Source organism: Geotrypetes seraphini, chromosome 1, assembly GCF_902459505.1.
Source record: "Geotrypetes seraphini chromosome 1, aGeoSer1.1, whole genome shotgun sequence".
NCBI classification, from domain to species: Eukaryota; Metazoa; Chordata; class Amphibia; order Gymnophiona; family Dermophiidae; genus Geotrypetes; species Geotrypetes seraphini.
This window is the reverse complement of record NC_047084.1, coordinates 309,434,122-310,436,394: the sequence shown is the minus strand read 5'-3', so window position 1 is coordinate 310,436,394 and position 1,002,273 is coordinate 309,434,122. Positions and strand designations below refer to the sequence as shown.

The following is a 1,002,273-nucleotide window of genomic DNA, read 5'->3' as shown; positions in this document are numbered from 1 at the left end:
GTGGTGACAGTTCAGATGCTCATATAATTCCTATGAGCATCCGAGCTGTCACCGCCGCGGCCGGCGCTAAAAATGCTAGCATGGCTTTGTAAGGGAGGGGGTAAGAATTGGCTGCTATATTGGGGTAAGCAAAAATGAGTTTAGTACAGTTGTGCAAGCAGCTTGTAGCATACCCAGTTTGCCATTTTTTGCACTGGCATTGGTGCTATGTAGGATAATTACCGAGGTTGCAACATTTGCCACGAGGTAGGACCTCATTCACTATAGCTGTACATTCTTATTCATACATGGGCATTTAGAGTGTAATTTTTCGACAGGAATCCATGGGTAGACGTCTAACTTTGGTGTGCTTACATTGCAGGAACAAGCACAAAAAACAAGGAAAAAAAATCCAACGAAGACTGCAGACAACAGACAAAAAAACAAGAAAAAACTGCAGACAGACAGAATATACAAGATGCAGGCTATGGGGTTCATAATCAAAAAAAAAGTCCATCTAAAAATAGTCCTAAATGGCTACTTGGACAATCAAAAGGCCTGATCGTCCAAGTACCCATAACCAAAGCTGGTTTTTAGATGTATCTAAAACCAACTTAGGCCTTTCCCCTGCCTCTAGACGCACAGAGAGAAAAGAGGCATGTTTAGAGGAGGAGAAAGGGCGGGCGGTGGGCGGGAGGGGGCCGACCTACATCTAGGGCCCAACCGCCATGTGCCTAAGGCCCCGCCCAGAGGAGGAGCCTAAGGCTCCCGGGCCTTTTCTGATTGGCCCAGGCACCTGTGGGTGGGGCTTTGGGACGGCTGGGCCAATCCGGGCCCATTCTGGCGTCGGCTGCCTGCCAGACGGGCGGGTTTGGCATCCATCCGTCCAGCCAACTTTAAAAGGTATGGGGAAGGGGGGTGGGGGGGGGGGGGGGTCGTGGGGTCGGCCAGAGGATCACGGGTCGGCAGGGGGGGTTCTGGGGGGGTGATTGTTGGAGAGAGGGGGATTGCATTGAGGGCAGAAGGGCCTGGGATCCCTCCTGCCCGTAATGTAGTGGGCGGTGGGGGGTACGGGGTTGCCGGGGCCAGGAGGGCTTGGGTTCCCTCCTGGCCCAATCCTGTCGCAGGGGGGGTGGTCGCTGGGGCCAGGAGGGCTTGGGCTCCCTCCTGGCCCAATCCAGTAACCAGGGGGTGGTCGCTGGGGCTAGGAGAGCTTGGGCTCTCTCCTGGCCCGATGCTAATCGGCAGGGCAAGAAGGCTTGCGCTCCATCTTGCCCCGATGTTGTCGGGGGGGGTCGCCTGTTGGACGGGACAAGGGGGCTTGAGCTCCCTCTTGCCCCGATGTTGTTGGGAGGGTCGTGTTTTGGACGGAGCAAGAGAGCTTGAGCTCCCTCTTGCCCCGATGTTGTCGGGGGGGGGGGTCGCGTTTTGGACGGGGCAAGAGAGCTTGAGCTCCCTCTTGCCCCAATGTTGTCGGGGGGGGGGGGTCGCGGTTCGACATGGCAGGAGGACTTGGGCACCCTCCTGCCTGGATCGTTGTGGGGGGGGGGGGGGTTCTGTAACCGGTGTTGTTTTTGACAGACACCGGTTACAGAATCCAACTTTTAGGCGAAGGACTGGTTACTCCTTCGCCTAAAAGCCCTTCTGTTGGACGTTTGGGGCTTAGGCGTTTTTATGGTTCATTATAGCCAAAAAGTGTAGACGTCTTGGCGGTGTACTTTTAGACGTAGTGGTGATCTGGGCATTTAGTAGAGGCAGGCTATAATCAAAACAAGGACGTTTGTTTTGGTTATGGACACTTTCCCTGCTTCTGCTTTGAACGTTTAAGGACTTAGGCCAAAAAGGGACTTAGATGTTTTTTTTTATTATGCCCCTCTATGTTTATTATATCAAATATAAATGCCACCCTTCAAACAAACCTAAGGACCCAACACGGTCCGTATTTTGGTAAACACAACTCCTTCAGGGGTCCTAACAAATGTAAATGAAAATGGCTGAGGATATACAATTACAAATATATAAAAACATAAAAACTGGACATGTGATGTGATAATAAACTGATCAAAACAAACGATCATAAGAAATTAACTAATAATCTAAGTGCTGTGATATATGGCAGTAAATATGTGATAGAGAACACCATGTGGTGTGCAAGGAATAAAGTAAATGCATAACAGATATGAGTACATGAAACTCCTGGATCAACCAAGGTGCAATAAAAGAGTGCATACAAATCAAGTCTAATGACATAGAAAGAACAATGTGTGCAAAGTGCTATCTGGTGAACTTGAGGTGCAAAAATGCAAAGTGGTGAATATAAGAAAAGATGTGGACAGCTGATATGACCAAGATAAAATATTTTAAAAGGTAATAATAGAAAGAGGAACCGACCAGTGTTGATAAAGTATGAATTAAACTGCAGTATGAATTGATAGTAAACTGAAATATAAAAATCCATCAGTTAAAAATATATATAGCTAAAAAAGGTTAAAAACAGTTTCTTTATTAAAGTTATAAGAAGTGACTAAATAAAAAGTGAGATGGGACTGACATAGCATAAAGGAGAAAGGGGTATATAAAGCGCAATAGAGAGTGATATTGAAAACGGCTAAAAACGCTAGTTGATGCAATGTATATGTGTATCATACCATGAGTGAAAAAAATGATGAGCAAATAAATAAATAAAAGAAAAGATTAATAAAAGAAAATGGCTGACCAGATTTCAAAAAGGAGTCAAAAAAAATGGAACAATGACTTAATATTCTCTAGAAAGTGAAGTGAAGTAAGGAAATATAACAACAGAGCAAATGAAATTTTCAAAAGAGCCAATGGTCCTGTCCCAATTTTTGGAGTACCTGGAAGTTTTCTTTAACATGGCGGAAGGCCACATCTATCCTCCAAAGGTACGCAAACATGATGACCAAACCAGTTCCAGCTGCATGGCACTACCTGCAAGTGCTAGGCTCTATGGCGGCCATTATAGATGTAGTTCCGTGGGCAAAGGCTTACATGCAGCCTCTTCAGCATGCCCTGCTATCACGGTGGTTACCCCACTTGGATTCCCTGAAACAGAGTAGTGCATGGTGAGTGAGTAATATAAAACCGGGCAATGGAGCACTCTCATTGATAAACTGATTTAGAGTATAAAAGGGGAGGCCAACAGAAAAATATGGCAAAGCATATTAACCTAGGTAGAGAAAAACCGAAGGTTATGGTGGGTACTATAAAAACATAATAATAGGGCAAAAGAGGTGAGGTGAGAAACATTACAAAAATGTATGAAACTAATATAAAACTTACTATAATCCTGTACGAATCAGGAATAAATAGCGCATCGACGATCTCGGCAAAAACTTGCAACAAAGCAAAATAGGGATGCCGCGGGGAATCAATTGAAAAAAATAGGCAGTCTCAAAAACTTGGAGGACTGCGATTGGTCAGGGGGGCGTGTCCTAGAGAATGTGGCAAAAAAGCTAAACTGTCATAAGGAACAATATAAAGACGTGTCCAGGACATAAAAAACCATGGAAAAAAAGTAATGGCAAGTAAAATCAATGGATAGAATAACACAGGAGAGTCAAATCCACAAACACAACACTCAGACCCAAAGTAGTGGAAAGGTCCAAAAAAGACTGGTGAACTCAAGATATCACACACAATTCTTTATTTCTTCAATACACCATATATTGAATCAACATGCGCATGTTTTGGCCAAAGAGGCCTGCATCAGGATTCTCATAAATTTGTATAAGGTTCAAAAAATCACATCCAAGGTTCAATACACAGTAACAAAAATCGTGCTGTAAAACAACGCCACCATTTGTCAACTGCATACGACGAAAAAAAAAAGCAACTACTAGGAAGTCGGAAATAAATCTGAAAAATGTTTTTAAGGGCAAGGGCAGATTATGATGTAAACCACTTGTTCGGTATCACAATTACTGCTGAAATTTAGGTTGTACCTCTTGCCAGTTCTTGGATGTATAAAGGTGGTTGTGCTAATAGAGTGTCGGCAAACGGAACATGAGGAGCAAGGTTGATGTCCTGTACGGTGGACTTAAGTAGTGAGCGCTTGAGGAAGAGCAGAGGGGAACTAGTCTATCTCTAAGATTTGGATCGTGGGTCTTGTATCTCTATAGCACTGGTGTAATTCTAAAATGCACCAGTTATCCATGATAATCCGTTTCACCTCACTAGAGAGATGTGAATGTCTAAGAACGCAAGTGAAATCAGATGGTTTGCAATCCCTGTTGCCAGTTTTTAGTAGATCTTCTCTATGTTTTAATCTGGAACGGTTATATCCATTGAAGATGTCTTCCAGGGGATATCCTCTTTTAGCAAACTTATAAGCCATAAGGGGAGCCTGCCTTTCAAATTCCTCCGGTGTAGTACATACGGCCTCTTTTACAAAGCCACGCAGCAACAGCCCCGAAGCCCTTTAAATCTCTTTGGGGTTTGGCGCCGTTAGCACAGCACAGACATTAGCGCGGCTTTGTTAAAGGAGCCCATAGACTCGTAAGTCTTAAAAATTGACCGAAAGGAAGATTTCTCTTGAGTGGTTTTGGATGAAAACTTGAATAATGCAAATAGTTGTTTTTGTCTGTGGGCTTCTTGTAAATGGTGGTACGGAAACTGTATAGCGGTCCTTAGAAATCATGCCAGTCCGAAAGCAGGCAGATGTAAATGTCCATGCTTATAATTTTGCAAGTTCACACATAAATTAAAGGTGTTTTATAATCAATGCGTGCTGTACCCAAACTCTGGCCATGAGACTTGATTCCAAAACATGTACTTTTACACAGTTGGTATTTTATAAGAGATCATTTACCTATATTTGTGGCCATATGCACAAAGGAATAAATAGGGTTAAGAGACGCCCGAGAAAATCTAAACATATCCTCTTTTCGAGGACTGTCTAGGTGCCTGGATGTTTTTTTAAAAGTGGGAGATTCTGTTCGGGTTTAGCCGGACCTCCTGACTCCCTCACCTACCTCTTCCTGAGGTCCAGCTGCTGTAATTGAATTTTCGGGCAGCCGGCAGCAGCAACTGCCCCAGAAGCCACCTCTCAGCAGCGACTTCTTGTTCCCACATAGGCAGGACTTGCAGAGAGGCAGCTTCCAGGGCAGGCTGGCAGTAACAGATTTACCTCATTGCTGCTGCTAGGCCTGGGGAAGAGGTAGATGGGGAAGTCAGAAGCTAGAGAGATTGTGAGGGGAGGCAGCATTAGAGGAGGGAGGGGAGGGCTGGAGAAACAGCATGAATGGAGGGAGGGCTGGAGAAAAGAGCACAGAGTAGGGTAGTGTTGGATGGGAGGGGAGGGAATAAACAGAAACAGCAGGACAGGAGGTTGGAAGGAGAGAAAGGGATACCCGCAGGGGGATGGATGGGGGTTGGAAGGAGAGAGAGAAGCACCTGTGTGGGAGGAAGGTTGAAAGAAGGGAGAGAGAGAGAGAAGCATTAAAAGAGTACAGAGGATGGGAAGGGAGACCAAGGAAATGGATGGAATGTGGGTGGGGCTGTGGGTGGAGTGTGGGCGGGGTCATGTGTCCTTTTATTTTTGTCTTCACATATATGGTAACCCTAGGAATGACTGCATAAAATTGCCTTCTTTCTGTTTTGCTCGCTACAAGATTTATAAATAAACATTTAAAAAAATGTATCCCCTAGGCCTATGAGCCCTCAAGGAATGCTGGTTTCTCTCTGGGAAGATCTAGGAACATACTTCAGGGATGACAGTGCTGGTGTATAGAGGTCTACCATCCTTGCTTTTGCAGGGATCATGCACTCCTGTTACTTCATCTCTAGAAACACTCAAAGTTTGGACCAGGGATGATTTTGAACCAAGAAACTGTTACTGATAGTGTTTAAGTGGGTAGAAATAAATGAAACTAATGACATGCATAGAATCAATTATCTAAAGCACAATTCTCATTTCCTTCCCCTAGTTAGGATAAGGAAATTCCTTGTCAAGTTGACAGTATCCCCCAAAAAAGAGAACTCCAGTTGTCTTTCCTTTTGCCTCTTCTATGAAAACAGGTCTCAGGCACAGGTTGTGAGTGTTCCTTCTTTCAGATCTTGCCCTTCCTGGGTCCTTTTCTTATCAAACTCCTTTCAGAGGCTTAGCTAGGAGGGGGCACAAGGGGAGTAATCACTCCACCAAATGGTTTTACAAAGAATACAGCACCTATGTGCCCTCAACTCCACACAACAAACTCAGAAAGACCTTCCTCACCTCCTGCCCTCCTGCCGCTGCTACTGGTGGTAAGAAAAAGCTGCAGCAAAAGAGATGTAGTTTGTTCACCCATGGTTGCCAGTTCTGCCTTCTCCAATATTTCTTCCTCTTCTAGGGCAGAGCCGGCAGCCGTGAGTAAAGAAAGTGTGGACCCACTGGTGATGCTTGCTCTGTTGCTGATGTTGCTGGTCAGGAAAAATAGCAGCTAGGGTGTAGGGTGGTTAGTCACACCAAGAGGAGGGAAAACTGAATGAGAAAGGAGGAGAAAAATAGGGCAGAAGCTGGATGGAAGGGAAAAGAAAGGGCAGATGCTGGATGGAAGGGGGAAAAAAAGTGAGCAGATGCTGGATGAAAGAGAGGGAAGAAAGGGCAGATGCTGGATGGAAGGGGGGAAAAGGAGGAAGAGGGCAGTTACTGGATGGAAGGGAAAAGAAATGGCAGATACTGGGTGAAAGAGATGAAAGGCCAAATACTAGATGGAAGAGGGAAGGAAAAGGGCAGATGCTGGGTGAAAGAGAGAGAAGAACGGGCAGATGCTGGGGAAAGAGGCAGAAGAGAGATTCTGGTTGGGGGAAGAAAGGGTAGATGATGGGTAAAAAAGAAGGAAGAATGGGCAGCTGAATGGAAGGGGTAGAGAAAGAGGACAGATGCTGAACAGAAATGGAGGAAGAATGGACTAATTTAATGCATTTTTTTGATTAGTTTTTGAAGGTAACCCTTCTTCTTCAGATCAAAAATAACCAACCCCCTCCTTCACAAAACTGTGATAGCAGTTTTTAGTGCAGGCTGGTGCACTGAATGCTCTGCACTGTTCCTGATGCTCTTAGAGTTCCTATTAGCGTCGGGAGCAGCACAGAGCATTCAGCACGCCGGCCTGCGCTAAAAATTGCTATTATGATTTTGTAAAAGGGGGGAGGTAACAAATGACAAATATCAGTATATATAAATAAACATAAAAGCATGCCAGTGACAGTCTCACAGCAAAAGGGAGGGATGGACAATGTGAGAAACAAGGAAGGTTAGGTTGATGAGAGATAGAGAGATATGGGATGGGTGATAAGAAGGTAACAAAGGGTATAATTTCATGGTTTATTATGTGATAGTAAACCAAGGTTTTAGTTAAGTCCTATCTGGTGGGTGTCAAAATATTTTATCATTTTGATTTCAAAAGTCTTACATTCCTGGATCGTCTTAAAATTTCCTCCCCTTATTCTCATCATAAAATCATTGATCCAGTGTTCTGGTTTTCTGAAGTGTCCAGCAGAGCTAATATCTTGGTTTGCATGGCAATTTTTAATATAATATTTGTGTAGATTGATCCTAGTCTTTAGCATCTGGCTTGTTTCTCAAATGTAGCATCCTTCTTTACACTTTTTGCATTGAATGCTATATACCACATTAGAGGATGAGCATGAAGGATCCCCTTATGCTGATTGGTTTTCCCATGTGAGTGACTGTGAAGTCCTATGAAATGTGTTGGTATAATTTTCAGCTTTTTATATTTCAGGGACATGTGCTGTTCCCTTCTTCGCAAGCTTGCATTTGGAGTTTGTTTTTCACTAGTTTTTATTTCAGAGTAGGTCGGAAGGCCAGCATGAGTGGAGCTGGGAATATTTCTTCTAGTAATTCATCCTCCTGGAGTAGTGGCTATAGATCTTACATCATTTTTCTCAGATTTTCCAACTCTGGATTGAATGTCACTACCAGGGGGATTCTCTCTGTGGTTTTCTTGTCTTTGTACTTGCAATAGATTTTCTCTGGTTATTTCAAGGGAAGAGGCAATATTCTTGAAGATTATTTTGGAGTTCTATTCCTTTTGTTTGAAAAATTCAGCCAGGGTTTTGAGATGTTTTTCTCTATCTCTTGGGTCAGAGTGGTATCCTGTAGTTTGGCAGTGTATAATGGATTTTTTTTTTCTTCTTTTTGTATATGAGGGGTGGAAGTTGGAGTTGTGGAAGTCACTGGTGTAGCGAGAGTGGGAGGCGCTGTCACACCCCCTCACCTTCTTCTCCAATGCCACACACACACCCCTTCCCTTCCCCCATGCCTGTTTAGCTTCCCCAGTACGAACAGCATTTCCAATCTGCTGCCCATTCCAGCATCAGCTCTCCCTCCGATGTCACTTCCTAGTCATGGGAGGGGAGGCCGGAGCGAGCAGCAGGTTGGCGCTGTGGCTTGCGCTGGCGAAGAGCTAGAGGAACGGCAGGGGAGAAATGAAGGTATGTATGTGGCGGCAGAGGAGTGGGAAGGAATGGGGGGAGCAGAAAGGAGGAGAGGGGCCGATGCCCCCACCTCCCCCCTTCACTGTGCCACTGGTGGAGGTAGTTGCATCTGTATGTAGGTTTCTTGTATATAGCCAAGTTGATGAGTTTTCAACAAAGGTAGTTCTAAAAGGTGCACTGGCAATAGCCAATCATTATTATTCAAATTTGAATGGCATTGTGAGGCACCAAAGAGGAATGCATGACATTCAAATTTCTGTTTAATGTTGATATTCAAAGCCCATCGGGGCAGTTAGAGTTACATGCTCAAAGACGGCAAATGCACATAGGAGCAATTTCTGATCTTGCATGGCTGACATGGTTAAACAAGCAGTGTAGAGAGGATAAAGTTTAGGTACTGTATTTAGTGTAAGAAATAGGATTGGTGACAAGATACCGTTGTATTGGCACTGGAAACAAGTTTGCAGATAATTAAGTTGGTGCAAACAAATGCTCCATAGAGCTTAATAGTGCCATTGCGTTGCATGGTCACATAGTATAATATTGAGTCATTTGTTTCAAATGAGCTAAATGGAGTTTAATGATGCTGTTAAGTGATATGGGATCATAAAGAAACACCGCGTTGTGACACTGAATGATATGCTCTCGTTAGCAAACTACTAAGTCCTGTGCATACAGTACATTGAGTTACTGTCTTGGCTCACCTTGCTAACTGTGTAGGACGAAGCGCTGAGTGAGATGGGAGGAGTGGCATGCTGACTGCTCAGTGAGTCCACTGCAGACGGCATAAGATGAAACTGCAACGCAAACTTGTCAGGTCGTCTCCTCGCATGCAATAAACACCACTGGCTGTAACTGCAACAGAGCTGCTGTGGGTACGATGTGTTCAGTTTTGGCTCCTTGTGTGTTGCCTAGGCCAGTGCCTACTACATTGGACTCCATATTGACTGCAATATGCGTGCTGGAGAAATCACTGAACATTTTAGCACGATTTAATCTGGAACCCGTTCTGAGCTCTTTGGAGGAAAATGGGATGGAAAACGAAATAAATAAATAAATTTTTTTTTTTTCCTCCTGCCTTATCTATTTTACAGATTCATACCCACACTTGAGAAGCTTGGGAATTTTATTGTGCTTCAAACCTCTAATCTCACTTTGATGAAAGAAAAAGAGTTGTTTATCACAGACAGGAACATCTGGATAATTATGCTAGCTGTTTGAACCTTCATCTACTTAATTGTTCTGAATCTCTTTATGTGATTGCCTTAGAAATGCTTAAAAGTTCATTGCTGATGTTATGAAAATACCAGCAGAATCCACATTCCCTATTATTATTGTATTAGAGTGCATTATCTCTCTCTGCTGCTCAGCCTAAGCAGGGCCATCCTTTGGGATGGGTGAAGTGACAGACCAAGGAAAATGGAGATTATCAACTAATGTGGCATATCTGAGGTTCAGCTTGTTGTTGAATTCTTTTTTTTTTCTGATCTGAACTTCTGACCTCCTGCCAGTTGGTGTCACTGTGCCTCAACAGGCAGGCTGGCCATGTCTATTCACATTATGGTTGCTATTTCCTGGTAGAGTTCATCCTGTTGTTGGCTGACATCTATATAATATATATGGATAGGGAAACTATCTTAGAGGGGCATTTTCGATAGTACATCTAAGTCTGACTTTGGACATTTACCACTAGATGTCCAAAACTGAACTTCCAGAAGTGTCCATTTTCAAAAATGATGGATATCCAAATTTATTTTTTGAAAATCATCTAATTGGGTGTCCTGTCTACCAGGACATCATAGAAACATAGAAATAGACGGCAGATAAGGGCCACGGCCCATCTAGTCTGCCCACCCTAATGACCCACCCCTACCTTTCTCTGTGAATAGATCCCACGTGTCTATCCCATTTGGCCCTAAAATCAGGCAAGCTGCTGGCCTCAATCACCTGTAGTGGAACACTGTTCCAGCGATCAACCACTCTTTCAGCGAAAAAGAATTTCCTGGTGTCACCTCGCAGTTTCCCGCCCCTGATTTTCCACGGATGCCCTCTTGTTGTCGTGGGACCCTTGAAAAAGAAGATATCTTCCTCCGCCTCGATGCGGCCCGTAAGATACTTGAACGTCTCGATCATGTCTCCCCTCTCTCTGCGCTCCTCGAGCGAGTATAGCTGTAATTTGTCAAGCCGTTCTTCGTATGGAAGATTCTTGAGTCCCGAGACCATCCGGGTGGCCATTCTCTGCACCGACTCCAGTCTCAGCACATCCTTGCGATAATGTGGCCTCCAAAATTGCACACAGTATTCCAGGTGGGGCCTCACCATGGATCTATACAATGGCATAATGACTTCCTCCTTACGGCTGACGAAACCCCTTCGTATGCAACCCATGATTTGTCTTGCCTTGGATGAAGCCTGCTCCACTTGATTGGCAGACTTCATGTCCTCACTGACGATTACCCCCAAGTCTCGTTCTGCTACCGTTTTTGCTAGGATCTCGCCATTAAGGGTATAAGACTTGCATGGATTTTGGCTGCCCAGGTGCATAATTTTGCTTTTTTTGGCATTGAAGTTGAGTTGCCATGTCTTAGACCAGCGCTCCAGCAGGAGTAGGTCGTGCATCATGTTGTCGGGCATTGAATCTTCGTCTGTTGTGCATTTGCCCACTACATTACTTAGTTTGGCGTCATCGGCGAATAATGTTATTTTACCTCGAAGCCCTTCTGCCAAGTCCCTTATAAAGATGTTGAATAGGATTGGGCCCAAGACTGAGCCCTGTGGCACTCCACTGATCACCTCCGTCATTTCGGAGGGGGTGCCATTCACCACCACCCTTTGAAGCCTACCTCCAAGCCAGTTCCCAACCCATTGCGTCAATGTGTCACCTAATCCTATAGAACTCATCTTGCCCAGCAACCTGCAGTGTGGTACGCTATCGAATGCTTTGCTAAAGTCCAGGTACACGATGTCTAGGGACTCCCCAATATCCAGCTTCTCCGTCACCCAATCAAAGAAGCTGATCAGGTTGGATTGGCATGATCTCCCCTTAGTAAATCCATGTTGTCGGGGATCCCGTAGATTCTCTTCATCCAGGATCTTATCCAATTGGTGTTTGATTAGAGTTTCCATTGGTAGTTTGCTCACTATCGATGTTAGACTCACTGGTCTGTAGTTTGCTGTCTCCATCTTTGAGCCTTTCTTGTGGAGTGGAATGACGTTAGCCGTCCTCCAGTCCAACGGGACGCTGCCTGTACTAAGGGAGAGGTTGAAGAGCGCGGACAGTGGCTCCGCCAAGACATCACTCAGCTCCCTAAGCACCCTGGGGTGCAGGTTGTCCGGCCCCATTGCTTTGTTAACCTTGAGCTTTGACAGCTCACCGTAGACACTGCTGGGCGTAAACTCAAAGTTACTAAAAGGGTCAACTGAGCCAACCCTTGTCTGTAGCTGAGGGCCAAGCCCTGGCGCTTCTCGGGTGAAGACTGAGCAGAAGTATTCATTTAATAGTTGGGCTTTTTCCGAATCCTTATCCACATAGTCTCCGTCTGGATTCCTAAGACTTACAATCCCGCCTGAGTTTTTTCTTCTGTCACTGATATACCTGAAGAAGGATTTATCTCCCTTCTGGATGTTCTTTGCCAGAGACTCTTCCATGTGGAATTTAGCCTCTCTGACTGCTGTTTTGACATCTAGCTTTATACCCTATTTTCATCTAAGTTAAAAATGTCCAAATGAAGCCTATTTGGACATGGGAGGGGCCAGTCTTCTAATGGACTGTCCACACTAGAAGGCACTTCTATGAACTTCACATTAGAGAATGACATGGTGGTTGATACCCGCCGGGGAGCCGCAGGTACCCCACCGAAACAGGGAGCAAGAAAATAGTTGTCGCTGCAGGGACAGGGACAAGGTCATTCACCGCCCCGTGAAGTGGTGATTGGTTTTGTCTCCACAGTGAAAGGAACACGATGTGCAGTCACAGGTCGCGCGGTCTAGGATCCCCTCCCGCACGATCGCCGCATCCTGCCATTTCTCTCCCTCCCTCACCTTCACCATATGTGCTGAATTGTTCTTCTCCCAGCGGCACGCTTTCAGCAAGTTGTGTGCGGGCATGGCTGCTTCAGTTGAATCTTCTCCTCTGATGCAACTTCCTGTTTCTGGTTGTGTCAGAGGAGACGATTCAACTGAAGCAGCCACGTGCGTGCGACTAGTTGAAAGTGTGCCGCTGGGAGAAGAACAATTCGGCACATAAGGTGAGGAGAAGGGAAGGAGGGAGGGAGATGGTGGGATGCAGTGATTGGGCGGGAAGTGGCTGCTGGACCGCGAGATTCTTTGTAAGGAAAAAGAAATTTAAGTTTCAAACCTTCTGGGGGGGGCATAAGGAAGAAGAGATTAGCCTCAGAATACATCCTCTCATTTATCTCTTAGCCTCTCTCTATTTTTCCCCATTATTCTTTCTCAAGATCTCTCCTTTTCCTGCCTCTTCCTTACAAAGGTTTTTACCATTTCAGACCTTTTACAGAAATCAATACTGACTTTTAATTGCAGAAGAATTCATGAAGACTAAATATTATAAGCGGACAGGGGTGGGGGGAGGGGGAAAGATGTTTTTAAATTTTCTTTCTCCAGGCATAAATCCTTTTTTATTGTAGAATTACCTGCATGGCCCTTTTTTCATGAAGTAGATCTTTGGTATTTCTGCAGCAAGATTTAGAGAATTATGTAGCAATTTAATAGCACATTTGCATACATTTTTTACATATTTTATGAGGAGTCCAGTAAGGTGCCTCCCCCATCTGAGGGACAGTAATAGGTTTTTCCAATGGGGGAAGCACCTTTTTTTGTACATTTCCTTATTTGGAAAGTAGGGAATACATGGGATCAGATAGTTTGCGGGGACGGGACGGGGACCGAGCTTGCGGGGATGGGGCGGGGACTGAGCTCATAGGGATGGGACAGGGACGGGAACCAAGCTTGCGGGGACGGGGATGAGCTCACGGGGGAGGAGATGGGTACAAATTTTTCCCCCTTGTCATTCTCTACTTCACATAAACAGTGCCAGAAGTACATCTCACCATAATCCCTTCTAATGTATGGTGGGTACTGCAAAACTCCCCTAAACCCTAACATACCCACCTGTTCTCAACCCCAATAGCCCTTATGGTTGTAGGTGGCACCTATATAGCAGTATTGTAGGGTTTTGATGGGCTTTGGTGGCCTCACACTGTCCACCATAAATAAAGTAGTTTAGAGTGGATTATGGGCCTGGCTTCTCCTCTATGGTTTACTAGCACACCCACCTGCCCAACAGAGTGATTGCCACTAGTAGCCCAACAGAGGGACAAGGCTACCAGGGTGTGATTCAGCACTAGTCACCTACCAGTGTGCGATTTGGCACCAGTAGCCCAACAGAGGGGCAAAGCTACCAGGGTGTGACTGGCACCAGTAGCCCAACAAGAGAGAAGGCTCACTAGAAATGGTCAGCAGAGGAGGAGAGTTCTTAGGAGGACAGTGGTCCTCAGAGCTCAGGGAGCGAGTCCAGGAGACTACAGTGGGAGCAGGCCTAGCCAGTCTGGAAGAACACCAGCCATCTACCCCTGAGAGCTTCACAGGACGTGAAAAATCTTGGAGGCTGGATAAGGGTAGACTGGACAGGAGAGGAGAGATTTAGGCACACAGCTTATCAACTTAACTGAGAAATTTTGGAAGAGCTTGCATAGCCTGGTTGGACCGTGGTTGGATACAGGAGTGGAATGCACAAATGAAAAATTAATGCACTTTGGCATTATCAGCTTTACATTCAACTAAGTACTAGTATTGATTTTTCAATTCGCCTGTGGGTCTGTGAGTTTGGCGCTAGTGAGGGTCTTGTATATCATATGGAAGTTATTACTTTGTCACGTTTTTTGACATGAATATTTGTCACTTAATTGATTTATTGCACAAATTGCACATGTGGAGCATCCTGATGATGATGTGTGGCTGGCCCTTCTAGTGCTGCTGGCTCTGCCTCAAGAGCATTTGAACGGCTCAGTTGAGCAGTTCTTTAGAGCTTATAACCTCACACTAAGGGCGCTCCTTCACTATTTACATATTTAAATATCTAAAAAGTTATTTTATTTGTTGGTGACTTTTACTCCATATGACATACAATACCTGAGGCAAGCCCTTCCTCTGTTATTGTGACTTTCAAGTATCGTTGTTTCTTAGGGGCTTTATTGTTGCTGGTCTAAATTATAGGCACACACTTTTAGTGTTACATCAGCATTCTGTAAAGGAAAGTAGGCATCTATATTTCTGTACAGAATAGGTTCATCTGGACCCTCAGTTATAGAATTTCCCATATGGTATGTGTGTGTTGCTGGTGGTGTATATGAATTGTGTATATCTAAAAAACATTTAAAAAAAACAATAAGATAACCTCACTGGGTCAGACCAATGGTTTATCAAGCCCAATAGCCCGTTCCCATGGTGGCCGATCCAGGTCACTAGTACCTGGCAAAAACCCAAAGAGTAGCAACTTTCCAGAGCAAGCAGTGACTTCCCCCATGTCTTTCTTAATAACAGACTATGGACTTTTTATTCTCTGAGTGAAAAAATATTTCCTCCTATTGGTTTTAAAAGTATTTCCCTGTAACTTCATAGAGTGTTCCTAGTCTTTGTAATTTTTGACGGAGTGAAAAATCGATCCACTTCTACCCGTTGTACACCACTCGGAGAGAGAGTACACCTAGGGATGACTGGCAAGTGTGTGAGATGTGATATGTTGGACAGAGTTGTGAATTGTGTGGAGTGGGTTGGTTTGGTCGGAGAAAATGCAACCTGGTCTGGACACATCAGGAAGGCCAAAGAAGCGTAGAAACATGATGGCAGATAAAGGCCAAATGGTCCATCCAGTCTGCCCATTCGTAGCATTCACTATCTCCTTCTCTCCCTGAGAGATCTCACATGGCTGTACCATGCTTTCTTGAATTCACAGTCTTTGTCTCCACCACATCTACCAGGAGACTATTCCAAGCATCTACCACCCTACAAGTTTCAAGTTTATTTTAAGTTTATTATACCGCCAAATCAGGTTTCAAGGCAGTGTACATCTAATAAATATATTAAAAATAACAAGAGTATAACCTCATTCATAATATTACAAAAAACTTAAAAAAACAAGCATTACTTTATACAAATTTTTTAAAAAAATTATTTATTCATTTTTGCAATCAAATACATAGTGCAATCAGATTAATCATAAAGTAATATAACATACTGCACTCTATTCCAACTAATAATATACAGCTATTTAACCCCTGCCCCCCTCCTGGACGTGTATAACAATCATCACGAATCAAAGGGAAATAATGTTAATAATTCATATTCAAATCTTACAATATTTTGTTAACAGGCCCCAAATTTCCTTAAATTTGCTATGGTGTCCCAGCTGTAAAGAATTAATAATTTCCAACTTATAAATCTGAAATAAGGATTCCTACCAGAAACTATAATTTAAGTTATCTCAACTTTTCCAATTTTTCATTATAAGTTGCATGGCCACTTCTGTCATGATGAGGAGCAATTTATTCTGGTTTGCATTGATCAGTCTCTTAGGGTGTAATATCGTTCCAAACAATATTATATCATATGACAACGATAATTGAACTTCCAATATCCCTTGATACTTAAATTCTGGAAATGTACTTTATACAAATTAATACAGAGACAAACAACAAGGAAGGAAAACATATGGAAAACAAAAGGAACAGGGGAAAACTACAATGTATTAAAGTACAGAAAGAAGAAGGAATGTTACGAAAGGAGGGGAAAACCGAAAAATTGTAAGCAGGTACTTCAAGCATTTTCCCTATCTGTCCCAGTGGGCTCACAATCTATCTTAAAGTATTTCTTTAGATTACTTCTGAGCCTATCACCTCTTGTAGAAACTTCGTACTAACACACACTATTTTGATTCTTCATCTTTTAGACTATTAGTCCAGTCTTTGATTCTAAGGGGTCCTTTTACAAAGCCGCGCTAGCGGTTTTACCACACGCACCGGATTAGCATGTGCTAGCTGGAAATCTACCGCCTGCTCAAAAGGAGGCAGTAGCGGCTAGCGTGTGCGGCAATTTAGCATGCGCTATTCCGCGCGTTAAGGCCCTAGCGCGGCTTTGTAAAAGGAGCCCTAAGTATCTTAGATTACTGTACAGTGATACCTTGGTTTACGAGCATAATTCGTTCCAGAAGCATGCTCGTAAACCAAAACACTCATATATCAAAGCAACTTTTCCCATAAGAGTTAGTGTAAACTTGAACAATTCGTTCCATATCTCCAAAAACTTAATTACCATTAGCGACGCCTCCACCGCTGCCTCTGCCACAGACCTATCCACGCGGCTCCTCCAGTTCTCCTCCTCTGCTGCTGTTCGCTGCCTCTCACTGCGGGTTGTGCTGGCTGTAAGCAAACCGTCATCGCCACCATAGAGCCCGACTAGGCACCATTGGCTCTGCTGCTCCCGGATGCTTCCCCCCCCCCCCCGGATGTCACTACCCCCTCTGCCGGGACTCTCAGATGCTGGCTCACTCCTGCCGGACATACCCCGACTCCCATGCTCCACCCGAGGCCACCGCCCCTGCTATCGCCTCTTCCCCCCCTCCCCGACTGGCCCTGTCCTTACCCCTGCACCGCCGGTGATAGAAAGTGCCTGCCGCCGGTCTGCTGCTGAGCCTTGAGCATCCTCGCATGCTCAGGCCTTCTGGATCTCACCCTCTCCGAGATTCTCATGAGATCTCGAGTCTTATGAGAATCTCGGTGAGGGTGAGATCCAGAAGGCCTTGAGCATGCGAGGATGCTCAAGGCTCAGAAGCAGACCGGCGGCAGGCCCTTTCTAACTCTGGTGGCACATGGGTAAAGACAGGGCCGGTCAGTAGATGGGGAGGAGACGATCGTGAAGGGAGGGAGCAGCGCCGGTGGCCTTGGGGGAAGCAATACTGCTGGTTCCCGTGGTCGGGTCGGGTCGGGTGGGGGCTCGCAAATCGAGTCAATGCTCGGTTTGCGAGTTACAGTTTGCTCAAGTGTTTTGCTCGTCTTGTAAAACACTCGCAAACTGCGTTACTCGTAAACCGAGGTTTGACTGTACTTGGGATCTTTTAAGAGAACTATTAAGCAACTAAGCATTATTCAGAATGCGGCAGTCCATCTCATCTTTGGCCTGAAAAGATCAGATCACGTAAGCCCTTATTATTAAAAAAAAAAAAAAAATTACATTGGTCACAGGGATGAAGCGGGAAACTACAGACTGATAAGCCTCACTTCGGTTGTTGGAAAAATAACGGAAGTACTGCTGAAAGAAAGGATAGTGAACTTACTAGAATCTAATGGGTTACAGCAGGGGTAGGGAACTCCGGTCCTCGAGAGCTGTATTCCATTCGGGTTTTCAAGATTTCCCCAATGAATATGCATTGAAAGCAGTACATGGAAATAGATCTCATGCATATTCATTGGGGAAATCCTGAAAACCCGACTGGAATATGGCTCTCAAGGACTGGAGTTCCCTACCCCTGGGTTACAGGATCTGAGGCAACATGACTTTACTAAAGGTAAATCTTGTCAAACAAACCTGATTGAATTTTGGGTGACCAGAGAGCTGGATCGAGGACATATGCTAGATGTAATTCACTTAGATTTCAGCAAAGCCTTTGACACGGTTCCTCATAGAAGGCTCTTGAACAAACTTGAAGGGCTGAAGTTAGGACCCAAAGTGGAGAAGATGGTGGTGGTTAATGGAAGTCGCTCAGACAAAGCAAAGGTGAGTAGTGGAGTCCCTCAGGGTTCGGTGCTGGGGCCGATCCTGTTCAATATGTTTATGAGTGACATTGCTGAAGGGTTAGAAGGCAAGGTTTGCCTTTTTGCTGATGATACCAAGATTTGTAACAGAGTAAACACCGAAGAGGGAGTGGAAAACATGAAAAAAGGATCTACAAAAGTTAGAAGAATGGTCTAATATCTGGCAACTAAAATCCAATGCAAAGTAATGCATTTGGGGATTAATAATCGGAAGGAGCCATATATGCTGGGAGGTGAGAGGCTGATATGCACGGATGGGGAGAGGGACCTTGGGGTGATAGTGTCCGAAGATCTATAGACGAAAAACAGTGCAACAAGGCGGTGGCTGCTGCCAGAAGGATGCTGGGCTGTATAAAGAGAGGAGTAGCCAGTAGAAGAACGAAGGTGTTGATGCCCCTGTACAGGCCGTTGGTGAGACCCCACTTGGAATATTATTTTCAGTTTTGGCAAAGGACACAAAAAGGCTTGAAGTGGTCCAGAGCAGGGCTACAAAAATGATAGGAGGCTTGCGCCAAAAGACGTATGAGGAGAGACTGGAAGCCCTGAATATGTATACCTTAGAAGAAAGGAGGGACAGAGTAGATATGATTCAGACATTCAAATACATGAAAGGTATTAACTTAGAACAAAATCTTTTCCAGAGAAAGGAAAATGGTAAAACCAGAGGACATAATTTGAGGTTGAGGGGTGGTAGACTCATGATCAATGTAAAGAAATTATTCTTTACGGATGCCTGGAATGTGCTCCCGAGAGAGGTGGTGGAAATGAAAACAGTGACGGAGTTTAAAAAAGTGTGGGATAAACACAGAGGATCTAGAATCATAAAATAATAGTAAATATTGAAGAACCAAGGCCACTACTGGGCAGACTTGCACGGTCTGTGTCTGTATATGGTCATTTGGTGGCTGGGGAGGGCTTCAGTGGCTGGGACATAGTAGATGGACTGGAGTGAGCTTTGACAGAGCCTTCGGTAATTGGAACCTAAGAACAGTACCGGGCAGAGCTTTGAATTCTTGCCCAGAAATAGCTAAGGAGAAGAAGAAGAAGAAAAAAAAATTTTTTTTGATTGAATCAGATTGGGCAGACTAGATAGACTATTCAGGTTTTTATCTACCGTCATCTTCTATGTTACTATGTTACTGTAGTTACCTGTGGAAGCCAGAATTATTTTCAAGTTTGCTTGTCATTGCTTTAAAACTTCAATTAGTTCAGCTCCAAACTATCTCTTATAACATTTTTGATCTCACTGGCATTACCAGCCGTACACAAAGAGCTTGTTTGTTTTATTTTCCAACCCCGAAGGGTTGCATATATAAGAGGTTCCTAGATAGGACATTATCATTTCATGCTGGTAAATGGAATAAATGTTTAAGACACCCTTTTACTAAACCATGCTAGCGTTTTTTAGCGTTGGGAGCTGTGCTGAATGCTGCACGCTGCTCCCGACGCTCATAGGAACTCAATGAGCATCGGGAACAGTGTGGGGCATTCAGCACGGCTCCCTGCACTAAAAACCACTAGCGCAGTTTAGTAAAAGGGGACCTAAGCGAATTTATTTTAAATGCTTTCTCTTATCAAATTTTTAGAAGATCAGTTAAAACTTATCTTTTTGACAAATTTGTTTGATTTTATATCTTTGCTGTTGTATTTCTGAATTGCCTCCTGCAATATCGCTGTCTGTATGCAGTCTCTTTTTGCTGTAAACCGCTTTGAACTGTTCCAGGTATTGCGGTAAACAAAAATAAAGTTATGATTATTATTAACTTCATCCTATGCCATTGGTCTCAAACTCACGGCCCGCCAGGTACTATTTTGAGGCCCTCGGTATGTTTATCATAATCACATCACATAAATAAAATAAAACAGTTTCTTGATCATATGTCTCTTTAGCTATAAATTACAATATTATTATTAAGACTTAGCCAAAAGGAAAGATTTATAAACTATAGAAAGTTTTACCTCATGCAAAATTGTCATTTCTTTAATAAGACATCGAATATTTTTTCTGAGGCCCTCCAAGTACCTACAAATCCAAAATGTGGCCCTGCAAAGGGTTAGAGTTTGAGACCACTGTCCTATGCCCTCTTATCCCGGAGCATCCTTTCAAATGAAAGAGACTCACCTCATGCACATTTATGCCAGGTAGATATTTAAAAGTATCATGCCAGTTGTGAGCTTCCTGCAATTCAGCAGAACGATTCCTGTCAGATCCTTAGTTTGCTTTCTTGTCGATCAACTGTTCAAGTTTGAAGCTCTACCCTTGATGCAGGCAGCCTACAAACATGGCTACTGAATGCATATAAGTGCTCAGTGCCCAATCTCCTGCATTGGAGCCACAGTGAGATTAAGTCCCTCTTTGCTGCCAAATCTTAATTTTTCGTTATACTTGATGATAATAGAGCCCCTTTGCCATATTCTTTAATCAAGTCTCTATTAGTATACTAAATGATGCCACTTATCTGTTGTATCGGCACAAATAGGTATTCCCAGATGTGGCTCTACAGTGGGGAGACACAAGAGTGATCACACCATATGCTATATAACACAAGGAGGTGGAATCCTGCGGAGCCACATCTGGGAATACCTATTTGAGCCGATACCACAGATAAGTGCCATCATTTAGTATACTAATAGGGACTTGATGAAAGAATATAGCATAGCGACTCTATCATATCATCAAGTATAAAGAAAAATTAAGATTTGGCAGCGAAGAGGGACTAATGAGTGCGATGATGGTCCCTCTTTAATCTCACTGTGGCTCCAATGCAGGAGATTGGGCACTGAGCACTTATATGCATTCAGTATTTAATATGAGATATAAATATGAATTGAGTTTCGTAGATTATTTAATTCATGTTCATTTTGCTCAGTCTGAACATATTTTGCTTTGCTAATTTAGGCGCCCTATTATGAAGCTGCGTTAGGCCTTTTTTTTATTGCTGGCCACAGCAGTATTAGCTTCAACACTCATATGAGCATCGGAGCTTTTATCACCACGGCCGGTGATAAAAAAAGCCTAACGCGGCTTCATAAAAGAGAGGGTTAATTTTCCCTGTGGCTCTTTGGCTCTTGACAATCTGTGTTGTGTCACTTGCTGTTGACAGAGGCTATATTTCCCACTATATAGAAAGTGAAAGGCATACTAAGCATTTCTCCCAGAAACACAAAATGGGACAAACACTTTTATAGATCAAGCACAGAGACATGTAGGCCCAACTAGCCTATTGGTTTTCCCTCCCGACTGTGATCCTACAAACATTACTTGTGGCATTATACTTGCTTTCTAACAGTTAAGGACCTTCTCTTTGTTTTGTATGCCTTTTTGAAATCTGATATTGTTTTCGCCAATTTTCCCCTTAAGCCAAGGTCCTGTGACTAGTATATGTGAATTACAGTTCATGTCATTGAAACAGCTCTTTCCTTTTAATGTCTCTTTCATTCTTTTGTCCTTGAGGTGCTGGAGATTGCGAAGCATGATATGACCAAAAGGAACTTGAAAATGAAGGGCACTGAAGACTCCTTAAGCTGCAGGCTCTACAGACACAGAGATAATATTCCTGTGCTTCACCTTGAGAACAAATAGCTGTGATCATAAATAAGGGCTTGTTGAAGCTGTATGAGTTCTTGAATAATATGGATTATTATATAATGTCAAAGTAATGCACAATAAATGAGACAGTAGAGTGGCTGGAGGACAGCGCTTATATCATGGGCTTTACTTACAAGAGCTCCTGTTAACATGTCTCCTAAAAGTTTTAAAGTGGCTTTGTTAATGAAATGCAGTAGCAGCATTCCCTTATATGGTCAAGTTATCATGCCCCCTTTTTACAAAACCGTAGCGTGTTTTTTTAGCACCACCCTTGACAGTAACAGATCTGATGCTCATAGCAATTCTGTGAGCATCAGAGCTGGTATCGCCACAGCCGGCGCTAAAAAACGTGCTACAGTTTTATAAAGGGGGGGGGGGGGTTAGTTAGTTTTATATCCTGTCTTCCCAGAAAGTTCAGAATGGCTTACATACGAGAGCGATACAGTTAATACACTAGAGGAGTAACAGATTACACACTGGACGAGTTAATAATAAGAGGGGAAGCATGTTGATGTACATAGCATGATACATACTGGAAGAGTTACCGACATGGGCATTTGTATGGCTATCCGGTTTACAGGACTTGCTTATGCACTCCGACCCTAGCTACACTGTTATCTCTAAGCCAGTGGTCTCAAACTCAAACCCTTTGCAGGGCCACATTTTGGATTTGTAGGTACTTGGAGAGCCGCAGAAAAAATAGTTAATGTCATATTAAAGAAATTACAATTTTGCAAGAGGTAAAACTCTTAAATCTTTCCTTTTGGCTAAATCTTAATAATAATATTGTAATTTATAGCTAAAGCGACATAAGATCAAGAAACTTTTTTATTTTACTTTTGTGATTATGATAAACATACCTTTAATCTCTAGAAACAAGCAGGTTCCCTGAAGTCCAGCAGAGCTTCTCTGTCCTTCATTATTAAAAATGTAATAGTAAAACAGCACTCTCCAATGGCAGGGCTGTAGGCGGAGGACCTCTGCACAGCTTAGAGCAGGGGTGTCAAAGTCCCTTTCGAGGGCCACAATCCAGTCGGGTTTTCAGGATTTCCCCAATGAATATGCATGAGATCTATTAGCATACAATGAAAGCAGTGCATGCAAATAGATCTCATGCATATTAATTGGGGAAATCCTGAAAACCCGACTGGATTGCGGCCCTCGAAAGGGACTTTGACACCCCTGGCTTAGAGGGAACAGTGCCTGAGATCATATCGCTGCACCTTTCTGACCTCACGTGCAATTTTCTTTAACTTAGTTCCCTTACCTTCTATCTAACTCCTATTACTCTATCTTGTTTGTCTTTATGTTCCACCTCCACTTACGCCCTATGCTGTCTATTAAAATGTTTTATTATGCACTGATTCAACATTGTAAGTAGCTTACTATGCCATAACATATACTGTTACCTGAATAATTTCTGTGTCAAAATTGTCTTTTGTCTACAACCTTGGATGAATCAACAGATCAATAGACAAAAGGGATTTAGAGGGAAATTCCATAAACTGCATCTAAACTTAGGTGCCGGTAGACATCCTACTGGTGCCTAAGTTAATTAGGAAATGCTGTTTGAGGTGGCAAACAACATTAAATTTTAAGCACCTATCAGTGTCTAAACAAAAGGCGCTGGAATCGCACCTCTAGGGGCATCTACCGGCACCTGACACCTCTATAGGCGTGATTAATACTGGAAGTGATGTTAGGCGCCTTAAAGCATCTACATAGGCATGATTCACAGCAAAGATAAGAACCAGAAAAGCAGGCCTTGAAAACCCTGGCCTACATTTCTGGTGCCTATCTTTTCCGGAGGCGTGATGCTCTAAACGGCACTGAGACATGATTGACACATAGCTGGTGGCTGCTTTTTAAACAGCCACCATTATTGGCGTTGTTTAGAGAATCCGGGCATAAATGTGTGTGTACTGGAAAATACAAAAGAAGAAGACCCAATTTTCCATGGGAAAGGGAACAATCCAAACACAAAAGAACTGTGGAAAGTTCAGTGTTCTTGACTTTCCTTTTATTTCTTTGCAAAAATCTTCAAACAATGTTAAAAACTGGTCCACATTGATTACAATAAGATTTGACGTCGAATCTTATTGTAATCAATGTGGACAAGTTTTGTTTTTTTTAATTTAAGTTCAAAGATTTTTTATTGATTTTATTTTATTTTTTTTATAAATCTTTATTCATTTTTAAAACTCACAATAAGTGTAACATAAATTCATTTTATACTTTAACATCACTTAATATATCATCAAATTTGAACTCTCATCAAATATTTTCCCTCCCTTATACCCAACAATTATTCATAAGTAAAAGAAATCATGAAATATTAACACCCCCCACCCCTGTATGAACAAAAGAGAAAAATTAATATTTGTTCTATGCAGAAATTTCAATCTTTACAATATCTTGTTAATGGCTCCCAAATAATCTGAAATTTCTTACAATTTCCCTGCTGCATGGTAATTATCCTTTCCATTTTGAATATATGACACAAAAAGTTCCACCAAAAGCCTTCCCAATTCAGCCTATCCCAATTTTTGCAATTATTCGTAATCTGTTGTATGGCAACCCCTGACATAATGAGTAGAAGCTTATTGTTATTAGAGGATATTTGGCTTTTAGCCCTCATTGCCATGCCAAACAATACAGTGTCATAGGATAATGCCACCGGATTATCTAACAAATTATTTATTTGACCCCCATATTGATTTCCAGAAAGCAAGTATCAATGGACAATAGAATAACAAATGATCTAATGTCCCAGCTTCAAGATGACAGTGCCAGCATCTATTAGATTTAGAGCTATCTAACTTCTGTAAACGAACCGGGGTCCAAAATGCTCTATGTAACAGAAAAAAACAAGTTTGTCTCATAGATGCAGACATTGTACATCTCATCCTCCAAGCCCAAATACGTGACCATTGAGATGCAGTAATTTGATGCTTAATCTCAATGCTCCAAATGTCCCAAAGACCAGTCTTTGGTTTCTTATTTAAAAATCCAGATATTAATTTATACCACTGAGCTGCCTGATGTCCCAGGAAGTCCAACTGAAAGCATAAGAGCGGCAAACTATACTGATTATTGCAATTTTTCCATTCAGAGAACCCAACCCGAATGGCCTGTTTCAACTGCAACCATCTATAATTTTATGATTTAAGACTGAATTTGTGTTGCAATTGTGAAAAATCAAGCAGCTTACAATCTGAAATAACATCATGCAAAGTACCCACCTTCATCCAATACTTCCAGATGACCTTAAATCCGCCAATTTGAATCTTGGAGTTCAGCCATAGGGTCTGATGAGTTGATTTATGAACCGAAATAGGTGTTAAATTATTCACACATTTTAAGGTTTTCCATGTATCTACTAGGATTCTATTATCCTTATATAATCTAGGAATCTTAATACTTAACACATGACTCAACCTCAATGGTGACATGAGTTGCCATTCCAACGATAACCAGACTAGAAGATTTTCCATGAGCTCAGGGAGGCTCCAGTACATACCCTGACACATAATATAGGCTTGATGGTACCTATAAAAGTTTGGAAAATTTACCCTCCACCCTCCACAATTGTTTTTTGTACAGATACCATGGCAATTCTTGCTGCTTTCCCCAGCCAAATAAATTTTGTCAGAATACTATTTAATTTTTTATAAAAGGTTCCCTGAAAAAACGATAACATTCCCATTTGGTAACAAACCACAGGCAAAATCATCATCTTAACTGTTTAGACTCTCCCCCACCAAGACAAATGTAATGGGTTCCAATGCTCACACATTTCTGTGACCTTTAGCAATAAAGATTTTTCATTTACTTTCATAGTTTCTTCTAGGGTACTTTTTATCCAAATACCTAAATATTTTATACCCTCTTCCTTCCAAAGAAAAGGGAATGTATCAAATAATCCTTTTGTACAATATACATTTAGTGGAAGAACCTCTAATTCCTCTAATTTGCTCCAGTTTATTTTGTAACCACAGAATTTTCAAAATCTATCAATCAGATCAGTAAATGTGGAATGGTAGTTTCAGGAGTTCTCAAATGAAACAATATGCCATCTGCATAAGCAGAGACCGTATATTCCCGACCTGCATAAGGAATACCCTGTATCTCCTTTGCCTGCTGAATAGCCAATAACTAAGGGTTCTAATACAATGTCAAAAAGCAAAGGAGATAACGGACACCCTTGTCTAACTCCCCTTCTAAGACTAAAATGTTCAGAAAAAGTATTATTAATGTATAATCTTGTATAAATTCAGAACCAATACCAAACCACTCCATTGCTTAATACATGAAGGTCCATTCCACACAATCACCAGGTTGGGTTTTCAGGATTTCCCAAATGAATATGCATGAGAATGGAAGCAGTGCATCCAAATAGATATCATGCAAATTATTTGGTGGAAATACTGAAAACCTGACTGGATTGCGGCCCTCAAGGACCAACATTGGACAACCCTGAGCTAGAGACTTCTACTGCTTTTGTGTAGCTTTGAGCTGATTTATGAAGGATGCATGTACAGGAGTAATAATTGGCAGCCCCCCCCCCTAAAAAAAGCATGGATGAAAATAAAGATTCATGATGATGTGTGAGTCATTTGTGGTGGAATTAGAAACTCAAACAAGAAGGTTCACATAAAACTAATGAAGCCTACCTTGAACCTTATTTATTAGGATTTTTTAAAATTTATTAACCATCTTTTCATGACAAGATTCCCCAAAGTAGTTTATAATACACTGAATAGTAATCATGTACCTTTGATTGGCTAAAACCATTTTTAATGCAGTCTCAACTGAAAGAGGGGAACTTGTTTTCAATGAAAATGTTTGCAGTGTTGCCCTCTGTTACTGAGCGATACTCACTACATTTTTCAATCAGCTATGGTGCAGATTGAAGGGGCTCACTTATTGAATTCACTTCCTAATGAATTACTGTACGTGCTATGGCTTCAGTTTTACCATTTAGAAAACACTAGAAGGCTTGTTTGTTTCCTTTTGCTTTTTTACGCGCACTCAATGGCTCTTTGACAGCCTCTGGATTATTATTAATAATATTTTATTTTGTCTTTTTATTGTGTTTGCATGATATGTATGTATTACATATGTACTTTGTCTAGAACAGGGGTGTTCAACCTGCGGCCCGAGGGCCCCATGCGGCCCCATGAAGTATTTTGTGCGGCCCCGATCGAGGGCGATGCAATGTTTTCCTCTGCTGACCCCAGGTGTTTACCGTCTTGCCGGCTCACTCCTCTGTCTTGCTGCAGCGTTTGCACATTTGTGCGGCCCCAGAAACATTTTTATCGGCCCATGCGGCCCAGGGAAGCCAAAAGGTTGGACACCCCTGGTCTAGAACCAAAGGATAGAGTGGATTATAAATATTTTAAAATAAATTTTCAGCCACAAGTGGCACAATTTTGCTTTGTTGAGGACAGATTTTAAATTTTCTAGTGACAACTTACTAAGTAATCACTGATCTCAGCAAATAACTCAAGGAAATATTCAAAATGCATTGATTGAACCCACAATCAACTGAGTGAAGGCTTCTGAGACACTGATTAGATTATATAGATTTTTCCTTCCCCAGGGGCCATTATCTTTATGTAGAATGCTCATTAAGCCAAGCAGCCATGGAGATAACTTTGGTACTTGTAATTTACAATTTTGGAATTAGCATTTTGGCTTATTTCTTTAAGCTATTATGCCAAATGACCTCATCTACTGCTTTTTCTTTATGGGCCAGAATGGAACTTTATATTCTTCATTGTTATTTAAGGTACAACCTGTGCGTTAATTACCAATGTATGAGCTTGGCTTCTTGTCAGGGGTATGGCTTTGCTACTAACACTGTCACTGAGTAATTGAAGACAGAAAAGAAGGAGAGAGAAAATTAATTAGACATTCACTTATATTTGAAAAAAAATGTTTTAATATATTTCCGAAATAAAAGATGAGAGGACTGACAATTAAAGGAAGCATATTCCAAATATACACCCTTTGGGGAAAAAAGAAGAAATACAGTAGACTCTCAATTAACCGGCACCCATGGGGATTGATAGATGCCAGATAAATGTAGTTTCTGGTTACTTGAGAGTTACTATTAAAAACAGGCCTAATACAGTAGACTCTCTGTTAACTAGAACTCTCAAGCAACCAGAAAAAAAATCAAATAAATAATGTAATATTTTAAATATAGCGCTGAAAGACATACGCAGCACTGTACATTTTGACATTTATAGATGGTCCCTGCTAGGAAGAGCTTACAATCTAACTTGGATAGACAGACATGGCATATAGGGTTGGGGATGCAGAACTCAAGGTGAGAGGAGTTAGGAGTTGAAAGCACTCTCAAAGAGGTGGACTTTTAACTGGGCCTTAAACACTGCCAGAGACAGAGCCCACTGTAGGGATTTGGGTAGCTTGATCCAAACATACAGGCGCAGCAAGGCAGAAGAGATGGAGTCTGGAGTTGTCAGCCGAAGAGAAGGGCACAGAAAGGAGGGACCTACCAGCTGAGGGGAGCTCACGGTAGGGATCATATGGGGAGATAAGTGAAGATAGTGAGGGGCAGCTGAGTGAATGCATATGTAGGTTAAGTAAGAGGACTGCTACAACTGGAATATCACTCCTGCCCTAACTAATATATACTAAACCACCAGGGATTGTAAGGTAGTCCAGGAAGGAGGGGGCTACACTTTGTATTCTTTTTTTTTTTTTTTCTGTACTGCCATTGCAAGTAATGCAGTTATGACCTTGCGCAATAATTTATATGGTAAATACAGTGCTCCAAATAAATGTTTTTGATATAAAATTTTAGCAGGAATTTAAGTCTGTAAATTTGGGATGATAAGCTCTTTAGGAATGAGCTTCTCTGGGACATTCTGATGTCAGATGTCATACCGATTATGGTGCAAAGTTAGCCACTGTAAAAGTATTGTGGTTTTTAGTTTCGGTTTTCATTAGCAACAGTTCATGTGTATAGAGCAGTGGTTCTTAACCTTGTTGGAGGTACTGAACCCCACCAGTTTCATATACGTGTTCACCGAACCCTTCTTTATTGGAAAAATAAAATATGATTTTTACAAATTCAAAACATAGGTATACAGTGAGGGAAAAAATAATATCAATTTTGAAAACAAAAAAGTTCTCCTATATTTCGAATAATAATGCAATTAGGACGCTGACTCCCATCACGTTCTGACCACTTTAGTATTTTGCTCGACATAGTTAGTAAGGGATTAAAATATTAAGATAGGTATCACACGACGTACCATCACAACAGTTACAATTCGACTACTGTGCGCATCAAATCCCCTGCAGCACAGATAGGCCAAGCGATGTTGTGTGATCACCTGCAGCCAATTATGGACAAGCGTGGCGTATCATCACGAATCATAAGCGCTTCAGTCACGTTCAATCATCTATCAGTTAAATCACAAATTTTGATCAGGAATTGATTGATGTATATAAGGCGTTAGTTACAGATTGATAGATCAAGAAACCGAGTACACGATCAGTCTTGATCAAAATCACTGAATAACTGATAATGACCGAAGCGCTATATGAGTCGGAGGTGTGTTTTGACCTCCGCCGAACCCGTGAGACTGACTCACCGAATCCCTGGGGTTCGGTCGAACCCAGGTTAAGAACCACTGGTAGAGAGGCTGTTTAAATCATTATATTCTGGCTTGGATATTGTGGGTTTTAGCAGAGGGATGCAGACTACAAGCTCTGACAATGCAAAGCAGCCCTCACTGGTTCACATTCATACAACCAAACTTGAAATTTTTGTTTCCGTTTCAGCTGCAGCAGAAACCAGACGATGAGTTTTTGGCTGCAGTTTTGGTACTGACCAAAAGCTTTCAGACAGGTTTTTGTTGGGGTTTTTAAAAAAATCATTTTTATTAGAAAGGGTACAACAGGGTAACAGGAACAACAGAGATACCAAAAGCTCAAATACAAGTAATCAGTAGAAATACAAGAAAAAAAATACACTCTCCACGGATAGCTACTGGGATGGGACAGGTACATCAGAGCAACAAAGGAAACCAGCCCCCCCCCCCTCAGCGAGCTAAGGCGAGGAAATAGCTGTTACATATAGGCAATAGAAGAGCATCCCTGGAACCACAGAAAGTGTAGACAGTTTTGCTTGCAGTTTTGAACACGGCCGAAACTGAAAAGAGAAATTTTGGTTAGCCTCTACTAGAATCTGCAGGGATATTCACAAGTCAAAGTACAATGTTTTAGTGGAGCCTCAAGAAGTCTCCTCTTCACCTAGGGCACTGTATCACAAATTGTGTGCCCCTTGAAATTCCAGGTGTGCCACCAGACACCGGGGAGAAGGAGACCGCCTACAGGAAGTGTATTTCACAGTGACATTTACATCCTGTAGGGAGTCAGCCAGCACCGGTGCCTCTCCTCCATCCTGGGATGTCTCCTCCTCCCGTGCCTTTTCTTTTTCAGCAACCCCTCCCCCCCCCCACCCACACACACACTGGTGTCTCAGGACCCCTCAGCAGGGCCTCCGTGCTTGCGTGGATGTCATGATGATGATATCACGCATTTGCATGATATTATTGTGTTGATGTCCATGCACTTCCAGATGTCTTCAAGCCACTGCCCCCAATTTAGCGTACCGCCGGTTTGCAAAGTTGGTGAGACACTGACCTAGGGTGTCTTTACCAAGGTGTGTTATATTTTGCAGTTACTGCAGCTTATCACAGAAAAGGAATGCAAGGTAGCTACCAATCTAATGAAGAAACTATTGGGGGCCCAGCATGTCCTTCTGCAAGTCATGTGTTACAATATCCGTTAGCTTGCAGTACTCAGGTTGCTTTTAGCACAGTAGCACTTAGCACCTATTAAGGGGGTGCTAAGTGCGAAGGAGTCTGGGACTGGTTTTCTTGAGTTTTAAATTAAGTTTTCTCTTTAATAAAATGCTAAATTATGTTTAGCTGCAGACCTAACTTATCTCATGTTCTAGCCTACCTGCACTGGGTGTTTTAGCCTGGGCATTATAGCTTCTTATGGTTATCTCAACATACACAATATTTTATTCCGCCCTCCTGGCCATGTAACGGAAAGACTGCAGGGCTTAGATAAGTGACCTGCTAGTGTGAGCTAAGGACCAATGATTGTTAAGAAAAGTAACACGTGAAAAGTTTTTTCTAGAATTCAGTTGTATAGCCAGAAAAATGAATAAATATCTCTGTAATTTCCTGGTTTTGGCACTTCTGAAGCTACCACCTTGGGGCTCAGGGGTCCGCATATGCTGAATAAAATATACCTGTCGCTTTCTTCAAGTCTCTAAATTTTGTGGCTGACTAAAGTGACCTTTCAAGTGGGCCTACACTAATTGTAGAATCAGCAGTTAGAATGCAGTATGTGTTGCATGCTATCTGCAATGGCTTCTATTACCATTTTGTCCATGATATGTTTTACTTATGTGTGTAAGTGCTTGGCCTATATCTTGATGGAGTTCTTTTTTTGCGTTTAATACATTTTTGTTGTACATTGCCTCAATTTGCTTGGCAAAGCAGGCAGTTTAATTAAATACTAATAAACCATAATATCTGGGGTTAGGTCAGCCTGTGGCTGGGAGAGGCTTACAAGCTGCTTACCACCGCAGGTTGAATATTGGCCCTAAAGAGGGCCATCCGCTTGCACTCTTCCATCTTGCGCTCTTCCAACTTCTATCCTCTTTGACTCTTTCCACAGCTTCCTTGGTTTCTTCTCAGTCAAGGTGGGGGATCCTCTTCCTGAGGAAATGGAAGTTAGGTCCCTCTCAGCATGCTGCTTTTTTTTTTTTTCACCACTGCCACAGTTTGGCTCCTCTATGAGTAACGTGACCATTTATTTTTTCCCTCAAAATGGGACCAGACCCTCCCTCCCCTCCCGGATCCTCCCCCGGAACACCCCCCCTCGGATCCGCCCGGACCCCATTAAATATAGTGCAAAAAATAGACAGCAGATATAAATTCTCAAAATGGACACATTTTAATCACTAAATTGAAAATAAAATCATTTTTCCTACCTTTGTTCTCCGGTGATTTCATGAGTCTCTGGTTGCATTTCCTTCTTTCATTTCTTTTCTTTTTTTCTTTCTCTCTCCTGAACCCTCCCCCCCCAAGCTGCCACCACCACCGCATATTTCTCCAAGCCACCGCCGCATTAACATCATCTTCATGCAACAACTGCATAAGCCTTCCTCCACGACGTCAATTCAGTGATTGGCTGACCCGGAACTTCCTTTCCGACGTCAGAATTGACGTGGGGGAAGGCTTGTGCAGTCACTGCACGAAGATGATCTGTTAGTGCGGCGGTGGCTTGAAGAAATAGGCGGCGGTGGCCCGTTTTTAGCTCGCCTGTCCCGCTCCTTCTGGAAATGGGACATTTTGGTATCCCGAAGCTGTGCATGGGGACGGGACAGGTAAGCTAAAAATGGGACGGTCCCGTTCACAATAGGACGTATGGTCACATTATCTATGGGCTGTGAGGCTTAGCCTCTCTGCCACCCAAGGCTCCTCCATTACTTATTTGCTGGTTATTTCTCTGTTTGGGTAGCGGGAATATCTGTGGTGCCTAGATGCCTTCTCTCTCCACCTATAGTCCACAGCAATAACCAAAATGTCATAGCAATTAGACGTTATTCAGTTTCAATATCCAATGAGGTGCCAAAGAATCTCATGTTGGAACCCAGGCCGTGGGAATTAACCAGGCTGGAGACACTCCTGTCCAGTTACCTCCTACTGAATATTGACCCCTTATAATTTAAGTAGGAAGTCATGTCTGCTTTCTAACAGAGACCTAAGCTAAAGACTTGTTTCATGCAAGAATCACGTGCTACTTCATTTTATATTTGGATCACATACACTTCCTTATAATCCTGCTGTATCCTTCAGATTCCTCAATAATTAAAAACAAATAACCCAAAGCAATATTATTACATTTAACACATGTACATTTTATTTAATTAAATCAGCCATTGTACACATTGCAGCTATGAATTGTTAGTGTCGTATTTTAAAATTTTTTTTGTGTGTTTTCAACTAATACATGCCCTCATAGATATATTAGATTAGTGTTATCACTATGGGAACAAGATGCTGATTCATCAACTTAAATTTCACTTCTTCTCACAGTACTCAAGTTCTTTTCATAACACTGCAAAATCAAAGAAAAATCAAAACTTTAAAGTGGTGAATAACCATGTAGGCTGTTACACAGACATCATCCGCACCGCAAATTACACAACAGGAAGGCTTTTTGTGAGCCCATTCCAAGGTCAACCAGTGCTGTTCTTGAACTACGATTCATTCTGAATAGTTGTGCATGAGCGTCTCTCACTGGCAGTCCAAAAAATTATTTTTTCACCTTCCTGAGCCCATTACCACTAGCTCAGCATCCCGAGCTGCTTGACTTGCAAAAATGCTCCACAATAGGATATTTTAAAGAGCAAGTCCATTGTGTTGTTTCCACATTTAAAAAAAAAAAAAATCTGAGCACTGAGTGAGACATTTTAGTTGAAGAACAAAAAGCCTGATAGTTTTGGAAAAATATCAGCTTCTGAAGAACTAACTAGGCTTTTCCACCCCAACTGTATATACTATGCTTTATAACAAATAAAGTGGTTTAAAATTTATATTGTTTATATGTATATTTATATATCTATATATATATCTATACATATCTATGGTATAAGATTACACAGGGCCTATGACAAATAGAATAAGGTATAGAAGACTGAAAATATTTCCTATTTTTATACTTTTCGGAAACACAGTGCAGAACTGCAATTACAGTTTGGAAAGGATTAGTTTCAGAAACCAATATAAAAAAAATCTCAAAAATAGTGTTTTAACTTTAACAAAACAAATTAAAAAGGGTAAAGAAGTTTAAACTGCTCGCTCAGTGCCAAGAGGGTTAACAAGCTGTTCATCAAGCTTTCACATTTTTAATGCTACATGCATGTGTCAGAAAAGACAATCTTGATGAATAGGGTGAATTTGTGTCATCTTTGAGGTGAGTGGGCGACCCTCACTTCCACTGAATTAACTACACTGCAGTGGCTAGCAGAAAATTCTACCAAGAACAAGTGTGTGCTTTGCCAAGCAGTGATGAAAACTGGACAGTTACAGCTGTTTAATACACACACCCTGTCACATGTCCCATCTAACTATTAGCAGGTTGGTTATTTAATTGCTGAGTCAGATTAAATTTAGCTGTTCGTTTCTTCAGAAAATATCTAAGGGGCTATTAAAGAGTTCATAAACGTCATGGATGGCCACAAGTCTGCTTCCATTTCATTTTAATGGTTGTGCATGGCTGGGCTATTCAGCTGCCCCTTAGAGTCCTGAACTAGGATTTATCGCAATGCTAGATGTTCTGTGGCCAGGGCAAGCATATAGTGCTTCTTTCACTTGAAGTCGATTGTATTTGCAGTTAAGAATATATATATATATATATATATATATATATATATATATATATATATATATATATATTTCAAGCTGATCACCATTCAGCCATATCTCTAGACCTTGTGTTCCATGAAGCTAGGTGTAGGCATGACAGAGCATCTGCAGTCTTGTAAGTCCAAGCACTTTAACTGTGTACCGTTTCCATCTGGAGATCCCGTTCACGCTGCTGATGTACATTCAGTCACTTTGAAGAGGGCTGTGGATGAAGTTGGCTTCTATAAATGCATTTTGCCATTAGCTGGTGCAGAAGGAGAAGAACAACGTGGGGCAAGGTTAACAAGTTCCCAGTACATCACAAAGATGAAGATTTAGTGGATAAACCATCCAGATTTATGGATGCTATCTTTGGTCACAAATTAGCTTGCAGTTAAAAATCTAAAATAAGGAAAACTGATGACTTTACTGCATATACATAATTAGGAACATCAGTATCTTCCTGTGATTATGTCAGACTTTTCTGCCTAAAGAAGAAAGTGAGCGTTGCATACTGAGTGGATATGTGTTTGTCTCGGGGAGGGATATGGCGGTCATTCATTTGGCCTCCTGCATTCCGTCCTTTGTGCAGAAATGACTAAGCAGTTGCCGTATATCTTGTTGGAGCTCGTCCCGTTGTAGCGTTTCTGGTATATCCTCCACCTGTTCCACATGAACATGATTCCCATGTTGGTCCTTCACCACAGTCCTCTTCTGCGTGCTGGACTTATTCATTATCGTGCTGAGCCAGGATAACAAGCAAAAAAAAAAAATCATGAAGTCAGTATTAAGATAGAAAATGGACTTTCATTCAATCAGTGCTAAGTAACTATTCACAGAACCATTTATTTATCCTAACACAATTTTAGCATGATTAAATAATTAACTTATTTTTCTACGTATGTACCACTATATGAATCGATAGAGAATGTTTCCAATTTGCTAGAATAATGGAGTACAATTAAAATTACTTCAGTGTCTCTAGAGATCTAAGTGGACAGTGAAGGATTATCATCAATATGTTGGGAAGAGGGACATTAATTCCCTTTCTGGTTTAAATATTATAGCGAAACAATGATAAGTGCCAAAATAATTTACCTTAGAATATCAGCTTCCTGAAAATTGCTCTCCTTTAATTTACCTAAAATTGTGTATAGGAAGGGTGGGGGGGGGGCATGAATGGCAGAGTGCATTTGTAATTGGTTCTGTAAAGGATGTGTGTAGATTGAAATTTCAAAATTTACAGATATAAAAGTTTCCAGCTAAATATGACTGGACCTATGGCAGGCATAAATGCCTACAGATGCATGGTGATTTTCAAAAGGAATATGTGATTGTATTTTATCTTTGAAATCCAGTGTAAAGTACGCCCTGCCCCAAACATGTATATTGCACTAGGATGCATAGCTAGAAAATTATCACGCAAATGTTTAATGCTAGTTCTATTTCACAGGTTTTACACTTAAAGAGGTATTAGGCTATTAATGAGCATTATTTGCCCCTTGGTGTGTGTTCAAGTGCTCTAACAAAGCTTTGGTGTCAAAATATTATTTTTTTTTTTTTTCTTTGCTAAGCGATACGTGGAGGAGCATTTTCAATAGGATATCTAACCTCTTCTTTTACAAAGGTGTGCTAAACACGCACTAAACGCTAACGCATGCATGTTATCTTATGGACGTGTTAGCGGTTAGCGCACGTGTTGATTTAGTGCACACTAAATCCACACTAAAATGCTCAGAGGGGCATAATAAAAAAAAAAAGTCTAAGTCCCCTTTTGGCCTAAGGCCCTAAACGTTGAAAGTAGCAGCAGGGAAAATGTCCATTCTCAAAAAAAAATGTCCAAAATGAGGGGGGGGGTTTAGACTGGCCCACCTCTACGTTCAGCAGTTTAATCGCCAAGACCACCACTAGGTCTAACCTTAGAACACATTATCAACCAAAAAAATAGCCCAAGTCCCAAACGCCCAAAACAAGACCTTTTAGGTGAAGGAAGGGCCAGTCCTTCGCCTAAAAGATGGATTCTGTATCTGGCACCTATCAAAAACAACACCGGTTACAGAATCCACCCCCCCTAATCTCTCCTGCCACGGTTCGTGGCAGTTTGAAGGGAATCATGATTGCAGCATGGGAGATGAGGCATCTCTCCTGCCGTGATCGTTGTGGTGGGGGGTGGACAAGTTGCCGGGGCTGCTGAGCTGATTGCGGCAGCTGCGATCAGCTCAGCGGCCCCTATTTGGAACTTATACCTGTTTTGACTTGGTCTAAGTTCCGACTGGGTAACCTGTCAAAGTGTTTAGTTATACTTGCTGTACAACTAAGTCTAGGTCGGCCCACCTCCCGCCCTTTCCCCTCCTTTTGAACGTTTTTTTTTTATTATGAGCCCCTCAACGTGCCTTTGTAAAAGAGGGTCTAAGTCTGAGTTTGGACTTTTTGGGGAAGTCCAGAAATCCAGTAGAAAAAAATGTTCATTTTCAAAACTGCAAGACATCTATCTTTTTTGTTTGAAAATAAATTATCTAGACATTTGGATCCTTAGTATATCTATCTTTTTTGGCCATTCTCGAATATAAAGATGTCCATATGAAAAACGCACAAAATAAATCTTTTTGGACGTCCAGGCAGCCAACATTCTTAGCAAACTGTCACAGACAGCTGAGCATTCCTGAGTACAACAGAGGGACACTCAGGATTAGTGCAGTGAATATCATATTAAAAGTCTCAGGTACAGATATAACCTGTTTATATTGTATGGTGAGCCCTCCAAAACCCACCCAAAACTTACTGTACCCAACTGTACACAACAGCAGTAGCTCTTATGCCTGCAGGTGCCATCTTTATGTAGGTGTACAAGGTTTTGGAGAGCTTACCGTACAATATAAGCAAGCTATAGTGACATCTGTACCTGGGATTTTTCATCTACAGACTTAAGTTAGATGCACTACTTTGCATTTGCATGTCAAAGGTGAGTTGGGTTTATAACCAATGTCAGGTGCCTAGCCATCTTTGTGTGGGCGTTTGCGAGCGCTGAGGTGCCGATTTGAAAATGAGCAGTCTGGATGCAGCTCTCTATGCTAGTGAATAGCTACACATTTATATGTTTCTCTATAGGCTCTACCCTCCTTTTCCCTGAAGCAGCCACGAGGCAAAACGCTTGGCCGTCGTTGGTTGAACACACCTGAACACACTGAAGATAAGTTCACTGTTTATATTAATAATGGCTTGTAACTTCTACTAATCATAAGACTATTGAAACTAGCTTTAAGAACAGCCTACTTTCGAATAACTTAGCTTTAATAATAACCTGTTTTCAAACTGACTGTACTATAAGAAGGTTTTTATGCCGATAAAGTTATTTATCCTCTCTAGTTAGAGAAGGATTCCTTTCCTAATGGGGTTCTGAGGCTTTTCCTCCTTTAGGTATTTTTTATGTCAGTTTTCTGCATATTTTTCGCAGTAGTTCAGAGCTTTGTGGGTTTTGTACACAAAGGGGTTTCAAGTTTAATAAAAAATTTGTATACCACCTATCAGTCTTCTAAGCGGTTTGTACATAATAAAATAGGTTAACATACATTAAAATATACAGGACCTACTGGAACGATAGGATTAAGGTAAAGAATTACATTATAAAATAGGAGAGAGCGATATAGGTGAAATACAAAAGGAAGGGAGATCCCATCTGATAACCAAAGCAGAAATGAAGATGTTTTAAAGGGAAGTGCATTAGAGGTAAATCCGGGACTCCATAAAGGAGTACTTAAATGGGCCGCCGCGTGTGCGGATCGCCGGACTAGATGGACCTCGGTCTGATCCGTTGAAGGCGTTTCTTATGTTCTTATGTATAAAAAGAAACATTTTTAGTTTTCCTTTGAAACGATCTAGCATGGGTTCATCCCGTAGTTCTGGGGGTAATGAGTTCCAAAGAGATGGGGCTGTGACGGAGAAGTTTGTTTGTGTAGTGCTAATAATTAAAAGATTTTGTGATTGTGATCTCAGTGTTCTAGCTGGGGTGTAGGGAATTAGAAAATTGTTTAAGAATTCTGGCTGGTTGTTACAATGTTAAAAGTATGATTTTATAGGTTATTCTGTGCGGAATAGGGAGCCAGTGAGCTTTTATCAGAAGAGGTGTGACATGGCCAAATTTTTTCACATTTCCAATAAGTTTTATTGCCGTGTTTTGCATAACTTGCAAGCGTCTGATTTCTTTCTGCGTGATGCCTTTATATAGTGAGTTGCAGTAATCTAAACACGAGATCACCAGGGAATATACAAATCTGTTCAATGCAGAGGACTCAAGGGCTTTGGAAAGAGAACATATTAATTGAAGCCTATAAAAGCATTTTTAATCACAGAACCGGTTTGCCGGTAGAATGTTAGGTTACTGTCTAGGATAACTCCCAGAAGGTTTATAGATGACACTATGCGCAAAGGTGTGGAGTTGAGACTCACAGGAGATTGTAGTTGAAATCCTTCTTTGCATGGGAATAATATTATTGATGATTTTGAGATATTGAGCACTAACATATTTGTTTGGAGCCAGTAACTCATATAAAGGTGATAGGCATGCAAATCTCTTTCATGAATAGTCATTAGGGATATTTTGGAAACCCGACTGGCCTGTGAACCCCCAGGCCAGGTTTGAGTACTCCTGACTAATAGTATTCTATAAGTTATGCATGAACTGTAGGTTGGGGCCATGCCCACGGCCTGCTCAGGTGTACGCACCCAAGCACCCACCCCTGCGCCTAAGTGCTAATTAGTGCAGTCATTGAATTGCCTTATGTGGTTACTTGCTATGTAAAATTGTTATTTCAAAATAAACCCTCTTTTAATGATACACTTATGATATTGTGAACTTGACTTTTAGTTCAAAAAATTTTATTGAGTTTGGTATATTAAGTACAATAAATTTTTGACTTTTAACGGTACTGGAGCTACATTCCTGCAGTGATAGAGGCAGCCCAGTTTCAAAAGCCTCTAGTACCACAGAAATCAACTGCAAGTGTGAAAACAAATACAGAAAAAAAGATTAGCTATTTAAAAAAAAAGATGATTCAGAATTCACAAACATCTATGGTAAGTGCTAATGAAGTTCATATATAGTAATGTTGATAACAACAATTCAATGAAGGCTTCATTTGCACGCTATTTCATTAGTAGACTCTCAGTACTCCCAAGACCACTGCTTCCCAATCTTTTGTGGCTGTGACCCCATGATTGTAGCCAAATAAAACTGTGTGATTTCTGGAGGCGCAGAAAAATGATACACCTATGAATAGGGTTACCAGATGCACAGACTCACAGACGGACTTTCCAAAACCCGGTATTTGTCCAGGTTTTGGAAAGCTCCGGCCACATCTGGAGGGCCTCTGAACATGCGCGGATGACATCACACACATCCGTGCATGCTCCAGGCCCTCCAGACGTGGCTGGAGGCTGTGTGGGGGGTGGGGCTAGAAGCTGAATTGGGCGTGGCTGGAGGTGGAACCTGGTGGGGCTGGGATGGAATGGGGCAGGATCCTGTGCATGTGGTAACCCTACCTATGAAGAATCTGCCTGGGTCATGGCCCCAAAGGCAAGTTTTGTGAACCCATTTCGGATCCTGATTAACATTTTGGGAAGCTCTGTCCTAGACCCTATCAACAGCCATGGAGCCAGGCGTGAATATTTTATATTTTGGCCCACTTGTTATGAGATCTCATACCAAAATATCTTTGGGTGAAGCCTTTTTTGGTTCAGACCTTAAAGAAGGTCTTCAAGTCACATTTTTTGATTCAATCTTTAGTAGGGTTACCAGACGTCCGGATTTCCCCGAACATGTCCGCCTTTTCGAGGACATGTCCGGGGATCATAGAAACATAGAAATAGACTGCAGATAAGGGCCACGGCCCATCTAGTCTGCCCACCCTAATGTCCCTCCCCTACCTTCGCCCTGTGAATAGATCCCATGTGACGATCCCATTTGGCCTTAAAATCAGGCACACTGCTGGCCTCGATCACATGCAGTGGAAGACTATTCCAGCGATCAACCACCCTTTCTGTGAAAAAGAATTTCCTGGTGTCAGCTCGTAGTTTCCCTCCCATAATTTTCCACGGATGCCCTCTTGTTGTCGTGGGACCCTTGAAAAGGAAGATATCTTCCTCCGTCTCTATGCGGCCCGTGAGATACTTGAACGTCTCGATCATGTCCCCCCTCTCTCTGCGCTCCTCGGGTCCGGAAGGCTTTTCAAAACCTGGCACTTTGTCTGGGTTTTGAAAAGCTTCTAGCAATGAGCGACATTGGTATGGCATCTGCGCATGCATTGATGCAACACAGTGATGTCACACGAATGTGCGTGATGTCATTGCATCATACCAGCGCATGCGCAGATGCTGTCCCAACGAGCAAACAGGTTGAGGGGGGCTGGGGGTGGGAGCCAAGGGTCCGGATTTCTGTTTACGAAAGTCTGGTAACCCTAGCCTTTTAGGAACTGAGCTTGAGTGCCTGCTTGGGGGGGGGGGTGTCTGTGATACTGACTCCTCTATTTCTGTTTGCTTTCTGCACTTTGAACTGTTATGTTCTGGGTTATTTTAATTCATTGTAAACATGATGTACTAATGAATGATGGTATAAACTCTGGAAAACCTTTAAACCGCTGAGAAGGAAGATCAGTAGAAAATTAGTGGAGAACTGTGCTTGTCTTTATGGCAAATGAATCCCTTTTCATTGCCCTCAGGGAGGATTTAGGGAAGATATTGCAGTCATGCAATGCACAGACACATGCAAAATTGTTAACCCTTTCTAAAATGCACAGAAATACAAGAGTGACAAACACACCAAACCACAGGCTTGTAATTGAACATGCAATATAGACATTTTCACAGAATATCAAAAGCTTCTGCACTCTCAACCCCTATTCAGCATGATTTATAAAAGGGTTTCTGAGGGAAAAGCCACTTAACAGGAGAAACCCCATTATATACCATTGTGTGGAGACAATATGCATTCAAATACAGCGAGATCACTACCTGACTTCTTTCCCTTCTGCTTGCCTATTCCTATTTTTGTTCTGTGTGTTGCATGACCAGCAGGCCCAAATGGTTCTATGAACCCTCACCAGCCTAAGGGCATGAGGGAGGATTATTACCAGGAGGCAGCTTTCATCTCTCCATTCCTAGGCCCATGCACACCTCCATAATAAATCAGGTCTGGCTCTGGTTATGGGACGCAAATCCAACCACTTTGAAATAAGAACCTGACAAGGCAGGATTCTGTAGAGTACCATACTTTAGGTATAGCGCAATGGTTCTTGATGTTTTAGCCAGAGGTTTGGTTGGGGGAGGAACATTTTATTAAAAACAAAACAATAAAAAGCAAAATAAGATTTCACAGGTTTTCTTTCCTTGTAATGAAATCAAACAGGAAAATCCATTATAATGTCCTGTTTTGTTTTAACTAAAGAACATCCCTAAAGATTGTCATGTAGTCTAGATGGCAGAAATGTGTAGCCAGGCCATCCTCTCAAAAGTACACTTCTGAAGCATTCAACTGTATGTGGATATATATGTCCAAACTGTGCTCAGGTAGAAAGCTTCTCTGTTAATTTCAACAAAATGAAATGCAAATTTTTCCATCTTCAGGCAAAGGGAAGCTATCATGCTACATAGCTTCCAGTCACATACACTCAGGATTTCTTTTTAAGCATAGAAACATGACAGCAGATAATGGCTAAATGACCCATCCAGTCTGCCCCTCTGCAGCATCCACTATCTGCTCTTCTCCCTAACAGATCCCATACTTTCTTGAATTCAGATACCGTCTTTGTCTTTACCATCTGGTGTCACTCCATAGGCACGATATTCTTTTACCATGCATGTTAGTCAAATTTTTATCACTACAACAACAAACAGGCATACTAGTGCAAACCTTTTGATAACTGATCCATCCTCTTTTAGAACCTCTTTTTCTTTTAAATTGGGAAGGTTGAGTTTCATATGGCTGCCTATATAACTCAAAGCCTATAGCAAAAAAATTAAAATAAAATAAAAAGTAACAAAAAAAAAAGATTAACTGTACTCAAAGGACTTCACTATATATATATTTCAAATTAAGCAAAACTGAGGGCAGGATGCACAAAACTCCAACACCATGGTAAAAAAATACCGTGGTGGGAGGGAGTTTTCAAGAACGGGTGATGCTCAGCATGAATGGCATGCAAATTATATGCATGCTATTCGTGCAGAGCAACCCCAGTAAAAGGGGGAGGAACTGTGCCTGGCAGCTGCTCAGAAGAACAATCACTAGGCATAGCTCCTCCCCTCATCCCTCCTGTCAAAATTTTCTTCTGCCCCGCTGCTGCTCACTGCCCTGATCAGCTGATCTGGCAGGACTCCCTAAGTCACCAATTGGCAGCTTCGGGGAATCCTGCCGGCTCAGCTGATCAGGGATTCCCCCTGCTGTGATCAGCTGCTGACTTTTTTTTTAATGCACCGGGCAGGGACAGGGCCACCATTTTGAAGAGGTGGGCCTTGAGGCAGAAGAGAGTGGGCATCTTTCCTGCTGATCTTTCAACCAAAGGTGTGAGGTATGGGGGGGTGTCAGGATCAGTGGGAGGGGAAACTATATTTAGAGGGCTTGGGGGGACAATCAGTGGGAGGGAGGGAGGGATGAATCAGGGGGAGGGGGGGTCACTCCTTTCTGGTTTAGTTGATCATGGATTACTCTGCTGTGATCAGCTGATAGCAGTGAGCTGCAGACTTTTTTTTTAATGGGTGCAGCCGTTGTGTGAGTGTGTGTGTGTTCTGCACTTACACAACTCATGCCCAACAGCTACTGGCAGTTCCAGAGCTGCCAGAAAATTTTGGCAATTATTCAGTGCTGGGTGGGGGAGGGACAATCCCATTAGTGCATCACAAGGAAAACTCATTAGAATACCAATGAGCTCCATTTAATGCATTAGCATAGGATTCTGGGTGGCTGCTAAGAGGATCGTTAGCAGTCAGAGAACCCTTTTGTGTATCAGGAAGGAGCTTTCCATGCCAGTAAGATTGCTTTAACGAATCTTACTGTCATGGAAAGCTTTTGAGAATTGGAGCCTAAATGTTTTATTGTAGTGAGTTTCATTCTATTTTAACCTTTATATTAAATGTAAATCGCATAAATGCATTTTCCAATGCTGTATATCAATTACCAAATAAACTTGGAAAATAATGATCTTGTTTATTGAAAACTTCTATACCACTGCTAATGACTGGGGGAGTCAATTCAGAGTGGTTTATATGAGCTTTGTAATGCTGTTATAATACATGAGCTTGTGTTTCCTGGGAAGGTTTCAATACAGACAATTATCAAACCTTAATCAATACTTGAGCTTCTGTAAAGGTGTTACAATACAGCGTTAGCATTTTCTGAGTTGGTTCTCTTAAGCCCTCTTAAACCATAATCAATCTGCTTTCTTATTTCCACCTATAATATATAATCAATCTACTTGCTTATACATAGTCAGTGATGGTGTTCTTTTGTGATAAAGAAAATGAAAGAAAGGTGTGAAAAGGACTGCCAGGGTTCATTGTGCAGTTGTACAAGCAACACCATCAAAAAACACCCCCGGGGTAATTACATTAAATTACATTAGAGATTTCTAATCCGCCATTACCTTGCGATTCAAGACGGATTACAAAAGAGTTCTAAACGATGGGTTACAAAGGAAGATCATTGGTCATTTCTCGTGAAGGTAAAGAGTAGATCAGGTAGTATCTGTGAGGCAGGAAGAAGATGGGAAGAAGGAAGGTGTTTGTGATGTTAAGACTATTTCAGGGATTTCTTGAAGAGTACAGTTTTTATTTCTTTTCTGAACATCGTGTAGTCTGGGATAGTTATCAGTAGATTGGAGATTTGGTTATCTAGTTTTGCTGCTTGAGAGGCTAGGAGGCCTTCGTATAGTTTTTTCCATTTAACTTCTTTGATTGGAGGGTGTGTGAATGGGGTGTGTGTTTTTCTATGTCTGGTTGGGGTAGTTTGGATGAGGTGGTTGTTCAGGTAGGTTGGGCTGTCTCTGTTTAAAGATTGAAATAGCATACAGTAGAATTTAAATAGTATTTTTTCCTGAATTGGTAGCCAGTGTGAGTTGATGTATGCTTCTGTAATATGGTTGTTTCCTCAATGAGTAGACGAGTCTCGGAGCTATATTTTGGATTGTTTGTAATTGTTTAGTCATTGTGGTTGCATGGTGCAGCATCTGTCTATAGTCATTCCTAGTAGTTTTAGGGTGGTTTGAATGGGGTAATTGATTGAGTTGATTTCTATATTGGTTATGGTCTACACTTTGTTATTTTCGAGGAGGATGTATTTTGTTTTGTCTGGGTTGAGTTTCAGTTTGTGATCTTTCATCCAGGTCGCTACTGTTTCTAGTGTTCGGTGTAGTGTGTCTGTCGTGGTGGTCTTTGGTTGATCAAAAGGTTTGAGAATGGTAATGTCATCTGCATAACTAGAGGAGGTTATGCCTCATTTGTCCAGATATGTCCCGAGGGAGGCAGTATATAGGTTGAAGAGAGTAGGGGATAGTGGAGATCCTTGTGGTATGCCGCGGGGGTTGGATCAAGGTTCAGATTTTACTTTATTCGATTTTACTCTGTATGTTCTGGATTTTAGGAAGCCTTCAAACCATGAGTATACTTTATCTGAGATACCTATTGTGTCCAAAATTTGCAGTAGGATATAGACATATGCGCTACTTGTTCACGTGGTAAGCAGCAAATATTGGTAGTAGCAGGTAAACACACACTATTACTATTCAGTAAGGTAGTGCCTGAGTGCTACTGTATGTAACTACGGGGGTGGGGTGTATATGTGGTGGGGCATACGCAGGCCATGGATGTGTCTCCATTTGATGAAAACAGCCCCACTAAAATTTAAATTGTTGATTTTTAATTGGGTAATCAATATGCTGAAAATAGGAAATTTTCCCCTCTTTTATGAAGGAAATAGTTCTTAATATAATATTAAAGGATTCTAAGGAAACATCCTAGCAGCCCTTAAGTTATAGACCTTCTATACCTTTCTGGTGAAAATTATGGAGGGAATGGTAGCTGAACAGCTATCACTGTACTCTATTTAGATAAATTTGATATTCTACATTCCTATGTCTGATTTTTGTTCTCAATAAACAGTACAGTAGTACTGACTGAGTCAGTAGTTAAAAAAAATATTGGACAGAACCAAATTTATGATCTCTGAAGGGATAAAAGTGCTGATTTTGCAGTTCAACCTCTCCAGTGCATTTGACTTAGTAGACCATTATGTTCTCTTACAGCGACTTGACTATTTAGGGATATAAGGAGAGGTGACAGCTTGGCTTAACATTTTTTTATTAAAAATTTATAAGGTTAAATACAGAACTCTATTTCAGAAAATTGGAACCTAGCTTGTGGGGTGCCTCGGCAGTCCCTACTATCACCAATATTTAATATCTTTTTACATCCACTAGGCTGTGCTTTAGAAAAAGCAAATTATCAAGCATTTATCTATGTGAATGATATAACAGTTTTGATACCAGTTTTAACTTCTATGGAAGCTGCAAAGGATGACATTGCAAGCTACATGAATTTAATGGAGAAATGAATGTTCAGCTGTCAATTAAAATTAAACCGAGAAAAACAACCAAATTCCTTTTAGTTGATTCTCCTGACAATACAGTTCAGACCAATTTGTCATCTATAAAAGTTATGGATTATATTCTGTCACCAGTAATTAGAATTTTAGGGATTCATATAGATCATACGTTATCATTTGAGCCCCATATTAACTTACTATTGAAAAAAAAATATTTCCTTTTATTATGGAAATTATGGAGAATTTGGAAGATTTTTTTCAGAATAGCATTTTTTGACTTCTGGTACAAGCACTATTTTTTTATCTCTTATGGAACTGTGGAAGTTTGCTGTTCTGAGGGGATACGAAAGGTCTATATCTGGCATTCCCCATCGAGAGAAAATTGACACAAAATTGTCATGCTGAAAGACCATTCGTGAGACTTGAAGAGGCCATTGCTAGGCCCTCCAATGTATTTAAATAACCTCACACCAACAACCCAATTGCTGTATATAATATATGTTTAATAGTAATAAACAAAAGACAGCTTACATTGATGCATCCAAATAGGATATAGGAAACAGCATTTAGGCTAACGGAAGAATAACACAGAGTACCGGTATGTCATGTGCTGCCCATTCTGTTCTACCTTTTAAGGAACTAAGCTGGACCTTTTATAACCAAGCTTAAGAGCCTGATGTCTGGAATCTTGCATAACTCCTGATTACATACTTAATTTCTATTGTATTTTTCACACTTTTTCATGTTTAATGATTGGATGATCTATAATTGCACTTGAGTCATAATGAAGCTTGGTGCCACCTGCTGTCTAATATGACTTCCCTATTTCCCCTGACAATGCATTCTTAATACTAAGGTCAATGATCTCTGAGGGTTTACACCCTCACTCCCTCCTAATCTTGCCTATAGATCGTCAGCAGCTTTATTTACAGATCATGTCATCTTGACCTGACATTGTGGCTTTCTTGTGGCCCAAGCAGTTCTTGGAATGTCCCAGAATAGAACATCTACTATTTGTCACAGACAGCAGATGTTTGCCAGCTTCTAGGGCAAAGATGAAGTCCTCTTGCAAAAGTATTATTTGTGCTGACAGGAAAATATGCACTTTTTGCACCGTTCATATACCTTATGGTAGGTTTGATTTAGCAGCACAATGTCCCTCCTGAGGGTCTCCTAAGGGTCTTTATCCCTCTCAAACTGAAGAAGCCTGTTCAACTTGTCTGCCAACACATTCTGCTTCCTCACCAAATAAAGCACTCTGAGAAGTATCCCACAAGCAGTAGATCCATTCCAAATCTTGATTGCTTCCAGACAAAAGGACAAGATCCTGTGCCTCCTTGTTTGTTCAAATAGTACATGGCAACCTGGTTGTCTATATGGAAGAGTACTACCTGTTGAAGGATATGGTCCTGGAATGTTTTGAGAGCATTCCCTATCACTTGCAGCTCTTGAAGATTGATATGGATGGTCTTTTCTTGGTGAGACTACTCTCCCTGAGTGTGAAGACTATCTAGATGAGCTGTCCAGCCTAACATTGAAGCATCTGTGGTTAGAAGTTTTTGGTGGAGAGGGGGCTGGAAAGGAAAACCCTGAGAAAGATTTTGTGCTGTTATATAGGGAGACCATGAGAGAAAAGTCTTGGTGAGCTTGGAAGCAGTTGGTGGTCCCTCAGGTATTTAGGAATATCATTTTAAAACTAGCATATAAGCATCCCCTTGCTGGACATAGGGGACGCGATAACACATTAGGACAGGTTCTCACTTGATTCTATTGGCCTGGCATTTATAAGGAGGTATGTGATTTTTGCAACTCCTGTCCCTTTTGCCAGAAGCTAACGGGGTGCAAACCTCCTAGTGTCCCACTAATTCCTCCTTGGATAGCAAGAATATGAATGGATATCATGGGTCCTCTGGACAAAAGTAAAAGGGGACACCAGTACTGCATATTGTGTTCAGCTCTCTTGATTGTAAACCGCCTAGAAGTCGCAAGTTTGTGGCGGTATAGAAGAATAAAGTTATTATTATTATTATTACATACTTGTAATAATAGACTATGTAACTCAATTCCTCTGGGCGGTCCCACTAAGATCTATTTTGGCCCCAACTTTAGTCCATGAGTTGACCAAGCTATTCTGCTATGTAGGATTTCCTAAAGAGATAGTGCCTGATCGGGGTACCAACTTCCAAGCAGGGGTATTTAAGTCCTTTTTGTCAGCTTATGGAATTTGCCATAGTAATTTCTCAGTCTATCATCCACAGGTTAACGGCCTAGTAGAATGGTTTAATTAAACCTTAAAGAAGATGTTGAGTGTTGTTTCAACTACAAAGAATGATGCTGGGGCTGGGGCTTATTAAAGCTTGGGCAAGATTGAACACTGTATAAGGAGTCAATTTTCCTAGGAGCCACTGGAAGCGAAAGAGAAATCTCCTAGTTTTTAAACATAATTCCCTTGAAGAGATGGTGAAATGGAAGCTTGAAGAGGTCCTTGGGCAGTTCATCAAAGTCTAAAGCATCAAGAAATTCTGCCCTGGGTTCTGAGTCTGTCTCCATTCTCACTGGTAAAACTTTACCCATCTGTCTAATGGACTTAGTGAAGGATAAGCCTTCAGGAGGAGATTTACGCCTAGGTGGAGGAGGAGATGGATCAAATGGAACTCCATAGGACTCAGAAGCAGATAATTCAGGCTCAGGCTCAGTATCATCGTGCATAGAGAGGTCTGAATCAAATTGTCCAACTCCAGGGGACTTCCTGCAGGAATCAGGAGAAGGAGCTTTGTGCTTATCAATATGAGGTGTATGGCGGCAATGGAAACGCCAAGAAGCACTCCTTTGAGCACACTGGTACTGATCTTATGAAGAAGAGGAAGAGGTGCAACATCAAGAGTACGTGGACCTCGACTTAAGCCATGGAGAATGAGATCTTACGATGAGGAGAGTGAGACTTATGCCATGGAGAATTTCAACTTACGATGAGAAGAGTGAGATTCAGTACCACAGGGCCTCAGTGCTCCATGCTCAGGCTGGGCCAGTACCGAGGGAGGTGGTGCAAGCACCAGTGCCGATTGCGTTTGTAGCAATGTGGCAAGCTCCCATTGAAGCAGCTCATTGATTTGGTCCTGTATGCACTGCACCAGTATCGATTGCTATACAGCAGGTACTTCTGGTGCAGCAGGGTGTTGAGGCATTGATGACCTCGATGAAGAGGCATGCCTCAGTGGTGAAACAGATTACACTAATGGAGAATGATGATAGATTCGACTCTTGGCACGCTTCGAGGGACTCAATGCAAAAGATGCCTGCGACGCTTGCTGCAATGGTGAAGACTGCCTCTTAGTAGGTTTACCCATTACCAGTACCAAGTCCGACATCGAAGCCATCATCGATGCCGGTACAGTTGGTACTGTCAGTGTAGACTTGGCTTTGGAATACATGGACGTCGATGGTTCTCCAAAAAGTTTCTCCTACTGGAGATGTCGAGCCTTAAGGGAACGCTTTTGCAGCATGAGACAGCGGGTACAAGATTCCACTTGATGCTCCAGCCCAAGACACTGCACCATTTGTACTAGCGCAGTTTCGTAAAAGAGGGGGGTACATATTGAAAGTGCTCTGGGAAAAAGATGAACTGATTATGGAAGCTGTTCCTGTCCTCTGATTGCTTTTCTCAAGTCAGATTTATGTCCTTTCCCCTTCCTCCTTTTGTTTTTACCTTATTTATTTACTTTTCTTAAATACTGCAGTTCTCCCTGCTCTCCTCTTGTTTTCACCATACGTTATGTCTATACGTATTGTTTTTATTGTAAGATATGTCTGTATTGTCTTTAATTAGCCTCTTGATTGTTTCCCCCTTTAATTTTACTGTACAATGCTTAGAATTTATGATTGGCGTTTTATCAAAATTTTAATAAACTTGGAAGCTAATCAACAAGCAGAACACACAGGCCTCTCAGGGGAAATTTCTAGAGGTAGGCTCCTGCTCCTGAGCAAACTGTGCTGGCACCTGAAAAATCCACTTGATTAGAGGGGCAACCAGCAGACCCTTTCCTTCAGATCATAAGTCATAGACAACACCATAGACAAATTGGATTGATTTTATGTCTTTGCCTATCAGGCAAACAGCAGGTAGTTTCACTTTGCTCAATTAAAAAAAAACAGGGACATGATAATGAAGGCACTTTACCTCTTCAAAGTCATCTTTGGCTGATGGAAGGTCAGTGGCTAAGCTGGGGTCACCCACATGCTTTTCTGTTCTCTCTCCATGAGCCACAGTGGTCTTTATAACTTTACTGACCTTGCGTCCTTCTACTGGTTCAGACTGAAATTCAGCATTTTCTGATAAAACCCTTGCTTCTGAGTAAGTTACCTGTTAATAAAAGAATTTCATAATACAGAACTTCAAACTGGGAAATTCTGTTAATTTCTCATCTACAAACTAGGTTGGGGGAGATTGACCAATATGCTATTTCCTGTTCCTATTACATCTAGCTCAATAGGAACCAAACTATGAACTGAAGCTGTGAGATTTCATTTACACTAGAGGGCCTTTCCCTAATATCCTTTACTTCTCCTCTTGCCTACCCCTGCAAAAATAACAATTAGTTGGGTCACTATTTATTTTATTAGGATTTATTTACCATCTATTTGAAGAAATTCATCAAAGGAGGTGTATAGCAAGAACAGGCAATACACAAGCAGCACACATTATGGTATAGAATGTCAACAAAATATACATTAAAACATCTTAATAGACAGCACAGAATATAAGCAGAGGTGGAACAACTAAGAGAGATAAGACAGAGTAAGAGGAGTTAGATAAAAATAAGGATGACTAGCTTAAGGATAAATTGTACATGAATTTAGAAAAGGTGTAGGAAAATGATTTCAGCTAGAGTAGGAATGGATAAACAAGTCCTGCTATAGCATGTGTAGTCAGTGCTTTCCCTTGTGTATGACTTGTTAGTTGCTTCTTCCACTAAAGGCTATGGTGACATTCCTTGCCTATAGTATCCTCAGCTAACATGGAAATTGAACTGAGAACCTTCTGCATGGAAGTGCACTGTACTTACCTACTAGTCTACTAGGCCAGCCCTAGAGGTTTGTATTAAATTACTAAAGAAAATGCCTAGAGATCATTATGAATATTCAAGGAAACAACTGGTGTACTGCAAAATGTTTGAAGGACCTCAATGGCCCCATCCACTAGTCTAATGAGAACTTGGAATTTTTCACAGATGCTTTGTGAGTAAAAAGTCTAGTGCTTCCTTCAGAAATGCATGGTATGCTGAGAAGGGGTGAAGAAGCTTGATTAGTAACAGACCTCACTTTCCATTTGTTATCTCCTATATTAGTGGCATGACGATCTGGGGTAAGGCATTCAGGCCCTGATTCTGCAAAGTGCTCCCGATAGTAGGCAGCTGTAGGCATCCTACAGCTGTCTAATCAGCCAATCGGGAGGCATATTTTCTAAAAAAAAAAAATGCTCCCCAGGCAGGCCGCCTATATTAAAGGCGCCTCCAAGGAGCCTAGAGAGGCCCGCAAGACCGCCTAAGCTCGCCTAAGGCTAGGCGGTAGCCTTAAGCGAACCTAGGCGGCCCTACGCACCTCCCTCGCAGAACGGGAGATGCTTACAATGTAGGCTAGCAAAATGCTGGTCTACGTGGTAAGTAAACGTGGCCGCTGTACCTAATCGTGGCAAGGATCTCCCTGCCGTAATTAGATAGTGGCCGCTGCTACGGCCGCAAGTCTACCCTCCCCCAGCGATCGCGGCAGGAGGGTGCCCAACTTCTCCTGCCAATCCCCCAACGGCCCTCCCGACAATCGCGGCCCCCTCAATGGCCCCTCTAAGTTCACTGGCAGGAGGGTGCCCAATCCCTCCTGCCGGACACCCCACCAACAACCCCACCCCCACCCCGGAACCCTCCCCTTAGTCTTACTTTCTAAGTTGGACCGGACGGCTCCTTGCACGTCCGGCCAGCAGGTCCACCTCTGTCCAAATGAGGCGGGCCCACCCCACCCCTCCCCTGCCCAACCTCTTATTATGTAAACTGAATCAAGCCTCTGTTGTCTGGAGGATGATCCGGTATATAAACTGAAAGACTGGATTGGATTATTTATTTATTTATTCATTTTTTGATACCATTCTCCCAGGAGAGCTCAGAACGGTTTTACATGAATTTATTCAGGTATTCAAGCATTTTTTCCTGTCTGTCCCAGCGGGCTCACAATCTATCTAATTTACCTGGGGCAATGGGGCAATAGGTGACTTGCCCAGGATTACAAGGAGCAGCATGGGTTTGAACCCACAACCCCAGGGTGCTGAGGCTGTAGCTTTAACCACTGTGCCATACTGTCCAAAAATTATGTGCAAATTAATTTAATAACAAACTCATAACCATTGAAAATTGAATGCTAACAGTCAAATACTGAATTTAATTGGCACCCATTTCTGCTAAAAACAAAACAAAGCAAAAAAGGGGTCAAAAGGAATCCCACTCAAAAAGGGAAAAAACAAACACAAAAATGTGGGAACAAAATAACAGTACTCAGATCAACTCAAGTGAGTTTATTAGCACAGTATATAATCCAAAAGCTCCCAATGTAGATAAGAGTCCATAAAAAATTTAAATGTTAAAAAATAAGGACCCCAAATGGTTTGTGTTTCGGCAAATTGCCTTCCTCAGGAGTCCCAATAAATCCACAATGTGTGATTACATATTGAAGATAATAAAGCATTAATGGCAACTAATAATTGTGAAGATCTTACTATCTGCAAATACCTGCAATGCTGCTCAACTCCTTGCAACAAGGCCTCACCCTGCACTGGGTCTGTGGCAAAGTCAGTTAAGTTCAACACTTTGCTCAGCTGTGTTGTTAACCACTAAGTCTGTGGTGATGCCAGTGACAAAGTCAGTGTTGTCACACTGAAGGTAGTTAATGACACAACCAAGCAAGGTGTTAAAATTGATAACTAACTGCCATTGGCATCACCACAGATCCAGTGCAGCGTGAGGCTTTGTTGCAAGGAGTTGAACAGCATTGCAGGCTTTATCCTATCTCATGAAGACATTGAATGCTTGAGTGTTTGGAACACCATTGGTGCATGACAAAACCAAAGTGTACATGTTTAGCTGTTAATGAAGTATGCTAAATTTCTATTATTTTCCACAATAAAGTGCAGATATGGAAGGTTTATTTAATAAAATACTGCTAGACTTTTTGCATTAAATGTCTTTATCAGTCTATCATTGCTGAGTGTGGAAAACATAAGTTATAGCTATAATACCAAGAAATGTGCTCCATTAAGCAAAAATAATAGCAAATTTTAAGAAAAATGGAGCTTTTATGTAATCAGTGCCTCGAGGGACTCCAGGATGGGCTTTAAACATTTTTATAAAATTATTTTCTGATTAAGCACAATCAAATTCATCAGAAAAACTTCAATTTGCACAGTTTTTCCAAGGTTAGGTTTTTCTGAACAACCCTAAGGGACATGCACAAAACCAAGAGTCTCCATACCACAGATTATGTCTCAGGCTCCCTTCAAAACCATTTACAGGGCATCCAAGTTTTGATAGTTGGTTTCCAATTCTTCAGGGTTAAAAAGTAGAGATATGTGCTCCCCTGACAAGCTTTCACAATTTTGCGGGAGCTCCATATAGATAAAGGGGGATGTACACTCAACCCTGAGCTTTGATGGCTAAGGATGTAGCTTTCCCAGCAAGTTACTCAAAGATTGGAGGATATCGTTCAACAGTAGTCTCTCTGCATGCAGTCACCCTCATTCTAAGCTGATATCAATCAGTACTTTGAACGAAGCATTATTTTGATTATAATAAGGTTGTGGTCATGTTTACCTATCTTTATCAGCTATGTCTCATGTATACTGTACGTGGGTGGAGGGGAGTGAAAAGGGTATGGACAAAAGGAAAAAGGGTAATAGACCCTGCCTGTGACTTTTCTGTGTTAACTTATACAGTATATAGAATAGCACTTATGTTGTGATAGGGTAGGGGTGGAGGTAGAATAAAGACTTCTTGTAAAAGGGGAAGTAGGCCTTAGAAATAAAAGGATGGAGAACTTTTGTGCTGAAGTCCCCTAAACTAGACTGCATTCCCCATCAAGAGACGCTGAAGAAATGAGTCACCTCTGACTGCTCACTGTCACTCTTTAGCACTGTGCGCTTCAGGACTCTGGAGAACACATCTCTCTCTTCAACAGTGAAGGGATCCTCTGGTGTTCCGTGCACAATGACTTCCTCTTTTTCTGTGCCATCTGGCGAAATGCATCTCCTGATGATCTTCCTTGTGACCTATTTGGGCAAAAAGAGAGGAAATAAAATGTTCTTTCTCAATTAGTTTTTCAGGAACTGAAGATGCTCATTTTATGAAACAAGGTGCCATGAACTTCAGCAGTTTGCATGGATTATTGCTAAATTGTTGATCCCTCAAAATATAAAAGCCACCATGTAGATAAGCTTGATTCTGCATTTGCTCTATAATGGTTCCCAAACTTATCCTGGAGGAGCTCCATCCACTCAGGAGTTTAAGAAATCCACAATGAATATTATAACATGCAAACCCACTGTCACTAGCATAAATCCTGCATTAGACTCAGCAAGGGTTAAAACTGAACAACGTTCTATATATAGGAGCAGTCCCTTGAAGGCATTAGAGTGTGCTGGGGTAAGGGCAGAGAGGCATCTGACAAGGGAGGTTTTTCCCAGGGCTAATCAGCCGGGGTAACGTCCCTATCATTCCTTTTGTGAAAGCTCAGAACAAACTCACTTTAAGCCATAGAAAAGCTGACATAAAAAGGGTTAACAAACGGGATGTGCCTGAGAGAGCTAAGTTGCATGTGCTTCAGCTCCCTGTTACCCCAGGATGCCAGAAGAAGGGGTTGGGGATAAATTAGAGCCAGCTGCTGTTAGGTGGCAGCTCAGAATGCCGAGGCAGAATGACCTCAGGGAACAGCTAGAACACTCACCAGAGATGCAGGCTCCCATGCCTCTTCCTCGCAGGAACTCTCTTTTAAATGGGAACCAGGCTGGAAAAGATAGGGTTCCCAAATCCAGGTTGTCCTGGGAGCAAAGGCCAGGGAAGGGCTGTAATTCAGAGGCTGTCCCAGACTGTCATTTTATCCCCACAGTTAGGGGAAAGAGAAAAACTGTCTGCTGTAGAGTGTGCAATGGAGATAGGAGACAGTTTTCCTGCCACGAGTGAAACAGAGTTTGATATGGAGTGTGTCTCTGAAGTGGAGGAGAGTGTATATGAAGATATGAGTGAGCAGAATCCCTGTAATGAATACTGTAAGTTAATGCTTTTGGAGTTTGTGAAGAAGTTGATTTTAAGTTGTGCAAGTGGTATGAATGGGTTCAAGGGAAACCCTGAGGAACCTCTGGGAAAGAGGATTTAGTTAGCTGTAGCTTAACAAGTGTGCATAACCTATCTGCAATAAGAAAGGGGTTTAAAACTGTACAATCAGCCCTTATTTTGATTACTGGAAGCACTTTATAAGGGAGGTTGAGGGGGATTAAAACCAGCTTATTTTGTAAGTTCCCCTGCACTCTTGCCAGACTAAACAGGTCAAAGATGCCACAGTATGTTTTGCAAAAGTGCAGAGAAAGTTTCCCAAAGTATTACTCAGTGACTACCACAAGTATTACTTGGAGAACAGTGAGAGGAGTCAAAGCACAGGGTGGCCTTGGGGCCAGCCCAGAAGCCCTGGATGGCAGAGCAGCCAGGACTGAGTGGGGGCAAGGCAGCTGGACTGTATACAACTGAGGTCATGCTGACAGAGACTGAATTGCTGTTGATTAAAGACCGTTTATTTTTCCTTTTTGCATACCATGTGTGATGTATATAATTGAGGACTATGTGAAGCCAACCCCCTAGAGGCTTGATCTAGAGAAAGTCAATGCAAAATAAAGTGTGTGTGGGGGGGGGGGTTCTTGGAACTGAGAGGGCATTTGAAATTTAATTTTCCATCAGAAAAGAGGCTCTACTCCGCTGGTACTCCAAAGGGGATGTAGGATCGAGCACTTGTGACGGAGGTTGGGGGTTTGCCAGCCAGCGCCCACGGCCCTGCCACAATATGCATGCGAGAAATCTGCATGCAACAGAGGTAGTGTATGCAAACCTCTGTCATTATCATTCGTTGCATGTATCTCTTGGAAAATCTGACTAGTTGGGGTCCCCACAGGACATGTTTAGGAACCATTGTTCTATAACTTTTTGAATTATTGCATTCTCAGTCAAGAACCTCGAACCCTTTCGCCTTCCCCCCACTCAAAGGCACACAACGCAAGAAAATGTTTGACAACCTTCTGGCAACACAAGCAGCAAAAATCAACCATTCCATCTCCAATCTTATGACAATATCAGACAACTTCAAAACATTCAGAAAAGAAATCAAAACCCTGCTTTTCAAAAAATTCATCCAAATATCTTAACCCCTCCTCTTTTACCTCCAGAAGATTCACCTACCTTCAGATAACCTTCCCCCAAATTACCCACCTTAACACCTTCCAATTAAACAAATACCATAAATAGATTGTAACCTACCCTCTCTAACTGCATTCCATATGTATTTTTCATACAGTTCTTCACTGTCAGTTTAATTTCCATCCTATAAGTTCACATAGAATTTTTCTTTTTTCAACCATCTTTATTTTCTCTTCTTTATTAATTTCCAGGTACTTTAGTTAGATTGTGAGCCTTCGGGACAGTAAGGGAATTTTTTAAGTACCTTCTTACTTCTCATTTATAATCTTAATGTATATTTTCTTCAAACCGCTTAGAACCTAACGGATGTAGCGGTATATAAGAAATAAATTACATTACATTACATTACATTTATTTTCAAAAACCTGCTCAGTGGATAACTTGCTAATTTTAGTTCATTATCAATAGGTAAAAATGTAATTAGTTGACACCTGGTTGCAGAACCATTGTCATCTTAACTGGGCTAAAATCACCAGATGACCCTTGTAGTGTTTGCTGTCTCCCTCTTTAACGCTATTGACACTTGAGTCTTTTAAATATTTAGGAGTGATTCTGGATGTTGAACTCTCTTTTAGTAGTCAGATCACATAAGTGGTCAGAATAAGTGGTTTTTGGCACTCCATTACATTCGATTTATTCATGACTATTTTAGTGAAGCCTCTTGTGCAACCTTTCTCTACACACTTGTAAAATTCCAGCTTGCCTACTGCAAATTTATTTATGCAGGACTCCATGCTTATCTTCTAAAGAGACTACTGAACTCCTCATTAGATTTCGGAGTCATGCTCGTTGCACTGACCACTCTTAGCACACCATCATTGACTCCCAATCTACTTCAGAATTCAGCATACTGAAGCTCCTCCTTATCTAGCTTCTCTGATTACTCCATATGCCCCATCTCAAGTCTTCTGCTCTGCATCAGAATTCTATTTCCTCCATCCATCATGCATGCTTTGAATTTATACGATATTCTACCTTCTTCTTTTTCACCCCATGCTCTGGAATGCTCTGCCCATGGGCATAACCAGTATAAGATGTATACCAACTGAAACCTGGTGTAAATCCTCACACCTAAATTAGGAGCAGATATGACATATTCTGGAACACTGCACACAATTTCTAGGAATGTCCCTGATCCATCCATGCCCACTCTGCCACTCACCCTTTTCAGGTCCACACAGAAAAGTTACATGCACATCTTTATGGAATCCTGACTAAAAAAATGCACATAAGTTTTAATTGTTCTTAATTACTGCCAATAATTGATTAGTGCCAAATTATTGCCAATGTGCTCATTTGTCAATTAAGTTGCTTGAGCAATTATGGAATACCTCTGATGCGTGCCAATTTTTAGCATGTAATTTTGGGTGCCATATGGAATCCAAGGGATAAGAGGCAATGCTATAACTTAGATGTTAACGGTTATGCATGCATTATGCTTCCACGTTTACAATACTAGCATGTATGCACGCCTGTGCACACATATGCACATGTATGCATGCATGTCCTCCAAAGCACTATTCTGCATGTATTTGCATGTATTTGTATTCTGCATGTATTTGCAAAAAGAGGTACACAGGGTTGGAGCATAGTTGGGATACAGGCAAGGCTCCTGATTATATATGCATACTGTAAACTACGTGTGTTCATGCCACATTTAAGTGCTTGCAATTATACTAGCTCTAAGGCTGGCTTAAGTGTGCACTCCTAAATGTTAGTACTCTATAACAGAACCTAAGTTCCTTCATAGTACAAACTATTACCATGAACCCTTGGAGCACATAAATGAAGGTGCCCAGCTATAGATTTGTCTCCATAGAAGATGTCATTATGTGGATAAGTGTTTCTGAACATTGAGCCCTATTACTAAAAGCAATGGAAAACCATGCACCTAAATTTGAAATTGATCCATGGAGATATTACCCATAGCCAGGGTAGATTATGCTTGGGAAGGCTATAAGTTAGATGGAAAGACTGGTCAATCTCAACTTCAAAAGTAAATGATCTGATCAAAATAAGAATTTATTTTTGAAGTTCCATATCCATTTTTATTTTGATCAGATCATTTACTTTTGAAGTTGAGATTGACCAGTCTTTCCATCAAACTTATAGACTTCCTAAGCATAATCTACCCTGGCTATGGGTAATATCTCCATGGATCAATTTCAAATTTAGGTACTTTCTCCTCTACTGCACTAGATGTAGCTGCACCTCTTACACAGCCCTCCGTAGAGCCCTGGTACAATGCAGCAGCTGCCAGACCACAGGTATGACTCAGGGGTTCTGCTCTGATCCATCCCCCTCCTAGCAGCCTCAAGCCAATCTCTGCTGGACATGGAAGAGGCACTGCCTATATATTTCCAGCCAGGCCTATGGGAGAACATCATGTATCTAAACCTGCCTGTAGCAGAATGTGGAGGCATATGCTGCAGCCCAACCCCTGAAGAACACAAGGGGGGGGGGGGATCCTATAAGAGTAAGTTACCAGATTTTTGTCCAGAGAAACCTGGACACATGGCCCCGTCCTGTTCTGCCTCTAGCCATGCCCCGTTCTGCCTACAGTCCCGCTCAGTTCCACCTCTAGACCCGCCCCATTCCTCCTCTAGCCCCACCCCCACAAAGCCTTGTCTTTGTTTTCCAACCTCTGGGCCACTTCAGGAGGGTCTCCGAGCATACATGGATGTGTGTGATATCATCTGTGCATGCTCAGAGGCCCTCTAGACCAGGCCGGGAGATCAGGGCTTTCCAAAACCCGGACAAACTACCATATTTTGGAAAATCCACCCAGGCATCCACACAGTCCTCTAAAAATGGACATGTCCAGGTTTTCCCGGATGTCTGGCAACCCTATATAAGAGGATGCCTAGTGACACCTAACTTAAATCCACACATATATTAATTGTTTTTTAATGAGTTAAATGATGTAGTAATTGACCACGGCATCCAAAAAATTATTCTCTAGTGTTGCACTGCATGCAAAGTCTAGCTTGTTAAGGTTTCCAGTCTAGAGTTTGCACATTTCTGAAGCTCTAGCCATGATTTGCATATGTGAATGAGGTGAGGTATTTTGCCAGAATGTAGTTTCTGCATAGGAATTTGTGCTAACGTGGCTTGTTCTCTTTTCTAAATAAGACATGTATTAATTTTTATGGACTGGTATAACATTTGCAAAGCTGCCTTTTTATGGTCCATGGCTAGTTGCAGGAGGTGTGGCTATTGAGGGGGTGGGTCCATGCAAGGTCACTCCACCCTCTAATGATGGCCTTGCAAGAGAATCCTGGCACTTTATTTTCTAGGGGGGAAAAACCCCTCTCACTCTATTCCTCTTTCTCTATTTATTTATTTATTTATAACATTTCTAACCTGCTTAAACCTAAGTGTCTTACAAAAAATACATACATAACTATCAAATAACACATAGCATGTACATAAAAACAGCATTCTATAAATTCATTACAGGATTACTCCCCACTCAATTAAAAGCTTCTGTAAACAGTAGTTTTCAATACCTTTTTAAATGTCAAAATATCAGAAAGTGATCTTAACGGTTCTGTTCTTTTTAACATTTTTATAAAAGATATTCCTGAAGGGTTGTAAGGTAAGATTTGCCTTTTTGCGAATGATACCAAAAGCTGCAATAGAGTAGACACGCCGGATGGTGTGAATAACATGAAAACAAAAACAAAAAACTGTGGATACAGATGTTCTGGAGATAATTTATTATACACTGACATATAAAAACATGAAAATTCAATTTAAAAAGTACAATGATAAAAAAATACAGTGATAAAAATCCAACCGGACCCTCACTGTATTTTTTATCATTGTACTTTTTAAATTGATTTCATTATTTTTATATGTCAGTGTATAATAAATTATCACCAAAAATCTGTATCCACAGTTTTTTGTTTTTGTTTTCATCGGTGGATTGTTTTCACTGTGGATCATTGGGTCTCCCCATTTTTCTTTGTTGTGAATAACATGAAGAAAGACCTGGCAAAGCTTGAAGAATGGTTTGAAATTTGGCAGCTAAAATTTAATGCTAAGAAATGCAAGGTCATGCATTTGGGCTGCAAAAACCCCGAGGGGACTGTACAGATTAGGGAGTGAAGAGCTTATGTGCATGACAGAAGAGCGGAACTTGGTTGTGATTGTATGTGATGATCTTAAGGTGGCCAAACAGGTTGAAAAGGTGACGGCGAAAGCTAGAAGGATGCTAGGTTGCATAGGGAGAGGTATGGCCAGTAGGAAAAAGGAGGTATTGATGCCTCTGTATAAGACTCTGGTGAGACCTCATTTAGAATATTGTGTACAATTCTGGAGGTAGCACCTTCAAAAAGATATAAAAAGGATGGAGTCGGTCCAGAGGAAGGCTACTAAAATGGTGTGTGGTCTTCGTGATAAGGCGTATAGGGACAGACTTAAAGATCTCAATCTGTATACTTTGGAGGAAAGACAGGAGAGGGGAGATATGATAGAGTCATTTGAAATGCAAAAATATACTCAATGTTATTTTTGAGATTGAATTTTTGTTATTATATTATTTTTCTTGTGTGACAGAGTCGTTTAAATCCCAAAACTTAACTACAAAATATTACTCACCAGAGATGGGTTACACTCCCCCGATAACCATTTCACAAACCAGTGGAGAAAAAGCCTCAAAAATTTCAGTGCAGCAGTAAACAACTTCAATACTGTTTAAAGTTCAAGCTGCTTATTTACTATCACTGGCAAAAAACTCCACCACCACTGAAATGTAATTATCAAAAGAGTAATATACCCATCACTGTGGACAGGAAAAGCAAAAAAAAGTTTTACTTAGCTTGGGACCATGGTCTAAAATGCCGTGCTGTGCTGGTAGAAAATGTCTGGCCAAACTGTAGATAAAAACACCACGGCACCATTTAGATGTACAATCCAGAATCCATGCCCAATCCTCCAACAAGTGCCTTGTTTTGCCTCTCAAAGGATTCCTCAGGGAATGTATCAACTGGAAAATTCCACTCCTCTTCTGTGCACACCGGCACAAGAAATGCCCCTTGCTAAAAAGGAACTGCAGGATCCAACTTCCAGTAGCACTTCCGGGTTACAGTGTCATAGCAACAGCCAAAAAACGGCTGCCATTCGTCCATACAACTGCCATTCATTTTTCAAACTGTCATTCATCCAAAGAATGCCACCACTCCACCCGCTGATTAAGGCCATTAGGCCAAATAGTATCCAAAAAGAAAATCCAGCGCTGTTCATGCTGGTACAAAAAGCCTTTTCACATTGCCCCTCACAGGAATGTGTTCTAGCACAAAACACACAAAATCATGCCGTTCTTTGGCACAATGGCGGGTCAGGATGTCAACTTCTTTTTTGTGACCGATATTAGACCGGTGTTCAAATAACCGAGTCTTGAAACATCTGGCAGTGTGACCAGTATAGGTTAACCCGCAAGGGCACATCATCCCATATACCACTCCTCTTGTTTCACATGTTGTAAAAGAGCGCAATTTCACCACTCTTCTGCCAGGAACTTGTGCAGCCGTGCCCTCTTGCATAACAGCACAAGCTGCATACCTACATAATATAAATGTGCATGAGTCGAGTCTCTTTCATTTGAAAGGAAACTCTGCAATGAGAGGGCATAGGATGAAGTTAAGAGGTGATAGGCTCCGGCTTAATCTGAGGAAATATGTTTTTTTACGGCAAGGGTGGTAGATGCATGGAACCGTCTCCCAGAAGAGGTGGTGGAAACAGAGACTGTGTCTGAATTCAAGAGGGCCTGGGATAAGCACATGGGATCTCTCAGAGAGAGAAAGAGATAATGGTTACTGTGGATGGGCAGACTGGATGGGCCATTTGGCCTTTATCTGCCATCATGTTTCTATGTTTCTGTCAATTTATTCCATAGCACTACTTCAGCTACTGAAATTACAGCTGCTCTTATGTTTTCATAGTGCATTTATACAAACCCATCCATTGATAAACGCTTCATTCCCTCAGATCTTGATCTGAGAGGCTAATAAAGCAACATCACTTGTGTCAAATACGAGAGGATCTTACAGTGAATAACTTTAAAAATCAACACAAGAACTTTATAGATAATGCGACTGAGTTCAAAGAAGCGTGGGATGAACACAGAAGATTTAGAATCAGAAAATAATATTAAATATTGAACTAGGCCAGTTACTGGGCAGACTTGCACGGTCTGTGTCTGTGTATGGCCGTTTGGTGAAGGATGGGCAGGGGGGGCTTCAATGGCTGGGAGGGTGTAGATGGGCTGGAGTAAGTCTTAACAGAGATTTCGGCAGTTGGAACCCAAGCACAGTACAGGGTAAAGCTTTGGATTCTTGCCTAGAAATAGCTAAGAAGAAAAAATTAAAAAAATAAAATAAAATTTAAATTGAATCAGGTTGGGCAGACTGGATGGACCATTCGGGTCTTTATCTGCCGTCATCTACTATGTTACTATGTTACTATGACAGGTAACCAGTGAAGTTTCTTCAGCCATGCTGTTACATGCTCAAATTTACTTACACCACATATCATGCTGCTGCGTTCTGAATCATTTGCAACACTTTATACCATGAAGATGGTATTCCCAAATAAAGAGCATTGTAATAATCCAATTATTGGATGATTACAGTCTGTACTGCCAAACGGAAATCTCATCCTGATAACATTGGTTTGAGTTTACTCAATGAGCGCATTTGAAAAAATGCTGCCTTAATCACCACCATCACCTGGTTTTTCATACTTAGTGTTGAATCTAACCAGACCTCCAAAATCTTCAACTGCCTATAAGTTTCCACGTCATTCACTACAACATTTTGAGGCCAGAAGGGGTCTTCCTTCCTTTCAATCAGCATCTTGATAAAATTCAGAACCAGCTTATGATCTGTCATCCAGTCATCTACAGCTTTTAGACATGTTGATAGTTTTGTATTCAATTCAATTCTCCAGTCATCCATTGGTAAAAAGAATTAAATATCATCAGCGTTGAATATATAACTGACATTCAATTTCTGAAAGACAGAGAGGCCAAATAAAGATTGAAAGTAAGGCCGACAGGACTGATCCTTGTAGAACCTTTAGTCACAGACACTGTACCTGATACATACTCATTACTTTGCACTGTAATCGATTAATCCTGAAAATATGAAACAAACCAATCATACTGTACTTCCTGTTCCTTTCTTCATCAGAATTTGCAGCAGGATGAGTATCAACCGTATCAAATGCTGAAGATATATCTAATGAAACCATACAAAATGTCTTATTCTTATCCATACCCTTTCTTATTTCATCTATGGTGGCTACCAACAGTGTTTCAACACTGTAACCCATCCAAAACCCGAATTGGTGGTGATCAAGTAAATTTCCTCTTTCAACAAATTTCTCTAACTGCTTGCTGTAAGACCAATGTCTCTATAATTTCCCCTAAAAATAGCAAAATTGCTATGGGCCTATAATTTCCCAAATCTGTTTCATCCAAATGAGGTCTTTTTAACCCAAGTTTAATCGTGGTAGTTTTCAATGTATATGTGTGTTATGATCATACCTTCTTTATAACAGTATGCCCATGTTCATCAGTATACTCTTCCTCTGTGACAGTCTCTGGTAGAATTTCGGGCATATCATCTCCCTGCAGCAAAGAAAGCAATGCCACCAAACAGCAGCATCATGCAAAACAAATAAATGAATGAGAAATAGCATATGACTAGTTAAACAAGCTAATTGCTGGCTAGATTGACTGCATTACTCATGCTAACATGCATCGACGTATTATTTACCATCAGCCCCATTTTATGCAATGGGATCTATTCACTAATAATATGTATTAACTGTGTCAGTGCGTGCTAACATGGTAATAACACTTCAGAAATCTAACCCTGTGCCAGGGGAAGACTGCACTAAAATGCAAGACTATATAAGCAAGCCTAAGAACAAAAGTGCTAAATGCATGCACAGTTAAGCTACATCAGAGGCATAAAGATAAATAAACGTTAGTGAATCTGGCAGTACTGAAAAACAAAAATAAAGCATCTGGCCGCTCTCTTGGACATTTGTGCTGCACATAGGCTGTGGCTGCCAGTGGTGTGGCAAAATGCTACTATAAACGCAGGCTTCTCCAGAAACATCGGTAAGGTAAAATATTCTTAGTACATAAATGGCCATGCAATCTCAAGTGAGCATGCTGATTTTGGAACTCTTCTACCAGACAAGTGACTACCTCACTGACAGATCTAAAGAACTTCTTCCAGGTGAAACCAGGGACGTGCAGTAGGTACCTGAATAATCACCCGGCGGCGAATGACCCTGGTAGTTATCATTTCCTCCTCATCAGAGCTGCCCTTCAGCTCACCTAGTTCCTCTGCTAGCTCCTAGTGGAAGCATGGAAGCAGTGTTCTGTTTATCATGACAGCCATTATAACTGAGGGCAACAGGCACTTTCTTGTCTACTGTTTTTTCTCTAATTTATGTCACAGAATTCTTTGAGACTGCAAGCTTTCTCTCCCTCTTCTTGAAGGACTAGGGGCTCCTCCATTGAATTTAAGCCACTTTCCCCAGAGAAGTGCTAGAAGGGATAACGACAGGGAATTTTCTGGGCCTTTTACTTATATGGAAACTAGAGAATGACACGGGGACAAATTTTTCCCCATCTCTGCGGGAACTCATTTTCCCATCCTGTCCTTGCGAGTTCTTTTCCTCTCCCTGCAACCCTCCTGCAAGCTCCATCCTCATTTGCACATGCCTCAAACACTTTAAAGTTATAAGTATTTGAGGCTTGTGCAGTTAAGGCAGAGCTTACAGGAATGAGGCAGGGACAGGGACAAAACTCATGAGGATGGGACGGAGAAATTGAGTTCCTGCAGGGACGGGGACAAATTTTTCCTCATGTCATTCTCTAATAGAAACTACTCTAGTTGCAAGACATATCCCAACGGGGGATGTCTGTAAAACTGCTACACCTCTAGATCAGTGGTCTCAAACTCAAACCCTTTGCAGGGCCACATTTTGGATTTGTAGGTACTTGGAGGGCCGAAGAAAAAATAGTTAATGTCTTATTAAAGAAATGACAATTTTGCATGAGGTAAAACTCTTTATAGTTTATAAATCTTTCCTTTAACTGTTAAAGGAAAGATTTATAAAATATAAAGTTTTACCTCATGCAAATTTGTCATTTCTTTAATAAGACATTAGCTATTTTTTCTGTGGTCCTCTCAGTTAAAGTTTAACATCTTTTCCTTCTCAGAACTGACACATTTCAATCACTATATTGAAAATAAAATCATTTTCCCTACGTTTGCTGTCTGGTGACTTCATTTTTCTGTGCTTTTAACTATGTTTGCAGGGCTTTCTTGTCCTTTGACTGTTTTTCTCTCTGTCTTCATTTTCTGCCTTGCATCCATCTTTGGCATTAACTTAACATTCAATTTTTCCATTTCTTCTCAAAATCTACTTTTCCATGTCCTACCTTCCCCTCCTATCTCTCTCACCTTCTCTCCCTATTTCCACGGTCTGACATCTCTCTCCTTCCTTCCTTTCCCCTGGTCTGGCATCTGTCTCCTTCCCTTCCCCCATGCCTTGGTATCTCCCCCTCCCCCTCTATGGTCTGGTATCTCCTTTCCTTCTTTCCTTTCCCTCCCTACGGACTTGGCATCTCTTGCTCCTCTCCTCTCCCTTGTCTTCCTTCTCCCTCCTTCCCTCTCCCCAATTGGGTGCAGCAGCATTTTCCTCCCCCCTTCCCTGTGCAGCGACAGTATTTCTCTTTCTCTTCCCCCCTCCCTCCGTGCAGCAGCATTTATCTTCCTTCTCCCTCCTTCTCTGGACTTGATGATTGAGAGTTGGCTCCCTTGCTGCGGTCTTTTTTCTATTCAAAGTCATGGGTGGTGGCTCCTCACGTGATGCGCGCCAGTGTCGGAAGCCTTCTCTCTGACGTTGTGACATCAGAGAGGTTTCCAACGCAGGCGTGGATCACACGAGGAGCCGTCACCCGTGGCTTTGAATAGAAAAAGACCATAGCAAGGGAGCCGACTCTTGATCATTGCATCCAGACTGCGGGCCCGCAGAATAGTACCTGGGGGGCCGCGAGTTTGAGACTGCTGCTCTAGATCATGACACTGGTAAATGTCTGTGGAAACACTTAGGTAATTGGAAGGAGACATTTTAGGAACCTTTCAATGGCTGTGTAAGTTCCTGTCAGGTTCATAGTTTTGAGAATAAGGAAATCTATGGTAGGAGAATGATTATTTGCTAAAAGCACTGGAAAATCATGTACCTAAGTAAACTGATGACTGACAGAGTTATATAGAAATTAATATGCCACCATTCACAAATATGTGATTAAGGGAACAATTTCCAAAATTATTCTCACAGAATTAAAACCCCCAACAAAATGATTTATTTTGCTTCCTTGTCTAGCTCAATAGGAAACCTGTTGTCTCTCCTCTATCTATCTATCTATCTATCTATCTATCTATCTATCTATCACAAGCTCTGGGTTAATTTGCAAACCCAATACAATTCAATTTTTCCAATAACGAGGCAGTGTGCAAAAATTGGCTATGGATCATGAAAAATCTGCTCTGGTAGAAAAGGTCTTATTGTACACAATTCAAAGAAAAAGTCTGTTGTGAATTCACCCAGAATTTCACAGAAGCTTATTGGGCAAACTGTGCTTGGTTCATTGTCTTTGCAAATCTGCACATTTGAATTCTAGAGAGCAGGAATACTGCTAGATAAGAAAAGTTTTGCTGGAGCTAAGCAATCTTCAGCTCTGATTGAAGCACTGGAAATATTTTTCATTTATGGTAGATTCCTGAATCGTACTGTACACAGCCATTGAGAGTGTCTCAAAATGTCCCCTTACTAATTACCCTCCAGTGACATAATCTAGATGGTATAGCAGTTTGACATTCCATATTTGGATATGTCTTGCAGCTAGAGTAGTTTCTATGTATGATACAGGCCCAGAAAATTCCCTGCTGTTTTCCCTTTTAGCCCTAATCCAAGGCTGAGACTGAAGAAAAGAGCCTCTAGACCTTCAAGAAGAAGAAAAAACTTGCAATCTAAAAGGATTCTAAGTGAAAGAATGAGAGGGTGAGTGAAAAGGAGTGTACAGTCTACTCCTTGTTCCAATGCAGATTACATTATTTGTGTGGAAGAAGTGAGATTTACTGTCAAGAGCAGAGGAGGCTACAGGCATATGAATCTGCCACAGAAAAATCTACACTTCAGCGAGGCAGCAGAAGCTTGTGAGTTTTGGGAAAAGTTATAGAGGAGGAACTTTTAAGAGTTAAACTGAGATGTCACATTAATTCTTTAAAATACTCAAACAGCTTCTTTCCTGTCCTATAGAGAGCATGAGAGAAAAATGAAGTATGCTCATGGTGCTTTAGGGCCCGATATTCAGTGCTATTTATATGGCCAAAAACGGCTCCTAGTCATCTAAATAGCACATGGCCACTGCTGATATTCAGTGGGGAATAGTTGAATATCCCAGTCTCCAGATTGGCCAGTGACTGGCTATGTCACGAGACATAGCCGGTTACTGCCAATATTCAGCAGCTTGCTGGCTATGTTTGGCAGCCAAAGACAATCACCTAAAAGGGTGGCATGTCTTTGGCTGTTAAGACTTAGCCAGCAAGCTGCTGAATATTGGCATAGTCGGCTATGTCTCGGCCAGCCAAATATAGTCCAGAAATGCAATGCTGGTGGCCGTAAAACGGCGCCAACACTGAATTTCCAGTATCACCGGTGATCTTCCACAATCTGAATATCAGCCTGTTAATTTATAAAATCCAGTAAAACAGCCGACTGGGATGGACATGGAAGAGCACGGAGAGACACAGAAGGTTCATACTAAAGAATCACTGAATTATGACTATTAACTGCAGTGCTAATTTATTTAGTTAGTTTTGAATTTCTGTTCCGCGATATCTGAAGTTCTAGGCCAGGGGTAGGCAATTCTGGTCCTCGAGAGCCGGAGCCAGATCAGGTTTTCAGGATATCCACAATGAAAGCTAGGGACCTCCCTCCACTTCAAAATCACTGAGCTCTGGAACAACCTTACCTCCCCTCTTCGAAACTTGAGCTCTCTCCAAGTTTTCCGCAAACATCTGAAAACTTGGCTTTTCTCAAAAAATGTAAGTCTCCCTCCAACTTAGGAATCAAGGAAACTCTTATATCTTGGCATCCCAAGTCCTCTAAATTTTCTTCACACTTCTACCTCTAACCCTCTGTTGTAGTTCGTTCCTATTTCTCCTACTGTAAACCGCGTCGAGCTCTACGAACGTGGAGATGATGCGGTATACAAACCTAAGGATTAGATTAGATTAGAATATGTATGAGATGGGTTTGCATGCACTGCCTCCTTGAGATGCAAATCTATCTCATGCATATTTATTGTGGATATCCTGAAAACCTGGCCTGTCTCCGGCTCTCGAGAACTGGAATTGCCTATCCCTGTTCTAGGCAGATACAGTTAACAATTTGACAATAAACATTAAACAATCAGTGATGCTTACAGTGATAAATTTGATCAAGGTGATTAATTTAATAAGTGGACATATACAATGGCAACAAGAGTGACATATACATATATATAAAAGTGCTACTGCTCTCTAAGAAGATTGGCCTATTATATGTGTAGATATTCAGGTCGATATTCAGAGCGAGTTAACTGGCTGAGAACAGTCGCCAATCGGTTAACTTGCTTATCAACGGCATTTTCAGCAGAACTTAACTAGTCATCTTCGCTAAACATGACTGGTTAAGCAGTCCTATCTTTATGCACTAACAAATGGCCAGTTAGCTCTGAATATCAAGTTAACTGGGCATGCAGTAGCTGGCTCAAAAAACAAACAAACGGATATTTAATGCCGGCAACTAGATAAGGGATCAACACCAGCAGCAGACATTAACAGTGCTGCCTGCCACTGACTGAATATCAGGGTGATTGTATTTACGGCTTCTTTCTAGGGGACTGTGGCAATCCTAAAATAGCCTCAAATAAGGGATGTTAATAAAACTGCAGTGCATAGAACAGCTGATGCCTGACTGGAGATTTGGGGGTATATCTTTTATCCTTTTTTTTTAAATCAAGTTCCACTGGATCAAGATCTGTATAGTCATGGCTTTCCATTAGAAGTGATATAGACATAGACATGATTGGAACAAATAAAAATAAGACAAAGTTCATTTTTTAATTTTTTTCTATTTTTATCTTTACCTTTTCAAATGACTCATCTTCAAAATACCGCTCATATTGTTCTGAGTGTTGATCAGTTGACTCCTCTATAGGGAGATCCCTTCTGCTTGCCAATGAATCTTTCTGCTGGAGGCTCGACTCCTCAGGTTCTTGCACGATGGGAACAGGGTCCTGGTCAGTCACTGTTGCACTGTGTACATAAGGCCTCTCACAATTTTCTTGTCTTGATCCAAATTGTGCAGGTTGCTCAATATAAGAGTCTACTGCTTGCCTTGGAATTGATGACTCTGAGAGTTTTCTACCTGGTGTTGGAATGCTATAAAGTACACATTCATGTCAGTAGATTCATGACAGGTTCAAATACATTTCCTTTTCTCTTATGCCATTCTCCTAGTCCTAGCCTGCATCTCATCAAAAGTTATCTTCAATATTCCAGTATATCCGGTCTTAAAAATGATACTAGATTGTCTCTGCGTCTTTGCCCATATGATCTGTAAGTAGCAATGTTGCTGTTTCCTTGGCTCACCCGGACAGCTAGTTCTAGTAAACTTTATTGTCATGGATGTCTCTGAATTTTACACTTGTACGCTACAGTGGATCACTCAAGAATACATATAATATCACATGCACATTGTAATTTCCTGTATCTTATTCATTGTAATATCCTACTTCTCATTCACATTCTCATTCACAAAGCTTATGTATCTCAAATTCCTGGTTCCAACACCTAGCTTATATCTTATTCCAAACATATGTATCTTGTTGTAAACGTATGTCTCCTGCTGTAAACACTGCACTCTCTCTCGGCACGACCCTCATTGTAAACCGCTTCGAACTTAGGGTATAGCGGTATATAAGAAATAAAATTATTATTATTATTATTATAAATAGAAGGTAATACTTGGGTCAGTACTGAAATGGATTTCTACGTTTAGTGTGTGCCTTATTCATGGATTTTCAACGACACTATCTGGACAGTGCTGGTGAAAATTCCTCTAGCTACTGTAGCACTATCTAGATAGTTCCAGGGCAGAATGACTAAATATACACATAGCAGTAATATTCAGTCACTACTTGTATAACTAAGGGGACCTTTTGATAAAGTGCAGTAAAATCTGGACTTAATGCATGGACTTTGCTGTGCCCTAATCCCAGACTTAACATGGGTTTTTCCCCACACACTAAGCCCATATTTAATGTGACACTTTTGAGGGCTTTTTCTTTCTTTTTTTTTTTTTGTTATTTGCAGGTCATGCACTAATATTCCCATTATTGTGTGGCACCTGAAAAAAATTAACAAAGGAGCACTTATTGCCTCTTATTTAGGAAGCATTAAGTACTCTTTCATTAACTATGCATTATCCATAACGCATGTTAATCATAATCATTGGCCCCATGACCAGGAAGTGATTTCAAAGGGGAGCCAGGCTAGCATGAGCAGCAGACTGGAGAAGTTGCACACGCTGGTGAAGATTTAAAGAGGTAATGGGGGGGGAGGGGATGAGGAAGGGCGCGAGTGTGTCATGGAAGGGTGGAGTGGTGCTGGCGGCCCCACCAAGATGGCACCTGAGACAGTTCGTCCCCCCCCCCCTTATAATGCCACTGATCATAATGCCAGAAGCATAGCCAGACCTCAAATTTTGGATGGTCATTGGGCAAACTGGATGGGCACATGATCCCCAAGTCCCACCAAGTGCAGAGGCCCTCTGGTAGCATGAACAGCTTCCTTTCCGACTTGTCCAGCCAGTGGCATTGTCTAGTTGCTGATGCGGCTCACTCCCAGCACATGCACAAAACCTGAGCATGCAAAGTGCCGCTGGCTGGAGCAAGTAGGAAAGGGAGCTGTTCTTGCTGCTGGAGGACCTCTACAGCTGTTGGGGCTTGTGGATCCCTACCAGCCATTTAGGGTGAGAATTTAGGGTGGGAGGACCTAGGCCCACCTATAGTTATGCCACTGCATAATGCACTAGTCAGATAATGCAGCAGTGCCCACTCTTTACCCATGATGTGGCCCCCTCCTTAAAATATATTTGAAAAATTGGTAATACATGGGTTAGTGAGCTCATACTGGCAAAACACTGCAAACCATTTTACATGATTCTATGGTAGCTTGTTTGCATGTGTTAACCGCACATTAAGGACCTAAAAGGCCTTTTTACTAAGCAACACTAAAAAGTAGCCTGCAGCATAGGCGTTGGAATGGGGGTGGCCACAGGGGCTGTGGCTTCTCCAAAAATGTAGCCCTGGTGGTGCAGAGGTGCAGCGGGCAGGAACAAGCTTTCCATCCTCCTGCCTGCTGCTAACCCGGTGAGTGGCGGCAGCCGCGGAATGCGTTTTCTTCTGCTGCTCAGCGACAATGAGCACGAGCATGCTTTGGTGCTCCTGCTCAGCGCTGAGTGGCTTTTTGACGTTCCCGTGAATTCTCACGAATCAACGAGCAGGAACACCAAAGTATGCTCACGCTCATTGCTGCTGAGCAGCAGAAGAAAACGCATCCCGTGGCTACCGCCACTCACCGGGTTAGCAGTGAAATAGGAGGGCAAGGAGACTGGGTGCAGAGTATGATGGGGCAGCGAAGGGGGCTGGGTGCAGAGTATGACAGGGGGGAGGGAAAGGGGGTGGGTGCACTGCCTGACAGGGGGTAGGGAATGGGGCTGGGTGCAGAGACTGACAGGGGGGGAGTGAGGGAAGGGGGCTGGGTGAATAGCCTGACATGGGGGAGGGAAGGGGGCTTGGTGTAGAGTATGACATGGAGGGGGAGGGAGGCTGGGTTCAGTGCAGTGCAGTGCCTGACAGGGAGGAGGGAAGGGGGCTGGGTGTAGTGCCTGACAGGGAGGGAAGGAGGGAAGAAAGGAGGCTGGGTGCAGAGCTTGGCAGGGAGAGGCTGGGTGCAGGAGGTAGGGAGTTGGGAAGTCAGGGAGGACAGATACTCAGGGGGTTGGGAAGATAGATACGGCATGGGGAAAGGAAGAAAGAGGAAGAATTGTTGGACATGATAGTGATGGAGAGGAGGAAGGGAGAAATGTAACACTGTGAGGGAGGAGAGATGATCCAAAGAAGGGAGAGATGTCAGACCGCTGGAATGGGAAGGAGAGAGAGATGCCAGACCACAGAATGGACGGGAAGGAGGGGCGAGAGAGATGCCAGATGGCAGAAAGGAGAGGAGAGAGATGTTAGACCTGAGGAAGAGGGAGGGAAGGAGAGAGAAGCCAGACCATGGGAGAGGAGAGAGATTCCAGGCTATGGGAGGGAGAAGAGAAAGGTGCCAGACCATATGAGGGGGGAAGGGGGAAGACAGAGATGTCTGACCATGGGAGAGGGATGAGATGGCGCATAGGGATGGAGGGAAAGGGGAGATAGAGGGAGGAGATGGTGCACAGCAATGGGTGTGGCAAGGAAGAGATAAGAAGAAATGCTTCTTATGAATAGATGGGAGTAGGGGAGAATAAAGACGGAGGAGATGGTACATATGGATAGATGGGAAGGGAATGCATGGAAAAGTAGATTTTGAGAAGAAAGCATGGAAAAGTAGATTTTGAGAAGAAAGCAGAAAAATGAAAGAACGTTGAATGTTAAAAGTTAATGCTAAAGATGGTAGAAAGTAAAGGAGAGAAAACCAGCAAATAGATAAGGTGACCCTGGATACACAGTTAAGAGCACAGACAGAGGAAGTGCAGCCAGAGATTGGGAAAGATGGTTTGAAAACCAAAATCACCAGACAACAAAGCTAGGGGAAATGATTTTATTTTCAATTTAGTGATTGAATTGTGTCAGTTTTGAGAAATTGCATCTCCTGTCTATATTTTGCACTATTAAGGAAGAAATGTATTTGTTTCTATTTCTCTGGGGTTGTACTGCATGCAGAGTCTTGAATCGTAGCGTTTCGTTTATATATATTAGTACTTTTAGTTTGTGGTCCCATATTTGCATAGGGGCTATCTGTGTTCTGGTACGAATGAATGTTGAGAAGCATACTTACAGTGTGCTTTATGTAGTTTAATTTTGTGGTTAACCATTATATATTGTTAATAAGATTATATTGTATGTGTATATATGAAAAATGAATGGAAAAAATGGTTTTATAATTAGTACTATTATGGGGGCGGGGTCTAGGGTGAAGATTGGGCAGGGTCTGGGGCTGAGCTTGCGGCCCCCCCCCCCCAACAAAAAAGTGTTCTACTGCCTATGGCCTGCAGTAGCCCCAATGCAGGTCTTTCTGTGTGCTGAAGGCTACTTTTAGCACTGCTGGTTAAAGGCAGAATTTTCTATTTTTCCGATAATGGCTATGCGCTAATTTCCCCATTAGTGTGTGAGCCCTTACCACCACTTATTTTGTAGGCAGTAAGGCCCAGATTCTCTAAATGATGATTCAAGCAATGTTTTTTTTACTGATTTTCAAGGTGCCTATTGGCGCCTAAAAAATCTGCAGCAGAATCACGCCTCCATAGGTGCTTTACGGCACCTAACGCCACTGTAGGCTTGGCTAATGCCAGAAGTGACAATTAGATGCTGCAAAACACCTATGGAGGCATGATTCACATCAAAAGTAGGCGCCAGAAATGTAGGCCTGGAAAACCCTGGCCTACATTTCTGGTGCCTACCTTTGCCAGAGACGCAATTCTCTAACTAGTGCCATCATGTGATTGACACGCAATCAGCGGCCGCTTTTAAGGCAGCCGTTGACAACAGTACCAGTTAGAAAATCTGGGCCTAAGGGCTCTTGTGCTAATCAATTAGCATGCAGCAATACCCACACACTAACTAATTAGCATAGCCACATGCACCCTCCACCCCAGTGCACATGGGTAGAACATGCCAATTCCAAAACTGCCACAGGGTCCCTGAACATACTCCACTTTAGTGCATTTTAACCTGTGGTAAGCACACATTAATGCTTACTTCAGGTTAGTCATAGTGACCGCATTATCTCAGCAGGTTTTTCTCTCGGGGTCATTCAACTCTTGATTATTTTTTAGAATTTGGGACGGTTTAGAGAAGGATGGCCAACTCCGACCCTGAGGCTCCTCTTTGCTGCCCTACACCAGGGCCGTTGACGTCAAAGTCCAGCTCTACCTCAGCTACTTCGGTGCTGCCGCCATCGGGGGAAATGAGTAAGAAAGCTAAGAAGTACAAGCATTTTCCCTGTCCATTGCTGCTGCAACAAAAGCATCTTCTCCATCAAAAAGACAACGGATGGAGGTCTCTGCACATATGCATTCTGTATCGACTACTGTACAGGTGCAAATTCCAGTATCTGTGCAGAAACTAGCACAATTTGTGCCACCTACCGCACAAGTGCTGTCTCTACAGCAGCAAGCACAATCTTTGCCACCAACCGCAAAGGCTTTCCATTTCCAGCAACAGGCACCATATATACCTTCTATATATCGTTCAGGCCTCTTTTCTCCAAGATGATCTGAATATGCTGCTGTTAAATGGGCTACTGCAGTTGCAGACTGTGCTAAACCCTATCAACATGCCCCTAGCCTGAGTTTGAGTAAGGTAGGTGAGATACCGCAGATCACCGCTCAGAGACTCCTGCACGTGTGCTAGGTATGCTTAATAAAGGCATCAATGACACGCGCCTATCACCTGCGTCTACATCTGCATCACTTTTTTTTTTGGGGGGGGGGGGGGCGGGGGAGCATATCATCTGACTCTCAATGCCCCAGATGGCCTTCTCGGCAGCCATATCAATGCTCCTCCTCAGGTCACAGCTCCACTCCTAGATATCATAGCACAACCAGACGACCTGCTAGATTTCCCCCTCGTCGCTCTCACTCACCGTTCCAGGTCTATGGGGCATTATTATGAGGACTATGATTCTGATTTGTCTCTTCATGTTTCTAGCAGCTCCGAGTACGATGGTGATTTCTCTGATGGCAGTCTTCCAGCTTCGGCTTCTCTGCCTGACCAGAGTTTGCCCCTCTGCCAGTCTGTCCTTCTCCAAGTTTATCAGACAAATGGGGTAGGATCTCCCAAATAAAATACAGTCTGAAATGGAATATACTGCGGGATTCAAGAGGCACTCAACTACAAGGACTTACCCAAGCACTGCCGGAAGGTTCCTCTCCACAACCTCATGAAGGAGGCCTTGTTCAAGAACTGGGAATTAGAGAATGACACGGGGAGCGATCCCCGCAGCGAACCGCTGCATGGCTGCGGTTTGGCTGCGGGTTATGGTGACCTCATTAGCAAATCGCCGCAGACGCGGGGACAAATCCTTTCACCGCCCGCAAAAACGGTGAATAGATTTGTCCCCGCAGGCCAATGTCCCCCCTTCTAGGAACCGCTATTTACCTGTGTTTCACCGTGCTCCTCATTTGTCAGATCAACCCTTCCTGCCAATAGAACCCGCCCCCCCCCCCGACGATCGCCCTCAGCCCTTCATGCCGACAGAACCAGCCCTCCCCAACGATCGCGGCAGGAGGGTACCCATCCCCTCCTGCCTACCCCAACAGCCCCCCTATGATCACTGGTAGGAGGGTGCCCAACCCCTCCTGCCGGACCCTCCCCCAACAAACCCTGCCATCCCGAAACACCACCCTTAGTCTTACTTTCCAAGTTGGACCGGACAGCTCCTCGCTCGTCTGGCCAGCAGGCCTGCCTCCGTCCAAATGAGGCGGGCCCGCCCCTCCCCTCCCCTGCCTAACCCACAGGATCCTAGGGCCTGATTGGCCCAAGCACCTAAGGTCCCTCCTATAGCGGGAGTGGCTTTAGGTGCCTAGACCAATCAGGCCCTAGGATCCTGTGGGTTGGGCAGGGTAGGGGCGGGCCCGCCTCATTTGGACGGAGGCAAGCCTGCTGGCCATACGTGTGAGGAGCCGTCCGGTCCAACTTGGAAAGTAAGACTAAGGGGGTTCCGGGGTGGGAGGGTTCGTTGGGGGGGGTCCAGCAGGAGGGGTTGGGTACCCTCCTGCCGGCGATCTTAGGGGAGGCCATTGGGAGGACCGGCAGGAGGGGTTGGGTACCCTTCTGCTGCGATTGTCGGGAGGGCCGTTGGGGGGGGTCTACAGGAGGGGTTGGGTGCCCTCCTGCCGTGATCGCTGGGGGGAGGGGAGACTTGCAGCCGTAGCCGCGGTCACTATGCTAATCACGGCAGGGAGATCTTTGCCGCGATTAGGTACAGCGGCCGCGTCTACTTACCATGTAGGCTAACATTGTAAGCATTTAAAGTACATGTCGTGTTTGTTTTTGCATTGCTAGCCCCAGGGGTGGTGGAAGATTAGTGATTGAAAAACTGTATGAAAAATAACTATTTTAAATTTAGTGATCAAAATGTGTCAGTTTTGAGAATTTATATTAATTAATTTTTTCTCTGCGTGTTTTGTTTTTGTATAGTTATTAACTAATATTTAACTAAGTTTTAAAGTTTTAAAGAATGTTTCCTTTATACGTAAATAAAGAAAAGTATATAAAATCGTACCCGTTTGAGGCTTTTATGTATGCAGCGGTGACGGGGCGGTGAATGGGGTTGCAGTGGCGGTGACGGGGCGGTGAATGGGGTGGCAGTGGCGGTGACGGGGCGGTGAAGGGAATGGCGGTGACGGGGCGGTGAAGGGAATGGCGGTGACGGGGCGGTGCAGAGGATGGTGAGACGGGGACGGGGCGGTGACGGGGACCAATTTTTTCACCGTGTCATTCTCTACTGGGAATTCCACCCCCCCCTCCTCCCCTTAGTGTACCAGTGCATCCAGAGAGGTTGGATTCTTTTTACAAGCTACAATCTGCCCCAGGGTTTGACAAACCACAGACGCCACACCAGTCACTAGTAGTGGAATCCTTCTTAAAGAAAGTGCACCGCTCCAGAATCTATGCTAGCGCTCCCCCAGGCAGCGAAGGCAGTATGCTAGATAGGTTTGGTTGCAGGGTCTTCCAGGACTCCATGCTTATGAGCAAAATATTAAATCACACCTTCTTTATGTCCTTTTACATGAAGTCCCTTGTCCAGAGGATGTCCACTTATGACAAGTATATCCGCTCTAAACATCTCTCAGCTTATCAGCATTTTAAGCATGACCTCCTGGAAACCAGAAAAGATGTAGCCCACTCTATATATGATGCCTTTGATGTAGTCTCTCAATAGGGTTACCGGATTTTCCCAAAGAAAATCCGGACCCCTGGCCATGCCCACAGACCCACCCCTTTCCACCCCATTCCACCTGTCACATCCTATTCCACTCTCTAGCCTCCCCCACCCATACAGCATCCGCACATGCACAGATGCGACAGAATGACGTCACACGCATGTACATGATGTCACCGCATTGCGTCCGCGCATGCGCGGATACCCCTTCCCAACGTGATTTTGAGGGAAGTTTTTCAAAACCCGTTTTCAAAGTGCCGGGTTTTGAAAAGCCGCCCAGACCCCCAGACATGTCCTCGAAAAGGAGGACATGCCCGGAGAAATCTGGATGTCTGGTAACCCTATTCTCACATCTCAGCGGTATATATCGTTATGCGCAGGCAGGCTTGGCAGATTGAAGAAATGGACTGGGGGGCATTGTAGGAGAGGGGTTATGATGGGGTTCATCGTGGGAAATTAAGGTGCAATAAAAGCCCAATTTTTACTACATCTTAATAATTATTTCCCACAGTGTGCACTAATTTGCAAATCTAAAAAACAAAATCTTTCTTTGAAGGAAGATTGCGGTACTCCACTGCTTTACAGCTCTTATTTTATTTATATATGCTATTCAATAAGCTTTGATTGTTTTGTGGACTCCTGAAGAAGGCTTTTGCCAAAACACGACCTGTGTTGGATCCCATTTCTGCAATTTTCGATAAAGAGCTGCTTTTCATATCTCATTTTCGTTTGCCTGGTGTTTTCCACTACATTTTGTACTGTTGGCTGCTGTTTGTGAAGTGTTTTTGGTTTTCTTTGTGGGCAGCCTAATATGAGGCAGGGCAACAGGTGTCACAACAGGAGGGAGGGGGTATGCCTCACCTCAAAATTGCCTTGCCACCCCAAACAAAATCAATGAGGCAAGTCTCACCCCCCAGTTCTTGTGGATGTGGCTCCTGTGCTAATTCCTCTGCCAATGCTGCTTTCTACAATGTGCAGCAGTGCCAAAAAAGCAAAGAGAAGCTTGGGGGGTCTTCTGTCTTGTCTGCATTGCTGCAAGATCTGATAGAGCTATTGCTGATCCTGGTACTGCCCATCAAAAACATGAATTGACTTCAGAAGAGGGCGGGACCTGAACTGGCAGAGTATATAACAGTACAGACAAGCGAAAAGGTCCCACGGCTTCTCTTTGCTTTTTTGCCACTGCTGCACATTGCAGAAAGCAGCAGTGGCAGAAGAATCATTTGAGGAAAGAGAGATGCGATTCTGATTGGGGCCAGGAGAGAAAGAGTTTAAATGCTAAATCGAGGAGAGGGAGAAAAAAAGATATGCATGCACATGGATTGGGGGGAAAGGGGATGCTGGAGGGCCAGGCAGTAGGTGAGATAATGAATTAGGATAGGGGGAAAAAAGTGACATTATTATGGAAGGAGAAAGAAAAAAGATTGGAAAGGATGGAGGTGGAGATTGTGGATACAGTTGGGGAGGGAAGAAATAGGGGCACAAGGGGTGATGCTTGACCCTGTGTGGAGTAGAAAGAAAGAGGGAGGGAAGAAGATGGGAAGCAAGATGCTGAACATAGGAAGGAGGGGTAGGGGGATAAGGGGAAGATACTGGATGGCGGGGTAGAGAAAGAGAAGATTCATGGCAAAACTTGGAAGGGAAGAGAGAAAGAAAGAGAGAGAGGAGATGTTGGGAAAGATGGAGGAAAGGGAATAAGCTTTCTCAGGGGGAGAAGGGTAGATGGTACTTATGGGGAGGATATAATGACTGAAGGGAGATGGTAAATTGGGATGGGGGGACGAGAAGGGGTACTGGAATATGATGGAGAAGAGATAAGAGATATTGAATTAAAAAGGGACATAGGGTTATAGGGTCACAGATGGGGGATACTGGACATAGGGGGTTGTAGAGTGATACAAAATACTGGACATGGGGGAAGTAGGAAGACAGAAGGGACACGCTGAACTCGAGGGAAATAGAGAGAATGCTGGATACGGAACAGGGAAAAAGGGGAGATACTGATAGAGGGAGAGAGAAATGGAGATGCTGGATGGGGGTGGGTGGGTATAAAATGATTAGGAAATTCTAGATGGAGGTGGAAAGAGAGAGAGAGTTGAAGTATTGGATGGAAGGAGACAGAGAAGATGACAGGCAGAGGAGGGAAAGCAGAAAGGGTGTACAGAGGGGAAGAGAGGAGACACTGGAATGAGGGGGAGAGAGAGGATTATAGCATAAAAATCTGAAGACGCATAGGATGAGGAACAGGAGGGCTTGGGTGAGAAAGCTGGGAAGCTGCAATTAGATGTAGTAAACAAAGGAAGATTGAAGACTGGATAGTAAGAATAAAAGAAATCTCAGCAGACAGGTAGAAAAATAAATAGAAAAAGGTAAAAAAAAAAAAAAAAAGAACAACAAAATCAGAAGTGGATATTGTAGAGGATGTGAAGAAGACTGAAAGAGAGAGAAGTGGTGCAGATGGACTGGAGACCCTGTAAAGAAAATTAAGAAAAGACAGAGGAAAGCAGAAACAGGAGATTATGACTAACTTGAATGAAATGGCCAGACAACAAAGGAAGAATAAATGAATTTCCCTCCCTTTTATTCAGTCGTATTAAGCTTGTTTATCACCAGCCTTGGCAGTATTAGCTCCAACATTCATAGGGATTCTGTGAGCTATAAAGCTAATACCGCCATGGCTGGTAATAAAAATGAAAGTGATGTTTTGGGGAGTTTTTCTATCTTCATTATTTATTAAGATTCTTCCCCTGAAAAAAAGTTTTTTTCCTATTTTAGCACTTCTGGTCACTTTAAAAGGACTTAATGATGTATGAGGCGATTCTCATTTGGACTGAGGTTCTGGTGCTAGTCACCTATGAGAAATAGCCTGAGCCTATACACCGTACGTTACCTATTTACTGATGTCCTTTATTGACTTGTGTTATTATTTATTTATTTATTATTTATTTTGACAATTCATTTAGGTGACCAGTTGTCAGTTTTTCATACACTTCCTTCAGGGGTAAAGGACCACTTAGCTAATTTTTATTCATTTTTGTATTGGACAGTATTGGCTATTCTAGTCCCTTCGGGTTGCAGATCCTTTTTGCTGTTTTGGTAATAAAAAAGCCTAATACGGCTTCATAAAAAAAGGGGGGGGGGATATTTATTTAACTATGTGAATGGAAACTGACAATTTTACAATAGGAATTTACCTCTGCTTTCTTTATATTTTGTAATTTGAATATTTTTATGTGGTCAGTTGTTTGGGGAAAGGTCCTAGATCCATTGGTAGAGACTGTGATATGTGTTACAGATTTGGAGGTTCAGGGTATATACTGAGGTTCTCAGAGCTGCCCAGTTACCTGGTACCAATAAGGAAATTTTAGACCATTTCTGACAACCTTATAGCGATGCATTATGAGTCCTGCAGCATGGATTTCAACAGGCAGAATCAGAGGTTATAAATCCCATGCTGCTATGGGATGTAAGTTCAATAATAATTTATTATTTCTATAGTGCTACAAGGCGCATGCAGCACTGTACATTGTACATGTAGATATCCTGAAAACCAACAGTACCTGACTGTATCTCACCTAGAGCTACAACTGAAAAACAAAGGCGTGACTTTTCATGAAATGCACTTTGAAATTGATGTTTTTATTTTTGTGACTTGCCTTTCCTTTCTTTGTATGATAAGGCAGGAGATCAAGGACTGACTAAAGAAAGAAAGAAACAAATGTGAAAGGAAAAAATGTTAGGAATTTTTCATAGTTTGAAACTTACCGACTTTCCTGTCTTCCAGCTGGTGAGCTTTCTGACATAGTTCGTGGTTTCCCTGAGTGTTGCACTTCTACCTTCTCCCTTTGTACTTGTCGAAGGAAGTCTGTTCTGGGCACATTCTCTGGTAAAGTAGTGTAACTGACTGATATGTCCTCCTCAGAGACAACAGGAGGGTGATCAGGTGTCTCATAGTCCTTAGACTCCAGGCATACCCCATCAGTCCTATGTCTTGAGATATTCAATTCCTCTGCAAGTGCAGAAAATCCTACAGATGAAGAAAAATACCTTAGTAACACTTCATGTTTACACACATGCGACACCACAGACAACAATCTTTTGGTATATCCATTTGTACTTGCTCACAGTCCTGCCACAGATATTACCAGATCTCTAATCTTCTTCTCTTGTCCTGCCACTTTCTATTTATTCCACATATGCAAGAATTCTGTCACTGTTTTGTCTCATGTTACCTATACTAGTCTGTCTCTGTATGTATTTAGAAAGTCATTACGGTAATATAAAAATGCAAGGAAACAAGAATAAACCAATATTCCAATCAAAAATATAGCAGTTCTGTAACATTTTAAGAACATCATGTGTCCACAATGTTACTAAATATGGATTACGGTCTCAGTCCCACAATGCACTCACAAATGCGTCACCCCATTTACACTCCAATCCCTCCCTAGCATGTTCCCAGTCGTTTGATCATCTCCCTGTATCTCAAAACCCACATTCCTCCTCCATTTCCCACTCCACCCCCACCGCCAAATTTTCAGCATGTCTACAAAATAATCTATTCAACAGTGTCAAATAGGTCCTAACCCAGGGGTGCCCAAAAGGTCAATTGCGATTAACCAGCAGATGGCAAAGGCAACGCGAGTTGATCGCGGAGCCCGGGATGGGCTCCGCGATCAACTCGCGTTGCCTTTGCCATCTGTTCTCCCTGCTTCCCTGATGCCAGGCCAGGCGTGTAAAAACACCGGAACTTTTCCAGCACATGACACTGCTCCACACAGTGCCGCGTCAGCACATCCACCTGTCTTTTGTGGGCAATATTCGAACGATGTTCAAACAGCCGAGTCTTCAAACTCCGCGTTGTGTGTCCTATGTAACACAACCCACATGGACAAACTATAGCATAAACAAAGTCCACAGTTTCACAGGTGGCAGCACACTTCATTGTCCATGCTGATCGTCCTGGGATACATATCTGAATGCCTTCATTCATCAAAGTGCAAGCTGTACATTGACTGCAGCAAAATAAGCCCATCCTCCCCTCCTCAGTCCTTGACCACACATCTGATGGGCATAGAAGGTCCTTAAGATATTTGTTCCGAGAGAACGCAATTTTGCATTCTAAGGTTTGACAGTTCGCTTTAGTTTGTAACATTGGCCATAAATTCTATATCTTCCTACCTAAGCTTTGAGATACAGTAGAGAACCACAGAACACATGCGATAGAACCTCCATCAACTTTTCTAGGCTTATATTGCAACAATTGGTCTCGAGAACTGAACCTAGACCATTTGAAGGCTTTTGAAATTACAGTGTTTGGATAGCCCTGCTCTACATATTTAGCTGTTAAATCTTTCGCTTGATTGACATACTCTGCCGTGGAATGACAGACTCGCCTATAACGGAAAAACTGAGAAACTGGAAATTGTTTTTGAAGGTACTTAGGTGCATGCTTGTATATTGTAACAACGTGTTCCGATCAGAGGGCTTCGTAAATATAGTTGTCAAAAATATACTCTCAGTCTGAAAGATTTTTGCATCCAAGAATGTTATCTCCTGTGTACTGCTTGATGAATGAAGGAGATCAGATATGTATCTCAGGACAATCAGCATGGATGATGAAGTGTGCTGCCACCTTTGAAACTGTGGGTGTTGTTTACATTATTGTTTGTCCGTGTGGGATGTGCTACATAGGACACACAGCACGGAGTTTGAAGACTCGGCTGTTTGAACATCATTCGAATATTGCCCACAAAAGACAGGTGGATGTGCTGACACGGCACTGTGTGAAGCAGTGTCATGTGCTGGAAGAGTTCCGGTGTTTTGTGTTGGATCACACACCCGTGACGCAACGGAGTGGTGATGTGAAAACTAAACTCTACCAGAGTGAGCAACGGTTCATTTTATTTTGGACACTATCTGGCCTAAAGGATTGAATCAAAGGATTGAATGGTGTGCGTTTTATTAGAGTTTATTTCCTGTTTGGGGTTTTTTTCTTTGAGTGGAAATGGATCTATCCGGAAGTGATGTCAGGCGGACCATGGCTTTAAATCCAGGCATCAGTGTGGAGCCTTCAGTGCACGGAGCTGAAGGGAGTGAGAACATTGGATATTTCCCTGATGTAGCCACTAGGTGGCAAAACAAGAGCCTTGTTGGAATAACTGCTTTTCTTCACTACAGCGTTGTGGATTAGCTGAGATGCGATTTCAACATGAACAACTGTGGACCCAATTGCAACGGTCTGTGAGCAAGGATACCAGCTAGTGAAGATAAGTGAAGCATTTTTTTCCTGTTCTTTTTGCTGTTCTTCTTTTGTTTTCCTGTGCACATGGTTAACCCATTTTGAAAATAGCATTTTGTACTTTGTGGAGTTTTTTGCCTATGAGACAGAATTTGACTGGCTTATAACCCGCTGGGTTGCCATCTGATATTGAAAGCATTTTTTAATGCAGTTGAGGCTTTTTCTCCACTATTAGTAAATGTGCTTCAGTGGGTGGCTTCACAACTAGGCTAATAACATTGAGAATATTTTTGAGATTTAAATGAATATCATATCTCCCCTCTCCCGCCTTTCTTCCAAAGTATACAGATTGATATCTTTAAGTCTGTCCCCATATGCCTTTATTACGAAGACAACACACCATTTTAGTAGCCTTCCTCTGGACCGACCCCATCCTTTTTATATCTTTTTGAAGGTGCGTCCTCCAGAATTGTAGACATTATTCTAAATGAGGTCTCACCAGAGTCTTATACAGAGGCATCAATACTTTCTTTTTCCTACTGACCATACCTCTCCCTATGCAACCTAGCTTTTGCCATCACCTTTTCAACCTGTTTGGCCACCTTGAGATCATCACATACAATCACACCCAAGTCCCGCTCTTCCGTCGTGCACATAAGCTCTTCACTCCCTAATCTGTACCGTTGCTTCGGGTTTTTGCACTCCCTAATCTGTACCGTTCCCTCCGGTTTTTGCAGCCCAAATGCATGACCTTGCATTTCTTAGCATTAAATTTTAGCTGCCAAATTTCAGACCATTCTTCAAGCTTCACCAGGTCTTTATTCATGTTATTCACACCATCTGGTATGTCTACTCTATTACAGATTTTGGTATCATCCACAAAGAGGCAAATCTTACCCGACAACCCTTCACCAATATTATTTATAAAAATATTAAACAGAACAGGCCCAAAAACAGAACCTTGAGGCATACCACTGGTAACATCTCTTTCCTCAGAGTGATCTCCATTGATCACTACCCTTTACCGCCTTCCACTCAACCAGTTCCTCATCCAGCCCATCACTTTGGGATCCATCCCAAGGGCACTCTGTGGAACACTATCAAAAGCTTTGCTAAAATCTAAATACACCACATCTAGTGCACATCCTTTATCCAATTCTCTGGTCACCCAGTCAAAGAAATTGATCAGATATGTCTGACAAGACCTACCTCTAGTGAATACATGTTGCCTCTGGTCCTGTAATCCACAGGATTCTAGCAACTTGACCATTCTCTTTTTTAAAAGTGTTTCCATTAATTTGCTTACCACAGAAGTCAGACTTACTGGTCTGTAATTCCCTACTTCTTCCTTACTTCCACTTTTGTGGAGAGGGACCACATCTGCCCTTCTATAGTTCTCCACTCCCAACTCTAGAGACTCGTTGAAAAGGTCAGTCAGCGGAGCTACCAGAACTTCCCTAAGTTCCTTCAGCACCCTCAAATGTTTCTTCAGCACCCATCACTTTGCCTACCTTTATTTTAGCTAGCTCCTCACAAACACAACCCTCTGAAAATCAATCAGGGTCTATTACTCCTCCATCCATATTCATATTTGTCTTCTGCGGTCCCACTCCCGGCGCTTCAGCCGTGAACACAGAACAAAAACATTTGTTAAGTAATTCAGCCTTTTCTTTATTAGCTTCGCCTTTGAGAGGGTTAGACAATGGCTAAATTCCAACATGCTAGCCTTAAACATACAGAAAACAAAAACTCTACTCTTTCCATGGAAGAAGGGAATAAACTTGAGTGCCTCTTTTACTCTGGATAATATTCACTTGGATCTTGTAATTTCATTAAAAATACTTGGAGTCATCATTGACGATAAACTTTCCTACCACAATCACGTAAGTAGTATTGTTAAATCCTGCTTCTATAGGCTGCGAATGATTTGCTCAATTTCCAAGTTTCTGGAGCCAAAATCGTTAAATATATTAATCCATTCTTTAATCATTGCAAAACTTGACTATTGTAATTCTTTATTAATAAGTATCACACAAAAAGAAAAAAAGCGCCTTCAGATAATTCAGAATACTGCCATTAAACTCATCCACAATGGTAAAAAATATGATCATGTAACACCTTTTCTGGATAAATCTCATTGGCTTCCAAGTAACCATTTTATCACCTTCAAAATTTTACTTTTAGTATTCAAAACCCTCTCGACTAATGAACCTCAATTTATTGATAAATTACTCATCCCTTATAGCATTTCGCGTTCTCTCTGGTCTACTAATCAAAAGCTTATAGTAGTCCCCTCTTTGAAAGTTATTGGGACACGACGACAAGATATATTTTCAGTGATGGCACCGCAGCTTTGGAACACCATGCCACAGCATTTTAGAGTGGAAAATGATTTGAGTCGTTTTAAAAGTAATTTAAAAAGTTTTTTTTTTAAAGACGCTTTTAACCTTTAAGTCTTGTGAGTCCCGCAAGAGCTGACTTCGGCCATTCAGCAGGCAGTGCGGGAGCAGGCTGGATGCTGAAGAGATCACGGCTGCCCTGCACAGCAGGAGACCCGAGCCGCGCGCCAGTAAGGGGGCTTCCTAAAAAGGTACCAGGGTGGGGGGAAGGGGATGAATGTAAAAGGCAGGGGAGGTACCGGAAAATAAGCCGTGGCTAATACCATGGGGCGGCTTATCTTCTGTTTTTTAAACATAGGCTGCCCTTTTCTGCGGTCTATACATGGGTGCGACCTATGCAGAAGGGTGGCCTATATGCGGGGAAATACAGTATATCTCTGACTTTTAAGCATATGCATTTATACCACCCTGTTAAGTGCATATTTACCCACTTAGACAAGTATTCCATAAAGGAAACATATAAAAATGAAGGCAGATAGAGACCATTATGGCCTATCTAGTCTGCCTAACCCAGGGGTGTTCAACCTCGGCACTTGCCAGGTCAGGTTTCCCAAATGAATATTCATGAGATCTGTTTGCATACAGTGGAAGCAGTGCATGCAAATAGATCTCATGCAAATTAATTGGGGAAATCCTGAAAACCTGAATGGATTGTGGCCTTCGAGGACCGACGTTGGACACTCCTGGCCTAATCATGCAATCTACTATCTCTTATTCTCCCTTAGAGATGCAACATACTTCTCCCAAGCTTTCTTGAATTAAGATACATTTTTTTGTCTCCACCACCTCCACTCGGATGCCATTCCATGCGTTCACCACCCTTTTCATGAAAATAAAGTATTTTCTGAGGTTACTTATGAATCTATCCCCTTTCATCTTCATCCTATGCTCCTTTACTCCAGAGTTTTGTTTCAATTGAAAGAGACTCGCCTATTGTGCATTTATGCAATGTAGGTATTTAAACGTTTCTGTTATATGTCCCCTCTTCTGCCTTTATTCCAAAGTATATAGATTGAGATCTTTATGTCTGTCTTCATACACTTTATGATGAATATTACTGACTATTTTAGTAGCCTTTCTCTGGACTGACTCCATCCTGTTTAAATCTTTCTGAAAGTGTGGTCTCCAGAATTGTACACAATATTTTAAATGAGGTCTCACCAGAGTCTTATACAGGGGCATCATTACCTCCTTTTTCCTACTGGCCATTCCTCTCCCTAAGCACCCAAGCATCCTTCTAGCTGTTAGTGTCACCTTTTCAACCTGTATGGCCACCTTAAGATTATCACATATGATCATACTCAAGTCCTGCTCCTCTTTTGTGCACAAAAGTTCTTCAACCCCCTAAACTGTACTGTTAACTTTGGGTTTTTTCAGTCCAAATGTAGGCACCTAGGTTCCCTTGTAGAATATGAAAGTTCCCTGTTATATAATTGCTTGGTAAACAAGAGCACCCTCTATAAGTGCTATTTATGGTGCCTATTTTAACCCCTTTCTATAAGATAGAAATCTACTTTTCTTCATAGAGTATGAATGCAAATGGCTGAAAATACAGATACTTTAGGACACAACCATTTTCACCAGCCCAATAGCTCTTATAAATTCCTGTGCTTAGATGTTGACACATATGAATGTACGTGATAATATTCTATAATTTACACATGCACCTTTGCATTATGTCCATTTGCACACACCCACTTGCAAAGTAAGTGCAATCAAGTCAAGATGCTTATTTTTCCTTTGGTATTCTGCAAATTACCATATATGCATATTCCTGTTCCTTACAGAATTACTCCCTACTGTCCACTACTAAATCAACAAGTCCCTTTAACATAACATAACAATGCACTTGTATACTGTAACAACCTCGCAGTTCTGTGCGGTTTACAATAAAGTAAAAGAAAAATACACAAACACAGGGATATTGCAATTCAACTGGTTAGAATTTTTTCATGAAAAGAAAAAAGATTTAACAATTTCTTAAAATTTAAGTAAGAGTTGGAACTGGAGATCAGCTTTCTAAAACTCTTATCCCAAAAGGCAGCCTGATAAGCCATAGTTTTGTTTAAAAAAAAAATCTCTTATATATGCAACCTTTTATTGAGGGGAATGCAAAAAAAAAAAAAAAAAAAATCAAACTTCATGAGCAAAGTGTCTTCTGTTAACAAAAGTAAAATAATCAAGTATATAGGTAGATATTAAACCGTGTAGTGTCTTGAAACAAATGCACCCAAATTTGAATAATATCCTTGCTTCAATATGCCACCAATGTAACTTCTGATAATAACCCGTGACATCATCAAATCAATTCAGATTTAATATCAATCTGACAGCGATGTTCTGAATAATTTTTAACTTCTTAATGTTCTTTTTACACGAGGCTAAGTAAATCTGGCCCGTCCTCATCTGTGCACTTGTGATCATATGTACAATCCCCATCTTGTAATATCAGCAGGAACATTTCCAATTCTCAGGCTCGTTATGTTGAAAATATACTACCAAACGGATGGCAACAGTTTCTACAGATGAGCTGAATCATCCTGTGTGCTCACCTTCACTGTGGTCCAGTACTACAGTTTGCTCAATCTCTGCATAGGTGCGATCAGCATGCTCTTCAATGAGCTCAGAGGCACATGTTTCCATCAGGTGAACAATATCTATCCGGTTAATCTTTGTAAGACACTGGATGAGAGCTGTGTCTGTAAAGTCAAAAAGAGACTATTCAGAACAGTGTTTCTTCTGTTTATTGTTATCCCTCCTGAAGAAGAAAAAAAATCTGTTCATACTTTGTGACTTAACCCTTTAATTGGCAGATGGTGAAACAACTGTTCTATGTAACTTGATGCTGAATGAGAGCAACAGTGCCAAGTAATAGGCATTTGGAGATGAAGATTTCCCATAAGAGTCGTAGAAGACACGTTACATCTGAGCAATGATGCCAAATAAAGGGTTAAATGAGCCCTGACTTTAATCCCTGTGAACTTTTACTATGAAAATATGGGTGAGTGAACTTGCTTGCCTATGTTGAAAAAAAGCCCTACACCAGATGAATGAGTTATATTTCCTAATGCAAAATTTATTTTGTTTAACGAATTTCTTGCAAGGTGATAAGATTGCCTAAAACTGGAATCAACAATATTTTCTGTTGAAGAGATTTTGACATGCAGCCCCCTAGCTGCTTCGCAGAGGAAGTCTAACATCTTTTCCAGTGGGAGGAGGATGGCTCCTAAAATCCTATAGCACTTGTGGTCTCTGTGTGGGGAAGAGAGTTTCCACTGAAATCCTTCTTCCTTGGAAATAAGAGGCAATGAAATTCTTGCTCTCCAGGCTGCACAGCAAGCTACCTGCCTGGACCATTGGCTCTCCACTCCCCTGGAATATTAGCACTGCCTTTTCTAAACTCATGGACTTGTTCTGCTAATTTCACACATAAGATTAACAAAATTAGCATGTAAGTTTTGAAAGTGAGTCTAAAGTAGACCTCATAAATAAAAGTGTGCCAATAAGAAAACACATACCACCTTGTGTACAAGTGTTTGGCCAACCCCTGATCAAAAAGTTCTTGAAATATGGAAAAATGATAGGAAAGTGTCTCTAATTAGCTGTAAAAAAAATCATTGTAATATTCAAAACAATTTAACAATTTGGCATTGTTGTTCAGAAGCAACATATGATTCTATGGCTCTTATGGGAGATCTGCCTCTCCAAATGCCTTTCACTTGGCTCTGTTGCTCTCGTTCAACATCAAGTTACATAAAGAAGCCATTTTGACCATCTGACAATTAAAAGGTTAAACAGCAAGGAGAGGTTCCTGGACTCTTCTCCCTTGAAAAGAGGAGACTGAGAAGGTACATGATCGAAACATTCAAGATACTGAAGGGAATAGACTTAGTAGATAGAGACAGGTTGTTCACCCTCTCCAAGGTAGGGAGAACGAGAGGCACTCTCTAAAGTTAAAAGGGGATAGATTCCGTATAAACGTAAGGAAGTTCTTCTTCACCCAGAGAGTGGTAGAGAACTGGAACGCTCTTCCTGAGTCTGTTATAGGGGAGAACACCCTCCAGGGATTCAAGACAAAGTTGGACAGGTTCCTGCTGAACCAGAACGTACAAAGGTAGGGCTGGTCTCGGTTGGAGCACTGGTCTTTGACCTAGGGGCCGCCACATGAGCGGACTGCTGGGCACGATGGACCACTGGTCTGATTCAGCAGTGGCAGTTCTTATGTTCTTATGTCTGGGGTTAACTGGGCATTTTCAGTGGTACTTAACCAGATAGTTCTGCTGCAAATGCTCGATTAGTGTCCAAGCCAAATTCAGCTATTTTGGGGACAGATCAAATGGCAAAATTGGCTCTTAGATGGTTAAGGACTGATTTCCAGCCCTTAACCAGTTAAAATAACTGCATAAATAGAACCGCATTTTGACTTGTGGGCCACAATGGTTTCTTAAATTTGACAGAGTGGCTGGACCAAGAGCATCTTTCTATCCCTCGTGCAGTAGAACCCTTGCCCAGCTTCCATCCTTCACTCCCTCTCTCCCATCCCTTGTGCAGCAGAACCCTTGAGCAACCACCCCCACCATGCAGCTGAACCCCCACTGACCCTCCATCCTTCCCTCCAATCCGAACCCCACCGACCACAAGCCCTACATATCTCCCTCCAGAGCAGCGTCGGGCCAGCAGCACTCTAACTAGGCTGCTTCATAGCTTTCTCTCCTCGGGGCCTTCTGTGTGCTCCATTACTGATGACATCATTAGTGATGCAGCAGAGGGAATTCCCCCATAGAAGGCCGAGAAGCAGCCTGTTTAGAGTGCTGCTGGCCCGACACTGCTCTGGAGGGAGGTATGTAGGGCTTGTGGTCGGCGGGGTTTGGATGGTCGGCGGGCCGGATTAAAAAACTAAAAGGGCCAGATATGACTCTTGGGCCGTAGTTTGCCCATGTCTGGTATAGAATGTAGTCCTATCTTTATGTGGTTCTTCATAGCTGTTTAAGTGCCAATCATACTTGACTGGCTATGTTTTCATCAGCCCTGTATACCCAGAAATTCAATGCTAGAGCCTAGACATAGCCTGGCACTGAATTTTCAGGCATAACGTCAGCAGTGGTCAGCATAACGCTGAGTGCTACTGGCTAAATATCAGGCCTGTCATTTTTTTGAATCTGAAGCTATCTGGAGATAATGCTGCAACACCTACTGTTATAAGGTGTGGGCATTTCCTGGGTGTTTCCATCTGAGTCCTGGTGGATGACTGAACTAATCTTCCATTCAGACTTCTCCCACCTTTTGGTTTTCTTTCTGTCTGTGGGATTTTTGTTCCGTTTTTTGGGGGATTGAACTAATCTTCAGCGTATTGCCTTGAATTGTCAGCATCTTTATAGCAGTTTGGGGCTGATTCTATAAAGGGCGCCTAAAGTTAAGCGCCTCTTAGGTGCCTAACTTAGGCCCCCTTTTATCAAGCTGCATTAGGGTTTTTTTATCGTAAGTCGCTGCGGTAAAAGTGCCAATGTTCATAGGAATTCTATGAATGTCGGAGCTTATACCGCAGTGGCAGTGGCATAGCGAGGATGAGAGGTGCCCGGGGTGGTGGCACCCCTACTCCGCCCTCTTCTCTGCCCCCACCACATCCCCTCCTTCCCCGCCACTTCCTGCCGCAAGCGCACCCCTTTCCCCATACCTCTTTAATGTTCCCGGCGCAAGCAGCAACCCGAATCTGCTGCTCGTGCCAGCGTCGGCTCTTCCTCTGACATCACTTCCTAAGTGCTTTTTAACATTGCCCTATCATGTGCTGATTTCTATGGGTGTAATATTCAGCCACAATGGCTATTGGTCGATTTAAACACCAGCTGCCATAGTTATTTTAATACTCAGATATTCAGCAGCAGAGTGCTGAATATACAGATATAATTTGGGTGCCAGCATTTATCTGGGTACCAGCAATATTCAGACCGGTACCCAGTTAAGCAGCCAAACCAAGTTAGGACAGCCTTTTTTTTTGTCTCCAGACAATTACCTTGGTTAGTGGACTGAAAATCACTGCTGAGTAAGTGGTAACTCTTACCTGATAATGCCAAGGCCTTCTGTCAGCATCTTTAGCGTATCATCCAGATAAATTTGCTCTCACCTATTAAGTCCTACTAAATCAAGTTTTCAAGTTGTATTAAAATTTGATATACTATCCCACGGCCAAGGTCATGGTCATCTAAGCAGTTACAGTTATAATCAATGGCTAAAATTAGTATATGGAAAGCTTAATTTAAAAAATGGAATTCCATTCACTACAGAACAGTTAGAAAATAAAAGAGAATAAATCTGCTGGTGAAAATATTAGCCCCTGAGGTTTACCCGTTGCATGTTTTTCATCCCTTTCTAGCCAGTACTTCAACAGTGCATGGCTCTGGTCCTGCAGCGAATTGGGATTTTCAATTCGAATCTGATGGATCTGTTCTTCTGTGAAATCCAATTCTCGTGCTAATTCTGTTAAAGAAAATCCATTATTGGTAAGGATTTTTTAAATGTTATTTATTCTTTTGGGGAGTGAGGGAAAGGAGACAAAATCATAATTAGAACATCAATTACCTGTGATGCATCTGACAGGATTACATTGGATCCTAACAATTTTTTTTTTTTTTTGTTAACCAAGTAGTAATGATTTGCATTCCTCTGCAAATTAGGAATGTGCTTTTATTTGTTTCATTTAGTATATGCTAAAAACCATCTTAAAGCAAACAGTGTGTGTGTGTGTGGGGGGGGGGGGGTTAGTGACGTCCACGGCAGTAAAAGTGCCTACATATATAGAATTCCTTTGAGCGTTAGAACTGTTACTGCCGCAGCCGGCGATAAAAGCTGCACTGCAGTTTTGTAAAAGTGGGTGGGGAGATAAATGAAAAAGGAGGAAAAAATTGGATGACATTATTTTCTTTGCATACCTTTCCTGAATATCTTTGAGTACTATGGGGAGATTATATAATTGGGTACCACAATTTGGGCGTGCCGATAACACACGTTGAGTACTATTTCTATAACAGTATCTGGTCACCCAGATTCCATTATAGTAGTGCACTGTAGACACTGAGGTCTTTTTTCTTCACAATTGTAGTTTGCGCAGCTGATTTCTCATCCTTTCTGGAAGAGGGTAGAGTTTGTTTTCTAGTTTGATTTCAATTACCCCGATATTGACTGGATAAATGTTACATCAGGAAGTGCTAGGGAGATAAAATACCTAGAGAGACTACTCCAGGAACCAAGAAGAGGGGGATCTATTCAAGATTTAGTCCTTATTGGAATGCAGGGCATAGTACAAGAGGTAACAATGTAGGGTCTGCTGGGAAACAGTGATCACATCATGATCAAAATTGAGCTGATATTTGGACTACAATTTTCAAAAGGGTGACTATGATAAAATGAGGAAAATGGTTAAAAAGAAGCTACAAGGATCAGTAGCAAAGATTAGGGCTTTAAATCAGGCATGGATGTTATTTAAAAATGCCTTTATGGAAGCCCAGACCAGATGTATTCCTTGTATTAACAAAGAAAGAAGGGCAAATGTCATTATGGTTACTAGGTGAGTGAAAGAGGCTATTACAGCCAAAAAAACATCCTTTAAAGAATGGGCAAAGGATCCAAATGAAGAAAAGATGAAAAACATAAGCACAACTGAAATGTAAGATGTCAATGGGCCCCGAACCAATTTAAATAAATTACTGTGCCCCAAACTATCGGCGTTCATTCTTTTATATCTGTAGCTGGAGCACAGATTTGCCCACCAAAAAGGAAAATTTAAACAATCGTAATTCTTCCAATTTTGAGTTATCATCTGGATGGCGATCCCGGTCATGATTGAACCCAGACAAAACTAAATTCATCCTCCTCGAAAACAAAAAATACCAACCATAACCAACACTGAAATCAACACAACCCACTCTAAAATTACTAAGAATAACAATTGACAGATGCTGCCCCATGCAACCGCGAATCAATAAAACAATACAAAAATCATTCTCAATCATGAGAAACTTGAAACAAGTTCGGAATCACAATTCCAGCTCATAGTACAGTCCCTAATACTAGGCCTACTAGACTACTGTAATATCCTCTATCTCCCCTGCCCTGCAACAATAACAAAACAACTACAAACAATCCAAAACACAGCACTAAGACTCATCTACTCATTGAAGAAACATGACCACATTACAGAAGCATATCTCCAATCGCACTGGCTTCCAATCCCAGCAAGAATACAATTTAAATTCTACTGTCTACTATTTAAGACTTTATACGGAGACAGTCCAAACTACCTGAACAACCACCTCATCTACAATACCTTAACCAGACATAGGAAAACTCATACCCCATTCTCATACCCCCCAATTAAGGAGATCAAACTGAAAAAACTATAAGATAGCCTACTAGCCATTCAAGCAGTCAAACTAGACAACCAAATCGCCAATCTACTGACAACATCCCTAGACTACAAAACTTTTAGAAAAGAAATAAAGACCATACTATTCAAGAAATCCTTGAAAAAGAAATAACACCACAAGTATCAAACAGTGCCTCTCACTAAAGCCAACTACCCTAAACAAATAACCATACTCATTTCTTACTCTCTTTGAAAATGACCAAATCTCTTTTTGTAATAGTTCCTTGATAATTCTTCTGTAATCCGCCTTGAACTGCAAGGTAATGGCGTAACAGAAATCCCTAATGTAATGTAATGATAAGGAAAAGACGGCATTTATATCGATCCACAGGGGGCTTAACAAGTAGCAATGTTCCACATATGACCATCTCATATGTAAGTGGAACTGAGGACTCCAATATGTTGTTAATCATACCCGATATTGACCTCCAAAAGTTAAGTATCAAAGGACAATAGAACAACAGATGATCTAGTGTCCCAATGTCAAGATGACAGTGCCAGCATCTATTAGATTTAGAACTATCTAACCTGTTTAACCTAACCTATTTTTTTTAAATATATTTTTATTGAGAAAGGCAAATGGCCCAGACTGGTAAATACAAGCAGGAAAATCAATATAGGAAGAACAATAACAACAGTGAGAATGACAAGCTTATAGATGGGGTTGTATTTTTCCTTCCTTTTTTTGTGGAATACAGTAGCTGTGTCCACTACACGTCCTTTCTCTTATGAGATGTGTTCAGGGAGAGTGGCTTTACCTCCTAGTCTCCATAACTATATTACAGGAAACAGAAAACTACATGACACGAGGGCCACTAGTAAACTGAGAAAAGCCTTCCTGAAGAGTAGAGTTTTAATAATAATAATAATAATAATAATAAACAGTTTATATACCGCAGGACAGTAAAGTTCTATGTGGTTTACAATGATTAAAAAATGCTACAAATTGAGTAGAACTGGCAGATTAAAACTAGTGAATAGCGGCTCTAGAGATCAGTTATTGTAGGAAAGATTGTACAAATCAACTGCCTAAATACTTCAGGAACAGATATGTTTTTAGGTGTCTCCTGAATTCCCCATAAGTATTAGCAAGCTTAAGTAATTGTTCCAGGTCTTTACCCCATAATGCTGCTTGATATGAGAGAAGATGTTGATGATGACTTTTGAATTTACATCCTCTAGCCGGTGGAGATACAAAGTTCAGGTGTGAGCTTCTCTTATGTCTGTTGGTTGGGAAGAAGAAAAGGTCAGTTATATATTTAGGGGCTAAACCGAACAGTACCTTAAAGCAGAAACATCCGAACTTAAATTTCACATATGCCTCCATTGGTAGCCAATGTAGGAGTCGGAAGGAAGGAGTCACATGGTCAAACTTCTTCAACCCGAAGATCAGTTTGACCGCTGCATTTTGCACCAGTTGTAATCGCTGCATATTCGTTTGGGTAATTGCCAGATAGACGATATTACAGTAGTCAAGTTGGCTCAGTATAAGGGATTGAACTAGAATTCTGAATGATGAAGCATCAAAATATGCTCTGATGGACCGAAGCTTCCAGAGAGTAAAGAAATCCTTTCTAACCAAAGAGTCCACCTGGTCTTTCATGGTTGGGCCCTGGTCCAGTATTACACCCAAAACCTTCATAATAGGTTGAATAGGGTAGCTAAGGTTATCGATGCACAGTGATGTTTTTGTATCAAGTGGGTGAGATGAAGCTACAAAGAATTTTGGGTTTTTTTTGAGTTAAGCTTCAATCTAAATTCAGTTATCCATTGTTCCATCAAGTCTAGTACTTCTGTTGCCATTGGAGTAACTTCAGAGAGAGAGGTAGCGAATGGGATAATGATCGTAAAGTCGTCTGCGTAGCTAAATACTTTTATCCCCAGCTGGGTCAGCTGCACACCTAATAATGACATGTAAACGTTGAAAAGCAATGGGGATAGTGGAGACCCCTGTGGAACGCCAGATGGATTACTCCAGGTGTTGGAGAGATTTTAGTTAAAACGTACTTGATATGTGCGGGACATAAGGAAACCTCGGAACCAGTCTAGCACCTCTTCTCTGACACCAATTGCATCTAACCATTGTAACAATTTCCCATGGTCCACTAGATCAAAGGCAGAACTCATATCAAATTGCATAATCAGGGCTTAAGGCCACTAGTAAACAAGAAACGTAAATTATCTAAGATGGCCACAATTACTGTCTCAGTGCTAAACATAGGTCTGAATCTGGATTGGGTTTCATGTAAAAGAGGTATTCCATCAGTTGTGTATGTACCAATCCTTCCATGATTTTTACAAAAACCAATCCTTCCATGATTTTTACAAATCTTTCCATGATTTTAAGCCCCTGTCTCACGAACAGCATGAAGAAAATAGACCAGTATATAGTAAAGGAATTTAAGATTAGCTGCCTAGGGAGAAACAGGAAAATTACAACTGAGAAATCCAACAACTGTAGTATCCCAGCTTTGAATAAATGAATTTACAAAATAGTACTCTAAAAGTAGATCACGATAACCAATACTTATTTAACATCTTGTATGGGTATGAAAATTAAAATGAATATTGTATTTTTCCTTCAATCCAGATATGAACAAAAGCACCGTCATTTAGGAGAGATCTGCTCAGAAACAGAACATCTACTTTTTCAGTCCCTTTCTTACCTTCCAAAAAACAAATCCACTACGTTCATTGGACCCCAACAACTCATATAGAGAATGACACTGCATTTTGTTTACCAGAAATATAACTTGTCTGAATTATACCTGTCCAGCTGAAGCCAAGATGGTCTGCAATGTGAGCTAGCCTCTCCTCCGTCCTTTCTTGGTCTTCCTGTGGATCTAAATTTGGTCAAAACAAAATAGCCAAAGATCATCTATAACACATACAAAAAAATAAAATGTTGAGAAAAGTGCCAAGCCCTGCATGTAAAGCCTCACACAGCAGAAACATCTTTTCATTAGCCAAGTTCTGCATCAAGACAATTTTAAAGCCAGGAAAACAAAAAGAAAAAGGGGAAAATACATTTGGCTTCAGAAATGAAAACCATCTCTTCCCATACCTCTACAATCGACCTTCAACTGAGGTGAAATTCAGCAGTGCCACCATAAATGGCATAGGTATTTAATTATTATAATTTTACAGATATTTTTACTTAGCGTACTTCTGATGTTAGAAACTGCAGACATGTCTTTACTGCAATGCTATAAATATTTTATTCATTTATTTATTTGGATTTAGCTCAATATATAAACATTTAAAGAAGGATTTCAATAGAAACTTTTCTCTGTTTTAAGTACACATAACACAGACTTATATGGATCACACATTTAGAAGAGGCATGGGAAAAGTAAAAGACCATGCTTTAAAACCCCCTCTGCTTTATAATTTTATATGGATTGTTACAGCGGCTATCCAGATTTCTGGGGTGACTTGTCATGCTTCATGAACAAACTATGAAACAAAAGTCATGATTTGAGTTGCAGATCTTGGAAAGAACCGTGACAGTGCTGGGTCTGACTACTTGTGTTATCTTTGCAGAGTGGAGAGAGTAACACAAGTCACCACTGTAACATGTGAGGAGGAAGAGGAGGAAAGCCTTAATCTGATCACTTGGGGGCTGCAGGGTCTGAATTTCATTCTGCTTTTGTGCAAGCATGTTATTTCCAATGGGATCACAGATTGGTGTTTTATGAGTTCTAATGGTATTCTGTGAAAATATTCACAATTACTGTGTGCTAAAAGAATGATCACCTTTTAATAAAGGGAAACTTGCATGCACACATACATCAATAGTATTCTTTTCATTTCTGAATAAAGAGGGGCATAATTAAAAAAAAAAACGTCTAAGTCCCCTTTTGGCCTAAGTCCTTAAATGTTGAAAGCAGAAGCAGGGAAAATGTCCATTATCAAAAAAAAAGTCCAAAAGGAGGGTTTTTTGATAATGGCCTGACTCTACGTTCAGCTGTTTAAACGCCCAGACCACCACTATGTCTACACTAACATCATATAATCAACCTAAAAAAAGCCTAACTCCCAAACGCCCAAAACAAGAGCTTTTAGGCAAAGGAGGAGCCAGTCCTTCGCCTAAAAGCTGGATTCTGTAACCAGTGTCTATCAAAAACAACACCGGTTACAGAATCTCCTCCCTACAACGATCCGGGCAGGAGGAGCCTAAACCCTCCTGCCCCGCGGCACCCCCAAACTCCCTCGACACTATCGGGGCAGGAATGAGCCCAAGCTCTCCAGCACTCAAAGCAAGGGCCCCCCCGAACCCCTGATCGCCCCCGCTGACCCACGACCCCCCACCCCTCTCCCCATACCTTCAAAATTGTTGGTCAGATGGACGAGTACATAGCCATCGTTGAATGGCTGGCCTAGGGCCTGATTGGCCCAGGTGGCTCAAATCCCACCCACAGGTTGGGCCTGGGATGCCTGGGCCAACCAGAATAGGCCCAGTAGGCTTACATCCCTCCTGTGGGTGGGGGCCTTAGGCAACCTGGCCCATATGCCTAAGGCCCCACCCACAGGAGGGGCCTAAGCCTACTGGGCCTATTCCGGTTGGCCCAGGCATCTCAGGCCCCACCTGTGGGCGGGATTTGAGCCGCCTGGGCCAATCAGGCCCTAAGGCTAGCACCCATCCATCCGACCAACGATTTTGAAGGTACGGGGAGGGGGGTCGTGAGGTTGGTTGGGGGTCGCGGATTAGCGGGGGGCGATCGGGGGTTCGGGGGCAGGAGGGCTTGGGCTCCCTCCTGCCCGATCTTGTCGGGGAGTTCAGGGGTACCACGTGGCATGAGGGCTTGGGCTCCCTCCTACCCCGATAGTGTCGGGGCTTCGGGGGTGCTACGGGGCAAGAGGGCTTGGGCTCCCTCCTGCCCCGATCATGTCAGGGGGTTCAGGGTTCGCCTGGGCATGAGGACTTGGGCTCCCTCCTGCCCCGATAGTGTCGGGGGTTTGGGGGTGCCACGGTGCAGGAGGGCTAGGGCTCCCTCCTGCCCAATCGTTGTGGGGGGAGGGCTGATCGCTGCAGGAGAGATGGCTCATCTCTCCTGCCACGATGGTGATCACCCACCCCCCTACGAACCGCGGCACTTCGGGGTGAGGATCGCCGGCAGGGGAGATGCCCTGCCATGATGCTCACTCCAAAGTGCCGCGGTTCGGAGGGGGGTGGGCGATCACCATCGTGGCAGGAGAGATGAGTCATCTTTCCTGCAGCAATAGGCAGGTTGCTGGTGCTGCTGAGCTGCAGCGATCAGCTCAGCGGCCCCTTTTTCAGCTCTTATACCTGTTTTGACTTGGTCTAAGTCAAAAAGTATAAGTGCCGACTAGGCAACCTGCCTAAAGTTTTGGTTATACCTGCTGTACACCTAGGTCTAGGTCGGCCCACCTCCTGCCCACCGCCCGCCCTTTCCCCTCCTCTAAAAATGCCTCTTTTGGCTCTATGCGTTTAGAGGCAGGGGAAAGGCCTAAGCTGGTTTTAGATACGTCTACAACCAGCTTTGATTATAGGTACTTGGACAATCAGGCTTTATGATCGTCCAAATACCCATTTAGGCCACTTTTCAGATGTTTTTTTAAAAATTATGAGCCCCGTGGAGGGGCATAATCGAAAGGGACGTCTAAGTCCGTTTACGTCCATCTCGCAAGTCGTCCAAAGTTAAAAAGAGTTTAAGACACATTTTTGAAAGATACATCCAACTTTTTTTTCGTTTCGAAAATCGTCTAATTATACGTCCTGCTGATCTGATTGTCCAAGCCACTAAATCGTCCATCTTTATACCACATTTTCGTCCAACTTTCCGTCCAAGTCCAAAACGCCCAGAACAAGCCCTGTGGGACGTGGGAGGGGTCTGCAAAGTGATGGACTGCACATCCAGACATGTCACCTAAATAGTGGAGTACCTTACAGGGCACTGCTGTGAACTTCACAAAAAGGATGCCATGGCTTTTCCTCCCTACAGCTCCCTTATAGGTTACGGTGAGCCTCCCAAACCACCTCCAGAATCTCCTAGATCCACTTATCTACCACCCCAATAACCCTTATGGCTGCAGGAGCCACTTATATGCTAGTAAAAAAGGGTTTTGGAGGTATAAAGGGAAGTGCACATATTTAAGTATCAATGCAGTGATTACAAGGGCTTATGGGCATGGGTCCATCTCTCTATGGGTCCCTAACCCATCCCCAAGACGTTTTAAGACGCCTCTGTGCAGCACGACTAGGCTTTCCTATGACAGGCAGCCAGGTGATGATTTTCTGGAGGCAGAATTTGAAAGTTATGATTACGATTTTTATGGGGGTGGGGGGGTTGGTGATCACTGGGGGTGGGGGGGTCTGTTTTATGTGTTTGCAGTGCTTATCTGGTGACTTTAGGTGGGTTTTTGTGACTTAGACCATGTTTTACATGGTCTAAGCCACAACGTCCAAGTTCCGTCGATCGTGGGCTGTATAACTTTCGGTTATACGTGCTGTACAACTAAGTCTAAGCCGGCCCACGTCCCGCCCAACTTCCGCCCTCGACACGCTTCCCGAAACACCCCATTTAGCTTTGGTTGTTCAGCGACACTATGAAGGCCTAGGTTGTTTAGACATACATCCAAAACCCGTTTTTATTATCGGCCCTTGGACGTTTTTGAGAAATGTTCATCCAAGTGCCGACTTAGGCCGGTTTTTGAACGTTTTTCTCTTTCGATTATGAGCCCCATAGTGTTTTGAAGCCATTTTACCTATAAAAAGATCATTAAATGATGTGCATTAATCACTCACCACTATAAAGGATATTTTAAAAGCATCCCCACGTGTAAAATAGTGGCATTCACATGTCTAGATTAGTTACATATTTTTACATGGCAATTTTAGAAAGCTGCTATTTATACATGTATATAATTGGAACTCAGGTTTCAGGAGGGCAAGGTGCGAGCATGTTCAGATTGGGCCAAAAATGTTTATGTGTATGGTATTATAAGTTTTACAATGGGAATACATAAATTTCCCTGTCACCTTCTGCTCCACCGGTGAGGCAGGCATAGGTTAAATAAAAGTGTATTAACCCCATTTCAGCTAGATTGCTGTTTTTGCCTTAAGAGTTAAAAACGTTTTGCAGCTTCCATAGTTAATTGCCACCATTGCATATAGAGTTTTGTTTGAGCTGGCCAACTATGATCTATATTTCAAAAGCCCTAATCATAATTTACATTTTGGAAAGCCAACATTTACACATGTTTACCTACATGTAGATTGCAAAGGGTAGAACTAAAATCTACATGTTTAGTCCACATTTCAGGAAAGGAATGTAAATATGTGTCCCCCCCCTATGTCAACATCTGGATTTACAGCTGTTCCCATGCACATGCAGATTGGTAAAAAGTTCCCTAATGGTTATTTTCCACTCCAATTTGAAAATAAATACAGATTGAGGCTTCTGTTGTAATTAGTTGCATGTACACATGTAGGTTTGAAAAATGGTTGGCATGCACACATACGTGGAAGAGCAGATCTTATGGTGTGAACAGTGGGCTGAGAACCTGGAAGCCTAATTCCCTCCTGCCTATGTCGAGTCGGGGGTGAGGAGTGTATTGCGGCAGGAGAGATTGGCTATCTCTCCTGCCGCGATAGCGATCTGAAGTGCTGCAGTTGGCGGCACTTTGGGGTATTGCTATTGTGGCAGGGGAGATTGGCTATCTCTCCAGCCGCGATCGTTGCAGTAGGGGGTAGACAGGTTGCCGAGGCCGCTGAGCTGATCGCGGCAGCCGCTCAGCGATCAGCTCAGCGGCCCCTTTTTCGGCACATATACCTGTTTTGTCTTGGTCTAAGTTAAAACGTATAAGTGCCGACTAGGAAATCTGTGTAAACTTTTGGTTATACCTGCTGTACGAGTATGTATAGATCGGCCCACCTCCTGCCCACCTCATACCCTTTCCCCTCCTCTAAAAATGCCTCTTTTCACTCTATGCATTTAAAGACAGGGGAAAGGCCTAAGCTGGTTTTAAATATGTCTAAAACCAACTTTGGTTATGGGTACTTGGATGATCAGGCTTTTTGATCATCCAAGTACCCATTTAGGCCACTTTGTAGATGTTTTTTTTTATTATGAGCCCCATATTGTATATTGACATCACAAAAATTTTTGAGAGATTGATATTTATCTGCAGAATAACATTCCAGCACAAGCACAGATATGGGCTGATTTTTTATTTTTTTTTTGCTCAGACATGCGCACAGTATTAGCTGCTCTCATCACAGATTCTTCGATGTGCGCATCTGTTAGTCTTACCCTAATTAGTGTACAAGTTCTGCACACTTTGAATTTGCATATGGTTAGCTTACTGCATCGACAGGCAGACCTTTCTCATTAAATACTGTTAAAACTGTATTCTCAGCCATTGGCACACAGTTCTAACATGCAGCTTTCTGCATTAGACCCTTAGATAGTAATCCCTCCAGGGACAAAGAAATACCTCCTGTACCTAAATGTGACTTGTGTTAAGCTACTTTTGAAAAGGTATGAGCAAAATCCTAAATCCCTCCCTTCGACCTTTAATGTCCCCACAATCAGGTTACTTAAAAGAAATGCTACAACAGAAAGATTTGAAATTAGGTTGATCAAACACTTTGAAACAGACATAAAAAAAAATTAAATAGCATTGTCTCTCAACCATTAACAGAAGTAGACTCTTTCAAGTGTAAAATGCCACTGTCTCATCAACCCTCTTTCCCTACCACCCCACTTTCCTTATACCGAGTCATAATAGCAGCTAGGCAGGCAGTCTAAGAACTAAACTAATTTGCCCTATTTAGGACTCCTTTTACTAAGCTGCGGTAGCGTTTTTGCGTTAACCCCTGCGCTATGCGGAAAAACTAACGCCAGCTCAATGGAGGCGTTAGCGTCTAGCACATGTGGCATTGTGAACGCTAAGCACGCACTAAAACCGCTAGCGCAGCTTAGTAAATGGAGCCCTTAAACTGAGTGTACCTGTACTGTTTCTTAATTGACCTGATGAAAAACATGATGACTCTCAAAAACGAGTCTTGTGTGTATTTAATCCAAGAAAAATGTCATCCACTACAAACTGTTGACCCTTACTTTTTGAATATAGTTCAATGTCCCACTTGAATTCTTCAGAATGATAATGGTTTGTTATTATATTCTGGCATACATTCTATTAATTGTATTGTGGATGGACATCAGACATTCATGAAACAAAAATGAGCAAAACCCATTTATATAACCTACGAACATATTCAAATAGCATTAAATCTTGAAAAATGGAAATATATATTTAGTCTGTATGGATGAGCATCGCTATTCCCTTCAGCTATGCTCTTCAAGTTCATACTAAAATACACCAAAGTTAAATGTTGATGACAATAACCCTTTAAGCAAATGCTATCGATAGAGCCAACAATTTATCTTTTATTTGTGGGAAGCTATTTAGCATATCTCTGCCAGATCCATCATACTGATATGCCTAACCAAGTTAAAACATTTAGCAGTATAAAATAATTGGACCAGTCAGTGAAAATGGAAAATTGGATTTACATTCTAGTTTTCAATAGTAAATGTTTTGTGTAAAGGTCACTATTTTATATACGGTAAGCCTCAATGGATAAAGTATTACACTAAAGTATTTGATCTCAGGAAAGCCAGAATTCAGAGGTCCTGCAGCCCCAAATGCCAGATGAGCCAAAGGTAGAGGTTTGCATGTGTTTATTGTCAATGCTTTCCAGAAGCATTCACAATATGCAATCTTGAGATTGTTTTATAGACAAGAAAATTCTGAGACACAAAAAAGCAAAACAAAAGACAAACTCAGCTTTTACAAGCACATTAACAATCACAAAAAGCTTAAATAAAATGAAACACAAATCACCAGATAAGTTAAATCTATGACATGCGTAGCAGAGGGAATTCTCATAGATGGCAAATACCTTCAGCATGGTCATGGACATTATCATCAGGAATTCGTTCTATCTGAGTCTCAATAGACTCATCCCAAATAGGCCTTGTGTCAAAGATGTCTTCAGGAACTGACTGCTGTGTTTCAACAGGTGGCACATTTTCAATAACTGAAACTTCTAGGGTACTACTTTCATCATCAGAAACTAGCTCTTGTTCTTTTTCAGCCTGTGTAATTCTATCTACTAGCTTTGACGCTTCATCACTAATCTCTTCAAAAAAATCAATTGAATTTTTATATAGTTCAAGAAACGGTTCTTTGTCTTTTGTGGGACTTGTTGAGCTATAGGAAGACGCACAGCTTTTCATCTTTACTGGCAATCTTGAAGAAAATATCTTTGGTTTAGTCACCTCATCTGATTCTGTTTCAAGTGGCACCTGACTAGACTGCTCTCTGATCTCAGTTTCTACCTCAGTATAACTTTTAGTCTTCCCTGAGCGCTTTGTTTTGGAGTCTGAGGGAGAACCTGCATCAGATTCAGACTTACTTCTATGATCTTGTTTTAAAGGTATTTTGGATGCCACTTCTGGGGCTCTGAAGGACTCCGAAGAACAGGCTGATGTTTCTGTGAATGTAAAATGTTGCTCAGTTCGTTGGAATGCTGTTTTGACAGGGATTCTAGACTTTGGCTTTTGCTCATCTTCATCAAGAATGTCATCTAACAGTGCATGCCCATCTTCGTCTAGATACAGTGACTGGGGTACTGCTGACAAAGAAACACCAGATCTCACTGGTATTTTGGATTTACTTTCAATGTGTGATATACTGTCCATGACTGCAGTAGGAATTTCAATCACAGATCTCTCTTCCTCTGGTGAAGAGTCTGGAGACTCTTCATCTTGTTCATGATACACAGATCTAGCAACTGTGTACAAATCTAACTCAACACTTGCTTGAATCTGCTCAGGAGGTGAAGGGCAAGGCATCTGAGTGGAATCAAATTTATCATCAGCATCGCTTATGGAAAAGGAATGTACATCCAAAATTTCAGTGGCAGTAGTTTCTTTCTTTGATGATACTGATGAAGCTAAAATGCCCATTTTAATTGGAATTCTAGATTTCTGTTCTACTTTTGTGACTACTGTACTGCCACTTGTAGTTTTTGTTTCTGACGCTTCCTCTGTAGTCCTTTCCTGATCAAATCCATTTGATGCTAACATGGACTCATCTGATCCATTCATCTCAGAGGTTGTCTCACATAATTCTGAAGGGGTAAAAGTTTCAGCTGAGCTTGTAATTTTAGGAGATTCAGCCTCTGTAGTGTTTTCTTTGATTTCTTCAGATAATGCTTCTTCTAAACATTCTTCTGCAATCTGGAAAAAGTGAAAACTTTCATCTGCATAGGTCCTCTTGGTCATATCAATAGCTCCACTTCGGGTCATTTCAAAAAGTTTCCCTTCATGAAATAGAAAAGGATTTTGTTCGCTCGTTGGTGTTCCATCCTCTGTGGGAGTTCGTGCTGGGGTGCTATCTGGTGATGTGCCCTCGGATTGTCTGTCTACCATCAAACCAAATATTTTTTGCTCTTCCTCTTTCACTCGAGCTGCAAAAACTGCATCATCTTCTCGCACTGCACTCCAGGTGTCAATATCTGCCTCTGACTTTGTTATGACCAATTTACTAACCTGTTCCTCACCTCTGCCCCTTTGAACAGGTTGGTCAATTCTTTTGGTATCTAAAGGACAAGAAGTTGATGATGCATTTCTATCTAACTGCATCATACCAAAATCTATTGGTTTTGAGTCTATTTCAGGGTATAATGAGACATTACTATCTTCTTCAAATAATTTATCTTCACATGAAGCATGCAAACTAATAGGACTTGTTAGTAATGCATCCTCACGTGATAGTGTGAAGGCCGGGGTGGCTATCTGATCTTCATTAAGTTCAGCTCTATCACTACTAGGGAAAAAATGTTCTGAAGGGACATTTTCATAGGGGCTTGTTATCTGAGGAATTTCACTTCCATCATCAGTAGCAGTGTAATTTATAGCTATAGGAGATTTACTAAATGAATCTCTGTCAGCGATAAAAGATGAACATTCTTCTGTAGAATGTTCATCATCAATAGCCATTTTGGATATACCAAATGCCTGAGCAGTTTCTGTGTAGTCACCCTCCAAAACTGGACTGGAAGCAGTTTTGGATATCATTTCCTCAACTATTTTATCCTTATAATTAAACTGTGATTCAATGTATTGGGAGTCATGACATTCATGGGGACTACATGCTTGGGAAGACATAACTTCTCTAGTAGTAAAGTCTGTATGCATTGGCATCTCTGAATCATCAGCAAGTTTTTGTGATAAGGCCTGATGATGCATAGTTTCTGTATCTGTCCTTTTCTTAGTATCACTAATAATATGATGGGATCCTTCACTAAACTTTATAAATGGGACATTAGGACTAAACTTTACAAATGGGACATCAGGACTTACTATATCACTTTCATTTGTACTATAAAACTTTGTTTTATCTAATTCTATAATTATGTCACCATCACAGTGATGAACATCAGATCCTTCAGCAGATGTGTTATGCCCTATACCTTGCATAAGTGGTTTTCGTTCCATCTCATCTACTGGCTCACTGGATTCTAATGTTTTCTCCTCCATTCCAGAAGCATGTTGTTTGGAAGCAATAGGTTGAAATGCTGTTTCTTCAGGACTTGAATTAGAATCTACACTAGAACGGAAAGGGGATGGAGGCTGTACCCGAATTACAGGCTCCATCAAGAGACCAGAATCAGTTTCTTTTTTTAGCTGAGTTAACTCAGGTTCACTTTCTGAAGAAGAAGAACTTTTTCGACTTTCAACAGACATAACTACAATTTGTATATCTTCATCATGCAAGACTTTTAATTTTTCTTCTTCTGATTCAGCTTCATGTACAGTGCTTTCTGCAGGAATTAATGCCTCATGTACAGTGCTTTCTCCAGGAATTATTGCAGATTCTTCCTGTTTGGAATCTTTTTTATATTCCCTTTTCTGCTTTGCTTCTTGTTCAAGTTCATCAAACATTTTAATTTTTGTTACCATCTTAAACATTTCTTCCTCGGGAGTAAATCTCTTCTTTGGTTCATTTTCTGAATCATCCTCAGGTTCTTCAGCAACTTCAGGAATTGTGTTTTGTCTAGCAGAAGCTCCTATTGACTGCAGATCTGATGTTTTGGGTGTAATTTCATAACTAATCTCTTCAGAGCTGGGGGTTTCAGGGGAAAGAGGACTCTTTCCTGAACTTTCCATGAGAGAAATTTGTTCCAAGCTATCATCTTCAGCACTTGCATCAGGGTCTCGGAGAATTCTAGAACGTACAGGTGCCAGTTCAGATGAAAGTTCTGCTTTGGTGCCACTAATCTGAAGGGTAGCTTGCTCCATGAGAATACTAGTCTTCACTGTTTGTTCTGTAGGACTGTTTTCAAGAGAGTCACGACATGGTGACTCTTTTGTAGGGCTTGGTTCAATGGAATCTGGTGTTTTGTGTGAGGAGTTATCTTCCATCACTGGACTTGCTTCCAAAGAATCTTTATGACTGATAACCAATGATTCGTCTGCTACTGGGCTGCTGCTTTCAAAATCATGACTAAGAAGTGAAAGTTCTAATCCCTGTGGGCTTTTAACAGCCACCTGAAAATCAGGTTCTGAATATTTACCCTGTTTTATTGAGATAGAATGTGTTTCAACTGATTCTGAGTAATCTTTGGTATCAATGTATTTCTCACTACTAACACCTTTTGTGACAGAAACTGATTTATTCAGAAGTAGTTCATCTGCCTTTTCTTTAAGGCTTGTAGATGCAGTCATATCTGCATGAGATTGCTGGGTGGCACCATCCTCCTCCAATGATGCAGATTTAGTTTTAGTGAAAGGCATGTTCACCTCCTCTAACAAATGATCAGGAGCAGGCTTGCAGACTTCAGAGTCTTTAACTGCTCTTGGTGAATGTGGCTCTGCTTCTCTGTGCCCAGACTTACTTTTAGAGTCATCATCAGTTTCTTGGTCAGTTTTCTTTGGTGAGGAAGAAAGGCTTTCTGGGCTTGTTTCTGGAGTCTCTGCTAGTCCTTCATGCTTATAGCTCTCCTCGGAGCTGACCTGTGGTGTTCCATCAAGCAAGAGGCTACCACCAGGAGAATCTGCTACACCTTCATGCTTCAGGCTTTCAGAACTACCATCAAAAGCTCCACTTTGCAAAGATAGTGCAGGAAGAATTCCATCCTTTACATATTCTGATGGAAAGGCAATGTTGAAAGGGCTTGTTAATATTTGCTCTAAGTGAAATTGTGCTGCTTCAGTGTCTGAAAGCTTTCGAAGCTGTTGATATTTGTCATTGTCCTCTAGTTCTTCTTTAATGACATCAGAAAAATCTGTTGAGGTTTTCCTATCAGGGCTAATCTGGGGGTCAGCATCTCTATGTTCATCAGCCACCCTTTTCTTCATGAATGGGATTTCCTTTGTACATTCCTCGTCAAATACAGGGTAAAAAGAATCTTTTGTTTTATGGCTGTGAGCTGTGTGTTCATCTATAGGGGATGATACGGAACAAATTATTTCTATGCTTTTTTTTCTAAGCTCATCAGAAACATGCACCCCCTCTCCTGGCTCTAAAGCCCCATATGCCTGAAACTGCTGGCTTTCTTGGTCAGTCTGACTTTCTGATATGTCTCTTTTTTTGTTTGAAAATACCTGCCATGTTTCACTTTCTGGGTAAACTACTTCTGCTTGAGTTTGTTCTTTGCTGGAGACCTTTCTGACAGGAGTCAGTGCAGACCCTGCTGTTGACTTACTTTCTTCAGAGATTTGCTTTTGTTTTATACCTTTTGTGGACTTGTGTTCAAAAAGTCCTGATTTCTCCTTGGACGGATCCTGTCCTGACTGGAATGCTTTCATCAGTTCTCTAACTGACATAGTCTCTTCCAGGCGTTCTGTTTTAGGAGAAGGAGAAACAGGTGGATGATGTAACTGTGACAGTTTTTTGGAAGACTCCTCACCAATATAGTCTTTTATTTGTGGTTTAATATGTTTTTTTGTAAGCTCTTTCTGCTCCTCTTCTACTCGCTTCTGAAGAGCCTTAACCTTTTCTTTTATTGAACCAATCGGAGTCTCTTCTATGACAGGTGACACAGAAGTAATGTCTGAAGTGGGTGCAGAAATTAAACATGGTTCTTCATCTAATGATTCTTCTGAACTAAACTTGGTAAGACTAGTTTGATCTTCATTATCTTGCAACCATTCTTCCTTTTGTTGCTCCCTCTCTTTTAATTTCCTTCTAACTGGTTTTTTAATTTCAAAACCTGTTTTTTTCTTTTCTTGTATAATCTGTAAAGCAGCTGAATCTGAGTCTTGGGTTTGCTTTTCTGATCCCCTGCTGATAACAACAGCTTCAAATCTTTCTTGGATTAAATCTTCTTGGAATGTTTGAGGAACTTCATGAAGAGGCAAATAGGTATTCAGATCCTCTGAAAGGTAGTTTACTATTTGTGCCATATCTTTAGACACTATACCTTTAGATGTGTCTTCCTTTGGGCCTCTTTCTATCCTAACTTCCACACATGGAGATTCACTGACTTCTGAAAGTGTTCTCTGTCTTGCCTCTTCAACCTCTTCGTCGCTTACAACAATCCACTCTTCTTCTATGCATGGCCTATCAGACTGGATCTTCTTGGACATTGACTCTTCTCCTGTATATGTTCCACTTCTCAGAATTTCATTGACTTTTTCTAAGTCTTCCTTTACTCTTCCAACAATCTCAAATGGTTCTCCTGGTTCTTCTTCTGCTCCTTTCACAAGTTCCTTCACTTTGATGGGTCTTGTCTTCTCAGCAGAATCGGTGGTCAAGATTGCACTCATCTTGATCAACCCTTGCTTCATCTCAGAAACTTCTGAAAGCAAATCAGGACTTGCTAATATGGGGACTTCATTGACCAGGTGACTTTTCAGGATAGATGTTTCTGTAGATTCTGTCCCATCATCATCATCATCATCATCTTTGGGGTGAACGAAAAACATTAAAGTAAAATGGAAATCAAAAATAGAGATTGAAAAATGTAATCAGGACTTTCATGACACAAGAGTCTTTTGTTGATGTGGAAGGGAAGTCAACACAATAGGCTGGGAATGGCTGGTGCATCCAGAGGGTCTTGGGACACAAGAGCGAAGCAAAGCTAAAGAAAAACAAAACTGAAAAGGAAAATGGGCAGGAAATAACTTGCTTAGATTTCACACATGAGCACATCCACACATACAACACCAAAGCAATAACAAACACAATATCCAGGACGAGTAAAAAAAGAAGTCATAAATAATCTACAAACACAAAGTGGAAACATAGCGGAATCACACAAAAAAATAAGCATCTCAAGATTGTTTAGATGTTATAGATCAATGTCCAAAGTAGGGGGCGGGAAAGAAAAGAAAGCATTAGAAGAGATTGAAACTAATTGGAAATTGATTTCCTCTATGAGAAAGCCAGTGGTAGCAAGCTTTTGGAGCAACAACTAAATAGCTCCACGAGTAAGTATATTTCTTTTGATAACCAATATCAAAAGACTTACAGCTAATGATATGCAATTATATAATCTATTAAAAAAGATTTGAATAATCTGTAAAACTGGCATTTCACCTAAAGGAATCTCACAGCTAAACAAGGACACAGTTTCTAATTTTTAAGAGGTATGGTCCTTTCCTTGGAGCCATCCTCATCATCTGGACAAATAATGAATAAACAAAGAGGGGGAAAATAAGAAAAGGAAATTAAGAATAATTGTGATCCAACATAAAGGTGGATTGAAACAATTACAAATGTAATGTACAGCAAATAAAGAACCAGAGACATTCAAACTGAACACACATACTGTGCACACACACACACACACACACGTGCGCGCGCACACACTCATACGTACACACAGTACAGCATATGCAAGCCAAGTTATTTCCATGCAAAGCAAAGGTGTAGTAAACAATGGGAATGTAGCCTTGTGTCAAGGCATGAAAAGGTATGGTAATAAATAAATATTACATGGAATTATTATGCAACATACCATGGTGAAGTACAGTTTTATCCCCTTTTACAAATCCACATAGAAAGTATTGCCAGGCAGCAACTAGCCTGGCGATAGCAATTTAAGCATGAGATATCTTAAAAGCAGTTTACCAGACTAGAGGGAACCATCAATGAGATAATGGTCTATTGAGAAAAACATTACTAAATAGAACACTTACAGTATGACAATAACAGGTATGAAGGGTTTTAAAAAAAATTATCTAAATACATTGAAATAACTAATCGGGCTTCAGAAACTTCAGGATGCAAAGGGAAACCGCTTTTTATAAATTGTTCTGCTTTCGTAGCAATTTTTAAATCAACGGGGCAAATTTCCTGACTGCCTAAATTCTGCAAAATCTATGTATACTTTTTGCCTTTGGTCATTAACCCAGTTTTCAAAGGGAAGGCTTATTATGGGTTAAAAAAAAACCAACCAGACACCTATTTTTTTCCGGGAGTAGAACTGATTGTGCAAAGTACACGCAAAGATATTAACATGCACTCTATGCATTTACTTTTCCTTCCTTGACCTGAGCATTTGTCCTGGGAATATTATGGAACACTGTGTGGACATTCCACTGCACTGAAAGTTGGCACATTTTAGATAGGCAACATATGTAACTTTTTTTTTTAACCTGTTTAAGGGGTTCTTTTACTGAGCTGTGGTAAAAAGTGGCCTTAGTGCACTCTTACAAGGCCATGGCCATGTGCTAATTTTGTTATTCGTGGGGGCCATTAAACCAATACCTATTTTGTAGCAATTTTGTAGGCAGGATAAGATCACTTGCTAATCGTGCGCCAATCCATTAGCACACGGTAAAGTAGCTGCACTGATTCTTGCTGTCACACCAACTCTCCACCCCTGCTGACACACACCCTCCGCAGAAAAATAAAAATATATGCTTAACGCATGATTTACGTACACAGATTGCCAATTTACCACAGGATGCCTCAGCACATCCTGAGGTATGATATTTAAGCTGAGGTAGGTGTGTGTTATTGTTTATCACAGTTTAATGAAAAGATACCTTAATCATTTTACCCTGTATTTATAAAATTGTCTTTGCTATTTAATAAGGGAATTACTGCTAGGATTGCAGGCACACATTAACTCTCACATTAAATAGCTGACACATAAAACGCCACTGCGTGGTATTGAATGTGACTTACAGCTAACAATTGGGATATTACAATACGTTAACTGGAACGCTCTTCCGGGGGCTGTTATAGGGGAAAGCACCCTTCGGGGATTCAAGAAAAGGTTGGATAAGTTCCTGCTGAAACAGAACATTCGCAGGTAAGGCTAGACTCAAATAGGGCACTGGTCTTTGACCTAAGGGTTGCCGCGTGAGCGGACTACTGGGCACGATGGACCACTGGTCTGACCCAGCAGCGGCAAATCTTATGTTCTTATATTCTTAACTGTTTGCACAGCAGATAATGAAAAACTGTGTGTCAAATTCCAGGAACACCCCTGCTCTGCCCCCCTGTGGATCCTAGCACCTAAAGATGTTCACCTATATTTTAACTGATGCAAATTAGCACCCAATTATCAATGCTGATTGGTTTGTTATTCAATTAAATTGTGCATAGAAATATGGCACACCCGCAACTTTTAACACCCAATATAGAATTAGGTTAAATGTGAGGCAACCGCACAAGGAAGTGTCAGCATGTAACACGTGGAAGTTTTGAACTCACCGCTTTCACATATAAGTGTGACAGCTGCCAGGTCTATATGTTCATTTTTTTTCCCAGTGTGCATCTTTGTAAAACTCATGTGCCGGCAAATATATGTATACTCCTAATTGTCCTTTCTCATATATGTTGCTTTCCTATAATTAATGTGGTTCTACCCCAGTCCCTTTTGTATCAAGTTAGTCCTTGTCCGACTCTGTCTAGATTTTAAGCTGTAATATAATGACTATGTTTTATCATGTACATCGCTTAGGAAGTTTTTATAGGCGATATTATCAAATTTTAAATAAACCTGAAACCTGATCAACAGATTCTTCTCAAAAATACCACCAGAACTTTGCATGTCCTGACCTGGAAGCTTCTATATCAGAGGTAGGGAACTCCAGCCCTCGAGAGCCGTATTCCAGTCGGGTTTTCAGGATTTCCCCCAATGAATATGCATGAGATCTATTTGCAAGCACTGCTTTCAATGCATATTCATTGGGGAAATCCTGAAAACCCGACTGGAATACGGCTCTCGAGGACCGGAGTTCCCTACCCCTGCTCTATATTAAATGGGCTACTTAACACACAACAGAAAATTGTACTTTGGAAACCCTCCCAGAAATGGTGGGAATGCTAACAGTTAACAAAGGTTGTGCAGTTATTGCACATTTGTTCTGGATATTAATGCGGTAACAGGTAAAAATCTTAGCTCACTTCAGTAAGCAGTGGCCTTTGAAAATTACTCACAACATTTCCGTAGGGGATCTATCCTCATCATGTTGGATTTTATGTTTTACCCTCTAGTACACTATCCTCCTCTTTTACTAAGGTGCGCTAACCGATTAGCGCATGCTAATTAAATTAGCGCATGCTAAACGCTAACGCATCCATAGACTAACATGCACGCATTAGCATTTAGCGTGTGCTAAATCGATTAGCGCACCTTAGTAAAAGAGGGCCTATGTAGTGAACAACTAGGCATTAGTACATGATTCTAAACTAGAAGATGATTTTCTTGGAGTTCATTAATAAGATTGACACATGCTGTCTTCCACCGGATCCATTTCATTCCTATTGGTCCTGTTGCAGATAGCATGTGTTAGTCCTTAGCAAAAGACCCCCATAATTATATTTGCAGAGAAAATTAAATGCAGAATGTAGGGTCTTTTTACTAAGGTGTGCTAACAGATTTAGCACACGCTAAATACTAAGAAATATTTTTTACCTATTCTTAGCATTTAGTACATACTAACCCTCCCTTTTAAGAAGCCACATTAGCATTTTTTTTAATGCCGGCTGCAGTGGTAAAAGCTCTGGCGCTCATAGAATTCCTATGAGTGTCGCAACTTTTACCGCCACGACTGGCGATAAAAAATGCTAATGCGGCTTCATTAAAGGGTGGGGGGGGTAAATCATTTAGTGTGCACTAAATCAGTTTTAAAGACCCCTGTATTACATAATATATAAAACATCTAGGGATTCTGTTTTTAAATGTTTATGAACTGCAAATTTAGGAGTCTATTTTCCAACTCATGAGGGACTATTTGGGGGTATGAAAACTGAGTTTTTATCAGTAGGTTCGCAGCTCAAGTACCATTGCTAGGTGACTTTCTGGATGAATTACATATTTGTACAGCTGAGCAGTCTTCAGCACCAAAAGGAACAAAAATGGTGGAGGATACAAAGAAGGCAAAGGGAAGGTAGAGATAAAACATGGGGAGCAATGTATTATTTATTTGTTTGTTCTATTTGCCTATTTTGTATTGAGAGTGTTTTATAGATTAAAACCTAAAATTGGCAATCTAGTGGCATTGCTTTATTAAGCTTTTTTTTTGTTTTTTTCAATTTCAGACCTACTCTGTCTTACAACAAAATATATTTTTTTATTTTTGCAATTCTGTAAATGAATTGGACTTTTTCAAGTCTACATTAAGTAGTCCATGTGAAGTTCTGAAGATTTTTTTTTTTTTTAAGGAAAGTAATGTTTCCTAAGGATCAAAGCTCCCACATTAAACATGTGTTCGCAACAAGAAACCACCTAAGCATCATAGACTAAAATACATCCTCTGCAGTGCTAGCTTTGGAATGGATCTTCAGAATTATGTTAAGAACTTTTTTTCTAGTTGAATTTAAGTTAGCAATTCATGCAGGGGAAACTATTAAACAGATAGAAAAAAAAGTCATCTGTATAATACAAATCCCTATTAAACTTGTCATATAAAAGGGGACTGCCTTTTTATGAGTTGCAACTAAAATGCTTCATTGTTTACGGTATCTGGAGGTAAGCAGATAAAAATCTGTGGTACATACTTGGGCTTGCAACTGATCTTTATGGCCCTACGTTTGTACTCAGCTGGGCAATACTAATCAGTTTTATTCCAAATATGCTCCTCTTACTTTAACAGGATCTGATCTGTCATTTCTTTTTCCACATGGCAAAGGATTTAAAAAAAAACAACAAAAAACCCCACCCAACCTTCAAAGGATCAGCTGAGAGGCTTTATGAAATCTAAGAAACACAACATCAAAACAGAATATACAGGGCAGAACATTATAAAGCTTCAGATTTCTGAGCCCCTTTGGGAAACTCCATGGAAATTTCTTGAAATTGGCTGAATGCCTATAGAAATCATCAGTTTTCTAGAGTCTGCTGTTTTTTTTTTTTTCAAATGTAAAGCTGAAAGGAACCTTCCTATAAGGTCCTAATATTCTGAAAATTAACCCCCTCCCCTTTTGCAAAACCATACTGCAGTTTTTAGCATCGGCCGTGGCGGTAACAACTCTGATGCTCAAAGAATTCCTATGAGCGTCAGAGCTGTTACCACTACGGTTTTGTACAAAGGGGGGGGGGGGGTAAATTTTAAAATAAGTGAGTGACAGTTCTGTGAATTTACTACTAGGTGAAAAAAGAAAGTGCAGTTGACAGTGCTGGAAATCTGCTAGGTTGCTTTCTATACCCAGATGTGGACTCATTCAGACTTCACCATGGTAATGATGCTGGGGGAATTAGACACTGCCGACAGTATCTCTTTTAGATATATAAGTCCAATGCATGCAATTTAGCGATTTAGTAGGCAATTTATGGATGCAGCTCTTCAAAAGCGATACTGTCCTTTCTTTGGATAAGAATGAGATGGCAAGGTTATGTCAACAGAGGGAAGATGGAAACATGGAACGAGCATCTGAAACAAGCATAACAGCAAAGAGCAGGAACACAAGGGATGTCAAGGAAAGTGAGAGGGGGACTAGTCTCAGTTTTAGGGTCACAATTAGTAGTTACATATTACTCAACAGAAATACTACTACAATTGTAAGTATGCATTTTGTTTTCAATGGCAGTTATCATTATATTATGCATTTCTGTTAGTAGCTAAAGGAAAGAACAATATTTATCTTGCAGTCTCTCTCTCTCATGCTTGTCTCTGTTCTTAACTAATTTTGTACAAACCAAATAATGTAAAGAGTCTTACTTTTTTCTGATGATGCATCAGCCTATGAGAAAGAACACATAGGAATAAAATTAGTCCCAATAAATTGTGTTATGGTACACATGCATATCAAAAAATGGGAATTATCACTTATACTGCTGGATAATGTAAACGTATATTTCTAAAATCTCAGCTTTATTAATTATTCTTTGTTAAAAACAATGTTGTATTGTATTGAATGTCCTTATAAATTTATAAGGACATTCAATACAATACAACATTGTTTTTAACAAAGAATAATTAATAGAGCTGAGATTTTAGAACTATACACATGCATATCAGCCATATGCTATTGATTATGAAGGTCTGCAGGCTGGATATAGACTCAGTGCTAAGAGAAATGTTATTGCATCATGTTCATAATTTATAAGTCTGCTCAATCCTCCAACTTCCTCAGTGTTTACCCTGTTGGCTTTATTTTTCTGTTAGTAATTTTCAGGGCTTTTTTTTGTTTTGTTTTGAGGGAGTACCCAGGAGTACTATGTACTGGCCCCTTTTTTCTGTTGTTTGATCAAAATGACTCATGGTCCCCAAGCAGTAATAATGGAGTTCAGGTTCTGCATACTCAATGCTGCCTTTTCATGGATTTTGTGTCTGGTTGCAGAGGGCCTGAGTACTGAGGGGTGGGTCTCTACATGATCACTCCACTCCTGAAGAATGGCATGGCTTTTGAGTACTGACACTTTTTTTCCTAGAAAAAAAAAATGCAATGGTATTTCTGATGCTATCTGAATATGATGAACAAACTCTGCGGTCTTGAAAGTTCATGAACATCGTTCTCTTTGAATAATTATTATGGCTAGATATAAGCATCCCAGATTCCCTATAATCGTCCACAGAAATCTCCATATTCTTGGAGTCTGGCTCCAGGTCACAGACAGTCTTGGGGATTGGCAATCTCTATCTAAGCCCTTCGGGATTTCTAATTTGCATTTGGCACTGTTAAACACAGAATTTCTGGTACTACACGGCATTTGGAACTAACAGGATCTCAACATTTTCCAAATAACCCAAAAACAAATGTGCTTTGGTTTAAAGTGGCATAATTTTAAAAAAAAATAAAATGAATACTATTACTGACAGATAATTCTGCAAGGTGTGGTAAAAACTGGAAGATTCCTATTTTCAACATGGCATCATTCAGGAGTTTCCAAATAAAATTTCTAAAGTTTCCAAATAAAGGTTGGATTGAGGTATTTTCAAAGGCCACACTAAAGCCCCCTTTTATCAAGCCATGTTAGGGTTGAACAATTGTTTGAACAACTTTAAAGTATTTTGAAATGATGTAAGGGGATCCTGTTTTTTTGTCTGGACATTGAGTAGAATGCTTAGATATGGGACTTCAAAAGACAAAGCAAACTCACAGTGCCCTCAGTGACCTAGAAGTACTATGGGACCTTTGAAAACTGAGGGGCAATTCTGTAACTTGACACCTCAGAACCGTCGATTCTGTGTGTTGAATGCCAATTCTAAAATGCCATCTGTGCCCCAGGATGTTGTTATAGAATACAACCCCAAATTGGCATACCAATATTTATTTGTGACCATTTATGATAGGTCAATGGCAGGCATAAGTGGGCACCCCTAAGTGTGCCATGCAATGAGTTATGTGTGCTAAGTTGAAGACACACATATACTCCCTCCTGTACTCTGCCCATGTGGATGCACCCTTGCAGTTACATGTAAAAGCACGTCCATGCTACCTTATAGAATAATATGTAGTGCAATCATTCATATACTATTCCTAATTTCTATAGTGCTACTAGACATATGCAGTGCTGCACATCAAAACACAGAATAAGTGACAATTTTCTCATCACTTAGGCACATTGTGCTGGTGACAAGTTACAGAATTGCACTGTGAGGGACAGATTCTGTATAGCACACCTGGTCTCCGAAGCTGCCTAAGTGGCTTTTGAGAATTGAACACGGGCGACCTATATAGAATCGCGTCTGCCCTCATGGACAGATGCCTAAGCCCGCCTAACACCATGATTCTCTAACTGGCATCCATGTCACAGGCGCCGGTTAGAGAATCGGGTTTCCGCTGAGCTGATTGTGGCAAGCGAATCTCCTGCCGCATTCAGTTTAGCAGCAGGGAACCTGTGCCCCTCGCAAAGCCTACCGATAGGAGGGATGCCTAGTCCCTCCTGCCAGTAACCCCAAATGTCCACGGCAAGAGGCATGCCCAATTTCTTCTGCCATCCCCCCCCCCCAAGACATCCCCTGGCAGGAAGGATGCCCAGTCCCTCCTGCCGGAACCCCCTGAAGGACAGGCCCCTGACTCCTCCCCAAGCCCACTCGGACCCCACAGTACCTTTTTTAAGTTGGCCGGTTGGAGGGATGCTTTATCCCTCTGGCTAGTAGGCCCATCTCCACTGAATGGCAGGCCTGCCCCTTCCCGGTGCATCATGGGATGCACCGGGGAGGGGCCTTAGGCACCTGGGACAACCGGAATCTTATGCCTCTCTCCCAGTACATTCTGGGATACGCTGGGAGTGGCCTGACACCAATTGGCCAGATCCCTTAAGCCACTCCCATAGGGAGTGGCCTAAGGGAGATTACCAATCGGAATCCATTCAGTGGAGGTGGGCCTGCTAGCCAGAGTGAGGAAGCATCACTGCAGCCGGCCAACTTAAAAAAAGGTACTGTGGGATCTAGGTGGGCTGGAGGCGGGAGGGTCGAAGGCCTTTCAGGGACGAGGGTTCTGGCAGAAGGGACTGAGCATCCCTCCTGCCGTTGATCTTTGGGAGGGAGTAGGGGGCTCCTGTATGCTTGAGCCATGGTGTACATAGGATGCAAAACAACTTCATTCTACAAAAAGCACGTTAGTTATGAACAGTATCTAATAACAGGCCCATGGTATATTAATAATTTAATGGTGCCTGTACAGATTCTTAGGGCATACATGTACAATGAGTTACAGGCTGACTGAATTTTGGTTTTGGCACTAAAATTGGCCTGAAATTTGGATTCAGCCATGTGTCTGTTTTGACTAAAAATGCCAGAGCATTTTCATCTGAAACTGACTCTTCCCCCCTCTCCCAATAAAAAAAGAACGATTGCTCTGCTCCACCCCCACCCCTCTACCACTCCAACCAAAAGCTATCACCTTCACTCCACCCAAAGACCCTCCTCAGGTCTAGCGGCCTGTTCAAGGCAGGAGAGATCCCCAGTCCCTCCTGCCCATGTCAGCTCTGAAGTCACAATGGCTGCTTCACAGACTGGCTATGTAAGGTCACAGCAGGCATTTTGAATGCACAGCCAGAATGGGCAGGAGTCATCTCCACCTGTTCATGCCCATGCCAGCTTCAATTTCAAAATGGCTACCACAACCTCCTATGGTAATCTCACAAGGCTGCTGCAGGAAGTCACGGGAGCTATTTTTAATAAAATCCTAGCATGGGCAGGAGTGTCTGAGGTTTCTATTCCAAAGGGGTTACTAGACCACCAGGGCTTCCAAGATAGGCCCTGGGAAGCCCTACAGGTGGTGGATTGGGCCAGGGGACAGTGCAGCCTACTATTGGTTGTGTGTGTACTGCAACAATTGATTTGGTTTTGGCTGAAACTGTGTGGAAAAATTTGGCTGCTGATTCAGAAATCCTCCTTACCCACCACACATATTGATGATATATTCTCCTCTCATTAGCCAGCTCCACAAATATTTTAATGGGTCCGGCTGTTTTTTCAAAGAAAAAGAACTTCATTAAGAGTCTTTTAGATAAGCCTGGCATTAGGATTTTGTATTGATGGATAGTAAAACTGAACAATGGGTTGGTTAAAACATGATAGCAATTTATCTGAGTATACTAGTGATGTGAAAGACCTATACAGGGCAAAAACTACACGTAGGCTTCCATACTATGCAAACCTTTGGCTGAAATCAGGGGACATTTCTCCAGGAGTGGGGTGGTAAAACAATGCAAATATATTACATTTTGAAATCTATGTGTCAAAACTTTTGTCAGCACAAAAAGCATGACCATACAAGTAAATTCCAAAGGGAGTAGCCTAGTGGTTAGTGCAGTGGACTGAGAACCTGGGAACTGGGCTTCATTCCCACTGCAGCTCCTTGAGATTGTGAGTCTAGGGACAGGAAAGGCTGCAAGAACAAGCGGTCAAAGGACCCGATTTGGATCTCAGCAGAAGTAAAGAGGGCAATAAATGACAAAAAAGTATCCTTCCGGAGATGGAAAAAGGACCCAACGGAGGAAAATCACCAGGCGCACAGGAAATGCCAAAAAGAATGCCACCGAGAGGTTAGAAAAGCAAAAGGGAAATACGAAGAGGGGCTGGCCAGGGAGGCGAAAAACTTCAAGGCATTCTTCAGTTACATAAAGGGGAAACGACCAGCGAGAGAGGAGGTGGGGCCGTTGGACGATGGGGATAGGAAGGGAGTGATTAAGGAGGATAAAGAGGTAGCTGAGAGGTTGAACACGTTCTTCTCGTCGGTTTTCACGAGAGAAGACACATCTAATATACCGGACTCAGAGGAGCTCATGAGTGGGGAACAGGCTGAAAAATTGGAACACATAGAGGTAAGTAAGGAGGATGTCCTCAAACAGATAGACAGGTTAAAATGCGGCAAATCACCGGGTCCGGACGGGATCCACCCAAGGGTTCTGAAGGAACTAAGACAGGAAATAGCGGGCACAATCCAGCATGTTTGTAACCTATCCTTGAAAACTGGAGAGGTACCAAAGGACTGGAAATTGGCGAATGTCACACCTATCTTCAAGAAGGGATCGAGGGGTGACCCCGGGAACTACAGGCCGGTGAGCCTGACTTCAATTATAGGGAAGATGGTGGAAGCTATGATCAAGGACGGCATTTGCGAGCACACTGAAAGAAATGGTCTACTGAGAACAAGCCAGCACGGATTCTGTAAGGGAAGGTCGTGCTTAACGAACCTTCTGTACTTCTTTGAGGGAATAAGCAGTCAGGTGGACAATGGGGAACCCATCGACATCATTTACCTCGATTTTCAAAAGGCTTTCGACAAGGTGCCACATGAAAGGCTGCTTAGGAAGCTGTGGAACTACGGGGTGGGAGGAGATGTGCACAGATGGATCAAGCACTGGTTGTCGGGTAGACTGCAGAGGGTTGGAGTAAAGGGCCAATATTCTGACTGGCGGGGAGTCACAAGCGGTGTGCCACAGGGATCGGTGCTGGGGCCGTTACTCTTCAACATATTTATCAATGACCTGGAAAAAGAGGCAAAGTGCGAGGTCATAAAATTTGCAGATGATACCAAACTGTGCGGCAGAGTTAAGTCCAGGGAGGAGTGTGAGGACCTGCAAAGGGACCTGGAGAAGCTGGAGGACTGGGCAGACAAATGGCAAATGCGCTTCAATGTGGAAAAATGCAAGGTCATGCATATAGGGAAAAAGAATCCGTTGTTCAACTACAAAATGGGGGGGGCATTGTTGGGAGACAGCAGACTTGAGAGAGACTTGGGTGTGCTGGTGGATGCATCACTGAAGCCATCTGCACAGTGCGCAGCAGCCTCGAAAAAAGCCAACAGGATGCTGGGCATCATAAAGAGGGGCATCACAACCAGGACGCGGGAAGTCATCATGCCATTGTATCGAGCGATGGTGCGTCCGCATCTGGAATACTGCGTTCAGTATTGGTCGCCGTACCTCAAGAAGGACATGGCGGTGCTTGAGAGAGTCCAAAGGAGAGCAACGAAACTGGTAAGAGGGCTGGAACACTGCCCATACGCCGAGAGGTTGGATAGGCTGGGGCTCTTCTCCCTGGAAAAAAGGAGGCTCAGGGGAGATATGATAGAGACCTTCAAGATCATGAGGGGCATAGAGAGGGTGGATAGGGACAGATTCTTCAGACTGAAGGGGACAACAGGTATGAGGGGGCACTCGGAGAAACTGAAGGGAGATAGGTTCAAAACAAATGCAAGGAAGTTTTTTTTCACCCAGAGGGTCGTGGACACTTGGAATGCGCTGCCGGAGGAAGTGGTCGGGCAGAGTACGGTACAGGGATTCAAACAGGGATTGGACGGATTCCTGAGGGACAAAGGGATCGTGGGATACTGAGAGAAGTATCCAGGAAATAAGTATAGAAACCCAACCAGGTCGTGCATGTGCAAAACCGGAGGGTTAGGACTTCGATGGGAAGATAGGACTTCAATGGGAAACCAGGGTGGCAAGGGGGCCCCTTCTGGTGATTCAGACAGGTGACCTGTTTGGGCCGCCGCGGGAGCGGACTGCTGGGCATGATGGACCTATGGTCTGACCCAGCGGAGGCACTGCTTATGTTCTTATGTTATCTGCTTATAGTATATGTAAATCACTTTGATTGTACCCATAGAAAGGCAGTATATCATATCTATGACCCTTTACATAACTTTTCTTTAACAAGTAGGTGTCTGGTCTGTTGTTATGAAACACCCAGGGACTTTGCTGCTCTGTGGGTTATTTGATAATTGCCTTCATAAGGCAGGTTAACTTTTATTAGAATGATATTATATAGATTAAAACAAAATTGTGAGAACCTGGGGAACCGGGTTCAATTTCCACTGTGGCTCCTTGTGATTCTGGATACTTAACTCTCCATTGCCCCAAGTATAAATAACTTCATTGTGAACCCACTAGGGACAGAAAAAGTATCTGCATATATTAGAAAAATGTAAACCACTTTGGTTGAACCACATTATATAATCAAACCCTTGATTAAATAAATGTACCAGAATAGCATGAGTTTCCTATAACCTCTAGAGCAGTGTTTTTCAACCGCTGTTCCGCGGCACACTAGTGTGCCGCGAGATGTTGCCTGGTGTGCCGTAGGGCCGCCGGGCCCGGAGCTGACAGGGGGCCCGAGGCAGGGGCGCCAGTAGCTCGCCAAGGCAAAGTGAGTCGATCACCCAGGACTCACTTTGTCTTGGCGATCTAATCTAACGAGCCGATAAGTCTTCTTCTCCCCGACGTCATTTCTGCAGTCGGAGAGGAAGTTCGGGCCAGCCAATCGCTGCCTGGCTGGGCGGAACTTCCTCTCCGATTGCAGAATTGACGTCAGGGAGAGCATGCGTCGGCGTCGGCTTTGGGGCCTGTTATCCATTGGTGGGTCCTGTTCCCCGATGGCAGCGGCAGTGGCAGTGGCTTGGGGAACGGCAGGGAGAAAGAAAGAAAGGGGGCAGGCAGGGAAACAGAAGGAAAGAAGAGAAACAGAAAAAAAGAAAGAAAGAAAGAAAGAAAGGTCAGGGAGAGAGGAAGAAAAAGTTGGGGGAGGGAATGAGGTGTGGAGGAGAGAAAGCATACAGGCTGATAGAAGGGAAGAAAGATTGGATGCACAGTCAGAAGAAGAAAGTGCAACCAGAAATCACCAGACAAGGTAGGAAAAATAATTTTATTTTAAATTTAGCAAAGTGGAGGCAGTATTACCACAGTTTTCAAAGGAATTTGCCCAAATAACTTAATAGTTAACTGGGTAAATTCCCAGAGATGAAAACTTCCCTTCACTTACTATGCACAGTTCTGAATTTATATCTGCTGTCTATATTTTACAATATGGTCACCTTTTACTAAACCGCAATAGTGGTTTTTAGCGCAGGGAGCCTACGAGTGTCAAGAGCAGCGCTGGGCATTCAGCGTAGCTCCCTGCGCTAAAAACTGCTATTGTGGTTTAATAAAAAGGATGGAGGGTATATTTGTCTATTTTTGTATGCTATAAAAACCAAATACAGAGAGAGACTGAGAGCTGTTGACGAAGAGCTACGTGTGTGTCTTTCTTCGATTCCAGCCAGAATATCAGCTTTGTGTTCAGCCAAACAGGCCCAGGTTTCGCACTGAATAAAGTATTTTATAATTTTTATTTCGTAATAAAGTAATTATAAAATACTTTCTTTGTGTTTATTTGATTCCTATTCAAGAGAATTACTTTATATATAGTCAATATAGGCAGAGAGTTAAATTTTTTAACATTTTCTAATGGTGGTGTGCCTCGTGATTTTTTTCATGAAACAAGTGTGCCTTTGCCTTAAAAAGGTTGAAAAACACTGCTCTAGAGCACATTCTTAAATATCACATTCTCAGCAAGTGATCTACCTGCAGAAAACCACAGTGTATTTGCACACTTTGTACCTGCAGCATGTTTTTAAAATGAAGACATACATAATTTCGCTTTGAAAACTGATGCAGAGCCTATAGGTAAAAAGCAAGATTAGCCTTTATCCCAATGTGGATAGCATAAAAACTGTCCTTTCATGGATTAATGTGACCCGAATGTAAACTGCACATGATAAATAAGGATCAATAAAATCATTTTAATTAATAAAGAGAGTTAAGGGTTAACATAAGAACATAAAAACATAAGCATCGCCTCTGCCAAGTCAGACCATAGGTCTATCATGCCCAGCAGTCCGCTCCCGTGGCGGCCCCCCAGGTCAATGACCTATAAGTGATCTATTACTCTAAAGCATTTTGTACTATATAGTAACCCTCTAATTGTACCCCTCAATCCCCTTTTCCTTCAGGAACTCGTCCAATCTCATTTTGAAACCCAAAATCGTACTCTGCTCTACCACCTCCTCTGGAAGCGCATTCCAGGTGTCCACCACCCTCTGAGTGAAGAAGAACTTCCTAGCATTTGTTCTGAACCTATCTCCCTTCAATTTTTTTGAATGCCCTCTTGTTTTTGTTGCCCCGCCAGTCTGAAGAATCTGTCCCTCTCTACCTTCTCTATACCCTTGTAAGTTTCTATCATATCCCCTCTAATCTCCGCTTTTCCAGGGAAAGAGCCCCAGCTTCTCCAGCCTCTTAGCATATGAAAGGTTTTCCATGCCCTTTATCATTTTTGTTGCTCTTCTCTGGACCCTCTCGAGTATTGCCATATCCTTCTTAAGGTACAGCAACCAGTACTGAACGCAGTACTCCAGATGCGGTTGCACCATCGCCCTATACAGCGGGAGTATAACTTCCTTGGTTCTGGTAGTGATACCTTTTTTGATAATGCCCAACATTCTGTTTGCCTTTTTTGAGACCGCTGCGCATTGTGCCGCCGGTTTCATTGTTTTATCCACCAAAACCCCCAAGTCCTTTTCTAGGTTGCCTTCCCCCAATATCATCCCCCCCCCATCATGTAGTTATACATCGGGTTTCCTTTCCCTATGTGCCCCCTTCATGCAGCTAAATCTGTGATGTATTTTAACAGATGAGTCATACTGAAGACCCAAGAAGTTGCAGCTCATGATGCCCATGGAAAATCTGTAAACAGTTCGTGATTATGTTCAATCTAGGTGCATTTCAACCTGGTTTCAGGTCAATGGAATTTTAAGTCTTCCCTCGGTTTTCTGGTGAATTTGGATAAAATTTTAAGACTATAAAGAAAATCCATAGTGAATGTAATAACTCCACTTTTTGAATTTCAAGAAATCTAAATCCGAATGCAACAATAGGACAAAATGATGTTTGATTTTTTTCTGAACTTCTCTTCAAAAAAGATGTGAGGAACAAGTAGCCAAAGCTTTAAAATATGAGGGGTGTTCAATAATTTATCTACTTCAGTAGAAAAGAAAATAGTTTTCAAAAAAAATTTGTTTTATTTTTCAATATATGAGGTCTGTTAAAAAATTTCCAGGACTGATTTTATAAAAATTTATTAAACAATCTTATACCTTATTCCATTGGTTCCCCTTCACTGCGTATACACTTTTCCCAACGTCGTTTCCACTTCAGGAATCATCAAAAGTTGCTGCGTTGAACTTTGCTTTATGTCTACAATGATTTCGAATCATTTTCCTTTCAGTGTGGATTTAAGTTTAAGAAACAAGAATAAGTCAGCAGGGATCAAGTCAGGAGAGTAAGGTAGCTGGGGAAGAACTGTCATTGCATTTTTTGTGCAAAATTTGCAAATTTTGATGGCAGAATGAGCAGGCATGTTGTCGTGATGACTGCTCCCTTCAAATTCCGGGCCACTTCCTCCTGATTTTGTCTCATGGAGTCTTTTCAACTCTTTCAGATAGTAATTTTGGTTGACAATTTGTCCTTGTGGCAGAAATTCATAGTGAACAATGCTGTGACTGTCAAAAATAATTTTTAACATCACTTTGACGTTTGGCAGAACTTGCCTAGCTTTTTTTCAGTCTTGGCGATGTTTTGGTTCTCCATTGAGATGACTGAGCTTTGGTTTCCACATCCTAACCGTAGATTCATGTCTCATCACCAGTTATCACTTTATCAAGAAGAGTTTCATCTTCATTTGCATGCTCAGGAAGATTCTGACAGATCATAACGCGGTTGTTCTTCTAGTCGTCGGTCAATAACCATGGAATAAACATTGCCACAATGCGAGACACCCCAACTTCTCTGTTAGAATGTTATAGCAAGAGCCAATGGAGATGTTGCATTCCTCTGCCAATTCTCTAACAGTTAATTGCCGATTAGTGTGAACAAGAACCCTCACTTGATCAACATGATCATCATCAGTTCGCGAATTGTCTTCCACTGATTCACGACCACTTTTGAAGCGTTAATACCATTCAAAACACCTTCCATGACTCATGACTAATGCTTCCCAATTCATGATTCAAATCGGTTCGTTTTTGTGAAAAACCAGACTCACCGATTTAGCCCCGAGACAAGTTCAGGCTTTTTCTCACCGCCGGCCGCCGGACTCGTTCCCATCTAATGTAACTTCCAGTTTTACGAAACCAAAAGTTACATAAGCAGAAACGAAAGGACGTGGGAGCGGTGAGTGAGCAGACCTCGTGCAGTGTACCTCAGCAGCAGCAAAGAGTAATTTTGGCTGGCTCTCTCCTCGCATTTCTATTCTCTTCCCCGAGATTCCACATCCAGTCCAGTAAGTAAATGAATCGGCGGGGGAGATGGTGAGTCTTGGGGCTGGAGTTGGAAGCTGAGAATCGACAGGGGGGCTGGGGGTAGAAGCTGAGAATCGGCAGGGGGGCTGGTGAATCTTGGGGGCTGGAGATGGAAGCTGAGAATCGACAGGGGGGCTGGGGGTGGAAGCTGAGTATCAGCAGGGGGGCTAGTGAGTCTTGGGGGCTGGAGATGGAAGCAGCAGGTCAAATAATTGCTGCTCGGCAAAGTTGTCTGAAGCCAGCCAAAGTTGACAAACTGATATTTCTAAATAAGAACTGGCAAATGTAATTTATTTAATCCATGTTTCTAACTAATTTTAAAGCTATGTTATAGTTTGGATGTTCCTATTTTTGACATGATATTGCCTTGGTTAAAAAAAATGTTTAAACTTAAAAAGCTGTGTCATTAACAGTGAATCAAATCGAATCGAAAAATCGATTCAACAGGGTGAAGTGAATCGAATCGAAATAGTTTTCTCTGAATCGGGCAGCACTACTCACGACATGTTCCCCGTAACCCACTTTCAACATTTGATAAGTTTCTAGAGCAGTCTTATCAAATTTATAATAGAATACACTGTAGCGCTGCTCATTGAGGTTGCACATGATGAAAAATAGCCATTGAAGAAAACACATTTTCACAAAAACTGCTGTAGTTCAGAGACAAAAACAGATATCAGGCTACTCATGAGGTTTCAAGCTACTCAATGCCACCTAGTGCATCTCAAAAGAACTTCCCATTGGCACGCAATTCAAACTGTCCTGAAATTTTTTGAAAAAGACCTCCTAGTTCCCTGATAGCTCCATACACTTCATCCACTTTTCCTGCAATGACTTTAACCCCTTTGAAAATAATTTTTCTGTTTGACCTTCAAATCAGGACATCACAGCTTCCTTGACATCTTCATCACTTGAAAACTGCTGCTCATGAAGAGATTTCTTCAACATTTGGAACAGGAAATAACCCGAGGGAGCCAGGTGAGGATTGTAGGATGGATGGTTCAGCTGCTAAAACCCACATTCTCAGATGGTAACCTGTGATTGTTGTGACATGTGCACCGGCGCATTGTTGTGAAGAAGCAGCATACCTGCTGTGAGTTTTCATTATCTTTTCTCCTTGATTGACTCCTGCAAAATGATCACTGTGTTGGCATAACTCTCCCTGCTTATGGTTGTCTTGTGTGATATGAATTCCAGAAGCAAAAGTCCTTCATCATTCTAGAAGACAGTTGCTATGATTTTGCCTGCAGATTTTTCTGTCATGAAATTTTTTGGGGTGGGGGATGACTTGTGCTTCCATGACTCTATTTTGGACTTAGGATCTCAATGATAGACCCAAGTCTCATCTCCAGTCACCAAACAATGACATAAATTCACTTGGTCTTCAAGGAGCAGCTCCAAGTTCTCCTGACAGCACTGGAGCCTCATGGCTTTCTGACATGGCGTCAGTATTCCTGGAATCTATCTTGCACTAACCTTGGAAAATCTCAACTTTTCATGAATTATTTTCCAAAACAGTACCTGCCGAGATGCCAATTTCTTCAGCTATTTGGGAAACCTTAATTCGTCTCTCTGACAAAATTAAATCTTCGACTTTCTTGCACATTTCTGTGGAAATTGCTTCCACAGGCTGTCCTGTGTTTGGCCATCTTCAATGGACTCTCTACCCCATTTAAACTGCTTGCTCCATAATTTTACTTGGTATATAAACTTAAGGTTTAGTTTAGAATGATGGGGTAGACTCTCCATAAACTGCAGTCATATGTTCATGGATCTCCTTTGGCATTTTCCCTTCTTTTTTTGAGAAATTTTATCACTGAACAGTGCTCCAAATCTAACAGTTTCTTACTTGATTGGAATAAGGACTCTCCTGATATCCTGTCTCTTAGAGTGTTACTTTCTTTCATACTCAGGTAGATAAATTATTGAACACCCAGGTTTGTCAAACTGCTCTATATATTAATTTCCAGGGTTCTCAACTCAGTCTTTGGGACATACCCAGCCAAACCAGTTTTCAGGACATCCACAAAAAAAAAATGCATAGATAAATCTGCATATATTCTTTGTGTGGAATGAACATCTTAAAACATCTGACTGACTGGCTGGATATATCTCAATCATTGATCTATTTTGAACATTTCTAATAACCAGCATTAAAAAAATCCCAAATAATGTACAAGAGCAGCAAAAATGGGTCCTTGAAAGTTTCTAAGGAACATATGCACTGTTCCTAGAATGAAATGGAACATTTTTCTTAGGGTAGTGGTTCCCAGATCTGCCCTGGGGAGTCTAGAATCATTTGGGTTTTCAGGATATTTAGAATTAATATTCATGAGATAGATCTGCATGCAGTAGATTTATTCCATGCAATTTTATCTCATTTGCTTTTATTGTTGATTCTCTCAAGACAAGTTTAGGAACTACGCTCTTGGGATATCCCCTGTTTTACATTTTGATGAACATTTTTAATAAATTATTTTGATTTTCCACTAAATCAATTTTACTTATAAAAAAGGGCCAAAATTTAATATAGTGGATGCCTTGCAAAACAATATGGGGCAAGTTCAAAAGAAGTTGCCTAAAGCTATTTGCCAAACATTTGGATGCTAAGGGCTAGATTGAATAAATGGCATCCAGATTTAGGCACTGAAAAGATCCGCATGAAACTCATTCTATAAAGGGTGCTCTGTGTTATGTGCTCCTTATAAGGACTGTTAAAATGCTGGTTGTACAAGGATGCCTTTGAGACCTAATTATCGGAGACTCTATTGATCCCATTTGTTGCTTAACCTCACTTGTCCTCTGTCTTAGGCTCTGAGAAATTGAATTAAAAATTAATTTTTTTAACAAAAGGTCTTAATTTTTTCTATTATATTTTTATCAATACTTTTAAAATTTCTTATCCTCCGTTTGTATTTTCCTTTTATGTATACTTTATTATACTTATTGTAGTTCTCCCTACTTCCCTTATGTATTGGTACGTCATATCCTTCTGTGTTGGTTTTAGTTAATAATTGAGACCCTGTTTTAATTGTAAATCACGTTGAATTAATGATATTGCAAAATTTTAATAAAACTTGAAACTTGGACCTATACCTGCTTGCCCTGGATCGGTGGTGTGGAATGCTGCTACTATTTGGGTTTTTGCCAGGTGCTTGTGACCTGGATTGGGATACTAGGCTAGATGGACAGTTGGTAAGTCTATTCTTATGTTCTTAAACCTGGTTTATATCCTGGCATACAAGCTGGGCGTACAACCACTGAATTCTATAACACCGCGCCTAAAGTTTTGGAGTGCCCTTGACCCTCCCATGCCCCTTTTTGGGTTATTAGCGAGACAATTTGGGTACACAGCATTATAGAAAAGTGCTTAGGCAAGTGGTTTCCAAACCTGGTCCTGAAGGCACCCCAGCCAATCAGGTTTTTCTGGATATCCACAATGAATATTCATGAGAGTTTTTGCATGCGGTGGTGATCAGCATTCTCTGTCTATCACTGCAGATGTAACACTCCAAGTAAAAGGTACGTATGTTGCAGACATGCAAAGCACTTAAAAAGCCCTTGTTACACATGCTACCCCCAGTCACTTGTGGGAAAGATCAGATTGCGTGTGGAGAAATTTAAGCAGCAGTGTGCTCACGGTTAAGTTGTAATAGCAAAGTAGATTTACCTCATTCTCTTGTTCTTGATCTGATTCTGAGTCCTTTCAGCCCCGAGGTGTCATGCAAGAGGAGAGAACAGGAGGGAGAGAGAAGCCAGACAGCAGAGAAGATTTAGACAAAAAGAAAAAGAAAAGGGCAGGGACAGCAGTACATTTAGTATGTTTGGCAGCAAATATATTAAAGTAATCATCAGTGTCCAGTCCGGCCAGGTACACAGACTACAAAGCACAGGCAATTAGCTGAAATGCGGAAGCCTATGGACTCAGGGATAATAGACAATAACACTACAGTGGCCAGGTAATATTAAATGGGGTCCCATTGAGGAGATAATGCACGCAGTCTGTTTTTCTAACAAAAATACATTATGGGAACATTGTGATGATGGGCCACTTTGGGGAAAAGGTGAAAAAAAAATGCACCTACTGAATATTTATTTTATAAATGCAAGCAAGAACAAAAGGGTCCTTTTACCAAAACGCAAGAAGCAGTTTGATTCTTAGCACACACTAATGTCCGCGTTAATTGAATGGCTTGGAACAGGTTGAGTATAGGTATAGACTTTGCCTTGCAGGTAACATGCACTAACTTGCCATGCATCGCCTGTTAATGGAGCAGAACATTTAAAACTCCCTCGGTAGGTGGTCTTAAGGCCATCTGCCTCATCTGCAGTGTGGTTAATGTCTGATAAATCAATTTTCTCTGTGTTAACTGCATGGACAAAGGCTGAAGACACCTTTAACAGTTACATCATAATTTGGGCACTAATAACCCAGCAATTGCTAAACTTTACTGCAATTTAGTACAAGGCCCCCAGTGGAGTGCTGATTGGTATTATATGAAAGCCCCGGTAGCACACAAATGTCTTCATATGATTGAGACTTTCAAAATACTGAAAGGAATCGACAAAATAGAGCAGGAAAAAAAAATTATTTACAATGTCCAATGTGACTCGGGCAAGAGGACATGGACTGAAGCTAAGGGGGCCCAAGTTCAGGACAAATATCAGGGAGTTCTGCTTCACACAACGAGTGGAATGCTCTCCCAGAAGAGGTAATTGCGGAATCCACCGTTCTAGGATTTAAGGGTAAGTTAGATGTACATCTCCTTATGAGTGGCATAAGGTGACGTAAGTAAGGATAAGCTAGATGCACATCTCCTTATGAGAAGCTTAGAGTGATATGGGGGACTAAAACTATGCCATGGTACACCTGGCGGGGCCTCCGCATGTGTGGATCGCTGGACTTGATGGACCTAGGGTCTGTTCTGGAGATGGCACTTCTTGTGTTCTTCTGGAAATTTACATCTTCTCTGAGGAAGATATACATTTGGTTGCATGGGCCGGTAAGAGTTGGCACATTCTGCATGTATTTTTCAAAAATGCATGGTATCTGTGCTGATTCCAATCTAGCTGTCTACTCTCCATCCTTAGGAATGCCTATATATATATATATCATAGAAAGGTATGCGCTATTTGTTGCTAACATACTTTTGAGTATGTATGCCCCAGTGGCAACTTTAAAAGCATCCCAGACTTAGATTTAAGCACAGTCACTGCCTAAAGTGCCAGAAATGTTAAGGGTGCCAAAGAACCAGGCCACAGGGACGCCTACATCACTTACCTTTGGCCATCTATTGCTGCTTTTTGAAACAGGGTTGCCAGATTTCCTCTATTAAAAAAGATCCTGCCCCACTCTGCCCCCAGCCCAGCCCTGTTCAACCTTCACCTCCAGCTCCGCCCCTGCCCCCATCCAAACCACCCCAAGTTCAGGACCGCGCCTGGAGGGCATCATCGTGCCAATGTCTGTGCATGCGCAGATGCCTTCCAGATGCGGCCCTGAGGTTGGGGGTCTTCCACAACCCAAACTACCGGGTTTTGTAAATCGCTCCGGGCATCCAGACAGTCATCTAAAAAGAGGACATGTCCTGGTTTTCCCGGATGTCTGGTAACCCTAACTTGAAAAATACACTATTTCATTCTGGCCCAACCCCCACTCCTGCTTTCAAGTCTCTAAGCCCACCGCCCCCCCCCCCACCCCTCTTTAGTTTTCTGAACTTTATGGGAGGATTCCTGCTCTCACCTTCTGCTAATGCCTACTGGCACCCAAATCTTAAATCCAGCCTTGTAAGAGCCTATATATGCATATAGAAAACTGCCCTGCACACATAAATCCTTTATAAAATTATTCCTCCCTGTCAAATAGCAAAATCTTCTTCTACCATGTATGTCTTTCGGGCTATAAAAACACAAAATATGTGAGTACTTCTCTTTTAGCTCACTTTTGGGGTGGAATACAGTTCTGTTCACATATAGAAGCACTACAAAAATGACAAGAAAATACAATATTCTTGCATAGTGCAAACTGTGCCAAAAAAAAACAAACGTGGGCTGCCATAGAAAGGAGATGAAAAATTGCACTTTTAGGCTGAATGCCGTGCTCCTGAGAGCCATTCCCCGCTATTACTCTCTGATAAACTCTGAGTAACTTCTCTACCCTCAATCCAGCATTTATTGGTTCAGTAAATGTGTTGTTTTCTCATTCTAAACTGTTCAGCAAACATCAAGAGAAAGATCCATCAAGTGGAGAACAAAGACAAGCTACAGTGCATTACCTTTGTGTAAACCGGCAGCGTGAAATTTAGGTTGCAGATGGCATGATGCACTAGGCCGCGTGTTGATTTCGGTTCTTTCATAAAAGACAGCCGCCCACAAGGTTCCTGAGTGGTGTCCCGTACCTAATAATGAAAGAGAGCCTTAATCCATATTTCACCTATTGAGAAGCCATATTCAGACATGTTCATTCAGAAGGATTACGGTAAGTTTTCATGAAAAGGACTGTAAATCTGCCTACCAGGATGGCTTTTTACTTTCCTGAGATTACAAAACCATAGCAAAATAACAGCTGCAATTAGTAATAAGGAGTCACAGTTTTAGCTTACAAAATCTCTCCAGAAATCCACCTACATGAGCTGAAGGGGTTATTATGGTTTTAATCCAAATAGAAATTTATATTTAGAATCCTGGAACAGCTATGCTTATATCTGATGCACTCAGGCCCTCTGCTGGCAACATGGAAGAATTCTGCAACCTCTGAGAGGAGCTCTGACCTTCAGCTTCTTTTGATGCAATACCTTGCTACTCATACCGCTGGAGATCAGCCAAGACTGCAAGGACTGCTCAGCACAAAAAAAAAAGCTCTATACGTTTGTCAATATACTTGTGAAAATACATTTTATTCTCGATCTGTAGAAAGTGAATGCAATAATCCTGAACAAATGTTCAAAACTGTCAATGACAAGACAAACACACCAAGGTGTGCAACAGAAGAGTAAATTGTTTGTGAGATACATTCAGCAAATTACATATAATTGGAAGGAGGAATTCTTTATGCCATATTTATAAAATGGAAAGGTTTATTACATTACAACGGGGATACTTTAAGAAGTTTCAGGATGTGTGGAAACCATTAACAAAGTATTGTAAAGATTAATTTGAAATTGTTCCCCTTATACTTATTGATTTAAGGTGTAGGGAGGGGGGAATTTTATTATTACATGTTTTATATGATAATGGAATATAAGGGTGGGTGGGATGGGAAAGGGGAAGGGATATATTTTTATGTAATATATCAATGATTGTTTCTAAGTGACGTAGTTAATGTTAATCTGAATGAATATATTTAACACTTAATGTAATTTTGAAAATGAATAAAGAATATTAAAAAAAAAAAAAGAATTAGAAGGAAAGATGGATTAGGGGAGATCTAGGAATAGTAAGATACACTTTTCCTTCAGGATCCGGAGACAAAGGTCAGAGTCTTTGTGATGTCTTACAAATCTCAGAATTGTCTGACACAGTTAAAACTGAATCTTGCCAAAGAAAGCCAAGAGAATTTTTAAAAGGTGTTAATTTTCTATCTTTCTGCCCACAGTGTTATTAAAAAAAAACCAAAACTGATGATCTCAATCTATCATTTGGCTGGCTACCGTAAGTTTTGTTATTTAAGCTGTTTTTTGTCTTTCTTTCTTGTTAAATTAATGAAGTCATAGTCATTTTTAACATTTTTGTTATGATTTTAATTCAGGTTTTGTAAAAGAATTTTTAAATCTGTTTTTGTACACACTGATTATTGTATTGGTCTATTATTTTATTGTTACTCACTCTGAACCTGCTCGTATGGGCATCTTAGTGTTTAGCGCCCGTTAAACTGGTCAGTGCCCCTTAATTAATCCCCCCCCCCATAGTAGGCTATAATTATTGATCATCATCATCATCATCATATTTGCTGATTTATTTTTTTCTGATTATCCACAAGTTTGAAAACTGGATCCTTCACTCACCCCCCTCACCTCCAACGGCAAAAGGATCTAATCTGCCAAGCTGGCTAGCCATCAGAAAACATTACCTGTGGCATGACCCAGCACAACTACTCAGCAAAGGAATAACTGGACCCTAATGTTTACCGCATCCCATTAAGGACAGGGCTGTAACAAGGTGCACTGCCCTTTAATATCAAAAGGCCAGCAAAAATAGGCACTTGCTTCCTTCTGTTATTGCAGGGCAGTATAGTATGTGCAGCTAGTAAGAACACACATGGCATAAGGGAGGTAGGAGCACAAATATTGTACCCCATCCTTTGCCTTTCCTATTTGGTCAGTGTTTCCCCTTCCTCTCCCTACGACCCCCAAGTGCATCCATCCTTCTCCTCAGGATCCCCCAATCAAGGCCTATATGAAGGTCCCCAGTTGCTATTGTCCATGTTAGCTCTGGATTCAACATGGCAACAGTGACCTCTAGTGGTAGTCATTTCACCTTTCAGGCTAGTTTTTTTTAAATAAAGGAGAGCAAACACCTACGGTACTTTCCTTTATAGAATAAGCTCTCATAGAGGCCTAAATTTGGGAGTATTGTTGTAGAATTGGTCTTCTAGTGGCTGGATTCAGGGCCAATGAGAACTGGCACTATCCCCTGGGCAATACGTTGAGAGAGAAAATAAAACAGGTAAAAATGCCCAGATAACTGTGCATAGAAACCAAGGGCATAGCCAGACTTCCAATTTGGGGGGCACCCAGGCATGAACTGGAGGGTCAAAACATTCTCGCTTCTTTTGATGCAATACCTTGGCTGTTGCTGTTGCCAAAGTCCGATCAGCCAGTTTCTAAGTCGCTCCCCTCCTCCTGGCATTGATTCTTTAATGTAGAAATCAACCACATGCTTCCAGCTGCCACTGGGACTTCTTGCGCATGTTCAGTTCATGAACTGCGTATGCTTGAGAAGTCCCGCTGGCAGCTTAAGGCACACTGCCAAGAAATGAATTAAAGAGCAGTACCAGGAGGAGGAAAGCAGCTTGGGATCTGGCTGGTGGGATATTGGCATCCCTGCCAGTCATTTAAAAGGGTGCTATAGTTCCAGAAGGGGCCTGAGTCCAAAGTGAGGGAAGCCCATGCCCTCTCCCCCAGGATAGAAACATTTCAGATCCTACACCACTTGAATAGATAGCCCAAAGAAGCAGGATGAAACTGCTGGGAAGAAAAACCAAAAGATAACACAATTCACATCATTACCTTGACAAACAGTGGGAGTCTGTTTTCCTTGAAGGCATAAAAACTGAAAATGTGATGCTGGCCACTCTTTGTTAATGGTACCAGATTGCCAAAGCAATCTACATAGATGGGTTTTCCTTCCATCACCTATGGTAAATGAAAAATAATGATAAACATTTTCTTTTGAATTTATTGTCCCAAATCATTTGACGTTTTCATAGACTGCTGAATATGAACAGAATTTAATAAAACAGTGTTACTGCGCTCTTGCATGATAGTCTAAGACAGAGGTAGGCAATTCCGGTCCTCGAGAGCCACAGGTCAGGTTTTCAGGATATCCACAATGAATATGTATGAGATGGATTTTGCATGCATTGCCTCCTTGAGATGCAAATCTATCTCATGCATATTTATTGTGGAAATCCTGAAAACTTGACCTGCCCTGTGGCTCTAGAGGATAGGAATTGCCTACCCCTTGTCTAGGAGATTCAGAAAATATTTCAAATTTTCCAGCTTTATCTGAGAATCTATATTCTTTTTGTCAAAAGAGATCAAACAAAAATGACAGGTCTGATTTTCAAGGGAGAGTGTAGTGTAGTGTTTAGAGCTACAGCCTCAGCAGCCTGAGGTTGTGGGTTCAAACCCCATGCTTCTCCTTGTAACCCTGGGCAAGTAACTTAATCCTCCACTGCCCCAGGTACATTAGTTAGATTGTGAGCCCACCGGGAGATAGGGAACATGCTTGAAGTACCTGTATGTAAACTGCTTTGAGTGTGGTTGTAAAACTACAAAAAGGTGGTATACAAGTCCCAATCCCTTATATCAGTGGTTCCCAACCCTGTCCTGGAGGACCACCAGGCCAGTCGGGTTTTGGGGATAGCCCTAATGAATATGCATGAGAGAGATTTGTATATAATGGAGGTGACAGGCATGCAAATCTGCTCCATGCATATTCATTAGGGCTATCCCTAAAACCCGACTGGCCTGGTGGTCCTCCAGGACAGGGTTGGGAACCACTGCCTTATATCAGTATGGGTAGGGATAGGCAATTCCGGTCCTCGAGAGCCGGAGCCAGGTCAGGTTTTCAGGATCTCCACAATAAATATGCATGAGATAGATTTGCATCTCAAGGAGGCAGTGCATGCAATCCATCTCATACATAATCATGGTGGAGATCCTGAAAACCTGACCTGGCTCTTGCTCTCGAGGACCGGAATTGCCTACCCCTGAGCTATACCACCCTGAAGGCAAACACAACAAATGCTAGGTCTGAGCACATGTTGAAGGTTTAGCTCATTCTGCATAAGGAGCAGAATAGTAAATAGCCACTCTCCTCCAAAATCACTGGTATTCTAATGGACCCTGAGACCTCAATCCCTCGCCCAAGAAAGGAACTTCCTCATGCGCCATCACCCCCTGATCCAAGAAGGGACACCCCCCCAGAGATCCATCCTCATTTTACACTCCACCACAGCTACCCAAAAAAATCTCTGGGTACTGATAGACCCCTCTGCCAATATTCAACTCCACCCGACACCCAATAAATAAATCCCGAGTAGTCTAGTAGATGCAGACCCCCCTCTGTGGCCCTCTATACCCCCATGTACCTTGAAAAAGAGATAGGTGTGAGCCCCCTTATTCCTGCCTTCACACTAGTATCTTCCAAAATAAAAGTGTCTGACCCCCGCATGGTACATCCTTCAACATACTATGCAGAGTTAATTATTAAGTTTTAAGTTTATGAAAAATTTGTTGTACACGCAATGTCAAGTATTTCAATGCTTATAACAATTTAAAAATAGGAGCCAAAAAATAAAACAATTTTATACAAATAAACATACAGTATATACGTACATATAATTACCAATACAAAAGGAGAGGGGGATGAACTACAATCTTTAAAGAAAATAAAGAAACATTTATGGGAATTTTTCCCTTATTCGATAATCTCTGCCCAGGCTGTTATGATCAAAACTTTGGCAATGTACTGACTATCTCTTGGTATCCATCCTCTGATCCTGGGATATTGCAAGAAAAAAGACACCATCATTGTAACGACTGTACCGTTTGTCAGTATATGTCAGAGACTGATTATGAATAAGATTCTTCTTTGCCATCAAGGCATAATTATGACATCATTCATCTTGCACAACTGTGCAGGTTGTTTATTTGATATCTGCCCTTGCCAATGATTATATACTGGACATACATTAAATATCCAGTGAAATCTTGAATTATTGAACATTTGAGTAGAATTCGTAGTGGGGTCAGAGAAGCCCCTTTGGTAGAACATTAGTTACAATATCATCATACTTTGGAAAATTTACGTTTTGTAGTGCTGAAAGTTCTTACTTCCCTCTGAGGTAGGAACATCACTCGCCTATTATGGCATAAAAGAGCAACAATGGGTTTATTTGTGGCACACTTTGGAATCATCTGATTTTAATAAAGTTGAGTGGCAAGCTTTTCTTTAAAACCATTACCATGAAGATACTAATATTCTAGTTACAGTATATTTTTGGTTTTGTATTTGGGAATATATTGTCCTCCTCATGGTATCAATCCCTCAACCCTGGGGATGTTGCATAAAACACACACTATTAATATGCTATAAAGATTGTTTATGTACAATATTTTTTCTGTCATGCATAGTCACTTTGCATATTGTACAGCTTATTTATTTCCTTTTGTCAGTTGTTATGCATCAAATATATCAAATGTCCAGTGAGATTTATAGTTATTTTTTGACAACATTCTTTATCCCTCCCTATGGGCACATGTGATATTCTTTACAAGCACACAGCTTGACTGCTTGTTAGCCCTTGAAGTGATGTTTGCAATCAAGCAATCTGTTTTTGTAATTTATTGTAGCTTGTTGGAATTTAATTGGTCCTATCCATCTCTAAGACTTGTATGGAGAAGAATGACCAGTAGGAAAAGGGAGGTGATAATGCCATTGGATAAATCTCTGGTGAGGCATCATTTGGAATACTGCATGCAATTTTGTAGATCACACCTTCAAAAAGATATAAATAGGATGGAGTTGGTCCAGAAGGCTGCTACATAATTTGGTAATGGTCTTTGTCATAAACTGTTTGGAGACAATCTTAGAAACCTTAATATGTACACTCTGAAATAAAGATGGGAGAGAGGGGGTATGGCAGAGACATTTGCATAGCTCTTTGGTATCAATTTACAGGAGGTGAATCTTTTTCAAATGAAGGGTAACCCCAGAAGGAGAGAGCATAGGATGAAGTTAAGATGTGATAGGCTCAGAAGTAATGTAAAAAAAAAAAATACTTCTTTACAGAAAGGGTGGTAGATGCATGCAATAGTCTTTCGGTGGAGGTGGTGATGAAGACTTTATCTGAATTCAAGATAGCATGACACAGGCGTGTGGGATTCTTAGGGAGAGAAGGAGATTGTGGATGGGCAGACTGGATGGGCCAGGCTGTCTTTATCTGCTGTTTTATTTCTATGTATGGGGTTTTCTCCTTTTTTTTTTTTTTTTGCTTCATTCTCTAACAAAACATGTGGATGATTCTATTTAAATAAGTACTAGCACACCTGACTGAACTCTGAGGACTTTCTTAGAGATTACCCTTGAGGGGAGGACTTTCTTAGAGATTACCCTTTCTTAGAGGTGACCCTTGAGGGGAGGAATCCTGGCCTAGTGCCTAACCCTCAGTAAGTCTGGTTCTAAGAGAGAGGTTGTAGAGGCTCAGCAACCTGTGAACTACTGTCTGCCTATGTCCAGCCACCCATAGGCTCAAATTACTCTTATACAACTCTTAAATTACCCTCCATATTTCCCCAACTGATCTTAACAAGGACAATCTCCACAAGCCAGAAGCAACAAAACCCCAAACCCTCTCACCAGATCTTGAAATTCACCCTTTCCCCACATCTGAAGAGGTACTGAGGGAGGATCTGCTCCTCTAAGGAGAAGGAATATCCATTGAAATATTTTGCCTGCTGGCATTCAAACTTGGGAAAGGTAAACTTGGGTTTCATTAGGTTATTTCATTGTAGTTCTCTTTTTTAGCTCAGTAGTAATTTATAGAAGATGGAATATGTTTAGTATTTGTTATAGTTTTGATGACAGATTATTAAAAAGTTGATGATAATTGTGGCTTCAATATTCAATATTATTATAAAGATGATATTAAAGCTATACAATTGCCAGATCTGCAGGGCAAGGAAAAGGCACTGTGGATCAATTTGGAAAGAGGGAATGGTGAATATATTTACATTGGTGTGATATACAGGCCTCCTTCACAGACGGAAGAAGTGGACAGAAATTTCATAGTAGACATTCAGAATATATCTAAAAAATGAGAAATTTTACTAATAGGTGATTTTAACATGCTGGATATCTTCTAGAAGTAGGGAGATCCTGGATTCTCTACAAGGAAAACTGTTCCAGCAGTTGTTAATAGAACCCACGCGGGATGGGGTCATACTGGTCGGGGAAAGTGTTTCTGATGTTACAATGGGTGATCATCTGACATCCAGTGATCACTGCATAGTACAGTTTAATATTAAGATGGGTATAGAGAGGGCTCATTCAAAAGTAAAGGTTCTAGACTTTAAAAAACTAACTTTTTTCAGATGGGGGATTACATCAAGGAATGAGTAGAAATGCAGTGGACAAAACTGAAAGGAGTTATTGTAAGGGTGACAGACCTTTTTATGAGGCAAGTAAGTAAAAGTAAGAGGAAAAGAAGGCTGTTTTGGTTCTGAAAAGTAGTAGCTAAGAAGTGAAGGAATGAGGTTAGCTTTCATAAATTACAAAAGATTGCAGAAAGAAGAAGAAAGGCAAAGATATCTGGAAAAGTTAAGAGAGGCTGGTTGAGTAGTCAGGAAAACAAAGACGCAAATAGAAGAAAAAAATAACTGACATGGTAAAACGGGAAGACAATACTTTTTTTTTTTAGATATATCAATGATAGGAAGAAGTGCAAAAGTGGCATTGTGAGACTCAAAGTTGAAGGGGAGAAATATGTAGAAGTTGATAAAGAAAAGGCTAAATTGCTTAACAAATATTTCTTTTCTGTGTTAACAGCTGACATGTTGGGAATGGGACCACAGAAGACAAACATGAATAGGGATGGATAGACCCTGATCGATTTTCAGAGGGTTGTGTTTGTGAGGAGCTATCTAAATTAAAGGTAGGCAATGTGATGGGCCAGATGGTGAACATCTGAGGGTGCTGAAGGAACTTAGGGAAGTTCTGGTGGATCCACTGACTGACGTTTTCAATGCTTCTCTAGAGTCAGGAGTTGTACCAGAGGACTGGAGAAGGGCGGATTTGGTCCCTATCCACAAAAGTGGAAGTAAGGAAGAAGTAGTGAATTGCAGGCCAGTAAGTCTGACTTCTGTGGTAAGCAAACGCTTTTAAAACAGAGAATGGTGAAGTTTTTGGAATCTGGTGGATTACAGGACCGGAGGCAACATGTATTCAATAAAGGTAGGTCTTGTCATATAAATCTAATCAATTTCTTTGACTGGGTGACCAGAGAATTGGATTGAGGGAGTGCGCTAGATACGGTGTAGTTAGATTTTAGTAAAGCCCTTGACAGTGTTCCACATTGGCATCTAATAAACAAACTAGTGCCCTTGGGATGGGCCCCAGAATGGTAGGCTGGGTCATGAACTGGTTGAGTGGAAGGCGACAAAAGGGAGTGATCAACGGCGATCGCTCTGAGGAAAGGGATGTTACCGGTGGTGTGCCTCAAGATTATGTTCTTTGGCTTGTTCTTTTTAACATTTTTATAAGTGATATTGCTGAACAGCTGGTCAGTTAAGATTTGCCCTTTTGCAGATAATATCAAAATCTGCAATAGACTAGACAACACGGATGGTGTGAATAACATGAAGAAAGACCTAGCAAAGCTTGTAGAATGGTTGGAAATTTGGCAGCTAAAATTTAATGCTGCAAAAACCCAAGAGAACGGTGAAGAACGAATGTGTATGACAGAAGAGCTGGACTTGGGTGTGATTGTATGTGATGATTTTAAGGTGGCCAAACAGGTTGAAAAGGTGACGGTGAAAGCTAGAAGGATGCTAGGGTACATATAGGAGAGAAATGGCCAGTAGTAAAAAGAAGGTATGGATGCCCGTGTATAAGACTCTGATGAGACCTCATTTAGAATATTGTGTGCAATTCTGGAGACCGCATCTTCTAAAAGATATAAAAAGAATGGAGTCGGTCCAGAGGAAGGCTACTAAAATGGTGTGTGGTCTTTATCATAAGGCATATGGGGACAGGCTTAAAGATCACCACGTCAGGAATTTTCAGAGCCAAATATCTTCCAAAAATAATAAACTCTTACTTATTTTAACAGAAGTCGCCATACAACAAATAACATGCATTTGGAAAAATTGGAGTACATTAAACTATAGTTTTTGGTGGAATTCAGTGTGTCATATTTATAAAATGGAAAGAACATTAGCTCTTCAGAAAGGAAATTTTAATAAATTTCAAGATGTGTGGGGGCCATTAACAAATTATTACAATGAATAAATATCATTTCCCTGGTTAGTACAAATGAAATAATGGGGAGGGGGTAATTTTTTTGAATTTTCACTAGGTGCTTTGAATGAAAGGAAAGTCTTTATTATATGATATATGTGTTAGAATATATTGAAAATTTGGGAGGGAATGGGATAAAATATATTGAGTATGATTAATTATAGAATTTCAAGTGATATATTTTCAAGTTAAAATGATGTTACTTTTTGTTACACTTGATGTAAGTTATAAAAATGAATAAAGAATTAAAACGAAAAAATCTCAATACATATACTTTGAAGAAAAGCTGGAGAGGGGAGATATGATACAGATGTTTAAATACCTACGTGGCGTAAATGCGTATGAGTCGAGTCTTTCATTTGAAAGGAAGCTTTGAAATGAGAGGGCATAGGATGAAGTTAATAGGTGATAGGCTCTGGAGTAATCTAAGGCAATACATTTTTACAGAAAGGATGGTAGATGCGTTGAACAGTCTCCCAGAAGAGTGCATGGGATAGGCATCTGGGATCTCTTAGAGAGAGGAAGAGATAATGGTTACTGTGGATGGGCAGACTGGATGGGCCATGTGGCCTTTATCTGCAATCATGTTTCTATGTTTCTTTATGGAATTTGTACCTGATTGAGGGCCCCTTTAACAAAGCCATGGTAGCAATGCCGACATGGTAAATGCATCGAAGCCCATAGAAATTGAATGGACTTCGGTGCATTTATCACAGCATCATCACTACCACAGCTTTGTAAAAGGAGCCCTGAGAGCTATAGGTTTCCTTCCAGTTGTCTTAGATTGTTTTGGCTAATTTAAAAATGATTTACTAGTGCTGTATTAATCTTTTTTTCTTAAATTATTTAGCAATTTTCATATTATATAATATCATCAAACATCTGGTATAAAAAACAATCTAAAAAAAAGAAGATAGTGTTGTGTTAATCTTTTCAATATTATACATATTTTTTCAGTTATAATCTGGGATTCGCTAAATATTTTGAAAAAAGATGAGTTTTCAATTGAGTTCTAAAGTGCTTGTAAGAGCAAGCACTACGCAACAGTGGCCTAAATTCCCTGTCATAGAAAGCAGCCTGAAATGCTAGTGTATGTTCCAAGGATTTCTTGCTCTTACAACCTTGAGCAGATGGAAAATTAAACAATGCATGTGATTCTCTCCTATGTTTATGGAATGCTATGAGAAATCTATCCGTCATACAGTTTGGAGCAATAGCATATGCAACTTTGTAACAAAGACAACCCAGCTTAAACAAAACACGCACTTCCACATGTAAGTGCATAAGGGCAGCGTCCACAGTTAGTTAGTGTGTAGTTATAAAAACCCTTAAATGTACACATGGAAAGTACAGGATGACATTTATACCAGTCCTCAAGCTGTTCTAAGCACTACTGCCTACATGTATGCATATTCTTTCACACCTCTGTTAGTATTTTATCAAGTATAGCAGGTGTGTACTTGACTTTCTATAACAGGCATAAAATAGGTGCATGACAACTTGCCTTTACTAGGCACAGAATTATAAAGTTACCCTCAGTCAGGGTAATATTGAGTGGGGGGGGGGGAGTTGTTGTAAGAGAAAGAAATCCTTGCTCATACATATTCATTAGGGCTAGCCTGAAAACCCAATTAGCCTGGTGGTCCTCCAGGACAGGGTTGGGAACCACTGCTGTAGTATATACTGGCGTACTTGAGAGATCCTGTTTAAATCAGTGGTTACAGTCAGATTTTCAGGATATCTCTAATGAATATGCATGGAGCAGATTTGCATGCCTGTCACCTCCATTATATGTAAATCTCTCTCACGCATATTCATTAGGGTTATCCCAAAAACCCGACTGGCTGGTGGTCCTGCAGGACAGGGTTGGGAATCACTGGTTTAAATTATTCACTCCCATCCCCATTTTTACAAAACTGCAAGTGGTTTTTAGCACAGGCCAGCACGCTGAATGCTCTGCATTGCTCCTGACGTTCATAGGAACTCTATGAGTATCAGTCGCAGCGCAGAGCATTCAGCACGCCGGCCTGCGCTAAAAACCACTATCACGGTTTTGTAAAAGGGGGGAAGGGTCAGTTACAAAACTGCAAGTTAGAAACCTTGCACATATGCGTGGATATTTCCCATCCGTGTCCTGAGAGTGGACAAAATCTGTATCTGATAAGAAATTTTTGTGCAAAGCCCGTCAATTCTGTTACTTACAACAGCATAGGGTACCATACCTCCACATCTCTGCTCCTGGCAACTTCAGCAAAGTTTTCCTGTTGCTCTAATGTTTTATCCACTTTATCATCTGTCATGCAGAAGCATCGTAATCGGGCTTCGATGGGATCATGGGATTTGGCAAATACAACAAATTTAGCCATATAAGGCACGCAGATGATCTCCCTGTAAACCTGGCTGGCAAAGGTAACAGATTCTTGGATCTGTCGGCAATCTATCAACCAAAACCTAAAGTGGAAAATTAGAAGTGAAACTTAAAAATGGGTCAAGCTATCTGCATGCACACAAGTGACCTCTTCCCTGGTACATATGCAACACTTCTGAAGGCATGTTGAAACATATGAAGGGTACTGGGAATGACTACATCATTACTGCACAATCTCAAAAAGGATTCTACAATAAAATCTCTACACATAGTTCATTGAACCAGCCCCAAATGCCACCCCTTTCCCAATATAGGCTGCCATTTTTGAAGATTGTTCTCCCCCCTACCATGGGGGAACACCATTTCCTTGTGCAACTTCCTTTGAACACTGTCCTGTAATGTGTTGGTACAGCAAAGGGCCTAATTTCTACAGGGTTTTCTCTCATTCTTTGCTTGTAATATAGATTTAAGAAAGCATTACTCAATCAGCTGCCTTCAGCAGCCATGGATCAATTTTCCTTAAGGTGCCCAACAACAAGTAAATATCAGAGATGCTGGACAATGCTGGAGGTTTCTCTCATGGGCCCCTGCCATGTCCAAAACTAGAAAATGAAATTATTTTTTTTCTATCTTAGTTGTCAGGTCATTTTATTTTAGCGTTGGACCCAGTTTCTGGTTTCTGTTTCCCTTTGTGTTCTCTTAACTGTCTTACTAGGATCTCCTTGTCCATTTGGTATTTCTTTTCTTTCCCTTTCCACCATCTACCTTCTCTCTGCATCCCTATCTGACCCTATGTCCAAGCCCCTGTCCTCTCGCCATGTTGAGCATATCCCTCTATTGTGTCCCTATTCTTGCATTTCCCAAAACAAATCTTCTGTATCCCTATGCCCCCCACCCCAATATGCCAGCATCTCTACCTCTCTCTTCTGTCCATCCTGTCTCTCCCAGACCAGCATCTCTCCCTCTCTCTTTCCTCCCTCTGACCCCCTCCTCAGTGGTCCAGCAAGTGTTTCTCTCTCTTCCCTAATTTTTCCCCATCTCCCCTTTGCAGTAGCTCTCCCTCTTCCTTTTTCCCCCACAGGTCCTTGTACCTCTTCTTCTCCCTCTCCCCACTATTTTGGCTGTTTTTCCTCCCCCCCCCCCCCCATCATCCTGGCATCTATTCCTCTCACCACACCAGTCTCGCCATCCTGTCATCTTTTCTTCTCTCCACTTCCTGGTATCTCTTCCTCTCACCACCATCACCATCCTGCAACTCATCCTTCCTCCCCCATCTTGTCATCCCTTCCTCTCTCCTCCTCCAACTCTCTCTCTCTCTCCCTTTCCTTTGCCTACTCTAGCAGCCTTGCATCTCTCATGGTTTCCCCACCCCCCTCTCCAGTGGTCCTCCAACCTTATTTGTCATCAATAGAGCTGAAGAGATGCTGCTTCCAGCTGACCTGATGTCTTCTTGACCCACCCCCAGAAACCAGAAGTAGCATTAGAGGAAGTAGGATGTAGCAGAAGAAAGACCCCACACTGGCTGGAAGCTGAGTCTCTGCATGCTACCATCACAAACAATGTTAGAGGAACAAAGAGGCAGGGGATGGAGAACGGGAGAAATGCAGGACCACTAGAGTAGAGGAAGAAAGAGAGAGTTACCAGATCATCACAGAAGCAGGAGCCAATGCATGTAAACTAGAGAAGAGGCCCAAATGCATGTGTCACACACTTAATGTGGCCGAAAAACATATGTGTTGGGTCTTAACAGTGAATAAACAGATTAAGCTCACAGGTCGCCTCTTTTGACTTCTTATGTCTGAAATATATACATTTAAGCCTGCACATACCAGTCTGATATTCAGATACAAACAACTCATCTAGCTTGTGTTTGAAGACCTTACATTTTATTTGGAATGGGAAATCTTAGACGTTTAGCTTCCACTATAAGATCTGGAATTCAGAACACTTTTAGAGCTGCATAAGTTTCACACAGTGTTTATACGCATGCTAATCAAAGGCATCTTTATGGGTTGGCATGTGGTGACAAATGCCACACCCCAAAACTCACTTACCACCCCAGTTTTACCAGTCACGTACTTCAGCATTTTCAAGTTTACATACATACAAGTTTATTAGGTTTTTATATACCGCCTATCAAGGTTATCTAAGCGGTTTTACAATCAGGTAATCAAGCATTTTTCCTATCTGTCCCGGTAGGCTCACAATTTATCTAACGTACCTGGGGCTATGGAGGACTGAGTGACTTGCCCAGGGTCACAAGGAGCAACACGGGGTTTGAACCCACAACCCCAGGGTGCTGAGGCTGAAGCTCCAACCACTGCGCCACACACTCCTCCACTCAAGCTGGCCTACCCCAAGATCAAACATATCTCCCTCATCCCCTGTTGCAGGCTGGCACATTCTCTCAATCCACACTCCCCCCCCCCCCTCCCACACACACAAACATGTTCTGGTATCTCCTTCCTCCTCAGTCCTCCAATCTCCAGGTACATTGAAGACAGTACCAATGATTGAGGTAAAGCCACACCGACTGGCTTCAGAAGCTTTCACTCTAGAGAGAAAACTTTTGAAGCTGGCCAGCGGGGCTCTGACTCAATCGCTGGTACCGCCTTCAATGTAAATAGAGAGGAGAGGTTAGGACATTTAGAACACAGATGGAGTAATGGTAGACATGGTGAGATAAGAAATGCCAAATGGATGGGAGACCCTGGAAAGAGCATAAGAAGGATGGCACTCAGGTGGGGGGGGGTATGAGAATACAGCAGAAGATGACTGGGACTTGGCATTTTGAGTGGGAGTGTGTTATAAGGAGAGTAGAGCAGGGAATTATAATGGAGAGGGGAAAGGGAATTTTGAAGGGATAGCAAAGACCTGACAATTGGTAGGTATGCATGAGGTGATTTGATGGTTTGGGAAAATGAGAGTGTGAAATGGGGAGGGGTTGTAAGAGAAAGGGGATAAAGTGTGGGGAAAGGTTGAGATAAAATGTGAATAACCTGAAAAGACTGTAGATAGGATGAGAGGCATTGAAAAAGAAAATGGATACTGGGGAGGGGTATGAGAGGAAGGGGATAGGTTTTGAAGAAGTTGAGCGATGGTAGAGATGGGGTTAAAAGACAGTTAAAGAGAGGCAATAGACATGGAATAAAGGCTGATCTGAAGGCAAAGGAAAGAAGTAAAGAAAGAGAGACCAGGATGCAGCTGGGAATGAGAGGCAGTGGAGGGTAAGTGAGAGCTAAGATGATGAGTACAGAGAATTGAAATGGAGGATTAGGTGGGTGAGTAAAAGATGGGAGGAGGACTAGGAGATTGGGAAAGGAGAGAGACATGGGGGCCATGAAAGTACTGCAGAGGGGAACAGAGGAAGATGGGAAGTATCAGTAGACAGTCTCCTCCTTTTCACCTCTTATCTAAGAAGAAGAGTAGAGAAAGGTAGAATTAAGATAAAATCAAATGGGTGGATATAATCACAGAGAAAAGAAAAGTGAAAAAAAAAACCTACATAAAAAGAAAGCATTGACAGAAAGATGTAGAGAAGGGAAAGAAGAAGACAAGAGAAGAAATGGAAAGGCCAACCTAGAAAATACGTAATTTAGGAGACTGACACAAAAAATGGAACAGATTGAGATTGACCCAATTAGAAAAATAAAATGCCCAGATAACAAAGGTAGAAAATAAAATGATTATTTAATACTTTTTAAGGATTGGGATGCATCCGCTTCAAGGAATGTATAAATTTTCTATGCATTTCTGTTTCTCTTTTACCAATATTGCACTGTTTATAGAGTTTGGCTTTTTGGGGGGTGGGGGGTCTCCATTTCAGGTTTTCTCTGCATATCTTTTGTGGTCCCCTATTTTGCATCAGATGAGAGCCTGTCAATGTTCTGCATGTGTGACTCAGGTAAAAGATTTGGAGGGGGAGCAGGCTCAGGCTTGACAACTGGTGGTGGGATCGGTGAAATATCCAGAACCTGTGGGGACTCAAGAGGCCAGCGATCTTAGGGACTGGCAGTGGCCCCACAAAGCTGCTGGAGGAGCAGGAGGAATCCGAGGTCCAAGGCTAATGGGGGACTGGCGAGTGACCGGTGGATGGACTGGTAGGACCAGTGGCAACTGGCAGAGAGATTGATAAATGGTAACGGGAGCTATCAGAGGACTCCCTAGGAAGCAGCCTATAGGTCCTGTGAGCATTAGCCAAAGGCCTGGCAAATGACAGTGGAGGGACCAGCAGGGCTGGTGGCGACTGGCGGAGAGACCGGTAAATGGCACCGGAAGCTGCATGAAGACCCAGAGGGCCAATGAAGAGTTGGGGAGGACTTGAAGAATCATGGAGTCCAGGGAGGATCCGGAGATGACTAGGAAGAGTGTGCCCGGAGGGACCTGGTCATGTGTTTTAGAAGTGTATGAATGATGTGTGTGTTTTGGTGATGTTATTGTTTTAACAGAAGTATCTGGTGATGAAGCAGAACATGAAGAAGAAAGACTAGGAAGTGCCTGTGTGATTGGGAATGACTGCTCAGCCTGATCACATGATCACAATAGGTTCCAGTGTCAAGAAAAGTGTGGAATAACTTGTAAGCTTAATAGCTTCACATCATTTTCTTCTTGTTTGGGCCGAGAACTTTTCAACGGCCCCTTGTAAATGCTCCACCGCTCATAGAATTCCTACGAGCATTGGGGCATTTACCTTGTTGGCCTGCAGTAGAAACCTCTACCGTGGCTTTGTCAAAGGAGCCCACAGTCAATGCTAAGACGTTTTAGTTGCCTTATCCAAGTTAAATAAATCTTTGAATGGAATTTTTGCAACTACTAGCCTGGATTGCACTATTGGATAAGAAGAGTGTGTGGAATGAGTGAATTTGTGGCATCTTTTGGCCTGTAAATTTACTGGTCTCAGCCCTGACCTCAGAAATAGTCCAAACAAATAATTACAATAACCTACCCTGGACAGGGTTAGTGGAGAGGCAGGAGTTGGTGCCTCTGGCAAAAGAACCTGTTCTATTTTCTGTCATTTCTTTTTTTTATATATTTCTTTTTAACTATGTATTGTAACCCACTTTGATAATTTGGTTGAAGAGTGGTATAGCAAGACATGAAAAAACAAATGGCAGGCTGTGCAGAGGATAACTTTTATAATAGGCAAACAGTTGAGCAGCCCAAAGTAAGTAACCAAGGTACTCAGAAGTCAACTTTTCAGAATAATTGGGGATGCTAAACCCAATGGAAATTACCTCTCCCTGAGCATAGTCAATGAGTTTATTCAATATTAGGGGTGCTCAAGCATCCACAGCTCCCACAGAACTGCCTACTATGGCTTCTACCACACCTTTGATATAAGGGTGAGGAGGAGCTGAGCGACAATATTGCTGTGCTGGGAACTCAGGAAATGGATGGCACAGTGCTCATATTCCACACAAAGTTAATAAGGTGTCACCTAATAGGTGGCAGGAGGGCAGGTATTCATTTGTGTGCGCAAGTGGCTAGTTATGCCTGAAAATGACCTTTTATGGAATACCGACAGTGCTTACCGTGAGAAGGTTTTAAGCACGTTTCATTGAAAGCGAATATCCGCACTGTCTGCAAAATTGTCTACCCAAAGATTTTAATGAAAATGAATGAAACAACTAACTGTAATTTGAAATACAAAACTACCAGACATCAAGACTGGCACAATGGTCCATGGCACCAAAAAAGCAGCAGAATGAAGACTCTGAGCCAGTGACAGAAGGGCACAACAGCACACAAAAGCATAATGAAGACCCCCAAAGTATTGAGAGAGGGGCAAAGCAACAGCAGCATTGCAATGAAGACCACAAACATGGCACCAAAATTACCAGAAATATCCAAAAGCGCCAGGGGAGTGGAAAAGAGACATTCATATTACTTAGAACCGCAATTCATCAAGTCGGTAGGACTCGAACACGAGTCAACAGCACCTAACAAAACCAACAATTTTACTGGTGGATGTGTGCAAATGTGGAGCGTGGATGGAGTGCCCAGATAGAATGCTATCATTTATGGGCATATATGCATGCATGATAACATGTAGATGTGAGCAATTATACCAACCATAGGGCTGGTGTAAGTGATCACACCTTAATGCATATGCATTTTTACCCATTTGTGCTAGTATTTTGTAAAGAAAACTAGGCACCTATTTTTTCATCATAACCAGCACCTACAGTGGGCACCCTGATATAGAATGACTCTCACAACGATGTGGATGGGATGACATGTCACCTCCCTCTGTACAAGGCCAGGAGTACAGCCTTTTTTATTCGTTTTCTTTCAGAAGGATGAGAAGAGTGTTTGTTAATGTTGCTGTTGGCAGGGCAGGAATAATTCTTCGAGGGCCCCTAGGCACAGAAGTACACTGGGCCCCCCTGACCCTGACCTGCCCCTAACCCGCCCATGCCACGCCCCCATGTCCCACCCCCATTTATCTGTTTTCTTCTTTATTTCCACTTGTATTTCTTTTTTTTCTTTTTTTAATTCAAAACAAACAAAGATTAGTATGCCAGTGCACAATTTTTCTTCTATGCAACCCCCAAACATCTCTGAACAAATCTCCCTTCCTTCCCTTCCCACCTACTTACCCAGGACTTTAACTCTGAACCCTTTCCATGCATATATAAAAGTGTTCAAATATTTGTAAAATAGTAATACTATCCAAAATATAGGTCTATAATAATAACCAAGTTTACAACGCCTCTCAACTGCCTCACTCTACATCAACCAACTGTAACCCATATGTATGTATAAACAACCAAATCTGTAACTCCTCTAGTACGTTCCACTCCATGTATGTTAACTTGCAATGAAACAACAAGGCAAACAGTCCACCAAAGAATCCAACATGAAACAAAAGAAGATTGACAGAAAATAAGGAGATTCAAATCAGGTTAATTCAAGGTGCTCCCAAGAACCATGCCTGATGCATTTCGCCAAACAAGGCTAGTCAACGCTAACAAAAAACCATGTCTTTCATACAAACAGGTCACAGAAAACACCTTCACCTAGTATGGAATATGAAATCACAAACTAACCTCTCCCCCCTTTTACAAAACTGTAGTACGGTTTTTAACCACAGCCTGTGCTAAAAAAAATGCTCTACAGTTTTGTAAAAGGGGGAATAAAATAGACAAAGGTTAAATAAAACCACCAAGAAGCTGGACTCTGCATACCATGCAACACCACAGAAACAGCGATGCATGTCCCCTAAAGCAAAAAAAATAAATAAATAGAATTTTTTTTTCTACCTTTGTCTTCTCTGGTTTCTGCTCTCCTCATCTTCTTGTCAATATCTTCCTTTCATCTTTTGTCCTTCTGTGCCACTTCCAGAAACTGTATGCCTCCCCTTCCATCTTTCCCTTCACCCTCACTGGTCTGGCATCCATCTTCTTCCATTCCCTCCTCCAATGGTCTGGCATCTCTCTCCTCTCTTCTTCCCTTCCCTCTCCCACACCCCCATGGTCTAGCATTTCACTCTCTCCTCTCCCTTCCCCCCACTTCCATCAGCATCAGCCCCCTCCCTTTCCCTCCAACCCAATTCCATCCAGTATCCTTCCCTTTCTCTGCACACAATACCATCAGCATCTGACCCCTTTCTCTCCCTCCACCACCCTTCCATACCACCCTGCCCCTTTTCTCTTCCTCCACCACCCTTCCATACTATTCTTCTCATAACCCTTCCATACCACGCTGCCCCACCATCCTTCCCACCACCCTTCCATACCACCCTGTTCCCTTTCTCTTCCTCTACCACCCTTCCATGCTCCTTTCTCCCCCTCCAAACACTGCTGCTGGCTCTGCCCTCTGAGCTTCTTTGCCCGAAAGCAGCATTATAACAGCTGATGGCAATGGCCCCGCCCCCCGCAGCAACAACAACGGCAACGCCCCCCCCCCCCCGCCCCAATGGCAAGGGCAGCAACTGCAATACAGCCGGATCTGGTACTGGAAGGTCCCGCGATGACTGCTTCTGCCGGTTCATCCCCCTCCGACGTCACTTACTTGCTCCGGAAGAAGTGACGTCGTAGGGGGATGGACCGGCAGAAGCAGTCATCGCGGGACCTTCCAGTAACAGATATGGCTGTATTGCGGTTGATGCCGGGAGGGGGGCCCATTGCGATTGATGCTGGGAGGGAGGCCCGTTGCCGGCAAGGTGAGTCATCCTCTTTCAGCGGGCCCCCCTCATCGTTTCGGGACCTAGGCACGTGCCTAGTGTGTCTATTGATTAATCTGGCCCTGGCTGTGTGTTTACTATAGCAGAGACATTGGAACGCTGCATGGTTTGAGGGGGCCTGGAGCTCTGCCCTAGCCTTGGTGGAACCCTACAGTGCAGGCGCAGCCTTTTCCCAGCTCCCGACTCCCCACCCACCTTCTCCCAGCATTGTAATTGTAAGTCTTCAGGCAGCCACTGCGCAGCATCAGTGAACAGGCCTGTCCCGGAAGTAGAATGAAGTGCTTCTGGGCAGACTTGCTCATTGATGCGGCAGCTGCCTGAAGATTTAATTTAGAACACCAGGAAGAGGGTGGGCACCACACGAGAACACCAATCTTTGGGAAGATCATGGCCCCTGCGGCCTCCCCCATTCCGACGCCTATGTAATATAGCATTTTAAACTTGCACTTTGTTTAGAGAGTAATTTTATAACAGACAATCTAGCTTCTGTGGCAGGCATGTACTTGTTTTACCAATTTTCTAAGGGAAAGTATGTGTATCTTTTGACTCTGAATTTTACTTTACAGAAAATACCCCAACACACACCTTTTCATATTTATTTTGCATTTGAATGTACATATTCTATAAGGAATATACATAAGTGCTAACTCCTCCCTACCTCCATCCCAGGATGCCTATGCTTGGGTTGAGAAACGTATGCAAGGTTAGATCCGCATAAATTTACATGCACATACTTCAGTAAATTCTCTGAAATGCTATTTTCTACAGATTTTACCTGTGGAAATGTCTCTCAAAATTCCCCTCAGTATGAATGTGACCTATGCCATACTTTCCAACTATTATTGTCAAGTGGGTAATATTTTATAGTCTGCATGGGGTGCACTACAGATGGTAATCTACCTGTGTTACTGTATCTGCAATGCAGCAAAAGCTAGAGAGAGAGAGTGAGAGAGCTAGCTCTTGGCTGCATTCAAATTAATGAGTCAAGAATGGTTAGTAGCGTTGCAGATGCCTGCAAAGGATTTACTTTGACAAATTTGTTTTTTTTCTGTGAGCAAAATTGTTCTGTTGAATTCTAGTAGCTACCCGGTGAACTTGGTCAATGGGAAAACTTAGGATCAGGAGTGCAGTGCAGCAAACCTTTGTATGGAAAGGAAAGGATATTGAAACCAAAGGAGCTTGTATAATTGAGGGGTTCATAGTTAAAACCACGCAAGATAATTGCGCGCAGACAAAGCCAGGGTAGACAATCGTGCGTAGGACATCAAGCGCCGTATTTAAACTCAATTTGAAAGCGCTCTGAGGGGGATTGTGTGTGGGGGAGCCACCACACTTAACTTAGTAGTGTTGGCGCTGCCGTTGAGGATGGGGGGGTGTTGTGGGGGGAAACCCCCCCCATTATAGAGGAAACAGGTGTTTTCCCTATTTTTTAATAGGGAATAGAAAACATAAAAGATGACAGCAGAAAAGGGCTACAGCCCATCAAGATTGCCCACTCTGCTTACCTACCCCCTGTCTATGCCCTAATGACCCAATTTCCTTATCTTGACCCTCGTAGGGATCCCACATGGGTATCCCATTTATTCTTAAAGTCTGGCACGCTGTCTGCCTCAATCACCTGCACTGGAAGCTTGTTCCAATGATCAACCACTCTCTCTGTGAAGAAATACTTTCTGGTGTCGCCATGAAATTTTCCGCCCCTGAGTTTGAGCGGGTGCCCTCTTGTGACCGAGGGTCCCTTGAGAAAGAAAATATCATCTTCCACTTCGACACGTCCCGTGAGGTACTTAAATGTTTTGATCATGTCTCCCCTCTCCCTACGTTCCTCAAGAGTGTAGAGCTGCAATTTATTCAGTCTCTCTTCGTACGAGAGACCCTTGAGCCCCGAGATCATCCTGGTGGCCGTCCGCTGAACCGATTCAATTCTGCGCACATCTTTACTGTAATGTGGCCTCCAGAATTGCACACAGTACTCCATATGAGGTTCCCCCCCCCCCCCGCAACAGCAGCGCCAACACTACTAAGTTAAGCGTGGGGGGGTTCCCACACACGCACCCCTTTGGAGCACTCTCAGATTTCACTTTCCAATTGAGTTTAAATCCAGCGCGTTGATGGCCCGGCTTTGTCTGCGCACAATTGTGTTGTGTGGTTTTGATGCATCACCAATTCAGGATAGTGCTACTCATTTGAAAATGCAAATATTAATAGTTGTATTTTTTTAACCAATAGCACACAGAATTATACAAACTCTTTTCAAATAGTTTCAGTCATTTTTTTTCTCTTTTTTCCTACATAGTGGTTTCTAGGGATTCAAATTTTCAGTTCAGTTCATCTTCAGATCGGTCATCCATTTGATTTGTTCTTGTATTTCAAATTATTTGTTTCATTCAATTTCATTAAAGTCTTTGGGTAGACAAGTCTGCAAACAGTGGAGATATTCGCTTTCAATGAAACTTGCTTACAATTTGCTGACAAAACATTTTTCAAAATTAGAACAAAACTACGAGACATCAAGCCTGGCGCAATAGCCCATGGCACCCAAAAATCAGCAAAAGGCACTGACAGCAGAATGAAGACTCCGGGCCAGTAACAGAAGGGCAAAGCAGCACACAAAAGCACAATGAAGATCCCCAAGGTATTGAGAGAGGGGCAAGGCAACACCAGCATTGCAATGAAGACCACAAATGTGGCACCAAAATTACTAGAAAGATCCGAAATCATCAGGGTAGTGGAAAAGAGGCATTCATATTGGTACAAAGACCTCCAATGCTCTGGGCTGGAGTGGGGGGCAAAGAAACACAGCATGGCTAAGATAGAATCAGAATAGCTTAAAGTGATGAGCTTCTTTGGAGAAAAAGTTCGCTTTCTGTCACATAGGGGCAGAAACGTTACAGAAAAAAAGACATAGGTCTCTTATTTTGAAAGAAAGGTTCATTTGCACTGTTCCAAAAAACAGCTTTAGGGATAATAGGACTGTCATACCGTATAAAACAAGGGTTTCCTCCTATAGCTTTCCTGCTATAGGAGGAACGTGTAGTTAAACTCTGGAATTTGTTGCCGGAGGATGTAGTGAAATCAGCTTAGCAGGGTTTAAAAAAGGTTTTGCTAATTTCCTAAAAGAGAAGTCCACAGGCCATTATTGAGACGGCTTTGGGAAATCCACTGCATATTCCTAGGATAAGAAGCATAAAATCTGTTTAACTACTTGGGATCTAACTAGGTACTTGGGACCTGGGTTGGTCACTGTTGGAAACAGGGTACTAGACTTGATGGACCTTTGGTCTGTCCCAATATGGCAATTCTTATGTTCTTATGCTACTGCTACTTGAAGCAAAGGGCAGAGTCCCCAGGTTAGTACCAGCACCCCATATCCCCCAAAGTCTAACGGATATTATTTGAACATATGATGGAGTATGTTACTGTTGGGAAAATGGCCCAGTAGCTTTCTTATTCCAATGACCTTTGACAGTAAATGCATTCTGCAAAATGTTAATCCTCAGCCACTATAAAATGTCTCTATACCTCTTAATTTTTAGGGGATCCCCTCTCTGCATTTGTGGGGGCTGGAGGTGTTCTTAACTAATGCACATTACCTGCTTTTGGTTTTGAAAGTACCACTTCCTATTTGTTGTGGCTGCTCACCTATCATGTGGCAGTTCTTCTGTTTTTAAACTTTCAATCTCTTCTCTGTTTATGATGATTCATCTAATTTAGTATCTTCCCAAACCAGCTCCATACACTTCTCAGGAGGGAACAGGGTACATCACTACATTTTACTGGGTTTTACCTGTTGGCATCTTTCCGCTCCCACCCACTCTCTCTTCCCCTCAGAATTACCTGCTTTCTTTTGCACCTGTCTGAAAATATGAACAAGCTGGTATTTCAAATTTTAACTGAAACCCGCATTTGTAGCTGATGCTACTTCTTTCTTCTTATAAATAACACTTTAATCTTGGCTGAGGGACTACAAGGGTTTCTAATTTCATGTCTGACCATTGGCACTAGTGCTGCTGATCTCAGGTCTTGTTGGAGGATCACCTACCCTTCCTTCTTCTCTAGGGGACACTTGATGAAGTTACAGGGAAATACTTTTAAAACCAATAAGAGGAAATATTTTTTTCACTCAGAGAATAGTTAAGCTTGGGAACACATTGCCAGAGGTTGTGGTAAGAGTGGATAGCGTAGCTGGGTTTAAGAAAGGTTTGGTCAATTTCCTGGAGGAAAAGTCCATAGTCTGCAGTTGAGACAGACATAGGGGAAGCCACTGCTTGCCCTGGATTGGTAGCATGGAATGTTGCTACTCCTTGGGTTTTGGCCAGGTACTAGGGACCTGGATTGGCCACCGTGAGAACGGGCAACTGGGCTTGATGGACCATTGGTTTGACTCAGTAAGGTTATTCTTATGTTATGTTATCATTCCAGTGCCTATCTCTAACAAACACTAACATAATTCAGTGAGAGAGAAATTGCTTCTATATACTGTGTAATGTGTAGGGATTTAGTGTTAATGTATAACATAGTACACACACCATAATCAGTATTAGACAGAAAGATGGGGCATACTGCAGTAGAGCCACCCACTCTGCAGTCTTTATGGAACCACAGAGCAGTGGTGTAGCCACGGGTGGGCCCAGGCCCGCCCACCTGGTACAAGCACATCTATAAGCTAGCTGGAGGGGATCCTCATGCCCCATCAGCTATAAACTCCTTATACCTCTCCTCCCATGTACTATTAAAGGGCCAATCTTTGCTGGCAGTAGCAACCTGACTGATACATGCTGCTCACACCAGCCTCTGTTTCTACATAGGAGGCTTAATATTCAAATGCCCCGCCCTGCCAGAATCTGCACCCAGCACCCCCTCCCTCCCCTATCAGGCTCTGCACCCAGCCCCTTCCCTCCCTTCCTCTGACAGGCTCTGCACCCAGCCCCCTTCCCTCCCAGGCTCTCCACCCTGTCCCCACCTCCACCCTGTCCATCGTACCCCCTCTTCCACTGGAATCCCTGGTGGTCCAGAGATGTAGCGGGCAGGAGAGAGCTTTCCGCACTCCTGGCCTGCTGCTAATCCAGTTGGTCACGAGTTCCGACTTCAGTCGCTGAGCAGGGGCACGCTTTGGTGCTGCTGCTTGGCACTAAGTGGCTGCCTGAATGGCTCCCGCGAAAGCCACTTGGCGCCGAACAGCAGCGCCAAAGCGTGCTTCTGCTCAGTACCGCTCAGCGGCTGAAGCCGTAACTCATGGCAGCAACCGACCAGGTTAGCAGCGGGGCAGGAGTGCTGAAAGTTCGCTCCTGCCCACTACACCTCTGGACCACCAGAGATTCCAGCGGCACAGGAGGTACGATGGACAGGGCAGCGGGGGGGACAGGGTGAAGAGCCTGGCATCCCAGCAGAGGCCTGCAATAAGTCTGGGAGGGATTATGTGGGCACTGGCCCGAATATAAACCGGGATCCCCATTTTTGGGCCAATTTTGGGCCCCAAAATCTCAGTTTATATTCGAGTATATCCGGTATTCAACATGGTAGATCAAGAGACTGCTGCTCTTCCTTGTCCCTTTCCAGGGTGATCCACATTATTTGGCTGTTAGTCTCATCAGGGACTGAGCATGTGACCCTCAGGAGTAGAATCTGAACACTTAAGGCTGAAACTACAGAAGCTACACAGTCAAAGTAAACACTAGCAAACAGTTATCCTCTGGGCAGGAGGAGGGACATTCCCTTGAAGGAACCCATTGTGCCAGCAGAGAATGCAACCATGTTCGATTCCAAATGCTAGTCCACTGGGCTCTACGTTACTTATGTATGTCTCATGGCTTCAGCTGCAAGTCTAGCCTCTATCCCTAAGGGTGATGGGTTTGATTTCCTTTGAGCTTCATACGGGCCAGAAATAAATGGATTTGAGGAAAATTTGGTTCTTTAGAATTTATATGAACTGTAAAAGCCCTCATGCCTTGTGTGTAACTATTTGTCTGACAATTAATGTACATTCCTTGTAGCTTGACACATGAGAATCTTGTTCTTACGTTTACATAGGAATTCTATGAGCATTGGAACATTTAGCACGCAAGGCTGTGGTAGAAACTTCTACCGCGGCTTAGTAAAACGGGGGTGGGACGCTAATTGGTAATTTTTCAATTTGTATTTCTTATGTTTTCATTACTTTTTATTCTTTACTATTTTTAGGGCTGGATTTTGATTATTTTAGTCACAATTTTAATTTTTAATCATGATTAAAATTAGGTTATTTGTTTTTTATCACAATTAAAGGTATGTCATTTTTTCCCCCCTTATTTCAGCTTCTTGTAACTCTGGGCAACGGAGGGTTAAATGGCTTGCTCAGAGGCATAGGGAGTTGCGGCGGGGAAATAAATAAATAATAACATACCTTTAATTGTGATTAAAATTTTAATCGAAATGCAGCACTAGTAAATAATGATTTATCCTGATAAATATACTGTCTAAAAATCCCTCTCTCTTAACCTCTTCTTCAAAGACAAACCAGGCAACTATTCTGAGGGCTCCTTTTATCAAGCCGCGCTAGCGGTTTAACGCGCGTAATCGTGCGTGTTAAACCGCCGGCCGCGCTAGCCGCAACCGCCTTCTCTTGAGCAGGCGGTAGTTCTTGGCCAGCGCGGGGGTTAGCGCGTGATGAAACGTCGCGGCTTGATAAAAGGAGCCTTGATTTTGAATATCTGTGCAGGGTGAAATGCATGCATGTATTTCTCCTAGCCTGAATGGGCAACAATCATAACATACCAAAAGATCATAATGTACAGCTCCCACGTAGGAAAATACAATTACCACCACAGCTTTGTAATTATTTTGTAATGTAATGTAATGTAATTTATTTCTTATATACCGCTACATCCGTTAGGTTCTAAGCGGTTTACAGAAAATATACATTAAGATTAGAAATAAGAAAGGTACTTGAAAAATTCCCTTACTGTCCCGAAGGCTCACAATCTAACTAAAGTACCTGGAGGGTAATAGAGAAGTGAAAAGTAGAGTTAGAGGAAAAATAAAAATAAAATAAACATTTTAACAAGACAGCATTGATCTAAATACTTTGGAAGGTAGAAGAGAGGAGAGAAAGGAATAGAAGCAGAAGGGGGAGCCGTTGAACAGTAGAATTCTGGAGAAATTTAAATGATAGAAATAGAACAAAACAAAGACAAAAGGCAAAACAATAGATAAGATTAAAGATAAATCATAAGCTGGAAAGAAAAATAAAATAAAACTTTGTCTTCAATCCACGGTTTCAGCGTCAGTGATGAAGTGGAGCAAGTAAGTTTAGGAGGAGCGATTGACGTTTCCAGAAATAACTGTCTTTATATAATTCCAAAATATCATTGTTTTATAATGGCATTGATATCACCCTGTTTAAAGAAAAGAAATCAAATATCCCTCCATCTCAGTGGAAACACAGCCCCTAATATACCTATACATTTACGGTACTTGGAATATTGCTACTCCTTTGGCTTTGGCCAGGTACTAGTGACCTGGATTGGCCACCGTGAGAACGGGCTACTGGGCTTGATGGATCATTGGTCTGACCCGGTAAAGGCTATTCTTATGATCTTACTTAAGTTCAAAATAATTTTAGTAGCATTATTACGATTCCTTGAACAGGTTACATTTAAAAAGCATTACTTAAGAATAGATATTTACCGTATTTGCCGGCGTATAAGACGACTTTTCAGTACCTTAAAATCCTCCCCAAAGTCGGGGGTCGTCTTATACGCCGGGTACAGTTTACATGCCCTTACTTGCGGGGCTGGATGTACTCAGTCGCGCGGCTCTTCTTCTCCCTACCTTCTCTGCTTGCAGCACAGAGCCGAACGGAAGTCTTCCCGACGTCAGCGCTGACGTCGGAGGGGAGGGAGGGCTTAAACAAAGCTTAAACAAAGCCCTCCCTCCCTCCGACGTCAGCGCTGACGTCGGGAAGACTTCCGTTCGGCTCTGTGCTGCAGGCATGGCAGGTAAGGAGAAGGAGAGTAGCCTCGCGGTTCGAGTGGCTACCAAGAGAGAGGGGCGGCCGCCCCGCCCCGGTTGCAGCACAGCCGGCCAGGTTCCCTTACTTTTGTGGCACTTCCCCGACCGACCGATAACAGCCCGGGTCCGACAATCCTCCCTGCCCTGTAGCCGCGAATCTAAATACCTTCTTACAGCAGCTGTAAGAAGGTAATTTAGATTCGCGGTTAAGGGCAGGGAGGTTTGTCGGACCGGGGCTGTTGTCGGTCGGTCGGGAAGTGCCACAAAAGTAAGGGAACCTGGCCGGCTGTGCTGCACCCGGGGCGGTAGAGAAGGTGTGCGGAAGAAGGGGTCGTCTTATACGGCGAGTATAACACAAAACTCTATTTTTTAACTAAAAGTTGGGGGGTCGTCTTATACGCCCAGTCGTCCTATACGCCGGCAAATACGGTACTTTTCCTCACAAAGAAAGACAATTTAGTGGTTCATAGACAAAATTGCGCGAGACAACGGCGCGCCGACAACTGAGCGCAGACAACTGAGCGCAAGGTTGACGGCGCGCCGAAGAAAAGCACTATTTTAAAGGGTTCCGACGGGGGGTGTTCGTGGGGAATCCCCCTATTTTACTTAACAGACATTGCGCTGCCGTTGGGGGGGTTTGGGGGGTTGTAACCCCCCTCATTATACTTGAAACCAAACTTTTTGCCTGTTTTTTAGGGGAAAAGTTCAGTTTTAAGTATAATGTGGGGAGGTACAACCCCCCAAACCCCCCCAACGGCAGCGCAATGTCTGTTAAGTAAAGTGGGGGGGGATTCCCCCCCCCACACCCCCCGTCGGAGCCCTTTAAAATAATGCTTTTCTTCGGCGCGCCGTCAATCTTGCACTCAGTTGTCGGCGCGCCGTTGTCTCGCGCGATTTAGTCCCATCACTCAATTTAGTAACACATTCTGCAGGAGTCTGAAATGATACCTGGCTGATACATTAGTAGTGAAGGAGACACAGTCTTTGACAAAGGTTAATGGTGTTGTTCCAGTTATGTCTTCCCATTGGGCAGGGGTTGTGCCTCCTGAAAGAAACAACAGACATAATATTAAAAGAATATTGAATATTGAAGAAAATTGAATATTGAAGGAATAAAACTATGTCCAACAGACCACTCTCTAGGTCTTCCTCTGTATTTCCATGGTGGGGGTTCCCGAGTTGATCACAGAGGGCCAATCTTTATCAAAAGAATCAGTACTACATATTTTTTTTTGAGATTCACTGCTGCTCAGACTCAGATTAGGAGGGCAGTGGTGATATTTAGTCAAAAACCACAGAGTAATTGATCTCAGCAAGCAACGTGCTTTCAGTCCTGGATTATTACTTCACAAGGAACTAATATCCTAATGAGTATTCCTTGGGTTTTGGCCAGGTACTAGGGACCTGGATTGGCCACCGTGAGAATGGGCTACTGGACTTGATGGACCATTGGTCTGACCTAGTAAGGCTAGTCATATGTTCTTATACACGAATGCAGATTTAAAGTCAAATCCAAGAACACAAAAGGATTCCTATTAAATTGTGGAGTGGTTCCCACAGTGAACAGGGCAGGGACCGAACATAGATTATTCATTCCAGAAGTCTCTTATGCTACTCTCATTAGTGAAATTTCCTCCAGAAAGTGGTTGGTTTTGGTACTGATCTTCAGTTTTGTCAATCTGTACAATCTTGGGGGCCAACATCCATCCAGTGGCAGCAGCATAATTCCCAGATTCTATGCTGGGTCATTACCAGAACTAACTATTCAGGTTTATGCAGCCAGCTATCTCTTATATGGTTAAGTGCAATATTCAGCACTTAACTGCCTAAACCAGTGCTTCTCAACTCAATCCTGACCTGGAGTACCCCCTTGCCAGTCAGGTTTTCAAGATATCCAATGAATATGCTTGGACCCGTGCTCTTCAACATATTTATAAACGACCTGGAAATTGGTACGATGAGTGAGGTGATTAAATTTGCAGACAATACAAAGTTATTCAGAGTAGTGATGACGCAGGAGGATTGCGAAGACCTGCAACGTGACATAAACACGCTTGAGAAATGGGCTGCGACATAGCAAATGAGGTTTAACGTGGATAAGTGTAAGGTGATGCATGTCGGTAACAAAAATTTTATACACGAATACAGGATGTCTGGTGCAGTACTTGGAGAGACTCCCCCAGGAAAGAGACTTGGGAGTACTGGTCAAGTCAATGAAGCTGTCGCGCAATCCAGGGCGGAGGTAAAAAGGGTGAACAGAATGCTAGGAATGATTAAGAAGGGGATCACAAACAGATCGGAGAAAGTTATCCTGCCGCTGTACCGGGCTATGATATGCCCTCACCTGGAATATTGCGTCCAACACTGGTCGCTGTACATGAAGGACACAGTACTACTCAAAAGGGTCCAGAGAAGAGCGACTAAAATGGTTAAGAGGCTGGAGGAGTTGCTGTACAGTGAGAGATTAGAGAAACTGGGCCTCTTCTCCCTTGAAAAGAGGAGACTGAGAGGGGACATGATCGAAACATTCAAGATAATGAAGGGAATAGACTTAGTAGATAAAGGCAGGTTGTTCACCCTCTCCAAGGTAGGGAGAACGAGAGGACACTCTCTAAAGTTAAAATGGGGATAGATTCCGAACAAACGTAAGGAAGTTCTTCTTCACCCAGAGAGTGGGAGATAACTGGAACGCTCTTCTGGAGGCTGTCATAGGTGAAAACACCCTCCAGGGATTCAAGACAAAGTTAGACAAGTTCCTGCTGAACCAGAACGTACGCAGGTAAGGCTAGTCTCAGTTAGGGCACTGGTCTTTGACCTAAGAGCCGCCACGTGAGCAGACTGCTGTGCACGAAGGACCACTGGTCTGACCCAGCAGTGGCAATTCTAATGAAAGAAATTTGCATATAATGGAGGCAGTATATGCAAATCAAGTTTATGCAAATTCAATGTGCATATCCTGAAAACCTGACTGGCAAGGGGGTTCTCCAGGACCGAGTTGAGAAACACTGGCCTAAACAACATCACATAAAGACATGACCGACTTTTATGCAGTCCAATCTAGCCACTAAGGTCAAATGCTGTAGAATAAATACTGATCCAACTCCTGGACTGTCCACAAATTAGCTAGCTTTGAGTTTAGCAGTCTGTGGTGATATTCAGCGGCAATAACCAGTTAACTGCTGCTGAATATCAGTGGATACTACTACTTCTTATCATTTTTCTATAGCACTGCTAGACATACGCAGCACTGTATTGTACATTACACATGCAAGAGACAGTCCCTTTTCAGTAGAGCTTACAATCTAATCTCAGAGAGGGAATGATAAAAACAGGAGAGCTCCCAACAAGTGATTTAACTGGCCACGAGCCATTTCTGGCTGGTTAAATCACTTAGAATATTGACCCCCACTGGTTGTTTAAATTAAAGGCAATTCTGTAGGCACTAGTTGTTTGCCAAAGTTTGTAGAACAGAGGCACTTATGTGTGGGATTGATATCGCTAATTGGCTCATACTCACATAAGTGTTTGGTGCGCAACTTCATAGTGTGTAACTGAAAGTAGGCTGTACCTGTGGGTGGAGCATGGGTGTGTCATGGGTACTGTGATGTCCACACAGTGTGAGATATACTAAAACATAAATTGCTTAGACATGGGGGAGAATGTAGTGAAGTAGTTAAAGCTACAGCCTCAGCACCCTGAGTTTGTGGGTTCAAACCCACACTGCTCCTTTTGACCTTGGCAAGTCACTTAATCCCCCCATTGCCCCAGGTACATTAGATAGACTGTGAGCCTTCTGGGACAGACAGGAAAAAATGCTTGAGTACCTGAATAAATTCATGTAAACCATTCTGAGCTCCCCTGGGAGAACAGTTTAGAAAACTGAATAAATAAATTGAAGACTGGACTCCTAAGGAAGGCATACATTACTGAAACATGGACCATGTTGGGTCCTGTTTTACATCATTGACCTCCATCCACATTTGAAATTTGCTTTCTATTTACAATCAAGATTTATTTCTACAATAAATTTGTGTGTAATCATCTTGATACTGTGGTGCTTTATCCTACTTTGTTTTGTATGTCACTGACTTTTGGTGTGTGGGTTTTGTCCCTCTTTGTTTGTACTCCATGACATCATATGATGCATGCAGCTTATATAATACTGTAGAGTAGCTAGTTATGCATGCTGCATTGCAAACTTGAGTGCAGCAAGTTAAGCCAGTCCTTGACCTGGCATAAGTGGTCGCGGCAAAGTTTCAGCACACCAAAGCTACTTTGCGCTTGTATTCTGTAACAGGCTTCAAAGACATTACAGATGCTCACCCCAAAGTGCCGCGGTTCGGAGGGGGGGGGGGGGGCAATCACCATTGCGGCAGGAGAGATGAGCCATCTCTCCTGCAGCGATAGTTTTAGTAGGCGGTAGGCAGGTTGCTGGTGCTGCTGAGCTGCAGCGATCAGCTCAGCGGCCCCTTTTTTGGGCACTTATACCTATTTTGACTTGGTCTAAGTCAAAACATATAAGTGCCGACTAGACAACCTGCCTAAACTTTTGGTTATACCTGCTGTACGCCTAGGAACATAGAGTATGACGGCGGAAGAGGGCCAGCAGCCTAACAAGTCTGCCCACTCAAGAACCCTCCCTCCCTGGAGTACCCATCTTTTATGCATAACTCTGTAGCACCCCCACCTGTTTGTCCCATCGACTTTTGAAGTTGAGCACGTTACAAGCCTCGACCACCTGGCGTGGAAGTTTATTCCATCGATCAATCACCCGTTCGGTGAAGAAGTATTTCCTGGTGTCACCAGGAAATCTTCCCCCTTAAGTTTTAGCGTATGCCCTCTTGTTGCCGTGGGACCCATAAGAAAAAAATATTTCTTCCTCCACTTCAATGCGACCTGTGATGTATTTAAATGTTTCTATCATGTCCCCCCTTTCTCTGCACTCCTCGAGAGAATATAAGCGCAGTCTGGTCAGACATTCTTCATATGGGATGTCTTTAAATCCTGAGACCATCCTAGTGGCCATTCTCTGGATTGACTCCATTCTCTTCACATCTTTTTGATAATGTGGCCTCCAAAACTGGACACAGTACTCCAGTTGAGGTCTCACCATGGATCTGTACAATGATAGTATGACTTCAGGCTTTCGGCTGATAAAGCTCCTTCTGATGCAACCCAGCATTTGTCTTGCCTTTGCTGAAGCTGCCTTTGCTGAAGCCCAGGTGTAGGTCGGCCCACCGCCCGCCCTTTCCCCTCCTCTAAAAACGCCTCTTTTGGCTCTATGAGTTTAGAGGCAGGGGAAAGGCCTAAGCTGGTTTTAGATACGTCTAAAACCAGCTTTGATTATGGGTACTTGGACGATCAGGCTTTTTGATCGTCCAAGTACCCATTTAGGCCACTTTTTAGACTTTTTTTTGTTTGATTATGAGCCCCACAGTAACAATTATTTTAGGCACATTTATTTATTTCATTTTCTATCCTGTCCTCCCCAAAGAGCTCAGAATGGGTTATAGGTTAACATACATAATATACAGTTAACAGGTTACAATTTGCCATAATTATGGTACAAGTTTTTAGCCTAACTTAACACAAACTAGGGATCTAAAACCAATATACATAATAAACAGTTTACAGGTTAAATTTGTCATAGTTACCATGCAAGATATTTCAATACAATTTCTTATCCTAACACAACACATAACGAGGATCTTGTACATACTTTTCTTTGTAATCAATCGGTCATGGGCAGGGGAATTAGGTGATGAGGTGCTTTTTATTGCTTTCCTAATGTTGAGGAGTCCCTTCAAGGGATCTAATCTGTGGGGGCAGTTGACAATTCGACATGAGCTCCGCCTTTGACCTGGTGGACCATGCGAAAATTCTGCAATGCCTAAACGATATTGGCATCAGGGGTGAAGTGCTGGACTGGTTTCATGGCTTCCTTCTATCCCACACCTATCAGGTACGTTTCAATAATGATCTCTCCAACACCTGGAGCGACCCATCCGGTGTTCTGCAAGGGTCCCCGCTATCTCCATTGCTTTTCAATATCTACATGACCTCACTGGGCGTACAATTAACCCAGCTGGGGATAAAATTATTCAGTTACGCTGATGACTTTACGATCATCATCCCATTTGCCAACTCCATCTCGGAAACCATTCCCAAAGCATCAGAAGCCATAAACTTGATGGAGCACTGGATGACAGACTTCAAGCTCAAGCTCAGTACAGAGAAGACAAAATTCTTCATCGCTTCACCACACCCGCTTGACACCAAAACACCACTAGGCATCAACAAACTTAACTACCCCATACAGCCCACCATTAAAATACTGGGTATAACTCTGGACCAATGCCTAACCATGAAAGACCAGGTGGATTCCTTAATCAAAAAGGGTTTTTTCACCCTCTGGAAGCTTAAATCCATTAAATCACATTTTGACAACTCTGCATTCAGAATCCTGGTACAAACCCTCGTACTGAGTAAACTCGACTACTGTAACATCGCCTATTTAGCAATCTCCCAAAAGAATATGTGACGCTTACAATTAATGCAAAACGCTGCAGTCAGACTTATCTTCGGTGTAAAGAAATTTGATCACGTGACGCCATACTACAAACAGCTGCACTGGCTGCCATTGGAAGCTCGTGTAAAGTTTAAGTTCACCTGCCTCTGCTTTAAAGTTCTTTATGGTCTAGCCCCTAAATACATAACTGACCTTTTCTCCTTCTCAGCCAACAAACACAAGAGAAGCTCCCACTTGCACTTCGTTTCTCCCCCGGTTAGAGGTTGCAAACTAAAAAAACACCATGAACACCTTCTCTCACATCAAGCAGCTCTATGGGGTAAAGATCTAGAACAACTGCTCTCGCCCACCACTTACGAGATATTCAGGAAGCGCCTCAAAACTCAAAAGTTCCTGAAGTATCTAGACAGCTGACCCATTCCTCTCTTTCCCCTCTATAACGGTTCTCTTGCCCTATCCCCTTCTTGCTTTCCCATCCCTTAAGTTCTCTCAACTTGCTCTTCATTAAGCTTTTGTAAACCACATAGAACTTAACAGTACTGCGGTATATAAACTGTTATTATTATTATTGATTCCAGTGGGTTAGTATGAAGCGGAAGTAGGAACGCCATTTAGCAGTTTGCAGTTGAAGGGCATGACCAAGGGGCATTTTGAGGCATATTTCATCCTGGGAGTAGAAGGACCTATTAGACACATATGGAGGATGCTCCAGCATCATGTAGCTTGGTGCCATATTGTGTAAGGATTTGAACGTTAGCATCAGGTCCTTGAAGACACAATGTTTGGTTATGGGCAGCCAGTGAGCTGATGAGAGAGCCTGGGTTGCGGGCATGGAGGTTTTTTAGAAGTCTGACTGTTGCATTGTGTACATGCTGGAGACGTATGTTCTTTGCCATAAGACCGTTGAATAGCGTGTTGCAGTAGTTCATGTGGGAGAGGACTAAGGCATAGAGTAGCTGGGTGAAATCAGATCCAGAAAAGTAGTTCCTTATTTTACGGAGTTGTCGCAGGTAGTAAAATGAGGAAGATACCACCTGAGAGATATGGTTGGAAAGCGATAGGTTGGAGTTTAGGAGTATTCCTAGGCTGCATGCTTGGTCTTTTGCAGTTAAGGTAGTCCCAGCATAGCGAGGGATGGGTGCAGGTGAAGTGTTCTTTGCAGATCCAAAGGAGTTCTGTTTTGGAGACGTTTAGTTGTAATTTGTTGATGGGCATCCAGTTTTCGATTTCCGATAGGCAGTTTAGGAATTTTGAGATCTGGGCATCATGGGTTTCTCCTAGTGGTAGGTATAGGTGGATGTCATCAGCAAAAGTATGAATCTGTATTTGGTATTTGTGGGCTATGTCCAGGACAAGTCTAATGTAAAGAGTGAATAATAGGGGGAGATAGTAAAGCCCCCTGTGGAGTACCACATTTGATCAGTTTTGGTTTTGATAGCGCATTGTTGAGCAATATGCTTTGGGATCTATTATACATCAAAAGCAGAAAACCTGTGAGGGAATCCATGGGACTGTTGTATGATTAAGGAGTAAAAGGTGTGCTCAGGGAGGATAAGGCCATAGAGGAAAGACTGAATGAATTCTTTACTTCAGTTTTTACGGATGATGATGATGATGTAAGAAATCTACCTGAACTGGAAATGGATTTCAAGAGTGATGAGGCAGAGGGATTGAAAGAAATCTCTGTAAACCTGGAAGACGTACTAAGCCAAATCGACAAGTTAAAGAATGGTAAATGACCTGGACCGGATGGTATACCATCCCAGGGTACTGAAAGAACTCAAAAATGAAATTGCTGATCTGTTGTTAGTAATCTTTTGCTAAAATAATCTGTAGTACCTGAAGATTGGAGGGTGACCAAAGTTACACTAATTTTTAAAAAGGGTTCCAGGAGAGATCTGGGGAATTACAGACTGGTAAACCTGACCTCAGTGCTGGGCAAAAGAGTGGAAACAATTATAAAAGATCAAATTGTGGAACATGTAGACAAACATGATTTAATGTAGTGGTCTCAAACTCGCGGTTCCGGGGGCCACATATGGCTCGCCAGGTACTATTTTGAGGCCCTCAGTATGTTTATCATAATCACAAAAGTAAAATAAAACAGTTTCTTGATCATATGTCTCTCTAGCTATAAATTACAGTATTATTATTAAGACTTAGCCAAAAGAAAAGATTTATAAACTATAAAGAGTGTTACCTCATGCAAAATTGTCATTTCTTTAATAAGACATTAACTATTTTTTCTGAGGCTCTCCAAGTACCTACAAATCCAAAATGTGGCCCTGCAAAGGGTTTGAGTTTGAGACCACTGATTTAATGAAACAGAGTCAGCATAGGTTCAGCCGAGGGAGGTCTTGCCTCACCAATTTGCTTGACTACTTTGAAGGTGTGAATAGACATGAGGATAAAGATGAGCGGGTTGATGTAGTATATCTAGATTTACAGAAAGCTTTTGACAAAGTTCCTCATGAGAGGCTCCTGAAAAAATTAAAGAGACATGGGATAGGAGGCAATGTTCAACTGTGGATTAAGAATTTGTTATTGAACAGAAAACAAAGAGTAGGGTAAAATGGCCATTCAACTTACCTGTTATGCTGCATAGTAATCTTAAAGTAGGTGTGTCACCCCCAAACCCAAACATCATCCCGTCACTGGAGGCTTTAGGGACTGGAATTGTCATGGTGATAGGTTTATGAAACTTTCTCCTTCTTGGTTCCAGAGTGACTATGGGGCTAAAGGTAGCTTTGTTACCTAAAATCTTCTTTACAAGTTCACCATGCATAGGCTGGGCCTTCAGACATTTACAGAAATGAAGAGAAGAAAGTAAAAATAAAAGGATCAATATATTTTATTCATGAAGATTAACAACATCAACATATGCTCTTCCCTTCTTCAAAAAACAGACCATTCATATATGCTTCATGTATCACATCTGAGATATTTCAATGCATTTTAAGAAATATGAGTCAAATTGAACACAGGAAATAGTCTAACATATGTATAAATATACAGTACATGACACATAACTATTTATATCCTTCCAGGCCACAGATATTTTTTAAAAAAATTTCATGGAATGCTGGGAGAGTAATAAGGACAACAAAGTGTGAGACTGTCAAAGGAGGAAAATAATAAACGAAAAGGTGGAAGAGGTAGGAGATTATGAGAGAGCACACAAATGGGTAACCATTGGGATAGTGTGGGGGAGTATGTGAGAAGGGAATGAGGTAGAAGTAAAGAGAAAGAAGAACACAGACAAAGTCAACTAAATTTAGAATAAACATTTTCGAAACATAATAAAACTGGTAAGAAATTAGGTAAAAGCATGTTGAAAGAAGACTATTTGGTCAATGAAGTCTTCTCATTTGTACCTGACTGTTGTGTTGTGGTCTTCTCCCACCTTCCACCTTGCCACTAAGATTTTTTTCTTTTTTTTTTGTGTATCAAAGTGGAGAATCTCAACCAGTGGCGTACCAAGGGGGGGGGGGGGTAGTCCGCCCCGGGTGCAGCCTTAGGGGGGGTGCACAGCCGGCCTGATCCCTATCGCACTCCCTCCCTCCTTACTGCTGCCCTCCTTACTATTGCTGCCGAGTTGAGTCAGCTCCCTTTCTCCCTCCCAGCCCCTTACCTTCGTGGCGCTTTCACACCCCCCCTTACCTTTGTGACGCTTTCACTCCCACCCCCCTCAACAGGCCCAGTCTGACAAACTTCCCTGCTCTGTGGCCGGCAATGTCTAAACTGCCTTCTTACAGCAGCCAGAGCGTTGTAGTTTTATATGGCTGCCGTAAAGGGGGGGGGGGTGTATGTGTGTGAAAGTGCCACAAAGGTAAGGGACAGGGAGGGAGAAAGGGAGGAAAGGTGGGGTGGAGGGGAAAAGACGCTGAAGGGAAATGGGTAAAACAGAGGGTGGAGAAGGATGCTGAAAGCACATGGGGAAGACAGAGGGGGAGAAGACGCTGAAAGCACATGGGGAAGACAAAGGGGGAGGACGCTGAAAGCACACGGGGAAGACAGTGGGGAGAAGGATGCTGAAAGGACATGGGGAAGACAGAGGGGGAGAAGGACGCTGAAAAGACATGGGGAGAAGGACGCTGAAAGGACATGGAGAAGACAGAGGGGGGAGAAGGACGCTGAAAGCAAATGGGGAAGACTGAGGGGGAGAAGAACGCTGAAGGGAAATGGGGAAGAGAGAGTGGGGAGAAGATGCTGAAGGGAAATGGGGATGACAGAGTGGGGAGAAGACGCTGAAGAGAAATGGGGAACAGAGAGTGGGGAGAAGATGCTGGATGGGAAGAAGACAGAGATGCCAGACTATAGGGTGGAGAGGAGGGAAGAAGATGGGTGCAGACCAATTTGGAAGGGGGAGAAAGGGAGAGGCACAGTAACAGAGCAAATGGAAGACGCAGAGAGAAAAGAGACAGTGGATGGAAGGAATTGAATGAGAAGATGAGGAAAGCAGAAACCAGACAACAAAGGTTTTTTTTTGCTTCAGGTTAAAGTAGTATATTAGTTGTGTTGATAAAAATTTATAAACAAAGCCCAGCCAGCTGAACATCTGTTTCTCCAGTTCAGCAGCCAGAACTTTGATTTATAAGGAAGGAATAAGCTAAATATTGCAATACTGAGGCTTGTATGGATGCTGCGGGGACGGTGACGGGGCAGTGAAGGGAATTGCGGTGACAGAGCGGTGAAGGGGACAGTGCAGTGACGGGGACAGATTTTTTCCCCCGTGTCATTCTCTAGTGCTCACGTCAAAAGCTTCCCTCTGACCCTGTTTCTGCTTTTGACTGAGCATTGCATTGCCGATCTGAAGTTCTGTTGATGCCGGGGGTAGAAGGAGGCACATTGCCGATCTTAAGTGTCATCGCAGGGAGTGGGGGGGGGGCTTCGCCAATCTTGTTGCCAAAATTGGAAAGGTGCAGAAGGGAGAAAGATGGGCCTGTGGTGGATGGAGAGATTGAGAGAAGGGGGCAGATAATGGAAGTGGAGAGAAGGGGGAGGGAGAAGGGGCAGATGATGGAAGTGAGGAGAGAAAAGAGGGCAGATGATGAAAGTGGGGGGAAAAGAGAGAGAAGGAGAAGATGATGGAAGTGGGGGGAAAGAGAGCAGATGATGGAAGTGGGGGGAAAAGAGAGAGAAGGAGAAGATGATGGAAGTGGGGGGAAAGAGAGAGAAGGGGCAGATGATGGAAGTGGGGGATAGACAGAGAAGGGGCAGATGATGGAAGTGGAGAGAAGGGAGCGAGAGGAGGGCAGATGATGGACGTGGGAGAAGGGGAAGATGATGGAAGTGGGGAGAGAGAAGAGGGCAGATTAGCGCTTGCTAACCCCGCACTACATGGCTAGAACTGAAGCCAGCTCAATACTGGCATTAGCGTCTAGCGCACGCGGCATTGTAGCATGCGCTATTCCATACGTAAAAGCCCTAACACAGCTTAGTAAAAGGAGCCCTAAGTTACTGTACTCCAACTATAAGTTATAGTTTATTTTCATACCTCTCCATTTCTAGCCCAATTCCAGGGTATGCAGTTAGCACATGAATTAGCTTGCACTACAAGAATCGTTCCTTTCTCCTTCCCACCCACCCTCAATCCACAAAGGGATTGGAGACATAGAGTGGGTGGGGATGCTGATAAGGGGTTTGGGGGACCTTAAGAAGAGGGTGACCAAAACATTTTTTGCAGTTTTACATGAAACTTGAGTCTGTGACCAAAATTTGCCACTCAGTTTCAACTGAAACTGAAGCCGAAACAGAAATTGCAACTACCACACCATAGCAACCTCTTCTTCCTCTTCCTCCCTCCCCCGCCACTTTAGTGGTCTAGTGACATGGTCAGGCAGCAGCAATCCCCAGTTGCACCTGCTCATAACATTTTTGCTGTTAAAATGGCTGACATGAACTCCAAAGGCAGTCTCGTGACTGCTGCTCAAGGTCATGGTAGCAATTTTTGTTGTTAAATATATTTATTGATTTTTAAATCATATAATAAAGAATAACTTGTACAGAAAGCAAGATTAGTAATTCTACATAGAGCAAGAAATATGGTAGCAATTTTTAATTGGAGCCAGCTTGGGTAGGAACAACTAGGGATCGCTCCTGGACTAACCACTAGACCACAGGGACTCTAAGGAATGTCTGAGGTATGTGGAGTGAAAGAGAGGGAGGGAGGGGTCAAGCCCGTTCCTGTTCAGAGGTTGGAGGGGAATGGGTGGAAGCGCTATGGTTACACTACACTGAGTATTGGTTTCAGGTAGAGTTACCAGACGTCTGGTTTTACCCAGACATGCCCTTTTTTTAGAGGGCATGTCTGGGCATCCGGACGGCTTTTCAAAACCTGACTCTTTGTCCAGGTTTTGAAAAGCTTCTTCTTTGGGACCATGTGGGGAGGGCATCTGCGCATGCGTGTTTGCCCTCCCGACTGACAAGAACAGGTTGAGGGGCGGGGGCTATGGGTCTGGATTTTATTTAACTAAAATCTGGTAACCCCAGTTACAGGTGAAAATACATCAGCATTTTCAGCTGAAACTGAAACAAGGATGCATTCTGATTTTAGGCTGGTTTTAGTGTTGAAACCACAACCAAAATTTGGTCAGCCTCTAACCTTAAGGATGCTTAGTGGGAGTTTTGGAGGTCTTAAGGATGTTTAATGGGTATGGAGTTGGGAGAGCTTAAATATGCTCATAGGAGGGAATTGGGGAAATTTAGGGTTGCTCATGGGATGGAAGTGGGGGAAGCTCATGTGATGGAATTGAAGGAACTTAGATGTTAGGGTTTTGTTTTAAATGCATTGGAACATGATAACTGCAATCAGTGTGAATGCACTTACTGCACTGCCAATGTATTTACTGTGCATATAAAAGTAATTCTATAACAGGACGCCCACATTTATGTGCAACTTGAGTGTGTAAGCATACAGAATACTGTCGTTTTTGGCAGTAATTATTTACTTGCATGCACAAGTGCAGCAAAATACTTTAATGCCATTCTATAAGGACCATAATTTTTTTCGTTCTATATAAGCCAGATACACCAATTCTATAAGGATACACATAGCTGCCATAATATACTGTATAAATGTAAGGAATGCTAACATGGGTGAAGCACAGGAGGGAGTGGACAGGGCTGCCATTGTAAATTGTATCAACTCCTGGCACATTTAAGCGCCTGCAGTTATGCCAGATCTATGGCTGGTGTAACTGTTGGTGCCTAGATTTTAGGTGCCCCCCCTCCCCATACCAGGAAGTACTAGTATTGTTTAACGTAATCCGAACACCCAGTTGCTATTATAGAACTGGCTCTCATCACGTGGCATCGAAAGACATCTATAAGAAGGTACCCATTTAGAATTAACTTCTAAATATCTGCCTTGGGCATTAACTGCAAGTCGGAACCTGTTCACACCTCCAGCAGCCACTACACAGGCTTTGCAGTTAATGTGCATTAATTTTTGAACTAATGTATAGTAACTGCAAAACTTTACTACACAGGTCTCACAGTAAAAACTATAGTTATCAAGTAAAACAGTTTCATATTTTGAATAAAGTTATATCAGGCATCCTAATAAATTAAACTAAACTATCATGTCCTCTTACATATGTCACAATAAGTAGCTAGAATAACCATGCTTTGGTTAAAATATGCAACTATCACAGTACTGTAGACTTGGGAAAATAAATGTTTGCAGATGTTATATCTGATGGCAATTATTACACCTACAACACCACAGATTCATCAACACAATCTCAGTCTAGGATAATTTAATAACGCTGATAAGGTTCTGTACCTGTAGGCCTACACGAATTCGCTTGGTCAGTGCACCCTCTGGGAAGACTGCCTGAACCTGGGGCACTACTGTGCTGCTCAGTAGTCCACCCTCAGGTCCAATTAGATTGCTGTCCTGTTTGATCCGGGACACGACGGCAAAGTACTGGGGGAAGTCTCGAGTGATTATTCGGCAGATGCGCTTCTTCTCTAGCTCCTCGGGGCTGTCCAGAACTGAGAGGAGGATCAATAAAGGATTCAATGAAATGAAAGAACTATATCGGAAATACTGCTGATAATATTTAGGGGTCCTTTTACTAAGGCGCGCTAGCCGTTTTAGCGCACGCTAAATGCTAACACGTCCATAGACTATAATGGACATGTTAGCGTTTAGCGCACGCTAACATTTTGCGTGCGCTAAAACAGCTAGCGTGCCTTAGTAAAAGGACCCCTTAATTATTTTCAGTGATTAACTATGTTACTCACATGGTACTAATTTTATTTGCTAATGCTTTCTGTACATTTTTTATCCTTAGCAAAAACTCCAGAACACCACCAAGGGGGATAGTTTACAAATGTACGCTACGGGAGCAACGCATGATTTTTTCCTAGTGAGCCACATTATTTTACGGCTATGCAGGTTATATAATAATGAAATGCAAAGCACCACATCATTATGCAAACTGAAAAGCACAGGATGAATTTAACTTTACCATCTGCATTATTCCTGGGGAAAAAAAAAATGATGCCAGCTTTGAGCTGTAATTTTTCCTTCCTGAGAGAACAGGGGAACTAATGTGTGGACCAAAGCTTCTGGTCACCCACTTACGCCATGTTGATAGTGAGTGGAAATGTATGCACCTAAATGCAGCACTTTAGCACATAAGTTACAGTATTTGTAAATTACATGCATAAGCATTGGATATGCCCATGTCTCCCTCCCCCCTTTGAATATCCCCTTCCATTCATGCACTAAGTTGCATACTAAAATTATAGAATACCATTGAGTGTGTAACTAACATTTTTCCTAACAGTCACATGTTTAAGTGTTAGTGTGATATTGTAGGTCCCTAACTAAGTGACCGGTTATAGAATGAGGGGAAGAGAATATATAAGTATTCATTTATACCTTCTAAAGAGCAGATGCAAATTTGTGACATGGCATCTATGAGCTAATAAGGGTCATGGAAGGAATTAATTTTATACAGACACGTGGAACCATGATGCCTTTAGGGACTTTTAACTGTTATAAAAAATAAAAAAAAATATGTCACCTTGAAGCTGAAATTTCCAAATAGGCCAAACATTCATTATTATAGCTAATCTTCAAATAAAAAAATGTCACTTAGAGATACTGCAGGCCCTGTGGTGGCCAATTTGATACTGCAGGCTAGACCTACCTATATGCTAACCAAGTCAACAGCGGCAGGTTGATGGAAGCCTGGAGCATGAAGGTGCAGAATGTTTGGGCACCAGCCTGATGGTTTTGGTAGCCATTTAGATTATTAGATAGTTTTGTGATAAGATATGGAGATGGAGGTGGGGCTGAGTTGGGTGATAGGTATCAGATTTAATATGGGGGCCTTGTATGCTTATCTATTAACAGTGCCATTGTGGAGGTTCTTGGAGAGACCTCAGCTACAGTTAGGTGCCCATTTCTGGAGGATAACCTCTGAAAGCATATAGACAGAGTGCAACTAATCCTAAAAAAGGGCTACCAAAACAATGCTAGTTCTATACCAAAAGTCCTATGAGATGATACCTATGGATCTAAATGTGTATATTCTAGAGAAGAGGGTATATAACAGAGTGCAAGGCTAGCTTATGTGGTTAGAGAAAAGGAATAAAAACCAGGGAAGTTAGGGTTCCAATTTTACTGCTACCATTGATGTTGTTTTGGACCTTGGGCAATCCCCTTGCTTTCACCCTCCATTGCCTAAGGTACAGCTTGGATTGTGAGCCTATGTGGACACTGAGCTTGGAATCGGAATAGGCCAGTAATAATGATTTGAGGCTGCAAGGGGAGCAGACCCGGGAGCATGCCAGCAAATACATTTTCATAGCGAATGCTGTAGATCTGTATCTCAACCACCTGGAGTGAAGAGAGGAGGCTAAAACAAGAACAGGTTTGAAAAGGGCTTGTGATAAACACAAATGATCCTCAAGATAAAAAGCATTAACGAATTAAGTAAAACACAACCTAGTAGAATGTATTTGAAATGAATCAGTGTGTTATGGGTTAAAAACCTAAAATCAGAGGCCTTCCTTATATTCTGCGTCCTAGATCTGCTAAAGAAAATGCAATGCATTTTATTAGAGTTGTATGTTATATTCAGCATTACAGCACAAAATACCTTCATCCATTCCATTGAGAATTTCATTGAGTTCATCCTCAGTGTACTCGCAATAGTGTTCCTTCCAGTTGTCCCCATTTTCACTGCGCAGGATCACTAGCTCCCGTTCTTTCCCTCGCAGGGCTGCAAAGTGAGGGATCTCTACAATCACAGGCCTAAGGCAGAGGGAAGCGACATCCGGAAGTTAAGCAATTTCCCTGCAGCCTTGAGCATACACTGCCAGAGGGAGCTCTTCTACAATGCATATGCTACTAAGAGCTAGAACTGAACATTACAGCAGTGGTTCACAACCCTGTCCAGGAGGACCACCAGGTCAATCGGGATTTCAGGCTTGCCCTAATGAATATGCATGAGAGAAATTTGCATATAGTAGAAGTGACAGGCATGCAAATCTGCGCCATGCATATTCATTAGTGCTATCCTGAAAACCCGATTGGTCTGGTGGACCTCCAGGACAGGGTTGGGAACCACTGCATTACAGCATCCCTTATGATGTGTGTAAACACAGAAAAATATGGATATACAGTTGCTGACCTGTTTCTTCATATATGACAGATCATGTACTTAATTCCCAGCTAAGTTTGATTATGTTTATCTGCTGCTTCTTAAATTCTGAAGCCCTGTTCCATTCTACTACTCAGGAACAGAATGGTTTATCCTTGGATTTTGTTACGCTATATTGCTGTGTTTACTTTTATTATTACTTGGAAACTGTGCAATAGCAGGCTTTACACCCCTGACCAAGATGCTTTGCTGAAGACTATAAGCTTCCTACAGCCAATTTTGCAACAAAAAAAAAATCTCATGCTTGAACAAAAAATGAAAAATCACAAGACACTGGTTGCAGAAAGGATACAGACAGATCACTATGAACAAAACCACAAGCCACAAAAGTTGGGAAATGGTCGAATGAAAAGTAGGTATACAAAATGTAAATCATTGTAGAGGAACAGCAGCATGGGCACAATGACAGGAAGTAAATAATACTGTAGGAGGAGAGTGGGGAGGCCGGTATCCATCAATTTGCTTTTTTAAAATTGGTCCTACCCAAGGAATTTGGTTCCAGGAGGCCCCAGCTGAAGGATTCGGCTGACCAAGCTTTCTCCCTCATTAAGAGGGGGAGGAGCCGTAGGCAGGTGCAGTTTACTGAGTATATCCACAGCAGCAGTGAAAGAAAGAAGATCGGTAAGCTTTTGAGATTTCATTTCCTTTCAGAATCTCTTTCTTGTCAACAGCATGTGAAGAGAGTTCTGCTCATCAATCTATGGAAGAGCATGTGTTGTCTATGAAAAACCAATGGGCTTGCTCTAGGAGAGAATCTCCACAGGAAATGCAAGGAAATCAAAGAGCGGAAGTAGCCACCTCCTCTCTTTGGTTTCCTTGATCTAGGACAGTGTCTCGCAAACTTGGTCAAGCCGCGGCACACTAAACGTAGTGGCCATGGCTCAAGGCATTCGGAAGTGCGGGACGTTGACACGATGATGTCACATACATGCGTGATGTCATCACATCGATATATGGAAGGGAAGACATGAGGAGAGAAGGAGAGGTGCCTCTCCTCCTCCCCGGCGTCTCGTAGCATACCTGAAATCTCAGGAGGCACACTAGGGTGCCGAGGCACACAGTTTGCGATACACTGATTTAGGGGAACCATAATATCTACCCACAATACATGTTCACCTGCAGCTCAAATGCTCAATTTATGCCCACCCTACAGGGCTGGCATTTGGGAAGAACAAAACTGCAACATCATCAATATTCTTAATGACAATCAGCACTAGATTAAAAAAAAATACAGAAACCTGTATTCGTCAGAATGTATAAAGGCAAAACTCCTGAAAAAAATAATAGGCATAGCAGAATTAAATGTTCATTGAATATTTCAGAAATTACTTTCTTTTGAACAGTTTACTTTACAGTGATGAAACAAGGATATGAAACATGTGAAATCAAGTGGCAAGACTACCTCCCGCTTTCTCAAAGGGAAAATGAATTGGATATGACATAATTTGCTGTATACCCCCTTAGGTTCTGTTTGACAACCTACCATCCACGTTATCCTATGATAATGTATATACTCTGGCTTTTAAACACTTAGTAAAAGGACCCTTAAATAAGCAACATTTAAAAAACAAACAAATATCATTCAGCAGAACACAGCAAGTCAACTGGGTCTCAACTTTCTCCAACTCATACACATGCCTCTCTAAAATAATTCTATTAATTTTTAAACACTGACTGCCGCTGCTGAAATTATGCCTGAATATCCCATGCCAGGCCATGTCTGGGCATCAGCATTAAATATCTGGATATGTGCAGATCAGGACCGGCTCAAGGGATTGTGGAGCCCTGAGCCACCATTTCTGTTGGAGCCGCCTTATCCATCCGTGATCTAGCATCTCTCTCTCTACATTCTCTCCCTCCATCCTCCATATACCAGTATCTCCTCTTCTTTCCCAACCTCTTCCCCCTACCCTCTCCCCCCCCCCATTGTGTGCCTTCACAATTTAAGGCACCGGCTGCAATAGCAGTGATCCACCTATACTGTCTGCACCCAGCACAGAGCATTCCCTCTGCTACCGTGTTTCCCCGAAAATAAGACCCACCCCGAAAATAAGCCCTAGCATGATTTTCGGGGTAGGCCTTAATATAAGCCATACCCCCGAAAATAAGCCCTAGTCATAGGCAGCCCAGCTTCCCCCGCTCCACCCCCGTTGTGCAGATGAACCGTCGAACCCCCGCTGACTCCCCATCCTTCCCTCCATGCCAATCCCTACTGACTGCGACCATAAATACCTTGTTGCAGAGGAGCGTGGGGCCAGCAGCACTCGCAGGCTGCTTCGCGGCCTTCTCGCTGGGGCCATCTGTGTACTGATGACAGAAGGCCCCAGTGAGAAGGCCGCAAAGCAGCCTGTGAGTGCTGCAGGCCCAACACTCCTCTGCAGCAAGGTATTTATGGTCGCAGTCGGCGGGGATCGATTGGAAGGAAAGGATGGAGGGTCATCAGTGGTTCAGCTGTGCGGCGGGTGCAGCGGCGGGTGCTCAAGGGTTCTGCTACACAAGGGAAGGATGGAAGCTTGGCAAAGGATTCTGCTGCACAGGGGGATGGGAGGGAGGGAAGGATGGAAGCTGGGTAAAGGTTCTGCTGCATAGGGGGATGGGAGGGATGGAGGGATAGAAAGATACTGCAAAGGGAAGGCACAAGGGGATAGGTTAGAGGGGAGGAAAGATGTTGCACATGTGGGGGAAAACAAAGAAAAATAATTGGGGTGAAGGAGAGGAAGGGAGAGATGATCATGTACATGAAAAAATAAGCAAAAATTGCAAAGATAGAAGAAAAAATGAGAAAAATGAAAATGGACAGGAAATCATGGCAAGAGAGTTAAAGAAAAGCTGAGAAAAGCAGAAACCAGACTGGGACTAAAACAATTAGAAAAAAGTAAATGGCCAGACAAGAAAGGTAGAAACAATGAATTTTATTTTTAGTATAGGATAAAGTACTGTGATAGCTGTATTATTTAACATTTATAAATATAGAAAATGGAAATAAGGTGATATTTATTGAACTAATTTTAAATACCTTCTTGACTAACTGTTGGAGAGCAAACCCTCCTTCATCCTGTCAGAACAAGATACCCTGCAGATAACTGCAGTATACTGTCCTTACCTGAGGAAGGTGGTTTCAGCCTGTGAAAGCTAATTGAAATAAGTATTTAGTCCAATAAAATAACATCATCATATTTTCCACTTTTTGTTTTATTTATATTTGTTAACTTTTAATATAGTGATTGGAATATATCAGCTTTTGCAATTTATGCCAACTATCTTTATATTTTGCACAGTACAAGGGAATGTGCATCACTTTTTCTCTTTCTCTAGTGTTGCACTGTGGCTTCTTGGGAGAGCAATGGGGAGCGGTGAATATGTAGGGGGGAGGGCTATATAGGGCAGCATTGGGGAGGAAGGTTGAAAAGCAAGGGAGGACTGTAATGGAAAGCATCAGGGGAGGCGGACATCCTAAATGTTCTTTATAGCCTTTATCAGTAGTAAAAGAAATATTTTAGTAGCTTGATAATTCTCATTTTAATTTTTCTAGTGCTACGTTAGGGTTACCATATTTGTGAAGACAAAAAAAAGGACACATGACCCCACCCACACTCCATCCACAGCCCCATTCACACTTCACCCATTTCTTTGGTCCCTCTTCCCATCCTCTGTACCTTTGTAATGCATCTCTCTCTCTCTCTGTATATCTCTTCCTCTAATCCTCCTCCCTTATGGGTGCTTCTCTCCCTCTCTCCTTCCAACCCCCCTCCATTATGGGCCTTTCTTTCTTTCTTTCTTTCTCTCTCTCCTTCCAACCCCTAACCCTCCACGCAGGTACCCCTCTCTCTCCTTCCAACTTTGTCTCATGCTGTTTTTTTTCATCCCACTTCTATCCAGCAATACCCTACTCCATGCTCTTTTCTCTAGCTTCCTGTCCCCGCAGTAGGAAGCTGTAGCAGAGGAAAAACTTCCAAGGCTGATTTTGGAAAAGGTTTGGACAAGTTCCTGGAGGAAGAGTCCAAGGTGCTCTATTGAGACAGACATAGGTGGAGCCACTGCTTGCCCTGGATCGATGGCATGGAATGCTGCTACTATTTGGGTTTTTGTCAGGTACATGTGACTTGGATTGGCCTCCGTGAAGACAGGCTACTGGGATAGATGGACCATTGGTCTGACCCAGTAAGGCCATTCTTATGTTCATATGTGTTTACTTCATTCCCGAAGAGTGCAAGACTGAAGCACTGGAAACGAAAAGTGCTGGATCCTGACAGGTTGGGAGAAGGGGGAAAGGGGAAGAAAATGCCAGACCTCTGTGGGAATAAAGATGGGGAGGAAAGGGAAGGGGCAGAGAGAGGGAGGAAACTGTGCACATGGATAAAGAGAAGGGGAAGCGCATAGAGAAGAAGGAGATGGTGCACATGGATAGAGAGAAGGGGAAGGGCAGAGATAGGGAACAGATGGTGCACATCGATGAAGAGGAGGGGAAGACATAGAAAATGGACAGAGAAGGAAGCAGAAAAATGGAAGAAACTTGAATGTTAAAAGTTAATGCCAAATATGGATGTAGTTAACGAATAGTACTTGTGAAAGGATAAGAGTCACTAGAGACACCACTCCTATATCCAATGAATAAATACTTGGCTATTCTTAATATTAATAATGAGTGTATGTGTAGCCTCAGTGTGGTTGTTAAGCTATAGGGGCTACTGCCATTGTGAAATCCCAGCTTAAATCAATCAGCAGGCTCTATTGCAAGCCACGCCCACACCATTATCGGCATACACGTATGATATAACACAAAAGTGCTTCAAGTGATAAGTCAATAAAAAGTCTCTCTAGTGAATCTAATCCAAAGTTAATAAATTACTAAATGTCTAAGCTCTTGGCTGTATGGTACAAAATGGAAGGCTCCTGAGGAAGGGATTTACCCGAAACTAGGCTTAGTTGAGCTTGTGTGATACTTTACCAGTGAGGATTGTTCAATTGAAGAAGAAAAGTCAAGGATTGGACACATTGACATATTGACTGAATGAATTTTGGATGAACTTTGAACGCCATTGTTGAGCTAAGTACTATTGAATATGAACGTTGAGGAGACATTTAGTAATTTATTAACTTTGGATTAGATTCACTAGAGAGACTTTTTAATGACTTATCACTAGAAGCACTTTAAGCACTTTTGTGTTATATCACACGTGTATGCCGATGATGGTGTGGGCGTGGCTTGCAATAGAGCATGCTGATTGATTTAAGCTGCGATTTCACAGTGGCAGTAGCCCCTATAGCTTAACAATCACACTGAGGCTACACATTAGAGAATGACACGGTAACAAAATTCATCACCGTTCCCGTCCCCGCGGATAACCGTGGGAAATAATCCCATGTCATTTTCTAGTGTCTATTTCAACCTCGGTCCTTCTACACCAGCATTCTTCAAAGCAAAGCTTGCGGGTCAGTGGTTGTGGCCATTCATACTCTGATTCTTCCCTTTCTCCTTAAAGAACGACATGAAGATGGTTTCCCGCGGTTATCCGCGGGGACGGGAACGGTGATGAATTTTGTCACCGTGTCATTCTCTACTACACATACACTCATTATTAATATTAAGAATAGAAAAGTATTTATTCATTGGATATAAGAGTGGTGTCTCTAGTGACTCTTATCCTTTTGCAAGTACTATTCGTTATTTGCAGTTTTGTGACGTACTTTATTGGGTGTTTATGTATTAAAATATGGATGTAGGGCAGAAAGTGAAGGAGAGAAAAACAGCAAATGGATAAGAAGGTTCTAGAAACAATTAAGAGCACAGACAGAAGGAAGTGCAACCAGAGCCTGGGAAAAGATGATTAGAAAAATAAAATTACCAGACAACAAAGGTAGGAAAATTTTGTCAATTCAGTAATTGAAATATGTCAGTTTTTCGAATTTACATCTGTTTTGCACTGTTCAGGAAGAAAAGCATTTCTATTTCTCTGGTGTTGTACTGCATGGATTGTCTGGCATCTTAGGTATTCTGGTAGGAATAAATGTCGAGAAGTGCTATAGGCATCATGACCCCAAGTAGGAAGATATTTTTCAGCTCTCCACCCCTTTTGGACCCAAAATGGCCCTCGCTTAAAAATTAGCAAAGACCACTGTGGCCTAGAGGCTCTGTTCTTCATTGTTCTGTTACCTGGCTCCTATAGCTTGGGGTTATTGGGTCTGGGGATGATTTGAAGGTAACACTCAACACAGGAAGAGAGGAAGGAAACAGGGGCCACTGCTCAAAAGCAACACCCACTGACTGAATTAAAAAGAGTCTCCAAGGGGAATTAGCCTGTGTCCCAGCCACAGGAAAATGCCTTAGTGAGCCATAAAGAATGCCCAACTGAATCAAATCCTAATTGATCACAAGGTATGAGGAATAATAGGAAGGTACAGGTTCCAGAACGTACAATGTCAGTGCTGCTGAAGATTTCTGAGGGCTAATGCAAAGCCAGAGTACAAAGAAACTGCTGCACATCATGGTGCCTTCACTGCCTTAATACTTCCCGTACAATTTGTAAGTGTCCATTTGAAATTGTAAATTTGTCAATGTTATACTAGGAAAAAAAAAAGGACATTCAATAGAATCCAAGGGAGAAGAGTTTATTATGCAGCAATATTGGTAGAAAAGAGCTTCCACCCAGCTTTCATATTTTTTGAGTTGGGGGGAGAGAGATGTGCAGTATAGAAACGAATAAATTACTCCACTCACTGCACTTTGAGTTATGTATATTCTAATCTGTGAACAGTAACAAAGACTCTGTTGGGATGTTGCTGGGTACTTGTGACCTGGATTGGCCACTGTTGGAAACAGGAAACAGGGCTTGATGGACCTCTAGTCTGTCCCCAGTACGGCAACTCTTATGTTCTTATGACTGATTTTATTTTTTTTTTCTTTGTTCATATTGAAAAGTTCTAATAATGGGTGACAGATCAACAAGAGTTTACATGATCAACAAGACCGGACATATCTGGGTGCCCAGACAGACTTTCCAAAACCCAGTAGTTTGTCTGCGTTTTGGAAAGTCCTGAGCTCCAGCCTCATCTGAATGGCCTCTCAGCATGTGCCGATTATGTCACACGCATCCATGCATGCTCAGAGGCCTTCCATATGCAGCTTGGAGGTCTGGAATGAAGAGACGAGGCTTTGTGGGGGGAGGGAGGGCAAGGGCGGAGCAGGGTGGGTCTGGAGGTGGAACAAGGCGGGGCTGGGGGGCAGAATGGGGAGGGGCCATGCATACAAGATTTTACTTCACAAAATATGGCAACCCTAACCTAACCCCCACTGGCTAGGTAGCCCCTCCTTGGCCTATCGTTGCCCTTGTGCTCCAATAAGGGCCAGTAGAAGCAGAAGCGCATGCCTGTCTCTTGTGGTGGCTCCTCAAAATGGTTGCCATTTTGAGGAGCATAAGATGTAGGAGGGAGGAGGCTGTGCTCCTGCCCCCGCCAACCCCTACTGGACCACCAGGGACAAAGATACGACTGAGGAGCCTACATAAACAGTAAGGGTGTGGGGGTCATCCAGGGGGTTATTATGGCCTGGGGGGATGGGTGACTCCTGTGATATATTAAGCTGCTCTACATGTATATTCCGCACCACTGACTACAAGTATAACAGTGCCGAATACACATATTAATTTAAACACTGGTGCCAACATTTAAACTAATGTGATGGCTGCCACCACTGAATACTGGGCCCTGTGTTTGCAGCCTTACTTTAACCTAGCAAATAAATGTGTTTCAACTATGAGCATTTTTCGGTATGAGATATCTTAAACATATGAACGCGTAATCGGTTTCGCTTTGACATATGCTTTAAATTGGATCAGCAGCAAATACATTCTGGACATAACCTTTTCTCAGTTTTCCTCTTGTAATTTGGGGTGCATACCACAATTAAAAAAAAAAATAATAATAACACCACATCCTTTCCATTGAGACCACTTATAACTTACCCCAGGAACTGAGCGCCAGAAGGTCCAACTTCAATCAAACGACTGGCCAAACCCTCCCCTTCCACCATTGGAGGCATGGTGGCCAACCTATGACGCTTAACCAGGCGACAGGTAACTCGTGTTGGAGCAGTGCACTTCCTAGGGGGTATAATTATTCGCAGTCCATTGTGCCGGCAGCCTCGCATGGCACCACCACGTGCGTCAACCATAAAACTGACCAAGAAACTGAGAATGGAAATATAACAGATGGATATCAGACCTAGAAAACAAATGCTGATTAAAATAAAATAAAAAAAACAAACCCTGTCATACTCTATAACCCCAATTTATTATTGCTCTTGTTTAAGTTTTCTCACAAATGCATTTGAATCCAGTTTTAAGTGGATACTAAGATAATGGAAGACTTTTTTTGTTTCAAACTGGTATAAAATGGGATTCTTTGTATATAGTGTGTGCTAATCGCTAGTACACTCTAAATCCATTAGCGCACCTTAGTAAAAAGACCCATATATATAAAAACAAATATAAACCTATATAAAAACAAATATGATTGATGTTAGTTCTTAAAAATAGGATAGAGAGGGATTGGCAGACAGAAAATGTATGTGGTTTTGCATCTGATAAGCATCTTAGAATCAAGGGAATCTGGTCAAGAAACAATTTATTGGTTGACAAAGTAATAGCTGAGAATTATACCTGGCATATTATGAATGAAACTATAAGATTTTTTTAAAAAACTTTGTTGCTTCCTGCTAATCCTTTGGGTCTCTACCTCAATTGGAACCAGACTTTTTTGGGGCTCTAGGTACTATCTTTTATTCATAAAGCCACTTCTAAAATTAGTCAAACCATCACAGTGACGGGTCTCAAGCAAATAATGGGGCCCTTTTACTAAGCTGTGACATGTACTGTGCTAATCGGTTAGAGCAACTATATCATCGTGCTCTAACCGATTAGTGTATGGGTAGCTTGTGAGTCCTTAGGCCCAGATTCTATAAATGGCGCCGTCGGCGGCAGCTGCCTTAAAAACGATCACTGATTCCATGGCAATCGTGCAACGGCGATATTTATAGAACCACAGCCTCAGGAAAAGCAGACGCTAAAAAATGTAGGCCAGGGTTTCAAAGGCCTACATTTCTGGATACCACCTTTCACCTGAATCAGGCCTACGGAGGCCGTTTATGACATCTAATGCCACTTCCAGTGTTAGCCACGCCTACAGCGGTGTTGTAAAGCACCTCTGTAGGTGTGATGCATACGCCAGTAGGCGTCTACAGTTTTTATTTTAAAATCCTTTTAGTTGGTTTTGAACAGCATTTTCAATTTAAGTTAGGCACCGGTAGGGTGCCTACTGGCACCTAACTTAAGACGCCATTTATAGTATATGGACTTTACTCCTTAGAAAATAGGTGTTGGTATTGTAGTATGAGCTCAGGTGCTAATGGGAAAATTAGTGTGTGAACATTAATGGGAATTATGGAAAACGGTATTTTACTCTCATGCTAAAAATGGCCTCAGTGTTCAGGAAAGACCCATGCTAGAGACAGCACTTTTTAACACAATTTTTTGTCCACTTTTTAACACAATTTTGTAAAAGGGCCTTGATATGTTACATTTCCTTCTATTGCCTCTGTATTGGATTGCCACACGTCCAGATTTTCCCGGATATCTCCTCTTTTTAAAGGAAATGTTTGGGCGTCTGGACAGCTTTTCAAAACCCAGCACTTTGTCCGAGTTTTGAAAAGCTTCTACGCCAGGACCACGTTAGGAGTGCATCTGCGCATGCGCGGATGCAAGGCGGTGACATCACATGCATGTGCACATGCGCGTGGCATCATCACGTTGCACCGTGCATGCACACGCCCTCCGACGTGGTCCCGAGGACGAGAACAAGTTGAGCGGGGCAGGGCTGGAGGTCGAGGCTGGGGCAGAGTGGGGGCGTGACTTGGGTGGAACGGGGCAGGGCTGGGTGGAACTGGGAGGGCCTGGGACGGGGCTACGGGTCCGGATTTTACGTATCCACATTTTATTAATTCAATACAGTTAGAACAGTAGAAATTCAACCATAGGCATATTTGAAATTTTGCATTATTTAAAAATGACTAAAGTAGAATTGAAACTAATCTTCTAAATATCTGATCTTCAAACCCACACCAGTTTCATGTCAAATCAATTTACCAGCATGCTGTTAAAAAGAAAACCATGTTTCATATTGTGCTATTCATAATGGAAGAGCATGAGAAAGAGTGAAGCGCCATGAATCAACTCACCAGACAGAAGATTACATGCCTTTCTAAACATGCAGGAGGTCCACTCACAACCAGCCACTTAACAGCACATTAGGCCCTGCTAAAGCCCATATAAATATTGGGGAGTGCAAGCACAGACTCATTCCTTAAAGCCAGAGATAAGAACATGAGAAATAACACTGCTAGGTCAGACCAGTGGTCCATCGTGCCCAGCAGTCCGCTCACGCGGCGGCCCTTTTGGTCAAAGACCAGCGTCCTAACTGAGACCAGCCCTACCAGTGTACGTCCTTGTTCAGTAGGAACTTGGCTAACTTTGTCTTGAATCCCTGGAGGGTGTTTTCCCCTGACAGCCTCCGGGAGAGCGTTCCAGTTGTTACACTAGAGCAGGAGAGGGCAACATTTATATATGGAGGGCCGCATGACTATCAGGACTACCCCTAGTGGGCCAGAAATGAACTGAGTTCCATAGACCTTTTATGATAAGCAAGTAAAAATTTAGGGGTCTTTTTACTAAGGTGTGCTAGCCGTTTTAGCACGCACTAAACGCTAACGCGTCCATAGACTATAATGGACACGTTAGCATTTAGCTAGCAGGCCTTAGTAAAAGGAATCCTTAAGTAACAACTAAGGAACCAAACTGCTAGAATGGCTAGTCTGAAAATATTTGCAATATACAGTATTTAATATTGCCAAAACTCTGGTTAATGATGTTCTTCTGTGTATTCCCATGGTCTCAATGGCAGGCCACATTCACCCTATAGACCGCAGGTTGCCCACCTCTGCACTAGAGGATATTTTTTCAGATGTGCCTGATTCACGCACAAAGTCAAAAATAGTAGGTGGTGAGGAAAACGTTCTAAAAGAATGCAGGGCTGAGAGGTCAAACTCAATGACAACATAACACTAGAACCAAGACTTCTCAGAGTAAATATCCAAAGGAGAATAAGAAGAGATTCAGATACAATAAAGTAAATGTATTTATATATACACTCAGATATGTGTAATCCGACCAAGAGCCGTGGCTCCTATAGCCGAACCCACCGTCCCATCACTGTGTATGACTATAATGCTAATAATATTGGGGTGCTTCTTAAATAATAAAAGTGTTTTTCAGTGGCAATAAAGGAAAAACAATTCCTACTTAACTTAAAGAAGTGTTAGTAGGAATTGTTTTTCCTTTATTGCCACTGAAAAATACTTTTATTATTTAAGAAGCACCCTAATATTAGCATTATAGTCATACACAGTGATGGGACGGTGGGTTCGGCTATAGGAGCCACGGCTCTTGGTCGGATTACACATATTTGAGTACCGTATTTTCACATAGATAACGCGCCCCGTGTAAAACGCGCACACGGGTATAGCGCGCAAAACACACATATTTATGTACATAAATTTTTATATACTGCGCACACCCGTATACCGCACATGCTGCCCGACTCTCCTTTCGCCCGCCCCGACTCTCCTCTGGAGACCCTGACTCTGTTTTCGCCCGCCCCGACTCTTCTTTCCTCCTTGAAATCTTGTCCCTACCCTGAAAGCCTGATGCCCCCCCCCCCCCCGACGTCCGATTCACCCCCCTGCAGGACCGCTCGCACCCCCACCCCGAAGGACCGCTCGCACCCCCACAGCCTCACCCCCCTCCCCCATGGAGAAGCTGTCTACCTTGTTTCCGGATGCCAGCGAGCCCAGCTGTTTCCTCTGCCGGCGGTCCCACCCCTTCTCTGAGCCCTGCTGTGCTGCTTTTTCTTCCGGCGGTCCCGCCCTTTCTCTGACATCAGAGAAAGGGCGGAACCGCCTGAAGAGGAAGCAGCGCAGCACAGGGCTCTGAGAAGGGGCAGGACCGCCGGCAGAGGAAGCAGCTGGGCTGGCATCCGGAAACAAGGTAGACAGCTTCTCCATGGGGGAGGGGGGGAGGCTGTGGGGGTGCGAGCGGTCCTTCGGGTGGGGGTGCGAGCGGTCCTTCGGGGTAGGAGTGCGAGCGCTCCTTCCAGGTGATGAATCGGGCGTCGGGGGGGGAAACTATGTAAAAAAAATTTTGTACAATGCGCTCACGCGTATAACGCGCAAGGGTATGTGCGGTTTGTAAAAACCACGTATAACGCGCACGTTATATGCGAGAAAATACGGTATATGTATAAATGCATTTACTTTATTGCATCTGAATTTCATCTAACCTCCCTTTTGGATATTTACTCTGAGAAGTCTTGGTTCTAATGTTATATTATGATTCACGCACAAGACACATGGTTACATCTAATTTTTCCAGAATGACTGGAGATAACATGAATAACCAGGTACGTTCTTGACTCCCTGTAGTTGTTCTGAACTCATTTGAATCAATGTGTAGTCAGGCTTTTACGAATCATCTGGGACTACATGCAGCAATGCTTTTTGTAGATTCCATTTCAAACTAATGTATTGCTGATTTTTATGTCTTGGAGCCAGCATTACATAGGGAGGAATCAATTTTCAAAAGATATATGCAGTTAGAATCAAGATTTAATCTGTTTAGAAGTGGTTAGAAATCCTGCCCTCTCACCCTCAATCTAGTTAAAATGCATCTGTACAAAATTTAAAAATTGCTGTGCACAGACATTAGGCTGGACAGAAAAAGATGCTGGGTCAGGGAGTGCCTGAGTTATGCTTTCCAAATATAACTCCCTCCTTTATACTAAGCCATGGTAGAGGCTGTAGCAGAACGGGACTTGGGAGTAATCATCCGGGAAGATATGAAAGCTGCGAATCAGGTGGAGAAAGCTACAGCAAAAGCTAGACAAATGCTGGGCTGCATCAGAAGGAGCTTCATCAGTCGAAAGCCTGAAGTTATACTGCCGTTGTACAAATCAATGGTGAGACCTCACCTGGAGTACTGTGTTCAGTTTTGGAGGCCACATTATCAAAAGGATGTGAAGAGAATGGAGTCGATTCAGCGAATGGCCACTAGGATGGTCTCAGGACTAAAAAATATCCCATATGAAGAACGTCTGAGCAGGCTGCGCTTATATTTTCTCGAAGAGCACAGAGAAAGGGGGGCATGATAGAAACATTCAAATACATCACGGGCTGCATTGATGTGGAGGAAGAAATCTTTTGTCTTACGGGTCCCACGGCGACAAGAGGGCATTCGCTAAAACTCAGGGGGGGGGGGGGGGGAGAGATTTCATGGGGACACCAGGAAGTATTTCTTCACCAAAAGGGTAATTGATCGATGGAATGGTCTTCCACGTCAGGTAGTTGAGGCCAGTACCACGCTCGACTTCAAGGGATGATGGGACAGACAGGTGGGGTCGCTCCAGAGGAATGCTTAAAAGATGGATTCTCGAAGGAGGGAGGGTTCTTGAGTGGGCAGACTTGCTGGGCCATCGGCCCTTTTCTGCCATCGTACTCTATGTTTCTATGTAACTTGTGGTAAATTAACTCGAGAAAACAGTAGCCCATATTGATATCTCCTCTTAACCAGGTATTTAGTGCAGCTTAAGCCAGTGTTACTGGTGAATATCCAAAGTTAACTAGTTAAAATTAACTGGTTAGAGGGCCCTTTTGCTAAGCCATAGCAAAAGCTGGGCCTAGAGATTCCTAAAGTGGACCTTTCCCATCCACTGAGCCCATTTTTACTATGTCCCCAAAAAGGTGGGGGTTTTTTCCTTTTTTGCAGGTCCCTCGCCAATTTTTCCACTAGTGCTTGGGGCTTGCAAAAAAAATTAATGTGGGAGCACGTACCACCTCCTCTGCTCCTGCATTAACTAGCATTAATCATGTAGCTTGCACTAATTCAGTGAGCTAGCTGGTTAGCGCTTCTATACCCACTCTTTTCCCATGACATACCTCCTCAAAAAAAAAAATGTTAAAATATTTTTTAAAATAGTTAACATGTACTTTAACATATCTTGATGTAAGCTTTTTTTTCCTGTGTTAAGCACATATTAGTGCTTAATGAGATTTGTTTAAAAAGCCTTTAACTTCGCTACTCTATGACTTTGAAAATCTGTCTCCAAATCTTGGGTGCTGGAATGTTCGTATTTCAGCATATCCTCCTGCTACTTTAAGAAAAACAAATTTAGCAACACACAGTGCCTCCTTGTAAAAGTTTTCCCACTCTTTCTAAATTTTTTTTCTTCTGTTATCTAAAAAAAGACAATTGAAATAGCAGTAAACTACATTTTCATTATTAAAGAACAACATAGAAATATTCAAAAAGTGATTAAGAAAATAAAAAGTTTTGATTACATAATTCTCATTTACTTTTTTTTATTTGAAAATTTAAATGCTTAACACATCATCTACCTGGGATGTAATAGAAACAATAGCAAAGAAGAAAGAAGTAAAAGACAATACAATCAATAGAAACAATTACAATTACAGACCATAATGCAAATGAAAGTTGGACCCAAGAGTCAGGAAAAAAGGAGAAAAAAGTTATTTTGAGAACGCAACCCCATCTCTTCCATTATAGCCAACCTTAAGCAGTGAACATAAGGGTTACACAATAAAATTCACATCTTCCTTAGCTTTGAGAAAATCTTCCAATTGCTTGAGTTGAAAAAGAATGAAATGGTGAGACTTCATTTAGAATATTGCGTGCAATTTTGGAGACCTCCCCAAAAATATTTAAAAGATGGCATTGGTCCAGAGGAAGGTTACTAAAATAATGTGTGGTCTTTGTCATAAGGTGTAAAGATCTCAATATGTATACTTTGGAGGAAAGACAGGAGAGGGACGCTATGATAAAGATGTTTAAATACATACATGGTATAAATGCACATGAGTCAAGTCTCATTTGAAAGGAAGCTCTGGAGAAGGCATAGAATGAAGTTAAGAGGTGATAAGCTCAGGAGTAATCTAAGGAAATACTTTTTTATAGAAAGGGTAGAACAATCTCCTGGAAGAGGTGGTGGATACAGAGACTGTGTCTGAATTAAAGAAAGCGTGGGATAGGCATGTGGGATCACTTAGAGAGAGGAAGAGATAATGGTTTCTGTGAATGGGCAGACTGGATGGGCCATTTGGCCTTTATCTGCCACCGTGTTTCTATATATCTATGGTTTATCTTCAAAAATTTTAAAACATAAACAAGGAAATCTGAGAACAAAGCCTGCATCTAGGGCTAAGACTCTGGATCTAAGAGCCAGGAAAGCCCTATGCCTCATCTTTTGAGCCCAAAAACAAAGAAAAAAAAATGTCATGGAAAGTTTCAACATAAGAGTTGCATCCAGTTGCAGAGGGATGATTCAAAAAAATGATGTGAGATTCATATTATCCCCTTGTCCATGGTCCTGAAGGGCTAAATCTCCAGAACATCTGGAACCCAGAATATACTCGGCCATTGAAATAGGAGGTATCTTTAGAATCTCAATCAAATATTTATTTAACCATATCAACCAGAGAAATAAAGAGAGGAAAGTTAAGCAGTCTCAAATTATATCTTCTAATTTGATTCTCCAAATATTCTAAATGCTGATGCATATAGATCTTATCCTTCTAAGATACTGCTTCCAAACTTTCCAATACCTAAATCATAGAGTCCAAAACTTATGTCTTGGAGAACTAGGGGCAAAGCTCCAGCAACCCGGTAAAAAAAAATACCAGATTGGGTGCGATTTTCTTTTGCCAGGGTATGCTCAGCACAAATAGCAAACAAAACAAATCATATGTACACTTTGTGCTGAGTAACCTGGTGAAAGGAAGAGGAGCTGTGACTGAGCGGTAGGCACAGATCTTGTGCACAGGCCCATTTCAGCTCCTGATTGCCAAAGCTCTCCAGTAAATTTATTTTTTATGTTTTTTGTTTGTTACAGCTGTGATATGGATGCATGTTTATCCTACAAACAGCTACCGGCAACTCTACCTGGCAGAAGATTTTACACATTAAGAGGAGGGTGTTCCCTTCTGTGCATTACAAGAGGAGTACTCATTTCAATACTAATGAGATCCTTGTAATACATTTGCATGGGGTTCTCAGTGGCTGCTACCATGATTGGTAGCCTCTGAGAACCCTTTTGAGCATCTGAGGCTGAGCTGCCTTGCCACCGGCCACAAATAACTGCACTGGGATTTGATCTCACAACCTCTGGTTGCAGAGGCAGCAGCTCTACCAGTTGAGCCACAGCCCTTCCTCTCCAGTTGAGCCACAGCTCTTCTGCTAGGCATGATTCTCTGAAGAACTGAGGCATCTGCAGTAAAAAAAACCTGGCCTACATTACCGGCACCTAAGTTTCTTGATAGGTGCCATTAGATGTGATTCTATAAATACCACCTAAGCGTGATTTACATGCATCAGGCACCTTTTTTCTAGGTGTCTGCCGATCTAGGCACCATTGCCCAATGTTCATAGGAGAAGAATTCTGCCCTCCTCTATACTCTGATCTACAGCCTGACAGTAAATTATCGGAGACCTGATTTCAGAATCACACCTGTGTGAGTTACTCAAAAAGCAGCCATGTTTCTACATTCTGCACTTGAAACATACGGTCTCCTGTGCGAGTCAACTTTGAAACATAAAGGAGTAATGTGATGTTAGGTGGGATTCAAGAAAAAGAAAATCAAGATGCGGACATGCACAAGACTGTAGATGTATCACTAGCACTCTGTTTTCAAAATAGAGCCAATGAAAGGTTTGGGCATCTGGCTACCTTTTGCTGTTTCTTTATAGAAATATTTTGCTAAGTGCACACTTTGATTAGTATACACACCCGATTCAAGTAACATATTGTGTGTATACATAAAAAATAAAAATGTGCCAGGCACCTGAAATAAATCTGAAAATCAAGTAAACACCTCCGTGTCTGCTCACTTTTGAAAATAAAGTGCTGGTGTGATCATTTAGAATGTTCTATAGGTACAGACGGTGTGACTGCTGTTTGTCAAAGCTGGCGACTGTGAGGGCACAACGTAGCCTTCTTAGAAGTTGTAAAATGATAAAGTCTTACCAAGTGAGCAAGGTGAGATTATTTTCACCTTATAACTCTCAAAGACCTGGTAAAAAGGTATTCAGTCTTTTAAAAATATTTTTTATTTAAGTAAACAGAAGCCCACTAACCCCCTCTTCTACGAAACTGCACTAGCAGTTTCCAGCGCGGGGAGCCACACAAGCTGCTCCCGATGCTTCTCTCTGCACAAAAAAACGCTAGCGCAGTTTCGTAGAAGAGGGGGTACAGCATTCTGAAGGTAAGCACAGCATACAAAAAACAAACAACAAAAAAAAGCACAAGGATGCAACACGGAAAAGAAATTAGTCTGTTCACCTGCTGCTGTCACGATCAAGATATGGAGAGGTATGGCTGCAACAGAAGAGACATTTTAGCACAAAGAGAAAGCAGATAAAGTGAAACAAGAGAACAGGAGAAAAACAGGAAGTAATTTCACCTGTAAGTTCAATCTTAGAGGCCTGAGGCAAAGAGATAACAGTACATGGTTTGTGCATGATAATGATAACCGCTGCAGTGGGCCAATACAGTACCTACAGTACGTGTGGCATGTCATGGATTTATCTTGTCTAGATTACGATCAGAAACAAACAGAAAATGTGTAGGTGTTTTCAAACTGCTGAGAATCTGTGGTTTTTATTTTAGCTACGGACACCGTATTTATTTAATTAAATTACTTTAAAAATTTCTATACCGTCTAGTTCCTAGGCAGTTTACAGTATATCCACATATGTGGAGGGGCATAATAAAAAAAAAACGTCTAAGTCCATTTTGGGCCTAAGTCGCAAGTCGCCCAAAGTTGGACAAAAGTTGAACATGGGAAAAGGTCCATTTTTTAAAAATACGTCCAACATATATATTTTTTTTTTCCGAAAATCATCTAACGGTACGTCCAGCTGTCTGATCATCCAGACCACGAAGTCATCCTTCTTTATTCCCCATTTTTGACCAAAAATTTGTCCAAGTCAAAAATGCCTAGAAAAAGAACTTTTGGGCATGGGAGGGGCCAGAAAAGTGAGGGACTGGACACCCAGACATGGCACCAGAGTAGTGGGGTACCTTACAGGGAACTGCTGTGAACTTCACAAATAGGGTGCCACATAAACATCTCACCACAACTCCCTTATAGGTCTTGGTAAGCCCCCCAAAACACCCCCAGAACCTACTAGACCTACCTATCTACCACCCCAATAGCCCTTATGGCTGCAAGAGCCACTTATATAGCAGTACAAAAGGGTTAGGGGGTTTTGGGGGGTGCACATTTTTAACCATGAATGCAGTGATTAGAGTAGCTTATGGGCATCAGTCCTCCTCTCCATGGTTCACTAACCCACCCCCAAGACCACTTAAGCTGCCTCTCTGCAGCTCTATTAGGCTTTCCTATGCCAGGCTGCCAGGTGCTGATGTTCTGGAGGCAGATATGTAAAGTTGTTATTACGATTTTTATGGGGGTGGGTTGTGGGATCAGTGATCACTGGGGCAGTGTGTGTGTGTCTGTACTTTGTGTCTGCAGTGCTTATCTGGTCACTTTGGATACCTTCTTGTGACTTTGACCTGGTTTTAGATGGCCTAAGTCACAACGTCCAAGTTCCGTCTAGGCAGTGTTGTAAAACTCTCGGTTATACATGCAGTATGACTAAGTCTAGGCCAGCCCACGTCCCGCCCAAATCCCACCCTCGACACTCCTCCTGGAACGCCCCTTTTAGCTCTGGGCATACTGCAGCACTGTGAAGGCCTAAGTCATTTTTAGATACGTCTAAAACCCGGTTCGATTATCGGCACTTGGACAGCTTGTCTTTTAGATCGTCCAAGTGCCGATTTAGGCCGGTTTTTAGACGTTTTTCTGTTTTGATTATGAGTCCCATAATGCATAAAAACAGAACAAAAGAGAGACAAATCATCAAAATTTAAATTCATAATAATTCCTCAAACAGGACAAGTCAGACCCTATTAAAAAAAAAAGCCTTAACAAACAAATGCATTTTGAAGAGCTTTCTGAAAGCTCCTCTATCAGCACATTTCTCAACTGCCCTACCAGTGAATTCCCTAATTTCACCCCAGCACAACAGGTCATTGCAAAAGTTTTGACATATTTCGGATTAATATTGGCCTTTAACAAAGCAGAATTTTCGGAAAGCAACAATCTTTTAGGGTGATAAATAATCATCTTGCTCTTAAAATACTCCAGAATTGTACCAAACAAAAATTGATGACAAATCATTGCAGTCTTATACTGTACTCTAAATGCAACTTCTGAAGCCAAGGTGTAATATGAGCATATTATGATGTTCTTGGAATCAGTCTGGCTGCTGCATTTTGTACTATTTGCAATGCCCTATACCTTGCCTTAGTCACTCCAAGATACAGGGCATTGCAATAGTCAAGCCTCGACAGTAGTTTTTATGATAGGATACAAAAAAATGTTTTGTATAAAGATTTCATACACACAAGTTTAGTTGCAAGCTATCATGTACAACACAAATTACATGGTATTTACAAATATAACCTGTACAGTATTTGCAAGCTCACTAATGTACAGGTCCTGATGTTCAGGGCTTCCTCTGTAAATCACTGACAAGAAGCACTGCATCAAACCAGTCATTCCCAACCCAGTCCTCAGGACACACCTAGTTCCATTGGGTTTTCAGGATATTCACAATGAATATGCATGAGATCGATTTGCATTCACTGTCTCAATGAATATTCATTGTGGATATCCTGGAAACCCGATGAGACTAGATGCAACCAGGAAGTGATGCCAGAAGGGTAGCCGAGGCTGGTGTGAGCAGCGGGTGAAGGATGCTATTCACGCCGGCAAATATTTAAAGAGGCACGTGGGGAGTGGAGAGGAGGAGAGGCGCCAGCGCCCCCCCCCCTAAACACAGCACTCGGAATGGTCTACCCCAACCCCCCCCTTCCTTACTATGCCACTGATGCCAGCCATAGAGCTGGTGTGTTAGCGCCCTAGTCTGGCAGATACTTGTATAGCTTACAGTATCTGTAAGTTATGTGCATTGCCCTTCTGTAAAAAGATGTGTTATATAGGTTAAGTAAGTACTGCAGAATAGCATTTAGGTGGCATACTGCATACACATATGCACACCTACATGCCTATAGATTAATATTCTGAACATCTGCATGCAAACATATACATACATTTTAGCACCTAGAACTTTTCTTATGCCCCTAAGAATACATACCATTTTTGGCAGCTGTTCTTCGTTTTAAAGATTTATGCCTTTTAGCATACCCTAGAACAGTGTCACGCAAACTTTCTCAAGCCGCAGCACACTAAACATAGTGGCTGTGGCTTGAGGCATCCAGAGATGACATCAAGCACGTGCTTGACATCATCACGTCAATGTCAGCCAATGCGCAAAGACCCTCCAGACGGGCCAGGAGGGCCAGATAGGAAAGGTGCTGGCGCCAGCTGATTGCCTACATGACGTGCCGGCGCCTATCCTCCTCACCAGTGTGCCGCGGCACACCTGAGATCTCAGATGGCACACAGTTTGCTATACACTGCCCTAGAACAATGCAATTAATTATTCCAAAATTTAAAGCTGCATAGGAATCCATCTAAATATTATTTACACATCTAAACAAAAATTATTAGTTACTGAAGTATGCATTATTAAGCATAGACTTGGGTTATATTTTTACTTTAAGCCTTTAACACGGGCAAAATAATATAACATATTAAACAGAATAGTACCAGTATTTACAGTGTTCTGAAAATATGTGCAGGTACTTAAACTTTTGACTCCTAGTCAACCCCAGCCCCCCAAGTCCATCATCTTCCTGTTGTTCATATGAACAATGGTGTTTAGCAGCACTAAAGCAGAAATCTTGAGTTCCCTCAAAATCCTGGGAATACAACTAGACAGATGCTGCACTATGCAAACACAAATCCATAAAATCATCCAAAAAGCATTCTTCACAATGCGAAATCTGAGAAAAATAAGAAAATTCTTTAATAAAGACCAATTCAGGATCATTGTCCAATCCCTCGTGCTAAGTATGGTAGACTACTGCAACAGCCTTTACCTACCTTGTCCAATCAACACAATAAAAAAACTACAGACCGTCCAGAACACAGCCCTCAGACTCATATACTCACTCAGCAAATACGACCACATTACCAAAGCATACATAGAATCTCACTGGCTACCAATAAAAGCAAGAATACAATTCAAACTCTACTGTCTCCTATTCAAAGTAACCCACGGCGCAGCACCCAGCTACCTAAACAACCGTTTTCACTACTATCTCTTATCCAGAAGAAGGAGAACACAGAACATTTTCACCTACCCTCCTCTCAATGGTACTCGACGTAAGAAACTTTATGACAACCTACTAGGGACACAGGCAGCTAATATTGACTCCGACATCTCAAAATTACTGATCGAAATTACAGACATAAAAGAATTCCGAAAAGAAATAAAAACACTACTGTTCAAAAAATATCTCCCATCAATCTAAACCGCCACCTAATGAGTTCCCAACCAATTCCTTTGGGAATAGAATCTCTTTATCCAACCCAAACTAAACACCCCTACTGTCCATATCATCAACATTAATTAACCAACATCATGCAATCATCAAAACAATAAATACACCTCCACTTATAGGCATATGATGCTACTCTCCATCCGAAGAAACTTGACTCAGCTCATGTAACATCTTTTGTAATCTAGAATATATTGTAATTCTTATTCTCCACCAGTTGTAAATTGACTCAGTTGCTATGTAACATCTCCTGTGATATTGAATGTACTGTAATTCTTCACTATTACCTGTAATTAACACTTCTCCTGTAATGTAATTCTACTGGAAATGCCCAGATATCTTCTTTATTGTAATCCGTGGCTATGTTACATCTGCTGCGATATTGAATGTATTGTAACTCTTCACTGTTACTTGTAATCTACTCTTCTCCTGTAATGTAATTCTACTGGAAATGCCCAGATATCATCTTTATTGTAATCCGCCTAGAACCGCAAGGCACAGGCGGAATAGAAATCCCTAATGTAATGTAATGTAATGTAATCTTGTGGTTAATGGCAACCAGAAAATGAGCCATTTATTTAATTTTTTCTAGGCTGCCAAGTGGACACCAGACTTCAAATCTTCCCTCTCTCTTCCTTTCTATCTAGAATCTCCCTTCTATCACCCATTTCTATATGGCTTTTTCTTTCCCATTAACCTATAGCATCTCTCCTCTTTTCCAGCTTTCATCCAGCATCTCCATTCCCCATAAGACATTTCTCCTCCTCTCTTCCATCAAGCATCTCCCCTCCCCCTTTCCATGCAGCATGTCCCCTCTATCTCTCCTCTTCCTCTCAGCAACTCCCCTCATTCTTCCCCCTTCCACCTAGCATCCCCTCTCTCTCCTCTCCTTCCATCCAGCATATCTCCTCTCTTCCTTTATATGGCATCTCTCCCCTCTCTCTTCCTTCTCGCATCCAACATCTTTCTCTAACTACGTCCATCCATATTTCCTCCTAACCTCACTTTTTTTTATAATCAGTGGATAATACTCTCCTCTGTTCCATCAGTTCACAACCATAGGGTTCTCTCTGACATGCAAATCTGAAAACATAGCTAGAACATGTCAAAATCAAGATTTAATCTGCCAATGAATGTATAAATTTTAATGTGTAAAACACAGATTTGAAATTATAAGGGCAATTCTATAACTGGATGTCTCCATTTGCGCACCACTTACATAGGTAAATTTGCAGAACACCAGCAGCTACTCGCATAAGTGGCAGCAATGCAGTTAAATGCCGTTCTGTAAGATGCATGTAAGTAGCATAGGGCAGTGTTTTTCAACTCGATCCTGGAATACCTCCTTGCCAGTCAGGTTTTCAGGATATCCACAATGAATATGCATAAACTTGATCTGTATACACTGCCTCCATTATATGCAAATTTCTTTCATGCATATTCATTGTGGATATCCTGAAAACCTGACTGGTGAGGGGGTACTCCAGGACAAAGTTGAGAAACACTGGCATAGGGCACAAATGCAAGGGAGTACGCACACCAGTAGAACATGGACAGGAAATGAGAACGCATGCCTCCCACTTGAATGTGTAACTTACAGAGTAGTGTAAAGTTATGTGTACCTTTGCTATATTTAGGCAGTTGCAGTTACACAATATCTATGGCTAGTATAAATGGCACAATTTTAGCTGAGCTGAAATGCTTGGGACCAGAGACGTTTTGGATTTTAGAATTTTTCGGTTTTTGGAATGAAATGGCACAGCTGGCCACAGAGATTCTTTTTTTTTTTTCCTGCTGAGGCCCCACATTTTTCTCTCCGCTGCATCCTGCTTTGCTGACATCACATCCTGTTTCCTCCCCGGCTGAAAGCAACAGAGAGAAGCTTGCAGGTCTTCAGCAGGCAGTGCATATGAATCGCTGTGGCCACTGGCGACATCTCAAAGATACACCAATGTGATGTAAGATGAAAAACTGAAGTAATATCAGCGTACAGTGAATTCTTTAAGGTGACTTTGGGGCCAGATTTCCCTTTTGATGCTAACAGTGAGCTTTTTTTGAACAAATTAGTAATGTATCGTTACAAAATAATTTCAGTTTATGGAGCTTGAAGGTTTTTAGAATTTCAGATAAAGGATTGTGCACCTGTAGTATTCTACAACAAAATCTGGGTGCCGAAATACTGTTAGAGAAGAGGTGATCAATGTGCAGCATTGGGGCACCTAAAAGAAGATGTCCATTCATAGAAGTGACCCCCCAAATGTAGGCATTTAGAGGTGCTTTTCTTTCTGAGCACACTGCCAAAACCCTTATCCACTCTCATCACCTCTTTTTTGAACTACTGCAAGCTCCTTCTCATTCTGCTGACCTTTCTTTCTTTGCTGCCTGTCCAAAAATCGGCTTTGACTAATTTCCCTCAGCAATCTCACAACCATGTAACACGTCTTCTAATGGTTCTATATTGGCAATCTAGCTGCACTCAGTTCCAAATTACTTCTCACCTCCAAGTACAATCAATCTGCATCCATATGCTACTTCTCCTCATTCCTTTCTTTTCTCTCTTTCATTGTTTCACTGAACAAACTGCTCTGGCCAGTGCCACTCTCCTCCACTGCTATATTCAAACTCCTCCCTGTTTTTTTATATAGTCCACCTGGAATGGCCTTCCTGAAATGGTGTGTCTTGCTTCATCGCCAAGCTTTGAAAATCTCCAAAACCTGACTCTTCCTAATCTTGGGCTTGTTACCTTAAACATGTTTCACTGTAATAGTCAAGTGATTACCACAGATTATTTTATCTCGTGTATGTGTCTCAACTCTCCAGTCATGGTACATGGGCTTGTCATGCCACTGGAGCTTGCATGCATCTGAGAAGCTGAAAGCTATGCCGTCGGTAGTTTCACTACCAGCAGGGCCTCCTAAGGCGGACCGGTTTCAGTGGAGATGTCAGACTAACGATGTACCACCCTTCTGGGCAGCAGCAGATGGGCAGCATTTAAGATGAAGGATCGTGTTTGATGCAACAACAGTGACAACATTGAATTTATACTTCAGTATTCTGCCACAAAAACCTGATGATGTTCAAGTCACTAGGACTCGAGCATGTATCAATGGCACCTATCAATCAATGTGACTCAACTAGAATGAAAGTTCCATGAAGGTGGAAATGTTTCTGTACAACGCCGTCTATGCTGCATGGCACCATAGAAATGCTAAATAGTTGGAGTTTAGAAAAACCTTGATGACATAAAACTCTCAAGAGCTATTTAAAGAGAAAACATATAGAAAAGTACCCCAGTGTGGATAGGCAAGGATACTATAATTCATAGTAAAATCTCTCTCTCTCTCTCTTTATTAAAAAAAAAAAAAATCCATCAAAGAGTTGCAACACATTAAAAGTCCCCACAGAAATATACATATTAGGGAATTTATTGGGGACCCATATAGCATCAAACAGTGAATCTAGTATATGTTTCGAGAACCATGCTGCGCTATACCAGAAAGTACCTTTGCTCTGGGAGTTTTCTCCCATAGCACTGTTCTTTCAGTTCATCAAACTTTTACCCTTTTTTCTATTCCATCGTTGAACTCTTCTTGAACATAAACTAACTTTAACATCTTACCATACTGCAGCTCATTAGTGCGGTCCCTTCCACTAGATTTACATATACTGCAATATTCTAAGAAAAATTATAAAGACACAGGGCTTCTGGAAATTAGCTAGGCCATAGAAACCTGAATTGTAATCTCAAAAATATGGCAAGAATTCCCATCCTGCATCAATCTGTTCCTAAAATAAGGTATTTTTTGTTCCCCCAGATGACCCTTAGGTATCCCTCGAATGAACTCATAAATGGTTAATCTGAAAGCAGTTTGTTATATTTTCATTCTATAAAAGAGTTACTATCACAGCAGAGATGTACCGACATGCTTTTCTGAGACTGTGGCAAATGAATGCCTGCGGGAAGAATAGGGAAGTTAATTAGGAACAGTAGGAAGGAGGCACATCTTAGCCCAGAAACATCTTAATGAACCTGAATCATGGCAATGATTTTAAAATTACTGCTGTCATTGCAAGGCTAATTTTAAAAACTGTGTTTAAGTACAAGAGTACAAATGCTCTCATGCTTTGCTCCTGCTATTTTTGCACAAGGGCATTTGAAAATGAAAGGTTCACTATTCAGCCATCACAGTCAGTGTTTTTCTTTTCAAATGGTGACCACAATCATCAATTTCTCTAACGTATGAGGCCATCATTTGTGGTACAATATTACATGTTAAGCCCTCTATAGATCAATATAGAGGACGTCTTTTCCTTCATTAGACTGGGATAGCCATCCAGATGATCACCCGAAACTGGAAGAACTCTGATCGTTTAAATTTTTTGTTCTGGTGGGCAAGTCTTTGCTCTAGTTGTAGCTGTGAAAAGATGAACGCTGAGAATTTGGGAAATGGTAACATATCTAAATTGATATAGGGCCCATTGACATCGTATGTTACTTCATTATAATCTATTATTAAATGTGAATCAATTTTTGTTATTGTGGTAAATATCCAGGGGGGGTTATTTCTATTATAAATTGGTTTTAAATATTAATACTTGGGGTGGGTGGGAAGATATCAGTATTTTGAATGGGGTAAAGTTTTTGCGGTAATAAATGTTTTTGTGCTTTATTGCATAATTATTGGGTGCGTGGGGGGGAAATGGTTGATTGTGAACATGTGTAAGTTGAATGTGCTTTTATTGGATAATTATTTGTTACATTTGTTGTAGTGCACTATTGAAGTTTTGATAATTAATAAAGTTTAAAAAAATAAATGGTGACCACAGTGCCCCTCCCTTTCCTCCCCTCACAAAACCAGATATTCAGCACTGGCACCTGGACAATTCATAGACAACCCCGCAAAAGACAAAGGTGCGCGCCGACAACTGAGCACAAGACGGAGGCGCGCGCCGAAGAAAATTACAGTTTTTAGGGGCTCCGACGGGGGGTTTTGTTGGGGAGCCCCCCCAGTTTACTTAATAGAGATTGCGCCGGCGTTGTGGGGGGTTTGGGGGTTGTAACCCTCCACATTTTACTGTAAACTTAACTTTTTCCCTAAAAACAGGGAAAAAGTGAAGTTTTCAGTAAAATGTGGGGGGGTTACAACCCCCCAAACCCCCCACAATGCCCCCACAACGTGGCGCGATCTCTATTAAGTAAAGTGGGGGGGTTCCCCCCACGCTCCCCCTGTCGGAGCCCTAAAAACAGTAATTTTCTGTGGCGCGCGCCTCCGCGCTGCGCTCAATTGTCTGCGCGCGCCTTTGTCCCAGTGCGCTTTTGACCTGACACCCACCTGGACAATGGCTGGTACTAAATATCCAGATAGCATGTATAGAGCCAGAGTTGTCCAGATAGTAGATAACTCTGGCTCTATATTCTGGCGTACGATGCCATGGACTCATAACCTGCATGCTGCCGCTTGCATTCCTGTCTAATGTTCGCCTATGTTGTCTAATGTCTGTGATCTTACTGTGGACAACCATTTGTAACCCGCTCTGGGCTCCTGGGAAGGACAGGCTAGGAAACGAATAAATACAATAAATTCAGACTGCTATCTGAATGGCAAGCTAGCTGAAATTTGCCACTATTCAGATACTACTCAAGACCACCTGGCATCATGGGGTAGATTAAAAAAAAAAAAGAGTGTCAAAATTTAGACGCTGGGATTGGGAATGCTAAGCATGAACTCTATAAAGATGGTTCTGCATGGAACTGCCGTTAAAGGACACTGGCGTGAGTCTGCAGTTTCACACCAAACTTTAGATGCAAGCACTTTCTAGATCAGGGGTGTCAAAGTCCCCTCCTCGAGGGCCGCAATCCAGTCGGGTTTTCAGGATTTCCCCCAATGAATGTGCAGGATATCTATTAGCATACCATGAAAGCAGCGCATGCAAATAGATCTCATGCATATTCATTGGGGGAAATCCTGAAAACACGACTGGATTGCGGCCCTCGAGGAGGGGACTTTGACACCCCTGTTCTGGATCAAAGGCCAACGTAAGAGTTTCTGCCTGTTGAAATGTAACACCTTCTATTCTATAACCTGTGCACCAGACTCCTAGGCATGCCCCTGACACAGCCACGCCCCCTACAAATCTCATGTGACTGAATCGATGCCTGCAATTTCTAGAATAATGACTAAGGGCAGCTGAGGAACGTAGGGAGAGGGGAGACATGATCGAAGCGTTTAAGTACCTCACGGGACGTGTCGAAGTGGAAGATGATATTTTCTTTCTCAAGGGACCCTCGGCCACAAGAGGGCACCCGCTCAAACTCAGGGGCGGAAAATTTCATGGCGACACCAGAAAGTATTTCTTCACAGAGAGAGTGGTTGATCATTGGAACAAGCTTCCAGCGCAGGTGATCGAGGCAGACAGCGTGCCAGACTTTAAGAATAAATGGGATACCCATGTGGGATCCCTACGAGGGTCAAGATAAGGAAATTGGGTCATTAGGGCATAGACAGGGGGTGGGTAAGCAGAGTGGGCAGACTTGATGGGCTATAGCCCTTTTCTGCCATCATGTTTCTATAATCAGAAAGTTCTATGACATCACAATGCAGGTGTAAAGAGCCAGTGTACTTGTGTGCCTAGGGGCCCTCGACAAATTAATCCTGCCCTGCTCTATAGTTTCAGAGCATATGTTTTTCATTGCTTGGCCACTGCATACATGATAATTAGACAGAAAAAGCTCATTATTAACCTCTGATACCATAATATAGTGCAGGGGTGTCCAATGTCGGTCCTCGAGGGCCGCAATCCAGTCGGGTTTTCAGGTTTTCCCCAATGAATATGCATGAGATCTATGTGCATGCACTGCTTTCAATGCATATTCATTGGGGAAATCCTGAAAACCCGACTGGATTGCGGCCCTCGAGGACCGACATTGGACACTCCCTGATATAGTGCATCTTGGATAGTTTCCTTCTCTTGCAAAGAAATTGTGAATTCAACATTCCTTTCTGTGTCCACAAGTAAGAATGTGAGGGTAAAGCCTGAAGTTGGATAGTTTCTGAGCTCTTGCATTAAGAATTGACAAACTAGATGGACTTCACAAACCCTATGGTTTGACTTTTCTATTTTACTGTGCCATTATTTCAAAGCTAGATTATTGCAATGCATTGTATTTAAGAATGACAAACTGTGAGATGTAAAGCTTTACAGGATGTTCAGAATGCTGCAGCGTGGTTAATTTGTGGTGGAAGCAAGTTTGATCATGTGGCACCTTTGTTGCGATAGCTTCATTGGCTGCCAGTAAAATATAGGATTGTTTATAAATTTCTTGTGTTGATTTTTAAAGCTTTACACCATGGTGTCCCCTGATATTTGATCCAGATGTTGAAAATAGATCAACCATCCGAGATCAGAGGGGACTCTGCGACGACTAGTGAGCGAGGAGTTAACTACAATATATTATGCTAGAACGAGACCTTCTGTGATTTCAGTGGCAGGGGTGTCTTGGTGGAACAATCTGACAGGATCACTTAGGGTAATTTCTGATATTCAGAAATTTAAAAAAGGTGCTGAAGATGACTCTCTTTGTAGAGGCTTTTTTTTTTAATGAAAGATGATTTGTGCTAATTATGTAGAATGTATTTTTAAGTATTGTTTATTTATTGTTGAATTGTCTTAAAATTATGGATGTATCATATGGACCGCTTAGGTGTACAAGTTTTAAAATAAATAGATGCATAGCTTTTGTTACTGATATCACACACACAAAATCTCAAACACTCTCCCTTCCCCGCCCCCCCCCCCCCATCCTCCCCACCAAACAGCAGCAACAACAATGCCTAGGGCCTTCTCTTCCAAAGTGTCAAATGATCCTTTTGGTACTTATTTTCAGTATTGATCAGAATTTCCAAGGATAGGCACTGCAGATATCAACTTCAAGGGTGTACATCAGGGGGTGCCCAAATGGTCGATCACGATCGACCAGTAGATCGCAAAGGCAACGCGAGTCGATCGTGTTGCCTTTGCAATCTTGTTCTTCCTGCCTCCCTGAGCCAGGCCAGGCGCATACAAACGCCGGACCCGCAAGCCTTCACCTCCGACGTCAATTCAGACATCGGAGAGGAAGTTCTGGGCCAGCCAATACTACTACTACTACTATTTATCATTTCTATAGCGCTGAAAGCTGTACGCAGCGCTGAACATTTTGTTCTAGCACTGATCCCATTTATGCAGTGAAATCGAGTTACTAATAACTGGAGTTAACAGTAACCTATGCTGATAACTTTGCTCCCTCATTTAGCAAGTATTTATTGCCTGAAGATGCGAAACTAGGGGCTCCTTTTACAAAGGTGCACTAGGGCCTTAATGCGCACAATAGCACGTGTTAAATTCTTGAACGCGCTAGATTTTTGGCTACATTTTCGGTACATTTTTGGCTGTTACATTTCAATAGATTTTCGGCTACTGCGTGGTAATTTTGTGCGTGCGCTAAAAGCCTTAGCGCACCTTCATAAAAGGAGCCCTAGGTCTAACTTGAGAATAGGAAGAAATGATGCCTGAACCTCCCATGTTGCACTACAAGCACCCCATTTCTTGTCCACCTTGATTCTTTAATTGATGTACTCACCCAGAATGAATGGGGCTAGAAGAGAGTGCTATGTTGTCCAAATTCTCTGTGCCCCAGCTGAGGCGGTATGAATTTCTCTCTGGTTCCTTGGCCAGAAATGAAACCTAGAAAACAAGCCCCCCCCAATCAGAAAAGAATTAGAAAAGAATTCACAAACACACCTATCTATCTAGCATATTTCCTTTTACTCATGAGCTGGGTGTACGAGTGCAATCTAAAAAAAATCTAAAAAGATTAATATTACAGACAGGCAAGATTTTGGGAGGTCATTTCAGAAGGATTAGGCCACTGGTGTAGTAAAGGGGGGTGGGGGCGCCTCGGGTCCCACCTTGGTGGAGGCATTGGCACTTCTCTCCTCTCCGCCCCTCCCCTCCACACTCCTTTCCATTCCTTCTCCGCCACGCGCACGCCTTTACTTCCTCCCCACCATACCTCTAGCTCTTTGCTGGCGCGAGCAGCAGTTCCAACCTGCTGCTCGCATCAGCCTCTGACGTTACTTCCAGGTCCCGTGACTAGGAAATGACATCAGAGCGAGAGCCGATGGAGATGCGGGCAGCAAGTTGGAGATGTTGCTTGCACCGGGGAAGCTATACAAGTATGGGAGAAGGGAAAGGGTGGGTACCACTGCCCCAGGCGCCTCCCACCCTCACTACGCCAGTGGATTAGGCACTGTAAAAAGCTCATTTGCATGTGTCCATAACCATGCACCGCAATTTTAGGGCTCTTTACTACACAGAGGAAATGTTGCAATCTGTGTGCACAAACCATGTGCTAAGAAATGTTATTTTTCCACAGGAGGTGCATGTCTGGGGGCTGAGAGTCGGTGTTTCTGCACTAATCAGCGCAGCTACATTGCCACCCACTGATTAGCACAGGATAAGTACATGAGCACTTACCGCCTACACACCCGATTTTGTTTGGGGATCACACGCTAATTTTTAATAATGGCTGCATGCTAATGGCAATATTAGCAAGTGGTAATTACTTCAGCTTATACAGTAATATTCTAATAGACAGTGAATGGGTTAAAGAATCTTGGAACTTCAGAGGTGACACTCATAGGACAAGTTTAGGTTGTGAGAGTGAACTTCCACCATTTCTCTTCACTAGTTCCATTTGTGTTGTTATTTGTCTCTTATTTTTTTGTATTTTGTTTTTCAAAGTGCAGTAAAGTGCATAAAAAATATATTTTTGAAAGATATTGCACAGTTTCCGCAGTGGTATATAAATACTTAAAACTTTATATCCAGAAAAAACATTGCATATCAGTAACTTAGCTTTTAGTCGCGTCGGGGAGGGAAGACGATGCAGCCAACACGATCATGTTTCGCCGGGTAGGCTGTTTCAAGCGCACGCCCCCCTATACTTATCACAACCTAACCTGGTCCTATGAGTGTCATCTCTGAAGTTCCAAGATTCTTTAACCTATTTACTATCTATTAGAATATTAGTGTATAAGCTGAAGTATTTTGGTTTTTTTTTTAGCTTATCTTGGAAATACTTTGAAATAGCTGTTCCTTTAAGTTCTAATATTAGCAAGTGACCATTAATTCGGAAGATGGAAAATCGGACATTTTCCAGCTATGGTAGAAACAGCCTTAGCATATGGGAAACACTAAGGCCACTTTCTTCCATAGCTTAGTGAAGAGACTCCTTACAAAAGCTGTTTCTTATATATGTATGCACTGTTTGAAAGGCGGAGCTGTCTGGGCAAGTCTGCAAATTATACATTGATTTGTATATTTAAAAAAAATACATGTATATCTTTAAAAAAAAAAAAAAAACCCAACCAAAAAGCATTTGGCATTTATGAACTCTCTGCAACTCCATCTTCTGCCTCCACTCCCGTCTCTCCTCCCCTGTCCATATTGTTGGTTAACTGCTACTTTGGTTTGGTTCTCCAAATCCTGAGAAGTGACTGACAGGCCAACTATTTTTTTTTCCTTGCTGGCTTTTAAAACCAGTTCAAAAATCTAGAAATGTGGAGTTTTGGAACACAGCTCCTTAAATGGCTCCCTTTGGACAGATTGTTTTTGATTGTATCAGAAGAATTTAGCATCACCAGACCCACTTTATGGAATGCTCTCCCTGGTTTCCTATGCCTGAAACCATCATTTAAGACACATTTATTTAGCAAAGCCTTTTCTTTATATTGAAGGTTAGATTTTATCAATCTCAAAAATCATATGGTATAAGCTTGTAGGGTAAGATTGGGTTGGTCTGTAATTGTTTTCTTTTATGGATGTAATTTTCTTTCTTTCTACTTTGCCTTTACCTCTATTAGAATTATTGTGTAAGTGTTACCATACTGGGACAGATCAAAGGTTCATCAAACCAAGTAACCCATTTCCAATAGTGGCCAATCCAGGTCACAAGTACCTGGCAAGATCCCAAAAGAGTAAAACATATTTTATGTTGCTTATCCTAGAAATAAGCAATGGATTTTCCCATCTTAATAGTGGCTTATAGACTTTTCTTAAAGGAATTATGCAAGTTTTTCTTTAAACCCTGCTAAACTAATTGCTTTCACCACATTCTCTGGCAATGAATTCCAAAGTTTAATAGTACATTAAGTGAAGACATACATATTTTCTCTGATTTGTTTTAAATTTACTACTTAGTAGTTTCATTGTGTGCCTCTTAGTCCTTGTATTTTTGGAAAGAGTAAGCATGCAATTCACTTCTGCCCATTTCATTCCACCCAGTATTTTATAGACCACTATCGCATCTCCTATCAGCTATCTCTTCTCCAAGCTGAAGAGTCCTAGCCACTTTAGCCTTTCCTCACAAGGGAAGTCGTCCTATCACCACTTTCTTTTTTGTTGCCCTTCTTTGTACCTTTTCAAATTCTGCCATATTATCATTGCGATGTGGTGAGCAGAATTTCATACAGTATTCTAGGTACAGTTGACCATGGGGTGATGCAAAAGCATGATAATATTCTCATTTTTGTTTGACATTCCTTTTCTAATAATTCCTAACATTTTAGTTGCTTTCTTAGCCACCGCTGCACACTAAACAGAGGGTTTCAACATATTAGCGATGATACCTAGATCCTATTCCTGGACAGTGACTCCTAATATGTAACCTTGCATCATGAAGCTATAGTTTGGGTTCCTCTTCCCTACCTGTATCACTTTGTACTTGCTCACATTAACCCCACTCTCCAATTCTATAAAAGAAATTAAGAGCTCCTTTTACTAAGGTGCGCTAGCTTTTTTAGCACACGCAGGATATTACCGCGCGCTAAGGGCCTGATTCTCTAAAAGTGCGTCCCGATTTTAGGCAGCTGTAGGCGTCCTACAGCTGTCTAATCAGCCAATCGGGATGCACGTTTTTTTAAAAAAAATGCTCCCCAGGCAGGCCGCCTATATTGAAGGCAAGGCCCGCAAGACACCTAGGCCCTGATTCTGAATAGGACGCCCGGGAGAGGCGTCCTATTCAGAATCGGCCTAAACTAAACCCCGATCCTGTAACCGGTGTCCATGTTACAGACACGGGTTAGAGAAACGGGTTAGATTAGACACGGCCCGCTACACTTATCGCGGCAAGGGATCTCTCTGCCGCTATAAGTATAGCGGGCCGCGGCCCCCTGACCAGGAGGGTGCCCAAACCCTCTGCCCGAAGACGCCCCCCCCCGACATTACCGATCCCCCCCCGACAATATCGATAGCTGGCAGGAGGATGCCCAATCCCTCCTGCCTGAAGACGCACCCCCCCTGGCGCTAACCCCCCCCCCCCCAAACCTCCACTCCACCAAACCTGTTCTTAGAAGGGTCTTGCACGTCTTGAGCCGGCAGGCATGCCTTGTCGAAATTAAGCAGCCCGCCCCTTCCCGGCCCATCCCGCCGAAGCCTAAGGCCTGATTGGCCCAGGCTCTAGAAGCCTGGACCAATCAGGCCTTAGGCATAGCAGGTCCGCCCATCCCCACTAAGTCTAAGGTCTGATTGGCCTCTAGTGATGACATTTTTTATGTATATTTTTTGCAAAATTGCCGTTTCCACTGTATATGTCTATGTGTTTTTCCTGTGGCCTTATAAGCATTTTACAAATGGATTCACATTAATTGAGCCTTTTGTAAAATACACTGCATATTGAGAACTTGGATATCTCCTTTTCTATCTGGTTAAGCATTTTGAAGCAAGAGTTGGCATTACAGTAGTCAATGATTAGAGATTCATGTGCAAAACACATGCACCATGTCCAACTATAATGAAGAGTCATAAAAAATTTAAATCATCACCAAGGAAAACATAAGGAACAGAGAATGTGAACAAGTGTTTTCATGATACTATGTATGTTGGACATGCCTATTTGGCCTGCTTGCAGCAAACTATTTTGGTCTTATATTTTGACCTGTTTTAAAATCACAAATATGTATTGAAATTGACTTTTAGTAAATGCTGGCACAAATTTATATGGATAACTTATCTGTATAAAGTGATTCCTCCTATTTCTTGATCACGAGTTATCCAGAGTGGCTGAACTTCACCACTCTCCATCTAACTTTAAACCCTGACCTACCTGTATAACATTTGGTTGCATAGCACCTTACATGGATATGGCCATATAGGTGCCAGCAATTTATTTTTAAAAAATAACATTAATTTGGTTTCTGGGGAATTGTAGCCTGCTGGTTGCCATGACAACTCTCTGGCCTGCAGTGTTGCTAGGTCATGTGTTTCTTTTGACTCTTGTTTTTTTTCTTAATACTTTGCTGGTTGATTCCTAGATACACTCCAATCTGCAGTCTGTTTAGTTTTGTAGAGTTGCAGCCTGCTGATTCCCAAACTACCCCATAGCTGGTGGTGACATTAAGTTAAACTTCCTTTCTAGTGCAATAGGAACATCAGTCTTGAACCTGTGGGTGGTAAACCTCTGATTACAAAATCCTGTGTAGAGAACCTCATTTACATTTTTCTACTCCGCCTCCCATCACTCTGTGCTGTCCTGTAATTGCTCAGTTTTTCTCTCTACCCTTGAGATGGTCGGTGCCTGTCTGTTCTGCTCATGTTTATTTTTTCATTTAAGACTGGGTTTTTATCCAGTCGTGAGGCTTTTCAGTGCTGCAGAGGATACCTGTTACGAGACATCTCTGGCTACAAGAGGACAGACTTTGAGGGCAGAAGTTTTAGCCAAGAGGCAGCCTGATTTCTAGTGCACTTGCTTGGCCTGCCTGCACTAAAAGTTCGAGAGCTCAGTGACCATTCCTTTGGGAGCAAGGCTCACTCCAGGTTTTGTTCACAGACAGCTTGCGTGAAGGCTGAGTGGCCCCTTGGTGGGTTTTCACCAGGATTGGGTGCTATGCTTCCTCCCCCCGACCACGCGCAAGTTCCAGTGGGGGTTTGAGGTCTCAGTCTGGCCGGTAGGGCTGAGGGGCAGTCTGAAGCAAGCTGTTCAGTTTTCCAGGCTTGTCTGAGGCAGTCTTCTCATTTCTCTAGCTGCAGTTTCAGCTTAGGCAGCTCCCAGCATCTGCATGTCACAGTGAGATAAATCAGGGAGGAAGGGTCTCCAAAAGTGGGTTTTGCAGGTTTCTGGAGCTAGGAACCTTAAAACCTATTCCCAAATGTTTTGACTCTTTATCTCCCACAGATCGTTTTTGGAGCCCAAATTGCTGTCGCAGTGGCCATCTTAGATTTCCCAATTTTAGAATAAAACATTCCTTCTGATTCAAAATATCTTGACTTGACTCTAAATCATTCTAGGAGGATTTCTCAAGCTAGGTTACCCAGGAATCTTGCCAGATTTGTGCTGCTTGGCTGCGGAAGACCGTCTATGTCCCACATGGCATGTGGGGGGAGAGGGGGAGCCACTAGCTTAGCCTCCTCTAGACCCTCTGGGGTATGGGGTACCAGATGGCTCGAGATCCAGGTCAAAAATCCTAGTTGGAGATGGGAAATGGGGTAATTGTGTCCCTGGTGAAGCGCAGTCACGTGTCTACCATTAAACCCCTGAAAGGAACACACGAGCGCCTGCAAGGGCCCTCTGGATGTCCTAAACTAAACTAAACCTTAAGTTTGTATACCGCATCATCTCCATAAAGATAGAGCTCAACACAGTTTACAGGTAATTCAATAAATGAGGGAAGGACATAATAAGAAATTAGAGGTTCTGAAGAGGATAGCTAGCTTAAAATGAAACAGGGGAAACAAAACCACAAACTCAAAAGCACAGTCGTAGTGACATTCACTGCTTTACGACTTCAAATTTAGCAGCCGCGTTTAGAGGGTGCGTGTATCTTTATGTATTATACGGTTTTTCTAATACACCCGTCGAAGACTCACAAGACTCCTGAGGCAGGCCGGTTAGGCCGAAACATGTGCATGTTGGGTCATTAAGTCATTGGATGAATTTATGAGACTTTGGATGAATAAAGGCATTTGAATTTATCAGATGAGTTGAAGGACACTTTCTTTGGTGCGCACCATTCTGATTGCGACAATTCCACTTTGGTTCTGAGGATAGCTAGCTTTACATTTTAAATAGATAGCTTTACGTTTTGGAGAAAAGCCAGGTTTTCAGATGTTTCAGATCCTGATCCGGATTTTGCTCCAGAATTTATTTGCATGATATATGAAGCACACTTGAATTGCAGTGGTGCATAGGTTCTTAAATAAATGACAATCTGATCTAGAATCAGAAAATAATATTAAATATTGAACTAAGGCCAGTATTGGGCAGGCTTGCATGGTCTATGTCTGTATATGGCCGTTGGGGGAGGATGGGCTGGAGAGGGCTTCAATGGCTGGGAGGATGAAGATGGGCTGGAGTAGGTTTTGATGGAGATTTTGGCAGTTGGAACCCAAGCACAGTACCTGGTAGAGTTTGGATTCTTGCCCAGAAATAGTTAAGAAGAAAAAATTAAAAAAAATTAAAATTGAATCAGGTTGGGTAGACTGGATGGACTATTCGGGTCTTTATCTGCCGTCATCTACTATGTTACTATGATTAGGTGAACAGACCCGACCTGAGTCTACACATAGCATTCTCCCCCATCAAAAAATCACTTTATAACAAACATTGTTACAATGGCAACAAAGTTGCAGATCAAAACATATAACACTAACATTCTACTTCCAAAAACAACTTTCTCTTACTCACAAACCTGATCAATCAGCTCAAAAGAGTATACATGAGTATGTTCTTGCCATCACTACCTCCAAGCAACATTCCAAATCATGCTCTCAAAATAAGGCAACTCCATGATTACTCATAATTGGAAGAATTGGGATCACCTTAGTTTTCCTTTTTGGTGAGCAAGCTTATGTTTAATTTATAAATATGAGAAAACGAATGCTGACATGCTGGGGCACAATAAGATATTCAAATTAGTTTGGGGTCCATTGACGTCTTTTGTAGATTTGCTATAGTTGTCCTTTATCTTTATTTTCTGTTGTTTTTCACCCACGCATCCAGGGGGGTGGGAGCGGGGGTGGGGGGGTATATCTTTTGTTTTGGTATTATTCCTGTTGGTAATGATAGATGGGGGAGGGAATTTTTATCTTTTGTATAGATACTGATTGATTATAAGTTCTTGGTTGATTATCATTATTTGTATATAAATTGTATTGCACTTTTTGTTGGCATTAAAAACTAAACAAAGTTAAAAAAAAAAAAAAAAAGGCAACTCCATGACACAGTTCCTAGAGTGATCTAAATGGGATTGATGATTTTTAACGTGTTAGAATGCTGTTGATTAGTCAGTAAAAAAATGACGTGGGTGAATAGGTTATATTCTGCTGCGTCATCTTTACAACTGAATGGCACTAGGAATTGCGGCATGTTAAAAGTAAAAAGAAGAAAAAAAGTTACTGGTGGTCTCGACAATAGAACGATAGACTCATGTCGAGTTTAGATTAGTGCCATCACAGTAAGTAGTGGAATGTTCTCCGACTCCCTTCCCCCGATTTAGATCACTATAGGAACAGTGCTGTGGTGTTGTGTTATCTTGAGAGCATGATTTGGAATGTTGGTTGGAGGCTGATTGATCAGGTTTGTGAGTAAGAGAAAGTTGTTTTTGGAATTAGAATGTTACAGTGTTATATTTTTTTGATCTGCAACTTTGTTGCAATTGTAACGTTTATTATAAAATGATTTTTTTAAAGGGGGAGAATGTTGTGTGTAGATTCGGGTCGGGTCTGTTCACCTAATCGATGGTAATTTATTTAAGAACCTATGTACTTACATGGTTTTTATACAGGGCTTTTTTCAAGAATTGTCAGCCTTCCCCAGGGTTTTGGTATTCAGGATCTAGTCTGGGGTTTGATGTTTGATATGGTTAAGAATGTATGATAGTATTTGATGTTGTGATTGATTGTTTGTGTGTATGTTACAGGACGAAGCTTGATTTGGTTGATAAAGTAGGAGCACTTGGTGCACATATCTTCACTTATCCCCTGAAGAAGCCTAGGCTGAAACGTGTCCCATTGGGATCAGGATTTTTTTCCAACAAAGCTAAGTCTTTCCTTTGGTTTTTGATTTATAAGATGTATTTATTATAAAATACATGCAAATAGAAAAAAGACAACAGAGAAAAAAAAGGAAAAAAAAATGAGGTTTTTTTTTAAAAGACAGATGATTAAAAAGATGTCCCATTCAATTGATCAGCTTTGTGCTGTTTGACATGATTTGAAGGGTGTCTGAGGTCTTTTTCCCTCTTCTCATATACGAACCTACAGCCAGGATGTACTTGATTGATATTTCTTTATTGCAGATGTGATCATTTAAATTTGGAGACCTTTTGCAGCTCTACTTTTTGCTGCTGTCTAAAGAGGGACCATGGTCTCAGGCTACTTTGTCATCTGGGATTACTCACACGGGGCCTAATTGACCTGGAGTGCTTTGATCTTACAGCTCTTGAGTGTGCAGCCTTAGCACGTAAAGGCTATTCAGAAGTGGTTATTGCCAATCTTCTAAAGTCCAAGAAGCAAACATTAGCCGCCTATGTGAAGGCCTGGAAGTGCTTCCAGGGCTGGTGAGCACAGAGGAGTGAGAACCTGGTCACAACTTTGATTTCTTTGCTTCTAACATTCCTTCAAGATGGGCTTGAAAAAGGCCTACTAATTGGCTCCCTCAAAGTAGATAGATCTTTTGTGCTTCAGAACCCAGAGTAATAAAAGGTTACTGGCCTCTCACCCAGATGTGTCTAAACATTTGAAGGGAACATTATATTTGCATCATCCAGTACATCAACCTTTTCCAATGTGGAGTCTTAATCACGTTCTGCGAACTCTTACTAGAACTCCGTATGAGCTTTAGGAGTAGGTGTCAGTGATGGACTTGACAATTAAAACAGTGTTTTTAGTGGCGTAGGGTTACCATAGGGCTCCTGAAAAAGTTTTACTTCCACTGAAAGCAATGGAAGTAAGGAGGACAGCTAGAAACATTTGAGCTTTACTTCTATTGAAAGCAAATGGAAGCAAAACCCAAATGTCTCAATCCATCCTCCTTTTTCTGGAACCATATGGTAACCCTATAGTAGCAGTCACATCAGCATGCAGGTGTCTGAACTGCAGGCTTTATCCTGCAGAGAACCTTTTCTCAGATTTTCAGAGATTGGGGTATTACTACTTACAGCCCCCTCTTTCTTGCTGAAAGTAGTCTCAAGTTTTCACGTCAACCAGGAAGTTCAGTTGCCTGCCTTCATGCTCTCGGGGTCCAAAAAAGTGACAAATGTTCTGAAATTGCTGGATGTTCAAAGAGTGTTGCTTCATTATCTGGAAGTGATGAATGAATTTCGACTGTCAGACCATCTCTTTGTGCTGGTGGGTCCTAGCGGGCTACAGAAGTGATCATTTCTAGATGGATTTGTATGGCCATTTCTTCTACTTATATTGTAAGTGGAAAGAGATCTCCTGTATCCATAAAGGCACATTCCACTAGAAGCAGAGCATCCTCCTGGGCGGAGTCTAGAGCAGTTTCCCCTGATGAAATTTGCAGTACAGCTACATGGTTCTAGTTCCATACTTTCATGAAGTTTTATAGGGTGGATGTAGCGGTCAAATTGGATACCGCATTCAGTTCTTCAGTACTCTCAGCAGGTTTATATGTCCCACCCTAGATTCTAGGAACTGCTTTGGCACATCCCACAGGTTCAAGACTGATGTTCCTATTGCATTTCTTTCTAATAGATAGGAACATCAGTCTTGTCAGATGTTCATTAGTCAGTATTAACGGATAGCTTGTTTCTTTCCTCTGTCCAGCAAGGTCAAGGATAGGGGAGAACACTTAAATTTTGAAGAAACCAGGGAGGTATCTTTCAGAACACCAACAATGACTTTTACAAAGCCGTGGTCGAGGTTTCTACGATGGGCTGGTGAGGTAAATGTTTAGATGTTCATAGAATTCCTATAAGTGTTGGAGCATTTACCTTGCCGACCCACGGTAGAAACCCTAATGCGGTTTAGTAAAAGTATTCCCAAGACTGTTAGTGCAGGTGGCACTCAAGTGGTGGCTTATTTGTCCCACCTCGTTATATGTTACAGATGGAGAACAGACTTCTCAGGGAGAATCCCTGCACCCCTCCATGTTATGTTTCTTCTCTAGGGCTGACCATCTGCTTTTATACAAACTGAGGAAATACAGGACAACTCAGAGTGATGGGAGGTGGAGCAAAAAAGGAAATGAGGCCCTCTACACAGGATCTGGCGATTAGAGGTTCACAACCCACAGGTTCAAAACTGATGTTTCTATTTACTAGAAAGAAGATTATCAAGGTAAGTACCTAATCTTCCCTGAGCCCCTTGCTCTCACCTTATCACATTTTCCCTTGCCCCAGCTCTTGATGGAATAAAGAATGGAACAGCAGTTACTGGTTTTGTTTTGTTTTACCTCCTCTGCTAATAAGATATCCTATAATAAATGAGAAACTGACTATAATTTTGAATACCAATGGTAAGAGAGCTAATGCCATCCACAAGTTGCTCAGAAAAAGTGAAACTCTGAAGGGAGGTGGATACCTTCCCTTGGTAAAAGAGTTTACCATCCAATCATTGCATTTGTTTAAAAGGCATCACTCTTTAACCAGGTAAAACTTCAATTATATGAAAAAATGCTTAATCGACAAAAATTGTTCAAAACTCTTATATATAAGAAAATCTCTTGTTTGCACTTATCTGTGCAGACTTGCAAAGCTGTGAATATAAGGGCTCTGGGGTCTCAACGTGGCCCCGTTTCGATAAACTGCTTCAGGAGACCCAATATAATGCTGCACACTGGTGTAAATGTATCTTCCCAAGAGATGATCGTTTGTCAAAATTTGAAGAATCCAAACGACCGTCGTTTGGATTCTTCAAATTTTGACAAACGATCATCTCTTGGGAAGATACATTTACACCAGTGTGCAGCATTATATTGGGTCTCCTGAAGCAGTTTATCGAAACGGGGCCACGTTGAGACCCCAGAGCCCTTATATTCACAGCTTTGCAAGTCTGCACAGATAAGTGCAAACAAGAGATTTTCTTATATATAAGAGTTTTGAACAATTTTTGTCGATTAAGCATTTTTTCATATAATTGAAGTTTTACCTGGTTAAAGAGTGATGCCTTTTAAACAAATGCAATGATTGGATGGTAAACTCTTTTACCAAGGGAAGGTATCCACCTCCCTTCAGAGTTTCACTTTTTCTGAGCAACTTGTGGATGGCATTAGCTCTCTTACCATTGGTATTCAAAATTATAGTCAGTTTCTCATTTATTATATATTTACTTCTCTGACTAGCATACATATATGTCCCTGTAAGTTCTCTTGACGCAGTAATAAGATATCCTAGGCACCTATCACCCTTCTCGGTAAAGAATTATTTCTCATATTTCTCGGAAACCTCTCCAGATTCATAACACTTCATCCTTGAAATATTTTTTTCTGTGAGAAATGACCCGTTTCTGGCACACACTTCTGAACCCTGTCATATATTTTCATATTTTTACCATATCCCTTCTGTTCCTCCTTTTCTCCAGTTAAGCACATTTTGAGTATCTCAGGCCCTATATCATTTATGTAGCCCTTTCTGTATGACTCTTTTTGTTTCAGTATCTAGGTGGGATCTCATTTTGTACTGTAAGCATATTGTTAGAGTTTAAAAAAAAAAGTTTGGACAAGTTCTTGGATGAAAGGTTTATAAGCTATTATGATGAACGTGGGGAAATCCATTGCTTATCCCTGATATAAACAGTATGGAATCTAGATTGTAAGCTCTTTTGAGCAGAGACCGTCCCTTCCATGTTAATCTGCAGAACTGTGTGCGTCTGGTAGTGCTATAGGAATGATAAGTAGTAGTAGTATCTACCCTTTGGGATCCTGTTGGGTACATATGACTGGTCACTGTGGGAAACAGGATATTAGATGGATGGACCTTCTTAGGTTTTATGTTTCCCTGTTGGCCTGAAGTTAGCTACTCAATGTAATAAGACATCTTAGATCACTACTTCTAGGTCCATTTCCTGTTTAATAGTATACAGTTCTAAATGATAAATAACTACAGTAGACTCTCAGTTAACCGGCTCCCATGGAGATTGATAGATGCCAGATAAATGTAGTTTCTGGTTGCTTGAGAGTTATTATTAAAAATAGGCCTAACTAATGCTATACCCCATACTATGCCATACCATAAACTGCTCCAGACGAACTATTGGATAAGCTGGGGTGAGCTTAGATGGCAACTTCAGCAGTTGGAACCTGCCATGGACTTTAGTCTATGGCCCATAAATATCACAGAAGAGACAAGTTAATTTAATCATGTATTTTTAATGAGAATAACTAATGGGTAGACTGGATGGACCATTCAAGGGAAAATGCCTGAAGTATGGGTATTTAAATCACTTTTTCTGCCGTCGTTTACTATGTTACTGGACACGTGGTAGACAAAACATGGACGTAATTCAGGTGTGGCGTGCCAAGTTTACACTTAAATTTCTGCCAGAAATTGATTTTATTTTCATTTTTATTTAAAGCATTACAGTATTTCTTAGATTTATTTTCTCTGGTTGCTTGAGAGTTCTGGTTAACAGAGAGTCTACTGCAGTAGTGTTTTGTACCCCAGATGCATGATTTTGTATATTTTTTAACACTTCTACTCTTTTTCCAAACTCTTTATCAAGTCCCCTTTTATATTTGTAAAGGCTTAGCATTTCACTTCATAAGTCATCCAATGGAAATTTACATGGCTGACCTACTTCTCCAGAATCAGCATGGAGCTATCAATGGCAATACATACAAATTATCACATAAATAGCTTAAGTACACATCCATACCTGATGGCTTGGGATAACGATAGTGTCATCAATCATGGCGCTGTCCCTCAGATAGGAGGTATGGCTCAACGTGTGGGACCTGTCTGAACTGAAGGATCGCAGGCTGGTAGGTTGGCAGTTTGCCACAGAGACACAGCAGCAGTATTGATTTAAGGGGGGGGGGGGGGGTGAAGCAGGCAGGAGAATGCAAAAAGTGCTCTATTAACGAAGGATGCAACTTCCAGGGCAAGTATGCAACAACTATAGCCTCTTATCGTACACTGTATTGTCTGTCACTACAGTGATAGACAAATAGGTATTAACTAGTTCCCAGTCAATAAAACAGAAAAGTTGGATCTAAGAAAATTTGGTTATATTTTCTTCTTCATATCATTGCATTAAATTAGTCAAGGCACATTTTGGAAAGACCTAAGGAGACCAGATTTCTTTCTGGGTCTTTGAGAAATCCTTGTCAAAGTTTTCCCGTCTCATATCAGAAGAATGTAGAAAGTAGGTTTAACTCTACATAAATAACAGTTCTTTCTACTCTGTCCCCTGGAAGGTACACACCATAGTGAACAGTGGTCAGCACATGCTTCCTGTAGAAAACAGCTCATTCCACATATCTACCGGAATTTTAAAATTTTCTTTCACAAAGAAGAAAACACTGCACCGAGCCCCATTGAAAGCCTTTGTTAAGTGCAATCTCGGGAAAGGAGCAAACAGAGTGGGATAATCTGACTGGGTAGCATGGTCATTTCCTGTGGCATACTGATGCCCGTCCCCAAACTTGAGTGATACTTGACTGAAAACAGAAGGGTTTTAATGAGGCCCGGTGTGTGTGTGTACTATTTTTTTTGCATCTACACATGCATTGCATAACAATGTTCCAAAGCAAGAGGCGGGGCATGCACATCAAAGCTGAACCACTTCTCACCACATGCTTAGACTGAAATGCCAAATTCCAAAGAAGAATGGGCTTTCTGCTGCAGATAGGTTGGTGGGGATTTTTTTCCCAGATAGTAATGAGAAGCTATACTTTTGTTAAGATGAAACTCATGAATAGTTCCTTACGAAGTCAGTTTTGTGTGCTAAGCCTCATATAGTGGGCTGCTTATTATCATGTAATTATGGGTAAATTTATAATCTACTTAATTGGAAAGTCCTGTGCATGTTTCTAGGCACAAACATACAAATCATTCCAAATTTCATAAATTGTGCTTGAATAATGGCAATTCTATCAACTGGTGCTTTAATGGTGGGTGCCAAATATACAAAAATAAGAAGGGCTGGAGAAATAAGCTCAATAACCTATTACCAAAATATTCACTCGCTCCAGTAAATTAAACACTAACCACCTATTTTACAAAGGTGTGCTAAACACGCACTAAACACTAATGAGTTCATGTTATCCTATGGACGAGTTAGCGCATGCGTTGATTTAGCGCATGCTAAATGTGCACTAAAACGCTTAGCGCACCTTTGTAAAAAAAGGGCCAAAGGCCTTCTTTTACTAAGGTGCATTAACCGATTAGTGCGCGCTAATCGATTTAGCACGCGCTAAACGCTAATGCGTGCATAGTGTTTAGCGCGCGCTAATTCGATTAGCGCGCACTAATCGGTTAATGCACCCTTAGTAAAAGAGGGAGTAAGGATGATATAGCATTATATACAAATATGGGAAAAGATGGACAAAGCCTCAGATATTACAGGGGCAACAGCCACTGGTAAAAAAAAAAAAAAAAAAAAAAGCAAAAGGTAAACAAAAGTGAATTTAAAGATTAGCTTTACTTTTGAAACATCCTCACAATTACTAATCAGTCCTCATTTGCAGGACTTTATCTTTATTTTCCTTCCTTTTTCATTTCTTTCCACTCCCCCCCCCGATGTGTTGCCCATATATGCACTCTTTTTTTGCTTTAATTATTGTAGTTCATCCCCCTCTCCTTTTATACCTGTATTGAATTTTGTATGCATATATTAATTTGTTTTAATCTATCATGGTGTTCCCCCCCCCATTTTTAAGTTTGTAATACGCTTTGAAATATCTGACAATGCATGCACATCAAATTTTAATAAAAACTTGAAACTTGAAAGTGGGAAAAACCTTCTTATCACAGAAAATCAAAGCACAAAAACTGTCTCTGCATTAAAGATAGAGTTGGTGCATCAAAACTGTAGTAATAGTAGTGAAACTTAACTCAAGTAGTCATAGCAGTACTCAACTGAAGAAAATCTTTGATTCTGATTCCCCTTAATGGTGACCATTGTTCATGGCGATCTCAGTCGCTGCTTCAGGGCTTATGGGATCATCTGTGAAATCAAACCATCACCATCAAAATTTCAGCTCCCAAAACAGTGCAACTCAGCCATGAAGTTCATGAACCTTTCAAGGTGCGGTGAGAGCAGTTCATAGCTGAGTTGCACTGTTTTGGGAGCTGAAATTTTGATGGTGATGGTTTGATTTCATAGATGATCCCATAAGCCCTGAAGCTGCGATTGAGATCGCCATGAACAATGGCCACCATTAGGGGGAATCAGAATCAAAGATTTTCTTCAGTTGACTACTTGAGTTAAGTTTCACTACTATTACTACAGTTTTGATGCACCAACTCTATCTTTAATGCAGAGACAGTTTTTGTGCTTTGATTTTCTGTGATAAGAAGGTTTTTTTCCGCTTGTGTGGATGCTTCAAAAGTAGAGCTAAGTTAAATAGAAACATGATGCCAGATAAAGGCCAAATGGCCCATCTAGTCTGCCCATCCACAGTAACCATTATATCTTTCTCTTTCTGAGAAATCCCACATGCCTAACCCAGGCCCTCTTGAATTCAGACATAGTCTCTGTCTCCACCACCTCTTCTAGGAGACTGTTCCTTGCATCTACCACCCTTTCTGTAAAAAAATATTTCCTTAGATTACTCCTGTGGCTATCACCTCTTAACTTCATCCTATGCCCTCTCATTAAAGAGTTTCCTTTCAAATGAAAGAGACTCGACTCATACGCATTTACATTATGTAGATATTTAAACGTCTCTATCATATCTCCCCTCTCCCGCCTTTCCTCCAAAGTATACAGATTGAGATCTTTAAGTCTGTCCCCATACGCCTTATGATGATATTATCAGTGGCTGTTGCCCTGTAACATCTGAGGCTTTTTCCTTCTTTTCCTTTATTTGTAAATAATGATGTGTCATCCTTAGTGTTTAATTTACCAGTCAGTGAATGTTTTGGTAAGAGGTGCTAAATACTGTATATACTGTACATAGGTTATAGAATAATGGCACTTACACATGTCAATGGTGCATAACTGTAAAGAGGTGTACATGGGAAGAGAGCATGGGTAGGCCATGCTTGAGATGCACGACATATAGAATACTATCAGTTATACGCATTGCATGGCATACTTAGCATGCTAACTGATACCAGCCATTGTCCTGCTGTGTGTGTGTGGGGAGGGTACCAGTGGCATAGTAAAGGGGGGCGGTCTGCCCCAGGTGCCCTGGTTGGGGTGCCAGCACCCATCTTCCTCCCCACCCCCACTACCTCTCGACCGCTTCTCTTCCCTCATACCTTTTTAACATTCGCAGCATGAGCTGCGACCCCCAACCTGCTACTCGTGCCAGCATCAGCTCTTCCTCTGACATCACTTCCTGGACCCACACCTAGGAAGTGACATCAGAGGAAGAGCCGACGCTGGTGTGAGCAGCAGGTTGGGGTTGCTGCTTGCACCGTGAATGTTAAAAAGGTACGGAGGAAGGGAAGGGGCAAGTGTGCATGGCAGGAAGGGGCAGGGAAGGAGCGGATGGGGGCAGAGAAAAGGGCGGGGGTGCACCACTGCCCCAGATGCCTCTCACCCTTGCTACGCCACTGGGAGGTACCAAAGTTTTAGCTTGCCAATGAGTTTTTCTGATAGTGTTCTATAACCTGTTAAGTGCCCTTAAGTGCCACAATAAAACTGGTGTTAAGCGCCCCAATGTGGCTCTTAAATCCAGGCACTAAGTTATAGAATGGCCCCCTATAGGGGAAATTCTATAAAGCGTGCCAAAAATTAAACCCCAAAATACTAGGCATTGCATGGGAATTCTCTGATGGAATCTGGCTGCCCAGATTCTGATACAGAACACTAGTGTAAGTCAGCATTTATGCATCAACCTTTAGCATGCCCACTTATGCTTTGTCTATGGCAGGCAAATAATTGTGAGAGATGGCCATGTCCTGCTCATGTGAACACCCTTCCTTGCATTTGCATGCTACGCAAGTTGCTCATTAAGGGCCTGCTATTCAAAGCAATTGAAGCTGGCAGGAGGGACTCCTGTTTGCTTAAATCACTTGTAGCCCCCTAATCCCCAATATTCAGCTGAATATAGGCTCTGACTGCCCAAGTTAAAAGTGGGTAGGTCAGGAGCATTTCAGGGGGTGGTGTTGGAGAGGAGCCGGCAGTTATGCAGGTACTGGTAATATTCACTGCCAGCACTCACATAGCTAAGCAGGAAAATTTAGGCCAATCAGAAGCTGGATACCAGATAGCACTTGCATAACCTTTGTTGTTGGTTCTTAGCCCCTGCAATTCCCCTCCAAGCCTCCAAAAAAATCCCCCTCCTTCCCTCCCCTCAGCCCATGCAATACAGAGACTCCCCATGAAATGCTGCCCATCCCCCATATACAAGTTTACGTAGGTCCCTCTGGGTCTAAATTTGCCCCCTGGTGGTCAGTGGGGGTGGCGGGAGCAGGAGTGAAACCGACTCACTCCTATCTACGGCTGCCTGTAGAAAATGGCTGCCGACACCTCTCACAGCAGCCTGATGGTACTACAAAAGTGCCATGAGCTGCCATGAGAGGTCACTGTTACCATTTTCTACAGGCAGCTGCAAAGGGCAAGTTTCGCTTCTGTCCTCATTGCTCCCACTGAACCAGGAAGAAAAGGTAGGCCTGGGGATTGGGCAAGTGTTCTGGGAAGGAGTGGACTTCTGCAAGGCACAGGTGGGGAGAAGTAGAGAGGAAAAGAGGGGGCTGGAAGGAGAATCATAGAGAATAAAAAACAAACACACAAAACAAAAGCTTATGCGGGTCCCGGCAGATATTCAGCTGCCACTTATATAAGCTCCGTCAGCGTTTCCTACTTATATTAGCTCCTGGATATGGGCTACAGCTGCGTTTAAAAATAATTCTGACCACCATGGGCTGAAAAATGGCTGGTAAAATTACAGAATACCACTTAGCGTCCAACTAATACTTACAAGCATGAATGTAACAGGTTCATGTGTACATGTTAATACTCTATAGTCTGAGCACAAAAATAGTACACACTTTTAGGCACTCATGTTACAGAACAAGGGAGTGTGTACCTAACTGTAGAAGTGCAAATTAATCCATTTAAATTGGACGGTATAAATTAATTGTGTTATCACCTTGCAGGTTACATTCATATCTTTTGAAAAATTAGGAGATAATGCAATAAATCTGAGCTAAAAAGGTTTCAAGTCAGTAAAACATTTCAGGATATCCCTAATGAATGTGCATGGATTTCTCTAACCTCCACTTTATGTGGCATCCTATTTTACATATGTAGCTCTCAACTAACACCCCCTTTTACAAAACCATAGTGCAGTTTTTAGTGCCAGTTTAGCGGTAACAGCTCTGATGCTCATAGGAATTCTCTGAGTATCAGAACTGTTACCACCACAGCTGGCGCTAAAATCCGCACTACAGTTTTGTCAAAGTGTGTGTGTGTAAGGGGGGGGGGTAAGCTTTTAAAAATTGACCTTAGTCAATACACATTTAGCTGGGTAAAAATTATCACGTACAATTACATGATGTATTTTTTTGTATAGAAATAAAGGTATAAAATGTAATCCAGTAAAGAAACATCACCTTATATTCTTATTTTTTCTTTTTGTGCATTCAAGTAGACTAATCCACTGAACACAGCATTTTTCTATCTCTGGTGGAGATGGTTTATTTTGTCTTAAACTCGGTGCTCACCCACAATATTAAATTTTGGCTTCACCCTCCAAGAGGTTTCACAGCTCTTGTGCAGATTATGATTCTTAATCCAACAAAATATACCTATTTGTTTCAACAAATGGAATTGGCACCAATTTTAGCAGCTTTTCCCCAAGAACCAAACCCAAAAGAAAATGTCCAGGCTTACAAAAATTTATTTTTACCCCACCCATCCTTACTGCAAGTTCATGCTCTCTTATAGGTTATCAAAATGTTTCTGAGATTTTCCCTTTGAAGCAGAAATCTTCCACTGAATGATTATGATACTAATCTACAGCTTTCACATCAGTTCATAGATAATCCCATGAATTCAGATGACAGAGTTACCAATTTCTTGCCATTTAAACACTGATTGTTGCTTGCACTTCCAAAACCCATTGAATGTTAACTGCAGGCCAATGAAAACAACTTCAGCAGGACACTCAGGACCGTGCCTTTGTCACAGGACATGGGCTGAGGTGGTCCTGATTTTATCCCATACCACATCTGGATTTCTAGTCTTGCTTTCTAGGAAATTTGGAGCTACTAGTTCATTCAGAACAATAATTGACTCAAAAAAGTTTGAACTTGTCCTATGCTGATTTTGCTAAGCAGTAGAACCTCACCAGCTCAGAAGATAATTTAGCAGCAATAGACCTCATTCTTCATTCTCATAAAGTTTCACAATCCATGAAGAATGCCATGCAGGGCTTGCAAGATGTCTGCTCTAATTTCATCCAGGTCGCAGGTCCTCTGCTTCAAATAATATCATGAGTTGATAAAGGATGTAAACACTGAATATTGCTGGGACCTGCATAAGCTCCAGCAGCCAGCCTCACCGAACTCAGCCCTCGATATTCAGTGCTGGTGCTCAGACATGGTTCAGTACTGAATATCTGGGACTAATCTAGTTGACAACGGTCGGTGTTTAAAAAAAAAAATGCCGACTGCTGCCAGCTAAAAATCGGCTGGATGGTGTTTATGCGCATAGCTCTCCTAGTACAGCTTTATAAATTTAGCTATCTAGTGTTATTCACTGGCCTTGCACAACTAATGCTACTTTAGAGAACACACCTTTGGTTCACTGGCAGACCTGCAAAATGGATGAATTTCTATGGCTCATGCCAAAGGAGTGCAAGGGAAAAGTGATATCATACCTACCTTGGCATAATGCTATGGAAAGCAAATTGAAGAAGGTTGGAGAGAGGTAAGGGGAAAGTATAAGGTTACAAAAGAAAATTAAAACCATTTCCATTGTCAGGGAATATACATTTAGGGCCTGATTCTGGAAACAGTGCCTGCCGCAGTAGGTGCCTGCAAAATGGGTGCCTACCGCAGGTCAATCCCAGTAGGTACGGTTTCCAGAATTGTATCTATTTACCTCTACAGATGCCTTAAATGTAGGCCAGCATTTTGCAGGCCTACATTTAAGGCAGGGATCTCAAAGTCCTTCCTTGAGGGCCGCAATCCAGTCGGGTTTTCAGGATTTCCCTAATGAATATGCATTGAAAGCAGTGCATGCACATAGATCTCATGCATATTCATTGGGGAAATCTTGAAAACCCGACTGGATTGCGGCCCTCAAGGAGGGACTTTGAGACCCCTGATTTAAGGCATCTGACTCACGCCTACAAGAAGTGCCTAGGCACGCCTATGACCCATAAGGCCTCTTCCAGCGTATACCATGCCTACACCTGCCTTAGGCATCCACAGGCGTGCCTAGACGTCTCCGTATGCGCATGAACAATGCCTATATTATAGGCATCCTTCGCCCCATCAGTTTTTAAATAAAAACATGTCCTGATTGGTCCATTAGACTACAATCGGGATGTCATTTTTAAAATCAGACCCTTACAGGATATAAAAATGTTGCTGGTTGAAAAAGAAGCATTATTGGAAATATTACCAGAAGAGGTTTTACATTTAGCTGGTGGATGTATAAGTCTGCTAGCTTTGGATTTTGATAGGTAAGACTAGATTCTGTAAATGGTGCCCAAATTTGGGCACCCCCCCAAAAAAAAAAAAAAAAAATTAGTGCTGAACATTGTTCTGTATATGGCGTTCCAAGTTGGGTACTGTTTATAGAATAACCGTAGCACTGAGATCCATGCACTACTGAAACCTTGTGTAAATCTGCATGCACAAATCCCTTGAATTCTATACTAGTGTACACGCATCTTTAGTGAACACCCCTGACCTGCCCATGCTCCTCCCATGGCCACACCCCCTTTTAGTTACATTGTAAAAGATTTAAACACACATTTTTACAGACTAGAACTTAGCAAGATGCATGCATAAATCCAAATGATTGCAAATTAACTGATTATCATCACCTACTCATTGGCTCATTATTCAAATTGTGTGCATACATAAATTTGTGTGCACAATTTTGGGCACCATTTATAGAATCCAGGGGAAAGTGGTGAACCCAAGAAAACTCTAACCATCCCAGCCCTATCCATATCAAAGTCAGGCAGAGGCAGCCTTTAAGTCCCCGCCCTTTTGTTCTCTCCCCTCCTTTCTTTTCTATCCAAATATTGTACTTTTTCCCCTTTTTCCTTTCATTCCTGTTCTAGTCTGCGTGATTTGTGTATATTTGTAATGTGTATGTTTATTTTTATATTTTTATGTATCTCCCTTTGTTTTAATATGCAAACTGCCTTGAAGCCTGATCTGGTGGGATATCAAATTTTTAATAAACTTGTAAACCTGATAATCTAAATTACGCAGACACTGCTGATTTTTAGCAGGCCAAAACTAAATTGGATAGTACTGTTGGTGATGACCCTACAATACATATATTCAGTGCTGTTGATTATACGTATTGCAATACTGAATAACCATATTAATTTATATGCTAGAGCTGGTGCCATTGAATATTGTTGGATCCTGCCTATCAAAAATAGTGACATGCAAAAAGATTAGTGTTTCTTACACACCCACTCTTGTGAGATCATATCAATTTGGTAATAAGAAAAATTTCTTCCTAGATATTTTCTATTATTTTTGCTGCATGAATGGCTGAAATCAGCCAGGCGTAATACAGAGAAATGTACTGCCAGATTTGAAAGTCGTGTAGCGTCTGTGGTGCTAATTCAGAATTTAAAGAAGAATGAGAAAAAAAAAAAGGCAGGAGCTTTGATAATAAGGACAGTAATTATCTGTGCACTATAATGAGTAAATTTCACTTTTAAATAAAGATTTGGATTATCGGGTTTTTGGACAATATTATTCTGCCATTTTAAAAGCTGCTTGGCTTTAAGTTGCACTGTAATTAAAAGGATAAAGACAGAAACCAGAATGCAAGGACACAGAATGACTGTATCTTTAAAAATCACGAGGCATATGTACAAAGTTCTCACTGGGACAAGAAGGACACAGAGGGATTGCATGCTTTAAGGGCCAGATTCAGTAAATGGTGCCTAAATCAGCAGCTGCCTCAGCTCTTTAGTGACTCGCATGACACAGCACCTAAGGGGTCCTTTTATCAAGCTGTGGTAGGGGTTTAACGCGATAGCCGCTAACGCCTGCATTGAGCAGGCGTTAGCTGTTTAGCCGGCCGTGGGGGTTAGCGCGTGATGAAATGTCCGACGCGCTAACCTCGCTAGCGCGGCTAGATAAAAGGACCCCTAAGTCCCGCTCCGCCCCCTAACCATGCCCACTTAGATGTAAAATGGCATTAGGCATCCTGCTGTAGGCATGATTCCAGTGCCTATACTGTAGACACCTCCTGGTACCTATTTTTTTTTAATGAGTTTTTAATTGATTTTAAATGACACGGTCAATTACCATGCTGATTAAAGCCAATTAAAACAATTTAAGTTAGGCAGTGGTAGGGCATCTATTGCCGCCTAACTTACAATGCCATTTATAGAATATGGCTCTAAATGACTACTGGATTGTAATTGTTGCTTTAGAGGCCCTTTTACTAATGCAGCAAAAATGGTCTAATGCATTATGTGCTCGAAAGGATGTGTCAGGGATGGAGAGTGCACAGGGGTGGTTAGCACACTCATAACACAGGAGCCCATAGTTCCTCCTGAATAGGAAGCTGTAGGGGCTTCTGTGTTAATATTTTTAAATAGTCATCTCCTAATGTACTAAGCCAAATCGACAAGTTAAAAAGTGATAAATCGCCTGGACCAGATGGTATACATCCAACGGTACTAAAAGAACTCAAACATGAAATTGCTGACCTGCTGTTAGTGATCTGTAACCTAAACGAAAACTGCAGACCATGTTCAGGATACAGGCACTGTTTATTGCAACTTTAGTAAAAAAAAGTAAATATACAACCTTATTACCAACTAAGGGACTTCTCTACAAGGAACGAAGGGGCCCTTTAACTAAGCTGCGTTAACTAAGCACTAATGCACACCTAATGCAGCAAAAATGATCTGATGCAGGATGTACTAAAGCCCTCTGCATCAGTTTTGCTTCCGATAAGCACGCGTATTTATTTTTAAATTTTTCTGTGGACCGGTGGGGCATGGGTAGAGAATAGGTGGAAACTGGCCATGAAAGTGGTTATCAGTTTGCGCATGCTAACTGGTTGCCACAGAATTAACACTAGGGTCCTTAGTGCCTCCTATACAAGAGGTGCTAAAAGCTCTCACATTAATTATTTTTTAAATGGATGTGAACTAATAATAACATTAGTGCATGACCATAAATGCAACTAATAGAAAAAAGACTTTTTAGTAGCTGCACTAGAAATAGGCTTAGCACACAGGAAGTACCTGTGAAAAAGTGCTCGAAGTCCATTTGTGAAAGGGTCCCACAGGGACTAATTTTATAAAGGGTGTAAACCTAATTGGCAAAATACCCTTAATAGCCTCAATAATTGGTTAAAAAAATAATAATTGTGTGATAGGTACCTATCTGATTCTATAAAAAGATAGGCACCTATTGCATGGCGCTTAGTGACGTCTAATGCCTAAATGTGCATTTCTATGGGCGGAGTGTAACTTAGATGCCGCTAAGTGTGATTCTCCAAAAACTTAGGTGCCTGAAATGTAGGCTTTTAAAACCATGGCCTACATTTCAGTTTATACAAAAGCACCGCTAGCCGCAATTCTGTAAATGGTACCTAAGTGTGAGTGACATGTAGCCAGCGCCATTTTTTCTAAGAACCAGCTGATTTAGACACCATTTACAGAATCAGCCCCATAGTGACTACACCTGTAATTTTCCTAAAAATCTCTTGTGCTGGTCAAGCAGTTAGAAAAACAGTTCTAATAGATATCAAGGCTTATGGGAACCAGAGTATTTGTTTTGCTAGTCACTAGTACTACCAAAGTTCTAGGTAAATACCTTTCTGAACGTCCTCCCTCCAAACTGTACCGCAGGTAGCTCATACCATCTAGGAAATGGCTGCTGGGCAGAGAGTCATCTCCCAGTTCCCTCAGGTCCTCTGGTCTGAGGTACTCTCCTCCATCTCCTGTCATTGTATCATCTCCTTGGTCAAATGGAAATTTTGTAAAGGGTTAATATCATGTTATTCATCAGGTCCCAAAATATGAGATGAATGCAGATTCTATATTACAGTTATTTTTCACTTTGAAAATTATTTCTTTTTTTTTTTTAAATTAATCTTTATTCACTTTTAAAACTCACAATAAGTGTAATAAATAATACAATCATTTTATACTTTTACATCACTTAATATATCATCAAATTCTAACTCGCATCAAATATCCCCCCTCCCTTATACCCAACAATTATTCATAAGCAAAAGAAATCATAAAATATTCCCATCCTACCCTGGACATATATGAACAAAAGAGAAAAAGTTAATATGTATTCTATGCAGTAATTTCAATCTTTACAGTATCTTGTTAATGGCTCCCAAATAACCTGAAATTTCTTAAAATTTCCCTGCTGCATGGCAATTATCCCTTCCATTTTAAATATGTGACACAAAGAGTTCCACCAAAAGCTATAATTCAGCCTGTCCCAATTTTTCCAATTATTCATAATCTATTGTATGGCAACTCCTGTCATAATGAGTAGAAGCTTATTATTATTAGAGGATATTTGGCTTTTAGCCTTCATTGACATGCCAAACAATACAGTGTCATAGGATAATGCCATTGGATTATCTAACAAACTATTTATTTGACCCCATACTGATTTCCAAAAAGCAAGTATTAATGGACAATAGAATAACAAATGATCTAATGTCCCAGCTTCAAGATGACAGTGCAAGCATCTATTAGATTTAGAGTTATCTAACTTCTGTAAACGAACCGGGGTCCAAAATGCTCTATGTAACAGAAAAAACCAAGTTTGTCTCATAGATGCAGACATAGTACATCTCATCCTCCAAGCCCAAATGCGTGGCCATTGAGATGCAGTAATTTGATGCTTGATCTCAATAATAATTTTTCTGAACATTTTTGTCTTAAAAGGGGAGTTAGACAAGGGTGTCCGTTATCTCTTTTTCTTTTTGACATTGTATTGGAACCCTTGTTATTGGCTATTCAGCAGGCAAAGGAGATACAGGATATTCTTTATGCAGGTCGGGAATACAAGGTCTCTGCTTATGCAGATGGCATATTGCTTCACTTAAGGAATCCTGAAATCATCATTCCGCATGTACTGGATCTGATTGATAGATTTGGAAAATTCTTTGATTACAAAATAAACTGGAGCAAATCTGAGGTTCTTCCCCTTCAATCTGTTCAGAATTCCGCTGTGCGCCTTGTATTCTGCCAGGGTCATTATGCTCGTCGCTTTATTGGCTTCCTATCCGCTTCCGCATGCAGTTCAAACTCCTTTGGGACATTGCTGAAACAAGGCTGCCCTGTGAACATCTAAAAGCTAAGTTACTCAGCATTTCATATTCTGGTCTTTTAACTGGTTTTCAGTATTATATCTGCTTAATTTTTCTTCTCCTCCCTGTTTCTTACTAAAAAAATATAAAAAAGCACAAAAAAATAAATCCTTCTCTTTCCTCTGTTAAATCTTATTTCCTCTTCCTGCATTTTTGTTTAAAATACTGTGTTTTAGGTGGTATAGAGCCTATATTTCTGGTGCCTGTGGCTCAGGGTGACTAAAGTAGGGAAAATCCTGTTATAAATCCTGTGTTTTAGGGTAGCACTGATAGAACCTGCATTTTTGTTTAAAATACTGTGTTTTAGGTGGTATAGAGCCTATATTTCTGCCTTACTAGTAGTCTTACTTATAGTCCCACCAACCCCAGGGACCACTATTCATATATAGAGACCCATATAATCAGGACTACTCAAATCAAGTCACTTCACAACCAATCAAGATGACCTTTATTCTATGCAATCACTGTGATGCTTTAATTCCAAGACATACTATTTGGAGGCTTCAGGCTTGCCCCATCTGTCTTCAACTTGCCAGTATTAAGGAGGAGCTCTGCAAACTTAAACAGGAATTGAATACAATTAAAGCAGCTTCCATCACTCCACAAAATCATACCAACTTACCACCTCTACCTCAAAGAATAAAACAGCCCAGGAATAAATGGGTCACAGTAGGCTCAGGAAGACTGCGACATGTAACACAGAAACATCCACCTTCACTAATATTACCTCTACAGAATTCCTTCGCTCCACTAGTGCACTGCGATACTCAGGAAAACAGAAGGGAGGTGGGACTGGAACCAATGAAGGTAACTCAAGAGAACAAGCGCACCCTAAGTACAAATAAAAAAGCCAAAAACAGAAAACTATTACTGTTGGGGGATTCCATCATCAGAGGCATTAATCTTGGAACACAGGGCGAGGAGACCAAAATAGTGAAATGTCTTCCAGGATCCTCAGCTACCAGGAGTTCCAGGCAAATACTGACTATAATTAAGGAAGAAACTAAGGATTTTAACACTGATGTTGTAATCCATCTGGGAACAAATGACCTGGCCAACAACTCCACACTTGCAGCACAGAAAGCTTTTCAGGAGCTTGGTGAGGGCGTGAAACCTTTTGTAAAGACTTTAGCTTTTTCTGAAATACTGCCTGCATATGGAAAAGGAGAGCAAAGAGTGAAAAACACAGAGGACTTTAATAGATGGCTCAGAGCCTGGTGTCATCAAGAAGGCTTCAGGTACATAGGAGGATGGGGAAATACATGGAAGGACAAGAAGCTATATTGCACTGATGGGCTACATATTACTACAGCAGGAAAAAGAAACCTTGCAGAGAAATTTAGACAATATTTTTCTAGGCATTTAAACTAGAAGGTGGGGGTGGTGTATGTACGAAGGACAATTATAGAGACCACCCCCGGCAAAAGAAAAGATGTGATAGTAGTAAAGGCTGCAACATAAGCAATATCAGCAACTCATTTCTTAGTATTGCAACGGAAAGTGAAACGACACAAAAATCCATACGAAAAAGGAGATTATCGCTGAAAAATAGCTGGAAAGCGATGACCACAAATGCTCGCAGTCTAAGCAACAAAGTTCATGATCTGCAAGCCCTAATATTAGAGGCAGATCTAGATATTGTTGCTATCACAGAGACATGGTTCAGTGAATCACATGGATGGGATGCAAACATACCGGGATATAATCTTCTTAGGAAGGACAGAGATGGTCATAAAGGTGAAGGAGAAGCTCTCTATGTAAAGATCAATATCCAAGCGACCGAAATGCAAGGGACCTGGGGAGAGGAAGAAGCGATATGGATTGCTCTGAAAAGAGAAGATGGAACTTCTATCTACTTGGGTGTAGTCTACAGACCTCCGACTCAATCGCAGCAAATTGATAAGGATCTGATTGTGGATATCCAAAAGTTTGGAAGGAAAGAGGAGGTTCTGCTGTTGGGAGATTTCAACCTGCCGGATGCGGACTGGAATGTTCCGTCTGCGGAATCGGAAAGAAGTAGGGAGATTGTGGATGCCTTTCAAGAGGCTCTGCTCAGACAAATGGTGACGGAACCCACAAGGGAAAAAGCGATATTGGATCTGGTCCTCACAAATGGAGAGAGTATCTCTAATGTTCGAGTGGGTGCTCACCTGGGAAGTAGCGATCATCAAACGGTTTGGTTTGATATAACGGCTAAAGTGGAGAGCGGCCGCACGATACTTAAAGTCCTAGATTTCAAACGTACGGACTTTAATGCAATGGGAAAGTACCTGAAGAAAGAGCTGTTAGGATGGGAGGACATAAGAGAAGTGGAAAGACAGTGGTCTAAGCTGAAAGGAGCGATAAAAATGGCTACGGACCTTTATGTGAAGAAAATCAATAAAAACAAGAGAAAAAGGAAGCCGATATGGTTCTCCAACCTAGTTGAGAAAATAAAGGCGAAAGAGTTGGCGTTCATGAAATATAAAAAAACCCAAGAAGAGGAGAGCAGAAAGGACTACAGGGTGAAACTGAAAGAAGCCAAGAAAGAGATACGTTTGGCGAAGGCACAGGCGGAAGAACAAATGGCTAAAAATGTAAAAAAGGGAGATAAAAAATTTTTCAGATATATTAGTGAAAGGAGGAAGATAAAAAATGGAATTGCAAGGCTAAAAGATGCTGGGAACAAATATGTGGAGAGTGATGAGGAGAAAGCAAATGTGCTAAACAAATACTTCTGTTCTGTGTTCACAGAAGAAAATCCTGGAGAAGGACCGAGATTGTCTGGCAAAGTTACACGAGAAAATGGAGTAGATTCTGCACCTTCACGGAGGAGGGTGTTTATGAGCAACTTGAAAAACTGAAGGTGGACAAAGCGATGGGACCAGACGGGATCCATCCCAGGATACTAAGGGAGATCAGAGAGGTTCTGGCGAGTCCTATTAAAGACTTGTTCAACAAATCTCTGGAGATGGGAGTGATTCCTGGGGATTGGAGGAGAGCGGATGTGGTCCCTATTCATAAAAGTGGTCACAGGGATGAAGCAGGAAACTACAGGCCGGTGAGCCTCACTTCAGTTGTTGGAAAAATAATGGAAGTGTTGCTGAAAGAAAGGATAGTGTATTTCCTTGAAACTAATGGGTTACAGGATCCGAGGCAACATGGCTTTACAAAAGGTAAATCGTGCCAAACGAACCTGATTGAATTTTTTGATTGGGTGACCAGAGAGCTGGATCGAGGACATATGCTAGATGTAATTTACTTGGATTTCAGCAAAGCCTTTGATACAGTTCCTCATAGGAGGCTGTTGAACAAACTTGAAGGGCTGAAGTTAGGACCCAAAGTGGTGAACTGGGTCAGAAACTGGCTGTCGGACAGACGCCAGAGGGTGGTGGTTAATGGAAGTCGCTCGAAGGAAGGAAAGGTGACTAGTGGAGTCCCTCAGGGTTCGGTGCTGGGGCCAATCCTGCTCAATATGTATGTAAGTGACATTGCTGAAGGGTTAGAAGGAAAAGTGTGCCTTTTTGCAGATGATACCAAGATTTGTAACAGAGTAGACACCGAAGAGGGAGTGGAACATATGAAAAAGGATCTGCAAAAGTTAGAGGAATGGTCTAATGCCTGGCAACTAAAATTCAATGCAAAGAAATGCAGAGTAATGCATTTGGGGATTAATAATAGGAAGGAACCATATATGCTGGGAGGAGAGAAGCTGATATGCACGGACGGGGAGAGGGACCTTGGGGTAATAGTGTCCGAAGATCTAAAGGCGAAAAAACAGTGTGACAAGGCAGTGGCTACTGTCAGAAGGATTCTGGGCTGTATAAAGAGAGGCGTAGTCAGTAGAAGGAAGAAGGTGTTGATACCCCTGTACAGGTCATTGGTGAGGCCCCACTTGGAGTATTGTGTTCAGTTTTGGAGACCGTATCTGGCGAAAGACGTAAGAAGACTTGAGGCGGTCCAGAGGAGGGCGGCGAAAATGGAAGCTTGCGCCAGTAGACGTATGTTTCAAGTTTATTAGGATTTTATATACCGCCTATCAAGGTTATCTAAGCGGTTTTTACAATCAGGTACTCAAGCATCTTTCCTCTCTGTCCCGGTGGGCTCACAATCTATCTAACGTACCTGGAGCTACGGAGGATTAAGTGACTTGCCCAGGGTCACAAGGAGCAGCGCGGGGTTTGAACCCACAACCCCAGGGTGCTGAGGCTGTTGATCCTACCACTGCGCCACACACTAGAAGCCCTTAATATGTATACCCTAGAGGAAAGGAGAGACAGGTGAGATATGATTCAGACGTTCAAATACTTAAAGGGTATTAACGTAGAACAAAATCTTTTCCAGAGAAAGGAAAATGGTAAAACCAGAGGACATAATTTGAGGTTGAGGGGTGGTAGATTCAGGGGCAATGTTAGGAAATTCTACTTTACGGAGAGGGTGGTGGATGCCTGGAATGCGCTCCCGAGAGAGGTGGTGCAGAGTAAAACTGTGACTGAGTTCAAAGAAGCGTGGGATGAACACAGAAGATTTAGAATCAGAAAATAATATTAAATATTGAACTAGGCCAGTTACTGGGCAGACTTGCACGGTCTGTGTCTGGCCGTTTGGTGGAGGATGGGCAGGGGAGGGCTTCAATGGCTGGGAGGGTGTAGATGGGCTGGAGTAAGTCTTAACAGAGATTTCGGCAGTTGGAACCCAAGCATAGTACCGGGTAAAGCTTTGGATTCTTGCCCCGAAATAGCTAAGAAGAAAAAAAATAAAAATAAAAATTTAAATTCAATCAGGTTGGGCAGACTGGATGGACCATTCGGGTCTTTATCTGCCGTCATCTACTATGTTACTATGTTACTATCTCCTACTGACTTACAAGTGTATCCACTCTACAGCTCCTCAACATCTCTCCTCTCTTATCTCTCCCTACACCCCACCCTGAGAACTCCATTCTTTAGACAAGTCTCTCTTGTCTGTACCCTTCTCCTCTACTGCCAACTCCTGACTCCACCCCTTCTGCATTGCTGTGCCATACGTCTGGAATCAGTACCTCAGGCTCCATCTCTTGCGGTATTCAAATCCAGGCTCAAAGCCCAGTTTTTCAAAGCTGCATTTAGGTCCTGAGACTTCCATGTTTCATGTTTATTCAAATTTGATGCAAACACTTATTACAAAATTTCCAAACGAATTACAAATATAATAAAATTGGGGTAACAAAAAATAAAATTAGTTATACATACGTCAACAAATTTATAGACAGACTTCCCTCTGTAGCCCCTACCCTCTCTACCTCTAGTATTGTTTGGAATGATATTATTCCCCAAGAGACCAATCAATGCAAACCAGAATAAATTGCTCCTCGTCATGTCAGGAGTGGCCATGCAGCTTATAATGAAAAATTGGAAAAGTTGGGAGAACTTAAATTATAGTTTTTGGTGGGAATCCTTATGCCAGATTTATAAGTTTGAAAATATTAATTCTTTACAGATAGGACACCATAGCAAATTCAAGGAAATTTGGGGCTCGTTAACAAAATATTGTAAGACTTAAATGTTAATTATTAGCATTATTTCCCTTTGATTCATGAAAGATTGCTGTACATATCCAGGTGGGGCGGAGGGGGGAGGTCAGGGTGGAGGGGTGGGGGGGTTAGATATTTGTATATTATTTGTTATGTATATGTTTCTGTGGATTTGAAAAAGATTGTGGATGTTTTCATGTAACCCACATAGATCTTAGGATGCGCAGAATATAAATGTATTAAATAAATAAAATAAATTTACTTGCGCAGCTTAGCAAAAGAGGTCCGTATATTTAAATTTCTCATTCAGTGATAACCTAGCTGCATGGTACCTTTGGAAAAAGCACCACTTTCAGCCCTTGAGTATTTAAGGGGATAGAAATACCAAGTGTGAATACTGGGAAATAAGGGAGACAGAAAATCCTTCCTCCAACAGTGAAATAAGTAGGCTAAGAGACTTACACCAACAAGTCAAAGTGTTACGGTAATCTCCAATGTTACTATTTTAATACATCACGTGAGTATAATTATTCTAAAATACCATACCTTCATCCATTTGGTCCTTTCTGTACTGCAACCAAAGTGGTTTGCGTTTATTATATACAGGTACTTTATCTGTCCCTAGTAGATTCACAATCTAAATTTTTGTACCTGGAACCACAGTGGCAGATGTGTGTTACAAGCAAATGTGTGTTAAAAAATCAGCAATGCCACATTTTACATGGCAATGAAAATACTTACTGAATATGTGGAGTGGAGGGGTAATTTACGGCTAGATTCACAAAGCAAACCAATCGTGTACCGATTGGTTTGCGAGCCCTTTGCGACCAGATTTCCCTCCGACCCGATTCACTAAAGTGTTTAGCGATCCCATCCCGACCCGTGCATGCAAATGAGGGAAATGGCATGCAAATTTGGGAGGGAAGCGATTCACTAAACACTGTTTCTAACACTGATTGGGCTTGCCGATCAGAAAAGAAGCCCGTGGTTTTAACCCGAAATCTGCTGCCCTCCCCATCCCTGCAAATAAGGCAGGAGGGATGCCAACTACCTCCTGCCATCGCAACACCGCCATCCATAGGCCCGGCCCACCCCTCCCCCGTGGCTCTTAAAATTATGGCAGGAGGGTTCCCACTCCCTCCTGCCATATCTACTACTACTAAACCCCCCCCCCCGCCCGATTAAAAAAAAAAATTAAAAAGCCGGTAGAAGCCCTGACAGCAGTGATAGGAGGCTGTTTCTCTTGTCACTACTGTCAGGGCTTTAGCGATCCGTGCAGTTGACTGGGGGCGTGCCAACGATCGTCTCCATTTGCATGCAGGCCTTTAGTGAATTCGGCGGCCTGCATGCAAACGGACACGGATCGGAGGTTAGTGAATCTAGCTCTTAGCCCCTCATTCTATAATCTTGTATGCACATGTTTACACTTAGCATGCAAAACTGCACGAGCAGGCTATAGAACACTTGCAATTATGCACACAACTTAACTGACAAATTAGATGCTAATAGGGACTAATGACTGGTTATTGGTGATAATCAGCATTAATTTGTAGTTATGCAAGCCACTCCACTTAGAGTCCCTTTTACTAAGCTCTGTGGTTATGTGGCTTTATCAGCATGGTGGACAGTAGCACAGGCTCACACTGCTGTCTACAAGTAAAGGCTTTTACATTAGCTGCCTAAAGTGATAGTGGACTAGGTCTGGTCTGAAGGAGCAGGATGAGGCATGACCGGCTGTGGCAGCTAGCACATGGGACTTTGTGTTGTGCACAGCTGAACTTACCACCGAATCAAGGGGAGACAATAAGTGCAGGTGCACTACTGGCAGTCCCATAGCTCAGCAGCTGATAGGTCAACAAAGTGGCGCCGAGATCCTCCCCATCATGTTCACACCTTCCTGATCCCCTCCTCCAAGGCCAAACCCTGATCCCAGCATTACCTCCCTAACCCTCTAGACCCCCCCTGCCTTTCGCAATCCTTCCCCTAGACTTACCCAGGCCCTCATTGGCACTTCAGAGATGCCTATGTAACAGTGATCACCTTTCACTGTCACCTGGTTTGGCACCGTCATCCAACATGGTGACAAAGGCCCCTAGCAGTATGTCTGTCAGTGTTTAATTCTATTTTTATTATCGCAGTATTATAGTTTTTAAACTGCCACAGTCTGTTAAGGTTTGGCAGTATATCAAATTTTTATAAACAGAATTGCCAATAGTGAATTTGCACTTAGAATGCAGAGTCCCGGAGCCTAATTTGGGGTGATCTGTGGAGAATTACCCCCTAGTGCAGGGGTCAGCATCATTTTTAAAGCAAAGAGCCATTTTATCCTAAATTTTTGACCCAAGATTTACAAAAAGCCGCAATGGAGGTTTGAGATACGTTGTTTTTTTTTTTTTTAATGCGATATGGGTATATATGCATTTAACCCAAAGCAAAGCTTCATGTACTTACAGAAAATAAAGAAAAACAATTTACTAAGGGCTCCGTTTACTAAGGTGTGCTAGCATTTTTAGCGCATGCACAAGATTGCGCAATAGCCAAAAAATTACCACCTGCTTAAAATGAGGCGGTAGCGGCTAGCGCGCGGGGCTAATTTAGCATACGTTATTCCGCGTGTTAAGGCCCTAACGCACCTTTGTAAAAGGAGCCCTAAGACTTTTCTACATTGAATTTCTGCACAGAATTGTTTCATGTCCAACATTTCTACCTCTCTCATTCTCCAGACCCTGTGCAGCATCTTTTGACCCTACCTACCATTCTCCGTCTTTCATCCCCAGGACTGTGCTGCATCTTTTGCCTCTGCCCATCAGCCCCTTGCCCACCATTTCTCCTTCTATCACCCCTCCAGCACCATGCTGTATCTCTCCCTCCATTCCCTCCAGCATGTCCAACATTCCTCCCTTTTGCATCTCTTTTCATCTGTCCCACTGTTCCCTCTCCACCACCACTTCGCCCTCTCATCTCTCTCTTTACCATGCATCTCTTCCTCACTCCTCTCCAAAAATCCTCCTCTTTCTTCTTTTCCCCATGTGCACCATCTCTCTTTCCCTCTCATTCAGAAACCCATGCCCAACAATACTCCCTTTCAATTTCCTCCCCACCACAGCATCTCTTTCCTTCCCTTCTGCTGTCCTTCCATCTAATGTCCCAAGGTCATGCCCCCTCCCTCTCTCTCTCCCTCCATGCTGTGTCCCAAGTTTGTGTCCCCCTCCTGCAGTGTGTACCTGTCTCCTGGCGGCCTTCTCCTCCTTCCTTCCAGGGCAGCCACACATGTTTCTTCATAAAGCCACGGGAAGCTGTTCCAACATGCTGTCTGTGGCTGACCTAGAAGGCTTCCCTCTGATGTCCCTCATGCCTCCCTCCCGCTTTCTTCCTTACCTGAAGCACAGCGGTCAGCAGGAGGCAGCCTCAAAACAGACTGCTCACGGCCAGCCCTGGCAGGGCCTTTCCTCTGATATGTTGGTGCTTTGGGGCAGGAGGGAGGGGGATTCGTAGCTGCTTCAGGGCTTGGGGGCTCTAGGGAGAGAGGGAGGTTTTGTGGCTCAGGATGCTTTTGCGCTGGTGCTTCAGGTCGGGAGGGAGGTAGGGTTTGCGGCCCAGTACTGCCACCATTTGTATTTCTTTGGGGCTTTAGGGAGGGAGGGGGGTTTACGGCTCAGGACATCTGCAGGGGACTTTTTTTCCACCGGCATTTTTTTTGCCAGTTGTGTGAGTGTCCCGGTTAACTGAGACTCTACTGTATTTTTATATACCACCTTTCCTATACAGCATAGCAAGACAGTTTACAATTAAACATTAAAACTAATATAAAACAGAAAAGAACACCATAAAATATCAGGATAGAGGATCTCTAATTAGAAAACAAATGGTATAAAGTACAAAACTGAGGCCAGTATTGGACAAAGTCATATGGTTTGTGTCCCATATATGGTGATTCGGTGTAGGATGGGCTGGGGTGGACATGAATGGGAACTCCACTAACTTGAAACATGAGGACATTACTGATCAGCCTTTACAGTAGATATCCTGCAAACAACGGGATAGGCTGGAGTGAGCTTAGATGGCAACTTCAGCAGTTGGAACCTAGGACAATACCAGGTGGACTTTAGACTATGGCTCAGAAATATCAAAGAAAAGACAAGTTAATTTAATCATGTATTTTTTAATGAGAATAACTAATGGACAGACTGGATGGACCGTTCAGGTCTTTATCTGCTATCATTTACTAAGTTACTATATAAGAGAAAAATTAAGAAGAGAAATCAAGATTAGCCCAATTTATTGTCAGTGCTGCATTACCTCTAATTGATAGTCCATCGAAGGCTGTAGTGTAACACACGACGTCACATTTGAAATCAGCGCATTGGCTACCTCTCCCACACAGAATCACTTATAAACCACTCCTTTTAGTCTTTAAAACACTTGCTACAGGGGAACCTGTCTATCTTTCTCATTATTTAGTGCAATATTTTCCATCATGATCATTAAGATCTCTTAATCAAAATTGGCTAATTGAACCCATGAGCATACTAGGGACTCAATATTTTCAATACAAGGGCCTTACCTCTGAAATCTATTGCCACCACACATTTGATTACAGACTTTGCTCACTTAATTTAAAATTGAGCTAAAGACCCTGTCTTCAATTTACCTTTAAAGAGATTGGTATTTACTGATTCAACCACAATATCCTGAAGTCGCAGGGTGTACCTTTCTTCCCCCCCCCCATCTTTTCTATCCTCATTGTATTTCAGCCCCTCTTTCCCACACTGTCAGCCTTATGTCCATTACTATCCTTATATTTAGACTAAGCCACCTAGAAGGCACATCCATTTAGAATATTGTGTACAATTCTGGAGGCCACACCTTCAAAAAGATATAAAAAGGATGGAGTCAGTCCAGAGGAAGGCTACTAAAATGGTGTGTGGTCTTCATGATAAGGCGTATGGGGACAGACTTAAAGATTTCAATCTGTATACTGTGGAGGAAAGGCGGGAGATGGGAGAGATGATAGAGATGTTTAAATACCTACATAATATAAAGGTGCATGAGTCAAGTCTCTTTCATTTGAAAGGAAACTCTGCAATGAGAGGGCATAGGATGAAGTTAAGAGGTGATAGGCTCCGGAGTAATCTGAGGAAATACTTTTTTTCAGAAAGGGTGGTGGATGCATGGAATTGTCTCCCAGAAGAGGTGGTGGAAACAGAGACTGTCTGAATTCAAGAGGGCCTGGGATAGGCACGTGGGATCTCTCAGAGAGAGAAAAGATAATGATTACTGCGGATGGGCAGACTACATGGGCCATTTGGCCTTTATCTGCCATCATGTTTCTATGTTTCTATTAATAAATTTGAAACTTGTAAAAAAAAGGGGTCTTTAGAGCAATAGGGAATTTTGGATAGGATAGTTCTAACTGAACTGGGACAAGTAAAGCATTCTGGAAGGAGAAGAATGCAGAATGCCTAGTAGATTCAAGAGTTACAAAGTGAACCAGGGGTATACTTAAATGATAATTATTCATAGATCTCAGAAGTCTTGGCGGTGCATATGGAGTAATAAGAACAGAGAAAACAGATCTGTTTATCAGGGCTACTTGACCAGAGATGTTATCCATTTAAGGTCAGCAGTCCTGTCTAAATAGATATGGACACTGAGGGCTCCTTTTACTAAGGTGCGCTAGCATTTTTAGCACACGCTAACCCCGCGCTACGCGCCCAAAACTAACGCCAGCTCAATGGTGGCGTTAGCGTCTAGCGCGCGCCAAAATTGCTAGTGCAGCTTGGTAAAAGGAGCCCTGAATATTGGGCTTATATAGAAGCACCTAAGTCATTTGTTCATCTTAATGTGGTGCCTGGGCTACTGAATATAAGCCACTTCGTGTCCACCATCACTTTAAAAAAATCCACCAGCACTCTCTATAAAGAGTGGTTCTGAATTAAGGGCAGTCATTTCCCTAGAATATCATATAAGAAAAATTTTACATTGTAATATGTGCACATCAAATCCATATGTTGGCTATGAATAATCCTCAATGTGTGTCTCGCATGCATTGCCTTCTGTTGTTTTTCAGATATGCAGCAGAGGACACCAGAAAGGAACAGATCCCCATTCTCTGCTACCATCACTTTTTTTTTTAAAGTATTACTACTAACTCCCCATTAAAGAAGGGAGGAAGACTAAAGTAACAGGTAAGGTTACCATTTGTCCTCTTTTAAGAGGGCCTGCACTTTTTGGGGACTTCTTCAGATATATCCACCAGATTTTTTTTAATTTTTAGGAAAATGTCCTCTTTTTCTTTTATGTGCGTATGACCAAACTATAATGAAAAAAAACATCTTTGGCCTATTACCCAGTCTGAACACATGGGGATGCTATAGAGATAAAAAGGCATTGCTGATCCCTCTCTTTCCCTGCTGGTTGAATCTACGTAGAAACATGAATCTGTCAGAGGAAGTTGGATTCTGCAGTACAACTTTACATATATGGCATGCTAACCCGTTAAGTGCTGCTGAAAATATGTGGTTATTGTTTATTGAAAGCTTCTATACTTCTACTAATGACTGGGGAGTCAATTCGGAGCAGTTTATTAGTTTAATCATGCTCCGAATAATAACCAGCTTTGCGGGACAGACTGGAGGGATTGTGTAGGTGTTTATTTGCCATCATTTATGATGTTACTATGAATTAGGCTAATTTCCCTTTCTGCCATCAATGAAATAGTTTGGCAGGGGCTGGCTGACACATCATCTGATCTCAGCCATTCATATGTTTGCAGTCTCTTCTAGATGATGTCATGAAGGAATGGTCAGTCATCCTGGAAGGTGTAAGACAGTCTTCAGGATGATGCCACTATCTCTCTGTGTCATCTATACATTTTTCCTCATCTATTTTGGAAAATATCCGAGGTATGGACTTTTGTTTGGCTAATGGTCTCTTTAGATTTTCTTCTCTTTTATCTCATCTACTCTATCACTTCTGCCTTCTGCATTTGGTCAGGCTTATTTTTATATAGGTTTGAAAACGGAATTCAAGCCTCGAAGATAGGACAGTCCTGTGACAGTCTCCAGGTAAGCTGGTGCATTGGATCTCCTATCATATCCTATCCTATAATATAAATATAACATCTTCTAAAACTCATAGTAATGGGGCCCGTCATGGTTCTGACTAGGGTTACCAGATGTCTGAATTTTACCGGACATGTGCTCCTTTTGAGGACATGTCCGGGGATCTGGACTGCTTTTCAAAACCTGGCACTTTGTCCGGGTTCTGAAAAGCTGTGTCGGGCAGGGAGGAAATCCGCGCATGCATGGCCGTCACGCAATGATGTCACGCGCACGCGACATCATCATGTAGCATCCGCGCTATTTGATGATGTCACGCGCTACTACAGCCACATGCGAAGGATGCTGCTTAGTGTATATGTTTTATTATCATGTCTATCTTGTAAATTATGTCATTTCTGTCCTGTCTCGATTATATTGTGGATGTACTTTGTAACTCGTTCTGAGCTCCTTTGGGAGGACGGGCTAAATAATTGAATAAATAAATAAATACAGAAAACCATATGGCCAGAAAGGTCATTTAAGCATGTATATGTCCATATACTGTGTGTGTAAAGAAAATTGTCCCAAAAAGCTTGAGACAACAAAAAGTAATTTTTCTACAAAAACACTAAAATAAGAAAGATAGCTAGTGTCAGTTTGCAGCAAATTCCAAGGATTTGGAGCTAACAGTAAAAAGATCTGGGAATGAATAATGTGCTTGCTCACTTTTTAAAATGAGGAAACAACCAAAGAACTCTAGCAATATACTCTTACAGGACAAACATGCAGATGTGGCTGCAGTAATGGCAGAAAGGTTCAGACATGCCATGAAATGATTCAGATATCAGTATCAACAGCCTATTGAATTCAATAAGAAACTGGAAACCAATACAATTCATTTAAACAAGGTACAAAATGCCCAAAATAATCCTAGCATTCCATAAGGAGCCTTCTTGCCAACTTGAAGGTTCAAGAAGGCGAGAAAATGGTGGCATTTTACTCATTTTCACATGTAAATCACCTCTTCTAGAATACTGACTATTGGAAAAGTAAGTGCCACGATTTCAATGAAGTTGCAAAGGAAGCCTTAAGTAGAATCATGCTGCAAGTGAAGTCATCTCAGATTTCATTTCTCCAGTTGGCTATGATTCTTTTTATTTGTAGGTCCTTTTTTAGTTTTAACTAGGGTTGCCAGATTTTCCAATCGGAAAATCCGGACCCCCCTAGACCCGCCCTCCAGGCCCGCCCAGTTCCACCCATCCCCGCCCTGTAACGCCCTCAACCCTGCCTCAATCCCGCCCTAGCTCCGCCTCAGCTGCCTGCTCTTGTCGGGCAGGACATCTGCGCATGCGCAGATGTCATGCGATGATATCATGCACACACACGCATGCACGGGATGTCATCACGAGGCATCCGTGCATGCGCGGATGCCCTCCTGCCCGACACTGATTTCTTCAAAGCTTTTCAAAACCTGGACAACGGGCTGGGATTTGAAAAGCTGTCCAAACTCCTGGACATGTCCTCAAAAGGAGAACATGTCCGTGGAAATCTGAATGTCTGGTAACCCTAGTTTTAACACATGCAGAATCCCCTTTAAGATAGAACGTAGAGACCAAAATTGAGAAATCCTGCTCAATATGTGCCCAAATACCTGTGGGAGTGTATGTGGATGTTCCAGCTATTTTCAAAGGGAACATCCATGTGGAAAATATGTTAAAGTGCTAACACATATGTAAGCTATGAAATAGCAACTTATATATGTGTCAGCACATACATGTGCATATTAACCGTTTTGCAAACCTACACATGTGACTGTTGCTAATTAGAGAGGCAAAGTATAAGAGGCCATTTCAGTGTATATGTGGCCACATTCAGGTTAAAATGAATTCATAAGTTTTTGTTAGTGTTTAAATGCTAAGAGATTAACATATCCTTAGAAAAAAAGCCTTTCCTCTTTCCAATTCGTTTTACATAGACTTTTTTATTTATTTGCATGATGTAATGAATTAATTTAAATCCTGCATTTTAAGAAATATCTGTACCCAATAAAAACTCTCCAGGATTGATTTATGGATACTTTTCTCATAAGTGGGGCCTAGGTGAAAACCAATCTATGCATCAGGCCTAATGTCTTGAAAATAGAGGCCGCAACTCCCTTTCTCACTACCACAAACAGCAAAGGAGGTCGATGTTTGATCACTGCAGCTGCTGTTGCTGCTGAAACTGGGGGGTGGAGAAAATGGTTTACAGCATTTGCTGAATGTGCATGATGGCTGGGAAGATCTGGATGAGCTATTATCATACACAGGCAATGTAAGAGAAAATATCTATTCAAAAACAAAAATACTCTCCTCACTTATAAATTCTTCTTCAATTCTTAGACTGAAAATGTAGGCGTGATAGTGTGATCACTATTTCTACTAGAGCCTCAAAACTCTTAAGCTCTGACGAAATGGAGGAAAAACCTCAGGTCCCAGTTTGCTGCCAGCTATTTGACAGCCTGCAAACAACAATGGGACAATCCTCACTGGTTTAAACCTCCAACCTCCAATTTAATATTTTAACTTATTTTTAATCTTAAGACAATTTATGTTTTGCTAAGTACTCCCAAAAAATGGGATTTAACAAAACATAAACTGCACAGCAATTAACAAAGAAGGAAATGTACTGGTAAGACTCACCTTCCTCATCAGACACATCCAGAACTTCTGTCATCGTCTCAGGAACATTCAGCTTGTGCTTTTCTGTCACAGTCTGAAGAGACAAAACCACCAGGTCCAGGTGAGAAGCAACAGCAAAAAGCAGAGAATCAAATAACTGTGTTAATCAAGAGGTTCTTAATCACAGCAGCCAGGCTGGCATTTTAAAAGCAGGTTTTCTCCCTGTGGGGTTTTCTCATGGCTTAGTCCTTTGCTGCAAAAGCTTACTCTGCCCTTCTGCTATAAAAAAAAAATAATAATCCTTCCTCTGACGAAATTATAAATGGAAGAAAGTTAGGTCCCTCAGACTATTAATATTGATTTTTATTTTTTTTGGGGGGGGGACTTCTGTACTAATATTAATAGATTCAGAAATGAGTGCACTCTGTATCCATCCTAAAATGGATTAAAGTAATACTATGGGAAATGCTTACTAATGTGTTATGTACCATATGGAAATTTTTCTAATCTCAAGCAGCTGTGTCATAGCTGAAGTTGCTAGTTTTGTAGTACTATGCATTCTCACAATGGAAATAGTGGAATCTCTTTGTTTTATTGCCCTGATGTGTCATTTTTTTTTCAGCATTGGTCTCCTATCCCATAGGTCCTTGTTGCAGTTTTGACCTCTGATCTAATGTGGGGTCACCATATTTTGGCTCACTAACACTAAAAATGTTAGGTTTAATACATATAGCTCCCTGAGTCACACAGTTGCTCTATTACCTATATCCAGCAGAATTTAACTTAATTTCAGAGGTGACCTGTATTACTGAGTAGCAAATGGACACAAACTAAAGATACATTTTAAGTATTTAAAAAAAAATTATGTCGAAGAGATTATAATCACCTGTCAATCTGATAACGGAAGCTAAATGCTAGGACCATGTTACACCATTATTGCAATAAGAACAATAACTACCAGCATCAGAGAGAATCCCCTACAAAATATCAACTAAGGCCCGCAAGATAGCTCAATCAGAAGTGCCAATGTTTTTATTCTGACTGCTATCCCTCATATGCCCACTCGCTCACTTCATTCATCCCAATAATTTATTGTTTTATCAAATCCCATTTGATACTATACATTCATCAATTGTCTCTATAGTCACCTTATCCCAATGGAACAATCTCCCTCTCAACCTTCATGCCGATTCCTCATACACTAAAGGCTATGTAACACCTGCCAAGATTGTACTTGGTTCTGGCAGCAAGTGGGTAAGGCCACTGTGCTCTCACAATGATTATTGTTTATTGAAAGCATCTATACTGTTGCTAAGGACTGGGGGAGTCAATTCAGAGCGGTTTATATGAGCATTGTAATGGTGTTACAATACATGAGCTTCTGTAAAGGTGGTACAATACAATTATCAGACTCTCCTAAAATTATTGTAGATCCATTTCTTTTAATTTATGATATGTATGTAAACTGTTTAGATGATTTCTACTGATGGGCCATATATCGAATGGAAAATAAACTTGGAAGGTAGCAAGTTGTTGTTTTTGGAGGTGAACATGGACCATACTGTAATTAACTGTTTCAGTGTTGCTGTGTGCCACTTCTCAAGTTTGTTTTTTAATTACTTCATCTGGCTTGGCAACAGGAGAAGTGCTAAAATGTATCATCTCTTGCTGCCTGACCATTCGGCAGCAAGACATATGCTTCAGCACTGCTCCTGTTGCCAGGCCAGATAAAGAAATATAAGCTTAGGAGGTAGCACTGCAGATACACCCACATCCACACACATGTTCTGCTTCCTGATCTCAAATGCCCTCCTCTCAACCATATACCCCTATACACAGGGTTACTATAGGGCTCCAGAAAAAGGAGAATGGGTTGAGATATCCGGGTTTTACTTCCATTGTTTTCAATGGAAATAAAACCCAATGTCTAAATCTGTCCTCCTTACTTCCATTGCTTTCAATGGAAGTAAAACTTGGGTGTCTCAATCCATCCTCCTTTTTCTGGAGCCATATGGTAGCCCTACCTATACACCCCACATGTACCTCTCTGCCCTACCCGCATCCTCCCACTGTCCTCCTATCACTGACACCCCCCTATCCCAAACATCTTTCAATTCCCACACATACTCCCACTCTATCCCCATGCCTTATCCGAAGTTCCGATGGAGATGTCCTGGCCCCCACTTCCTGCGGTGCACCATCTCATCACTCATCTTACACGGTAGATTTCCTTGAACCACTGCTGTGTTCAGTTACTGTAGCAAGAAAATTAAATATGTCCGTGCAGCTCTAACACCATTTCATTCTTCAGCAAATGTACCCTATGGTTCTTTGAAGATGCAAGTAATTAAGACTGTACAAGCATGTTTTGCACAAATTCATTTGTTACATCGATTGAAACCAATGCTTGCGCCATTTGATTTTTGCACTACAGTTCAGTCTGTGGTCCTGTCGAGACTTGATTATTGTAATGCCCTGTATCTTGGAATAACAAAAGCAAGGAGGAGGGCATTGCAAGTTGTACAAAATGCAGTGGCAAGATTGATTATGGGACTGGACAAATATGATCAAATTTTGCCATATCTACAGCAATTGCAATGGCTTCCAGCCGCCTTTAGAATACAATATAAAACAGCAATGATCTGCTATCAATTCTTGTATGGAAACATCCCAGAATTGTTTAAAACAAATATGTCCAGTTATACACCAAACAGATCATTACATTCTAAAAATTCAGCTTTACTGAAGACGGATGTAAACCCAAGGCTTGTTGAGACTGGCAAAATGACTTTTTGCTGTGCAGGAGTTAAAAAATGGAACTCCCTTGTGGGCCAAATACGAAACTGCCGTGTAAAGGGTATGTTCCGGAAATTACTCAAGACACAGCTATTTGTAGATGCTTTCTTCTAGTTAATAATTGCCTTTTTTGGCAAAGCTGATGAACTGTTCACGATCATTCTTATTATGGTTTTAGTTTCTAACATGATTTTCTAGGATTATTTGTATGTCATGATGATTCTGTTTTTAAATTATGTATTTAACTTTGTGATCCGTTTAGTTATAAACGGTATAGAAATTTTTTAAATAAATAAATAAATACATTTATTTTATGTCACACTTCATATTGAAACCGCTCTGTTGTTTTGTAATGAAGAGCGGTATATCAAGTTTTAATAAATCAAATTAGGAACACAAAAAAACCCCACACTGACAGGTTAAGCGAGGGCATTTAGTCAGAAGACAGTCTATGCTTGCGAACATATGAATATAATTTAGGATAGGGTTCACCAGATTTTACTATTGCAAAATCAGAAGTCATGGTCCCGCCCCCCAGGCCCACCCATTTCCACCCAGCCCCTCCACATTCCACCTAAGTCACGCCCCGTCCCACCCCAGCCTTGCCCCCCCTTAACCTTTTCTCGTCCTCAGCCGCATCAGGAGGGCATCTGCGCATGCGCAGGTCTGACGTGATGATGTCACACGCACGCACATGTGCATGCATGTGCATGACATCACCACATTGCATCCGCGCAGATGCCCTCCTGATGCGGTCCCAAGCTGGAAGCCTTTCCAAAACCCGGATAAAGTGCCAGATTTTGGAAAAGCAGTCCAGACGCCCTGACATGTCCTCTATAAAGAGGACATGTCTGGTTAAATCCGGATGTCTGCTAGCCCTAGTTTAGAAACAAGCCGTGTGAAATGTTTTCCGTTTTCCAACTGAGACAGAAGCTATTTTTTAATCTCTGATGCCCATCGCATAAGCGTTTTTTCTATACACTATCGTTGGTTCCCTGAGGCAGGAGCGAAACGTGCACGTCGGAACCTGCAAACTAAAAGATAAGTTTGCTGAGTTCTTTCAAATCATTCTATGCATGTTGTTTCAAGAGAATTTTTTAGCCCTTTTTTGGGCTCCTTACGATTTACATTTTTAAAAGACTTGATATAACCTGCTGTCTACCATTGTACATGCGATGATTGGGCAGTGAAGTGGTTTTTTCTGGGGTTCTCCCCAGTCACCCCTCCATGATTCTGAGCATAAAAATTTTTTGTAAACCTAATTTTATTATTTTCATTGCACCATTTATAAGTATGATCTAGAGTGGGTTTTTTTGTTGCAACATTTACCCTTATCACTCTTCCTACTGAATTGTTCCAAACTCGCCCCGTTCTCCATATTTGAACCCTAGTTTAGGAGCACTCCTCCTCCTTTACAGTCTTGCCACCACTACACTTGCTCTGTTAAATCATCATGCTCTCTTTCTCTACACACACCCATATACAGTATATGTGCACTTACGTAAGCATAATTTATTCTTGGTTGAGAAGAGGGGTTTAGAAAATGAAAAGTGAAACAAGAGATATGCTAGAAAGCCAGCAAAATGATTCTGAAGTCGGTCAGCGTGCACGGTCAGTGGGAAGCATCTTAATGTCCTCAGAAGAACAAAAGGCATTGTACATCCTGCAGTACTTACGGTGGTAGTGGTGACAACCTCCTCCGTTACAACCTTCAGAGTATCGACCACCGAGATGTAGCCGAGACGCCTAGCAATTGCCAAGGCGGTGTTGCCATTCTATATGGGGAGATGAGGAAAAGGAACAGCGTGAGAGGGGAATGCTCGTGAGGTGAGCTAATGAGATCACTCTCTGCAAGGCATGAGCCAGCATTTCCGTCCAAGCCAAGAGACAGCTGAGGGAAAAACACTGCTTTTTAACCGTACATGCTGGCTAACTTTGTAACTTCTCTCTTTGTCCAAATCGTCATGGCAACACAATGTGTCTACATCTGCTTGATATTTCTAAAACTAATGTGCTCTGTGCTTTAACCCTATAGCTGTCAGATCTTTACCACAAAAGCGCCTTCATGACTGAGTTATTGGGGGAGGGGGAGGGAGTTCTGATATTTTCAAAACTGACTTCAGAGCTACAGTACTTAGTGGAAGGACTCAGCATCCCTCTTCTAAAATAATAAATAAATAAAACCTCATTGAGAAGTTAAAGGAAATGGTTTCTCTGGCAAGACCGCACATCTGTAATCAATATGCTGTTCAGTGAGCACACCCTGTGTATTCTCCAGAGGCACCATTCACTCGCTGTTTTGGCAAATAATCTAGGCTTAACACAATTTCATATGAGAAGCCACAGTAAAAAAAAACCCAAACAAACCCAAAAACGAGAGAGTAAGAGTATGATAGCAATATAGATATGATTTGCACAAATTTCAGCATTCTTAAGCACAAATAAAAACTTAATAAAAATTCTCCCACTGGACGTCTGACTGTTGCACTATCCGGAATTATAGCTTCCAGTGTGAAGAGCCACAGCCAGCCATGCCTGCACCCAGCTCCCAGGGCAAATCAAGGGCATAAGCTGGATGCTGCAAGCCTAACTCAAGACCAGAGCTGCAAGGATAAAGACGGAGAAAAAGATACTCACAGCAGTCACTGTGTTGGGCTTGGCTCCGTGCTGAAGGAGGACGTTGATGATGTGGGTGTGGCCCTGCTGTGCTGCTTGATGGAGTGGAGTATAGCCATTCTGTGGACAGGGTTTGTGATTTTTCAACAAATTGAAATGAATACATTAATAAGAAGAAATATATACAATCCAAAACCTATATTAAAATGGTTACAGTTCCCATTTAAGGGTTCTCCTCTTCAACTTCTAGATCAGCTGGATCATTCAGGTCTTTATATCATTGGAAGCCATGGATTAAAGGGGATAAAGAAAAACAAATTTGTTGGCCCAATATTTAAAATCACCTTACTGATTGTTTATTGAAAGCTTCAATACCGCTACTAATAGCTGGGGAGTCAATTCAGAGTGGTTTACATTAATTTCTGTAATGTTGTTTACAATGCATGAGCTACTGTAAAGGACTTACAATACATGAGCTACATGAGTTGAGTGTTTCTGTGATGGTTTTTCATATAAGAGCATCTGTAGTGGTGTTACAGTACAGATTTAGAGAGTTCCTGTGATGGTATTCAATACTGCTCTGGAAGGGATTTGCTGATGGTTTTGGATCATTTAGGCATCATGGTATAGTGCATTTACTTTCTTTTATATTAAGGGCTCCTTTTACAAAGGTGCGCTAAGCAATTTAGCATGCACTAAATATTAGCGCACGCTAACAATGCGCTAAATGCTAACATCTACATGTTAGTCTATGGACGCGTTAGCGGTTAGCAAGCGTGTATATTTAGCATGCGCTAAAATGCTTAGCGCACCTTTGTAAAACAGGGGGTAAGTCTTTTTGACCGAGTATACAATCTGAGTATACAATAATTTACATACGATCTTCACCTTTTATATACACCAGTGAACATTATGCTTACTCTGAAAATACACTCATCCTGCATATTTATAACACAATATATCTATCCTATATATATATATATATATATATATATATATATATATATATATATATATATATATATATATATATATATAATACCTGTATATGTACTAGATTTTTAGCCCGTTACATTAATGGTGCTAGAATAGATGTGTAGACTTAGGCATTTCTTTCTTTCTTTCTATATGTCTGTCTTTCTCTCTCCCTGCCCCCTTTCTTTCTTTCTGCCTGTCTTTCTTTCTGTCTCTCTCCCTGGCATCCTGTCTGTCTCTTTCTTTCTGTCTCTTTCCCTGCCTGCTGTCTGTCTTTCTTTCTTTCTTTCTGTCTGTCTGTCCCCCCTGTCCAGCATTACCCCTTCCTTGCTCCCCCTGTCCAGCAGTAGCCCTTCTCCCTTTTACCTCCGCCCTGTCCAGCAGCACCCCTTCCCTGCTCCCCCTGTCCAGCAGTAGCCCTTCTCCCTTTTACCTCTGTCCTGTGCAGCAGCACCCCGGCATCAGAGATCATGGCAGGAAATCAGCTGAGGCAGGCACTGCGCATGTGCAGCACGGAGTCACGGATCACGGATGCACGGAGTTTGAAGTGTGCATGCGCACTAAGGGCTTTATTATAGCGGAGATATCTATCTATCTATCTATATATATAGTATTATGTATGTATGTGGATTATATATATAGTATTATGTATGTATGTGTGCGCTTGTGCAGCACGGAGTCACAGATCACGGATGCATGGAGTTTTAAATGTGCATGCGCACTAAGGGCTTTATTATATAATAAAAGTAGTCTGTGAAAAAGTTTGTCTTCATCCCTTTCTTGAATTTTCTGGTATCCTTTTCTATTTTTAATTCCTTTGGAAGTGAGTCCCACCATGTTGGAGCCATGACTCAGAACATTTTTGGATTATATGTTTGATGCTACCACTAGGAGCAGGAGCAATGGGGCTTCACTCCCACTGGATCACCAGTACTCACATGAAGACCAGGGGACAGCCTATCAAGACCTCAGAGGGCTGGAGGGATGGGGAACGAAGAAGGGACCTTTTTCTGCAGGCCAGGACCCGCAGAAGCTCCAGAAGCCAGAGTAGTTTAAATTAGCCCCTTATATTCAGTGCCAGGGTCTGCGCATGACGTAACACTGAATATCTGGGGCTAATTTAGCTGCCACTGTCAATATTTTAAAAAAATACTGACTGCCATCAGCTGAACCTTTATCCCTTAGATCAGTGTATTGCAAACTGTGTGCCCCCTGGGATTTCAGGGAGGAGGAGAGGCGCTGGCTGACTGCCTACAGGACGTGCCTCTCGCAGCGAAAGGCACATCCCGTAGACAATCAGCCAGCACCTCTCCATGTGTTTTCCCTTCCGGCACCCCCCTCTGGCAGCTCAGGGCCCGTCTGGAGGACCTTCGCTCATATGCGGATGTTGACTTGATGACATCACACATGTGCGTTGTCCATGCACTTTCAGATGCCTTGAGCCGTATCCACTACGTTTAGTGTGCCGTGGCTTGACAAAGTTTGTGAGACACTGTCATATATTATTGAATTGTCCTTATAATTATCTCACATATAGATAACCAGGTATAACTCAGGTAGCACAGTGAAATATATAATTTCTACATATTTAAAACAATTCTATAACAGGGTACAAATAATTAGATACCTGGAGAGTGGGTAGTAAGGGCCTAATTGCCGCATGTCAATCACGGGCAGGCACCACTAACAGAATCATGGCTAGCAAGGACCCTAGGTACTGAAAATGTAGACCAGGGTTTTAAAGGCCTACTTTTGGCACCTAGGTTCCTTGTAGAATCATGGTCAGTGGTGCCCCTGAACAAGCCCACTTCCAGGCTTTGGTGTCAGTAGGCACCAAGTCCCAGAGAGTGCCTAATTTTTAAAAAAACATTTTAAAATTGTTTTTTTAATGATATGAACAATTATTGTACCATTTAAAACCAATTAAAACACTTAAGTTAGGTGCAGGTAGGTGTAGGGCTACCAGATTTCCTCGTGAAAAAGAGAGGACATATGGCCCTGCCTCATTCTGCCTCAGCTCCGTCTAGCCCAGTGGTCACAAACCCGTGGCCCAGGGGGCCATATGCGACCCGCCAAGTACTATTTTGAGGCCCTCAGTATGTTTATCATAATCACAAAAGTTAAATAAAACAGTTTCTTGATCATATGTCTCTACAACCTATTCAATCCTAGCCCTCAACAAATGATCTCTAGAACTGTCAATCACCAAGTCTATACTTTGTTAATTCTACTCTATCTGTAACTTCTTTAATCATTGTAAACCGCATAGAACTTCACGGTCCTGCGGTATATAAAAAAAACTGTTATTATTATAGCTATAAATTACCATATTATTATTAAGACTTAACCAAACGGGCACCAATGTAGACATCTTAGTGACAGCATGGGCCGAGGACCTGCAGTGTATCTTAACAGCCCAGCAGCTACAGCGGGTATTGAAGACCATTCAAAAGGTGTCTCCTAACATAACCCACTGGGAGCTGCAATTGAAATTTGTTCTGAGACTTTATATTCCACCGGAACCTGCTGCCCGGATGGGAATTACGATATCTCATTCCTGCCCGAAGTGTACCCATGCTCACGCTTCTTTGAGTCATATGTTTTGGGCTTGCCCCAAAATCCAACAGTTCTGGAGACACCTTGGACGCTATACTACGTTGCTTTGGGGGCGGCATTGGCTTCCGCAACCGAGGGCGCTATTTGGCTTTTATAACATCGCCGCGCCCAAACCCAGGGGCATGTCAGCTTTTATAACCAGAGTGCTTTTGCTGGGGAAGAAAGCTATCCTTACCAACTGGCTTTCGCCTGATCCTCTGACCTATGCACAATGGAGATCCCTGATGATAATTCATGCAATGCTGGAGCGGAGATTGGTGGGAGACTTGGAACATGGCCCGGGTCATAGATTTTGTCAGACTTGGGAATGCTTTTGGCAGGACCTTACACCTCGTGCTCGCAGTAGACTTTTGAACCTTTAAGTTTAACTCAGACTCTCAGCTTTTGGTATGGCTCTGGACCCCCTGGGGTGGGGAGGGAGGGGGGGGGGGTTATGTTTGCACTGTTCATTATGACTGATGATATTTCTGGTACTTGCCTGTTATACTTGAAATAATAAAAATCATTTGAATATAAGACTTAATCAAAAGGAAAGATTTATAAACTATAAAGAGTTTTACCTCATACAAAATTGCCATTTCTTTAATAAGCCATTGACTATTTTTTTCTGAGGCCCTCCAAGTACCTACAAATCCAAAATGTGGCCCTGCAAAGGGTTTGAGTTTGAGACCACTGGTCTGGCCCTCCGCCACACAAATATTATCTCTTCTTCCCAGAGCTTGGGGCCATGTCTGGAGGGCCTCCAAGCATACACAGATATAATGTAATGATGTTGCATGCATGCATGTGAAATTTTCTTGCAAAAGGAGCTTTGTATATATAAAAAATTGCATTTTGATAACGTATCCCCATATGTAATGTGAGCACTCACAAATTATTGTTGGACAAGAACATGAAACTGACTTTCAGCGCCTGAATACATAGTACACATTCATTTATTATCCCTTTGTCAAATTAACACTTTTTATGGGACCTTACTCTGCATGCAGATAAAATTAATTAATCTCTTAAAGCTTCAAAACTACTGTAGCATCATTCATTTTCCATCCATAGAAGCCTGAGATGCTCTGCAGTGCACTTAATGTGAACTTTTCTGAACATCCCATAAGGTCTCATTCAATCTTTCCATACTTCCTCCACCCCACCCCCGAACAGGATCTCTGTTCATGGCTCTCGCTCACAGTTCAGCTGTCCCCAAAAAATAGCCTAGGGAAATCTGCTGTCCACATTAGATCAGAAATATAGAAAAAGCTGCCATCCACCATCTTATCCCATTGGCAGTTCAGTGTCCCAGAATGCCCTCCTTGTTGGGAGGGGTTACAGTCCTGCAATATCCATGACTCAGGAGTTATGCCAAACTCAGTGACTACGGTATAGCTAACAGAATTCATAGTTTTCAGTTTATCTTTCCTCCAGCACAAGTCAGGAAAATACAGTTTCTAGCCCTCCTCTTTCCAGCCTGAACTCCAGCTTTCTGAGATTTCAACATTACACTTACTGGTCAGGATGAGAATTAACCTTCCCAAGAACCAACATTCTACTCTCTATCTTTCTCAGCCTAAAAGTTGTATTACTATTTGTGAGCATAGCAATTAATAAGATGTGATTTTAACTTAATCAAAAAAAGCTAGGCATTTTCATGCCCCCGTATGCAGATCCATACCTTCTAACATTCATTGTATCAAAATGTCTATGCTGTAGAAACTAGAACCACTTCTCCCATAGAAATGCATTGGGCCTTTTTTTTTTTGGGGGGGGGAGAACAACTTAATTTCTGGAACCCCCAGTCTAATTCAGCCCATTTTCAAATTCACTGTGTCCTTCATGCCAAATGTAGTCTTGTTCCAATAAACTTTGGGAGAGTTATTTTGCTTCTAGACATATATTCTCCGTGCCTTGTATACTATTCTTCCCAACACATTGGTTTGGAAAGAAAATCAAGTAAATTGTCACTTTCACTGGCTTTTACCAAGTCACGGTAGAGGTTTCTACCGTGGGCCAGTGAGGTAAATGTTCCAACGCTCATAGAATTCCTATGAGCATTGTAGCATTTACCTTGCCAGCCCATGGTAGAAACCTCTACCACGGCTTTGTAAAAGGAGCTCTTTGATAGGCACAATGAAATTTTTCACCTTTGTTTTCGCATTGACATTGGCCCCTTGCTTCAGAAGGAAATTCACCATCTTGATGTTTCCATAATGGCAAGCCACAATTAGTGGAGTATAACCCAGCTGCAAGAAAAGGTATAGAAATCAAAGATGAGACAGTAATACTTGAAGGGGCTTTTTTGCTAAGCTGGACGAGTTGTTTATTGAGGCTTAACATGCATCAAGAGCCACATTAACAGCCCAAGCTAATTGCCACTGTAGGTGGCAAAGAATGGGCAGGGACTGTACCTTAAGGTTAATGCAAAGGTCATTAGCATATGTTAGCAAGCAATCATTTACCTATGTTAAAAGCACAGCTACCTTTTCCTACATATACCCCCCAACAGCTAACACAGAACTTTTGCAATTAAATATGAGTAATATTTGCTGTTCCCATGTAACATACTAACCACTGCTCAAACCAACTATAAATAATATTAAATAAAACTAGGCAGATCTACAAAAATCCTTATTCCAACGGCTAAAATAAGCTTAGTTTTAATCAGGGTATGCATTAAAAAAAAAATAATATCGTTGATTCAGAGTCCCATAGCGCCCCCGATTGGGGAGGGGTTTTAACAAAAAAAAAAAAATAATAATTAATTAAAGCACTCTAAAACGATATAAATGCTCACCAGCTCACTTGCCGACTCTTCACAACTGTAGTATATAACACATGATTCTGTGCTGTCCAATGTTGTTTGTGCTGTGGTTAGTATGTTACAGCCGACAGACAACTAGGGCTCTGCCATGTTTTATTAAACAGTTTCAGTGGGCTAATTTGCTAGAAGCATTAAGGGCTCCTTTTACTAAGGTGCGCTAGCGTTTTTAGCGCATGCTACATTGCCCTGCGCTCTAACCCTGCGCTACATGCCAAAAACTAGCGCCAGCTCAATGGTGGCGTTAGCGTCTAGCACGCACTAAAACTGCTAGTGCAGCTTAGTAAAAGGAGCCCTAAGGAAGCCATAAATGTTTTTGTTAATTTCTTACCTTTTTCATTACTTTTAGAACAGTATTCTCTGCACTTTAGTGGCAATGGTTATTTCTATGTCTTTCTTGTAGTCTGTGATAGTATATATTTACAATATGTTTTATGCTCGCTCATATTTATTTAGCTGTTCATTTTATTTAATGATTCATTTATATTTTTTAGTTGTGCTGAGCAGTAGCACATATAAGCAAGAAGTGTGCTATTTAGAACATAAAAACACAGGAGTTGCAATACTGGAACGTCCAAAAGCCCATCAAGAATAGTATCCTGTTTCCAACAGTGGCCAACCGAGGTCACATATACCTGGCAAGATCCTAAAGAGTAAACTGCTTATCCTAGGAATAAGTCATGAATTGCCCCCAAGTCCTTCTTAATAATGGCTTATGGACTTTTGTTTTATGAAATTATCAAGATCTTTTAAAAACCCTGCTGAGCTAATTGCTTTCACCACATTCTCCAGCAACGAATTCCAGAGTTTAATTGCATGTTGCGTGAAGAAATATTTTCTTTGGGTTGTTTTAAATCTAATACTTCCTGGTGATATGCATACAGTACATTCAATTTTTGATTATCCGCTTGCAGGATGAATTTTTTGTCTGGCTAGACTCATATGTTTTTATGCTAATTTATCTTGATTTATATCTTTATCATGAGTTAACATGTTTCATGTGGAGGGGAATTTTCGATAGGAAGTCCAAGTCTGACTTTGGACATTTTGAGAAAAACATCCAAAAATCAGGTGGAGAAAATGTCCATTTTCGAACCTAGAAAACGTCTATCTTTAAAAAAAAAAAAAATAGCCCAGCTATACATCTAATTTTATTTTTTTGCCATTATTGCAAAAAAAAAAAAAAAAAAATGGCCAAATTAAAAACAGCCAAAACAAGCCATTTGTATGTAGGAGGGGCCTGAATTTTATTGGACTGACCACACACACATACCAGCAGAGGAGTGGGGCACCCTAGGGGACACTTCTGTGAACTTCACATTAAGGGTGCCAGATACACATCTCACCATAACCCTCATATATTATACGATGAGCCCTCAAAAACTTCCCCAAAACCTACTGTACCCACCTACCTACCACCCCAGTAGCCCAAATGTCTGCAGGTGTTACCCATATGGTAGTACAGTGGGTTTTGGTGGGCTCACATTTTCCACCACAAGTGTACTAATGGGTCCCCTTCTTTGCAGTCCACTGCACTGCCCACCAGGCTACTCCAGAGACCTGCTTGCAGTTCTACTAGGACCTGCCATACTATCTGCAGCTGTCAAAGAGACAGATATTTACTGTTTCATGCATATATTTTGGGGGTGGGAGGGGGGTCAGTGACCACTGAGGAAGCATGTGCGGGCCATATTTTTATCCCTGCAGTGGTCATCTGGTCAGTTTGGGTACTTTTTTGGCCCTTATTCTTTTTAAAAACAGGTCTAGCCCAAAACGTCCAAATTGTGACCTGGACATTTTATAAAATGTTTGATTATTGCTGTAAAATGTCCAAAAGCAAAGCTTGCCTTAATCCCACCCAAAACACGCATCTAGCATGCCCCCTTAAGATTTATAAATACTGGAGACAAAACGACCAGAAAGACATCTAGAAAGTCATTTTTTAAAATGTCCACTTGGACATTTTGAGCAATAAGATGTTGGTTTATGCCATCTTTGGACATCTATCTTTTTTGAAAATGAGTCCCTAATAATTTTATCAGTTTTAGTTTTTCTGTCTGACTGCACTTGTTCCATTGTAGAATGTATACCAATTTATGAATTTTTTATGTACATTGTGCACTCAAGTTGATACATGGATCTCATTCAATTTCTATAATATTCTCTTAGGCTTCAGCGACTGGCGTCATGATTGTTGCTGTTGACCGGATCTACCCAGATCTGGCGAGACCTGGACAACAGCAACAATCAATTTCTATGATGTTGGTTATATTTTATTTGTATGTTTTTGAACTGTGTATTTTAATCTTCAGTATAAGTACTCCTGATGCAGCCCAAGAACGGGCAAAACGTGGCCCACATCAGGTACTTTTAAGGAACTTTGGTTCTGGAAATTTGAATAAAGAATTTTATTGATACATCTATTTAGGTTCTGTTCTTATCATCTGCTTGGTTGTGGATCTGTGAGGCCTCTTTCTGAATTCTTGGTAAAAGTATGAAATATTTTCTTAACATGTTCCATTGCTTCAAAACCCCCAGCTATAAATGTCACATATATTCAATTACCTTGGTCTGAGAATCCAAGTTTGCACCATTATTTGCCAGTATGTCAGCTACATTCACTTTGTCTTCCTGGGCTGCAAGGTGTAAGGCAGTCAATCCATTCTGTAAATGGATTTACATATAACCTGTGAGAAACTGGCACAACAAGGAAGATATAAATCCTATCGTTTATGGTAGTATATCTACTATTGTCTCCTGTTTAAAGGCTAACTTTTAGATCAAGAGGTTTTTATACTTTTAAAAGCATGTCTGCTCTATTATATCAGAGGTGGAAGCTACAGATCTCAAGTGTTCACTGTCAATTACCAGAACTAATCTTGGTATATTGACTTTTCTGGTGAACTATCATTGATCTAAGTGCTTCCACTTTTTCTTTTACTCTTTATTTTTATATATATATATTTTATATATTTATTTATATTTTATATATATATATTTTATTTATATATATTTTATATATTTATATATATTTTATATATATATATTTTATATATATATATATATATATATATATATAAAAACAAAGAGTAAAAGAAAAAGTGGAAGCACTTAGATCAATGATAGTTCACCAGAAAAGTCAATATACCAAGATTAGTTCTGGTAATTGACAGTGAACACTTGAGATCTGTAGCCTCCACCTCTGATATGATAGAGCAGACATGCTTTTAAAACTATAAAAACCTCTTGATCTAAAAGTTAGCCTTTAAACAGGAGACAATAGTAGATATACAACAAGGAAGATAGCCATACCATCATTGGCGTAGCGAGGGTAAGAGGCGCCTAGGGCAGTGGCACCCCCTTCCCCGCTCTCCTCTCTGTGTCTCCACTCCCTCCTGCCATGTGCGCGCACCTGTGCCCATTCCCTTTTCTTCCCTGTACCTCTTTAACATTTGGGATGCGAGCAGCAACCCCTACCTGCTGCTCACACCAGTGTCAGCTCTTCCTGTAATGTCACTTCCCAGGTGCGGGTCCAGGAAGTGACATCAGAGGAAGAGCCAATGCTGGTGTGAGCAATAGATTGGGGTTGCTGCTCGAAACCTGAATTTTAAAGAGGTATAGGGGAAGGGAAGGGGCACGCATGTGTGTGGTAGTGGGTGGGAGTGGGGTGGGGGAAGGAGTTGGGGAGGCAGAGAAAAGAATGGTTGACGGTGCCTCAACCAAGATGGCGCCGGGGTCAGACCTCTCCCCCCTTACTATGCCACTGCATACCATCATTCTCAGGGGGAAAAATACATATGACTTGACTAGATCACAGAATAGAAAAAAAAATTTTCTTAAAATGATATCTACCTGCTGATGAAAACAGAACCAGCAGTGGAGAATACCTTTTCATTATAGGGAAAGGGAAGGGAATGGGATTGGGATTGGGATTGGGACTTGATGCAGTATGCACATAAAACAGCATCAATTTTCAAAGAGGATACAAATTTTGCAGATGAAAATTATTCCATCGAACCTTCAAGAACAAATTTATACCTGAGGGACTTCATAAATCTCAACCCCCAACCCCAGCTCCATCCTCAGAAACAACTTCTGTTTGCCACAAGTTAAAGTATTGCAAAATGGCACCTCAAACATACTTTTTTCCCTCATATACTCTATGCAGTTTTACAACAAACACCTTTATCAAATGCATACCCAATAAACTTCTTGTTCTCACCCGGCGAATTATGGCAAATGTTCTGATGCTCATAGAATTCCATTGAGCATTGGAGCATTTACCTCACCGACCTACGGTAGAAAGTTAGAAACCTCTTGTATTTATTTGGCTGTTCATTTTATTTCATGATTCATTTATATTTTGTAGTTGTGCTGAGCACTAGCACAATGGCCTTGAATGGTGTGGGTGAGTGAATAGGAGGTAGGGTGCAGTTCACCACTATAAGATCATTTAATATGCTTTTTCAGTCGTTCTTGTTGGTGTCTGTTGGACATCTGATTTTTCCTTAGCAGTCAGAGAACATAGTTTGTTGGAACTAGAGAATGACACGGTGACAAAATTCATCACCATTCCCGTCCCTGCGGATAACCGCGGGAAACCATCTTCATGTCATTCTTTAAGGAGAGAGGGAAGAATCAGAGTATGAATGGCCACAACCACTGACCCGCAAGCTTTGCTTTGAAGAATGCTGGTGTAGAAGGATTGAGGTTGAGATAGACACTACAGAATGACAGTCTCTGGTATCCAGAGCAGATATTGTGATGTCATAATGCTCATTCCACCAGTGCCTAAGAGCCAATCACATCAGTGATGTCACAATGGCTTCATTATCCTTGGCTCACATAAGAATCAGAGTATGAATGGCCACAACCACTGACCCGCAAGCTTTGCTTTGAAGAATGCTGGTGTAGAAGGACTGAGGTTGAAATAGACACTAGAAAATGACATGGGATTATTTCCTGCGGTTATCCGCGGGGACGGGAACGGTGATGAATTTTGTCACCGTGTCATTCTCTAGTTGGAACAATATGATAGTGTGAACAAGCATTTGTTAGATTGTAGGAGGGGCAAGGTGGTGAATCTGTTGGATGAAAGGGCAAAGGAGGAAAGGAGAGTGAAGGGTGAGGGTCCGATCCATTTTTTGATTCGTGGCAATTTCGTCAATGAGCTGATTCTTCCGTTCCAAGGTAATCAATTTGGTGTCCATTGCTGACATTTTCTCAGTGAGATTAATAATCTCGTGCTTAATATACTTTATGTCATCTTTGCTCTCAGACAGCATGTTAGAGATGAGTTGTAAGTGATCCGACACCGTAAGCTCAGGATCTGCACGTGGCCTGCTCACATCGCCCTTGATAGGGGATGGTGGATCTTGTTTCGACCTGAAGTGCCGGCAAAAGCAGCCTCAATTTTGCCCTGCTTGGGAATAGGCATCGTTCCAGCAATGAATAGTGCGATATATTCTGTAGAAAGCGGGTGTAAATGTAAAAATAGTGGAGCCGTCAGCGGGAGCTCGTGTCTCAAGCCTCCATATTGATTTGGCTCTCTAGTGCCCCCCCCCCCCCCACAAACACACACACACACCCACCCCTGAAGTTGTACTATTTAAATTTACCTAAAGAAGATCGTTTTGGTTAATTACAGAGCATTTATTGCCTTTCGGGATCATTCTAATTTTAATAAAAGATATTTTGAACTAAAATTAATCCCTTTATCATCAATTTCAACTCCTACATTCCAGATATAGTATTCATAGTTTACATGTTCACATTATCGAAAAAATGAAGCTGGCAGATTGTTTCTCACAGGCAATTAGCATTCAGACACCATCTGGAAGTCAGAATAAGTTACATGTAACACTTAAGAGGTTAAATTATGTTCAAAACATCTAACAAAACCATTTGGAAATGGAACCTGATGATTTCCCCATTCTTTTGTCATGATATAAGGATGCCACTCTACAGGGGTTCAGCTGATCTGGTTCTAAACCTCCAATCTCTAGAGTTTAATATTCTACCCTTTTAAGAAGAAACATGCAATAAAAGGAGTGGATAAATTGTCCTTTATTTCTCAAGGCAGTTTGAACTTGATCATGTTCCTACGGAAATTCAAGATGGCATCAGAGTAGACTTCATCAGAAGAGGCTCCTGCACTGTCGGCATGAATATACTGATCTTAACTTTAACTGAGAAGTTATTCTCTTTTCTGCAATGCTGAAATGCAGGGGAAAACAGAGGAGTGATCTTCCTGCCTCCTTTGCCTCTTCACTGCCATGCCAAACAGCAATTACATCTTTTGCTGTTCCAGTTGGATTGGGCGCTTCTGCTGACCGAGCTGCTGATTGGGCAGACCTCAGACTTGGACGGCGAGGTGTCACTTAGCCCTTTGGGTCCTGGAGTTCCTCCACATCCCGGGAGGATGTCAGGTACGCCGACAGTGCTACATGAAGTGCTGGATTTGTTCTCTCCATTGAGCACACTGATCTCACCCCTGACCCTGGAGGAAATTTGAGATTCGACGAGTTTGCATCGACTAGCATCATTGAGTAGAGGACTCTGTTATCAGAGAGCGATAGGAACGGGGGAAATTCAATTTTTCAGATTCTTGGAGTCTGCTTCCTCGTTTATTCCCCTTTTTACCCCTCTGATAAGACCAGCGGTAATCGATATGGAGGCAATATGGGGAGGGGAATGAGCACTTACATAAGGTATGCACCCATTTTATTTCCTTGACTCAAAATTCTGTAATACAGAATTGAAGTAATGTAGTAAATGAGCGGCTGAGAAGGTATAATCTTATAATTTTTGCTGATGTATAGGATCTTTATGTTGTGCAAATCCTGAAATATGTATGTAATACTATGAGCCACCTTGGATAAAGGCGAATTAAAAATATTTTAAATAAATAAATAAAATGTTAGATGGATATTGGAGAAGAGCAAAGAATACAAAAGACCTTTATTGCTTCATTGACTACAGCAAAGCTTTTGACTGTGTGGAACTCTATTGCAAATGGGAATACCCAAACACATAATTCAGCTGATAGACAGCCTATATGAAAATCAAGAAGCAGCAGTGAGAACTGAATATGGTAACACAGATTGGTTTAAAAATTGGTATAAAAAATTGGTTTAAAAATTTTGAAGAATGGACAGTATAGAAAATCGGTCTCGGATATATAAATTTCTTCTACTCAACAACTGAAAGATAAAAATATGTTAACTAGAAAAATTGAAAATCTGGAAAATGCTAATAGGAGCTTAAATTTGAGATTGATAAACTTCCTGGTTTCCAGGTTACAATCTTCTAAGGAATTATTTCAACTATTTTTAACTTAAAATATCCTGAGACTAATGTTCCACCATTACAGAAGTTGTACTATTTTTTTTTTTTTTGATAGGTGATTTTGAAACACGCCAGCGACAGGAGAACAAAGCATGCCTCATGCACATACAGACGAGGGCGCAAGGCTAAAATCTTGCATCGCTTTTCCGCTGTGGCTTTGGTGTAGTCAGCAGAGATATAGATGGTTTGACCCTGCCAATCAAGTTTACGGAGAGTCTTCATCTTGTCCAGGATCGTCGCCACATGAGGGAAGCGCAGCAATTTCATTACCACCGGTCACGCCCGCTGTGATGCAGAAGGAGATTTGGTCGGTACCCTGTGGGCCCTCTCCACCTCCAAGGCACTGTCAAACTTAAGGAGAGCACCTTGGGGAGCCAATCTTCAAAACATTTGCAAGCATCAGGGCCTTCAATCCCCTCATGTAAGCCGCTGATACACAGATTATATCTGTGACTGCAATTACCAAGGTCTTCCAGGTGAACCTCCAGCATGTGCAGGGCTTTCCGATCCATTTTTTGATTTGTGGCGATTTTGTCAATGAGCTGACTCTTCTGTTCCAAGGTAATCAATTTGGTGTCCATTGCTGACATTTTCTCAGTGAGATTAATAATCTCGTGCTTAATATCCTTTATGTCATCTTTGCTCTCAGATAGCATGTTAGAGATGAGTTGTAAGTGATCCGACACCGTAGCTAACTGGGTAATAGGCTAGCTTAACACAGAGCTTCTAGAAAACCAAAGAAGGTGAAATGTAGCATGGTATCACATCTGTTTTCCTAGTTTCTTTTTACTGACGCAGGAGTGCGCTTGCATGGTTGCTTCTCTGCATCCAACCATCAGAGAGGCTCATTCCTAGTCTGGGATCCTGGTTTTGCAGGTTAAGCAGATAAACCAAGTTTCATTTTTTAGCAGCATGAGTCTCCAAGCTGACTTTATTGTACTGGCAATAATTAATGAAAAGGGCAAAGCTCTTGCTTTTCAGATGACAGGATCCCCATTTATTTTGCAAAAACATAAATAGGCGTAGCTCTGGTGAACAGATGCACAGCTGACAAGGGAGTACAATTCTTTTTCTATCTTAAATCTTAGTATGGCTCTATGCATGTATGCAACTATAAGTTTGTATCCCTGTCCTATTACTTGTGTGACAATATGCTGTTCTGTGTATTCCATGCATGCAAGTCCAGCTGAATTTTTGCACATTTGCTCAGATTGTACAGCAGGATGTTGTTTAAGATACATGAATGCTGTGGTAGATGTTAATTGGTTAATATGTTTTGTGTATGCTACTATAAGGGAAATGGAGGTTATTAATTAGAAGGGAGGAATTTTTATGGCATTGCATCATATGCAAACATGGCAAATTTTGTTTGTGAAGCTATCAGGTTTGCATAGCAACAATTGCTATGCAACTCTATCCCAAAATCATCTGTCAGGAGGGAGTATAGTCTTTGTGCTACCAAATGCTGCTAAAAGGAAAATGCCATGGCCTGACACATAGAAGAAATTACTGTAGTTTTTGGCTAAAGTATGCATGAGCAACTAAAAAGAGCTACTGCAGAGGCCTTTCACCCAGACACAGCTCATTCTATAGGGGCCAATGAAAACAGAGATAGCTCTAACATTAGATGAAGTAAGGTGGTCTCCTTAGGCAGCAAACATTTTGGGATGGCAGCAAATGCCCCAAACATACTAGTTATTGTTTACAGTTTATTTAAAATTTGATAAAAATGCTTAAGAAAATCTTCTAAGTGCTGTACAATTTAAAATAAGGGTACAAAAAGTTCACAAAAATGTACATTAATGCAAATAAAATTTTCATTAAATACAGAAGACTTACATAACATTCAATAGAGAGTGACTAACTGGTACAAATGGAATGGAGGGGCAGAACTCCAATATAATAAAGAGAGGTTACATAAAAGAGGAGAATGAAAGGAGGGGGACAAGCCTGAATGAGAGTAAAATTTGAAGAATGGCAGAAAGATATGATGGAACAACCTCATTGGTAGACTTCATATACTAAAGGAAAGTAGAATTAGTTTTCAAATGTGTCCTTAAATAGGAAGGTTTTAAGAGACAACTTAAATTTGGCTAATATAAATTCCTCTCTAAGATAATTAGGAATTGGCCACCTCACTTCATTTCCAATAAAACCCTATAGAGTACTTTTATTACCAGCCATATGGCTTATGAGCACACACTTTTACACTACACATGTTGTTGTTGTTAGGTGCCATCGACTTATGCTCGAGTCCTAGCGACTTGATGAATTGCAGATCTAAAAAGAAATTGGTTTTGTGCTAGTCTGGAAAGATCCTCCAGTGTCATCCCCATGATTGCAGGTCACCCTCTTTGCCTGGTTCCTTTGATCTTCCCAAAAATGATGTCCTTCTCCAGTGATCTCTCTCTTCTGATGGTGTGATCAAAATAAGACAGTCATAACTTCATCATTTGGGCTTTGAGTGACATAGCCAGTTTAATCTCTTCCAGAATTTATTTGTTATTTCTTCTGGTGGTCCACAGCAAGCCTAAAATCCTTCTCCAGCACTAAAGCTCAAATGAGTCAATCTTTTTTCTGTCTTCTTTCTATAGTGTCCAGCTTTTGCATCTGTATCTGTCCACTGAGAAAATGAGTGTGTGGACAGGTCTGATCTTCATTTGGAGTGTTACCTCCTTGCCTTTGATTACTTTGCTGAGAACATTCATTAAAGAGCGACCAATGCTAGTTGCTTCTTTGTTTACAAAAGAGCCCAGGAGATTGAAATCCTTTAAAACTTCTATTCTATTGCCTTCAAGATCAAAATCTTCATCATTTTCCATATTCATGATCTTCGTCTTGTTTATGTTCAGTTCCAATCCCATGTTATGACTTTCAGCTTTGACTTTTCTCAGTAGATATAGCATGTCTTTTTTGCTGCTGTTCATGAGTTTTGTATCATCTACAATTAGCGGTGTCCAACCTTTTGGCTTCCCTGGGCCACACTGGCCGAAAAAAATGTTTATGGGGCTGCAGAAAAGCTGCAGGAAGACAGAGGAGGGAGCCAGCAAAATGGTAAACACCCGGGGGCAGCAGAGGAAAACATGGCATCGCCCTCGACCGGGGCTGCACAAAATACTTCACAGGGCCGCATGCAGCCCTTGGGCCACAGGTTGGACACCGAGGTGGTGTTTCTGAGGACCATATAATTGATTTGATTAATATGTGAAGATGAGCCACAGGTGCACCAATTAAATATTGTTTCATCATTGGAATATCTTAGATTTAGGCTCTCATGAACGTAATACTGAAGATAAGTGCTTAAGATAAATGCTTTCTAACCACTGCATCTTCAGAGGTACTTCCTATTTTTGCATTGAAGTCCCCCACAATGATCAGAAGATCTTGTTTCGGAATTTGATCTATTACATTATAAAGTTGTTCATAGAACAATTCTACATCCTTATCTTCTGTGCCTGTCGTTGGAGCATATACTTGGATCAAAGTGACATTGATTGGCTTTCCCTGCATATGGTTTGACATAACTCTATCACTGATAACATTGTACTTTAGTACCGTCTTTGAAAGCTTATTATTGAGCATGAATACCATGCCATTTTTCCTGTGCTTCATGACCAGAGTAGCAGATCCAATGCTCGTTTGATTGAAAATGACCCTGTCCTGTTCATTTCAGCTCGCTGATCCCTATCAAATCTGGTTTGTTTTTTTTGGCCATTTGATCTTTAAACAATTTCTAGTTTTCCTTGATACATGCTTCGCACATTTCATGTTCCTATGTTGAGAATATTTTTACAGCTTCTGATCTCCCTTTTCTGTCCAGCAATATCATCATCAGGATGTTCTGGCGGCTTTGATCCGTCATCTTCATAAACACTGGGCATATTGTGGGAGATGGTCAGCTCTTCCCTAGTAGTATGGTGAGTGCCTTCTGACCTAGGGGACCATCTTCCAACACTACATGTTGATTCTTTATGTCTCATCATCATCAAGTTTTCTTGGTAGAATACAGAAGAAGTTTGTCGAGCCTTTCTTCTGTGCAGTATAAATTTGATATGTCGCCATTGTTGCATCAGATGCGATCCTCCACCTCCAACACTGTTCATCTGCTGCTACCCAGATGGATGATACAAAATTAGTCTGACATCTTCGCTGAAACCTGTCTGCCTTGGGGGGGACCCTGCTAAGTAGTGAAACTACTTAAATGAAATAGCTTTCAGCTTCTCAGATGTGCACAAATCCCAATGGCACGTCAAGCCCATGTACCATGACTGCAGTCTGCACATGTACAGAATGAAAATAAGAGAAAAAGGGGCTTCTGGTTTTAGATATTTATAAAATGTACATTCAGGTGTACATTTTTCAGTTAATTATTTGTTCTTTGGTGGTACACCACAGTTTTTGTGGTACTGGTACTATTCAATACTACTTTTTCTTGTTCAATCAAAGATATACATTTGTGCAGTTGAGGCGCTGTCATTGTAGAAAAGGCATATACAGTATACACAGTGAACAGGGCAGGATTAACCAATAGGACAAGTAGGCACGTGCCTAGGGCCCAAAATGGTCAGGGGGGCCCGATGAAGGAGGGCATCAATATTGTTTTTTCCAAACGGTGATGGGCCCCTCCAGCATGGATCGGCAACGTGGGCCCCTCCCCCCGATCGTGGGCCCCACCCCGATTGGCAACGCAGCCCTCCCCATCGACAGAAAGTAAGACAAGCAAGCAACGCGGGTATGAAAGGCAACGGGAACTGTAATTGTGCAAGTGGTGCTGCTTGCCCAAAGCTTCCCTCTGACACAGCTTCCTGTTTCCGCCTAGGCGCATGGTGGGGTGGGGTGGGGCAGGGGGCCCAGTGTATTTGTGTGCCTCGATGAATTAATCCTGCCCTGACCAGTGAATGGTCCAAAGCAGGGTTAGGGGAAGGATGAGAGAGCACTAGAAAAAAGTGTGGCTCAATGGGAAAGCTTTTGGACCCGGTTATTGGCAGTCTCGCATTCAGCCTCTGTGAAACAGTCATTGGGGGTTTTTCATGGCACACAGGACACTTTAAACTCCAGTGCAGCTGCAGCGGGTATGGGCTAGTAATTCTAATTTATGCTGGTCCTGCCTTGATATGCTTGGCTTTTCGTCACAGGCTCTATCATCAGCTCACTGGCTACCCATAGGCAAACGTTTTGTCTTCATAGGCCTGATGCTAGTTTTCAAATCCTTGTACAACCTGGCACCAGGCTACATGACAACCAAGCTTCCTCCATGTGTGCCAAATAGGTCCCTCTGCTCCCAGGATGATATACGCCTCAAAACGCCCCCTGGTCATGCCCCCTTCAACTGCAAACTGCCAAATGATGCTCTACTCCCATGTCATACCAAGCCAATGGAATCAACTGCCCCCACAGATTAGATCCCTTGAAGGTCTCCTCAACTTTAGGAAAGCAATAAAAACATCACCTAACTCCCCTACCTACGGCCGATGAATTACAAAGAAATTTATATTGGTACTAGATTCTCAGTATGTGTCGTGTCGGGATATAAACTTGTATTGCTAAATCTTGCACTGTAACTATGGCAAATGTAACCTGTAAAGTGTATATTATATATATTGGTATGTGTTGAGTTAGGGTAAAACTTGTATTGAAAAAAACCTGCATTGTAACCATGGCAAATTGTAACCGGTATTTGGTATTAGATCCCTAGTATGTGTCAAGTTAGGTTAAAAACTTGTATCGAAATAACTTGTACTGTAACCATGGCAAATTGTAACCTGTTAACTGTTTATTATGAATGTTAACCTGTAACCCGTTCTGAGCTCTTTGGGGAGAACGGGATAGAAAATGAATTACATAATGTTTTTTTTAATTTATTGCCCTTGCTTGCAGTTATTTTGGAGTCAGACGTATGCTAATATTATGAAACTTATTAAAAATGAGGAGCCCCTTTCTTTTACATAGTAACATAGTAGATGACAGCAGATAAAGACCCGCATGGTCCAACCAGTCTTCCCAACCTGATTCAATTTAATTTTTTTTTCCTTCTTCTTAGCTATTTCTGGGCAAGAATCCAAAGCTCTGCCTGGTACTGTGCTTAGGTTCCAACTACTGAAGTCTCCGTCAAAGCTCACTCCAACCCATCTACATCATCCCAGCCATTGGAGCCCTCCCCAGCCCATCCTCAACTAAACGGCCATATACAGACACAGACCGTGCAAGTCTGCCCAGCACTGGCCTTAGTTCTTCAATATTTTTGAAATCTGGTGTCCTGGGTCACCTCAGTAGGGCAGAGATCTCCCTTTTTTACCTATTAATTATCTCCTTTTGGAAGGATTTTAGCAGGGTTAGCCATTGTGCATGGTGGGAAAGTGCATGCCTGACTTAGAGATACGAACAGTTTTGGCTAATAGAGCTCGTTGCCACTCTAAATGCTTGCTGAAATGGTACCCTATAGTGGTGTATCTTTCTCTGTAATGTTTCTTGGGGCTGGTTGTTACTTAACAGTTGTTGTATACATGTACATACATGTACATTTATTTTTAATGTTTTGAACATGTTGCTGTTATTGTTGTTTCATCTTGTTTTACACTGTATGTTTGGATTTAAAGTTTAAATAAACAATGACTTAAAAAAAAACACATAACTTTCTTTATTTTTGCTATGCAGGTGCTCTATTGATGTTCATTTGTTAAAACCTAAAATAAGAAGCTCTGGCTATACATCTGTTTCCAATCCTGCTAATAATGTGCCTAAGTGTCCTCTTTGGTTCTCCTGTAGAGGTCTTTGGGTGATTCCTAATGCAGTTGTTATGAGAAAGGAAGTATGGAGAAAGAGGACATTTAAGATAAGCTGTGTTGGGAGTGGCATAAGCTACCTGAGGAATTTAGGGGGGTGGAGTTGGGTTGGATTTAGGAAAGCAGTGAAAGCACTGCTGTTTTCCTTGATGCTATGTTAACTGCGTTTTGTGATGCCAAGGAGGGGTTATATACATTTTTATACATAAATAATTTAGGGATGTACATTGATTACATTTCTTGACTGGACGATTGATCACATAATCCAAATGTAAAAGAGTTGCCATGCCATTATTAGTTCAAAAATCCCATTAAATTCACCAGAACCAAGTATTATTTCAGCATATAAAAATATATTGGGGTTAGGTCATGAAGCATCAAATTGGTATAAAATACTGGTCCATTTAGAGCAAAGAAAATGAAACATTGATGGTTTACGTGACATACGTATAGTCAAGGAAACTAATGGTGTCTATATCGGATGATCATTGGCAATTTGTGTTCCTTATATGCATCCAATGTAGTCAATCTGCCTCCATGAAACAATCACTATTATTTGTAATCAAATGTGTAATATGGACTCCTGTTAGATTACAAAGCAAAACAAAGTAAAATCCAACGGGTCTGCAGTAAAAGGCAAACACAAAAACCAAGGAAAAGACTGCAGAATGGAATGTACAAGATACAGGAATCTTTTATTTAAAAAAAACAACCAAAAACCAAAAACATACAAAATTGTAATCCTGAAAATGGCTCTCATGGGTCTGTATTCCATGTACATGAGAGCCACTTCTAGGATTACAAGTTTGTTTGATTTTTTAAATAAAAGATTCCTGTATCTTGTACATTCCATTCTGCAGTCTTTTCCTTGGTTGTGGTGCTCCTGTTAGATTAAAGAAAATTAATTCAGAATATCTCCTCTACGTTGGCCTTGTGGACAAGAAAAAGGAATGCTAGATCATATGTTATTCTATTGTCCCTTGGTTCATAACTTCTGGCAACAGGTGTGGAATCACATTCAAACATTATTACATATAAATGTCCCCCTTGACTTATGCTAATGTGATCTTTAACCTCTTTGCTTCTGTTGATATCACTAATATTCATAAAAGACTGGTAGCTATACTTACTCCTGTAGCAATCCAAACCATTTTGAAAACCTGGAAAAATGCATCCTTGTTGTCTTTCCAATTTTGGTGGAATTCAGTGTGTTTAGTTGGGAAATATGAGATAAAGGGGCCAAATTTAGATCATTATTACATTACATTACATTACGGATTTCTATTCCGCTTATACCTTGCAGTTCAACGAGGATTACAAAAGATTTGACTGGACATTTTCCAGTGAAGATCACATTACAGAAGATTTGACTGGACATTTTCCAGTGAAGATACAATTTTTATTTTTTTTTTAAGGGGGGGTAGCTGGATAGAATCCTAGGGGAACTTACGGGTTGGATAGTAAACTGACAGTGCCGAACTGTGTGATATTAGCAAATGGAATACAGTTAGAATGGGGAAAGATTACAATCTATTTTAGGGGTCTGTTTACTTGGAAGGTGTTTAGGTGGGATATTTGGGGGAGAATTATCTGGAAGTAGGTGAATTAACTGGAGGTAGGTGAAGAGGGGTTAGGATATTTGGATGAATTTTTTGAAAAGCAGGGTTTTGATTTCTTTTCGGAATGTTTTGAGGTCGTCCGATGTTGTCAGCAGATTATGGGCGCCTATTTAAGAGTTTGCAGATAATAGTTGAATTATAGTGAAAGAATGGAGATGTATGCATGTAGATGTGGATGGATGTTGGTTTTTCACCCTCTGCAAATGGGATGGGCGAGGGTGGGGGTAGGGAGTTTCATTTCAAGGATTTCGCCTTTTAATATCCTACGTTTGTGTTAATAGTGTTATGAGCAATTTGTTTAATATGTTTCTCCTGCTTTATTGTATGTTACTATATAAAATTTTGGCACTGGAAAGAAATTTAGTATGTTTAGCATGTGTAGCCCTACCAAAAATAAAATTTGGTAATTTTATTTGTATGATCATCTTCCTCAGGGCCGCAACAGGCAGGAAGAAGGAGCAGCAGAAGAAAGGGGCTGCCGACATGCCCGGAGAGATAAGAGGAGATACCGGGAGAAAACAAGGACAGAGGGGAGAAGTTAACTTGCATTTTAAAAAAGTAACATGATTAAACCCTTCCTTTACTAACGCGATGCTCAGGTTTTAGTGCCGGCAGCAGTGGTAACTGCTCCGACGCTCATAGAATTCCTATGAGCGTCGGAACAGTTACCACCACTGCCGGTGCTAAAACCTGCGCAATGCATTAGTAAAAGAGGGGGTAAGTTATTAATGCATTAAATTTGCAGCCCTAAAATACATAAATGTTCACAGTTTTCTGGACCTATACTAGTGATTATTAGCAGCCTTAAACTCCAGGTCCATCAAGTGCTACATACTTTGAATTATGAAGTTTCCATAGGTACTTCTACAGTAACAAAGCGATTACCTTTGTTCCCACATGGATGTTGGCCTCTTTATCCAGAAGAAGTGCCACCATGTCTGCATGACCTTCTTGAGAAGCCAAGTGAAGCGGTGTGACTCCTTGCTTTGTCACAATATTAGTCTCAGCTCCATAGTCCAGCAAAGTAGTTGCTATCTGCATTTGGTTCTTCTTAGCAGCAATGTGCAGAGGGGTATAACCGTTCTAAAACCAACCATCCAACAGACTATTTATTAGGAAAAAACAGCATTAATTAAGGAACACTTATTAAGCACATTCAAGCAACAGTTGGTATATGGCTCTCAACACTAAAATATAGATTTTTTTTTAAGTAGGCATATAACAAACATTAAGAAAGCTATTTACCAACAGCCAATCAAGCCAATCAGGGACTTCCTTAGGCTACTCCCAAGGGAGGAGCCTGAGGCACCTGAGACAATCAGGGCCTTAGGCCTCTCCCCATGCATCACATGATGCACCGGGGAGGGGCATAATGCCCAGGTAGATGCTTTGCTGGAGTTCGGAGGAGCAGGAGGGACTGAGCTCCTGCTCCTGCTCCCAACTTAAGGTACAGGGAGGGGGCATCGGGCATCCCTCCTGCCATTTTTTTTTCGGGGGAAAAGAAGAGGGACTGATGGCAGGAGCGAGTAGGAATCCCTCCTGCCATAATTTTGAGGTGGTTGCGGCTGCAGCGGGCGGCGGTGGGGGGTATTTTTTTTTTGGGGGGGGGTTCATGGAGGGAGGAACTGTCTATTGTATGCTAAAATGTACAGCGCTGCGTATAGCTTTTCATCACTATAGAAATATAAATAGTGGTAGGGGGAGGGGGCACCTTGTTGCATGGGGGGCTTTTTTAAAAAAAAAAATGTTTTAATTGGGCAGTTATTTTGCCTGATAAGAGGCTGCTTCTCCTGTCACTACTGTCAGGGCTCTGCCCCGACTCAATCGCTCACTGAGTCAGGAGTTTGCATGCAAATGATTTGCACCTCCGTGCAAATGATTTGCACCTTCCTGTCTTATATCCATCTTTCACGATTAACTATACTTCTATTTTTCTTCCTCCTTTTCAAATCTCTCTAGTTTTCATCTCTTCTCTTTTCTTCCCTCCCCTTCCTTTTTTTCCCTTTTCTTTTCTCTTCTTTCCTCCCTTCTCTCCCTACCACTGTGTGCTCACCATTCCTTTCCTTCCCCTTTCTGTCACCATCTCCCTTTTTTTTCCCATCCATATTTCCAAAATCTGGTCCTCTCAAAGATAACCATAACCTCCTCCCCCCCCCCCCAATCTGCACCTCTTTCTCCCAGCAAATCTTCCTGTGATCCTCTCCTCCCTCCCTCTTTCCATGGTTGGGTATCTTTTTTTTCTCTCTCTCCTCAGTCCCTCACTCTTTCCATGGTTGGGTATCTATCCTTCCTCCTTCCCTCCATGGTCAGGTCAGGTTTGTCGCTCTTTCCCTCCTTCTAACAAACCTTTTATTGTCTGCCAGCAATGCTAGTGATTAAAGTAGAGCACTACTGGCAGGCTCACTGGCTCCACAGCCTCTCACGATATCTTCAGTTCCTGCTACACCGAAATGGCTGATATAACTTCCTGTTCCGGTGTAGCAGGGCCTGATGATACCGCAAGAGATGAGCTTACGATAAAGTCCTTGTTTGACAAATCTTGTAATATAAATAAATCTCTTTCAAGAAAAACTAATGCTGAAAACAAATAAAATAAAATATCAAATCATACGTTACTCTAAAAATAGAAGACTTTGTCCTATATGTCATGTCTGTCTGCCCAAGTTAGATTGTAAGCTCTTCCATGCAGGGACCATCTATTAAATGCCAAATGTACAGCGCTGCATATGCCTTTCGCCACTATATAAGTGATAAATAGTAGGGAAGAGGGGATAGAACTACAGTTTAGTATTTTAAAGTTCAGAGGAAAGACATATGGAAAGAACAATAGGTACAATTAGAGAAAGGAATTTTGTGTAAGAACCGGACGTAGGCTGGATATCATTGGCTAAAGCACTAGAAATAGAGGAACCCTCTTCATCCCCACCCCAGTGGCTGCTTGGCCCCTAGCGGTAGTACTACAAGATTATCACTAGGGGTTGCAGGCACTATTTTGAACTCAAAGCCACAAGGGGTAGGAGTGACTTAGGCGCACTGCTACTTCATTCCACTACACCACCACAGATTGAGTTGGATAGGCTCAGGGATGGCCTATGTGGCAAGGGAGGAAGTTCTTTGAAGGAAGGGAATCTTAGCCATGGGTCTGGAGGAGGGCATGGATTAATATCATGAATAATGCCCTAGCTTGTCAGGCAATACTACTACTATTTATCATTTCTATAGTGCTGAAAGGCATATGCAACGCTGTACTGTACATTTAACATTCAATAGATAGTTCCTGCTTACAATCTAATTTGGACAGACAGACAGGATATGTCGGGGTTGGAGAGATTTTGGTAGAATGAAAGATACAATGTGCCTAGGTATTTGACAGTGAGTGGGAGTTAAGAGTTGAAAGCGGCTTCAAAAAAAGTGGGATATTAGCTTGGATTTGAATACTGCTAGAGACGGAGCATGACGTAATGACTCTGGCAGCCTGTTCCAGGCATATGGCGTGGAGGTGGAGGAAAGAGGCTTCTCTATTGTTATTGCTCTATCTAAGGCTCCTGCCCATTCGAGATAATGCCTGGAAGCATCAAAACACATGTTATCAGACTGTTTTCAGAGTTCAATGCAAGCTGCATTATTCAATTAACATAATAACGAATTACACTGTATGCATCTGCATGCTTTGTATCTTATTATTATACAACCCACATTGCGATTAACTAGTTATGTGTCACAATAAAATAGCACATGATTTTGACATTTATCATGTGCTAAGAGACAAATATTGCGTATTATTCATTTAATGCACTTTAGTAACTACTCCCTAAAGCTCACTGGAAAAAAAATATTCTATTTTACAATACAACCCTACTTCTCAATGAGAAGAAGGAAGAAGGCAGTTTGGGATAAAGTATTAGAAAGTAGAGAATGACACGGGAACAAAGTTTGTACCTGTGTCCCTCCCCTCCCCCCTCAGCCCTGTCCCCGCAGGCTCTGTCTCTGTCGCCACCCCATCCCCATGAACTCTGTCCCCATTTCCGTGGTCTCTCATTTGTACGTCTCAAGCAGTTATGATTTTAGATTTAAATCTTTTTATCAGAATATAAAAAGAGAAAAAATTCTTTACAACTATTTATAAATCACAAATAGAACCTTCCATTTGGTTCACAGTCATTCGAGCGCAAGACAAATGAGCTCAAGTTAATAGCACAGAAGACAAATGCACGCAGGTCTTTATAGCACAAGACAATGATCTGGTTTTGGTACAACCAGTGGTGTAGCGAGGGTGAGAGGAGCCCAGAATGCTGGTGCTCTCCCCCAACCTTTTCTCCACACCTCACACCCCCATCCACTCCTTCCCTGCCCCATCCTGCCGCACATGTGCCCCTTCCCTGCACCTCTTCAACATTCGCAGCATGAGCTGCAATCCCAACTATCTACTCACGCCAATGTTAGCTCTTCCTCTGACGTCAGTTCTTAGGCGTGGGTCCAGGAAGTGATATCAGAGGAAGAGCTGCTGATGTGGCACGAGCAGCAGGTTGGGGGCTGCATCTCACATTACGAATGTTAAAGAGGTACGACGAAAGGGAAAGGGCGCGTGCATGTGCTAAGAGGGGGGCAGGGAAGGAGCAGGGGATGGAGAGAAGGACAGGTGCTGGTGCCCCCACCAATACGTCACCTGAGACAGACTGTTACCCTGCCTCCCCCTTACTACGCCACTGGGAAGTGGCGTAGTGAGGGTGAGAGGCACCCAGAGCAGTGGTGCCTCCCCTGCCCTCTTTTCCGTCCCCCATCCTACACAATCCTTCCTTGCTCCCCCCCCCCACACACACACTGCCACATGCACCACTTCCCTTCACCCATACCTCTAACGTTCCTGGCACAAGCAGCAACCCCCAACCTGCTCTCACACCTGCGTGGGTTCTCCCTATGACATCACTTCCTAGGCGCAGATCCAGGATGTGATGTCAGAAAAAGAGAAAACCCAAAAAATCTCTGTGGAGCGACGATGTTCCTAAATGGACTTTATTTGAAAGTGTCAAAGTTCCAAAGGTACACTGAAATCATCCACATAAAATAATTTCATCCACATAAAAATGAATCATCCACATAAAAGCCTTAAAGGACCTAGTCTGCTAGGGATACAGGACTCAACATGGTCTGCGTTTCGACAAAAAGTCTTCTTCAGGGGTCCCTGGGGGTCCTATAAAGGTGAGTACATGGGAAACAATTGTGTGGTGAGCTGGAAGTGAGACACTGCTTGCATTTGCAATAGAAAGGGCAGGTTGGGGGTTGCCACTGCTTGCACCAGGAACATTACAGAGGTACGGGGGAAGCGAAACGGCGTGCTTGCAGGACAGTGGGGGGGGCAGGGAAGGAGCAGGGGGTTGAGAGGAGGACGGGCATCACGCCCCTACCAAGATGGCGCCCAGGATGGACCCCCCCCCTCTTATTATGCCACTGCCACTGGGCACATCCTTCCCAATGATTCAGTTGCCTATGTTTTTACATCATCTGGGAAGGAAATTGGATTGTCTTTCATACATGGGTGTAGAAGACAACCTAAACTGTTTAGTGGATGAACAGGAAAAAAAAGTATCTATTAAATGTTGGAAATGCTCCTTGATTCCAGCAATAACGGATGAATCTGTTCCAGTAACAACAAGAGGCTTAAGCAGTTGGGCACACGATGGAAGGATCTTGCAGATGGTAGGAGTTTGATCAACAGACAAGACTCTTGTTGCCACATCAAAGGCAGACAAAACACAAATCCAAAACCAGCTTCTGCAGATCTTTCTTTAATCATTGAATTCAGTTGCCAATTGTTTATGATGTGTTAAGTTTTTCCATATTGATACTAATCTCAAATTTTTAGAGAATGACACAGAGACAAAGTTTGTCCCTGTTCCCGTGAGCTCTGTTCCTGTCCCCATCCCTGCCCCATCCCTGCAGGTTCTGTCTCTGTCTCTACCCTGTAGGCTCTGTCCCCACCCCCACCCCTTGGTTAACCGTGAATACCCATCCTCATGTCATTCTCTATTGGAAAGTACTATATTCCACCTCCTCCCCCCCAAAAATGAAATCTATATCTAAATCTCTCTCTTTCTGTCTATATATCTGTACAGAGTATGATTTGCAGCATGGGCTACACTCTGAGATATCTCACCTTGGCGGCAGCATGGGGATAGGCACCTTTCTCCAGCAACAGCAGCGCCACCTTCTGGTTGTCATAGTGAGCAGCAACATGGAGTGGAGTGAGGCCATTCTGCAAAGGGGTGTGGTTATTTTACATGATTAAGTCATTGTTAGCTTTGCCTTGGCTGCCATTAGAAGGTGATATGAAGCTACATAAAGACATGTTATATCATTATCCAAACAATACATAACTCAGTAACAACTGACTACAGACAACAATGCTCATGTTAGAATTCTAAGGATGTAAACCAAAAAACAAGACAGCTATTAGTGCTGTGCAGTTTAAGGGGTGTAGGTACTCTGGGACATTAGAAAACTGTGTATATAGGCTTATGCCCATGTATAGGGCTCATTATGACTCACCATACTGTGTGCTGCAAATATCTTATTTGTATGCATAGTACCATCTTCGCATAGGCATAGTTTGGCGTGAGCATGGAATGCAGCACTGCCCATTGCCCACTGCCAATATGACTTCCTTCCACCCCACCCTCATCCTCCCTCCAAGAAAGGAGGAATACTACATTGGTGCATTTTCAGTCTTGCTCTGAATATATGTCATGACATTCAGTCATTCAAAATGCTACCGCTACTAGTTTTGCAATGTATTTCAGGGCTAATAATGCTTGCAAAGTCCAGGATTTGAGTAGTACAATACACTGTAACTTATTTCACAGCTCTGGAGAAAGCATTCCGTCACATTAACCAATACATACTGTATGTGCAACAATGGCCTTACAAAATGAATATTTCATGCAATAGAAGACATTTTACTGTCTTTATCCTATTGTAGTTTTCATTTTTCGCTACAACAGTGCAATATTATTTGACCTCAGATATTTATACGAATAATTTTAATCGATTTATTCATTAAGATGACAATTTTAGATCCAAACATTCTAGACAAGTATCCCTGACTTTCCACATTTTTCCATGCCTTACTCTTATCCCTCCCCCCCCCCGCCCCAATCCTTTGTGAGTTACAATACCTTGCCAGTAAAATCAGGTGGGGCACGACGCTGCAGGAGGAGTTTTGCCACATCCAGGCTACCATACTTTGCTGCAACATGTAGTGGTGTAAAGCCCTTCTGCAAAGGTCCAATAAGAAGACACACTTACAAAGCTGTTATTTTCTGATTTATTCACCTGCAATATATTACTTTTAATTTTTCTACTGCACTGCTATGGTAAGTGGACACTATAAAAGCAATGATATAAACCAGACGCTAACATTTTTCTGTCCATTGCATGTGTAATTGTTTAAAATACTAGCACTTAAGAGTATGTGCACACATACTCACATATGTACTAGCAGGGCTCCTAAGCAGTATGCAGCAAATATCCACTTAACTTACAGAGTGAGTATCTACAAGGAGAGCACACACATGGGCAGAGCATAAATGGGGCTTCCACTTGCCACACCTAACTTATAGAACACTACACATTCTGCACATACCCTGCTGCATTTAGTGTACTGCACTTACATCAGCTCTATGGCTAGTGTAACTCCAGGCGCTCAAATGTTAGGCATGCCATTAGCGGGTTATGCCAGTTTCCATAATGGAACCTAGGTGCCTGGATTCTGTAATAGAATAGATATCTAGCACACAGTCTCAGGCCACCTAAATAGAGGTGCCCAGTTAAAGAATTCCCCTCGTAAACACGGCACCTTGTTTAAGAGGGCAAGTAGACACCTGCTTAGGAGCTATTTTATAAAATGCTAGCGTAAACGGCAGAAATCGGGTGTGCATTACAAGCGTGAACAGTTACACTTGCCCTTGAGCTGCTGTGAGATGCTCGCGCCTAGATTAATGGTGTACATGAATAGTAACACAGTAAATGATGGCAGATAAAAACTTGAATGATCCATCCAGTTTGCCCAAAAGTTACACTCATTATAAATTCATGCTTAAATTGAATCATCTTTTTTCTTTGATATTACTGGGTGCCGGACTGTTGAATCTTGACACCTTGGATTCCAACTGCTGGAGTTGCCATTGAAACCGACTCCAGCCTATCCAAACCGTCATTTGTGGGATACAGACCGTATAACACTGCCCAGCATCCTTCCTCATGTTCTAAATTATTGAAGTTCTCATTGAAGCCCTCCCCAGCCCATCTGCAAAGTACTGGCCCTTGTTCTTCAATTAATGCCATTCATCTTTTATTTAGAGATCCACAGTGTTCATTCCCATGCTTTTTTGAATTCCGTCTCCGGTTTTCTCTCCACCACCTCCTTCGGAAATGCATTCCAGGCATCTACCATCCTCTCCGTGAAAAAGAATTTCCTAACATTACTCCCAAGTCTACCGCCTCGCAACCTCAATTTATACTCTCTAGAGTGGCATATTATATAAATCTACGTGCGTATTTGAGAGTTCTGCTCAAACTCCACCCCTGCACAAGCCTCTTGGCAAAGTGCATATCCTTTTAAGCCAGTTAGTATTTTCCCCACAAAAGGGAAATTACTTTATAAAATTACCTCCTAAGGATTTTTAATTAATTAATTAAATTTAAGTATTTATATACCACTTATAGTCTAAGTGGTTTACATTCAGGTTTTAAGCATTTTTCCCTCTCTGTCCCAGTAGGCTCACACTCTATCTAATGTACTTGGGGCAATGGGGGATTAAGTGACTTGCTCAGGGTCACGGGAGCAGTAAGGGATTTGAACCCACAACCTCAGGGTGCTGAGGCTGTGGCTCTAACCACTGCACCATACACTTCCCAACCACTGCACGCACATAAACTTTGTTTTATGCATGTACAAAGACTCATATAAAATGATCCTATGGGCAGAAGTACGCACGGTGAGAAGGTGGTGCGTATTTTATATGACCCATATGTACAAGTGTGTTTAGAGGGCGAGTTTGGGCAGAGCAGTTGCAGCTGCATGTGTTGTTTATGAAATGCACATGTACTTCACCTACATACAATTACACCTGAGCAAATATAAATGTATAGTGACTATATTTTAGCCACAGTTATATAGGCTTCCCATGGTTATTTTATAAACACATATACCCCTGGATTCTATATATGGTGCCCAAAATTGTGTGCCTAAATTTGAGCACGCTGCTGAGATGTGCACACAAATGAATTTGTTAACAAGCTCTTAACCATCAGTAACCAATTATTGGATGTTAATTGGCAATTATTAAAATGTGTGCGCACATCTGACTGCGCACTATTCTATAAGACAGGGTGCCTAACTCCCATAGTGCCTATACCAAAAGGGACCTCCAAAATGTATTATTTTACCACTAACGCGTTATTTCGGCACAGCTCTCATTTTATGCGATGAGACCTAGTGACTCACAACCTGGGTTAACAGTAAAATGACACATCTTAATGTCTCTTCTGCCTTGCTGCGTCATGTGCTTAGAGCAAGCTGCCCGAGTTTAGTGTCAAAGTATTTTAGCTTCCGTTGCACGTAATGGCTCTGCATGGTCTTTTCCGTGCTTCGTAGCGTCCTCTGCTAACACTATGTAAATGTAGTACAACAAGGTCATTTATATTAAAATGAGCACCCTGGGCGATGCCCGGACATTGCCTGATGATGCACAAAATGAAGCACTGGCCTTTAACACTCCAAAATTACTGGCAGGTGTGTAAATGCCAGTCGTGTTGAACTGCGTGTATTAAAAATACATCTCAGACGCGTGTGTTAAAAGTGTAGCTGTATATTGCAATACAGTGAGGGTGTTTTAGAAAATTTCAAGATGTGTAGGAGCCATTAACAAAATATTGCAATGATTAAATGATCCTTTTCCCTTGATTTACAGGTTCAATTACGAGAGGGGAGGGGGGATAATTTTATTAATGTATATTGTACATTGTATTTGATTATATAATAGGAAGGGTTGGGTGGGTGGGGTTAATAGAATTTTATGTGTACTCTTGATGACTATTAAGTGATATATTTATGATCTATTTGTTATATTATATTGATGCACTTATTGTATGTTTAAAATTGAATAAAGAATTTTAAGAAAAAAGTGTAGCTTGAGCGTGTGCGTCAAAAGTGTACACCAGCATGACAGATGAAGATATATTTATCATACTTGATGGGGGGTGCCATATATACGTGTGTTAAAAATGCATCTCGTACACATGTCTTAAAGATGTATCTCATGCGTATTCGCTGAATGCATTTGAGGGCAGGCCTGGGGCTGCAGATTGCATGAAAGGTAGAAGTTAAAAAAAAAAATAAAAAAATACAGGGGCAGCATATATGTCCTGCAGCAGCAGTGTTGAGAAAAGCATGTGCATGGTTTGCTGGTAGTTCTCTGCCCCTCCACTCTGCCTATGGCATCAACAGACACTATGACATGCGCCCATGATACGCCATAGTAAGGCACGGCTATGATTGATGCTAGGAGGATACTCGATGAAGTTACAGGGAAATACTTTTAAAACCAATTGGAGGAAATTTTTTTCCACTCAGAGAATAGTTAAGCTCTGGAATGTGTTGCCAGAGGATGTGGTAAGAGCGGATAGCATAGCTGTTTTAAGAAAGGTTTGGACAAGTTCCTGGAGGAAAAGTCCACAGTCTGTTATTGAGAAAGACATGGGGGGAAGCCACTGCTTGCCCTGGATTGATAGCATGGAATAGTGCTACTCCTTGGGTTTTAGCCAGGTACTAGTGACCTGGATTGGCCACCGTGAAAACGGGCTACTGGGCTTGATGGACCATTAGTCTGACCCAGTAAGGCTATTCTTATGTTCATTTCCTGGCACATTTATGCCTCTTTCTGTGGATTATTCTGCGCATGTGTCAGTTGCTTTCTCCAATGGCTGAGCTGATGGAATTTCTGTGGAGCTCATTTGCATGCAGAGTTTTTGCAGCATCGCTCGTCTTTTTGAAATCTGATAATTTACCAGTCCATAGGATTTAAAACAGCGGGGCCTCAGCGTCTTAAAAGAAAAATACAGCTTCTGAGCAGTGTTTAATATTTCACAGATTCGCACACAGCATGATGTTACAAGTTTTGCTGTTCAATCTTTATTTTGAAAGGTCAATAAGCAGCTCCTCAACAATGTTCCCCATTTGATTTAGGCACTGGGTGTTGTAGTAAAGGCTTTGCAGTGAACCAGATCCAATTAGTAGACAATGATGTGTGACTCTTGTTCACAAGGTTGCTCCCATGAATTTGGGAGAATTAGAAAGGAGCATCTTTTAAAAATCTGAAAGACCATGACTCGACATTAATATTTTTAAGCTCAGCAGGATATTACTGCTTGTCACGAATATGAATGATGCTTTCATACAGCAACACCAAAATGTCTGAGCCTTATTCTTACCTTGGTTGCTAAGGAATGTGCAGCTCCTGCCTCCAGAAGGACTGAAGCTACATCTACCTGTCCCTCCCTGGCTGAGATGTGCAGCGGGGTGTATCCATTGGTAGTGGCAGCATCCGGATGAGCCATGTGCTGAAGCAGGAGTTGGACGATCTCTGTTTTACCCAGACGAGAGGCAATATGCAGAGGAGTCTGCTCCTCCTAAAACACAAGACAGATAATTACAGTGGACTGAAAGAGTGATCAGTGATAAACCGGCACAAACACGCATTGTGCACATCTAGTGGCACCACAGAAATAAGTCACAGTGGCTCATAAAATAAATTAATATTAACCTATGCATTTCTATTTTGCTTTACCTTTCAGTTTAAAGCAGATCACATAATAAAAGCATAAGAGAACATCATAAACAAAATCAATCAATTCTATACATTTCAATTTACCAGTCCTCTAAGACATCATCAATGACAATTAATCACAATTATTTAACCTGACGTTATATATTTTTGGGAACAGCCATGCTTTCAATTATTGTCTAAACACATTAAATAGGAAAGAAGCAGATAAATCCTTCCCTCTCCACAGACTCACTTCTGCTATTGTGAATTTCTTTGTCTACGATCTGTGCCAGCTCAGGAGTTTATAGTGCATAACTCAAGCACACAATGAAAGCTCACTGCAGTACAGGATTATATCCTGCACACTCCTCACAGCAGCTAGCCCTACAAATAATATAAGAGGCCCGTCTCTTTCTTCAAGAGCAGGATCTATTTTATTAAGCTGTTAGGTGCCATCGACTCATGTTTGAGTGCTAGTGACTTGATGAGCGTCATCAAGTTTTCATGGCAGAATACAGAAGCAGATTGCCAGGCCTTTCTTCTGCGCCATATAAATCTGAAGTTGTTGCATCAAACACAATCCTCCGCCTCCAACAGTGCACATTTGCTGCTGCCCAGATGGGTGGGTACATCGTTAGGCTGACATTTCCACCGAAACCTTTTTGCCTTGGGAGGCCCTGCTGGTAGTGAAACTACCAACGACATAGCTTTCAGTTTCTCAGATGTGCGCAAGCCCCAGTGGCACGACAAGCCCATGTACCATGACTGGGGTTTTATTTTAAATAATCTTTATTCATTTTAAAATAAATTCAATAAGTGAAGAACAATAAATAAACCATTTATACTATAGACATCACTTAAAATATTACAAGATTCTTACAGAAGAATTGCACATCCAGGAAGGGAGAGGGGAGGGTGGGAGGAATATAAAGGTTTTAAAGACTGGGGTTTTATTAAGCTACCGGTAGGCAAAAGTTTGTCATGCAGATTCATAAGGAACGGTATGTCATCACTGAAAGACCATCCTTCTTAAATTTGGTGCCTGTTGTTGAACACCAGCAGGGGTTTAAAGCAGGTCCATGTGTGGCAGAAGTGGCTCTGTATATGATTATCTGCAGTAGTCCCTACTTCCTAAGTGATGGTGACGTTTGGCACTACAGCTCAGGCTCCAAGAAAAACGACAGTTCTCCATGGACTATGTATACGTTTCAGCCATACAAGTGGTTATATCACCCACGTGACAAAGCCAAACTGGGAAAGGATTCCAAAGATAACAGTCTGGAAGAGACCTCAAACATATGTGTAGACATTCCCACCTAAATAGTCAGTATAAACACCAACTACCCTTGACATCTTATGTTACCTCATTATAATAGGTTTTTGATTATGAGTCAGTTTTTGTTTATTTTGGTACAAATCCAGGGAAGGGTGGGGGGTTATTTCTTTCATTTGATTTTTAAATATTTACACTTGGGTTGGGTGGGAGGATGGAAGGTTATGGCTAATAGGGTAAGGTTATTGGGGAAATCTATGTTTCTGTGTTTTATTAAATTATCATTAGATGGGTGGGTAGGGGTAGGGGGAAACGGTTGGTTATGTATATTTAAAAGTTAAATGTGCTTATATTGACTTATTATATATGATATATTTATGTATTGCACTATTGAAGATTGTAAAATCAATAAAGATTAAAAAAAAACACCAACTACCCAGAGTGTGCCCCTCAGTTACTCCTCTTTCACTGTATGATACAGGACTACAGTAGGAATTCCATTCCTTTAGTTCACAACAACCTCTTCAAAAAAATTGTATTAAATAATTTAACTTATCTGTGGCAACTGTTAACATGACAGATGAAAAGCCTGGCTTTAAGCATTGTTAAATGCAGCCATAAAATATCTTCAGTAGACACTCGTGAGGCTTGCATTGACTGCCCAGCTTGAAACAAAATGTCTCCACAGTCAAGAAAAATTAGAGAACTAAAAACTATGGGATTTTCTGCTTTGAAGTTTCAAGTTCAAGTTTCAAGTTTCAAGTTTATTAGGTGACTTGATTAATCGCTTAATCAAATTTCTAAGCGATGTACACATTAAAATTTACATTTGTTAGGGGACAATACAATACATACAAATACTTAGATAAGACTAAGTTGCACTCAGTTTAACATATTCTAAACATTGGGTAAGGAGGGATGAAATACAATTCATAAAGTAAAGAAGAAACATTAAGGGAAAATACAAAAGGGTAATAAATAACAAAGGTATAATAAAGTAAAATGGAGTAATAAGATAATAAAATTAGGTTGCAAAGGCATCTTTAAAAAGGAAAGTTTTTAAGTTACTTTTAAATTTCCCAAATTCCTTCTCCTCCCTTAAAGAAATAGGGAGGGCATTCCAAGTCTGTGGTGCTGTACATGAAAAAATAAATTGTCGTCTCGTGTTAATAATTTTCAGTGAGGGGATAGACAGTAAGTTTTGTTCGTTAGATCTTAAAATTCTCCTTGCAGAATATGGAATAAGTAACTTAAATAAAAATGCAGGGGTCATATTATATAGGGTTTTAAAGATGATTATACACAGTTTATAAGTAATTCTGTGAATGACTGGGAGCCAGTGAGCATTTTTGAGAAGTGGTGTTACATGGTCAAATTTTTTTGACTTGGTTATTAGTTTAATTGATGCATTTTGTATAATTTGTAGCCGTTTTATTTCATGTAAAGCAATTCCTTTAAATAAAGAATTGCAGTAGTCGATTTTAGACATCACCAAAGAGTGAATCAGTATATTAAGTGCTTTGGGACATAGAAATTTAGAGATGGAACGAATTTTACGTAACCTATAAAAGGTAGTTTTCACAATGTTACTAATATGGTCATGGAAATTAAGTTTATTATCAAAGATTAAATTTTAATATTTTTGATTGATTGTAGGGGAACATTTTGAATTGAACAAGAGGGAAACTATCCTTCCAAGGAAAAAGCATGACATTAGTTTTTTTGATATTGAGAGCCAATCTGTTTTTATCCAGCCAACGATGAATTAGGTCAAGTTTTTCATTAATAGCCGAAATTTCAATTATGTTATTATTATTTAGAGGATGCAGTAGCTGTATGTCATCAGCATAGGCAAAAACATGAAAGCCTACAGATTGGCATAATGTCATTAGTGGTGCAAGAAAAATATTGAAAAGCAAAGGTGAAAGAATAGATCCTTGGGGAACCCCATGTGTAATCTGTGAAGGTGTGGATGAAGATTCATTGAAAAGAACTGTGGATGTGCGATCACTGAAGTAAGATGTAAACCAGGCAAGAACTTCATCTGTAACCCCAATAGATTGGAGTCTGTTAAGGAGTAATTGGTGATCAATCGTATCAAACGCTGCTGAGAGATCAACAGAAGTTAACAGCACCGATTGATGATGATCTAAGAAATATTGAATAGTGGTTGTCATGCCAATAAGGGAGTTTTCCGTGCTATGGTGCTGTCTAAAACCAATTTGATTCGGATGTAACACGTTAGTTTTTTCTACAAACTCTGAAATTTGGTTGAAAACAATTTTTTCTGTTAATTTTGCCAAAAATGGGATGTAAGATATTGGTCTATAATTGGACAGGTCAGCGTGACCAATATTTTTATCTTTAATAATAGGGCGGATATATGACTTTTTCCAATCCAAGGGCACAGTGTGTTGGTTTAAACTTTCGGTAACTAATACATGAATCAAAGGTCCAAAGATGAAAAGAACAAAACCCCACAAAAGCCTATTCTGATGTCCGCCTCTACGAAATATACTGCTAACATCAGGGAGCATGAGGGAAAGTTTCCCTGCTCCTGAAAGACTTACTTCCTGCAGCAGCCTCTTGCCTCTTCTGCTTGCAAAAGCCACCAGCTTTTTTCAGCTACAAGGCATGACACTGACAGGCATAGTAGCTGCAGCCCTCGTGATGGGCCCCAAAGTGATGGACTAGTTGAGCAGAAGGTGACAGAAGGTAGTGATCAATGGAGATCGCTCTGACGAAAGGGATGTTACCAATGGTGTACCTCAAAGTACGGTTCTTGGGCCTGTTCTTTTTAACATTTTTATAAGTGATATTGCTGAAGGGCTGTCAGGTAAGATTTGCCTATGCAGGTGATACCAAAATCTGCAATAGAGTAGACACCCCTGATGGCTGGCTAACATAAGGAAGGACCTACTGAGAAATGGTCTAAAATTTGGCAGCTAAGATTTAATACTAAGAAATGCAAGATCATGCATTTGGACTGCAAAGACCTGAGGGAATGGTGAAGTTTAGGGGGTAAAAAACTTTTGTGCACTAAAGAGGAGTGGGACATGGGTGTGATAGTATGTGATGATTTTAAGGTGGCCAAATAGGTTGAAAAGGCGACAGCAAAAGCTAGAAGGATGCTTGGATGCATAGGGAGAGGAATGGCCAGTAGAAAAAAGGAGGTATTGATGCCCCTGTATAAGACTCTGCTGAGACCTCATTTAGAATATTATGTACAATTCTGGAGACCACACCTTCAAAAAGATATAAATAGGATGGAGTCAGTCCAGAGGAAGGCTACTAGAATGGTTGGTGGTCTATGTCAGTGTTTTTCAACCGCTGTTCCGCGGCACACTAGTGTGCCGCGAGATGTTGCCTGGTGTGCCGCAGGGCCGCCATCAGGGCAGTACTACCAGTCCTGCATTCAGGGGCCCGGAGCTGACAGGGGGCCCAAGGCAGGGGCACCAGTAGCTCGCCAAGGCAAAGTGAGTCGATCACCCAGGACTCACTTTGTCTTGGCGATCTAATCTATCGAGCCGATAAGTCTTCTTCTCCCCGATGTCAATTCTGCAGTCGGAGAGGAAGTTCGGGCCAGCCAATCGCTGCCTGGCTGGGCGGAACTTCCTCTCCGATTGCAGAATTGACGTCAGGGAGAGCATGCGTCGGCGTCGGCTTTGGGGCCTGTTATCCATTGGTGGGTCCTGTTCCCCGATGGCAGCGGCAGTGGCAGTGGCTTGGGGAACGGCAGGGAGAAAGAAAGAAAAGGGGGCAGGCAGGGAAACAGAAGGAAAGAAGAGAAACAGAAAAAAAGAAAGAAAGGTCAGGGAGAGAGGAAGAAAAAGTTGGGGGAGGGAATGAGGTGTGGAGGAGAGAAAGCATACAGGCTGATAGAAGGGAAGAAAGATTGGATGCACAGTCAGAAGAAGAAAATGCAACCAGAAATCACCAGACAAGGTAGGAAAAATGATTTTATTTTAAATTTAGCAAAGTGGAGGCAGTATTACCACAGTTTTCAAAGGAATTTGCCCAAATAACTTAATAGTTAACTGGGTAAATTCCCAGAGATGAAAACTTCCCTTCACTTACTATGCACAGTTCTGATTTATATCTGCTGTCTATATTTTACAATATGGTCACCTTTTACTAAACCGCAATAGTGGTTTTTAGCGCAGGGAGCCTATGAGCGTCAAGAGCAGCGCTGGGCATTCAGCGCAGCTCCCTGCGCTAAAAACTGCTATTGTGGTTTAGTAAAAGGATGGAGGGTATATTTGTCTATTTTTGTATGCTATAAAAACCAAATACAGAGAGAGACTGAGAGCTGTTGACGAAGAGCTACGTGTGTGTCTTTCTTCGATTCCAGCCAGAATATCAGCTTTGTGTTCAGCCAAACAGGCCCAGGTTTCGCACTGAATAAAGTATTTTATAATTTTTCACTATTCTGTTTACTTAATATTTCATAATAAAGTAATTATAAAATACTTTCTTTGTGTTTATTTGATTCCTATTCAAGAGAATTACTTTATATATAGTCAATATAGGCACAGAGTTAAATTTTTTAACATTTTCTAATGGTGGTGTGCCTCGTGATTTTTTTCATGAAATAAGTGTGCCTTTGCCCAAAAAAGGTTGAAAAACACTGGTCTATGTCATATGGCGTTTGGTGACCGACTCAAAGATCTCAAAATATATATTTTGGAGGAAAGGCAGAAGAGGGGAGATAAGATAGAAATGTTTAAATACCTATGTGGCATAAATACAAATGAGGCGAGTCTCTTTCAGTTGAAAGGAAACTCCAGAGTGAGAGGTCATGGGATGGAGTTAAGAGTTGATAGGCTCAGAAGTAATCTAAGGAAACACTTTTTTTTACAGAAAGGGTGGTAGATGCGTGGAATAGTCTCCAGGTAGAGGTGGTAGAGACAAACACTGGGATCTCTTAGGGAGAGGAAGACATAGTGAATGCTGTCATATTTCTATGTTACTCCCTCATGCTCACCAATGTGGTACCAACATTGTGGTGACGGTGAGCTTCTGAGAGCCCTGCCTGGAGAGTCATCAGTTCTGAAAAAGGAAAGGGGCTGTCCTGTTGCAAAATGGTACACAGCAGACACTACCTCTACAGCTCTGATTGTGCAATTGGCACTGAAGCCTATTGACAGTGCTGAGCCAACTGACATTGTTTCTTCTGGGAAGTTGCAGTCCATCCCAGAACCACATAAGAGAACTACATATCACCCTCACTCTCCTTCCTGCTGGCAGATTCTATATTTCCCTCATTGCCTGGTATGCCGGGAGTCTCTGAATCCTAGATGTTCTTCTCATGCTTGCTCTTCTAGAAGATCTCCAGGAATACCACTGGATCCTTCTCCCAAGCCAATTAAGACATCATTGCCAGATTATACATCCTATTCCAAATTTTTGCAAAAGATATCTAAAGATCTGGATATCATGGCACCACAGCAAAGCATCCAGGATTACTCCAGTACCTTGATACACCTGAAATAGTAATTGTTCTACCATTTCATGATGTTTTACTCAAGCATCATCAGGAGATTTGGGATGCCCCATATACTACCTGATGCACTTCAAAAACCATAGAAACTAAATATAGGATTCATTGATCTATGGGCACAACTAGCACAGCTGCAGACTGAATATCGGGCCTAAGATCTTTAGTATGGGTTCTGTGCTGTTCATAACACATATCAAAACTACTAAATGTTCTCCCAAAGTTTTGCATTTCTTGGCTCTCTCCAGACTGACCGTAACTGGGTTTGGATCAGTCAGCAGCTGACCTGCATCAGACAGCCTTTGGGATATGGAGTAGAAAATGACACAGAGAAAAATTTGTCCCCGTTACCACCCCATCCCTGCGACCATCTCCCTGTCCCGCCCCATCCCTGTACCCGCCCCATCCCTGCGACTACTGTCCCTGTAGCATCCATACAAGCCTCAGTACTGCAATATTTAGCTTATTCCTTCCTTATAAATCAAAGTTCTGGCTGCTGAACTAGAGAAAGAGATGTTCAGCTGTCAGGGCTTTGTTTATAAATTTTTATCAACACAACTAATATACTACTTTATCCTAAAGCAAAAAAAAAAAAAAACCCAAGAAATTTTTTTTCTACCTTTGTTGTCTGGTTTCTGCTTTCCTCATCTTCTCGTTCAATACCTTCCATTCATTGTCTGTCTTCTCTCTGCATCTTCCATTTGCTCTGTTACTGTGCCTCTCCCTTCACCCCCCCCCCCCATTGGTCTGGCACCCATCTTCTTCCCTCCGCTCCCCCCATAGTCTGGCATCTATGTCTTCTTCCCTTCCAGTGTCTTCTCCCCACTCTCTGTTCCCCATTTCTCTTCAGTGTCTTCTCCCCACTCTATGTTCCCCATTTCCCTTTAGCGTCATCTCCCCACTCTGTCTTCCACATTTCCCTCCAGTATCTGTTGCTCTCCACCCCCTTCAGCGTCTGTTTCATTCCTTTCCACCACTACCTTTCCCTCTCACCATCCCCTTCATCATGTGTTCCTTTCTACCGCCCTTCAGCACCCCTTGTGTGGTCTGACCATCTCCTTCCCTCCCTCCCTCCCTCCCTCTTACCTTCATGGCGCGTTACAATGTAATTTGTGCAAGCCGCTGGAGCCTACGAGCTTGGTCCCCATCCCATCCCCACAAATCATTTCGCTTCTGTGTTCCTATTTTCCCCATTTCCAATATCTCCCCTATGTATCTGCCATTGCTTCCCCTCCCCGTGTCCATATACCATCCCCATGTATGTTCCCTTTATGTCTCTGTTCCTACACCCCCATGCACATAATTTCCCCTCCATGTATCTCCCCTTTATGTCTCTTTCCCTATGCCCCCATGCACATAATTTCCCCTCTGTTTCTGTTACCTTCCTGTGTCCAGATTTCCCCTCTCTTCCTCTTCCACACCAATGTGTCTCTTCTCTGCAACCCCATCTAGCTTCTTTCCCTCTTTCTTCCCCCCCCCTGCTTCCAGCATCTGGCTCACCTGCCTGTCCTCCCCTTTCTTTCCTGCTGTAGGTTTCTTTCTCTCCCTCTTTATCCCCTTGGCCCAGAATCGCTTTCCCTTTTACTCCCTCCATCCTAGTGTGAGCCGGGAACACACGTGATCACAGATCACTCAGTCCAGCAGCCCCCTCCCACCCGATCGCAGCGTTCCACTATTTCCCTCCCTCCACTTCACCTTAGGTGATGGCTTTAATTATTTTTCTCCCAGCTGCAAGCTTTCAATAAGCCGCGCATGCGCAACTGCTTAAACTGTTGAATCTTCTCCTCTGACGCAACCGGAAACAGGAAGTTGCATCAGAGGAGAAGATTCAACAACTCGAGCAGCCGCGCACGAGACCTAATGAAAGGTGTGGCTGGGAGAAGAAGAATTAAAGTCGGCACCTAAGGTGAGGTGGAGGGAGGGATTTGGCAGGACGTGAGATGCGACGATCAGGTGGGGATGCTGGACCGCGCGATCTGTGATTGCTTCACAGGGCGGTGAATGGCTTTGTCCCCATCCTCGCAGTGATCACTATTTTTTCTCTCCCTGTTTCGTCGGGTTACCCGCAGCTACCCGCGGCTACCCGCGAGTAACAACCACCGTGTCATTGTCTAATATAGTGCATCAAGACTCAATGCACAACAATCTGAAAATTTTTGGACTATACAAGGACTGGGTAATTATATAATTGGTTACCTGAATTCAAAGGGCAAAAAAAAAGATGCCTATTTGCAGTCTATTTTGTAAAGGGTTAGGGTATAAGAACATGGATAAGGAAGTTATACATTCATGGGTGCTAGTGAACTTACAACTTCCTTTGAACACCAGCCCAATAGTAATTGCTGACAATAACCACTGAACAGGTACACAAGCACAGCAGCAAGACAACTTATAGCAGCTGGAAATCACTCTCATCTCTCATACCTTATTACAGTTATTACACAGAAGTAAACTATAGAGCAGGGGCAGAAAGTGGCATAGCTGGGTACATACCCTGGCTCTGGCATCAACAAGGGCACCATTTCTCAGGAGGCAACGAACCACTTCCACCTGCCCAGCGCGTGCTGCCATGTGAAGTGCAGTCTCCCCACGCTGCAAAGAAATGTTTTACATCAGAAATCTTCAGCACTCTCTACTATTTATTAATGAATATCTTCACAGCAATTAATTTAGAAAAGATAGAATATGCGTTCTGAGAGATGTATGTATAAGTCCACATTGCAATAAGATTTTCTTCCATTTCTTTATATATATTTATATATATATATATATATATATATATATATATACACACATATAAGCATAATTAAAGACAGGAAAAGCCACAAGAAGTGGGTTATCGAAAGTCAAGGAAGCCACCAATTAATGTTGAGGTCAAAAGCAGTCTTTAATCACAAGGATATTGATGGGAGAGGAACTTAGGCAGTTGTAGCTTTATGCTTTGCACTAGGACAGAGATTTATAAGCTTGGTTTTGCTCAAGGTTGTCTATTTATTGCATACTTTGATGAATCAGGATTTTATGTAAGGTTGGACTAACTCCTGATACAGGCTTCACAGCCAAAACATAGCCATGTTGAGTCCCTCCCCATCAATATCCTTATGGATAAAGATTACTTTTGACCTCAACATTAATTGGCGTCCCATTGAAAGAAGTCTGATCAGTTGGGATACACCCTGAGGCAGCAGAATTGTGAAACACTGGCCACCGTTGGTGTACCGATCAGCCGAAAGATAAGTGGAAAAGTTTTTTCTTCCATCTTTTTTTCATTAGTAAAGCACAGCATAGAACTCTTATTTCACTGAAGGTTTTTTGCAATGAGGTGACCGCTCAAACACCTTTAGTAACCACTTCGGTGGAGGTGGGAGGGCCCTTGTCTGAGGCTTTTTTCCTTCATTTTTAGTCATTTAATAGCCTATGCTGTCCTTATATTATACTACAGGACATTACAGCATCATCATTGAAAAGTGTTTACTATTTTTACACAATTTGTTTTTCATGACATCTGAGTCATTTGTGGCTATTCCTTTGCCTTTTCAACATCCAGCTTCTTGTGGCTTATCGCATATTGACGAGGTGGACTTTCTCTCTTTTTGGTTCCATTAAAGACTTAGGAAAACAGACTCCTTATATGTCACAGCATTACATCTAGCACAAACAGAAAATATAAAGGAATGTCTATTTCTAAATAACAATGGCACTGTTGTCATTCAGGATCGAAGAAGACATTTGGTACAGAAAAAGAGAGTCCACCTCAGAGTCAGGCATTGTGGCTATCAGGTTGGTGCCTGGTCTGCATGAAACTTCCTTCTAAAGGGGATAGTCACGAAAATCTAGTGTGATTATCATTTTTACTGAGATATAGATGGGTTACTAGGACAGAATATGTCTCATATAACTGGACAATGGGATGAATAATTACTGCAATGGCAATAATATTGCTGTAGAGTTTACATATTTCTAATTTTAATGTATTTTTTCCTCTACCCATGTCCTCAGGTTTTCAGGATATCCACGATATACCTGCATGTAAAAGATTTGCATATGAAGAAGGTAATGATTGCAGACTATCTCATAACATACTTATCATTGTGGATATTTTGACAACACTGACTGGCTGCTTGCCTCAAGGACTGGGGTGAGAACCCACTACTCTACCCTATCAAAAACAAGTTCTTGAAATCATTAGAGAATAGAGATGGGAGTGAATGATCTGAATCTGTTTTCAGCTAAGGCATTCCTACAGGGTACCACTGCATCACAAGGTATTCATTATGTTGATATTCAAAGTAGCATTCTATGCTGTAATCTGTACTGTAGTTGACTATTTTACTCTTGTAATTGTTTATTACCTATGCCCGAGTTATACTTGCTAATCACAACCTTTGGTGAATTTCTTCCAAAAGATAGTAAATAAATCCAACATAAATAAATAAGAAGTGTCAATAGCTCATCTAGCAGTTTTTATAGTTAGAGGCTGAACTACTGCACAAAAACTCAGTACAAGGGTTTGTGGCTGTATCCCAAAAAGAAGCCTCTTAGGTTCTCTGCCAGGACACAACAATAACAAACTGGGTTGAGTCATTTTTCTGTGGTGTGCCGCTTTGGGGATAATTCTATAACTAGGGCGCCTACCATTGGTGTCAGAACAGGGGGGGGGAGCATAGGAGCCATGGACCCCCCCAAAAACTGGTGGCCCCAGCATTGCCTTCATTAGCAGCCCACTTAATGGCAGCCAAACACATTCGCGCCCTGCAACCAGCATCAGTATCTCTCTACTGCGGACTATCCTCGCTGATGTAACTTCTGTTTCCTCAGAGGTGGGTCTTCAGGGTAAATTACGCGATTGGCTGCTGTTGGCGATGTCCTTTGGGCCTCAAATGAAGGTACATTGTGGACAGGGTAGAAAAAAATGTGCAAGGAGGAAGCAATGGAATTGTGGGTGGGTGGGAAGGAGGTAGAAATATCACACTTGAGGGAAGGGGAGAGGAGAGAGAAAGCGTGTAGAAGGCAGAAAGTGTTGGACTCATGGAGAATGAGAGGGAGAGATGTTGGTTGGAGAAAGGAGTGATGAAGAAGTGTCATACTCAGGGAAGGGAGAGAGGGCAGAGAGTGAAAAGTTCAACTCATGGAGGGAGAGGGAGAGATGTTGGTTGGGGGAGGGAATGAGGATCGGAGAAGATGAAGCATGCAGGAGGCAGAGAGAAAGAAATGTTGGACTGGTGGAGGAAAAGGAGGGAGAAATGTTGGACAGAGAGGGGAGCCAGAAAGGAGGAAGGGAGGGGGAAATGTTACACTGGGGGGGGGAGAGATGACTCAAGGAAGGGAGAGATGTCAGGTTCTAGAGAAGGGTGATGGAAGGAGAATGAGAGAGAGAAGTCAGGCCACTGGAAGAGGAAGGGGGGGAGAGAAGAAGAGCGAAATGCCAGACCAGGGAATGAAAGGAAAGGAGGTGAGAGAGATATGACAGATTGCGGAAAGGACAGGAGAGAGATACCAGACCCTGGAAAGGGGAGAAGGAAAGGATAGAGATGTTGGACTATGGGAAGGGGAGAGGGAGGGAAAGGGGGAGGAGAGAGATGTGAAACCAGGGAAAAAGGAGAGAGATGCAGGACCAGGGAAGGAGGACAGAGAGCAGTAAGACCAGGAAAGAAGGAGAATTTCCAGACTGGGGGAGGGGGGAAGGATAGAGAGATGCCAGATCAAATTAGGGGAGAATAAGGAAGGGGAGGAGGGAGAGATGCCAGACCATGTGAAGGGGGAAGGGAAGGAGAGAGATGTTGAACCATGAGAATGGGGAGGGAAGGAGAGAGAGCTGCCAGAGATGTCAGACTGTGGGAATGTGGGAAGGAGAGGAGGGAGATACCAAACCATGGTAAATAGGGTAGGGAAGGAGAGAGATGTTGGACCACTGGGGGGAGGAAGGAGGGGACAGAGAGAGATGTGAGACCAGGAAATGAGGAGAGAGATACAAGACTGGTGGAGGGGGGAAGGACAGAGAGATGACAGAGCACAGTAGGGGGTAAGAGGAAAGGGAAGGATAGGGGGAGAGATACCAGATCATATGAAGGGGGGAAAGAAAGGAGAGAGTTGTTGGACCATAGGAAGGGAGAGGGAAGGATAAATACCAGGCCATGGGAGAGGAGAGAGAAGCCAGACTGTGGAAAGAAGAGGATAGAGATATACCAGACAACAGGAAGGGAAGGAGAGATATGTTGAAGAGAAGGAGAGAGAGATGCCAAATCATGGGAAAGGAGACAGATGTCAGATTATGGGAAGGAGAGGAGAAATATGCTAGACCACAGGAGGGGGAGAGAGAGGGAAGAGATGGTGGACAGGGATGGAGGAGAAGGGGATAGAGAAGGAGGGTATGGTGCACAGGGATGGAGGGGAAGGGAAGAGAGAGGGAAGGGATGATGCCAAGGGATGGAGGGGAAGGGGAGAGAAAGAAAGGAAGGAGATTTTAAACAATGATGGAGGGGAAAGGGAAAGAGAGGGAGGAGATTGTGCATAGTGATGGAGGGGAAGGGGAGAGAGAGGGAAGGGTGGTGCACAGGGATGGAGGGGAAGGGGAAAGAGAGGGAGGAGATGGTGCACAGCGATGGGTGAGAAAGGAAGAGAGATGGAAGAAATGGTGTTTATGGATAGATGGGAATAGGGGAGAAGAAAGAAGGAAGATAAGGTACACATGGATAGATGGGAAGGGAAGACATGGAAAAGTAGATAGATTTTGAGAAGAAAGCAGAAAAATGGAAGAAAGTTGAATGTTAAAAGTTAATATCGTAAAGTGAAGAAGCATGATTTGGAAAGAGCAGAGATTTGAGATGCAAATGACAGTTGTAAATCAAAAATTATACCTAAATATCAAAATGTTGGAACTGGTGTAATCTTATTTCCAAACAAAGGAAGGTCATCTTCTGGGTGCAGTAAGTGACCTGAAAGCTACAGTCTTCCCTGGGTTTTCTACTAATTGGTGGTCTGACAAGATTTTTTCAAGGCATACCTGAAGTGGTTGAAAATCTGGAATAAGTGAAGTAGTAGGATACAGTAATAAAATGTTGTCAGCATAGATATGAAATGGCAAAATGACATATTCCTGAATAATTAGTGCTAGTGGTCCAATAAAAAGATTGAATAATAGAGGAGATAGGATAGAATCCTAATTCATATATTTTTTGAACTCCACTTTACTTTGACAAGAATAGCCAATATTTCAATGATGATCTTCCCTTCACCCAAAGGGGTAAAATATAAAAGAACCTTCCACTCCTTGTTCACCTATATTGCCATTAAAATCTGGAATAGCCTGCCACCAAACACCAAGAAAATATCCAACTACCTAAAGTTCAGGAGCAATCTAAAAACTTACTTATACCACAACTTATCAAAACCTCATCAGCAACAACAACATACTCAGACTCGCCAAACCCAAACTCAGTAAATTAGACTTTAATACCTAAGACTTTCATGGACTGAGATTGCAAAAACCAATTCAAAAGCTTTTATTCTCCACAAACCATCCCAACAAGTAATAGCAGAAGCCAACGACAGTAATTTTAACCATAACTATGATCTCTGTGTTATTTTCAGCTGAATTTTTTCCTTGCCTAAAAGATATTTGATGGACTTAATTAAAAGCTGGCATGGAGTTTTTCTTTGCTGGGATCAGCTTTCAGTCTATGGAATTGAGGCAGCTTCCAGCTACATTTCTGTTTATCCTTTTTCTTTAAGCAAGTGCATTTTGGGAAATGAAGATATGGCATCAATTCTCCCCTTTCCCTTTCTTTTTTTTTTTAGTTCTTGTAGTCATGTTTGAGAAGCAGCAATACACAACTGAGATGGTTTCTGCCAATATAGGTGCATTTCATTGTTTCTCTCTTTAAACAATACAGTTAGAGGAGCATAATCAAAAATGTGTCTAAGCCTGAGGTTGGACTATTTTTTATTTTTGAAAATGAGCTAGGTATAAGTTTTGGTCTTTAGGAGGTCTACCTTTTTAGCCCATTTTCAAAAAAATTAAAACGTCCATGCGAAAAACGTACAAAAGCAAGTTTTTTAGACATACCCACCAACTACCGTGACTGATCGTGACAGAAGGAATCCCCATCAGCTGAGCCAGTTTCAGGATTCCTGGCAGCTCAGCTGAAGGGGATTCCCCCTGCCAGGATCAGCTGAGCTGCAGAGCTCCACACCCTCCACCCCGACATCTCCTGACATCCCGGAACTCACCCTGACATCCTGGATATCCCGGTGACATCTTCCACATCCTCCTGATATTCCCAATATCCCATTGACATCCCCGATAGCCTGCTGACATTACGGACCTCCCCTGACATCTTCCCCCCCCATCGTCCAAACATTTCTGGGCCCCCTCCCACCTCCTCGTACCTTCAGAAGAGCAAACGGCAAGAGGGAAGCTCACGCCCTCCTGCCTACAGTGCCGCGTGCTGCAAATGATGGGGCTTTCCCCTCCCACTGCATCTTGGGATGCAGTGGGAGGGACTGAAGGCCCTGATCGGCTCAAAATGGCAATGGGGGAATGGAGGGGGAGGGGGATGGAGATGTCAAGGCATGTTGGGGGAGGTCCAGGATGTCAGCGGGATATTGGGGATGTAAGGAGGATGTCAGCAGGATATCAGAGATGGCAGGGGAAGGTCCAAGATGTCGGGGAGGGTGGAGGGCTCTGCGGCTCAGTTGATACTGGCAGGGGAAATCCCCATCAGCTGAGCCACCAGGAATCCTCAAAATCAGCTCAGCTGATGGGGATTCTTTCTGCCTCCCTCCTCATTTTTTATTTTATTGGTTGCTCTGCTTCTCCGGGCACTTGCTGTAATGTTCCTGTATTAGTGTTTGTGATACACATATGTACCTGCTTTGTTTCTGATGACAAGTAAAAGTGTGTTTGGTTATTGTGGAGGCAATAATATAGCAATTTTCTAAATAATTTTCTGAGGTAACCACTTACCAGGGTAAATTTTCCTGGTAGAAAACTTCCTACCACTTACCACGCACATATTGTAGCTACATTTATATAATTGAACTTCTCCACTTCAGCCCAGATTTTCAAAGAAATTCTCCAATTTTGTTCAACATTTTAATGAGTTCTCTGAAATTTCTGACTTTTGAAGAGGACAAACTTTGCCTCTCTTACGCTGATGATATCTTTATTTTGGTTCCAGTCGTAGAAGATCTAAATGCAACTCAATCCAAAGTATCTCTATGGGCTCCTTTTACTAAGGTGCGCTAGCGTTTTTAGCGCACGCAGGATATTACCTCAATGCTGGCATTAGCGTCTAGCGTGCGCGGCAATGTAGCGCACGCTATTCCGCGTATTAATGCCCTAATGCAGCTTCGTAAAAGGAGCCCTATGTATTGGAAAAGTAAAACAGTGGGCCATCTAATTTAAACTTAAGCTGAATGCCTCAAAAACAAAGGTGTTATGGTTTTCAAATCAATTAGTAGATCATTTCCCCAGCTCACTTCAAATTAATTCTTTAGAACATCTTAAGGTACCAAAAATTCATTGAGTGTACATGAAATAATTTTGAATTCAACACTCTCTTTTGAAATGCAGATGGACAATTTATTAAGAATTTTTTTTTTTCAAGCTAAGATAATTAAGATCTATTAGGGGATATTTTATGGAACAACATTCTAGATTGTTAGTCCAAAGTATTATTTTGCCTCACTTGGATTATTGCAATGTTCTGTATCCCTTACTGCTCACCAAGAACTCTAAGGTCTAGAAATCAATTCCTTCTATAAGATACCTTTTTTATGACACCACCCAGAAACGTATTTTTTCAGTAACTGTACCCGCACATTGGAACTCATTACCACGCTATTTAAGAGAAGAAAAAACCATTGACAAATTTAAAATGAACTTTAAAATTTTTTTATTTAAGGATGCATATAACATAAGATATTTTTCTGTCCTGGACCACTAATAAATAAATAAGGACGAGCATAGCTTCCCGCCCTTTCTCCCTCTTTCCTATAAATAACTGTAGTTCTACCTCTCTTTCCTTTATGTTTCAGTTTGTCTTGTATTTATCTTAAGTATTAATTATACTTTCACTTAATCCCCCCATTGCCCCAGGTACGTTAGATAGATTGTGAGCCCACCGGGACAGAGAGGGAAAACTGCTTGAGTACCTGAATAAATGTATGTAAACCGTTCTGAGCTCCCCTGGGAGAATGGTATAAAAAAATGGAATAATAAATAAATAAATATAATGTACACCGCTTTGACAATTTTTAAGCGGTATATCAAATTTTAATGAACTTGGAAACTTGAATACTGAGGAACTAAATGCAGTTATTGCAGAATAAAGCAGCTTTGATGATTTTTAGACAGAGTAAATGTTGTTACGTCTTGCCACTCTTTAGAGAGCTTCACGGGTTGACATTTCAGGTTAGGATAATTTCCAAGTATTGTTGTCTAATCTTTAAGATCCTTCATAGTTTAGCCTATGCACAAACAGTTAATTTATCTCACTTTTCCCTAGAGCAGCTATTGGCCACACGTTACATCAAATGTAGGTAGGGCCATCTTTCCTAGAAATTAAGCTCAAGAGATACTTAGCAAAATTCTTTTTCTTATCAATCTGTTCAGATTTGGAATTCATTGCCATCTACCTTGAAAAATTGATCTTCGTATATGATGCTTCGCATAGGATTAAAAACGTTTCTATTTGAATTATATATCTAAGGTAAGATTGATGTTAGGATTAATTATTGTTATTTGTAACGATTAAACTATATTTTGTTGAAAGCTGCTTTGAGCCTTCAAAGGGACTGAGCAGGTTAGAAATGTCAATTTAGATTAGATTAGAATATATGTTCAAAAAGAAAAAGCAAGATCCCCAGTTGTAATTGCACTGTGAGTCTTGCCTTTTATTTTATTTTATTTTTTGCTCTTATGTACAAGCACAGCATCTCCTTTTGTTTTGTGTTGGGGTTTGTTTGTTTTTACAAAATATGTATTAAAATTTAACACCATGCTAGTCTAGTGTCAGAAGCTTATATCTTTTATGATTATTATTATTACTGTCCCAGGCTACATAATTAAACAGCTACAATTTTTGCTTTCCTTTTTCTTGGGGCTACTTCCTGAACAGACTGGAACCGCTTTTTTTGAGGTATTTGCGGGTACATAAGAATTAAATTAGGCTATGTTACGTAATGTTATGCTTTTAGGGCTCCTTTTACAAAGCTGCGCTAGCGTTTTTAGCGCACGCACAGGATTAGCGTGCGCTACCTGAAAAATTACCATCTGCTTAAAAGGAGGCGGCAGCGGCTAGCGCGTGTAGCATTTTAGCGCATGCTAAGCGCGAGCTAAAACCACTAGCGCACCTTTGTAAAAGGAGCCCTTAGTCAACAACAGGACCTAAGATGGAAAAGGAAAGCAAAGATTACAAGAATTAGAGTAGACATGCAAATTTTGCAAAATTAGGTTCCGGAACAATTCTGTAGGGAGTGTGGGACAGACAGGGAAAAAATACTTGAGTACCTGAATACATTCATATGTACCATTCTTTTTTAATGAGCTGTATAGAATTTTAATAAATAAATGATAAAAACATATACAATTTCTGTAACCTGAACTTATGTGCAACTTTATGCTTCTGAAAAATGATACGATTTGTGGCACAATTGATGCAACCAGCAAGTACCACCATGATGGGTGTCTGCTGATTCACCACAGAGTCTACTATGCCAAATTTAAGTGAGACATTAGTGTTACTAATTTGCTGCAGACTGTGGGGACTCTAGTTCTTTTCTGCAGAACTAAAGCAGGCTGGATTTCGTAGGCTTCACCTGAGGCACCCTACCTTCTCTGTCCTCAGAATTATTATTGAGAGGCAGTTTTCCGTCCCTTCGTAGCTTATACCTTCTTGTTTTACACTGTCCAAGGTGCCATTTTCTCGGCAGTGAAAGGCAGATAAACTCCTTTTTTAATGAGAAGATAATCACTTCATCTCAATAATATGAAAGCTATGTACTATAACAGATTTGCCATGCTGCCACACCAATGGTCCATCAAGAACAGCAAGCTGTCTGGCAGTGTGCCAATCTGAAGTACCAGACATGTAACCTGAAGTATCAGACAGAACCCAATAAGGAGATCCATTCCTAGAATTAAAACCTCTGAGGGGCATAATTTAAAAAAACGTCTTAAGTCCCTTTTTGGCCTAAGGCCTTAAACGTTGAAAGTAGAAGCAGGGAAAATGGCCATTATAAAAAAAAAAAGTCCAAAAGGAGGTTTTTTTCTTATAATGGCCTGCCTCTACTTTCAGCTGTTTAAACGCCCAGACCACCACTATGTCTAAACACCATATAATCAACCTAAAAAAAGCCTAAGCCCCAAACGTCCAAAACAAGAGCTTTTAGGCGAAGGAGGAGTCAGTCCACCTAAAAGCTGGATTCTGTAACCGGTGTCTGCCAAAAACAACACCGGTTACAGAATCCCCCCCAACGATCTGGGCAGAAGGGAGCCCAAGCCCTCTTGCCCTGTCAAACCGCAACCCCCCCCCCCCCGCCGACATCGGGGTAAGAGGGAGCCCAAGCCCTCTTGCCCCGTTGAACCGCAACCCCCTAACCCCCACCCCAATAAAATACGGGCAGGAGGGATCCCAGGCCCTCCTGCCCTCGACCACCCCCCTAACCGCCGATCGCCGCCCCCCCGCCGACCCGCGACCCCTCCCGCTGACCCCACAACCCCCCCTACTCCCACCCCCCTTCCAGGGGGTGGGAGTGGCCTAAGACAACTAGGCCGATTCCGGTTGGCCCAGGCGCCTCAAGCCCCACCTGTGGGCAGGGTTTGAGCTGCCTGGGCCAATCAGGCTCTAAGGCCAGATATTCCTGAGATGGCTAGCCTGTCGGACGGATGGGCTTGGCACCCATCCGTCCGACCAAGAAGTTTTAAGGTACGGGGAAGGGGGGTGGGGGGTTGCGGGTCAATGAGGGGTGCAAATCGGGGGTTCGGGGGCGGTCGTGGGGGATTGCGTCAAGGCAGGAGGGCCTGGGATCCCTCCTGCCCGTATTTTAGTGGGGGTGGGGGTTAGAGAGTGTCGCCGGGCCAGGAGGGCTCGGGGGGGGGGCTGGGGATCACAGGGCAATAGGGCTTGGGCTCCCTCTTGCCCCAATGTCATCGGGGGGGTTGCGGTTCGATGGGGCAAGAGGGCTTGGGCTCCCTCTTGCCCCGATGTCATCAGGGGGGGGGGGGTCGCGGTTCGACGGGCAAGAGGGTTTGGGCTCCCTCTTGTCCGATGTCGGCGGGGGGGGTTGCGGTTTGATGGGGCAAGAGGGCTTGGTCTCCCTCTTGTCCGATGTCAGCGGGGGGGGTTGCAGTTCATCGGGGCAAGAGGGCTTGGGCTCCCTCTTGCCCCGATGTCATCAGGGGGGGGGGGTCGCGGTTCGACGGGCAAGAGGGTTTGGGCTCCCTCTTGTCCGATGTCGGCGGGGGGGTTGCGGTTTGATGGGGCAAGAGGGCTTGGGCTCCCTCTTGCCCTGATGTCAGCGGGGGGGGAGTTTGCGGTTCGACAGGGCAGGAGGGCTTGTGCTCCCTCCTGCCCCGATAGTGTGTGTGTGTGTGGGGGGGTGATGTATCGCGGCATGAGAGATTGGCCATCTCCCCTGCCACGATGCAATCACTCCTCTACCCGAACTGCCACAACCCACGGCAGGAGAGATTGGCCATCTCTCCTGCCGCGGGTCGCGGCAGTTCGGGTAGAGGGATGATCGCATCACGATAGGGGAGATGAGGCATCTCTCCTGCCTTGATGGTTGCGGTGAGGGGGTAGGTAGATTGCCGGGCCGCTGAACTGATCGCGCCAGCCACCATCAGCTCAGCGGCCCCTTTTTTGGCACTTATATCTGTTTTGACTTGGTCTAAGTCAAAACGTATAAGTGCCGACTAGGCAACTTGTCAAATGTTTTGGTTATACTGTTGTACGCCTAGGTGTAGGTCGACCCACCTCCCGCCCACCCTTTCCCGCCCTCTAAAAACGCCTCTTTTCTCTCTGTGCGTTTAGAGGCAGGGGAAAGGCCTAAGCTGGTTTTAGATACATCTAAAACCAGCTTTGATTATGGGTACTTGGATGATCAGGCTTTATGATCGTCCAAGTACCCATTTAGGCCACTTTTTAGACTTTTTAAAAAAATTATTATTATGAGCCCCTCTATTTTTATAACATGAAGAAAGGCAAAAACTCATAGCTCTGCACAGGCAGGGCACATTAGCATTTAAAATACAGATCCTAAAACACTTATAAATGAGGAGGGACGGGTGAGTACAACACGTTAGAAATGTTGACCTTATTAACAAAATGCATCACACACAAATATGCAGCTAGGTTACGTTAATCCGAGGCGTACTCACAATGTTAGTGACATCCGGGGATGCTCCATTCTGCAGCAGGAGGAGGACAATATTCAAGTGGCCCATGAATGCAGCCACGTGTATTGGTGTGAGTCCAGACTATGAAACAAAGCGACAGCGGTCTTATGCCTCTGCACACATGCTTTTGGGTTTTCCCAGTGAAGTAAATAAAGTAGGGATGTGCATTTGCACAAAGAGGGCCAGATTCTATAAATGGCACCTAACCGCACTTAACCTTTTAGGCACCAGTTTGTGTCGTTGTCAATCAATTGCTAGGTGCCACTTACAGAATCACACTTAGCGATGCCTAAGTTAACCATAGACTTAGGCACTAGTATATTAGGCCATGTTTTATCTGGCCTAATTTACCGGCATCTTTCTGGGATGCCTAGCAGTGCCTATATCTACCACACCTATTCTCTGCCTCTAACCATGCCTACTTTTCAGGTAGGTGTCGGAGAGCACCTTGACTTATGAATCGCTAGGCGCCATGTGGAATTGCACGCTCAAATTTTACCCCCCTTATCTTTTGCAAAAGCCACGCAAGAGGTTTTTAGTGCCGGTTGGCACGCTGAACGCCAACAGTCATAGAGTTCCTATGAGCAGTGGAGCAGAACAGTGCATTCAGCGTGCTGGCTGGTGCTAAAATCCTCTTGCGTAGTTTTGAAAAAGGGGGGAGGGTTAATTAGTTAAATTTTTTTTTTTTTTTAATTAACTTCAATAGTGTGGTCAATTACTATGCCATTTATGCTAATTTATGCCACATGGATTTCATGCAGATTTTAGCTAGGCATCGCTAGGCTTCTGTGGTTAGGGCACCTAGGGGCCCATAATTCATTTAAATTACTTTAGCCTACAGATCCATGGCTGAAAGAATAGTTATTTTTAAAGAGCATCAAGATTTTAAACTTAATTTTTTTTTTTTTAAATAAAACAGAAAAATATCTAAAAATCAACCAGAAAGTCCGAATACAAAACAATATATATTTCATGCACATCCCTAAAAATAAAGGAAAGAATGCATGGAAAGTGAAGGAACACAGAGAAGAGAATATAATTATTTTGCTAAAGGCAGAAAGGGTTTTCTACCTCTGTTATAGCCTGGATGGAAGCCCCATATTTCACTAAGAGTTCCATGACTTTGATGCGGTTTTTCTTGCAGGCAATGTGCAGTGGAGTAAAACCATTCTGTGTCAAAAAAACCACAGTCTTGTTAGTAGAAAGCATGCTGATTATACTCCCATGCTGACATAGTGCAACAGCTGATTTGACGCTCTCCCCCTGAGGCATGCTCTAGTAGTAGAGCTGCAGCACCCTGAGGTTGACTGCTCCTTGTGACCTTAGGCAAGTCCCTTAATCCTCCATTGCCCTGGGTACAAAATAAGTACTTATATATATGCAAAACTGCTTTGAATGTGTAACCACAAAACGACAGTCTACAAGTCCCATTCTTTTTCAATGCCTAAAACATTTGAGGCCTGCACAGTAAGACACAATGACCTTTGTGTGGTTCAGTATCTCATATACCAAGAAATTCCCTATACATATCTACCATTCTAATTCCTGCGGCTTGCAAATATCCATATTATCCACAAATATCAAAGTAGCAAGTGATTTGGATGGGTATTCAAGATACTCAAGTAAATATTTATCCTCTGGTGTTTGTTACTGTTTGTAATTGATACCACAGAATGACAGCTACTGTGTGGTATGGCAGTGCTGTAAATGAGGCAAAGTCAAATGGAAATCCAAATATATGACTTACTTATAATTCATCAAAATTAAGTACTTAATGCTATGATAACTATTGGTGCTAAAATCTAAAAAATAAAAAGAATAAACCCCCATACTAACCCCAGGATTTCTCCTCTTGTAAGACCCCTCCTCCACACTTCCACCCTCCACCCCCACAGGTCAGGCATTGCTCCTTCTCTTTTACCCTCCCCTGTAATTTCTGTGTGAGATGCCAGCAGCAAGAGGACCCAAGGTTTTCCTTCTGCTGCATCCTGCCTCCTCTGCTGCAATTTTCTGTGAGCAGAGGGAAGACCCTGAGCTGAAGCAGAGGCAACCCGTCTTCAGACTGTTGCTGCCAACAACTCACACACAGTTTTCAGGATAGCAGGGAGGAGGGGCCAGAGAAGGAGAGAGGAGAAGGAGTGATACTGAATCTGCGGGGAGGCGGTGCAAGGGGAGGGGGGGGAACATAGTAACATAGTAGATGACGGCAGATAAAGACCCGAATGGTCCATCCAGTCTGCCCAACCTGATTCAATTTAAATTTTTATTTTTTATTTTTCTTCTTAGCTATTTCTGGACAAGAATCCAAAGCTTTACCCGGTACTGTGCTTGGGTTCCAACTGCCAAAATCTCTGTTAAGACTTACTCCAGCCCATCTACACCCTCCCAGCCATTGAAGCCCTCCCCTGCCCATCCTCCACCAAACGGCCATACACAGACACAGACCGTGCAAGTCTGCCCAGTAACTGGCCTAGTTCAATATTTAATATTATTTTCTGATTCTAAATCTTCTGTGTTCATCCCACGCTTCTTTGAACTCAGTCACAGTTTTACTCTCCACCACCTCTCTCGGGAGCGCATTCCAGGCATCTACTACCCTCTCCGTAAAGTAGAATTTCCTACCATTGCCCCTGAATCTACCACCCCTCAACCTCAAATTATGTCCTCTGGTTTTACCATTTTCCTTTCTCTGGAAAAGATTTTGTTCTACGTTAATACCCTTCAAGTATTTGAACGTCTGAATCATATCTCCCGTCTCTCCTTTCCTCTAGGGTATACATATTCAGGGCTTCCAGTCTCTCCTCATACGACTTCTGGCGCAAGCCTCCTATCATTTTCGTCGCCCTCCTCTGGACCGCCTCAAGTCTTCTTACGTCTTTCGCCAGATACGGTCTCCAAAACTGAACACAATACTCCAAGTGGGGCCTCACCAATGACCTGTACAGGGGCATCAACACCTTCTTCCTTCTACTGACCACGCCTCTCTTTATACAGCCCAGCATCCTTCTGGCAGCAGCCACTGCCTTGTCACACTGTTTTTTTCGCCTTTAGATCTTCGGACACTATCACCCCAAGGTCCCTCTCCCTGTCTGTGCATATCAGCTTCTCTCCTCCCAGCATATACGGTTCCTTCCTATTATTAATCCCCAAATGCATTACTCTGCATTTCTTTGCATTGAATTTTAGTTGCCAGGCATTAGACCATTCCTCTAACTTTTGCAGATCCTTTTTCATATTTTCCAGTCCCTCTTCGGTGTCTACTCTGTTACAAATCTTGGTATCATCTGCAAAAAGGCACACTTTTCCTTCTAACCCATCAGCAATGTCACTCACATACATATTGAACAGGATTGGCCCCAGCACCGAACCCTGAGGGACTCCACTAGTCACCTTTCCTTCCTTCGAGCGACTTCCATTAACCACCACCCTCTGGCGTCTGTCCGACAGCCAGTTTCTGACCCAGTTCACCACTTTGGGTCCTAACTTCAGCCCTTCAAGTTTGTTCAACAGCCTCCTATGAGGAACTGTATCAAAGGCTTTGCTGAAATCCAAGTAAATTACATCTAGCATATGTCCTCGATCCAGCTCTCTGGTCACCCAATCAAAAAATTCAATCATGTTCGTTTGGCACGATTTACCTTTTGTAAAGCCATGTTGCCTCGGATCCTGTAACCCATTAGATTCAAGGAAGTACACTATCCTTTCTTTCAGCAACACTTCCATCATTTTTCCAATAACTGAAGTGAGGCTCACCAGCCTGTAGTTTCCTGCTTCATCCCTGTGACCACTTTTATGAATAGGGACCACATCCCCTCTCCTCCAATCCCCAGGAATCACTCCCGTCTCCAGAGATTTGTTGAACAAGTCTTTAATAGGACTCGCCAGAACCTCTCTGAGCTTCCTTAGTATCCTGGGATGGATCCCGTCTGGTCCCATCGCTTTGTCCACCTTCAGTTTTTCAAGTTGCTCATAAACACCCTCCTCCGTGAACGGCGCAGAATCTACTCCATTTTCTCGTGTAACTTTGCCAGACAATCTCGGTCCTTCTCCAGGATTTTCTTCTGTGAACACAGAACAGAAGTATTTGTTTAGCACATTTGCTTTCTCCTCATCACTCTCCACATATTTGTTCCCAGCATCTTTTAGCCTAGCAATTCCATTTTTTATCTTCCTCCTTTCACTAATATATCTGAAAAAATTTTTATCTCCCTTTTTTACATTTTTAGCCATTTGTTCTTCCGCCTGTGCCTTCGCCAAACGTATCTCTCTCTTGGCTTCTTTCAGTTTCACCCTGTAGTCCTTTCTGCTCTCCTCTTCTTGGTTTTTTTTATATTTCATGAACGCCAACTCTTTCGCCTTTATTTTCTCAGCCACTAGGTTGGAGAACCATATCGGCTTCCTTTTTCTCTTGTTTTTATTGATTTTCTTCACATAAAGGTCCATAGCCATTTTTATCGCTCTTTTCAGCTTAGACCACTGTCTTTCCACTTCTCTTATGTCCTCCCATCCTAACAGCTCTTTCTTCAGGTACTTTCCCATTGCATTAAAGTCCGTACGTTTGAAATCTAGGACTTTAAGTATCGTGCGGCCGCTCTCCACTTTAGCCGTTATATCAAACCAAACCGTTTGATGATCGCTACTACCCAGGTGAGCACCCACTCGAACATTAGAGATACTCTCTCCATTTGTGAGGACCAGATCGAATATCGCTTTTTCCCTTGTGGGTTCCGTCACCATTTGTCTGAGCAGAGCCTCTTGAAAGGCATCCACAATCTCCCTACTTCTGTCCGATTCCGCAGACGGAACATTCCAGTCCGCATCCGGCAGGTTGAAATCTCCCAACAGCAGAACCTCCTCATTCCTTCCAAACTTTTGGATATCCACAATCAGATCCTTATCAATTTGCTGCGATTGAGTCGGAGGTCTATAGACTATACCCACATAGATAGAAGTTCCATCTTCTCTTTTCAGAGCAATCCATATCGCTTCTTCCTCTCCCCAGGTCCCTTGCATTTCGGTCGCTTGGATATTGATCTTTACATAGAGAGCTACTCCTCCACCTTTATGACCATCTCTGTCCTTCCTAAAAAGATTATATCCCGGTATGTTTGCATCCCATCCATGTGATTCACTGAACCATGTCTCTGTGATAGCAACAATATCTAGATCTGCCTCTAACATCAGGGCTTGCAGATCATGAACTTTGTTGCTTAGACTGCGAGCATTTGTGGTCATCGCTTTCCAGCTATTTTTCAGCGATAATCTCCTTTTTCGTATGGATTTTTGTGTCGTTTCACTTTCCGTTGCAATGCTAAGAAATGAGTTGCTGATATTGCTTATGTTGCAGCCTTTATTACTATCACATATTTTCTTTTGCCCGGGGTGGTCTCTATAATTGTCCTTCATACATACACCACCCCCACCTTCTAGTTTAAATGCCTAGAAAAATATTGTCTAAATTTCTCTGCAAGGTTTCTTTTTCCTGCTGTAGTAATATGTAGCCCATCACTGCAATATAGCTTCTTGTCCTTCCATGTATTTCCCCATCCTCCTATGTACCTGAAGCCTTCTTGATGACACCAGGCTCTGAGCCATCTATTAAAGTCCTCTGTGTTTTTCACTCTTTGCTCTCCCTTTCCATATGCAGGCAGTATTTCAGAAAAAGCTAAAGTCTTTACAAAAGGTTTCACGCCCTCACCAAGCTCCCGAAAAGCTTTCTGTGCTGCAAGTGTGGAGTTGTTGGCCAGGTCATTTGTTCCCAGATGGATAACAACATCAGTGTTAAAATCCTTAGTTTCTTCCTTAATTATAGTCAGTATTTGCCTGGAACTCCTGGTAGCTGAGGATCCTGGAAGACATTCCACTATTTTGGTTTCCTCGCCCTGTGTTCCAAGGTTAATGCCTCTGATGATGGAATCCCCCAACAGTAATAGTTTTCTGTTTTTGGCTTTTTTATTTGTACTTAGGGTACGCTTGTTCTCTTGAGTTACCTTCATTGGTTCCAGTCCCACCTCCCTTCTGTTTTCTTGAGTATCGCAGTGCACTAGTGGAGCGAAGGAATTCTGTAGAGGTAATATTAGTGAAGGTGGATGTTTCTGTGTTACATGTCGCAGTCTTCCTGAGCCTACTGTGACCCATTTATTCCTGGGCTGTTTTATTCTTTGAGGTAGAGGTGGTAAGTTGGTATGATTTTGTGGAGTGATGGAAGCTGCTTTAATTGTATTCAATTCCTGTTTAAGTTTGCAGAGCTCCTCCTTAATACTGGCAAGTTGAAGACATATGGGGCAAGCTTTAAGCCTCCAAATAGTATGTCTTGGAATTAAAGCACCACAGTGATTGCATAGAATAAAGGTCATCTTGATTGGTTGTGAATTGACTTGATTTGAGTAGTCCTGATTATATGGGTCTCTATATATGAATAGTGGTCCCTGGGTTTGGTGGGACTATAAGTCTTACCCTTATTCCTATGAAGAGAAAGGGAAAGAGGAAATAAGATTTAACAGAGGAAAGAGAAGGGTTTATTTTTTGTGCTTTTTTTTTTTTTAGTAAGAAACAGGAATGAGAAGAGAAATTAAGCAGATATAATGCTGAAAACCAGTGAAAAGAGCAGAATATGAAATGCTGAGTAACTTAGCTTTTAGAAGTTCACAGGGCAGCCTTGTTCACAGCAATGTCCCAAAGATAATGCAATTAACCTTAGAAGTAAAACAGAGCCCCTCCCTTCTCCACCTAATCAGCAGAAAACAATGGCTGAATACTAGTAAGACAGAAATATAAGCTCTATACCACCTAAAACACAGTATTTTAAACAAAAATGCAGGTTCTATCAGTGCTACCCTAAAACACAGGATTTATAACAGGATTTTCCCTACTTTAGTCACCCTGAGCCACATGCACCAGGATTTAATTAGTTAACAAAGTCTTACCCTTTTTCCTATGAAGAGGAAGAGGAAATAAGATTTAACAGAGGAAAGAGAAGAGTTTATTTTTGTGCTTTTTTTTTTTTTTTTTTTAGTAAGAAACAGGGATGAGAAGAGAAATTAAGCAGATATAATGCTGAAAACCAGTGAAAAGAGCAGAATATGAAATGCTGAGTAACTTAGCTTTTAGAAGTTCACAGGGCAGCCTTGTTCACAGCAATGTCCCAAAGATAATGCAATTAACCTTAGAAGAGAGAGATACCATGCCAGGGGTGTGTGGGAAGAGACGTTGGACTGAAGGAAGTGTATGGGTGATTCTTGCTTTACCTATTGGTACATTGCAGGCCTGAAACAGGCCAAGAACCATCTTTGCTGCCCTGAAGCATTTTGGATGCGTTTACAAGATCTGTGTATGTGCTGCCAAGGACATTTACCATCTCTGGATGTCCGTTGTTATGTGAATGTGGAGGAGAGCTAGTTTCTCGTCTTTGGTTATGAACTTTGCCTTATGCTGTTATCTTTTTTGGCATATCTCGCTGTCTACCAAAGACATTTCAACAAGAACAGTATTCATTATTCCTCTGTCTGACCAAAAAGCCCCTGCTGGTCTGGGTTCGATTGGTCCTCTATGGGTCACCTGTGCACACCCTAAGAATCTGGGTGCTATCCTCAGATAATTTTGGGTGCTGGGGAAGGTCAGATCTATAATTGTGTAGCTCCTTGACACTGCACAGTTTACAATAAGAACTGATAAGAAGAATTTCTCTTGTGTGTCCTCACTCCCAGCTGAGAGCTAGAAAAGCAGAACTGTTTTTGTTGGGAATTACTGAACTTTTTCTGGTTTGCATCGCGCAAGAAGGACTGGCAATCTTTTGCTTTAGCTGTACTGGAGGAAAGCGGCCTTGTGCTGACAAAACGAAGAATCTCCAACTGCAAGACTTTCGCCAGGCTCGCTGCACGCTTGTAGCCTGAGGAAGATTATTCAATCACCAAGTTCAGCATCCAAGGGTGAGGCAGGAATTATCTCTCAGTTTTGCTGGGTTAGGATAGAATCTTGTTTTGTGTGGATTAGGTGTGTTTGGGTCCCTTAGTGCCAAGTTAACATAAGAATTGCTGCTTACTTATCAAGAATCATTATTGTAAGGAATTATATATTGTATAATAATTAGTCATATATTCTAATTGAAGGGGCACATATATTTTTTGTAAGTTTTTCTATTCCTGCTTGTGTAGCATATAAAAAAAAAGAGGAACTGCTGAAAAGAGGAAACTGTTTTCATTTGGCCAAGAAACCACAAGGTCTTTTCTCTTTGTGTTCTGAGCTCTGTGTCCCCATTTTGTTCTCTAGTTGACTTGTTTTGATAAGAAACATTTGTTAAGAAAGAAACATTTGCTAGAATTTAGACAAAAAGACAGAATTATATGCCATAGTTATGGAAACTTCCCACTAACCCCCCCCCCCCCCTTATGTTTGCTACCTCTTTCTAGCTGCTTTTATGTATCCTGTTACCAAATATGGTCTTTCTTACAGTCATGCTGAAAAACCTGACCCATGTAAAATGCTATAAATATATATGCTGAAAACCCAGGCACTTATTAAAGTAGGTTTGAATGAAGAATGTTATCATATATCAGTACAGCCTCAGTAAGAAGTTACCTTACCGATTTGCCAAACTTCATTCTATCTGGCTAACCACTACTTTCAGATCCTCAGCGGGCCACCACACACTCAAACCATCTCATTGTGTGTGGCTTTATGCTCCCATTCCTCATCGGACCCGGTAAACATTTTTATAAATATTTTTAAGACTTATTTTAAATATTATTTTTATTTTTAATATATGCTAAAAGTACAGAGCTAAGTACTTTTAGCATATATTAAAAATAAAAATAATATTTAAAATAAGTCTTAAAAATATTTATAAAAATGTTTACCGGGTCCGATGAGGAATGGGAGCATAAAGCCACACACAATGAGATGGTTTGAGTGTGTGGTGGCCTGCTGAGGATCTGAAAGTAGTGGTTAGCCAGATAGAATGAAGTTTGGCAAATCGGTAAGGTAACTTCTTAGTGAGGCTGTACTGATAAATATATATGCAACACTCATAATAAAGGAACATCTCTTTGGCCATGCAACTGCATGTGTGTTCTTTTCTTTCTGATGAGATGCGCCCCCCCCCCCCACCCCCGATGCATCAGTACCAGAGACGACAGAGTATGTGTGTGAGGCAGTATTGGGATCTGAACCTTTTCACTAATTACTTTCCCCCTCTTCTATGAAACTGCGATAGCAGTTTTTAACACATTGAGCCGCGCTGAAAGCCCGCGCTCCTCCCGATGCTCATAGAGTTCCTATGAGCGTCGGGAGCAGCGCAGGCCATTCAGCGCGGCTCTCTGTGCTACAAACTGCTAGCGCAGTTTCGTAGAAGAGGAGTTAGTGATTATATATGTACTAGTTGTGTACTGACATAATTATTCACAATATCTCTGTAAATTTTAGCTTGTTACTTTACTGCTTGCTATATGAAAATATACCAGTATGTTTCTATCTTTATAATAAAATCAGTTTCCAATATTCTGGCCTCCTGTTTATTCTAACAAGAGTGCAGATAGTTGGACCTGGTTAGCAGAAGGTGTATTTCTCCTAGACATGGGTTGCATATATCTATCTAATTATTTTATTATACCTAATTACCTGCTATAGAAGGAGGGAGAGATGCTGGACCCACCCACGGTAGGTAGAAGTGATGTGAGGGGCAAGGTACCAATGCAAACTGGCTCGGGAGCCACAGTCCCTTGAACTGGCCATGAATTCCTTAAACCTCTCCTTCATGGATTCCAGCAAGGGATTAAGGGCCTCTTTTACAAAGCCACGCTAGCGGCTGCCGCTATGGTAACGGCCCTGAAGCCCATAGAGATTTAAAGGGCTTCGGGGCCGTTGCCAAACAGCTTTGTAAAAGAGGCCCTAAATGGCAGAAACAGCTCTACATAAAGAAATCTACATAAAGAATCTACATAAAGAAACAGATCAGTGCACACCAATATGCATTATAGTATAGCTACTTTTTGGTCAGCTGTGCTGAAACATTGCTATACAATAGAATCCTCATGAAATAATTTAGGATGATTGTGGTTGTAGATCACTTTTTTACAAATCTGATCAAACAGGGCAAATATTCCATCCATCCATTTGAACAGTAAGCCAGGAGGTTTAGCAAATTACATTACATTACATTAGTGATTTCTATTCCGCCATTACCTTGCGGTTCAAGGTGGATTACATAAGGATATATCTGGTCATTTCCAGAGGAATTAGAGATAAATAAAAGTATCTTTTAAAGCTAAAAGCTATTGCATATTCTCAATCTTAAAATTTTGGAAAATTAAAAGATTATTTTTCTGCCCTTTATCAGTAGTGTAATTTGTAGTCTGTTTTTAAATCTCTAGCAACAGAATGTTCTTAGAGGAATGCTGATTCTTGGCAGACTACATTTACTGAAATTAAAAGATAATACATGACTACTTTAGAAATCGCCATGACAACCTACTGTAGTTTTCCTGCAGCATTCAGTTACTATCTTCCTTTGTCTATCTTCCCCTGTGAGATGGCTCTCCGACTGCTCCTATCCTGATCCACACTGGGTGCTAATCCAATATGCAGGAGCATAAGGACAATCCCACAGTGCAAAAGGGCCTAAAAGCTTTGCAGCTGAATATGTGAATCTGGTGCTATTTGGAGGAACATATACGGGATGCACCAGCTAAGTCAGGTGGAGGGATCAGATCCTTACAAACAATATGACATAACTGCAAATGTGCTCCCTCCTTTTAGATTTTCCTCTACGATTCCTCTAGGGTTCAGCAACTCAGTTTGCAGAACATATCTTTTACAGTCTTTAGGAGCTTTCTTTGATTTTCACCCTCGACAATTTCCCAGGCTTCCAAAGGGAGGGGTGGCCTAGAAGTTAGAGCGGTTGCCTCAGCACCCTCTGAGGGTTGCGGGGTCAATCCCAGAACCACTCCCTGTGACTCTGGACAAGTCACTTAACCCTTTATTGCCCCAGGTACCATAGTTAAATTGTGGGCCCATTGGGACAGATAGGGAAAATAGAGTACCTGATTAGAGAGAAATTTAAACCGCATTGATTCATACATTGGAAAATGCGGTATATCAAGCACCAATACACTGTAACTATAACCAAGCAGTAAGACATTAGGGTGCTCATTTTCAAAGCACATTGCTTTTGAATATTTGTAAGTTCAAAGTGCTTTCTTGATTTGTTATATGTTCAGATTCATATGTATTGCACTGTTACTACTTGAAAATCAATAAAGATTTTTTTTTTTTAAAGCACATACAGTAGACTTACAAAGTCACATATATGCTTTGAAACTGAGCCTCTAGATCAGGGGTAGGCAATTCCGGTCCTCAAGAGCCGGAGCCAGGTCAGGTTTTCAGGATATCCACAATAAATATGCATGAGATAGATTTGCATCTCAAGGAGGCAGTGCATGCAAATCCATCTCATACATATTCATTGTGGATATCCTGAATATCTGACCTGGCTCCAGCTCTCGAGGACCGGAATTGCCTACCCCTGCTCTAGTTCAAGGTTTAATGTCTTGTTTTCAAAGGACTTTCCCCCATCTGATGCTCGCAAGGAAAATCCTTGGGCAACAGGACTGACCACAGAAAAAGAAACATAAATAAAACGTCCACACATGTGCAACCCTGTTAAGTGGAAACCTGCACATTTCAGACTATGATGATGCCTTTCTTATTTCCTGTGTATCAGATCAAAGTGCTGTGGCAGCTTTTACCAGGGCACGGGCATTGGGATTGGCTCTTTTATCCAGGAGGAGTTTGGTCACTCGATAATGACCGCAGTGAGCAGCTACATGTAGGGCAGTCAGATAATCTAGAGTAACATCATCGACGGGAGCTTTGTGCTGCAGCAGGTGCTTCACACAGTCTACATGGTCCCCCTGAGCTGCCATGTGTAATGGAGAAAGTCCATTCTGTAGAAAGAAAGCAAGGCAAAACAAGTAACCACCTAGCTTGCAGACTATGACATTTATGGCATATACAGGAAACTGGATAACGAATGATCATTATCAGCACATGAATATTTATATTCTAGACTGTGAATTAGTCACTAAGCAATAATATCTTTTTTTTTTTATATATATAATTCTTTATTAGTTTTCAAATTAAACAACAAGTGCACAAAAGAATATATGACAACAAATTATTCCACAATAGCACTTTGATATCTGCCATATAAACATCCAGTAAAATCAATAACCCCCCCTACCACCCACCCTTCATCATATTTTTAATAAAAAATATACACTTATTATATATCATAGTATAACCTAATATGTAACATTATTTCCAACTCCCTCCCCCCTTTAGTGTGCTAAAAAAAAAAAAAAAAAAGGAGAAGAGAAGAAGTGCTGACTATTCACTACAATATTTTGCTAATGGACCCCATATTTTTATAAATTTAGTATATGTCCCTCTTTGTACTGCTATTGCACGTTCCATTTTAAATATATGGCATAATGTATTCCACCAAAACGTATAACTAAGGTTTCTGTAATTTTTCCAATTGTTGGTTATGTGGAGGAGAGCTAGTAAGCAATAATATCATTATCTGGGAAAACCAACTCAAACAATGATCTTGCTTTGGGCTGGGGGGAAGCATAGGAGTACAGGGGGCTCTTTGGGAGGTAGAGAAGAGATCATGGGGGTTTGCAGGGCCATCAATAGTTATATTGGTCTTGGTCGATATTCAACTGGGATTGTATAACTGTCTTATGCAGGCTTGGGCTGAATGTTGGCCGTTCTCTTGACATTCAGACCCCAATATTATTATTATTATTATTATTATTATTAAGTTCTTATATACCGCCATACCCAAAGAGTTCTAGGCAGTTCACATCAATTAAATTAGGATCCGGTCTGAACACGGATTTACAACATTTTGTCGAAATTACAAGAAACGAAGAAGGAAGTATTGGGGTTTTAGCAGAAGTATATCATAGTTGGATTGGAAGAGATGAGGGAGGGAGAAGGGAACCAAGGGAGGGGAGGGGGAGAGAAGGAGGGGGTGGGGCGGAAGTTGATTTGTTGCGGGGAATAAGGGTTAAGGGTCCTGTTCGCGGAAAAGGTATGTTTTGAGAAGTTTTCTGAAGTCGAGGTAGGTCGGGGCCTCGAGCATCATTTGGGCTAGCCAAGGGTTCAGCTTAGCCGCCTGGAAGGCGAAGGTTTTGTCGAGGAATCTTTTGAGCTGGCATAGTTTTATGGAGGGGAAGGCAAACAGCTGAATTCTGTGGGATTTCTTATTGGTGCAATACATAGTGAAGTGGGGGGGAAGAGGTATTTTGGTGAAAGACCAAATACTGTTTTGTAGCAAATGAAGGCGAACTTGAAAAGGACTCGGGATTCGAAAGGTAGCCAATGCAGTTGGTGGTAGAAGGGAGTGATGTGTTCCCATTTGTTCAGGCCGAAAATGAGGCGGACGGCTGTGTTTTGAATCAGTTTTAGTCTTCTGGTGATTTTTTTTGTGGAGCTCAGGTAAATGATATTACAGTAATCCAGTATGCTGAGAATAGAGGATTGTACTAGTAGGCGGAATGCGGTGTCATCAAAGTATTTCTTCTGTCCAGACATGACCCAGCACTGAATACGGGGGGCTACTCTAGCCAGCAACAGTCAGCATTAAAAAATGCAAACCATCACCAGCTGAATATCGGCTTGGATATATTTATCTTTCACGGTACTACCACTAGGTCGCATCAAGTATTATTTTGAGATAGGCAGCGATCAGGGCAGGAATGATTGCTCCTGCCCTCATTAATCCCCTTCCCCCAGGATGCCAGAGAGAAGTACAAGTCAGTTACTTTGGGAAGAGATAGAAATTTGAAGGGGAGAAGGGTTTAGAAATATAGAAAAATGAAGGCAACTAAAGACCATATGGTCTATCCAGTCTGTCCATTCATGTCCTCCCCTCTCCCTCAGAAATCCTATGTACTTATCCCAAGGTTTCTTAAATTCAGATTGTGACATTTCTGGCCCTAAACCTCTTACTGTCACCTCTAAAACCAGAGCAGCAGTGCTACCCAAAGGTAGAAAGTCTCCTTCAGCTAGAGATTTAAAATTGGCAGAACCCAAAGCTGTCTATCCTGAAGAGAAGCCAAGACAGTCCCCTGTAGCTAAAGGGAAGGAGAATGCCTCCAATAGCCAGAAAGGGAGCCAGAGAGCACCAAAGGCTGCTCTCTTCCCAGGCACACACAAACTTAAACCTAGCTCACACACACAGGAGAGGGCAGCCCAGGAGGAGCTTCTCTGGAAGGCTCTTCAAGCCAAGCAGGGCTGAAGGAGGAACCTATGGATTGGTAAGAGGCAGAGCAGCCAATTTCAGCAGAGCCCTGCTATACAGAGGAAGCCATGAAGGTCTCTACACCAGAGTTTGAGGTACCTGAGCCAATGGAGGTAAATTTAATCCTGTTTTGCCAGTGACTGTTTTGGTTTACTATGGAGAAAGAACTGCTAAAAGGACAGAGTTTGGGAACTGTTTGTGTGCAAGGCCTAAGGAAAAGCTTAGGAGCTTGTGTGCAAGTAAAACACTAATTGTGAAGCAGTGCTGAGAAGGCCTCACCTTGTCCTAATTTTTGGGACTGTTTGTTTGACTGGGTTTATTTTCCCCTTGATGCCGTTACCACCAACACAAGTCACACCTGGGGGTTAGAATTGTGTTAGGGAATTCGCTGGAAATCTAGGCTGGGGTTTTTTGTGGGTTTGCTTTTGAAAAGCAAAGTTATTCAGTGGTGAATTCAGCAATTCTCCCCCACCCAGCTCTTGGGAGCTGGAGCCTGCCAGTGAAGAAAATCGGAGAGGAGTAGAGAAGCAGAAAGAGAGAGAGAGAGGACAAAGAGGAGGGGATGGTGAAGGAGGAAGAGAACAGAAAAGAAAAGGAAAGCATAGGAGGAGCATTAGAGAGGGAGAGGAGAGGACAGTTTGCCAGCCTGAGAAACTCCCTAACCCCTTATGCTGCTGCACAGGGAAATGGGGAAAGATGACAGACAGACAGCGGGAGGGAGGGAGACAGAAAGAAAGAAAGACACAGGGGCAGGGAGAGGGACAGAAAGACAGACAGAGAAAGGGGGCCAGAGAGAGAGTCAGCGGGAACTTTAATGCACTGGAGTTTTTGGACACAGGCTTGTTTCCTGTTATTGGAAAAGAGAGAGAGAGGGCCTGATAAAGGGAAAACAGGACTGAGGCTGTTAAGCCCAGGTGTCCTAACAGGGTGTGGCAGTCGGCCCACTGTTGTGGAAGTGTACAAAACTTAACTGATAAGAATATTGTTGTTACATGGGAGCAACCTGAGGTATATGGATTTTTGCCTGACAAGTCTTTTTTTCTTTAGGAGCTAGAGCCAAGAGTAAAGTATTGACTATAGTATACTAGGCAGTCGCCTGAGTGTTTTGGGTTTTTTTTTTTAATGTTGGAAGAATAAAGGCAAAAGTTGTTGTCCTTTGAGAGAGTCACTTTGTGGATTCCTACAGTGGGCAATTCTCTTTGATGCACTTGAACATTTAGTGATATCTGACCACCATGTGGGGCTTCCTCCCTGTTGAGGAGCATGCCAGGATCATCAATGCCACCCATCTAGGTGCTGTAGCTAGTAGAACCGTGGCCTGGTTGGAGACAAGATAAAGTTTTCATCTTTACCATCTCTACCAGGAGTCTGTTCCATGAATTCATCACCCTTTCCATGAAGAAGCATTTTCTCAGGTTACTTCTGCATTTTCACCCTTTGCCCCAATCATTCCATAGCTTCCCTTCCAATTGACACTTGCCTCCTGTCACATAGGTATTTAAACATTTCTATTATATCTCCTCTCTTTTGCCCTTCAGATATTTAAGTCTGTCCCTATGTGCTTTATAGAATGTTTCAGCCCTGCATTTGGGCTCAGGGTGCATTGGGCCAATGGGCCACCCAGGACGCATATCAGGAGGGGAGGTTATTTTAAATGGCTGATGGACCCTTTAATGCTCTCATGCTGTTGCATGAAGGATACTTTGTTCTCAGCTCTTGTTAAAAATAACTACTTTTTCATTAACAACCACATGAAGCCTTATTTGTGTGCTCATTTTCACATTGTATACTTTGCATGATTCTGAATCATAGTAAGTCATTGAGGCCAAATTTATATAAATTTTCATCTAAAAGTTTACTGCTGTGAAGTATACTTTTGTAAATTGGCTTTGCAAAATTGAACTTCGTGCAAAAAAAAAAAGCGCAAACAGGCAAATTCTATATAGTTCGCCTATATCAACTCACCTAGCTGATATAGGCGCCTAACTCAATTGTTTAATAGACGTAGTTGGCGCTGATAATTGACAATTAGCACCTCATAATTAACGTAACTAGCACTTAATTGGACATTAGGGGCCCGATTCTCTAAAGCAGTGGTTCCCAAACTGTCCTGGAGGATCACCAGCTAGTCGAGTTTTGGGGATAACCCTAATGAATATGCATGAGAGAGATTTGCATATAATGGAGGTGGCAGGCATGCAAATCTGCTTCATGCATATTCATTAGGGCTATCCTGAAAAACTGACTGGCTAATGGTTCTCCAGGACAGGGTTGGGAACAATTGTTCTAAAGGATGCCAATCTCACAGCTGCCTAAGAAGCAGCCACCGATTGCATGTCAGTTACGCATTGGCATCCTTTAGAGAACTGCATCTTTTTTTTTTCTAACAGAAGCCTTAAATATAGGCCAGTATTTTACAGGCTTACATTTAAGACGTCTGTCTCGTGCCTATGGAGATGCATAGGGATGTTTACGGACACCCAAGGCCAGTTTCGGTAGAAACCTCGCCCATGCCGACCTTGGACATCCATAAGCATCCCTATGTGTTTCCGTAGGGATGAGACAGATGCCTCAATGTAGGCGCTATTCACCGCATCCATTTTTACAAAACGCGCATTCCAATTGATTGGTGAAACGGCGATAGGACGCCTACCACCGCCTGCAATTGGGACGCTGTTTGTAGAATCATCACCTAAGTGCCTTACTTGATAGATGCCTACCACGTTGATGAATGCGCCTAGCCTAAGGTACCTTCCTAAGGGTTAGGAAGGTGGATTGTGGACATGCTTTATATGTAGGTGCCTGTATTGGCCGTAGGTGCCTAGCCTAGGTGCACGTATTTAGGCAAAGAAAACCCTGGCATAAATAGGGTGTGCCTAAATTTAGGACAGAATAGGCAGGAGTATGTGGGCATCACTCCTGTCAATATGGCTCCCCTTGACAACCAGGGAGTTTCAAGGTGGGCATCGGAGGGGGTGGGGAATCCTACAGAGGTATAGGGATGGGGGGGGGGGGGCGCTCAGCTCACATATCAGTTTCCTTCAGGAAAGGGGAGAGGGCTTAGCCTGCATGTCAGTTTCCTTTGAGGGAGAGATGGAGTGAGATAAGACGGAAGGGACTTGCCTCACATGTCAGTTTCCATTGTGGTGAAAGGGAGGGGGATTGGGGCTGGGAGGATGACCCAGAAGTCCCAATGCTACCACCAGAAGTTAACTAGGTGTCAGCTAATATCTAGACTGGTACTCAGTTAATTCAGTGGCAAAACTTAGGATGACTTTTTTGCTGTATTAATTTTAACCACTTACTTACTCATTTAGTGGTCTGAATATGGCCACTAACCAGATAACACTAGTCATAGACCAAATAACTACATTTACCAGACAGGAGAAATAGTAGATATGGAGGCGTATTTTCAAAGCACTTAGATGTACAAAGTTCCTACGGTACTTTGAAAATGAGCCTCATGGCAAAGGGTCTGTCTCATTATAAAAGTCTTCAAAGTATGATATTTCCATAATTTAGTTTACTGGTTCTAAAACAGTCATTCTATTAATGTAGTTAAAGTTTAGTGAACTGGACAGTTCACTAAAATAAAATAAAATAATTTTATGACATAAAATCTCCATTACACCCAAGATTTTTAGCATTGTAAAACACCTAATTAGCTTGAAAATAAACAAAAGTTTTGAACCCTAGAATCAGAAGCCTATACAATATTCAAGATTTAAAGCAATAGGCCCAGAATCCCTAACCAGTGTCAAGTTTTTAGGCGCTGGTAGACACCTAAACTCAGTTAAAAAAAATCATTCAAATGACATTTTTAACTGAGCTTCAAGGCGCCTATTGGCACCTAAAAAAAATCACTGCTGGAATCATGCCTATGCAGGCACTATAGGCTGCCTAACGCCACTATTAATCGGCCTACAACACCTACAATGGTGCAATTCAAGGCAAAGATAGGTGCCAGAAATGTAGGCCTGTAAAACCCTTGCCTACATTTCCAGGAGCTATCTTTCACAGAGGCGCGATTCTCTATAGGGCGCCGTCGCATGATTGACATGCGATTGGCAGTCACTTTTAAGGCAGCCGCTGATATCAGCACCCTATAGAGAATCCAGGCCATAATGTCATGTCAGTTTTTAATCTGTTCATCTATTTGAATTATTCTAGTTTCTAAGTCACTATATATCACCTATTTATTGGCATAGATATCTGAAGGGAATTCAAGTTGCTCTCTTGTTTTCCTACTAAGGGACACACCTTGGTCCGGGCAAGCATTGGGGCTCCTCTTTCCAAGAGAACTTCTACCACTTGGTCATGTCCACTTCGTGCAGCGCAGTGGAGCGGAGTCAGCCCATCCTAGTGGGAGAAAGCAAGATGAAGTTAATGACATGTCTTTCTATAATGAGGATGTAACAGACCGCATGACTCCATGAACCAGCCTTCTGAAGCCTAACCCCAGAAAAAAAGACTATCAATAAAGTACAAACTTGTAGCAAAAACTCTCATCTCTTATACAGTATGTTTTCCAGCCAATGAGGGCTAAAGAGAATGGACTTCCTCAAGTCAAAAATCAGCACATTTTCAAAAAGCTGGTGGACATAAGATTTTATTAAGCTATCTTTACTTTTAGCTAGATTTTCCTTATATTTATGACATCTAACTGGTAACCAGTTTTCACACTGTTAAGTCAATGTTGTTTGGTCTATCTAAGAAATGTTCTATGTAAAAATGTCACTTTGCAACGTACATGCGTTATCCATCTGTAGTTAGTGGCCCTGGTGCTCACTCTGTCCCTGCAGAAGGAACAGTTGTCATCATTATTTTTTTTTTAAGTTTATTGACCTAACAAATCAAAACCAGCACTGCAACATTTGATGCCAAAAGAAATGTTCCATGCCCATGCCTGGAAATGGACTGTGCAAAATCTTTCAAAAGCACAAAGAGAAAAGCATCAGCAGTAGAAAAGTCCTGGAGGTGTGGCCAATGAAAGATCTGACAATCCCTTCAGCTCAAGCTTCTGTGACAGCAGAACAACTAAAGTATTTTATTTTTTTTTTCATTGCAGAACTTTCTGTCCCACAAAACCTTGCCCCACCTGCCCATTTTCTGGACACAGCAACGATAGCTGAAGAAATTGCCAATGAAACATTTAAAAACTGAGCAGATATCATACACACAGGGCAATTTTGTTAGCGCTTCAGTTCAAAGACAAACAAAAAATGTCTGAAACAATGCTGGGCCTTATTCATCAAAGATTTACTTTCTTGCAGGCATAAAATGGGAAAAAAGCCCTTTTTTGAATAAGACCCATAGAATGACAAATGATGAGTAAGAAAGAGGACACACACATTAACAAGGCCTAGTGAGATCAAAGACTGCCATGCACTTACAGAGATGAGGGTTCTCTCAGTACAGCAATGTAGAACAAAAAGTGCTCAATTGTGGTAGTAAATAACATAAACAGGAAACTGCAACACAACCCCAATGTAGGTACATGCATGGCTTGCTGCATTTATTATCTATATTCAAAGCAAGTTTCACTAGCAGCTGGTGAACCTCTAACTTGCTTATCTGTGTGTTTTCAGAAAATATATGCATATCGGGCTGTTTAAATTGCTAAATAGTCTATCTGAATAAAAAGAGGTTTAGGCAAGGTGGGCACAAATTTATCCACATAAGTTATGCATTTAGTTTAGGCCTGTTACATAGTGTTGGCAAAGAAGTTGCACTAAAAGTATATTTGATATCGCCGCCTGTATGGATAGTGGCATTGAATATACAACACCGGTATTAAACTTAATTTAGTTACTGAGCCAGCTCAAAGTTGACCAGTACATTTATATATCACCATTCTACCATAAGTTCTGATTTTAAAAATCTTTATTCATTTTAAAGCCAAAAATAAGTGCAACATATTGTAGAGACATTTTACATTTTAAAAGCACTTAAATTCAATCAAAATTATGTTCTATGACAAAATACATATATCATCCCCCCCTTTCTACATATCCAAAAATTGCACTCAAATTAAAAGTATATTCCCACCCCCTCCCACCCTGGATGTGTATGATCAAAGGGCAAAATCAACAGTCATTCCTTACAGAATTTTGTCAATGGCTCCCAAATATCCATAAACTTTCTATAATGTCCCTGCTATATAGCAATCATACATTCCTTTTTAAACGTGTGGCATAGAGATTCCCACCAGAAAGAATAATTTAACTAATCCCAACTACCGATCCTACTATAAGTTCTGGGCAATTTACCACAAAACAGATAACACAGACAATACAAACAGCAGCTAACACCTAAATCTAACACAGCAAATTTTTTTAAACACACTCATCTCATCATAATTGTAATATAATAACATCACCAAACCAGTTGATCATCATTATTATCTATCCAAACACAAGTCTCAATCTAAACAATCTGTAAATTCTACAACCTTCATCCACCACAAAAAGCACTCCCCCCCCCCCTACGCACACACCCTTACTCTATTTTCAGCTAAATTGAGTGGCCTAAGTTTCAGCTAAAAATGCATTTTAACTTAGGAGCTTAAAAGTTATGCTTATAAATTTTGACCTGCCATTCATTTGCCCAGATTTATGAGCATAATCTATGAGTTTAGTGCTTAAAATTAGTGCTACGCTTTAAAGGTTTTTTTTCCCCACCCTAAATTTGTCACCCACTTTTATGCTCCTAAATTTAGAAGTGTGGTGAAATTGAATATATAAGCCGGCACTCAGCACTAGAAAATTTCCAAAGAGACCAATTTAGGAGCATAACTCTCAAATTTAGAAGCAAGAATCCATTATATATTGAGCCCTCAAATTCTACTATCTTACCAAAGAAATGAAATCCTTCCATTAATCACCAATTCCACAGCACAGATTCTAATGCCAGTTAAAAGCATGAGAAAATAAAAAGCTTCCCTAACATTTATTTATTTCCAATTTTCTGTACCATCTTTAACTGACAGGGCAGTCTATGAAACCATAATGGCTTCCTTAGCTGTGGAAACAAAACAAGGAAATGGGGAAGGGATACTGGTCAGACCACTGTGTGTACAAACACGTTTATTCACAGTATGGAATCTCAGTTAAAATTCACACAAATATGCATTTAAATAAAACAGTATGAGGCAGGCATGTAATGTCCTTTATAGGAGAGCATATATTGGACCCAATATGATCTGTGTTTCGGCCACAGGAGCCTTCCTCAGGGGTGTAAAAGTATACCAGTAGATGGCGCCAAATGACAAAAAAAGGCCAAGCAGTGAACTTAAAGAAAAACACATTGAGATGCCTTCCGCCTACGACAATGTCAAAAGTGTAATCATGATTCGAAAAACGCTGTGATAGCCAAGAACCGCTGCAGTGGAGCCATATAGAAAAATACTCTGCTCCTAGTATTCTGCAGTCCACAATGAGACCTCAATGAAAGAGAAAAATGACAAAAGAGAACAAAATAACTCTCTCACCCAAAAATAAATAAATAAATAAGCAAAGGCCTTGCATTAAGGATTTAAAAGTAGGAAAAACCACTGTGAAGAAAAAAACAATTATTTGATATAAAGAGGAGGTATCAGTGAATATGTATACACTGGCACATTGTAGAGAGACATATGGAGCAGTTAGCTCATTTTGTCGATATATTCACTCATGTGACTCCTCAAGACTGTGAAAGTTAATCTAAATGTTAAACAAATAATGTGTTCATCACTTGTTCAATAAACCTCAAAATACAAATCCAAAATGATGAAAAAAAATCACTCAGTGAAGTTGCATGCTGTAATGATAACAAAAATCAAATATGAAACAAACTTATCTTGAGCTTAATACAAGGAGTGTTAACACGATCCGACGAGGGACCCCGTTTTGCTGTCTTCCTCAGGGACTGTTAAGCATCCCAATTCTTTAACCACTCCGTGAATTAAATTCACTCAAAATACTGCATAGAAAAGTTCAAAATAGAAACATAGAAACTGACGGCATATAAAAGCCAAATGGCCCATCCAGTCTGCCCTTCCACACCACCCATTATCTCCTCTTCTCCATAAGAGATCTCACATGCCTGTCCCATGCTATCTTGAATTCAGATACAGTTTTCCTCTCCACCGGGAGACTATTCCCTTTCTGTAAAGAAGTATTTCTTACATTACTCCTGAGCGTATCACCTCTTAATTTCATCCAATGCCCTCTCCTTCCAGAGTTTTCCTTCATTTGAAAAAGACTCACCTCCTGTACATTAATGCCACAAAAATATTTAAATGTCTCTATCATATCTCCTCTCTCCCGTCTTTCTTCCAGAGTAAACATATTAAGTTTTCTGAGTCTTTCCCCATACAATTTATGACAAAGGTCACTAACCAATTTTGTTGCAGACCTCTGGACCAACTCCATCTTTTTGAAGGCGCGGTCTCCAAATTTGCACACAGTATTCCAAATAGGGCCTCACCAGAGACATATATAATGGCATTATCACCTCCCTTTTCCTACTGGTCATTCCTCTCCTTATAGGCACAAGCATCTTCCTGGCTTTGACCATTGTCTTTTCTACCTAAGATCATCAGACACAATCACCTCCATGTCCTGCTCTTCTTCCATGCACAAATGTTCCTTCCTGTTTTCCTGGATTTTTACATTCCAAGTACATGACCCTGCATTTTTTAAGCATTAAATCTTAGTTGCCAATTGCTTGACCATTCTTCAAGCTTTGCCAAATCCCTCCTCATGTTATCCACATCTTCCATGGTATCTACCCTATTACAGAGCTTGGTATCATCCACACAAAGACAAACTTTGCCAGACATCCTAACGCAATATCACTTGCAAAGATGTTAAATAAAGCCGGTCCAAGGACAGATCTCTGCAGCACTCCACTAACATCCTTTTCTTCGGAGCAAACTCCATTTATCACTACCCTTTGTCTTCTTCTACTTAACCAGCTTGCAATTCAGTTAGTCACTTTATGGTCTATACCACATGCAGCACCATGTCAAAATTTTCACTAAAGTCCAAGTACACTACATTTAGCACCCTTCCCATATCCAAATGTTTGGTCACACAGTCAAAGAAATCAATTGGATTCATCTGGCAAGACCTGCCTCTCGTAAAACCATGCTGCCTCAGATCCTGCAGTCTGTTTGATTCTAGAAATCTCACTATCCTTCGCTTAAAGAAGCACTTCCATTAGTTTACTCACTACCAAGGTCAGATTAACTGGCCTGTAATTCCCAACCTCCTCCTTCCGCTCTTGTGCAGAGGAACCACATCCACCCTTCTCTAGTCTTCCAAGCCCACAGCAGACTCTAAGGAAGCATTGAAAAGATGAGACAATAGAGCCGCCAGAACTTCTCTGAATTCCTTGAGTACCCTGTGATGTATCCCATCAGGCCCCATTGCTTTGTCTATCTTTAATTTAGCTAGCTCCTCACAAACACAGTGTTCTGAGAATCTTTCTGAATCTACTACACATCTATTACCATTTGTATTCATTTTATGCAGTCTTACCCCCAGTCTTTCATCCATGAACACAAAACAAAAATAATTGTTAAGCAGTTCAGCCTTATCCTTATCAGTTTCTGCATATTTGTCCCCTTCATCTTTGAGCCTCACTATGCCATTATGACATTTCTGCCTCTCACTTACATATCTAAAAAAGTTTTATCCCCCAATTTTATCTTATTGGCTATCTTTTCTTCCATATGCATCTTTGCTTTCTGACAGCTTTTCCCACCTCTCGTAGCTTTTGCACATACTTTATTTTTGTCTGACTTCCTCTTTCTGCGATGTCTTTTAATTTATCAATGCTAGCCTTTTTTCGTTCACCTTTTCAGCTACTGCATTTGAGAACCTTTTAACTTTATATACTTTCTTAACATAAAGGTTTGTCGCCTTCAGAATAGCTCCTTTCAGTTTCATCCACTGTTTTTCTACCTTGTTCAGCTGTTCCAATCCAACTACTTGAGGTATTCCGCCATCTTGACAAAGTTAGTTCTTTTGAAGTTTAGAAACCTTCAGATTTTAGTTAGTCCTCTCATCCCTCATTTTAATATTGAACCTCACCATTCCATGATCACTAGATGCCAAATGATCACCCATCATAACCTCAGAAACACCAAGTTTTGAATAGATCTATTCCATGTGGGTTTCATTATAAATTCCCAGAACAATTCTTCCTGTAATGAATCCAAGATCTCTCTGCTTCTAGATGACCCCGCTGCAGGTATGGTCCATTCAACATCAGGCATATCTTGTGAACATCTTTAATTAAATCCTTGTCCATTTCCGTCAACTGTGAAGGAGGCCTGTATATCTGTTGCCTATCTGTGATGACAAAGCAACTACAGAAGTGTCTACCGATGCCTAAAGGTACTTCCAGCATTAGCCACACCTTATTTTATCTTTAGTTGTGGTTCCAGCACTGTTCGTGGATGTGCCATCTTCTTTTTTTTTTTTAATGATGGCTTAATTTCTTTTAAACAACACAATCAATTATGTTGATTAAAGGCAATCAAACCAATTAAGTTAGGTGGCGGTAGGGTGGCTACTGCCGCCTAACTTTCAGCAGCTGTTGTAGAATCTGGCCCTAAATGTTATAAGTCATGTGATATAAAGGGTGATGAAAAATAGGTGGATAAAAATGGGATAAGCACCCTTTATAGAATAGCACCTACGTGGATTCCCAGTTTGGGGCATGAGGACTTATGCCAGCTGCAATCTGGTGTAAATCCTGGAGTATAAGTTATGTGCGGATCCCTGGAATTCTATAACACTGTGTACATCTTTTGAAGAATGCTCCTGACCTTCCATGCCCTTGACTCTTTCTGAGTTGTGCTCTATGAGATTTGGGCACCCGAGTTTATAAAATAGCACATAGAACCCTTAATTGTTGCAAATTAACAGCAATAATTGATTTGTTAGAGGAACCACCATTCCAGGATTTAAGGGCAAGTTGGATGCATATCTTCTTGAAAGACACATTGAGTAACTAAGGTATTCGCCAGGGTAGACCTGGCTGGGCCTCCGCGTGTGTGGATCGCCGGACTAGATGGACCCATGGTCTGATCCGGTGCAGGCATTTCTTATATTCTAACTGGTGTTAATGGGCTCATTAACCAATTAGGTTGCATGTGTATCTCGAAATTGCACCCAAATCTGGATGTGGATAATGAGGTGCCCTTTAGAGAATCCTGGGGATAATGCATAAATGCAAGGGAACATTCACATGAGCAAAGTATGGGAAGGGCATGGGCAGATATGCCACGTACACATGCAGCTTACAGAATATTGTTACGTTACATGCACCTCTACCATATTTATGCAACCACAGTTCTGAAGTGTTTGTGGTATTGTGGTATATAAAAATAAAGTTGTTATTATTATTATTAAACGGCAGGTCTAAGGCTGTTGTAACTGCAGGCTTGAAAATATTAAGAGTGATGTTGTCAGATTATGCCAATATTCTATAATGGAAATAAGGGCAACCAGATGGCTCAGCACTGGGGCATCTAAAGGGGGGGTGTCCGGGTTCTAGAATTACCCCACCCCTAATATGTATAATGCTGCTGAAAATTATTTAGTGACTATTTTGACACTATCTGGATTAGTGCCAGGATGGCGCGTAGCATTCTTCTCGACCATATGGATAGCCATCCATTATCCACGTAGTAAATAGTGAAGTGGTTTAATTTAGGCCAGCAGAAAGGCTATCCTCCATTAAATTGCTCAGCTATCTGAATAGCTTTGGAATAACTGCTAAACAAATACCTGTTCCTGAAATACCTAGACAACTGACCTGTTCTTCTCTCTCGCACTCACTCGCTCTTTCCGCTCTTAAGTCCAATTATTCTGTACCTTCTCTAATCTTTTGTAAACCGCATAGAACTTCACGGTATTGCAGTATATAAACTGTTATTATTATTATTATTCTACAGCAGTGGAAGAAGATCTCAACTTTCAGATCTTTCTGCATGCTGACCATTGCTAATACAAAGTCTTTCCCTTCTGTCCGTCATCAGCCCCTGGAGTTTACAACAAATGCCTCATGGTGGAGTTGGTAGCCATTTACCTGTGCTTGCAGGAACATCTAGGCTCCCTACCTCAATTATTGGCTCCTGGGAACTTGCTTGAGAGAGATCACCCTCTCCCTCAGAGATGAAACAATTCACTCAATATTCAGTGCTATTTAACCAGCCAGAATCAGCTCCTAGCCAGTTAAATATCATTTAGCCAGCTAAGCACTAATATTCAGTGCAAGATGGCCGCTAAATATTAGTGCTTAGAGGGTAGCTCAGTCACCGGTTCTGTCGCACGACGTAGCTAGTTAGTGCCAATATTCCTTTGTCGTCCAGCTAAGTTGAGCAGTCAGATAGACCCACATAAATAGCAGATCTATCTTTGGCCGTTATAACTTAGCCGGCCAGCTAATAAATATGGTCTTAACTGGCTATGTTGAAAGCAGCTAAAAATAGATCAGGAATTCGATGCTGGTCACTGGATACTGCCCAGCACTGAATTTCCTGGTTTGCCGCCGACCACAAGAGTAAGCCCAGCTAACTCCCGTGATCTGAATATCGGCCCCCAGTATGTTTTTTTTAGGGCTTAGGATTTATCATAAACATAATTGAATACTTCAATCCACAAATGAGATTTCATTCATAGAAGCTGTTCTGAACACATGTCAAACAAAATCCTGATTTTAGAAATCTGGGTAGTTAAACACTCGTAAAAATGATCTTAGTCCATATAGCAAGGGGGTGTTAACCTGGACATATTTAGGATACTAGGGCAGATTAAAAAAAAACCCCAACCCAAAACAATAAAAACATATTCCCTGTTTCAGAAGGGGGATGCACATTTAAGTCCAAACAGATAAACATCCAGATTTATGCCTACTCTCGAATATCTAGATTTCCAAATAAAAGTATTTGTAGTGAGCAGCACTCCATTGGAGGAATTATGGAAGATCACCCCCTTAATTTCTCCCCCATCTACTGTACAAATGTCTGAGATATCAGATTTTGTGACAGACTAGGAAAAATAAATGTTTTATGTTCTGCCACATACACAATTGTGTTGGCATTTCAGAACATAAACATTTATATGCTGGTAAATAAACATGTTATTGTACCCATTATGGCCCCATTGATATTTCAGATGTTATAAAATGGATTCTCTCCCACACATAACTGGCACATAAGCAGCACACAAATCTCCATTTCTCCATGAATATTAAAAGAGGCTGTATGTAGGCAGATCATTCTAAAATACTGGCGGAAACTGAGACATCTCAATGTCAATATGTACATCCTTTCTATAATGCCTCGTCACAAATTTATTCATTTTTATTTTGAATACAGCATATTTGTATATGTATTTGAATGCATATTTTATATTGATTTAATGGGCAATGCTGTTAAATTATATGTTTATTAATACTGTTTATTAATATTGTATATTTATTAAGTAATTAAATTAAATGAGATGACTTCTGGAGATAGATCATTTGAAATCATCTTTTCACCTCACTCTGGACCCCTTTTATCAAGCTGCATTAGGGTTTTCTTTTGAGTGTCGGAGCTTTTACCGCCACAGCCTGTGATAAAAAAAAACCCTAACACACCTCGATAAAAGGGGGCCTCTATTATTTATTAGGATTTATTCATCACTTTTTTGAAGAAATTATACTCAGTACATTCAAGTATAAGGCATAATAAGTAGGGCAGGAAAAACAAAACAGAGAGCCAAACAAACTCAGACAGGTCAAACGTGTATTCTTTATTGACACTACATTCTGGGAGTGTGTGGTGCAGTGGTTAGAGCTACAGCCTTGGCACCCTGTGGTTGTGGGTTCGAATCCTGCACTGCTCCTTGTGACCCTTGGGAAGTTACTTAATCTCCATTGCCCCAGGTACATTAGATAGAGTGGGAGTCAGCCAGGACAGGTAGGTAAAAATGCTTGAGTACCTGAATAATTGGTCATCTGCCTAGAATTGTAGGATATATGGAATATAAATTTTATATATATATATATATATATATATATATATATATATATATATATATATATATATATATATATCCATAACAGACCTGGAAATTAAAGCAATCAAATACCCAATCCAAACCTCCCTCAAAATCCTAGGAGTGCTGATAGACAGATGCTGCACTATGCAGACTCAAATCAACAAAACTACCCAAAAAGCATTCTTCACATTGCGCAACTTAAGAAAAATAAGGAAATTCTTTGACAAAGAACACTACAGGATCATTGCACAATCCCTGGTACTAGGTCTTGTGGACTACTGCAATATCCTATATCTACCATGCCCTACAAACATGATCAAAAAACTACAGACCGTTCAGAACACAGCTCTCAGACTAATCTACTCCCTCGGAAAATTTGATCACATCACCAATGCCTACCTAGACTCACATTGGCTACCGATTCGAGCCAGAATTCAATTCAAACTATACTGTCTAATCTTCAAAGTAATCAACGGTACTGCACCTGCCTATCTAAACGATCGCCTAAACTGTAACCTTCCACCCAGAACAAGAAGAACACTGACACCATTCTCATACCCACCACTCAATGGCACTCATCGTAAAAAGCTTTATGATAACCTCATAGCAATGCATGCAACAAAACTCGAACCCTCCATCACCAGATTGTTAACCTCAACATCCGACTTCAAAGCATTCCGTAAAGAAATCAAAACGCTGCTATTCAAAAAGTATATACAATCTACCTAATCTCCCTCTCCTCTTCCCCTAGAAATCAAAACACTACTGTTCAATACCATTACAATCTTCCTAATCTCCCTCTCCTCTTCCACTTACACCGACCAGGTTCTGCACACTCCCTGGCACCATACCCTCAATCGACCAATAAAAAAAATAAATAAATAAAAAATAAAAAGCCAACAAAGCTACCTGGAACCTAAATCATCCTACTGAAACCGATTACCTACCAACGTATGGAAACAGACAATTTGCTATGTAATGTAACCTGATTTATCTTCCAATGTTATTATGTCTATACACTCATTCTGTTATCAAGTCTATACCCTCAATCTGTATTCTCCAATGTCATGTACCCTCCTGGAAATGTCCAGTTCTCTTCTTATGTAATCCGCTTTGAACCGCAAGGTACAAGCGGAATAAAAATCACGAATGTAATGTAATGTAATGTATATATATATGACATATATATATATGACATATATATATATATATGACATATATATATATGGTATCATCAGAGATGCGGCAGAGCAAATCAGGGAAGTAGAAGGGCCCGAAGCAGCGTGTGCAGACTGCTGCACACGCTGCTTAAATCGCCAGTGGGGCCCGCGGGAAGGGAAGGGGGGCGGCAAAGGACTCGGGTCCCGGGCAGCGGAAAGTTGCTGGGCTCCTCGGTGGGGGTGCTAAGCGGCCACGATCCCTCTCCTCCCAGACCCCCCCCCACCCGCTGGAGGAACGGAGATGGGCGGCTAGCTGCAGTCCCGGCTTGAGGAGGCGATTGGTGGCTGGTGACGTATTAGCGCGCATGCACACTCCTGCGGCCACAGACCTACTGATCTTGGAAGCACGCAAATAGGAGTGCGCATGCACGGCTAGCCTTTTATTATATAGGATAAAAATATGAGCAGACATAGCTGTTTCAGTATATTACTTGTGTTAGGGGGTCCTATAAATAAATAATAATATAAAAATTTGACAGAGAAACAAAAATAATATATATATATATAGTAATTTTAAAAAGACATCATAAATGCTAAAATATCATAAAATGAATATAAATAAACTGTATGCAATCTTAGATAGCTGACCTTAGAGTCAAATAATCTTTATAAAGTAGATATACTGTGTATTGGGGTAGTAATGAAGGGGATCAAAAATAAAAATAGGAAATAAAAACAAGCAAAAATGTGGAAATGGCAAGACATAAAAAGGTCGACCACTAACATGCTAAATTGTGGTGCAAAAAAGGTATAAGTATAAATGCTTACAGGGTTATGCATATTGCGAATAAGAGGTATACACTACCACTATATACAATATCTACTGAATAAAGTATTTTTTTACTCTAAAGTCAGTTATTGAATTGCATAGTGTTTATTTACATTCACTAAATGGTTTCTGTTCTCTATCTTTTAAGTTATCTTTTTATAATTACAGTCCGTTCTCATTATTTGCATTTTCACGATGCACAATTTCACCTCTCTGCAGTTGCATCAATTGCAACCAATATTCCCCATTTATGCTGCTGTGTTCGTGTGTTCACAGACTGGTGCTTAAAAAAAACCACCTCTTTTGCTTTCACTTTCACCTCGTGGTCACGCTTTGCTTTCAGATATGGCCCGCAAGCATCTGGAAGGTGAATTACAGGTTCATCAAGTGTTGTCCCTAGTTTCCCAGTTGAATTCACTGTTCACTTTCTGCTGTTTAGAAGTGCAATGTTGGAACCTAACCTCTATTTTCCCATAGATTCAATGTTTCGTTATTCATGATTTCACATTTTGCAAACATTTTCGGGAACCTACTACCGCGAATAACGAGAACAGACTGTACTATAAATATTTTTATTTCTGTGTGTCAATAATTTATTCATACTTTTATATTACTGACTCTTGACAAAGGCAATATGCCAAAACATGGCCGTCAGGTCATTTTGTCAGTAAAGAATTCCACATTTGACCTGGGCTTCAGTGTCCATCTTTTAGCCATCTCCAGTCTTTGTTTATTTCTGGAATTGCTTGCAAGTATTTTTGGTTTTTTTTGTTGTTGTCATTTATAGGTTACTGCACCAGTATAAAGTTAGAGTAAATAATGAAGAGCAAATGCCAGTATTGTGGTCTTTAAATAGTTTGGTTTTTAGCCTCTACTACCCAGTTTCAAACCTGGCAAACTTCAATTTTAAATACAGCATGCAAGAGGTGATGTATCACATATCACATTTTACCTCTTCCACAGTAATTGGTATTCTAGATTGTGACTGATTACCTGATATCCTCTCTTGTCACTTGTTATTTTATGGAGCATTTAATAATAAAAGTTCAAAAAGATGCTCGTTATCATCTATGACTTACTGAAAACTGTTACAATCCTACTGCCCAGTTCCTTGACAAGCTATCCATTATGACAAATAACTATACACTGAAATCCACAGCAACAATAGGCACTGTAAATCTTTAATGATAACTAGAAAAGGTCACTAGAATTAAAACGCCAGTGCTAGTTGAAGTAAAGCACAGCAGACACTGCATCACGCTCTTATTAAAGGGAACTAATACTAACACAAGTGGCCTGACTGCCAACCTTCACAAAAGATTCTTTTGCTTAGTCTCCTGGTAGTATTATCCAGAGACAATAAAATGTTTAACATGGTTGTTATACCCCAGCATATTACTGATAATTTTGTTCAGAATATTATATGTCTCCTCAAGTCTGCTTACCTGAACTCCTGAACCTTAGTGTTACCTTGACAACATCAAATGCTTTACTAAGAACCCAACAGCTTTTCCCTAAATTCAGTTGCCTGCGTACCACTCAAATAACATCAATAAGGACAGACCTGGGTGTTACCAAAACAGAGAACAAAAGAGCAAGACCAGCCGTTTACTAGTCCCTGCAACACCTCATTAACGCCAGATGGGACCTGAATGTTATCCAAACAAAGGAACTAGCCAGGGGGGTAACTGAAATTCAGCATGCTACCGATATGAATACACAAGTCTGTTTATCTGACATTTTGACCTCTTTTGTTGCCCAAACAACTTCAAAGGGACCGACCTGGGGTGTGCCTGAATCAAAGGATGCTGTTACTGCAGGACCAGCTGTTTAACTCAGCAGCTTATAAGGACGGAATTCTGCTCCTAGAATCCAGAATCCTAGCCGGCTATCCAAGACGTCAGGTCTAAAGGGGCAGACTCCTGTGTCCTACTCGCCTATCCATTGAGGGATTCCGAATGGTGAAGGGAGGGTTTACGTGAGATACGGTGATGCTAATTTATTCTTATATATATATATATATATATTAAAGTGTTATTGTTTATGCTTTATATTGTCTGTGTGTTTTCCTGAGTATCTCTGATCATCCCACTTGACAGAAATTAGTGGCGGAACAATGGTTTAAGTCACAACGTCCAAGTTCCGTCGATCGTGGTCTGCATAACTTTCGGTTATAAAGCTGTACGACTAAGTCTAAGCTGGCCCACGTCCCGCCCAACTCCCGCCCTCGACACTCCTCCCGAAACGCCCCGTTTAGCTTTGGTCGTTCAGCGGCACTATGAAGGCCTAGGTCGTTTAGAAATATGTCCAAAACCCGTTTTTAGTATCGGCACTTGGACGTTTTTGAGAAATGTTCGTCCAGGTGCCGACTTAGGCCGGTTTTTGGACATATTTCTCTTTCGATTATGAGCCCCTATGCTTTTGTAAACCCCTTATCCATGAAATTTCAGTAGCACCCCAACGGATAATGTTGAAAATTCTTTCTGACCTCCCTGCCACTAAGGGGTAATTTCTACAATGTGGATACCTACAATTAGGTACTGAATCTGTGTATAAGTTATTAGAATATCAGCATGTATGCACATATTTATACACATATGTGTGTATATGCCAAATATTCACCTAAGTGCTGTTTAGTACATAGTGCATATTTGACAGATAGGCATACATGCTGATGGAATCTGGATAGAGCATGACCGAGACTTTCACTTGCACCAAGTAACTTACAGAAGACATTCATATCACCAGATCATATAACATACATTTATACCAGATCCATGGTGACTACTGATAGCTCAGCTGCACTTACCACCATATCATGAAGAAGTTTTAAGTGCAGCTCCACTATCACCACTATCAGCAATCCAGTGGCATGGCCATAGTCTGCATAGTCTAGATCTCTGGCACTCCCTCCTGATATAGTCCCCCCAGAGATTTTACACCCTCCTCGACACCCATGACTGCATGTCCTAACATCCTGAAATCCTATGATGGCATGGCCCAATGCCAGCTAATGCAATGGCCTGACAACTCTGCTGGGAAATTGAATTCAAACAACAACAACAACAACAACAAAAACAGATTTGTGGTTAAATAGGCAATTTCAGTGGCTTATTTTAAGTTTCTTTGCTCATTTAGAAAATAGTTTAGCATTTATAGTCTCAGTTAGAGCATCATATAAAAGCTGTTTTAGTGCATAATTTTAGTTTAGCATTTAAAGTTCCTTTTTAGCTGAGAGCACAGCTAGCAGTTAAAGGAAGCCTCTGTAGAGATTAAGCCCCATCCCCATTCCCCAGGCCTGATCTTTGATTTATAGGCTTTTAACCCAATAGGGGATAGAAAGTTTAATAATGACTTCTTTATCAGCTAGAAATTGACTCCTAGCAATACAGTATTTTTAGATCTTTGAGGAAAACCTAAAAATAAGTATATAAATAAAAGAGCAAGCATAGCATATAGCTAATAATCACAAGGGACCTTAGTTTACATACACCAGTAGCAACTTAATTAACAATTCAATGATAGCTAAGAGGTGAGCAGAAGTCCAGCAGTGAGATGGGGGCTATCCAGTCTTTTGCAGTGAGTGTCACATGTTGGTTTGTCATAAGTATATACCAGGCACAAAAAACTCTTAGCATTCAATGAATGGATCTTGTCCCCGGAGGCTATATAGAGGAGATTTACAGGGATATAGTAGAGAGATCCCACCTATAACTTGCAACCTGTGTGCTGCCATGGAAGATAAATGTCCCCTGAAATGAGAGCATCACCTTAGAAAGGCAGAAAGTGATCCTAAATCCATGACCTGTTCCTCATGGGCTTCTCTCCAAAAGGGAAGGGTAAGTATGAATATTTTACTTGAAGATTCAATTATTAGTAATAAAGATAGCTGAGTGGCTGGTGGATGTGAGGATCACTTGGTCACTTGCCTGCTTGGTGTGAAGGTGGTGGACCTCATGTATCATCTAAATAAGATTTTAGACAGAGCTAGGGCAGAGCTGGCTCTAAGGTAGAAATTTGAAATCCAGATCCTCCAGATCCTCCATTTTCAGAAATGCACTACGTTCCACAAGTAAGATTTGTGATTTGGATGTAATCATTGATTCACAGTTGTCTTTTAAATAACATATACAACCAATGTATATTTTAGGCTGCGGCTATTGAATAATCTTCGATCATATGTCTCTGGTAATGACTATAAGCATGTTCTTCATGCAACTGTCCTGTCCAGCCTTGGTTACTGTAACCTGGTTTATTTAGGAGTTTCTGCTACCACAATACATGCCTTTACAGGTTGCTCAAAATTCTATTATTCGAAGGCTCTTTGGAGCAGGGAAATATGATCATGTGTTGGATTATCTTGTCAAACTTTATTGGCTTAAAATATAATATAGGTTGCAGTATAAACTGTTGTTACTAATTTATTTGAGTATTCATCAGCAAGTGCTTCATTGATAGTATTTTACATTATGCTCCCCTTCAAAAATTACGCTCTGCGGGCCTTTGGGATTTATATATGCCAACAAAGAAGGAAATAAGACTACAAACAACTTGAGCAAGTGTTTTCTCAGGTATAAGCCCCGTAGAATGGAATAAGTTCCCGATTTATATAAGACAGCAAGGAGATATGAAGATTTTTAAAAAATTGACAAAAAGATATTTATTCTGTAAAATGAAATACGAGTGTTGAAAAATCATTTTTATGTTATGGGGGATAATGGACATAGTGGTGGAGAGATGATATATTTGTATGGATTTGATTTTGTATGGATGTTTGTTATGTAGATTATGTATGTGATTTTGTGATCTGCTTTGAAGAAAAATGGACAATAAATAAATAAACTATAAACTATGTTGGATCCAAGAGGTAGGTAGAGCTCCAGAGGCTCAATGCATGGATGAGATGATGATGCAGGGATGAGGGATTTAGATTTGTTAGGCACTGGGTAACATTCTGGGGAGCTACCTGATAATTACCCTGGTTGTCTAATGGGTTGGGATGTAAACAATTCAGCTCTGCTAAACAAAATGGTCACCATGACCCCTAGTGGCAGTCTCACAATACATCCATCTCTGTTAGCTGAAGCCAGAAAGGACAGGACCAGAGGGGGACCATTCCCATTCCAATCCACTAGACTGCCAGAGATTACCTCTGGTTAAGTAATGGAGGTGCTTGAGGGGCCAGGGTGGAGGGTATCCCTGAAATCTTGTGAATGGGGCTTAGGCTTGATGAGCAGGCTTATCTGTTTTATTGCTTTTTTTAGGGGGGAGATTTGAAGGGTTTGAGTGGAGGATATGCTAAGGAGATATGGCCATGCCATGGGACAGTTTCGTATTGTTCAGCTGTGTCACCGGGATGTCTATCCTTAGCTATTAAGACTTAGCCAGCCAGCTGTTGAATACTGTCCTAGCTGGCTATGTCTCAGCCAGCCAAAGATAGACTGGAAATTCAAAACTGCTTGCCAGATATGGCGGCAGCATTGGATTTCCAGTATCACAGAGGACCGCAGAAGATCACTGGCAATCTCTCACAGTCTGAATATTGATAGGATTGATGCCAGGTAACACTAGTATTCTCTAATGGCATCTAATTGTCCAGACGCCATTATAGGAAAGGCTCACACTGCATGGCACTGGGATATGTAAATGGCAGCTTCCAAAATGAATTATTCTCTATACAGATATACAGTGCATGTCGAGTGAGGAGTGAGAGAGGCACCAAGGGCCTTTGTGTTTTTCTTCTATTATTGTACTGAGTGCTTCTGTTCCCTCTCTCCACTATTTGAGGAGTGAGAGAGGTCAAAGTTAATCACAAGGTTATAGGCTGAGAGGACTGGGATGATCACTATTTTATCTACAGGAAAAGGATAAAGGGGAGAAGTGGGTTTGGGTAGTAACTAGAATGCAACGTGACAATCTAATAAACTATGAGCAAAGTCATAAATTCCTTGCTAGAAAACTGAAGAAACAACTTTACAGAAAGGAATTTTTGTTGTGAAGAAGCTAGAAGGCAGCTCCTGGAGAAGCAAAAACGAAGAGTCAGAGTAGCAGTTGTATAAAATGAAATAGGACAAAGTTCCAAATCTGAGAGATTAAAAAAAAAAAAAAATCTCATTTGTAATTGTTGTATGCTGGAACTCAATCGTAGATTATTCATATCTCAGTAGTAATGTAAGGATTCCAATCCAGTTTCATATTTTGTGAATAAAGATGTTATTTTCATTTTTATTCTTCATGCACTAGCAATGAAAAACTGATGATTAAAATAAGAAAGGCAAATTTTTGATAAGTATCGGGCTAAGCTCCAACATGAAATCAGATGACATGTTATACAAATAAAAAGGCTCTAGTCCCCTAACTATCAGAAGTAATCTATGGCCTTTTGTTGTTATCCTGCCTTGCCAGAATCCTGGTTCAATAACAGGATGCAGGAAATGTTGCAGGAATAGAATGTTAGTGACTAGGAAGAGGAGGAGCCAGAAGCCTTCCCCCTTAAATGCAACACATACAAGCATGCAAAAGTGAACCTACCTGCTTAGTACCCTATAGTACATACCAATGGCCATAGCAAAGCACAAGGCATGCGGACAAAGCAAGAGAAAAGAAAAAGACACCAAGACCACGTGTCATAAAAACTAGCACAAGGGCACAAACCATCACACCGCATAGTGATATCTACAGGACAAAGCAAAAGCAGACCTAATTTGTTGCCATGACATCATCAAACCAACTGCATCATATAGCTTTTAAGTTGTAGAGCAACCAAAATAAATAAATAAATAAAGCAAAAAGCAAAAAGCTTTTGAGCACGCATTAGTCAGACAGCCTCATGATCATGCTTATGCAGGCTGTATGAGCCATTCTGTGTTATGTCATTGTGTTTTGGAAAACTCATATGTGGCTATTAGTCTATGAACAATCTCTTAAACATGAAAATTTCTGACAGAAAAAGACTTTACAAAGATCTCCACATAAAGTTTACTCATAATACTTCTCAACATTACAGTTAGCAATAAAAAAAGTCTCTCTCTGCCAATATTTGATTGGCTACCAAAAAAATTCTCCTTTTCCTCAATTGTATCCAGAGCGAAAGCTCTCTCAACATCATCCATGGTAGATCACTGGTGAATATGCATACATATTTAACACAAACTTTGTATCTTATTCATGGCTTTCTATAAGGAAGAGTGAGTTGCAGACATCATAACTATGCATCAAGTTCATGCAGGTTTCTGACTAAACAAGTAAGATTAATGGACACTGGAGAACACTTACCCTCGTTTTTGCATCGATCTGTCCTCCACGGTCTAGCAAGAGCCTCACCATATTTGTGTTTCCCCTTTTAGATGCAACATGCAGAGGGGTAATTCCATTCTGTGACATGAGAAGAAAAAATTCAGAGCTAGGCCAAGCATGAAAGTACATTCATAGCTACAATGTTATTGTCTATAGTACAATAGAAATTAGCAGATACTTTACTTTGGTGTTTTGGTAAAACTCTTGAAAAAGATTTCACTATTCTAAGCGGTGATATTCTCAGGCGTAATCTATGAAAATACTTTTTTACAAAAAAGTAATAGACACGTGGAATAATCTCCTAGTAGAGGTGGTGGAGACAAAGACTGAATTCAAGAAAGCATAGGATAGGCACTTGAGATCTCTTAGGGAGAGAAGGAGATAGTGGATGCTGTGGATGGGCAGACTGGATGGGCCATTTGGTCTGTATCTGCTGTCATGTTTCTAAACATCCAAAGGTAGAAATGTGGAACCTAAAGTTGCTCTTTTTTAACTGGGTTTTTACTTTAGTTTATGAAATATCTGAAGTACATGGAATTTTCTGATTTCTAAATCTTCTACTGAAATCTAATTACATTTGTATTCTCCATTCAGATTATGTTGATTATTTTTATTTATTCAGTATTAATATTTTCACAGATAGTGAGCCACCAACATCAGAAATAAGATTATGACAAACTGTGTAGTTCTACAGTACTAGTTGCAAACATCTGCGATGGCAGTAACAGTGTAGAATTAATTGGGTAGTCCAATTTTGTACCAATTTATAATGGCAATTTTCATAAATGTGACTGATGAGTTAACTGCAGTGCAGTGTGATTATATATTTACTACTTTCAAAACAGCTGTGTTTTAGGCATGAGGAGCAACTATAAGTGTAAAATAAAATTTTCAGATCTAGACAGTTGCTTATCAATATGTTATCAATATCATGTTATTTTAGCACAAGGTCTCAATGCATATAATAATAACAGTTTATATACCGCACAACTGTGAAGTTCTATGTGGTTTACAATGATTAAAAGATGGTACAAATTGAGTGGACTTGGAGTTAAAAGCTAGTGATTATCAGCTCTAGGGATCAGTTATTGTGGAGTAAGAATTGTATGGGTCAGCTGCCTAGATACTTCAGGAACAGATATGTTTTTAGGCGTTTCCTATGGTACCCTATGCTAAAAATAGCACGATGTCATAAAATAACCCATCTTTTTGATCGTCCAAGTATCCATTTAGGCCACTTTTTAGACTTTTTTTTGTTTTGATTATAAGCCCCAATGTGCATACAAAAATGCCCTGCTGCTGTAACATTTTAGTGAAAATCACCCCTATGGACTGCAGAGGGCATTAAACAAAAGTCTCCAGGTTTTGTTTGTGGGAATCCTTCACAAACAAGCCATACACAATCTATTCCAAGCTTGTTTACAGCTGTGATAAAGGTGAGAATACTGAAATGCTAGTTAGACGTTTCCCTACTTCCCAAAAAAGCACTGAAATATTAATTATAAACATCTGTATTCATAGGGAATATGTGATTTCATGCAGCTGATCAACTCAGTAGCATAAAGATTTCAGGGAACACTCCACTGGGTTGCACTGGTTAGTCTTATAAAATAAATGCAGCAGAGTGCTGATTCGATAGCATCCTCTACTTATCATCACCCACTGTACAGATATTATAGGCCTGGTTTTCATACAGTTGTTTAATTTGTTCTTTATAGTGCAGCATTTCAGATTATTTCAGACTGCGAAAAGCAGTTCCTGCACAACTAGTTAGTTCCATCACAATCATGGGGTAGCACCCTAAGCCTGCTTTTCCACAGCTATGAACTGTCTTCAGAGGCTGGCAGTGCAAATTCTAACAAGGAACACTGGATGGAAAATGGTGGGAATACATATCTGAGATGCATTTCATTGGATAGGCTGAATTAGTATGCCATATTGCACCTACTGGTGCAGAATGGAAGTGCTGTGGGGGGCCATTTTCAAAAGTGTGTCTTAAGTCCAATTTGAATAAAGAAAACCTGATGATTACCTATCAATTAAATACAATATATAGAACCACCAATATAAGCCAAAATGACACTGAAGGTAATTATTTTTCTTTCTCTATAAAAGAAAAATAATTACCTTCAGTGTGATTTTGGCTTATATTGGTGGTTCTATATATTGTATTTAAGTCCAATTTGGACATCTTGAGAAGTGCATCCAAAAATCGAGTGGAGAAAATGTCCATTTTCAAAATGGTTAGATGTCTATTTTTTTATGATCTATATAGTTGTTTTGGCCCTTAGCACATCTAACTTTTTTGGCCATTTAAAAAAAAAAAAGTGCAAGTTAAAAATATCTAAAACCAAGCCATTTGGACGTAGGCAGGGACACCATTTATACTACACTGGCCAAGCAGACATGCCTTAGAGAGCATTGCTGTGACCTTCACATAAAGGGTGCCAGGTGTAAATCGCACCATAACCCCCTTATAATATATGGTGAGCATTACAAAATTCCCCCCAAACTTACTATTCTCAGCTGTCTACCACCCCAATATCCCTTATGGTTGGAGGTGTCACCTATATGGCAGCACAATAGGTTTTGGTAGGTTCATACTATCTACCATAAATGTAGTGGTTAGAATGGGATATGGGCCTGGGTCTTCCTCTCTATGGTTCACTACACAGTCCACCAGGTTATTCCACAAACCTGCTTGCTGCTCTACTAGGATTTCCCATACCAGGTGCTGCTGTTAGAGAGACAGGTCTACTTCTGGACATCTAAATGACATCTTGGATGCCTTGGTAAATGTTTATAGCTGAAAGACATCCAAGCACTAAGCATGCCCTAAGCACACTCATTAAATTCTTCCAACATGCCCCCATGAACTTTGGATGTCCCGCAGACAAAAAGCCTAGCAAAATGTCTAAAGAAAGGACAGCAGATGCGTGGAATAGTCTCCCGATAGATGTAGTGGAGACAAAGACTATGTCTGAATTCAAGAAAGAATGGAACAGGCTTATGGGATCTCTTAGGAAGAGGAGGAGATAGTGGATGCTGTGGATAGGCAAACTGGATGGGGCCATTTGGCCTTTATCTGCCATCATGTTTCTATTTTCAAAAATTGGCACTTGGATGTTTTGGCAATTAAAATGCCCAAGTGCCGATTTATGCTGTGTTTTGGACATCTTTCTTTTTTGAAAATGAGCCCCACAGAATTTAAGATAAAACTTTATATTACTGGGAGCACATTTTTAATATTACTTCTTTTAATCATTTTTCTTTCTTCTCATCCCTTCCAAATAGGGATTTACTGCTGGACTGGTTTTTATTTCTAAAGTAGTGTTAAAGCTAGCTTCAGTCAAGAGGAGACTCTTCAGCTATTTGGAATATTATTCAGCAGCTGGCTCACATCTGTATCACACCCAGCCAGCTGACGCTGAATAAACCTGGAGTGATATCAATAGGAACATAGATGTCTTAAAGTCAAGGAAATGAGATGGGTTTAGAAAGCCCTAATGCAGAGATCAACACTTAACTGAAAATTTACTAATTACCTCTCTTTTTATTTCCTTATGAACTAGCTCATTGCTAGACTGTAATCTCCAACCACCAAACTGAAAAGTGAGCTAATATATATTGCACATAGAGAGTGTTTACAAGTGTCTGCTTGTCTCTAAATAGAAATAAAGCTTAATAAATAAAAATAGTGATACCTTTTATTGGATTAGCTTAATATATTCTTTGAGTAAATTTTGAAAGCTAAAACCCCTTTTTTTTAGGGCAGAACAGTACCTTTCTCCTGAGCTAGTCAAAAATTGTATTAAATACAATAAAAAGATATTACCTTCTATTCTTTTCTGTTTGTTTTTTTAATTTACTAAGTTTTCTGGTCAATGTTCAAAATGATTTAACTGGCCAGAAATGACCACTGACCAGTTAAGTTGCTTGTTCAGCGCTATCCTCTAATTTTCAGCAGCACTTAACCAGTTATCACCTCTGAAAATTAACAATGAAGCTTGGATTCTCAAACCGATACTGATTTTCTAGGTGCTGGTAGGCGCCCATACCTCCATTATAAACGCCATCCAAATGGCGTTTTTAGCCAAACTTTGAAGTACATTCCGGCACCTAGAAAATCGGCACCAGAATCGTGCCTACGTAGGCGCATTAGGCCGCCAAACACCAAAGAAGGCCAATGCTGGAAGTAGCGTTAGGTAGCCTAAAGCACCTATGTAGGTGTGATTCACGTGAAGATAGGTGCTGGAAATGTAGGCCCGGAAAACCCTGGCCTACATTTCCGGTGCCTGTCTTTTGCATCAGCGTGATTCCGAAACCAGCACCAATACGTAATTGACACATGATCGGCAGCCACTTTTAAGGCAGTTGCTCATATCAGCACCGGTTTGAGAACCAGAGCCATGATATGGCAAAGTTTAAAAACTTTTTAAAAACTTACTTATTTAAGGATGCTTTTAATCTCTAATAGACGCTTAATTAATGTTTACGAAGTGTGCTTTGGTAAAATTTTATACCCCTCCTCTTGTTCTTTCCATTTTTTCACCATACCCAAAAATGTAACTATACCCGCTTTCCTTTCTCTCATGTTAGTCAGTACTGGAAAATATTGTTATTGTATTAAGTTTCTTTATTGTATTTTACTATAATTGTACATCGCTTAGAAATCAAAATAGGCGATTAATCAAAAACAGAAATAAACTTGAAACTTGAGTGGCATAATCAAAAGATACTTCTAAGTCCATTTTGGGCCTAAGTCACTAGTTGCCCTAAGTCAGCAGTGTCTAAAGCCCATTCTCGAAAAATACATCCAAAATATTTTTTTTCAAAAATTGTCTAATTCTACATCCAGCCAGTTGATCTGCCAGACCGCTAAGCTGTCTATCTTTATACCCCATTCTCGTCTAAAAAATCATCCAAGTCAAAAACGCCTAGATCAAGACCTTTTGGACATGGGAGGGGCCAGCAAAATGATGGACTGGACATCCAGACATGGCAAAACAGTAGTGAGGCACCTTACAGGGCACTGTTGCGAACTTCACAAAAAAGGTGCCATATAAACATCTCACCACAACTCGCTTATAGGTCATGGTAAGCCCCCCAAAATACCCCCAAACCTACTATACCCACCTGTCTACAACCCCAATAGCCCTTATGACTGCAGGTGGCATCTATATGGCAGTACAGCAGGGTTTGGGGGGTTTTAGAGATGCACATGTTTCACCATGAATGCAGTGGTTAGAGTAGCTTAAGGGCCTGGGTCCTTCTCTCTATGGGTCACTAGCCCACCTCTCAGACTCCTTAAGCCATCTCTGTGCTGCTCTACTTGGCTTTCCTATGCCAGCTGCTGATGTTCTGGAGGCAGATATGTAAATTTTTTATTCTGTTTTTTATGGGGAGGGGTCAGTGATCACTGGGGGAGTGTGTGGGGGTCTGTACTTTGTGTCTACAGTGGTTATCTGCTCACTTTGGAGACCTTCTGGGCTGGTTTTACATGGCCAAAGTCACAACGCACAATTTCTGTCTAGGCAGTCTTGTTACACTTTTGGTTACACCTGCAGTACGACTAAGTCTAGGCTAGCTCACGTCCCGCCCAGATCCCACCCTCACCACTCCTCCTAAAACGCCCCTTTTAGCTCTGGGCATACAGCAGCACTGAAAGGGTCTAAGTCATTTTGAGATACGTCTAAAACCCGGTTCGATTATCGGCACTTGGATAACTTGTTTTACAGATCATCCAAGTGCTGATTTAGGCCGGTTTTTAGATGTATTTCTGTTTTGATTATGAGCCCCTTAGTGCTTAAGTGAAAATCAGCTATTTTGGGGGTGTTTAAGGGATGGAGTCAGCACTTAACCAGCCAGGGTAATTGCATAAATGAGACTGCATAAAACATAATCTTATCTTTATGCGGTGACCCAAGGCCAAAAATTCTGAATATCAACAACTGGCTATGTGTTAGCCAGGGCTGAATAAACCGGATATGGCCCAGCATTGAATATCCAGAAATAATGCCGGCAGCAGTCAGCAAAATTCTCAGCACCACCAGTTGAATATTTATGCCTTTATTTCTATATGGCAAACTCATTAATTTATCCAGATAGGAAGAAAAATTGATTAAATTTCCTGTCTCCAGAACTTGATGAATTTCATGGTACAGCCTAAAAGACTTCCTGAAAACAGAAATCTTTTGGTAAACACCAAAACTGTAGGTATGATTCTTATGGAACATGGAATGTAATGAGATAAAGATGGATCAGTCCCTTACCCTGGCTGTAAAGTCTACAGCAGCTCCTCGGTTCAGTAGAAGGGTAGCCACGTTGACATTTCCATAGTGGGCTGCTATGTGCAAAGGGGTGAAACCACTCTACAAAATAAGGAAAAACACAAGGGTCCAGTGTAAGAGATGGTGTCCAGTGTAAAAAACACCATTGGCCAATTAACTGATTTCAGGATTTAGCTGGCGATTTTATTACTAAGTCCTATGGTACTTGAGCCATCTTCAGTAGTGTAATAGCCATGCAAAGATCTAACACAACATTTCAACTGGGTTTGGGAAGTTCTCCTTGCAGTTTGTTTTAAATGTCTACAGCAGTGTATCGCAAACTGTGTGTCTTCTGAGATTTCTGGTGTGCTGCGACACACTGGTGAGGAGGAGAGTCGTCCATGCTGGCTGCCTGCCTACAGGATGTGCCTCTTGCGGCAAGAGGCACGTCCTGTAGGAAGTCAGCCGGCACAGATGATTCTCCTCCTGGCTGGCATCTCTCCTCCTCTCTCCACACCTCCCAGATTCCTCCACCGGCAGGTCGCGGCCAGATGGGCCTCTGCGTACTTCCGGGTGCCTTCCGGCCAGGGTGCTGGATTTAGTGTTCCGCCGGCCAGAAAGTTTGCAGACACTGGTCTACAGTATAGTAAGAGTTTGATTTCCTATTGCGCAGAATGCCCTGTATAAGCAATTCAGCACTGTTCCCTGTAGGCTGAGCAGGAGTCCTCCATCTACAGTCCTTGCCTGTCCCCTCACTATCAGTAGTGACTCCAGAACTCCAGAGAGTCTTCTTGCCCCATGTGATTCAAAATGCAATGTTGCAGCACTTCCTCCAACCCCTCCCCTGGCAGCAATGGAATTGGGGAGGACTCCCACTCAGCTTAGAAGAAACAGTGCAATTCAGTACCACCCACCTAAAATCTGTGTGTATGTACATACACTAATGGAACCATAGAAACTTCCTGGAGGGAGGTGTACAACATATTACCTGTTGAACTTATTTTGCCAGTCTGTCATGAAGCACCAGAAGAAAACCCATCTTTACTGAAGTTACATTTAATGGAGAATATAACAGGGGAAGGTTAGAGCTGTGAGAACATGCTCAATCTTTGGTTATCAAAAGATTTACAAACAAAATATTAGCTTGTGAACTCTCTTAGTGTATTGTTGCCCAGATCTGCAGATTTCAACACAGGATTTTGTTATTTGTGAAACCATCCAACCTTTGCTAATCTAGTGAATATGGATAGTTCAAAGCATAGTGGATTTGGCTTTCATTTTGAGATATACTGGCTTTCTAACCTAACGTATTTATAGCGGATAACCACTATTTGAACAGCGTGATTTCTGCACTCATTCATTCAGTGGCTGTGATTCACCTAATGAAATTCCTAACTCCTTTCTTGCACCCTGCATAATAATGTACTCTTCACTCAGCTCTTCCTGCCCCAGCTTGTATCTCTCCATTTCTCTTCTATCCTATGACTGAATGGAGTTCCTTTCTTTTTCTAAATGATTTTATGTAAACCACCTTGTATGTCTTGCTAAAAGGCGGTATATTAAGGTGGAACAAAATAAATAAAAGTATCATGTCCCGATGAAACCCGGTTAAGTGGAGCTACTATCTTCTGACTGTTCTCAGATCTCTGGGGGTTTCCATTCTGATTAGTTTACTGGCTTTGCTCTTTCCTTCTGCCCAACTCAGCCACTACAAGGCCAGCTGGGAAGCAAGAGATGTGTAAAACTTTCTGGGAGAAAAAGGTTCTCAGACCAATTTGATGAACTCATACCAAATTTGCAAATCTCCACTTAGTTTCAGGCTTTTTAAAAGTGGAAACAAAAATGTGAAATCCATGGTGAATGCAGGAATCCTTCAGATCTGCCGAAGTCTGGATCTACCAAAGATTTTGGCAAAAAAAACAACACGATTTTGCTGAGCATCTCACCCAAACATAGTAATAGACTCTGAACTCAACCAGGTTGAAATCTACCTGGTTTGATTGTAGGTCAAACTACTTTACACATCCCTAATGGGAAGCAGCAATCCATATGCCTGGAATACATAAAAGAGCGCAGGATAGAAGACAAATTGCAAACCACAGCCCTTGTGAGTTCTCCAGGATGATTTAAGCATCCTATTACAATTGTAGAAAGCTTAGGAGAGCAATGTTTTGGTTTTCCTTGTATTTCTTTAAAGCAGGCTCTGCTCTGCATTTTAAGCTACAGCAAGAATAAAGAAAGGCAACAATTATTAAAGCCAAAGAAAAGAAATTGCTCATATCTTCATATATACCTCAGTCGTCCTATTCACCATCATCTGAAGCAGCATTGATTGGAAAGAAAAAAAAAATAACAAATCAGTGGGTGAACACTAACAGAAATAAATAAATAAATAAATAAAAGCAGGGAATAAAGCTCGTCTTGGCTTATAGTGAGTTATGATGTTATTTCTGGCAAAAGCCATTGATGCATGCAGTTACATTAACTGTAATCTATGATTCCCAATACCATAAAGCAACAGTCCTATTTACTGGGACTTGATCTAGTAATTCAGTTTTTGTTCATGTGCCACATATATAAATAAGATAGCTTTATACGGGGGAAGGGGTGGGGGGTGGGGGGAATGAAGCTCAGAAAATACAGATTACATAGGGAAGTTTCCTAATATTTTGTATTTGTCTTCCAGCACTTTCATTGTTACCCATAGTGAGACATCCCATCCAGAAGTGCTGCTGGAGATGTTTTTACCTTAGACTGCACATCTGCATTGTGGTCATTCTGGAGCAGAAGGGCTGCGGATTTTGTGTCATCCTTCCGGGCAGCAATGTGTAGGGCTGGCAGCCTCACTTTTCCCTTTGTGTCATTCTCCAGGAGGACGGCTACCACCTGGTTGTGTCCCTGCTGCAGTGCAACAGCTAATGGGGTGAAGCCATCCTGACAGCAAAGAGAAAAACATTTGTTACACATGTTTAATTGAATTATAAGTGAATAGAAACCAGAACACAGGCTGCCCTGTTTATCAATAACCGTGCCATAAATTATCTATGAGAATTTTGAGCATAGATGTAATTACCCAGCTGTTTCGACTAATGGCACCCTTCTTAGGGTTACGAGACCACCGTGAAAACCCAGACATATTCTCTTTTTAGAGGACTGTCCGGGTTCCCAGACGGACTTTCCAAAACCTGGCGGTTTGTCCTTCGTCAAATATGGTAACACTAACCCTTCTGAAACAACGTAACTGGCCCACGGTAATACGTAGGAATGTGGGACAAACTCCAGAGGGTTTTGTGACAAACAGTTGCCTGTAGTTCATGCCACTGCTAAAGAATTTAGGGCCCGATATTCAGTGCTATTTAAACAGCCAGGAACAGCTCCCAGCAGTCTAAATAACACATAGCTGGCTATCCAATAATATTCAACAGGGGTAGTAGGTTATCTCATGCTGAATATTCCAGTTACTATGATAGTGTTTAATATTAAAGAATATAACTGCTACAGCACATATAGCTAATATGTATATCCATATTTTCTGGAAGAATGTTAAGTTTCTTGAAAAATCTCAATACCAAAAGGAAGTTAAAAAAAAAAAAAATTTATATACAACTTATATACTTGTGAGCGACATTGCTGAAGGGTTAGAAGGCAAAGTTAGCCTTTTTGCGGATGATGCCAAGATTTGTAACTGAGTGGAAACCCCTGAGAGAGTGGAAAACATGAAAAAGGTTCTGCAAAAGTTAGAAGAATGGTCTAATGGCTGGCAACTAAAATTCAATGTGAAGAAATGCAGAGCGATACATTTCTGGGGTAGAAATCTGAGGGAACCGTATATACTAGGAAGTGAGAGGCTGATAAGAGCTGATGGAGAGAGGGACCTTGGGGTGATTGTGTCTGAGGACAGTGGCTATAGCCAGAAGGATGCTAGGCTGTATAGAAAGAGGAATAACCAGCAGTAGAAGGAAGGTGTTGATGCCCCTATATAGGTCATTGGTAAGGCCACACTTGGAGTATTGTGTTCAGTTTGGGAGGCTGTATCTGGTGAAGGATATAAAAAGATTTGAAGCAGTCCAGAGGAAGGTGACGAAAATATTAAGGGGTTTGAATCAAAAGAAGCATGAGAAGAGACTGGAAGACCTAAATATGTATACTCTGGAGGAGAGGAGGGATAGAGGAGATACGATAGAGATGTTTAAATATTTGAAAGGTATTAATATAGAACCAAATCTTTTCCAGAGGAGAGAAAATGGTAAAACTAGAGGACATAATTTGAGGTTGTGGGGAGGAATACTCAGGAGCAATGTTAGGAAATTATTTTTCACAGAGAGGGTGGTAGATGCCTGGAATGTCCTCTCGAGGGAAGTGATGGAGAGGAAAACGGTGATGGAATTTTAAAAAAGCATGGGATAAACATAGAGGATCTCTAATTAGAAAATGAAGAATGTAAATTAAAGAACTAAGGCCGGTATTGGACAGACTTGCATGGTCTGTGTTCCATATGCCATGATTTGGTGTAGGATGGGCTGTGGAGGGCATTAATGGGAACTCCACTAACTTGGAACATGAAGATGTTACTGGCCAGACTTTATGGTAGATACCCTGCAAACAGGATGGTTGGATAGGCTGGATTGAGCAAGGACGGCAACTTCAGCATTTGAAACCTACGACAATACCAGGTGGACTTTACAGTCTATGACCCAGAAATATCAAAGAAGAGACAAGTTAATTTAATCATGTATTTTTAATGGGTATAACTAATGGGTAGACTTTATCTGCCATCATTTACTTTGCTACTATCCCCCTCTTCTACAAAGCCGCATGGCAACAACCCTGAAGCCCTTTAAATCTCTATGGGCTTCGGGGCCATTACCGCGCGGCTTGGTAGAAGAGGGGGGTATGTTTATAGCCATAAGGATTTTTAGGGATTTCTTATTGTTGATCTTTGTCTGTGGTTTTATGTTTAACATACTATGAGCCTGATATTCAAAGCCATTTATCTGAATAATGGCTATCCATGGATTTTGGAGGTACCAAGGCCCCAGGTCTATAAAAGGCATCTAAAAACTAGATACCAAGGAATGTGGCATATATTGGTTATCAATCTTCAGTTAGGTGCCATTTATAGAATCAAGCCTAGCGGCACCTAAATTAGACTTAGGTGCCAGTAGGTGTCAAAATCTTAGGTGCCCACTATTTATATCAGGGTTTTCTTGGCCTAAATACAAGTGCCCAAGTCCAATTTAGGTGCCTAGTTGCAAAACATGCCCATGATCCACTCATAACCATGCCTACTTTCTGGTAGGCACCTAACAAGATAAGTGCCTACCACCCAATGAATTTAAATTTTTGCTAATTATGAGCTCATTATTGCTCATCAGTGGCACTGATTAAGTCAATTTAAAAATTAAGGTAAGTGCCTAGATCACCTAGGTACTCTAATGTATGTGCCTAACTTCAGGCTCTGTTTATAGAATCTGGGCTTATCTACCTTGGCACTATGGGGGCAATTTTATGACTGGGCACTTCCATTTAGGTGATAGGAACCTATTCTATAACAAAATCTTGGCACTTAGGTTCCAATGTAGGTTCAGGATCAGTTTGTTTGATATACTGCAAAATTTTCAAAAATAAATCTAAGCTATGTACAAAGTAAAAATGTTTTATATGCGGAGGGAAGAAGGAGAAGAGATTGCAATCAAACAAACAAGACAAGCATAACCCAGTATCAGCACAGCTAATATTTAGGTGCCTGCACTTACACTAATCCGAAGCAGGTATTGAAACATTGTCCGTGTTGCAACCCTGATATTGCTAAGTTAAGAAAAAAGAGCTCTTTCATACATTTATCACATTATTCATGTTTTGGAGATTTTGCTATGACTATAAGAAAACCTTGTGTGCAATGATTATATCTTGAGCCTAAAGTTGAGATTAGTAACACTTTTGCTGTCACACATAAATATTTTTTGTATTCTATATACTAATTCTTTTGATACATCTTAGAAATTAAGGGTGCTGAACACTGTGTTGTTCACATATTCTTATATTTCATATTGCCCTTAATATTTTTTGTGTGAAATTTTTCCCCATTTTTTGTTAGTAAGTATTCTACAATCTAGTCAAGACAGACAAATAGGACAAGAAGGTGCATTAATGCAACGTGCTCAAGTGGGGGAATTACAGAGGGAATGATAAGACTGATATTGATGCTTAGAAGGTGGGTTGGAGTTTGGAACTGAAAACATCTTCAAAGAAGTGGGCTTTGAGTCTGGATTTGAATACTGTTCACAGAAATAGAGAAAGAGGGGAAGAGGAGAGACAGGTTTAGGTGGAAAGATAATGAGCTTAGTCTTGTTCATGTTTAATTTTAGATGATGGTGAGCCATCCAGGTATCGATGTCAGACAAGCAGGTTGAAACCCAGGACTGAATATCTGTCGAGATTTCAGGTGAACAGAGATAGATCTGCGAGTCGTCAGCACAGAGGTGATACAGAAAGATAAAGAAGATTAGAGCATCAAGGGAAGAAGTGTAAATGGAAAAAAGAAGTGGTCCCGGTACAGAGCCCTGAGGTACAGTGACCAACAGTGGGATGGGAAAAACCTGAATTTGAAACCTCAAGAAGTCAGACTGTATATACAGCAATACTAGAGATATAGATACTATTTGCTTTGTTCTCAGTGTTTCTTTTCTGCTTTCCTCTATTTTAATTCTCTTGCCAGAATTTCTTGTCCACTTGATATGTCTTTTCACTCTACATCCACCACCTATCTTCTATCTGTCTCTTTTATCTGTCCTAATCAGCATTTCTCCTCCTCACATGTTCCTCATCTGCCTTCTCAATATTCCTATCCCCCCTTCCATGTGTTAAGCATTTCCCCTCTGTGTCCCTGTCTCTAAGCTTTCTCCATGCCCAGCATCTTTTCTCAGTGTCCCTGTACCATCCCTTGTCTACCATATCCCCTTTCTCCTTCCCTCCTACACATGCCTCAACCTGATGCCAGCATCTCTTTCCTCTGGCCCCACACCTTCAGTCCAGCATTTTTTTCTCTATCCTTCCCTCCATAGGTTTGGTGTCTCTTTCCCTCTTCCCCCACATCCCCTAGTCTGCTCTCTTTTTTCCTTCACTTCCCCCTTCCTCCATTGTGGGTCTAGTATCTTTCACCCTCTCTAGTATGGTCCAAGTCCAGCATCTCTCCTCTTTCTTTCCCCTCACCTCTTGGTCTGTTATATCTACCCCCTCTGCTCTCCTCCTCCACCCTTGGGTCTGGTTTCTGCTTCTGTTCCTCTTCCTCCTCCTCCTCCCCCCCCTCCTCATAGGTCTGGCATCCTCTTTGCCCAGAGTGTCTGGCATCTCTCTTTCTCCCCTCAGCCTGTGGGTATGGCATCCCCCACCCCTATTAGTCAAACATTTCTTCCTCTTGCCCCCTCCCCATGCCCAGGATCTTTCTCCCTTATCTCCTGATTTGGTATCTTTCCCCCCTTCACTTTGGGTTTGGCATCTCTTCAACCCTCCACCATGGGTCTCCCTCTCCCCCCTTCCCCTGTAAATTTGGTATCCCCCCAAGTGTCTGTGATCTCTCCCTTTTCTCTCATCCTGCAGATCTGACATTTCTCCCTCTTCCCCCTCTTCCTATGCTATAGATTTTGAATTTGTCTCTCTCCCCCCTCTCCCCAGCAACCACGGGTGCAGCAGCATCTCTCATCTCTCTTTGATGCCATCCTTGACCAGGAGTAAGCTACGGTCCTGTCTTTTCTGATGCAACTTCCTGTGAGCGGATGGGGAGGGTGAGGTAAATATTGTCAAGCACCAGCCTTGAACATATCTGTCTTTCCAAGTTTATTCTCAATCACCTAATTTTTGAGGAACAGATACATCATACACCAGAGGACAAATAATCCTGGAAGTAGTACCTCAGTAGCAGTGCTCTGATTGGCTCCATTTTCCAGCAAGTATTTCACTACATCTAGATGGTTCTCTTGAGCTGCCATGTAAAGAGGAGTGAAACCATTCTGTAAAACAAAAACACACACGATCACTCTTACTTTGATAGTCATATAAAAATCTGTATTTACATTTTCAAGAGAAAGGATAGAAGGTTATATAGTTGTGATGACAATAGTCAAAAAGCCTATCTGATTTTTGGGCTGAAGAAATGGGAACACATAAGCCCCTATTATAAAAAAAACTCCATTGGCTGCCCCTGGAGGCGCGAATCCTGTTTAAGTTCTCTTGTCTGTGTTATAAATCAATATTTGGTCTGGCCCCCACTTACCTAGTTTCCCAATTTAACCTGGCAAGTTCTATTAGGCCCATACGAAGAATGCATATGTTCACCTATCCGACAATAAAGGCCTAAACTCTTGCCTTCCAGGCAGGCAAATGGAACGATTGGCTTAGTAATGTTATCACGCTCTCCTCATCCTACTTCAGTTTTAGAAAACTGGTAAAAACGAGTTTGTTCAATCGGTTTGTAAACTAAGAATTTATACAGTTTTGCTAATTCAACCAGTAACCTTAAGAACTATATAGCTTTCCACTTCTTCCATTATGTAAGATTGTATTGATGACTTTGATTTGTGACCTCTTTGCTGATTGTCCAGCGCTTCTTGTTGTAAACCACCTCGAACTTCCATGGCTTTGGTGGTATATAATAATAAAATTATTATTATTATTATCACTGACTAAGGGGAAACCTAGATGGCAAAATGTAACTTGGCCTTCTTGCCATCTGTGCAGCCCATTATCACAGGTTTTTTTCTTTTTTTTTTAAATTTAAGGCATTTAGGGCCAGATTCTGTAACTGACACCTAAAGTTAGGTGCCTATTGCATGTCAAGTGCCCATTACAGAACCATGCTTAGCAGCGCCTAACTTAAAATTTAAGCGCCTGTAATGTAGGCTAGGGTTTTACATTATAGGTGCCTAAGTCCTTTAGAGAATCACACCTAGCAGTGCCTAAGTCTTTCTCCACACCTAAACGCACCGTACTTTGGTGTTAGGTGCCATGCGATAGGTACTACTATTAGGTGCCTATCTTTTCTTGAATCGTGCCTATTTCCCAATTATTTTTTTTTTCAATTATGAGCTTGTTAAAGCTCATTATTTAAGCCAGTTTACCAGTTAACACCCCCTTACCCCCTTTATGAAGCTGCACTAGAGGTTATTAGTGTGGGTTATTAGTGCTTTGATGCTCATTCTATGAGTGTTGCAGAATTTACCATGCTAGTTTGTGCTAAAAACCCCTAGCGTAGCTTGATAAAAGGGGCATAAATTAGATGCCTATCTTTTACAAAGCCATGGCTACCGTGGCTTTGTAAAAGGGATCCTTATTTAGCTAAAACAAATCTCAGTTGTGACATTAGACAGCTGCTTCAGGAGACCCAGGTCAGTTCGAGAACAGATCTGTAAAATTATAGGATGGATAGTTTTACAAATGATATTTGTATGTATTTTTTTTTTTTTTATTTCCACTGCTTCTATACAGCTCTATCCATGGTATTAGGCAATTTACAATATGGCACCCGTAATAAATAAAGAAAACTGAACAAGATCAATTAAAGCTCAGAAATAATATACAAGGGTCATTTCATAAATAATGCACACTATTTTTTAAAATTTATGGGTTTTTTTTTCTTTTTTTAAGTATTTCTTTATAATCCTTCAATATATTCTCCCTGCTTTGCAATAACCGAGTCCCAACATCTGGGAAGCTTCATTATTCCATCCAAAACATCGTTTTTGTTCAGTTGATGGATGGCTCATGTACCAGCGGAAAAAAGCTCTTCCAGAGATGCAAAATGATGTCAACGCATAGGTTGTTTCAACTTTGGAAAAAGGTCGAAGTCTGGTGGACTCATGTGTAAACTGTAGGGAGCATGAGGTAACATCTCCCAGCCGTATTTGTGTAGTTTTTCAATGACGAGTGGAGAGCTCCATCTTCACCATGGCCAAAAAAATTTTGACGAGCTCAATCAAAAGTCAAACAAATGATGATTTTTGCTTATAATCATGAAGGCATCATCACTACAGACGAAGTTCCATGTGGAAGAAGTGTCACCGCAGTGTATTATTATGATGTTTTGCAAAAAATGCGCAGAAACATGTACAAAACCCGACCTCAGTTGCTCTTGGCTGGGCCACTCATTCTTCACGACAATGCTCACCAATACATAGGGAATGTCGTCATTGAAAAACTACGCAAATATGGCTGGGAGGTGTTACTACATGACATCCCTCCTCAAAAGCCTAAACAAATTACCATCCCTCTTCTAAAAAAATTAAAAAAAAAATTTTTCTTGCCAAAAAGGCAAAAATAAACTCTATATTAACTTTTTTTTTGTTTACTCTAGCCATATTAAAGAACAAAAGATTACCATATGAAATTGTCCATTCCATATTTCTTAAAAATGAACTAAATTTTGTACATACTCTTGTAGTTTTGAAATTTTCTTCTTGTCAGCCCTGTTTCCTATATTACCACACTGCAAGAAGTCTCCAGATGTTGCACTGATATCAGTCAGATGCCAAGGAATGCCAGAAACTGAAATACTTGAATGCATTCAAGACACAAGCTTCTTGGAATCTTCAAACCCACTGTATGTATTTCCTAAAGATTTTGTATTCGGTTAGAGCTCTCAAGGAGACAAATACCAGGGTAGAGCATAACTCCAATGTGCGCTATTTCAAGTTGCTAGTAAATGGAGCTATCTGCTTTCACCTAAATATAGCTCATTGAGTTTTATTCACTACTGCTGCTGGGAGCACATTATTTGTACCAATACCAAAGAGGGTGTCCATAAATGTATGGCTGACATCAGTCAGAGAGTGACATCTGCATTTAGGACACATTAGCAAAGATTCAGAGGGATATGGCTAGGGTGATTTTATAAAGGGTTGGGTACTTTAAGCAGTGAAGTACATATCCACTTCAGGATATTTACGTCGATGACGGGCACATGTGGCCACATACTTATATACTGTACATGATTTTCTACAAAAGGCCAACTAGCTTAAAAGCAAGAGCAAAGGGTGCAACTATACAGTAGATGCAGGTTATAAAACACTATAATTTATACACATAATTGATATTGGCACAATCATTTATACCAGTTCTAAGTGATATAAATGTCAACACTTGTGCTAGTATTTTATAAAATAGGCCTTACATAGGCAACTGAAATGCTTTTTAACTAGCTACCCCCTTATAATCCCCCTTTTACAAAAGTGTAGCATGGTTTTTAACGCTGGCCATGGCGGCAACAGCTCCTATGCTCATAGGAATTCTAAGAGCATCAGAGCTGCGACCGCTTTGGCCAGTGCTAAAAACCGCGCTACACTTTTGTAAAAAGGGGAGAACATTTTTTTAAAGGGAGGCTGTCACAGTACAATTTGGAAGTAGAAAGATGTAAACTGATGCCACAGTAATTTGGACATTTGGAATCAGCTTGTTTGTAGCAGGACAACAGAAGATGAAGTTGAAACACAAAATTTAAGTGAGAGCAGAAAAGTAAAAGTCTTTTCCTTTCAACTGCTGGCTCAATCCCTGATCTTAAGTACCTTAGACTACAACAATATTATATACTTGGGATCTCTTAAGAAAACCATCAAACGACAGAGTCATCCAAAATCCTGCAGTCCGTCTCATTTATGGCCTCAAGAAATCAGACCATGTAAGCCCATATTACAAAAAACTACACTGGCTGCCTGTGGAAGCAAAGGTCATTTTTAAGTTTTCTTGCCTTTGCTTCAAAACCATGACAGGTTCGTCCCCATCCTATCTGTCTCACCAATTTGAATTCCCAGGCACAACTTGTTCGCTTTTCCATCCCTAAAGGGCTGCACCTACAAGAGATACCTCGATAGAACACTATCATTCCAAGCAGGCAAATGGAGCAAATGTTTAACCAACTTCATCTCAAATGCACTTTCGTACCAAACGTTTAGAAAGTCAATAAAAACTTATCTCTTTGACAAATTTCTCTGACCCCACTTCAACCTGATGTACTTCCAAAACACTTCCAGATAAACCTGACTAAACTTAGCATGCCAATGTAATTTCGAAAGTTCTCTGTAAAGTCGCTGTCTGTATACAGTCTCTTCCCTTGTAAACCGCTTAGAACTGTTTGTGGTATGGCGGTATCTATATATATAAAATCGGAGGTATGTATGTGTGTATGTGTGTATGTGCCGCGATCACGCAAAAACGGCTTGACCGATTTGACCGAAACTTGGTATGCAGATCCCTCACAACCTGGGGTGATATGTTCTGGGGGTCTTGCGGCCCACCTGCACACGTGGGAGGAGCTACAAACAGAAAATCAGATTTCACCCATTCATGTCAATGGAAAAAAATGTAAAAAGCTGCCAACGCAAAAACGGCTTGCCCGATTTGAACGAAACTTGGTATGCTGATCCCTCACTACCTGGGGTGATATGTTCTGTGGGTCTCGCGGCCCACCTGCACACGTGGGCGGAGCTACAAACAGAAAATCTGATTTCACCCATTCAAGTCAATGGAAAAAATGTAAAAAGCTGTGGGACCGATTTGAACGAAACTTGGTATGCAGATCCCTCACTACCTGGGGTGATATGTTCTAGGGGTCTCGCGGCCCACCTGCACACGTGGGCGGAGCTACAAACATAAAATCATATTTCACCCATTCACGTCAATGGAAAAAATGTAAAAAGCTGCCATTCTCACTGTAATTCAAAAACGGCTTGACCGATTTGAACGAAACTTGGTATGCAGATCCCTCACTACCTGGGGTGATATGTTCTGGGGGTCTCGCGGCCCACCTGCACACATGGGCGGAGCTACAAACAGAAAATCAGATTTCACCCATTCAAGTCAATGGAAAAAATGTAAAAAGCTGTGGGACCGATTTGAACGAAACTTGGTATGCAGATCCTTCACTACCTAGGGTGATATGTTCTGGGGGTCTCGCGGCCCAACTGCACACATGGGTGGAGCTACAAACAGAAAATCTGATTTCACCCATTCAAGTCAATGGAAAAAATGTAAAAAGCTGTGGGTTCTCCAGTTATTTTACTTAGCAACCTTGACCCACCAAAACTTTGCAATGGCACAAGGCTTTGTGTAAAGAGGTTACTGTCCAATGTAATTGAAGCGACTATCTTAACCGGAAAGGGACAAGGTGAAACCGTATTTATCCCACGGATACCACTTATTCCAACAGATCTTCCTTTTCAGTTTAAGAGATTGCAAATTCCAGTGAGACTTGCATTCTCTATCACAATCAACAAATCACAAGGACAGACTATTACATACTGTGGAGTGGATTTAAGATCCCCCTGTTTTTCCCATGGACAACTCTATGTTGCTTGCTCAAGGGTGGGTTCACCCAAGAATGTATATGTTCTTGCTCCTGGAGGTGAAACTAAAAATGTTGTTTATAATCAAGTTTTGTGTTAGTTGTATTGTATTCATTTTGTCAAATATTTCACATTATTATTTGAATATTGTACTTTTTATAAAGCTGTAAAAAAATAATTTCTTTCACCACTATAAAGTATCTTTATTTGAATCCATTTACAGTGTTATTGCTATAATTAAATACCCGTGCAACGCCGGGGCATCAGCTAGTATAAAAATAAAGTTGTTGTTGTTATTATTATTATTTTATCTTTTTGAAATGGGTAGAGAAATATTTGTGATATCCCGCATTTCTGAGTACTTTGTAAAATGTGCCTCTGTGTAATGGATTAGTTTATAGTTTTGTGTATTCAGTGACTTCATATATGATTTTCAATCCTTGGATGCCACAAGGTAAACTGCAAATCTATAAACTAAAAAAGACTTAGAAAGCCAGAAGAAATATCAGCATTTCATATCCTTGGTGTCCGTGTAATTGTGAAAGAGCTCCTCAAATGCCACTTTGAAAAATGATCTAGCAATCTCACCTCTTAAAGAGGGGAGCAAGGCATTCCAAAAAGTGTGGGCAAAATAACTGGAGGCAGATTGTCATGTTGACTCCATCTGGATCTGAGGAAACAACAAGGCAGGCAGTCAACTAGATTCAACAATGAAAGAAGACAAAAAGCAGACCATATGAAGAAAAGTAGCTTCAATCAATGCTCCTAGGAATTGGTTCCTGACGTGGCCACGTTTTGCCAGCTAGGCTGTTTCAGGGGCATACAACCAGTGGTAATGGATTTAGGATAATTTCTTTCAGTACTGATAGAAGGATTTGTGTGTCATTAGCTGATTGTATGCTCCTGACGCCAACTTTTCTTAATATAGTCTGCTCCTTGTCTTCTTTCCATCTGGATCTCGGCAGGAAAAAGTAGAGAAAGTTGTCTGATATACTGAGAGTAGGATGGATGTCTATGGAGATATGGCATCAGTAAATTAGACAGATAAGCAGAAGAGCCCAAGTAGATGACTGTCCACTGGAAAGAGAATCTTAAAACAAATTCTAAAAGACAATGGTCAACACGAGTGTAATGTGGTTATAACTGGTGGGCTCCTGCGAGCACTTTTGCAGAAGAATACTGGAGAAGTTGAAAGTGGTGGAGAGATGCCATCTTAATCCACAGTACAATAAATTGCAATAGTCCAGATGATCTACTAGCAATGCAAAGACGAGGGTCCTGAGATCTCCAAAGAAGGCTCTTACTGAATGGATTTGCTGCAGAGCAAAGAAAGAGGATCACATGACTGATGCAATTTGGAAGTCAATAGTAAAAATAGATGGAAACCCAGGATATTAACATGTTCTTGTAGGGCAAATGGAGTGACATATGCAAGGAAGTGTGTGTGTGATCTCCAAAGCTACCGATTTAGAAGTGTTCAATTTAAGGCTATTATGGCAAAGCCAAATGGTTACCGTGTCTAAAGAGAAATGTAGCTGATTGAGATTTGGAGCAAGTTGGTTGATGTATGCTACTACTAACATGTCAGCAGCAAAAATGAATCCACAAAGATCAAGGTATGAATGAGGGTAACTAATATTTTAAAAGGTTGAACAAAACATGGACAAGCATCAACCCTTGGAGGTATACCATATGGCTGAGGAAAACTCCTAAGCACATAAGAATGGCCTGATGGTGTAAATAGGTGTATTTCATTGTAGGAGTGTAGTGTTCTCTTTGCCAATAATGACCTTTAAGTAGCATTAATTGGCACCAATTCTATAAACCTAGCACACAGCATCCCAACACCTAACTTTTGGTAATCTGTACAGAATTACCCCTTATTGGGTAGATTAAGGAAAGTGCCCCAAAACCTAGGCACTAAAAAATTGAGAGCTAAACAATATTCTACAATGCAAAGTAGGGTGCAGAAGCCATTATAGAATACTAGTGCATTTATGTCATGTCAAAGGCTGGTGTAAATGCTTACACCTAAATACTGTGACCTCGTTAAATACTATGACCGTGCTAAGAAGAGACTGTTATGCACCAGTAAGGAGACCGCCTGCTCTGACACAGAGTACGTAACACAGCTATGTCGGCAGTGTGTCCTTCACAGTACTTAAGATACATTTCCTATTATCTTCAAATACTATTATAAGGAAGAATTTTATATAAGGAGATATATAAAAATATTTTTGACCAATGACAAAGTGTAAGCTGGTTGGAGTTCTTGTGGCCCCATGAGAATATGAATACCAGTCAATTCTGAAGGGTCACCCCCCCAAAAAATGTTTTTTTTAAATTATCAGCCACTGCAAGTAATGAATGGACGAATAGTTGTGATTTATACCATAGACCAGTGATTCCCAACCCTGTCCTGGAGGAACACCAGGCCAATCGGGTTTTCAGGCTAGCCCTAATGAATATGCATGAGAGAGATTTGCATATGATGGAAGTGATAGGCATGCAAATTTGCTTCATGCATATTCATTAGGGCTAGACTGAAAACCCAATTGGCCTGGTGTTCCTCCAGGACAGAGTTGGGAACCACTGCCATAGCCAATAGTACCACTAAGTTGTGTGAAAATATTAAAGTGTGGGGACCTTTATGTTTTGGATTCTTGAGTTTCTCTTTATACTATTAAGGAATTGACCAGTTAATTCGCATACCTAAATACTGTCAGCTGCATGCACAAGTGACAGAATTTTATAAACTCATCATGCAAGTGCTTGACACACCCCTGACCCACCCATGCGCCTCCCGTCTAAGCATTCCCTTTGCAGCTACATGTCATAGAATTTAGGTGCTAGGTTTATAGATCTGGTGCCAATTAATGCAACTTAAAATTCGCTATTAGCAGTTAAAGCCAATTAATAACAACTTAAACAATTAAATTAGGCACTGTTCTATAACTATAATTAGGCACTATTCTATAACTTGTGCTTGCAATTTTGTATGCTAGTTGCAAAATTATGTGCTCAAGTTTATAGAATAACTCCCTATATGACCAAAGATTTTTAAAAAAAACATTACAGGAACACAAATCAAAAGTGTAACCGCTTAAAAGTATTCAGATAACCATCAGCATAAAAATTTAACAGCAATTAGTAAACACCATCTTAAACAGGGGGATCCAGCTTTGGCCTTTACCAGGTTGGGTTTTCAGGATTTCCACAATGAATATGTACGAGATCTATCTGCATACAGTGGAGACACTGCATGCAAATAGTTCTCTTGTATATTCATTGAGGAAATTCTGAAAACCCAAAGGACTACAGCCCTCGAGCACCAAAGTTGGACACCCCTGATCTAAAAAACAATGTTGCCTTAGTTCCTTTTCTAAAAGAGCAAATATCAGTTGCCAATCTTATATCCATAGTAAGGCCATTCTAAATAGGTGGGGCAAGAGTAAAGAAAGCACAAGATTGAAGAGTAACTCAAGCAGCTCCATCTAACTTGGAGAGATGTTCTCACCTCCTACAATCTGTCAGCACACATACTGCTATATTCTCATCAAGCTGCAGTGATTTGAAAGGAGGTAGGAAGAACAACAAAAATAGCATGACAGTAATTCAGGTTAGGCAGGCTAAGTAAAAAAAAAGATTTTATAGAAAGCATTACTTACAACCATTTTAATCTGAAATCTATGGGCTCCTTTTACTAAGGTGCGCTAGGGCTTTAACACGCAAAATAGCACGCGCTAGACCTTAACGCCAGCATTGAACTGGCATTAGTTCTAGAAGCATAGCGCGCGGTAATTTCCTAGCGCACCTCAGTAAAAGGAGCCCTATGTGTTAACTTTGAATTTAGCACAATCTTCAGATAAAAAGTCTCAATTTTCATTGATATGTTACAGTCATCTAACTGCAGAATAACCATTGAAACTTTAAAAATTTGTTCTACTAACCAACAGTTCCTCAAGCCTTCCTCTAATTAAATTGGAAGATTATTGTAAGTAAGCCACATTCTGACAGCTCTCCAGCAGCATGCCATACTCACAAAGAACCAGAAGAAATCCAGAATGGACAAGTGAGCATAATGCTCTTAAAACATTTGTTTAGTCTTGCATTTCCAACACGAGAGATTTGGCGATGCACATAAGGATGGCATCTAGTTAGTAAAATGAGGGAGGGAGGTTCTAGAAGCCAAATTTAGGCTCTTAGATAGAAAGCTGAAATCTAGATTCTCTAGGGCAGCATTTTCAAAAATGCCCTCAGCTCCACAAGCAGGATCCAAGAGGCAGGCAGAGCTCCAAAGTAGAGGTCTGCACAGGAACAGGGATTGCAGGAATCCTGTGGGTCCTGGGATCCCTCCCCGGGTCTACGGGACTCCCACAGGGATCCCCCACAGGTCTACGGGGCTCCCATGGGGAATCTCCCTAGGTCTGTGGGACTCCCACGGGGATGGAACAAGGTCACCGAGGCCTGGAAAGAGAATTAGTAGAAGATAGACAAAGATGGGATCAAGATGATCGAAAACCAAAATGTCCCACCAGCTACAGCAAGGGAGATGTTCATTTTGAGGGGGCTAAGCTCAAAGTGGGAGGCCAAGCCCCCTCTCATGGTTATGCCACCAATTGTGTTTAGTACAAAATGAAGTACTTGCTGAGTTTGTTTTGGGGTTTCCAGTTCAGTTTTGGCACATTTTTCTTATGTAACCATTGTCCTGAAAAGTCTGCTTTAAATGATTTTGATGCTGTATTGTTTGATTATTTACTCATTGCTGCATTAAAAATCATTTGTGGATCTTGGAAGGACCTCTCACAAGTTACCTATGGCAGATGGTGAAACCAGATTTGTTTGCTCTACAGATATGAGCTTCATATTGCCAAAAAATCCAACTCTTTTATTTATTTTAATAAGAAATGGTCGACCTAATGTCTTTTCTAATTCTTTCCGGTGAAGTAAGCATCTCTTATTTCTGTTCACTGTTATTTGTTTATATTGTATTTTATTGTTAGTTTAAATAAACTTAAGACTTTAAAAAAAAAAAAATCAAAACTGTCAGAAGTAATTGCTGCTTTTTATGGAGACATGTAACTTTTATGGGGTGACGGGCGGGGATAGATTAGATTCCTCACGGGGATGGGTGGGGATTCCTCATGGGATCGGGCAGGGATGTATGAGATTCCTCACGGGGAAAGGCGGGGACAGAGGAGATTCTGGCGGGGATGGGCAGAGAAAGGCGGGATATTGGTGGTGAAAGTTGGGAATGGGCGGGATTTTTGCCCCCACGCAACTCTCTACTCCAAAGTTTCAATGTGTGGTTGAGATGATGGTGCATGGCAACCTTCTGGGAAAATGGTGTAGTAAGGGGGGGGCGGTCCACCCCAGGCACCATGTTGATAGAGGCACCAGCACCCCTCCTCCTCTCCACCCCCAGCTCTTCCCACTCCTCCCCTCACCAGGCATGCCACCCCTTTCCCTTTCCCCGTACCGCTAGTTGTTCACCTCCATGAGCAAAAACTTCAACGTGTTCCTCATGACTGTGTCGGCTCTCCCACTGATGTCACTTCCAGGTGCCGCACATAGGAAGTGATGTCAGAGGGAGAGCTGATAGGGTCGCATGGAGCACATTGAAGTTGTTGCTCACAGTGGTTAACAACTAGAGGTATGGGGAAAGGGAAGGGGGCATGCACACAGCAGGGGGACATCGGGGAAGGAGTGGGGCAGAGATGAGGGTGGGGAGGGGTGCCACTACCATAGGCACCTCTCACCCTCGTTACACCACTGACTCTACCTTAACTGAGATAGAACCAGGCTGCTGGAGTTAATGCTTAAAAAGAAGATAGAGTAGCTTTTAAACTACGATTGGGGTGGGTGGGATGATTCAATGTGTGGATGATCCAATGTGGTGTATCCTTGAAGGATACTATTGAAACAGGATATTTAGGGAGTCCCAAAAGAGAGGTTTCAATGATGGTGAAAGAAAGCTAGGAGTGTTTAAGAGGAAGGCAAAGTAAAAGACTCAAATTATCTTTGTCATCTTCTCAGCAGCCTTTAGATACAAAGAACATCACAATTTGAAGTGTCAGTATACAAATGCTAAAAGCCTAAAAAATAAAATAGGAGAGTTTGAGTATATAGCACTGAATGATGAGGTAGATATAATAGGCATCACAGAGACCGGGTGGAAGGAGGACAATCAATGGGATACTGTGTTACCTGGTACAAATTATATCGCAATGATAGAGTAGATCAAACTGGGGTGCGAGGGGGGGGTTGTGCTATATGTTAAAGAGGGAATTGAATAAAACAAAATTCACATTCTGCATGACATAGCAATGTGGAATCCATATGGATAGAAATTCCATGTGTGAAGGTAAATAATATATAGCTAGCATTATACATACTGTCCCAAGAGACTAGGAAAGCTGGCAAATTGGGCAGCTGTATAATAGGTGATTTCAATTACGCAAAACCCTCCAAATACCCCTTCTTCTGTTGGAGGAGAGGACGCCTGTTAGCACAAAAACTTATCCAGTCAAATTCATGTATTAGTGGAGAAAAAAAGACCTCAGTATACTGCTAATAGCCTTTCCAGCTGTTAGCGTGTGCATAGGGATTGTTTCATGCATTGACGGGAACAGAGACAAAAGCATGCTTGATTTTCTGAATTTCAACCCCCCTAACCCCTACCTCTAAGAGGTGCCCTGGTGTTGCAGTGGTCCCTGGATACCCCAATCCTTCTCCTACCTACTTCACAAATGTACTTCATGGCCCACGGCCTCCTAAATCCCCAACCTTCCTCCTCGAAGATTTCTCTAGTGCTCAAGTCCCAGGTTCCAGTGCACCTCTCCCTTCCCCTCACCAAAAATGTGCTATGAATCTGTGGCTCCCCTGATGCCCCTTCACCTCAAAGAACATTTCCCCCCAACTTTGACATTGGGAGGAAAGTGTGATACCCACTTGCTCCTCTCTCCATGCTCCCATCTTGGAACATGGAAAATCCTGACCCCCATGTGGTACATTGTGGGAAGCACTACATAGATTCATGGGCTGCCATTCTCCAAGATGGCAACATGAAGGCAGATATGCACAGGCATGGCTCCTGCCTCCCAACATTATGAAAAGTACCCTCTCAAAGGCCATTAATGTTCATTTATTTTGGAAATATACTGTCTTACATTTACAGCATTAAGTATCGATGGGGAAACAAAGGAGTCTGATCAAAACATTCCCAAGCATTTAGGGGCTCTAATAAAATCAAGGCTGCATTTGTTATAGAAAAGGAAGTTTGGCTTCAAAAAGTCATGATATAAAGTAATCAAGGCTCAGAGAAGATGGAAGAAAAAACTGTTTTTAATAGAAATGGGAGTGGGGTGGAAATAGATGTCTGAAACAGCCTAACAGCAGAAATGAAAACAGTGAAAGAATTAGTATGCACAGAAGGGTGATAATGGGATATCAAGTTATCTAGGCAGGGACCACTGGGCAGTCTGGCTGGGCCAAATTATTTTTATCTGCCAACACGCAGTGTTACTATATGTCATTAAATCAGGACTTGCTTCTTAGTGTTACATCATCTTCAGAAAAAAAAAAAAAAGAAAAAAAGTTAGAAGCCCTGCAGCTCAGCTACTCTGCACCATCTCACATGAGGCTACTGGACCATGGCCAGTATTTACACTTATGAAGGAGGACAGCTGGCATCTATCTCTGTGCATACCATGACTGGTAAAGGTCATAGCTCCTCTACAGTCTTCCACAGTATGGTCTTTCTCCATGCTTATTCTGAAGGATAAAATAGATGGTTATGTTTATGTTTATTAAAATTTGATATTCTGCAAAAATCTTACAAAAGTTCCAAGTGGATTACATAAAAATATAAAGTTAAAACTAAAAGGCAAATTACATATACAATTCAAAATAAAGCTAAAAAGAACTCCATGACATGAAGAAAAGATCTAGACTCATTCATATCTATGATGCAATAATAATCCATTCTCACAATACTAAAAAGATAGAAAAAATTAATTGGCGGGTCAGTTGCCTGTGAATCTCTTGAATTAATGAATATGTTCATTCAATAATTTTTTTAAACGTTTTATGATTCAATTCAGTACGAATAGCTTGCGGAAGCTGATTCCATTGACTAGGTGCTAAAAAGAATGCCTTATTACGTGTTGATTCCTATTTCGTTCTATACACCGATGGAGGACTAGCCTATTGTCCTGTAACGATCTTAATGTTTGATTTGGGGTATATGGGATAGTCAAAGATTGCAGATAGCAAGGTTCAGAAGTATGTAGAGCTTTATGCATCAATACTAATATCTTGAATTTAATTCTATAAATAACCAGTATCTGATATTAGGGGATGACTCAATCAAATTTACCATTATGACCTAATAGCTTCAATGCCGCATTCTGTAGAGTTTGTAACCGGTTTATATTAAATTTTTATAAGCCAGCATAATCCAATCTGGATACAAAGAACGCATGTATTAAAGTATGAAAATCCTTATTCTCAAATAATCCTCTAATAGTCCTCAGAGATCTCAGGGTATAAAAGCCTATTTTTATAACAGTTGATACTTGATCTGAAAAAGTTAATTGCGTATTGTAACCGGCACTAGAGCCTAGCCACAGGACTCCCCAGTGCCCCTAGTGGTTACAGCCAAAACTTGCACCAGCATGTGACCCAGTAGGGAGTCACCCTGCAGACACTGTATTAATAAGTAAAACAAACCAAACATCAGAACCAATGCACACAGCTTCAGGTTGGTTCTCCCAAAAGAAAATTTAATCATCAGAATGGCAAAATCCAAAAACAATGCAACTTGTAAAATACAAAGAAAAACCCCAAAAGGAAAACTCTGAGTAAAGTTCAGGATTTTCTCCTCACCAAAGTCAATACTCTGCTCTGTGATTATGCTCTTCACAGAGCTTCTTTTCAACAAGGCTTCCAAAGCCTGCTCCTTAGCAGATTGCAAAAGAGTTCAGCTGTCTGCTATGCTGCACCAAACACCCAAACAGTTTTTTAAATAGCAAAGCTTCCAGCATATCTTTTAACAACTGCAGGGAATAGGGGAGTGCCTCAAGTTTGCCTTCCACAAGCACACAACAGCTTTCAAAAATCCCGCCCAGTTATTAGCAAACTTCTCCCCACAGAAAAGGCACTCTCAGCTTCTTAAACAAAATGCAGAGAATCAAAACAGTCCAGAAAAAAAAATCCTCACAGTTTGCTCAGTCCTTAAATATGGTTGCAAAGCCTTTTGTCTTTCCTTGCAGCTTCAACACACACACACAGGCTTGTGCTGCAAATGGTGGTGTGGATCCAGCCTCTTCCACACCCAGGTCTAAGGCATTACCCTAGCTTGAGCCAGCACTGCTCTACTTGGGAAGAGGCCTGTGACTTCCCTCTCACCTCTCCTGCCAAGTGCAAACTACTGGCTTTTCATGGGAGGAGCCATGCCCTGCTCTGACTGAGCCTGCTCTCACCTGGGCTTCTCTCTGGCTCCCCCGGTGGACACTAAGGAAATCACAGGGACCAAGACAGGCACGGAGCCTGACTGGTCACAGTATCCACAATTATACCTAAATATTTAAACTTTTCAACTGGAGGAATAGTTATCCCATCCAAATTCAACGTCAAACTTGGTGCTGGAATATGTCTCATTAGCCAAAATGAATAGCTCTTATCAAGATTTACTATTAATCTATGATCCACAAGCCAGTTCTTAACTTTCTCAAAACATTCATGAAGACCATTCAATGATCATGAAATTGGGTAAATCCTTGCCAATAGTAGAATAGATCTGTTTCACAGCAGGGGAAATATTCAAGCTTACTGGTGAGGGGTACAGATATTCACAAACAGTAATTTACTATGGGGCTCATTTTCAAAAAAATTATAGATGTCCAAAAGATGGCATAAACCAGCACTTGGACGACTTACTAGTCAAAACGTCTAAGTGGACATTTTCAAAACTGACTTTCTAGACAGCTTTCTAGTCATTTTGTCTGCAGTGCATCTAAATCTTAAGTGGATGTGTTTTGGCCGGGCTTAGCACTTGGACATTTTACAACGATAATCAAACATTTTACGAAATGTCCAAGGCACAATTTGGATGTTTTAGGCTAGACCTGTTTTTAAAACAATGAAGGGCCAAAAGGTTACCCAAACTGATCATATGACCATTGGAGGGATGAAAATATGGCCCCCACACACTTTCTCAGTGGTCACTGACCCCATCCCACCCCCCAAATATCTGCATGAAACAGTAATGTCTCTATGATAGCTGCAAATACTATGGCCATTCCTAGTAAAGCTGCAAGCAGGACTCTGGAGTAGCCTGGTGGGCAGTGCAGTGGACTGCGGAGAAAGGGACCCAGGTCCAAATACCACACTAACTAGTACACTTGTGGTGGAAAGTGCGAGTCCACCAAAAAATGACTGTACTGACATATAGGTAACATCTGCAGGCATAAGGGCTACTGGGGTGGTAGACAGGTGGGTACAGTAGGTTTCTGGGGAGTTTTGGAGGGCTAGTTACATTCATTAGTTGTATCTGGATGGTGACTGATGCTGAATATCTAGATAATGCAGGGCACTCACTGCAGCATTAGGACTGCCTTTCCCTGTCCTAATTTATCTGGATAGTTATCTGTGTAGCAGACTGAATATTGCTGCTACCTTGGTAACTGCTAGCTCCACCCAAACTCAGTCCCCAGACTGTTCTGGCATATTCTGCATGCTGCTGCAGTGGTCTGTACAATCTGGATACTGCAGCTGAGTATCTTTTTCGGTGGCATTTATCCAAAGAGCAACCCAAACAGCACACCCCTGCCCAGTCTGAGTATTTGTCTATGCTCCCCAGATAAATGCTTTTCAGTATGGACTCTGTAATTATCATGGCTCAGTTTCATTCTTTGAGTCTGTGTTTTCCTGGTATTGTAAAAATTAAATATGATTTTAAGAATAAAAGCACGCTGCCTCTTCTTCAAAAAACAGTTTATATTCTTTTGTTTAAGGAACCAACATGCAAATTAATGCATTTCCTAAAGTCACTCCTGTCAAAGTTATTGAGCGAGCTGTAAATAATAAAACAAGTATAGCAATTATCTAATGAAGGCAGAAAAATACTTGCAAGAATCCCTTGAATGTACAATAACATTAGAGTGTCTTCACTATTCATTTCAATGAGATGGCTTTTGTATTTCACATCAGTCATTCTGGCATGCTGTCTTGAATGCTGAGACAACAGGCAAACAGAAGAACACCTCGCCTTGGAGTATAGACGGTCAAACAGGAAAGGCAAGGGAGGTGTCTTTTTAACCAATGATATAGTCTTTATTTAAAAAACAATGGTTCCATCAAGGATCCCTGTTTTGGCGTATATGAAACGCCTTCCTCAGGGGGACACCTTTGCTTTAAAGATGCTTGAGAACAAAACTCACGTGTGCAGTCAGGCAGCAGCGTTTTTACAGTGCTCTGAACGCTGCTGCTCGACTGCACATGCGAGTTTTGTATTCAAGCGTCTTTAAAGCAAAAGTGTCCCCTGAAAAAGGCATTTCATATATGCCAAAACAAGGATCCTTGTTGGGACCAATGGTTTGTTTTTTTTTAAAGACTATATCATTGGTTGAAAAGACACCTCCATTGCCTTTTCTGGTTGACTTGAATACTGAGACAACCAGGAAGAATGAGGTCCCTCATGGAAATACTACTTAAATGCTTTGCCCCCCAGGCTGAGGGACTTTGTTTACATTTTTGTTAGATTTTAAACCAGACCTTGAAATGATTAATTTAAGCATCAGACTCGTTGTTTGCATCTGGCTTCTACTCCCTGGATCAGTCAGGGCTACTGGCAAAGCACAGGGTACATGAGGTAGGGAGAACTGCAGTTTGGCTTATTGATGTTATGGTTTCACTAGATAGTATGGGGGGGGTGTCAAATCATATAGATAAAGGATCACAGAATCTTAGCCCTAGTCAGTGGCCAGTTTCTGAATATGAATATGACATTTGATATCCTCTTGGCTTCACTCTGTGCCACTGGGATTATCCACATTGTTTCACAGTTGGACTGCATGCCAAGAAATGGCGTGAATTTTCTGGTATCAAATGCCCTGGAATGCATGCCATCTATCTGAATTAAATGCCACACGATTGCAGAAAGAATCTATTCAGAGGGCCAAGTTAATTTATGCAGTGTGCCACTATGCTTTGCTATGGATAATATTAATTAGCTATCTTTTTCAAAAGGCATAAAGATTATTAGAATTCCATATCTGATATAACATTCAACAACCTTTTCTGAATTTAATAATCAATCAGATAGACATTTTCACAATGGTGTGGAAGGGCAAGTTCTAATGGAAATTAGTTCGACAACTGCAGCGCTCTGGTCACCGACATGACTATGATACGCAATCGCCTGCCATATGAGCTCGCCAGCTTTCTCTAGATGAGAAAAACTCCAGCACAAAAACAGTAATGGATACTGCAGGTCCCAACTGATCTGTAATGGTACAGCTTGAGCAACGTTAGCACAGTACCTAGGAGTTATTTTCATCAATCACAAGAGAAAGGTAAGAAATAACTTTCAGACCTGAGACTGTCCGTTGATATTGGCTCCTTCCTTAATAAGGACTTTAACCACTTCCGACTGCCCCGCCAAAGACGCAATGTGCAAAGCTGTGTTCCCTTTCTGTAAAGTACAACATAAAACATTTTAAGACTGCAGAAAATGGTGGCTGTTAGTATAAGTATCACACAACTGGAGGTCTATCAAAATGAAAATGCATGATGTTAAATGTGATTTTAAAGATAATTTTGGTTCATAGACAACCCCGCTAAAGACAAAGGCGCGCGCCGACAACTGAGCGCAAGATGGAGGCGTGCGCCAAAGAAAATTACAGTTTTTAGGGGCTCAAACGGGGGGTTTTGTTGGGGAGCCCCCCCAGTTTACTTAATAGAGATCGCGCCAGCATTGTGGGGGGTTTGGGGGGTTGTAACCCTCCACATTTTACTGTAAACTTAACTTTTTCCCTAAAAACAGGGAAAAAGTGAAGTTTTCAGTAAAATGTGGGGGGTTACAACCCCCCACACCCCCCACAACGCGGCGCGATCTCTATTAAGTAAAGTGGGGGGGGGGTTCCCCCCCATGCCTCCCCGTCGGAGCCGTAAAAACTGTAATTTTCTGTGGCGCGCACCTCCGCACTGCGCTCAATTGTCTGCGCGCGCCTTTGTCCCGGCGTGCTTTTGACCTGACACCGATAATTTAGGGCTCCTTTTATGAAGGAGCGTTAGCGGTTTAACGCTTGTAATAGCACATGCTAAAGTGCCGGCCGTACTAGCCGCTACCGCCTCCTCTTGAGCAGGCAGTAGTTTTCCAGCGGGGGGGAGGGGGGGTTAGCGCGTGAGTAAAAGTCGCGTGCGCTAAAGCCGCTAACGCGACTTCGTAAAAGGAGCCCTTAGAGTATAAATGAAGGAAAAGACTATTTTGAAGTCTATTGGTTATAACCGGATCAAGTTGTCTTTCATTGGCCAAAAAACCTTCACCTTATTGATGTATATTTAATTTTTTAAACCCCCCTCCTTTACTAACGCATAGCACAGATTTTAGCGCTGGCAGCGGCGGCCACTGCTCCGATGCTCATAGAATTCCTATGAGCATCGAAGCAGTTACCACCGCTGCCACTGCTAAAACCCACGTTAGTAAAGGAGGGGCGTAAGTTATTTTGTAGGATTTCAGAACACATTCAAGGAGCCAAGGACAGATGAAATTTGTGCTTGCTAGCTCAGCTTGCTTTCCATTACACAGCACATTTAAGAGTATTTCAGAAGTTCATACAAAAGGCAAAATCACCTCATTTTTCTTCAGGTAAAATATTACTACCAAATCATTTTTGAAATTCAAGATGCCCACTTGGGGGCCTGATTCTATATATGGTGCCTAAAAAAATCAGTACTGATTCTTTGGGTGCCTAACTTAATTGGCAAAATACCCTTAATAGCCTCAATAGTTGGGGGGAAAAATTAATTGGGCAACAGGCACTTAGCGCATGGTGCTTAGTGGCTCCTAATGCCTTAGTGGACATTTCTATGGGCATAGCATGACTTAGGCCCGCTACGTGCAATTCTCCAAAAACTTAGGTGCCTGAAATGTACAGGCTCTTAAAACCCTGGCCTACATTTCAGGCACCTACATTTTTAGAGCAAGAAACATAGGTGCTTCCATTCCTGTATAGAATATCAGCCTGATCAGGTATACAGTCAACTCCACCTCAGTGCATATCGGTTAAGCGCACACTTCGGTTATCTGCAGCCTACCACCACTGTCACGTTTTTTTGGGTTTTTTATATATATATATATATATATACATTAAAGTCCATGGACATAAACTCCAGATATTTACAATTCGGATAAGCACACAATTCGCTTATGTGCACTGATGTCATAGGTCCAGCCTTTATTCTTTCATGTTGTGTTCACTCCGATTAAATGCAATCACGCTCTGACTGGGAATGGCTAGGCTTCACACAGCAGCTTAAGCGCTGGGACAGCTGGGAAAGTGAGTGCTCTGCTTCTACTCAAGCTGTAAGGCGTAGCTTTCCTGAACTTTAGGCTTCAACAGCCCATGCACCATATTTAAACTCGGCCGGCTTAACTACAGCCTCCCCCTACCCTCCTCCCCCCACTCCTATTAAGCGCACACTCCATTTAAGCGCACATGGAGACCCGGTCCTAAGGGTGTGCACTTAAGCGGCGTCGACTATATATATACTTGTGCAGCATAGCTGGCGAACAGACTGGGAGCCTCACAGACACAGTCAGGGTGAGTGTAAATCTAAAGGAAACTTTATTGCTGTTTGTCACAGACTAAGCAATGGTTTTTCCTCTCTTCAGTGTACCTCTTTTGTCAAGCTTCCACTTATGCACAAATCCAGACCTGGTTCTAGTTAGGACACTCAGGTCCAAGTCTTCACAAATCAAATGTATTCTTTATCTTGGCATTCTTCTGTTCCTTCTCTTGTAACTCCTGGATGGTTACTCTTTACTCCCAGGTACAAAGCTTGGAAACAGGGCCACTCCTTGCTTCCCTGGGCTCCCCTACAGGTGCTGTTGCCCAGCCAATGCCTTGGGAGGATTCCTTCACTCCTAGTACTTCTCCAGAAAACCTCTGAGTTCAAAGTCTTGCTCCTGGAGATCCCTTCCCTTGAAGCCTCCCTGATCCTCCTTCTGGCCTGAGCCCTGCTCCTCTAGCTCAGCTTCTGAGCAAACCTGCTGTAAGGTGGCTAAAACTGCAACCTTTGTGAGGAAGTGCTCTTAGGGGCACCTTCCGCTATACCACTCCCTCCCTCTGGATGCACTTAACATTTAGGTGTGAGCGCCTATGCCAAGCATACAGGTGGTAAAATTGTTAGCGCCTACATTCCAGAGCTAAAATAATTTATGACCATAAATCTGAACTCTGTCCATGCCCCATCCTCTTGCAAATGCATGCTGGGTAAGTTAAGCATGGATTTGTGGGCAGTAATTTGCATATGTGTGCATGTACACACACACAACTGCCATTATTTGAGACATCAAATCTAAATAAAATTCATGTATGTAAAAGAGCACATAAATGTTAATGCATATGTTATAGGTGCTTTGAGAAGCCTATTCTACACAGGAAAATGGCCACCAATTTCCCGTTATAGAATGCTTGTGTACTCAGCATATATATATGGATATGTGTTTAAGTGCAAGCCCCTTTGCTAGGAGCTGGTGTAAATGTTCACACCTAGATTTGGGAGATTCATACACATGTAACTTATAGTATTCACATGTAAGCAAGTGCCTCACCCAAACTGTACCCATGAGAACACCCCCCTGCACACTGTACACTATAAAGATTTGCACACACTTACAGAAGAGCACGGAGCCACATTATTGCCATTTACGTATGTATGTGTTCAGATATGACAATGCCCAAAACAGGACTTGTATATATAATATGTATGATAACTACATAATGTTAATGTCTAAGAGCTCTCATGATGGATTGTTCCAACAGCTCATGCAGGTTAAGGGTATCTTTCATCGAGCTCGTTGTGTTTTTGAATAAACTTGTGCAAAAAATTCAAATAAAGTGCTTCGTGCTAATATAACTATTAAAATTGGCAGTTTTCTTTAAATGTCTTCTGTTGTAGAAAAATCATTGCAATACATTGTGCCCAACGGGACCTGTTTCGCCTTACTATTGGCTTCTTCAGGGGTCGAATAATAGGCTACAACATTGGACAGCTCTGCTTGCGTTTGCTAAAACAAAATGGTGCGAGCAGAGCTGTCCAATGTTGTAGCCTATTATTCGACTCCTGAAGAAGCCAATAGTAAGGCGAAACGGGTCCCATTGGGCACAATGTATTGCACTGATTTTTCTACAACAGAAGACATTTAAAGATAAGTGCCAATTTTAATAGTTATATTAGCACGAAGCACTTTATTTGAGTATTTTGCACAAGTTTATTTAAAAACATAACGAGCTCGATGAAAGATACCCTTAACCTGCATGAGCTGTTGGAACAATCAGTCATGATTTAACAGCGCAGGTGTCTGACAGCTCTAAAACATTAGCATTGTATAGTTATCATAGATATTATATACACACAAGTCCTGTTTTGGGCATTGTCTTATCAACAAGGTGGACTTGTGGCCATTATTGTTAGTTTGAGTGTGTTCAGACACGAACATATGTGACTAGAACACCAGCATTTATGGATGTACTTTACACCTGACTTTGGGCAGCTGCTTAAGGGATTACCACCATAGGGTCTAACTCTCTTTTAAGAATTGCATTTATGAACCTGTAACAGTTACATTCTGCACCATAAGCATCGCTGCATTGGCATTTAAAATGTATGATCTAGGACTGCACAAAGATGGAAAATGAGTCCCAAACCTGATTAAATTTCCTTGCTAGAAAAGATGTCTTGGATACTTTTTTTGAACACAGCTCTTCAGCTTCCATTCCTTTCTCAGTGTAAAGAGAAATGATTTAAAAATGTCTCTTCGATGAGCATCCATTCCTACTGTCAACCAATGCTTACCTCATCAATAATGCTTTCATTTCCCAGTACCAATAATAAAGTATTTCATTACACATTGCTACAAAGTCCCTGACTGAATTAGTAGAAATTACCTTTAGATTTAGCTTATTTAATGTCCTTCTATGGTACAAATTCAAATTAAGAAGAAAGAGAAACACTTCTAGCTTTCTGTTAGCAAAATATAATGTATACTATGGGCTCCTTTTACGAAGCCGCGTTAGCATATTTTTAGCGCGCACTAGCCGAAAAATTACCGCCTGCTCAAGAGGGGGCGGCAGCGGCTAGCGTGGCCAGCAAATTAGCGTGCGCTATTACATGCGTTAAACCGCTAACGCGGCTTCGTAAAAGGAGCCCTATATTCTGAGACGCGAAACTACAGTATCCCTCACCTTAGTAGCTGAGTTGACAGAGGAACCTCTTTCCAGTAGCTCATGAACCAGGTCCACGTGGCCCTCTTTGGCAGCCAGGTGCAGGGCATTGAGTCCATTCTAGAAATAAGAGAACCTTATTAGAAGCTAGAGACATATTTCTGGAGATGAAAGGTACATTTTTACCTCATGAACTGCAAACACAACTAAGACATTGCAGATTTAATAACACATGTCTCAACCTGAAAAGAAAAATACAAACTACCTCCGATTTCTCTCCTATCCATCATCCCATTTTTGCTTTATCTCCTCTCCCCATCCCTATCAAATTATTTCCTTTGTTTATAACATAACAAAAACTATCTTATATCCCACCAAATCCTCACTAAGCAGAGTTCTAGTTGGGTTACAATCAGCATATCACTGTGTAGGGTTATACATACAATCATACATGTTTCCTAGACTTATAAAAGCTACATAGATTTGTAAATGCAATGTATAATAAGATCTCTAAAACAGCAAGTTTCTACTAACATTACAGAGAGTAAACATTTGGTTCAAAGTCTAAATTTCTTTAAGCTTCTAACAGAGGTTATTGAAAAGCCTTTGTGAAACAGTGCATACGTGGCAGTCGTCCAAATGTCTATGGGGAGTGAGTTCCACACTTTTGCAATTTGATAGTTGAATGATTTGCAATGAGATGTCTTATATTTTATATTTTTCAGAGTTGGGAAGAATAGGATCAGGCAATCAGAGTTGCGATGATCTACAGATCTTCCTAATATCTTAGTAAATCTGGGGAAGCTATTTGGAAAGTCTCCATATAATGTTTTGAATGCCAAGCAACATAGTTTGTATTCTATTCACTTTTCTATTGGTAGCCAGTGGTGTGATGTGGTCAAATCTTGATTTATAAAATATATGTTTTGCTGCAGTATTATGTATCAACTCAGAAATAGTCATACCTGAAGTCAGAGAATTGCTGTAGTCCAGTAGAGCCAATATAGTTGACTGTACTAGTATCCTGTTGTGTTGTTGGTAAAAGTAGGATCTAACCCTTCTTAATTTCTGTAGTGTAAGGAAAGATTTCCAGACTATGTTTAACATGGTCTTCTAAACTTAGTGAGCTGTCTAGAATGACTCCCAGAATGTTTGAGTTTTTCTCGATGTTGAAGTTAGTGCTGTTTGGCAGTTCAATGGAAGATAGAATTAGGAGTGTGTGTGTGTGTCACACAAACCACAATAGATTGGTTTTTTCAATGTTTAGTTAGCACTTTCGATAGCATGGTGTCTATGCTTGCATGGTTCAGGTTCGCTGAAATTACTGTATGTACTGAAATATAAACCCATCTGAATATACTGTACAATGGCAGTTGATAAAGTTCGGTAAAAAAACCAAGTTCATTTGACAAAACCTATTTTACCGACAGGATGGAAAAACTAAACACTGGACTGAAGTGTATAGGTTGCAACATCACATAACATAAAAATATATTTCTATACCTCAATACCATTAACTTCTAAGCATTTTACAAAATAGAATTTAAAAAAACTGTTGAGAAATTTAACTGGTTTAAAAAAAATATTTATTTAACTTGTTTTTTAACCAAATTTTTCAAACTACCCTTGTAAACCAATGTAACCTTTTTCCCCCCCCCCCCAAAAAAAAAAAAAAAAAAGAGGAAAAAAAGATTGATTCTAATTTAAGCCAAACTCGCATGTCCTGGAAGGTTACTATGGGAGTGAGTTGCCTGGTGGTTAGAGCTGCTGCCTTAGCACCCTGAGGTTGTGAGTTCATTCCCAGCCTACTCCTTGTGACTCTGGGCAAGTCACTAAATCCCTCCATTGCCCCAGGTACCACAGTTAAATTATGAGCTTGCAGGAACATATAGGGAAAATACTAAAAAGCACCTGATTACTATTCAATGTATTATAATTGCTTTGGATGAATCTTTTCATGAAAATGTGGTAAACAACAACCACTGTGGGAACACACATCAGCCATTTTGAGTGGTGAGACTGCATGGGGCAGGAGTATAGGAGGATCACTCTTGCCCTGGCTCATCACTAGATCAGCAGGTAGGCCCTGGGATCTGAGAGGTAGGCCTGCAATGGATCTAAGAGGGGGAAGACTCAAATATAAAACCAGAACCCAATTTTTGTGCCCCAAAATCTAGGTTTATAATTGAGTATATACAATAGAAAATCATCATCTGAACACAAAAAGAACCATCCCCCAGATTTGAGACTGATCAAATTTAGTGTGGTTTTATAATAGTGGTGAGATAGGAAAACCTTGTGGTACACTGCATGGTAGAGTCCAGTAGTCAGAGAAGGAACTATTATTTTATACTTTAGTATCTTTTCGTTAGCAAGCCTTGAAACCATTTCAGTACTAGTCCTATAATTCTTAATTCAGATAGTCTGTTTAGTAACATAGATTGATTTACCGCTGAGACATCAAATTGTAATAATTGTACTTGTAGTAACATAGATTGATTTACCGCTGAGACATCAAATTGTCCTCCCATACAGTACTAATCTTACTCTAGATATTAAGGGCTCCTTTTATCAAGCCGCGCTAGCAGGGTTAGCGCATCGGACATTTCATCATGCACTAACCCCTGCAGCTGGCTAAAAAACTAATGCCTGTTCAATGCAGGCGTTAGTGGCTAGCATGGCAGGTGGTTTAACGCATGGTATTACCCGCGTTAAACCCCTACCGCGCCTTGATCTATCAAGCATGTTTCTGTACTGTGTAGGTTTTTGAATGAAAGATTAGGTTCTTATCTGGATAATCTTGTTTCTGTTAATATATACAGGAGTCCTTACGTTAGGTGATCAATCCATGCTCATGAAGCACTTACAGAATGATGTCAATCACATCTTTCAGCTCCTCATCCTTCACCAATGGAGTATAGCTCCTTCTTCAGTTTTTCCTTCTGCAAGTAAACCAAGAAGAAGTGTTCTGATCTTCTCTGTTTGGTTTTTATTATTTTCGGGTCTTTTTACTCCATTTTCAGAAGGCTTTGGTGCCACCAGACCCCATATTTGGGACTACTCTGCCTGGAAGAGAATACAGATTCGCAGGGCAACCCCAAAGTATATCTGATGAGCCAGCCTGCTTTGAGTTCCTTTGAGGCTCAGAGTCCATTCCCCTGGGAGCCTGCTTGCCTTCTGATTTATTAGGGGCTGTGGAGCCCTTGTGTAGATTCCTTTGGGTTTCAGGAAGCCAGCTGCATTTTATTCTCCTCCCATTGCACCATGAGGATTTGTGGAGGTTGAGCCTTCAGTTGGTTCCAGTCCAACTGTTAGTCCGAAGATTTCCAGGTCTTGACTGTTTCATAAGAATTTGAGGCAGAAGGTTCTCTCCACTTCAGTCAGGCCGAAGCAAAGCTGACAAAGGCAGGCACCAGCAGCAGCATCACAGTGAGTACAGCCCATTGTTCTCTTTGGGGAAAATCAGGGGTTTGAAAAAGTTGAATTTAAAGGTTTCTGGGGCCAGGGAAAGGGTCCCCCACCTTCAAAACCTCTTTCCCTGAGTTTTTTTTAACTTTCATTGGAGCCCCCACGGGCTGTTTGTGGTGCAATTTTTCTATATAGCATCATTAGAGTCATGAGTGAAGTGTTGGCATATGACGTTTTTGCCCGCCACATGCTATGGATCAGACAATGGGTAGGTGATTCAGCCTCCAAAGCCACCTTAAACAGACTGCCCTTCAAAGGGCAGATACTATTTGGTAAGGGCCATATGACCTTAGGGCCAGTGTAGCAGATCGATGCCCCAAATCTCTGCCCAATAGCAGACCTCGCTAACCTGCTGGGGGAGCTAGAAGCAATTATCATTCCTCACAATGTTCCTACCAATTCTATGCAGGTTCCTCTTCTTCAGAGATCTTATCAGGGGTCCAGATAGCAATCTCAGGGTCTCATAGAAACATAGAAAATGACAGCAGAAAAGGGCCATAGCCCATCAAGTGTGCCCACTCTAATGACCCACCCCCCTGACTTTACTCCCTTAGAGATCCCACGTGAATATCCCATTTTCTTTTAAAGTCTGACACTCTGTTGGCCTCAATCACCTGAAGTGGGAGTTCGTTCCAATGATTCGACCACTCTTTCGGTGAAGAAGTACTTTCTGGAATCCACCATGGAAATTTCCCTCCTCTGATATTTCAGCGGATGCCCTCTGGTGTTCGAGGGTCCTATAAGACAGAAGACATCATCTTCTGCCTCGATACGGCCCGTGATATACTTAAATGTCTCCTAATCATGTCTCCCTCTCTCTTCGTTCCTCAAGTGAGTACAGCTGCAATTTATTTAGCCGTATCCTCATACGTGAAATCCTTGAGCCCCAAGACCATCCTGGTGGCCATTCGCTGGACCGACCTCAATTCTCAGCACATCTTTCGGTAGTGTGGTCTCCAGAATTGAACACAATACTCCAAATGAGGTCTCACCATGGATCTGTACAATGGCATTATGACTTCAGGTCTCCTGCTAACAAAACCTCTACGGATACAACCCATCATTTGCCTTGCCTTTGAGGAAGCCTTCTCTACTTGATCGGCAGCCTTCATGTCATCACTAATGAACACCCCTAAATCACGTTCTGCTGTGGTCCTAGTCTAGATCTCACCATCTAGTGTGTAAGTTCTGCACGGATTTCTCTTACCCATGTGCATTACCATTACACTTTTTTAGCATTGAAGTTTAGCTGCCAAGTCGAATGACCACTGTTCAGTAGTAGTAGGTCCTGCGACATACTGTCAGGCAATGTGCTTTTACCTACTATGTTGGATAGGTTGGTGTCGTCGTGCGACAATGATACTTTTCCTCTAAGCCCTTGGGTCATATCTCTTATGGATAAGTTGAATAGAATCGGGCCCAAGACCGAGCCCTGTGGCACTCCACTGGTAACATTTGACGTTCTGGAGTGGGTACCGATTTACCACCACCCCTCTGAAATCTACCACACTCAGCCAATTCCCCTAACCCATGCAGTTAGTGTGTCCCCTAATCCTGTGAGTTCAGCTTGTTCATAACCTGCGGAGTGGGATGCTATCAAAAGCCTTGCTGAAGTCCAAATATACTATATCCAGGGACTCCCCAGCATCCAGTTGTCTAGTTACCCAATCAAAGAAGCTAATCATATTAGATTGGCAGGACCTGCCCTTGGTAAATCCGTGTTGGTGGGGATCACGTAGGTTTTCTTCGTCCAGGATTGTGTCAAGTTTCTGCTTGATTAGTGTTTCCATGAGTTTGCTCACTATAGATGTGAGGCTCACTGGTCTGTAATTTGCCGCCTCTGTCCTGCAGCCCTTTTTGTGGAGTGGAATAACGTTAGCTGTTTTCCAGTCCAAGGGGACTCTTCCCATGCGGAGGGAAAGATTGAAGAGCATGGCTAAAGGTGTCGCGAGGACTTCGCTCAACTCTCTGAGCACCCTGGGGTGTAGGTTGTCTGGTCCCATGGCTTTGTTTACCTTGAGTCTTGAAAGTTCGCAGTAGACGCTGCTGGGCGTAAACTCGAAGTCTTGAAACGGGTCTTTCTGGCTGTCTCTTGTCCCTAACTGTGGACCGGCTCCCGGCGCCTCACAGGTGAAGACTGAGCAGAAGTATTTGTTTAGTAGTTCTGCCTTAGTAGAATCCAATTCTGCATAGTTTCCGTCTGATTGCCTAAGGCGTTCTATCCCATCTTTGTTTCTTTTCCTGTCATTAATATACCTAAAGAAGGATTTATCCCCTTTCTTAATGTTCCGCGCTAGATTCTCTTCTATTCGGAGCTTGGCCTCTCTGACTGCCTTTTTGACAGCTTTAGATCTGTCCAGATAGCTTTCTTTCGCCTCCCGCTTCCCTAAATGTTTGTAGGCGATAAATGCTTCTTTTTTCTCTTAAACAAGGTTCGAAATTCAGTACTGAACCACTAGGGTCTTTTGTTTCTCTGGCACTTACTTACTGTTTTTATGTAGCGGTTAGTTGCTTCGTGTAGGGTGGATTTCAGAGTTGACCACATAGCCTCCACATTGTCAGTTTTTTGCTTGGTTATGCAGATCCTGATGGACAAAATCTCCCATGCGGTCGAAGTCTGTGCCTCTGAAGTTGAGGACCCTCGTCGCTGTGTTTGATCTAGAGAAACCTTTCTTGAGGTTAAGCCATACCATGTTGTGGTCGCTAGAGGCCAGCGTATCTCCTACTGAAACCTCCGAGACGCTGTCACCGTTGGGAGTACCAGGTCCAGTATTGCCTGGTCTCTAGTGGGCTCCAATACCATTTGTTTGAGTCGTGCACCTTTTATTGAGGTTAATATTCTTCTGCTGCCACATGTAGTCACAGAGAGTGTGTTCCAATCTGCATCGGGCATGTTGAAGTCCCCTAACAGTACTGTGTCCCCACGCAGAGTGATGTTCTCTATGTCTTCGATTAATTCCATGTCTTTGTCTTCCTGCTGTCTTGGAGGTCTGTATACCACACCAAGGTATAGGCATTTTTCATTTCCTCTGGCCAGGTTCACCCAGAGGGATTCTCCAGTGTATCTAACATCTGTGATTCTGGTAGTTTTGATGTTTTCCTTGGTATATAGTGCTACCCCTCCTCCTAACTTGCCCTCTCTGTCACGATGAAGTAGGTCTCGCATTAGCACAACCTCTAAGAAATCACAATGATGCCAGGTCGGTTGCCGTGCTCCCATACATTGGCAGGAGACTGTTGGGAATGGGAATGGGAGTGAATTTCTCCAGATTACTGGGTTCTAGATCTTATTCGAGAGGGTCACAAGATTGAGTTTTATCGCCCTTCTTCAGATCTGTTTATCGACTCTCCAGCTGGCCATTCAGAAAAAGAGGCCAGGGTTTGAGCAACGGTGCAAAAGCAATTGAACATTCAAGCTATAGAACTAGTTTTCAAAGAAGAATTGGGCTCTAACAGATACTCCATATATTTCATAGTGCCCAAGGAAGGCACCAAAGATTGAAGACCAATCCTAAAGTGTGTAAATGTAGCGCTGAGAATACCACGCTTCTACATGGAGATGGTTCAGTCAGTCATTCCTAGCCTCTGTAGATATGATGGAGGTGTACCTTCTTATTCCCATTTTCCTGGACCACACGAAATACTTGAGATTTCATGTCCTTTAATGACATTTTCAGTTTGCATCCTTACCCTTTGGTCTGGCAACGGCCTCAGGCACCTTCACCAAGGTGAGGGTAGTGGTCGTAGCTCACCTCTGCAGGATGAGAATACAGATGTATCCATACCTGGATGATTGGCTGAACAGAGCACCATCAAGGCTGGAGTGCGAGCAGGCATTGCAACAAGTTCTGAATCTCTTACAGGATCTGGGCTGGATTGTCAATTTCAAGAAGAGTCATCTGGAGCCAAACCAATGCCTGGAGTATCTGGGGATCTGCTTCGACATGCCAAAAGGACAATGTCTTTCATCCCACACCACACAAACAGAAGCTCAGGAAGTAGATTTTGGATCTCTAAGCAATGCTGAATCTCTCAGCCTGGCATTACCTTCATGTGATGGGCTCAATGGCAGCCACCCTGCAGGGACTACCTGGAGAGTAGAACATCCTGGAAAAGGGTACACATGTACTCTCTCCAGGATGCTCTGCTCTCCAGGTAGTCCCTGCAGAGGCATTCCTTACGCGGCAGCTTCTCTGGACCGGAAATGCAAGGAAGAGGCTTGCAGTGGTACACTCTAAAGAGATGCCTTATTGAAAGGGTTTACCTCTTGGAATCTCCTCAATGGTGACCCTAACAACCAATGCCAGCCTGTTCAGCTAGGGAGCCCACTGCGAAGCCATCACAGAATAGGATCAATGGACTCTCCTACAGAGGAAGTGGTCTAATAAATCGCCTGGAACTCTGAAATTTATGCCTAGTGCTGAGGGCATTGAAACAGTACCTGAAGGAAAGGCAGTCCGAGTGTTCTCCAACAATGCCACCGCAGTAGCTTACATGAAACAGACAGGGGGGCACTAGAAGTACTCTCTTACGATTGGAGGCTCAGAAGTTGTTTCAGTGAGTGGAAGCCCATCGTTAGGCACTCTGGAGCAGCCCAACATAGTGGAAGTAAGAAAAAGTACAGGCTAACATTCCTCAACTGGCAGACTCTAGACCCAGAAGAGGTTGTCCTTGATCCGAAAGAGTGCTCAGCCTCAATGTGAAATGCTGAGGAAGGTCAGAGATGGACTTAATGTCATACAGTCAAGAACGCAAAGGCAAAACATTTTTTACAATCATAGAGGCAAATCAGGAAGCACAGTGTTGAATGTGTTGGTTTCGCCCTGGCCGAAAGACAGGCTTCTATATGTGGTTTCCCCCGTGGCGCAATGGTGGGTCAAGTCATCTGCAGAATCATGTTTCACTTGTGATCTGATTTAGAATAATCACAACAAACTATGAGTATATGAGAAGAAATAATATAAGTCACTCCCTGAGAAAAGAAAATAAGTTCTGTAAATCATTTGGCCATATGTTATGCTTTCTGTACAATTTGTATAAATTCCTATCATGCTGGCATGCATGTGTTCTGTTCTTAGACAACTACACTGGTCCATACACTTCTATAAAGAAACCAGAACACATGATTAACAACCTGTCAAGTAATTTTTTTAAAAAATAATAATTAGTTAATTTTTATTATTTGCTGTTTTCATTTTAAATTGCATTGTCATATATAATATTTATACAAGAGTTTTTTTTTACATTCTGTTTCTAGTCATCTGCACATTATCAGAGTAAAGACTTTATACCTCAAACCAAGTTTTGAAGTTAACACATAAACTGAGAAATCCACTGTTGTTTTCTTTCAAGGAACAAATACAAGGAAAGGTGTTACCCTTTCCATGGACACCCCACCCCCCCCCAAAAACAAACAACAACAAAAAAAAACTATTTCTTGATGTTGCTCTTGAGTCTAGACCTTTCAGAGCCTTATCTCGATGAATCTAGTGTTCTAGATTATTTTCAGTTATGCAAAAGGTTTTCTATTTCTGCATTAATGCCTCACATGAAGTTGTGATTTTCTTTCAGATCATGCCAGGGTCACAAAAATGAAACTGCAGAAAATTAGTTTCCTTTCCTAATTGCAGTGAAAATTGGAAGGTGGAACTTTCAACTTTCCAAACCTAATACTTTTTTTCCCCTAGTAAATTAAAAACTGCTTTCAGACATCTCAGTGTGTCTATCATATCATCTTAGTAGTTCTCCCCTCTAGGGTACTTTAGATCCTTAATCTCAGTCTCATAGGGTTTTAATACAGACTATGTAAATTTTGGCAGCCCTTCTCTGGACTGTTTCCATTGTTTCTGCTTCCTTCCAGAAATATAGACTCCAGAACCTGTCATAATATTCAGGTAAGTTCTTATTAAAATATATGCAATGGTATACTCACTTCCCTATTTATGCCTCTCCCGAGCATATCCTAGCATTCCTTGGGCTCTGGTCATCACTTGTTGTACTATTTTGCTAAGGCAATATAGAGGAATTGACTTCTCTGGTGTCCCAAGCCTAAAAACATGCCTACCATTGACATCCTGTGTTAAAATTGCCAATTTGCAATGTGTGCTAAAAAATATATTTTTTGTTTTCTGGGAGGGGCATATTAGGGGGTGAAGAGTGGGCATGACATGCTCTAATTATTCAGTGTGTAAGGCATTGCTGCATACTAATTGATTAGGGTTGGGGTTAGCACATGGGCTCTTACCGTATACAAAATAGGTAGCGTGGGAGCTTATGCAGTAATTTTTAATTAAATTCTATATAAAGAGGGAATTTGGAGGGTTGGAGGAAAAAAACCAAAACATTAAATTTAAATACCAAACTCTCCACTATCATGCCAAGAAGTCACTGTAAGATGAAAGAATAAAGCCCTCAGGTTAAATGGCAAGCATACAAGCTCAACCACCACCACCCACATCATCAGCATAAAAAACTTTCGTCAAAATGTGATGTTAACCAAAACTCTTGAAAAATATCTTAAATTGAACCCAGATTATCTGCAAAAATAAAGCTGTAATTACTTTAAAGCTGTCTCTTGCCCCTAGGTCAATTTAGGTCCTTCTTTCAATGCCAAGGTTTCATGGTATCATAACCTGACACACGCCAGGATGCACTGGGAAGTAGAAGGTCTGCCATTTCGAAGAGGCGGCCTGCTAGCAAGAGGGAGTGGGCATCCCTCTTGCCAGCTTCTACAATGAGGTACAGGATAGGGGCTAGGGGGTTGCTTGAGCATGGGGGGGGGGGTTCTGAGCTGATCCCCCCTAGCCCACCAGACTACTAGGCTATCTTATGGGCTCTTGTTGGTGGGATGCTGGGAGGGGAGCTCTTCATGTAGGGTGGGAGGGGTGTTGAGGAGAGCATGGGGAGAGTGCTGGGGGGAAGATACGGGGGAAAGGTCGGGGGAGAGTACAGGTGGCCCGAATGCACAACCAGGTTGCTGAGGCAGGACGGAAATGGGGCAGTCCTCCTGTGTCTCTGGGTGCATCGCTGTCATAGAGGTGGCCGCCATCATCGGGGGAGGGGGTTGGGGGACCCGCTGATTGTTGTCAGAGGGGGTGCGGCGTCTTGTTAATCAGGGGGGGCTAGTGGCTCAGCTCACTTTTTTTTTTTATTGGTGCAGATATTGTGCATGTGTAACACACGCACAGCATCTGTGCCCGTTTTTTAAAAAGGTATGGTATTTTATAATATATTCATTTCAGGGCTAAACTATCGGTAAGACAGGTAAATGTCTAGTCTTGACCAGTTGCTTGTTTCATATTGCTACAAGTGATCACTTTTATTTTGTGCATTGGGAAGTCATGTTAAAGCATCAATCGTTCTGCTCTTTTACAGGGCATTTCAATATTAATGGCCTTATTTGCATGGCTGGATCAGAGAATGAGCAATCGTGCAGAAAACCATACAGTGAGCCATTTTGTCCATCGTCAAAACTGGTTCAGCGATGATCGTTAGACAATCGCTGACTTTAGTGCATCTGTGCCTGGTAGCGAAAAGCAGGAGCAGAAGACATAGCTACACTAACACCGATATTGGGCTCAGGGCTGGATTTAGATGAAAAGAGACCCTGGGCTATTCCACTTATGAGGCCCTTTCACCTCCCATTTTTAAGTTTGTAAATTACATGAGAGATAATAAAATACATCATTACTGTGATATATATCAATATGTTAAATGAAACATGTTGTTATTGGTACTAACCTTTATAAAAAAAATGTGACACGGATCTTGAGGCCCTAGGCTGAAGCTTAGTTAGCCTAGTTAGCCTATAGGAAAATCCGGCCCTGGCTGGGCTCCTTCCCTGCGTTGCAGATAGCAAAGTGCTCTTCCAGTGCATAGGGGAATGAAGGCGTAAACTAATATTTTGCAGAGTGGATTGAAAACCCAGGGAATCAGGTTCAATTCCCAATGCAGCTCCTTATGACCCTGGGTAAGTCACTTAACCCATCATTGCCCCATGGACAGCAGGACACAAATTCTTTGAAACTCGTTGATACTTTTTGTAACTACTGTATTTCACTTTGTTCTTATGGACTATTTGCCTAACTGTTTTTCTATCCTTTTTTGTATTTTATTTATAATGTAAGTAGAGTATCCCTGTTATATCTTTTTTGCAACTTTCCTGTGTCTATCTAATGTTAGGCCCCTTTTACAAAGCTGCAGTAGTGATTCCTCTGTGGCAAATGCGGCACAGTCCATTTAATTCCTATGGGCTTCGTCACATTTTGCCGTGCCAGGACTCACTACAGTGGCTTTGTAAAAGGGGCCCTTTATCTTTTATCATTAAAGCTTACCTTAGGAACCTTTAGCCAGTCCTTGTGCGCTGGGAGAAGATTTGGGGGAAGAGTTATGCAATTTTGGCCACAGACCCTACTGAAACTGCTTGTGCATAAGCCTCTGGGGCATCCTTCAACCCCATTGATATGAGGCCCACTAGCTACAGCATTAGGTTGCTCAGTACATTATTTATCTGATTAAAATATGCATAAGAAACTCATCAACATATGGAATTGACTGAAAGAAGCACATGAAACATGCTGAAGACAAGATGTTGGTGCAAAGTATGAATAACAAGCCCAAAATACTTGCCTAAGTTTAAAAAAAATTCCACTGCCTCATTTAAATATTCTACCCTCCATGTCTTTTATATGAGGTTGAACATTTCTGACTGATCCAGTGCATGCTATAAAAAGTGAAATCAGATATTTTGCTTATGATTTTAATCTGACCTTATTTAAGCTGGAACTTCAATATCTTTTTCTCACTTATGTTTGTTATCTGAACTGGACCCCATTAATTTCATCTTACTGATCTTGGTGTTGGAAATGGATATCTTCTATTGGTTTCCAAGAGGACCACTGACTCCTTAAGGATTTGGAGGGATTTGATGGACAAAGGTCGTGGACGTTACCTCAAAAGTGGGAAAGATAGGCCTATGAGGAGAGTGTGGCACAGTGGTTAGTGCTATAGCCTCAGCACCCTGGCATTGTAGGTTCAAACCCCATGCTGTTCCTTGTGACCCTAGGCAAGTCACTTAATCCTCTACTGCCCCAGAAGCAATAGATAGAATGTGAGCCCATCAGGACAGATATGGAATATGTTTGAAGTACCTGTATGTAAACCATTTTGAATGTGGTTGTATAACTACAAAAAGACAGTATACAAGTTCCAATCCCTTTCCCTTTTGGTTGAGGTACATAAATTTATATTTAGCTCGTATCTTTTCACTAGGTATTTCCTTGTCTCCAGAAAACTTATGGAGAGATATGTGCCTTGCCCAGGATCACAAGGAATAGCAGCAGGATTTGATCAATAATTACGTAAATGTGATATGCAGAGGAAGAGTTGGTAGCAAATCATCAAGAGGGCCCAGCACTACTGCTGCTCCTGAAAGGGCAGGAAAAGAATGTTGCTACTATTATTATTATTTAGGTTTTAGCCAGGTACTTGTGATCTGGATTGGCCACTGTGAAAATGGGATACTGGGCTGGATGAACCTTTGGTCTGACCCAGTAAGGCTATTCTTACATTCTTATGACCATACTCAGTGAACTAGGTCTGACTGAATCTGTTCTCAACTGGTTCAAAGAATTCCTGACAAATAGAGAATACTGTGTCTGAAAGAATGGCGCCTTCTCACAAACCTGGAAAGCATTCTTTGGGGTCCCACAGGAATCACCTTTATCTCCTATACTTTTTAACCTATTTATGAGTTCACTAGGAAACCTTTACTCCTCAGAGGGAGAATGTCTTATCTATTTTCCTATGCAGATAATATCTTTCTTTTAATAGCACTCAACATTGGCATGAATGATGCTTCCACAAAAGTCTCCAATGGCATTGACAAAATCCAATCCTGGGCACTCTCCAACCAATTAAAGTTAAACGCAACTAAAACCAAACTATTATGGTTTCATAATGCCACACAAATCTATCTGTATTATCAGGCACAACACTAAAATTAGATATGCCTGCTGGCGACCTCGGAATCTTACTAGATTCCACCTTCTCCTATAAACCCCAAATTTTCAACCTCTAGAAGAAAAACCTTTTACAGCCTAAAACAACTAAGACTAATCAAACCTTACAACTACTGCCACCATTTTGCCTTTCTGGTTCAAATTTTAGTCTTAATACAACCAGACTACTCAACTCTGGCGTACCAAGGAGGGGCGGGGGGGACGGTCCGCCCCAGGTGCAAGGCCAGAGGGGGTGTTCAGCTGGCCATTTACCGGGCAATAGGCTGCTGCCGGGGGAAGGCTGCCATTGCTGTCAACAGAAAGCCGGCGTCGAATACTCCCTCCCTGCTGCTTCTCTTCCCCGAGCCGAGCAACTCTAGCCATCCGACGTCAATTCTGACATTGGAAAGGATGTTCTGGGCCAGCCAATCGCTGCCTGGCTGGCCCGGATCGTCCTCCAGAGGTCGGGGATTGTGCCCGGGGCACGGAGCTTTGCGGCGGCGGCGCTGCTTCCCGTGGCCCGTACTTGCTGAGCTCCTCGTAGAGCTGGTAGTCGTCGGTGAAGCGGGTGCACATTGTGGTAGTGGCCATGTTAGGACTGCGAGATCCGCTCGAGCATGGGGCAGGGTAGAAGGAGGAGACGGCGGGGCAGGGCGGCTGCTGCTGCTAATGGTGCTGCTCTCGTGCGGCTCTTCCCTCCCTCTCTCGGCTCTCTCTGTGCACAGTCACTGTGGGGAGGGAGGGAGGAGGGCGGCCCAGCATGTTGGGCAGCCAGAGTTGGTTGGCCCGCGGGAAAAGAAGGAGGGCGAATTTGGCGCCGGCCTGTTTCCGATGGCCAGTGCAGCCTTTCCCAGACGGTGGTGGCAGCATGGTGGTAGTAGCGGCGGTGGCATGGGGGAGGGAAGGGAGAAAGAAAGAAAGGGGGGGGGGAGCCAGGAAGCCAGAAAGAAAGCAAGGGGGGGACAGGGATCCAGAAAGAAAGAAAGGGGGCAGGGTGAAAGAAAGAAAAAAATGGGGCATGGGGAAAGAGAGAGAAAGACAGACATAAAGAAAGAAAGGGGGGCATGGAGAGAGAAAGAAAGAAGGGGGCAGGGTGAAAGAAAGAAATGGGGCATGGAGAGAGAGAGAGAGAAAGACAGACATATAGAAAGAAAGGGGGCATGGAGAGAGAAAGAAAGAAGGAGACAGGATGAAACAAAGAAAAAGTTGGGGGAGGGAATGAAGTCTGGAGGAGAGGAAGCATACAGTAGGCTGAAAGAAGGGAAAAAATATTGGATGCACAGTCAGAAGAATAAAGTGCAACCAGAGACTGATGAAATTACCAAACAAAGGTAGGAAAAATGATTTTATTTTCAATTTAGTGATCAAAATGTGTCTGTTTTGAGAATTTATATATGCTGTCTATATTTTGCACTATGGGCCCCTTTTACTAAACCGCAATAGCAGTTTTTAGCGCAGGGAGCCTATGTGCGTTGAGAGCAGCATGGGGCATTCAGCGCAGCTCCCTGCACTAAAAAACGCTATTGCGGTTTAGTAAAAAGGAAGGGGGTATATTCAGTGGCGTACCGGGGGGGGGGCGGGAGGGGCGGTCTGCCCCGTGTGCCAGCCCTGAGGGGGTGCTCCAGGCCTTGCCATTCAGTCCCCCCCACCCCCGAAGGACCGCTCGCCCCACTGACCTTCCTGCACCACCTGTGAAGCAGCCCGCAGCAGGATCATGACGTCAGCGATCCCTGAGCTGCTTGGGCGCTGCTTCCTGCGCCGTGGTCCCGCTCCTCCTCTAACGTCAGAGGAGGGGCGGGACCGCAGCGCAGGAAGCAGTGCCTAAGCAGCGCAGGGATCGCTGACGTCGCGATCCTGCTGCTGCTGCTTCATAGGTGGTGCAGGAAGGTCAGTGGGGCGAGCGGTCCTTCGGGGGTAGTGGGGGGGGATTGAACGGCAAGGTCGGGAGCATAGGTAGTGCTGCTTCATAGGTGGTGCGGGGAGGCCAGGGGGCAAGCGGTCCTTCGGGGTGGGGCGGGCAGGCAGGCAGGCTTTCAAGGGGGAGGGGGGGTGACAGGCAGGCAGGCAGGCCTTCAAGGGGGGGGCAGGCCTTCAAGGGGGGGACAGGCAGGCCTTCAAGGGGGGAGGCAGGCCTTCAGGGGGGGACAGGCCTTTGGGGGGGTGCAGACATTCAAGGGGGAGGGACAGGCCTTCAAGGGGGGGGCAGGCAGGCCTTCAAGGGGGGAACAGGTCTACAAGGGGGTGGGACAGGCCTACAAGGGGGTGGGACAGGCCTTCAAGGGGGGGACAGGCCTTCAGGGGGGGTGCAGGCCTTTGGGGGGGTGCAGGCCTTTGGGGGGGTGCAGGCCTTCGGGGGGGGTGCAGGCCTTCAGGGGGGGTGCAGGCCTTCGGGGGGGTGCAGACCTTCAAGGGGGGACAGGCCTTCAAGGGGGGGACAGGCCTACAAGGTGGTGGGACAGGCCTTCAAGGGGGGGGCAGGCCTTCAAGGGGGGACAGGCAGACCTTTAAGGGGGGGACAGGCCTTTGGGGGGGACCCTGATTTAGAAGTACACGGAGGGAAGGGGGTGTTCAAAGAGACGTGCATATGCCAAACTTTGGGGGAGGGGAGGAAGAAATAATGGGTCTGAAAATAGAAGAGAGGGAGAGAGATGATGGACCATGGGATTTAGGGAGGGAAGGAACAGAAAGGGAGAGAAATTGGACACAAGGGATGGTGTGGAGGAGGGATAGAGATACTGGATAGGAGGGTAAATTGGGAACAGAAAGGGAGAGATGGATGGACTCTGGGGTGGTGGGGAAGGAGGGAGAGATGCCGGATGAAAGAGTAAGTTAAGAAAAGGTGGATCTGTGGAGGGAGATGAAAAAAAGGAAAGATACCAGACTTCCTGGGAGGGAAGGAAAATGGAAAGGGAGGACAGAGTTGGCAGATGGATGGTTAGCATGCAGAAAGAAGAAAGAAGGAGATCCTGGCAAGCAAGTTATCAGAAGAAAACCAGAGCCTTGGAACCAACAAGATTTTGAAATATAACCAGACAACAAAAGGTAGAAAAATTATTTTATTTTCTGTTTACTGATTATAATATGTCAGATTTGAAATGTGTATCCTGCCAGAGCTGGTGTTGGACTGCAAACGTGAGCTAGGATTTAACAGAGAGAGGAAAAGTCCTTTTTGTTTCTTTATTTTATTTACACCACAGTGCCAGTGTGGTTAGGAGAAGCCAAAGGGGTGAAAAAGCTATAAAACCAACCAGGAGTTTTTGAAAAAAATCACCCAACTGGGCAGGAAAAATGAATTGAAAAAACCAATTCAATAGGCTGAATCGAATCGAAATTTTTTTTCCTGAATCTGGCAGCATTAGTTTGCGCTACTGTCTTAGACTTTAGGACCTGGGATTGGGGAGAGATGGCATCCTCAGTACTTTATAATGCAAGTGAAACGAGGATTTGGTCAGACTTTTGAAGGGTCTGCAGAAAAAAAGTATTGTATAGGCCGGGGACATGAGACAGCAGGAAATGGGAACTTTTCTTCCTTCTATTTTTGTGAATGGAAAGGCTGAGGATGTCAGAGAGTTCAGTTAAAATATGTGCTTTATAAGAAATATAATAATGTGTTTTATAAAGTTTATAGCATAGCTGGCCTACCCAGTGAGGTGTTCCTAGTGGTGGTGGTGGCAGCGTGTCAATGTGTTGAGAGGAAGAGGTGGGTCTGGGAAATTCTGCTGAGCAAACTCCGGGCCCATTTCCACCCCCCAGTTAGTCCACTCCACTCAACTGGTTCACACACTGAGTGGGTCTTTGGGTGTTGTTTTGGGATCTCTTCCAGTGGTTTATCAGTATCTCCTTCTGGTCCAAGGAAGGAAACTTTGTTAACCTTAGCATTGACCTACAGAATATGTTTGTAACAGCGCTGCTTGTGTGGCATTAGGCTATGTAGTGATTGAAAGAAAAAAACAGAGCTTTGCATATTTTTGCACTATATGGTGGGTGTATGAGGAGATTCACATTTCCTGCACAGCTAAGTCCATGTGAAGTTACCTTGTGCTGTATTTGACATCTAGCAAGGTCTCTGTTTGAAATGAAAGATCTAAACTTAAAAATGAAGTGGCCAGAAGTTATGGTAAAAGCAGATAGTGTAGCTGGTTTTAAGAAAGATTTGGACAAATTCCTGGAGGAAAAGTCCATAATCTGTTATTAAGACATGGGGGAAGTGTCTGCTTGCCCTGGATCGGTAGCATGGAATGTTGCTACTCTTTGGGTTTTTTACCAGGTATTAGTGTCCTGGAACGGCTACCATGAGAATGGGCTACTAGGCATGATGGACCATTGGTCTGACCCAGTTAGGCTATTTTTATGTTATGTTCTCATCTGTAGGGGCCTTTGTTTTCACTTCTTATTTTAATGTATTTTTTTTCTGGGAACTTATCAGTGTTTTTTATAATGGGAACAAAAAATGGAAGAGAATTAATGTGTGTGGAATGGGGGGGGTAACTAATTTCTTCAGCTAAATAATTCAATCCACTTCAAACAGACATAGGAGAACTCACGCACCATTCACACACCCTCCAACCAAAAACGTCAAAAGAAAAAAACTGTTTCGACAACCTCCTAGCCATTCGAGCTGCAACACTCGACCCCCAACTCTACAACCAATTGACATCGACCACAGGACTGCAAAACCTTCAAAAAGAAATAAAAACCCCTTCTATTCAAAAAACACATAAAACCGAACTAACACAATCAGAACTGTCCCAAGCATCACCTGCAACTACTCCATATGTACTTCTGATGTCATTGACAATTCAGACATAATTTATGTTATGTTATGTTTGGAATATAAGAAAATTTTCACTGCCTGTTTCTATTCTGACCATTTATTCCGTTTCATGGTCATTACAAAAAATATTTTTTTACATGGGTGGGGGGGGGGGTGTCAAAAAATGATGGGCCCCGGGGTGCCACATACCCTAGGTACGCCACTGGGTATATTTGTCTATTTTTGTATAGTTGTTACTGAGGTGACATTGCATAAAGTCATCTGCCTTGATCTCTTTGAAAACCCACAGAATATAAATGATAATTAACATTTTCCTCTGTGTAGAGTGTGCTTTGTAATTTTTAAAATTTTATTGTTGGTAGATCATTTTGACTTGGCCACGACAGTAGAGGGGGAGGGAGAGAGGGGAGGCTGCTGAAAGACATCTAATAATCCTTGCAGGCTTGACTGTGCAGGGAATTATTTTTGTAAAAATCATGTTTTGTTATGTGACTGGCATTATTTTAGACTTTAATTTCTATGAATGAATAGAATGAAAATGATATAAAATTACTTGGTTTTTTTTTTATGTGCGTGCGCTGAAGGAAAGTGGAGAGAGAGTGGGCGGATGACACTGAAGGGAAATGGGGAAGAGAGAGTGGGGAGAAGACACTGATTTATAAATTGACAATTGTACAGAATATTGTTTCTTTTTATACTTTAATATAATAAGTTCAATATAAAACAATTCAAGGCTTGTGTGGATGGAATCAGGTGGTTTGTGGGGATGGGGACCAAGCTTACGGGGATTAGTCCAATAAAATGGTATTTTCTTATTTCTCATTATTTGTTTTATTTTTATTTGTTAATTTGTAAAGTGGTGATTGTTATGTATCAGTTTTTTCAAATTTACATCTACTGTCTTTATATTTTCCACAGTATTAGAGGACATGTATTACTGTTTTTGTGGTGTTGTGGTGTTGCATTGTATGCAAAGTCTGGTTTCTTGGCAGTTCAGTTTAACTTTTGTCTACATATTTCTATTTTTAGTTTGTGATTATTCCATATTGGGCAAAGGTGTATCTGTCTGTGCAGGGCCGCCATCAGAAATTTCTGGGCCCCTTACCGAGCAATCCTATTGGGCCCCCCACGCACCCCTTCCCCCCCCCACCACCCCCCCCCCCTTCTTCCATGGGCCGAATACACACATACTTTTCTCTGTCGCCGCACTCTTTGACCAAAAGATTTGTAAGCCTGCAACCACGTCAAGGTAGACTCTTTCAGCAGGGCCCTAACCTAAACTAAACTAAACTAATCTATACCTATCTATTCTAAACTAACATATGTCTAATACTGAACTAATAACAAACTAACTAACAAACATCTGCATAATAAATAACTAATAAATAATAGTGCTAGTAGCTATAATTCACTTTTGAATGTAAAATCTCAGTTAAGGATTTCTTTTGACCTTTGTAGGCCAGAAGTAGATCACAATTGCACAATATTTTTTGTAACAAGTATTACCGTATTTTCACGGATATAACGCGCGCGTTATACGCGTTTTTACCTACCGCGCATACCCCTCGCGCGTTATATGCCTGAGCGCGGTATACAAAAGTTTTTAAACATAGTTCCCACCCCGCCCGACGCCCGATTCACCCCCCCCAGCAGGACCGCTCGCACCCCCACCCCGAACGACCGCTCGCCCGCGCCCCCCCCCCCCACCCGCATCCACGATCGGAGCAAGAGGGAGCCCAAGCCCTCTATGCCCGGCCGACTCCCCGACGTCCGATACATCCCCCCCCCGGCAGGGACCAACTCGCACCCCCACCCCGAAGGACCGCCGACTTCCCGACAATATCGGGCCAGAAGAGAGCCCAAACCCTCCTGGCCACGGCGACCCCCTAACCCCACCCCGCACTACATTACGGGCAGGAGGGATCCCAGGCCCTCCTGCCCTCGCCGCAAACCCCCCTCCCCCACCAACGACCGCCCCCCCAAGAACCTCCGACCGCCCCCCCAGCCGACCCGCGACCCCCCTGGCCGACCCCCACGACCCCCCCACCCCCCTTCCCCGTACCTTTGGTAGTTGGCCGGACAGACGGGAGCCAAACCCCGCCTGTCCGGCAGGCAGCCAACGAAGGAATGAGGCCGGATTGGCCCAATCCGTCCCTAAAGCTCCGCCTACTGGTGGGCCTAAGGCGCGTGGGCCAATCAGAATAGGCCCTGGAGCCTTAGGTCCCACCTGGGGGCGCGGCCTGAGGCACATGGGCCCATACCCGACCATGTGTCTCAGGCCGCGCCCCCAGGTGGGACCTAAGGCTCCAGGGCCTATTCTGATTGGCCCACGCGCCTTAGGCCCCACCAGTAGGCGGAGCTTTAGGACGGATGGGCCAATCCGGCCTCATTCCTTCGTTGGCTGCCTGCCGGACAGGCGGGTTTGGCTCCCGTCTGTCCGGCCAACTACCAAAGGTACGGGGAAGGGGGGTGGGGGGGTCGTGGGGGTCGGCCAGGGGGGTCGCGGGTCGGCTGGGGGGGCGGGCGGAGGTTCTTGGGGGGGGCGGTCGTTGGGGGGGAGGGGGGTTTGCGGCGAGGGCAGGAGGGCCTGGGATCCCTCCTGCCCGTAATGTAGTGCGGGGTGGGTTAGGGGGTCGCCGTGGCCAGGAGGGTTTGGGCTCCCTTCTGGCCCAACTACACAAAGGTACAGGGAAGGGGGTGGGGGTGTCGTGGGGGTCGGGCCAGGGGGGTCGCGGGTCGGCTGGGGGACGGGCGGAGGTTCTTGGGGGGGGCGGGTCGTTGGGGGGAGGGGGTTTGCGTCGAGGGCAGGAGGGGCCTGGGATCCCTCCTGCCCGTAATGTAGTGCGGGTGGGGTTAGGGGTCGCCGTGGCCAGGAGGGTTTGGGCTCCCTCCTGGCCCGATATTGTTGGGGAGTCGGCGGTCCTTCGGGGTGAGGGTGCGAGTGGTCCTGCCGGGGGGGGGATGTATCGGACGGCGGGGGGGGCATCAGGCTTTCAGGATGGGGACAGACCTTCAAGGGGGGACAGGACTTCAAGGGGGGACAGTGCACGGAAAGTCAGGGGGGGTGAACGGAGAGTCGGGGACAGCGCACGGAAAGTCAGGGGCAGTGCACGGAAGTCAGGGGGGTGTGAACGAGAGTCGGGACAGCGCACGGAAAGATAGGGCAGTGCACGGAAGTCAGGGGGGGGTGAACGGAGAGTCGGGACAGCGCACGGAAAGTCAGGGCGGGCGAAAGGAGCGTCGGGCATCACGCGCGGTATACCCGTGAGCGCGGTATACAAAAGTTTTTGTACATGTCATTGTGATTTCTGCGCGCTATACCCGTGTGCGCGTTTTACACGGGTGCGCGTTATATCCGCGAAAATACGGTAAATGTGTTTTTTATAAATACTGTAAGCTTAATAAATATATCAGAAAAAACTACACATCTGAGCGCATATCTGAACATACACATCTGTATGATCCCATCCTCCTCTGCTTGCCTATAGCTGCATCATGCATGTTAAAAATGTACGATATGTTGATATGTTCACCTTCCTTCCTTCCCATCCATCCTCCTCAGCCTGTCCTTACACATCCACAGCTGCATGTTAATGATGATGTATATGTTATGATGATAAATAAGTGCATATGAGCACATCATTAACATGCAGCTATGGATGAATATAAAAAAGAAACAATATTCTGTACAATTGTCTATTTATAAATCAGCGTCTTCTCCCCATTCTCTCTTACCCATTTCCCTTCAGCGTCCTCAGCCCACTCTCACTCCACTTTCCTTCAGCACACGCACATAAAAACAAGCAAATAATTTATATCATTTTCATTCTATTCATTCATAGAAATTAAAGTCTAAATAATGCCAGTCACATAACAAAACATGATTTTACAAAAATAATTCCCTGCACAGTCAAGCCTTCAAGGATTACTAGATGCCGACGACTCCGCCCACTTTACCTCGCTGGTAACCTCCCCTATAAATTTCTCTGCTTTGCGGCGCACGCCGAAGGAGCGCACCTAAGGAGCAGATTCTGCTCCTTTATGCGCTCCTTCATGCAGCTCCTTCATTCTTGTTTATCTTCATTACCCCCGTTTACTTTCTCCTCCTTTTTCAGACTCTTTTGTCTCCTTCTTAAACTATATATCTTTTTCTTCTCTTTTTTCCTGATATTGCACGGCTCAGAATTTGTCCCCTATAATTCTTTCATTTTCACCTCTAATATCATGTCTTCCATCCCAACTATTTGGGGCCGTCGCTATATCGACCCTACAGTTTGTAAAAATCACATCAAACCTCAATCAAGACAACTCATTTCCATTCCACTTCATTCCTCTCCAAACTCCTGTCATAATCTACATCACCACTCCCTTACATTCAATTCAGGATTAATAAATGTCCGCTCTATAAAAATAAACATCATTTAATTCATGATATTATCATTCAACATAACCTTCAAATTCTATGTCTCACAGAAATATGGTTAACTCAGGGAGATGATGCTTATATCACACAGGCTTGCCCACCTAATTATAAAGCATATTTTCAACCCCGCCCAAACAAAAAGGGAGGTGAACTAGCAATTATACATCATGCTTCAATTCCTCTTCAGGTAAATACCGCCAACCTTTTTTCTCACATTCCTATCGAATCTCTCCAATTTTCTATTTAAACTCCCCTCTCCTCTTAACTTTCTTCTTATCTATTTACCCCCGCCAATAACTAAAGTCTCTCTTTCATCTCTTATCTCCACTTTAACTGACTTCAATATCGCCTATCCTGAGTCAATAATCCTTGGAGATTTTAATATCCACTTCAACTGTCCTAATCACTTTAACACTTCTGAACTCCTAACTTCAATAGCTGATTTATCACTATCACCTCTTATCCATTCGCCCACTCATTCAGCAGGAAATACTCTAGACATGATTCTATGCCCAACCACAATGACCCATTTCTTTCACAATTTTGATTTCATCCCTGTACCATGGTCAGATCATACACTGATTATTTGGCAATCAAACATTCCAACTCATCCTAATCCCATTAAACAGACAAATAATTCTTCTTTCTCTCGTAATCTAAATAACATAACTCTCTCTGCTATACAATCCTCCTTTGATCTAAATCTCACAGATTTCTCTTCCCTTCCAATCACAGAACAATTTTCTAATTGGGAAACAGCTACGAAAACCCTATTAGACTCATTAGCTCCCTCATCTGTTAAACAAAATAAACCCATTCTCAACACTTCCTCAAGAAAACAACAACCCTGGTTTAACGAAAACTTGACTCTCCTCCGTCGACAGGTCCGGACGGCAGAAAACAAATGGCGTAAATCTCGTTATAACAGTCACCTTCTTTCTTATAAAGAAAAAGCTTCTCACTATAAAAAGACCATTCAACAGACTAAAAAGGACTACTATTCAAAACTATCTCTACCACTAGTAATTCATCCACTTTTTCAGTATTGCCCATATCTCTTTCAAGTATTCTAAAAAAAAACTTCCTCCTCCTGCTTCAATATACCATCTGCTGATGAACTTTCCCTATTCTTTGACAACAAAGTCACTACTATTCGTACCCATCTTGGACCTCCTCTTCCTGCTTTTACGGGCTCCTACTAATAATGATCTAACTTTCCTACCTCTCAGTTCTTTCTCTAAATTCAAAGTACCCTCACTAACACAACTATCCACTGTTTTACAATCTATAAACTTACCTAATAACATTACTGAAAGTTTTTCCTTCCCTCATCTTATCAAAAAATTATTTTCTTTCTTTGGACCTTATCTAAGGGAAATGATCTCCAATCCTTTTCTGACTGTTGTGTTCCTACCGTATGGAAATCAGCACTAGTATTTTCCAAAACTGAAACAATTACAACACTGATCCTTCTTTACCTAACAATTATCGTCCCATTGCCAATCTGCCTTTAATCTCTAAACTTACCGAAAAAGTGATTCATTCTCAATTATCAGATTTCTTCGATCAAACACATGCCTTACATCCTTATCAGACTGGCTTTCGAACTTCTCATTCTACTGAATTATCATTACTAGGTCTCATTACAACTATACAATACTCCCACGATCATCTAAAATCGGTTATACTAATCTCCCTTGACTTATCTGCAACTTTTGACACCATTGACCATTCTTTACTTCTATCTAGATTAGCAGACTGTAACATCACAGGTCCCGCACTCAACTGGTTCATATCCTATTTTCATCAACGCAACTTTAAAGTTCATATAAAAAACCAAACTTCTTCTTCAGTAACTCAAACTTTTGGAGTTCCTCAGGGCTCTATTTTATCCCCACTACTATTTAACATTTTTCTATCCCCTCTTCTTTCTCTTGCACAATCACTAGGATTCTCAATTTTCGCTTACGCTGACGATATTCAGCTACTCTACCCCATCAATACTTCTAACTCTTCGGATATTAATGATCTTAACACTAAATTAGATATCATAAGTGATTGGCTATTCTCTAATAAACTTTCACTCAATGTTGATAAATCTTGTGGCTTACTCCTTCCCATTAAAAAATCCGAAACTTTACCAGGAACAATTTACATCAAATCCACACCCTTACTTATGGATACAAAAATAAAATTACTGGGCGTTACCCTAGACAGAGATCTCACTTTCCATGATCACATAAGTACAGTTGTAAAAACTTGTTTTTTTAAACTTCGTATCATTCGTTCACTCATTTCCATTTTAAATACCGACTCGATCAATATCCTTATTCATTCTTTAGTTATCTCTCACTTAGATTACTGCAATTCATTATTAAATGGACTACCCCAAAAAGAACTTCGCCGTCTGCAAATTATACAAAATACCGCAATAAAACTCATTTACAAAATAGGTAAATTCGAACACGTCACCCCGCTCCTCAAAGAGGCTCATTGGCTCCCTGTCACACACCGTATAATTTATAAAATTTTACTGCTCTCTTTTAAAATCAAACTTTCCCATCTGCCCTTATTTCTTGACAAATTACTAATACCCCAAAGTTCTCCCCGTACCTTACGTTCTACCGACCAAAAACTCCTTTTCATTCCGTCCCTAAAAGAATCCTACTATACAAGGAAAACTAATTTTGCCATAACAGCTCCTACATTATGGAATTCTCTCCCTCAATTTCTCCGGGATGAAATTCATTTACCTAAATTTAAAACTAATCTCAAAACTTTCCTATTCCAGGATGCCTATAACAAATCCTAATCTTTTTATCTACTTATTTACTCATCCTTTTCCTAAAAGCTCCCCTTTATTTCTGCGCATATCTCTTATACCATGCACCCTTGTCCTTCATGTCCTACCCCTTCCCTCTATCTCATTTCCTCCAATATTATGTAACTTTCTCCTTCCTTCCCATTTCTCCTCACGGTCATGTTTGTCAGTATTGTCTAATATGTTTTCACTAATTTTTTTAACACACCAATAACTAGTTCTTACTCTCCTATTTTAAATTTTTTTTACAAATTGTTAACCGGTCAAATATTTGTTTTATGATCGGGATATCAAAAATCAATAAACTTGAAACTTGAAACTTGAAACTTGTCTTTCAGTAGTTCCCCTCCCTCCCACCCCCTTACCTTCGTGGCCAAGTCAAAATGATCTACCAACAATAAAATTTTAAAAACACAAAGCACGCTGTACGCAGAGAAAATGTTAATTATCATTTATATTTCACGGGTTTTCAAAGAGGTCAAGGCAGATGACTTTATGCAATGTCACCTCAGTAACAACTATACAAAAATAGACAAATATTCCTCCTCCCTTTTTACTAAAACGCGATAGCGGTTTTTAGCGCAGGGAGCTGTGCTGAATGCCCCACGCTGCTCTCAACGCTCATAGGCTCCCTGCGCTAAAAAACGCTATTGTGGTTTAGTAAAAGGGGGCCATAGTGCAAAATATAGATAGCATATATAAATTCTCAAAGCAGACACATTTTTGATCACTAAATTGAAAATAAAACCATTTTTCCTACCTTTGGTAATTTCATCAGTCTCTGGTTGCACTTCATTCTTCTGACTGTGCATTCAATATTTCTTCCCTTCTTTCAGCCTCCTGTATGCTTCCTTTCCTCCAGACCTCATTCCCTCCCCAAACTTTTTCTTTGTTTCACCCTGCCCCTTCTTTCTTTTTCTCTCTCTCCATACCCCCTTTCATTCTGTATGTCTGTTTTTCTCTCTCTCACCCTGCCCCCTTCTTTCTCTCTCCACACCCTCTTTCGTTCTGTATGTCTGTCTTTCTCTCTCTCTCTTTCCGTGCCCCATTTTTCTTTGTTTCACCCTGCCCCCTTTCTTTTTTTTCTGGCTTCCTGTCCCCCCTTTCTTTCTTTCTCCCTGCCCTCCCCTATGCCACCACCATTGGGAAAATGCTGCCACCGCCACTGGGGAATAGGCTGCCACTGCTGCCATCGGGAACAGGCCGGCGCTGAGTTCGCCCTGCTTCTCTTCCCCGCGGGGCCGACCAACTCTCGCCACCCGACGCCAATTCTAACGTCGGAGAGGACGTTCTAGGCCAGCCAGGCAGCGATTGGCTGGCCCAGAACGTCCTCTCCGATGTCAGAATTGACGCGAGTGGCGAGAGATGGCTGGCCCCACAAGGAAAAGCAGGGAGAACTTGGCACCGGCCTGTTCCCGATGGCGGCGGTGGCACTCAAGTGGCTAAAGAGCCGCAGTTTGCCAGCCTAGGGAGAACACTGGAGGGTGGCCAGCTGTGCACCCCCTTGGGACGTAAACCCGGGGCGGGGCAGGGCGGACCGCCCCCCCCCACCACCCTGGTATACCACTATCTGTACCTCACTCCCTCCCTATGACCAAAAATTCTCCTTTCTTCTATTCCCCGTGTACACAACCATCTCTTTCCCTCCCTTCCTCTCTCCCAAGTCCATGCCTTCTGTGTCCAAAATCCCATTCCCTCCCCCACCTCAGCATCTCTTTCCCTCTCTTCCTCTCTCCCAAGTCCATGCCTTCTGTGTTCAAAAACCCATTCTCTCCCCCACCTCAGCATCTCTTTCCCTCCCTTCCTCTCTCCCAAGTCCATGCTTTCTGTGTCCAAAAACCCATTCCCTCTCCCACCTCAGCATCTCTTTCCCTCCCTTCCTCTCTCCCAAGTCCATGCCTTCTGTGTCCAAAAACCCATTCCCTCCCCCACCTCAGCATCTCTTTCCCTCCCTTCCTCTCTCCCAAGTCCATGCCTTCTGTGTCTAAAAACCCATTCCCTCCCCCACCTCAGCATCTCTTTCCCTCCCTTCCTCTCTCCCAAGTCCATGCCTTCTGTGTCCAAAAACCCATTCCCTCCCCCACCTCAGCATCTCTTTCCCTCCCTTCCTCTCTCCCAAGTTCATGCCTTGTGTCCAAAACACACTCCCTCCCCCTTTTTGTGTTTCGCGTTTGCCTCCCAGCCCATCTTTGCAACTTTCTCAGCAAAACGGAGCTTGAGCCGCGAGGCTTGTCTTCTGTTTCCTGCCTGCCCTACCGCGCACAAATAGCCGACCAGAAGTATTCTCCGACGTCAGCGCTGACGTCAACGGGCAGGCTTTGCTTAAGCCCTCCCTCCAACGTCAGCGCTGACATCGGGGAACACTTCAGATCGGCTATATGTGAGCGGCAGGGCAGGCAGGAACAGAAGACGAGCCTCGCGGCTCGAGATGTTTTGAACTCCGCGGGTCCCCCGTCCAGCTCTCTCCTGTCCACCTGGGGCGGACCGCTCCCCCCCTAGACTGTGGCCTAGGACCCTGGGGGAGCCCGGGCCCCCTGTCAGCTCCGGGCCCCTGAATGCAGGACTGGTGGTACTGCCCTGATGGTGGCCCTGTGTCTGTGTGTATGAAAGGGACATGGCTTTCTGATAGCATCGACTGTACTGGATCAATTGACTGTGCAGGATCTGGTTTGTTTAGTTTTACAATGTATGTGTTGGTGTTCTAGTGCTCACTGCAGTGTTTAAGATGCTGCCTTTTCCTAGGTACACTCTTGTTGTGCGATATGTAGATTGTTATTAAAAATCATATTTTTCATATAGATGGGCCCCGGGTGTCACATATGCTAGGTACGCCACTGCTGCAACTCTCTCTACGCAGGCATAAACTCAACCCAAATGCACAAACTGCAAATGATACAGAACACATCAATCAGATTGATCTTCAAATTTAAAAAAAAAAAATGATATTATATCAGACCACTACTGCAAACTTTACTGGCTACCTATAAATGCAAGAATAACTTTCAAAATATCTTGCATTTGTTCCACATCCTTCAAACCAATGCTCCAGAACAAATAATTCACCTCTTCTCATCGACTAGCATCTACAACATGCACCAATTGATCATCCCTTCAGCCAAAAGAGTCAAATACAAATGTATATTGAACAACCTAGTCACCTATTTTGCCATTATTTATTCATTTTTCTATACCATTCTCCCAAGGGAGTGCAGAACAGTTTATATGAATTTATTGAGGTACTCAAGCATTTTTCCCTATCTGTCATAGTGGGCTCACAATCTATCTAATGGACCTGGGGAAATGGGGGGATTAAGTGACTTGCCCAGGGTCACAAGGAACAGCATGGGTTTGAACCCACATCCTCTGGGTGCTGAGGCTATAGCTTTAACCACTGCTCCACATTCTCCTCTAGAACCTGGAATACCCTCCCCACCACTATAAGGACTGAGCCGAACTACCTCAATTTGTGAAAACAACTGAAAACTATTTTGTTTGACAAACACCTACAACTCAACAATTAAACCCCCTCCCTCACTCAAGAACATAACACAGCAACTTAACAAGACAACTCCTTCTCATTAATTATCCTTGTAGCTCAGCATCACCATATACCAAGTCTGTTGTCATCTCAAATCCAAACTAATTATTAGAAACTGTACTCTAGTATACAAAGGTCTCAGTATCTCTCAAAAACTGCACAGAGATCTTGATAAAAAATGACGACATAATCTGCACGGAATTTTCTCACAACACCATATTTCCATAGACTCTCCACGTCTCTATAATGTACTCTTACATTAAAGTACCTCAAACCTGTATTTTATTGCCTCTATGTATACATGCTAACATACCTAGCAAACTATGTAAAGGTAATTTCCCTCACCTTATATGAATCAAATCTTGTACATGTAATTTCCCATTATTTTGTAAATCACTTGTAAATTGCCTAGAACCTGTACTGGTTAAGAGCAATACTGAAATTTAGATTTGATTTGATACTGCATTTTGTTTAAGCACAATCTCTTATATCTTGTCTTGTAACTTTAGTGGTGTGTGAGCATGGCTAGTAGCAATGAATGCAGAAGTATGTATCCACATGCAGACTATGGATATAGGTAGTATTTTTGGAATGGAAGATTGTTAAGATGACAGTACAAGTACAAGATCCTTTATCCCAAATTATGAAAACCAAAAAGCTCCGAAAACTGAAATTTGACATGAACCGGAAGTAGTTAATTTCTCTGACATGACACATGCTGAAACCAATACAGATGTATGTGTTTCTCCTAATCTCTGGCAAATGCAAGTTGGAGGGCTGGAAAGTAGAGAGCTGCAGATTCCAGGGTCACAGCGAGAAGCAGAAAAGGACAGAGGGCTGAAAAGTGGCAAAGAAGAGCTACAGATTCCACTCATGGTGGCAATGAGAAGTAGAAAAAGTCAGAAAGCTGGATAATGGCAAACAGAGATACAGATTCCACTCAGAAAGATAAGTTGTTGAAGTTTTACAATGAAAGTGATGACCAGAAATGAATGAAAACCAGAAAAACATTGCATAGGGCAAAGAATGAACATTTAGATCTTGTGCTGATTAAGTAGGTTTGGCAAAGAAGATGGGAATGCATACCATTGACTGGCATGATAGTAATGAAACAAGCCTAAAAATAACATCAAGAACTGAACATTGACAGTGAGTACGAATATTCAGAAAGCTGGCTACAGAAATTTAAGAAGCATCATTATTGACTCTACACTTTCCTTTAATGACCATCTCAACTCTCTGGTAAAAAAAAATGTTTTTTTAGTCTTCACATGTTGAGAAAAGTGAAATCCTGCTTCCTCCAACAACATTTTGCTGTCCTTGTACAAACAATCATTCTTTACAGACTGGACTATTGTAACTCCATCTATCTAAGTCTAACCAAGAAAAGTCTTCAAAGACTTCAGCAGATCCAGAACACCGCGGCTAGGTTGATCTTCGCAAAAAGTAAATTTGATCATGTATCCCCACTTCTGTCAAAACTTCACTGACTTCCAGTGATTTCTAGGGGTCACTTTAAATGTACCTGCCTAACATTCAAGATCCTACATGGCATTCTTCCTCCCCTAATTCCACTATCTTGGAATTCTTTGAGACCTGACATTACCAGCTCCACCCAAAAACTTAAACCATCTTTCCCCTCGTTAAAAGGCGTCATCTATGCTGGAAAATTAGGGAAATCTCTTTTCTTCAAAATCACTGAGCTTTGGAATAACCTTCCTGCCCTGCTACGGTATCTGGGCTCCTTCCAATTATTCTGAAAGTATCTGAAAACCTGGCTTTTCTCTAAAATGTAAAGCTCACTACCCTCTTTATAACCACTAATTCTTATTATGTTTTTCCCTCAGTAATTAAAGTACCTGTAAACCGTGCTGAGCTCCATCTTTATGGAGAAGATGCAGTATATAAACTTAAGGTTTAGTTTAGTTTAGTTTACCATGATATTAAATATCTCAAAATTTGTGGTGAAAAAGCTTCTGCTGATTATGAGGCAGTTGATGAATTTGCTAAGATGATATCTAATGGAAACCTTGGTCCTGAACAAATTTATAATGTTGATGAAACAGCTCTCTACTGGCTCTATAATCCTAGAAAAACACTGACAACAGCAGCATATGGATTTAAGGACAGGGTAACTGTTTTTGCATGTGCCAATGTTGCAGGCACACAGAAATTTAAAGTTGGAAGTAATTGGAAAAAGCCAACAACCCTGATGTTTCAAGGGTGTATCTCCCTGTGCACTATTATACTAACAGGAAAGTTTGGGTAAACAGCAGCAAAAGCTCATTGTAGAAAAGCTGAACTGGAAGACAACTGTGAAGTTTAGTGGATTTAGTCAAGGGAAATCTTGCCTCACCAATCTACTGCATTTCTTTGAAAGGATGAATGAACATGGATAAAGGTAAGCCAGTTGATACTGTGTATTTTGATTTTCAAAAGGTATTTGACAAAGTGCCCCATGAAATACTTCTGAGGAAATTAGAAAGTCATGAAATAGGAGGTAATTTCCTACTGTGGACTAAGAACTGGTTAAAAGAAAACAGAGAGTAGGTTTAAATGGTCAATTGGCCAATATTCTCAATCAGGGTGGATTTGATTTAAATCACTAGTCAGAAAGACTTGCTTTAAATCATGGTTTTCTGCAGATTCATTCTTGCTGGTATAATCTTAATATTTACAACCAGATATCATCAAAATAGGCCAGTCCTTGATATATTGCTCAAAATAGTCCACTACAGAGTTCTATTTAACATCTTGTAGGAGTGTTAGCTTGGTTCCACCCATTCTTTTCAGAGCTGCTGCTGCAAAATTATTGTTATGGAAGTATTTAGCAATTTCAATGAGAGTCTATTTCTGGGACACTGAAGTCTTTGGCTAGGAGATGCAGCAAATGAGTACTGCAACCATATGATATTAGCTTGGTATTCTCTTCTTGCTCTTCTAAATTTCTTCTCATCTTGGATACATTTGCAACATTGTCTGTTTATTAAACTGTGTATTAGGCATTTAAATTTTTGTTCACATTATATTATAGCTTTTGCTGCAGCATTCTGTACTGCAGCTGCACTGGATGTGCATTTTCTGAGGTTATCTGCAAGAAAATAATTCCCTTCTTCTGCAAGAAAGAAAATCCCTTCTTCTGTTGTTATACAAGTACAAGCAACAAGATCATTGTGGACATTACTCCACCCATCAAGATTTACCAAAAAATTGAAACATTGCATGAATATACAGCCTCATGCTACATAATTAAAAAATAATCCTTATTTCAGGATAAAGAACTTTTTTACTAAGTTTCTTACTTATAAAATAATCTTTAGACAAATTTTCCATAAAAACACTGTATTGAAAACAAACCAGATTTTTTATTTTTTTTTAAACATTGATTTTTATCTACCCTGTTCTCAATGGAGAAGGGTAAATAGTGGGGTTTACCAGAGGTCTGTAATGGGACCTCTGTTTTTTAACATAGAGATGGGAATAACTAGTAAGATAATTAAATATGCTGAAGACACAAAGGGCTCCTTTTACGAAGGTACACTAGCGTTTTTAGTGCACGCTACAATGCGCTACACAGAAAATACTAACGCCAGCTCTATGGAGGCGTTAGTGTCTAGCACGCACACATGTGCTAAGACCGCTAGCGCACCTTCGTAAAAGGAGCCCAAAGTTGTTAAATTGTAAGAGGATTGTGAAAAATTGCAAGAGGGCCTTGAAAGACTGGGAAAAATCAAAATGGCAGGTGATGTTTTTTAATGTGAGCATGTGCAAAGTGAAGCATGTGGAAAAGAGGAACCTAAACTATAGCTATGAGATGCAGGGTTTTATGTTAGGAGTCTCTGCCTAGGAAAAGGATCTAAGTATCACTGAGGATATGAAGAAACCTTCAACTCAATGTGTAGTCGCTAAGAAAAAAAAAAAATAGAATGTTAGAGATTATCAGAAAAGGAATGGAAAACAAAGCTAGAAATGTTATAATGTCTTTGTATCACTATGATTTGGCCGTACCTCAAATGTGCATTTCTGGTCACATCATCTGAAAATGGTATAGCGGAATTATGAGGGCAAATCATAAATTAAAGGCAATTGTTAAATTACGCGATTACCGGAACAGAGCTAGCAAAATGCACCATATGTACTTGTTCATTGCTTGCTGGATAGTTCATCCACGAACAGTGCAGCACTTGGCCTTTAGTCGTGTGGTAGCCACAAGGTCAGAAACATAGACGCTCCATTGCAAGATTGCACCATCGAAGAATAATGTTCATCAGTGCACTTTCTTTGGGCAGAGGGATTGAAAGCTGTGGAAATTTTCCATTGGATATTAATTCAGTATGGACATAGCACCATGAATCAACAAAAGGTTTATGTGTAGGTAAAAAGGTTTAAAATGGGAAGAACAGGTGTAACCAACGGTCGCTCTTGTCAGATAACAGTGTCTCAACTGGCAGCAAATTTGGATATCAGCATTTGCCATAATGCATGATGACTTCAGATACAGGAAAGTCTGTGCACGATGGGTTCCTAAACAGCACTGATCTGCACAAACAACTGCATGCAGAGGTTGTGACCCAGTTCCTGATACGGTATGAAGAAGATCTGAGTATTCTGGAGGGAACTGTCACTAGCAATGGAGACTTGGGTGAATTACTATGATCCAGAGAACAAAAGATAAAGCACGATGAAGTAAAGGAAGTGGTGCTCACCTGGCTTTGGGAGTAGCTAAAAAAACACTTCTTCTCTGCAGGAATGCAGAAACTAGTTGAATGATACAACAAATGTGTTGTCTTGCATGGAAACTATTTGGAAAAGTGATATGTTCAATTGCTCATGGTTACTTCTACTAAAGTCGTTAAATGTATTTTGCCGTTACTTTTTTTTTTTTATTTACCCTCATAAAAAAGGTACAAAGGACAACAAAAATGATAAAAGGGATGGGACATCTTCCTTATGAGGAAAGGCTAAAGGAGCTAGGGCTCTTCAGCCTGGAGAAGAGATGGCTCAGGGAAGATATAACAGAGGTCTATAAAGCATTGAGTTGAGTGGAATGGGGAGATGTGAATCGCTTGTTTACTCTTTCCAAAAAAACTAGGGCTAGGGGGCATGCAATGATTTTTTTTCCTCCACTAAATGCCCATTGAACTTTCCATCTTTCACTATGAAAGGTACTTCTCTGTCATACTCCACATCTATTAAAATTCTTAGAGTTACTTTGGATATCTCCTTATCATTTTATTCTCATATCTCTAGATTTGTTTCTACTTCATTCTTAAAACTTCGCCAGCTTCATTCTGTTGGGTCACTTTTAAATCATACTTCCTCAATATCAACTCCATCGACTTTAGCTTGTGCAAAATAGTGCTCTCTGAATGCTTTACTGTCAATCTAAATATGATCATATTGTAGGGTCATGAAATGGTTAACTGTTGTTTAAAATATTGCTCTGGCCTACATAGCTGAAGAAAGTGTACAATCTATTGACTTCATCTGCCTAAAATGTATGTCCCTGCCTTACCACATTGTAAGCTAAATAGATAAGAGTTTGAGCCATGATGTACCCTGCCCTTCTGTACATTTAACATTTAGAACTGTAAGAGTTAGATAAGTGACCTGCTAGTGTGAGCTTAGGACCAATAATAATTGTAGAAAAGTTATAGAAGTAACAAATGAAAATTGTAATTTTTGCATATATTAGTTTGCAAAAAGGGCATAAAAGTCAGTGTATTTCCTGTTTCTGACACTCTAGTAGGCAGGCTTTTAATTGCACTAGAGTCCGGTATACCGTAATAAATTTCTTGTACTTTCTTCACGCCTCTGACTTTGTGTGTCCAAGTGACCTTTCAATATTATCCCTTTGTTCAAAGCAGAACAATTGCTTATAGAATTCCTTTCAAGTTTAATGTGCTCTGTTCCCAGATTCAGTCTTCTGGTTTCCCCTTATTCCTGGCTAGCCATTTGATCCCCTACTTACCTCAAAGGAACCTTTATTCCTCTCATCAACAACTGCTGACTGTACCATATTACAGGCAGATGTTCTTGGATATTTAAAGAGTTTCCAGTTTTTCACTAATGGCCCCTATTCTGTGGAATTCCCTTCCACTAGATCTTAGGACTGAAAAATCTTTGAAAATTTTTGAGTCTCCATTAAAGGTTCGTTACTTTAAAATGGCATTTGACACTACTCTTTTATAATTTTCTTTTTTTTTTCTTCTTTCTAGCTAAAACAGTTTTTCTATTCCCCTTTAACTTTTGTTGTTTTCCTTTTTGTTCTTCCCCATAATATATTGTAAATCTTTCCTTCCCTTATAGCCAAATTATGTTTGTTTTGTCATGGTTGATTTACCCTGTTTGTCCTTATCGATTTTATAATTTTTAACCTTTTTCATTGTAAACTGCTTTGGTTTAACAATCTTGTTAATAATTGTGGTATATTACATTACATTACATTACATTACATTAGGGATTTCTATTCCGCCATTACCTTGCGGTTCAAGGCGGATTACAAAAGGTTAATTTAGAAATACAGAGTTACATTGATTGGCTAGATAGGTAAGTTGTAGATTTTATAAATATTAACTGGTTGTTGAGGGTGAGGTGGTTTGTAAGAGAATTAATAGTTGGTCATATTGGAGGTTCTTTTGTTGTTGTTAGTGCAGTAATGGGTAGATCAGATGTCGGTTTTAGAGTTACTAAGAGGTCGTGATGTTAGTGCTGCTTCAGGAATTTCTTGAAAAGTGTGGTTTTTATTTCTTTTCTGAACGTCCTATAGTCTGGAGTGGTCATCAGAAGGTTGGAGATCTGGTTATCCAGCCTTGCGGCTTGGGTGGCTAGGAGGCCGTCGTGTAGTTTTGTTCTTTTTACTTCTTTGATTGGGGGGGGTATGAATGGGGAGTGTGTTTTTCTGTGTCTGGTAGTGGGTGCTTGGATGAGGCGATTATTCAAGTATGATGGGCTGTCTCCTTGTAGGGTTTTAAATAGTATGCAGTAGAATTTGAATTGTATATCAAATAAAGTAACTCTAATTAAACTCTGGAATTCCTTGCTGGAGAATGTGGTGAAATCAGTTCACTTAGCAGGATTTAAAAAAAGGTTTGGATAATTTCCTAAAACAAAAGTCCATATGTCTTTATTAAGATGGCCTGGGGAAATCCACTGCTTATTCCTAGGATAACACCCAGTAATACACACTCAGGTAATTCTTATACTTAATGAGTATTGGGAGTTCAGATTCCACCAATTCAAGCGAACTGAAATGGAGTGGTGATCTTCATAATTTCCTTTTATAATTTTTGTTTCTAGTTTATAACTTAATTTTCTTTATAACTTATGTAGTTTAAAATTTAACTTATCTTTTTAGTCCTTCCGGTTCCCCTTCCCTAGGATAAGCAGCACAAAATCTGTTTTAATCTTTGGGATCTTGCCAGGTACTTGTGACCTGGGTTGGCCACTGTTGGAAACAGGATACTGGGCTCAATGAATCTTCGGTCTGTCCCATTATGGCAACTCTTATATTCTTATGTTGAACATATTTTTATCAATTTATTGCCAACTCATTTGTACATTGCATTCTCTAAATCCTGAAGAAAGTCAAGGGTGTACTGAAGAACATAATATGTTCACCTATGCATCTGAGAGGGAGATAGTAAGAAGCCAATGTCAAGATAAAAAAATAACTGGCAAAAATGTAATCAGTCATAAATGAACCAGCATAGCAAGATATAATGATACCAATATGCACAATGCAGTCAATTTTCAACTTCATTCTTATCTTTTCTTCAAGATACAATTGCAAGACAGAATTTACAGATGACAGGTCATGAAGAGGGACTTTTACCAGTCCTGGATTCTGAATATACAGTATATTTCCATTATACTGTGGCATTCCCTTTGTTGCTCAAGTGAACATCAGATGGGTCACTTTAATATATTTTTACAGTTTGTGTTTTAGTCAGAGCCGGGACCAGTTTAAACCAGAAGGCTAACTGGCACAGTAATCTACTTACTCAGCACTCTCCTTTCATCCAATAAGCCAGTACTGAACTTCGATTCTTCAGGCAAAACACATGGGACAACTTCTCAGCATTAACTATTGTATAGGCAGGTAGTAATAGAAGAAATATGTATTTAAACACTTAGGCTCGTATTCCATAGACGTCGTCCTAAGTTGCATGCACAAATTGGCATGTGCAACTTAATTAACAGGCCAACCAGAATTGATAATTGACAATTGATACCTAATAATTGACGCTAATTGGTACTGATTAGAAATTATGCACACAACTTTGCAGGTACATTCTATAAAGAAGTGCATGCCACTTCTAGTGCATGAATCTCAAAAGGGGTGTGGCCAGGGGAGGAGCATGGGCAGATTGTGGGTGTTTCTAAAAAGCAGGCGCACTGTTATAGCATATGCTTGTTCCATACACAACTTAGGCGCAAGTATTTAGGCTAGGCTTTCCTTGACTGTGCTGCATATGTCTGCTAATAGAATTGCACTATGCGCCACTCTGATCAGTGCCAATTTTTTGGGCACTAAATACAGAATTTGATCCTTAGAGGGGAATTCTATAAGTGGCACTCAAAAATCAGTGGCAGAAAACAATCAGTACTAAGCAGTATTCTATAAAGGACGCTCTGAGATGAACACTCTTTATAGAATTAGCACATAGATGGAGCTATTCTGTAAAACAGTGTGAAAATGTTTGGAATGCCCTGGCCAAGCACCCTTTTGAGGTGCACACTACGGGATTCAGGCCTTCAGGGTTATAGAATAGCGCACAAGCAGATGTACACACAAATACAAATTAGTGCCAATTAAGTGTAATTATTGATTGCTAAGGCCCATTAATTCATACTTGATAGCTCATTAACTAATTGGATTCATGCCTAGATTTCAGTGCCATATGTAGAATCAGGATTATAATTTCTTGTAGGCTTTCTCCAGGAACACACTGGGCTGCATGAGATTCCTGATGAAAGTCCCTTTTACAGTTTAACTCTCTCCTGATCCCTCCTCCAAATGGAAGCTGTGTGAGACGTTTCTTACATTTAAGTATGTAATAATAATAATAATAACAGCTTATATACCGCAATACCGTGAAGTTCTATGCGGTTTACAAAAGATTAAGCAAAGGTACAAATTGACTGACTTCAAGAGGGGAAGAAGAAAGAGAAGTAATAAGACAGGAAATTCATTGTTGAGGAGAAAAGTGATCAAAAGGACAGTTAGTCGCTATTGAGGGGAAAGAGATAAGTGGATCAGTTGTCAAGATGTTTTAGGAACAGGTGTGTTTTTAGACGTTTCCTAAATTCCTCATAAGTAGAGGGCGAAAGTAATTGTTCTAGGTCTTTACCCCATGATGCTGCTTGGTGTGAGAGAAGGTATTCATTTCAGTTTGTAACCTCTCACTGGGGGGGAAACGAAGTTGGAATGTGAACTTCTCTTGTGTCTGTTGGTTGAGAAGGAGAAAAGGTCAGTAATGTATTTAGGGGCAAGTCCGTGTAATGCTTTAAAGCAGAAACAGGCAAATTTGAACTTTACGCGTGCCTCCATCAGCAGCCAATGTAGCTGCCGGTAGTAGGGTGTCACGTGGTCAAATTTCTTTAGTCCAAAGATTAGTCTAACTGCTGCATTTTGCAATAGTTGTAGGCGTTGCATATTTTTTTGGGAAATTGCCAAATAGGCGATGTTACAGTAGTCAAGGGAGGGATTGGACTAGGATTCTAAAAACCGATGTAACAAAATAAGCTTTATGTAGGGCTTTCTATGCCATCACTCACAATGTCTTTCACTGATGGCTTCTTTGTCAGTTGCTCGGCTCCCAGTCCCTTCATCTTTGAGAATCAGATGGGACTCTTTGTTCCCCCTCCTGTCCTTTAAGGCTTGATTTTTGTACTCTCTCTCATAGCAGGATTGTGGTGGAGAGCCAATTCCATAACTCAGCTTTGTCCTGGTGCAACCAGCTCTGGTGTTTGTTTCCATTCCTTCTCCCTCCAGGTGCAGTGCCTGGTTTAGGTAAAGACACTCTTCCTTTGCACTAGATATGCATTTGTTGAGGATGCCAAGACAACAAAATCACCAAATATTTCCACAGGGAAAAGGGAGAAACCAAAAATAAAAAAAACCCCAAAACTGTGGAAACGATGTTCTTGAACTAAAAGTTTTTAATAACAAATGTTCTTCTCAAATAAAAGTGATGCAGACAATGTAAAGTCAAGCCACACAGCAAAAGAATCCCCTCCCCTGAACATCTGAGCCAGCAGGGCTCCCCAGAGTGCTTTAGAAATGAATTATAACAAAACAAAAACGTGTAAAGGAAAACAGATTATAATATAAGTTTTTAGAAAGCAGAGAGAGGATAACTTAGTGTGTACATCATGCCTTCAGGCCCCCAGCATCCCCATAGGCTTGAATATGAAAAATAATTAGATAAATAAAGAGGAAGACCAGCACAAAAATCCTTATGAGTCAATAGTAAAATTTTAAAGAGAGTCCTACAGCTACACTGGGAGCCATTGGTCACGTGATCACATTTTTTAGTGTGGCATAGCATCTTCACAGCAGTGTTTTTAATTGTTTATAATTTTTTCTGTGATTTTTGTGTAAGTCTACTGAGAAGGCCATAACCATAATCCAGCCATGAAGTAGAATATGAAAAAAATGGGAGTACAAGTAAAGATGGACTACACACCAGTTGTCTGACACTTAGCACTAAGGCTGCAATCTGCAGATTGCATTTAAAGCTGTGGACAAATGAACAGTCCAGTAGCTTAACTTAACCAATCAACAAGAGTTGAGAGCATCATGGATCAGAGATTCACATTGTTTGACATTTCCTAGAGTTAAGTTTAAGTCTATTCAGTTCTAGTCATTTAGGTATTTTATACAGGCAATTATTAAGAAGCATTATTTCAGAGTTTCTCATCAGATATAATTAGATGTCATCATTACAGTAATAACTGAAGTGCCTCAGGTTTATATTAGCATGACCTAAGGGCTGAGAGAAATGTTAAATAAAATGGGAGTCATAAGTGAGCCCTGAGGGACTTTAAAAATGAGGAAGCAGGGAAAATAAGAATCTGAAGCAAGAACTATCCAGCAGAACATGTTCATGAGATAAAAGGCAAATCACTGCAGTACCTGGCCTTGAAGTCCAATAGCCATAACATTCTAAAAGAAGATCAGCTGACAACAAAAGCTGAATAGAGGTCATGAAAGATGAGAATAACTATTGACCTACCTTCCAGAATTTTCCTATTGTCGCTGAGCAGGAAGACTAAAAGTTTTTGTACTGAAACCTTGCCTGAAACCTGACTGCTTTGGGTGCAGGGTGTTGGTTTTCTCAAGAAAAGAGGAGAGTTGAGATAGCAGTTCTTTTTCCACTACCTTGGAGATAAATGGAAAATTAGAAATTGGCCTATAATTACTGGAAGTAGGGGGAGGGCCCCCTTAATAGACTTGAGGTCTCTTTTTTTAAGCACCTGCTTCCAGAGGGTGGAGACCCTACCCCTGGATGTTCATCGGGCCTTAAATTCATGTGATGGCCTAGTTGCTTTTAGCCACATTTGGCTGATTGGTTTATCTTCTTTTTAACAGACTTTTTTCATGGGTATCTAGTAATGAGAACTCTATCAGTCTACTGATAGAATGTAATAAGTATTTTTATGACTAGTCGATGTATCTTGGTTAACAGGTAGCCCGGTTTTGTGGAATATCACCTTTTGTATATGCTGTGTTGAAATTTACTTTGCATGTTGTTTTAGACCATTTATGGTCCCATAGATTACTTTTAAATGGTTGCTTCTTGCTTTAGTGTTATTAATGAACAAGCAGGTAATAGGTTTAATAAATAAAATGAAAGAAAAATAGCAGTTGAATGGACGATTGCTAGAGAAAAAAACAGTTTATCAGACATTAGTAGCAAGAAAGAAGCATTTGTACACACTCACCCAAATTCTATATATGACACCTAAAGCTGTGTGTGTACATTGGTGCACGTAACCGATGTACATGCACAACTTAATTGATCAATTGGCCTAATTGATGCCGATAATGGGAATTAACATCTCATAATCAGTGCTAATTGAGGCTAAATGTTAAGTTCATACTCTCAAAGTATATGCGTTGTTTGTACTTTTAGCCATGTTAAAGGCATTTCTGTTTTGGTCAGAGGAACAATATGCGTGGATAGCATTGTCAAATCTGTATGTTATATTTTGCTAGCAAAAAATCTACCTGAACAAAAAAGCAAATGCAAATTATAAACAAAGATTTGAAAATGACATTTACTTAGGCACATTTCTTCCTCCGACCACAAGAAGCCCTTGGGAACAACTCTTTTCAATGTGGCTAATAGTATAAACTATTTTTAGGTAGCTGTTTTACACAAGTAGGAGGGGGTGCTTAAAAGTTCTCAGCCCAACCAACTTACTAAATTCTGAGCATTGTATGTTTATGTGTACAAATTGTTTTATTTTTGTCTCCTAATTTTAAATTGTCATACGAATTGAAGTATTTGATATTGCGTGTACAACAAACTTTTAATAAACTTGAAACTTGAAATATTTGCCACTAAAGCTGTAAAGAGCGTTATTTTATTTTGTAAAGTGCCAATTTACAGAATCGTAATGCTATGTTTTGACATTGTTTCAGATCACTGATTGAACCATGTCAACGAAAAGTGTGGAATTTTCAAGTGTGGAACTCCGAGCCATCAAAAAGTGACTAGTCCTGCAGAATAACTCCAAAGGAAATCTATGAATGTGTGATGCATTGAGTGAAAAATGCCTATCATACTCTACAGTGAATAAGTGGCATGCAAGATTTCAGCTTGGAGATTTTGAGACCAAAGATTCAGCAAGGTCTGGGAGGCTTCAAACAGTGTCAACTCCTGAAATTGTACACCATGTTCATGATCTGATTTTGTCAGATCGGTGAATAACAGCTAAAACACATACTAAGACACTACATATATCCAGGGAATGTGTTGGGTGTATAATCCAGGCTGGGTATGCAGAAGCTGTCAGCCAAGTGGATGCCCAAATTTTTGAATGCTGACGAGAAATGATGTTGAGTGGACACTTCCAAGTTGATTTTGCAACATTTTCAATGAGCTGGAGCCAACTTTATGGAACAACTAGTTACTGCTAATGAAAAATAGTTACACCACTATGATCCTGACACAAAACAACAATCCATGCAATGGTGGCACTCAGGTTCTCCAAAACCAAGGAAATTTAAGACCCAAAAATCAGCATGAAATGTCATGGCCACAATATTTTGGGATCTGGAAGGTGTTGTAATGACTAACCATCTTCTCAGGGGCCAAACAGTTAATGCAAAATACTACTGTAGCTTGCTGTGCTGATTAGAGGCGGCATTGAAAAAAATAAGGAGAGGGAAGCTGCAGAAAGGAGTTCTCTTTTTGCAAGACAATGCACCTTCTCACAAGGCTGGCAAAACGATGGATATTTTGATGCAGTTGGAGTTTAAGTACATAGACCATCCACCATACTCACCAGAACTTGCTCCATCTGACTATTTTCTGTTTCCAAACCTTAAAAAGAGTTCAAAAGGGCAATAATTTGAGTGATTCTGAGGTGAGTGCCACAGTGGAGCAGTATTTCAGTGATCAAACATCAGAGTATTTTTTTGGAAGGGTTATAGAAACTTCAGACACAATGTGCCATGTGTGTTGAATTTAAGGGTGAATATGTGGAATAACTTGTAATGTCATGTCATGGAATATGTGGAATAACTTCTTGGTTGGACTGAGACCTTTTCAGCACCTTTTTTGTAAAACACTTTTTTACCCATGCAAATGATTTCAAAGTTAGCATCTCTTATGTATTGCATCTGCTTGTGCTTTTCAAAGGGTGCTGCTGTCCACAAGTTACAAGATCTTTCCTAGGAGTGGAGTAGTAGAGCTACTGCCTGAGCACCCTAAAGTTGTGTGATCAAATCCCAATGCTACTCCTTGTGACCCTGGGCAAATCACTTACTCCTCCATTGCCCATCGCTTTGGATGTGTAACCACAAAAAGGTACAATCTTTGCCACTGAGTCTTTTGGACTTTTGCAACATTGTTTACTTAACAATCCCCAAGAAAGATATGGTCAGACTTATATTGATTCAGAATACAGCGGTTAGAATTATCTACGGTCTTAAAAAGTATGACCATGTAACTCCATTTTATCGGAGTTAATTGGTTTCCAATGGAGGCTCGCGTCTTGTATAAATTGGGTTGTTTCTGCTATAAGGTTATGTATGGTACCGCTCCGTTTTATATGGCTCAATAGATTTTTTCTTTTAGCATCGTAAAAATAGAGTAGAAGATCCTATGCCCTCTTTATTTTTCCACCAGTACAGGGCTGTAAAAGCAAGAAATTTATTGACCACAATCTTGCATTCCAAGCGGCTTCCCACAATAGAGAGATTCGATTGTTATTGCTTGGAGCTTATTCTTATAAACATTTCAAAACCCAATTGAAAACTCATCTTTTTTCTAAATACTTGGTCAAATAATGTTCTTGTCATCATTAAACTGTCTTAAGTTTGTAATCTTTTGTAAACCACGTAGAACTTATGGTTACGCGGTTAAGAAGTACGATGTTATGTTATACAAGTCCTATTCCTTTTCCCTTACATATTTTCCCCTGAACTAGGTGTTCCAATGAAACATGATAATATTGGGATATTTTTATGCATTCTTTTCCTTTCTTATGCTTTCTATTATATTGAGATAGACATGGGGGAAGCCACTGCTTGCCTTGAATCAGTAGCATGAATTATTGATACTAATTGGTTTTTTGCCAGGTACTAGTGACTTGGATTGGCCACTGTGAAGACTGGCTACTGGGCTAGATGGACCATTAAGAACATAAGAATTGTCTCTGCTGGGTCAGACCAGTGGTCCATCATACCCAGCAGTCCACTCATGCGGCGGCCCCTAGGTCAAAGATCAGTGCTCTAAATGAGCCCAGCCTCATCTGCGTACTTTCCAGTTGAGCAGGAACTTGTCCAACTTTGTCTTGAATCCCTGGAGGGTATTTTCCCCTATGACAGACTCCGGAAGAGCGTTCCAGTTTTCTACCACTCTCTGGGTGAAGAAGAACTTCCTTACGTTCATACGGAATCTATCCCCTTTCAACTGGCCCAGTAAGGCTATTCTTATATTATTATGTTAGTAGTTTTGTGGGTTTTTTATTTTGACCTTTTGAATCTATACTTTTGGTTTTATTATTAATGATTTTTTGCTGTTATTTTAGCAACATTTTATGCATTTCTATTTTTTCATACAGTTTTGTTTTGCCTCTTTCTCTTTTTTTGTCACTTGAATTATAACACATTTCTGGCTTGGCAGTCTATAGATCTTATACTCCCACTCACTGAAACTAGTCAAGTGTGATCTACAGAAGAATCATTTTATTGCGTGCACTTGTAAAAAAAACGTTAGAGATGTTGTAAGGCCCAGGAATCGACTCCTGTGCTATTTCCTTACCCAAGGAATGGGAAGCGAAGGTGATAAGAATGCTGCCAAGTGAGAAATATTCTCCTACCTCAGGAACAAAATCTACTGTTGTCTGGAATGTTTCTCAGAATGGACTATCCTCTCCCTGCCCCTAAACCAAGAATCGCAGTCTTTCAATGGTTGAAAGCCCTTTGCAAATAATGACATGTATGAATCATTAAAGAAAATGTCACAGATATGTTGGTTACAGATCAGTCTACAACAGGAAATCCTTTCATATAAACAAAGTATGGTTTACTGTCTATTCATTTTTCCCTTGCTACATTGTATGATATTGAGTTGATAGCACCATAGCTTCTTTATGATGGAATACTATAGCAGTAATATGAGGGGTGTTCAATAATTTATCTACCCAAGTATGAAAAAAAGTAGCAAGTGTGTTGAAACAAGTTTGTGCATGTTGTGAAGTGTCTCAAGGTTACTCATGCACAGTTATGACTCAGTGTGAGTCTAACATTCCAAGAGACAGGATGTCAGGAGAGTCCTCGGGCAAATCATGTAAGAAACTGTTAGATTTGGAGCACTGTTCAGTGATAAAATTTCTCAAAAAAGAAGGGAAAAAGCCAAAGGAGATCCATGAATGCTTAACTGCAGTTTACGGTGAGTCTGTCCCATCATCCTACAAAGTAAAATTTTGGAGCGAGCAGTTTAAGTAGGGTAGAGAGCCCATTGAAGATGACCCTCACACTGGATGGCCTATGGAAGCAACTTCCACAGAATTTTACAAGAAAATCAAGGATTTAATTTTGTCAGACAGATGAATCAAGGTTTCCCGAATAGCTAAAGAAATAGGCATCTCGGCAGGTACAGTTTGGAAAATAATTCCAGAAAAGTTAGGTATGTCCAAGGTTAGTGCATGATGGGTTCCAAGAATGCTGACGCCATGTCAGAAGGCCACAAGGCTCTAGTGCTGTCAGGAAAATTTGGAGATGCTCTGTGTAGACTAAGTGAAATTTTTTTCATCATTTAGTGACTGGGGATGAGACTTGGGTCCATCATAGAGATCCTGAGTCCAAAATGGAGTCAATGCAGTAGAAAGAAGAACAAGTTATCCCCCACCCCAAAAAAGTTCAAGACAGAAAAATCTGCAGGCAAAGTCATGACAGCTGTCTTCTGGGATGATGAAGGACTTTTGCTTCTGGAGTTCATGCCACACAAGACAACCATAACTGGGGAGAGTTACACCAACACAATGATTACTTTGCGGGAGTCAATCAAGGAGAAAAGATGAGGAAAACTCACAGTAGACATGCTGCTTATTCACGACTATGTGCCGGTGCAGATGTTGCGACAATCATAGTCTGCCATCTGAGAATGTGGTTTCAGCAGCTGAACCATTCACCCTACAGTCCTGACCTGGCTCCCTCGGATTATTTCCTGTTCTGAATTTTGAAGAAATCTCTTCGTGGACTGTTTTTCAAGTGATGAAGACATCAAGGAAGTTGTGACATCCTGGTTTGAAGTTCAAACTGAAGAATTATTTTCAGTGGTGTTAAAGTCATTGCAGGAAAAGTGGATAAAATTTATGGAGCTATCAAGGGACTTTCAAAAAATTTTTTGAAAGCTCTTTTCTTTCCTACTGAGGTAGATAAATTATTGAATGTCCCTCATATTATCCAAAGATATTACAGTTTCTCTTAACATACTGAACTGGTTGATCATACGGCAAAAAGAAATTATAAATTTTTCTTTGCACCAAAACATAGAGCATAATTCTTTTAAAAACGGCATACCTTATTTAAAACAGTTTACTTGTGCAGAGACCCTTTGATCATTCTTACCTGATTACATGTATTGATGTCTATTCCTCCTTTCAGGTACTCCACTACCTTGTCCAGGTTGCCAGCCCTGGCGGCACGAAGAAAACTTGCATTGCTGTCAGACTGAGAAAGAAAACAAAAAAAAAATACCTCTGGTAAACCACCACTTATAGACACATTGCAGTGACAGGTTAAAGGGCAACTGCATGTTATGGTACATTAGCAAAGCATTTGAAAATTTTAAAGCTATTCTAGAGAAAAGTAGGGAAAGAAACACTTCTTTGGTTCTACTGAAATACACTGAATACAGGAATAATTCTGAAGAAAAATACAACCGTTTTTCATAAAACAAGGGCTCCTTTTACAAAGGCATGCTAGCGGGGATAACGTGCGTGACTTTTTATCATGCGCTAATCCCCGCGCTGGCCATAAACTACCGCCTGCTCAAGAGGAGGTGGTAGCGGCTAGCGCGTCCGGCGGTTTAGCACGCACTATTATGCGCGTTAAACCGCTAGCATGCCTTTGTAAAAGGAGCCCTAAGACTGGGTCTACTTCATATAAAAGGAGATTCGTTAACTCTACAAACAAAGAGGACAATAGAAGAAGAGGGCTGGCCTCGGAAATAAAACAGTACAAAAAAAGAGGCCACGGCGACGTCAATACCACCCAACAGTTACATTTATTCAAAGCGACACAAATAAACCATTAAAAGTCCTTGATCTTAAAAAGATCAAATGAGATCCCAAAAGTGGAATCCTAGGAAAGTCCCAACCAAGGATCCAGGTTTTGGCAACTAGCGTCACCTTCCTCAGGGGACAATAAGCAAACGATGTGAGTCAACGCAGCAAATCAGTCACAGGCTGGAGAAACAAAAGTGTATAAACATATTTAGAATGCTGAGGCTGAAACAGATAATAAAGGTTGCTGCTTTGACTCACATCGTTTGCTTATTGTCTCCTGAGGAAGGTGACGCTGGTTGCCGAAACCTGGATCCTGGTTGGGACTTTCCTAGATTCCACTTTGGGGACCTCATTTGATCTTTTTAAGATCAAGGACTTTTAATGTTTTATTTGTGTCGCTTTGAATAAATGTAACTGTTGGGTGGTATTGACATCTCTCTTGCCTCTTATTTTTTTGTACTTAACTCTACAAACAACCATCAATAATACATTTGCAGGTTTAAATCTGCAAATATTTTACATTTGTGATATGGTTTGAACAGAACTCAATTTTCTTTTCAAATTTAAAACCTTTGGATGTATCATAGGAAGATGGAGAAGGGGTAACCCAACTTGGTGTTGCATAGTGTTTTAGCTGAATGATAAATAGACCCTTCCAACCACATATCTGAAGACTCATCTGTTCCTTTTGGCCTATCTGTTGGTGTATGATGTGGAGGGCCATTTTCGATATGGTCTAAATCCAAGTTTAGAAGTTTTTGTGTAAGATGCACAAAAATCCAGTTCTAAACATGCCCATTTTCAAAACTCCAAAATATATATATTTTTTAAACTAAATATGTTTGTGCTTAGTGCGTCTAGCTTTTTGAACCATTAAAAAAAACCCACCAAACAAAACACATCCAGAAAAAGCCATTGAGATGTATCAGGGACCAGCATTTGTAGTAGACTGGCCACACCGACATCCCAGAAGAGCAGTAGGGCACCTTAGGGGAACACTGCAGTGAACTTCACATATAAGATCCCAGACACACATCTAAAACCCACCCCAAACCTACTGGAACCAACTGTACACCATATCAACAGCCGTTATGCCTGCAGGTGTCACCTATATAATAATAATAACTTTATTTTTTTGTATACCGCAATACCACAAGCAGTTCAGAGAGGTTCACAGAGGAAGAGACTGTACACTGACAGCGATGTTATAGAGTAAACTTTTGAATTACATTGGTAAGCCAGGGGTAGTTAGGTATATTCGGAAGTGTTTCAGAGATATTACAAGGCAGGAAGGAGTCAGAGAAATTTATCAAAGAGATATGAAGGCACAGTGGGATTTAGGTGGATTTTGGAAGTCTCACATACTCTACCATAAGTGTATCAGTTAGAGTAGGATACAAGCCTGAGTCCACATCTTCATGGTTCACTACACCACCCGCTAGACTACCTGAGGAATCTGCTTGCTGTTCTACTAGGACTGGCCATAATATCTAAAGCTGTCATATATCCAGGTACAGTATGTACTGTTTCATTCACATCTTAGGGGGTGGTAGCAGGGGGGGTCAGTGACCACTAGGGGAATGTGGGCAGTAGGGGGGGGGGTTGCTTACATCCTCCAGTGGTCATCTGCTCAGTCTGGACACCTTTTAGGCAAGTATTCATTACTAAAATAGGTTTAGCCCCAGACATCCAAAATGTGCTCTGAATGTAACATTTAAGAAAATGTTTGATTATGGCAGAAAAAGTCCAAATCATAAGCCAGCCATAGTATTGCCCACACCATACCTCTAACATACCCCCTTGAGATTTAAACGAACTACAGATCAACAGCATAGCTATCCATCTCATATATAGGTTTCAAAAATAGCAAATTGGAAGGGTTGAGCGAGAAAAGCATCCATATGCCCATTTATGCCACTTTTTGGATTTTTTTTCTTTTTTTGAAAATGAGCCCCATGCTGTATTTACAGGATGCAAATAACAAAGAAACAGGGTGGACAGATTTTGCAGTTTGTTTTGCTTGTGTTTTTTATGTTTATTCTTATTGTTGACGTGGAAATTTTTATGGAGGTTTTTATTGCAATCCACCTAGTGTCCATGCAGAATACAAACGTATGAAATAAAATAAATAAATTAAAAATATCAGTTACCAGTATATCAGATTTTTAAAACAAGGAAACTTGGGTGGGTCTTCAAAAAGATGTCATACCACTTGGATTTCACTGTGAGAATATTTGAAAAAAATTTGCATTTACTGGGTATAATTGAAAAAAGTGATTGGCCGTGAAGTCACCCAGATAAGTTTGAGAAGCCTTGATTCAGGGACTCTGTCCACCCATTTAGAAGCTGAAGAGAGGAACGTGAAAAATAACTCTCTGTGGTGGTCTGCTGAATATTTTACATGATATTCCAAGATCAAAGAAGTAGGTCTCAGGAGGTTAAATAATGAGAACATAATGAGGTATTTGGCCTACGTTGAACAATGCATTATCAGGTTTATTAATTATTCAAGAGATTCATTACTCATTTTTGGACATGTAAAGTCACTGCTTTAACATCAAACCCATCTAGTAAAATGATGGATGATATGAACTGAGCATTGCTAAGCTGTGATGTCAATATGTAATAAGAGAAAGAATCCACGATCAGTTGCCTGAATCATTTGCATATTCTCTATAACAGTTATGGGCAATTCTATGATCTAGGTGGCTATATACATGTAAATGCAAAAATTCTTCTTAGATGCAAATTTCTGCTTAATTTATAGTGCATATTTGTAAGGAGAATGTACACAAGGTGGAACATGAACAGGTCATATACAGGGCTCAATTTAAAGAATACTTATGTGGGAACCCGGGAAACTACAGGCCTGTGAGCTTGACCTCGGTTCCAGGAAAGATGATGGAAGCAATGGTAAAGGACACAATCTGCGAACACATAGAAAACAATGGACAACTGAAGGCGAGGCAGCATGGCTTCTGCAAGAGAAGGTCGTGCCTCACGAACTTGCTGTACTTCTTTGAGGGAATAAATAGCCAGATGGATAAGGGGGAATCCATAGACATTATTTACCTTGACTTCCAAAAAGCCTTCGACAAGGTACCTCACGAGCGGCTACTTAAATAGCTGTGGAACCACGGGGTGCAAGGGGATATCTATCGATGGATCAAACACTGGTTGGCAGGCAGGAAACAGAGGGTTGGAGTAAAGGGCCAATACTCAGACTGACAATGGGTCACGAGCGGAGTTCCACAGAGGTCGGTGCTGGGACCTCTACTGTTCAATATATTTATTAACGATCTGGAGATGGGGTCAAAATGTGAGGTTATCAAATTTGATGATGACACCAAACTCTACAGCAGGGTTAGAAACACGGAAGACTGTGAAGACCTGCAAAGGGACCTAACGAGACTGGAAGACTGGGCAAAAAAGTGGCAAATGAATTTTAACGTAGAGAAATGCAAGGTTATGCATGTAGGGAAAAAGAACCCGATGTTCAGCTACAAAATGGGGGGAACACTGCTAGGGGTGAGTAGCCTTGAAAGGGACCTGGGGGTGATGGTCGACACATCACTGAAACCATCGGCACAGTGTGCGACAGCCTCAAAGAAAGCAAACAGAATGCTGGGCATCATCAAAAAAGGTATCACGACCAGGACGAAGGAGGTCATCATGCCGCTTATCGCGCAATGGTGCGCCCGCACCTGGAGTACTGTGTTCAATACTGGTCGCCATACCTCAAGAAGGACATGGCAGTACTCGAGGGAGTGCAGAGGAGGGCGACTAAATTGATAAGAGGTATGGAAAATTTTTCATACGCTGACAGGTTAAAAATGCCGGGGCTGTTCTCCCTGGAGAAGAGGAGACTTAGAGGGGACATGATAGAAACCTTCAAAATCCTAAAGGGCATAGAGAAAGTAAAATAAGGACAGATTCTTCAAACTGTGGGGAGCCACAAGCACTAGGGGTCACTCAGAGAAATTGAAAGGGGAATGGTTTAGAACAAATGCTAGGAAGTTCTTTTTTACCCAGAGGATGGTGGACACATGGAACGCGCTTCCGGAGAAAGTGATAGGCCAGAACTCTGTACAGGGGTTCAAGGAAGGTTTGGATAGGTTCCTGGAGGATAAGGGGATAGAGGGGTACAGATAGAACTTGAGGTAGGTTATAGAAGTGGTCAGAAACCACTTAACAGATCGTGGACCTGATGGCCCACCGCGGGAGTGGACCGCTGGGCGAGATGGACCTCTGGTCTGACCCAGTGGAGGCAACTTCTTATGTTCTTATGTGGGTTCAAACTCGCACTGCTCCTTGTGACCCTGGGCAAGTCACTTAATCCTCCCATTGACCCAAGTACATTAGAGAGATTATAAACCTCACCTGGAGTACTGTGTCCAGCACTGGTTGCTGTACATGAAGAAGGACACGGTACTATTCAAAAGGGTCCAGAGAAGAGCAACTAAGATGGTTAAGGAGTTGGAGGAGCTGCCATACAGTGAAAGATTAGAGAAACTGGGCCTCTTCTCCGTCGAACAGAGGAGATTGAGAGGGGACATGAATGAAACATTCAAGGTAGTGAAGGGAATAGACATAGTAGATAAGGGCAGGTTGTTCACCATCTCCAAGGTAGAGAGAACGAGAGGGCACTCTCTAAAGTTAAAAGGGGATAGATTCCATACGAACATAAGGAAGTTCTTCTTCACCCAGAGAGTGGTAGAAAACTGGAACGCTCTTCCGGAGGCTGTTATAGGGGAAAACACCCTCCAGGGATTCACGACAAAGTTAAGACAAGTTCCTGCTGAACAAGAACGTGCGCTGTTAGGGCTAGTCTCGGTTAGGGTGCTGGTCTGTGACCAGAGGGCCGCCGCGTGAGCGGACTGCTGGGCATGATGGACCACTGGTCTGACCCAGCAGCGGCAATTCTTATGTTCTTAGGGACAGACAAAGAAAAAATGCTTTAGTACCTGAATAAATTAATGTAAACCATTCTGAGCTTCCCTGGGATAATGGTATAGAAAATTGAATAAATAAATAAATTTAGGTGCTCGCACTTACTCCAGTTTAAAGTTAGGTTACACTATGTGCCTACATTCCTTTAGACCCCGTTTACAGAATAGCACTTAGGTGGAGAGGCTTAGCTTCTTGAAGTTTACTACACAGGGTGTCTATGCTTGTATGCAAGGGCAAATTAAATGGAAGGGTACACCTACAGACATTTACAATGATGCATCTGTATTGATATGCAGTGCCACAGAGATATGTAGGAGGTGGCCCAGTGTTTACAAAAAGAGATGGTGAGACATAAGTGGCTTACAATTTAACATATGAGGGACAGTCTACAAAGTGAAACACTGGAAGAAGGAAAATGTGTCTTAATGAAAATGGAATTATTGAATGAAGATCCTTCAGAACTGGTATAGGGGAAAGTATTTATATATTCACTCAGGCAACTGTGAGGAGAGGTTTTTTTTTTTTTTTCTACAACAGTTATTTGAATGCAGGATCGACCGGCAACTTTACAAATGTGATATACGTATATGAAGTGAGAATGCTTTTTCACAGCAGCTTTTTTAATGTAGGATTGATCGGCGGCTTTACCTCCCGAGGAAGCAAGAATTGTGAAATGCTGGCTACTGTTGGTGTGCTGATCATCCTTATGAGATAAATATCTTTTGATTTGATCTTGTTGTAATTGTTTGTACCGCACAGAGCTATCTTTAATAGTAAAGGAGGTTTCTTAATGCCAATGAGGTCAGCTATACCCTACAACCTTTCGCCCGTTCTCTGGGAGACAAAAGGAGGGATCTGAGGATTTTTCTTCCTTACTAATTTTTTGAAGGCATGTGCTCTCTAAATAATAATGTTTGAAAAAAAATGTTTAGCGCACAGAAAGGGATCAAAATATATAGAAAAGAGTGTACATGCCAATAGAACGAGGGTCAAGATAAGGAAATTGGGTCATTAGGGCATAGACAGGGGGTGGGTAAGCAGAGTGGGCAGACTTGATGGGCTGTAGCCCTTTTCTGCCGTCATCTTCTATGTTTCTATGTTTAAATGATTCTTTATTCACTAAAAAAGACCCGACACTGCCAGTGTTTTGGTTCTTGGCCTGCATCAGGGGTCTCTTAAGATGTTTTGTCATACAAATTATTTACAAAAGTAGTCCCGATGTTAATTTAGACTGTTTACTATGATCTGCAGTTCCACTAACTGCTCATTTGGGCAGAGTAATTGCAGGGGGAATTGGGTATCGCGAGTGAAAAATAAACTTTAAATGTTTTAGGTCAAGGTGTTGCACAAAATCTTGGATTTATATGTATAGGTATCAAAATTTGCTACTCAGAGGTGTAAATGCTGTCAATGACTTGTTCCAAGCCCTGAGGAATGCCACTATTTTTTAAGGGTTTTTCTGTTCCTGCTGTTTGTACCATCAAATGCAAGGCTTTAATTATTTTGTAAAAGGTTCTGCATTCAGTAAGCTTTTTTTGTGAAAAGAGGCTGCAAAATGTGAACATCCTGACTTGGAATGTCCTTTTTCTGACCTTGATGATTTCTACAAAACTGGACTTGAAAGGTTTTGCCTGAAGGACTCCACTTTCTAGGTCAAAGCTGACCTATTAATAAGCTCGCATGTAGATAAATGTGCCAAGTTGCCATCCAAAGTGCTTAAAATGCAGTATTGAGTACTGTTAGGATTACAGGGCCCAGAATTTCTAGTTAATAAAAGACTAATTATTATCCTGAAACAGTTTTGTCCCTAAAGGCAGTATTACTAGATTCAGCAAGTGTCAACTGGCTTGCACCAGTGGACTAATATAGACTCAAACTTATATATTACTATCTACATTCTGGTTTCTGTTCTTAGCCTCACAAGCTTTTGCTTTTTTGCTTGTAAATCGCCATTGCCCATATTCCACTAACTAGCTTCAAACCTTTTTTCTAATTGTACAATGCTCAGACTTTCTCAAAACATACATTTATACTTTATCATTGATATCTTAAAAAAAAAAAGATTGTTACCATTTCACTTGGCATTTCCCCACTTTCCTTTTTGCTCTTGAGAGACACAGACGGGTGCCACGTGTGATTCCATAAATTATGCCTAACTCCGGAGGCAGTTTATAGAATCATACTAAGTGCTGTCCTTCTCAACGCTGATTTTTTTAGGCATCATATAGAAAATTTACCCAGTATGGGCAATTTTAAGACAATTTATTTATGTGGGTAAAAGAACTTTTTTTTTTTTTAATTACGCACAAAAGTCCCCTTTGAAAACTGCCCTCATAGTTGGGTTTATTTTTTCCTGCATCCATCATGTTGCACCTGTCCTTCTTCTGCACATCTAGAGGCAAGGTCTAACTCATGTTCCTCACAGCCTGCTCACTGCAGTAGCTGGCTTACCAGATCTCTATGCATTCTCGCTGAGGGGGCATATGGATGGTGCTGTAACAGAATGAGAGCGGGAGGGGGAGGAGGTAAACCATTTTCTAAGGTGCACCCCACAGGAATGACTATATACAGCAGTGTCCAGCCAGTGGTCTCTCTATGTTCCCAAATTAAGTATTAGTAGGCAGTTTGCTGGAAAGAAGTCCTAGGCAGTTGATAATAAGAGGAGAGGAGGAGGCAGAAGGACATTCTGCTTCTTCCATGAGGGAAAGAATAGGGGGAGCCAGAAATGTTATCTCTCAGCTGCTGGATTTAGAGCTCATTGTCAAGAGAGCTTGTAATCTGTGAAGTCAGCTATAGGATCCTGGGTCAGGAAGGAAGGACTCATTCCTAAGGCCAGCTCTAGGGTTTCTGGTATCTCAAGCAAACAATTTTTGGCCATGCTCTCTATGAATTTTCTAAATTTGTTTTTCTACAAGCCTGTACATTGCATTTTTTTTTTTAACATGCATTGTATTCATGTTAATTCATAGGTTAATGCATCTTAAATTGATTACGTACGAACTACAAAATTAAGGTGAATTAACAAATCAGGTGAAATGCTTTGTCGCCTCTTTATCTGTCAAAACAATGGCTGAAATGCTGCCTAGAAATATCACCCCAAGCATATGCTTGCTTTGCAAGTGCCTCAAGTTGTCCTGAGAGATGCTGAGGCTCAGGAACAAGAGTACCCTGAAAAGAAGTGCACTCGAAGTGACTGTTTCCAGTTCTGGTAAGAGGCTTTGTTAATGTTTCAGTCTGAGATGAAGTGCAAAGGTGCAGTTACCCATTCAGTATAGACACAGGAGTCCAAAGGATTCCAAGAAGTGTAGATTAGAGGTCTGCACGGGAACGGGGATCGCGGGAATCCCCACCCCTAACCCACGGGGACCCCTCTCTGGCCCACGCGACTCCCACGGGGACCCCCCTCTAGCCAACGGGACTCCCACAGGGATAGAAGGCTTTGGAAGCAGGGTTCGTCTATATAATATAATGGACACGTCAGCCTTAGTAAAAGAGGGGGTTTATAAGTTAATTACCTGAACAGAAAACAAAAAAAAGGGTTCCACCAAAGAGATTCCACAAGGAAAACAGCAGCGCAAACACAAAAGAAACCGTGGAATTGATGATCCTGTCAGAAGTAATTGCTGCTTTTTATGGGGACGGGCAGGGATGGAGGTAATTCCTTGCAGGGGTGGGTGGGGACGGAGAGGATCCTGACGGGGACAGGTGGGAACGGGAATGATCCGGACGGGGATGGGTGGGATTTCTGTCCCCGTGCAACTCTCTAGTGTAGATGAAGAAATCAGTGCACTGTACCATTCTGAGCTCTTTGGGGAGGACGGGATAAAAAACGAAATAAATAAATAAATGTATTGTTCCTTTTAACTCTTTTTTAAATTACATTTTGAAAATAAAAACAACATAATCAGAGATAAGCAATATTTCCCAATAGAAATGTATCAATATCAAAATTAAAGTGTCTCAAATAATAGAATTTCAAACATAGGCAATAGTTATGCTACATATGCAATAACTATTCTTATGTTAAAGGGGCAGTGGTGTAGTAAAAGGGGGGGGGTCCACCCGAGGCACCGTCTTGGTTGGGGTGCCGGCACCTCTCCTCCTCTCTGACCCCTTGCTGCGCGCACACCTTTCCTTCCCTCCGACACCCCATACACCAAGCACCCACCACCTTCCAATCTCCCCAACCCCTTCCACAAAATCCTGGTGGTCTAGTGGACTTGGGGTGGGGGTTGGATCACAACCCCATAGCTCAAGAACCCTCTACCCCGTACTTTTCATCGAAAATCAGGCAGGAGGCATGCCCACTCCCTCCTACCATGAAGGGCCACCTCTTCATAATGATGACCCTTCCCTCTCCCGGTGCATCCTGGATGCACTGGAAGGGGCCTAAGGTCCCAATTGGCTCAGATGCCTAAGTCCCCTCCCCTAGGCCTTAGGCACCTGAACCAATTAGGGCCTTAGGCTCCTCCTAGTGCATCACTGGCATGCATTGGGAGGGGCCTAAGACTCTGATTGGCTCAGACCAGAGGGAGGGAAGATCAAAATGCTGGGGGTGCTTGGTGTTGGGGGGGGCATGTCAGGGGGTCCCAGTTTTGGTGGTGGGGGCATGCAGCAAGGAAGGGCATGGAAGTGTGCTTCCACACCGGGCACCCCCTACCATCGCTACGCCACTGAAAAGGGGTATACATATGTTAGTTGTGATTCCCAAACCTGGTCCTGGATGCACTCTAGCCAGTTTTCAGGATGTCCACAATGAATATTCATGAAAGAGATTTGTATGCACTGCCTCCGCAGCATGCAAATCTTTCTCATGAATATTCATTGCAGAAAACCTGAAAACCTGACTGACCAGGGTGTCTGCGGGGTCAGGTTTGGGAACCACCGTGTTAGACTGATAAGTCTCTGAGATATTTGTAATAAACATAACTTTGCTGCCCAACCCTCCAATATCCCACTCTAATATTTCGCTCTTCATAATTAAGTACAAAATAAATGGTACAGTCATAAAAACAGGACAGTTGATGTTTTTAAATAAGGTCAGATCATCTAACTTTTATTTCTCCAGGTATTTCTCTTATGGTAACCATATAGATATTTTTCTATTTTCTTTTTCATTCGATATGTGAGTTTTTCTATTAGATAAATTTCAGAAAGTTTGCACAACCAATTTTCAATAGAAGTGGCAAGTTATTTTTCCATCTTTTGGCTAGAGCATATCTTGGCATCATTGTTGAGATACCAAAACTTGAGATCCTTGAAATTCAGAGAGCCTAATCACCCAGAGGGCCGGAAGTGTTACCCTTTGTAAGGAAATGAGCAGAAGAGATCTGTCCCCTTAATATTAGACTATTTTGGTGCTTTTATACTGAGTATGAGGATGTTTTGTGTTTGAATATACAGTCAAACCTCAGTTTGAGAGTAACGCGGTTTGTGAGTGTTTTGCAAGACGAGCAAAACATTCTCGCAAATCTTGTCTCGCAAACCGAGCGTTGACTCCCCCCCACCTGAGAACCGGCATCGCTTCCACCCCCTCCCACTCAAGAACGCCCCCCCCATGCAAACCGGCACCCCCCACCCGAACAGCATTGAGCCTTACCCCATCTGGCACTGGCACGCAACCCACAGGACGTGCCGGTGCCGGTGAAAGAAGTTCCTGCCTCTTGCCTGGGCCTTGAGCATCTGTGCATGCTCAAGGCCTTCTGGTTCTCGCTCTCTTGGAGATTCTCGGAGAGAGTGAGAACCGGAAGGCCTTAAGCATGTGCAGATGCTCAAGGCCCAGGCAAGAGGCAGAAACTTCTTTCACCAGCACCAGCACGTCCTGTGGACTGCACGCCAGTGCCAGATGGGGTAAGGCTGAATGCTGTTCGGGTGGGCGGTGCCGGTTCACGCAGGGGGGGGAGGTGTTCGCGGGTGGGGGAGCAATGCCAGTTCTCGGAGGGAGTGGAGCAGCGCCGCTGGCCTCAGGGGGTGGGGGTAGGTGGGAACGTATCAAGCGAGTTTCCCTTACTTCCTATGGGGAAACTCGCTTTGATATACGTGTAATTGGTTTACGAGCATGCTTCTGGAACGAATTATGCTCATAAACCAAGGTTCCACTGTATATATATATATATTTAGTAAAGCTTGTTATTTTTGGAAAACTACACCTAATGTCTGCAATGTCTTTTTGTATGAATACTTATCTTAAGGCCCTGAACTGAATAATCTTCCCCATGTCAGAGAACTGGTGCCATGTGTTCCCACAAAGCTCATGGGAGCAGGTATCTAAAACCTACTATAGTAATTTCTTTGAGTTATGTATACTCAGAAGAGGAGCTATAAGTAGACTGATCATCTCATTCACTGCTCCCTTTTCCAACCCATTCATGAAAATGATAGCCATTGGTACCAGCACAGATCCCTTGGGCATATCATTGCTCTTCACTAAGAAGTGATTATGCAGTCTTAGTTCTTCTTTCCGATCCTTTCAGCAGGTAGTAATTGATGTGATTCAATCTTGCGTCAAACAAATCCTTTCACATCATTAAACAAGATACTAATTGGAGAGACCTGCTCTTATTATCTATTAATTAAAACCTAAAAAAAACACAATCCTTTTTTTAAAGGGCTACAGCCATTCAGCCCATAAAATTGCCAGACTGTTTAGCACACCCTACACCTTGTTTCAAGGGTGTGGATGGTATTATTATGTGCAGAAGTAGAATTAAATCAGTCAATTATATCATAGGCCCCTTTTGCAAATCTGTAAGAGTTTTGGCGGAGGAAAATATTTACCAAAGCACCTGGAACTCGTGCAAGCAATAGCATAGATCCTGTCAGCATATAGTCTTAAGGAGAGAGTCGTACCAGGAGTTCTACCTTTATGCTTGAGGTTACTGTCCGCATCCTACTCTATCTGCAGCAAAGTCCTAGAGATGCAAACTCTCACTGTAAACAGCAACATTTTCTTGAACCCCCATGAGAACATCAGTTTAACATCGAGGAATAAAAAGAGCTCATAGTAGTCAAAGTAGAACAATAGCAAATTGTTAACTCTTGCCATTTGGAATGTACCCTAAACAAAACTCCATTTACAGACTGGCTTCTCCATGCACTAAGATATTCCATCAGTGATAAGAATTTATGAGTTAGTTAGTGTTCGTCGCCACAACTGATCAGTAATCCGAGGTTCTTTTTTTGATGCAGTGATGGCAGTAGCTTACAAAGTACTTCCTCTTCCTTACCTTCTCAGAAGACAGCATTGCTGACCCTATTACTCGGTAATCTTTAGGGAGAATAAGATGGTGGCAAATAGCTCTGATTCCTCCCCTTTCCCAGAGTCCAGCTGTAGGAACCAGGTGAAATAATTTTGCAAATAAATCAGGCCTTATCAAATCTGGTCTTCCAGAACTGTGAGAAAAGTCTAATGTTTCGCTAACCTTGCTATGCAAATTTGCCTTGCTTTTAGACCAGATGGGCCCAATTCAAAACATGGTGCCCTACCGCTGCCTAACTTAATTGGTTATAATTGGTTTAATCGGCACATTAATTGGCTGCACTGATTTAAAAAAAACAATTAAAATGCCATTAAAAAAATGGACTTCATTTAACATCTTGAAGCACTCAGAAATGGCAAGGTAACGGGAAAGATTTCACCCGATATAACTCATTTAGCAATAAGCTTCTTCATCGACGCCAAATGCATAATATCATTTATCTTACTCCACTTTTTATATTGTATTTTTTAAGAAAGAACATTTATCTCAAATTTATTGAAATCTGTATTTAAATACTATATAAAAAGTGGAATAAGATATTAAATGATATTATGCATTTGGAGCTAATGAAGAAGCTTGCAACTAAATGAGTTATATCGGGTGAAATCCTTCCTATTACCTTACCGCTTCTGAGTGCTTCAAGGTGTTAAATGAAGTTTTAATTGAAGAAGCTAAAGTGAATATTGTTGAGTAACTGACAGTTATTTTTGCAATTGATTATTTTTACTGCTGGACAAAAGGATAATTCACCCATACTATAAAGGATTCAAAAAATGGAGGCATCTAAGGGCACCGCCAAAAAAGTGCCCTTATCACAGCTATGGAAGTACCCTAAGACGTCTAAATACCAATAAAGGCAAGGCTAACGCCAGAAGTGGCATTAGGCGTCATAAGGCACCTCTGTGGATGCGATTCTCATGAAAGTTAGGCTATGGAAATGTAGGCCTTGAAAACCCTGGCCTACATTTTCGGCACCTACCTTTCATGCAATTCTGTAAACGGCACCATTGCGTGATTGACATGCGATCGGCGGCCGTTTTTAAGCCGTTTTTTGTCTGAAGTGTGCAAAAACATCTAATGAATATTCATTGCAGATATGCCTGAAAATCAGACTTGCTCATGGCCTCTTCTTGAAAATCTCTAGATTAGAACATTCCATTAATGTTTATGTTTATTCACTTATAACCCATCTTTATCCAAAGCAACATACATAATCCAAGGAAATAAAAAAACAGAGGGTGGTGAGAAGCAGTGGCGGTCCAAAAATGAAAGTTATTGAAAGAATTATTTTCCTTCACAGCACAAAATCATATTATTTATGCCCATGCACTCAAACATTGATGTGTGGATATACATAGGATGATTGATTATGGTATAAGTATATTGAAAACCATCTCAGAAAACACTAACTCTGTATTCCAACACCTTTACAGAAGCTCATGTAAACCGCTCTGAACTGACTCCCCAGTCATTAGCAGTGGTATAGAAGCTTTCGATAAACAATAAACCGCAGCCTACCAAGTAAGGATTCCGGCTAATGCAGCTTTTTAAACCTCACATCATCACTACAAGCATGTCATGCCTTCCTTGAGATTTCTGAGCTGTACCTAAATCCAGAAATGGAACAGATCTGCCCAGGAAGGCACAGCTGTTCTGAAACCATGGCAGAACTGGTGGAACAGAAAAATGGTAAACCACGTGCTATTCTCCTTCAGAATCTTATTTGGCTTCCTAATACTTTTCAAAATGCTACTGTGTCTGTGTCACTGTCTTAAATTAGCTGTTATAATCAATTTTTTACCTTAATTTCCATTGTATAAATACCGTTCTGCTGTGCTGAAATACACTCACTGTCTTTACAATAAATAGTGGCAACTACCATGACCTGTCTAATTATAGCTCAGTTACAGTAGTTAGAACAGAGCACTGGAAATCCATTTCCCTCTCTTCTGCTTGCTATGTTATTCCCAGGCAAATGGCTGACATGATGAGGTGCAGCTAAACATCATCATCCAGGATAATTCTGATATTGCTATGTTCAGCAGTAGTAATACAGAAGAAAAAACACAAGGATAAGATTATATTGTTACATTTGTGTTCCTCTCCCCTGCCTGCCTCTGTAGTAACATAGAAAATGACACCTGAAAAAGATCATATAGGAAATCCAGCCTGCCCAGCCATACCATCTACTAAGCCCTACAATCCCTTCCTCAGACTTAGAAATCCTATATGCATGTCCTGTGCTTTCATTAATACATGAATAGTCCTGGTCAACTCCACTACCACTAGAAGGCCGTTCCCTTTGTTCACAAGCATTTCTTTAAAGAAACATTTCCTCAGATTACTGCTGAGTCTGTCTCCTTTCATCTTTTTCCTTTGCCCCCCTTATGCCAGTTTCCTTTCACTTGAAAGAGACCCTCTACTTGTGCATTTATGCCATGAAGGTATTTAAAAGTCTTTACCATATCTCCCTTCTCAATCACTTGGCTACTTTACATGGGGTTTTAGCTAATTTGCATGGTCCGATTGGAAAATGGGTGATCAAGGGGAAAAACATGAGGTGAGCAGTTTTGTGCATTCGGTCAGTAAAAGCGATCATCGCTAAAGCTGTGAAAACAGGTTTAGCAACAATCGCAGACTTTAGTGCATCTAGCCCTATGTCTGAACTCAAGAAAGTGTGGGACAGGCATGTTGGATCTCTTAGGGCAGAGGTGTCAAAGTCCATCCTCGAGGGTCGCTATCCAGAGGGTTTTCAGGATTTCCCCAATGAATATGCATGAGATCTATTAGCATACAATGAAAGCAGTGCATGCAAATAGATCTCATGCATATTCATTGGGGAAATCCTAAAAACCCGACTGGATTGCGGCCCTCAAGGAGGAACTTTGACACCCCTGTCTTATGGAGAGGAGATAGTGGATGCTGCAGATGGGCAGACAGGATGGACCATTTGGCCTTTATCTGTCATGTTTCTCTGTTTCTATGATAATTTTAGTAGCTCTCTTGACTGATTCCATCCTGTTTATATCTTTTTGAAGGAGCAGAATGAGAGACTTAAACAGAGGCATAATTACTTCCTGGCAAATAAAGAAGGATTCAATAAATTTTAATAGGCACACATATCACACAAAAAGTAAGCTACTCATTGACTTCACTTAGGCCCAGATGCAAAAGCTCCGACACTACGGTAAAAAATACTGTTGTAGGAGACCCGGTACGCGTGTACCACATATGTGGATTAACCCAAGCTGTTGCAGCGTCTGAGAGCACTGTGCCTGGAATATGGTCAATTATCCCCTGATGCAGCTTTGACCGGCGAAACGGGGATTCCCTGTTGGAGTATTGGTATTTGAAACAAGCAGGAGTGGTGTGACTGGAAGAGATCACAGATAAGGTTTTTTTTGCTTAGTTTTGATAATGCTTGGTGTTACTACACAATAGTGTTTGATTTTGGAACTGATGCTGACTGATCCTGTGGACTAAACGACATATGGACAGTGTTATTTATTTACAGAATATGTTTCCGTGGAGTTCTTTTGAGCCCATGAAGCACTGAGGCTTTTTTCTCCACAAACATTTATGCCTAGTTGAACTGAGTGGAATATACTGGTATTTCTTCCCATCTTATATTACACAGTGGTCAGTGGAGCGATCAAAACTGTGTCTAGCATAATTTTTTGTTTTATCTTTGATTTCAATTACCCTAACATTGACTAGATTAATGTTACATCAGGGAGTGCTAGGAAGGTAAAATTCCTAGATGTCATAAATGACTGGTTCTTCTTGGAGCAACTGGTCCAGGAACCCACAAGAGAAGGAGCTATTTTAGATTTGGTCCTTAGTGGAATGAAGGGCATAGATCAGATGTATTCCACGTATTAAAGGTTGAAAGAAGAGAAAACAAGAGCTGGTATGGTGAAAAGGTGAAAAGAAAGCAACTATTAGAGCCAAAAAAAACCCCATCCTTTAAAGAATGGGAAAAGGATCCAAATGAAGAAAATAAGAAGAGACATAAGCACAGGCAAGTTAGATTGAAAGCAATGATAAAGAAAGCTAAAAAAAAAAAAAAGAATATGAAGAGAAACTTGCCAAAGAGGCAAAAACTCATAGTAACAATTTTTTAGGTATATCGGAAGCAGAAAACCTGTGAGAAAATCCGTGGGACCATCGGAAGATCAAGGAGTAAAAGGGGCGTTCAGGGAGGATAAAGCCATAGTGGAGAGAATGAATGAAATCTTTGCTTCGGTCTTTAAGGAAGAAGATATACGAGATTTTAATAGACTTCATTGCAGGGCTAATATGAGAATTATCAACAGACATTGTCATGCATGAACTTTTAAGACCACCATATAGGCAGCAAAGCTGAAAGAAGGAGGCAGAGGGGAATCATATAGCATACTCTGTGCATTTTTTTTTCAGTGTATGGCTAAACACCTCTTAAAATTTTATCATTAAAAATAAATGTATAAAACTATTAAAATTCTCAGCAGGAGACAGAAATGAAAACACAAGTTTTGAATACCGTATTTTCGCGGATATAACGCGCACCCGTGTAAAACGCGCACACGGGTATAGCGCGCAGAAACCACACTTGTATGTACGGAAACTTTTGTATACAGCGCTCATGGGTATACCGCGCATGCTGCCCGACTCTCCTCTGGCCACCCCGACTCTCCTTTCGCTCTCCCCGACTCTCCTCTGGCCACCCCGACTCTCCTTTCGCCCTCCCCGACTCTCCTCTGGTTGCCCCGACTCACCGTTCACCCGCCCTGACTTTCCGTGCACTGCCCCGCCTCTCCGTGCGCTGTCCCGACTCTCCGTTCACCTGCCATGACTTTCCGTGCACTGCCCCGCCTCTCCGTGCGCTGTCCCGACCCGGAGTTTTCTCAGCAGAATTTCCCAGACCACCTCTTCCTCTCAACACATTGACACGCTAGTGGGTTTATTTTATAGCTTTTTCACTCCCTTCGGTCTGCCTGTCCCCCCTTGAAGTCCTGTCCCCCCTTGAAGGTCTGCCTGTCCCCCTTGAAGGTCTGCCTGTCCCCCTTGAAGTCCTGTCCCCCCTTGAAGGTCTGCCTGTCCCCCTTGAAGGTCTGCCTGTCCCCCCTTGAAGTCCTGTCCCCCCTTGAAGGTCTGTCCCCATCCTGAAAGCCTGATGCCCCCCCTCGACGTCCGATTCTTCTCCCCCCTCGGCAGGACCACTCGCACCCCCACCCCGAAGGACCGCCGACTCCCCGACAATATCGGGCCAGGAGGGAGCCCAAATCCTCCTGGCCACGGCGACCCCCTAACCCCACCCCGCACTACATTACGGGCAGGAGGGATCCCAGGCCCTCCTGCCCTCGACACAAACCCCCCTCCCCCCCAACGTCCGCCCCCCCCCAAGAACCTCCGACCGCCCCCCCAGCCGACCCGCGATCCCCCTGGCGACCCCCACGACCCCCCCACCCCCCTTCCCCGTACCTTTGGTAGTTGGCCGGACAGACGGGAGCCAAACCCACCTGTCCGGCAGGCAGCCAACGAAGGAATGAGGCCGGATTGGCCCATCCATCCTAAAGCTCCGCCTACTGGTGGGGCCTAAGGTGCGTGGGCCAATCTGAATAGGCCCTGGAGCCTTAGGTCCCACCTGGGGGCGTGGCCTGAGGCACATGGTCGGGTTGGGCCCATGTGCCTCAGGCCGCGCCCCCAGGTGGGACCTAAGGCTCCAGGGCCTATTCTGATTGGCCCACGCGCCTTAGGCCCCACCAGTAGGCGGAGCTTTAGGATGGATGGGCCAATCCGGCCTCATTCCTTCGTTGGCTGCCTGCCGGACAGGGGGGTTTGGCTCCCGTCTGTCCGGCCAACTACCAAAGGTACGGGGAAGGGGGGTGGGGGGGTCGTGGGGGTCGCTAGGGGGATCGCGGGTCGGCTGGGGGGGCGGTCGGAGGTTCTTGGGTGGGGCGGTCGTTGGGGGGAGGGGGGTTTGTGTCGAGGGCAGGAGGGCCTAGGATCCCTCCTGCCCGTAATGTAGTGCGAGGTGGGGGTAGGGGGTCGCCGTGGCCAGGAGGGTTTGGGCTCCCTCCTGGCCCGATATTGTCGGGGAGTCGGCGATCCTTCGGGGTGGGGGTGCGAGCGGTGGGGGTGCGAGCGTCCTTCCGGATGATGAATCGGGCGTCGGGCGGGGTGTGAAATATGTAAAAAAAATTTTGTATACCGCGCTCAGGCATATAACGCGCGAAGGGTATGCGCGGTACGTAAAAACGCGTATAACGCGCGCGTTATATCCGCGAAAATACGGTAATTCTTGTGCTGGACCACAGGATCCAGACTTACGAATTGTGGCAGCAGCTTGTGATCTTCCCTTCATGCTCTTACCCTACTGTCCATTAATAAAGAGACTTTAGGGCTCCTTTTACGAAGTCGCATTAGTGGTTTAACGCGCGTAATAGCGTGTGCTAAACTTCCGGCCGCGCTAGCCGCTATCGCCTCCTCTTAAGTAGGCGGTAGTTTTTCGGCTAGTCAGGGGTTAGCGCGTGATAAAAAGTCGTGTGCGATAAAGCCGCTAACGTGGCTTCGTAAAAGGAGCCATTAATGTCCCCTCCCTACTTGCCTCTCTCACACTCTCTTTTTAGGTCTCTATACACTGTAAATCCTTCCTCTCATCCTGAACTGTCTGATTTTCATTCCTTCTCCACTTTGACTTTCGTCATGTTCCTTTAAAGCAGGGGTCTCAAAGTCCTTCCTTGAGGGCCGCAATCCAGTCGGGTTTTCAGGATTTCCTCAATGAATATGCACGAGATCTTTGTGCATGGAGTGCTTTCAATGCATATTCATTGGGGAAATCCTGAAAACCCGACTGGATTGCGGCCCTCAAGGAGGTACTTTGAGATCCCTGCTTTAAAGTGTAAACCGCCTCCCTGTGGTCTTTTTTAAAGGAAACCTTTTAAGCAAATATAAGCGCTGGCCGCTTGTCTGTTCATGTTTTAAATGTGTATGATCTGTATTGTGTATGTTTAAATTGTGAGCCGCTCTGTAAAAAGTGGGTTATAAATAAATAAAAACATACAAATACGTTAAACTTTTGTTTAGGATCAATAGGGCTAATAAAAGTCTGTACTGCAATAGCTAAGATGAGTTACGCAGTTCAGTGGTTGTTATTAGCAACCACTGCTCACTCCTTACTGATGAGGATTACTTGGTTAGATTTTCTACTATTATGAGTTCTATGCAATAAAACCTGCATTAAAAAAAAAAAAAAAAGCTTGTAAGTGAAATATCGGATTATAAAGTTCTTTTGTTGATTTTTAAAGTGATACTCTTTCGTATCCCCTGGTATCTGACTCAGGTGCTGGAAGTATATCAACCAGGTCGAGCCCTGAGGTCAGAGGGGACACGACGGGTAGTTAGTGAAGGGTTGACAAGCGTATATTATGCAAAAATGGGGGCTTCGGTAATTGCAATGGCAGGGGTGCTACTATGGAATAATCTGACAGGGGCACTTAGGACGCTCTCTGACATTCAGAGGTTTATAAAGTTATTAAAAACAACTTTATTTATAGAGACCTTTTCCTGAAAGCTGTTTACTTTAATAATACTGTTGGAGAGTTTTTTTAAAAAAGGTTGGGAGGGCGAAGTTATAGTTTGATTTCAGTGAATGTACGATTAATAAGTATTATTATAGTGTATATGATTGTCTAATGAATTACTTGTTGAAAGTTTTAAAATGAATAAAGAAATTTAAAAAAAAAAACAATTTCTTATATTGTTTTTAAAAACTGTGTATGTATCTTGTGAACCGCTTAGGTTTAAGCAGCTATAATTTTTAAATAAATAAAATAAAACTTTAATGTATCACCAAGTCATCATTTAGTGGCCCATTAGGTCTCTAATGTGAGTTTGAGTACACATTAAAAGGGAACTTCTGTAAAACAGACCTACATTTGGGTGTACCTTAGGTGCATAAATTAACATTAAATTGCCTTCTTTTGGAACTGTGTGATCATGTTCTTCCTGCTGGAAAGTACCAGAATACCTCCATAGATCTAAGGTGCCTTTGAAGGCTATCTTTCCTCTTTGCTAGGAAAGGACCCAGGGAGCTCTTGTGACTCCCAGAAATATCCACTGTCTGTCTGGATAGTGGAGGGGGTTACAGATATATAAATCAGCAGGTGTAGAAGTTAATGAAGAGCGGCAGAAATGAGGACATCCTCCAGCTTTAAATTCCACACAGAGGAGTGGATTAATGCGATACAGCAAAGGATATTGTATGAGCCAGCATGCTTTCTCTGTTGCCAAGTCTACAGACTTCTCTGTCCATTCAAAGCATACATAACATTCCCATATAACATGTGTTATGCAAGTGATCTCTTAGCAAAGCCATTCAACCTCACACAGACTATTTACCAGATTCTCCAGTGCCCAAGACTGATCAAACGGAGAAAAAGCCTTTGAAACGAGGGTATCCCTCATGATGCTGGATCAACTCCATACAGTAGGTAGGGCATGTAAGCTTATTCATCCATTCCATCTATCACAACTAAATTAAGTTTTTACATTTGTAAAGTATTAATTTGTTCCCTCATAATTTCTGCAAAGAGCAGAGATTTCTAGTCGATTCCTGATCACTTCTAGGGGTTGAATATAATTCTGGAGACTGCACCTTTAAAAAGATGGATGCAACTGGTCCAGAGGGCAGCTACCAAAATGGTCATAAAGCGTATGGGGACATACTTTAAGATCGCAATAAGCATACTTTGGAAGTAAGGCAGGAGAGGGAGAGGCAAGTCTCCTTCAATTGAAGGGAAGCTCTGGAAAGGGGACAAAAAAGTGAAGGTAAAAGGGGACAGACTCAGAAGTAACCTGAGAAAATATTTCATGGAAAGGTAGTGAATTCATGGAATGGCCTCCTGGTGAAGTGATGGAGATGGAAACTGTATCTGAATTCAAGAAAGCTTGGCACAGGTACATAGGATCTCTAAGAGAGGAGAAGGGATAGTAAATGGCACAGATGGGCAGACTGGATAAGCCATATGGTCTTTCTCTGCCTTCATTCTTCTATGTAAGGTCCCCAGGAGTCTGTTGGCAGGAATTATCTTGTAAGGTGAGTAGTATTTTTGACGTCATATTGTTCCTCATAAATCTTTATTTTCTTTCTTTAGGAAAATTGTTAAAATATAAATAGTGTTAATAACAAAATAGCAATCACATTAAATGTTAGCAATGGCTTTGCTCAATGGTGTAGCAAGGGTAGGAGGCGCTCAAGGCCACACTCGCACCCTCCTTCTCCTCTTTAAATCTTCACCAGTGCGAGTAGCTTCTTTGGCCTGCTGCTAGTGCCGGCATTTGCTTTCCTTCTGACATCATTTCCCTGCCCTGCGACCCGGAAGAGATTTCACTGGGGATCCAGGCTGGAGCAAGCAGTAGGCCAAAGAAGTTTCTTGCATTGATGAAGATTTAAAGAGGTATGAGGTGGGGGGAGAATGGAGGGTGTTAGTGTGGTGTAGGAGGGAGGAGAGGTGCCGGTGCCCCTACCAAGATAGCACCCAGGACAGTCCATACACACACCCCAACTGCTGCCTCCATATTATGCCACTGGTCCTGCCAAACCAATGTGTGTGAACAGGAATAAATATATTCAGGTCTGAATTCTGCCAGAGGTCAAGAAAATGATACATTAAAATTCTTTATAGCTGTATCAAGGTTCCTGCGCAAGAGGAAAACCCACTGGTTGTCATCTACATATGAATATGTAGTGGGATCAAGAGACTGAAAAATTCTATCCAGGGACTGTGTAAAGATGTTAAACAGTAAAGGAGCGAGCAATAAGCCTTGAACACACCACAGTTCAATCCTCTGAGAGTAGATGAAAACACCCTCTTCACACACAAATTGAACTCTTCCTGACAGGAATGAGGATAGCTAATTAAAAACTATTCTCCTCAGTAAACATCTCTACATCTCTACAAAAAGACAGAATGACTCTCTATATCAAATGCATTGGTTATATCTAAAAAAAAAAAAAAAAAATCAAAGCAGACTGCCCAATCCAGAACTGAAATATATAAGTATTCAATGCCTCAACCTGCCTAAAAGTCAGCCTGGCACAGATCTAGTCCTTTGCAGTCTTCCATAAGGTGAAGAGATGCAAGGTAATTCTTTTCAATAATTTTAGCCAGGAAAGTGATATTAGAAATAAGTCTGTAGCTGCAGCATAAAATAGGATTTAATTTTGCTTTCTTCAGAATGGGCATTAGAATAAGGGGCTCATTTTTAAAAAAGGGGCAGATACACATTTTTCCTTCCAAACCCTTCCAATTTGCTATTTTCAAAACCTATATTCTAGACGTATCTACATATGCTGTTTATCTGCAGTTCATAGAAATCTCAAGGGAGCAGGTTAGAGGCATGGTTTAGGCAACACTAGGGCAGGCTTATGACTTGGATGTTTTTCTGCCATCTTCATTTGAAAGTTTTGGCTTGTGCATCTTTTTGATTTATTACTTATAAGGAATATAAAATATTTTGTTTCTTTGTGTTTAGAAAAATTTGCATAATACATCGCTCAATTCTGAAGAAGCTCTTAGTAACAAACAAGAGCGAAATGGAGATCTTCCGTCATAACAAGCCAGAGTCAGCCAGTTGGGCGACAAGTAACATCTGAGCTAAGTATTAAAGAATACTATTGAACATAAAGAACAATAGTAATAAAACAGAGGTTTAAATAACATAAAAAAATAAAAAGGAAAAAGTGGATAGACTCAAATCAATGATAGTTCACCAGAAAGGTCAATATACCAAGATTAGTTCTGGTAATTGACAGTGAACACTTGAGATTAGCAGTCTCCACTCTTGACAAGATTGAGTAAATACTCTCTTAAAAGTAAAAGATCCTCTTGATCTAAAGTTAGCCTTTGAACCCGAGATATTAGTACATAAGAACATAAGCATTGCCTCCGCTGGGTCAGACCTGAGGTCCATCCCGCCCAGCAGTCCGCTCACGCGGCGGCCCAACAGGTCCAGGACCTGCACAGTAATCTTCTATCTATACCCTTCTATCCCCTTTTCCAGCAGGAAATTGTCCAATCCTTTCTTGAACCCCAGTACATTACTCTGCCCTATTACGTCCTCTGGAAGGGCATTCCAGGTGTCTACCACACATTGGGTAAAGAAGAACTTCCTAGCATTTGTTTTGAATCTGTCCCCTTTCAACTTTTCTGAATGCCCTCTTGTTCTTTTATTATTCAAAAGTTTGAAGAATCTGTCCCTCTCTACTCTCTCTATGTCCTTTATGATCTTATAAGTCTCTATCATATCCCCTCTAAGTCTCCTCTTCTCCAGGAAAAAGAGTCCCAGTTTCTCCAATCTCTCAGCGTATGAAAGATTTTCCATCCCTTTTATCAGACGTGTCGCTCTCCTCTGAACCCTCTCTAGTAACGCCATGTCTTTCTTAAGGTACGGCGACCAATATTGGGCGCAGTACTCCAGATGCGGGCGCACCATCATCCGATACAACGGCAGGATAACTTCTTTCGTTCTGGTAGAAATACCCTTCTTGATTATACCTAGCATTCTATTCGCTCTCTTAGCGGCCGCTGCGCACTGTGCCGTCGGCTTCATTGTCATATCTGTAGGCCATTGATGAAGGTACACGTAATTCTTCACGCTGTAAAGTTATAAATAGAGGTGGAGTGGTGGGGCTGAGGCCAATAGATATTTGTTAAATAAATAAATTATTCGGAATGCATTTATGAAAATATTGATATGCTAATCTAGTTCCGGAATCAATTTGATTATAAAGTTGACATCATTTTGGGGGTGGTCTAACATTATTTTTAGCATGTGCATAATGACCTTAGCATCCACTCAGTTTTTTTGCATGTAATATACTCTAAGTAAATTCTTGTTATGCAGCATAATTTGCAACTGACGTAACTAAGGCTTCTAATCCACTGTAAGGTGTTTATAAAATCTAAACTTAGGGGTTTATTTTCTTGCAAAGTGACAGTTCTCTAAGGATGCAAACATTAGGGAGCAAATTCTCAAAAGTGTGCCATTAGTTAATCGGTAGAAGGCGTACTACTGCTGCCTAACTTACATCATTTTAATTGGTTCAGTAATTGACTGTGCCAATTAAAAAAACAATTAAAATGTTGTTAAAAATATGAAAGTGCCCTTAGGCGCCTCCAGAAAATGGGCAGAAAGGAGGCAACTAAGGGCTCTTACAGCCACTGTAGGCAAGATTAACGCCGGAAGTGGCCTTATGCACCTCTGTAGACATGATTCTCATGGAAGGTAGGCATTGGAAATGTAGGCCTTTAAAACCCTGGCCTATATTTCCAACACCTTCCTTTCACGTAGCTGCGATTCTCCAAACAGCGCTGTTGTGTGATTAACATGCGATCGGTGGCCATTTTGTAGGCAGCTGCTGAAAACGGTGCCATTTGCAAAATACAGCCCTAGGCATTTATTAGACTTTTACATTATGGCAAGTTTCCTTCTGTACTTTTTATTCATTCACAACCTCCCATCATAAACCCCCCAAATCCACCCCCAACCAGTCAGCAAGCAAGTCTCCCTTACCAGTCCCACCCTCCCTCCAACTACCTCTGTTAGAGTGAATTCTTCAAACTCTAATAAATTATTTCAGTTGTAATTTGGAGTCCCTCAGGGATCCTCATCGTCACCTATTCTGTTTAATATATTCATTGCACCTTTACTTACTATCATTCAAAAGTTCGGAGTAAGGGTATACTGTTATGTAGACAATATTTTTAATTACATCATAAATTGATATGATTCAATTAGAAATGGGAGCTAGCACTGATGTCCTGACTGCAGTAGCACAGTGGCTTAACAATCACAAACTTGTACTACACATAAAAAAACTATACTTCTTGTTGGATAACAGGCCATTATCCTCAACCATCTCTAAATCTAACATTTGTTGGGAAAACAATACCAGTTATGCAAAGCTTTAAATATCTAGGAGTCATAGGAGGAAAGTGTAGCATAGTGGTTAAAGCTACAGCCTCAGCACCCTGAGGTTGTGGGTTCAAATCCTGCACTGCTCCTTGTGATCATGGACAAGTCACTTAATCATCCACTGCCTCAGGTACATTAGATAGATTGTGATCCCACCAGGACAGATAAGGAAACCACTTCAAGTGTTGTTGTAAAACTATAAAAAGGCAGTATACAAGTCCCAATCCATTTCCAGCTAAATTTTGAGGACCAAGTCTCTGCCTTGGTTAAATCTTGCTTTCATGCTCCGACTCTACGTGCAGTTAGAGGCTTATTTGAAGAGAAAAAAATATGCATACTTTGATCCATGCGTTTGCAATTTCAAAATTTGATTACTGTAATATTGTATTTATGGGTATTACAAAAACTAATATCAGATGATTGCAAACAGTTCAAAACACCACACATAAGATCTTTGGATTCAAAAAAAGGTATGATTGGGTCACACCACTTCATTGGCTTACAATTATTTATAGGATACAATGTAAAATTCTTATGCTAACACATAAAACCCTGTTTTCAAGTTCACCTGATTACATTTATGCTCTTACTTAGGGTTAACATATGGTTCCAGAAAAAAAGAGGATGGATTGAGATATCTGGGTTTTACATCCATTGAAAGTAATAGAAGTAAAACCTAGATAACTTAAGCCATCTTCCTTTTTCTGGAGCCATATGGTAACTCCACTCCCGCGGGTGTGGTACCTTCCTCTGGTGTCAGGTCGTATCCAGCCGCACTTGCTTGCTCTTTTCAGGTTGCCAGAAGTGTTCCTTCCTATACGCTTCTGGAGGCTGACCTGGAAACCTTCCCTCTGATGCGTTTTGCATCAGATAAGCCCTCCCTTCCTTTGGTGCAAAATGCATCAGAGGGAAGGTTTCCAGGTCAGTTGTTGGTAGCATGGAGGAGCGAAGAAATACTGCTGTCAGCCTGAAAAGAAAGGTTGTAAGATGCTGCATGGGCTGGAGGTGGGTGTGAAGGGAAGGAAAGAGATGCTGCAAGGGCTGAGGGAGGTGTGGGAAGGGAGGAAAAGAGATGCTGCACGGACTGAAGGATAGGAAGGGAGTGAGAGATGCTGCTGGTAGGGGAGGAAAGAGAAATAGAGAATGGTTGGAAATGGATGCATGGAGCAGGAGGGAATAGAGATGGTGCACATGGGGAAAGGAAGAAAGGAGGAGAATTGTTGGACATGGTGGTGGAGAGGAGGGAGGAAGAAATATTAGATGCTGTGGTGGAGCGAGAAGGGTGGGACAAATGGAAAGGGATGCAAGAGGGAGGAATGTTGGACATGGTGGTGAAGGGAATGGAGGGTAAAACATGGCATGACACTGGTGAGGGGTGATAGAAAAAGAAATATTGAGCATCGGGATGATGGGAAGGGCAAAAAATTATGCCCTTGGGCTAGGGGATGAAAGAAGGAGAAATGTTAGATATGGATGTAGAGGGGGGTGATAGAGATGCACCCTGGATCCCCCTCTCTCTCTGTCTTTTCCCACTCTTTTTGCAACAAGGGAGGAGATTAGAGGGAGATGGAAGACAATGAGAGAGAAGAAGACTTGTTACACATGGGGGTGGAGAAGAGAGGAAGTAATACTATGCAGGCGTGGGGAGGGGAAAAAAAGGGAGATGGATCCAGGGGCAGAAGAGAGAGGTAGCAATGTTGGACCATTGTAGGAGAAACCAATGGACAGCAACCGCTTGAAGAAGAATTTACAGAAGACAGGAAAGCAGAAAAAAGAGACATTGGAACTAACTTGATGGAGAAATAAATCTCCAGATAACAAAGGTAAAAAAGGGGAATTATTGACTGAAATACGTTAGCTTTGGGCAATGTGTACAGCAGATGTCTTTGTATTGTGTTCAGCATAAAAGGAAATTCATTTCTGTTTTTATTTCTACAGTGTTGAAGTATTTGCTGTAGCTGGTGGGGATCTCCAAGGACCACCAGCTGTGGACCTCCTCCAAAGGTGGCCGAAATTCCTTTCTATCAAGCGTAGCAGTCACTGGCAGCATCCTCCAATGAGGTGCTAGTGTCTGTAGCTTGGATTCGTTGCTACTGCCTGCTAAGCTTGGTAAAAAGGGATTTTTGGGCACCTTCAGAGGGAGTCTTCCTGATATAGCTTGAGGGTCCTCATCAAATGGAGTATTTATATTTTATACTTACATTAGAGGCTCTGGCAGAGACCCATTTACAAAGAATGTATTCTTCCCATTTAATATTTTCAAATTAATAAAGTGTCTTTGCTTATTTGTAAATGGGTCTCTACCAGAGCCTATAATTCAATAGTATAATTAAATTAAATAACTACTTCTGAAGTATATGGGAATGAGCAAGGAAGGAAGAGATTACTTGCAGGGACAGATTTGATTCTAGTGAGGACAGGCAGGGACGGATTGGATTCCAGTGGGGTTGGGCAGGGATGGGGTTGATTTCTGTCCCCGCGCAATTCTCTACTGTGCATTTCTTCCTCTTTTTTTAATGCCATACTTTTTTCCATGGTGAATTCATAGTCATTTGTTTTCAATAGCATCTCCACTGTGACTACTCATAGGAGAAGCCTTAAGCAACCTGGGCCAATCAGAGCCTTAGGCCCCTCCCCGGTGCATCCCAGGATCGGCACTGCTTGCCCTGGGGAGGGGAAGATCTGCAATTCTGAAGAGGCAGTTCTGCTGGCCAGAGGGAATAGGTATACCTCCAGCCTGCCTTGGTGAATAAGGTAGGGGGCGGGGGGTTGTCAGGGGCATGATGGCAGTGGCGGCGAGAAGGAGTGGGCATCCTTCCTGCTGCTGCCGAGGTGCATGTGTGTCATGGGGGCTGCTTGACAGTGGTGGCGGGAGGAAGTGGGCATTACTCATGCTGCCGGGGGAGTGTCGTGGGGGGGTGCTTGACAGCGGCAGCAGGAAGGAGTGAGCATCCTTCCTACCAGGGGTGATGGAGGGAGGAGACAAAATTTTCTGGCAGGTTTGAGCTGTCAAGCCTTACTTTTCTGTCAATGCTTGAGCCAATCAGCGCTCAGGCCCTGACCAGAAAGTAAGGTTATGACAGGTCAGACCTGCTGGAAAATTTTGCCTGCAAATGTATGACAGCAAGGTTAAGAAATCATCCGGCGATAACAGAGAGTCACCCGGTGTGCTTGTCTAAATATTACTTACCTCACTGTAACACATTTGCATGACAGAGTCAGCATTTGCCAGGAAGCTCACCACAGTGAGCCCTTTGGAGAATTGGTCAGTAGAATACTTCCACGCTAAACCGGCGCAGGTCCAGGAAGTGACATCAGAGGAAGAGCCGATGCTGGCACAGCAGGTTGAGGGTTGCTGCTCGCGCCAGGAACGTTACAGAGGTACGGGGGAAGGGAAGCAGCATGCGCGCACAGCAGTGGGAAGGGGGCGGAGAGGAGGATGGGTGCCTGTGCCCTCACTAAGATGGTGCCTAGGGCGGGCCACCCCTCTTACTATGCCACTCGTAAGAGAGAGGTCTGGGGACCCCCCCCCCCATCACTGGAGGAGGAGTTGGGAAAGAGGATGTCAGTGCCCTCACCAAGAAGGCATCCAGGGTGCTCTGCCCTACCCCTGCTCCCCTTATTATACCAGTGCTCCTCCATATGTTTTAAAGAAAAGCTCTGTGTTGGCAGATCCTTTTCTAAAATGCTACCAGAACTGTACACCTGGACTTGGATATATCGATTCTGATTTCCAAGTTTTCTAATGCTTTAGAAATGAACATTTAGGTGCCCGTTAATGAGATATACAAAAGAATGCATTGGCTCACACAAATTGCCACCCTATTTTGTAAATCACATGCTGCTGTCTACTGAACACATTGCCATAATGGAAAATTTATCATCCGCTCTAGGTCACACATCAATCAGCGTCCATGCTTACAAAATCAGAAGAAAATAGAGTTATTTTGGCTGCTCCAGTGAGCAAAGAGAAATGGACATGTGAATGGAGAAGAGGAGAGGAAATACAAGGGAAAGGCTAGATCTACTGACATCTTTTGCATTTATGCCATTTAGACAAAGGTATTGATGTCTAGGATTTCTGTGTTTTTACCCGATATATTTGACAACCTATTAACAGCTGCGAAAAACTAATAGCAAATGAGATCCTGAAGTGTTCTGCTTTCTGCGTCCCTGCCCTTTCTGTTATGCTAGCACACTCTCGAGCACTATATCTACTGTCTTTCCGAATCCAAGGGCCACTAGAACAACCATCAATGAAAAGGCAAGAGCCAGGATGGTGGGGGTGGCCACTGCATTGCCTGAATTCATATAAACTGCTCTAAGCTCCCCTGGGAGAACAGTATAGGAAATTAAATATATAAAAGGACTAACCAAAATGGTTTACGCCTACATTTGCATCTTTAACGCTTACCAGGACTTCCTGGTCCTCGCTTGCCACACAACTATAACCATCTGGATAATTATCTGGATCCTCAGTGTTCCCAGTTTGCTGTACAATCTGGTCCATGTGACAAGCCTGGCAGAGCGGTGCATTGCCCATGTCAGCCTTGCACTCCACTCCGCCGCTTGCTGCTCCCTGTGCGCTCTCCCCTTTCCTTGTGATAGATCCCCAAAACTCCCACAAGATAGCCGGCAATCCTGGCAGAGAGAAACTTCCTTGCTGCTCTGCTTTCCCGATTAGCCTTCATGAGTTCGCCCTCTCCGTTTCCTGGCCTGTCCCTAACAGAACTCATAGCCCTCACCAACTGCAGGCAAGCACTCAGAGAGCACTTCCAATTCCGGCGCTGCCTGTCTATTTTTACACCTACTGGTCCAACTATGCATGCAAATGGAGTGGGGAAGGAATTGCTTTCTAGTACACAGTCACATGGAATTAAACTATAATAAGATCTGGCAGACTTAAACCTATACATAAGAAGGCTTCTGCTCTGCTGCTCCAGCACTAGTCTCTGGCTCTGACAGACCTCTATGAGATTTTAGCGCTGATGGATCCTAATACTTTTCTCTCCCTATGCTGAGACGGATCCGTCAGAGCAAAAATGTCATAGAGGTCTGTAAGAGACAGAAACTACAAGCGGCACGGACACGGACCTCAGATTTTAGATCCGCGAGGTCCGTCAGGTCCCCGTTTTACCCCTTCCCACCTCTTACTGTGGCAAACTGCTCCTACTCTACATGAGACCTATTGAATTACTCACTGCATGTCTGTGGTGGTGGTGGTGGGGATTGGTGGGGTTTATCATTACTATTCAGTCTCTCTGTCGAGACAAAGTGCTGAGTCTATGAATGTCACATTTTTCTTTCAACAAAATGAAACAAAACAGCAAGCGTTCACAAGAACAAATCAATGCCACGGTCTTCAGAAAATAATTTTTTAAAAAATGACCTGTCTGTTCAAGCTCTAAAGCTTTTAGCAAATTACCGTAAACGGTTTTGTTTCATTTTTCCGTTGAAATAAAATGACTGAAATATCTGCTAAAAATAAACAGAAAGGTTGTTTCATTTATGAACATGCCACATATTTTGATTACTAATATTTAATTCTCAGTCTATAAATATAGGGCATTTGGGAGGCAGGAAATAAATGGTGTGTGTGAGTCATCAAGGGCTTTCCCAAAACACAAGCTGAGATAATGTCTTTTGTCTGCTATATGTTTAGTGGTATTTTATTATTTAACAATACTTTACCCTGCTTTTGTAGGGTCAGATCTTATTTCAGACCCAGATGGAATACTTAGAAATAAAGCAGATTAAAATAATTCTTTAGCACTCAATGTAGGTGGTAAATCAGCCGTGCTTTAATCAGTGCACCAAGTATTATTGACAGAGTCGCGGTTGCTCTATCACTGGATTCAGAGGCTGCAGTTTACAAGGCATTGACTTAATCTTTTCTGTATTAATTTTAAAGTGGCCTCTTCAATACATGTTGCTTGCCCACAAGACACGCTGACCTGTCCTCCACTGCTACTGACCTGTATTCCATTGCTCTTTTGATCTATGCTAGTTGTACTCTGTAAGCAAATTCTTCCACCTTTTGGAGGAGTGACAGAAGGGATTCCCTTTTAATTTATGATAGGTTCATTTAGCACAACTCTGCTCAGTGTTTTTGAACTCAGCTGACAAGCTCTCCCTTGTACCGGATACAGTTGCCTGGAATCTCCTGCCAAGCTTCAGATGCTGTAATGTATAATTTAGTGCACAGCAAGAGGCAAGAGATCAAAAGACCTAGTTGAATTATTGCACTCAGTCAGCTCTGCAGATAACACACTGTGGAGATTTAGAATATTAATGAAAATCTACACATCCTAGATGAAACAAATCAATAGGGAAAACTTCAAACTGCCAACAGTGTAGAAACTCCAGAGAACTTCCATATGGGATGCAATTAAATTTATTTTCCCTGATGAAGCCCTCCAGCAAGGATGAAACCAGCCCCATTGGAAGGATAAGTTTTAAAAATAAATGAAAAGATAAGTGCATTGAGGCCCACTTTTATTAAGCTGTAGTAGAGATTTCTACCGTGACCCAAGGCGCTAAATGCTCTGATGTTCACGAGAATCGTGGCAGCATCAGAGCATTTAGCGCTCCAGGCTGCGGTAGAGACCTCTAACATGGCTTAGTAATAGGGGGTGAATTAGGCCCCCATTTACAAAGACGATTATCACGATGGGCTATGTAATCGCCCATAGGGATTCAATGGGTATCGGAGCGTTTCTTACACAGCAGCCGCTACTGCGCCTTTGTAAAAGTGTGTGTGGGGGGGTTAATTCTTTAAAAATGTATTTTAAAAACACACATTTTTTGCACTAATATTAGTTTGAGTACTGTGATGTTCAAGGGTTTTTGTGGGCCGATGAAAGATACTGGAACCATAATCAGCTATCAAACTGTTCAGGGGTAGGGAACTCCGGTCCTCGAGAGCCGTATTCCAGTTGGGTTTTCAGGATTTCCCCAATGAATATGCATTGAAAGCAGTGCAAATAGATCTCATGCATATTCATTGGGCAAATCCTGAAAACCCGACTGGAATACGGCTCTCGAGGACCGGAGTTCCCTACCCCTGTGTTAAACGTTTACCAACCCCCCCCTCCCCCAACTTTACTAAACTACGAAAGTGGTTATTAGCTCAGGGAGCCACATTGAATGCTCCATGTTGCTCCCAATGCTCATATAGTTCCTATGAGCATCTGGGAGCAGCACGAAGCATTCAGCCCGGTTCCCTGCACTAATGACCGCTGGGGGTTAATCTGAAGTATTGGTTGCCAAGGTCCACTTTTCCCTTAAATAAATCTATTAAAGCAGCAAATCTTATTGGTTTGGGATTTAGAACATTCACAAAAAGAGAAATACCACCAGCCATTTAAGGATGAAGTAGTGTCATTACCAAATTAATCCAACTGAAAAGTTAATAAATAGAACAAAAACAAAACCCCCAAACAAAACACTTAGATGAATAAGGTGACAGTCCAAAAGAAAAGGCAACATTTTTGATGAGCTTTCAAAGGACAGAACCTTCTTCCTAAGGTCAGAACAGTATGAGCAAAATATATCAGAATATATTACTGAAACATCAAAACATTATAATAGTCTCAAAGGGGGTGTGTGGGTGAGAAACAGGGAGAGATGGATGACTGCAAAAGTCTTATAATTTTCAATTGTTTTAAAGTTTTCTTTTAGTATTCTGAGAATAAAGTCATTGATAGAGGGCTTTTATTTATTTATTTATTTAATTCATTTTATATTCCTTCCTCCCCAGAAAGCTCAGAACAGGTTACAAGGAAACATACATAATAATTTAGACAAAACAACCTACATAATAATTAGTTGATGCGGGTTACAATGGCATTTATATGTTACAGTTTGATCATATTAAATTAGCATTTACTGAAAGAAAAAAGTTCAACATAGACTTTGACTTGCCTGAAGATGGGAAGTGCACAAGAAGCGACGGAACAATATTGGTCCTTAATGGATAAGCTTGTAAAATCTGCTGTATAGTTTATGGAGGCTGTGACATATTAATCTCTTGTGTTCCTCAGTTCCCTGTTGCAAGAGCAGCCAGGTTCCTGCCACTTTTGCTCCCAAACTCCCATCCTGGGGTTTCTAAACAGTGACTCCACTCCAGGATTTCAAAGTGCTCTTTTCAGTAGCCACTTTCACAAGAATTTTTCTCTTTTTATGTTTCCCATGCCACCTTTTCTCAGCTTCTTTATAGCTGTATCAGCGTGCTTAATTAAGTGCTGATTATCGTCACTTACACTGGTTTTTACTAAATCCCCCCAAAATGCATACCCACAGAGGTGTCAGCTTGCTTTGTCTCAGGGGCAATTTCTTCAAATAGGTTAGTTTTACACATTACATGCCAAGAATGAACTTCACTCCTAAGCAAGGGTCTGAGGACTATAATGTCAGTCACTCTAATTGACTGCTGCTGTGCGGTGTCTAATGTGGTGCCTGAGTGAATTAATTCTTTTCTTTAGTATCTGTCCTTTTCTGCTTTGAATAATATATTCATTGCACCTTTACTTACTATCATTCAGAAGTTCAGAGTAAGGGTATACTGTAATGTAGACAATATTTTTAATTACAACATAAATTGATCTGACTCAATTAGAAATGGGAGCTAGCACTCATGTCCTGACTGCAGTAGCACAGTGGCTTAACAATCACAAACTTGTGCTAAACATAAAAAACTGTACTTCTTGTTGGATAACAGGCCATTACCCTCAACCATCTCTAAATCTAACACTTGTTGGGAAAACAATACCAGTTATGCAAAACTTTAAATATCTAAGAGTCATAGGAGGAGAGTGTGCATAGTGGTTAAAGCTACAGCCTCAGCACCCTGAGGTTGTGGGTTCAAATCCTGCACTGCCCCTTGTGATCATGGACAAGTCACTTCATCATCCACTACCTCAGGTACATTAGATAGATTGTGATCCACCAGGACAGATAAGGAAACCACTTCAAGTATGGTTTGTAAAACTATAAAAAGGCAAGTATACAAGTCCCAATCCATTTCCAAGCTAATATCTTATGAGGACCATGTCTCTGCCTTGGTTAAAATCTTGCTTACATGCTCCGCACTCTCCGTGCAGGTTAGAGGCTTATTTTGAAGAGAAAAAATATGCCATACTATTGAATCCAGTGCGTTTTGCAATTTATCAAATTTGACTACTGTAATATTGTATTTATGGGAATTTTAAAAACTAATATCAGATGATTGCAAACGGTTTTTAAAACACCATTCATAAGATCTAGGATTACTTCATTAGCTTAAGGATCACTTTCATTTAGCTTCCCAATATTTATAGGATATTACAGTACATTTCTAGCACATATTTTAGAAGCCCTCTTTGCTATTTAAATGTGAAGAACAGGCTCATTTAGATGTGTATATTGCAAGCATGCTTAAATCCTGATTTTAGAGAGCTGGAATATATACATCCAAAGTTTGGATGTTAATATTCAAGCTCTCTAAAATCAACTTCAAATATGTTCATATAGAAGGGACATGGTCTGGGCATGTTTTCAGCAGGAAACTCAGACGATTTGTTCCACAACCCAAAAACTTTAATACAAAATACTGAATGTACTTGTATTGCAAGACCTCGCTCGTTTAGAACAGTCACTACACTCCCGCAGCGTCAGGGAGAGAAGAACCATTGGCTCAGTTGTGATGTTCTGATGTGTGTATACTGTATGTAGTTGTATTGCAAGACATTGCTTGTATATCAAGTTAAAATTTAATAAAATGGTTTTGCTTGTCTTGCAAAACACTTGCAAACCAAGTTACTTGCAATCCAAGGTTTTATCATATACATACATTCTTCATTTCAGAAGAGGTATGCAAATGCATTTCCTCTGAGATCAATATGAGATTTACAGCTGCTCCTGGGGACATCTTAATTATTTAAAGATGCTCTACTGCAGGATAAAGACAGGTCACTCCATTAATTCCCTCTATCCTCCCCCCATGTTTTTGTCCTTCCCCCCATAAGTATTACTGGCAAATGATATCAGGTTCTGTCACAGTTTGGGGAACCACAGATGTGGAGATTTCTAAGGTGACAGTCATAAATGTGTATGTTATGAAATACCAATAAATATACTTGTGCAATTACAGTAAAATCCTGATTATCTGGTACTCAAGCAACTGGCAAAAAAAAAAAAAAATTCTCCCTCTAGCCCCCGAAGCAGCAGCAGTGGTCCTGACCCAACAACCCCTCCCTCTTCCATGCCTCCCTCCCTCCCTCCAGCCCCCAAAGCAGCAGAGGAAGTAGTCCATACTGGACACCCCCATCCCTCCCTACATGCCCTGACGCAGCAGCGGCAACTGTTTGCAGATGACACTAAACTGTCCGAAGTTATTAAAACGTGTGCGGACTGTGAAAAATTGCAGGCAGATCATAGGAAATTGGAAGATTGAGCAGATGAAATTTTATGTGGACAAATGTAAAGTGATGCACATTGGGAAGAATAACCCAAATCATAGTTATCAGATGCTATGATCCATCATGGGGGTCAGCCGCCCAAGAAAAAGATCTGAGCCTCATTGTAGACAATCAGCACTGAAACCTTCCGTCCAATTGGCAACAGTGGCCAAAAAAGCAAACAAAAATGCTATGAATTATTAGAAAAGAGATGGTAGACACGACTAGATTATTATAATGCCTCTGTATCATTCCAATGGAGCAACCTCACCTTGAGTGCTGGCGTACAAAGATATAATGGAATTAGAAAAAGTTCAAAGAAGAGTGACTAAGATGATAAGGCTCCTCAGCTTAAATAAAGAGATGGCTGAGAGGAGATATGATTGAAGTCTACAAAATCCTGGTGGTGGTGTAGAACGGGTACAAGTGAATAGATTTTTTGACTCTATCAAAATTACACAGACTAGGAGACACTCAATGGAAGTTTACATAGAAATACTATTAAAAACCAATAGGAGGAAATTTTTTCACTTAGAGAATAATTATGCTCTGGTATTATGTTGCCAGGGGATAAGGTAAGAGCAGTTAACATAGTTTTGTTTTAAAAAAGGTTTGGACAAGTTCCTGGAGGAAAAGTCCATATTCTGCTATTGAGACTGACATGGGGGAAACCACTTTGAATTGGTAAAATTGAATGTTGCTAATATTTGGGGTTTTGCCAGGTACTTGTGACCTGGATTAGCCACTGTGAAGATGGGATACTAGGCTAGATGGACCCCTGGTCTGACCTGGTATGGTTATTCTTATGTTGAGGGGCATTTTCAATAGGACTTCTAAGTCCAACTTTGAATGTTTTTAGAATAACATCCAAAAATTAGCTGGAGAAAATGTCCGTTTTCAAACCTACAAATCATCTTTTTTTCCTTTTTAAATGACCCAGCTAGACATTTTGTTCAACTTGACATCTAATTTTTGTTTTATTTTTTGCCATTATGAAAAAAAAATCCAAATTAAAAATATCCAAAACAAGCCATTTGCATGTAGGAGGGGGCCAGCATTTTTAATGAACTGGCCACCCAGACATGCCAGCAGAGGAGCACTGATGTGAACTTCATATTAAGAGTAACAAGTACACATCTGATCATAACCCCTGTACATTATATGATAATCCCTCCAATACTCCCCCTCCCCCAAACCTACTAAACCCGCCTGTTTACCAACCAAACAGCCCTTATGCCTGCAGGTGTCACCTATAGACAGTACAGTGGGTTTTGGAGGGCTCACACTTTCTATGACATGTGTAGTTAGTTAGGGTGGCATATAGGCCTGGGTCCCCTTCTCTGTAGTCCGCTGCACTGCCCACCAGCCTACTCTAGCGACCTGCTTGCAGCTCTACTAGGACTGGGCCATAGTATCTGCAAGCTGTCATAGAGACAGATATTTACTGTTTCATGCAGATATTTGGGGGGTGGGAGTGTTGTCAGTGACCACTGATTATCCTTCCCCTCATTAAAAGGCATTTCCCACCCAGGAAAACTGGGGACTTCCCTCTCCTTCAGATTCATTCGAGCTCTGGAACAACCTTACCTCCCCCCTTCGAAACCTGAGTGCTCTCCAACCCTTCCGTAAACAGCTGAAACCTGGCTTTTCTCTAAAACCTAACACTCCCCCCTCCTCTGACATCCTAGCCCTCTAACATTCTCCTCTCCTCTGATCTTCTCTAGCCCTTCCCTTGGAGTTCCTTCCTCATTTACTAATCCTGTACACTGTGCCGAGTTCCACAACTATGGAGATGGTGCGGTATACAAACCCAAGGTTTAGTTTTAGTTTAGTTTATATGGGGGGGGCATATTTTTCATCTGGTCAGTTTGGGTAACATTTTGGCTCAAAACATCCAAATTGTGCCCTGGGATGTTTTGTAAAATGTCCAAGTGCTAAGCCTGCCCTAATCCCATCAAAACATGCTTCTAGCATGCACTGGAGGCAAAACGAACAGAAAGAGATCTAAAAAGTCAGTTTCAAAAATGCCCACTTTGGACATTTTTGATTAGTAAGACGTCCAAGATGGTTTATGCCATCTTTTGGACATCTAAGTTTTTTTTAAAATGAGCCCCATAACATGTATCATACAGGCAGGTAAACACATAGGTGGACTAAAGCATGGTCAGGATTCGCATTTATCAGTTTTGGAGGTCTATTTGGGATCAAATAAACAAGCTCTATATAGATTGCTTAAGTGCCTAAGCTCCCCATTTACATATCTGCACCTGGCCCCTCAGCCACAAGGTAAGCTGAATTGTAATAACAGCATTAGCGTCATATTCAAATGTTCTAATGCGTGTTTATTAGATGTTTCATTGGTATTAGGCTATCATATTATATCTCAGGCTCCTTTTACGAAGCTGCGTTAGCGGCTTTATCGCACGCATCTTTTTAGTGTGCGCTAACACCCGCGCTAGCTGAAAAACTACCGCCTGCTCAAGAGGAGGCGGTAGTGGCTAGCGCAGCCAGCAAATTAGCGCATGATATTACGTGAGTTAAACCGCTAACACGGCTTCGTAAAAGGAGCCCTATGTTATTTGAATGCTGCCTATTATGATATTTTTTGTACTGTACTGACATTTACCATATTTTTGTTATAAGGTTTTTCTGCAGTGCTCTTACATGCGTATATTTTTCATACTGTTTCCTGGTAGTCCTATAATTAGGATTCAGTTTGCTGTTTCCATATTTACCTCATTGATTGTATTTTACGTTCATATCTGTTCATTTTAGTATTGTTTTGATTTCCCAAAACATTAAGGGCTTCATTTATTAAGCTTCGATGGCGGTTTTAGCGCGAACTTAGTGCGTGCAGAATTGCCCCACGTGCTAGACGCTAACACCAGCATTGAGCTGGTGTTAGTTCTAGCCACGTAGCGCGGTTTAGCGTGCGCTAAACTTCGGCACGCGCTAAAAAACGCTATCGCAACTTAGTAAAAGGAAGCCCTACATTTTTATGTTAAATTGCACCTGCTGCACAGCTCCTTGGGTGAATCTCTTCATAAAGGTGGTTAATAATCCCAAGAAATAAATAACAATTGATAGAATAGGCTCCCACAAAGATAATGCAGATCTTTTGGTCTATCTGAGCCACTCATGATTGAAATTTCTGTGATTCTGATAGTTATAAAAGCTTCCGCTTCACATGGATAAGGTGGATAGGCAGATATTTACCCATCAACGAGACTACTGTCCTTTGTTCTTTGAACAGATGTTGGCTTAATGTAGTTAATATTTTCAATTTTTACAAGGTTGGCCTGGATTGGCCACTGTTGGAAACAGGAAACTTGTGCTAGATGGACCATTGGTCTGACCCAGTATGGCTGTTCTTATGTTCTTAATCTTAGCTGATAAAATAATATGCAATTTAGATACTTTGTTTATGGTTGTCTACGTTTGTCTCTGCTCGCCATGCCCAATCAAATAGGAATGTACTCAGGCTAAAATTTTCAGTTTGCTTTTAGTTCATTCCCCCCCCCCCTTTTTTTTTTTTTTTTTACAAAACTGTAGTGCGTTTTTTAGAATTCCTATGAGCGTCGGAGCTCACCACGGCCAGCGCTAAAAAACGCACTAAGGTTTTATAAAAGAAGGGGTTGTTTTTTATTTTTGTTTATTTTACAATTTCATTTTAATAAAAATATCAACTTATTATATGTTAATTCATAGGTTAATATGCATTAAATTAACTGTATGTTTACTAAATTTTTTAAGGAACAGTAACAAACCAAATGCATATTAATAAATGCATATTTCTATTATGCAAAAAAATATCCTATGGCATAACGATTCAATGCTGTTTTTTAGTATGCTAATGTTAGAGCATATCTGGAAAACTTTTGGCACTAAAACAAAACCCAAAAAGGCTGCCTTTTCAATTTATTAGAAAATTGCATGACAGATTTTGAGATGTTTGTTTGAAGTCTGTTGTTTTTTAAAAAAAATTCTTTATTGATTTTCAAACTACAAATGCGCCATAAATGAATCATATGTATATACATTGTATAGTAAGCGCAGCAAACTTTCAAATATTACTACAATAAAAAAAGTTTCCCCTCCCTCCCAACTAATATACAAACAAATAAATCAACCTTCATGAAACCATTCATAAAAAAATAAAATTCCATTCCCTCCCCTTACCCTCTCCCCCCAGATGTATACATTTACTTGTTTATAAAATAAAATAAATTAAATTATTCCTCTTTACAGTATTTAGTCAAGGGCTCCCACACCTCTATAAAATTCTTCAATCTTCCCTGTTGTATGGCCATACAACGCTTCATTTTATATGTATAACACAAGGATTCCCACCAGAATGTGTAGTTCAACCTATCCCAGTTTTTCCAATTTCTTATAATTGCATGACAGATTTTGAGATGTACAGACTACTTGGGATGTGATTGATATGCATTTTGGCTGCACTTCAATCAAGTTGCACTACAAAGGAATCATAGCATGAAGACAGGCATTTTAAGACATAAGCAGCAGTGCAGCTAAGAATCTGGTTATTTAGAAACAGGTTAAGAGCAAGGTCTCTCCTTAATTCCAAGTAATAGTAAACATTTCGCACCCAATAACATTTCTACGTCACGTTAGTAATTTTATGGCTCATTACACAAAGAAACAGCCAGATAATAGCTTAAGTTCCTGCAACGTACGCTTTGTGGCCAATAACAAACAGCAGCACACTTACACTTTTATTGGCAAGGTTACGGCTGAAGCTCGCTTCACGGTTCACTTTCCAAGGATCTTCCTAGCCAGCACAGACATCCCTGTGCCGACGTTCACAAAACAAAAACGTTCTACCACTTTCTAATTCCAGGCTTGAAAGTCAGACTAATTCAAGATAAAGGGTAAGATCAAGTTTCTGGTGGAAGTGACAGCTTAGATGCATGCAGATTTTGGATGCTGTTCATCAGCACCAGAGACGCATGGCAAAGTTCCCTGCCCCTTCAGGCCACGTGATCCGGGGAGGGGGTGGGGGGGAGAGAGGATGGAATCTGTGGCAGAGGCACACGCGGTACCTGAATGTAATAGAACAAATAATCTTTTCTCTGGGTCCTATGAAAAGAATCCCACACTGAACAGTAAGTCTTTAAAGCTATGTTGAAATCATTCTAACAGACAGCTTTTTGTGTGACAACGATGAAGCTAATGGAACAATTACAGACTATGACACAAATAGCATTTAGCAAGCTCCATAAGCTTTAAAATTTCAATATCCTAAGAGATCTGTTTATTTATTTAAAAGCTTTTATCATCCACGGATCTAAAAATAGAGTCCTCAGTGGAGTATGGCATATCATTAGAACAACATATATCACAACCAATACAATTAGGAGGGAAGTTATGGAGTTGCAATTAATATGTACTACTTGCCTGCATCCAAATGTTTGTTGTTCTTTTTATATAATTATAGGTCACTGTTTCTTTGACCTCTTCACCATTCTCTTTGTATTGTACTATTATGTAATTTAATAGAAATAATAAAAAAAATTATTGAATTATTGTCCCTTGATACTGCACTTTTGGAGGTCTATTTGGGATCAAATAAATAATATGTTAGAGAATCCTGTGGCTTCATCTTATGATACTATTTTATTTGGTACTCTTATGAGAGCTAAAAGCCAATTATCAATGAGAAATAACAAGCTTCTATTAGTAATGACAGGGGTTGCCATGCAGATTATTTTAAGAAATTGAAAACTGGGATAGGTTGAACTATACAATATGGTGGGAATCCCTGTGCTATACATATAAAATGGAGCATTGCATGGCCATACAACAGGGACGATTTGAGAATTTTATGGATGTTTGGGAGCCATTGGCTAAATATTGTAAAGAGGAATAATTTTTCATTTTGTGGACATGTAAACATACACATCCTGGGGGGGGAGGGGAATGAGAATGGTATTGATATAGGAATGTATGAATTGTTTTGTGAAGGTTTTGATTTAATGTGTTTAGTGGGGGGAAATTTCTTTGTGCAGTAATATTTGTAAGTTTTATTGCGCTTATTATATAATATACAAACATGTGAATCATTTATTGCGCATTTGTAGTTTGAAAATCAATAAAGTTTATTAAGAAAAATAAAATAAAGGTGTGATTAGAGGCATGCTTTTACCGCACCTTGATTTGCCATGAGAGTCACCGACCTGTGGTATCTCTGTACAGTAGGATGCTGATTCCTGTGGTAAAAGACCAATGCTGCTTATGAGCCATTTCACAAGCAGCATTGGTCCAGCAGCCCAAAGGTCCTGGGCCGCATCTGAAGGGGGCTATGACAATTTTAATTTTATTTATTTAAAAATTTCTTAGATACCTCAAATCTACAAATCTAAATGGTTTACAACATACATACATAGAATAGATATAACATTAAAACATACTACTATTCAAGACATACTATATTGAAAAACCTGAACAATGTCTAAAATATCTGTTTTAATTCTTAAAAATGCCTGAGAAAACAGATGTGCTTTTAAAAGTTTTCTAAATGAACTCAAAGACTCAAACTTTCTCAATTCCTTTGGGAGGGAGCTCCATAACTGAGGTCCCACGACCATAAAGATCGAGACCCTATACACTTTCAATCTAATTTGCTTAAAATCTGTTATATCAATTAGTGCCTGATTACTTGAATTAAAGGGACGTCCTGGCACATAAACCTTTAGGGCTACAGCCAGACAAAGGGCTAGATTCACTAACCTGCCCGAATCGGAACAATCTGTTTCCAATTCGGGCAGGTCCGACTGATTCACAAATCAGTTATATTCAAATGGGGGCGATTGGAGGAATGCCCCCATTTGCAAGCAGGGATTGCAAATGTGCGATCTCCATTCATGTGCAGACCCTGACAGTAGTGACAGGAGAAACAGCCTCCTGTCACTGCTGTCAGGGCTTCTGCCGGCTTTTTTTTTTTTTTTTCCATTTTTATTTAATAGGCCGCAAAATATCAGGCTTATTTAAAAAAATGGAAAAAAAAAGCCCCCCTGACTGGCACGGCCTGACACCCCTCTGTAGGCCACCCCCGTCACAGCACAGCCCACCCCCGACACGGCCCGGCCCAACACCCCGTCCATTAAAAGTTGGGAGCAGGAGGGATGCTCGGTCCCTCCTGCTCCTCCGGGTCCAGCAACGCGTCTGCCTGGGCCTTAGGCCTTGCCCTGGTGCATCATGTGATGCACAGGGAGGGGTCTAAGGCCCTGATTGGCTCAGGCACCTTGGGTTCCTCCCCCCTCCTTTGGATTAAGCAAAGGCCTAAGAAAATAACACACCTTTAGTTTGTTCCAAAATGATAGATCATTCCCTTCCTTAAGGAATTCAATGTTAGAGAATTCCAAGGTGCTCAACCTGAAACAGAGGCTGATAATGGGACAAACAGTGTCCATAGTAGTAGGGGAAGAGTAGAAGATGAATACAGACTGAATAAAATCTGTGAGATCACAGTAGGAAAAAACAAGTGGTCTTCAGCTGGAAAAAAATTCACCTTTTTTTCTATCCACTGGGAAAGGTATAGAGGGCCATACATCTATCTATCTATCTATCTATAAAATTGGATGTATCTGTGTCTGTGTGTATGTATGTATGTATGTACAGTATGTTCCAGCATAACTCTCAAAAGCATGGAGAAATTTCAACCAAACTTGGTATACATATGACTTACTATCTGGGATAAAATACTGTAGGGGTAGGAAGGGGGTGGCATATAAAAATAATCAGAAACGACAGATATTACTGTCTAATCCATAGTTTTTGGGCTCTCTGAGATGAATACTGACACTCCCAATGCCATTTAAGTCCAAGTTCAGCCATTCTTGATGCTAAAAATGAAGATGTCCACGAAATAAACAATCAAATACTTCCCGTTTTACCAGGCGTAATCAGTGAATACAAGTCTATCAATACCGGAAGATTGGGAAAAATAAATATCTGGGCAACGCCAGGTGATCAGCTAGTTTTGTAATAATACTGCACAGTGCAATTCCAAGACAGACTACCACATAATCATGTGTAAAGGGCCATACTTGCTTTTTCCTCAGATAAAAATGTGTAACAGGATTTTAATTCTATTTGCCAGTCAATGAATATTTTTTTTAATTATTATTATGGTAGATTTCTCTCAGTCCTCAATTGAGTACAATCAGGCCTTTCTTTATATTCAATGTTCCCAAAACAAATAATATCTTAGAGAGATCTTTGCTCTGAGCTGAAGAAACTAACTCTACCATTCACTTTCTGTGATTTTAGTCGGCAAGAGCGCTACCTGAATATAGTGTGCATGTAGTTTCCAGTTTGGTTCAAAATGTATATAAAGAACATGCACTTAATAATAATAATAATAATAACTTTATTTTTGTATACCGCAGTACCATAACAGTTCAGAGCGGTTAACAGAGTAAGAGACTGTACATATACAGTGATGTTACAAATAGGTCAATCAGCATAGCTTAGTGAGTAGGGAGTGGTCAGGGAATCCGGAGGTATGTCAGAGATACAAGGCAGGGTTACAAGGTGGGGGGGGGGAGTCAGAGGAATTTGTCAAAGAGATAGGATTTGATTGATTTCCTGAAAGTTTGGTAGGAGGGTGAGCTAGACATTTATTCCATTTGCCTACTTGGAATGCCAGGGATCTATCTAGGAACCTCTTGTAGACACAGCCCTTTAGGGACAGAAGGTAAACAAGTGGGCATTACGAGTGCGGGTGAGGCCTGAAAGTTCAGAGTGATCCGACAGGTAGATTGGAGATGAGCCTGTTAAGGTTTTGAAGCAGAGGCAAGCAAATTTGAAGATGATCCTTGCCTCCATCGGCAGCCAGTGTAGTTTTTTGTAATAAGGGCTTACATGATCTGATTTTTTGAGGTTGTAGATGAGGCACACTGCAGCATTCTGAATGATTCTTAGGCGTTTGATGTTTTTTTTTAAGGATCCTAGATATATAATATTGCAGTAGTCCAGGATGCTTAAGATTAGTGATTGGACCAGAAGTCGGAAGGAGAGGAAGTCAAAATAGTGTTTGATGGTGCGAAGTTTCCAGAAGGTACCAAAACATTTTTTAACCTGAGCATTGGTATGGACTTCGAAAGTCAGGCAGCGGTCAAGGATGACTCCAAGGATTATGATGGTGGGGTTAATTGGGTAGTCTAACCCATTTCATTTCAAGGAAGTATTTGTTAGCTTGTTGGTGGGACTAGCCAGAAAAATTTTTGTTTTTTCTAAATTCAGTTTTAATTTGAATAGAGTGGTCCATTGTTCTATCTTTGTGAGGACGGAGGAGGTAAATTGTTCAGTATCTTGAGTAAGAGAGGTTATGGGTATGATAATAGTGATGTCATCTGCGTATATATATGATTTCCGTTTTAGGTCAGATAACATATGACCCAACGAAGCCATGTAGATATGACCCAACGAAGCCATGTTTACATACATAAAACCTCTTGATTTATGCACATTTAAAAAATTTTGCTTTATTAATCTAATTTTACATATATTCATGTCTAAAAGAAACAAGAAAATTGTTTGAAAACTGGCCCAAAAATCTGAAAATGATCTGAAAACAAATCAAAATTTTGTCTGTGCACACCCCATATTACAATGTAATAAAGCTAATATAGACCAGTACAATCTGTGAAAAATGTATTCCCCTCTAAGCAGTGGCGTAGCTAGGTTAAGAGGCACCCGGGGTAATAGCCCCCTGCTACTTCCGTGCCCTCAAGTCACACTTGTGCGCTCCCTTCCCAACCCTGTACCTCTTTAAATCTTTGCTAGCGTGAGCAGCTTCTCCAGCCTGCTTCTCGTGCTGGCATTGGCTTTCCCGCTGACATCACTTCCTGGCCTCGCGTCCTGGAAGTGATTTCAGAGGGAGCCAGGCCAGTGCGAGCAGCAGGCCAGAGTAGTTGCTCGCAGTGAAGATTTTGAAGAGGTATGAGGGGCCGGGAAGGGAAGCATGAGTGTGGCATGGGGGGAGGACAGAGAGGTGCTGGTGCCCCCACCAAGACAGCGCCCAGGGTAGTCCTCCCCCTCCCTTCCCCCCTTACTCTGCTACTGCCTCTGAGCCCCTTAGGACAGCATATTAAGTCTCAAGAGACAATAATGCATCCATTATCTACAGTTCTCCAAGCCAATACATTTCAGTGAAGTCTTTAAGCAAAATCCTTTGGAATTTTTCACTGTTTTGCAACATTTCACTTTGTTCTTATAGGCTATGGGGCTCATAATCGAAAGAAGAAAAACGTCCAAAAAACGGCCTAAGTCGGCACTTGGATGAACATTGTCAAAATACGTCCAAGTGCCGATAATAAAAATGGGTTTTGGATGTATTTCTATACGACCTAGGCCTTCATAGTGCCGCTGAATGGGGCATTTCAGGAGGAATGTCGAGGGCAGGAGTTGGGCAGGACATTGGGCAGGCTTAGACTTAGTCGTACTGCATGTATAACCAAAAGTTATACAGCACAGGATCGACGGAACTTGGATGTTGTGACTTAGACCATTTAAAACATGGTCTAAGTCTCAAAAACTCACCTAAAGTGACCAAATAAGCACTGCAAACACATAATACAGACCCCCCACACACTACCCCATAAAAATATTAACCACAACTTTAAAATTGTGCCACCAGATCATCATCACCTGGCAGCCTGGCATAGGAAAGCCTAGTTGTGCTGCACAGAGGCGTCTTAAACTGTCTTGGGGGTGGGTTAGGGACCCATAGAGGTGGACCCATGCCCATAAGCCCCTGTAATCACTGCATTGATATTGAAACATGTGCACTCCCCTATACACCCCCAAAACCCTTTTTTTTACTATCATATAAGTGACTCCTGCAGCCATAAGGGCTATTGGGGTGGTAAATAAGTGGGTCTAGGGGATTCTGGAGGTAGTTTGGGGGACTCACCATGCCCTATAAGGGAGCTGTAGTGAGATGAAGATATGGCACCCTTTTTGTGAAGTTCACAGCAGTGCCATGTAAGGTACCCCACTATTTAAGTGCCATGTCTGGGTGTTCACTTTGCAGACCCCTCCCACGTCCAACAGGGCTTGTTCTAGGCATTTTTGACTTGGACGAAAATGTGGTATAAAGATGGACGATTTAGCGGCTTGGACGATCAGATCAGCAGAACGTGTAGTTAGACGATTTTCGAAATGAAAAAAATATTGATTTGCGACTTGGACAAAAACGGACTTAGACGTTCCTTTCGATTATGCCCCTCTATTTGTTTTTCTATACCTTTTCTGCATACATTTGTACTTTTTTAAAGCCCCAAAATGTTCCTGCTGACTTTGTCTTCTCATGATTTTTTATTTGTCTTTTGCATCAGGTGTCCACCATAGTACTATTTTAGAACATTTTCTATGACACAGATAAATGAGATCCTGGTGACAGCTAAATGAATCAGCTGAATAAAAGTGCCTTTTTTCTCAACAGATCTTTGCATTATCAAAGTCAATTAACAATAGCATGCTGCAGAGGAAAATGCCTAACTGCATCTATCCCTTTAAGATTCACCTATTTCTTTTTAATTATTTATGATTATGCACTTTTAGAACGTCTTCAAAAGATTGAGGGCATAAACTTACCCATTCAGTAGCTGGAAAGAAGGCTCAAGCAAAAAAGCTATTTGGAAGTACACTGTATCAAATATTTTATGAACTACCCTGTGTTTATTTTTGAGAGGCCTAATAGTGGTGAATGTGTAATAAGAAATCTACTGTAGGAGACTGCCAAAATGTGCTTCCCTATGTAGCTCCTGGAAGAACATTCTGGGCCCCTGCTTGAGAAACGTGCTAAACAAATCTTAAGACTGGATCATTTATTTCAGGAAAGTAACCCAGTACAATTTCAGCTTTAACTTTTAAAGAGAAGTATTAAACTCTAAATTTTAAGGGAGGAACTATGTCTTCCTTCCTTGGGGGAGGGGGGTGTCAAACTAAGAGCCTTTGCTTCTCTAGGTCTGCTATTCTCTTTTCCAGAGATCGGACCCATTCCCTGAGTACAAGGAACTTTTTGCACCAAATACACACATACGAACTATCACCAACTGGGAGATAATCAAACACATGATACTTAGTGCAAAAGACTATATAGCCCTCATCTCATTGCTGGACTGCTGACTGCATCTTGTTATTGGTAGGGTTACCAGACATCAGGGAATATCCAGACATGTCCTATTTTTAGAGGGCTCCTGGACGGGCTTTTCAAAACCCGGCACTTCGAAGCAGCAGAGCGGTCTTTTCAACCTCCCCTCCCTCCCTCACTTACCTGAAGCAGGAGGCAGCCGGTGAGCAGAGGAAGTACTGTAAACAGACTGTTTGTGGACATCCCCAGCAGGGCCTTTCCTCTGCTGCATCCTGCTTTGGGTGAGTTATAGAGGGAGGGGAGGTTGTGTCAGGACTGCTCTGCTGCTTCGGGGGAAGTCGGGCGGAAGTGTTGTCAAAACCAGCTGTGGCTTCGAGAGCTGGAGGGAGGGAGATTTGGGGCTGCCTTGATGCTTCAGGAGCTGAAGGGAAGGAGGGAGATGCTTATTACCTGATAATATGACACACGACCTACTGCTGCTGGAACAATGGTCAAATACTTGGCAGCAAGGCTTCAATGCTAAAAAATGCAAGATAATGCACTTGGGCAAGAGAAACCCGCGTAGAACTTATGTACTAAATGGTGAGACCTTGGTTAGGACCATGGAGGAACGCTATCTAGGAGTGATCATTAGCGAGGACATGAAAGTTGCCAATCAAGTGGAGAAGGCTTCCTCCAGGGCAAGACAAATGTTGGGGTGTATCCGCAGAAGTTTCGTCAGCAGGAGACCTGAAGTTATGATGCCGTTGTACAGAGCCATGGTGAGGCCACACTTGGAGTACTGTGTTTTGGAGACCACACTACCGAAAGGACGTGCTGAGGATTGAGTCGGTTCAGCGAACGGCCACCAGGATGGTCATGGGGCTCAAAGATCTCACATATGAAGAAAGACTAAAGAAATTGCAACTGCACTCACTCGAGGAAAGAAGAGAACGGGGAGATATGATTGAAATGTATAAATATATCACGGGACGCATCGAGTCAGAAGATGATATCTTCTGGCTCATGGGACCCTCGACCACCAGAGGGCATCCGCTGAAAATCAGGGGAGGGAAGTTTCATGGCGACTCCAGGAAGTACTTCTTCACCGAAAGAGTGGTGGATCATTGGAACAGACTCCCACTCCAGGTGATAAAGGCCAGCAGCGTGACGGATTTTAAGAAAAAAATGGGATACTCTTGTGGGATCTTTAAGGGAGTAAATTCAGGGGGGGGATACTTGGAATGGGCAGACTTGGTGGGCTATAGCCCTTTTCTGCCACTTGTTTCTATGTTTCTATGAGATGGGTTGAACGTGCCAGGGGCACAACTTTGGAGGTTGTCGGGTAAGAAGCGCAGGAGATAATTTTTTTTTCTTGCTGGCAATTTTTTTTGCCGATTGTTTGAGAGTGTCGGTTAATTGAATACTGATTAACTGGGATTGTACTGTATATCAAATTAAAATACACACTTTGGTGACAAAATTCAAATCAATGAAACTGAATATAAAACAATACTGAGGGCTCCTTTTACTAAGAAGCGTAAGATCATTTTACCATGGGCCAGTGAGATAAATGCTCTGACACTCATTTACCTCACCAGCCCGTGGTAAAATGTTCTTACACTGCTTAGTAAAACTTAGTGTGAAATTGTCCAAATAAATAAGTTAAAATTATCACATCTAAACCAGCAAACAATAACAGGACAATAGGGAAATAAATTAATAAAACCACAAGTATTATCCTAACATCAAAATGTTATATAACATATTAAATCTAATCTAATGTAATCAGGATTTCATAATCACACTTCTCCAAAATAGGTTCAAGGTGATTTACAAGAGGCCATGCAACATCATGAAGGACTCAGGCCCATAAAACATTCTAACCACTACATATATGGAGGAAAGTGTGAACCCACCAAAATCCTACTATACTGCCATATAAGTGCCACCTGCAGACATAAGAGCTATTGGGGTGGTAGAAAGGTGGTTATAATAGGTTTGGGGGGTTATGGAAAAATCACCATATATTTTAAGGGGCTTATGGTGAAATGTACGTCTGGCACCTTTAGGTGAAGTTCACAGCAGTGCCCCACTGTTCTACTGGGATGTCTATGTGGCCAGTCCATTATAAAGCTGCCCCTCCCACATCTAAATGGTCTAGATTTGGATGTTTCTAACTTGGACATTTCTGTGGTAAAAAATGATGAATAAAATAGATGTCCTGGTGGCCTAGACATTTTGACGACCAAGATATCCAAGTAGGAGATTTTTATTTAAAAAAAATAATTTGGACATCCCATTTGAAAATGGCCGTTTCTCCATCTCTGACTTTGGATGTTTTGTGGGAAACATCCAGAGTCAGACTTAGATGTCCTTTCAAAAATGTCTCTCAATGCATCCTAGAGTCCTCCAAATTGGGGCTACTTTCCTGCTTAGATATCCTTACAAATGTATTATAAAGTATAAGGATAAGAAATATGTATTTTTTGATACTTCCCTTAGCTATATCTACTCCCCAGGCCTCTCGACCCTAGATTGATATGTTCAGGATTTCCTGTTTATTAGTTGAGTAATTGGAAATCTGCCCTTCTTTTTTAAATTATTTTATTTTCAAATTTTATATTAAATAGGCTCCTTGATTTCTTCACTTACTCCCCTCATGTTGAGGAGTACGCTGTGAGAATATGTTTGAATGCATTTGAATTGCCTAGTTTAATTTTGTTTCCTTATGATTATTTTAGGAGGTATTCAATCACATTTCACTTAGGATGGAAGGTGTGGTTCACTGGTAGAGCTGCTGTCTTTGAACCCACAGGTTGTGAGATCAAATCCCAGTGCAAGTCACCTAATCCTCCAATACCCACCAGATTTGAAATGCCAAAGCCACAAAAAAGTCCCCTTCTATTCTTTAACAAGATGGATCTTGTACATTATTTTGAAATTGCATGAATTAAGAAAAAAATAGAATCAACCAGGAATAGGGCTTTCTATTTTTCTAGGCCATTTTCTTTGTAATTCCTTGCTCTGGGGCTCCAACTGAAGTCCTTGTTTCCTGTATTTAAGAAAATCCTAAAAACCTATCTTTTTTCTAAGACCTATGGAGTCTCCATCTGAACGGATGCAAGAACGCAGCCATCTTTCTGTCTCTTCCTTTCTCTCTTCTATTGCTCCTAGTCTTTTCTTTTTCTCTGTCCTATCATTTTACGGTGTTCTTTTCATTTTATAGCCTTTCAATAGGATATTTTTTTATTGTAAACCACCTTGTTTTTATGACTAAGCAACACGATATATAAATTTTTCTTTAAATATCTTTATTCATTTTAAAGCTAAAAATAAGTGCAACATATTATACAGACATTTTACACTTTAACAGCACTTAAATTCAGTCAAATTATATTTCATAACAAATACATGTATCCTCCCCCCCCACCCCCACCACCTTCTATATACCCAACAATTGCACTCAACCATAATTAAATCAAAAGTATTTCCCCACCCTGGACGTGTATGTTCACAGGGCAAAATCCATAATCACTCCTTACAGAATTTTGTCAATGGCTCCCAAACATCCTTGAATTTCCTATAATGCCCCTGCTGTAAGACAATCATAAGTTCCATCTTAAAAATGTGGCATAAAGATTCCCACCAGAAATTACAATTTAACCAGTCCCAGTTTTTCCAGTTCTTCGGAATAAGTTGTATGGCAACTCCTGTCATAATAAAGAGAAGTTTGTTGTTATGGGAAGTTATTGGGCTTCTAGCCCTCATTAACGTGCCAAATAGCTTGACCCCCCAAATGGATCTTCAAAATTTAAGTATCAAGGGACAATAGTACAGTAGATGATCCAATGTCCCTTTGTAAAATTTTAATACAGTATAAACTATAATCTATAAAATGCTTTATTTAAAAAGGAATGAATATTTGGATGGCATTTGCATTTGTGTATAAGGGACAATATGTCGGTAGGAACTAGTTTTATAGTTCCTGCTGAAACTACTACTTTCTGTGAAAAATATGAGCTGGAAAGTTTTTGCGAATGTACTTGCTGGCAGAGATAACTCAAGGTGGAAGTTATCAATACTGGTTACTGTTGACAGGTCTCGTATTTTCGCCCACGGTCCTATTTTATGCACTGAGACTGTGGGCTAAAATCACCTGACTGGACAACAATCTATGTTCATAACTCCCTCCCTACCCCCAAACACCACCACCATACACACACATTGTATTCTTATGCCTTACACCCCATTTGGATTTTCTTATGGTATCAAGAAATAGATAAGTCCAAAAAACAAAAACGGCTCCAATGCTATCCCATGAATGTTATAGCTAGTCTTACAAAAATGAGAACTGAATCAATCAGTTGAATGGAATTACATCAAGTGGAATTCTGTTATATCCAAATAGAGCTGAAAAGGATCGCTGCCCATCACATTGCAATCTGTTTTTACAACAAAGTGTTATTCATTGATAGTCTTTGAGGTTTTCAGAACAGCCCACTGCAGGCTCATTGTGACAAAAGGTCAGAACATTTGCTGGCCAGCAGACCTTTTCCTGTAATGGTTCCAGCCACTGGAAAAAATGACCAGATGACTAGAGACTGTAATTTCTCTTCCAATATTTACTGGGATACAGTTCTGTATACTGGAATTCTGTTGATAGTTTTACAGATCCCAAGTCAATCAACAAAATACAGTATATCAGTATACATTACAAAGCAAGTAAGGATGTTAAACTTGTCACATCATAGTATTCAACTGCGTGAATCTCTTCATAAAGGTGGTTAATAAATCCCAATAAATAAACTAGCATTAATTTGGCTATATTCAGCAGGAAGGAAATAGGCATCTCCATTGTGCAGAGAAACATTATATTGCAATAGATATCCATTTTAGGGCTTGATTTTGCAATAATTGTGCGCACAACTGATATGATATGATTTTGGGATTGTGATGTGGGAATATGCAAGTAATATTATTTGGTTTTCATGAATGTATTGTAATAGGGAGAGGGAAGGGGAGAAAATAATTTTAGGTGGAAAAATTCTGTAAAATATCAGTGCTGTTTTAACTGTTTCTGTATGTATTCCGATACTCACTGTTTCTTTAAAAATGAATAAAGATATTTAAAAAAAAAATAATAATAATTGTGCACACAACTTAAGCCAGAAAAACTTGGCATGAATGGGTACTCCTAGAAGTTAAGACGCATAGCTACACTTAGGTAGCGCTAAGAATGATTCTACGCACATAACTTTTATAGAATCACGCTAAGGGCCACACTAGTTGGTGCTGATTTTCTAGGTAGCTTAAAGATGCTTTTAATCTATGATTTTCGTAATCAAAATTTCCTTAAACTTGCTATTTTAAAGTCCTATTTCCCTTATGTTATTTTCCTCTATATGTTCCTTAACTCTTGAAAAGAAATTGTAACTTCTCCCTTTTTTCCTCCCTATTCGTGTATTGTCTTTTTTTAGTTTTTAGTTTGTCTTTTAATTTATTACTATATTACTTGTTATATTTTAAATTTGTATTGTACATCGCTTAGGAAATTAAATAGGCGATTTATCAAGAATTAATAAAACTTGAAACTTGTAGCACAGAATCGGGCCATTAATGTGTATGACAGTGTGGCAGGTACATGCATGGGAGAATGAAAAGGGCAGCCCTTTCACTTCTACACAATTGCCTAGTATTGTTTTACTGTTCCTCCTAGAGCAGTGTGTCACAAACTTTTTAACCTGTTGGCACACTAATCTCACGGCTGCGGCTGGAAGGCACCCAGAAATGTGTGAACTAGAGAATGACACGGTGACAAAATTCATCACCGTTCCCGTCCCCGCGGATAACCGCGGGAAATAATCTCATGTCATTTTTTTTTGTCTATTTCAACCTCAGTCCTTCTACACCAGCATTCTTCAAAGCAAAGCTTGAGGGTCAGTGGTTGTGGCCATTCATACTCTGATTCTTATGTGAGCCAAGGATAATGAAGCCATTGTGACATCACTGATGTGATTGGCTCTTAGGCACTGGTGGAATGAGCATTATGACATCACAATATCTGCTCTGGATACCAGAGACTGTCATTCTGTAGTGTCTATCTCAACCTCAGTCCTTCTACACCAGCATTCTTCAAAGCAAAGCTTGAGGGTCAGTGGTTGTGGCAATTCATACTCTGATTCTTCCCTCTCTCCTTAAAGAATGACATGAAGATGGTTTACCGCTGTTATCCGCGGGGACGGGAACGGTGATGAATTTTGTCACCGTGTCATTCTCTAGTGTGAACATCAACGTGACGACATTACGCCCATGTGTGACATCATCACGCATGCGTGGATGTCTTCCGGCCGTGGCCCTGAACCTCCTAATACCGCTGGTGGGGGGGGGGTGCTGCAGAAGGAGAGGTGAGGAGCAGGTGCAGAGGCACTGGCAAGGAGAAGAGGCGCAGGTGCTGGCTGACTGATTACAGAACGAGCCTCTCGCCGCGAGAGGCACGTCCTGTAAGCAGTCAGGCGACACCTCTCCTCCTCGCCAGCATCTCGGGACACACCTGGAATCCTCTGGGGCACAGAGTTTGTCATACACTGTCCTAGAGGTTTAAAGTTTAAGACAAGCTGTTGCACAATTTTAAGTACAGTGGTGCCTCGCATAACGAACGCCTCGCACAACGAACGCTGCACACAACGAACTTCATGTCTTGATTCACACAACGAACTTCGTTTCACACAACGAACTTCACACAACGAACTTCGTTTCACACAACGAACTTCGTTTCACACAACGAAGTCGCCCGAGCTGCCGATGTATTGCATCCTTCCGCGCAGGCACTGCAGGCAGTCGTTAGTCACTGCGCTTAACTGCCCTCTCTCACTGTATACAGTCGTCCTTTTAAGATAAACTCAATATTTTTTATATATCATGGCTTCTAAAAAAAGCAGGAAGGTGATTTCTGTTGAAATGAAACGGGAAATAATTAGAAGGAGTGAATGTGGGGTAAAACAGTGTGACCTCGTCAAAGAGTTTGGCCTCAGCAAGACCACCATTTTCACCATTTTGACAAATTTATCTTTTTTTATGTCATCTTAGCATATTTTATGCTGCAGAACGAATTATTTTTTTTAACATGTATTGTTATGGGAAAACGCGTTTCACATAACGAACTTTTCGCATAACAAACTTGCTCCTGGAACGAATTAAGTTCGTTGTGTGAGGCACCACTGTACTGTGTACATGCCAAATTGTCTCATATTGCTAAAATTCTGAATGTTTCATCCTCATCAATGTTCACAATTCTTCCTGCAAAACAGTACCAGCATTCATCGCCCAGTCTCATTCTCTTCTTGACATACGCTCCCCTGCCTGTGTCTGTGCTTTCTGCTGTGAGAAACTCATGCCATCTGAGGAATTTCTTTTCATCTTTTACTTCGTCTGGACAGCTGAAATCATTTTTCCAAGAAGGAGAACATTTGGAATTGAAGAGGGCCACAGACAGGACAGCAGATATGTTTAGGGGGAAAATCAGTGATCTACCAAAGCTTAGTTGTTAATGTTTCAAAAGTATATCACAATCAGTTGTTACGGCACCAAAATATGGAGGCAACGAATCTGACAGGAAGCAACGGACAGAGTTCCACTGTGCCTTTTAGTGGCATGCTTCAAGGGGAACAGATCAGCAGCATGCATGTGAGATGTCTTGGCTATACAGATCCCTGAAAATTTGTTGCTTCACTATCCAACTATGACATGTAACCTAGCATTTTAAAACCGCAAGCTTTCATAGATATCAGCCGTTAAATATTCAAATTGTAGACGCTCTTGTCTTCTTGAATGTAAAGTGGTCAGGAGAGATGCGAGATAAAATGTACTAGGTGAGTGCATATGAGCTAATTTGATTTGAATTGAAAAAGAAGTGGATAACAGATAGTTTAATAATAAGAAAGTATACAATTCATGAGATTTCATCTTTATATTTGTAGGGCTAACACCTTGATAAAGCTACCAGCGAAATATGTCATGTCAGTGATATACCCTAGCGGCAAGACCACATAGACATAAGCTAAATAACAATCTTTATTCACTTAGGGCTCCTTTTACTAAGCTAGGGTAGTGTTTTTAGCGCGTGCTAACGCGCCCTAACCCCTGTGCTGCGCAGAAAATACTAACGCCAGCTCTATGGAGGTGTTAGCGTCTAGCGCAGCTTAGTAAAAGGAGCCCTTAGTAGTGATGAAAAAAGCACTTATTTAAATATATTTATACACAGTAGAAAAAGTAAGATCCAGTGACGAGGCAGCACGTAAAGCCCGAGGCAATGAAAATTTGAGCCTCTGGTGGTGTTTCTGAGGATCTGGTTCTCAAGAATTTATGTCTATGGAGCTGTGACTCAGGTTGAAAAAAACTGAAGCCACGTAGGAATATGAAGAGCGAAAAGAACTGCATCATGACCACCCAATTTAAGATTTAAGAGGCCTAAAAATTTATGCTCTGTGGAGTGATGTGAACAGAATTCCATCTGACAGGGGTGATGTGCATTAGCGATTCGTTTGGGGAGCTACACCTCTCACAAAAAAATTCCACTTTCAAATACCGAATGATTCCATATCAATTGTTTATAATGTACATTTTTTTCCTCATTTCTCATCTTACTCCTCCTGATTTTGCATAGAGATCTGTGTTTAAGAAGGGATCGTCTGAAAATCTCATTGAATCACCTTTGGCTACCATTATGTACTCAAATATAAGTTGATCCTAATATAAGTTGAGACCCCCCCCATTTTTCCAAATTTCCAAGTTTATTTAAAATTTTTTATCCCACCCTTGGGAAAACCTTCAAGCCGGCTTACAGTCTAAAATAGAGGTGTGAAACCCAAGGCCCACGTGCCGAATCCGGCCTGCCTATTTTATGCGGCCCGTGGTCCGAAGCCCCCAGTGTTATCTTGTGGCCGGCTCCCTCCACCTCTCAGTCGCAGTGTACACGAAGTCGTGTACAGTGGTCCCTCGCGCGTCAGTGAAAAGGTTTCTGGTTCAGGCGCAGGATGCGTGAGGAGCCACTGCAAGCGGCTTCATGTACACTTTAGCTGTGAGGAGGAGGGAGACAACAAAGGTAGGAGGAATGATTTTATTTTTGAATTTACTAATTGAATTGTGTCAATTTTGAGAATTTTCATCTGCTGTCTATATGTTGCACTGTTCAGGAAGAAATGCATTTGTTTCTTTTTCTCTGGGGTTGTACTGCATGCAGAGTCTTGCATCTTAGGGTTTGTTTGTATATATTAGTACTTTTAGTTTTTGGTCCCATATTTGCATAGGGGTTATCTGTGTTCTGGCAGGAATGAATGTTGAGAAGCATACATTGTGCTTTGTGTAGTTTAATTTTATGGTTAACCATTATATATTGTTAAAAAGATTATATTGTATGTGTACATGAAAAATGAATGGAAAAAATTGTGTTATAATTAGTACTATTATGGGGGCGGGGTCTGGGACAGAGATTGGGCAGGGTCTGGCCCACGACTTAGCCTGTGTTTTGGATTTTGGCCCCTTTATGTGATTGAGTTTGACACCCCTGGTCTAAAACATTGTAGTTTAAAGATTTAACAGTACAATATACAAAATAATCCATACATAATGAATACATAAGTTTAAGGAAGAAAATATAAAATTCTCCCTCCCCCCCCAAAAAAAAAGGAAGAAGAGGATACATTAGGGATATTCCTTCTGTTTTCATAGATGCCTGTAGTGCAACCCATTATACCTGAGAATATGCCACAGAAATGTCCAAAAATCTCAGTTTATGTTTGAGTATATATGGTACAAACACCTCCATTGTGTTGAGCATCATTTCAAATGTGCAGAGTTTCCTGCAGAAGTATTTTTATTTTGATAATGGTGCAGTCTATGTTTTTCGAGTATTTGCTCCAAGGGTTTCCCACACAACACTTAAATTCAAAATATCTATAATTACAACCATAAGCACTAACCTTTAACAGTTTGTCAGCAATGAATTTACTTCTGATTAGCAATGGAACATCTTTTAATGCATTAAATTAAATAATTATTACTAACATCCTCAAGAAGGAATGCTTTCAGAAAACACTGGTTTGGTGAGCCAATGCATGTTAAAACAAAGGCACTTCCTAAGAAGTCATTCTTTATATTGCAGAATTAAGTAGCTGGTGCTACGTGCAGATCTAATCTCATTGCACCTAGATTCTTCATCCAATAAGAAAAAAAGAAAACAATTAAAGCAATTATGTTGGTTTGTATCGTTGCAAGTTTTACACAGGCATAGGATTTAGGACTAAATTCTGTCAAATTATGTCGTTTTAAGATATTTTTTAGAGAAAACTCGCTTTTCAGACACTAAATTGAATACCTGGTTGGGCAAAATTATGCTAGAAGTTCCATCTTACTATAATTTTAGAAAATTACTAAAAACACAACTATTTGATAAATTTGTAACTTAAGTGTTCTAATGTTAGTGCTTTTAATCAATAGGCATTATGTATCTTCTAGAAATAGCTTTTCTTGTATTGTAAATCGTCTGGATGTTCAGCCTTATCTTGCTGTGAACCACCTAGAACCTTTTACTGGTTTGGCGGTATACAAGAAATAAATTATTATTATATAGGCCATTTAGGGAAACTAGAAGATTTCATTTATTTGCCTATCCCAAGGTAAATGCTTGTCGATATAAGACTTTTCTAGACAGGACACTTGCGTTTCAAGCAGGCAAACTGCAATCTTGGTTAGGTGAATGTATCCATCAAGCTATGTCTTACTGTTCTTTTTGAAAATTAGTTAAGTCCACTTTGTTTGATAAATTCATTACCTAACTTAGGAGTTTTTAAGACTGTAACTAGTATATTTATTGTGTGATTGTACTTCACTGATTGTCCAGTTTCTTTTAGTGTAAACCGCCTAGAACTTCTGGTGATGGCGGTATAGAAGAATAAAGTTATTATTATATGAAGGATATAAAACTGCTGGAGAGGGTGCAGAGACGAGCAACCAAACTAGTGAAGGGTATGGAGAAACTGGTATATGAGGATCGACTTAAAACACTGGGATTGTTCTCCCTTGAGAAAAGGAGACTGCGTGGGGATATGATCGAGACCTTCAAAATACTGAAAGGAATCGACAAAATAGAGCAGAGAAGATTATTTACATTGTCCAATTTGACACGGACAAGAGGACATGAAATGAAGCTAAGGGGGGACAAGTTCAGGACTAATGTCAGAAAGTTCTGCTTCACACAGAGAGTGGTTTGCATCTGGAATACTCTCCCAGGGGAGATTATTGCAGAATCGACAGTCCTAGGCTTCAAAAGCAAACTAGATGCATATCTCCTTGAGAGAGGCATATAAAGTATGATTGGCTATAAAATAAACCAGGTGTATACCTGGCAGGGCCTTCGCGTGTGCGGATCGCCGGACTTGATGGACCGAAGGTCTGATCCGGAGATGGCGCTTCTTATGTTCTTATGTTCTTATGATGCCAAAAAATAAGAGCACTATGCATGATTTTATAAATGGCACTCTGAGTTGGGCACCTTTTCTAGAATAGCAAGTAGTACTGGAATCCACACCCAGTTTTAGGCATGAGGATTTACACCAACTACAACTATGAATTGGGTACAGATCTGCCCTATTCTGTACCACTGCATGCAAATTCTTGGACTACCCATGACATGCTGATGCTGCCATGTCCCCTTTTTGGATCCACACGTAAAAATTTATTTGTGCATCTTTATAGCATACCTACTACAAAGATGCCTATGTAGATTCTAAGTATTATCAATTAGTGTTGATAATTGCTAGTGCCCAATTATCAGCACTAATTAGCATGTTACTCAATTGTGCATGCAAATTAGGCGCATGCCCAAATTTCAACTTTCAAGTTTATTTAAAAATTTGATTTGATCGCAAAATCATCATCCAATGCAATTTACAAATAACGATAAAATTGGGGGAAAAAAAGAAAAACACATAGATCAAACCAGACAGTTAATACAACTTTTGACCAACCAAACACAGAAGGTAAAAAGAAAAAAAAAAGGATTAAATACAATTTATAAACAAATAAAAAGGGCATAGAAAAATGAAACAATAGGATGGGGAAAAGGTTACCCGCTCAATTTTCACTTAACAGCATTATTAGTCCATTAAAAAGTATTCTGAATTTATAAAATTTAAATAACTCAATTAAATGCATCCTTAAAAAGCCAGCTTTTCAGGAGACTTTTAAACTTACTAAGTCATTTTTCTTCCCTTATATTAATTGGGAGCGAATTCCAGATTTGAGGGGCCGTGACAGAGAAAATCGTATCTCTCCTTGCATAAATGAGTCTTAGAAAAGGTACTAAGAAGAGAGATTTTTCTTCAGATCTTAAGGATCTTGTAGGGATATAAGGGATTAAAAGCCTTTCTAAGATTGCAGGAGCTTTATTTATTAAAGTTTTGTGTGTAAGTAATGCTATTTTATATGTAATTCTATGATATACAGGTAACCAATGCTTTTCCTTAGGAGGGGGGGTCACGTGATCAAATTATTTCCTTTTGGTAATTATTTTTATTGTAGTGTTTTGAAGGATTTGCAATCTATGTATTTCTTTTAAGGTTATTCCCTTGTACAACGCATTACAGTAGTCAATTTTTGATATGACTAATGAATGTATTAGAATATTCAATGATGATTCATCCAAAAATGCAAGTACCATTTTGAGCACCGTATATAGAATCCGGGGGATAATGTTCAGTTTGTGCAGCCAGTTACTGCAGGCTCCAGCTGGGAGCTACTGCCACCTCAGAAAGCAAAACAGATCGATTTCTTCCAGCTCTTTGGTAGAGTTTGTCTGTGATCTTACACTGTTCCTGCTTTGCGTTTGGTCTTTGGAAGTAGGGAAAGAAATGTTGTTGGCAGGATTATGAATATAGCCGTCTGTCAAGAGTGCAGCTCATGATGCATTTTCTCACTCATTAAGCTACTCTGAGAAAGAGCTGGAAAGTGCCACAATCAAATATTGTCTTTTAATCTTATAGTATTCCATTCTTATGTACAATATACTCTGTGACTCTTTCGTCAATTGAATTTGAAAGATATTTCTGTTTCAGAATATGCCTTTTAATACCCCATTCAGCTTTTTAAAATTATTGGTATGATAATTATTTTAAATTTTTTTTGGCCCAGTAGATTCTCCTCGCTCAAACAGGCTTTCAGCTCAGGCAGAACTGTACTCTAATGGTCTATACTAGTGCAATAAACCTTCATGTTTAACTATTTCATGATTCCATATCTAGTCCAGTTATTATAGTGGCAGTCTTTAGGTCACAGACAATGGCTTCCTGAAGATAGTGGTATGTGTGGTGCCTCAGCCACTAGGTGTCACCATTGAGGAATGATTGAGACCCCTTTGCACCAGGGGCAGTCAACACACAAATTATGTATTTCAACCTAATATACAGGTAAATTAGATGAGGATTATATTGTTGCTACATTTTATTCTACAATATAAATGATTGAATTTTTTTTTTTTAAGTCCACGTCTCTGGAAGGCATTCCCCCTTCATTCTATTAAAGGTTTTTTAAACTTTGGCACCAATTGTATGCATAAATTTATAGAATATTGCTATGCATGCAGGTAAGTGCACAATTATGCATATAAATGGCAGCTACACACCTAACATTATTAAAATTGTTATAGGGGTGCTCACAGGGGAGGAGCATGGGGGGGCCAACATTTACCAGGCAACTTGCAGAATACTGTAAAACACATCTAGATGCTAACTAACATGAGCCATAGATTTGTCGTAAATGTCAGCACATGCATTTTGGCATGCTGATGCTAGGTTATGCTAGTATTGTATAAGGTCACTTATACAATCAGAGCTGGAATCTATAAACGGTGCTCGGTGCGGTTGTCATTCAACCGCTAGTCACCATTTATAGAACCCCAACTAGCAACATCTAGGCGCCAGTATATTAGGACAGGTTTTACATGGGCCTAAGTCATTGTATATTTGGTATGATCTGAATCTCTCAGAATTGCTACTGGTGCTCATTTTAGTACTTGCATTGTACCACAGGGATCTTTCTTCCTACATTTTAAAGTCAATATAACAAGATAATAAAAAAAGCTACCTATCACAATTAAAATGTTCAATCTCATCCAGAAAGCATTACATACAGGGATTCCCTCTTATCTCTGCACTGATTGTTCCCTATGCCCCACCTGGCTTCTACAGTATATACTGTCAGCCCATCCTTTACATATCCTTTCTATTTATTTATTTATTCATTCAATTTTCTATACCATTCTTCCAGGGTTGGACTTGACTCAACTTGACATTCTGTTTTCTATTGTATTGCTCCAGCACTCTGGAATGTCTTGAAAACTCTTTCCCAAAATCTAAGCAAGCTTTGAAGTCCTGCTTATTTTTTTATGACCTAGGCTAGGGACAGTGGAGTTTGGACAATCTATATCTGTGTTGTAAAGTGAATGTTTAATTAATTATCCTGAGAAAGTGATATGTTGCTCATTTTCCATTTCTTATGATACAATACAGTTCTTTTCCATTTCTTTTATTGCTTGTAATTTTAAACCACTATGTTATATTATTAGAAAAAGTGATATTGTAAAAAAAAAAAAACATAACCCCATAATTATTTCCATAGCACCAGTGAATATGTTTGAGATAAGTTTTCAGCTGAATATCTAGCAAATAAACTGAAAAACTTAAAACAGAGGTTTTAAATTGTTGGTACATTTAACAGTGTTGTATGCACCAATGAATATATAGGTTATATGCAGATATGCTGCTATATTCCTGTATATAACTTACAGTAATCATGTGAAGAGCAATTCTATAAAAAAACTGACACTTCAGTCTAGGTGCCCCAATACCATGTTCTTACCACCAAAAGTGGCATCTTGGTACTAAGATTCCACCAAATACTGTGATAATTCCACAGTATTGATGTGTCCGTATAATCTACACATTTAGCTGTAAGGCACGTCCATGGCCTTCACATGCTCCACCCATGGGAAAGGTCCCCTCCCCCTCCACCACCACCACTGTAGTTAGGCACTATGGGGCTGATTCTATAAAGGGTGCCTAACTTAATTGGCAAAATACCTTTAATAAGCTTAAGAATTGCTAAAAACAAACAAACCAAACAACCATTTAATTGGGCGATAGCCACCTATCTAATTCTCTAAAAGACAGGTGCCTATCACATGGCGCTTAGCGTTGCCTAATGCCTAAGTGGGCATTTCTATGGGTGGTGCGTGACATAGGTGCTGTTAAGTGTGATTCTCCAAAAACGTAGGTGCCTGAAATGTAGGCCCTTAAAATCCTGGCCTACATTTCAGGCACCTAAGTTTTTACATAGGTGACATTAGCCGCGATTCTGTATATGGCACCCAAGTGTGACTGACATGCGGCTAGAGCCAATTTTTTAGGTGCTGGCCGATTTAGGCGCCATTTATATAATCAACCCTTATGGCACTACCTTATAGAACAGAGCATGCCTGTCAATGGTGTCTTTGACGCATGCAAATGGTACCTAGCTCTAGATGCCACTTTATAGAATTGCCCCATAAGCATTTTCCCCCTGATTCTATATAGGGCACTCAGAACTGCATGCCCAAATTTGGGTACTTGCCCATGCTGCACATGCAACTTATTTGAGTAATGAGCCATTAACTAGCAATAATTAGTGCTAAGAAGAAATCAAATCAAAAGAAAAAACTGCAAGGCTGGTACTCTTATTAAATGATGTCTCCCTTTGAAATTCATGTTTACTTCCCAGCAATTCTTCTACATTTTCCTCTGAAAATAAACAGCTAATGGTCACTGAGAAAACAGGATGGACTGACAATACACACCAGAACCGGTAAACAAACTGCAGCAATCATTAAGGTAGTGTCGAGAAAGGTAATATACAGGTTAATATTTATTTATTCAATTTTCTATACCGTTCTCCTGGGGGAGCTCAGAACGGTTTTATATGAATTTAATCAGGTACTCAAGCATATCTCCATGTTATTATGTGTCTTCAGTGTCAAAAGCAGATCTTTATTAATATATAGACTCCTCAACTTTAGAAAAGCAATAAAAACATACCTCTTCACCTAAACCCCTACCCTTGACCAATAGACTGCAAAGAGATGTATATTGGTACCAGAACCAGTATGTGTCACATAAGGATAACATGTATCATACACTGTAACTTTGTGTATCAAATTAGGTATACTTGTACTGGAAACCTAGCATCGTAAGGACAACATAGCAAATTGTAACCAGTAAAAGGAGTCCGCCTCTTCCACAGCAACCGCCCCAACCCAGGATGGGTGGGGAGCGTGCTCACCTCCGGAGCGAAGGGACACAGACCAGCAATCACATAAGGAAGGATCAAAAGGAATTAAGCACTAAACTTCTAGCTCAGTGTGGCAAAGAATCAAGATAGGGCCCCCAGATCTTCAAAAAAATATTTTTCAGTTTATGAGAAGTACGCATCTGTTCCTTTTCCATCAACATGAGAGTATGTAGGCGATTCCGCCAAGCTCAAAATGAAGGGGGTCAGTACCAGTCCTCACCTGCAGAATCACCTTCTTAGCCAATACCCCGGCCTTTCGTACCAAAAGCCGGTGAAACCGATTAGAGTCTGAAAGTCTCATACTTATCTAACAAAAAGAACAACCAGAGAAAACACCAAAGGGAAAGCCAAAAGACCCTCCAAATAACAAACTACTCTTCTCCAAAAACTACGCACCACATTTCAGCTCCAAAAAGCGTGAAAAAAAGACTTCACCCCCTGCCCACATTTTTCACAATCCGGTGACTTCATGAGACCCGCCTTAAAAAGACGGTCTCTAGTAAAATAAGCCCGATGTATCAATCAGAATTCACACTCACGCAACTCCACGCTCACTGATAAAGTGGGGATTCATTTAATAAGACCAACAAAGTCTATAGCCTCCAGAGAAATGCCCACCTCTAGGCCCCATTTGGTGCAGAGTCCTTCCCACGATTTCCCTTCAGAATGAGCCTGCAATTCTCGGTAAAACCAAGCCACCAAAAGACCCTCCACCTCAGATCACTTGAAGAAAGAATGCAACTTCGTCTCTAATTGGCAACCAAGAGCTCGTGGATTCAGCGATCGGATATAGTAGTGTAACTGAATATAGGCAAAATAATCACCCCCAACTATGCCCTCCCTCTGACAAAAGATCCTTCAAGGCATCAGCAAACAATCCGCCTGCAAAACATGAGACAAAAAGGTCAATCCCAACTGCACCCATCGCCCAAAACTGGCATTGTCTATACTGAGGGCCTGGAGGCATAGGGTGATGGGGATCTCAGATGCCCATTTACATCTTAAAATTTATTTTGCCTATTGTATCTTTTGTTTTTGATGGTTTCTTTGGCTAAATATAAGGTGGAAGTATATATTTTTTTCATTGTTTCATTGTTTGAACCAGCCCCACCCACAGGAGGGGCCTAAGGCAACTGGGCCAATTCCAGTTGGCAGGGCCTTATGCACCTGGCCCAATCCGGCCCTATCGCCCGCCATTCAGGTGATGGCGGGCCTACCGGGCAGATGGGCATGGGACCCGTCTGTCTGTCCAACTAATTGTAAGTAAGGGGGAGTGTCGGGGTAAGGGGGGTGTTAGGGGTGAGGGGGATATCGCGGGGTCACAGGTTGAGGGGCTGATTGGGGGTTCGGGGTAGTTGTGGGGTGGTGAGTCGTGGGCAGGAGGGGTTGGGATCCCTCCTGCCCGTATCTTAGGGGGTTGGGGGTCACCGGGGCAAGAGGGGTTGGCTCCCTCCTGCCCATATTGGTTTGTGGGTGGAGGGTCACATCTCTCCTGCCGCGATCGCGATGGTGATCAACCCCCTCCCCCCCCCCCCGAACTGGCATGAACCACAGCAGGAGAGATTGGGCATATTTCCTGCCATGAGTCATGGCAATTCGGAGGTAGGGTGATCGTCATCGCGGCAGGGGAGATGAGCCATCTCTCCTGCCGTGATCATTGCGGGGGAGGTGGGGTGGTGGATTCTGTAACCAGTGTTGTTTTTATAGACGCCAGTTACAGAATCCAGCTTTTAGGCAAAGGATGGGCCCCTCCTTCGCCTGAAAGGTCTTGTTTTGGGCGTTTGGAACTTAGGCTGTTTTTTGGTTGATAATGTGTTGCAAGTGTAGACATAGTGGTAGTCTGGGCGTTTAAACAGCTGAACGTAGAGGTAGGCCATTCTCAAAAAAAAACAAACCCCACATTTTGGATGTTTTTTTTGAGAATGGACATTTTCCCTGCTTCTACTTTCAGCATTTAGGGCCTTAGGCCAAAAGGGGACCTAGACTTTTTTATTATTATTATGCCCCTCCACGTATATAGAAGATAGGGCAAAAAAAAAAAAAGAACACATCTGTGATGGGAAATTGATTCTGAGAGTTATAATTTATAGGTTGAATGCGTCTTTGAAGAAGAAAGTGTTTAGATTAGATTCCAGTTAGCAGTGTTTGCTTGAGAACGCTCAGCTTAGTATAATCATTGCTAACCTCTTAGTTAGTAGCATGCTGTCACTAATAAGTCAAACATCAGATCCTAGCAGGTATTAAATTGCATTCAGCACTTGGCAAATAGAGTGGATGGCCAGCATACTAAGAGTGTGCAGGATTTTGTTGTTTCATTTTGTTGAGTGTGGGGTGCGGGAGATGTTCCTTTTTAAAAAAAATTATTTATTAATTTTTATTACTAACAAAAAGTGCAACACAATGTTAACATCAGTAATAATAAATAAGCACTTAAATACAAACAGTATTAGTACAACAATATATGCCCTCCCCCCCACAATTACCATAAAGATCACCCTAAAGATACATCCCTACCCCATCCCCAGATGTGTCTGAATTACACCAATAAAAGAAGGCTAAACAAATTATAACAATTGTACAAAAGATGTTAATGGACCCCAAACTAAGTTAAATATTTTAGAATGCCCTAAAACAGTGGTCTCAAACTTGCGGCCCGGGGGCCACATGCGGCCCCCCAGGTACTATTTTGAGGCCCTCGGTATGTTTATCGTAATCACAAAAATAAAATAAAAGTTTCTTGATCATATGTCTCTTTAGCTATAAATGACAAAATTATTATTAAGACTTAGCCAAAAGGAAAGATTTATAAACTGTAAAGAGTTTTACCTCATGCAAAATTGTCATTTCTTTAATAAGACATTAACTATTTTTTTTGCGGCCCTCCATGTACCTACAAATTCAAAATGTGGCCCTGCAAAGGGTTTGAGTTTGAGACCACTGCCCTAAAATGTTGGCATTCATCTTTTCATACCTGTAGCTTAAACATAAGCTCGCCCACCAAAAGGAAAAATTAAGACGATCACAGTTTTTCCAATTTGGAGTTATCATCTGTATGGCTATCCCAGTCATAATCGAAAAAGCGGGCATTTATAACGATCCGGGGGGGCTTAACATACAGTAGTGTTCCACATATAATTACCTCATAAGTCAATGAGATTGTCGATTCCAATATGAGGTTAATCTGTCCCCATATTGACTTCCAAAAGTTGAGTATCAAAGGACAATAAAACAACAGATGATCCAATGTCCCGATGTCTAGATGACAGTGCCAGCATGTATTAGATTTAGAACTGTCCAACTTTTGTTCCTTTTCGAAAAACAATCTTTTGAATTATTGTACACTACTGGAAATGCATATCGAGATGAAAACCCAGGGCACTAAATCTAAATAAAAGGCCCCCGTCCCCTCCCCCCACCTAGCTTTAAAGTCTGAGCATTTAATAAATGGAGCGTTTTGGCAGGCAAGCAATATTTCTCTTTGAGTAATGGTAAATTTACTCATCAGCCACTATATTCAAATAATCAGTTACACAACCAAACAGAACCATAAGCAGCATAGTTTCCTCCACATTAGCCCTCCTGTGCAATCCCTAACCTTCAAGGACTCCTACCAAGTTGAGGGGAAGTTCCTATAGATCAGGGAAACATAGCAGAACATTAAGGGCCTGGATCTCACAGTGCACCTGTGAGTTTAGACAAAAGAGCAGAGTATAAATGCAGCCAAAAATGTTCCAATTGCCTACGCAGGTCAGAAGATGTGAGAAAGTGAACATAAGCACTGTAAACAAAGAGCCAATTCTTTCATGAATGAAATTGCCCTGCATATATTTGTTATTGAGATAAACAAACAGAACCAAGTTGGGCTAATACATTTGATTCTACTAATGCTTAAAAATAAATTCTAAATATAAGAACATAAGAATTGCCGCTGTTGGGTCAGACCAGTGGTCCATCCTGCCCAGCAGTCCGCTCACGTAGTGGCCCTTAGGTCAAAGACCAGTGCTCTAAATGGGTCCAGCCTCACTTGCGTACATTCCAGTTTAGCAGGAACTTGTCCAACTTTGTCTTGAAACCCTGGAGGGTGTTTTCCCCTACGACAGACTCTGGAAGAGCATTCCAGTTTTCCACTCTCTGTGTGAAGAAGAACTTCCTTACGTTTGTACGGAATCTATCCCCTTTCAACTTTAGAGAGTGCCCTCTCGTTCTCCCTACCTTGGAGAGGGTGAACAATCTGTCTTTATCTACTAAGTCTATTCCTTTCAGTATTTCAGTCTCTTCTTTTCAAGGGAGAAGAGGCCCAGTTTCTCCAATCTCTCACTGTAGAGGTGCTAGTGTGCACTGTCAACAGTTGACAAAAGCAGAAATCAAAAGTTTTATTTCACTTCAATTAACACTTTTTTTAGGGAGATAGTGGAATTCTGCTCTGAAAAGCAACTTCTGCTGTATGAAGTAAAGAGAAATAGCTTCTTAGGATGAGACAGTTTGGTGAAGCAGGCTGCCAAAACATTATTTACTATGCTATGTTTATGTTTAATTAAAACATTTTCTGACAAACAAGCCAAACTGATTTACAATCAAAAATTGAAAAGCTAGTAGAGGATACCATAAAATAGAACAGAAGCACTCAACAACAATCAAGTGCCCAAGGATAAAAAGTTGCATTATACAGGAATAACCCTTCAGGCCCTGCATCCAGGCAATCTAAGAACCAAAACCGAAACCCCAAAAAATACACTTTCTAAGCCAAAATAAATTTTATAAGAGATTTCCTTACGGATGAAACGGGAAAGAAATTCCAAATGCTGGTACCATGAAAGAACACAGAATTTCTAGATGTTTCCAGGAGTTGGGGAAACCAAGATTTGTTAATATAAGGTCTATTCCATAACTAATGCAAAAGTGGGCATAACATTTTTATTAACTGACATAGGTTATTCAGACATTGCAGGTGAATAATGAATTCCAAGCAGAAGCAACTTGCCATCATTGAGGGCCTGACGAAGGAGGGCTGCAGGCTGTCTGACATCCACAGAAGGCTACAGAATGTCAGAGATGACACCATTGACATGAACAATGTGCTCAGATGGATTGCTCTTGTCAATGGTCTCATCTCTGTAAACATTCTGTAGCCTTCTGTGGATGTTGTACAGCTTGCTCCCCTCCTTCATCAAGAGCTCAATGATGGCACGTTGCTTCTGCTTGGAATTCATTATTCTATGTTTATTCTATGTTTTCAATAGTAGGGGTGAAATTTTGGAACTCATTGACAGGTCAATTATGATTATGTAAACCTAGGGATACTTTTAAGAAACTTTTGAAGACAGTTATTTGTCAATGTATTTACATGAATAAAAATACAGTAAGTATTTCTGTGTTACTTTAAAAACTCATGAAGATTTAATTATATCAGGACAATGCATTTATGTGAACGAAATGAGTATGAACAAAAAACAAACTGCAGACTCCTATGTACGAGATGCAGGCAATGTTAATTATACCAAATATTTTATTTTATGCAGTTAAAAATACCACCTTATAACAAACTAAGGGACCTGACACGGTCCGTGTTTCAGAAAACACTCCTTCCTCAGAGGTCCATGGTTGCTAAGGCATAAAATAAACCGCAATAAAAGTTATAAAACAGCCATCTGTATGGTATCCTTCTCCACTTAGAGTGTGCAACGCATACAGACAGCTTTTTTATACCTTTTATTGCGGTTTATTTTATGCCTTAGAAACCATGGACCTCTGAGGAAGGAGTGTTTTCTGAAACACGGACCATGTCAGGTCCCTTGGTTTGTTATAAGGTGGCATTTTTAACTGCATAAAATAAAATATTTGGTATAATTAACATTGCCTGCATCTTGTACATAGGAGTCTGCAGTTTATTTTTTGTTTTTGCTTTGGCTGGAGATACTGCATTTTTCGTTGGATTCCTTTGTGTTGTCAACGAAATGAGCATGTTCATAGTGGAGGATGTAGGAGAGTCTATGAGTATATGTTGTATTGTTATTTTTATTTTGTATATTGTTTTGTAAACTGCCTAGAAGAGGAGAGCATGGCACAGTGGTTAGAGCTACAGCCTCAGCACCCTGAGGTTGTGGGTTCAAATCCTGTGCTGCTCCCTGTGACCATGGGTAAGTCACTTAATCCCCACTGCCCCAGGTACATTAGATAGATTGTGAGCCCACCAGGACAGATAGGGAAAATGCTTGAAGTTACCTGCATGTAAACCGCTTTGAGTGTGGTTGTAAAACTACAAACAGGTGGTATATAAATCCCAATCCTTTTAGACATTATATAAATTTTTTAAATAAATAATTCCCTTGCAATGAAGAAAAAGATTCTGAAACACCTGTATAGAGGAAGAGATATTCTACCAACACGTGCAATTTGAACAATGTATGTCAACTAATAAAAAAGTTATGCCCACTTTTGCATTAGTTTCAGTACAGCCCTTGTATAATGACCAAAGTGCTCAGCTTGGAACATAAGATATCACTAACACAAATAGGTACTGAATAGTACTATACAATGCTCTGTGGGTTAGCCCAAGATCTTGAAATGATATCTAAAATGAACAGGTAGCCAATTTAACCTGTTAAAAGTGGAGAGCGATGACTAAATTTACAAGTTTTAGATAGTGGCCAAAGTGCCATAATCTGGCAGTTGCAACCATTTAAGCAGGTGCTGCATAATACTGGCAGAATCATATTGCAATAATCTAAGCTGGACATAAGCAAGGTAAGAAGCAACATATGCAGAATCAGAAAATCAAAATAACTATGCATAGAGTGAAGCTGACAAATCATCAGACATCTTGCTTGAATAGCTCATGAGGAACATTAGCAGGAGGAACATTCTGGGCCCCTGATCCAGATAAAGCACCAATTAAAGCAGAATAGGAGACTTATTCTGAGGAAATGGACCAATAACATTTGACCTTGAGCTTCTGCAGTGAAATATGAAACCCTAAGTTAAAGGAAAAGCCTTGTCCCTTCCTTTCTGGAGATGATGTAGTAGAAAGAAGCATGTAGAACAGCAGTGAGTGAGTGAGTGAGTTACCTCACCCAAGGACCCACTGGAGCCTTAGATCCCTAATCAAGAGGTTAAAGGGAAAACAAAGGAGAAAATTAGAAAGGAGGGTACCAGTCTGATTCACAGGGTTACCATATGGCTCCAGAAAAAGCAGGACAGATTGAAACATCCGGGTTTTACTTCCACTGAAAACAATGGAAGTAAAACCTGGATGTCTCAATCTGTCCTGTTGTTTTCTGGAGCCATATGGTAACCCTATATTCTACTACTGGAGAAAAAGAGAGACACTGTTTCCATTCTAAGAGAACTGAGTGAGTGTAATGGGCAGGCGTGAATTGCTTGTCTACTCTTTCCAAAAATACAAAGACCAGGGGGCATGCAATGAAACTACTAAGTAGTACATTTTACAAGAAATTGGAAAAAATATTTCTTAACATGCAATTAAACTCTGGAATACTTTGCCAAAGAATGTAGTAAAAGCAGCTGGCGCCCCCAAGTTTAAAAAAGATTTGGACAGGTTCCTAAAAGTCCATAAGCCATTATTAAGATGGAGTTGGAAAACTCTACTGCTTATTCCTGGAATAAGCAGCATGAAATCTATTTTACTCTTTTGGGATTTTGCCAGGTATTTGTTTACCTGGATTGGCCACTGTTGGGAACAGGATACTGAGCTTGATGGACCTTTAACCTATCCCAGAATGATGATACTTATGTACTTATGATCTGGTAAGTGCCTTTACCTTAAGTATCAGGGAATAAAATATCCTTACAAGGTTTTGACCTTAACTTGTTCATCAAGATAAACCACAGCACTCAGAGAATACCTACAAACCAAGTAGTGAAGGACGGAACAGAAGGGTTCATGAAATAGATATTTTGGTTTGTGTTTGTTCAGGCTTATGATTATGGGATATGGTTTGGAGAAAAAAATTGGTCATATCTGATATTGTAATCTTGACATTATGGGTTCTGGTATGAGTGTCACTTTCCTAGTTTGTGGGGTAATGGGTGTATAGCGAACTTGATCATCTATCGAGATGGGAGAGATAGATGGTCAAGCTCTCTACATACCTAAAACCCCACAAACCAGGAAAGTGACACTCATACCAGAACCCATAATATCAAGATTATAACACCAGATATAGCCAATCTTTTCTCCAATCATGTGCGTACACAAACAAACCAAGATGTCTATATCATGAATCCTAATGAAATAATGTAAATCTTGGACTTGGCCAGTCTCTTCTAAATTGTAAATCGCATTGAACTCCTTCTTGGACATATTAACGAATGTAATGTAATGTAATAAGATCAAAGAAGACTTTTGCCACATAAGAAGAGAGAAAGAGGAACACCGGACTTAAGTTTTGTCACAAACAAGAAAGGAGACAAGGGCTACGGAATAGCAGGGAAGACATTAAAGGTGCTATCAGAATGAATTAAGAAGATAATATTCTCAGTTATCTAATGTAATCTAATCTTCTATTTGTGTGTCGAACATACCCATTCAGGCTCTGTATTCAGTCTGTAAGAAGAATGTGTGTTGCTGGACATGGAAGTAAGAGATAATATACAGAGGAGACAAAGATTTATATCTCTTATAAAAATGTATGATTTGTTTTGCAGCTACCTCACATTGATTTTATGAACAATTTGCCTCATTGTTTTCATTTTCCTGCTTCTGTAAGTTACTGAAGTGCACACTAAAGAGATGTTTTATTTTTTTCAAGTTACAAAGGTCTCCAGCATTTTTGTTTTTACTTATACTCTGCCTAAATACTAGTGGGATCTACTATTATATGCTCAATGGAAGGGAGAGAGCTGGGAGTGTCAGTATTTATTTATTCACTTAGAACATACTATATCGCTTTTAACTACAGAAGAACAGAGCAAAATGGTTTACAACTTAACCCCCCCTTTTACAAAAGCGTAGCGTGGTTTTTAGCACCGGCTGTGGCAGTAACAGTTCTGATTCTCATATAATTCCTATGAGCATAGGAGCTGTTACCGCTGCGGCCAGCGCTAACAACTGCACTACACTTTTGTAAAAGAGGGGGGGGGGGGGCCTTAAATGATTTAACAAAGATGGAAAGGAACTACAATTTATTATACAGGAAAGAGGAAGGCATAAAGTTATCACTCTTTACACAGACACAATAGGAAATAGGGAGAGGAGACATAGAGGCAAAGGGAACAGAAACCAGCTGGTATGTATACACTGGGAACCACTAACTCAGTCATGAAAGATACCATGTGGAGGGGCATAATAAAAAAAGCGTATAAAGTCCCCTTTTGGCCTAAGTCAGTAGATGCTGAAGTTGGCAGCAGGTAAATGTCCATTCTCAAAAAATAACTGCCCAAATTGAGGGGTTTTTGTTTTTTTGTTTTTTAAATGGCCTACCTGCACATTCAGCAATCTATTTACCCAGACTGCCACTATGTTTATCCCTACACCACATTCCCGACGGGGGAGGAGCCTTGGGCCTGATTGGCCCAGGCTCCTAAGGCCTGCCCATAGGAGGGGCCTTAGGCAACTGGGCCGACTGTAATTGCCAGTGGCAGCACACACAAGGCACTATCCAAACATCTGCCTGCCTTCTGCCGTTGCTGTCATCTTGCCCCCATGCAGAAGCAGCCCGGTCATGAGTGAACAAGGAGAGGTGGGGAGGAAAAGATAGACAGGCACGGCCATGCTGTATGATGATGGTGGTGGAGAGAGGAAGAGAAACGGAGCAATGCTGGATAATGGTGGTGGTGGTGAGAGAAGGGAAGATAGAGCGATGCTGGATGGAAGAAGAGAGAGCTAGACAGTGTTGGAGTGATACAGAATGATGGTAAGATGTAGATGGCAGAAATGGGGGAGAGAGAGGGTGAAACTCGATAGTGTGGAGGCAAGAGAGACATACAGAGAAGGATACTGGATTTGATTCATGCAAGCAAAAATTGTTATCAATGTGTAGCCCTAAATGTTACATAAAAACCTACTCTCCTCTCCCCCCTCCCCCCCCCCCCCCCCATTCTCATCCTTCCTTAGCAGACTATGGCCATATCCTATTCATAGGTTTCAGTGAATCATGTGGCCAAAATAAGAACAGCATCTAGGTCTGCCTTCATCAACATGTGTGCCCATCTGAGATTTCTTAGATTATAATCACCTACATGCATAGTCTTCCAGCTTATTTATCTGCACTTTCGGCTGTTCACTTTCTCTACCTTATTTTGAAACATAGCCTTCTGAGATTTTTCATTACTGTTTCTTTTTCTAGTTTCATTTGTTCATCTGGGTGACAGCCCATATCAATCAAATTCCATCCTACACCAACCCTCTTCCTCCAGCTTATCACACACTGGATTGATACAATTGAGAGGGTTTATTTCAATTTAAGCAAGATCCTATTACACAGTGTCACAAGCCCGAGCCCAATGCCGGCCTTGTGCCAGGGAAGAATGATAAAAAACCATGGCTAACCATGTTGTCCTTGTTAGGCAAGAACAAGAACAGGAAGCACAGGCTGTGTTCAGACCTATTGCAGAACACAGCCTGGTGAAAACTGGTAGGGCCCCTTTAAATCCTCCATTTTGTGGAAAGCTAGCTAAGCAGGGGAGAAGGCAACCACAGCTGAAAGAAGTTCAGCCTCGGAGTAGGGCTGGGCATGGTACAGCAGCTTGGCAGCATTTAGAGAGCTGGCTGACCAAGAGGAGAGGAGATAGAGGAGAAGCTCTCAGGTGGAAGGAGCCTCCAGGTCCCCCTGAGACAAGGGACATTGAAATGCTGGACACAGAACCAGAAGATACAACCCTGGTAAATCCTGAAGGTGAAGCTATGGATTGCAGCACTTTACCAGAGGTGGGACTATTTGAAGAAATGGAAATTAATTAAGTTGGAATTGGTTTTTTTTTCCCTAAGTTTTTGATTGAATGTTTCCATTTCTATTGAGCATAAGGATTTTCCTAAAGTCTGCTAATTAATGGAAGGTCTGCTAGCCAAGGGTGTGCTTGTATGAGAAGTTTTTTTTTCTTGCTTACCAAGAGTGCTGCTGTGGAAGGAACTTCAGCAAGTTCTTTTCAGGAGGTGTGAATATCCTGGAAGCTTGAGACAGGATTTACACAGTACCATGGTGAATAGTTTGGGGGTTACTTTTCTATTGGATACCAAAGAACCCTTTGACAAATCTGCCAATATTTGTTACTGCATTTAATGAGGCAGCGCTGCACAGTGCAGTATACCATACATAGTTTGCCAATTTCCAATAAGACTCTGGAAGAGTCAAGGACTATCAAGAGACTCTGTTACACATGGGACATTGATAAAGAACTTTGAGACAGATATCCAAACCAGACTGGTTACTATCATATTATGTTGTTCTTCATAATTTTGCCAAAGACCTTTGGAATACATTTTCTTTTGATGCATTTTTTTTGGACTTGCCAATTGAACAATAAATTTGATTTTTGTTATTTCATTACTTACCTGTGTGAGGCCATTCTGTTTAAACACATAAGATAAGTTTATGCACAACAGGGACTTCCTCCATCTTGAGGAAGCACGCTGGGGAGAATATTGTAAGCGTGGGCCGGTTACTGCGAGCCTTGAGGGCCGGCCACGCTACAACAGGAATGCATGTTCTTAAGCCATTAGGTAGTCTAACACACTGTTCTTCAACCGCCAGTCCGCGGACCGGTGCCATTCTGCAGAAAATGTCTGCTGGTCCGCACAGGGCCGGCGAGATCGAGTCGGAAGTTCAAGTTCCTGCCGACTGCCGTTCCTCTCAGCCTCGGGCGATCAATACAGGCTGCCGACGTCAGGGCCTTCCCTCTGTGAGTCTCGCCTGTTCAGAAACAGGAAGTTGAAACAAAATAGGCGGGGCTCAGAGAGTGAAGATCCCGACGTCAGCAGCTGAAGAGGGCCGCGGGGAAGGTGCAAGTGGAACGGAGAGAGCTGCAGGTGCAGGTGGAGGGAAATGGTCAGCTGTGCGAGCAAGATCCTAGGGAGCCTTCACAGTGGCTGTCTCCCCTCCCAGCAGCTCTCCTACTTGCCAGGGCAGTGATTCACCAGCAACTTCCTGCAGGCAAGTACTGACAGCTGCTGGAAGAGGAGGAAGCCACTGTAGGAGGCTGGGAAGCTGCTGGATAAAGGGAGAGCTGCTACTGGACTTGGAGGGAGGTAGAAGGAGAGATGCTGCTGGGAGGGGAGGAGAGAAAGGGATGGAAGAGAGCTAATGTTGGATAGGGGGGGAGGGAAGGGAGAAGGAAAAAAGGAAGGAGGGAAGGGAGAAAGAAAAAAGGAAGGAAACAGCTGGCAGGGATATTACAGGAGGGGAAGGGGGCCAGGGTGGAATGGAGAGATCAGATGAGGGAAAGGGGAGAGAGAGGAATGAGAAAATAGAGAGAGATTGATGCTGGAAAGGGGGTCAGCAGAAAAATGAAAGAGGGATAAAGATGCTAGATCTGGTTTAGCAGAGATAAAAATGAAGAAAGCAGTGAAGCTGGAATGAATGATGTAAAAAGGAGAGAGGAGGCACAGGCTGGATCGACAGGGGAGAGGGGCATAGAAAGAAGTCAGATACATATGGAAGGGGGAGAGGGCAGACAGTGGTTGGAATGGGCAGATGCTGGATTGAAGAGACAGGGCAGACGCTGGAAAGAAAAGAGTGAAAAGAAGATGAAAGCAGAAACCACAAAAGGTAGAAAAAAATAATTTTATTTCTATTTTGTCATTTGAATATATCAGATTTGAAATATATATCCTGCTAGAGATATAACTGGGGACTGCAGTATTCTGTTAGTATGATTTTCTGTGTAGCATTCTATAATAACTTGGCTTGTTCAGTTTTCTTGATAGTAGAGGGGATATATGTGAAGGGGAGGGGAGACAGAGTTTTGTTGGTCCGTGCTCTGTATATTTGTATTTATAAAATCACAATTGTTCAGAATATTGTTTCTTTTTATACTTTAATAAAATACGTTCAATATAAAATCATAACTGCGGCTTGTGCAGATGGGATCAGATGGTTTGCGGGGATCCAGCTCGTGGACATGGGGCGGAAACGGGGTTTTTAAATTTTAGTCCTAGTAGTTTGCCGGTCCACAAAATAATTATTTTATTTCTGCCGGTTCACGGGTGTAAAAAGGTTGAAAAACACTGGTCTAACATAAACCAGTCATGCTTCTCTAGTACACTTTAAATACTCTGATAGTGCTCTTTAATCTGCCCATGAACATGCAGGAGAAAGAGCAAGCCCTATACATCAGAGCACATCCACTCCTGCTGGAGAGCAGATTACCTATCGTCTAGCGTTAGCAGACGCCCTCTTTTTAGAGGAATGTCCGGGTTCCCAGATAGACTTTCCAAAACCTGGCAGTTTGTCCAAGTTTTGGAAAGCTCCAAGCTCAGCCAGAGGGCCTTCAGGAAGCATGCACAGATGACGTCACATGCATCCATGCATGATGGAGGCCCTCCAAACGAGGCATAGAGGTCAGTTACTGCAAAAATCTTAAAGCCCTGTCTGATGTTATGGCAATCTAAAACTATATTTAAAAGTTTTGATATCACCACAGTAAGGCCAGTACAACAACCCAGGACCTTACCATATCATAACAGGTCCTAAACTACTTAAAACATCACCTAGTAAGAAAACAGAACAATGGAATCGCTGTAAAATTTTTACACAGAAACTACATGCTAGCAGATTACCACAACCTGGTCACACAAGCAGGACACATGAAACAAGGGATCACAGATCAAGAATAGAGATATGAAGGCAAAAATCTTAACAAGAAACCTCACGAAGTTAGACTCGGCATATACTAAAGAAACCGAAACCAAAATACAATATAATCAAGAAATATGCATTTTCAATGACTGGCATAGTCCAATTAATAAATTCAGAATGAAATCCTTTTTACTATCTTTGCTGTCTGAGTAGCATACTACGGAATTTTTCTCCAAGATCTTGTCCAAACCTTTTTTAAACCCAGCTACGCTATCCACTGTTACAACATCTGTAACTCGTTCCATTTAAAAGATTCAAAATAAAATGCTTTTTTTTCTGCCTTTGTCTAGACATTTTGGCCCCCTTTTATGAAGCCACATTAGGCTTTTTTATTGCCGGCCACAGCGGTGTTAGCGCTGATGCTCATAGGAATTCTATGAGCTTCGGAGCTTTTACCACCACGTAAGGTGATAAAAAAGCCTAATGCGGCTTCATAAAAGGGGGAATTTATTTTTCCATCATGTTGGTTCCAGTTTCTCTTTTCTGCTGTCCTATAACCTGCTAATTCTTCTTCAAGCAGCTGCTGTCTTTTCTCCTCTCTCCTATCTACTTGTATTCCCTCACTTCACCTGCCTCTTACATATTTATCAATCCTTTTTAGCTCATTTCTGCCTCTCTCACCCTTCTCTTTACTTTTCAGCTACCTATCAAATTTCCATCTTCTTTCACCTGTTAGCTCTCCCATTCCCCATCTCATTCCTTCCTCAACTCTCTGTTCCCTTTCATATTTAATTTACTCCCTATTACCACATTTCTACCCTTTGTAATCACTATCCTCTCATTCATTTCCTTGCCACCCCTTTTCTCCCCTAGAGTTCTCAGCATCTTCCTCCCTTGTCCCTCCACCCTTCTAGCCCAGCATCTGCTCCCTCTTCCCCTCTCTGCCCACTAACCTGGCATCCCCTGTCCCTTCTTTCTTCCCTCTTGATATCTCCCTGCCCCTTCTCTCTTCCCTCCTGCCCTCTCCCATCCTTCACTCCCATTGTCTGGCATCTATCAATCACTCCCTTCTTTTCCTGGATCCAACAACTCCCTCTTTCTCCCCTCTCCACCTGCTGTGTATCTCTCCCTCCCTCTCATATATCCCAATGTCCAACATCTCTGTCTCTTTCTCTCTCCTTCCCTTGTTCCCTAGGTCCAACATCTATCTTTCTTCCTCTTCCTCTCAACACATTGACATGCTGCTGCTGCCGCCACCACCACCACCATTATGAACACCTCAACGGGTAGGCCAGCAATGCTTATAAACTTTATAAAACACATTATTATTTTTTCTTATAAAGCACATATTTTAATTGAACTCTCTGACATCCTCAGCCTTGCCATTCACAAAAATAGAAGGAAGAAAAGTTCCCGTTTCCTGCTGTCTCATGTCCCCGGCCTATACAATATTTTTCTTCTGCAGACCCTTCAAAAGTCTGACCAAATCCTCGTTTCACTTGCATTATAAAGTACTGAGGATGCCATCTCTCTCCAATTCCAGGTCCTAAAGTCTAAGACAGTAGTGCAAACTAGTGCTGCCCGATTCAAGAAAAAAAAAAATTTCGATTCGATTCAGCCTATTGAATTGGTTTTTCGATTCAACTTTCCTGCCCAATTGGGTGTTTGTTTGTTTTTTAAACATCCTGGTGGGTTTATTTTATAGCTTTTTCACCCCCCTTTGGCTTCTCCTAACCACACTGGCGCTGTGGTGTAAATAAAATAAAGAAACAAAAAGGACTTTTCCTCTCTGTTAAATCCTAGCTCACGTTTGGGGTCTAACACCAGCTCTGGCAGGATACACATTTCAAATCTGACATATTGTAATCACAAAACAGAAAATAAAATTAGTTTTTCTACCTTTTGTTGTCTGGTTATTTTTCAAATCTTGTTGGTCCAAGGCTCTGGTTGTCTTCTGATAACTTGCTTGCCAGGGTCTCCTTCTTCCTTCTTTCTGCATGCTAACCATCCATCTGCCATCTCTGTCCTCCCCGTTTCCCTTCCCTCCCCAGGAGGTCTGGCATCTATCCTTTTTTCATCTCCCTCCACAGATCTATCTTTTCTTAACTACCCTTTCATCCAGCATCTCTCCCTCCTTCCCCACCAACCCAGGGTCCACCATCTCTCCCTTTCTTTTCCCAACTACCCTCCTATCTAGTATCTCTATCCCCCCTCCACACCATCCCTTGTGTCCAACTTCTCTCCCTTTCTGTTCCTTCCATCTCTAAAAACTATGGTCCATCATCTCTCCCTCTTCTCTATTTTCAGACCCATTATTTCTTCCCACCCAAAGTCCGGCATATGTGCGTCTCTTTGAACCCCCTCATTCCCTCCGTGTATTTCTACACCAGGGCCCCCCTCCCTGAAGGCCTGTCCCCCCCTTAGAGGTCTGCATCCCACCCCTGAAGGCCTGCACTCCCCCCCCCCCGAAGGCCTGCACCCCCCCCCCGAAGGCCTGCACCCCCCTCCGAAGGCCTGCACCCCCCTTGAAGGCCTGCCTGCCTGCCTGTCCCCCCCCCTGAAGGCCTGCCTGCCTGATCCCCTTGAAGGCCTATCCCCCCCTTGAAGGCCTGCCTGCCTGTCCCCCCCCTTGAAGGCCTGTCCCTCCCTTGAAAGCCTGCCTGCCTGACCCCCCCCCCCTTGAAGGCCTGTCCCTCCTTTGAAAGCCTGCCTGCCTGCCTGACCCCCCCCCTTGAAGGCCTGTCCCCCCTTTGAAGGCCTGCCTGCCTGTCTCCCCTTTGAAGGCCTGTCTGCCCCCCCTTGAAGGCCTGTCCCTCCCTTGAAAGCCTGCCTGCCTGTCCCCCCCTTTGAAAGCCTGTCCCTCCCTTGAAAGCCTGCCTGCCTGCCCCCCCCTTGAAGGCCTGTCCCCCCTTTGAAGGCCTGCCTGCCCCCCCCCTTGAAGGCCTGCCTGCCTGCCACCCCTCCCTCCCCCTTGAAGGCCTGCCTGCCGGCCTGCCTGCCCGCTCCACCCCGAAGGACCGCTCACCCCCCTGGCCTCCCTGCACCACCTGAATCAGCCCGCAGTGGGATCGTGATGTCAGCGATCCCTTCGCTGCTTCGGAGCTGTTTCCTCCACTGTGGTCCCGCCCCTTCTCTGACATCAGAGGAGGGGAGGGGGGGACCGCGGTGCAGGAAGCAGAGCCGAAGCAGCTCAGGGATCGCCGACATCGCGATCCCACTGCGGGCTGCTTCATAGGTGGTGCAGGGAGGCCAGGGGAGCGAGCGGTCCTTTGGGGGTGGGGGGGACTGAACGGCAAGGCCGGGAGCACCCCCTCAGGGCTGGCACCCGGGGCGCACCGCCCCCCCCCCCTTTGTACGCTACTGCTCTGAGGTTCTCCATTTTCAACAGTATTTCATCAAGTTATACTGTTAACCTGTTGGGACCCTTATTTCTTGTGAAAATTAGCACATTGCCATTAATTCAGAAAATGGGAAAATGTGCCGTTTTCTGGCTGCGACACAAGTGGCCTTTGCAAAATGACCCCTTAGAATCTAATGGCCTGATATTTAAATAAAGATTATAGTCAAATGAAGCATATTTGGTTTTACCAGTCTGCCTTTCAATGGTAAGTGTGCAGGTATATCATGCAGGGGTAATGTTAAAATACAAAACAGTTTAGGGAATTATTCATCTTTAATGCTGAGATTTAAGAAAGCAAGTTTGTGAGCCCACCGGGACAGACAGGGAAAAATGCTTGAGTACCTGAAAAAATTCATGTAAACCGTTCTGAGCTCCCTTGGGAGAACGGTATAGAAAATTGAATAAATAAATGATATAAATAAGAAATACTACACAAGACCTAATGTGAAAAGAAAATGACCCAAAATAAAACAAGAAACCACCATCAGTTATCAATAGCCTTTCCACTTTGTCTCCCATGTGTCACCCCAGTCTCAAAGCGACAGTTACAGAAGTTTGTACACAAATCACAATTCCTACTAATTTCATTGCGATCGGTTAATAAAAATAAAGCATCACTAACATAAACCCACCTTCTAAATGCTGCTGGGTGTTATTTGAACAGATATTTAGCAGACAATGTTACTTCTTTCCAGGTTCTTGTCCAGGACAAAACAGTCCTTTCCAAATTAATCATACCTTATAAATTCCTGGCAGCAGACCAATGCAGCTGACGCTGGGACACTAAAAGATTCTAGAAGTATCCTCCCTGTCTTTAGAATTAAAGGATTGCACATTGCTCTTTGGCATCACATAGGTTGGAGAGAAAAAAAAAACCAAAACCCATCCCTGTATACCATACGAGTAATGGACAGAATCCAGGCAGTTTGCTAGCAGACGCTCATCCAGCCTACAGAACCAGGCAGGGAGGGGAGAAGCAATTCTGCAAATAGCATGCAGCTGAAGTAGAAGACCAGCCTGCTATGACAACTGCGTCCTTTTAGTGAAGAAATGATACACCTGGCTCTTGAATGATGGGATAAGCACCTGATTGTTGTGGGGGAAAGGAGGGGGTGCCACTGGTTCACTAAATGAATGCCCCCATACGTGTGTGTGTGCTTTGTCAGTGCTAAGGAGGCAAAGCAGCTAGCACTTTCATCCCCATACACTGCACCAGAGCTAAAGACCGAGTAGGTTTTAGATTAAGAAAACATGAATGATTGTTTATGTGTAGATGCAATGATTTTGTATTATTTTGAGTATATTTTATTGCAAACCGATGAGTGAAGGATCTTGCTGGATGAACAGTTTATGAAATATTTATAAATTGCAGAAACAGAACAGGGAAGGGCTGTTTGGAGGAGGAACTGGTATGGAGCTGCAAGTGGTGCTGAGAGATACCTGTGTATCAGGAAGTGGGAGGGGGAGCCATGCCTCATACCTTGCGTTTCCGATCTATCCGCTCCCTAGAGCTCCTCCGCTGTCTTTTCCTCTCTCTTTCTTTTTCTCTCTCTTTCTCCTCAAGAGAGGGTTCCAGCTCCCGCACTTTCTTAATGGAAGCTGCAGCATGAGCCATTTTGAGAAGGGAGGTGCCAGCTTCAAGGACTCAGTTCTGATCACACAGCAAGCGCAGGTAATTTTCCTCCCCTCCCCTACAAGGGCACCGGTCCTAAGCCAGGATTTCACAGTACAATCTCCTCCTTCTCCACTATCTTGATAGGTCACAGCTTTTCTCCAGCCTCTGCAGCACCCATTTATTCAACACAGTACACTCATGTCCCAGGTCATGGAAAATGAACACACCCTTCAGACATAGGTGAAAAATAAACACCATGGGGAAAAAATTCAAAGCTTCACGATTTCCTTCCCAGATCTGCAGTAGCGGTTCCTGAAGATAAGCTTCAGAGCAGTTATGATTCCATCCTTCAGAGCCCCAGCATCTAATTAGAAAAGTCTTTTGGGGACCCTCTCCTGACAGCTGGTATCCTTTCACTACAGGCAAGAAAAGGCCACCTTAGAGCAACCAGAAAGGGAAAGGAAAAAACAGCTCCTCCCAGCTTCCTTCAGCATCTCTAAGCAGGACGAGAAGAAAAATGGTGCAGTCTGGCTTAATGACTCGCTGTGCTGCTGTTGCTACGGCTGCTTCTTGCTTGAACACATGACTGTGGGATTTTCCCCCCCTTCCAATGCAAGTAAAGGAGATTTATTTGGATGTAAGACCAGTTCCGACCAGGTCACCTGTGCAAGCGCCATCCCAGCAACACGGGCGAATGAGCCTGGGAAATCCTGGAAATATTCATGCTCTCATTTGTGGCATCCGCAGCCCACGTGAGGCTGTGTTAGGAGAGCTGCATTAAGCAGTGAACCACAGGAATGTGGGGAGATGCAGGGGTTTGATGTAGCTTTTCGTATAATCTATGCACAGCTCACACTGACCCTCTAAAGCTCCAGGCAGATGCTCTAAATATTCTCCTGTTTGGCATCCCCTGCTCTTTATCTCTTTCCCTTTTCCCTCTACAACCTTTTAATCATGAACTGGAAGGAGGCATGCTTCATTTTTCCCAGCAATAATTCAGGCAGCTTGTTATTGGGAGGGAAATAAGAGGAGAAAAGAATAACATTCTGCTATCTGCTAGAAAACCATCCTGCAAGCGCTCCAGGAAGAACTGCAAGACACAGTTAATAACATCTACTAGCTTTTGCCTCCAGGGGAGACTGGGATGTTGCATATGAGCCTGAGGATGCACTTAGCTCAGTGGTCTCAAACTCGCGGCCCGCCAGGTACTATTTTGAGGCCCTCGGTATGTTTATCATAATCACAAAAGTAAAATAAAACAGTTTCTTCATCATATTTCTCTTTAGCTATAAATTACAATATTATCATTAAGACTTAGCCAAAAGGAAAGATTTATAAACTATAAAGAGTTTTTACCTCATGCAAAATTGTCATTTCTTTAATAAGACATTAACTATTCTTTTCTGAGGCCCTCCAAGTACCTACAAATCCAAAATGTGGCCTTGCAAAGGGTTTGAGGTTGAGGCCACTGCACTAGCTGGAATCACTGATCAAGGACCAGTCTTAGGACCTTAACCCACTACTAAGCATTCTTAGATATGCACACTTGCCCCACTGGGGGTTGTTTTTATTTCTTTTTTTTCTTACTTTGACAAATCAGATGTACAAAAAAGTAAAATAAATTAAAAACAGCATATTTTGTGATGACAGTCAAATTTGGTTAATCTGCCCATACTGATTTCAGGTTTGATTGCACTGTTATTAACGCTGTAACATATTGTCATTTTCTACTCCAAATCCAAGCAATATTGAATTAGGGCTCAATGTACTATAAATTCAATTTGTCCTCTATGGATGGGACAGAAGCAAGAGAGAAATATTTGAGTTCTGCTGAATATCATTTTTTATTTAATAAGCTCATGTACAAGAAGCCAACAACCTTCTAAGTGGTTCACAGAACTACATACATAATCCAATAAAACACACACATGAACACATATAAACAGACAACATTATAATAACATAATAATTCAGTCAAAAGCCTGGCTACAAAAGCAATGCTTTTAGTTCTTTGTAAAAGGACAAAACCATCCGAATCTTGATGTAATAAAATTGAAACCACTGTAAAAGCAAATACACTTCTCCTTCCATATTCATGGGGGTTAGGATCAAAGACAGCTCCCAAATACCAAAAATATGCAAATAACTTTTAGCTTTCATATTCGCGGGGTTTGTGGTATAGCCCTTACAAATACCATGAAATTGCGAAGAAAACTTATCGTTAGTATTCGTAATTATTTTTAACAAGCTGCTTTTCTCTCTGCATCCCTCAAACGCTACCATTTGCCCAACTATGCTGAAGCAAGTGATACATTTTACTCTCGGCACTCCCTTCTCTCTGCATACTTTTCTCCAACGCTGCCGTTTGCCCAACCATGCTGACAAAAAGCACTGAACTTTTTTCTCCGCACTCCAGAATGACATCATTCAGGGGGGGTGGAGTCAGCAAGATGAAAACCATGAATAGTCGGCGTTGCAAGTGCCGAACCTTTGACTATGGAGGGAGAAGTATATTTGGAAGATATTCATTCGTATCGCCCTGAAAAGAGAGAGTTCGGATGAGCAGGAGAAGGGTACAACAGACAATCCATAAATGCCATTCACCCTTCCCATAAAGCAATGACAGCCAGTTTCTCAAACATGAGGGGGTGCTGAAAAGTTCTCAGTCCAATCAACTTCCTAAATTCTGAACGTTATTTTGCCACTGTAGCTGAAAAGAGTGTTATTTTATGTCGCAAAATCATAATGTTGTGTTTTGACATTGTTTCAGATCATTGATTGAACCGTGTCAATGAAAAATATGGAATTTTCAAGTGTGTGGATCTCCGAGCTGTCATGACGTTCCTATTCCTGCAGAAGAAAACTCCAAAGGAAAAGGGATGGAGATTTTGAGACCGAGGATGCAGCAAGGTCTGAGAGGTCTCAAACGGTGTCCACTCCTGAAATTGTTGACCATGTCCATGACCTGATTTTGGCAGATTGGCTAACAACAATGGCTGAGACTCTACAGATATCCAGGGAATGTGTTGGGTGTATAATCCATGAGCAGCTGGGAATGCAGAAGTTGCCAGTCAAGTGGTTGCACAAATGTTTGAATACTGATGAGAAACGTTGAGTGGACACTTCCAAGTTGATTATGCAGCATTTTCAGCTAGCTAGTGCCAACCTTTTGGAACAATTAATTATGTTTGATAAAACATGGTTATATCATTATGATCCTGAAATAAAATAAAAAAAACAGTCCATGCATTGTTGGCACTCAGATTCCTCATGGCCAAGGAAATTCAAGCCCCACATGTCAGCAGGAAAGGTCATGGCCACAGTGTTTTGGAATCAGGCAGGTGTAATGACTATCTTCCACAGGGCCAAACTGTTCATGCAGAATACTACTGCGACTTGCTGTGCCAATTAAAGGAGGCATTGAAAGAAGAAAGGAGTTCTTTTTTGCAAAACAATGCATCTGCTCACAAGACTGGCAAAGCGATGGATATTTTGATGCAGCTGGGGTTTCAGGGCATAGACCATCTACCCTACTCATCAGATCTTGCTCCATATGACGATTTTCTGTTTCTAAACCTTAAAAAGAGTTTGAATGGGCGACAATTTTCGAGTGATTTGGAAGTGATTGCAGCAGTAGTGCTACCGGTGATCAGACAAGAGAGTATATTTTGGAATCACTTATAAGTTTCATGGCTCCACGTCATTCCCTTCTTGGTTGGACTGAGAACTTTTCAGCACCCCCCTTGTAAATGTACTCATGCTGGAGGCTGGGATAAGTCCTGTATGAAAAGTTGCTGCAGCTGAGCAGACTCTGTTACCTCCATAGGGAAACATACAGGGCTATGTTAGATACTCAGGAGCCCAGAGCAGAAACTGTGGAGGGGGGTCCAAAGCTTACCTGCAGACTATGCCTCCTTCAGTTTGAGGCAGGCTTTGAATCCCCTATGGCATGAGGGTCCAGGGCAATTGCCCTGTTTTCCTTCTCCCCTAAAGCGGCCCTGGGAATGTAGAACAGCATGCCGTAATAAAAAAGTCTCCATTTACTTCCTTGTATGACTCCCAGAAAAATATTTACAAATGTTATGTTAATAATCAAGATTTATATTCCGCCGATACCGTATCAGTTCAAAGACAGATTACAAAAAAACAGAATAGACCAGGGGGGTCTCAAAGTCCCTCCTCGAGGGCCGCAATCCATTCGGGTTTTCAGGATTTCCCCAATGAATATGCATGAGATCTATGTGCATGCACTGCTTTCAATGCATATTCATTGGGGAAATCCTGAAAACCCGACTGGATTGCGGCCCTCAAGGAGGGACTTTGAGATCCCTGGACTACACCATTTTGTCCAGGAATTACAATAAAATCTATTATTACCCCCAATTAAAATGTATCCGTCGATAGATTAAGGCCTCCTTTTATGAAACGGCGATAGCAGTTTCTAGCGCGGGGAGCCGCGCTGAATGGTCTGTGCTGCTCCCGACACTCATTGAGTTCCTATGAGCGTCGGGATCAGCGTGGCTCCCAGTGCTAGAATCTGCTTACGCAGTTTCGTAAAAGAGGGGGTAAATTTATGAAATTTTTTTTAAAAAAAATTTTGAAATGAAAAATAGGATCTGCTGGATTTTAGAGAAAGAGGAAGTTGGTTCCATAATTCAGCAATCTGATACTGTATCAAAAAGAAAGACATCTAATTGATTTCAGATTTTTAAACATAGGAAACTTTAATTTTAAAAAAAGTATTATATCTTGGATTAGAACCATGCAATTGGGTTAATAAATCTAACCTATAGGATCTCTTTTACAAAGCTGTGGTTGTCAAAGCCCATAGAAATTAAATGGGCTTTGTCACTTTTGTCATGCGGGAATCACTGCATCGGCTTTTAAAAGGGGCCCCATAATGAAGTGCTTCTCCAGCTAAAATTTTAAAAACAGTGAAACATAGATTCAACTGTATTCATGCAATTATGGGAAGCCAATGAAGCTGGACCATGATGTTTCTTTTGGTGATTCCCCATTTTAAGCACTGTCTAAAACGCCCATGAAAAACTGCTTTTAAAGGGGCCAGAAATGCTGTTCCTGCAAATTATATTGTATTGTGTGTATTTATTATTTGCCTTATACAAAGCGAAGGACAAATGAACAGAGATAATAAATACCCTTACAAACATCAAACCATACAAAAATGCAATAAAAACATAAAACTGTCAACAGCGACCATCCTTTAAAATCTGTTCAGGCCTACCCTGTTTATACTAACCTTCACAATATTCCCTTACTTATTTTCCACATTTTTATTCCACACTATCCAAAGATCTAGGCGTATTACAACAGACATACACAGCATTAAATGAAACCGACAATAAATAGTTAATGATGGTTAACAACACCGAACCAAGATGGTTAGACAGTGGGTACACTCATGAAGACTCCACAGGCACAAATGAACAGAATAGTCTTGAGCAGGGGTGCCCAAATGGTCAATTGCGATCGACCAGTAGATCGCAAAGGCAACGCAAGTCAATCGCGTTGCCTTTGTGATCTTGTTCTTTTCCTGCCTCACTGAGCCAGGCCAGGCCAGCCGCGTACAAGCGCAGGACCCACAAGTCTTCACCTGGGCCAGCCAATCGCTGCCTGGATGGTCTGGAACTTCCTCTCCAATGTCAGAATTGACATCAGGGGGGAAGGCTTGTGGGCCCAGCGCTTGTACATGCCAGGCCTGGCTTGGGGAAGCAGGGAGAAATCGGCGCGATGGCTTGGGGGTGGGGGAGGGGGAGAGAGAAAGAAAGACAGGCTGGCAAGGGAGAGAGAAAGACAGAAATAAAGAGGGGGGCAGGGGGAGAGAGAAAGAAAGAGAGACAGAAAGAAAAGGGGAGGGGGCAGAAAGAAAGAAACATTGGATTTACGGAACAAGGAAGTGCAACCAGAGACTCATGAAATCATCAGACAAAAAAGGTAGGAAAAATTATTTTATTTTCAATTTAGTGATCAAAATGCGTCCGTTTTGAGAATTTATATCTGCTGTCTATATTTTGCACTGTGGCCCCCTTTTACTAAACCGCGATAATGTTTATTAGTGCAGGGAGCCTATGAGCGTCGGGAGCTGCGAGGGGCATTTAGTGCAGCTCTCTGTGCTAAAAACTGCTATTGTTTAGTAAAAGGGGAGGGGGTATATTTGTCTATTTTTGTATAGTTGTTACTGAGGTGACATTGCATATTTTAAAGTCATCTGCCTTGACCTCTGAAAAATAAAATCCGAATACAAATGATAATTAACATTTTCTCTGCGCACAGTGTGCTTTGTGGTTGTTTTTTATTTTATTTTATTGTTGGTAGATCATTTTGACTTGATCATTTTAAAAGTAGCTCACAAGCCAAAAAAGTGTGGGCACCCCTGGTTTTGAGTATTATAGTAATACACTTCAGTATTTTCTTCCATTCATGTGTTTACTTACTATTTATCATACTCGTTCATTCATTCATACAAGCACGCACTTGTATGCCACGCTCCTTAGATATGCATGTAAACCCTCTTAAACATTTCCAGATCTCACCTTCTGAAACACCTAGTACACATTCATGCAGCTACATAAACTTAGGCCTTAGGGGGTATCAGCAAATAGCTACAATACTGTGATATTATTCAGCTACAATAGAAAGCATGAGTCACCCATGCTGACTACTTATAGCAAGAAGTACCACTTTTAATGCAGCTATCTCTCTATCACACATCCTACTGTATATATATATTTCAGTCACATCCCTCCCTCACACCACATGCACTCCTCCACTTACATGCCATCACTCATCTCTTCGAACATATACATCATAATATCAGCTGCCACTATAATATGGCTTTGAGGTGTGATACGACATCCTGACCACAGGGCCTAAACGAATTTGCTTGTACCTCTACAGTACTTGATTTACAAAGGAGCAAATCACCCCTCCCCCCTTTTTTTTTTTTTTTTTACAAAAGCATAGCGCGGTTTTTAGTTCAGCAGTAACAGCTCCTACACTCATAGGAATTCTATGAGCGTTGGAGCTATTACCTCATCATACCTCCTTTGAGGGTAGCATTCAACGTCTTTGTTTGCTGAACATCCAGTCATCACTTCCATTCAATTGCAGCAGAATGCCTGTTGGTTTTATTGGTTAGGAGGACCCAAGCTTTGACCCCCCTCCCCCAAACTTTGCAATCTATTTGTCGCTCCTATTTCTCAATTTTACATTTACCCGAATTTACATGTAATCACCTGGAACATAATTATTCATTCGCAAGAGACATTCCTAGACCAATCAAACCTCCCCCAACAACGAATGCAGAGCAGAAGTAGAATGTTTCACTTTACAATTCTGATTCAGACAAGTGCTTTTTTTCTTTCCATATTTTTCAAGTTATCAGAATTTGGAGGTGTGTTTTTTTTTTTCTGATTGATGATTATGAGCAACCCAGCTTAAAGCAGCAAAGTAAGTTTTAATCAAGGACATCTGAATTGCTGCTCAGTCTGAGGTCTTTTCCTCCACCTTTCAATAAATCAGTTTTGGTTGAGTTATTTCACCACAGTATTTGCGTTTGTGTTGTCATTTTACAATTCAACATAGACAAAAAAAAAACAACAACATTCTATTGAAATTACAGCCTCAAATTAAAGGAGCACAAACTTCATTGCTACAAAACTCTGCAAATAGCACCACCAAAACCAGGAATTCAAGTTGTACCACCTTTAATAATAATAATAACAACTTTATTTTTGTATACCGCAATACCGCAAGCAGTTCAGAGCGGTTTACAGAGGATGAGACTGTACACAGACAGCGATGTTACATTGGTAAGCCGGGAGTAGTTAGGTATATCCGGAAGTGTTTCAGAGATGTTACAAGGCAGGGGGGAGTCAGAGGAATTTATCAAACAGATAGGTTTTAATTGATTTCCTGAAGGATTGGTAGGAGGGTGAATTAGAAATGAGGGTGGTTAGACATTTATTCCATTTGCCTGCTTTACCTATGAGAGCTCACCCCCCCCCCTCCCCCCACCCCTCTCAGTTTCGCAGGCAAAACAGAAAGAGACCAGGATCTGAGGAAGAAGTGTTTACCTTCGAAAGCTAATCATATTTCGACTTTCAAACTACCCTTAAAACTTTCTTATTCAGAGATACCACTAACTTTCCTGAGAGATGTGTTCTCTGCTGTACTAAGTGACCTGCATTTCAGCATATCGGCACTAGCATAATACCTTTCGTCTGTCCTATCCTTATATCCTATATATCTAAACCGCTTTGAATGCATAACCACAACAAGCACTATACAAGTCCCATACCCTTTTCCCCTATCTGTTTCTCTCGACTACTATTTCAATTACTTGTTATATTATTTTATTCCTACATCCTAGGCAATTTTAAATAATATATACACCACGCTGAAGGCTGTTGCCCTAGGATGGTATATCAAATTTTTAATAAAACTTGAAATATTGACTCAATAAATTTTAAAATGTCCAAGTAACAGAAAAACAACTAACAGATGTAGGAGAACAGGAATGTTCAGGATGAGGAAAGCTCTGGAATCCCTCCTCCTAATGTGACCTGTGTAGTGTGATACACTAGAACAGTGTTCTTCAACCACCGGTCCATGGACCGGTGCCGGTCCACAGAAATTTCCTGCCGGTCCACAGGGCCGGCATGCGCTTCAGGCCCAAAACTGTGTTCTTCAACTGCTGTTCTGCGGTGAGATCGATGTGTTGTTAATAAGATTATATTGATGAAAAATTAATGGAAAAAAATAGTGTTACAATTAGGACTATGGGGGTAGGGTCGGGGTGGAGATTGGGTAGAGATGGGCAGGGTCTGGCCCACGACTTAGCCCAGTGTTCTTCAACTGCCGGTTTGCGGACCGATGCCGGTCCACAAAATAATTCTTTTATTTCTGCCGGTCCATAGGTGTAAAAAGTTTGAAGAACACTGCACTAGAGGATGGGCCTGCCTTTCAATCACTGGTGTTTTGGAGGGAAATACAGAAGGCCCTGTTTTTGGATGTGAAGGAGAGTGGAAGATGTGCTAGGACTGAAAGAGGGCAAAAGGAGCTCCTTGGGACACAGCTGCTGAGAAAGCAGCAAAGTAAGTTGTCTCTCTGCATGACCCACTAGGTTTTGAATAGGGAAAGGAGCTGCTTTAAGCTCACTAGGTCTAAACAAAGTAAAGGCTGGCCGGCTCAAGGAAGCTCTGAAGAAGGAGCCAGCTGAAACAGACTGTTTGAAACAGCAGAGACCAGGGATCTGAGCCCAAGTGACCTGAATGTATCCTGTTGCAGGAGAGATTCTGGGTATCTCTCAGGATGTGAGTGGGTGACCTACAAGGTGCATTTCATCTCAGTCCCCATGAAATCCAGTTCTGCTTGTGAGGGGACAGTCCCCTTATTGTATCCTGATCATTCAGGAGTGATTTTGTGAATATGCGTTTTAAGGTATTCCTTCTGGGCAGTACAAAAAAACTTCCCTATTCTTACATCTCCTCATAGTAAGTGGTTTATGCAAGGTGATTTCTGACGTTTTCATCTTGGGAGTCCATATGCACTTACACTAAATGAACTTGATCTAAGTTCTAAAGTTCGGCTTCTGTGAGATCTCAAGCAGTCTGAGTTTGAGGCCTGATAAAATAAGGCGGGGGGGGGGGGATGCGATCTGGGACCATAAGAGAATTCTAAATGAAGAAGGTTCAAGGCTCGATTGACTTGATATATTGCAAAGTTTTGAAAAGAAATCAAAGCGGTTTACAAGCTCAAAACTGTAAGAGGAAAGGGGAGCAACACACAATATAACAGGACATATTTAGATAAATAGCAGCAAGAAGGGTGATGGGAAGAAGAAAGGTTACAGTCTAAACAAGGGTAAGTGATAGGAGGGGAGAAACAAGTGGGATGCTTAATTAACTATATCATTATTTCTCTATGACTAGAACAGTATACAGAGCAAATAGTTCTAGATATCATTCAAGAATGCCAGAGAAAACTAATTGGCTTATGATGAGACCTGAATTTGCTAAAAGATGGTTCAAGTCTCAAGTAGAGGGGAAAGGCACTCCATAAAGTCAGACCAACCACACTAAAATACAAGCTTCTGAAAGTATTCAGAAAAACCTGTCTAAAAGATTTGACAGGAGACCTTATTTTTCAGACCAGTGTCCTTATGGGGGAGAAGGGAGCCAACAGACTAGCCAGAAAAAAAACAGTAAACCTGACGTAGGATGTTAATTTTATAAGGAAGACTACAGATGAAGATGCCTGCTCAAGATCCAAAGATCTGAGATAAAAAACAAAAAGGGCCACAGTATACATGAGAATGTATCTCATCTACCCAGGCCCCTACTAATTTCAGAGAGGACACAACTCAGAAATTCCCCCAGTATGCTGATCTACAGATTTGGCTTTCCCAGCAATACATGTTTCGCACAAGTGCAGCCATCAGAAATGTTTCAGCTGCACGCAGAAAGAACAGCTGAACACAGCAGTAAGAGCCTCTAATTGGCTAGGGCCAGAGTGTGGGGAAGAAGGCTGGGGATTAAGAGGGACTAGTCTGCAAATGACTGCAGATCTTATTTGAAAGAGGTGGAAGGGTTGAGAGGGCCACATGTCTTGCTTGGAAGGTCAGAGACTAGGGAGAATGCAGATTCTTTTTTTTTTTATTAATCTTTATTCATTTTTAAAACTTCCAACAAGTGTAACATAAGATACAACCATTTTATACTTTAACATCACTTAATATACCATCAAATTCTAACTCACATCAAATATCCCCCTCCCTTATATCCAACAATTGTTCTTAAGCATAATAAATCAGAAAATATTCCCTCCACTACCCTCCCCACCCTGGACATGTATGAACAAAGGGAAAAAAAAAATATTCATTCTGTACAATATTTTGTTAATGGCTCCAAACATCCCTAAATTTCTTAAAATACCCCTGCTGTATGGCTATTACCCGTTCCATTTTAAAGATTTGGCATAACCAATTCCACTCAAAATTATAATTCAGCCGATCCTAATTTTTCCAGTTTTTCATAATTTACTATATGGCAAACCCTGTCATGATGAGCAAAAGTTTATTATTTTTAGAAGAGATTTGACTCTTGGCTCTCATGGAAGTACCAAATAGCACAGTGTCATATGATAATGCCACCGGATTTTCCAGTAAATTATTCACTTGGCCCCAAATGGATTTCCAAAAACTAAGTATCAATGGACAATAGAATACTAAATGATCTAATGTCCCAGCTTCGAGATGACAGTGCCAGCATCTATTAGATTTAGAGCTATCTAATTTCTGTAAATGAACTGGGGTCCAAACTGCTCTATGTAACAAAAAAACCCCAAGTTTGTCTCATAGATGCCGATGCCGTACATCTTTTTGTTTGGGGAAGGGGGTGGTAAAGAGGGATGGGGCAGGAAGAGCGCTGAGGCTCTGGAGGAAAAGAGTGTTGGAGATTTCAGGTGGTATATTAAGTTTTTTAAATAAATAAAAAGAAAACATAAGAGAAGACACCAAGGAACATGTTACTGCCCTCTTCCAGCATGGAGGAAGGTACATTACAGTATGTACACTGTTCACAGCACATGTATTGTTGCCCGCAGGCAAAAGGGGAGGGAAGGCATATGGTGAATTTCATTTTGAAATCTTCACCCTTCCTTCCATGCCCTTAACTATGCACCTGCTTTCCCTTCGAAAATTAGCTTTCAGGCTTATAGGTATAATGGATCATGGTCACGCAAATGTTAACAATGCATGTGATGTAGCTCTCAAAATTGCCATGAACTAATATTGTTATTAGCGCATGATCATTAAAAAAAATTACCACATGAACACTTAGGCCCTGATTCTATAAAAGACACTTACAGTTAGGCACCTAGATCAGGGGTCTTGACACAATTGAAAACACCGTTAAAAGCCAATTAAAAATGATTTAAAAAAATAATTAGCTAGTAGGCGCCTACCAATTTGACGTAAGCATTTACACCAAGCCACTTACTGGCAAGTAGGCAAGCTTAGGGATGGGATTGGGGTGGAGTTTGTGTGTCGATTCAATTAGGTGCCAGTATTTTAGGCCAAGAAAATCCTGGCTTAATATACCGGTGCCTAAGTTGTTCATGTCTACTGGTGCCCGAGTCAATTTAGTCGCCGCTAGGTACAATTCTATAAACGGTGCCTAACTTTGATTGATATATGGTAGGTGCTGTTTTCCTAGACACCTACTGAGTTAGATACCATTTATAGAATCTGGCCCTTACTGCCACTCATTTTGTAAGCGGTAGGAAAAGTCTGGAGTCCACCCCTGCCTCAGACAACTTATCCAGGTGCTGTGCTAAAAGCACCCATTCCAAAAGCATGGCTGGGTGTGCCAGAAAAAGGACTGAGCCAGTTTGCTTTCAGACAGTGTTAAATAAAAGGACAATGGCCAGACAAATGCAGCTAAGGCAAAAACACAAAAGCATGGATCAGTGCCTGCCTACTGTCTGGAAGAAAATCCCATCATGACATCACCAAAATAAAGACTGCCCTGCTCTGTGATGCACTACTGTATGATTATATGTGAGATGGAGGCAGCCTCTGCATTTTGATGCATCCTGGGAATCCTCCCCACATCTATAAAGCATGGATATCATGTGGGGTTCTCTCTCTTGGCTCTTCTTCTTCCTGGATCACCATGCTGCAAGATCACTTTCTCTACAACTTCACCATGTGCTGTTCTGCAAACATGTGCTCGGCCTTCTAAGGACTTTTCCAACCCACGTGTGTGAGTAACTTTGAACCTTTAATCTTAAAGAAACTTTGTCGGTGTATGTCTGTTAATTTTTAGCTCAAAAGGTCCCATTTGTAACAACTACCTACCTGCTTGGTTTTTAATGCTCTTAAATAAATTTTCAGTTTGCTCATAAATGTTCTGAGTCTTAGTCTTGAATAAGTAATTGTTATTACAGAGCTGTTTCAATCAAGCAAGCTAACTTTCCACAATTAATAGTTCTTTATAATATATATCTCTCTAAGTCACAGAGGGATATATATTATTGGTGGAGTTCCCTTTCATTTAATATAATTTTTATAGATACTGAGCGGGAAAAATGCTGGGAACAGGCAAGAGACGAACAACAGAAGCTGTTGACCAACAAAAAGGGCAAACAGATAAAATTAGAGGAACAGGAGAGATCAGGAAATCAGGTTGCAGACGAAAAAGATACACCAAAACATGAGGAAGAAAGGAACAGAAAAGATACACCAAAAAATGAGGAAGAAAGGAACAGAAATGAGGGACTGGCAGCCCAACTAGGGGATGGTAAGAGGAGCAAAACACATGTAAAACCAGCAGAGAAAAGAAAAGACCAGGACTTAAATTGCTTGTACGCTAATGCAAGGAGCCTAAAGACCAAAATGGGAGAATTAGAAGCCATAGCCAAAAAAGAAAACCTAGACATCATTGGAATCACGGAAACATGGTGGAATGAGGATAACCAGTGGGACGTAGTGCTGCCAGGGTACAAACTCTATAGAAGAGACAGGACCCACAAGAAGAGTGGAGGAATAGCACTATACATAAAAGACACTATTCCCTCGTCCGGAGTGGATATAGAACCAAAGGCGGAAGGACTGGAGTCATTATGGGTCAAATTACCAGGAAAAAGTGGCCTTGACATAAGATTGGGTCTATACTATCGTCCACCTGGACAAACGGAAGCAAACGACAAAGATCTGGCAGCAGAATTGAGGCGGGAAGGCAACAACAGGAATGTGACAGTAATGGGAGATTTTAACTACCCAGGGATAAACTGGAATATTGGAAACTCAAACTGTGCGAGGGAAACAGAATTCTTAGAGGCTGTGAGGGACTGCTTTATGGATCAGCTTGTCAAGGAACCAACAAGAGGATATGCCACTCTTGACCTAATCCTCAACGGAATAGGGGGACCTGCAAAAGAAGTGGAAGTAGTAGGACCACTAGGAAACAGCGATCACAACATGATCCAGTACAAATTAGGAGTAAGTACAGCAAAAGGGAAGAGAACCACAGTGACAACGTTCAACTTCAAGAAAGGGAACTATGATGCTATGAGAGCAATGGTAAGAAAAAAACTTAGAAACAGCTCAAGGAAAACAGAAACTGTAGAGCAAGCCTGGTCTCTATTCAAGGGCACAGTGCAAGAAGCACAACATATGTACATCCCCAGATTTAGAAAAGGGTGCAAAAAAACCCGAACAAAAGACCCCGCATGGATAAACAATGAGGTGAAGAAAGCGATAGGAGACAAGAAAAAATCATTCCGGAAATGGAAAAAGGACCAAACTGGGGAAAACTGGAATGAACACAGGAAACGCCAAAGAGAATGTCATCAAGTGGTTAGGAGAGCGAAAAGAGAATACGAAGAGAGACTGGCCAGGGAGGCAAAAAACTTCAAATCATTCTTCAGATATGTTAAGGGGAAGAAACCAGCGAGGGAGGAAGTAGGACCGTTGGATGATGGAGACAAAAAGGGAGTGATAAAGGAGCAAAAAGAGGTAGCCGACAGGTTAAACAAATTCTTCTCGTCAGTCTTCACAAGCGAGGACACATCCAGTGTACCGGAACCCGACGTGATCTTCCATGGTGACCAAGAAGAAAAACTGTCAGCAATAGAGGTGAGCCATGAGGATGTCCTCCAACAGATAGATAGATTGAAAAGCGACAAATCACCAGGCCCGGACGGAATTCACCCTAGGGTACTAAAAGAACTAAGAAATGAGATAGCAGGAATACTCCAACGAGTTTGCAACCTATCCTTGAAAACTGGAGAGATTCCGGAGGACTGGAAGATAGCAAATGTTACACCTATCTTTAAAAAGGGGTCAAGAGGAGACCCGGGAAACTATAGGCCAGTAAGTTTGACATCGGTTCCAGGCAAGATGGTAGAAGCACTGATAAAGGACAGCATCTGTGAGCACATCGAAAAAAATGGGCTGATGAAAGCGAGCCAACATGGCTTCTGCAAGGGAAGATCGTGCCAAACAAACTTACTGCACTTCTTTGAGGGGGTAAACAGCCAGTTGGACAAAGGGGAACCTGTAGACATCATTTACCTTGACTTCCAAAAGGCCTTTGACAAGGTACCCCATGAGCGGCTACTTAGGAAGCTGTGGAACCACGGGGTGGAAGGGGACGTACACAGATGGATCAAACACTGGTTGGCAGGCAGGAGACAGAGGGTTGGAGTGAAGGGTCACTACTCGGGCTGGAGGAAAGTCACGAGCGGAGTTCCGCAGGGGTCTGTACTTGGACCGCTGCTGTTCAATATATTTATAAATGACCTGTGATGAAATGTGAAGTTATAAAATTTGCGGACGACACTAAACTCTGTAGAAGGGTTAGAACTACGGAAGAATGTGAGGACCTACAAAGGGACCTAAACAAACTGGAGGAGTGGGCGAATAAATGGCAGATGAAATTCAATGTAGGGAAATGCAAGGTCATGCATATAGGGAGAAAGAACCCGATGTTCAGCTACCAAATGGGGGGATTAGTATTAGAGGAAAGTAACCTTGAAAGAGATTTGGGTGTACTGGTGGATACAACAATGAAGTCAACGGCGCAATGCGCAGCAGCCGCGAAGAAGGCAAACAGAATGTTGGGTATTATTAAAAATGGTATTATGACCAGAACAAAAGAAGTCATCCTGCCGTTATATCGGGCAATGGTGCGCCCGCACCTGGAGTACTGTGTTCAGTATTGGTCACCGTACCTTAAGAAGGATATGGCAATACTTGAGAGGGTCTAGAGGAGAGCGACACGAATGATTAAGGGCATGGAAAACCTTTCATACACTGAAAGATTGGAGAGGCTGGAGCTCTTCTCCCTGGAAAAGCGGAGACTCAGAGGAGACATGATAGAAACCTACAAGATCATGAAGGGCATAGAGAAAGTAGAGAGAGATAGATTCTTCAAATTTTCAAAACATAAAAGAACAAGAGGGCATTCGGAAAAATTGGAAGGGGATAGATTCAAAACAAATGCTAGGAAGTTTTTCTTTACTCAGCGGGTGGTAGATACCTGGAATGCGCTTCCAGAGGACGTAATAGGGCAGAGTACGGTACTGGGGTTTAAGAAAGGATTGGACAATTTCCTGTTGGAAAAGGGGATAGAGGGGTATAGATAGAGGATTACTGCACAGGTCCTGGACCTGTTGGGCCGCCGCGTGAGCGGACTGCTGGGCGCGATGGACCTCGGGTCTGACCCGGCAGAGGCATTGCTTATGTTCTTATGTTCTTATGTATAACACAATGATTTTGTACTAGACCTTTTGGCAGACATGGAGGGCCATTTCCAATACAGTGTCTAAGTCCAAAACTCAGGAAGGGAAAATATCAATTTTTGAAACCGCTGGACATTTATCTTTTTTTTTTTTTTTTCCAAAAATGAACTTTTAGACATTTTGGCCCTGAAGACGTCTAACTACTTTGACTATTTTCAAATGCAAAAATGTCCAAATTATAAACATCCAAAATCAAGCCATTTGGATGTAGGTAGGGCCCCCATTTATGCTAGATTGGTCACAAAAACATGCCAGTAGAGAAGTGGAGCATCTTAGAGGGCACTGCTGTGAACTTCACATAAAGGGTGCCAGGTACACATTTCACCAAAATCCCCATACATTATATGGTGAGCTCTCCAAAACTCCCCCAAAACTTACTGTATCTGCCTGTCTATCACCGCAATAGGACTTTACCTGCAGGTGTCACCTATATGGCAGTATAGTAGGATTTTGGTAGGTTCACACTTTACACCATAAATTTGAAATATGAACCTGAATCCAACTCTCTATGGTTAACAATATCCCCCCTCCCCCACAAAAAAACTAAGCTACTCCAGACACCTTCTTGCTACTCTACTAAGATAAGCCATACCAGGTGCTGCTGTTATAGAGATGGGTATGTACTGTTTCATTCAGATCTTTGGGGTGGGAGGGGGTCAGTGATCATTAGGAGAGTTTGGTACTTAATTCTTCTAGTGGTCATCTGGTCAGTTTGGTACTTAGATGCTATGAAACTCGGGATGTCTAAATGGCATCCTGATTGTCTTGAGAAATGTTTATCGCCACAAGATGTCCAAGTGCTAAGCATGCCCAAATCCCGTCCTTAACACACCTCCAACATGCTTCCTTGAACTATGGACTAGTGCTGCTTGATTTCCGATTCAAATTGATTCACTGATTCACTTCAGGTGAATCGATTTGAATCGATTCATTAAAAAAAAAAAAAAATTGGCCTCCCAATTCGGTGCCCAACCCTCCTCCCCGTGCCTTCAGGTCTTCTAAAGCAGGAGCAGCAGCGCTGCCTCTTGCTGTCCATCCACTGCCGCTGCCGCTCCTGCTTTAGAGGACGAGAGGGAGGGTCAGTCAGGAAGTGCTTAGGTGCTCTTTGCAGCCTCCCGCTCTTACCTTCAGATAATTACGGTAGCCTGCAGAGAGGATCACTGGTGCTATAACGATCCTTGCAGGCTGTCGTCATCCTCAGCATCACGTTCTCTCTGCTGCGATCCTGCCCCTGATGTCAGAGGAGGGGCAGGACCGCAGCAGATGGAATGTGCTACAGAGGCCTATGGCAGCCTGCAAGGATCGCTACACCATTGGCGATCCTCTCTGCAGGCTGCGGTAATTAGATGAAACTAAGACCATGAGGCCAGGGGGGAAGCTGTAGGATGCTGTAAAGAATGGGGGAACATGCAGGCCATAGGGGTGGGGGGGGGACAGGCCTTTGGGGGATCATGGTGTAGAAGTACACAGAGGGAGGGAAGGGGGATTCAAAGAGATGTGCATATACTGGACTGGGGAGGGAGGGGGAGAAATAATGGGTCTAAAAACAGGAGAGGGAGAGAGATGGTGGACAATGGGATTTAGGGAGGGAAAAAACAGAAAGGGAGAGAAGTTGGACACAAGGGATGGTGTGGCTGGGGGTGGGGGATAGAGATACTGGATAAGAGAGTAGTTGGGAAGAGAAAGGGAGAGCTTGTGGACCCTAGGGTGGTGGGGAATAAGGGAGAGATGTTGGATGAAAGGATAGTTGAGAAAAGGAGAGATGGTGGATCTGGGGATGGTGGGGTGCATCACTGCAGCTGCGGGGATGGAGATAAAAATAAGGAAAGATGCCAGACCTCCAGGGTAGGGAAGAGAAATGGAAGGGGAGGACAGAGATGGAAGATGGATGGTTAGCACAGAGAAAGAAGGAAACGATAAATGAGCAGGAGACCCTAGCAAGCAAGTTATCAGAAGACAACCAAGCCTGGGACCAACACGATTTGAATAATGACCAGACAACAAAAAGTAGAAAAAAATAATTTTATTTTCTGTTTTGTGACTACAATATGTCAGATTTGAAATGTTTATCCTGCCAGAGCTGGTGTAAAACCACAAATGTGAGCTAGGATTTAACAGAGAGAGGAAAAGTCTTTTTTGTTTGTTTATTTTGTTTACACCACAGCACCAGTGTGGGTAGGAGAGGGCAAAGGGGGTGAAGAGGTTATAAAATAAACCCACCAGGATGTTTGAAAAAAACACCCAATTGGGCAGGAAAATTCGAATCGAATCAAAAAAATCAATTCAATAGACTGAATCGAATCAAAATTTTTTTTCCTGAATCAGGCAGCACTACTATGGACACACTGTGGACAAAAAGTCTAGCAGAATGTCTATGAAGTCGGTTTAAAAAATTGGCACTTGGATGTTTTGGCGATTAAAACGTCCAAGTGCAGGTTTATGCCATTTTGGGGGTGTCTTTCTTTTGTGAAAATGAGCCCCATTGTGTTTATGGCTCCACAGGTTATGATATTTGTTTGGGTCCTGTGTGGGAGTGGGGCTATTAATTTCAAGGTCCAAGTGTAGAGCCAATGATTTACACTCAATATCTTGTACCTCTCAATCGAATGCTCAAAAAAATGAAAACTGCTATACACCCAAGGAACTATAGTTAAAATATATGGACTCAGGGGTAAATTTGGTAGTTAGGCGGGACTTACCGGTAGGCATCCAAATAAAGTGGTTAACAAGCAATTTAAAGGTCTTAATGAGCGATAATTGGAACTTGGACGTTCAAAGGATGTGGGCCTCAGTTCCGAGACGCATCCACAATATCATGGATGCACATCAGAAAAAGCTACGCCTAAGAAACTAGGTGTGGGTATGGCGTAGGCGTGGCATGGGAGAGGCTTTGATGTGGACATGTGTTCTAAGATTTGCATACTGATGAGCGCCCAAGTGTGTAAAAAGCAGGTCTACTTTTGAACGGGACTTGGGTAGCAGATAGAAGTGAGTTAGTTGGACGGGACTTAGTCAGGATTTGGATATCTCCAATGCATTTCACTAAATAGGTTAATAGAGTTTTTATTTTTGCTTTATTAAGCTCAAAATACATTTAATAGTGCACCACATAAACAGGGCACATGAATACAGATATATTGCATGCAAAACAATGGTATTTGCTAATTATAGGAAAAGATTCATTAACTGAAGCAGAGCACATGAAAAAAAATAGCTTTATATTTCTTGCTAAAAAGCTACCCTTTTTTCTGAGTAAAGCGTGCTGCAATGAACTAATTCTTGAAAGAGCTGCATTAAGCAAGCAAGGCTTATGAAAAAAATATATACCTGTATATTGTATAGATCAGTGGTTCCCAACCCTGTCCTGGAGGACCACCAGGCCAGTCGGGGTTTCAGGATAGCCCTAATGAATATGCATGAGAGAGATCAGCATATAATGGAGGTACCAGGCATGCAAATCTGCTCCATGCATATTCATTAGGACTGTCCTGAAAACCTGACTGGCCTGGTGGTCCTCCAGGACAGGGTTGGGAACCACTGGTATAGATAACTTCATTTCCAAAAGGTTAAAAACAGAAAAAAGAGATACAGGCCTCAGCATGGCTTCTAGTTCATTGCAAATGGAGGTCTCCAGCTGCACAGTGGGTTATGTGCTGGGGAGCTGACTATACTTGGAATTTGAACCCATGACCTTTGGAAGTCAAGGTCTTTTACCCATTGAGCTACAGCAGCTTCCATTCAGGTGGCTTTTCCTGCCCTGTGATATGATACCTTAGGGATCTTCTAAGGCAGTGGTTCCCAACCCTGTCCTGGAGGAACACCAGGCCAATTGAGTTTTCAGGCTAGCCCTAATGAATATGCATGAAGCAAATTTGCATGCCTATCACTTCCATCATATGCAAATCTCTCTCATGCATATTCATTAGGGCTAGCCTGAAAACCCGATTGGTCTGGTGTTCCTCCAGGACAGGGTTGGGAATCACTGTTCTAAGGTATGATCTCCTCAGGTATCATATCACAGCCACCTCAAAGAAAGCAGCTCTAGCTCAGTGATTTAGAACACTGTTTTTATTGCCTGAAGGTCATGGGTTTGAATGCCAAGTATGGTCAGTTCCCCCAGCGTATATCCCTATTTTATTAGTAGTAGTCTACCTTCCAGGTACACCTTGATGATTTCACAATGAGGTCATCATTGTGCAGCTGGAGACCTCCATTTGCTCTGAACTAGAAGCCATGCTTTTTTACTTTGTGGAAATTAAGAACCATAAAAAAATATTTTGATCCTTTATCATTCAGACTGTTGGTGCAGGCATTAATTTTATCTATTTTAGACTATTGTAACATCATCTATTTAGGAGCACCTAAATAATTTCTAAGGAAATTAAGGATTTATCAGGAGCTTGAGCACAATCTGTTTGGCTCTGTCCCGACTCAGCTGGGTTTAATAGTGGGCCTGCTGTGTGGTCCTCCCCCCATTGCAGTGTGAGGTTTTCTGGGAGATGAAGTGTAGTCTGGCATTGGTCTGAAAAGTAGCCGGAAGACCAAATTTGTTATGTGAACCTGTGAGGCATAGTTATTTTCCATTTGCTCCAGCAGCATTTCTAAACTGAAGCAGGCAGGCACATGGACAGTGCATAAGGCTATTATAGCCTATGAGGAAAATGGGGGGGGGGTCTCAAACGTGAAATTTGAAGGTTTCTTCAGCCAGAGCTAGGGTTCCCTACCTCAAAAACCCTTTCCCTGCATTTTTGTACCTCAAGGGAGTTCCCAAGGGCCATTTTTGGCACAATTTTGCTGGCAGTGACCATCTTGGATGGCAGAGTCTGGTTCTCTGCAAGAGAACAGTGATCAAGAAGCAATAATGGCCCTGGACCCGGGAGAAGACCCCATGATGTGCTGGCTGTTCAAAGCCTCCACGCTCCTGAGGATCATATCTATGAGTACCTTGCTGCAAGAATTGAAGCTGGAGGTGCTATCAGCCACGTCCTAGTGCTCAATTATAAGTGTCTTAGTTACTCTGACTGCATTCTCTCTCACACATCCTGACATCATAAAGCTAGTCACATAACACTTGGAGTCACCAGAGGGGTCCCTGCAAGTGGCTGAGACCATGGCCAAGCTTTACCCTATGGCTCCGAATTTCCAACAGCTGTTTGTTCAGCCAAAGGTAGATTAGCTAGTGGCGCAAGTAACCAAACGATCTTCCTTGCCCAGTGAAAGAGGTATGATGTTAAAAGATATTCAGGAATGCGGCTCAGTGCAAGTCTAATATTTCGAGAGTCAGGCTGTCAGGAGAGTCCTCGTGCAAATCAATTAAGAAACTGCTAGATTTGGAGCACCGTTCATTGATAAAATTTCTCACAAAAGAAGGGAAAAAGTCAAAGGAGATCCATGAATGCATGACTGCAGTTATGGTGAGTCTGCCCCATCATCCTACAAAGTAAAATTCTGGAGCAAGCAGTTTAAGTGGAGTAGAGTCTATTTTTTTTTTTTTAATTTACAAATTTAATAATTACAATATCAGATGATACCAAGAAAAAAAAGGATTCTTACACAAAATTTTACAATGCTGTATACATACAAACAAAATTCCTTTCCAAACTCACAACAAAGGGAAGACATGCTACATATTCAACTAACGAAAATAAGAAGAAAACTAAGAATTGGTTCTTGATTCATCCTTGTGAATCTTAAACCAGTCCCTACTATTTGGGACTCTTACATTTTAGAGAGTCCATTAAAGGCGACCCTCACACTGGACAACCTGTGGAAGCAACTTCCATAGAAATGTGCAAGAAAGTTGAGGATTTAATAGCTGAAGAAATGAGAATCTTGGCAGGTACATTTTAGAAAATAATTCATGAAAATTTGGGCATGTCCAAGGTTAGTGCAAGATGGGTTCCAAGTCAGAAGGCCATGAGGCTCCAATAATGTCAGAACTATGAGATGCTCCATGAAGACCAAGTGAATTTTTTTTCATCATTTGGTAACTGGAGATGAGACTTGGATATATGACAGAGATCCTGAGTCCAAAATGGAGTCAATGCAGTGGAAGCACAAGTCATCCCCCACCCCAAAAGAGTTCAAGACAGAAAAATCTGCAGGCAAAGTCATGGCAACTAGGATGATGGGCTTTGCTTCTGGAGTTCATGCATACAAGACAAACATAACTTGGGAGAGTTACACCAACACAATGATCACTTTGTGGGAGTCAATCAAGGAGAAAAATGAGGAAAACTCACAACATGTATGCTGCTTCATCATAAAAATACGCCAATGCACATGTCATAACAATCACAGGCTGCCATCAGAGAATGTCAGCAGCTGAACCATCTACCCTACAGTCCTGACTTGGCTCCCTCGGATTATTTCCTGTTCCCGAGTTTTGAAGAAATCTCTCTGTGGACTTAGGTTTTCAAGTGATGAAGACGTCAAGGAAGCTGTGATGTCCTGGTCTGAAGGTCATAGAAACATGATGGCAGATAAAGGCCAAATAGCCCATCTAGTCTGCTCATCCGCAGTAACCGTTATCTTTTTCTCTCTCTGAGGTCGAACAGAAGAATTCTTTTCAAAGGCGTTAAAGTAATATCAGGAAAAGTGTATGAAGTTTACGGAGCTATCAGAGAACTATACTGAAAAATGTAGAATTAATTTTTAAAAAAATCTTTTCTGTGCTACTAAAGTAGATAAATTATTGAATGGCACTTGTACAATGGCAAGGATAAAGCAGAAAGACAAATCCATACCTAAGATCAAGCAGAGCCTGTCATGAAATAGCAGACAATAAGTTTCTAATGTGTTGTACAGAAAGGAAAGGGGAGCACAAGGAATCGATTCGATCCCAGTTCTAGGACACTATTTGAACTGTCCACAGGAGTTTTGGCTGTGCCACCACTGTGAACTGCAAAGGGACCAGTTGGTTGGACAAAGCCAGCCAGGCAGAAAAGAGCTGGAGGATCCACATCAGAAAGTGGAAACACTATCAAGGGAAAGAGGGATAGAATACTTTATTTCCAGTGCACCTGAAGTACATAAAAATATTTTGATCCAAACCAGATAAATGATTTGCATACATTTTATTCATAGCTGACTTACACCTTCTGATTAAAGAGAGTTTATTTAATATATTAACTGCCTTTACAAAGAGATTTGCTCAAGGTGGAGAACTTAGGGCTCCTTTTACTAAGCCACGTTAGGGCTTTAACGCGCGGAATAGCATGCGCTACATTGCCCCGCGCGCTAGGCCTTATCGCCAGCATTGAGCTAGCGTTAGTTCTAGAAGCGTAGCGCGCGGTAATTTCCTGCGTGCAGTAAAAACGCTAGCGCACCTTAGTAAAAGGAGCCCTTACTGTTTTAGCCCATCTGCATATTTTAAAATTAGAGGAAATCCAAAGCTCTGAGCCTCAGAGGAAGACCACTTAAGCACATTCCTTTGCTTGCATCTAGAGAACAGGGAGCAGAAAGGGTTACAGAGACTGGGCTATTCACATTTGGGTGGGCAGATTGGAAAAGCCATATGGTCTTTGGTTGCTGTCAGTTTGTGTTTCTAGGGATTCTAGCACAATCTGGCAACATGGGAAGAAATACTTTTTCCTTCATTGCTAAATTCTCATTTTATTCCTTCTAGAGAAAAATCTGCCTGGCTGCTCATTGGTGAATAGCTGTCAAGGAACTCTTTCCTATGACTAACCCCCTTTAGCAATTTCCTATAGATTTATTTATATTTATTTATGCATAAATCACTTGATTCAAGAAACTCAAAGTGGCATGGAAAAAACCCTCATAAAATACAATAACATTGAAGAGGACGCTCAGCTGGAACCTTCACTATTCTACCAGAATAAAAGCAGTTCTCACCTCTCAACACTGTAATTTCCAAAACAGGGGTCACTTCCCTCCTAACTAAAAGGATAGAAGCCCACACAAAAAGGAGTGAGATACTACACAAAGACATCCTAAGACTTTTAAAATTAAAAGGGAGATAAAGACTTCAGCAGGGCTAGTGTAGAATGGCACACTACAACCTTCCCACAAAAGCAATCATTGGTCAAAAAACTCCCAAATATATTATGGTTTTCATCAAAATGCACAATCATGATGCAAAAAAACATCTTAAAATAGGGCCTACTACTACTACCAATCATTTCTATAGTGCTACCAGACTCACACAACGCTGTACATTAACATGCAAGAGACAGTCCCTGCTCGAGAGAGCTTACAATCTAATTGTGACTGACAAACAGGACAAAAAAAGATGAATCTACTGTATACACAAACTGTTCAGGTATGGAAATGGCAAGGCAGACAGGGTAGAGAACTACAGAGGGAATGACAGACGGACATGGGCGCTTTTCAAGTGGAGTTGGAGTTAGGACTTTAAAGCAGCTTCTTTTAGTATGGGTTTGAACACTGCCTGAGATGGAACCTGAAATACTGAGTCAGGCAGTTTGTTCCAAACGTATGTTGCAGCGAAGTAGAAGGGACGGAGTTGGGAGTTGGCAGTAAAGGAGAAGGATACAGACTAGAGAGGCTTATTCATTGAACAGAGTTCCCAGAGAGGTGTATAGGAAGACAAGAGCGGAGAGATACCAAAGCGGACAAGGAGCCAATGAAGTGACTTGAAAGGAGGGGTAATGTGAGATGCTGAACTGAATGGGCTTCGGTGCATTTTTATTTATTTATTTGGTTTTATATCCCGTCTACCCAGGAAAGTTCAGAACGGGTTACAAGTTTACATACATAATAAAGCCTAGTCAAATATAACATGACAAGCATGGCACAGTGTGATACAGCATGATGAGAATTGCATGACAAACATAAGATGGCTTCCCAATCGCACTACTGGGTAAAGATTTGAGCACAAGTCCCCAAAGTTTTGAATCAATCAGCAAACCAAATAAGGAAATATAAAGAGTATAAATCCTTGGAACCGAGAAGGTGCTCAGATGGTAAGAAAATCACAAATTGGGGACACGTCCCTGTAAGTGTTTTCAGTAGTCTATCATTGCACCATCTTCAATTGGTAGAAAGGTTTCAATTATATCTTAATTAATCTTGTAAAGTGTTCATTTCTTTATGAAAAACGCAATCTCCAGTCAATCAAGATGGCAGCTTAGCATGGCAGACATACAAGCATAGCACAGATGATAAACATAGTATTACAAGCATGGCAGACACAGTATTATATACACAAGCATAGCATGGCTAACATAGCATGGCAGACATTAACCCTCAGTTGCTCCTACCCTTCAGGTGTCATCCCTCAAAATGGCACCTATAGCCATAGTCTGATACTACTACTGCTAAGGCTGATGTTTCCATTTCTGTATCCCAGACAACATGGTTTCAATAAGGGAAGGTGAATAAGAAAGACCTTGTTCAACAAACTTAATGAAATGATGAAAATAGAGGACCAGGGGAATGAAATGGGTGTTGACTCTCTGAGATTCAGCAAGGCCTTAAGCCAATATAGGGCTAGAACAGAAATTTAAAATTCAGAGACTCACATCTTTTATTTATTCAATTTTCTGTACCGTTCTCCCAGGGGAACTCAGAATGGTTTACATGAATTTATTCAGGTACTCAAGCATTGTTCCCTGTCTGCCCTGGTGGGCTTACAATCTATCTAATATACCTAGAGCAGGGATGTCAAAGTCCCTCCTCGATAGCCGCAATCCAGTCGGGTTTTCAGGATTTTCCCCACTGAATATTCATGAGATCTATTAGCATACAATGAAAGCAGCGCATGCAAATAGATCTCATGCATATTCATTGGGGAAATCCTGAAAACCCGACTGGATTGCGGCTATCTAGGAGGGACTTTGACACCCCTGACCTAGAGCAATGAGGAGATTGAGTGACTTGCCCAGGGTCACAAGGTGCAGCGTGGGTTTGAACCCACAATCCTAGGGTTCTGAGGCTGTAGCTTTAACCACTGTGCCACACGCTCTCTTCTGGACTTTGCTCATTTTTGGAAAACACACCTGTGTACAAAAACAAAAATATGGAAGTAGTTCTGCAGAAACTGCCTAAATGATATGTGGGCCTGTAATGAGATTGATTTCAAATTTCTTTGTCTGGTCTTCTACTGTATTCTATGACGGCTGCCAAGATACGAATTGGTAAGTCAGCTAGCGCCCTAAGAACCATCCCAAGAATTGCATTTGTAGCAGGATCACTATTATGTGCTCTCTCTGTCCACCCAGGAAAACATTCTTGAATCTGTACTCCTAATTTGATCTGATGATTTACGCAAAACCATGGAAGAGGAGACATTTCCTAACAATTCTAGGGGGAAGAATAAATAACTCTGCAAGGTGGGACTAGGGGCTCCTTTTACTAAGGTGCATTGACGTTTTTAGCGCACGCTAACCATGCACTAAACAAAAAAATACTAATGCAAGCTCTATGGAGGTGTTAGCGTTTAGCGCGTGCGGTATTGTAGCGCAGGCTAAGTGCACGCTAAAACCGCTAGCGCACCTTAGTAAAAGGAGCCCTAGGTGTCCAGGAAAGCAGGAGAAACGTAGGAGCCCAAAGGAGACTCAGGCACATCCTGGGGTGCAAGTTGCATATGTCAAGCTATACCTGTTGTATACCATCTTGGGCAATTCTCTTGATAAAGGCAGTTAATAAATACCAATCCATTCACTCGTAATCTCAAAGCTAGATTACTGTAATTCTCTATATAAAGGTATTGCACAAAAAGAATTAAGGTGGCTACAAACAATCTTTATTGCCATAGTTTGAATTATTACAAAATCAAGAAAGTTTGATCATATTACGCCCCTCTTGAGAAACGCACGCTGGCTCCCAATCTCTCATAATAGCTCTAATAATTTTTTTTAATTCAATTGTCCAAATCACCCGTATTTTTTGATAGGCTCCTTATACCTTACACCCCATCCAGGACATTAAGATCTGTTGAGCAACATCTTCTCTCTGTCCCGTCCTTGAAGGTCATTCGTACACGGCGCACTGACATCTTGTCAATTACAGCTCCCCAACTCTGGAACGCCTTACCAGTCTATCTGAGGGAGGAAACAGTACTGGATAGATTGAAAGGTTCCCTGAGAAGTTTTCTTTATAGGGACACCTTCGAAAATTAAGTTTCAGATATGGGTAATATTTAACTTTTTGTCTTTCTCTTTATTCCAAATCCTGATATTTCTATATACAGCCTTAATTCTGGCTTCTTTTACCCTCTCCCTATTGTACTAGCCATATATGTTCTTTGCTATAACCACTGTAGTTCTTCCCCTTCTCCGTGATTTTTGAATCAGTCTGCTTGTATCTGTACATGCATGTTATTGTGTCCGCGTTTTAGTACTGTACATTGCTTAGAAATATTTATAAATGTTTGCATCAAATTGTAATAAAAACTTGAAAACCAATACACAAATGTTAGCTTGCTTTTCGACATTTCTTTTGTTGGACTGTACATATTTGTGAGGGAACACCATAAAGGATTTTCATTTAAACATTCTCATACTATACACCTGTCTTTTTGACTACATGTATTGTTTTCACCTCAACTTTGACCCCGAATCTCACCTCCTTTCCACCAGGGTACTTTATATATCATTATAAGAACATAAGAAGTTGTCTCCATTGGGTCAGACCAGAGGTCCATCTCGCCCAGCGGCCCGCTCCCGCGGCGGCCCATCAGGTCTGTGACCTGTGAAGTGGTTTCTGATCACTTCTATAATCTACCTCTAGTTCTATCTGTACCCCTCAATCCCCTTATTCTCCAGGAACCTGTCCAAACCTTCCTTGAACCCCTGTAAAGTGCTCTGGCCTATCACATCCTCCGGAAGCGCGTTCCATGTGTCCACCACCCTCTGGGTAAAGAAGTACTTCCTAGCATTTGTTCTAAACCTGTCCCCTTTCAATTTCTACGAGTGACCCCTAGTGGTTGTGGGTCCCCACAATTTGAAGAATCTGTCCTTATTCACTTTCTCTATGCCTTTTAGGATTTTGAAGGTTTCTATCATGTCCCCTCTAAGTCTCCTCTTCTCCAGGGAGAACAGCCCCAGCATTTTTAACCTGTCAGGGTATGCAAAATTTTCCATCCCTCTTATCAGTTTAGTCGCTCTTCTCTGGACTCCCTCGAGTACAGCCATGTCCTTCTTGAGGGACGGCGACCAGTACTGGACACCGTACTCCAGGTGCGGGCGCACCATTGCGCGATACAGCGGCATGATGACTTCCTTCGTCCTGGTTGTGATACCCTTTTTGATGATGCCCAGCATTCTGTTTGCTTTCTTTGAGGCTGACGCACACTACGCCGAAGGTTTCAATGTTGTGTCCACCATCACCCCCAGGTCTCTTTCCAGGTTGCTCACCCCTAGCAATATTCCCCCCATTTTGTAGCTGAACATCGGGTTCTTTTTCCCTATATGCATGACCTTGCATTTCTCTACGTTAAAACTCATTTGCCACTTTTTTGCCCATTCTTCCAGTCTCGTTAGGTCCCTTTGGAAGAATGGGCAAAAAAGTGGCAAATGAGTTTTAACGTAGAGAAATGAATAGAGAAAACATAAGAACATAAAGAACGGCAATACTGAGTCAGATCAAAGCCTGGTATCCAAAATCTAACAGTGGACAATCCAAGTTACAAGTACCTGGCAAGATTCCAAAAGTAGCAAGATTTCATGCTGCTGACCCCAAGAATTAGTATTAGCTTTCTCTGGATCTATCTTAATAACAGTTTATGGACTTTTCTTCCAAGAATTTGCCCAAACCTTTTTTAAACCCAGCTATAAGAACATAAGAACATAAGAAGTTGCCTCCACTGGGTCAGACCGAGGTCCATCTCGCCCAGCGGTCCGCTCCCGCGGCGGCCCATCAGGTCTGTGACCTGTGAAGTGGTTTCTGATCACTTCTATAATCTACCTCTAGTTCTATCTGTACCCCTCAATCCCCTTATTCTCCAGGAACCTGTCCAAACCTTCCTTGAACCCCTGTAAAGTGCTCTGGCCTATCACATCCTCCGGAAGCGCGTTCCATGTGTCCACCACCCTCTGGGTAAAGAAGTACTTCCTAGCATTTGTTCTAAACCTGTCCCCTTTCAATTTCTACGAGTGACCCCTAGTGGTTGTGGGTCCCCACAATTTGAAGAATCTGTCCTTATTCACTTTCTCTATGCCTTTTAGGATTTTGAAGGTTTCTATCATGTCCCCTCTAAGTCTCCTCTTCTCCAGGGAGAACAGCCCCAGCATTTTTAACCTGTCAGGGTATGCAAAATTTTCCATCCCTCTTATCAGTTTAGTCGCTCTTCTCTGGACTCCCTCGAGTACAGCCATGTCCTTCTTGAGGTACGGCGACCAGTACTGGACACCGTACTCCAGGTGCGGGCGCACCATTGCGCGATACAGCGGCATGATGACTTCCTTCGTCCTGGTTGTGATACCCTTTTTGATGATGCCCAGCATTCTGTTTGCTTTCTTTGAGGCTGACGCACACTACGCCGAAGGTTTCAATGTTGTGTCCACCATCACCCCCAGGTCTCTTTCCAGGTTGCTCACCCCTAGCAATATTCCCCCCATTTTGTAGCTGAACATCGGGTTCTTTTTCCCTATATGCATGACCTTGCATTTCTCTACGTTAAAACTCATTTGCCACTTTTTTGCCCATTCTTCCAGTCTCGTTAGGTCCCTTTGGAAGAATGGGCAAAAAAGTGGCAAATGAGTTTTAACGTAGAGAAATGAATAGAGAAAACATAAGAACATAAAGAACGGCAATACTGAGTCAGATCAAAGCCTGGTATCCAAAATCTAACAGTGGACAATCCAAGTTACAAGTACCTGGCAAGATTCCAAAAGTAGCAAGATTTCATGCTGCTGACCCCAAGAATTAGTATTAGCTTTCTCTGGATCTATCTTAATAACAGTTTATGGACTTTTCTTCCAAGAATTTGCCCAAACCTTTTTTAAACCCAGCTATAAGAACATAAGAAGTTGCCTCCACTGGGTCAGACCGAGGTCCATCTCGCCCAGCGGTCCGCTCCCGCGGCGGCCCATCAGGTCTGTGACCTGTGAAGTGGTTTCTGATCACTTCTATAATCTACCTCTAGTTCTATCTGTACCCCTCAATCCCCTTATTCTCCAGGAACCTGTCCAAACCTTCCTTGAACCCCTGTAAAGTGCTCTGGCCTATCACATCCTCCGGAAGCGCGTTCCATGTGTCCACCACCCTCTGGGTAAAGAAGTACTTCCTAGCATTTGTTCTAAACCTGTCCCCTTTCAATTTCTACGAGTGACCCCTAGTGGTTGTGGGTCCCCACAATTTGAAGAATCTGTCCTTATTCACTTTCTCTATGCCTTTTAGGATTTTGAAGGTTTCTATCATGTCCCCTCTAAGTCTCCTCTTCTCCAGGGAGAACAGCCCCAGCATTTTTAACCTGTCAGGGTATGCAAAATTTTCCATCCCTCTTATCAGTTTAGTCGCTCTTCTCTGGACTCCCTCGAGTACAGCCATGTCCTTCTTGAGGTACGGCGACCAGTACTGGACACCGTACTCCAGGTGCGGGCGCACCATTGCGCGATACAGCGGCATGATGACTTCCTTCGTCCTGGTTGTGATACCCTTTTTGATGATGCCCAGCATTCTGTTTGCTTTCTTTGAGGCTGACGCACACTACGCCGAAGGTTTCAATGTTGTGTCCACCATCACCCCCAGGTCTCTTTCCAGGTTGCTCACCCCTAGCAATATTCCCCCCATTTTGTAGCTGAACATCGGGTTCTTTTTCCCTATATGCATGACCTTGCATTTCTCTACGTTAAAACTCATTTGCCACTTTTTTGCCCATTCTTCCAGTCTCGTTAGGTCCCTTTGGAAGAATGGGCAAAAAAGTGGCAAATGAGTTTTAACGTAGAGAAATGAATAGAGAAAACATAAGAACATAAAGAACGGCAATACTGAGTCAGATCAAAGCCTGGTATCCAAAATCTAACAGTGGACAATCCAAGTTACAAGTACCTGGCAAGATTCCAAAAGTAGCAAGATTTCATGCTGCTGACCCCAAGAATTAGTATTAGCTTTCTCTGGATCTATCTTAATAACAGTTTATGGACTTTTCTTCCAAGAATTTGCCCAAACCTTTTTTAAACCCAGCTATAAGAACATAAGAACATAAGAAGTTGCCTCCACTGGGTCAGACCGAGGTCCATCTCGCCCAGCGGTCCGCTCCCGCGGCGGCCCATCAGGTCTGTGACCTGTGAAGTGGTTTCTGATCACTTCTATAATCTACCTCTAGTTCTATCTGTACCCCTCAATCCCCTTATTCTCCAGGAACCTGTCCAAACCTTCCTTGAACCCCTGTAAAGTGCTCTGGCCTATCACATCCTCCGGAAGCGCGTTCCATGTGTCCACCACCCTCTGGGTAAAGAAGTACTTCCTAGCATTTGTTCTAAACCTGTTCCCTTTCAATTTCTACGAGTGACCCCTAGTGGTTGTGGGTCCCCACAATTTGAAGAATCTGTCCTTATTCACTTTCTCTATGCCTTTTAGGATTTTGAAGGTTTCTATCATGTCCCCTCTAAGTCTCCTCTTCTCCAGGGAGAACAGCCCCAGCATTTTTAACCTGTCAGGGTATGCAAAATTTTCCATCCCTCTTATCAGTTTAGTCGCTCTTCTCTGGACTCCCTCGAGTACAGCCATGTCCTTCTTGAGGTACGGCGACCAGTACTGGACACCGTACTCCAGGTGCGGGCGCACCATTGCGCGATACAGCGGCATGATGACTTCCTTCGTCCTGGTTGTGATACCCTTTTTGATGATGCCCAGCATTCTGTTTGCTTTCTTTGAGGCTGACGCACACTACGCCGAAGGTTTCAATGTTGTGTCCACCATCACCCCCAGGTCTCTTTCCAGGTTGCTCACCCCTAGCAATATTCCCCCCATTTTGTAGCTGAACATCGGGTTCTTTTTCCCTATATGCATGACCTTGCATTTCTCTACGTTAAAACTCATTTGCCACTTTTTTGCCCATTCTTCCAGTCTCGTTAGGTCCCTTTGGAAGAATGGGCAAAAAAGTGGCAAATGAGTTTTAACGTAGAGAAATGAATAGAGAAAACATAAGAACATAAAGAACGGCAATACTGAGTCAGATCAAAGCCTGGTATCCAAAATCTAACAGTGGACAATCCAAGTTACAAGTACCTGGCAAGATTCCAAAAGTAGCAAGATTTCATGCTGCTGACCCCAAGAATTAGTATTAGCTTTCTCTGGATCTATCTTAATAACAGTTTATGGACTTTTCTTCCAAGAATTTGCCCAAACCTTTTTTAAACCCAGCTATAAGAACATAAGAACATAAGAAGTTGCCTCCACTGGGTCAGACCGAGGTCCATCTCGCCCAGCGGTCCGCTCCCGCGGCGGCCCATCAGGTCTGCGACCTGTGAAGTGGTTTCTGACCACTTCTATAACCTACCTCAAGTTCTATCTGTACCCCTCTATCCCTTTATCCTCCAGGAACCTACCTATGTTAATTGCTTTTACCAGGATAGGACAGTATGGTCTTTATCTGCCTTCATTTATCTATGTTCCAGGTCATAACTATGTGCCGAGTGAAAATATATTTTTCCTACTTGTTTTAAATGTGCTTCTATGTAACTTCATGCAGTGTTCCCTTATCTTTGTACTTTTTGAAAGAGACAACAGTTGATTTACATTTCTCCGTTAAACCCCATTCAGGATTTTATAGACATCATTCATATCTACCATCAGCCATCTCTTCTCCAGACATAAGAACCCTAATCTCTTTAACCTTTCCTCATATGAGAATATTTCCTTTCCCTTAATCATTAGTTGCCCTTCTCTGTACCTTTTCCAGTTCCAATATATGTTTATTTGAGTTGCAGAAAACAGAATTGTACTCAATACTCAAGATGTGGCCTTACCATGGAGCAATACAGAGGCATTATAATATTCTTTAATATATTCTCTATTCCTTTTCTAATAATCCCTAACATTCTGTTAGCTTGTTTGTCTGCCTCCGCACATTAAGCAGATTTTAATGTATTGTCCACAATGACACACCTAAACCCACTTCCTCAGTGATGACTCCTAATGTTGGAATCCAGCATCATATGGCTTTGAGTTATTCTTCCCAATATGCATCACTAGACTTGTGCATATTCAATTTCATATGCCATTTGGATGCCCAATATTCTGTCCTCCTGCAATTTTACACAGTCTGCATGTGATTTAATATCTTTGAAAAGTTTTGTGTCTTCTGCAAATTTGATCACCTCACTTGTTTCCATTTCCAGATCATTTTCAAGTACTGTATCTTAAAAAGCATCAGTCTGCATTTTCATAATAGAAACAAGTTGCCCTCTAGTAGATAAATTCTGTCACAATTCTACCCACAACACTGAACTATGAAGGAACATTTTTTTTTTTTTTTAAATTTCAGGGAAGATTTGTGTGAATGCACTTGAACACCATTAGACTCCAGCACTACTTCCAGATAATTTTGGTCACCAGCATGAAATTCTAGTCCCATGTTTGATGTGTTCATCTGCTACATGCCACAGGAAAATGTGTATTTGTCTGTTCCCCTCACGAGTTTTTTTAGCCTACCCTAAGCATTGTCTCCCAAATTCTAGAAATGGCATCCAAAGTTAGATGCCCAATTGGGCATACATTTATAGATTACATAGTTAGATGCATAGCATAATTAATTGGTAAATAATTGGAGATAAATGCCAATAAGGGAGGGAATTCATCTAGGGACACTAAGGGCTCCTTTTACGAAGCCGCATTAGCGGTTTAACGCACGTAATAGTGTGCGCTAATTTGCCATCCACGCTAGCCGCTACCGCCTCCTCTTGAGCAGGCAGTAGTTTTTCGGCTAGCGCGGGGGTTTGCGCGCGCTAAAAAAGTGCATGTGATAAAGCCATTAACGCAGCTTTGTAAAAGGAGCCATAACTATTTTAGCGTGCGCTAAATGCTAAGATGTCCATTACATTCCTATGGGTGTGTTAGCATATAGCATACGTTAATTGCTAGTATGTGCTAAATTGGTTAGCACCCCTTGATAGAGGATGACATGTTAATGGATACTTCTTACATGTCATCCTCTATCAAGGGATGCTAACTAATTTAGCACATACTAGCAATTAACGTATGCTATATGCTTAAGTATCCATTAACATGTTAATGTTAATATAATATGGAAACAAGTAATATCACCAACAACCCAATGTATATTTTTTCTTCTAATCCTTCTTGTACTTTGTAATTCTCTGACCGCGCAGTGTTCTCTTACCCACATCCACTCTGCAATTCGCTGATTGTATAGTGCTACTTAATGTGATTCTTGTAATTCACTGACCCTGTATCTCACCTTGTACTCTCATTGACCGTCCAATGTACTCTTATCTACCTTATCCTGTAATTCGCTGTTTGTACAGCTTTTCTTCATTGTGAACCGCCTCGAAGTCGTAAGATTATGGCGGTATAGAAAAATAAAGTTATTATTATTATTATTAGATTCCACTGAATCTCTTCACTGCACTAGAGGAAAGAGGAAACTGCATAAATATGTCTTACATAAGAACATAATAACAGCCATACTGCGTCACACCAATGGTCCATCCAGCCCATTTATGGAACATAGACTGTGGGCCAGGGTGTATGGAATGGTTAATTGGGCAAGATAAATCTAGCAAACATCCTCACTAATACAAAATTTGTACCATCTCCAACTGATTCAGAGTTCTGTAGTTTGACTGATAAGTTATAAGTGATGTAATCACAATATCTGCAATAATTTCACTGCCTGCCAGTACAATACAGAGCTAAACTTAAAACTCAGATCTTCAAAGCCTTTCTAGGAAATGGGCTAGGCTATTGTATGCCACCACTCTCTCTATCCACTGTTTTAAAGTGGCATCAAATCAGTAAACCTTTAACCTGCTCCTTGGCGACTTAAACCTTCACCTTGAAGACCACTCCTCCAAACAAGTTGAAAGCCTACTCTAATAACTCAAAGCCCTATCCTACCTGATACTTAACCCCCAACCCACTCACAAAAAAGGCCACCAACTTGACATTGCTGAATACATGATCCAACATCCCCACATACCAGAAATCCACATCTCAAACGGGGCTTGGCATCGCTTCCTCTGGTCAGACCATTACATATATACCTTCAACATCAATTGGGCTCAAGGCAAAAACAAACATGAACCCCAAAAAACTACCTTCAAAACCCGACAAAAAATTGAACCCACCACATTCTTGAACAAAGCAGACTCCATGATCGAATCCATAGGCCCCAAAGAATTCATTACCTAATGGTGCACTCTAAGCGAAACAATCCTGGACGAGTTGGCACCAGTAAACATGAAAAACAGAGTCTGCAGACCATCTGATAAATGGTTCGACACCGAACTTCTCCAACTCAAAAGGCAATGCAGACAACTGGAAAGAAACTGGAGAAAAAAGAACCAAGAACACAGCAAAGTAGCATGGAGAAGCCTAATAAAACAATACAAGATCAAACTCAAGGAGAAACGAAAAGCATACTACTCCAAACTGGTAGGCTTGGAAGTCCAAGACACAAAAAAACTATTCAAACTAGTAAAAAACCTCACAGACACCAAACCATACCTAGCCGCACAAGGAAACCACCCACCCTCAGCCACCGAACTAGCAGACCACTTCAAAAACAAGATCACTACAATTAGGACCACCTTCAACAACACTCCAAGCCACCTTGACGAGATAATAATATATCCTGCAACAGGAGAAGCCATTGCAGCAGACAGGACCTGGACCAACTTCCCATCAGTACAATGGCCTGACATGAACCGACTATATAAAAAAATACTGTCAAGCATTATGCGACCTGAACAACTGCCCCACATATCTGATAACAACAGCCTCCCCCAAATTTAGAGTTCACCTCATGCAATGGGTACAAACTACGCTCATGGAAGGACCTCGGCGAGATCATAATCACCCCAATTATGAAAGACCAAAAAGGCTCAATAGATATCCCCTCCAACTACAATATAGGCTCATAGTCCAATCCCTAGTTTTAGGACTATTAGATTACTGCAATATCCTCTACCTGCCATGCCCCGCAAATATGATAAAACAATTACAAACAGTACAAAACACAGCCCTCAGACTGATCTATTCACTAAGCAAATATGACCACATTACCACCGCATGCCTAGACTCACACTGGCTACCTATACAAGCGCGAATCCTATTCAAATTCTACTGTCTATTATTCAAAGTAATGAATGGCACTGCCCCCACATATCTAAACAATCGCCTAAACTGGAACAAAACAACCAGACAAAGGAGAACTCAGACCACATTTACCCACCCTCCATCCAAAGGTACACAGCACAAGAAGATATATGACAACCTACTAGCAACGCAAGTAGCGAAACTTGATCACCCCATATCCAACATGCTGACAACAACGACCGACTTCAAATCATTTCGAAAAGAAATCAAAACCCTGTTATTCAAAAAATTTATCAAGAATTCATAACACATCTCCATGTCTATCCCCACTCTTGTAAATTTCCCTTCAAAGTCTCAATCACTCTTGTAAATGTCCCTTCAAAATCTGAACCATGTAAACAGCACCCTAATTTGTAATTTTCCTGGAAATGTCCAGTTATCTTCTTTTGTAATCTGCCTAGAACTGCAAGGTACTAGCGGAATAGAAGTCACTAATGTAATGTAAATCCAATAGCCTCTGGTAGGATCTTTTTTTAATCTTTTATTCAATGGTGGTAAAAAGCCTTAGATCTAGAGCAAAAGCACCATCTTGTGTCTGTATGTGATAACTCACAGTGCTCTTGATTCAATCATTGGCCAAAAAAAACACCACCACCTGCCTTCCTCTTTTATTTAAAACAATCTTATTTAACTAATACTCTACTTTGCTTTAATTTCTTTTCTTTAATCTTCTTTCTTTTATATCAGTCTATTTTTCAGTCTGCTTTTCATGAAAGTTATATATCAGGGCTAAGTACTTTATATCCATGCATCTCTATACATATCAAAGTTCCTTAATTTATATTTTTTAAATTTTAAGTTCCTTAATTTCTTTATTGCACTCAATTTGGTGACACTTCAATATGAGAAAAGCTGTCAAATAAGAGAAAGTAGGAGCACTATCTTTTCTTTTAGCAGTCCAGTCAGTGCTTCCAAACTTTTCCTCCCGTTTCTTCTTTTTATAATAGATGGTATAAGCCGTGTTTTGTTCTACTTCTTGTTATAAGAATCAGCTTATAACATCTATTATAAAGAGGAGAAATGGGAGGAAAAGTTTGGAAGCACTGACTGGACTACTAAAAGAAAAGATAGTGCTCCTTATTTGACAGCTTTTCTCATATTGAAGTGTCACCAAATCAAGTGCAATATAGAAATTAAGGAACTTAAAAATTTTAAAAAATTTAAAAATATAAATTAAGAAAATTTGAAATGTATAGCGATGCATGGGTATAAAGTACTTAGCCCTGATATATAACCTTCCTGAAAAACAGACTGAAAATAGACTGATATAAAAGAAAGAAGATTAAAGAAAAGAAATTAAAGTAAAGGAGAGTATTAGTTAAATAAGATTGTTTAAAATAAAAGAGGAAGGCAGGTGTTTTTTGTTGGGTTTTGGGTTTTGTTTTGTTTTTCCAATGATTGAATCAAGAGCACTGAGTTATCACATACAGACACCAGATGGTGCTTTTGCTCTTAGAAAACATTGGATAGAGAGAGTGGTGTAGAAATTCTAGATATTTATACCACTGTTTGTGAATTGGGATAATTTTGCCTTGTGCGGGCTATCGTACAGCTAAACCTTACATTTTATTTGGGAGGGTACACAATTTTGCCTCGCTGCACTTTCTCTCCAAGCCCTGCTCTCTGTGCCCCCCCCCTACCTACAGGTATGGCATTAGAAGATGGAAAACAGAGCTACATGCGCTTCCCAAGCCTGCCTCAAGCTGAAGAAAACATATGCTGAAGACCAGCTTTGGGGCCCCCTCCCCAGTTTCTGCCCTGGGCCCCTGAATGTCTAACACCAGCCCTGCCCATCCGTGACCCCCCAACTACCTGAGCTGGAAGAGGGGGGTTATCCCCAAGCTCCACCAGCATAAGAGGTCCTCCTCTGACAGACTGCAGTCCTCATAAAAGTTCAGTTGTGGAATATGAATTGGTTATCGGATAGAAAACAGAGGGTAGGTTTAAATGGTCATTTTTCTCAATAGAGGAGAGTAAACAGTGGAGTGCTGCAGGGATCTGTACTAGGACTGGTGCTATTTAATTTATTTATAAATGATCTGGAAATTGGAATGACGAATGAGGTGATTAAATTTGCAGACTATGAAAAATTGCAGGCAGACCTTAGGAAATTGGAAGACTGGGCGTCAAAGTGGCAGATGAAATTTAATGTGGACAAATGCAAAGTGATGCACATTGGGAAGAATAATCCAAATCACAGTTACCAGATGCTAGGGTCCACCTTAGGGGTTAGTGCCCAAGAAAAGGATTTGGGTGTCATTGTGGACAATACAATGAAACCTTCCACCCAGTAAACCATTTAGATACCTATTTGATAAACTGTATATCAAAAATAAAATAAGAAAACTTGAAGATGTGCGGCAGTGACCAAGAAAGCAAACAAGAATCTAGGAATTATTTAAAAAGGGATGGTTAACAAGACTAGGAATGTTATAATTCCTTTGTATTGCTCCATGGTGTGACCTCGCCTGGAGTATTGTGTTCAATTCTGGGCTCCTTAACTCAAGAAAGATATAGCGGCACTAGAGAAGGTTCAAAGTACTATACGGCCTGACCCCCAAGTACATAATGGACCTTTTCGCATTTTCTAATAACAAACTCAAGAGAAACACACACCCAAAACTCATTTCCCCTCCAGTTAGAGGCTGCAAAATGAAAAAACACCATGAACACCTTCTCTCTCACCAAGCAGTCCTATGGGGCAAAGACCTAGACCAACTGCTTTCGCCCACTACATACAGGGAATTCAGGAAACGCCTAAAAACATACCTGTTCCAGAAATACCTAAACAATTGACCCGCTCTCTCTCTCCCTCCCCCCTCCCTATTCCACCTGAACTTACAGCACTGTTATAAATATAATCTGTTATCTTCATCTTATCGTAACTTTACATTGCTATTTATCCCCAACAGATCCTGTCGGACATTACCTATTAAAATGTACATATTACATTTTCGCTCAGCAAATTGTATTTCTATACTATTGCTTCCTGAGGTCTCTGATCTCTGTATTTCCTCTGAATATCTACTTATTGTATTTCGCTGAATGTCCAGCACTCTTGATTGTAAACCGCCTAGAAGTCGCAAGATTGTGGCGGTATAGAAGAATAAAGTTATTATTATTATTATTCAAAGAAGAACAACCAGGATGATAAAGGGGATGCAACTTCTCTTGTATGAGGAAAGACTAAAAAGGTTAGGGCTCTTCAGCTTGGAAAGATGGCTGAGGGGAGATATGATAAAAGTCTACAAAATAGTGAGTAGAGTAGAACGGGTAAAAGTGGATCAAATTTTTACTCCAGCAAAAATTGCAAAGACTAGGGGACACTCAATGAAGTTGCAGGGAAATACTTTTAAAACCAATAGGAGGAAATATTTTGTCACTCAAGAGAATAGTTAAGCTCTGGAACGCTTTGCCTTGTGCAGGCTATCGTACAGCCAAACCTTACATTTTATTTGGGAGGGTACACAATTTTGCCCTGCCGCACTTTCTCTCCAAGCCCTGCTCTCTGTGCCCCCCCCCCCCCCTCCTACCTACAGGGATGGCAATAGGAGATGGGATACAGAGCTACATGGGCTTCCCAAGCTTGCCTCAAGCTGAAGAAAACATATGCTGAAGACCAGCTTTGGGAGGGGCCTAAGGCCCTGATTGGCTCAGGCAAATAAGGGAAGGGAAGGCTTACCTGCAGCAGCGGGTCGGAGAGGTGCTGGTGCCCCCACCATGATGGCACCCAGGGCGGACCACCCCGCTTACTGCACCACTGCCTGTAAGTCTGGATACTGAAGAGGGGCAGCAAACTCCATGCTGCCGAGCTACAAGCAAACTCAAGAAGGAAGTGCTTCTGTATCCTAGATACTGCTCCTGTCCAGCCCCTGCCATCTGTCCAATAGAAGCAGGGGTTGAGGGAGCTGATGTAGCCTAGCAGCTGCCAGAGGGGTAAGGGGAACAGAGAATGAATTTTGGATAACTTTATTGGCATAACAGTTTACCTATGTTGCCAAAGTAATACCTGTAACAGTTAAGGTAAAAAAAAAGACAGAAGTACTGGGAGAGGACTAAAGAGTAAAGGGAATGCAAAGGGGTCACAGGTTAGAGACAATGCTATTCTGAAATGCTGGAAGAGGTAGAAAGGAGCTGTCAAATGAAGAGAGGAGTGGGGACAGGGACTGAGACTGTGAAAAAAAAGGGGAGGGGGGTCATGGTGGAGAGAACAGACATGAAAGTGAGGAAGGAGTAAGACTAGAAAAAAGTGAGATGAGAGAAACCATGGAGAGACAAATACACATGGAATGTTGCTGCTAATTAAGGATTCTGGAATATTGTAATTCTCTATGGGGATTCCAGAATCTTTCTTCTATTTGGGAATTCTGCATGGAATGTTGTTACTATTTGGGGATTCTGGAATCTTTCTACTCTTTGGGGATTCCTTATGGAGTATTGCTACTATTTGGAGATTCTGGAATCATTCTGCTCTTTGAGGATTCCGCATGGAATGTTGTGACTATTTGGGGATTTTGGAATATTTCTACTATTTGGGGATTCTGGAAATCTTTCTACTCTTTGGGGATTCCGTATGGATTATTGCTACTATTTAGGGATTCTGGAATCATTTTCCTCTTGAGGATTCCGCATGGAAAGTTACTGTTATTTAGGGATTATGGACTATTTCTTTTCTTTGCGGACTCCATATGGAATGTTGCTACTATTTGGGGATTCTGGAATCATTCTGCTCTTTGAGGTTCCTGCCAGATACTTTTGACCTGGATTGACCACTGTTGGAAACAGGTAACTGGGCTAGATGGACCACTGGTCTGACCCTGTATGGCTGTTCTTATGTTTTATACATAGAGGAAAAATGATAAAGGAAAACTACTAGAAGAGAATTCTTTAAAGAAGGAACTCAAGGGCAGAGAGAAAATCAAGATCAAGTAGAGATAAAAGCTAAACTACAGAAAAAAAGTTGGAAAATTAAGATTTTAGTAAAGATTTCTGTGCCAGCTAGGCTCGATCAAGGGTAGGCAATAGCTGTATTTTGCCCTTCTCATCCAGCTCTGTAGTCACCAGACTATGTTATTTTACTGGAAAGACTTTGGGGAGCAGGAGAGGATTGAACCAGTATTTGATGTTATATTATGAAAAGTATCTTTAAGATTACTTCTCATTGGCTAGGGTTATCAGATATCCGGGAAACCCCAGATATGTTATCTTTTTAGAGGATTGTCCGGGTGCCAGCAGGGATTTCCAGAACCTGATGTTTTTTCCTGGGTTTTGGAAGGCCCCCTGATCGGAGCCGCATCTGGAGGGCCTTTGTGCGGGCGAAGATGGTGATGTGATGACATCACAGGGATGTATGCATGCACGTGACATCATCGTGTCGACATCTGCGCCTACGCAGAGACCCTCCAGAATGCGGTCCTGAGCTCAGGGAAAGAGACATGAGTTTTGTGGGGGGCGGGGCCAGGTGTCCTCTTTTTTTTTTTTTTTTTTTAAAGAGGAAATCTGGAAACCTTATCTTTGGCAGCTCTGAAATGCTCAAATTGAGTCTCAAACTAAAAGGGGAATAGAGTGTCACCATCTCCCTTTTTTCACAAAAAGAAAACAATCATTCCCTTGTTACATCTTATGGAAGACAGTGCTTTTGGACTAAGTGGACTCATTATATTGTATACTCCCAAAGGAATAGCATGGCAACAGCTGGAAGAGGTGACAGGAGAGATGGGTGAATTTGGAAGGGGGTTAAGAGGTTCTTGGCTTGGTTTTCCTCTTGGCTCAGCTCCTAAGCCCTGGCTTTTCATTCTTATTGTCAGCACTGTTTTGCTACAGGCTAGCTTTTGGGGGTCTATGACCTTTGTGGCTGTGCAGGGCATCATGAATGAGGGAGTACTGCTATAGTGATGTGTCACTCCATATCCTTTTAGGTAAATGTGGGCCAGTAAAAGAGGGGAGTAGGAGGTATAATAGTGCTGGTCAGAGAACTGAAGAGAAAGAAGGGGGTGCTTGTCAAAAGGAGAAAGTAAGAAGGATGTTGTGCTGGAATCAGCACTAATAAACATAGAAACATAGAAATAGACGGCAGATAAGGGCCACGGCCACGGCCCATCTAGTCTGCCCACCCCAATGACCCTCCCCTAACTTTCTCTGTGAATAGATCCCACGTGTCTATCCCATTTGGCCTTAAAATCAGGCACGCTGCTGGCCTCAATAACCTGAAGTGGAAGACTATTCCAGTGATCAACCACCCTTTTGGTGAAAAAGAATTTCCTGGTGTCCCCGTGCAGTTTCCCGCCCCTAAATTTCCACGGATGCCCCCTTGTTGCCGCGGGACCCTTGAAAAAAAGATATCTTCTTCCACCTCGATGCGGCCCGTGAGATACTTGAATGTTTTGATCATTGTGCCAAAGTTGTTATCACCCAATGAGATGCCAGTTTCCATTTTTGGCTGAGGGCACTTGAGTCAGTGCTAGCTTTGCTCCCCACTGAGCAAGCACTTACTCTGTAACCGCTAGAGTTTTAGCAGGTGGGCTGGGGCACAGTGAACCTTTAGTTCTCCTAGGCTTCCGCGGCCGACGTCACGATTGTAGCAGGTTTCCGGGTCTTGCCACGTCCGCGTAGAAAGAACTATTTCAGCCAGTATGCTGGCTGAAATGTCAGTTCTTTACACAATAACACACCTTTATGTTCACTGATTTCCTTCTCAGCGTGTGATCTTCGGGACTTTCAGTCTGAGAGCAAGAAGCACCACATGGAAATGTGGCCCTAGGTAGGGTTACCATATTTTTCTCTGGGAAACCCCGGACACGTGACCTTGCCCCATTACGCCTCCCAGAACCGCCCCAAGAAAGCCAGCCACATCTGGAGGACCTAGAGCATGTGCAGATGTGTGACATATCATCCATGCATGCTCAGAGGCCCTCCAGATGTGGCCGGAGCTCGTCGGGGCTTCCCATAACCCAGACAAATGTTGGGTTTTGGAAAGTCCGACCAGGAGCCTGGGAAGTCCTCTAAAATGAGAACATATCCAGGTTTCCTGGATGTCTGGTAATAATAATAATTATTTTATTTTTGTATACCGCAATACCACAAACAGTTCAGAGCGGTTTACAGAGGATGAGACTGTATACAGACAGCGATGTTACAGAAAAGGACTTTCAAATTACATTAGCATGCTACGGGTAGTCAAGATTTATCCGGAAGCATTTCAAAGATACAGCATGGCAGGAAAGGAGTCAGAGAAATTTATCAAAGAGATAGGTTTTAATTGATTTCCTGAAGATTTGGTAGGAGGGTGCATTTGAGATGAAGGTGGTTAGACATTTATTCCATTTGCCTGCTTGGAATGATAGTGATCTATCAAGAAATCTCTTGTAGATACAGTCCTTCAAGGATGGAAAAGCAAACAGATAGGCACTACATGTGCAAGTGGTGCCTGGAAATTCAAAATGGTGCAACAGGTAGATTGGGGATGAACCTGTTATGGTTTTGAAGCAGAGGCAGGCAAACTTGAAAATGACCCTTGCTTCCATCGGCAGCCAGTGTAGTTTTTTGTAATACGGGCTTACATGATCCAATTTTTTGAGACGGACGGCAGCATTCTGAATGACTCTCAGTCGTTAAATGGTTTTCTTGAAGGATCCCAAGTATATAATATTGCAGTAATCTAAGATGCTTAGCCCTAGGTGAATTTGTAACTTGCTTATGCCTGTATCCTCTTGAGACCCCATACACATGTAACAGCATGAACCCATGTACATTTAACCCCTCCTCTATTAAACTGCGATAGCAATTTGTAGCACAGAGAGCCGCGCTGAATGGCCCGCGCTGCTCCCGACGCTCACAGGAACTCTATGAGCGTTAGGAGCAGCACGGGCCTTTCAGCGAGGCTCACCGCACTAAAAACTGCTATCGCAGTTTCGTAGAAGAGGAAGTTAAAGTATATGTGTCCCAAAAGGATAGATGTGGCCATTGTACAGATAAAATTTGATATTTAACTTGCTAAACAGCCAAATTTTGTCTACAGAAGGGCTGGCAATAGGGAGAGGGAAATCAGAGCAACAATATTCATCCCCTACATTGGTATTTTATGCATTTAAAATTAGGTCTGAGAAATGGCAGACCAAATTTGAAAGACCAGGCACTGATATGGTTGCCAGTCTGATACACATTCAGTGGCATGAGTTAAATGAATAAAGTTAGATGCCAATGCTTAATATTATTCACCCAAGGTGATGTTGTAGATCACCCTTTATACCTTGTAACTAAGGTGTATCAATCAGTCTATATGGCCCTCAGAGATGCCACCCAGGGATCAATATGATCATATCCCTTGGCTTTACACACCCTATCGTCATCGGGTCAATATCAAATGTGAAAATGATATAAACTTTTTTTCTTTTTGCTTTTTACTTTTACTTATTTTACTCGTGTGTGTTAAACTCTCTTTGCTAATTTTAAAACAATAAATATGGCTAATGAGTTTAAGGTCGATACTTAGCTTCACCGGGATGGTTAGTAGCTGTTGGTAAGGGATACATATGCCAACATGTTTCACCCCTAAAAAGGGGGTTTCTTCAGGGCTACTATCTCTTTTGTGTTAATTTTACACAGCTGGCCACCCGATCTAAGTTTCACTAAGATCTTAGTGAAACTTAGATCGGGTGGCCAGCCGTGTAAAATTAACACAAAAGGGATAGTAGCCCTGAAGAAACCCCCTTTTTAGGGGTGAAACATGTTGGCATATTGTGACACGTATGTGAAACGGATGTTATGAAAGAATTATTAATATTGAATGACACTGCCTAGGATCCATGATAGTTGTTACAAGGAAACACAAGTATTATGAGAACGAGCAAGGACTTTTCAGCACCTATTGAGCAGGTCCTCAGGCAGGCTAACACATAACATTCCACAAGCATTCAGTTAACTCAATCCACAAGCATTCAGTTAGCTTAATCCATAAGAGGGGGGATGTGTAGTCAGATTGGTATTAACACATACTAATTAGTAAACATCCTCCACTAGGAAGGGGATGGGAAATTAGCTCATGAGGCAAACTAGGAGTTTCTCACACATACTGATTGGTAAACATCACCCCGGCATTCACTTAACTCAATCCACAAGGATAGGGGGATAAATACTGCTTCCCCTAGAAAGAAAGTTACCTGAAAAGGGGAGAGGACATTTCCACTACTGACAAGCTGTGTGATGATATTTTGTGAGTAAGCCTCCTGATCGTATGGAAAGTGACAGAATAATGATGTAATAACCGGTAACGTATTAATTCAAACTCTGTACTTAATCAATGATTATGGCTAGAAATATTGTATATATGTAATAAAATGGCTAGAAATATTGTATATAGGTAATAAAACTTAATATGTATACTATTTTGATTTCCTGGCATTCTGTCCAGTGCGGATAGTGACTGAAGGTATTTGGTAAGCCTTTTTAAATAGTAATACATTAATTGGCGTAGTCGGCAGGATTTCTCTAAAGAAAACCTGAGCGCTCTTGTGATACAGGAATGTTCAGGAAGAGAGAGAAATCCTCAAAAGAACCTACAGAGGTGCCCAGCTGGACCGAGGCACCGTATAATTTAATAGCACAAGAACTAGTCAATAATCATGGATTAGCAGAGTCATGGGAAAAGGTTCTGGAAAGGGCAGAACCACTTGATCTTGTACAAGTTTTAAAAATTGCCCCGAAAAATCGGGTGATGCAGTTTAGAAAAAATTGCCCCGATAAATCGGGTGATGTTGTTTAGAGAAATAAAAATGCCCCGATGGATCGGGTGATGTGATTGCTCTGGGTTCTGGGAAGTGCAGAACCAATTGTTCTTGTACAAGTTTAGAAAAAAAAAAAAAAGTTGCCCCGATGGATCGGGTGATGTAGTTTAGAGAAATAATAGTTGCCCCGATTAATCAGGTGATGTGGTTGCTCTGGGTTCTGGGAAGTGCAGAACCAATTGTTCTTGTACAAGTTTAGAAAAAAAAAAAAAGTTGCCCCGATGGATCGGGTGATGTAGTTTAGAGAAATAATAGTTGCCCCGATTAATCAGGTGATGTGGTTGCTCTGGGTTCTGGGAAGTGCAGAATCAATTGTTCTTGTACAAGGTTTGGAAATATGCCCCGATGAATAGGGTGATGTAGTTTAGAAAGATGCCCCGATTTATCAGGTGATGTAGTTGGCTCGAAGGAGCTGGGTATTAGCAGTTCATATTGCTGCCACAAAATATAAGAGGGGGCGCGGTCGAGTAAATAGGATGTTGAAGTAAAAGTTCCTTTGTTTGAAAGAGCAAACTACAAAGGGAGGGATTTTCACCCCCACCTTTTTCCTCCTTCGGCGGGCTTTTTGAGTTACCAGGCAGAGGGGAGGGGGAAGTGGGAGGAAGCAGGAAAGAAAGAAAAAGAAAAAATAGAGAGAGACAGCATGGAGTCTGTCTGCAATTCTACGAATGTTGCAAAAACAGGGATCGATATTTAAAATATGCTTAAATATTAACAAATTATGGATTTAAATGTAGGAACTTGTAATGAAATTAATAATGTAAGTAAGGAACCAAAGGGTTTATGGATAAAACTTTACCAGCCTTATGCTATTTGAAGTTCCGATCAGCCGATATAAGGTACTTGAAGTTAATTGAAAGTTGTTTTGCTGTTCAGGAAACAAAGAAAGTTTAAGTATGTTGATTTATGCTGTTAAGAACAATGGAGGTAATTAAGGAACTGTTTGCCTAATGTAGCCTGAATTTTTTTTTTTCTTCAGTACTGTTAGCAGGCTAGCCGCGGACTTTTCAGCAGTTCGATTGATACACAGACAAATTGTCTGAAATAAGGTTTCCGGTTTGTTTGGGGAACGTACCGAAACAAAATAAAAACCTGTGGACTCAATTTTGGAGATGCAGGATAAGGGAAAGAAGTCAGACTCTAAATTCAGCTTGAGGTACAGATAGAGCAAGATAGTAAATTACATGAGTTTGACATATTGACATACAAACTAAGAAAGGGCAGTTGGATTTATTAATTGAATAAATCCAACAAAAATACAAGGACCGGCAACGTCGGTAAAATTTTTAGGAATTCAGTGGAATAGAGGATATTAGGGAAATCACAGAGAAAGCAAAACGAAAAATATTAGATTTTCCCACTCCAAAGAATATACAAGGTAACTCGTAAAAAATATGAGTTTATGTGGGGAGAAGAACAGCAGGTTGCTTTTGAAAATGCTAAACAAGCCATACAGACCACTGTAGATTTGTGGCCCATGAGAGAGGGGGAAGTGGAATTACATGTATATATTCCCTTCGAAAAACAACTTTTAGCATGTTATTGGGCGTTGGCTGAGACCGAACAGATTACCTTAGGTCATACAGTACTATTGCGACTACAAATTCCAATTATGCAATGGATAATGTCTGATCCCAAGTCAAATAGAGTAGGATATGCTCAGGAACAAAGTATTATTAAATGGAAATGGTACATTTCTCAAAGAGCTAAAATAGGTGAGCATGGGGTAGCTGCTTTGCACGAAAAAATAGCTAATATTCCTAACGAAGAGCTGGAAATCATAAAGCCAGTATATGCTCATGAATCCCCAGTGAAATGGGGAGTGGAATATCTTTTTACTGACTCCTGGTCGGTCGCTAATGGTCTTGCTACATGGTTAATGGGGTGGAAGTCCCATAATTGGTTAGCTGTGGGGTAAAGAATTGTGGCAAGACATAGAAAAAATTGTACAGGAGACAATAGTGTCAGTATTTCATGTAGATGCACATATGCCTGTTGATTCAATGGAACGATTGTTTAATTCCCAAGCAGATGCCGCAGCTACCATTTCTGTAACAACTACTAATGAAATTCCTAAGGTGGAAGAATGGTTGGAAGGTACAGCCATTTGGACACATCAGAAAAGTGGACATCTTGGAGAAAAAGCTACTTACAGGTGGGCTCAGGAATGAGAGATTCCTTTGACGATAGATGTGATCAAACATGTGATCGGAAAATGTCCGGTGTGTCAACATATCAAGAACGGGAAGTACCACATAAGGTAATGGGGCACATGGGCAGGGGGCGATTTGCCAGCCCAGATTTGGCAAATGGGTTTCATAGGACCGTTACCCGAAAATCATAAATGTAAATATATGTGTACTGCTGTAGATTATTATTAGCATTCCCTTGTGCTTCTGCGTCACAATGGAGCACTCTAAGGACTTTAGACATGATTATTCAGTATTATGGTATGCCCTTACAAATACATTTTACGGGAGGGCAGATAAAAGAATATGCTAAGGAAAATAATATTGAATGGGTATATCACATGCCCTATTATCCCCAGGCAGCGGGATTAATTGAATGGATGAATGGACTTTTGAAAGAGGCCCTTAAAAAACTAACTACAGATGACAAATATGGGCAGTGGAGGGATAATGTAACCCCCAATTTGACGATTGGGAAACTGTCCATAGCCAAAATCTGGATTAGCAATCCTAAAGGACCTCCGGAACCAGCGGAGGTGATTGCAATCGGGAAAGATAAGGCTCTCCTTGTAATGAAACCGGGAGTGGAAAAATGGGAATATGTCCCTCAGGAAAAATGTTATTTGAGAGAGTAATAATGTTTTCTGAAACTTGCAGATATGCGTGTGCCTTGGAATCCTTGGAATATGGTATGGGGTAAAAGGCGCTGCCCCCGGGCGACGTATTACAATTAAAGAAGGGGTCGTTACGTCATGGAGATGGAAGCATTCTTCAATGAATCGGAAGCAAGATAACTTCACTTGCAGCGCTAACTCCAGATATATCATTGCAAATGTGACAACAAGAGAACTTGCAGCGATTAACAGATTAAAAGCAATGAACACACTAGAAATGAGCAGATATAGAGGACCGTGTTTAATAAACAATTTCAAGCACCAGAAGTACAATGTAATGATACTCATGTGTAAATATGTAGTGTTACCCCTCATACTAGGGGAACCTCAGAAGCAATTTTTCTGGGCACCAAAATTTAATTTTAACATTTTGTGACTCCACATTGCAAGGGCGAATTTGTAAATTACAATCAATAATATATGAATGGACTATATTATTGAAATAGCACCACGCGTAATATGTGTGGTGACTAATGAGCCAATAATACCAAAAAATGATAGTACCCTTTGCAGGATGCTTACACAATATGTCAACACTTCTTTGGCAGAATCAAACTTATGTTTGAACACCTGATATAGGATTTAGAACAAATGTATTCTGGGAGAACAACTTTTCCGTTCCAAATTGGGATTTAAAGTTGGGAAAGTTAAAAGCTATAATACTAGGATAAATCAGTCCATAAGGAATTTGAACAAAAGCATCACTAGATTAGTAATTATACTAACCATAATAATACTTGTTCTGTCCTTGTGGAATTGTTATGTGGTTTATGGACTATGCTGTAAACCAACACGACCCACGATGGTATCCTATGGCAGTATCACTCAATAAGGACCGAATGTGACACGTATGTGAAACGGATGTTATGAAAGAATTATTAATATTGAATGACACTGCCTAGGATCCATGATAGTTGTTACAAGGAAACACAAGTATTATGAGAACGAGCAAGGACTTTTCAGCACCTATTGAGCAGGTCCTCAGGCAGGCTAACACATAACATTCCACAAGCATTCAGTTAACTCAATCCACAAGCATTCAGTTAGCTTAATCCATAAGAGGGGGGATGTGTAGTCAGATTGGTATTAACACATACTAATTAGTAAACATCCTCCACTAGGAAGGGGATGGGAAATTAGCTCATGAGGCAAACTAGGAGTTTCTCACACATACTGATTGGTAAACATCACCCCGGCATTCACTTAACTCAATCCACAAGGATAGGGGGATAAATACTGCTTCCCCTAGAAAGAAAGTTACCTGAAAAGGGGAGAGGACATTTCCACTACTGACAAGCTGTGTGATGATATTTTGTGAGTAAGCCTCCTGATCGTATGGAAAGTGACAGAATAATGATGTAATAACCGGTAACGTATTAATTCAAACTCTGTACTTAATCAATGATTATGGCTAGAAATATTGTATATATGTAATAAAATGGCTAGAAATATTGTATATAGGTAATAAAACTTAATATGTATACTATTTTGATTTCCTGGCATTCTGTCCAGTGCGGATAGTGACTGAAGGTATTTGGTAAGCCTTTTTAAATAGTAATACACATATGTATCCCTTACCAACAGCTACTAACCATCCCGGTGAAGCTAAGTATCGACCTTAAACTCATTAGCCATATTTATTGTTTTAAAATTAGCAAAGAGAGTTTAACACACACGAGTAAAATAAGTAAAAGTAAAAAGCAAAAAGAAAAAAAGTTTATATCATTTTCACATTTGATATTGACCCGATGACGATAGGGTGTGTAAAGCCAAGGGATATGATCATATTGATCCCTGGGTGGCATCTCTGAGGGCCATATAGACTGATTGATACACCTTAGTTACAAGGTATAAAGGGTGATCTACAACATCACCTTGGGTGAATAATTAATAGCACCTTGTAAAAGAACACTGTTCAAGCCTATTGTTCTTAATGCTTAATATTATACATTGAGGCTCATTTTCAAAGTACTTAAGACATACAAAATAACATTATGGTACTTTGTGTATCTAAGTGCTTTGAAAATGATCCTCATTGGCTGTGACAGTTGAATAACAGGTTCATTTCATTTACTTTAATTTTATTTAATATTAGTGAATCCATATTAGGTTCTGTCTAACAGTCATCATTCATGCCGGAGTGGCCTAGTGGTTAAAACAGATGTAAGTTTGATTCCCAATGCAGCTTCATATGACTCTGAGCAAGTTGCTGTAACATTTCATTGCTCCATGTAAACCACTTTGACTGTGTAAACTATACAGAAAAGGTGGTATATCAAATCCCATCCTCTTTAAGCCTTAGGTAGCTTTGGTTAACACAGCCATGGAGTGCAGTTCTTCAAATGTACCACTAGAGGTCACTCACACCACAAATATAAACGCAGAGCAGTCTGATAACAGAAAAAATGACACAATGTATATTTTTGAGGAATTATTACCAGGAGCGCTGTGAGAGGCTAATTCTTTGGAAATTTTGAATTTGGTGCTCAATATTAAGAAGTTAACCTTTTACCATTTGGTTCTCTACTTGGTGGCACATTATAGTGGTGGCACCCAGGTTCATAGATCATCCCACAGTAATTCAAGTCACAAATCACATTGATATGTCAGTAGCAACTGAGCTTAAAGCCTGGCTTTGCACAGAGCAACTGGATGTGAAATAGATGTCCAACAAAGGATGCAGAATGCAGATCCTTTTGTGAAATTCATAAAAGGAAGGGTAGGAAATGGAATACACTTACAAAGGCCAGCATATACTGTGCAACCATTTTTTAAACATGTTTTTTTTAAAAATGTCAATATTTACACATGTGAGTGGAGGATTCTATAAAGCTGGACTTCAAGGATCAGCCAATTAAGGAGTCCAAGGAATATTTGAAAGGATTTATACACCAGAGAGGAGAACACATTGCTACCTCAATCCCAGGTGCAAACCCCAGTTCAGACAAGAAGTTAGCTGGCTTAGAGTAGTTATAAGTGCCAGCATCCAGGAAAGCAAAAGTCAATCAATCTACATCCATATCTGATGCAGGCTAGAGCTGACTTACAGTAGGTTTGGATACAGACTAGATTATTACAGACCTAGTTTAACATTTGTCAGAAATAATATGTTCTTGAATATTAAAAAAAAAAAAAAAAAAAAGAATAAAACAACCAAAACCCAATTGTGGCAGCAAAGTAAAAACTGGAAAGCAATTATTTCTGAGCAGTGTGATAACATTACATTACATTACATTACTGACTTCCTTTAGAGAATTCCAGAAAAGCAAATTAACTTTCTAGTATTGGATCTAGCACAGAAAGCCAATAGACCGTGTGAAGTCTCTAGCACTCCAGCAGTACTTCTTAATTGGAGATCATGCTAGGAGAATTACTGTCAACCTATAGCATAAGAGAGGACATTATAACCAGCAACTATGAGCTTGCTGTCCGATAGCAGCCACAGCTAGATTGCTGTAGAACAGCGGTGACATCTAGTGGCCAATTGGAAAAATCTCTGAGCTGGTACTCAGATTTCCCCAAGAGATGCTGTTCCCAGGCCCCACCCACTGAGGCCTAGATACACGAAAGTCAGCGATCATCTAATGATCATCGCTAAACCGGTTTTGACTGGATAATGGTGTCTTAAGTGGCTGCAGATTTGGATATCAGCTATGGATCTGCGTTTGATATATTGCGATGGGTTCCCAAACAACTTACTGCTCTGCACAAGAGTTGCAACCCAGTTCCTGAGATGGTATGAAAAACATGTGAGTATTCTGGAGAGAATTGTCACTGGTAATGACACATAGGTGCATCAGAGAGCAAAAGACAAAGCATGATGAAGTAAATTAAATGGTGCTCACCTGGCTTTGGAAGCAGCCAAAAAACTTCTTGTCTGCAGGAATGCAAAAGCTAGTTGAACGATACAACAAATGTGTCGTCTTGCATGGGGACTATGTGGAAAAGTGATGTGTTCAGTTGCTCACAGTTACTTCTATTAAAGCCATTAAATGTATTTTTATTTATCCTCATATAAAGTCCTCTCCACTTACAAGTTTTAAAATTAACTACTTGAGAAATGGTTTGTTGTTCATTCTAGTCTTTTTGTACCGATTCTGTTGCCTTTGAAAAGCTTCTCGTCTTTGCCCTTATAATGTTCTGGATCGGTGCTGATGTTAGAGCAACCAGGGACTCTGTCCATGAAAAAGCTTTTTCTCATACTAGTCTTCCACTTTAAACCTGTGCTACTCAGAGCAAACATTTCATGTAACGCTTGCTTTATTTTCTATTCTTTTATTTATTGGTCATTAGTTCTGAACCGTAGATGTTAGGCTTTGCTAATTTGTTAAGAGAGAGGAGAAAAAAAAAAAGCTGTTGATTAATGTACCATCAGGAGGTAAAGTGCAAACGTACCAGAGGACTAGCTGTGAATGTTGGCCTGTTTAAAAGGACCCGACAGCAACAAATACTTGTGGGACTAACACAGCCACCTCTGCTTTCTTCTGCTATGCTTTTTCCAAATTTTAGATTTGATCTAGTTATTTTTGTAAATGAGCTTGTATAATTATTACTTAATAAATAGAAATAACATCTCATACATTTTGATTAGCTTTCGAAGACAATACATTTATTGTCAACTTTCTCAGGTCAGGAAGTAGTTCTGGCCTTTGAAAGGTAGTCAAAATGTATTACGTTAGTCTAATTAAAAAAAAAAGATATGACCTTATTTTCTTTTTTGTTGTATTTCTATTTATTATCTTTAAATAAGTGGATTAACATAGCAACCCCAATACTTTATTCTAAATAATAAATAAAATCCCTGCCACTCCTTTCCTCTGCAAAAATGTATTCATGTATATAAATGCAATAAATCTAACTGTGAAAAGAGTTAATTAATTAATGACATCCAGGATAACGCAAGAAAGGGAGACTAATGAGTAGCTGGCCACATATAATAAGGAATCTATATCCATCCTTGCACCTGAAACCCACTTTATATTGAATTTCACCTCATGTACATATTTTTCTAATATTTTTCTAATATTTAGGAGGTATTTCTATAACTGTGCACTTATAATTAGGCACCCAGAGGGTACCTAGCTGCAGCCTATTCTATTAAGGAACATGGCGGGCCATTTTAGGAAAAAAGGTCTAAGTTCGATATGGATGTTTCCCACCAAATGTCCCAAATCGGAAGCACAAAAATTGCCATTTTTGAAAACCAAACTGCTGGGCGTCCAAAAATATATATACTTGAATGTCCAGGCTGCCAAAATATCCAAAGTTATACCCTATTTTCGCCTAAAAAAATATTCAAGTTGGAAACGTCCAAATGGTCTGAATTTAGACACACAAGGCCAACCTTGTAATGGACTGGCCGCATAGACATCCCCATAGAGCAGTGGAGCACCTTATGTGTGTGAGCACCTTATGTGTGAGTTTCACATAATGGGTGCCAGATGTACATCACCCCATAATCCCCTTATAATTTAGGGTGAGCCCCCCAAAGTCCTCCAATACTTACTATACCCGTCTACCACCCCAATAGCCCATAGGGCTGCAGGTGGCACCTATATGGCAGTATAGTAAGGTTTTGGTGGCCTCACTTTCTACCAAAAATGTGCTGGTTAGAGGGGCTTATGGACTGGGCCCTCCTCTCTATGGTTCAATAGTCCATGCACCAGGCTACTTAAGACACCTGTGTGCTACTCTAGTAGGCTTTCCCATATCAGATGCTGCTGTTGTACAGACAGATATGTACTTTTTCATTCAGAGTTTTGTGGGATGGGAGAGGGTCTGTGACCACTGGGGTTGTGGTGGGGTCAGTATGGAATCTCTCTAAAGGTCACCTGGTCAGTTTGGGTACCTTTTCAGTACTTAGATGCTTCTAAAACAGGTCTAGCCCTAAACATTTCAGTTCCATTTAGGACATCCTGCAAAATGTTGGATTATGGCTGCAAAACATCCAAGTCTAAGCCCGCATATAGCACACTTTCCAACACACCCCTTTGAACTGTGGATGAACAGCGGGACAAATGTCCTGCTAGACATCCAGAAAAATGATTTTGAAAATCGGCAGTTGGGCATCCCGGTGATTAGGATGCCCAAATTTTTTTTGACATTTTTTGAAAATGCCCCTATAGGCACCTATTTTCCTTCATAGAATTCTAGATAGCAGCATAAATATATGCTTAAGTATTAAGTGCAAGTACTTATAACAGCCATAAAGCTGGTGTGTGTGTGTGCGCCTATGTTTCTCTGATGTGCCCATAATTTACATCATTCTGTAAGCTGCATGTGAAGGTGTGAGTACTACTCACAATCCACTGGAAAACAGCTAACGTCATTCCACTGCACAAAAAGGATTGCAGGACGGAGGCTGCGAATTACAGACCGTTGAGTCTCACATTAATAGTGAGTAAACTCATGGAAACACTTATTAAACACAAATTAGATACTATCCTGATCGAGGAGAATCTACAGGATCCCCACCAGCATGGATTTACGAAGGGAAGGTCCTGCCAACCCAATCTAATTAGCTTCTTCGACTGGGTAACAAAAAAACTGGATATGGGGGAGTCCCTGGACGTCGTGTACTTGGACTTCAGTAAAGCTTTTGATAGCATCCCACACTGCAGGTTGTTGAGCAAAATGACATCGATGGGATTAGGAGAAACATTAACTGCATGGGTCAATGACTGGCTTAGCAGAGGGTAGTGGTTAACGGTACCCTCTCCAATATGTCAGAGGTGACCAATGGAGTGCCGCAGGGCTCGGCCTTGGGACCGATCCTTTTCAACATATTCATAAGAGACCTGACTCAGGGGCTTCAAGGTAAAATAACATTTGCCGATAACGCCAAACTTTGCAACATAGTAGGTAACAGCACTTTGCCCGACAGTATGACACAGGACCTACTCTTATTGGAACATTGGTCCTCGACTTGGCAGCTAGGCTTCAATACTAAAAAATGTAAGGTCATTCACCTTGGCAGCAGAAATCCATGCAGAACTTACACTCTAAATGGTGAGACCTTAGCTAGGACTAAAGAAGAACGTGACTTAGGAGTGATCATTAGTGAAGATATGAAAACTGCCAATCGAGTGGAGAAAGCTTCATCCAAGGCGAGACAAATGATGGGTTGTATCTGTAGAAGTTTTGTCAGCCGGAAGCCCGTAGTCATAATGCCTTTGTACAGATCCATGGTGAGACCTCATCTGGAATATTGTGTACAATTTTGGAGGCCACATTATCAAAAAGATGTGCTGAGAATTGAATCGGTTCAATGAATAGCCACTAGGATGGTCTCGGTGCTCAAGAATCTCCCATATGAAGAAAGACTGAATAAATTGCAGCTATCCTCACTCGAGAAACGTAGAGAGAGGGGGGACATGATTGAGACGTTTAAATATATCATGGGCCGTATCGAGGTGGAAGACGATATCTTCTTTCTTAAAGGACCCTCGACCACAAGAGGGCATCCGCTAAAAATCAGGGGCGGGCAATTTCATGGCGACACCAGGAAGTATTTCCTCACCGAAAGGGTGGTTGATCATTGGAATGAATTTCTACTGCAGGTGATTAAGGCCAGCAGCGTGCCAGACTTTAAGAAAAAATGGGATATGCATGTGGGATCTCTAGCGGGGTGAAGTTATGAGGGTGGGTCATTAGAGTGGGCAGACCTGATGGGCTGTGGCCCTTTTCTGCCGTCATTTTCTATGTTTCTATGTGTATACCCACCTGTAAAATATGTGCAATGTATGTTATGCTTGAAGTTGCAAAATGGAGTTTAGGCATACATATGCACACATATTTTTTTAAGGGGTTGAAATTCAAAGCACTTTAACTGGCCAGAAGTGGCTCCTGGCTGATCAAATTGCTTGCTCAGGCCTAACTGCTCATTTTCAGCAACACTTAACCGGTTAGTGCCGTTGAAAATGTCTGGTTAGTGTATAACTCAAAGCCAGTTATTTGGGGGCATTACAGGGATGGAGTTAGTACTTGGCCAGTTATGCAGCACTTAACCAGCTGTCATCACATAAATAGGACCACATAAAAGTCAGTCCTATCCTTATACAGTGCTCCATTGGTGAGGCCCCACTTGGAGTATTGTGTTCAGTTTTGGAGACCGTATCTGGCGAAGGACATAAGAAGACGAAGCGGACCAGAGGAGGGCGACGAAAATGATAGGAGGCTTGCGCCAGAAAACGTATGAGGAGAGACTGGAAGCTCTGAATATGTATACCCTAGAGCAGGGGTAGGGAACTCCGGTCCTCGAGAGCCGTATTCCAGTCGGGTTTTCAGGATTTCCCCAATGAATATGCATTGAAAGCAGTGCATGCAAATAGATCTCATGCATATTCATTGGGGAAATCCTGAAAATCCAACTGGAATACGGCTCTCGAGGACCGGAGTTCCTACCCCTGCCATAGAGGAAAGGAGGGACAGGGAAGATATGATTCAGATGTTCATATACTTGAAGGGTATTAACGTAGAACAAAATCTTTTCCAGAGAAAGGAAAATGGTAAAACCAGAGGGCATAATTTGAGGTTAAAGGGTGGTAGATTCAAGAGGAATGTTAGGAAATTCTACTTTACGGAGAGGGTGGTGGATGCCTGGAATGCCCTCCCGAGAGAGGTGGTGGAGAGGAAAACGGTGACTGAGTTCAAAGAAGCGTGGGATGAACACAGAGGATCTAGAATCAGAAAATAATATTAAATATTGAACTAAGGCCAGTACTGGGCAGACTTGCATGGTTTGTGTCTGTATATGGCCGTTTGGGGGAGGATGGGCTGGAGAGGGCTTCAATGGCTGGGAGGGTGTAGATGGGCTGGAGTAAGTCTTAACAGAGATTTCGGCAGTTGGAACCCAAGCACAGTACTGGGTAGAGCTTTGGATTCTTACCCAGAAAGAGCTAAGAATAAAAAATTTAAAAAAAATTTAAATTGAATCAGGTTGGGTCTTTATCTGCCGTCATCTACTATGTTATGTTACTAATGCCACACTTAACTTTAGTTGGCATCATAAACCCAGAATTTTAATGCCAGAGCCTGGACATGACCTTGCATTGAATTTACAGGCATAAAACCAGCGGCAGTCAGCAAAACGCTGAATGCTGCCAGTTGAATATTGACCCTTAAGTAAGGTTATCCTATGGCTTCAGAAAAAGGAGGACATTGCTTTCAAGGGAAGTAAAACCCAGATGTCTCAATCCATCCTCCTTTTTCCGAAGCCTTATGGTAACCCTACCCCTAAGTTTCAATAAGTTATTCTATAAGTTACCCATGTCTGAGTCCTGCCCAGTCTACACCCATGCTTCTCCCCTGTGTGCACCCTCTTCTTTATTCTGGGAACTTTTTATACCACCTTTCCTGGCACACAGATCAAAGTGGTTAACTAAAAACTTTAATGATAAAAAAGGAATGCCATTTCCAGTGTCATAGCAAGGGAAGGAGGCACCCAGGGTAGTGGTGCTTGGTAATGTTGCACCATGCACCCCCTTGCACTCTTTCCCATGATTGCCCCCCTCAGCTCTCCCTGGTCCCGTGCTGAAATTGTGGTGCTGAAAAGATCCACATTGAGCCCCTACTCTATAAAAGAGTGCCCAACCTTTACAAAATACTGGCACTGGACTTATGCCTGACAGAAAGTCTGGCACCCAAAGTTAGGCACAGATTGGTACCATCCTATAGACTGGGGTCTAACTTTTGGGCCTTTCCATGAAGCTGCTTATGGCCCTCCAATGGTCATGTCCTCTTTCTGTACTGTGCGCTACTACACATAGAGAAAAAAAAGCAGCAGCACTCGGAGGCTTTCATGTGTAAGCATTGTATCTACACATAGAAATGCCAATTTTACAACAAGCACATTCACTTCTCAGCGTTTACACCTATACGTAATGCATTTTTAAAGAGCTGCAGAATATAGGCGAGCCGACAAAGCAAAGGAGTAAAATTACTTTCTCCCTAATTTCCAAGGTGGTGCAATAGACCCCAAATCACTGGTGGTGGCTCCAGGTACATCGGAGCAGATAAAATTGCCATTATGGAAATGTATTAAAATATACTGTATTTTCCATTGTGCAGTGGGAAACACATGCATACTCTTTTGGGCCTGTTCAAAGCACTCCTCCCTTAAAATCTCTGTGCCCCTGCCATCTACACATGTAAATGATGTTTTACTGACACTGTCATATACAAGTGTATATAGTCTACTTTTTCTCCATTTTATTTAGGAATCCTTTTACTATGGCGTGCTAATCGATTTAGCGTGCACTAATCTAAACATGCTAGTCAATTTGCAATGACACATACCCAGTACAGCCAATGACACTCAACATCAACAGAAGCAAACATGATTCAATTTCAACAGGCAAGGCCTGGGAGAGGGACAGCACTCTTCACAATGGCACCAGGAGCAGGCTACAAATTGATCAATTAAAAGTGGTATTGAAAGATAAGAACATAAGAATTGCCGCTGCTGGGTCAGACCCGTGGTCCATCATACCCAGCAGTCCACTCACGCGGCAGCGGCCCTCTGGTCAAAAAACAGCGCCCTAACTGAGACTAACCCTACCTGCGTACGTCCCAGTTCAGCAGGAACCTGTCTAACTTTGTCTTGAATCCCTGGAGGGTGTTTTCCCCTATGACAGCCTCCAGAAGAGTGTTCCAGTTTTCTACCACTCTCTGGGTGAAGAAGAACTTCCTTATGTTCATACGGAATCTATCCCCTTTCAATTTTAGAGAGTGCCCTCTCATTCTCCCTATCTTGGAGAGGGTGAACAACCAGTCCTTATCTACTAAGTCTATTCCCTTCAATACCTTGAATGTTTTGATCATGTTCGAGGGAGAAGAGGCCCAGTTTCTCTAATCTTTCACTGTACAGCAACTCCTCCAGTCCCTTAACCATCTTAGTCGCTCTTCTCTGGACCCTTTCGAGTAGTACCATGTCCTTCTTCATGTACAGCGACCAGTGCTGGATGCAGTATTCCAGGTGAGGGCGCACCATGGCCCCGTACAGCGGCATGATAACCTTCTCCTATTTGTTCGTGATCCCCTTCTTTATCGTTCCTAGCATTCTGTTTGCCCTTTTCGCTGCCGCCGCACATTACATGGACGGCTTCATCGACTTATCGATCAGTCTCTTTCCTGGGAGGTCTCTCCAAGTACCGCCCTGGACATCCTGTATCCGTGCATGAGATTTTTGTTACCGAATACAGGATGTCCAGGGCAATACTTGGAGAGACCTCACAGGAAAGAGACTTGGGAGTTCTAATCGATAAGTCGATGAAGCCGTCCATGCAATGTGCGGCAGTGGCGAAAAGGGCGAACAGAGTGCTAGTAATGATAAAGAAGGGGATCACGAACAGATCGGAGAAGGTTATCATACCGCTGTAATGGGCCATGGTGCGCCCTCACTTGGAATACTGCGTCCAGCACTGGTCGCCGTACATGAAGAAGGACATGGTACTACTCGAAAGCTTTAAGAGGTTTCCTAAAAAGCACATAATTATTTATATTCCAAGTTTCTAAAAGAAGCAGATATCAACATATAGGATCAACTTGTGGGAAATCTATGTAGAATATCTATTTTCTCAATTGCCGGTAAGAATCTCTGGAATTCAATTCCAGGTATAATGAGATTATGCAGAGATCATATGTCTTTTAAGAAATTGTTGAAACACAATTGTTTGTGGACGCCTTTCTCTAACTCTGTGGTTATTATTTGTTTTAGATTTAAAGAATTCTGTATTAAGGAAATTTTGTGGGGAAGATTGACTTATTTGTTTACTGCATGTTTGTGCTTGAAATTGTGGATGTAAATGTTTTGTGCATCGCTTAGATTTACGTGATTCATAAATTTTTAAAATTAATTAATTATCGGTGAACAATATTAATGATGGAATGTCGAATAACAATTTCTCATCAGATCTAAATGGACAAACACGTAGGTTCTAAGAGACACAATGACAGAAGAGGTTAAATTGTCATGAATCACATTGTAATCACAAGGTGTTCTAACTTTAAACTGTATGCTCTACAAGTTCAGAAGCCAACATAATTGCTTCAGGACAGGGCAGATATGGTGAAATCTAGCTATTCCTGACAGATTGAGTTCTCCTTTCTAACCGTGGCCAAACTGTTAGTCAAAGTGAGTGCAGTTCAGTACTGTTCACCTTCATTATATTAATGGAATATGACTCACTCCATTTCACATCATTCACTGCCAAGGAGTGTAGGATCCTGGGCAGGGAACCAAGAGCCAATGATGCTTCAGGGCACTGTGTTGGCACTGCTGCTAGGCAATCATTGAAGCCCTGCAAGGACTCTGATTTGCCATTCTCAAAGCTCCTGGGACAGAAATAAAGGCATTGGTGTCTTTGTGAATTAGCTGTTCTGATTTATTCTAGCGAAAGTATTCAGTCACATCTGTCACTTATGTTATGTCTGTTGTACCGTAAAAATGTGCATATTACCTCTGCTGTGTATAAGCAGAGAGAACAACTTTTGAATGAAATGAGTTAGACATATATTTCAGTGCATTGCTATAAGATCTTCTTGAATTCCAAATAGAGAATGACATGGGAATGGTAAACAGCAGTGAATCTGTGTTATTGGCAGTATTTTAATGCAATCACCAAAGGGACGGGTTGGGGATGGGGGGTCAAAGTTTGTAGGGACCGGGTGGGATAGATTTTGCAGGGATGGGGATAGACTTATAATATTGTACTTGTGATCTGTGCACCAGTTCTGAAAAGTGCTAAGCATGCAAATTACATGTAATCACTAGCACCTATAGAATTCTGCTTGAAAAATATATGTGTATTTTTGAAAACACAATCCATACATGTACTTTTACTCTCTCCTATTTATGTTTTTACAATATAGAGAGACCAAAAAAAAAGGGAAGAACTAAAACTCCCACAAGTCACAAAAATATCAAAAAAACAAAGCACAGTGGGAATGGCTAAACTAACATTTCAAGGTGATCTAGCATAATGTTCTTCAACCGCCGATCCATGGACTGGTGGTCTGCAGAAATTTTCCTGCGGTTCGCAAGGCCGGCACGTCCATTGGGCCCAAGACAGTGTTCTTCAGCCGCCGGTCCATGGTGCGATCAACACAGCGTCTTCGGGCTGGCTCCCCGAGTGCTGCAGTGCACAAAACCATGGAAAAAGGCTCCTACGCTCAGCCTGTGCCTGCACCTGAAGCCTTCTCTCTGATGTCGCAACGTCAGAGGGAAGGCTTCCAGATGAGGCGTGGGACGCAAGCGAGGAGCGGCTGCCCACAGCTTTGTGCAATGCAGCACTCAGGGAGCCAGCCCGAAGATGCTGCGTTGATCGCACAGTGGACCGGCCCAAAGATAACACCGGGGGGCAGGCCAATGGAGGGAGAGAGACAACAACGGTAGGGGAAATGCTTTTATATTTTTTATTTAGTGATTGATTTATCTGTTTTTTTTTTTTAATTTAGTGATTGATTTGTCTGTTCAGGAAGAAATGCATTTGTTTCTTTTCCTTTGGGGTTGTACTGCTTGCAGAGTCTTGCATCTTAGGGTTTGCTTGTAAATATTAGTACTTTTAGTTTTTGGTCCTGCATTTGCATGGGGTTATCTGTTTTCTGGTAGGAATGAATGTTAAAAAGCATACAGTGTACTTTGTGTATTTTCATTTTCTGGTTAACCATTATGTGTTGTAAATACAATTATATTGTGTGTGTATATATGAAAAATGAATGGAAAAAATTGTGTTACAATTAGTATTATTATGGGGGCGAGGATTGAGTGGAGATGGACACGACTTAGCCCAGTGTTCTTCAACCGTCGGTCCACAAAATAATTATTTTATTTCCGCCAGTCTATAGGTGTCAAAAGGTTGAAGAACACTGATCTAGCACAGATACATCCTTCATTGCAGTTAATTGCATAAATCTTTGAAGGTAAATTATGTGTGGCCTCAACATAGGCTGATGTTTTGGCATCAGGAGTACGGGAGAGATTGAGGGAGAATGAATGCAGTAAAACTGTGATCTTCCTGTACAGTAAAAAAGGTGTTGTGTCTTGATGGCTTCTGAAAGGAGTGTTTACTAAGCAACTGGAATCATTTGTATAAGACGTATTCTTTTTACTGTATAGGAGGATTGCATAGGTTTTACTCCATTCATTCTCCCTCAGTACTTCTAACGTAACCATTAGTGCCAATACCTTACCATCAGAGATTTATATTATTTACTGCAATAAAGGTCATTTATTATCATTATCATTTATTTAGTGCGGTCATTCCCCACTGTTCTTTGTTTTTTGGTCTACACTAGAGGGATCTATGGTGCAACCCTACTTGAGTATTGTGTACAGTACTGTACAAGAAAGAGATATAGTAGTAGAACTGGAAAAGCTGTGGAATATCTCCCCCAAGGAAAGGCTTAACAAGTTAAAGCTCTATAACCTGGAGATGAGATGATGAAAAAGTGCTGTAGAACAAGTTAATAGGGACTGGCCCCTTGAAATTGATTTAAGAAAGTGGTTGTTCAGTCAAGATATAATTAAGCTATGGGATGTGTTGCCAGTGGATGTAGTCAAACCTAGTAGGATAAAGTGAATTTTTAAAAAGTTTGGACAAGTTTCAAGCTCCATTAAGAATTAATAGCCAAGGAGACTTGTCTTTTACTTCTGGGAGTACAGTAAGCAACAGGGAATGGATTCCTCCCACTGGGATGTCCTGTCTACATCTAAGTGACCCAGACTGGCCATTTCTGGAGACAGGATGCTAGGCTTTATGGACTATTGGTTTGAGTCATCATGGCCTGTTTTGGGGAGTTTTTTTGTTTCTATATATCCTTGACACATGGCAGCCACAATATCTAAACATGCTAGTCAATTTACAATGACACATACCCAATACACCAATGACACTCCCCATCAACAGAAGCAAACATGTTTCATTTTCAACAGGCGAGGCCTGTTCTTGATACTTCAGCTGATAGAAAACTGGCATGTCAACTTAATTCTATCAGACACTAGCAGCACCGTACAAACTCTGATATTCAAAATCAAAAGGCTAACAGCATTCATGAATTTTTAATAAAGTCTCTAATATTGCTAAAAAAAAAAAAAAAAAAAAGTGTACTGCACACTGACTGCACAAGATACAGAAACAAAACAAGCTTTTTGCAACTGATTTAATGAGACCAAGTCAGTTTCGTAGACTGTGGCTTCAATACACTTTTTAGGAAAATCAATTTTACAGGCAGCTTGTAGTTGACAGCTCTTTAAGAGACTTGCATAAGGTTATGCATTCATTTTTATAATGCTTTGTGGGAAGCTTTGTATCTGAGTGGAAGATTGCATCAATCACGATGTGAAGGTAATTATGGAACAAAGACTCAAGCAGCATTTCAGCATAATTGGCGAAAGAATCATTTATGCTGAAATTCTTCCCCAAGAGTATACAGAGCTATAACAAAGCCCGGTATTAGATCCTTAGGAGAAGAAAATAGTTTTACATAAGAATGAGAAAGGGCCCTGGACATTCAGCAGTTTGGCAAATGCATAAAGATATATGGATAATCCATCCCTATATCGTTATGTGTACATTCGGCGACAGTGTCCAAAAACTGAGCATAGGGAAAGGTATGGCCAGTAAGAAAAAGGAGGTATTGATGCCCCTGTATAAGACTTTGGTAAGACCTCGTTTAGAATATTGTGAACAATTCTGGAGGCCATTCCTTCAAAAAGATATAAAAAGGATGGAGTCGGTCCAGAGGAAGGCTACTAAAATGGTGTGTGGTCTTCATCATAAGGCGTATGGGGAGTAAAGGCGGGAGAGGAGAGATATGATAAAGATGTTTAAATACCTACGTAATGTAAATGCGCATGAGTCGAGTCTCTTTCGTTTGAAAGGAAACTGCAATGAAAGGGCATAGGATGATGGGCTCAGGAGTAATCTAAGGAAATACTTTTTTTTACAGAAAGGGTGGTAAATGCATGGAACAGTCTCCCAGAAGAGGTGGTGGAGACAGAGACTGTGTCTGAATTCGAAAGGGCCTGGGATAGGCATGTGGGATCTCTCGGAGAGAGAGAGATAATGGTTACTGCGGATGGGCAGCTCTATGACCTCACAATGCAGGCACAGAGCCTCAGCCTATAGGATGAGGAGATGCAAATGTTAAGAGCCTTAGCCAATAGGGAGAGGAAGAGATAATGGTTACTGCAGATGGGCAGACTAGATGGGCCATTTAGCCTTTGTCTGCCATCATGTTTCTATGTAGATATGCCAGAATAACTTTATACAGAAAACGTATCCATATCCAATTAGGCTTGCTATTTCTGAATTACATGCAGAGAAGCTGAATAAACTTCTGGCCCCCAATCTATAAACCACCCTAATCCTGTCCTACTTTATAAGGATAATGTTTAGCTCTAATTTACTTACGGTAAATAGTCAAAATATGGCGGTTACCCATGCGAGTGAATTCAATTCAAAGCAGTTATGCAGCTAACCCCCAAACCTGGCCACATAAATACTTCTAAAAGTCATTTTCATAGGGGATTATTAAAGCGTGTGTTTCACTACTGTTCAGCACTATGGCCTGCACAGCTACTCTGACCCTTTTAAATTTAACACAGCACAGCCAATTTTCACTGTCACAAAAAAGTAGTGCTTCTCAGCCCTCTCCCAGAGGCATGCCTAGTCAGTTGGGTTTTCAGGAATACCGCAATGACTGTACATGAAACGGCTCCCCAATCTATGCAAACCTCACCATATTTTATGAAAAGGGCCCATACTGTATGTGCTTATCTCAAATTAACCTGCATTAATGGGAATTATCGAACGAAACCCTAAGTATGTACCTGAGGCGATGGATGGTAAAGTGACTTGCTTAAGGTCCCAAGGCATCATCGGTTTCTATGGTTCTTTACCCACTGCTTCTATATAGCTTACTCCAATTTATTTTATATCCTGAAAATTTTGCAAATATTTCAATCAAATCTAGTAAATGTGGAATGGTTTTCAGGATATAAAATAAATTGGAGTAAATCAGATATTCTTCCGCTTAATGTACATTGTCAAAAAGGATTGTTTGATTTTTTTCCCCTTTCTTTGGAAGGAAGAGGGTATAAAATATTTAGGAATTTGGATTTAAAAAACGCTGGAAGAAATGATGAAAGTAAATGAAAAATCCTTATTGCTAAAGGTTACAGAAATGTGTAAACAATGGAACCCTTTACATCTGTCTTGGTGGGGGAGAGTTCAGACGGTGAAAATGATGATTTTGCCTGTGGTTTGTTACCAAATGGGTATGTTACCAGTGTTTTTTCAGGGGTCCTTTTACAAAAAATTAAATAGTATTCTTACAAAATTTATTTGGCTGGGGAAAACAGCAAGAATTGCTTTAGTATCCTTACAAAAGCCAATTGTGGAGGATGGGGGGTAAATTTTCCAAATTTTTATAGGTACCATCAAGCATACATAATGCGTCAGGGTATGTACTGGGTTCTCCCTGAGCTCATGGAAAATCTTCCAGACTGGTTATGGTTGGAATGGCAACTCCTGTCTCCATTGAGATTGTGTCACGCTTTGAGTATCAAGATGCCTAGACTGTTTTAGGACAATAGAATTTTAATGGCCACTTGGAAGACATTAAAATTTATTACTAATATAATAGATATTCCAATTCATAAATCCACTTGTCAATTCCTTTGGTTGAACCCCAAAATTCAAATTGGCGGGTTTAAGGTCATCTGGAAGTACTGGATGAAGGCGGACATACGTACTTTAGACCAGTGGTTCCCAACCCTGTCCTGGAGGACCACCAGGCCAGTCAGGTTTTCAAGATAGCCCTAATGAATATGCATGGAGCTGATTTGCATGCCTGGCACCTCCATTATATGCAGATCACTCTCATGCATATTCATTAGGGCTATCCTGAAAACCCGACTGGCCTACTGGTCCTCCAGGAGAGGGTTGGGAACCACTGCTTTAGACGATGTAGTATCAGACAGAAAGCTGCTTGAGTTTTCACGACTGCAACAAAAATTTGGTATTGCTAAAACTCAAAGTCAGGGGTCCCCAAAGTCCCTCCTTGAGGGCCGAATCCAGTCGGGTTTTCAGGATTTCCCCAATGAATATGCATTGAAAGCAGTGCATGCACATAGATCTCATTCATATTCATTGGGGAAATCCTGAAAACCCAACTGGATTTGGCCCACAAGGAGGGACTTTGGGGACCCCTGCTCAAAGTTATAGGTGGTTGCAGATGAAGCAGGCCATTCAGGAGGGGTTCCCTGACTGGAAAAATTTTTTAAATCAGTATAGTTTGCCGTTCCTGTGCTTCCAGGCAGATTTCCTGGGTCACCAGGCCGCTCAGTGGATTTTTTAATAAGAAACCAAAAACTGGTCTTCGTGACATTTGGAGCACTGAGATAAAGCATCAGATTACTGTGTCTCAATGGCCATGAATTTGGACTTGGAGGATGAGATGTACAGTGTCTGCATCTATGAGACAAACTTGTTTTTTTTGTTACATAGAGCAGTTTGGACCCCAGTTCGGTTACAGAAATTAGAGTTCCAAGTCTAATAGGTGTTGACACTGTCATCTTGAACCTGGGACATTAGTTCATTTATTATTTTATTGACCCTTGATACTTCAATTTTGGAGATCCATTTGGGATCAGGTAAACAAAGTAATGGAAAATCCAGTGGCACTAACGTATGACACAGTGCTATTTGGCACTATGAGAGCTAAAAGCCAAAAATCATCCCATAATAATAAACTTCTATTTATTATGACAGGGGTTGTCATACAGCTTATTGTAAGAAATTGGAAAAACTGGGATAGACTAACTATTCCTTTTGGTGGGAGTCTCTCTGTCATGTTTTTAAGATGGAACGTAATATGGCCATACATCAGGGATATTATAAGAAGTTTCTGAAGATTTGGGAGCCATTGACAAAATTTTGCAAAGAGTGATTGCTGATTATTGCCCTTTGGTCATACACGTCCAGGGTGAGTTGGAATGTATTTTTCAATTCTCAATTAGAGTGTAGTTCTTAGATATAATTATGGGGGGGATGGTGATAATCTTTTTGTCATAGATTATAATTGTAATTGTATTTAAGTGCTTTTATAAAATTATATAATTGTATTTATTTTGCACTTACTTATGGCTTTAAAATGAATAAAGAAATTTAAAAAAAAGGAGAGCTGATGTCGGATATTGCTATTTCCTTGAACATTGTATTCTAACTCCCTAGATATGCACCATCAAGAATTCTGTGAGTGTTAATAAATGCCACCCAAGAAAACAAGAGATACTATCTTCTCAGGGTAGAACAGCAAAGAAACAGTGAAGGTGGCCTGAGATACTCAATTCCTTTATTCTGTCAGTAAAGGGGGGAGCGCTAGTGAGCTTCAAGAGAGATGGCAGCTTGAATTTGAGCTCCGGTGAAACATAGCAATAAAATTAGGAACACGCTTCCTAACTCTTGACTTAATTGGCTTTTGATCCTCTGACTAGTGTGCTATACGCATACCAACTCCTACATTTGCAAATGTCTGCAACAAAAAGTGGTAAAAGATCTAAAATTGATCCTCCCTCTCCTTCGAAACAACCCGGCCCTAAATTGGATGATACTTCTACAGCTACTATATTAGAAGAGCTCCGTGCTATGAAAGATATGATCTCCGAGACCAACACCAACATCGAAGACATGAAACAAGATATTTTGTCAGTAAAGACTGATGGAATTGAGCACCTCAGGTCACCTTCACTGTTTCTTTGCTGTTAACAAAGGCCACCAGAAGATCTGGGGACAGCCTGTCACACTGTATATTAGAGAAATCCCCCCAAACAAGGGTAAAGATGACCTTTAGAAGGGGAAGAAGCTCTCAGGGTCATCTGCACAGAGCCTCCTCTGGAATTCATAATCTAAATGTCTTTCTCCCCCCCCCCCCCTCCCTATATCCTCATATAGTTCATCTGGATCTCTTTGCTTATCATAGTTTGCCAATTGATATTAGGGTGGCCAGTGAGATATAAAAATATGTGCTATGGCCAATGATACACAATTTCTATGAGTCTGAAGTAAGATGGAGGAGTCCCTCTAGGAAACTGCGGAGAAAATACTTTTGCTTAGGAAAAGATCAGCAGCACAGTGAAGAACAAGCAAATAAAACGAGAGCTATAAGAGTTTAAGCGTAGAAGACGTTCAAAGGAGCAAGTCCGATTTCTAGGTTTTTCTGATCTGAACATATTACAGAGGATGTTAAAGAACCAATTTATATGTCCAGAAGTATTCAGTAACTGAGTTGATTACAGTAAATACAATTTGCATAAGCAATGTAATTCATTAATGGATACATTGCATGGTGTTCAAAGAGATCTGATCTTACGTAATTATCTTTCTTTTTTTTTAACTTTATTTAGTTTTTCATGCCAACAAAAAGTACAATACAATTTATATACAAATAATGACAATCAACCAAGCACTTATAATCAATCAGTATCTATACAAAAGATAAAAATTCCCTCCCCCATCCATCATTACCATCAGGAATAATACCAAAACAAAAGATGTACCCCCCACCTCCCGTTCCCAGCCCCCTGGATGTGTGGGTAAAAAACAATGGAAAATAAAGATAAAGGACAATTATAACAAATCTACAAAAAACGTCAATGGACCCCAAACTAATTTGAATATCTTATTATGCCCCAGCATGTCAGCATTCATTTTCTCATATTTATAAGTTAAACATAAGCTACGTAATTATCTTTCTGATCACCAGTCTTTTTTATTATATTTTTACACTGTTTGCCACTGACCCTTCTTAGAAATTCCACTTTCGGGCACGTTAGTCACATTCTGGCAGCAGGAAAGTGATGTGGGTTTTGTCCAACCATCATTAAAGTGAGAGATGTATCAATATCACAAACTCGTCATGCTGAACAGTGACAGAGCAGGATTTTCTAGATAGTTCATAACTAAAAGCAATTTTATGCAAACTGCGAGGCTGGAACTTTTGTTTTTCAAGTTTTATTGTATTTTATTATATGTTGTATTGTTTAATTATTGTGAATGTAATCTTGTTGTAACCCATTCTGGGTGCTGTCAGGAGGACGGGCTAAATAATGGAACAAACAAATAAAAAAATGTTTACACAGGTTAGACAGTTCTAAATCTAATAGATGCTGGCACTGTCTTCTAGACACTGGGACACTTGATCATCTGTGGTTCTATTGTCCTTTGATACTCAACTTTTGGAAGTCAATATGGGGACAGATTAATCTCATATTGGAATCAACAATTCCATTGACATATGAGGTAGTCACATGTGGAACATTACTGCATATTAAGCCCCCCCCCCCCCCCGTGGACTGCTATAAATGCAGGCTTTTCCTAATTATGACAGGGATAGCCATGCAAATGGTAACTCACAATTGGAAAAATTGTGATCGCCTTAATTTTGCTTTATGGTGGGTGAGTTTATGTTTATACTACAGATATGAGAAGATGAATGCTGATATGTTGGGGCATAGCAATTTATTCAAACTGGTTTGGGGCCCATTGACATCTTTTGTAACTTCATTATAGGTATCTTTTGTTTTTAATTTTTGTTTATTTCCATACACATCCAGGACCTGGGGAGGGGGGGGGGGAGATATCTGGTTGGTTTATTCTTTGATTAAATGTATTGGATGGGAGGGGAGGGATATTTTTCTTCTGCATTGTTATTGATTGAATATAAGTGCTTGTTTTTATTATTAATGTCTGTATAATTCCTGGCACTTTGTATTAGTTTTGAAAAATTAATAAAGATTTAAAAAAAAATGTTTACACAAATATCTAGTCATGCTGGCAATCTATTCATTTGCTTAACCTAATTAACAATCCCTACCCAAGTTCACTACAGCTTGCAACAGCAATAAAACCAGTCACACATGAAAAAAAAAACCCATAAAACTGATTTACAGTAATACAGACCAGAACCAGAAACTCTCCATATACTGTGTATAGGGTTACCATATGGCTCCAGAAAAAGGAGGACGGATTGTGACTTCTGGATTTCATTGAAAACAATGGGAGAAAGGAAGACAGATTTGAGATATCTGGGTTTTACTTCCATTAAAAGCAATGGAAGTAAAAACTGGATGTCTAAATCTGTCCTCCTTTTTCTGGAGGGAAAAGAAAAGAAGGTACCAAGCCTCGAGGAAAAACAGAACAAACAAAAAAAGGCACAGGAGATGTCAGAGCCAACCTGCAGTCACAAATGCTTTATTGATAGTTTATGCCAAAGTTCAAAAAATGCTAAACTCATATAGTCCCGACTAGGATCCAAGTTTTGGCAACTCTGTCGCCTTCCTCAGGGGACAATTGTAAACTTGTAATGCGCTGCAAACCATGTGAGTAAAGCGTCAGTGTCTCTACTTCAGAAAAGAAGCGCCAAAACTTGGATCCTAGTTGGGAGTATATGAGTTTAACCTTTTTTGAACTTTGGTATAAACTATCAATAAAGCATTTGTGACTGCAGGTTGGCTCTGACATCTCCTTTGCCTCTTTTTGTTTGTTCTGTTTTGTCTCGAGGCTTGGTACTTTCTTTTCTTTTCCCGCCAGAAAAAGGAGGACAGATTGAGATATCCGGTTTTTACTTCCATTGCTTTTAATAAAAGTAAAACCCAGATATCTTAATCTGTCTTCCTTTCTTCCATTGTTTTCAATGGAAGTAAAACTAAGATGTCTCAGTCCGTCCTCCTTTTTCTGGAGCCATATGGTAACCCTACATATACAGTATATCTAACCAATCAAAAAACAGCCTTAAAGACAAAATTCTTCTTAATAGAAAAATAGAACAATTGGAAAACTATAATCGAAGGCTTAATGCTCGCTTGTTAAATTTTCCAAAATCATTAGGAGTGACCCCCATGGAAATGTTCAAGACATTCTTGATTGAAATTTTCAACTATTCTGCTGACTGTATTACACCAGTCGATCGTGTTTATTATATTCCTCTTATAAAAAAGGACATGGGAGCCACACCAGATGAAGGTGTCCAGAATCCATCAGAAGCTGTTTTGAATCTCACAGATTTTCTTGAGACTTTAATAATTGGGACCTCAGAGCGTGCCACATTAATTGTTTCCTTTGTCTTTGAGCAGGATATGTCTGCTTTACTTAGGCAATATTTCCGTAATCCTCGAGCATCATTCCTGGGGAAAAAAGTTTGGATCTACCCAGACGTTACCAGTCAGACACAAGAGCGCAGGAAATTATTTCTTGCTATGAGAGTCGAAGTCATAAAGCTGGGTGGGAATTTTCTTTTGGCTTACCCCTGTAAGTGTATTATAAAGTATTTGGGGACAAAATATGTTGGGGGTTTTTCACCTGAACAACTACGTACCTTTATAGATATGAAGAAATTGTCAACAGGGGGAGTTTAGTGCTTACAACACAATAATGTGAACGGTTGGAATTTTCTGTGAAGCCAAAACCTGTATGTTTGCTTTAGAGCCCTCCTCGAGGGCCGCAATCCAGTTGGGTTTTCAGGATTTCCCCAATGAATATGCATGAGATCTATTAGCATACAATGAAAGCAGTGCATGCAATTAGATCTCATGCATATTCATTGGGGAAATCCTGAAAACCCGACTAGAATGCAGCACTCGAGGAGGGACTTTGACATCCCTACTTTTGAGGGTTCTCTTCACCATTTTCTAATTACTTTCCCTGGAGGGCTCTATTGTGGTCTAAGGAAGATATTTATTTTTGCTATCTATGTTGAAATATACCTCATTTTGATTTTCCTATCTGTATTTCTTTTGCAAGAGTTATTTTGTATATTATTTCTAAACTCAATAAAATAAATAAAAAATTTTTTTAAAAATAGCATTATGCAGTGCATCCTTTTGTTAAATTCTGGAAGTGTAGGTAATTCTGTTTGCATCCGATACTGAATTCCTTAATGAAGGCCGATTGATCTTAAACACTGTCTTTCTAAAAAAACTAATGCCGCGGTATAGAAAGGGTGTGTGTGTGGGAGTGAGGTCCGTCCCGGGCGCTGGCACCCCCCCTGCTCTCTGCTCCCCCTTCCCGATCCTCCCCCTGCCACGTGCATGCCCCTTCCCCCTGTATATTTTTAACTTCAGCATGAGCAGCCATGAACTTGCTGCCCCATGTTGGCTTTGGCGCTCTCTCTGACATCATTTCCAGGACCAACACCTAGGAAGTGACTTGGCTGCTTGTGCTGAAGTTAGAAAGTTACGGGGAAGGGGTGCACGCGGCAGGGGGGGGCAAGGAAGAGAGCAGGAGAGAGGTGCCACTGCCCCGGGCGCAGCTCACTCTCGCTACGCCACTGCCTAAAATCCCAGGATCTGCTCACTAATGATTGCTGGAAGCCTACTGGGGGTTATAGCACTGGAAGATTTGATGGATCAGTAAATGCAATCATTCGAAACTAAAGCTACTGTAAATCCTTGAAAGTAAACACTGATAGGTATTTATGGCTAGCTGAAGGCTCCTGCTGCCCTTCTAGGTAGTAGGAATGTCATCCATTAACAAATCTTCTAATAACCTAGTGCAGCGGTGGTCAGCCTAGCATTCAGTATACCAGCCAGACTTTCAGGAAACCCTCAGTGGATATGTGTTGAATAGTTCTGCATACAATAGAGACCGTGCATTCAAATATCTCATGAACATTCATAGAGGATATGCTGAAAACTCAGCTGGTTGGCTCTTTCTCAAGAGCTGGGTTAAAAACCATTGGCCTAGATTGATTACAAATTCTATATCCAGATATTTGGATAAAACAAGCTTGTGTTGGCAGTAGTGTCTGGTAGTATGCATCATTTAAGCATCAAATCATCATTTTACTTAGCAAGATTTTGAGACTCTTTTTCTACAGGGTGTTAAGCTTTTAGGGGAAAATTCTATAAGAGACACCTAAAGTATGTTGGTTTCAATTATGAGCTTTAACAATGCCTCTGAGTCGACCACCAACCCATGGCTGCATGCAGTGAGGAATCCTCCCTGTGATGTTTTAAGGCAGAGTAGAGGAGTGGTTTGCCATTGCCTTCTCCCCAGCAGTGTGTGGATCCACTATGTTGCTGCTGCTGCCCAACACAGGGCCCCTCAGCCTACAGCACCTGGTAGTCCCCACATCCAGGTACTGACCCTGCTTAGCTTCTGATAGCAAGAGCAGGCCTACCCAGGGCAGCCAGGCCATAGGCTAACAAGCTCATCATTGAAAAAAAAATAAATAAATAACTGGGTAATAGGCACCTATCTTCTTAGGTGTGATTCTGCAAAAGATAGGTGCCTATCGCATGGCGCCTAGCGATGCCTAACTCCAGATTAAGCGTGTTTAGGGGCAGAGAAGGACTTAGGCACCACTATGCATGATTCTCTAAAAAACACAGGTGCCTATAAAGTAGGCCTTTAAAACCCTGGCCTATATTACAGGTGCCTAAGTTTTAAGTTAGGTGCAATTCTGTAATAGGCACCGAGTGTGACTGATAAGAAAAATAGGCGCCTACCATTTTAGACCACATTTACAGAATTTACCCCTCACTGTACATTTAGCACATTAACCCCTAGATTTTATGTATGGTGCTCAAAATTGGACATGCACCCAATCCATACATGAAATTTATTTGACTAATAAGCCAATTAGCACTGACAATAGGGTACTAAAAACATAATAACATAGTAAATAACGGCAGATAAAGACCTGAACGGTCCATCCAGTCTGCCCATTAGTTATATCCATTCAAAATACATGATTAAATTAACTTGTCTCTTCATTGATATTTCTGGGTCATAGACTGTAAAGTCCACCTGGTATTGTCCTAAGTTCCAACTGCTGAAGTTGCCGTCCAAGCTTACTCTGGCCAATCCAACCATCCTGTTTGCAGGATATCTACCGTAAAGTCTGGCCAGTAACATCCTCATGTTCCAAGTTAGTGGAGTTCCCATTGATGCCCTCCCATGCACCAAACCAGCACATAAGGGACACAGACCGATCAAGTCTATCCAGTACCGGCCTTAGTTCTTTAATTTACATCCTTCATTTTCTAATTAGAGATCCTCTATGCTTATCCCACACTTTTTTTAATTCCATCTGTTATTGGCAACAATTAGATTTCCGCAAACATCTTGCCACGTGCTATCTTATAACAATGCGTGTGCAAATCTTTTAGTATGCAAATGAAAAGAGGATGTGGCCATGGGAAGGGAACAGGCAGATCAGGGACATTCACTAAAGATGTGCGCAGTATTACTACATATTGAAGGGGGGGGGGGAAATCCACGCCTAATTTACACTTGAGAATTTACATCGCGTTTCAATCATGTATAAATCCTCGTGCCCAAAGTTGGGCTTGAATCCCAGTGCTGCATGTTATTCTATAGATGGTGTCCAACTTGGAGCGCTGCTTATAGAGCAGCACTCAGCATTCAATTTTGTTTCAGTGCCCAAATTTGGAAACTACTTACTGAATCTAGTCCTAAGTGTTTTGTGGTATTTTTCCTGTTTCTGTGCGTTAAAACTGTATATTATGTAATTTTTAAGGAATTTCTCTCTGAGGCGTGGTAAGGGCAGAACATTGGCATGGCAGTCTTAAACAGTGCATTAAGATTAGCATGTGCTAACTGGCTAACAGAGTTAACACAGAAGCACCTAGCGCCCCCTATAGAGTGGGTGTGAAGTGCTTCTACATTATCTTTCTGCAGGTACCATGTACTACCATTTTTGCCTACCCAAGGATCACTGATTGCAAATACAGGTCCTTTATGAACAGAACTTTGAAGTCTCAGGCTAGCAAACAATAAATCTGGCTAGGAAACTACATCAACAGAGCTAGGCTGACCTACGTCGCATTTCGGAAAGAAATTAAGACAGCACTATTCAACAGATTTATCTCCTAATCGGTTACCAGTTCTAAACGATTAACTCCATGCTGATAACTTGAGAAATACGTGTACTGTATTGTATCGTATTGTATTTTACCAATGGTTATCTGTAATTCACTGACTGTACTGTATCATCCTCGCCATTTGTATTCTGTAATTCGCTGACTGTCCAGCTCTCTTCACTGTGAACCGCCTAGAAGTCGTAAGATTATGGCGGTATAGAAGAAATAAAGTTATTATTATTATTAATGTGAATATTAGTGCATGATCTGCAATTAAATAATAATAATAATAATAATAATAACTTTATTCTTATATACCGCCAGCAATCTTGCGACTTCTAGGCGGTTTACATTAAATAGAAACTGTAAATACAATAAATAATAGCTGTAGATACAATGAATAGAGCTGTACATACAACGAATTGAAGAGAATAACAGTGTGCATCTGATAATGTCATCATTAATAATAGTACCAACAGTTTGTGTGTAGGGTTAGGGTTAACATTTTACAAGTTCTGGTATATGATGATGTTACAAGGGGGGTTGATGGCCTGGTTCGTTGTCTAGGTATTTCAGGAACAGGTAAGTTTTTAGGTGTTTCCTAAATTCTCCATAATTGTTCGTGTGTGCAATTAGTTTTTCTAGGTCTTTACCCCATGTTGCTGCTTGATACGATAGCAGTTGTTGATGATATCTTTTATATTTGCATCCTCTGGCCGGTGGGGAGATAAATTTCAGGTGTGTTTTTCTTTCGTGTCTGTTGGTTGGGAATGAGAAGAGGTCTGTGATGTATTTAGGGGTTAGCCCATTTAGTACTTTGAAGCAGAGACATCCTTAAAAAGTGCTGCTTTAAATCTGCGCATCCCATGCAATCAAGTCCGGTGTTATAATGCAGTTAACCCGGATTTTGCCACACTTCAGCAAAAGGGCCCTTTGTATTTTGTCCTTACAGAGACTTATAAGACATTGAAATACTGTATATTTCCTCTGTCTATAAACACATCTACCTCTCCTCCCCGCAAAAGTTGCGGACAGCATTAATACTCACTAGCCTAAGGAAATAATTCCCCTACTGTGTTTTGGAAAATTCAATTCAAGTTTCAAGTTTATTAGGTTTTTATATACCGCCTATCAAGGTTATCTAAGCGGTTTAACAATCAGGTACTCAAGCATTTTCCCTATCTGTCCCAGTGGGCTCACAATTTATCTAACGTACCTGGGGCTATGGAGGACTAAGTGACTTGCCCAGGGTCACAAGGAGCAGCGCGGGGTTTGAACCCACAACCCCAGAGTGCTGAGGCTGTAGAGCCAACCACTGCGCCACACAATTGACTAGCATAGGACAGTAGGCATGGGTAGTCGGCACAGTAACTGAGCTACTCTTAGGCAATCAAAAGATGCCTCTGTTGGCTTCTGAACTCTCATCCACTTTCTTTCTGCTGCTCACGGTACTGCAGGAGGGGGAAGGAGGGGAGCTAATATCTCACCATGACATTGAGAAAGCCGGGCACCAATAACATCACAATGTTTTGCAGTGAGATGAGCGGGCAGATGAACATTAGCCGTTGCCTTATCAACACAGGAGGATGAGGAAACCTGGTTCGGTGTCTTACATCACCATGCAGTTACAGAGACAGTGATGGAGCACAGCTTCTCTGCAGCCGAGGGCGGTGGCCGTGCAGTCTATTCTTAGATCCAGCCGCAACGTGCAGCTTTCTCTCATCTGACTGTGTAATCTGCAGTGTATTCCTGGACATTTTAAACATGTGGGGGAAAATTCTATGAAAGGTGCATAAAGTTAGGCACCTAACTTAATTAGTAGGCTGGCTTCAACAAACAGCTTTAACAATCTCATAATTGAAAAAAATATATAATTTATTTGAGAGATAGGCGCCTATCTTCTAAGGTGCAATTCTACAAAAGATAGGCGGCTATCGCGTGCCGTCTAGCGGCGCCTAACGCCAAAGTAGGTGTGCTTAGAGTTGGAGACAGACTTAGACACATCTATGCGCGATTCTGTAAAGGACTTAGGTGTCTACAATGTTCAGGGGTGTCCAACCTGCAGCCCAAGGGCCTCATGCAGCCCCGTAAAGTATTTTGTGCAGCCCTGGTCGAGGGCAACGCAGTGTTTTCCTCTGCTGCCCCCGGGTGTTTACCGTCTTGCCAGCTCCCTCCTCCGTCTTGCTGCAGCGTTTGCGCGGCCCCAGAAACATTTTTTTTAGGCCAATGCGACCCAGGGAAGCCAAAAGGTTGGACACCCCTGATGTAGATCTTTAAAACCCTGGCCTACATTTCAGGTGCCTAAGTTTTAAGTTAGGTGCCGTTAAGCATGATTCTGCAATGGGCGCCTAAGTGTGATTATTAAAATTGTATCTCACTTAGTGAATCTAAATAAGCGATTCATCAAATCAAAAATAAACTTGAAACTTGAAATGCAACGGACGCCTAACTTTACAGAATCTGGCCTTTTGTTTCCTACATAATCTGACACCGAGAATTTAAAAAGTAGATTGAAACAAACCCAGACATCCATTTGGCTCACTTTCCAATTAGCATTTGCACATTAAGAGACAGCGATAGCGAGTGAAATCACACATGCTAAACCTTTACACCTGTAGTCTAAATATATTTATAAAATCACGGAATGATGGTTTCTAGGTTTGAATATGGATAAGACATTTTCATCATTTTTTCATTGCTAAATATTTAAGCCAGTAAAGTTGCTAAACTGACTCCATTTCAGGACATTTAGGTTGAGGACTCTTTTCCTAAATCCTACTGGTCCAACTGATTTTGATTTTCCCCACTACAAATTTTGACTGTGTAATGATGCACTAACCCCCTCTTTTACAAAACCGCAAAAGCGTTTTTTAGCACCGACTGGTACACTGAATGATCTGTGCTGCTCCTGACTCTCATAGAGTTCCTATGAGCGTCAGGAGCAGTACAGAGCATTCAGCACGCCGGCCAGCGTTAGAAAGATTTGAGAGATTTCAGCAATGCATTGTAAGCTTTTGCAGGATTTTACAATAGCAGCGTTACAGTGAAAGACTGTCCCATTGATTTTAATCTTATTGCAATTTTTAGCATACTTTAATCCTTGTGGCAATTGACGTGCGAGCCAGAGTTTTGACTTATTGCCCCTAATTCAAGCTGACATCACCCCAGGAGCATGCTCAGAGCAGGTGTTCGAGCCCAAGACCAAACACAGGTGACATGAGAATAACTGCATGTGCAAAAAGGAAAATAGGGCTGATAAAAAGTATTAAAAGGGCAATTCTATAATTAGACACCCACAGTTATATGTCCCTTTAAATGCGCAAATGCACAGAAAAGAAGCAATTACTGGGTCTATATTCAAAGCAATTTAACTAGCCAGAAAGAACTCCTGGCCAGTTAAATTACTTGATATATGAATGTATCAAGAGGAATTAAACACCGAATACAAAAAGTATTTTAAGTGTGCTCAGAGACCCAGAGGCAACAAAAATGTTACTAGTCTCAGATTCATTGGAAAAAAAATGAGAAAAACAAACTAGACAGACCTGTCGGTTTTTCCAATCGATGACACCCCCTTTTTTTTTTTTTTTTGCATAGCCCAGCAATACTAGTGTATCAATCGCTTGACTAATTTGTATGGGGTTTTAGCTAATTTGCATGGCCAGATCAGAAAATGGGCAATTGAGGGGAAAAACATGCGGTGGGCCGTTTTGTGAATCGGGTTGGTAAAAGCGATCGTCGCTAAAGCTGTAAAAACAGGTTTAGCAATGATTGATGACTTTAGTGCATCTAGCCCTAAGACAAGAGAGGGAAAAACCTATAACAAGAAGGAATGCATAGACAGAAGAACCATGAAACAGTAAGAAACAGTCAACTGAGTAGGAACCAGTTTATCATTCCTGGGTTATTGCTCTGTTCTGATTTGAACAGATCAGTAAACAAACTACGAGTGACAGCCACTTACTTTGATGAATGGTTGCCATTTACACAAAAGTAATAAATGCATAGCTTATCTTCTAATTGCACATTGCTTTTTGCCTCAAACCGCTTTCCTGCAGCTGCTCTCCATTGTACCAGCACTAAAGGTGGGATCAGGTCTTTTCATATTGTTCTTTTGTCTGAGAGATTTGGAAATATCAAGCTTGCAAAATACGAGGAGTGCTGAAAAGTTCTCAGCCCAACCAAGAATGGAATGACATGGAGCCATGAAACTTACAAACTCTGCAGCAGGGTTAGAACCACGGAAGACTGCGAGGACCTCCAAAGGGACCTAACGAAACTGGAAAAATGGGCAAAAAAGTGGCAAATGAGCTTTAACGTAGAGAAATGCAAGGTCATGTATGTAGCTATGTCACACCAGGAAAATGGAACACCACTAAACAAGAACTCGAAGAATTTATCCTCCAGCATTCCCTCTCCTCCACACATAACCTGATCCTAGGAGACATCAATCTCCACTTAGAAGACCACACCTCCAAACAAGTAGCGGACATTCTTTCATACCTCAACACCCTATCTTACCAGATACTCAATCCCGAACCCACGCATGAAAAGGGCCATCAACTTGATATAGCCGCTTACACTTCCCCCAACCTTAACACACAAAACATCCACATCACCAACGGCTCATGGCATCCCACCTTATGGTCTGACCATTACAAGTACACCTTCACAATTAACTGGGTGCAGAATAACAACAAACCCACGCCACACACAACAAGCTTCAAGTCCAGAAAGAAAATCGATCCTACCACATTCTGGGACACAGTAGACCCAGAAATAGACCTAAACAATCCCAAAGGATTCATAAACACCTGGCGCTCCACAAGTGAATCCGCTTTAAACAAACTAGCACCACTAAAAACAAAAAATAAAATATGCAGACCATCAGACAAATGGTTTGACGCCGAACTCCTACACCTAAAAAGACAATGCAGACAATTAGAAAGGACATGGATAAAACAGAAACAAGACCATACCAAAACAGAATGGAGACACCAAATCAAACAATACAAAATCAAACTGAAGGAAAAAAGAACAGACTACTACTCCAAGCTCATTGGCACCGATAAACCGGACACAAAAAAACTTTTCAACCTTGTCAGAAATCTCACTGATACCAAACCCCACCTCGCCACCCTAGGAAACCAAACTCCAACAGCCTCCCAACTAGCGGACCATTTCAAACACAAAATCATCACAATCAGATCCACATTCAACAACTCTCGAAACATCTTAGAAGAGATACTAACAAAACCCACAAAAGACGAATAGGATAGGATCTGGACCGACTTCCCAACGACACAATGGTCAGACCTAGACCGGCTGTATAAAAAATACAGCAAATCTTCATGTGATTTGAACAATTGTCCTCCTTATCTACTAGCTACAGCGTCCACTAAATTCACAGCTGGTCTCACACTATGGCTGCAAACCACCCTAAGGGAAGGTCAGTTCCCCCCGGAACTTGGCGAAATCATAATTACTCCCATACTAAAAGACCCCAAAGGCCCAATAGACAGCCCAACAAATTATAGACCAATCGCTTCTATACCTCTATACGTCAAACTCATAGAGGGTATAGTAGCACAATATCTCGCCAATTACCTAGAAGACCACCACATCTTACACCCTACTCAATCCGGATTCAGAACCAATCACAGTACTGAAACACTTCTGGTTTCCCTACTAGACATAGCCCGTCAGCACCTCAGCAAAGGAAATAAGTTACTAATCATCCAACTCGATCTTTCATCAGCATTCGACTTAGTTGACCATTCCATACTACCCCAGATACTAGATGCCATAGGAATATCAGGTAATGTTCTCAACTGGTTCCAAGGATTCCTCAAAACAAGATCATACAGAGTCAAGTCAAATGATCTTCTATCCGACTCATGGTCAAACCCCTGCGGAGTTCCACAAGGATCCCCTCTATCGCCCATACTTTTCAAACTCTTCATAGCATCCCTAGGCACGGCCCTAGACGCCCTAAACATTACATCCTTCAGCTACGCGGATGATATAACCATCCTCCTCCCCTTCGACATCCAAGACCCCACCTCCAACGGACGCCTGAAAACAACATTGGAAACTGTAGAAAAATGGATGACGAACCACAAGTTAAAACTGAATGCAGAGAAAACCAAATTCCTACTACTAGAGAAGGAACAAAAACCATCCCTAACAGAACTAGATGTAAACACAATCAAATATCCAATACAGAATACTCTCAAAATTCTGGGAACACACCTAGACAGAGGCTGCACAATGCAAACACAAATACACAAAACCATAAAAAAAGCATTCTTCACCATGCGAAACCTAAGAAAAATAAGAAAATTCTTTTCCAAAGAACACTTCAAGATCATTGTACAATCCCTCATACTCAGCTCCTTAGATTACTGCAACAGCCTCTATCTACCTTGCCCAAATACTATGATAAAACAACTACAGACCGTTCAGAACACAGCTATCAGACTCATCTACTCGCTCAGCAAATTCGACCACGTCACACCCGCCTATGTAGACTCTCACTGGCTTCCGATAAAAGCAAGAACTCAATTCAAACTCTACTGCTTACTTTTCAAAGTAACCCATGGTATGGCCCCCAATTACCTGAACAACCGTCTTTGCCGCTACCGACTACCCAGATCAAGAAGAACTCAGAATCTTTTCACCTTCCCCCCTCATAATGGTACCCGACATAAGAAACTTTACGACAGCCTTCTAGCAACTCAGGCAGCGAAAATTGACCCCACCATCACCAAACTGATGATCAAAACAACAGACATCAAAGTGTTTCGGAAAGAAATCAAAACATTTCTTTTCAAAAAACACGTCCTTACTTAATATTCCCCTCCCCAATCGCACATGCACTCTCCCCAGCAAATAACACACTAGTCATCCCCTTGAACCTCATCTACGAAAAATATCCAAACTCCTAAATAAGCATCTCCCTTAGGTATCCATTTAACCTTCTACTAAATAAGCATCTCCCTTAGGTATCCACTTAACTGATTCCTTCAAAGTTAGGTATCTTTCTTCAGTTGCCTATATTGTTTTCCCCACTGAACCTTGTAACTACTTGAACCCTGTCAAGTTATTCTATCGATAAATCCAGATATCTTATACTTGTATTTCTATACCACAACATGTAATTTACTTAAATCGTTGTAATGTAATTCTCTCGGTAATGTCCTGATCTCTTTTAACTGTAATCCGCTTAGAACCACAAGGCACAGGCGGAATAGAAATCACAAATGTAATGTAATGTAATGTAGGGAAAAACAACCCGATGTTCAGTTACAAAATGGGGGGATCATTGCTAGGGGTAAGTAACCTTGAAAGAGACCTGGGTGTATTGGTGGATACAACACAGAAGGCATCGGCACAATGTGCGGCAGCCTCAAAGAAAGCAAACAGAATGTTGGGCATCATCAAAAAGGGTATCACGACCAGGACGAAGGAAGTCATCATGCCACTGTATCGTGCAATGGTGTGCCCCCATCTGGAGTACTGTGTTCAGTACTGGTCACCGTACCTCAAGAAAGACATGGCAATACTTGAGGGAGTCCAGAGAAGAGCAACTAAATTGGTAAGAGGTATGGAAAACCTTTCATACACTGATAGGTTAGATAAGCTGGGGCTTTTCTCCCTGGAAAAGCGGAGACTTAGAGGAGACATGATAGAAACCTTCAAAATCTTGAAAGGCATAGAGAAGGTAGACAGGGACAGATTCTTCAGACTGAGGGGAGCCACAAATACAAGGGGGCACTCAGAGAAATTGAAAGGGGACAGGTTTAGAACAAATGCTAGGAAGTTCTTCTTTACTCAGAGGGTGGTGGACACATGGAACGCGCTCCCAGAGGCTGTGGTAGGGCAGGGCACGCTACAGGGGTTCAAAGAAGGTTTGGATAAATACCTACAGGACAAAGGGATTGAGGGGTACAGATAGACATAGAGATAGGTATAGGGAAGGCAGGGACAGATAGGCATAGAGATAGGTACAGGAAAGACAGGCACACTTAACAGGTCATGGACCTGATGTGCCGCCGCGGGTGCGGGCTGCTGGGCGCGATGGACCTCTGGTCTGACCCGGCGGAGGCAACTCTTATGTTCTTATGTCCACATATTCATCCCTAAGTTCAACACATCATGTCTGAGGTTTCTGTAACCCTTCCCAAAAAAATACTCTGATGTCTGGGCACTGAAATACACTTCTCCCTCCAGATTCGCGGGGGATAGGGGCAGAGCCGGACCGCGAATGGTGAAATACCGTGAATATCTTCTGGTCCGGCTCTGACCCACCCCCGCCTCCCTCCTGCCTTCCCCCCGGCATCCCAGCCTTACCTGGTGGTCTAGCGGGCTTTCGGGGCTGGAGCGATCTTCCTACGCTCCTGCCCCATTCAGATCGCCAATAGGAAATAGCTGCAGTGAGTCCCGTAGTCTCTCGACATTGCGACGGGAACTCCCCACAGCCATTTCCTATTGGCGATCTACATGTGGCAAGAGTGTAGGAAGATCGCTCCTGCCCCAAAAGCCCGCTAGACCACCAGGTAAGGCTGGGACGCTGGGGCTAAACTGTAGGGGGTTTTTTCCCCCCTTCCCCCAAAATTACGAATATGTGAAATCGCGATTGCTGAAACCGCAAATGGGGAGGGGGAAGTGTACTGCTCCACAGCTGTAATCACCTCTGAATCATTCGAAAATTGTCACATGTTCAAACACTTTTTAAGATTTGGAAACAGAAAATAGAACAAGATCTGGTGAGTAGGATGGATGGTCTAAGCACTGAACCCACAACTGCATCACAACATCCATTGTTTTGCCAGCCTTGTGAGTAAGTGCATTGTCTTGTAAAAAGAGAACTCCTTTCCAAGGCTTTTCTCTCTTTTCTTTTTTTTTTCTTTCAATGCCTCCTTTGAGCAAGTTACAGTAGTATTCTGCATTAACTGTTTGGCCCCTAGAAGATAGTCAGTCGTTATAACACCTTTCCAATTCCAAAACCCTGTGGCCATGACCTTTCCTGCTGACTTTTGGTTCTTGAATTTCCTTGGTACTTGGAGAACCTGAGTGCTGCCATTGCATGGGCTGTTGTTTTATCTCAGGATCATAGTGGTGTAACCATGTTTCATCAACAGTAACTAGTCATTACAAAAAGTTGGCACCAGCTCACTGAAAATGCTGCAAAATCAACTTGGAAATATCTACTTGACATTGTTTCTCATCAGCATTCTGAGCTCCCACTTCAGGCCTACCAGTACTACATGACAGGCTTTCCCCTCCCCTGTGAATCATGTGATGCACGGGGAAGGACCAAAGGCCCAAGGGAGGGGTCTTAAATATCTGCATCAATCAGGACTTAGGCACCTCCCTCCGTATCCAGTCAAGCCAATCAGGGCTTTAGGCTCCTTCCTCAGTATCCTGGATACAAAGGGAGGTGCCTAAGGCCTGACTGGCTCAGATGCCTAAGGCCCTACATTTTGGGAGGGGCCTTAGGCATTTGAACCAATCAGGGCCTTTGGCCCCTCCGCACTGGGGAGGGAAAGGCCTGTCATTTAATCTAATCTAATCTAATCTAAATCTTGGGTTTATATACCGCATCATCTCCACAGGTGGAGCTCGACACGGTTTACATGGATAGGAAGCAACGGAACTCCAGTGGGTTTATAAAAGTAAGGACTGGCTGGCCTCAGAGCAAGCTTCCTGTCTATTTTTTTTTTTTTTTTTTTTTAATGGGGCAGATTGTGTGAGTGTAATACATGCACAATATCTGTGCCATTAAAAAAAAGAAGCCCTAACAGCAATGGCAGGAGGCTGCTTCCCCTGTCACTGCCCTTAGGGCTCTGCACATGTGTCAATCACTCACTGAGCGATTGATCTGTTGGGTTTCTAAGCAAATGATTTGCCCCATTGATCACTCCTGGAGAATTGGCCAGAGAATCTGTCAGCAGCGATCCAATTGGTATCTTTAGTGTATCCTAAATTGGATTTAGAGGAGTGTGTGGTGCAGTGGTTGGATCTACAGCCTCAGCACCCTGGGGTTGTGGGTTCAAACCCCGCGCTGCTCCTTGTGACCCTGGGCAAGTCACTTAATCCTCCATAGCCCCAGGTACATTACATAGATTGTGAGCCCACCGGGACAGAGAGGGAAAATGCTTGAGTACCTGATTGTAAAAACCGCTTAGATAACCTTGATAGGCGGTATATAAAATCCTAATAAACTTGAAACGTGAAACTATCCAGATCTTAGTCCCCTATCCTTCATTTTTTTTGGGGGGGAGAACACAATGTTCACATTCTCTGGTGTGATAACATGGAACGATCTCCCAACAATCATCAGATCATCGACTGCATATATTCTACCAACAACTAAATCCCAACAACCATCAGAATCAAACCAGACATCAACATAAAATACACCTAAGGAAACTGACTCACGTAACCAGATTATACCCCATCACCATCATGGCATCAAGTTCACTATTAACCTCCAGTTAATGGCTATAGCAGACTACCCCAAGGCATCATTCATCAAACAATTAGCTCTTCTCACTGTATTTTACCCCTTCCCTATAAGCTTATATAATGTACTTCCTACAGCATCTCTGAACGGCACCAAATTATCTCGTTAACTACACGAATGACAATCTCCGCCTAATAGAATCCCAAGGTTTTATTATGTATCTCTACTGCATTCTTGCACTGTACTAAACTGTATCTCCATAAACTGTACTGTAAGCCACCTTGAACCTTTTTAGGCATAGGGCGGCTCATAAATCCCAGATTAGATTAGAAATCAACTTTGGATGGTTCTAATGTAAGATTGCTTTAAATGATTTCCACTGCCTTTCCTTGTGAACTTAATCCTCCATTGCTTCATGTATAAACTTAAGGGTCCTTTACTAACATGTGCTGAGCCCATTTTTACTGCAATAGTAAAACAGGGATTTTTTCCCCCCTATTTTTTAAATGTGCAGGTCATGTACCAATGTTGTCATTAGCATGCAGCAACTGCAAACCATGTAGGAGCACATACCACCTCCAAATGAGGAAGCGCTAATAGCTCCTTTATTATACCCTGTGTTAACCAGTTAGCACAGTGTATCGCAAACTGTGTGTCCCGAGATGCTGGCGAGAAGGAGAGGCATCGGCACCAGCTAACTGCTTACAGGACGGACCTCTTGCGGCAAGAGGCACATCCTGTAGTCAGTCAGCCAGCGCCTTACAGGATCTAATACAAAAATCCCATCTAATCTGGCGTATAATTACAAACCGTCTGAGGTACTTTCCTGATGCCTTTTCTCAGACTTAATTATTCTTGGTACATTTTTGACTTATCCTGTTGATGATTTGGAACACTAACAGAATGTACATATATTTTTCCTTAGTGAGGGTACACTGGTGGATTTTCAAACTAATCTAATCTAATCTAATCTAAACCTTAAGACGTAAAAATACTTCCGTTAAAAATTTCCCTAGGGAATCGCTTCCATTTACACCTGCTCTTTACCAGGCACAAAAAGTCACCAATATATAAATCAAACAAGGACAAGTAATAGAGTTCATAGAAGGGGGGGGTCACAAACAGGTGAAAAGAGCAATTAAATAAATATATCAGTACAGTAAATCAGAATATCTGATCAAATCAGCAAAACTTATCACCATAGCTTCATTAAAATGTGTGTAAACCCATGAAAACATTGTTAAAATGTTGCATAATTCCAATAGATACTGAATGGAAATTCGCCACCAAAATGATCATTGTTCTTCTTATCTTTCTGTCCATTACTCATCAAGCTCCTCTCACACAACATTTCTTTCCTTGTACCCCTTAATTTGTCTGTCTGATAAAATTAAAACCTCGACTTTCTTGCACATTTCTTTGGAAGTTGCTTCAACAAGCCATCCAGTGTTAGGCTCATACTCAGGTAGATAAATTATTGAACTCCCCTCATGTATGTATATATAGGGTTACCAGGTGTCAGGGAGAAAGTGTCTAGAGCACTAACTTGTCTGCCCTGTCCCCCACCTACCTTCAGCTCCACTGAAAATAAATCTTCAGGCGGCCAGCAACAGCAATGAGGTGAGCTTGCTGCTGTCAGCTTGCCCCAGGAGTCTTCTCTCTGGAGCAACTTTCTGTTTCTGTATTAGAGGAATGCTCCAGAGAGATGGTTTCCTGGACAGGCCTATGGCAGCAGGCTCTGGTAGATAAATTATTGAACTCCCCTCATGTATGTATATATAGGGTTACCAGGTGTCAGGATGACTTTCTCCCCTATCCAGGGAGAAAGTGTCTAAAGCACTAACTTGTCTGCCCTGTCCCCCACCTACCTTTGGCTCCATTGAAAATGAATCTTCAGGCCGGCCAGCCGGCAACAGCAATGAGGTGAGTCTGCTGCTTTCAGCCTGCCCCAGGAGCCTTCTCTCTGGAGCAACTTCCTGTTTCTGCACTGGCGGAATACTCCAGAGAGCTGGTTTCCTGGACAGGCCTATGGCAGAAGGCTCATGTCGCTGCTGCTGTTGGCCAGCACAAAGATTCAATTTCAGCAAGGAGGTAGGTGGAGGACAGAATCAGCCCCTAAAAGGGTACAGAAGTTGAGAAGGAGTAGGGTTACCAGAAGTCCGGATTTACCCAGATGGCTTTTAAAAACCCGGTACTTTGTCTATGTTTTGAAAAGCTTCCAGCTCGGGACCGTGTCAGGAGGGCATCTGCACATGTGCAGATGCAATGCAGTGACATCATGCATGAGATATCATTGAATCACACCTGCACATGCGCAGATGCCCTCCCATTGTGGCTCCGAGTACAAGAACAAGTTGAGAGGGCGGGGCTTGGGGGTGAGGCTGGGGCGGAACAGGGCATGACTTGGGTAGAATTGGGCAGGGCTAGGTAGAACTGGGTGGGGCCTAGAGGCAGGGCCATGGGTCTAGATTTTACAGTAGCGACATACTATATATACTAGTTTTTAAGCCTGTTACATTAACGGGTGCTAGAATAGATGTTTGTGTCTGTCTTTTTCTTTCTTTCTTTCTCTTTCTTTCTACTTGGCCGCTTTCTGTCTGTCTGTCTTTCTTTCTGTCTCTCTCTTTCCTCGGCTATCCACCACAACCCCTTGGCTGCTCCCCCTGTTCAGCAGCAGCCCTTCTCCCTTCCTTTTACCTCCCCCCCATACTGTCTAGCAGCACCTCTTCCCTGCTCCCCTTGTCCAGAAGTAGGCCTTCTCCCTTCCTTTTACCTCCCCCCCACACTAACAGCATCTCTTCCCTGCTCCCCCTGTCCAGCAATAGGCCTTCTCCCTTCCTTTTACCTCCCCCCCCCCGCACTGTCTAACAGCACTTCTTCCTGCTTCCCCTGTCCAGCAGTAGGCTTTCTCCCTTCCTTTTACCTCCCCCCACTGTCTAACAGCACCTCTTCCCTGTTCCCTCTGTCCAGCAGTAGGCCTTCTCCATTCCTTTTACCTCCCCCCCTGTCTAGCAGCACCTCTTCCCTGTTCCCCCTGTCCAGCAGTAGGCCTCCCATCCTGTTATCTCCCCCCTGTCCAGCAGCACCCCTTACCTGCTCCCCCTGTCCAGCATTTGGCTTCCTGGTCGTTCGTGTCTGCCCTCCTCTTCAATAAAACCTACTGAGGATAGCGACCGGCAGTAACGAACCTCGCAGGCGCTATGCACCTCGGTAGCACGTTCCCTCTGATGCAATCCGGTGCGTCAGAGGGAACGTGCTACTAAGGTGCAGAGCGGCTTGCGAGGTTTGCTACTGCCGGCCGCTATCCTCAGTAGGCTTTTTTGAAGAAGAGGTCAGACAGAAGAGCCGCTTCGGTGGACTGGATGGAGGACTGCTGCTTGATGCCTGGAGGAGCTGGAGAGCAGGGAGGTCCATGCTTTACAATTGCTCTGCCAGTAGCGCATATGCGCACTCCTGCCTGCCATGGACATACGGTTCACGGATCTCGCAGGTAGGTGTGCGCATGCACGCTTAGCATTTTATTATTATAGATATATATATAGTTTTGTTCATCCTAAGCACTTGCTAATCCTGTTCATTTTGTTTGCAGCATAGGCAAATACATAGAGAAAGCAGGGAACTGCTTTTACTCACAGCTCTTAAATGGTTTCTTATATAATCCAATCTTTCATTTTAGCTATTTTCCCAGCAGTGCATTATACCTCACACTGTTTTGACACTCCATGCTTCTTTAGAGTAGTATTCTAATTAAAATGATTGAAACTGAGATAATGAACTTTAAATTTCTAGGGAGTGGGTGTGCTCACTAGTATTACAGTTTTAACCGCCACACATATCTTATGTACTATTACCAAGAGGAAACACTGTTACATTTAAATACATTCACCTGCATTTTCCTGTTGCTTCTTTGGACTTCCATCTCAAGCCGGGCCAAGGGTGGATCAGAAATTATCTAGGCATTTTATCTCTCCACTACCTTACATATTTTAGTCATTTTAGCAAAGATTCTTGACTGGGGACTTAGACCCCAGGATCCATCAATTGCCGGTCTTCAATTTGCCACTAGGTGCCACTGCTGCAAGATGACCGACTTCCTTTTCCTACAGGTTGTAAAGGTTATCCTAAGCATCTCAGACTAGGACAGAATATGACAGTGTACAGCATTTTTATCTGCAGATGCAGAGCCTGTGTCCTCTTTTCAGCTATGCTTGGGGAATTTTGGGGAGTATTTTGGTGCAAACCTTGGGTTTAGTTCTGAAGCAGCCAGAGGAAACTTTGGGATCTGTTAGATCCTCAACTTCATTTTGATTCAAGCTAATTCAAGGGATTTGAAGGGAGTTAATTTGGTGTGTGTGTGCGCTATGCATTCTGGGTGTCCAAGTGGCAGATGAAATTTAATGTGGACAAATGCAAAGTGATGCACATTAGGAAGAATAACCAAAATCACAGTTACCGGATGCTAGGGTCCACCTTGGAGGTTAGTGCCCAAGAAAAATAGACAATACAAGAAAAGTAGACAATACAATGAAACCTTCTGCCCAATGTGCAGTAGCAGCCAAAAAAGCAAACAAGATGCTAGGAATTATTTTAAAATGAATGGTTAACAAGACTAAGAATGTTATAATGCTTCTATATCGCTCCATGGTGTGACCTCACCTAGAGTATTGCGTTCAGTTCTGGTCTCCTTATCTCAAGAACGATATAGTGGCACTAGAAAAGGTTCAATGAAAAGTGACCAAGATGATAAAGGGGATGGAACTCTTCTCGTATGAGGAAAGACTAAAAAGATTAGGGCTCTTCAGCTTGGAAAAGAGACGGCTGATGGAAGATATGATTGAAGTCTACAAAATCCTGAGTGGAATAGAACGGATACAAGTGGATTGATTTTTCACTCCGTCAAAAATTACAAAGACTAAGGGACACTTGATGAAGTTACAGGAAAATACTTTTAAAACCAATAGGAGGAAATATTTTTCACTCTGAGAATAGTTAACCTCTGGAACACATTGCCAGAGGTTGTGGTAATAGTGGATAGTGTGGCTGGTTTTATGAAAGGTTTGGACAATTTCCTGGAGGAAAAGTCCATAGGCTGTTATTGAGAAAGACATGGGGGAATCCACTGCTTTCCTTGGATCGGTAGCATGGAATGTTGCTACTCCTTGGGTTTTGGCCAGGTACTTGTGACTTGGATTGGCCACCATGAGAACGGACTACTGGGTTTGATGGATGATTGGTTTTGATTGGGGTAGGGGGCTGTTAGCTCCATATTCAATTTTGATTTGGGCAAGCAGGAGGGTGCACTGTCAGTTAATTCTGCATTGGGTGGGAGAGGACTTAACTTGCTAGCACTGATTTTAAGCACAAGTTGACTACGGGCTAGATTTACTAAAGTGTGCAACACCATTAATACATATTAGTAAATGGGTTCAATTCCATACCTGTTGTCATTTTTCTCTTGTGGACTCTAAGGGGTGTAATTACTAATGTGAGCTATTGTTAAGATGTGCTATTCTACTGTTAACCCATGATATTAGAAACTAGAGTTCATTGCCAAAATGGGACCTGTGCTACAATAGTACAAATTAGTAGTAAAGTAGCACAGGTTCACTGTAGCAATGTTAATAAATATACACCTAAATAACAGAGACAGACATTTCAGTCACTTTTCCATAAGTGGGTAACTGGTCTCTGCACTCTTTTGGAACTTCCAAACAACTGCAGGGTCAATTTTCAGTGGCAGTAGCTAATGGATTAATTTTACAGCCAGTGCCAGCATTTAAATTAACACCAATATGCTGGAAAACAATGATTCATGCTCAACACAATAAGGTCCCTTTTTACAAAGCCGCAGTACCAATTCCCATGTGGCAGATGTGATGCAGGTCATTCAAATATTATAGGCTGTATCGCATTTGTCACTCCGGAACTCATTACCATGGCTTTGTAGAAGGGGCCCTAAATAACCTGAACAATAAATGAGCCAAATCTGTTAACATATTAAATCTAATCTAATCTAATCTTTGGTTTATATACCGGGTCATCTCCCAGTGGAGCTCGACTCGGTTCACGTATAATTAAGACTAGAGTACAGAGCAGAAAACATAGGAGAAGGAAGTACTAATTAAAAATTAAAGTACATAAGAAAAATAGCTATAATATTATCATTTCGTTGAGGCTGTAGTTAAACCATTTAAAAATTGCGAGAACAACAAAGTTTTCAAGAATTTACGAAATAATTGCAGCTGGCCTAAAAGCCTAATGGAGTCGGGAAGTTCATTCCAGATCTCTACAAACTTGAAAACAAAAGATCGACTGAGCTTCCCAGGAGATTTAATTCCCCTAAAGGAAGGGAAGGCTAACTTATATCCAAAAGGCTAAGTGAGAAAAAGGACTTCAAACACTCAGACCTTAAGTAATATGTAGTATTAACTGAAAATCAATCAGTTAAGGTTCACCTACAATAGAAACAATTCAAGTCGTGCTGAAAAATCAGCTTTAGATGTGAGGAAGGACAATAACACAGTGATCAAAAAAGTGGACAAAGGAGATACAATAGTAATTCTAAATATTTTTAAAAAAAGATTATGAGCTAGAAGCAGAGTGCCAATTAAATGATATCACTGTATATAAGAAATTATCAATGGATCCTGCACATCATTTGAAATAATAGATTAATAAAATTGTCAAACATGGTTTAAATTATGGTTTTCTTACCAAACAGGAATACAAGTTTTTTAATGCATTAAATCTGGTGATTCCAGTCGTTTTTTTAAAATCTATTACCAAAGGTTCACAAAAGTTCATCTAATCCAACCAGCAGACCTATCATTTCTTCATACTAAAACCCCTCTCTCTATATATATGTCAACACTTTTTTAAGATCTGAGCTTGAGCACCACAAAACATATATTAAAAATGTTACATGTGTCTGAATATTCTCAATTTGGTTCAATGTGAGGAACAACCTTTTTTTATGTCAACCAGCTCTGAATAACTCGATACGGCCGTATTAGTGCTGTCCCACATTTTAGAAAGTAGACCGAGACTACATCAAGTTCTCACTAATTTTGTTTCGAATTTGGCACAAATCATGATGAAAGAAAACGGTTCATAGACAACACCGCAAAAGACAAAGGCGCGCGCCGACAACTGAGCGCAAGACGGAGGCGCGCGCCGAATAAAATTACTGTTTTTAGGGGCTCCGACGGGGGTTTTTGTTGGGGAGCCCCCCCAGTTTACTTAATAGAGATCGCGCCGGCGTTGTGGGGGGGTTTGGGGGGTTGTAACCCCCCACATTTTACTGTAAACTTAACTTTTTCCCTAAAAACAGGGAAAAAGTGAAGTTTTCAGTAAAATGTGGGGGGTTACAACCCCCAAACCCCCCACAACGCGGCGTAATCTCTATTAAGTAAAGTGGGGGGGTTCCCCCCCCACACACCCCCATTGGAGCCCTAAAAACAGTAATTTTCTGCGGCGCGTGCCTCTGCACTGCGCTCAATTGTCTGCGCGCGCCTTTGTCCCGGCGCGCTTTTGACCTGACACCAAGAAAACTTTCCTCTTTAGGGTTCAATTATATCTTCAAATTGCTGAAATGGCAATGGATGCAACTTTTGCACCATCAGTAGCATGCCTTTTTATGAATCAGTGTGAAAATGAATGGATTTTTTAGTCTCCTTTTTTGAAAAAATACGTACATTCCTCCTATTGTTTTATAGATGATATATTCATATTATGGACAGAAAGTATGGAAGAATTTTCATAGTTTGCAAAATAGTTGAATACTTGCAACCAACTTATCAATTTAACTCCAAATGTTCTTTTTATTTCATTTTTGGATGTACAGATTCATCAGCAGAAGAAGGATTTAAAACTACTCTGCGTAAGACAACAGGCAAGAACACATTTTTGGAATTCAACAGTTGCCATACTAAACATCTAAGAGTAAGTTTACCTTATTCACAATTTCTAAGATATACCATACCATACCGTACAATTTCTTATATATCGCAAATTTCAACAAGGATTCAATAAGGTTTATAATAAGATTATTAAACCATTAAGGAGAGAAAAGGTATGTCTTTGACATTTTCCTGAATTGGTAATATGAGTCCTGTTGATGTAAACACAATGGCAGATTATTCCAAACTTTGGGACCTTGAGATTCGAAAGTAGATTCATGTCTTTTTCTGGCAAACATGTAAAGGAGAAGGAAAGGTCAACTTAAAACACTGTCGACCTTGAGCTATAAAAGGAACTTGTAACTGTGATTTTAGAGACTAATCCATTGAAGTTTTCTCCATATAGTGCTTTATGGACCGTAGAAGCAACCTTAAATTGAACTCTTTTTAATGGGTAATCAGTGTAACTCCTTCAGCAGTGGACTAACTCTTTAAAATTGGTTTAGTCAAAAGATCAGTCTGGCTGCTACATTTTGCAGTAGTTTTAATCTCTTGGACTCTTTTTCTGTTATGGCCACAGTATAGTGAATTGCAGTAATCCAAGTACGGAAGTAGCACTCCTTGCACAACTGTCCTGAAACTAGCCTGACTTACAATTGGCCTTGTCGTTCTTAATTGTCTTAGGGCTCCTTTTACAAAGCCACGCTAGCAGCTTAATGCATGTAATAGTGTGCGCTAAACCGCCGGCTGCGCTAGCAGCTACCGCCTCCTCTTGAGCAGGCGGTAGTTTTTCGGCCAGCGCGGGGGTTAGTGCGTGATGAAAAGTCACATGGCTTAATAAAAGGAACCCTTAATCTAAAGAAAAATTTCTTCACCAAGGAATTAAGCTGGTCAGCAAGGCTAAGGCCACAGTCTATAATAACACCTAAAACTTTCGATGTTCTCGGGATTTAAAGTTTTTTCTCCTCCTGTCAGCACTAATTCAGTATGTGGCAGTGAGTTAACTACTCACTGCCACATAGAATTTGCAGTGAGTGAGTTGGAGGATTATAAGCAAAATCCGAAATTTTGATGGATGATTTGGAAAAGAGAGGTTACAGTGGATAATTTTTTTTAAAACATATTATTTGGCAAAATATAATGATCATGATTGGCTAATATTGAATTTAAGTAAACAGCATAAAGGGGAAGATGTGTATACAGCAGTAATGAGATACAACGATGCAAGTCTGATTGTAAGTAAAATATTATAAAGACAATGGAAAATTGTTCAGACTCATCCTTGTTTAAATTGGCTTAATTTAAAAACAGCTTATTCTCATGCCAGAAGATTTAAAAGAGATTCTGAGCCCCTCATATTTACCTAGGATTGAGAAGAAAAAGATGAGTGAACTAGTGGATCATTATAAACGCAGCTCATGTAAAATTTGTGAGATCACAAAACAATTGAAAATGTTTTACAAATCCTGTAGATGAAAAAACTTACTAATTGAAACAGTTCAGAAGTTTGCAATATATATTATTGAATGCCCATTTAATAAGATCTATGTGGGCAAATTGGGCTTTTATTTAGTTGAATGAAGAGAGTATCATTGGGAAGAGAGTACTATTGGGTGGGGAGAGGTGGGTGTGGAGAGAGATGGTAGAGGTTATTGATAGGTTCAAACACATAGTTACATATAGATAAAGCGGGGGTTTATTGACAGTGGAATTTGTCTTTTATTATTATGTATATTATATTATTATAGTTGATGCATTATTGATGTGCTTTGATGTTGTATTTGATGATGTATGCATCAATAAAACTGTTTGAATCTAATAAGATCTATGTGGGCAAAACAATTAGATGTTTCAAGACTTGGTTAAATGAGCATAGATCTACTCTGAAGAGGGCCCAGTTGGAAGCTCCTCTGTTTGAACATTGTTGGGGATCATCAGAACACCTTCAACAGTTCTGAGATGTCACATTATTGACATTGTGGCAGAAGACATTAGAGGAGGTAATCGTGGTAAAATTATTTTACAAATGGAAGAATGATGGATTCATAAACTCCAATCTTTACAACCCAAAGGTTTTAAACAGTCACATTGAATGGAAGGCAGTTTTGTGAATAAATGTTATTGAAAATAGCTTTGAGAGACTAATTAAGTACAAATACCAAGCAATAGCACAATATTATGGTGCTGTCATGCAAATGTGTTTGCAAACCAGCCAATGTAATGCCATATTTATGAAGTGATTAATTTTTGATTGGCTTAGACCACGTTGGTTTTTTGTTAAATAGCAAGCACCAATTTGTAACAAGTTGCTGGCAGTAAGAAATATTGGCCCCCTTTTATGAAGCTGTAGGGGGTCTTTTAGTAAGGCGCACTAGCCGATTTAGCACGCGCTAAATGCTAACGCACCCATTATATTCTATGGACACGTTAGCATTTAAGATTAGCTTACGCTAAATTGGCTAGCGTGCCTTAGTAAAAGACCCCTTTGTGTTAGGTGTTTTTTTTTTTATCATGAGTCACTGCGGTAAACACTCCAAAGCTCATAGGAATTCTATGTGTGTTGGAGCTTTTACTGCAGTGGCCTGTGATAACCTCCCCCCCCCCCCCTCCTCTAACATAGCTTCATAAAAGGGAGCCATTCTGCCACAATGTTGAAGTGAAGATAAAAATAAATAATAACTTTATTCTTGTATACCACCCACCCACAAAAGAACCAGGCGGTTCACAAAGAAGAAGAACCGGACAATCAGTGAAAATAAACATATTAGACATAGTAAAATTGAAGTTAAGGACAATTATGTAATAAATTTATCAAACAAATATGTTTTTAAAATCCTTCTAAAAGCAGTACATGAAAACATTTGAAAGATCAAAGGAGTCAACCAAGAATTTAGTTTCCCTAATTGAAAAGCAAATGTCTTATTTTAAAATCTCTTGAATCGACAGGACTTAATAGAGGGGTACATAAACATAAATACATTATGGGTTTCCAAGTTTTTTTAAAATTTGATATTCTACTTATCAAATTTCTAAAAGGTATACATAAGTTTTTGGATACATAGGATAAGATGCACAGACGTACTGAGATGGAAGGGAGGAAGGAGAAGAACTGCATCTCAAAAAAGGATAGAAAATCATTAGGGTTAATACACAAGGAGGGGACCTATCTGTAATAAAGTTTAGAGAACGAGAATAATTAAAGATCAAAGGCATCCTTAAATAGGAATTTGCAAACCCGAGTGAAATATTATATAAGCTAGCACTCTATATTTTTTGACTTTAATAGCATTGCCTCTCTGGGTCTAACTCTAAGCTAAAGATGCATTTTGCCTAGTTCAGAGTACACTTAGCCAGAACTGAAGGAGGTTCCATTTATATTGTGCAGCCAATATGTCCCCATCTTACAGTATAAGGATCCATAAGATTAGGAACAGATATATTTGGGGGGGGTTCTATCAGGATAAGACTTGTGCTGACCTGTCACGTGATCTTTCTCCTGACAGGGCTGGACATGTGATTGAAAGCAGCAGTTAGGATCTGCGTACTGTAAGTAGTTGAATGAGCTTTTGCTCTTTTTCAACTTTCAGCAGGTGAGCAATTTCATTTCCCTTTTGGGTTTGTGTTTTGTGTTATAGGATAGCCTGGATTTGGCGCTAAGGCCCTGAAGCAGGGGTTACCGGCCACAAAACGATCATCGGCCTGCCCTGTTTGTGTTCAGTGGTTTTTACCATTAATCATTCTCGGCTATTTTTTTGCTCCCACCTACTAACTTTAAACTTGTGCAAAAGTTTTTTGCCTATGATGCTTGGGTGGAAGAGTGTGGGTACACCTCGTTTGTCTGAGGATTTTCTTTCACTTAAGTAATAAGCTAGCTTTCTTGGCTTGTGTGGTGCTTTTGTTTTGGAGTAATATTTTGAATCTTTGTATCAGAAACATGTCCTCCATAAGATACCATTAGAGAATACTTTCATTAATTGAATTCAAGCTTCGCTGCCTAACATTCCAGATTCTATATGGGAGAGTCCCCTGATAGCTTTTCTAGATTTGTTGAGATATTGGGAAAATCAATCAAACAACGTAACACCAACTGATGATATTACCGTTTCCATTTCTGAAAGGAATAAAGTGTAATAGGTTGCACAGCAACTCCTTTAGCTTTCAAGTTGCAAAATCGTGGAACTCACTACTTACAGAGATCCGCACTATCCTCACGTACATTTGTTCCATAAATCTCTAAAAACATGACTAGACTAGGAACATCCTTGTTAGGAACCTAGGAACAACCTGGCTAGGAATCTAGGAACAACCTGGCTAGGATCCTAGGAACATCATGGCTAGAAACCTAGGAACAACAGGAAAAACATCCCGGCCAGGAACCTAGCTCGACCCAAATTTGAATTACATGCTCATGATGATGATGTGAAAATACTACCCACAAACTCACCACACCAGAAATCTATGCTATGAACAAAACCAGGCCAATCCCCACAATGTATATTTATGCCTGTAATGTAACAATTAATATTGTATTGTTCATAGTGCACTTATTGTTGTTACAGTTGCACTGATTGCTGTCGTAACTCACCTCGATCTTCACTTCAGAGGATTTGGTGGAATATAAGACACAAATAACATGACATAATATCTTGACATAAGCAACAGACGATATCTCACATTATCTGAGATGGACAGAGATAAAGAAAGAGAGCCATCATAAAAGAACCTAAGCATAAAGCCAGATGAAACCAAACCAGGATTAAAATTTTTCAACTTCTATTTATTAAAAACTTGATATACCGCTTGAATATCAGAGAACTCAAACATCAGAGGAACTTACTTACTTGGAAGCAGATTTGGATAGAACATGATGAAATGCCTACGGGGATCCCCCAGCTGCCCAGAATATTACATTCTCTGAACTTCTGATGAAGAAAAAGGGGAAGTTGAAGCTGATTTCATAGTCCACCTGGACATAAAAAGATCTCACTAGGAATCAAGTAAACAGTGAAGAGGAGTTGAAAAAATTACAAAATGGTCTTAGGCAGCAGGAAAGGTCCGCATCATTTTCAGAGATAAATCCCGTGTATGGGAAAAGACAGAGTGGCATATGTGGCATCAGGATTTTGTACATACATGTCTGGACAGCAGGTAGAAAAAAGAACATTTTAGGTGCTTTAGGAGCTGGGGTGATATGTGTGAAAATACAACATTCCATTATAGAAATAGGCTGCAGTGAGATAAAGAGTCCAGACATTACTGCATACGGACAATATTTTGTTCAAGATAGAAAATGATGGTGGTGGGAAAAGAAGATAACACTTGTCTGTCACCCCAACAAAGTTGTGGTGAAAAATACAGAGATGTGAATCTCAAACAGCTGTCTATAAAGAAAATAGATGATGGGGGAGGGGTAAGGTAGGGAAACTTATAAGAATAAGCACAAGGTAGGCAAGGAAAGGAGGAATATTTGGAAGGCACACTGGCAGGGGCATTTTCAATATGACGTGCAAATCTGATTTAACTTCAATAAGAGAAAATTCCCATTTTTAAACCATAAAAATGTCCAATTTCTTATTTCAAAAATGGCAAATTTGTAAAAATGCATAAAACCAAGCAATTACTGTATATGGGAGGGTCAGTATTCTTAGAAGCCTGGTAACACAGATACCCAGCAGAGCAGTGGGGCACCCTAGGGGACTTCACATAAAAGGTCCCAGATACACATTTCACCATTGCCCCCATACATTGTATGGGAAGCCCTCCAAAACCCACCAAAAACCTACTGTACTCAACTGTACACTGCAACAATATACCTTATGCCTGCAGATGTCACTTATATGCAGGTATAGTAGGTGAGCTCTCACATTCCACCCCAACTATACTAGTTAAATTGGAATATAGGTCCCTTCCCAATCACTAGACTACTCCAGGAACCTGCTTGCTGTTCTAATAGGACTGGCCATAATATCTGGGGGTTGAAGAACTTATGTGCATGATTGAAGAGCGGGACTTGGGTGTGGCTTCAATGGCTGGGAGGGTGTAGATGGGCTGGAGTAAGTCTTAACAGAGATTTCGGCAGTTGGAACCCAAGCACAGTTCTGGATTCTTGCCCAGAAATAGCTAACAAGAAAAAAAAAAAAATTTTAATTGAATCAGGTTGGGCAGACTGGATGGACCATTCGGGTCTTTATCTGCCGTCATCTACTATGTTACTATGATTGTATGTGATGATCTTAAGGTGGCCAAACTGCTTGAAAAGGTGACGGCAAAAGCTAGAAGGATGCTAGGGTGCATAGGGAGAGGTATGGCCAGTAGGAAAAAGGAGATATTGATGCCCTTGTATAAGACTTTGGTGAGATCTCATTTAGAATATTGTGCATAATTCTGGATGCCGCACCTTCAAAAAGATATAAAAAGGATGGAGTCGGTCCAGAGAAAGGCTACTAAAATGGTATGTGGTATTCATCATAAGGCATATGGGGACAGACTTAAAGATCTCAATCTATATACTTTGGAGGAAAGGCGGAAGAGGGGAGATATGATAGAGATGTTTAAATACCTACATGATGTAAATGTGCATGAATGGAGTCAAAACTCTGGAATAAGAGGGCACAGGATTAAGTTAAGAGGTGATAGGCTCAGGCGTAATCTAAGGAATTGTTTTTACAGAAAGGGTGGTAGATGCGTGGGACAGTCTCCCGGAAGATATGGTGGAGACAGAGACTGTGTCTGAATCCAAGAAAGTCTGGGATAGGCACATGGGATCTCTTAGAGAGAGGAAGAGATAATGGTTACTAAGGATGGGCAAACTGGATGGGCAATTTTGCCTTTATCTGCCATCATGATTCTATTTCTTTCAAATCTTTGGGGTGGGGGATGCTGTGACCCCTTGAGGAGTAAGAGGGAGTCATGCCTTAATCCCTCCAGTGGTCATCTGGTTGATTTGGGTTCCTTTTTAACACTTTTTCATTACTGAAGCAGGTCTAGCCCCCAAAATCCAATTGTGTGCCCTAGAAATTTTTACATTGTTCCTTTATTGCAGAAAAACATCCAAATCATAATCCTGCCCTATACCTGCCTACAACACACCTCCAACATGTCCCCTTGAGATTTAGACACACTTCAGATGACCTGCATAGAAAAGCAGTCTTAAAAATGTTTCAAAAATAGCGGTTTGGACATTTGTGGGAGAAAAAAATCCATTTGCTACTTTGTGCCATTTTTTGGACATGTTTCTGTTTTTGAACATGAGTCTCTTAATAATAATAATGGTTATCACAGAAATGTAGTATTCTGTCTCTTCTGAGGTGATTATGCCCTTCAATCCAATCCTGATTCTATGACATCGCAGCTTATTAAAAATGCCATCTATGGATGAGACAGCTGAAGATCATCTTTGGCTTTCCTGTCAGGTGACAGGAAGTAAAATGATAATTTGAATATATTGATTAATTAATATCAGGATGTATTCTCCCATTATGTGGACTAGAGGAGATAAATGAATAAGACTTGAAATATTTTATTTTCTGTAACTTTTTCCTTTTTTTATTATTATCTGTAAAAATGATAATGATGAAAATATGATTAAAAAAAATAATTAAATACAGATTATGTGAAGGGCAGTTAAGTAACAGTGAATTTCAGTTTCTTCTTTTTAAAGATTTTGCATTCAACTTTGCCTTATTTTAAGAATGACCATCATAGCATTTCTTCCTGGAACAGATACTTTGCTAGGAATGTAGGTAGTTCATGTTTAGATTGCCACCTGAGAGAGAAGTATCTGCCTTGAACACTCATTTTAATACGCTATTACTCATAAATCCCTCCTGTTTAACATTTATGACCAATCTGGGGCTCTAAATTAGTGTTTTATCTTTTATCATAATACAGCTGATTAATCCCCCCCTTTTACAAAGCCATGCTAGCAGCTGCTGCTGCGGTAACTGCCCCAAAGCCTATAGAGATGTAAAGGGCTTCAGGGCTTTTGCTGCGAGGCAGCCTCTTTAGTGTGGCTTTGTAAAAGGGGGGTAAATTTCTACAAAACACTTACTATCCCCCAACCCACTTTTATGAAACCGCATTAGGCTTTTTTATCGCTGGTTGCGGTGGTAGAATTCCTATGAGTGTTGGAGCTATACCGCCGCAGCCGGTGTTAAAAAAGCCTAATGCGGCCTTAATTTAATACTGTTGCTTTAAAAACATAATAATGGTAGTAATGAGCATCTATGAATGCTAGTGCCAGTGTATCACTTGGCTGCCTCTCTCAGTGCAACCTTGTCAATCATAACAGTCATTTTCATTGCTCTTAATCTGATTTCCAAAGTGGGGAAAAGCATAAATTGATATTTTACTAAAATATAGAAACATGATGGCAGATAAAGGCCAAATGGCTCATCCAGTCTGCCCATATGCAGTAGCCATTATCTCTTCCTCTCTCTAAGATCCCACATGCCTATCCCAGGTTTTCTTGAATATCTCTTATACAATAATATGCAGAAAATACTCTTAAGTTGGAAACAAAATGTACTTTAGCCTTTTAGTGCTATTGCGTGCAATATGTCAGATTTATACATTGTTTATGGTACACTGAGTTTTGATTAATATTGGATGAAGTGCCTCTGATACACAGCCTGGTAGAACAAATAGGATAAATTATATTTTCTCCAAAGACTGCAGAAGCTTGGGAAACTAATTTAATTTCTGTTTTTACTTCTCTACTGTTATTTTAACTTCTTAATTATCTTTAGCCTTACTGGTTATCGAATCAGGAAATATATTTTACTGTTACAAACTCTAAAAGAACACAATTCAGTTTTTAAAATAATTTCTATTGCAAGACTCTGGCAACTGACCATATAACAAGGCCTCTGTCCTGAGCCCAGAGCAAGTAGAAGATGGAAGGGAAGATGTAGACAAAGACTAACCTCTCCACTGATTTTCACATTTTTACAGGATGGAGAAGAGCTAAAGCAATATCCAGAGTACAGAACAGCAGCCACCTTAGAACCATATAAAATGGTCTAACAGTGAGGGTAAGTCTCATTTGTCTGAAGACACAACCTACCTTACAGACAGAATTCCCTGGTCAGCCATTGTTATTTTTAGATGAGAGGGGAACAGAAACAGCTCCCACTCTCTGGAATGCTCTTCCATCATACCTTCATCATGAATCTTCGTTAACTAAATTTAAATCCAATCTCAAAACTTTTATATTTAATGATGTCTATGATGTGAAGCAGGAAAAAAAAATACAAATAACAAATAAATCAAATATTTAATCTCAACTATTTATATAATTTCCTTTTGTGACTCTCCCTCACTCTCTTTCCTATCAAGATATTGTAGTTTTTCCTCCGCCCCTATTACTTTCTTACCCTAATGTATCTTTATGCCCATTATTAATATGTATGTATGTCTTTTATTATTATGTATGTATCCTTCCTTATATAATTTCTCTGCCCCCTCCCCACCATTTTATTGTACACTGCTCAGTTTTACAATGAGTGGTACATCAAAAACTAAATAAACTTGAAACTTGAAAAAATAGTGATTCTTCTTCCCATGTGGTAGGTCTCAGTGATAACTAGCAGTATAGTAGTGTCCCTTAATCCTTTGTTAGAATGTGATTTTAAAAATGTATTAGGATGGAAAGATTACCATATTTTTTGCTCCATAAGATGCATTTTTTCTACCCCCCAAAAGGGGTTGGAAAAGTGGGTGCGTTTTATGGAGAAAATACACCTTCCCCCCACCCCCACCCCTCGGTACATTTTTTAACTGGCGGTGGTCCAACGCGGTCTCCTGCTGGATGGCTGCCTTATGTTGCAGAGTGGCGCACAATGCAGGAGCGCGACCTTTGCACTTCCTGCCTGGTCCTGCACTGCTCCGTGATTGGCTGAAGTCAGTCCTCATCAAGAGAAGGGTGCCTAACTTAATTGGCAAAATACCCTTAAGAGTCTCAATAACTGGAAAAAATATATAATTGGGTGATAGAAGCTTATCCAATACTATAAAAGACAGGCGCCTATCATATGGCTCTTAGCGGCGCCTAATGTCTAAGTGGGCATTTCCGTGAGCGGAGTGTGACTTAGGGACCACTAAGCACGATTCTCCAAAAACTTAGGTGCCTGAAAGGTAGGCCTTTAAAATCCTGGCCTACATTTCAGGTATCTAAGTTTTTACATAGGTGCCACTAGCCGCAATGCTGTAAATGGCGCCTAAATGTGATTGACATGTGGCCGGTGCCATTTTTCTAGATGCTGGCTTCGTTGTTTTAATTTTTTTATATTTTTATCCTGTATGTATTTCTGATGATTTTGTATTGTTTTTCACTGATTGTCCAGTACTTTTTATTGTAAACCGCCTCGAACTATTATGGCTTTGGCGGTATATAAGAATAAAATTATTATTATTATTTAGGTGCTATTTATAGAATCAGTCTCTTAGTGACTAGGTCTGTTAGATTGTAGGACCTCTGGGGACAAGGAAATACCTGCTACACCTTAATGTGACCTAAAAATACAATAAAATTTAGAAACCCTTTTATTCAATTGATGTTTCTTTTTACAAAACATTTTTTTGTTCTCTAAAACCCTTATCTCCAATTCCCCCACCTACCAAACATTCAGGAAGTTAATCAAAACCTACCTTTTTGACAAATTCCTCTGATCTATACACCCTCTTCCTTACCTCCTCCTCTGACCTCGACTCACCCCGGACTCTTCACCGCCGTATGTAACACTGCTATTTGTAACACCGCTGTATGTAACTTACAGCAAATGTAACTACTCAGTATATGTCAACCTAGCTGAAAAAACAACTTCACCGTAAATTTATCGTCTAAAATGTAAATGTAACAATACTGAAATTGTAACTTCACTGTAAATGTACAGTCTCTTCATTTGTTAACCGCATAGAACTTCCATGGTAATGCGGTATACAAGAATAAAGTTATTATTATTATCAAAGGACAGTGACCAAAGCTATATACCCCACTCGAACATGACATTTTTTTTCATTTGCATTGTTATTGTAGCATAAAGGAACACTTATGACAAAGCAATCAATGACAGTAATAAACATGTCAGACTTATCCAACTTATAAACCTGTACTCATTTCAGTTTTCTAGCCCTAGCAACCTTCTATCCCAATAACCTACCCACCCTATTCTTCTCCCCAATAGTGCACAGGTCAACAAAGGCTACACCTGCCAGCTGCAGACTAAAGTCTGCTTCACTCCAAGCAGGCACAACAGTCTCTTGAGCCATGCAAAAACCACAAACTGAAAAAAACCCAAAACAAAACAATAAAGAAATATTGCGGAGCAGATCAGAAATGGAGGCTGCAAAGAAATAACACGGAGCAGATCAGAAGACACCTTCATATTTGCCCGCACAAGAAAGAACTGAAGGGGGCAGCAGAGACTGTAGAAATGGAAAAGGAGGAGGGGTTGAAAAACTGTGATTGACATCTTCTGCAGTATGCTCGCAAGCACAGATGGACAAACCTACAGTTCAACATACCATCCCTATTGCACTGGAAAAAAGATTTGAACAAGTTCCAGAACGAAAAGTCCATAGACTGCTGTTGACAGACAGAGATGGGGGGGGGGGCACTGGGACTGGTAGCATGAAATGTTGCTATTCATTAAGTTTCTGCCTGGTACTTGTGACCTGGATTGGCCACTGTGGAAACAGGATACAGGGCAAGATGGACCATTGGTCTCACCCAGTATGGCTATTCTTCTGTTCTTATCTGACACCAGGCTCAGCAGGAAAAGCTTAGAATCTAGTGTCCCAGTTTTATCCAATAATCTCTGAATACCTTCTTGTGACTCTACCCAATATTCTTTAATGTCCACTAGATATGAGAAAAAAATCCCACCTGGAGTTACCATATGGCTCCAGAAAAATGAGGACGAATTGAGACATATGAAGTTTGCTGCTCTATACTCCTTCAAACCCATCTATAAATGTCTACTGTGCCATAATGGTCTTGGGGCTCAGGGATCTCAATATGAAGAAAGGCTAAAAAAAACTGCGGATGTACTCACTGGAGGAACGAAGAGAGAGGGGAAACAAGATTGAGACCTTTAAGTATATCACGGGACGTATAGAGGTGAAAGATGATATCTTTTGTCTTACAGGGCCCTCGGTGACCAGAGGGCACTCGCTGAAAGTCAGGTGAGGGAAATTTCACGGTGATGCCAGGAAGTACTTCTTCACCGAAAGGGTGGTCGATCATTGGAACGAGCTACCTCAGCAGGTGATTGAGGCCAACAACGTGTCAGATTTTAAGAGAAAATGGGATATTCACGTGGGATCTCTAGGGGAGTAAAAGTCAGGGAGTGGGTCATTGGTATGGGCAGACTTGATGGGCTGAGGTCCTTTTCTGCCGTCAATTTCTATGTTTCTATGTTTCTAATGTTATTCAACAGAATTTTTACTAAATATAAGGAAAATAAACTTCTTACTAATTAAGATGTAAAATGTGTTTTTTCCTTAACAAAATCAGCAATTAAAACATATGCCTTAAACATATCCTTCACCATTAAACGTGTCAGAACATTAAACAGTTGCTTTTCCAGCAGCACACCAGCTATATATAGTTGGATTTTGACAGCAAAAGTTTCAAAATTAGTAATGTTAGATTTCTTTATAATTCCTTAGTCATAGATACTACTCAGATGTTTCCTGATACCCAGTACTGTTTTTATACTGAACGAATCGCTGAAATTGACATCTGCTTTTAAGTTGAGAAGAAATACAGTGCTACGTGACATTTTTGCCAGCAACACACAAACAACAACAAAAAAAAAAACCACCCGCAAACTTTTTTAATGTGACTTATGACAGTATCACAAAGTCACCTCTGATTTAAAAATAAATAAATTCACAGACATGTTCAAGAATCCCACTGCCCTGTCTGCAGGGATTATTAGATTCCAGTCAGACATGATATCTGCTGCCAACATTGACTTATGCTGATTACTAATTAATTTCCCCTGCTCGTCAGGCACAAAATAGAAGGAGAAAAGAAACCCCTGCTTCTTCTGGTGAATTAAAAAAAAAAAAAAACACCCCGAAACAAAACAGTAATGAATCTGTGATTTATAAAGGCTGAGCTTTATTACATTATTTGTAGACACTGAACCATCAATATAAATTAGTTCACAGGAAAGCTGATTATTTCTGTGGCCTAAAAATAGTTCCATTATCTCTAAAGTGGTGTATCTCCCTTTTTGCCTACACCTTCTCCCCACATTCAGTCTGAATGCTCTGTTACACTGGACTAAAATACATTTTTAAAACATATTTCCCTAATACAGTGTGCATCTAAATTGAGTCAGTTAGCAGAACAAATGGTATTGGTGATAGCAGTTAAAGCAGTGCTTCAAGTACTGTAAAAAAGATAAAACATTCCCCCCCTCATTTTACTATACCGCGATAGTGGTTATTAGCGCAGGGAGCCAGGCGGAATGCTCCGCACTGCTCCAGAAGCTCATAGAGTTCCTTTGAGCGTCGGGAGCAGCACGGAGCACTCAGCGCGGCTCCCTGCGCTAATAACCGTTAGCGTGGTTTAGTAAAAAAGGGGGTCAAGAAGGTAAGAGAGAGCACAGAGAAAAATAGTTTTGGAGGGGGGCTAAATTATTATTTTGGTGTGCGACAGTCATGTAGGGGGAAAAAAAAAAGATATTTTCTTTCCTTTTGGCAGTCAATAAACAAAAGGCTAATAGGATGAAGTTTTAGAGCAGCAGGGCCATTACTTATTAATGATAAAAACGCTGTTGGAAAGCCCTGCTCCCTCCTGCTGAGCTGCACCCGCACAGGGCAAGAATGATTGATCATCGCTCAGAAATAATGTGAAAGCAAGTTGCTCGGTCTTCACTTAGCCAGACACATGGACAAATAGGCTTTGCTAATGGTGCTGTTGTCCCTTTTATTCTTCACAATACAATGAGCCCGACATGACAAATCACGCTGGCCAGCCCAACCACTAATTTTCAGATGGCACTTAAGAAAGGGGGAAATTCTACCAATGATGTTCAAAAATAGGTGCTGGAAAAGAATGGTGCTAAGGCCCCGATTCTATAAATGATTGTCAATCATCTACTAGGTGCCATTTATAAAATCACATCTAGTGGCACCTAAGCAGTCTTAAGCACTGGTATGCGTTGAATCCTTAGGCACGCTGTTATTTAGGCCAGGGTCTTCTTGGCCTAAATGAACATGCCATACGAAGAGAGGCTGAACAAGCTGCGGCTCTACTCTCTTGAGGAACGTAGGGAGAGGGGAGACATGATTGAGACATTTAAATACATCTCCGGACGTATCGAGGTGGAAGAAGATATTTTCCTTCTCCAGGGACCCTCAGCCACAAGAGGGCATCCGCTCAAACTCAGGGGCGGGAAATTTCATGGGGACACCAGAAAGTATTTCTTCACCGAAAGAGTGGTTGATCATTGGAACAAGCTTCCAATACAGGTAATCGAGGCCAACAACGTGCCAGATTTTAAGGGTAAATGGGATGCCCATGTGGGATCCTTAAGAGAGTGGAGTTAAGGATGGGTCATTAGGAGAGGGATCTCCAGGAGAGCAGACTCAGGGGGGTGGGTCTGTGAAGTGGGCAGACTTGATGGGCTATGGCCCTTATCTGCCGTCATTTTTTTTTTTTTCTATGTTTCTATGTTTAAGGTAGGCACCTACCGATGCCTATCAAACCATGTCCAAAATCCGCCCGGCATCCACCCCTAACCATACCTACTTGTTGGCAGGTGCCTCGGTGTAGACACCTACCTCGAAGTAGTAGGTGACTATCGCTTAATTAATTTTTTAATGGTTTTTAAATTGTTTTTTAAATGGGGCTTTCAAATTATCAGTGCTGATTAAGCTAATTAAGAAAATCAAGTTAGGCACCTTGATTGGCTAGGTGCGCCGAGTTAGGCGTCTAACTTTAGACATCTTTTACAGAATCAGAGCCTAAGTGCTATTCTATGGGAAGAGGTCAATAGCACTTAGCACCAATTCTCTGGGTGCCAGATATGCACCTGCTAAAACCTGACGTAAATCCTGGTGACCCACTATTCTAGAACATTGTGCACAATTGTTTGAAACATCCCCCCTGACCTGCTCATGCCCATCCCATGGCTACACCCCCTTTTGGGTTGCATGCTATGAGATTAAGGCACCTATCATTACAGATTAACAGGCAGACAGAGGAGTATTTAAATACTGAAAAAGAGTGATAGGATCGCACTTCATCTTAAGGAGTTGCACGAGTAGAAGCTAGGATCCTTTATAAATTCTACTGTGTATTGTTCAAGACATGTTTTCAGGACACACCACGTTATATTCCACAACGTTTTAGGTTCTCTAACAAATCAATTATGATTTTAAGGCAAAACCATACCTTCTGTTTTCCTGAAATTAAAAAAGATAAAATACACCTGAATTTTCAATTCAACTTGGGCTTACCAAGCAACAAAACTATGCTAAACTCTGACTATTATGGTCAATAAACAATTTAAACTTTAAGAGTTTAAAAAAAGAGCTAAAGACCTATTTGTTTGAAGAATTTGTACTTATAAAGATATAAGTATTTGCTAACCAGTTTATAGTGTTGTATTAGCTCATTTATTTTTACGTAAACCGCTGTGAACTTCCATGAGGTATTGGCGGTATATAAATAAAGATTGTATTGATTGTATTGTTGTACTAATTGGTGCCAATTAACATCAAGAATTGGTTGTTAGCCATGTAAATTGATCATGAATTTCGGAGTGTGTTCAAATTTGGGCACCATCTATAAAATCTGGGGGATTTGTGCTGCTTGTCATTAGCACTAATTTGCCGTAGCTGTATCTGGTTAAGCGACGCTGATTAGGGATTCAACAAAAATTCAAATCTCACAGCAAATATCATAAATGCATTTAATGCATATTGTAATATCAATAAAAAGTCTTTTAAATCTCAACAGAAAAAAATTTTGAGTGAAAGTGAGCTCATTTACCCAAACTTGGGGACAACCACAGATCAAATTGATCAACCATGTCACTGATGTGAACTTATCATTGTACACATATTTATTCTTATATAGATGAGTAAAAGGCTTGTGTCAATAAAGTTCAAAATGCAAAAACAATTAAGAACTTTAATCTGTTGCTCTCAAGGTTCTTCCCAGGTCCCGACACGAATATAGCTGCTTCAAGGGAACCCGATGCCTTTTAAAATCTTTAAAGAATATGGTGTCAGAAGTTGGCCTGGACAGCATGATTTTTCTAATTATATCATTTGAATATCGGGTCCATTGTATTTTGCAAAATAAAAGAGGAAATGCCAATGCCCAGATAGTTAGCAGGGCATGATGGACCACATATACGGGGAATTTGATAAAGTGGGTAACAATATTTAGGCCCCCAACTACACGCATCAGTAACCAGAATACTGGCATATGTGTACAATATGTTCATGTACAGTATATGCTCATAAATAATCTAGAGACACACCATTCTGTAACTACATGCAAGTCTTTGACTGCATGTAGTTTGCATTCATGTGGGTGGGGCTCACACTTATGCATGTACATTACAAATGCATCTCCCAAAATAAGGTGCACGTATTTAGACTAGCTCTAAACTGCATAAGTGGAGAGGAAAACGGTGACTGAGTTCAAAGAAGCGTGGGATGAACATAGAAGATCTAGAATCAGAAAATAATATTAAATATTGAACTAAGGCCAGTACTGGGCAGACTTACACGGTCTGTGTCTGTATATGGCCGTTTGGGGGAGGATGGGCTGGAGAGGGCTTCAATGGCTGGGAGGGTTTAGATGGGCTGGAGTCAGTTTTGACAGAGATTTCGGAAGTTGGAACCCAAGCACAGTACCGGGTAGAGCTTTGGATTCTTGCCCAGAAATAGCTAAGAAGAAAAAAATTTAAAAAAATTTAAACTGAATCAGGTTAGGCAGACTGAATGGACCATTCGAGTCTTTATCTGCTGTCATCTACTATGTTACTATGTATATACCTGGTTATGCAAGTATTCTACAAAGGAAAGTAGGTGCAAAAAATCACAATAAAAACATTTTCAAGTTAGAAGCTAAACTAAACTAAACCTCACGCTTATATACCGGATCTTCTCTATAAATATAGAGCTTGACACGGTTTACAAAAATTAAAAAGAAAATGCAGTGGGAGTTAGTGGTAGGGGGAAGCGGAAATTTACATTTTTGAAAATAGTCAAGTTTGTTGGTTCATCAAGGAGTAAAACTGGGCCTTCATTTTCAACAGCAGACCTAGGTACTCTTTGAGACCAAATGCTAAATAAAGGCAGGCAATTAATTATTCTGGTTAAGGTGGGGTGCATGGAGGAAGTAGAAATGAGCTATAAAATTGCCTTACTAACCTTCAAAACTCTAACATTAAATGTTCCCATCTTCATTGATAAAATTCTTATTCCCCATGCTCAACCAAGATTATTTAGATCTATAAATCAGCACTTATTATTTGTTCCTTCTCTAAAGAGTATTAATACCCACTGTACAACAATATTCTCCGTAACTGCTCCCTTAATATGGAATTCTTTACCCTCTTTTTTTAGTGAGAAAAAAAAGTTGAACAAATTCAAAGGGGCATTAAAAACTTTTCTTTTCAAAGATGCATTTGAGCAATGAATGTCACCATGTGTTGTTTTGTTGGTTTTTGTTGGAGGGGTTGGGGGAGTTTGATCCAGTAAACGTTCTCAACCCTGATACATTGCCCGTGTTTTGATCTCATTCTACAACCCTTTTCTACCTTTCCCTCTTTATGTTTACTTTTCTGAATTTATTGTAGTTCCACCCTACAGGGTTTCAAGACAAAGTTGGACAAGTTCATGCTAAACTGGTGAGACTGGACTCATTTGGAGCACTGGTTTTGACCTTGGGGCCGCCGTGTGAGCGGACTGCTGGGCAGGATGGATCGCTGGTCTGACCCAGCAGCGGCAAATCTTATGTTCTTATCCATTTTGTGTTTTTATGAGTCTGTCGTTGTCCATGCCTTATGTGTTAAATATGTTTTAAAGATTATAATTATATTCCCATTTTTTTATGTACATCGCCTAGAATCTATGATATGTGTTCAATCAAAAATTTAAATAAACTTGAATTTGAAACTTGATGTGATGCTCTCAAAATTGACAAATAGAAAGGAAATGGATGAGTTAATGGTTAACAAAAATGAAGGAAGCGTACAGGAGTAAATAATGATACAGGATAAATCAATGTAGGCAGTCAGCCCTTCCCAGAAGTACTTAACACCATTCAGCATTAATAATTTACAAATCATTCTGTTATAGTATACCCTGATGCTGCAGGCCCAGCCAGTCAAGGTGGTAGTGGGTCACCAAGATAACTGAGACTGGTGTTAGGAAACTGCTTTTAAAAAGCCAGGATTTGAATATCTGGATGTCCGGAGGGGCGGTCCTGGGCCGTGGAGGAAATTCAGGAGAATATGGGCTCCCGTTTGGGGGGGATTGTCCCCTAGAGCCAGAAGTTCTTTATTGAACTTTTGATACTGGAGTGACGGGGAGGGGGAGTGGTTTCTTTGGGTCTTCATGAAGGAATGACGTGAAAGACCTGACTGTTACTGCTATTTTCTCTTGTTTGCAGTTGTTGGTTTGTTGTTGTATTGATTGTATTTAAAAAAACCGAAAACTTAATAAAAATGATATTAAAAAAAAAAGCCATGACCTAGGATGCAAAGTAGAACACGTTAAGGATAATGGACTGTTCTTAAAATTTTTTTTTTTTAAAGTGTGGTGTCCATTTATGAAAGGAGGAACATGTAGAGCTTGAAAAGCCAGTAAAACCCATTGTTTAAGACATCCTTTCATAATAAAATCTTTCTGGATTTTCCTTGAGCTACAGGGACATTAATAAGTACTACAAAACCATTTCCTAGAAAACATTGTTCTGGAAAAGTCCGTTGTCAGTAATATTCCTGCTCCATATCTTTCTCCACAAAGCAGAATGACCTGAGCCCCTCAATTCTCATTTACTTCCTCCCTTTGGTTCTATTACGTATTACTGTTAATGACTCTAATATCTAGAATTAATGAGTCTGTTAGTAGAGGTCAGCAGACAATTCTGCTTCTCAGCAGCATTTGATACTGTTGACCATAACATCTTGCTGTACAAGTTAAGTGAAATTGGTCTGTCTGGTGTTGTATTGGAGCGGTTTGGTAAATTTCCAACTGATAGGTTATATGCTGTAAAGAGGAACAACATCCTCTTGTATATTTTGATATCACCATGTGGTATATCTCTGGGATCTCTGCTTTCTCCAATATTTTAATGTCTTTTTTTGTATATGATACCTTTGAAAATGTATTCTTATATGCAGATATCTAGTCAGTGCAAAGTAGAGAATGACAAGGAGACTAATGTGTCCCCATCCCCATGGGATCTTTTTTCATCCCCATCCCATCCCCACAAGTTCTGGCTCTGTCCCATCCCTGCAAGCTCTGTCCTCATCTACACTTAATAAAGTGTTTAAGGCTTGTGCAGATGAGGACAGAGCTTGCAGGGACGGGACAAGGACACAACTTTAGAGGAAGGGACAGAGATAGATCCTAGATCCCACAGGTACAGGGACAAATTTGTCCTCATGTCATTCTCTAAAAGCCTCTTCCTGATAATTCATTTTGTTCAAAAATATCTAAAAATATAAAAAAGATTAACAATTGAGCATTCTCTTACAGAATAAAACTTAATGCGACAAAAACTAATACACTTTGGTTTACCAAAAATGATAAACCTCTGCCAATATCAATTTCATTAAGTTATGAGGAGACCAAACCTACTAAAACATCAACAAAAATCTTGGGTATAATTTTGGATTACTCAATGCCTTTTTTATTTTCAAATTGGTTATTTGTTCAAAAAAGTCTTCTATATCTTGAAAAGATCAAGAGCTATTTCGGCTTACATTCTCAAAGACATGGTTACTGCAAAGCTATTTATACTTGTTTATCTGCTAAAAATTATTTTTTTAAAATTACAGGTTTTACTGCTATTCTGTTTTGTGCTCAAGATTTTATATGGTCTTTCACCATTTCATGTGGTAATTTGATTTCATAAGATAGAAATAGGCATATAGACCTCTACCAATCATCTTTTGTTGTTATTTCCTTCATTAAAAAGCTATTCTTTAGAAGAAACTCATTAAACCTTTTTTTAATTTCAAGGAGCACAGGTTTGGAATAACCTTCCATTTAAATATAAAATCTCAAACTATCCTATTTAATGTATTTTTGTTTTATTGATTGTCACTGAATACTGCAATTCTTCTTGCTGTGAACCACTTTGGATCTTAACAGGGATTAAGCAGGTTACAAACAATCAGATTGTATTAAATTAAATTAGATACAGTATAGAGCTCATAATCGAAACAGAAATATGTCTAAAATACCATCTAAATCAGCACTTGGACAATTAATAAGTCATCCAAGTGTCGATAGCTGAAACGGGTTTTAGATGTATTTAAAAACAGCTTAGGCCTCTTCAGTGCTGCTGTACGCCCAGAGCTGAAAAGGGTGTTTTAGGAGGAGTGGTTCAAGGTTGGATGTGGGCGGGACTTGGGCTGACCTAGACTTAGTCGTACTGCAAGTATAACCGAAAATGTAATGAGGCTGCCTGGACGGAACTTGTACGTTGTGACTTAGGCAATGTAAAAGCAGGTCTAAATGCCCAGAAAGTATCCAAAGTGACCAATAATCACTGCAGACACAAAGTACAGATCCCCACACACTCCCCTAGTGATCACTGACCACCCCACCCCACCCCCCAACACCATATAAATCAGAATAAAAACGTACATACCTGCCTCCAGAACAACAGCTTCTGGCATAGGAAAGCCTAGTAGAGCAGCACAGAGGTGGCTTATGTAGTCTGGGGCTATTAGGGTTGCAGACAGGTGGGTCTAGTAGGTTTGGGGGTGTTTTCGGGGGCTCACCAGGACCTATAAGGGAGTTCTGGTGAGATATTTATATGGCACCATTTTTGTGAAGTTCACAGCAGTGCCCTGTAAGGTGCCCCACTACTGTGTTGCCATGTCTGGGTGTCCAGTCCATCACTTTTCTGCCCCTCCCATGTCCAAAAGGTCTTGTTCTAGGCGTTTTTGACTTGGACGAATTTTTGGACGAGAATGGAGTATAAAAATAGATGACTTAGTGATCTGGACGATCAAACGGCTGGACATATAAGTAGACAATTCTCAAAAAAAATATTTTTGACATATTTTTCGGGAATGGACTTTAGATACTGCCGACTTTGGGCGACTAGCAATTTAGGCCCAAAATGGACTTAGACGTATCTTTTGATTATTCCCCTCCATTGGTAGTTTAGTACAGTGGTGTCTCCTTCAGAGCTGTTGCAGGAGTCCTTCCTGTCCTGCTGGCCCACCCTGCCTATTGCTGCTGGGATGAATGAGGTTCATGGCTCTCCTTTTTGTAGTTATGATAGTGGATCTGGTGGAGTATGGGCCCTGTTTCTGTTCTTTGTTGGCTCTTCCTGCTTCCTACAGATGTGATGAGGCCAGAGGTCGGATCCTGCAAGAGAGATTGATATTTTGGCAGCATGAAGAGTTTTGCTTACACTGAAGACTCATGCTTTCCAACTTCTAGCTGTGAGAGGATGGACCATCTCTCTTTGAAATGACTCCATATTTTGAACAAGCCGTTGGATCCTGGCTCGTTAATGGGCATATTTATGTTAATTTATTTGAATTTTTATTTTGAATTTTTGTTTTGTTTTGTAGGGTGTCTTAGCATTATTTTGTATGCATTATTTAGTATTCTTTTGTTTCTTTTTATTTAGTTTTCTTAGTAATATTTTTAATTAGTGAATTTATTTGGTCTTCCTTTTATTTCGTTAGTATGTATACAATTGTTTATTCAGGTACTTTAGTCAGATTGTGAACCTATTGGAAAGTTAGGGATATTTTCCAAGCACCTATTATTAGATACTGTTGTGCTGCTCCATGACACCACAGGAAATCATCTCACACAAGTTTTAAAGAAGATAACAAGTTCTGAAGTAATTTCCAGGTATAAAATGCATGTTACCATGTAAAGGAGGTTGCCAAAATGTGCTTTCCTAGGCAGTTGCAGGGAGAACATTCTAGACTTCTGCTCTAGAAAGGTACCGATCAAATGTAATAAAGGGACGATCTATTCTGGGAAAGTGGCACAACAGAATTAAAGATTTACTTTTTGGAGGGAAATATAAAATTCCGAGTTTAGGGAGGAGCCTGGTCTTATTCCCTCAGACGGTTCCATGACATGCAGCATGTAGAACTACAGAAAGTAAAGGGCCAGATACAGTAAATAGACACTGGGAAAAATCAGGGCTCAGTGAAATTTTATAAAAGGCAGCAGTGACATAGTAAGGGTGAGCGGCGCCTGTGGTGGTACCCCTCTCCACCCCCTTGCCCTGCATGTGCCCCCTTCCCTTTCCCCATACCTTTTTAACTTCTCCTGCATGAGCATGATGCCCATGTCAGTGTCAACTTGCCCTTTAACGTCATTTCCTAGGCAGCGTCCCGGAAGTGACATCAGAGAGAGTGCCGATGCTGACACGGGCAGCAACCTCACACTGGGGAAGTAAAAAAGGTATGGGGAAGGCAAGGGGGATGTGCATGACAAGGAGAGGAACGGGGGCGGAGAGGAAGATGGGTGCCATCCCCTTAGAAAGACTGCTCCCCCTGCGCCCCCCTTATTTAGCCACTGGAGGGTGCACCCTTTATAGAATAGCAATTAGCAGAGATTCGCACACCCAACTTTAATTGCTAGGACTTACACCAACTGAAACCTGAACAAGTTGAGCATAGATCCCTGGAATTCTGTAACACTCCATGTATCTTTTGTGAACTCCCCTGACCCATCCATGGCCCTGTCATGACCATGCCCCCTTTTGGGTAGCTCAAGGGAAAATTTGGACATAGATCTTTATAGAATCAAGCACAGCCAGATCCACAGATCAAAATTAAGAGCCAATTAACATCAATAATTGCATGTTAACAGCCAATTACTGATTGTTAACGGCTTGTTATGTCATTTTTTTGTGTGTAGCTCTCAGGATCACAATCCAGGAGAAAGTGTGTACCACTGAAAATATACATGTACTCTATACGTATACGTACAAGCCTGCTCTATATGAGTTGATGACAAATTTAGACAGCTAAATGTTTGGAATATATGTTTGGTCAGATGCTCCAAGTTATACCTTGGATGTGGCAGGCAAAAGGAGCCAAGCCCTAAGGGTGACGGGACAAAAGCGCGCGAGACAAACGCACGCTGACATTTGAGAGCGGACAATTGAGCGCAAGACTTCAGTGCACCGCTCTAAAAGCTTATTTTTAAAGGGCTCCGACGGGGGGCATGGGGGGAACCCCCCCACTTTACTTAATAGTGTTGGCGCTGCCGTGTTAGAGGGGTGGGGGGGTGTAATCCCCCCCCATTATACAAAAAACTTAACTTTTTACCTATTTTTTAGGGGAAAAGTTATGTTTTCTGTTTAATGGGGGGGTTACAACCCCCCAAAACCACCCCCAATGGCAGCGCCAACACTATTAAGTAAACTGGGGGGGTTCCCCCTACACCCCCCGTTGGAGCCCTTTAAAATAAGCTTTTAGAGCGGCGCGCTAAAGTCTTGCGCTCAATTGTCCGCTCTCAAATGTCGGCGCACGTTTGTCTCGTGCACTTATGACTGTGAACCCAAAAAAGATATAGTGGAATTCGAAAAGATACAGAGACGGGGACAAAAATGATAAAAGGGTTAGGACAACTTTACTATGAGGAAAGGCTAAAGTGGCTAGGACTCTTCAGCTTGGAGAACAGTCAGCTCAGGGGAGATATGATACAGGTCCATAAAATGCTGAATGGAGTGGAAAGGGTACATGTGAATCACTTGTTTACTCTTTCCAAAAATACTAGGACTAGGGAGCATGTGATGAAGCTAGTATGTACTGTAGTAGATTTAAAGCAAACAGGAGAAAATATTTCTCCACTCAATGTGCAATTAAACTCTGGAATTTGTTGCTGGAGAATGTGGTGAAATCATTTAGCTTAGCAAGGTTTAAAAAAAGGGTTGGAAACCATTTTCTACCACATGAAGTGGGCAATGTTTGGTTGTGCCATAAGAGTTATCTGAAGTACCAATATCAGAAGGAAAATAAAATAAATCTTTTGTTTGAATCCAAAAGTTTGCATGTATTCTTAAGGGTAAGGCTTGCTTAGCCACTCCAATGAACCACTCGGCTGGACAGCACCTTAGCACCCTACTCCCTGCCACATTGATTTGGGGACTTATAAATGTGCATGGGCCCACTTTTGTGTGCCCCTTGTATGTATAAATATGTAGAATACTAGAACGTATGCATGTAATCATATACTCAATTGTGAAAGTTCCATAAGGGTACCTAGGAGCAGTGGTGAAGCGAGGGAGGTTGGCACCCAGGGTGGTAGCATCCAGCATCACCCCATCATGTGCCCTCTATTCTTTCCTGCTGTACCATGAGTCCCCCCCACCCCCTGTGTATCTCTTGAAATGTCTCATGACCAGGAAACGATGTCAGAAGGGAGCCAAGGCCAGTGCGAGCTGCATATGGAAGATGCTACTTGCGCTGGTGAACATTTCAAGAGGTACGTAGGGGGAGGGGTCATAGAGGTGCTGACACCCTTGCAAAGATGGCGCCTGGGGCAGTTTTCCCCCCACCCACTCTTACTGCTTAGAAGTTGCACATGTGACATAATGCATTTGATGTACTGTTTAGTTTGTGAGCTCTTTCGAGCAGGGACTGTTTTCATATTCTTTGTGACTCTGTTCAGTGCTGCGTGTGTCTGGTAGCACTATAGAAATAATTAATAGTAGTAGTAGTGGTAGTACTGCCACAGTGATTTAGGGATTCACCCCAAAATGCCATTGTAATCATTTTCTAAAATACTAGATAAGAGAGATTGCTGTGAAAGGTATCAAACAACTGATTCCAGAGGGAAGGGTCATCATACAAAAAGGCCCCGCATCATTTTCAAACCCAGCAAATAGAACTGATGTTTTTTGAAGAACGCAAAAGCCTTAATGATGAATATTTAAACTGCTTGTTCTGCAAATATGCTGGTTGACCCAAATTCCAAATTTTAAACATAAAACATAGCCATTTGAATGCCATACATTTAACAGGTAGCCAATGCAGATTGCAGAAAACTGGAGTAATATGTTCCACTTTGTTGATACCCATAAGTAATCTAGCAGCAGTGTTCTGAACTATAGACATAAATTAATTTTGTTAGATCCAAAAAACAAACTGTTACAATAGTCTAAACAACTTGCTATAAAGGTATGGATCAATTTTGTCAAATACATCCATTTTCAAAACAGCAAACGTGTCTTGTTTTTTCAAAAATGTTCCCTATTCTATATTTATATGTTAAAATCAATAAAACTTTTTAAACAAAAAAAAAAAAAGTGCCCTGTGCATCTATCTTCTGTGTGTCTATCTTTTCAAACCATTTTTGAAAGAAAAAAACCCACATCCTATGAATTGATCGGTTTCAATGCAAGAAACAGCTAAAGACCCAACTGTTTGTCACCACATTCTTATGACTTAACAGTTCTTTGGAAAAGAAAAGATAGTTCTTCCCTGTTGATTTTAAGATTGTCATAATTATTATGTTTGTTTTAACTCATGTGAACCATTTAGTTCTTAAGCGGTATAGAAAAATTTGAAATAAATAAATAAATAAAAACACACCAAACAAGCCATTGGGATGTAGCAGCATTTGTACTAAACTGGTCAAACAGATATCCTAGCAGAGCAATAGGGTACCACAAGGGGCACTGTTGTGAACGTCATATAAAGAGTTCCAGGTACACATTTCACCATACACCATAACCCCCTTATGGTGTATGGTGAGCCCTCCAAAACCCACCCAAAACCTACTGAACCCAATTGTACACCACAACAATAATCCTTAAACTCGAGATCTGAGTGGATTTGGGAAGGCTCACCGATTCCATCATAACAGTAGTGGTTAGAGTGGAGTATGGGCCCGAGTCCCCATCTCTATGGTTGACTACACTGCCTGTCAGGCTACGCCAGGAACCTGCTTGCTTCTCTACTAGGACTAGCCATAATATCTGCATACGAGCAGGTATGTCTCATTCACATCTTTCAGGATGGGAGGGGGGTCAGTGACCACAGAATGAGTGTGGGAGGTCATGCTTAAATCCCTTCAGTGGTCATCTGGTCATTTTGATTATGGCAGAGAAACATCCATGTCATAAGCTCGCTCTAGTCCTGCCCAAACCACACCGCTAACATGCCCCCTTGAGTTTTAGACAAACTACAGATGATCATCATAGATATCAGTCTACAATATAGATTTCAAAACTAGCAAATTGAAAGGGTTTTTCAAGAAAAATGTCTATCTGCTCCTTTATACCACTTTTTGGATATTTTTCTCTTATGAAAATGAGTTCCATTGTGACATAAAGCTAAGACATTTTAAATTAAAGCTGCTGCCATTTTGTTGTGGCTGAAAATGAGAGACAATAACAGTGTTGGAATAAGAAAGTAATGGAGTTCCTCACATCCTGATGCAGATCTTTCAAAATATGGGAACCCATTCTTTTTTTAAGAAGTCTTTTTTGTAAGCTAAGCATTCATAAGTTTTGAAATAAAAATCCTGGGTAACTTGAGAATTTGACTGTTTTAAAGACTAAAAAATATTTCTTTTTTTTTTTTGGAAGGGGGAGAGGGTTGGATAATGGAACACATAATACACTTTGAGCATATTTACAAATGAGTTGTTGATGAAATGGAGCCTATTAGTTACTATACAAGCCAGGCAGACTGAAGCTCATTTGGTTCACTTTGAAAATTTAAGTATAAAGAATTATGAAGGCAGTGTTATGTATTAATAATGGGTTACCTAATTGTTGGTATTATGCAGTAATAGAAGTGTACCTTGAGGTTAAAAGGAGTGTTGGGACTTTAGATTTTTCTATGGCAACAAGGATATTAAAGGGTTAATACAATATAATTAGAGGTGGAGGGTAATGTACTGGGATTCACATATTTGTGGTGGTTGAAAAATGCATATATATTATGGTAGGAGTCAACATTGTGTGCCAAGGGCCCCCATCCCCACCCAAAGGGTTAATCCTGCCCTGACCTCCATTAACAAAGAGCAGGTAAGTGAGTGTCTGTCTTTTTGTATACAATGAAAATCTCAGCACTTAGTTATCCTGAATGGAGACAATTAGCATAAATCAGTCCGTTCGTGCAAGAAATTATCTTACAAGTCTGCCTAACTCCATTTAAAGATCCTTTGTTCAAAGTTTTATGATTTTCATAAATCCTCAGAGGGCCACCACGCACTCAAATGTGTTTCATAGTGCGGGGCTTTATGCACCCTTTCGTCACTGGACCTGTATTTTAAGTTGTGTATAACATACGTTTTATTATTGTGACTAAAGTATAAGTACTGTATACTAAAAGTACTTAGCTTTTTGATTGACGCTAGTCGGGAGGGTAGAAACATAAATGTCCAACATGTTTCGCCCGTCTCTGTCTCACAGGGCTTTATCAAGGCTCCCTCTCCCGTTCAGTAACCACATTCACCAACCACTGCGTCACCGACGCACACATTACATTTGAAAGTTTTCATGAACCCTCTATGTTAAAAGTGCTCATCAAACTTGAGATGAGGAATGTTACTGGAAAATCATCACCCATGTACTTTCATACAGTTTAATGCAATTTTAGCAGGATTGAGATTAAACAAGCAAAATTAACCTTTATTATGACTGACCCCCCCAAAATTCAACCCTCTCTTGTTCAAAAATGCAGATAAGTTCATAGACACAAACACAATTTCACACCTGGTTACATTACTGTGACATTTGCTCGAGAGCAGTCATGCAGCAATTCTGTGTCTGTGCACATTAGTCATAGTCACCAACTGTATAAGCTCAAGAGAAAACCTTAGGCTCTCAGCTGTAAAATATTAATTGCAGGAAAACCTGGTAAAGATGTAGAGCAACATAAAATGCAAAAATCATATTTCTCAGTACAAACATGTATCTGGAGAATCCTGAACTATATCTATGAGGAATATATGCAGAGATTGGTAAGGATTACTGGATAAAAAGTCTAGGGAACTCAGTCCACTCTATTGGCTCCTTTTACAAAGATGTGTTAGGACTTTAACGCGTGAAATAGTGCGCGCTAGACCTTAATGCCAGCATTGAGCTGGCGTTAGTTCTAGAAGCGTAGTGCGGGTTTAGCGTGCACTAAAAACGCTAGCGCACCTTAGTAAAAGGAGCCCTATATGTATGCAATTACTTGTAAATCACCCCACCTTAAGATACTCCATAAATGCTGAAAATATGTTATAGTAATATAATAAATTTCTTGGTTCTACTAATCCATCTTTTGACCTTACTCTTACTTCATAAGTGAGATTGTAAGAAATAAGACATTAGGAATAAAAATTGTTTTACACCCTAAAGAACAAAAGGCTTGCACGTTTTCTTGTGACCATCACATCCCCAATTCTCTTGCCTCTCTTTTCCTAAGGTCATGTTTCAGTGATTCCTGCCACAGTATGCAAGCTACCTTGTACTGCTGAGAATGATTGAGAATGTGCCCTGATTTTTTATAGACTGACAATTATTCTAAGTGGAGTTTCCGGAATGTTCCAACAACATCTGCTCTGTAATAAAAGCATTGAAGGTGAAAGAAGAATTTAATGTTTTGAGTACCAATCAAGCTATCTAGAAAAATGCAATCTGCTAGCACCACTGCTTTAAATAATGGAGACAAATATGAAAAACTAGTATAATGCGTCAGAATCCCAAACTGTATTTAACTAAGACAGGTGATTCTTATCTACAATTACTGCAATTTTGCTGTTGGCTTAGCATGAGTCACACACAGGCTGCAAATCTTTTACAGAACTAACATTTAAATGTTTATTTGTGTGACACCTATATCACAAGGATGGAATAAACAAGCTCTTTTCTGCCTGTGTATTTAAAAAGTCTGGTAGTCAACAAGCTAGAGGTTTGTAGGAGAAAGATCCTTAGATATGGAAAAGGTGGAGGTGGGAAAGGAATGAACAGAAGAGTAAATCAGGAAGGAAATAAGCCTTTAGGGGCAGATGTCATATAAATGGCCTACCCTGGGGCAAAGACTCTCTTATATTCCATTATTTGGGAGATAATCCCCTCAATGCAACTGATATACAAGAGAATGCTATTATTATATTCCAAGAATAACCATGACAGGGAATTGAAACTAAGATGGAATAAATAACTAGTTAGGGCTAATTTTTAGATGGTAGATTAAAATTTACCACTTTTATACCCCTCGAGTTTTGAGACTTTACTCAGCATGTGTTGTTCTGCTGTTTAATGCTGATAAGGATATTGTCAGGTTTATCTCAAGTAATTAACTTATGCATTGAGGTCACACCTTAGAATTTGTTTTTTGGGTTTTTAGGAAAATTAGTGTTAGTTACTAATAGGCATTTGTATAATTATAATGGTATAGCACTCAAAGCCACTTGAGTGGTATAGTAAAAATTTAATAAACTTGGAAACTTAATAGCAGACAATCTGCTGTTCATCAACTATCATGCGTGGTGCTAGAAGACTCATTACTGTTACTGCTGTTATTTAACTTCTGGCTTCACTCCCTTGAGAGTTTGATTCAATCTTAGCTTTAATCCTTACATCAATTCTGATAATATTCAGACAGTGACATCTCTGGGCAGGGCCGCCATCAGGGCAGTACTACCAGTCCTGCATTCAGGGGCCCGGAGGTGACAGGGGGCCCGGGCTCCCCCAGGGGCCTAGGCAGTGTTCCCTCTAAGGCAGCAGTCTCAAACACGCGGCCAGCGTGTGGCTCTCCAGGTTTTATTTGTGGCCCGCGGTCTGGAGGCCATCATTCTCTTCCTTTTGGAGCAGCAGCCGGCTCGTTCGTTCAAAGCCGCGGGTTGGCGGCTCCTTGCGCTATCCACTCCTGCATCGGAAGCCTCTCTGATGTCACACCATCAGAGAGGCTTCATACGCAGGCGCGGATCTCGCAAGGAGCCGCCACCCGCGGCTTTGAACGAATGAGCCGGCCAGACACGCTGCTGCTCCAGTGGCGTACCAAGGGGGGGCGGTCAACTGTTCTCCTTAGAGTGCAGCTCGCGGCTCATCTAGAGCAGTGGTGCCCAACCTGCTTCCCTTCCCTTCTCACTGCTGCCATCGGGAATCAGGCCGGCACCGTAACTTTGATCTCCCTGCTTCTCTTCCCTGCTGGGCCGACCAAGTCTCGCGGTGGCCCGACGTCAATTCTGACGTCGAGAGGACGTTCTGGCTAGCCAATCGCTGCCCGGAACGTCCTTTCCGACGTTAGAATTGACGTCGGGCGGCGACAGTTGATCGGCCCCGTGCAGAAGAGAAGCAGGGAGATTTCGCCCTGTTCCCTATTGCGGCAGCGGCAGCAGCCTATTCCGCGGCGGTGGTGGCATGGGGGAGGCAGGAAGGAAGAAAGAAAGAAAGAAAGAAGGTGTGTGTGTGTGGGGGGAGGACAGGGAGGATGGGGGGTATATTTGTCTATTTTTGTATGGTTGTTACTGAGATGACAATGCATAGAGTCATCTGCCTTGACCTCTTTGAAAAAACCCAGTATAGGAATGATAATTAACATTTTCTCAGCGTATAGTGTGCTTTGTGTTTTTTAGTTTTAGTTTTGGTAGATCATTTTGACTTGGTCATTTTAAATTAGCTTGCAAGCCCAAAAAGTTTGGGCATCTCTGAGCTAGAGCGTTGAAACTGTGTATTTCTATTTTATCCCCCCTTTTACAAAATTGTGGAGCGTTTTTTAGCACCAGCCGTGGTGGTAGCAGCTCTGATGCTCAGAATTCTATGGCTAAAATCCACACTACAGTTTTGTAAAAGGGGGAGGGGTTCGTTTGTGATGACATATTCCATACTAGGCGAAGGTGTTTTCTGTGTTCTGTGTGTTCGAAAGACATGGTTTTCTGTTAGGATTGACGATGTAGGATTGATCTGTGCTGGTCTGGCTTGTTTAGTTTTACAATGGGTGTATTGATGTACTGCTCACTGCAATATGTAAGATGCTGCCTTTTCCTAGGTACTCATGTGTGATGTGTGGTTGTTACTAAAAATCATGTTTTTCTTACAGATGGGGGGGGGTGCCAAAAAATGATGGGTCCCGGGTGTTACATATGCTAGGTACGCCACTGTATGTAAAGATACCAGAAAGCTGGCGTAGCAAAAACTTTAAGTAAATTGTTATTCTTCTAAGTTTTGAGTATTTAATCCTCCCACAATCTCACGGGCACTCGTTTCAAGTTTCAAGTTTATTGAGATTTCAAATATTTTCAATATCAAATATTTTCAATGCGTATAACAAAAATAAATTTGGGGAAATAAATAAAACCATTTGAACAATAAACATACAAACATATCCATAGATGATTAAAAATACATAAGGAGTACAAGGATAAATGTTTAAAAATGTGTCCTCCGTGCCTGCTCATAAATTTGTGGAGTATGTAACTTGTCGCTCATGCATATTTTTTTTTTGCACACACCTCATCAATCCTTAGAGGAAACATTGGTCCTAGGCCAGCATAGCACAAATTCCTGTATTATGCTTCTGCTGTGCACAACAATAAACAATAAACACTGCTGTCATACTTTTTTTTGTCCCCTGCTGATTTCCTGATAGCACCCCCCCGGACAAAAGGGGGGGAAGGGGTGCGTGGGGGGGCCCAATAGGATTGCTCAGTAAGGGGCCCAGAAATTTCTGATGGCGGCCCTGTCTCTGGGTGTAAATTCAGTTTATGAAATTAAAACATTATTTTGATGAAGCAATATTCCTGATGAAAACTTATCATCTTGTCATCATAACAGATGGATCTGGAATGGCGGAGTTGTGCCCCTACCACCCGGTCCACACCCCCACTCCCCCTCCTCCTTCTTATACCATCCATGCCCCATCCATACTTGCCACAATAACTTAACAGCACCTCAACGACATTGATTATAGTAATTAGGCACCAGGTGCTTATTGGTGGGAAAATCTGGCCACAGCTTTGTTTATTAGGGGAAAAGGCAATTAAATAACAATTAACAATTCAACACCTCCCGAGCTACAAACAAGGTGCAACTTGGGTTATAGTCCCCTAGCTCCACTATCTCAGCTAGAACCTGGGGATAGGCATAGACTTCCATACCCCCTTTTCTGGTCACCTGACTGAAATTTGTTCACCTGAGCTCACTTCCAAATAACCACTCATCACCTGATGAGTCCAGAACCCTATAGTAGAGAATGACACAGTGACAAAATTCATCACCGTTCCCGTCCCTGCGGAAAACCGCGGGAAACCATCTTCATGTCATTCTTTAAAGAGAGAGGGAAGAATCAGAGTATGAATGGCCACAACCACTGACCCACAAGCTTTGCTTTGAAGAATGCTGGTGTAGAAGGACTGAGGTTGAAATAAACACTAGAAAATGACATAGGATTATTTCCCGCGGTTATCCACGGGGACGGGAATGGTGATGAATTTTGTCACCGTGTCATTCTCTACCCTATAGCTTGGGATTACCGCAGCTGCGACAATCCAAAGCCTCCAACATCACCCTCGACTCGAAATCCAAACACCAAGCGGAGGATGGAAAGGAAAGTTGCCTCCAAGGTGCAGGGAAGAACCCCGTGCCTCAGAGTCAAAGGTCTTTAAATACACCCCAACCCATAATTCCTTGCACTGCCTTGCTGACCAATCATGTTTAAATCTGCCAGTGGGAAGCAGAGTTTCAACTCTAACTTGCCCACCATCCGCTCAACCCAGCCTAACCCTGCCTACCCAGGCTCGCAAGATGGAATCCTTCGGCAACCAACTCAGGCCATCCAGCCCATTGTTAAGGTTGCTCATCGAGACCCGCTTGTGGGCTCTTCAATGCTAAGAAAAAAAAAAGCTGATTTCTATAAGTAACTGGGCTATGAGTTCTCTCCAGACTATAAGTATACCTGTGGAGGAAGGAAGAGGATAATCAGTGTTCCCTCTAAGCTGTGTGCGTGTGAACCAGCGTATGGGTCAGAAAGGGACTGATATGCCTAGCAACTGCATGCACAAAATTTTTGCTGGCTTTCTTTACTGACACCAGCCAATAGTGGACGTTTGTGTGTGTTTGCTGCCTGATTGCAGCCTTTTAACTACCGTATTTTTCACTCCATAAGACGCACCTTACCATAAGACGCAGATTCCTCTAAATCCCTAGATTTAGAGGAGGAAAACAAGAAAAAAAAAACATTCTGAACCAAATTCTCCCTGCCAGGCTCTGCACCCAACCCCACACTCCTTGCCAGGGTCTGCACCGTACCTTTTTAAAACACCCCCTATCACCTGCCAGTTAGGAAGCAGTTTTGTTGTACATGACAACCATCCAAGAATCCTACAGCAGTGAAAGAATGAAAGTAAAAAAGACAGAGGGGAAGAGAAAGAGAGAGTTGTAAGTACAGGACAGAATGAAAAGGAAGGTGCAGCCTTGTCTTCTTGGTTGGGAGTGGCTTATGTGAATTTCCTTGGAGGAGACTGTTACCTAGCATAGGAAGCACTCTCGCTGAATGGCTGGGAAATAGATCACTTGGATCCCAGGATGTCATTCACATTTCAGAGCTGTGAACTACTGACTACTCATTTAACTGCTCCTCTTGCCTGCCTCCCCCAGGCTGTAAGAAATTAAATATCTGCCAATAATACACAACCGGCTATACTCGTGCAGCTCTAACATGCGCAGGATATAACTGAACTTCCTTTCTAACATAAACTGGAGTTCTCAAACAAAGCAAATGCACAGCATGTCACACATAGCTCCTATATAACTTAGGAGTTCTTATAGTGCTCTAACACAAGCAGCATATCACCTGAAGCTCCTCTCTAACACAGTGCTGGAGTTCTCAAAGAGTGCAAAAATAAAGTTGTCACCAATAAAACACTCCCCCCCAGGTCGAACCTTTTTAAATGCTCCCCCATGTCATAGTATCTTTTTAAAAATGCCCCCCCTCATACCTTTTTACATGCCACTTATAGCCTGGGGGTTCAACGGTGTTTCGGCCGGCAGAGCAAGCTTTCCACGCTCCTGCCTGGGCTGGATTGCTTTCTGAATGGCTATCAGTTCTCGCGGAACTCGCAAGACTGACTTCAGCCATTCAGGAAGCAGCGCCAGCCCAGCAGGAGCACGGAAAGCTCGCTCTGCCGACCGATACACCGATAAAAGAAAAACATAAAGCATCCAAAATTGACTCATCCAATACTAGCTCGAAAGGAATCAATACAAAAGAACTGTTCAACTTGGTCACAAATTTATTTGACACCACACGCCACACTCAACTCATGCATAATGTTATGCTGCCTTCAGCAAATGATCTAGCACAGCATTTTGGTTCAAAAATTAAAAACTTAAGGCTTAACTGTTCGACAAATGACATATACGAACATCAACAGTTAATACTCAAGGAAATGAAACACCAGCGGATATGTTCTGGAATTCCTTTCAAAATTTAGAATGGAACAATTTTATCAAATTATACAACAAATACACTAAATCATACTGCATTTTGGATTCCTGTCCCCCCAGAAATTATGAAAACAGCTCCATTAGAATTTAAACTAACTTTGTTGAATTACTTGACCGATAAGTTAAAAATTGGAAAATTCCTTACTAATAATGGTCACATTATAATAACCCCAATTCCCAAAAATCATAAAGATTCATTAGCATCAGTAACCAACTATAGACCAGTAGCATCCATTCCATTTTTTGTAAAAATCATGGAAGGATTGGTACATACCAACTGATGGAATATCTTGACCAGTTCTCTCTTTTACATGAAACTCAATCCGGATTCAATCCTATGTTTAGCACTGAGACAGTAATTGTGGCCATCTTAGATAATTTACGTTTCTTGTTTAATAGGGGCCTTAATGCCCTGATTATGCAATTTGACATGAGCTCTGCCTTTGATCTAGTGAACCATGGAAAATTGTTACAATGCTTAGATGCAATTGGTATCAGAGGAAAGGTGCTAGACTGGTTCCGAGCTTTCCTTATGTCCTGCACATATTAAGTACGTTTTAACTACAATATCTCCAACATCTGGAGTAATCCATCTGGCATTCCGCAGTGGTCACCACTATCCCCATTGCTTTTCAACGTTTACATGTCATCATTAGGTACGCAGCTGGGGATAAAAGTATTTAGCTACGCAGACGACTTTATGATCATTATCCCATTCGCTACCTCTCTCTCTGAAGTTACTCCAATGGCAACAGAAGTACTAGACTTGATGGAACAATGAATGACTGAATTTAGACTGAAGCTTAACTCAGAAAAAACAAAATTCTTTGTAGCTTCATCTCACCTGCTTGATACAAAAACATCACTGTGTATCAATAATCTTAGCTAGCCTATTCAACCTACTATGAAGGTTTGGGGTGTAATACTGGACAAGGGCTTAACCATGAAAGACCAGGTGGATGGACTCTTTAGTTAGAAAGGGTTTCTTTACTATCTGGAAGCTTTCGTCCATCAGAGCATATTTTGATGCTTCATCATTCAGAATTCTAATTCAATCCCTTATACTGAGCCAACTTGACTACTGTAATATCATCTATCTGGCAATGACCCCCAAAAATATGCAGCAGTCAAACTGATCTTTGGGTTGAAGAAGTTTGACCATGTGACTCCTTCCTTCTGACTCCTACATTGACTGCCGATGGAGGCACGTGTGAAGTTTAAGTTTGGATGTTTCTGCTTTAAGGTACTGTTCGGTTTAGCCCCTAAATATATACCTGACCTTTTCTCCTTCCCAACCAACAGACATAAGAGAAGCTCACACCTGAACTTTGTATCTCCACCGGCTAGAGGATGTAAATTCAAAAGTCATCATCAACATCTTTTCTCTTATCAAGCAGCATTATGGGGTAAAGACCTGGAACAATTACTTATGCTTGCTAATACTTATGGGGAATTCAGGAGACACCTAAAAACATATCTGTTCCTGAAGTACTTAGGCAGTTGATTTGTACAATCTTTCCCACAATAACTGATCTCTAGTGCTGCTAATCACTAGTTTTAACCTGCCAGTTCTACTCAACTTGTAGCATTTTTAACCATTGTAAACCGCATAGAACTTCACGGTCCTGCGGTATATAAACTGTTATTATTATTATTATTATTATTAATAATAAAAAGGTACGATGGGGAAGGGGGGAACATTTTTAAAAAGATACTACGGCAGGGGGCATTTAAAAAGGTATGATGGGGCGGCATTTATAAAGATATGACGGGGTAAAAAATTTGTATCTTTGCTGTATATAAGGATATAACCCTACTGGAGAGGGTACAAAGGCGAGCCACGAAGCTAGTTAAAGGTATCGAGAATTTGAGCTACAAAGAACGCCTTGCAAAACTGGGATTGTTCACCCTCGAGAAGAAAAGACTGCGAGGAGACATGATAGAGACTTTTAAAATACTAAAAGGATTTGACAAAATAGAGCAAGAAACATCGTTATTCACATTGTCAAATGTGACCCGGACAAGAGGTCATAGGCTGAAACTGAGGGGCACAAGGCCCAGGACAAATATAAGGAAGTTCTGTTTCGCACAACGAGTGGTGGACGCTTGGAACGCTCTCCCTGAGGAGGTCGTGATGGAGACCAACATTCTGGGATTCAAGAGCAAGTTGGATACGCACCTTCTTGCAAATCACATTGGGGGATACGAGTAAACAAGGTTTCTCAGCAGAGAACACCTAGCTTGGCCTCCGCGGATGCGGGTCGCCGGACTGGATGGACCTAGAGTCTGATCCGGCGAAGCCATTTCTTATGTTCTTATGTATAAGACGCATCAACATTTCCACCCACTTTTGGGTGGAAAAAAAGTGCGTCTTATGGAGCGAAAAATACGGTTCTTGGATTTATTTTTTTTTTGTGACTTTTATATTGTTGTTTTATATATAAGACAGCCAAGGACCCATTAAGACCCCGAGGAAGCACTTTTGGTTTTGCCAAAATATGGCCCATGTCAGATCACTTGCAATTTTATATATTATTTGGTATTGACTATGGGTCACTTTGACTGTTTATATCCTTTGTGGATTGCTTTTATGTTTTTTGGACATTTATTAAACTACAACTGGTAACATCCAATCCTGTTCCACAATTTTTGTTATTTTTATTTTTTGTAAACATAGCCTATTCTGCACACATCAAGTAAAGCCTGAAAACTTGCACATATACCCCCATTTTCTGTATACTGCAATTAAGTTGCATGTACAAATCTGTGCACATTGCTGGTTTGGGTTTGCATGTGCAACTTGTTTAATAAGCCAATCAGCGCTGATAATCGCCAATTAAAAAGCAACTATTGGCACTAATTGGAACTAATTAGAATTTCTACTCACAACTTTCTAAGCATATTCTATTGTAGGGGTGTTTCCTTTTTTGCACCTGAAGGTTAGGCCTCTCTGACATCATCAAGCCTGAACCATTGTTTGCAAGAAATCATTCCAGCCTTAACCTAGCAAGAAGAGAAAGAAGAATACATCTTTTCTGTTTCTGCCTCATGCATTCTGGGTATGTACCAGAACTGTATTCTAGTCAAGGACATCCAGCTATGCCTACATGCTCAGCCTGTGTGAATCTTGGGGGAGTTATGGTTCATGTGCTGGTCTTATCTAACGAAGGCGCCTCTGTTTCACGGCCTGAGTGAGACTCTATACATAAAGGCTATTCATCTAAGTTCTGTTTCTGGATTGGTCCGGAGAGGTCATCTGACGAGATCCAAGTGAAATGTGCTAATTATAATTTAGTCTATGCTGGGATGTGAGTGAACTTGCATCTTATCATATCTGTATATCTTCTATAATAATTAAGACCTGAAAAGTTACCTCTTGTGACTCTCTGCCTGAGAGAGAGAGAACTGGACTTTAAACAGATATGGATCCCATCACATAAAGGAAACCTTTGCTGCCAACCTAGTTTACAGCTGGACCAGTGGCTGACGAACTCTTGTTCCTGTACCAAGGCAATTCATATCTTTCGTGCTGAGAAGAATAATTCTGTCTCCCGAGCTAAGGTCTAATTGGATGGTGAGAATAAGGAATTTATCTATCTTATCAGCTGGGGTTAGATAAATGAATCCTATTGTGGTTCGGGATAAGGAGAAGTTAATTACTCTTGGTGATAAACTGTAATAGATTGCTGCTAATCAGGAATTGTTATTATAAGGAATTATCTAGTGTGTAAGAAGTAGTTATATTCACTCATTTACTTAGGGATTATTGTGTAATAATTATGTAATGAGATATATGTATGTACAGAGACATTGTGAACAATAATTAGTTTATTATTTACTGCTGGCTTATGAATTATATTTTTTATATTTCTAATAAAGTATTTCTCATAGCCTGGGTCTCTATTCTTAGTATAAACTGGCAAAATAACGAACCTTGGGTAAGGAGATTATGGTTTTCCCCTAGAAAACAAAGAGACATGTAACTTATTTATGTTACGTTAATTAGTAATACCATAAATCTTTCTACACTATAAAATGGTGCACGGATCTCAACACGGAGTATGGCCAGGGGAAGAGCATGGGTGTGTCATGGGTGTTCCTAAAAGTTATGCATACCGTTATAGAATACGCCCAATCCATGCACAACATAGGTGCAGGCATTTAGGCCTGGTCTATATTGGCATAAATGCCTGTGCCTAAATGTTAGTCGCACAAACGAGTGCTATGTGTGATTTTATAAACCATGCCTAACTCCAGAGGCAGTTTATAGAACTGCACTAAGTACCAAAATTTACGGCACCAATTTTTTTGGGTAGCATATATAGAATTTACTCCCAAATGTTTTTCATGCGCATATGGGCCAGTAAAAATTCATGAGAGCACTGATTGTAAAATAAAGATTTTTCCACATGTTTTACATAGGCTAAAGGCCTTTTATAAAATTGCATGGATGAGTTTTTTAAATTTAATTCCCTATACAATGCCTGCAAGCCCCACAGCTATCAAAGAGGTATACAGTACATTCAGGTACAGTAGGCATTTGCATGTTCGTACGAGTGGGTGCTGATAAGTTCTCAGTCCAACCAAGAAGGAAATGATATGGAGCCATGAAACTTACAAGTTATTCCACATAGTCATCCCAAAGTTCAAAACACTTGGCACATCATGTCTGAAGTTTCTGTAACTCTGCCAAAAAATACTCTGATGTCTGGTCACTGAAAAACTGCTCCACTGCTGCAATCATCTCCAAATCACTCAAAACTTGTCACCCTTTCAAACTCTTTTTAAGGTTTGGAAACAGAAAATAGTCAGGTGGAGCAAGATCTGGCGAGTAGGGTAGATGGTCTATACACTGGAAACTCCAACTGCACCAAAACATCCATCATTTTGCCAGCCTTGTAAGCAGATACATTATCTTGCAAAAAGAGAACTCCTTTCCACAGCTTCCATCTCTTTTTTTCTTTCTGTGCCTCCTTCAATGGAACAGCAAGTTACAGTGGTATTCTGCATTAACTGTTTGGCCCCTTGAAAGATAGTCAGTCATTATAACACCTTCCTGATCCCAAAACACTGTGGCCATGATGTTTCCTGCTGACTTTTAGGTCTTGAATTTCCTTGGCCTTGGAGAACCTGAGTGCTACCATTGCATGGATTATTGTTTTGTTTCAGGATCATAGTGGTATAACCATGTTTTATTAACTGTATCTAGTCGTTCCAAAATGTTGGCACCAGCTTGCTGAAAATGCTGCAAAATCAACTTGAAAGTGGCCATGCGACATCATTTCTCATCAGCATTTAAATATTTAGGCACCCACTTGGCTGACAGCTTCTATATACCAAAATACTTGTGGATTATACACCCAACACATTCCCTGGATATCTGTAGTGTCTCAGAAATTGTTTTAGCCAGTATTTGCCAATCTGCCAAAATTAGGTCCCGGATATGGTCAATAATTTCAGGAGTTGACACCGTTTGAGGCCTCCCAGATCTTGCTGCATCTTCGGTCTTAAAATCTCCATTCTGAAAGTTTGCATACCACTTCTTCACTGTGAAGTATGATGGGCATTTATCACTCAATGTTTGCATCATACATTTATGACTTTTCTTTTATAGTTTTCTTCTGCAGGAATAGGAACTTCATGACGGCTCAGAATTCCACACTTGAAGAGTCCACACTTTTCACTGACATGGTTCAATCAATGATCTAAAACAATGTCAAAACATAGCATTATAATTCTGCAAATTGGCTCTTTGCAAAATAAACACTCTTTTCAGCTACAGTGGCATAATAACACTCAGAATTTAGGAAGTTGGTTGGGCTGAGAACTTTTCAGCACACCCTAGTATTAACCCCCTCTCCACACACACACTCTCCCAGTGGTCACTGACCCCCCTCCCATCCCACAAAGATCTTAATGAAACAATACATACCTGTCTCTAGAACAGCAGTACCTGGTATGAAGCCTAGTAGAGCAGTGCACAGGTGTCTTAAGTAGCCTGGTAAGAGAGGAAGACTCAGGGCCATAAGCCACTCTAAATGCCACATTGATGGTGGAAAGTGAGAGCGCACAAAAACCCACCAAAATCCTACTATACTTTCATATAGGTGCCACCTGCAGCTATAAGGACTATTGGTTTGGGAGACATGTGGATATAGTAGGGATTGGGGGAGTTTTGGGGACTCATAATAAATTATAAGGGGCTTATGGTTAGATGTATATCTGGCACCTTTTATGTGAAGTTCACAGCTGTACCCTAAAAGGTGCCCCATTGTTCTGTTGGTATGTCTATGTGGCCAGTCCATTGAATAGCTGGCCCCTTCCACATTCAAATAGTCTGGATTTCGACATTTTGAACTTGGATGTTTATGCTGAAAAAAGTTAAAACATCCTAAGGTGGGATGTCTGTTGGCCAGATGTCTAAATAGGCGATATTTTGGGGGAAAATATTTTGGACATCTTCGCCAGTTTAGAAATTAGGTTTTTCTCTGTCCCCAACTTTGTCCCCAACTTTGGGGAACATCCAAAGTTGGACTTAGACATCCTATCAAAAATACCCCTCAATGTGTGCACCCTATGTCTGATTTGTAGGTGTTACTGGTCATTCAACCCCTTTATTCTGTTTCTTAGATGCAGAGGTCTTGTATCTTGAGAAAAGAATTTTACCCTTCATGAAGGTTTTATATTGTCTCCTGGTCTGAATCACAGAGGAAACCATTTTAGAACACTTGTACGGTATCATATAGCAGCATTGCTATACACATGTGAATACTGAATTTTTTTAAGCTTTATTTATTTTAAATATTTCTATTCTGCCTATCAGCTAGGTCAGTGGTTCCCAAACCTGTCCTGGGGGACCCCCAGCCAGTCATACATAAAATAAATGACAGATATAAATTAAAATCACATTTACTTATTGAAATTGTAAGTAATATGTCAAACTTCATTTTAAATTAGTCTTTATGAGAGAACTATTTTGGTATATCAAAGAAATAATAAACTTGGAAACTTGCAACATGGGATGCATAAATTTTAAGACAATGTGCTCTAGGCATGGTTTGGGTAACCCAGAAAACTATACATTTATTTCCCATTGAATAATGGTGATACTCATATTTTTAAAGACATTCCATTAACATTTACATCTGCTCCAGTGCAGGTGTGCCAGCTACCTGCTCATTTGAACCTGGGACTTCCACCCCCTGATTAATGGAGCAATCATGTACCTCAGTGGTATCTATCAATAAAAGAGATGGTGTCCAAAGCCCTGAAATTGAGCTTCTAGGATCAAATTTAAATCCCTCTTAAGTTTCCCTTTGAATAAAAGGAGAAAAACTTTCTGGATTGCTGCAATATTGTTTTTGGATAGCATTCCAGCATTGAATAGATTGTATAGCACTGACCCCTGAAACATGGCCCATGTTGGATCTCAAAATAAAGTTCTGATATCCCTATCCTGGAGACCTCTAGTGCTTTTTTTTTTTTTTTTTTTTTTTTTTTGCTGCTGCTTCAGTGATATCTAACACTACCTCTAAAATTTAAAATAAAAATATAGACCATTATTTCACTCAGCTCCTTAATTGGCTCCTCTCCTACATGCAGTTGTGAAATCTAACACTTAAATGTTTATATGCTGGCAAACATACTGTATGTAGTGAAATAAGCACCTATACCTACATTTACCATCAATGAAATGTGTCAAGCCCTAAATTATGCTGCTCTTTTCTGGTGTATATAGTTTTGTTTAATCAAGCTGGCCAGTACCTCCCTAATTCTATATAGATTGCCCAAATTTGGCAGAGTTCAGATGCAAGTAAATTAGTCAGCTGGATGATAACAATTATTGGTGTTAATTGGAGTTAGCTGGCACTAATTTGGGTTTACAGGTGCATCTGCCTATGCGCTAGGCAATAGTGCTTGGTGCCCAAAGTGTCAAGTGCAACCCAGTGGCCATGAGGGGAGCATAGATAAATCAGGGACGTTACAAAGATTTAAGTGCAGTGTTCTAGATCAGTGGTTCCCAACCCTATCCTGGAGGACCACCAGGCCAGTCAGGTTTTCAGGATAGCCCTAATGAATATGCGTGGAGCAGACTTGCATGCCTGGCACCTCCATTATATGCAGATTTCTCTCATGCATATTCATTAGGGATATCCTGAAAACCCGACTGGCCTGGTGGTACTCCAGGTGAGGATTGGGAACCACTGTTCTAGATTACTGGGGTTATGTACCCAACTTGCATCCAGGATTTACACCAGTTTTCAGCAGGTATAAGTGCTTGTACCCAAAACTGGACACAGGAATCTACTCCAAGCACTATTCTACAAAGGGCACTACCCTGGAGCACTCGTTACAGAACAGTGCTTAGTGCAGATTTTCTCCCGTGTCTAAATTTGGGTGCCATTTATAGAATTTACTTCTACGGTTGTATCTGATGGCATCCTTATACATATTTTACAAAAAGTTCCATATCCAGCAGAGGCTTTTATAAAACACTTGAAGAACTCTAAAATGTCTCCTTCTGCATGTATCATTGCATATCGAGACTTCCTGTGCGAAATGACGCTTCACATACATTGTCTGCTCCATTACGAAATAAAGAACTCTCGTTAACCCATTTTTGGACATGCACCATCATTTATTCGTTATTGAAACAGGTCTAGTCTTAAATGTCCAAACTGTGCCCTGGAACTATTCTATAAAACATCCTAATCATAAGCTCACCCTAATCCTGCCCAGATCGCACGCCCAACATGCCTCCTTGAAAGTTAGACACATTACAGATGACAAGCATAGAAAGCCATCTAAAAAACAGGTTTTGAAAATAGTGATTTAGAAAGTTTGATGAGAAAAATGTCCATCTGCCCCTTTATGCTCCTTTTTAGACAATTTTCTTTCTTGAAAATGAGCCCCATTCTATTGTTGGTTGAGCTCAGAAATTTTCAGCGGCCCCTCGTATTGTGATATCATAATGCCTCATTCCACCAATGTCTAAGAGCCCCATAGCATATAAATGAAAATGAGCCCCATAGCATATAAATGTAAGAAGTATACATATAAGTATAAGCTACTAAGCAATGAAGCTACTAAGTACTAAATTTAAAATAGACCAGAGAAAATATTTTTTCACTCAGTTAGCTTAGCACGGTTTTAAAAAAGTTTGGATAATTTCCTAAAAGAACAGTCAATAAGCAATTATTAAGATGGATATGGAAAATCCACTGCTCCTTTCTAGGATAAACTGCATATAATCTGTTTTACTTTTTTGGGATCTTGCCAGGTACTTGTGACCTGGATTGACCGCTGTTGGAAACAGGATACTGGGTTTAATGGACCTTCAGTCTGTCCCAGTATGGCAACTCTTCTATGTCTTGTTTGCATTTTATGGTTTGAATTGCAAACCGCCTTAATGGTATATCCATAGGTGGTCTAACAAATAAAGATTGAATTTGAATTTAGACAGGATATGGCAAGGGTTGAATATGGACAGTATATGGCCAGGGTTCCCACATGTAACTTACAGAATACTCTAAGTTATGCACATCCCTGCCACATTTAAGTGACCACATTTATGTCAGGTCTATGGTGTATCTGTGTTTGGCATGCCAATACTAGACTAGGCTAGTATTCTATAATGGAATCTAAGTACCCAGATGCTGTTATAGATTAAATTCCAACTGTGTGGCATTGAGGCACCTCTACCGAGGTTCCCACATATTAAACTGACCCCTAAATATTCAGAAAATGAGAAGTATAAAGATGCCAGATACAATGAAAGGGAGACCTACTTAAAGAATCAAATTACTAGCTGCAAATGAAAACATTGCCAAAGGAGGATTAGATATGAATCAGATGAGATGAAGAAAAGAGAGAATGATCTAGAGCAGTGTTTTTCAACCTTTTTACACCTGTGGACCGGCAGAAATAAAAAAATTATTCTGTGGACCGGCGGTTGAAGAACACTGGGCTAAGTCATGGGCCAGACCCCGCCCATGTCTACCCAATGTCCACCTCAGACCCCGCCCCCATAATAATACTAATTTCACCTTACACCTTGCCTCATCTAGAAGCCTTCCCTCTGACGTTGCAACGTCAGAGAGAAGGCTTCCGGTTCAGGCGCAGGATGCCCGTAGGAGCCACTGCCCGTGGCTTTGTGCACCGAATCAGGAAGAGGGAGCTGACTCGAAGATAACGCCGCATCGATCGCACCGTGGACCAGCGGTTGAAGAACACTGTTTTGGGCCTGATGCATGTGCTGGCCCTGTGGACCGGCAGGAAATTTCTGTGGACCAGCACTGGTCCATGCATCGGTGGTTGAAGAACACTGATCTAGAGAAAAACGTAATAGAGGAGATACACCGAGCACTTCAAAAATAAATCCACTTCTTTGCATAAGACAGAAGCGTTTCCAAGTAATTATTTACCAGACTACAAACGTCTTCATTATCACTGACATTATTCCTGTTGCCAATGTGTATTGTAGGTGTTCAGAGAGGCAAGAGGCTGAACTGAACTTCTAAAGCTACTTTTAGCTGACCAATTCTTTTGATTTGCATGCAATACTCATTTCTGTGAGCTTTGTGACAGTAGCAGACTATGTTGTACAGCTACTGTAAGGCCTCCACTAGAGGATGTCAGAGGGGAAATGATCAGATGCCCGTGCCCTTCGGAATTAGGACAGTCACATTTCTGCCTGATCTCCCTCTGCAACTGCCTTCATCCCCAACTGTATCCTTTTTTGTCAAAGAAGAGAATGGCTCTGCATATGCACTCACGTCAGTTCTTTGCTCTGCTCTAATTTCGTCATTTGGCATTCACTAGTTCTCCCACTTCTTCTCTCTGTACTAACAAGCAACCCACATGCGCCAGACTTATCTGTATACCATTTGGAAGTAAGCAGAAGGCAACAAGAGAAAGAGAGAACTGCTCAGTGTAGCATGAGCATTTATTTATTTTTTAAATTTATATACTATCTATAACTAGACGGTGACCATATAAAACATACATAGCCTAAAATTGACATTACAAAAAGCTGAGTCTTCAAAACTTTTCTTGCCCATTTCCATCTATTGCCTATACAAATAGAAGTCTTTCCTTACATGAATGCAGATACAAATAGCTGTGTTTTCAATAGTTTTTTTTTTTCAATCTATCAGCACATAGGCGTAATTGTCCCATCAATGCGTTCCACGTTTTAACATCTGACACAAAAAAAAAAAACAGCTGTTATTTAGTGCCCCTTTTCTATTTTCTGGACACAGCTATAAGATGACCACATTTTGGGGGATATTTTTATGCTGTGCCCATGATAATTTTTCCTGCATCACTCCTTAGTTGATTGCTGAACATACAGAATTTTTTCAGAATCCAAATTAAAGGCTCCTTTTACAAAAATGCATTAGACGTTTCTACTGCAGGCCAGTGAGGTAAATGCTCTGATGCTTGTAAGAATTCTATGAGCGTCGGAGCATTTACCTTGTTGGCCCGCAGTAGAAACCTCTACCGCGGCTTTATAAAAGCCAGCCTAAGTTATGCTTTAAAAAAACAAACAAACCCTGAGTTGCATTGCATTGGCTCTTACCAGTACTGCTAGAGAAAGCGTTGGACACTTGCAGTGTCTTATCTGGTCCTGTGTGGCAAAGGAGCAATCGCAATACATCAGTCCTACCACCTAGCTGAACCCTACTCTCTCCTCTCTCATTTAGCAGGTGGCATCACAAACCAAAATGACTGTGGAGACAGTTCTATAACATGATACCCCGCTCTAGGTGCCTCAGTGCAGTGTGGGGAGCACCTATTCTATGACAGCAACTGGGCATGCTGATTCTGTTATAGAATACTAGAGTAAATCCAAATTGGTGGCCCTAAATTTAGACACAACTACTTACATTAGGCCAATGGCTGATGTAACTAGGCATGCCTATGTGTGCTATGCTATGCGCATAACTTATAGTATTCTATGAGTTACGTGTAAGTCAGTGACATGTCCATGCTCCTCTCATACTCCACCCATGTATATGATCCCCTTGCACTTAAGTGCTGTAATACCTATGCACTCCTTTATATAACCAATTTATCCAATTAAATGTTCTTCTGAGGATCACCAATCAAACTCTCACCAAGATATATATCAAGCTCAATATATACCTGAAATTCCTCACCTCTAATGTATAATCCCTAGCTCCTCAGAAGTACCACCTGGGCTCAAAAGCTTTCACAGCCCTAGGCTTTATGTACTACCTCCTCACTGGAGCCGTCGGTGTACAGCTTGCTAAGGTAAGAGAGATGTTTTTAGTATAACTTACCGTATTTTCTTGCATATAACGCGCGCGTTATACGTGGTTTTTACAAACCGCACATACCCTTGCGCGTTATATGCGTGAGCGCGTTGTACAAAATTTTTTTTACATAGTTTCCCCCCCCCCCCCCGACGCCCAATTCATCACCCGGAAGGAGCGCTCGCACTCCCACCCCGAAGGACCGCTCGCACCCCCACCGGAAGGACCGCTCACACCCCCACAGCCTCCCCCCCTCCCCCATGGAGAAACTGTCTACCTTGTTTCCGGATGCCAGCCCAGCTGCTTCCTCTGCCGGCGGTCCTGCCCCTTCTCAGAGCCCTGTGCTGCGCTGCTTCCTCTTCAGGCGGTCCCGCCCTTTCTCTGATGTCAGAGAAAGGGCGGGACCGCCGGAAGAAAAAGCAGCGCAGCAGGGCTCAGAGAAGGGGCGGGATCGCCGGCAGAGGAAACAGCTGGGCTCGCTGGCATCTGGAAACAAGGTAGACAGCTTCTCCATGGGGGAGGGAGGTGAGGCTGTGGGGGTGCGAGCGGTTCTTCGGGTGGGGGTGCGAGCGGTCCTTCGGGGTGGGAGTGCGAGCGCTCCTTCGGGGTGGGGGTGCGAGCGGTCCTGTGGGGGGTGAATCGGGGGGGGGGCATCAGGCTTTCAGGGTAGGGACAGGACTTCAAGGAGGAAAGGAGAGTCAGGGCGGACGAAAGGAGAGTCGGGCAGCATGTGCGGTATACGGGTGTGCGCGGTATATAAAAATTTATGTACATAAATATGTGTTTTTTGCGCGCTATACCCGTGTGCGCGTTTTACACGGGTGCGCGTTATCTATGTGAAAATACGGTATATATTTTCTAACACTGCTAGCATGAGGAGTGAGTTATTAGATAGTAGTATATTAAACGTTTTAGAAATAAACTAAACCGTTTTGTTTTTTAAATAGGGATTATAAGCCTTGAAAAAAACCTTCTGTGGGTGAAACATGTTGGCTCCTATTTCCCTCAAAAGAAGACCACAATTAAAAGCTAAGTACCCTTGAAATATGCTTTTGAGCCAAGGTGGTACTTCTGAGGAGCAGGGGATTATACATTAGAGGTGAGGAGTTTGAGGTATATATTGAGGTTGATATATATCTTGGTGAGAGCTCCTTTATATAACAGCATATAGGGATGGATTCAGTACCTGGCACTCAAATTTGATGCTGGAAAAAACTTGGCACTCAGTGCTATTCCAAGCTTATGTTTGCCAAAAGCAGGTGCAATTTCTGGTGCTTAATTTGGGCACACATCCTCGGGATTCAATAACATTTCGTGCAAATATTCTGAATGCCCCTGACTTTCCATTGTCCCTCTCATGGTCCCGCCTCTTTTTGGGTTACACGCTACGGGATTTGGGCATCCAGTGTTATAGAACAGTGCACAGCCAGAAGTGCGTGCAAACCCTAATTTGGCGACAATTAACATCAATAGTTGATTGTTAGCACCCATTATGGTTGTAAATTGGCTCATTAACCAGTTAATTGCACGCACATCTTAGGACTGTGTCCCAATTCTGGCGTGCACATTTGGGTGACTTTAACAGATTCTGGGGGACAGTGCACATATGCAAACAAGTGCCATTTACCTCGGCACTACTTGTGCATAGTTACAGAGCTTCACTTTATGCACATTCTCCTGCACTTTCTGTGATTGCATCCACAAAATATATCATCAGGGTCAAATTTAGATGAACTCATCTCATGTGCAAATTAGTATTTTGGTTATGTGTTTGGAATCCTTAATATTATTGCTGCTGTTTGCTTCTGTGCACCAATAGTTGCTTAGTGCTTCCTGAAGTGGATGAAGAGCTCATAGCCTGTTTGTTCCTACTTCATCTCATGCTGTTTCATTCAGTCAGAACTGTGGCATAGCAATGAAAAGCTGTCCCTCATGCAGGCCACTGGCATTCCAGAGGGTCTCCTCTGGAGAAAATAAGAAAGAGGAAAACAAAAAATGGGAAAGGGGAGGGTAGGGAGGGGCTGTCCCATATGAATTAAAAAAAAAAAAAAAAAATAGGACAGCTTTGTTTGCTACTCAGTTAGCCAAGCCAGAAGCAATGCTGACAGATATAACTAACACCACAAGACTCATCCCAATTCTCTGAAGCAACCCGCGCTTCTCTTCAATTCCTCTGAAAATGGCCAGATAACTTCTTTTGTAATCCACCTTGAACCGCAAGGTACTGGCGGAATAGAAATCACTAATGTAATGTAATACTCATCAGTCCTAGCAGATGGAGAACAGTGCAGAATGGAGGATGATGAAGGATGGAAGGAGCAGGGGCATTGCTAGAGAAAAATTAGAGGGAGGGGAACCCAGAATCTGTCATACAGGGAACGTAGCTATGCTCTGCTACCTTAGGATCTGAGATTTTCAAGACATTTTTAAAAATGTAGTTTTAAAGCAAAATGCTGCTCTATAGACTGTCAGTAGCAATACATGGATCAGTATCTATCTTCTTTGGAATGTTATAGAATTTTTTTTTAAAGCCGCAAAAATCTCTGATATGGTTCAGTGGTAGTAATATCTAGATGGATCTGGATCTGATTACAAAGTCACATCTTCCTCCTCCAAAAAGCCTTTATTTGGCAGCTGAACTCTTAGTGGTAAGATCACAAAGTCACTGCTAAGGATCAAAGCCTCCATTTTGAGCCTAGAGCTAACTGGAGTAGGAGCAAGTGTACAGTATTCCTCTTCTCCCTAGAGCACCAGAGAACCCCAGTATGAACTGAAGAGCGTCCGGGTTGAGAAGGAAAAGGGAAGATATTGGAGGACATAGGTAGGTCAGGGTTTTTGTTGCTTTGTTGGGGGATGGAAGCATCAGGGAGTCTAGAACTGAGAAATTACATTGGGGAGATATCAGGGATGGGGAACACTCCTTGCCCTGGATCGGTAGCATGGAATGTTGCTACTACTTGGGTTTTGGCCAGGTACTATGGACTTGGATTAGCCACTGTGAGAATGGGCTACTGGGCTTGATGGACTGTGGATCTGACCCAGTAAGGCTATTCTTATGTCTTATGTTCTTATGCTGTACAAATCAACTAAATAAGGAAACTTATAGAAATGTCCAATTGATATAAATAACAGATAGTGAGGACAAAGCTACAATAAGTGGATTTCTTGCTAGACCTCAAACACCCAAGGCACTACTTCTAATTCTATTTGTGCCCTTACTGGGGTGGTGTTTTCATCATTGGTCTTAGTGTAGGATCATGAAATACTGCTCTAGCCTACATAGCTGGAAACAGTGTACAATCTGCTGACATCATCTGCTTGAAATGTATGTCCCTGCCTTACCACATTGTAAGTTAAATAGATAAGAGTTTGAGCCATGATATACTCTGCCCTCCTAAACATGTAACAGCTAGAACTGCAAGGCTTAGATAAGCAGGTAAATGAACTAGCTTCCTATAGGACTATAAGTTGTACCTATCGCAAGTGCTGGCTGTGGGTTCAAAACCACGCTGTTCCTTGTGACCCTGGGCAAGTCACTTAATCTCCCGATTGCCCCAGGTATATTAGATAGATTGTGAGCGCACTGTGACAGACAGGGAAAAATGCTCGAGTGCCTGAATTCATGTAAACTGTTCTGAACTCCCTTGGGAGAATGGTATAGAAAATTGAATGAATGAATAAATAAATAAATATTTCCACATAGATATGCTTTTAAAATAACCCCCATAGAGGCTAGCATTAGTACCTATGATTGTAGATTTCTTGAGGGAGCCCCGATGCTCGTCTGTCCCTCATCTCACTTCTACTGCAATAATTGGACTATGAGTTGGGAAGGGATATAAAATGGAGTTTTTTTGGGGGGGTGTTCCAGGCATAAATGAAAACTCATGGTGCCATAACTCAACAGAAACTAATTGTGATGGAGTTGATACCCCAAAGAAGCAGAACAGAATTGCTAGGCCAAAAAAAAAATAAAAATTCTCCGTAACCCAGTGTTTGTCAGGGCAGCATTGTTGAAAAAGAGAAGAAACACTAAAAAGGAATCAATCCTACCCAACATCAAAGAAAATAAAAAGAAAAACCTGGCCTTTCCAACTATAAATTGTAATCAAAAGAATAAGTTTAACACTGTGCTTTATTAACCACAATAAGTCATATATATACACAGAAAAAAAGCATAGTTAACATTTCACTTCAGGACTAGTTTAAGGCACAGCTTAAGGGCCTTACTTGCACACCCTCCTCAGCAGTAAGAACTTGTTGCTCTGTTTCCACTGCTGTGTTCTACTCTCTGTGCAGCCATCGGCAACACCACAGATTTAAACACGATAACAGGTACTTAGTATTCCTGGGAGAAACCGGAAGTTGTCTGTTGTCATTTTTAAACTGCAGAAGTACAGGGAGGCAAGTTCAAAGCAACAGGTTCTTGCTGCTGTTTAAATTATGGTAAGGAGCTGATGTGGGTGGGCAGCCTGGCTGGAAAGGAGCCGAATTGGGCTCTAAAATGGGAGTGTTAAAGCAGAAGTTTGCTCAGGGTGCCACAACCGCTTCAGTCGGCTGTGCTTCATATGGCAAGACTTTGAATAAATTTTTTTTTAAAAGAATACTTATAAATCCCAAAGAATGAGAAAAACAAACCAGATTAAAACAATGAGCAAGCTTCACAGAAAAAAAGAAAACATCTCTTGAAGACCTTAGGAATACCTAAACAAATCTGCAGTGGTGTAGCAAGGGTAGGAAGTGTCTGGGTGGTGCTGCCTCCCCCTCCTTCTCCACCTCCTGCTCCTTCACCACCCCCTGCCGTGCAGGCATGCCCCTTCCTCTGTACCTCTTTAACCTTGCTGGTGCAAGCATCTCCAACCTGCTGCTTGTGCCGTCTTCGGCTCTCCTTCTGATGTCACTTCCTGGCCCCGGAATCAGGAAGTGACTTCAGAGGGAGAGCCAAGGCTGGTGTAAGCAGCAGATTGGAGCTGCTGGGGGGGAGGCAAAGCAAGGCACACATGCGGAGGGGAAGGATGAGGTGCAGAGAGGAGGAGAGGTGCTGGCGGCCCCACCAAGATGGTCCCCCGCAAGTCTGTAAAGAAACCACAGACCAATTGCCCTATTCTGAAGGTCACTATAATTGAATAAAATCTGTAGCTTTTTAATACATTCATAATGGCTACTGAAGTGAATGTAAGCAGGCTATTTTCCCTGCCCAGCCTTTCTGAAAGAGCAGTGCAGGGAGCAGGCCAGGAAGGCTTGTCTGCACCAATCACTCACTGCCAGCATTTAATCAGCCACTTAGTTGGAATTTGCAGATCCTGTAAACTTTCTACATTGAAGCATCTTTTATACCTATTAGCAGCAGCAGAAAAAAAATTTATAATTCATGGTATAAAGGAATGAGACAGGAAGAAACTTGCAACCCCCAAATATACACCCAGTGTGAGTCCTACAGTATTTGCCACAAGAAAAATGCAATGTCAAGAAGTTCAGGACAATGCATGTCTGACCATGCACAGTCTGCAAATACTACAAACGGAATAACACCAAATCCAAAGATCAGTTGACCTTTCTACGACTGCAGGCACTACACCCAGCCCTTTAATATTATACCATTAATACATCACAGGTGAATTTTCTCTTTATAATTGAAACATATCACTTATGGAAAAACATTTACCAGAACACGAACATATCTAAGCCCCAAACAAATGAAACACTCATGCCTGCATTCATTTTTATTTCATATTTTAATCCATAGTCAAACCCACTCTTGACCATCAGCCCCTAAAATTGCAAGGCACAGATCTGCCTGCTGTAATCTGGAGGTGAAATATATAAGTGGGAGGGGAGCTCGAATCCAGTAGCTTCTCTCAGACACAGTGCATAGACGACTTGAAAACAGGGTGGGGTCAGAACATTAACCTTTTTTTTTTTCATTTTAGTCCAGCCGTGGCTTTACTGTATGGCTCCAGAGGTAACTGGTTATATTTTTGATCATGCAATGTATTTTGGGGCAAAAATGGTTTAAGATCTAAATATATCACATTTCTCAGTTGCCTAAACGCTAGGACCTTGCCCAGGAACATTTAGCCTCCCTATGAGTTAGGAAAATACAAAGAATCTACTAGCTGACTAGACTGGTGTCTCACAGAATCAAGCCTGATAACACAATACGGACAGCTGCTGTTAAGAAGGCAATTCCGAAATCAAAATAACACTGTCTTTTCAGTGCCTGCCCTGGTGGCTGCACTTTCTTCTTTTCCCACTATTTTGCATCAACATCATCATTATTCTTTAAATAAATCATCATGCATCAGCAACACCAAAACTCAAAATACTAAACCTTAGCTGAGCATCTCGGCATCAGTGCCAGGACAAGGGTACTGCAAACAGTACATATATTGCCACAGAATTTCAGCTAGCTTAGGTACCATAAACCCATGGGAGTCTGGTTTTCTCCTTTATTGTGCTTTGGTACTTTCTCATTTCCCCACTAATGCACAACATGCGAGAGAGCGGCAGAGCCAGATTACAGCATCTCCATGACTCGAACCTGCCAGGAGGCAGCAACTCCTCCAGCCTCATCGCCCTTTCTTCCAAACACGCGCGCATGCATACGTACACATATACATAAAAGTATCTCCACATACGCTGCTGCAAGCCCCATTTACCTTTTTCGGTCTTTTCCTCTTCTGACTGCTGCCATTGCACTTCTCCCCTCCATCGCTCTTTTGTGCCACTTCTCCGTTCATCATTTTGAAATGGCTTTTATAGCTTGAGCTCTGCCATTAAAAAGCTCCTGACTGTGTGGAGCAGGCGAGTGAGTGAGTGAATGCAAAGGGGAGGGGAGGGGGGGTAAGGCAGGAGTGGAAGCTGGAAGATGTTGCCATGGTAGCGACTGGCACAACTGTTTATGGGATTCAACCAATTGCTGTCAGGGGCTGGTCGTTGCATAATGGAGATAAAAGGCCCAAAGAGAAAGAATGTCAGGGGCTAGTCTGGGCCAGGGGATGCTCCCCCCCCCCCCCCACACACACACTTCCATTGGAAGTAGTTCCCTGGGTGGCTGTACAGAGACACACTGCACAGATGAATAGGCTGAGGGACAGGTGAGCTCAAAAAATATGCAGCTACCTCCCTGCACGCTCTACAACTGACAAGGGGGGGTGTTGAGGGGGGGGCAATTGTGGTTGTTCCAGTTCTTTGTACAGTGGTGCCTCACACAACGAACTTAATTCGTTCCAGGAGCAAGTTTGTTATGCGAAAAGTTCGTTATGTGAAACGCGTTAAACGCAGTGACTAACGACTGCCTGCAGTGCCTGCGCGGAAGGATGCAATACATCAGCAGCGATCGTGGAAGCTCGGGCGACTTCGTTGTGTGAAACGAAGTTCGTTGTATGAATCATGACATGAAGTTCGTTGTGTGCAGTGTTCGCTGTGCGAGGCGTTCTTTATGCGAGGCACCACTGTACCTTTGTTCTTTTCGCAAGCATACTTATCCAGATAGTTGTATGGCTGCTGTATGCGACTGAGGTTTTTTGTTGTTGTTTTTAGATTCAGAGGAGAAACTACTTTTCTTATTAAAATATCATTAAAAGAGAAAGAGGCTACCTGGACATATTGGCAACTGACAATAGGCTAAATTTCCACTATTCTTTCCACTCTTATTTCATTAAGAAACTGGTGGAGTTGGAAAAAAAAAGGAGATAATGGGAGAAAACAAGGAGAATGAGTGGTTTTTCTAGTCATAATCAATGAACATTTACCACAGGGAAAAAAAAAATAACTTTACAAAGAAGAGAGCACTAAAACCCTGAACTCTAGTAGCCAAATTATAGAAGACTAAAAACATGAGACAGATTTTGGGAACCTTTTATTCAGGTGTAGAAAGTGCAGATCCTACATGCTAATTACTGAAGTTATATCCATGGTCCCACATAGTTGCCAAACAGAAAAAAAACCTCTTTACCATGTGGGAAGAGTACCCACAGTTAGTGCAAGTTCACATACAACTTCCTAGTTCATGTGCTAACTCCATTACTTGTTATGGGGCAGCAAATGGACAGGTTATGGGCAAGGAACAGATTATGATAAATGTATCTGTGCTATCTGTAACAGTGGCATTGTATGGCAGAGTCAAAGAAGTGTGGGAGGTCCTAACTTGTTATTATACTTATATCAACCACCCCAAAAAACAACATAGATAATAGCAAATACATAGGTAGTGATATCGCCTCTAAAATACAATAGAACAGTGTTCTTCAACCTTTTTACACCTATGGACCGGCAGAAATAAAATAATTATTTTGTGGACCGGCAAACTACTAAGACTGAATTTTTTACAAAAAATACATCGCCGCCCCGTCCCCACGAGCTCGGTCCCACAAACCATCTGATCCCATCCGCACATGCCTCAAATAGTTATGATTTTATATTGAACATATTTTATTAAAGTATAAAAAGAAACAATATTCTGTACAATTGTCATTTTATAAATACAAATAATACAGGGCAAGGATCAACAAAACCCCTGTCTCCCCTCCCCTTCACATATATCCCCTCTACTATCAAGAAAACTGAATAAGCCAAATTATTACAGAATGCTACACAAATATCATGTAATCCCAAAGGATCAATGTTATGATCAAAATCACTAATCCACATCAAAAAGCCATTTATAAGAAACATTGCTCACTAATCAAAACAAATATTTAAACTAGCAACCAAGGGAAAGAAGCAACAGAATTCAGATTGGAAAGGGATTGTGGGGGTTTCTTATAGTTCCTGCTACTGCAGTACCCACTTCACCAATCCTCATCTATTGTAATCATTTGCTTCTTCCCCCACCCTCCCTAATACAAGTAAACTTTATTCAAACAAATAAGTTCTTTTAAAATCCTTTTTCTAATTATCCCAAAACAATCATATGTTATAAAGATTGTTGGAAAGTATTCAAAATGAATTATGTATAAAGATATTTCTCAACTACAGTAATACCAACGTGTAAGGTTACACATCTGGTCCACAGGACCTCAGCGCTGTTTGCACTACCTATGCATGTACTTACCACCTAATTTTAGGCAACTCATTAGAGAATTACCTTCTATCTGTTTAGGATGCTTTATTAAAAGAGCCCCAGATTCATGCACTTTTTGAGCTTGGTTACTAACAGAGGAGTCCATATTCAATGCAATTTAACCAACCAGAAATGGCTCCCGGCTGGTTAAATCACAGGGGCTAACTGCTTATTCTCAGTGGCAGTAAACCGGTTAGCACCACCGAAAATAACTGGTTAGCAACAAACTAAAAAATGGCTATTATGGAGGCCGAGTCAGCACTTAGCCAGTTAACTGCATAAACAGGACTATGTAAGTCAGTTCTACCTTTCTGCAGTAACCCATAGCTGATTAAGTGCTGCAAATTGCACTTGACCAGTGTGTTGCAAACATTTTGAAGCCGTGGCACACTAAACTCGGGACCGCGGCAGGAGGGCATCTGGACATGCGTGGACGTCGACACGATGACGTCACGTGCAAGTGGGATACCGCCATGTTGACATCCGTGCCTGCGCGAAGGCCCTCCAGCCTTGGCCCTGAACTTGCTAACCCTGGGGAGGAGAGGTGTGGAGAGGAGGAGAGGTGTTGGTGCCGGCTAACTGCCTACAGGACGTGTCTCTCGCCGTGAAAGGCACATCCTGTAGGTAGCCAGCGCCTCTCCTTATCGCCGGCATCTCATGGCACACCCTGAATCTTACCGCGGCACACATTTTGCGGATACACTGTGTTAGACGGTTCCACAGACCTGTACATTCAATGCCAGTACCCAGACATGGCTTGGAATTGAATTTCTAGGTGTAGTTTTGGCAGGGGTCAACAACACTGGCTGAATATATGGCACAAGGTTACTTTTTTGTTGTGTTTTTAATAGATAGGGTTCCTTTATCCTCCTGCTAACTATACAGATACTTAACCCTTTCAGGACCAAGGGACATATTTGTCCCATAACTTTAAAATCCTATAAATTTTGATTGGGATAGTCTACAGTTCTAAATTTGATATGTACGGATTCCATATGATACTGCCTTTATGTAAACAAACTGGTTCCGACATTCATTCATTAGCGTCGTTGCTAGATTGACGAGAAGATTCACTTGCCACACTGTCCATAAGCCAGAAGTGTGATTTTTTAAAATAAAAATAATGATATTTCACAAAAAAAATCAATTTTTTGGCATCTGCAAGCCCTTTTTACCATAAAAATGTCGTCAAAACCACAAAAATTGGCCTACGATCCTTATGGTCCTGAAAGGGTTAAACCTCGTATAAACATCCTAGTGTTCTTTCTCTAACAATGTATACAATAATAAATTTTCATTTTTGCACAGCGCATTAACAGTTCTACCTCCCTTCTTGCCTTCCCACAGTGCTTGAAAATTACAACACCTTAGTTCAGACTCTCTCTCTGCTCTTCTTTTATTCATGAACTGCTAAAGAGAGGGATCCAGGTTTAAAATAGCTGAAGCTGCTCTTTCAGCATGTTTTTGCTCTCTGCATCATAACACCCTCCAGACCAAGAGATTGACTAGAGAAAAGATGTATTAAAAAAGTGAAGCTCATTAACTGTTAGTGACAATATCAAGAGAACACCATTTTAGGGTAAATATTCAACCGGTGGGTCAGTGTTTTATTGGCCACCACTGGCATTATCATTGGACATTCATTTAGGGTTACCCAAATGTACGGATTTACCCGGACATGGCCTCTTTTCAGAGGACATGTCTGGGGCGTCCAGACAGCTTTTCAAAACCCGGCACATTGTCCAGGTTTTGAAAAGCTTCCAGCTCGGGACTGCATCAGAAGGACATCTGCGCATGCGCAGATGCAACGCAGTGACATCATACGCATGCATGCACAGATGCCTTCCTGATGTGGCTCCGAGCACGAGAATAGGTTGAAGGAGGCAGAGGGTTGAAGGAGGCTCATATTCAGACTGTGGGAAATCGTCGGAGATCTCCCCTTGTCTGCAGTGATACCAGAAATTCAACGCTGATGACGTATCCGGCCACTGGCATTGAATTTCTGGTCTATTTTGGGCTGGATGAGACACAGCCAGCTATGCCATATTCAGCAGCTCGTCAGCTAAGTCTCAATAGCCCCAAATAGACCACCCTTTTAGGTGGTTGTATGTGGCCGATGAACTTAACCAGCGAGCCGCTGAATCTTGGCTGTGACCAACTATGTCACGTGACATAGCCAGTCACTGGCCAATCTGCTAAGCCAAATATTCAGTATGAGATAGCCAGCTATTCCCCCACTGAATAATGCCAGTTAGCCAGTTAAGTGCTATTTAGAGGGCTGGGAGCCATTCTCAGCCGTCTACGTAGCATTGAATATTGGCTCCAAAATGGTTTACAACCATTCCTTTTGCCCAGAATCACAAGCAGCTGCAGCGGAAATTGAACCTAGGTCCTCTGGTTCTCAGGCCCAGTACTAACCATTAGGCTATTCCTCCACTCCAACTCCACCCCCGGACTGCTCACAAATTAGCCTATTTCAGTGGTTAAGGGCTGAAGAATATCCATAGTTAGTCCTGGACAAGTCATTTAAATGATCAGGAGCCTCTCTTGATTGTTTAAATCATTTTGAATACCGACTTCTTTAATTTCATGATGAATATTAAAAAACTGAAAAATTTCCATCCCCATCCATCCACCCTCTTGTCAGTTACGGTAAAGGGAAAACAAATGCAAAACATTTTAATGTGCTGCATGGTGGAAATAAAAGGTAGAAGATGGAGGAATAAGTCTGTACCCAGTCTAAGCATCTTCTACAATAACAAATTCCTGCAGTGTAATAAGGATGGTGGCAATGGAACTTTAGGAACCAAACTAGTCAACGTAAGCAGTCTTCACTTTGTCCCTGTGGAAGTTATTGTAAGAAGCTAGCAGGGGGGTTTAGCACTTGGCTTAAGCGCTGGATGTGTGCAGTTCTAAATGTTACTTAGGCACCTCCGCATTTCAGAGTGGGGACAGCATGTAGTCTCCTCAGCATGAGGTAGGATGGTAAGCTACATTCAAACTGTCACTTCTAGGTGCCACCCCTCCCCAGTGGCAGGAAATTCTGGGAGATCATTTGGTTCCACAGCTCTGCAAACAGTAATTATGGCTCATGTATTTTCTGTAATAAAATGGAGAACTCTCATCTACTCACAGCAGACAAAAGTAGTTTCTTGCTGGTACCACAAGTAGGAAGAGCCTGCCAGCTTGCACCATTTTAATGTAAAAATACACGGACAGCTATTGTAAAATGTAATATATTTAGACTTTTCATATCACAAGTGTTTATTAAGAGGGAGAAAATGGTGTGCAATTAGCTCATGGCTTGCAACAACAAAAAAGTTTGATTGAATTTTTTGTACGTATGTGAATAATTTTTAAACTGGGAAGTCACAGAAAAGTGGGGAAAGGAGAAGAAAAACAGATTAAAAAAAAAAAAGTGAAGGAGTTGGCAAGACCAATGGCATGGAAAGCTAAACTAAAACTTGACTTTGTATACCAGATCATCACCAAATGAGGAGCTCAACTCGGTTAGCAATAGTTTAAAAAAGGACAGAATGATAATAGAAAAAGAAAAAAAAAGAGCCATAAATCAAAGAGTACAAGCCTAGTGACAGTGATTTCCAAAATGTAAGAGGTGAAGGGACACAACTATAGGATCCACAATTAAGAAGAGGATGATCTGTGTATATGCTGAGAAGCTTGTTTAATCGGGACCTCTTTCTTTGTAAAAGTTAGGGAAAGGGCTTCAAGGTTATTCTACCTGAATGCAGTAAACAAACCATCATCTTCCAGCTAACAGATTCATAGTATAGCACAAAATCTTCCAGACTTTCAAACTATTCTGCACAGGAACCATGTGAATTAGAAAAGCAACATACTAATCACAAGTAGAGATTTAAGACACCTGGTATACTTCTTTCCATCAGACAATGAGGAGGTAATTTTATAAAGCTTTGTCCAGTGCAGAAACAGGCACTGCAAGGGGTATAGAACATAACAAGCAGGGATCATAGAAAGTAGGTGTCTTCTTTTATGTAATCTGTGTATAGGTATTGTTTTAGTGGAAGAGGGGTAAAGTTGCAATATGTTCACCTATTTGTAAAGTACACTAGTATTTTAGCCCGTTACATTAACGGGTGCTAGCTGTCTGTCTTTCTTTCCCCCCAATTCTCTGTGCAGCAGCCACAGCAGCATTCCCTCCCCCTCCATGTCCCTGTGCAGCAGCATTTCCCCCCACCCTACTTCCCTGTACAGCAGCATTTCGATCCCCCCCACTTCCCTGTGTAGCAGCAGCATTGCCACCCCCCACACCACTTCCCTGTGCAGCAGTAGTGTTTCCCTTACCCCCCCCCCCCTTCCCTTCCCGTGGTCCCGACAAAGCGGCTGATTCCAGCAGCATGTGCAGCACTCTACACACGCTGCTTCGGGGCCTTCTACTGCCCTGATTTACTTTGGCACGTCCTTGATGACATCATCAGAGATACGGCAGAGCAAATCAGGGCACAGTAGAAGGCCCTGAAGCAGCGTGTGTAGAGTGCTACACTCACTGCTGGAATCGGCAGTTTTGGAGTCGGGACCGCGAAGAGGCTGGAGTGTTTTTTCGGTGCTTCCCTTCCCGTCCCGTGAGATGTCGCCGCGGCTCCTCTTGATCCCCGCCAGCGTCGGAAGCCTTCTCCGACACTGGTGCCACTGGTGAGAGGAGCCGACTATTGGGGAGAGCAGGGAGTCCAGCGCTGGCGGCCAGTCCTGTCGGCCAGTGTAGGTAGGTGCTGGGAAGAAGGCTGGGGACTCGCGCATATGCACTCCTGCGGCTACAGACCTACGGATCATGGAAGCACGCAGTTAAGAGTATGCATGCGCGGCTAGGGTTTTATCAAATAGGATTAGTATGTATGTAGCATGCATGTACAAACTTGCAAGTTCTTTGCAGTGTGTCTGTTCTTGGGCATGTGTGTGGTACTGGAACTGGTTGTAGGAGTCTACTATATAAAGGTATATAGGTGCCTATGTTGTTTTTATTAACAAAAAAAAAAAGCTTAGAATGGATGAATTTTAGAAACTTGGGCATTAAGCGGCCTTTTATAGAATTAACCCTTCCCTGAGTCTCAGGAGCCAACCCACCTCCCTACCCACACACACACATACACACATGGTTTTTAGAACTTGTTGAACTTTCAGCCTCTTTTCTTAGAGCAGTATCAGCCCCTACTCCTTAGCTGAGACTTGAACCCTCAGCCTTCTGTTACTAACCCAGCATACAACCCTTGAGCCAGCCAGGTTTTCACACTCAAAAATTTTTTTTAGAACTTGTCGCTCACAAGAGAAAAAATGTACATGCACCACGCCAATCCTTAGGAGGCGCTTTAGTCCCTGTAACCAACAAAATTTAAGCAAGAGAGTTTTTGCTTCAAAAGACCAAATAAAAGCTGAAGCAAGTCTGTACTTCCTCCAAGCAAAGAGCAATGATACATTTCAGGCATTTATCAAACTGCCAGAATGAGAATGAGTGTAAGGACTGAAACAGTCGTATCACAAATATATATATATACTGTATATATGTTATAGCTCAGCAATGAAAAAAAAACTTTATTAAGCTTCCTTCTTCTCATTTCAGTTTCTTTTACTGCAGAAGAGACCATAGCTTTTAATGATTTTGAAATCCTAATATGAATAGGCCATCAGCAAATTTGAAGAAGAAATGTTTAAGAATAGGAAGCACAGCTGTTATTAAAAGTGTACACCTTTGTTCCAGTAAGGTACAAAAAGCAAAGGGAAGGAAATATATGGGAGCCAAAAGAAAAAGACAAAAAGGGCCAAGGAGACCCAGGAATAAAACCCAAAGAGAAAGCAATGAATCCAATAAGTATGCAAATTGATGATGTTAAGGATCTAGGTGACAATTTATTTTATGAGCTACCAATGTATTATTTTATTATAAGACCAGTTATATGCACAATGTTAAATTTGTCTGCTAATGTACTACCTTATCACAAGAGAGCTCTACATACCAAGCTCTAAATAGAATATTGATAGAACAAATCATTTTCTCCCTCCTTTACAAGCATAAGCCACAGTGGTAACAGATCGGACGCTCATAGGAATTCTAGCAGCATTGGAGCTGTTACCGTGGTGGCCAGCGCTAAAAATGCTAGCGCGGCTTTGTAAAGGAGAGGATTTATTTATAATTACTACTTTCCCAGTGCATACTGCCCAGTGTAGTTTACAATAAATTCAAGGATAATAACTTAAAATCAATACAATCACATATTACATCTCTCTAAACCCCTAACCCTCCTTCCCTCAGCTCCTCCCCTCAGCTGTACAACAGCTTAAAAAGCAAAAGCATAGTACCAAAAACAAAAAGAATAAGAGTAACATATGCATCCCTGTCCACCCCTTTAGAGATATTAGCCCCTCTCTCCTTTCATGACATACAAGAATCACTGCAAAGCCCCACTACATCACCTAGGACAGTGGTCCCCAACCCTGTCCTGGAGGACCACCAGACCAGTCAGGTTTTTGGGATAGCCCTAATGAATATGCATGAGGCAGATTTGCACGCCTGTCACCTCCATTATATGCAAATCTCTCTCATGCATATTCATTAGGGCTATCCTGAAAACCTGATTGGCCTGGTGGTCCTCCAGAACAGGGTTGGAAACCACTGACCTAGGAAACCTAATTCACCAAATTCTCCCTGGACCTATCCAAACAAATCAGGTGTGCAGGTTTTTGTTCTATTTTAAATGTTTCTTCATCATACTGCGGATTGGCAGACTGGATGGGCCATGTGGGCTTTATCTGCTATCATGTTTCTATATGAGGTACTGAATTCCAGAGTTAAGGGCCTATACCAGGGGTAGGCAGTTCCGGTCCTCAAGAGCCAGAGCCAGGTCAGGTTTTCAGGCTATCCACAATAAATATGCATGAGATAGATTTGCATCTCAAGGAGGCAGTGCATGCAAATCCATCTCATACATATTAATTGCGGATATCCTGAAAACCTGACCTGGCTCCGGCTCTCGAGGACCGGAATTGCCTACCCCTGGCCTATACAGATAAAACTCTAGACTCACATTTTTCCTCATTTCTCTTAATGTAGATGTTACCAGCAAAGCGCTTTTTGATGACTTTGGTTGATACTGCTGGATTCTGTCTGCCAAATAGGAAGAAGCAATATCTCAACAAAGGGAAGGATGTGATCAAAACAAAACTTTTACAAAATACTGGCAAATTATCCAAATATTGGTGGAAAGCAATGGCTCTAAATGCTCATAGTTTAGCCATCAAAATTCCTGATCTGGAAGCCCTAATGATGAACATGGACTTGGATACTATGGTCATTACAGAGATAGGGTTCAATAAGTCCAGTGGGATATCACCATACCTGGAGAAGGAGGACTAGCTCTCTATGTAAAAGACAATTTTAAAAGCAGGGATGAGGAGAAAAGAAGAAGCCCTGTGGATTGTGTTGCAAATAAGAGATGGCTCTTTCATCTACACTGGTGTAGTCTACGGACTTCCAACTGAAATGGAAAGACAGAAATTTGATTGATGGTATTGCAAAGATGGCTGATACTGGGTAACTTCAATCTACTGGATGTGGATTGGAACATCCCATCTGCAAATTTGAAAAGAAGTAGAAAGATAGTAGATGCCCTAGAAGGAGCTTTGTTTGGACAAATGGTGAGAGGAGCAACCAGGGAAGAGTTGTTGCTGGATTTAATACTCACAAACAGTGATAGTGGGGTTAATATTCAGAGATTAGGAAAGATGGCAAACTTGAATGTGTTTTGGATTGCAATGGTGAGGGCGATCCCCTGAAGCAGGCTGTGGCAAAACTGGGATTCCCTGTCGGGTTGGAAAGAGATTGAGATGCTCCCGTGTTTAGAGTTTGAAGAGGGCTGTCTGGCAAGCCTCATGGATGTAGAGCACAGCTAAGTGTTCTTTTTCTATTTCTACCTTGCTGCAGTGAAACATGAACTGTGAACTTTGTTTAAGCTGTGTCTGAATAATTATTGTGAAGCCAACTTTATCAATGAAAGCCGAAGTTTTTAATGTGATCAAGTACTGCAATATTAGTACAGCTTTATTGTATGTGAAATATGTGAAAATTATGGACTTGGATGAAATGGTGTTTTTTAAGCTATGAAGACTAACTGAGGTTTTTTTCTCCATTTCATTTTATTTTGTCCGGTGCTGAGGCTTTTTTGCATGGGTGATAAAAAATATAGGCACTTGGGATGAGCTTTTGAGATGGGTACCTAGATTTTGAATACAGCATATGATTAGGTGATTTCAATTACCCCAACACTGACTGGATAAATGTTACATCGGGGAGTGCTAGGGAGGTAAAATTCCTAAATGACAGCTTCTTGGAGAAATTGGTCCAGGAACCAACAAGAAGGGAAACTATTTTATGTTTGGTCCTTAGTGGAAAGCAGGGCATACATAGTACGGGAGGTAATTGTGTTGGGTCCATTGGGAAACAGTGATCATGTTATTTAAAATTCCTTACCAATAAAATATATCACTCTTAAAGAGAGGAATCTATTTTATATTAAATAGACACAAATTTGGTGAATGCACTGCCTATTTAAAGCTTAGCTCTGTATAATATTAAAGAAGAGAAACTTAGAACATTTAAAGACAAACTATAATTTTATATTTACAGAGCAAATCTATTTATAAGATCAGGCAGGCAAGCAGTAAATTTTAGTCACATTTCAGGGAGCTTCACACAAGAGAAATGTGACAAAAGATAAAATATTGCTAGAGAAGCAGAATGATTAATTTAAGATGGATTAAAAAGTAACTCACTATAATGCAGAACCATGCTGGAAGAATTCTTCAGTTGCAAAGGAGAGCACATGGCATGATGGATGAGATATTGCATCAAGATGTGTCCCAATGTCCAGTAATGATCCAAAAAGGAAAGCATAGGTGAACGTTCCTCTTTTATGGATTCTGGGAATTGAAGGTAGGCAGGAAGGGGCAAATTCTATAAACGGCATCCCAATTGTAGGCAGTGGTATGCATTCTACTGCTGTCTGACCAGCCAATCAGGATGCATGTTTTATAAAAAAATAAAACCCGAGGCAGGTCACCTACATTGTAGGTGTTTGTCGTGGGTACAGGGAGGTGCCTAGGGATGTGTAAGCTTGCCAAAGGCTGGGCATGGTTTCACCCAGAAGTGGCCTTAGGCAAGCTTAAATAGTCCTAGGTGGCTCCCTAACGCTGTGATAGGTGCCTGAAATGTAGGCCAGCATTTTTTTGGCCTTCATTTCAAATAGATGCATTCTCTAAACTGATCACAGCAAGGAAATCTTCCTGCTGCGATCAGCTGAGTGGCCACAGTAGGGAACCCCCAAACCCCACCACAAGTCAGCCGGCAGAAGGAAGCATGTGTCCTACTGGCTCTGCCTGTACAAGGAGCATTAAGAAAACAGAGAAGGAGACTACTGTGGAGACACTGAAGTATAACATATATTTGAAATAATCACCTCATTTCATGTGTGCTTTTATTGTTTGTGGTGAAGTTTGGACTGTGTTTTGTTTTGGGGTCAACAGAATAAAGTTGTTTATGTATTTTACTTTTCTTGCCCTCTCTTGCATTTTTACTTTTTATGACCGGTGTCTTAATGCAGTTTGAGTCACAGGTCAATTGCCCCCCCCCCCTTATGTGAAAATTTTGGTAGCCTGGTTTGCAAAGTTGTGTGTGTTTTACCTTTTATATCAACAGCTTCACAAATTGTTTGAGTAGAGCAGTAGTTCCCAAATGTTTTTGGTTCAAGACACCCTTAGTGTGTTAGTAAATTTTTTCACAGTATCCTTAAGCCAAAAGAAATACCTAACTGTTCACTCTCCACATGGTCTGGCATCTCTCCCCCCCCCCCCCTCATCCATGGTATCATATCTATCCCCCCCACATACACACACACAATCTCTCTCCTCTCCCTCTCTCCCCATGGTTTTGGCATATCTCTCATCTCCCGACCCCCTCCTTTCCCCCCTCCCAAAAAAAGATCTGGTATCTTTTCTCTTTCCTCCCACATGGTTTGCCATCTCTCTCTACTCTCTTCTAAATTACCTTACCCTTTCCCCCCCCCCTTCCCTGGTCTGGCATCTGTCTCCTTCCTTCTCCTTTTCTGTTTGGTGGTTTTCTGATGTACCCCCTCCAAAACTGGGTGTGTCATTTCTCTCCCTACGAGATCTGGTACCTCTCTCTCCCTTCCCTACACTACAGTTTGCAATCTTCAGGCCACCAGCAGCTTAAATACACTGCCTTCAGCAGCCCTGGAAGCTGTCCTCTCTGCTTCAACTTCCTGTCCACACAGAGGCAGGATGCTGCAGTAGAGGGAAAGCTTCTGGGTCACGAAAGGCAATACGTTTAAGCTGCTGGTGGCCCAAAGATTGTAAGCTGCAGTGCGAGGAAGGAAGAGAAGATTTCCAGGGGGGGAAAGGAGGTGAGGTAGCAGACAGCAGCTGATTTGCGTTTTCCTCTGAGGCACCCTTGTAAATTTGCAGCTGATGCTTAGGGTACTGTGGCACACAGTTTGAAAAACACTGGTGCAGAGTCTCTGGGGTGGATCAGCTATATATGAAAATGTTACACATCCTTGATCCAGCATAATTAGGATTACAGTGCAATAAAAGTAATAATGGGCTTTAATGTCAGTATGTAACCTGTATTAACTAGTATCCAAGTATAAACATTACTACCGTGTGTAATCTGCATGTGTATGACCATTACCTCTGGAGTTCCCAATGGTAGCACCCATTCATATGCAAATTAGTCTTAATACCACTACCATTTTTAACACTGTAGCTCATACCCAGATCTAATAACTGTAAGGGTTAGCACAGCACATCTAATGCTGAAAAATTGCTACATCTTGTGAGGTGTAGGTACACTTCCATTGAGAGGTAAGCCATAGTAATGTATGGAAAAGGAGCTTCTGAAGGACCTCTTCCCCCCCCCCTCCAAAAAATAAATAAATAAGTAAATTAGAGGATTTTGTCAGTGGAAGAGAGCTGGTTTAACCTTGTGTTAGCAATAGTACCACATTCAAAGTGGTGGCACCAATATTTCTTTTTTTTGGTACATGAATTTTTATTGAAGAATTTTTTAAGCCATTGACATTCTGATATATATTCACCAAAGGCAATAAATATTACATTTACTTTTACTAGATAAAAATTATGCAAGCAGAAAGAAAAAGCCCTGGCAGCTTCTGTAGCTATTTGATCTACCATCTCTTTAATCACTGTTAACCCATTTTATGCAATCGCTTTGTTTTTCAAATGGGAGCAAATTACCTCAGAGGATGCAGATGACTGGGCAAAAAAAAAAAAAAAAAAACATAAAAATGATAGCAAAGAAATTAGATTTTCTATCATTGAAATACATCTAAACTGTTTCAGAATAATTTTGGGGATTCTCTTCTGGCTATGCCATTAATAAAATTGAATTAAAAAGACAAAGGGGGAGTACATTTTAAAAATACACTTATAGACTCTCTCCCATTCTGGGCCCCATTTAACCCTGATTGCATGTATGTACACACACAACAGAGTGCCTCATTACAGCGTACTAAATATTTTGATCCTGTGGTCATTATTTTGGGAAATCTGGAATGATGATTTCTTGGTTCTTTTATGTGTGTAATTGCACCTAATTGCTACTATTCCTAAAATACTTATTCTGGTTTTACTTGAATAAAGAAAGCTGGTTAGCTTTACTGGGAGAGCAGATGGGATGGCACTAGAAGGATCACTAATTGTCATATTCACTGATTGCTCTGCATTTACTGAGCAGGCTGCCAGGTGCAATCAGCTGGGATTTTCCTAATTCTCACTTAATGAAGGGTTTCCACCAGTTACCTAGAGCTGAATCCTAGACTTGCATCTGTCCCACAGCGATGGGGCAAAAACACAACAAGGACTGAAGGGTTTTATTCACGTAATCACCAACTATTCAGATCAAAAAGATAAAACTATATGTGTGTTTTTGTGTTGCATGAAAAAAATGAGAAGGGGAACTAACTGCCTTGCCATTAAATAATCTGCACGTCTGCAGTATTATAGAAACGTCCCCTGGGTCAGGCTTTTATTATGTACCAAAAGCACATCAGAGAGACAACAATGGAACAATGAAGATATGAAGAGAATGCCTTTGACCCCCAGTTATTAAATACTGCATAATACAACATGTATATAAATGCTAGAATGCTTACAGGGCATTTCCTTATACATATATACTGTATTTAATATGCTAACAGTGCATTGGCGCTATTAAATTAGTTTTAAGTTTGCATTTGTTGAACACAAACATATTACAGATGTGGATATGACATACCATATATACTCGAATGTAAACCGATCCAAACATAAACCGAGGTAAGATTTTTTCCCCCCCCAAAAAAGGGGGAAAAGGTTGACTCAAATATAAACCAGGGTTAGACATTTAGGTAATCATGGTGTGGCCAGTGTCCTGCCAGCCAAAGACAAACCTACCCTGCTCTTGGCTCCTGCCTAGCATGAGTAATCTCCGATACTGTGCACTAGAGACAATGTAATAAGAACAGGATAAGATGCATTAACAATGGTACACTGTAGGTGCTCCATGCCAAATACTAGAACTGTAAGTCTGGCAAGATCGATAGTTTTACAGCTCTAGTAAGTATGTATTCATTCTAGTGCTCTCTTTTTACTTTCAAAGAGACAATCCATTACCAGCATGTGCTAGGATGCCACACATCTTTTTCCTTGGAGGCTCACCTTCAAATTACTATTTTTAGACTCTACTTCCAAACAAGGTCACCTTGTCTATCCTCTCTGGCAATAACAGCATTTAGGAGGAATAAAGCCAGCTAGTGATTATCATCTTTTGCTTTCTTCCATTAGGATTTAGGTTTACAGTTCCAGTGCTTGAAGAAGCTGATACCAATGTTCCTTGCCAGGCCGGACTGGGGCTTTGAGCTTCGCGCTACCGTCTCCCTCGCCCACTCGGCATTAGGCTTACTGCTCCGGTGCTTGAAGCTTCTACCAATGTTCCTTGCTGGGCCACAGTGGGGTCTTGAGCTTCGGTGCATATTCAAGGCCTGCTGGTTCTTGCTCTCTCTGAGAATCCCTGAGACAGTGGGAGATGGCAAGCCTTCAACATATGCCCCACACCAGCCCAGGCAAGGTACATTGGTATCAGCTTCTTCAAGTACCAGAACGGTAAGACTAATGCCAGCTGAGTGGGGAGACAATGCAACAACAAACAACATATATTCATCTAAAAACTGTAAAATAATAAATCAATTCTTCAAGAAAAAGCCTCCAGAAATAAAGCTGGCTTCAACACCTTCTTAAATTTCTGAAAGTCTGGGAATAACCTGTGTGGTCCAGTCAAATTATTCCAGAGCAGTGCCCCTGCCATCGATATTATCGAGGCCCTTATTTTTGCATAATGTACACTTAGCAGCTCCTCACTTACTAAACGTTAACATACCCTCTGATCTTAAAGATCTAGGAGAAACTTGTGACAATGGCTCAGTAAACAGATTCAGGTAACATAAACGGTAATTCTATAAACTGGCTTCCTAATGTCATTTGCTTAGCCCCAGTTCAATAATGGTATCTTCTTGATACCAACATTCCTTTATGGAACAGTAGCACAATGTTGGCCTTGGCATGTTCATTTGTAGGTGCACCCTCTCATGCCATGTCAATGGGAGGCATAAGTTTGCACACCTAGGAGTACCAAGTGATATGCTTCATTTATAGTATTCTATAAATTATGGCCCTGATTCTATAAAAGTGCCTACCGGTTGGCACCTAGATCGAGACAACTAAAGGTGCCTTTTTTTAATTGGTTCAATCGGTGCTGTTAGTTGAACGCCATAAAAAAACAATTAAAAATGATTTTAAAAATTAAATTTCTGGTAGGTGCCATGTAGGTATCTACACCAAGGCGCCTACCCGAATAGTAGGTTTAGTTAGGGGCAGAGTTTGGGCGTGGATTGACTTAGGACCCAGTAAATTAGGCCAAGAAAACCCTGGCCTAATATACTGGCGCCTAATATTATGATGCCTATTGGTGCCTAAGTTGAGTTAGGCGCTGCTAGGCACCATTTATAGAATCAGCCTATATGCCTACCTGGGACACATTCATGGTCCACTCAGGTTCTGCCCACATGCATGTCTCCCTTGCAGTTAGGTGCTGTGATACCTTATACACCTGTTAACTTCATGGTGCCTTTGACAGGCATAAGTGGGGCCTATGTCTAGCTGTGAATTTTTAGAATTGCCCCTATAGTTATTTTTGCTGTTTCTTTTCTGAGTTCCATATTTTCCATCATTGATGTCCTTGAAAATTCATATACCATATATACTCAAATATAAACTGAGATTTGGGGGCCAAAAAATGGGGATCTCGACTTGTATTCGAGTCCCTAACCACTGACCATTGCTTTTGTCCTCCCCACCCAACTTCACCCGATCATTGGCAGTGATGTCTACCCCTGATGCCTGGCATTTTCTGTCTTCTACAAACCCCCCTCCCCCGATGACCAACAATACCATCCTCAACAAACCCAACCCTCCCTGATGAAAGGTGCTTTTTTCCTCCGCAAACCGCTCTCCCTCGATGACCAGTGCTACTATCCTCTCCTTTGTGCAAAGGGAGCACACATCGAACATCTCTTTAATTGAAACATTACTTTTTTACTTTACATTTTTCTGCAAGATACGCCATTAAACATTTTGATGTGTTTTTATTCATTTCACAATTTGTTTTCAGCTTGCTGGAACACAGCCTCTCTCACTGAAATACACTGGATCATTTTGGGGATGAGGGATATTATTTCTCTGGACCTCCCCAGTCTAATCTGTCCCAATTTCAAAACCGATGAGTCTTGATATTTGGTTCCATTCCATTCCATTTTCAGAAGTTATTTTGCCCCCAGACAGATGGGCAGACATTCTGGACCCCTATATGTATAATTTTCTTTCCAATATTAGGTTGGAGAAGAATAGAAAGTTAATGGAAAGGCAGTAATGCCTTATTGTAGGTTGGAAACTGGCTATAAAATACAAAAGAGAGATTAAGATGAAATAGTCAGGTTTCTCATTGGAGTAAGGTGAATTTTCCCTATAAGTGATCTGGAAAGAGGAATGAATGAGTTGATTGAATTATAGATGATACAAAATTATTTGAAGTTCTTTAATCATTGGGCAAGTTGTGAAGAACTGAAACCAGTGGACTGGGTGTCTAAATGGCAGATTAAATTTAATACAGTCAAGTACAAAGGAATATACTAAGGGGGAAAAATCCTAGCTACAGGTACATGATGCTACATTTAGGCCCTATTTTACTAAACCACGATAGAGGTTTCTACTGTGGCCCCGGGCATTAAATGTGCCGACACTCATAGGAGTTCTATAAGTGTTGGAGCAGCGTCCGAGCATTTAGCGCTCCAGCCCATGGTAGAAACTTGTACTGTGGCTTAATAAAAGGGGGAGTTTATTTTAGTAGTCACCACCCAGGAAAAGGGAACAGAAAACATAATACTGATTTCAGCAGCAAACTGAAGTGGAAAAAATATATTATTCTCCCTAAGCCTTGCTGACTACCTTCATCTGTGACTCTGTTGTACCAAATCTCATCAAGGCAATACTACAAATGAAGCAGCAATAAATGATTGTCCCAGGACCTCAAATAAAAAATTTGTGAGGTAAGGACTCTCTACCACCCAAGGCTTTCACTTCTCTCACTCAGACCTGATGCACTGTATATGAAGGAGTAAAAACGTAATGAGCATCGTGGCCACTGAAAGAATAAAGACTTTATAGTTGTCTACTTTCCTTTATAGAATACAAGCTTAACAGGGTATATACTTGATATACTCACACATGTGCTTGGATGCAAGCATTTATGTTAGCTATACAACTGATATAAATGTATACACCTAAGATCTGGTGACATATGCATCACTTACAGATGGAGAGCAACCAAATTTTGGCTTCAGCTTCTATGTTGAAATTGGCCCAAAATTCATGTTTGACTTTTTTTCAATTTCACTCAAAACACCAGTGAATTTTTGGCTGTAACCAAAATGTTATCCTGGTTTCCCTAGCTCTTCCTCCCCAATTCCCTAAATACAGAATGAGCACCTCACAGAATGAATTTCACTCCCACACTCCCCCCCCAGTCTTAAATTCCACGGTAGTCTAGTGGGTAGTCAGGGCAAGAGAGATGCCCAGTCACTCCTGCCCATCTCCTCTCCATTGTCAAAATGGCTGCCATGATCTCTAATGTCAAGGGGGGTGGGGCAGACCGGCCCAGGCACCGTCTTGGTGGGGGCACCAACACCTCTCTGCCCCCCCCCCCGACACTTGCATCCTCCCTTCCCTCACCCAACCGCCCTACCTCTTTAAAATCTTTGCCAGCACAAGCAACTACTCTAGCCTGCTGCTTATGCCAGCCTAGCTCCTTCTGATATCACTTCTGGGTTTCAGGGCCAGGAATGGATGTCAGAGAGAAAGCCAATGCCAGCGCAAGCAGGAGACCAGAGAAGCTGTTGTGCTGGTGAAGGTGTAAAGAGGAACAAGGGTGGGAATGGATGGCGCAAGTTTGGCATGGGGACAAGAAAGAGTGGGGGATGGAGAGGAGGGTGCAGGGGGGCTCCCACTCTCGCTATGCCACTGGAGGCAGCCATTTTGAAATTGGAGCCAGCACAGGTAGAAGGTTCTACTTTTGCCATTGTGTTTGGTTTCTTTTGAGGAACTACTTAGTTTACATATTCAGTCTGTATGGATATTGCTAGCTTGGGCCCCCATCCCAAAACATGCAAGGAAAACATTTCAGCTATATAAGACAGCTCCCCCTCCAAAAACAGTAGGAAAATAAGTGTTCTATGATAGCTTGCGGTTTCCTTACAAGTGGACCCACCCCTTGCCCAGTAGAAATTCCAAGTCAATCATATTAAATGGGTTCATGAATTTTTCTTCAGTATATGTATGCTTGCAAGGCATCGACAGAATGAAAAAAATCAGATCTTCAGTTTTTACATAATACACCTTATGTGTAGTAAATTAAACAAACAGCCCCATTTTATCATTATGGAGGAAAATGGCTCTCTTAAGTACATTTGCAATTAGCATCTTAGTCGCATGCAGGATGGCTATTGCTATAGTAACCAGACTCATGCTGGTGCAGACACTCTGATGCAGTGCATTCCCTTAGGTGTATTTCTTTTGTCCATGGGGAGAGAGTGGTGACAGGGTTTAAAGAATCAGAAGCCAGCGTTACAGTACACAGACAGTGGAATGGCAGGAGGCTAGCATGTGTCACTCAGAAATGCCAACATACATAAGCAAAGGTCAATGTATTTTTTGTCAACTAAGAGATAAAAGGTTTTCTAGCAATAACTTCTCAAATGCAAAACATTAAAAAAAAAACAAAAACACAACAATCAGAATAATGAAAACATCTGCTTTAACCTCTGACTCTTTGGTCTAAAAGAGGCAAATGCTGGCAGGCAGACTGCATGTGATCAGGCATATACATTCAACCAAAGATAGAGGTGGACATGGAAATTGCAAAAGCAGTATAAATTATAATATTTCAAGAGATCTGACATATAAAATGGTCACAGACTCTTTCTTCAATGAAACACAACATTTTTTTTGGTATTCAGGATAGGCATAACTAACACTTATGGTATAACCGGGAAGTGCTGCTGAATATTAACTCTAACCACTCATTCCCTAACCTGCTACCAATCTGCTACCTAAGGAAAATGATGAGAGTGCTTTTCCCCAACCCCCCGTATACCTTCATTTGCTGAAGAAGCTAAAAGGAACCCGGATCCTCCAGATTTCCTTACTGCGATCTTAAATCCGATAACTGCTCTTGTTAGGTTACTGCGAGATATTGCTCCAATACGCTCTCCAATTTCCTGTTGGGATACAGACTCTTCATTTACCTTTTAAAGGTCATCAGCGGTAATGGCAATTCAACGTGGGGTCTTCTCTCGCCCCAAGGTAGTTACATCAGAGGGGGTGGGTTGCAGTAGAGAGAAGACTCTGAGGCCGGTGGCAGAGCGGCCTATATGAACTGCTGCCACTGCTGGTGACCTTTAAAAAGTAAATGAAGATATACTGTGGTGGAGAAATGGAGGGAGGATGGGAGGAAAGAGAGGTAGTGACCCCGGGGGGGGGGGGGGGAGGGCATGCAGCCGGAATGAGCACTGAGGTTAGCAGGCTGGCTGGCAGCAAGGAGAGAGTAGGGTTACCAGATTTTATGTTAGTAAAATCTAAACCCATGGCTCCGCCCCCATGCCCACCCAGTTACTCCTGGGGAAATTTTGTAAAAAAAAAAATGTTGGAAATTCTATGCACAATATTTTAAAATTCTGCATCTTTATTTGTAATTTCCCCAATCATAAGGCCTAACTATTCCTCCAGTTTCTTCCTTCATCAGAAATATTACTCTCCAGGTTCCTCCCTGCCCAATTTTCTCTCATTCCAACTTGGTTTCAAGTTCTACCTTTCCCCCCTAGGGTTACCAGATGTCCTCTTTTTAGATAACTGTCCAGGCGTCCGGACAGTTTTCCAAAACTCAGCACTTTGCCCAAGTTTTGAAAAGCATTGAGACCGGGGCCAAGTCTGGAGGCATCTGCGCATGCGCCGATGTGATTCGGCAACATCACAAGCATGCGTGCATGCATGTGATGTCATTGCATTGCATCCACGCATCTTCAGATGTCCTCCAGATGCACCCCCGAATAGACGAGGTTTATGTGGGGCCGTGGTTGGGGGACAGAACGAGGCAGGGCTGTGGGCAGAACAGGGCAAGGCCGGGGCCAGAACGGAGCAGGGCCTGGGACAGAACATGGCGGGGCCAAGCGTCCTCTTTTTTTTCCTGCAAAAATCTGGTAACCCTATCCCCACACACTGATTTTGTTTGAACCCCTTCCCTTCCCCTCGGCTTTTTCTGCTCTCTATTTCTTTCTCTTGAATTACAGATTACTACAGAATGTGCAAGGAGAAAGGGGAAAAAAATGTTTGTTTTTAAACCCACAATAACTCCGAGGTTAGATATCTGCCGTATAATAACCAAGCACTAGGGATTATCTAGAATGACATTTGATCACTCACTGGATCAATCAATTCACTACAACTCCTCTCTGATTTATTTTGCATTAGGTGTCAGAAAATTTAAAGATGGATAGAGTTACATTGCATAAAAGATGGTATAAATCCAACCTATCAAAAGCACATAAGTAAAACCCTGCAGTGAAGTGACAATGAAGTGCATCTGTGAATGTAAAATGAAGACCCGATCTGTGCCTTCTGGCAAAAGTAAAAAAAAAATCTGATTTCCTTTCTTGGAGACTCATCTGCCAATTAAACAGGCAAATTGAAGTAAAAGCCCCTCATGTCTGCTGGCTAGGACATTGCATTGTCCTTCTTGTCTACATTTAATAGTTAATAAAGTGGATCAGTAATGTATGGCATTCGAAATAATAAATGGGCTTCCAGAGCAAGATGAATAAGGGGCACATTTTCAAAACAGAAAAACATGCAAAAAGTAGCATAAAGTGGCAGATGGACAATTTTCTCACTAATCCATCCAAATCACTATTTTCAAAACCTATTTTCTAGACAGATTTATGCTATTCATCTAAATCTCAAGAGGGCATGTTAGAGGCATGGTATGGGCAGGACTAGGTTGGGCTTATAACTTGGACATTTTTCTGCCATCATCAAACATTTTACAAAACGTCCAGGGCGCAATTTGGATGGCCGGGGCTAGACTTGAATAAGTGCCAAAAAGGTGCCCAAACTGACCAGATGACCAATGGGGGATGCAAGCATAACCCTTCCACACTTCTCCAGTGGTCACTGCCCCCCTCACACCCCTCAAAGATGTGAATGAAACAGTACATACCTGCCTGTATGACAACTGTTATGGCCAGTCCTAGTAGAGAAGCAAGCAGGTCTCTGGAATAGCCTGGTGATCAGTGAAGTGGACTCCAGAGAAGGGGGACCCAGGCCCATATCCCACTCTAACTACTACACTTGTGGTGGATAGTGTGAGCCCAACAAAATCTACCCAAATCCTATTGTACCCACATATAGATGACACTTATCGCCATAAGGGCTAGTGGTGTGGTGTACTGTTGGGTCCAGTAGGTTTTGGTTGGGTTCTTGAGGGCTTACTACACACTATAATTGGGCTATGATAAGATGTGCATCTGGGACCTTTTATGTGAAGTTCACTGCACTGCCCACTAAGGTGCCCCACTGCTCTACTGGAAAGTCTATGTGGCCAGTCTATTACAAATTCTGGCCCTCTCCTACATGCCAATGGCTTGCTTTGCGCATTTTTCATTTGGACATTTTATTTTTCAAAAATGGTCAAGAAAGGTCATTTTTTTTTAAAAAATGATGTTTTACGGTTTCAAAAATGTCCATTTTCTCTACCCGATTTTTGGATGCACTTCACAAAACATCCAAACTCGGACTTAGACATCATATCAAAAAGTCCCCTCCACATGTCTTTAGTCAATCAGAAATGGTGGGAATATTTATTTATATTAATGGAGAATGTTATCAAATGGACAAGGGAAAGGATTTGATATACTGCCTTGTGGTTACGGTGACATCAGGAAGTATTTCTTCACAGAAAGGGTGGTGGATCACTGGAACAAACTTCCGGTGCAGGTGGTCAAGGCCACCAGCGTTCTCGACTTTAAGAATAAATGGGACATCCACGTGGGGTCCCTACGAGGGCTGAGTTAAGGTACTAGCATTAGCACTCAGACCTAATGGGGTGGGTCAGTAGAGTGGGCAGACTTGATGGGCTGTGGCCCTTTTCTGCCGTCATCTTTCCATGTGTCTATGTTTCAAATCAAAATAGTTTATATAGTATTATATACAGGTACTAATTTTGTACCTGGGGCAATGGAGGCTTACGTGACTTGCCCAGCATCACAAGGAGCTGCAGTGGGTATCAAACCCAGTTCTCTGGTTCTCAGGCCACTGCACTAAGCACTCCTCCACTCCATCCTATCATTAAGATGGGTTATTTTACCATTAACTCATACTATTTGAGCACAGGTCCCTTTTTATCCAATGAGATCTAGTTATTAATAATGGGGGTTGACAGTAAAACAACACGCCTTAATGGTAGCTCACCTTGATAATTTCCTCCCCTTAATTAACCACAATTCCCATTATATGTCATAGAAAATACAAAATACTGTCCTTCGCATGACCACTTATCACCCATATATATCTGAGAGATATTTGACAAAATGGGTACATGACAGCAGTCACTGTTAAGAGATGCTGCCTATATATATATATTTTTTTTTTTTTTGCAAAAAGGTATGACAGGATCACCTCGTATTAACTTGTTAGCACATTCAGTGAATTCGTCCAGTTATACTATTTAGCACCAGTGGAAGTAACATATAGTGGAAGTTCGCTATACTTCATGGGGGTATGAATCCTTTCACCCTAACCGAAAAGTTCTTTTTGAGGAAAGACCTCTGGCTGGTTTTGGCCTCTTAGTTTGAGACAGAACTCTGAGGACTTTCTTAGAGATCAGACTCCACAGGTGACCCTTGAAGGGAGGAATGCTGGCTTAGTGCCTAACCCTGAGTAAGCCTGGTTCTGAAAGAGAGGTTGTAGAGGCTCAGCATTAAAGATAGTTTTCACAGAAACCTATGAACTACTGTCTGCCTCTACCCACCCACCCTCCTCATAGTCCACCCACCCATAGGCTCAAATTACTCTTAGATTACTCTTAAATTATCCTCCACATTTCCCCAGTTGATCTTAATAAGAACAATTTCCACAAACCTGAAACAAATATCCCCCAAACCCTCTCACCAGATCAGGATACTCACCCTTTCCCCACACCTGAGGGCAGTGGCGTACCAAGGGGGAAGGGCGGGGGGGGGGAGCGGTCCGCCTCGGGTGCACGGCCCAAGGGGGTGCACAGCTGGCCACTCACCGGGGAATAGGCTGCCATTGCTGTCATCAGAAAGAAGCTGGCACCGAGTTCTCCCTCCCTGCTTCTCTTTCCCGCAAGCCGACCAACTCTAGCTGTCCGATGTCAATTCTGACGTCGGAGAGGACGTTCTGGGCCAGCCAATCGCTGCCTGGCTGGCCCGGAACGTCCTCTCCGACGTTAGAATTGAAGTCGGGCAGCCAGAGTTGGTCGGCCCGCGGGAAAAGAAGCAGGGCGAATTCGGCGCCGGCCTGTTTCCGATAGCCAGTGGCAGCCTTTCCCCGGCGGTGGTGGCAGTAGTATGTTTCCCAATGGCGGTGGCATGGGGGAGGGCAGGGAGAAAAAAAGAAAAGGGGGGGAGACAGGGAGACAGAAAGAAAGGGGGCAGGGTAAAAGAAAGAAAAAAATGAGGCATGGGGAGAGAGAGAGAAAGATAGACATAGAGAAAGAAAGGGGGCATGGAGAGAGAAAGAAGGGGGCAGGGTGAAAGAAAGAAATGGGGCACGGAGAGAGAAAGACAGACAGACATACAGAAAGAAAGGGGGCATGGAGAGAGAAAGAAAGAAGGGGACAGGATGAAACAAAGAAAAAGTTGGGGGAGGGAATGAGGTCTGGAGGAGAGGAAGCATACAGGAGGCTGAAAGAAGGGAAGAAATATTGGATGCATAGTCAGAAGAATAAAGTGCAACCAGAGACTGATGAAATTACCAAACAAAGATAGGAAAAATTATTTTATTTTCAATTTAGTGATCAAAATGTGTCCGTTTTGAGAATTTATATATGCTGTCTATATTTTGCACTATGGGCCCCTTTTACTAAACTGCAATAGCAATTTTTAGCGCAGGGAGCCTATGAGCGTCGAGAGCAGCATGGGGCATTCAGCACAGCTCCCTGCACTAAAAAATGCTATTGCGGTTTAGTAAAAAGGGAGGGGATATATTTGTCTATTTTTGTATAGTTGTTATTGAGGTGACATTGCATAAAGTCATCTGCCTTGACCTCTTTGAAAACCCGCGGAATATAAATGATAATTAACATTTTTCTCTGCGTACAGTGTGCTTTGTGTTTTTAAAATTTTATTGTTGGTAGATCATTTTGACTTGGCCACGAAGGTAAGGGGGAGGGAGGGGAGCTGCTGAAAGACATCTAGTAATCCTTGCAGGCTTGACTGTGCAGGGAATTATTTTTGTAAAATCATGTTTTGTTATGTGACTGGCATTATTTAGACTTTAATTTCTATGAGTGAATAGAATTAAAATGATATAAAATTACTTGCTTGTTTTTATGTGTGTGCGCTGAAGGAAAGTGGAGAGAGAGTGGGCTGAGGACGCTGAAGGGAAATGGGGAAGAGAGAGTGGGGAGAAGACGCTGATTTATAAATTGACAATTGTACAGAATATTGTTTCTTTTTATACTTTAATATAACAAGTTCAATATAAAACAATTCAAGGCTTGTGTGGATGGAATCAGGTGGTTTGTGGGGATGAGGACCGAGCTTACGGGGATTAGTCCAATAAAATGGTATTTTCTTATTTCTCATTATTTGTTTTATTTTTATTTGTTAATTTGTAAAGTGGTGATTGTTATGTATCAGTTTTTTCAAATTTACATCTACTGTCTTTATATTTTGCACAGTATTAGAGGACATGTATTACTGTTTTTGTGGTGTTGTGGTGGTGCATTGTATGCAGAGTCTGGTTTCTTGGCAGTTCAGTTTAACTTTTGTCTACATATTTCTATTTTTAGTTTGTGATTATTCCATATTGGGCGAGGGTGTATCTGTCTGTGTCTATGAAAGGGACATGGCTTTCTGATAGCATCGACTGTACAGGATCAATTGACTGTGCAGGATCTGGTTTGTTTAGTTTTACAATGTATGTGTTGGTGTTCTAGTGCTCACTGCAGTGTTTAAGATGCTGCCTTTTCCTAGGTACAGTCTTGTTGTGCGATATGTAGATTGTTACTAAAAATCATATTTTTCATATAGATGGGGGGGGGTCAAAATATGATGGGCCCCGGGTGTCACATTTGCTAGGTACGCCACTGCCTGAGGGAGGATCTGCTCTGCTAAGGAGAAGAAACATCCATTGGAATATTTGGCCTGCTGGCATTCAAACCTGGGAAAGGTGAACTTGGGTTTCAGTAGGTTATTTTATTGTAGTTCTCTTTTTTTAGCTCAGCAAAATCAGTTAGGCAATAGTGTAGCCCTATTACGAGGTCTTCTAGAAGTAGGGAGATCATGGATTCTCTACTAGGAGAACAGATAGAGCAATCCTATGTGAATTAAATAGAAGATGATGATTTTTATTTTGTTGCTAATGTTTGATGAATTTGTAGAGTTTGTTTATCTTTTTATGTATGTATCATTTGTTACCCATGTGAGATGGTGGTCATACTGGATTTAGTGCTTACAAACTGGGAAAGTGTTTCTGATGTTACAGCGGGTGATCATCTGGCATCCAGTGATCACTGCATGGTACGGTTTAATATTAAGATGGGTATAGAGAGGGCTCATTAAAAAGTAAAGGTTCTAGACTTTATAAAAGCTAATTTTGTTCAGATGGGGAATTACGTCAAGGAATTGTCTGTATGGGAACGTCTGGAAGGAGTAGAGTAGAAATGCAGTGAACAAAACTGAAAGAAGTTATTGTAAGGGTGACAAACCTTTCTATGAGGCAAGAAAGTAAAAAAAAGAGGAAAAGAAGGCCGCTTTGATTCTCAAAAGTAGTAGCTGAAAAGGTAAGGAATAAGAGGTTAGCTTCATAAACTACAAAAGATCATAGAAAGAGGAAGACAGGCAAAAATATCTGGAAAAATTAAGAGAGGTTGGTCAACAGAAGAGCGGGATTTGGGCATGATTGTTTGTGATGATCATAAGTTGGCTAGACAGGTTGAAAAGGTGATGGCGAAAACTAGAAGGATGCTAGGGTGCATAGGGAGAGGTATGGCCTGTTTCCGCTGGGGCAGACCACAGAAGAGAGAAGACACCCGGCCCGGTGTCAAGGCGGCGCTGTGTTTTTACAAGAAATTTGAGGTAGACACGTGGCGGCAGCATGGCAGCAGGTGGGAGTGGGGGTGTTGAGAAGGAGTAGGTGCCAGGGAAGGGACATGGCAGACAGAAACGACCAGCAGATACGCAGGCCAGCAGCATGATGCCACTCCCATGCCTGCCTGGGTACACTACTGCAGCCTCAGAAGAAGCATTTCTAGCTAGCCATTTTAGGCCATGACCTCTGTAGCCCCCCCATTCTGATGCCTTTGCCTGGCTCTATTGCTTGAGTTAAACATGTCTAAACTAAACAGCAAACACATAGAAAAGCTAATGGAGCCAGTGCAATCAGCAGTTGGATAAGTTTTAACTCGCAGGCTAATTTTCATTACATTAGCAATAAAGTGTCCGGTATCATTATACTGACAGAAATACTTAAACTGAAAATACTTCGCTATGCATGCTGGCAATATGTCAAACACTGCATTTTCATTTGTTTCTGCTTCCTGGAACTGAAATGCTTTGCTTGAAAGATTTTCAGTTTGTTTTTTTGTGTAGAGTACATAATTTTTGTAAAGCTTTTTTGTTATGAAGTAACTGCAATTTCCCGAGACTGTTGTAGAATTACAATTTTCATTAAAAAATGATGTACCAGAGAAATGTTTCCAGAGCCTGGTAGTACTAGTCTTCCAAGCAGAGTCGGCTAGTCTGGTTTTCAGGATATTTAAGATGAATGCACATGAGACAGATCTGTCTATAGAGGGCAGTTCCATGAAGGGTTGTTGCTGGAGTTCAGATAAGCACACCAGAGATCTGCACTTAAATGTGATCACTAGGTATCAGGATTAGGAATGCATCCATTTTCCCATTCACTGCAGAAAAGAAAATCTACTATGAATGAAGCTTATTTTGAAAATGCAAAAGGAAGAATGGAGTCTTCGATTTCTACTAGACCGTGCCAATATAATGAGATCAGCTCCTAAGTGTCATTCACTTGGTTGCATTTAAACCTAAAGAAACTGTCAAATGTCCTCTAGAGTCTCTACACTTTGTAAACGTATTAGAATTTATTCTAAATCCAAATACAGTTTTATTTTTAAGTCACCATTCCTCAAAAACCCGTTAGCGTGCAAATATGTAACAAAATACAGACCACACCAATACGCATAATACAGTGTAATATGATTAAATTGAAACTTCAATGAAAATTAATTGAAGTCTCAGGAACTAGCTTAATAAACCAAAAGAAAACTCATTTGCAGCTTGAATAAATACTCCATTATTAATGCCTAGTTACATTAAATAAAGAAAACCCCAATGTTCTAATCAATTTACTTAAAAACTTGTTGAAACAACAAGGCCTTTACTTTTATCCAACAGACCTCATAATCACCACTGAAATAATTCACTCATACCAAGCTATTCATGAGATCAGGAGTCCTGCTAGAAAAGCTCTCTGACTACTGCACATCAGCCAGGTCTGACATGCAGAAGCCATTATTAATACCATCTCTTCTTCCAAAGTTCATAGGGATTTGTAATCTTTTAAGCAAGATCTGTGCTATTTTGGTGGCAAAATAGAATTTTAGACTTACAACAAGACACCATAGGCAACCAATATTGAGTATAAAGAAGCAGAAAGATGCTTCTAAACTCAATTTAGCTGTTTTAGTGGTCAAGGGAGATCGCTCTGAGAAAAGGGATGTTACCAGTGATGTGCCTTAAGATTCTGTTCCTGGGTCTGTTCTTTTTAACATTTTTGTAAGTGATATTGCTGAAGGGCTATCAGGTAAGATTTGCCTTTTTGTGGATGATACCATAATCTACAATAGAGTAGACACCCATGATGGTTTGAACAACATGAGGAAAGCTTGAAGAATGGTCTGAAATTTGGCAGCTTAGATTTAATACTAAGAAATGCAAGGTCATGCATTGGGCTACAAAATCCCGTGGGACCGGTATAGTTTTATTTTTATTTATTTATTTTATTTTATTCCTTCCATTTGTGCATCGCACGTACCTATACAAGCTCTAGGTGACATTACAGAGGAAGGGGTTAGAAGAGGGTAGGGAGGACTATGGAGGGCAGGAAGGAGTGGAGAGGAGAGAAGCATGTAGAATATTTCATAGTTTAGGGGGTGAAGAACTTTTGCGCACAAAAGAGGAGTGGGATTGGGGTGTGATAGTATGTGATGATCTTAAGGTGGCCACACTGCTTGAAAAGGTGACGGCAAAAGCTAGAAGGATGCTAGAGTGCATAGGGAGAGGTATGACCAATAGGAAAAAGGAGGTATTGATGCCTCTGTATAAGACTCTGGTGAAACCTCATTTAGAATATTGTATACAATTCTGGAGACCGCACCTTCAAAAAGATATAAACAGGATGAAGTTGGACCAGGGGAAGGCTACTAAAATGGTTAGTTGTTTCCATCATAAGGCATATGGAGACAGACTTGAAGATCTCAATATGTATACTTTGGCAGAAATGCGGGAGAGGGGAGATATGGTAGAGATGTTTAAATACCTGCATGAGGTAAATCTCTTTCATCTGAAAGGAAGGCCCAGAATGAGAAAGCATAGGATTAAGTTAAGAGGTGATAGGCTCAGAAGTATTCTAAGTAAATACTTTTTTACAGAAAGGGTGGTAGATGTGTGGCACAAAGACTGTGTCTGAAATCAAGAAGGTGTGGGACAGGCACATGGAATCTGTTAGCAGAGGATGAGATAGTGGATGCTGTGGATGGGCAGACTGGATGGGCCATTTTTTCCTTTATCTGCCATCATGTTTCTATGTTCTGTGTTAAATGCTCTGAACATACTAAGGGCTGGATTCTGTAAACAGTGCCTACATAAATGGCGGCGGCCACATGTCAATCCCGCTTAGGTGTCGTTTACAGAACTGTGGCTACCTGCACCTAAGAAAAAACTTAGGCACTGGTAATGTAGGCCAGGCTTTTAAAGGCCTACATAACTGGTGTCTAAGTTTGACAGAGAATTATGCATAGCAGAGCCTAAGGTCAGCTCTGCCCCTAACCACATCTACTTTGACCTTAGGTGCCGCTAGGCGCTATGCTTTTATGCGATTCCGGTGCCTCTCTTCATAGGCACCTACTTTTTTTTAAACAAGCTTTTAATTCGTTTTTAATGGCGTGGACAATTACAGCACCGATTAAACCCAATTAAAGCAATTAGGTTAGGCGGTAGTATGCCGCCTGTTGCTGCCTAACTTATAGCGCCATTTAATAATAATAATAACTTAATTTTTCTATACCGCCAACACCCAAAGAGTTCTAGGTGGTTCACAGAATAAGAGGACTGAAAAGGTCAGTGATACAACAAAATATTTAAGAAAGCACAGAACAATATTCATTTATAAAACTACAGTATGAATGCTATGATTTGTCATTGATCAAGTAACAAATTTTTTAAACAAATAAGTCTTAACTGATTTTCTAAAAGTACAATATGATGCAGTCTGTCGAATCATATCATCTAACCAAGCTTGAACTTTACTTGCTTGATAGGCCAAAGATCAATAAAAAAAAATTTTTTAACGACAATTTTTAGAATTAGGAAAAGTGAATAAACCAGAGCGTCGAGTAAACTTAATCGGACTATACAATTCGAAATGAGAAAAAAGATAAAATGGAGCTAATCCAAATAACGATTTATAGCAAATGCAGGCAAATTTGAAAAGTATTCTAGCCTCTACTGGCAACCAGGGCAACTAGTAAGGGCTGACATGTTCCCGTTTTTTCGATCCAAAAATTAGGTGGGCCTAAATGCTTTTCTGCAAATTGCATGCATTACAAATATAGCACATATTTGTGTGGGATGTATATGTGGGTGGGGCACGGGCACATTCACACACTTAACATAGAATATTACTCATGCTGCACTAAAGTGCAACATTTAGGCCTATGCATTTACACCTACAATAGACCAGGCATAAGTGCTCATGCCTAAACATTGGAGTATTAATGCTGATTTATGCTCTATTCTAGGGATTCTTAACTAGTAGTGCCTGTACCCCCAAGGGATGTGGGAAGAGGATTAATAGGGAGTGGAGAAGGGTCCAATGACTTAACAAAAACCATGTTTTGGCAGATTTGCCTGGCATCAGCAGTCACAAAATCTGAAGGTATATATCACTGTATAGATTAGAAACTGTAAGTAGATAAATAAGGGTATCAGTTGGTGAAAATGTCTTGTCTATAAATGAAAGAAAATTAATTGTGGATAATGTATCTGTTAATGATAGAATCTGTGATAAATTACTGAAAAAACAATCAGAACGTTACTTTAAAATTAGGTGGGTTTTCTGCAGACCTGGGACTCCTATATTCCATCGCTATCCCCTAGGGCCAGAAGTCTGGTCTTAAACTCATTTTAGATGATGATACCGTGTGCCCTCGGCTGCTTCCCCGGGATGGATGGTATGCTGTTTGGCTGAGTGTGGATGGTTGGTATGGATGGACAGGTGAGTGTGGTCTGTTAGTCAAGTAGGGTGAGGATCGATTCTGTGGCGGGGGTTGAGGTGAAGTTGTCCTGTTTGGTGCTTGCTGAGCGGCATAAGAACACAGCTTGTTCTGCAGTTTCTCTGCTTTCTTTGCTAGTTTGGGGAGTATGGGTAGGGGTTGGGGGGGCTTCCAGGGTGTGGGGGGAGTTTGCACTTGGGAGTGGGTGAGGGTTGGGATGGGGGCTTATTTGAAAAATTGTTTTGTTGTACTTTTGGTGATCTCGACCTTGTTGTAGTCTTGTTTTGTATTGTGTATTTGCTGATTGTGTATCAATAAAACATGATTTACACTAAAATTAGACGCCTTTGCTGAAACATAGCCATGTCAGATTTTTGAGTGAATGATCTTCATTTATTTATTTATTTTTAATATTTCTATACTGTTTTATTCCAAAATGGTTTACAAAAAGGTTACATACGTAAAATATTAAAACAGATCAGAACAAATAGGAGCAAAAGCAGAAAGATTCAATCCTTACAAAAAGTCAATGCTCAAAGAAATACATCAACAAATAGTTGTGTTTTCAATAGTTTCCTGAATGAACTCCTGTCCCTACATTTTCGAATTTGGACAATAAGGCCATTCCACAACTTTACTCCTGCACATGAAGAGGTCATAGCATTCGTTTCCAAATATTTAGGATTGGTCTTTGTTTTCAACAGTGCTGAACTTTTGGAACACAATGATCTTGAAGGTTGGTAACCAGACATCAAACTCTTTAAAAAATTCAGGGATCGTGCCAAATAGAAATTGGTGGCATAACATAATTGCTTTATATTCATGTAAGTGATATCCTTTGTAAAGATTTTCTTTTTAGTAAATAAGGTCTATTGCTTCTATCTCTACAACATCACCAAAATCTGCCTCTTAATCTCTGAGCACACTACCCGGACCCTTGTCCACACTCTTGTAACCTCACGCTTCGATTACTGCAATCTACTTCTAACTGGTTTCCCGCAGTGCCGCCTCTGCCCCCTGCAATTGGTGCAAAAGTCTGCTGCACGACTCATCTTCTACCAAACTTGCTATACTCATGTCACCTCTCTCCTTAAGGCATTTCACTGGCTCCCTCCCTATCTGCCTTCGCATACTGTTCAAGCTCCTATTGCTGACCTATAAGTGTGTTCATTCTGCTACCCCTCAATATTTCTCCTCTCTTCTCTCTCCTTATACACCTCCCAGAGAACTCCGTTCCTCAGATAAGTCACTCTTAGGGTTACCCTTCTCTTCCACTGTCAATTCCAGACTTAGTTTTTTTCATCTAGCTGCCCCCTATGCCTGGAATAAATTACCCAAGTTTGTCCACCAAGCCTCTTCCCTTGTTTAAAAGCAGACTGAAAACCCACCTTTTTTATATAGCCTTCAATCCTTAACCCCACTCCTCTGCCCACCTTTCCCCTTAACTGTATCCATGACATCCTGTTTGTCTGTCTTGGCTGTTTAGATTGTAAACTCTTTCGAGCAGGTACTCTCTTCTTTGTGACTCTTACAGTGCTGTGTACGTCTGGTAGCGGTACAGAAATAGTAGTAGTAGTAGTAGTAGTAGTAGTGTGAAGAGTTTCAGTCTTTGGGAAGCGAAGCTGGTATTGTGACATCATAATGCCTCATTCCACCAATGCCTAAGAGCCAGCCTACCATCAGTGATGCCACAATGGCTTGATTTTCCTGTACTCCCTACTGCCCTCCAATCCAGCCAGAAGATTAACCGTTTCCCTTAACTGTATCCATAACATCCTGTTTGTCTGTCTTGTCTGTTTAGATTGTAAGCTCTTTCAAGCAGGGACTGTCTTCTTTGTGAGTCTGTACAGTGCTGCATATGTCTGGTAACGCTATAGAAATAATTAATAGTAGTACTAGTAATTCTCATTGCTTAGGTTTTTATTTTCATTGAATTGTGACCTCTATCTGCCTGTCCTTGTGCTTTATTTCTGCCTTGGTTGATTTGGCTCTCCCCTTTCTGATCCTACTTTGAGACTCGGAAGGACGGAGATTTTCAATAGAAAGAGGGAAGTAGCATTACTTCACTATAGCTCTCTTGTGGTTTCAAGAATTTTGCATGAACCTCAAAGTGGAGTCACATATCTAGATTTTATTTATACTTGGATTTTTAAATGTAAATTACTCAAATTTATGTAAATCCAAACTTAAGGAGAGCTGCAGTTCAGATACTATACAGATAGTACAGATAGTTGATTCCTTGAGCTACTGGAAGATGGGGTGTAAGTAATGTTAAATTCACTAAATTTTCTATGTGCTTAGGCTAAACAATAAGGGAGTAATAATAAAAAAAAACCAACGTCTAAAGAGTGTCCTAAATGGCTACTTGGACAATCAAAAAGCCTGATCGTCCAAGTACCCATAATCAAAGCTGGTTTTTAAACGTATCTAAAAATAGCTTAGGCCTTTCCCCTGCCACTAAACACACAGAAAGAAAAGAGGTGTGTTTAGATGAGGGGAAAGGGCGGGCAGTGGGCGGGAGGTGGGCCGACCTACACCTAGGCGTACAACAGGTATAACCAAAACATTAACAGGTTGCCTAGTCGGCACTTAGACCTTTTTGACTTAGACGTAGTCAAACCAGGTCTAAGTGCCGAAAAAGGGGCCGCTGAGCTGATGGCCGCTGGCGCCATCAGTTCAGTGGCCCGGCAACCTACCCACCCGCAAGCATCGCGGCAGGAGAGATGCCTCATCTCCCCTACCGCGATGCCATCACTCCTCTACCCGAACTGCTGCGACCCGCGGCAGGAGATATGCCCTATCTTTCCTGCCGTGGATCGCAGCAGTTCCGGTAGAGGAGTGATGGCATCGCGGTAGGGGAGATGAGGCATCTCTCCTGCCGTGATGCATCACCCCCCCTTGCAATTAACAGCGGGCTAGGAGAGAGTCAAGCTCTCTTGGGCCGCGGTGATACCCCTCCCCGCCGCTACTTGATCAGGCCAGGAGGGAGCCCAAACCCTCCTGGCCCTGGCGACCCCCCCCACCACTACTCGTTCGGGCCAGGAGGGAGCCCAATCCCTCCTGGCCCCGGCGACCCCCTACCCCCACCCACCACTACAATACGGGCAGGAGGGATCCCAGGCCCTCCTGCCCTCGACGGAACCCCCCTCCCCCCAATGATCACCTCCCCAGAACCCCCGATCACCCCCCCAGCCGACCCACGACCCCCCCACCCCCCTTCTCCGTACCTTTTTTTAAGTTGGCCGGACAGATGGGAGCCATATCCGTCTGTCCAGCAGGCAGCCAGCAGCAGAATGGGTCTGGATTGGCCCAGCCGTCCCAAAGCTCCGCCCACAGGTGGGGCCTAAGGCGCCCGGGAGCCTTAGGCCCCTTTCTTAAAATATCCTTTCTTTAAAAATATGACTTCTGGGAAACATCCCACGAGCTTCCACAAATGTCACCACTGCCCTCACTAATTAAATTATTTCTCTAGCAATCCCATTCCTATTTTTCCTGTAGATTTTTTTTTCTCACCACAGTTCAAGAGAAAACGCCAGCACATTTTTAAAAGGTGCTATATTAAATCATAACAATCTAACTCTGCCAGTGAGAAGACAGTGATGCAAGTTGGAAAGAGCTGTCTAGTGGCAGCAGCAGGGATGGAAAGAGCAGTGAAGTGGAAGGGACCCAACCCCCACAGATGCAAGGAGATGAGCTATTCCAAAACAGTAGTGAAGAAGTGATCAATATGCCGACCGGGACCCACTCCCCACCAGCATAAGAAGTGGCAGCCTTCCAGTGCGGTGGTGGAAGAGCCAGCCAGACTGTAGAAAATGTAATAGAACAGAAGGGAGTGGGGAGGATCAAGTGAGTGAGAGGGTGGGGAGAAAAGGGATAGTGCATGGGATAGGAAGGTGAAGGGAAGGAATGGTGGAGGGAGAGGATAAAACATCCACGAATACATACCCAGACACACACTTCAAGACTTCTGTCTCAAGGTTACCGGTAAGTTTCACTAAGTTCACTTTTGTGCTTGGATAATGCCTCAGTCACTCAATATATCCTCTAGGCACATCCCCTCCAGAGTTGTTTATTAATGGTCTATTAATCTGAGCCAGTTACAGACAGGACAGTACTGTCAAATTCACTTCATGTTACTCAGATTTAAATCCATTCCTACAGTGAATTCTTTCTAGCTCTTGTCATCCTGCAAGAAGCAGAATGCATTGTGAAGACATTTAAAATATGACAGGATTCAATCTCATTAAGCTACATAATCAGGATTTCACAGCAGAACAGAAGCATGGGAAATCTTGAGCTGATAGGTTTTGCACATCCTTGATATGTGCTAAATAAAAAGTATACGGTTGAAATCTCAAACATGAAGTAGAGAGAGTGTGCAAAGCATTACATCCCAATATGATGTCTGCACAGAGCTCACGTCACAAAATCTGCCAGTATACCACAGTTTGATTTGTTTCAAATTGGATTACAAAAAAATTCTTTCACTGCTAAATTCCATCCTAATGCTGTGAAAATGTTGGGTCATGGCAACATGGTTGTCCTGGCAACACCATCTGATCAGATTCTCATGGCAACCCGCCATGACTCAGTGTTTTTCACTTCATAGCAAGGAACATAAACTTGATAGTCTGATGTTAGGAACTCTGAAGGCCTTTATAAGAACTGTTACAATATGATGACTTAACAAATCCAGGCATCTACATGAGAACGAATCACAAGTTCTAATTAAAAGAGGCACAAAGCACCAGCTGTGCTGTACCAAGGAACCCTTTATGGGATAGACCTCTTTTTTATGTGGGGGAAAAAAAATGCTCAGCATTCACTTAAACCAGGCAGTCATACACATACTTATGAGAGGCTAAGTATGCAACTCCATCAGCTTATGGGACTGACTTAAGCAATTTTAAGAAACACAAAATACATATGCAAATGGATAAAAGAAAAATGCATTTTAGCCAGCTTCTCAAGAATTTCTTTTTTCTTCATTCAACACATAGGCCTGGATTTTATAACTGACACCGTGGCTGGCAGTCGCCTTAAAAGCGGCTAGTGATCATGTGTCAATCACGCAACTGCACTGGGTACAGAATCGCGTCTCAAAGATAGGCGCTGGAAATGTGGGCCAGGGTTTTTCTGGCCTACATTTCTGGTATCTACCTATGATGTGAATCGCACCTACGGAGGTGTTTTAGACTGCCTATACCACTTCCAGTGTTAGCCATGCGCACAGTGGCATTCAGTGTCCTAAAGCACCTCTGTAGGTGTTATTCTGGTGCTGATTTTTACATATGAACATAAGATTTGCCACTGCTGGGTCAGACCAGTGGTCCATTGTGCCCAGCAGTCCACTCACACAGCGGCCCTTAGGTCAAAGACTAGTGCCCTACTTGAGTCTAGCCTTACCTGCGTATGTTCTGGTCCAGCAGGAACTTATCTAACCTTTCCTTGAATCCCTGAAGGGTGCTTTCCCCTATAACAGCCTCTGGAAGAGCGTTCCAGATTTCTACCACACTCTGGGTGAAGAAGAACTTCCTTACGTTTGTACGGAATCTTTTAACTTTAGAGAGTGCCCTCTCATTCTCTCCACCTTGGAGAGGGTGAACAATCTCTCTTTCTATACTAAGTCAATTCCCTTCAATATCTTGAATGTTTCGATCATGTCCCCTCTCAGTCTGGGAGAACAGGCCCAGCTTCTCTAATCTCTCACTGTACGGCAACTCCTCCAGCCCCTTAACCATTTTAGTCGCTCTTCTCTGGACCCTTTCAAGTAGTACTGTGTCCTTCTTCATGTATTGCGACCAGTGCTGGATGCAGTATTCCAGGTGGGGGTGTACCATGGCCCGGTTCAGCGGCATGATAACCTTCTCCGATCTGTGATCCCCTTCTTAATCATTCCTAGCATGCTGTTTGCCCTTTTCACCGCCACCGCACATTGCACAGACGGTTTCATTGACTTGTCTACAAGTACTCCCAAGTCTCTCTTCTGGGGGCTCTCTCCGAGTACAGTACCAGACATAGTAACATAATAGATGGCAGATAAAGACCCGAATGGTCCATCCAGTCTGCCCAACCTGATTCAATTTAAATTTTTAAAATTTTTCTTCTTATCTATTTCTAGGCAAGAATTCAAAGCTCTACCCAGTACTGTGCTTGGGTTCCAACTGCCGAAATCTCCATTAAAACATACTCCAGCCCATCTAATCCATCCCAGCCATTGAAGCCCTCTCCAGCCCATCCTCCCCAAACGGCCATACATAGACACAGACCGTGCAAGTCTGCCCAGTACTGGCCTTGGTTCGATATTTAATATTATTTTCTGATTCTAGATCCTCTGTGTTCATCCCACGCTTCTTTGAACTCAGTCACCGTTTTCCTCTCCACCACCTCTCTCGGGAGTGCATTCCAGGCATCCACCACCCTCTCTGTAAAGTAGAATTTCCTAACATTGCTCTTGAATCTACCACCCCTCAACCTCAAATTATGTCCTCTGGCTTTACCATTTTCCTTTCTCTGGAAAAGATTTTGTTCTACGTTAATACCCTTCAAGTATCTGAACGTCTGAATCATATCTCCCCTGTCTCTCCTTTCCTCTAGGGTATACATATTCAGGGCTTCCAGTCTCTCCTCATACGTCTTCTAGCGCAAGCCTCCTATCATTTTTGTCGCCCTCCTCTGGACTGCTTCAAGTCTTCTTATGTCCTTCAGCAGATAGGGTCTCCAAAACTGAATACAATACTCCAAGTGGGGCCTCACCAATGACCTGTACAGGGGCATCAACACCTTCTTCCTTCTACTGGCTACACCTCTCTTTATACAGCCCAGCATCCTTCTGGCAGCAGCGACATCCTGTATTCGTGCATATGATTTTTGTTACTGACATGCATCTCCTTGCACTTATCCACGTTGAACCTCATTTGCCATTTTGCGGCCCATTCCTTGAGTGTTTATGTCTCGTTGTAGGTGCCGGTATGTGCATTAAAACTCAGTTAAAAACGCCATTGAAAGATGTTTTTAACTGAGTTTTGTCATCTACTGGTGCCTAAAAAATCAGTGCCAGTTCGAGAATTCGGGCCATAATATGTGCATCATCATAGAATACTAACTAGGAAGATGAACATGGAAATTCAATTTGTTGCCAATTACCACCAATAAATGTTGGTACTCAATTACTAGGAATTCTATTTTAGAACCTTTATCTCAGCTGATTGATAAATATTTCTGACCTTATGTAAAACGTATTCCATCTTACATACAGGATTCCTCTCATATGATTTGCCATCTTGAAGAATTAGGAGATATTGCGGACTCTATAATCTTTGTAACAATGGATGTGAATGCTTTATATGCGAATATCCCGCAAGATCATGCAGTTTCGATTATAAAGGACACTTCAGAATGCAGAGAAGATGGTGAGGAGAGAATTGCTACCGATTTTTTAGTATCTTTGGCCGAGCTGGTGATTGAAAATAATTTTTTTTATTTTGATGAAGTTTTCTTTGAACAAATATATGGGGTAGCGATGGGGGCGACTTTGGCCCCCTCAGTGGCTTCCCTGTACATGTCTAAATTTGAGACTGATGTTATCTAACCCTCCCAGCATTATCAGAAAATATTAACTTGGAAACGATATTTGGATGATGTGTTTTTACTGTGGGATGATACTGTAGAAGAACTGCTAGTTTTTCATAACTGGCTGAATATCCAGAATCCTCATCTGAAGTTTGATTCGAAATATCACAATAAGTCGATTGAGTTTCTGGATTTATGGATATATAAATCTGAGCATAAGCTATGTACCACGCTCTATAAAAAACCTGTTGAATGCAATACTTTATTGCGGTTTGAAAGTTTTCATCCATATCATTTGAAATATAATCTCCCTGTCAGCCAGTTTTTGTGCCTCCGGAGGCTATGTACTACTTTAATTGAATTTAAAAGACAGTCTAAATTATTAGAATGTAGATTTTTAGAAAGAGGATACCCTAGAGCAGGGGTGTCAAAGTCCCTCCTCAAGGGCCGTAATCCAGTCGGGTTTTCAGGATTTCCCCAATGAATATGCATTGAAAGCAGTGCATGCACATAGATCTCATGCATATTCATTGGGGAAATCCTGAAAACCCGACTGGATTCCGGCCCTCGAGGACCGACTTTGACACCTGTGCCCTAGAGGCTCCATTAGAAAAGCTTTTCTAAGAGCACGATACGCTCAAAGAAATCTTTTACTTCAGTATCGCAATGCCAAAACAACGGATAGAATCGTATGTATTACTCCTTTTTCTACATTAGTAGGAGAATTTGTTGCTATTATAAAAAAACATTGGCATATTATGCAGCTCTACCCTTGCTTTAAAGAAATCCCTCTTTTTGCATACAAGCGCTCGAGAAACATTGGGGAAATCTTGCGGAATGTTAAATTTAAAGAAAGAAATACTAGGGAGGGATATCACACTATCTGTAACAATTGCCAATGGTGTGCAACAAGTATGAATGGACCCTCTTGGGTTGACCCCAATACGGTCAAAAAATTTTTTTCTAGAGAGTATTCAGACTGTATATATAATTATATAGGAATTATATAGTTCCTATATAATTTATATGATTCTCTGCCCCAGCAATAAGATCTATATAGGCAGGAGCAGTCGGCAAATAAAGATATGCTTGACAGAACATAAATCGCGTATTACCGTAATACTGAGAATCTTCAAGCACTACTAGTGGCCCATTGGCTGGAGGCAGGTCACACTGTAAGTGATATTAAATGGAGAGTTATAGATGTTATAAAAGCTGGGTGGGAGGGTGGTAACATGGATCGTCTCTTGAAATATCGAGAGCAAAGATGGATCTTTGATTTAAATACAGTCATCCCTTTAGGTCTTAATAGTGAGGTAGAATGGCTGTCTCTGACCTAATTTTAAAGCTCCCGGTGCTCTGTGGGGTGCGCGGTTCTGATTGGTTCTTGAAATCACATGGTATACAGATATTTAAATAGTCACAAAGACGACGACGCCATGTTGTAAAAGATTTAAGACTGGCAGCGGGTCTGATTAATGGTAAGAGACGTTAGTGAAGCACTAGTATTGCTGAATGCTTCATTATCTAAATATTTATTTTTTTATATGCTTTTTTAGGGACATCTCCTTGAAACAGCCTAGCGAAACGTGGTTCCACGTCGGAGTCCCGTTCAAGCAATCTAAGCTAAGTTACTTACTAAGTTATTCACTAAATTATAAAAATATCTAAAATGTATAAAAGGTTTGCCTAGAGGAAGGAATAGGGGATAAGACCGATGAGGAGGCTAGCTACGTTGGGAATTCTGTACTATAACAGATTTATTCTGTACAGAAGTAGCCGCTGAGGTCTTCTCCCATAATAGGTAAATATAAAGAGAAAAGAAAAAAAATGGAGATTTTGAATATGTGATAAAATGAGGAAGAAACATCGGAGTATATTGGGAAGATCTTCTTTATTATATTCTATAGATAAGGAATGAGGATTTAGTTGATAGAGTGTGTGTCACTCAATTATTGACATGAATTGGCTTGTCATTCAATTAAACTGTGTCCATACAAGATTGCATGTGCAATTTTGAGTGCCTTACATGGAATTTGGGGGTTTGTATCTAGCTTTGACTATGACTATTTACACCTGCCCAAAGCCGGTGTAAATGCTCATGCCCAACTGTGTTCTCATCCGCATGCCTAATTTCTAGGAACACTCCCGGCTCACCCATGTCCCTCCCACACCCACACCCCCTTTGGAGTGGCACGCTATGAAATTTAGGCATATGTGATAGAATAGGGCATAGGACAGATCTACGTGTAAGTCCTAATTACTTCCAATGAAGTGCTTGTTAACACCAGTAATAGATTGTTATTGCCTAATTGGCTAATTAGTTCATATGTGGATCTGTGATCCACACCCAGAACTGCATACCCAGCCCTGGATGACCTATACAGAATCATGCAAAAATTTTAGGTGTGAGCACTTAAATGTCAGCCATAGAGCTAGTGTGAGTGTTAGCACCTAATAAACAATAAATATTAGAGTAAAAGAAGTATGGTGGTAACGTCTTTGAAAGGGAAAGCTCCTTGACACAGCTGAATGCGAAACGTGAATTCATGTCAGAGCCCCCCGATCTATACTTTCTAAGATGAGTATTAAAAGCAAACTATTAATTGTAAACTGCAAAGAGATTTTGTAATCCTGAGAGAAATCTATTATAATATCTGATAAAGACCAATGAGGAGGCTGGTTACAATTATCTCAAAACGAAACGATTCTGGGTATTTTTTTTAGAAGCAGCCGCTGAGGTCTTTAGATAAATTAATATGAATATGATTTGCAAATTATGTTAAAGCTGGTGACTGATAAAGGTGAAGTTTTATAGACTTGGAAGTTGACAACTCCCTTTTGCTATTAATTTTGCAAGCCATAATCAGAGTGATTATTCTAAATGTTACATGCATAATCATAATCAGCATGTAAATCTTAGTGTCTAATTTTAAAGAAATAGCTCCTTAATACCACTATTAAGGAGGCACTAATTGCTCCACATTATCGGCTGCATTGAAGTTAAGGCATTATGGGGGAAATTCTATAAAAGGTGCCTAAAGTTAGATGCCTAACGAAATTAGTAAATTGCCTTCAATAATTGGGAAATAGGCACCTATCTTCTTAGGTGCAATTCTACAAAAGATAGGTGCCCACCACATGGCACCTATCGGCACCTAACACCATAGTAGGCTTGTTTAGGGATAGAGAAAGACTTAGGTGCCGCTAGGCATGATGGTCTAAAGGACTTAGGCGCCGGACCAGGAAACTGATGTCAGAGGGGACTGGGCCAGCAGAGCTGATGTCTGTGTGCAGGCAGACTGCAGACCCACAACTGTTCCTGCACCCCTGAACTCCCTGCACCTGGGGCAGACCTCCCCCCTACCCTGCCCTTGGTATGGCACTGATCAACCAAGATGAATAACAGCAGGAGGAACACGAAGTAGTTATGGTTTCTTCAACTGATACAGAGTACATAGTATTTACTCCTTCCTCTGCCATTAAAAATTAGTTTTTTTGGGGGGGTTCTTTACATATCAAGTATAGATATACAAGAAAAGAACAGCATTGGTGAAACATATTTTACAAGAAATAATACAGATAGAAAGAAACTAATTCTAAAGGCCACTTCAAGGAGAGATTTGTGAGGATAAACTAAAAGTAAATAATTATTGATGGATATCCAGTTAGCATTTTAACTATTAACATTGAAATCCATTTTCTGTTTTAATTACCCGTTTTTTATGTTCCAATAGAAATTTCTCTAAATGAAAATGATCAAAAAAATATAAATTGTTTACCCTGCTAATGTAAAATGCATCTACAGGGAAAACAAAGGAAAAAAGTTGCTCCTAAAGTGGGTTCTTCCTTGCAGTCCTTTCACTCCTTTCTATGGTAAACAGATAGCTTCCTAAGACCATTAGTGATTTAGATTGGTTATAGGAGGGGCCTTAGGCGCTTGGGCCAATCAGGCCCTAGGATCCTTTGGGTTGGGCAGGGGAGGGGCGGGCCCGCCTCATTTGGACAAAGGCGGGCCTGCTGGCCGGACGGTGCAAAGACCCGTCCGGCCAACTTGACGGTAAGCTTGAGGGGGGTTCCGGGGTGGGGAGTTCTTTGGGGGGGGTCCGGCAGGAGGGGTTAGGCACCCTCCTGCCGGTGATCGGGGGGGGGGGCGTTGAGGGGTCCGGCAGGAGGGGTTGGGCACCCTCCTGCTGGCGATCTTCGGGGAGGTCGTTGGGGGGGTCCGGGGATGGCGGTTAGGGCATTTTGTTTGGGGGATGTCATTGGGGGGGGGTCCAGCAGGAGGGGTTGGGTACCCTCCTGCCACGAATGTCGGGAGGGGTTGGGGAGATTGGCGGCCATAGTTGTGGCCGCTATACTAATTGCGGCAGGGAAATCCCTTGCCGCGATAAAATATAACGGCCACGTATAAACAAAAACCCGATTCTGTTATCGGCGTCTGCAACATAGACGTCGATTATAGAATCGGGTTTACTTTGGGCGGGTTTTGTTCCGATTCTATATAGGACGCCCAGGACAGTGCTCTGGGCCGTGGTAGAAACCTCTACCATGGCTTAGTAAAAGAGGGCCATAAATTGACCTCTCTGAAAATTTACTAGAGCTGAATGCATACACCTTTACTCAAAATTTCACTAAACTCCTAAATTTAGGAGCATAAAAAGTGGATATAAAGGGGCAGATTTATGGAAGGGGAAAGAATTTAGGAGCATAGCACCGATTTTCAGAACGAGACTCATAAATTAGAATCATAAATCTAAGCAAGCAGATGGCAGGCCTAAATTTTATGAGCACAACTGTTATGCTCCTAAATTTAGGTGAATTTTCAGCTACAAACTTATGCTTCTAAGGGCTCCTTTTACTAAGGTGCGCTAGCGGCTATAGTGCACGCTATCCGAAAAATTACCACCTGCTTAAAAGGAGGCAGTAGTGGCTAGCGTGCGTGGCAATTTAGCACGCGCTATTCCGCGCCTTAAGGCCCTAACGCACCTTTGTAAAAGGAGCCCTAAGTTTGGCTGAAAATAGGATACAAATTTAGGAGGCTGCCGGAGGAACACAGATTCTGAATATTGGGTCACATGTTACTAATAGCAGCAGTTTGTCTCTCACTGAGTCTTACAGTAAGCATAGGCATGAGAGAGTATGAAAAAAACAAGACAGTGAAAATCCACTAACAAGGTGTTTGCAACCAAAGACAAGCAGACTACACTGAAGAGTGTCTGTCATATCACTTAGTTTAAACAGAAGCACACGCACATATGAATACGGATGATAGATTTATTATAGTAATTGTGTATTCAAAAGGCCTGACCTATTAATGAAATGAGATTGAAAAGGAAGCAGGTACAGCTGTGGCTCTTTTTGTGATAACATGGTTCTACTGAAATTGCATTAAGAGGCATCAGAGCATCTTAGATAGGGCTATGGAACAGGGTCAATACACATAGCCTGTGGGACTCTTTTTTAATTGAACCCCTTATCCTATTAAAACAAAACAACAGAATACTTCAATAAGACACTTCTGGCTTGTTCTATTGTGTTGGAATTATTGATGCTTTTATTAGATGAAAATATCTATTTCTGCAAAAATGATTATGAAAGAATGGCAAAAGCCTTGGGGGGGGAAGAATGGTGAGAGTATATTTGACACATTAGCTGTACTAGAATATATATGAGTGGTGAAAATTAGGATAAGCAAAGATACTTAGTTGTAGCAGATGTTTGCCGAGGACAGCAGGCATATATTCTCATATATAGATGACGTCATCCAAGGGACCCAGTATGGACACTGCGAAGTGCACTGTCACTTTAAATATTTAGGCAGTGCCCATACCGCACATTTGTCTTCCCACCTGACATTGGCTCATGGGACCATCAGTTCAGTAACAAAGCTAAGAAGGCAACAAGGGGAGGTGGTCGGGTTATGAGAATACATGCCTGCTGTCCTCAGAGAACATCCGCTACACCCACTTTCTCTTAGGACAAGTAGGCATAATATTCTCATATGTAGGACTCCCAAGCTGCCAGGATCATGTCTCTGGAAGAGGTTTAACATTGAATATGCAGGAGCTTGGTAAAACCCTACATGGTTAGAGGGAAAGTTGGCTTTACGTAGAGAATAGATTCTGCAGAACTGCTTGCCCAAACCAACTGTCTCTTCTGGAATTGTGTTCCAAACAGTAGTGAGAAGTAAACGTACAAACTGAGGATCAAGTAGCCACGTTAGTTAATTTATTTAATAGATACAGAGCGAAAATAAGTTACCAAGGCAGCCATCGGTCGTACATATTGGGCTGTAACACGGTCTTGCAGCTTCAGCCAGCCTGAGTATACACAAAGGAAATATAGTCCGCTAGCCAAGTGAAGATAGTTCTTTTGGCAACAGCAATGCCTAGCCAATTAGGATCAAAGAGCTGAGAAACATAGAAACATAGAAATTGGACCCTATCTGTGGTTTAGTGTGGTCCAGGTAGTATTCCAGAGCATACTTGCAGTCCACAGAGTGAAAGGCTGCTTCTCCAAGATGGGAAATGTGGCTTTGGCACAAAAACAGGCAAAATGATGGATTAGTTGAGGTGGATTTCTGAGACTACTTTAGGGAGGCATTTTTGATGTGTTCAAAGGACTACCCTGTCGTAATAGAATCTTGAATATGGAGGATCTGCTACAAGGGCTTGAAGTTCAATCACACAGCATTGAAGGCTTTGAGTAAAACAACTTTTCTAGTGAGTAGTTTGAGAGCCTGATGTAAGCGGATCAAAGGGAGATTTTATAAGAGCAGAGAAAACCATATTAAAATCCCAAGCCACAAGAGAAGGCTTGGTAGGTAGTTTTGTGTGGAATAGGCCTTTCATGAAATGGGTTACTAAGGGATGTACAGAAGGAGTTTTGTTGTACAGGCTGGAATAAAATGCAGTGATAGCACTGAGATGAACTATAACCAATTTAGTTTTTAGACCAGGATTAGAGAGGTAGCGAAGGTAGCTGAGGATGGATGGAAGTGGGCATGAGATGGGCTTCAGAGAATGTAATGCACAACAGGAAGAGAAGCATGTCCATTTGAAGTGATAACAATGCTGTTTTCTAGACACTTCAATGACAGCAGATACTGCAGCTGAGAGGCAAAAAGCATTTACCTGCTCAGTGAAAGAAATCATGCTATTGGTGCTAATGAAGGGGGTGTGGAGGGTTTGGAATGAAGTAGGGCCCTTTGTTCTGAGTTAGCGATGTTGGAAACAATTGCATATTCCACAGTTTCCTGATCGAGAGCTCCAGAAGGAATGGAAACCAAACCTGTCGTGGCCAAATGGGTGCTATGAGGATCATGGTGCCCCAATCTTGGTGAAATTTGAGTAGAGGTTTCCTTATAAGAAGGACTGGAACAACTGAGAGAACACTCTTATTGTGACTTGGAGTTCAATAGAGATTTTTTTAGAGTGTGAATATACCAATAAACCTCTATTTTTCTGAGCTAATTTGATCAAAAATAAAACCCTACAATTCCAAATAACAAATCCCCAAGATCAAAAGCATTAATTATAATACAACTGAAATGTGAAGCCCTGGGGAGGGAGCCCTAATTTAACTTGTATAAAGCTTTGTACAATCCGATTAACAAGCAGTATGTTATCTGGACACCAGCTTCTGTTTACTGTGTGGGAACATAGTGATAAGAGCATCTAACCAATACCATCATCTTATCAAGAACTCTGTTTGGCTCCCCTTAGAACAGTGGTCTCAAACATGCGGCCCGGGGGCCACATGTGGCCCGCCAGGTACTATTTTGAGGCCTTCGGTATGTTTATCATAATCACAAAAGTAAAATAAAACAGTTTCTTAATCATATATCTTTTTAACCATAAATGAAAATATTATTATTAGAACTTAGCCAAAAGGAAAGATTTATAAGCTATAAAGAGTTTTAGCTCATGCAAAATTGTCATTTTTTTAAATAAGACATTAACTATTTTTTTCTGAGGCCCTCCAAGTACCTACAAATCCAAAATGTGGACCTGCAAAGGGTTTGAGTTTGAGACCACTGCCTTAGAACTAATTTCTCTCATAAAAGCATTCTTCTTGGTAGATATTTAATCTTTTCTTATGATTGGGAGAAAGTTTGGGGAAGAGGGTTGTTTCTTTGTGCTGGGATTGTGGCCAGTTTAATTGGGTGGGTTAGGGACTTAGCTAGCTCTGTGTGGCCACCACAGCTGCACAGGATGCAAGGGATACTAGGGCACCCTTGCTGGTGCAATGCAAGTAGGCAGGGTGGGAGTATTTGGGGTTGTATTGCACAGAGCACATATCCAGCTTGTGATTGTGCTAGGTAGTGTTTGAGATGGTTTAAACACATCCATCTGGTCCAATAGTTAGTAATTATGGAAGGGGTTATGATAGGGACGATTGGCTGGGATATTAGGAAGAGGGCTGTCTGGGACATATATTTATGGTCTTTATTTGTATAATCAGTGTTTGGGTTTTAGAGGCAGTATAAATTTGATGTTACTATTTTAGCTCAGTTGCACAGATTGCTCCATTTCTCTAATGAGAGTTATAATAATAATAATAACTTTATTCTTTTATACCGCCATAACCAAAAGTTCTAGGCGGTTTATACTAAAAAGCGCTGGACAATCAGCGAAATATAATAATACAGTAAAAAAAAATACAAATTTTGTAAAACAGAATTTCAATAATAAAACTCACTCAGTAAAACTTATTGAACAAAGTGGTCTTAATTAATTTCCGAAAACTGCAATAGGATAATATAGCTGAATACATTTTCCTAACCAAGATTGTTGCCTACCAGCTTGAAATGCTAGGGTCCTATCTAAAAAGGTCTTATATCTACACCCATTCATTTTTGGATAAGCAAATAAGTAGAAGTTTCTAGTTTCTCTTGATGGTCTATGCAACACAAAATGAGGAAAAAGGTAAGCTGTAAGCGGGTCAGTTTGTAGTAAAGGATTTTTATATTGAATACTAGCTGATGCCCCGGCGTTGCATGGGTATTTAATTATAGCAATAACACTGTAAATGGATTCAAATAAAGATACTTTATAGTGGTGAATGAAATTATTTTTTTACAGCTTAATAAAAAGTACAATATTCAAATTATAATGTGAAATATTTGACAAAATGAATACAATACAACTAACGCAAAACGTGATTATAAACAACATTTTTAGTTTCACCTCCTGGAGCAAGAACATATAAATTCTTGGGTGAACCCACCCTTGAGCAAGCAACATAGAGTTGTGGGCTGCTAGACCCCCCAGAACATATCACCCCAGGTAGTGAGGGATCTGCATACCAAGTTTCGTTCAAATCGGTCAAGCCGTTTTTGAATTACTATGAGAATGGCAGCTTTTTACATTTTTTCCATTGACATGAATGGGTGAAATCTGATTTTCTGTTTGTAGCTCCGCCCACGTGTGCAGGTGGGCCACGAGACCCCCAGAACATATCACCTCAGGTAGTGAGGGATCTGCATACCAAGTTTCATTCAAATAATAAGTCGGTCAAGACTCCTCTATGGAATAACCATCTGATAAAGATCCAAAAGAGTACAATCTCTTGGACAATATGGAAGCAATGTGGCATCTGGAACATATAGCACTGCTTGAAGAATTATCAGTGGATGTCCTTTGATGACTTCTCCTCCTTGCATAAATTGCCTCTAAGTCAACAGTTTCATTGGTTATAATTGACACACTGCTTAAGGAAGGCGTATCCCAAGGTGGAAGAATTATCTCCTACTCCTGATTTGGAATTGTACATTAATAAATTCTCCAAAGGTATAGCCTCCTCTAGGTACAAACTAATACAATCAAAAAAATATGTGATTAAGTCTACCAACAACTTAAAATGGTTTGAGTCTCATCAATTTGCTGCGCCAACCGGTCCACATATTTCAGCTTGGTCAACTATATGGTATCAGCTTTTCAAAACCATCAAATCTGCATCCTTGTTACAGTTAATGTACTTTCTATTATAAAGAGCAGTTTGGATGCCAATCCTCTTGAATAAAATTGAGCCAGCCTCTTCCCATAACTGCTGATCATGCAACACTCATATAGGATCTTTTGAACATATGTTGTTTTAATGTCCTCACATTCAGAAATATTGGGAAAATGTCTGTAATACCATAACCATTGTCCTCTCAAATCCTTTCCTCATTGCTCATTCTCACATAATTTTGGGTTGTATTGATAATTCCTTATCCCTTTCCCTCCATGAAGCTAAACTTTTCCGTATGATGTGTACATTGGCCTTACAGAATGTACTCCATAATTGGAAAAATTTATCAAACGCTGATTACAACATTTGGTGAAACACTCTTTGTCTGCATGTTAAATATGAAAAGGCAATTGGAGTCAACATGGCAATGTACACATATATGTGCCATCACATACATATGTATATTGGTATTGCCAGAACACATGTGTGCATGTCGGCCATTTTAGAAACTTACATGTCTATGTTTTACCAAGCTATCATGGTACCTGATTTTATTTCTGTATCTCCTGATGCAGCAGATGCTTCCTGTGAAACAAGCGGCATTGTCGAGTTTTGAAGGGAATGAGCGGAAGGATATTTGAAGTAATCATTGGAAGTAACAGTTGAGAATAACAGTGTGGTGTTTGCTGCGCGGAGAGTTACAATTTCCTCATTTAGAGATTTGGAACATTTCTGGTGAAGTGTGTCACTTGGGCCCCGATGTGGCAGAAGGCGGTGGATGTTAATTTGGGATACTACAGCACACTACTGCACATGAAGGAACTTTCATGGATGTCCGACCACCCATTCAGCTAAGCAGGCATATTGTGTGTGTGTGTGGGGGGGGGGGGTTAGCACGTTTTTCATTGAATTTTTTCCTTACCTATTTTGGGAGAGGTTTTCCTGTTATATAATATTTAGTAGCTCTAATTTTTTTTTTTTAAGGACAGTGCTTTTTCCTATGAGCAGGTTTTTATGCTGTGCTGCTTCTTTTTTTCTGGAGCTACTATAAGAGTCTGTGATCCAGAATAGCATAGTTTAAAATGACCTGTTTGGCCGAAGTCTATGCTTGCTGAGCCTTTGAGGCTTGTGTTTCATAAATGTATGGGGTTGTGCAGGTCCTCTCCTGGCCTAGGAAAGATGAGTTATTTAACATATTTTATTCTTGGTGCCTTATTTTATTTGCCATTATTGCAATGGCATGGGAGGGGAAGGGGGACAAATAGCCAAGAGGATTAAGGAGCTGACCTCCCCTAATCCATCCAGGAAAATAGTACACAAAATAAGCAACTTTCTCTAATCTAGACACTCCCAGGAGCAAGATGTGTATGTGGGTGGACAAATGTACATTTCCTTTCTGAGATAGGGAATGCACAGGTTTGATTTGATTTTTTTTTTAAGTCAAAGAAGTTTTAATACTTAATATGCTGCTAAAAACCGAAGTGTCATAGCAGTTTACAATTCTAAAAACAGCTCATTATAACAAGTTACAAACGTAATAACATCTCATTGTGCAACAGCAATTTTTATTATACTGATTATACTATCACATCCATAGGATCCACTCCAATAGTATAATCATCTAATTGCAACCCTCATTATTAAATTCACTCATTAACTATATATAAGACCTCAATAAATAGCTGTCACCCATAGCATTCTGATTTTCCTTACTATCCATGCTATAGTGTTCATTCCACAATACAAAACAGGCCCATCCCTCACCTCCCTTACCATATGTATATATTTACGAAGGTGATTTGAAATGTTTGATTCAAAAAAGCAAGTTAAACAATATAATCTCCATTAAGGGCTATACATTTAGTCCAGCGAATTTCCAGTTTTTTCGTATCATGGGAAAAATAGCTTACGAAAAACGGAAAACTCGCTGGACTAAGGGCTCCTTTTACGAAGCCACATTAGCGGCTTTATCGCACTGGACTTTTCATCACGCGCTAACCCCCGCGCTAGCCGAAAAACTACCACCTGCTCAAGAGGAGGCGGTAGCGGCTAGTGCGGCTGGCAGTTTAGCGTGTACTATTACGCCCGTTAAAACACTAAGGTGGCTTCGTAAAAGGAGCCCTAAGTGTATAGTCCTTGATGGAGATTGTGTTGTTGAACTTGCTTTTTACCAAACTTTTCAAACCACCCTCGTATGTTTTGGGATATAGATGTGCATGCAATATACACATCTAAATGCTGATTTCCATATATCCAGAATGTAAATAGGACTTCTAAAATGACAGGCTGCATGCTTCTAGAACTGGGTTTGCAAATACTGCACTAGAGGGTTCCAGCCTCTATAAGACGACACCCCAGGAAAGTAAAACCTCAACTGCCTGTTGCATCTACCAAGCACATGCATAGTTTCCTGCCTGTGACAACATGAGGAAAAAAGGCCTTTGGGACTGTCTAAATCAGTGGTCTCAAACACGCGGCCCGGGCCAGGTACTATTTTGAGGCCCTCGGTAAGTTTATCATAATCACAAAAGTAAAATAAAACAGTTTCTTGATCATATGTCTCTTTAGCTATAAATTACAATATTATTATTAAGACTTAGCCAAAAAGAAAGATTTATAAACTATAAAGAGTTTAACCTCATACAAAATTGTCATTTCTTTAATAAGACATTAACTATTTTTTCTGAGGCCCTCCAAGTACCTACAAAACCAAATGTGGCCCTGCAAAGGGTTAGAGTTTGAGACCACTGGTCTAAACATAGAACATAGAAAAGGACATCAGATAAATGCCATGAGGCCTATCCAGACCGCACATCCAAACCCTACACTACTCGGCTATCACAGTTTCGTAGATCTCATGAGAACTTTTTCACAGTTTGGCAATATTGAATTTTACTGCAGATAGATCCCAGCGCTATCAAATATGGACTTGGCCTCTGCCAGGAGATTTTGTGTAGAGTGATCCTGTATGAGACCCAAAGAAACAAGGGAGATGATGGTTGAAGAGGAAGGGGAAGAGAAAGTTAAAAACTCACAATAGAGTTGTTTTCCATTTGTGACAACAGGCAGGCCAGTAATATATTAAATGGAATTAAGTGAAAAATGTGCCAAAATATCATGTTGAAAATTGTGCCTTTTCCACTTTAAAATGTTAAGTTAAAAGAAAGGTTGCTACATCGTGGTTTTAAAAGCTGTAATGCACATTACATTCATCATGTGAGCCTTGTACCAAGAATTGATTTGGGAAACTTATCCAGAGCTCATGTTAATAATTCATGATAATGGTTATTGAAGACTAAATAAATGATTCAAGAGGAAATACCTCAGCTAGAGAGAGAGAAAAGAAAACACTTTTTCAAAAACATAAAATGCACCTACAGCTCAGCTACACTCCCTGTGTTCACTTTGACCAATCTAGTGGTGAAACCACTGAACCAGGATTGAGGAAGCAGTTTGGCACATGAGTTCATGATTTCCCGCCCACCGACTTCTGTGCTGACCCTAAGCAAACTTCTTTGTCTCTCTCTGTTTCCAAGAATTAGCAAACAAGAGGGGGAAAGAAGAATTTTGCCTCAAAAATGCCACAGCAATACAGTGGAGAGAAGCAAATGAGATGTCAGATAATCAAACAAACAGTTACTTTATTGTGCAAATAAGAAGTCACATAATGATGATAGAGTCTATAACATAATGTCCATCTTCAGTGCAAAATCTCATAAAGAATCCCAAATCTGTGATAGAGGATAAATCTTAGGGCTCCTTTTATGAAGGCGCGTTAGGGCCTTAAAGCGCGGAATAGCGTGCGTCAGCCTTACCACCTCCTCTTATGCAGGAGGTAGTTTTTCGGCTAGCGCGCACTAATCCAGTGTGTGCGCTAAAAACGCTAGCGCACCTTCGTAAAAGGAGCCCTTAGTCTAGGAACACCTAGATTGTTCCAACTAGGATCCCAGTTTCGACTCTATTATCATTATGTGACTTCTTATTTGCACAATAAAGTAACTGGTTGACTATATGTAATGTAATGTAATGTAATTTATTTCTTATATACCGCTACATCCGTTAGGTTCTAAGCGGTTACAGAAAATATACATTAAAATTATAAGTAAGGAAGGTACTTAGAAAATTCCCTCACTGTCCCGAAGGCTCACAATCTAACTAAAGTACCTAAAGAGAATAGAGAAGTGAGAAGTACAGATAGAGGAAAGAATAATAAATAAACATTCTAACAAGATTGTATTGAATTGAGTATTTTAGAAGGCAAAAAAATTTTGGAGAAATTTAAATAGTAGAAGTAGAACAAGACAAAAAATTAATGGCAAAACAGTGAGTAAGATTAAAAATAATTAATAAACTGGAAAAAATAAAAAAATAAAATAAACATCAGTCTACAGTTTCAGTTTCAATGATGAAGTGGATCAAGTAAGTTTTGGAGGAAAGATGATGTTCCCATAAAAAGGACTTCTTTATGTAAGAGGTTTGGTTGATAGTCCAGGTTGCTAAGACTCCTCATCTGTGATGGTCTTCTTCATATAATCCTTATGACTCACTGCCCGTGCTCCAGCTGCTACTCTGAACGACTGCTACAAGATGATTGCCATAGATGAGGCATGTGGTGAGTGTTAGTGTTCTTCTTCTGCATAAAAGCCACCCAGTACTAATTTTGGTGTAAGTAGGTGCCGCAAGATCTGGGGCAGACAGGGAACTCCTGCTTTGCTGCTGATGCGATCTCCACATATGACATCTCATTTGCCTCTCCCCAAGAATTAGTAGAAATAGAGGGATAGGGCCTCATCTAACTTTAATCGTCATCATATTTTGGAAGCTCTATGCATTCACTTACCATTCTAAGAACATAAGAACCTAAGAAATGCCACACTGGGAAAGACCGAAGGTCCATCAAGCCAAGTATCCTTTTTCCAACAGTGGCTAACCCAGGTCTCAAGTACCTAGCTAGATCCCAAGTAGTAAAGTAGATTTCATGTTGCTTATCCTAGAAATAAGCAGTGGATTTCCCCAAGCCATCTCAAGAATGGCCTAAGGACTTCTCTTTTAGGAAATTCTCCAAGCCTTTTTTAAACCCCCGCTAAGCTGATTTCACCACATTCTCCGGCAACGAATTCCAGAGTTTAATTACACGTTGTATGAAAAAATATTTTCTCCGGTTTGTTTTAAATCTACTACTTAGTAGCTTCATCATATGTCCCCTATTCCTAGTAGTTTTGTAAAGAGTGAACAAGCGATTCCCTAAATACACTCATGTTCCTTTTACAACTGTATGCCATGGATAAAAAAAAGTAAAAATACTATTATTTTAATGGGCTAATTAAAAAATGGCACATACATTATATTATTGATAACATCACTATTAAAGGGAAAATTACTGTTTGTGGTTGACTGTTTCTAATGTTTATCCTGGTCCAAATAACTTATCTTCACTCCAATCAATTGTGTTTACACACATTTTTTTGCTTCATACCAACCAGCAAGTTAAAGAGCCTTTTTACTTCACTATATAAGGTGCTAACGCATGCCTAACCCAGCTAACGATGGCATATCACAGGATGCTCTTAGCATCCTGCTGTAACTGCCAAATGCATTTGTGCTAACTGTGCACTCCCCCAAAAAATATTTTTAAGGGGAGGTGTCAGGAAGCAGAGAATAGGCATTCCTGCCCTAACCATATTCCACATTCTAAATGATTGGCGCATGGATAGCGTAGGAGCCCTTACCAACTATAAAATGGGTTGCAGTAAGTGCACAGGCAGTATTTTTTTCTAAATGGTCAAGCACTAATGGCAACATTAGCACATAGCCATTAGTACAAAAAATACAGAATAGCTATTTTTATGGTTGTAGTTAAAATGATCTTAGCAAATGGGAAAGACCCATGTAAGGGCAAGCTAAGGCCACCTTTTATCAAAAAAAAAAAAAGCTTAACAGCTAATGCAGAGCTAGTCATACCTATACCCATTCACGCAATGCCCAGATCCTGTCTACTCTCACGTTAAGGCAGCTGGCACTGGAATTTCACGGCAGCATCTGCCTTTTTAATGCCATCTACTGTACAGTAAACCCCAAGTTATGAGGGGGGTGCTGAAAAGTTCTCAGCCCAATCAAGATGGGAATGATGTGGAGCCATGAAACTTACAAGTTATGCCACATATTCACCCCTAGGTTCAACACACATGAGGGCTTATAATCGAAAGAGAAAATCATCCAAAAACCAGCCTAAGTCGGCATTTGGACGATCATAAACGAAAGACGTCCAAGTGCCGATAATCAAAACAGGTTTTGGACATGTTTACAAACGACCTAGGCCTTCATAGTGCCACTGAACGGCTATAGCTAAACGAGGCATGTCAGGAGGAGTGTCGAGGGTGGGATTTGGGCGGGACATGGGCAGGCTTAGACTTAGTTGTACTGCATGCATAACCGAAAGTTATACAGCACAGGATCGTCGGAACTTGGATGTTGTAACTTAGACCATTTAAAACATGGTGTAAGTCACAAAAACCTACTAAAGTCACCAGATAAGTACTGCAAACACTTAATACAGACCCCCACACACTACCCCAGTGATCACTGACCCCCCCCCACCCCATAGAAATCGTAACCACACCTTTAAAATTCAGCCTGCAGACCATCATCATCTGGCAGCCTGGCATAGGAAAGCCTAGTTGTCCTGCACAGAGGCATCTTAAGACATCTTGGGGGTGGGTTAGGGACCCATGGAGAGGAGGCCCCATGCCCATAAGCCCCTGTAATCACTGCATTGACACTGAAACATGTGCACTCTCCTAAATACCCCCAAAGCCCTTTTGTACTGGCATATAAGTGGCTCCTGCAGCCATAAGGGCTATTGGGGTGGTAGATAAGTGGATCTAGGGGATTCTGGAGGTGGTTTGGGGGGCTCACCGTGACCTATAAGGGAGCTGTAGTGAGATGATGACATGGCACCCTTTAGGTGCCATGTCTGGGTATTCAGTCCATCACTTTGCAGACCCCTCCCATGTCCAACAGGGCTTGTTCTAGGCGTTTTTGACTTGGATGAAAAGTTGGACGAAAATGTGGTATAAAGATAGACGATTTAGCAACTTGGACAATCAGATCGGCGGAACATATACTTAGAAGATTTTCAAAAGGGAAAAAATTTGGACTTATTTTTCGAAAAAGCTTGTGACTTGGACGACTTATGACTTAGACGAAAACGGACTTAGACGTTCCTTTCGATTATGCCCCTCATTGTGTCTAAATTTTCTGTAACCCTTCCAAAAAATACTCTGATGTGTGGTCACTGACATACTTCTCCACTGCTGCAACCACCTACGAATCACTCGAAAACTGTCACCCTTTCAAACTCTTTCTAAGGTTTGGAAACAGAAAAGTCAGATGGAGTACGATCTGGTGAGTAGGGTGGATGATCTATGCACTGAAATCCCCAACTGTGTCAAAACATCCATCGTTTTGCCAGCCTTGTAAGCAAATACATTGTCTTGCAAAAAGAAAACTCCTCTCAGCAGCTTCCCTGGCAGATATTTGTCCCTGCACAGCAACTACCAGTCTCTACCGTATCAACTACAGAATGGTCTCTGATTAGAAGTAGGGACTTCTGAGATACCTACTAGAGAATGACACGGTGGCGGTTTACCCGCGGCCACCGCATTTTAGCCGCGGGTCACCGCCGAAAACGGGGAAGAAAACTAGCAGTCGCTGCGGCGACGGGGACAAGGCCATTCACCGCCCGCGGGGCGGTGAATGGGTCTTGTCCCCGCAGTGAGGCATGAAGGATCGCGCGGTCCCCGCAGCTCACACCCGCCTGCCCAATCGATTCTAGTGTTTAGCCAGCTCTCTCCCTTCTCCTCACCTTAGTTTGTAGATTTTCTTTTTCGGCGACCCGCACGCTATCAAAGAGCCGCTGCTGCTCAGTTTCGATCTTCTGCTCTGACGCAACCGGAAACAGGAAGTTGCAGCAGAGCAGAAGATTGAACACTGAGCAGCCGCGCGTGTGCGGCTCTTTGGGAAAGCGTGCAGGTCGCTGAAAAAGAAAGCCTGCAAATTAAGGTGAGGAGAAGGGAGAGAGCTGGCTAAACACTAGGATCGATTGGGCAGGCGGGTGGGGGCTGCGAGGACCGTGCGATCACCTGCGTTCCCGGCTCAGACTGTAAGGAGGGAGTGAAAGGGAAAAGGATTCTGGGCCAAGGTGATGAAAACGGAAAGAAAAACCCACAGCAGGAAAGAAAGGGAAGGACAGGCAGGTGAGCCAGATGCTAGAAGCAGGGGGGGGGAAGAAAGAGGGAAAAAAGCTAGATGGGGTTGAAAAGAAGAGACACACTGGTATGGAAGAGGAAGATAGGGGAAATCTGGACACAGGAAGGTAACAGAAAGAGGGGAAATTATGTGCATGGGGCATAGGGACAGAGACAAAAAGGGGACATGCCATGGGGATGGTATATGGACACAGGGGGGGGCAATGGCAGATACATAGGGGAGATATTAGAAAAGTATATAAAATCGTACCCGTTTGAGGCTTTTATGTATGCAGCGGTGACGGTGACGGGGCGGTGAATGGGGTTGCAGTGGCGGTGACGGGGCGGTGAATGGGGTGGCAGTGGCGGTGACGGGGCGGTGAAGGGAATGGCGGTGACGGGGCGGTGCAGAGGATGGTGAGACGGGGACGGGGCGGTGACGGGGACCAATTTTTTCACCGTGTCATTCTCTAGTACCTACTTTCCCCTTCTGGTATTCCTTGGAGTAACCAACTTGTTTTCTAGGTCTAAGAGTACTTGGAGGACGTGTAATCCCAACGGTGATTTTCCTATGCTACTGTAAAGATAGCTGGGGATGTCACAGACAACCTATAGAAAAGAGAGGGAAACGGAATGCCAAAATTACAACATTGGTTATTTAATATCCTTGGAAATCTTGAGGGATGCCATGCAAAGTAATCACTGGCACTATGGTTTATTTTATTGTGTTGTATTGAAAGATCTCTTCCTGCCAACTCGAACTACAGCTGTTGTTTTTCTTTGCTGCAGGATATATACCATTCTGTTACTTTGGATTATCATTATGCTCAATGGCAATTCTGCGGTATGTTTCCAAATCTGTTACATGAACATCTGTTCTTGCTTAACAAATACAAGGAAGTCGTAGTAGGTTTCTGAATCGGAATTAATGAACAAATATTCATATAGCAAATAACAGACCTCCCCCCCCCATAGAAACATGGTGGTAGATAAAGATCATATGGCCGATCTAGTCTGACCATCCATACCATTTACTATCCCTTAGAGATCCTTTGTGCTTGTTCCATGCTTTCTTGAATTTAGATACAGTCTTTGTCTTCATCGCCTCAACTGGGAGGCTGCTCCATGCATCTACCATCCTTAGATTACTCCTGAGTCTATCCTCTTTCACCTTCATCCTATGGCCTCCTTATACCAGAGTTTCCTTTCAGTTGAATGAGACCACAGAGGTATTTGAATGCCTCTATCCCCTCTCTTACCTTTCTTCCAAAGTATACATATTAAGGGCCTGATTCTCAAATCTGTGCCGTAAGTTAAGAACATAAGAATTGCCATACTGGGACAGACCGAAGGTCCATCTAGCCCAGTATCCTTTTTCTAACAGCGGCCAACCCAGGTTCCAAGTACCTAGTTAGATCCCAAGTAGTATAACAGATTGGAAAATGACGTGACAAAATTTATCCTGACCCTGTGGATAACCACGGTTAACAGTCACATGTCATTCTTTAGTGTCTTTCTCAACCTCAGTCCTTCTACACCAGCATTCTTCAATGCAAGGCTTGAGTTGTGCCCATTCATACTCTGATTCTTCCCTCGCTCCTTAAAGAATGACATGGCGATAGTTTCCCGCGGTTATCCAAAAGGACTGGAAAAGTGATGAATTTTGTCACGGTGTCATTCTCTACAACAGATTTTATGCTGCTTATCCTAGGAGTAAGCAGTGGATTTTTCCAAGCCATCTCAGTAATGGCCTATGGATTTCTCTTCTAGGAAATTATCCAAATCTTTTTTAAAGCCCACTAAGCTAACTGATTTCACCACTTTCTCCAGCAACAAATTCCAGAGTTTAATTACATGTTGTGTGAAGAAATATTTAGGTTTAATTGGTGATAAACAGTGTGGCAATTGACCATGTCATTTAAAACCAATTAAAAAGTAATTTAAAAAAGAAATGCAGATGCCTAAAAAAATACCATCCAAGTCCCATCTATAGAGGTGCCTATGTCAAAAGCAGGCATGGATGGTCTGAGCTGGAAGTGGATGTAGGCACCGGAGGTGCCTCTGCAGATGTGATTCTCATCACACGTAGGTGCCATAAATGCAGGCCTGTAAAACCCTGCCTACTTTTGACATGGTCGTGATTCTGTAAACAGTGCCGTAGCGTAATTGGCACGCGAACAGCACTACTGATGTATGCAGAATTCGGCCTTAAGATTTTTAAGTCTCTCTGCACACGCTTTATGACAAAAACCACTGACCATTTTAGTAGCTGCCCTCTAGACTGAATCCATCTGCTTTATCTCTTTTCGATTGCCCATTTTGACAAATTTGCATGTATAGATGGATCCTCTTATAGATCTTATGAAAGCATGGTTAATGAGTACAGTGCATATCTGTCCCTTAATGTTCAGGACTTAGGGGGGAATTCATCAAGCAGTGTTATGACCTTAAATAACACTATATAGGCCTTAACACGATTTAAATGGCTCTAACACTGCTTGACTGAAAGGACCACAGTAATATTTAAGTCACCGCGGGTTAGGAAATAATTACCATGCAAATACCCTAAACGTGACTTGCAGTGAAATATTTCCTTATAAGGAAATATGACCCCCTAGTAGTAGTTGTGTTAGACTACCACTAGAGATGCCACTCTGAAGTTGGTTCAGGACTGTGTAAGAGTGATTGACCATTGTTCCTGCTCCTGGACCATCAATAATACAAAGGTAGTCTTTGAAGGGGTGAGAGCTACTTTTGAGATGGGAAAGAAGGGGTGAGGGGGAGCAGAAGGCAGATGGGCCTTAAGTCTGGGGGCAGAAGCCTGGGAGACCCTGATCTGCCAACGTAGAAGCACTGAGCTGAGGATCTGTGGCCAAATGATCACAGGTCATGGGAATAATGCAGTTTGTGAGGTGACTTGCAAGCAGTGTTCTCTTATCCCAGCATTCAGCAATTGGGATCCAGCAGGTTGCTGAATCCTGTGGGGAATCAAGCTGTGACAATAGGCAATCTTTTACTACATCTTGATGAATTCCCTCCTTAATAATTCAATTAACAGTCATAAATATTTTTCTATGTGGCAAAGGAAGGTACCAATATTCTTTCTTTTCTGTTTTTTACAGGAAATCCATTTAAACAATGAGAATTCTAAGAGATTGGACAATAAATGTTATCAATTAGTGACTGTCTCCCCTGCCATAGGGCATAAAAATAGAATGGCCATCATGTTACATAAGTCCTTTAATTACATCTTTCAAAATTAGATGTCCAACAAGGGTGATGTTGACCACCCAATAATGTCCGTGCTGTTTTTAAAACTCTCATAGAGAAGCTGGGTGTTTTAGTTACTTTTCACATTATAATGGGTGGAGACTAACCTATTTCTTGACTTTGAATTTATTTATTTCATTTTTTAATTGGACAGGCAGTCTAAGGTTGCTTTTAAGTCATAGTATACCATAATATAATTAATATGCCATTTTAGAATGGCTCAGAGTGGTTTACAAAAAGGTGATCATAAAACATCATATTATGGAAAGCAAGACTGAAATACTATGATTATAATAATAAAATCAAATATATAAACTAAGCAGCCAGAATTTAAGTCACATTCTAAATCAGACATGGACAACTCCAGGTCCTCGAGGGCCAGAATCCAATCGGGTTTTCAGGATTTCCCCAATGAATATGCATGAGATCTATTTGCATGCACTGCTTTCAATGCATATTCATTGGGGAAATCCTGAAAACCCGATTGGATTCGTTGTCCATGTCTGTTCTAAATCATTGGTAACATATTTCAGAATGAAGTTTAAGTGGAAGAGAGTTTCCCAAACTCGGTACAACATCAATAAACAGTGTCTTAAATGAACATAATTTTCTAGTTGTTGAAACTGGAAGAAGTTGAAACTAATGTGTTTAAATATGCTATGAAAAACATGTATGTGATTTAGAGTTAAAAACCGAAAAATATACCATCCCTTTTCTACAAAACCACATTAGGCTTTTTTATCACCGGCCACAGCAGAATTAGCTCTGACGTACATAAGAATTCTATGAGCATCGGAGATAATACCATTGTGGCCAGCGATAAAGTCTAATGCGGCTTCATAAAAGGGGGCCATAGAAAGAACAAATACCATATATAAAGGCAAATAAAACATTTTAAGTTCTATTCACACAGTAATTGAAGGGCTATTTCCAAAACACTCTAAGTTCAATGCAACTAGTATGGACATGCTGGGTTTTGGAAATAATCTCCTTCAATTTGTAACTAATGTAAAGAAGTAAAAAGAGGTGTTACTCTGTCATTTATTCTTATATAATATGATTTTAGCATCTGTGTTCTGCTTTGATTGGACTCTATCTAGAAGTTCTTCAGAAGGCCTATTTCAGTCTGTTCTCGTTATGCGCACGGGGTTAGCGCGTGCGGCAATGCGGCGCACGCTAAAAACACTAGCGCACCTTAGTAAAAGGAGCCCTTAGTCTTATAAACTGGGCCATTCCCACTAGGGACTCGATCCGGATCACAAAATTAATTAAAAGACAAGGAAAGCGATGATTTGACAGAAAATTTATCTGTTACAATCCTTTATTTATCAGTTAAAAATTTCTGAAAAAAGATACGTCTTTAAAGTTTCCCGAAAAAACGTCAGAGAAGGGAGAAGTCTAATTTCTGAAGGGAGCTCATGCCAGATTTTTACCAAGGCAAATGACAGAGTGAGAAAGCCTACCTAAAGTTTTAACACTCCTAAGCTACAAATAAGTTTTAATACCCCTAAGCTACAAATAACTGATTTTAAAGTTATTTTCTTTCCCTCAATGATTTGTCCCCTCATTGGGATAAAGTGATCTTTATAAATCACAAACTTCACCTCACTCAATGTGAAAAAAAATAATGGAGCTCAATCTTCAGGTTGAGACAAATCACAACATTCACATCCAATCCGACATGTTGTAAGTCATGAATACTTGTGTTCCCTCTAAGCTGAGCAGGAGTCCTCCACCCACAGTCTCACCAATAGAGGGTGCTGTTTTACTGTCACATTTTTCAATTGTGAGGGACAGGCAAGTTCTGCAGGACTCCAGGGAACATACCTGTCCTTAGCGACTGAAAATATTCCACCCCCTAGTGGTAGCAATGCAGCTGGAGGACACCTGCTCAGCTTAGAGGGAACAAAATTAATTCCGTCATCTTCCATTCATATCAGAAGTAAGACAAGCAAATGATATATGATGATTCATTCTTTAATTATTCTTTACTAGTGCAGAGTACTAGCATGCCCCGACGGGATCCGTTTCGCCCATATAGAGCTTTGTCAAGGGTTCACAGTAGGCGCTCTCTCTTTAGCGTCCTCGTATTTCTGGAGCTCTATATGGGCGAAACGGGTCCCGTCGAGGCATGCAAGTAACTCTGCACTAGTAAAGAATAATTAAAGAATGAATCATCATATATCATTTGCTTTGTCTTACTTCTGATACGAATGGAAGATGACGGAATATAGCAAGTATTCATGACTTACAACATGTCGGATTGGATGTGAATGTTGTGATTTGTCTCAACCTGAAGATTGAGCTCCATTATTTTTTTCACATTGAGTGAGGTGAAGTTTGTGATTTATTAAGGTTTGAATAACCTCACTTTCATCTTCGCATTACATAAAGTGATCTTTCCCACTGACCCATAATATTGAGGTTTTCTAAGGGAATGGATCGTCATTCAGGACGCTATTCTATCAGAGCTAGAACATAAATTTTATATGTATCTGCTAAAGATTTTTAGATTGGGAAAATCAGCTGAATATCATCTGCATAAATATTGCATTCCCATTGAATGCAACAATGTCCTAAATAGACACAGATATGGTATTACATAAAATGAGAGATAAGGCGATCACTGAGGGACGCTGCAACCCAGGGACCAAAATTCTGACAATTATTATTCTGTTTTATTCTATAACTAGTCTTTAAGCCTGTTACATTAACGGGTGCTAGAGCAGATGTCTGCCTGTCTGGGTTTTTTTCTTTGTCTCTCTCTCCTTGGACGCTGTCTGTCTGTCATTCGTTCTGTCTGTGTCTCTCCCTGGCCCCCTGCCTACCTGTATTTCTCTGTTGCACCATGCCTGCCTGTCTCTCCGTGGCCCCCTTCTGTCTCCCCCCCCCCCTCCCAGAGCAAAGCATGATTGTTTTGTGTCCCCCAGCACACCCCTCCCCCCCAGCAGCCCCCTTTCCCTCTCCCCTTGTTGTGCCATGCCTGGGTGCTCCGTGGCCCTCTTCTGTTCCCCCCCCCCCCCGATGATTGCTGTCTGCTCCCAGCACACCCCTCCCCCCAAAGCAGCCCCCTTTCCCTCTCCCCTGGTCCCCTGTTCTGCCATGCCTGCGTGCTCCGTGCCACCTTCTGTTCCCCCCTGATGATTGCTGTCTGCCCCCTCCCCCCAAAGCAGCCCCCTTTCCCTCTCCCTCTGGTCCCCTGTTGTGCAATGCCTGCCTACTCCATGGCCCCCTCCCATTCTTACCCTCCCCTCCATCCCTCCAACTAGAGCTGGTCCTCTCGGCCCAGATCGTGCATCAAGCTATGGTTGCCGTTACTGCCAAGCCCCCCTTGCAGCAGGCCCGGCATCCTGCCCTGGTACTGCTTGCCGTTGACCAGGTTCTCCTGCTTAATGGCGGTGGGCGGGGCTGCAGGAAGAGGCGCGAGTGTGGCGGCAGCGGCAACCCCGGCTCCTTCTTCAGCACCATGTCGGGAAGGTGGAGAGCGGCCTGCGAGGTTCGCTACAGCGGCTGGCGAACCTCAGCAGGCCGCTTTGAAGAGGAGCGGCAGCAGGAGGGAGGAGTCGCTGGCGTGTTCTGCACACTCACACGCCTCCAGCTAGTGCAGGGGCCGTGAGGAATGGCACAGAAGCACACCTCACGCCACCAGGAATCACGATCTTTCAACAGCGCATGCGCTCTTAGGGTTTTATATATAGAGATGTTTATTTTTAAAGAGAGATGAAAAACAGTTAACACTTTCTTAGATAATCTAGTAACATTTTAAAAGTAATATGTTATGACCTACCATGTATGATGGCACAACAGCGTTGACCACAATTTCTTTGATTCTCACAGATTTCTCAAGATTCGTTTTTAAGTAATATGGGCCGGATTCTGTAAACGGCGTCTATGTTGGTGGGTGCCTTAAAAGTGGCCGCAGATCGCGTGCCAATCACTCCACAATGCCGGTTATAGAATCGTGCTTAAATTCAGCCAAGATAGGCGGCCAAAATGGAGGCCCGGAAAATCCAGGCCTACATATAAGCCGCCTACCTATGCTGCCACAGGATCCTAAAGTCAGGCCGCAGCAGCCATAAGCTCATCGTGGCAGTGGAAGTTATCCCCGATCCGCTGAGCCGGCAGTGCTCCCCAAAGGCACGGCTTCGGGGCAGGGCTGGATTTAGATGAAAAGAGGCCCTAGGCTATTCCACTTATGAGGCCCTTTCACCTCCCATTTTTAAGTTTGTAAATTACATGAGAGATAATAAAATACGTCATTACTGTGATATAAATCAATATGTTAAATGAAACATGTTGTTATTGGTACTAACCTTTATAAAAAATGTGACACGGATAATAAATAAAAAAAAGTCGAGAACACTTATTTGGACATTTATTCTCAGCACCATATATAGTACTTGTAACAATAACTAATCAAACATAACACACAACATTTACAAAGAAACAAAATTCAAATAATGAAAATCTTTGACTACGAAAATAAAATACGCAATAAAAATTATCATATTTTCTATCAAATTAAATTAAATATATTCAATACATTGAAGATTAAACCAAATTCAATTCAGATAAATTTATTTCATAATAATTTGCATTTAAAGTTTAAGTATGAATTATTATGAATTTTAAGTCTTAAACTAAACCAAAAATGGAACTTTATTCAAACAAAATCCAGATCACAAAAAAGAAAATATCAAATTGTATATAATATTAAATTTTATGTTAATAGTTATTTTATTTAAGAACTGATTCAATCCAAGTATACATTTAAAATGAAATAGTAGATTAGAAGAACTTTTTCACACAGAATTCTTCTATAAGTTCTTCATAATCTATTTTTCTAAAGGTCTCATTTTCGATGCACTAAATACTCAATGAAGACAACCTCGTCTGGGTCATTGAGCTTCTTAATTGATTTTTGATATTTTTAAGTCTTGAAAATGACCTTTCTCCAGTACAATTAGTGTCTATTAAACTGAGAACAGCCGTAAGATTGATTCCACATTGGGGAAGGCCACTTGAATATTTTCTTTGAATATTATTTGATACAAGTCTGTATGCGACAATGTGGAATTTTTTGAAGGTTTATGTGTTTGTCTCATCTTTTCTAATAACATTAACACGTGTTTCATATTATCAAAGTAACACGAATATAACTGAACGTCGGGATATCAATAGATCTGTTCCAATCTACACCAATCTGCACTTTATTTATGCAAGAACAAACCAGAGCTTAGTAGCATAAGGCACGTCAATATTTGCCATAGCAATCAGTGAACGTATGAACTATACTTTGGTGCAATCTAGTATATACAAACGAACAGACCCAATGAGCCGAATGCGTTGATCTTAACCAATACATTTTTATGTTTGTTTATTAGTCATATGCGTAGAATTTCTCCTTATTTTCGGTTCAGTGTTTTAGTGTTCACTGTTTTTAGAATAGTGTAATTTTAATTTTGCTAACAATTTGAATGTAGGCCCCTCTTGATCTTGAGGCCCTAGGCTGAAGCCTAGTTAGCCTATAGGAAAATCCAGCCCTGCTTCGGGGAGTCTTGTTGGCTCAGCTGATTGGGGGAAAATATCCATGCTGTGATCAGCTAGATGGCTATGGCAGGGGACCTCCCAACATCAGCAGAAGGGATGCCCACTCCCTCCTGCCAGAACCCCTGAAGCACCCTTCGAAGACCTCCGGCAGGAGGGATGCCCACTCCCTCCTGCCTGCAGGCCCCTCCCCCCAAATCCATGACCCGCCCCAACCATAGTTTGAATCTCTGTACCCTCATAATGCTCAAAAAATTCAATAAACAAGGGGAAAAGAATGGAATAATGACTCTACACATGTCCATAGAAAAAGAAACAAAACTAAAATTAGGGTCAAAAAGATGACTAAAGTCAAATAAGTCCATTTTACTATAATATCCTATGTGGATATATATCCCAACACAGTACTGTGTTGCGGCAATAAACCCACCTTCTTCAGGCACATTTTCAGGTTTTTTTCGGGTGAGCCAATGTTGGTGTTTACAGTTTCATTTGTACTTATCCATTCATACACAATATTGAATTATAGTTATTAACCCTTGAAGAAGGTGATTTTTCCCTGAAACATGTTACTGTGTTAAGTTATATCCACACAGAATGTTATAATAAACTGTACTTATTGGACTCTAGCTCAAAGAATTCCGATGCACTTGTTCTATAAACTCCATTACTAATCTGACCTCTTCCCATCTAACTAGCAGCGGAACAATCCTACATATTGGCACCTAAAGCATTAATTGGTTCAAAGTTGAACCTGATAGATATTTGGTGGCTTCAGTTAAAGATTAGACATTTTATTTTTTTACTTCCTAGTGCATCACAATCTCTTGTTCCTGGGGCAAATCAATTGAAGAGAATACCCAAAGTTCTGGGATTACAGACTATAGTTATCTTTAGACACTATGATATGGATATGTGCTGTGATAGAAGATATGATATCTGAACTAGTACAAAAGATGTGATACGCTGTTAGCTGTAGCACTTCAGAAGCGAGAAACTGGAAAGAATGTGTTAACCTTACTGAATGCATTTGGTGGAAATCCATTTTATTTACATATAAAGTGTCAAATTTAAAACCTGGAGGCAGCTTTAGACTTACACAGCCTACTCATTCATTGCTGCAAACAGCAGCTCTGATGATTATGGGTTTTTTTTGTTTTTTTCATTTAATTCTCAGCTCTCTTAGCAGGATCCACTATCAGGGCACTTAGCAACCAGAGCTGAGACACACCTTTCGCTTTTCGTACTCTTGGGAAACACTGCCAATTTTGTCATGCAGCCTGGTTGGTACTCCTCAGAGGTTTTCACATATTTTACACTGACAGGATATAGAAGTTCAAAAATACAGAACTCCAACCCCATATCAGATTTTATTTTATCTCATCATAAGAACATAAGAAATGGCTTCGCCGGATCAGACCTTAGGTCCATCCAGTCCGGCGACACGCACTCGCGGAGGCCAAGCCAGGTGTTCCCTGCTGAGAAACCTTGTTTACTCGTATCCCCCAATGTGATGTGCATCCAACTTGCCCTTGAATCCCAGAATGTTGGTCTCCATCACGACCTCCTCCGGGAGAGCGTTCCAAGCGTCCACCACTCATTGTGCGAAACAGAATTTCCTGATATTTGTCCTGGGCCTGGTGCCCCTCAGTTTCAGTCCATGACCTCTTGTCCGAGTCACATTTGACAATGTGAATAACGGTGTTTCTTGCTCTATTTTGTCGAATCCTTTTAGTATTTTAAAAGTCTCTATCATGTCATCCTTTAAGAGCCTCAAGTAACCAAGTAATGACTTCCCCTTCTTATTTTCAAATTTCAATCCCTGCTAACTGCAATTTTCACTCTTATTTTAAAAAAGGGAAAATAAGCTCTACCCCTGCCAGATTTTTAATCTAAGGTTGAACTCGCCCTTTCCTCAAACCAGCTGGTTTTTATATTTTACTTTCATTCATTCAAGCTGATTCTCATACGAGCCTATAATCCCCATAAAGTCCACTTAAAGTAGCTATTAAAATAGCGATCAGCTTATGGCTGCTGTGGCCTGACTTTAGGATCCCACGATGGCTTAGGTAGGTCGTTGAAATGTAGGCCAGGGTTTTACGGGCCTACATTTCAGCAGCCTATCTTGCCATGAATTGCGACTAGGTTGGTGCTTTACACTGCCTAATGTGGTGTTGGTCACGCCTACTTTGGCATTCCATGATCTAAAGTCATGATGCCAGCCGCCTTTTATTTAGGCATCGGTAGGTGCATCAACACTGCTGTTTCTGACGGTGTTTTTCAATTAAGTTAGGCATCAGCAGGGCAACTACCGACGCCTAAGTTTAGGTACTGGTTATAGAATTTCCCTGAAAGTGTCGAATGCTCTTTCCAAGTGTCCAGTCATTCATTAACTGTCTCTATAATAGAATTCCGACCATGAGACATCCCTCCTGCCTTTGAATGCTCAGAGTGATTTCAGAGTAGACTAGATATACCTACCGCCAGAAGTGGACTGACGGGGATCTGGGCCTCTGTGCAATAAGGGTAATGGGTCCTTAACCACCTATCAAAATGATTAAGCAAAATTAAGGCTACAAGAGTAGGGTTACCAGATTTTACGCATGTATAATTCGGACCAATAGGCCTGATCCCAGGCCCGCTCAGTTTCACCCATCCCTGCCCCATTATGCCCATGTCACGCCCCATTTAACATGCAATAGACAATCCCAGCCTCACCCCTAGCCCCGCCCCCTCAGCCTGCCCCTACCAATGCGATCTGCTTTTCAAAACCCAGACAAAGTTCTGGGTTTTGAAAAGCCATCCGGACACCTGGACATGCCCTCTAAAAAGAAGACCTGTCTGGGTAAATCCGGATGATCTGGTAACGCTATACAGGTGAAGATCCCCCCTACTGTTGGAGTCCTGTCAGGCACTGCTTATTGTCCCAGTGGTCAGTCCACCCTTGCCTACTGCATTTCCCTACTGTCCTGTTTTCAGCTTTACCAGACCCTGCAGCAACAGGCTCCATTTTGTTTAGCAGTCCTCTGCTCTCTCGACCAACGCAAAAAAGAAACCCTGGTATACTTATGAATTATCCCTTCTTCGACTTCAACTCCACTCCACTGAACACTTATGGAGACGTAAGCGCTCTACCTCCACACTATGAAAATACAAAGATCAAGCTACCCTCTACAAAAACACCCTACAAGCAGCCAAGAAACAATACTATGCTAAACATATTGCTAATGCCCATTATTCTTCAGCACTTTACTCGTTCGTTCACTCTCCCCTTACGCTAAGAAACCAACCCCTAACATAAATCGACCCACAGCTCAGGATCTTGCAAACTATTAAAAAAAAAAAAAATCAGTAATGTATGCAACAAATTTTCTAATCCACCTGATAATGAACCACCTAACTCCCCCACCCCAGAACACACTCTCTCTCTTTCAGCTTCCTTGCAGACTTCCGTCAACCTATACTTGATGAAATCTAGAGAATCAGAGCCTTAACACTTCAAATAATTCCCTTGAAACCATCCCTCCTAATATGGTGAAAAAACATTTCTCGATATTTGGACCTTTTCTTCATGAAATGATTAGCAAAAGCCTTTCTACAGGCTTTATGTCCAGTCTATGGAAATCAGCCTTGGTATTCCTTAGGATTAAACAAACAAACATCTCCGCAGAGGAAATCAGCAACTATCGACCCATTGCTAATCTACCATTTCTGGCCAAATTAACTGAAAAGCTGGTCTTTAACCAACTTTACAATTTCGTAGAAAAACCCAATGCACGCCACTCCTATCCAACAGGATTTCAAGCACATCATTCCACCGAACTTTCCTTAATCGGCCTGGTTACAACTATTCGTTACATCCAAGACTACCGCAAAGCAATCCTTCTAGGTCATCAATGAGTTCTGTGATCTGAGTTGCGGGGGGGGGGGGGGGGAGTTGGTTCCAGAGTTGAGGGATAAAGTGGCTGTAGGAGTGTTTGCAGGCGGTTTCTGACAGGAGAGACCTTCCTGAGGGGATGCATAGGCATTTCTCCATTTCTGCAATGGTTCACTTCCTTCTTTCTGCAATGGTTCACTTCCTACTTTCAAAATCAGAATTACAAAGTATGGGTCAATAATGCCACATCCTCAACCATAATTCAAACTTACGGAGTCCCACAGGGTTCCATTCTTTCTCCCCTCCTTTTCAACATCTTCATGAGTCCACTACTTACCTTGGCACAATCCATTGGCTTTACTATTTCACGTACGCCGATGACATTCAACTGCTTCACCCCCTAAACTCAAATGCACCTGAAGTAATAGTAGAAATCAACAATAAACATAACAAAATTAGCTCTTGGTTTTGACGAAACAAACTTTCTTTGAACATTTCTAAATCCAAGGGCATATTTTTCTCTACCTTTCCAAAAGTAACTCTGAACCAGCCTATCAGTATTGATTCATACTCAGTCCAAATTGACAACAAAATCAAACTCCTAGATTTAAAGCATATATGTTTTGTGTTTGTGTGGTAACTTTATAGGATGAGGAAACCACTGGTCTTGAGCATTTTTATTTTGGGTAGCAAGTGCCTGATTTCAAATAGGGCCAGAAATTTCAAGAAATAATACAAACCTTGCAAAAAAAAAAAACAACCCACTCAAAGCATAAACATACAGAGGGGCATAATAAAAAAAAAAAGTCTAAGTCCCCTTTTGGAGTTTCAACGAAAAGATCACTACCATAAGAAGCTCCTTCCCTCCAGCAGTCTCTTACAACTCTATGGCTCCCAACGACTCTAACCCTATCCCAGCAGACAGATCCTGGACTACTTTCAAACTCATATCTGAACCCCAGATCTCTAAACTCTGCCTCAAACTGAAATCCTGCAAATTTGACCTGGATCCATTCCCTTCTTACCTGTATGAGAATATTCCCATGCAGGCTATCTCATCCCTCACCAGACTTATAAACTGTGCTTTACTATCGGGCCAATTCTCCACAGAAATGGGACATATTGCCTTGTCCCCATTACTGAAAAAAGCTGATCTTGACGCTTCCTCTCATTCTAACTCATTCCCATAGCAAACATCCCTCTCCTGACTAAAATGCTAGAGGCCATCATTTCCACCCAGCTCTCATCCTACCTAGAGAGATTCTCCATTCTCTTACCTTACCAATACAGCTTCAGACCCAACTTCAGCATCGAATCCCTACTGGTCTCATTAATTTCAAAGTTGCAACAATAACACTCTCATAATAGGTTTGCTGTCCTATTACAATTCGATCTCTCTGCAGCTTTTGATGTCGTTCACCACGATATTCTAATTTATCAACTTTCCGAGATAGGCATCGACTCCACAATCTTAGAGTGGTTCTCGAACTTCTTACGTTCCCGCTCCTACACTGTCAACACAAATGGCACCACGTCCGCTCCTTGGAAATCGACTTGCGGAGTCCCGCAGAGATCACCCCTATCCCCTATTCTCTTCAACATCTACATGTCTTCCCTGAAACTCTTCTATCTATCTTCCCTTGAAACAATCTATACATACCTATACTGACGACATCCTTGTCCTTCTCGAGACAGACTCGAACCTTACCAACCTCTCTGAGAACATATCAGCCTGCATAACGAAACTCCAATCCTGGTCCTCCTCAGTTCAAATGAAACGGAACGAGTCCAAAACAAAACTTCTCTGGCTCGGTCCAAAATTAGAACAGCTGCCCACCCTCTTCGCACTGCCCTCGGGTGCCACACTGCAGCTTGAGTTCTCAAGCAAAGTTCTAGGCATCATCATTGACTCTTCCCTTTCCTTCAACAACCACCTCAACTCTCTGGTAAAATCATGCTTTTTCAGCCTCCACATGCTGAGGAAAGTGAGATCCTGCTTCCGCCAACAACATTTTGCCGTCCTTGTTCAATCCATCATCCTTTCCAGACTAGACTATTGCAATTTCATCTACCTAAGTCTAACTTAAAAAAAGTCTTCAAAGGCTTCAACTAATTCAGAACACTGTGGCCAAGTTGATCTTCGCAAAACGCAAATTTGACCACGTTTCTCCACTTTTATCCAAACTCTACTGGCTCCCAATAATTTTCAGGGTTTATTTTAAATGTGCCTGCCTAGCTTTTAAAATCCTACACGGCATCCTCCCTCCCCTAATCCCACTATCTTGGAACTCTTCGAGTCCTGACAACACCAGGCCCACCCAAAAAATTAAACTATCCTTCCCCTCACTAAAAGGTATCTTCTATGTGGGAAAATTGGAAAAATCTCTCTTCTTCGGAATCACAGGGCTTTGGAATAACCTTACTACCCCTCTACGGAATCAGATCTCCTTCCAACTATTCCGTAAGCACCTAAAAACTAGGCTTTTCACAAAAATGTAATGCTCTCTTCCCCCTATACTCAACCACCAAACCCAATATGTTATACCTTCCTTTATTAAGCTCTTGTAAACCTTCTTTTATTAAGCTCTTATAAACCATGCCGAGCTCTATAATCATGGAGAGGATGCAGTATATAAACTTAAGGTTTAGTTTAGTTTAGAAGCAAGGAAAATGTCCATTCTCATAAAAAAATATCCAAAAGGAGGTGTGGTTTTTTTTTTTTTTTTTTAATAATGGCCTGCCTTTACATTCAGCTGTTTAAACGCCCAAACCACCACTATGTCTACACTAACAACATATAATCAACCAAAAAAAAAAGGCTAAGTCCCAAACGACTAAAGCATTATCATTGGTGCCCATGAAATGCCAATTGCAACTGAATCAAGATGAGCTGGCTGCTCACAGGGCAAGGAAGCTACACTTCCAAAATCAAGCGAACAAACATGCTTGTATACTGGACTCACTGGAAAGGGCACAAGATGCATGCATGCATTCTATTCTCTGGAGGCGTTAGCATTTAGCGCGTGCTAAATCGGCCAGTGCACCTTAGTAAAAGAGGGGCTGGGTTACTACCAACTAAGTGCTTGTAGATAGCAATTATTGATTGTTAGTGCTTAATTGATTAATTTGTTTACCATTTGGTCAACCTGTTCAGAATCTGGGGGGTGCTTCCTTTCTGTGATGCAGCCAATGCAGTTTACATTTATTATATGCAGGTACTTTCTGTGTCCCCAGTGGGCTCAGTGTCTCTGGAATATTCATCAAATGTGATATTTTTCCCCCATCAAAAATGGAAGATTTCTGTGTTTATTTTTCTCCACCAATGTGACATTGGTTCCTAAAAGTGGCTTTGAGTGACTATAGTGTAGACAGCAGGGTCTGGGTGTCTTGCCTTTAGAACATACAGTTGGTTATGGAGGATGCAGGCTCAGGGTACTTCTTTAGACCAGTTTTAGACACTGGTGACATTAGGAAAGCAATGCTGCATATTAGAAAAGGGAGACTGAAGATCAAGCCTACTCTACGGAAACTGACAATGTATTACCCAATTGTAAGTAACTAGATATAGTGAATCTCGAGTTATACACACAGCAGGTATATATTTTTGATCATTGCAGTGAGCTGTGCAATTAGTGTTTCTCACTAGTTTTCTACTTCTGAAGGAACTGTAACTCTCAAAGGACAGTCACAAATGTGTTCATTTAGTCCAATGAAAAAATTATAATTTGTTGGTTTTTTTTAACTGATCTCTATTTCCTGTATTTGATTACTTCAGCCAAAATCCGAAAAAAATCAAATTGATCATTGCCCCTTAATACCACCAGGTGGCAGTATTACAGTGCTCCACTATTATACTGATAACCAGAAACAAGTTAACATCCAAATTGCCTTTTCTTTTCATCTTTTCCGGCACAATACACAGCATTTTGTTAGTTTCTGAGCATTAATGATATGCATTTCTTAGCATGCCTTAAATATTTTGTATGCTCAAAATAGATTTTAACATGCACTAGCCTAAATTAATGTGTGTGCATTTGATTTGTGCTTTCCCAATGCACATTAAAACATTTTTATTAAAAAGAAAGTGTGAAATAAACAAAAAAATGCTTACAAATCAGAAAAGTCTGAAAATTCTAACAAACTGAATTTTATGTTTGCCTATTCCCATTTTATTCATAATTGATAATTGCTTCCTTATAAAGCCAGTGTTTGGGAATCAAAGTTAAGAAGCAGAGGACAAATGCCATTTTGTCTTCCTGCATTAAAAACACAAACAAGCACAAGAAACATTAGTCAGAACTGCAGACTGAGAACAGCCTATTTCCTTTGGATCAAGAAAGTCCTAATTATACATTCCTGTCTATTTAAACACTAGACACAGCCTGCACAAAGCTGTCAAATTAATTAATAGCCTATCATAATTCCAATCAGCACAATGTGGCATCCAAGCTGCCAGCCTGTTTTGCAGCTAGAACACATGCTGTGTATTTTAGCCATCCGTTCCAGCACTAAGAATCAAAAGCAGCTGATCACCCAAACTCCTGAAGCAGCTCTATTGGATCTTTGAAAATTCCAAAGCACAACAAACATGGAACACGACACCGACATGTATTTTCCTGGCAGTAATATTTTGGGCATCTGCTCCAGAGTAATGTCATTCAGATTGAGCATTATGGACCCCTGTTCGGTTACAAAAATTGCATAGCTCTAAGTCTAATGAATGTTGACACTGTCATCTCGAAGCAGGGACTTTAGATCATTTATTATTCTATTGTCCATTTATTATGAATTTCTGGAAATCAATTTGGGACCAAATTAATTGTCTATTAGATAATCCAGTGGCATTATCTTATGATGCTGTGCTGTTTGGTATGGCAATGAGAGCAAAAAGTCAGATTACTACAAATAATAACAAATTATTACTTATAATGACTGGGGTTGCCATTCAACAAATTACATATAATTGGAAAAATTGGAGCAGATTAAATTACAATTTCTGGTGGAATTCATTATGTCAGGTATATAAAATGGAGAGATTTATTGCAGTACAGCGTGGTTCTTTAAGGAAATTTTCAGGATGTGTGGGAACCATTTACAAAGTATTGTACTGATTAGATGGCATATTATTTTAATATTTTTTTCCCCTTAAATTTACAAGTTGGACTGGGAGGGGGTGAGGGAAGGGTAAATTTATTTTATATATGGTATTGTTTCTAGGATAAGAAAGGGTGGGAGGGGTGGGAGATAAGAGCATATCATTTGTACCATTAAAGATTGTTAAGTGACATAATTATTGTTAATTTGTTTGAAAATATTGTTGCACTTATTGTAAATTTGAAAATGAATAAAGAATTAGAAAAAAAAAACTGATTGAGCCCAAAGGGGCGTACCAGTCTCAATGTCACTACAGTAGGAGTAGAGGGAGGGGGACTCGTTCTCTACCACTTGTGGGGATGAGGAGAGGGAGGAAGGAAGGAGGATCATGCCTAGTGATGTTCCCCTTCCCCCTTACTTGAGGAAGCCTGAGGAGTTAGTCAGCAACAGCATAACCAAACCCAAGTGTAATAGGGATCAGTAGGGGAGATAGTCACAGAGGTCCGGATGCACTAAAGTCACTGTGCCTTCTCTCTGACGTTGCAACATCAGATGAGGCACGGGACGTGCAAGGTGCAATTAGTACTATTATGGGGGTGGGGTCTGGGGTGGAGATTGGGTAGAGATGGGTGGGGTCTAGCCCACGACTTAGCCCAGTGTTCTTCAACTGCCGGTCCACGGACCGATGCCGGTCCACAGAATAATTCTTTTATTTCTACCGGTCCATAGGTGTAAAAAGATTGAAAAATATTGTCTTAGGGGGCTCCTACCTCTTCCAAAGCACCATTGTATTCATCTCTTGTAAGGATTACAGCTATTAGTACCTCACCCAGATCTTGCAGATTTAGAACAAAATGTACTGATGCTAATTGAACATTTCAATTGACCTGTGCAGCTACTAAATCTACCCCAATTTAACTCTTGCCTTCCTTTTTCAGGAGCCTAGTTTCAGCCCTTTAAAAGCCATGTTTTGCTCATCATAGCTATGCTAAGCTTAAAGCATAAAGCACTCCACTCCACCACTAATTGAGAGAATGCTCCTAATGGAACCACACACATTAAAAGCTGCCAGGGCCTTTTCGAATGATAAATAAGTCATAACTGCTGACATGCAAATCATTCACTGGCATGATTTCACAACCAAGACAAAGCCTTCAGGACAAATCAATAGCTTTAAGCAAAGTGAAATTACGACTGCTCCTTATAAGGGTTTTGAGTATATGCTGTAGTCACACAAGGTCCACATTCCTTGATCCGCTGTGCAGAGGCTGAATTGACTTCCTTTTCTGACTCAGAGGCTTTTAAGCTAATTGAAGTCAGCTCAAGGTTACTGAGTGCATCTGACATAAGGTGGTGTGTGTCCTTTTTGCTTTCCTTCCTTACTGACTTCTGTGCAACTCAGGCAGACAACTGACATCACAAGGGTCTAATTTATTAGAAGACTTTCTCTCTTGTAAATCAGGCACATACCAGCTGCGTCAACACCAGTACAGATCCGTTAATGGCAGCTTGCGTTAGGGCTCCCAAAAGCATGGAGGTAAATGCACTGAAAAGCAGCTACAGCCCAAAAGAACAGACATGATTAAACCATGGCTGCAAAATCCAAGGAGGGCCAATACCTTTTTGTTATGCTTGGGACAGGCAAGAGAAGAGGGCTGAGAAGTCTGGTGGAAGAGATGGTTAAAATCTGTATCACTCCATGGTGCGACCTCACCTTGAGTATTGCGTTCAGTTCAGGTCTCCTTAACTCAAAAAATATATAGCGGCACTAGAAAAGGTTCTAAGAAGAGTGACCAAGATGACAAAGGGGATGGAACTCCTCTCGTATGAGGAAAGACTAAAGACATTAGGGCTCTTCAGATGGATAGGAGACAGCTGAGTGGGAGATATGATTGAAGTCTACAAAATCCTGAGTGGTGTAAAATAGGTACAGGTGGATTGATTTTTTACTGCATCAAGATTTACAAAGACTAGGGGACACTTAATGAAGTTACAGAATAATACTTTTAAAACCAATAGAAAGAATTATTTTTTCACTCAGAGAAGAGTTAAGCTCTGGAATGTGTTGCCAGAGGATGTGGTGAGAGTGGTTATTGTAGCTGGTTTTAAAAAAGGTATGAACAAGTTCCTGGAGGAAAAGTCCATAGTCTGCTGCGGAGACAGACATGCGGGGAAGCCACAGTTTGCCCTGGATCGGTGGCACGAAATGCTGCTACTATTTGGGGTTTTTTTGCCAGGTACTTGTGACTTGGATTGGCATCCGTGAAGACGGGATACTGGGCTAGATGGACCAATGGTCTGATCCAGTAAGGTTATTCTTATGTTCTTCTAGATCAGAACTTTTAACTGACTTTTTGCCCAAACAGAAATTACGCCGAAAATGGATTTCAAGCCAGTTTTGATGCTGAAGCCAAAGCCAAAATTCAGTTGGCCTGTAAAAGGGACCCTTATTTTCCTTTACAAAAACCTATGTTTTTCCGCCGAGAATATAGAAAAAGAGAGAGAAGTAGGGTTACCAGATATCCGGATTTCCCCGAACATGTCCTCTTTTTGAGGATATGTCCAGGGGTCCGGACGACTTTCCAAAACCTGACACTTTATCCAGGTTTTGAAAAGAAATCACGTTGGGAGGGGGCGTCCCCGCATGTGTGCGAGGCCATCACGTCACATCCGCACATGTGCGGATGCCTTTCTTCCTGATGAACAGGCACCGGGGGGGATGAGGGGGGGCACGGGGCTGGTGGTGGAGTTGAGGGCGGAGCTAGGGCATATCGGGGTGGGAATGGATAGAACTAGGTGGGTCAGGGGGGGGGCAGGTCTAGGGAGTCCAGATTTTACTGACATAAAATCTGGTAACCCTAGAGAGAGGGATTAAACCATTGCCTAAAATAAATCCCTAAAGAATGAACAAAAATGGTGCTTTTCACCCAGCAGTCAGTGCCTTCGCTTGTGAAATCTCAAGGAGATTAAGGAGCTTCAGAGAGTTAAGGGAGTGAGGCCCTGATGCTCAAAAGCTTTCTGTGGCACTAACCCCCTCTTTTATTAAGGTGCGCTAACCAATTAGCGCCCGCTAAATGCTAACGCGTCCATAGACTAACAGGCATGCGTTAGCATTTAGCGCGTGCTAAATCAATTAGCGTGCGCCAACCCGTGAGCGCACCTTAGTAAAAGAGGGCCTAACAGTTGTTAAAGCATTCTTACTGGCAAAGAAAGCTGTCCTGCAGATGCACAATAAGGTTCTCCATGGCTGCTACCAATCTTCGTAGCAACCACCGAAAATTCTATGCTAATGCATTACAAGGAGATCATTAGTATTATAGTGAGCATCCTCTTCCTCCCCTTCCCTTATAACAATGACTAAACAATTACAAACAATTCAAAATACAGCACTGAGACTCGTCTACTCATTGAGGAAACATTACAGAGGCATACCTCAACTCACACTGGCTACCAATTCAGGAAAGAATACTATTTAAATTCTACTGTATACTATTTAAAACTATAAACGGAAACAGCCCAACATACCTGAACAACTGCCTCATCCAAACTACCTCAACCAGACATAGAAAAACACACACCCCATTCACACACCCTCAAATCAATGAAGTTAAACAGAAAAAACTATATGATGGCCTACTAGCCACTCAAGCAGCAAAATTAGATAAACCAAATCTCCAATCTACTGATAACAACCCCAGACTACAAGACGTTCAGAAAAGAAATAAAGACTATACTCTTCAGGAAATCCCTAAAAAAAGTCTTAACACCATGAATACCTTCCTCTTCCCATCTTCTTCCTGACTCACCGATACTACCTGATCTACTCTTTACCTTCTTTTGTAACCACTAGTGATCTTCTTTTGTAACCCACCTTCTATATCTTTTGTAATCCGCCTTGAACCGCAAGGTAATGGCGGAATAGAAATCTCTAATGTAATATAATGTAATTGTGTAATGCACAGCAATGAAACACATTGTTTCCATGCAAACTTTAATGGCTGGGTCTGAGCTGTCATAGCCTTCCTTTCCTATTAGTGTCCAAGGTAGTCTATGGAAATGGGAACCTGGAATCCAGTGAGCCTCCCCCCAACAAAGCAATCCCACAGCAAGGAGGGGGTATACCAAAGGCACAGAATTATTTTCCAAATCTCTTTTCAAATGTTTCTGTACTCAGAGCTGACCCTCCACTAGGCATCGACCTGGGGCGATAGGCTTTTGGGAAGGGTGGGAGTGCAGCACTAGCACAGCCAGCAAAGATAGCACAGGGGAAATCCTTTAAAAGCCACGATTACTAACGGGAGGCGGAGAGATGCAGAAGACCTTGAGTGCACACACATGCTGGGATGCCGAAAGGCCCATCATGCACAGCAGCTTTCAAAGGGCTTTCCTGCCTCTATCTTTGCTAGCCATGCAAGTGCTATACAGCTTATGTTTTATTTGGACTCTCAAAGTGGTAGGGTGGGTTGGGGGTGCGCCACCAATGGTGGTGGGGAAAGGGAAAAGAAGCTGGACACATGGGATGGAAAAAGAGAGATGCTGGATACATTGGAGGGGGAGGGAAAAAGAGAGGTGCTGGACACATTGGAGGGGAGGGAAAAAGAGTGACGCTGGACACATTGGGGGGGAGGGAAAAAGAGAGATGCTGGACACATTAGAGAGGAGGGAAAAAGAGAGATGCTGAAGGGGAAGGAAAAAGAGAGATGCTGGACACATTAGGGGTATTGGAGGGAAGGGGAGATGCTACATTATGGACAAGGTAGGACAGGATGGAGTGGGTGTGTGGATGATACTGTGCCTAGAGCACTCTTTACCCTTAGGCTGGCACTGACTGCACATGCAATATACACCAATGAAAAGCACACAAATCTCAACTCACAATGTATTGTAATTCTAGAAACACATGTACTACTAAGCCATGGAGCTTTCCACAAACTGCATTGTCAGTTCACAGGCATTAACAACATGTTTAATATGTATTATTTTCTATTTATGTTAAGCAACACTAAATCTAAGCTAAACAGGTAATGTATTCCATAGCAGCTCATTCTTTATGCATGCTTAGATAAATTAATGCAGGCTAAATTCTTAGTGGATCCACCATAGGCAGATGTATCATTGTGATAATATCCACTATGAAATAATGCTTGTAATATATCTTCTGTGCTCATCTTTATATCTCCGAAATAACACACATTAAGGAGGTAATTCTCTAAGGAGCCTAGTTTTTGGCAGCAGGAAGGCAGGCAAATGGCAGTAGTCTAGCATTTTTTCTTGGGGGGGACTGTTTCACACATTCATATTAGTAACTTTTTTGTCATAATTTACATTTTAATCATTTTTAAGAACAGAAGGAAATGATATCAAAACTAAAAATTGGGAGCTAAACTATATACATTAATAGGGGAAACCCCAGAAGAAAAGATATATATATTTATATCCTATATAATAAAACGCTAGCCGAGCATGTGCACTCAGACCTGCATGATCTGTGATCCCTGATCTGTGATCCGTAGGTCCGTGGTCAGAGTGCGTATGCGGCAGCCAGATCGGGAAAGCACAGCCGGCGACTCCCCCCTCCCGCCCTCACTCACTGCCAAAACCACCACCTCCAAAGCCTCCTCCTTCTCGCCGGCTCACCCGCGTTTAAATTGAGAAAAGCGCTGCACCACGCTAACGCTGGCTTTGCCATCTTCTGTCCACTGCGGCCTGCCCTCTCTGACTACTTCCTGTTTCCGCTAGGGTTGGCCGCAGTGGATAGAAGACACCGAGCCAGCGGTAGCGCGGTGCAGCGCTTTTCTCACAATTTAAACGCGGCGGCTGGGAAGGGGGTGGCGGGAAATGCTGCTTCTGCACAGGGAAGTGTGTATGTGGGGGGGAAGTGCTGTTTCTGGACAGGGAAGGCCAGGAAATGCTGTTGTTGCACAGGGAAGGGTGGGAAATGCTGCTTCTGCACAGGGAAGTGTGTGTGTGGGGGGAAATGCTGCTGTTGCACAGGGAAGGGTGGGAAATGCTGCTATATTCTAGCACCCGTTAATGTAACGGGCTTAAACACTAGTATATATATAATCATCACAAGCTCTGAAAATATCAATATATACGAGAAGAGAGAAAAATAAAGAAACAATTCCTCGGTTTACCAATTTGACAATGCAAATCTAATTACATCAGATGATATGGAGAGAGTTAAATCCCCCTCAACTTTCCTCCTGTGCTAGAATAACTCCTTGAAATTCTTTTCTTTAATATTTAATCAAACGATTATGAGGGAATTTCAAAAAGAAACACATTTCCTAGATACTACTACTAATCATTTCTCGACATACTGGCCCAGATTCTGCAAATGGTGCCTACATCAGCCAGTGCCTTCAGAAATGGCGTTGGCTGGAGGGTGTGGTGCAGTGGTTAAAGCTATAATCTCAGCACCCTGAGGTTGTGGGTTCAAACCCATGTTGCTCCTTGTGAGCCTGGGCAAGATACTTAAATCCCTCCATTGTCCCAGGTACATTAGACAGATTATGAGCCCACCAGGACAGACAGGGAAAAATGCTTGAGTACCTGAATAAATTCATGTAAACCGTTCTGAGCTCCCTGGGAGAATGGTATAGAAAATTGAATAAATAAAATATAATGAATAAATAAATGCAGGCGCCATTAACAGAATTGTGGCTACTAAAAAACTTAGGCATCGGAAATACAGGCCAAGATTTTAAAGGCCTATATTACTGGTGCCTAGGTTTGACGGAGAATCGTACATAGGGGCGCCCAAAATCATCTCCGTCCCTAACAACGCCTATTTTGACCATAGATGCCACTAGGCGCCATGCTTAGACGTCATTCCAGCGCCTACATTTTTTTGTTTTTTTAACAGTACAGCCAATTAAAAGCAATTAACCCACCTTTTATAAAACTGTAGAGTGGTTTTTAGCGCCAGCCGCAATGGTAACAGCTCTGACACAAGCGTCGGAGCTGTTACCATCATGGCCGGCGCTAAAAAAAAAACACACTATAGTCTTGTAAAAAAGAGAAGGGGGGGAGTTAGGTGGTGGAAGGACTCAGGACTCCTACCGCCATCTAACTTATACCGCCATTTATAGAATCTGGGCCACTCGGCGCTGTACATATTATATGCATCTACTTTCACTGTCCCTAATGGGCTCAAAACCTAAGGGTTGTTTTTTTGTACCTGGGACAATGGAGAGTTAAATGTTTTGTCCAGGGTCACAAGGAACCGCTTTGGGAAATGAGCCCAGTTCCCCAGGATCTATGTCCAGGGCAGTAACCATTAGGCTACTCCTCCACTCTGAATTTCAAAACTTCTATCCTAAATCCCTGGGTTCCAGGGGAAACACACGGGTAAAACTAAAACCAATCAATACAACCATGAAAACGTGTTGATTTTTCCCTTAAAAAAAAAGACAGACATCAAGTCTGTGTTAGAATTCAGAATAGATAGGATATTTATGATAATATATGTTTGTGTAATATGGAATTATAATTGTTTGGGTGGATGGGTAGGGGGGTGGGGGTGGGAAATGGATGATTATGAACATGAGAAAGATGAATGTGCTTTTACTGTATTATTATGAGTTGCATTTGTTGTATTGCACTGTTGTAGTTTTGAAAATTAATCAAGAATTAAAAAAAAACAAAAAACTCCCACAAAGGATCTACATCAAGGCCCTCAGCAGGGCTGTCAAATCAACATCCTGTACATCAATGTATTGCAAACTGTGTGCCCCAGCAGATCCCTGGTATACTGCAAGATGCCGAGGAGGAGCAGAGGCGCCAGCGCTGGCTGACTGCTTACAGGACATGCCTCTCGCAGCGAGATGCACGTCCTGTAGTCAGGTAGCCGGCACCGGTGCCTCTGCTCCTTCTCCTCACCTCTCCTACCGCAGCACCCCCACCCCCTACCCCCACCCCCACCCCGCCGGTGGTAATAGGAGGCTCAGGGCCGAATACCGTGTGTTAAACCGCCTGCCGCGCTAGTCGCTAATGCCTCCATTGACCAGGCGTTAGTTTTTTTGCTTGCTGCGGGGGTTAACGCATGATGAAATGTCCGACGTGCTAACCCCTTAGTGTCGGCCAGAGTGGTATCTGCTCCGAAGCCCTTTAAATCCCTTTGTGCTTTGATGCAGTCGCCACGTGGCACTCACTAAAGCTGCTTAGTAAAAGGTAGTCTAGATTTTCTGAAACACTTATCTTGGGAACTCTTACAAAGCTGTGCTAAAAAGTGGTGTGCACTATTTTTAGCACATGGGTTTCCCATGTGCTGAGGCCATTTTTTAGAATGGAGAAAACCAGAAGTTACCTCAGAAGGAGGGGCTCGGCAGAAGGAAGGTCCCAGAGCAGGCCTGTGAAGATATCAGCTCCTTAAGGTACTGATAGGCATAGGGTGAGAGCAAAGCTGGAGAGAAAGGCATATTTAATGTGTAATAATTTAATGTGTAAAAATTATATATGTGACCACCATCTGATGGTTTTTAATTTGTACATCGCTTAGAAACTTTGTATAGGCGATTCATTAAATGCTAATAAACTTGAAACATAGAGGGGCTGAACCACGGTAATCATTTTTTTTTTTTAACACGGGAGCAAGGCTTTTCACTGCTTCCATGGGGTGGTAAAAGGTTTTGCTCCCATACCCGTGGTAAACCCACTGAAGTTTTTACCATTCCTGTGGATTTACTGCAGTTTACCACGGGTCTCCATCACGGTGATATTTTCTATCCAAGTGTTTAAGCCTGCCTCCACCCTGCTGGCATGTGCCTTCAGACTCCCCTCTGTAGACCCCATCCCCATGCTGCCTTATGTAATCACTAGTGGTTCAGGGATCACAGGACAGAAGTGACCCTCAGTTATTCCTGTTTCTGGTAGACTGGGTTCAATATGGTACCCACAACCTTTTGCAAAAGGGTAAGAAAAACACCACCAGTGTCCCTGGAATAAAGCAGTTTGCAAGATTCAGTGCCCAAAAATAAGGTGTTTTGCATGCATTTGTGTGCTCTGCATCTCATTATTATAGCCTGCAAAACCTTACATAGGAATCCTATGAGCGTTGGAGCATTTACCTTGCCAGCCCGAGGTAGAAACCAGCGAAAAGTTTACAGATTGCAGTTTGGTACGACTCTAAAGACCACAAGAGGCACTTCTTTCTTAGATTACAAATGACATTTTGTGCCATGGGAAAGAGCAAATAACACTAACAGAGAGAGAAATATATAGAGAGAGAGGTACTATAGTGAAACAAACAAACAAAAAAAAACCCTGGTATGGTAGGTTTTCTATACAATGATTATTCAGAAATAGTGAAGTGTCAAATTATTTTATTATGTACTGTATGTACATTTTTATTTACTTACTTATTTAAAAGCCTTTATATTCCAATTCCCCAATACAAACTGCCTGTTCACAATGGTGCAGAGAACAAGTAATTAATACACAAAAGTCTACTCACAATAATAGTGTTGAAGATAATGCTGATACTGCATCAACAAAGTTTATTCACAATATTATATCACGTTGCCATCGTTTGCTCTGTAAGGAAAAAGTCTGACGGCATCCCCCTGATGCAGCCTTAGCGAAAGAAGGGAATGCCCCTTTCATGAAGAAGATGATTGGCAACTGAAGAAGAAATAAGTCCTGACTTTGAATGCTCAAGAGCAGCTATCTATGCTATTGTTTGAAAGTGTGATACAGTACCCCCTCCGAATCTGCGGTTTCTGTACCCGCGGATTCGGTTATTCGCAATTTTTTTTTTTTTTTTTAAAGAAACTCTGCATCCTGAACCTTCCCCAGAACTTATTTGGTAGTCTAGCGGCGATGCAGGCAGGATCAATTATCCTACGCTCCTGCTCCATGTAGAACCGTCATCAAAATGGCTGGCGTGAGTTCCCATTGTAGTCTCGATATGGTCCTGGCTTGGTATGCCCAAGGACTGAGTTCAGCTCCTCTGATTACCAAAATGCATTCCAACTCATTTGATGACTCTCCCTCTACTACTTAGCTTTTGCAAAGGATTACCATATTTGTGGAGATAAAAAAGAGGATACATGACCTCACCCATGGCTCCACCCTCACCCCACCCTTCACTCATTTTCTGTGGGTGCTTTTTTTCTTTTTTTTCACTCTCTCTTTTTCTCCCTCCAACCCCCTACCTCCTCTGTGGGTGGTTCTCCCTCTCCTTCCAACTCCTACATGGGTGCTTCTCTTTCTCCTTTCAACTCCCTCCTCTCCTCGGGTGCTTCTTTCTCTCTCTCTCTCTTTCCAACCCCCTCCCCGTCTTGCGGGTGCTTCTTCCTTTCTCTCTCTCTTTCCAACCCGTTTTCTCCCCCACTGGTGCTTCTTTTTCCTTCCAACACCCCCCCCCCCTCCGCATGGGTGCTTTCTCTCAACTCCCAGCATAGCCCCTCTCTCTCTCTCTCCAGTCCCTCACCCCGGAGTTGGGTATGCCTCTCCCCTGTCCCCAACTTACCTCCTCTAATCTTCGGACAGCTGGCAGCTTAAGCGACATGAGCCTGCTGCCTTCGCCTGTCCCAGAAGCCTTCTCTCTGCAGCAACTTCCTGTTCCTGCGTAGGTGGGACACTGCAGAGTTAGGTGCCTACCGGCAAATTAATTTTTGTAATTGTTTTTTTGTTTTTAATGGCACTTTCAATTATCAGCGCCAAGTAACCAATTAAAAAAATTAAAGTTAGGCGCCTACATTGTTTAGGTGCCATTTAAAGAATTATGGCCTTAGTTCCATACAGGCAGCTCCTTGCAGTATTCTACTAACACTAAATACTGCCTATATTCAAAAGAACCACCTAGCTTAGATTTAAAGTAGTGCCACACCGAGAAAGATCGAGCACTGAAAAAAAAGATGCTTCTGCAAGGTCCATTTGGGAACCTTGCTAAAATAATTTTAAATCCATATCCTAGCTATGCATCCCTGAGCTTGGAAATAATTTGATTTCCTGCATGAATAAAAGGCGAGTGACAGGTACACAAAGTAGAATTGCTTGGAACTTGAAAGAGTAAAAAGCCAAAGAAGCTTGTCTCTGTGGATTAAAAGATCTAATCTTTCTCTTACTGTTTCAACATCTGCAAAGTTTAGTGCCTTGCCTGTAAATTGTCAGGGTTAGCCCATCTTGTCTAGAAAACAGCATTGCTGAGATCTTTATGGTTATTCCCCATATGCATTAAGAAATTCAGACAATTCAACTATGCTAATTATCAAGGCATTACTCCTGGCGGAATTCTGAGTGGCTGCGCAATGCAGAATTAACGCAGAATTCCCCCTTTCCCTGCAGAATCTCAGACAGTGTCAGCTACTGGGTCAAGGTATCAGCAGTGATTCCCACATGCTGCCTGCTTCTAGCCTGGAAGTCTCTCCATGGCAGAGGGGAGGCTTCCAGGTTAGCGACAGGCAGCATGTGTGAATTGTTGCCGATACCATGACCCGATGAAGCAAGCCTTACTAGGGAAAGTGCGGGCCTGGGGGGAGGGGAGGAAGAAAACTCACTGGCACGGGGAGGGAAGGGCGAGAGGAAGGAAAGTATTTAGCACAGGAGGCGGGGTGGGGTGAGAGGAAGGAAAGATGCTGGCACAGGGGGAAGGAGGCATGCATAGTGAGGGGAGAGTGAAATGTTACAAATGATAATGGAGGGGGAGAAAGGGACAGATGGCAGGGCCGCCATCAGAAATTTCTGGGCCCCTTACTGAGCAATCCTATTGGGCCCCCCACGCACCCCTTCCCTCCCCCCGACGCCCCCCCCCTTCTTCCATGGGCCGAATACACACATACTTTTCTGCTAATGCTCCACCTAAGCCAGTCCCTTAAAATCTTCTCACGTCCATTGGGTGATTTGGCATAGAGGAGATATTCATAAAAAGAACGTCCGTCAAGATCTTTACTCATAGACTGTGCCATTTGCTTTAAATCATCTTCCATCATTAATCCAAATTGCACAATTCTTTCTCTGTCTTTGTCCTGAATGGCATCTGGCCCCATTGCAGGATCCTTCCAGTCAACAAATTTATGAGCAGGCGCGGAGAACGCATTTTTAAACAAATGTAGTTTATCCTTGTACTCCTTATGTAATTTTAATCATCTATGGATATGTTTGTATGTTTATTGTTCAAATGGTTTTATTTATTTCCCCAAATTTATTTTTGTTATACGCATTGAAAATATTTGATATTGCGTTTAAATCAAAATCTCAATAAACTTCAAACTTGAAACGAGTGCCTGTGAGATTGTGGGAGGGTTAAATACTCAAAACTTAGAAGAATAACAATTTACTTAAAGTTTTTGCTACGCCAGATTTCTGGTATCTTTACATACAGTGGCGTACGTAGCATATGTAACACCCGGGGCCCATCATTTTTTGGCACCCCCCCATCTGTAAGAAAAACATGATTTTTAGTAACAAACCACACATGAGTACCTAGGAAAAGGCAGCATCTTACATATTGCAGTGAGCAGTACATCAATACACCCATTGTAAAACTAAACAAGCCAGACCAGCACAGATCAATCCTACATCGTCAATCCTAACAGAAAACCATGTCTTTCGAACACACAGAACACAGAAAACACCTTCGCCTAGTATGGAATATGTCATCACAAACTAACCCCACACTCTTTTACAAAACTGTAGTGTGGATTTTAGCCACGGTGGTAACAGCCCTGACGCTCATAGAATTCTGAGCATCAGAGCTGCTACCACCACGGCTGGTGCTAAAAAACGCTCCACAGTTTTGTAAAAGGGGGGATAAAATAGAAATACACAGTTTCAACGCTCTAGCTCAGAGGTGCCCAAACTTTTTGAGCTTGTGAGCTACTTTAAAATGACCAAGTCAAAATGATCTACCAAGAATAAAATTAAAAAACACAAAGCACACTATACGCTGAGAAAATGTTAATTATCATTCCTATTCTGGGTTTTTTTCAAAGAGGTCAAGGCAGATGACTCTATGCATTGTCACCTCAGTAACAACCATACAAAAATTGACAAATATATCCTCCATCCTTTTTATTAAACCATAATAGCAGTTTTTAGCGCAGGGAGCTGCGCTGAATGCCCAGCGCTGCTCTTGACGCTCATAGGCTCCCTGCGCTAAAAACACTATTGCGGTTTAGTAAAAGGGAACCATATTGTAAAATATAGACAGCAGATATAAATTCAGAACTGTGCATAGTAAGTGAAGGGAAGTTTTCATCTCTGGGAATTTTCCCAGTTAACTATTAAGTTATTTGGGCAAATTCATTTGAAAACTGTGGTAATACTGCCTCCACTTTGCTAAATTTAAAATAAAATCATTTTTCCTACCTTGTCTGGTGATTTCATGAGTCTCTGGTTGCACTTTCTTCTTCTGACTGTGCATCCAATCTTTCTTCCCTTCTATCAGCCTGTATGCTTCCTCTCCTCCACACCTCATTCCCTCCCCCAACTTTTTCTTCCTCTCTTCATGCCCCCTTTCTTTTTTTCTGTTTCTCTTCTTTCCTTATGTTTCCCTGCCTATCCCCTTTCTTTCTTTCTCCCTGCCGTTCCCCAAGCCACTGCTACTGCCGCTGCCATCGGGGAACAGGACCCACCAATGGATAACAGGCCCCAAAGCCATGCTCTCCCTGCTTCGGGCCGACCAGCATTCCTCTCCCCGACGTCAATTCTGCCGTCGGAGAGGAAGTTCCGCCCAGCCAGGCAGCAATTGGCTGGCCCGAACTTCCTCTTCGACTGCAGAATTGACGTCGGGGAGAGGAAGACTGATCGGCCCGATAGATCGCCAAGACAAAGTGAGTCTTGGGTGATCGACTCACTTTGCCTTGGCGAGCTACTGGCGCCCCTGCCTTAGAACACTATCTAGGACCCTGGAGAAGCCCGGGCCCCCTGTCAGCTCCGGGCCCCTGAATGCAGGACTGGTAGTACTGCCCAGATGGCGGCCCTGACAGATGGTGCATGGAGAGGGATAGAGAGGGTTGCCACCCAGAGCACAAGGCAAGGGGAATGAGGAATGGTAGACAATGGGAAAGAAACAGAAATGTTAGATATGACAATGGGAGGAAGGGATAGAATGTTGCATATGGGAGGGACATAAGGGAGGGGGAGAGAGATGTGTTGGATATGAGGGTGGATGGGAGGGAGGAAGAGATACATAGGAGGTGGAGGGGGAGAAAAAGGGAGATGTTGGATCCAGGAGCAGAATTGAGTGATGGAGAGATGCCTGGCAATGGAAGTGAGGTAAGAGAGTGAGAGAAATGCTGGACCATGAGGGAAAGTGTAGGAGGGGAGAGGGAGATGCCAAGCTTCGAGGGTGGGGAGAGAAAGAAGAGGGAGCAGATGCTGGGCTATATGGGTGGAGGAAGGAAGACGCTGAGAATGACAGAACCCTGAGCGAAAGGAGAGGGTGGCAAGGAAACAAATGAGAGAATAGATATTACAGAGGGTAGAAGGTAATGGGGAATATACAGAAGATGAAAGGGAATGGAGGGCTGAGGAAGGAATGAGATGAGGAACAGGAGAAAAGATGGAAATTTGATAGGTAGCTGAAAAGTGAAAAAGAGGCAGAAAAGAGCTAAAAAAGGAATGAGCAATATGTCAGAGGCAGGTGTAATGATGGAATAGACAGGAGAGAAGGGAAAAGACAAATGAATAGAAGGAGAATTAGAAGAAGATGATAGGAAAGCAGAAAAGAGAAGATGGAACCACATTCAGACAACAAAGGTAGAAAAAAACCCATTTTATTTTAAATGTTTTAAATGAAATATGGATAATAATTAGTAAAAATATTGTTTAAATTTTTACAAATAAACTTGCAGAATTTGCTAATTTTGTATACAGAAGTTTGAAATAGTTTGTACAGAATTTTGAATTTTTTTGAGCAGAATTCCACCAGGAGTAAAGCATTAACCCACAAAAGTTACACAGTAGAGGTCTAGGTAATCTGACTTGAATTGACCACATGCCCAGGTACAAAACAGACTCCGAATCCATCAAGGACAGAAAAAGTACCTGCACATACCGTAAATATATGCAAATAACTTTAGGTGTACCACAATACGGAGATACATCAAATCCAAGAAATGGAAATTCTTAATGAGAGAAAGAATTTGTATTTCTCTGCCTAGAGTTTGAGTCATACCCTCCCCCACCCCTCATCCTCAAATCTTCTAGGGAGGAATATCCTACCTTTCTATTTATTATTTAGCAAGTATTAAGTGGTCGATCATATTGAATAATTCATAAGTGGTCTGAAACTGTTGTAAAGATAGTGTCTGTATGGTCAAAGCCATCATCCTTTGTCTAATATGAAAGTAAACAAAGCAGTCTCGGGAACAGCCAGACAAAACTGGCATTGTCTCTTAAGGAGAAGGAGCCTGCTAGGACTGCTGCTTGTTAAGAAATTTATATATAAACCTGGAAATGGGAGCGACAAGTGAAGTGATCAAATCTGCAGATGAAACAAAATTATTCACAGCCGTTAAACTATATGAGGAATATGGAAAACAGCAAGTAAATACAACAAAAATATTGGGAGTAACCTTGGATCAAGAATTTAGCTATCATAATCAAATCAGCACAGTTGTCAAAAACTGTTTCAATAAATTGCGACTTATCAGATCATTAGCAAAGGTTCTTAAACCAGAAGCACTTAATGTTCTTATTCACTCCCTAATTATTTCTAGGTTAGATTATTGCAATTCTCTATACTGTGGCATAACTCATAAAGAAATAAGAAGACTACAAATAATACAAAATACAGCAATAAAAATTATAACAATTTCAAAAAAATATGATCATGTTACACCTCTCCTACAAGATGCACACTGGTTACCTATTATACACAGAATAACGTTTAAAATCATATTATTAACATTTAAAATCCAACAATCACATGAGCCGTTATTTCTGGACAGACTACTAATCCCTTACTCTTCACTAAGGACGCTGAGATCGACTCAACAAAACTTATTAACCATGCCTTCTTTAAAAATAATTGGGACAAGAAGAACAACCATATTTTCAGTACAAGCACCCCAACAGTGGAACAATTTACCAATTTATCTACGTAACGAACCATCATTAGTCAAATTCAAACGCGGTCTGAAAAGCATTCTTTATAAAGATGCATTCAATACATAGATAGATAATTGTAATAAACACAGTACTTATTCCCTAAAGAATCAAATGAGTAGGACATCAACATGGAAACCATAAGTGCTTTTATAATCTTAATCCTCTTATTTTTCTCTTCTTTTCAAAGATCATTAATATTAATCTGGATCTTTATACTTTCTTCATATTAAAAATCATCTACTTTTAAACTGATTAATTATTCCTAACATTACTTCTTTCCTTGAATCATTTTAAAATAATAGAAGCTTTTCCTATCAATTAATTTTCTTCATATTTTTTCTTAATTGACCCTATCCTTATGTACAAACCTTAAATGTTCCTTTTTCTTTTCTTTTTTTTTTTCTTTTCTTTTATAAATTGTATAAATTGTATTTCTACCCTTTACCCACTTGTTCCAGTTTGTATTAATAGAACATAATGATTAGTCTGTATAATTTTGTCTCATTTGTATTTGTCATCCCTGGCTTTTATTGTATATTACAATTATGTAATGCACATTGAAATATTGGATATTGCGTAAAATCAAAATTTAATAAACTTGAAACTTGAACTTGGAATGAAGACTAGCGATCCAAATGGCAGATGAAATTTAATGTAGGATGAGTACAGAGTGATCACGTAGGGAAAAATAGCTCAAATTATAGCTATACAATGGCAGACTGAATAGGCCATATGGTCTTTATCTGCCTTCATATTTTATGTTTCTGTGTTAAGGTTCCACATAGGAAATAACCAGCTAGGAAAAAGATCTAGCAGACAATAGCTCTAAATCTTCTGCTCAGTGTGTGACAACAGCCAAGAAGGCAAATAGAATGTCAGGGATTGATAGGAAAACAGTAGGGATATCAGAATGCCTTTGTGTGACTCCTTTTTGCGACTCACCTTCAGTCCTATATGCAATTCTGGTTGCTGCATCTCAAGAAAAGATATAGCAGAATTAGAAAAGGTACAGAACAGGGTGATCAAAATGATAAAAGGGATGGAAAGGCTAAAGAAGCTTGCAAAAGAGACGGCTGAGGGGAGGCATGACTGAGGTCTGAAAAATCCTGAAAGGATAGAAGGAGTAAATGTGAATCACTTGTTTACTCTTTCAAAAAGCACAAAGACTAGAGGGACACTCCATGAAGCCACATACCCCCCTCTTTTACAAAGGTGCGCTATGCTTTTTAGCATATGCTAAATATTAGCATGTGCTAAACACACGCTAAACACTAATGCATGCGTGTTATCCTATGGACAAGTTAGCGCATGCGTTGATTTAGTGTGCACTAAATGCACGTTAAAATACTTAGCACACCTTTGTATAAGAGGGCCATAGAGGCACATTTATTTATTGTAATGTATTAACTGTCTTTTTCATAATGAGATTCATCTAAAGCAGTTTATAATACACTGTCCCCCCCCTTTTTTTTTTTTTTAACTAAACTGCGATAGTGGTTATTAGCGCAGGGAGCCATGCCGAATGCTCTGCGCTGCTCCCAACGCTCATAGAGTTCCTATGAGCGTCGGGAGCAGCATGGAGCATTCTGCACGGCTCCCTGCGCTAATAACCGCTATCGTGGTTTAGTAAAAGGGTGGGTGAGTAGTAATCAGGTACTTTAAGTATTTCCCTATCTGTCCCTGCTGGTTCACAATCTGTTTAAAACAAATAGGAGAAAATATATATATTTTTTTTCGCTCAACACATAATTAAGTTCTGGAACTCATTGTCAAAGGTCGTGGTAAAACATGGAAACATGATGGCACATAACGACCAAATTGATTATCCAGTCGGCCCATTCACAGCATCTACTGTCTCTCCCTCTCCCTAAGAGATCCCACCCGCTTGTCCCACGTTGTCTTGAACTCAGACACAATCTTTGTCTCTACCTGGCCATAGTAAGGGGGGGAGCGGTCCGCCCCGGGCACCATCTTGGTGGGGGCATTGGCACCCGCCCTTCTCTCTGCCCCCTCTTCTCACTCCTCCCCCACCACGCACGCCTTCACTCCCACCCCCTCCCCCATTGTACCTCTAGCTCTTCACAAGTGTGAGCAGCAGCTCCAAGATGCTGCTCTCCCTCTGATGTCAATTCCGTGTCCCGCGCCTAAAAGTCACATCAGAGGGAGAGCCAACGCCGATTACTCCTGAGCCAATCACCTCTTAACTTCATCCTATGCTCTCTCATTCCAGAGCTTCCTTGCAAATGAAAGAGACTCAATTAATGCGCATTTACGCCGTTTAGGTATTTCAACATCTCTATCATATCTCCCCTCTCCCGCATTTCCTCCAAAGTGTACATATCGAGATCTTTAAGTTCTGTCCCAATATGCCTTATGACGAAGCCTTCCTCTGGACCGACTCCATCCTCCTTTATGCACCAGATGAGGGAATATCACTTCTTGATACGCTCAGTAGGCTGTTTATATATTGTTTTATTGTAATATTGGGGTGATTATTGTGTCACTGGAATGAGTATTCTTTTCTCCCTTTTTCTCTGATGTATTTCTGTACACCATCCCCTCCCCCACCATTCAGTATTCTTTTCCCTCTCAATCCCTGCTATACCCTATCTGTCTCTCTGCCACTGGCATGCAGTGCCCTGTTTTTCCCTCCATATCAGCATTACCACTGCCTCTCTCCCTTTCCTACGCATTATTTTCCCCCTGTCTCTCTCTCTATCCCATCCAGCACTGTCCTTCTCTCTCCCATCCCCTCCAATATTGCCCCATGTGAGTAATTGCTTTATGTTTTTTTTTAATTTATTTATTTTTCAATTTTCTATACCATTCTTCCAAGGGAGTTCAGAATTTATTCAGGTACTCAAGCATTTTTCCCTTTGTCTTTAATATAACATTATAGAAAGTGTACAGTCAAAGCAATCGAAACATACGTTATTCCAACTGGCTATATTGAACAAGTCTGCAACAACCTATGTTTTCTTAAAAGTAAACCCCTCCTCAAAAAAATGAATTACAGAACTTAATTTCCCATTCCCCTCCCCCTCCCATAGTATGTCTTCATATCATGAATGTCATAAACATGGTGAATTCAAAAGAGTGCTGCAGAGTCGTCATTGCTTATTTTTTTTGTAATTAGAATTTATATTTCATCAATCCAAAGGAACTTGATCTTGACGGATTACAAAAAACCCCCACATACAATAAATATAAAAATAAACTTCACGACACACCCCCTACAAAATACCTCAAATGCAACAAAACTAAAAATAGTGAAATGGAAGCACTGCATCCAAATGCATCTCGTGCAATGACTGATTATCATACCACCATTTTATAATGTTCTTGTTTGCTTAACAGAATCACTTTTTTTTTTTTTACTGTTAATTACTATCTAATCCACCAATCCTGAATTCAGACTTATGGCTCCTTTTACAAAGGTGTGTTAGGGCCTTGACGCGCGGAATAGTGCACGCTATAATGCAGTGTGCGATAACCGCTACCACCTCCTTTTAAGCAGGTGTTCGTTTTTTGGCTAGCACGTGCTATAGCGCGGCTAATCTTGTGCGCACGCTAAAAATGCTAGCGCATTTTCGTAAAAGGAACCCTTAGTTTTCCCTTCTGAGGGCATCGATAATAGCCCATCATATTAAATTACAGAGAATAATGGTGGATATTTAAATTAAACACTGTGGAGCCGATAGGGCTAAACAAGGACACTGAGTGGACGACGCTAGTCTGATCCAGTAAGGTGATTGGAGCTTTGTAAAAGGTGCCCTTAGTGAGAACTCAGCAGAAGTGCTATTTTAAAGAGAAAATTGAATATATATATATATATATGTAAGTATTCTAAAAGTCCTACACTAGAATTGTATCATTTCTACATAGTATTTCAAGGCAGAGTAGAGAGACTCAGTTTTCGAAAAGTTAATATACAATAGTTGAAAACTCAGCTCTGGTTGCAAGGCCTTCTTTAATTACTCTAATAAGGCTAGCTTCCTTTATTTTTTCTTTCAATTATTGTATATTAAAAACTCCTGTAACGTTAGAAGACAAGAGAATTTGAAAATCAGTGTAACAAGATTTCATATTATTCAAAGAAATTTAGCCTCGGAATATTATTCAGTTGGAATAATGTGTAATTACCCAAAAGGTAGACCATAGGATTTCTCTGCTATAGATCAAAATCAAGTGCAGATTATGTTTTATTCATAAAATCAAATGCCAACTGAATTACAAGTAAGATACCAAACAGGAAGTATTTATAAGGAAATAGGTTTCCTGAAGTGGTTTCCAGCACCAATTCCCATGATGCTCCATCCACATACCTCAAGTTTTGGAGTCTGAATTTAGAATCCAGCCAATTTTATTTTGGATTCAAATGTTAATCAAGCATTTTGGCAGAACAATTCCTCTTTCTGAAGCATGTTGGCTTCATGTTACTTAGCCAACAGAAACCCCACAGGAGAAATTCAAAATATTCACAGAAATTGGAAAGGCACAGTTAATTTTTTTCATGGAGATGTGTCCCACTGAGTTCCATTCTTAGATAGCTAGATAAACAGTAAAATTGTAAAATATAGTGAAATCATGTGATGCAGAGAGTGGAAAAGGACACAATCCTAAACTGGTCCAAGGGCTACCTCTCCATCTCAGTTCATTGAGCCTTCTAAATCAGTTATTTGACCTATTTTGCTCTATTACTTCCTTCTGTTTAAATATATGGACAATATAACATTAGAACCAAGACTTCTCAGAGTAAATATCCAAAAGGGAGGTTAGATGAAATTCAGATGCAATAAAGTAAAGGCATTTATACATACACTCAGATATGTGTAATCAGACATTCATCGGTCGGATTACACATATCTGAGTGTATGTATAAATGCATTTACTTTATTGCATCTGAATTTCATCTAACCTCCCTTTTGGATATTTACTCTGAGAAGTCTTGGTTCTAATGTTATATTGTCATTGAGTTTGACCTCTCAGCCCTGCATTCTTTTAGAGCGTTTTCCTCACCACCTACTATTTTTGACTAAGTATATGGACAAACATATTACTAAAACTGGGATCTACAACGTGATTGAAACTACAAGAAGAGAGAGAGATTGGGGTAAGGCTGCTGATGACAAGATGGCAGATGGACTGTCTAGCCTCCAGTAACCTCTCAGTGACTCCCTGTTTATGGATCTGGCAGCTGCAGTGGTCCAAATCCTAGATTCATAGTTAAAAATCACTTGTGGGGATTGTTTATTTAAATTTTGTAATTGTAAATTGCTTTTGTATATTAGCGGTATATCAAATGAAATAAATCTTTATTCCAAATTGAACTCCCTTAATGTGGGGAGACAGCTCCATCCTCCAGCCCAACCTCTTTATCATTGCAGGTGAAATGGTAAATCTGTGCACCCTATTTTGAGGGGGAAAACTTCCAAAGATCAAAACCAACCTATTATAGAGATAGTTCCCGATTCCAAAAAAGACAAAATAAAACACATCACACTGCATAAGGGAATCTCACTTAGGTAAGGTTATCATACATCTGGGGAAACCCGGTCTTTTTAGAGGACTATCTGGGTGCCAGGAGGGATTTCCAAACCCCGGCAGTTATTCCGAGTTTTGGAAATCCTGAGTTCGGAGGCCACATCTGGAAGCCTTTGCACATGCGCAGCTGTCACCATGATGACATCATATGCATACATGCATGCGTGTGATGTCATTGCATTGATGTCCACGCATGCGTGAAGGCTTCCAAATGCAGCCTCCATGCTTGGGAGAGTTTTGTGGGGGGGCAGGGCTGGGCATCCTCTTTTTTAAAGAGGAAATCTGGCAACCCTACACTTAGGTATTACAAAATGAAAATACATCAATGATGCATATTTATCTTATAATTATATTTTTTCAGAATGCTGCTTGTAGTCCAGCACATTCAGATTAAAATCTTGCAGCTTCAGGTGAAAATAATTGCAAAGAGGAGGATAGTCTCAAAACTACCTTTCAAAACAAGTTCTGAAAAGCACCAAAAAACGATGACCTGATATTCAAAATGATTTAAACAGCCAGGAGAAGCTCCTGGCCATTTACATCGCTTGTATGGGGCTAATTAGGCATATTCAGTGTCACTTAACTGGATAGTGCAATGAATACACCCAGTTAGTACCTAAGACAAAACTGATTAGTTTGTGGATGTTCCAGAACATAGTCAGCACTTATGCCGTTAAGTGCAGATATTTAGCCCTTAACTGATAAGTTAACTGGATAAATAGGACCACATAAAATAATAATAATTTTATTCTTATATACCGCCAAAGCCATAATAGTTCGAAGCAGTTTACAACAAGAAGTGCTGGACAATCAAAGAATAAAACACAATATAAAATCAACAATACATACATACAGTGTAAAAGTAAAACAGTAAATCCTTAACTTACAAATCAATTAAATAATTTTGTTTTTACTAATTTTCTAAAACTAAGCACAAAGGATCATGGGTGGAAAACTCTCTCCATTCTCCTTCTCACATCTATCACTCAGCTCCAGTAAGCGATTCTTCTCCAGGAACACAGTCCTATCTTTATTCAGTTGACAATATCTTTATTCAGTTTGACAATATGATGAAATCTTCCATCCAATGTGTGGCGGCGGCCAAAAAAGCAAATAGGATGTTAGGAATTATTAAAAAAGGGATGATTAACAAGACTAAGAATGTTATAATGCCCCTGTATCGTTCCATGGTGTGACCTCATCTGGAGTATTGTGTTCAATTCTGGTCTCCTTATCTCAAGAAAAATATAAGGTCTCTTTTACAAAGCCACGCTAGTGGCTGCCGTGCGGCAACAGGCCTGAAGCCCTTTAAATCTCTATGGGCTTCAGGGCCATTAGTGCAGTGCAGCCGCTAGTGCGGCTTTGTAAAAGAGGCCAATAGTGGCACTAGAAAAGGTATGAGGAAAGCCTAAAAAAAGTTAGGGCTCTTCAGCTTGGCAAAGAGAGGGCTGAGGGGAGATATGACTGAAGTCTACAAAATCCTGAGTGGAATAGAGCGGGTACAAGTGGATCGATTTTTCACTCTGTCAAAAATTACAAAGACTAGGGGACACTCGATGAAGTTACAGGGAAATACTTTTAAAACCAATAGGAGGAAAATTATTTTTCACTCAGAGAATAGTTAAGCTCTGGAACGTGTTGCCAGAGGCAGGGCCGGATTAATCAATAGGCCCAGTAGGCACGTGCCTAGGGCCCGAAACTGTGAGGGGGGCCCGCTGAAGGAGGACGACTAACCTTGATATTTTTAAAAAATCAACGGCCCTCTCCCGGCATCAATGGCAATAGGCCCCCCCCTGCAGCAACGGCAATGCCCCCCCCCCCTCAGCAACAGCAACATAATCGAATTTGTTACAGGAAGGTCCCGCGATGACTGCTTCTGCTGGTCCATCCTCCTCCATGCTCTTCCAGAGCAAGTAAGTGACGTCGGAGGGGGATGGACCATCAGAAACAGTCATCGTAGGACCTTCCTGTAACAGATTCGGTCACGTTGCTGTTTCAGCGTGGGGGGGGGGCTCTTGCCGTTGCTGCGGGGGGGAGGGGGCATTGCCGTGTGGGGGGGTTAACATATAAAGGAGAAATCCTCTATTTTTTTCCTTTTAGCTCTCCTGTATTTTATGCTTGTTTTACTTTTAGATTTTTTTTTTGTTGTTGTTGTTGTATAATCTGGCTCCCCACTGCTTTTCTGTAAGGTTAAGAACAGCCCCAAGCCTGCTGCAGAAGTTCCTAAGTCAACATCAATTTTTAGGCTCTCAGGCAACACGACACCTAAAAGTTTTTGACCCACTTTGTTTTACCTTCCTTGCCCTTATTACTGGCCTACTGAATAAGTCCATCTGCTGGAAAAGCAAATTAGATTTGAAGAGGAGAAGGAGGTACAGAAAGACTAGTTGAAGAAAGAAAAAAAGTGGTACTGATGGTTATCAATGATAGTAGAGGGGCCAAGGCCACTTAAGAAGAGGGGGGGGAGGGCGTTGCCATCAGCTGTTCTAATGCTGCTTTTGGGCAAAGGAGCTCAGCGGGCACAGCCGGCAGCTGCAATGTTTGGAGGGGTAGAGAAAAAGGAGCATGGAAGGGTGGTGGAGGGAGAGAAAGGGGGCAGGGTGGTATGGAAGGGTTGTGAGAAGGATGGTATGGAAGGGTGGTGGAGGAAGAGAAAGGGGGCAGGGTGGTATGGAAGGGTGGTGGAAGGAGAGAAAGGGGCTGATGGAATTGGTGTGCAGGGGAAGGGGAGAGATATAAGGGGAAGGATACTGGATGGAATTGGGTTGAAGGGAAATAAAGAGGGCAGATGCTGATGGAATTGGGGTGCAAGGAAAGGGGAGAGAGACATAAGGATGAAGGATCCTGAATGGAATTGGTTTGGAGGGAGAGAACCAGATGCTGATGGAAGTGAGAGGAAGGGAGAAGAGAGAGTGAAATGCCCAACCATGTGGGTGTGAGAGAGGGAAGGGGAGGAGAGCAGAGGAGAGGAGAGAGATACCAAATCATTGGAGGAGGGAAGGGAAGATGATGGATGCCACACCAATGGGTGGGAAAGAAGAGATGGAAGGGAGAGGCAGACAATTTCTGGAAGAGGCACAGAAGGACAGAAGATGAAAGGAAGAGAGTGACAAGATGAGGAGAGCTGAAAACAGAGAAGACAAAGGTAGAAAAAAAATTCTATTTATTTATTATTTTGCTTTAGGGGACATGCATTGCTGTTTCTGTGGTGTTGAATTGTATGCAGAGTCCAGCTTCTTGGTGGTCTTATTTAACCTTTGTCTATGTATTTCTATTTTATCTCCCCTTTTACAAAACTGTAGCACATTTTTTAGCACTGGCCATGGCTAAAAACCATACTACAGTTTTGTAAAAGGGGGAGAGGTTAGTTTGTAATTACATATTCCATACTAGGCGAAGGTGTTTTCTGTGTTCTGTTTGTATGAAAGACATGGTTTTTTGTTAGCGTTGACTAGCCTTGTTTGACGAAATGCAACAGGCATGGTTCTTGGGAGCACCTTGAATTAACCTGATTTGAATCTCCTTATTTTCTGTCAATCTTCTTTTGTTTCATGTTGGATTCTAAGGTGGACTGCTTGCCTTGTTGTTTCGTTGCAAGTTAACATACATGGAGTGGAACGTACTAGAGGAGTTACAGATTTGGTTGTTTATAGATACATATGGGTTAATGTAAAAGTTGGTTGATGTAGAGTGAAGCAGTTGAGAGGCATTGTAAACTTGGTTATTAATATAGACTTATATTTCGGATAGTATTACTATTTTACAAATATTTGAACACTTTTATATATGCATGGAAAGGGTTCAGAGTTAAAGTCCTGAGTAAGTAGGTGGGAAGGGAAGGAAGGGGGATTTGTTCAGAGATGTTTGGGTGTTACATAGAAGAAAAACTGTGCACTGGCATACTAATCTTTGTTTGTTTTGAAAAAAAAAAAGAAATACAAGTGGAAATAAAGAAGTAAATAAGAAAATAGATAAGTGGGGGCGGGACATGGGCGAGGTAGGGGTGTGGCATTGGCAGGGTAGGGGCGGGACAGGGCCAGGGGAGCCCAGTGTACTTGGGTGCCTAGGGGCCCTCAAAGAATTAATTCTGCCCTGGCCAGAGGATGTGGTAAGAGCGGATAGAGTAGCTGGTTTTAAGAAAGGTTTGAAAAAGTTCCTGGAGGAGAAGTGCATAGTCTGTTTGAGAAATACATGGGGGAAGCCACTGCTTGCCCTGGATCGGTAGCATGGAATATTGCTACACCTTGGGTACTAGTGACATGGATTGGCCAACGTGAGGATGGGCTACTGGGCTTGATGGACCATTGGCCTGACCCAGTAAGGCTATTCTTATGTTCCTATGTTCTTAAGTGTTGAATATCACACTTAAGCAGATAGGCCCGGATTCTCTATTGGGTGCCGATACTGGGAGCTGCCTAAAAAGTGGCCGCTGATCACATGTCAATCACATGATGGCGCCCTATAGAGAATCATGCCTCTGTTAAAGACAGGCGATGGAAATGTAGGCCAGGGTATTCTGTGCTTACATTTCTGGCATCTGTCTACGTTGTGAACTGTGCCTAGGTAGGCGCTTTAGGCTTCCTAATGCCATTTCGGGCACCAGCCATGCTGATAGTGGTGTTCAGCGGCCTGAAGTGACTATGTAGGTGAGATTCCGGAATGTATTATTTAGGCACCAGTAGGCGCTTTAACTGGGCCGTTTTTTGCTGTGTTTACTTATTTCATTTTATATCCCATTCTCCCCAAAAAGCTCACAACGAGTTACAGGCTAACATATATAATATACAGTTAACAAGTTACAATTTGACACTGTTACGGTAAAGATTTTTATCCTAACTCGACACATATTAGGATATCTAATACCAATATACATAATATACAGTTTACAGGTTAAATTTGTTTTAGGTACAGTGCAAGAACACCGAGGACAAGCACATCTAAGAAATGGCCATTTTTGAAACAAAAACATAAACTGTTTCTATTTCAAAAACAGTCACTACTGGATTTCTGTGCATGTTCCGCAAAATGTTCAAACTTAGATCTGGAGGTCATATCGAAAATGTCCCACCACATCTCCTTAAGCTGCAAGATTTTAGTCTGAATGTGCTGATCTCTATGCAGCATCATATATGATACCTTCTAAAGAATATAAGATATTGGTGTGTTATTTCCTTTCCAATGCTTAACCCTTTCAGGACCAAGGGACATATTTGTCCCATAACTTTAAAATCCTATAAATTTTGATTGGGATAGTCTACAGTTCTAAATTTGATATGTACGGATTCCATATGATACTGCCTTTATGTAAACAAACTGGTTCCGACATTCATTCATTAGCGTCGTTGCCAGATTGACGAGAAGATTCACTTGCCACACTGTCCATAAGCCAGAAGTGTGATTTTTTTTTAAAAAAATAATTATATTTCACAAAAAAAAATCAATTTTTTGGCATCTGCAAGCCCTTTTTACCATAAAAATGTCGTCAAAACCACAAAAATTGGCCTACGATCCTTATGGTCCTGAAAGGGTTAAGTGAGACTGTCTCTGCGTAGGATATCAATACTTTGCCATAAGCTGTTCCTATTGTTTAATAATCAGGCTCTGGTCTCCGACCCAATTTGTTAGAATGCCCTTGTTTTCTTTCAAACGCAAACAATCAAAACATCTGATAATGATGATGATGGGTCCTTATAACTCTATCCCTAAATTTAGGTTCGGAGAGGATTAACAGCACAAGAAAAGGGCAATATCAGTCATGAATTACAATGATAATTACTATATAAATCAAAGTAAAATTACTATAATTTCATAACAATAATTTTGAGAACAAATACAATTTCAACAATTTATGAAAATAAATATAAGAACATGATCTACTGGGAGCATATTCCAAAGTTTTGCTATTTGAACTAAAACAGACTTCTCATAAAAACTTTTCAATTTAACACGTCTAACCCCTCTTTTTATTAAGCTGTGGTAGAGGTTTCTGCTACAGCCATAGAATTCCTACGAGCATCAAAGCAGCGTCAGAGCATTTAGCACCCCGGGCCGCGGTAGAAACATCTAGCGCAGCTTAGTAAAAGAGGAACCAAATGAGGGAAGTTGTAGCATTAAGTGCAAGTCCATTGATCATTCGAGTCACCCAATAAAGTTACTAATAATGTCAAATCAGTTGGACAACCTTCTAAAATTTTAAAAACAAGACGACACATTAAAAAATGTTGTGCTTTTATCGGAAACCAGAGCAGATCAATCAGCAATGGAGACACATGATCGAATTTGACGTTGCAAAAAATAAAGCCTAGCTGCTGTGTTCTGAATCAACTGCAATGTCTGCGGTTGATTTTGAGCTATTCCAATATATATTAGGAATTACAATAATCCAACTGTGATAGAATTAATGACTGCACTTACACTTTAAGGAGATTAGGAATAAAATAAGAATAAACTAATCAAAATTGTTTCTTTTTAAAAAAATTTTGCATCAGAGCACTCAACTTGAGTATCCTTAGCACCTAATAATATACATTTTCAAAGCATACAATAGGTATAGGGGAATGGGACTTGATAAACCATTTTTCTGTGTGGTTTACACAATCAAAGCGGTACTTATTTTGTACCTGGGGCAATGAAGTGTTACCAGTAAGTGACTTGCCCAGAATCACAAGGGAGCTACAGTGAGAATCAAACTCTCAACCTCGGGACAATGATTAATCTAAACGGCCTGTGTTTATTTTAAACCCCAGCTATGGCATTTACATTATTCATAGATACTGAGTGCTACTGAATATTCATGCAGACTGATTAGTGCTGTCGTTAACTGTGTAGTGGCAATATTCCAACCGCTGTCCGGTTAACTCTCTGGATAAAGTTAGAACCGCAATTTTTCTGTCTTAGCTTTATCTGGGTATTATCAGGATACTGGCTTGAATATTATCACTTTCAGAATAACTTGCCACTTGTTCTGTCCTAGCATTATCCGGATAGTGCTTGAGCAGGGGTAGGGAACTCCGGTCCTCGAGAGCCGTATTCCAGTTGGGTTTTCAGGATTTCCCCAATGAATATGCATGAGATCTATGTGCATGCACTGCTTTCAATGCACATTCATTGGGGAAATCCTGAAAACCCGACTGGAATACGGCTCTCGAGGACCGGAGTTCCCTACCTCTGTGCTAGAGTGATCTGTAAGGTTATTTCATGGCATTATCTGGATAGTTTGAAAAACAAACAGGAGAAACTGCCTTCACACTAGTGAACAGCAAACAAAACAACAAAGGCGACCAATTGGTGCTCAGTCTCTTTTATTGTGATAGACTCGACACGATCCTTGTTTCGGCCCACAAGGGCCTGCCTCAGGAGTCTAAAAATGGATTATATCACAATTATATCACAGTCCTCTAAAAACATTATACATGAACAATCATAAAAACAAAGAAATATCATTGTTTGTGTTTTTATGATTGTTCATGTATAATGTTTTTAGAGGACTGTGATATAATTGTGTATATTTCTGTCACATGTTCCATTTTTAGACTCCTGAGGCAGGCCCTTGTGGGCCGAAACAAGGATCGTGTGAAGTCTATCACAATAAAATAGACTGAGCACCAATCGGTCGCCTTTGTTGTTTTTGTTTACTATTATCTGGATAGTGCCACTGAATATCCAAGCACAGCAGTGCCTAAAGGAAACATCTGGATAGTTTTCTTATATTTCCCTCTCGATATCATCCTGTTTATGTCTCAAAGAATATGCTTCCCAGTGAACTCTATCTAGCATAATCAGGTCAAAGCAACTGAAGGAATAACATCCTAAAAAAGTAATGCCCTGTGTCAATAAACCAGTATCAATTTTCCACTGTAGACATAACCATCACTGTTGTATGTGCTCTTTTGAAGTTATTAAAAGACTGGGCTCTGGACACTTTAGTGTATCCAATTACATTCCATGTATGTTCTGTGTAGATGTTTTGCATTACACTTCTGCTTTGTAGATGCTTATCTGGAAATAAATATTTTTTAAAACTGTTAGCAAAGGACTAAACTGGCATTGCTTCAAAGAACCTTATTCAGGTACAACGTAATCTAACACTATTGCTTCAAAGTCACCCAGAAAAAGGGGGGACCTGAACTGTGGAACACAGACATATCCCATAAGTAATCCATCTATGCAGATCTGTTAGTAATTTGTGGTGCTGGAGTATATACACCGGAGGCACAAAGGTTAAAGACTAAGATTGGAAAGGACAGCACAGATACCCAGAGGAAAGATTAAGAAAATTCTGATGAAGGAACGCAAGATGAGTGATGTAAATCTGGGGGGAAAAAATCATATAAAGAGGAGATTCAATGCCTTGCATAGATGGGCAGAGATTAGCTTGAACAGTAATATAAGCAAAAGGCCTCCGTTTACAAAACTGCTATAGCAGTTTCTAGCGCGGGGAGCCGCGGTGAATGGCCCGTACTGCTCCCGACGCTCATTGAGTTCCTATGAGCATTGGGAGCAGCGCGGGCCATTCAGTGCGGCTCCCCGCGCTAGAAACTGCTATTGCAGTTTCGTAAAAGAGGGGGAAAGTTAGACCTAGATGGAAATGGCCTAGCTAGGGTCGCGTTAGAAAAGATTTGGAAGTTGAAAAGATTAGTCTGGTAATGCTGAGCACTGTGGAAGACCTACGTTTGTTCTTTAATCAGGCTTTGGCTCCCCAGGCCAGCCAGAGCAGTGTTCATAGACCCTGGGGTGGGGGTAGGGGTAGATAAAAGACCTTTAGTCGTCACTTAACTGTAGTAACTAGTAGCCACATTTAGGATGTATTTTAGCCAAATTCCAGAACCAAATACAGTTTCTGGCCCCCAGCTGAGGACTGTTGCTGTAATCTGCAGTGGGTGGGCTGCAAAAGGGATGCCACTAAAGAGGGAAATAAAACTCTGCATGGAATCATACAGAGAAACACAGGGGTTGCAAGCCACAAAAAAGTAGAACCAAGGATACAAAAAGTGAAGGAAGCCACCAAGTATCTAGATGAGACCAGAATTACACAAAAATATTAATTTATTTGATGCACAAAAAATATGTTGGCAGTAAGGGACTGATTCTCCAATTGGCATACCGACAGTAGGTGGTGGAAGATGTCCTACCATTGTCTCACCAGCCAATCCGGATGCAAGGGTTTTTTTTTTACAAAAACTCTATGCTATGAAGGATGCCTACAATGTAGACATCTGAGTCGCACCAACAGAGGTGTCTAGACATGCCTACCGATGCCCGTCGTGGGCATTGTTTCCACCGGAAGTGACTTTTGGCATCCATAACCATCCCTATGCATCTCCATATGCACGAGACAGACGTCTTAAATGTAGGCCTGTAAAATGCTGGCCTACATTTAAAGCGTCTGTTAGAAAAAAAAAAGACGTGATTCACTAAAGCATGCTGATGCTTGCAGCCACCGAGATCAGCGTCCTTTAGAGAATCAGGCCCTAATAGTCCAGATATCAACAGGTATGCACGAATGTGCACAGGACTCAACACGGTCCATGTTTCGGCAACTTGTGCCTTCATCAGGAGTCCTTGTATATGTATTCTTAAACTGTACTTTGTAATTTTCGATGTATCTTTTGTAATTCACGACCTTTTCCTAACAGGTTCTCTCGGAAATGTATTAGCGTACTGTACTTTTTTATATTTTTGCATTCTTAAAGTTGATGTACTCTGTATTTCCTCTGACTATCTGCATATTGTAACTCACTGAATGTCCAGCTCTCTTGAATGTAAACCGCCTAGAAGTCGCAAGATTGTGGCGGTATAGAAAAATAAAGTTATTATTATTATTATTATATCTCTTGTAAGGGGAAAACCTGTCATTTTGAAGAGGCAGGCCTGCTGGCAGAAGGGAATAGGAATCCCTCTTGCTGATCTTCATGTAAAGGTATGGGGGTGGGGTGTTGAGGGGATCATTTGGACAGAAGGGAGTAGGCATCCATCCTGCCAATTGGAGGGAGGGTTCTGTCTGCCTCAACTGGCTGAGCTGATCACAGCAGAGGAATTACCCCGATCATTTGAGCCAGCAGCACTCCCCGAAGCTGCAGTTTTGTCGAGTTTTGCTGGCTCGACTAATTGGGGATTTCCCTGCCGTAATCAGATGATGGCAAAGTGTGGTCAAGTTTCAGGATCTCCTGGCAAAGATAGGTGGCTGAAATGTAGGCCAAGGTTTTCCAGCCCTATCTTTGCATAAATCGCGTCTACATAGGTGCTTTAGGCCAACTAATGCCACTTCCGGCACTGGCCACGCCTACTTTGGCATTTGGCAACCTAAAATGCCTACGTAGGTGCAATTCTGGCACCTTTTATTTAGGCACTGGTAGATTACTCAACCTTGCTGTTTTCTGCCATTTCTAATGGTGTTTTTCAGTTAATTTAGGCGTTGGTAGGGTGCCTACCAGCACCTAAGTTTAGGTTCTGGTTTTAGAATTTCCCCCTAATCTTTTACTATTTATTCTTTATGAGCACATCTTTTTACTATGTGGCGGTCTCGTATAAGTCAGTTTTCTTATTGAATGATTTTATAAGTTTTATTATTTTTTTATTACATAATTATTTATTTATTGATTGAATTATTCATGATTATAATTATGACTGTGTTTTTACTTGTAAGTTTGATTTTTTTTTTTTTTTATGTTACAGCCATTACGTCTGACACAGCCTGTGGGTGAAACATGGCCAAGTTGAATCATCAATACTAATAAATCAGACTTCTTGTTATTTTGGACTGACTGACTTCTTTAATTTGATTTTGGATCTGATTTGAGGCAGATCCTTGCCTCTTATTTGTGTTGAAGCCCATAAAGGTAAACGCAGCCCTAGTGTATCATGTCATGATCTGTTACTATGGCAACAGCTTTAATTCAATAGAAAATATTGATGAAATTGACTACAAAAGATGAGCATGATTCATAGCACAAAGAATTAAAACACACTGCTAAGGAAATTAAGGGGTCCTTTTATCAAGCTGCGATAGGGGTTTAATGCATTGAGCAGGCATTAGATTTTTAGCCGGCCGCGGAGGTTAGCGCGTGATGAAATGTCCGACGCGCTAACCCCGCTAGCGCGGCTTGATAAAAGGACCCCTAAATGTCATTTGTGATAACTGAATTTAAACCCTATCTGCTAGCTTTAATATAAATTTTTTTTGTCTCCCATTATTTCCTCTTTCTCCCTCTTTGGACAATAGGTGGCTGGTCTCTTGCTCCTGACCAAAGTTTAAGCCTTTCTACCTCAAATGTTTTAAGAGGAAGACGGTATGGGGGCAATTCTACAACTGGATGCCTCCACTAAGGTACCCTAAGACTATTGTATGTTTTACTGCAAGAGCAAAAAAATGGCCACTGACCTTTGTCTGAGGAAAATAAATAAAAGCAAGAGAAAAAGGAAATCGATATCTTTCTCTAAACAAGTAGCTGAGAAAATAAAGGCAAAAGATTTGGTGTTCATGAAACACAAAAAATAAAAACTCAAGAAGAGGAACACAGAAAGAAATATCAGATGAAACTGAAAGAAGCCAAAAGAGAAATACTTCTAGCTAAGGCACAAGTGGAAGAGTAAATGGCTAATACTTCTGTTTTGTGTTCATGGAAGGAAATCCTGGAGCAGATCGTGATTGGCTGGCAAAAGCACATATGAGCATGGAGTGGATACTACACCATTCACGGAAGAAAGTGTTTATGAACAACTTGAAAAACTGAAAGTGGACCAGGCCATGGGACCGAACAAGATTCATCCCAGCATACTGAGGGAGCTCAGAGAGGTTCTGGCAGGTCCTCTTTAAGATTTTTTCAATAAATCATTGGAGATGACAGAGGATCCATGGGCTTGGAGAAGAATGGATGTGGTTCCTCTTCACAAAAGTAGTGACAGATAAGAAGCAGGAAATAGAGGCTAGTAAGCCTCACTTTGGTTATTGGAGAAGTAATAGAAGTGTTGCTGAAGGAAAGGATAGTGAATTTCCTAGCATCCACTAGGTTACAATAGGGTTACCAGATTTTATTTGCATAAAATCCAGACCCATAACTTTGCCCCCCAGGCCTGCCGAGTTCCACCCCGCCTTGTTATGCCTACATCACGCCCATGCCCTGCCCCCTCAACTTGTTCTCGTTGGTCAGGAGGGCATCTGCACAAAGAAGTTGCTTTTCAAAACCTGGGTTTTGAAAAGCCGACCGGATACCCAGACATTCCCTCTAAAAAGAGGACATGTCCGGATAAATCTGGACATCTGGTAGCCCTAGGTTACAAGAACTGAGGAAACATGGCTCTACTAAAGGTAAATCGTGCCAAATGAATTTGACTGAAAAATGGTGACAGAGTTCAAAAAAGCATGGGATGAACACAGGTCTTGAATCAGAAAATAATTGAAGAATATATTGAAGAACTAGGCTAGTACTGGGCAGAATTGCACGGTCTGTAGCTGTATATGGTCATTTGGTTGAGGATGGTCTGGGGAAGGCTTCGACGGTTGGGATGGTTTGGAGTGAGCTTTGATGGAGACTTCAGTAGATGGAACATAAGCACAGAACCAGGTAGAGCTTTGGGTTCTGGCCCAGAAAGAGCTAAGAAGAAGGAAAAATTTAAATTAAATTAGTAATTTAAAGAGAGGGTATGGGTGGGCAGACTGGATGGACCATTTGGGTCTTTATCTGCCGTCATCTACTATGTTATTATGTTTTAACTGGATCGAGGGTATGCAGTTTACTTAGATTTCAGCAAAGCCTTTGATATTTTAAGAACAGTTATGTGTTTAATAATACAATTGAGAAGTATCTACTTGTTCCAGAAATAGAGGAATATAACAATTCTCATTAGAAAAATAAAAAATCATTGAGTACAGTCCATTTCTGTTATCTACATGTTTCCAATTCACGTTTCACTTATCCATGGTTGCATGCATTGTGACCGAAATTTCCCATTTGCGCTATTGTGTTAATACAGTAAAACCTTGGATTGCAAGTAACTTGGTATGCAAGTGTTTTGCAGCAAAACGTTTTATTAAATTTTAATTTGATAAACAAGCAAGATCTTGCAATACAAATATACACATCACAACTGAACCGACTGTTCTTCTCTCTCTGACGCTGCAGGAGGGTAGCGACTGTTCTAAATGAGTGAGGTCTTGCAATACAAGTACGTACAGTATTTTGTATTAAAGATTTTGGGTTGTGGAACAAATCGTCTGAGTTTCCATTATTTCTTATGGGGAAATTCATTTTGATATACGAGTGTTTTGGATTACAAGCATGTTTTCGAAATGAATTATGCTCGCAAACCAAGTTTTTACTGTATATTCACAGATCTGCTCTTAAAAAAAACAGCTTTCATTTTGCAGTCTGGTGTTTGCTTCCAGATATGGTCCCCAAGTGTCCAGAGAGTGATTTACAACCATCTACAGGTACTTCAAGTGCTGACCCATGCAGAAACCTAACCCTATTTCCCCAATAGGTTCCATTGTTCACTTCCATGGTTTTGAGCTGCAATGTGTATTGCTGGAACCTAACTTCATTTTTATAGCCTGTCCTCCTCAGGAGCCCAGAACAGCTTAGTCCTTGGTTTACAATGTTAGTCCTTGGTTTACAATGTTGATTAACTATATCCTTGCCAGGGGGTTTTTCACATTAGACAAGGGACGAATCCATTACTTAATCCATTATTTACGAATCCATTACTTAATCCATTATTAAAAAATTCAGGACTAGATTCAACACTGACCTCTAACTATTGCCCTGTAGCAAATATACCGTTATTAACAACGATTATAGAAGCTACTGTTTCAAAACAATTACCATAATATATGGATAAATTTTCTATATTTCTTCCATATTAACATGGTTTTCGCCCGAATTATAGTACAGAAACACTTCTTATTTCCCTGGTTGCGAAAGTTCAACATCTTTTGATTCATGGCCACTACGCCGTTTTGTTACAATTTGATCTTTCGGCTGCTTTTGATGTCGTGGATCATGATATCCTTATGCAACTATTGAACAATATTGGATTGAGTCAAGAAGTATTAAACTGGTTTAATGGCTTTTTAAAATTAAGATCATATCAATTTCATGCTGAGAATAAATATTCTTCATCCTGTGGAGTGCCCCAAGGTTCTTCATTATCTCCCATATTATTCAATATATATATGACAACATTGAAATATTTGAATTTATATGTCTCAGAATCGATTTATACATATGCTGATGACATTTTTATTTTACTTGAAGTCGATCCATTATTGTAAAATTTAACAGCTGACATTAATTCTTGTATTTTACGACTCCAAGAGTGAGCGTCTTCCGTTCTTATGAAGTTAAATGCCACCAAAACCAAACTTTTGTGGTTTCGTCCTACTCCACTTAATTTACCCTCATCCATAACATTAAATTCAGGCGATTTGTTAAAGATTGAATTTTCATCCAGAATTCTTGGATTTATTCTAGATTCAACACTTTCTATGACTAATCAAAATTAACAATATTTCCAAAAAGTGTTTTTTGAGCCTACGGATGTTAAGGAGGGCCCATTGTTTCTTTCATCAGCATCACTTTGTTATCTTAGTTCAGGCTATAATAGTGGCATGTTTGGATTATGCTAATCCTCTTTAAATTGGTCTGAGCAAATGTAACATTAAGAGATTACAGCTTATCCAGAACACAGCTGCCAAATTGATTTTTGGTAAAAAGAAATTTGATCATGTTACACCGTTGTTGAGGATATTGAATTGGCTTCTGGTGTATTGGAGAGTTCAGTTTAAGTGTACTACTGTTGTTTATAAAAGTTTAGAAAACAAAGAATGTAAATTAAAGAGCTAACGCCGGTACTGGACAGACTTGCACGGTCTGTGTCTCATATGTGATGATTTGATGTAGGATGGGCCGAGGAGGGCATCAATGGGAACTCTACTAACTTGGAACATGAGGATGTTACTGGCCAGACTTTATGGTAAATACATAAAGTATGGAAGGTACAGTAGATAAGAGTGTGAGCCCACCGGGACAGATAGGGAAAAATGCTTGAGTACCTGAATGTAAACCACTTAGGCTATAAGTGGTATATAAACACTTAAATAAATATCCTGCAAACAGGATGCTTGGATAGGCTGGAGTGAGCTTGGATGGCAATTTCAGCATTTGGAACCCAGGATAATACCAGGTGGACTTTACAGTCTATGACCCAGAAATATCAAAGAAGAGTCAACTTACTTTAATCATGTATTTTTAATGGGTATAACTAATGGGCAGACTAGATGGACCGTTCAGGTCTATATCTGCCGTCATTTACTAAGTTACAATGTAAGCTTGGACTGGAGTGGTAGCTGCATTGCTGTCCTAACTTTATGTGCTTACTTAGCCAGTTAACAACAAAATATCTTTGCTAACTGGCTAAGTTGTGACTCTGCCGAAGATCCATCCACAGACTGCACCTACCCTAGCAGGGCATGGAGCTGGTCAAAGTACAAGGATAAGGTAAGAAGAACTGAAGGATGAGGCACCTCCTGCACCAGAACAAAGAGGAAATGGCCATCTGCCTAAAGAAGCCACCTTTCCCTTAGTGCTGGATGCCACCAGACCATAGCTGCACAAGGGCAGTGTTTAGGGGTGCAATACCAGCCACAGTGAAAACACTAATATAGATACAAGTACAGCTGATTACCTTCTCAACTAAAGGGCCGGCTGGTGGCTAGAGTCAACTGCCTGCACAAGCATAGCAGGGAAAAAGGGTCCAGAGAAGGGCAAGATCACAGCAGGAAATCTGGGTCAAAAAAATAAATATTATCACAGAAAGAATTGGGGTCTGAAGAGTAGCAGGGACCAGAACCACAAAGGTACATGCTAAATCATTAGAGGAACAAGTGATGGCAATAAAATCAGGTTTCAGCTATATCTGGATATCATCACATATATACAATCCAATAGAATGCATAAATCTTGTATACCATCAGGACCCCCCAAAGCTCTGGAAGGTTTGTAATAGAATATGGCTAGATGTCTGGAATATTCTCCAACAGCGTGTTCAACCAATAGTCTCACTAGGAGAGTGAATCAATAATTCAAACAGTGCAAAGATGATCCTTTAAGATCATCCCTTAATACTCTCACTAGAACCCTAAGTGTGGGTGGACCCTCAGAGATGCCACCATTATACCCAAATATAGTTTTATAGTACTGTATATGGCTTTAAGCATCAAGTCCTCATCGGGTCCGATGTTTACCAATGCTTCAAATTTATAAAATGAACCAGCATTTCTCAAAGATGTTTATAATATTTAAATACTTAGCTTAGTGTTCGTGGTCAAGTTCACAGGGACTAATCAGCCAACATGTTTCACCCTGGGTTTTTTTTTTTTCAAGGCTATTATCCCTTCGTGCAGTTATTGCCCATATGTTGACCACTCAGTGAATATACCAAAATGTATTTTGACCACCAACACTAAGCTAAGTATTTAAATATTATAAACATCTTTGAGAAATGCTGGTTCATTTTATAAATTCGAAGCATTGGTAAACCTCGGACCCGATGAGGACTTGATGCTTAAAGCCATATACTATGAAACCATATTTGAGTATAATGGTGGCATCTCTGAGGGTCCACTCATACTTAGGGTTCTAGTGAGAGTATTAAGGGATGATCTTAAAGGATCATCTTTGCACTGTTTGAATTATAGATGTCTGGAATAACATAAAAACTGTTATTAACATCTATCAAATTTACAATGCATTAACAGTTACATATTACAAGTTTTCAGATGTTTGCAAAAAATCCTATCTTTTTTTCACTCTTTACCTTGCATAATATGGCAGAAAATCATATCAATTCTGTTCTGCTTCCCGTGGCGTCTTTCTTCTTGCTATCTGGCGTTATTGCTAGTTTGGCTACCCCTCCGGCACATGGTTTATTGTTTTGCTTATTAGCAATCCATTCATCGTGGTTTACAGCAATCACGGACCCCGTAAGAAGGTCTTTTTTGACCGACACACGGACCGTGTTGGGTCCATACCACAATTCTTTTACTGTGTTGTTTATGGTTTGCACCATGTATACTGCAATTGACTACGTAATAAGACTTTATCAAGATCATTAGTTCCATAGTTGCTTTCCTTGTTTTTGCTTTCCTGCTTTCCTTGTGGAACTCTTTGGTGAATCATTATTTGGTCTCTGTTCTGCTTCTTGCCAGCCATCAGGCACTGTTTGAAGAGTTTGTCCAAAACTAGAAAAAAAAACCCGGTCTTGTATTGAGTATATGGGGAGACATTTCTTTCTGCGAGTGCCTAAGTCCTCAACCTGCCATTTTGTGTATGCTTCAGAAAACTTCCTCATATCAGTTTGATATCTAGGTTTTGAGTAGTTTTTGACAGGATTATGTGCTGCGGGAGAGCTTGCCTGGCAGTGGAGTTTGTGTTGCCACTATTTCAGCTCTGTATTCATTCTTGGAGGACTTCCTGTGGATGCAGAATATAGTTACTGAACTTCAGTTATATTGTGTGTTCTATTTCATCTTGAATAAACCCAGACTTCAGTAATATTGTCAGACTTTTTTGGAGGGAGACAGCAGTATGAACTGTGCTTAAGGCACAAAGATTCTAAACTGTGCACTGCAAGGAAGAAAGACTTAGGGGGGTCGTGGAGTTGAGTAAGGATCAGGTGTGGAGTAAGAAAAATCTCTGAAAAGTCTACAAGCTGCGGCTTAATTGAAGTTGGCAATTTTCATGGGCAATTTCAGTTTCCACATGAGCCTGCAACCCTGGTCACATCTCTGACAATCTCCATTAACAAAGCTAATCAATGTATAGTAGAGGAAAGGGTGTCAATAGAAAGAAAACTATTTAAAAAAGGCATCTGCACTGATATTAGAATCAGGAAAGAATAAACAGGCATCGTTCTAGGTCTCAGAACTTATGTGCTACAAAGGGAGCAGATCAATTTTAAGACCTCATCTACCACATTTTCTTCAAGTGTTGGGGAAACCATGTTGCAAGTGACTGGCAACTTCAGCAGTTCTCACAAATGAAAAGATGATAATGCTTTCATAACACCATACTTGCAATTCATGAAAATAAACAGATTTAATGCAGTATTTTTGGCAGTAATGTTTAAGCGAGGATAAAAAAGAAAAATAAAGGAAATCAAAAAGGAATTTGGCAGTGAGTATATTATGTTTTGCAGCAGCCAATACTTCAAATGTGGAACTGTGCTTAGGGGTCATAAAGTCAAGCTGGGAGTAGGTCTGGCATTAAACTATACTGCCCCTCGGCATTTGTAGCTCCTGGTATGAATTAACAAAAAACAAGTCGTCTTTGTTGCTGAAATACTCACTGTTTCTACAATGACCTGCAAGAGCCTGAACTCTGTCATAAAAGCTAGGCAAGATCATATCTAGCTAGTATCTACAGTAGATGGGAGACCACTTGGAAAGTCTAGGTGCCCTGAGTCACATGAAGCAATTGCAAACTGATGCAACATTCTGCCTTGATAAGTTCTCAAGCACCATTATGAGGTCATAATCGTCTAACTAGTTACAACCACATGCTGCTTTTTTACTAAAAAGACGCAGGGGTCAAAACCACAGGGCTGACAGAACATTTGCCTCCCAGACCACAAGCCATTCACTCATAAGTCAATATTCTGCATATGGTGCCATAAGTTAGGCACCAGAAAGATCCACACAAGGGCCGTGGAGGGACATTTTTAATAGGGCGTCTAAGTCTGAGTTTGGACAGTTTGAGAAAGACGTCCAGAAATCCAGTAGAGAAAATGTTCATTTTCAAAACTAAAAGACGGCTGTCTTTTTTGTTGTTGTTGAAAATGAATTATGGAGACATTTTTGCCTTTAGTATGTCTATCTTTTTTTAGCCATTCGCGAATATAAAGACGACCACATGAAAAATGCACAAAAGCAAGCTTTTTTGGACATTCCATCAGCCAGCATCCTTAGCAAACTGTTCACACTCTAAGAGACACTGTAGTGAATGTCACATAAAAAGTCCAAGGTACGCATGTCACTATAACCTGCCTATATTGTATGGTGAGCCCTCCAAAAACTTCCCAAAAGTTAACGTACCCACCTGTACACCACCACAATAGCCCTTATGCCTGCAGGTGTCATTTTTATGTAGGTACAGTAAGTTTTGGAGGGCTCAAAATACAATATAAGCAAGTTATAGTGACAGATGACCTGGGACTTTTAATGTAACCCTTAGATTGCCCTTCTGCTCTGCTATAGAGATGTATATGAGCCATGGGAATCTGTAAGACAGGCTGGAAAGTACAGTTTTTTTCACATATTTGGATGGTGGGAGGGGGGTTGATGACCACTGAGGGAGTAAGGGGGGGGTCATGCCTTAATTCCTCCAGTGGTCATCTAGTCAGTTTGTGCACCTTTTTGATCCTTATTTGTTTTTAAAACAGGTCCAGCCCCAAACATTTAGATGATGCCCCAGATGTTTTGTTAAAACTTTGATTGTCCCTGTAGAATGTCTAAGTCCTAAGCCCACCCATAACATGCCTCTAAGATTTAGACACACTGGAGAGAAAGTGACCAGAAAGACATCTAGAAAGTGACCAGAAAGATGTCTAGAAAGTCTTTTTTGAGCATGCCCACTCGGTTGTTCTGACTAGTAAGATGTTCTAGTTCTGGTTTATGCTGTCTTTTGGACATCTAACATTTTTGAAAATGAGACCCATATTATATAAAGAGTGCCCAACCTAACGCATGCATGTTATCCTATGGACGCGTTAGCGGTTAGCGCACGTGTTGATTTAGCGCGTGCTAAATCTGCGCTTAAACGCTTAGCACGCCTTTGTAAAAGAGGGCCTTAATGTGCACTTACCATATGAAAAACAAATTACCGCAAAAACGTGTTAAAGTATTTTGTTGCATTTTGCTAAGCGCATGTTAACTAATTTTTAGACAAATTTTTTAGAGGGAACATGTCATGGGCAGAGAATGGGAGTAGAAGCATTACCCAGATAGAACCAGTTGGTCAGAAATTTGAGTTTTGTTGTGGAAGTCCATAGAATATTTACAAAGTTACTATTTACAAAGTCACCCTGCAGAGTTCAGAGGATACCCTGAAGAAAGCCACAGCATGGTGGCTAAAACGTTGGATTTCTACCTGACAAAGACACAGTGAGACCCAGAAACCTGCAACAAGCTATAATCCACCTATTCTCAGAGCTCCACTTCACATAAGAACATAAGAAGTTGCCTCCACTGGGTCAGACCGAGGTCCATCTCGCCCAGCGGTCCGCTCCCGCGGCGGCCCATCAGGTCTGCGACCTGTGAAGTGGTTTCTGACCACTTTTATAACCTACCTCAAGTTCTATCTGTACCCCTCTATCCCTTTATCCTCCAGGAACCTATCCAAACCCTTCTTGAACCCCTGTACAGAGTTCTGCCTGAATCTCCAAAGTTTCACTAATAATGTTCCCTTCTCCCAAAGGAACCAAGTACAAACATATTTTCAATTCCCTGTTCACCTATGTCACCATCAAAACTTGGACCAACCTACCCTAGAGAATTACACGGTGGATGTTACCCGCGGCTAGCCGCAAGTAGCCGCGGGTAACCCGCCAAAATGGTGGAGGGTGGAAAGGTGCTCACCGCAGGTACAGGGACAAGGCCATCCACCGCCCCATGTAGCGGTGAATGGCCTTGTCCTCGCCGTTAAGGGAGGGAACGCGCGAAGTCACCGATCATGCGCGGCCCCCTCCCTCCTTCCTACCTACCCACCCGAATCTATCTATCTATCTCCCTCCGTCCCCCTTATCTTTGAGGTGTGTTTTAAGGTTTCAGACTTGTTGAAAGCCACCGGAGCATACGTGCAATCGCGTTCATGTGTGGGCAGAAGCTTCTCCTCTAACGCAACTTCCGGTGCGTCGAGAAGGTAAGGGGGAGGGAGATGCACAGACCGCGCGAGGGGTGCCAAAGGGCAGTGAGGTGGCAAAAGGGAAGGGTGGATGCTGCGGGGACAGGGCAGTGAAGGGGACAGTGGTCCGGTGACAGGGCAGTGACAGTGACAGATTTTTTTCCCAGTGTCATTCTCTAACCTACCCTTCAACACCAGGAAGGAAGTAAACTACTTAATATACCAGAAGAAATTGAAAACATTTCTATATGTTCAATTGTCTGGATGGATCTCTCAACATAAACCTCAAATAACATAACTGTCTATATGGATCAATAACCTCTCTATTGACCCTCTCGTTGTTGTGTAATCACCTGTTCTGTAGACTAAACAACAATGCTTCTCACTAGTACCTCAGTTCTTCAGGCTTCCGTCTAAAATTTTGTATTAGTTAATTGTTCTTCTGACAACCTGTTCTTTGTATTCTCCTCATGATTTGTATGGGTCTGTTAACATTTTAAATTGCCTTGATTTTTTTTAGGCGTAAAGTGATCAAAAAATGGCAGATTAGACTAGATTCATCCACTACACAGACTTCGTTCTCTTCTACAACCATGTCTGAAAGACAATCCAATTATCTTCCCAGATGATGTTAAAAAAAAAAACCCGCAAAACACAGGCAACTGAATATTTAGGAAGGTTGTACCAAAACCAGATTGAAATGGAAGGCTCTGTTTGTGATTTATATACAGTTGTACTGAATATTATCCCTTTTTATACTTCAATAAAAAGATTTAAATATAAAATCATAAGTATATGAGGCTTGTGCAGATGAGGGCATAGCTTACAGGGACAGGAACAGAGATTGCGAGGATGAGGCAATGATTGAGGCAAAGCATGTGTGGGGCATGGATGGGGACAACTTTATTCCCCCATGTCATTCTCTTCTGAACTATAATTTTGTTTATGATGGCGCAGGAGTGGTTCTTAAATGGCAGCTCCAGAAGTGGGGAAGTGTAGCCAATGCCGGATTGACTTCAGCAGTCTGGGTCCCACATATGACAAGTCAGATCAGGAGGGGCTGGAGCAGGTTTTGATGGCAATTCCTGGTAACTTAGAAGTAGGGCCAGTGCAGGATTTTCCAGTCTGAGCCCTGGAAATGGCAAGGATGGATCAGGCAGTGGCATAGTAAGGGGAGGGAGGTAGGGGGGGGGGGCCAGTGCGCCATGGATACCGTCTTGGTAAGGACACTGGCACCCATCCTGGCACCCGTCCCTCCCTGCTCCGTCACGATATCCCCCCCCCTCCTCCGCTGCATGCCCCTTCCCTTGTACCTTTTTAACCCTTTCAGGACCATAAGGATCGTAGGCCAATTTTTGTGGTTTTGACGACATTTTTATGGTAAAAAGGGCTTGCAGATGCCAAAAAATTGATATTTTTTGTGAAATATCATTATTTTTTTAAAAAAAAATCACACTTCTGGCTTATGGACAGTGTGGCAAGTGAATCTTCTCGTCAATCTGGCAACGACGCTAATGAATGAATGTCGGAACCAGTTTGTTTACATAAAGGCAGTATCATATGGAATCCGTACATATCAAATTTAGAACTGTAGACTATCCCAATCAAAATTGATAGGATTTTAAAGTTATGGGACAAATATGTCCCTTGGTCCTGAAAGGGTTAATTACGAACTTGCTACCCGCATCGGTGTCACCTCTCTTTGATGTCACTTCCGAGCCCCACGCCTAGGAAGTGATGTCAGAGGGATAGCTGACATGATGCAGGCAGCAAGTTCCTAATGTGGCTCACTCCTGGAAAATTAAAAAGGTATGCAGGAAGGGAAGGGGGTGCACACACAGGAGGGGTGGAGAAGAAGGTGGGGGAGGGGGGCACCACTCGCCCTTGCTATGCCACTGAGATCAGGAATAAATATGTGTATTTTTTAATACCACATTCATACTATCTGAATGCAAGTCTTAGGGGAGGGGGTGTTATAGGGAAAGGCATCTTATAGTGGAACTTGGCAAGTAAAATGTAAAATATACTGGTTCAACATTGCCTTAATAATGAATGTGACTGTTGGGCAGACTGGATGGACCAAGCAGGTTTTTACTTTATCTGCCGTCATTTACTATGTTACTGTAGAGTTAAATCTGGACTTAATGCCCCCAAGAGTCCCACATTTAGGCCCTCTTCTATTAAACTGCGATAGCAGTTTTAAGCGCGGTGAGCCGCGCTGAATGGCCCGCGCTGCTCCTGACGCTCATAGAGTTTCTATGAGCATTGGGAGCAGCGCGGGCCATTCAGCACGGCTCTCTGCACTACAAACTGCTAGCGTGGTTTAATAGAAGAGGGGGTAAGATGCGCTAAGCCCAGATACTATCACCCTTTTGTAAAAAGGCCCTTAAAATGTAATTTTCAGACTGTGTTTTGGGATAAAGTCCTCTGTGCTTTTTACCCCATGGACTATGCCCCAGATATGAAATATGATGCATTCCCTTCATTTCCCTTTGAAACTTGTCATGCATACAAAATAACAATGGATATTCGCACTTGCTTTTTAGGTGGATTCTTTTTCATGAATATGACATTCATAGATTTGAAAACATAATCCGCAATGGTAATTTGGCTAAAAAGAATTCACATTTCTTAGTGAAGAGAGAAGGCTGCGGCAACACACTGAGCAATATCAAAAGACTACACATCTGGTCATGTCTAATGGAGACTGCCAAAAATATTTTCACTCATTCTAATCCAATAGATGTTGGAAAGAAATTACACATTAGGGGTCCATCTGGGAGCAAAATAACACTCGGAAAATGGGTCCAAATTTGGCATGAAAGAATAACTAGTGAAAACAGAGTGAATTCCAAAATTAGTCAGAATTAATTGGGGTTTCCAGTGGAAAACTCCCCCCACGAATGACCCAATGCTTTTCTATGATACATAGCTAACAGGGACAGCTTCTTTCAAGCTGCCTCTCGCCTCTTTTCTAAAAAAAAAATGCGCTAAATATGCCAAAATTAAATGCTGTAAAAAAAAAAAAAAAATCAGAGTAAGAAAAAATTATGTAAAATTCAATACTTTTATTTCTCATATTAAAAAAATAATGGCATAGGACTTCCTTACGAATACAGTAGATGCAAGTGCTTTTGCAACAGTTATGATAATAGATGCCTCAGGCTGCTTACTGTGTGACTGCATGCATGGATGAGTTTAATGCAGTGAGTGGGGAAGTGAGTGCAGTGTATAGTGAATAACTGTACTGTGTTTGAGACATGTCCAAAGTGACTGCTAAATATAATGTGTGAAGGCGTGGGATGAGTGAGTAGGGTGTGTTTGTAAGGGTAAGCAACTGCACTGCGCCGGCTCCGCGCATGTGTGAGAGTCGTTCTCACAGCGATTAATCAGATGGGAGAGTTTGGGATTACAACAAACCTCCACACGAATCATTTGCATGTATGTTTTTTAGTGCATAGATAGCTCTTTTTGAATCGGCCAAAAATCAGATCGGAGCAGACCCACACGGTCTTACCGATCCTCTTTAGTGCATCTAGCCCTGGATTTGGATTAGAGAATGGCCATGGGACAAATTTTTCCCCGTCCCCACGGGAACTCATTTTCCCGTCCCTGCCCCATTCCTGCGAGCTCTGTCCTCACCTGCACAGGCCTGAAACACTTTAAAATCATGAGTGTTCAAGGCTTGTGCGGTTAAGGCTGAGCTTACAGCAATGGGACAGGGACAGCGACAAAAATCGCGGGGACGGGACAGGGAAATTGAGTTCCTGCATGTCATTCTCATGTCTGAGAGGGTGGGATTTGTGTTTTTCTATGGATGAGTGGGAGTGGGTGGAATGCTTGAGAGAAGGATATGTTGCAAGTGGGATTTGTTGATAACTGGGTATCAATGATGCGTGCATATAATGCCATTTTTTGTTATAACAACTATTAAGCATTATATGCACGCATCATTGATATATTAATGCCGAATTTATAATTAAATTTTCCCATTAATTTTGACTGGGTATTTAAAAATGTGTAGTTTGAGTCTATCGTGTGCATTGTATAAATGAGACAGAATGGGTGTTTGTGCTCTTATGACTAAAGACTGATGTTTTTATTTCTTCCCTCTCTTTGCTTCCCCCTCACTCTGCTGCCTCTCCCCCCCCCCCCCACCCTTTTGCTATGTTAGGGTTCCACAGTCACCCTCAGAGCTTGATCATCTGCTGCCCCCTCTTCTCCATTTCCCATCACGGAGCCCTATCCTACCCCCCTTCCCCATCAAGCATTTTCCTCTCCATGAGGAATCTAGCCTTTCCTCCTTGAGTCTATCCCTTTTCCCCATCTCCTCTTTTTTCTTCTCTGTCGCTTGCACATTTCAGGCTTTGAATCCCCCTCTCTGATCAGTATCCTTCATGGGTTCGTTTCACAGAAAGAGCTGTACTTATTTTTTCAAAAGCTATAAGAGAAAAACATAGCCCCATCACAGGGCAGAGGTGGCAGTTGCAAATTGAAGGGTCCATTAGATGAAATGGGAGGCCCCTCCAAGCTTCTGATTCCTGGTGGTCCAGTAGGCAGGAGAGAGGGGTGTCAGGCCCACTAATCCACCAGGGTTCAGAGGGAACAAGAACACATGGACAGCCCTGTGCCACATGTGTGCACTGTCATAGTCTGATGTAAACTCACCACCGTTTCTTCCTGCGTCACCAAAATATACAAATGTATGCAGTATGCACACACTCACTAATTACAAAGAAAAATTTGTGTACATGTAATTCATAATTCCCAAGGATGTGTTTATGGCTTCCAGTTTCTGGCAAACACAGAGGCAATGCACATGCACAAACAGCAGACATACCGTAGTACACAGACACTGGAAAAAAAATCAATGACACATGGTCTGTGTGATTTTCTCATCACATCCCTCCATTCCCATTACTGTCGCACACCATCCCTGCTGGGCTACCACCTAATGATCTAGATGAGTATTTTTGTAAATTCTACTGTGAAACTTTTCTCCTCTTTTATGAAACTGCAATAGCAGTTTCTAGCGCAGGGAGCCACGCTGAATGGCCCGTGCTGCTCCTGACGTTCATAGGAACTCAATGAGCGTCGGGAGCAGTGCGGCTCCCCACGCTAGAACTGCTATCGCAGTTTCGTAACAGGAGGCATTAGTGAGTGAACCTATTTTTTAAAATCAAAATATTTAACTACTGCTCCATTCTAACCTCTTTCCTCTAGACCAGAGACACATTAGTAGAAATTACAGATATACCCATATATGCACAGAGGAATTGGAAAGAATTCCATAAACCAAGCTCTACATTTTCCCCCCACTTGTTTAATGTCCCATTTCAGTCAAAATACAATAGAATCTATTCAGTTTCAGCCTTTACCTTCACATCCTCCAACTAGAGATGTTTTGTGCTTCACATTCCTCTTTCTACCTTATCTCTTCTTCACTATTCAAAGTTAAGTCCTTCAGTCTCATTTCATACAATGTATGTTTAAATGGTAACATTTCTCTAGACCCTAGCCAGTCAGGTTTTCAGCATACCCACAATGAATAGTAGAAGGGAGCTCAAGTTACGGAGAGGGGAAGAGAGACTATTCCAGAGCTGAGTGATTCTGAAGGGGAGGGAGGACCCAAGTTTACCAACGAGGGAGATGCCTTTTAAGGAGGGGTAGGACAATTTTAGTTTTTGCGTGGATCTAGTGGAAATTGGATTTGAGGAATTCCAGGATAGAGGAATAAGAGGAGGAAGGATGCCGTGAAGGATCTTGAAGGTTAGGCAGGCACATTTAAAGTGGACCCTGGAGATAACAGAAAGCCAGTGGAGCTTGGACAGGAGTGGTGAGACATGGTCAAATTTACTTTTTGAGAAGATAAGCTTAGCCGCGGTGTTCTGGATTAGTTGGAGTCTATGGAGGCTTTTCTTTGTTAAGCTTAGGTAAATGGAATTGCAGTAATCCAGTCTGGAGAGGATGATGGATTGTACGAGGACGGCAAAGTGTTTTTGGTGGAAGCAGGACCTCACTTTCCTCAGCATGTGAAGGCTGCAAAAGCATTTTTTTATCAGGGAGTTGAGGTGGTCGTTGAAGGATAGTGAGGAGTCAATGGTGATGCCCAGAACTTTGCTAGAGATCTCCAACTGTAGAGAGGAGCCTGTGGACAATGGGATGGAGGTGGGTAGTTGGTCTAATTTAGGGCCGAGCCAAAGTAGTTTCGTTTTGGACTCATTCAGTTTCATTTGTACAGTGAGGGCCCAGGATTGAAGTTTGGTTATGCATGAGGAGATGTTTGCTGCGAGATTGGTGAGGTTCGCGTCGGTCTCGAGGAGGACCAGGATATCGTCGGCGTAAGTGTAAAGTATTTCTAGGGGGGATAGGTGGAGGAGATTCAGGGAAGACATATAAATGTTGAAGAGGATAGGAGATAGGGGGGAACCTTGTGGGACTCCACATGTTGGTTTCCATTGGGAGGATGAAGTGCCATTCTTGGTAACGGTGTAAGAGCGAGAACGTAAGAAGTTCGAGAACCAGTCAAGGACTGTGGAGCTAATGCCTATCTCGGAGAGTTGGAAGATTAGGATGTCATGATGGACAACGTCAAAGGCTGCAGAGAGGTCGAATTGAAGGAGAACGGCAAATTTTTTGTGAGAGTGAAGTTGTTGAGTCTTCGAGATTAGGGAGGCCAGGAGGGATTCAGTACTGAAGTTGGGTCTGAAGCCGTATTGATAGGGTAGGAGAATAGAGAATCTTTCCAGGTAGGATGAGAGTTGGGAGGAGACGATGGACTCTAGCAGTTTGGTCAGGAGAGGAATATTTGCTATTGAGCGATAACTAGATGGAATGGAGGGATCTAGGTCGGCTTTTTTCAGTAGGGGGGTCAATGCAATGTGTCCCATTTCTGGGGAGAAGAGGCCTGATAATAGGGCAGAATTTATGAGTTTGGTGAGAGATGAGATGGCCTGTGCGGGTATTTTCTCAAATAGATAGGATGGGAATGGGTCCAAGGTGCAGTTGCAGGATTTTAGTTTCAGGCAGAGCTTAAGGACCTGCGATTCAGATACTTGCTCAAAGGCAGTCCAGGATCTGTTGACTGGGATAGGGGTGGAGACATTTAGGGTTGGATTGGGGGTGGCGGACACCAGAGAGTTGTAGGAGACTGCGGGTGGGAAGGAGCTTCTTAAGGAGGTGACCTTTCCGTTGAAGAAGTTTGCTAGTACATCGGCTGATGGGGAGGAGGGAAGTGTGGAAGGGTTGTTATTAGGAGTTAAGGAGTGCCAGATGTTGAACAGCATACTATTCTGGTTGTTTGATCTGGAGATCTTGTCACCATAGAAGTTTTTCCTTGCTTTTTGAGTATATTGTTGTAGAACTTAATGTTGGCTCTCCAGGTTTGTTTGTCAGTGGGGGATTTAGATTTTTTCCAGATACGTTCCAGAGATCGACATTTTTGTTTTAGTGCCCTGTGGTATGGGAGGTACCAGGGGGCCTTACGGGAGTATGAGATGGTTTTTGTGGAAAGCGGGGCGAGAGAGTGGTAGGTGGATTCTGAGAGAGTGATCCAAGGGGGTTGCTGCTGATAAGGTGATGCAAGGGGGTTGCTGCTGATAAGGAATATTTGATAAGGGAACAGCAATTTTAGAAAACTGGTCCCATGTCTATAAGAGAGACAGGAGGGTAGAATATTTTTCCCACAAGCAACTGTCTAAAATTGCTTCTTCTTCTGAGTGTGGAAGACCTTGGACATATAGCCTTGCTCCTATTTTACAAGAAACTCTATGTTTGGCAGAGTCCCTTGTAAAATAGTGTACGAATCCCACCTGTCCTGACTTGGACGTGTGAATCCCCTGCTCCATGCCCTCTCTAAATATCTGCTTCTACAGGCTCTCACTTTAGTCAGCAGTACCTCTGCCTTCATAAATTATGCACACACTTCCCTTTTGATATTCAGCACTAAGAGCTTCTGTAAGCAGTGGATCAGCACAGAATGCATTTGGCACAATCTGAACACAAGGGAGAACAAGGTAGCCATTCTGATTTCAGCTCTCCATGTACACAAAAATTCAAACTGAATGCAGAAGAAATCCTGCTGCCTGGGAACTACTGTAAGAAAACCTTCCTGTTACTGATTTCCATGCCCAAAGCAACCTAAGGCATTGTCTCCCTGAGATGACACCAATCTGCCTTCTATCTTGCTCCACACCCAATTTTCATAGTGGGTCATTTAGACATAATTAGGTGATCACATTTGTACATATAGCAAGCAGAACTCAGTTAATTAAACTGATTATTAATTCTACACTGATATGGTTTTTAACAATAGCATCTTCCAATGAATGCTCTAAGCATGGCTTAAAAATGCTTTATTCAGCCAGCAGAAAAATCTCTAATGCCAGCTCATCTCAGTGAATCGGTGCATGTGTCCATGTGGATTGCGGAAAGAATACGTATACAACTGCAAGATGACTTTGAAAGTGTAGAATGAGGGCTGGCCCCATAGTTCAGCCATGCCTAAACGGGCAAATAGATGCAATTGGCAATTGCTGTAGACACCCCTGTCAGCCACAACCCAAAGGAGAGGTATTGATTAGTTATAAACAGTAAGCAAGATGGATGTATCCTTTGCAAAAGCACCTTTCTTATAAATGGGAAGTATTATCAGTCTGTAGACTCATTGTTCATGGGTTTAGGTCGGGGATCAGCAACCTTTTTAAGGCAAAGAGCCAATTTGTCCTAAAAATTTGACCCAAGGTTTACAATGAGCCGAAATGGGTAGAGAAGGGAGTTTGAGATATTCCAGGTCTCTCATTCTCTCTTCCCTGCCCATCATCTAGCTTTTCTCCCCTCTTTCTTCCCTCCAGCCCCTCACAGGTCTCTACACCTCTATTCCCTCCCTCACTCACCTGCCCGTCCCCCTCCCCCAACCCATAGCCAAGGTTCTCTCCCCTCTCCAGGTCCCGACCCTTTAATCTCCCTCCCAACCCCACAATCCTCCCCCCCTACCAGGCCTACTGAGGTATGTGGTAGACCAGCATAGGTCTTTATGGCAGATTGTGGCTCTCTTGCTCCTGCCTTCTAAAATGGCTGCCATGACTTCTCACAGATGCTTGCGGCATTTCCAACCTGAGCTGCAGTGAGAGGTCGTGGCAGCCATTTTAGAAAGGAGCCTATGAGTGTCAAGAGCAGCACGGGGCATTCAGCGTAGCTCCCTGCGCTAAAAAACGCTATCGCGGTTTAGTAAAAAGGGAGGGGGTATATTTGTCTATTTTTGTATAGTTATTACTGAGGTGACATTGCATAAAGTCATCTGCCTTGACCTCTTTAAAAAAAACCAGGAATATAAATGATAATTAACATTTTCTCTGCGTACAGTGTGCTTTGTGTTTTTTTTTAAATTTTATTGTTGGTAGATCATTTTGACTTGGTAATTTTAAAAGTAGCTCGCAAGCCCAAAAAGTGTGGGCACCCCTGTTCTAAACTTACCATTAAAATCCTTTGAGTCATTCTAGTGGCGGTAAATTTTCCTATTTCAAAAAAAAAAAAGCCAAGCAATGCTGCGAAAACTTCACATGCAAATGAGCTCCGCGTTGGTCCAGAGCAATTTCTTCAGATCAGTCATTGGAGAAAGCAACTGGCACATGCGTAGAATAGTCCATGGAAAGATGCATAAATGTGCGCATGTGCCAGGAAATGCTACATCGGAGGTGCGCATAAGTGTCAAATACAGGCATGCCTTATGGTTGCGCATCATCGGCGCGCATCATGAGCACACATCACATACTTCGATAGCTGGAGGGGAAGGGCGGAGAACTACCAGAAAACCACACAAATACTTTTTTTTTCTACACTGCTGCGGGACATATATACTGCCCCCATATTTTTTTGAACTTCCACTTATCATGCAGTTGGCAGCCCCAGACCTGCTGCCATATGCTTTTAATGAATGCACATGAAACGTGCCTTTAAGACATGTGCATGAGACATGCTTTTAACACATGCATGTATGGCACCCCCCCATCAAGTATGATAAATATATCAAGTTTCAAGTTTATTAAAAATTTGTTATACCCCCTAATCAGGCTTCAAGGTGGTTCTATAAAGTTACAAGGGAAACATAGCAATGAATATTAAATCAAAACATAGAACATCTGAAAACCTGGCTTTTGTCAAAAAATGTAAGTCTCCCTCCAACTTAGGAATCAAGGAAACTCTTATATCTTGGCAACCCAAGTCCTCTAAATTTTCATCACACTTCTACCTCTAACCCTCTGTTGTAGTTCCTTCCTATTTCTCCTACTGTAAACCACGTCGAGCTCTACGAACATGGAGATGATGCGGTATACAAACCTAAGGATTAGATTAGATTAGATTAGATTAGATTAGATAAACATGAAACACATAATAGAATCATTGACTGACTGGTACGAAAGGAGAAGGGGAGGAACTACAATATTTGGACAGAAAAGGACAAATGGGGAAAAACGTAAGGTAGGGAAAAAACAGAGAAACCGGCTCAAGAGCAGGTCTAAAATAGATGCAATCAGCAGCCCAGATCTGCTGGTGTACACTTTTGATACATACGCATGAAACACACCTGAGATGCACTTTTAACACACTACACTTCTCCCTCGTTATTCGCGGGGGATAGGGGCAGAGCCGGACCGCGAAAGGCGAAAAACTGCGAATATCCAGCGCTGACCCACCCCCGCCTCCACCCAGCATTCCAGCCTTACCTGGTGGTCTAGCGGGTTTTCGGGGCAGGAGCGATCTTCCTACGCTCCTGCCCCGTGCAGATCGCCAATAGGAAATGGTTGTGGGGAGTTCCTGTAGTCTCTCGAGACTACGACGGGAACTCCCCACAGCCATTTCCTATTGGCGATCTGCACGGAGCAGGAGCGTATGAAGATCGCTCCTGCCCTGAAAACCCGCTAGACCATCAGGTAAGGCTGAGATGCCAGGGGGAAGGCAAAAATATGGGTTGTTTTTTTTCCCCCTCCCCCAAAAAAATCGCGATTATGTGAAATCGTGAGTGCGGAAACCGTGAATGGGGAGGGGGAAGTGTACTGGCACCTGGTAATTTTGAAGCATTAAAGGTCAGCACTTTATTCCATACAGTACCAGGCATTGTCTGGGCATTGCCTGGAGTACTCATTTTAATATTAATGACCTTGGAGGATATTACAAAATATGGAAAAGACCGCGCAGAGTCTTTATGTGCATCAGAAGCTAAAATACTTCGACACTAAACTGGTTAGAATTGGTTTAGCGTTGATTGTTATAGGCACAGTTTTGTTTTGAAAATCAGGGCCTAAGAACTTTCTTTTCTCCTTGGAATCACTGCAACAGAAATGATAAAGCAAGGTATGTTCTAACTTTGGAAAAGTGATTTACAATGATTTGTAAACCATGCCATTAAAATAATTGCATTTGAAGATTAAAATGGCCCTTAGAGAGGGATGACATTCGACAAGAGACTTGGGATTCTCACCATTGAAGACCAAACATACCAGAGAGGCAGTAGGATTTACTACCAATTAACTAGAAAGCTAGAAAAGTATGGAGTGGTTTGAACACTTCGCTTGAGAATCAGGGAAACCTGCTTCTCCTAATGTTTGGCTATGTGACCTTGGATGAACCACTTCAAGTTTATTAGGATTTTATATACCGCCTATCAAGGTTATCCAAGCGGTTTACAATCAGGTACCCAAGCATTTTCCCTATCTGTCCCGGTGGGCTCACAATCTATCTAAAGTACCTGGGGCTATGGAGGATTAAGTGACTTGCCCAGGGTCACAAGGAGTAGCGCAGGGTTTGAACCCACATCCCCAGGGTGCTGAGGCTGTAGCTTCAACCACAGCACCACACACTCCTTTATTGTCTCAGATACAATGTAGATACAAGTCCACTTGGACAGAGAAGTAACGTGCCTAAATTGTTAACCTGCCTTAATCTCTAATTTAAAAAAGGCAGGTAAATAGATTTGATATCCAAATGCAAGAAACAAGAGTCATGGAGAAAAAGTACTTCTGCTTGAATATGCATTGTGACTAGCCAAGAATTGGTCTTAAAATGTATGTAACTTGCTACAGTTATTTCCTGAGATTAATAACCAAGGACTAGCAGTAACTTGGGTGCCCAAAAGATAATATGAGGATGAGTCACAACAGCAGTCTTGATTTTACACTTGCCCCCATTTCCACACTATCCCCGCCTACCAGAAGGAGGAGTCAGTGAGCAGTACAGCTTATGTGCGTGTGTGTGCAATCTAAGTGGGTTACATTAAAGAAATATTAAAAATCATGACATGAAATCATTAAATCATAGATTAAAATCTGAGTCCACAAAGGAGTTAACCACATAAATCTTTTCTTTCTCAAAATATAGTTCTATTTCAAAGTCTGGCCAAAGGTTATGTGGATCGGAAGCATTCTGTTACCTGACTTACACATAACAGCCGAGCATTAACAGTAATAATCAAACACAATCTAATTACTTTATCCAATTAAACAGGGCCACATAAATACAAGCTGTCCAAACAGATAACTTGTTTATATTCAGTGGTCCCACTGAAAGAAATGTATATAACATTTTGCGTAATAACTAGTTGGTTAATGCAAGTCACATTGCTTAAGGTGATTTGTATCAAATCATTTTAAATATCGATGAGTTGCTTTGCATGAATTTGCATGTCAAGCGCTTTACCTATTTCTTGGTTTGTGCTATGATAAAAATTTTGTTAGGTTTGTTGATTTGTATGTTCATTTGTTATTCATATTTTTGTTTTTGCTATTTTAGTGTTGTTTTTTTTTATAATGACATTTGCTTTGTTGTATTGAATACAAAAAAATCATTACAGCCTCCAAACACACACCTTTTACAAAACTGTGCTAGCAGCCGCCACTATGGTAACTACCCCGAAGCCAATTTAAAGTTCTTTGGGGCTTTTGCTGTGCGGCAGCTGCTAGCGCAGCTTTGTAAAACGGGAGGAAGGGGGTGGGGAATAATTTTAGTGTGGGCCATCAGTGTAGTTGCCTGCTATTATTTGGGGTTACAGCTTCCGTCTCATCACCCTGAGGTTGCAAGTTCAATCCCAGCCTGCTCCTTGTGCCTCTGGGCACTTAGGGCTCCTTTTACGAAGCCACGATAGCGGTTTAAAGAGCGTAATAGCACGTGCTAATTTTCCAGCCGCGCTATTCGCTACTGCCTCCTCTTGAGCAGGCGGTAGTTTTTCGGCTAGCGTGGGGGTTAGCGTGCGCTAAAAAGGTACGTGCGATAAAGTCACTAAAGCCCCAGGTACCACAGTTACATTGTGATCCTGCCAGGATAGATAAGGAAAAATACTCAAGAGGACCTGATTACTATTCAATGAATTGTAAACCACTTTGGGTGAATCTCTTCATGAACAAGGCAGTTAATAAATCTAAAATAATAATAATATTGGCAAAGAGGGGAGGGAGACTAATTTACTATTAACTTGCCTCCATGCCCACCCCAAGCTACTCTATGTGGACTACCACACATGTCCATTTAAGGCTAATTTATTGCTTATACAATTTATTAATTGCATTGCCAAATTAAAAATAGAGACAAAGTAGCGAACAACAACAAAATAAAATCACTAACAATAAATACTAAAAGGTCCTTTTACTAAAATGCAGTAAAATTTGGGCTTAATATTTTCTAATTTAGGCTTTTCCATGTGCTAAGTGCAGATTTAGGGCCCTTTTTACGAAGCTATAGTAGCAATTCTCTTGCAGCAAATATACCAAAGCCCATAGGAATTGCATGGGCTTTGGTGCATTTGCTACCGGGGCCTTGTAAAAGGGATCCTTAATGTGGCAATTGTGTAGAGCTTTTCCTTTTTGCAGTCCATGCACTAAAGTTCCCATTAATGTGCAGTACCTCCAAAAAATAACGTGGGAGCATTTACCACATCTCATTTAGGAGGCGATAAGTGATCCCACATTAACTCTGCATTATCCATTTGTCACTAGCAAGATAATTTGGGATTGCCTACTCTCTATCCATGACATGCCCCCTTCCAAAAAATATTTTTTAAAACTAGGTAATGTGCAGGTTAACACTCAAAAATAGGCAAAATATTGGAAAACACTTTAATGCATTGTGTGGTAGCCTGACAGCATGCACACTAACCATGCATTAAGGGCTTAACACCCTTTACTAGAGGGCCCCTAAGTAATGCTAATACAATAAATATACATATTTATATGCTAGTATCCTTCAAGCATTCTTGTACATTAACCCCAATTAGTAACAAGAAGTTCCTTTCTCGCTAGTAACATATGAGCAAATTTCTGTTAGGGTAATTTTTTTTATTCAAGGAAACAACATCCACAAGGCAGCCCTAATCATAAGGGCAAGATGAGGCCATAATCACAAGCAAGTATGAGGAAGAGCTGAAGACAAGAGAATGACACGAGGACAAATTTGTTCCCGTCCCCGCAGGAATTCAATTTCCCCGTCCCGTCCCTGCGAGTTTTGTCACCGTCACTGTCCCTGTTCCTGCCCCATTCCTGTAAGCTCTGCCTTAACCGCATAAACCTCTAGCACTTATGATTTTTAAAATGTTTGAGGCTTGTGCAGATGAGGATAGAGCTTGCAGGAATGGGGAAGGGGCAGGAAAAAAACTCACTGGGACGGGAAAATGAGTTCCCACGGGGTCGGGAAAAAAATTTGTCCCCGTGTCATTCTCTACTGAAGACTCTATTCAAGTGCTGCGTACATCTAGTAATATCACCCAGATAAGATTTTTGACCGTGCTGGGAAGAAGCTTACTATCCTGGTACATGGGGGTACCAATAACATAGGAAAGTATAAGGAGGTGGTTCCAGAAGCCAAACTTTGGCCTTTAGCTAGGCAGCTGAAATTCAGAACTTCCAGGATTAACATTCTCGGAAATACTCTATGCACAGGACCCAAGAGGCAGGCAGAGCTCCAGAGTCGCAATGCATGGATGAAATAAAAAAAAAAAAAAAGCATTGCAATCAGCTTCGGCTTTCCATCATATGAAAACCATTTCATGTATAAGTATGTATTTCAGTTTAGAGACGGTAAATATTTCTTGCTATTTCTGTATAGATTTGAATGATACTCCCTCATTAATCACACTAGCAATGTTAAGTTTTTAAAAGAGTTGGAGTCTAATGTTATTGTTTAAGATTAACAATTAGGTATGTATTGTATAATTTTTTTTTAAAGTTCTGTCAAAGTACTACACTGAAGCCCTGGGAGAAGGCCTCATGTAAGTCTTTAGTCTCAGGTTAAAATATCATGGACATAAATCCATCTATTTTTCATACTATGGCCGCTTTTATTAGTCAGTCATTTTCTATAACGCACACCCCTCTACTTTATCTATACTATAATGTATCCATTCTCAGATCCCTCGTCACCATGGGTAGAACTTTGAAAGACCATCTTATGTAAAGAAACAAGGATGCAGCTTCTTTAAGCTGTATCTGAGACATGCAACATTTCAACCCATACTCCCATGTTTTCACAGGAAGCCAGCTGTCCAAGGTATTTCCCTAAACTGTGTATATTTTGCATCGCCCATCATAGGATCAACTAGGTTATCAAGGCTGTCGTCACCTCCACTTCCAGAGGCCCCGGCCATGAAGCCATCTGGCAGAGATGCACCCAGCAAGTGCTCCAGATTCCCAGCATCACCCAACACCATGCATTGCAGGATGACTGCCTGCATCAAATGTGGATATGGATAAAAAAAATCTTACATCTTTCATTCTGCCTCAATCACTACCCTTTTCACTTAGGTATAGGGAAGTCCCAAAATATGCCCCATGCCCCTCATTTTATAAAGCTGTAGACAAATTTCAGCACCTGTAAAGCACCACCTTAATAAGACTTCCTGGCGAGTATAATGAAACGGATTCTCGCCAGTGTCTGATAAATTTATCTTGTTGCCCCTATAAAGGTCTGTACAAATATAGTAGCACAATGATGACAGATCATTCTGCCTCTTATGTACACTTCTCCCTCTGTATTCGCTGTGATAGGGGATTAGCAGAACCGCAAATAACTTTTTCATATGTTATTCGCTGTTTTCTATTAAAAACCATTGTGAATATGGTGAAACCGCGAATAACATGGTGGGAAACCTGGCCTGTTTCTGAAGGAGAGGCAAAACACGGTGAAGAAAGTCCTGGGAATCAGCGATTTTCTCTATAAACACTTGGAATCATCGATTTCTCTATGCAAGCTGATGTAATTTGGGGGGAGGAGCCAGCAAGCTAAAAAACCACGAATAATCAAAACCATGATTGCTGAAACCGCGAATATGGAGGAAGATGTATACATAGTTCAAAGAACAATCTTCCCGTTTATCTTGAGGATTCTGTTCCATAGCTTTTGACATTTATACCGCTGAGTAAGGATGAAAGGTCTTCCCAAAGGCAAACACAATAAACCCTAAGGAATAATGGTGGCTTTCTATCATTCTCATCACTTACTGCAAAACTTTGGCCAGGCGCTTACTCTCATTCCAAACCCACCCTACGGTCTCTGAAGCTGTAGTAGGGTTTCCTACCATGGTTCAGCACAAATAAAAATGAAAGGAGAGGGTACTGGGAGATTTTGTGAACTCTACACAGAGCCTGAAATATTATTGTACCTTTTGGAGGAATTTTTTGGGGGAAACAGATGTTTCAATTATGCTTTAAAGTACCTATGTCATTTATTGTATTTTTAACTATTGTAAACCGCATAGAACTTCACGGCCCTGTGGTATATAAACTGTTATTATTATTATTATTATTATTAAGCAATCATTTCCTTATAATAAGTAGATCCTAACCATGCGGAATGGAGAAAAAAGAAAGTCAAAAGTTCCAAGATATCTGGCGTTTTGGCGCCAATGTATCTGCTGAGAACATCTCTTTGGATTTTCTGGATCTTTCTCCAAAATCAATGTGAGGCTGGAAAGCAAATCGGACTACAAGTTTTCATTGATTATGTAGGAACACTGAATCTTTGATTTCTGAATGTCACTGTAAAATCTGAGGTATACACATGCTTCTTTCTACCACACAATCACAAAGCAGAACACCTTATTAGATATTAGCTTAAAAAGTGTTCATGTGTGACAACCATAATAGTGCCCAAAAAAATGAAATAAAAACAGAATTTCCATAACATAACATCATACTTATAAACCGCATAACCATAAGTTCAATGTGGTGAACAAAAGATTAAAAATAATATAACCTAAGGATGATTTTAATTAGTTTGCTAAATATTTTGAAAAAAGATGAGTTTTCAATTGAGTTCTAAAGTGCTTGTAAGAGCAAGCACTACGTAACAGTGGCCTAAATTCCCTGTCATAGAAAGCAGCCTGAAATGCTAGTGTATGTTCCAAGGATTTCTTGCTCTTACAACCTTGAACAGATGGAAAATTAAACAATGCAGGTGATTCTCTCCTATGTTTATGGAATGCTATGAGAAATCTATTGGTCATATAGCTTGGAACAATGCCATACGCAACTTTGTAACAAATACAACCCAGCTTAAACAAAACACACGCCTCCACTGGAAGCCAATGCAACTCATAATAGAAAGGAATCACATGATCATATTTCTTTAGACCATAAATTAATTTGAGCCCCGTATTTTGAATCAGTCTAAGCCTAGCCATCTCTTTCTTGGTACATGTCATTTGGCCTTCAGATAGAAAAGAATGTGCTTTGCATTGCTGTGATAACACATATGGTACATTCCCTGAGTGAAAGCTTACATAATTCTCACAGTTTGAGGGTAACTTTCTCACAAATGGATGGTACGTATCCCTAGATAGTAGATTCCAACCTGTGCCATGTCCAGTGAACATGTCATATGGTAAACTGAGACCTTGAAACACAGACTTACACTTTGTGTGATATGTTTGTATTTGCAATCACAAACTGATAAATATGTTGAGCTCAGGAAATCAATGGCCCCGCAAAATTACACAACAATACAGTGGTACCTCGGTTTATGAGTGCACCGGTTTGCGACTGTTTTGCAAGACAAGCAAAACATTCGCAAACTTGGTGCCTCGTAAACTGAGCTTGCCTTGCTGTACGAGCGCCCCCCCCCCCCCCCGCGAACCGGCACCTCCCCCCCCCCGCGATCTGGCACCCCCCACCGCCATCGGGCACCCCCCCGCCGCAACATGAGATCCCCCAACCCACCCGAACCCTCTTCTTACTTCTAGTGTAGCCTCTGCATCGGCACCGGCACCAGCATGTCCTGTGCCCGAAAATCTGCTTCCTGTGCCGGGCCTTGAGCATGCATGCATGCTCAAGGCCCGGCACAGGAAGCAGATTTTCGGGCACAGGACATGCTGGTGCCGGTGCCGATGCCAATGCGGAGGCTACACTGGAAGTAAGAAGAGGGTTCGGGTGGGTTGGGGGATCTCAGGTCGCGGCAGGGGGGGTGCCGGTGGCGGCGGGGGGTGCCCAATGGCGGCGGGGGGTGCACGATAGCGGCGGGGGGGTGCCGGATCGCGGGGGGGGGAGGGTGCCAGTTCTCAAGGGGGGCCTTCGGGGGGAGCAATGCCGGTTCTCGTGGGGGGGGGAGCAGCGCTGCTGGCCTCGGGTGGGAAAGGTGGGGGGTGGGAACATATCAAAGCAAGTTTCCCTTACTTCCTATGGGGAAACTTGCTTTGATATACGAGCATTTTGGATTACGAGCATGCTCCTGGAACGGATTATGCTCGTAATCCAAGGTACCACTGTATTTAAAAAGGTGAGCAAAAATTGTCTACCTTAGAAACCCTGAGCTGGTTTGCTTTCTAATCTAATCTTCCATTTGTTAGTCGCACGTACCTATACAGGCTCAAGGCGACAGATCAAAGAGGAAGGGGAGAGTAGTCGGGGAGGGGGACATGGAGAAACATGAGAGGGGCCTAGAAGAAGGGGGTGCTTTCTCAAGGTAATCTAGCAATGCAATCTCTTAGGGTTAAAAATGATAAATCTACTATCTTTATGGCAAGCATATCAAAACTCATTTCAAATATGTTTCATACTGCAGAAAATATAACCCACAAATTAACGAAGACTCTGAGAGCCGAACAACATTCCAGTCTTGTGACCCATTATACCATGGAAAAACACAGAGTACAACTGACAAGGTTAATGCTAACATTCATCTTAGAAATTAATCAGTATTGATGGGTGTTCACTCACTCCCGCAATACTGGTCATGTCTTTCTTTTTCTGCTGAGTGGAAAAGAGCAATTCCACTGGGGATTTAAGAAAATGAGGCTCCCTCTCAGCGTGACTCTGTGGTGAAGCTAAGGGAAAACATTGAAAATACCTTCTGCAACATGGTGGTCTTTAGGAATATCAGTTCCTCATGTTTCTGCTCAGTTACTTACCTAGAAAAGAAAGAAAACACAATATCAGAACTCCCATCCGGCACCAGATGCAGCACAATTGCAATTCTAAGAGCTACAGCACAGAGCTAGAAGCCAAGAAAAAGACCTATATCAGCTTTCTGTGAGGCTGTGCCATATTTTTCTTTGTTGCTTAAACAAACCTCCTTACAAGACAGTTTCAGTCATTGATGGAAAAAGGGAGTGAAATATTCAAAAGCATAACGAATAAGCCAGTTATAATTACCAACCAGCACCTGAATCCTTCAGAATTGCAGAACGATGATGCAGTCAAATGATGCCTAATCCAGAAGAGTAGGAATAAGACATTTTGGGCCTGATTCTATAAGTGGCACCTACCTAATCGTACCTAACTTCTAGGCACCAGCCAGTGCTATTGTCAATCAACTGCTAAGTGCCGCTTATAGATTCATTCTTAGCGGGTGCCTAGGTGTGCTTAGGCATCCCTAGGTATCCTAGAGGTAGGTGCCAGTATATTAAGCCAGGTTTTACTTGATCTAATTTACCAACACCTAAGATGTCTAATGATGCCTAAGGGGTCCTTTTATCAAGCCACACTAGCGGGGTTACCACGTCAGCCATTTCATCACGCACTAACCCCCGCGGCCAGCCCAAAAAAACCTAACGCCTGGTCAAGGCGTTAGCGCCTAGCGCGGCAGGCAGTTTAACATGCGGTATTACGCGCATTAAACCCCCCCTACCGCAGCTTGATAGAAGGACCCCTAAGTCTACCACGCATATTCTCTGCCCATAGCCACACCTGCTTTTCAAGTAGGTGTCGTTAGTCATCAGAGGGCGCCTCAACTTAGGTATCACTAGACACTGAACGGATATCTGCACGCAACCTAAAAATTAACCCCCCCCCCCCTTTTATAAAACCACGCTAGTGGTTTTTAGCGACGGTCGTAGCGGTAACAGCTCATAGGAATCCTATGAGCATTGGAGCTGTTACCGCTGTGGCCGGCGCTAAAAACCGCTACGGTTTTGTAAAAGGGGGAGGGGGTCAGTCATTTTTAAAAAATGATTTTTAAGGCCATGGTCAATTTCCATGCCATTTAACCCATTAAAAATCAATTAGGTTGCGTGCAAATTTTAGTTTGGCGTCGCTAGATATCCACGGTTAGGGCACCAGGGCAGGATTATTTCGGCGAGGGCCCCTAGGCACGCTGGGCCCCCTTTCCCGCCCCACCCGACCTCACCATGCGCCCAGGCAGAAACAGGAAGCTGTGTGAGAGGGAAGCTTTGGGTAAATAGCACCACTTGCACAATTAGAGTTCCTGTTGCCTTTCTTACCCGCGTTGCTTGCTTGTCTTACTTTCCATCGATGGGGGAGGGGCCGCGTCACCGATCGGGGGTGGGGGGCCGTGTTGCTGATCGATGCTGGATGGGCCCATCGCTGTTTGGAAAAAAACAATGTTGATGCCCTCCTTCATCGGGCCCCCCTGACAATTTCGGGCCCTAGGCACATGCCTACTTGGCTTATTGGTTAATCCTGCCCTGAGGGCACCTAGAGGCGCCTAACATAGGCACCATAATCCAGCCCTTTGTAGACAACTCCTGAACATACAGGTCAAGTCTTCTATTTTTTCATGGGTTTCAAAACATCACCATTAATGTTTCAAACTGCGTTCAAGGCCGAAATAAATCAGAGAGAAAAACCCCCCAAAACAAACCAAACTTACCCCCCTCTTTTACAAAGGTGCGCTATTCTTTATAGCGCACGCTAAATATTAGCACGCGCTAAACATGCGCTAAACGCTAATGCGTGCATGTTATCCCACGGATGCATTAGCGGTTAGTGCATGCATTGATTTAGCGCACGCTAAATGCGCGCTAAAACGCTTAGAAGATAGAAGATGACGGCAGAAAAGGGCTATAGCCCTTCAAGTCTGCCCACTCTGCTTACCCACCCCCTGTCTATGCCCTAATGACCCAATTTCCTTATCTTGACCCTCGTAGGGATCCCACATGGGTATCCCATTTATTCTTAAAGTCTGGCACGCTGTCTGCCTCGATCACCTGCACTGGAAGCTTGTTCCAATGATCAACCACTCTCTCTGTGAAGAAATACTTTCTGGTGTCACCATGAAATTTTCCACCCCTGAGTTTGAGCGGGTGCCCTCTTGTGGCCGAGGGTCCCTTGAGAAAGAAAATATCATCTTCCACTTCGACACGTCCCGTGAGGTACTTAAATGTTTCGATCATGTCTCCCCTCTCCCTATGTTCCTCAAGAGTGTAGAGCTGCAATTTGTTCAGTCTCTCTTCGTACGAGAGACCCTTGAGCCCCGAGATCATCCTGGTGGCCGTCCGCTGAACCGATTCAATTCTGCGCACATCTTTACTGTAATGTGGCCTCCAGAATTGCACACAGTACTCCAGATGAGGTCTCACCATGGCCCTGTACAACGGCATTATGACTTCAGGCTTTCGGCTGACGAAACTTCTATTGATACAACCCAATATCTGCCTTGCCTTAGATGAAGCCTTCTCCACTTGATTGGCAGTTTTCATGTCTGCACTGATGATTACTCCTAAATCTCGTTCTGCTGAAGTCCTAGTTAAAGTTTCTCCGTTCAAGAAGTACGTCCTGCATGGATTTCCGCTTCCGAGGTGCATGACCTTACATTTCTTAGCATTGAAGCCTAGCTGCCAGGTTGAGGACCAACTTTCCAATGTAAGCAGGTCCTGTGCCATATAATTCTGTAAACTTCATTCACTTACTATATTACATGGTTTGGCGTCATCGGCGAATAGTGTTATTTTACCTTAGCGCACCTTTGTACAAGAGGGCCTTACTGTATCCAGTCTTTCTTTAGAGTATGGGTTCAGTGTGCTAAAAGCGCTCCTCCCATTTCAGGTCTGCAGGAAACATTCATGGGCAGTGGCAAATTGCTTTCTTTCATGCATTTGTGGTTCATGCATTTGTGATCCAGTGTTTTCTGTCTTTCAGTTGACATTTATCTTGCTTTTCCTTCATCTGCTTCTAGTACCCCCATGACACTTCCAGTTAACTGTGTACAGCAGGGGTGTTCAACCTGCGGCCAAGGGCCGCATGCGGCCCAGTAAAGTATTTTGTGCGGCCCCGGTCAAGGGCGATGCAGTGTTTTCCTCTGCTGCCCCTCGGTGTTTACCGTCTTGCCGGCTCCTTCCTCTATCTTGCTGCAGCATTTGCGTGTTTGTGTGGCCCCAGAAACATTTTTTTCGGTCAATGCAGCCCAGGGAAGCCAAAAGGTACAGCCATCAATAAAGCAGATTCCTATGAGCATAGGAACTTGTACCGCCATGGCCAGCGATAAAAAATGCTAATATAGCTTCATAAAAAGGGGGGGGGGGGGGGAGATAGTTTGTTATTTATATTCTGATTTTATTCAAAGCAGATTACAATATTACATACATCATTAAAACACAATGCAAGTTTAACGTCATTCAAACATCACATTCATTCAAACATTTATGTTATCTGATAAAAGATGGCATTTCAAAAAACGTTTCTTTTTTAATAGGTCTTTCTACTGCCAAAGGGGCACAGAAAAATCATGCCATTCTTCTTGGACATGTAACATAATGCAACATAAAATTGGATTTCTAGACCGAATAACCTCGGTCACAAGGGGGCACCCGCTCAAACTCAGAGGAGGGAAATTTAGTGGTGACATCAGGAAGTATTTCTTCACAGAAAGGGTGGTAGATCACTGGAACAAACTTACGGTGCAGGTGATCAAGGCCACCAGTGTGCTCGACTTTAAGAATAAATGGGACATCCACGTGGGATCCCTACGGCGGTCGAGTTAAGGAACTAGGTCATTAGCACTCAGACTTAATAGGGTGGGTAAATGGAGTGGGCAGACTTGATGGGCTGTAGCCCTTTTCTGCCGTCATCTTTCTATGTTTCTATGTTTCTAACCTTAAAGTTCAACGCGGTTTACAAAAAAATAAGGCCCCCTTTTTAGCGCGTCCATTAGCTATAATGGATGCATTAGTGTTTAGCGCGTGCTTAAACAGCTAGCACACCTTAGTAAAAGGGATCTAATCAGCTAAGAATTTTGAGAAAAGATAAGTTTTAGCTGTTTTTTGAAATGTACATAAGAATGAGATGTGAATAGCAGGTGTCGAAAGTCTTTATCGTAGAAAGCTGCCTGAAATGAGAGCATGATCATGATATTTCTTACTTTTACAACCCTTGACGGAGGGAAATATGAAAAGGACATGAGATCTGCTACTATTTCTTTGAGAAGCTATTGCGAAGATATCGACTAAGTAGAGTTGAACCTGACCAAAGGCAACTTTATAATATATTCAGCCTAATTTAAAGATTATACGAGCCTCCACGGGGAGCCAGTACAACTCCCAATGGAAATATCTACGCTGACAATGAGAGTCGATGAAACGACAAAGCGTAGTACTCCTAGACTCTGAGACCTTTTCCTGCAGAAAACAGTAAATAGTATGACTGATAACAATTGGTAGGAGCAATACTGATTATGGACCCCTTCATGTAAGTGGATTATTGATACTTTGTGTATATTGTTTTCTACACCACTCAGAGTTTCCTTGAAGAAGTTCGACCATATAACCCCCTTCCATGGGGAGTTGTACTGGCTCCCCGTGGAGGCTCGTAAAATCTTTAAATTAGGCTGTATATATTATAAAGTTGCCTTCGGTCAGGCTCAACTCTTCAAGCCATAGATAAGTCTTACCGCAGTGTTATGAATAAGTCTCAATCTGGCCATATTTTTCTTGGTACTAATAAGATAAACGATGCTACAATAGTCCAGTCGGCTTAGTAATATTGGCTGGACCAAGATTCTGAATGCAGAAATTTCAAAGTATGATCTAATGGTATGTAACTTCCATGGCGTGTGGTACCCCCTTTTGGGCCACAGCATCAATCTGATTCTTCATGGTTAGAGAACATATTTCATCTGACACAAATCTTTCTGCTGCCAAAAGAACACTGAAAGTTTATTCCACTTTGTTGGTCCTGCACATGAAAATACTCTTCCTTACTATTTCTAATGTGATGGGGAGCTGAAACAGACTCCCAAAAATAGCACCTGTACCTTTTCCCCTCCCTCATATCCCTCAGAAAGACGGGCTGAAAAACTTAGCTTCCCATATTGCATAGCCTGGCCCAATTCAAACAGGACTGCAACTAGGGGAAGAAAATCAGGACTGAACTAAGAAACAAGGAAGCACTGGATAGCCCCAAAACAGTATGTTTGGGAAGTACCACCAGAACCAAAACCAGCCAATTCTGTTCCATGTTTTGAGGTTCTCCCTTGGAACTAAGCTTGAGGAGATTTTAAGAGCTCACAGCTGATAAGAGTAGGGGCTGAGAAAGAAAGGCAGCCTAGTCACAACAAAGGAGCTCATCCTTGAGGAACCCATGAGCATTTTACTCACAGGTAAACTGGGACCCGGTTAATAATGAAGCTAAACTGTAAGTTTTTAAGGGGAATTCCTAAAACCCTTGTGGATGAAACCCCTGAGGGAGAAAGGAATGGAAAGGGGTGCAAGGCTGAGCATAGAAGAGTGGAAACCCATCTACCCACAGAAGAAAGAAGCTGATTTTATTTAGAGACTTTTTCCTCACTAGTTTACTTTAAAGGTACAAAACTGAAGGTGCTGAAGGCTCTAGAGAATTCCAGGAGTAAACCTGTCTGGGTTATACCATTAAAGATTGAGAAGTTTATACCCCATTATAAGAGAGGAGTTTTCACAAGACTACCAGCTAAACTGTAATATTTCAGACTTATTTTTATTTATTTGGAGCCTGGAACTTGCCTTCATGGAATTAAGGACAGTGATTTGGGCAATCCTGGAGACAAGTGAGAAGACCGCTGCTGTTTAATGTATTTATTAATGACCTGGAAATGGGGACGAAGTGTGAAGTTATAAAATTTGCGGATGACACTAAACTCTGTAGCAGGGTTAGAACTGCGGAAGAGTGTGAGGACCTATAAAGGGAGCTAAACAAACTGGAGGAGTGGGCGAATAAATGGCAGATGAACTTCAATGTAGGGAAATGCAAGGTATTGCATATAGGGAAAAAGAACCCGATGTTCAGCTACCAAATGGGAGGATTAGTATTAGAGGGAAGTAACCTTGAAAGAGACTTGGGTGTACTGGTGGACACAACAATGAAGTCAACGGCACAATGCGCAACAGCCTCGAAGAAGGCAAACAGATTGCGAGGATCTCCAAAGGGATCTTACGACACTGGAAGAATGGGCGAAAAAGTGGCAAATGAGCTTCAATGTAGGGAAATGCAAGGTCATGCATATAGGGAGAAGGAACCCGATGTTCACTTACAAAATGGGGGGGATCAATGCTAGGGGTCAGTAAGCTGGAAAGAGACCTGGGAGTGATGGTAGACACGACATTGAAGGCGTCGGCACAATGCACCACAGCCTCGAGGAAAGCAAACCAAATGTTAGGTATCATTAAGAAGGGTATCTCAACCAGAACGAAGGAAGTCATCCTGCCACTGTACCGGGCTATGGTGCGCCCGCATCTGGAATACTGTGTACAGTACTGGTCACCGTACCTCAAAAAGGACATGGCAATGCTTGAGGGAGTCCAGAGAAGAGCAACTAAACTGATTAAGGGTATGGAAAACCTTACATACACTGACAGACTGAAGAAGCTGGGGCTGTTCTCCCTGGAAAAGCGGAGACTCAGAGGAGATATGATAGAGACCTTCAAGATCCTGAGGGGCATCGAAAAGGTTGACAAGGACAGATTTTTCAATTTGAAAGAAACCACAAGAACAAGGGGTCACTCAATGAAATTGAAGGGGGACAGGTTTAGAACAAACGCAAGGAAATTCTTTTTCACACAGAGGGTGGTGGACACATGGAACACCCTTCCGGAGGCCGTGATAAGAAATAGCACAGTACAGGGTTTCAAGGAAGACCTGGATAGGTTCCTGGAGGACAAAGGGATTGAGGGGTACAGATAAGAGCAGTGGAAGGTTTAGAGATAAGTGTAGAGGTAGGTATAAAATTAGTCAGGGACCGCTGCTCAGGCAATATGCCTGATGGGCCGCCGCGTGAGCGGACCGCTGGGCTGGATGGACCTCTGGTCTGCCCCGGCGGAGGCGACTACTTATGTACTTATGTACTTATGTACTTAGAATGTTGGGTATTATTAAGAAGGGTATTACGACCAGAACGAAGGAAGTCATCATGCCGCTGTACCGCGCGATGGTACGACCACAACTGGAGTACTGTGTCCAATATTGGTCGCCGTACCTAAAGAAGGACATGGAGATACTTGAGAGGATTCAGAGAAGAGTGACAAAAATGATAAAAGGTATGGAAAACCTTTCATACGCAGAGAGGGTAGAAAGGTTGGAGCTCTTCACCCTAGAAAAGCGAAGACTCAGAGGAGACATGATAGAGACTTACAAGATCATTCGAAAACCCAGACTGGAACCTTTTCCTCAAACTCTTCTCAAAATATGCCAACTCCAACTGCCTATTAGACAACTGCCCACCCACCATTATTAAATCCGCCCCCCCCCCCCCAATTCAAAACTGAACTCTTCAATTGGGTCTCACTATGCCTGTCCACAGGTCTCTTCCCGACTGAACTTGGCCACATTCTCGTATCCCCCCGCCTCAAAAACAACAAAGAACCCATCTCCTCCGCCACCAACAATAGACCCATCGCCAACATACCACTCTTCCAAAAACTCATGGAAGGCCTCATTAACCATGACCTCATGAACTACCTAGAAAAGTTCAACATCCTTCACGATTCCCAATCTGGCTTCCGCTCAAACCACAGCACGGAAACGGTCTTAGCCGCCCTAACCAATTACCTCCTCCAATTATTCTCACTGGGCAAAAGCGTCCTAGTACTCCAATTCGACCTAAGCAGCGCTTTCGATCTGGTCAACCACGATATCATGCTCCGCTGCCTGGACTCCATCGGCATTTCCGGCCAAGTGCTACACTGGTTCTCATGCTTCCTAACTAGCCGTACCTATTAGGTCCACAGCAATGGAACCTTCTCCCATCAATGGCGTAATTCTTGCGGAGTCCCACAAGGCTCCCCACTATCCCCCTCCCTCTTTAACATCTACTTGGCACCTCTTGCACGGACACTAGCCGACTTAAACCTTAAATCATTAATTTACGCCGATGACATCACCATCATCATCCCCCTAACTTCACTCACCCAACAAACGGAACAACTCACATCCTCCATCCTCACCAAGTTAGAACTATGGACCTCACAATTTAAATTAAAATTGAACACTGAAAAAACCAAAATCTTCCTGGTTAGCCCTAACCATAAAATAACAAACACCTCCATGAAACTGAACGGCCTTGATTATCCTATCAACCCCTCCATAAAAATACTCGGAGTCATCCTAGATAGATGCTTAACCTTCAAAGACCATACCAGTGCCCAGGTCAAAAAATGCTTCTGCACCCTCTGGAAACTTCGCACCATCAAACACCACTTTGACCACCTCTCCTTCCGCTTACTGGTCCAATCATTAATCTTAAGCATATTGGACTACTGTAATATCATATACCTAGGAGCCTATAAAAACACCATCAAACATCTAAGAATAGTACAAAATGCCGCCGTCCGCCTCATCTTCGGCCTCAAAAAATACGACCACGTTAGCCCCTATTACGCCAAACTCCACTGGTTGCCGGTAGAGGCAAGAATCACCTTTAAATTCGCTTGCCTCTGCTTCAAAACCTTAGCAGGATCTTCACCAATCTACCTATCTGAGCACCTTGAAATTACTGGCCCCTCTCGTACTCGAAATACCTATCTGTTCTCCTTCCCCTCCCTTAAGGGCTGCCTCTACAAAAAATTCCTTGACCGATCACTAGCATTCCAAGCGGGCAAATGGAACAAATGCCTCTCTACTCTCATCTCCAATTCCCCCCACTATCAAACATTCAGGAAGTTAACTAAAACCTACCTTTTTGACAAATTCCTCTGATTTATCCTCCCTCCTCCTCCTCCCCCCTCCCTCCTCTTCTGACTCCTCTCCCCTAGACCCTTACCGCCTCATGTAACACCGACATCTATAAAGCTGCAATATCGAGCTTATAGCAAATGTAACCACTCCGAACATATAACCTAGCCGCCAAAATAACTTCACCGTATATTTATTGTCTAGAATGTAAAGGTAACTTGACCGAATATGTATCGTCTAAAATTGTAAATATAACATCAACGAAATTGTAACTTCGCTGTAAATGTACAGTCTCTTCATCTGTTAACCGCATAGAACTTCCATGGTAATGCGGTATACAAGAATAAAGTTATTATTATTATTATTATTATCATGAAAGGCATAGAGAAGGTGGAAAGGGACAGATTCTTATCCTATTGGGAACTAAAAGAACGAGGGGGCACTCAGACAAACTGAAAGAGGACAGGTTTAGAACCAATGCTAGGAAATTTTTCTTCACTCAGAGAGTGGTGGACACCTGGAATGCGCTTCCGGAGGATGTGATAGGACAGAGTACATTAAGGGGATTCAAAGAGGGATTGGACAAGTTCCTGAGGGATACGGGGATTAAGGGATATAGATAGAGGTAGAGATAGGATCATGAAGAGTATAGACAGAAGAAACATGGGGATTAAAGGATCTTAGACAAAGGATCACTTACAGGTCAAGGACCTGATGGGCCACCGCGGGAGCGGACTGCTGGGCGCGATGGACCCCTGGTCTGACCCAGCGGAGGCAACTTCTTATGTTCTTATGTTCTTATTAAGAGTGGTGTACAAAGACCATCCTGAACTATGTTGTCTGAGTGTATTGGAATTTAAAGGGCCAGTGGGCTTAGATTTAATGAGAAACCTTGACAATCTTCTTTTGTGTTTAAGACACTGTGGGCCATAACACAGGCAATTAGAAACTCAGATATAGTTGTCCTAATAAATTTGGTTGCTGATATTTATGTAAGAGTCATTTTTGAGAAGGATGAAGTTCTGTGAGCAGTTAAAGACACACGGATGGAGCCAATGATGGCTGCTGGTCCACACTAAGTGCAATTGTTTCTGGGAAGGAACAATCAAACCTAATTGGGCTGTGAAGTGCAAGGATCTTGATGGTACATAGGGAGCCATACAATCTTGTAAATATTTTGGAGACTGCTGGTTTAGACTGAAATAAACCATCAATAACAATTTTGTACTTTACACGAAATTCCATAGACAGCCAATACGTCACAATGAAATGTGAAGAAACCCATATAAATAGACATATTGAGTTCTGTGCCACCTGTAAGGCATGCAGGCTTAATGATGGTAGCCCCAAGAACACAATATTATAGAACTCAAGTCCTGCTGGTACTTTAGATTGAACTCTTTTTTTTTTTTTTAATCGTGCCTAGAGAGATACAGCTGAAGCTTATTCAACATTTGCAGTTTATATTGTTAATCAGGTATTCTATTCCGCCTTTACTTATTCAGAGGTATACAAGAGGTCAGGTCAGTTACCGAGGCAGTTACAATGGACAGTTTGGCACGGACGATCAATAGAGTTGCTAGTACAGGTAGATAAGAACATTTAATACAGTTAGGTCATAGTTACAAATACATAGTTACAAGTTGTGACCAGTCAGGTATACACCAAGCACAGGTACCAGTCTGCTCAGAAAAGAAAGAAGTGAAAAAGAAATCCCGGGGAGGAATTGGGAAGGATCAGGTTATGAATGAGCTAAATAATAGCACTGACCACCGGGGGAGTCCAAGAGGCCCTTGGAACACTGCCAGGGCTGACACAGCAGGGCGTTTCCCCAAACTATATAACCCTATCTCTCCCAGTAGAAAAGCAAGCCGGCTAGGAAGGAAGCTAGGTCCTTGCCTTCCTAAGGATCCTGTCCAGCCAGACAGGGACGAGTGCCAGCCTATGGAAGTTGAGCAGTTTGAACAGCCTGGAGATCTGTCTCAATCTGAAGAGCTCATGGATATCCCAGAGGCTTGGACTTGTGAAGAGAATGAACCTGAACCCATGCAGGTGAACTTAATGCTGAGCCACAAACAGTGAAGGTGTTTGCAAACTGTTTGTGTGCTGTGTTTTGCTGTTTGAATGAGGATTTTGCTTTGATAGCTTAGAGAGAGTGTGGGAGAGGATTTGCTGCCACCTGGGAGGGAATTTGTAGCCTGGTTTTCAGGCCAGTAATTGTGCAAATCCTGTGACTCTCTCTTTTTGCCTGGCAGCCATAATTAGTGATTGCCAGAGGCTGTTTTCCTTTATTTTTTTGTGCTATGGACTAAGAATGAAGGATACCTGAATGTTGGACTATAATTTTTGTTTGAACTGAATGAAGCAACTACTTGATAGCAGTCTAAAGAAGCTCTAGGGAGCCAAGGTCTCTGTATGAGGCAAGACCTGAAAAACAGTGGCAAAGTAAAGCTGGTAGCTAAACAAATTTACTTTTGTTTCTTTGCCCCTTTTGGCAATTGTTTGATTTTCTTTTTCTCTGATAAATGCTGTATTTAATCTGGAGAAAAATATCAGAATGCTGAAAGACATTACTTACCTGTTCCAAAGACATTGAGTAAAGTGAACTGTTTATTTAACCTGGCTGAGTGTTGGAACTTTATTTTGGAGTTGTTTTTTTTGGAGTGAAATCCAGTCCTACAGGATGACTCCATGTCGGGTCACATGCAAATGTTCATTTTTGGTGTAGCCGTTCACAGAGCCTTAGAATCCTATCCTGGATTGCTCCGACGGCCACAAAGTTTAAGTAGGTCATCTGTGTTTTTCTAATAACATGCTGCAAATACGCTCTGAAAGATACCTGAGGATCTAATATCACACCCAAGTAATGTTCCTCAGTAGAAAAATGCATTAATATATTTAATACAGCAGCAAGCATAATTTTTGACTTTGCAACATTCAACAAGTAACGTTTGTAGTCATCCAATTCCTAACAATATCCGAAACATCATTCAGTCTCCTCAAAGCCAACAACAACGATCTTTCAATTGGGAAGAAAAATTGTATATCATCGGCATATAGCTGATATACCTTGTTTCATCAGTTTGCATAAGGTAAGCAGATACAGATTAAACAAGACTGCAGATAATGCAGAACCTTTCGGAACAACCTGTACCCATCTCCCTACACTTTGAAACATTTCCTTTCACACATACCTCCTGCGCCCTGACTTTTAAAAATGACTCAAACCACTGTAAAACTATTCCTCGAAGTCCACAATCAAAAAGCCTACTTAACAAGATGTCACGATTCAAACACTGAAGAAACATCATCAAATATTTTACACCTCAGTCAAATCCACAACAAATTTGATCTAATATGGCCACCAGCAATGAATCTGTATTATGAGCCTTGAAGAAAGCATATTGGTGCATATCAAACACATTTCACAGTTGCAAATGTTCATCTAATTAATGATAAACAACTTTTTCAACTATTTTCAATAAAGCTGACAACACAGAAATGGGCCTAAAATTAGCTATTTGAACAAAGCCTAATTTAGGGTCTTTAATTACTGGCTGAACAGTCACAACCTTCAATGGCTTTGGAAGCACTCCCTGTCTCAACATCAAATTTGTCATCATTGATAAAGCCACCATCCAAATCCTCCTCAGCATAGTGGGTGTTCAAATATCTCCTGAGGAAATAGTTGGACGACAAAACTGCAGTATTGAATTAATTTATTTCTGATCTACAACCTTGAACTCATCCCAAATTATTATGTTATCTAATTAAAATTCTTCACTCTTACCTACCAATGGGATATCAGCAAGAATATTCTCCATCTTTGCCTCAAAAAATACACCAAATTCATCTGCCATCCTACCTTTCTGCTGCGTTAAATTCTTCAGTAAAGAAAACAATTATCTTGATTTATTGAATTAATTCTTCAATTTCCTTTTAGTAATATTCACTTCTTTCTCTAACAACCATTACTTTACATTCATTGAGCTTTATCAAATATGATTCCTTAATATCTCTTGTTTGTTGCCGTTCTTGCTCACATGTTCTCATTTCACGTCGCCACTGCATTGAACTTGTACCAATCCACAGTCTCCCAGCATCCACAGCTCAGACACATACCCTATCTCCTTTTCTGGTGCTACACTATGGGCTCCTTTTACAAAGGTACGCTAGCGTTTTTAGCGCATGCACCGGATTAGAGCGCACTACCCGAAAAACTACCGCCAGCTCAATAGGAGGCGGTAGCAGCTAGCGCGCGCACTATTCCACGCGTTAAGGCCCCTAACCCACCTTTGTAAAAGGAGCCCTTTAAAGTTGTTAGCCAATGATCGACTGCATTCTCAGCACCAGAACCATCTATGCTTTTTAATCAAGGTTATATGTTGATGGAAGGATAATAAATAAATATTTTTGAGAGGATAATATCAGTTCAATACACAAAGGAGATGGTATACTGTTAACCAACACCAGTCAATCCACTCAAATAAATTAGTCTTCAGACCTTCAGAAATGCCACCATCCACTCCATTGTAGTTTCAATAGTGGTTGGATTTACACATTAGATCCTCACCGTGTCACTTATAATCTATTGTGAAGATAGACTAATTTATTTGAGTGGATTGACTGGTGTTGGTTAACAGTATACCATCTCCTTTGTGTTTTAATCAAGGTTCCCACACACTCCACAACACATCAGCTGATACACTTGTTCTCACTTTTCTCTTTGCTTTACACTCTTGGTTTATTAATCCTTTATCATTCATATCAATATTAAAAACCAAAAGAGTGATCTGCCCACATTTGTGCAATAATTTGCACATTTTCCACAACAGCAGACTCTGCTAGGAAAAATACTAGAACAAGAGCAAGTCACACTTGAGGTGTCGGCAGATCAATCAATCGTTGCAAATTCAGACAAACAACTGCCTCAATAAGCACATGTGAAAATGGAATCCCTGGCAATATAGGTAAATTAAAAACCTCATAATCAAGAGTTTTGACATATCTAACTGAAGAGAAATTAAACATTTTAAAACCTTGGAACAATCACCCATTAAGGCACAGGGTGGGCAATAAATCAAGCACATAGTAAAACAAAAAACCCCCAACACAAGGGGCTCCTTTTACGAAGCCGCGTTAGCGGTTTAACGCGCATAATAGCACGCGCTAATTTGCTGGCTGCGCTAGCCGCTACCACCTCCTCTTGAGCAGGCGGTAGTTTTTCGGCTAGCGCGGGGGTTAGTGCACGCTAAAAAGGTGCGTGCAATTAAGCTTCGTAAAAGGAGCCCAAAGACACCCAATTATCCATTACTATCACATAAGGTGCATCAGTTTTTCCCTGATACATCTGCTGAAAAGCTACGATTTCACATAACAATAATAGTACCCCCACCCCCTCTTCTCAATCATCGGCATGCCCACCCGAATTCAAACCCCTGTGGTCAACTGTGTTTCACTAATGGAATATCTGATTCCTCCAACCAGGATTCTGTTATACCAAAGACATCAAAATTATTATCTCTAACCAAGTCATGAATTAACATAGACTTATTTCTCAGAGTGAGTTTTCAATAGTCCTATCTTCAATCTGCCAAGTGATAAATGATCCATAGCTGATCTAGCTGAACAAACATCAATATCACTGGTCAACAACAAAAAAGTTTTTCTTTGCTACAGAGAACTTAAGAAGTGTTCTTAGTTAATTTAATGACACTGATTTCAGATCTGCAATTGAAATTCAGCTAGCACTAGAGAATGACACGGTAGTTGTTACCCGCGACTAGCCACGAGTAGCCGCAGGTAACCCGCCGAAACGGGGAAGAAAAAATAGTGGTCTCTCCCACTCAACCCAGACAAAACTAAATTCATCCTCCTAGAAAATAACAAAATCCCAACCATAACCAACTTAGAAATCAACTCTATCAACTACCCTTTGCAAACCACCCTAAAACTTCTAGGTATGACTATTGACAGAGGCTGCACCATGCAACCACAAATTAACAAAACAATACAGAAATCTTTCGCAGTTATGAGAAACCTTAGACAAGTCCGAAAATTCTTCGAAAAAACACAATTTCAGCTCCTAGTACAATCTCTAATCCTAAGTATCCTAGACTATTGCAACATCCTCTACCTCCCCTGCCCTGCAATAATGATTAAACAACTACAGACAATTCAGAATACAGCTCTGAGACTCGTCTATTCATTGAAAAAACATGATCACATTACTGAGGCATTCATCAATTCTCATTGGCTTCCAATCCAGGAAAGAATACAATTTAAATTCTACTGTATACTATTTAAAACTATAAATGGAGACAGCCCAAACTACCTAAACAACCGCCTCATCCAAATCACCTCTACCAGGCATAGAAAAACACACACCCCATTCACTTACCCCCCAATCAAAGAAGTAAAACGGAAAAAACTATACAACGGACTACTGGCCACTCAGGCAGCGAAGATAGACAACCAAGTCTCCAACCTATTGACAACAACCCCAGACTACAAGATGTTCAGAAAGGAAATAAAAACTATACTCTTCAAGAAATCCCTTAATAAAGCTTAATACTATGATAAAGCTTAAACCCCCTCTTACCATCCCCTCCCTAACCCCAGATCCTACTTTTCCCTCTCTTGGAAACCTTCTCTGATCTAACGTTGTAACCCTTCTTCCATAACTCTTTTTGTAATCCACTTTGAACCGAAAGGTAATGGCGGAATAGAAATCTGTAATGTAATGTCTCTGCAGGGACGAGGACAAGGCCATTCACCGCCCCGTGGAGTGGTGAATGGTCTTGTCTCCGCAGTGAGGCAATCACGGATCGCGCGGTCCATCAGCCCCACCCATCTGATTGCAGCGTTCCGCCATTTCCCTCCCTCCACCTCACCTTATATGCAGAGTTTGCCGGTTTTGTTTTTCGCCCAGCCACACACTTTCAAAGCCGCACACGTGCGGCTGCTTACGTTGATCAATCTTCTCCTCTCCTGCAACTTCCTGTTTCTGGTTGCATCAGAGGAGAAGACTGAACAGCAGAGCAGCCGCGCGTGCGCGGCTCTTTGAAAGCGTGCGGCTGGGTGAAAAAGAAAGCCGGCAAACTCGGCATCTAAGGTGAGGTGGAGGGAGATGACGGAACGCTGCATTCGGGCGGGAGGGGGCTATTGGACCGCCCTCACATTAGGAAGGAGGGAGTGAAAGGGAAAGAGATTCTGGGCCAAGGGGATGAAGAGGGAGAGAAAGAAACCCACAGCAAGAAAGAAAGGGGAGGACAGGCAGGTGAGCCAGATGCTGGAAGCAGGGGGGGGAAGAAAGAGGGGAAAATGCTAGATGGGTTTGAAGAGAAGAGACACATTGGTGTGGAAGAGGAAGAAAGGGGAAATCTGGACACAGGAAGGTAACAGAAACAGGGGAAATTATGTGCATGGGGGCATAGGCATAAAAGGGGACATACATGCTATGGGGATGGTATATAGACACGGGGGTGGGGGGCAATGCCAGATACATAGGGGAGATATTAAAAATGGGGAAAATAGGAACACAGAAGCGAGATTGTTTGGGGACCGAGCTTGCAGGCTCCAGCGGCTTGCACAAATTACATTGTAACGTGCCACAAAAGTAAGAGGGAGGGAGGGAGGTAGATAGATAGGCCGCGCAAGAGGAGCTGAAGGGTGGTAGAAAGGAACAGATGGTGAAGAAGGGAGGGAAGTATGGTGGTAGAAAGGAATAGATCAGACATTGAAGGAGGGTGGAGAGGAACAGACCCTGAAGGGAACTGTGGAAGACAGAGAGGGGAGAAGATGCTGGAAGGGAAGAAGATAGATGCCAGACTATGGGGGAGCGGAGGGAAGAAGATGGGTGCCAGAAAAATTGGGGGGGGGGGTGAAGGGAGAGGCACAGTAACCGAGCAAATGGAAGACGCAGAAAGAAGACACACAGTGGATGGAAGGAATTGAATGAGAAGATGAGGAAAGCAGAAACCAGACAACAAAGGTAGAAAAAAAATTCTATTTATTTTCTTTTTTTTGCTTTAGGATAAAGTAGTATATTAGTTGTGTTGATAAAAATTTATAAACAAAGCCCTGCCAGCTGAATATCTCTTTCTCTAGTTCAGCAGCCAGAACTTTGATTTATGAGGAAGGCATAAGCTAAATATTGCAGTACTGAGGCTTATATGGATGATGCAGGGACGGTGACGGGGCGGTGAATGGGATGGCAGTGACGGTGACGGGGCGGTGAAGGGGATGGCGGTGACAGTGACGGGGCGGTGAAGGGAATGGCAGTGACGGGGCAGTGAAGGGGATGGTGGGACGGGATGGGGCAGTGACAGGGACAGATTTTTTTCCCCGTGTCATTCTCTAGCTAGCATGTCAGGTTTCTGAGATACACGTTACTGTTTTTTATAGACAGTTTGCCTTATCAGCACAATATTGCAACTATGAACTGTGTCCCACCAAACTTGTGTTAAGGAGTTTACTCTGAAAAAAAAGACAATAAGGAGACATATTACTGCATATATTTACACCTCTCAACTCACAAAAAAGTGTTGTCTGCATGTTCAGAAATGTTTGAGACACTTGCTTTTACGCTTGTATTATACATTTGTCGCTCTTTGCAAGAACCAACAATAGTCTCCCATCATACTGGGATTGAACTTTCCCTGATATCTGCTTTCCTACACCTTGATATCTTGATGAAATCTTTCCCCATGCTCATCTCTGGATGGGAAGAAGTTGAGGTAAGAATTAAGAAGTGTATTTTAAGTGACATTCTGGCACCCATTAGCTGATATGCTGTCAGCATGTTCTACACAAGCTCAGCATAATTCTCTGATCTGTGATTACCAAGAAAATTCTAAACAACCAGCACAAATGCTTCCCATGCTGCTGATTCTGCTGGGTCTTCTGTTTGAACGCATCATCAAAGATCAGTTCACGGATTTCGAATCTAACAAAAACACCTTTGATTTTGGCTTTGCTTTTCTCGAAACCACACGTACTGAGGTGCTGAAATGCATCATCATTTCTGTCTATTGCCTTGACAAAATTTTTCAGCAGACCCAGTTTTATGTGAAGTGCTAGAAGATAGATTTTCTCACAATGTACTAATAGCAAGGACTTCACATTGTATCTGCCTAAATAATGCTTGTATGCACTTTGAAGTCTGCTGGACAGATTCTTTCGCTGATCTTGTGCAGTAAATTGTCCGCAGACATAACAGAAAATATCCGGATGGTTAACACAACATCATCTGTACATAATAATCATAATATCTTAGTCAAAAACAAAAACGATGTAATAATACCAGGGGATTCACACTGTATCTGCCTAAATGTGTAAGCTCGAGAGCTAGTCTCGATAGGTGAAATTTAATACTGGGCTGGAGGGCCCAGTTATCGCCCGTCGGGAATAGCCTAGTAGGTAGGGGAAAAAGGTGGAGGGTAGTTTTTTCCCGCCCGTTCCTGGCTCCTGAGGGCGGCTTTTCTCCCCTCTCTCCCTTCTGTACGTTGTGGAGGCATGGCGGAGGTGGTTAGAGGCAGCCGCGGCAGCACGGTTCCTGAGGCCGACACATTGCAAAGCGATCCGATCGACCTGTCCCTGCATGCCGGCAATTCCTTCGCGGAGGATAGTGCCTCCGATCAGGTTGGTGCGGCTGCTTCCCTTCCCTGATGGCCCTCTATGCTTTCGGCCATCTGCGCTGGCCATGGCTTCAGTTGCTCAGTGGGATCGTCGGGGCAGTCGGGGTCGTGCGGCTGGGAGGGGCAGAGGCCGGTCATCTCGGTTTCGTTCGACCGTTGTGGGTTGTCAGGGGCGGGGCAGGCCTCTTTACCTGTTGTCCCGGTAGTGCAGTCTTCGAGGGCTTCGGCGGTGTTGGAGGTTCCTGCTTCTACGCCGGCCCAGAGCAGTGTGTCTGTTGATCTTCCTGCTCTGGTCAGTGCTGCTGCAGGGGAGGTACAGGGTCTCCAGGGAGCGCAGGGGCCAGATCAACAGGGTCTCCAGGGAGTGCAGGGGACAGATCAACAGGGTCTCCCGGATGTCCAGGGCCTTCTTTCAGCAAGGGCGCCCCCTAGTGGTTGGCCATATTGGCCTCCAGATTCCTGGATGGCTGGCTGAGGTCCTGCCTGGTGCCCTCCTTTTCCTCCCAATTTCTCCGGGTCGGCAGCTAATTGGGGGCCAGGGTGCAGTCTAGGGCAGCGCCCTGGGGTTGTGGGTGATGGGCTCTGTCAGAGGGAGTCGGGTCCTATACAATTTCCGCCTGCTATGAGTTCTGTGCCGGTTGCTGCTCCAGTTTCTTTTTTTTCCTTTACATCAGCGTGGGAGTTCCTGGTCCAGTGGTAGCAGCTTCCAGTGGAGAGCCGGCGGCTGGTGTTTCTTCGACGGTCGGAAATGGAGCGGGACCTCGTGTGGAGTCTATGGTAGCTGCTGCGCATGGCGTCACTGGCCCTTCAACTTCAGGAATGGCAGGACCGTCGGGTGCTGCTGGTTCGTGTAATGGGGCTTTAGCATGGGGAAGGGGTGCTGGATCTAAGCGGAAGCGTAGGGCTAGGCGTAGGAGTCGGGTGCATGCTTCGTCATCCTCATCTTTTCTGACTCTTCTTCATTCTCCTCTTCCACACAATGTTCGGCAGCCGGCGCTGGAGGGGGTCAGGGAACTGCGGTTGGGTCAAGAGGTCAGGATAGGGGTACGCCTGCATTAGTTGCTCTTTCTGAGTTATGGGAAAAGGTTACCCGGGCATTGCTTAGAAAAATCCAAAAACGTGATGTATTGATGTTTTCCAGTTGATGGAGGGGCGGGTAAGTAAGTGCCATAAGCTTAAAGCCCGGAAAGCTGTGGGGCCACACGTTTGCCGTTAGTTTCGAGGAATGCGTACCTTCTTGAGGTTAGCTAGTGTATGGGGTCGGGCGCATGTAGAGTATTATGGTCTGTTGTTGGCGTACGTGGACTCGGTTTTGGACGCCTATCAGCGTTTTGGTGGTTGGGCATGGCTTAACTACGACGAGGCGTTTCGGGACAAGTTGGAAGAAAACCATCATATGTCCTGGGGCACGCAGGATGTGTCTCTGTGGCTGACGCACATGTGCGCTAAAACGGGAGGTTCCTTGCCGGGCACTGCGATGCGGTTTGGTGCTTCCGGCGCGGGTGTTCCGCGGTCCTTTCAGTCTGCCCTGGGCTTGGGGTTCCTGGCTCTGGAGGACCATCCAACGTGTGTTGGAAATTTAATCGCGCTCTCTGCCCTTTTCCAGACTTCAAGTTCAAGCATGTCTGTTCCATGTGTGGCCACGGACACTCGGCCCTTAAATGCCCAAAGAAAGGAGCCGGAGGAGCCCCAGCTCCTGGCAAGTAGTTCATCTGCAGGCGAATTGCCTACTCCTGTTCGGGTTGAGGCGCTTCTGCCCTGGCTTCGCCGCTATGGTGATGCGGAGTCTGCGGCACTGTTGCACTTGGGTTTTGGGGAGGGCTTTTTAAATTCCTTTTTGTGGTCAGGTTAGCCGGATGGAGGTGCATAATGTTTTGTCAGTTCGCAGGTTGCGGGTCGTGGTGCACTCGAAGTTTCAGGAGTTGCTGACTTTGGACCGCATTGCTGGTCTGTTTCTCTCTCCTCCGTTCCCCGCTATGATGCTTTCTCCGCTTGCCGTTATCCCCAAGCGAGAACCGGGTAAATTTTGATTAATTCACAATCCATCGGCGCCCGTTGGGCGCTCTGTCAATGATGGCATCCCGTCTGAGCTGTGTTCTGTCCGCTATGCTTCTTTCGACAGCGCTCTCAGCTTAATTCATTCGGCAGGCCAGGGCACTCTTCTTGCTAAGGTGGACATCAAAGCGGCGTTTCGTCTTTTGACGGTGCATCCTGACTTATATCCCCTGTTGGGTTTCTGGTTTGAAGATTACTATTATTTTGATAAATGTCTTCCCATGGGATGCTCTGTTTTCTGTGCTTACTTTGAGATCTTCAGTTCTTTTCTTCATTGGGTTGCGGAGCAGCATGCGGGTTTTTCCTCGATTGTTCATTACTTGGATGATTATTCGTGAGTCACTCGGGTTCCGGTGATTGTCAGCGGCTGTTGGAGGAGTTTGGGCATATGGCTTCTGACTTCAGCGTTCCTTTGGCGATGGACAAAACTGAGGGTCCCACAACAGTTCTGACCTTTTTGGGAATCAAACTTGATTCGGGGGCCATGGTGACCTGTTTGCTGGCGGCTAAGGTCGCAAAATTGTTGGACCTCATTCAGTTGGTTCTGATGGTTAAAAAGGTAACATTGTGGACGGTTCAAGCGCTCCTTGGGTCTTTCAACTTTGCATGTAGGGTGCTGCCCATGGGCAGAGCTTTTTCGCGACGGTTGGCGTTCACTACTTTGGGAGTTCGGCATAAGAGGCACTTTGTTCGGATTATGGTGGGAATATGAGCAGACTTGAGGGTGTGGGTGCGTTTTCTGCTGTCCTTTAATGGCACGTTACCGATTCAGCTCAAAGAGGTTTCAAACTTTGATTTGGAATTGTTTTCTGACACAGCGGCGGCTGTGAGTTTCGGTGTGTACTGCCAGAGCGCTTGGTGCGCAGAGAGATGGCCACCGTCATGGAATGATTCGAGTGTCCTCCAGAATATTACCTTGCTGGAGTTGTTTCCCTTGGTGGTGGCGTGCGAGTTGTGGCCTGATCGGTTGCAGAACTGGAGGATTTTATTTTGGTGTGATAACCAAGGAGTAGTTGAGGTGGTCAATAAGCAAGTTGCGCACTGTCTGTTGGTGAATGCCTTGTTGCATGAACTGGTCCTGCGTTGCTTGTCCCTTAATGTTTATATTCATGCGCGCCATGTGCCAGGGGTGCATAACGGTATAGCTGATGCATTGTCTTGTTTTCAGTTTTCCCAGTTTCGCCGTCTGGCACCGGAGGCCCAAGCGGAAGGTGTGGAGATGCCGAATTATCTTTGGCAGCTGATTATGGCACCATCTGGACTTTGTTGAAGGGATCCCTGGCGCTGGGTACGTGGGCATATTATTTGGCTGGTTTTCATACTGTGGGTTCCTTTCTGAGGACTCGGGGCTGGAGTTCTGGGCCTGTTCCGGATGTGTTACTCGCTGCCTACATTGCTGCGTGTGCTACCCAGGGTTGTTCCCGTCATACGATTGCGGGCCGGCTAGCGGGGTTAGCCTTTTTCTGCAAGGCATTAGGCTGGGGTGATACGGCTGCGGGCTTCCTGGTCCGGCGTTCGTTAGTGGCCCTGGGTCGTGCGCACCCGCCTGTGCCGGATGGTAGGCGCCCTATAACACATCCTGTCTTGTTGCGTTTGCTACAGGCCTTGCCCCGTGTGGTTTTTTCCTGCCTACGAAGCTTGCTTATTTTGGGCAGCTTTTACGCTGGCATTTTTTTGCAGCTCTTTGGGTGGGTGAACTAGTAATGGCATCTGCGTGGAGGCAGTTTGGGGGTTTGGATATGGGGCACGTGCAGTTGTTGGGCGATACCCTTCACATGCGGATCACCCGCTCCAAAACGGATCAGTTGGGCAGGGGAAAGACTGTCCATCTGGCCGCCGTCCCAGGTTGTCTTTCTTGTCCAGTTTCTGCGTTTAGGGACTATGTTTCCAGCCAGCCCTTGGCCAGTGAGGTTTTGTTCATTCACTTCGACTTCTCCCCACTTACTCGCTTTCAGTTTATTGCGGTTTTAAGGAAAGTGTTGCGTGCGTGCGGGGAGAATCCGGCCTTGTTTGGGTCGCATTCTTTTCGTATTGGTGTGGCCACTAGTGCTCGGATAGCAGGCATGCCTGATTCCGGCCTCCAGCATTTGGGGAGGTGGAGGTCGGAAGCCTTTTGGGCTTATATTCAGTTGGAGGACTCCAGTGCCCGTTTGGTGTGATGTCAGAGACTGGGTTTTTGGGCCCCTGTGTTGGAAACGGGTGCAGGGGGGACGCATGTGGGCACTTCTGTTGGAGCCTGTTGCTCCGTGTTTGGCATGTGTTTTCCTTCTTTTGTTCATTATTGTTTTCCTTTTGCTCCGATTCCTTCTACTGTTCTTGCAGATGCAGAGCCTCCAGTGTACACTGTCTGGATAATTGGTCACTCTTTCGTCCACTGGACGTGCGAGAGAGCGGTCTGGCGGCCTGCCGGTCTGCATCTGGGACCGGGTGTCCTGGTGGGGTCAGCGGGCTCCAGTTACTCCTGCTGTTGCGCTCGTTGCGGGATCGGCAGCGGTGCCCCCATGTGCTTATCATTCATCTTGGGGGCAACGAAGTTGAGTCATGGAAAGGGAAGCAGCTTATCCACACTGTTTGGGATGACTTTCGATTACTGCTGTCTTGGTTCCCGGGTACTCGGCTAGTTTGGTCAGACATTATCCCTTGTCCACGTTGTTTGCCGTCCAAGCGCTGGTCTCGGGGATTAACTAAGATCAATAGGCAGGTGGGGACTTGGTTGATTGCCCAAGGGGGTTTGCAGATACGCCATGGCTGGGTAGATATGGTGTGTTGGGGTCTCTTTGCACGGGATGGTATGCACCTTTCAGACATTGGTTTGGATTTGTTTTTGAATGATTTTACCGAATGTTTCAAGGCTTGTGTTGCAGCTGATGCTTGCCGGTTGCAGCCCTGTTGATTGGGGGGGGGCCTGTAAAGTTTTACAGGCTGTGGCGGTGTCCCGATCTACTATGCGTTTTGGGGGGTGGGCTCATCCGGCGATGAGCCGTTAAGAGGACGCGAGCTCTGGGGGAGCAAGCGTCAGAGAATGGTATTCTAAGGGGCATCAAGGTTATGCCACCCCCAGGCCCTAGATGAGGATGGCGGGGAATTGGGGATTTAGTGTATAAAGATTGTAACTTCACTGGAAATGTCCAGTTAGCTCTTTTGTAATCCGCCTTGAACTGCAAGGTATAGGCGGAATAGAAGTCCCTAATGTAATGTTACATGGTAGCTCGGATGTTATAATAATTTGTGGATTGTTATTTGTTGTTTATTCCAATAAACAAGGCTGCGGCCTATATTTTCCAGAAAATTGGTGTCTGATAGTTCTTGTAAGTGGTGGCGGGGGGGTGTGGAGGGTTGATAGTGGGGTGGGGGTGGGGGTGGGAGACGGGCGATTGGGACCTTCCAGTTCCAGATGTTTTATACACTTTGAAGTCTGCTGGACAGATTCTTTCGCTGATCTTGTGCAGTAAATTGTCCGCAGACATAACAGAAATTATCCGGATGGTTAACACAACATTGTCTGTACATAATAATTATAGTATCTTAGTCAAAAACAAATAAAATATAAAAATTCACAGGTAGGAAAAGCAGCACAATCACTTTTTAGTATAAACTTTCAAATTACTGGTATATATGATTGATGAGCTGTCCTAAAATGCAATATTGTTACAGAAACAGTAAAATACCGATGCTTCACAGTAGCATTATTGACAAAATGATATAAACACATACTGACGCTTAACGTAAAAACAGGATGTGATAAGACGAAAACTGTTTTCAGATTTAGGGCTCCTTTTACGAAGCTGCGCTAGCATTTTTAGCGCGCACTACAATGCCGCGCGCTAACCCCCACGCTACACAGAAAATACTAATGCCAGCTCTATGGAGGCATTAACATCTAGCGCGGGCAGCATTGTAGCGCTTGCTAAGCGCACACTGAAACCACTAGCGCACCTTCGTAAAAGGAGCCCTTAGAGTCAGCATGTGGCCCTTGTTAAGGTACAGGTGACAGAACTTCAGCAGCAAAGTGCTTGTTGACCAGTGTATCCTTCCATACTTTGTAACTCTTTTGGGGGGGGAATGCACTGGTAATGGTCCATACCGACCCTGCCCAACTATCATTGAAATTTTACACATTACAATCTCTTAGAAATAAAGAGAAAAGGGGAATTTCTTGCCCAAAAGTCTCACCAAAGTCTCGACCAAAGGAGTGACCTAAGGAGCTCCTTGGTTGTGCTCCTTTGTCGACATGCTCTCTCTGGCATGTGGTGCGTCCAGCGTGCAGCCTCCTTTTTTCACTGCCACACTAATAATGGCATGTCCAAGCAGCAGGCTTCCATGGATGGATTCACAAGGAGCAGAGGGTCAGCGGCAGATGGAAACAGCAATTGCAAAGATAAGCAGCACTCACAGGCACACTGATTTTCTCCCCTGGGTGCATTGTGTGGAGCTCTAAATCTGCTGGCTTCAATATCTTTCTGTGCACAATGCAGTCCTATGTACATATAAATTCCTTTTTTCTATCTTCCCTCGGAATCAGAGATACATCTTTAGATACTATAGCGGTTCTGAGAAAAACCTTCCTAGGGGTCATTCCAGAGTGGAGACAATAGAGCAACCTGCTCCTACACCAAGATACACTAGTGAGCCGCATGCGGCTCTTTAGCCACTTGAATGTGGCTCGCGGCTCAGCTAACTAAAGCAGGGGTGCCCAACCTGCTTCCCTTCCCCGTAAAGAAGACGCTGACGCACCAGGCCAACCAACCTTCACCACCCGACGTCAATTCTGACGTCAAAGAGGAAGTTCTGGGCCAGCCAATCACTGCCTGGCTAGCCCGGAACTTCCTCTCCGATGTTAGAATTGACGTCGGGTGGGGCAGGTTGGTCGGCCCGGCTCTTCAGCATCCTCTTTATGGGGAAGGGAAGCAGGGAGAGCTCAGAACTCAGCGGCCTGTTCCCTGATGGTGGCGGCCTATTCCCTAGGGATGGTGGCGGCCTGTTCCCCTGTAGCAGTGGCAGCCTGTTCCCCAATGGCAGTGGCTTGGGAGAGGACAGGGAGAAAGAAAGAAAGGGGGGGCAGGGAGACAGAAAGAAAGAAGGGAGACGGGAGACAGAAAGACAGGGATGCAGACAGACAGGGGGCATGGAGAGAGAAAGATAGGGAGACAGTCAGAAAGGGGGCATGGATAAGGTGACCATATGTCCCGTTTTGAACAAGACCGTCCCATTATTTCATTGCCTGAAAGGGAAGTGCAGAGAGAGTGGGCTGAGGACGCTGAAGGGAAATGGAGAAGAGAGAGTGGGGAGAAGACGCTGATTTATAAATTGACAATTGTACAGAATATTGTTTTTTTTTATACTTTAATATAATAAGTTCAGTATAAAACTATTCGAAGCTTGTGTGGATGGAATCAGATGGTTTGCGGGGACGGGGACCGAGCTCGCGGGGATGGAGACAAATTTTTTCCCCATGTCATTCTCTAGGCTCTGCCACAAATCGATTTTGACTATGTGCAGGCAAGAAGGTGTCAGTCAGGTTGACGTAGCCATCGTAGCGCATGTGGACGCAGGGTATGGCTCTCAAAAGAAATCTTAATCGTTGTACTGCTGATCTTTGGCTCTTATGACTAATGAGTTTACCTATCACTGTCCTATACCCAAGAGAATTGATGACTAGACACACAAAAAAAATAGCATTCACATCCAAATGTTTTTCCAATAAAAGAAATAGTGACACATAACAAATAAAAGAGCAACTTGTGGATCTTATGTTGCTCTGATACATGATGCTTCTTGAACATCTGACATTTATAGCTTCTTGGACGAGTACTTCTATCCACTAACCTAGCATAGATACTCTCCTGAGAATGCAAATACAGATTATTTAGATTTTTTTGCCAGAATACCACATCAATTCCTTTGCATAAGATAACTCTTGGAGAAGGCAGCAGTCTTTCTGTCCTCTCCCACTCTTTGGTGAATAGAACCAGCAAGTTGCTTCTTCTCTTTCCATCATTCCTTAGCTCCCCCTACTATCCCTGTATAAGCACTTGTATATTATTAAACAAATTCCTCCCAGTAAGGCTGGGCCATGGTAATAAACTGTACCTCCTTCATGTTCTAGAACCTACCACTTTGGGTAAGGTCCTGATGGACCTTGAATACATTACGAAGCAATGTTCTAATAATCTCTATATACCCATTACATTACTTATGTGGACTTTTTTTTTTTTTTTTTACCATAAATAGCCTAGGACTCTCATGTAGAATCAATACACCATCATTGCAATGGAAAGCAATAAGAATTGATTTTTCCATTGTTAAGTCAAAGAGAATACATTTAGGTCACTTAGAAGCAGGGAGTTCAGCTTAGATTTCAGTTATAGAGATCAAAGAGCACAGAGGAGATGGGGACATTAGTAGATTTAAGAAGGATGTATAAGAGAAGCCACTGTCTCCATTCTTTTACATGCTCTAAATATCTATGACTGTCTTCAGCCCATGCCCCAGAGAATCAGGCCCTGATTCTACAAAGTGTGTCCCGATTTTAGGCAGCTGTAGGCGTCCTAAAGCTGTCTAATCAGCCAATCAGGATGCATCTTTTTTTAAAAAATGCTCCCCAGGCAGGCCACCTATATTGAAGGCGCCTCCGGGAGCCTAGGGAGGCCCGCAAGACGCCTAAGCTCGCCTAAGGGCCTTAGGCGAACCTAGGTGGCCCTATGCGTCTCTCTAGCAGAGGAAGAGACGCTTACAACGTAGGCCAGCAAAATGCTGGTCTACATTGTAAGTAGACGCAGCTGCTATTCTTATTGCGGCAAGAGATCTCTCTGCCGCTATAAGTATAGCGGCTGCCTGTCCGATTGCCGGCAGGAGGGTGCCCAAACCGTCCTGCCGGAAGATTCCCCCTTCCCCCCCCGACATTACCGATCATTGGCAGGAGGGTGCCCAATCCCTCCTGCCGGAAGACGCCCCTCCTCTGCACACACCCCCGCGCTAACAGCCCCCAAACCTCCCCCCCACCAAACTAAACTTTAATTGTTGGCCAGATGGGTCTTGCCCGTCCAGCTGGCAGGCCCACCTCGTCGAATGAGGCGGGCCCGCCCCTTCCCGCGAAGCCTAAGGCCTGATTGGCCCAGGCTCTAGAAGCCTGGACCAATCAGGCCTTAGGCATAGTGGGTCCACCCATTCCCACTAAGCCTAAGGCCTGATTGGCTATATTTTGTGGCTATAAAAAGGCCCAAACATGGGAGTCTTGGTTTATATTTGAGTTAACACCATCTGCACCCACCGCGGGCCTCCAATACTGCCCTGGTAGTCCAGTGGTGCGGGGAGGGAGCCGGAGTTGCCATCAATCCCTCCCTCCCGGTGGCTTTGTGCAGCTAGCCCACCTCTCCCCTTCCCTCCCCTCTCTTCCCGGTTCCCCTGGAGGTCTACCTTAGTTCTCTGGTGGTCAAGTGGTGAGGCAGGGCAGGAGCGATCCATTTACATTCCTGCCTGGCATTCTCCATAGTGAAAAGCCTTCTCAAATACAGCCAGACCTTGGTTGAAAAGTGAATGAAAACTCTAATTGTGGGGTTAAAAAGGAAAAACATAACAAAACCTATTTCTTCCATAATGTAGTACTTGCAGGATATTTTTTTGTCAACTGTTAGAAAGCTGCAAGTTGTGCAAAATACAGCTGCAAGATTGATTTATTCACTATGTAAATACAATTAACTCCCGTAGATTATGAAACTCTTTGGCGAAAGTGCAGGCGGAAGAGCAAATGGCTAAAAATATAAAAAAGGGAGACAAATTTTTTTCAGATATATTAGTGAAAGGAAGAATATGAAAAATGAAATTGCAAAACTAAAAGATGCTATGAACTGATATGTGGAGAGTGATGAGGAAAAAGCAAACGTGCTAAACAAATACTTCTGTTCTTTGTTCACAGAAGAAAATCCTGGAGAAATACCAAGATTGTCTGGCAAAGTTACACAAGAAAATGGAGTAGATTCTGCCAGTAGCGTACTGAGGGGGGGGGCGGTCCGCCCAGGGTGCCAGCCCTGAGGGGGGTGTTCCCGGCCTTGCCGTTCAGTCCCCCCCACCCCCGAAGGACCGCTCGCCCCCCTGGCCTCCCTGCACCACCTATGAAGCAGCCCGCAGCGGGATCGCGATGTCGGCGATCCCTGAGCTGCTTCGGCGCTGCTTCCTGCGCCGCGGTCCCGCCCCTCCCCTCCTCTGACATCAGAGAACGGGCGGGACCGCAGCGGAGGAAGCAGCTCCGAAGCAGCGAAGGGATCGCTGACATTACGATCCCACTGCAGGCTGATTCAGGTGGTGCAGGGAGGCCGGGGGGGCGAGCGGTCCTTCGGGGTGGGGCGGGCAGGCAGGCTGGCAGGCAGGCCTTCAAGGGGGAGGGAGGGGTGACAGGCAGGAAGGCCTTCAAGGGGGGGGACAGGCAGGCCTTCAAAGGGGAGACAGGCAGGGAGGGCTTCAAAGAGGGGACAGGCCTTCAAGAGGGGACAGGCCTTCAAGGGGGGGGGTCAGGCAGGCAGGCAGGCTTTCAAGGGAGGGACAGGCCTTCAAGGGGGGGGGACAGGCAGGCCTTCAAGGGGGGGATAGGCCTTCAAGGGGGTCAGGCAGGCAGGCTTTTGGGGGGGGGGACAGGCCTTCGGGGGGGGCGTGCAGGCCTTCGGGGGGGAGTGCAGGCCTTCAGGGGTGAGATGCAGACCTTTAAGAGGGGGACAGGCCTTCAGGGAGGGGGGCCCTGGTGTAGAGGTGGAATGGGGGGGTTCAAAGAGACGCGCATATGCCGGACTTTGGGTGGGAAGAAATAATGGGTCTGAAAATAGAGAAGAGGGAGAGATGATGGACCATAGTTTTTAGAGAGGGAAGGAACAGAAAGGGAGAGAAGTTGGACACAAGGGATGGTGTGGAGGGGGGATAGAGATACTGGATAGGAGGGTAGTTGGGAAAAGAAAGGGAGAGATGGTGGACACTGGGGTGGTGGGGAAGGAGGGAGAGATGCTGGATGAAAGGGTAGTTAAGAAAAGATAGATGTATGGAGGGAGATGAAAAAAGGATAGATGCCAGACCTCCTGGGGAGGGAAGGGAAACGGGGAGGACAGAGATGGCAGATGGATGGTTAGCATGCAGAAAGAAGGAAGAAGGAGACCCTGGCAAGCAAGTTATCAAAAGACAACCAGAGCCTTGGACCAACAAGATTTGAAAAATAACCAGACAAAAAAAGGTAGAAAAACTAATTTTATTTTCTGTTTTATGATTACAATATGTCAGATTTGAAATGTGTATCCTGCCACAGATGGTGTTAGACCGCAAACGTGAGCTAGGATTTAACAGAGAGGAAAAGTCCTTTTTGTTTCTTTATTTTATTTACACCACAGCGCCAGTGTGGTTAGGAGAAGCCAAAGGGGGATGAAAAAGCTATAAAATAAACCCACCAGGATGTTTTAAAAAAAACAAACACCCAATTGGGCAGGAAAGTTGAATCGAAAAACCAATTCAATAGGATGAATCGAATTGAAATTTTTTTTTCTTGAATCGGGCAGCACTAGTTTGCGCTACTGTCTTAGACTTTAGGACCTGGGATTGGAGAGAGATGGCATCCTCAGTACTTTATAATGCAAGTGAAACAAGGATTTGGTCAGACTTTTGAAGAGTCTGCAGAAGAAAAATATTGTATAGGCCGGGGACATGAGACAGCAGGAAACGGGAACTTTTCTTCCTTCTATTTTTGTGAATGGCAAGGCTGAGGATGTCAGAGAGTTCAATTAAAATATGTGCTTTATAAGAAAATATAATAATGTGTTTTATAAAGTTTATAAGCATTGCTGGCCTACCCGTTGAGGTGTTCCTAATGGTGGTGGTGGTGGCAGCGTGTCAATGTGTTGAGAGGAAGAAGTGGTCTGGGAAATTCTGCTGAGCAAACTCTGTGCCCATTTCCACCCCCCAGTTAGTCCACTCCACTCAACTGGTTCACACACTGAGTGGGTCTTTGGGTGTTTGTGCCTGGGTAGTTGTTTTGGGATCTCTTCTAGTGGTTTGTCAGTATCTCCTTGTGGTCCAAGGAAGGAAACTTTGTTAACCTTAGCATTGACCTTCAGAATATGTTTGTACCAGCGCTGCTTGTGTGGCATTAGACTATGTAGTGATCGAAAGAAAAAAAACAGATCTTTGCACATTTTTGCACTATATGGTGGGTGTATGAGGAGATTCACATTTCCTGCACAGCTATGTCCTTGTGAAGTTACCTTGTTCTTTCAGTATTTGACATCTAGCAAGGTCTCTGTTTGGAAGGAAAGAACTAAGCTTAAAAATGAAGTGGCCAGAAGTTATGGTAAAAGCAGAAAGCATTGCTGATTTTAAGAAAGGTTTGGACAAATTCCTGGAGGAAAAGTCCATAGTCTGTTATTAAGACATGGGGGAAGTGTCTGCTTGCCCTGGATCGGTGGCATGGAATGTTGCTACTCTTTGGGTTTTAACCAGGTACTAATGACCTGGATTGGTTACCATGAGAATGGGCTAATGGACATGATGGACCATTGGTCTGACCCAGTTAGGCTATTCTTATGTTATGTTTTCATCCGTAGGGGCCTTTGTTTTCACTTCTTATTTTAATGTATTTTTTTTTCTGGGAACTTATCGGTGTTTTTAAAATGGGAACAAAAATGGAAGAGAATTAATGTGTGTGGAATGGGGGGGTTACTAATTTCTTCAGCTAAATAATTAAATCCACTTCAACCAGACATAGGAGAACTCACGCACCATTCACACACCCTCCAACCAAAATCGTCAAAAGAAAAAAAACTGTTCGACAACCTCCTAACACTCGACCCCCAACTCTACAACCTATTGACCTTGACCACAGACTACAAAACCTTCAAAAATGAAATAAAAACCCTCCTATTCAAAAACACATAAAACCTAACACAATCAGAACTGTCCCAAGCATCATCTGCAACTACTCCATATGTACTTCTGATGTCATGACAATTCAGACATAATTTATGTTATGTTTGGATTAATGGTTACATATATGAGGTTCAATAAAAGAAAATTTTTAGTGCCTGTTTCTATTATGACCATTTATTTTTCATGGTTATTACAAAAAATGATGGGCCCCGGGTGCCACATACTCTAGGTACGCCACTGGATTCTGTGCCGTTCACGGAGGAAAGTGTTTATGAACAACTTGAAAAACTGAAGGTGGACAGAGCAATGGGACCGGACAGGATCCATCCCAGGATACTGAGGGAGAGAGAGGTTCTGGCGGGTCCTATTAAAGACTTGTTCAACAAATCTCTGGAGACGGGAGTAGTTCCTGGGGATTGGAGAAGAAGGGATGTGGTCCCTATTCACAAAAGTGGGCACAGAGTTGAAACGGAAAAACTACAGGCCGATAAGCCTGGAAGTGTTGCTAAAAGAAAGGATAGCGAACTTCCTAGAATCTAATGAGTTACATGATCCGAGGCAACATGGCTTTACTAAAAGTAAATCGTGCCAAAGAACCTGATTGAATTTTTTGATTGGGTGTCCAGCGAACTGGATCCAGGACGCATGCTAGATGTAATTTACTTAGATTTCAGCAAAGCCTTTGACACGGTTCCTCATAGAAGGCTCTTGAACAAACTTGACAGGCTGAAGTTAGGACCCAAAGTGGTGAACTGGATTAGAAACTGGTTGTTGGACAGAAGCCAGAGGGTGGTGGTTAATGGAAGTCACTCAGAGGAAGGAAAGGTAAGTAGTGGAGCCCCTCAAGGTTCGGTGCTGGGGCCGATCCTGTTCAATATGTTTGTGAGTGACGTTGCTGAAAGGTTAGAAGGAAAGGTTTGCCTTTTTGCGGCTGATACCAAGATTTGTAACAGAGTAGACAGAGTAGAGGGAGTGGAAAACATTTAAAAGTATCTACAATAGTTAGAGGAATGGTCTATTATCTGGCAACTAAAATTCAATGCAAAGAAATGTAGAATAATGTATTTGGGGATTAGTAATTGCACTAAGTAATTGCACTAAGCAAGAAGGAGCTGTATGTGCTGGGAGATGAGAGGCTGCTATGCACAGATGGGGGAGAGGGACCTCGGGGTGATAGTGTCCAAAGATCTAAAGGCGAGGAAACAGTGTGAGAAGCCGGTGGCTATTGCCAACGCATGATTGACATGCGATCGGCAACTACTTCTTAGGCAGCCACTGATGTCGGAGTCCAAAAGAGAATCAGGTCCCAAGTCCACACTGCCTCAAATGTTAGAGTGGCAGAATATAAATATATTAAGTCTTAATTAACCTCCAGGCTCCTAATCTCCCCCCTCCCCCACACACAAGACATTGTGCATTTGTGTGTGTATTTATCATGCACATATACAAATAAGAGCAATTTCCAAATGTCATGTATAAATGGACTATATGAAAATTACGCATCCTTCCAGCAGGTAAGAGTACATATTGATGGTTCTATGAGTTTGTGTACGGTTGAGAGCTATTGTTTTCCATTGACTGCAGCTGCTTTTTGCTGCCCTCCCCTCCAGAAATTGCTATTCTAGGTGATCACCTAATCATGCCTAACGGCTAGATCACTCTCAATTATCTCCAAGCTGTCCTGCCCAGAAAAAAGTTCTTGAATGATTTCCATCTGCATAATATTTCTCTGTCTATAAATGCTCAAGAAATAAAGGAACAAACATTAAGGGCTGGCTTCTATAAACAGCACCTATATTAGGTACTGCCAGGCATCCAAATCAAGAACACCCAACTAAAAGTCGCACAGACCTTAATTAATTTTAATGGGTTAAATGGCTTGGAGAAAGGGCTGTGGGGGTATGAAGCCTGATCATGCAATTGTTTAGAGCAAACAGATGGTAGCGAGTGGAGCGCATTATATGAAACCTTGGACATTAGCCATTTCTATAGCAGGACAACGGAGGTGGAATATATTGCCAGGAGCTGACTACACCATTAAAAACTTTTTAAAAATCAGTATTTTTTCATTTTTAAGTCGTGCAAGGATATCTACATGGTGCCTATGTCGAGGCGTACTCTGATGACTAACGATGCCTACCTGAAAAGTAGGAGTGGTTAGGGGCAGAAAATAGGCATGGTAAACAAAGAAAGAATGAAAACATACAGAAACTATAATAATACTACATATAATAATATAATACTACATATAATAATGTACATATAATACTACATATAATTCTATATTAATACTACATATAATAATACTGTATATAATACTACAGAAACTAAAATACATACAGAAACTATAATAATACTATATGTACATAGAACATGGAATATATAGATAAGATATACAGTGCTCTCCTGCAAATTTGCAGTCGTCGGTTCACGGTCCTAGTCATTTATGGTATTTTCCAACTGCGAATGACCGGGCAGGAGAGGGCAGCCAGAGTGCCGGTGAGTGAAGGAAATCATTCGCTGTATGCTCCGACCGCCTCTTCCTATACTAAAGTTGGGCCTTACCAATCAGGAGCTGTGTGTCAAAGCAGCTCCTGATTGATGAGGCCCGACTTTAGCACAGGAAGAGGTGGTCAGAGCATACAGCAAGTGATTTCCTTCACTCGCCGACGCTCCGGCTGCCCTCTCCTGTCTCCCCTGCTAAAAACCGTATTCGTTGTTTTTTGAAATTCGTGGGGGTTCCTGGAAGATAACCCCACGAATTTCAGGGGAGTACTGTACATATATTTAACTCGTGTATTGTAACAGCCTAGAAGTTAAGCGATGTTTACAAAATCAGGTCCTAAATGCTCAATACTGCCAATAAAATTTATAAATAAGGCAGCCGCTAATATCAATACTCGTATAATGAAACTAGACTTGCTACAATCAAACCATCCAAAAAATCTCGGTAGTGACTCATTTCATATGAGTAATACAAGCTCGTGGCTCACCACTGGAGAAATTAAGGCAATTGCCCTTTTATCTCCCCTCCAGTTGTTTTCTTCCCCTTCCCCATCAAGGCCAGACTGGAAAGAGAAACTGGTTACTGTGACAATGTCAGGATAATACCCTACTTGGTTAAGTTTCCAAGCCTGCAAAGATAGGTTACAATGCCAGCATATAACCACTTGTGATGCTATTGCATAACATAATTTACGTGCTGGCTTTGATTTCATCAATATTTTATATATTTATTTTTCTACAATGGGATGTTTATGCTGCACACACTCACCCCCTAATTCTGGATGTGGCACCTTAAGCTGTGCATACAAATCGATGCACGCAGCTGATTTGCGTGTCCATCTTAATTGTTTAACAAGCCTATTTGGCAATTAGCACCTCACAACTAAAGCTAATTGGCACTATTCCATAAAGTGCTGGTGCATGAATCTGAAAAGGGGGCATCTGCAGAGAAAGAGCATGGGCAGATTGTGAGCGTTCCTAAAAGTTATGTGCACTGTTACAGAATGCGCCCGGTTCATGCACAAGTTAGACGCAGATACTTAGGCCTGGTTTTCCCGGACCTAAATGGGTGTGCCTAAAAGTTACGCCATGCACTGGTGCTTAGTGCAATTCTATAAGGTGTGTGCACTTTTTATAGAATCATGCTAAGCGCTGTTCTAATTGGTACCATATATAGAATTTGTCTCTTGGTGCATAACATCCATTTCACCTGTACTTCAGAACAGGGTCTAAATAGCAGGTTCTGTTCTTACACACTGGTCAAACTTGAAATGCATTGCCCTGCACATCTCAGTTTCTTCTACAATCTGTCTAAAATGGGTCTGCCTGTCAAAGAACATACAAATCAATAATGGGCAGATAAATGTAGTTTGGCTTTTTCCCTGCAGCAGATATTTCAAAATATGATATTATGCTGGCATGGAGTATGTCTAGTTGCAGCTTCAGTTTTCAAAAGGAAAGGGTTTTTTTTTTGTGTGTGTTGATTGAATTGCAACCTGGTTTTGTTCTAAAGAGTTATGAGAAAATAATTATGAATTTGAATTATAGTGATGGTATAACAGTGGTGCAAACACAATATGAAAATGAAATGCACTCCCAGTTTTAAAGATAATTATCTTATAGTTAATGGCATTGAAAATTGTTTTTATATCTCTCTGAAGAGCTTGGATAACCTACTTGAACTTGGGCCCCTACTACTACTTAGTTCTACAGAGCTGTCCATTAACATGTAACAGATAATTCCTACTCAATAGAGCATACAGTCTAATTAAAACAGACAAATAGGGTTTAGGGTACACTATGTATTTGAAGCTATGAACTTTCAGGGGAGAGTGTGGCGCAGTGGTTAAAGCTACAGCCTCAGCACCCTGAGGATGTGGGGTGAAATCCACGCTCATCCCTGATCCTTCTGACCCTGGGCAAGTCACTTAGGTCCAAATTCTGTAACCGGCACCTAATGTTAGGCACCTATTTCGGAGGCACCCGTCTAGATAGGCACCTATCTAAATTGATTAACAAGCTCAATTAAGCTTCTTAATCAGCAATAATCGAAACTTAGGCACCTATCAAGAAAGAGCGATTCTGTAACAAGGCGCCTCTAAAAATTTAGCCAGCCCTCAAAAAAATAGGCGCTATGCGAGTTAGGCGTAGGCATGGCTTTGTGTTAGGCACCTTGTTACAGAATCGTTGCTCTTAAGCTTGCTTAAGCACTTGCTTAGGCACCTAATTTTCAGTTGCACCTAGAGCTGGCCTATTTATTGGGCACCTCCAAAATATGTGCCGCTTAGCGTGATTCAGTAAACAGCAACCAATTTTACTTGAATCACGCTGAACGGTGCCTAATTCGGCACCTAACTTTTGGCGCTTTTTATAGAATTTGCCCTTAATCCCCCCATTGCCTCAGGTACATGAGATAGATTGTGAGCCCACCGGGACAGACAGGAAAAAATGCTTGAGTACCTAAATAAATTCATGTAAACCATTTTGAGCTCCCTTGGGACAACGGTATAGAAAATTGAATAAATAAATAAATAAATAATTATATTAATAGAGCATGAAGGGCATAGAGAAGGACAGATTCTTCAAACTTTCAAAAACTACAAGAACGAGAGGGCATTCGGAAAAATTAAGAGGGGACAGATTCAGAACCAATGCTAGGAAGTTCTTCTTCACCCAAAGGGTGGTGGACACCTGGAATGCGCTTCCAGAGGGTGTGATAGGACAGAGTACGGTTTTGAGGTTCAAGAAGGGATTAGATAATTTCCTGAAGGAAAAGGGGATAGAAGGGTATAGATAGAGGTCCTAGACCTGATGGGCCGCCGCATGAGTAGACTGATGGACCTCTGGTCTGACCCAGCAGAGGCACTGCTTATGTTCTTATGTACTGATCTATCTGTACTAGCAACCCTACTGAATGTCTGTGTAAACTGTCCATTGTAACTTCCTGTGACCCAACCTCATGTAATGTAATCCAACCTTGAATTGAATAGGTAAAGACAGAACAGAAAACCTGATTAACATAACATAATATTACATATTAATTGTCAAGAAATAAAAGGGACATACAGTACATATGCTAAACTGGAACTGTGACAGCTGAAATATTCATTTGTTCTGCATGGGCACGTTGACTGGACTTAGACCTTGGCATAGAGATAAGAGAAAAGCTTGTATTACAGCAGCCTTTCATCTGGGCTATTCATTCTCTCAGCACAGAAGCAGGAAACCAGAACTCATAACTCCTGAAGTGTCTTTCTATCTTTGTACCTCAAACTATTGTAGATCAACACATTATTATTATTTAATTGAATTGAACCTTCTTCATTGGATTTTATTTCTCATTCTACTATCTCTCTCTTTATTCACTCTCTATTTATATCTGCAAAACCACTGATAAGCAGTAGCCACCAATCCAGAGAATTGACACAAGAGGCATGCCTGTTGCTAATCCAAAGTCTGGCCTGGAACTTCAGATCACTGGTGTATCCAGGACTGAATGGGCCCCGAGTAGAAAAAATAAAATATGCCCCCTATAATGACATCTCTTCCAAGGTAATAGGGACACAGGAGAAAGAATAGGGAAGGGAGGGGAGGGGAGAAAGGGAAATTCCTTCAGAGCACCAGTAAACAATCTTGGAAAAGTAAACATATTCCAGACCTATATAGAAAACATGTCACAGTAATAGATATAGAAACTGAAATACATGATATTATAGATATACAGTTACTAAAGCTGACATATTACAATTAATAAAGTCATGTGAAAAATGCATTTGGCTATCTTTATTGTCTGAGTATTGCTCTAGTCCCAGTGTCTCTTTTCTGCTTTTCTGTATTTTTTCCAAATTGAAGAGCCCTAACCTCTTTAATCTTTCCTCATATGAGAAGAGTTCCATCCTGTTTATTATTTTTGCTCACTTTTCTTTTAACCTTTTCTAATTCCACTATATCTTTTTTGAAGTATGGCAACCAGACCTGAATATAATTCTCAAGGTGAGTATTCCAGTAGGCTTATCCAGTTGTGCCATGGCAAGAGGGCTCTGGATTATAGCATTATTACATATGGTGGCCCTCTCTTCCAACTGGTAAGGAATGGAGGAGTTTAGAAAAACTCATTACATTGGCTGCTCAATCCGTATAGTGGGGCTATTCAAGAATAGGGGGTTTAGTCTCTTCTAACATGGAGAAACATGACAGCTGTGAGTGCATCAACCAAGGAATTCTTTTGACATGACTGGATCAACTGGAACCCAGTGGAATGGCAGATTATCAACCCCTATGGCCCAGAGAGCTTGCAGTCATACTCATATGTGGATGGCTTCTCAGTAACACCCAATCAAGATCTGAAGTAGACCATGAAGCAGATCAGTGGTTCCAGGACTACTCACCATTATCTCACCAATCTTCATGCATATCCCCTAGATAGAGAACATCTCAGTTATCTAGGCTATTTTTATTTATTAAAAATAAAAATTCTTTCCTGCACCATCTACTGTTCTGGGCTAGATTTTCTTGCTGGGTCATTAATTGTTTATTATGTCATTGTAATGGGGACAAGGGCAGGACAAGCCTAAGTTTGTCATAAGTATGCCCAGTTAATCTTGTTATAATTTATACTGGTTTCCCCTGGTTACCATTCTAAGTTCCAATGGTATTCACATAGATCTACAAGGGACAAAATGTTCCTAAAAGGTCAACATATGGTCCTACTAGGACCACACAAGTCAGAACCCAAACCTATCAAATATGATGTTCCCCAAGATGCCCTGCTGTCCCCTCTCCAATTTAACCTCTACATCAGGCAAGTCATCGATATAGCCAAAAAATACAACATTAAAATCCTGACGACATTCAACTACTCATCCCACTAGGTGCAAACCGATCAGCCCAAATTGCTAACTTCCAACTTTGCCTGACATGAAAAACTGGATGACAAACAACAAACTACAACTGAACGCCATTAAGACTGAACTCTTATGGATCAGAATACACCCACCCAACACTATCATGGGAATCCACCTCCTTAATAGCAGCAGACCAGGTACATAGCCTAGGAGTAACATTGGACGGCCACCTGTCCCTATCCACCCACATCTCCCAGGTTGTCTCCACTTCCTTCTACTACCTCCACCAACTGAGAAGGATCAAACCCAATGTAATGAGTTTTCCTAAACTCCTCCATCCCTTACCAGTTGGAAGAGAGGGCCACCACATGTAGTAACGCTATAATCTCAAAATCAACCCAGAGTCTTTTGACATGCAGCTCTTGATTGGTAAGGCCCGACTTTAGTACAGGAAGAGGCGGTCGGAGCATACAGCGAGTGATTTCTTTCACTCGCTGGCGCTCCGGCTGCCCTCTCTTGCCTCTCCAGCTGCCCTCTCCTGCCTCCCCTGCCCGGTCATTCACGGTCGGAAAATACCACAAATGACCGGGACCGTGAACCGCCAACCGCGAACTCGCGGGGGAGCACTGTATCTCCAAAACATACCTGACTCAACTCCTCTATGCCTATGTTCTCTCCAGGAAGGATTACTGCAACTCCATATTTAATGGAGTAGCCAAAAAGGAACTCAAGTGCCTCTAGCGAGTCCAAAATGCAGCGATCCACCTCCTATACAACCTCAACTATCATGACCCCATCTCTCCAGCACTCCGCACAGAACACTGGCTACCAATCAACAACTGCTGCACATTCAAGGCACATAAAAAGGTTCCATGCCACCACCCCAGCCTAAATAAACTATGTGCTACATCTATATGCCCCTACCCGTCCCCTCCGATCTAAAGCAGAGAGACGATTGTGCATCTCCCCAGGAAGAAACCGCTCACAAACGCTCCTACAACAACTTCATCCCACAGCTGTGGAACCAGCTCTCCCCTCAAATCAGATCACAGAACTCACTGATGACCTTCCGAAGAGCAGTGAAGGCCTCTCTCTTCAACTAAAGGTCCAACCACAAACAATTCCCTCTGATCTCTCTCTACCAATAACTACCAGCTGGCAACCCCCTGGTTCAATCTTCTGTAATGCCTCTCCAGAAATTCCCTATGAATGTCCTCAAGTTACTGTACTGCCCAGCCTTGCCCTTTTGTTACTGTATTGTATAGCATTGTATTGTATTGCCAAATGTACTGTCCAATGTAACTTCTGTGAATGTTAGCTTGTAACCTGTTCTGAGTCCCCGGGAGGATAGGACAGAAATCAAATCCAATCCATCAATAAATTGGACATCTACAAAAATTTATCAGAGCCTTTTATGGTTAGGCTGAGCCAGCCTGGCAGGCTTGTTTTTAATCACTCAAGGTCTTGCCAGCCTTGAAGAAAACCAGCTCCCTGTGCTCTAATAGCTCACTCAGCCAATACTGGCAAAAATCCCCCTAGACCAGCGGTCTCAAACACGCGGCCCGCGGGCCACATGTGGCTCTTCAAGTTTTTTTTGCGGCCCGCGGTCTGGACTGGATCATTCCCTTCCTTTTGGAGCAGCAGCGGGTCTGGCTGGTTCGTTCCGTTCAAAGCCGCGGGTTGGCGGCTCCTTGCGCTATTTGCTCCTGCATCGGAAGCCTCTCTGACATCACAACATCAGAGAGGCTTCAGACGCAGGCGCGGATCTCGCAAGGAGCCGCCACCCACGGTTTTGAATGGAATGAGCCGGCCAGACATGCTGCTGCTCCAGTGGCGTACCAAGGGGGGGCGGTCCGCACAGCTGGTCACCCTCCACTGTTCTTCCTAGTGTGGCTCGTCTAGAGCAGGGGTGCCCAACTGCTTCCCTTCCCTTCTCACCGCCGGCACCATGCTCTTTAATCTCCCTGCTTCTCTCGCCGCCCGACCTCAATTCTGACATCGAGAGGACGTTCTGGCTAGCCAATCGCTGCCTGGCTGCCCAGAACGTCCTTTCCGACGTTAGAATTGACGTCGGGCAGCGAGAGTTGGTCGGCCCCGTGGAGATCTTGGCCTGTTCCCGATGGCGCCAGCAGCAGCAGCCTATTCCCCGGCGGCGGTGGCATGGGGGAGGGCAGGAAGGAAGGAAGGAAGAAAGAAAGAAGGGGGGGGCAGGGAGCCAGAAGGAAAAAAGAAAGAAGGGGGGGGGACAAGGAGCCAGAAACAAAGCAAAATATGGGACAAGGAATCAGAGAAAAACAGACATAGAAAAAGAAAGAAAAAGTTGGGGGAGGGAATGAGGTCTGGAGGAGAGGAAGCATACAGGAGGCTGAAAGAAGAGAAGAAATATTGGATGCACAGTCAGAAGAATAAAGTGCAACCAGAGACTGATGAAATTACCAAACAAAGGTAGGAAAATGATTTTATTTTCAATTTAGTAATAGAAATGTGCCAGTTTTGAGAAAGAAAAGATATTAAACTTTAAATGTGAGTGCTGCAGAAAAAATAGAGTACTTGGAGGGCCGCAGAAAAAATAGTTAATGGCTTATTAAAAAAATGACAATTTTGCAAAAGGTAAAACTGTTAAAGGAAAGTTTTATAAACTATAAAGAGTTTAAACTCATGCAAAATTGTCATTTCTTTAATAAGACATTAACTATTTTTTTCTGCGGCCCTCCAAGTACCTACAAATCCAAAATGTGGCCGCACAAAGGGTTTGAGTTTGAGACCACTGCCCTAGACCCAGATTAACAGGTGTGGTGCACTGGTAGAGCTGTTGCCTCAGCACCCAGAGGTTGTGAGATCCAACCCCAGTGCTGTTTCTTATGACCCTGGGCAAATCCCGTAATCCTGCAGTGTCCACCGCTTTGAAATGCCAAAGTCACAAAAAGGCAGTATTTAAGTCCCCATTCCCTTCCCTTTTATAATTCTCTCCAAAAGTCACACAGAAACACTAGCAGTAACTGACAACTTGACCCATTCTGTATGGCATCACTCTATTATACAGCAAAAAGTAGGAGCAAGGCTTCCAAATATGTTCTCACTTTATATGACAGGAAAATTTGAGGCCCTACTACATTTGGCATCTTAAAGGAGCTCCGTTGAGAAAGTAAAATATGAAATATTTAACCATGCTAAAAAAAGAAGACACTGAATGAACAAATGAGAAATTAGAGAGTATTACAAGTTTGAATAAATGAAAGCCTTTAATGTACTAACTTCCTTCTTTTTTATCCTCAGAAAATATGATGCTTGAATCATCCCAGTGCTCCCCTGCAGCTGAAGTACAGTTGGTAGAACCCAAGCTAGTGTCAGTCCACAAGGGATGTGTATGAGGAATTCTGTGAGGAAACTGCGACCATAAGGAGCCAGGGCCCATAGCTATAATACTAAACTAGTCTTATAGCCCGTTACATTAACGGGTGCTAGAATATATGTGTGTGTGTGTGTGTGTGTCTGTCTTTTTTATTTTTTCTCTCTCCTTAGCCGCTTTCTGTATTTGTCTGTCTTTTTTTTTTTTTTTTCCTTGGCTGTCCACTACCACCCCTTGCCTGCTCCCCCTGTCCTCCCCTTCCTTTTACCTCCCCTGTGTCCTCCACCACCCCATCACTGCTCACCTTATCCAGCAGAAGCCCTTCTCCCTTTATTTTACCTCCCCCTGTCCACCATCACCTCCTTCCTGCTCCCCCTGTCCAGCAGTAGGCCTGTCTTCATTTTTCTGCCCCCCTCCCTGTTCATCAGCACCTCTTCCCCTGTCCATCAACCCCTTTTCTGCCCCTCCATTTCCGTGTGTTGCAGCATTTCCCTCCCACCCCACTTCCCTGTGCAGTATTTTCCTCCCCCCCCATACATTCCTCCTGAACTCCATGCCCTACTTATGTCGACATCCGCCTCGGGGGGGGAGGGAGAGAGAGAGAGAGAGAGCTTCGGGCGGTCAGCAGCCGCCGCGGCCGACATCCGACTCGGGCCACCGCGGTCGACATCCGCCTCGGGGGGGGGGGGGAGGAAGAGAGAGAGCGAGCTTCGGGCGGCCAGCAGGCGCCGCGGCCGACATCCGCCTCGGGCCATCGCAGCCGACATCCACCTCGGCGGGGGGGGGGGGGAGGAAGAAGACCGTAAGCCGCGCATGCGCACTTCCTAGCTACAGCTCACGGAAAACGGATGCACGCATAGGAACTGCGCATGCGCGGCATACCGTTTTATTATATTAGATTGTAGCTATAAATTTTCTATAAGGAGTGGGAAACTCTTTGTTAGTGCTTGAGTAGTAATTTCTATACTAGGAGACATTTATAATGCTAGTATGGGTTCAATACAGCTACACATGTAAACTGAGACTATTCAACATTATTCTCACCAATCTTTATGAAGCTTGGAATGGATTTACCGTACCCAAACATGTGAAGCTTTAGAGTGAATCCTTTATTTCATTGTCTGGAAATTAGCACTAAGTAAGCCAGGAAATCTGATGTATGAGCTGACTCATTCAAATGCATTTGTCTGACCTGGCTCCAGAAGCTAAAAACACAAATTGAATTTCCTATCAAAAATAAAATTATCTTCCAGTCATGTCTTGCTGTTCCATCCTTTGTTTCTCTCTTGCTTTTTTTCTTATCTGTTTTTATTCTCTGCCAAAATTCTGTACAGTCATTTTATTTTTTGTGGATGTTTTTAAACTTTCTTATGTAAATCTTGGGCACCCCCTCCAAATCTAGGCAACTGGGATTAGATGGCAGACTTTCAGGAAGCCCAGTTTCCATTTTGTAAACAATATTTATGTAAGAACAAAGAGGAATTGTTCTACAAAACAATCATTGAAAAGCACAAATACTTTCTAGTCAACAATAGATCAAGGCAGAGAAATATTCCAAAATTTTACCTGAAGAGAAGGCTTTTCAGCAATATTCCCTCTAAGGACTTGGCTGACGTGAGCAACAATTTTCGTTACATTACCTTGTAAGTGCAATCCATTCTCGTCATTTGCACATTACCAATGCCTAGGGTAATCATATTTTTCTCCAGAAAACCCTGGACAAATGACCCCGCCCTGTTCCACCTCCAGACCCACCCCATTCCACACCAGCCCCACCCAATTCAACCACAACCCCTGCCCCCATAAAGTCTCCTCTCATCTTCCGGACAAACTCCATTCATGTCTGGAGGGCCTGGAGCATGCGCGAATGTGAGTAATGTCATCTGTGCATGCTTAGAGGCCCTCCAGATGTGGCTAGAGCTCATCGGGGCTCTCCAAAAGTCGGACAAATGCTGGGTTTTGGAAAGTCCATCCGGGAGCCCAGACAGTCCTTTAAAAAGAGGACATGTCCAGGTTTTCCAAAATGTTTGTTAACCTTACCGATGCCTGATTTTGCATATCTACGGCTGCAACTGTTGTGACCAATATTTCCCATTCGCACTGATGCGTTCATGTATTCATGGACCTGCTCTAAAAAAAACCCCAGCTTTCTTTGCTTTCATTTTCACTTCGCATCTGGCATTCGCTTCCAGATATGGCCCCCAAGTATCCACAGAGTGAATTACAAGCATTTAAAGTACTGTCCCATGCAGGAACCAAACCCTATTTTCTCAATAGGATCCACTGTTCACTTTCTGGGACTTTGAGGCACAATCTATATTGCTGAAACCTAACCTCTGTACTGTGCAAAATATAACCTCCTTTTACAAACGCAAATGCTCCGACACCCACTGAATCCCTATGGGCATTGGAGCAATTACCATGGCCTGCCACAATAATTGCCTTTGTAAAAGGGGGTCAAAGAAAGCAGATATAAATTCCAAAAGCTGGCATATTCAAATCACTACATTACAAATTAACGCATATAAATATGATACCATTTTATTGGACTACATACATTTTTCAATAAGCTTTCAGAAGTCAAAACCACCTTCCTCAGATCAGGACAGTATATTGCTGTTAAGGTAGTCAAAAAGTTATTAAAATTAGTCCAATAAAAAGATACATTATTTCCATGTTTTTAAATGTATTAATGTTTATTACAGTATATACTTGAATATAAACCGGGATTTTTGAGCCAAAAAATTGGCCCCAAAATGGGGGTCCCAGTTTATATTCAGGCCAACGCCCCCTCCCAGAATTTTTTAGGCCATCACCGTCGCCACCACCAGGCTCTGCCCCCCCCTCCTCCTCCCTGCTCTATCCTCATACCTTTGCCGATCCCTGATGGAGGCGCAGCAGGCAGAAGCAATCTTTCCGAACTCCTGCCCCTCTGCTAACCAGCTGCACAGATCCAGTTTCTTCAGCTGAGCGGCATGAGCAGCAGTGTGATTTGGTGCCGATTCTCGACGCTGAGCGGCTTCCTTACTGGCTCCCGCAAATTCTTGCAGGATATTCAAGACTTAATAGACACCAGAGCAAAAGAACTAACGGAAGATGACCTAATTGACCTGACTATTCCTGAAGGAGAGGCAATACCAGACGAAGAGGAGGAAGGAGAAGAAGAAGTGCTAGAAGACAAGTTTACAGTGGATAATATTGCAGAGGGCATACGCAGGTTCAATGGTGCGGTCAACTTTTTCTATGACATCGACCCATCCATGGTACGTGGGTTAAAGTTGAAGGAGTTAGCAGAAGCAGCGATTTCTACATACAAAAATATAAAGAAATGATGAAGCAGAAGAGCCAGATGGAAATCACAATGTATTTCCAAAAGATTCCTAGAGTCACTGCCTCTCCATCCACCTCTTCCACCCATGAGGAGGCATTCCCTCATCTCTTCGTCTTCCTCCTACACTGCATACCGAAGATCCACTTCCACTGCCTGAGGCACCTGGTGCTCACTTACCCTCTTTTTCTCCTCCTCCTGCACTGTATGCAATACATGTACTAGGCGATGAGGAGGAAGACACCGACTGAGTAAGAGATAATCACTGTAAAGTACTCTATATAATACTGGTTCACCCATGTTTAATGTACAGCACTGTGTTATTCAAAAGCTGCAATAAATGTTTTCAACTTAAATCACAAAGCTCGTCTTTTTTGTTATTCACGGTTTCTCAGTATTCGCTATGGTTTTTAATAGAAAACCGTGAATAACATACAAAAAGTCTGTCTTGTTATTCCCCTATCACTGCGAATACGGAGGGAGAAGTGTAAATAAATAAATTCTCCTACTAGTCAATCCTCAATTTCCCTCTACATCTACATATAGCTTTCTATCTCTTTCCCTCACCCCAGATCCTATTCCACGTCCCCTTATTCTCTCATCTCTCACTAACTCTATCCTCTTACCCCACCACATGTGCCCTCTTTATGTGCTCCCCTCTTCCATCTAGCATCTGGCCCCTTTTTCCCCAATCCAGCATCTGATCCCTCTCTCTTCTCTTCCATCCAGCATGTGCCCTCTTCACTTAACCCTCCATTGGCCCATGTAGAAAAAAAAAAGTTTCTGAGCCCACTAGGAATAGAAAAAATACATGTATCTAATATAATAAAACGGTAAGCCGCGCATGCGCACTTCCTAAGCGTGGGTCCGTTTTCTGTGAGCTGTAGCTAGGAAGTGCGCATGCGCAGCTCACCCCCTGCCCTCTCCATCATCTACCGGCTCCAGCGGCGTCACAGTTTTCACAGAGGCGCGAGATTGTTTCAACGCGGAACCACCAGCCGTTAAAGCTCCTGGCGCTGACTCCCGATGGTGGAGGAGAGGCAAGATAGAAGAATATTTCCGCCCCCCCCCCCTTCCCTTACCGCGGCCCCGACTGGCGATTTAAGCAGCGTGTCATATGCTGCTTTGGCCACTTCTACTACCCTGATTTGCTCCGGACGTGCCAGAGTAAATCAGGCCAGTAGAAGGACCCGAAGCAGCGTCTGAAGACTGGTGGACATGCTGCTTGAATCGCCATGTGTACTCGGACCCGCGAGAAGGGAAGGGAAGGGGGGGCCGCCGCCAAAGGACTCGGGCCCGCGTTTGTAGTCGCAACTGTGGGAAGGGAAAGGGGGTAGAGGAAACAATAATGCTGCTGTACAGGGAACGCTGCTTTGGACACACAGACAAAGGGAGGAAGGGAGGCAGAAAGACAAGAAGAAAGACACAGGGGCAGGTGCACAGGGAACTGGTGTGGGGGGAGGGAAATGGAGGGGAAGGGAATGCTGCTTTGGACACACAGACAGAGGGAGGAAGGGAGACAGAAAGACAAGAAGAAAGACACAGGGGCAGGTGCACAGGGAACTGGTGTGGGGGGAGGGAAATGGAGGGGAAGGGAATGCTGCTTGGATACACAGACAGAGGGAGGAAGGGAGACAGAAAGACAAGAAGAAAGACACAGGGGCAGGTGCACAGGGAACTGGTGTGGGGGGAGGGAAATGGAGGGGAAGGGAATGCTGCTTTGGACACACAGACAGAGGGAGGAAGGGAGACAGAAAGACAAGAAGAAAGACACAGGTGCAGGGAGATATACAGAAAGACAAACAGACAAAGGGGGCCAGGGACAGAGACAGACAGAAAGAAAGACAGCGGGAGGAGGGGTGCAGGATGCCGCAGAGGGAACTTTTCCAATGGGTGCAACTGGGCGGCTGTCGAGAGCCTCTGATCAGGGGCAGAGCAAGGTAACTGTATCATAGGGATAAGAAGGAGGAGGGGGGGAGAAAAAGGAAGGGACACCTACTGCTGGACAGGGGGAGAAGAAAAGAGGTGCTGATGGACAGGGGGTGGGTGAAGAAAAAGGAACGAAGGCCTAATGTTGGACAGGGGGAGAAGGAAGGTGCTGCTGGACAGGGGGCAACTAAAACAAAGGGAGAAGGGCTGCTGCTGCATAAGGAGAGCTGTGAAGGGGTGGTGGTGGACACAGGGGAGGTAAAAGGAAGGGAGAATGGACAGTGGTAGCAGGCAAGGGATGGTGATGGACAACCAAGGAAAAAGAAAGACAGAAAGCGGCTAAGGAGAGAGAGAGAGAAAAAGAAATAAAGAGACACACACACACACATATTCTAGCACCCGTTAATGTAACGGGCTATAAGACTAGTACAGTATATAATATGTAAATAGCTTTCGTTCTAACACATAAAGACAATATATCAAATCCCATCCCTGTTTCCTCGCACCCCCCCCCCCTTACATCCAGGAATTGCCCTCTCTTCTTTTCCAAGCAGAATCTGCTCCCTCTCCTCCCTATTTTCTTCTAGTCTGCTTCTTCTCTCCCCTCTTCCATCCAGCATATGCCCTTTTTCCTCCCTACATACATTCAAGTGTCTATCCCCCCTCCACTTCCTTACAGCATTGCCCTCTGGGTTCTCCTCTTCTCCCCAGCATTTGCCTTCTCTCTCCTCTTTTCCATTCATCTGCCCCCTTTCCTCCCTATTTTGGCTAGCATCTGCCTTCTCTACCCCCTCTTCCATCCAGCATTTCCCTCTTTCCTCCAATCTATTCTGCGCCTTCTCCACTTCCTTCTAGCATCTGCCCCTCAGTTATCCCCTCTTCCATCCAGCATTTGCCCTCTCTCTCTCTTCCCATCCATTCAGTGTCTTCGCCTGTCCTTCAAACTTCCTTCCAGTGTCTGCTCTTTCTTTCCCCTTTTTCTAGCCAGCATCTGCCTCTTCTCTCCTATCCAACATGTGCCCTCTCTTCCCTACTTCAATCCAGTGCCAATCCCTCCCTCCCCTCTCCACTTCCATTCAGTGTCTTCCCCTCTCTTTCCTCCCCATTTCCATCCAGCGTCTGCTTCCTCCCCCCCCCTCTTCCATCTGGGCTCCCAATCATTACTAACACAACTAATTACATTTTAGCAAACACTAATCCATACACAAAGATTTTAATAAAAGATAAAATATTAAAGTAAAAACTCATCATCCAAACGACAAAAAATAAGAAAAACATGCTCCTCTAATATTATAAGAGGGGATTGTCCACAGGTGTCAAAGTCGGTCCTCGAGGGCCGGAATCCAGTCGGGTTTTCAGGATTTCCCCAATGAATATGCATGAGATCTATGTGCATGCACTGCTTTCAATGCATATTCATTGGGGAAATCCTGAAAACCCGACTGGATTATGGCCCTCGAGGAGGGACTTTGACACCCCTGTTCTACACAGTAATCATATCAATGTCTCACAATCAAAAGCCAATTAAGGAATGTGTTTTCAAGCTTTTCTTCTGATAAACACGGTTATTTTTCTGGGATGTCTGATCACTGTTTTGATCTGTGTAATATGTTAACAAGTGCTGGGCATTTAGAGATTAAGATGGAGTGAATACTGCTACTGTGTCTGAGTGACATCTATATATCACTGAAGTATGATTCAGTTGTAATCAAAGCAGTCCAGTGTTAAATGGGTGACCAGGAACCCTCAGTCATTCACAGACTGGTACTAATTCTTCAAATGATGAGCATACAGCAAATGACCAAAGAGCAGGATGAGATTTTTATGTTAGTACTATTAGAGTTTGACAAGTGACGTTCAGCTCGCCATTGCTGTCTTTAGAAATGGAATATGTGAAAATTCTTTTAATGCAATTTCCATGGAATTTTAATTCCTTCATGTACCATTATTCAGCTCTCAATTTTAAAGTATCAAGCTGATCATTAATAATTGCTAAGAACACAATTGTTTGTAGACGCCTTTCTCTAACTCCTTGGTTATTTGTTTTCGATTTGAATAATTCTGTATTAAGAAATTTTTTGGGGGGGTGGAGACTGACTTATTTGTTTATTGCATTTTACAATGTTTGTGTTTGAAATTGTGGATGTAAATATTTTTGTACATCGCTTAAGATTTAAGCGATTCATAAATTTTTAAAAATAAATAAACAAATAAAATTACCAAATAGCATCACAGCAACATGGATTGTCACTGCAGGTTTGTAATATGTCAGACTTGTTGCCTTTGCTTTTCAGGGACAGGGAAAAAAGAAATTGTAACTGTATATTGCAAGCACTGTATATACTCATCTCTATGTCAACCTTGTGCATAAAGCAGTGATGCAGTGATACACCAAGGCCACCTGCAGCCTGCTTTGGCATGTTCCCTCTGACCCAACCTCCTGTTTCCGCATGGGCAGGGCAGGTTAGAGCAGTGGTCTCAAACTCAAATCCTTTGCAGGACCACATTTTGGATTTGTAGGTACTTGGAGGGCCTCAGAAAAAAAATAGTTAATGTCTTATTAAAGAAATGACAATTTTGCATGAGGTAAACTCTAAAGTTTATAAATCTTTCCTTTTGGCTAAGTCTTAATAATAATATTGTCATTTATAGCTACAGAGACATATGATCAAGAAACTGTTTTAGCTTACTTTTGTAATTATGATAAATATACCGAGGGCCTCAAAATAGTACCTGGCAGGCTGCGAGTTTGAGACCACTGGGTTAGAGGAAGCACTCTAGCAGGCTGCAAGAGGCCTAGGTGTATCACTGAGCTGCTGCTTCTGCTGCTCTATAGAAGACAAGTCTGAAGGTACAAGAAGCAAGGGGGGAGGGGTGGATCAAGAGGCAGAACCATAGGCTGGTAGAGGAAGGGAAGTGGAGGAAGAAATGCCAAATCATGCTGCTGACAGAATGGGGGGGGGAGGGCCTTAATTTTATGAACGACCCGTACATAAGATGACTCTGGATTCTTGAAGGTATTATGGAGTCAAAACTTTGCCTTTTAAATGAGTGTATACGGTACGCTGGTTCGCATGTGACAAAGTAGTATCTATACTGTTTTCCACCACGCACACAACAATCTTCTACTCAAATTTCATCAGATTATAATTTTGCAAATATTGTGACCCCAAAAGCTGGGTAAGGAGCCTCAGGGAAAGGGAGACCTGGGAGACCTTGGATTCCCAGGAGAAAGTAAAAAAAAAACAAAAAAAAAAAACACCCTCCAGAAAAATATCCTGGGGGAAGAGTGCTGGATGGAAATGCCTAAGAAATTACCATACATACTTTATGTGCCACTATTTGAAAAGGAAGCAGAAAGTGCTGTTATTGGATTAATTTTGTGTTCTATGAGTTGTTTTGTTGCAATGGTTTGAGTCCAGATGAGCAGGGAGGCTTATTTGTTAAAATATACTGCTGTTTGTTTGAATCATAATAAAAGAGAAGCATTTCTATGAATTCATAGAAGTGTGGTTATTTAGGAAAGCCTCCTATAGTAGCCACTTAGGTTGTAAGTTAGAGAATGGCACAGGGACAAATTTGTCCCCATCTCCATGGGACCTCAATATCCCCATCCCGTCCCCTCGACTTCTATCTCTGTACCTATCCTATTCCTCCAAGCTCTGCCTTAACTGAATAAACCTCGAACACTTATGGGGACGGGGAGAATTTGGGAAAATTTAACCCCATATCATTTTCTAATGCAAGTGGAGCAGAAGTTTTTCAAATAAATAAAATAGTAGGCCATAAGAATAGCAAGAAGGCTGCTGTTCTCTCACCCTATCAGCCATACCTAAGCAAGACTTCTTCCAGACAAGTACTCGCCATCTCAGCAAATATCAGGATGAGGATATGCACTAAGATGACTCCTGGTGGTGACAATATACAGTATATGCAATATACACTGTGAACCAGATTCTACAGGGTGGGCCACAGAAAATTAGTCCGCCTCTAATACCGGTGCCAGAAAGATAGTGTTCTCCCTGGAACAGTGAATAGTGATTGCCCACATGCAATTTTTATCTGTGGGGAAATTTAAAACAGAAAGTGTACGCCAACAATCTACATACCCTGGAAGAACTCAAGGATAACATCACTCTTGAAGAGGTGCAAGCAGAATCAGCCAAAAGGATCAGATATGCCCAAAGGTGCATAGACGTGAATGGGGACCACTTTCACCATCTGTTGTAACTTGTGAGTAAGTGAATAAAAACAATCCATTTGCTTGTTCATCTTGTTATATTATCGCCGGAGGCAGGCTACTTTTCCATGGCCCACCCTGTATATATAGCACCAAATAAATCAGCACCGACTAGATTGGTGCTTAGTACGACTCTACAAGGTAAATGTATATTTTATACAGTAGAATCACGCTAAGCGCTTCTATGTCACATAACTTTTAGGTGCACCCATTTAGGCCAAGGAAAACCAGGTCTAAATCCCTTGCCTAGCTTGTGCGCACACCGGGCCTATTTTACAATAGTGCACTTAACTTTTAGGAATGCCCACGATCTGCCCATGCCCCTCCCTGGCCATACCCCCTTTTCAGATTTGTGCACTGGAACCGAAACATACTTTTTAAAGAATCGTTCTTTCCAAGTTGGCGTATAAGTTTTAATAAGTGCCAATTAGCGTCAATTAAGAGGTTTAATTGCCAAATATCGGTGCTGATTAGACCTATTAAACATTAAGTTGTGCATGTAAATTGGCTTTGGCATATCAATTTGTATGCACAACATAAGGCACCATACAGAATTTGGGCTTGTGTTTAAAAAAACAAGCTATACACAGCTTGTTTTCTGCATAACTATCAAAACGTGACCAATTTCAATAACATTTGGGATATATCATTCTGAATACATTTTTAATAAGCCTATAGTCACGGTAGCCATCTGACCTAGATGACATCACCACCACCTAGAGATTTCGGTTATGATACACACAGATGCCATTTTGCTTTGGTTTTCATTCAGAATGCTCTTATTAAAAATTTGCATCTGAAGAAAAGTTGTGATTCTCATAGACTGATAGAAAAGAGGTGGAAGAGGGTAAGAGTAGAATATGCTTGGTGCAGTTTTCCAGGTCTCGCAATGTCTGGTCAGGGTAATCTGTGAGGTTTGCATGGCTTTTTTCAGGGTAATCTGTGAGGTCTGCAGTTTGTCATTATATATAGTGAAACATTGTTGGGGGGGGGTTTACCTGACTAGACATGGCAAGACCTGGAAAACTGCAACAAGCACGATACCAGCCATGGAAGCTTAAGAGAGCATAAGAGTAGAATATGTTTTGAAGAAATTGTAAGAAATGGGCTCAACAGATCGAGTCAGGAAGCAGCAAGACCTGATCAGTTCGCACAGAAAAAAACACTGTGACACTTGAAAAAACAGGTAGTGAAGTGACATTGCTTAGGTGATGTAGCAAGTGTGAGTGGAGTTTTATTCCAAATTTATTTTTATATTACATTACATCCCTCCATGCATTGCGTAAAGTGTGAAGGTCATTTAGATTTGCTTCATTCCCATTCTCTATGAGTTTTCAAATTGTGCCACTGTTTTTCTCCCTCACCACCTCCACTGGAAGAGCATTTAAGATATCATTTCCTTGAAAAAGTATTTCCAGACGTTACTCTTATGTTTAACTCCTTGCAACTTCAATTCATGTCCTCTAGTTCTACAGTTTCCCCATCTCTGAAAAACATTTGTTTGTATATTAATACCTTTTAAGCATTTAAACACCTGTATCTTCTCTCCCATGTCCATTTTTTACTCTGGGGTCTTCAGGTCTCTTCATGTACATCTTTGTGCAAACCCCATACTATTTTTCTCACCTTCAAGTTTATGTTTATTGTTCATTTGATATCCTGCCAAAGCAAAAAGTCTAGGCAGCTTACAATTCAAAAACAAAGAACAGAGGAAAGGAACACCACAACATTATAGTGGAGTCTATTTTCATACGGGTGACCAATCATACATAAATACAATTAGTCAGTCATACATAAAAAAACAGTTGTGTTATTTTATCCAGATCAGTCTTCCTAAAGGGAACAGTTAAAAGCTATTTTTTTAAAAATGTGTTTTTAAATAGTCTTAAATCTGGGGAAAGATTGTTCCATCCTAATCAGAGATGGCAAGTTATTCCATAGAAAAGGTGAGATAAAATAAGCTGATTTTCTTGTAGATCCATAATGGGCTAGTTTGGGAGAGGGGAGAACTAGTCTGCTTGCATCAATTGAACTAAGTGCATGGGAAGGAGGGTATGGTAGAGTGGCGGATGCTAAGTAAACCGGCTGAGAATAGTAGAGCGCTTTGAATGTTAGGCATATTGTACTGAAAATGTTTCCCTTAAATATATCAGTTCAAATGGATAAGGTGGGGATTATGGTATTGATGTGTATTTATATGATTATTGGTTATGTGGTAGGGAGGGGTGGGAGGGGGGAGGGATAAGAAGTTATGTAATAAACAAATGATAGAATGTAAGTGATATCTGTATTGTTAATGTGACTGAATATATACTTACACTTTATGTAATTTTGAAAATGAATAAAAAATTGGAAAAAAAAAAAGAATGTTAGGCATAAAATTTTGAATTGGCATCTAAATTGCACAGGGAGCCAGTGCAATTGGATTAATAGCAGGGCGACATGATCATATGATCTAGCTTTACATAGGAAACGTGCGTGCTGCTGAATTTGAAGTGTCTTTAGGTGGCGTAGGTTTCATGACGTTGTACCGCAACAAACTGTATTGCAGTAATCTATTTTCGATAAGACAAAAGCATGAACCAAAGAGACTAATTCGCCTAAGACAGTAATAGCCTTTTTTGATTACCTGTGAGATCTGATAATCAAAATGCAATGCAGAGTCGAAATAGATTCCAAGATAGCGAAAACATGTCACCGGAGTCAGATCTGTGTCAAATAGGTGAATATCAGATTTTGGTACCAGTAAAAGACCGGTGATTCAACAAACAGTTGTTTTAGAGGGATTCAAGATCATCCGTGTGCCTAAACCATCTTGAGATCGCAGAAGTGCATTGTTGAAGCAGATTTAAATCTATATTTGATGAGAGAACAGGGAAGACCAGAAGAATATCACTGGCATGGATGAATGCCTTAACGCTGAAATCCTGAATCAGTGTGGCAAGAGGACTAAGAAATATATTGAATAGCAATGGGGATAGTGCAGACCCTTATGGAACTCTATAATCCAATCGTTTTATGTCCTTAGCAATATACAGTCTTCAAAACTGAATATAGTATATCAAGTGAGGCTGCAACAGTGACATTAACACTTCCTCTCTTCTGCTGTTTATACCTCTTTACTCACCCAAGCATCATTTTGGCTTTGGTACTGCCTTGTCACATTCTTTTGCCACAATCAACTCAAGGTCCCTCTCCTGGTCTGTGCATATCAACGTCTCATTCCTGATTGCATATGTTTCTTTTGAATTTCTATACCCTGAGGCTACACTTCTTCACATTAAATTTTAACTGCCAAATATTCTAATTTATAGAGGTCATTTCTCATATTACCCACTCCATTGCAAATCTTTGTCATCTGCAAAAAGACCAACACCCCCCCCCAAAAAAAAAAACAACAACCAACAACTTTCCTTCTAACCCTTCAGCAATGTCTCTCACAAAAATAATGAATAGAATAAAATAAATCTGTAGAAATATGATGGCATATAAAGGCCAAATTGTCCATACGCAGCATCCACTATCTCTTCCTCTCCCTAAGAGATCCCACGTGCCTGTCCCACACTTTCTTGAATTCAGACACAGTCTTTGTCTCCACCACCTCTACCGGGAGACTATTCCATGCACCCATACTGTAAAAAAGTATTTCCTTAGCCTATCACCTCTTAATTTCATTCTATAACCTCTCATTCCGTAGTTTCCTTTCAAATGAAAGAAACTTGCCTCATGTGCATTTATGCCACATAGGTATTTAAATGTCTCTATCGTATCTCCCCTCTCCTGCCTTTCTTCCCAAGTACTGATCCCTGAGGAATGGAAAGATCCCATCTCAATGAGAGAAGAATCAAAGTAGAACTATTTGTGATACATCTAAATCAATCTCCATTTTTTAAAAAAACTTGTTTTCCTACAGTCCGTGTCAGACATGTGCAGAGGAAGTTTTGAATTTGGCAGAACTAAGTTGTTTAAATACTAGAAACTTACAAACTTCAATAGTACATCACCGTTTCAGCTTTGGTCACACTTTTGAAAATGTGTTGTAGAAGGTCATAGAAAAGAAGCAGGATGGAGAACAAGAAGTTACCTTGAGCAATTTTTGATTTATAAGTTACAAGCAAGTATGCCAATGGGCTTTAAAAACCAAGGTTGAATGGTCAAGCTAAATTCATTGAGAATTCAATATTGACACTTAATTATGTGGAAACATAAGTCTGGAAATAATAGTAGTGGTCATGCAATTTGAAGAGGAATGTTTGCTGCTTTTATTTCAGAAGTAGACAATGGAGGCCCAGACTCAAAACGTTTCAAAATTCCCCCTGAAGCAGAATCACATTTGAAATACTGGCTGTGAAGAGCAGAACAAAGACTGACTTTATCTGGCACAAAGGGATTTGAGTTTGGGATTTGGATTGATTTGATCCATGAGCTTCTTGGGGAAGACATTAAAGACAATGAACGCAAGAATGTTTTGGTATTTTAAATCCTTTGTACTTATTACATAGATACTAAATTGTTTGAATCGGTATTTTCTACTTTTGAAGGACATTGCACTTCACTTACAGAGGAAGATTCAAGAAAAGGGCACTTAAAAGCTAGGTGCTGGGATACAGTGTGCTACGTGCAGATTCTATCATGGCAATTGTGTATGCAATTGGCCATTACAGAATACTAGCATAAGTCTGCATATACTATACACGCACATCTTTAGGAGCAAGCACTAATGCTATGATAAAAGCTGGTATAACTGCTGGCACCTAACTTTACACACCTTACTAATGGTAAAAGCACTATAGTCAGGTATTTCACATACATTTTCCAATGTACACCTAGAGTAACCACTATGTTCTTCAGGAATCTTCAGAATGCCGACAGAGTAACATAACCCTTATCGGTAGCAATCGTCATTGATTCCACTTTTAGTATTGTGCATATCTAACTCTTAATTAAATGACGTCACTATTGAGGAAATCTATTTTAAACAGCTGGGGAAACACCACAGCCATTTTTAACTAGCGCGAAAGACAACTCCAGAATCAATAAGCAAGCATGAAATGCGTTTACATCTCATTATCACCTCATCCCTGAAGAAAGCCACTGAAACGTGTCCCATGTCGGAAGAGGTGCTGCTGCAAAGGTAAGCTTCCTTTAAGAGCCTGTTGGCCATAATATAAGAATTACAAGTTCTAAGAAAAATCAAGATACGGACTTTTATGGGAGTTTATATATAAAACTGAAATAAAATTTAGTTAAGAGTTAGATATGCACAATACTAAAAGTGGAATCTATGACGATTGCTACCGATAAGGGTTATGTTATGATGTCGGCACTTGGAAGATTCCTGAAGAACATAGTGGTTACTCTAGGTGTACATTGGGAAATTTATGTGAGGCATCTAACGGTAGACACTGACAGTTAGTATTCTATAACATCTATAGACCTGGAAGGACAGATCTGAGGGAGGAATGAGATTAACAGCATTTAAAGAAACAGGGATGCACTATGTAATTTCAAAAACTAAAATGTTTTGTATTGCTGGCGTACATTTGTGGAATAATTTACCGGGACACCTGAGATTATGCACGGACTGTGCTAAATTTAAGAAGTTATTAAAGACGCAATGTTTGTTGATGCCTACATGTAATGTGGATGAAAAATTCCCATGCTGCCTTTGATATATAGCTATTATATATGGATGAGAAGAGAGTGGTTGTTGAGGTATGTCTCTGTGTTTTATGACAGATCTTTTATGAATGTTTTATATTGTAAATTGCTTAGACATTAGGCGGTATATAAATGTATTAAATAAATAAATAAATAAGCATGCAGTTGCATGTGTAGTTGTTAATTGGTGCCAATTAAGGCCAATTGTAGTCTGACTAAATGTGGGTGTACAAGTTTATGGAATCCAGGGGTAAATATATTGATTTAGGGGTCATATGATATCTCATTTGAGTACCTGTTACAGTCAGAGCCACTTTTTGACCGATGATCCCTTTAATAGTCAATGTATTTTGCGCGCGAATATTAGGGTTGCCAACATTTTGACAGAGAAAAACCCAACACCTGCCCACTCCCATGCCCCACCCCCATGCTCCAACCATTGACCCTTGCCATACCTACTGTTGCACTCACCCTCCAACCCACCCCTCATAATATAGCTGTCTACACTGCAGTTGCCAGCTCCAAAGAAAAACTGCCACATATATATGCATTCTGTGATTATTTCACAAACTTTACATAACAAAAACAGGCTATTTTTTTATGAATATATCATTCAGATAAAGAAAGAACTACATGACAAGTATATTTTTCAAATTTTGATTGAATTTCAAAATATAAAACACAAAGCTAAGCAGAAACATACTGTTATATCTGGACAGGGGACGTAGGAGGTAAGTAGTATACTGGTTCTGTGAATCACATCTGACACTAGGTAATACAAAATTCAGAACAGGCTCCAAAGAAGATCAAGAGAATCCCACAAACCAGGGGATCCAGCAGAGATGGAAGAGGGTAGAAGTTCTGCATAACTTGAGAAGTTCTGCCAGTGGCGTACCAAGGGGGAATACGGGGGGGGGGGGGGGGGGGGGGCGAAGCGCCCCGGGTGCCAGCCCTGAGGGGGTGCTCCCGGCCTTGCCGTTCAATCCCCCCCCCCACCCCCGAAGGACTGCTCGCCCCACTGACCTTCCTGCACCACCTGTGAAGCAGCCCGCAGCAGGATCGCGACGTCAGCGATCCCTGAGCTGCTTGTGCGCTGCTTTCTGCGCCGCGGTCCCGCCCCTCCTGTGACATCAGAGGAGGGGCGGGACCGCGGCACAGGAAGCAGCGCCTAAGCAGCGCAGGGATCGCTGACGTTGTGATCCTGCTGCGGCTGCTTCATAGGTGGTGTGGGGAGGCCAGGGGGGCGAGCGGTCCTTCGGGGTGGGTCGGGGCATCAGGCCTTCAGGGTGGGGCGGGCAGGCAGGCTTTCAAGGGGGAGGGGGGTGACAGGCAGGCAGGCAGGCCTTCAAGGGGGGGAAAGGCCTTCGGGGGGGTGCAGAACTTCAAGGGGTGCAGGCCTTCAAGGAGGAGGGACAGGCCTTCAAGGGGGGGCAGGCAGGCCTTCAAGGGGGGGACAGGCCTACAAGTGGGTGGGACAGGCCTTCAAGGGGGGACAGGCCTTTGGTGGGGGTGCAGGCCTTCAGGGGGGGTGCAGGCCTTTGGGGGTGTGCAGGCCTTCAAGGGGGGGAAAGGCAGGCAGGCCTTCAAGGGGGGGACAGGCCTACAAGGGGGGGGACAGGCCTACAAGGGGGTGGGACAGGCCTTCAAGGGGGGGAAAGGCCTTCGGGGGGGGACAGGCCTTCAAGGGGGGGAAAGGCCTTCAAGGGGGGGAGAGGCAGGCAGGCCTTCAAGGGGGGACAGGCCTACAAGGGGGGGACAGGCCTTCAAGGGGGGTGCAGGCCTTCAAGGGGGGACAGGCAGACCTTTAAGGGGGGACAGGCCTTTGGGGGGGCCCTGGTTTAGAAGTACACGGAAGGAAGGGGGTGTTCAAAGAGACGTGCATATGCCAAAGTTTGGGGGGGGAAGAAATAATGGGTCTGAAAATAGAAGAGAGGGAGAGAGATGATGGACCATGGGATTTAGGGAGTAAAGGAACAGAAAGGGAGAGAAATTGGACACAAGGGATGGTGTGGAGGAGGGATAGAGATACTGGATAGGAGGGTAATTAGGAAAAGAAAGGGAGAGATGGTGGACTCTGGGGTGGTGGGGAAGGAGGGAGAGATGCCGGATGAAAGGGTAGTTAAGAAAAGGTGGATTTGTGGAGGGAGATGAAAAAAAGGAAAGATACCAGACTTCCTGGGAAGGGAAGGGAAATGGAAAGGGAGGACAGAGTTGGCAGATGGATGGTTAGCATGCAGAAAGAAGGAGACCCTGGCAAGCAAGTTATCAGAAGAAAACCAGAGCATTGGACCAACAAGATTTGAAATATAACCAGACAACAAAAGGTAGAAAAATTAATTCTATTTTCTGTTTTGTGATTATAATATGTCAGTTTTGAAATGTGTATCCTGCCAGAGCTGGTGTTGGACTGCAAACGTGAGCTAGGATTTAACAGAAAGAGGAAAAGTCCTTTTTGTTTCTTTATTTTATTTACACCACAGCGCCAGTGTGGTTAGGAGAAGCCAAAGGGGGTGAAAAAGCTATAAAACCCACCAGGAGTTTTGAAAAAAAATCACCCAACTGGGCAGGAAAATCAAATTGAAAAACCAATTCAATAGGCTGAATCGAATCAAAATTTTTTTCCCTGAATCTGGCAGCATTAGTTTGCGCTACTGTCTTAGACTTTAGGACCTGGGATTGGGGAGAGATGGCATCCTCAGTACTTTATAATGCAAGTGAAACGAGGATTTGGTCAGACTTTTGAAGGGTCTGCAGAAAAAAAATATTGTATAGGCCGGGGAAATGAGACAGCAGGAAATGGGAACTTTTCTTCCTTCTATTTTTGTGAATGGAAAGGCTGAGGATGTCAGAGAGTTCAGTTAAAATATGTGCTTTATAAGAAAATATAATAATGTGTTTTATAAAGTTTATAGCATAGCTGGCTTACCCAGTGAGGTGTTCCTAGTGGTGATGGTGGCAGCGTGTCAATGTGTTGAGAGGAAGAGGTGGTCTGGGAAATTCTGCTGAGCAAACTCCGGGCCCATTTCCACCCCCCAGTTAGTCCACTCCACTCAACTGGTTCACACACTGAGTGGGTCTTTGGGTGTTGTTTTGGGATCTCTTCCAGTGGTTTATCAGTATCTCCTTCTGGTCCAAGGAAGGAAACTTTGTTATCCTTATCATTGACCTACAGAATATGTTTGTAACAGCACTGCTTGTGTGGCATTAGGCTATGTAGTGATCGAAAGAAAAAAACAGACCTTTGCACATTTTTGCACTATATGGTGGGTGTATGAGGAGATTCACATTTCCTGCACAGCTAAGTCCATGTGAAGTTACCTTGTGCTGTATTTGACATCTAGCAAGGTCTCTATTTGAAAGGAAAGATCTAAACTTAAAAATGAAGTGGCCAGAAGTTATGGTAAAAGCAGATAGTGTAGCTGGTTTTAAGAAAGATTTGGACAAATTCCTGGAGGAAAAGTCCATAATCTGTTATTAAGACATGGGGGAAGTGTCTGCTTGCCCTGGATCGGTAGCATGGAATGTTGCTACTCTTTGGGTTTTGACCAGGTATTAGTGTCCTGGATTGGCTACCATGAGAATGGGCTACTGGGCATGATGGACCATTGGTCTGACCCAGTTAAGCTATTCTTATGTTATGTTCTCATCTGTAGGAGCCTTTGTTTTCACTTCTTATTTTAATGTATTTTTTTTCTGGGAACTTATCAGTGTTTTTTATAATGAGAACAAAAATGGAAGAGAATTAATGTGTGTGGGATGAGGGGTAACTAATTTCTTCAGCTAAATAATTAAATCCACTTCAAACAGACATAGGAGAACTCATGCACCATTCACACACCCTCCAACCAAAAACGTCAAAAGAAAAAAAACTGTTCGACAACCTCCTAGCCATTCGAGCTGCAACACTCGACCCCCAACTCTACAACCAATTGACATCGACCACAGACTGCAAAACCTTCAAAAAGAAATAAAAACCCTTCTATTCAAAAAACACATAAAACCGAACTAACACAATCAGAACTGTCCCAAGCATCACCTGCAACTACTCCATATGTACTTCTGATGTCATGACAATTCAGACATAATTTATGTTATGTTATGTTTGGAATATAAGAAAATTTTCACTGCCTGTTTCTATTCTGACCATTTATTCCGTTTCATGGTCATTACAAAAAATATTTTTTTACATGGGGGGTGTCAAAAAATGATGGGCCCCGGGTGCCACATACTCTAGGTACGCCACTGAGTTCTGCATAAATTGAGTTTGCTCAATTTAATCAGAAGGCACTGCTGGTTGTGCACTATAAGCTATTGGCTAAAAACGGGCAGGCCGTACATACCATAGCAGCATTAACTCCCAGGTCTCAAAGAACAACAACCTGATCTGTAAAAAGGCAGCACTGTAAATATTATGCCAGACCCCAAAACATTAATACACCAGCTAGTGAGAAAACAAACCAAATGAAACTGCTACAAGATCTCCACACAGAGGTTACATACTATCAGAATATCACACCTTGGACTCATGTGAAAAACACAGAGCCTCAACAAATATGATAAAAAGGACCACACATCAGTAACGAAGATATGAAGGCAAAAAAATAAACTGGAAGTCTCAAGAAGTCAGACTCCTGTATATGCAGCACATCAGTACAAAAGAAACAGAAAACTACAATGCAAGATATCAGATACAAATTTTCAAATACTGATATATTCCAAATAAAATACTTTTTTTACCTTTGTTGTCTAAGCATTGTATTTTTACATTCAGTTTGGTCCAAGTGTCTGTTTTCTACTTTTGTAACTCTTTCTCCAGGGTCTCCTGTCCATTTGAAATTTCTGCTTTCTCTGGGTTCCTTATCCATCCTATCTAGCATCTCCTCTCTGTGTCCCTGAACCTATCTTCCTACTATTTTTAGCATCTGCCCTCTCAATTCAATATCTTCCCCTTTGTGTCCCTATCCCACCCATTTTCCAGCATTGTTTCTTTGTGCCTATGCCCCTATACTTCCTCCATGCCCAAAATCTCTTCTGTGTCCCAGTTCTTTCCTCCCTCTTCCCTTCTTCCTGCACAATCCATCCTGGAACCAGCCTTTCTCCCTCTTTTCTCCCTTGCCTACCTCCCTCAGTCTGGCTTCTCTATCTCCATCCCTCCCTCTTTCCGTGAGCCATGTCTGTCCCACTCTCTCCTTCCTAATCTAATCTAAATCTTGGATTTATATACCATGTCATCTCCCCAAAAGGAGCTTGGCTCAGTTCACATAAAAATCGATAATCAGAGTGAAAGTAGTTAGATTAGAGAGAAAATATCTTATTAATGAAGACCCTCATCCAACATCCTAGAGAGACACAACATGCATCGGGACACAACATGCGTACTACGCTCGAGCCAAAGTTATCTGCTGGAAATTCCCTCCTTAAAGACATCAAATACAAAAGCGTCAGGAAAAGAATGTTCTCGGTGATGGCTCCAAGCCCTCCTGAAAGAACTAAAACTAGAAAAAATACCGGAAAGAAAGGGATAAAGACCATCCTTTTCATAGACTACTTTAGCCAATAAAACAACTTAGAGGAGACAGTTGGCTAGCTCCCCTCCCCCTCCCCCCTAATCAGGAATTCGATAGTTAGAACACAATAGGATATAAATAGACCAAGGGCTGAAGCTCAGAAAACTAGACTCTGAGGAAGATAATACTTCAAAGATAAATACAGATACTATATTTAGTTGAATAGGCCAAACTCTATAGGAGATGTATAAATATTGTGTACTTAGCTGCAATAGTAAACCTAATATTAGATGTGAAGATAGGTAGGACGATCGATGTTCCGGTAACATAAGTAGGATGATTGATTGATTATGCTATAATTATGCTGGTATTAATAACTCTGTATTGTAACGCTGCTACAGAAGCCCCTGCACCTCTGTATAGAGTCCATGTATTGTAACACCTCCACAGAAGCTCAGGTATTGTAACACCTTTTACAGAAGCTCATGCAAACTGCTCTGAATTGACTTCCCAGTCAACAGTAGCGGTATAGAAGCTCACAATAAACAATACAGTAAAATCTTGGTTTGCAAGCATAATTCATTCCGAAAGCACGCTGGTAATCCAACGCACTCATATATCAAAGCGAATTTCCCCATAGGAATTAATGGAAACTCAAGACGATTCGTTCCACAACCCCAAAACTTTAATACAAAATACTATACGTACTTGTATTGCAAGACCTCGCTCATTTAGAACACTCCACTCATTTACCTCCTCTTTTACCAAGGTGCGCTATGCTTTCTAGCGCGCGCTAAACACTAACGTGTACATGTTATCCTATATGCATGTTAGCGGTTAGCGTACGTGTTGATTTAGCATGCGCTAAATGCGTGCTAAAACACTTATCGCACATTAGTAAAAGAGGGCCTTAGTCACTACACTCTTGCAGCATCAGAAAGAGAACCATCGGCTCAGTTGCAATGATGTGATGTGTGTACACTGTATGTACTCGTATTGCAAGATGTTGCTTGTATATCAAGTTAAAATTTAAATAAAATGTTTTGCTTGTCTTGCAAAATACTTGCAAACCTAAAAGCTACCATTTTAAAAAATGCATTAAAGTAGGAGGCTTTTCCAATCATAATCATTTTCTCCAGTCTCAGAGACCTCCATAGTACTTTGTTTAAAGTAATCTCAGGTCTCACACTGACATTCCTTAACAGTTCCTAAATCCATGGCTACTAATCTGGGAGCAAGAGCCTGAGCAAGATAATGTCTTAGTAGTGCCAAACTGTTTCCTCTTTACAATAACAGACTTGACAATGACCAATAAGCAAACAGTAGCAGAATGAAAAAAATATGCTCAGTGCTACAGATTTTTTACATGTTTATTTAACATTATAGAGTAGCCCGAGAGCTTGTCTCGACGGGCATATTGTAACACGGGGCTGGGAGGCCCCTGTGTTGCCCGCGAGGCAAGTTGGGGGGAGGGACAGTTGTAGGGGAGCGCTAGGGAAGAAATAGGGAGGGAGTGGTTCACGCCAAAAGGCGTGTAAAGGATTGAGCCAATGGGATGACTGACAGCGCGGGATGGTTTATAAAACTGGGATCTTGAAGGACTCGTTTTTCTAGGGTCTCCCACCCGCCCGCCCTTGTGTGGTTGGATATAGTAGCTTGGGAGGGCGGGTCTCCCGACCTAATGGGTGCTAGCGCTCATCCGGCGATGAGCGGTGGGCCGGCTGGGAGCCTTGCCTTGGGGTCAAGTGTCCCGGGTTAAAGGGGCATGAGGTCATGCCACCCCTCAGACTCTTGCTGTTTGTGGCGAGGTCGGGGGCAATATGTTGATGTTTACACTGGGTAACTCAGGAGGAGCTTGCTGATGTTGTTCAATTGAGGTTCAATGTGTTAATGATGTTAATATATGCAAAGTTAATTTATTTGATATTGTGGATTAATAAAGAGCTGCGGCTATGTTCCATAATACTGTGTGTTGTTTTATTAGTTGGTTGGGTCAGGTGAAAGAGTGGGTGTGCGTATGGGTGACAGCAGGGACTATCCAGATCCCGCTGTTAATGCTTTTAAGAAATATCATCCAAAGAATTAACTGCTTGTAGAAACTGCAAAAATCATTACCATGAGCCAATAATAGTTTATACACTATAAAGAATAGAAACATAATAATACAAAATTTGCATGCCACTAAGAGGGACAGGCTGTTGAAGGAGTTAAAACTATAAAAACAAACAGTCTGGTCAATATATTCAAAATAATTTAACTGACCAGAAAAGGCTGCTGAACAGTTAAATCACTAGTTCAGGACTGTCTGCTAATTTCAGTGGCACTTAACCAGTTAGGCTTGGATTCTGTATGTGGCGCCGCTGTTGACAGCTGCCGATCACTTGTCAGTCACGCAATGGCGCCGTATACAGAACTGCGCCTCTGGGCAAGATAGGTGCCGGAAATGTAGGCCAGGATTTTTCAGGTCTACGTTTCCAGCACCTATCTATGCCGTGAATCACGCCTACGTAAGCGCTCATTGGCGTTACCATGCCCATAGTGGCATTAGGCGCTAGAAAGTGCCTAAGTAGGCACAATTCCAACACTTAGGGCTCCTTTTATGAAGCCCCCGCTAGCGGTTTATTGCACATAATAGCGCGCGCTAAACTGCCGGACGCGCTAGCCGCTACCGCCTCCTCTTGAGCAGGCTGTAGTTTTTCAGCTAGCGCGGGGGTTAGCGCATGATTAAAAGTCACACGCGCTAAAGCCGCTAGCGTGGCTTCGTAAAAGGAGCCCTTAGACACCGGCAGGCACTTGAATGTCAGGGCTTTTCACCGTTTCTAACAGCATATATCAATAACTTAAGGCACCGGTAGGGTGGCTACTGGCACCTATGTTTTGTCACCAATTATAGAAGTTCTCTGTTATTGCCCCTGAAAATGAGCAGTTACCACCTAAGTGGGTTACCACCTATTTGGGGGTTGTTCTGGGGCAGAGTGAGCAGTTAGCTGGTTAAGTGTAGGGCTACCATATTTCAGGCTACAAAACCTCAGACACATAGCCCCATCCTGTTCCGCCCTGGCCCCACCCTGTTCTGCCCAGCCCCTCCCAGTTGAGCCACCAGCCCTGCACCCACAAACCTCCCCTCTATACTGGCATTCCTGACCTTATCTCATTACAGTTAGTGAGGGCAGAAAGAACTCAATTTTTTCCATCCTAAACCACATCATTCATTCCTTTCTTCTTCCCAACCTTTTGTTTTTATTGTATCCTACCAATTCCTTCCTCTCCTCATGTTTCTATGGTTGTTTGACTGTTTCTTTGAACTTAGGGCTCCTTTTACTAAGGTGTGCTAAACATTTTAGCGTGTGCTAAATATTAACATGCAATAACCACGCGCTAAATGCTAATGCGTGCATGTTAGTCTAAGGACACGTTAGCATTTAGTGCACGCATAGATTTAGCACATGTGTAGATTTAGCGCATGCTAAAACGCTTAGCACACCTTAGTAAAACAGAGGGGTTAGTGTTTTGTCTAATTTTTGTTTCCTACCCCATTTTATTTTTTACTTTTGTTTTCTTTCTATCCATTTTACATTTTATTATAACCGCTTAGATTTACCTTGGTTTTGTATTTGCGGTATATTCAATAAATTGTACTTGACCTTACTGAACTTCACAAGCTCCGGCTGCGTCTGGAGGGCCTAGAGCATGTTCAGACGTGTATGATATCATCTGTGCATGCTCAGAGGCCCTCTAGATACAGGTGGAGCTTGTAGGGGCTTTCTATTCTTGTAACATTCCTGGCATGAGCAGTAGCCCCCAACACTGCTATCACACAAGCGTCAGCTCTTCTTCTGACATCACTTCCTAGGCGTAGGTCCAGGAAGTGATGTCAGAGGAAGAGCCCACACTGGCGTGACAGCAGGTTGGGAGTTGCTGCTCACGCCAGGAACATTACAGAGGTATGGGGGAAGGGAAACAGTGCGCATGCGCAGCAGTAGGGGGGGAGCAGAGGATGGGTGCCTGCGCCCTCACCAAGATGGCGCCTGGACCGCCACCACTCCCTGTCTTCATTTATTTGTATTGGCTAAGCAGCTCTCTTTAATCCTTGGTGTGTATCAAGAAAAAAAAAACATGCACTATCTTCACTGGCTCACGTGCACTGAATGGTATTGCGTGTGCTAACTGGAGAAACGCAAGTTAGCTGCTACTATATGTCCAGATGCCATTGTAGAAAAATAAATATGAACTCAAACAAAAAACAGGTGAAATTCATCTAAACACATTCCCCTCAAAATTGTATTATCGACAACTTTCCTTAGGAAATGCTCCTGGGCTGCCCACAGGCCTGCAAAATACCCTCTTTTCACCCGGTAGGAAGAAAGCATGAAAACACCAGTCAAGAGCTACTGCACTATTCATCGGCAATGTTGAGTATTCTGAATAGATTATGGCATGTCTCTCAGCAGTAGCCCACAAGCCACCCGACCTTCAGGGAGGAAGCCCTCTGAGACTTGTGCTGTCTTCTCTCTTTGATTTTTTTTTTTTTTTTTTTTAAACAAACACTAATTCCAAACCATTGCAACCAGGAAGACCTCAAAAAAGTCTCAGGAGCATCCTCTAGTGCTGAGGAGGAGGAGAGGGAATTCAACGCCATAGTAACCCAGGTAAATCTTTCCCTAAGGCAACCAGGCCTTACTCAGTCCAAGGCTACTGGAGCACCAGCCATCCCCCTTACTGAAGAAAGAGCAAACACAGACAGGCTACCTCCTGCACCAGAATATATAGTGGATGGTGCAGGAACTTGCTCTAACTCCACCTGCTGGAAGGAGGGTATATTTCACCTTGTCTTGGATAGTCTGGCAAGGACAAAGAGGTTATGTTATGTTTTCTCTTCCATTTTTCCAGTTCAAGGTCAGATCAGATTACATTACAAGAGGTTGGGTCAGTTTCCCGGGAAATTACAATGGACAGTTTGATATGCACATTCAATATGGATGCTAGTATAGGTAGATCAGTACAACTATTAATATAATTAAGTTTTAGTTACAAATACATAGTTACAAGTAGCTCATCATTGGTTCTTCATTTTGTCCTTGGAGTTGCATTAGTTTAGGAATGAGCTTTTACAATTGCCATTCAGTTAATTCAGGGTTGGCTCCCTGTCTTGAAAAAGAAATGCTTTTAAAAGTTTTCTGAACCTGAGATAGTGATGTCTTATGAAGATCCATAATATACTGATTTTTAAGCACAGATTTCATTAGTACCCATGATTTTCTATAGCAAACATATCACTGAAGAATAATGACATCATCCATCACTAATAAATTATAATTACTACAAAACCACACCCAGAGAAGCTTCTCATCTAGCAGAATGTCATCCCTTATCCTACAGTATATGATATGCTCTGTATTAGAAATGCTTTTAATACAAACCATTAAATGTATTCCAGAAGGCATGTCAAAAAAAACATGGAATGATTAGTAGATATGTATTAGTCAAATTTTGGACTATAAACCTAATACACTATCTTTGAAACTCACTAAAAAAAAATACCACCATTTATGATGATTATATATACAAATATATAAGGTCAGAAAAATCCAGCATAGCTGAAAGGAAAAATTGTTTATTCATAAATAACTACAAAATGCTGTGGGCAGCTAACATTTTAAATACTTCCGATTCTTCCTGTGCACCTTGCACAGAGAATGCTTCAAGCGGGATCTGACACCCAGACACTGCAAATTATGGAAGGAAGCAGCATTTTCTAAGCACTGCTGATGTTACCGTTGTATTGAGAGGTACAGTGTGCCAAAACAAAGGGCTCCTTTTACTAAGGTGCGCTAGCGCTTTTAGCGCACGCAGGAAATTACCGCGCGCTGCACCACACACTACGCTTCTAGAACTAACGCCAGTTCATTGCTGGCGTTAAGGTCTAGCGCGCACGTTAAAGCCCTAGCGCACCTTAGTAAAAGGAGCCCAAAGGTTGAGGATGCAGACTGTCCTATGAAAACGTATGCAGGAAATACCTGAGAATATTTTCACAAGCAAATTTTTGGGCAAAATAGCTGTATGTTTATTTATTGACTGTCATATCCAAATGGGTTTTCCTTCATAAAAGCAGTTCAGGAGTTATTACAATATATTAATACATTATGATTTTTTATTTTTTATTTTTTTTGCAGGGGGTGGGGGGAGGAACTAGCCAAGGATCATAAACTGTGATGACAAACAAGGAACGCTTCACATAAAGAATTGCATTAACTTCTAAAAGGTGTGAACTTACATTAAATATACATAATTTTTCGTTAACATAAAAGTGTGCTATATTGCAGCGTCATTCTGCTTCCCTTATATTGTGAGCATTCCAAATTGAACAACTTAATTAAACAAATGTAAATGAATTCCCTGGAAGTAAACAAATCTGGAAGGCATTTGGAACAGTCGAGCATTACCTTAAGCAGCCCACAGTAAAGATAGCTCACTGCTTCATAGGAAAAGAAGTCCCTGCCAAAAACATTCTCCCTTGCCTCAATAGATTCATTAAAAAAAAAAAAAAACACCCAAATGATGTTTATTATAGTTAATAAAAGTGTGTGGCTCAAATAAGAGATATGCAATTTGAAAAAATTGAGTTTATGTGAAGGACGAAAGTATGAAGCCTTAGGGAACACACCCTACTAACACTCCCATCCCAGATTTTACATCTTGGGGCTCTGCAAGAAATTAAACTTGGGGACCACTTGAAAAAATATTACTGTATTAAGCTTACATCTCAGAAAAAAATGCACAGCAAAGTAAAATGTATCACTGGAACAAAAAACTCAGGGTCACACATTTATAAATGTCAAATGGTGGGGGAAGGCATCGTTCTATTACCCAGAGAAAATCTATTTAAATTGGAGCTAAACCAGAAAATAATTTGTTTACAACAGATACAAAAAAATAATAATAATAATCAAATGTTTGTGATACTGCAATTGCGTCCCCATTCCTTCCTAGCTGCACATATCAAAATCAAGATTATAGTTCTCTTAACACTGAAATAGTCGTTTAACTCGACGGGTTTGAAATTTGCTACATGAAAATCTGACAGACCAAGAACCTGATCACCCATTATTTCAATACTGTCACTGAACTTCCTTAACAAGTAGACTGACATATGTCCTCCGCTGAAAACAGGGAGTGGTACCAGCTCCCCAAAGGGGATTCAGTGTCTTACAATGTCTTAAAAGCTTACTAGTCATAAAGGATACGCTATTATAAAACAAGAACATCTTTACATTATGAAACAGCCACAACCACCCCTCTGCCCCACCCAATTAACCCTCCCAAACTTACTGGAGAGTGCATCAACTAAGCCGTGACCTTCTTGCTGAGGAATCTTGCCCGGTGTTAACTAACCAATGCACGAGAGGCAGCAGGAAGAAGCAAGCAAGTGTTTTTTGGTATCAGACTACTATGTAAGAGGGAAAGGGGTGGGGGTGGGGGGGGGAGAAAAACACGCCCAGTTGCTGGCTCTCTCTGGTGCAGGCATCAGCTGCTCGGAGCCAGACACTAAAATGCTTTCAGCTACGGAACTTGAATATTCCCAGCAACCAGCAATGCAATTATTGTAAGATCCGCTGATTTGCAGAGACCCCCCCCCCCCAATTGCAATGAACTGACCACTTCATCAGCGCAGCTACACGCCTACACATTGTACAGCTTCTGCTCTGTGAAAAATACAATTCCTAATGCACTACAGTGGGAATTTGTTTCACTGATCTACATAACATACTGCACAGGATGGGGGTCTTACCCACAGAAGGGTTTGAGTGGTGAAAGCAGACAGCTTAGCAGGATTTTTAAAAATGGTTGGATAATGTCCTAAAAGAAATGTCCTTAAGCCATTATTAAGATGTTTAGTCCTAGGATAAGCAACTTATATTCTGTCACAAGTACCTGGCTAGGTTTTACTCTTTGAAAACTTGCCAGGTACTTGCGACTTGGGTTGGCCACTGCTGGAAACAGGATTCTGGGTTTCTTGGACCTTCTAGTCTGTCCCAGTATGTCAACTCATATGTTCTTATGTTGAGTAAACGGACATTTTAATTACTTTCAATTAAAAAGAGCAATTATAGAAATATAAAAAAAGAAAATCAGACAGACCTATATACCTGGACTAGTCTTTAAGCCCGTTACATTAACGGGTGCTAGAATAGATGTGTGTGTCTTTATTTCTTTTTCTCTCTCTCTCTTCTTGGCCGCTTTCTGTCTCTCTCTTTCCTCGGCTGTCAACCATCACCCGTTGCCTGTTCCACCTGTCCAGCAGTAGGCCTTCTCCCTTCCTTTTACCTCCCCTTGTCCAGCAGCACTCCTTACCTGCTCCACCTGTCCCTCTTCCCTGCTCCCCCTGTCCAGCAGCACTTCTTACCTGCTCCCCTGTTCCTCTTCCCTGCTCTGCCTGTCCAGCAGCACTCCTTCTTTTCTCCCCCTGACCCTCTTCCCTGCTCCCCCTGCCCAACAGCACTCCTTACCTGTGTCTCTCTTTCTTCTTAGTGTTTTGTTATTTTTTTCAATCTGTCTCTTTAGCCCCCTGTCCTTCTGTGAGTGTCTTTGTGTCTCTGTCCTTGTGCACTGTTGTTTGTTTGTTTTTTTAAATCTCTGTTTAGCTCCTGATCCCCTCTGTTTCCATGGCAACCCTGTTCGCGGATGTGAGGGCCATTTTGTGGTGCCGGGTCTGGCGGCGCCGTGTAGGTCGGAAGCGGAAGACAGGCCTCAGCGTTTTGTAGGGCCGGGTCTGGCGTCGCCGTTTAGGGCAGAAGCGGGAGGCAGGGCCTCAGCACCGGCCGGGCGGCGTCTGGCGTCGCTGTGTAGGGCGGAAGCGGGGCCTCAGCACCGGCCGGGCGGCTCGCACCGCCGGCCCCCAGGAGCTTGAGGCCGGCGACGGACATGGCTGGCGTGGCATGGTGGAGGAGGAACAGAGTTTGGTGACGTAAAACCCGCGCATGCGCAATCGTGTTTCCGCGACGGGATCAGGGAACACGATTTTTTAGTGCGCATGCGCGTCCTACCATTTTATTATATTAGATACTCTGGAAGATGTGCAGGAGATAGGGGATATGATAGAGATATTTAAACATTACTGTGGCATTAATGTACAGAAGGCAATTATATTTCAATTTAAAGAAACTCTAGAATGAGAGCACATAGGATGAGGTTAAAAAGTAATCTAAGGAAAGTCAGGAGTAATCTAAGGAAAGTCATTTTTTTACAGAAAGGATGGTGGATGTATAGAGCAGCCTCTTAGTGGAGCAAAACTGAAAACTTTCACAGGTGGCTCAAAGTCCGATGTCAAAGAAAACTTTGATAGGTTGCTCGAAGCCTGGTGTCCATCAAGGAGGTAAAGGCAATGCATGGAAAAACAAAAAAAACTATGATGGGCTGCATCTCACTGTGGCAGGAAAAAGAATCCTTCATGAGAAATTGACTATGTGGCTCATAATCAAAACTTTAAATGGCCAAAAAACCAGTCTAGCTTGGCTCTTGGACATCCTAATAGCAGGGACGTCCAAGTGCCGATAATCAAAACCAACTTTCTGGATGTGCAGCAGCATTTCCAAGCTGCTATGCGTCCAGAGAGCACAGGGGCGTGTTGGGAGCTGTTATGGGCAGGAATCAGACGGGCTTCAATCTGGACGTACCCCAGCCATAATCAAAACTTTCCTAGAGGGAACTTAGAAGCCAGCAGTTAGACCTGTTTGAGTTGCATCTAAGTTCCACATAGATGCCCAAACTGACAAGAAGATCACTGGAGGATTTAAGGCATGACCCTCCCTCCTTACTCCCCCAGTGGTCATGACCCCCTCCCACCACCCAAAGAGTGAAAAAATACCCCCAAACTTGTAGGCTTTCCATCAGCTGATCTCAGAAGAGGAATCCCCTTCAGCTGAGCTGGTTTCGGAAATGCATTGGGAGGGGGAAGCCCCCTCATTGTAGCATGGGGCCCTATAGGCAGGAGGGCATGAGCTTCCCTCCTGCTGTTTGCTTTTCCAAAGGTAGGGGGGGTCCAGAGATGTGGGATGGCGGAGATAACGGGGAGGTACGGGCTATCAGGGGGTTGACAGGGATGTGAGAGGGATGTCAGGGAGAGGAGTTTAGGACTCCATGGCTCAGCTGATCTTGGCAGGGGGAATCCCCATCAGCTGAGCCACCAGGAATCCCACGAAACTGGCTCAACTGATGGGGATTTCTTCTGCTGTGATCAGACAATATTCTGACTGGAGGGGAGTCACAAGCAGTGTGCCACAGGGGTCGGTGCTGGGGCCGTTACTCTTTAACATATTTATCAATGACCTGGAAAAGGAGGCAAAGTGCGAGGTTATAAAATTTGCAGACGATACCAAACTGTGCGGCAGAGTTAAGACCAGGGAGGAGTGTGAGGACCTACAAAGGGACCTGGACAAGCTGGAAGACTGGGCAAACAAATGGCAAATGCGCTTTAACGTGGACAAATGCAAGGTCATGCATATAGGGAAAAAGAACCCGTTGTTCAACTACAAATTGGGGGGGGGTATTATTGGGAGACAGCAGACTTGAGAGAGACTTGGGTGTGCTGGTGGATGCATCAATGAAGCCATCTGCACAGTGTGCAGCAGCCTCGAAAAAAGCCAACAGGATGCTGGGCATCATAAAGAAGGGCATAACAACCAGAACACGGGAAGTCATCATGCCATTGTATCGAGCGATGGTGCGTCCACATCTGGAATACTGCGTTCAGTATTGGTCGCCGCACCTCAAGAAGGACATGGTGGTACTTGAGAGAGTCCAAAGGAGAGCAACGAAAATGGTAAAAGGGCTGGAACACTGCCCATACGCCGAGAGGTTGGATAGGCTGGGGCTCTTCTCTCTGGAGAAGAGGAGGCTCAGAGGAGATATGATAGAGACCTTCAAGATCATGAGGGGCATGGAGAGGGTGGATAAGGACAGATTCTTCAGGCTGAAAGGGACAGCAAATACGAGGGGGCACTCGGAGAAACTGAAGGGAGATAGGTTCAGAACAAATGAAAGGAAGTTTTTTTTCACCCAAAGGGTCGTGGACACTTGGAATGCGCTACCGGAGGAAGTGATCAGGCAGAGTACGATACAGGGATTCAAACAGGGATTGGACGGATTCCTGAAGGATAAAGGGATCGTGGGATACTGAGGGAGGAGCTGGGATGTAACACAAGTATAGAAAGCTAACCAGGTAATAAGTATAGAAACCAAACCAGGTCGTGCATGTGCAAGACCGGAAGGTTAGGACTTCGATAGGAAGACAGGATTTAAATGAGAAACCAAGGTGGCAAGGGAGCCTCTTCTGGTGATACTGACAGATCGTGACCAGTCTGGGCCGCCGCGGGAGCGGACTGCCGGGCAGGATGGACCTGTGGTCTGACCCGGCAGAGGCACTGCTTATGTTCTTATGTTCTAAGGTAGTCATCCTAAGGACCAAAACTTATACCTTGCTCATTTTCAAAAATAAAAATGTCCATGAGAAAAACATACATGAATATGGCACATGGCATATGAGCAGGTGGTTCTCTATTGCACTGAAATGCACTTTCTCCTGGCTGCTCCTTATCACCTACTTGTCATAGATAGACTCTTGATCACCTGTCATGAACCCTCCTTGCTTAATGTTCCTTCTCTTTCTTCATTCTTGTCACCTCCCCCAACCTTCTTTCACTTTCCCCTTTAACTTGCTCCCACATATTCTTCATTCCTTATCCTTCTCTTCTTCCAGCATTGTTTTCCTTTTGTTTTCTCCTTTCCTCCTGCTGACTCAGGACCCTCCTTTTTCACTTATGCCCCTCATACCTATTCTACCCTCTCTAAACCAACACATACCTTCTGGCCTCTTGTTTATCACTTACCATATTTTTTGCTCCTAAATTTAGAGTAGGAAAACAAGAAAAAAACCCATTCTGAACCAAATTCTTCCTGCCAGGCTCTGCACCCAACCCCACACTCCTTCCACGCTTTCCCCCTCCCTGTCCCTTGCACCCAACCCCAAGCTCTGCACCCTGTCCCCCCCTCCCTGCCAGGCTCTGTACCCTGTCCCCCCTCTGGTGGTCTAGTGGTAGACAGGGACAGGGTAGGCAGGCCTAGTGGCTGGCAGGCAGGTAGGGACAGGGCAGGCAGGTAGAGACAGGGCGGGTAGGTAGGGAGGCAGGACTCTCCTCCCCCCCCCAGGCAGGCAGCAGGAAAGCCCCGGCCTCTCCCTCCAGGCAAGCTCTGGCCTTTCCCCCCCCAGGCAGGCAGCAGGCAGGCCCCAGCCTCTCCCTCTTCACTCCCCAGCCTCTTCCCTCCTCACTCCCCAGGCAGGCCCCGGCATCTCCCTATCTCCATCCTCACTCCCCAGGCAGGCCCCAGCCCGCTTCCTCTCTCCCGGCCGGCCCTCTTCTTCCTCCTCCTCCTCCTCCTCCCTCTCCCCCCCCCCCCCCCCCGCGTGCGTACCTTTTTTTTTACTTCTGATGCCTCACTCGCTGAAAGCGGTGCACAGGGGTTGCTGACTGCCTGGTTCCCGCCGCTTCCACAGAGAATGGCAGACGCAGCTGCCTCCTCTTCTGCTCTCTTGTGGCATAGCAGCGCACCAGGTTGCCTGCCTGAGGTAACAGCCGTGTCTGCAGTTCTCGGTAAGGATCAGGCAGCCAGCAACCCTTGTGTGCCGCCCTCAGCGAGTGAGGTGCCAGAAGTAAAAAAAAAAAAAAATGTACGCCCGGGGTGGGGAGGAAGAGGAAGAGGGTCGGCAATAAAGGGAGGGTGGCAGCATTAAAATAACTTACGGGGGGGGGGGGGGGCGCTTTGGGTATTCACTCCATTAGACGCACCCATATTTCCACCTTCTTTATTGGGGGAAAAAAGTGCGTCTACTGGAGCGAGAAATACGGTACCTTCCTAATTCACCTATCCACTACCTTATGAGCACCTTTACTTCAACTTTTGATCTTTCACTATTCATCAGCCACCGTTCCTCTTTTCCAAGAACCTAAACAAATTAACAGTACATGACCGTGCTATGTTGCAACGCCTGTATTTTATCTTTGATTTTTGAAATCTGCCGAGAATAAGTACTTTAAGATCTATGGGATGTAAATGAAATAGCCGAATCAATGAAAAGAAAAATACTGACAAGGAACAAATCAACAAACTCTAGCACTCACGCCACACACAAAACAAAAACCAGTAGGACATAAAAGGACCGAAAGGACAGTGGATATGTACTCAGTAGTCAGCAAAATCTCTGATCAATGCCACTTCTCTCTCAAAAACTACTCATATCCATTACCTAGTCCAGTATTTGCCCACTGCTTGTAGGACTGGGTTTTGTTTTGGGTTTTTTAATGGGCTTGGGGGGAGGGAACTGTTATCCATTAATTTCTCTCCATTTTTTTTCACTTTTTCCATTCAATACAAAGTACTATATAGCACTGATTTTAAACGCAGGGCTTAGCTTTTACTTGTATTTTAATACTCTAGAAACATGTGGAGGGGTATAAAAAAAAACAAAAAACGTCTAAGTCCCCTTTTGGCCTAAGGCCCTAAACGCTGAAAGTAGTAGCAGGGAAAATGTCCATTCTCAAAAAAAGCATCCAAAATGAGGGTTTTTTTTAGAATGGCCTACCTCTACGTTCAGCAGTTTAATCGCCCAGACCACCACTACGTATAACCTTAGAACACATTATCAACCAAAAAATTGCGCAAGTCCCAAAAACCTTTTAGGTGAAGGAGGGGTCAGTCCTTCGCCTAAAAGCTGGATTCTGAAATGGTGTCTGTCAAAAACAACACAGGTTGTAGAATCTTCCCCCCCTCCCCTGCAAAAATCACAGCAGGAGAGATGCCTAATCTCTCCTGCCGCGATCGTGATCCCCCCGAACTGCTGCAAACCGCAGCAGAAGAGATACCCAATCTCTCCTGCTGGCACCCCATCCCGATAATACCGGCAAGAGGAAGCCCAAACCCTTCTGCTGAGGTGCAGGCCCCCAAACCCCCTAAACCCTGATAATTTCAGCAGGAGCGAACCCAAGTCCTCCTGCTGAGGCGCAGGCCCCCAAACCCCAATACCGTCAGGCAGGAGCCCAAGCCCTCCTGCCGAGGCACAGGCCCTCGAACCCCCCCGAACCCCGACAATACTGGCAGGAGGGATACCAGGCCCCTGTGATTCCCCAATTGGCCCCCCTGAACCTCCAATCACCCCTGAACCCCCGAATGACCCCTAACCCCTGACACCCCTAACTTACTTTAAGGATGGCCGGACAGACGGGTCCCAAGCCCGGCCAGCCGGCAGCCTGTCATCCTCCGAATGCCAGGCCTAGGGCCTAGTTGAGCTCCCTCCCTGTATTGTCGGGGGGGATCGCGGGGAGTGTGCGCCTCAGTAGGAGGTGTTAGGCTCCCTTCTGCCACTATTTGAGGGAGTCAGGGGTAGGGAGTGGATCACGATCGCAGCACGAGAGATTAGGCATCTCTCCTGCTGTGATCGTTGTTTTTGACAGATGCCGGTTACAGAATTCAGCTTTTAGGCAAGGACTGGCCCCTCCTTTGCCTAAAAGTTCTTGTTTTGGGCGTTTGGGACTTGGGAAATTTTGGTTGATAATGTGTTCTAAGGTTATACGTAGTAGTAGTCTGGGCGATTAAGCTGCTGAACGTAGAGGTAGGCCATTCTCAAAAAAAAAAAAAAACACCTCATTTTGGATGGTTTTTTTTTTTTTTGAGAACGGACATTTTTCCTGCTGCTAGTTTCAGCGTATAGGGCCTTAGGCCAAAAGGGGACTTAGACAGTTTTTTTTATTATGCCCCTATCTGCGTTCAGCAAAATCTTTTGTTAAATATTGTCAGAACTGAGCCCATCTCAATCTGGATATCTCAATTCCAATGTCACATTAGCCAGAAAACATTGCTATTCAGGTAGGTCTACTTTAAGTTAATCAAGTGAGGAAATTTGGATAACTTTTTAACCTGCAGCATTCAGCATTAACTGGCTATCTGGAGAAATGGATTGACATTTTACAGTTGTTAACTGGATAGGGACAGATTCCAACTACTTAACTACTGCAGACTGGGTCTAACAGCAAAAGCATAGCTAGTTTTTGAGGTTAGGGGGAGCAGACCTTTTGTAAAATTAGGCACCCACATAGGCGCCAGAATGGGGGGGGGCACAGGGGCTGTGGCCTTCCCAAAAATTTGATCCCTGGTGGTCCAGGGGAGCAGTGGGCAGGAGCGAGCTTTCTGCGCCCCTGCCCGCTGCTAACCCAGTCGTTGGCAGCTGATTCTTCTGCCGCTGAGCGGCAACCAGCAGGAGAGTGCTTTGGTGCTGCCTGTTTGGCACTCAGTGGATTCTTTGTCTGGCTCTTGCGAATTCTTGCAAACCACGAGAATTCACGGGAGCCCATGTGTGCTCCTGCTAGTTGCCGCTCAGCGACAGAAGAAATCAGCTGCCACCGACCAGGAGGAGGTAGGAAGATGGGGCAGGGTGCACTGCAGAGCCTGGAAGGGAGGGGGGCTGGGTGCAGAGTCTGATGGGGCTGGGAGGGAAGGGAGCTGGGTGCAGAGTCTGACATGGGAGGGAGGGAAGGAAGGAAGGGGGCTGGGTGCAGAGCCTGACAGGGGTTGAACGAGAAGTATGCTGGGTGCAGAGTCTGACAGGGGGAGGGAAGGAAGGAAGGGGGCTGGGTGAAAAATCTGTGAGGGGTTGGGAGGGAAGGGAGCTGGGTGCAGAGTATGACAGGGGAGGGAGGTAAGGAAGGAAGGGGGCTGGGTGAAGAGCCTGACAAGGGTTGGCTGGAAGGGTGCTGGGTGCAGAGTCTGACAGGGAAGGGAGGGAGGGAAGAAATGAAGGGGGCTAGGTGAAGAGCCTGACAGGGAGGAAGGGGGATGGGTGCAGTGCTTGGCATAGAGAGGCTGGGTGCAGGGGGGTAAGGAGTTGGGAAGGCAGGGAGGACAGATGCTCCGGGGGTTGGGAAAGACATATACTGCATGTACTGGAAGAGGGTTGGGAAGGACTAATGCACAAGCTAGGGGGGTTAGGGTTAGGGCAACAAAGGTAGGGGAAATTATTTTATTTTTCAATTTAGTGACTGAATTGTGTCAGGTTTTTTGGGGGTTTAAAAAAAAATAAATCTTTATTAATTTTCCATTCAAAAATAGTGCATTAAAATATACATATAATTAACTTCAAAACTGCACTTACATCGATCATAAAAATGCTTCAGAAAATTCCCCCCTCCCACCCCTATATAAGAACAAAATGCATTACTTCAGACATATAATGAAAATCATATTGAAAATATTGATCAAGGATGACATCAAAATATAATATCCTTCCACCCACCCACCCTCCCTGGATATGAAAATAAGAAATCAGAAATCAGCTTTAACAAATTTGTCAATGGACTCCATGTTAATTTAAATAACTTATTACACAAAATTTCTGAATTCATTTTCTCATATTTGTAACATACACATAAAGAATCCCACCAAAAGGAGAAATTAAGTCAAACCCAATTTTTGGTCACCATTTGCATGACTATCCCAGTCATGATGGCAAATAATCTACTTTTATATTTGTCCAAAGAAGGTTTAGATGACAACAATGTGCCACAAATAACCACCTCATAAGACAGCGGAATCAAAGAAATTGTGTCAGTTTTGAGAAATTACATCTGCTGTCTATATTTTGCACTGTTCAGGAAGAAATGCATTTGTTTCTATTTCTCTGGGGGTTGTATTGCATGCAGAGTCTTGAATCTTAGGGTTTTGTTTGTATATATTATTACTTTTACTTTGTGGTCTTGTAGTTGCATAGGGGTTATCTGTGTTCTGCATGTGTGACCAAGGCCAGGTGTTCTGGTAGGAATGAATGTTGAGAAACATACAGTGTGCTTTGCGCAGTTTAATTTTGTGATTAACCATTATGTATTGTTAATAAGATTATATTGTGTGTATATATGAAAAATGAATGGAAAAAATGGTATTACAATTAGTACTATTATGGGGGCGAGGTCTGGGGAGGAGATTTGGTGGGGTCTGGGACGGAGCTTGCGGAACCCCCCCAAACAAAAAAGTGTTCCACTGCCTATGGGCACCCATACAATGCTCAGTCCACATAGGTGCTGTTTTATCCAAAATTCATCTGGGGGAGTGGCCTCTCCTATTGCACGGGGAGGTATATAAGAGAGGAGAAATATTGAGGGGCTGCAGAATGAACACATTTGTAGGTTATTAATAGCAGTTTGAACTGTATGCGAAGGCAGATAGGGAGCCAGTGAAATGATTTAAGGAGAGGGGTAACGTGAGTGTATCGAGGTTGGTAGAAGATGAGTCGTGCAGCAAAATATTGTACAGATTCCAAATCTGGAATTATTAGTGGTACCTGGTATCCAGATACAGCTTGTACCTGAATATCCAGGTAAAAAGTAGCTCACAGCAGCCAGCATTTAAAAAACACAGACTGCCACAGGCGCAGAATGTGTGGGAAAGATCATTGACACAGCTTTTCTGGGTAATCAGATATTGGACTGTTGAATATTATGTTAAAAACTAGTCTTTAAGCCCATTACATTAACGGGTGCTAGAATACATGTATGTGTCTGTCTCTCTTTCTCTCTTTCTCCTTGGCTGCTTTCTGTCTTTGTCTTTCTTTCTGTCTCTGCTCCCCCTGTCCAGCAGCAGCCCTTCTCCCTTCATTTTACATCTCCCCTGTCCAGCAGCACCTCTTCACTGCTCCCTCTGTCCAGCAGCAACCCTTCTCCCTTCCTGCATGTAAGGGAGCCTGAGCCGGCAAGACCGCGAGAGAGGAGCCGCGGCAGTGGCTTTAAATTTAAAAATAAACTTTGTCCGTGAAGTGGGAGGGGCAGATGGGAGGCTCAACAGAGGTTCAGGTGCGGCAATAAACATTGTCCGTGAAGTGGAAGGGGCAGATGGGAGGCTCAAAAGGGTTCAGGTGCGGCGGGGAGGGGGTGACTACGATGACAAACTGCCTTCCTTCCAGTGAGTGGGGGGGGAGGGGGGGGTCGAAGGGCGCATGTGCACTCTTGGCGGCCGCGGCTATACGGATCACAGAACACGCAGGTAAGAGTGTGCATGAGCGCTTAGCGTTTTTTTATAGTAGATATGGATGGTACTGTAATATGGAGTAGTCTAATGGTTAGAACAGTATGCTGAGAACCAGTAAAGTACGGTTCAAATTCCACTGCCTTCTCTTCTGATCATGGGTAAGCCACTTAACCCTCCATTACCTTAACACCTAATATTTAAAAAGATTTAGCCAGGCAGGAGAGGTAAACCCAGACATTCCGAGGCATTCAACCTCTTGCTAAAGCACCCATTCTTCTTATTCTTAATTGGTTACATGGGAAAAATTTGATCTACTCCAAGGTCTCAGTGATTCATTCACACACTTTTATGGGGAGCTTTTGAAGCTGCAGGGCTTTGGAATCTTAAGCAAAAAAAAAAAAAGTGCAATTTTAAAATCATGCAAAGAAATTTGTGGGCTTTTTACTCTTTTTTTGCCTGATCTTTAAACCTGAACCCTGATGTTTTCTGATATTTATATCACACAGGCTTGTCTCTAAGAGGATTCAAAGGGCACAAAACAATGGACTCTTGGACAAAGAAAAGTAAAAAAAAAAAAATGCTTGTAAATTTCAGATTTTTGTACTTGTATAAATGAGCTTAATTAGATCACTCTGCCTCATGCCATGAACAGTCACAAGCTGAGATTTAGATTCCCATAAAAATAATGTATGCCTTTTACCTTTGTTGCTGTCTGAAACAGCAATCAGTTTCTCTTTCTGCTGAAAAGCTGCCTGCATATTTCTGAAAGCCACTTGAGCTAAGTAGTTGACTTTTATAGTAACTCTGCTTTAGAACAATTACAATCCTGTAGTACTGTGACATGAAAGGAAAAGGGAAAAATCAAAGATTTATTGGGTAGCTTGTATTTCTGTGTTTTGTTTTGTTATTGGGTTGGGGTGTTTTTTTGGTTTTTTTTAAGAAAACAAGACACCAAATTTGAATATGCCCAAAACATCCCCTTTCTCACAGGCCAAGTGCCAAAAAGCAGCATTGCTGCACAGTTAACACCCATCTCCATTGCAACAAGTCATTATAAATGAATGGAAAACATACAGCTGAAAAGTCCATTAGTGTCACTCATCTGAGTAGGAAATGATTTTCTTTTTTTGCATCTCACATCAAGGACAGTAGTATTACAGGCTCCATAGCTATAGCGAGGATTCCAGGCACTTTCATTAATGCACACATAAGTAGCTGAAGATATAGCATATCATTTGATCCTTTTAGAGGATTAGCAAAAAACTAAATAGCTGTACACAATGTGAAACATACTGAACGCAGAGGTGAAAAATATTTCTTAAAATGAATTATTCAAATTGTCTAACATGCATTAATAGTCTGGTCTTGGCAAATGTAAGTAATAACTAAATCAACTGTATTATTCCTCAACATATTAACTTGTTTAGGAATTTTTTTCTTTTTTTTTTTGTTCGTACACATTTCTCTTCAAATTTACCCTCCCCCTTTTTTTTACAGAGCCATTTGGCGGCAGCAGCAGCAGCGGCAATGGTGTCCATTAATTTGGTATAATTACCGCAAGTCACTACAGTAATCGGCTTAGTAAAAGAGGGCCTCAAATTCTGCATTTTTTTCTTACGGTTCAATACTGTTTGTGTGATAAAAGCTGTGCTCTTTTTATAACAAAATTAAAATGATCATTGGTATAGTTGCCAATTTCTTGGATGTGTTTATGATACCCATATATTATATCATCTCTATGACTTCATCTCTAACTTTTGGTTTATACCATTTAATCCTGTATAATGCCCTCAAGCTTTCTACTAGTCCATTCTGATGTCTTTATGTCAACATTATGCCATTATTTTGAGTGGACATGTTTATTGCAATGTTGCTGGGTTTAATTTATCAAATCTACTGTTTATTCTTAGGATAAGCAGCATAAAATCTGTTTTATTACTTGGGATCTAGCTAGGTACTTGGGACCTGGTTGGCAGAAAGTCGGGAGGTAGGTGAGCAGGAGAAAGAGCAGAATCGGGAGCGGAGAGAGAGGAGTAAGAAGGGAAAGAACAGAGAAGTAGGGCAGGCGAGAGTGAGGAGCAGCAGCAGCAAGAGGTAGCTCCGCCTTCTACGTCAGCCAAGCACTGATCCGGCGCTCCCTCTTAAAAGGTGAGGAGCCAACGGCACTCAGCTGTTTGGCGTCTGTCTTAAGAAGGGACAAGTCACTGCAAAGAAGAGCAGATGGCAACTACAGCAGACACAGAGGACACACAAACAACAAGCAAAAAGCAAGCAAGGGTAGCAGGTTTAAAATCAGAAGAGGGACTTCACAGTAACACCAAGGATTCTACACAGAATCCTATATAAGGAGAAGCCACTTCAGGCAGCAGACCAGCAAGCGGACAGCAATGGAAGCAGCAGACAGAAGCAGGATGTTGAGCTACCCAGTTTTCTGCACCGTTTGCCATATGTATGACTACCTCCCCTCTGGGAGGCAGTCTTATGTATGCACTCGATGCGAGGAACTGGAGGGCCTGAAGAAACAAGTCAGACTCCTGGAACTAGAAGTACTTCGAGCAGTGGAGGAGGAGGAGGACAGAGAGTCAGAAAACTTCAAGACAGAGGAAACCATTGAGGAAGAAGTCTAGGAGTTAGAAAAGTTAATCGAGGAGGCATACAGGGGGCTGTGGAAAATCACCAACAACAGTGGAACTGCCAAGATGCTCCTACAGTGAGTGAGAACCACCTGGAGGACAATCACAAGGAAGAAATAGGTGACAGCACCGAGACCTGGAAACAGCGGAGGGAACCCACAGGAAGACGAGTCCAGGATGAGGGAAGATGGAAGTGCACAGAGGACATGGACCTACGGCTGGAGAGATGGACATACACCAGGGACATGGACCTGTATCTAGAGAGACAAGAGAAGATAGAGAGGACAGCAATCATCGTGGGGGACTCTATCATCAGATAAGTCAACAGTCATATAGCGGGAGGAAGACAGGATCGGCTGGTGACCTACCTACCAGGAGCCAAGGTAGAAGATATAGTGAGCCGCATCGGCAGGATCATCGACAGCGTGGAAGAGGAAGATACGGCGGTAGGGACAAACAACGTGGGGTCAAACAACGTGAGCAACAGGAACTACAGCAGGGAAGCACTGAAGGACCAGTTCCGGATGCTAGGAAGGAAACTGAAGACCAGGATGCCAAGGGTAACGTTCTCAGAACTCCTGCTGGTACCCAGGGCCGACGAAAAGAGGCAGATGGAGCTGCAAGCAGTCAACGTGTGGATGAGGCACTGGTGTGAGGAAGCAGAATTCCACTTTGTGCGCAACTGGATGACTTTCTGGGGGAAGAGCAAGCTATACAGGAAGGATGGACTCCACCTCAGCGGAGACGGAACAAGGCTACTTGCAAGCAACATTAAGCGAGAAATTGAGTTTTTAAACTAGGAAGAAGGGGAAAGCCGACAGTCGACCAAGAGTCGATGGTTCAGGAAATGGTATACCCAGAGGATACCATATAGGAAGATTGTGGGGAAGACTCACTGGATCATAGGCAAGACAGAAATCCTGACGGATCAAAAGGGACACAAGAGGGAAGGATATGCAAGAAAGTAGCAGGCTGCAAACTCAAGTGTATGTACATGAACGCAAGAAGCCTAAGGAATAAGATGGGGGAATTGGAAGCTATGGCACTAAAAGATAACCTTGACATCATCGGCATCATGGAAACATGGTGGAATGAGGAAAACGTCTGGGACACTGTGCTACCGGGATACAAGCTATACCACAGAGACAGAGTAGGTCAAAAAGGTGGGAATTGAGTCTACCGGAGAGAACACACCAGAAACGAAAAATAAGGTAGAGTCTCTATGGGCCAAAATTCCAGAAACAAATGGAATAGAAACGAAGATCGGCATCTACTACCGACCCCCAGGGCAGTCTGAAGAAACTGATGGAGAAATGACAGACAAGGGAGGCAATGCAGTTATCATGGGCAACTTCAATTATCCGGGGATAAACTGGAACCTAGGCACCTCCGGCAGCAGTAGGGATGTTGTAGGTGATTGCTTCCTGGAACAACTTGTCAAGGAAAATATGAGAGGAAATGCAATTCTGGACTTAATTCTAAATGGATTACAAGGACCGGCGCAAGGTGTAGAAGTAGAAGGGACGCTGGGAAGCAGTGATCACAATATGATCCACTTCAACCTAGACACAGGGGCAAAACATCGCTCCAGAATGACAGCCACAGCATTGAACTTCTGAAAAGGGAATTATGAAGGGATGAGACTCATAGTGGGGAAGAAGATTAAGAAGAGGATAAGCACTGTAAAAACGCTAGAGCAAGCATGGTCCCTTTTTAAGGACACAGTCACTGAGGCACAAAATCTATATATACCACATATCAATAAGGGATCCAAGAGGAAAAAGAACAAGGAACCGGTGTGTCTCACTGTAGAGGTGAAGGAAGCAATCAGAGACAAGAAAACTTCATTTGAGGAATGGAAAAAGGTCAAGAATGGACGAAAACTGGAATAAGCACAAACATCAACGCAGGTGCTATAAGGCGGTAAAAGGGGCCAAAAGAGACTACGAGGAAAAAATAGCCAAGGAGGCGAAAAACTTCAAGCCATTCTTTCAATATATTAAGGGGAAATGACCCGTGAAGGAAGCGGTAGGACCGTTGGATGACCATGGAATAAAGGGAGTGCTAAAGGAGGACAAAGCAATCGCTGACAAACTGAACACATTTTTTGCTTCTGTATTTACCGAAGAGAATATACACAACATACCGGAAGCCGACAGGCTGTACGCAGGAAACGAAGACCGGAAACTGACAGGGTTGACGGTCAGTCTAGAAGAGGTATGCAGGCAGATCGATAGGCTTAAAAATGATAAATCCCCAGGACTGGATGGCATCCATCTGAGGGTCATCAAGGAACTGAAAGGGGTTATAACTGAACTGCACCAACTAATAGCCAATCTGTCAATCAAATATGTTACTGGCCATATTGAGGTGGAAGAAGACATCTTTTTCCTCGCAGGACCTATGACTACAAGAGGGCATCCGTTAAAAATCAAGGGTGGGAAATTTCATGGTAACATCAGGAAGTATTTCTTCACTGAAAGGGTGGTTGATCGTTGGAATGATCTTCCACTTCAGGTAGTTGAGGCCAACAACGTGCTCTATTTAAAAAAAAAAAAAAAATGGGACAAACATGTGGGGTCACTTTGAGGGAGTGTTTAGGGGGTGAGGGTTATTCGAATGGGCAGACTTGTTGGGCTGATGGCCCTTTTCTGCCATCATACTCTATGTTTTTATGATTTTGGAAGATTGGAAAGTGGCGAATGTTACACCGATCTTCAAGAAAGGTTTGAGGGGAGATCTGGGAAACTACAGACCAATGAGTCTGACCTCAGTACTGGGAAAGGTGGTTGAGGTGCTGATAAAGGACTGCATCATTGATCACCTTGACGGACACAATCTGATGAGGACCAGCCAGAACGGCTTCAGCAAAGGAAGATCTTGCTTGACGAACTTGCTGCACTTCTTCGAGGGAGTAAACAGGTAGATAAACAAGGGTGACATGGTTGACATTGTACATCTGGATTTTCAGAAGGCGTTCGACATGAATGACTACTTCAAAAAATTGCGAGCCATGGAATCAAGGATGAAATACTCGCGTGAATTAAAAACTGGTTGGTGGATAGGAAATAGAGAGTGGGGGTAAATGGACAATACTTGGACTGGAGAAGTGTCACGAGTGGAGTGCCGCAGGGTTTGGTGCTTGGACCCGTGCTCTTCAACATATTTGTAAATAATCTGTAAATTGGTATGACGAGCGAGGTGATTTAATTTGCAGACAATATGAGTAGTGAAGACACAGAAGGATTGCAAAGACCTGCAATATGACATAAACACGCTTGAGAAATGGGCCGCAACATGGCAAATGAGGTTTAATGTAGATAAGTGTAAGGTTATGCATGTCGGTAACAAAAATCTTATACACAAATACAGGATGTCCGGTGCAGTACTCAGAGAGACCCCACAGGAAAGAGACTTGGGAGCACTGGTCAACAAGTCAATGAAGCCATCCGTGCAATGTGCGACGGCCAAAAAGGGCAAACAGAATGCTAGGAATGATTAAGAAGGGGATCACAAACAGATTGGAGAAGGTTATCATGTAGCTGAACCGGGCCATGGTACACCCCCACCTGGAATACTGCGTCCAGCACTGGTCGCAAAACATGAAGAAGGACACAGTACTACTCGAAAGGGTCCAGAGAAGAGCGACTAAAATGGTTAAGGGGCTGGAGGAGTTGCCGTACAGTGAGAGATTAGAAAAGCTGGGCCTGTTCTCCCTTGAAAAGAGGAGACTGAGAGGAGACACGATTGAAACATTCAAGATAATGAAGTGAATAGAGTTAGTAGACCAAGACAGATTGTTCACCCTCTCCAAGGTAGAGAGAACAAGAGGGCACTCTCTAAAGTTAAAAGGGGATAGATTTCGTACAAACATAAGGAAGTTCTTCTTCACCCAGAGAGTGGTAGGAAACTGGAACGCTCTTCCGGAGGTTGTTATAGGGGAAAACACCCTCCAGGGATTCAAGACAAAGTTAGACAAGTTGCTGCTGAACCAGAAAGTATGTAGGTAAAGCTAGACTCAGTTAGGGCACTGGTCTTTGACCTAAGGGCTGCCGCGTGATTGCTGGGCACGATGGACCACTGGTCTGACCCAGCAGCGGCATTTCTTATGTTCTTTACTGTTGGAACCAGGATACTGGGCTTGATGAACCTTCGGTCTGGCCCAGTATGACATTTCTTTGTTCTTATCTTTCAAATAAATATACAAATGAGAGAAAAATATATATGAAAATAATAACTAAATTCTCAAAAGTATAAAATCACAAAACAAGAGAATTTAGATAAATACTAGAAAATAAAAAATCAATATATAAAAATTAAATTAAATGTGTGCTCAGTAAAATCAACATCAAATATGCTACTGAAAGGCTGGAGAGATATTTAACATTTACATCATAGCACACACCCTCTATCATATGTGTATACAGTGGTGAAAGATAAGAACAATACTTATCTCAGCTGTTTCGCCACTGTCCTGATCAGGAAGGCAATAATAAAAGTGGCATGGTGCCCTATCTCAGCTGGCAAGCAAGTCCATGTGTTCCCATATCCCCAAATGTCTTCCATGAAAAAAATCAAAATCACATCAAAAATAGTCCATACACACTCCATATCCACAACAGTAAAATCCAAAAACAAAGGCGCACTCCACTCTGCTTCCTCGACACAAATCGTATTTCAAACTGTTCTTTCTCAAGAAGAAGAGTCCAACGCGGGTCAGAGAAAAAAGACCACAAACTCACAAACTCAGTGGGACCGCACCCGCTGGGCAAATGACACTGAATGAGAGAAAAGTCCTAATGAAACAGATCTAATATACATAAATGTGATGGTCTTGAGCTCCTGCTGGAGGAGCCATGATGGCTGACTGAGAAGTAATAATACACCCAAACAGGAGATTCTACCTCCTCAAGGTAGAACAAAGAAAAACAAAAAGAGGCAGCCTATGGTGTCCAATCCTTTTATTCACTCAAGACCTGACACGTACATGTTTCGGCTATAAGGCCTGCCTCTGGGGTCTACAACATAAAATAATTTTAAAAAACATAAAAACCATAATCATAGAATTAAAAATAATAAAATGTTAAAATAATGAGATATCATTTGTATATAAAACAAGCTAAAAACATGATACTGTTATATTACACATATAAACATCAAGACTTGAAAGGTTACATATGTTAGAGAATAAAACATATAGTTGTCAGCAAAGCAGACATATCTCATCATAAGAAGAATATGAAAAAAATGGAAAGATAAAGGGGGAAGGGGGACATGGGGAAAGGGCAGGGAATGAGTGGGAACAGGGGAGTGGGAAGAGGAAGAAGGGATGTGTGGGTTAGGGGGTAAGGGGGTGTGTGAGGGAGGGGGAGGGAGGAATAGGGGTGAAGGAGCATGAATTTATATTGCAACGCTGCAATCACAAAAACATATTGCATTTAATGATGGTTACATGCTTAGTACATTGTGGCATATTGGAAAAACTTAATAAAACCATAGTTCCTTTTGAAATATAGACACATGAATCCTATAAATGCACCATTGTTATGCAAACCCTAATAAACTAAAACTTATATTACAAAATGAATAATAATTAGGGGGGTCTTTTACTAAGGCACACTAGCCGATTTAGGATGCGCTAAATGCTAACACGCCCATTATATTATATGGACGCGTTAGCATTTAGCGCACGCTAAATATTAGCGTGCGCTAAATCGACTAGCACGCCTTAGTAAAAGACCCCCTAAATGCTTTATAGTTAAGTTTTGATTCAACATTGCCACCCTCCCAGTCTACTACATATTGATCTATAACTCTTCATTTCAGATTTTAAATATCATTTATTTGTTGTTTTTTTTTGGGGGGGGGGGTCCAACCAATGTTGAATCAACAGAGCTTGAAGATTGCTAACATTTATACGAGAACAAAAGTGGATTTTCTATTTAAATACTGTACTGTGATACCAAATGGGCTGAATCTGGAGCTTGAGTTGTCAACACTAATTTAGAAGGATAGACTTTACAGCTGCAGGTTGTATGGGTAGGGAGGTTCTGGGAATGGATAACTTCTGACATGATTAGATGATTAAAAAGAAAATCACCACCACGACCATGTTTTCTGCTTTGAGTGTAATGTACAGTAATAATGGTGACCTCCAGCTATGGTAAATATTGCAGTCTTTAATGTGCTATGAGCATATGTAGAATCTTTTAGATATGCACTTTAATAAGGTGTTCTTTTATTTATAGGGGCATTCCTTGATAAAGCTACGGCGAAATATAGGCTCTATGACGGAGAAAGATCCCCTCGCCATTATTTAACTGAAGACAGATGAGTATTTCTTTAAACACTGAATATAAGTTGAAGTTAGAACCAAAACTAATTGAAGTTGAAGTTGAAATTGATGTATAATATGATGAAGAATATGTGACTAATGAAGATTTTGGTACATTAATCTGCATTTGGGTTTGATTACATTGAAGTATCTGCTCTGAATATAGCATTAAATGCTTTTGGACTTCTGTATTTACAAAAGAACATAAGAATTGCCATACTGGGATGGACCAATAGTGGCTAATCCATACCTTGCAAGATCCCAAAAGCGTAAAACAGATTATATGTTGGTTATCTTACAAATAAGCAGTGAATTTTCCCAAGTCCATCTTAATAATTTATTTGTGGGAATCACCGATAAGAGAAGGTTTTATTCAATGCCACCCCTGGTGGTCACTGGTCAATTTTTGCATTTTCTACATTAATTTACTGCAGCCTTGGCCTTGAGTTTTGCCTCACCCTATCTTCCAGGACCTTTCATAGCATTTTGGTACATTGGCTTATATGGCTCTTTTTTAATCCTATTTTTCCCTGTTTAAAGCCAGAATGGCCTCAATTGTATCAGTATTGCCCTATTTGCTGCTTTCCAGCCTTCTGCACACCATCTGCCAGTTTTTAATACTTTTTTTAAATTTAAGTTGCTGGCCTTCTCAACAGCTATTTGCAATAGCCTCTTTTCAGCCTCAGATTGGGTGATCCTTGTTGAACACTGATAAGCTTTCAAATATTGAACATTTTCACAAATGCATGAGAATTATCCATAGAATAATATTCTGATTCACACAAAAAGTAATAAAGCAAAAATACCATTGTAAGTTTTATAAAGCCTGGGAATTCCTGGACTCATCACAGCAAACTGTCCTTGAAAAACTGAATAAGTCTTTTGTGCACGAACTTATAAATTACTATCTCATACATAGAAATGAAATTATGTATTAAGTGGGATGCATTAGCTTTAAAATTCCTCAATGTGGAGGCACGGTACTCTGGACTGTGTGTTCTCAAAAGTCTATTCATTTTTTTAGTATTTATACACCACTTATAGCCTAAGGGGCTCATAATCAAAACAGAAAAATGTCTAAAAACCGGCCTAAATCGGCACTTGGATGATCAGTAACAAAAAAACGTCCAAGTGTCGATAATCGAATGGGGTTTTAGACGTACTTAAAAACGACTTAGACCTTCACAGTGCTGCTGACGAACAGAGCTAAAAGGGGCGTTTTAGGAGGAATGGTGAGGGCGGGATTTGGGCAGGACGTGAGCCGCCCTCGACTTAGTCGTACTGCATGTATAACCAAAGGTTTCACAACACTGCCTAGACGGAACTTGGACGTTGTGACTGAGGCCGTCTAAAACCAGGTCTAAGTCCACAAAAGGTATTCAAAGTGACCAGATAAGCACTGCAGTCACAAAGTACAGACCCCCACATAAAGCCCCAATGATCACTGACACCCTCCCCCCCAACCCCATAAAAAAATGTAATAACAACTTTACATATCTACTTCCAGAACATCAGCACCTGGCAGCCTGGCATAGGAAAGCCTAGTAGAGCTGCACAGAGGTGGCTTAAGTGGTCTGGGGGGGGGGGTAGGTTAGTGAACCATGGAGAGGAGGATCCAGGCCCATAAGCCACTCTAATCACTGCATTCATGGAGAAACATGTGCACCCCCCAAAAAAAAAACCCAAACCCTACTGCCATATAAGTGGCTCCTACAGCCATAAGGGGTATTGGGGTGGTAGATAGGTGGGTCTAGTAGATTATGGAGATGTTTGGGGGAGCTCACCATGACCTATAAGGGAACTGTTGTGAGATGTTTATATGGCACTCTTTTTGTGAAGTTCACAGCAGTGCCCTGAAAGGTGCCCCACTACTTTGTTGCCATGGCTGGGTGTCCAATCCCTTACTTTTCTAGCTCCTCCCATGTCCAAAAGGCCTTTTTCTAGGCGTTTTTGACTTGGACAAATTTTTGGATGAAAATGGGATATAAATTTAGATCGACGACTTAGAAGTCTGGACGATCAGACGGCTGGACGTACAGTTGGACGGTTTTCAGAAAAACAATATGCTGGATTTATTTTTTGAAAATGGACCTTTTCCCATGTCCGACTTTGGACCACTTGTGAGTTAGGCCAAAACGGACTTAGACGTTTCTTTTGATTATGCCCCTCTAAGTGGTTTATATTCAGGTACTCAAAATATTTTTTCCCTATCTGTCCTGGTGGGCTCACAATCTGACTAATGCACCTGGGGTAACGGGATGTTAAGTGACTTGCCCAGGATCACAGGGAGCAGTGCTGGCACTTGAACCTGCACCCTCAGGGTGCTGAGGCTGCAGCCCTGAACACTAGGCCACTCCTCTATTCCAAAAACTTCCATAACATTTACCCGCTGAGAATCTACATAATTCAACTGTTCTTTTATTTTGACTGTGTGCACTCTTTTCTCTTAACTCGGTTTGTAGCTCAAAAGATCTCCGACATGATGCCAGCTTGAGTTCTGTTTTCCGCTCTGGAAACACAATCTAAAAACCATTGATGGTAGAAGTAGTTTAACCAAGGGCCACCAAAATGGTGCACAGCTTATAATGTATAAGCCGCATGCAGAGAAGCTTAAAAACATACTCTGTGGAAAAAAGAAGTGATACAAATATTCACCTAATTAAACAGGCCTCAATAAGAATCATAGAAAATGAAATCAGATAAAGACCATATGGCCTATCCAGTCGGCCTATCCATGCTATTTACTATACCTTTCTCTCCCTTAGAGATCCCATGTAGATAGGGTTATCAAACATCTGGATTTGCCCAGACATGTCCTCTTTTTCGAGGACATGTCCAAGGGTCCGGATGGCTTTTCAAAACCCAGGACTTTGTCCGGGTTTTGAAATGTTTCCTCAAAATCACGTCAGGCAGGAGGGCATCCACACATGCGCAGATGCCCTCCTACCCGAAGAGAGCAAGCAGCGGGGAGCGGGGCTGGGGTAGCGCTAGGATGGAATTAGGGGCAGGGCTGGGGCATAACAGGGTGGGGATTGGGAGTGGGTCTAGTAACCCTACATGTAGGGAAAGCAAAGCCTGGAAAAGAAATGCATGGAAGGCATCTACCTTGGTCTTAACTTTCAAGAGGGTGGAAGCCAACAGCAGCAGTAAAAAGGCTGACTGGTACAGGGCCAAATAGCACATTGACAGTTACCTCTATGGCAGGGGTAGGCAATTCTAGTCCTCGAGAGCCGGAGCCAGGTCAGTTTTTCAGGATATCCACAATAAATATGCATGAGATAGATTTGCACCTCAAGGAGGCAGTGCATGCAAATCCATCTCATCCATCTCATCTTGACCTGGCTCCGGCTCTCGAGGACCGGAATTGCCTACCCCTGGGCTAGGGTGTCATCGCCATTCAATGTTTGCAGTTCAAGGCGTGTTGTTGTGGAACGCCTTGCCACTTGAAGCAAAGAAAGTGCCATCTTTACTAAGCTTCAGAAAATCAATCAAAACAGTACTGTTTGAGCGATACTATTCAGTTTAAATGCTGCTTGTACCGTTGCTTCAAGATGCAGCAGCTTTTATGTTGTTTTACTGTTTTACGATTCTGAAACTGTGATGTATGTTTTTAATTATGAATGTTTCCTTTGTGACTCACACCGAATTGTAGGATGTTGCGAGTAAGAAATTTTTAAATAAAATAAATAAATAGCCAGTAGAAGAGATGCCAGTTGTAGGAATCAGCTTCTGTGCAGGGCCCATAGAGAAGAGAATATTTCCAGGCACGGCTGCCTCTTTCTTGCCTTCATCAACTCGAGTGAATTGAAGATTGTGCACCAGGAAGGCTGAATAGAGTAGGTGGAATTCATGCTGCTTCCCCTGCTGCTCACCAGTTCACTCTGCATCAGCATCCTGAGGATCAATTTCTCCAGCTCCTGTTGCGTTATCTTAGTTTAGTTTCCCCCAGCCTTACCTGGCCTTTTTTATACACATCGACTATGTGCTGGACAGTATAAAAGAGCAGAAGAGGGAAGACAAAATTAAATCCAAAGCAGCATGGGGAAAACAGTGGTATAAGCAAAGGGGCCAAAGGAATGGAGTGATGAGAACAAAAGGAAAAAGTTTGCAAACCCAAAATTTATGTTTTATTTAAAATATTGCCTTGGCTGCAAAAATAATTTGTTCCTCTATTACCTAATGGAGGCATAGAGGGGCATAATCAAAAGAAACGTCTAAGTCCATTTTGGGCCTAGGGCACTAGTCGCCCAAAGTTGGCAGCATCCAAAGTCCATTCTCGAAAAATACGTCCAAAATAATTTTTTTTTGAGAATCATCTCTCTGTACGTCCAAGCGTTTGATTGTCCAGACTGCCAGGTCATCTATCTTTATACCATATTCTCATCCAAAAAATTGTCCCAAGTCCCAAATGCCAAGAACAAGATCTTTTGGACATGGGAGGGGCCAGCAAAGTGATGGACTGGTCACTCAGACCTGGCAACCGAGTAGTGGGGCACCTTACAGGGCACTGCTGTAAACTTCACAAAAAGAGTGCCACATAAACATCTCACCAGAACTCCATTGCAGGTCATGGTGAGTACCCCAAAACACCCCTAAAACCCACTATACCCACCTTTCTACAACCCCAATAGCTCTTATGGCTGCAGGTGCCACCTATATGGCAGTAGAGTGGGGCTTGGGGGTATTTTTGTGGGCTCACATTTTCCACCATGATTATCATGGTTAGAGTAGCTTATGGGCCTCCGCTCTATGGTTCACTAGCCCCCCCCCCCCCCCCCCCCCCCACCCCCCCCCCCCGACTACTTAAGCCACCTCTGTGCAGCCCTACTAGGCTTTCCTATGCCATGTGCTGATGTTCCGGAGGCAGGTATGTATATTTTTATTCTGATTTTTTATGGCAGTGTGAGGGGTTCAGTGATCAGTGGGAGCATTTTGGGGGGGTCTGTACTTGGTCCCTACAGTGGTTATCTGGCCACTTTGGATATCTTCTGGGCACTTAGACCTGTATTTAGATCGCCTAAGCCACAACATATAAGTTCAATTCAGGCAGCCTTGTTAAACTTTTGATTATCCCTGCAGTACGACTAAGGGCTCCTTTTACAAAGGTGCGCTAAGCGTTTTAGCACATACTAACCACATGCTAAATGCTAAGGCATGCATTTTAGTCTATGGATGCATTAGCGGTTAGCGCGCGCTACAACATATAGCACACCTTAGTAAAACAGGGGGTAAGTCTAGGTCGGCCTACCTCTTGCCCTAACCATTCCTCCAAAACTACCCCTTTGAGTTCTGGGTGCACGGTGGGATTCTGAGGCCTAAAAAGTCCCTGGATACGTCCAAAAAATCGTTTCGGTTATCGGCACTTGGACGACCTGTCTTTTAGGTTGTCCAAGTACCAACTTGGGTGGGTTTTTGGACGTATTTCACTTTCAATTATGAGTCCCATAATCTATGAAATGAAAATTTCTAAGTCATCGGAGTCACATTATAAAGCTGAAGTGAGAAAAGCTGAAAAGGAATAGGAGGAAAAAAATTCACTTACAAATTAAGTGAGGTTTTTTTTTTTTTTAAAGAAACCCTACTGAGTAGCGCATGCTAAATGCCAAGCCACCTAGAGGAATAGAATGGGTGGCTCGGCAGCACACCTTTGTAAAAAGATCCTTAAGGAGTTTAAGAACAGAATATCAGTCTTCCTGGCTCGTAAATCTGTTGCTTCCTCCTCTTGTCTTATCCCTAATCCTAAAAAAAAAAAAAAAATTCCAGATATATGTTTAGATTTTTAAATATATTTTCATATCTGATAGTGCAAGCCAGTGGACTGAGTTGTAGAGCTACAATGAAGCACCTTGTTACATCAAGCAGGCCAAATTCTGGCTTCTAACCGCATAAATATCTTTATTCACAAACAAAAAAACAATCATTTCCTGGTTTATAAGTGCAGGCTTTAAAAGAGAAAAGGTTCGATATTAAACATAAAGAGCCATTCTCGATAGGACATCTAAGTCCAACTTTGGACATTTCCCGCAAGATGTCCAAAGTTGGAGGCGAAGAAATGGCCATTTTCAAATGGGACATCCAAATTTATTTATTTATTTTTTTAATAAATTGCTTACTTGAACATCTAGGCCACCAGAAAGTCCAACTTTATTCACCATTTTGAGCCACAGAAATGTCCAAGTGTAAAACATCCAAAACAAGTCCATTTGGACATGAGTGAGGCCAGCATTGTAATGGACTGGCCACCTAGACATTCCAACAGAGTAATGAGACACCTTAGAAAAGGTGTCTCAAAGTCCCTCCTGGAGGGCCACAATCCAGTTGGGTTTTCAGGATTTCCAGAATGACGTGCATGCACTGCTTTCAATGCATATTCATTGGGGAAATCCTGAAAACCGGACTGGATTGCGGCCCTCAAGGAGGGACTTTGAGATCCCTGCCTTAGAAGGTATTGCTGTAAACTTCACATAACGGGTGCTAGAATTACATCTCAACAGAACCCCCTTATGTATGGTGAGCCCTCCAAAACTTCTCCAAACCTACTCTTCCTACCTGTGACCCACCCATGTTCCTCTCATGGCCACACCCTCTTGAGTTGTGTGCTATAAGATTTGTACACAGATCTTCATAGAATAGTTAAACAGGGGTCTCAAAGTCCCTCCGTGAGGGCCACAATCCAGTCGGGCTTTCAGGATTTCCCCAATGAATATGCATGTGATCTATGTGCAGGCATTGCTTTCAATGCATATTCATTGGGGAAATCCTGAAAACCCGACTGGATTGCGGCCCTCAAGGAGGGACTTTGAGATCCCTGGAACAGTACATAGCAAATCCAAAAAGTTGCCAATTAAGGCCAATAATTGATGGTTAGCACCCAAAATTAATGGCACCAATTGGTTTGTCAGCCAATTTAGTTGCATGTGTATTTCCAGATCGCATGTAATTTTGCACATGGAAATCTGTGCGCCATTTATAGAATCCATGCTGCATACATCTATAGAAAAGATTAGTTTTAGTAGTAGTAGAATTCAGGGGTTTATGGATGACACTTATTTTTGACTACAAAATATTTGTATTCTCTGGAAGAAATTTCCAGCTTTTAAAAACTGTTGAATATTTCTGGCCATCCTTCTCTGGAGGTTTCCTGTCCTATCTGTGTGGCAAAATAAAGTAATAATCAAAATCAGGGTTCCATATGACCTCCTTTAGTTCTTGAAGGGCTTTGTCTAACTCCTCTAAGCAACAAACCTCCTCTGTTGCTGTTTTAACAGGTCAGTTAACACTTCTGCCTTTTTGACAAAGGTTAAAATCATGCACAGGTATGATCCTTAAAACTGCTCTCACCTGCTTCTTCTGATGCAGGAATCACCAAGTGATGGCTTTTGGTAGTTCAACTTGTCCCCTTCCTGACGAATATCTTAAAGTGATTCCTAACCGTTCTGGGTTCTTAGGTCAAGGACAATGCTGCCATCTCTCCTCTGTATTCATAGTACATGGACAAATCTAAGCAATTTATTCTTCCCTGGGCTAGACTTCCTCAGGGGAACTAGTAACGGGTTCTTAAAGTACCTTAGCATGCTCTCTCCGCCAAGACCCTTATCTATAGCAGCCCCCAGGGCAGGATTAATTCATCAAGAGCCTCTAGCCCTGCCCCGCCCCCATTTATTTACCTGTTTTCTATACTTCTTTATTTCCACTTGCATTTCTTTTTTTCTTTTATTATAAAATTCAAAACAAACAAAAAAGATCACCATACCAGTGCACAGTTTTAGTTCTATGCAAGCCCCAAACATCTCTGAACAAAACCCCCCTTCCTTCCCTTCCCACCTCCTTCCCAGGACTTTAACTCTGAACTCTTTCCATACGAATATAAAAGTGCCGGGGGGGGGGGGGGAGGGGGGCCGCTGTTTGAAAAAAAATTAAAAAGGGGGGGCTCTCTTTTTGCCCTCCTTCAGCAGGCCCCCTCATAGTTTTGGGCCCTAGGCATGTGCCTATTGGGCCTATTGATTAATCCGGCCCTTGCAGCCCCCAGTTATTTGGAATGCTGTCAGATCCAGTAAGTAGCTGGTATACACCAGTCTTGACTTATTCATTGAGGCTTCCTCCTCCCAGTCAGGACCTCCCCGCTTTATTCTGGTCATGGGTTTTAACCCTCTTCCTTGGGATGCAGCTTCTGTCCTGACTCCCTCATCTAAGTTCCTGTTAAGATGAGTCAGGTTTATTGTGTCTCTTTAGATAAACCAGGGATTTCCATTATACATTTTTGGAACATAAGAACATAAGATTTGCCGCTGCTGGGTCAGACCAGTGGTCCATTGTGCCCAGCAGTCCGCTCACGCGGTGCCCCTTAAGTCAAAGACCAATGCCTATTTGAGTCTAGCCTTATCTGCATATGTTCTGTTCCAGCAGGAATTTATCCAACTTTTTCTTGAATCACTGAAGGGTGATTTCCCCTATAGTAGCCTCTGGAAGAGCGTTCCAGATGTTTACCACTCTCTGGGTGAAGAAGAACTTCCTTTCGTTTGTATGGAATCTATTCCCTTTCACAATGGTGATTCCTCCTGCTTTAAAAATATCCTGGACTGAGTTCACCCTTCTTTTCTTGCACTATTTATTTATTCAATTTTAGTTTATACTTATGTTTATTTCAAAAGCTTGATATACTACCCAGCCACATCAGATCAGGGTGGTTTACAATAAAACCACATTATATTTAATTGAAAAGAACTCCAATAATTAGATAGTAAAGCCTAACCTACACATTCTTATTTTTTTATTTATTTAATTATAAGACTTAAAAATAAAGTGGATTACAACCATACATACATACATACATAAAAATAATAAATAAACATAGCAAACCAGTATTACATACAAATAGACACCGATATATACATTCAACCTAGGAGAAAAATCGGTATGCCTAAGTCATATTTAACCACACTTACAGAAATCATGTTCAATCCTCTAAGGCCTGTTTAAATTTTTAATAGTTCTTTTCTGACCTAATTTCTTTGGAGAGATTATTACAAAGAGTCACAACAAGCCCCCCCCCAAAAAAAAAAAAAAAAAGATCTTTCTTGGGTAATGGCCCATTGGGCCATTTTGAAATGAGGTGATGCTAATCGAAAATCTTGAAGGGATCTTAGACATCTGGAAGGTGTATATAGAATTGTCCATCTACTCAGATAAGTTGGTTCCTGATCCCATTGAAACTTGTGAGCTAAACAACGTAATTTAAATTTACTTGTAAAGGGCATAGGAAGCCAATGATACTTTATATACAAAGGGGTAACATAATTGAATTTCTTTGCAGTTCCCAGTAGCTTAATGTCTGAGACTTTAAGTTTGCAATCTTTTAGAGAGATTTTGTGGCAGACCTAAATAGACCAAATTTCCATAATCAAATTGTGAAATGAATACAGCATACAATAAAATTTGTAATGCCTTTTGTTCAAAGAACTTTTTTTTACTGAGCATAAATCTCAAAATGTAAATTCCTTTCTTGACAACTGCATTTACCTGATTCTCAAATGTGAGAGCAGTGTCAAGAATAAATCCTAGGTATTTAAAACAGGAATCAGTTGAAGAGATCCATGGTGGGGAAGAAGATTTAAGAAGAGGATAAGCACTGTAAAAACGCAAGAGCAAACTTGGTCCCTTTTAAGGACACAGTCACCGAGGCGCAAAATCTATATATACTGCGCATCAACAAGGGATCCAAGAGGAAAAAGAACAAGGAACCGGTGTGTCTCACTGTAGAGATGAAGGAAGCGATCAGAGACAAGAAAACTTCATTTAAGGAATGGAATAAGGTCAAGAATGGACGAAAACTGGAATAAGCACAAACATCAACGCAGGTGCCATAAGGCGGTAAAAGGGGCCAAAAGAGACTACGAGGAAAAAATAGCCAAGGAGGCGAAAAACTTCAAGCCGTTCTTTCGATATATTAAGGGGAAATGACACGCGAAGGAAGCGGTGGGACCGTTGGATGACCATGGAATAATGGGAGTGCTTAAGGAGGACAAAGCAATCGCCAACAAACTGAACACATTTTTTTGCGTCTGTATTTACTGAAGAGGATAAACACAGCATACCGGAACCGATCAGGCTATAAGCTGGAAACGAAGATGGGAAACTGACAGGGTTGACGGTCAGTCCAGAAGAGGTATGCAGGCAGATCGATAGGCTTAAAAGTGATAAATCCCCGGGAGCGGATGGCATTCATCCAAGGGTCATCAAGGAACTGAAAGGGACTATAGCTGAACTGCTTCATCTAATAGCCAATCTGTCGACCAAATCGGGAAAGATCCTGGAAGATTGGAAGGTGGCGAATGTTACGACGATCTTCAAAAAAGGTTTGAGGGGAGATCCGGGAAACTACAGACTGGTGAGTCTGACCTTGGTACTGGGAAAAATGATAGAGACGCTGATAAAGGACCGCATCATTGACCACCTGATGAAGACCAGCCAGCATGGTTTCAGCAAAGGCAGATCTTATTTGACGAACTTGCTGCACTTCTTCGAGGGAGTAAACAGGCAGATAGACAAAGGTGACCCGGTCGACATTGTATATCTGGATTTTCAGAAGGCGTTCAACAAGGTTCCATATGAACGACTACTTTGGAAAATTGCGAGCCATGGAATCAAGGGTGAAATACTCACGTGGATTAAAAACTGGCTGGAGCATAGGAAACAGAGTGGGAGTACATGAACAATACTCAGACTGGAAGAACGTCACCAGTGGAGTGCCGCAGGGCTCGGTGCTTGGACCCGTGCTCTTCAACATCTTTATAAATGGACATTGGTACGATGAGTGAGGTGATTAAATTTGTGGACGATAAGAAGTTATTCAGAGTAGTGAAGACACAGGGGGATTGCGAAGATCTGCAACATGACATAATCAAGCTCGAGAAATGGGCATCGACATGGCAAATATGGTTCAACGTGGATAAGTGTAAAGTGATGCATGTCAGTAACAAAAATCTCATGCACGAATACAGGATGTCCGGGGCAGTATTTGGAGAGACCTCCCAGGAAAGAGACTTGGGAGTTCTGATCGACAAGTCAATGAAGCTGTCCACACAATGTGCGGCGGCGGCAAAAAAGGCGGAACAGTATGCTAGGAATGATAAAGATGGGGATCACGACCAGATTGGAGAAGGTTTATCATGCCACTGTACCAGGCCATGGTGCACCCTCACCTGGAGTACTGCATCCAGCACTGGTCGCCATACATGAAGAAGGACACGGTACTACTCGAAAGGGCCCAGAGAAAAGCGACTAAAATGGTTAAGGGGCTGGAGGAGTTGCCATACAGTGAGACATTGGAGAGGCTGGGCCTCTTCTCCCTTGAAAAGAGGAGACAGAGGGGACATGATCGAAACATTCAAAATACTGAATGGAATAGACTTAGCAGATAAAGACAGATTGTTCACCATCTCCAAGGTAGGGAGAACGAGAGGGCACTCTCTGAAGTTAAAAGGGGATAGATTCCGTACAAACGTAAGGAAGTTCTTCTTCACCCAGAGTGGTGGAAAATTGGAACACTCTTCCGGAGGCTGTTATAGGGGAAAACATCCTCCAGGGATTCAAGACAAAGTTGGACAAGTTCCTGTAAACTGGAACGTACACAGGTAGGGCTGGTCTCAGTTAGGGCACTGGTCTTTGACCTAGAGGCTGCCGTGGGAGCGGACTGCTGGGCACGATGGACCACTGGTCTGACCCAGCAGCGGCAATTCTTATGTTCTTAGACCTATCCTTTGGAACAGGAGCTAATGTTGGGCATTCCTTTGTGGAATCCGATATTTACTGATATAGGCTTTAATAAAATTCAGAAGTTTATTCAATCTTTAAAATAGTAAAGTTCATCCACAACTTTGGTTATTGGAGATGTCCATGGTGTGCCATTTATAGAATGCCACAGAGTGCCACAGAGGTCCTCTCCAATAACCAAAGTTGTGGATGAACTTTACTATTTTAAAGATTGAATATACTTCTGAATTTTAATAAAGCCTGTATCAATAAATATCAGACTCCACATTTTCTTTTGTTTTGGACACTCAACTCTTCTGTGGAGCCAAGGGGTCAACTTCTTTGGTTGTGGACATTCCTTTGTACCTCTGACCAACAAGAGAGAAGTATTCAAAACTAATTTATGGGTTTCTATCCATTTTGATATCTTAATTAATCCTGCTTGTAGTATCAATAAGTCCAAAGAAATGGGTGATATTTTGATTAATAGCAACATATTATCTGCATAACAATAGACATTTAGACCATGATCCTGGTTCAGTGTTATAAGGAGACTTAAGAAGGTAATAAATAATAAAGGAGACAAAGCAGATCCCTGAGGGTCTCCATGAATCACTTGTTTCTCTTGTGGGATATCTGCCCCTTGTTGTATCTTGAAGATCTTGCCTATCTAAAAGGATCTAAACCATGCTAAGGTAACTCCATTAACTTCGCTAGTCTGCATGCTTTGTAATAATAAATCATGATCCACAAGATCAAAAGCTGCAGTTTGGTCCAGATAAACTGCTAGTACTAACTGGCGCTTGTCCAGGGTTTCCCATATATCACCGATGACTGATGTCAAAATCATCTTTGTACTATGTCCTCTCTTAAAACAAGATTGTATGGGATGAATCACATTTGTTTTATCAATAAAATCAGTAAACAAGACACTGTTTCTGAAGCTCTCTACATAGAGGGAGGAGTGGCTTAATGGTTAGAGCTACATCCTCAGCACCCTTAGGTTGTGGGTTCAAGCCCCATGCAGCTCTTTGTAATCCTGGACAAGTCACTTAATCCTCCATTGTCCCAGGTACATTAGAAAGATTGTGAGCCCGCCTGGACAGATAAGGAAAAATGCTTTAGTACCTTGAAGGTAACCCACTTAGACAACCTTCATTGATAGGCAGTATATAAATAAATAAGCAAACAAATACCCATCATCCCTCAAACCAGGAAAGTGACACTCATATAAGAATTCACGTCAAGATTACAACACCAAATATGGCCAATCCTCTCTCCAACCATATACCATAATCATATGCCTGCAAGAACATAAACCAAGACATCCATGTCATGACCCTAATGAAATCATATAAATCTTGGCCATGGCCAGGCTCTTCTAAATTGTAAACATTGAACTCCTTCTGGGGCATATTAGTGATCAATAAATACTAATGTAATGTAGAGTATAGCACAGGTTTATTTGTTTATTTAGCCTTCAGGTGCTACTGTTGAAAGGCTTTTCAGCATGGATGGACAAATTACGTCTTCAAAAAAACTGCAGAATGACAAACATTTTTGAAATGTAATTACATTATCATTGCAATAGGAACTGTTTTAGTTTAAAGTATTAACAGATGTTTGTTTCAAAAACAACACAGTACTCCCCCGAAATTCGCGGGGGTTCTGTTCCAGAAACACCTGCAAATTTTGAAAAACCGCAAATGCGGTTTTGAGTCTGTTAAAAGGCAGGAGAGGGCAGCTGAGGCACCAGTGGGTACAGTATATCATACTTGGTATGCTCGGGGGGGGGGGGGGGGAAGAGGAGGAGGAATCGGCTGTGCAGAAGGCTGATTCGCGGACTCATTCCCTATATATTCTGACCAGAAGAGGCAGTCTGAAAATACCACGAATAACTGAGTCCGCGAATCGCGATTTCGCGGGGGAACACTGTACCTTGATCTGAGGAAACTGTCTTTGGATCTATTTCTAAATGACATGTTAAAAACTAGAATCCTATATCATACCATTATGATTGAACAACTTTTTGATTTTATGCTGGCATTGATACCAAAAAGTGGCTCTGCCTGGTGTTGCCACACTGGACACTATTGAATGTAGATAATGTTTGATTTCTGCACTGCTCATAGAGTTACAGTAGTTATTTTAACCTCTCTCCAATGATATTGGATTCCTATATTTGAGAACATGAGCATTTTCTTTTCTTTTGTTTATTTAGTTCTTTTATTTAGGGCTCCTTTTACAAAAGGTGCGCTAGCATTTTTAGCGCACGCACTGGATTAGTGTGCGCTAGCCGAAAAACTACCGCCTGCTCAAGAGGAGGTGGTTGTGGCTAGCGCACAAGGCATTTTAGCGTACACTATTCCGCGCGTTAAGGCCCTAACGCGCCTTCGTAAAAGGAGCCCTTAGTCTTTTATAGCCCGTCTGCCCCAGGAGCCCAGATCTGGTTACAAAGATACATACACAGTTTTCAGGATCAATAATGAGCTATAGAAAATTGAGGTGATTTTTTAAAATATATATCACATGTGTATTGTTCCTGTAGCTCGTTATTAATCCTGTAGCATGTAGATTCACTATAGCATGGCACAGGCGGAATAGAAATCACAAATGTAATGTAAATGTAATGTAATGTTCTTAGTTTCCCCATAGCATGGATGTTATCAAAAGCCACCTAGTTTTACAAATGGGTGTCCATGAAATTATGAACGCATCTACAAAGTGACGTCCACATCCTTTGGATATCTAAGTGCCAATTATCGGTTGTTAAGGCTATTAAATGGCTCATTATCCACTTAGTTTAGACGCCTAAGACACGCTCAGCGTTAGGCATGATTTAGGCGCCCTTTATAGAATGAGGGCCTCAGTGTACCCCAAAATACCTCATATGTTTTCTGTGCTCTATGCATCAATAGGTACAGCTTTAGTTCCCTCCAAGCAAAAGATTATGCAATGGAAATAGTCCTTGCAAACTGAAGAAAGACTGAAAAGGACTTTCAAATGGGTGGTTTTACTCCATTCCATAGGAACCTGAAAAGAGAGAGCTTGCACAACATGTCCAGCTCAACACAGCACCATGCTCTATGTCAGGGGTGGGCAACTCCGGTCCTTGAGGGCCGGAATCCAGTCAGGTTTTCATGATTTCCCCAATGAACATGCATTGAAAGCAATGCATGCAAATAGATCTCATGCATATTCATTGGGGAGTTCCCCACCCCTGTTCTACGTAGTAAGGAAACAATTCAAGCATAAATCTCAGCCTACCTAATGTCTACTCTTGCGTTAATAGTCTTTGACTGCACATGCCGTAATTTCTCCTGGGATACCATTAATATGGGCACCAGGTGTTTGCAGGGGAAGCCAAAGCATATAATGGTAAAGAATCTATACTCAACAGTGAGATAAATGAATGAGCTCATCTGATTGTATCGCATTTGCTGCTTTAGAAATACCACGTAATGTAAGAGTTTGGACCGCAGCCAACACTTCTCTTTTAAAGCAGTAATTTTCCACAGGTAAACCCTGTTTTTTTCCAAGGTGCACATGTGCAAAAGTACACATGGTGACACGAAGTCAAGTAGTTTTATACAATCCATATGTATGCGAGTTCTGGGGTGTAATTTGGGCAGAGCATCTAGAGTCAAGGAACACGCATATAGTTTATAAAATATGCATGTCTGTGTACTTCAGGTACTCTGAAGCTTGTATAAATCAGTGGTCTCAAACTCGCGGCCCGGGGGCCACATGCGGCCCTCCAGGTACTATTTTGAGGCCCTCGGTATGTTTATCATAATCACAAAAGTAAAATAAAACAGTTTCTTTATCATATGTCTCTCTAGCTATAAATTACAATATTATTATTAAGACTTAGCAAAAGGAAAGATTTATAAACTATAAAGAGTTTTACCTCATGCAAAATTGTCATTTCTTTAATAAGACATTAACTATTTTTTTTCTGAGGCCCTCCAAGTAACTACAAATCCAAAATGTGGCCCTGCAAAGGGTTTGAGTTTGAAACCACTGGTATAAATGTACTGCATTTAGGTATGTTTTAGCCTTAGTTTCTTCAGGTTTTCTGAGACTACTTTATATGTACACAAATTACCATCTTACTGTATCCAGAAACAGAGAGGACCGCTATATATGGTGCAGTTTTCCAAACACCACTAAGAGGGAAATTCTATAAAATACACTTAAAGAAAGATGTCTAAATACATAGGTGCCTAAGTTAGGCACCTAATCCAGGGGTCCTTTTACCAAGACACGCTAGCCGTTTTAGCAGGCACTAAACACTAACACATCCAGAGAATATAATGAAGGCGTTAGCATTTAACGTGCACTAATATATAGCGGGCGCTAAAATGACTAGCGCACCTTAGTAAAAGGACCCCTTAATTAGTATATTGGATTCAATTATGAGCTTTAATAAGCTCATAACTGAAAGGAATAAAAATTAGTTGGGTGATCGAAGCCTATCGTATCTTAGGCACGATTCTACATATGATAGACATCTATCTTATAGTGCCTAATGACGCCTAACTCCAAAGTAGGCATGTTTAGGGGCGAAAAAGGATTTAGACACCATTAGGAAATACGACAATTAGGATATATGATGTTTACAGATTATCCATTAAACTCATTATGAAAGCAAAGAAATTTGACCATGTCTTGCCTCTTTTAAAGAAATCTAACTGGCTTCCGGTTTCTCATCGAATCTATATATATATATAAAATCGGAGGCATGTATGTGTGTATGTATGTGTGTGTGTATGTGCCGCGATCACGCAAAAACGGCTTGATCGATTTGAACGAAACTTGGTATGCAGATCCCTCACTACCTGGGTTGATATGTTCTGGGGGTCTCGCGGCCCACCTGCACACGTGGGCGGAGCTACAAACAGAAAATCAGATTTCACCCATTCATGTCAATGGAAAAAATGTAAAAAGCTGCCATTCTCACTGTAATTCAAAAACGGCTTGACCGATTTGGACGAAACTTGGTATGCAGATCCCTCACTACCTGGGGTGATATGTTCTGGGGGTCTTACGGCCCACAACTCTATTTTGCTTGCTCAAGGGTGGGTTCACCCAAGAATTTATATGTTCTTGCTCCAGGAGGTGAAACTAAAATTGTTGTTTATAATCACGTTTTGCGTTAGTTGTATTGTATTCATTTTGTCAAATATTTCACTTTATAATTTGAATATTGTACTTTTTATTAAGCTGTAAAAAAATACTTTCATTCACCACTATAAAGTATCTTTATTTGAATCCATTTACAGTGTTATTGCTATAATTAAATACCCGTGCAACGCCGGAGCATCAGCTAGTAACCTATAAAATATGTTTGTTAACTTTCAAGATACTTCTTTCCAAGGCCCATGCATTCATTGATATTTCTTTTTGAATAATTTAAATCATATGCCCTATATTTTAATAAAGACAATTTTATTTTACAATGTTCCAATACAAGACCTAAGGAAGTTTGGCCCTGATTCTATAACCAGCGCCTAAGTTTAGGCATCGGTAGGCGTCCTGCCAATGGTCAGAAACAGCAGGGTGGAAGTGCCTACCGATGCCTAAATAAAAGGTGGTTAAAATATCCACTGGAATCGCAGCTAGGTTGGCACTTTAGATCACCTAACACTAAAGTAGGCATGGCCAACGCCCAAAGTGGCGTTAGGCGATCTAAAGCAGCTACCCAGCCATGAATCACACCAAGATAGGCAGCTAAAATGCAGGCCCAGTTAACCCTGGCCTACATTTTAGCCACCTATCTTTGCCTAGACTGCAGCAACCAATCGCGGCAGGCGAATACCCCCTCCTCCATCAGCAGAGCAGCAGAGATTCCACAGAGCCGCGATTCTTGGGCGCCAGTAACAGAATTGCAGCTTTAGGGAGTCCCTGCGCTGAGCTGATTTTGGAGGTGGAAATTCCCCTGCCGTGATCAGTTGAGAGCGGTTGCACCATACCCAACCTCAAATTAGCTGGCACCATACCCAATCTCAAATCAGCTGACAGGAGAGATGCCCATTCCTTCCTGCTGGCAGCCCCTCTGAACATCCCCAGCAGGAGGAATACCCAATCCCTCCTGCTGGCAGCTCCTACCCATCTGAACAACCCTGGGAGGGATGCCCAATGCCTCCTGCCAGAACCACCCCACCCACCCCCAGCTGGTAAGGTTACCACCCCCCTTCTGGACCCCCCAGCCCACCCCTTCTACACCCCCCGAACCCCCCACCTCCCTTATAATGTTGGCCGGCCTTTGCCTTGGCCAATCAGGGCCTAAAGACCCTCCCCGGTGCATCCCATTCTCTTCTCTAAGGGGGAACTGACGAAAAGGTCACTGATAGGACCATTTTTCCCGCTCTAAGGTTTCTTAGAAGATAGCTTCACTTAGCAACCATTCACCCAGAAAGACTGTTAAATTTTAAGAGAAACCTCTTTCCCCCGTAAATCTACAATTTAATAAGCTTTACTTAGCAACCATTCACCCAGAAAGACATCTTCTTAGCAACCTTAGAGCGGGAAAAACGGTCCTATCAGTGACCATTTTGTCAGATCCCCCTTAGAGAAGAGAGTGAATTTAATAGGGGAAATGACGTCAGACGCTACTGACTGAAACTAGCTACTGCCGTGCTGTGAAGTGCGAGAAATAATGAAGTGTAATGAGAAATAGGTGTATTGGCAGTTTGTTCCAAATGAAAGGTCCCTGGTATTTGGAGGTATATACAGTGGTACCTTGGTTTAAGAGCATAATTCGTTCCAGAAGCATGCTCTTAAACCAAAACACTCGTATATCAAAGCAACTTTCCCCATAGAAGATAATGGAAACTTGAACAATTCATTCCACATCCCCAAAAACTTAATTACCATTAGGGACGCCTCCACCGCTGCCTCTGCCACAGACCCATCCACGTGGCTCCTCCAATTCTCCTCCTCTACTGCTGTTGGCTGACTCTCACTGCGGGTGGTGCTGGCTAAGCAAACGCCACCGCTGCCGCCGCAGCAACAGAGCCCGACTGGACACTCTCATGAGAATCTCGGAGAGGGTGAGATCCAGAAGGCCTTGACCATGTGCAGATGCTCAAGGCTCAGCAGCAGACCGGCGGCAGGCACTTTTATCACCGGCGGTGCAGGGGTAAGGACAGGGCCAGTCGGGGATGGGGGGGTAGAGGCGATAGAAGCACCGGTGGCCTTGGGGGGAGCAATACTGTTGGTTCCCGCGGTCAGGTCGGGTTGGGTCAGGTGGGGGCTCGCAAATCGAGTCAATGCTCGGTTTACGAGTCAAAAGTTTGCTGAGTGTTTTGCTCGTCTTGCAAAACACTCGCAAACCGGGTTACTCGTAAACCGAGGTTTGACTGTATTTATTTATTCATATTTATTTTTAAAACTTATAGACCGCTAAAGTCTAAGTGGTGTACAAATATCATGCATACACAAATTATAAAAACTCAAACAAGACAATATAAAATAACACAAGTCTGCAACTAAAAAGCTGTTTGATTATTTTCATCTAATTTCTATGTATTTTGATGTGCTGAAAAATAAAATATTGAAAAAAACTCCTAGACATCATGATTTGCCACAAAATGCAAAATTGTCTTCAAATTTATCAATTTTTTATATTATGGGTTTTAACCAAATTTAAAGTCCAAATTACTATTAATTAATTCACATAAGTGCATTTAAGATATAAAATGCCAAAAAAACCTTAAAGGGGTTGTCCGAGTTAGGTAAAAAAAAAATATAGCACTGTAAATCTGATGGTCAGCAATATACACATAAGCAAGGCAAGTTTTAGGGGGGAAAAAAATCTATTTCCTCATTTCCCTAGTTCTCTTCTGGCCCTTTGTTGTTATTTGTAGGTAAACAATCTCTGCCCCTCCCCCCCCTGCAAAGGGGTGAATACAACTGCTGTTCTGAGTGACATGTCTGACTACTGGGATACTCAGCAGCATATTATATGTGTAAGCCTCAGCCCTGAGTCTGTGCTTTTAATGGTAGAAGGGGTTAATCTTTCCAGAAGAATCCAGTGGGAAGGAGACTCAGGGCACATAGCAGCAGCTCCAGTCAGTGCAGGGGGGCGTGGCCAGCACTGTAACGACTTATATAAAGACAGAGCTGCTCTCTCCTGCAGTCCATACTTGTGCACGAATCATCATCAGGTTCTTGGTTCTAGGCTGTTCACACTTTATCGCAGTTCGTGTTAGCTCGTCATTCTTCAACCGTTATGTTATGGCTCTGTGAAAGTGTATTAATTCGCCAGACAGTTTCTGTTTCATCTGTGGTGAATATACAGTGTTGATGCAACAGCAGAATATTACAGACTTTGTGAAAAAAGTATACTTCGCATACTTTGGACTAAAAATTGTAGATCAAGATAAATTTTGGGCGCCTCATAAAGTATGCAAACGGTGTGTTGAGGACCTCCGAAACTGGTTCAAGGGTAAGAAAAAAATATTTTCGTTATAGGATTCCTATGGTATGGCGAGAGCAAAAGAACCATAGTGACGACTGTTACTTTTGTTTATGCGATGTGAAAGGGTTTAATTCCAAATGGAAGCATTCCATTTCATACCCCATTCTTCACTCAGCAATTTGTTCCATCTCCCATGGCACAGATATACCAGTACCCAAGTCCCCTGCTACCTTGGAAGAGATACTTAGCTCCTATGAAGGTGAAGTCATACCTGAACCAGATGAATCAAGTTCTGACTTTGAAGATGATACAAGACCAAACTTGTTTTCTCAGGAGGAGATGAATGATTTGGTAAGAGACTTGAATCTTCCCAAAGATGCCACCGAGTTACTTGGATCAAGGCTGAAAAGCAGGAATTTATTGTTGCCAGAAGTGTCATCTTCATGGTACAGACATTGTGAAATGGAGTTCGTTCCTTACTTCGCCCAGGAAGACAAGTTGGTTTATTGCATTGATGTAGAAGGTCTGATGGGTCAATTTAAAATCCAATATGATTCAAACCAATGGCGTCTTTTTATAGATTCTTCAAAAAGAAGTCTCAAAGCAGTTTTACTTCACAACGGTGGTTTTTACACTTCCATACCTGTAGGTTATTCCGTACACTTGAAGGAAACCTACGAGAACTTGGAATTGGTTCTTTGTAAATTTAAATATGAAGACCATGATTGGCAAGTGTATGGGGACTTGAAGGTCTTGTGCATGCTGCTCGGGCAACAAGCTGGGTATACCAAATACCCTTGTTTTCTGTGTCTATGGGACAGTCGAGACCGACAAAATCACTGGACCAAGAAGAGTTGGCAGCCGAGGGTACTAACAGTCGGTGAAAAAAAAATGTCCTCCGAGAAACTTTGGTATCTTCCCATAAAGTTCTTCTACCACCTCTCCACATAAAATTGGGATTGATGAAGCAATTCATAAAATCACTTCCAAGAGATGGAGAATGCTTCAAATACTTGGTCACCAAGTTTCCAGGCCTGTCAGAGGCAATATTGAAAGAAGGTGTGTTCGTTGGACCAGACATTAGAAGGCTTATAGTTGATCAAGAGTTTGTTAATACCATGATGGATCCTCAAAAAGAAGGGTGGATTGCATTTAAAAAAGTCGCCGATAAAAACAAAAACAAAAACTGTTGATACAGATGTTCTGGAGATAATTTATTAAACACTGACATATAAAACCATGAAAATTCAATTAAAAAAGTACAATGATAAAAAATACTGTGATAAAAATCAAACCGGACCCTACACGGTCCGTGTTTCGGCGAACACACCTTCCATATAAAGAATTGGACTGAAAACAGTCTATTGTCTTTAAACATGTGAGCAAAGAACACCGCAGACAAAGTCGTACAGAAATTTTTAGGCAATAACAAAGATCCTCACTACAAAAAGATTGTCGGACGAATGCTGAAAGCATTTCAAGCTTTAGGTTGCCTGATGAGTTTGAAAGTGCATTTCCTCCAGTCCCACCTTGACTACTTTCCTGAAAATTTGGGAGCTGTGAGTGAGGAACAAGGTGAACGATTCCATCAAGACATTAAAGAGATGGAAAGGAGATACCAGGGAAAATGTAGCATTACAATGATGGCAGACTACTGTTGGATGCTTCACAGACACATTCCAGATGCTACTCACAAGCGTTAATTCACCAAGAGGAGCCTCGCAGGGAAGAAGAATCGAGTTTAGTATGTGTAGGTGAGCTCATTTCAGTTCAAAAAAGGATTTTCAAGAAAAAAAATTGTAATAAAACTTTAATTTTAGAAGTCTATTTCCATTTATTTTGAGGTATTGCCTTATTTAACAGTTACCTAAATTGTCAGGAAATGTGATATCCTATGACAAAATAGAGGTCATTTTCTGATTCAGCGCACCAAAAAATATAAAGATTACGTGGAATAACCAAAACAGTTCTTGAAAAAAAAATTTTTTTTTGCAGACCTGTGTAATTCAAATCAATCTTTCCTAATTTTCTCAAAATTAATCCCAAAAACCCATTAAACCTCCTTTCACTGTACGTGTTGAAGAGATGGGGAGGATAGTTTGTAGCACTGCATGCGACGAAGATCTTTTATACTTTTAACTAATTTAAACCTCCCCCCCCCTTCTTTTACTAAGTCACGGTAGAAGTTTCTACCGGGGCCTGGACCATAAAATGCTCCGATGCTGCTCCAATGCTCATAGAATTCCTATTAACATTGGAGCAGCATCAGAGCATTTAGCACCCTGAGCAATGGTAGAAACTTCCACCGCGGTTTAGTAAAAGAGGGCCTTACTTTCCTACCTACTAAAACATTCCCTGAGAATATTTTAAAAATTAATTTTAAAAAACCTTAAAAAGCAATCCTATGCTCAATAGGAAGCCAATGAAGTTTCTTTAAAACAGGTGTCACAGGCGAGTATCTGGATAGTGAGTGTTTAAGTGCAGCAGAGACATATGTAAGCTTACAGTATTCTGTAAATTACATGTGTAAATGGGAGCCCTGCCTATGTCCTGTCCATGCTCATCACCTATGAATGGCCCCCTTTCAAATAAACACTATGTAAGTTGAGCAGGTATTTGTAGAAAAACACCGAGATGGCATACTAGATTCTAGATAATCTAATAAGGAGAGCTAATTATAAAATATCCTGTGATATACTATTGAACAACTCTTTTTTATAATCACAGTTTTTGTTCTAATCAAGATCAATAATGATAATGAAAATCTCAGACCCAGAAACCCGTGTTTGGTGATATCACCATAATAAGGTTCTTATTGGGGGACCATCATAGATTTTCAAAGTCCCCTTATCCATCCAATAAAATTCGTGAACTAAATCAAAATAGAAAATAATCAAAAAATCAATCAAAACACTTATCTGTGAGTAGGATGGAAAGATGTCGCGAAAGAGCCTAAATGGCGATTAAGTGATTCTTGTGCTGGTGATATATAAAAACAACCGTAGTGATTCCTTCATATTAAATGCTTATCCTTCCGACTCGAGTTTCGGATAACTTCCTTCATCAGGGAAGGACTCTATGGGGGCAGAAAAATGGAGGAAGAACTAACTTAATGTCTAAAATTTAAAAATTCTTAATACAAAGAACGGGATTCTACTAAGCATTCTAAAATATGCCAATTCCTATAATATATACATACATTCATTACTCACAATTCTCAAAATGGACCTGGATCCTCTAAATTGGAAGAGCAAAAAGCTGGACTGTTTGTGCTTAAGAACGCTTTCCTTATATATGGGCTGAAATAAGCGGAAATCACATGTAAAACCGGAAGTGACATCATCAATGAAAATTGACCAAGAGACAACTCATGCCTTACAATACATATCAAATCAGGGAATTAAAGAGCTAACCATTCAATCTCGTGATTCAAACCATCAGGTGTTAAAGTATGCCATTCATATATGAACCTTTGTTCTTTTCTTATCAACATTTGGGAAAGATCACCGTCAAAGTTCTTAATGTGTAACAAAACCGTATACTTTAAATCATTGATGGAATGAGAGTGTTCTATCCAATGGCTCGTAAGCGGAGCCGACATGCGTTGTTTACGGATGCTACTTAAATGCTCAGTTATTCTGACTTTGACTTTGCGGGAAGTTTGTCCGATGTAGAATTTACTACATGGGCACGTAATGCAGTAAATCACTCCCGCAGAGTCACAGTCAGAGCCAGATCGCAATACAAAGGTGTTGCGTATGGCACCAGGAATATTAATGAAAGAAACATCCCACACATGTCGGCACAATTTACATTTACCACAGGCTCTGTGAGGAAAACGTGTATTCGATTCTATCATTCCTGGTCTATAGTGCAATTTTTCTCCCAGGTTGGAAGACCGGGAGAACGCGAATTTAGGTTTTTCCTGCAACGCTGCATGAAATTGGACTATAGGCCAGTGTTTGAGGATGATGTGTTTGATGTGGTTACTATAATTTGAATGTGGCATTACGCATACCGTCTGCGGTGAATGTTGTTGGGTGTCGTTGTTATTGAGATTGTGGGATGTCATGATCCATGGACGATGGCAATTTTTAGCCCTCTTCCATGCTCTCATGACTATCTTATGAGGATAACCTCTTTCTCGGAACTTATTATACATGGTGGTGGCCTGAATGTCAAAATCTTCTTCCGAGGAACAAATCCTTCTTATCCTAAGAAATTGTCCTACTGGAATGCTGTTACGTAAAGTTCTAGGGTGAAAACTCTGATATTGCAAGAGGGTATTACGATCGGACGCTTTTCTATGGAGAGTGGTGGAGGGATAACCCTGATGGGTATTAATAATGATATCTAAAAATGCAATATGGTTCTTGTCATACGAATATGTAAACTTAATGTTCGAATCCAAAGAATTAATTTCAATCATAAACTGATGTAATAATTCCTCACCACCACTCCACACGAAAAAGACGTCATCAATATACCTTTTCCAGTTAATTACATACTTAAAAAGATATCAATTACCTGCATAAAGCCTTGATTAGAACACAATTACATTCAGCTGCTTTAGTAGAATATTGCCATTCCAACCGAGTACCTCGAGGTCTGCGTCTCTATAAAGAACCTAGGTTTCAAGAGAACACAGAGTTCGTCAAGAATTGGAATGAGACCCTTACAAGGTGTTCTATAGATTTAATGCTATTGATCATTGATGCTTTGGCTCCCATTATTACATCTCAAGAAATGGAACTTAACGACAAAATAGACAAGATTAAACAACAATCCACGGATGAATCTTTTCAAAAAGCGTTCGTGGAACATAATACAACCATGAGTAACTATAAGACAGAACAACGACAACTTAAAGTCAAAAAGTTTCGTCGAGACGAATTTGATTTCACTAAGGGTTACATCTACCCCTGGATGAACAAAAATGCTAACACTAAACGACAACGTAAAAATAAAAATAAGGGTCCCAAAGTAGTAGCCTTTAACTTATCAACTAGTGAGTCATCGTCGGATAATGAAACTAAGACAAACAGCAAACAAGTTCCTATCAAGACTTCTAAGTTACAAGAGCTATCGGACTCTTTTTTACGGTTACCCCCATATCAGGACACAGATCGCTCGTCAAACAAAATAGAGACCCGGAGCGTCAACAAACAGAAGAAAATCACACAATAAGGACTGACCAAGGAATATTTAATTTATCGTCTCATGCCTTAACCCATCAAGAAGAAATACTACTATCTAAAGGGTTATCGTTTGTACCCAGTTCCAGGTATGATGGTTTCAACATCAGAACCCACCTACAAAGGTTTTTCAGGTCTATGCGCCTAAAAATCTTCTTTCAAGATAAACAATCAAATCAGACAGAGTCGGGTTTACCACCTGGCCTCAGAAGCAGATCTTCTTGGATGCCACCAGGAGCTCTTGATCCTTCCGTCACTGCGTTTGAACGTTTAGTCCTCAAAGACATACAGGACCTTGAAGATAATCAGGTTAAGTTTCATTCTAATCTTTCTCCACAACAATGGAACATTATGCAGGCCTTAAGAAATGACAAATCCATTATCATTCAAAGAGCCGACAAAGGCGGAGGAATTGTTATTCAAAATTATAGCAACTATCATAATGAGGCTATTAATCAACTCAATGATTCAGCATATTATTCCATTCTTGCCAGTGATCCCACTCAGTCAGTTAAGAAACATATTGATACCTTAATAGGTATAGCTCATTCAGAAAAAGTTATCACCCCAAAAGAATTGAAATTTTTGACAGTTGATTACCCTAGGATTCCTTTCATACATTTCATTCCCAAGATTCATAAGTCACAAACCCATCCCCCAGGTCGTCCCATAGTTGTGGGTACAGGTTCGATCTTAGAACCGGTTTCCCAATATATAGACGGGTTTCTCAAACCTTTTGTTTCTTTAGCCAATTCATACATCAAGGATTCTTCTCATTTCTTACAATACATTGATCAAATTTCTGATCAAATTTGTTGGAATCAGTGTATTTTGGTCACTGCAGATGTGACGGCTCTGTATACCAACATTCCGCAAAACGCCGCCGTGGCTGTGGTCAAACAATTTTCAGCTCAAATGTGCATACCTCCATCTAAACAAATTCTGTTGAATAAGCTCAGTGAAATGGTAATTTATAATAACTATTTCCGATTCGAAGAGATTTTTTATCTCCAAACCAAAGGCGTGGCAATGGGCGCTACAGTGGCTCCCACATTGGCGTGTCTGTACATGTCACAGTTTGAGGAATCATTGGTATACAAATCCCCCCTTTTTAAGTATGTAATTAACTGGAAAAGGTATATTGATGACGTCTTTTTCGTGTGGAGTGGTGGTGAGGAATTATTACATCAGTTTATGATTGAAATTAATTCTTTGGATTCGAACATTAAGTTTACATATTCGTATGACAAGAACCATATTGCATTTTTAGATATCATTATTAATACCCATCAGGGTTATCCCTCCACCACTCTCCATAGAAAAGCGTCCGATCGTAATACCCTCTTGCAATATCAGAGTTTTCACCCTAGAACTTTACGTAACAGCATTCCAGTAGGACAATTTCTTAGGATAAGAAGGATTTGTTCCTCGGAAGAAGATTTTGACATTCAGGCCACCACCATGTATAATAAGTTCCGAGAAAGAGGTTATCCTCATAAGATAGTCATGAGAGCATGGAAGAGGGCTAAAAATTGCCATCGTCCATGGATCATGACATCCCACAATCTCAATAGCAACGACACCCAACAACATTCACCGCAGACGGTATGCGTAATGCCACATTCAAATTATAGTAACCACATCAAACACATCATCCTCAAACACTGGCCTATAGTCCAATTTCATGCAGCGTTGCAGGAAAAACCTAAATTCGCGTTCTCCCGGTCTTCCAACCTGGGAGAAAAATTGCACTATAGACCAGGAATGATAGAATCGAATACACGTTTTCCTCACAGAGCCTGTGGTAAATGTAAATTGTGCCGACATGTGTGGGATGTTTCTTTCATTAATATTCCTGGTGCCATACGCAACACCTTTGTATTGCGATCTGGCTCTGACTGTGACTCTGCGGGAGTGATTTACTGCATTACGTGCCCATGTAGTAAATTCTACATCGGACAAACTTCCCGCAAAGTCAAAGTCAGAATAACTGAGCATTTAAGTAGCATCCGTAAACAACGCATGTCGGCTCCGCTTACGAGCCATTGGATAGAACACTCTCATTCCATCAATGATTTAAAGTATACGGTTTTGTTACACATTAAGAACTTTGACGGTGATCTTTCCCAAATGTTGATAAGAAAAGAACAAAGGTTCATATATGAATGGCATACTTTAACACCTGATGGTTTGAATCACGAGATTGAATGGTTAGCTCTTTAATTCCCTGATTTGATATGTATTGTAAGGCATGAGTTGTCTCTTGGTCAATTTTCATTGATGATGTCACTTCCGGTTTTACATGTGATTTCCGCTTATTTCAGCCCATATATAAGGAAAGCGTTCTTAAGCACAAACAGTCCAGCTTTTTGCTCTTCCAATTTAGAGGATCCAGGTCCATTTTGAGAATTGTGAGTAATGAATGTATGTATATATTATAGGAATTGGCATATTTTAGAATGCTTAGTAGAATCCCGTTCTTTGTATTAAGAATTTTTAAATTTTAGACATTAAGTTAGTTCTTCCTCCATTTTTCTGCCCCCATAGAGTCCTTCCCTGATGAAGGAAGTTATCCGAAACTCGAGTCGGAAGGATAAGCATTTAATATGAAGGAATCACTACGGTTGTTTTTATATATCACCAGCACAAGAATCACTTAATCGCCATTTAGGCTCTTTCGCGACATCTTTCCATCCTACTCACAGATAAGTGTTTTGATTGATTTTTTGATTATTTTCTATTTTGATTTAGTTCACGAATTTTATTGGATGGATAAGGGGACTTTGAAAATCTATGATGGTCCCCCAATAAGAACCTTATTATGGTGATATCACCAAACACGGGTTTCTGGGTCTGAGATTTTCATTATCATTATTGATCTTGATTAGAACAAAAACTGTGATTATAAAAAAGAGTTGTTCAATACTAGATTCTAGTACACACTAGATTCTAAGCATTTGTGCATGTAAATGTGAGGCACAGATTGTACCGTACAATTGCCTTCTTAGTTCTTTAGTGTGTCTTTAATAATTAGTAGACCAGTATTTAGAGGAGCATTTACACTTATACCTGAATATGCTGGCCACTGTTTGGATATCAGCATTGATATCCAGGTATGGTAGTGATGGTAATAAGAACATAAGAATTGCCGCTGCTGGGTCAGACCAGTGGTCCATCGTGCCCAGCAGTTCGCTCCCACAGCGGCCCTTAGGTCAAAGACCAGTGCCCTAACTGAGACTAGCCTTACCTGCGTACTTTCTGATTCAACAGGAACTTGTCTAACTCTGTCTTGAATTCCTGGATGGTGTTTTCCCCTATTAACAGCCTCCGGAAGAGCGTTCCAGTTTTCTACCACTCTTTGGGTGAAGAAGAACTTCCTTACGTTTGTACGGAATCAATCCTCTTTTAACTTTAGAGAGTGCCCTCTCGTTCTCTCTACCTTGGAGAGGATGAACAACCTGTCTTTATCTACTAAGTCTATTCCCTTCATTATCTTGAATGTTTCGATCATGTCCCCTCTCAGTCTCCTCTTTTCAAGGGAGAAGAGGCCCAGTTTCTCTAATCTCTCACTGTACGGCAACTCTTCCAGCCCATTAACCATTTTAGTTGCTCTTCTCTGGATCCTTTCAAGTAGTACTGTGTTCTTCTTCATGTATTGCGACCAGTGCTGGACGCAGTATTCCAAGTGGGGGCATACCATGGCCTGGTACAACGGCATGATAACCTTCTACGATCTGTTCGTGATCCCCTTCTTAATCATTCCTAGCATTGTGTTTTCCCTTTTCGCCACCGCCACACATTACGTGGACAGCTTCATTGACTTGTCGACCAGTACTCCCAAGTCTCTTTCTTGGGGGGTCTCTCCAAGTACTGCACCGGACATCCTGTATTCGTGTATAATATTTTTGTTACTGACATGTATCACCTTACATTTATCCATGTTAAACCTCATTTGCCATATCACGGCCCATTTCTCGAGCGTATTTATGTCACATTGCAGGTCTTCGCAATCCTTCTGTGTCTTCACTACTCTGAATAACTTTGTATCGTCCGCAAATTTAATCACCTCGCTCATTGTACCAATTCCCAGATCGTTTATAAATATGTTGAACAGCACGGGTCCAAGCACCGAACTCTGCGGCACTCCACTCGTGACGCTTTTCCTGTCCAAGTATTGTCCATTTACCCCCACTCTCTGTTTTCTATCCGCCAACCAGTTTTTCATCCACATGAGTATTTCACCGATTCCATGCTGGTATCCTACCTTCAAGCTCCACCTGTCCCCAGACGACCCCAGTTCCACAATGACCTGTAATAATTTTCTGCAGCACAATCCAGATAATGCTACTGGAAATCAGTTACTTGCCTAATGGTTACAGCAGCAAAAGCCAGGTTCAAATCCCACTGCTACTGTGATCTTGAGCAAGTCACTTACAATAACCCTCTATTGCCTCAGATACAAGTTTAGATTGTGATTCTAAGTCCTTGATCTTCATTCCTGATCCTCGAGGGTCATTGATGGGTTGTAAAGTCAAGATAACTCATGAACATACACAACAGCGATCTGTACTCAACAGAGGTAGTAGACATGCAAATTTCTCATAAATATTCATGAGGAATATCTTGAAAACCTGAACTGCTGGTGGCCTTCAAGGACAAGAGTGAAAATCAAGATTGTAAGGCTTCCAGGGAGAGGAAAAATACCTACTTGTAAACTGAATGTGTCTTGCCTTGAACCAATGAGAAAATAATGAGCTAATCCATTTATCTAAATGAATGCTAACCCATGAATTAACAGGCATAAAGTCAATCTCTGGACATTAGAAAGTTCTAACATGTTGAAAAATTTTATTAACAAAGTTTGAAACAAACTGAAAAAAAGCACAAATATGGGGGGGGGGCTCTGAATATGACCCAAACTTTTAACATAAGAAAATAAGAATAGCCATATTGGGTCAGATCAGTGGTCCATCTAGCTCAGTATCCTGTTTCCACAGTGACCAATCCAAGTCAAAAATACCTGGCAAAACTCTAAAAAGTAGCAACATTCCATGCTACAAATCCCAGGGCAAGCAGTGGCTTCCCCCATGTCAGTCTCAATAGCATACTATGGACTTTTCCTCTAGGAACTTGTTCAAACCTTTGTTAAACCCATCTACATTAATCACTCTTACCACATCCTTTGGCAACAAGTTCCAAAGCTTAACTATTCTTTGAATGAAAAAATATTTCTTCCTATTGGTTCTAAAAGTATATCCCTGTAATTCTTTGAGTGTCCCCTATTTCCATTCAAAACCCTACTATAAAGTAAAATGTGAACCCCCCAAGTGTCTAGTCCATGATTTCCTGTGCAGATGTCTAGTTTGAAGCACTCCATTACCCTTTCGGTCGCTGCCTGGTAGAGATGGATTACTTAGCTCAAGCTTTGTGTTCCCTCTTCATGACATCATTGCATGATCTTTGCATCTTGGGTAATTGCTGGGTCAGGTCAAAGATGTCCTAATTTCTCTCAGACTGTCAAGTTAATATAGTGAATCATCATGCTTCCTTTCCAATTATCCCTCAGAACATGGTTAAAATCCAGATGAGGTCCCCGGTCTCCTTGTCCAGCTACCAAACCTCAGAAAACAGTAATCAGCTTTACTTGGTTTAGATATCATAGAAAAAGCCTTGTTATAACATAGATACTTCAAGAACAAACAGCTTCATTGTACCATGTATAATTCCCTTTATAATCATTGTTACATAGCTTGGAATGTATCCACACTGGCTGCAAACTATAATTCTTTTTGGAGCATACACAGTTAGATTTATTTGCATTAATTAATATAGCACTTGCGCTCATACTACTGCATACTTGAGTTGACAAGGGATATATATAATAGAAGGGGACAGAGACTATTTGTGAGCCTAATTTGGTCCTGTCCGTGAAGATAAATGGCAATCTATATTTTACGTCCTAGACTGGAATTGAAGAATGACACTAATATTAATGTTCCTGCTCTTGCATGACACCAAGACTGGCACCCCACCCCTACCAGAAAACCCTTACTATGCATGTACAGACTCTCTGTTTAATGTCATAAGAACAAGATGGTAAAGGGGATGGAACTCCTCTCATATGAGGAAAGACTAAAATGGTTAGGGCTCTTCAGCTTGGAAAAGAGATGGCTGAGGGGAGATATGATTGAAGTCTACAAAATCTTGAGTAGAGTAGAACGGGTACAAGTGGATCGATTTTTCACTTTGTCAAAAATTACAAAGACTAGGGGACACTCGATGAAGTTACAAGGAAATATTTTTAAAACAAATAGGAGGAAATATTTTTTTCACTCAGAGAATAGTTAAGCTCTGGAACGCATTGCCAGAGATTGTGGTAAGAGCGGATAGCGCAGCTGGTTTTAAGAAATATTTGGGCAATTTCCTGGAGGAAAAGTCCATAGTCTGTTATTGAGAAAGACATGGGAGAAGCCACTGCTTGCCCTGGATCGGTAGCATGGAATGTTGCTACTCTTTGGGATTCCAGAATCTTGCTATTCTTTAGTATTCTGAATGGAGTGTTGCTACTCCTTGGGTTTTGGCCAGGTACTAGTGACCTGGATTGGCCACCGTGAGAATGGGCTACTGGGCTTGATGGACCATTGGTCTGACCCAGTAAGGCTATTCTTATGTTCTTAAAAGAGATGCCCTACTACGTAGGTCAAGCAAAAGGTCCATCTAGCCCAGCATCCCATTTCTAGCAGTTGCCAATCCAGGTCATAAGTACCTGGCAGAATTCCCAAAAGAACATAAGAACATACAAGTTGCCATCAAGCTGAGTTTCCTGTTTCCAATAGTGGCCATCCCAGGTTACAAGTACCTGGCAAGATCCCAAGGATAAAAACAGATTTTATGCAGAGACCATAATTGCACACAATACATACGATGCAGTCACATCAAGGAGCAAGCGAAGAATTATAATATACTGTATATACTTGAATATAAGTCTTTCTGAGTATAAACCAAGATAAAAGTAGAGTCCCCTTCCACCAAAAGGGGAAAAAATGTTAATCCAATATAAATTTAGGGGAGGGGGTTTATATTCAAGTGTTTCTGAATATAGATTCCTTTGCTTTTTTACTTTCTTCAACAAGAACTGCCAAAAAAAGCTGATATTTTCTCCTCATGTATGTCTGTGAAGTACCATTATGAGATCCTTAATTATATTAATCTACCAATTATGCCCATTCATGGAAACTCTAAGATACCAGACTCTGCATGCAACACCAGAGAAATAGAAAGAAATTAATTTCTTCCTGAACAGTGCAAAATATAGACAGAAGATATAAATTCTGAAAACTAACACATTTCAATCACTAAATTGAAAATAAAATCACTTTTCCTACCTTTGTTGTCTGGTGATTTTATTTTTCTGCTCATCTTTTCCCAGTCTCTGGTTGCACTTCCTTCTGTCTGTGATCTAAACTCTGTTTCCAGGGCTGCCTTATCCATTTGCTGTTTTTCTCTCCTTCACTTTCTACCCTATGGCATTAACTTTCTTCAACTGTGTGAATGGTTTTCTGGAAGCTTCCAAGATGAAGCGAACAGACTGAGAAACATGAAGATCAGCTGAGATCAGCCTGAGAGATACCAAGCTGTCAGGTGTAAAGACTGAAGATTGGGATGCAGAAGAGAACCTTGACTCTGCGTGAGTAGAGAGGGGAAATGTGTAAGAGGTATTGACTCCTTGGTACTGAGTTGAAGTAGAAGGGAGAACCAGTGCTGTCTGGGTCATTGAAGAGTATGAGAATCATGGTGGCCGATTCCTGTTTGAATTTGACAAGTGTCTTGAGGATGAGAGGGATTGGAGGAAACACAGAAAAACGTGTGCATCCAATCCAATAGAAAAGGGTCTGCTTCCAAGCGATGAGGAGAGTACTGCCTGGAGCAGAACTGGGGTAACTTGTGGTTTAGAGAAGATGCAATCAGGTCGATATGAGGAGTTCCCCGTTGAGAAAAAATCTGAAGAACTGGAGAGTTGATTGTCCATTCGTAAGTTTAAAGAATTCTGCTGAGCTTGTCTGCCAATGAATTGTTTCCCTTGAATATAGATTGCTTTGAGAAAGATGTTGTGAGCAATCGCCCATTGCCAGATCTTCTGGGTCTCCTGGCAAAGAAGGAGAGATTCTGATCCTCTTTGTTTGTTTAGATAATACATGGCCAATTGATTGTCTGTGCGGAGTAGAAGGATATGACCTGAGACTAGATGCTGAAAAGCTTTGAAAGCATTGAAAATCACTCTGAGTTCCAGTAGATTTTTTTCAACTTTCTCCCATTTTTCTGCTTCCGTCTCAAATCTATCTACTTTTCCATGTCTTCCCTTCCCATCTAGCCATGCGCACTATCTCCTCGTTCTCTCTGCCCTTCCCCACCATTCATGTGTGCCATCTCCCTCTTTCTTCTCCCCTATTCCCATCCATAAATAGCATTTCTACTCCTATTTTATTTTAAAAAATTATAAATCTATTAAAATCAAAGCAATGTACAAATAACATACATCTCCTTCCTCGCTATCCCCTTCTCCACCCATCCCATCCCTGTACACCATTGTCCTCCCTATCTCTCCCCTTCCCCTCTACCCCTGTGTACAATCTCCTCCCTCTCTTCTGGTCTGGCATCTCTCTCCCCTCCTTCCTTTCCCTCTCCCCGCCTTTTTGGTCTGGCTCTGTGCCTTTCCCTTCCCCTCCCCCTGCCTTAATCTGGAACCTCTCCCTCTTCTTTCCTTTCCCTGGTCCGACATCTCTCTCTTCTCCCCCCCCCCCCATTCCATATCCAGTGGTCTTAACATCTCTCTCCTTCCCTACCTCCCACTCTCGTGGTCTGGCATCTCTATCTGTCCCTTCCCTTTCTTCCCATGGAGGTCTGGAATCTTTCCTTCCCTTTCCATCCCATCCCCACAGTCCAGAATCTCTTACCCTCCCCATGCTATTCTTCCCCACCCTCCATCACAGGATCCAGTGCTTACTCACCGTTCTCCCAGCAATGCTGCTTTAACCCTTTGGCCGTAGGCAGCATGAGTGAAGTAAACAAGCTGCTTCTGTTGACCCGGTAGCTTTCTCTCTGTTATTTCTTCCCGCCTATGCAGGAGCAGGAAGCAGTAGCAGAGGAAAAGTTTCCAGGTTGCTGAACGAAGAGTTAAAAGCAGCAGCGCTGCAAGAGCGGTGAGCAAGCACCTGATCTCACAGGTGGGGTGGGGGATGGCAGGGGACTCCAGAGAAGTGTATGGGCCTTGCAATGAAGGCCGGGGGGAGGGGCAATCTTGGAAAAACGCCGCAGGAACTCAAGAGTTGCTGCTGTATACCATTTTATTATTTAAACATGACCTCTAGTGTCTGTCTCATAGTACTTCAGTGGTACCTTGAGGCTGCCTTGTACCAAAGGCCACAGCAACCATTTTACAGAGGCAAGTTGACACGCAGGTGCGAGTGGGCATTGCTCCTGTTTTTTCCTCCCAACAGATCGCCAGTAGTTGGACAGGTAGGCCTGAAGGGCTTGTGGAGATGGGGTATTGTGGATATTGTCAGGTGGGAGGGCGATCAGGTGTTTCTGAGCTGTTTGGGGGAGGGTGAGATCAGATCCCCCAATACCAAAATGCCCATATCTGGATTTCAGACATGTGCACCCTGGCTTTCTAAAATCAGAGTTTAAGGGCATAGTTATAAGACATGTTATTTTATCACTAACATGCTATTTTAGCAGAGGTCCCATTTTAAGCAATGCGACCTATTGTAGCAACTCATAACCAGGGTTAACAATACAATAACATGTCTTAAATGGCAGCACGCTTTGATAACTATACACAACTAAATGTGTGTTTATCCACATCTAAAAAATGAATAGGGCTTCTAAAATAACCACCTTAAGTGCAGCCAATTAAGTAGCAAAGCCCTGAGAAGAACAATTGTAAGACTATCCAAGCCTAACCATAAGGAGTGGCCTAATGGTTAGTTCACTGGCCTGGGAACCAAGCTCAGTGCCCATGGTAGGTCCCTGCAACTCTGGGCAACCCTCCATTGCCTCAGGTATGAAAAAAAAGTAGATTGCATACAAGTCCCTAGTGGGTTCACAATCTACATTTGTAGATGCTAGGCAAGGCTTCTAAAATTAACCTCCTTCCATCTGAGAATCTATCCAGTAAAAAATGGATGGATTCTCAGCGTGGAAGGAGGTTAATTTAGGTTACTGAGATCCTATAAGTTTTATGAGGAAAATTTGAAATCCCTTCCCTACCAACCTAACCGTACCTTCAGGAATGCACCATCCTGGATGACTTTACATAAAAGGTGGTTAATCCATTTTAAATGGGCACTTGAACTTATTTTGGCTATTTCATCCAGAGAAACTCAAGTAGGCAGGCTTATTGAGCTTGGTTCTTGTACAATATAACAGAGCTTCAATTCCAAAGCAGCATTTAACACCCCTGAATGGGGTTTCTAAAGTGTAATTAGTCCACGAAAAGCTGAAATAGCTTCAAACACATGATACATATCAATGAAAAAATTCAGGTCAGAGAAAGAAAATAAAATTGCCATTAAAGTCTGGGGCATGAACGCCATAGGCTTTTGCTTGTGGCCCATAATGGGTTAATCCACACTTCAGATGTGTTTTCCAAGAACTTTTAATGAATGAATCTTTGTTGTATAAACAAAGATTCCTTCAGGATTTAAAACCCAACTGGCAGCTGACTGCGCTCCCCCATCCTTTAATGAAGTTAGGCCTGAAGATTAGTCAATAGCCTTCCAACACCACAACATTAAAACAGCAAGGGCAGCACAAAAAAAAACAACAAAAAAACACTTTGCAACTCCACAGCATTTTGTATAAGCTTGATGCTGATAAAGGAAAGCATCATTTTAAAAAAAATTTAACAAAAATTTAAAAAATTGTCTAGTAGGCACCTAACTCAATAGCTACCTACCACTTTGAGGTAGGCATCTACCCTGAGGTGCCTACCAGAAAGTAGCTATGATTAGGGGTAGCATATGGGTAGATTTCCAGCTAGCGCATGCTAATCCGGTGCGTACGATAAAACCGCTAGCGCGGCTTTGTAAAAGGAGCCCTATATGAAGTGGCCGTGGCTTGAGGCATCCAGAAGTGCATGGACGTCAACGCGATGACATCACGCGCATGCGTGAAGGCCCTCCAGACGGGCCCTGAGCCGCCAATGGGGAGGGGGGGGTGCTGGCAGGGAAGACGTGCAGAGAGAAGGAGATGCACATGCACTGGCTGATTGTCTACAGGATGTGCCTCTCCTCCCCTAGCATCTTGCGGCACATCTGAAATCTCAGGAGGCAATACACTGCCTTATGGCTACAACTTCTTGTTTGTAGAACCTTATTCCCAGAGTCTACTCTTCAGCAATTCATCATATGCATCTGTTTTAATCTAATCTAATCTAAACCTCAGATTTATATATCGTATCATCTCCTGAGGTAGGGGCTTGACTCGGTTTACATAAGACTTCAATAAACAGGGAAATCAGTTTAACTAGCATGTGAATTACTAAAAAAAAAAAAGACAATTAACACTCTTTAGTACCATTTCCCCAAAACTGCTGAAATAGCATTGTTTTTATCAATTTATGAAAAATCTGGAGAGAGAAAAGTGTTCTAATATAACTAAGAATTTCATTCCAAATCATTGTAAGCAGGAAAGGCTAGGAGAGATTGTAGACCTCTAGCATATCTCCTTAAAAAATATTGGAAGCCTTCTTTCCTTTACAGAATATACTCCAATTAGATGTTCTCTAGGTGGCACTATTTACACTGCTATAGAATTGCCCTGAGATGCCAAAGTAGTTAAATGATTTTTTTTTTCTGGTATGCTCCATACAGTGCCTTTGAAAATCAGTGGCTTCAGAACTTATAGTTTTACCTCCCACTAGTAAATTAAGAACTCCTTTTCAATACTGACCCCAAAGCAACTTTAAAAAGATAAATGTCCAGCAGAAATTAAAGGCCTATCATTTACAACTTTTACTAATGCAATTTAAAGAGCACAATATACAAATTATGCAGAGAGTACTTTTCTTTATTGCAAAAATCATCAGGAAAATGGATAATGATTTTTGTGTGCTTTATATCCCAACCTGACAATAACAATTCTGTGGTACTGAGGACTAAGCGCAACAGATAAACAAAAGACAATTTTCTGTTAGCAAACTGAAAAGGGAAAGGAATCCCCAGTGTGATATTAAGCATCAAATAAAAACCGAATCAAACCCTATTGAGCAGACTGTCTAGAGCAGTGTGTTGTAAACTTTTTAAGCTGCTGGCATACTAAACTTGGGGCTGCAGCTGGAGGGCGCTCAGAAATGCACAGATGTTGACACGATGACATCATGCGCATGCGTTGAAATTATCACATTGATGTCCACGCACACAGTGGCTTGGTTTTTAAGTCATCTTATTGAATCACTCATCGTTAAATCAGATATTGTTTGTTATAAGAGGGCAATCACAAAGAGCATTTTACATTAAGGAAAAGACCCCTGAGGCAGGCCTCATGGCTGAAACACGTACGTGTTGGGTCTCGAGCGAATAAAAAGACTGACTACCACAGGTCACCCCCTTTGTTTTTCTTTGCTCTACCTTAACCCTTTCAGGACCATAAGGATCGTAGGCCAATTTTTGTGGTTTTGACAACATTTTTATGGTAAAAAGGGCTTGCAGATGCCAAAAATTTGATTTTTTTTTTGTGAAATATCATTATTTTTTTTTAAAAAAATCAAACTTCTGGCTTATGGACAGTGTGGCAAGTGAATCTTCTCGTCAATCTGGCAACGACGCTAATGATTGAATGTCGGAACCAGTTTGTTTACATAAAGGCAGTATCCTATGGAATCCGTACATATCAAATTTAGAACTGTAGACTATCCCAATCAAAATTTATAGGATTTTAAAGTTATGGGACAAATATGTCCCTTGGTCCTGAAAGGGTTAAGGTGGTAGTATTTCCTGTTTGGGTGTGTAAGGTTATGATTACTACATGAGCGATTCACGTGAGCCCTGAAGCTGCCTTGCGTTCAGTGATTAATTATTTGAAAAACCTTAGTACCCATAAAGTACATATCAAATCTAAAGTGTTCGTTTTGCAAGATCTTCAAAAGTGCTTCCTATGGGTTGTAATTAATGCTCCACAAGATCTGTTGCACTCATTTTGTCATTTGATCAAGCCAATTTTTTATAACTATTTCTCAAATCACCAATTTGTGCTTTCAAAAAATCTTCAACACATATTTTCCTTTAATACTTTCAACTGGAATAAATATATTTTTTAAACTTAACTTGTGTTGCTCTTGTGCTCAGCATTGGATGGGGACATTAACACTGACATGTTTCGCCTGAATGGCTTCTTCAAGGAAGTCCCCCCTACATTTCAGTGCACACCATTCCAAATGTTTTGGGAGCACTTGTTGCTGCCTCCAAAAATTTGCTCCTGAGAGGATTTAAATTATGCAAATTGTGTGCCACTGATACCCATTTCAAGAAGATGTGCAAGCATAATATTATTATCCACAGGGGCCCATAATCAAACAACATAGACATCCAAAAAGCATCCTAAATCAGCACTTGGACCTCCTAATTGCCTAAGTGCCAATAATCAAAACTGTCTTTCTGTTCGTCTAGCAAGGTGTTCCAGCCTCTGTACATTCAGAGCACAAGATGCTAATGGTGGAGGCATGTTATAGGCGGGCTTTGGGCAATCTCAAGGGTGGGTTAGACATAGAAGTTTTGCTGCAATAATCAAACATTTTGCAAGACATCCTGGACAGAACTTATACGTTTGGAACTAGACCTGTTTTAAAAGGTCTAAGTGCCACAATGGTGGCCAAACTGACCAGATTGCATGCATTAAGGTAAGACACCCCCACACTCCCCCAGTGCTCACAGACCCCACCACACTCCCAAAGATCAGAATACAAACGTACATACCTGTCTCCAGAACATCAGCACCTGGTATAGGAAAGCCTAGTAGAGCTCCACCCAGGTGTCTTAAGTAGCCTGGTAGGTGGGCTAGTGAACCATAGAGAGGAGGACCCAGGCCCATAAGCCACCCTAACCACTACATTCATGGTGGAAAATGTAAACCCACAAAAAAAAAACAAGAAAAACAAACCCAAAGCCATACTCTACTGCCATATAGGTGCAATTTGCAGCCATAAGGGCTATTGGGGTTATAGACAGGTAGGTATAGTGGGTTTGGGGGGCTCACCATAACCTATAAGGGAGTTCTGGTGAGATCAAACTTATCTCAACTGGTGGATTCAAGGGGTCCCAATGTGGCCTCATTTCAAGTGATAGAATGCCAGAAAACTAGCTTGTCTCTGTTTCTGGTAGGCTGTATTCTGTCATATCGTAGTTTCAAAAGTTTAAGTGAATCACAAATATCCGTGCTAACTGTTAGCAGTAGGACACGCTGAAGCATGGATCTTTGTGGTAGATGGAGTTAGGAAATCAAAATCATCCCTGCCCTGTTCTATATCCACTCAGGGTTTGCAATTTTGTACCTGCCATTCCAGAAGTGCCCTCAGCTAGGCCGCTTTATAATATTTCAAACGGGACGGCACTGCCAGGCCACCAAATTGTTTACGCATGCATAACACTCTCCCACTGATTCGTGGGTGCTTACAGGCTCACACAAAAGCAGACATTCGCTGTTGCAGAGCCCCAAGCACCTTTTTATCTACCCAAATTGGGAGAGACTGAAAAAGAAATAGATGCTGGTGTAGAATCATCATCTTAACTATCTCAATCCTACCAAGTCATGAGAAGCAAAATTTTTCCCAAGAATTCAACTCCTCTTTAATTCTCCACTGCATATATTTTAAGCGGTTTATAAATGTTTTAAATAAATAAAAATAAAATAATTTGAGTCATAAAGGCAGAGGGCAGGAAGGCCTACATGAATTCCCAAGTAGCGCATAGCTCCTTTCACCCAGTGGAATCGAAAGAGAAGGCTTAGGGATCTTTCTCGGTCAGGGAGCAGAGTAATGTTTTAGCAGCTCCGATTTGGACATATTCACTCAGAAACCCGAGAGTCCACCATAACGCAGTAGCTCCTCCTTGATCGCTGCCAGAGATCTTTCAGGCTCAGTTAAGGTAAACAGAATATTGTCTTCGAATAAACTAAACTTATACTCCCCCCCTCACCCCCCATGGGTCCGGACTTCTATTATATCAGGATTCTCCCGTATCCTCTGGGCTAAAGGCTCCATCACCAGAGTAAAAAGAATTGGGGACAGAGGGTATCCCTGCCTTGCCCCCAGGCCAGCAGCCATCTCCCATTAACTTTCACACACCCTAAAGGGGAGTTATATAGTGTTCTAAGCCAGTTGAGCATCCAAGGCCCCAGGCCAATAAGTGCCAAAACTTGGAACATAAATAGCCAAGAGACCTGGTCAAATGCCTTTTCTGCATCAGTCGATAAAAATACCAATTGCTGTTTTGACCACACCACCCACTCTTTTCAAATTTACCACCCGTCTGATGTTATCACCCACCTGTCACCCCCGCTATAAAGCCAGATTGATCTGGGTGTATCAGCCGGGGTACCAAACTCATCAACTTAGCCACAAGAACCTGCGCAAAGATCTTAGTATCCACTCCTAGCAGCAAGATTGGTCAATAGGAAAAACAGGCTGTGGGGTCCTTCCTCTCTCTAGGCAATACAGTAATCCCTGCGAGACGCATAAAGTATAGGAGCTAGCTAACGTTCTCCAAAGAATTAAACAGGGATAGAAGCAATGGGAGGAGAGAGTCGTGAAAGGCTCTATAGAATTTTACCATAAAGGCATCCTGGCAATTTTCCTCCTTTCATCACCCGGAGAGCCTGACGCACTTCAATCAGGGTAATGGGTCTATCCAATCTCAGAGCGTTCGAGGCTGTAATGAAGTTTAGCTGCAGAGTCGAGGTATGTCGCTATATCAGCCTCGGAGGCCACATCTTCGGCAGAATATAAAGTCTTGTAAAACTGCATGAAGCATTCCTGTATTTCGCACTCAGTGCGCACCTCCCCCTCAGAAGATCACTTAATACAAAACACATTGGTACGAGACCTCCTAAGTTTGTCTATGGGCCACCATACTGGAAGTCTTATTACTATATTCAAAATATTTCTGCTGAAGAAGTTGGGCCTGAAACTGCACGCATTCAAGCTCATATGCCTGCAAAGCTCTACGGGCCTCCATAAGATGATGCAAAACCCCATCCTCCCATGGTTGATAATTATGGGTTTCCTCTAACTTTGCAATAACATGGCAAAGTCACTGGGCCTCTCATACCCTCTGTCTCTTCTTGTGGGTCGCCATGGAGATGAGGTGATCCCGTACCACTGCCTTGATCCCTTCCCAAACTGCCTCCTGGTAGGCCTCATCACCTACATTCAACTGGATATAATCATCAATAACTGTCTGAATCCTACGTAGGATCACAGGATCATCGAAGTGGCAATTGTTTAGCCTCCAATAGGTAGTACCAGTTCTTTGAAAGGCCCCATCCAAATATACCCACACAGGTGAGTGGTCAGACCAAGTCTGTGGCTTGGCCCACCCTGTGTAGCAATTCTTTTAATACCAAAATGTAATCTATTTGAGAATAGAAGCAGTGTACGGATGAAAAATAAGTGTAATCCCGGTCCATCGGGTGTAGCCATCTCCACCCATCCTCCAGATTAAGATCTCAGAGGAGGCAGCACAGCGCAGCCCTATCCCTCCTACCATAGGTCACCTGACTGTGCCAGAATTGTCCAAGGATGTAAAGTGTGTCATATTCAAAAAATTTGTCACATGATCTAACCAAACTGTATCGACCATTCCCAGATCCCAACGCATACTATAGCTATCAAGCTTGTAATCTCCCTGGGAATGCCCAGGCTAATTTCTTGTTGTAAACCGCTTAGAACTGAAAGGTATTGGCGGGATAGAAGACATAAATTTAATGTAATGGGTAATGTTTAAATGGCACCCTTTATGTGAAGTTCACAGCAGTCCAAATGGTCTTATTCTGTGTGTTTGGGACTTGTTTGGTCAAAAATGTGGTATAAAGATAGATGATCTGGCTTGGACGTCCAGATAGAGGATTTTTAAAAATATATATTTCTAGACATATGGTGGTTTGCCTTTCGAAAATAGGTATTTTCTTACTGCCAACTTTGGACATCTAGCGCCATACATAGAAATCGGACTTAGACGTATGTTTTGAAAATGCCTCTCACAGGATCAAAATTTGTTGAGAATCTAGCAGTAGAAATAGCAAGGCAGATCCCCTGTCACAGTTTCAATGGATATCGTTGTTTGTTTGTTTTTTATAAATCTTTATTCATTTTTTTTTAAACTAACAATAAGTATAACACAAAATACAATCATTTGTAATATTACTTATTATATCATCAAATTATAGCTTTTATCAAATATCCCCCCTCCCTTATATCCAAAAATTAATCATAAATAAAAGAAATCATAAAATATTCCTATCCAGGACGTGTATGAACAAAAGGGAATTAATATTTATTCTATGCAATAATTTCAATCTTTACAGTATCTTGTTAATGGCTCCCAAATAACCTGAAATTTTTTAAAATTTCCTTGATGCACGGCAATGCATATTTATTGTGGATATCCTGAAAACTTGACCTGGCTCCGGCTCTCAAGGACCGGAATTGCCTACCCCTGACCTAAGCTAATCAAGGTAGATACTAGAGTTAGGAAAAGGTTTATGGATTTGAAAGCACCCCCAAGAACTGGACCAAGTAATTGCTCAGCAGTTAAATTACTGTATGTTGGCTGAAACTGGTGGAGTCAGAAGGGAAGACAGAGTATGGTTACCATATGGCTCTAGAAAAAGGGTGGATTCAGACATCTCTCAATCTGTCCTTTTTCAGGAGCTACTTTTAATGAGTATAATGAGTGTTGAATATAATAACAATCCATAAACAAAAGGGATATATACTTTCAATCATAAGTATTTAAGCAAAATCCAATCAAAAGGGCAAAAGTACAATAATGACCTATATTTAAACAATTTATATAAACAAACTTTATTTCTTCTTTAGATAACCGCAATTGTTTATGCTCTGGTGTTTCACCGATTAGGAAGCATCAAAATTTTTAGCATATAGCAGCCAAATTAAGATTTAACCCTTTATTTGGCATTGTTGCTCAGAAGCAACATGTGGCTTCTATGGCTCTTATGGAGATCTGCATCTCCGAATGTCTGTTTTCTTGGCACTGTTGCTCTCGTTTGACATCAAGCTACATAAAGCAGCCGTTTCACCATCTGTCAATTAAAGGGTTAAATCTATAAGGTTCAACAGAGCCACTCCCTTACTAATACAACTCTATTGGCTTCTAGTTGAAGGCGTGAATTTAAATTACCATGGTTTGTACTTAAAATTATTTCATTTGTTATATTGATCAAGGTTCCTTGCAGTAGGCTGACTTTATATATGACTGATAGGTCATTGCTTAGTTTTTGCACTTTTAATAGTGTGTGTTTTTAAGAACATTTTAGAGGGCACTTTTCTTTTTCAAGCTGTTTTAATGTGGCATAATCTTCCATTGGATGTTAAGCAACAACTTTCTTACTTGTTATTTGAAAAACACTTAGGGCTCCTTTTACGAAGGTGCGCTAGGGTTTTTAGTGCACACTACACTGCCTCGTGCGCTAACTCCACACTACATGGAAAATACTAACGCCAGCTCTATGGAGGCATTAGTGTCTAGCGCGCGCTACGCGTGCACTAAAAACGCTAGCGCACCTTCATAAAAGGAGCCCTTAAACTCATCCGTTTCAGAGGTAATAATACATTTTATGATGACATTTAGGGACTCAATTTTGAAACAGTTAAACATCCAAAAAATGGTACAAAAGTTGGGGGGGGGGGGTGTTTTTTTGTAAAAATATCCAATTGCTATTGCTATTTTCAAAACTTATTTTTCCAAAACTTTTTCTCTGCAGTTTTTCAGCTCAAGGGTGCATGTTTTAGGCTGGACTGAGGCAGGTTTATGATTTGGACATTTTTCTGCAATAATGAAACATTGTAAGAATTTTAGTGTACTGTAAGTAATACATACTGTTCTCCCAATATAACAACTGGGTGAAAGTACAAAAGTGGTGTCCTGAAATAGCTAGAAATCAAGAACAAAAAGCAGGATAATAATCTTGTTTAATTGCCTTTGAACCAAGATGGTGCTCAGATTCCACAAGTGGAACAGAAATTCTACTTTTAGTATAAAATATTATTTTTTTCTTCTTTTCAATTTTGTTGTAATAGTGAAGTGCAATAAAATGGACTTAACTTGAGTGTTCATACAGCATGAACCGGCAAGGTTCTGCCATTTGTATGACACTGTTTTTGATTAAAAATCAATAAAGAATTTAAAAAAAATAAATAAATAACGAAACATTGTGAAAATGTCCAGGGCAAAAAAATAGGACTTTTTGGCTAGACCTGTTTCAGTAATGACCAAGTGCCAAAAAGGTGCCCAAACTGACAGATGACAATTGGAGGGGAAAAGCATGATCCCCCTTAATCCCCCAGTGGTTACTGATCCCCCCCCCTCCCCCTAAAGTGACAGCTGAAGATATAATAGCCATTCCTCTTAAAGTAGCGAGCAGGTCACTGGAGTAGCCTAGAGGTCAGTACAGTGGACTGTAGAGAAGTGGACACAGGTCCATATCCCACTAGTGTGAGTGCCCTAAAACCCACAAAATACCTATGGAACCCACATATAGATGACACTTGCAGGTATATGAGCTATTATAGTGGTGCACAGTTGGATACAGTACATTTTTTTTGCTATTTTTGGAGGGCTCACTATACAATATAAGGGGATTACAATTTGTACCTGGGAATATTTATGTCAAGTTCATTGAAGTGCTCCCTAAATTGCACCACTACTCTGCTGGGATGTTAGTGTGGCCAGCTTGTGTCTTTTTGATTGAGAATGCCCAAGCTCTGCCCCAGACCCTGCCCCCAAAATAATAGTTCTAATTGTAATCCCATTCTTCATATAAATACAATATAATCTTATTAACAATATATAATAGTAACCTCAAAATTAAACGCCGAAACATCCGCATTCATTAATGCCATGTTCTGAAATGAGTTATTCCTCCCTCTCTCTCTCTCTCTTAAAGCAGCAAATACAGCAAGGCTAATCAACCCCACTCTACCCAAATCATCGTACTACAAAGCTTCTTCTTTCTCAGTCCCCAGCGACTGCTGCTTTAATAGGAATTTCATCTACTAGTTTCTATGTAGACAAAAAGATATACAATAAAGGAGAATATCAATAAAATATAGCTGGAAAGCAATAAGCACAATCCCTTGCAGTCTACGTAAGAAAAGTTAGGGCCTGTAAACCCTGATATCAGAGGGAGGCTTAGATATTGTTCTTTTTTTTTTTTTTTTTAATTGTCTTTATTAACAATTGCAAAGGGAACATACAACCAAGATCAGAGTAAGCATAAAAAACATATCAGGCAGAAAAACAACACTTGAAAACTATAACAGATATTGTTCTTATTACAGAAACATGGCTCAATTACTCACAGGCTTTTCAGGAAGGATAGAAGTGGCTGAAAAGGAGGTGGAGTAACCCTGTGTGTAAAAGCAAACATTGATGCAGCTATAAGGTGGGGAGACTGGGGAAAGAAGAAAGCAATATGAATTGCCAAAACAGGATGGAAATTTTATCCCCACAGAGGTTGTCTACAAACTTCCCCACACAAACAGAGAAGTTGGACAAAGTTCTGGTCAAAGAGATCCAAAAGCTGGAAGATTTCCACCGGCCAGATGCAGATTGGAAAGTCCCGACTGCAGAAGCAGACAGAAGCAGAAAGATCGTGGATGTCTGCCAAAGTGTTCTGCTCAAGCAAATGGTAACAGAGCCTACAAGGGATGAAGGTGATGCTGGACCTCGTGCTCTAACATGGAGAAAGTGGACTCGATATTCAGCCCATGGTGGTAAGTGGCTTGTAAGACACTCGCAGGCACGGACTGAGTTAACCCCGGATATTCAATGCTGGGGCAGGCCCAGTCCCTGACGTCAAATATCCATTTATATACAGCAGTCTGGAAGTTAACTACTCTAATTTAATCCACTTACTTAACTAGTTAGCAGACCAAATAGCGCTGCTAACTAGTTGAGTGCTAGCTCTGTCCACACTCTGACCCTAGAATGCCCCTAATCTAACCAATCAGTGACTTGGTGGTCAGAGAGGATATTCAGCACCACTGAAAGATCAAAAAATGAAGGCAGGTAAATAATAATAATTTTATTCTTTTATACCACCATAACCATAAGTTCTAGGCGGGTTACACTAAAAAGAGCTGGACAATCAGCGAAATACAATAATACAGTAAAAAAAAAAAAATACAAATATTTATAAAATATAATTTCAATAATAAAACTCACTAAGTAATAAACTTATCGAACAAAGTGGTCTTAATTTCTGAAAACTGCAATAGGATGACGATAGCTTCCTGAAAACATTTACCTAACCAAGATTGTTGCCTATCAGCTTGAAATGCTAGTGTCCTATCTAAGGAGGTCTTATATCTACACCCATTAATTTTTGGATAAGCCCATCTATCATCCTTTCCTCTCTCTTAAAGATCCAATAATAATAATAATAATAATATTTTATTTTGTATACCGCCATACCCAGGGAGTTCAAGGCGGTTCACAACAGATAGCTGAATTACATACAGTGCGATTAGAAAAAAAAGAAGAACATAACAAGGCAATCGTAGGGTCAAACTCGTTTACATTAACAATTTAGGTGAGGGAAGGGCTAAATACAGGGTACATACAGTGTGTGCTGTAGTAGGATACAATTGAGTTTAAGAGAGGGGGGAACAAAGCATATTAGATAGAAAAAGGGGGGGGGCAACAAACTTAGAAGGGGGGCGGGCGGAAAAGTAAGGAAGAGGAGGGGGGGTTGAGATGGGGGAAGGGGGGCGTTAAGGGATAGGTCTGTTGCAAAGAAGGGTTTTAATCTGTTTTCTAAGGTGGAGAAGGGGAAACGTTACGGCGGAAGAGGGGAGCGTTAGGGATTTGGTCCGTTAAAAAGTAGAGTTTTGAGCTTTTTTCTGAAGGGGAGGTATGAAGAGCAGTCAAGTATGATTTGGGCGAGCCATGAATTTAGTTTGGCCGCTTGATAAGAGAAGGTTCGTTTGAGGAATATTTTAAGATGACACGATTTCAGTGAGGGAAAAGCGAACAAAGTTGTTCTGCGGGAGCTCTTCTTATTATAGTTCAGGTTGAAGTGGGGGTAAAGATAGGCTGGTGACATACCAGATACGGTTTTGTAGCAGATGCAAGAGAACTTAAATAGAACTCTGGATTCGAATGGCAGCCAGTGCAACTTGTGGTAGAAAGGGGATATGTGTTCCCATTTCTTCAGGCCAAAGATAAGGCGGATGGCGGTATTTTGGACCAGTCTCAGCTTCCTGGTGATTTTCTTGAAGGCACCTAGATAAATGATGTTACAGTAGTCCAGGACACTAAGAATGGAAGATTGGACCAGCAGACGGAAGGAGGTGTCATCAAAGTATTTTTTAATGGTGCGGAGTTTCCAGAGCACCGAGATGCTTTTCTTAAACACTAGATCAGTGTGTTTCTCCAGTGTGAGATGCTTGTCTAAGGTGACTCCTAGTATTTTTAATGATTGCTCAATACAGTAGTCAAGTCCATTGATGTGTATCGTAGTTTCCTTAATTTTGTCGTTTGGGGATACTAAGAAGAGTTTAGTTTTTTCTGGGTTTAGCTTTAGTCTAAACGCTGACATCCAAAGTTCGATCTGATTTAGGGTGAAAGATAGCGAGTTTAGAAACTCTGAGGTAAAGTAAGAGAGCAGAATGATTATTGTGATGTCGTCTGCGTAGATGAAACATTTGAGCTTTAAGCTTTGTAGGAGATTTCCTAGGGAGACAAGGTAGATGTTAAATAGGGTGGGGGACAGGGGGGAGCCTTGTGGGACTCCACAAGGGTTGTCCCAGCTGTAGGAGGTAGTATCGTCCTTGAACACCTTGTAGGTTCTTGTTGTCAGGAATCCATGGAACCAACTGAGAACATGACCTGAGATTCCAATAGAAGTCAGACAGTCTAGTAGAGTGGCGTGGTCAACCAAGTCAAATGCGCTACTTAGATCAAGTTGCAATATTAGAGCACAAGAGCCTTGGCTGAATAGTTGATGAAGGTAATCGAGCAGGGAAGCTAAAATTGTTTCGGTACTGTGACCTGACCGGAAGCCGGATTGGTTGTCGTGCAAGATATTGTGTTTTTCTAAGTATGTGGTGAGTTCGGTGTTTACTATCCCTTCTGCTATTTTGGTAACCAGGGGGATATTGGCGATAGGTCTAAAGTTGAAAGCCGTGTTAGAAGGCTCTTTAGTATTTTTCTTAATTGGTGTAATCATAATGTGTCCTTTTTCTACTGGGAACTTCCCCGAGGATAGTAGAGAGTTGATCCAAGTCAGCATTTTGGCCTTAAAATTGACTGGGGCCGATTTCATGACATTAGGGGGACAGGTGTCCAGTCTGCAGTAGGAGTTGGCATACTTATTGTAGTGTTTATTAAAAGTTTGCCAGTCTATGGGTAAGAATGTGTTCCAGAACAGGTCAGCTCTGGAATCGCCTGAGTCTAGTAGAATGGGGTAACACCAGTGGGGCTTGGTTGGGTCGGTAAGAGAGGATCTTAGTTTTTGTATTTTGGAGATGAAGAAATCCGCCAAGCTGTTTGCTGTTAGAGTGGGCTCTTCGGGTGTGTTGATAAATGTTTCTATATTGTATAGATCATTTACCAGCTTAAAAAGGTTGCTGCTGTTGGTTAAGATGTCGCCAATTTTGAGGGCATAGAAGTTTTTGCGTTTTTCTTTGGTTCGATTTTTGTAGGTTTTTACTTTTAATCTCCAGGCGGTTCTGTGCGCTTGCGTTCCTGATTTTAGCCAAAGTCTTTCCGATTTTCTTAGGTCTCTCTTTAGCATTAGCAGTTCTGTGTCAAACCAGCCCTCTAGGTTTTTAAGTCTCTTTCTGCGGGTTTTGATGGGAGCCATTTTATTTAGGATATTGGTGCTATCAGTAATCCAGGAGTTCATGAATTGATCGGTTTGTTTGTTTTGATCTGATATAATCTCATAGTGAGACCAGAATTCTACAGGATTTATCTTACCTCTGCTGGTATGGAATTTTTTATTTCTTGTTTTTGGGATGTTATTTGTTGGACTCGTAGTTTTTAGTTGGCAATCAAGTTCAAAATTGCAGAGACTGTGATCCGACCATAGTGAGTCGGTCCAGTGTTCTTATTTCCAGATTATTTTGGGGTTAGGTAGCTCTCGAGAGGAGAAAGAAACAAGATCTAACTGATGGCCTTTTTGATGGGTTTTAACTGGGGGGGGGGGGTTTGAGGTACCCTAGTGAAGAGATGAGTGACCAGAGTTCTGTGGTTTCAGGTTGGTCTATTTTTTCAAGGTGGATATTAATATCTCCACATAGTAGGTTGTAAGGGCTAGATAGAGAGTTAGTTAGTAAGAATTCGAAGAAGTCATCCTTGGCAAGGTTCCATTTTTTTGGTGGAACATAAAACAGGGTTGTTGTTAACGCAGCCGTTAGGGATTTGGATGATAGTGAGACTGAAAGAATTTTGAGGTTGGGAGTGGATTTTGAGTTTAGAATAGAGCAGTGTAGGTTGTCTTTAAAAATTATGGCTAGGCCTCCCCCCCTACCCCAGGTCCTAGCTAGCGATAAAATTTTGAAGCCTGGGGGAAGGCAGTCTTGGATAATAATATCGTTGTCGGATAATAGCCATGTTTCTGTAAATAGGGCGAAGTCAGGGTTGGTTTCTTTCAGCCAGTCCTTAATTAGTATGGACTTGTTCCTCATGGATCTTATATTTAAGTAAGAGCCATGTAGGTTTTGGTAGTTGGCCGGATCGATTGGACAAATGTGGGAGTAAGTTAGTTTTTTTAGTGATCGTTGTTTTTTTATGTATGGTTTGGACGGTCTGCGTAGTGGTGGCAGAATTGGTATTGGGAAGGGGCCTGCTTCAGAGTAATCATATAATGCGCGGTGAGAGATAGTGGGGGTTTTAGATTTTACCGGACGGAATGAGGGGTTAAGGACAGGGATAGGGGTTGGGGTAAGTGAGTTGATTAGGCAGATTCTGAACCAGATCAGGTAGAGTAGAAAAAGTGGTAAGCAGATGGGGCAGGCCATGATACAGATCTATCTGTGGGGAGAATGGGGTAAAAAGGCTGAGGTTGTGATAGGGAAGAGAAAACACAGTCCAGCCAAAGGAGGGATTGGGATGACTGGAGAGCAGGCCAGCCGAGGGAGGATTGATGGCTAGAGGTAAAATAGAAGAGACAAACAGAACTGACAAAAGGAGGTTACTTATCGTTTAGAGGTTCTGTCTGTGAGGACCTTCCAATTTGGTAGGAAGACCTCTCTGCAGACCCTTCACAGTCTCTTCACCGTCGCTTCACAGAGGCGCGCAATTGGGACCAGGGTTGGTCACTGTCTCTCGCTCAGTGAAGATGGGAGGTTATTCTTTCCTAGAACCAGGTTGGAGTTCTGGGGACGGGGTCTGTAGTGCAGATGTCCGTTCTGTTGGAGGTCTGTTCGCCCAGGCGCTTCGCAAAGGCGCGTGCTAAGGCGCAAGCGCCTTAGTTGTGCGCCTTCGTCGGCACGCCGGACGGCGGCACGCCATCGGTGCGACCTGTTTTAAGGTCGGCGATCCCTTGCAGGTTCGGGAGGGGGGCGGAGCAGTGCTCCTACGCTCCTCTCCCCTTGGAGACAGACGAGGGCTCCGGCGGCCAGCAGGCAACAGTGCTGGGGCCAAAGAAAAAAGGCTGGGCTCAGTCGGTGCGACCTGTTATAAGGTCGGCGATCCCTTGCAGGTTCGGGAGGGGGCGGAGCAGTGCTCCCACGCTCCTCTCCCCTTGGAGACAGATGAGGGCTCCGGCGGCCAGCAGGCAACAGTGCTGGGGCCGAAGAAAAAAGGCTGGGCTCAGTCGGTGCAACCTGTTTTAAGGTCGGCGATCCCTTGCAGGTTCGGGAGGGGGGCGGAGCAGTGCTCCCACGCTCGTCTCCCCTTGGAGACAGACGAGGGCTCCGGCGGCCAGCAGGCAACAGTGCTGGGGCCGAAGAAAAAAGGCTGGGCTCAGTCGGTGCGACCTGTTTTAAGGTCGGCAATCCCTTGCAGGTTCGGGAGGGGGGCGGAGCAGTGCTCCCACGCTCCTCTCCCCTTGGAGACAGACGAGGGCTCCGGCGGCCAGCAGGCAACAGTGCTGGGGCCGAAGAAAAAAAAAAAAAAAAAAATTCTGATACAGTCTTCATTTCCCACGAGAGTGTGGCACAGTGGTTAAAGCCATGCTGCTCCTTCTGACCCCGGGCAAGTCACTTAATCCCCCCATTGCCCCAGGTACATTAGATAGATTGTGAGCCTGCTGGGACAAACAGGGAAAATTGCTTGAGTACATGAATAAATCCATGTAAAACCGTTCTGAGCTCCCCTGGGAGAAAGGTATAGAAAATTGAATAATAAATTGTAACACTGTGAATGTAAACTCTAACCCGTTCTGAGCTCTTTGAGGAAATCTAAATAAATAACATTTAAAAAGAAAAGGAACATACATCCTGAACTTGTACAATAATGAAATTCCAACAATCAAATTTAAAATACGAAATTTCTCATTCTAAACTTCTACAGTGTAATCTAAAAAGGTAACTTGTCAACAATTTTCTATACTTAATGTAGGAAGGCTCTGTTCTTAAAATTACAAGGAGAGAATTCCAAACTTGCACAGCTTGTAAGAAAAAAATGCTGTAAAAAAAAAAAAAAAAAAAAGGAGGGGGTTTATTAGCTGGTGGGAGCAAAAGTAATAAATCCTTCACAAAATCGCTTATTCTGCCGTAATCTCAAAACTGATAAATAAGAAGGAGCCATCGCACGAATTACCCTAGAATTGTTGCACACATTTTAAACTTACATTGAACCCAAATGAACATCCAAATTTCACAGTTCCAGGTCTCAAGTTTCCCCAGATCCCCACTACAGACCAGCTACTCATATTTCCCATCCGAGGTTTCCTCACTGTGGGGTGCTTTTATTAAGGTGTACTAACCAATTTAGTGCATGCTAATCATGCTAACGCATCCATTATATTCCTTTGGGCATCTTAGCATTTAAGTGTGCGCTAATCTTTAATGCACACTAAATCAGTTAGCGCACCTTAATAAAATGGCTATTCCGATTCACCTAGCGCTTCCTTTCCTCATGCACAGGCACGGTACCTTACCAATGCCATTAGCAGCAAACAAAATTTTTCTACTCCTTGGAGCAAAGCAGAACACAGCTCTTGCTTCAACAGAAAGTTCAACTTGTTCACAGAATCCCTAAGAGAACTGATAGTTTACGAGAATTCAATTCTGCAGTTGGATACCCGAGGAGACCTTTTACACTTGTTGGTTCCTTTCAGTATATAATTTTAAATTCAGACCTTGACAGGTTAACTGCAGTCTCTAGTCATACATCACTGCCGGCATTTCATACAAGACTGATTTTTTTTCACTGCCTTTTCCTGGGAGGCAGTTTAGATACATTCTTTAACCTCTCAGTATAGCTAGAATTTTCATCCACAATCCTCCCCTCCGCCTCTGGCTCTTCACAAATACAATTTAAAACACAGCTTCTAGTCGTCGCTGGAAGCGTCGGCAAAATCCTACACTAACTGAATTTCTCATGAGCAATTCGGTTTTTAGTCTTCTCTGTGAGAGAAAAAGGAAACAGAAGGCATGTGAGAAACAAAGGTAAAGAAAAACAGAGCAGACAGAAGGGAAAGAAGTAGAACTGGGTGATGGGACAATAAAAGGAACAATGGACAGAGCAGAAGAACTCTTCTGTGAGCACCCTATCATAATATAAATACATTTTCAACATCCACAAACAGGGTCCCAGAAGATGTCTGCAGAGAAAAGCAACAGGTAAACAGTGACTGGAGGGCAATGCACAAGGGGTAGGAAGAACTGCACAAGGGGTAGGAAGAACAAACCCCTGTGCATGGCAGTGGCCCTTGTCTCCTCCTATTCTTCTTTCTGCCATCAGATGACTTACAATGGCAAAAATCTTTCTTGGTCGTTTTTGAATTAGCACCTCTAAATGAGTCCTATTACTAAGCTGCGGTAAGCACGAACACGTGCTTACCACAGCAAAAGAGGGCTTACCATGGGTCGCGCTCAGGCATCCTGCCATAATTTTTGTATGTGTGCATGCTGCCCATTCACTAAAAAAATAAAATTAATATTTTAGCACTGGGGACGGAGAGTGGGCGCCTTCTGTGCTAATTGGTTAGGGCTGCCACATTGCAGTGCATTAACTGATTAGCACATGATTAGTGCATGAGCCCTTACCACCTACATAATGAGTGGTGGTAGGGGCCCACATGCTAATGGAAAAATTGGTGCATGGCAATTAATTTTTTTTAAAAAAAAGAAAAATCATCCATTTTACCCCAGCACTACAAATGACCCTTAGCGCGCAGGAATGACTCACATAAGGGCACACTAAGGCCACTTTATACTTAAAGGGCCCTTAAGATAGTCTTTCCTTAACTCCTAGGCCCTAGGTAGGTGCCTATGCCATAATCCTGCCTGATGGAGACAGATAAAAAGAGTAGGAAGCAAGAAGGGGAAACAAACAAGGAAAAAGATGACCAAATGACAAGGAAAAGATGGTCACAAACTGTGTTCTGCTTTTACGGGAGATTCCTAATAGAGGGAGCAGCTGAGCAAGAAACGATTTTCCAAAAATGTTCCAACACTGATGACTGCTCATATAGTACATCACATGAAAATAAGAAAATCAATACCCAGAAAAGACAAAAACAATTTCTTATTTTGAGACCACAGGTCACTCAGATGGGGGCAACTTTTGTTCTACGATTCCCCTGTAAATGTGTATTGGTTTATAAGGAAAACAGGTATGTCTTTTATGATCCATAGCAGTTATCTAAATTTATATCTAATAAAAGTAATTCTTGATTAATCATGAGTAAAGAAGGCTCTTAGATAGCTCAGAAAGAAAGAATAGTTTAAGAGCAATCAGACTGCTTCTTTATTTTCCTTTTTACTATTTGCATATTATTTCTAAAAATTTTCAGCTTATCACCAGCTCCGCCTTTATTTAAATGGTGGACTAACTATATTTTGTAATATTTTATTTAAATTCCTATATCTTGATCCTATGTTTGATGGTGATTACATTGTATTTTTTCTTTCATTTGAAATTGTTAAATTCTCAAATGTTAAAAATTAATAAAAATTCAAATTATAAAAAAAAGAAAATAAGAAAATCGAAAAGACAGAAGAGTGGGACTTCGGTGTGATTGTATTTGATGATTTTAAGGTGGCCAAACAGGTTGAAAAGGTGATGGCGATAGCTAGAAGGATGCTAGGTTGCATAGGGAGAGGTATAGCTAGTAGGAGAAAGGAGGAATTGATGCCTCTGTATAAGACTTTGGTGAGACCTCAAATATTGTGTACAATTCTGGAGGCTGCACCTTCAAAAAGATATAAAAAGTAAGGAGTCGATCCAGAGGAAGGCTACTAAAATGATGTGTGGTCTTTGTCATGAGGTTTATTGGGACAGACTTAAAGATCTCAATCTGTATACTTTGGAGGAAAGGCGGGAGAGGGGAGATATGATAGAGATGTTTAAATACCTACGTGGCATAAATAAATGCGCATGAGTCGAATCTCTTTCATTTGAAAGGAAACTCTGCAATGAGAGGGCATAGGATAAAGTTAAGAGGTGATAGGCTCCAGAGTAATCTAAGGAAATACTTTTTTACAGAAAGGGTGGTAGATGCATGGAACAGTCTCCCAGAAGAGGTGGTGGAAACGGAGACTGGGTCTGAATTCAAAAGGGCCTGGGATAGGCACAGGGGATCTCTCAGAGAGAGAAAGAGATAATGGTTACTGCGAATGGGCATACTAGATGGGCCATTTGGCCTTTATCTGCCATCATGTTTCTGTGTATCTGTGTGAAAAGAGATCATAATGATTCTCTTTGTTGCAATCTCCATTAATCTATCTACAAAGTACCGTACTGTGGTTTGGAAATCAAATAGAAAATCATTGTGGTCTCTTTCCTCTTTCTGATTTAACTTCAGATTTATTTTTTTTTGACCAGCAGAGAAAGAAAGACAAGAAAAGACACACATTTGACGTCAGGAAACATTATTTATGATTTTAATACCCTTGTATGAAGATAAACATGCCACATCATAAACCAGCAGGACAGTGCCATGCGCAAACATAAAATATAAATATTTGCAAGTTGATGCACTTTTCCCCACAGCACATTTACTAAACAGATAATAATTAAATTTATTTCTATAGATTACTTCTAGATTTTAATAGCTTTTAATTGAACCAGAATAATTAAGCTGAAGAGATGCTATGGTGCATGTATATATGAGAAAAATAAACCAGAAGGATTAAGCTCCACAGGATACTGAAGAAACACTAAACACAGCGGAGATAATCAAGCAGCACGTCGTAAGGAGTCTTGTATTAATAATTTTTCTTCAAACATAAGAATAAGAATATAAGAATAGCCTTCCTGGGTCAGACCAAAAGGTCCACCAAGTCAGGTAGCCCGTTCTTATAGTGGCCAATCCAGGTCACTAGTACCTGGCCAAAACCCAAAGATTATTTTATTCCTCTTATTTACAAGATTGTTTTATGAATTATTCCATAGTCAATCAGCAGCAGCATACTGGAGACTCTTGATGAAGGCCAAGTGGCTGAAACACGACTACATCAAGTCTGGTGAAAAGTTTAATGAATAAATGATTCCTAACGGCATGAGTTTGAAGAAAATTTGTTAATACAAGACTCCTTACAACGTGCTGCTTGATCATCTCCACTGTGTTTGGTGTTTCTTTTGCATGCACATATGAGAACACATGGGTCCCTTAGTCAGAGGTACCTCCCGAGCTACGAATCATGAGGGGGAGGGGGAGGGAAGTCTATAAATGGTGCCTAAAATTAGGTGCCAAAGAGCTGGGTGCTAAGTTAGTATTCTATAACACAGAATTGGGTGATAGATCTGTATTATAGAATACTAGAGCGAGTCTACAGTTATGCACCAAAGTTTAGGCATAACTGCTGGTGCCAAAAAAAAAAAATAAAAACCAGCAGCTGGGCACATATCTGCAACTATTCTATAACGTGTAAGCAGAAATAGTCAAAATGCCCTTGACACGCCCATGCCCCTTCCACATTAATGCCCCCTTTGCAGATGCACGAGATGTTAGTCACTCGGGACCATATTCTATAAAAGGTGCCTAAGTCCATATCACCATTTAAAAGCAGACTTAAAACAAAATTAAAGGCGCCTACCAGCACCTAGAAAAATGGCACCGGAAGCACGCCTCTTGAGGCATTTTATGATGCCTAACGCCACTGTAGGTGTGGAAGTGGCATTAAGCGTCATAAAGCACCTCAGTAAGTTCAATTCATGTAAAAGGTAGGTGCTGAAAATGTGGGCGTTAAACCCTGACCTACTTTTTCGGAGCCTATATTTATCGAAGGCACAATTCTATAAATGGCGTCATCGTGTGATTGATGCATGATCGGTGGCTGCTTTTAAGGCAGCCATTTTTAGAATCTGGGCCTCAGTTTACAGAATAGGGTTCCAAGTGAGTTACGTGTTCAACTGCTCATTAGTGCTTATTGATGCCAAATATTGGTACTTATCTCTAATTAAGTGCTAATTTTGTACCAATTAGCTAATTAAGTTACTTGTATGCCTAACTCTAGGCATTATTTTATAGAATTTGGGAGATGCTGCATATCACAGCGTCTACTGATTGCTCTTATGTGGATCCAGCAAGAAATAGTTCAACCTCTTCCAAGGATCCAGTTTTCTCCAGGATCAATATTTGAACTGTGCACTACAAATCCCCATGAGAAAGGAGCGCTTTAAAAAGATACTCTTCACAAGTGCTTGATGTGCTGAAAAATCAGGGCTCTGGAGGAGGTTTTGGTTTTTAATGGACTGAAAACATGATTATCTTGGTTTCTACCACTAAGTGGGTGTTAAGCAGATCAAATATGAATTTCTGGGGTTTTTTTGGTCTATTAAAGTTGATTACAAAAGGGTGAAGATTTTAGCAAAAAAAAATTGTAGCGCAAATCAGGCTTGAGATATATAAATGAAAATATGGAAGTTTAATGGGAAAATTGCTGAGGTAAAAAACTCAAAACTGTTTGATACCTCTGCTATATACTCCCTCCTTTATGATGCCGCACTAGCCTTCTTAGCACCGGCCGCCACGCAGCTCCTGATTGGTGAGGCCCGACTTTGGTACAGGAAGAGGTGGTCGGAGCATAAAGCGAGTGATTTCCTTCATTCGCCGGCGTACCGTCTGCCCTCTCCTGCCTCTCAGCAGTCCTCTCCTGTCTCTCCTGTCTAAAAACCATATTCACAGTTTTTCAACATTCGTGGGGGTTCCTGGAATGGAACCCCCATGAATATCGGGGGAGTACTGTACCTTGTTTATTTGTTATCACTCTACAACATTTGAAGATTATCTATCATGGGGGTCCTTTTACTAAGTTGAACTAGAAAGTGATCTTAGCATGCCTTTATGTGGGTCTTTCCCACATGCTATTGTCATTTTTAATGGAGCATTAAAATGGCCATCTGCTATAATAAAACCCTTAGCATGCATGCGCACTTCAATCTCTGTGCGCCCGTGATCAGTGGCTCTGTGCCCCCGCATGCGCAGTAGGAGCTTGCGCTGCTTTGCAACACGTGCGGTGGTTTCCCCAGCAACGTTCCTGCCCCGAGAGGAAAGATGGTAGTGTCCGATTCGGCGATACTGCTTCTCGTCCTCCTCCTCCGTCGCGGACGCCTGGCTCCACTCTGTTACTCCCACGGAGCTGTGCGGCCACGGGGCATTTGCTAGGCCGGGCCACGGACCAGTGCTTTTGGACAAGGGGGAGCAGGGAAGGGGTGCTGCTGGACAGGGGGAAGGTAAAAAGAAGGGAGAAGGGCTACTGCTGGACAGGGGGAGCAGGGAAGGGGTGCTGCTGGACAGGGGGAGAGACAGAAAGAAAGACAGACAGGGGGCCAGGGAGAGAAAGAAAGAAATGCCTAAGTCTATGCATCTATTCTAGCACCTGTTAATGTTAACGGGCTAAAAAAACTAATTTTTCTATATTTTGTATTAATGCCCATGTGCTAATGTCGCCATTAGCATGTTGCCATTAAAAACAAGTGTTGTGTAACCACTTAGGGCGAGATTCTATAAACAGTGCCTAGCAGCGCCTACATTGTAAGCACTGCTTAGCACAGTTGTCAATTAACCGCTAGGCACCACTTATAGAATCCTACCTGGCAGCGCCTAGGCATGCTTAGGCACCCTGGAGGTAGATGGCAGTATATTAGGTCAGGTTTTACTTGGTCTAATCAGTGGCATAGCAAAGGTGAGCGGAGCCTGGGGTGGTGGCACCCCTCACCCACTCCTCCCTGCCATGCGTGCCCCCTTCCTCATACCTTTTTAACTTTGGCGCAAGCAGCCACCAATGTGCTGTGCTGCCCGCATCAACTTCGGTGCTCTGACATCACTTCCTAGGCATGGGTCCAGAAGTGACATCAGAGAGAGCGCCGATGTGGGCAGCACGTCGGTGGCTGCATGTGCCAAAGTTTAAAAGGTACGGGGAAGGGAAGCGGCGCACACGCAGCAGGGTGAGGAGCGGGAAGGTTGTCAGAAAGAAAGATGGGTGACAGCGCCCCGAGCAAGACAGCACCAGGGCGGACCGCCACCCTCACCCCCCGTTACTACACCAATTTTGGGGCCCAAAAATCCCTGTTTATATTCGAGTATATACGGTATTTTATATTTTCTGTTATGCTTAATTCTATAAAAGCTTTTGCCAAGTCTCCTTAAAATTTTAGTAATTATTATACTGTTTTGTTATATTTGAAATTTAAGAAAGATACTTGAACAAAAAAAAAAAATATATTACCAAGGCCTCATTTATTTATTTGGAAACACATCTCACTTTCCCTTTTTGCAGATATATATCTACAAAAACAAGATGTGGTGAAAAATAATTAGTTAATGGCTCATCTCAAATGCCAGCAGCTGGGGCTCCCATAAATGCAGGGCCTGTAATGTGTGCTGTTTCTACAGAGCTATGAAGAAGTTTAAGATACCAGGGACTGAAATAAATTTTATCTTCAGCAAATATTTTCAGACTTGGGGATCCATGTATGTTGTGCATGTGATATTATGTTCTTGAAATTCAATTTATGCAGGAAAAACAAAATGGAAACCAAGGACCATGTGGTGACTATACCAATTGCATGGAACATAAAATTAAACTCTGGATAGATTTTTGCATTCATTAGTTAAGGAACTGTTAGCCAGTATAGGATGTGGAAAAGGGTCTTAATCTAAGGTAATTTATTGAAACTTTCTAATCAGAATGAAGACAGTTATTAGGAGAGTTCTACTGTAATTTTAGTGACTTGTTAGCAGCTAACAACATATGAAGTTGTCAGTAGTCACTACTGGACACAATGAAGGTGGTGCAAGGGTTTCATTGATCAGTTAAAAGGGTGCGGGAACCATAATTTTAAAAAAACAAAAAAAAACCCTGCACTAGATATAGTAGACTTTCTGTTAACCCTTTCAGGACCAAGGGACATATTTGTCCCATAACTTTAAAATCCTATAAATTTTGATTGGGATAGTCTACAGTTCTAAATTTGATATGTACGGATTCCATATGATACTACCTTTATGTAAACAAACTGGTTCCGACATTCATTCATTAGCGTCGTTGCTAGATTGACGAGAAGATTCACTTGCCACACTGTCCATAAGCCAGAAGTGTGATTTTTTTAAATAAAAATAATGATATTTCACAAAAAAAAATCAATTTTTTGGCATCTGCAAGCCCTTTTTACCATAAAAATGTCGTCAAAACCACAAAAATTGGCCTACGATCCTTATGGTCCTGAAAGGGTTAACTGGAACTCAAGCAACCATAAAAAAAAAAAATCAAAGAAATATTGTAACACTTTCAATAAAAGTGAAAATAAAATCAATTTCTAGTGGAAATTTAAGTGTAAACTTGGTACAACACACCTAAGTACATCCACGCTTTGCCTACCACATGTCCGGTAGTTTATGGTATGGAAAAGTATGGGGTATAGTATTAGTTAGGCGCTAGAAAAGGTTCAAAGAAGAGCGACAAAGATGGTAAAGGGGATGGAACTCCTCTCGTATTAGGAAAGACTAAAAAGGTTAGGGGCTCTTCAGCTTGGAAAAGAGACAGCTGAGGGGAAAAATGATTGAAGTCTACAAAATCCTGAGTGGAGTAAAACGGGTACAAGTGGATTGATTTTTCACTCCGTCAAAAATTACAAAGACCAGGGGAACACTCGATGAAGTTACAGGGAAATACTTTTAAAACCATTTTGAGGAAAAAAATTTTCTCTCAGAGAATAGTTAAGCTCTGGAACGCATTGCCAGAGGATGTAGTAAGAGCAGATAGCGTAGCTGGTTTTAAGAAATGTTTGGACAAATTGCATAGTCTGTTATTGAGAAAGACATGGGGGAAGCTACTGCTTGCCCTGGATCGGTAGCATGGAATGTTGCTATTCTTTGGTTTTGGCCAGGTATTAGTGACCTAGATTGGCCACCGTGAGAACAGGCTACTGGGCTTGATTGGTCTGACCCAGTAAGGCTATTCTTATGTTCTTATATTAATATACAAACAAATCTTTCCAGAAAGGAGAAGCGGTAGAACCAGAGCACATGAATTAAGATTGCAAGATGGTATACTTAAAGAGAGTAGTGGTAGAGGCCAACCAAATTTTAGTTTTGGTTTCAGCACCGAGTGAAATTGTGTGATGGCTGTGTTAGTCCACTTTTCCCACTTTAATATGCTACTGTTCTTAATGGTGGTACCAGAAGCAATGGCATGTGAGCTTTGCTCCTGCCTCCTTTAAGATATAAGCTGGAAAAGGGGTGCAATAGACAAAGGACAGGGGTCTTTCGGAGTTGGAGCTGAAGTAGGTGTGGGATGGTCAGAACTACTTAGGGTTACCAAATTTCCTCTTTACAAGAAACAGAGGACACCTGGCCCTGCCCTGTTCCGCCCCCGCCCCCACATGAACCTCATATCTCCTTCCCCATGTTCAGGACCACATTTGGAGGACCTCTGTATTAGGTAAGGAGCTCTAATACAGGACTTTCTGCATCAGCTCCATAGGTAGTTTTCTGTCATTAAAAGAAAATGCTCCTGCTGCCAGTGTCCCCTTCCCTGCTTTATTCTACCCTTGTGATCCCTTATTGCTGTTTAACAATTACATAAGAATAGCCATACTGTGTAAAGCAAATGGTTCATCTAGTCTAGTATCCTGTTTCCAACAGTGGCCAATCAAGGTCACAAGTATCCGGCAGAAACCCAAACACTAGCAACATTCTATGCTACTCATCCCAGGTCAAGCAGTGGCTTCCCCCAAGAAAGCAGGAAAGGGGACAGTGATAAGTTCTCTTCTATAAAGAAACTGGGTAACCTATCTGTAAGAGACAGTATAAATCAAGCAAGCACACCTTAATAAATAGATACAAGGTCTGTTAAGATTTTGGTTTCCTACCTCTGAAGCTGTTGACTATATTTCTGTCTCTCATCAAGAAGCTTCCAGCTCTTCCTGAGTATCTAATATAATAAAATGGTAGGACGCGCATGCGCACTAAAAAAAACGTGTTCCCTGATCCGTCGCGTTTTTTTTAGTGCGCATGCGCGGGTTTACGTCACCAAACTCGGCAACTTGGACAACAATCGCGCTTATGCTCAAGACGCCGCCACGAATCCTCTCTCGAACCGCACCAGGATCGAGAGAGGAGCTGCGGCGGGGGCTTGAGCATAAGCGCCATTGTTGTCCCCCTACCTAGCTGCGAGGCTGCGGCGGCCTTCCTCACGGTTTCAGAGTGTTTGGTCCGCCAAACAATTCCTGCCGTTGACCAAATTTGCCCCACCGTTCCTTCCCTTCCTCCATCAGGTACAGTTCAGCTCCGCCTATGTTAAAAAGCAGCTGCTTTGAAATTGGAGCCCTGCCGCCACCGTAACACGTTCCCTCTGCCGCGGTCCCATATGTCAGAGAAGGGGCGGGACCAAGGCAGAGGGGAAAGTGCTACGGCAGTGGCAGGGCTCCGATTTCGACGCGGCTGCTTTTAACATTGGTGGAGCTGCACTGCACCTGATGGAGGGAGGGAAGGAAAGGTGGTTGTGCGCTGTTGAGCCCCTCTGCACGGGCCCAAACCAAAAAAGGAGCCAGGACTCTTCCCAACCCGGCGCCGCCAGACCCGACAAAACGGCCCTACACTCACAGACCCGCGAGCAGGGTTGCCATGGAAACCTAACCGGAATTACATGCAGTCGCGCAAAGGTCAGTGAGAGGGGATCAGGAGCTAAAGAGAGATTGAAAAAAACAAACAAACAACAGTGCACAAGTAGAGAGAGACACACAGACAGTCACAGAAGGACAGGGGGCTAAAGACACAGATTGAAAAAATAACAAAACACAGAGGACAAGGAGAGAGAGACACAGGAAAAAAAATGACAAACAGACATACAGCAGCCAAGGAGACAGACATACTTACATACAGCGTCCAAGTAGACAGACAGAGAGACAGCAAAAAAATACAAACAGCCAAGGAGACAAACAGAAAAAAATAAAAATTACAATGCCCAAGGATAAATTCAGGAAAAAAAACCTTCCAGACATACAGTGGCCAAGGAGTTAGACTGAAAAAAAGGCATACAGACATACAGCAGCCAATGAGACAGACAGACTGACAGCGACCAAGTAGACAATCAGCAAAAAAACACAAACAAACACACAAAGCAAAAAATTAGAAACATACAGCAGCCAAGGAGACAGGCATGCAACAAATAGGAAAAATAAAAAAACTTTTAATAAATCAACCATACATGAAGAAGGAATAAAAAAAAAAAAAAAAAGGGAAAAGACACCTACAGGGAAACACAGGATCAAGAGCATACAGAGAAAACAGAAGTTTGCAGGAATCAGGAACATATAGGGAAAGGAGAGCAGATACCCCTGCAAGAAGAGAAAAATAGCAAAGAGACTGGGGATGAGAAAGAGAGCAGAGATGCTTGCAGGGAGAAAAAGCTAAGCAGTAATGTTACAGCTTGAGAGTGCAGACTGAGGAAGAAAGCAGAGACAGCGCTACACAGGGAAATGGAGGGAGGAAAGAGACAGAAAGAAAAATACAGACAGACATAAATTCTAGCACCCGTTAATGTAACGGGCTTAACGACTAGTCTAAGTATATTCATTTTCTCTCCTACTCCTATAATAAGCCATCAACTGAATCTCCCTGGATACCAGACAACTTGCTTCTGTCACAGCAGCTGCATTTGTGACATCATTACACACATCACTGGCACTGTTGGGTTGGTTGGTTGTTTCTTAATGGGGAGGGGAGTTCTCATCGACTCAGTGAAGTTATGGTGTCTGGCTGTGAACTGCATGGCAAAGTAATTTTGTGGAATTTTACAATATTTTTAACACACAATAATATTTCTTTACAGAAGACAATTTCCAAAATAATCTAGTCGGGTCACAAAGGGATTACTTGGTGGACAACATGGGTCAACATGTTTCCTTATGTTTCAGTAGGTTAGTAAAACTGCAAAAAAAGGCCTGTGGTAAGGGCAGAGATAGGAGGAAGAGGTCAGGTGAGGCAATCAACCTGCACAGATTTGACTTTCAAATCTGCCTGTTTTGTGGTGTTCCAGTTGCTATCACCCATAGATAAAACTGATGCAGTTTTAGGTGGTTAATAAATCCAAATAAATAAATGTATACTTGATAACAACATACCTTTGGCATACTTAAATCTCTGATCACGGTCTAAACACTGATATTCAGTGGCATTAACATGGACAGTGCCACTGAATATTGGCTCTGACTGTCCCCCCCCCCCAAAAAAAAAAAGTGGGCCAGTCAGGAGCAGGGCAGGTCAGGGGGCAGTGTTGGGGAGGGGGCAGGGCTTTATGTGGGCTCTGGCAATATTCAGCTGGGGCCCACATAAGATTAGCAGGTGAATTTCAGAAAGTTCAGGAGAGTGTGGTGCAGTGGTTAGATCAACAGCCTCAGCACCCTGAGGTTGTGGGTTCAAAACCCCACACTGCTCCCTGTGACCCCAGGCAAGTCACTTAATCCTCCACTGCCCCAGATACATTAGATAAATTGTGAGCCCACCGGGACAGATAGGGAAAATGCTTGAAGTACCTGTAAAAGATATGTAAACCACTGAGAACTCTAAGATTCAGCAGCATATAAAATTTGAATAAATAAATTCAAAAGCTGTTCTAAATCCGTCCACTCATCTTATGAGGGCTCCATTCCACATAAGTATTTTTTTCCTTAAAAAAATAAAAGCCCCTGTGTCCCCTCTGAATGCCACGTGTCTCTTCCCCCCACCCCCTCTTTATGTGAAAAAATCTCTCCCAAAAAAAGTATAAGTAGGCTCCCTGGTGGTCCAGAGGGGGTTTTCGAGGCAGGATCATGATCCACTCAGAGGCCTTTCAAAATGGTTGCCACAGCCTCTCGTGGGAATTCATGGTACTACAGTTGCCATGAGAGGTTGTGGCAGCCATTTTGAAAGGTCACCACGAGGAGGCAGGAGCAAAGGGGACTGCTCCTAACCCTATTGGACCCAGATTGTAGGAGAGGCTGGCCAGGCAGAGATGGGTCTATCACACTAGGGGGGAGGGGGAGAGGGGAGAAAAGAGTCATTTGGGGGGTGGGCAGGAGGGACTCCTACCTGCTTAAACTCACTAGTGGCCACACAACTACCAATATTCAGCGACACTAATGAATATTGGCTCTGACTGGCCATGTGAAAGTAGTCAGGAGGGAGTTAGAGAAGAACTGGCAGTGGTGTGGGAGCCAGCAAAATTCAGTGGCAGCACCTGCATACCCACCAGATAAATTTAGGATAGCTTTGAAGTGGGCCTAAATTTGGCTGTTTAGTTATACAGGCTCTGATTGGATAGCCACTGGAACCCGCATAAAAGTGCCCTATGCTCCTCTCAAACCCCCCTCCCCTGCTAGATTGAGGCAACCAGTTTGGAGAGCCAGCCACAAGAGGCAGGAACAGATGATTTTGCTCCTGCTCCAGTCACTCCAGTGGACCTACAGGGAATTCATGTAGGCCTAGGAAGGCCTATCCTGAGTTGCATGAAAGGAGGGGTTGGAATGTTGCATGAGGGGAAGATGTGAGGAACACAAGGCACTTTTCTTTGGGGACCAGCATAAGCTCCGGCAACCAGCACCAATGCAGTTAGCCTGGTACAGAATATCTGGTGCACTGAAAGGTGAAAGGGATTGGGACTTGTATACTGCCGTTTTGCAATTTTACAGTCACACTCAAAGTGGTTTACATACAGGCAGTGGCGTACCTAGGGGGGGGCGGGCCGCCCCGGGTACCAGCCCTGAGGGGGTGTTCCCGGCCTTGCCGCTCAGTCCCCCCCCACGCCCGAAGGACCGCTCGCCCCACTGACCTTCCAGCACACCTATGAAGCAGCCCGCAGCAGGATCGCGACGTCAGCAATCCCTCAGCTGCTTGGGCGCTGCTTCCTGCGCCGCGGTCCCGTCCCTCCTCTGACGTCAGAGGAGGGGGCGGGACCGCGGCGCAGGAAGCAGCGCCCAAGCAGCTGAGGGATTGCTGACGTCGCGATCCTGCTACGGGCTGCTTCATAGGTGTGCTGGAAGGTCAGTGGGGCGAGCGGTCCTTCGGGCGTGGGGGGGGGCAGTAGCTTAAGGTAGCCCGGCGCAGGAAGCAGCTCCTAAGCAGCGCAAAGATAGCTGACGTCGCGATCCTGCTGCGGCTGCTTCATAGGTAGTGCGGGGAGGCCAGGGGGGCGAATGGTCCTTCGGGGTGGGTCGGGGCATCAGGCCTTCAGGGTGGGGCGGGCGGGCGGGCAGGCAGACTTTCAAGGGGGAGGGGGGTGACAGGCAGGCAGGCAGGCCTTCAAGGGGGGGTGCAGGTCTTCGGGGGGGGGTGCAGGCCTTCAAGGGGGGGACAGGCAGGCAGGCCTTCAAGGGGGGGACAGGCCTACAAGGGGGGGGGACAGGCCTACAAGGGGGTGCAGGCCTACAAGGGGGGGGGGACAGGCCTTCAAGGGGGGACAGGCCTTCAGGGGGGGGTGCGGGCCTTCTGGGGGGGTGCCGACCTTCAAGGGGGTGCAGGCCTTCAAGGGGGGACAGGCAGGCAGGCCTTCAAGTGGGGGGACAGGCCTTCGGGGGGGTGCAGGCCTTCGGGGGGGTGCCAACCTTCAAGGGGGGGACAGGCCTTCAAGGGGGGGACAAGCAGGCAGGCCTTCAAGGGGGGGTCAGGCCTTCAAGGGGGGGACAGGCCTACAAGGGGGTGGGACAGGCAGACCTTTAAGGGGGGACAGGCCTACAAGGGGGTGGGACAGGCAGACCTTTAAGGGGGGATAGGCCTTCAAGGGGGGACAAGCAGGCAGGCCTTCAAGGGGGGGGTCAGGCCTTCAAGGGGGGGTGCAGGCCTTCGGGGGTGCAGGCCTTCGGGGTGGGTGCAGGCCTTCGGGATGGGTGCAGGCCTTCAGGGGGGGACAGACCTTCGGGTGGGGGGTACAATCCTTCGGGGAGGGTGCAGGCCTTCAGGGGTGGGGTTTAGGCCTTCAGAGGGGGACAGACCTTCGGGTGGGAGGTAAAGTCCTTCGGGGGGTGCAGGTCTTCAGGGGTGGGGTGTAGCCCTTCTGAGGGGGGACAGACCTTCGGGGGAGGGGGGTCCTGGTGTAAAAGTACACAGAGGGAGAGAGGGAAGGGGGGGTTCAAAGATACGTGCATATGCCAGACTTTGGGGGTTAGAAATAATGGGTCTAAAAACAGAGGAGTGGGAGAGAGATGGTGCATAATGGGATTTAGGGAGGGAAGGAACAGAAAGGGAGAGAACTTGGAAACAGGGGATGGTGTGGAGGGGGGATAGAGATACTGGATAGGAGGATAGTTGGGAACAGAAAGGGAGAGATGGTGGATCCTGGGGTGGTGGGGAGTTGAGAAAAGGTGAATCTGTGGATGGAGACAAAAAAAAGGAAAGATGCCAGATCTCCGGGAGAGGGAAGGGAAACGGAAGGGGAGAACAGAGATGGCAGACGGATGGTTAGCACGGAGAAAGGAGACCCTGGCAAGCAAGACAACAAGAGCCTGGGACCAACAAGATTTGAATATTGATCAGAGAACAAAAGGTAGAAAAAATAATTTTATTTTCTGTTTTGTGATTACAATATGTTAGATTTGAAAAGTGTACATGAGACAGCTTGAAATGGGAACTTTTCTATTTTTGTGAATGGCAAGGCTGAGTTCAGTTAAAATATATGCTTTATAAGAAAATATAATAATGTGTTTTATAAAGTTTATAAGCATTGCTGGCATACTCGGTGAGGTGTTCCTAGTGTTGGTGGTGGTGGTAGCATGTCAGTGTGTTGAGAGGAAGAGGTAGTCTGGGAAATTCTGCTGAGCAAACTCTGGGCCCATTTCCACCCCCAGTTAGTCCACTCCACTCAACTGGTTCACACACTGAGTGGGTCTTTGGGTGTTATTTCTGGGTAGTTGTTTTAGAATCTCTTCCAGTGGTTTGTCAGTATCTCCTTCTGGTCCAAGGAAGGAAACTTTGTCAACCTTAGCATTGACCTTCAGAATATGTTTGTAACAGCGCTGCTTGTGTGGCATTAGGCTATGTAGTGATCGAAAGAAAAAAACAGACCTTTGCACATTTTTGCACTATATGGTGGGTGTATGAGGAGATTCATTTCCTGCACAGTTAAGTCCATGTGAAGTTACCTTGTGCTGTATTTGACATCTAGCAAGGTCTCTGTTTGGAAGGAAAGATCTAAGCTTAAAAATGAAGTGGCCAGAAGTTATGTTAAAAGTAGATAGCGTAGCTGGTTTTAAGAAAGGTTTGGACAAATTCCTGGAGGAAAAGTCCATTGTCTGTTATTAAGACATGGGGGAAGCGTCTGCTTGCCCTGGATTGGTGCACTCAGCAGCAACAAATACTAGTTTTGGCTGGCTCTTTCCCCGCATTTCTCCTCTCTTCCCCACGATTTAATATCCAGTTCAGGCAGTAAGTAAATGCATCGGCAGGGGGGGTCTGGTAAGTCTTGGGGGCTGGGGATGGAAGGTGAGAATCAGTTCTGTAGGCTATCAGAAATTTGCTTAATTATCTACTCACACAGAAAAGCAGTAAAGTCAATAGGTTCTCTGAGTGGGAACAACCTGTTTGATCTTGCACTCTTGTGATTGACCAATTGTTTATCACTGTTTAATTTATCACATTGATTAATTTGAGCACACCTGAGGTGTCCTATGATGGTGTGCACTGCAGGCAGAGGAGCCTTATTGTGTAAAGCACTGGAGAATTCTCTCCTCTCGCTTACCTCTCACGCTGAGGACACCCTGCTTCAGTATAATCATTTATATGATTTATCTTATAAACATTATTACGTGGTCTTTTCCTCAAGTGCTGAGACATCAGGTTGTTCCCACTTGGAGAACCTATTGACTTTTACTGCTTTTCTGTGTGGCTTTAACATTTTTGCTATTCAGTATACCTAAACTATTATTCAGTAGAAAAAATATGGTTTGTTCAATCAAATCCTGTGTGGACATTGGACTTCTATGAGTGAATGTTCTGCTTGATTGAACAAACTAAATTTTTTCTACTGAATAATAGTCTAGGTACAATGAAAGTAAATAGCAAAAATGTTTGAGTAGATAATTAAGGAAATCTTTTTCATATTGCTTGCTTATGGACTGGGAAAAAAGACTGTTCAAGCAAATGTCTCCAGAACTGCTTTAATGGAAAAATGTGATTTTTTTTTTTTAAGTACTTTGTGAAATTTATTGTTGTTGTGAAATTTATTGTTATACTTTGTTTAAACTTAAAAAGCGGTGTCATTAACAGTGAATCTAATCGAAAAATCGATTCAACAGGGTGAATCGAATCGAATGAAATATTTTTCTCTGAATCGGGCAGCACTATTGGCTACCATGAGAATGGGCTACTGGGCATGATGGACCATTGGTGTGACCCAGTTAGGCTATTCTTATGTTATGTTCTCATCTGTAGGGGCCTTTGTTTTCACTTCTTATTTTAATGTATTTTTTTCCTGGGAACTTATCAGTGTTTTTTTATAATGGGAACAAAAATGGAAGAGAATTAATGTGTGTGGAATGGGGGGGGTAACTAATTTCTTCAGCTAAATAATTCAATCCACTTCAAACAGACATAGGAGAACTCACGCACCATTCACACACCCTCCAACCAAAAACGTCAAAAGAAAAAAACTGTTCGACAACCTCCTAGCCATTCGAGCTGCAACACTTGACCCCCAACTCTACAACCTATTGACCTCGACCACAAACTACAAAACCTTAAAAAAAGAAATAAAAACCCTTCTATTCAAAAAACACATAAAACCAAACTAACATAATCAGAACTGTCCCAAGCATCACCTGCAACTACTCCATATGTACTTCTGATGTCATGACAATTCAGACATAATTTATGTTATGTTATGTTTGGAATAATGGTTACATAAATGAGGTTCAATAAAAGAAAATTTTCACTGCCTGTTTCTATTCTGACCATTTATTCCATTTCATGGTTATTGCAAAAAAAAAAAAAAAAAAAATTTTCCATGGGGGGGGGGGGTGTCAAAAAATGATGGGCCCCGGGTGCCACATACCCTAGGTACGCCACTGCATACAGGTACTTCAAGCATTTTCCCTCTGTCCTGCTGGGCTCACAATCTATCTAATGTACCCGGGGCAGTAGAGGATTAAGTGACTTGCCTAGGGTCACAAGCAGCAGGACAGAGTTTGAACCATTATGCCTGTTGCGTAATGCTTAATCGTGCATCATTTCTCTTCAGCCAATTAAACTTTAATTTCACAATTATGACTCAGAAAAGCAAGAATATATAGGAGGGTTGATATTTAAACTGATTTAACCGAGCAAGAGAGCCTCCTGCCTGGAGACATCACCTGTGATATTTAGTGACATGTAACCAGATATTCAAACAGCACTAAGCACACTAACCAAATCCAGGCAATGCAGGAGTGTTTCAGGGTAGAATCTGGGCGGTGCTGGCATTTATTTGATCAAAAGTGATATTCAGTGCCATGTCCAGATATGATAGCTTTTTATGCAGTCTATGTTTGTCCAGTTAGCTAGCTAGGTTTTAGCACTAATCATCCATGCCTGTATAACTTCAGGTAGAGGCCAGGTTCCCCCTTTCTTTCCAACCTCTCCCTCGAGCAATGGCTGATTCCCCTCCCCCCCCCCCACCCTCCCCATTCATTTCCTGCTTCCTCCCTAATGCCCCCATCCTTCAAAAGAATAAAATAGGCCCAACCACCACCCTACCCCCCACCCCTTTAGACCTCCACGGGCCTACCTTTATTAGCCTTAGTGGTCTAGGGCAGTGTTTTTCAACCTTTTTATACCCATGGACTAGCAGAAATAAAAGAATTACTTTGTGGACCGGCAAACTACTAGGATTAAAATTTAAAAACCCCATTTCCGCCCCATCTCCGTGAGCTCGGTCACCTCAGTAACTATAGAAAAATAGGCAAATATGGTACAAAATATAGACAGCAGATATAAATTCTCAAAATTGACACGTTTTGATATAACTAAATTGAAAATAAAATCATTTTTCCTACCTTTGCTGTCCGGTGATTTCATGAGTCTCTGGTTGCGTTTCCTTCTGTCTATGTATCCTTTCTTTCATTTTGCACTCAGGCCCAAGAATTGTCCCTTTCTATTCCCTCCCTCTTTCCTTCCTATGTCCTTAGTGCCCCCAGTGCCTCCTTCCCATGTCCTTAGTGCCCCTTCCTGTCTTTAGTGCCCCCAGTGCCTCCTTCCCATATCCTTAGTGCCCCTTCCTGTCTTTAATGCCCCAGTGTATCCTTCCCATGTCTTTAGTGCCCCCAGTGCCTCCTTCCTATGTCCCTCTCACTGCCTTCCACACTTTGTCCCACCCCCACCCCAGAAGCCAGCCTACCTACCTGCCTACCTCTCTCCCTGGCCAAAGCCAGCCTACTTGCCTGCCTACCTCCTTCCCTCCCTGCCGCGCAAAAAAAAAAAAAAAGCCTCCCTCCTTCCTTTCCCTGGGTCGGCTGCTATCTTATTGCCCTGCTGCTGCTGCTGCTACAGTCGACAGGAAGTCGTCTTTCCGATGTCAATTCTGACATTGGAGAGGACATTCTGGGCCAGCCAGGCAGTGATTGACTGGCCCAGAACATCCTCTCCGACGTCAGAATTGACGTCAGAAAGAAGACTTCCTGTTGGCTTTAGCAGCAGCAGCAATTTTGCCAGCCCTGTGCGGACCGGCAGAAATTTCCTGCGGACTGGCACCAATCCGCGGACCGGCGGTTGAAGAACAGTGGTCTAGGGGTCCTCAGGCAGAAGTGATGCCCATTCTTTCCTGCCTCTCATGATTCTGGACTCCAAACATCCGCTATAAGTTCTAGCGGCAGCCTCATATGGGGGTGCTCCGGTCCCTTCCCCATGCTGCAACCTGCAATCTTTGGGCCGCCGGCAGTATCAGTCAGCTGAATACTTTGCCTTCAGCAGCCTGGAAGCTTTCCCTTTGCAGGGACAGGAAGTTAAAGCAGAAGGAAAGCTTCAGGGGCCACCAAAGGCAGCATGTTCAACTGACTGATGCTGCCGGCGGCCCAAAGATTGCAAGTGACAGCCTGGAGGAGAAGAGATAGAGAGGTACCCATCCCACAGGAGGGGGGGGGAGAGAAATATCGCACCCAATTGGGGGGGAGGGATAAAGGAGAAAGCCACCAAATTGGGAGGGCAAATGTTAGTGCTTATCACAGCTTAGTAAAAGGTCCCCTGAGCTAGTTACCACTGATTGATCTCAAAACTTTTGATCTATAAGTGAAAACTTCTTTAACGATTACAATTTGACCACTATGGGCTAGATTCACAAAGCAAACCGATCATGTACTGATCGGTTTGCGACCCCTTAGTGACCAAATTCCCCTCCGGCCCGATTCACTTACCCCTCTGCCGACCAACCTCCGATCCGCGCCTGCAAATGAGAGGAGGGACATTCAAAAGTAGGGAAGGCAGCGATTCACAACACAAAATTCTCGAACCGACTGGGCTGGCCGATCAACTCCTAAAACGACTGCTGGGGACTAGTCGCACACCTCTCTACCGGCTCTCCTGCTCTATTGCCGCCTCTGCCCTCCCAATCTCGCTGCCTGTTTCAGGGGCTGCAGAAACCCTGGGGCAGGGAGGAGAGCAGTGCCTGTTGGCTCCCTGACTTGCTGCATACATCTAGCAAATTAGCAGGACATTACTGCTGCCTTCCGTGCAGTGCAAGCCCGCGGGTTTAAAGCGGGGCTGCACGCCGTAGTGCAGCCCCACACGAATTCGGGAAAGAAAAATATGCAGATAGGGGCGATCGGAGGAACGCCCCCATCTGCCATGCAAACCACCTGTAGATGGTCTGCTCATGCCTGTTCGAGATGAGACCTTTTTTTTTCCTTCGTTTGGGCTGGCTCTCCTGCTCCTTCCTTCCAGGCAATCTTGCTGCCCAGACTCTCCTGCTCTCTGCCGCCGTCCAAGTAAAGACAATACCATGTGATGATAGCTTCTGAATTCTGCTGCTACCACCGCCAATCACTTCGTAAATACACGTGGTGCTGATGAGATGTCAAAAGTAGAATATTGTACTGATAATGTTTGTCATGGAAATGAAATCTCAGAAATCTGCAATCGGAAGGATGAATAGGAATAGGACAAGTGGAAGAATTGCTAGAAGTAAAATCCTGTGAAATTGTTCCCTCTTGAGGTATGCAGTGCAGGGGACGAAGGTCGAGAACAGGACGGATATCGGAATTGCTTGGGAACCTCTTTTTTTTTTTTAGATTCAAACAATTTTTATTGATGCATACAATATCAAAAACATAAGAGTATCACATTATGTATAATACAACAACAATGCATCAAATAATATAAAATAAGGATAAATACCCTCCATCTCCCCACCCAAAACCCCCCTCCCCCCCCCCAATGGTATTCTCTAATTCACCTCACTATGACACATCAATACACTCTAGGAAACCCATCTTATGACCGCACTACGGCCTTTAGGATGCAAGGTTTGTAAGTAAGGTTCCCATATATTCATAAAACATCAACTTTCGCTTCTCAGGCCTTCCAACATCTCTCGCCTCCCAGATGGCCAACTGATGTAATTGGTTTCGCCAATGCCAAAACTTTGGGGGGGGGGGAGGGTCAGGGACCGTCCAATATTGTAAAATACCAATAAACTCATCTTCCTACACAGCACCCGATGACCCCTAGGCAAATGTCTGAAAACCTCTGGCAAATCTAAAACAAAATGGGTCGGAAAACTACGTAAAGATCTCCCAATTGGGGACCTCTTTTTATGGACGGGGCGAGTTTGAAAGTGCCTTCTTTGACCTTTGCAAAGCTTTCTGTAACTCGTAAAACTATCCCCCTCTTTTTGCGCGCATCCATAGACCAACATGCACACGTCAGCGTTTTAACGCGCGCTAATCAGTTAGCACACCTTAGTAAAAGAGGGCCTATGCTTTCCATACAGGGTCCGGTTTGTTACAATGCTCTTCCTTTGGAGTTAAGGCAGGCTTCTACTTTGATTCAGTTCAGGAAAGGTGTGAAAACAGTCTTATTTGCACCTGGATTTATGAGGTTATTAATGTGCCTGCGCTGGGTTCAATTAAATACCTTTTCTAGATGTATGATCTGATTTTTTTTTTAATCCAGTTTATGATGTTTTAAATTTGTTGTTTTTGTGTATGTTTTTTTAGCTTTTATTATATAGATTTTGTATTTTTTGTGATTTTGTCCTGTTTGTTTTGTTTTTTGATTATGTATGTACTTTTGGAACCCACTTAGCATTGTTGGATATAAATAAATATAAATAAATAAACAAACAGAAAAATCTCCTTTGTGGCCTAGAGTGATATCTAGTTCAGGTTACTAAGGTAAAAGCTAGTGCTATAAGTATTAGTAAATTTAAAGGACTGTTAAGTGCTGGTTGTACAAGGATGCTTTTGAGACCTAATTATCGGAGTCCCTATTGATCCCATTTGTTGCTTAAACTCATTAATCCTCTGTCTTAGGCTCCGAGAATTTGAAAAAAAAAAAAAAAATCTTAATTTTCTACTATACTTTTATAAATATTTTTAAACTTTCTTACCCTCCATTTGTATTTTCCTTGTATGTATCATTTACTATACTTATTGTAGTTCTCCCTACTTCCCTTATGTATTGGTACGTCAGGTCCGTTTGTGTTGGTTTTAGTTATAAGACTCTGTTTTTAATTGTAAATCGCTTTGAATTAATGATATTGCGATATATCAAAATTTTAATATAACTTGAAACTATTATACTTTTTATTCTTCTAAAGTGCAGGTCTCTCCTTGGATTAAAGCTGCTAAGCTAGTACTGGCAGGGCATGCAAATTTGCAGGGATCCTTCTGCATCAAAAGTGGCTGGGGGAAGCCATGTTACATTTAGGATATGGAAAAACTATTGGCTGAGAAGAAACATGCTATTAAGAAATGATTAAAGACTCTTAAAGCCCTGATTCCAGTGCAGTCGCCTTACAAAGACTGAATAAGTGTGCTCCTGTACACAAAGCAGAGATGGTTCCACAGTGCTAATGGGGGAAGGGGGTTCTTAATAAAGGGTCCCTATTACAAAGCTGTGGTAGCAATGCTGCCGCGGTAAATGCGTCGAAGCTCATAGAAATTGAATGGGCTTCGGTACATTTACCGCAGCAGAAACACTACCATGGCTTTGTAAAAAGGCCCAAAGAGAGGATAAAATGATTATTTCAATGAAAGTGTACTGGATTTGTTGTTGCTGAATTTTAGCCCTAAATGTTGTAAAAAAAAATTAAAAAAAAAATGCTTGTTGCTTTGTATTGCTTAATGGACCCAATTCTATAAGAGCTGCCTAAGTTAGGCACTACTGGGCACCTACATTGAGGAAGCCCAACAAATCTGCACCTGTTAATTGTTTTAAATTGGGTAATTGACCGCGCTATTAAAAAGTAATTGTAAAAAAACAATCAAGGTTGAGTGCAGAAAACGCTAAAAAGTAGGTGTGGTTAGGGTCAGAGAATAGGCGTGGTTGACTTAGACATTTGCTAGTAATGCTGCCCAATTCGCTGATTCGTATCGATTCGTCAATTCACTTTAGTGAATCGATTTGAATCGATTCGTTGTCTAAGAAAATCAGACTCGTCGATTCAGCAACCCCACCCTGGCAAGACCCGACATACCTCCAAGGCCTCCTAAAACAGGAGCGGTGGCAGCGCTCTGAACGGGCTGCTTCGCGGCCTTCCCTCTGCCATGTCACTGATGTCATCAGTGATGTGGCAGAGGGAATCTCTAACGGAGCAGGTCACAAAGCAGCCCATTTAGAGCATTGCAGCTGCTGTAGGAGGCCTTTACCTATCTTTAGAACACCTAGTGCCGCTAAGCATGATTCTATAAAAAAAACACCTAGCAGTTTATTGACAACCATATAGAGCAGTTTCTACAAGTTAGGTGCTGCTAGGCACTGTTTATAGAACCAAGCTCAATGTGCTTCAATAATGTTCTTCCATAAATTAAAAAATTTTGACAAAATTTTGCAAAGAGCGATTGGTGATTTTGCCCTTTGGTCATACACATACTGTGGGTGGGAGGGTGGGTTGGAATGGGGTTTTTTGGGTTTTTTAATTTCTCAATTTGAGTGTACTTTTTGAATATAATTATGGGGGGGTTGATAAATTACAATTGTAATTGTATTTAAGTGCTTTTATAAAGTTATATGACTATTATATTTTGCACTTACTGATGGCTTTAAAATAAATAAAGATATTTAAAATAAAATCACATGCCTCCAACAGATTTTGATATATTACATTTTAAGTTTAGCCGATTCTTGGGTCACACAATGTCAAATTTGTTTTCAATGTTGGTAATTCAGAATATCTACTAAACAGGCAGTCGTGATTGTAAAATGAAATAAAAAAAATTCAGTTCAATAAAACAATCCTGCAGCTTCAAATATATGGTTTCTGTATGAAGAAGATTATCATTTTTTTCTGGTTTGTTTTTTTTTTAATTTTGGCATGGAAGCGAACAAGTTTAAAGGAAGTTAAATGTAAAAATATTAACTTTAGTGCATGCTGCAGCTGCCCTGCTGTGACACATTCTTCACCATCATTTAGAATCATTATTGTTTCCGGTGCTATTTCATGCTTTTTGGGAAATTAATAATGTAATAAAAATCACTTTTTGAATGCAATCATGCTCTGTTCCAGGAAAGTAGAAGTAGCCTAACAGAATAATAAATAAGACAAGCAGCTGGCATTATTTGAACTCTAGCAGCTGCAAGACACAAAACTAGATATTTATTTCTGTAGCCAAAAACACCCTGAAACTACAAGAAAAACACTTGCGCAAAATAGTGCCAGGCAGGTTGCATTTCTAATTCTGAAAAAGCATATTTGAAGCATCTGCGCAAAATAAGTATAGGCAAAAAAAACCCCAAAAACCACCAAATAAGGCAATCTGCAATAGCCAAGACGGAAGAAAATAAAGAAGCAGATCAATAAAATAGTCTTTATTCAAAGCTTTAAAATGTTCCTAGGTTTCAAAGGTAGCTGCCATATTTCGCCAGTCAGCTACTTCAACCTGGGCTGTTGTTTTGTTTTGTTTTGTTCTTATCTGTATTGCCAGAAACCTCAGGTTGAACTACAGCTTTAGACCAGGTTTGGTGAAGTTTTTCAGCCTCTGAAGCAGCCGACTGGCAAAATGTGGCCCATGCCAGGCAGAGCTACCTTTGAAACCTGGAGGGACTAAGGCATGACACCTCCTTAATGCCCCAGTGGAATCAGTTGCCTCTCCCTTCATGATCAGAGTGGAGGTCTAGCAAGAATCTAGTTCAGATCACAGGGAGTAAATCAGCAATGGACACGAAGACAAAGCTGCAGCTGCTTACATGGTTTGGACAAGTTGCTGGAGGAAAAGTCCACAGTCTGCTATTGAGACAGACATGGGGGGGAGCCATTCCTTGCCCTGGATCAGTAGCATGGAATGTTGCTACTATTTGGCTTTTTGCCAGGTACTTGTGACCTGGATTGGCCACTTTGAAAACAGGATACTGGGCTAGATAGACCATTGGTCTGATCCAGTAAGGCTTTTTATGTTCTTTTTTTTTTTAATTCAATTTTCTATACCGTTCTCCCAGGGGAACTCAGAACGGTGTGTATGAATTGACTCAGGTACTGAAGTGCTCTTGCTATATTATTTTCTTATCTTTTACTATCTTATCTTTACTTATCTTTACTATCAGTGTAGCCAAGTCATAAAAATATGAGCAAAACAATGTACATGGAACACTGCTCATACGCCGAGAGGCTGGATAGGCTGGGGCTCTTCTCTCTGGAGAAAAGGAGGCTCAGGGGAGATATGATAGAAACTTTCAAGATCATGAGGGGCATAGAGAAGGTGGATAGGGACAGATTCTTTAGACTGAAGGGGACAGCAAATACGAGGGGACATTCTGAGAAACTGAAGGGGGATAGGTTCAAAACAAATGCAAGGAAGTTTTTTTTCACCCAAAGGGTCGTGGACACTTGGAATGCGCTACCGGAGGAAGTGATCAGGCAAAATACGGTACAAGGATTCAAACAGGGATTGGATGGATTCCTGAGGGATAAAGGGATCGTGGGATACTGAGGGAGGAGCTGGGAGGTAACACAAGTATAGGAAGTACATCAGGTAATGAGTATAAACTAACCTGGTCGTGCATGTGCAAGACCGGAGGGCTAGGACTTCGATAGGAAGGCAGGACTTAAATGGGAAACCCAGGTGGCAAGGGAGCCCCTTCTGATGATTCAGACAGGTCTTGACCTGTTTTGGGCCGCCGCGGGAGCGGACTGCTGGGCGGGATGGACCTGTGGTCTGACCCGGCGGAGGCACTGCTTATGTTCTTATGTTCTTTGCTGAAAAGAGTGTTATTTTATTTTGCAAAGTGCCAATTTGCAGAGACATAATGCTATGCTTTGACATTGTTTCAGATCACTGATTGAATGTTCCCTTTTCTTTTTTCCAAAACATTTACTATGTAACTTTTCCCCTTTTATCCTTTTGTGTTTTTGTTTCGTCTGTTTATGAGTCTGTTTTTTACCCTTTTTTATATAATATTATTTGTTTGTTTTTTTAATATGTTTATATAACTTATTGTAACTCGCTTAGTAAATTATGGATAGGCGATTCATAAAATTAATAAATAAACAAACATTTGATATACCACTACTACTAATGATTTCTATAGCACCACTAGACATACACAGAGTTGTACATTAAAACATTCAAGAGACAGTCCCTGTTCAGTACAGCTGAAAATCTCATCAAACAAGCTTTACCGTGATTCTCCAGTAGGTCTCTGAAGGCATGCTATTTCTAGGGATTTAGCTTATTTTTGGCACCTACATGCTAATTCTGTTTTTCTCCATTTATTTAAATTGATATGCATATTCAAGTTACGTAGAATGTGAGGCAAGCAAGAGAAAGTGTTTAATTAGGACACGAGGCATATCAAAGGGTGACAGTAAAGAAACTGTTTCTCTAAAATCTGACAGATTTTGGTTTTTTTTTAATTTAGAGAAATAATTTTGCATTTTTTTTCTGTGAGAACTATGATGGCATAGCAGCTTCAAAGTAACAGTCTAAGTAGCAGAGGTGTTTAAGAATCTGATTGGACCCACTTGGGATAATTTCCCAAAAAAGAAAAAAAACAAATCAGCACTTGAGTCATTCACACAACCCACAATTCATTAGTAAGAGATAAATTTTATGCATTTGCTCATCTGTTTTGAAGAAATCAGGGAGTATAGTACAAATCTCACAAACACAATAACTTTACCCTGGAATCAACTTGGAAATGGAAGAAAAGACACTAGCAAGGTTGGCATAAAGAAATATTTTAAATTTAAAATTAGCACTGCATTCCTGATTATTCTGGGGAGGGAGAGGGGCTAGGGTGGGACATACAGAGATGGAGAGAGGGGAAGTTTTATTTTACATTAACTACTTTGTATTTGAGCAGTATGTTATTCTGTCTGTTACGAGGGGGTGCTGTAAAGTCTTAGTCCAACACAAAAAAAAACAAAAAGGGAGACCCAATGATCCACAGTAAAAACAATCCAGAAGATAAAAACAGCAGACTGTGGATGTCCTGAAAGTTGATTTTTATTCGCTCTTCACAATAAAAATACAAATAAAAGTCTGAATTAGTAATACACGTATGATTGTTTTGATGGACCCTACACGGTCCGTGTTTCAGCATGACCGCCTTCCTCAGGAGTCCAGATGATGTAGAATACAAAGATAAAAATATGAGCAAAACAATGTACGTGTCTTTGCTGAAAAGAGTGTTATTTTATTTTGCAAAGTGCCAATTTGCAGAGACATAATGCTATGTTTTGACATTGTTTCAGATCACTGATTGAACCATGTCAAAGAAAAAGTGTCGAATTTTCAAATGTGCAACTCAAAAACTCCAAAGGAAATCCACAAATGTATGATGCAAACATTGAGTGACAAATGCCCATCATACTCCATAGTCAAGAAGTGGTGTACAAACTTTCAGCATGAAGATTGAGACTGAAGATGCAGCAAGGTCTGGCAGGCCTCAAACAGTGTCAATTCCTGTAATTATTGACCATGTCCATGACCTGATTTTGGCAGATCAGCAAATATCAGCTAAAACAATTGCTGAGACACTACAGATATCCAGGCAACATGATGGGTGTATAATCCACAGGCAGCTGGGTATGCAGAAGCTGTCAGCCAAGTGGGTGCCCAAATGTCTGAATGCTGTTGAGAAACGCCGAATGGATATTTCCAAGTTGATTTTGCTGCATTTTCAGCGAGATGGTGCCAACTCTTGGGAATGACTCATTACCGCTGATGAAACATGGTTACACCACTATGATCCTGAGACAAAACAACAGTCCATGCAATGGCAGCACTCAGGTTCTCCAAGGCTACAGAAATTCATGACCCAAAAGTCAACAGGAAAGGTCACGGCTACAGCATTGTGGGATCAGGAAGATGTGATGACTGACTATCCTCCGAGGAGCCAAATACTTAATGCAGACTACTACTGTAACATGCTGTGCCGATTAAAGGAGGCACTGAAAGAAAAAAAAAAAGGAGAGGAAAGCTGTAGAAAGGAATTCTCTTTTTGCAAGACAATGCACCTACTCACAAGGCTGGTAAAACGATGGATGTTTTGATGCAGTTGGAGTTTCAGTGCATAGACCATCTAACCTACTCACCAGATCTTGCTCCATTTGACTATTTTCTGTTTCCAAACTTTAAAGAGAGTTTGAAAGGGCAACAATTTTCAAGTTATTCAGAGATGATTACAGCAGCGGAGTAGTATTTCAGTGACCAGAGTATTTTTTGGAAGGGTTTCAGAAACTTCAGACACAGTGTGCCAAGTGTGTTGAACTTAAGGGTGAATATGTAGAATAACTTGTAAGTTTCATGGTTCCATGTCATTCCCCTTCTTGGTTGGGCTGAAAACGTTTCAGCACCCCCTCATATCATTTTCGATAAAGAAACTTGTAAAAAATAAAAAAAAAAATAAAAAATTAGCACTGCATATCTTTTCATTTCCAAATTCTCAAGTCCAAATTTGTAATTACAAATACAAATTAGTAGATTTAAAACAAACCGGAGAAAATATTTCTTCACACAACATGTAATTAAACTCTGGAATTTGTTGCTGGACAATGTGGTGAAATCAGTTAGCTTAGCTGGGTTTAAAAAAGGCTTGGATAATTTCCTAAAATAGAAATCCATTGGCCATTATTGAGATGGCTTGGGGAAATCTACTGCTTATTCCTAAAATAAGCAGCATAGAAATCTGTTTACTACTTAGGACAGGGGTGTCCAATGTCGGTCCTCGAGGGCCGCAATCCAGTCGGGTTTTCAGGATTTCCCCAATGAATATGCATTGAAAGCAGTGCATGCACACAGATCTCATGCATATTCATTGGGGAAATCCTGAAAACCCGACAGGATTGCGGCCCTCGAGGACCGACATTGGACACCCCTGACTTAGGATGTTGCTAGGTACTTGGAATCTAGGTTGGCCACTTTTGGAAACAGGATACTAGGCTTGATGTACCTTCGGTTTGTCCCAGTATGGCAATTCTTATGTTCTAAATTGTCAATGTACTTGTTTCCACCTGGACATAACAGAATATAGAATGGAGTTCTAGCCTAGTGGTTAAGTCAGAAGCGGCGGCGGTGAAAAGGGCGAACAGAATGCTAGGAATGATTAAGAAGGAGATCGCAAACATCGGAGAAGGTTATCATGCCGCTGTACTGGGCCATGGAACGCCCTCACCTGGAATACTGTGGCCAGCACTGGTCGTCGTACATGAAGAAGGACTCGGTACTATTCGAAAGAGTCCAGAGAAGAGCGACTAAAATGGTTAAGGGGCTGGAGGAGTTGCCATACAGTGAGCGATTAGAGAAACTGGGCCTCTTCTCCCTTGAAAAGAGGAGACTGAGAGGGGACATGATCGAAACATTCAAGATAATGAAGGGAATAGACTTAGTAGATAAAGGCAGGTTGTTCACCCTCTCCAAGGTAGGGAGAACGAGAGGGCACTCTCTAAAGTTGAAACGGGATAGATTCCGTACAAACGTAAGGAAGTTCTTCTTCACCCAGAGAGTGGTGGAAAACTGGAACGCTCTTCCGGAGTCTGTCATAGGGAAAAACACCCTCCAGGGATTCAAGGCAAAGTTGGACAAGTTCCTGCTGAACCGGAACGTACGCAGGTAAGGCTAGACTCAATCAGGGCACTGGTCTTTGACCTAAGGGCCGCCGCGTGAGCGGACTGCTGGACACGATGGACCACTGGTCTGATCCAGCAGCGGCAATTCTTATGTTTCAATTCCACTGCTGCTCCTTATGACCTTGGCAAGTCATTTAACCCTCCACTGCCTCAGGCACAAACTTACCCACCCACCTCCATTTATCAAGCCAAACAGCGCAAGCTAAATGCTGAGCTGCTGATAGGATTAGAATAGGCGGCTCGTGCTGCTTGGCAGTGTAGCTGGATTAAAAGGGGGGGGGGGAGGTTAGTTCTTAACACGGTTTAGTAAAAGGGCCCTTAGCATGCACTTAACATGGGAATAAAGCAGTGTCTTGCAAATTTTGCCAAGCCACGGCACACTAAACATGGTGGCCACGGCACAAGGCTTCCGAAAGTGTGAGGATGTTGCAAAGGCCCTCCAGACAGATCAACGAGCCACCAGTGAGGGAGGGGGTGCTGGAAGGGAAGATGTGCGGAGAAAAGGAGACGCCGGCGGCAGCTGACTGCCTACAGAACGTGCCTCTTACCATCCTGTAGTCAGTCAGCCGGTGCTGGTACCTCTCCTCTGCCCCGGCGTCTCACAGCACACATGGAATCTCGGGCGGCACACAGTTTGCGATACACTGGAATAAAGGCTTACCAGAAAATGCATTAAAGCATTTTAATAATTTTCCTGTCAACCCATGTTAACATGTGCATTAGCTGTTTTAAAAAATATGTAAGGGGGGCATGACATGGACGGAGAATGGGCATGGATATCAGCTAGCACACTAACTGGCTAATGTGGAGTTAATACGGGAGCACTTAGGGTCAGATTCTATAAATCAGGGAACTCAAAGTCCTTCCTTGAGGGCCGCAATCCAGTCGGGTTTTCAGGATTTCCCCAATGAATATGCATTGAAAGCAGTGCATGCACATAGATCTCATGCATATTCATTGGGGAAATCCTGAAAACCCGACTGGATTGCAGCCCTCAAGGAGGGACTTTGAGACCCCTGCTATAAGTGGTGCCTAAAAAAAAAAATGGCATCTACCACGTCAATCAAATCTAGGTGCCATTTATAGAATCGCACTTAGCGGCACCTAAATTCGAGATAGACGCCACTAAGCATTCTTTGTTTTATACATGGAGGTACTTGCTGTTTGGGAATACTGAGGAATTAGCTGTTTACCACTTGTGCTGATTGGTATATATGAAGGGGTGATGAAAAGTTTTCAGCCCAGCCAACCAAGTTCCTAAATCCCGAGCATCATTTTTCCACTGGAACTGAAAAAAAAGTGTCATCTTATTTCGTTAAGTGCCAATCTGCAGAAACGAAATTCTATGTTTTGACATTGTTTGAGACGAAAACCAAAAGAAAAATCCAACACAATCTGCAGTAAAGTAAAAGCAACACAAGGGAAAACAAAGAAGAACTGCAGACAAAAACGTACAAGATGCAGGCTATGTTTATTATATAAATTAATGATTGCGGTTAATGTTATCACCTATGCACAAACCTAGGGACCCAACACGATCTTCCTTGACATTGTTTGAGATCATTGATTGAACCATATCCACGTCATTCTCTTCTTGGTTGGGCTGAACATTTCAGCACACCCTCATATATGAATAATATTTGGTCACCTGGCTTTAAAGAGATGTGCAGAAGAATTTTAGAAAGGATGTCCAAGTCAGAATATGAACGTCCCAAGTCTTATGCAATTTAGAACAGGATCTGCCGACATACAGCCTATTCTAAAATAATGACAATGGATGTCCAGGTTCTGGCTACATCCAGTATGAACCTCCATTTCACAAACTGAAGCATCCTGACTATGAACAAGGCAAAACAAAGGGCATGGACATCTGTGGCAGCAGAGGAACATCTGTACTATAAATTGATACATACACATTCACATGGAATAATAGCCTAATGGTTAGAGCAGCCAGCTGAGAACCATTGCTTACAAAAGTTGATATCAGAAATGCCTCAATAATTTTAGCCTAAAAAAGGCTTTTTGAACAATATTCTTCATCTGGGGTTTAAAAGACAACTCAGAATCTAAGATAATTCCTAGATACTTAAATCCCACTAAAATTTCAATGCTAGCATCATACCATCTTAATTGGCTGAGGATGTGTCATAGGAGCAACTTTACTTGATGAAAACATGAGTCTTACTGAATTAAAATGTTAACCTGTTGGCTGCCATCCATGATCTAAGCATCTGCAAACACATTGAAAGAAAGGATAAAGGCCTAGATTCACTAAACTCACGGTTGTTGGGCGATCCATGGACGATCCGTGGCCGAGTTTTGCTGGGCAACCAATTCACAACAGACTCTGCATGCAAATGCTGTGATCGGAGGCATGCCCTACAGCGATCCCAAGATCGCTGTAGAGCGATTGAGATGCATGCGCAGACCATCCTCGTTGGCTGTAGATGCGATCCGCACATGCGCTTGTTCTCCACACAAGTGAGGTCAAAACAAAGGGGGAGGAGTGGCTGCAGTTTACTTGAGTGGACATTCCAATGGAACAGAACACGCTTTTAACCCGCGGGTTAAAACCATGGGGCTCGCAGGGCGGCAGAGAGCAGGAGAGTCAGCAGGGACAAACTGGGATTTCAGGGCAGCAGAGAGCAGGAGAGTCGGCAGGGACAGTAAACGACTGGTCCTCAGCAGTCGCTTAATTTTGAATCAGCAAGCCCACTTGGTGTTCCTTCTTCTGTTTAGTGAATCGCTGCCTTCCTACTTATGCATGCCATTTCCCCTCATTTGCATGGGCGGATTGGATCGGGTGGGAGATGGATCGGCCAGAAAGTTAGTGAATCGGGTTGGGGGGGGGTCGGGGAATGCTCGCAAACTGGTCAGGACACAATCAGTGAGCTTAGTGAATCTAGCCCACGGTATCATCTACAGCATTCTTTACTAGAAAATAAAATTGAATATTGTCAGTGTTTAATCGGTATACTGAAGATCCGCAGAAGATAAAAACTCGACAGGTAAGAGCCAAATATAGATTAAACAAAACAGCTGATAATACTGAACCTTGAGGCACCCCAGTTGTAATGGACATCCAATCCAAATTTTTCTTTCCCACACACAAACATAAAAGAACAAGACTCAATCTCAAACAATTCCCTGTATCCCAAAGCCTGTAGCTTATTTAATATCTCATTATCCCCACCCCCCTTTTACAAAACCGCAAAAGTGGTTTTTAGCGTAGGCCAGTGTGTCAAATGCTCAGTGCTACTCCTGACACTCAGAGTTCCTATGAGCTATGTGATGTCAAAAGCAGCTGAAACATCAAGGAATACCATTAGATATTCCTGGCTTCTGCCCATATAGAATCCAAAACAGTGATCAGCAAAGTTTCTGTTGAGTGTTCAATCCATGTGGAGGTGCATTTTCAAAAACCATCCTACTCATAACATTAAAAAAAAAAATTCTATCCATATCACAGCCATAATTGAACAGAAAATCTAGATATTTTTCCCCTTTATGGCTGTGAGATGGATAGTTCTGCACTGAAAACATCCAAAATGAATGATGATATAATTTAGATATATCCGTGGGGAGAGAGGGGAGGAATATATCTTTAGTGTGATTCCTTGATGTAAATGTTGGCTCGGTGGGGGGGGGTTATATTATTGCGTTGCTACTGATTGAATTTAAGTGCTTATTTGTTGTTATTACTGATATGAATATTGTATTGCACTTTTTGTTATTTATGGAAAATCAATAAAGATTTATTTAAAAAAAAACAACAAAATAAATAGCTATTTTCCAAAGTAAAAAACATCCAACTCTGAATGTAAAAAAAAAAAACCCACCACCTGAACATCTCTGACATTTTTATAAATATGGTCACATGTCCCTACAGAATAGAGGAATAGCCTGGTCCAACAGACTCAGGTTGAAGTCCCACTAAAGCTTTAAAAAAAAATTCTGAGCCTTCCAGGACCTGACATATACTTATTGTTTGTCTGTTTACATTGTAAGCTCTTTCGAGCGGGGGCTGTCTTCTTTGTGACTCTATACAGTGCTGCGTACATCTGGTAGAGCTATAGAAATAATTAGTAGTAGTAGTTCTGTGCCTGGATATATACCACTTCAACAGCTTTCAGGTGCCATCCCCCTCTTTTACTAAGCTGCAATAGCATTATTAGTGTGTGCTAAACCCGCGCTACACAGCTAGAACTAACGCCAGCTCAATGGTGGTGTTAGCGTCTAGCGCAATTTAGCGCGTGCTAAAACCACTATCGTAGTTTAATAAAAGGAGCCCTTTGTTTCTGAAAGGCTCAAAATTATTATTAAGAATTGAAGTGGGACTTGAACCCGAGTCTTTTGGTTCATAGTCCACTGCACTAACCACTAGACTACTCATCTGATCTTCTTGGTGCTTTATTCAGAATGGTCAAAATACCTGCAGCTGACTGAGCATGGTTTTCCTTTCAGGGAAGAGGGAGGGGAACAGCACTTACTGGGGGATTAAGCAGTGGAGGGGGGTCAAGCCTTTTAATCCCTCCAGTGGTCAACTGCTCAATTAGAGCAACTTATGAACATGACAAACAGGTCTAGATAAAAATGTCCTTTTTAGGCATGAATGTTTCTTCCCATTCGAAAAATCCCTGTTGGGTGTCCTACTTTTGGGTTCTCCCTAGTCCTGCCCAAAATAAGACCACAACATGCCTCCTTGCTATTTTTCTACAATCAAGATTTGGAAGTTTTTAGCCAATGGACTTTAAGCCATTTTAAGATGTCCATCTGCTTTGAAAATGCTTCGAAATTCTCCAACAATGTCATAACTTTAGGGGAACAATCCATCTAAAAAGGTCATCAAGAGAGATTTAAATGTATCAATATTTCCATGATTTTCTTTAGAGGAGAGTATAATATCAACTTTTTTCCTAAACATAAAGAAGCTTGTGCAGGGATATCAATAGACCTAACAGCTGGAGAAGACATTAATCTTTTAACTACATTAAATAGTTCATGAGAAGGAGGATGGATCTTTAGAAATCAACTCATCGAAATACTTTTTTCATCCAGAGTCCCTTTCTGATAAATTTCCAAATATTTTTTATACTCCTCCATTCAAAACACATCTGGATATTTGTGCCGATCTTTCCTTCATTCTTAAAACTTGTTTCAAAGATTTCAATTCTTCTATAAACCAGGGAACAGAATTTCCCCATCTACAGGTGACAGTATAGGTAACAGCAATTTGATCTGAACATTCAACCAGTGAAGCTTGCTAATGTTCAATTGCCTCAAAAACAGTGTCCAAAGTAGACAACTTTGAAGGAATTTTGTTTACCAATTTCAGAGGTTCAACCCTATTTTTTATGTCTTTGGTCTGAGCATGATTCTGCTTCACTATCCTCCAAGACTAAAAGGGAACATGTGATCAAGTGATCTGCCCATGGTACAAGTGTAAGAACCACACTCTCTATAAAAAGAAAACCAGTCCTATCCAAAAACCAAAGATCCGATAAACGTCCTGCCATATGAGAATGACCACTTAAAACCTGTTTCCATCTCAAGCCCAAAATTGTAGCAGAAAAATCAGTTACTATATCTGAATTCCCCAAATCAAAGTGCAAGTTAAAAATCACCTAATATAATAGTATCATCAGAATTATTATTACAAACTAATAAATCAGAAAAATCAGCATCAAGAACCCCCAGATGACAGTAACATATCACATTAAAATTCATAAAACTCAAATATAAGATCGTACGAGGGTATAATCTCTCACATGGATGTCTGTCTTTTTGGGTATGGACATCCCTTCCCCTTCTGCAATCTGAGTTGGGCATTTATTTTTTGGCAGCTCCCTAATTGCATTCAAAATACACACAGACCACGTGTAGATGTAAAGCAGTTAAGAACATAAGAATTGCCGCTGCTGGGTCAGACCAGTGGTCCATCCTGCCCAGCAGTCCACTCCCGCAGCGGCCCTTAGGTCAAAGACCAGTGCTCTAAATGAGTCCAGTCTCACCTGCGTACGTTCCAGTTTAGCAGAAACTTGTCCAACTTTGTCTTGAAACCCTGGAGGGTGTTTTCTCCCCTATAACAGACTCCGGAAGAGCGTTCCAGTTTTCCACCACTCTGTGTGAAGAAGAACTTCCTTACGTTTGTACGGAATCTATCCCCTTTCAACTTTAGAGAGTGTCCTCTCGTTCTCCCTACCTTGGAAAGGTTATTGCACTTCTTCGAAGGAATTAACAAACGGATGGACAGAGGAGACCCCATAGACATCATATACCTTGATTTCCAAAAAGCCTTTGACAAGGTGCCTCACGAACGTCTACTCCGGAAACTGAAGAACCATGGAGTGGACGGAGACGTACATAGATGGATCAGAAACTGGTTGGCGGGTAGGAAACAGAGGGTAGGGGTGAAGGGCCACTACTCGGACTGGATGGGGGTCACGAGTGGTGTTCCGCAGGGCTCAGTGCTCGGGCCGCTGCTATTTAATATATTCATAAATGATCTAGAAACAGGCACGAAGTGTGAGATAATAAAATTTGCGGATGATACAAAACTATTTAGTGGAGCTGGGACTAAAGAGGAATGCGAAGAATTGCAAAGGGACTTGAACAAATTGGAGGAATGGGCGGCGAGATGGCAGATGAAGTTCAACGTTGAGAAATGTAAAGTATTGCATGTTGGAAACAGAAACCCGAGGTACAACTATACGATGGGAGGGATATTATTGAATGAGAGCAACCAAGAAAGGGACTTGGGGGTAATGGTGGACATGACAATGAAGCCGACGGCACAGTGCGCAACAGCCGCTAAGAAAGCAAATAGAATGCTAGGCATAATCAAGAAGGGTATTACAACAAGGACAAAAGAAGTTATCCTGCCATTGTATCGGGCGATGGTGCGCCCGCATCTGGAATACTGCGTCCAATATTGATCTCCGTACCTTAGGAAGGATATGGCGTTACTCGAGAGGGTTCAGAGGAGAGCGACACGCTTGATAAAAGGGATGGAAAACCTCTCATACGCTGAGAGATTGGAGAAACTGGGTCTCTTTTCCCTGGAGAAGAGGAGACTTAGAGGGGATATGATAGAGACTTATAAGATCATGAAGGGCATAGAGAGAGTAGAGAAGGACAGATTCTTCAAACTTTCGAAAAATAAAAGAACAAGAGGACACTTGGAAAAGTTGAAAGGGGACAGATTTAAAACAAATGCTAGGAAGTTCTTCTTTACCCAACGAGTGGTGGACACCTGGAATGCGCTTCCAGAGGGAGTAATAGGGCAGAGTACAGTACAGGGGTTTAAGAAAGGATTGGACAATTTCCTGCTGGAAAAGGGGATAGAGGGGTATAAATAGAGGATTACTGCACAGGTCCTGGACCTGTTGGGCCGCCGCGTGAGCGGACTGCTGTGCATGATGGACCTCAGGTCTGACCCAGCAGAGGCATTGCTTATGTTCTTATGTACAGTCTGTCTTTATCTACTAAGTCTATTCCATTCAGTATTTTGAACGTTTCGATCAAGTCCCCTCTCCAGTCTCCTGATATACCTTACAATTAATATGTTAAGACTAGGAAGAAATTGAAAAGTTTACTAAGGTCCTCTTTTACTAAGGGATCCTTTTTTACTAAGGCACGCTAACTGATTTAGCGCGCTAAATGCTAAGGCACCCATAGAATATAATGGGCGCCTTAGCATTTAGCATGTGCTAATCATTAGCGTGTGTTAAAATCAGTTAGCGTGCCTTAGTAAAAGGACCCCCAAGTCATGGTAGATGTTTCTACTGCCTGCAATCCAAATGATTATTGGTTGTTGGAAGACTGATATGTTTTGGTGGCAATTTGTCTCATCTATAAATAAGAAGTTAAGGCTGCAGGAAAAACCAACAGATATCATAATTTGTAAGATTTGGAAACTTCTTGAAACTTCTCATCAATGGGTATTATGATTGCATTTCTGTTAATTATAAACTGATGACTTTAGTATTTCTTCCCTTCTGACAATGACATATTGTAACTCTTTTATTTATATTTTATGTTTTATATAGTTCTCCTTAGTTGTATGTTATAAATATTCAATAAAATGTTTGAACTGAAAGAAATAAGATATCACGAAGTGTCCCTTCAGTTTGTAATAATTTTCTCACAGTCAAAACACTTAGCTCAGGGATATCAATACTATATACCATATTTTTCAGACCATAAGATGCACTTTTTCCACCCCCAAAAGGGGGTGTGTCTTATGGACTGAATACACCGTGCCCCCCCCACCCAGTACCTTTTTTAGGTGGCGGTAGTCCAGCGTGGTCTCCTGCTGGACGGCTGCCTCTGCAGAGTGACGAACAGCGCAGGAGCGTGACCATTGCACTTCCTGCCTGGTCCCATGCCACTCTGTGATTGGCTGCAGTAAATTACTGACTACAGCCAATCACAGAGCGGCGCAGGACCAGGCAGGAAGCACAAAGGTTGCGCTCCTGCGTTGTGCATTGCTCTGCAGAGAAAGGCAGCCGTCCAGCAGGAGACTGCGCTGGACCACCACTATTTTAAAAAGGTACCAGGGGCGGGGGGGGGGGACTTCAGGCTGCTTCTTCAGGCCGTTTTGGGCTGCAGCCTGTTTCGGACTATGGGCTTCCCAGCACCAGACGCACCTATGTGTAGAGGAGGAAAAACTAAGAAGAAAAAAAATTCTGAAATTTTTTTTTCTTTGTTTTTCCTCCTCTACAGGTGGGTGCGTCTTATGGGCTGAAAAATATGGTTCTATCTTCCACATTAATTTTCCCCAAGCAAATAAACAATATATCAAAATTACCACTTCACAAGAACCTAAGCAACACCACTCAGGACTAAAAAAAACCCTTTCACAGCCCTTAAGGTTTACAGGTCAACTCGTCATCAGTCCTTATAGTTCATTTCTCTATCACTTATTTTCTCTCTGAAAGAGCACTTTTTTGTATAACTTAGCTTTAAGCTGTATTTTAATTGTTAGATGTCCACTCAGTCAGGGCATTCACTGTTTCGCTAAAACGTTTTTTTTTCTTTCAAAAACAGCCCCCCTTTTTACATGCCGTGGACATCATCACACTCCAGCTCTTCCCCAGACCTTGTTTTGCAGTCATAAAAGAAGACAGTCAGTCACGTTTTTAATATTTCTTTAAACAAGCTTTTGGGACAGATTCTCTAACAACAGATCATATCTTTCAAGGGCTCCTTTTACAAAGGTGCGCTAGCGTTTTTAGCGCACGCACAAGATTGGCCTGCTAGCCAAAAAACTACCGCCTGCTTAAAAGGAGGCGGTAGCAGCTAGCTAGCGTGGCATTTTATCGTGTGCTAAACACGCGTTAAAACCACTAGCGCACCTTTGTAAAAGGAGCCCTAAGTTTTGAGTTACAGTGGTACCTCGGTTTACGAGTGCACCGGTTTGCGAGTGTTTTGCAAGACGAGCAAAACATTTGCAAACTTGGTGCCTTGTAAACCGAGCGCGCCTCGATTTGCGAGCGCCCCCCCTGCGAACCGGCACCCTTCCCCCCGCCGCGACCTGAGGTCCCCCCAACCCACCCGAACCCTCTTACTTTGATGTAGCCTCCGCACCTGCACCAGCATGTCCTGTGCTGTGCCAATGCCCGAAAATCTGCCTCCGATGCTGGGTCTTGAGCATGTGCGCATGCTCAAAGCCCAGCATCGGAGGCAAATTTTCGGGCACCGGCACAGCACAGCACTGGATATGCTAGTGCAGGTGCAGAGGCTACATCAAAGTAAGAGGGTTCGGGTGGGTTGGGGGGACCTCAGGTCACGGCGGGGGGGGGTGCCCGATGGTGGCGGAGGGGTGCCCGATTGCGGGGGGGAGGGTGCCGGTTCGTGGGGGGGGGCCTTTGGGGGGAGCAATGCCGATTCTCGTGGGGGGGGGGGGAGCAGCGCTGCTGGCCTCAGGGGGGGTGGAGGGTGGGAACCTATCAAAGCGAGTTTCCATTATTTCCTATGGGGAAACTCGCTTTGATAAACGAGCATTTTGGATTACGAGCATGTTCCTGGAACGGATTATGCTCGTAATCCAAGGTACCACTGTATTATGTTATTTGTTTGTCCTTTTCTATTTTTTAAATGGCATTCTTTTTTTATTTTAATTTACACATTTGGTGTTTATGTAAATCGCTGAGAACCATGTTAAGATTTGGCAGTATATCAGATTTTAATAAACATAAACCATCTGATTTAACTCAGGCAGCTGATGTCCGTGCCGAGGAATACCTGCAAAGCCTCCTTCTGCAGACCCTAGTGCACCGCTGCCGCCACTGGCTCATCCAGACAGGCATCTGCTGCAGAGAAGCAAGCTGCAGTCTCTCTAGATAACTGATTTGACCTGAACTATCGTATGCGCAGTGCACACACACCAAAGCTGTTCTATAATTTGGCAGAAAATAAAAAGAAATCTTTGCAAGCAAAACAAATATTCAATTAAAAAAATACTTTTTATCACTTTAATTTTTCATCTGTTTTCTACTCTCCAATAGCCTCTGCCTCCCTCTGGACCTTGGGTGTAGGAGGGTCAACTTGTAAGGGTAAAGAGAACATACTCAATTAAAAAGAGCTTGTGGCATAAAATATGGGAAAAGATGTGAATGCATTTGTCTCACTTGACCATGTCCATACAACAGACGCCTGGAATAAAATACAGCTTTGTTTTGTCACATTCAAATACATACTGTAGTTCATGAAATGATTTTCAGCTGCAGTTAATCTAAACCCCTCCTATAAGCCAGTGGACCTCAACTTTCACCAAATCAAGACTAGGATTCTTACAACTTGCCAGTAAAATCTGGCAAGTCGATGTAGTGCCCATAGTGAGAGAGATTTATTTGTGCATAGAATCGCCGATAAAGAGAGGGAGGAACTGTGCCTGGCACTTGCTCAGAAGAGCAATCGCTAAGCACTAGAGAATGACACGGGGAAAAAATTTATCACCATTCCCGCTCCATCCCCGTGAGCTCGTCCCCATCCCTGCCCCCATCCCCGTGAGCTCAGTCCCAGTCCCTGCCCTGCAAACTGTCAGATCCCATCTGCACAAGCCTCAAATAGTTATGATTTTATACTGAACTTATTTTATTAAAGAATTAAAAAAGACAATATTCTGTACAATTGTCATTTTATAAACACAAATAATACAGAGCAAGGATCAACAAAACCTCTGTCTCCCTTCCCTTTCACAAATATCTCCTCCACTATTGTGAAAACTGAACAAACCAAACTACTACAGAATGCTACACAGAAAACTCAAGCTAACCGAATACGTCAGTCACACATGGCAGGAATAGTGAGAGGGGAGTGCAACTAGAGCAACTGCCCCCTGGTCAGAGAGAGCCCTAAGCTAAAGAAGCACAGCCTGGGCGTTGCGGTCCCCAGTTATGTCTAATACGAGCGCTAGCATAATACATATTTCAAATCTGAAATATTCTAATCACAAAATATAAAATAAATTTATTTTTTTCTCTTTTTTTGTCTGGTAATTTTATTCTTCAAATCACATTGGTTTCAGGCTTTGGTTTTGGGTTCCTTTTGTCTTCATCGTGGCATGGCTGGCTCCTGAAGATAAAATAGGCCCAAGAGTAGCTGGGGAGGAGATGCTGAGTCTGACACGAGCACAATTTTTTTTACCTCAGGAGCAAGACTTTTCACTGCTCCCATGGAGCAGTAAAAGGTCTTGTCCCCATTCCTGTGAGGTGGTGAAAGGTCTTGTCCCCATTCCTGCAGTAAACCAGTTGCAAATGTCTCCATTCCTGCGGATTTACTACAGTGACCATGGTTTACCACGGTAAACTGTTCCCGTGTCATTCTCTACTAAGCACAGCACCTCCCTTCTGTCAAAGCTACTCTCCCTGCCCAAATCAGCTGAGCCATAGGTCTCCCCAAGTCCTGCCAGCTCTTAAGCGGCCAGCTGATTAACCAGCAGGGAGGACAGAAAGAAGAGTCCCCCCTCGCATACCACTGCCCGGACCCCCTCAACACCCTGAATAAGATCAGCAGGAGGGATGCTCACTACCTCTTGCCATTGCCACTGGGGTCACCTACCATTCCCCCCACCACAGCCCCTGACACTCCAGGCAGGAGGGATGCCCACTCCCTCCTGCCACCAGGGCCCCCCCCCACCACGGTGCCCCGACACCCGCGACAGCCCCCCCCTGACACTCCCAGCAGGAGGGATGCCCACTCCCTCCTGCCGTCAATGATCTCCATTCCCTCCCACCGCCGGTGATCCTTGCCCCTCCCAACACCCCCACCAGGAGGGATGCACAATCAGTCCCATCACCTAGGTCTCACAACACCCGCGTACCTTTCTGACAAAGATCAGCTAGAGGGATGCCTACTCCCTCCAACCAGCAGGCCCGCCTCTTCAAAATGGCAGACCTTCCCCTTTCTGGTGCATCCTGGGATGCATTGGGGAAGGGCCAATCAGGGACTTAGACCCCTTTCTGGTGCATCCTGAGTGGGAGGGAGGGAATGGGCAACCCTCCCACTGGGGGTGTCGGGGATCACTGGCAGTGGGAGTGGGCATCCTTCCCTCTGGGGGTCAGAGGGATTTGCGGGGATGGATGGGATCACCAGTGCCGGGAGGGAATGGGCATCCCACCTGCCAGGGGTGTCATGGGGATTGTCAGGGTGTCAGGGATCACTGGTAGTAAAAGGAAATGGGCATCCCTCTTGCCAGGGTTGTTGGGGATCATAGACAGTGAGAGGGAGTGGGTATCCCTCCTGTCAGGGGTTGTCGGGGTAGGGTATCAGGGATCATTGGCGGTGGGAGGGAGTGGGCATTCCTCCTGCTGGGAGTGTCGGGGGATTGTTGAGGTGACAGAGACCTTGGCGGCGAGAATGAGTGGGCAACCCTCCTGCATTCCTTCAATTTTGGGGTCTTTTATTTTATTTATTGGGGGGGGGGGGGTCTGACCTGTCAAGCCTTACTTTCCTGTCAGTGCTTGAGCCAATCAGCACTCAGGCACTGACCAGAAAAATGGCTACAACATTTCAGACCCTGTTGGAAAATTTTGCCCACAAATGTGGCACAACGAGATTAAGGAATCATCCGGTGATGACAGAGAATCACCTGGAGTGCTCCTTTAAATATTGATGAGCCCATTTTACTACCATATTAATATTAATGTCTTCGTTGTACTATATTTGTGTGGCAGAGTTGGAGACTACTAAGACGCTCAGAAAAGGTCGTTCTGATCAGCCGGTAAAATACTGGCACATTAAACTAGCTGGAACCGGTTTAGCGACCATTGTTAAGGGCAAGGTAAGTTTTGAGAATCTAGCCCCAAGTCATTTAGCTAGGACATTCCCTAGGACTAACCTTCAGCTGTGCAACACCCCTAGGGGCAGCTCAAAGTCTTACCATCCCATCTCTGAAATTCAGCATCGCCCCTTCCCTTCTCTATGCCCTCCCCGTAAAGTAGTCCAAATCTTTCCTTCTCAATATTTGGCTAGCATTGCATTCCCTAACATTATCCTGCATCTCCTCCTCCCTATTCCCTCTCTGTTTTGGGGTGTGCCACCACCACCTTCCCACCCCTACCTCCTTCTACATTTGTTCCAAAGCTTAAAGAGTGGACCCTGCAATTACAGGCCCATGCTGAAGTGCTGGGGTGGTATCACTCCCTTCTAACAGGAAATCTGCCTAACAGGGAACAGGACTGTGTAGGCCATATGGTCTTTGTTCACCATCATTTTTTCTATTTCTATGTATTAAAGTGGGCTGATACTCCCTATAACCATATACATGCCACTTTAGTTTCCAGCTTAGATTCAGCTTAGATTGTAAGTCCTCTGGAGACAGGGAATCACCTGCCATAGCTGAACAGAGCCATTTTGAGCTACCAGTGAAAGTGTGAGATCAAGCTAAATATGTTTCAACCTGAATATGGCTTAAATGATTGATGTGTAAATTGCATACAATTGGTGTCCTATCTGCAGGAAACTGTCAGAACACATCAGGGAGAACATGAAAATTCTGAAAAGGGAGAATTTTTTTCAGGTCCATGAACATCAATGGACTGTGGTAGCTCTGTGCATCCCAAAAAGCAGGCTTTATAGCTGGATGAATGAATTCTTGCTTTCCAGTTCCTTACTATATTAACTTACAAAAACAGATGCAAAGCCACAGAAGTAGAATGCAGCAGACAGCTGGCTATGGACAGAGACAGAAGATGGACAAATCTCCCATGTGTGAAAACTCCCCACAATGTTGACACTTTTAGTGGGCAGCAAAGGTCTTCTTAGAGGCACACATCTTGCAGGTGTGGCTGTATTTTGCTCATGACTGTGCACAGGTCACTATCAGGGGTCCGTGTGGCTTCTTGATTAGGGCATTCTCTGCCAGCAGTGGGTGGAAGAAGCCTTGCTCTACCGCAAATTCTCTTTATACTGGAGGGAGTGGGACTTATGCGTTTTGGAGGTGGAGGTGGGCAGTGAAACGACGCCCAGCCCAAGAACTGCCACTCTCAGCCCTCTGCACCCACCAGAACTGGGCTGTCACAAGAGATGGGCAGAGTGATTGCGCTTGTCACCAAGCCCAGGGGTAATCATGCTACACTTTCAAGCTTCCGTGAGCAGGCAAGCACAGAAGGGAAAGGGGGTACCAAAATCAGCCCTTGCCCTGAATGCTGTTCTGATCCTAGCTGAGGAGAAGGTCCGGGTGTTGCTCTGGGGAAATGAAATGAAACAGAGCAGAAGAAAGTCAGTGATCCCTACCCGAGACACTGAATCTTTCGTAAGGATCTACATGCCAACATTTTAACAAGCATATTTTGTCTGTTTTTCTGTTACCAGTAACTTGTTTCTATTTTGTCCTGCAGATGGGCTTTCTGCATCACTGTTTTCAGAGTGCACTGAACAGCTGCCTGCTGCTGGAATGTTTCCCTGCTGGTTCCTTTTATTCTTCTCCGGGTTGATGGTGATGGCAAACAGGAATAGTCTGTAACAGTCATGAAATCTGAAAGAGGCGTTACTGTCCGGGCTAATCAATCCCATATTACAAAAGTGAAACGATGAATGCTACCTTTTTCTTGACATTTCCCGTGCCCCCTTATTTACCCTCTCTCCCCCCCCCCCTTATCTTTGATTTTTGAGCTAGGCGGAAACTATGATCCCCCTGAGCTATTTTCTGCGAGGGAGTTTCCAATTGAGGGGAAAGGACATCTAAAAAGCCCATCATCGTTACATGCCTCTCACTAGAAACAGCATCCATCTGCTCAGGCCCTTCATGTGCCAAGTATTTATCGTGGGATGAAAAGTTTACCTGGGTTACGTTGAAAGGCCTTCGGACCTTTTGTGGTCTGCTTCACTAATCAATATTACTTAAGAATATGGGATCTGTACGGTCTTTGCAGCTTAGTTGGTTTAAAGTACCAGTAGTTAAAAGGGCTGCAAGTCTCTGTTCATATGCAAGCCACCCTTTACTTATGAGAATAGCAATAAAAAATTACTAGCATACAAAATGTTATAGGCACACACACACAATTCTTAGTCCTAGCTTCATTATTTCCTTCACAATCTAAGTGTCACATCAAATGCTTCATTGTGTATAGTGATACCAATTTTTTTTATCTACATTTAAAAAGAGCTTTGAAACAATTAAGACTATTTATTAATCAGGTGCCATGCCAAGATTGCAGGTTTTTTTATTCTGCAGACTGCACAATGGGCAAATGTCTTTTTCACTCTTTAAGGCTGTATCTGACTATTTTAAAAATAACATGCTCTTGTTTGTACATCATCTGGTAGCCTATGCCTAGGAGGCAGGTGCCCTGGGCTATTAAATGGAGGTAAGTGCCAGCTTCACGGTACTACAATTCAATAGCAGAGAACTACAGTATAATCAGAGCATCTTGCGGGAAAGCTCCTCCCACAGTAAATCTGATTTTCTGCAGGTAGGGTGCTGTTCATGTTGAAAAAGAGGAGAATGCATGCAAATCAGTGCACCAATCATTGCTTCTATGGGCGGGGATACAAATGTAATGTAACTGTTACCTATGGGAGCCATTATGGAGCAAATACAGTAAGAGAATTTTATGCCTAATTGTAGGGAAACGTTAAGCTTTCCTTGGCATAGTAAAACAGCCTGCAGGCACAGCCTGCTTCCTCATTCAGACACGGAGATAACGTCATTCAGACATGGAGATAACATGATATACAGGTTGTAGTGATTTACCTGCATTATATCTATTTTGTATAAATAAACCTGCCTGTTGCTTATTACATAACACAAAGGAAACCTATTCCTTCATGGGGATATGGGATAATTTGCCTGTTATATACCATAATAATGGGATGGCTTGACACCTGAAACACAAAAGTCTTATACAATGTCACAAATGCATTATAATCAGTAACTCCAACACTTCTCGTCTCAGCCCAGATATTTTTTTAGCTGACAGTTTATAGTGCTTTGCAATGAAGAGCAACGTTAATAAGGGAGAAAGGGTGGTGATGGCAGCCTCACTAGTCCCATCTTCCTTATGTTTACAATAGAATCCAGTACAACCTACTCTCTTAGAAATGCACTGTACTACCAGATCTGATTTGAAGATTTAAGTTTCTAGGGCAGCATACCCAAAAACAACTAGCCAAATCGGCACACATGTTCATTTGCATTGCAAAATGTATCCTATAATGATATTTCAGCCACTTGCAAATAAAAACACATTGCCTCTTGGGGTTTTCTTTTTTTCTCGAAATTTAATTGCTTGGGGGGGGGGGGGGGAGGAAGAAGCATGCTATTAAAACCTACTCTGCCTTGGAGCGATAAGGAGGTAGTAGTGGAGGAGGGGCAGGGACAGACTCTGCCAGCACCGTCCCCACATCCTAGCGGCAGGGATGGGTGGTGAGTCGGGGCTTGGCACACTTATCTGATCCTGCCCCTCCCGTGCCAGATCAAGCTAGGGCTACTGTCAGTCACAAGCCCGTCCCACGCCCCTTCCTTTTTGCAAGCCAAGGTAAAAGTGAGTACATGTGTAGAAGGGTCTGTGCATTTATACACATGTATGTATGTACCTATGTATTGAATGTGCATACGTGTGTCTCTATAGATATAGAAATGTGAGTCTGTGTTGGGGAGGGGGGGGAGGTGTAGCCTTTCCACGCAAGGTCACGGTGACAGTCAGTTCCCTCCCCCCAGGGCAGTGCCAGCCCCAGTCCTGCCCCACACAGCTGATGCCACCCACCGCCCGTAGTCCACTTCTGCACCCACCTGGCGAATGCGCTGCTGCTGCGGGGATGAGGTCCCGCCTCCTGCGGTGGAGGAGGTGGGCGAAGCCATCTTCCGGCTCCTTCTGCCAGCTCTTCTCCGGGCACAGAAACTCTCAGTGGCCCCTCGGGGGGATCCCCTCCTCCCCCCTCTCTCTGCCTCTCGTCTCCTCTAACTCTAGTCCACTGTTTGCCACCGGCACCCAAATAACCTCGGATCGGATGGTTAAAATCGTCAGCCTGGTATATATCCCTTTCCGAAAAAGAAGGCGCCGCCCGCCAATTTGAATAGCGCCGTGCGTTCTGCAATGGAGAGGAGGGGAAGGACGGGATCGGGGAGCTAATCAATGACCTTTCCTCGCCTGCAAAAGTCAGTGCGGCTGTTGGCGGCCGGCTGAGCCTCGGCTGCGCGCCCGGCAGAGGGCGCTGCCGCCGCCGTCTGCGCCGATCCTGGCTGCCTCCCAACGAGATGGCGAGAACGGATCAAAGCAATTAGAATAATGCACCACCGCTGGCTGCGGGAGACGGGAAAGCAGCCCTCCCTCCTCCTCCTTCCCCTATCAGCAGCCTAAGAGCAAATGAACAGAGGAAGGAGCAGAACTGTTCCCCTTTGCTGGGGGGGGGGTGCGGGTACAGGAGTCCTCAGCCTGCAGGATTTATTGTGGCAAAGTGGCCTGCTAGCTCATTGGTTTTTTAGCTCTGCGGTTTATTTGCAGCAGGGCGCATAGTGCCCGGGGAGGCTTCGCCAGTGAAAGAACATCTGGGCCTCTCCTGCAGCTTGCTGGTGGTATAGCGGGAGTCCAGAGCAGGGTTTTCCTCTTCTATTTGTGCCTGTCAGTTTGCAAGAATTACTGAAGAGGGAAACATTCCTACTATTGGACTCTGTAATGTGAACACATCACTGCCTGTATAGAGCAACAAAGGTAAAGACAAAAAAAGTCTCCCCTAACCCAAAAATAGGGAGAAGGATAGAGGCGCCCGAACCAAAAATCCAGATCATTAGTGGTGTAAATGGAAAACCCTCAGTCTCACAGCTTGCTATGGGAACAAGTCCCTAAAGCACCAGCTGCCATAATAAAAACCCAGGACGGGTATTACTTGTGAAGCATCCCTGGGTTTCCAACCTAAATTTACTAGTGCACAAACGTGCTGGAAATAAAAAAATAATGTGAAATGAGTGCAAAAAGTCATTTAAGCAGTAAATTGGTTCGGCTGTCTCTATCCCTCTTCAGAGGGTAAGGAGCATCCAAAGTCACCTGGGCTGGCTGAAACACTAACAAAATCAAAAAAGCAAAGATACTTAGCTTCTTCCAATCAAATCTGGGTTTATTTGTTGCTGGTTCTTCTGTCCTCCAGATTTGATTGGAAGAAGCTAAGTATCTTTGCTTTTTTGATTTTGTTAGTGTTTCAGCCAGCCCAGGTGACTTTGGATGCTCCTTACCCTCTGAAGAGGGATAGAGACAGCCGTACCAATTTACTGCTTAAATGACTTTTTGCACTCATTTCACATTATTTTTTTATTTCCAGCACGTTTGTGCACTAGTAAATTTAGGTTGGAAACCCAGGGATGCTTAACAAGTAATACCCGTCCTGGGTTTTTATTATGGCAGCTGGTGCTTTAGGGACTTGTTCCCATAGCAAGCTGTGAGACTGAGGGTTTTCCATTTACACCACTAATTATTAGTTTTAGGCAGGTTTTTTTGGTTCGGGCGCCTCTATCCTTCTCCCTATTTTTGGGTTAGGGGAGACTTTTTTTGTGTTTGCTTATTGCAGTCTTCCCCATTTTGGGTTTTTGCTTTGTTCATTTGAGTAGAGCAACAAAGGTGGCATAGATAGCAATGGATACATAATTGGGATGCAGTGGGATCTTTGTTTGCCGATACACTTCTTTTTGCTTCTGTAGGGCTTGAATCAAGGGCTCCCAGATAATTCTGAAGTGAAGCCTCTCCTCCCTATTGGTGCGGTACAAACGGTGTACCTAAGGGACTGAGAGGAAAACTTAATGGATACTGTACTTTCAACTGCTTACATTCGTTTAACAAGGATGAGACCAAAGACGAGAGTGGGAGTGAAAATGCATTAGTAATTACTTTAGCTACAATTGCCAAGTTTCCTTTTTAGTAAAGTAGAGGTTCTCTCTATTTGCTAAATAAGTGATGTTTCCCCGCTTTAAGGCAGGAGTGGACTACCACCACATCTGATGATGTCTTTTGGTCTCCAATGAGAACCAAGCTAAGGAAATCTAGCAAACCACTATATTCAGTGTCGTCAATACTTTTCAAAAGATCACAATTATGTCATGAAACCATGTTTCCAGTGCTGGAATTTCTCCATGACACCATGTTCTGGGGCTACTCTGAGGCCAGCTTTGTTGCCCTGCCACTAGGGAATCTAGGCGTCTGCCTAGGGCAGCACAGTTTAGTGATGCGGCACCAGCATGGTAGTCATTGTTACTAAACAAGAGTATGTGTGGCCAGCACAGAGCTTTGAGCATCTGTGCATACCCTGTCTCCCTGAAAATAAGACCTATCCCAAAAATAAGCCCTAGCATGATTTTTAAAGATGTTCCTAATATAAGCCTTCCCAAAAAAATAAGCCCTAGTTAAGATCGACTCCCAAAGCCCCCCCCCCTCCACCCCCGAATGTCCCTGACACTCCCCGACTCCATACCTGACACTAGTGCTGCACGATTCACTGATAAAACTGAACTCGTCAATTCTGCAATCCCCACTCTGGTGAGACCTGACATACCTCCACTCTGAGGCTTCCTAAAGCAGCAGCGGCAGCGCTCTGAACGGGCTGCTTAGTGGCCTTCCCCACCGGGGCCTTCTAGAGGGAAGGCCTCAAAGCAGCCCGTTCAGAGTGCTGCTGCCATTTTTGGAGGCCTTGGAGCGGAGGTATGTCAGTCTCACGGTAGAAGGCTGGGTGGGGTTTTGCTGCACAGGGGGATGGGATGGAAGGGAGGAAAGATGCTGTACATGGGGGGAGGAGAAAGGAAAGAGGAAGAATTGGGATGGAGGAGAGGAAGGGAGAGATGATTGTTGTACATGAAAAAAAATGATATCCCCCAAAATAAGCCCCAATGTGGTTTTTGGACCCAAAATTAATATGACACTGTCTTATTTTCGGGGAAACACGATGGTTACTCAAGGCCTGCCACCTCCTCCAAAATAGGAAGTCCATGAACTTTATTAAGGTGGATTTTGGGAAAAATCCACTGCTTATTCCTGTGATAAGCAGTATGAAATCTAGGAGGAGCATGCGGTTTGAGCTACAGTTAGTTGTGGATTCAAATCCCGTGCTGCTCCTTGTGACCCTGGGCAAGTCACTTAATCCTCCACTGCCTCAGGTACATTAGATATATTGTGAGCCCCCCCCCCCCCCTTCCAGGGAAAAAACGATTGAAACCTCGGTATGCAAGTCCCAATCCCTTCCCTTATTTTATTCTTTTGGATTCCTGCCAAGTATTTGTGACCTAGATTGACCACTATTAGAAACAGGATACTGGGCTTGATAGACCTTCATTCTGTCCCAGTATGACAATTCTTAAGTTAGTTTGGAAGGGCAGAACAATACTCAAGGCTGTGTGCCAGCCGTGCAGACTGTGGGATAATGCTTCAAGTGCAGATGGACTTGGTGGCAGGGCACAGTAGCAACAATGACAGTGATTGGGAGGAGGGGTAAGTAGGCCCAGGAGGAGGAAAGGAAGAAGGAAGATACTGGAAACATGTTGGGGGGGGGGGGTGTAAGTAAAAGAGAAGATGCTGAACACCTTGGGAAGTGGGGTGTTGGGAAAGAAAGGACAGATACTGAATACCTCAGAGGAGGGGTTGGGGGCCTTAAATCTCTCCTGAAGGGAAGGGCTCATGGCTGAAAGCATAGGAGTTAGCTCTGGGGGTGCTGAGCACTGCCAGTATTTTGAGCAAGCTCCTTCACTGTGTCCTAGGAAGGGTAGTTTCATTTGGCAGGACCCTCCCTTCTTCCAGCAATTCTGCAACACTGATCCTCTTTCTCAATGCCAGACCCAACTTCCTGTGTTGATACTTTCCTGCAGTTCTGATCCTCTCCCGATGCCAGACCCCACCTCCTCCCCACACTGTCCTACAATACGGGCCCTGCTCCCTCCCAAAGTCAGATACCTTTGCTTTCCAAATCCCTTATATGGAAAACTGACCTCCAATGCTAGTAGCGCAAGACTATTCCTAGAGCTCACAGCAGCCATTTTCTACTAGGTGCTGCTAGAGACAAGCGCAAGTGGAGTTTGCTCTTCCCTGACTGACCCTACTGAACCACTAGGAAGCTAGATGTAGGTCCAGGAGGACTTGTATTTGGGTGGATGGATGAGAGAGGTCAGTATTGCAGGAAGGTGCCAGGAGGCAAAGTGTTCTGACCATCACTGGGAAAATTAGACCCAGATATTCAATGCTAGATCAGAAATGTCACCAATCAACTACATTTATTTGAAAGGTGAATAAACATGTGGATAAAGGTGAACTGTCAATATTGTGTATTTGAATTTTCAAAAGGCATTTGATAAAGTTCCTCATGAAAGACTTCTGAGAAAATTAGAAAGTCATGGGAGAGGAGGTAATGTACTTGGATTAAGAACTGGTTACAAGATAGAAAATAAAGACTAAGGTTAAATGGACAATATTCTCAATGCAGAAGAGTAGATAGTTTCAAGTTTAATGGTTATTTGATATATCGCCTACTGTAATACTAAGTGATTATAAAAAATATTTAAAATCAGGGGGTACACAACAAAAATACATTTTATCAGATACAAAGACAGAATTAACTAACATGGCACAAAAGCCTAAGGGTGAACTACAATGAGGTATAGTAAAGGAGAAAAAACAAAAAAAGAAAGATAGACCAAAGGGGAGGGGTAGGAGTTTTATTCAACCTGATTATCCGCACGGAATGGAGAGGAAAGTAGGTGATTAGATCATTGTTCAAAGGTGTCTATATATAAAAAAGCTTTTAAAAGCTCCTTTAAATTTATCTAGGCTTTCTTCCTCTCTAATGTAAGAGGGGAGAGCATTCCAAGTGAGGGGAACAGTTACAGCAAAACAGGAGACCCAGTGAGAGAGATAGTGGGGTTCCCCAGGGGTCTGTGCTGGGGCCACTTCTTTTTAGCATATTCATAAAAGATCTGGAGATGGGAATAACTAATGAAGTGATTAAACTTGATGATGAAACAAAGTTGCTCAAAGTTGTTAAATCTCAAGAGGATTGTGAAACATCGCAAGAAGACCTTGGGAGACTGGGCTTCAAAATGACAGATGACATTTAATGTGAGCAAGTGCAAAGTGATGCATATGGGAAAGAGGAACCCAAACTATAGCTATGTGACGCTGGGTTCCACATTAGGAGTCACTGCCCAGGAAAAGGATCTAGGTGTCATCGTTGACGATACACTGAAACCCTCTGCATAGTGTGCAGCAGTGGCTAAGAAAGTAAATAGAATGGTAGGAATTATCAGGAAAGGAATGGAAAACCATAATGAGAATGTTATAATGCCTTTGCATCACTCCATGGTATTGCGGCACCTCAAATAGTGTGTGCAATTCTGGTCACTGAATCTCAAAAAAAGATATAGAGGGGCATTTTCGATAGGATGTCTAAGCAACTCTTATGTTCTTAATTATGTATTTAAGAACATAAGAATTGCCACTGCTGAGTCAGACCAATGGTCCATTGTGCCCAGTAGTCCGCTCATGCAGCGGCCCTTACTGAGACTAGCCTTACCCGCGTACGTTCCGGTTCAGCAGGAAGTTGTCTAACTTTGTCTTGAATCCCTGGAGGGTTTTTTCCCCTATAACAGCCTCCAGAAGAGCGTTCCAGTTTTCTACCACTCTCTGGGTGAAGAAGAACTTCCTTACGTTTGTACGGAATCTATCCCCTTTCAACTTTAGAGAGTGCCCTCTCGTTCTCTCTACCTTGGAGAAGGTGAACAACCTGTCTTTATCTACTAAGTCTATTCCCTTCATTATCTTGAATGTTTCGATTATGTCCCCTCTCAGTCTCCTCTTTTCAAGGGAGAAGAGGCCCAGTTTCTCTAATCTCTTACTGTACATCAACTCTTCCAGCCCCTTAACCATTTTAGTCACTCATTGGACCCTTTCGAGTAGTACTGTGTCCTTCTTCATGTATGGCGACCAGTGCTGGATACAGTATTCCAGGTGGGGGCGTACCATGGCCTGGTACAGTGGCATGATAACCTCCGATCTGTTTGTGATCCCCTTCTTAATCATTCCTAGCATTGTGTTTGCTCTTTTTGCCACCGCAGCGCATTGTGCAAGCAGCTTCATTGACTTGTCGACCAGTACTCCCAAGTCTCTTTATTGGGGGTCTCTCCAAGTACAGCACCGGACAGGTCTGTGTCACTCCAGATTAACAACTCAGTTTATTAAACCTTGTGGGTCTCTTCACATTGAGTTGAATTGGATTGGGTTAGGAAACCAGGGTGTGTAGGGAAAAGAAGAAAATAAGTGATGATACATTTCTATAAATCATTGGTGAGGTTATTAAACATAGAAACATAGAAATTGATGGCAGAAAAGGGCCACAGCCCATCAAGTCTGCCCATACCAATGACCCACTCCCTGACTTCTACTCCCCTATAGATCCCACGTGAATATCCCATTTTCTCTTAAAATCTGACACGCTGCTGGCCTCAATCACCTGCTGAGGCAGCTCGTTCCAATGATCGACCACCCTTTTGGTGAAGAAGTACTTCCTAGCATCACCTTGAAATTTCCCTCCCCTGATTTTCAGCGAGTGTCCTCTGGTTACCGAGGGTCCTGTAAGACTGAAGATATCATCTTTCACCTCTATACGTCCTGTGATATACTTAAAGGTCTCAATCAAGTCCCCCCTCTCTCTTCGCTCCTCCAGTGAGTACATCTGCAATTTTTTTAGCCTTTCTTCATATGTGAGATCCCTGAGCCCCAAGACCATCCTGGTAGCCATACGCTGAACTGACTCAACTCTCAACACATCTTTCCGGTAGTGTGGTCTCCAGAATTGAACACAATACTCGAGATGGGGTCTCACTATGGATCTGTACAGTGGCATTATGACATCAGGTTTTCTGCTGACAAAACCCCTACGGATGCAGCCCATCATTTGTCTTGCCCTGGACGAAGCTTTCTCCACCTGATTGGCAGCCTTCATATCATCGCTAATGATCACTCCTAAATCACGTTCCACCATGGTCCTGGACAAGGTTTCACCATTTAGTGAGTAAGTTCTGTGTGGATTTTTTTTGCCTAGGTGCATTACTTTACATTTTTTAGCATTGAAGCCTAGCTGCCAAGTTGATGACCACTGTTCCAGTTTCCGTAGGTCTTGCATCATAAAGTCAGGAACACTGCTTTTGCCTACTATGTTGCATAGTTTGGCGGCGTCGGCAAACAGTGATACTTTTCCTCTAAGCCCTTGGGTCAAATCTCCTATGAATAAATTGAATAGAATCAGCCCTAAGACCTCGCAAGAATTCTTGTGTCCAGTTCTGAAGGCTTTTTCTTGGGAGAAATAAAAATAAAGTAGAGGTGATCAAGGGAAAACAGCCAATATGGTGTACAATTTGCACTGCAAGGCTTGTAAAATAATTTGACGTGGCCCCACACCTGATTGAGTCACCTGTTGCTCTCACAGTTTCTGTAGTCGTATAGCCGAAGGCTTGACAGCAGGAACCTCCCAGGAAGTGGTAACCGGGTCGGCAAAATAGACCACCCAAATACATAATTACTAAAATGGGTGAAATAGAGTTTCTGTTAAAGCGTGAGAAAAGCCAGATTCAAGTAAAGTGCAAATGAAGTTTATTGCATTCAAGTATTTAAAATCAATTTAAAATATAAATATGTTTAAAATTTTTAAAAGATTTCATTAAATAGTTAAAAACATTCAGAACATAGTCCTTACTGGCCAGTTTATTATAATCTAAAGTGCAGAGTAGTTTGGACAATTTTATTTCTACCAACACTTTTAACTACAAGTTAGCGTAGCTGGGTATAAAAAAAAAAGTTTTGAATAATTTCCTGGAGGTAAAATCCATAAACTGTTTTGAAGGAAAACCTAGAGAAACCTACTGCTTATTCCTGGGGGTAGGTAAGTTGGAGTCCTGCTAGTTCTTGGAATTTGACCTTGTACATGTACTTGGCTTGGTCGCTGTTGGGAGCAGGATTGCAGGCTGGATGAACCTTTATGACAGTACCAGTATGACAGTTCTAATGTGCTTTTCTCCTTATAATGTATGTGGACACTCTTGACCCTCCTATCCTGTAGACAGCTCTCAGAGGGAAAGCAGAGAAGCAGAGGGTAGCTTGTGTCTCAAAACACACGGAAGCAAAGTCTGAATTATCTTCTAAGTTTAAGGACTTTAAGGGTTGCATTAGACGGGTGAGTGGAAGCTCTTCAAACAAATTTAGAAAAGCACTGCTTCACACAAAAGAGAGTCGACATGTACTGTATGACAAGCTATGTGAAGGTGAGAATACTACTGCAAGGTCACTATTCCACTTTGAAAGGGGTCTTGACAGATCCCTTCTAACAAATGGGATCACAAGATATAGGAATTGCACTGTTACACAACTGGCTTTTATAGACTATGTCATATGGATTCTTCCATTTAAAAGTATCTACTGTCTAGCACTGCTCATGTGATAGGAAGGCAATTTTTTTTTTAAACCCTGAGGGAGAAAATTACAATGCTATATAGTGCATCTGCTTATTACTGTATAATTTGCAAAATGGACCTGCAGAAAAGCTCACGTCCACCAGCCACCCAGCTATCTACATGCCTAATGATCAAATCTCCCACTATAAAGGCCATCTTAGCCATTCCTTCCCAGGCAGAAGCCTCTGGAAACACATCCTCAGTGCGCTAGGATATTGCATCCCCTGGTGGGCAGGTTCTGGCTACAGGATTACTTCTTACTTCACAGGGGTGATGCTCTCCTTTAAGAAGACCTCCTCCCTCTGAATTCACCACTTTTTTGTGAAATATGTTTTCAGATTACTTCTGAGTCTGTCTCCTTTCACCTTCATCCTATGTTGTCCCCTGAGCTCAGAGCTTCCTTTCAGTTGAAAGAGACTCACCTCCTGTGTATTAATGCTACGGAGATATTTAAACGTTTTTATTGTATCTCCCTTCTCCTGCCTTTCCTCCAAAGTATATGTAACCCCCCAGAAGAATGCCTCTGCTGCACAGCAGGAGGCGGGAGCAGTGGCGAATTGAGGGTGAGAGGCGCAGGGGGGCAGTGGCACCCACCCCCTTACATGCTCCCTCCCCACCCCGCCACCCGCTGCCACATGTGCGCACCGCTTACCTTCCCCATACCTCTGTAATGTTCATGGCACAAGCAGCAATTCTCAACCTGCTGTCACACCTGCAAGTGCCTTCCCTCTGATGTCACTTCCTAGGCGCGGGTCCAGGAAGTGAGGTCAGAAGAAGAGCCAACACAGGCGTGACAGCAGGTTAGGGGTTGCTGCCCGCGGAAGTGGTGCATGCACGCGGCAGTGGGAGGTTGAAGGAACGGGGGCGGAGAGGAAGATGGGTGCTGTACCCCTATCAAGATGGCACCGGCGCAGACCACCCCCCTCCCCCCTTACTATTCCACTGGGCAGGAGATTCTTCTGGGAGTCACTAGAGAAATGAACTATAGAGGAACATCTTTAAGTGTGTGGAATTGGAGCACCCAGCCTGAAGGAGGCAGGGTATGAAAAGGGATAAAAGTGTTAGGCTGAAAGAAAACTAAGCTTTTCCTGATCCCCGCCAGAGCCCAGACACCGAGGGAAACTCTCTCCTTGCTTAGCTGTCCTTATACACCTCCCAGAGAACTCCGTTCCTCAGATAAGCTACTCTTAGCTGTACCCTTTGCCTCCACTGCCAATTCCAGACTTCGTTCCTTTCATCTAACTGCCCACTATGCCTAGAATAAATTACCTGAGTTTGTCCACCAGGCCCCTTCCCTTGTTTAAAAGCAGACTGAAAACTTGATATAGCCTTCAATCCTTAACCCTACTCCTCTGCCCACCATCCCAGCCAGCTGATTAATCATTCCCCGTAACTGTATCCATGACATGGCTGTTTAGATTGTAAGATCTTTCGAGCAGGAACTGCCTTCTTCTTTGTGACTCTGTACAGGATGGGATAGAAAAAGGACCGTGTGAATACTAATCTCAGTTGGCAAAGAGTGTATAGGATAGGGTTACCATATTTGTGAAGACAAGAGGACACATGGCCCCGCCCTGACCTTACCCCACTCCTTGTATCACCCCTCCCCCTAGGCGGATGCCAGCTATGCTCATTCAGGGCTGTAGCAAACAATAATTGCACCCCATGCAACTTGCCTTCTATGCCCTGCCCCCATTCCTTTCGTTTGCTGCACCCATGATATATCAGACTTTCAGTTGTGAGTTTGTACTTTATTCAAAATTTAAAATTCAATTCTTTTTTCTATCTTTGTTGTCTAGCCTTTTAATTTTTCTAATCATGTTGGTTCCAATCTGCTTTATCTTTACCAGCTTCTACATATTCCTCCATGTTATCCTTGAATCTCACAATGCCACTTTTGCAATTCCTTCTATCATTAACATATCTTTAAAAATGTCTTGTCTCCCTACTCCCCCCCCCCCTACCCATTTTACTGTTTTGGCTATTTTTGCATCATTGCTTTCCTGATGACTTTACTGGCTTCTCTTAGCTTTTCTAGATATTGTCACAAACGTTAAGCTCTTTTTCCTTAACTTTTTAACTACTATTTTGAGAACCAAAGCAGCATTCTTTCCTTCTTTATTTATTTTCTACTATAGAAGTAGCGCTCAACGCACTGCAACTAGGTGCCCAGTTATACACTGCAGTACCCAGTTATAGAATTGTCCCTTCTGTATAATCCCTGACTCAGTGAAGAATATAAAAAATAGCAGGTACCATCAAGCCTATATTATGCATCAGGGTATGTATTGGATCCTCCCTCAGCTCATGGAGAATCTTCCAGACTGGTTATGGTTGGAATGGCAACTCATGTCTCCATTGAGATTGTGTCACGTGTTGAGTATCAAGCTACCTAAATTGTATAAGGACAATAGAATTTTATTAAACACTTGGGAGACATTAAAATTTATTAATAAATTTAATACCTATTCCGATTCATAAATCCACTTGTCAGTCCCTTTGGCTGAACTCCAAGATTCAAATTGACGGGTTTAAGGTCATCTGGAAGCATTGGATGAAGGCAGGCATACATACTCTGGATGATGTAGTATCAGATGGAAAGCTGCTTGACATTTCACGACTGCAACAAACATTTGGTATTGCTAAATCTCAAAATTATAGGTGGTTTCAGTTAAAGCAAGCCATTCAGAAGGGGTTCCCTGATTGGCAAAATCTTAAAAATCAGTATAGTTTGCCGGTCCTATGCTTCCAGACGGATTTCCTGGGACATC

The 1,002,273-nt window shown here is 41.9% G+C and overlaps 1 protein-coding gene across 35 annotated transcripts; it reads right to left on the bottom strand.

Moving 5' to 3' along the window:
- Window positions 1–32,806: 32,806 nt before the first annotated feature.
- Window positions 32,807–991,175, bottom strand: ANK2 (ankyrin 2). Of its 35 annotated transcripts, none has more exons than XM_033955859.1 (50): window positions 990,824–991,175; window positions 432,312–432,413; window positions 386,000–386,098; window positions 381,124–381,222; window positions 363,108–363,206; window positions 357,946–358,131; window positions 357,491–357,514; window positions 355,201–355,299; window positions 348,908–349,006; window positions 329,865–329,963; window positions 323,041–323,238; window positions 312,371–312,469; window positions 311,282–311,380; window positions 299,392–299,490; window positions 289,794–289,991; window positions 285,479–285,577; window positions 284,461–284,559; window positions 279,192–279,389; window positions 265,124–265,222; window positions 261,885–261,983; window positions 256,183–256,281; window positions 255,222–255,320; window positions 250,771–250,843; window positions 234,034–234,178; window positions 229,882–229,893; window positions 222,758–222,860; window positions 209,508–209,611; window positions 196,697–196,732; window positions 187,204–187,428; window positions 178,679–178,833; window positions 176,347–176,558; window positions 171,150–171,354; window positions 162,980–163,076; window positions 145,712–145,940; window positions 136,976–137,101; window positions 134,024–134,146; window positions 131,422–131,454; window positions 116,903–116,924; window positions 104,677–110,688; window positions 97,514–97,588; window positions 92,669–92,800; window positions 88,879–89,025; window positions 81,452–81,713; window positions 69,622–69,916; window positions 64,679–64,771; window positions 63,949–64,032; window positions 54,044–54,208; window positions 50,081–50,263; window positions 42,220–42,311; window positions 32,807–35,058 (listed from the first exon to the last, which is right to left on the bottom strand). In XM_033955859.1, exons 1-50 carry the CDS (start codon window positions 990,890–990,892, stop codon window positions 34,875–34,877), a joined length of 12,084 nt encoding a protein of 4,027 aa, XP_033811750.1. In that variant the 5' UTR covers window positions 990,893–991,175; the 3' UTR covers window positions 32,807–34,874. The 35 variants fall into 35 exon arrangements, with proteins under 35 accessions (XP_033811750.1, XP_033811784.1, XP_033811643.1 ...); XM_033955893.1 differs by lacking the exon at window positions 990,824–991,175 and adding an exon at window positions 801,133–801,187; XM_033955752.1 differs by lacking the exon at window positions 990,824–991,175 and adding an exon at window positions 515,684–516,492.
- Between the last annotated feature and the right edge of the window lie 11,098 nt (window positions 991,176–1,002,273).

Excerpts from the sequence above, each read along its gene's own strand:
- ANK2 (XM_033955752.1), bottom strand. The coding sequence starts at position 515,818 with ATGGCTCATGCTGCAGCTTCCATTAAGAAAGTGCGGGAGCTGGAACCC. Across the intron at positions 145,941-162,979 it reads ACTACTAATGTATCAGCCAG|GTTTTGGTTGATAGATTGCC; the intron begins GTATCATTTCAG and ends TTTCCACTTTAG. Across the intron at positions 116,925-131,421 it reads ATCAAGAACAAGAGAATGAG|GCTGATGCATCATCAGAAAA; the intron begins GTAAATCTACTT and ends TCTTTCTCATAG.